Source organism: Schistocerca americana, chromosome 2 (assembly GCF_021461395.2).
Source record: "Schistocerca americana isolate TAMUIC-IGC-003095 chromosome 2, iqSchAmer2.1, whole genome shotgun sequence".
Classification (NCBI taxonomy): domain Eukaryota; kingdom Metazoa; phylum Arthropoda; class Insecta; order Orthoptera; family Acrididae; genus Schistocerca; species Schistocerca americana.
The window spans coordinates 971,176,128-972,329,560 of record NC_060120.1 but is presented as its reverse complement, the minus strand read 5'-3'; the positions used below and the strand labels follow the sequence as shown (position 1 = coordinate 972,329,560).

At 42.3% G+C, this 1,153,433-nt stretch overlaps 1 protein-coding gene across 1 annotated transcript; it reads left to right on the top strand.

The window, feature by feature from the left end:
* The first annotated feature begins 433,699 nt into the window (after positions 1–433,699).
* On the top strand, positions 433,700–1,075,646 carry LOC124594580 (gastrin/cholecystokinin type B receptor-like). Its single transcript, XM_047132951.1, has 6 exons — positions 433,700–435,349; positions 435,395–435,494; positions 968,227–968,444; positions 1,018,294–1,018,768; positions 1,063,703–1,063,872; positions 1,074,243–1,075,646. The coding sequence occupies exons 1-6, from the start codon at positions 434,399–434,401 to the stop codon at positions 1,074,363–1,074,365; spliced, it is 2,037 nt and encodes a 678-aa protein (XP_046988907.1). The 5' UTR covers positions 433,700–434,398; the 3' UTR covers positions 1,074,366–1,075,646.
* Positions 1,075,647–1,153,433: the final 77,787 nt, after the last annotated feature.

The following is a 1,153,433-nucleotide window of genomic DNA, read 5'->3' as shown; positions in this document are numbered from 1 at the left end:
AAAAAAAATGGAAATGAGTGCAAAACAGTGAAATTTTGTAAAAAGTTATCCGATTGGAAATTGTACACATTAATGTCCTCCCGAATACAGTCGAGATACCGCGATGAAGAGCTAACCTGTAACAAAGCCTACATACGTTGAAAAACCATGGAGAGTTTAAAGAAAAGAGTAAGCAGAAATTTTCTGTAAAGTGAAGCATCAATATATTCTCAAAGAAAAGGGCGTCAAACTAAATAGACATTAACAAATATACAATGAAGACAAAACTTACATTTTTATGTTTCTCGCATACATGGAGCAGTTCAACAATCGCTGATTTTGTCTGTCCGAGATTTATTAAAAATTAAATGTTCTTGCGTGCGCGTAAGTACTTTTTAGCGTCACATGGTTTAGCTAAGCGTTATGCTTGGTGATTAAAATATAACTTGTAGCGGTGCTACACAACACGTCGTAACAAATCGGCAACCAAACGTAAAAAGGTAACGATGTCTCAAGAACATTTCTTAACAAATGATGGATTCTTCTTTCAAATGTTTCGCAGCATATTGCTATGGAGCGCTGTGGCAATGTTTTAAATATCTGCGCCCAGAAAATCATAGGGTTGTGATGCTTAATACCTTTACGAACTACAGCCCGATCGCTCGTTTGCAAAGTATCTGAAATCCGTTAATATTACACAGCTGAGTTCAAGAATGGCCCCAAAAGGTAGCCAATAATGAATGTTTTTGTTTATCCAAACAATACATGACATGATAAGTCTGTGGAAGGTATTTAACATCATATTCTCAACTGCACTGCTTCTGACTGTTTGTTTCGTAATTATTAATGTAATATGAAAACCATACTTTTGTTGAAAGACATTGTTGCATTTTTGCTTTTGGATTGATGAAATAATAAAAGTTAGTTCTCAAAAGTGTTACCTTCTTATCTCAAGAAACTAATATTTACTTTGGTTAAATCCTGTTCTAGACTTCTTATTTCTAACTGGAAAAGTAATTCCATTTAATGCTAAGTTTGTGAGGATCATCTGCACAAGGACGTGGACAGACGTAACTTGGATGGTTCGCATTATACCAGTACATGTTTAGATTCATTTCTTTGAGTTCTCAGTATTAAAGAAAACTCAGTCTGGAAAGTAAGGTACACATGCTGTGCTGAGGGGATATCTGTATGTTTGGAAACGATGAACACATTTTGTACTACGCGGTCGCAATAAAGACACATTCATGGTTCGAGGGTGACCGTTTCAACAATCTTTTTCTGCCATCGTCTAATCTAAGGGGAAGAAACGAAGGTAATGAATGAGAGGGGAGGGAGACTACAGTTAATTTCATCGATTACATAAAATACGAGGGTCAGTCAAAAAGTAATGCCTCCTATTTTTTTTCTACGTTTAATTGACAGGAAATTTAAATGCAATTACATAGGTTGAAAACCACAACATTGAGGATCATTTTGTCATTTTTCAATGTAATCTCCGCCCATCTCTACAGTTTTGGTCCATCTTTGAACAAGGGCATGTATCCCAGCACGGTAAAAATCACAGCTCTGCTTCCTAAGCCATTGACGCACGGATGTTTTGACGGCCTCCTCATCTTCAAAATGAATCCCACGATGAGCTTCTTTTAGTGGCCCGAACAGATGGAAGTCTGATGGTGCCAGGTCAGGGCTGTATGGGGGATGAGGCAAAACTTCCCATCCAATTTTGACAATCTCGTGAGAGGTGTGACGACTGGTGTGTGGTCTTGCATTGTCATGCAAAAGAAGAACATCTGCCATTGATTTTGTTGGGCGAACTCGCTGAAGACGTGCTTTAAGTTTGTTGAGGGTTGTGACGTATTGAACAGAATTTATTGTGCATCCCTGCTCCAAAAAATCAACCAGAATCACACCCTCTGTATCCCAGAAAACTGTTGCCATAACTTTCCCTGCCGATCGCACAGTTTTGAATTTTTTCTTCCTCGGCGAGCTTGTGTGACGCCACTCCATTGACTGCCTCTTTGATTCGGGTTCAAAAAAATGCACCCATGTTTCGTCCCCGGTCACAATTTTTTTCAGAAACTCATCTCCCTCCAAACGGAAGCGCTGCAAGTGTTGGGAGGCTATTGTTTTCCTTGCCTCTTTATTCTGATCGGTTAACATTCTTGGAACCCACCGTGCACAAACTTTTGAGTACCCCAATTGTTTAATAATCGTGATCACACTGCCTTTACTAAGAGAAATAATGCGACACACTTCATCTGCAGTCACCCGACGGTCACCACGAATGATGTCATCAACTTGCTGAATGTTGTGTGGAGTCACTGCACTCACCGGCCTGCCGCTCCGCTTTTCGTCAGTCAACGGTGTTTGCCCTTCAGCTTCCTTACAACGACGAACCCATCGTCTAACAGTGCTGACATCCACTGTCACAACACCATACACCTTCTTCAGTCTTTCATGAATGCGTATGGGCGTTTCACCTTCTGCATTCAAGAATTCAATCACACAACGCTGTCTCAAACGAACATCGATGTCGGCCATCTTACAAACTTCTGCTGTGCTGCCACCTGTTGACACAGAAAGTTACTACTGCAGTGGATTGCAGAAGAAGGTTTGAGGAATGGCGCCAAATTCAAATTTTTCACTTAACTTAATTTCTTTAAGTAGAAAAAAAATGGGAGGCATTACTTTTTGACCGACCCTCGTACAATCAAACCATTCATTAGGTGTGACCACAGCATGTGGTTACTTATATTGTACTACACAGACCATCCAGCGGCGATATATGGTAACCTTGTAACGGATCTACCGACTCTACTTATCAGCTGTGGGTTTTTCTATCTGGGTTTTATCAAGAACTGTATAAGTGTGGAATGCATTTCATGCACTGACTTCGTGTAATGTAAAAGGCATTTTTATAACAAGTTCCATAAGGTTCGAGAAATTTATTTTGTATACTCGGTGAATGTAATTGTCCAACGTACGAAGTGTGTTCTTCATTTCCTTTCTGGAAAGAGTAACTTCACTTTTACTGGAAAAGTTGGGTAAGGTGATTGCTGAAAAAGGAACTTGTTAAATATCTTGTGAGTCTCATTACGGTGTAAAACGCGGAAATTTAATTTACTCAAAGATAAATTCATTAACTGTTTCAGGTCTGATTAACATCATTATTTTCAAACTTCGTCTCTTCACGCCTGGCCACCGGTGTTAGGAAAGTTCTGAAAGTGAGTTGTTATTCGGTCCGTTCTCCACGGTAAATACTGGAACTGTGCGTTAAAGGAAAATAATAATTATCAGTACGATAATCAAGGGTATGAACTGAAGTGAAGCGTTAAACTTGGGTTCTAGATAGGATGACCCTCCACTTTTTCACTGCAGACTTCGCAATAAGTGCAGTAGCATAACTAATATTCAAATGTGTTTACACGTGATTGACAGTTGTAAGAAAGTTCAGCTCTCACTGTTTAAAGTTTAATATTCTCAGCATTTTCGTTGTTAGACGCTACGAAAGCCAAGAATGTTTGTAACAACGTCACGCAGTTTTGTAGGCGTGACCAGCCATTCGTAATGAAAGACGGTAAAAGTACAGTGTAATGCCAAATAGGACTGCGAGTTATTGAGTAGTTATTTATTTATTATTTAAATTCGTACAAGAGGTTCTATGTATAAGAATACCAACCGCCTTGGTATCCAGCAATATTAATGCAGTAGCTCTGATTTACTGGTATTTCTCTGAACGAAGGACCGATTAGACCATCACGAAGTATAATCTGAACATAAAAGTACCACGAATATTTACTTAAATTCGGCGCGGGAGTTAATGATAGTCAATAAAGCAATGGTATCTACACAGCTAGGAAAAGCTCACAAAACATTCAGGCTTGATAGTGATATAATCAACACAGAAATTGTTTGAACAGATTCAGTAAGGCTATGTTACCAATAAGCTTCGAGCCACACATGACATCTCGCGTTAAATCAACAGGTAAAATGTTCCGAGCTGTTCGTCAATATTGTACTTTTACATGTGTGTGCGTGTGTGTCTGTATGTGTGTATGTGTGTGTGTGTGTGTGTGTGTGTGTGTGTTTAAAGTGATATACTTAATTCACTACCAATGATGAAACGGCCCTTAATACGGAGAAACGTTCATGGAGCTCGCGGAAAGCAGATCAGCATTTGTAATTGCGCTTCCGAAAGTACGTGCATTTTTAAAGAACCCGAGTGAACTAAATTCTGAACAAGCTCCAAAGCAAGGAATATGAATAACTCATCAGAAGATGAAAGGCTAATTGAGTGTTATTTCACAATCTTATACATTATGTAAGTATTTAAGTTTTGATGCATTCAGAAGTTGCTGTTTGTAGCCAGCAGTTGCTGTTGCTGTTTGTAGCTGCTACTACAAGGAAGATATCTTCCTCGTTTGCAGCGTAAGACTTTCATGTAACAAACAAGAATTATATCGATTAGTTATCTGGATATTATGGAGAAATATAACGCTTTCTTACGTATCAAATATAGACGTCATATGAAAGATACACAAATTTTGAGAAAACGGAAACCAGATGAAAGGGATAATAATTAAAGTTTTAAGCTATTCTAGACCTCTTGAATTAGAGTCCGTTGTTGAAACAAGTACTTCGAGAATTGTGACTCCTCAATCGGTATTAATGACAGCTTGAATGTCAACCTCATTTCATTTTCATTACACCCACACTACTGCAGTATTTTAGAAATAACCTTTTCCGACAGCTGTATTGTTAGAATTCCAGTGTTACGATCGGAATTTAGGCTATTTTGACGTTTTCCAGTAACAGTTCACTAGAGTAACTTAATGGTTCCAATGAAAGTTCCACAAACACTGGTTCTTGGTTTAAAATTTTTGCCCATTGACAGAGAATACATGTTTTTTTCCCCCACAGCTTTACGTCTTATTTTAATGAAGCGCTGTCGAGTGAAGTCCGCTGTAGCTTTGATGCCAGGATGAGCCATGTATCGTAGTGCTTGGAAGACCTGTTGTCGGTAGGATGGAGAAACATGTGGCCGGAATTTATCTGCAGAAGTACTCGTATCACAATGTAGCTCTGATCGATCAGTTAATAAATGTTAAGGAACAGGAGTCTGAATTCTTCACTAATGCCGATTCTGGGTCATTGTTCAAATGGCTCTGCGCACTATGGGACTTAACATCTATGGTCATCAGTCCCCTAGAACTTAGAACTACTTAAACCTAACTAAACTAAGGACATCACACAACACCCAGTCATCACGAGGCAGAGAAAATCCCTGACCCCGCCGGAAATCGAACCCGGGAACCCGGGCGTGGGAAGCGAGAACGCTACCGCACGACCACGAGCTGCGTACTCTGGGTCATTACATCGTGCCTTAGCAATATATTCATACGAAATAAATGTTGACCACACGTAGTCTGTAACTCCAGACATTGTGTCAACAGTAATATTCTCTCCTCCGGGGAAGTATCGACCATATGTGTTGAAGTGACTGAGAAGTCCCAGATGGCACGGCTGCCTGAGTGCTTCTTTTTTCTGGGCGCTGATTAAAAGAAAATGGTAATGGCGTGTGATCTGTGAATATTTTGAAGCCTCTGCCTTCCAGAAGAGAACGAAAGTATTTCACTGCCGAATATTGTGTCAACAATTCACTGCCGTAAGCATTATGTTATGTTTCGGTGGACGAACTGGAAAGAAACATCAGTGAGTTGTGTGCTCTTTCTTACAGTTAGCATAAGGAAGTACCTATAGCATAGTCTGAAGCATCAACCATCGAAATGGAGGAATGATCTACTGAGGGATCAAAAAGCTGAATTCGTTACTTACTTACCTTGCCACACTACTTGTGCTGCTAATAATTAGGTTGTTATTTGAGGCATTTTCTTGTATCGTTAATTTTGACTTCTGCAGCTGCCCAGATGAGTGAATAATATTGTGTTTCCTCCATAAAATCTTCCTTACTTCTTGGTAAGTCCCCACACTGTCAGCATTACATTGTAATTTTTTTTTTGAGATTTAAACAACTGAATTCTCTGTTAATTTTTTATTGTAATTTTTGTCAGTCATCAGAGCAAATAAATATCAGTTAATTTCAGTCCTGACTTAGATTCCACGATCCTTTACATGATCATACAACTTTTCATGGCTATACAACCCACCGACACCTAATTCGCTCAAGAACGAAATAAACAGAAAGAGCAGGGAAGCTAAGACGAAGTGACTGCTTCAAAAATGTGAAGAAACCGAAAAAGAAATGATTGTCGGGAGGACTTACTCATCATATAGAAAAGTCAAAAACCTTTGGTGAAATGAAAGGTAATTGTGGTAACATTAAGGGTGCAAAGGAAATTCCACTGTTGAACCTAGAGGACAGAGCAGATAAGTGGAAAGAGTACAGTGAAAGCCTCTATGAGGGGGAATATTTGTCTGATGTGATAGAAGAAGAAACAGGAGTCGATTTACAAGACATAGGAGTTCCAGTATAAGAATCAGAATTTAAGAGAACTTTGGAAGACTAGAGATCAAATAAGGCAGAAGGGATACATAACATTCCACCAGATTTCTAAATTCCTTGGAGGAAATCGTAACAAAACGACCGCCCACATTGGTGTGCAGACTGGATGAGTCTGGCGACTTGCCATCTGACTTCCAGAAAAATATTATCCACACACTACCGAAGGCTGCAAGAGCTGACATAAGCGAGAATTATTAGACAACCAGTGTAACAGTTCATGCATCGAAGTTGTTGACTAGAACAATATACGGAAGAATGGAGAAGAAAATTTTGGTTGTGTTAGATGACGATCTCGTTGGCTTTAGGAAAGGTAAAGACACGAGAAAGGCAACTCTGACGGTAAGGTGGCTAATGGAAGCAAGACTAGAGGAAAATCGAAACGCATTCGTAAGACTTCTTGACAGGGGTAAGCGATATTAAGGGGAGTTGGGACGCTATACCCCGACAATGTTGAATTTAATGACTTGGCTTATCTGTATTTGAGGAACCACTGTAGCCGTTGACATGAAACTTCTACAGAACATTGAACTGTATGTTCTGAGTCCACTGAACTACAGTAATTGCATTTCAGCAACTGATTTCGGAAATACAGATTTTTGATTACACGGTTAAAATTTTGAATACTTTTTGTACGTTATCCTAAATAATTTTATTTATGCACAACATTATGTTCTCCTTTTAGTTCAGTAAACTCAGGATATGTATGTTGTTACTCCCTGTAAATTCGAATACTCTACTCGAAGTGGTTTCTGAGATTTAGGGAAAAATGCAACAGAAAATGTAAATTTTCAGTAACGACTTCTAAGGTTTGAAAATACTGTAACTCACTTAATATATGCTTAATTTTTTGTTTTTAGTTACTCAGAAGCACCCTCCACCGTACTGTGCATCATCCTCTTGATCTTTTTCCAAGCGTTTTCCTTTTTTCTTCTTTCTGGACTCCTTAGTGGCCAACTGTGCTGCATACTCTGCTTTATCAATGCGAACCTTGTCCATCCGTTTAAGTCCTCTGATGCAGTTTGCTCCAGGATTAATTCCCATATGATGTAGCACTTCCACCCTACCAATGCTGTCATCATTAAAAGCAATAACAGCATCACTTTAGTGTCTTCACTCCACCAAATCATTTTTTGATAAGTGAGTCCACATAAGATTATTGAAAGACTCATTAGGATTTTGGGTCTGACCACGTAGACACTTCTTCAGTAATTCAGAATTTGCCAGGTCTGTGTAATTAGGTTTTACGATATCCATGACTGCAGCTGGGATGGAATGTTTATGGCTGTATGAACTGTTTGAGTGCTGGGCATTGTGGTAATTGCACCATGAATCAGGTCCAGCTGGGCAAAGGTGGTGAACTGGTTTTTCACCAGTTGGCACTCTGTGGTAGAAGGTAGCCCCTACTGCATGCTCCATTTTCAATAAATCCTCAGTGTTATTTCTAAAGGCCATCCCATAATACTGCTGTAGTTGATCAAACATTTTTTCTATCAGCCTGCCTCTTATGGTTTTTCCATCATAAAGTTTCTTGTCTCTCAAACTTTGTTTCAAGTTCCTCAGCCTGGTGGCCATCCTCTTCTGGACATGACCAAAACATACCTTTATAATACAGCAATCCACAGCCTTCTATACAAAAAATTACCGATTTTATTATATCTTGAAGCAATGGACGTAAAAATTTTAACATTTTCAACTGGTGAGTATTATATTAAAAAAAATACTTCACATGTCAATTTTTATTCGAAAAATTGCATGTTTTCTAATGAGATAAAAATCCGGAAATGTGAAACATTTTTCCTTTCTAACTACCCTTGAGATATGGGTAATATCCAATATGTACAAGAGCCAAGAGGGAATAATAAGAGTCGACGACCAACAACGAAGTGTTCTGATTAAAACGGGTGTAAGACGGGTATGTGGTCTTCGTCGCTGCTTTTCATTTTCTACATCGAAACAATGATGGAAATGAAGGTTCAAGAATGGGATTAAAATTCAAAGTGAAAGGATGTGAATGATATGATTCGCTGATGGCATTGTTATCCTGAGAGGAAGTGAAGTACAATTACATGATCTGCTGAATGGAATGGGCAGTCTAATGAGTGCAGAATATGGACTGAGAAAATCGAAGAAAGACGAAAGTAATGAGAAGTAGCAGAAATGAGAAGAGCTAGAAACTTATCACGATTGATGGTCACGAAGTAAATGAAGTTAGGGAATTCTCCTACCAGCTACCAAACCAACCAATGATGCCCGGAGCAAGGAGGGCATCAAAAGCAGATTAGCACTGGCGAAAAGGGTATTCATGGCCAAGACAAGTCTGCTAGTATCAAACATATGTGTTAATTTGAGGAAGAAGTTTCTGACAATGTATGTTTGGAACACAGAATTGTATGACAGCGAAACGTGGACTATGGGAAAACCGGAACAGAAGAGAATCGAAGCATTTGAGATCTGTTACTACAGACAAATGTTGAAAATTAAGTGGACTGATAATGTAAGAAATGAGGAGGTTCTGAGCAGAATCGGAGAGGAAAGGAATATGTGGACACACTGAGAAGAAGAGGGACAGTATGATAGGACATCTGTTAAGGTATCAGGGAATGACTTCCATTGTACCAGAGTGAGCTGCAGAGAGTAAAAACTCTAGATGAAGACAGAGATTGGAATACATCTAGCAAATAAATTCAGGATGTATGTTGGAAGTGCTACTCTGAGATGAAGAGATTAGTACAGGAGAGGAATTCGTGACGGGCTGAATCATACCAGTCAGAAGACTGATGACTCACAAAAAGGGGAAAGTACGAGGAGAATATATAGTGGCAAGGCGGAATCTTAAGCAGGTGAGTTCCATAGAGTCTAGGGAAGACACCTAAGAATTTTCCAAGCAGGAGATGTCAAAGTCAATTGCATTTCGTGAATCTAATGGAATTACAGTGACAGTCGACAAGAGTGAAACAGCAGGGTTTGCGAAACGGAGTCGGCTGTGGCTAAGAGAGTTCAAATTCTGGTATCATGAGAGATATTACGTCCGACGTCAACAATTGCTGGAAAAAGACGAGGCAGGAAAAAAGTGCAGAAAAGACGGAGCGGAACGCCAAAGCAGACAGGAAACAAGTCGAATCTGATATGATAAAAGGAGAAGCCGAGAGAAAACAAGCAGGGGGCAGAGGAAGGAAAGTCGATCCTACCAGGAAACAATTTCGGAAAAAAAACTACGGACCTATACAGGAAACGCGATTCTCAATTGACGGTTAGTGGATTAACAAGTAGGCAAGCTTACAGACACGGTGGAAAATGACAAAGCTGTACCATGCTGAGCCAAATTGGAAGAAAGTAGAGGAAACACCTCATTTTCTCAAAGAATGCAGGCTCTTGAGGAGCGACCTGAATCTGTAGCTGCAGATGCAATGCAACTCACAGGATTTGAGGACTGCGTTCTGTAGTTTAGACGACAACAGCGAATACTCTGTTCAAGTATTATTCAAGGGGGACCTATATTTGCAAAAGATACGAAGATACGGGGATATTCTGGCTGAATTTCATCAACGTCACGCAGAGATTCCGAAATCCGATATTGGATTGTAAGTCGTACGCAACAGAGTAGACTCAAATCACAACTTAGTAATGGTAAAGAGTGCACTGAAGTATAAGAGGATCGTCAGCAGCACAAAAACGTTCAGGGAAAAAGACGAAACAGCAGTGTAAATGCATTAGAAATGAAATACATAGGAAGGGCAGGGCAGCCGAGGCAAAATAGTTGCATAGAAGAAATCGATGGCGTACCAAGGAGCAAAATTAGACACAGATCAAAATGTAGTAGCTGCGAGGGGTAGCCGCACGGTCTGAGGCGTCTAGTCACAGTCCGTGCGGCTGCCCCCGTCGGAGGTTCGAGTCCTCCCTCGGGCATGGGTGTGTGTGTGTTGCCCATAGCGTAAGTTAGTATAACTTAGATTAAGTAGTGTGTAAGCCTAGGGACCGATGGCCTCAGCAGTTTGGTCCCATAAGACCTTACCAGAAATTTTCAAATTTCCACAACGGAGTAGTGATGAAGAGTGGACTGAAAAGTTTATGTGATTATTCAGGTAGAATCAATATGCAAAGAAGTGGGATACGGAAGTACTAAGGTATGACGAAATACGCCTGACGTTCTCTTAGACTGTAGATATAACAGTAAAGAATAGTTCAGTAGGCAATGAAGTTGGAGAAGATTTGACAGCTCTAAGAAGGGCAAACATGGAAGCTGAAAAGAAAAACATAGGTACAAAGAATGGAACTGTAAAGAAACTATGGGTAGCAGAAGAAATACTTCAGCTGAGTGATGAAAGAAGGAAGTACAAAAACGTTCAGCGAAATTCTGGAATACAAGTCGCTGAGGAACGAAATAAATAGGAGGTTCAGGGAAGCTAAGACGAAATGGTTGCATGAAAAATGTGAAGAATTCGAAAAACAAATTATTATCTAGAGGACAGACCCAGCATATAGCGAAGTCAAAATAACTTTAGTTGAAAGTAAAAGCCAAGATGGTAAGGTTAACTTATAGTTTATTGATAGTAAAATCGATTTTCCAACACATAGTGATCATCTTCAATGCTAGAAGTTAAAAATTTCACATAACTAACAGTGAATAAAAACAATGAGAACTAGCACAGGTGAGAATAGCAAGAAGCTTAACATCATAACTGGTGATCACGAAGTAGACTAACTTAAGCAGTACTTAAAATTAAAAGGAAGGTCAGCGTTGGCCGTAATATTGATAGTTTATTGATAGTAAAATCGATTTTTCAACACATAGTGATCATCTTCAATGCTACAAGTTAAAAATTTCGCATAACTATCAGTGAATAAAAACAAAAAACGACAAGTACACCTGAGTATAAACCAACTGTAGGGAAGAACATACCTGCGGTGTACAAATTAAACTCATAGACGCTGGTATCAAATTATCAGTAACCAACACTGAGAAGCGATCACAGCAACTGAAGCCGCTGTTTGCATTCACCTATACAGCAGACCTCGGTGTGACAGGGTCTTGGAACGCACTCTATGTGGCGTGTGTCACCTGAAGACTTAACAATTCTTTATTTGCCAGAAGATTACCACAAAATACCGAAGTGCACTTGCAAATCATTAATGGAATATTTAAATTTTAAAATTGTACATTAAAAACGCATTGCAAAAAAGACAGGGGGGAATGCACATCGTGCCAACATACGCTGGCGTGTTATTTTCAAACAGCTTAAAAAACCTGTCAGAATAAAAATCAGCAGGTGAAGTTATATGGTGTGAGAATATAGGACTAGAAACGAAGAAAAATATACAAATAACATGACATCAAATATAACAGAATTTGCTATAACACAGTAACCGCCATCCGGCGTAGAAGGCGGTTACTGTGTCAGATTACAGGATTAGAAAAGAAGAAAAATATACAAATAACATGACATCAAATATAACAGAATTTGTTATATCACAGTAACCGTCATCTGTTAACATATATGGTCGTTGTGCACGAAGCACTCCGTAGAGTCGCTAATCAATTAAGCAATACTGGTACCTTGGAAGCAAATTAACACATGATGGACGAACAAAGGAAGACAAATTAGGGAGATTAGCACAGGCTAAGAGCGAATTACTGGCCAAAAGAGGCGTTCAGCTGAAGAAGATATTTCTGAGTATGTATGCTTGAAACATATCATTTTAAGGTAGTAGATCAAGTTCTGTTGGAAATCCGAAGTAGAGGAAAATCGAACCGTTTGAGATGTGGTGCTATGAAAGAATGTTGAAAATTAGATGCACTGATAAGACATGGAATAAGGAAGTTCTCCGCAGAGTCGCCGAAGAAAGGAACATACGGAAAACATTGAATAGAAGAAGAGACAGGATGATGCGACTTTTGTTATGACACTGGGTAATAACCTCCATGGTACTACAGGATACTTTAGAGGGAAAAGACTGTAGGGAAAACAAAGACTGGGATGTATCTAACAAATAGTTGAGGATGTAGGGTGGTATTATGTAACTGCAATGATGAGATGAAGAGGTTCGCCTAGGAGAGGAATTCAGGGAGGGCTATATCGAACGAGTCAGGAGACTGATGACTCTAAAATGAAACTGACTTGCATCCTTTGTATGTGCTCAGTTTTGTTATGTCATTCCACCACTGTGGTTCGACTCTTAATGTGGACAACTTCCCAAATTAAGGGGCTCCGAATTGTTCATCCAAGTTATGAAAAGATAACCATTACACATCTGACAATCAGTCCATACTGACAAGAAACCAGTAGTTGCGTATTAAGCACCTTTATACAGATAAGCAGCATTTAGAAAAGCCTTGTCATTCTTGAGTTTTTTAATTGTTATGATTTTAATGATAACTGGACTGCTTATTGAGTGTTGTTTGTTTTTCTATTTTTATGCATAATATCTCTGAGCCTACAGTGGATAGCATGATATGGACAGACTTAAGGCAGAGCAACAGTAGACTGTTAAACATAATATTTTGGCTGGTAAGGCTATTCGAGTGAGGCAACAAGTAACGACTTGGACTGTGCCATGATTTACACTTATCTTTCGTTGCGGACACCAAATTTTGATTGTCTATGATTTCTGGCTAAAAAATTTTCTTGCACAGTCACATTGATTCTAAGTTTCAGTGATTATCATGTGCTGAGATACTGTTGTGTAATTTCAAAACTTGGTAACTGATGTATATCTCTTTTAGGAGCAGAGGAGCTGTAGGAAGAGTCTAGGGAGTCCCGGGTAGCAGGTATAACAGTGATCAGCAAACTGCCTACGTCTTAAGATACAAGGGAATCTGAGTTATGTCCTTACAAAAACTCTATTTTTAAGAACATTTTCCAAGTCTACCACATGTGAAAGCACTCAGATTGTTTGGAGAATGAGTTGTATGTACAAACAAAATGAATTTATTTTAAAATTACTTTTCACAATCATTTATTTTTCAATGTAAACAAGTGACGAATGCCAACAGCTGTTGGTGCAGCTCCTCACCATATCCACTGTTGTCTACTACATATGTATTAAGTAATAATTACATCTGGGCCACTGAGACACCACCAGATTCCATTTGTTAATCAGAGATTTCTTCGTTTATTTTATGTAACTTCATTTATATTACGTAACTTGCACAAAGTAAAGACAAAGTTTATTTCTCTTCACTGGGGGCTGTTAGATGCTATGTTAACATCTATTAGGTGTTGGGTTCCTATGAGCTGTCATGTCCACAATACGTCCTTTTGACACAAAATTTGCTAGATATTAGTCTTCCTTTTGACACATTAAGTTTAAGAGGTTATTTTAGTGTTGTAATTTTGACATCTATGTTAGGGGGGCTATCTTTGCACGACATCGTATCATCCTTTACTTATAGTAATTATGTGTCATAAGCTGAAATTCGTTGGCACAACTTCACAAATTATGCATGTTATACACACATCTTTATTATTAACGTAAGAAAATTTTGGTCAGTTACATCGATTAACAGTCAAATTTGCATTGTATCCAGGCGAAAATATAATTTTATTAATACCAGGTTTATGTTACATGAAGTTTCTGTTATATTGATTTTGATGATGCATTATATTTATGTACAAAGTAGAGGTAGCATATTTGTTCTCAGGTGATAATAATAACAATGATTAAATCAAACAAGCAGTATCACGCCTTACTTTTTTTTTCAATAACCCAGATGGAAGACTGTTACAGATCATTTTCTTGTTACCGTGGTTCTTTGGGTTAATTAATTTCTGTGATGCTTTGAACGTGGTGGCAAACGAGGATTAGCATGTGGAAAGTTTTCTTCTTTCTGAAAGAGCGGTGATGTGATGATGTGACATTACTGGCACTACGCCTTATTAATTCATTGTTGCCAACATTTCGTGATTAATTTTATATAGAGTGTACTGGAAACATTTGCTAGGAGGCAAGCTTTGTATTTTTCTCAGCGTGAAGGTGTTCTCCTGGAGTGATCTCTGGGTACTCTCTGTCGGCAGGAGGCTGTCAGTGAATCTCATTACGAAGGGGCAAGATTCTATAGGAGCTGTGCTTTCATCGGCAGAGTCTCTTGTAGTACGGAACAGAGGACCCTTTGCCGCCACTACCGTCCCCAGAGAATAACAGAATATGATATTATTGCCTGTTTTGCTTGGTCATCAAAGGATGAGAAACGCGACGCCGCCCAAACAGCGTGGAAAAAGCTATAGTATTTGCTCCATAATTTGGTGTACCCACTCACAATGAATCACCGCATCACCATATTTGGTGCAAAGAAGTCCACAAGTTGATGAGAAACTGCTCCAATCCAACGCCAACCTCCCATTTGTTGCGTTTTATGTGCTTAAAGTGGGAAGTTTCGCCAGTGTTCAAATATTTTATGATGAAGCACTGGCGACGGCAATGACTCATCCCCTCCATATTGTACTTTCGAACGTTATGCGTTCGAGTGATGTGAACAAAGAATCTGAATCATCTTTCTCTGGGTCGCCAAGCTTTGTCATTAAATCGCCTCCCACCATGACGGTCACTCGTCTGCGGCTGACCGTTTGTTACTGATGGGTGCACAATCTGCTGATTTTTGGGAAATGCGTCTCAAACTACGGTACTATTATTCATATTCTGAGTATCTCTCTACTTACTGACATTACCAAGCAATTTATAGTTCTTAATTTGATTAGAATTTGTGGCATCTTGTTGTATCGCAAATATTGATTTCGTGGGCTGCTCAGATGAGCATATATTGTTCGCTTTTTCCCAAAGTCTTACACACTTTTTATTACCTCCCGACAGTCTAAGCGCCGTTTTGGAATTTGGTTTATTTTAGAGACACCTGTTGTTTGTTAACTTTTATTGTGATTTATCTCAGTTATTAAATAAAGTAATTTTTTATTAATCTCAGTCTTAACTTAGATTTCACGATCTTTTAAATTGTCCTGCAACTTTTCCTTGGTTAGCCGACCCACTAATAATGATTACAGCCTGTTGTACGTCTCAGCTTATTGCTCTCGCTACGATAGCGTCATCGTTGTGTACAGTGACCGAACTCAACGGTCACAAATATTAAGAATTAAGAGAAATGAATGAACATTGCACTCGGTCGTCGTTTATGACGAAAGATTTGTTTTCTAACGCGCATTGCGTTTACATTCCTCGATTGTGATAAAGAATTGGGACACAACTATGGAGTCAATACCTGATGTTTCAGCGCATGTCAGTCATGATGTCCTTTCCTTTACTCATTGTTTTCCACATCATCCTTTATTCTCTTTTCTCAGTTCTTATCAGAGCAAAACTGTCGGGATGCTTATGTAGCACGACATCTCAAAAACTTCTGCCCTCTTCATTTCCTATTTTTCAAGCGTCTATGATTCACTTCTATGCAAAGCAATGCTTGCAACTAAAACGATGGGTCGAACTATTGTTAAAGGGTATAACTAAATGTGTATGTGGATGTCGACTGAAATTGGTCTTGTATGTATTCAGTTATTTTAATATTATCAACTAATGAATGATTTTAATTTCCCTTGTAATATAACAGGTGAATTCCATCTAATTCTTCGGCTGACAGGTATATTTACCATTTATTATTTCCCAAAGACGGAAAACCTTGTCAATATAGAAAATTACCTATCACCGGGCGGGGACTACTCAAGAGGATGTCGTTATCAGGAGAAAGAAAACTGGCGTTCTACGGATCGGAGCGTGGAATGTCAGATCCCTTAATCGGGCAGGTAGGTTAGAAAATTTAAAAAGGGAAATGGATAGGTTGAAGTTAGATATAGTGGGAATTAGTGAAGTTCGGTGGCAGGAGGAACAAGACTTCTGGTCAGCTGACTACAGGGTTATAAACACAAAATCAAATAGGGGTAATGCAGGAGTAGGTTTAATAATGAATAGGAAAATAGAAATGTGGGTAAGCTACTACAAACAGCATAGTGAACGCATTATTGTGGTCAAGATAGATACGAAACCCACACCTACTACAGTAGTACAAGTTTATATGCCAACTAGCTTTGCAGATGATGAAGAAATTGAAGAAATATACGCTGAAATAAAAGAAATTATTCAGATAGTGAAGGGAGACGAAAATTTAATAGTCATGGGTGACTGGAATTCGAGTGTAGGAAAAGGGAGAGAAGGAAACATAGTCGGTGACTATGGATTGGGGCTAAGAAATGAAAGAGGAAGCCGCTTGGTAGAATTTTGTACTGAGTACAACATAATCATAGATAACACTTGGTTTAAGAATCATGAAAGAAGGTTGTATACATGGAAGAACCCTGGAGATACTAAAAGGTATCAGATAGATTATATAATGGTAAGACAGAGATTTAGGAACCAGGTTTTAAATTGTAAGACATATCCAGGGGCAGATGTGGACTCTGACCACAATCTATTGGTTATGACCTGTAGCTTAAAACTGAAGAAACTGAAAAAAGGTGGGAATTTAAGGAGATGGGACCTGGATAAACTGAAAGAACCAGAGGTTGTACAGAGTTTCAGGGAGAGCATAAGGGAACAATTGACAAGAATGGGGGAAGGAAATACAGTAGAAGAAGAATGGGTTGCTTTGAGGGACGAAGTAGTGAAGGCAGCAGAGGATCAAGTAGGTAAAAAGACGAGGGCTAGTAGAAATTCTTGGGTAACAGAAGAAATATTGAATTTAATTGATGAAAGGAGAAAATGTAAAAATGCAGTAAATGAAGCAGGCAAAAAGGAATACAAACGTCTCAAAAATGAGATCGACAGGAAGTGCAAAATGGCTAAGCAGGGATGGCTTGAGGACAAATGTAAGTATGTAGAGGCTTATCTCACTAGGGGTAAGATAGATACTGCCTACAGGAAAATTAAAGAGACCTTTGGAGATAAGAGAACGACTTGTATGAATATCAAGAGGTCAGATGGAAACCCAGTTCTAAGCAAATGAGGGAAAGCAGAAAGGTGGAAGGAGTATATAGAGGGTCTATACAAGGGCGATGTACTTGAGGACAATATTATGGAAATGGAAGAGGATGTAGATGAAAATGGAATGGGAGATACGATGCTGCGTGAAGAGTTTGACAGAACACCGAAAGACCTGAGTCGAAACAAGGCCCCCGGAGTAGACAACATTCCATTGGAACTACTGACGGCCTTGGGAGAGCCAGTCCTGACAAAACTCTACCATCTGGTGAGCAAGATGTATGAAACAGGCGAAATACCCTCAGACTTCAAGAAGAATATAATAATTCCAATCCCAAAGAAAGCAGGTGTTGACAGATGTGAAAATTACCGAACTATCAGTTTAATAAGTCACAGCTGCAAAATATTAACACGAATTCTTTACAGACGAATGGAAAAACTAGTAGGAGCCAATCTCGGGGAAGATCAGTTTGGATTCCGTAGAAACACTGGAACACGTGAGGCAATATTGACCGTACGACTTATCTTAGAAGAAAGATTAAGGAAAGGCAAACCTACGTTTCTAGCATTTGTAGACTTAGAGAAAGCTTTTGACAATGTTGACTGGAATTCTCTCTTTCAAATTCTAAAGGTGGCAGGGGTAAAATACAGGGAGCGAAAGGCTATTTACAATCTGTACAGAAACAAGATGGCGGTTATTAGAGTCGAGGGACATGAAAGGGAAGCAGTGGTTGGGAAGGGAGTAAGACAGGGTTGTAGCCTCTCCCCGATGTTGTTCAATCTGTATACTGAGCAAGCAGTAAAGGAAACAAAAGAAAAATTCGGAGTAGGTATTGAAATCCATGGAGAAGAAATAAAAACTTCATATGAAGTAATAAAGTGCTACCCCCGTGCATTAGACAAATCTGGATATGTAGCTGACAGTCTTATGGCATAACACCTGCCAAAATTGAGATCAATGGCCTGATGATAGTCGAGTCGAAAGTTTGGTAGACTGTGAGGTCTGTACGTCTCAAAAATGTACACGTTATACACATACCAGACAGACACAGGTGGTACCCATAGATGGGCTTGCGCAGCGTGGATGTCAAGAGCTCTGATGGTTGAATATTGCTTTGACTGCATGCACAGCATTGTTGGTGGTACTAACGACGCAATCTAAATCCTATCATATGCATACTATTCACTTGGGCAGTAGTGTGTGTGTGTGTGTGTGTGTGTGTGTGTGTGTGTGTCTTTATTGTATATATTGTGAAAGTATGTGTGTGTTAGTGTGTTTGTGTACCTACCTGGCTTGCCTACAAGATTTTCCAGGAATATATTATCACTGACATGGCACAGAACTTCGTTTTCCTGTCACATCAATGTAAAAACAAATTGTCAGTTGAAAAAATTGGATCTGCAAAATATGTTGCCTTATTTGAAAGTAGCTCATACAACGTTTTGAAGAGTTAATGAATTAATATTGCTTAAAGGTCTAAAAACTTAAAATAAAGATTAAAAATAAATTAATCATAGCACAGTGTATTTCTAAAACGTATCTGTAAAACACTTACCATAAAGAAAACTGATAAATGGTTGAGATTTGTGACTCTTGAAGTTTTCCCGGCGTATCGAATACTCCACAAGATTTCGGGATTGCAGCCGGATCTCGTCAACTTCTTTCCACGATATTTCGGCTGACAACCTTACAGCCATCTTCAGGCGAGTGTTTGACACTGGAGATTGCTAGTGCAAGTCGCTCTATTTATACGTAAAAGCGCCGCAAGACGCGCATGCGCAATTTACCGTTGCATGCGCGCCACCTGTCATTTCCAAGGCCCTCTACAATATTACTGCATCTATGGAGCGCAAACGAATGCGTGATACAAGTAAAACATGCACACAGATGTGTCCAAAACAATAAAATGCAAAATTTCAATATTAAAATTAAAATTACTTGTCGCTCGACATGTCAGAAGCCATAAAAAGTTTTCTTTTGGTTGATATTAAAGAAATCAACTGGTCCCAGGCCTCATTCAATTGAAAGCCGCCATCACGATTAATGAGATTTTTCGCCAAACGTATTTCCACGGACTGCTTAACAACTGAATCCCAGAAGGATCTCGATGGGGCCAAGATTTTCGTGGCAGAATAATCCATAGTATGTCCTGTGGAAATACAATGTTCGGCTATGGCCGACTTACTGGGCTGTAAAAGGCAAGTGTGGCGCTCATGTTCACCGCAGCGGTCGTGTACTGTGCGTGTGGTTTGACCAATGTAGGCTTTCCCACACTCGCAAGGTATTTTATAATTTCCAACCTTTCGTAATCCCAGATCATCCTTGGCTGAGCCCAGAAGAGCACGAGTCTTTGTAGGTGGCCGGAAGATTGCTTTCACACGATGTTTCTTTAAAATTCTGCCTACTTTCGATGAGATCGGGCTGCAATCCCAAAATCTTATGGTTGAGATTTATTTCGTTGGCACTTATCTCACTTTTGCCCATACCTGTAAGGCATTTAGCACATTCTGCGTTTTTCGGAATAAAATATTTATTTTGACTGATAATACGAAGGGTACTTACAAATATTGCAATATTTGTGTGACTTTTTTCTGAAGACAATAAATAGAAAATGCTATTACCTTTTTTCAATTAAAATATTTTTGACAAAACAAAAAACTGAATAACTCGGAATTAGCCTTTGATTGTTATTCACATCCGCTCTACGAATGTATTCCCATAATTACATTACTCAACATTAATTATTTTTTGGAGTTGCAACTTTTTTCCATCCATGCACACCACTGTTAATTGTTAGGTAACTTTCGCTAAATATTGTGTATACACCTTTGTTGTATCTTATTATTCTGTTTTAAAATGAAATCCCGAATATGAAGTATATTGTTTTTTTCAACGTTGAGGACATGTATATTTTGTGTAATGGTCCAACATGTGGAACATATCTGCTGCAGGAAAGAACATATTATCTGTAAATTATTTTCATGAACAAACAATTTTTTTGTTAATATCTAGTGATCTGCTTTCATTTGCTATCTTTCATTCTACCCTGTACATACATACAGGTTAAATCACCTTAAACTGGCACTGCAAATATTCCGGAAAAGGAAAGTGATGATGATGGGCTGCTTTCACAGAATTCATTCGTAGTCAGGGGCTCGTATTGTTAGTCACTAAGTAGATTGTAACAATACATAGAAAGTGTATTTTTGTGCAAACATACACTGTTTTTAATAGAATTATGTCTATTGACATTAACAAGTAAACTTTGGGTAAACCAAAATGTTAATCGTGTTTGTTACAGGACTGTAGTTCGAGTCATTTGCTAAACATCGTATTTCATAAAAGATTCGGCACCGACAGTTGCTTGTGCCATTCAAACTCTCTAGTTGCTAGGTACAATGTTTTTATGTTTGCTTACGGCGTGATTGACTGTTCCTAGAGTGATTTGGGACTGTTGACAGTCCAAGCAGTAATTCGTGAGTGGAGGATGCGATATATCAACGCAGAAAAACCCGACATGCTCTTGGTGCTTGGTGTATCTTCGACTAGCGCCTTAGGTTAGTTGGGTTTCGGACTCGGCTGAATAGGTCAGGATTGCACTACACGCAGGAGGCCGCTATAAGGATGGTAGGGGCTGTGTCGCGTGGACTGGGCGGTTTTTTAGTAAGAGGGTCTCCGGAAAATACAAAAAGGGCTTCAGTCACAAAGGGTGCAGGCCGGACACAGGAAGAAAATAGATACAGGAACTATCGGTATAACAGCTGTAAATAGTCGTAGTTGTGTTGGAAAAGTGCCAGAGCTCCAGCACTAATAAAAAGCACTGATGCTCAAATCGTTATAGGCGCTGGAAGCTGGCTAAAGCAGGATATAAGCTCAGCCGAAATTTTTGCGAAGAACCTATAGTGTTTCGAAACGTTAAACGAAACACAGCTAGAGGCGGCGTGTTTGTTGCTGTAAGAAGTATTTTATCTTGTAGCGAAATTGAAGTAGATAGTTCCTATGAGTTAGTACGGGCAGAGTTCATTGTAGGCAACCGAAATAAAAGATTAATTCCATCCTTTTACCGAACTCCCAATCTAGATGAAACAATTGCGAAAGGTTTAATTTCAAACACCTACCCGACTCATACAATTAGAGATGGTGGAGACTTTCATTTACCCTCGATATGTTGACAAAAATACATGTTTATTCTCGGAGGTACGCATAAAACATCATCCGAAACTGTGCTGAACGCGTTCTCTGAAAATTATTTCGAGCCGTTTGTTCATGAGCCCAAGCGAATAGTAAACGGTTGTGAAAGCACACTTGACCTCTTCGTAACAAATAATCCTGAGTTAACAACGAGCATAAAAATGGGAACAAAGATTAGTGAACACAGGGTATTCGTAGCGAAACTTAATACTGTAAACCCCAAATTATCCAAACATAAACGAATAATATATCTATTCATAAAAGCAGACAAAAATTCACTGGACGCCTTCCTGAGAGAAAATCTCCACTCCTTTCAAATCAACAATCTAAGGGTAGACCAGATGTGGCTTGAATTCAGAGAAATAGTACCGGCAGCAATTGAGAGATTTATACTAAATAAATTAACAAACGACTGAACTGATCCTCCATGGTACGCAAAACAGGTCAGAACACTGTTGCAGAAACAACGAAAAAAACACACCGAATTTAAACAGACACAAAATCAGGAAGATGGGCGATCATTTACAGAAGCTCGCAATTTATGTGGACTTCAATGCGAAATGCTTATGATAGTTTCCACAACTAAACTTTGTCTCCGAACCTAAGAGAAAACCCAAAGGGATTGTGGTCATATAAGAAGTATGGTAGCGGCAAGACAAAATCAATGCCTTCTCTACGCGATAGCAATGGAGACACTGTGGAAGACAGTGCTGCCGAAGCAGAGTTACTAAACACAGACTTCCGAATTCCTTCACAAAAGAAGAAGAATAAATATTCCAGAATTCGAATCAAGAACAGGTGCCAACATGAGTAAGCCAGAAGCCGATGTCCTCGGAGTAGTGAAGCAATTTAAATCACTTAACAAAATCAAGTCTTCTAGTCCAGACTGTATACCAAATAGGTCCCTTTCAGATTATGCTGATGCAACAGCTCCATACTTAACAATCATATACAACCGTTCGCTCCACGACAGATCCGTATCCAAAGACTGGGAAGTTGCGCAGGTCACACCAATATTTAAGATAGATAGTAGGAGTATCCGCTACAATAGAGGCCCATATCACTAACGTCGATATGCAGCAGGATATTGGAACATATATTGTATTCGAACATTAAGAATTGTCTCGAAGAAAACGGTCTATTGACACTCAGTCAGTACGTATTTAGAAAACGTCGTTCCTGTGATACACAACTAGCCCTTTATTCGCTCGAAGTGTTGAGTGCTATTGACAAGTGATTTCAAACCGATTTCTGGGTTGCTAGAAGCCTTTCAACACTGTTCCACACATGCGGCTTGTGGTGAAATTGCTTGCAGTTAATGTCGTATCAGTTATGTGGCTGGATTCGTGATTTTCTGATAGAAGGGTCACAGTTCGTGGTAATCGATGGAAGGTGATCGAGCAAAACAGAAGTTAATTCTGGAGTTTCCCAAGGTTGTGTTATAGGCCCTTTGCTGTTCCGTATCTATGTATAAAGAATTTGGGAGACAATCCGAGCAGGCGTCTTAGGTTGTTTGCAGATAGAGCTGTCGTTTATCGACTTGTAAAGTCATCACAAGATCAAAACAAATTGGAAAAGTGTGAAGTTATCCACATGAGTGCAAAATGAATCCGTTACACTTCGGTTACACGATAAGTCAGTCAAATCTAAAAGCCATAAATTCAACTAAACACCTAGTAATTACAATTATGAACAACTTCAGTTGGAAGGAACACATAGAAAATATTGTGGGGAAGGCTAACCAAAGACTGCGTTTTATTGGCAGGACACTTGCGAAATGTAACAGATATACTAAGGAGACTGACTAGACTACGCTTGTCCGTCCTCTTTTAGAATACTGCTCCGGATCCTTACCAGGCAGGACTGACGGAGTACATCGGAAAATTTCAAAGAAGGGCAGCACGTTTTGTATTATCGCAAAATATGGTCACAGAAATGATACAGGACTTGGGCTGGACGTCATTAAAAGCAAGGCGTCTCTCGTTACGACGGAATCTACTCCCGAAATTCCAATCACCGACTTTCTCCTCCGAATGCGAAAATATTTCGCTGACACCGACCTACATAGGGAGAAACAATCACCACGATAAAATATGGGAAATCAGAGCTCGTACGGAAAGATATTGGAATAATAGAGAGTTGTGAAGGTGGTTCAATGAACCCTCTGCCAGGCACTTAAATATGATTTGCAGAGTATCCATGTACAAGTAGATATAGATGTAGAGTGTAGGAACAATGCAGTTCATTCTTGTATGGTGTATGTGTCATAATGCCCCAATAGATGTCCACCATGGTTTCAGTTATTTATGAACCTGTTCAACCAGTTACTTGAAATTGGTAGTTTAACCCTTGACAACGTAACAGAAGTGACTTCTGATGTTGCAGCTGATCGACAAGATAACTCTCACGCAACCACACGAGGAAGTGGCATGACTTAGAAAAATATCCTATGGATTCTCCATCGACATAGATTTCATCTCTGTCAGTCTCTACATCAAAAGCCGCATGGAAACCATTAAGAGAATGGGCAATAAGACAGGATACTCCAGCTGTACCATATATTGATGAAGCCTCATTTACCAATTCTGGCCAGGTAAATTGCCGAAAAATGTACTGTCTGTTGACAATCCTTTGCTTCATCAGGTGGAACGTCATCATCCATTGAGTGTGGTGTGGGACAATCAACCATTAGCTTCTAGGCTTGTTTTTCATAGGATGGACACTGAATGTGCACAAGTATCACAGCCTCCTAATACACCAACTTCCACAGATGCTATAAGATTAGTAGAAACCTGTGATACCAACATGGTGGTTGTCTAACTCATAGTACACTAAATACTACAGCATGCCTTCGCAATGTTTCCAGATTTTTGGACTCGACACAGAGGATCTGTACCTCGCCTGTAAAAATTTTTCTGTGGGGAAAGCTGAATGACTCCTACTACAAAGACAAACCAACTACATGTGATGATATGAACAATGAGTTAGCGCAGTCTGCTCGGACGTCAGTACTGAAATCCTAGAAAGTTGTCAGCAGTCGTTCTGTACTACACTTGGAGTGTTGTTACCAGTGCTGAGGATCATTTTGAACACAACCTGTGTTGGTCAAGTATCTCGTAACTGGTGAGAATCCATGTAATTAGTGTATGCACTTGTGTTGGTCTTTACTGTGTGTGAGTATGGGAACATTTCAAAAAATGATACCTAGTCAGTGCCTCGCACTACAGTCCTGCAACAAACACCACTGACATTGTGGTATACCAAACTTTTAATATGTCTGATTTAAAAAGTGTTAGTTTGCACCATAAATTCACTTTCTAAGTATTATTACAATTTGTTAATTGCAGAACAAATATGAGGCCCTGGCTACCAGTATATTCCTTGAAAACCTCATGTCAATAACACTTTGCAGAAACAGAAAGTACTATTGATGTGCAGTGTACAGACACACACACACACACACACACACACACACACACACACACACACACACACACAAATTGTCAGTGCAGTTACATCTGCAATGCATGCATCTTTTCTGTAAGGAGGGATTCATATACATTTTATTTACTGTATGCAAATACACAAATCGCAATGGTTAGAGACATCTGCACTGCATGCAACTTCTCTATAAGCAGGGATGCATTAAAAATGTGTTAAAAATACGATCATACTTAGCATTAGATGTATCACCAGCTCTGTGGAACGAGTCAGAGGTGAGTTAGTCACCTGAGAGTACAACACATTAGGTTGCTCCCTGAGCTGGGGCAGGTGGGAGCTGAGGTGCCAGTGCAGAGCTGTGTGGAGGCTCACATGCAGCATGGGGCAGCGGAGACCACAGAGGGCCGTTTCATCCCCAGTGTGGTGGTGAAGATCTATTTGGATGAACTGGAGTAGCTAGAAGCAATAAGCATATCATTTGATCCTTTCAACATTAAACTTATTGTAAGGTGGATGCAAATAAGGGCATCTTTCTGTTTTAGAATGTTTTTTATTTTATGAATATTTACACACAGTCATCCAGTTTCATAGTACTGTAAAAATAATTGTTTTCTATACAACCTAAATTCCGCATGAACAGTATTCAGACCTACGGGCGGAATTATATACATGGGCATTTCTTCAGTAAATTCAGCCTGCACAGATTTTATAGTTACAGGCTCAAAAATTAAATATCTTCAACATGTTCCAGTACAGCACTCATGACTATCGCATCGCGGTCGTGAAGTGGGGCAGAGGCAGTGCCACATACGTTTTACAGTTGGACGATAATTTATGGATTTGTTGTCTTACCTTGACGAAGTCCACTATGGTCAAACAGTAAATACTGTTATTCTGAAGAAGGCTGGGTTATCCCGACTGAAACCTAGGTAAATTCTAGGTAAACGGTGCAACTGAGGCTGTTCATAATTAACATTAAAATAAATTAAATTAAAATAAAAAATGAAATGCTTTGACACAGAGGAATACAGGCATAAATGCATTGCTTCACTAGGTCTGTTATTATGCTGTTGTCATGTAAATGCTCAACAAAGTCATAGTATGCCCCTCTTATATATATGAGATCAATGGCACAACCAGCCTGTTACAACTTATAATACACAATACCTGTGTTACATTTTATCGAGACTTAGATGCTATACTTATGTATCTTAGACACATATTTTTGTACCATGAGATTAGTTCTAGCAATGCCTCACCAAATGCATCCACTGCAGACGCCTTATGACAAACAAGTAAATATCACAATAGCATGTGATGTGCATCATCCACGATCTTTCCACCCATATATTCCATCACACTGTACAAATAGTCGCACTCATACCATGAACAATGAACTTGTTCTGCATTTTATTATACATCTGTGACAACTTCAAAGTCAATGTCAGGTGCCAGGCCTACTTTCATAAATTTAGAGTCACCGGAAGCTACATTGCATAGTCAAATGTATGTAAACAATGGTACACTTGTGGGACTTTGCTGCTGGTGTTGTGCAATGGCATAGTCAGACAATACTAGGTTGAAAATTCGGGAAGACATCCTGTGGAGAGTGAATGCTCTTGCTGCTGTGGTTCAGGTGGGAACATATGAGTGTCATCATCTAGCATAGGGTCAGGAGGCCGTTGCTGCTGTTTCAATGGCTGTGCTACTACATCATTGACGGACACTAGTCAGGAAGACACCCTGTGGATAGTGGCTGCTGCAGGATGTCTGCACAACGTCATAAATAACAATAATTATAAAAAAGCCCTAAGCATAACGACATAGAGACATTATGATAATAATCAGAGATCGGTGGACAAAATTCTTATTAACAGGTCTTCAACCTCCCAGTAATCACTGCAACTGCTCCTGCTGCCACTGTACAGCAACTGTTGACAAATGCAATTACATTATAGTAAAATCATTGGTCAGAATGTAGGGGGGGAGCTGAACATGTGTGCAGATGTCTGAGTGGAAGTATGGGGCCACATGGTTGGAGGACAGGCACTCATGGAGGGGGACATGCAGGTGTGGGTATATGAGGCTCTAGGGTTGGATATGGGCATGGGAGGATGGCCTTCATGATAAGAAAGTGCTAATGCTGATCTGATCGAAATATTCTAAGGCGCAGAGCCACTGTATTTAGAAAATTTGACTGCTGGCTTACCCAGTGTGTGAAAAGGTACAGGATCGTAGTTGTCTCCAAAATTCACAGCAAATCGACGTACAGCAACTATTAAAAACCTATGTCACCATCTCTAAAAAAGGTCTTGTTGTTTGCAAGCACAATTCCACATCTACCCACAAATTACAATTTTCCATGCTCCACAGTGTTCTCTGAGAGCAAGCGGCCATTGGTTATGCAAGAAATACAATAATGTAAGGTTCGTATTATGTAGACATGTATATGTTGGTACAGCAATAAAACTGCATGTAATAGCTACAATACTACATCAAAGCAGTTACAAGCTGGTCTGTCTTGAACATGATGGGTCTATCAACCTTCCAACAACAGTTGAAAAATTCCACCAATGAAATGTGACTATTAATGAGCTATATTTATATTGCTACATGCCTATTTACATGGGGCATAACTATGAGACGTATTTATGCGATATTTTAGCTAATATGCATATAATATCAACATAAAATACTAAGCATTTTCTAGGCAAGGCATATTGCTCATTGCTAATATGGTTATAATGATTTCTTGTTTATATGTGTAGTGGGAATTCTGTAAGCTATTTTATTCACTCATGGAAGTTGATTCTATGATATAGGTATACACATGTCTATTTCTAATTGTGATAGCTTTGTGTAGAATTCTGCTTGTTGGGGGAAGGGGAGAATCTTGTGTGTCGTCTACTTAACATGCTATGTGTGTGCTATAGGTATAACTCATTTAGCTAATGGGATTCTCCTGTGTAAATATTTTCATGGTTGATGCTCCGGTGTAAATATTTTCATGATTGGTGTTTCAGCAGTACCATGTAGTACTCCATGTACACTCATACTACCATAGAGACAATAGCGATATTTTAACTGGGGCAGTGAGTTGACTGCAAACTTAAATGACAAATCAATGATGAATGAACAATATGTGAAATGACATTGTGAACCTTTAATACATTACCTGCATCAGATTAGCTTTCCCTGTATGGTACTGTCACAGATGTACACCACCTGATCTGATCTTCACCCACTTGAGGAACAGTTACATACAACTGGTTTTCTCTGTCGAGTATCGTCAAAGAGGAACACTGTCGGCCCTACTATTCAGATGGACGAGGAAAAAAGTACAAAAAAGACTCGTTATCCAAGTTGAGCGATGTCAGAGCTGAATCATTTGCGTCATACTCTTCACCTGCGAAAATAATACGCTATACAGTAAATAGTAACTGCTGGTACTTACGCATATTACAAACCGCAACACTAAGAAATGTATGTGGTAATGTCTCGATAGGTTCACAAGAACTAAGGTAAACACGCAGCATGTATTCAGTGCAGCGTATTACTGGGTTCATTACTGGGGCTGTTAAATACTGATGTGAACTGTTGACTATTCAAATTCCAGGGCCACAACAACGGAGGTGCTTTATTGACAGGGGACGGTAAGTGAACAACGAGCCTGTATCTGCAGATGTCACCATGTTTTTGCAGCTAGATCCCAGCGGCTCGCAGCCGAGGTGCACGAGAAATGAGCCCGCAGTATTCTCTGTTATTGACAATTGAGGAGAACATTCCATTACTCACGTGACAAAGATCGACGATGTATTCAGCAAACACTGTTATTCTGCTGCATTGACAGAGACCATTAAACACGCCCTGGGTGGGATAAAACTTAAGTAGGATGCATATTAACTCTCTATAAGCAATAGACTAAAATATAAAAACACTTTATAGTAAACAGACTGCACCCAAAAACAAGAAACATGAGTAAGCTTAATTTTGTTCACCTGTGCAACTATTTCCTTTTCCATAGCTAATGAAGAATTGTATTACAGGAAGAATATAGTGGTCCCTTTGTCTAAAGTTTTTGGTAGGATATTTATTTATTGTGTTTATCACAATGCTGTCCTGCTGTACTTGACAATATTATGGTGTTCTTCACCAACATAACGCATTGTACAACTGATGGTTCTTCTTATTTGTAAATGCTACTCGAGCTCGTAAAGAATATGAATGTGAATGTGATGCAACGAGAAACATGTTTATATAACCTCAAAGCTGTCCAAGCAGATGAGATTGTAAAATAAATATGCAAGTCACAGAGTGACGTGCAAAATAAGGTAATGTTTGGTTTTTCACATGTAGTTCTCATGTGATGCAGATGCATATCAATGTGCTACTTTCTAATTTTTGTGTATGTATATTTATACGTTTGTCATTTGTATTATGTCCTTTTGAGTGAAAATCTCGTTAGATACACTATAAGCTCACACACTTGGCACATAGATTTGTGTTGACCTTAAGCTCTAAGGGCTTATTGTCATGGACAAAATTTATTGTTGTTAAGTAAATATTGATGTGACTGTTTGTTCTTTGATTTGGATAGGGATATTATAAGCCATACGCTCACTATTTTGTCCTTTAACAGGTTGACTGATATTGTGTTACAGCTGAGAGAACCTTTCATGCATTGTCACCTGTTATATCAACTTCTACACTCTTAAACCTTTCATGAATATTTCTTGAGGGACAAGCCGTAGAAAATTAAGATTTACGAGTATATGAATACTGATTTTTCATTACCATAAGTTAAACCATATGTGTTTTCACATCAAGGGCAGTGTAATATACCAAAAGTTTTACAGATAGCACCGCTCTCCTAGGATTAATTAATCTCTGCCCTCACAATACCTGCTAAAGACTAAGAATCATATCATTGTGTGAGGCGTTTTTTGAGCTGATTATCACACACCTTTCCGATCACAGTGACCTACAGGAAAGGGAAACGCCCACAAGAACATACAACTGTAGGACAAACAATGGATAACATCATCTTTTTTGTCATTAATCTTCTGACTGTGGCCCACGACGAAGAGTTTTCCTGTGCACACCTCATCATCTCAGAGTAGCACTTACAGCTTACGCCCTCCATCACTTGTAGGATGTATTCCAATTTCTGTCTTCTTCTAGAGCTTTCACTCTGTACAGCTCCCTCTTGTGCCGTGGAAGTTATTCCTTAACGTCTTAAAAAACTTTCCTATTGTCAGTGTTTTCTACATTTTCTTCTCCTCTCCAATTCTGTGCAGAACCTCCTCGTACCTTTTCAACATTCGTCTTCTAACAAGCCTACCACCACAAAGGTCAAAATTTTAATAACGATTGTGGTGTTGCTCACGCTGCTAAATACTGCATTTTCGGGCAACATCAGTCATATTATGTGGCAGGTGTCATTAGAGCACAGTTAATAGTCATTTCATGTAATAACGAAAAAACTAGGCACTCATCATTTTGTGTTTCCCACGCTGGTATCGTATTATCATGGCTCAATCGTTGAAAATCTAGGTGATTATGATTCCAAGCTCGGATGCAAAGAGGACTATGTTTTATTCTGCTATATTCAAAAGTTATGTAGATGCGCTTCGCAAACCATTCTTGAAGATTACACTTTTGCTGGACAATGGTGATGAAAAAAATAATCGGCACTCCGAAATTAAGTTACACTTCCTTTTAATTGCTTTTATTGCAATATCCCGTGACACACAAACATCATTTCACAATACAAAATATGCTTGAAAACATCTTCCCCATAGTCACTGTTAAAGTTCACATTTTATAATCTGACTACGTTATGCGTCTTTCCAACATGACGTCCAAGACTTGACCTTCTCAAGGTCCGACTCTCTAACAAGTTAACAACTAACTAATAATCGCTTACGCGCTCCAAAATCAGAGTTACAAGTACGTCAAAGATCGTAGTGACAAAAGAAAGAATACACATAAGAATAATATCATTGCAATATAAACATATCGGTGTATCACAAATGAAATCAAATGTGAATGTTGTCTCGGAAATATGTTAAGTAGTTAACAGAAAAACAGTAGAATATTACTGGTATCGAGAGGTTCAGATGAAGTGCCGTAATGGTTACGTAATTCAAGTGCCATTACAGTCTGCAGCATTACATCTCAAATGCTTCGATTCTCTACTGTTCCGGTTTTCCCACAGTCCTTATTTCACCACCATACAATGCTATGCTCCAAACGCACATTCTCAGAAATTTCTTCCTCAAATTAATGCCTGTTTTTGATGCTAGTAGACTTCTCTTTTCCAGGAACGTCCTTTTTGCCATAGTCTGTTTTTGGTATCCTTCTTGCTCCGTCCACTATTGGTTTCGTCACTGCCTAGGTAGTAGAATTCCTTAACCTCATCTACATCGTGACCATCAATCCTAATGTTAAGTGGTTCACAAAAATGGCTCTGAGCACTTTGGGACTTAACATGTGTGGTCAACAGTCCCCTAGAACTTGGAACTACTTAAACCTAACCAACCTAAGGACATCACACACATCCATGCCCGAGGCACGATTCGAACCTGCGACTGTAGCTGTCACGAGGTTCCAGACTGAAGCGCCTAGAACGGCACGGCCACACCGGCCGGCTAATGTTAAGCTTTTGGAGGTTCTGCTACTTCTCGTTACCTTAGTCTTTCTTCAATTTGTTCTCAGTTCGTATTCTGTACTTATCAGACTGTTGATTCCATTCGGCAGATCGTGTAATTCTTCTTCACTTTCACTGAAGACAGCATTGGCATTAGCAATTCTGATCAATAATATACTTACACCTTGAATTTTAATTCCTCTTCTGAACCTTTCTTTCAATTCCATCATTGCTTCTTCGATGTATAGACTGGAGAGTAGGGGTGACAGATTATATCGCTGTTTTACAGCCTGTTTACTCTGAGCACTTCGTTCTTGGTCTCACATGGTTGTATTAATGATAGGACTCATAAAACTAGAAAAGAAAACTAATAGTCACTATAACTTGATTTATTGTCACAAAACATCGACGAAAATGATCTACCCACTGATTCAAGCTCGTAAACATTTAAAAGGTGGATAAAAGGTGGCAGTTATGAACTATATAGCCTTGGCATCGGAAGTGGACATACAAAAACATAATCTGAAACTGTATCATGGATATGGTAAATGATTATGCAAATAATTAATCATTTCAAGAAAGAAACCCAAAAAAGCGGGTTAGAATGGTAACAGGTTCACAAAGTTCATGACAGGTGAACCTACCTGACCGCAAATGTTAAAACTGCGCAATAAACCCTGATACAATTTAACTAGCTTAACATCCCCCTCAGTGCACTGGCTACATCAACAGCTAATGATTGCCACTCCTGAGTGGTGTGATCAAGGAAGAGAGCAGAAGTAGCATCTGGAAATTATAGGTCTAACTCGACGTCTGTGCTCTGTTCTAATTCGGAGACATCTCTCTCCTTCTCTCTCGTTCTCTCCTGCAAGTTTTCCTGAAGCTAGCATTCTCTGCGACGCCCTGCAGCAAATGCGTTGACTCAACTCCTGAAGCTTAGCTGGTTCTGCTGAAATATGAATCTCTCCAGCTAACTGCAAGTTCCAATACATAATAATTTTATATACAAATTTCTCAAATTCCTATTCGCACAGATTTTACCACAGTTAACCAGTAATAACGTTGTATGCAAAGAAAGGCACAGAATGTCTCCCAAGACACGATGGTTTCCAACCCAGCTCAAACAAAAGTCTTGCACAAAGACACATATCGGAAAAGACACTTTCTGTTGAAATATATACTGTCAACGAATCATAGACCCTCTCACTCAGATTTAAAATGAAAATCCTGCATGGTAATGAGCTATAGCTAGTCCCATAGTCTAGGTCTCTGAATTTTTCGCCATGATTTTTGATTGTATTTCAAAAAAGGGATTCCTTCCAGCATCAAGCACAACGAACGTTTTATGGAAAATAGGTCATCCTCCTGTGCACCAGATGTCCAGACATGGATCAATGAAACTATCCTGCTCTACACTTGTTCAGTAGTGGCTTTCAGAACTGATCAGATTTATGGCACTCTGGTTTCTCTAAGTTAACTTCTCTGTCACGAAGCACCTAAGGTAATTCCTAATACTGCAGAAAATATCAAGTCACCCTCACCATTATGAAGGAAAGTACAAGAAGTAATTAGTAGTGAATCATTGGCAGTAGTTAATATTGTCTGCAGTTTTCATGCAGCTTTAAAGAATCGATTATACTCTCTATCAGGATATAAATATTACATTATAAAATAGATTACATAAGAGTTTAGGCAAAATCTGTCACACTGAAGTCGGATCCAGTTGTCCTTTCTACTTCTTTAAGATAAGAGAGAACTCGGACTAGCTCCAACGTTATTTGTCTGAGTATCAGTAGAGTTAGGATGAGAGTGTGACTGCTTTGATAACTGTTCCACATAGATCACATTTTTAGAGTACTTACTAGTACTTTGACATTTAAATTGGTGCTCAGTGGCATTGTGACATGTATTTTTATGTCATCGAGAATCTTTTGCTGAATATAGATATTCAAGGTAACAAACACTGTAGCATTCATTATATATATTTACCTTCACACAGCGTTACTAATATTCATAGCTCTATATTAAAGCAAACTGCATCTGTTCTATTCTGTTGGCAGCCGATTTATCTAAAGACAAAAGAGAATGCAACAAGGTAAAAGGTTTATTTCCTAGATGACTGTCATGAATGACTGCAGAAGAAAGAGAACCTGCTGCAAATTCTCACATTCGTTATTACATCATTCTTGACCTAAATAATTTAGATAGCTTATAAATATCCTTAATATTGATGTTAATAGTATATACATTATATATTTAGGCACCATATTTTTAACTCTCTAGAGTTTGTACACGTGCTTCTTTTATTATATTTTAGATCAAGCCGTATTATGATATTGATTATTGGGTCAGAAACAATCACATAAGCTATCTTCCCATATTATTATAGCAGTTCTTAACACTGTTGGCTACTTGCAATTAGAGTACAGCAATAGCTCTTCAAAAGATTAATGAAATGGTACAAAGTTTGCTAGAAAGCTCCCGCAGAAATATTAGTCACCTCCTTTAAAGGTGGTGTACGGAATCAGCACAGTAATTTGAGTCAACGTTGAGATACAATGACAGAAAGGAATTATGGTGATTGGGTGTGCCCATCACCACATCGTGAGTGAAGTTTCTCAATTTTTTCGGGTACTGATGTGGATTGGTCACAGCATCTACAAGGAATGGTGTACCACTTACAGCCATGTTGCTGCATGGACTAAAGACGAAGGTCTTGTATATGACAGTCGGTTAAATTCAATATGTTCCCGAGTGAACCAAACTAACAGAACTGCATGCAATGGATAGTATGAGTTAGGTGTCTAGCAAATGACCATTTTTCACAACAGCATTTAAAGCGTCTTCCCTGGGCCAAACATACGCAGAAATAGGGCAATATATGACTGCAGACAAGAAATGTGGTCCGAAGAGAGCCGGATTAGACTCATTTCAAGTTATGCAAGTCGTCGATCGGACAGGCAGCCCCATGAGTCTTTAACGCCAAAAGGTGAGGGTATGTTACGAAGGGCAGAGGCTATTTACCCTTGGGATGTCTTTCGTTCCATGATTTGGTACCAGTTACTCAGGTACGAAACTTCCTGGGAGATTAAAACTGTGTGCCCGACCGAGACTCGAACTCGGGACCTTTGCCTTTCGCGGGCAAGTGCTCTACCATTTGAGCTACCGAAGCATGACTCACGTCCGGTACTCACAGTTTTACTTCTGCCAGTATCTCGTAGAGCACTTGCCCGCGAAAGGCAAAGGTCCCGAGTTCGAGTCTCGGTCCGGCACACAGTTTTAATCTGCCAGGAAGTTTCAGTAATGGTCCGGTCACACTTTCTTGTGGTACCCCTGATATTACCGTTAGGCTCAGCACCTACATTTCACTTCGTTAAGAGGGACGCGTTTCATCTCGAAGGAACTCTTCAATCCTGTCGCTAATCTGTGAATAAATCGGGACTGTATGGAGGACGTATAAGGACATCCCAAGTACACATCTACAACGTAGTCCAAACAACCTTGACAACATGTGGGCCGGCCTACGTAAGTTTCTCTAGGAAGCCATTGTGAGACATCCATATAGTACCGATCTCTCCACGCGCGATTTTATTTATTTTAGAGGGCTGAAGGAAGACATTCGTGATCGTCGATCTATTTCTCACTAAGTGGTGCACGAATGGTTCCGTACGCACCGGCAAATTTTTTTCCATGAAGACATTGACCGTCTTGTCTCACAGTCCTTTGAAGGGAACCATTCCGGCATTTACCTGAAGCGATAGTAGAGAAATCACGGAAAATATAAATCAGTCTAGTGTGCTAACCACTGCGCCACCTCGCTCGGTCGCAATTAGTCTTTCTCCTCTCTCATTCCTTGCCCCATGCCCTTAATCTGCTGTAACCTTTTCTTCTACTCCTTCCCCTACAACTGCATTCCAGTCCCCCATGGCTATTACATTTAGGTCTCACTTTGCATACTGTATGAATGTTTCAATACCACCATATACTTTCTCTGTCTCTTCATCTTCAGTTTGAGACGTCGGCATGTAGACCTGAACTATCGTTGTCGGTGTTTCTGTCGATTCTGATAAGAACAACCCTATCACTGAACTACTCACAATAGTACACTCTTTGCCCAACCTTCCTATTCATATCGAATTCTACTCCATTACACCATTTTCTGCTGCTCTTGATACTATCGTATACTCATCTTACCAGAAATGCTTGACTTCCCTCCATGCTACTCCATTGACCCCTATCATACCTAGATTGAGCCTTTGCAATTCCCTTTTCAAGTTTTGTAATTTCGCAACCACATTCAAGTTTCTGGCACTCCACGCCCTTACTCGTACAACGTTATTATTTCGTTGATAGTCAGTCTTTTTCTCATGTTAACCTCCACTTTGGCAGACCCCTCCCGGAGATCCGAATGGGTGACTATTCCGAAATCTTTGGCCAAAAGGGGATCATCATGAGACTTCTTGAATTAGAGGCCACATGCCGTGTGGATACACGTTATGTCTTTAATACAGTGGCTTCGATTGCTTTCTGCATCTTCACGTCTTTGATCATTGCTGATTCTTGCACCCTTAGGGGCAGTCTCCCATCCACTGAGCAAGAGAGTGTCTTATACCTCTGTCCGCTCCTCCGCCATCCTTGAAAACGCCGTTGGCAGAATGAGAGGGACGTCTTAGGACGGAAGTCTTCGGCCGTCATTGTTGACTGTTACTTAAAATTTAAACGGTGGCTAAGTTTGAACGCTGGACTTTGGTCGTTTTGATTACTTATGAAAGACGCTATCTCGACTTCACTGGCGCAGCGTAAAACATTCTTCAAAATATACTTATAATTACTATGCTTCAAGTCAATTTACTCATTAAGTAATTTCTCTTGGCCCGTTACTTGGTTGGCGTTAATTTTCAGTTCCTTCATTACATTCAAACAAAAACTTTTCGGAGTTCTGTGCAGAACAACGGTAGTCAACATCGTCCCTAGCGCCCACTCGTAGGCATTTCAGGTTTCGTGGTGGGCGATATGTGGTATGGGTTTTGAAAACACTTTCATTAAGTTTTCACAAAATTTTCACTTGAATTATTTGGTAATCAGTTGCTATTTTATATTTTAATTTGCTGTAACACTGCTTCATAAACTTTATAAATTTACTTTTCTACTTTATAAACCATCCCTGCTGTGGAACTGGTGGGTGGTTAGAAAATTTTTGTGCTCAAAATGTTGTCCAATTACTACTTTACTTGAATAAGTCCGAAGTCTGTTGGGACGGCATCGTTGTATAAAACATTCACGAACTTCTTGCAGGGTGAATTCAGTTTGAAACCTCGAATTCTCGACGATTACTACGTCCTGTTAAATACAGTCTATCTGGGATTTATAACAACCCTTGTGAATGTGGGAGCAATTACATCGGTCAGTCGATCTATAGCGCTTCCGACCGCCGTGCAGAAACCTGCATTTATTGAACACATCATTACAAAACACAAAATACTGTTTGATGAAATAAAAGTTTTGTACTAGGTGCCAGCATACTGGAAATCTGTATTTGAAGACACTGTAGAGATAAGAAAGTGTGAGAAGAACTTCATCGTGACAGCGGATGTAGTGTTAGCGGTGCGTGGCAGCGGGCTCTAAATTTAGAAAAGAGCCAAACATGATCGTCGCAATGTTTTCACGGCAGCAGATGTGCCACGAGTGCAGACGTCGATACCATCTGCAACAGAATTACGTAATTACCGAGCAGTCTCGCCAATGCGCTATGTTCGGAAATTCTAGTTAAAAATTTATATTACTTGTAGAGGGGAGTGAATACATAATATTTTGCATAGGAACCCACTGTTTCTGAACTAAAGCGGTTTGAATTCAGAAGTTTAACTCATCCATTTCTGCTTGAGGAACTTGAATTAGGAGTGACGCACTACAATTATTAGGTAACAATTGGAAGGAAACATAACGAATCATCCATTAATCACTTAAGCGCGTTTGTTTTTATTGACAGCAGAACATACATGATTACATTATTCCAAACCCAGCATAGTGAAGTACAAGACAATACTGATGCACTAAAACAGCGGCTCGATTTATAACTACCAACGATGTTACAGACATTGTACCTACAAAATATGTTCCGATACGCACTCTCCGTCCCATGTGGTGTCTCTTCTGTTTCTAATAGAGCGGCCGGAACTCTTGCCAGCAGATCTTCCTCTATCTCTGCAGGAGTCTCGTAAATTGAACTTTTCATACTCTCTTACAACAAGTAGTCCATAGAAATTAAATCCGGTGGCCGCGGCGGCCAGACTGTTGGACTATCCAGTTTTCGACATATCGTCTGTTGAGATGTCTCCGAATCCTACGCGAGAAGTGAGATGGTGCTCCATCATAGTGAAACCACGTTTTCTGGCGGGCATCCAGACATGGGTTCCTGTTCAAACTATGATATACTCACATCCCACTGCATGTGCTAGAAGTTTCTGCTGGAAATTTCCTAACACCACAGCGGCACTTTAGACAATCAGTATAGACACTCAGGCGAAGATGATAGAGTTAATCGTCGAAAGCTCGGAGTTTTACATAGAATTCAAGGGACAAGAAATCTGAGAATACTGCACGCTGTATTGTTGATGCATTAATTTGTTCTGAAAGCGGTGCTGTTATCCAAGACAATAAAAGCGGGTTAAAAGCTGTGAGCTATCTGGGGAAGTTAACCTTGCATTACTGAGCAACTGTTTCACCAGGTATCCAGTCTAGCTTACCAAATTCCCAATCAGACTAACATTAATTATAATCTTTTAATAGTCACCTTAAGACTATCGGTGACATATATATGAAAAGAGAATGTAAATAAAAAGAAGTAAATCAGTTTATATTGGGACATTTATTTTAACATTGATCATTGTTCCTTTAAAATTTCAGCTTATTAAACTTGATCCATAACTAAACTGGTGCCTTATTTAGGATTGTGAAAATGTGAGTATGTAATCTTACGGAACACATCAAATATGGAGCCAAGATTGGGAGACTGCATACAACACTGCATTCATAAAATAACACATGAAGAACGTTGAAACATATCCAAGAGGAAATTAACCACAACCAACCGATTCAATTTTCACCCAAAGAAGTTACGTTCGTAGCGCAATCCTTTCCGTCATAAAATTACCACACACTGGTATACTAAATTCATACTAACTCTCTGTGAAATCTTCCTGAAAAGAATAGCTGAGGGCTACTTTGATGATTACACCACATGATTCACGTAGTCAACTTGGTTTACACAAAGAGTGTAACTCCACAATAATTTTGATAATTAAAATAAACTACATCGAAACGCAATTTACAAAAGAAAAACCTCGAACTGGTTAATATCGTCTTAATATTAACCTGATGGGTCAAACAGTTGTATAAGCACGTGGTACTGGTCTCACAAAGTACAGCCCATGTGGGTTGAACATAAAGAAACGTTGCTATATTGAAAAATATTGTCAAGACGAGACGTTATAATCTCACGCACATTCTCATTTAAGATTGATGATCTTAGTTAGAGTTACTGATCAACACGTGGTTTCACTTTACTCACAAAGCAGTGACACAGCAACTACCGGAAGACATTCTGAACTTCACACTCGAATTACATTGCGTTGCTATTTAAGATAACATTAGATATTTTAGATCTAAACCTGAAATAAAGGCTATTAGATTTTCAGTTCAGCTGAAGTTAAGAAATCCATTGTCCTATGGACTTAGCAGAGACACCCTTAGCCGGAGATTTTACCACTTCAGACGCTCGCCGCGGATCGACTCCCGTGGGCCCCTACCAAGAGTGCTTCCAGATACAAAACGGAAGTGACCAGTGAGCCAGCTTCCTATACCAACATGACAAGGGACGGACAGGACCATACTAAGAATAGAAACCTCTTTGTTTTAAGAAAGCGTAGCTACCTGTTCCGACGTTGGTCCTACTGTTCTCTAGCAGACAGGCTTGTCTGCTACCATCGAGCATGCAACTAGAAATACATTTGCTCATTCATCCTTTCACACAGAAGGGAAGGGGAATGACAGTATGTTATCATATACAGTATATAAAAGAAAGCGGATGTAGGTTCCGTATGAGACTGTGTGACATGAATTACATATAAACTGTGTTTTAAAGTGTAGTAGTGTGACAGATCGCTCTTGATTATGTGTAAAAGTAACACGTTCCACTGCTCAGTCTCCTCTCAGATAGTCAGAAACATCACAGTAAATTAGAAGCGGAATGTATGCCGTAAATGACAACAGTTTTAAAAAACTAACATGAAACTAATCCAACAGAGACCTTTCAACGCTTCTTATTTAAATGTTTATATTGATATTAAACTACTCATTTATGTTTTGTCTGTTATACATACGAACATTTTTATGTATGAATCATTCTATCCACAGAGGGCGCTTTTTAGCACACTGGCCCTGTGATCACTAAACAGATTAGGGAAAAGATTTTTTTGGAACCTTTTAAAGCCCTTTTAAAGTTTTTCAATAGTATTAAGATCCTCATCTGTATTTGACGTGTTACGTATTTAGCAACATCTTTTATGTATTATATCAGTCCATAGAGCGCCCTTTTGAGCGCTACAGGCTTTCCACCAGACAGGATCTTTATTAAATAATTCCAAATTTTGTGTAAATGTTTCTTAACTTCTTTTAAAGTACTTGAATGCTATTAAATTGTTAAATTCCATATCAGTTCTTCATATGCTATAACAAGAACAATTTTTTGTGAATTTCATTAGTATGCTTTCTACGTACAGAGAGCGCTTTTCAGCGATGTAGGTGTACCATCCCTCACGTTTATTTTAAATTCTTTTTATGAAGCCCCACCAGGCCGGTGTATGGCCCAGTTGACTTACTCGACAGTGTACTCTGTAACTGTAACAAATGCTATGTTGCACGACTGTTCTATTGTAATGGTTTTTTTGTAAGAACATGAATCACAAACAATTTGTAGTTTCAACCAACTGTAACCAAGTATTTAGTAACAGAACTGAAGGTGTGAATAAAGAAGGCCAACCTGGAGACTGAATTTTGACATTGTTATACACTGAAGGCCCGAAGAAACTGGGACTCCTGCCCAATATCATGTAGGGCCCCCACGAGCACACAGAAGTGCCGCGACACGACATGCCATGAACTCAACTAATGTCTGACGTAGTGGTGGAGGGAATTGACACAATGAATCCTTCAGGGCTATCCATAAATCTGTAAAAATACGAGTGGCTGGATGTCTCTCTCAAGGCATTCCAGATATGGTCAATAATGGTGGCCAGCGGAAGTGTTTAACCTCAGAACAGTGTGTCTGTAGCCTGTCTGTACCAATTATGGACGTGTGGGGTGTCGCATTGTCCTGATGGAATTGTCCAAGTCCGTCAAAATGCACAATGTACACCAATGGATGCAGGTAATCAGACAGGATGCTTATGTAAGTCTCAACTGCCAGAGTCGTAGTTAGACTTACCAGGGTCCCCGTATCACTGCAACTGCACACGCTCCACACCATTACAGAGCCTCCACCAGCTTGAAAAGTTCACTGCTGACATTCAGGGTCCATGGACTCATTAGATTGTCTCCATACGCGTACACGGGCATCCGCTCGCTACAATTTGAAACGAGACTCGTCCGACGAGACAACATATTTCCAGTCATCAACAGTCCGATGTCGGTGTTGACGGGCCCAGGTGAGTCGTAAAGCTTTGAGTCGTGCAGACATGAACAGTACACGAGAGGGCCTTCGGCTCCAAAAGCCCATATCGATGATGTTTCGTTGAAAGGTTCGCAGGCTGACACTTGTTGTAGTCCCGAAATTGAAATCTGCAGCGATTTGCGGTAATCACTTGTGGTCTTATATAGTCAGTATTTTAATTTGTCATGGTGTTAAGCTAGTCAATGGTTCACTACTGGCCATTAAAATTGCTACACCAAGAAGAAATGCAGATGATAAACAGGTATTCACTGGACAAATATACACTCCTGGAAATGGAAAAAAGAACACATTGACACCGGTGTGTCAGACCCACCATACTTGCTCCGGACACTGCGAGAGGGCTGTACAAGCAATGATCACACGCACGGCACAGCGGACACACCAGGAACCGCGGTGTTGGCCGTCGAATGGCGCTAGCTGCGCAGCATTTGTGCACAGCCGCCGTCAGTGTCAGCCAGTTTGCCGTGGCATACAGAGCTCCATCGCAGTCTTTAACACTGGTAGCATGCCGCGACAGCGTGGACGTGAACCGTATGTGCGGTTGACGGACTTTGAGCGAGGGCGTATAGTGGGCATGCAGGAGGCCGGGTGGACGTACCGCCGAATTGCTCAACACGTGGGGCGTGAGGTCTCCATAGTACATCGATGTTGTCGCCAGTGGTCGGCGGAAGGTGCACGTGCCCGTCGACTTGGGACCGGACCGCAGCAACGCACGGATGCACGCCAAGACCGTAGGATCCTACGCAGTGCCGTAGGGGACCGCACCGCCACTTCCCAGCAAATTAGGGACACTGTTGCTCCTGGGGTATCGGCGAGGACCATTCGCAACCGTCTCCATGAAGCTGGGCTACGGTCCCGCACACCGTTAGGCCGTCTTCCGCTCACGCCCCAACATCGTGCAGCCCGCCTCAAGTGGTGTCGCGACAGGCGTGAATGGAGGGACGAATGGAGACGTGTCGTCTTCAGCGATGAGAGTCGCTTCTGCCTTGGTGCCAATGATGGTCGTATGTGTGTTTCTCGCCGTGCAGGTGAGCGCCACAATCAGGACTGCATACGACCGAGGCACACAGGGCCAACACTCGGCATCATGGTGTGGGGAGCGATCTCCTACACTGGCCGTACACCACTGGTGATCGTCGAGGGGACACTGAATAGTGAACGGTACATCCAAACCGTCATCGAACCCATCGTTCTACCATTCCTAGACCGGCAAGGGAACTTGCTGTTCCAACAGGACAATGCACGTCCGCATGTATCCCGTGCCACCCAACGTGCTCTAGAAGGTGTAAGTCAACTACCCTGGCCAGCAAGATCTCCATATCTGTCCCCCATTGAGCATGTTTGGGACTGGATGAAGCGTCGTCTCACGCGGTCTGCACGTCCAGCACGAACGCTGGTCCAACTGAGGCGCCAGCTGGAAATGGCATGGCAAGCCGTTCCACAGGACTACATCCAGCATCTCTACGATCGTCTGCATGGGAGAATAGCAGCCTGCATTACTGCGAAAGGTGGATATACACTGTACTAGTGCCAACATTGTGCATGCTCTGTTGCCTGTGTCTATGTGCCTGTGGTTCTGTCAGTGTGATCATGTGATGTATCTGACCCCAGGAATGTGTCAATAAAGTTTCCCCTTCCTGGGACAATGAATTCACGGTGTTCTTATTTCAATTTCCAGGAGTGTATTATACTAGAACTGACATGTGATTACATTTTCATGCAATTTGGGTGCATAGATACTAAGAAATCAGTACCCAGAACAACCACCTCTGGCCATAATAACGGGCTTGATACGACTAGGCATTGAGTCAAATAGAGCTTGGATGGCATGTACAGGTACAGCTGCCCATGCAGCTTCAATACGATACCACAGTTCATCAAGAGTAGTGACTGGCATATTATGACGAGCCAGTTGATCGGCCGCCATTGACCAGACGTTTTCAATTGGTGAGAGACCTGGAGAATGTGCTGGCCAGGGCAGCAGACTAACATTTTCTGTATGCAGAAGGACCCGTACAGGACCTGCAACATGCGGTCGTGCACAATCCTGCTGAAGTTTAGGGTTCCGCAGGGATCGAATGAAGGGTAGAACCACGGGTCGTGAGACATCTGAAATATAATGTTCACTGTTCTAAGTGCCGTCAATGCGAACAAGAGCTGACCGAGACTTATAACCAATGGCACCCCACACCATCACACTGGGTGATGCGCCAGAGCCAGTTGATTGGCCGCCATTGACCAGACGTTTTCAATTGGTGAGGGACCTGGAGAATGTGCTGGCCAGGGCAGCAGACTAACATTTTCTGTATCCAGAAGGACCCGTAAAGGACCTGCAACATGCGGTCGTGCACAATCCTGCTGAAGTTTAGGGTTCTGCAGGGATCGAATGAAGAGTAGAACCACAGGTCGTGAGACATCTGAAATATAACGTCCACTGTTCAAAGTGCCGTCAATGCGAACAAGAGCTGACCGAGACTTGTAACCAATGGCACCCCACACCATCACGCTGGGTGATACGCCAGTATAACGATGACGAATACACGTTTCCAATGTGCGTTCACCGCGATGTCGCCAAACACGGATGCGACCGTCATGATGCTGTAAACAGAACCTGGATTCATCCGAAAAAATGACGTTTTGCCATTTGAGCACCCAGGTTCGTCGTTGAGTTCACCATCGCAGGCGCTCCTGTCTATGATGCAGCGTCAAGGTTAAGTGCAGCCATGGTCTCCGAGCCGACAGTCCATGCTGCTGCAAACGTCGTCGAACTGTTCGTGTAGATGGTTGTTGTCTTGCAAACGTCCCCATCTGTTGACTCATCGAGACGTGGCTGCACGATCCGTTACAGTCATGTTGATAAGGTGCCTGCCATCTCGACTGCTAGTGATACGAGGCCGTTGGAATCCAGCACGGCGTTCCGTATTACCCTCCTGAACCCATCGATTCCGAATTCTGCTAACGGTCATTGGATCATGAGATGCATCAGCTGTTAAAGGTAGATACTGTTTAAACAGACTGTGTGCCTGAAATTTACGTTCTTTGGTTATTGCGTACTTATTGTTTAAATTTAAATTGTTCGCCAGCTGATTTTATGTAATTGTTGTTGTTTCCTTTAAAATCTTTTTATGGCAGAGAACTTTGCTATAACGCTTTTGACAAGTTATAAAAATTTGTGCGGTGAATCGAAAATGATTCTTCTGGAATAGAATTACGTCAGAATTCGTGATAGCGCAGATACGTTTTCAAGCTTTAACTTCTGTAGTTGTCACATAAGTTATTTGAAACTGACGTAAGCTTTGAACCTTTTTCCCTGAGCTATACTTTGCGTCTGAAATATGTACATTCAGCTTAGTCACTACCTCACTGTTACATTATTGCCGGCCGGTGTGTCCAAGCGGTTCTAGGCGCTTCAGTCTGGAACCGCGATACCGCTACGGTCGCAAGATTCGAATCGGGCATGGATGCGTGTGATGTCCTTCGGTTAGTTAGGTTTAAGTAGTTCTAGGTTCTAGGGGACTAATGACCGCAGATGTAAAGTGCCATAGTGCTCAGAGCCATTTGAATTATTTCATTATTTCCTGTAGCACGATGTCATCATGAATTGTAATATGAAGTAATTACCACGTGTTATTCGATTTTAATACTGAAGAACGAATTTCGTGATAATAAAAGTTTTAGGCAAAGTATGTAAAGTAATTCTGTCCCAGCACCTTAATATACTATATTCCCCGCTCCTACTCCCACATGCTGCCAGCCGAAAAGTTTACTCTCACCCATTTTAGCTGCTCGGTGAACTTATCTGAGTATTTTGTATAGTTTACAGACCCAGAAACACAAACACACACACACACACACACACACACACACACACACACACACACACACACATACGCACTCCACATTACCTCGCTCCATGCCCCTGCCTATCCCATCAAGTAGGTCACCACATTCACTGGCGTTGGCACAGTGACAAGATATAGTTGCGCTGTGATTCAGTACCCGTATACTATTTTAAATCTCCCATACCAACTTGTTCCAGTGAGTAAAAAAAAAAAAAAATCCCTGGGAGGTGGCAGAATGACGATCTGGATTTTCTGACCTAATTTTAGCCGTGTACGGCCCACGGGAGTACCTCAACATCGTACAGACAGTGCACAGGCGCACATCCATTGTCGTGCTGAAAAATGGCACCACACTAGTGTCCCATAAGAGGGAACACATGAGTACGTAGGATGTACATAAGGGCCGTTTTACCATACAGTACCTTTAGCCATGTACCAACCGTGACATGAAGTCATATGCGATGGCTCGGCAAAACTTAGAAGAATTGGCACTCTCCACAGGTCGCGTCTATATTCATCTGAGAAAGTACGGAACCATGATTCATAACTGAAAACAATGCGACTCTGTTCATCAGCTATCCACCCACACAATCATGCCACCACTCCCAACCACAAGTCGTTGCATTGTGGCTTGTCAGAAGTAAAGGGACTCTCCCCAGGTTGCCACTATACTCTGGAGTGAACAGTCATCCGAGGTACTACAGAAAGCTGATTTGTCACTGAACACATTGCAACGCTATACATCAGCTGTCCATTCACTGCTGTCTTACCACCACTCCCAACTGCAACCATTGAATTGTGGCTTACCAAACGTTAGAAGAAGGTGGACTCTCCCAAGGTCGCCACCATTCTCAGCATCAGTGGTCATCCGAGGTAGTACAGTACAGCGATTTATTGCTGAACACAGTGCGACGCTATTTATCACCTGTCCATCTACTTCCATAATGCTATAGTTCCAAACTGTCACAGTTGCATTGTTGGTTGCGAACTCTTAGAAGAAAAGAGGCTTTCCCCAGGACGCCACCATACTAAGCATCACTGGTCATCCACAGCAGTACAGACCGTTGATTTATCGATGAACACAGTGCAACGCTATTCATCAGCTGTCCACCCACTCCCGTCATAACACCATTCCAAATGGCAATTGTTGCAGTGTGGCTTGCCACCGTAGTCGCACCGTAGTCAGAGTCTATGGTCATCTCAGGTAGTAAAGAGAATGGTGATTTATCGCTGAACAACGCTATTGATCAGCTGTCCATCCACTCCCATCCTACCACCACTCCAAACTGCAACCGTTGCAGTGTGGCTCTTCAAAGCTTAGAAGAAACGGGACTCTCCCCAGGTCTCCATCGTACTCTGTGTCAATGGTCATCCGAGACAGCACAGAAGCATGATTCAACACTGAACGCTGTGCGACGCTATTGATCGGCTATCCATCCACCCTGTCATGACAAGACTCTAAACCACAACTCTAGCGTCGCGGCTGGCCAAAGCTTAGAAGGGAGGATAATCTCCCCAGTACATCGCAATACTCGGCGTCAATGGTCATGTGAGATGATACAAAACCATGATTCATTACTCAGCACAATGCGACGCTGTTCATCAGCTGTTTATCGAACGCCACGGTCCCATCAATCCAAACTACAGCCATTGCATTCTGCTGTTAATAGCAGCCTGTGCACGGGATGGTAACTGCCTAATTGGGCTGCTACTGGTCTCAGACCAATGGTGCAGAATGCTGCAGCGAATCCATCACTTGTTTGTGGTTGCTAGGCGTAGATGTGGAGGAGTAACATATTGCTTGGTCCACAATATAGTGATCTATGCTCTTGGTGGTCAGACGTGGCCTACTGAAACTTTGACGACAGGTATGTTGCCCCCATGCAGTCTAATATGGCGGCATTGTAACGCAGGGATGCCCCACAAATTACGATAACGTGCGATGGACCAACCTGGCTAAATGGAGACCCATAAATGCGCCCCAGTTCGAGCTCTGTCAGGTGCTGATGAAGCGGTCTCACACGAGTATGCGGCACCACCTTGTCCTGCACAGTTATCACTCACATGACTCTATGGGCGTCTCTTATATACCCTACCAGATCTGGCAACAACACCAAACATGAACAACATAATTGCTTTCATGTGGCCGTTCTACGTGTCATAGTAAACTGGAAAATGTAATCAAGTGCACCCCCGCCGTTCGTGCGTACGCGTACGAAGCTGCACTGACATACAACCGTGTTTTCTGGGTGCTACATGTTTTTTGCAGACTTTTTATTTTCATCCCTAGAGATAGACTGATGTGAATCTTGGAAACAGCGCTCAGAATTGTAAAGTAGTACATTTCCTACATAGGCTGCTCGTGAGCGAGTTTTCATTTATGGGCGAACTTAAGCCAGTGACAGTTATTTGCCTGTTTAAAAATTCTATTTTTAATGCGACTGTTTTACTACGCTGACCGAAATTTTTAAAATATTCTTTAAATTAAAATGTATTTTAATTCGCCATTTTAAAAGTTAAAGACTTGACAAATAAGGTACAATGGTTTCATTTTATTACAGCTACTCTCTGGACCAAGATTAATTTACATTCATAAGATATAAAAGACATAACGTTAGCTTCAGGCTCTTTACATATTACTATCGTTCTTCTTATCTGTTTCCTCCTATTAGGTCTGCTAAATACATAAGTCATAAACATTTTTGGGAGATGACTGTCAACAGCCGTTAAGTAACGCATAAAATGCATCTGCGAATCATTCGCTGCTTTCCTTTTAAACTCAAATATCTACTGCTTTCAGTCTTGGACCACCTTCACACATACTATGCAAAGACACAAATAATTATATGTAGTATACAGGAAATGTTAACAGTTCTGTACAAAGAAATGCCAAATAACATGAATACTTACAGATTTAAAATGGTTTAAGTCACTATATTACATTAATCATTACTTAATATTATAGTGCAGGCTACCAATGTAAACATGCAACACACATGATTTTAGAACCAAACATACGAATACTAAATGTACACAGAGCATTACTAAAGAGAAGATCAGGACTGTAAGTATTACTTTGTTCAGAATGTTGAGAAGTTGGTCAAAGGTCATTAAAAATATTTTCATAAAACAGTATAAAATTATCTTGATGACAAATTACCTGTTAATGTAGAGAACTATTCTATCTTTGGTCATTCACTAACCATACTGTATGACGAAAATATTTTTTTAAAGATCTTTGACCAACTTCTCAACATTCTGAACAAAGTAATACTTAGAGTCCTAATCTCCTCTTCAGTATTGCTCTGTGTACATTTAGTATTCGTATGTGTGCTCCCAAGCTCCTGTGTCGTATGTTTACATTTGTAGTCTACACTACACATTTTAAGTATGGCTAATGCAATATGGTAGCTTAAACCATTTTAACATTGTGAGTATTCATATTATTTTGCATTTATTGTAAAGAACTGTTAATATTTCCTGTATACCACATAAAATCATTTGTATGTTTCGATACCATCCGTGAAGATGGTCCAAGACTGAAACTGATAGATATTTGGGTTTAAAATAAAAGCAGCTGATGGTACAAAAATGCATTTTATACTAAATTTGTAGTCTAATAACGAAACAAAAGTAGTACAATAAGAAATTATACTAGGAAAACAATTCCTAGATCTGCAAATGACACAAAAATTAAAACATGACAAAGGATTAACTACACACAATAACACTGTACTCTTTTATTTCTTACTATCGTCATTTTTTAGGTGCTATGTGTGCTTTAAATTACATTTTGCTGCAGAGCATCAGTATTTATGCTGATAACCCCCAACTCCTCCATCTTTCGTGATTGATATGAATTGATCAATAGAGCATTGTTTGGACCATGTCCATTGCAATACATAAGAATACGTGTTGTTAGGTTTTGTGAACCGCATCGTTTGACCACTGAAGTCTGTCATCGATGCTCTTTTGCGCTGTTGTGTCACTAGAAGCGAATAGTAAGAAATTTTAAATTATTGCATGGAAGCCCTGAGACCTTTGCTACAGCTAGGTTACTCGCCAAGCTTTGCCTCCAGTTATAAATGAGTGGGCTCCATCAGGATTCATCCGTAATTGGATACTACCAGCTGCAAAAGGCTTTCAAAAGCCGTGGTGTGTGTTTTCACAAGTGTCTACTCCAGAAAAGAGAATCTCAAACTGCGTGAGATCTGTCTGAGTTGCTTGCAAGGACATCGCACAGCCCAAGAGCATATTCCGTGTAGACGTTTACTGTTTCCATGATTTGGTGCAGTTCAGACATTTTGTGACACTTCAACATGCAGTTGAAAACGCCTATAAAACAGAAATCGTTATTATGTGAAATAAATGAATAGAAATTTCTGTGAACAAAGAAAAAAATATTAACAAAGGTGAACAGAGTAGTCAGGTTTGATTTTAGCAAGGAATGATTCTAGATTGTTCATTGAATATTGGTTAAAGATGCTTCTTGTACTGCCTCCTTATTTCCAGCATTTCAAGCACAGACAGTTTCTTCGCATTGTACCAAGAGCGCAGTGGTTTTACTTCCTGCATATGACTATGTCCGCTTTGTAGACGATGTAGCGACAAAGTGAAGTTTGCTGTTGCACCTTCCAGCTTCTGTGGTGTTCTTTAACTCTGGCAATGAGTCCTCTATTTGTTTTCCCTGGGTAGCTTGAGCTACGGTTTCTGTAACATAATATATACGCCGCTACGGCCTTCGTGTTTGTTGTTAGACTAATTGTTACTTACTGTCCCTGTAGAACCACATATTCCTTTTTCTTCACACGCACTACTATCTACAACACATGGTACTCATATTTCACTAAGCATCAGCAACTAAGTCAACAAATAAAATAGGGAATATAATTTACAGATCCGTACTAAGACTGAATCAATTAAAAGGATGTTTCCACTGCGATTTAAAGTTGTCAGTGGTGTCACGTTTGTACTAGTATTCCCACTTCAATATACAGGTTTTTAAATGATACACATTCAGAATAATGGCGATGGGCCTAATAAATTCAGTCAATTTCATTTAATTCAACCACACCCAGAACACTGTAAAAGAAGGTTGGAAAATTGCAAAACTTACGTGTTACGGAAATTTTGCTCTTGTTGTCTTAAGGTAAAAGAGGGGTCAAGTGTTTCGTGACAGAAGGAATGACCTAGAATACAAAGTAGTAGAAATATGCTTCTTAAAGTAAGTAAAATACGTTGATTAATGTAAACTTAACCCTTATCTTTGTCTGTACAGGTTCAAAGCATTTGTTCTAACGATGAAAGTAGCTTATAATTAGTTTAACTCTGGTGTGACCCTTCTTGATATATCTACTCCAACCTGGAACGTACCTATTAATCAGTGAAGTGTAACATGAAGTCTAAGTTTTTCCCTGTTCGAATCAATTACGGAACTGGTTCTGTGTAGAATCCGTGTTGACAGACAATAGGCGTATTTACATATTCCATGCTCCAGTGGCATTACGATGGAAGCTAGACGTTCTTAGAGCATGCCAACTAACACGCGTCAATGTTTCGCGTTACCTCAGGTGGAAAACGGGCCGTCGCGGCCTAGGCAGGGTACCGGCTGCCGTGCGAATGCAGCAGTTGTTGGATTGTGAGTGGAGTTACGCATGTCCACTACCACCTGTCTTCATTTATGTTGGCAACATAACGGCGGCAACATACCAGGTGCACGCAACGTCCAACAGCGCTTCGTTCCTTGTCATATGTAATTAGTGAAACGGGGCGAAACTGGCAACACGTGGCGGAAATATCTCTTGTCAGTTGTGAACACGTGGGAGCAGTTTAAACATGTCTCACGTTCTTTCTGTACCTTTGTCCTTTCTTTTATGTCTCTTGCTCTCTCTCTCTCTCTCTCTCTCTCTCCCCCCTCTCCGTTCATTCATGCACACACCCATCCATATAAAAACCAAGTCTCATGCACCCTTTCATTTCTTCAGAATTTAATCATACTCGAAGCACGTGGAGACGGACTTGGGAAACGACATAAAAATGAAAAAAATCACTAATCTCTAGTGTGATGGTTCCATGAGCAGTACATTTAGAACTTCTGCACTAGGAATATTCGTAAAGTTCATCACTTTGATGAAAATAGAGTTCTATAATTAACATTATTCTTTGCAGATGAGTGTCGGCAGTCGTTCTGTAGCTGTTGTAACGGCCTGACACAGCTAGCACACTTTCGCTGTTGCCGTAAATGAATACCTTACCAGACTCCACTTTGTCAATGAGGTGTGCTGTCCTATTTTCAATACTCAAGACGTCTGCCTCGCTAATTTGGTGCAGGAATTTAAATATTTAGCACAACTGTAGGGACATGTATTTGCAAAAAGCAAGTGACTAATTTTCTGTCTTTATTAATGTGTACTCGACGGATAGAGAGTGTTAATACTCTAACAGCAGATAGTGTTAGTCAAAACTAGGAAAAAAACCTCCCACGTATATGTGGAAATAGAGACTTATAGAGAGAGACCAATCCATTTTTGTCATAGCTCCTCTGTAAGGCTGTGAGGGAGACCTAGAGAATGTACAGATTCTAATGGAGAAAATACTTAGTGGGAAAGGATCAACAAATCTAAATTTTTTATGTAATGTTAATGAATTATATCATTTTAATAACAAATTTAAAAATCTAAGTAAAACAATGAGGATGATTTGCACACAGAAGGTCAGCAATAGAACTAATAAGCAGGAGATTTCGGATTCGAGTCTCTGTCCAGCACACATTTTCACTTGGTGCCACTGATTCTGCATAAATTCGCATTGCAACTGTTGTTGACAGTTCCCTTCCATCACTTTTCATTTTTCCCCCTTCCTTATTCAATATACATAATGCCTATCACAGCTGCACATTCCGTGTGATGCTTATTCCTTCAGACATGTCCGAAAGAAAAGACACGACGATTTCTTATAACTGATTCCACAACCATCATTGTTGGTGCACAATATCGTTCATCCTCTGGCGGTAATCTAAAATGGACAGTGATACATTAAAACTGTTGTGGCGTCCAAAATCTGCAAGGATAAAAACTAAAAAAACCGAACTTACAGGCCTTGCTGAACCCAAAAGTTGTACAATCAACCACTAACCATCAAACCTGCAAAGTTGAAGCACTTATTGCACCTCACAATTTTTCGTCTACCCTGATGCTCCGGCATTCTACAGCGCATTAGTTTGTGTAAATGCACAGTAAGAAACTGAAAGTGATATTGAGTTTGGAGATGGTTCTCTCATAGAAGACCTCATCTGATTTGAAGTACAGATCGAGGTCGTGTTTTCTCCTGCTTAAAATCGTTATGTCAGCTTCCATTTACATATAATAGAATTTCCTTGGCAGTACGTGTGAAAAACGAGTTAGTCTTTTCATTGTGTTTGTTTATATTTTCCCACGATTTTAACATAGAGTTATTGACTTAAGGCCTTAAAATTCAAACTTTAACAAATTACCAAAATGTTACTATCATCGTTTTTAGCCATAACCCTTCACATATGAGGGTAATCCCGAAAGTGAAGTCTCCTATTTTTTATAAGTACAAAGACCTGTTTATTTCTACAATGGTGTACATCAGTTTAGAGCCTGAACATTTAATATTTTTCCACGTAATCACCATTTTTGTCGATGCATTTTTGTAGACAATGTGGCAGTTTTTGTATACTCATGTCATACCAGCTCGCCGCCATGCTGCTTAGAAAGTTGTGAAACTCTTCTTTCACCTCGTCGTCGGAGCTGAATCGCTTTCCAGCCAAATGTTCTTTTAACCCAGGGAACATTCACTGGACTGTCAGGACTTAGGGTGGTCGGGTGATTATGTTCCACTGAAACTGTTGCAGGAGGGCAACGGTTTGCGAGCGATGTGTGGGCGAGCGTTGTCATGGAGAATGTGTATATCCTCGCTCAACATTCCCCTTCTCAGGTTCTGAATTGCCCGTTCGAGATTTTTCAGAGTCTCAGAGTACCTGTCAGCGTTAACTGTGGTCCCAACGATTCAGTTCCGACGACGAGATGAAAGAAGAGGTTCAAAAGTTTCTGAACAGCATGGTGGCGAGTTGGTATGACATGGGCATACGAAAACTGCCACAGCGTCTACAAAAATGCATCGACAGAAATGGTGATCATGTCGAAAAATAACTAAATGTACAAGCTGTATCTGATGTAAACCACTGTAGAAATAAACAGGTCTATGTACTTATAAAAAATAGGAGCCCTCACTTTTGGGATAACCCTCGTGCATCTCAGTTCTCAATCCAGTGAACTCAAACATTATTATCCCATAGCACTCTTCTAATACCTTCTTAGTCACATGTGGTATACTATACGTATTAGTTTATCGATAATCATATGCATCAAAGTGATCATGCACACTGTTATGTCTGCATACCAATCATCATTTTTATATCGTAAATATAACTATCCCTTTCTTGATAACACAACTCAACCTTTGTGTCATACTTGTTCTTCATTAAAGCAGCAGTTAATAAATTCATTTAATGTGTTCAGGAAAGTCATACCTATGAAGATTGGTTTATTGAATTTAATTTCAGCCTTATTCATATGTATCACTGTTGGATTTCCATTAAATATTATTCTACATTTATAGTTTGCCTTAGGTATTAGTTTATCACACTTTTTACCATCACAAATTAATTTTGTATTCACCCACTTATGTATATTTTCTGATGATCATACAAACTACACTGTCATTCTTTAGGTTATGATGCTCCTGCCCAAATCATTCATTACTTTGTTTGTATCTCAGTATTGAAACTGATGTGGTTTCTCAATCATTTATTTTACTTTAATCTCAGGCTGTTATTTCTCTTTGGTAATTGCATTCCTAGAGACATGTATTGTTTTCAGTGCCTAAAACAAACAACATATATATGTTTATTGCAGTATGTATTTAATAGGGTGAGATTATTCTCAGGTAATAATGAGAATCCGTATATAAATCATATACAAATTTTTGATATTCCACATATCAATTGTCTGAATGATAAAGTATCTTAGTCACATCTGCATTTAAATTTTGTTCCTAGTTCAAATCACTATAAGGTAGAAACAATGAAAGGGCCCAACACAACAGTTATTTGCTTAAATATAAATCACATGATTTGATTCCTTATTATGGTCATCATCTCTCAAATATTTGTGGTTTTCTTTGAAACAACTGTCATAACATTGTGACATGCCACCTCTTTTTCCCTGTTCAGTCATTAATATCTGATGATAATTATGTAATAACTGATTTCTTCCTCACTTCAACACTGCATAGTGCGATAGACCTGCTTTAGTATAAGTATAATGGAGGATCTATTTCATATGACTTAAATGTGTTTCACTAAAATTTTCAAATCTCTTTGCCACTAGCACAACACCTGTTTTTAGTTACATTTGCCCTTATCTCTTGCATTAAAATTACTCTGAATTAACTTTGCTCAAAGTCAACATCATTCACACTATAATCAATATGTTATAGAACTATTTCTCAGTGGTGGCTGCATATCTGTCAGTCTTTTCCACTCATTCATAAACAGAACCACCTCATCATCAGTAAAAATGTTTATTCTTTTGATAAGTTTGGGAGTAGCTTGACCAATGATGATATTATGAGTTTTGTACTATCCTCAATTTTTGTACAATATAATCAACCTCTTTCTCATTATATCTCTTTGACAAACAATCGTGAATCATAGCAAGTGAGATTCAATAATAATATAGGAACAAGTGTTATTTCTTTAATCTCAAGATTACAGTCACAATACAAAGAAGTTATTTGTTATTCACTGAAAGGATTATGCTGATGTACATTTCTGTTCTTTGATGCAACTGGTGGATTTCACAATGAACATTATTTAGTTCTGCAATGAATTGTGGTTGTTCTTTTGTTAACTTTTTCATTGGCTCAGTTCACTCAAAGTCTTTTTTCACTAACTCAATATAATGTGATGCATAATATCTCCATAAACAAGTTTTCAAATTCAGTGTACACTAGAAACATTGTTGTTCATATATTATATGTATTCACCTTTGTTGGGTAGTATAATTTTAACTGATTCATTTCTTGAATGGTGTAAGTATTTAGATTATCTTCTGAAGCAGAGTGCTTTGTATACATTCAATGTATATTAATTTCTACTGTATATGTTGTATACTGAGATGGAGCTAGAAGATGCTAAGTTTTAATCCAACAATCATGAGGCCTTCTCTCATATTTCACTTAATATAGACATATATGTGTTTTCTTGTTGTGTTTCACAGCCACTAGTGAATGCATTACACATTTCTCATCAAACATGCACACATTAATAGAGATATTAAATTTATATTCCTGTTTATCTATGTTGTGAATTATAACTAGGTTTTATACTGGCTGCAGCCTTCTCACTAATTTTTCCATGAATTTAAAAATTAACTGGATTTTGTACTGATGCTTGTGCTACCACCACCTGATTACACAGGCCAACGATAGAAAAACTTTTTTGTTGAAAATACATTTTTCTTATGTTTTTTTAGGGTGAGATATCTAAATACAATACTTAAAAGCTGTATCACCCACTATTTCTTCACATTTTACAGCTAAATTTATTAAATTAAGTGTTTTTGAAATAATTTAACTGCTTTCATATACTTACAATAATTTAAAATGGAGGTGTAATGAATGTAGATGGCATTGGTAGCACTGATGAAAAACCTTTGCTGGCAAAAAACGTCCATTCAATTTTTGTGTTACAGATGGTGTTTTGTTTACTATCATCCTAACCCCACTTTCTCATTTCCTGTACATGTGCTCAGTACAATGATCATGGTTGTTAAAACTCTGCTGGCAGCTTTTGTTATATTTGTGGTGAATTTGTGATTAAAAAAACACCAAAGAAACATTGCAGACTTTGTGAAAAAGGTTCATCTATCATACTTTTGATCTAAAATGGTGATCAAGATAAATCTTGGGTTGCCGCCTAAGGTAGGTTATGTGTGCGTTGAAGATCTGAGAAAATGGTCCAAAAAGGAGAAAAAGCCTTTGGATTTGCTGTTCCTATGATATGGAGGGAGCCAAGAAATCATTCTGATGATTGCTAGCTTTGCAGTGTTGATATTACTGGTCATAATTCGAAAAACGAGAACGTAATAAGCTAGCCTAACTTTCTGTCTGCCATCTGACCAGTAGGGCATGGTGTAGATTTGCCATTACCTGAACCACCAGATGATTTAAATTCTATTCCAGCAGAAGTATTTTCTGGTGTACTAGCTGATTTAGATGAGCCACATGATGGTGAATTCCGTTGTAATACAGAAAGTCTAGAGCCCAAATTATTTACTCAGATCGAGTTTAACGATTTGGCTAGGGATCTGGGCTTAACGAAAGAAAAATCTCAATTGCTTGGCTCTAGATTAAAAAAAAGAACTTATTGGCTGTTAGAAACGGCATATACATGTGTAATATATAGAGAGAGAGCAGCAATTTTGCAAGTTTTTTCAGCAAGAAGGTGATTTAGTGTACTGTTCAGATATTCCCAGTCTGATGAATGAGTTTGGTATTGAATACAAAAACGAAGACTGGAGGATTTTTATAGATTCATCCAAAACTAGTTGAAAGTATGTTTTATTACACAATGGTAACATGTATGCATCTATACCTGTTGGACATTCTGTACATATGAAAGAAAGATATGAAAACTTAGAAACAGTGCTAAATAAAATAGGCTATTCCGCTCATGGTTGTATCATATGTGGCAATCTAAAAGTAACATGCATGCTACTTGGTCATGAAGGTGTCTCTAGCAAATTTTCGTGTTTGTTGTGTGTGTGGCACAGTAGGGCTATAGATCAAATGAACTGGTGCCAAAAGAACTGGCCTGTGAGGGAGCCTTTAAAACCTCATGAAAGAACATTCTACGCAAAAACATGGTAGATCCAAAAATGTACTCATACCACTTCTACATACAAAGTTAGGCATAATGAAAAAATTTGTGAAGGCTTTGCCTAAAGATGGACCATGTTTTAAGTATATCTGCCAAATGTTTCCACACCTGTCAGAAGCTAAATTAAAAGATGGCCTATTTGTCGGACCTGACATTAGAAAATTGATGTTTGATGCTAACTTTGAAACCACAATAATCTTAATGAGGAAGAAGTTGGGACATGAAAAAGAACCAGAAAACGTTTCTATTATAGCTACAATGTTAAGGAAGTATAAAACCTTATGATGTTCAATTAGCCTAAAATTTCACTTTTTGAACTGTCACCTTGATTACTTTCCGGACAATATGCGAAATGTTTGTGAGGAGCAATAGGAGTGTTTTCACCAGGACGTTAAAGTGATGGAAAAACTTTAGCAATGCCGCTGGAACACCAACATGATGGGGGACTACTGTTGGTCACTTCACTGAGAAGTTCAGCAAGCGATTCATTGTATAAAAAGCTACACAAGGAGCTTCAAAGAAAATACCAACCAATTCCAGATCACAAGTGAAACCTCTATTAACACATATCATTGTTTTAAGTGGCTTACTGTAAATACAAGCCATGCTTATGTTGTAACAGAGCATTTCATTACTTTTCCCATTTACAGTGAAGCAGGATTTTTATACTATATAGTAAAAAGCATATTGCTTGAAAACTATAGGAGACACAAAAAACTAAAGCTAGATTTGGATACATCTCATAAAAATCCATATAGGTCAGCTATCAAAGTAAAAAATGTTTTCTTAAAAAATCTTTCATTGACCTCTTTTATTATTCTTAAGGTTTACACATTCTATCTTAACATGTATTGGCTCTGGTAATGATAAATATAATGAATACTTAGTTGTAATCCTATTATCATATCCAATATCACTCCTGAACATCTATCTTGAAACATCCATTTATGAGTCAACCTCTTCATTTGGTATTTGTATTAAACTTATTATAATCTCCTTCATTTCTTATTGTACAATTGTATGTTGAGAAACTATGTAGTTTTCTTTCTTTGGTTACACAGAATTTGCAGTCACAGAACAATACTGATTAAACTTTCAATATGTGAGTCCTATAAAGTTATCTTTTACCGGTTGTTCTACTCTTCATCTAGCTAATGCTATATACATTTTTCATTGTTATATATTTGAAGACTATTTTGAAATGGTTTCCAAGTTAAATACTGTTGGTGTCTTTTTATTACTGTAGGATGCTCATATTTATTTTCTTCAAATGAAAAAATGATAAAATATTTTCAATAAATATCTTTTCATTATTATGAAGTATGTCGTAACATGAAAGGTGATATCATTATTGAGCTCCAGAAATTACTTATCAGATAAGTCAGTCATAATGAAATCAACAGTAGTATAGAGAAGCGATACCTCAATGTCACACAAATTCTTCAAATATGTGTCTTTGTTGACACTGAAGTTTAGCTGCTAGCTCCATTTATATACCACTAAAATGTTTGAGCTTTTTAGATGCGCTCTTTAGAACATCTATTAGATCTGAAACTAACGCAGATGATTTAATGCAATGTACACTTAACAGTGATAAATCACTTACACCACAACTTACTATCTCATTTATCCATTCACTATATTCATAGCATGGATTCTCCTATAAAGGAATGCAGCAAGGCATTAACATACCTGAATGCTACCTCTGTTCTTGCAAATAAGCCAGAAAACTCTATGTTAGAAGTATATATTTTATAATTAAGATTATACTCATTCAGCTGTGTACAGAAAAAACTTATGACAGAAAATAAATTTTTTATATGAGAGTGTGTTGCCTAATAGATTTAATAGATAATCTTGAAGTAGTCCTATAGTAGATGTTAACATGCAACATAATTCCACCACTGTGTTTCTGACACACAGCCGTTATGGTCTGTAAATATTGTCATAATAATATCAACAGATTAATTATTATCAGTGACTTATTACATATGAAACATCCCATTTATTCCTTATATATATGAAATTCCAGCTACAAGTAACTAGTGATCAACATGCTTTATGTGACAAAATTGATTTCACTTGTTCAAGTGATGTATCTGATAAATATGGTTGTGAACTTCTCGTTGATTGTTTTGTAGGTTGTACCATATAAACTTTGAAATCTGAATTATTATAGTATAGTCATAATAATGAGTCTTTGTATACAAGTACTGTAGTCCTCATACATGACCAATTTCATGTACGAAGGCTTTAGGCACATTTATTTGCTCTTCTGATGCTTCACTATAAATCATCAAGTGTCATATTTCACCTTGCTCCATATTTATGTCTTCGACATTTCTGACATGTATCAGTTTCCTACCCCTGTACTCATATTTTATTGGTAATTAAAATACCTGGCTTATTGCCATGATGTTAAAATTGAATGTCAATATGACTTGCCATAAATGAAATGTTGCTTCTAGTGCTCATAATATCTTTTTACTTGACCCTTTATAAATCCATTTATATTCGTTTTCTGTCACCAATAGATACTGGTTCTACAGCTACCAAACGTGTCTTTTACATCAGATCTAGACGTTTTCATTGTATTTTAAGTATGTCCACCTATCTTATCAGGTACTTGAAAACTATATGTCAACTGAAAGAACATTAAAAGCTCTCATAATGCATTATCACTCACTTGGGAATTTAGGTCATCAGCTGCTACATACAAGTAAACGAACTCATTTACACACATTGTGCTTAACTTTTATCGTCTGCAACTTCTTCATTCACCAACAACAGCAGATTTTGATGCAATTTTTACCAATATTTACACTGACCCATATGGTAAGTTAATGTGTAGAATTTGTAAATGTATCATACAAACAGTGTGAAGTACGATGAATTAAAGTTAGATTGTAAAAACGATGCCATTGCCACGTACTGAACAATCATCATAACTTGACAGAGAAGCAGTGTCTTGAGAATGCAGCAAGTGGGACCATAGTTGCATCTGGGCTGATGGTCTAGCAGCACAGCATGTGGCTCGAAACCAAAAGCTTGTGCGATCGATACCTGCCTGGGTTATTTTTTTCACTTTGCCTTCGTGCCACGCATTTACCTATAAATGATGTGGAATTGCGCATTTTGAAATACAATAATAATTTCAGTCTACCAGTGTCTGCTTCCCTCAGATTAAAAATCATAATCAATCATAATCAGCCATATTAATACACTGCAAATATTGTGAAAAATTGGCAGTGAGTTACTCAAGTTTGAAGTATCATAACAAACATGACCAATAAAAAAAAATGCTTCAGCACCTTTGCTTCGTTTACAGCACAGCAGTTGACTCAATTTTCTGCTCTTTGCCTTTCCTGAATGAAATCTAGATTTGTTCAGCATTCCAATGATGTTTGCTGTAAGGTCCACTTCACAAAAAGAATACTGTAAAATGAGCTGAACATACTGTGCGTATTTTGTGCCACCTCAGCCAGCTGCTGACACATACTCAATCACTCTCACATATATAATTCACCCATGATTTGCATATAACATTTATAATCATTGTAATCATATTACGTACATCATGATGTGCTCGCATGATAGCTGTGAGATATCATTCCAAACAACCCTTTAATATGGAACACATACCAGTAATACCCATGACTGCTTACATTGTGTAAATGGTATGAAAGTGAGGATATTCAGTTCCTTATTATTGTTCTCTGAAATTTATTCATAACTCTACATGGTGGCCTACATACAAAATACACTGTGCCAGACAGGTTGCCTATTTGTATGTAATGCTACCCAAGCAAATCCTGTCTGGGGCACTAGTTTGTATATACATACAACATACATCTGGCAGTTGTATGGCTCTACATAAATGAATTTCTTTATATATATATATATATATATATATATATATATATATAAAGAAATTCATTTATGTAGATTTTGCTTAACTTTTATCATCTACACACACACACACACACACACACACACACACACACACACACATATATATATATATATATATATATATATATATATATATATATATATATATATATATATATAAAGAAATTCATTTATGTAGATTTTGCTTAACTTTTATCATCTACACACACACACACACACACACACACACACACACACACACACATATATATATATATATATATATATATATATATATATATATATATATATATATATATAGTAATGTGGTTATACTAAAATAAATTAAATAATGATTAATATAATAATCTCCATCTTCTTAGAAGGGATGTAAGTATGTTTAAGGATGTTTAAGGATGTTAGAAGGGATGTTTAAACATGTTAAGCATTATAATAATGCATGTAATATAATAAACCTCCTTTGAAATATGGGACTATAGAAAATGTAATGTATATTGCATGTTATACATGTTAATATAGGCTCTCCCGTTTTAGTATTATAGCTCACATCACGTAAGACGACGCTCCATACATGGAGGCAGAGCAGCAAAGGGATGAGAACTGCGCATGTGTGGCGGCAGAGAGAGAGAACAAACAAAGTCCACGTTGCCGAACTGCATTGCTGTGGACAACAGTTAGGCTCATTTGCCTACAGTACATCATATTATACATTCAAATCTGTGAGGGGAACAGTAAATATTGAAACCAGTTTCGATCAGTCGTCATGTGAGAAACATTAATTCATGTCTTGCCAACGTTGCATTCACTGTTCCACATATTTACTCTGCTTGACATTGGGAGGCGAGAGCAGCTGACCCAGCTTTCTGAAGACGTGAAGTAAAATTTTACTCAACATCACAATTCTCTAACACCAAGAGCATTGATACTGCTTGCAATAATTACCTTTTATTGCGATTTGAACTGTATTATAAGTAAAAATTTAATGCACAACGAAATTAACTTAAAGCACAGACATAAATCATTATATTTGCTTGGCAACTGATACTACTCAACAGAATTTTTAAACATGTGTAAGGTGTGTATGTTGATGTGTTTGACTGTAGTTAAGTGTGATCACTATGAATAAAAAACAATTAGTGGTAGAAAACACTAATGAAAAGACTACCGTAAAAATGTTCAGTAACTTGTCACATTTTCCGCGGTTAGTCGGTATGGTGAGTGTAAACTATCTCGTTAGATTTTACAGTGACGGACCGAATTTATAACCCATGGAAAAAGTAAACAATTAACCATTATCTGCGAATAACTCCAGGAAGTAACTGTTACTGTCATGTTAGGCCCTCATCAAATTCGTGCCTTGAAAATGATGGGGGTTTACTAGTGGAAATATCGAACTGTTGACCAACTTAACCAGCTGCATTCTCACGTGTTATTAGAGCATACAACATGGTGGGAGAAGCTTAACTTCTTTTTGGGCAACGTGTTGAACATTATAGCCTGCATAATTCAAAGGATACAAAGCTGTAATCAGAAAGGCTAGGAAGTTTTCATTACTATGTATGCTACTGATATGTTGACAAACACATTTTTTAAACCACAAGTCTTTAAAACTAAGAAATATTATAACTTTGTTCCAAAGTTTACATCGCAATACCACTGTCACTTCTATTTGAATCTTTTTCTGGACAGTCTGATGGTAAATTGATGATGATAGGATAAAGGCTTATATCCATCATAACTTCCCTGTCAAATTATTCTTTCTGAAGCTTTCCATCATACCGCACAGACTGTTCCCACGCTACAGGTAGCATGTTGTCTATTGTCTCATGCACAGGCGATTAAGAGAAACTTATCCTGAATGTTTTTTTCACATCCTTAACCTAACACTACAGGTATCTCAGTTTTGGAGATGGTTGCAAAATAATTGGATAATATGGCATAAAGTGTGTTTTTGAACCATCTGCTAAACTGGGAAATCTGTTGGGTTCGGTTAAGGATGATCTTGGCCTGAGGAAATGTGATGTGTACAAGATTCCTTGTCAATGTGGGCAGCTTATCTAGGCCAGTCATTCTATGTGCCGTCCTCTCCCTTGTCTCATTATCGCCAACACAGACACAACAGTACACTAAACACAAACTGTTACAGACATCTGCATTTAACAATCACGTACACTTTGTGAAGCTAAAATCACAGTATGACATTTTTTTCTCTGGTGTGTCACTTTTTCTCTTTATTTGCTTTATTTTCTTGATACAACCGAAGAATTATTTCAGGATTATATTGGTACGGGGCAGGCATGGGGTGGTAAATTGCTGGGCCGAAATTTAATGATTCACTTTGAGTAAGATTTTCTTGCTCTCAGATTCAAAATGTAATAAATTAATTACGAAAACTAGTAAGATGATAACTTTAAACATTTGCATGCAATGATCAAAGGCACTATTCAGAAACGTTGACCTGACCATTCAAATTATTTTAATTACAACTTATCATTGACAATGTATTCTGAAGTTCATTAAGTTTTATGGAAGTAACTTAAAAGAAAAATTTAATGTGACCATCCACAGAGTGCAACAGCATAGAGAACCAATTAACCATCAACAAAACCTGAATTTCAATGAAAACTTATATATTTCTACAATGCCAATGTTAGTTAACTGAATCTGTAATTAAACCAAGTTCCTGATCTTACAATTTTTAATAAAGGCTTGAACTAGTAATGATACAAGAATGTTCTTTTCAAGCGCAGTAAATTTAGATTTCCTCACTTAGCTTAAAACTCAGTAACATGTTCTAGAGTAGATCTCAAAAATTCATGCAGCCCACTGTCCAACTGTCTGCTTCTCACAGACCTATTCTATTCTTTCAAGATTATATCAAGCTTGCAGCAAGCAGAAAACAATTAATGACTAGAATTGTATAATTACAAGTGAGGCAACGAAAACGAGAGTAAATGAACTTAGCAACAAATTACTTTAACTTACACAGCAGGTGTTGTATTTAGCCACTAATAGTGTGAAAGTCACCCTCGATCAAACTGGCCACCATTAAGCGAGTTTGCCACTTGCTGTGACTGAATTTGCAAAATTTTGTGCTAAGTGAAACATGTATGCAGCAAATTTCTGTTACTTATAGCTATTACTACAAGCAGCTAACCATACACAAAAACACACAAAGTACACTCCTGGAAATTGAAATAAGAACACCGTGAATTCATTGTCCCAGGAAGGGGAAACTTTATTGACACTTTCCTGGGTTCAGATACATCACATGATCACACTGACAGAACCACAGGCACATAGACACAGGCAACAGAAAATGCGCAATGTCGGCACTAGTACAGTGTATATCCACCTTTCGCAGCAATGCAGGCTGCTATTCTCCCATGGAGACGATCGTAGAGATGCTGGATGTAGTCCTGTGGAACGGCTTGCCATGCCATTTCCACCTGGCGCCTCAGTTGGACCAGCGTTCGTGCTGGACGTGCAGACCGCGTGAGACGACGCTTCATCCAGTCCCAAACATGCTCAATGGCGGACAGATCCGGAGATCTTGCTGGCCAGGGTAGTTGACGTACACCTTATAGAGCACGTTGGGTGGCACGGGATACATGCGGACGTGCATTGTCCTGTTGGAACAGCAAGTTCCCCTGCTGGTCTAGGAATGGTAGAACGATGGGTTCGATGACGGTCTGGATGTACCGTGCACTATTCAGTGTCCCCTCGACGATCACCAGTGGTGTACGGCCAGTGTAGGAGATCGCTCCCCACACCATGATGCCGGGTGTTGGCCCTGTGTGCCTCGGTCATATGCAGTCCTGATTGCGGCGCTCACCTGCACGGCGCCAAACACGCATACGACCATCATTGGCACCAAGGCAGAAGCGACTCTCATCGCTGAAGACGACACGTCTCCATTCGTCCCTCCATTCACGCCTGTCGCGACGCCACTGCAGGCGGGCTGCACGATGTTGGGGCGTGAGCGGAAGACGGCCTAACGGTGTGCGGGACCGTAGCCCAGCTTCATGGAGACGGTTGCGAATCGTCCTCGCCGATACCCCAGGAGCAACAGTGTCCCTAATTTGCTGGGAAGTGGCGGTGCGGTCCCCTACGGCACTGCGTAGGATCCTACGGTCTTGGCGTGCATCCGTGCGTCGCTGCGGTCCGGTCCCAGGTCGACGGGCACGTGCACCTTCCGCCGACCACTGGCGACAACATCGATGTACTGTGGACACCTCACGCCCCACGTGTTGAGCAATTCGGCGGTACGTCCACCCGGCCTCCCGCATGCCCACTATACGCCCTCGCTCAAAGTCCGTCAACTGCACATACGGTTCACGTCCACGCTGTCGCGGCATGCTACCAGTGTTAAAGACTGCGATGGAGCTCCGTATGCCACAGCAAACTGGTTGACACTGACGGCGGTGGTGCACAAATGCTGCGCAGCTAGCGCCAATCGACGGCCAACACCGCGGTTCCTGGTGTGTCCGCTGTGCCGTGCGTGTGATCATTGCTTGTACAGCCCTCTCGCAGTGTCCGGAGCAAGTATGGTGGGTCTGACACACCGGTGTCAATGTGTTCTTTTTTCCATTTCCAGGGGTGTATATCACATAGAAGTTTAAGATGGGATCATTAGTTTTTCAGACTTCTGTGTTCAGAAAAGTTAAATTTTATAATAGACCATCAAGTATCGTGGCCAGCAGCGAGGTCACTATCATGTTAAGCTCTGTTTACAACAGTGAATATTTCTTAAGCACTTACCAACGTTTCTTTGGTTTCACACGAATAAACACTCTTTAATCACAGCTTTAAGAATTATCCTACCAATATAGAACAATTTGTCTCCATCTTCTGGTGGATCCGGATATTAGGGAGCATGATTTAAATGTAGCAGTATCCACCAGCTGTAACAAGAACACTGTGGGAATAGACTGCCGGTTCCATGTAGAACAACCACGATGCTGCAACTAACTTTTCACAAGCTGAGAATGTGCCAGAGTGCTGGCGAGTATCAACTTCTAAGGTATATTCTAAACCCACAAATGTTTCTAGCTGTCCTGACAGGGCACCACCAATATATAACCACCACTCGCATGGGTGAAGACTGCCCTCAATACCACAACAGCTGATATCAACAGGCGCCGCATTTTACCTGACACGCAGATTGTGGGCCGGCAGTCTTGGCATCTGTGGCAGGCTTGAGTTCTTCACCTCCGGAAGACGCCGTCGCGCCACTGGTTACCTAACTCCCTACAACCAGCTGATGTCCGCCATCATCATGCGCACCCCTAATTAGCGCATCTGTCTGCCTTCGCTAGCCTCTGGAGGGAAAACTGAAGACCATAAGCGATCAAACCAATGAATCAGCAACGCGCGGCAAGGCAAAGATTACTTGCCCATGGTTCGAGTATGTGTTTTGATGAGTTGTACTCGTATATTTATATAATTATATTTTTGTTTATGTCATCCAGTGGTCATCAATGTGGAAGCAGCAAGGTGCAGAAGATCGACGGATGGTCGAGGCGAAAATTATTGGTGCACAGTTGTAAGACGAGTTTTCTAAGGTTATATTTTTCTACAATTATGTTTCTATTTACATCACTCAGTGGTCATGAATGTGATATCTATTTCATCTTGTCCTTATGCTGGGTGTTTCCACGTTTATTAACTAGTTGTTTAAATCCATTTTCCATGTGCAGAATAATATGAATTTATAATTTTAAATGATACTACAAACTGGCGTACTAGTTTTTTTTTTTTTTTTTTTTTTTTTTTGAGAGTGAAATGTGAAGGTAGATGTGTTGAGCGATGTGGAACTGTATCGATAGGTGGACAGAGAAAAGTATCAACAAAGAGCCTGGAGCAAGGAGAGCAAGGTGATTGTTGCACCGTATGAGTGCTAGCGTGTTTGGACGGTGATTTGTTTTGTGATGTCGATTAATACCGAGGGCAAGAATTTAATAACTATACGCGTCGCACTTTTCATTAGTCGGAACTGCTACTCGGTACATTACGCTTAAAAGCTATTACGAGCAGACGGCTCTGAGCACTATGGGACTTAACATCTATGGTCATCAGTCCCCTAGAACTTAGAACTACTTAAACCTAACTAACCTTAGGACAGCACACAACACCCAGCCATCACGAGGCAGAGAAAATCCCTGACCCCGCCGGGAATCGAACCCGGGAACCCGGGCGTGGGAAGCGAGAACGCTACCGCACGACCACGAGATGCAGGCTACGAGCAGACGGCTAAGCTGCGTGACCGCCATTAAGTGCACTGTTTTCGATTGTAGACAGCACGACAGTTTAGTGCACACAGCGGACAGAGTAATTAGATTTAAATATGACAAAGCCTTTCATTGTTGTGAACGGACATTAGTAACTGTAATTGAGAATATACGATGTGCCGATCGCCACGATACTCCTGTGCCTGTGTGGTGACTTTTGTGCACCGCATGGATTGTGCGATGCATGCCGCGAACTGTTAATTCATATAACAAATACGTTACTCTTGTTCCGTATTGCGGGCGTTTGTTATGTGGAATGTACCGAGCCACGATAGAACCGAAAACCGTGAACTGACTAACAAACATTATGGCGTCGGGTAAGTCACGCATTAATTGAATGAAGCTGGTCGGTGCATGTAGATGTGCCAATTAAGATAACTCTAAAAACATTGCACGTGCCTGTTACGTTCACAACAGGCGGCTACGATCAAGACGACGACCGTTACTGGACTGCGCGTTCAACAATTATGGTCCAACGACGCGGACTACGACGACTCGTAGACGGACCAGCTTAGTGGAGACTGACTGAAAATGACAGCTTAAATCTCGCCAACTGTGTCCTAAAATAATGCTATAAATACGTTTTGCAAGAGTTGTGGTAGTTTGACATTGTCACTGAATTTACATAACTGCTAATTGTCACACTGAACTGCTTTTCTTTATAAAACTCAGACTAATATTTAAAACTCGTTTCGTCCATAAAACAATTTTTTTGCTATAGACGATATGATTTTGCAAGCCTGTTAACTACTGACACTCTGCTTATTATTGAAAATAACTACCACATTATTTAGTGAGGTCAAAGTCATTAAGTCTTTATTTCTAATTCAATTTTTAATTGATTATGCGTATTTATTTGCGAGTATTTATCTCTATTTCCATTTTTTCTTGTTTGTGTGTTCGTTTTCGTATTGACTATTGTCCTGCGTCGATCAAATATATTCTTTATGCAGTGTCGGCCACTATGTTGGCAGACAGTAGCACACTTTGATTAGTTCAGTGTTTTGGTGATATATTTTGATATTTACATACGTGTGAATACTCATCACGTTATAGTATTACGAGCTTTGCTTGCATGTATGACCGTGATAATCAGGTAATACTGGGAAAAGTTACATATTCTTGATTTCAGTTGCCTTAAAATCGAAGTATATCAGAAATCAGAGCATACATATCGGGGTTCCCTCACATGTATTATATGAGCACAATCATTTCTAGTTATATTAAAATTCGAGAAGATCCTGTTTCATCACAACTTCCCCATGCATTTCTCGTACTTCATGAAGGAAAGGTGCCTGTGGGTGTGGATGAGAGGAAAAAGTGTTTCCAGTTTGACAGCTGAACCTGACCTTTGGGCTCTCAAGGCCGGTCAAATAAACAACTTCATTAAATTTTTTTCACCAAACGACAGGTCGTTCTTATAGGTACTTTGTTTCGCCACTTACTGAAGATCTTTATCTTTTCCTATCTATCCACTAAATCATCATGATCTCTGTATACGGTATAACGTCTTTAAATGCTTCATGTCAAGGGTTGATACCTGTAACTCTTCACGTTAATCTTCCCTCCAACTAGGCACAGAGCCTGCACTACAGATACTCACGTAGAAACATTTTAAATGGTAATATGTTAGTTATTGTTTTGTGCCATCTCCTCACCATATATTACTATTAACCCCTCGGTTAATTAGCACACATCATCCGTCAAAGCATATTCAACATGTTTATAACTTGGCTTTTTAATAAACCCTTTCCCAGTGAATCATGTGCCTCGTTTCATCTTGTCCCAAATTGATTTCATAAAGCACATCAACTTAGTACCTGAACTATATCTTACTGAGATGGTGTCTGAATCATAACTACTTCCTTATGATTTTCAAAATTATCTGTTATGTACATACCAAGTAATTCATTCTTACTCTTCTTTGTTAATAAGGATAATAAACCATCTGTGTCTATGTCTCTCTGAAAGCTCTGATATCAAGTTTTAATTTTTCAACGTACTATTGATCACACACTAGTTCTAGGCCAAATGTTTAGTCATATCCATTCATATGACAATGCTTCAATTTTAAACCGTAACTAATGACAGAAGAAGGATTATTCAGTGCCCTTTTCTAATCTTTAATTCTCTTTACCTTTTCTAATCTTTAATTATCTTTAATTTGCTACTATTTCTCTAAATGCCAACTGCCTCCGCCTTATAGGTAGTTTTGAATCATTACGACTTACTGCAAACAAAGTGCTTTGAAACGATTCAAACTCTGGTGATAGAAATGGAAATAAATCATAATAATACTATTGCTGGTAAGGTGTAAACGGCTCTCAGCTACTCCATTTACGTCTACAGCTTTTATCACATTTCCATCAAAGCCTTCAATTTCCTCTTTTGTTTGTTTCATAGTATCATTAAGCGATTCATTCAGTTCGTATGATTTTTCATAGACGGTTCCAATTTCCATAGTTTAAACACTTTTTGCAACTCTTCTATTTTCATTTTGTTTTGTATAGCCTTTTTAACGATCTGTGGATCGTATTTTAAAAACTGTTATGTAAAACTAGTAATATTGTGTGTGTGTGTGTGTGCGTGCGTGTATGGGTGTGTGTGTATGTGTGTGTTGTGTGCTTGTGCTTGTGCATCAAGTGTTAAACGAGCAAGCTGAAAACGAAGAGATACAGAAAGTATATGAGATAACCCAGTACATAAAGGGAGATGAGACTCTAATAGACATGGAGGACTTTAACGTGAGTTTGTGGGAAGAAGTAGAAGAAAAGGTTGGAGGAGAATATCAACTTGGTAGTCAGAATGAGGGAGAATAAAGATTAATTGAGTCCTACAATAAATTTCAGCTAGAAATACAGGAGATACGGGAAGATTTCAGTCAAATCACATCACGGCGAGGCAGAGATTCCAAATTCAGATACTGGTTTCTAGGGCATCCCCAGGAGCACATACTGACTCGGGTCACAATTTACTTGTGATGATTAGCAGACTGATGTTTAAAAGACTAGTCAGGAAGACTCAGTGCATGAAGGAGAGGGTATGGATTGAAGAGATGAACCTGGAGGTCTCTAAGGCTATAGATAATGCGATGAGGAATAATTCAGCAGTCATTTCAATTGCAGAGGAATGGACATCTCTAAAAAGGTCAACCACGTAAGTTAGAAAGGAGAACATACGTACAATGAAGATAAATGCAAAGAAACCTTGGGTAACAGAATAAGTACTTTCGCTGACCGATGAAAGAAGGAAGTACTAAAGTGTTCAGGGAAATTCAGGAACACAGATATGCAAGTCACTTAGAAATCAGGTAGATCGGAAATACAGCGAAGCTAGGGGAAAATGGCTGTATCGAAAACGAGAAAGATATCGAAAAAGAACTGATTGTCAGAAGGACTAAAATGTTGTGTGGCTAGGGCCTCCCACCAGGTACCCGTTAGCGTTGTGCAAGTCTTTCGAGATGACGCCACTTCGGCGACTTGCGTTTCGATGGGGATGAAATTATAATCATAAGGACAGCACAACACCCAGTCCCTGAGCGGAGAAAATCTCCGACGCAGCCTGAAATCGAACCAGGCTCGTTAGGTATGACATTCCGAGGCGCTGACCACTCAGCTACATGGGACTGATTCACTAAGTAGAAAAGGTGGTAACGTCAACAGGGCAATGGGAATTCCATTGCTAAATGCAAAGAAAAGACCAGGTAGGTGGATAGAACACATTGAAGGCATCTATGAGGTAGAAACCTTGTCTGATGACGTGATGGGTGAAGGAACAGGAGTCGATATATAAGAGGTAGGGGATCCAGTATTAGAATTACAATTACAAAAAACTTTGGAAGACTGAAGATCAAATAAGGCAGAAAGGATTGATAAAATTCCATTGTAATTTCTAAAATCACTGGGGGAAGTGGCAACAGAACGACTATTCACGTTGGTCTGTGAAATGTGTGAGGCTGGCAATATAGCATCTGACTTTCGGGAAAACGTCATCATCATCTACACAATTCTGAAGGCTGCAAAAGTTAGCAAGTGCAAGAATTATGGCATAGTCAGCTTAACAGCTGGTGCAGCCAAATTGCTGACAAGACTAATATACAAAAGAATGGAAAAGAGAATAAAGGAATAGTTAGATGACAATCAGCTTGGCACCAGAGAGGCGGTTCTGACGTTGCGGTTGATAATGAATGTGACACTAAAGAAAAACCAATACCCATTCATAGTATTTGTCGACCTTTAAAAAGCGTTTGACAATATAAAATAGGGCAAGATGTTCGATATTCTGAGAAAAATAGGGGTAATCTATAGGGAAAGATGGGAAAGATGGCTAACGTAAAACATGCACAAGAGTCCAGAGGAAACAATAAGACTGGAAGACCAAGAACGAAGTGCTCTGATTAAAAAGGGGTAAGATAGCGATATAGTCTTTCACCACTTCTGTTCAGTTTAGACATAGAAGAAACAATCATGGAAATAAATGGTTTAAGACTGGAATTGAAATTCAAGGTGAAAGGATATCACCAATACGATTCGCTGATGACATTGCTATCCTGATTGAAAGTGGAGAAGAATAACCGAATCTGCTGAATGGAACGAACAGTCTAATGAGTACAGAATATGGAGTGAGAATAAATCGAAAGACGAAATTAATTAGAAGTAGCAGAAAAGAGAACAGCGAGAATCTTAACGACAGGACTACTGATCACGAAGTAGATGTAGTTAAGGAGTTCTGTAAGCCACACAAGAAAATAACCCATGATAAATGGAGCAAGGAGAACATAAAAAGCCGGCCATCACTGGTAAAAAGGGAGCTCCTAGCCAAGAGACGTACACAAATATGAAACACAGGCTTTAATTTGAGGAAGAAATTTCTGAGAATGCACGTTTGGAGCAGAGCCCTGTATGTTAGTGAAATATGCATTTAAGATATGATGCTGCAAAAGAATATTGAAAATTAGGTAGACTGACAACTTATGCAATGAGAAGGTTCTCTGCAGAATCAGCGAGGAAAGGGATATATAGAAAACACTGACAAGAAGAAGAGACAGGATGTCAGGACTTCTGTTAAGGCCTCACGGTATAATTTCCATGGCATTAGAGCGAACTGTTGGGAATAATAACTTCAGAGGAAGACAGAGATTGGAATATATCTAGAAAATTATTGAGGCTGTAGATTGTAAAGAATTCGTGATGGGCCACATGAAACCGGTGAGAAAAACGTATGACTAAAAAAAGAAAAAAGTGAAACTAAAGTTAACATTTCAACAGCTTATGTGTAAATTTCTGAGTGCATCAAATTTCATGTCACCACCAAGAAAATTCACAATACATATGAGGTATATTCATGTCATCTTGTACAAAAGTATTAAATAAGTTGATATAATCTACGATTAATTGCTTACAATTAAATCGTCTCTTCCTCTACATCTACCTGTAGTGAAATAACGTCTTCCAGCGTCTTGATTTTCCAATGTAAAGTCAAAAAATGCCGCAAGCGAATGACCTACTCGTTTAATGTCATATTTATTGCTAATAAATCATGCAAATGAGTCACCTGTTGTTTCTTCAGTCAACTTACATTGCATTATAAACTCCTGGTACTTTGATCCAGGCTTCAGGAGTAAACATACCTATGATTTGTTTAATTCCATTTCGGCCAATAAGGAGGTGAGAGATAATTAACAATCATTAATACATTTTCTCCACACCTACTTGGTATCATTATTAGACACAGAACTGAGTTATGTAAATGTTAACCATGTTTATTTTTCTGACTTTCTTCTGGCAGTCTTCATTTTTTTTCCTAACACCATCATTTAATTCCCAATAAATGATTATATTATTTCATTTCAGTGGTAATACATTAATTTACGAGAACAGGGTGAATGTACTTGTAATGAGAGCCATAACAGCGTGGCACTGCTTGATTTTTATACACTGTAACTCCAAATGTCACTTTATAAAACAAGATACTGTATTGTGACGGACAAAGTGCCAGATCTGTACCAAGGTGACCTAATGCCCCTCGCAGAACTGCCAAATCTGCTCCCTGCGAAGAACTACATTTTTTCTTATTTCCCTTCTCAAATTTAGTGACTTCTATAATCTCGAAGTAGATTAAACGGTAATTAAGCTCAGTGTAACCTTTTGCCCAGTGAGACACGATTCAAGAAGAATAAATTTCAACATTTAGCACAGTATATAAAAAGATATTCGATGCTTCAAGAACTGCCAGAGTCTCTTTTGCGCTCGTATGACTTCAAAATATGTATAACGTAAGTGTGGCCTACTCCAGTGGTCATACGACGCCAGATGCTAGAGCACTGCAGCCAATGAGCAATTGTAGAACATGTATTTGTTTAGAGGAGGAGCTAAGTAGAACCAAGACTTCCTTGTCTGCACGTGAGAGAGCCCTGTAGGTGGGTGAACTAAGAGCACTGTGGCATTACAAACATATCAGCTGTTGGCGTCTTTTCAGTAATAGTCTTTCAAACATGATATTTTCGGCTTATCAGTCAAGTCTGAATCAGCCCACCTCGAATTCCACTCCTGAGCCAACCTTTTCGTCTCACAGTAGCGCGTGGATCCTAAGTCCTCAGTTATTTTCTGGATGTACTGGTATTCAAATCACTGTGTTCCCCTACAGTTTCTGCCAGCTACAGACCCCTCCGTTACAATGGAGCTTATTTTACCGTGTCTTAATAGATGTCATGTCATCTTGTCCCTTGAGACGCCCTGCTATACCCGCAGGACAGGACAAGTAGTAGGAATTGTGGAAGGGGGCCGGAATGAGCGTCTGTCAGTTACACTCCAAACATAACACTTTACTTAGTTGTCCAGACATTACAGCACAACTTCTAAGCTGGACTATCGACTGAGAACGTCTTTAAATCTAAAACGGCTGAAGGCCCATGAATTAAATAAACTGCTATAATAATAATAATTATTATTATTTCTATTATTTTTTTGTTGAGAAAGAAGGGTCTTGGCTTTAGCCTTAAATAGTATTTAAGGCCAAGCGATGTATGACCTGACTGCTGGGATTGATGAAGTTTTTAAGAGCGGTCGAAGGCCCACAAATTTAAAACAACATAACTGCAATAACATTTCAATAGGCAGAAGGCCCAAGCTTTACGACCAATAAGAAGTCTTACTTCAAATTGCTGAAGGCCTTTGTTAAAAAAACAATACACTACAATAAATTTTCAACAGGCAAGAAGCCCACAGCTTTATCTTCCAAAAGGTAATACTTGCTAACCACTGACCAGTATGCGAGAATTCCAAAGCCAAAACGTTACAGACAGAGCCGCCCACAACCAAAAATACATTTAGGCCAAAACTACACACCATGTTGGACAGTGACAACAGGTGAGGAAAGGACACAGCCTGAATTTAGGTCAGCGACCAGGGCAGGTAACCGTAACACTAACGGCCACAAGGCAGAAAATTCCGCTGGTGCACTTGAATTTCAAATTGACAAATATAATTAATTCCACCACATGGCGGCTAAATCTTCACCATCTCGAACACTCGCTGTTGCTCCCAGGAAGAATACCACCAACAGCGAACCACCAACCAACGGGACAACGTGAACAGACGTGGCTTCCGTAATTAAATCACCACTCAACTTTCAGGTCCTGGGTTGGTGAGCCACGAACCTCGCAGGACTCGGAGCAGCCCCCACACGCTCCGACATTGTGTAGTGACTGCCAGTGGTTCCGGCCGCCTAAGCCGCGCTTATCCGCTCCAACCGACCGACTCACTGCCTGTATGCCGACAACATTTAAAACAAGTTGTCAGTGGAAATTACACCAACTACACACACAGTTTGACAAACACTTGCACGAAGACTTGAAAGACACACCGCAGTGGGTATGCAATCTCGAAGACAAATCGGGAGTCGACACACACACACAGCCAACCCATAAGCGATCGGCGAGCCAATTCACGTCGTCCAGTAGGACGACCGACCGACGGTACACGAAGACCGTCACCGGCTCAAGTGATGAGTGGCGGCAACGGTCGGGTGAGCCATGGACACCCAGGCCTCACTGCTGCTCCGACCCGACTGAACTAGTGCCGCGTTCCAACTCCACGACTGGCATGTCCGAACTTGCCTCCTGGCACGTTCCAACTCATTCCACGACAGACGACACCCGGATAGTAATAGCAGTGCAGCAAAGGTAACATGTGAGTGCTATATCGAGAGGCGCTGCTGTTGCCGCTGGCCGGTAGACAAAGCAGCAACTCAGTGACAACAGAGGTTGCAACTAACATAACGAGGTGGCAACACGAAAAAGCAGGATGTAAAATAAGAGACGGCACGAGCGCGAAGCACGCACAGCTCATCACTCTTTCTTCTCTGTGTTTCCCATATATTCTTGTCTTCGTCGTTTCTGCGGAGAACCTCCTCCTTTGTTAGCTCATCAGTCCACCCAAATTTCAGTATTCTTCCGTAGCACCACACCTCAATTTCTTAGAGTCTCTTCTGTTCCGGTTTTCCCGCAGTCCATACTTCACCCCCACGCAATATCTACTGAAAACATACCTCCTCAGAAAGATCATCCTCAGATTAAGGCCTATGTTTGATAATAGTATACTTCTCTTGCCTCTTTGTAAGTGCTAGCCTTCCTTTTTTATGTCTTCCTTGCTCTGTCCGTCATGGATTATTTTGCTGCCTAGCTAAGAAGAGTCCGTCTTCTTCGTGACCCTCAATTCCGACGCTAAGTTTCTCGCAGTTTTCATTTCTAGTACTTCTCATTACATTCATCTTTCTGCGATTTACATTCTATATTCATCAGACTGTGCATTCCATTCAACTGACCCATTATTTCACCCTCACTTACACTGAGCGTAGAAATGTCATCAGCGAATCTTATCATTGTTATCCATTCACCTCGAATTTTATTTCTACTGCTGAACCTTCGTTTATATCTGTCACTGCTTCTCTGATGTACAGATTTAACCGTAGGGGCGAAAAACTACATCCCTGTCTTACACCCTTTTTAATCAGAGCGCTTCGTTCCTGGTCGTTCTCTCTTACTACTCCCTCTTGGATCTTGTACACATTGTATATTACCCGTCTCTCCCTATAGCTTAACCTATTTTTCTCAGAATTTCGAACATCTTGCACCATTTCACAATGTCGAACGCCGGCCGGGTTGACCGAGCAGATTCTAGGCGCTACATTCTCTTGTTTGTTGTTCTTGTCATCAACTTGCATGCACGAGCTGTTAAGCTGATTGTGCGATAATTCTCGCATATGCCGACCCTTCAATCTTGGGAATTACGATGTACACACCACCGTGAATAGTACTTTTGTTGGCACTTACTTCAATGATTTTAGAAATATCGAAGGAATTTTATTTATCCCTTCCGCTTCATTTGTTCTTAAGTCCTTCAGAGCTCTTTTAAATTCTGACTCTAATACTGGATTTTCTATGTCTTCTTTATCGACATAAATTTATTTTATGATGTAAGCAGGTTAGTCGTTCCCCTCACAGACCGATTCAGTGTGCCCTTTCCACCTATCCGCTGTCCCGTCTGGATTTAACAGTGGAATACCAACTGCGCTCTTAATGTTACCGCCCTTGAATTTAATTTCATCAAAGATTGTTTTGACTCTCCGATGTGCTGAGCCAGCCCTTTCGACAGTCAATTCTTTTTCGATTTCTTCACAGTTTCGATACTGCAATTTAGTCTTAGCTTCCCTGAACTACTTATTTAATTCATTCCTATGTCACTTGTATCTCTGTATTCCTGAATTTCCTTGAACATTTTGTACTTCCTCCTTTCGTCGATCAGATAAAGTGTATATTACATTACCCACGGTTACCTCGTAATTACCTTCCTTGTACCTATACTTTTCATTCCGACTTCAGTGTTTGCCTTTTTAGATATGTCCATTCCTCTTAAAGTGAACTGATCACTGAGCTATTCCTTACCGCAATACCTACAGACTCAGACTTCTTCAAGTGAACCGCTTCATCCCTTAGTATTTCTATATCCCACTTCTTTGCACATATTTTGTTCCCGACTTGTCTCTTAGTAGTAAACGTAATGTCACTGTAGAAATGGTATTTTGATGACTGCTTGCGTTTAGTCACTGGCTGAGGGAAAGATGCTTTTTCGTAGTCTGACGACAGCAATACGAGAGCGAGAAACCTCAAGTACTTCTTTTCGTTACGTCTCTGACGGTCTTCCATTCTTGATATTTTCTCTATCAGCTATCGAGCTCTTAGTGGAGGCTCATCTCGCATTTCGCTTCCTACAGTCCTTGTTACTGGTAGCTTCGTGCATTAATGCTACTCGTCCATTTCCCCAAGATCAGTTACCAGAAATGAACTGGACGTCATACATCCTGGGTAGAGCGAACAAAGCTGACGACAAGGTGTGTACTTTCCCGTCTACTGAAACATCATTCCACTCAAATATGAACAAACGCCCGCATTGACACAGTATAACCGGGGTCAATACAATAACTCCACTTCAGAATGCATTAACAACCAAGTGTTCACAAGATAAGCCTGTGAACTGCTGTAAATCATTACTGCTTATTGCACACATCGGTACTGCCAGCTCTGCGGTGCACTGACAGCAAGCAGACTGACATTCGCTAATGAGAAGCGAAGATAAAGAGAAAGCGAATAGCGGAACAGAGGCACACTGAGCGCAGAGGATGGGCTGAGAGTTTATTCTCTCCGTCAGAGAGCAGGACTCAGACAGCGAATGAGCAGCCCCCCCCCTTCTCATCCCTCCCTTCCTCCACCGCTCCGGCCAGGCGTGTTTCGCTCGGTTAGCCAGGCCGACCACTACAACATCTGTGCTATCCATCTTTTCCCTCCGCGCACTCCATGTCAAAGTGTTTACCCTTTGTCGGCGATACCACGCTTTCAGATTGCGCTTCACACAGCTTCGCGCATTATACTTGATTCTGTTTATTCTATACCATACGATGTAGCGCATTGGTATGACACTACATCTGCAGTCGAAGTGTCGAGATCAAAAGGGGACATATCATTCATCAGTAGATTGAAGATAAATTGAGAAACTGTGTAAGCATGAATAGTGTTAATCCCAAACCTTATAGTTACTCCCACATGTTCGTTAGGAAGAATAAAATCTTATACCAAAATCTGTGGTTATAGAATAAAGGCCAATAACAGAAAATGGTAATGAAAAATGACTGACATATCCCTTTTTGTTTTAAAGAACACTCATTTTATGATAAATGTGGTGCAACTAAAAAAATAGTATATTTTCTAGTAAAATATTCTTTTGAATCATTTCAACATGTTCATACAGATTATAATCATTTCTATAAACATTCATAATTAGACAATATTTATCAAAGTAGACAATATAATGGAAGTCAGTACGCTCTTTAGTCCCTTGGCTTGCGACAAGGGAGAGATAAAAACGTGAAATCACAACACCTTCCGCGGTTTAAATGTCCAGTTTTTTTTTCCTACTAGTTTCTGCATTGCACGACGCCATCTTCAGGCCCCATAAACGACATTTAGAAAAAATACCTAATATTGTGCAATCGAAATAGGAGTCAGCATGGAGTCACTGGTATGTGTAGACACAGCGGTCCCTTCGATCATCACTTGCAGACACAGCATTCAACATTCTGGCGGTTACTCCAGTTATTAATGTACCAGCATTTCATATTTATAATGGCTTATCTCGCGCTAACATTAGTCTGTGTGCTTACATTGTTAATCACTTACATATATTACCTAGAAAATGTATTCCCAACATTTCATCACTCTACATTAATTATATTATGATGCTGGGATTTTTTCTCCATCAGTGTATTATGTACAGAAAGTGCAAACAATGAAGATGATATGACAATTTACCAGCTCCTGTTTTCCTTTTACCGACAATGTTTCCTTTACAGCTGCTATGTTCCAAAACCATATTTCCTTTTGTTTTATCGCATTTCTCTTCCACAATTCGGAGCGTCATTACTTCCTTCTAAAGTCATGTAATCATCTCCAGACTCGTCTGCCGGTTCCATCACCAACGCCGTTTTGAAATCCCACAGCTGTTTACTGCGTGACAGTCCTGTCGTCACGTCTCGACTGCTTTCCTGCAATATAGGAACTTGTCTCTGTGATAAGTGCTCTTTTCTGCATGGAAAGAAACTTCAACGTGTTTTAGATAGGGAAAACATTCATTGAACAAGTCCTATTTTAGAATCAAGAAATGTGGAATAGTGTGAGAGTAACAACTACACTAATGATCCATACATCGCAAAAGTTATCTCAAGTACCACACTTGATCTTAATACCTTAAGGATACAAAGATCCTCTTGCTGCATGGATGATTTTGATTTCTTTAAAGCGCAATCGATTTGAGGAATGCTAGTCCCATCTTTAGATGCACTAATTCACATAGCAAAGTTTTTCGAAATTACATTGCGTCAGTGCACATACAACATAACGCCATTGTTCATACACTGTGTTTTACAAGTTCTCAAACCCGCCTATTTTAAGTTCCAGATTGAAGTTCTTGTGCATAAGTTCGATCATATGTGGAAATAAAGTCACAGACGAAATACTATGCCAATAATATTCTCTTTTTTAGGTGTGTTAATGTTCTTATGTATTGCTAGCAACAAATTTGCATTTGAATTAAGACCGTTTTGCAGCAGGCGTGTGTATACCACTCTCTTCAAGCATCAAACACTTATGACGTTAAAAACAAACCCCTGTGATAAAAAGAAGCAAATATTATTCTGACAGTGCACTAAGATATCATAAAATACTACAACGTGCCCCATTGCTACATAGTCAGAGGTTGAAATTTGGTTAATGTTCACCTGTGAGAACGTAAATTACAAAATAATAAATTTTGTAGAGGTTCAGACGAAGAAATTGGTCATCTAGTTGCAGTGCTAGGTAGTATACATTCAAAATTGTCTTTTACTGTAGAACACGAAAAGAAGAAAAGCATAAATTTTCTCGCAGCTACTGTCTCCAATAACCATGGTAAACAGCATATTGACAAACACAGGAAACCTGCGGCAATCTTATCAGCGCTTTTTCAATGGTCCACAAAATATTAAAATACCCGCTAGCCATGAAACTAGCAGCTACAGCTAACGATTTCTATGCAAATGATGTTGAAATTATATTTAATAAGTTGAAAAGAAAATCCCCAGCTAGTCCTGGCACCATTACCTCGACGATCGTTAGACTGACCTGTATCGGCAACCTGTCTGATAGAATAAATAATTTTTCTTAATACAGTTATTCCCCTGACGTTTATTAACAGCAATCTACTCGAAATTAAGCTGACACATAACGTTGAAAGTCGAGATAGTAAACTTTAGAGCTTGGCGGTTTACAAGACCTTCTGTAAAGACGACAATGTCCCTAATAAGGTAAAGAAGTAGTAACTTTCTTACTCGCTAGAAACAGCAAGCAACTAGCGTAGCCTGTACTAAATTAGTATTTGGATGGCGTCTCAGAACCGGAATATTCTACACAACGCCTCGAAATGGATCTTATTAAACGCCTCGGATGAGATTCAAACCTGTACCCACTACAAGAGACAGCCATGCACCCTACAGAGTGAGCAGTTGGACTTTAGGTACAATTTTTTCTTTGATCTTTTTCACGATCTGCTACAATGCACGTCTGCTCTTTTTCTTCTCCTGTTTTAAATTGTCTGTAATTTCCTCCCACTGTTATAAAATATATATTTCTTTTTTCCTTGTTTATACTGTTATGTGAATGAAGTTATATGAATGATTTTAATCTGTCAAGATCGTAATCCTGACATCTCTTCTTCATGAAATTAAGGAATAAACCTATCACTATACATATGGTGCTTTTTTATCTAATAGTCAGCGTAATTTCTTTCTATCGCTCTAAGTTTAATCATTCTGACATGTATCAGACATTCTTTCGCCACTCAAACTGATTTACTACGGAGTTTTAGGTTTTATACCGGTACCTATTAAGATTCAATTCCGATCGTCGTTCATGAGGTCACCAGTCAGTGGATTCCTAGCCAATACCTTCCTGAATCACACTGAAAGTAAAGTTTTGAAACAATAGTAAGATCCAAACGAAACAGAATAAAATACTGGTATCCTTTGTATATGTGTTTTAAACGAAATACCCCATCGCATTCAATGACTCTACAGTGATTTAAACACAGTTCACCCCAAAATAAAATTCACCATAGAAACAGACAATAACAAAATTTTAAATTTCCTTGACCTCAGAATAAACAGAGACAACAGCCATCACCAGTTTTCCATATTCATATTCACCAGCACAACCGTAAACAAGATTTTGATCAACCTGTTGCCCACAAAATAGCCAGTTTCCGATATATGGTGCACAGACTGAATAAAACTCCAATCAATGATGACATCTACATAAATGAATAACAGACAAACAGGCAGATAGCTACAGTGAATGGATATAACACAAACATCATAGAGAAACTGAAAGGCAAAATTAAAAGAAAGGGATACTTAGCAAAGAAAAAAACAAAGAACTTGTTACCAACTTACAAACACAGATGTACAGAACATAAACACACATAACACAAACACACAGAACACACACCAGAACAAGAAATACCCATAGCAACAATTAAATTACACATTCTCACTCATAACAACAAAGCAGTCCACAGAAAAGGCATCATATTAAAAAAACAAGGACTAAAAATAGCCTAGTAGACAGACAACTAAGTACAGAGAAAACTAAGAGCAACCAACACAAACATAGACAAAAACAACATATCTAGTATTTACCAACTGACATGCCAAGACTGTAAATAAATCTGTAGAGGATAGAAAAGCAGAAACTTTAATACCAGAAATACAAAACATAGGAAGGCACTGAGAAGTAACAGCTGCCATTCTACATTTCCTGAAATAGACATGAAACACAGCCAAAGTACATCATCACTAACCTGATAATTCTCAGATACAGGAACAGCCCCCCCCCCCCACACCTCCTCAAACTGATAATATACGAAAATAATCAAATAATAAGTCATAATTGAGGGGAAACAAGCAATAAATGAATACACAGTTCTCTGTAATGGTGCTCTGTTTTCTGTACTTAGGGAACTATCAGATAACACCAACCCATAAACATCCCAAATCCTCTTCTAGCCATGCACACTCACAATAAAAAATTAAAAAATGAATAAATAAATAAAATTAAGATGAAAAAGTAGTAATTAAATAAATAAAACCCACACCCATTGACCAAAACACACACACACACACGCAATGACAGATACACTCCACAAAGATTCGAAACTCCCACATACAAAGCATTCAGTTATTCAGCTGTCAGCCATCTTGTTTCTGTTGCTTGTACACAAATGACATGTAAAGTTACTTAGTTACTTAGTGCTAGTCATTACAGTGAAGATAATTGCGAAACCGCCAAAAGTAAGTGAAACATATTGCAAACAGACACACACACACACACACACACACACACACACACACACACACACAATATCCCAAGTAGAATTAGTTACTGTAGATATAACCTTAACAAGCCCAGTCGTAAAGTTTCGAATTAAATAACTGTTCTATATTAACTTATGAATGGTTGCAGATGACATACAGTCAAACAAAACAACTACAATGAAAGACATAAAATCGATGAAATCCACAGCATGCAGTAACAAGGGAAACATAGAACATTTTATCCCTTTTATTTAAATACTTGAATACTGACTTTATAAAGTCAAATTTATATGTGTGCTAGTAGCAAAAAGTATTTCACAGTTTTTGTAGAATATAACACAAAACCCACTGATCATACTGTAACTTCAGCAAAATGTCTTTGAGGAATAAAAAGAAAAATAAGAAACTGTATTTTGCTCTAGTCACATCCTCTCCAGAAACAAATATACTTAGAAGCAGCAGTCCACATACTGACTTGCTCAGATGGGCTTGTGGAAGAAGTACAGACAGTAACTCCTGCTATGCACATTCAAATTGAAAAAAATTTTAATTTGTCTTGATAAAGTCCTCCAAGACTTAGCCCATATAATGCTGTGAAATAAACGTACAAGTACGCAAAATATCTTACATTTTTTTTTAAATTTTGCAATATACTCATATTTCTCTGACAAGATTTACATGACAAATAAAATTTGTTCAGAAATCACAGTAGTCCTCACACAGCCTACTCCCATCTCTACTTACAATCAAGTTTTACTCCTGTGTTATTAAAACTGCCAATCATTCATAGATATAATTTTATTTATTTCACTGTGCAGTAACAATGAAATTGCTGAATAGTATTTATTAATGTGCATAAACATATGCTTGATAACTCTTCCAAAACTACATTTGATTTGTTAATTACTGCACACTTTGCATCATTTGCAAACAAAATTGTCACACAGTAATTTTATTGTTACAAGGCCACAAGAAAAATAGGGACCCTATCATGAAATGTTGTGGAACACATGTATTTACTTGTCATTTCAATGAATTCATATCATAATATAGGACCTTTCATTATTAATATACCTAGTTTCCTGTTACGAAGCTATGACTTGAGCCATTTCTCAAAATTTCCTGCGGTACCATAATATTCTAATTCATTTAAAGGGATTCTGTGATGTATGAAGTCAAATACCTCTCACAGACTTCGAAACATACTAAAAGCATATAGTTTATTACCTACTGAATTATGTAGACCAACGGACCTAGTTTTTGATTTCTACTGTCCTCTCGACGAAACGCTGAAACGTAATCCGCCTTCTTACCTCAATGTTCATCAAATGTGGCACTTGCACATGAAACGTTACAATTTTTTGGTCTCGTATACGCATACATAAGTTTTTAGTATAAAAACTCTGGATATTTCTAAAACAAGTAAAACACACAAGAAAGGCGATAATTCGCAAATAATGAAAAGTTCTCGTATAACGAAATATGTGAATATGACAGCAGTGTTGTAGGAAACGATCAGTTGCAGACAAACAGTGCTGCACTTTATTTGGGTTTCTGGACGTAACAGACGACTGCACGTTTGGGAACAGAACCGCTATTGCTGTTTTGTGAGTGAAGCAATGAAATTATGTGACTACAATATATAACACAGGCCATCGATCGTGAAATAATTTGATGTAATATGCCTTGCAAGTTTGGCATCTTCGTTTCACAGAGACAGATGCCGGAAAATGTATTATATGCTTCCGCATTCAGCGTTTTCTTAGGAACATTAATGGGATCACATCGTGAACAGGAGAAACATCTCCATACCGAAATACCAGCTGCACTGCAATTCACTGCTGCCACTGCACATGATGTCTCTAGGCTTTCATCAGACTTGTTTTCTTCATCCATCATCCTATGGGATTGCTCTTTACGCCACCTCAACCTTCGCTTAACACCTAGTGGGGAAATATGTGGCATATGAGGAGCTGCTTTACCGTGGTATGCTAATCATTTTGACTCCCTGTGCAAACTCATTGAGCTTCCTGGACGGTCGGTAGCAATTTGGTACTCAAGAGTGATTCCTTCCACTGAGTTCATGCAATTTTTAAGGCCTCTGTCCGGAATTCTTGGCGGTATGTCCCTGTAACAACATGATGCCTGCCACGACCTAGTTTGCCTGCGGGTGTTTCTTCGCGTTCCCATTTCTCACATCACCAACATTCGACATGGGGAGGTTTAGAATGGTTGAAATGTCCGTCATGGAGTCTACATTCTAAGTCAATGAGCTCTCCTAACTGACCCATTCTGGTGTTACTGATTCTCTGTTCACAACACTGTACTCCCTTCCACATTTCGTACCATCATATCCGCCTGTCGTGCCATCTAGTGGTCATTTCTGCATCATATACAGATATATGGATGCTTATGATGAGAAACTGTATTTACGTTTGTTGACTGAGGGAAGCTGCGATACAAATATGACAGCACAGTATACATTAAAAGGGCTGCTGGTGTGCCCTGAATCCTGTTTGTGCTGAACAAAAATATGGGAAAACTTACTGTTCTTACTTGAGGTTGTTAAAGTAGCTGTACAGAAAAACCATGAAATTGCTTTCATTTTCTTCTATGTAAACTTTTCAAAATTAATAGTTCAATGAAGTGCAGCGTCACCTTTATTTTTTTGAGATTATTCAAGAAACTAATACGAGGGCATTTCGAAAAGTAAAGATACAATGGTCTTATTAACTGGATTATTTGTTATTTTTCGACATAATCACCCCTGTTATCCCAATATTTGTTATGTCTGTGCACAAGGTTTTGTATCCCCCAGACATAGAAGGTTGCTGCCTGTTGTCGGAACCACATTTCAACTTCATATTTGATCTCTTCATCGTCTTGGAATGATTTTGCACCAAGATGTGACTTCGGTAACAGAAGACATGGAAGTCGGTGGGCGCAAGGTCCAGGCCGTATGGCGGATGGTCCAATACACCCCATTTGAATTGCTTGAGTAGTGCTTTGATTACGAGCGCTGTGTGAGGCCGAATGTTGTCTTGAAGCAAGCGGACTCCACTTGTCAGCATTCCCCTGCGTTTGTTCTGAATTGCCCTTCGAAGACGTTTCAAAGTCTGGCAATATGGAGCAGCATTAATTGTCGTTCGAGGAGGCATTAATTCCAACAGATGAATGCCTTGTCTGTCCTAAAAAACAGAAGCCATGATTTTCTGCGCTGAAATCGACGATTTGCATTTCTTGGCTTTTGGTGAATTCGAATGGCGCCATTGCATTAATTATTGCTAGGATTCTGGTGTGTCGTGATAAACCCACGTCTCGTCACCTGTCACAATGTGATCAAGGAACTCATCACCTGCTTCAGCATAGCATGTGAGGAAGTCGAGTGCAAAGCCCATCCTTTTCTTTTTGTGTTCCTCAGTTAACAGTTTTGGAAACCAGCGCGCACACAATTTCCTGTACTCTGACAGTCACAACGTCAGAAAGAGTCGTCTTTAACACGTCCGGTATGATCCGATGCAATTCTTTCAATATGAGACGTCTATTCGCACGAAATACTTCATCCGTTCTCCGAAGAATGGCATCAATGATCACAGATGGCCGACCTGTTCTTTGTTCGTCATAAACATCGGTCCTACCTTCAGAGAAATGACGACACCATTTCGTTACATTTTGTCGATTCATAATGGTCCCAGAAACAGAAACAATTTCTTTGTGAATAGGCGCTGGTCGCTGACCTTTTGCATGAAGAAAACGTATGATGGGGGGCACGTCGCATTTGGCGGGATTCTGAATCGGCGCAGCCATTTTAAACACGACCTACTCCAACCAGAAGCAACGTTCAACTGCCGAACGACCGCGAGGAGGAAGCTAATGGTTCAAGGTTAACACCAGTGTTGCCAAATTGCTCGCCAAAACTCTTCTGTTCCTCTTTACTTTCCGAAATACCCTCGTAGTTAAGCCACGGTAGTAAGGGCAGCGAGCCTGCATAAAGGTGATTGCCTGCCGGTGGCAGCTATGGGGCTGTTTACGCATTACAAGGTAGACCAGTCCAAGCAACACAGTTGCAATGCAGCGGTAAGACCTGTTGTAGGGCGAGCCAAGCCACTTTGGCAGCTCTAATCCACGGATCGGTGACTGAAAAAAGTGCGCCCAGCACAAGTGGGCTGTGAGGCATTATAGGTAACTATTTATTTTTGCAGAGGATGCAGAATTAACGCCTACAGGGACAAGAGGATTATACCAGGCGACCACGCAATATCGGACAGCACGCAGCTACCAAGAGCTAGGGCCTCTACCACCACACCAATTGCTACTGGCAAGTCCTCCCTGGTCTTGGCGCTTCTCCACCCACGGGTTGCCTCTTGCCCCACTGCTGCAGCGGCCAAACTCCTGCCCCGGAGGGCAGCCAGACGAGAACGGGGCAGTATAGCCGCCCAGCCTTAACTGCTCGTGCGGGCGCCTGCGTTCTAAGGCACGAGATCTACCACCGGAGGCTGGCATCTGCCGCAAGCAGCCCGGCAGTCTTCAGCACCACTGGCTTCATCCGCCAGAGGCCGTACTGCGGTATCTGCTGCGCACACTACTGCATAAGCTCCTGGAGTCATCATACTTGGGCGCCAACATCACGGTCCAGTGGCGTTAAACTCGCTCCAGCCACACGCAAATTTCGCAGTATGCTGCAAGGGATCACGGCCGCCGCTGTACCGAGACGCTAGGGGGTAGTCGCATGAATGTTATTACAATGTTTTGACTTTTTGTGGAAGCCGCCAATGGCGTTCTCCCTAACCATACTACACGTCCCTACATCCCAGATCCTCTTTGATAGACTAAATATGAGCACAAAAACTGTTCTCGTTCCTTTATCGATTATTTCAGCGCTTTTAAAGGCCGACGCGCTCAGGTACGACCGCCGACTCGTTCTCACAGTTTTACGTGTTACCGTACGCATCTCCGATCGTCCAAACTGCACGGACAGCACATTTCTCGTTTCATGTCGAGGTCTGGCATACAATTTTAATCTTCCAGGTAATTTCATATTACTTTCATAGTTATTGTTACTAGTAAATGCTTGTACATTCACTAAAATCTGCTTCCTAAATTTTATATCGAATGAACTAATGTATGTGCACAAGCTTAGAACTACGAAGTACTCTCCATGGTAAATACATTAGTGGCCATTAAAATTGCTACAGCAAGTAGAAATGCAGATGATAAACGGGTATTCATAGGACAAATATATTATACTAGAACTGACATGTGATTACATTTTCACGCAATTTGGGTGCATAGATCCTGAGAAAGCATTACCCAGAACAACCACCTCTGGCCGTAATAACGGCCTTGAGTCAAAAATAGCTTGGATGGCCTTGTACAGGTACAGCTGCCCATGCAGCTTCAACACGATACCACAATTCATCAAGAGTAGTGACTGGCGTATTGGGACGAGCCAGTTGCTCGGCCACCATTGACCACACGTCTTCAATTGGTGAGAGATCTGGAGAATGTGCTGGCCAGGGCGCTCCTGTCTGTGATGCAGCGTCAACGGTAACCGCAGCCTTGGTCTCAGAGCTGATAGTCCATGCTGCTGCAAACGTCGTGGAACTGTTCGTGCTGATTGTTGTTGTCTTGCAAACGTCCCTATATGTTGACTCAGTGATCGAGACGTGGCTGCACGATCCATTACAGCCATGCGGATAAGATGCCTGTCATCTCGACTGCTAGTGATACGAGGCCGTTGGGATCCAGCACGGCGTTCCGTATTACCCTCCCGAACCCACCGATTCCATATTCTGCTAACAGTCATTGGACCTCGACCAACGCGAGCAGCAATTTCGCGATACGATAAACCGCAATCGGGATAGGCTACAATCCGACCTTTATCAAAGTCGGAAACGTGATGGTACCCACTTCTCCTCCTTACACGAGGCATCACAGCAACGTTTCACCAGGCAACGCCGGTCAACTGCTGTTTGTGTAAGAGAAATCGGTTGGAAACTTTCCTCATGTCAGCACATTGTAGGTGTCACCACCGGCGACAACCTTGTGTGAATTCTCTGAAAAGCTAATCATTTGTAAATCACAGTATCTTCTCCCTGTCGGTTAAATTTCGCGTCTGTAGTATGTCATCTTTGTGGTGTAGCAATTTTAATGGCCAGGAATGTAGTTTTGGTTGTAGGTTATCACCTGTGCAACCGAAGCAAACCGACTACTACCGGGTTCCCATTGTTTTAGGTAATCACGTTTTAAAATTAAATATATTAGTGTCAATTACTTTACAGATAATAATCTCATGAGTAAAGTTTTCGTATTTACCCGCCACGCAATCAGTAGCTAGTAGCAATAGAATCGTCGTGATTGTGATAGACGGACGTTTAACTAGGTAAAACGTGATACAACGCTTAGGAGCGACTCTTGAGCGAGTTTCTATAGCCACGTGGTAGTTTCAGAACACACCAGGTGCTCAGTACTTTCAACCGGAAATTTACAATAATAGCTGTGATGAATCATTGGTAGCATTTAGTGGTGTGTGTGTGTGTGTGTGTTTGTGTGTGTGTGTGTGTGTGTGTGTGTGTGCCTGCCGGGATGGCCGAGCGGTTCTAGGCGCTACAGTCTGGAACCGCGCGACCGCTACGGTCGCTGGTTCGAATCCTGCCTCGGGCATTGATATGTGTGATGTCCATAGGTTAGTTAGGTTAAGTAGTTCTATAGTTCTAAGTTCTAGGGGATTGATGACCTCAGAAGTTAAGTCCCATAGTGCTCAGGGCCATTTGAACTTTTGTGTGTGTGTGTGTGTGTGTGTATCTGACTCTATCGTAATCCTAAGGAACAGTGCATAGTATAAGTACTGAGCACAAAGAAATTTATGGGCACAGTACAGATTCCACGCACAGAAGAAAATGGAATGACCAAGAATGGACATGTAGTTGTTTGAGTGTGTTAAGTACAAGTTATGAAGTCTATTACAAGACCGTCGGCTGCATCTGTGTAGTTGAGATGATAGAACAACGTTCTGTTTTCCCTCATAAAACAATATATGTGGGATGAAAAACCTGCGTATCGTAACACTTTCTGTAAAACAAGTGTGTTATATACTCTGCAAGGGGAAGAGGCCTTAATAAAAATCGAGAAGTTCTTCCGTTTGACGTAATTGCAGTACGAGTGGTGTGTCATCTGGGAACTTCGATAAAATGATAGATGAATCGGTGACCTGGTGCTGATACAGGTTATCAAAATTGTTATTGGTTCCATCACGAGCTAAAGCGGCTTCTTCAGTAAACATTATTAAAGGAGTTTTTTCAGTGATTTGCTATTAGACACTGGTCCACACTGACAGTCTATGAGCATCCAGCCACATACACACATTCACTAAAATTTAGGTTATTGTTTTGTTTTCCTATTTCTGATGCTGCCTTCAATTTACAGATGCATAGGGTGTTTCAGCCAAGTAACGGTAAATGTTTCATGAGATTGCAGTAGAGACTAGTTAAAAAAAGTTACATGTATGTTCTGTTCATACAGATTTTGGAATTTAACCTAGACAAATCCCCGCAATAAGTATTAACCCAAGGCGTATGATTAAGTTCCATGTTGGTTTTCGTAAGTTCAGCCTCAGTTTTCAGTTCACTTTCGGATACGGTTAATGCATGTTTCTCACTTGTGTGAAGAAATTGAACGATATTTGAAGAGAACGATTATAAGACATGTACTGTCCGTAATTTCAACCGGGAATTTGTATAATAACTTGATTTGAAAACGCGTAGCGAAGTAAACTGTAACTATTTACACTCAAAAGGACGAGCATTACTTTCAAAGTTAATAAGAGAAACCGTGTCAGAGTGTGGAAACGAACACCAAAACAATGCCAGTCGAAAAATATCCCATAATTATTTTGGTATATAACTATGGAAAAGGTTGTAATTTTTCTCAATTATAACTGTGAAATCCAAATAAACTATCACTTGGTCATGAGTAAGCGGTAATATGTCATTCTGTTATATCTAAATACAGTTCGTGTAGTTTCATGGCTGTTAAATTTTAAGCCCCCACAGGTGGTGGGGTCTAGCACCATCAGCGAACGAATAGCCTGACCGTGATTGCCCAGCGCTCAGAACCCAATGACGTACGGCATGCCTGCTGCTCTTATGTGGTGGGTTCTAGCCCAATGTGTCTAAGACCCGGAACACCACGATTCCATTTCTTTTGTCAGTCTTCGTTTACAGAATGAGATGGTTAAGAGATCGGAGAGTATTCTTCGGAACGAATGAAGTGTGAGGTCGAATATGAGTGGGGATTAAGAGTTGGAGTGGATGTCCAGGACTAACCTCGGAAATTTTGATGAAGGAACAAGTAGAATATGACGTAATGAAATGATGAGATGGTGGGGTACGGTCTGAGCTTTTTCATAGAATTTTTTGTTTCTTGCCGAATGATAGTATAAATTTTTGGTCGGTGTGGATGACTGAATTTGGTAAGTAACTGGGGCATCAACTGCAATACTGAGAAATTTATTTTTTATAATCTGAAGTTTCTTGAAATCTGTATTCACTGCCAGGGACCAAATTTCAGCGCCTGAGCGATTATGGGAAGTTGAAAGACTATATAGATAAGACGTTTTGTTCTGCTAGTAAGTGACTGACTATTAATTAACGGGTTGTTGTTGTTGTGGTCTTCAGTCCTGAGACTGGTTTGATGCAGCTCTGCATGCTACTCTATCCTGTGCAAGCTTTTTCATCTCCCAGTACCTACTGCAACCTACATCCTTCTGAATCTGCTTAGTGTATTCATCTCTTGGTCTCCCTCTACGATTTTTACCCTCCACGCTGCCCTCCAATACTAAATTGGTGATCCCTTGATGCCTCAGAACATGTCCTACCAACCGATCCCTTCTTCTGGTCAAGTTGTGCCACAAACTTCTCTTCTCCCCAATCCTATTCAATACTTCCTCATTAGTTATGTGATCTACCCATCTAATCTTCAGCATTCTTCTGTAGCACCACATTTCGAAAGCTTCTATTCTCTTCTTGTCCAAACTATTTATCGTCCATGTTTCACTTCCATACATGGCTACACTCCATATGAATACTTTCAGAAATGACTTCCTGACACTTAAATCTATACTGGATGTTAACAAATTTCTCTTCTTCAGAAACGCTTTCCTTGCCATTGCCAGCCTACATTTTATATCCTCTCTACTTCGACCATCATCAGTTATTTTGCTCCCCAAATAGCAAAACTCCTTTACTACTTTAAGTGCCTCATTTCCTAATCTAATTCCCTCAGCATCACCCGATTTAATTAGACTACATTCCATTATCCTTGTTTTGCTTTTGTTGATGTTCATCTTATATCCTCCTTTCAAGACACTGTCCATTCCATTCAACTGCTCTTCCAAGTCCTTTGCTGTCTCTGACAGAATTACAATGTCATCGGCGAACCTCAAAGTTTTTATTTCTTCTCCATGAATTTTAATACCTACTCCGAATTTTTCTTTTGTTTCCTTTACTGCTTGCTCAATATACAGATTGAACAACATCGGGGAGAGGCTACAACCCTGTCTTACTCCCTTCCCAACCACTGCTTCCCTTTCATGTCCCTCGACTCTTATAACTGCCATCTGGTTTCTGTACAAATTGTAAATAGCCTTTCGCTCCCTGTATTTTATCCCTGCCACCTTTAGAATTTGAAAGAGAGAATTCCAGTCGACATTGTCAAAAGTTTCTCTAAGTCTACAAATGCTAGAAACGTAGGTTTGCCTTTCCTTAATCTTTCTTCTAAGATAAGTCGTAAGGTCAGTATTGCCTCACGTGTTCCAGTGTTTCTACGGAATCCAAACTGATCTTCCCCGAGGTTGGCTTCTACTAGTTTTTCCATTCGTCTGTAAAGAATTCGTGTTAGTATTTTGCAGCTGTGACTTATTAAGCTGATAGTTCGGTAATTTTCACATCTGTCAACACCTGCTTTCTTTGGGATTGGAATTATTATATTCTTCTTGAAGTCTGAGGGTATTTCGCCTGTTTCATACATCTTGCTCACCAGATGGTAGAGTTTTGTCAGGACTGGCTCTCCCACGGCCGTCAGTAGTTCCAATGGAATATTGTCTACTCCGGGGGCCTTGTTTCGACTCAGGTCTTTCAGTGCTCTGTCAAACTCTTCACGCAGTATCATATCTCCCATTTCATCTTCATCTACATCCTCTTCCATTTCCATAATATTGTCCTCAAGTACATCGCCCTTGTATAGACCCTCTATATACTCCTTCCACCTTTCTGCTTTCCCTTCTTTGCTTAGAACTGGGTTTCCATCTGAGCTCTTGATATTCATACAAGTCGTTCTCTTATCTCCAAAGGTCTCTTTAATTTTCCTGTAGGCGGTATCTATCTTACCCCTAGTGAGATAGGCCTCTACATCCTTACATTTGTCCTCTAGCCATCCCTGCTTAGCCATTTTGCACTTCCTGTCGATCTCATTTTTGAGACGTTTGTATTCCTTTTTGCCTGTTTCACTTACTGCATTTTTATATTTTCTCCTTTCATCAATTAAATTCAATATTTCTTCTGTTACCCAAGGATTTCTACTAGCCCTCGTCTTTTTACCTACTTGATCCTCTGCTGCCTTCACTACTTCATCCCTCAAAGCTACCCATTCTTCTTCTACTGTATTTCTTTCCCCCATTCCTGTCAATTGCTCCCTTATGCTCTCCCTGAATCTCTGTACAACCTCTGGTTCTTTTAGTTTATCCAGGTCCCATCTCCTTAAATTCCCACCTTTTTGCAGTTTCTTCAGTTTTAATCTACAGGTCATAACCAATAGATTGTGGTCAGAGTCCACATCTGCCCCTGGAAATGTCTTACAATTTAAAACCTGGTTCCTAAATCTCTGTCTTACCATTATATAATCTATCTGATACCTTTTAGTATCTCCAGGGTTCTTCCATGTATACAACCTTCTTTCATGATTCTTAAACCAAGTGTTAGTTATGATTATGTTGTGCTCTGTGCAAAATTCGACCAGGCGGCTTCCTCTTTCATTTCTGTCCCCCAATCCATATTCACCTACTATGTTTCCTTCTCTCCCTTTTCCTACACTCGAATTCCAGTCACCCATGACTATTAAATTTTCGTCTCCCTTCACAATCTGAATAATTTCTTTTATTTCATCATACATTTCTTCAATTTCTTCGTCATCTGCAGAGCTAGTTGGCATATAAACTTGTACTACTGTAGTAGGCGTGGGCTTCGTATCTATCTTGGCCACAATAATGCGTTCACTATGCTGTTTGTAGTAGCTTACCCGCATTCCTATTTTGCTATTCATTATTAAACCTGCTCCAGCATTACCCCTATTTGATTTTGTGTTTATAACCCTGTAGTCACCTGACCAGAAGTCTTGTTCCTCCTGCCACCGAACTTCACTAATCCCCACTATATCTAACTTCAACCTATCCATTTCCCTTTTTAAATTTTCTAACCTACCTGCCCGATTAAGGGATCTGACATTCCACGCTCCGATCCGTAGAACGCCAGTTTTCTTTCTCCTGATAACGACATCCTCTTGAGTAGTCCCCGCCCGGAGATCCGAATGGGGGACTATTTTACCTCCGGAATATTTTACCCAAGAGGACGCCATCATCATGTAATCATACAGTAAAGCTGCATGCCCTCAGGAAAAATTACGGCTGTAGTTTCCCCTTGCTTTCAGCCGTTCGCAGTACCAGCACAGCAAGGCCGTTTTGGTTATTGTTACAAGGCCAGATCAGTCAATCATCCAGACTGTTGCCCTTGCAACTACTGAAAAGGCTGCTGCCCCTCTTCAGGAACCACACGTTTGTCTGGCCTCTCAACAGATACCCCTCCGTTGTGGTTGCACCTACGGTACGGCTATCTGTATCGCTGAGGCACGCAAGCCTCCCCACCAACGGCAAGGTCCATGGTTCATGGGGGGGGAATTAACGGGTACATTTCATATATAAGGAGATTGGCCTCATAACATATGTGTTAAATGTGCAGTTTAAACTTGAGTTTTGAATCGAGAACGGAGCCAAGATAATTTTCTCTTAATTTCAATGGTAGTATTGTGCTTGTTGATGTGATTGCTACCTCTAGAGATATCTTTTGTTCCTAAACATAATAGCTTGAGTTTTAGTCACCTTGATAGTAAACAGCGAAACAAGGGACCAGTGCTAAATTTCTTCAATGTGTTACTGAAGTTTATCAGTGGTAAATCTAAGATTTGAGCTGTGCCATGTAGTTAACAAACCGGGGGAGTTGTCCTCGGGCCATAGTGGGATGTTGTTAGTGTGTGTTGAATAGTGGGTCAGTCCCATCACTGAGCCCTGGAGAGCGCCGATGTCAGTTGGTTTTGGCTGTATATTGGTTTTCTGGGCGGTGATGAAGAATTTCCTGTTCGATCATACAGTGTAAGCTTTCACGGCCGGTATTGTCTTCACTTAAAACTTCTGGGCTGATAGGCCGTGGTTGAAGTACAAAACTCTCTCCTGACGTTTCGTCTCCAACAGCGGGAGACATCCTCAGAGGTAAAGCGGTGAACTGCCGCCTCCGAGGATGTCTCCCGCAGTTGGAGACGAAACGTCAGGAGATAGTTTTATACTTCGACCACGGCCTGTCAGCCCGGAAGTTTTAAGTGAAGAAATTTCCTGTTCTCTAGAAAAGATGCAAGAATTTTTACGAGATGTCGAGGGCAGTCAGCTTGTAAATGAGTGTTGCGTGCCAACCCTTGTCGAAAGCCTTTTCTGTATCAACACAGCTCCTGTGCAGTGTTTGTGTCGGTTCAGCAGATAGGTTTGATGAGTCTTAAAGCCTAATGGATGGTACTACGTCGGTCTCTGTATCCAAGCTGCTGTGTAGTGACAATATTTATGGTTGCTAGAAAGTGACGAAGGAAGTGAAGGACTAATTTTTCCAGGATTTTGCCTAGACGTTTATGTAATGAACTTGGTCGGCAGTTTTGCGAAAAAAGTGATCTTTACCTAATTTCGGGAGAGAGATGACTTTTTCAAGTTTTCATGGTGAGCCGCGTGTGGCTCGCGTTGGTGCCATTAGTAGGCTGGCATCGTGTAATAGCTATAGTGGTGTCTCCTTTTCTTCTTGTGTTTACTTGGGGCACTAAAGCTGCTAGTGTTGTCTGTCTGTGCTGGCTGCAGTAGCGTTTATCGATATCTAGTACCGTGGTACTATCTTTGGCTCGGAGTGTATGAGGAGTTCGGTTGCGACGGAGCTGGAGGGAGGTGCAGCAGCACGTGGACATGCTGGGGCCGCTGGCAGCACACAGGCATTGCTGGTTAGAGGGACTGTAGTTGCGAGGGCCACAGCCTCGTTGTCCACCGGACCCAGGACGTGTGAGTAGAGTGAACATTAACCCAAAAAAAAAAAAAAAATGGTTCAAATGGCTCTGAGCACTATGGGACTTAACATCTATGGTCATCAGTCTCCTGGAACCTAGAACTACTTAAACCTAACTAACCTAAGGACATCACACAATACCCAGTCACCACAACGCAGAGAAAACCCCTGACCCCGCCGGGAATTGAACCCGGGAACCCGGGCGCGGGAAGCGAGATCGCTACCGCACGACCACGAGCTGCGGATGAACATTAACCCAGTACTGAAACCTCCACTATTTTGAGATCACTCCATTTGTTCGTGCGTTGCTGCTCGCAAGGTCGCTGAGACGAAGAGCAATGAATGGAGTGTTTGGAGTTGGCGAAATTAATTAACCATCCTCCACTTCTTATTATTAATCACTGAATTCCTTGTGTTTATTCACGAAGTTCAACCAGCTGAATTTTTCTGCCTAATGGCCGCTAGTGCCCCAGTTACCTACCCTGGAGGTTAGCGTATTTTCGCGCCAGTGTACTTTTCCTCACCTTGCTGCTGCTGTCCGTTAAGGGGTGTAGTTGGACAGCCTCCTTGATTGTGGTTCGGATATTTTGATCTTTTGGACTACCTTGGTCGTAGTGGTTCCTTCTGCTTCTGGATTTTGTAGACACCGGATTTTGAAGACTCAGTGCTGTCTGCTAGTTCCGCCTTGCCTGGGATATCGTTGTGTTGGTTACCGAATGTTTGCGAGATTTTGCAAGAGTGTTGGTCTGCGTTTAAACTGTCACTAGTTTGAGTTGCCATCCGGTTAAGCGAATGCAACTCTTGGCTGCCTGTCTCGTCGGTTACGAAGTTTTCCCAGACTGATCCTTGGAGCACTGTTGGAGGCGCATATCTCTCTTGGTTTCATCACATTGTGATGATTGTGTTTTAAAAAAAAATATTTTAATGTCTCTGGGGAAAGTTTAACTGATCTTAAGAATTTTCTATTCAGGCCTTCAGCCGCCAAATAATTTGAATTTCTAGTCAATAAGGCCTTCAGCTGCCGGCCAGGGTGGCCGAGCGGTTCTAGGCGCTACAGTCTGGAACCGCACGACCGCTACGATCGCACATTCGAATCCTGCCTCTGGCATGGGCGTGTGTGATGTCCTTAGGTTAGATAGGTTTAGGTAGTTCTATGTTATAGGGGACTGATGACCTCAGAACTTAAGTCGCACAGTGCTCAGAGCCATTGGTACCATTTGTGAGTACAACTTGTTTAAGAACTTTTTTTATTAGACATTGTGTCTCAATAGTCAAATTTGATAATAGTTCCTCATTGTAAACCTCATTTGCAATTGGTTTCAAACAAAGTGTACGTGGTTTAAAAAAAAAAAAAAAAAACAAAAACAAAAAAAAAACTGAGCAACCAACGGTAACTGAGTAAAGCCCCGTCCACACCATATCCTGCCTTCTCTAAGCTCCTTGTTTCACATGGCTTTAGGAAAGTATATCTGTTTCAGGTAAGCGTTATAAATATTAGTCAAAAAGGCGATGCCCATAGGAGGCCGATGGTTAAGTTAGAGTTACATTGTCTGGACCCGGTGCTTTTTTGTTGCGAAGTAATTTGAAATGCTCACAGATGTTTTCGGAGGTAATGAAAGGGAATGACGTAGTAACGTTAGATCTCAGACTTCTTCCAACAGCACTCATGAGCATGTCTTCATGATCGTCACTTTCTGGATCGTTTGTAATGAGTGTGGTGAATTGGCGTTCAAGTGAATCGGCGACTGCCCCTCCTTTATTATAAGGCTCATGTACTCGGCCATTAGGTCTATGGAGTGGTTTGTTAGATGACGGGATTTAATTTCGAGATCTAGTGATCCTCCAAAATTTGTCATGGTTTTGTTCAGCCATGTGTAAAGTTACATTCTAAATCTGGTTTCTGCAATGTTGGAATAAGTGTCGAATGTGTCGTCTTAGTCCGACTATACATCGTCAGTCTTCTGGCCACGAAAGGTTTGCCAGCGACGTCTGACATACTTTTTTCCCGACATGAGGTCTTGCACGTGTTGTGTCAGAAGTTGACGAGCCGAGTGGTCAACAGTAACAGACGTTGCGTTGCAGCTACTCTCGTTGATGACATCGGCAATAGTTTGCATGGCTTGATCAATGTTATTTTTAGGTTGTGAGTTCATATGGTGGAGGAGTACCGTCGTTAAGAGCGTGTTGAACCTTGCCCAACTGATATGGGAAGTGCGAATAACTCTGCCCACTTGGCGATGGATTTGATTTTCACCGTGGGTCAGGACAAAAGGATTGTGATGTGAATCGAGGCCACTTATTGAGCTGCCATGCAATGTTTTTCAGAATGAAAATATCTATGACATCAGGCTCGAACAAATGATTGTGGTGAAAATGCCTTGGAATGTCTGTGGTGTTTCTAGCTCTTTCGATGAACGAGTGAAAAATGTTGCCATTCCCATTGGTGGTCCTTCAATACCAGGAAGGATGTTTTGAGTTTAGGTAGCTTCTAAGTAGAAGACGACTGGCAGGTGGGTTGTATACTGCTATAGGAGTTATTTGTCGTCCATTGATGCATGTCTGTTGCTGTTGCTTCAGCTCTCATAAGGTTGGGTAGAGTGATTACACGATGTGTAAAGTGATTCTTGATGAGAATCATGTTAACTCTGTCTGGACGATCAATACGATCATATCTGTAGGTAACATACTCTGATCAGCAACAATATTATGACCAACGACCTACTATCGCTACAAACCCGCCTAGGCATTGTCACCTGGCTACGAATGACTATTAGTCAGACACGTGCTCGGTGCATGGAGTACCAGTGAGCGTGCTGTCTGTTTGTAGAATGGAGAAGGTGAGCGATCTATCTGAGCAGACTGCGATGACCCGGAGGCTCGGCACGAACGTACCGAAAACTGAATGATTTGTCGTTTGGTCGAGGTGTGCTGTGGTGAGTGTCTTCAACATGCGGCGAAACCAAGGTTAAATCACGTACAGACGTCGTGGGGTTGGGCAGCCATCGCTCGTTACACACATCCCACCAAGGCTTCATTGCTTCCACGGCATGGTGCGTCGTAGTGTAGTGTAGTTCCTAATTTTGGTGGGGATGGAGACGAGTTTCATTGCTAAGCGCAATGTCGATGTGATGGGTGATAAATGTAAACATACTTATACACTCCAAAACCCTTCAAAAAGACACGAAATAAACACATACAATAACAGCTATAATAAATCAAAAGAAAAAGAAAGAGATGGTAGATACTAATAATTACTGTTAATGGTGGAGTCAACAATGTCAGCGCTGACTCCGAACACACATCCCTGAAAATAATTTTTTTAAAGATAATATTAGTAAAAGTTTCTCATAACAAGAAAAGAATTTACAATTTCAGCTGTTTGAAGTGATCTTCGTCTTTGCTGTGGGAAACGTTGTGCACTGCAGCTTATATTTGAGTGGTTGGTGCGTTGTGACGTTGACGACAGGTCGTCATAGTGGCAGCGTAATTGATGTTGCTCCATCAGTCGTGAAACAGCAATAGCTACATGCTCTTACTTGATATAATTCGCTTCGGGTCGTGGTATTATCTTCGGACACGTTTCTTTGCTTACAGGCTGGTCTAACGTAATCGTTGCTGTAGGGGTAGGGTTCGCGTATGCACGACGGGAACGTCTCTTACGCACTAATCTGTTACCAACGCCCATCTCTATGTAACATTCGCTTTAACACAGCGATCGGGAAGCTACGTTCCATCCGCTTCTAACTTAAGTATCGCGAATTCCCAGTTGCGGTGAACACAGTCCCTTACGTAATAAACAGTTTAATTGTTTCCACGGTAGTCGTTAACGGTTCGACGCGCTCTGCTGTTCATTAAGTTACAAACAGGATAAGGCTTTTAAAGAAAATCAGTTGCTGTTGCTCAGTTCGATCCAAAAAATGGTTCTAACAACAACGTCTGTCCACTTACGTGTGGATTGTCAATGCTGTTCCATGACGTTACGAAGTTCCCATTATTCAAATTGTCTTAAAGTTCTTTCATAATGTTCGCGTCGAAATACAGTTGAAACAGTGACCGAAACATCACAGCTCGTCCGTTACTTTTCGTATGTTTGTGTCTGACGTATTACGAGCTCACGATTCACGACATACGCATGGACATGCCTTTGTTATTACTATTACACAAACATTAATAAAAATGACTAGCTTACAATGAATGACAAAATTACAGAAATAAGGTGACAGCCAATTGCAGTCTTCACTCTGCACTCCATAGCGACTGACACATTGTTCGACTGTACCTACCGATAATACTCTCGCATGGCAGTTCATATATGTGCATATCAGATTCAGTTTTCACAGTGCATTTAACAAAATTATTGCAAACAAAGTCGAAAAACTAACTGAGAGGTTTGTATACTCAAAAATAAGATTAAACATATTAATGAGAATTTCATGTTGCAACACAGATAAAGAGAAATACAGTTGCGTTTCATGCCATGGAATAAAATATAAAACAGTCTAGGCTGTCAACGGTACACAGTCTAATCACATTAATGTGACCACCTGTCGAAAACCTGAATAATCACTTTTTACAGGGTGGATCGCTGCGAGACGTGCAGGAAGGACGTCAGTGAGGTTCTGGATGAGAATGTGGAGGCGTGTGGACTCAAGTCACGAGGCCGTCTGTGCCAGGTTTCTCAGTTGAGGATCCATGTCGCATACAGCATGATCGAGGTGCTTCTACAGATTCTCAATTGGTTTTGGCCGGTGGTTAGGGGAGTATAGTAAAGTCATCTTGGTGTTCTTCAAAATGTGGATGTATAGTGTGAGCTGTGTGACACGTCGCATTGCCCAGGTGGAAGATGCCATTGCGTTGAGGAACAGCTAATTGTGTGAGGAGGTGTCTGGTACTGAGCGCCGCGGGTTTTGAATCCGAGCCAGACGGCATGGACCTCAATTACCACTAGAGGTCTCTTCAGCCGTCGCGCCGTAAGCGGCGGCTGTGCTCGCGTATAATGTGAGGCCACCACAGTGGAGCTTGTGGTCCCGGCGGCGAATAGCGACGTACTCTATCGTGTATTTAAGCGCCTGCCTATCGCTCAGTGAGACCCTCAAGTACCTTGGTGTCACCCTTGACCGTCGCCTTTCCTGGAACCCCCCCCATCTCCAGATGATCCAAGCCAAGGCACGTTCCTGACTCTGCCTCCTCAATCTCCTTTCTGGCCACACATGGGGTCTGCACCCCTCCACCACACTCCACACATATAAATCCCTCATCCTGCTTGTCCTCTGCTATGCCCGTCCCACCTGGATCTCCGCTCCTCCCACCTACTATAAGTCCCTCCAAAGCTTTGAATGCCACATGCTCCGCCTCACCTATTGCACCCGTCTCCCATCCCCAACATGGATCCTATACGACTTGATTCCCTTCCTGCACCTTCTCCTTTTCCTCAAACAGATACACCTCCCACAAGCTCAAACTGCCATACCTGCTTGTCTCTCTGATCCTCGCCCATCCCCGCCCACTGCCACGACTATATTCTTGCATCCCACCTGCTCTCCATCTTCACATCCTCTATACCCTTTCCCAAGGTGGCTTCTGCCAACTCCCTCTCCTTGTTGATGATCTTGTCCCGTCCGTCTACCCCTCCTACCAGCTCTGACTCTCCCCTCCCATTCCCCCTCCCTCTCTCCCTCCTCACCTACCTTTCTCCCCTCCTCTCTCCCACGTCTCTCGCTTCCACCCCTCTCCCCAGGCTTTCACCCTCGCCCTCTCTCCACCCCCTCTCTCTCCCTTTTTCCTCCCCCAGGCTCCACCACCCCCTTCCCGCCCTCCTACCTCTCCCTTAGACGTGGAGGCAGCCCCCCCCCCCCACTCCGCTTCGTCAGTGTGAGCAGTGTGAGTGTTTCGCAGATGATCGTCACCTGTGTTTTGCATGCATCAATGTCTCTCCGTTTTTGTACGGTGTCTTCCTTAGTGTTTTCTCCAACGTTCGTGTCTCCACCTGGACGTCTTCATCTGTTTCAACTGGTGCCACCCTTCATTACAGTGTCTTCCGTCGAACGACTTCTGATCTCTTGTGCAGTGTTCATCTTGTGAATTTTATGTTTTTATGTTTTGTGTGCCCTCCGTGTATTTATGTTGTGTCTTTTGCCCGAAGAGCGGCGTATGTAGGCCGCTGCCGGCCCGCCTCAGCTGAGGCATGAAATTACAATAAAGAAAAAAAAAAGGTCAGCGAGGCAGTCTGATATTCGCGTGTGTCAATCGACATCTCGTCTAAAGACTGCGTACTTACTTTACTTTGTTTCCCTGTATGAGTGGACGTTGTGGATCCGTGAGGTTTGCTCTTGTGACCCCATTGCTTCTTGCGTGTTGCTGTTAGTAAGGTCTCGTACGGTCGTCCGTCGTTGTTACGTCCGTCCTTTCGCGTTTGTTTTGTTTGTTTGCGGGCTGCTCCCATTTGGTCCTGCGGCGCTTTCGTTCTCTGCAACCCCGCGACCGTTCCGGTTGCCGCTACTACAAGGTGGACATGCTCCAGTAGGATATATGCATTCTTGTACGAATCCATTGCGCCTTCCAGAATGACGAGGTCAACCAGGGTACGCCACGACAGCACTCCACAGACCATAACGTTTACTCGCCCACCCTGGACCCTTACGGCAGTTGCTGCTAGGTGTTCGCTTTCAGACGTTTCACGCAGTTCGCTCCAACAGCCACCTGTCCGATTTAGCACAAAACATGATTCATCTGAAAAGACTACTTGTCGCTACTCAGTGGACGCGCAGCTGCGGTAGTGTCGTGCAGGCTTGGTCACCGATGAACGGCAGTCAGCATGGGTGCATGAACCGGACGCCTGCTGCGGAGGCGCACATGCAGCAATGTTCGCTACGAGGTCGTAGAGAGGACTGTTGGTAGCCCCTTCGTTCAAATGGGCAGTCTGTTGCTCAAGAGCTGAACTTATATTACCCTGTACACATCTCCACAACCGTCGTTCACCCTTCCGTAGGTACCGGTTTTACACAGTACCGTTTTGCCACGCACTGTATAAGCCACATTAGCACGCGAGTAGTTGTCGAACTTCTTATACAGATGGCTGAGAGACCTCAACTGTTCAGTATAAAATGTCGAATCGAAACGCCTTCAGCCATCTAAATTCCAGCTGTTTCTTTATTTGAGTGACAAGAAGATGGCATAATGTAGCGCTGAAACTGGTTGCACAAATTACATAACAACTGCAAATTTAGACAGCTGAAGGTGTTTTCATTCGACAGTTTACAAACTTAGCCATTTCGGATATGCTTCCTCCCTGGGCCTGAAAGCTAATTATCATGGTCTTTTGGCCGTCACATAAACAGCTCATTTTCCTCAATACGAGAACGCCTGCACTGTTTCCCTCACTGCTCCGACGCGCTTTGTATTCCCTCCACTGCCATCTGTTAGTGGTTATTGGATTTTGACGTCGAACATAAGCGGTGGTCACAAGAGTTTGACTGGACTGAGTATCCGTACAGATTAACAGGAAGCAATCCAAAAGTAAGATATCTAGTGTTGAATCCTGCTGAGTCATCAACTGTGTGGAGTCTGGGAAACCTGCTTTCTTGTATCGCTAGACAACATTCAAAAAATCATTTTAATGAGTTTTATTATGAAAAGTAAATGACAATACTTAACTTTGAGAAATACATAGATGTGTCGCAAGCGAAGGGCGACAGGTAAAATTATCAATGGTCTTCAGTATGTACAATTCCTAAGTCGCTGCTATGCAAATGCCTAACCTTGATGCTGCTGTAGAACTGGGCCGCGGCCAGTCGGGCGCGGTGCTTGTCTTTGCATAGAGGCAGCTGCTGTTGCGTTGTCATCCTGGAGACTGGTCGGTCAGCGTACCGTTGGCTGACGTCTTCTTCACAGCTCTCTCTGCTCCCTCGTTCCCGACTTGCGTGCCGGCGCTTCACTTTACGCCTAAGCATCTACTTCTTCACAAACACCACATGTTGCTCATCTGAAGTCACCCTAGCGTTCTCTTCTGAGAGCAGCATTATTCGTAATTACAAAGATCGATTTGCCTCTTGTGTTCAGTTTTCCGTTGGAGACTTCGCCTTTCAATCATCACTACAGGCAAAAATCTAAAGGGGTAAGATCCGGAGACGCTGGCGGCCAAGAAAGGTGGCTCTTCTTTCCGTTCCATCTTCTGGAGAATGTTGAGATTAGACGATGTACCACCTGACCAAACAGATGCCGCATCATGCTGGACGACCACAGCCTTTCTTCTACTCACAGAAACCTCTTCCAATAATGAAGGAAGTCTAGATGACGGGACGCAGTAACACGGTACTCTAGCACAAGCGTTTGACTTTCAATCATACCTCACCACACATTTGTCTCTACAGAGATATGTTGGTTTTCCTTTGATCATCGATGTTAGTTAGGTGTATTATTGATACCTTCACGAGTGGAAGTAGTTTTATAAATAAGTAGTATTAATGGAGTTTACTCGGTGGTTTGCAATTATCCAGCGACATAACTCTACATTCTTCTCGTAGTAGTTGAATCCACTGAAAATGGTCACGATAGGCGTCATGCACACTTAATATCCAACATACTGTTGAATGTGGAGCACCAATACGTGCAGAAATTATGCATGTGCTTCTTGAATGTTTGAGTTTTACCGACGGAACAGTGTCCTGTATTTCATCCACACTCCGGTCGTTAGTACGTTCAGATAAGACGTTCCTGCAGGCCAGTGCACCAGTCTCACGCAGTTTCGTAAAACACACGTAGACACTATTGAACCTGGTACTCTGCTCTTAAGAAATCGTCTACAATATTGTCTACAGGCAGTAGCCACGTTTTCATTACCAAACAAATACAAATACTGTATTGTCATACTCAACATTCGTAAATACACGGAGCACGCTTAAAGTATACAGCATACTTTGTCTGCAAATAATAATCTCATCCGAAAAATTCAATTTCAAAAATTCAAGCGTGAATTTACAACTTGGGTTTCAAAACAAAGACGAGAATCGATAAAGAAACCCATTCCAACTGGACTATCAATGCATGCAGTCTAAACTTGGAATTGTAACCAGCTGTATCTCTGTAACTAATACGAACTGGAGACAAGCCCAGTACATAGGACAAACAAGCAGAAACGTCTGAAGAGGTACACAGTGGACTAGAGAGATCCGAAGAGTGACAGCACGCATTCCACTTTCCCTTTACATGTAATGAGTAAAAACCACCACTCCAGTAAAATCGAAACTTTTATACTCATACTGAAACACAGAAACAGTTTACTTCAAAAACTGAAAACAGAAGAAAATTATTGCTTAAAAAGCTATGGTGGAAGGTAAAATTGTAATAAATGTGAACACAACACTTTCCAACGGCACACTACTTACGACTCTAAGAGAACTGACACAACACACACACACACACACACACACACACACACACACACAAACACACACACACGCACATAATCACTCTCCAGTCGCACAGAGAAACATAAATAAGCAGTAGAATTCGTCAGAACTCGCGCTACAGTTTTCGAAACCTCCTCGCAATACGCGATACGTTCTCGCGACACACACGAACAACAGGATGGTGTAATGCTTGGAATTACAACTGAGGTGCTGAAGTTTTTCTGTGTGTAAAAGCCACCGCAAGCTGTCCCAAACAACGTGAGCACATGTCAAATTACGTAATAACCCAGTGCGCACCAAAACACTGCCCCAATTCCCATTACAATAATTCTGACGTATATAAGTGCATTCCACCGTATTTATTAATAACGACCATGCATACTGTTGTAGATGACATGCTGTATGCTAAAGAAAAGGCAATAACATACTGAAAATATGCCAGAAATAATGGCAACAAACTTAAAAACATTGCTGTGATTCAAAGTAAATAAGGTATTACGAAACAGTGGACAGAATGGAAAACTTGGAACCTGTAAGTAGGCTGTTTAGGGTTTTATATTGGTAACGCCACGTAGCGCTCTGTATGAATTTCACTGGCTGTGCTGTGTGCAGTCTGTGGCTGGTTTGCATTGTTATTGGCTATTGAAGTGTTGGGCAGTTAGCTGTTAACAGCGCGTAGCGTTGCGCAGTTCGACGTGAGCCGCCAGCAGTGGTGGATGTGGGGAGAGAAATGGCGGAGTTTTGAGAGCGGATGATCTGGACGTGTGTCCATCAGAGACAGTAAATTTGTAAGAATGGATGTCATGAACTGCTATATATATTATGACTTTTGAACACTATTAAGGTAAATACATTGTTTGTTCTCTATCAAAATCTTTCATTTGCTAACTATGCCTATCAGTAGTTAGTGCCTTCAGTAGTTTGAATCTTTTTTTAGCTGGAAGTAGTGGCGCTCGCTGTATTGCGTAACGAAGATTTTTTTGAGGTAAGTGATGTATGAAAAGTATAGGTTAATGTTAGTCAGGGCCATTCTTTTGTAGGGATTATTGAAAGTCAGATTGCGTTGCGCTAAAAATATTCTGTGTCAGTTTAGTGTTGATCAGAATGGGTAAAGAGCGAAATGTCTGAGTACGTTCAGTTCTGCTCAGCTGTTTGAAAATCAAATAATGTCAGAGGTTTATCAACACAGTAATTCATTAATTTTTCTAAGGGGACGTTTCAAACCAAACAGTACACATGGAATGATGTTTTATAACGTTTACAAAGATTTTCCTTGCACGTTTTAGAATAAATAAAAAATCCACTGGTGATGGCGATATTGTAGCTGAAACTAGTTTGGGAAAGAAAATAAATATTTTAAAACAAAAGTCTTTTGGATCAAGGCGGACCCACACTCACAGATTGATATTAAATGGAGTGTTTTATTCGAATTATTTCTATTTATTATTTCTACTGAAAAGACCTTTTGTTGAAACCGATAAAATTTTGGATATATGTCTGAGTGCCGACGTGAGCGTTGCTGTATGAGCGCTTTGGAAGGGAAAGTCATTGTGCTGTTTGTTTGTATAGGGTGGTGGTGTCCTGTTAAGTTCTTAATTATTGCGCTCCAAAAGACGACAGAGGTTTCAATTAAACTGAGAGCCGGCCGAAGTGGCCGTGCGGTTAAAGGCGCTGTAGTCTGGAACCGCAAGACCGCTGCGGTCGCAGGTTCGAATCCTGCCTCGGGCGTGGATGTTTGTGATGTCCTTAGGTTAGTTAGGTTTAACTAGTTCTAAGTTCTAGGGGACTAATGACCTCAGTAGTTGAGTCCCATAGTGCTCAGAGCCATTTGAACCAATTAAACTGAGACTAGCAGGTTTTCTAAAACTAGGTGTTAATGTATGTTTTCCATAAATGAAACAATAAACCTCCTGTGGCTACCCAGGAGTACATTTTGATTTGCATTTCGAAGAAGCGTTAAGCTTTTACTCTCTCGTTAACTGCGTGGTCGAAAGAGCAGACAACTTTTTCTAGAAAAGTAAATATGTAGTCAGCAAAACACGAGCTAGCCTCGTGTGTTTTTAATTTATTGCACAATTGATTTTAACGGTAACTAATTTAATTGCGTCATTGTCACTCAGGGCTACATAGCATGGGACTGTAAACAAAGCTTTTGCTGCAGCGAGAGTTTGTTTTAATCACATTATATGCTCCTGCTTCTACTTTTTAATTAGCTCACGTGAAGAATTATGTTACGTACCCACCGCATGATGTAAAATGTTTTAAGATCTCTTGGCGCAATGACGGATTTTTCAGTGAGTGAACAAAATTATAGACCAAAAGTTGGTAAATAAGTTAATAATATGTCAGTCTTCTCAGCGAGTACAAATCAGACATTGACACGTCCCCGAACGTATTGAGTAACGCACTTTCTCAATACAAATTCCATGAGTGCCTAAATAACTTTCTAATTTTCTTGGCTGAAGTTCGAGCAGACACGTTATGCGAAATGAATCTAATTATCTCAATCGTTGCGAGAGTTATTCAGCTACACCTTGTACTTGCTAGATGAATGCAAGAGATGATCTCGGATGACGACATTATCACGGTCACAGACAGAATGCTGTTATAATTACGTTATTTCTACAGTCATGTGACGGAAAACTGCTACGACAAAATTTCATGCGATGGATGCATAGATTGCAACTGCTAATAGCACGCTTGCTACCAACATCTCTGGTGCTCCTGTTTTTTTTTTTTTTTTTTTTTTTTTGCCACTGATGTGAAATTTTCTAAACCAGACAACTATACATTGCTGTGTATGAAAACTGCAGTCTGATGTGTAATCCATTTATAATTCTTTACTTTGCCATCTTACTAAGCCTCTCATTTATTGCACATGCATTTTAAGACTAAATAATTTAACACGTTGCTTACCATACGTAATAAATTTATACATAAGGTGACTTCCCTGGAACGTCATATGCGTCAAATTTACGCACATATTTCAGTCCGTACTTATAATTCAATCCAATACATCGAATTCAAATGAATATATAGATACACAGGCCTGCAGGGGAGGCCGTGCGCTTTATTTGACGTACCGGCCTCCATATTCACCATGTGATTACTGATACCCCGTTCTCAAGATTCGTTGCTATGTTTAAGGATTGCTTCAATGAAGATTTCATGTGCTTTGACTGTATTTTATTATTCACACTTGGAAAGTAAAGGACACAGCCTATTAATTAATTTAAATTCATTGTTACATCTGCTGTGATATTGTAAACCAACCTGTTGAAGCATTACAATGTCGGCATTTATATTTTCTTGGCTCTGTTCTTCCAAAGAATAAATCTCATTCGTCTGAAATGCTGAACTGAGTCTTTATTTGCTATTAAAGGATGTGCATAATTCCGGTGCACACGGCTAGCTAGAATGATATTGAAGAAATTAACCTCAAATGACATGTGCCTAAGCGTTACACGCACCTTTAAAAGACTTCGACCTTGTGCACATCCTTGATTGATTCTGGTCCGCTACCCAAGTATTAATAATTTCAGTGGTCTTGAATTCTATAAACTCCTCGGATATTCCTGCAATTGAAAACTTTTAATTGTTCCCTGGTTTAAGAGCTTTAGTTATATATATCGAGTCCGTCAAGATCAACGTTTTTGTTACAGAGTTTGTTTTAACAATCACAGGATATCATTATCGTACTGTATCCAGCCGTACGTAAATATGGAAAACTGCAACAAACGTAACATTGCTGTCTCTTGCGAACAAAGATTTTGTCTTTTCCATCGGCACAGAAAATATTTTTCCCCTTTTATCAGATTATCAAAGATATTACAGTTCTTGATAAGTTGATCCAAAATTTCAAGACAAATTGTACTATCAAGGTGTATCATGGCATAGTGTTTCCGTTGGGTATTCAAAAACTACGCGATGAGAAAGGAAACACTATAGCACACATATTCGTAACGAGTACGCTCCAGTCTTGCACATCTTCCCAGATGACAACACCGTTTTTCACAGGTCTTCACTCATACGTACGAGTAATTGGTTAAACCTACCGCACATCGTCTGCCACTCTAAATCACCAGATCTAAACCCCACGCTAAATATCTAGCATCATATTGGACGGCAGGTAAAATGTAACAAAAAACGTCCCCGCCATTTTATTGCACACCAGTCACTATCTTCAGCTGGATAAGGAATACCTAATGGTCGCCGTTATGAAGACTAGAAGTGGTGTTGCACGGTATTAGCGTGATCTCTAGGTGGAGAGGAGCTTTTGTTAGCAGCAGCAGCAATAATTAGGATAAGTGGCGCTGAAATTACGCTTGGAACAAGGGTGCGCATCAAGCTTACCGGTCCCTAAAGAAGAAATTCACGATTCTCCCACACAGAAACGCATACGTCGTAATCCCCTCAGTGCTGTTCTGCAACCTGGTGGCTGTCGAGCGATTAACAACTATGGAAAATGCCGTACGTTTGCAACACAAAATTTGCAAAATTATGATTGAGCATTAGGTGAACCTAAATCTGTTTAAAAATTAGAAATAGTCGACAGTGGAACTGGTGGCTAAAAGCTTGTATAATTTCCCTTGAATTTCACGTCACCGGCCGCGGTGGCTGAGCGGTTCTAGGCGCTTCAGTCCGGAACCGCGCTGCTGCTACGGTCGCAGGTTCAAATCCTGCCTCGGGCTTGGATGTGTGTGATGTCCTTCGGTTAGTTAGGTTTAAGTAGTTCTAAGTTCTAGGGGACTAATGGCCTCAGATGCTAAGTCCCATAGTGCTCAGAGCCATTTGAACCCATAGTGCTCAGAGCCATTTGAACCATTTTTGATTTTCACGTCTTTCGCTGTGTGTCTGGTCTGTAAATTGCCTTCAAGGGAAATATCGGAATGGGTACAAGTACGCAGTGTGTACTTTTACCCCATCAAGAAAATATTCATCAATTTTTACTCCATTATCTGTTTTTTTTGTTTTTTTTTACTTGTATGGTCCCTTCTAGCGTACTCCGGAGTTTTTAACTTTTTTTTACTTTAAATGCATCATTATTCGCCTTGGAGAACTAATATTAGTTTTTCTTTTCTTTAGTTTTTCTATCATTGGGTAGTGTTTCTTTCATATGTACCTACCTCTCAGACATACTTCAAATCTAATCACGGCTTTCATAGTAGCAATTTTTTCCTAGAAACTGATCGAGAACGTAGACTCGACCACTGTAGACAGGGTCGACAGCAAATGTTCAGATGCAGATTTTGCGCCGTCACAAGTAACCTATCAAGATTTTGCCGATTGCACTCCCGAGATTGATGAAGGATACTTCATAGCCACCTACTGCCAGATACTCCATAGCAGCGAACTCATTTGTCATTAGACATCGTGAAAGAGCAGAATGGGGCGCTCCGCAGAACTCACGGACTTTGAACGTGGTCAGGTGACTGGGTGTCACTCGTGTCATACGTCTGTACGCGAGATTGCCACACTTATAAACATGCTTAGGTCCACTGTTTCCGATGGGATAGTGAAGTGAAAACGTGAACAGACACGTACAGCACAAAAGCGTACAGACCGACCTCGTCTGTTGACCGACAGAGACCGTCAACAGTTGAAGAGGGTCGTAATGTGTAATAGGCAATCCAGACCGTCACACAGCAATTACAGACCGCACCAGAATCCACTGAAGGTACTATGACAGTTAGGCGGGAGGTGAGAAAACTTGGATTTCATGGTCGACCGGCCGTTCATAAACCACACATCACTTCGGTAAATGCCAAACCATGCGTCGCTTGGTGTAAGGAGCGTAAACATTGGACGATTGAACAATGGAAAAACGTTGTGTGGACGAATCACGGTAGACAGTGTGGCGATCCGATGGCATGGTGTGGATATGGTGAATGCCCGGTGAACGTCCTCCGTCAGTGAGTGTAGTGTCAACAGTAAAATTCGGAGGTGGTAGTGTTACGGTATGGTGGTGTTTTTCATGGAGGGGGCTTGCACCACTTGTTGTTTTGCGTGACACGATCACAGCACAGGTCTAAATTGATGTTTTAAGCACATCTTGCTTCCACTGTTGAAGAGCAATTCGGGGATGGCGATTGCATCTTTCCACACGATCGAGCACCTGTTCATAATGCACGGCCTGTGGTGGAGTGCTTACACGACAGTAAAATCTCTCTAATGGACTGGCCGGTTCGGAGTCCTGACCTGAATCTTATAAAACAGCTTTTGGATGTTTTGGAATGCCGACTTCGTACCAGGCCTCACCGACCGACATCGATACCTCTCCTCAGTGAACCACTCCGTGAAGAATCGGCTGCCATTCCCCAAGAAACCTTCCAGTACCTGATTGAAATTATGCTTGCGAGATTGGAAGCTGTCATCAAGGCTAAGGGTGGACCAACACCATACTGAATTCCAGTATTACCGATGTAGGGTGCCACGAACTGGTAAGTCTTTCTCCGTCAGGTGTCCGGATACTTTTGATCACATAGTGTATAAATGCTCTGGAATATTTCTCATCAGTATCAGCCTTTCAGAATGTATGTCCAGCGTACCATCTTAGTAAAAGTATTGTTAAAATGTAAATTCAGATAGGTAACCTCTAATTTTGCCACTTTCCACATTTCTGTTTAAGTTTCTTTGCTCCAAAATGGCTGAGCTCTGCTCGGTTACAGTATTCTACATATTACGGTACTTTCTGTTTTCTTTCATGGTCCTTATTAGTTGCGTCACTATCGAAAATTAGGCCCAGCAGCACCTGTTAGGCAACTAGATTTAATTTATAAGATTGCAGTACATAAAAGGCAGTTACTAACTGTAATATAATTATTTTCATGTAATATACTTTTTTAAAGAAAGAAGTTCCTGATTAGTTTTTCCGCGACTTTCTTATAATACTTTTCATTTTGTTCAGGTAGTGACGAAAGTACACCCTGTGTACTGTGCTCTACGCCAATGTATTCTTACCCCACAGCGTGGGAAAAGGGTAAGCAAAATTATTTTTTGAGAAGCTCCTAGTACTCTTCCGATGGCAACTGAATGGCACTGAAATTTTCCACTGTTTTACAAAATGAAAATCTACCAGTTACGTAGCACGAGTCTCGCCCGGTACTCACAGCTTCAGTAGCTCAGATGGTAGAGCACTTGCCCGCGAAAGGCAAAGGTCCCGAGTTCGAGTCTCGGTCGGGCACACAGTTTTAATCTGCCAGGAAGTTTCATATCAGCGCACACTCCGCTGCAGAGTGAAAATCTCATTCTGGGATTGAGTGGTCACTTCCAAACGCGATAGTTCATTTTTGTTATTGATAGATGCATTTCTTATTCTAAGAATTACACAAAAAGTAAAATCTTTTTACGTTGACATCAGAAATGACTTCCATTTTTATCCATTACATCCACTATTTTATTGGGAGCTAAAGTTACTGTTGACGTTTCTCATTCATTTATGTAATAAAAAGAGGAAAAAATGAAAAATTTCGTAGTATCATCTGGCTTTGATTTTCTTTCAATATGAAACGCCTCAGAGCCGTAACTTGCGGATGAAAAATGCTAACCGACTCACTTTGTATGATCGTTTTCCATACAGTTATGTCTCTCCATGGAAAGAGTGCTCCCATTTCATAGCATTTCATCAGTGAGAGTATTGTCACCAGTGTTGACGATTAGGTGAAGAGAAGGTTCAAAGTTCTTGTTGTTGATAGACGAAAACGAAAAATCATGTAATTAACCAACGTAATATATTATTTACACTCTATGAGACACGTGTATACACATTATTTCTTATTAGTTACACATAAATAAAACAGAAGACTATTTGTTTCTATTTGATAACATTTTCACTCTTTAATTTCAGCCTATCATTATCTCAAAAAATGGGTCAGCAAATTTTTGTTTTTATATTAAAACAACCGTGGCAGAAGAACGACTTGTTTATTTTTTCACATAGTTTTCTTACGTCTAAACTCCGCTCAGTGTGCAACAATGCATTCAACTAATGGTGACTAAAAGCTAAACATCCGTCTCACAGCCCTGGTAGATCAATTAATACTTACCGGCCCCCGTGTTATAATCTGCCAACGGCGTCGTTCGGATGCAGTATGGAAGTGCAAGAGTCAGAACAACGCTATCCCCGCCGTTTCCAACTTTGCGGATTTTGGAGCCACGACTTCTTTTTAAATTATACTCTCGACTTTGGCGACACGATGCTAAGTGCATCCGGTTCCAGTTAAATAATCGAGAAAAAAATTCCAGGCAGTACAGGGAATCAAACCCGATTCCTCCGCATAGCAGTCAGACACGCTAACAACTCGGAGGCGGACAATAATGCTTGCTGAAAACACTATAAATAAAGTAAAATTTAAATTTATGAGCCACCTGCAGGCAATATCAAGTCATCATCTGATGGTGGTGTTGCTTTTCAAAAAATTCCGCGAAGCATTTTTGTCTTACTTGTGCTCCAACGTGCTAATAGTATCTTTAAACGTAAACGTCATTCAAGGATTAGTCCATACTCCTGTTCCAAATGGCCGACTGCTGCTTAAAGAGAGTAGGAAGAGGGATCTGTGATCGCAGGACATGTGATTAGCATGTGGACATGACCTCCAGCCCTTATTGCCAGTAAATGAATACTGACAAAGCCGCTGTCTCCTTATGTGACTTGATGAGACTTGTAGATTCCGTTCCAAACATCCCTATCCTAGAAAAAAAAACCTAAGGAGGTACCAGGAATCGAGCTGCCACACCAAGGGCAGCGACGCTAACTAGTCTGCCACGTAGTCGATCAATTGTAAATTTCCTACGATTCACTCCATACGCTAAAATGCATGTTTTTGTTTCCATATTACCGAGAGTTTAGGTTAAAATGTCTCCAGTCTCTGACAAGCAAAGCTATGGATATCAGCAATACAGTCACTGTATCCATCACCACGTTTATTCGGAATCCCAAATTCGGCTTTGCATAAACTGCCTTTCCGATAGCGCACTCCATTGATAATGTAAACAGTCCAGTACAGATTCTCGAAATTCATTCCTGGCTGCCGTGCTTCAACTTCTGTAATCGGGTTTGGCTACATATAAATGCTCCACAGTATTTGAATAGCGGCTGCTTTTTCAAATTGGTGCTTGCGTTTTTACGATGTTCAGTAACGTGAATAAAATCGTTTTGCGTGGACTGAAGGAAGAGTGTTACTCTGCCTAATCCCTTGTAACTTTCTATTTTCAATTGATCAGAAGCACGTTTTTATTCGCTAGATAGGAAAATTTACATAAATGCTGATATAATTATGGGTACAGAAAAATCGAAGTGCATGAGAATAACCCTTTATCACGAATGTGTGGTTAATTTACAAAACGTAATATCCACTCCGCTTTACTGAATAAGAATTTTATGCAGAATGTATGGATGGTACGAAATTATTAGCCAATTCTGTTCACTGTGTTAAGAATGTCTTCATTCATTATGAAGTTCCCCCCCCCCCCCCCATTCCAACTGCCCAAAATTGTATTTTCTAAAATACGCGCGATTCAGATGGATGTAATGAAACAGCTCACACAGATCTAGTGAAGATAAGCCAATTCCATATCTTTAATTGAGATGTCTCTTTGAACTTAGCTTACAACGAGATCACAGGACTGTAGGTAGGCGCCCCAGTGGTCCAGGTCTCCTACAGTGGACTGGAAGCCGAGCAGTGACCTCTCCAATTCTCAGGATGCTAGGAAATGACTGTGGACACATCAGAAACGCCAAAGATACATTATTAATTCGTGACACCTTTATTCCTGCCGTGCACAATGAGGCCCGCGTAACACAGACTGGCTGAGCTTGGTGATAACAACGACCTTCCCCGAGTCCTCGCTGACTCGGAGTGATGACACCAGCTCCAGGCCACACCAGTCTTGCTAGCGCACCGCCGCGTGCTGTAATGTAGTGGTGGAATGCCCTTACTTCAGCCGCGTATGGCTGGCGGCGCCTGGCTGGCCCACCAGCTCGGCGGCGGACAGCAGGCCGCTGCGCGTAGGGGGCTCCGGGTTGGAGTCCCGGCGATGTCGGCACGAGAGGCGTTCTCGTAGTGCGGAGTGTACTCTGTCCCACCCCGTCTTTTTCCCTGCTCCTCCTGGTGGTTCGTCCATGGTGGACGGGTGGAACGGGTTGCAGTCCTGTCGTCGGCTGACCCGGTTGTGACGGTGGATGCACAGGGCCTAGGCCCCGCACGATCTGGACGACGGCTCACTCATGTGGTCAGCATTGGCGGCGAGCGAGTCTGCCGCGATGTCTGCTGGGTTGATGATTGACAGCGGCAACAGAGAGGACCAGAGCTGGTACTGTCCCCACACGTCTGCTGCTGGATGGGCCGCCATTACTGCAACATCTCCTTAATAAAGATTAACATGTCGATCACCGAGCTGAGCGCTACGCAGCGTCCCAGTACACATCTAACTGCATGACTAACTGCGAGTGCCTTGTTGCTGTCAAAGCTGGCGTATTTAAAGGAAGCACGAGCGACATCCTGACGTCATGCTCGTTTGTAATGACCGCATTCGTTCCACTTATACTGCTGATTCATCTGTCGTACTCGCCCCTCAGGTGTTCTTGTGACAGAGTTATGTGTTGTTACAGCAGACTTACGTGAAGTTGTGAAATGCAGTACAGGTGACGCTATACCTCTGTCTTACACTGTACGAAAGTCTCCGTCTAACACAAACGCATGTGTTAAGCGATTCTCTTTCGCCTATTGTGTGTAACCAGGTCACTGCCCCTGTATGATGACACATGCCGATACATGTGCAATCCTCTTACTTCTTGGCTAGCCTCCTGCCTCTGGCTCTGCGCGTAGGTAACGAAACTCTGGCAATATTCCACGTTTCCAACTCTTTACTATTCCGCGACACTACAGGACTATTAGATTTTTTCTCTTTCCTTGTATTTATGACTCGAATATCAATCTCCATAAGCATGACACTGCAATTCTCAAAAACTATCGAGAAAATCGAATTTGAATTGTTCTGTGAGTCTTGTATACGGTAGGGCAGAGTCGATTTTTCCACAGAGCATGGTTCCATGGTAAAATGTTCGCCTGCTGCGTCGGGGCTGGCGTTCGATTTCTAGACACTGCAAATCTTTAAACAAAGCTGCACATTCTACAAGTATGTCCGCAGGGCGTAAAACACAAACAGATGAAAAAAATGCTACTTTTTTTCTAATTTAAGGAACCATTATCCACAATGCTTTGTAAAATGGCAGAAACTAAGAATTTAAAAATATACACTGCCAAAAAAAAAAAAGAATTAGGACACACGAGTTTCATCTGATGACGGCATATGCCACATGGGGTTAGTAGATGGTTCATCGTCGTCCGCCAGCAGACAGAGCCTAGTGGCACAGCTATCAGAGCGTTATCTGTGTCTGCCCTACAACAGGGAATGCTCACAACCAGAAGGCATACAAGGGGCGGCCACGACGTTTGGAACGCGGATTTACTGCAAACTTCGTGCACTCGTAGTACTCCATCAGAACTACAAAATGTATGAGCAGTAGCGCGTACTTCTCAAGCGTTATTGAGAAAATTGGAAGATAATTTCGGTCGTCAAATGCTTATACAGGGTGTTACAAAAAGGTACGGCCAAACCTTCAGGAAACATTCCCCACGCACAAAGAAAGAAAATATTTTATGTGGGCATGTGTCCGGAAACGCTTACTTTCCATGTTAGAGCTCATTTTATTACTTCTCTTCAAATCACATTAATCATGGAAGGGAAACACACAGCAACAGAACGTACCAGCGTGACTTCAAACACTTTGTTACAGGAAATGTTCAAAACGTCCTCCGTTAGAGAGAATACATGCATCCACCCTCCGTCGCATGGAATCCCTGATGCGCTCATGCAGCCCTGGAGAATGGCGTATTGTATCACAGCCGTCCACAATACGAGCACGAACAGTCTCTACATTTGGTACCGGGGTTGCGAAGACTAGAGCTTTATAATGCCCCCATAAATTAGAGTCAAGAGGGTTGAGGTCAGGAGAGCGTGGAGTCCATGGAATTGGTCCGCCCCTACCAATCCATCGGTCACCGAATCTGTTGTTGAGAAGCGTACGAACACTTCGGCTGAAATGTGCAGGAGCTCCATCGTGCATGAACCACATGTTGTGTCGTACTTGTAAAGGCACATGTTCTAGCAGCACAGGTAGAGTATCCCGTATGATATCATGATAACGTGCTCCATTGAGCGTAGGTGGACGAAACTAAAATGAGCTCTAAAATGGAAATTAAGCGTTTCCGGACACATGTCCACATAACATCTTTTCTTTTTTTGTGTGTGAGGAATGTTTCCTGAAAGTTTGGCCGTACCTTTTTGTAACACCCTGTATATATACCTGTGAGTGGCCATTTTTACCGGGAAGCGCCGGCCTCCGAGTGCTGCTGGCACGGTAGCTCAGCGTGTTCACCCAGAGGGATAGCTACGCTCTGTAATAAATTGAGTTAGTAGATTAACAAAGAACTTAAACGGGTGTCTTGCGACGTCCGCAAAAAAAACAGTCATTTTCTTTACCATTTACATTACAATTTATGTAATAGGAAAAATACTTGTAATCGGATGAACTTTGATTAAATTTACAATCTAATTTGGCAGTCTACAAATTTTTATTATTACAAATAATACAATATTCATAACTACCGACTATTAAACGGCCAAATGTATGAAGTGATATTGAAAGTGTATGCTTGCCCGTGATTTGAGAAATCCCTTATATCTGGAAGGAGCCCGAAACGACTTGTTACCTCCAAGTTTTGACCGGCACATACGGCTTTCGAAAGATGTACAATTAATCGTCGGAGGATGGTATATTTCGTAAAAACATGAAAACGAATGCTAAACGGCATAAGCTGCATTGAATAAATGCTATATTTCAGCATATGCAAGGTCATTTGAGTTTTCCGTGGAAAAACAAACTTCCTTAATATTTTAAAAAACCTCTCTTTCAAACGATAATTTGGAAGCAAACCATTCGTAACGCAGCATTTCCTTAAGCATTGGCGCTGATCATTGGTCATGCAGTATCGAGTGTATTTTACTAGCGTCCTCACGAGAAGCAATTTCTCGTTCTCTTTAGATTAAATACGAACAATTTTGAAGACACGGACAAGCATACAGTTTCAGTATCACTTCATGCGTTTGGTCGTTTACTAGTCGGTAGTTATGAATATTATATTATTTGTGATAAAAAAAATTGTAGACTGCCGAATAACATTGAAAATTTAATGAAAGTTCATCTGATTACACGTCTTTTTCCCATTGCATCAATTGTAATATAAATAGTAAAGAAAATGACTGTGATAGATTTAAAAAAAAACTTACGAGCGGGAGTAGATCCATCGACCCAGCGATTACGGGGCTTGAACGCTAACCTCGGTTTTTTTTTTCCCCCATGGAACTGACCACTCGGCTGCCGGCTCTTCTTGGTAAGAATGGCATCTCACAGGTGTAAATTTGACGACCGAAATTATCTAGCGATTTTCACAACCACGCTTGAGAGGTACGCGCTACTGCTTACACGAGTACTACGAGTGTACGAACTTTGCAGTAAATCCGCGTTCCAAACGTCGTGGCCTTCCATTGTTAGTATAGTGCAAACGTGACAAGAAAGCAGGAAAACATGCCACAGAGGCGCACTCGCGTATGCCACAGCTAACTGAGCGAGTTGAGAAGGGGTCAACTTGTGGCTTTCAGGGTGTCACGGTAACAATCTCACAACCATAAAAAAAGGTTATGGACGTGCATGCAGCGCAGGTGCCCTCCAGTATCGTCGTATTGTAAGCGTAACAGTTTCAGATCGTACACCTACCTCAGTGCAGTTAAGAAAGCTTGTGAGCCCAGACCTGCAAGGTGCATTCCACTGGCCCTTGGTCGTAGGAGAGATTCTAAAGCCTGGTGTCAATAACAAAGTACGTGGTCTTCGAAACAGTCGTCCCAGGTTATGTTCACGGACGAGTCCAGGTGTAGTCTGAACAGTAATTCTCGCTGGGTTTTCATCTGGCGTGAATCAGGAAACAGATACCAACCTCTTAATGTCCTTGAAAGGGACCTGTATCGAGGTTGTGGTTTGATGGTGTGTGGTGGGATTATGATTGGTGCACGTACACTCCTGCATGTCTTTGACAGAGGAACTGTGACAGTTCAGGTGTGTCGGGACATCATTTCGCACCAGTATGTCCGCCTTTTCAGGAGTGCAGTGGGTCCCAACTTCCTCCTGATGGGCGATAGCGCACAGCCCCACCGAGCTGCCATCGTGGAGGAGTACCTTGAAACAGAAGATATCAGGCCCACCTGTTCTCCAGACCTAAACCCCATCGAACACGTCTGGGACGCTCTCGGTCGATGTATCGCTGCACGTCTTCAAACCCCTACAACACTTCAGGAGCTCTGACAGGCACTGGTGCAAGAATGGGAGGCTATACTCCACCACCTAATCCAGAGCATGCCAACCCGTTGTGCGGCCTGTGTATGAGCGCATGAGCCGGCCGAAGTGGCCGTGCGGTTAAAGGCGCTGCAGTCTGGAACCGCAAGACCGCTACGGTCGCAGATTCGAATCCTGCCTCGGGCATGGATGTTTGTGATGTCCTTAGGTTAGTTAGGTTTAACTAGTTCTAAGTTCTAGGGGACTAATGACCTCAGCAGTTGAGTCCCATAGCGCTCAGAGCCATTTGAACCATTTGTATGAGCGCATGGTGATCATATCCCAAATTGATGTTGGAGTACATGCGCAGGTAACAGTGGCGTTTTATAGCACGTGTTTCGGGACGGTTTTGTCAACTTATCACCAACACCGTGGACTTACAGATCTGTGTCGTGTGTGTTCTCAATGTACCTATGCTATTAGCGCCAGTTTCGTGTAGTGCCACGTTGTGTGGCACCACATACTGCAATTATCCTTAATTTATGAGCGTGAGTGTAGATCTGCTGAGTGCTGCCTCGTAGTATGATTTAGACGAATGCACTTTAAATGTGATCCCACACCAGGCCGTATGGTCTGGGGTGTGATAAGCTACAACTTTTGCTCACCTTTGGTGTTTCTGGTGGGGGAAGCTAACCGGCGCTCTACACGTGCAGACTGTTGTTAGACCCGTTGTTTTGCTGCTCTTGCAACAGGAAGGTGACATGTTGTTCCAGCAGGATAGTACTCGCCTACACACCGCCCGTAAAATTCAGCGTGCTCTGCAATACGTGCAGCAACTTCCCTGGCCAGCACGTAGCTCCAATCTAGCTCGTGTGGAATATTATGGGATGAGAAGTGTCTCGTTTGACTCGTTAAAGAACAGCTCTTTCAGAATTACTTGAACGAGTCGAGTAGACTAGGAATAACGTATCCCATGACAGTAATTACCATCTGTACGATCGAATGGATGCCACAGTCGGTGCTCACATTGCCCCCCAGTCGAGGCTACACCAAGTGTTTCCGGATGAGTCGATAACCGAATCCTCAAAACCACCTATTAATCTGTGCTATTAATCTCTAAGTGTAATCATTTCATGTACTCCACATGCACTGTTCCAATGATAAACCTTGAGTGAATGGGAAACATCTATAGGAGTGTACTAGCTTTCTCCATCTGTGTATTTGCAATGAAAACTGGACTTTTCTTAGACGCATGTAATCAGAAATAAGATGTAGAGCAGAAGAAAATAATATCAGGTATGTGTTGATGAATTTTATGTCTAGATGACGTAAGTATTCGAACTGCTGAAAAGAAAATAAACGAAAAAAGAAAGATCCACTGAATGCAGTTCGAGTGCTGCTGATTTTTTTCCCCCGTCTTCATGGGTTTGCGCTCATCGAAGTGCTTATACAACGTTCACATTTGTTTAATAATTTGACTTGGTAGGAAATCGAACCGAGGCACACCAAACGACAGTCATTGTACCACTGAGCTACGCCCGCTGTCGAAAAATTCGCTTTACTTTGAAGTATTAAAGGCCCTTGGAAAATTTCAATTATCTCGACATTTTTCGAGATCTACATCGAACTATTTTGCGGTTTGATACACGACTACTGAACTCACAAAAATCCGATTGCCGTGTGACCTCATTGCGAGTACAATAAACAGAGGAGTTTCAGGTAATTCTAGGTTGTCAATGAGTAAGCTAAAATGACAGCAATCTAGACTTTGCAACCACTTTAGTACAATTAGCAACGGAGAGTAGTGTTTTTTAGCAATAAATTACTTGCTTCGGCTAAGCTGACAATACGTATGGTAATTTAAAAAAAAATCTGCTGGTGAGAAGACCACAGGACGGCAATCTGTCATATTCTTAATTTTTCAGTGTAATTAGTTTATTACAAACCACCAAGATAAGGAACATGCGGATAAGCTATTACGTACAGTTTAGATACGACTGGGTTTTTAGGAACAATTAAGAATATAGCACATTGGGACATATAAGGAGCGTTCAAAAGGAAACGAGCCGGAAACATAATTACAGAAACCAGTACCTGTATGTTAGAAGTATTGACCCTGGCTGTTGCGACACTTGTCCCACTGTGACACAAGGCGGTGAATGGCTGTCTCATAAAATTCCCTGGGCTGCGATGTTAACCTGTTCGGCACGTACAGCTGGACGTCGTCGTCCGAGGTGAATCGTTTGCCCCTCAGAGCATTTTTAAGGGGTTCACTTCCTGTAGCACGGGACATCAGTGAATGGCCAGCGTTACTCGCAAAGCTACACCACCCTTCGCCAAGCGATCAAATCAAAACGACCAGGCAATCTCACCCATGGGGTCATTGTGCTGCACGACAATGCAAGGGTTATACAGCCAACACAGTAGCACCACATCTACAGAAATTCAAATGGGAGGTTTTAGGCCATACCATCCGGACCTCTCTCCCTGTAATTACACCATTTTTAGTCCCATTAAAAAGGCCCTGAGGGGCAAACGATTAACCTCGGACGATGACGTCCTGCTGTACATGCGGAACTGGTTAACATTGCAGCCCCGGGAATTTTATATGACAGCCGTTCACCGCTCTGTGTCACAGTGGGACAAGTGTATCAACAGCCAGGGTCAATACTTCTAACATACAAGGTACTGGTTTCTGTAATTATGCCTCCGGCTTGTTTCTTTTTGAATGCCCCTTATATATCTACATCCACAGTAACATTCCTGCTTTGCAAACCACTGTGAAGGGCTGGGTAGAGGGTACTTCCTGCGGTATCGACTGCCATCCGGTTGCCTGCACTAAGATACTCGCGCGGCCAGTCACGCTGCCGCGTGTCCTACATCCGTCACCGCGGAATTAGGGCGCTGCCAGGAACCCTTACTTTGCTGCCCATGATATACAAGCTTCACCTCCCTCGGCTCCAGCGGCGGGTGTACTTAGGCTCAAAAATTCATGAACGGAGCCCATTTTGCACGTTTGCCATTTCGTGACGTTTACAGACATTCATAGTGGTCATATACGGAATATATGGAATTCTCATTGTATTGAAGACTGGCTGAAATGTAAACCTTTGTAACTATGTATTTTAACAATCCAACCTACTGGCAACTGATGCTGTAATTACAGCAAACAAAGTTATATATCCCTTTTTTGTATTTGATATCATTTGTAGAACCAATTAATACCTGAATTCTCTGTCCACGAATCGTATCTGTTATTCGCTCCTTTATCCACTAAAGAACCATAAAGCTTGCAAAGGAAATTACAACACTTGTAATCGTACCAGGTAGTAGGGTTTCTGCCCCTTCCATTTCACATACGCAACGGAAGAATAATGACTGCTTAAACGCCTTTGGGCAACAAGTTATTAGCACAAAACAGTCTTGGCAATTCCTACCGGAGCGACACGTAGGGTGATTTATCATATTCTAAATCTTAATACCCGGTTCTTAATACTATGTATGTGGGCTTTCACCGAACAGTTGGCGTCCGTCTTCAACCGTCTGCCTATTCAGTTACTTCAGCATATTCGTGATGGCCTCTCATGTTTCAAACATACCTCTGAACGTTCCTGCTGCCTTCTTTGCATACGTTCAACACCCCAGTTAATCCTGTTTGGTTCGGGTCTCACATGCGTGGACAATATTTTAGGAATAGACGCACGAGTGTTTTGCAAGAAACCCTTCTTAGATTAACGCCCAACGGAGCAAGTGTTACATCAGAAACTATTCCAATTTAATAGCGACGTTTGCTCGCCGCTACGTCCTACTGTTATTCCAATGACCCGAACCCTGCCACCTACCTTAACTACGAATCACCTTAATTCCTGGTTCCATTTAATTTTGCTACAGATCGTTACACCCAGGTTCGTGTATGAGGCGACTAATTCCAACTGTGATCTAGTGATTTTTTCGTCGTTAGTCCTGTGAAGCGCGAAAAAGCAAACTTCTACTTTTCTGAACATTTAAAACATCCTATATCTACAAGACTTTGAAATTTTAACAAGATCTGAGAATATTTTTGTAGCTTTCCCCAGACACTACTTCACTATACACAACTACAATACCAGCAAAAAGTATGAGGTTACAATTAATGTTGTCTGCGAGGTTATAAATATACAACATTAACAGCAGGGATCTTAACACAGTTTGATGTGGTACACTCGACATTGCTTTTGCGTCTGTTGATGGCTCCATTTAACAAGGGGAGAACACGACGCTGGGATCACAGACTTGCTTCAAAATTTGTACACCTTAGCAAGCCATTAAAACATTTTACAGTGCAAGTAGTAACATGGACTACTCTGGCAACTCCGAGAAAATCACAGGAGAAGTTAGAGGCGTCAATTATGAAACTCCTGTATCTGTGTTAGGTGATCAAGTGGTTGGTGTTTGTGCTTTGTACAACGAACATGTTTGAGACGACGGTTCGACTCCCGCACAAACTTAACTTTTAATTTATATTTTGGTCATCACTGGTCGCATTATTTAACTAATGTGACATTTCAGAGGAATATAATTTTTGAAAAACTGCATATATTTGCACGCAGTTTCAGTAAATTTCATGTTATTTGACTAACTACAATTTTTAATTAAATTTAAGTATTAGAACAAGCATATTTGTAACTGTCGACAAGTAAATGACGAGACGCATACAATTTTCCAGAAAACGTATGACTGCTGTGTTTTGCGATCCCTTATACATGCAGTCTGGTAAGGTACCGGGAATTACTTTACACCTCGACGCTTCAAGCTGCAGACACAAAGGCAGGCCCCACTTGGCAGTGTGCGTGCGGAACGATTTGAAGTGGAATGATCATATAAAATTAATTGTTGGTAAGGCGGTTGCCAGGTTGAGATTCATTGGGAGAGTCCTCAGAAAATGTAGTCCATCAACAAAGGAGGTGGCTTACAAAACACTCGTTCAACCTATACAGAGAAGTTGCAGCATTAGAAATTTGCAGCGAAATGCAGGAAGATCTGCTGCGGACAGGCACTTGGTGCAGGGAGTGGCAACTGACCCTTAACATTGGCAAATGTTATGTATTGCGAATACATAGAAAGAAGGATCCTTTATTGTGTGATTATACGATAGCGGAACAAACACTGGTAGCAGTTACTTCTGTAAAATATCTGGGAGTACGCGTGCGGAACGATTTGAAGTGGAATGATCATATAAAATTAATTGTTGGTTAGGCGGGTACCAGGTTGAGATTCATTGGGAGAGTCCTTAGACAATGGAGTCCATCAACAAAGGAGGTGGCGTACAAAACACTCATTCGGCCTATACTTGAGTATTGCTCATCAGTGTGGGATCCGTACCAGGTCGAGTTGACGGAGGAGATAGAGAAGATCCAGAGAAGAGCGGCGCGTTTCGTCACTGGGTTAATTGGTAACCGTGATAGCGTTACGGAGATGTTTAGCAAACTCAAGTGGCAGGCTCTGCAAGAGAGGCGCTCTGCATCGCGGTGTAGCTTGCTCGCCAGGTATCGAGAGGGTGGGTTTCTGGATGAGGTATCGAATATACAGCTTCCCCCTACTTATACCACCCGAGATCACGAATATAAAATTAGAGAGATTCGAGCGCGCACGGAGGCTTTCCGGCAGTCGTTCTTCCCGCGAACCATACGCGACTGGAACACGAAAGGGAGGTAATGACAGTGGCACGTAATGTGCCCTCCGCCACACATCGTTGGGTGGCTTGCGGAATTTAAATGTAGATGTAGATATAGCCTGCATAGCGGTGAGATTTTCCTAACGTAGCAAGAACGAATAGTGTAGGTGGAAATTTTTTGAATATCACAGAATTTACAGGTGTACGACAAAAATGAATGTTTGAAAGAGAATCGAACATTAGCCTCACACAAGTTCGCCCTACCAAGCTCAAACGCTGATCACTTGACCACCATGAACTCCAACAAACAGTACCTACTCACACATATTAGATGCGTAATACTTCTCTCGCTGTTTTCTCAAAATTGCCCGAGTAGTGCACCTTACTACTTGCACAGTATGCTGTTTTAATGGCCTACTAAAGGCGTATAACGTCTCAAGTAAATCTGTAAACCCTTGTAAGATAACATGCTCCGCCCCTACCACGAAATTCTCAGCTACAACAAAAATTTCGCTTGATATCCCCGTACGATCCTAATTTCTATGATAAGCCTAGGTGTGGCACTCATTCAAATGCTTTTCGGAAGACACGAAATACTGCATCTACCTGCCTGCATTGATTTATGGCTTTCAGGATGTTATGTGAGAAAAGTGTGATTTAGGTTTTTCAAGACCTATGTTTTCAGAATCCGTTCTATTGGACACGGAGGAACTCATTCTGTACGAGATACATCATTATTTTTGATCATAGAATAATGTGTTTTAAGATCTTACAACAAACGGATGTTGGGTGGTTGTTTCGTGAAGCATTTCTCCTACCCTTCTCGTAGACGGATGTGAATTGCCTTTTCCTCCAACTATCGTGTCCGTCGTTTGTGTTTTATTTTTTTATTTATTTTTTTTGCGAGGTATTTACGATGTAATATGCTGAAAGGAAGATTCAGCGTAGAGCGTAATAGGGGTTCCTTCTGTATCTGGAGCACTGTTGAATTTTATCGATTTCAGCTGTTTCTCTACGGCACTGATACTAATATATACTTTACTCATATTTGCAATGGTGAGAGAATTATATTGGGACGGTGTTCCCGGCTGTTTCCTTGCACGGGTGTATTTGAAAACTGTGTTCGCCATTTCCGCTTTTGAGTTGCCACCCTCAATATCAGATCCCATGAGAATTATATTGGGGCGGTGTTCCCGGCTGTTTCCTTGTACGGGTGTATTTGAAAACTGTGTTCGCCATTTCCGCTTTTGCGTTGCCACCCTCAATTTCAGATCCCATATTGTCCGCGAGTGTCTCGATTTTTGTACCACAGAATACATCCTTACTGAGGAAGGTTTTTATTTAGTGCCATATGCATGTATATTGTGCAAGAGTTGCTATGCAGTTCTTAGAGAAAGGAAAACGAATAGCCAGACGGAGAAGGGAATTATCATTACCCAAAGATTGTAGAGAAGGAATTCCGACGTGAGGTGAAACTGGTAACCGACGGCTATATTAGTTCATGAAGACTCCGTCGGCAGGACTTTGGGTGCGGTGACCAAAGCAAGGCGCGCCCTTCTTAGATTAACGCCCAACGGAGCAAGTGTTACATCAGAAACTATTCCAATTTAATAGCGACGTTTGCTCGCCGCTACGTCTGCTATTGCGGAACCCGAAGGGATGGTGTCCTATACCGTCCTAACAATTCTTAACCGCTTCTCCGCCTAGCTCAGTCTACAGTGCTGAACTTGTGATTGCAGAATGTACATGACGTACGCAAGATGATGTGAGTCACTCAAGATCGAGAATGAAATTAAATTCTGACTACCGTAATTTCGGTCCTAGAGGAATGAAGTCATCCCCACCATGACAACTAACCTTATCAGTTTATGTACTTGATGACTGAAAGACGAGCAGTAAAGCAGCCATGATAATAATAGTAATAATAATAAAAACAACAATGAGTAGAAGAAGATGGTGATCAGGAATAAGACGACAATGAGACTGCTGATAGTGATGTTCCTGTAACTCTAGCGAGCGTAAGAAAGAAACTTCAATAATGTGGCGAAAACATACGGCATTTTCTCGTGCTCCCAGACATTAATAGTCTGTATTATGTTGAAATACTGCACATTTACTACTGACAAATTATTTTTGAAAGTAAAAAAGATCCCAACAGAACTTCTCGTTTATCAGAGATTTTGTTTCTTTCTGTAAAGAAGGCGAGGTGGACCTACTTTCCGAGATTGGAAGGAAAAAAAGGAATTGTTGGCTGTGGTGGCTCACTTTTTGCAGACGTGTCCAGGAAGGAGAAATCTTGTGAAATCTAATGAGCTCCATCTTAAGTAATTTCTTAAACAATTGAATGTGGGAAGTTATTTTCCATAAACCGGAAAGATAGTTCCCCAGTTTTCTCTTCATTAAGGACCACATTCATGGCGATGTTTTTGAATGAAATTTTCGCCGTTTGACTATATATTTTAATATTCATCTATTTAATACAATAGTGATGTTAGCTATATAGTCATCATGAAGAGCGCGGATGAGTCATTACAAAATTTCCGACATGCACAACATGATATGTCATTCAGGCATGTCGGATATTTTGTGATATATCACCCTTGCACTTAGTAAAGCTGTGAGGCTGAAATCGTGATAGTGTGAAATGACTGAATGTTAAAATATACAGCGAAATGGTGGAAATTTCATTCAAAAGGTTTTCCAGGAGTTTCATTGAAACTACTGAAGAGCTCGCCACCAAGCCCGTCGCAAGGCGGCTATCTCTCTGGGAAGAAATGGTGCCACACTCCACAATGGAACTACTTGAGGAGGGATCTGCAGGATTTCAACTACCTTTTACAACTTGGGGGTCATTAAACCGGCTGCGCACTGGAGTAACTGGGTGCAAATCAAACCTATTTAAATGGGGTTACAGTGATAGCGATAGGTGTGAATATTTTGAAAGTCAATGACAAAGCAATCTACGTTGCTAATTACTGGGAAGGGAAGATATAATTGGTGCATCCGGACACGGAAGAAGAAGAAGAAGTGGATCAGTATCAAATTAGACGGGTAGCTGTCTCAATAGCTTCAACGCGACATCCTGTCAGCTAACCCATATATCATCTGTGAAATTGTTCTTATTTCAGATGACCACGAAACTAGCCTACAAGCTTTTAGGAGCTGTTAATGAACTACCTGACGAAAATTGTAATACGGCTGATAGGCTCCTCATTCGTTTCTCAGTCAGCCTCTAGTTGTTATATCATTCATTCTCTGTTCCCCACATTTATCAAAGAAACAAAGCTTCACAAGTTGATTGACATCTTACGAAAATCATACTCCTTCTTCAATACAGACGTTGTCAAAGTGCTGGCAACCTTGCCTCATATTGGTGACGAAATCGGAATAGCTGAGTTACAGAAACCAATCGTGTGGAATAACTAATGATCGGAAAATCGATTCGAGTCCAACAGTATGACCGTGGAAATCGTTTCCTGAAATCCTGTTTCCAGCTCCCACAAGTTTGTGTCAGATATAAATGTGTTGTACGAACAGTCAGCATACAGTATACTACAAAAAAAAAAAAGGGGGGGGGGGTCGAGATACACGTTGTTCTGAACCGTGAATGGAATATTAAATTTCGGGTAATTTCTGTGACATATGTTTGTTAATTTGAGAATTCTTCTACCGAATACTATAAAACAGAAAGCAATTTAGCGTATTAGGGTTCCGATGTCGATTATCGGTAAGCGCGATTGTGTTACTTTTAGCGTTAACACTAGTACCGACGGCAACGCGTCATGTCCATCAATGGACTGTAACTAACCACCCTCTCTCTGCAGAATTTTTGCGCAGGCTGGTCGTCGAGGAAGAGATTGTAGCTTTCGTGGAATCGCCTCTTCACGTTTTTGACCTTGTCCGATTTATCGCGGCAACGAATTTCAGCTTTTTCCGGTCAGCATGAATATTTCAAGCCTTCCGGCTTTTCAAAAAACCTTTAAAAGTTTGACTCTCACACACAATAAAGCTTTCGAGCGAGCGACTGCCAGGAAACAAGAGAGAGAGAAGCAGCATGGGAACTGCTGTTGAAAGAAAATCTCCATCTGCGGTATCTACATTTACTGCTTTCAGTTTTCGACATAAAATGTAAGCGCATAACGTGGTATGTTACGAAATAACAGAATAAGGTAATCTACATTCATCGAATTGTGTGTGGAGATGGAAAAGACATCTGAAGCTTCCACAGAAGGAGTGAAATCCTCTTGCCCAGATGACAGGTGAGACCGTCAGTCGCTTTCGTATCTGTGAAATCCTGTCTCACAAGCAGTAGGATTCTCTGCAAGTTATATCGTGGTAAAACGTCCATCTCAAGTAGATATATTTGCTATAACATCTGGGAGTTTCGTCAACGTATAAGAACAACTTTCCACAATGTAAAGGGACGTCCTCCTCTAACACCACTTTTTCTCAGTAGTAGTTGTCGATACCATTATTATTTTTCTAATTTTGGACAGGTCAGTATTATCTCAGCTGCTTTTCTGAATACTTTCATATAATTTTATACACAGTATGTTATGTTTCAAGCAAACATTTATGAAAAGGAATTACTTATTTTCGATGCTACAATCGATAAGTACTAGCTCTGAATGTAGAGATAAAATTTTTTTTTTAGTAACATTTGAAATTACGAATTATTTGGCAAACGCAGAATTTATACAGTTAATTATGCAATCTAGCGCCGTTTATCACGTTTGTTTCATGATTCATACATGCAACAATAATCCAAATTAAAAGAAATTCATTTGTCAAGAAAAATTGGAAACCCTTTGGAATATGATTATTACCACAGAGTGAAAGCTTGTAAGCATGCCTCTAATGTGATCGCATGTATTTTTACATTTTGCGCGACCATGTATTTTCTGCTTTGTTAATGTGCAAATTCAAAACATTGTGTGATTAAAATATGACAAAATATGTTAATGTAACAACAAAAATTCTGCAACAATAATCTTTAAATTTATTTAGATAAATTCATCCGTGAGGACATTAAAAGTGATAATTTCAGCTTCAAGAATCAGACCCCCAGATAAGAAGAACTCTACACGAAAAGCTAAGTAAACTAGAATGTTTATTGTAATATTCGCTCCTCTCAAATTTTTCATAAAATACTTTGCTTATTGTGGACTTAGGAAGAAGGGGGTGATTACACCTACTTGTATCAATGGAAGAAATAATGACACCTACTTGTATCAATGAAAGAAATAATGCATTCTTTTCTCTAGTGTGGGACGCCCGCTGTACTTAAAAGGCACTTTGAGGTTATGTTCCAACTGAGCACCTCCCTAGCCCAGCTGTGCTAGCGGTGGGGCGTCGCCTTGCTGGCTGTGACGTCAGACGTCGACAGGACTCGTGATTTGCCGGCGCAGGAAGTATTCAGAGAACCCTACGAGGGTAATAGCCCCTGAGGTATCAAAGGAAAACACGCGAAGCTCCCTGTAGAAAGCAGCCTATCAATCGACGGAGCTTGCTAGGGAGACGTCGCGCGGTTCAATGAGTAACCTTGCAACGAATCATACTCTGTGTGAGATGGGCGTAAGGATGCCGTCACAAGGCTGAGGGTACCTAGCACTAGGACACATCACTCAGGTGTGGGAAATGATAAATGCCAATGACGTGAGTGGCCTGACTTTCAGAATGAGGTTACTATGAAAGGTGATGGCGTGATTAGTTAAATGGATAGCAGGGAAAGTATGTGGTGAGTTTCTCACATAATAAACATGTAAATTACCTTATTTTACTTTTCCAAAATGGTAATAATTATCTGAGAAAGTTTGTAGAGATAGTTAGTCGAAGATGTGAAGCCTCCTGTCTGGATAGTTCGACACTTCTTGGGAGATAGAAAATGACAATTTGGAGTTGCTGGATCAATCACTGGCTATGCTGATCTGGAAGAGAGCTCACCCGTGTAGCTGCCTGCGTTGAATTGTTATCATTTTGCACACCAACCTGTTTATTTTTCTTTTTTTTTAGCAACTGAATGTTATGTTGTTTGTACCAGACATGTTACTCGTTTCTCGTGGTATACAATGCACACAGCAAAAAAAGTTTTCCATCACCTCGGTTCCGAGAGTTCGGGAACCTGTACAGAAAATTGGAATGGAGACCAACGTAAATGTCATTTCTGCCCTTTTAATTGCTCATGAAAACCACACACTGCATCTTGTACCACCATACAGCGAGACCTTCAGAGGTGGTCTTCCTGACTGATGTATACGCTGGTACCTGTAATACCCAGTAGCACCTCTTCCTGCATTCATATATACCGGTATTCGTCGTATCATACTATGCACAAGCTCCTAGAGGCACTCTTGGCCCAGATTGTACCACTCCTCAAAGGCGATTCGGCGTAGATCCCTGAGAGTGGTAGGTTGGTCACGTCGTCCATAAACACCCCTTTTCGATCTATCCCAGGCATGTTCAATAGGGATCATGTCTGGAGAACATGCTGACCACTCTAGTCGAGCGATGTCGTTATCCAGAAGGAAGACATTCACAAGATGAACACGATAGGGGTGCGACTGAAAGTAACGTTTAGAGACTCGAAGAAACAATTCCTGTACAAGTAGTTAGGCTATTCTGGAGGGAGGCAATGTTCTTCAGAGAGGAGAGGGGACAGGTAGTACATGCAATCTGCAGGCAAGAAAGTGCTCTCTCTCTTCAAAATGTTGTTTTCAGCAGAGTTTAGTTCTCAGAATGAGATTTTCAATCTGCAGCGGAGTGTGCGCTGATATGAAACTTCCTGACAGATTAAAACTGTGTGCCGGACCGAGACTCGATCTCGGGACCTTTGCCTTTCGCTGGCAAGTGCTCTACCAGCTGAGCTCGGGGCGTGAGTCGTCAGTGGCTAAGCCATGTCTCCGCATTATCCTTTCTTACAGGAGCGCTAGTTCTGCAAGGTTCGAGGGAGAGCTTCTGTAAAGTTTGGAAGGTAGGAGACGAGATGCTGGCAGAAGTAAAGCTCTGAGGACCGGGCGTCGTGCTTCGGTAGCTAAGATGGTAGAGCACTTGCCCGCGAAAGGCAAAGGTCCCGAGTTCGAGTCTCGGTCGGGCACACAGTTTTAATCTGCCAGGAAGTTTCATATCAGCGCACACTCCGCTGCAGAGTGAAAATCTCATTCTGGAAACACGCCTAGACGATCAATACCGCCGTTAGATCGCGTCCGCATTGGTACTTTGCCCTAGGAAGGGCTCTCAACAAGGGAAGTGTCCAGGGGTCTCGGAGTGAACCAAAGCGATGTTATTCTGACATGGAGGAGATACAGAGAGACATGAACTGTTGATGACATGCCTTACTCAAGCCGCCCAAGGGCTACCACTGCAGTGGATGACCGCTACCTACAGATTATGGCTTGACAACAACGCTACCATGTTGAATAATGCTCTTCGTGCAGCCACAGGACATCGTGGTACGACTCAAACTGTGCGCAACAGGCTGCATGATGCGCAAATTTACCCCCGACGCCCATGGCGAGGTCCATCTTTGCAATTACGACACCATGCGGCGTGTTACAGATGGACCCAACAATATGCCTAAGGGACCGCTCAGGATTGGCGTCACCTTGTCTTCACCGATAAGCGTCGCATATGCCTTCAACCAGACAGTCGTCGGAGACGTGTTTGGAGGCAACCCCCTCAGTCTGAACGCCTTAGACACATTGTCCAGCGAATGCAGCTGTTTTGAGGTGGCATTATGTAAGGCCGACGTACGCCGCTGGTGGAAGGCGCCGTAACGGCTGTACGATACGTGAATGCCATCAACCGACCGATAGTGCAGCCATATCGGCAGCATATTGGCGAGTCATTTGTCTTTATATGTGACCCATGAAACCAGTAATGTACGGATCTAGGACACACAAAAAACCACATGGATACAAGGAAAGGACATAAACTGAATGTAAGTGTAATAAACACAACCATGTAGTTATAATGTTTAAATAATAAAATGAGTTACCATGAATGGCTACAGATCACTTATATAAATATGTACAACAAAATAATTTTCTTGTATACCAAGACTACTGAAGGTGGTGGTATAAAGAGGCGAAACACTTTAGGTACAAGCAAATAGAACATTCAGTTGCGAAAGACAGAATTTTTCCTTATGTATAAAACTAAGTGATATTGCTCTGGGTTTTCATTAAGCAACTGAATACACTAAAATTACTAACCGTTAAGGTGACTGAATATTTCAGTCATATAGTTTAGGAGTTTTGCACGATTCACTCTGATTTTTTCTGTTGTTGCTTTTTGTATCCAATTAATTATCAACGGTATAACGAATGAAACTTAATTTAGATGGGATATTATTATTATGGCACGTAATCTAGTAAGTACCCTGAAAAGAACCTAAAGCGGCCACTTGAAATAGTTCAACAGTTCCCACAGTTACATCCCAGAGCCAGATTTCAATTTTTATATGAAGTAAAAGATCAAAGTTTTCTACAATCAATGATGAAAAAAGAGGCCACGGCTTCACACATTTCGTGTTCAGCTCAAAAGTTGACAAAGCAACATCAGTATTATAAATTAACTGTGACAGCATGGAGGGATTCACTAAATGAGCCCTATTTTGTACAACGATATAATTTACAAAATTGGAAAGGTAATGAGATTATAATCTGGTTTAAGGTCACCACCAGGTTAGGGTTACCATATGCAATACGTCCTCATGTTTCAGCCGATGCAACTACAGGAATGAGAAGTAATAACTGTCTTCTTACTGTAAAGGCAGATAATTAAATATTTGACAACAGATGGTACAAGAAAAGTGGGTAATCATAAAAGTCTGAAAGTACTCAGTTCATTGAATTCAGTACACTTCATCTTATACAAAAAGTCCCTCCGCACAATAAAGAATAAGGAGAAGATTATATTAGCTTTCAGAGTACTGCAGATACCTCACAAGTTTAATCGGAAAAGCTACACCATAGTAAAGATCCTTTTCCAGCTATGTCAGCAGTCCACATTATTTTACTATAAATCGTTTAAATTGGGAAGACATGAATTTACTCTCCATATATTCACTCGTTAACGACTCGGTAAACTACTTTTAGAGGAAATTCAGAATACACGTTTACTATTTCAGTATACTGCTTGTTATAAGAACCATATCCTGGGGTCACCTCCAGGGAGCTGTTGACAGAAACGTTGGCTTTCTAACTGCTCCACTACACATATACTTACTAATCTCCTTTGCCGTTACCAACAGTTCTCTTAAAAACGGTGCATTCCACGAATACAACAATAAACCAAATACGTACTTCAGACAACTAGAAGGGAATGACACAGTTACAGAAAGGAATTTGATACATATGAATAACTCTTACGACATTGGATAGCATCATCACAGAATCAGAATTAATGTTTTAAGTTGCTTATAATTAATATTAACGCAGTAACAAAATCATTTTGCAAGGTTTAAAGTCATTAGATTGTGCTGTGCTCAAAAATACAGGGCAAAAGTTACTGAACTATATTAAATAAAATCATCATAACTAACGAACGATTTGCGTTAGGATGTTCAAACTGTGCGGTTGGCTGCGGGGCATGATGGAAATTAGTATGTGTTGTATGGTTTGGTTTAGCGACGAAGCCCACTTTCATCTGGATGGTTTCTTCAGAGAGCAAAACTGGCAAATTTGTGGGACTGAGAATTCGCATTTCGCGGGGCACGGTGACTACCGAACAGTACGTGAAGTACTACCGAACGGTACGTGAAGTTTTGGGAGATGATTTCATACCTATTATCCAAAGTGACCCTGATTTCGACAAGACGGAGCTCGACACCATCGAAGCATTCAGTGTCTTGTGAGAGCATTTTGGGGGCCGCATTCTCGCTCTGGGGCGCGCAGAGGCCACTGGCACAGCCCTCGATTGGTCCGCTTTATGCTCTGGGGTCTGAACACATAACCCCAAAACCATTGCTGAGCTGAAAACTATCATTCAAGAGGTCACAGAGAACATCGATGTTCTGAAACTTCTGTGGCTCATGCAGAATTTTGCTATTCGTCTGTGCTACATCATCGCCAACGTCGACAGGCATATTGAAAATATCTTAATCAGAATATCCGCAGTGACGTTTACATGTTGAACAAAGTGGGTGCACGCCGTAGTTTGAAACTAATTTACGTTTTTTCATATATTTCAGTAATTATCACCATGTATGCGTAGTTGAATTGTTTGCCCTTCCCACAAACCCCTCTCCGCAGAACGCGTGGAATCCGACAATTGACTGATGTCACCTTCTTTCTTTTTTGGTCATCAGCCATCTCACTGGTTTGATGCAGTCCACTACGACTTTCTTCTCCTGCGCCAACCTGTTGTCTAAATGTAACAATCACACTCAGCGTCGTGTATTATTTGTAGGATATACGCCGATCTCTGTCTGCCTATACAACCTTTACCCGCTACAGCTCCGTGTATTACCATGCAAATTATTTCCTGAAGTCTTAACAGCTGCTATGTTACCCTGTTCCTTCTAATTATCACTGTTTTCCAGTGAATACCGACAAATAATATTTGTACACTTCTTTTAGCCAAGAATGCTCGCCCTTGCCTGTGCTAATCTGCTTTTTAGTCCTTCTTGTTTCGTGCGCCATATGTTAATATCGCTGCAAAGTAAGAAGTATGTTAGGTTTCTCATCCATTTTTTTTTTGTTCTTCATTGCTTTTGTCTGTTTTCGGTTTACAGTCACGTCATAACCTGTGTCCAGTTGACTGTTTATTGCATTCAGTATGACCTCAACCCCCCCCCCCCCCCCCACCACCATGAAGAACGGACCATGTCGTTGGTGGGGAGGCTTGCGTGCCTCAGCGATACAGATAGCCGTACCATAGGTGCAACCACAACGGAGGGGTATCTGTTGAGAGGCCAGACAAACGTGTGGTTCCTGAAGAGGGACAGCAGCCTTTTCAGTAGTTGCAGGGGCAACAGTCTGCATGATTGACTGATCTGGCCTGGTAACACTAACCAAAACGGCCTTGCTGTGATGATACTGCGAACGGCTGAAAGCAAGGGGAAACTACAGCCGTAACTTTTGCCGAGAGCATGCGGCTATACTGTATGGTTAAATGATGATAGCGTCCTCTTGGGTAAAATGTTCCGGAGGTAAAATAGTCCCCCATTCGGATCTCCGGTCGGGAACTACTCAAGAGGACGGCGTCATCAGGAGATAGAAAACTGGCATTCTACGGATCGGAACAGGGTGTGTCAGATCCCTTAATCGGGCAGGTAGGTTAGAAAATTTAAAAAGGGAAATGGATAGGTTAAAGTTGGATATAGTGGCAATTAGTGAAGTTCGGCGGCAGGAGGTACAAAACTTTTGGTCAGGTGAATACAGGGTTATAAATACAAAATCAAATAGGGGTAATGCAGGAATAGGTTTAATAATGAATAAAAAATAGGAGTGTGGGTAGGCTACTGCAAACAGCATAGTGAACGCATTATTGTGGCCAAGATAGAAAATGTTCAAATGTGTATGAAATATTATGGAACTTAACTGCTAAGGTCATCAGTCCCTAAGCTTACACACTTCTTAACCTAAATTTTCCTAAGGACAAACACACACACCTCAGCCGGGACCAGCCGCACAGTCCATGACTGCAGCAGCCAAGATAGACACAAAGCCCACGCCTACTACAGTAGTACAAGTTTATATGCCGACTAGCTCTGCAGATGATGAAGAAATTGATGAACTGTATGATAAGATAAAAGAAATTATTGAGGTGGTGAAGGGAGACAAAAATTTAATAGTCATGGGTGACTGGAATTCGAGAGTAGGAAAAGGGAGAGAACGAAACATAGCAGGTGAATATGGATTGGGGGTATGAAATGAAAGAGGAAGCCGTCTGATAGAACTTTGCACAGAGCATAACTTAATCATAGTTGATACTTGGTTCAAAAATCATAAAAGAAGGTTGTATACATGGAAGAATCCTGGAGATACTAGAAGGTATCAGATAGAATATATAATGGTAAGACAGAGATTTAGGAACCAGGTTTTAAGTTGTAAGACATTTCCAGGGGCAGATGTGGACTCTGACCACAATCTATTGGTTATGAACTGTAGATTAAAACTGAAGAAACTTCAAAACGGTGGGAATTTGAGGAGATGGGTGTGGTGTCACCGCCAGACACCACACTTGCTAGGTGGTAGCCTTTAAATCGGCCGCGGTCCGTTAGTATACGTCGGACCTGCGTGTCGCCACTGTCAGTGATTGCAGACCGAGCGCCGCCACACGGCAGATCTAGAGAGACTTCCTAGCATTCGCCCCAGTTGTACAGCCGACTTTGCTAGCGATGGTTTACTGACAAAATACGCTCTCATTTGCCGAGACGATAGTTAGCATAGCCTTCAGCTACGTCATTTGCTACGACCAAGCAAGGCGCCATTATTCAGTTACTATTGATATTGTAAATAATGTACAGACAAGAGCTACGTTCAACATTAATGGATTAAAGTTAAGTATTCCACCAAGTACCACCTTTTTAATGAAGTCTAAATTCCTTGTCCTGTTGCAGACCTCACGCCAGCCTGCGTGAGCTTAAACGCGTGCCTTTCAGCTTCCTCTCAATTTAGTGGGTTGGTCTCCTGCCAATCCACAACATTTTGGCGACGAGGCCAAACCGCGTTCGTACCTATACTGCCCTGATTTACTTGTGCCATGGCTTCGCCACAATCTCCAGATGTACTGTCCGAATTTTATCGCTTACAGAATCAGCAGACGCAGGCCTTACTGGATGCCCTTGGACAGCTCGTCCAGGGTCAACGTGCAAGGCAAAACGATGCGGCGGCCGCCGCTCCACCGCTACCGCAGCCACAACACGCTGTTGCACCAACTTTTCGACCTTTTGATGCTGCACTGGAAAGCTGGACGGAGTGGTCACGCCAATTTGGATTCCATCTCGCCGCCTACAGAATTCTACGTAATGAGCCGCAGCCTTTTCTCCTTTCCTCCGTAGGCGTCCAAACATACCATGTGATATTGAAATTATTTCCCCGACGCGAAATAGCTACTCTGTCCTACGACGTAATATTGTCTGCATTAGATGCTTGTTTCAAAGAATCAGTCAATGTAGTTGCCAAACGGTATACCTTCTTTCGTACAAAGCGTACGGCAGGTCAGACTAATAAGGAGTGGGTTGCGAACTTGTGAGGCCTTACTAGGGATTGTGCTTTTGAGTGTCAATGTGGACTCCCTTATTCAGATACTATGGTACATGATGCAATTGCACAGAACGTTTCTGATGTTCGTATAAAGGAACAGATTTTGAAACTAGTCAGTCCCTCCCTTCAACAAGTGACGGACATATTGGATCGGCAGGACACACTTGACTTTGCTCAGGAATCATTTGAAACTTCACCAGCCATGTGTCACATTAACCGGCCCGCCGGGCGAGCTGAACAGAGCAGTAAACAGCCCTCGCGCCCGGCCGCGTGGCTGCCACCTGGCTGTCAGCCACGTGTGCCACGCAGGCAAGCAAATGCAGTGCTAAAATCATGCCCGCGGTGTGCTACTAGACATTCGCGTGAGAATTGCCCATCACGCCAGGCTATTTGCTGTTTCTGTAATAAAAAAGGACATGTTCAAAGTGTTTGCCAGGAAAAGCTCAGATTGGGCACTCACAACCATTCCCGGCCCTTTGCTTCGCGCCAGAATCGGAATCGAACCAATAATACTCAGGCTCGTGAACCTTCGCCCATGGAAATTCATGTAGTTCATTCCACTCCGCCCAGTGCCACTCTCTCTAACAGTGACTGTGTTCGTCCCGCAAATCGTGTGCGTCGACGTCGCCGGAAATCCCGTCAAGTCGCAAGTGATTTTGTACCAGTGTCAGTTCACGTTGCATGAAACACTCGCTTTTGTCGTCAGCAGGACAATAAACTTTTTGTAGACTTGGACATTAACGGCAAAGTGATACCATTCCAGCTCGATACCGGAGCTGCAGTTTCACTGATCAATCAAGACAAGTACAAACAGCTGGGCACCCCTCCTTTGCGTGCCGCAAATGTTAAGCTAACTACATATTCAGGTCACGGTCTCCCTGTGTTAGGACAGTGCAGCTTTGTTGCAACATACAAGGGACATAGAAAACTTGTGTCATTGTACGTCCTTCGTTCTTCTTCTGCGGTGAACTTGTTTGGTTTCGATTTATTTCAGTTGTTTAACTTGTCTATAGTAACTCAGGTCCTATCAGTGAACCAGACTGTGCCTTCAGATTGTGTTTCTCGTCTATGTGAAGAGTTTGCAGACATTTTTGCACCGGGCCTTGGTTGCACTACTAACTATAAAGCACATTTGGAACTGAAAGCAAACGCGCAACCGAAACTTTTCAGAGCGCGCAATGTTCCCCATGCATTGCGTGATGAGGTCGCCAAAACATTACACGATTTGGAATCACAAGGTGTGACTGAACGTGTGCAGGCTTCTCTCTGGGCATCACCCTTAGTAATTTTGCCCAAACCTTCCGGAAAATTGAGACTTTGTGTGGACTTCAAGGCAACATTGAGTCCACAACTAGTGATTGCAACTTTTCCTTTACCCCGCCCGGAAGATCTTTTTGACAAACTGTGCCTGGGTAAATATTTTTCGAAGTTGGACCTAGCAGATGCGTACTTGCAAATACCGGTGGACAAAGAATCCCAGCGCGTTTTGGTGGTTAACACGCACTTTGGTTTGTATCGATTCAAATGACTGCCATTCGGGTGTGCATCCGCCCCTGCATTGTTTCAGCAATATCTGCAAACTGTTTGTGCGTCGGTCCCTACTGCAGCAAACTATCTGGACGATATAGTGATCTCTGGACAGACGGAAGAAGAACATTTAGCCAATCTCAGAACATTATTTCAGGTCTTGCGACAAAATGGTCTACGCTTGCGGAAGGGCAAATGTGTGTTTTTCGATCGTGACTTACGCTACCTGGGACATGTACTGAATGCCCAAGGCATACATCCCAGTCCCGAGCACCTCCGTGCCATACAAGACTTGCCTTCGCCGCAGAATTTGAAGCAGCTACAGAGTGTGCTGGGAACAACCATCATAACTATGTGCCGCACGCCTCTTCCATTTCAGCTCCGCTTCATCGCTTACGCCGTAAAGGTGTTCCGTTCGTCTGGACGACGGAATGCGAACGCGCCTTTCGCCAATTGAAATCGGCGTTGCTTTCCAATACTTGCCTTACGCCATTCGATCCCCAGAAACCCCTTTTGTTTATGGTAGATGCATCGGATTTCGGTATCGGTGCTGTGCTTGGGCACAAAGATGGATCGCACGATCGCTCTATAGCCTTTGCGTCCAAATTGCTCTCGTCTACGCAAAGAAATTATTCACAGATCGAGAAAGAAGCATTGGCTCTCGTATTTGGTGTTACTAAATTTCATGATTTCTTGTATGGTCGTCACTTTACCATCATCACAGACCACAAACCTTTGACATCGCTTTTTCATCCGAACAAGCCTGTACCTCCACGTACAGCGCAGAAATTCATTCGCTGGTCTATTTTCCTCTCGCAGTACCGCTACGATATCTTGTATCGGTCCACTGCTAAGCACGGAAACGCCGATGCGTTGTCCCATTTGCCTGTTGCTGAGGACAGAGCATTCGATTCTTCCGAACTTGCTTGCATGTTCATTGATGCGGAAACCGATGACGTGGTCGAATCGTTTCCGATTGATTTTCGTCGTGTAGCTACAGCCACAGCTGCTGACCCTGTCCTTGCTACCGTTCTGCGTTTTGTTGCCACGCAATGGCCCTTGTCAAAGTCACGGATCGGGGATCCTTTGGTTCGCCGATTTTTTGCTCACAAGGAGAGACTTTTTGTACGACGTGGTGTTTTGCTGTTGCATTCTGATAATGATCAGTCCAGGGTCGTGGTCCCACGTTCGTTACAGTCCTCTGTCTTACGGCTTCTCCACAAAGGACATTGGGGTATAGTGAGAACGAAACAACTTGCTCGTCAGCACTGTATTTGGTTCGGAATCGATGCTGCGATTACGCATATGTGCTCTTCTTGCATGGCGTGTGCCGAACAACAATCCGCACCACCGCGGAAATTCTTTGCATGGCCAGAAGCCACTTCCCCTTGGCAACGCTTACACATCGATTTTGCTGGTCCATTCTGGAATGCTCGATGGTTGGTTGTGGTAGATTCATTCAGTAATTTTCCTTTTGTTGTCCGGATGTCTTCCACGACGTTATCTGCCACCATCCAAGCATTATCTGCTATCTTTTGCATTGAAGGTCTTCCACAGACAATTGTTTCCGACAATTGCCCACAATTCATGTCCGCAGAATTTCAGTCATTCTGCAAGGCCAGTGGTATTCAACATTTGTCATCCGCGCCGTTTTCGCCACAATCAAACGGTGCCGCTGAACGGTTGGTCCGGACTTTCAAGTCCCAGATGTTGAAGTTGAAAGAGTCGCATTCTCGGGAGGACGCGTTATTGCTCCTTTTGTCCTCGTATCACTCTCAGCCCCGAGATGGTCGCTCGCCGGCTGAGTTGCTCCACGGTCGTCCTCATCGAACCTTGATGTCTTTGCTACATCCGCCGCATCAGGCTCCTGTCAACGGCAGACACCTGCTTTTGCTCCGGGCGACGTTGTCTACTATCGTAACTATCGAGGTTCACGGCGTTGGCTCGAAGGGCGCATTCTTCGCTTCCTCGGCCGCGCTATGTATCTGGTTTTGGGGGCCTCTGGTGAGTGCGTCAGCATCTCAATCAGCTGCGCCTCTGTCGCCGCACGGGTTCTGCCGCTCCCCGTCTGTTTTCAGCGACGGTGCCGTCTGGTCAGCGCCCGGGGGACCCATCTACTGGCTCGCCTCAGCCCCAGGTGTTACCGACGCTGCCTTCCATTTTGCCCCATGGCGACGCGCCGCCGCCGCCGCCGCCGCCGCCGCTGCCGCCGCCTGTTCTCCCGCCGGCTTTTCTCCCGCTGGCGACGCCCGCAGTGGACGCGTCGCTGCAACCGCCGGGCGCCTTCCTGGGTCACGCACCGCCGATCGCTTTGCGTGACCAGTTGTCCTCCGACATGGAACTCTTGCCCCGGCCCGATGGAGGTCGACCCTTCGGCCCCTCCTGTCGCTCTGCGGGCGCATACACCGCATGTTGGCGTGCACCCTGGAGCAGGTTTTCAGGCGTTTCCTAGCTCCCCTTGGACCGAATGGCAGGGTGCGGGTGGCACAGCATCGCCTGTGGTTAGGCTCCCCACCTCGTCGCATACGTCAACATGGGATCCTCCCCACGGCGGGCGGAAGCCTTATGCCACAACCGTCCGCCAATTTGCGGGGGAGGAATGTGGTGTCACCGCCAGACACCACACTTGCTAGGTGGTAGCCTTTACATCGGCCGAGGTCCGTTAGCATACGTCGGACCCGCGTGTCGCCACTATCAGTGATTGCAGACCGAGCGCCGCCACACGCCAGGTCTAGAGTGACTTCCTAGCACCGCCCCAGCTGTACAGCCGACTTTGCTAGCGATGGTTCACTGACAAAATACGCTCTTATTTGCCGAGACGATAGTTAGCATAGCCTTCAGCTACGTCATTTGCTACGACCTAGCAAGGCGCCATTATTCAGTTACTATTGATATTGTAAATAATGTACAGACAAGAGCTACGTTCCACATTAATGGATTAAAGTTAAGTATTCCACCAAGTACCACCTTTTTTCTGAAGTCTAAATTCCTTGTCCTGTTCCAGACCTCACGCCAGCCTGCGTGAGCTGAAACGCGTGCCTTTCGGCTTCCTCTCAATTTAGTGGGTTGGTCTCCTGCCAATCCACAACAATGGGAACAAAACTAAACCAGAGGTTGTACAGAGTTTCAGGGAGAGCATAAGGGAAAAATTGACAGAAAGGGGGAAAGAAATACAGTAGAAGAAAAATGGTTAGCTCTGAGGGATGAAGTAGTGAAGGCAGCAGGGGATCAAGTAGGTAAAAGACGAGGGCTAGTAGAAATCCTTGGATAACAGATGAAATATTGAATTTAATTGATGAAAGGAGAAAATATAAAAATGTAGTAAATGAAGCAGGCAAAAAAAAAAAAAAAAATACAAACGTCTCAAAAATGAATACAAACGTCTCAAAAATGAGATCGACAGGAAGTGCAAAATGTCTAAGCAGAGATGGCTAGAAAACAAATGTAAGGATGTGGAGGCTTATCTCACTAGGGGTAAGATAGATACTGCCAACAGGAAAACTAAAGAGAGCTTTGGAGAAAAGAGAACCACTTGTATGAATATCAAGAGCTCAGACGGAAACCCACTTCTAAGCAATGAAGGGAAAGCAGAAAGGTGGAAGGAGTATATAGAGGGTCTATACAACGGCGATGTACTTGAGGACAATATTATGGAAATGGAAGAGGATGTAGATGAAGATGAAATGGGAGATACGATACTGCGTGAAGAGTTTGACAGAGCCCAGAAAGTCCTGAGTCGAAACAAGGTCCCGGGAGTAGACAACACTCCATTAGAACTACTGACTTCCTTGGGAGAGCCAGTCCTGACAGAACACTACCATCTGGTGAGCAAGATGTATGAGACAGGTGAAATACCCTCGGACTTCAAGAAGAATATAATAATTCCAATCCCAAAGAAAGCAGGTGTTGACAGATGTGAAAATTACCGAACTATCAGTTTAATAAGTCACAGCTGCAAAATACTAACGCTAATTCTTTACAGACGAATGGAAAAACTGGTAGAAGCCGACCTCAGGGAAGATCAGTTTGGATTCCGTAGAAATGTTGGAACACTTGGGTCAATACTGACTTTTCGACTTATCTTAGAAGAAAGATTAAGGAAAGGCAAACATACGTTTCTAGCATTTGTAGACTTAGAGAAAGCTTTTGACAATGTTGACTGGAATACTCTCTTTCACATTCTAAAGGTGGCAGGGGTAAAACACAGGGAGCGAAAGGCTATTTACAATTTGTGCAGAAACCAGATGGAAGTTATAAGAGTCGAGGGGTATGAAAGGGAAGCAGTGGTTGGGGAGTGAGACAGGGTTGTAGCCGCTCCGCGATGTTATTCAATCTGTATATTGAGCAAGCAGTAAAGGAAACAAAAGAAAAATTCGGAGTAGGTATTAAAATCCATGGAGAAGGAATAAAAACTTTGAGGTTCGCCGATGACATTGTAATTCTGTCAGAGACAGCAAAGGACTTTTAAGAGCAGTTGAACGGAACGGACTGTGTCTTGAAAGGAGGCTATAAGATGAACATCAACAAAATCAAAACTAGGATAATGGAATGTAGTCGAATGAAGTCGGGTGATACTGACGGAATTAGATTAGGAAACGAGACGCTTAAAGTAGTAAACGAGTATTGCTATTTGGGGAGCAAACTAACTGACGATGGTCGAAGTAGAGAGGATATAAAACATAGACTGGCAATGGCAAGGAAAACGTTTCTGAAGAAGAGAAATTTGTTAACATCGAGTATAGATTTAAGTGTCAGGAAGTCGCTTCTGAAAGTATTTGTATGGAGTGTAGCCATGTATGGAAGTGAAACATGGACGATAAATAGTTTGGACAAGAAGAGAATAGAAGCTTTCGATATGTGGTGCTACAGAAGAATGCTGAAGATTAGATGGGTCGATCACATAACTAATGAGAAGGTATTGAATAGAATTGGGGAGAAGAGGAGTTTGTGGTACAATTTGACGAGAAGAAGGGACCGGTTGGTAGGACATGTTCTGAGGCATCAAGCGGTCACAAATTTAGCATTGGAGGGCAGCGTGGAGGGTAAAAATCGTAGATGGAGACCAAGAGATGAATACACTAAGCAGATTCAGAAGGATGTAGGTTGCAGTAAGTACTGGGAGCTGAAGAAGCTTGCCCAGGATAGAGTAGCATGGAGAACTGCATCAAATCAGTCTCAGGACTAAAGACCACAACAACAACAATGACTTTAAATCTACCTCACATTCACTAAGGATAGCAGTGTAGTCAGCGAATCTTTGAGCCAAAATTTTACTCCCAGTCGTGAGCGTATCTTTCGTTTCCGATACTGCTTCTTCGATATCAGGATTGCATATTGATGTTCAACTTCTCTCCCCATGATATTGAAGTTAAATTATTATGACTGAATAATATATATATATATATATATATATATATATATATATATACATAAAAATGACTGAATAATATGTATGAAGCTCTTGGGAGTGAAAAGTCACTTCCCCAGTATTTTTAAACAAATATCTCCCACACTTACAGGCAGAAATTTTGCTACAATTTTGAATCCTTAAGTCTAGACAACAAAATGAGTAGAAGTTACAGTTCTCGCTAGAACCTGGAATAAAATCTCTGTGGCTCTGCAGAATTCCGGCGATCGTCGACTCCGAAAATTCCTAAAATAACCAGAGGCACAATCGTACGCCGTGGGGAAACCGTCTTGGGTGCTATGACGTACTCACTTTGCAGCATAGGAATCAGCGTCTAAGTTGTGTATCAATTTCGATAAAGTTCAGAATTTAATATCTTAAGGTAGAGCATAAACGACATTGGTATAGGCTCTACTATTTTCCCAGCGCAACAAGTTCCCTACTGGTTACGACACATCAAATAATGTTCCAAGCTGCAAACAAGGGAGAAGTTAAAATAACCAAAGAATTGAACGTATCTTTTCCGTTCAGGAAATTATAATTTCCCATAAACGATTATCCTAGCTTAATTCTAGTATACATCATCCTCTTGTATGAATGAAATATTACCACAATTAATCAAATTTCGTTCCGTATCCAAGATGGCAGCTTGCAACTATGCCACTGTTTACAGTTCCACTGCGATCGTGCTCTCCGCAATTCTAAATCCATAGTAGTCAGACCATTGTACACGTAATGGTCCACATTATACGGCGGTTACTCCGAAAGTAATTTTTTCTTCAACAATTCTTTACTGAACATAACGAGAATTGCACATACAAAAGAATGGTGTTTTATTTACTCACCGTGTTTTTCCACGTAATCTCTAGCCTGTTCTATGGCCTTCCTCCAGTGTTGAACAAGAGCATGTATGCCCCGTCGGCACCATTCGTTGTCCAGGTGGCGGAGTCAGTGCTTCAATGTGTGAATCACCACGTCATCGTCCTCAAAATGTCTTCCACGAATGCCATCCTTTAATGGCCCAAACACGTGGAAGTCTGAGGGGGCTAGGTCAGGGCTGTAGGGTAGATGGGGTAACACTGTCCAACCCTGTTTTGCGATGTGTTCAGCAGTCCTCAGACTTGTGTGGGGCCGAGCGTTATCGTGTCGCAGCAGAACATTTCCTGTGTTGCTGTGGCGCCGAAGTCGCCGGAAGCGCGTCTTGAGTTTTGTTAATGTGTTGACATACACTTCTGAATTAATGGTATTGCCTCTTTGCACCTCATCAATGAGAATCACACCTTCACAGTCCTAGAACACCGTAATCATGACCTTACCGATGGAAGAAACTGCTTTGAATTTTTTTTCTTCTGTGGGGAGTTGGAATGGCGCTATTCCATCGACTGTCGTTTTGCTTTGGGCTCAAAATGGTGAACCCAGGTTTCATCGTCAGTCGCAATCCAGGACAATAAGACCTCCCATAGCTTCAAAACGTTGCAAAATATCAAAACGAATGTATTTTCTGTGCGATTTTTTATCCGCCGTCAGACACCGCGAGACTCATCTCGCAATCATTTTTGAATATCCAAAAGTGCGGTCAATTGCATCCACACTTCCTTTGCTGAGTGACAGATCCAGCACTAACTGCCGAGTCGTAATATGTCTGTCCTAGCGAATGACAGCATATGCTCGCTGCTACATGTCAGGCGTGACAGCCGTGGATAGTATCCCCGACCGCTGCAGATAGGGGAGCTCCGCCGAATAGCATTCTGATGACCTCACCGACTAACTGTACTTCTGTCGACAGCAAATGCTACATTTGCTTCGCACAAGCGTTTGTAAATACTCCCCGCAGTTTCTTTCCCTGCAGTGAGAAATACATTGACGGCACGTTGCTTTTAACGTACATCACACAAAAACGCTATTTTGGAATTGTCCTGCATCTACGCTATCGGTCAGAAGTGACGGAAACTTGGCGCACTCACTCAGGAAACTTCAAATAATGCGTAGTAACGTTTCGCTTACGAAGCATTGTTTTCTTCTTGTGTTGCGTTACTTTCTGGGCAACCCTCATGTCCACAGATTCTTTATATCACTAGTCAGAGATAATCTGTCTCTCGCAGTCGTAAGGAGTCTTTGAGCCATATAAATTACTAGCTAGAGGTAGCATTGGCAAGATGATGACCTTTTTTGTTGTTGAGTATGAGTCTTTTATCATGTTAAATTTCACATATTATTTGTCTGTCCGCATATTTAGCACCTGTTATTCTGAGAATTTATCACAGCGTGCTCCACGTCGCATTGTCGAACGATTTTGCTCTGTCGATATATTCTGTGAAGCTTTCTTTATTTTTCTGTAGTCTTGCTTCCTTTATCAAGCGAATAGTCCGAAACAACTTTCTGGCGTCTTTACCTTACCTAAAGCCGAACTCAACATCAGCACATGCCTCCCCAATTTTCATTGCAGCAATTGTATATACTACTCTTGTCAGTAACTCGACTGTACGAGTTTTAAGAGGATTGTATGCTGATTCTTGCAATTAATTTGCCTCTGCTATATTTTCAGTTGCATGGACGACACTTTTGAAAAAGTCGAAGAGTATGTCTGCAGTCTCATAGATTCTACATACCAACATGAATAGTGGTTTTTAGTCGTCATCTCCCCCAGCGATTTTGGAAATACTGAACGAATGTTATCTGTACTCTCCTTTATTTGATCGCAACTTCTGTCAAATTCTGTATTACTATATCCTCTATATCTTCCAAATCGACTTCAGTTTCTACTTGTGTCAAGTAAGCTGACAGTTACTTCCTCTCACAGACACATTCAGTGCTCTCTTTCGAACTATCCGCTCTCTCCACTGCATTTAACAGTAAAATTCTAATCGCATCCTTAATGTTAGCGTCCTTGCTTTCACTGCCACCAAAGACTTTTCTCTGTGTTCAATCATTCCTTCAGATGCCCAGGTTCTTTCCTGTTTCTTCAAATTTTTCTGTAGCTATTTCGCCTAGACTTCCCGGTACTTCTTAAATATTTATTTCCTAACTGACTTGTATTCCTGTTTTCTTCCTCAGCATTTTTGTAGTTCCTTCGTTCGTCGATCAATTGAAGTGTCGCAAATAGGTTCTCTAGGACTAACGAGGCTTGAGCGGCTACGCTACCACCTTGAAGATAAGATTACAGTAGATTAGATTTACTTTTCTTTCCTTTTATCCATAGTGAGCGGGTCCTCAAAGATGTAGAACATTTCATAAAACGAGATTACATAATAAATACACTCCAGGAAATTGAAATAAGAACACCGTGAATTCATTGTCCCAGGAAGGGGAAACTTTATTGACACATTCCTGGGGTCAGATACATCACATGATCACACTGACAGAACCACAGGCACATAGACACAGGCAACAGAGCATGCACAGTGTCGGCACTAATACAGTGTATATCCACCTTTCGCAGCAATGCAGGCTGCTATTCTCCCATGGAGACGATCGTAGAGATGCTGGATGTAGTCCTGTGGAACGGCTTGCCATGCCATTTCCACCTGGCGCCTCAGTTGGACCAGCGTTCGTGCTGGACGTGCAGACCGCGTGAGACGACGCTTCATCCAGTCCCAAACATGCTCAATGGGGGACAGATCCGGGTGTCTGGGTACTTCAAATTGCCTTTGTGACAAGTTTTGTGTTACCTCCTAAATGAAAAAGTGTTTCAGATTTATTTTACGAGGGTGGTTTGAAATGTTCTCGGAACGGAATAGAAAAAAAGTACTTACATCACAGACACTTTTTTTTAATTTTTCGATGTAGTCTCCTTGTAGATTAATTGCACTTGGCCCAACGATGTTGCAGCGCATTAACCCCATCTCGAAAATGAATATCCTCTAGGCCTGCAAAGTAATTGACAACTCCGTCTATCAGTTCTTCACTTCAAGTGAATCTTTGTCGACCAAGAAAAATTTTCAGTTTTGGTAGTCTGACGCAGCCATATCAGGTGAATAAGGCAAGTGTGGCACCGTTTCATTCCTAAGTTCTGGTAATTTTGCCATGGAGATCCGGAGATCTTGCTGGCCAGGGTAGTTGACTTACACCTTCTAGAGCACGTTGGGTGGCACGGGATACATGCGGACGTGCATTGTCCTGTTGGAACAGCAAGTTCCCTTGCCGGTCTAGGAATGGTAGAACGATGGGTTCGATAACGGTTTGGATGTACCGTGCACTATTCAGTGTCCCCTCGACGATCACCAGTGGTGTACGGCCAGTGTAGGAGATCGCTCCCCACACCATGATGCCGGGTGTTGGCCCTGTGTGCCTCGGTCGTATGCAGTCCTGATTGTGGCGCTCACCTGCACGGCGCCAAACACGCATACGACCATCATTGGCACCAAGGCAGAAGCGACTCTCATCGCTGAAGACGACACGTCTCCATTCGTCCCTCCATTCACGCCTGTCGTGACACCACTGGAGGCGGGCTGCACGATGTTGGGGCGTGAGCAGAAGACGGCCTAACGGTGTGCGGGACCGTAGCCCAGCTTCATGGAGACGGTTGCGAATGGTCCTCGCCGATACCCCAGGAGCAACAGTGTCCCTAATTTGCTGGGAAGTGGCGGTGCGGTCCCCTACGGCACTGCGTAGGATCCTACGGTCTTGGCGTGCATCCGTGCGTCGCTGCGGTCCGGTCCCAGGTCGACGGGCACGTGCACCTTCCGCCGACCACTGGCGACAACATCGATGTACTGTGGAGACCTCACGCCCCACGTGTTGAGCAATTCGGCGGTACGTCCACCCGGCCTCCCGCATGCCCACTATACGCCCTCGCTCGAAGTCCGTCAACTGCACATACGGTTCACGTCCACGCTGTCGCGGCATGCTACCAGTGTTAAAGACTGCGATGGAGCTCCGTATGCCACAGCAAACTGGCTGACACTAACGGCGGCGGTGCAGAAATGCTGCGCAGCTAGCGCCATTCGACGGCCAACACCGCGGTTCCTGGTGTGTCCGCTGTGCCGTGCGTGTGATCATTGCTTGTACAGCCCTCTCGCAGCGTCCGGAGCAAGTATGGTGGGTCTGACACACCGGTGTCAATGTGTTCTTTTTTTCCATTTCCAGGAGGGTATATGCAAAAAATGAGGTGTACTAATACTTCCCATGCGAAGTGTTGCTCATGGATGCACAGTAAATACGAGGGTGGTTTGAAAAGTTCTTGGAATCACCACGAGAGGTCAGCGCTTGCGCAACGAGTTGTTCACGTGAAATTCATTGGACTGTTGCATGTAAACACGTGCCGCGTCGGTGCTCTTGGAACGGAGCCGCGGCGGTGACGTGGCTCTGTTGCTGTTTCCGTGTAGTGATTTGCGAAGATGGAAAAAAAGTCGAGAACTGAGCAATGATTAAGTACTTCGTAAAGAAAGGTATCAAAGCAAACAAGATTGATGAAGATTGTAAAATACACTGAGCAACTCGGCTCCTTCATATTCCACTGTTGCCAAGTGGACAAATGAATTTAAATTTGTTCTGGAGAGCTTAGGTGATGAGCCACACAGTGGTTGACCAAGATGTGTCACTACCCCATAAATCATTGCAAAAGTGCACAAAGTGGTCATGGAGGATCGCCAATCGAAAGTGCGTAAAATTGCTCACGCTTGCCAGATGTCATCTGAAAGGGTATATCACATTTTAACTGAATAATTAGAAATCAAAAAATTATCTGCAAGATGGGTGCTGCGACTCTTGACGCTAGATCAAAAACAAGTGCCATCGCCATGGCAAAATTACCAGAACTTAGGAATGAAACGGTGCCACACTTGCCTTATTCACCTGATATGGCTGCGTCAGACTACCAAAACTGAAAATTTTTCTTGGTCGACAAAGATTCACTTGAAGTGAAGAACTGATAGACGGAGTTGTCAATTACTTTGCAGGCCTAGAGGATATTCATTTTCGAGATGGGGTTAATGCACTGCAACATCGTTGGGCCAAGTGCAATTAATCTACAAGGAGACTACATCGAAAAATTAAAAAAAAGTGTCTGTGATGTAAGTACTTTTTTTCTATTCCGTTCCGAGAACATTTCAAACCACCCTCGTAAAATAAATCTGAAACACTTTTTCATTTAGGAGGTAACACAAAACTTGTCACAAAGGCAATTTGAAGTACCCAGACACCTGGCTAAAAATGACTTACATGTTCGTGGCTCCCTCCATCGGTAATGCTGGAATTCAATACGGTGTTGACCCACCCTTAGCACTGATGACAGCTTCCACTCTCGCAGGCAGGTGCTGGAAGGTTTCTTGGGGAATGACAGCCCATTCTTCAGGGAGTGCCGCGCTGAGGAGAGTTATCGATGTCGGTCGGTGAGGCCTGGCACGAAGTCGGCGTTCCAAAACATCCCAAAGTTGCTCTGTAGGATTCAGGGCAGGACTCTGTGCACGCCATTCCATTTCAGGGATATCATTGTCGCGTGACCACTGCGCCACAGGCTATGCGTTATGAACAGGAGCTCAATCGTGTTGACAGATGCAATCGTCATCCCGATATTGTTCTTCAACAATGGGAATCAAGAAGGTGCTTAAACCATCAATGTAGGCCTGTGCTGTGGTAGTGCCAAGCAAAACACCAACGGGTGGAAGTCCTCTGCATGAAAAACACGACCACACCATAACAGCACCGCCTCCGAATTTTAGTGATGACACTACACAAGGTGGCAGATGACGTTCACCAGGCATCCGCCATACCCACACTCAGCCATCCGATCGCCAAATTGTGTACCGTGATTCGTTACTCCACACAGCGTTTCTCCACTGTTCAATCCTCCAGTGTTTACGCTCCTTACACCAAGCGACGAGGCGTTTGGGAGTTACCGGGTGATGAGTGGTTTATGAGCAGCCACACGACCATGAAATCCAAGTTTTCCCACCTCCTGCCTAATTGTCATAGTACTTGTAGTGGATCCAGATGCAGTTTGGAATTCCTGTATGACGATTTGGATAGATGTCTGCCTATTACACATTACGACCCTCTTCAACTGTCGGCTGTTTCTGTCAGTCAACAGATGAGGTCGGCCTGTACACTTTGAAACATCCCCTTTGAACAATTATACAAGACTGTGCTTAAACTGACACACAATATTTTTAGCGCAACGCAATCTGACTTTCAAAAATACCTACAAAATAATGGCCCTGACTAACATTAACCTATACGTTTCTCAAATCACTTACTTCACAAAAATCTTGGTTACTCGAACTACTGCAATAGAGCGAGCGCCACTACTGCCAGCTAAATAAAAGATTCAAACTACAGAAGGCACTTACTACTGATAGGCATGATTAGCCAGTGAAAGATTTTAATAGAGAACAAACAATGTATTTACCTTAATAGTCATAATATATATAGCAGTTCATGACATCCAGTCTTACAAATTTCAAAACTCCGCCATCTCTCTTCCCACATCCACCTCTGCTGGCGGCTCACCTCCAACTGCGCAACGCTACGCGCTGTTAACATCCAGCTGCCCAACACTACAATGGCAGACAACAATGCAAACTAGCCACAGACTGCACACAGCACAGCCAGTGATTTTCATACAGAGCGCTACGTGGCGTTACCAATAAGAAAACAGAAACAGCCTACTTACATAGCCCCCATGCTCCCCACAAAAAATTTTACAAATTGTTTTGGGCACTGGCCAATACATATTTGTTAAAAATTTTTTCACAATTACAGTAACAAAGAAATCAAATGTACGCACTTATGAATACAATGTTGGTCAAATGCTAAAATTTTCTCACAGTCCATAAATACAGTCCAGATCATTCACCGCAGTAAAACTGCCATTTCTTTTCTCAAAGTCTGAGCAGTAAAAGAAAATGCACACGGAAGTAGTGGATTTCCATGCAGTCTTGAAGAAGTAGTGTTGTCCTTCCAACGGAAAGACAATGTTGACTCTTGACATGCTGACAGGTAATGGCCCACAACAGAGCAAACCCACCGCAGAGTCAGTAGAAGTTTTGAGGAGTATTGGCATGTAGGTCATCAGCAGTCTTGTTAGAGATTACGGTATTGGTGGGCCACCAGAGGTGCAGACCCACTGCAGTCCTTGTAGAAATAATGGTGTTGGTGAGTCATCAAAGGTGTAGACCCACTGTAGTCCTTGTAGAGACGGCCAGCAGCCATCTGTTGCGACTGTGCAGGTGCACAATCACCATCGAAGAGTCTTGTGGACAATATAGCAAGTCCATGAACCACCACTTGTGCACTCACAAATTTTTTTTTGAAATGTCCTTAGAACCAGCAATGCTGTTATCCAGTCCCTTGCTGAATTATTAACACTCGTGCAAATACTATCAGTCCCTACTTCTCTCATATTGTCCATGTACTATGACCAACAGAAACGTGTGCCGTGAAATGTAACTTACAAGTTACTTAATTTGATGAACTGGTGTCAATTACAATTTTATAACATAAGAATACAATAACAAAGGTACAACATACATCATCAAAGAACATAACAATACAGATAATATTTGTAGTAATATGGGCTTTACAAAAGAATCGAAATAACATATACATCAGTGTTACAGGAATTATGACATAAGTAAATACATAAAAGATCTGAATAACTTTTGAAACATCAACTTCACACATGATCATTAAAATAAAACAGAATAAATAATGCCTAAGCATATTTACAAGGTAAATAACATATTATCAAAAAATTTCTACAACATAAATCTTATTAGCTAGACAGATACAGACAGAAAAAAACACAAATTCACATAGTTTAATAACACAAAAATACAGGAAAGGGTTTGTTTTCAGTGTGACATTTGGTACTGCAGTCCACCCCAAAACTTCATTCCATATATCTTTCCTCTTATTTCAACATTTGTTTCCACCAAAAAAATTCTATCCAAGCATGCTTTCTGTATTTATATGTTCACACAATTCTTACCTCATTATTTATTTTCCATTATCTTACCTCATAATTTATTTCCAAGAAAATTCTACCTAAACCTGTTGTCCCTAAACCCTACTTTTTTGGTTCATATTCTCTTTCAAAATACTTTTTTGGCCAAACCATTTTCTTATAGCTTCTCAATGCATTTCTTCCAATTCATCATAGTTAGTTTCTTATATAGTCTACCCCCTCTTAAGCTAACTTAAATCTACTGAGCTCAGATGCTAAACTAAGGGACGAGGCAATGCAGCAGCACAAAACAATTAACACAAACAGCAATGGCAAAAAATTCAAATTTGCAAAGCAATTGCAATATTACAACTAATATAAGGCACTGTGCAGCAAACAAGAAAAATAAATCCGTAGTAAAACTGGCTTAACAGCGAAATACAAAGTCAAATTCAGTAGCATTATGCCAGGCAAAGAGCAGCAGCAAATGCAATAACTTATATCTAAACATGACAAAGCTCAAGCAGAAAAAATATTACAGTAGAAATGGCCATGTTTAATACCTATGTCACATCTTAGTGTCTATGTAATTAAAATGTTGCACCACAACAACTTATTGTAAAAAACATATTAGCATGTACTTGAAAAGAAAATTATGTATGCAGTTACTGTACTAGTCCCTTCTTATTGTTCTTTCCTTTCAAAGTGCTCCTTTTTTGAAGAATGTGGTTCACAAAATTATTATTTAATAGATCTGTTGACAGAAAGTGTTCACATTAGCAAATGCATTTTATTTTATTTTATAAAACCAATGCTGCAACACAGCTGGAAACCAGATATCAAAAGAAATAAGCAACTATGAAAAGCAAAGCATAAAAATATAGTCATGTGACATTTCATAGTTTCATAGTTAGTAGAAATTCTCTGAACTCTCGTAGAAACACGCTTGTCATAATCAGGTGTGCAGATGTAAGTATCTTTCCAAGTAATGAGCGTGTCGTATTTGCGATGCTTTCTCTAAAGGAATGTCAAGGGCGAGGATAATGGCCTCTTTCTTTCTCCACCTAATGGCTTTCTTTTGTCAGACGACTACCTCTCAGCTGGGCGCCCAAAACGCATTATGTCAAGGTCACTTACCTTTCTTACTGAAATATTTACGACAACAGTTTTTACTACAGTGGCAGTCTCATATAAAAATTTCACAGGTCGAGAATTTGCTTTACAAATGTGTAGAAACAAAATCCTGTAAATATAACAGTGTCCAAAATATTTTCGCCGGCATTGTGATACATTCACGCATATACACACATTTCATAACTCTTAAAGTACAATTCTTGGTTTCCAACAACCTTTTTCACAAACCAGAGTCCCTAACCACTACTCATTATTCCTTACCTTATTCGTCGACACTTCTTCAATATTTCATCATAACAGATACGTAGCATAATCAAATAACTCATATAGCATCAGCTTATTGATCACAAACATACCGCAACAGCATAACACACATAGTCATCGTCATAATAATATAATAACAGATCAATCACGTCTCAGAATCGTTGCAGCTTCTTTCAATAACTTCAAAACCTAAAAAAAAATTCTCTGCTCATGTCAAAAGTGTCATCTGCTTCAAACGTACTTTAAAAACTGTGATCCCATACCAAATATATCATTCAAAGCTCTCATAATATCACAGTGGGTCCGAAAAAATATGAACAGTTCACAAAGTACAGACAAAATACAATTTCGTAAGTGTGAAGTTATCCAACGGTGTAATTACGCAAACATCTGTCACTGCCGTAGTAAAAAAGTTTGTCTCTCTCAGTTAAATGATCAGATAGCTGTGTAATTTGTGTGTTAGAGAAATATGGTACCGATGTGTAAAGTTGTATAAGCAAATACCATATTAGCTAGGGCTCCTTGTGCTTGCCAAACACATGGTACACAAAGTAAGCGTGTACCCCCCTGAGGATTAATGTAATTATACCCTCAGGTGTTACAGATTACAGGAATGGAATGAAATGTATCACGGAAAACCTTTGTATCATTGTACTTCAAATATCTTTAAAAATAAATTATTTAAGTGCAAAATTAATCACTCAACTATGTGTCCTGTAGCGCCAAACTGTGCGTCTTGTTGTAAGATAATCTGTGTGGAAGTGTCGTAGTTATCGTCCTCCGAAAGCTAAGTTCCGCAAAAGTCAATGTACTTACCTCATGATAAACCAAGGTGAAATGCTTTGCGTATAGATATCTTAGCTATTACGCTTATTGCTGTGATGAAGAAAGTACTGTGCTGTAACGCATTGTTGTGCTACGGAAAAGGCAGTCTCATTGTAGCTATACCACAAAAGTTACTACTAAAACATGTTTTACTTTCCAGAATAAAACAGAAAACTGTGCAGATATAAAACAGAAACACTGCAAAAACAACATTGTAAATTGTCACTCATTAGTAGCATGGTGATAAAATCGTGTAGCTGTCACATAAACTAACCACTATGTCATCTGGTATCTCACTGAAAGTACTTTAAATCCAGAATGTATTTTCAAGTAAACCAAAATGTTGCATTAAAATCTCATTAGCAGTACCAGTATATGTCCTAAGTATGTAACCCTGATAGTCGATATGAAATCATGCAACTAACAAGCAAGAATGTACACTCACAATAACACTGTGTTGTCTGTTCACAATAACAATGCATTCGTAATTTTTGGTTAAATAGGTTCTCTTGTCTCTTAACTGGATATTTAACTTCAAACATTGTTGCATGTTAACATTTTCTAAGATTGAAAAAGAGTACTAGTAACGTGAAGTGAAAAATTTTATAGCAAAGACTAAGTTAGAAAGCAGATTATCTCTCAACAAATGGTTTTACATGTGAAATGTGGTGTAACCCTTTGCTCTTCCTAGTATGCAGAGTTTCAACTTTAACGCAATTATCATGTGGTATACATCGGTAAAGAATACTGGAATTTTTCTGAAGGTTAGCGTCTATGTTATTTTTCCCTGAGCCAGCGGGCACATGTGGCTGCCTGCGGTGCGAGTCATTGTCTGTTTCTTTGTTGGCGCGCGTCGTTACTGGGATTAGGAAACCTAGCTTCTACAAATTCACCTTGCCGAGAGGGCCCTGCTCTGTTTGAATCTCGCCAGTTCTGATGCAATTCAGGTCTGTCGTTACGATCATATCGTCTGTCGTCATGTCGGTAGATTCCATAGTTTCTTTCTTGTCGGTCACGTGGTGGAGAATTTCTCCCTGAATCGTAACTGCGCGCTGGACCGTTGCGTCTGAAGTTATTCTGTTTCCCGTGATAATAATTGTTTTTGTTCCCATATTGTCTGTTTCTATGGTAATCTCTGTCATATTCATTACTACTGAAATGCGATCTTTCTCTGTAACTATTACTCTGCCAGTGGTTGTCATACGGGTGAAGTCTGTTTTGGTCACGATTTGTGTTGTGAGAATAGCCTTGTCGTGTCCAGTTATTATTTCTGTCGTCACGGAATTGTGACGGATGTGACCTGTAATGATTGTTTTCCTGTTTTCGCATCCCGCGACTGTCTGTGTCAATTTCTAATTGTTGTAAGAGTCCCTGAAAAGCTTCAATGTCGTCTTTGCAACGTCCTGCCAAAATAATATGTCGTAAATGTTCAGGTAATTTGATTAAGCAAATGCGGATGAGTTCTGAGGGGCTGTATGGGTTTGACAGGTACTGATTCTTGTGCAACATGTCTTCAAAATATTTCACAAGACTGCAAAATTCAGATTGTTCGAAATGTTTCATCATTATGATGCTATGTTTTACTCCATCTTGTGTACCTTGAGACCAATATGCTGAGAGGAAGGCATGGTAAAATTCTCCTTCACTGTGACAATCGTGAATGACCGATCGCATTCTTACAGCTGGTTCATTATCTAAATAGCCACACATAAATTCTAATCTGTGCTCTAATGACCAGTTGGGAGGAAAACAATGAGAGAATTGATGGAGCCACGCTTGTGGATGAATGTCGTTGCCAGAATTCTTAAATGTTTTGAATTTACGTGTAGTAATGAACAGCTTATAGTCAAAATCATCATGTCGGCGAGTCGCACGTCGGTCATTGTTACGCCGTTTCGGCGGTTTCATCTCAAAATTCGGTGTACCTTGCCAATTTCTTTCATAATTTCCGAAGTGCCCTGAGTTATTATTTTGTGGCTGTTCCGTATTTCTATGTCCCTCTTCCCGTATTGGAGCGCGAGTGGCCTCTGAAACACGTAATTCTTATATTACCTGTGTCAGCTGATCTTGTACTTCCCGGATTTCTCTTTGGTGTTGCGTATTAATTTGATTCTGATTTTGTTTGAACTTCCTAATTTGTTCGCACTATTCTGTGTCAATAAAGACTACCGGCTTTGTGTCATTCAGATTATCATCTACCTTCGTAGATAAATTATTTAGCTGATCCGAAACTACTTTCTCTGATAATGAACTAATTTGCTCCATGTGTCTTTCTACTGTGTCCTTTAAGTTTTCCTGAGATTTTGCAAGTTGCGTAACCGAATCGGTGCAACTGAGTCAATTTTAGCTTGCAAGGTCTCATGATTTTCATGAACAATAATCTGCAGTTCTTTTAGGGCTGCTTCGTGATTCTGTAATGCATTTTCATGCCGCGAAAAAATAGGTTGAAAATGCTCACAAATTTGTGTTTCTACGTCGTTACAGACTTTTTGACATTTCGATTCGATTTTATGTAACTGAGTAGTTAAATCTTCACGTGTTTGTTCAAGTGTGGTGTGAAGATTTTGTTCCATTGCGTCTAACTGTTGCTGTGTTTGTCTCTGGTGTTGTTCCATTGTGTCTAACTTTTGAAGCTTTTGCTGTGTTTGTCTCTGATTTTGTTCCATTGTGTCTAACTTTTGAAGCTTTTGTCCCATTTGTTGCATTAATTGTAATAACATTGCACTGGTGTCTGAAACATGTTCCTCAGTGCTTTTCGGCAGTGAATTTGCACCGGCAACATTCACATTTCGACAAGCGGAAAACGCGTCTTGACTCATTTGAGAAAACGGTGAGAACCCAAAACCTGAGTCTACAGTATTTGCAATATTGTGTTCTGTCATTCCCGATTCCTGAGGCGAGCTGTGGCTGACCGATCGATCGATAATGCTTCCCTGTTCACTACCTGTTTCACTGTCTACACCATTATTTGACGCCCGCTCCGTTTCCCTATGCACAGTTACCAAATTACTACTTTGAATGTATTCATTACACAGCGGTGCTGGTAAGCTACGCTCGTCGTCACTATTATTTCTCTGTTTACTTTGGAGCCTAGTGTTACGTTTTTCACACGGCACTATTGTCACAATATTTCACACGATAACACAGAAAATAAGAGAACACATTAACATAGCGCTGAAAATAATATCTAGTTAATTGCAAGCTGCGAAATACTTGGCGCAAATTTACTTGCGTGCCACACCTGTTTTACTGCACAACAATGAAAGACTGCAACTACAAAGGAGATTCTCCCTACAATTACGCGCTAGCAATAAACAAAATCTACACTAATTACACAAACTACAAGAAAAAATCAGAAGATTCCAGTGAGGTATCCTCGGCTAATGGTCGACATATGAAACATCCCCTTTGAACAATTATACAAGACTGTACTTAAACTGACACACAATATTTTTAGCGCAACGCGATCTGACTTTCAAAAATCCCTACAAAAGAATGGCCGTGACTAACATTAACCTACACGTTTCTCAAATCACTTACTTCACAAAAATCTTGGGACTCGAACTACTGCAACAAAGCAAGCGCCACTACTGCCAGCTTAAAAAATGATTCAAACTACACAAGGCACTAACTACTGATAGGCATAGTTAGCAAATGAAAGATTTAAATAGAGAACAAACAATGTATTTACCTTAATAGCCATAATGTATATAGCAGTTCATGACATCCAGTTTTACAAATTTCAAAACTCCGCCATCTTTCTCCCCACATGCACCACTGCTGGCGGCTCACCTCCAACTGCGCAACGCTACGCGCTGTTAACATCCAGCTGCCCAACACTACAATGGCAGACAACAATGCAAACTAGCCACAGACTGCACACAGCACAGCCAGTGATTTTCATACAGAGCGCTACGTGGCGTTACCAATAAGGAAACAGAAACAGCCTACTTACAACTTTTGTTTTGTACGTGTCCGTTGACGTTTCCACTTCACTATCTCGCGTACAGACGTATGGCACAAGTTACACCCAATCACCTGACTACGTTCGAAGTCCGTAAGTTCCGTGGAGCGCCCCATGTTGCTCCCTCACGATGTCTAATGACTACTGAGGTTGCTGATATGGAGAACCTGGCATAGGTGGCAGCACAATGTTCCTAATATGAAGAACGTACGTTTTTGGGAGTGTACGTATACTTTTTATCAGGTAGTGTACATGTAAATTAATCTGTACTGAAGTCATGGAGCTACCCCGAGACCATAAGAGTGATGGCGATTGAATGATGTGTTATCTTCAGCAAACGACTTGTCGCATGGGTGGTTGTTGGTAGAAGAGTGGAGACGGGGGAGAGTGCAGTAGGCGAAGAAACAGATGCATTCGTTCGTTAGCCAGTGGGTAGAGCTCCATGTGATCACCGCTGAATAAACCGACTTCGACTTACTGCCTAAACAGTTAGAGCGAAATAAATAAGCAAATCTTTCCTCACAAGTGGCACCATGTGCAGTGTAATCAAATAGAATATCCATTCTTCTCAAGAAGTCCCACGTACGTCAAAATTAAAACAGCAGAAAGGTAGAGAAATAGTGCGCTATTATCGTCTCTGTGTTACCACAGACTGAACATTACTGTCTCCATTTGTAATGAAGTAGCAGAACATGGAAAGCGACTAGTATCTTTCCGTATTGGAATAAGACACTGGAGTTCTAACAGTTGCACCAACCTGTCGCCTTCGTGCGGTGACGTTTTTCCTATACATAGGTAACATGTAGGTCTTCGGTTTGTTGCTTTTGATCTGAGACTTTCAAGGAATTACAGTGAAACAGGGTAAGGTTTTGTCTCATCTAAATGGTAGAGCCGGTGATACACTGGTGAGCAAAACATCAGGATGAAAGTAATTTTTGTGTGATGTGTCACTGCCAAGTAACTAACATACCTCAATGAAACTGGGAGCACAGATATAAAGAGATGCTACAGTATGGTACAAAAAGTTACCGAAAGACATACATAATGAGATGAACAGAAACAACAATTTCATTTAAAGGCAATAATTAAACTGAAGACACTACGATCCATGATAGCCATCTGAACATTAGGAAAGCAAAACGACTTGACTTGCGACCGTATTCTCGAAACTGCCGTGAACCGCAATCAAACACAATGAAATTGATAATCCTAGCTAATCTAAATCTCTGTTGAAAAACGGAAGTTGGAACTCTGATAAAATAATGTTGGTGATTGCCAGATCGAAGCCTTAAATTTTCAGATTAATTTGTTCTTCTGGATAATTACTTAATGAGTAGCTGAGAGTCCTGCTGACTGCACGTGGTATGAAGCCTCACAGAGCAGACACGGAAGTGCCAAGATCAAGCCATAACTGTTAAGGAACTTCGGGTCCTTAGCAAAGTGCTTGTGCCAACATGGATGAGGGATGCGAGACACCAGGTATGAAGCTGCTAGGCCCATCCTATTGTTTGTGATCGGTAGACCCACCAGACAAGCGCCGTCTGTGCTTTCTTGGATGGCATTAGTGCTTTGGTCCTAAACGATGGAGTACTGAGTAATAAAGGACACCTTTTGAACATGGTGTGACTATGCAACGTTTTCCCACAAGCTAGCAGCGAAAGGACGTGGAGAACTGTAGAAAGGTGAGTCTACAGGTGTCCCACTTTCTGGGAAATGTTCAGCAAGTGACCTTTAGAGATATATTCTAAGAGACTGGAAGAAGTCATTCTGCATATTTGGGAACACGGCACCAGCCGTCATCATGCTAGTGAGATTGTTGATATCTGCTAAGATACTGCAAGAATACAGACCATTAGCTAACATCAATTAATTGCGGAGTAAGAGAATGGAACTCGCGTGTGGGTACATCGTGCAGGTCTTATTGGCAGGATCACTAAGTATGACAGGTAGTGGACGTTAGATGCTGCCTCTTTCTGATCTCCAATACTAAAAATTCCACTTTATGGGGTAATATTGTTAAAACTGAATATGGAAGGGGCACTGCTCACTTTTCTGGTTCGTCGGCACTAACAAGAACCACAGTCACTAGCGATCGAAGTCATGAACAAAGGTGACACTAACAAAATAGCCGGCTGGTGTGGCCGAGCGGTTCTAGGCGCTTCAGTCTGGAACCGCGCGACCGCTACGGTCGCAGGTTCGAATCCTGCCGTAGGCATGGATATTTGTGATGTCCTTAGGTTACTTAGGTTTAAGTAGTTCTAAGTTCTAGGGGACTGATGACCTCAGATGTTGTCCGATAGTGCTCAGAGCCATTTGAACCATTTGAACTAACAAAATGAATCAGAGGGTGTGCAACCTTTGTTGAAGGAGTTCAGCAGCCACCACAGCAGCCACTTGTGGGCACCACTAACTCTTAGTATGGTGAGCAAAGCCCGCCCAGTTTGTCGAGTGGTCTAATGCACGGCTTTCCTGAGCGAGAAGGAGCGCCTGGTCTCCGGCACGAATCCACCCGGCAGACTTGTGTCAAGGTCCGGCGCGCCGACCAGTCTGTGGATGGTTTTCAGGCCGTTTCAGCCTCGGTGAATGCGGGCTGGTTCCCCTTATTCCGCCTCAGCTACATTATGATAGAAGTTCTCCACATACGCGTACACCACCATTACTCTACCACGCAAACATAGGGGCTACACTCGTCTGGTGTGAGCCGTTCCCGGAGGGGGGGTGGGGGGAGGGGGGTCCACTGGGGGCCAAACCGCACAATAACCCTGGGTTCAGCGTGGGGCGGCAAAGGGATGAAGCGGACTGCAGTAGCCGTCGTAGGGTTGTGGACCACTGCAGCTGCGGTGGGGACAGAGCCTCTCTGTCTTTTCTATGTTCCCAGTTAACATATAATATACATGGTGACCAACATCAGCACTCGTAAATGGATCTGTGTGAAGCTCCTGAAGACTTCAGATTGACATCAGGACATTAATATTGTTTCAGATATGCTAATTAGCAGTTGCAGATTGAACATGGACTCAATGTAGGTGGTAGGTTCATTCATGATTCTTTCTCTTGTTCTTCCCTATATTTTGACTAACCATTAGCAGTCAATTTGCAGCTTCTGTGAACTTAGTTCCTTCCCAAATTGCGTGCTGACTCTAACTGGTTCACTCCAGATCTGCTATGCAACCTTTGCCAAGCTGTGGATGCTTCCTTTCAGTTGCAACCTATGTTGATATTTCACAAACGTAACTCTTGAAACTGACTAAAAAGATTAAACTAGTCAACTGGAAACTGTGAGAAACAAAACTCAAGGCTAGTAATACCAAAGGAAGTACTTTTAAATTCTGACTACAATGTCTGATATAGAAACGCCTTTGCTATCCTACTTTTAAACACGAACATAACTGTGCAAATTACTTTTGATATATGCGATACCAATCATTCTAAACTGCATCTGAGTACCTGTAAAAGAATGTAAAGTATGATTATCCATAATACTTAGAAAGACTTCATATCGAAACAGTCACACACAACGGCTAATCGCAGAGTAACAAAAAATTGTGCCCTGTTACAAAAACACACCTACCTACTTCACGTGAAATTTTTTAAATCAAAACATTGTCTAATATCCTCATCTAATATAATCACAAACGTTGTTTAGGCCCAACAACAGATTATTACCTTGGCAATGGATAACTTGATTCCGCTCCATCTGCACTGCAAAAATTGTGAGCTGAAATAAATAACTGCACAGCAGTTTGCCTTTTTAATCCTTTCAAAGGGTTGCATTAGCAAAATGAATATTTTTGTTCTTATTTCAAAACGATAATCTTTGTTCTCGCAATGGTGTAAGTTGTGAAAGTACAACTTTTCGCCAAACACATTTTCATTTATTCGGTGAGGATGAGCTGCAGTGAACTGTTTTGCACATTAATAAGAGGATACACTGCAGTTAGAACTCGTTCTCATCGTTATCTTTCTCAGCACTGTCACACAGAATATTAAAAGCTTTTCATAGACTTTTTTAAACAAAAAAATCTTGTAAAATTTACACTTTTCCTTTTCTGACGTAGTATACAGCCGGAAAAAAATTGGTACACTTGGAAAGACGACATCGATTTTTATCCTATGATGGTTTATGCAACATGGGGATAGTAGACAAACCGATATTCATCTCAACTTCGTCCGCCAATAGGTAACCTAGTGGCGTAGCTATAAGAGCGCCATCTTTGTCTGTCCTTTAATAGGGAAGGCTCACAGCCAGAAGGCTTAGTGCGGTGTAGAGATGGGCAAAACTGTTCTTTTCAGAGATCGGATCAGAACTGTTCACTCCCTGAAATGAATTAGCTCTTTTTCATGACTCACCACTCATTTACAATAGGAAATAAATGGAAGGCACATTGCCCTTTAAACTTGGTTTATTCCAGTACTATACCTGTATTTTGATCTTATTTGATCCTATTTTGAAGTAACACAGATAATGAGTAAGAATTTTGTATTGTTTATTGAAATTTCCACGATATGACAAAGTTTTTGATTATTGATTTATTTTGCACTATCGTGGTTTTTTGGGTGATCGGAAAATGTTGTAACTTGAGATTTACATTAACAATATATTTGGCTACAATGTATTAAAATTTCATTAACCTCATACAAATACATCGCAAGCCATATATTTTTAAAGTGAACGTTTCCTTCCGAAGACGCCTAAAATCGCAAAATCCGTACCAGAATAAGAAAAAAACTATAAATTTGACTGTAAAACGAAAGTGCTGCATATAGCCTTACGCAGAATAAAACAAGGAAAATATTGGTGTATCACATTTTGCGATACGTTTATCGGTTCGCTCGTAATTAAAGCGTAAATTCGAGTGTCCATAATAAAAATCCTATAGTAAGAGGAGTCGTCAGGAACCTAATCTAATCAGTTTAAACAAATGAAAACAAAATAAAAACAAATGATGTATACATAACATAATAATGTAATATACGTAGCGGTATTACTACGAAGAACAATATCCAGTAGAGACGAACTCCGATGCAGAGCCGCTGAGTCGAGCAGGTCGAGCCGCGAGCTGTATTACTGCGTGAGCCGAGACCGCAGAGACCAGAGTGACACCTGAGTCGCTTTGCTCAACGCTCTGGCTAGAGTCGAGACGGTGGGGTGAGCGTTGAGCGGGCGAGTTCCGAGGGTGGGGGGAGCGGTGAACTCACCCGCTCCGAGACAAATCGTCTGTTCTCTTGCGAGCAGGTTGTTGCAAGTAGTTCCTATGTTATCCGCTAGGTGGCTCTCTGTCCTGTTGCTCGCATCAACTGCCCAGAGGGCAGGACGTGCGACTGAAACGATCGCCGACAGAGTGCGATGCGAAGTCAAGCTGCGCCAGACACTGCGCGCGGCGGACGACGCACAGAGACGGCACGGCATATGTGAAACACTAAATCCAATGGGGCACTGCACAATGGAGGCAGCCAAGGTAGAAGCAGGGCAGAGGCCGGCGCTGGCTGTGTTGTGTGGCGTGCACTGTGCTGTGACCAGCAGAGGCGCCGCTGATATGCTCCGTCTCTCTCTCTCTCTCTTTCTCTCTCTCTCTGCCGTGGGAAACGTTTGGAGCTTCCGTTCTTTTTTTCTGAATCACTGATTGTTCACTCCTTTGAAAGATTCAACTCAATGAATTAGTTCAAGAGTGCATCCCCCATCTCTAGTGTGGTGCAGATGTGTGAAGCAAGTGGGCAACGATGCCACAGAGAGGCACTCGTGCTTCCTGCAGCCAACCGAGCGAGTTTGAAAGGGGTCCAACTGCGGCCACCCGAGTGGCAGAATGGCCCTATCGGATGACTGCCACACAAGTTGAACATGCCGCATCAGTTGTGTAGCGATGTTGGAATCAGTGGACTGTGAACGTCCTAACACCCTTAGACGAGATTCTGGACGCCTATACAGCACAGACGATCGTCGCACTGTAAGGGCAGCAGCGGCTAATCGTAAAGCTACAACGGCATAGATAAGAGGTTTTGTGAATCCATAATTGTCAACACGAATTGTTGAGAACAGGTTTTTAGCAGTGAGACCAGGCGCACGCAGACCTCTAGCCCGACATCTACTCACGTCACATCATCGACGTGCGCCTCTCGAATGGTGCTGGCAAAGGATCACTTGGTAGATGGAATGGCGTGCCATCTTCTTCAGCGATAAAAGCAGATTCTGCCTGCACGCAAGTTATGGTCGATTGCGCGTACGACGTAGACCTGGTGAGCTTTGTATCGTGCGGTGCATTCGTCCAAGACCCACTGGCCCCACCTCAGGCTATTATGGACTGGGTTGCAATAAGCTAAAACTCTCGTTCTCTCTTGTTTTCCGGGTGAAGACACCAGACATGCTGAATGTTGTTAGGCCCATTCTTTTCCCATTCTTGCAACAGTACAGTGATGTGTTGTTGCATGCACTATCCGTGAAACTCAGCGTGTTCTGCGATACGAGCAGCAAATTCCCTAGCCAGCATGATCTCTGGACTTGTCTCAGATCACGCCCCGGTGGTTATGATGGGACAAGAAGTGACTGGTGCGACTCGTCAGCCAACAAATACTCCAGAACTACATAAACAAGTGGAGCAGGCAACGCGTAACGTACGCAAGGATAGTACTCGCCATCTGTACAAGAAACTGGATGCCAGAATCAGCGCTAGCAGCGCCGCCTGTGGAGGCTACCTCACGTACTAATAACGTTGTTTCTGTATGGGTAGACGCCTGGTACCTCAGAGCTGCTTGTATTATTGACCTGGTAATGTTATCATTTCATGAACAACGTTCCCATTGTTTGCGTCAACAAATCTGGAGTGTACTGGAAACTACTGAAAGGGCATAATAATTTTACCCTCCGACAGTGTACCTTTAAATTAACTGTGACGAGGGGAACTAGTTAGAATGCTGAAAACATGACATAATTCTTCCTGAATATCAACATGTAGGTATTGTTAAACTTACTGAAATCTGGACACTACATTCATTACTAAACTATCACTTGCAGTATAATAAACTCAATGCAAATTATTTTTCCATTCAAATAAGATATATCTTTATACAATCATTTCAAATCATCCTCTGTCCACAAATTCGCTTCTTGGAACATTTCAAATAATAGCACCCGTGCAGCACATCCACCATTAAAGTTCTTCAGTCTGGCAAGACACAATATTCTCCGCTTCTCTGGATGACAGCTGCTTCAGACTCAGTTACTTGCCAGAGTTGTGCTCAGTAGTACTACAGCCTCTGATAACCAAGGAATTGGTATGTCTCATGTGTTCGTCATGCAAATATCATCAAAGTATTAAATATTCCAGACTGATATTTCTCATGATATCTACATCCTACATAACTATTTCTGCTAACATGTATGAAACCTGACACTTCTCCTCATGATATCTACATCCCACATAACTGTTTCTCCCAACATGTATGGAAAGTGACACATCTCTTGAAGAAACGAATCTTTAATACGATTTCTCCTAATATGTACATTCTTCAACCCCTTGCCCCCCCCTGTCCCCCAGCAAACAACAACTATGCAGCATGTTTCTTGGTAATAACAAGGGATATTCGAAAAATTCGTTAACATACAAGAAGTATCAGTGTTCGTGAATGAACATGTGAAAAACGAAAGTATCCAACAATACATTGACATGTGGTTCTAAAGATCATGAAATTGAATCGAAAGTATTGTAGGTTGAAACAGCAAACGTCTGAAGCAGAGATGATAAATGAAAGTAGTTTAATGTCACATGGAGAGCAAAATATTGCAAACGTCTCTCAGAACAAAATGTTTGTGTATAGTAACACCTTAGGACAAACTTCAAGAGTGAACAGTCTTAAATGAACGTCTAGTATGCACAATAACATGAATACAGAATGTAAAATGATGAAAACATTATTATGCATTTGGAATAAGGAATGAACTACATAAACTCCAACTGTCGTTATGATGTTGACACAAAAACGTAAATTTCCTTAGAAGCAAGTAAGATACATATACTGGAGATATATAATACATGTCGAACAATGTGATGCACTGGGAAGTGGAAAATATCTGACCCATGGCCAATGTCACAAGTAGCAAACTTTGGTTTCACAAGTTCACAGTATTTGCATTTGAATCTGCATTTCCTCCACTGTGAGCCCAAACATTCACAGCAGTCAGAATGGCACTTCCATCATCTACTGTCAGCTATACTGCATTTAGGTCATATTTCATGAAAAGCCAGGCAGTGATACAGTGGTGATCCCACATTGTCATAAAGTGTGTATAGTGGTACACTTGACACGGTGCCCAGCCTAGCATCTTTGATCGTCCAGTAAATGAAGCAGAAGCAAACATATCAGTCTTAATACCACCCATGAGATTTCCTTTCTACAGTAATGAGTGGCTCCCATCCTTGTCCATTATGCATGCAACGTAAGTGAACAAATATTAGGCATTAGGTATGTTCACTTTCCAAGCTGTAAAAACGGATTAGTACAATGTAGTTAAGTGTACTTTGAATAAGATGTCTCATGGAATAAATATATTTATAATACCTAGGAGTTCCTGCATATCACAAAAGTAGAGACATAGTATCTGTGTGCATTGAAATGTATCTTATACAGTGACATCTGAAGACTGCATCGAAGTTATACAATAGATTTACAAAGTAATGTGAAATTTGTGTGCCTGTAGACTACCTTACTATTTACTTTAACTTGGGTTTTCAACTGGTAAATAATCATACAAGAGGAATGGAGCAGAACAGTCATCATGGTACCACTCTATTCAGTGCATCTACTGACAAGGAGATTCTGAACGATATCAAACTGCATCTCATGTGACACAAGGTTATGGAAAAGAAAAAGGTGATCACCCTGACTTTGGTAACTATGTATACATCATCAGAACAAAATTAATACCATATTGAAAAAAAAAGTCAGCCAGTCGTCAGTCACAAACACATTCTTATTCCAAAATTAATAGTATCTTACTGCTCAAATGTAGTCCCACCTTACCATGAGTTATGGGACGCTGTAAACTGGATATCCTTATATTGTGTGACAGCAGAAGGGCCATCTGTTCAATGGCAGTTTGACTATCAGCCTCTTTTTGGGAAATTTGCTTATACATATGGACCAAAATAAGAAAGCTACAATATCATGCATCACAATTTTAGCACTGTCTCCATAGCATTTACCACAATTTTTGATTACATTCTTTGTGGATAACATGACCATTCCCCTGGAATTTTAATTACTCACAATTATCCCTCTCTCCAAACTTCTACATATCTTGTGCTCTTTATCGTTTCCAATATCCTACCACACGAAAACTGTAATAATTGTACCTTATACTCAGACTTCATGACATATGTTTTCATTGTTGTTCTTCATTTCATAATACGTATTCTGATTCATAATACATACTGCGTCATTCACTTTGATGTAATTCATGATATGTGCCCTATCTTTTGCGATTTATAAATGTCCCAGAAACTCTTATCTCATTACTTCTCTACCAAAATGTCTTCCCTCTCAAAATTATCTTAATCTTATACGTTGAACATCGTACTCATATTTCTTTTCACACGTTCAAACATGCTGTATTGCGTCTCTCTTTCGACCATCCTTTCATGTTTCATTTCAGTACCATCAGAGTACAGTCAAAAGAATTAAAAATACAATATTCTTATATCCTTAGCGTTGTGACAAGAAACTAGCAGACTGATATGTAACATTAATTGGACAGTGTATGTATGCAACAAATTCTTCTCTGAAACTGTAGCCAAAGTATAGCATAAATTCCAAACACAAATATAATATACAACAAGTTAAGAAATCTTATATAATAATATCAGAAATTAGCAAATTATCTGATAAGGAGAGTATTGCCTCATAGACATACCAAATGTGTGTGAGATCTTATAGGACTTAACTGCTAAGGTCATCAGTCCCTATGCTTACGCACTACTTAACCTAAATTATCCTAAGCACAAGCACACACACCCATGCCTGAGGGAGGACTCGAACCTCCACTGGGACCAGCCGCACAGGCCATGACTGCAGCGCCCTAGACCACTCGGCTAATCCGGCGCAGCTAGGGACATACCGCAGTGTTGAAGAACATTACCATAAGAAAATATAAAAGCCACTAAATAACAAAACTACTGATCAATACCAACCCCTTCTTTACAAAACATGTCTTCTCTCTCTACAGATTAGCAGTATTGCTAGACACTATATTCTTCTTCAACAAGACCCTTTCATTTATTGATTCTAAGTTGCTATTTTTCTCAGTTATTTACAATTCACCTTGGATCATGCAGTGAATGGTTTTGTGGTAGACAGATTGTGGAGATCTCGCACCTTACAATTTTTTAAAGTACAAACCTCTCCTGCATTTGCATGTGCAAATCTGCAAATGTATAATAAGAAAAGTTTATGATTGAGTAATTTCCTTTCATTTGATAAATGGTGAGATTCAACCAGTGCTTTGTATCCTACATGTAATTCCTCCACATTTATTCATCATCGATGCAATCTCTCTTTTTTCTTCTCTGTGTCCTTGATGTTAGTAAGAGCTAAATCAGTTACATCACTGTGATACACCTCTGACTGTGATGGTAACAGCACTACTTCCTTACAGGCTCAGATGGTTGCTTGTTTTCTGTACCACAAGTAAAGATAAAGATGTCGAATCATTAGTCAGTTCATTTACTGCATCCTGAAACATGCTTAAATGATTATCCCAAGTTTTATATTGTCGGTAACAGTCAAGTTTTCTGAACATCTTGCTTAGGTATGGTCAACAGTATGTCAAAATTTTAAAAAACGGGTAACCCTGTGTTGTCTGAACTAATGTTACTTTATTTTGCTGCCAGTTTCGGTTCTGAACTATCATCAGTGGCAGTTGTACATCATAGAAAAGTGCACAACATGACAATGCCACATGAAATTAAAAAAAAAAAAACCATAAAAAACGTAAACTCGATCAAAATAGTCACTAAAATTATTACAGATACATCACATGTCATACATGCTTTAATGTAAGTTACCACATGAAACCATAATTTCCAAGACAATATAAAATCAAAAATTCCAACAAGTTAAAAATACACGTTGACACAAGGACTACACCTGAAGTACAGCAGTACAAGTCAATAAAGTTCAGGTATAAAGACGACAGTCTTGACCAAATACAAAGAATTTCCTATTAAATAATTATGTGATAATCAAATTACAAAATCAAAGTATTAACAACTCTACACTTGACAGAGATTTCAAAAAAAACATTAAAATTTAAAAAAAGTTGCCATATGATATAATCATTTCCCTTTATTTTGATTTTATAATTCATTATTTGTTTCCTTGATTGCTTTGTACCTGTATGGTAAATGGTTTCCTTTGATTTTGCTTTAAAATGTTGTAATGTTGATGAAATACTTTTAACAGTGCCTTAATGTGAAAGTTCACCCCACGTCTTTTTATCAGTTTAGCTGCAGATGATAAATGGAAATTTTATTTCATTTTGTGATTCTGTAGTCACCCAGGTGATTATTTTTTAAAACAATGTGTAAAAGTATAGATGCATACCATGTTTACTCATATAAATTTTTGGTTAGATTCTATCATTTGTATAAAATTTTAGATGTTTAGCACCTACATATTCTATCTTCCTTCCTATTTTTATTCATTCATAAAAATTTTATTTTCTCAATATTAATTTAATTTAATATGTATTTTTGTCTGATAAGGCTTGCCTGCATTTCATTTAATGGATTGATCTGTAGTCTGTATTTCACATGCTTTCATGTTTCAAATGCATTGTAGAGTATTTTATATTTTTATGTTCTTCATTCTTGGTTACATGTTACTTTATATTTTAGTCAAGAGTAGAACTTTTAATAGTTACATTTTTTAATTTGATTAACTTATTATTCTTTAATAGCTACTACTTTGGATTTGGTCCAGACTGTCATTTTTGGCCTTGAAGTTCTTCGACTTGTTATACATTATTTGTTGTCCTTGTGTTAATGTGGAATAATATTGTGGGGAGGGGGGGGTGGAGGGGAGGCTATGTGGGAACAAGAGACCGAACAGTGAAGTGCATTGTTTGTTCTTCGGACGAGTAGCTGATTTCTCTGGTTTGATGTTTATTCCTTTTTATTTATTTTTTTGCTTTTTTTTATAAGAGTTTTACTTCTGACGTTAATCCAAGTAAAATAAATGTCTCTAAGTGTACATGGATTTGATTTCTGACCCACAATATTTTTATCTTGTTACAATTTTTTAGTTTATATTATCATGGTAATTATCGCTTTATGTGGTAAATTATGTTAAAGCCTGTATGACATGTGATACATCTGCACAAAATTTGGTGAGAATTTTGATCGAATTTACGTTATATTGTTCTTCTTATTTGGTTTGGCATTGTCACAATGTCCAATTTTGTGTGCTGCACAGCTGCCATTGATGGTTCAGAACCGAAACTTGTAACAAAATAAAATAGAACTCTTACAACTGCAGAGTTGGCCTAGCTCTTTCGTGATGTGACTGAAGGGATTTGAGCTGGAGTGTTAAATAAGATAATAATTGATCGAATCTTAACATGAGGTGCATAACCAATGACATAACCAAAACAGAGGTCCAATATCAAACATTATCTCATCAACACGGCCAAATTCCTTTAAGAAATTTCTAATAAAGGCTGCAGATGTCAACTTTGTGGTTGCTTTCCACAGTGGAGTAAATAAAGCAAATTTTGATTTGTGTTGAATTGCTACAAAACAAAAGAGAGCTATGGTTTGTTTTTGGCATAGGACTGAATAGAACTACAGGTGTTAATTCTTTTAATTTAGCTGTAGTGATACAATATAATGACACACAGTGTGAAATAGTAACAAAGCTTTCACCTTTTCACTGGAAGAAGTTCAAAATATTCTGTTTCTGACTCCATGGAAGTTTATTTATTATTTTATTTTGTTTCTTATATTTTATTTTTTCATAAGTATAGTGCAATGTTTCCAGTCGCTGCTACTGTCTACACGATGTTTCTATCGGCCGCGTTTAAAAAATGTTAAAGCAAATACGTAAGTACAATAGCAAAAATATGGTACAAGCAAATGTTCGCATATAATAAATAAATATGTCACCCGTAAAATAGAGAAAGACAAAAATTCTTGCGCAACACTCGAAACATGGGTGCCATGTTCAATAATAAGCAGCACTTTAGCAGATATACATTACTTGGAAAATCTAACTGAGGGGCTGGCAGTGGTGGTAGCACCGTCGTTATGTACACAGAGAGGTGGTAGTAACTGGAAACACTCCAGAGTAGTTTCAAGTGGAGCGAAGTCGCATGGTACACATCAGTATACATGAATGTTATTGCATAGTGACGACCTGGTTACTGGTAGCGGAACAGAAATCACTAATTGGTTTCCCAAGTAATGAACTGGAACAGGCAGTACAGTATCTTCATTTCACCTCAGCTGCGCAGGACGATTCAGACAGTATTCGGAGAACTAATGTTCACCACAACTTCGGTACCATTACAGAGGTGTGTCCATCGATTCGCCGTCTGCCGTTTCAGTCTATCGAATCCATGCAAACTTATATATTTTCAGTTCCTTCGTCCACAAAAGCACCTCTCCTCCCTAGTTATCACCCACGGTTTTAACACCATATGCCGTTTTTCTCCAGTTTTATAATAACGCTGAGACGCAGACATCAGCTGTTAAGCAAGTAATACAGGTTATATGACATACTTTCCGAGAGCAAAAGTGTCTTCCTGGGACAGTATGCGTTTCGGTTTACTTCAGATCATCTTCAGGGGTCACTACAGCAACTTGGTTTTTCTTACAAATCTGTTTGTGGAGGTCGTAAGCAGTTCTATTGTTTTTCGTTACTACGATTACATATTATTAAATTACAATTATTGCTTAATATTTTTTGCTTCCTGCTGCGGTCCTAACGTTCATCCAACCACATGTCCTCGAATTTCAGACCAGTACACTTCAGTAACAATGGATATATTCACGTTTTCATATTGTGTAGATGCACTAACAATCTTACACCTCGTGATTTAATTCTGTCTATTACCAGTAATTTAAAACATGGAAACTGTTTACGATATTGGCAAAGATATTTGTAAGAAAAACCGAGTTGTTACAGTGGTGCTCACTGAAATAAATTGATAGGCGTATCATTTAAGTAAGACTTTTATTGCAATTGCAAAAGACTTACGCAACCTGTCTTACGTGCATAGAAACAAAAGAAACAACATGCGTCAGCTATTTTTCTTTCTTATGTTCCTAGATTGAGGTGTTCGACATACCACAGCTACGAATCTCATTGTTTGCAAGATTCCGGACCAGGTTCTCTGGACAGTAGAGCGCAATCAGAGAGAAAAAAATCCATTTTCTTGCAAAATCTTGTAAGGGGCATAAATAGGTGAAAGTTGGTGCTCCTTTACTAAAGCCAACAGGTCAGCTTTCGTTACATCTGGTTCGCAATGTGACTGCCAGCTTTTTAGTCAACTAGTGGAATGTGGTTACTCTGCTGTTCGTTATGATAGGAAGGATTAAGAGATATACACCATGTACATGCTAAGTTTCTACATATTACTTTTTTTAAAATTTTGCTGTCCGTTTCTGAACGGCTGTCCAAAGTTTGGCTTCTTGGGGCATATATGAGAAGTTACCCACGGAAGCCATGATAGCACCTCCATGTGCAATGATTAAACGCTGACATTTTTTTTTGTTTTCCGTTTTCTTGACAGTACTATTCTCACATTGTCACTTTAGCAACATCTATACACAGCGAAATATGTCTGGAAGCACATTCCATCTGACACTCTTTTAAAAATATAAATTCGTTTTAGCAGCTGTTGTCTTTCATTCACTCTTCAAAAGTCGTTTACTCTATCACATTTTAAAAACAAATTTGTATGTAATGGATATACGTAGTGCAATAAACAGAACAATTTTTATAGGGATACCTTGTTAGCTATGAAATTCAGTGTCGTCCAACAGAACGTGTTAAGTTTTCAGAAAGTAGGAATATATTTTTATTGTGGGCAATACACTAGAAATTTCTGCCTAGCAACACATTTAAACATATCGTCAATTTGTTGTTTGCACTTTTCTTCTTGTTTCGGTTGTGCATTTGGATCCCACTCCACGAAGCATCGTGTCTCTGGATCTGAAATTTTCACACATCGACTTGAGTTGAGCGTTTCTTGTGGATGTGGGATGTGGCTCTGAGCACTATGGGACTTAACATCTATGGTCATCAGTCCCCTAGAACTTAGAACTACTTAAACCTAACTAACCTAAGGACAGCACACAACACCCAGCCATCACGAGGCAGAGAAAATCCCTGACCCCGCCGGGAATCGAACCCGGGAACCCGGGCGTGGGAAGCGAGAACGCTACCGCACGACCACGAGATGCGGGCAAGAGCGTTTCTTGGTATATACCACGAATTAAGCAATTTTTCTCCTCAGTGGCAAGTTTCAATCGAACTAAAAGTAACACAACTCAAAACTGAAAATGTATTTTGTCATTTTGGCACCGTATAACTGTAAATTGCAACACTGTAGTCGTCAAATGACGATGACGACAATGAATAAGGCAATTCGATATCTTTTACAATTAAAGGACAATCTGTAGTGCCTAATTTTTTAGATGTACTTTGAGTAAATAATCACATGGTGATAGATTTATTTTACACATTCATTGGTGATAAACATAGCGCTTAACTGTAGTATTTGCAATGAAATCATATAATTGAGGTAGATGCGACAGCACAACGAATTTAATTAGTGTATTATATCCCATTTTCATATTTTTAATCGATGGCTTTGGCCCTTCGCAAAATTTGAAATGAAAGACAGTAAGCACCCTGCATGTCACATTAAGTTTATCCTATGGACGATGACCCAAGTGCTAGTTACTACTTTGACAAACATTTCTGATTGACCTCTGATGTAATTGTTATACAAGCTCAGATAAGAGGACATTTGGGGTGGTGGATGGGAGGTAATCAGCCTGCGACATAGGAATTTAGGGTGTCAGTAGGCTGTTTATGTTTTCTTATTGGCAACGTTACATAGCGCTCTGTGTGAGAAACACTGGCTGTGATGTGTGCAGTCTGTGGCTGGTTTGCATTGTTGTCTGCCATTGTAGTGTTGAGCAGCGGCAGCTGGATGTGAACAGCGCGTAGCGTTGCGCAGTTGTAGGTGAGCCGCCAGCAGTGGTGGATGTGGGGAGAGAGATGGCGGAGTTTTGTAATTTGTCATGAACTGCTATATATATTATGACTATTAAGGTAAATACATTGTTTGTTCTCTACTAAAATCTTTCATTTGCTAACTACGCCTATCAGTAGTTAGTGCCTTCCGTAGTTTGAATCTTTTATTTAGCTGGCAGTAGTGGCGCTCACTGTATTGCAGTAGTTCGAGTAGCGAAGATTTTTGTGAGGTAAGTGATTTGTGAAAGGTATAGTTTAATGTTAGTCAGGGCCATTCTTTTATAGGGATTATTGAAAGTCAGATTGCGTTGCGCTAACAAAATATTGTGTGTCAGTTTAAGCACAGTCATTTGTAATTGTTCAAAGGGGACGTTTCATATGTCGACCCTTAGCCGAGGATGCCTCACTGGAATCTTCTGATTTTTTTCTTGTAGTTTGTGTAATTAGTGTAGCTTTATTTATTGCTAGCGCGTAATTATAGAGAGAGTTTCCATTGTAGTTGTAGTTTTTCGTTGTTGTACAGTAAAACAGTTGTGGCATGCATGTAGATTTGCACCAAGTGTTTCGCAGCTGCGCTTGCAATTAAGTAGACATTATTTCCATTGCTATGTTATTTTATTTTGCTCTTCAAATTGTGCTTTTCTGTGTTATCGTGTGAAATATTGTGACAATAATGGCGTGTGAAAAACGTAATACTAGGCTTCAAAGTAAACTGAGAAATGACAGTGAAAACGAAAGCAGTGTGTTAGCGTCACCGAGTAATGAATTAACTGATGTTCAAAGTAGTAATTTGGTAATTGTGCATAGGGAAATGGAGCGGGCTGCAAACAATGGTGTACACAGTGAAACAGTTAGTGAACAGGGAAGCATTATCGATCGATCGGTCGGCAACAGCTCACCTCAGGAATCCGAAATGACAGGAAACAATCTCGCAAATACTGTAGATTCAGGTTTTGGCCCTCATCGTTTTCTCAAATAAGTCAAGACACACTGTTTGTCAAAATGTGAATGTTGCCGGTGCAAATGCACTGCCGAAAAGCGTAGAGGAACAGATTCCAGACACTAATACATTATTACTGCAATTAATGCAACAAATGAAACAAAATCAGAGACAAACACAGCTACTGTTAGACAAAATTGAACAAAATCTTCAAACGTTAGACATAATGGAACAAAATCTTCAAAAGTTAGACACAATGGAACAAAATCAGAGACAAACACAGCAAAAGCTTCAAAAGTTAGACACAGTGGAACAAAATCTTAAAAAGTTAGACACCACGCTTGAACACACACGTGAAGATTTAACTACTGAGTTACATAACATCGAATCAAAATGTCAAAAAGTCTGTAATGACGTAAAAACACAAATTTGTGAGCATTTCCAACCTATTTTTTCGCGTCATGAAAATGCATTACAGAATCACGAAGCAGCCATAAGAGAAGCAAACTATTGTTCATGAAAATCACGACACCTTGCAAGCTAAAATTGACTCAGTTGCATCTACCGATTCGGTTACGCAACTTGCAAAAACTCAAGAAAACTTAAAGGACACAGTAGATTCGATTTCAACACAAATGGACACTCTGAAACTTGGTTCAGAAAAACACACTGAGGAAATGTGTTCACTATCGGAGAAAGTAGCCGAACTTTCGGATCAGGTCACTAATTTATCTACGAAGGTAGATGATAATCTGAATGACACAGAAGAGTGCAAACAAATTAGGAAATTCAAACAAAATCAGAATCAAATTAATAGGCAACACCAAAGAGAAATCCGGGAAGTACAAGGTCAGCTGACACAGGTAATACAAGAATTACATATTTCAGAGGACACTCGCGCCCCAGTACGGGAAGAGGGACATACAAATACGGAACAGCCACAAAATAATTTTCGGAAATTATGAAAGAAATTGGCAAGGTGCACCGAATTTTGAAATGGAACCGCCGAAACGACGTAACAATGACCGATATGCGACTCGCCGACATGATGACTTTGACTATAAGCTGTTCATTACTACACGTAAATTCAAAACATTTAAGAATTCTGGCAACGACATTCATCCACAAGCGTGGCTCCATCAATTCTCTCATTGTTTTCCTCCCAACTGGTCATTAGAGCACAGATTAGAATTTATATGTGGCTACTTAGAGAATGAACCAGCTGTAAGAATGCGATCGGTCATTCACGATTGCCACAGTCAAGGAGAGTTTTACCATGCCTTCCTCTCAGCATATTGGTCTCAAGCTACACAAGATCGAGTAAAACATAGCATCATGATGATGAAACACTTTGAACAATCTGAATTTTCCAGTCTTGTCGAATATTTTGAAGACATGTTGCATAAGAATCAATATCTTTCAAACCCATACAGCCCTTCAGAACTCATCCGCATTTGCTTCATCAAATTACCTGAACATTAACGACATATTATTTTGGCAGGACGTTGCAAAGACGACATTGAAGCTTTTCAGGGACTCTTACAAGAATTAGAAATTGACACAGACAGTCGCGGGATGCGAAAACAGGAAAACAATCATTACAGGTCACATCCGTCACAATTCCGTGACGACAGAAACAATAACTGGACACGACAGGTCTATTCTTACAACGCTAATCGTGACCACAATAGACACCACCCGTACGACAACCGTTGGCAGAGTAGTAATAATTGCAGGGAAAGATTACCTCTCCGCAGTAATAACTATCACAGAGACAATCAGAGAAACAGACAATATGGGAATGAAAATAATTATTATCAAGGTAGACAGAATAACTTTAGACGCAACAGTCCAGCGCGCAGTTACGACTCAGGGAGAAATTCTCCACCACGTGACCGACAAGAAAGAAACTTGGAATCTATCGACATGACGACAGACGATATGATCGTAACGACAGAGCTGAATTGCATCAGAACTGGCGGGATTTAAACAGGGCAGGGCCCTCTCGTCACGGTGAATTTGTAGAAGTTAGGTCTCCAAATCCCAATAACGACGCGCGCCAACAAAGAGACAATAGGCAATGACTCACACCGCTGGCAGCCACAAAACATACTTATGAAACTCACGACACAGCTGCCGTAGCTAGTAATTACGTAAAAATGGAAGACATTAGGGACATCTTACTCCAGGAACACGACGTAAAACATAACAACATTGCATATCCTGTGATTCACATTACAGTAAATGACGTAAAATTTACGGCAGTACTTGACTCTGGCAGTCCCATTTCAGTAATTAGTGAAACAGCTTTTAGCAAGTGCCACAAATCGAACGATTGCCCCACACTTCCGTTACGTAAGATTAAATTACAAGGTGCAATCTTTGGAGAAAGTGTAGATGTACGCCAACAAACCAATTTAGAATTCCTTTGCCAAAGCCACAGCTTCTCTATGAACTTTCTTATTGTTCCATTATTGTCGACGGAAATTATATTGGGAGTAGACTTTTTGACTGAATACAAAGCAATCTTAAACTTTCACGATGCGGAAATAAGTTTAGAGAAGGAAGGTAAGTCAATAGCTTTGAAATTTGAAGATTGGTTCTCAAACCATGACGAGGAAATTAATCGGCTTTACCTTCTGTTAGACAACAGTTCGGAATTTTCTACGGAACTAGACACTAATAATCACTCTGCAAGTACTGACAGGGATGATATCGACGGCATATTTGAAATTAATGAGTTAATTCAGAATAAAATTCAAACAATTGAGAATTGTAATGACACTGATAGGCAGGACCTTTTTGAGATTTTACAAGCGCATTCCACAGTTTTTACTCACAAAACAGGAACAATCAAGGGATTTCAATACCAATTTCGTGTTCGTGAGCATACTAAGTTTTGTGTTACACCATACATAATTCCGGCGCATTATAGGGACCGTGTTAGAACAGAAATACAATCTATGTTTAATGAGGGCATTATTGAGCCTGCAGTAAGCTCATACAACAATCCATTACATGTTGTTGAAAAGAAAAATGGATCGATCAGACTTGTCTTAGATTCGAGACAAATCAATACTATCATCATTCCTGAAACAGACAGGCCGCAAACGTAGGAAGAACTTCTTCAAAATTTTAATGGTGTAAAAGTGTTGTCTTCTATTGATCTCAGATCCAGCTTTTATCAGATCGAACTTCATCCAGAATGTAGAAAATACACAGCTTTCCTTTGTTTCGGCGTTTGTTATCAGTTTAGGAAACTTCCTTTTGGTTTGAACATTTCTTCGGCAGCATTCATTCACGGGCTAAATTCCATATTACCTGAGTTCTTAAAACGTCACATCACCTTATATGTGGACGATATTCTAATAGCAGAAGCTTCATGGGAACAACATAATCGCATCCTCAACAGTTTGTTACGTATTTTTGCAGAATCTGGAATTACAGTTAACTTGGAAAAGTCTGAATTCGGTAGGTCAAAGGTGAGGTTTTTGGGACATATTATTTCTTCTGAAGGCATTCAGCCGGATCCTGAAAAGTTAGAAGCAATCAGAGCCATTCCAGTTCCATCCACAAAAAAATAAGTCCGCAGTTTTCTAGGTCTCGTAAATTTTTACCGTCGTTTTCTGAATATGCTAATTCTTGTTACACCAAAACTTTGTTCTCTCACTGGAAAAAATACTATTTGGAACTGGGACGAACAAGCACAGTTGGAATTCAATTCTTTGAAAGAATCGCTACTTAACGCGCCAATACTAGCTCATCCAGATCTGTCACAAGATTTCTGCCTTAGCACGGATTCTTCTAAAGTCGGTCTTGGTGCCCACTTATTTCAAGAAGCCACAGAAAATGACACTACTGTTCAGAAAACCATTGCTTTTGCTAGCCAAGTGCTAACAAAATCCGAAAAAAATTATGCCGTTACTGAAGTAGAAGCTTTAGCTATCGTTTGGGCATTTAACAAATTCCGTTTCTTTCTTTCTGGCAAGCATGTAAAAGTATACAGTGATCATGGGCATTGTTTCTGCAAGAATTCCACTTCACAATAGTCTACATTCCCGGGAAGGAGAACATTGTTGCGGACGCACTGTCACGCGCACCGGCTGGGCTTGAGAAAAGTAACACAGAAGGCAACTTCGAGAAAAATTTCAGTATTCTTTACATTCAGAAAGTCGCCTTTGAAAACTTCATCACCACACCTTTAAAGGACATTGCTCATGAACAAGATAAAGATCCGATTTGGAAAGACATCAAAAACAAATGGCATGAAAAGACACACACACAGATTCGGCATTATTATCTGGTTAGAAACAACATACTGTTCAAACGCTGCACTGTTGATGACAAGCTATGGGTACTTTGCATTCCTGACGATTTTGTTAATGAGCTCATTTGGTACATTCATTTCAGCTACGCACATTTTGGTCCACGAAAATGTTATCATATTCTTCGAACGACTTGTTATTTTAACAATATGGAAAAGAGAATTTGAAGAGTCCTGTCTATTTGTAAACTTTGTCAAAAGGCTAAACCATTTACTATCTCACATCATGCTCCGTTGTTTCCTATCATTCCTTCTAAATTAAAAGAATTTGCTGCAGTTGATCTATTGGGACCCCTTGTCAGAACATCCAATGGATTTTCGTACGTTCTAGTCGCTATTGAACTTACTTCAAAATTTGTTTCTTTCACTCCGTTACGTAAAGCCACTGGACGATCTGTATCCAACGCCTTTGTTAAAAATTTCTAACGTGAAGTTGGCCACGTTGCTAAAGTCATTTCAGATAACGGACCGTAATTTAGATCTGCTGTTTGGTCACGCATGCTTCGGAATCATAAAATCAAACATGTTTTTATTTCATTGTACTCACCACATTCCAACCCGTCTGAAAGGATTATGAAAGAAATCAATAAGCTTTGCAGACTTTATTGTCACAGAAAGCATCAGCATTGGGACAGATATTTACACTTATTTCAAAATGTGCTGAATGAAATGCCTCATGATTCCACTGCTTTACCACCTATTCTTGTACTGAAGAATGAAGAACCACCGAACAGAATCAGAGTGCTTGTACCTTTCCCGAATACACGTAAACTTCGACACAAAGACATAATTGATTTGGCTCTTAAAAATATAAAATCTGCAGCAGACAAAAGGAGAAAACTACACGGTAAAGCAAATGCAAAGAAATTGTATATTGGTCAGAAAGTTCTCATTAAAGCTCATTCATTGTCACATAACAAGAAACACTTGAGTCACAAATTCTTTCTAGTTTACCATGGACCTTACAGAATCCGACGTATACCACATGATAATTGCGTTGAAGTTGAAACTCCGCGTACTAGGAAGAGTAAAGGTTTACACCACATTTCACATGTAAAACCGTTTATTGAAAGATAATATGCTTTTTAACTTTGTCTTTGCCATAAAACTTTTCACTTCACATTACTAGTATGCTTTGTCAGACTTAGAATCTGTTAATATGCAACAATGTTTGAAGTTAAATATCCAGTCAAGAACCAAGAGAACTTATTTAAACAGAAATTACGAATGCATTGTTATAGTGAACTGACGACACAGCGTTATTGTGTGTGTACATTCTTGCTTGTTAGTGGCACGATTACGTAACAACCATAAGGCTCACATACTTAAAACATATACTGGTACTGCTAATGAGATTTTAATGCAACATTTTGGTTTACTTGAAAATACATTCTGGATTTAAAGTACTTTCTGTGAGATACCAGATGACACAGTGATTAGTTTATGTGACAGCTACACGACTATATCACGATGCTACTAATGTGTGACACAATTTACCTCGTTGCCTTTGCGGTGTATCTGTTTTATATCTGCACAGTTTCTCTGAATTCTTCTGGAAAGTAAAACATGTTTTAATAGTAACTTTTGTGGTACAGCAACAATGAGACAGCCTTTTTCGTGGCACAACAATACGTTTCTGTACAGTAATTTCTTCATCACGCCAATAAACATAATAACTACGATATCTATTCGCAAAGCATTTCACTTTCGTTTATGATGAGGTAAGTACATTGACTTCAGCAGAACTTTGCTTACAGAGGACGATAACTACGACACTTCCACAGAATTATCTTACAGCAAGACGCACATTTAGCGCTACAGGACACGCATTTGAGTGATCAATTTTGTACTTAAACCATTTATTTTTCAAGATTTTTGAATTACAAAGAAAGTTTTCCATGATACATTTCATTCCATTGCTGTAATCTGAAACACTTAAGGATATAATTACATTTATCCTCAGGGGGGTACACGCTTACTTTGTGTACCATGTGTTTGGCAAGCACAAGGAGCCCTAGCTAATATGGTATTTGCTTATACAACTTTACACATCGGTACCATATTTCTCTAACACGTAAATTACACAGCTATCTGATTATTTAACAGAGAAACAAACATTTCTTTACTACATCAGTGACAGATGTTTACGTAATTACACAGTTGGGTAACTTCACACTTACGAAATTGTATTTTGTCTGTACTTTATGAACTGTTCATATTTTTTCAGACTCATTGTGATATTATGAGAGCTTTGAATGATATATTTGGTATGGGATCACGATTTTTAAAGTACGTTTGAGGCAGAAGACACTTTTGACATGAGCAGAGAATTTTTTTTAATTATTGGAGGAAGCTACGACGATTTTGAGAGTTGACTGAGGTGTTATGATGTTATTATTACGATGACTATGTGTATTATGCTGTTGCGGTATGTTTATGATCAATAAGCTGATGCTATATGAGTTATTTGATTATGCTACGTATCTTTTATGACGAAATATTGTAGAAGTGTCGACGAGTAAGGTAAGGAATAATGAGTAGTGGTTAGGGACTCTAATTTGTGGAAAAGGATGATGGAAACCAAGAATTGTACATTAAGAGTTATGAAATGTGTGTAAATGCGTGAATGTATCACAATGCCGGCGAGAATTTTTTGGACAATGTTATATTCATAAGATTTTGTATCTACACATTTGCAACGCAAATTCTCGACCTCTGAAATTTTTTATATGGGATTGCCACTGTACTGGAAACTGCTGTCGTAAATACACTCCTGGAAATTGAAATAAGAACACCGTGAATTCATTGTCCCAGGAAGGGGAAACTTTATTGACACATTCCTGGGGTCAGATACATCACATGATCACACTGACAGAACCACAGGCACATAGACACAGGCAACAGAGCATGCACAATGTCGGCACTAGTACAGTGTATATCCACCTTTCGCAGCAATGCAGGCTGCTATTCTCCCATGGAGACAATCGTAGAGATGCTGGATGTAGTCCTGTGGAACGGCTTGCCATGCCATTTCCACCTGGCACCTCAGTTGGACAAGCGTTCGTTCTGGACGTGCAGACAGCGTGAGACGACGCTTCACCCAGTCCCAAACATGCTCAATGGGGGACAGATCCGGAGATCTTGCTGGCCAGGGTAGTTGACTTACACCTTCTAGAGCACGTTGGGTGGCACGGGATACATGCGGACGTGCATTGTCCTGTTGGAACAGCAAGTTCTCTTGCCGGTCTAGGAATGGTAGAACGATGGGTTCGATGACGGTTTGGATGTACCGTGCACTATTCAGTGTCCCCTCGACGATCACCAGTGGTGTACGGCCAGTGTAGGAGATCGCTCCCCACACCATGATGGCGGGTGTTGGCCCTGTGTGCCTCGCTCGTATGCAGTCCTGATTGTGGCGCTCACCTGCACGGCGCCAAACACGCATACGACCATCATTGGCACCAAGGCAGAAGCGACTCTCATCGCTGAAGACGACACGTCTCCATTCGTCCCTCCATTCACGCCTGTCGCGACACCACTGGAGGCGGGCTGCACGATGTTGGGGCGTGAGCGGAAGACGGCCTAACGGTGTGCGGGACCGTAGCCCAGCTTCATGGAGACGGTTGCGAATGGTCCTCGCCGATACCCCAGGAGAAACAGTGTCCCTAATTTGCTGGGAAGTGGCGGTGCGGTCCCCTACGGCACTGCGTAGGATCCTACGGTCTTGGCGTGCATTCGTGCGTCGCTGCGGTCCAGTCCCAGGTCGATGGGCACGTGCACCTTCCGCCGACCACTGGCGACAACATCGATGTACTGTGGAGACCTCACGCCCCACGTGTTGAGCAATTCGGCGGTACGTCCACCCGGCCTCCCGCATGCCCACTATACGCCCTCGCTCAAAGTCCGTCAACTGCACATACGGTTCACGTCCACGCTGTCGCGGCATGCTACCAGTGTTAAAGACTGCGATGGAGCTCCGTATGCCACAGCAAACTGGCTGACACTGACGGCGGCGGTGCACAAATGCTGCGCAGCTAGCGCCATTCGACGGCCAACACCGCGGTTCCTGGTGTGTCCGCTGTGCCGTGCGTGTGATCATTGCTTGTACAGCCCTTTCGCAGTGTCCGGAGCAAGTATGGTGGGTCTGACACACCAGTGTCAATGTGTTCTTTTTTCCATTTCCAGGAGTGTATTTCCGTAAGAAAATGAATAGACCAACTGCACGTAATGCGTCATGGGCACCCACCTGTGTCAGACGCCTGGAGAAAAAGCCATTAGTGTGTGCCTTTTCAGAGCACAGGAAGAAAAAAACAGGGGGGGGCCATTATCCTTGCTATTGACATTCCTTTGTAGAAAGCACCGCAAATACGACACGCTCATTACTTGGAAAGATACTTACATCTGCACACCTGATTATGACAAGCGTTTTTGTCGATAATTGAGAGAATTTTTACTGCCTTAGGAAATGCCATATGGTTAATGAATGATGTTTCATGTCGTCCTTTGTACATATTTGCTCATTTTCTTTAATATCTAGTTTCTAGCTGCACTGCAGCATTGGTTAAAATAAAATTTAATATATGTTATAATATAGTTATTTAAATGCCTACAGATCCAGTCAATAAGAAATTTATGACCTACTTCCAAGAAAACGAGGGCACGTAAATAGACATTTCCCTTCACAGGAATTGCATAAATAGTTTCTTTACGATTTGGTAACTCATCTGCTAGTGTAAGTTCTCGTGATGCATCACTCTAGTGTTAAGATGTGACATAGGTATTAGACATGGCCATTTTTAGTGTAATACTTTTTCTGCTTGAGCTATGTCATGTTTAGATATATGTTTTTTTTTTTTTTTTTTTTTTTTTTTTTTTTTTTTTTTTTTTTTTTTGCTGCTGCTGTTTGCCAGGCATAATGTTACTGAATTTGACTTTGTATTACGCTGTTAAGCCAGTTTTACTATGCATTTATTTTTCTTGTTTGCTGCTCATTGCCTTATATTAGTCGTAATTTATGCTGCTTGCTTTGCCTTTTGTATTTTTTATCATTGCTGTTTGTGTTAATTGTTTTGTGCTGCTGCATTGCCTCGTCCCTTAGTTTAGCATCTGAGCTCAGTAGATTTAAGTTAGCTTAAGAGGGGGTAGACTATATAAGAAACTAACTATGATGAATTGGAAGAAATGCATTGAGAAGATATAAGAAAATGGTATGGCCAAAAAAAAAGTAGTGTACAGTGGAGAAAAACTACTTTGAAAGAGGATGTGAACAGAATACAGAAAGCAGGCTTAGATAGTACTTTTGGGAATAATGATGAACAAAGTGAGATCTCCATGTAAAATACTGCAGTAAACGAAACCCTGTCCTTTCCCTTTCTGTTATTCAGCTGTGTTTGTGTACTCTTGTATATTTATGTTCTTCCTGTCTTTATATGTTTACCTCATAAGAATTATGTTGTAGAATTTTTCTCATACTCAGCTACATGAACTATGATGAGGAATATTGTTATCCTCAAATATAATTTGCATAAATACTATGTTATTTTCTTTGTAAAGATGCTGAGACATTATTTATTCTGTTTTGTTTTAATGCTCATGTGTGAAGTTGATGTTTTGGAAGTTATTCTGATCTTTTATGTATGTACTCATGTCATAATTCCTGTAACACTGATGTATACGTTATTTCGATTCTTTTGTAAAGCCCATATTACTACAAATGTTATCTGTACTATTATGTTCTTTAATGATGTATTTTGTACCTTTGTAATTGTATTTTCACGTTGTAAATTTATAATTGTATAGACACCAGTTCTTCAAATTAAGTTACATTTCACTGCACACGTTTATGTTGGTCGTAGTATATGGACAATATGTGAGAAGTAGGGACTGTTAGTGTTTGCACGTGTGTTAATAATTCAGCAAGGGACTGGATAACAGCATTGCTGGTTCTAAGGACAATTCCAAACACTTTGTGAGTGCACAAGTGGTGGTTTATGGACTTGCTATATTCTCTGCAAGACTCTTCGATGGTGATTGTGCACCTGCACAGTCGTAACAGATGGCTGCTGGCCATTTCTACAAGGACTGCAGTGGGTCTGCACCTCTGGTGGCCCACCAATACCGTAATCTCTACCAGGACTACAGTGGATCTGTTCTGTGATAACCTACCTACCAATATTCTTCAAAACGTCGAATGACTCTGCTGTGGGTTTGCTATGTTGTGGCCCATTACCTGTCAGCATGTCAAGAGTCAGCACTGTCTTTTCGAGGGAAGGACACTACTTCTTCAAGACTGCATGGAAATCCACTACTTCTGTGTGCATTCTCTTTTACTGTTCAGACTTTGAAAAAAAAAAAGGAAACACTGTAATTTTACTGTGATGAATCAGGACTGTCTTTATTGACTGTGAGAAAATTTTAGCTTTTGACCAACATTGTATCAATAAGTGTGTGCATTTGATATCTTTGTTATTGTAATTATGAAAAAATTTATCAAATCATTCTTGGCCACTGCCCAAAACAATTTGTAAAATTTTTTGTGGGGAGCATGGGGGCTATGTAAGTAGGCTGTTTATGTTTTCTTATTGGCAACGTTACATAGCGCTCTGTGTGAGAATCACTGGCTGTGCTGTGTGCAGTCTGTGGCTGGTTTGCATTGTTGTCTGCCATTGTAGTGTTGAGCAGCGGCAGCTGGATGTGAACAGCGCGTAGCGTTGCGCAGTTGTAGGTGGGCCGCCAGCAGTGGTGGATGTGGGGAGAGAGATGGCGGAGATTTGTAATTTGTCATGAACTGCTATATACACTCCTGGAAATGGAAAAAAGAACACATTGACACCGGTGTGTCAGACCCACCATACTTGCTCCGGACACTGCGAAAGGGCTGTACAAGCAATGATCACACGCACGGCACAGCAGACACACCAGGAACCGCGGTGTTGGCCGTCGAATGGCGCTAGCTGCGCAGCATTTGTGCACCGCCGCCGTCAGTGTCAGCCAGTTTGCCGTGGCATACGGAGCTCCATCGCAGTCTTTAACACTGGTAGCATGCCGCGACAGCGTGGACGTGAACCGTATGTGCAGTTGACGGACTTTGAGCGAGGGCGTATAGTGGGCATGCGGGAGGCCGGGTGGACGTACCGCCGAATTGCTCAACACGTGGGGCGTGAGGTCTCCACAGTACATCGATGTTGTCGCCAGTGGTCGGCGGAAGGTGCACGTGCCCATCGACCCGGGACCGGACCGCAGCGACGCACGAATGCACGCCAAGACCGTAGGATCCTACGCAGTGCCGTAGGGGACCGCACCGCCACTTCCCAGCAAATTAGGGACACTGTTTCTCCTGGGGTATCGGCGAGGACCATTCGCAACCGTCTCCATGAAGCTGGGCTACGGTCCCGCACACCGTTAAGCCGTCTTCCGCTCACGCCCCAACATCGTGCAGCCCGCCTCCAGTGGTGTCGCGACAGGCGTGAATGGAGGGACGAATGGAGACGTGTCGTCTTCAGCGATGAGAGTCGCTTCTGCCTTGGTGCCAATGATGGTCGTATGCGTGTTTGGCGCCGTGCAGGTGAGTGCCACAATCAGGACTGCATACGAGCGAGGCACACAGGGCCAACACCCGCCATCATGGTGTGGGGAGCGATCTCCTACACTGGCCGTACACCACTGGTGATCGTCGAGGGGACACTGAATAGTGCACGGTACATCCAAACCGTCATCGAACCCATCGTTCTACCATTCCTAGACCGGCAAGAGAACTTGCTGTTCCAACAGGACAATGCACGTCCGCATGTATCCCGTGCCACCCAACGTGCTCTAGAAGGTGTAAGTCAACTACCCTGGCCAGCAAGATCTCCGGATCTGTCCCCCATTGAGCATGTTTGGGACTGGGTGAAGCGTCGTCTCACGCGGTCTGCACGTCCAGAACGAACGCTTGTCCAACTGAGGCGCCAGGTGGAAATGGCATGGCAAGCCGTTCCACAGGACTACATCCAGCATCTCTACGATCGTCTCCATGGGAGAATAGCAGCCTGCATAGCTGCGAAATGTGGATATACACTGTACTAGTGCCGACATTGTGCATGCTCTGTTGCCTGTGTCTATGTGCCTGTGGTTCTGTCAGTGTGATCATGTGATGTATCTGACCCCAGGAATGTGTCAATAAAGTTTCCCCATCCTGGGACAATGAATTCACGGTGTTCTTATTTCAATTTCCAGGAGTGTATATTATGACTATGAAGGTAAATACATTGTTTGTTCTCTACTAAAATCTTTCATTTGCTAACTACGCCTATCAGTAGTTAGTGCCTACCGTAGTTTGAATCTTTTATTTAGCTGGCAGTGGTGGCGCTCGCTGTATTGCAGTAGTTCGAGTAGCGAAGATTTGTGTGAGGTAAGTGATCTGTGAAAGGTATAGTTTAATGTTAGTCAGGGCCATTCTTTTGTAGGGATTATTGAAAGTCAGATTGCGTTGCGCTAACAAAATATTGTGTGTCAGTTTAAGCACAGTCATTTGCAATTGTTCAAAGGGGACGTTTCAAGGGACATCACTTCCAGAGAGCAAGATTCGTTGGCAGACTCGTAAGTAAAGCAGATTCTTCCGATAAAGGTATTTCTCACAGTTGTATTACTTGTTCTTGAATGCTGTTCGCACGTCGAGACCCTTACCAGGTTACACTGCTGGTTCAGGTGGAGTAAACGAAGATACAAGCAGCGTTATCGACTTAGATAGTGAGTCTTAGTGCATCGCAGGAGCGCTGCAAAGTAATTTCATTGCAAACGCTCTTAGAAAACTGTTGCGGGTAACGGATAAGACAATTCTTGAAATGTCGAGGGCATAATTGGCAAGATAAACCATGAACCATATCTCTTCGTTTGATTATAAGAAAGTGAAATTTCGCTTAATGTAAAGGCGTCCTATCTCCTCTTGGACCGTTTACGAAATGGCAGGATTGTGGCATAACGAAAAGGGAATTGAGAACTTTTTGAACATCCACCTAGATTTGCAAAGACTGATCTAAAGGATGAATATCAACAAAGGGGACTGACTTCAGGTTGTAATTATTCAAAGGAAAGAGAAAGAAAAGAAAACAAATTAATATCAACGTATCGGCAGAAATACACGTTGAGTTTGCAGTAAATTAATTAGTAATGTACATTCCTTTACACATTACAAGAAATTAATCTCTTCCATTTCACGAAATATGATCAAAGCGGCAGCCATGAGTTGAAATGCGAACGTGCATAATGAATTGCCTCATTTTTCAAATGTCGCAGGCGGTAGCCGCATATCACACGATTTCAAACAAAAATCGAATGTGTGTAATTCCGATGAACGACGTGACCAGGCACAAGAGTCTCGTCGTTGAAGTGTTGATGAACAACTACATTGAAGTGTGCTGGTGGTCTATCATGCAAAATCATGTTATTGTATTACTAAACGCACAGTTTCCATCAAAATATGTAGAGTGCTCTTCTGGAATTACAGATAAGTGTGTCAATTAAGGCACTGTGGCAAAGAAAATGGTCTAAGTAGGTGGTAGTAAACAAACTATGCCCAAAAGTATATGCAGTTCTTACAGTAGGACCACTCCTAGAGATGGTGTAGATTTATGCTGCCACTAAAGGTGAAGACAGAAATCCTATAACTACGATGGTCTGTTGCGTGAAGCAGAGAAAAAGAATCCTTCTCATGGAGGATATTTCACTGCCAGTAATCCCTCCACGTTTTGCTGGTGATACGAACAGTGTAGGCTGTGATAAACACAACCCAGTCCTATAGCTTAGGCCGTGCTGTCTGTCCATGTTGCTGAAGCTTCTGCTGGGGTAGAAATGGTAGCTCCAGAGCCATATTGTTCATCTCAGGTAATGAACACAGGCTCTTACAAGAGCCGAAAACGTAATGCAAAGGTTCTGTGAAATAACTAGAACTGTCTGCGAGAGTGAGGGGCCGGTAAACCCGTTGTCGCATGTCTACCGCTTTCACCTGCTAGACCATAAACTTTAATCATCTCGGCTTGTTCCTGGAAAGTAAAACGGACTGTAGTTCTTCGACTTAGCTGAAACACAGGAAAAATTTCTGTGCTTAAGTACATTCATTAAATAAAAAAATAATACCGTGTAATGTCTATTATAAAGAGCATGTACAAATACCATTACAGTTCTTTTCAGAAAAAAATGTTTATACGAAATTTCTTGTTCCTTTTCCCATCAAGAATCGCATTCTGAATTTCGCCTCCAATCGAAATATTCCCTCAGTAGATGAAGTTACCAGTACTCATGTTTTCTCTTCGATCCATGCCTACACTGTTCATTATCGAGGTATCGCGCGGGCAGGAACACCAAAAAGGGCTTTCTCTCATTGATTTTTACTGTTTTACACATGCATTTTACATTTTAAATTTCGTAATGATTGTGCTATCAGAACTCTTCTTATGTGTCAAATGCTGTGCACCACTATTCATATTACTAAGCTAACAGACCAGGCAATGCTTCGCTGTTGCTAAATATGTGTAGGAATTGGACATACGTCCTAAACTCCTTCTACGCTTCTCTCTATCTCTCTCCTCCTCCTCCCATCTTTTGTCTACCATTATCCACATTACTCGCGGCATTTCTTCGATTCCCACAAGCGGTCAAGAGTGGTGTGCATCCGCACTAAAGTGTTCAGTTGGTCGTCCTCATCTTAATTATGTACACCCATATCCAAAGAAAACAGAGCATCTTGAATGACTAGAGACAGGACGTTTATATTCACAGGACATGTACATTAGCATGTTCTACAGACGTGATTAGTATTTCAGTCACCTCGGTATAAGTTGTTTCACTATATCACCACACATTTTCGATTGGCAACAAGTTTGGTGGTCCGACGGGCCACGTTGAAAGGTTGACATCCTGTGACACCAAGAAGGCATGGTTTCGTGCAGCAACATGCGGTCGTGCATTGTATTGTTGGAAAATGGCGTCTGAGGTGGTGTGCACTGGCTACTGGTCGCAGGATCGCAGGATGTCATTCACATAGGTCACACAGGTTTTTCTTTTTAATTTATGGTAAGGTCTTATGGGATCAAATTACTGAGGCCATCGGACCCAGCGCCTACACACTACTTAATCTAACTTAAACAAACTTACACTAAGGACAACACACACAACCCTGCCCGAAGGAGGACTCGAACCTCCGATGGATGGAGCCACGCGGGCCGTGACAAGGCGCCTTAGACCGCACGGCTAGCCCGCTCGGTGGCCACACTCGTCACATTGCCCTGGACACGTAACAAGTTAGATTTTTGGCAGCACCCAAGAGCATCCCAAACCATAAGGGCTTGAGTTGGCGCTGTACATCTTGTACGAATGCTGTCATGGTGGTGCCCCTTCTCCCGTCTTCGGAGAACTAAAATGCTGCCAACGTTTCCAAACGAACAGAACCTGGACTCGTCTGAATGCCATTCCTGTCCCCTGTGACGTCCTCCCATACACCACTACCTTCTTTTATAGATATTCGCAAAACATAGGCGGAGAAGTGGACCACGTGCGCGCACGTAACCCATGCCGTAACAAACTGCAAAGGACTATCAGCGCTGATAGTGTAGGATGCGTTACACTGCTCCACTGTTGCGCCAGAGCCGAGGGCACAGGTCTCCCCTGTAATACCATTCGGAAGAGGCGTCAATCTTCTCGTGCGAGCGGGGCAGGGGCGCGGGAATGGGGAGAGGGGAAGTGGGGGGGGGTGTCTGGGTTATGAGACCTAACCCATCTCGCCGTGTTCTACAACATTCCGTGAAACATTCTACACACACCAGTTGAACTGTCGAAACACTCAGTACCACACGAGCAGCAGTTTTCCGGATGGATGCTTCACATTCTCCTGTGCCGTCTTTGAAACTCATGATTTGATGGTACGGCTCGCGCATACGTCTGTGAGGTATGCTGCACGTCTGCTCGTATCACAGCGTATGGACAGCGTATGGTCCACGATAGCCACACGCGTATTGTACTGGTAGGTGGTGTCCAACGCGATATCATAATCTTACTTAAAATCCGTCTTGATTGCAATTTTTTTTTATTCATATGACCGGTTTCGGTTCATTCAGAACCATTTTCAGATCTGATATTTCAGTTACAGTTACTCCTGTAACTGAAATATCAGATCTGAAGATGGTTCTGAATGAACCGAAACCGGTCATATGAATAAAAAAAATTCCAATAAAGACTGATTTTAAGTAACATTATAAAATCACTGACTGCTGTTATCCCATAAGACATTATGTCTGTTTGTGCAACGCGATATCAGTGTTGACCTTGAACCCGCCAGCCGACATGCCTCAGATGCTAATCGTTTCTGCAGAACATATTGATGTACATGTCCAGAGAATATGAGCGTTATATCTCTAGTCGTTGAAGGCGTTCTGTTTTTTGCTGGACATGAGTGCATGTGGTGTCTGTAGTTTCGGACATATCCGAAACAACAGAAGTTCAGGATGGGGAGTTCCTTGGTGTCGAAGCCAAATTTCAGGTTAAAACGTAATGAAAATTTATTCAGGTTCGGTATACAGCGTCACCGAGAGGACGCCGCCAGTTCAGAGGTGTTGAAACTGTGGGGCTGAGAGCGAGTCATCAGGGAGACAAGGGTAAGTGCGTCTGTTCGGTTCGGGAGCCAGCAGAGGGTCGCCTTCGTGGTTTCGTCTCTTAGCTGATGGTCTCAGGGCCTTACGTCATACACCCCCCGCTGAAGTAGCGGCCCCATGCATTCAGCATTTTGTTAGCTGAGTGGTATTCACCTGAACAGCTCATCGCGTGTTCGTGTTACTTAGCCAGGATAGGCCAGCTCCGAGCAGGCCGTCTACGTTGAGCTGGAAGACAGATAATAAAAATTTTAAAAAGTTTTACACTACCATTATTCCTTCCGAACTATCGACCTTGCACACGGACACAATTTCGAACCTACAGCCAAGACAAGATGAATTGACTACCGTATCTACTAGTGGGGACTCATTTAAATAATTGGGGAAAAGTCAAAATCTTCATCAAATCTGGATTCGAACCCGAATCTCCTGCTTAATTGGAACAAATGCTGACCACTGCCCAAGTTGGACAGAGTGGTCAGCGCAACCACACGGATTTCCCCAGCGCGTCTCCCGTCAGACCCAGATTCTCCACTTATCCGTATACTATTGATTTATGCAATGATCACTTCAATGCGAATGCTCACTACCCGCTAACTGTTACGGGAGTTGGCGAAATTCCGCGAGTAATTGGGACAATGGGCAAGGGGCACTACATTAATAGTGTGTGGGTACGATGACAATTTGGGTCTGACGAGAGGCATCCTAGAGTAGTCCAGGCAGCTGCGATACGTACTGTGTACAGATGGCGCAGTGGTCAGCTCCTCTGCGTAGTGAGCAAGGCAGTCACTTCCGAAAGGCCAGCCTGCCAAATATTTTCAGTTTTCTGCACTGATTTAAATCAATGCCCACTGGTAGCTATTCCCATTAATTCCTTGTGTCTTGTCTTCTTTCGATGTTGTGAACTGACAGAAATTGGGTGGAAACCAAGTGAGGCCATTGGAAGCAGTCAACTGAGATTTTTCCATTGTCAGTGGCTTATAATTGCTTGGAAAACACTTCCATCGACAAGAAATTTTGTAACGGGACATACATATTCGTTGTTAACTTGAGAGTTTTCACGTATCTCCACAAAGTCGATGTTTTCTAGCAAGCGTTTATTTAATCAGCAGCTGTTGATCTCGGAATAACCGGTAGCGTTTGGCGAAAATCATCCGCTAGCTGAGTCATAGTATGTCCAAAACGGTTCAGATTATTGCGCAAGTCTCTCAATTTTCATTCGAGTGCCCCAAATTCTCGTTTTTGCGCCATCGTACACTCATCCCAAATGATTATTTTGATATTCTGTAGCACTTTAGCCATTGATGAATTTTTAAATATGTTGCAGGTCAGTTCATCTGTCACTTGTAAATTCAGAAGCAATTTGAGAGCAGAATTTGGTGTTCATCCTTCTATATGGCAGCGATCCCAGCTGAAACTACAGCAAACGCTATTTGACTTTGTGCGCGAATAGAAGGTAAAGTCATTGAAATCACGCACATTTTGCCAGTTTGGCCACGTGCGTCAAGGAAGAAGATTCATCCGTATCTGTTGTTGACAGTTGTCAATCAACGTGTCGTACTCAGTTTTCTGCTGCGGATTCAAAAATGAGAAAGGTGTCCGTACTTACTGACTCAAAGCATCTCGATCGTATTCCCGTTCTCGTACAATTTCTCGATTGATAGCATCGGGCATGGGACGATTCGACGCAGGAGCTGCAAATCCGTGCAACATCTTGCCGGACATCCTCTGTAGAAATCAGTGCCACGTTATGATGAATTCAAGTTCGGTATTCGATGTTGTTCTACGCAATCGACGCAGAATTTCAGCCATACTGTCTTTGTATTATTTCTACAAATGAAGTGGGTTCGTCGGAAAACACATTGAAATAATGATGGCAAAAGTGATCGAAGCGATTTGCAGTAGACGAAATTGCAGCATCAGCGAGTGTATGATCCCACTGAATGTCACCCTCGAGGACCTCTAAACAGCGACAAGCTTCTAGATATGTTGCGCAGAGCTCAACATCGACAGTTGGCATAAATTCAAATGAAGTCGGCCCCTGAACATTAAACAGTAGCAAACGCAGGTAAATACACTTGACGATACTCGGATGAACTCTATATATGCGCACCATTGTATCGGTTTGATGTACATTCACGTATCAAGGAACAGGCTTACCGTGTTTCCGACAGTGGAAATTTTTTATCGCTGCGTTCCATGTGAAACATCTCGGCATCTCCGAGTAATGCAGTCTTCTCGATAGATGGATCACTCGCGCATGTCGTAAAGAAACTTGTCAGCGCTGTTGCTGGTGCTCCTTCAGCTCTCTGTGCTACGTTTGCTGTCCTGAAATAAACTCGTTGCTCATTCTCCAGCTGCACAGCTAAATGGACTACAGTGGCATGACGTTCAAGCGTGGAGAATGATACGATTTCCCAAACCGCCTCATCACTGCTGACACATCGTCACATCTGATATTGCGAGACTTCGTCGATGTCACTAGAAGCTGCAGTACCAAATACAGCCATGTCACTTTCTTTCGTTACGTACTTGCAAACGTATTTAATGGACTCGACAGAACTGCAGTACTCAACACCGCAAATGCCCTTTGAATGCTTAGTAAAGCATTGACGAATACCGGCCAATCCATTTGTTGTCGACTACGACGTCGTTATTGTAGAATTTCAACTTTACCGTTACGCCGGTATCCTGTGCAGATCGACGACAGTACGTCTGCCAACAAAGCACGCAAATAAAGTTTTGTTTTCAATCATGCACAGTGATTCCCGCTTGTGATCGCCACACTGTCCATAAATCATATTCGACCGTAATATTTCACAAAACTCTGGATATATTTCGGGATGAGGAATTTCTAAGCAAAGGCAAATGATTGCATCAGTTTCATCCAGTCTTCTTTACTGAAACATTCACAGAAGAATATGTGCAGGAGGTAGTCCTCTATTCTGCGACTTCATCCAACATCGGATGCCTCCGAAGACATGATACTTCGTAATGAAGTCAATGATCGCCTAGAGTTTCGCTTCAATACTCGTCTTGTAGTGTCGTGGAGACCTCTCCATGTTTGACTGGGAGCAGCAGATGTGTGATTCGATCCATTTTGGGTTGCAAGTAAAAGTGATGAATAAGTCTGGTCGACCGTATGGGTTGGCAAATTGGTAAGCCGGCCGACGCAGTTTGCATTTCCATCTACGTACATGGTATAACGTAGATGAATGTATCTCTCGTACCCAATTTTTGCTGATTCAAACATGTATGTGTCAGACGTTCCGTTTCGATTTTGGCATACATATCAACGGCGAACTGATGAAACAATATGCGGCGTTGCAGTATGTCATTGTCCTCGACGTAAAACACTCATATATCGCTTACAATTATATCTTTTTTCTTATGAAAACATGCGGCAGCAGAACTGTCTAACCGAACGTCACATCCCATTGAGATTCTCTTACAAAAATACTATCTAAATTTTCGACTTTTCCTGTGAATTTCCCAAAAACTTTCTTTCATACAAACCTTATCTTGACAACTACGTACACAAAAACAACAAACAATCAGCCAAATAGTTCAAGCCGTTCTCATATGACGATCTGACATAAGTATGGCATTTAATTTTCATTTATATATGTGGCCATCCGGACACACAGTTCCTGGTTGCCTGTGTAACGGCTTCGAAGACCAAAAAAAATTTGATTTTCAAGATTTAAATATTTAAATTACTATGTTAACCTATCGTAAAATGAGATACAAAGAAACAGCTCCAGGTTTGAAAGAAATAGCTGATAATTTTAAAAAGAAATAGGAAAATCAATATTACTATTATATGGGATTGTAGGTCTCGTGTCTAAGTTTATACTCATAATTAATTTGGGACCTAGCTCCTATAGTAATAGCACAAAAAATTGTTGTTTCCATTCACACTACAAAGAGGGCTAAATAGGAACAGCAATGTTCATCTCATTAATCTTCTTTTTATTGGATCTTGCGATGAATGCGGACATGTCAAAATCTGATCTGGATCCAGGAGAATACGATAGAAAATTTATTGGGCCCAATAAAGTTTGTTCAATACAAAAACTGAAAGTATTGCGTGAATTGTGATTTTTAATCTGTTCTCTAACTAATGATTGTTATATCTCTAATTTCCTTATTCTGGAAAGCTTGGTTTGTTTGTCAATACATCAAGTCACTGACAACATGTCTAAGAAAGATGTATTTGAATCTATAAGTCGTTACGTAATAGCAGCTATAAGGACTAGGGCACGTAAGGTGACCACCTCGTGTTATTCTCTTGGAGATTACTGCAGCCTGCTGACGAACATTTAAAACTATTCAAAGGGATTGGTTTGGTTTTGGCAGCAATTTTCGTGGCGATTGCTACGCACGAACCTCTATAGTGAAATGTTTTGCGTTTTCTCTTCGTGTGACCTGAGGCAAGTGTTTATCTGCACGGAAAAAAAAATTTGTAATGACGGTAAATTGCTACAGATATGGTAAAACGTTATATTGTTGCCATCGAAACCACTTGTTTATGAATGCGTTGTCTATATAATTTCATATTAATACAGCATTTAACGTAATGCCGTTCAGTCGGGCATAATCGCCAGTGGCCCCGAAAATATCTTTTGTAGTATATCCTTCTTCAAGACAGGAATATTTCATAAAATAGGTATACTAAGGCATTAGTGTATCAACAGCATTGTAAAAACATATGTTCTCCCAATGCAAACGTGTGCTGAAATGCCACTGAATTAAGAAAAATCACAACAACAGTCATAGGATTCCTAAGCTATGCAGCCGGCACTGGATGGTGTAAGAAAAAAGAAGACGCCATTTGCTACAACAGCCAGACTGTTCAATGCTTAAAGACAAGCGTTCAGAAGAAGAGTTCTTAAAAAAAAAGTTTGATTGTACTGAAGACAGAGTCCTAGGATCTTCAGATGTATATTCAATCAAGAGCAAAAATAAGAACTCCCTTAACATACTTTTGGAATTCAAGGAATATATTTTAGCACATCAGTAATTCCTTTATTTTACTTGGCATTTCAGCTTGCTGAGAGCAATAATCGATCATATTCATTCATCAGAGAAAAAGATAGTATACAAGGATTTTAGGAACAGAAACCCAAACGTAAGCGTCACAAAAGCAGATTATACCACGTATGAGTCTTATTTTAGTTTTTTTCTATCGGTGGCGGCTTTCCTCTACCTACAAGGCAAAGTGGTCATTTTGCGGACTTTCACTGAAGCTCTCCTTTCTACTAGAAGAGGAAGATTTGAATAATAACAGAACATTTTTACAACTGCAGAATGTATACATGTCTTATGCCATGATGTCAGAGAAAAGGAACATTCTCCTTAAAGGGGACCACTTTACCTAGCTTTCCCATAATCCCGGAAGTGACGAAGAGCTTTCGAAAAACATCTCCTTGGGTAAAAACTGAATCCTAATTTCTTAAAATAAACGAGATTAACAGGCCTCGTTTTATTTCATTGAAACATCAGCATAACCTATGCCTTCTAAACAAAGAAATTGCAAGCATACTGCCTGAATGACTACTTGCTTCTTCCCTATACTTTAATCACAGCTTAATCTCCTGGTTTGAAAACAGTGCCAAATGGTTCTTAATTTCCGTCAAATTCAGAATTAAGACAGACGATTGCAGTTTCTGTTCACCCTACAAATTCCGAAAACACAACACTACACTTTTAGTCAGTGGAAACACAAGTAACATGAAAGTATACAACAAGACAGAGCTTCCCTTTAATGAAATGGCGTTACAGATTTGCTTAGCATCTACTCAAATTCAAAATTTAGATTGGTACTTACAAATAAAGTTCGAAGTAAGCAAATTCAGCACCACTCTAGACGTTCGTCAGGGCGTGAACAAAACATCAACTGACGATGTCGAAAACTTTAAAATTCATAACTTTGCTATTAGATTAGCAAACTAACAACCCAGACCAATAACTGAATTACGATTCCCATTCCGAAACTACGTTTTGACGTCAGCTGTTTGCGACACATGAAAGTGTGTGCCGAACCGGAACTCGAACCCGGATTTTCCCCTTTCGCGAGCAGTCGCCTTAACCATTTCGGTTACCCGAGCACACCTTCTGGACCGATCCAAATTTCCAAGTGCACGTAATCACAACCCCTATGCTCGCACAAAATTCATGATTCGCGCACAGGGAGGCAAATATTAAATCGTCATTCTAGTCCGTCGAGGTATGGATACATCATTGATGGCCACAACCTCCGTGTTCTATATTTTCAAAATACAATACAAATCCGAGTTCGAATACCCGTCCGGAAAAAATTTTCACGTGTCGCAAACAGACGTGTTCAGTTCGTAGTAGCAGAATACAAATCTATTTCGTAACGTTTAATGCAGATATAATCGTCATTGACAATGTGTGTTCCTTCAGACATGCATGCATGTCTTAATCATTGTATTAAGATGATACAGGCACTGAATAAATACAGGCATTAGGAGTATCAATGATAAATATTAGTATGATACTCCTATTTGTCTTCTCATATGATAACATAGAACACTTTCTTTGTTTCTATTCATCCCAGTGTTCCTCTCCACCCTATTTTACGGTATTCATTAAATAATGAAATCTTACGTTAAAGTTTTAACACGAAAGAAAAATATTGCAGTTAGAGCTATATGTGTGTGTCTTGATGGGGCTTTATCTCAGGCGCTAAAATTACCCTGAATATATTCAGCCAGTGTTTTAGAATGACGGGACTTAGCGACTTCCTGCAAACATTAAACATAAATTAAAAAAACATTTACGAAACTCTACCCCACAAAATGATGAAACCTAAAAAATTTGCCACATTTTCGCGGCTGACGCAGTAAAACTGTAACATCAGGTATGAAGTTTTAATTTATAACTTTTAAATCTATTCGCAGTAGAGATTGCATACAGTATCCACATATAGCACTGAATGTAGCCCCAAAATTGTATTGTTGTACCGCATATGGTTGTGGAGGTATGTCACCATAAATATTAAGATACTAAAAAAAATAACTTTTCTTTCAAACGGTGCGCTAATTTTTCCGACTGTCCTCATCTGGCGTTTGATATAGGGGTGGCGGTTATCGCTGAAACAACCGGTTTTCAGTTACATTTTTTTAAAATGTCAGTTTAACGTGAGTGACAGAATTGCTCAAAATAACCGGTTTCTAAGTTAACAAACTTTCACGTTCTTATATTTTCTTGTATCCTGTAATAAACGTAGTAATCGAACAAAGATTGCAAAATTTTGACTTCCTCAGTTTCGAGATACATAAAATAAAAATTTTAAAGTAAATAGTCAAATAAAAGAAAATTTAGTCCTTCAGCGTTCGCTACTTTTCTCGGAAAATGATAAAGTGGTAGAACACTACAGAAAATCACCAGTGTTCATCTAGTGATGCAAATTTTTTTAAACTCTGTTCAAAAATCATATTGTAATCGAGGATCCTACCAGTATTTGGTCATTACCCATTACGAACAGTCAATACTAAAGTGTGAAAAATGAGGTTCCAGAACTCTGTGTTTGGTGTTAATTTGTCCGTTTTCACGGGCTGTAAGTGGATAAACGCATATTATGGAGACACAGGCAGCAGGTTAGTTGGATTCTGTTTTTGCTGGAAAATATGTATGAATTGTTAATTTTTAGGATCACTTACATGATGTAGCAAGTTTCTTGTGGCTCCTCCGTTCTTCATCTTTTAAACCATCATCACACCCTCCTTGTACATGCTTACCGTTAAATAGCCCTCGCCTCATTGTAACAGGAAGATCGTATGTTATAAGCACGGTACCAATTCTTATGCCATGTGTTTGACGTTCGTTCCTGTCAGCATTGTTATTAAGGTAGCTTCTCGGCCATAGTAATTTATTATATTATTATTGTTATTATTATTTTTTGATTGTTGCCCACTTACGTGGTGGGCCTTAATAAAAATGATATTTAATTTAATTTTGATTTACGATTAAATGCTTTCCTGAAGTTCTCCTTTTTAACAATATTAATCTCAAATTATCTGTTACGTTAATGAATGTTAGACTCGCTGAATCTTAAAACATGAGCGTATAAGTTGAACAATGTAATAAACTTTTCTTATTAATTTCCTCGGCTAGTCAGTTCACTTCAAAGCAAGAAATCTTTAGTTATTAACTACAATTGCTGCCCACACACCCGCGAGAGTATTTTCCTTACCTCCGTAAATCATTGCCACGTAGTCGGAGTCCTGGCTCTGGCTGTCGGCTATGGTACTGAAAATAAGAATCTTAAAGCTACGTATTTCTGCAACTTCGTGCGGCTGTGGAGAAAAATTAATATTATGTTAATAGCGGGCGAGTATTTCGCTTCCGCTAATTTTTCATAAGTTAATTTCGCCACGTAATGGCGTCGTTGGCTGCATCGGGCGCTGCGATTGTTGAACTGTAAATTACTTGAATGCAGGTTAATTCAAGGAAGGCGGACATGAAATCGGGATCACCTCTTACAAATTAAAAGTGCACAATAATATTATATGCTAACTCTTACAAATATGCTTACATTTGCCAGCACTCGCAAGATGTCCGTCTATACACAATCAAGACAAGAGAAGAAGTGAAGACGACTAAAAAAATTAACAAAAGAGCGTATCTTGTCGTCTCTTTAGATCACTTTGTTATATTTCTTTGCATTGCAATTCTCGACCGAGAAATTATTGTTTACGGCTACATGATAAAAATATATTATTCAATGTGTAAATGTCTCTTCTTTATAAATACTGTTTTTAAGTCTTTTCGTAATATAACACTGGGGACGCTATATTGCCCCCCGAAATGTTTATGTCATTAAAAATGTTCGTGTTTTTTGACATAAATATTTCCTCTTTCATGTCCACAGTGTCCAGACGCAGATTTTTCTTTCACAGTCTACATATGTCACATCGCATATTTAAACCGTTGTAATTACTGAGGTGTGTTGCACACAAAGTGTAATACAGATGAAGTTATCTACATAACAATATAATACACAATTAGTTACGTATACAGTCATGTACAAAAGAAAGGGACATAAAATATAATTAGTTTCATTTTGGCTGCTTCTTTTTAGGGTTGCAACTTTTGCAGTGTTCAAAGGTATACAATCACGAGTTAGTCCGTAAACTTAAAGTCCCAGGGGTATCAACTTTTCGCTCCCCATTTGGCGCGGCCGTAGGGAAACCCTGGGGAAAACCTCGGCGGAGCGACAGACTAACTGCTTTGGTCACTTTCACTTAATTGTTTCTGGGATGTCATTGGAGTACAGGATGTGCATACATTACAAATATTTTTTTGTTGCACTATGCAAAGGAATGAGGTCATTATAACAATTGATTCAGGTGTCGTTGATGATCTACGCCGCGACGTTTAGCTCGCGACGGCGTCGGTTAGTGTGTTCGGTGCTCGGCGTTCGTGGCGGCTGCGGAGAGGTCAACGCCCGCTCGACGCCAGCGTGTCTCTCGCCGTCGCGGAACGTGAGAATCAGCTGATCGGCTGCACGGTTGGCGATGCGCTTCTGTCTCGCCCGCGCATGGTGGAGTGAGATGATATTCGCCCCCCGCGCTTGTCGGCAGGAGTCAGCTCTGCTACGCATCTCCGACGTAGTACATGAAACATACACACAACCAACGTAATATTTGTTTCCCGCTGCAGATGATTACGCTAGTGGGAAAGAAGCATTTATTAGTGCGGCAGTTGTTGTTAAGTTTTCGCCAGTTTCCGAGTGTCAAGCCAGCACTGTCCTGCAGAATACATGACATGGATCTTCTCCCGTGAATGAAGTTTTGATGCGCCACTGTTTCCATTACACGTCGGTTTTTGCCTTGATAAAATTATTTATGTTTTCGCCGGACTCGCAGGCACTGGTGAGTGTCCCAGTACGAGCTTAGCACAAACATTCGCCGTTTCTGCGGTCGCTGTTTCGTTAACAGTCCACGCATCGCATTCCAATCTCGCATTATTGTGCCCACTGAAACTACAGTCTGTCCCAAATGTATTGACTGTGGGTTCACTTCACGTTAATAGTTCACATTTATAAGCAAATTCACAGTTTTTCGTACGTAATATTGGCGTTTGGCGTCCTTACCGCTGTTGAACGTTCAATACTAGCACTTCACTGTCCGTATCACAGTTTCACCTTCACAGTTTTTCACACTGCTTAAAGTAACTGTTTCGATTAGTTCACAAACACTAATGTATTTCATTCAGTCTGAACTGGATTTTGGCTCGTGCTGGATTTTACCAGTCTCTCGCACTAATTATCTCTTTTCATTTTCCACTTAGAGTCGTACTTGCCTTCAGATTTTTTGACTACACAATTGTATTTCCGTCTCATCTGAGGTAAGTCCCCATGTCATGTCTGCCCACTCATTGCGTACTTGCCCTCCAGAGCCAGGCTCGACTTTACAAAACTTGGCCTCTCGCATTATTGTACACATTTTATAATCTAGCCCTAGCGTGCAAGTTCCTAGATTAGTGTTAGATTTGTGACTTTTGTTTACACGATAAATTCGTGCAAATCTCTGCCTTAGCAGATGGCAATATATTTTAACAATGCTTAGCGGTAGTTGCGTTTACTGATTGGCTTTGTACCTTGTCCACAACACATGAGGTACCTTGGGTGATGTACACCCTGCACTCATGTTGTTTAGTAAATTATGACTGAGTATATTTCAAGATCGGTATAGACATAAATACATGGAACAACATATACTCTATAATATTGAATTTCATAAGTTTCATTACTACTACAGTTCAAAAATATTGATGACACACTAATGAAAAATTCTTTCATCATTAAATGCTGTTGAATCTTTTTAAATATTTTTAAAGCATTTTTAAACATGAAATTCGTAAAATATTCTTAAACCTACGTTCATTTTTTTCTTTCAAAATGCAATTGCTTAAAAATATTGTTATTCCTTAACATCTACAAAATTGAATCGCACTAATCTTGTGTGCCTCATTGTCTTTAAATGTTACACTAAAATCTGAACATTTACACACAGAAAAAAATACACTCTAAACTTAACCTACTACACACATATGCAAACGTTGCTCTACTGAGAGAACTTCTTTAAGTCTTTGTATGGATAGAGTCCTTTAATCTCTTCCGATTCTACGTCACCCAACGAATAGCTACATCCATGTGGTATGTCTATGATTTTGTAGGGTCCGGCATACACCGGTTGCCATTTTTTATTCTTTTTCGCTAACAGAGATGACTTGGGGTGAGTCCTTATTAGCACCAAATCACCTGGTTGATACACTGTTACCTTCTTTATTTTTTTGTCATGCTTCTCCTTTCGGCGCTCCGCGCACCTCGTTAAGTTATTTAAAGTCTCGGCTATAATTTGTTCGTGAGGTACAACTTGTCGTGGTACAGTTGGTAATGGTGACAGCCAGCTGTCGGTTTCATTCTTTCCAAACATGACTTCTAGTGGAGTATAACCGGTGGCTGAATGTGGCAATATATTGTGGAGTTCCTCAAAAGTCGAAACGTATTCTGCCCACTTGGGGTGGCGATTCGGAATGTTCTCATGAACCTGTTCAACTCTTTAAAGGTACGCCCTACAAGACTGCTCTCCGGGTGAAATCGAGCTACAAAAATGTGTTTAATACCATGCTCTTGTAGGAACGTTTTCCATTTGAGACCAGTAAAATAGGTGGCATTATCGGATAATATGATCTGTGGTTTGCCAACATTAACAAATTAATCTGTTCGTAATTTCTGAATGAGGGGTGTGGCCATTGGAGCTTTTACAGGATACTATTTTAGAAATTTGGAAAAGGCATCATATACAGCAAATACATATTTCACACCACCTCTGCCAGTGGGTAGTGGCCCTAGAATGTCAACAGAAACTAGTCGTAATGGTTTGTTAGGAACAACAGGGTGCAATTCACTTACAGTGGGCAGATTTGTAGGTTTCGTCCTTTGACAAACTACACATGTCCTTACAACATTCTGAATAATTCTTTTCATATTCTTAAAATGACATTGTCTTGCGAGAAGTGCTCTACATTTTGCAATACCCACGTGTCCCCACGAAAGGTGCACGTGCCAGATTAAATCACTGACACATATTTCCGGTACACAGATACACCACAAGTCCTTGTTAACATCCTTCCGGTAACATAATACCCCATTTTGCACAGAATAATGGCTACCTATCTGATTTCCACCCGAAGATAGGAGTTCTTGTTTGACTTCTCCCCAGGCGGGATCTTCAACCTGTAAACTAGGCAGTTGCTTGCATGCCAGCAGAAACTTTTTTCGACACGTAGGGTCTTTCATAACTAAAATTTTGTACTCTGTTGCCTGTTCTAGTATTGTTGTTAGCTCAGGCAGACCTTGCGGCAACCGTGACAAAGCATCAGGTACTACGTTGTCACAACCTTTTATATGCATTATTTGAAATTGATATTCCTGCAGAGCAAGCACCCACCTAGTCAACCTGTCGTGCATTAACTTGCATGTCAGCAAAAAACTTAAGGCTTGATGATCACAGAAAATTTTTACATTTTTTCCGTACACATAATATCTGAACTTCTTCATGGCCCATACTACTGCTAGTGTTTCGAGTTCGGTGACTGTATATGATCGTTCACTACTTGACAACACTTGGCTTGCGAAACCGATTATTCTTACGTTCTTGTTTCCACCTTCCTCATCGATTTGGAATAAACAAGCGCCTAGTCGGACAGTGAAAGCGTCTGTAGCAAGGCAAAATTCCTTTGCCATGTCGGGATGTGACAGTGGATTAGCATTTAGAAGGGCTTGTCGTATTTGCTCAAATGACTGCTGGCACAGTTCATTCCATATCGAGGGTGCATTCTTTCTCAACAAGTTTAACAGGGTATTATCATTTAAAAGCTGGTCAGGTATGAATCGTCTGAAAAATGACACTAGATCCAGAAATGCCTTTAACTGTTTCGTGGTTCTAGGAGGAGAGAAGTTCCCAATTGCTGCCATTTTCTTCGGATCGGGCACAATACCTGTAGGTGATATTACATGACCAAGAAATTTTATTCTCTCCCTGCCAAATTTGGATTTTGCTAGGTTTGTTGTTACGCCTGCCTCAGAAAATCTTTTTAGCGCGCATCTCAGCGTGTCCATGTGGCTTTCCCAATCGGGAGTAGCTATTAATAAGTCATCGACATACAACGTTACTCGGTCCAACAAATCTGGTCCTAATACTGTATCGAGCGCTGCAATGAAGACACCTGCACTAACATTTAATCCAAATGGTAAAACTTTAAATTGGTAACTTCTGCCGGCAAACACAAAGGCAGTGTACTTTCTTGATGATTTAGTTAGTGGGATTTGCCAATACGACGAACGCATATCGACATAGGTCAGATATTTAACTCCATAAAACTTCTGTATCTGTTCATCCAGGTTTTCTGGTCGCGTTCTGACAGGTACAATTATTTAGTTAATATCGCACGCATCAAGCACGAGACGTATACTGCCATCCGCTTTCGCTACGGCCACGAGCGGACTTCTGTACGGGGATAGAGATGGTTCAATTATCCCCCAATCAACCATTTTTCTTATTTTCTTCGTAACTGCCTCCTTCTTTGACCACGGGATGGTGTACTTTGCGTGACAGGAAGTATCGTGAGGTACCACTTCAATGTTATAGGTGTAGCCCTCGATAACACCGGGTTTTTCCGAACACACATTCTCATAATCTGTAAGTAGCTGTGTCAATTCATTTTGTTGTGCTTCAGTCAAATGTTCTGACTCCCTGACTTTCATGGCTATCAGTTTCCTTTTTTCCTCTCTGTCTTCAGTAATAAACTCTTTATAACATGCTTGTCTTGTACTTCAGTCAGAATATAAATTCATTACCTGCATTCCTTCGAATCTCGACTGAAAGCTCCGGCAATATTTACCGTGCACTTCCCGTGTCCTCAACAACGGCAAAATTACCCGTCTTCTCTCATTCATAAGGCTTACTTCCCTGCACAAGAGGTCGATTTTGGCGTCCCTCTGGCATAAAAATTCCATCCCCAGGATGCAAGCAACACCTAATCCTTTAACTACTAGGAACGAGCTTTTCATTGCTTCATTTCCTACCGTAAACTCGACTTGCACCTGGTGCTTTATGATATGAGATTGTGCACTTATTGCACCTGTTACAAGACAATTCTTCACTGGCAATACTGGTATTCTATTATTTTGACTCAAGTACTTGTAAAAATTTGCACTCATGACATTGGTTGACGCACCGGTATCGACTGTTATCTGTATTGGTGCTCCGTGCATATCTGCTTGCAATATAGCCTGCACAACACTTTTGTCGGTTCGATTACATTTCTGCGGTATGTCTACAAGTTCCTTTTCTATTTTTGTTCCCTCATTGTATCTCAGCATACAAAGTTTATGGCTGTCATTCGTGAATGTGCCCTCACTACACCATCCTGCAGCCAACAACGGAGAGCGTATTGTGGCTGTCTTTAACGGAAGAGCATTAGTGGGTTGACGGTTGTCTGTCACTTCCACTAACCTCACATTGTGGTTCTGGTTGTTGTTGTTGCTACTGTTGGGTTGGCCGCCCTGCTTCCCCGATGGCGTATTTTGCTACTGTGTATGGCCCTGGTTTTGCGGTGGTCGGTTGTAACTTCCTGACATATTCTGTGACGGACCTGGGTTGGCGTTCCATTGTGGCGCTGTGTTTTGTTGCCACTGTGGTGTCGGTTCATTACAACCACGCCACTGGTTTCGGTTGTTCCGCCATTGCGGATTGCCGTTACCATTATATCCATTACTCATGCGTCCATCACGATGTCTCTTTCGACTTTGACGATTATAATCGTTGCAATTGTACCCGTGATCGAGGGGTAGCGTCGTTGATTCATAATTAAAACGTCTTCGATCCCGGGTTCGATCCCCGCCACTGCCTAAATTTCGATAAATAATCAGCATTGGCGGCCGCAGACTTCCGGCATAAGAAGTCAGCCTCATTTTGCCAACGGCCCTGTCAAAGAGGGCGGAGGAGCGGATAGAGGTTCAGGGCACTCTCTTGTCCTAGGGGTGGGAAATTGCCCTAAAGGCGGAAGAATCAGCAATGATCAACGACATGAGGATGCAGAAGGCAATGGAAACCACTGCATTAAAGACACGTAACGTGTATCCACCGGACATGTGGCCTGTAATTGAAGAAGTGTCGTGATGATCTCTCCATTGGCAAAAGATTCCGGAATAGTCCGCCATTCGGATCTCCTGGAGGGGACTGCCAAGGGGGAGGTTACCGTGAGAAAGAGATTGAATAATCAACGAAAGGATAACGTTCTACGAGTCGGGGCGTGGAATGTCAGAAGCTTGAACGTGGTAGGGAAACTAGAAAATTTGAAAAGGGAAATGCAAAGGCTCAATCTAGATATAGTAGGGGTCAGTGAAGTGAAGTGGAAGGAAGACAAGGATTTCTGGTCAGATGAGTATCGGGTAATATCAACAGCAGCAGAAAATGGTATAACAGGCGTAGGATTCGTTATGAATAGGAAGGTAGGGCAGAGGGTGTGTTACTGTGAACAGTTCAGTGACCGGGTTGTTCTAATCAGAATCGACAGCAGACCAACACCGACAACGATAGTTCAGGTATACATGCCGACGTCGCAAGCTGAAGATGAACAGATAGAGAAAGTATATGAGGATATAGAAAGGGTAATGCAGTATGTAAAGGGGGACGAAAATCTAATAATCATGGGGGACTGGAATGCAGTTGTAGGGGAAGGAGTAGAAGAAAAGGTTACAGGAGAAAATGGGCTTGGGACAACGAATGAAAGAGGAGAAAGACTAATTGAGTTCTGTAACAAGTTTCAGCTAGTTACAGTGAATACCCTGTTCAAGAATCACTAGAGTAGGAGGTATACTTGGAAAAGGCCGGGATATACGGGAAGATTTCAATTAGATTACATCATGGTCAGACAGAGATTCCGAAATCAGATACTGGATTGTAAGGCGTACCCAGGAGCAGGTATAGACTCAGATCACAATATAGTAGTGATGAAGAGTAGGCTGAAGTTCAAGAGATTAGTCAGGAATAATCAATACGCAAAGAAGTGGGATACGGAAGTACTAAGGAATGACGAGATACGTTTGAAGTTCTCTAACGCTATAGATACAGCAATAAGGAATAGCGCAGTAGGCAGTACAGTTGAAGAGGAATGGACATCTCTAAAAAGGGCCATCACAGAAGTTGGGAAGGAAAACATAGGTACACAGAAGGCAGCTGCGAAGAAACCATGGGTAACAGAAGAAATTCTTCAGTTGATTTATGAAAGGAGGAAGTACAAACATGTTCCGGGAAAATCAGGAATACAGAAATACAAGTCGCTGAGGAATGAAATAAATAGGAAGTGCAGGGAAGCTAAGACGAAATGGCTGCAGGAGAAATGTGAAGACATCGAAAAAGATATGATTGTCGGAAGGACAGACTCAGCATACAGGAAAGTCAAAACAACCTTTGGTGACATTAGAAGCAACGGTGGTAACATTAAGAGTGCAACGGAAGTTCCACTGTTAAATGCAGAGGAGAGAGCAGACAGATGGAAAGAATACATTGAAAGCCTCTATGAGGGTGAAGATTTGTCTGATGTGATAGAAGAAGAAACAGGAGTCGATTTAGAAGAGATAGGGGATCCAGTTTTAGAATCGGAATTTAAAAGGGCTTTGGAGGACTAACGGTCAAATAAGGCAGAAGGGATAGATAACATTCCATCAGAATTTCTAAAATCATTGAGGGAAGTGGCAACAAAACGACTATTCACGTTGGTGTGTAGAATATATGAGTCTGGCGATATACCATCTGACTTTCGGAAAAGCATCATCCACACAATTCCGAAGACGGCAAGAGCTGACAAGTGCGAGAATTATCGCACAATCAACTTAACAGCTCATGCATCAACGCTGCTTACAAGAATAATATACAGAAGAATGGAAAAGAAAATTGAGAATGCGCTAGGTGAAGATCAGTTTGGCTTTAGGAAAAGTAAAGGGACGAGAGTGGCAATTCTGACGTTACGGCTAATAATGGAAGCAAGGCTAAAGAAAAATCAAGACACTTTCATAGGATTTGTCGACTTGGAAAAAGCGTTCGACAATATAAAATGGTGCAAGCTGTTCGAGATTCTGAAAAAAGTAGGGGCATGCTATAGGGAGAGACGGGTCATATACAATATGTACAACAACCAAGAGGGAATAATAAGAGTGGACGATCAAGAACGAAGTGCTCGTATTAAGAAGGGTGTAAGACAAGGCTGTAGCCTTGGATATCAATGATACGATTCGCTGATGACATTTCTGTCCTGAGTGAAAGTGAAGATGAATTCTATGATCTAATGAACGGAATGAACATTCTAATGAATACACAGTATGGTTTGAGAGTAAATCTGAGAAAGACGAAGGTAATGAGAAGTAGTAGAAAAGAGAACAGCGAGAAACTTAACATCAGGATTGATGGTGACGAAGTCAATGAAGTTAAGGAATTCTGCTACCTAGGCAGTAAAATAACCAATGACGGTCGGAGCAAGGAGGACATCAAAAGCAGACTCGCTATGGCAAAAAAGGCATTTCTGGCCAAGAGAAGTCTACTAATATCAAATACCGGCCTTAATTTGAGGAAGAAATTTCTGAGGATGTACGTCTGGAGTACAGCATTGTATGGTTGTGAAATATGGACTGTGGGAAAACCGGAACAGAAGAGAATCGAAGCATTTGAGATGTGGTGCTATAGACGAATGTTGAAAATTAGGTGGACTGATATGGTAAGGATTGAGGAGGTTCTACGCAGAATCGGAGAGGAAAGGAATATGTGGAAAACACTTATAAGGAGAAGGGACAGGATGATAGGACATCTGCTAAGACATAAGGGAATGACTTCCATGGTACTAGAGGGAGCTGTAGAGGGCAAAAACTCTAGAGGAAGACAGAGTTTGGAATACGTCAAACAAATAATTGAGGACGTAGGTTGCAAGTGCTACTCTGAGATGAAGAGGTTAGCACAGGAAAGGAATTCGTGGCGGGCCGCATCAAACCAGTCAGTAGACTGATGACAAAAAAAAAAAAAAAAGGAAAAACCGTTGCCGTTATAACCATTGCCATTGTTTGTGCCTCGATTCTGTTGCCGGTGCTCTTGCCTATTCCCGTTACCATCTGGTACTAAGTTACTACCGTTACTGTGGCTGCTATTTTAATCGGCTTTTTGTTGATTACAGCCTGCATGGTTCCACTTGTTTTCGGTTTTCATATCTTCGATCAAGAAGTCAACGGAATCCACTATTTCCATGAATTCTTCTATATCGTATTCTGGCACATTGATGAAATGTCTTTTAATTTCACTGGGCAACTTCAATTTTATTAATCTGATTTTGTCACGATCGGACATTGTCTCGTCCCAGTACCTGGTTTTGTTTATATACTTTTCAAAATATTTGCGTAACGTTCCCATCTTAGAATTGTACATTTCTGGACTGTACAACTCCTTGCGTAGCCTTTCATGGACGCTATCTGACCAGAATTTTTGCAAGAATGCCACTGTTGCACGGTTAGACATTTTTCGGACACGTCGGTGGCCCACAGTGCCGCGTCACCTTGAATAAAGGAGACCACGAACTGTATTCTTTGTCTTTCCGTCCATGTCCTGGGAAACACATTCCTGAAGCTCTTAATAAATACAACAGGGTGGACATTTCGGTTTTCGCTATTGAAGGGTTGGAATGTCCTGTGTTTTATTACATTGTCCTCCTTTTTGCACATCTGATTGCTACATTCTGTGGCCTTCATTACTTCGTGATGTGCGCTGCACGGTATCGCATGTTGTTCGTGCTCATAATTCACATTAGGTTGCGGTTGCGCACTCGCACCCTGCATACAGTCTGCGTTATTACTGTAATCAGTACGCGGAGTTGGATTCGTTATCCGTCCGCCACTGTTTACATTGCTTTCCAACACAGACAGTCTCCGCGCGACCTCCTGTTGCCAATTTGGCAACTCCGGTTTCACACGGGATTTGATCTGTGTTAATTCGGCACGTAGTACGGCAGCGCTAGCGTCAATATTTACACTCGCGGCCGCAGTCGCTTGTTCTACAGCTGTTTTAATGTCGCTTTCAATCTTTGCAGATATCTCGCGATCCTTTACTTCTAGCCATTCATTTAATTCTTTTTCTACTTTTTGAGCTTGCACTTCCAAATATGCGTCAATACTTTTCCGTGCATCTACCTCCACATTATCCACGCGGTTGGTTAAAGCCTGGACATTGTCTTCAAGCCTAGCCTGCGATACCTGTAATTTTTGCATCTCGCCGGCTAAGCTTTGCACAAGATCGGGGATTTCTTTGCAAGCGTCCCGCATCTCCGCAAGTTCGCTTTGGATACTATCTAGTTTCGCTTCACTGCGCTGCTCTTGCTCAATGAGCTTTTGCGTTAATTTTTTCTCCTGCTCATGTAGCATCTGAGCAAGTTTTTCGTCTCTTTGTTTTTCCCTCTGTTCTGACACCCTTCCATTTTCCCTTTCCTTATGTTCTCTTTGTTGCTCTTGCTCATAGAGCATCTGAGCCAGTTTTTCGCCTCTTTTTTTTCCCTCTGTTCTGAAATTCTTTCTTTTTCCCTATCTCTTTCTTCTAACCTGCGCAGAAATGCTGCAAATGGGTCTGCAATCGGTGAGCATACTGGTGCCCCGCTTAATCTAGCACTCGATTGGCCTCCCTGCCCAGGCAGTGGAGTTGTTGTTATTCTATTCCCATTCTGCTGTGGAGCGTCATTCACAGACCACAGATCCTCGCCCCCCGCTCCGGAAATTATGTTATCCGAGGCGGTAGCTTGGGATTCGTTTGCGTATTGCAAATGACCCTCAGTTTCCATATTAACAAAATTTTGTTCGTCTGGTACGGAAGTTTTAGCTTGTCCTATCTTACCCATAATAAATTCACTTTAAGCCACTGACGAATCTTTAACACTGATACACACACGATTAATTATCCCCTCCAAAAATAAACACATAAATACACAAAACACCGAAGGTATCTCATGTGCACATGGGTTCGATATTCCGCACAGAGCTATACAGGATACTTGCACAATAGGCCTTACTTTACTTATTTTCCTTTCTCGCAATCCTTTTTCTTTTCTACACTTTTTCTTCTCCAGATCTCTTCAGGGTGTGGTTTTGTTGTTGTACATGTAAAAGAATTCATATAAGCATTAATATTTTACAACAATTAGACACATATATAATTATATTCAGTACAATTGAATCATATTAATCGGGCCCCAAAGTTGCGGCGCCAATCTAGCGCCCGTCGGCCGTCGTAATTTAATACATTATTATTATTATTATTTTTTGATTGTTGCCGACTTACGTGGTGGGCCTTAATAAAAATGATATTTCATTTAATTTTGATTTACGATTAAATGCTTTCCTGAAGTTCTCCTTTTTAACAATATTAATCTCAAATTATTTGTTACGTTAATGAATGTTAGGCTCGCTGAATCTTAAAACATGAGCATATCAGTTGAACAATGTAATAAACTTTTCATATTAATTTCCTCGGCTAGTCAGTTCACTTTAAAGCAAGAAATCTTTAGTTATTAATTACAATTGCGGCCCACACACGCGCGAGAGTATTTTCCATACCTCCGTTAATCATTGCCACGTAGTCTGAGTCCTGGCTCTGGCTCTCGGTTATGGTACTGAAAATAAGAATCTTAAAGCTACGTATTTCTGCAACTTCGTGCGGCTGTGGAGAAAAATTAATATTATGTTAATAGCGGGCGAGTATTTCGCTTCCGCTAATTTTTCATAAGTTAATTTCGCCACGTAATGGCGTCGTTGGCTATCGGCCGCTGCGATTGTTGAAGTGTAAATTACTTGAATGCAGGTTAATTCAAGGAAGGCGGACATGAAATCGGGATCACCTCTTACAAATTAAAAGTGCACAATAATATTAAATCAGTATATTATATGCTTAACTCATACAAATATGCTTACACATGCCAGCACTCGCAAGATGTCCGTCTATACACAATCAAGACAAGAGAAGAAGTGAAGACGACTAAAAAAATTAACAAAAGAGCGTATCTTGTCGTCTCTTTAGATCACTTTGTTATATTTCTTTGCATTGCATTTCTTTGCATTTCTCGACAGAGAAATTATTGTTTTACGGCTACATGATAAAAATATATTATTCAATTTGTAAATGTCTCTTCTTTATAAATATTGTTTTTTAAGTCTTTTTGTAATATAACACTGGGGACGCTATAGCACGGTACCAATTCTTATGCCATGTGTTTGACATTCGTTCCTGTCAGCATTGTTATTAAGGTAGCTTTTCTGTAATAACGCAATATTTCAAATCGATGGAAATTTTGTGAATAAAAACTACTCGCCTTTTACAAAGGTTGATTTAAAAACCAAATGTTATACAACTGCTGCTACTACTCATTGATATTTCGTTTCCTTCACCCTTTTATCAGTAAATAACAAAAAAGACCTGTAATATACAACACCAAACAAATAAAAAAACAGTTCTTTAGCCCTAAAACATCGGCACTGGTTTCAACTTGTCGGTTTTCCCCAGTCTGATATCAGTGACAGTATTCAACGACTTCCAACAGACTTTACACCTAACTCCAACGTTTTATAAACTTTCTCTCGCTTAGGTGCTTAAAGTCAGATATTTAACACATTAACTCGTTTGTAAAGTAACAATCGCTCGAAGCTGTTTTACACATGGGAGTTGGATTCTTTAAATACTCATGGGTAATACACTGATATTCCGACGACGTGCACATGCCCTTGATTGACACTACTAGCTCGAGTATTCTGTTATAATTATGATGTACAATGAATCTGAGTTTAGCGTGCAGCTCTGGAGACAATAACAGATAAGAGAAAAATAAATACTCACATTAGACATACATTTGTTTTCGATAAATTTTTGTTAATGGTGTGTACTTCTGTCTCTATATTAGCTATTATGCACGTCGTAGTGCAATTTATTTTCCTTTATCAGACAACATAGGGCATCCACCTGCATTCACGCAAGATGGTATCTGCTCCGTCGATTCATTTCCGCCGACTGGCAAAGAGGTCAGACAAGACGAGCCGCTGAGTGCATTTACGCGTGATGTGTCTATTTCCCATTGTTTATCCATACTACCGTCTGATACATGTGTTCTGTTGATGCAGCGGCAGCAATTAACGTTTTTTTTTTTGCAATAACTCAGAGTGAACGTTCTATATTGCAACGCCATTCTTGGTTCTCAGATATTCAGGGAAGATACGCTAGATATTGCAAACAACTAAAAATATTATTTGCCTTTTAGCAGCAATTAATTCAGAAAATAGTTTTGTTGTGAGGTCCGTAATGATTTTCAGCCAAGCATTTGCTAATTACAAAGTCATATGTGATAGATAAAGAACACGAGAGTTCCTTTTTCTAATTATGATACTGAGAACCAGCAACTCTCTGAAATAACATCAAACGGGTACGGAGACAGAACAAATAAATGGAATATTGGCTTACGTAAGGATAAATACGTGGTACATGAGCAGAATCAAGGGTTAACCTAGGAGTTATATGGAATGTAAGAAGAAAAAAACGTAGTACGTAAGGATGGGGAACGATCTGAAGATGCTGTGTTACTGCATGCACATGGAATAAATAGAGAAACTAGAGATACAGACTATGAGGAGTGGTACGAACATGTGGAGGACGAGAAGAAACCAGCAAGGCAAGTCAAACTGGAGAGAAATGTAAGAGCGAACCATCCTTCATACAACGGAAGGGCAGTTGAAATAACAACGGAATTCAGAAGAAAAGAAAGGGAAGATCTAGGGAGGAAATACGAGATGGCAGAGCAGAATCACGGGACTGAAAGTTGGAAAATCTTGTTGTTGAGCATGATGAAGCTGTGGCCTTGATTCTGAAGACTGGTTTGATGCACCTCTCCGTGCTAATCTGTCCTTTATTAGTTCTTTTATGTTTGTATAACTACTGAAGGATAAATCCATTTGAAGCTGTGTACTACAGCCGAAACTCAGCCGCTCTCTACAAGTTCACGCGTGCCTCCGCCTCCACCACACTCCCTCCCCCCCCCCCCGCTCCCCGCCCCTCCACCACACAGATTAACACTTACTTCTCACGAGTACCAAAATCATGGGATACCTCCTAACATCGTGTCGGACCTCCCCGTAGTGCAGCAGTACCTCATGGCATGGACTCAACAAGTCCATGAAGTACCCAGCAGAAATATTGAGCCAAGCTGCCTCTATAGCCGTCCACAATGGCCAAAGTGCTGCTGGCTCAGGATGTTGTGCACGAAGTGACCTCTCGATTAACTCCCATAGATGTACTATGGGTTTCATATCGGACGATCCGAATTGTCCAGAATGTTCTTCAAACCAGTCGAGAACAACTGTGGCCTGGCAACATTACAACATTGTAGGGGAACCTGAAGTTTATGAATGGCTGTAGATTGTCTCCAAGTAGCCGAATATAACCAGTTCCAGTCACTGATCAGCTCAGTTGAACCAGAGGACCCAGTCAGTTCCACGTATCCATTATGTAGCCATCACAGCGCCTTGTTGACAACTTAGACCCATGGTCTCTTAGGGCTCTGCGCGAAACTCTAACCCTACAACCAGCTCTTACGAATTGAATTCGGGGTTCCTCTGACCGGGCCTGGATTCCGGTCGCCTAGGGTCCAACCAATACGGTGACATAATCACGCCCCAGTACAGTCGCTGCAGACAAAGTAGTGCTGTTAGCAAAGGCACTCGCGTCGGTCGTCTGCTGCCAGAGCCAATTAACGCAAAATTCCACAACACTGTCGTAACGGTTACGTTCGCCGTAAGTACCACATTGGTTTCTACGTTTATTTCACGCACTGTTGCTTGTCTGTTAGTACTGATAACTCTAAGCCAACGCTCGTGCTATCGGTCGTTATGTGAAGGATGTCGGCCACTGAGTTGACCGTGGTCTGAGGTAAGGCCCGATATTTCGCGTTCTCGGAGCACTCTAGATACTGTGGTTCTCGGAATACTCAATTCCGTAGCGAATTCGGAAATGGAATGTCCACTGGTGGTGTGTCAGTGGTGAGTCCGAGTGCTGGCACAGTGAGTTGGCTTGACACCATAGATTCGAAGTTCTGTCTCATAATTCAGAGTGGCCCATGGCATGTAAAGTGCGCGTCCTACCAATCTATACCTTCTTGTAATCATATTACGTTTTCTACTTGGCTCAATTCAACACTTCTTCATCGGTCATGATTGACGCGTGATGTCTTCAGGATTCTTCTTTAACACCTGGTTCCAAAATCTCCTATGCTGCCTGTATCTCTAACGTCTAACTCCAGTGTCCATATCCAGGAGATTATATTAGTAATAGTTTTTATATATTTATTTATGCATTTTGAGTCATCTATCTAATAACTGGATTGATGCGGCTTACCACAAAGTTCTGTCCTGTACCAATCTTTTCATCTCAGAGTAGCACCTGCAACCTATGTCCTCAATTATTTGCTGGATGTATTCTAATCTCTACCTTTCTCTACAGTTTTTACCCTCTACAGCTCCTTCTAGTATAATGGAAGTTATTTCCTGATGTCTTAACAAATATCCTATCACCCTGTCAAGTCTTCTTTTGGCGTGTTCCTTACCTCAACATCCCACCTGACTTCCGACATTCTTCCGTAGCACCACATAGCAAATGCTTCATGTCGCCTGTGTTCCGGTTTTCTCACCGTCCATGTTTCACTACCATACTACGGTGTACTCCAAACTTACATCCCCAGAAATGCATATGTTTGATAGCTGTAGGGTTCTCTTGGCCAGCAACGCGCATTTTGGCTGCGTTGGTATGCTTTTTGCATCTCTTTTGCTCTTTACGTCATAGGTTATTTTGCTGCCTAGGTAGCAGATTTCCATTACCTCATCTGCTTCATGATCACTGATTCTGATGTTAAGTTATCGGTATTCTCATTTCTGATACTTCTCATTACTTTCATCCTTCTTCAATTTACTATCAGTCGATATTCTTTACACATTCCGCTCAACAGATCCTACAATGTGATTCTTCAATTTCTCCAGGCGTATTTCATGACGAAATAAATCTCAGGTGAACAGCCTGGTGCGAATGTGCATAGGACACAATATTTCGGCAATCGACCACGTTGCCATCATGAGGTGCGTTGATGTACATCAGCGCACCTGATGATGGCAACGTGGTCGATTGCCGAAATATCGTCCTATGCACACTCATACCAGGCTGTTCACCTGAGATTTATTTCGTCAGATCCTATAATTCTTCTTCACTTTCACTGAAGATAACATTGTCATCAAAGAATATCACCGTCGACATCCTTTCACCTAGACTGAAAAGTCGAGGTGAAAAACTACATTCCTATCTTACAACCTTTTTAATCCGAGCACTTCGTTCTTCCTCTACCACTCTCATTGTTCCTTCTTGGCTCTTGAACGTAGTGTAGTGTAGCGGCACCACCGTTTAAAATGGGAAAAGGTTAGCTTGGTGCAATATTTCGGAGCGCACAAGTTACAACCAATCAGGGGCCTGTTGACAGTTAGTTACACTACCATCGGTTGCGAAGTAGAATGGAATCAACAGGGCCGTAGACCCGCTGAAAATAGTAAACGCAGCGTTTGCATGGCACAAGTTACAGGCAGAAGGGACCTACTGGCCCAACCCAGAGGTTATGAGTACATAACTTGGAGCAGTGCGTTGGCAAAACAGAGCTGCACAGCCTCATATAAATAGTGAAAGGGTACAGTACCGCCCGACATTTAAAATAGGTACAACATACTTCATTATTTTTGTCAGAACAACACATTTTTTTGTAATATAACTCAATTTCAATTAATGCAGCGAAGCCGGATACCAGTGTGGGAAAGAATGACAATTTATTTATTTAATTGATAACATGTGCGCTCCCACAAAGTAAACCCCTACATCCAGTTTGGTGAGAACTGTGAAATGAATGAATGTATGGTCGTCAGCTAACCACAGATAGTGAATGTGAATATATGACCATCTTTGAGACGATCCTTTGGCCACCTTTGGTGGGTCCAAAGAGATGGAATTTACCTGAGCTTTGAGCGCCTGAAATGTGGCTGACCAATACGGTAGCAAGGTGATCCCCCACTTTGACAAAGGTGTGAGAGGACCTGGAGAACGGCCATGTTTCAGCACTCTGCCGCTGGATCTTGTGCTGTGATGACCTCTTTTAGTTGTGCTCCGTAATGAGGAAAGAGTGGAGACATGGTGTGCATGTGGAATATTTAAGAGTAGTTTGAAATAATAATTTCTCTATTGCAGGAACTTTTGTGGGGAGAATTAAATGTCAGGCAGGTAATATTAATGGGATTGTAGCAATCTTCGGAAGTGACCAACGGTCACAATGAAACCACGTGTAGCACAGGAAGACGTGCGTATATCTCCAGAGTTCATAGTAGGAAAGTAGAATTACGAAGTGCGGCAGTGTCGTGTGAAACTGGGATAAATATTAATTGAAGTGGGAAAGCTGAAAGTGATAATGTTGTGACTATTCCCTGTGTAGCATTTCATGTTGTAGTGTAGTGTATGTCATGTAATTTAAGCATGTGTGGTTTGCATGGGAGAGTAGCAAGGTAGTTTCAAAAGATTAGTGGGCTATGCTTGTTTCTTCTGTACCGCTCGGTCTGGAAGAAAGTGTCGTGATGATGATTGTGAGAGTCGAAGTGTGAGAAATAATAAAAGATCCACCATCTTGTCCAGAAAGTGCACTGTAGCGTTAATTAATTACGAGACCATAATACAGAGATTCACCAATGTTAAGCCATGCCCACTGGGCGGAATTTTTCATGTGTTATTGTTGTAAGTTATAGAATTTGTGTGTTTAGGTTAGAGAATTTATCAGATAAATAAGATAGTGAAAAGAAAAAGATTGGTAGACTTTTCCTTCGAATTGTATGTTGTCATAATGTCCCGAATTTATAATGTGTGCGCCATTCATACTCAGTGCGGTGGCCACGTGTTTACAAAAGCCGTTAAAAAAAAAAAAAAAAAGAAAGAAAATGTGGTATTGCGAGTGCATAGTGTACAGTCAGAGTTCTGTAAATTACTGATAGTCAGCTGCGTGTTTCCGTTGCGTGTTAATCATATAGGAGGATAACTTGTAACTTAAGTGTGAGTACTAGAGTTGATGCTACTCGATAAACAAGAATGAATCCACTCGCTTGGCAGACCACTCATCTTGCAGGCCTGACTGCTTGATGCCACAGTATGAGCAAGGCATGTGGGTGCCTCTCATAATTTCGACCCTGCCAGGATATTTTTGCCAGGATATTTTGCTGTTAGGGTTTGCTTTTAAGATTTATTTTTTTATTTTTTGTTGGAATATATTGTGATAGCGCTGAGAAGTAAAATTTATTTCTGTTTGCAATTTCTTTCTGGATTGGTGAGGATCTTTTATTTTTTATGTAATTAACTGCTATATCGCCCAAGGCTGGAAGATCGTTGTATAATTTTTTTTGTGTAATGTCCGTAGCAACTAGGTCGCAGTCGAAAAGTGTAGTCACCATGGAGAATAGCGATTCTGGGGTGAACGTAGCAGAGCAGCAGGAAGTAGTTGTCGACCATGGGCTAATGAGCGGGAAAGGCAAACACTCGGAAGGGGCTGAATTGTTCAGTGGAATGCTGCTAGGTGATCCTTTGAGCGGCGGGCTTTGTTCACAATCGGGGGCTTTTCCCGACGACGCGGGCGAGCCGGGACTAGGTCAGGTATGCAGTGAAAGTGCAGCTACCCTTAGCGAAGCTACGGTTTCTCAGGCGAACGAGGTGAGCGCACCGAAAGTAGCAAATGACAATGTGCTACTGCAGTTTTTACAGAGGATGGATAGAGATAAAAGGATGAGAGATAGGGTGATTAAGGAAATATTGGAAGCCATGGATAAAGGTAATAAGGAAATATGGGACGCGATGGATAGAGATAGTAAGGAAAGTATGGAGGCATTGGATAAGGGAAATAAAGAGGCAATGAGTAAGGTACACTCAGTTATCGATGAGCGTGTGCCCGCAGTTAATAATCGGTTAGATGAGGGGGAGAAGAATCTGGGTGCGTTGAAGCAAGTAAGTGACGCCGTGAAAGAAAAAGCCAATAATCTGGAGGTACGGATAATTGCAATAGAGAGTGATATTACAGAACGAAGGGACGTGTTGCCGGATGTGCGAATCAAAGGGGTAGTGGAGGACTTACTTGCAGATAAACAAGGGGTATTAGACAGCGTGGAAGCTCAAATCACCCGGCAAGAAGTGGCGCTAAATAAACACAGGGATGAAGTTGCGGAGGTAGTGGTCAGAAAGAATAAGATTAGTGCAGAGGTAGAAAAGATCAGTATAAGAGGCGAGACAGGTTCTGACAGTACGCAGCGAGAGGTTTATGCCGACCAGGAGGAGATACAATCACCATTACAGTTTAAAGAGGCACAATTAGAAATAAATAGGAAACATAGGTAAGAACTTGCACAGTTGCAATTAGCGTGCGGAAGTGAAGGTGAAACACCACCAGGTAGACTGCAGAGGGAGAGTGAGGTAAATTACAAAAACGAAAATAGGCAGAAAGTGGAAGACGAACTCAAAGAGTTAGAAGAACGGTTGTGTCGGATAAAACAGGTGGCAATCCCAACTGGGTATAGTCCAAGGTCGGAAAACATAAATGCGGAAGAAGAATGTAGGAGGCACTTCGTGTCGGTACAAACGTACACTTGTTTTCCGGATCCTGATAATTACCAACATCCATGCCTGTGGCTGTCTCAATTTCAAGATTCATTACCTTCATCGTGGGGACCGCTCCTCAACATGACGTTTGTGTGTAACCATTTGAGGGACGAGGCTAGAGCGAAAATGCAGGAAGTTATCAAAGACTGTAGTAGCTACAAGATATTTTGTGACAAGTTTTTAAATGAATTCTGGTCGAAAAGTAAGCAGGACCAGGTTAGGCAAAGCATAGTGATGATGTCAAATTGTAACGAAGGTGGTATAAGAGATCCAGTGTCGTGCTATCAGGAAATGCTGAGACGAAATAGGTATTTGGATGTGCCATACGAAACTGGGGAGCTCATTAGGATCTGTATAACGAAGTTGCCAGTGAGATTGCGCAGAGATATAGTGATAGCAGGCAGAGGCTTAGACGATTCCGCGTCATTTCGGCACTTGTTACAGGAACTGGGTAATGAGAGCAACATCGTGAATGGAGACACGACTCATAGGTCAGACAGAGTCGAGGATAGGAACGGCAGAAACTATCAGAATGACAGGAGAGTATGGAATCCTGGCATTTCATTCTTGTCATAATGGATTGAAGGATAGGAGAAACTAATCCAACATATCAGCCCTTAGCATCTTGCCTTGAAACATATGCCGCTGGCACTGAAAATTGTCTATGTAGCAGACATGCTCTACTAATATGTAGGAATGTAAATACCATACTTCTGATCAGAGAATAAAACACCAGTAATGGCATCTGTTAGGCTGGTCTCTCAGAGCAAATTTTGCAAATTTTTATTTCGAACAGTAAAGTAAAAGGACTGTTTCCTCAAAGAAACCAGTTGCTAAAATGTTATGTAATAATGCCAATGAGTCCAGTTTAATTAGTGTGATTTGACTATTGCAGGTACTTAACACGTAATGAAAAAAGTAAACATTGTGGTCAGTATGGAATAGGGTACGTTTATACTGCTGTTACAGGTAACATCAGAAATATGATTGAAGTTTTTAAATTAGATGCCATCTGATCTATAGTATGTCATTGTCGTGGTGACAGTTATAATGAGGTGCTGTGTATGGTTGTTCGGAATCTGGTGTTAGGGAAAGAGGCCACTAGCACCTAAGTTTCTAACACTTGGGCTGCCCATTTCTCCCAGCTTGTATATTCTCTGCACACATTTAATTTTCATGTAAGCTCAGATTCCTAACTAGCAAATTCTTTACTCTGTATAGTGGACCATTCAGAGTGAGGCGGATTGTCCAGGAAAATGCTGTACTGATTGAGACGATCAAGGTAAAACAATCTCGTGGGCTTCATCACATTTCTAACATCAAATTATGGAAAAGTTAAGGAGAGATTGAAAGTAGACAATTTATGGTAGATAGTCAGTGTATTTATTTGTGGTGTGTAACGTTGTGCAGGCTCAAATCGAACATAAGAATTTTCAGGCGGGATGTCAGGAAATATGACGGAATAGACTGGTCGAATGAGTCATGAACAGGAGTCGACAGAGTGGTGTATGTACGTATTTTTTGTCATATGAATAAGGATCAAGCAGAAACGACGTGATGATTAATGAGTGGATAAAGATGGTAGATAGAGAAGCGACGTGATAAATAGTAGTGGACAAAGGTGATTTTAAGGAGAGAAGCGACGAGAAGCAGTGTGATTAATAAAGAGAGATTCGACGTGATGAAACAGTGGCAAATAAAGGTGAGTAGAATTAATAATGTGGAGATGTCTTAGATGTATGTTACAGAGAGGCCTGTGTATGCTGCAATAGAGATTGATGCCAATGGCGAAGGAATACCAGGAAATGATGAAGTAATGGATGGACGGAGAGCCGAAATACGAATGAAGAGATGAGGACAACTGCACAATGTGAAAGGACATAAAGGGAGTATGAGATCCAGATGGTGAACGTTGTGGAATACTGACGTAGGGTGTAATATAAGTGTAAAATCTAATTCTTACCGTAAGATATGCAATTTGGCGAAAATAATATTTTTTGTTGTTATTGAAGCCTGGTACCAGTATAACTAATCAAAACGGTACCAAGAATGTGTACAGTTATTTTGCAGAATGAATAATTTGTGTAATTTTTGTTCTTAGATGAAATGTCGCAATTCTAAGTTGATATTTAGCAGGATGAATAATCGGTAAAGTGAATGCAGAGGTAAGCCGATGGAGAGAGGTGCCAGAGTGAAAGGACGAATTCGGAGACTGGAAAGCTATCTCCGAAACAGCTTCATGTGTTATGTGGTTGAGTATAAGGGAGCAAAGGTATGGTATGTTGTCGTGAGTGTGGTGGTGTTAAGGTTAGCTGACTTCTAGACCTATTCTGTTCGTGTATTAATGGATTGAATGAGAAGGAAAATGTGATGTCTGGTGAGTGAGAGTCGTAGAGTAGTGTGATCAATGCGCACACTCCAGTAAAGGGGATGCTACCGATCCATAATTAAAACATTATTGTGTTATTGTTGGATTTGGATGAACCTCGATGGCAGGTCAGGATCTGACATCATGTGGGTGGTACATACATGTCCTGGAAATGTTGTTATATATAATAAAAAGGTAAAATATATAAAGAGATATTAATTTCAGTCTGCCACAAGCACAAAGGCGCATTGTATGTTGTAGATTTAGAGTCATCAGTTTCTAAAATGTTTATTGTGTTAGGATGTTAAAGTAGTTTACTAGTTAATAACATGTGGTAAGTAATTGTGAGCTGTGTAGATTATTTTTTATTTTTTTGTTAGAACACTTTCAAGGGGTCTTAATTTCAGTCTGTCACCAGCACAAAGGTTCACTGTATATTGTAGTTTTAGAATAAACAGTTTCTAATATTTTCACTGTGATAGGATGTTAGAGTAGCCTACTATTTGATATTGTAATTATGAGCTGTATAGATTGCTTATTATTCCTTTTGTTTTTTTTTACACTTTCATGTTTTGTATGAGGGACGACAGGTACAATCAATAGCACAAGTGTGGGCTGTATATAGAATAGAGATAAATGTTGATGTTGTATATGTAGAAAACTATGGTGTATGATTTTATGTTTTTTTAGAACAAAGATTCTTTTATTACCAATGTATCTAATAGATCGTACATCTATTCAATGAGTATTTAATTACTGTAAGAATATCCATTTGTCTGTAATGTTGCGAGATGCACGGAAGGGTCTGACTGATTGGGTGTCGTAGCGCTGAGGGGCTACACCGAACATGCCCGTACCATATAAGCCAAGCAGACGTCGGCAACAGAACCGTGGCACTCCCCACTCCACTGCCGGTTGGGGTACACTCCACGCGCCCGCTACAGCAGGTCAACGGCCTGGGACGACATGCACGTACCACTGGCCATTCATAAGTTCCGCCACCCTTACGACTGGGGAAAGTATCCCGCGGAGGCAACAGCGGGTGGTTTCTTCTGCTCAACGGCGGAGCGACGGCAGAATGAACGACGCGCGGCAGAGTCCGGCGGGCATTTTTTTACCAGCAACTACTAACTAGTACTGGACTGTGGAGCCGTGAAACAAGATGACTGCTCATATGTCTCCATAAGGTGGAAAGTGAAGGACTGGTGTTTCCACGTTGTGAGTGGTGGAAAAGATTTTGTCTTTAGCAGACAGGACGATTGTTTTGTTTTGTCTTGACCACTTAACGGTGGGATCCATAAACTTTTGGCAGTGACTTGTCAAGTGTGCCTTGTGAACTGCATGTGGGACGCTTGGTATACTTAAAGAGGACAGTTGTCGTTTGGTGACTAATTATTGTATGAATGCAGGAAACTAAAGTGGTACATTGACATTTGCATCTGTAGTAGGAGACATTTCGTTAATTGGTGCGGGAATAAGTGCTGTTTGTTGGAACTTACGACTTTTAATTACACCATGAACTGAAAGGACAGAACCGTGGGTAATAGTAGTTGTAGGGCCATTTCTGGACGATCAGATTCGTGTGGATGGTACGCTGAGAGTGACTATGACATTTGTGTTTAATGTGAGATACAGTTTACTGTTCAGTGCGTGTTCAAAATGCCGATTTGAGTGACTTAAAGACTTTCGTCCGGGTAACCATGGGAGAGCTTTGACACCGAGACAGTGTTTCTAGGGAACCTGTCAGCAACTTTTTTGACCCCAAGAAAATCACAGAATGAAATGATTCCATGTGACTCGTAAAATAGGGAATAATGTATTTGTACTTGTAATTGTGTAAATTTTTTTTATATGTTTCACTCTTGAAGGGACAGAAACAGCAAGTGTAATTGTATTTAATTAACATTTGTGTTTAGAATAGTTAGTGTTTTTGTTTTTGTTTGTTCTGGGTTACCAGTTCACGTAGCATGTTTATTAGAATATTTGGTACAATGATGCTTTAATTATTAGCCATTGGCGTAATAGTAATGTAGCAGCTCTTATTGCATTGGTCAGTAAAGTTGTCACAGGGGAGAGGAGTTTGCATTGCACAACAAATTTCGGAATTAACTGATGCATTTTGATGTCGTGGACAGTAATGATCTTGTTGGTGTGTTGACTGAAGCCACTTATTTGCATTATCACAGTGGTGATATTTCACATTAAAGTGTAACGAAGGCTAGTCAAAATGCAAGTTCTTGTCGTCCAAATGTGTAACAACAGAGAAATGAGCAGTAGAGTAAGATACGAGAGCTACCGGTGGATTCAAGCACTTATTGCTAACTATTTATTGCGTGTATTGATATGGAGCCTGAATTCTACATGTGACTAGTGTATGCAATTTTTTTTTCTTTTGTTGATTTTGTTTTGTATTTAGACTTTGCTGTGTAAAGGGTTTTACCCCACAATTTATGAATGTCAGATTACTTGCTCTGTGTTTGGACGGTGAGCTTTTTAAAATTTCATGAGTACAATTAGCATTTTTTATTTGTTTTAGAAATATTGAAGTTTGGATTACTCCTAAAAATAATGGATATCCCGGTAACTAAGCCAATTTTTTATCTAACCATCATTTTTTATTTGTGTGATGTGATGTTTTATTTGTCATTTGGATTGTTGTAAATATGTATGTGTACATTACTCCGGATTGTGGAGAGTACAATAATGCAACAACTGTGTCAATAATTTGGTAAAGTAACAACATCTGGTCATCAATTTGAGGTCGCCAGGGGCTAAGGCCTCCTCCTGGTTATTTTGATGACTTGCTACGTTTGTTCTAATACAGTTTTCTTAAAAAAATGTTCGGAACTACCCTCGAATTGCAAGGATAGTACCGTGCCATTTTTTTCTGCATGGGTAGCCGGTGGTGAAAGGGTACAGTACCGCCCGACATTTAAAATAGGTGCAACATACTTCATTATTTTTGTCAGAACAACACATTTTTTGTAAAATAACTCAATTTCAATTAATACAGCGAAGCCAGGTATACCAGTGTGGGAAAGAATGACAATTTATTTATTTAATTGATGACATGTGCACTCCCACAAAGTAAACCCCTACATCCAGTTTGGTGAGAACTGTGCAATGAATGAATGTATGGTCGTCTGATAACCGCAGATAGTGAATGTGAATATATGATCATCTTTGAGACGATCTTTTGTCCACCTTTGGTGGGTCCAAAGAGATGGAATTTACCTGAGCTTTGAGCGCCTGAAATGTGGCTGACCAATACGGTAGCAAGGTGATCCCCCACTTTGACAAAGGTGTGAGAGGACCTGGAGAACGGCCATGTTTCAGCACTCTGCCGCTGGATCTTGTGCTGTGATGACCTCTTTTAGTTGTGCTCCATAATGAGGAAAGAGTGGAGACATGGTATACATGTGGAATATTTAAGAGTAGTTTGAAATAATAATTTCTCTATTGCAGGAACTTTTGTGGGGAGAATTAAACGTCAGGCAGGTAATATTAATGGGATTGTAGTAATCTTCGGAAGTGACCAACGGTCACAATGAAACCACGTGTAGCTATAAGTTGAAATACTTCCGTGTGCTTAAGTTAAGATGAATTACTAGCATGTGTACAATAAGTTGAAATATTTAAGAAATAGCGTGTGCACCATATGTTGAAATATTTAAGAAATGGCGTGTGCAGGACTTGAAATTAGAGACGAGTACTTCCACGTGGTGAGTACTGTGTGAGTATCAAACTGTGTATGAGACAAAAGATAAAGAGAAGTAGTCGTCCATGGTATCAGTTGAGGACTCGCGTGTGTGATGAATACGTTCTTAATATTACTTTGCGTGATATGATTCCGTGTGACGCTAGATTCGAACTTTGAGAGAGAAGCAAGGTGAGTCGGCCGTCTATCCAGCAACGCCACTTGGCTTGCATTGCACAGGAAGACGTGCATATATCTCCAGAGTTCATAGTAGGAAAGTAGAATTACGAAGTGCGGCAGTGTCGTGTGAAACTGGGATAAATATTAATTGAAGTGGGAAAGCTGAAAGTGATAATGTTGTCACTATTCCCTGTGTAGCATTTCGTGTTGTAGTGTAGTGTATGTCATGTAATTTAAGCATGTGTGGTTTGCATGGGAGAGTAGCAAGGTAGTTTCAAAAGATTAGTGGGTTATGCTTGTTTCTTCTGTACCGCTCGGTCTGGAAGAAAGTTTCGTGATGATGATTGTGAGAGTCGAAGTGTGAGAAATAATAAAAGATCCACCATCCTGTCCAGAAAGTGCACTGTAGCGTTAAATAATTACGAGACCATAATACAGAGATTCACCAATGTTAAGCCATGCCCACTGGGCGGAATTTCTCATGTGTTATTGTTGTAAGTTATAGAATTTGTGTGTTTAGGTTAGAGAATTTATCGGATAAATAAGATAGTGAAAAGAAAAAGATTGGTAGACTTTTCCTTCGAATTGTATGTTGTCATAATGTCCCGAATTTATAATGTGTGCGCCATTCATACTCAGTGCGGTGGCCACGTGTTTACAAAAGCCGCTAAAAAAAAAAAGAAAAAAGAAAGAAAATGTGGTATTGCGAGTGCATAGTGTACAGTCAGAGTTCTGTAAATTACTGATAGTCAGATGCATGTTTCCGTTGCGTGCTAATCATATAGGAGGATAACTTGTAACTTAAGTGTGAGTACTAGAGTTGATGCTACTCGATAAATAAGAATGAATCCACTCGCTTGGCAGACCACTCATCTTGCAGGCCTGACTGATTGATGCCACAGTATGAGCAAGGCATGTGGGTGCCTCTCAATAGGCTCTGGTCCACTAACAAAGTATTCAAGTGCGGCAGCTCTCCTATATGGCGGGGCATGTCACACCACCGGCTACACGCAGCAGCTGATGGGGCGCCAGCCTTCCAGGCTATGGCAGGTCGCTGATTCGATGCTCTGAGGCCAACGCAGGGTCAGCAGCCAGCCAGTGGCAGGCCACGCCACAGGTCGCTACTGTGGGGAAGTCCTGTTGGCTCCCAACACACACCGGAGGCATTCCGAGGCGAGGGCCGCAGATACGGACGCTGTATCGTGGGCACTTGTTGTCGCCGCGATCTTAGCCACACCGACAAGGTAGCTGCGAGCCTCTCCCAGTGGGAGGCGCTGAGGCGGCATGGACAGGGACCGCTGAGTTGACTCCCAGCGCATCCTGACGTCACAACTCCTCGGCCATACAACGCCGACCCACAGCAGTGCACTGCACGGTTTGCTGGGACAGCCATTCCACGCCAACTGGTTTCGCAGACAGTGAAGTGGTGTTCTCAGCATTGCAGGACCCGGTGATGCAGACCGAGGGGAACAGGGACACTGTAGCGCGAGATAATAAAGCACTTGGGAAACTTGCACGAGTTTTAATACATCGTATCCTGACAGTTTCCATCCTTGTCCTACATCCCACTACACCAGCTTTTTTTTCTATAGCCTACCCCTACTCTCCTTAGAATATCAAAAAATATGTACCATTTTACATTGTTGAATGCCTTTTTCAGGTTGACACATCCTATGAACATGTCTTGATGTTTTTCGGCCTTGCTTGCATTATAAACCCCCATGTCACTACTGCCTCTCTAGCGCCTCTTTACCTTTCCTACAGCAAAACTGATAGTCATCAAACAGATCCTCAGCTGTATTATCCATTATTCTGTATATTATTCTTGTCATCAATTTGGCTGCATGAGATATTAAACTGACTGTGCAGTACTTCTCGCACTTTCAGTCCTTGTAATCATTTGAATTATGAGGTTGCCATTTCTCCGAAAGTCTGATCGTATATACGCTACACAACAAGTGCAGTAGTCGTTTTGTTGGTGCTTCCCCCTTCCCCGCCCCCCCCTCACACCCACCGTGATTTAATGAATTCCAATGGAATGTTATGCATCCCCTCTGCTTTATTTAATCTCAAGTCCCCAAAAGCTCTTTTAAATTCCGATTGTAATGCTGAATCTGGTATCTCTGTCCTATCGACTCCTTTTTCTTCTTCAGTTACGTCATCTGATTAGTGCTCCCCCTCATAGAGGCCTTCAGTACTCTTTCAATCTATCCGCTCTCTCCTCTGCATTTGACAGTGGAGTTTCTATTGCTCTCTTAATATTATTACACTACTGGGCATTAAAACTGTTACACCAAGAAGAAATGAGTCAAACAGAGCTTGGATGGCACGTACAGGTACAGCTGCCCATGCAGCTTCAACGCAGTACCACAGTTCATCAAGAGTAGTGACTGGCGTATTGTGACGAGCCAGTTCCTCGGCACCATTGACCAGACTTTTTCGCTTTGTGAGAGATCTGGAGAATGTCCTGGCCAGGGCAGCAGTCGAACATTTTCTGTATCTAGAAAGGCCCGTACAGGACATGCAACATGCGGTCGTGCATTATCCTGCTGAAATGTAGGGTTTCGCAGGGATCGAATGAACGGTAGAGCCACGAGTCGTAACACATTTGAAATGTAATGTTCACTTTTCAAAGTGCCGTCAATGCGAACAAGAGGTGACCGAGACGTGTAACCAATGACACCCCATACCATCACGCCGGGTGATACGTCAGTATGGCGATGACGAATACACGCTTCCAATGTGCGTTCACCGCGATGTCGCCAAAAACGGATGCGACCATCATGATGCTGTAAAAAGATCCGGGATTCATCCGAAAAAATGACGTTTTGCCATTCGTGCGCCCAGGTTCGTCGTTGAGTACACCACCGCAGGGGCTCCTGTCTGTGATGCAGCGTCAAGGGTAACCGCAGCCACTGTCTCCGAGCTGATAGTCCATGCTGCTGCAAACGTCGTCGAACTGTTCGTGCTGATGGTTATTGTCTTGCAAACGTCCCCATCTGTTGACTCAGGGATCGAGACGTGGCTGCACGATCCGTTACAGCCAGGCGGATAAGATGCCTGTCATCTCGACTGCTAGTGATACGAGGCCGTTGGGATCCAGCACGGCGTTCCGTATTACCATCCTGAACCCACCGATTCCATATTCTGCTAACAGTCATTGGATCTCGAACAACGCGAGCAGCAATGTCGCGATACGATAAACCGCAATCGGGATAGGCTACAGTCCGACCTTTATCAAAGTCGTAAACGTGATGGTACGCCTTTCTCCTCCTTAAACGAGGCATCACAACAACGTTTCATCAGGCAACGCCGGTCAACTACTGTTTGTGTATGAGAAATCGGTTGTAAACTTTCCTCATGGCAGCACGTTTTAGGTGTCGCCACCGGCGCCAACTTTGTGTGAATGCTCTGAAAAGCTAAACATCTGCATATCACATCATCTTCTTCCTGTTGGTTAAATTTCGCGTCTGCATCAAGTCATCTTCGTGGTGTAGCAATTTTAATAGCCAGTATTTTCTAGATGTTAAGTCAGTTTTTTCGACAAACACTTCATTTTCGATTTCTTCACCTTTTTCATGCAGCCATTTCGCCTTAGCTTCACTGAATTACCTAATTATTTATTTCTGTATTCCGTAATTTCTCTGCACATTTCTGTACTTCCTTCTCTCGTAGATCAACTGATCCTCTGTTACCCATATTATACTCAGAGATATCTTCCCAACTTCCGTGACTGCTATTCTTAGATTGTCCATTTCTCTTCAACTAAACTACCGGCTGACGTATTCATTTTCGTAGTATCTATAGTCTCAGAGAACTTCAAGCACACCTCTTCATTCCTTACGATTTCCGTACTCCCCTTTTTGCACATTGATTCTTCATGAATAGTCTCTTGAAGTTTGGACCACTCTCTATCATTATTATATTGCGATTTGAGACTGCATCTGCTCCTCGGGGTGCCTTACAGTCCAATATCTGGTTTCGGAATCTCTGCCTGACCACGATGTAATCTAACTGGAATCATCCCGTATATCCCGGCCTTTCCCAAGTGCACCTCTTTCCCTTATGATCTTGAACAGACTATTCGCCACTACTAGCTGAAAGTTATTACTGAACTGAATTAGACTTTCTCCTCTATCATTCCTTCTGTCAAGCCCTTATTCTCTAGTAACCCTTCCTTCTACTCCTTTCCCTACAACAGAATTTCAGACCTCCACGACTCTTAGACTTTCATTTGTCTTTACGTACTAAATTACCCCTTCAAGATCCTCATATACGTTCTTTATCTCTTCATCGTCTGCTAGCGACGTCGGCATGTACACTTGTACCATTGTTGTCGGTGTTGGTCTGCAGTAAGTGCTGACGAGAACAATTCTGTCATTGTATAGTTGACAGTAACACACTCTCTACCCTATCTTCGTATTCATAACGAATCGTAATTCCGGTATGCCATTTTCTGCTATGTTTGCTATTACTCCAGATTCATCGGACCAGAAATCATTTTCTTCTTTAGATTTCACTTTACTGACTCGCTATGTCTAGACTGAGCTTGGGAAACTGTTGCCTGGAAGTATAAGGTAATGGATCGATTCCGAAAATACGAGGACTATCCGGAAAGCACAGCGTGTATCAAAAATGTTTTATTTTCAACAGTTATCTGCACGCTACACCGACTTCTCTACATCCAGTCTCTGTATGTCCATCTTTTCAGAGATTGTTGCTGGACTTGGCTGTTCGGTATAGGATGTCAAATCAAATTTTATTTGGCTATTAGTTTTAGCAATTTACTGCGCCATCTTCAGGGCCGTGACCGACGTGTAGAAAGATTCCACACCCCGGTTCTGGTCAAGACAGGGGTCAGCAATACTACTAATAGTAGATTTCTGCTTGCTATAGCGATCACTTCAACCATCATATGCCGACCGTTACATAAATATGTTTCAGGAAACTAACCGACGTGTAGCAAGATTCCACCTCGGTTCTACTCAAAACAAGGGCCGCCACCAATACTGGTATTAGTAGATTTCTGCTTGCTATAGCGATCACTTCAACCATCATATGCCGACTGTTAGATGAACATGTTTATGATGATGGAGTAGTAAATTGCCGAAACTGGTAGCCAAATAAAATAAGTTTTTAAATTAGACGGGTGAAAGGTGTTTGATTTGACATCCTACTTCTCTATATTTTTGCTGCTGCGACTAAGGCATTTGTCGTAGCATTGTACCAATTTTCTAATACCCTCGTCACAGAAGGCAGCCGCCTGCGCTTTCTACCAGTTCTCTACGCTGATTTGCAGCTTGTTATCTGTGCCAAAATGCCCTCTTCATAGCCTGCAGTTTACGAAGGATCGAGGAAAATCGGAGGGGGCCAAGTCCGGACTGTATATTTTGAGTGTACAAATAAATCCCATAGAATACGATGCGTGAGCATCCTCATTGCCATTGCAGTGTGCGGCCGGGAACTGTCATGAAGAAGGAAATCCCTGACAGCTATGTTGTGTGGGCTTCATGAAATCAGGCGAAATCTGTCACAGGCATTCATACTTTGTGGAAGACATTATTTTTAGGCATCATTAAGGGCTCACTGTGGGCTCATAATTATAAAGAGCGACGAGACACGACCGACGAGAATACTAGAGACGCTATCCAACACATCTACGCAAGGCTTTATCGAATTTTAGATGTCATTTCCATTTCGCGTTCGATCGGGCCTTACTTTCCAGCCATGCGGGATTAGCCGAGCGGTCTAGGCCGCTGCAGTCATGGACTGAGCGGTTGGTCCCGGCTGAGGTTCGAGTCCTCCCTCGGGCATGGGTGTGTGTGGTTGTTCTTAGGATAATGTAGGTTAAGTGGTGTGTAAACTTAGGGACTGATGACCTTAGCAGTTAAGTCCCATAAAATTTCACACACATTTGAACATTTGGAGCTTAATTTCCAAATAGACTTCATACTTCTAGGAGATAATTAACGATGACAGCAGGGAAGATTCCATACTACTTTATTCTACACGTGATCTACGTTTCACGACTAATGAAGGGCAATGCAATGGATGAAAACTAAACTACATTTGAAAAGGACGGGAATGCAGCCGCACTCCTGAAGAAGATAGTAGTTACGGTGACAAAGGAACGTCATGTGTTATTGACTTAATATGGACCCAAGGAACTACATCATAAGACTGGAATTAACTCACTTATAAACAGGGTGAAACCGAATCCACGGAATAGCCTTCGAAATTTGTTCGGACGTAACCCGTGAATATTTTGGTGTAATGGAGTCGTAATTTCTGTGAAAATAATTTCGAATCAGTCCAAAAGCTTTGTAAAGTAATTGTTACATTCATGACCCACATGAAGTGTTAAATGAAAAACACGAAATATTCGGTTTTAGAAGTAGCTGGATTGGTCACTTATTCTGTGATCGTGAATTTTAAATGGTGGGTGTCCTAGAAGTCTTTTCCTGAATACAAACATTAATACGGCATAAAATTCGACGCACACAACACACACACACACACACAAATACTTTTCTTCTTTTATTGCATGTGACATATTCATGTTTTTGTGGACATACATACTTACATTCTCTTTGTTAATGTGTCCAGTGACGTAATACCAGCGGAATCCGACAACATTTGCGAACACACGTACTCAAACCAGAAGAAAGCCCATTGTGTCCTGTGGCATCACAAAACAGAGTCGCCAAAAACATACCGGAGGAAATTTCAGGCCGCCAGATTGTAAAAGTATCAAGCTGTGGTACCATAAGTTTAACGAAACAGGAAGCTTATCTCCATAAAACAGGCAAGCCTGGGCATAGTGCGCAGACATTTCAGACAATGAGAGGCGCGTCCGTTGGAAGTGGTAAGAAGTCAGTCCGCAACTTGAGCTGCAGATTCCGAAGACATCAGTGCACCGTATCCTACAGGAGCGACTTCTTTTCGGTGCGCACAAATTCCAGATCGTGCAGTCCCTCCTACCAACGGATTACGGTACTCGTTTTGAATTTTTTTTGGTTGCTTGCTGGCTGAAATTGAGTACGATGGTGACTATCTGAAACGTGCCCTTTTCTCAGATGTGGCCACATTTCATTTGAACCGTCTTGTCAGCCAACACGGTACTAGGATCTGTGGTTCCGAGAATCCCCACGCTGGTTCCGATAATCTCCACGCTGTGCTCGAGATCGTCAGAGTCGAACTTGTGTTGCTGTCTTACGCACGGTAAGATCACAGCCAATGAATTACTTGTTGTGCCACATATTCAGGGCATTTTCTAACAAGATGGTGCACCACATCATTAGGGGTTACAAATTCGTGCGTATTTGGCTATGAAATTTCCAGAAAGATGGATCGGACGTGGTGGTGTCGTCAACGGGCCTCCGCGATCACCGGACGAAACACCGCTGGATTTATCTTTTTGGGGTTACGTCAAGGTGTTTTTCCAAACACTGGTGAACGACGTCGCAACATTATTGGACAGAATTACTGACGTTACTACATCCGTCCCTTAGAAAATGTTGAACAACACTTGAGTGGAATTGGAATATCGCTGGATATTCTTCGGGCAACAGAATTAGCAAAAGTCGAAATTCATTGTGTTTTATTGTGTGTGTGTGTGTGTGTGTGTGTGTGTGTGTACACAAAAATGTTACCTACCCTTCAGGATGGTGCTATTTTCTGCATTATGTATGTTTGTAGTCAGGGAAAGAGTTCTGGGACACCCTGTATTTTCCGTGAGCGAGTCTTGTTTGCTCTGGTGCATCGGATTTTGTTAAAGAAGCCAACGAGCAGTTTCTATGTAATTACGAAATTTAGTAAATAAGTAAATAAATTTAGTAAAAATGTCAAAGTGATAGCCGTCATGACTACTAAACACCTGACGCCCAAGCTGTCTTATTGTGATAATGAAACAACACCACCGACATTTCCTAACTATAGGCTGAAATAGAAAGATACTATTAGTTTCAGGAAAGTGAATAAGCACAGTTCAGTGTATCTACTTGGCCGTACCTATTACTGTCGAAAACAGAAACAAACAAAATTACACGCATCCGTACAGACAGAGGCTAGGAGGAGAACAGATAACGAACAAAGTGACAAGAGAATGTAGCAACACAAAAACGATATTTCCAGAATCATCAACATTGTAAGCCTATAGACTATGCAATTCTCTTTTTATTATAAAGGAAAATCTGAATTGTACACGTAAAACTGTGTCACGAAAGAGAACTGTAATAGGTAATTCAGCATAGTGTCATGGGACCTTACTTCCAACGCTCTCAGTGAACTGCATTTCGGCCAACTTGAATGCAGGCTTGAAGGCTAAATGTAAAGCGGGCACTGCTGTTGTCAGCATCAAGAGTGAACGCAAGAAGTTAGTTTCCAAACAAGACATAACGCTTATCGTCGATATTATAACTGTTGTTTAGGTAAAGGTACATAAAAAATTCAAACGATCTTACGTTACCACCGGGGGCTAAGTCACGTGTTCGGATTGTTGTGTAGATCGGCTTGCACGTGGTGTATTAGGTTTAGCCACTCCGAGGTGGACGGAGAAGCTGTGACAGTGCAAACAAATTACTCACAGACAAACATACACTTTACTGCGTTGCGATACTTAACTAATGTAGGACAGCAGCACGTTGGGTGTGCTTGTGGACAGACACAACTAAGCAGTGGTCTGTCAAACCATGCGTTAGTGAATGCAGTGTGAACGAGACATTGTCTGTTCTGGGGGCCACACTGCCAATCCTTCTAATATACACTTGTCTCTAAACGAAGGCTATAGGCGACTCCACTTGTAGATTAAGTCTCACAGGCTGATCCGCACTACGAAGTGTAGATACGAATACCAACCCTGGAACACCGTACTAGAACTGTCGTACATCAACGCTGAACATGAACCACCAGTTGCAGCGTGTGGCTGCCGTTTATCACAACGTGGAAGTCCATATCTTTGGCAGCGGCTGATTGTTGATTGGGCCGCGCCTGTGGTGCCAGTCGATAACTGCCTCAGTGAGCCACCTCCGGTTGCGTCCATTGGCGAGGACGCAAGAAATAGGAAATATTCCTGAACATTCTCTGAAATTTTGTTGGTAGTAACAGATTCGCCCTGTGTTAAGAAGAGGGATTCAGTGTGTTGCTCCGATCCCGGAAATATTTTGCATCCACGTCTACCCAAGTCACGTTCCTGCATTTGGCAGAGGGTGTTTCGATAACACAGTCACATTGAACTTTTGCTCTCCCAGTCGTGAATGGTGCTGAAGCAATGACTTTTTTTTTCCTTCTTTATACTTAGTAACTAGTACTACGCAAATCGATTCCGTGTCCTAGCACTGCAAAAACGCTTCTAAGCGTACACAGATTTACACAAATAGATGAATAAAATAATAACGAAATACCATGAAAGGGCCACGAACGTTAGTCGGCATGATCCCACAGGCGTAGAAATGAAACTCAAGGATGGTTTTGACGAAAGTAATGGCAACTTTATTCCAGAGCAACTACATCAAAACGGGGAACCTAGAAGAGTAACTAATTTAATGTCCAGAATAAAATAGAGTCTTCGCTCATTGTACTGCCGTTCAGAAACATAGTAGACGTTAGCGCTTGGTGAGACAGTGAGCAATTGCGTTCGTGCCACGGCAACATACATGAATAGACATAGAATAAAACCATCCGAAAGGAATAACTGGGACAACGTTCATTTCCTGCAGAAACACGTAGAAATATTAAATTGAAATCATTACACAGGAAGCCTGTTAGTATGGGGCGGGCCGAGATCGCTGGGTAGCGTTTGTACGTCACCCCTAACACTAAGGTAAAAGTGGAAACTATGAAGAGATGATATATTTAACTTATGACGTAAGGCAAAACTAGGGCGAAGAAACGGACTCGTTTGTAGGTGAAGGGAGGCAGCACGGTCAGAAAAAAAATTGTTTCTAGTCGTGCTTGGCGGTAAAGGGATGCCGAAACAGTCGAGCATGAAACGGGTGAAATAATCACCTACTACTTCCGCTACCGACTTGTAACTACACTGAATTTCCAGTATTCTCCAATTGATGCTAATGTTTTGAAACACTGGTAAAAAATCGTGTAACCGCGATTCATAATACCACCATTTGGGCATTATAAACAGTCAATGCCAAAGGATGGAAACTGAGATTGGAGAACTCCGTTTTTCGTATGAATTTGTCAATTTCCAAGGGCTAGTAGGAGATGAAGACATAGTATGTAGAAGCAGGAAGCAGATTAGCTACTTTCAATTTTTATCGTAAACTATTGATTAATTGTTAAGGTTTAAATTTTCTCCTCATATGATGTCGCAAGTTCGTTGCGGTTCCTCCCATTTTCAGTCTTTTAAAGCAAATAGTGCATTATACTTCACATACAGCACTTCGTAAAATACGTCCCGACTAAAGATAGTGCCTTTCTATAATAAAACTTATGTCCTTGTAAGACAGTGAGAAACTACCAAACAGAGAAGATGTGGCACGTCGTGCACACTGTATGTGCACGTGTACCATCCAGTAGGCAACACGTTGTGATATGCACATTACTGTCTCCGCAACGCTGCAGCAATTCTTACGCCATGTGTTTGTTGCTCGTTTCTGTTGTCATTCTCATTAAACAGCACTGGTTGCTTTTCCCGTGTTCTATTATAAAGCAATATTTCATAGCAATGGAAATTTTACAAATAAAAATTACTCGTTGTTTAAAAAAGGTTTATTTAAAAATCAAAAATTTTAGAATTGTTGCCTTGGGTAACTGATATTTCGGTCTCTTTACCCGGTTATTCTTAGTAAATAAAACCGTCTCTTCTAACCGAGGCCAGACAAAGATACCGAAAAATGCTGGTTGTTCAGGATCGGCATCGATTATAACTGGACGGTTTTTTCCACCACTTTTGAGGCCAAAGTTCAGGCCGCGACGAAAGTTAACTGCGCGGGCCATAGAGTAAGGGGATAAGCCATGCGCAGGGACTACGACCGTTGGTAAGTCTGTTTATGAGCTCGAGTCTCTTTAACTTCACCTTCATGGTCATTTCATGAGACTTATCTAGGAAAAGTAATAAAAGTTATCTAGGAAAAGGAACATACGCCCCCGTCAGAGGTTCGAGGCCTCCCTCGGGCATGGGTGTGTGTGTTGTCCTTAGCGTAAGTTAGTTTAAGTTAGATTAAGTAGTATGTAAGCCCTGGGACCGATGACCTCAGCAGTTTGGTCCCATAGTCCTTATCACAAATTTCCAATTTTTAGGAACAGCCGGCCGGAGTGGCCGAGCGGCTCTAGGCGCTACAGTCTGGAACCACGCGACCGCTACGGTCGCAGGTTCGAATCCTGCCTCGGGCATGGATGTGTATGATGTCCTTAGGTTAGATAGGTTTAAGTAGTTCTAAGTTCTAGGGGACAGATGACCTCAGAAGTTAAGTCCCATGGTGCTTAGAGCCATCTTTTAGGAACATGAATTTTCGTAATTTTAACAGTAAATACCTCTGATACGCACATTACCACTCTCTTAATTTCTATCACTGGAGTGGGATGAGTCATGTGGAACACACGAGAAAGAGTTTGGATTGGAGATAATGGCAAACAGTTTCTGTGTTCTGTTTAATCACATCATCACATTCACCACATAAATGTTTAAGGAACCACTATATTTGTGATTGTGCCTGAAATGTAGAAAACAGGGCACATCGAGCTACCGCTCATACGCTCTACTAATACGTCTGATGATATCTCCCAAAGCGGCAAACGTTTTTAATAACACATTAATTAAGATTACAATCGCTATTTGGTGGCAGTGATGCTTTGAACGTGTCAAGCTCCCACCCTGTTCCTCAGCTCGTATATTTCTTCTAACACAAGAGGTTTGATGTTAGTGCACAGTGTACACGGCCTAGCAGTTATTTACCTTTGTGTTGCCGAATACGATGTTTGTGAGTGAATGGTCCGCTCTTCTGCTTCAAGTTGTTCTTATCTCGTTACGGCCTTCCAGAAGATCTTCGACTCCTCCGTTCTTGAGTGACCATTCACTGCACTGACTGTCGTAATTCTGATTAAAATAAGTCTTTATTTCTCAGCACTACTCAGTTTTGGTTTTACAGCCATTTTCAAATGTCTTAACTGTAACCAGATGTAACATGCTTAAAGTACAAATATAAAATTAGTTACCTTAGGGGCAAACTGCAGTTAATGTAAAATAACAGGAAACGCTTGGTATAACCCATCAAACGGAAATTTACGGGTTACACTCAAACAGTATATAGGTCATCATTGCTTAAAAAGCATTTGGGTGGCATGGTGCGGAATAAAATACAATTACAGTTCAAAACTGTTCCAAATACATAGTAGATAGCATCATATAATGAAATAGTTTACTACGTTATCAGAGGTGAAAATAAGCCATATGAAGAAACTCTTTCCTGAAAGTAGCACTTGAAGGTACGAGGCTAACTGGGCTAAGTACAGCTACACTTTGGGCCCGATGGTGACAGATAAAACTGAGCTTTTTTATTCATCATCTGGGTTTCGTCCGTGACTACAGATATTTATCTTAGTACGTGGCATAAATTTCAACTTGCTACATGTAGCCGTTCCTGAAATAAAGAATGCCTGACAGACGAACTGACAGACGGATAACAAACGACAACTTTTTTCCGTTTGATATAATTACGAACTCACAATTTTCGGTTTTCTTCATTTTCTGGTGAAGTTCTACCCTGCTTCTCGCCAGATTTCATGATTCTAGAACAACGGGAAGTACGCTGTAGGTTTTGATGACTGAGTTTATTAGTATCAGAATATGTGACATAAATGGTCGTTTCTTTTGATCGCATTGACTTAGAAGCTTCAATTTTTGAATATGCGACCGAAATTTCAACTTGATACGTCTACCCGTTCCAAAGATAATTGGAACAGTTGGACAGACATACAACACAGTGATCGTATAAGGTTCTCGCTTTTACCGGTTGAGGCATAGAACCTTAAAAAATGGTTCAAATGGCTCTGAGCACTATGGGACTCAACTGCTGAGGTCATTAGTCCCCTAGAACTTAGAACTAGTTAAACCTAACTAGCCTAAGGACATCACAAACATCCATGCCCGAGGCAGGATTCGAACCTGCGACCGTAGCGGTCTTGCGGTTCCAGACTGCAGTGCCTGTAACCGCACGGCCACATCGGCCGGCCATAGAACCTTAAACATTCTTAAAAAATATGCATACTACCCTTTTTCCGTATGGTGCACAGATATGGGTTCATCTGGATCCTCAAGGTTAATGCTACTGGTCTATTGCACTATACCACATTTCTTCACTTCGTCTGGATGCATAGTTCCTGGCACCCCGAGGCACCTCTCGTGAGGTCAGTGCTGTCATGCCATTCTTGATGTAGAGATGGTAGCTGGCTGTCAAGGTCTCAGGAAATCTAGAGTGGTGCTCCCTGAGGCTAATGTCTCACAGATTCCGAAAGGTTATGTAGTTAGATGATCTGTCTTGGTGCATATTATACTAATGTACGGCTTCTTCTTGGTTATCTCCGCGACATATAGTCTTGCAGTACATAAGTTGATATTTTGACTGTCATTAAGTTCAGCTAGTGTCACTGTTCCTCTTTCCTTATTATGTTGTAGACTGGTTTATTACCAAAGACATCCCTATCATGGTCTGCGACATCATGTTTAACCGCAAACTCCCGAACGATGTGGTGCCGAATGTTCCACATTCACAACCGTTTGTAAGCCATTGGTGTATTTTCAGTTTATAGGTGGCATATGGATCATATCGCAACAGGCAATTTATGTATTCCTTGATTGGAAAGAAATATGATGTCCTCGGCCTTCCTATTCTATCAAGAAGGAACTAATAGGTTCTCCTCCTTCTTTCTGACCTGTTCCAGATTTTTTGCCATCTTCTATCAATACATGCCTTTACTGAATTACTTCCTTTTCCGACATGGCTCTTGTGTCCAGTATCTGCTCTACGTTATATTAACCGCCCTTTGTGAATTAATGTTGTGCTTTTCTCTTTCTTATGGCTAGGTTCACGGGTAATAAGCCTAGTTCTGTACGCGCCTGTAATGCACAGGACTACACTTCTTGTTCTCACCGAAGAGCCTGTGCTGTCTTTACCTTTCCGGCACGGACTATATGAGCTCATACACTCGGCCCGTTGCCCACGATAAGGAATTGCAATGCGTTGGATGCGTTATTATTGCACTTATAGGTAGCTTAAAGCTTCTTCCGCCAATTGCTGCATTTCATGCAGAACTTTGATGCCTCTTTGGCAAACGATTTCCTTGCGTGGACGAAAGTTATGATTTTTCGCTCTTGTTTATACCAAAGGTACATATGTATTTTTCTCTTAACAAATTGGTCATTTATTCTGATTTTGGGTTTTATCGATCTTGATAACGCTCCTTTCAGTAACACACAAGCTTTTATGTGTGCTCCTATCTTCAGTTTATTTTCTGCACACCAATTAGTCTGTTTCTAGAACTTCACAATATTTTCCTCTCACTTTGCCCTTGTGCTGGCAGATACTACAATTTATTTGACAGGCATCTGCATAGACTACGCCGCTTCTGATATTTTCTACATTTCAGGAGTACAATCATGTTCCAAAAATGTTCATTAGTGTGTGAAATCTTACGGGACTTAACTGCGAAGGTCATCAGTCCCCAAGCTTATACACTACTTAACCTAAATTATCCTAAGGACAAACATACACGCCCATGCCCGAGGGAGGACTCGAACCTCCGCCGGGACCACCCGCACAGTCCATTAAGCATGTTTCAGATATACTGTATTCTTTTTATTATCTTTGCGATTGGGTAATTTCAGCCTTTGGTCATTTTCAAGCACATACCTTAAGCGTCCACCTTTATTTTACATTGTAATATATCGTTAGTATTATACTGTGAAATGAAGCTGAAAGCTTGAAATAGACGAAAAATTGAAACTGTCCTATATCGTACTGATAAAAAGAATACAGCCTACCTGGAACACGTTTTCATTTTCAAAGGAAGCTGAGGGAGCGGATCCGCACAAAAATATAATTTTAGAATAATTAGTTATATTGTAGCAACTGCCTTTCCATAGTGGATGCACCGGTTTCCGTCAGATCACCGAAGTAAAGCGCTATCTGGCGTGGCCGGCACTTGGATTGGTGACCATCCGAGCCGCCATGCGCTGTTGCCATTTTTCGGGTTGCACTCAACCTCGTGATGCCAATGGAGGAGTTACTTGGCCGAACAGCAGCGGCTTCGGCCAAAGAAAACTATCATAACGACCGGGAGAGCGTTGTGCTGACCACACGCCCCTCCTATTTTCATCCTCAACTGAGGATGACACGGTGGTCGGATGGTCCCGATGGTGCCACTTGTGGCCTGAGGACGGAGTGCTAGTTATATTGTTAAGTTAGTTCGGTAATGGTTCTACGCCAACATCCCAGAATTCTCAACCACAAACAGAGCTCTGTAGGAAGCCTTCAGTGATGCTTTCCACAGTTTTCTTTCCTAGGCATTCCAACTGTTACACGGAACGACGTCGGGGGTTGAGAAGTTTCCAAACAGAGTTTCATTGAAGAACTGGGAGTGCAGTTAGCACCTGGTCCAGAGGCACAATGGAAGTCTCGTAGGAGTGGCCCAGTGCCTGCAGCAATATCCGAGCAGCGCAGTAATGCTAAATGAATCAGTTGTTTTCAATTGGCTAGCAGAACCAAACAAGCCCGCAAGGCCAGTGACCTCTCGTAGTCCGCACTCTGCCGCCTGCTTGCCTGGTCAGCGTGCTTTATTGTGGATCTATCATCTGCCCATATGGTGCCTTCTAATTTAGGCTGCACACATACCGCAGGTGTAAGGAGAGTAGCAGACCAGTCGGGCGAAAGCCCTATGCACAACATCCTGAACCTGCGTCTGGTTTGCTCAGTGGCAGGTGCTCAGTGGCTCGGTGCTGGGAGACTATCAGTTCGACTCTTTGTGCTGCCACGATTAATGCTTAGTGGTGGTGACCTCACTGTAGGAGGCCACACTAGGCCGCAAGCTTACTCAATGACTTGCCGATTCGACGTCTAACCTGACAGGACAGCCTGTTTGTATACGTGTCAAAGGTGTTTGTTGTGTACGCCACATGTCGCGGCGTCTCTGGTTACTGTAGGATCATTTTGTTACCGGCTGGGTAGGTGGGTTATGGTGCCCAAGCTGGCACATAGCATTATGCTACAGCAGTGTGTTGGGATACGTAGCTCTCTTTCGGCAACGAACCTTGACTTTCGCTCATACCATAATAGGAAGGACGGAATAGAACTTCTTTATACTCAGTGCAGTGTTCAAATTAACACTGAAAAGCGTCCATATTACCAGCTGCTCAGTGGTAAAGAGATCAGCAAATGCTACCACAGCTATCAGTGACTGAACTTTGGCATCGTCAATTTGTGATTGTACGTATTTTTGAATGAAATTCTAGAACTCTAAAAATTTTGTTCAGTTTGATTTATCTGAGTGCGCAGCACAACAGTTTTGAATAACATCAGTTTTTGTCTGTGAATGCTCTGCTAGTCGTGCTACAACATTTAACTGGCTTATAATTGCATACTGTATTCAAGTACTAGTCTGTGTAAGGACACCACTCAGAGGCAAGTTACGTCTGTTTAATAGTCTATTCAAACATTCACTGATTTTACGCTAGATATGCCAAACTTCTCTATGGGGTCAGAGGAACAGCATTATGCCGTGCTGCGGTTCACGTTGGTGCTGTTTGTAAATTTCCGCCTTCTGTTGAAGGCCAGACGGTGTCGTTTGGTTGGCACGGTTGCGGTTGTTTGTCTTCTTCTCTTGTTAACTGGCGTCACTCGGTTTCGCAAGCGTTACCTGTCCGCTAGTGGCAGCAGTGGCGGTTATCGATATGTAGTAACTGTTGCCCTATCTAAGGGGCCGCGTCTTTGTTTTCCGCGTCGTGTGAGTGGGCCAGTTCGGTTGGGGACTCAGGAGGAGCCAGGTCCGCTGACAGAATGAATTGAGTGCCGGATGGAAGGGGTGCCGCCACGAGGGTGCACGACCGAGTCGTAAACCGGATCCAGCAAGCTTTAAGATGAGTGCATTTCAATCCAAGTAGAGAAAACTCCACCATTGTGATATCTCGCGACTCTCCAGTGATTTGGGTTCGTGTTGCTGCTTGTAATGTTGCCGAGGCGAAGAGCAGCGAGTGGAGTGCTTGGGGAAGGCGGATCTGATTAGCTTTCCTTGACTTATTACTATTTACTGCGTTCAACTTGTCAGAATTTGTTAAGCTCAACCAGCGGTAATTTTTCTTGCCTGGTGGCCGCTAACGCCTTAGTTATTTGCCCCGGGGGTTAGTGTATGTAACGCAGTGTACGTTTCCTGGCCTTCCCTTTGCTATCCGGTAAGGTATGTGGTATTGACAGCTTTCTTGATTGTGGGTCAATTGGTGATTCTTCTAGCCTGGTGGTAGTGTTTCCTTTCTCGTTCCGGGCCCTCTAAACACAGTATTCTGTGGACGTAGTGCAGACCGCCGCTTCCGGCTTTGGCATATTGTTGCATCGTTGCATTTGGTTTATCGGACGTCAGGTAGCTTCAGCAAGATTATCAGTAGTCATTCGTTAGACTGCCACTACTCTGAGTTACCATCTTGTGAAGTGAATGCAACTCTTCACTGCCTATCCCATCCCCCTCGAAAGTGTTTGTTGCCGGACCTTCTCAGAGGTCGATTCCTGGAGCACCGTCTGTGGCCCCTTGGTTCTTGTAAGACATGTGTGTTCTAAAAGGAGTTCTGATGGCCGGTAGTTCATGGTAACGCTCCTTCAGACCACGCCTTCTGCGGGTATAATATGCCTCAGTACCCTTTAACGAACTTGTTGACTGGTCCTTGTGTTTTATTATTGTATTATCTATTACAATACCTTGTAATGCCTACATTAGCCAGCCGGGGTGGCCGAGCGGTTCTAGGCGCTACTGTCTGGAACCACGCGACCGCTACGGTCGCAGGTTCGAATCCTGCCTCGGGCATGGATGTGTGTGATGTCCTTAGGTTAGTTAGGTTTAAGTACTTCTAAATTCTAGGGGCTGATGACGTACCTTAAGTCCCATAGTGCTCAGTGCCATTTGAACCATTTTCTTGCCTACATTAAAGGCTATGTATTCTGCCAACGGCCTTGTCAAAGAGGGCGGAGGAGCGGATAGAGGTTCAGGGCAATCTCTTGTCCTAGGGGTGGGAAATTGCCCTAAAGGCGGAAGAATCAGCAATGATCAACGACATGAGGATGCAGAAGGCAATGGAAACCACTGCATTAAAGACACGTAACGTGTATCCACAGGACATGTGGCCTGTAATTGAAAAAGTGTCATGATGATCTCTCCATTGGCAAAAGATTCCGGAATAGTCCCCCATTCGGATCTCCGGGACTGCCAAGGGGGAGGTTACAATGAGAAAAAGATTGAATAATCAACGAAAGGATAACGTTCTACGAGTCGGGGCGTGGAATGACAGAAGCTTGAACGTGGTAGGGAAACTAGAAAATCTGAAAAGGGAAATGCAAAGGCTCAATCTAGATATAGTAGGGGTCAGTGAAGTGAAGTGGAAGGAAGACTAGGATTTCTGGTCACATGAGTATCGGGTAATATCAACAGCAGCAGAAAATGGTATAACAGGTGTAGGATTCGTTATGAATAGAAAGGTAGGGCAGAGGGTGTGTTACTGAGAACAGTTCAATGACCGGGTTGTTCTAATCAGAATCGATAGCAGACCAACACCGACAACGATAGTTCAGGTATACATGCCGACGTAGCAAGCTGAAGATGAACAGGTAGAGAAAGTGTATGAGGATATTGAAAGGGTAATGCAGTATGTAAAGGGGGACGAAAATCTAGTAGTCGTGGGCGACTGGAATGCAGTTGTAGGGGAAGGAGTGGAAGAAAATGTTACAGGAGAATATGGGCTTGGGACAAGGCATGAAAGAGGAGAAAGACTAATTGAGTTCTGTAACAAATTTCAGCTAGTAATAGCGAATACCGTGTTCAAGAATCACAAGAGGAGGATGTATACTTGGAAAAGGCCGGGAGATAGGGGAAGATTTCAATTAGATTACATCATGGTCAGACAGAGATTCCGAAATCAGATACTGGATTGTAAGGCGTACCCAGGAGCAGATATAGACTCAGATCACAATATAGTAGTGATGAAGAGTAGGCTGAAGTTCAAGACATTAGTCAGGAAGAATCAATACGCAAAGAAGTGGGATACGGAAGTACTAAGGAATGACGAGATACGTTTGAAGTTCTCTAACGCTATAGATACAGCTATAAGGAATAGCGCAGTAGGCAGTACAGTTGAAGAGGAATGGACAACTCTAAAAGGGCCATCACAGATGTTGGGAAGGAAAACATAAGTACAAAGAAGCTAGCTGCGAAGAAACCATGGGTGACAGAAGAAATACTTCAGTTGATTAATGAAAGGAGGAAGTACAAACATGTTCCGGGATAATCAGGAATACCGAAATACAAGTCGCTGAGGAATGAAATAAATAGGAAGTGCAGGGAAGCTAAGACGAAATGGCTGCAGGAAAAGTGTGAAGACATCGAAAAAGATATGATTGTCGGAAGGACAGACTCAGCATACAGGAAAGTCAAAACAACCTTTGATGACATCCAAAGCAACGGTGGTAACATTAAGAGTGCAACGGGAATTCCACTGTTAAATGCAGAGGAGAGAGCAGACAGATGGAAAGAATACATTGAAAGCCTCTATGAGGGTGAAGATTTGTCTGATGTGATAGAAGAAGAAACAGGAGTCGATATAGAAGAGATAGGGGATGCAGTACTAGAATCGGAATTTAAAAGAGCTTTGGAGGACTTACAGTCAAATAAGGCAGAAGGGATAGATAACATTCCATCAGAATTTCTAATATCATTGGGGGAAGTGGCAACAAAACGACTATTCACGTTGGTGTGTAGAATATATGAGTCTGGCGACATACCATGTGACTTTCGGAAAAGCATCATCCACACAATTCCGAAGACGGCAAGAGCTGACAAGTGAGAGAATTATCGCATAATCAGCTTAACAGCTCATGCATCGAAGCTGCTTACAAGAATAATATACAGAAGAATGGAAAAGAAAATTGAGAAAGCGCTAGGTGAAGATCAGTTTGGCTTTAGGAAAAGTAAAGGGACGAGAGAGGCAATTCTGACGTTACGGATAATAATGGAAGCAAGGCTAAAGAAAAATCAAGACACTTTCATAGGATTTGTCGACCTGGAATAAGCGGTCGACAATATAAAGTGGTGCAAGCTGTTCGAGATTCTGAAAAAAGGAGGGGTAAGCTATAGGGAGGACGGGTCATATACAATATGTACAACAACCACGAGAGAATAATAAGAGTGGACGATCAAGAACGAAGTGCTCGTATTAAGAAGGGTGTAAGACAAGGCTGTAGCCTCTTGCCCTACTCTTCAATATGTACATCGAGGAAGCAATGATGGAAGTAAAAGAAAGGTTCAGGAGTGGAATAAAAATACAAGGTGAAAAGATATCAATGATACGATTCGCTGATGACAATGCTATCCTGAGTGAAAGTTAAGAAGAATTAAATGATCTGCTGAACGGAATGAACAGTCTAATGAGTAAACAGTATGGTTTGAGAGTAAATCGGAGAAAGACGAAGGTAATGAGAAGTAGTAGAAATGAGAACAGCGAGAAACTTAACATCAGGACTGATGGTCACGAAGTCAATGAAGTTAGGGGATTCTGCTACCTAGGCAGTAAAATAACCAATGACGGACGGAGCAAGGAGGACATCAAAAGGAGACTCGCTATGGCAAAAAAGGCATTTCTGGCCAAGAGAAGTCTACTAATATCAAATACCGACCTTAATTTGAGGAAGAAATTTCTGAGGATATACGTCTGGAGTACAGCATTGAATGGTAGTGAAACATGAACTGTGGGAAAACCTGAACAGAAGAGAATCGAGGCATATGAGATTTGGTGCTATAGACGAGTGTTGAAAATTAGGTGGACTGAAAAGGTGAGGAACGAGAAGGTTCTACGCAGAATCGGAGAGGAAAGGAATATGTGCAAAACACTGATAAGGAAAAGGGACAGGATGATAGGACATCTGCTAAGACACGAGGGAATGACTTCCATGGTACTAGAGGGACCTGTAGAGGGCAAAAACTGTAGAGGAAGACAGAGATTGGAATACGTCAAGCAAATAATTGAGGACGTAGGTTGCAAGTGCTACTCTGAGATGGAGAGGTTAGCACAGGAAAGGAATTCGTGGCGGGCCGCATCAATCCAGTCTGTAGACTGATGACAAAAGAAAATGTCTAGTTAATAGTTCTGGTCGCCTTCTGGAGTTAATCTAGCAGCGTGGTGTTCGGTGGATGTTAAGGGTTGTGCTACAAAGTTTACAACCATCTTATTTCACCGGGCTGGTGCTCAGTTGCTTGTTTTTAGTCAATATTTGCTACTGTATTTGCCGTTTTACAGCAGGTCTCTAATTTTTTTAATATTATTGCCGTTCTTGGTGTGTAAGGCCTTCAGCCGTGATTGTGTTAGTTTGCCTTAAAATTCTAATCTGGTATTTGTATTTACGCATTAAGTTTTGAAAGCGCTATATTCTGCCATTGCTGGCATCTGATACCTTCTGCTGTGTTTGTGGCGACTTGCCTTTAATATTTCAATACCTGTAATTTTTAAGTTGCAGAGATTTTTAAACATTTCTTAATTTATTGCCATTCTTGGCCCGTAAGACCTTCTGCCCAGATCACAGTGGCCTGCTTATAAAACATTATCTGCAATATCTGTATTTAATGGTGATTTGCTAAATTGCAACTCACTGAAAACACTATTATTTAGACAGTTTATTCCTTCATTAATAACGTGTGGTGATTTTATTCATTGTTGAGTCTAGAAAAACTGGTTTAAAATAAATTCTGTGTAACTGTAAAGTAACTGATTACGGCCATGTCCACAATAGTAACCGAATCCTGCCTTCCCTTGACTACCATGTTTCAAGCATACACACAAACCCGTAATTTCCAGATGACCTACATACAAATTCTATGTTGCGCATTCGCCCTCTGTTGGTTAGACAGCAGAAAACTGATCTCAAGTTACTACTAATTGTTTCACACGATTTATCAATTATGGAGAACCCCATATTTGAGGGTCTTCGGGGATTAAGCATTTGCAGCCGACAGAGTTGCAACTGGATTGTCTCTACTGTGACAGATCTGCAGCTGCTATTCATTTCAAAATTAATTTTGGCATTAGGCATCTAAATAAATGTTTTGAGACCCTAGCAAGGGACAATTAGTGAGGTGGCTTGAGTTACAGACAGAGAAGTAGCTGCAGCGGTGGTAGCAGTGCCGCCGTTGTGTGTGGTAGCACATTTCATGTGTCAGCACGTAGCGGGATAAGCGACGCTGCGGTGGGTATACGTAGACTAAGCGCCGGCATGTTATTATGCCACGATCTCTGAGTGACAAGTTTTGTGCCACCACATGTTCGCGCCTCAGTCTTCACAGGGTTACCACGCCTGTGTCTCTACCGTCGTGCTGCAGTTGTCACACGCTGCCCCTTTCTCGCCACCACCAACTCGTGCCACAGTTTTTTGATGGGCCACTGCATCTTTGTCGCTGCCTGTCCATGCTCACTTGTTACAGGACTGCCGCATTCACGCAGATGCCTGCCTGTGTCACAGTTTTCAGTGGGCTTCTGTGCCCATGCTGCCACTTGCCCACGCTACAGTTTTTGCAGCACCGCCCAGTTAATTCAGGTGCCTGTCTATGCTGCAGTTTAGTTGCGCGTTTATGCCTGTCCAGGCCACCGCCTGACCCCACCGCAGCCATTGCAGCGCTGCCCTGACAACAGTGACGTCACCATCGTTTATGTGTCTCAACTCTCGCGCCACAGCGCCAACGTGTTGCTTGCCTCTGTGCCACGTCGTCTCCACGCCGCTGATTTGTATGGTATCCATGCTGCCACAGCGTCTTCCTGCTACCTCCTCTGAGCCACATTGTTTCCACGTTTCTACCGGTTTACGTAGCCTCAAGTCACCCTTCACCTTTCTTAATAGAACACACGTTTTGTAGGTGGACAGAAAACAAATTTAACATTACATTGAGCCTAGATTTTTTAAAATTTAGAAGGTAGCAGATATAAAATACACATAATAGCTGGTTGTTTATCTTAATGGCAGGTTGTTTATCTATCTAACTCTGCATACAGAATGTGGCTATAAAATTGATGGGTGGGAAGGGAATTCTGTGGTTAAGAAGGGAAAGAGAAGGGTTTTAACCTATCCCTGAATATGTTCTCCCCGTACATTGAGCAAAAAGTACGGGAGGCAAAGGAGAAATTGGGAAAGGGAGTTAGACTTCAGGGAGAAGAACCAGCAACTTTGGAATTTTCACTGACATTTTGATTCTTTCAGAGACGGCGAAAGATATGAAAGGGCTACTGAATGGAATGAATAGCGTGTCGTAACGAGATCAAAAGATCAACGCAACAAAAGTATAATGGGAGTTCAGCAAGTTGTGCAACACTTTCTCTTCTCAGTCAGCTTCAGTTGAAAGAAAGCATATTTTATTATAGGACATAGTGGAATATCCCTGCTTCAGGCCCTATAGTTTCATGAAGTTCCGATAGGTGGCAGCTCAATATGTAGCCTTCACAACGGCTCTCGTAATAGAGGTGCGTTCCAAGCAGTGAGCTGTGTTTCTTTTGGCGGGAAACCAGAGCGTCGCAGATATTCATAGCCGCTAGCGCACTGTATGTGGGGACGCGACGTGGAACAAAAGCACGGTGACACGTTGGGTGAGGCGTCTGGCATCACGGCAAGATTGCACAAACCTGTCCGATCTCCCGTGTGCTGACCAGCCACGCACAGCTTTGACTCCTGCAGCGACGGAACGTGCGAACGGTCTTATTCGAAGTGATCGACAGATCTCACTCAAACACCTCGCTGCTCAACTGGACGTCTCTGCTGGTGGTGCCGAAACACTCGTCCGCCAGTTGGGGTACTGAAAGGTGTGTTCCCGTTGGGTTCCTCGTCGCCTAACAGACGACCGTGAAGAACAATGAAGGACATTCAGTGTGGAGCTACTTGCGCGTTGCGTGGCTGATCGAGACATGTTTTGGCGAACATCGTCACAGGCGATAAAACATGCGTTCATCGTTTCGAACCGAAAACAAAACGGCAATCGATGGAGCGACATCACACCACCTCTCCTCCGAAGAAAAATTTCGAAGTCGCCATCTTAGCTTGTGAAGTTATGCCGACTGTCTTCTGGGACCCTCTATTTGATGTCCAACCTCATGGTGCAACAATCAACTTTGGAGTCTATTGTGCTACCCCCAGGAAATTGAAGAAACTACTTCAGCGGGTTCGCCGCGACAAAAATGCAAACGAACTCCCTCTTCATGACAATGCAAGGCCCCACACAAGTTTGCTAGCCGAGAGGAAGTCATAAAACTTCTTTGGGCAGTTCTTCCACATTCACCCTACAGGCCGGATCTTCCACTTTCCGCATTCCATCTGTTGGACCCACCGGAAGCAGTATGTTGATGATTGGCAGGTTGCTGACACAGCGAGAAGCTGGGTCCGACGTCGACCCGTAGAGTGGTACCATGAGGCCATACAGGGCTTCTTAATGAGGTGCCGTAAGGCCGTAGCACTGAACGAAGATGGTGTTGAGAAACAGGGATTTGTAGACAGAAGAGTGGGTATTAACATGGAATATTGAAATCCTGAATAAAATCACGCAACTATAACAAAAAACTGTGTTGTCTTGCGTAATGAATTCTCCTCGTAAAACGAGGAAAATAATGTAGCTGTATTAAAATAGGCTACGCTGTTGGATTTAGGTTATGACATCTACATCTTTATCTAAGTCTACAATCCTTGTATTTTCTCCATTTTGTGTGTCGGAGGGTACTTGTGAACCATTGTCATTTAAATCTTTCTGTGTTCCAGCAGTGAAAGATTCGTGGGCAGAACGATTTCTGATAAGTCTCCGTGTGAATCCTTCTAATCTCTTTCATGAACTACGTGGTACGGGCCGAGAAACTTTCTTTTCTTTCCCTTGGGCGAAAATGAACCCAACAAAATCATCTGTTGGCCCACCCTATATTGCGGTGACGTCCCTACACGCCTCTCTGCTTCTTCCTGTTTCTCCAAAGCCTTCACTTCACGTTTGCTCTTTGTGTCCCACACCTCCTTTACTTTTCTTGCAGAATTGCAGAATGCTTCTCCCTTCCTACCGTTCTTCTGGCCACTCATGTCAAAAGGTGACATCTTTTTTTTTTGCTATACACTGCTACTATGTACTTTAGCGTTATGCACAGTTACGACGACATCTAGGTATGTATACGTGGACTGACTATTCTACGGAATGTACACTCTCAGAAATTTAACAGTAAACCTCAGAGTGGTGCAGAACCTGTCTCTTGCAGAGTCTTCAACTGGTGATGGACACTAAATGAACATGTAAAGAAACGTGCTGTTCTTCCTTGTATTTTCTCTAACTTGTACTGATCATAGACTGTCGACCAGTATTCAGATTTTTGTCGAACGACGGTTTTGTAAGGTACTTCCTTTTTGGGTGGACGACATTTTCGGTTTCCACTGTAAATCGCTCAGTTTCTAGATACTTTATGGATGTGTCTGCTTCCAATCAATGTTGTTTAGTCCTGTAATCATACAATAATGCCACTTTCCACCTATATCTGCGAAATACTTTATGTTTGCGTGTATTAGTGGCCAGTTGTCAATCACTGCACCATCCGTCGATCATCTGCAATCCTTCCAGCATATCGACAAAATTTTCTGGCGTTGCTAGTTGTCTATGCGACATAACCTTCCGTGAAATTGCCTTGTGGAACGTAGGACGTTATCCACCAAGTCACTTGTATGATGTGATAAGTAGTGCTCCATTAACACACTCTTGGGCTATGTCTGAAGTTCCGTAATTCCATCGGAACATTTTCCTCCATTGAGAAAGACAGGTTGCCTTCCGTTTGCTACAAACTCTTCAGTCCCATTGCAAAGCTGCTGTGATATTCCGTACTCCAGTATTTTGTTCACTAGGTGGGACTCAGACTTTCAGAAAAATATCATCCACAGAATTACAGAAATGCGAGAATTACCGCAAAAATAACTTAACATGCATCCAAGTTACTAACAACTGAAAACCTATTACACGGCCATCAGTTTGGCTTTAGGGAAGATAAAGGCACCAGAGACAGTTCTGACACTGCTATTGATAACTGAAGCAAAACAAAAGAAAAAAATTAAGACACGTTCATAGGATTTATCGCCCTGGAAGGAGCACTCGACAATGTAAAATGGCGTAATATGTATGGCATTCTGAGGAATACAGGGGCCAGCTATAGGGAAAGATGGGTAATCAATACAATTTATGAAAGTAAGTATGCAACGTGTTTGCCGCTAAAACTCAAAACAAGTCCCGGTGTGAACAAGGGAGTTATATGGCGTGGTAGCTTTCTATCCCACATCCATGAAGAAGGTTCCCGTTCTTACCTGAAGGGCGAGCTTCTCAAGACATAAGGACTGGAATGTTTCGCACTCTAGAAGTTTCTAGGACATTCGAGAGTACTCTAAAGCATTCCAGAACATTCTAGAATATTCGAGAGCATTCCACAACATTCCAGAATGTTCCACAATGATCTGGAATGTTCCGGAATCATCTGGAACATTCAGGAAGATTCCAAAATGTTTTGAAAACTCTCGGACCATCCCAGATCATTATGGAAAATTTCAGAACTAATGTTTTGGAATGCTCTGGAACATCGTAGACCATTCCAAGCCTTTTTGATATGTTTTGCAACCCGCCAATGGTGGAGTTACCCATTGGTAGGCGTATGAAGCAACACTCTTAGTGGGTTCGAATGTTAGTTTCTTACCAGTGACGAGAGGAGAAACAGAAAAAGTACTGCTGAGTGAATAACAACAAACAGTGAAGTGTGAGTATTCAAAACGATACAGTGACTGAAAAAAAAAAACAAAGTGCGAAAAGTGTAAAAAGTGGACTTAGCGTATTTGTTAGTAAAAGGTCGTTTTGACTTATATTTTAGACAATACCCGAACCTGAAAGAGGAGGAGATCTTGCCAGTTGTGAAGCAAAACGGAGAAAACAAAAAAGGGCAGCGAAGAAACTAAGCAGACGAAAAGCGCGAAGGACGTTTCAGTTCCCAACGAACGAGAATGAGCACCGTGAGGGGCAGAGAAACCGAAGAACAACGAAATGAATGGATTGAAGAATCAAGAATTGCGACAAAATCTTATAATAAAAGACTACTAACTCAAGCCAGCCCTGAAAATGTGACCCTACGAGAAGCGCGGACCAGGACAAGCAAACAGTACAACCTAACAAATGAAGTATTCCATTACGACCCTTCGACAGAGTGTTACAAACACGTCGTGATAGGAAAAGTGTATAACACCTGCCAATTTTGCAACGCGAAAAAAATTCAGCGGAGAAACACACGGATACTGTTGCATAAATAGAAAAATTCGATTACTGCCCCTGGAAGCAGCGCCGCAGGCATTTTTACGTTACAAGACCGAAGAAGCTGAAGAACCAAAACAGTTTCTTCAAACCACAAAGCGTACAACGCCTTCCTCCAAATGACTTCTTTCGGTGTCCCTTCGATCAACACTAACAGAAATGAAAACGATTATGTTTTTTTTTCCATCCAAAGACAAATCTATCGCATCTCTGCGAACATACATCACCGGAAACGAAGAAACAGGAAGTGACCAACGATGGTACAGAGGATGTTACTCAAATACAACCAGCTAATTCGCATATTCAAACAGAGCCAGAGAACACGAAAGTCGATTTAATGCACCTCAGATAGATGAAGTTGCCATCGTAAATGTGGGCAATGAAAACACGAGCCATATCAATTGTACAACAAAGAAGAGAAGGACTACAACGCATTGCAGAGACACAACGTTCACATGATGCTCTCCAGTATCCTTTAATACGAGGGCTATTCGGAAAAATAACGTCTTATCTGGCGCGAAATGGAAACCGTAGTGAAAATCCGCCGAGGCTTTGCACAGTTGTGTGCAGCAGTGTCCCTAGCATTCCCTTCGACAGCGCCACATCGCCGGCCGGTGTGGCCGAGCGGTTCAAGGCGCTTCAGTCTGAAACCGCGCGACCGCTACGGTCGCAGGTTCGAATCCTGCCTCGGGCATGGATGTGTGTGATGTCCTTAGGTTAGTTAGGTTCAAGTAATTCTAAGTTCTAGGGGACTGATGACCTCAGATGTTAAGTCCCATAGTTCTCAGAGCCATTTGAGCGCCACATCGCTCTTTTCGATTGTGAGCGCACAGTGAGCACGTAAACATGGCTAGAAAGTAGTGTCTCCAACCGAGTGTAAGAGACCAGTAGGAGATTTCACCTACTGTCGTGCAGCCCACGTAGCATTTCGTTCTTCAAGACAATTCCCGGCCCCAGTCTGCAAGGGTAGGGTATTGAGGACTCCCCTATAGTGTTTTCGATGGGAATGTAGCTAACCGTTGTAGATAAAACGTTTTTGATTTTCACAGTTGTTTCCTTTTCGCGACCGATCGGACCTTGCATTCCGAATGGCCCTCGCATTTTTGCACGGGGAATACGGGTATCACTTTAGTGGCAACAAATCCAACCTGAAAGAGGCATAGAAACAAAGAATCACTTCCAAGGAGTTCTGTGCTTACCGCTTAATGATCAGGGACAATCAAACATACAATCGCATTCCCAACACACGACGGTTATTCCAACAATTCTTGGTAGTTTGTGTGCAAAAATAGAAGCGTTACGAATGCTTTACACAAAACTGAATTAGAATAAACTACGCACAGAAAAATAAATCCACCTTCAACACACAATCATAAATGACAGGAACGTTGACGACATTGGAACAATGGTAATCTAAACCTTATCAATCATAAAAAGGTTGAGGCAGATGACAAATGCGCTGAAGATGCCATTATCTACGTATGAAAATATGAACCACCCGATCTCTTCCTTGCATTGATATGCAACTCGTTATGGCCAGTAATCAAATAACAGCTAAAATACGGCAAGCACTCATGCATCGACACGACATTTACTGAAGTCGTCACAAAATACCACATCTTTGGAACCATTACATGTTGGGTATACACTATTGAATGGCGAAAACGACGACAGCCTCATTCACACAATCTCATGCAGCTGTACGATGGAATTCATTCTACGGATATCGACAAAATCATCCAAGCTGAATTTCTCAGCCCACAAGAGGATCCGAAACTGCACCATATAACAGTGAAAAACATGACTCATGGACACTGGGGCCATTAAACACCAATTCGCCATGTATGAGTGACGGAAGAAGTACAAAAAAGATGCCCATAACTGCACTTGGACGACACACAAACCTTAGTTGATGACTACCTGAAATACAAAAGATGACCAAAAACGGTGGCTGTACAGCAAAAATAGAACGAGGCAGCGACAAACTGATAATAGATAAGCAGTGGTTATGACCACCAAACTTTTCGAAATGATCCAGTGTAACACTCCGGTTTATTCTACTTACTTATCACGCTCGATCGGGATCTGATAGCAGCCCAAATAGATAATAATTAATGTGACCGTGTACCTAATGGGGCTGGCAATCGGATTGGACTGCTATGGAGTTGTTACATTCCATATTTGTCCTTCTCAAAAGCTGTAATAAAGAAATGTCTGGTGCCAAGAAGAACGACAACACAGCTTCATTAATCAACAACCTATATTCATCACAAAAGACACAACGTAAGGAGATAGCCACTGCCTTCGCCGTACAGAATTAATAACGGCTAATCACAGCACAGGCCTCTTCGTTATTTATTATCGTCACACGTAATTTCAATCACTGTAATCCAACACTGCAATCCAACACTGCAATCCAGATGATGCCGGCGCGGTAGACGCGTAATTACAAATATCGGCACAGAAATCTCATTGATCACGCTGTTAATTATACTTTTACACTTTCCCGTATATTTCTAACACAAAGGGGTTAAACCGCGGCGATGGACACTCCCTTTGTCGGTACGGTCTTGCATTTCAGCAACAGACCTCCACCGGCTCGGCCCACAGCGCGTACCACCCTACACTATCTCAACACTCGCTCTCGCTCTCGCCACCCGACGCGCACTATCGATTGTTTGTCCTGTCGACCTGTGCTGTCGCAAAACTTATAGTAAGGGCCTACGGACCCCTTACACCAGTCACTCGTAAACGTAGAATATTTCAATTAACTGAAATGCATCCCATATGTGAAAAAAGGAAGTGACATGGCGGTATTTCAAATAGCCGAAAATACCGAACCACACAACAGAAACGACGAGACCTTCATGTACCAGATAGGAAAATATATGAACAGTAAAGAAGCAGAATGGCGGATTTTCGGTTTTCCCACACACGAACGCGAACCGACTGTGCAACATCTAGCAGTTCTCATGGAGAATGGACAGACACCGACAGAAAACCTGCAAGCGAACCATCTCAGAACATAACATTAACAGCTTTTTCCAAGAAGTATCAAGATGCAACAGGATTGAATACAACAGGCTCCATGCGACTTCTCTTCGAGGCGAGTACCACTTCAAACGGTCTGTGCTTGGAAACTGTCCTAGGAGTCCAGTAGTTGTTTCCAATGCACCACAGCAGGTTTACTGTAACTATTGGACCACATTGACGATGAAACACAGATATTGCATCGATACTGAATACAACAAGCCCCAGGCTGATTTATGTCCAGAGGTGTACCGCTGCAAATTATCCGTGCTTGGAGCATTTCCTGGGACACAAGTAGTAATTTTAGATGCACCATGCAGGTTTACAGTAACCACAGGACCTTCACATTGACGCTGAAACACAGAAATTGCATCTGAATCGAATATAACAGGAACTATGCCCACTTCTCTCCAGGCGTGTAACGCGTCAATCGGTCTGTGATTGGAACCGTTCCTGGGAGTCCAGTAGTTGTTTCCAATGCACCACTGAAGATTAAGTGCAATCCTTGGCCTTCGCATTGACGATGAAACACAAAAATGTCATCGGGATTGAATTCAACAGACACCACGCCGATTTCAGTCCAGACGAGTAACGCTTCAAACGGTCTGTTTTAGGAACCTTTAGTGGGAGTCCAGTAGTAGTTTCCGAAGCAGCCCTGCAGGTTTACTGTAACCCTTTGAATTTCACATTGACGATGAAACAGAAATCGCAGCGGATTGAAAACATCAGTCTCCATGCCTACCTCTGTACAGGCGAGTAACGCTTCAAACTATCTGTGATTGGAAACTTACCTGGGAGTCCAGTAGCTGTTTCCAATGCACCACTGCTACCGTCACGTTGCCGATGAAACACTGAATGTGCATCGGGTTTGAACACAACAGGGCCCATGCAGACTTCTGTCCTAAGGAGTAGCGCTTCAAACAGTCTGTGCTTGGAACCTTTCCTGGGAGACAAGGAGTAGTTTCCGATGCAACACGGCAGGTTTACAGTAACCATAGGACCTTCCCATTGAAAATTAAATACAGAAATTCAATCGAGATTGAATACAGCAGGCAAAATGGTGACGTCCAGGGGAATAACGCTTCGAACGGTCTGTGCTTGGAACCTTTCCTGGGAGTCCGGTAGTAGTTTCCAATGCAACACTGCAGGTTTACTGTCACCCCTGTTCCTTCACAATTACGATGACACATAAATTGCATTTGGATTGAATACATCATGTACCATGCAGATTTCTGTCCTGGTGAGTAACGCTTCAAACGGTCTGTGCTTGGAACCTTTCCTAAGAGACAAGTAGTAGTTTGCGATGCGACACGGCAGGTTTACAGTAACAATAGGACCTTCCCATTGACGATGAAAAACAGAAATTAAATTTGGAATGAATACAACAGGCACCATGCCGACTTCTGTCCTGACGAGTAACGCTTCAAACGTTCTGTGCTTGGAACCTTACCTGAGAGTCCAGTAGTTAATTCCAATGCACGACTGATGGATTAATGTTACTGTTTCACCTTCACATTGACGATGAAACACAGATATTCCACCGATATTGAATTCAGCAGGCTCCAGGCAGATATATGTCCAGGGGAGTATTGCCTTAAAACGATCTCTGCTTGGAGCCTACACAAGTAGTAGTTTCCGGAGCACAATGCATGTTTACAGTAACCACAGGACCTTCACATTGACGCTGAAACGCAGAAATTGCATCGGGATTGAATATAAGAAGCACTATGCCCACTTCTGTCCAGGTGAGTAACGCGTCAATCGGTCTGCGATTGGAATCGTTCCTGAGAGTCCAGTAGTTGTTTCCAATGCACCACTGCAGATTTAGTGTAATCCTTGGGTCTTCATATTTACGACGAAACACAGAAATGTCATCGGGATTGAAATCAAGACTCACCATGCCAATTTCTGACCAAACGAGTAACGCTTCAAACGGTCTGTTCTTGGAACCTTGTTGGGAGTCCAGTAGTAGTTCCCCATAAACCACTGCAGGGTTGCTGTGACCCTTGGACCCTCACATGCAGATGAAACACAGATATTGCATCGGGGATTAATTCTACACACTCCATGCCGACTTCTCTTCCAGGCGAGTAACGCATCAAAAACTCGGTGCTTGTACCCATTCCTGGGAGTCCAGTAATAGTTTCCAATACACCACTGCAGGTTTAATGCAACCCTTGGACCTCCACATTAACCATGAAACACAGAAATTGCATCGGGATTGTGAATACAACACACATCGTGCCCCCTTCTGTCCAAATGCGTAACGCTTCAAACTACAAGTGCTTTGAAACTTTCATCCGAGGAGGGTAGTAGTATCCGATGCACCACTGCCGGTTTACTGTAACCCTTGGACCTTCACATAGACGATGAAACACAGAGATTGCATCGGGACTGAATACAACAGGCACCATGCCGACTTCTGTCCAGGCCAGTAACGCTTCAAACTGTCTGTGATTGATACCTTTCCTGGGAGTCCTGTAGTTGTTTCCAATGCACCACTGCAAATTTAATGTAACGCTTGGGCCTTCACGTTGACGATGGCACACAGAAAGGACTGAATACAACAGACTCCATGCCGATTTCTTCCCAGACGAGTAACGCTTCAAACGGTCTGAGATTGCAACCTTTGCTGGGAGTCCATGAGTAGTACCCTATGCACCCTTGGAGGTATGCTGTAACCCTTGGACCTTCACATGAAGACGAAACACAGAAATTGCATGGGGATTAAGTACTACAGGCCCCATGTCGATTTCACTTCCAGGCGAGTAACGCTTCATACATCCTGTGCTTGGAACATTTCCTTGGAGTCCCGTAGTTGTTTACGATGTTCCACTGCAGGTTTACTGTATTTATTGCACCTTCACATTGAGGCTTAAACACCGAATTTGCATTTCGTTTGAATATAGCTGTCACAATGCTGAATTCTGCCCAGGGGCGTAGCGGTTCAGACGATCTGTGCTTAGGACCTTGCCTGGGAGACAAGTAGTAGTTTCCGATGCGATACGGCAGGTTTACAGTAACCATAGGGCCTTCATACTGACGTTGTAACACAGAAATTGCTTTGTGAATGATTACAACACGCACCATGTCCAATTCTGTAAAGGCGAATAACGCTTCAAACGGTCTGTGCTTGTAACCTTTCCTTCGAGTCCAATAGTAGTTTCTGAAGACAACGACAGGTTTACTGTAACGTCTGGACCTCCACATTGACGATTAAACATTGAAATTGCATCGGGATTGAACACAACAGGCACCTGCCGGCATATTATCCAGGCGATTAACGCTTCAAACGGTCTGTACTTGGAAACTTTCCTGGGAGACTAGTAGTAGTTTCTGAAGCACCACTGCAGCTTTACTGTAACCCTTGGACCTTCAGATTGACGATGAAACACAAACCATTGCATCGGGATTGATTACAGAAGGCACCATGCTGACTTCTGTCCTAGGGATTAGCGATTAAAACGGTCTGTGCTTGAAACCATTCCTGGGAGTCCAGTAGTAGTTTGCGAAGCACCACTGCATGTTCACTGCAACCCATGTACCTTCACATTAACGATGACACTCATTAATTACATCGGGATTGAATACAACAGACACTATGCCTACTTCTGTCCAGGCGAGTAACTCTTCAAACGGTCTGTGCTTGGTACCTTTCCTGGGAGTCCAGTAATAGTTCAAGATGGAACACTACAAATTTAGTATAAACCTTCGACATTCACACTGACGCATGAAACACTAAAATTGCAATGCTCCAAAGGTTGTGTACTTGGAGCCTTTCCTGGGAGTCCATATTAGTTTCCCTTGCACTACCGCAGACTTACTGTTAACCATGGACCTTCACATAGAAGATTAAACACAGAAATAGCATCGGGAAAGAATACAACACGTAATATGCCGACTTCTATCCAGGGCAGTAACACTCAAAAATCTCAGTACCTTGACCTTTCCTGGAGAGTCAAGTAAGAGTTTCCTATGCACAACTTCCGGTTTACTTTAACCCATGGACCATCACATTGACGATGAAACAGAGAAATTGCATCCGGTGAGAATACCACAGGCACCATGCCTGCTTCCATCCAGCCGAGTAACGGTCCAAAAGTTGGGTACTTGGAGCCTTTCCTGGGAGTCCATTATAAGTATCCGATGCACAACTGCAGCCCTACAGTTAACCATAGACCGACACATTGACGATGTAACAGAAATTGCATCGGAAATGAATACGACAGGCAGCATGCCTGCTTCCATCCAGCCGAGTAGCGCTCCAAAGGGTCTGTACCTGGAACCTTTTTTGGGAGTCCATTATAAGTTTCCGATGCACAACTGCAGGCTTACTGTTACCCATGGACCTTCACATTGATGATGAAGTAGAGAAATTGCTTCGGGAATTAATACCACAGGAACCACTCCTACTTCTATCAATTCCGAATAACGCTAAAATGTTTCTGTATATGGAGCTTTTCCAGGGACTCCATTATTAGTTTCCGATGCACAACTCCTGGCTTACTGTTACCCATGGTTCTTCACATTGTTGATGTAACACTGAAATTGCAACGGGAATGAGTACGACAGGCACCACGCCTACTTCTATTAAGTCCGAGTAACGCTAAAAAGTGTATGTATTTGGAGCCTTTCCTGGGAGTCCATTATTAGTTTCCGATGCTCAACTGCAGGCTTACAGTTAACCATTAACCTTCATATTGTCGATGTAACACAGTAATTGCATTGGGAATGAATACGACAGGCAGCATGCATGATTCCACCCAGGCGAGTAATTCTGAAATGGGTCTGCATTTGGAGCCTTTCCTGGGAGTCCATAATTAGTTTCCGATGCACAACTGCAGCTTCCTATTACCATGTCGCATCACATTGATGATGTAACACAGAAATTGCATCGCGAATAAATACGACAGACACCATGCCTGCTTCTATCCTGCCGAGTAACGATCCAAAGTGTCTGTACTTGGAGCCTTTCCTGGGAGTGTATTATTAGTTTCCGAAATACAGCTGCAGCCTTAGAATTACCCATGGACATTCACATTGACGATGAAACAGAGAAAGTGCATCGGAAAACAATACGACAGGCACCAGTCGTACTTGTTTTAAGTTCGAGTAAGGCTTGGTAGGGTCTGTACTTCGAGCCTTTCCTAGGAGTCAACTAATAGTTTCCGATGCACAACTGCAGGCTTACTGTTAGCTATGGACATTCATATCGACGATGTAACACATGCCTGCTTCCATCCATTCGAATAACGCTGAAAAAGTTCTGTATTTGGAGCCTTTGCTGGGAGACCATTATTAGTTTCCAATGCACAACTGCAGGCTTACTGATGCCAATGGACCTTCACAATGACGATGTTACAGAAAAATTGCTTCGGGAATTTATACGACATGCACTACGCCTGCTTCCATCCAGCCGAGTTACGCTCCAAGGGGATTTTTACGTGAAGACTTTCCTGGGACTCCATTATTAGTTTCTGATGCACAACTGCATTCTTACTGTTACCCATGGCCCTTCACATTGATGATGTAACACAGAAATCGCATCGGGAATCAATACGACAGGCACCGTGCCTGCCTCTATCAGGCCAAGTAACGATCCAAAGTGTCTGTACTTGGAGCCTTTCCTGGGAGTCCATTATTAGATTCCGATGCACAACTGCAGTCCTACTGTTACCCATGGACCTTCACATTGACGATGTAACACAGATATTGCATCGAGAATGAATACGACAGGCATCATGCCTGCTTCCATCCAGGCGAGAAACGCTGAAAAGGGCCTGTATTTGGAGCCTTTCGTGGGAGTCCATTGTTAGTTTCGGATGCACAACTGCAAGCTTACTTAAAACCATTGCCTTTCACATTGGTGATTTAACACGGTATTTGCATGGAGAATGAATACCACAGGCACCTTGCCTGCTTCCATCCAGCCGAGTAACGCTTCAAAGGGTCTGTACTTGGAGCCTTTCCTGGGAGTCCATTATTAGTTTCCGATGTACAACTCCAGGCTTACTGTTACCATGGACCTTCACATTGACGATGAAACACAGAGGATGCATCGGGAATGAATACGACATCTAGTAACCCTTCCTTCTACTCCTTTCCCTACAACAGCATTTCAGACCTCCACGACTCTTAGACTTTCATTTGTCTTTACGTACTAAATTACTCCTTCAAGATCCTCATATACGTTCTTTATCTCTTCATCGTCTGCTAGCGACGTCAACATGTACACTTGTACCATTGTTGTCGGTGTTGGTCTGTAGTAAGTGCTGACGAGAACAATTCTGTCATTGGATAGTTGACAGTAACACACTCTCTACCCTATCTTCGTATTCATAACGAATCGTAATTCCGGTATGCCATTTTCTGCTATTACTCCAGATTCATCGGACCAGAAATCATTTTCTTCTTTAGATTTCACTTTACTGACTCGTTATAACTCGACTGAGCTTGGGAAACTGTTGCCTGGAAGTATAAGGTAATGGATCGATTCCGAAAATACGAGGACTATCCGGAAAGCACAGCGTGTATCAAAAATGTTTTATTTTCAACAATTATCTGCACGCTACACCGACTTCTCTACATCCAGTCTCTGTATGTCCATCTTTACAGAGATTGTTGCTGGACTTGGCTGTTCGGTATAGGATGTCAAATCAAACTTAAATTTTATTTGGCTATTAGTTTTAGCAGTTTACTGCGCCATCTTCAGGGCCGTGTCCGACGTGTGGAAAGATTCCACACCCCGGTTCTGGTCAAAACAGGGGTCAGCAATACTACTATTAGTAGATTTCTGCTTGCTATAGCGATCACTTCAACCATCATATGCCGACCGTTAGATAAATACACTCCTGGAAATGGAAAAAAGAACACATTGACACCGGTGTGTCAGACCCACCATACTTGCTCCGGACACTGCGAGAGGGCTGTACAAGCAATGATCACACACACGGCACAGCGGACACACCAGGAACCGCGGTGTTGGCCGTCGAATGGCGCTAGCTGCGCAGCATTTGTGCACCGCCGCCGTCAGTGTCAGCCAGTTTGCCGTGGCATACGGAGCTCCATCGCAGTCTTTGACACTGGTAGCATGCCGCGACAGCGTGGACGTGAACCGTATGTGCAGTTGACGGACTTTGAGCGAGGGCGTATAGTGGGCATGCGGGAGGCCGGGTGGACGTACCGCCGAATTGCTCAACACGTGGGGCGTGAGGTCTCCACAGTACATCGATGTTGTCGCCAGTGGTCGGCGGAAGGTGCACGTGCCCGTCGACCTGGGACCGGACCGCAGCGACGCACGGATGCACGCCAAGACCGTAGGATCCTACGCAGTGCCGTAGGGGACCGCACCGCCACTTCCCAGCAAATTAGGGACACTGTTGCTCCTGGGGTATCGGCGAGGACCATTCGCAACCGTCTCCATGAAGCTGGGCTACGGTCCCGCACACCGTTAGGCCGTCTTCCGCTCACGCCCCAACATCGTGCAGCCCGCCTCCAGTGGTGTCGCGACAGGCGTGAATGGAGGGACGAATGGAGACGTGTCATCTTCAGCGATGAGAGTCGCTTCTGCCTTGGTGCCAATGATGGTCGTATGCGTGTTTGGCGCCGTTCAGGTGAGCGCCACAATCAGGACTGCATACGACCGAGGCACACAGGGCCAACATCCGGCATAATGGTGTGGGGAGCGATCTCCTACACTGGCCGTACACCACTGGTGATCGTCGAGGGGACACTGAATAGTGCACGGTACATCCAAACCGTCATCGAACCCATCGTTCTACCATTCCTAGACCAGCAAGGGAACTTGCTGTTCCAACAGGACAATGCACGTCCGCATGTATCCCGTGCCACCCAACGTGCTCTAGAAAGTGTAAGTCAACTACCCTGGCCAGCAAGATCTCCGGATCTGTCCCCCATTGAGCATGTTTGGGACTGGATGAAGCGTCGTCTCACGCGGTCTGCACGTCCAGCACGAACGCTGGTCCAACTGAGGCGCCAGGTGGAAATGGCATGGCAAGCCGTTCCACAGGACTACATCCAGCATCTCTACGATCGTCTCCATGGGAGAATAGCAGCCTGCATTGCTGCGAAAGGTGGATATACACTGTACTAGTGCCGACATTGTGCATACTCTGTTGCCTGTGTCTATGTGCCTGTGGTTCTGTCAGTGTGATCATGTGATGTATCTGACCCCAGGAATGTGTCAATTCACGGTGTTCTTATTTCAATATCCTGGAGTGTATATTTCAGGAAACTAACCGACGTGTAGCAAGATTCCACCTCGGTTCTACTCAAAACAAGGGCCGCCACCAATACTGGCATTAGTAGATTTCTGCTTGCTATAGCGATCACTTCAACCATCATATGCCGACTGTTAGATGAACATGTTTATGATGATGGAGTAGTAAATTGCCGAAACTGGTAACCAAATAAAATAAGTTTTTAAATTAGACGGGTGAAAGGTGTTTGATTTGACATCCTACTTCTCTATATTTTTGCTGCTGCGACTAAGGCATTTGTCGTAGCATTGTACCAATTTTCTAATACCCTCGTCACAGAAGGCAGCCGCCTGCGCTTTCTACCAGTTCCTTACACTGATTTGCAGCTTGTTATCTGTGCCAAAATGCCCTCTTCATAGCCTGCAGTTTACCAAGGATCGAGGAAAATCGGAGGGGGCCAAGTCCGGACTGTATATTTTGAGTGTACAAATAAATCCCATAGAATACGATGCATGAGCATCCTCATTGCCATTGCTGTGTGCGGCCGGGAACTGTCATGAAGAAGGAAATCCGTGACAGCTATGTTGTGTGGGCTTCATGAAATCAGGCGAAATCTGTCACAGGCATTCATACTTTGTGGAAGACATTATTTTTAGACATCATTAAGGGCTCACTGTGGGCTCATAACTATAAAGAGCGATGAACCACGACCGACGAGAATACTAGAGACGCTATCCAACACATATGCATGGCTTTATCGAATTTTAGATGACATTTCCATTTCGCGTTCGATCGGGCCTTACTTTCCAGCCATGCGGGATTAGCCGAGCGGTCTAGGCCGCTGCAGTCATGGACTGAGCGATTGGTCCCGGCGGAAGTTCGAGTCCTCCCTCGGGCACGGGTGTGTGTGTTTGTTCTTAGGATAATTTAGGTTAAGTGGTGTGTAAACTTAGGGACTGATGACCTCAGCAGTTAAGTCCCATACGATTTCACACACATTTGAACATTTTGAACTTAATTTCCAAATAGACTTCATACTTCTAGGAGATAATTAAGGATGACAGCAGGGAAGATTCCATACTACTTTATTCTACACGTGATCTATGTTTCACGACTAATGAAGGGCAATGCAATGGATGAAAACTAAACTGCATTTGAAAAGGACGGGAATGCAGCCGCACTCCTGAAGAAGATAGTAGTTACGGTGACAAAGGAACGCCATGTGTTATTGACTTAATATGGACCCAAGGAACTACATCATAAGACTGGAATTAACTCACTTATAAACAGGGTGAAACCGAATCCACGGAATAGCCTTCGAAATTTGTTCGGACGTAACCCGTGAATATTTTGGTGTAATGGAGTCGTAATTTCTGTGAAAATAATTTCGAATCAGTCCAAAAGCTTTGTAAAGTAATTGTTACATTCATGACCCACATGAAGTGTTAAATGAAAAACACGAAATATTCGGTTTTAGAAGTAGCTGGATTGGTCGCTTATTCTGTGATCGTGAATTTTAAATGGTGGGTGTCCTAGAAGTCTTTTCCTGAATACAAACATTAATACGGCATAAAATTCGACGCACACAACACACACACACACACAAATACTTTTCTTCTTTTATTGCATGTGACATATTCATGTTTTTGTGGACATACATACTATATTCTCTTTGTTAATGTGTACAGTGACGTAATACCAGCGGAATCCGACAACATTTGCGAACACACGTACTCAAACCAGAAGAAAGCCCATTGTGTCCTGTGGCATCACAAAACAGAGTCGCCAAAAACATACCAGAGGAAATTTCAGGCCGCCAGATTGTAAAAGTATCAAGCTGTGGTACCATAAGTTTAACGAAACAGGAAGCTTATCTCCATAAAACAGGCAAGCCTGGGCATAGTGTGCAGACATTTCAGACAATGAGAGGCGCGTCCGTTGGAAGTGGTAAGAAGTCAGTCCGCAACTTGAGCTGCAGATTCCGAAGACATCAGTGCACCGTATCCTACAGGAGCGACTTCTTTTCGGTGCGCACAAATTCCAGATCGTGCAGTCCCTCCTACCAACGGATTACGGTACTCGTTTTGAATTATCTGTTGCTTGCTGGCTGAAACTGAGTACGATGGTGACTATCTGAAACGTGCCCTTTTCTCAGATGTGGCCACATTTCATTTGAACCGTCTTGTCAGCCAACACGGTACTAGGATCTGGGGTTCCGAGAATCTCCACGCTGGTTCCGATAATCTCCACGCTGTGCTCGAGATCGTCAGAGCCGAACTTGTGTTGCTGTCTTACGCACGGTAAGATCACAGCCAATGAATCACTTGTTGTGCCACATATTCAGGGCATTTTCTAACAAGATGGTGCACCACATCATTAGGGGTTACAAATTCGTGCCTACTTGGCTATGAAATTTCCAGAAAGATGGATCGGACGTGGTGGTGTCGTCAACGGGCCGCCTCGATCACCGGACGAAACACCGCTGGATTTCTCTTTTTGGGGTTACGTCAAGGTGTTTTTCCAAACACCAGTGGACGACGTCGCAACATTATTGGACAAAATTACTGACGTTACTACATCCGTCCCTTAGGAAATGTTGAACAACACATGAGTGGAATTCGAATATCGCTGGATATTCTTCGGCCAACAGAAGTAGCAAAAGTCGAAATTTATTGTGTTTTATTGTGTGTGTGTGTGTGTGTGTGTATGTGTGTGTACACAAAAATGTTACCTACCCTTCAGGATGAAAGATACGTGCTATTTTCCGCATTATGTATGTTTGTAGTCAGGGAAAGAGTTCTGGGACACCCTGTATTTTCCGTGAGCGAGTCTTGTTTGCTCTGGTGCATCGGATTTTGTTAAAGAAGCCAACGAGCAGTTTCTATGTAATTACGAAATTTAGTAAATAAGTAAATAAATTTAGTAAAAATGTCAAAGTGATAGCCGTCATGACTACTAAACACCTGACGCCCAAGCTGTCTTATTGTGATAATGAAACAACATCACCGACATTTCCTAACTATAGGCTGAGATAGAAATATACTATTAGTTTCAGGAAAGTGAATAAGCACAGTTTAGTGTGTCTACTTGGCCGTACTTATTACTGTCGAAAACAGAAAGAAACAATATTACACGCATCCGTACAGACAGAAGCCAGGAGGAGAACAGATAACGAACAACGTGACAAGAGAATGTAGCAACACAAAAACGATATTTCCAGAATCATCAACATTGTAAACCTATAGACTATGCAATTCTCTTTTTATTATAAAGGAATATCTGAATTGTACACGTAAAACTGTGTCATGAAAGAGAACTGTAATAGGTAATTCAGCATGGTATCATGGTACCTTTCTTCCAACGCTCTCAGTGAACTCGTACACGAGATGCATTTCGGCCAACTTGAATGCAGGCTTGAAGGCTAAATGTAAAGCGGGCACTGCTGTTGTCAGCATCAAGATTGAACGCAAGAAGTTCGTTTCCAAACAAGACATAACGCTTATCGTCGACATAATAACTGTTGTTAAGGTAAAGGTACACAAAAAATCAAACAAACTTACGTTACCACCGGGGGCTAAGTCACGTGTTCGGATTGTTGTGTAGATCGGCTTGCACGTGGTGTATTAGGTTTAGCCACTCCAAGGTGGACGGAGAAGCTGTGACAGTGCAAACAAATTACTCACAGACAAACATTCACTTTATTTCGGCCAACTTGAATGCAGGCTTGAAGGCTAAATGTAAAGCGGGCACTGCTGTTGTCAGCATCAAGATTGAACACAAGAAGTTCGTTTCCAAACAAGACATAACGCTTATCGTCGACATTATAACTGTCGTTAAGGTAACGGTACACAAAAAATCAAAGATCTTACGTTACCACCGGGGGCTAAGTCACGTGTTCGGATTGTTGTGTAGATCGGCTTGCACGTGGTGTATTAGGTTTAGCCACTCCAAGGTGGACGGAGAAGCTGTGACAGTGCAAACAAATTACTCACAGACAAACATACACTTTACTGCGTTGCGATACTTAACTAACGTAGGACTGCAGCACGTTGGGTGTGCTTGTGGACAGATACAACTAAGCAGTGGTCTGTCAAGCCATGCGTTACTGAATGCAGTGTGAACGAGACATTGTGTGTTCTGGGGGCCACACTGCCAATCCTTCTAATATACACTTATCTCTAAACGAAGGCTATAGGCGACTCCACGTGTAGATTAAGTCTCACAGGCTGATCCGCACTACGAAGTGTAGATACGAATACCAACCCTGGAACACCGTACTAGAACTGTCGTACATCAACGCTGAACATGAACCACCAGTTGCTGCGTGTGGCTGCCGTTTATCACAACGTGGAAGTCCATATCTTTGGCAGCGGCTGATTGTTGATTGGGCCGCGCCTGTGGTGCCAGTCGGTAACTGCCTCAGTGAGCCACCTCCGGTTGCGTCCATTGGCGAGGACGCAAGAAGTAGGAAATATTCCTGAACATTCTCTGAAATTTTGTTGGTAGTAACAGATTCGCCCTGTGTTAAGAAGAGGGATTCAGTGTGTTGCTCCGATCCCGGAAATATTTTGCATCGACGTCTACCCAAGTCACGTTCCTGCATTTGGCAGAGGGTGTTTCGATAACACAGTCACATTGAACTTTTGCTCTCCCAGTCGTGAATGGTGCTGAAGCAATGACTTTGTTTTCCTTCTTTATACTTAGTAACTAGTACTACGCAAATCGATTCCGTGTCCTAGCACTGCAAAAACGCTTCTAAGCGTACACAGATTTAAACAAATAGATGAATAAAATAATAACGAAATACCATGAAAGGTCCACGAACGTTAGTCGGCATGATCCCACAGGCGTAGAAATGAAACTTAAGGATTGTTTTGACGAAAGTAATGGCAGCTTTATTCCAGAGCAACTACATCAAAACAGGGAACCTGGAAGAGTAACTAATTTAATGTCCAGAATAAAATAGAGTCATCGCTCATTGTACTGCCGTTCAGGAACATAGTAGACGTTAGGGCTTGGTGAGACAGTGAGCAATTGCGTTCGTGCCACCGCAACATACATGAATAGACATAGAATAAAACCGTCCGAAAGGAATAACTGGGACAACGTTCACTTCCTGCAGAAACACGTAGAAATATTAAATTGAAATCATTACACAGGAAGCCTGTTAGTATGGGGCGGGCCGAGATCGCTGGGTAGCGTTTGTACGTCGCCCCTAACACTAAGGTAAAAAGTGGAAACTATGAAGAGATGATATATTTAACTTATGACGTAAGGCAAAACTAGGGCGAAGAAACGGACTCGTTTGTAGGTGAAGCGAGGCAGCACGGTCAGAAAAAAAAAATTGTTTCTGCTCGTGCTTGGCGGTAAAGGGATGCCGAAACGGTCGAGCATGAAACGGGTGAAATAATCACCTACTACTTCCGCTACCGACTTGTAACTACACTGAATTTCCAGTATTCTCCAATTGATGCTAATGTTTTGAAACACTGGTCAAAAATCGTGTAACCGCGATTCATAATACCACCATTTGGGCATTATAAACAGTCAATGCCAAAGGGTGGAAACTGAGATTGGAGAACTCCGTTTTTCGTATGAATTTGTCAATTTCCAAGGGCTAGTAGGAGATGAAGACATAGTATGTAGAAGCAGGAAGCAGATTAGCTACTTTCGATTTTTATCGTAAACTATTGATTAATTGTTAAGGTTTAAATTTTCTCCTCATATGATGTCGCAAGTTCGTTGCGGTTCCTCCCATTTTCAGTCTTTTAAAGCAAATAGTGCATTATACTTCACATACAGCACTTCGTAAAATACGTCTCGACTAAAGATAGTGCCTTTCTATAATAAAACTTATGTCCTTGTAAGACAGTGAGAAACTACCAAACAGAGAAGATGTGGCACGTCGTGCACACTGCACGTGCACGTGTACCATCCAGTAGGCAACACGTTGTGATATGCACATTACTGTCTCCACAACGCTGCAGCAATTCTTACGCCATGTGTTTGTTGCTCGTTTCTGTTGTCAGTCTCATTAAACAGCACTGGTTGCTTTTCCCGTGTTCTATTATAAAGCAATATTTCACAGCAATGGAAATTTTACAAATAAAAATTACTCGTTGTTTAAAAAAGGTTTATTTGAAAATCAAAAATTTTAGCACTTTTGCTGTGGCTAACTGATATTTCGGCCTCTTTACCCGGTTATTCTTAGTAAATAAAACCGTCTCTTGTAACCGAGGCCAGACAAAGATACCGAAAAATTCTGGTTGTTCAGGATCGGCATCGATTATAACTGGACGGTTTTTTCCACCACTTTTGAGGCCAAAGTTCCGGCCGCGACGAAAGTTAACTGCGTGGGCCATAGAGTAAGGGGATAAGCCATGCGCAGGGACTACGACCGTTGGTAAGTCTGTTTATGAGCTCGAGTCTCTTTAATTTCACCTTCATGGTCATTTCATGAGACTTATCTAGGAAAAGTAATAAAAGTTATCTAGGAAAAGGAACATACGCCCCCGTCAGAGGTTCGAGGCCTCCCTCGGGCATGGGTGTGTGTGTTGTCCTTAGCGTAAGTTAGTTTAAGTTAGATTAAGTAGTATGTAAGCCATGAGACCGATAACCTCAGCAGCTTGGTCCCATAGTCCTTATCACAAATTTCCAATTTTTAGGAACAGCCGGCCGTAGTGGCCGAGCGGCTCTAGGCGCTACAGTCTGAAACCAAGCGACCGCTACGGTCGCAGGTTCGAATCCTGCCTCGGGCATGGATGTGTGTGATGTCCTTAGGTTAGATAGGTTTAAGTAGTTCTAAGTTCTAGGGGACAGATGACCTCAGAAGTTAAGTCCCATAGTGCTCAGAGCCATCTTTTAGGAACATGCATTTTCGTAATTTTAACAGTAAATACTTCTGATACGCACATTGCCTCTCTCGTAATTTCTATCACTGGAGTAGGATGAGTCATGTGGAACACACGAGAAAGAATTTGGATTGGAGATAGCCCGCATCTCGTGGTCGTGCGGTAGCGTTCTCGCTTCCCACGCCCGGGTTCCCGGGTTCGATTCCCGGCGGGGTCAGGGATTTTCTCTGCCTCGTGATGGCTGGGTGTTGTGTGCTGTCCTTAGGTTAGTTAGGTTTAAGTAGTTCTAAGTTCTAGGGGACTGATGACCATAGATGTTAAGTCCAATAGTGCTCAGAGCCATTTGAACCATTTTTTGATTGGAGATAATGGCAAACAGTTTCTGTGTTCTGCTTAATCACATCATCACATTCACCACATAAATGTTTAAGGAACCACTATATTTATGGTTGTGCTTGAAATGTAGAAAACAGGGCACATCGAGCTACCGCTCATACGCTCTACTGATACGTCTTATGATAACTCCCACAGCGGCAAACGTTTTTAATAGCACATTAATTTTGATTACAATCGCTATTTGGTGGCAGTGATGCTTTGAACGTTGTCAAGCTCCCACCCTGTTCCTTAACTCGTATATTTCTTCTAGCACAGGAGGTTTGATGTTAGTGCACAGTGTACACGGCCTAGCAGTTATTTACCTTTGTGTTGCCGAATACGATGTTTGTGCGTGAATGGTCTGCTCTTCTGCTTCAAGTTGTTCTTACCTCGTTACGGCCTATATAGTACCAGCAACAGTCCCTTCATAACTGCGCTTTCGTTATATTTTCCTTCCAGAAGCTCGTCGACTCTTCCGTTCTTGAGTGACCATTCACTGCACTGACTGTCGTAATTCTGATTAAAATAACTCTTTATTTCTCAGCACTACTCAGTTTTGGTTTTGCACCCATTTTCAAATGTCTTAATTGTAACCAGATGTAACATGCTTTAAGTGCAAATACAAAATTAGTTACCTTAGGGGCAAACTGCAGTTAAAGTAAAATAAAAGAAAACGCTTGGTATAACCCATCAAACGGAAATTTACGGGTTACACTCAAACGGTATGTTGGTCGTCATTGCTTAAAAAGCATTTGGGTGGCATGGTGCGGAATATAATGCAATTACAGTTCAAAACTGTTCCAAATACATAGTAGATAGCATGATATAATGAAATAGTTTACTACGTTATCAGACGTGAAACTAAGCCATATGAAGAAACTCTTTCCTGAAAGTAGCACTTGCAGGTACGAGTCTAACTGGGCTAAGTACAGCTACACTTTGGGCCCGATGGTGAGAGATAAAACTGAGCTTTTTTATTTATCATCTGGGTTTCGTCCGTGACTACAGATATATATCTTAGTACGTGGCATAAATTTCAACTTGCTACATCTACCCGTTCCTGAAAAAAAGAATGCCTGACGGACGAACTGACAGACTGATAACAAACGACAACTTTTTTTCCGTTTGATATAATTACGAACTCACAATTTTCGGTTTTCTTAGTTTTCTGGTAAAGTTCTACCCTGCTTCTCGGGAAGTACGCTGTAGGTTCTGATGACTGAGTTTCTGAGTATCAGAATATGTGACATAAATGGCCGTTTCTTTTGATCGCATTGACTTAGAAGCTTCAATTTTTGAATATGCGACCGAAATTTCAACTTGATACGTCTACTCGTTCCAAAGATAATTTGAACAGTTGGACAGACATACAACACAGTGATGGTATAAGGTTCTCGCTTTTGCCGGTTGAGGCATAGAACCTTAAACATTCTTAAAAAAATATGCATACTACCCTTTTTCCATATGGTGCACAGATATGGGTTCATCTGGATCCTCAAGGTTAATGCTACTGGTCTATTGCACTATACCACATTTCTTCACTTCGTCTGGATGCATAGTTCCAGGCACCCCGAGGCACCTCTCGTGAGGTCAGTGCTGTCATGCCATTCTTGATGTAGAGATGGTAGCTGGCTGTCAAGGTCTCAGGAAATCTAGCGTGGTGCTCCCTGACGCTAATTTCTCACAGATTCCGAAAGGTTATGTAGTTAGATGATCTGTCGTGGTGCATATTATACTAATGTACGGCTTCTTCTTGGTTATCTCCGCGACATATAGTCTGGCAGTACATAAATTGATATTTTGACTGTCATTAAGTTCAGCTAGTGTCACTGTTCCTCTTTCCTTATTATGTTGTAGACTGGTTTATTACCAAAGACATCCCTATCATGGTCTGCGACATCATGTTTAACCGCAAACTCCCGAACGATGTGGTCCGGGGTGCCGAATGTTCCACATTCACAACCGTTTGTGGGCCATTGGTGTATTTTCAGTTTATAGGTGGAATATGGATCATATCGCAACAGGTAATTTATGTATTCCTTGATTGGAAAGAAATATGATGTCCTCGGCCTTCCTATTCTGTCAAGAAGGAACTAATAGGTTCTCCTCCTTCTTTCTGACCTGTTCCAGATTTTTTGCCATCTTCTATCAATACATGCCTTTACTGAATTACTTCCTTTTCCGACATGGCTCTTGTGTCCAGTATCTGCTCTACGTTATATTAACCGCCCTTTGTGAATTAATGTTGTGCTTTTCTCTTTCTTATGGCTAGGTTCACGGGTAATAAGCCTAGTTCTGTACGCGCCTGTAATGCACAGGACTACACTTCTTGTTCTCACCGAAGAGCCTGTGCTGTCTTTACCTTTCCGGCACGTACTATATGAGCTCATACACTCGGCCCGTTGCCCACGATAACGAATTGCAATGCGTTGGATACGTTATTATTGCACTTATAGGTAGCTTAAAGTTTCTTCCGCCAATTGCTGCATTTCATGCAGAACTTTGATGCCTCTTTGGCAAACGATCTCCTTGCGTGGAAGAAAGTTTTGATTTTTCGCTCTTGTTTATACCAAAGGTACGTATGTATTTTTCTCTTAACAGATTGGTCATTTATTCTGATTTTGGGTTTTATCGACCTTGATAATGCTCCTTTCAGTAACACACAAGACTTTATGTGTGCTGCTATCTTCAGTTTATTTTCTGCACACCAATTAGTCTGTTTCTAGAACTTCACAATATTTTCCTCTCACTTTGCCCTTGTGCTGGCAGATACTACAATTTATTTGACAGGCATCTGCATAGACTACGCCGCTTCTGATATTTTCTGCATTTCAGGACTACAAACATGTTCCAAAAATGTTCAATAGTGTGTGAAATCTTATGGGACTTAACTGCGAAGGTCATCAGTCCCCAAGCTTATACACTACTTAACCTAAATTATCCTAAGGACAAACATACACGCCCATGCCCGAGGGAGGACTCGAACCTCCGCCGGGACCACCCGCACAGTCCATTAAGCATGTTTCAGATAGACTGTATTCTTTTTATTATCTTTGCGAATGGCTAATTTCAGCCTTTGATCATTTTCAAGCACATACCTTAAGCGTCCACCTTTATTTTACATTGTAATATATCGTTGGTATTATACTGTAAAATGAAGCTGAAAGCTTGAAATAGATGAAAGATTGAAACTGGCCTATATCGTACTGATAAAAAGAATACAGCCCACCTGGAACACGTTTTCATTTTCGAAGGAAGCTGAGGGGGCGGATGCGCACAAAAATATAATTTTAAAATAATTAGTTATATTGTAGCAACTGCCTTTCCTTAGTGGATGCACCGGTTCCCGTCGGATCACCGAAGTAAAGCGCTCCCTGGGGTGGCCGGCACTTGGCTTGGTGACCATCCGAGCCGTCATGCGTTGTTGCCATTTTTCGGGGTGCACTCGACCTCGTGATGCCAATGGAGGAGCTACTTGGCCGAAAAGCAGCGGCTTTGGCCAAAGAAAACTATCATAACGATCGGGATAGCGTTGTGCTGACCACACGCCCCTCCTACTTTCATCCTGAACTGAGGATGACACGGTGGTCGGATGGTCCCGATGAGCCACTTGTGGCCTGAGGACGGAGTGCTAGTTATATTGTTAAGTTAGTTCGGTAATGGTTCTACGCCAACATCCCAGAATTCTCACCCACAAACAGAGCTCTGTAGGAAGCCTTCAGTGATTCTTTTCACAGTTTTCTTTCCTAGGCATTCCAACTGTCATACGGAACGACGTCGGGGGTTGAGAAGTTTCCAAAGAGAGTCTCATTGAAGAACTGGGAGTGCAGTTAGCACCTGGTCCAGAGGCACAATGGAAGTCTCGTAGGAGTGGCCCAGTGCCTGCAGCAATATCGGAGCAGCGCAGTAATGCTATATGAACCAGTTGTTTTCAATTGGTTAGCAGAACCAAACAAGCCCGCAAGGCCAGTGACCTCTCGTAGTCCGCATTCTGCCGCCTGCTTGCCTGGTCAGCGTGCTTTATTGTGGATCTATCATCTGCCCATATGGTCCCTTCTAATTTAGGCTGCACACATACCGCAGGTGTAAGGAGAGTAGCAGACCAGTCGGGCGAAAGCCCTATGCACAACATCCTGAACCTGCGCCTGGTTTGCTCAGTGGCAGGTGCTCAGTGGCTCGGTGCTGGGAGACTATCAGCTCGACTCTTTGTGCTGCCACGATTAATGCTTAGTGGTGGTGACCTCACTGTAGGAGGCCACACTAGGCCGCAAGCTTACTCAATGACTTGCCGATTCGACGTCTAACCTGACAGGACAGCCAGTTTGTATACGTGTCAAAGGTGTTTGTTGTGTACGCCACATGTCGCGGCGTCTCTGGTTACTGTAGGATCATTTTGTTACCGGCTGGGTAGGTGGGTTATGGTGCCCAAGCAGGTACATAGCATTATGCTACAGCAGTGTGTTGGGATACGTAGCTCTCTTTCGGCAACGAACCTTGACTTTCGCTCATACCATAATAGGAAAGACGGAATAGAATTTCTTTATACTCTGTGCAGTGTTCAAATTAACACTGAAAAGCGTTCATATTACCAGCTGCTCAGTGGTAAAGAGATCAGTAAATGCTACCACAGCTATCAGTGACTGAACTTTGGCATCGTCAATTTGTCATTGTACGTATTTTTGAATGAAATTCTAGAACTCTAAAAATTTTGTTCAGTTTGATTTATCTGAGTGCGCAGCACAACAGTTTTGAATAACATCAGTTTTTGTCTGTGAATGCTCTGCTAGTCGTGCTACAACATTTAACTGATTTATAATTGCATACTGTATTCAAGTACTAGTCTGTGTAAGGACACCAGTCGAGGCAAGTTACGTCTGTTTAATAGTCTATTCAAACATTCACTGATTTTACGCTAGGTATGCCAAACTTCTCTAAGGGGTCAGAGCAACAGCATTATGCCGTGCTGCGGTTCACGTTGGTGCTGTTTGTAAATTTCCGCCTTCTGTTGAAGGCCAGACGGTGTCGTTTAGTTGGCACGGTTGCGGTTGTTTGTCTTCTTCTCTTGTTAACTGGCGTCACTCGGTTTCGCAAGCGTTGCCTGTCCGCTGGTGGCAGCAGTGGCGGTTATCGATATGTAGTAACTGTTGCCCTATCTAAGGGGCAACGTCTTTGTTTTCCGCGTCGTGTGAGTGGGCCAGTTCGGTTGGGGACTCAGGAGGAGCCAGGTCCGCTGACAGAATGTATGGAGTGCCGGATGGAAGGGGTGCCGTCACGAGGGTGCACGACCGAGTCGTAAACCGGATCCAGCAAGCTTTAAGATGAGTGCATTTCAATCCAAGTAGAGAAAACTCCACCATTGTGATATCTCGCGACTCTCCAGTGATTTGGGTTCGTGTTGCTGCTTGTAATGTTGCCGAGGCGAAGAGCAGCGAGTGGAGTGCTTGGGGAAGGCGGATCTGATTAGCTTTCCTTGACTTATTACTATTTACTGCGTTCAACTTGTCAGAATTTGTGAAGTTCAACCAGCGGTAATTTTTCTTGCCTGGTGGCCGCTAACGCCTTAGTTATTTGCCCCGAGGGTTAGTGTATGTAACGCAGTGTACGTTTCCTGGCCTTCCCTTTGCTATCCGGTAAGGTATGTAGTATTGACAGCTTTCTTGATTGTGGGCCAGTTTGTGATTCTTCTAGCCTGGTGGTAGTGTTTCCTTTCTCGTTCCGGGCCCTCTAAACACAGTATTCTGTGGACGTAGTGCAGACCGCCGCTTCCGGGTTTGGCGTATTGTTGCATCGTTGCATTTGGTTTATCGGACGTCAGGTAGCTTCAGCAAGATTACCAGTAGTCATTCGTTAGACTGCCACTACTCTGAGTTACCATCTTGTGAAGTGAATGCAACTCTTCACTGCCTATCCCATCCCCCTCGAAAGTGTTTGTTGGCGGACCTTCTCAGAGGTCGTTTCCTGGAGCACCGTCTGTGGCCCCTTGGTTCTTGTAAGACATGTGTGTTCTAAAAGGAGTTCTGATGGCCGGTAGTTCATGGTAACGCTCCTTCAGACCACGCCTTCTGCGGGTATAATATGCCTCAGTACCCTTTAACGAACTTGTTGACTGGTCCTTGTGTTTTATTATTGTATTATTTATTACAATACCTTGTAATGCCTACATTAGCCGGACGGGGTGGCCGAGCGGTTCTAGGCGCTACTGTCTGGAACCACGCGATCGCTACGGTCGCAGGTTCGAATCCTGCCTCGGGCATGGATGTGTGTGATGTCCTTAGGTTAGTTAGGTTTAAGTACTTCTAATTTCTAGGGGCTGATGACGTACGTTAAGTCCCATAGTGCTCAGTGCCATTTGAACCATTTTCTTGCCTACATTAAAGGCTATGTATTCTGCCAACGGCCTTGTCAAAGAGGGCGGAGGAGCGGGTAGAGGTTCAGGGCAATCTCTTGTCCTAGGGGTGGGTAATTGCTCCTAAAGGCGCAAGAATCAGCAATGATCAACGACATGAGGATGCAGAAGGCAATGGAAACCACTGCATTAAAGACACGTAACGTGTATCCACAGGACATGTGGCCTGTAATTGAAAAAGTGTCATGATAATCTCTCCATTGGCAAAAGATTCCGGAATAGTCCCCCATTCGGATCTCCGGGACTGCCAAGGGGGAGGTTACAATGAGAAAAAGATTGAATAATCAACGAAAGGATAACGTTCTACGAGTCAGGGGGTGGAATGTCAGAAGCTTGAACGTGGTAGGGAAACTAGAAAATCTGAAAAGGGAAATGCAAAGGCTCAATCTAGATATAGTAGGGGTCAGTGAAGTGAAGTGGAAGGAAGACTAGGATTACTGGTCAGATGAGTATCGGGTAATATCAACAGCAGCAGAAAATGGTATAACAGGTGTAGGATTCGTTATGAATAGGAAGGTAGGGCAGAGGGTGTGTTACTGTGAACAGTTCAATGACCGGGTGTTCTAATCAGAATCGATAGCAGACCAACACCGACAACGATAGTTCAGGTATACATGCCGACGTCGCAAGCTGAAGATGAACAGGTAGAGAAAGTGTATGAGGATATTGAAAGGGTAATGCAGTATGTAAAGGGGGACGAAAATCTAATAGTCATGGGCGACTGGAATGCAGTTGTAGGGGAAGGAGTGGAAGAAAAGGTTACAGGAGAATATGGGCTTGGGACAAGGCATGAAAGAGGAGAAAGACTAATTGAGTTCTGTAACAAATTTCAGCTAGTAATAGCGAATACCGTGTTCAAGAATCACAAGAGGAGGATGTATACTTGGAAAAGGCCGGGAGATACGGGAAGATTTCAATTAGATTACATCATGGTCAGACAGAGATTCTGAAATCAGATACTGGATTGTAAGGCGTTCCCAGGAGCAGATATAGACTCAGATCACAATATAGTAGTGATGAAGAGTAGGCAGAAGTTCAAGACATTAGTCAGAAAGAATCAATGCGCAAAGAAGTGGGATACGGAAGTGCTAAGGAATGACGAGATACGTTTGAAGTTCTCTAACGCTATAGATACAGCTATAAGGAATAGCGCAGTAGGCAGTACAGTTGAAGAGGAATGGACATCTCTAAAAAGGGCCATCACAGATGTTGGGAAGGAAAACATAAGTACAAAGAAGCTAGCTGCGAAGAAACCATGGGTGACAGAAGAAATACTTCAGTTGATTAATGAAAGGAGGAGGTACAAACATGTTCCGGGATAATCAGGAATACCGAAATACAAGTCGCTGAGGAATGAAATAAATAGGAAGTGCAGGGAAGCTAAGACGAAATGGCTGCAGGAAAAGTGTCAAGACATCGAAAAAGATATGATTGTCGGAAGGACAGACTCAGCATACAGGAAAGTCAAAACAACCTTTGATGACATCAAAAGCAACGGTGGTAACATTAAGAGTGCAACGGGAATTCCACTGTTAAATGCAGAGGAGAGAGCAGACAGATGGAAAGAATACATTGAAAGCCTCTATGAGGGTGAAGATTTGTCTGATGTGATAGAAGAGGAAACAGGAGTCGATTTAGAAGAGATAGGGGATGCAATACTAGAATCGGAATTTAAAAGAGCTTTGGAGGACTTACGGTCAAATAAGGCAGAAGGGATAGATGACATTCCATCAGAATTTCTAAATTCATTGGGGGAAGTGGCAACAAAACGACTATTCACGTTGGTGTGTAGAATATATGAGTCTGGCGACATACCACGTGACTTTCGGAAAAGCATCATCCACACAATTCCGAAGACGGCAAGAGCTGACAAGTGCGAGAATTATCGCACAATCAGCTTAACAGCTCATGCATCAAAGCTGCTTACAAGAATAATATACAGAAGAATGGAAAAGAAAATTGAGAATGCGCTAGGTGAAGATCAGTTTGGCTTTAGGAAAAGTAAAGGGACGAGAGAGGCGATTCTGACGTTACGGCTAATAATGGAAGCAAGGCTAAAGAAAAATCAAGACACTTCCATAGGATTTGTCGACCTGGAATAAGCGTTCGACAATATAAAATGGTGCAAGCTGTTCGAGATTCTGAAAAAAGGAGGGGTAAGCTATAGGGAGGACGGGTCATATACAATATGTACAACAACCAAGAGAGAATAATTAGAGTGGACGATCAAGAACGAAGTGCTCGTATTATGAAGGGTGTAAGACAATGCTGTAGCCTCTCGCCCCTACTCTTCAATCTGTACATCGAGGAAGCAATGATGGAAATAAAAGTGGGGTTCAGGAGTGGAATAAAAATACAAGGTGAAAAGATATCAATGATACGATTCGCTGATGACATTGCTATCCTGAGTGAAAGTGAAGAAGAATTAAATGATCTGCTGAACGGAATGAACAGTCTAATGAGTAAACAGTATGGTTTGAGAGTAAATCGGAGAAAGACGAAGGTAATGAGAAGTAGTAGAAATGAGAACAGTGAGAAACTTAACATCAGGACTGATGGTCACGAAGTCAATGAAGTTAGGGGATTCTGCTACCTAGGCAGTAAATTAACCAATGACGGACGGAGCAAGGAGGACATCAAAAGGAGACTCGCTGTGGCAAAAAAGGCATTTCTGGCCAAGAGAAGTCTACTAATATCAAATACCGACCTTAATTTGAGGAAGAAATTTCTGAGGATGTACGTCTGGAGTACAGTATTGTATGGTAGTGAAACATGAACTGTGGGAAAACCTGAACAGAAGAGAATCGTGGCATATGAGATGTGGTGCTATAGACGAATGTTGAAAATTAGGTGGACTGAAAAGGTAAGGAACGAGGAGGTTCTACGCAGAATCGGAGAGGAAAGGAATATGTGCAAAACACTGGTAAGGAGAAGGGACAGGATGATAGGACATCTGCTAAGACACGAGGGAATGACTTCCATGGTACTAGAGGGACCTGTAGAGGGCAAAAACTGTAGAGGAAGACAGAGATTGGAATACGTCAAGCAAATAATTGAGGACGTAGGTTGCAAGTGCTACTCTGAGATGGAGAGGTTAGCACAGGAAAGGAATTCGTGGCGGGCCACATCAAACCAGTCAGTAAACTGATGACAGAAAAAATGTCTAGTTAATAGTTCTGGTCGCCTTCTGGAGTTAATCTAGCAGCGTAGTGTTCGGTGGATGTTAAGGGTTGTGCTACAAAGTTTACCATCATCTTATTTCACCGGGCCGGTGCTCAGTTGCTTGTTTTTAGTCAATATTTGCTACTGTATTTGCCGTTTTACAGCAGGTCTCTAATTTTTTTAATATTATTGCCGTTCTTGGTGTGTAAGGCCTTCAGCCGTGATTGTGTTAGTTTGCCTTAAAATTCTAATCTGGTGTTTGTATTTGCGCATTAAGTTTTTAAAGCGCTATATTCTGCCATTGCTGGCATCTGATACCTTCTGCTGTGTTTGTGGCGACTTGCCTTTAATATTTCAATACCTGTAATTTTTAAGTTGCAGAGATTTTTAAACATTTCTTAATTTATTGCCATTCTTGGCCCGTAAGACCTTCTGCCCAGATCACAGTGGCCTGCTTTTAAAACATTATCTGCAATATCTGTATTTAATGGTGATTTGCTAAATTGTAACTCACTGAAAACACTATTATTTAGACAGTTTATTCCTTCATTAATAACGTGTGGTGATTTTATTCATTGTTGAGTCTAGAATAACTGGTTTAAAATAAATTCTGTGTAACTGTAAAGTAACTGATTACGGCCATGTCCACAATAGTAACCGAATCCTGCCTTCCCTTGACTACCATGTTTCAAGCATACACACAAACCCGTAATTTCCAGATGACCTACATACAAATTCTATGTTGCGCATTCGCCCTCTGTTGGTTAGACAGCAAAAAACTGATCTCAAGTTACTACTAATTGTTTCACACGATTTATCAATTATGGAGAACCCCATATTTGAGGGTCCTCGGGGATTAAGCATTTGCAGCCGACAGAGTTGCAACTGGATTGTCTCTACTGTGACAGATCTGCAGCTGCTATTCATTTCAAAATTAATTTTGGCATTAGGCATCCGAATAAATGTTTTGAGACTCTAGCAAGGGACAATTAGTGAGGTGGCTTGAGTTACAGACAGAGAAGTAGCTGCAGCGGTGGTAGCAGTGCCGCCGTTGTGTGTGGGAGCACATTTCATGTGTCAGCACGTAGCGGGATAAGCGACGCTGCGGTGGGTATACGTAGACTAAGCGCCGGCATGTTATTATGCCACGATCTGTGAGTGACAAGTTTTGTGCCACCACAGGTTCGCGCCTCAGTCTTCACAGGGTTACCACGCCTGTGTCTCTACCGTCGTGCTGCAGTTGTCACACGCTGCCCCTTTCTCGCCACCACCAACTCGTGCCACAGTTTTTTGATGGGACACTGCATCTTTGTCGCTGCCTGTCCATGCTCACTTGTTACAGGACTGCCGCATTCACGCAGAAGCCTGCCTGTGTCACAGTTTTCAGTGGGCTTCTGTGCCCATGCTGCCACTTGCCCACGCTACAGTTTTTGCAGCACCGCCCAGTTAATTCAGGTGCCTGTCCATGCTGCAGTTTAGTTGCGCGTTTATGCCTGTCCAGGCCACCGCCTGACCCCACCGCAGCCATTGCAGCGCTGCCCTGACAACAGTGACGTCACCATCGTTTATGTGTCTCAACTTTCGCGCCAGAGCGCCAACGTGTTGCTTGCCTCTGTGCCACGTCGTCTCCACGCCGCTGATTTGTATGGTATCCATGCTTCCACAGCGTCTTCCTGCTACCTCATCTGAGCCACATTGTTTCCACGTTTCTACCGGTTTACGTAGCCTCAAGTCACCCTTCACCTTTCTTAATAGAACACACGTTTTGTAGGTGGACAGAAAACAAATTTAACATTACATTGAGCCTAGATTTTTTAAAATTTAGAAGGTAGCAGATATAAAATACACATAATAGCTGGTTGTTTATCTTAATGGCAGGTTGTTTATCTATCTAACTCTGCATACAGAATGTGGCTATAAAATTGATGGGTGGGAAGGGAATTCTGTGGTTAACAAGGGAAAGAGAAGGGTTTTAGCCTATCCCTGAATATGTTCTCCCCGTACATTGAGCAAAAAGTACGGGAGGCAAAGGAGAAATTGGGAAAGGGAGTTAGACTTCAGGGAGAAGAACCAGCAACTTTGGAATTTTCACTGACATTTTGATTCTTTCAGAGACGGCGGAAGATATGAAAGGGCTACTGAATGGAATGAATAGCGTGTCGTAACGAGATCAAAAGATCAACGCAACAAAAGTATAATGGGAGTTCAGCAAGTTGTGCAACACTTTCTCTTCTCAGTCAGCTTCAGTTGAAAGAAAGCATATTTTATTATAGGACATAGTGGAATATCCCTGCTTCAGGCCCTATAGTTTCATGAAGTTCCGATAGGTGGCAGCTCAATATGTAGCCTTCACAACGGCTCTCGTAATAGAGGTGCGTTCCAAGCAGTGAGCTGTGTTTCTTTTGCCGGGAAACCAGAGCGTTGCAGATATTCATAGCCGCTAGCGCACTGTATGTGGGGACGCGACGTGGAACAAAAGCACGGTGACACGTTAGGTGAGGCGTCTGGCATCACGGCAAGATTGCACAAACCTGTCCGATCTCCCGTGTGCTGACCAGCCACGTACAGCTTTGACTCCTGCAGCGACGGAACGTGCGAACGGTCTTATTCGAAGTGATCGACAGATCTCACTCAAACACCTCGCTGCTCAACTGGACGTCTCTGCTGGTAGTGCCGAAACACTCGTCCGCCAGTTGGGGTACTGAAAGGTGTGTTCCCGTTGGGTTCCTCGTCGCCTAACAGACGACCGTGAAGAACAATGAAGGACATTCAGTGTGGAGCTACTTGCGCGTTGCGTGGCTGATCGAGACATGTTTTGGTGAACATCGTCACAGGCGATAAAACATGCGTTCATCGTTTCGAACCAAAAACAAAACGGCAATCGATGGAGCGACATCACACCACCTCTCCTCCGAAGAAAAATTTCGAAGTCGCCCTCTTAGCTTGTGAAGTTATGCCGACTGTCTTCTGGGACCCTCTATTTGATGTCCAACCTCATGGTGCAACAATCAACTTTGGAGTCTATTGTGCTACCCCCAGGAAATTGAAGAAACTACTTCAGCGGGTTCGCCGCGACAAAAATGCAAACGAACTCCCTCTTCATGACAATGCAAGGCCCCACACAAGTTTGCTAGCCGAGAGGAATTCATAAAACTTCTTTGGGCAGTTCTTCCACATTCACCCTACAGGCCGGATCTTCCACTTTCCGCATTCCATCTGTTGGACCCACCGGAAGCAGTAAGTTGATGATTGGCAGGTTGCTGACACAGCGAGAAGCTGGGTCCGACGTCGACCCGTAGAGTGGTACCATCAGGCCCTACAGGGCTTCTTAATGAGGTGCCGTAAGGCCGTAGCACTGAACGAAGATGGTGTTGAGAAACAGGGATTTGTAGACAGAAGAGTGGATATTAACATGGAATATTGAAATCCTGAATAAAATCACGCAACTATAACAAAAAACTGTGTTGTCTTGCGTAATGAATTCTCCTCGTAAAACGAGGAAAATAATGTAGCTGTATTAAAATAGGCTATGCTGTTGGATTTAGGTTATGACATCTACATCTTTATCTAAGTCTACAATCCTTGTATTTTATCCATTTTGTGTGTCGGAGGGTACTTGTGAACCATTGTCATTTAAATCTTTCTGTGTTCCAGCAGTGAAAGATTCGTGGGCAGAACGATTTCTGATAAGTCTCCGTGTGAATCCTTCTAATCTCTTTCACGAACTACGTGGTACGGGCCCAGAAACTTTCTTTTCTTTCCCTTGGGCGAAAATGGACCCAACAAAATCATCTGTTGGCCCACCCTATATTGCGGTGACGTCCCTACACGCCTCTCTGCTTCTTCCTGTTTCTCCAAAGCCTTCACTTCACGTTTGCTCTTTGTGTCCCACACCTCCTTTACTTTTCTTGCAGAATTTCAGAATGCTTCTCCCTTCCTACCGTTCTTCTGGCCACTCATGTCAAAAGGTGACATCTTTTTTTTTTTGCTATACACTGCTACTATGTACTTTAGCGTTATGCACAGTTACGACGACATCTAGGTATGTATACGTCGACTGACTATTCTACGGAATGTACACTCTCAGAAATTTAACAGTAAACCTCAGAGTGGTGCAGAAACTGTCTCTTGCAGAGTCTTCAACTGGTGATGGACACTAAATGAACATGTAAAGAAACGTGCTGTTCTTCCTTGTATTTTCTCTATCTTGTACTGATAATAGACTGTCGACCAGTATTCAGATTTTTGTCGAACGACGGTTTTGTAAATTACTTCCTTTTTGGGTGGACGACATTTTCGGTTTCCACTGTAAATCGCTTAGTTTCTAGATACTTTATGGATATGTCTGCTTCCAATCAATGTTGTTTAGTCCTGTAATCATACAATAATGCCACTTTCCACCTATATCTGCGAAATACTTTATGTTTGCGTGTATTAGTGGTCAGTTGTCAATCACTGCACCATCCGTCGATCATCTGCAATCCTTCCAGCATGTCGACAAAATTTTCTGGCGTTGCTAGTTGTCTATGCGACATAACCTTCCGTGAAATTGCCTTGTGGAACGTAGGACGTTATCCACCAAGTCACTTGTATGATGTGATAAGTAGTGCTCCATTAACACACTCTTGGGCTATGTCTGAAGTTCCGTAATTCCATCGGAACATTTTCCTCCATTGAGAAAGACAGGTTGCCTTCCGTTTGCTACAAACTCTTCAGTCCCATTGCAAAGCTGCTGTGATATTCCGTACTCCAGTATTTTGTTCACTAGGTCGGACTCAGACTTTCAGAAAAATATCATCCACAGAATTACAGAAATGCGAGAATTACCGCAAAAATAACTTAACATGCATCCAAGTTACTAACAACTGAAAACCTATTACACGGCCATCAGTTTGGCTTTAGGGAAGATAAAGGCACCAGAGACAGTTCTGACACTGCTATTGATAACTGAAGCAAAACAAAAGAAAAAAATTAAGACACGTTCATAGGATTTATCGCCCTGGAAGGAGCACTCGACAATGTAAAATGGCGTAATATGTATGGCATTCTGAGGAATACAGGGGCCAGCTATAGGGAAAGATGGGTAATCAATACAATTTGTGAAAGTAAGTATGCAACGTGTTTGCCGCTAAAACTCAAAACAAGTCCCGGTGTGAACAAGGGAGTTATATGGCGTGGTAGCTTTCTATCCCACATCCATGAAGAAGGTTCCCGTTCTTACCTGAAGGGCGAGCTTTTCAAGACATAAGGACTGGAATGTTTCGCACTCTAGAAGTTTCTAGGACATTCGAGAGTACTCTAAAGCATTCCAGAACATTCTAGAATATTCGAGAGCATTCCACAACATTCCAGACTGTTCCACAATGATCTGGAATGTTCCGGAATCATCTGGAACATTCAGGAAGATTCCAAAATGTTTTGAAAACTCTCGGACCATCCCAGATCATTATGGAAAATTTCAGAACTAATGTTTTGGAATGCTCTGGAACATCGTAGACCATTCCAAGCCTTTTTGATATGTTTTGGAACCCGCCAATGGTGGAGTTACCCATTGGTAGGCGTATGAAGCAACACTCTTAGTGGGTTCGAATGTTAGTTTCTTACCAGTGACGAGAGGAGAAACAGAAAAAGTACTGCTGAGTGAATAACAACAAACAGTGAAGTGTGAGTATTCAAAACGATACAGTGACTGAAAAAAAAAACAAAGTGCGAAAAGTGTAAAAAGTGGACTTAGCGTATTTGTTAGTAAAAAGTCGTTTTGACTTATATTTTAGACAACACCCGAACCTGAAAGAGGAGGAGATCTTGCCAGTTGTGAAGCAAAACGGAGAAAACAAAAAAGGGCAGCGAAGAAACTAAGCAGACGAAAAGCGCGAAGGACGTTTCAGTTCCCAACGAACGAGAATGAGCACCGTGAGGGGCAGAGAAACCGACGAACAACGAAATGAATGGATTGAAGAATCAAGAATTGCGACAAAATCTTATAATAAAAGACTACTAACTCAAGCCAGCCCTGAAAATGTGACCCTACGAGAAGCGCAGACCAGGACAAGTAAACAGTACAACCTAACAAATGAAGTATTCCATTACGACCCTTCGACAGAGTGTTACAAACACGTCGTGATAGGAAAAGTGTATAACACCTGCCAATTTTACAACGCGAAAAAAATTCATCAGAGTAACACACGGATACTGTTGCATAAATAGAAAAATTCGATTACTGCCCCTGGAAGCAGCGCCGCAGGCATTTTTACGTTACAAGACCGAAGAAGCTGAAGAACCAAAACACTTTCTTCAAACTACAAAGCGTACAACGCCTTCCTCCAAATGACTTCTTTCGGTGTCCCTTCGATCAAAACTAACAGAAATGAAAACGATTATGTTTTTTTTTTCATCCAAGGACAAATCTATCAATAAATTGCATCATTACTAACGCTACCCAATGAAGACCATACATCTCTGCGAACATACATCACCGGAAACGAAGAAACAGGAAGTGACCAACGATGGTACAGAGGATGTTACTCAAATACAACCAGCTAATTCGCATATTCAAACAGAGCCAGAGAACACGAAAGTCGATTTAATGCACCTCAGATAGATGAAGTTGCCATCGTAAATGTGGGCAATGAAACACAAGCCATATCAATTGTACAACGAAGAATAGAAGGACTACAACGCATTGCAGAGACACAACGTTCACATGATGCTCTCCAGTATCCTTTAATACGAGGGCTATTCGGGAAAATAACGTCTTATCTGGCGCGAAATGGAAACCGTAGTGAAAATCCGCTGAGGCTTTGCACAGTTGTGTGCAGCAGTGTCCCTAGCATTCCCTTCGACATCGCCACATCGCTCTTTTCGATTGTGAGCACACAGTGAGCACGTAAACATGTCTAGAAAGTAGTGTCTCCAACCAAGTGTAAGAGACCGGTAGGAGATTTCACCTACTGTCGTGCAGCCCACGTAGCATTTCGTTCTTCAAGACAATTCTCGGCCGCAGTCTGCAAGGGTATTGAGGACTCCCCTATAGAGTTTTCGATGGGAATGTAGCTAACCGTTGTAGATAAAACGTTTTTGATTTTCACAGTTGTTTCCTTTTCGCGACCGATCGGACCTTGCATTCCGAATGGCCCTCGCATTTTTGCACGGGGAATACGGGTATCACTTTAGTGGCAACAAATCCAACCTGAAAGAGGCATAGAAACAAAGAATCACTTCCAAGGAGTTCTGTGCTTACCGCTTAATGATCAGGGACAATCAAACATACAATCGCATTCTCAACACACGACGGTTATTCCAACAATTCTTGGTAGTTTGTGTGCAAAAATAGAAGCGTTACGAATGCTTTACACAAAACTGAATTAGAATAAACTACGCACAGAAAAATATATCCACTTTCGACACACAATCATAAATGATAGGAACGTTGACGACATTGGAACAATGGTAATCTAAACCTTATCAATCATAAAAAGGTTGAGGCACATGACAAATGCGCTGAAGATGCCATTATCTACGTATGAAAATATGAACCACCCGACCTCTTCCTTGCATTGATATGCAGCTCGTCATGGCCAGTAATCAAATAACAGCTAAGATACGGCAAGCACTCATGCATCGACACGACATAATAGTCCGAGTTTTCTGACAGAAACAAATGACATTTACTGAAGTCGTCACAAAATACCACATCTTTGGAACCATTGCATGTTGGGTATACGCTATTGAATGGCGAAAACGAGGACAGCCTCATTCACACAATCTCATGCAGCTGTACGATGGAATTCATTCTACGCATATCGACAAAATCATCCAAGCTGAATTTCTCAGTCCACAAGAAGATCCGGAACTGCACTATATAACAGTGAAAAACATGACTCATGGACACTGGGGCCATTAAACACCAATTCGCCATGTATGAGTGACGGAAAACGTACAGAATAGTAACCCATAACCGCACTTGGACGACACACAAACCTTAGTTGATGACTACCTGAAATACAAAAGATGACCAAAAACGGTGGCTGTACAGCAAAAATAGAACGAGGCAGCGACAAACTGATAATAGATAAGCAGTAGGTAGGACCACAAAACTTTTCGAAATGTTCCAGTCACTCATAAACGTAGAATGTTTCAATTAACTGAAATGCATCCCACATGTGAAAAAAGGAAGTGACATGGTGGTATTTCAAATAGCCGAAAATACCGAACCACATAACAGAAACGACGAGACCTTCATGTACCGGATAGGAAAATATATGAACAGTAACGAAGCAGAATGGCGGATTTTCGGTTTTCCCACACACGAACGCGAACCGACTGTGCAACATCTAGCAGTTCTTATGGAGAATGGACAGACACCGACAGAAAAACTGCAAGCGAACCATCTCAGAACATAACATTAACAGCTTTTTCCAAGAAGTATCAAGATGCAACGAGATTGAATACAACAGGCTACATGCGACTTCTCTTCGAGGCGAGTACCACTTCAAACGGTCTGTGCTTGGAAACTGTCCTAAGACTCCAGTAGTTGTTTCCGATGCACCACAGCAGGTTTACTGTATCTATTGGACCACATTGACGATGAAACACAGATATTGCATCGATACTGAATACAACAAGCCCCAGGCTGACTTATGTCCAGAGGAGTACCGCTGCAAATGATCCGTGCTTGGAGCATTTCCTGGGACACAAGTAGTAACTATAGACGCACCATGCAGGTTTACAGTAACCACAGGACCTTCACAATGACGCTGAAACACAGAAATTGCATCTGAATCGAATATAACATGCACTATGCCCACTTCTGTCCAGGCGAGTAACGCGTCAATCGGTCTGCGATTGGAACCGTTCATGGGAGACCAGTAGTTGTTTCCAATGCACCACTGTAGATTAAATTCAATCCTTGGCCTTCGCATTGACGATGAAACACAAAAATGTCATCGGGATTGAATTCATCATGCATCATGCCGATTTCAGTCCAGACGAGTAACGCTTCAAACGGCCTGTTTTAGGAACCTTTAGTGGGAGTCCAGTAGTAGTTTCCGAAGCAGCCCTGCAGGTTTACTGTAATCCTTGGAATTTCACATTGACGATGAAACACAGAAATCGCATCGGATTGAAAACATCAGTCTCCATGCCTACCTCTGTACAGGCGAGTAACGCTTCAAACTATCTGTGATTGGAAACTTACCTGGGAGTCCAGTAGCTGTTTCCAATGCACCACTGCAGGTTTACTGTACTACTGCACCGTCACGTTGACGATGAAACACTGAATGTGCATCGGGTTTGAACACAACAGGGCCCATGCAGACTTCTGTCCTAAGGAGTAACGCTTCAAATAGTCTGTGCTTGGAACCTTTCCTGGGAGACAAGGAGTAGTTTCCGATGCAACACGGCAGGTTTACGGTAACCATGTACCTTCCCATTGAAAATTAAATACAGAAATTCAATCGAGATTGAATACAGCAGGCAAAATGGTGACTTCCAGGGGAGTAACGCTTCGAACGGTCTGTGTTTGGAACCTTTCCTGGGAGTCCGGTAGTAGTTTCCAATGCAACACTGCAGGTTTACTGTCACCCCTGATCCTTCACAATTACGATGACACAGAAATTGCATTTGGATTGAATACATCATGTACCATGCAGATTTCTGTCCTCGTGAGTAACGCTTCAAACGGTCTGTGCTTGGAACTTTTCCTAAGAGACAAGTAGTAGTTTGCGATGCGACACGGCAGGTTTACAGTAACAATAGGACCTTCCCATTGACGATGAAAAACAGAAATTAAATCGGGAATGAATACAACAGGCACCATGCCGACTTCTGCCTGACGAGTAACGCTTCAAACGTTCTGTACTTGGAACCTTACCTGAGAGTCCAGTAGTTAATTCCAATGCACCACTGATGGATTAATGTTACTGTTTCACCTTCACATTGACGATGAAACACAGATATTCCACCGATATTGAATTCAGCAGGCTCCAGGCAGATATATGTCCAGGGGAGTATTGTCTTAAAACGATCTCTGCTTGGAGCCTACACAAGTAGTAGTTTCCGGAGCACAATGCATGTTTACAGTAACCACAGGACCTTCGCATTGACTCTGAAACACAGAAGTTGCATCGGGATTCAATATAAGAAGCACTATGCCCACTTCTGTCCAGGCGAGTAACGCGTCAATCGGTCTGCGATTGGAATCGTTCCTGAGAGTCCAGTAGTTGTTTCCAATGCACCACTGCAGATTTAGTGTAATCCTTGGGTCTTCATATTTACGACGAAACACAGAAATGTCAACGGGATTGAAATCAAGAGACACCATGCCGATTTCTGTCCAAAAGAGTAACGCTTCAAACGGTTTGTTCTTGGAACCTTGTTGGGAGTCCCGTTGGGAGTTCCCGATAAACCACTGCAGGTTTGCTGCAACCCTTGGACCTCCACATTAACCATGAAACACAGAAATTGCATCGGGATTGAATACAACACGCATCGTGCCCCCTTCTGTCCAAATGGGTAACGCTTAAAAGTACAAGTGCTTTGAAACTTTCATCCGAGGAGGGTAGTAGTATCCGATGCACCACTGCCGGTTTACTGTAACCCTTGGACCTTCACATAGACGATGAAACACAGAGATTGCATCGGGACTGAATACAACAGGCACCATGCCTGCTTCCATCCAGCAGAGTATCGCTCCAGAGGGTTTGTACTTGGAGCCTTTCCTGGTAGTCCATTATTAGTTTCCGATGCACAACTCCAGGCTTACTGTTGACCATGGACCTTCGCCTTCACGATGAAAGACAGAAATTGCATCAGGAATGAATACAACACGTACCATGCCGACTTCTATCCAGGGCAGTAGCACTCCAAAGGGTCTGTACCTTGATCTTTCCTGGGAGACGAGTAATAGTTTCCTATGCAAAACTTCCGGTTTACTGTTACCGATGGACCATCACATTGACGATGAAACAGAGAAATTGCATCCCGAGTGAATACGACAGGCACCATGCCTGCTTCCATCCAGCCGAGTAACGCTCCAAACGTTGTGTACTTGGAGCCTTTCCTGTGAGTCCTTTTTTAGTTTCCGATGCACAACTGCAGGGTTACAGATACCCATGGACTTTCACATTGACGATGAAACAGAGAAATTGCATCGGGAATGGGTGCGACATGCACCATGCCTGCTTCCATTCAGCCGATTAACGCTCCATGGGTTGTGTACTTACAGCCTTACCTGGGAGTCCTTTTTTAGTTTCCGACGCACAACTGCAGCCTTGCTGTTACCCATGGACCTATACATTGACGATGAAACACAGAAATTGCATCGGGAATGAATACGACAGGCATCATGCCTGCTTCCATCCAGCATTGTTACGGTCCAAAACGTCTTTACTTGGGACCTTTCCTGGGAGTACATTACTAGTTTCCGATGCACAACTGCAGCAGTAATTTTACCCATGGACCTTCACATAGACGATGTAACACAGAAATTGTATCGGGAATGAATACGACAGCCATCATGCCTTCTTCCACCCAGGCGAGTAACAATGAAAGGGGTCTGTATTTGGAGCATTTCCTGGGAGTCCATTATTAGTTTCGGATGCAAAACTGCAGGCTTACTGTTACCCATGGCCGTTCACATTGATGATGTAACACAGAAATTGCATCGGGAACTAACACGACAGGCACCATGCCTGCTTCCATCCAGCCGAAAAACGCACCAAAGGTTGTATACTAGGAGCCTTTCCAGGGAGTCCATATTAGTTTCCATGCACTACCGCAGGCTTACTGTTAACCATGGACCTTCACATTGACGATGAATCACAGAAATAGAATCGGGAATGAATACAACCCGTACCATGCCGACTACTATTCAGGGCAGTACCACTCCAAAGGGTCATTACCTTGACCTTTCCTGGGAGTCGAGTAATAGTTTCCTATGCACAACTTCCGGTTTACTTTTACCCATGGACCATCACATTGACGATGAAACAGAGAAATTGCATCCGGTGTGAATACCACTGGCATCATGCCTGCTTCCATCCAGCCGAGTAACGGTCCAAAAGTTGTGTACTTAGAGCCTTTCCTGGGAGTCAATTACTAGTATGCGATGCACAACTGCAGGCTTACAGTCAACCATGGACCGTCACATTGACGATGTAATACAGAAATTGCATCGGGAATGAATACGACAGGTAGTATGCCTGCTTCCAACAAACTGAGTAGCGCTCCAAAGTGTCTGTACTTGGAGACTTTCCTGGGAGTCCATTATTAGTTTCCGATGCAAGACTGGAGGCTTACTGTTCCCCACGGACCTTCACACTGACGATGTAACAGAGAAATTGCATCGGACAAGAATTCAACATTCGCCGTGCCTGTTTCCATCAAGCCGAGTTATGCTCCAAAGTGTCTGTATTTGGAACCATTCCTGGGAGTATACTATTAGATTCCGATGCACAACTGCAGGCTTACGGTTACCCATGGATCTTCACATTGTCGATAAAACACCGAAATTGCATAGGGAATGAATACGACAGGCACCATGCCTGCTTCCATGCAGGGGAGTAACACACCATAGGTTGTGTACTTGAAGCCTTCCTTGGGAGCCCACTATTAGTCTCCGCTGCACAACTGCAGGCTTACTGCTATTCATGGACCTTCGTATTGACGATGTAACACAAAAATTGCATCGGGGATGAATACGTCATCATGCCTTCTTCCATCCAGGCGAGTAACGTTGAAAAGGGTCCGTTTTTGGAGCTATTCCTGGAAGTCCATTATTAGTTTCCGATGCATAACTGCAGACTTACTGTTACCAATAGCCCTTCAGATTGATGATGTTACACAGAAATGGCATCGGGAACAAATACGACAGGCACCATGCCTGCGTCCAGCCAGCCGAGTAACGCTCCAAAGGTTGTGTACTAGGAGCCTTTCTTGGGAGTCACATTAGTTTCCCATGCACAACTGCAGGCTTACTGTTACCCATGGACCTTCACATTGACGATGTAACACAGAATTTGCATCGGGAATGAATACGACAGGCACCACGCCCACTTCTATTAAGTCCTATTAACGCTCCGAAGATTCTGTAGCCGGCCGTTGTGGCCAAGCGGTTAAAGGCGCTACAGTCTGGAACCGCGTGACCGCTACGGTCGCAGGTTCGAATCCTGCCTCGGGCATGGATGTGTGTGATGTCCTTAGGTTAGTTAGGTTTAAGTAGTTCTAAGTTCTAGGGGACTGATGACCTTAGAAGTTAAGTCCCATAGTGCTCAGAGCCATTTGAGCCAAGATTCTGTACTTGGAGTCTCTCCTGGAAGTCCATTATTAGTTTCCGATGCACAACTGCATGCTTACTGTTACCCATGGACCCTCTCATTGACGATGCAACACAGAAATTGCATCGGGAATGATTACGACAGGCACCATGCCTGCTTAAATTAAGCCGAGTAACGTTCAAAAGGGTGTGTACTTGGAGCCTTTCCTGGGAGTCCCTTATTAGTTTCCAATGCACAACTTCAGGCTTACTGTTACACACGGACCTTCACATTGCCGATGTAACAGCGAAATTTCATCGGGAATGAATACGACAGTCACCATTCCTGCTTCCATCCTGCCGAGTAAAGCTCCGAAGGGTCTGTACTAGGAGCCTTTCCTGTGAGTCTATTATTAGTTTCCGATGAACAACTGCAGACTTACTCGTACCCATGGACCTTCACATTGACGACGTAACACAGAAATTGCATCGGGAATGTGAAACGTCCCCTTAGAAAAATTATACACGACTGTCCTTAAACTGACACAATATTTTGTTAGGGCAACGCAATCGGACTTTGAATAATCTCTACAAAAGAATGGGCCCTGACTAACATTAAACTATACCTTTCACAAATCACTTACCTCACAAAAATCTTCGCTACTCAAGCTACTGCAATACAGCGAACGCCTCTACTGCCAGCTAAATAAAAGATTCAAAGTACTGAAGGCACTAACTACTGATAGGCATAGTTAGCAAATGAAAAATTTTGACAGAGAACAAACAATGTATTTACCTTAATAGTCATAATATATATAGCAGTTCATGACAAATTACAAAACTCCACCATTTCTCTCCCCACATCCACCACTGCTGGCGGCTCACCTCCAACTGCGCAATGCTATGCGCTGTTCACAGCCAGCTGCCTAACACTACAATGGCGAGTATTACAACAATACAAAGCAGCCACAGTCTGCACACAGCACAGCCAGTGATTTTCATACAGAGGTGGCGTTACCAATAAAAAAACCTAAACAATCTACTTACATAGCCCCCATGCTCCCCACAAAAAAATTCACAAATTGTTTTGGACAGTGGCCAATAATGAATTGATAAAATTTTTCATAATTACAATAAAAAAGAAATCAAATGCAGACTCTTATTGATACAATGTTGGTCAAAAGCTAAAATTTTTTCACAGTCCATAAAGACAGTCCTTATCGTTCATCACAGCAAAATAGCAGTGTTTTTCTCAAAGTCTGAGCAGCAGAAGAAAATACACACGGAAGTAGTGGATTTCCATGCTGTCTTGAAGAAGTAGTGTTGTCCTTCCAATGGAAAGACAGTGCTGACTCTTGACATGCAGACAAGTAATGGGCCACAACAGAGCAAACCCACAGCAGAGTCAATCGAAGGTTTGAAGAGTATTGGTAGGTCATCACAGAGCAGACCCACTGTAGTCCTGGTAGAGATTACGATATTGGTGGGCCACCAGAGGTGCAGACCCACTGCAGTCCTTGTAGAAATAATGGTATTGGTGGATCACCAAAGGTGTAGACCCACTCTAGTCCTTGTAGAGATGGCCAGCAGCCATCTGTTGCGACTGTGCAGGTGCACAATCACCATCGAAGTGTCTTGTGGACAATATAGCAAGTCCATGAACTACAACTTGTGCACTCACAAAGTGTTTGGAATTGTCCTTAGAACCAGCAATGCTGTTATCCAGTCCCTTGCTGAATTATTAACACAAGTGCAAACACTAACAGTCCCTACTTCTCACATATTGTCCATATACTATAACCAACAGAAACGTGTGCAGTGAAATGTAACTTAATTTGAAGAACTGGTGACTATATAATTATAAATTTACAACATGAAAATACAATTACAAAGGTACAAAATATATCACTAAAAACATAACAATACAGATAACATTTGTAGTACAGGCTTCACAAAAGAATAGAAATAGACATGCATATCATTGTTACAAGAATTATGACATAAGTACATACATAAAGATCAGAATAACTTTTGAAACATCAACTTCACATATGAGCATTAAAACAAAACAGAATAAATAATGTCTAAGCATCTTTACAAGATAAATAACATTGTATTTGAAAAATTCTACAACATAAATCTTATTAGCTAAACACTTAAAGACAGGAAAAACACAAATACACAAGGGTACACAAACATATAGAGGGATGACACAAAAGGAAAGGACAGGGTTTGTTTTACTGCATTATTTTGCATGGAGATCTCCCTTTGTTCATCATTATTCCCAAAAGTACTATCTAAGCCTGCTTTCTGTATTCTGTTCACATCCTCTTTCAAAATAGTTTTTCTCCATTGTACACTACCTTTTTTTTTTTGGCCAAACCATTTTCTTATATCTTCTCAATGCATTTCTTCCAATTCATCATAGTTAGTTTATTATATAGTCTACCCCCTCTTAAGCTAACTTAAATCTACTGAGCTCAGATGCTAAACTAAGGGATGAGGCAATGCAGCAGTACAAAACAATTAACACAAACAGCAATGACAAAATATTCAAATTTGTCAAGCAAGCGCAATATTACAACTAATATAACGCAATGAGCAGCAAACAAGAAAAATAAATCAGTAGTAAAACTAGCTTAACAGAGTAATACAAAGTGAAATTTAGTAGCACTATGCATGGCAAACAGCAGCAGCAAATGCTATAACTAATACCTAAGTATGGCAAAGATCAAGCAGAAAAAATATTACACTAAAGACAACAATGCAGACAAGGGAAATGTCTATTCACATCTTAATGTCTATGTAATTAAAGTGGTGCACCACAACAACTTATTGTAAAAAAAATATTACCATGTACTTGAAAAGAAAATTATGTGTGCAGTTACTGTTACTAGTCCCTTCTTATTGTTCTTTTCTTTTCAAGTGCTCCTTTTTTTAAGAATGTGGATTACAAAATTATTATTTAATAGATCTGTTGACAGAAAGTGTTCACATTAGCAAATGCATTTTATTTTATAAAAGCAATGCTGCAACACAGCTGGAAACTAGATATCAATTGAAATAAGCAACTATGAAAAGCAAAGCATAAAAATATCATTCAATAGTCATGTGACATTTCATAAGTTAGTAGAAATTCTCTCAACTCTCGTAGAAAGACGCTTGTCATAATCAGGTGTGCAGACGTATCTTTCCAAGTAATGAGCGTGTCGTATTTCCGATGCTTTCTCTAAAGGAATGTCAATGGCGAGAATAATGGCCTCTTTTTTTTCTCCACCTAATGGCTTTCTTTTGTCAGACAACTACCTCTCAGCTGGGCGCCAAAAACGCATTACGTCATGGTCACTTATCTTTCTTAACGAAATATTTGCCACAGCAGTTTCCGCTACAGTGGCAGTCTCATATAGAAAATTTCACAGGTCAAGAATTAGCGTTACAAATCTGTAGAAACAAAATCTTACTGATATAACAGTGTCCAAAAAAATTTTCGTCGGCATTGTAATACATTCACGCATTTACATACATTTCATAACTCCTAAAGTACGATTCTTGGTTTCCAACATCCTTTTTTACAAACCAGAGAAGCACTACTCATTGTTCCTTACCTTATTCGTCGACACTTCTTCAATATTTCATCATAACAGATACGTAGCGTACCCAAATAACTCATGTAGCATCAGCTTATTGATCATAAACATACCGCAACAGCATAATACACATAGTCATCGTTATAATAACATCATAACACCTCAGTCAACTCTCAAAATCGTTGTAGCTTCCTCCAATAATTTCAAAACCTAAAAAAAATTCTTTGCTCACGTCAAAAGTGACATCTGCCTCAAACGTACTTTAAAAATCGTGATCCCATACCAAATACATCATTCAAAGCTCTCATAGTATCACAATAGTTCCGGAAAAATATGAACAGTTCACAAAGTGTAGACAAAATACAGTTTCATAAGTGTGAAATTATCCAACTGTGTAATTGCGTAAACATCAGTCACTGACATAGTAAAAAAAAAGTTTCTTCCTCTGTTAAATAATCAGATAGCTGTGTAATTCTGTGTTAGAGGAATATGGTACCGATGTGTAAAGTTGTATAAGCAAATACCATATTAGCTAGGGCTCCTTGCGCTTGCCAGACACATGGTACACAAAGTAAGTGTGTACCCCCCTGAGGATTAATGTAATTATACCCTCAGGTGTTACAGATTACAGCAATGGAATGAAATGTATCACGGAAAAGCTTTGTATCATTGTACTCCAATTATCTTTAAAAATAAATATTTTAAGTACAAAAATAATCACTCAAATACGTGTCCTGTAGCGCTAAATGTGCGTCTTGTTGCAACATAATCTCTGTGGAAGTGTTGTAGTTATCGTCCTCCAAAAGCTAAGTTCTGCAGAAGTCAATGTACTTACCTCATGATACACAAAAGTGAAATGCTTTGCGTATAGATATCTTAGTTATTACGCTTATTGCCATGATGAGGAAAGTACTATGCTGTAACGTATTGTTGTGCTATGGAAAAGGCAGTCTCATTGTAGCTATACCACAAAAGTTACTACTAAAACCTGTTTTACTTTCCAGAAGAATTCAGAAAAACTGTGCAGGTATAAAACAGATACACCGCAAAAGCAACATTGTAAATTGTCACTCATTAGTAGCGTCGTGATAAAATCGTGTAGCTCTCACATAAACTAACCACTATGTCATCTGGTGTCTCACTGAAAGTACTTTAAATCCAGAATGTATTTTCAAGTAAACCAAAATGTTGCATTAAAATCTTATTAGTAGCACCAGTATGTGTCCTAAGTATGTAAGCCTGATAGTCGTTACGTAATCGTGCAACTAACAAGCAAGAATGAACAAATACAACACTGTGTCGTCTGTTCACTATAACAATACATTCGTAATTTCTGTTTAAAAATGTTCCCTAGGTCCTAGACTGGATGTTTAACTTCAAACATTGTTGCATGTTAACAGTTTCTTAAGTCTGACAAAGCATACTAGAAATGTGAAGTGAAAAGTTTTATGGCAAAGACAAAGTTAAAAAACAGATTATCTTTCAATAAACGGTTTTACATGTGAAACGTGGTGCAAACCTTTACTCTTCCTAGCGCACAGAGTTTCAACTTCAAAGCAATTGTCATGTTGTATACATCGGTAAAGAATGCTAAAATTTTTCTCAAGGCTAGCGTCTTATGTTAGTTTTCTCGGAGCCAGCAGGCGCACGCGGCTGCCTGCTGTGCGAGTCATTGTCTCTCTCTTTGTTGGCGCGCGCCGTTATTGGGATTAGGAGACCTAACTTCTACAAATTCACTCTGACGAGAAGGCCCTGCCCTGTTTGAATCCCGCCAGTTATGATGCAATTCAGCTCTGTCGTTATGAATATATCGTCTGTCGTCATATCGGTAGATTCCATAGTTTCTTTCTTGTCGGTCACGTGGTGGAGAATTTCTCCCTGAATCGCAATTCAGCTCTGTCGTTATGAATATATCGTCTGTCGTCATATCGGTAGATTCCATAGTTTCTTTCTTGTCGGTCACGTGGTGGAGAATTTCTCCCTGAATCGTAACTGCGCGCTGGACCGTTGCGTCTAAAGTTATTCTGTCTCCCTTGATAATAATTATTTTGGTTTCCAAATTGTCTGTTTCTCTGATTGTCTCTGTGATAGTCACTACCACGGAGAGGTGATCTTTCCCTGTAATTATTACTACTCTGCCAACGGTTGTCATACGGGTGGTGTCTGTTTTGGTCACGATATGTGTTGTGAGAATAGCCTTGCCGTGTCCAGTTATTATATCTGTCGTCACGGAATTGTGATGGATGTGACCTGTAGTGATTGTTTTCCTGTTTTCTCATCCCGCGACTGCCTGTGTCAATTTCTAATTCTTGTAAGAGTCCCTGAAAAGCTTCAATGTCGTCTTTGCAACGTCCTGCCAAAACAATATGTCATAAATGTTCAGGCAGTTTGATTAAGCAAATGCGGATGAGTTCTGAGGGGCTGTATGGGTTTGACAGGTACTGATTCTTGTGCAACATGTCTTCAAAATATTTCACAAGACTGGAAAATGTTTTACTCGGTCTTGTGTAGCTTGAGACCAATATGCTGAGAGGAAGGCATGATAAAATTCTCCTTCACTATGACAATCGTGAATGACCGATCGCATTCTTACAGCTGGTTCATTCTCCAGGTAGCCACACATAAATTCTAATCTATGCTCTAATGACCAGTTGGGAGGAAAACAATGAGAGAATTGATGGAGCCACGCTTGTGGATGAATGTCGTTGCCAGAATTCTTAAACGTTTTGAATTTACGTGTAGTAATGAACAGCTTATAGTCAAAATCATCATGCCGGCGAGTCGCACATCGCTCATTGTTACGTCGTGTCGGCGGTTCAATCTCAAAATTCGGTGCACATTGCCAATTTCTTTCATAATTTCCGAAATGCGCTGTGTTGTTATTTTGTTGCTGTTCCATATTTCTATGTCCCTCTTCCCGTATTGGGGCGCGAGTGTCCTCTGAAATACGTGATTCTTGTACTACTTGTGCCAACTGATCTTGCCCTTCCCGGATTTCTCTTTTGTACTGTGTATTGATTTGATTTTGATTTTGTTTGAATTTTCTAATTTCTTCATACTCTTCAGTGTCAGTGAAGGCTACAGGTGTTGTGTCATTCAGATCATCATCTACCTTTGTAGATGCCCGCATCTCGTGGTCATGCGGTAGCGTTCTCGCTTCCCACGCCCGGGTTCCCGGGTTCGATTCCCGGCGGGGTCAGGGATTTTCTCTGCCTCGTGATGGCTGGGTGTTGTGTGCTGTCCTTAGGTTGGTTAGGTTTAAGTAGTTCTAAGTTCTAGGGGACTTATGACCACAGCAGTTGAGTCCCATAGTGCTCGGAGCCCCATTTGAACCTTTGTAGATAAGTTAGTGAACTGATCTGAAAGTTCGGCTACTTTATCCGATGGTGAAATTATTTCCTCTGTATGTTTTTCTGAACCAAGTTTCAGAGTGACCATTTGTGTTGAAATCGTATCTACTGTGTCCTTTAAGTTTTCCTGAGTTTTTGCAAGTTGCGTAACCGTATCGGTAGATGTAACTGAGTCAATTTTAGCTTGCAAGGTCTCATGATTTTCATGAACAATAATTTGCAGTTCTTTTATGGCTGCTTCGTGATTCTGTAATGCATTTTCATGCCGCAAAAAAATAGGTTGAAAATGCTCACAAATTTGTGTTTTTACGTCATTACAGACTTTTTGACATTTCGATTCGATGTTATGTAACTCAGTAGTTAAATCATCACGTGTTTGTTCAAGCGTGGTGTCTAACGTTTGAAGATTTTGTTCCATTGCGTCTAACTGTTGCTGTGTTTGTCTCTGGTGTTGTTCCATTGTGTCTAACTTTTGAAGATTTTGTTCCATTGTGTCTAACTTTTTAAGATTTTGTTCCACTGTGTCTAACTTTTTAAGATTTTGTCCCATTTGTTGCATTAACTGTAATAACAGTGCACTGGTGTCTGAAACATGTTCCTCAGTGCTTTTCGGCAGCGAATTAGCACCGGCAACATTCACATTTTGACAAGCGGAAAATGTGTCTTGACTCATTTGAGAAAACGGTGAGAGCCCAAAACATGAGTCTACAGTATTTGCAATATTGTGTTCTGTCATTCCCGATTCCTGAGGCGAGCTGTTGCCGACCGATCGATCGATAATACTTCTCTGTTCACTACCTGTTTCACTGTCTACACCATTATTTGACGCCCGCTCCATTTCCCTATGCACAGTTACCAGATTACTACTTTGAATGTCTGTTAATTCATTACACAGTGGTGCTGATAAGCTACGCTCGTCGTCACTATTATTTCTCAGTTTACTTTGTAGCCTAGTGTTACGTTTTGCACACGCCATTATTGTCCCAATATTTCACACGATAACACAGAAAAGCACAATTTGAAGAGCAAAAACAAGAGAACACATTAACATAGCACTGAAAATAATATCTAGTTAATTGCAGCTGCGAAATACTTGGTGCAAATCTACATGCATGCCACAACTGTTTTACTGTACAACAATGAAAAACTACAACTACAAAGGAAATTCTCTCTATGATTACGCGCTAGCAATAAACAATAGCTACACTAATTACACAAACTACAAGAAAAAAAAATCAGAAGATTCCAGGTTCGAATCGTGGCAGGGTCGCTATATGAAACGTCCCCTTAGAAAAATTATGCACGACTGTCCTTAAACTGACACAATATTTTGTTAGCGCAACGCAATCTGACTTTCAATAATCTCTACAAAAGAATGGGCCCTGACTAACATTAAACTATACCTTTCACAAATCACTTACCTCACAAATATCTTCGCTACTCAAGCTACATCTACATCTACATCTATTCTCCGCGAGCCACCTTACGGTGTGTGGCGGAGGGTACTTATTGTACCACTATCTGATCCCCCCTTCCCTGTTCCATTCACGAATTGTGCGTGGGAAGAACGACTGTTTGTAAGTCTCCGTATTTGCTCTAATTTCTCGGATCTTTTCGTTGTGATCATTACGCGAGATATATGTGGGCGGTAGTAATATGTTGCCCATCTCTTCCCGGAATCTGCTCTCTCGTAATTTCGATAATAAACCTCTACGTATTGCGTAACGCCTTTCTTGAAGTGTCCGCCACTGGAGCTTGTTCAGCATCTCCGTAACGCTCTCGCGCTGACTAAATGTCCCCATGACGAATCGCGCTGCTTTTCGCTGGATCATGTCTCTCTCTTCTATTAATCCAACCTGGTAAGGGTCCCATACTGATGAGCAATACTCAAGAATCGGACGAACAAGCGTTTTGCAAGCTACTTCTTTCGTCGATGAGTCACATTTTCTTAGAATTCTTCCTATGAATCTCAACCTGGCGCCTGCTTTTCCCACTATTTGTTTTATGTGATCATTCCACTTCAGATCGCTCCGGATAGTAACTCCTAAGTATTTTACGGTCGTTACCGCTTCCAATGATTTACCACCTATGGCATAATCGTACTGGAATGGATTTCTGCCCCCATGTATGCGCATTATATTACATTTATCTACGTTTAGGGAAAGCTGCCAGCTGTCGCACCATGCATTAATCCTCTGCAGGTCCTCCTGGAGTATGTACGAGTCTTCTGATGTTGCTACTTTCTTGTAGACAACCGTGTCATCTGCAAATAGCCTCACGGAGCTACCGATGTTGTCAACTAAGTCATTTATGTATATTGTAAACAATAAAGGTCCTATCACGCTTCCCTGCGGTACTCCCGAAATTACCTCTACATCTGCAGATTTTGAACCGTTAAGAATGACATGTTGTGTTCTTTCTTCTAGGAAATCCTGAATCCAATCACAAACCTGGTCCGATATTCCGTAAGCTCGTATTTTTTTCACTAAACGTAAGCGCGGAACCGTATCAAATGCCTTCCTGAAGTCCAGGAATACGGCATCAATCTGCTCGCCAGTGTCTACGGCACTGTGAATTTCTTGGGCAAATAGGGCGAGCTGAGTTTCACATGATCTCTGTTTGTGGAATCCATGTTGGTTATGATGAAGGAGATTTGTATTATCTAAGAACGTCATAATACGAGAACTCAAAACATGTTCCATTATTCTACAACAGATTGACGTAAGCGAAATAGGCCTATAATTATTCGCATCTGATTTATGACCCTTCTTGAAAATGGGAACGACCTGCGCTTTCTTCCAGTCGCTAGGTACTTTACGTTCTTCCAGCGATCTACGATAAATTGCTGATAGAAAGGGGGCAAGTTCTTTAGCATAATTACTGTAGAATCTTAAGGGTATCTCGTCTGGTCTGGATGCTTTTCCGCTACTAAGTGATAGCAGTTGTTTTTCAATTCCGATATCGTTTATTTCAATATTTTCCATTTTGGCGTCCGTGCGACGGCTGAAGGCAGGGACCGTGTTACGATTTTCCGCAGTGAAACAGTTTCGGAACACTGAATTCAGTATTTCTGCCTTTCTTCGGTCGTCCTCTGTTTCGGTGCCATCGTGGTCAACGAATGACTGAATAGGGGATTTAGATCCGCTTACCGATTTTACATATGACCAAAACTTTTTAGGGTTCTTGTTTAGATTGTTTGCCAATGTTTTATGTTCGAATTCGTTGAATGCTTCTCTCATTGCTCTCTTTACGCTCTTTTTCGCTTCGTTCAGCTTTTCCTTATCAGCTGTGATTCGACTACTCTTAAACCTATGATGAAGCTTTCTTTGTTTCCGTAGTACCTTTCGTACATGATTGTTATACCACGGTGGATCTTTCCCCTCGCTTTGGACCTTAGTCGGTACGAACTTATCTAAGGCGTACTGGACGATGTTTCTGAATTTTTTCCATTTTTGTTCCACATCCTCTTCCTCAGAAATGAACGTTTGATGGTGGTCACTCAGATATTCTGCGATTTGTGCCCTATCACTCTTGTTAAGCAAATATATTTTCCTTCCTTTCTTGGCATTTCTTATTACACTTGTAGTCATTGATGCAACCACTGACTTATGATCACTGATACCCTCTTCTACATTCACGGAGTCGAAAAGTTCCGGTCTATTTGTTGCTATGAGGTCTAAAACGTTAGCTTCACGAGTAATTCTCGGACAAGGCAGTCAGGATAATGTCACAAGAGTCTCTGTCCCTGGCTCCAGTTCTGATTGTGTGACTATCCCATTCTATACCTGGTAGATTGAAGTCTCCCCCTATTACAATAGTATGATCACGAAACTTCTTCACGACGTTCTGCAGGTTCTCTCTGAGGCGCTCAACTACTACGGTTGCTGATGCAGGTGGTCTATAGAAGCATCCGACTATCATATCTGACCCACCTTTGATACTTAACTTAACCCAGATTATTTCACATTCGCATTCGCTAATAACTTCACTGGATATTATTGAATTCTTTACTGCTATAAATACTCCTACACCATTGGCGTTTATCCTATCCTTGCGGTATATATTCCATTCTGTGTCTAGGATTTCGTTACTGTTCACTTCCGGTTTTAACCAACTTTCCGTTCCTAACACTATATGCGCACTATTTCCTTCAATAAGAGATACTAATTCAGGAACCTTGCCCTGGATACTCCTGCAGTTTACCAATATTACGTTAACTTTTCCTGTTTTTGGTCTCTGAGGACGGACGTTCTTTATCAACGATGATAATGTCCTCTCTGGTAAGCCGTCAGGTATTTTATCGTTTCGCCCAAGGGGGGGTCCCTCTAACCTAAAAAACCCCCGTGTGCACGCCACACGTACTCTGCTACCCTAGTAGCTGCTTCCGGTGTGTAGTGCACGCCTGACCTGTCTAGGGGGGCCCTACAGTTCTCCACCCAATAACGGAGGTCGATGAATTTGCAACCATTATAGTCGCAGAGTCGTCTGAGCCTCTGGTTTAGACCCTCCACACGGCTCCAAACCAGAGGACCGCGATCGACTCTGGGCACTATGCTGCAGATATTAAGCTCAGGTTGCACTCCGCGTGCGATGCTGATTGTCTCCACCAAATCAGCCAGCGGCCGTTTACTGCAATACAGCGAGCGCCACTACTGCCAGCTAAATAAAAGATTCAAAGTACTGAAGGCACTAACTACTGATAGGCATAGTTAGCGAATGAAAGATTTTGATAGAGAACAAACAATGTATTTACCTTAATAGTCATAATATATATAGCAGTTCATGACAAATTACAATACTCCGCCATTTCTCTCCCCACATTCACCACTGCTGGCGGCTCACCCCCAACTGCGCAACGCTACGCGCTGTTCACAGCCAGCTGCCTGACACTATAATGGCAAGTATTACAACAATGCAAAGCAACCACAGTCTGCACACAGCACAGCCAGTGATTTTCACACAGAGGTGGCGTTACCAATAAAGAAACCTAAACAGCCTACTTACAATGAATACGACAGGCACCATGCCTGCTTCCATCTTCCATCCAGTGGAATAACTCTGAAATGGGTCTCTATTTCTAGCCGTTCCTGGTAGTCTATTATTAGTTTCTGATGCACAACTGCAGGTTTGCTGTTACCCATGGACGTTCACATTGATGATGAAACGGAGAAATTGCATCGGGAATGAAAACGACAGACACCACGCCTACTTCCATTAAGTCAGAGTAACGCTCTAAATCTTTCGTAATTGGAGCCTTTCCTGGGAGTCCATTATTAATTTCCGATGCACATTTGCCAGCTTACAGTTACCCATGGACCTTCACATTGTCGATGAAACACCGAAATTGCATTGGGAATGAATACGACAGGCACTATGCCATGAGTCCCTCCAGGCGACTAACGCTGAAAAGTATAACCTCCCCACAAAAATTTTACAAGAATATTATTTAAGACTGCTTATGATCATTGAGCTAAGTGTAACCTTTCCGGAGAATTTTTAAAAGAAGACAATATTTAATAGAAATGGGACCCAGCGTAACCTCCCTAGCAATTAAATTTAATGACAATAAAAATGAGAATCGCAATCTGACTCAAGGTGTAAACTCTCACGAAAATAATGACAAAGAATTTAATGCTAATGAGACTTCCGTGATAATGATAACTCCATTAAACCGAAATATCGGTCTTTGGGCCTGTGCAAAAAATCAGAATTAATTTCTTACCTCATTCGAAACTGCATGTCAAAGTTCTGCTCTTATTGTTGGCCACGGCTTGGAGGAAATGCATTGCAAATAATATATATTTTTTTTGTTGAAATTTAACTGAAACTTTACTTTAAGGGAAATGGAAGGAAATCATTGGTTCAATTAAATGGGTTTTTTTTGTAAAAAAATGCTTTGAAATCTGAATTATTATTGGGGCGATTATTGCACAAATTAGTTACAATTAATTTACATTATTAGCTAAGGGCATTGCTGATTCATTACCTTGTTTAAAAAAAATAATATAGCTCGTCCTGTATCTTGACCAGAATGCCATGTCGACGCCCGCCGACTCCTCACACACAACTGCACTGGGCTGCTACTACCGACATACTGCACTGCTCACAGACTGCCCACTGACAGACTGCTCGCAACTGCACTGCACGACTACTACCGACCGACTATTGGACGCATCTGAACTGAGCTACTGCTACCGACAGAGTGCACTGCACGACGACTACTGACAGACTACTGGACGTAACACTCGCGCGGTCAAGCGCAGACTAATCACGATAAAAGGCTCTCTGGTCAAAGATTTTATCATGCCTCACCATCGCTGCTACGTTACATACGTGTTTCATAACCCTCCACTGGGGGGGCAAAAATTTGGCAGGGATGGTGAGTCATTTGGACTTGCCATCGCAAGAAATTTTTACAATTTACAGAATACTCAAATGTAGTACATAAATTAAATGTGGTGCACACGCACCAAGTACAAAATATATCTGACAAAGACAAGACGTGAGTACAAAACATAGTAGCAAATCAGAAAAATGTATACACAAATTATTCGACAGATAACAAAGTGCACACGCACTGAAAAAATGCTTTAGCATTTTCCGAACAAATAAACAGAATGGCAAAAAATCATGTTGACAAGTGACATGAGTGCACATGCACTGCAGTTGAGAACATATCAGCAAATGACGAAATGTGTATACAATGAGTAACAAATGACATAAGTGCATACGCACTGAAGTATTGAACATACAGAATGAGTACACATCATATTGAAAAATGAGAAAAGTGCACAGGCACTGACGTTCAGCAGAAAACATATTAACACATAACATAAGTGCACATGAACTGTAGTTCAGAATATATCATCAAAATAAAAATGTATATACAATATAAAAGACAAGAGTGCACATTTACTGTACTTCAGAACAAATCGAAAAAAAATGTCTTTAGCGTTTTCACAACAGATAAACATAATGGCAAAAAATCATGTCGACAGGTGACAAGTGTACTCGCACTGGAGTTCAGCAAATCGAAAAAAAATGTATAACCCATGAACATAAATGATGTTAGCAAAAATATGATCTTCACTATGTAACAAGAATTAGGATAGGAAAGGGAAGGATTGCATCATGGTTGTAGCACTTTAGATTGCACACAGCTGTTCTGAATGTCCATATCTTTCCACAGAAGTACAACACCAAGTGACACAATTTGAAGTTCTTTTCCCGTCAGAATTTATCAGTGTAGCTAAGACACTGAACCGTCGTAGTAATGTTCCATGTTTTCATTTTGGCAGTACACTATGTACACCAAACAGTGCGACCATAATAACATCTTCATCGCTCACGGTGGTGGACAGCATGTCGTGTCAACACCACGCTCTTACAAGGCACACCAACGTAGAATTAGTGCAAAAACCAAATATAGTGCTCCATGATCATGAGGATGGACAGGACAAATTGACATTGCAGTAATTCAGGGTAGTTAGCTCATAAGGTGAAGGACATTAAGTCACATAATATTGAGAATTACAGTAGTAGTTTGCGGCATTCATAGCTTAGTTATTGAACATTTCTGTACCATGTATTTAGTATTACAGAATAATGTTCATAAAATTAAATTATTGGTATCATGGGTAATCGTATTACAATAAACAGTGGCAGTCCTTGGCCAGTTACAAAGCATATTTAGTATGACAGAATAATGTTCATCAGACGTCTTAATTGAAAAGGAGAGTCAATTATTGGCCTAGCATTAACATAATACATTGAGTGATACAAATTATTGGCACTCATTGGCCATTTACCAAAACATGAAAAGTCAATATTGAAAACAAGAGCTAATTAATGGCATAACTAATAACGTAATTCATTTAGTGACATTAATTATTGGCACTCAGTGGCCAGTCATAGAACATGAAAAATCACGTAATTCATTTAGTGACATTAATTATTGGCACTCAGTGGCCAGTAATAGAACATGAAAAATCATCATTGAAAACAGGAGCTAATTAATGGCATAATTAATAACGTAATTCATTTAGTGACATTATTTATTAGCACTCAGTGGCCAGCAAGTATTGAATGGAATAAAACATTGTTCATCATTCAGTATTATTCAGATCATTAAGAAGTCATTATTAAAAATCAGTTAATTACAGTCATAGCATTAATAATCATGGGCATTATAAGTAGTCTCATTACAATAAACAGTGGCAGTTATTAGCCAGTTACAAAGCATTATTTTATATATTTTTTTTGTATCATTAAGAAGTCATTACTGAAGTGACATACTATTCAGAGCTGATCAGTATTATTCAGAACTGTCCTAAACTAGTATCATTACTTGGGACTGGTAATACATTTTTTTGTTAGCAATGCATTGCGTTGGGATCGATAATTAATTGCTGAGGCATAACAATATTTGCTTTTGACCTATTGCTGCAAATGAGGATAGGTGACGTCATTCATCATGAGTCAGCTGAAGCAAGGTTATGTAATAAGGCAGTATATGTGATCACATTTATAAATGATATACACAAATGGGTAAAAAAAATGCAAGTACTAGAGAAGGTGTAATAAGTAACAGGTTTAGTAACTATCATGAAAAGCTTCTCCTGGAAGAAAAATACAAAATGGATTATTGAGCTGAAAGAAGAAACGCATACTATGCTGAAAAGTAGTGAACTTCGAATTAACAGGCAGTGAAATGTGTATAAAAATGTGTTCCATAGCTGTCCTTTCCAAAACTTTCCGTCATCCTACTATGCAATATAACACCTGCTGTCAAACCAAACTGCAACAAATACTTAAATAACTACATAGCATAAATACATAACTTCAACATTATCCTCATCTGTAAAGAAAAAAAAACTTCATTATCAATCACTTCATTATCCATATTATCATAACTTCATTATTATCATCACCTATAAAGAAAAACTTCATTATTCATAACAGCATATCCTTCATCATTATTCATCAGCATTCATTATCATCTGCAAAAAAAAAAAAAAAAAAAAAAAAATCACTTCATTACTCATTACACAACTATTCCTTATCTCTAGCATATTTCATCACTAAAACTAAGATGTGTAGTTCTGTCTGACAGCCTGCATCAATCGCCTTGTATTCTGAAAGAAAAAATTAGTTAAGACTGCTATTCTACGATGAGTATAGTATATTCTTGTTAATGCTTGTTAATCCTGATCCATTTACTCTTCCTCATAAAGTTATTGCATCTTCTTTCGTTTATTCCGTAGGTGAAATTCCCATTTCTGTTGAATTTATTTCTTACACGCATCATTTCTTTCTGAAATTGATGAACAAAGATTAATGTCTTGCATTTAAATCTTACACCCACTAAATAATGACTGGTTTATGGTGACATAATTAACCATACAGCATAACATGACAGAAAACGTAATATGTCAAAGACATTGACAGTGTGCAGAGGCAAAATGTACAGAGAATATCACAATGCAGGAGCAAAAAGAAAAATGTAAAACAGTCACGACGTTGAGATTCATAGGGCAACAAAATGTCAAAGTCAACTGGTGTGTGTTATATCTTAACTATTTCACAGTGCATATAAACAAAACTGGAATACAATCATACACACAAAAAAAAAATGGAAAATGTGCACAGTCTGATGTGTAACGAAAAGAAAAGCGACCTGCTAACCTTACCTTGTCGGGCACTTGCCAAGAAAAAAATACGATAATCATCGGTAATTAGTCATGTGAATATAATTGCATTAGTAAATGGCATCATAGCGTGTTGAATCATACAGTGTCTTCATTCATTAAGGGGTTTAATATTTGACCAATGGTGGTTGCCTTTCGCTTTTTCTGGTTCTCAAAGTTTCGACGTGTACAACATTGGGGTGAGGGATGCTGCGAATCCGATATGGACCTGCGTATAGAAGTTCAAATTTACTGCACTTACCTTTTAATTTGCTGGATAAATTGTGTGTACGCACTAATATCTTCTGTCCAACGTGAAAGTCGCGGCGTGTACAAACCTGTTTTTGCTGTCTTCTCCGGCGCTCTGCGGCACGTTTGATGTTGTTCAGCGCAATGTCAATTATTTCGTGATGTCTTAGTCGACGACATTTAGGGAAGTTTACTAATTCTTTAATTTTGTTTGGTGGTTCAACGTTTTTCAGTATAACAGACGGAGATAGCATAGTGGATTCATTTGGAATGGAATTAATTACATCTTGGAATGAGAGTATGTGTGTATCCCAATCAATATGTCTTTTGTGGCAGTATATTCGGCACAGCTTACCAATTTCTTTCATTAATCTTTCACAGGGGTTCGAGGAAGCATGGTACTTGGATATATAAATCGGAGAAATGTTTCTAGCTCGTAACATGCGTGTCCATATGCCAGAACGAAATTGAGATCCATTGTCAGAAATTACTTTCATCACGTGCCCTACATGAAATAGAAAATGTTTTACAAATGCTTTAGAAACAGTTTTAGCAGTAGCTTTGCGTAACGGAGTGAAAGTAACAAATTTTGAAGTGAGCTCAACAGCGACAAAGATGTAGCAAAAACCTCTGTCAGTTCTCGGAATAGGACCAAAAATGTCTACAGCGGCCATGTGTCTTACTTTAACAGGTACAATGGGATATAAAGGAGGAATATGTGAAGTAGTGTCTGATTTAGCTTTTTGGCAAATTTTACAAGACGCTAAAACTCGTCGTATACGTTTCTCCATGTTGGTAAAATAACAGTTCTGTCTCAGTATAAGAAAACATTTTCGTGCTCCGTAATGTGCGTAACTTAAATGAGTGTACCAGATTAATTTGTTAACCAGTTCGTCAGGAATGCATAATAACCAGTTGTTGCTGTCAGGATGAGAGCGGCGAAACAGAATGTCATTGCGTACAGTGTAATGGTTTCTAATCGTAACATTATTCCTATCTTGCCAAAGGTGTTTAATTTCTTTCCACACGTTGTCTTTATTTTGTTCTTGTGCTATGTCCTGTAATGACGATGAAATAAAATTTTCAAATGCTACTTGCTGAATGTACATGACACTGAAATTTGCTTTGCAGAAGTTGGTTGCTACGTCTTGCTGATTGTTGCTCAGAGAACGCGATAGTGCGTCTGCTATAACATTTTGTGTGCCGGGAATGTGAACTATTGTAAAATTAAATTCCTGTAAATAAAGTTTCCATCTGCTTAATCTGTCGTGAGTGAATTTAGCCGAAAGTAAAAATTCTATCGCTCTGTGGTCTGTGTAAACGGTGGTATGTCTGCCATAAAGAAAGTGCCTAAATCTCGTGAAAGCCCATACAACACATAATGTTTCCAATTCTGTAACGGAGTAATTTCGTTCAGCAGGTGACAAAATGCGATTTGCAAATGCGATGTTTTTAATTACTGTAGAGCCATCTTCTTCCATTTCCTGGAAACTGTGTACGCCTAAAGCGGTATTGGAACTATCGGTGGCAAAGGAAAAATTTCTAGTAAGATCTGGGTGCGATAAAAGTGGTGCATTCAACAAAGCATGTTTCAGGTTCATGAATTCAGAATGTGCTTCCTTATCCCATGACCAAATACTGTTTTTACCTGTTAATTGGCATAATCTAGGTGTGTCTAAAGCAGAATGATGAATAAATTTGCGAAAAAAGTTAATTAAACCTAAAAAACTGCGTAGATGTTTCTTCGTCGTAGGAACAGTAATGTCACGTAGAGCTTGAAGTTTTTCCGGATCAGGCGCAATGCCTTCTGCTGAAATTACGTGTCCAAGAAATTTTATAGAAGTTTTGCCAAAGTGCGATTTACTAAGATTAACTGTAAGTCCTTGTGCATGAAAAGTTTGTAACAGTTGTTCTAGAATCAGATTGTGTTCAGACCAGTTAGCTTCTGCGATAAGAATGTCGTCCACATACGTCATAATTCTGTCCTTAATGCAAACGTGTGTCGGATGGCGTCAAAATTAATAACATTTTCGTGAAGAAGATTCTGCGTGTCAAAATTATTGCTTACGTTACTTGAATATGAAACCTGTACTGTATATGGTCAAATTCTATCGTACGTGCTGTTATTTACGGGAGAATGTTGTGGCATATCCACTATATGAACTGCTCTGTTATTTCTTACTGACGTATTACGCTATCGATAACACCTATTGTCTGGTTCATTCATCATAATATGTTGTTGCTGATGTTGTTGCTGCTCATAAGATCGACTGTTATTAAATGTACGCTGAAAATTGTGCTCATTAATTTTACGTCTGTCGTGATAGTCATTCCTATACGGTGCATTGCGATACGAGTTGAAATAGTGTGTTGTCTGTACGTAGTTATTTCTTTGCTGCCATGCGTTACTATTTGTTGGACTTGGGACTATACGTGCACGCGGCGAAACATTAAAGTTTGGTTGACCTTGTAGACTGCATTGTTGGTTAGGTATGCTAAGCGGCTGACTTTCATGGTATTGTAGTGAAAAACATCTATTGTTACAAAAATGTGGTTCCGATTGCTCAAAATTTTATACATACTGATGATTACGATTTTATCTGTTATTAAAGTTTTCGTAGTTGTCATTTCTCGGGTGCCTAATGAAAATTATCACATTCCGTAAAAATTTGTCATATCCGGTTTTCATTCCAACGTTTCTTAATTCTACAAAGAGCAATAGTTAAAGGGCAGTTTTGATAGATATAAAGGATAGTAGAAGAGAAGGCAGCAGTGCAGAAAACTAAAAATGAAACAGCACTACTACAGCTCGGGGCCCTATGCTCGCTACGGCACATATTCATTAAAGCGTAATGAATCCCCTGAGGTCATTTACGTACTGCAAATAAATTTTAGCTTTTGCGTTGCAGGCAATAGCGGTAAAAATTCAAAAGCAAATAGTTGTATCCATGTTAATTCCAGTTTCCTCATTACAGGCAATGCTGTTGTAAATACAAAAATAAATTGTCGCATCTGGTTCAAAGCTAGCTTCCGCATTACACGCAATAGCGGTGAAGGTACAAAAATAAATTGTCGTATACAGTTCAAAGCGTGTACCTGTGTTCTGTCATTATTAAATTCTTTACATTTTCTTGCGGATAAAAATTGCTCGTAATCTACGTTCTCGTCATTGAATTTGTAAACACGTTCGGGTTTGTATGTGAATCTGTTTGTCTGTGTCATTTCGTACTTCAAGTTGCGTAGCTTTTCAGATTTTAAGTCGCGTGGCTTTTCGGATTTTAAGCCGCGTAGTTGCTGTAAATTGCACACATTATACGCGCTGCGTAAGTCTGACAAATGTTCGCAAAGTAGTGGATTCTGTGACGTATTGATGACTAAAATAGTTTTCAACTCTGTTACTGTAACACTTTCGTCAATTTGGTTGATCTGTCGTGCAAATTTCTCATCAACTTCCGTATTCGGAGTGTGTGAAACTTCCACTGACTCTAAATTAACTTCGTCGCGAATCCGTACTGCGTTTTTAGGTCATTGTTCGGTGACTGCATTAATTTCGTGTATCTGTGTTTCGTTCGCTGAACATTGTTCAGTGACTGCATCAATCTTGTCTTTATGTGATTCTGTTGTGCCTACACGTGTGCTACTTAATTCTTGTGCAACAGTGCCAACTTCTTCATTACTGTTATTAGCACAAGCCTCAGTATCCTCACGTAATTGTCTTGTATTATCACAATATTGCGCGGCAATGGCTTTAATCTGTTCACTAATCTGTTCATTCCGTTCACTAAGTTGTTTGATTTTTTCATTAATGTTGTCTTGTTCTTCATTCGATTGTTTATACCTTTCATTAATCAGTTTACTTTGTTTGAGATTGTTATCCAGTTTTTCATTCATTAGTCGTAATACTGCCAAAATTTGACCCAATGTAACATTCTCTACTCTATTATCCGTGCTGTTTAATTGCGTACCTACAATTGTCACGTTTTGTGCGACCATTTGGTCATTCTGTAATTTACAACAACGTTTGTCACTCGAGTGTACATTGTCAGTCACTATTTCGGAATTAAATGAATCCGTCGTATTTTCGGTACACTGTCCATTCTCATTAGAAACATTTGTCTGTGCGTTATTTGAATTTTCCAAAGCGTGTGTGTTATGCTGGGCAGCGCTCATTACAATAGAGCTCCCCGCGTCATCAATTGTCGTCAAATCAACAGAGGACATAACCGAGTTCGTTTGTTCATCATTACGATAAATATCATCATTAGCGGTTGGAATTTACTGATTCGCAGTGAACGCAGGATTGTTATCATTACACTGCGTGTCACATGTCCTATCGGTACAGTTGTTCGAGTCGGTAGTTTCATTCATAATACCTCGCGATACACTATTCATAGTCTTTCGCGGCATTTTTGCTAAAGTCACAATTATTCACAAATGAAATAAGCACAATGTAAAAACAACATACAAATACAACAGAGCAAAGAATTGCCGTTGACCTGTAGAAAGAAAGTCACAAGAGTAGTAAAAGCGTTGCGCCAAATCCTAATTATATCTAAGCAAATAAGAGCAGATATCTGACTGTTTTTCAAAAGATTCTCAACGAAATACGATCCTGGACTGGGTGTCGCCAAGTGTAACCTCCCCACAAAAATTTTACAAGAATATTATTTAAGACTGCTAATGATCATTGAGCTAAGTGTAACCTTTCCGGAGAATTTTTAAAAGAAGACAATATTTAATAGAAATGGGACCCAGCGTAACCTCCCTAGCAATTAAATTTAATGACAATAAAAATGAGAATCGCAATCTGACTCAAGGTGTAAACTCTCACGAAAATAATGACAAAGAATTTAATGCTAATGAGACTTCCGTGATAATGATAACTCAATTAAACCGAAATATCGGTCTTTGGCCCTGTGCAAAAAATCAGAATTAATATCTTACCTCATTCGAAACTGCATGTCAAAGTTCTGCTCTTATTGTTGGCCACGGCTTGGAGGAAAGGCATTGCAAATAATATTTTTTTTTTTGACATTTAACTGAAACTTTACTTTAAGGGAAATGGAAGGAAATCATTAGTTCAATTAAACGGTTCTTTTTTTTTGTAAAAAAATGCTTTGAAATCAGAATTATTATTGGGACGATTATTGCACAAATTAGTTACAATTAATTTACATTATTAGCTAAGAGCATTGCTGATTCATTACCTTGTTTAAAAAAAATAATATACCTCGTCCTGAATCTTGACCAGAATGCCATGTCGACGCCCGCCGACTCCTTACACACAACTGCACTGGGCTGCTACTACCGACATACTGCACTGCTCACAGACTGCCCACTGACAGACTGCTCGCAACTGTACTGCACGACTACTACCGACCGACTACTAGACGCAACTGAACTGAGCTACTGCTACCGACAGAGTGCACTGCACGACGACTACTGACAGACTACTGGACGAAACACTCGCGCGGTCAAGCGCAGACTAACCACGATAAAAGGCTCTCTGGTCAAAGATTTTATCATGCCTCACCATCGCTGCTACTTTACATACGTGTTTCAAAAGGGCCTGTACAGGGAGCCTTTCCTGGGGATCCATTATTAGTTTCGATGCAGAACTGCAGGCTTACTGATACCCCTGGACCTTCACATTGACGAGTGAACACAGAAATTTCATCGGGAATGAATATGACAGGCACCATGCCTGTTTCCATCCAGCCGAGTAACGGCCCAAAGGGTGTGCCCTTAGAGCGTGTCCTGGGAGACCATTACGAGTTCCCGATGCAGAACTGCAGAATTACTGTTATTCATGGACCTTCACATTGACGATGTAACACAGAAATTGCATCGGGAATGAATAGGACAGGCACCATGCAGACTTCTATCCAGGGCACTAATACTCCAAAGGGTCTGTACCTTGACCTTTTAAAGGAGTCGAGTAATAGTTCCCGATGCACAACATCCGGCTTACTATTACCCACGGACCATCACATTGACAATGAAACAAAGATATTGCACCGGGAATGAATACGACAGGCACCATGCCTGCTTCTATCCAGCCGAGGAACACTCCAAAGCATCTGTACTTGGAGCCTTTCCTGGGAGTCCATTATTAGATTCCGACTCACAACTGCAGGTTTACTGTCACGCATGGACCTTCACATAGACAATGAAACAGAGATATCGCATAGTGAATGAATACGACATAATAGAAGTAGGCCTGCTTCCATCACTCCGAGTAACGCTCCAACGGGTCTGTATTTGGAGCATTTCCTTGGAGTCCATTGTTAATTTTACGATGCACACCTTTTGAAGGTCCATGGGTAACAGCAAGCCTGCAGTTGTGCATCGGAAACTAAAAATGGACTCCCAGGAAAGTCTCCAAGTACAGACCCTTTGGAGCGTTACTCGGCTGGATGGAAGCAGGCATGCTGCCTGTCGTATTCATTCCCGATGCAATTTCTCTGTTTCATCGTCAATGTGAATGTCCATGGGTAACAGTATGCCTGCAGTTGTGCATCGGGAACCAATAGTGGACTCCCAGGAAGGGCTCCAAGTACAGACCCTTTGGTGCGTTACTCGGCTGGATGGATGCAGGCATGGTGCCTGTCGTATTCATTCCCGAAGCAATTTCACCGTTTCATCATCAATGTGAAGGACCATGTTTAACATTAAGCCTGCAGTTCTGCATCGGAAACTAATAATGGACTCCCAGGAAAGGCTCCGAGTACAGACCCTTTGGAGCGTTACTCGGCGAGATGAATGCAGGTTTGGTGCCTGTCTTATTCATTCCCGATTCTATTTCCCTGTTTCATCGTCAATATGATGGTCCGTGGGTAACAGTACGCCTACCTTTGAGTATCGGAAACTAAGAATAGACTCCCAAGAAAGGCTCCAAGTACATCTAATAATTGATTCCCAGGAAAGGCTTCAAAAAGAGACCCTTGGGAGCGTTACTCGGCCTGATGGAGGCTGGCGTGGTGCCTATCGTATTAATTCCCGATGCAATTTCTCTGTTTCATCGTCAATGTGATGGTCCATGGGTAACAGCAACCCGGTAGTTGTGCATCAGAAACTATTACACAACTCCCAGGAACTGTCAAGGTACAGATCCTTTGGAGTGTTACTGTCGTGGATAGAAGTCGGCTTGGTGCGTATTGTATTCATTCCTGATGCAATTTCATTGTTTCATCATCAAAATGATGGTCCATGGGTAACAGTAAGCCTGCAGTTGTGCATCGGAAACTAATAATGGACTCCCAGGAAAGGCTTCAAATAGAGACCCTTTGGAGCGTTGCTCGGTTGGATAGAAGCAGCCATGGTGGGTGTTGTAATCATTCCCCATGCAATTTCTCTGTTTCTTCGTCAATGTGAAAGTCCATGTGTGACAGTAAGCCTGCACTTGTGCATCGGAAATTAATAATAAACTCCCAAGAAAGCCTCGAAGTACAGACCTTTTGGAGCGATAAACGTCTGGATGGGAGCAGACACGGTGCCTGTCGTATTCATTCCCTAAGCTATTTCTCTGATTCATCGTCGATGTGAAGGTCAAGGGGTAACAGTAAGCCTGCAGTTGTGCATCGGAAACTATTGCACAACTCCCAGGAAATGTCAAGGTACAGACACTTTGAAGTGTTACTGCTCTCGACTGAAGTCGGCATTGTGCGTCTTGTATTTATGTGCGATGCAACGTCCATGTGTCATCGTGAATGTGAAGGTCCATGGGTAACAGTAAGACTGAAGTTGTGGATCGGACTCTAATAATGGACTCCCAGGAAAGGCTCCAAATGCAGACCCTTTGCTGCGTAACTCGGCTGGATGAAAGGAGGCAGTGTGGGTGTTGTATTCAATCCCGAAGCAATTTCTATGTTTCATCGTCAATGTGAAGGTCCATGGGTAATAGTAAGCCTACAATTGCGCATCGGAAATTAATAATGGACTCGCAGAAAAGGCTCCAAATACAGACCCTTTAGAGCGTCATTCTTCTGGATGGATGCCGGCATGGTGCGTGTTGTATTCATTCCCGATGCAATTTCTCTGTCTCATCGTCAATGTGAAGGACCATGGGTAACAGTAAGTTTGCAGTTGTGCATCGGAAACTATTACACTACGCCCAGGAAATGTCAGGGTACAGATCCATTTGAGTGTTATTGCCCTGGATAGAAGTCGGCAAGGTGCGAGTTGTATTCATGCCCATTGCACTTTCTGTATTTCATCGTCAATGTGATGGTTCATGGTTAACCGCAAGCCTGCAGTTGGGCATCGGAAAATAATAATGGACTCCCAGGAATGGCTAACAGGTATGGACCCTTTGGAGCGTTACTCGGCTAAATGGAAGCAGGCATGGTTCCTGTAGTATTCATTGTCGATGCAATATCTCTGTTTCATCGTCAATGTGAAGGTCCATAGGTAACAATATGTATGCAGTTGTCCATCGGAAACTAATAATGGTCTCCCAGCAAAAGCTCCAAGTACAGTCTCTTTGGAACGTTAATCGCCTGGATGGACTCAGGCATGTTGCCTGTCGTATTCATTCCCGAAGCAGTTTCTCTGCTGCATCGTCAATGTGAAGGACCATGGATAACAGTAAGCCTGCAGTTGTGCATCGGAAACTAATAATGGACTCACAAGAAAAGGTCCAAGTACAGACCCTCTCGAGCGTTACTCGTCAGGAAGGAAGCAGGCATTGTGACTGTCATATTCATTCCCAATCAATTTCTGTGTTTCATCGTCAATGTGAAGATCCCTGGGTAACAGTAAACCGGAAATTGTGCATCGGTAACTATTAGTCGATTCCAAGGAAAACTTTAGGTACAGACGCTTAGGTGTGTTACTTCCCTGGATAGAAGTCGGCATGGTGCGTATTGTATTCATTCCCGAAGCAATTTTTTAATGTCACCGTAATTTTGAATGTCCAATGGTAACATTAAGCCCGCAGTTGTGCATCGGAAACTAATAAAGGACTGCCAGGAAAGGCTCTAAAAACAGACTCTTTGGAGCATTACTCGTCTGGATGTAAGGAGGCATGGTGACTGTCATCTACATTGTCGATCAATTTCTGTCTTTCATCGTCAATGTAAGTATCCATGCGTAACAAATTACTGGATGTTGTGCATCGGTAACTATTAGTCGACTCCAAGGAAAGGTCTAGATACAGACCCTTCGGAGTGTTACTGCCCTGGATAGAAGTCGGCATGGTGCGTGTTGTATTCATTCCCGATGCAAATTCTTCGTTTCATCATCAATAAGAGGGTCCATGGATAGCACTTAGCCTACAGTTGTGCATCGGAAACTAATAGTGGACTCCTAGGGAAGGCTCCAAAAACAGATCCTTTGGAGCTTTACTCGCTTTGATGGAAGTAGGCATGGTGCCTGTCGTAGTCATTTCTGATGCTAATTCTGTATTACATCGTCAATGTGAATTTCTATGGGAAACAGTAAGCCTGCAGCTGTACATCGGAAATTAATAATGGACTCCTAGGAAAGGCACCAAGTACAGTCCCTTTTGAGCGTTATGCGGCTGGATGTATGCAGGCGTGATGACTGTCGTATTCATTACCGCTGCAATTTCTGTGTTACATCGTCAATATGAAGGTCCACAGATAACAGTAAGTTTGTAGTTGTGCATCGGAAACTAATAATGGACTCCCAGGAAAGGAGTCAAGTACAGACCCTTTGGATAGCTACTCGTCTCGATGGAAGCAGGCATTGGGCCTGTCGTATTCATTCCCGATGAAATATATTTATTTCATCGTCAATGTGAAGGTCCGTGGGTAACAGTAAGCCTGCAGTTGTGCATCTGAAACTAATAATGGACTCCCAGGAAAGGCTCAAAATGCAAACCCTTTCGAGCATTGGTCGGCTGGATGGAAGCAAGCATGGTGCCTGTCGTATTCATTTCCGATGCAATTTCTGTGTTACACCGTCCGTGTGAAGAACCATGGGTAGCAGTAAGCCTGCAGTTGGGCATCGGAAACCATAACACTACTCCCAAGATATGTCAAGGTTCCGACACTTTGGAGTGTTACTGCCCTGGATAGAAGTCGGCTTGGCGCGTGTTGTATTCATGCCCGCTGCACTTTCAGTGTTTCATCCTCAATGTGAAGGTTCATGGTTAACACTAAGCCTCCAGTAGTTCATCGGAAACTAATAATGAACTCCCAGGAATGGCTCTTATTACTGACCCTTTGGAGCGTTACTCTGCTGGATGGAAACATGCATGGTGCCTGTCGTATTCATTCCCGATGCCATTTCTGTGTTACATTGTCAATGGTAAGGTCCATGGGTAGACTTAAACCTGCAATGGTGCATCGGAAACTAAATATGGACTCCCAGCAAAGGTTCCAAGGACAGACTTTTGGGCCATACTCGGCTGGATGGAAACAGGTGTGGTGCTTGCGTTACTCGACCCCGATGCAATTTCTGTTTTACATCGTCAGTGTGAAAGTCCATGTGTAACAGTAAGCCTGCAGTCTTGCATCGGAAACTAATAATGGACTCCCAGCAAAGGCTCTAAATACAGACGCGTAGGAGCTTTACACGGCTGGATGGAAGCACTCATGGTGCCTGTCGTATTCATTCACAACTGCAGGCTTACTGTTACCCATGGACATTCACATTGACGATGAAACAGAGAAATTGCATCGGGAATGAATACAACACCCACCATGCCTGCTTCCATCCAGCCGAGTAACGCTCCAAAGGGTCTGTGCTAGGAGCCTTTCCTGGGAGTCCATTATTAGTTTTCGATGCCCAACTGCAGGGTTACTGTTACTCATGTACCTGCCCATTGACCATGAAACACAGAAATTGCATCGTGAATGGATACAACACACACCATGCCGGCTTATATCCAGGGCAATAACACTCCTAAGGGTCTGTATTTGGACCTTTCCTGGGAGTCGAGGAACAGTTTCCGATACACAACGTCAGGTTTACTGTTACCCATGGGCCTTTGTGTTGACGACGAAACAGAGAAATTGCATCGGGAATGAATAAGACATGCACCATGCCTACTTATATTAAGTCCGAATAACAGTCCCAAGGGTCTGTACTTTGAGCCTTTCCTGGGAGTGCATTATAAGTTTCCGATGCACAACTGCAGGCTTCATGTTAACCATGGACCTTCACATTGACGATGAAAAACAGAAATTGCATCGGGAATGATTACGACAGGCACCATACCTGCTTCCATCCAGCCGATTAAAGACCCTAAGGGTCTTTACATGGAGCCATTCCTGGGAGTCCACTTTTAGTTTCCGATGCATTACTGAAGGCTTACTGTTAACCATAAACCTTCACATTGACGATGAAACACAAGAAGTGCTACGGGCATAAATACAACACGCACCATGCCGACTTCTATCCAGGGCAGTAACACTCCAAGGGGTCTGCAACATGACATTTCCTGGGAGTAGTGTATTAGTTTCCGATGCACAACTATAAGCTTACTGTTACCCATGGACTTTCACATTCACGATGCAACTGAGAAATTGCATCGGGAATGAATACAAGACGCACCATGCATGCATCCATCATGCCGAGTAACGCTCCAAAGGATCTGTACTTTCATCCTTTCCTGGGAGCCCATTATTAGTTTCCGATGCACAACTGCAGGCTCTCTGTTACCCTTGGACCCTCTCATTGACGAGGAAACACAGAAATTGTATCGGTAATTAATACAACAGTCACCATGGCTTCCTCCACCCAGCCGAGTAAAGATCCAAATGGACTGTACTTGGAGCATTACCTGGGAATCCATTATCAGCTCCCGATGCACAACTGCATGCTTACTGTTACCCATTGACCTTCAAATTCACTATGAAACACATAAATTGCAACGGGAATTAATACGACAGTTACCATGACTGCTTCCATTCAGCCGAGTAGTGTTTCAAAGGGTCTGTACTTTGAGCCTTTCCTGGGAGTCCGCTGATAGTTTCAGATGCACAACTGTAGGCTTACTGTTAAACATGGACCTTCACATTCACGATGTAACATTGAAATTGCATCTGGAATGAATACAACGCGCACCATGCCGACATCTATCCAGGGCAATAACACTCCAAAGAGTCTGTACCTTCGCCTTGCCTGGGAGTCGAGTAATAGTTTCCGATGCACAACTTAACGTTTACTGTTACTCATGGACCTTCACATTGACGATGAAACACAGTAATTGCATCGGGAATGAATGCGACAGATACAATGCCTGCTTGCATCCAGCCGAGTAACGCTCCAAAGGGTCTGTGCTTGGAGGCCTTCGTGGGAGTCCATTATTAGTTTCAGATGCACAACTGGAGGCCTGTTGTTACCCACGGACTGTCACATTGATGATATAGAAATTGTATCGGAAATGAATACGACAATCACCATGCCTACTTCTATTAAGTCCGAATAAGGGTCTGTACTTTGAGCCTTTCCTGGTAGTCCATCGTTAGTTTCCGATGCACAACTGTATACTTACTGTTAAACATGGACCCTCACATCCATGATGAAACATTGAAATTGCATCGAAAATGACTAGGACGCGCTACATGACGACTTCCATCCAGAGCAGTAACACTCCAAAGAGTCTGTACCTTGACCTTGCCTGAGAGTCGAGTAATAGTTTCCAGTGCACAACTTCCGGATTACTCTTACCCATGGACCTTCACATTGACGACGAAAGAGAGAAATTGGATCTGGAATGAATACGACAGGCTTCGTGCCTGCTTCCATCAAGCCGAGTAATGCTCCAAAGCGCCTGTTCTTGGAGTTTTTCCCGGGAGTCCATTACAAACTTCCGATGCACAACTGCAGGCTTACTGATTCACATGTACCGTCACATTGAAGATGAAATAAAGAAATTTTATCGGGAATGAATAAGACACGCACCATGCCGACATCAATCCAGGGCAGTAACACTCCAATGGGTATGTACCTTGATCTATCCTGTGAGTCTAGTAATAGTATCCGAAGGACAACTTCAGGTTTACTGTTACCCATGGACATTCACATTGACGATGTCCCAGAGAAATTCCATCTGGAATGAATACAATACGCACCATGCCTGCTTCCATTCAGCCGAGTTATGCTCCAAAGGGTGTGTATTTGGAACCATTAATGGGAGTCCATTATTAGTTTCCGATGCACAACTGCAAGCTTACTGTTATCCATGGGCGTTCAAAATGAAGACGAAATAGAAAAATTGCATCGGTAATGTATAGAACACCCACCATGAATGATTCCGTCCAGACGAGTAACGCTGTTAAGGGTCTGTATTTAGAGCCTTTCCTGGGAGTTCATTATTAGTTTCCGATGCACAACTGAAGGCTTACTGTTAACCATGGACCTTCACATTGACGATGAGACACAAAAAGTGCTACGGGCATAAATACAACACGCACAATGCCGACTTCTTTCCAGGGCAGTATCACTCCATAGGGTCTGTAACTTGACATTTCCTGGGAGTATGGTAATAGTTTCCGATGCACAACTGCAAGCTTACTGTTACCCATGGACCTACACATTGACGATGAAACACAGACATTGCATCGGGAATGAATACGACAGGCACCATGCCCGCATCCATCTGGCCGAGTAACGCTCCAAAGCGTCTGTATTTGGAATATTTCCTGGGAGCATATTATAAGTTTCCGATGCACAACTGCCGGCTTACTGTTAACCACGATCCTTCACATTTACGATGAAACAGGGGAATGAATACAACAATCACCATGCCGACTTCTATCCAGGGCAGTAACACTCCAAAGGGCCGTACCTTGTCACTTCCTAGGAGTCGAGTAATATTCTGCGATGCACACCTGCAAGCTTACTGACACCCATGGACTTCCACATTGATGGCGAAACATAGATATTGCATCGGGAATGAATACGAGAGGCACCATGCCTACTTTCATCCAGCCGAGAAACTGTGCAAAGGGGGTGTATTTTGAGTCTATCCTGGGAGTCCACTATTTGTTTACGATGCACAACTGCAGGCTTAGTGTTACCCATAAACCTTCACATTGACAATGCAACAGAGATATTGCATCGGGAATGAATACGACAGGCACCATGCCTGCTTCCTTCCAGCAGATTAACGCTCCAAAGTGTCTGTACTTAAAGCCTTTCTTGGGAGTCCGTTACTAGTTTCCGATGCACTAGGCAGGCTTACTGTTATTCATGGACCTTCACATTAACGATGAAACACAAAGATTGCATCGCGAATGAATACGACAGTCACCATCCCTGCTTCCTTCCAGCCCAGTAACGCACCAGAGGGTATGTACTTAGAGCCTTTCTTGGAAGTTCATTATTAGTTACCGATGCACAACTGAAGGCTTACTGTTAACCATGAACCTTCACATTGACGATGAAACACAAAAAGTGCTATGGGCATGAATACAACACGCACCATGCCGACTTCTATTCAAGGCAGTAACACTCCAACGGGTCTGTAACTTGACATATCCTGGGAGTAGTGTAATAGTTTCCGATGCACAACAGCGAGCTTTCTGTTACCCATGGACCTTCACATTGAAGATGAAACTGAGAAATTGCATCGGGAATGAATACAACACGCACCATGTCGGTATCCCCCAGCCGAGTAACGCTCCAAAGGGTCTGTACTTGGAGACTTTCCTGGGAGTCCTTTAATAGTTTCCGATGCATAACTGCAGGCTTACTGTTATCCATAGACCTACCCATTGACGATGAAACAGAGAAATTGCATCGGGAATGAATACAACACCCACCATGCCTGCCATCCAGCCGAGTAACGCTCCAAAGGCTCTGTGCTTGGAGCCTCTCCTGGGAGTCCATTATTAGTTTCCGGTGCACTACTGCAGGCTTACTGTTACCCATGGACTTTCACATTGACGATGAAACATCGAAATTGCATCCCTGCTTCCATCCAGCCGATTATCGCTCCAAAGGGTCTGTACTTTGATCCTTACTTGGGAGCCCATTTTTAGTTTCCGATGCACAACTGCAGGCTTTCTGTTGCGCTTGGACCATCCCATTGACGAGGAAACACAGAAATTGGATCGGGAATTAATACGACAGTCATCATGCCTTCCTCCATCTTGCCGAGTAACGATCAGAAAGGACTGTACTTCGAGCCTTTCCTGGGAATCCAGTATCAGCCTCCGATGCACAACTGCAATATTACCGTTACCCATGGACCTTCACATTGACTATTAAACAGAGAAATTGCATCGGGATTGAATAGAACAGTCACCGTGACTGCCTCCTTCCAGCCGAGTAACGCTCCAAAGGCTCTATTCTTAGAGCCTTTCTTTGGAGTCCTTTATTAGTTTCCGATGCACAACTGCAGGCTTAGTGTTAACCATGGACTTTCACATTGACGATGAAACAGAGAAATTGCGCCGGAAAGAATACGACGGTCACCATGCCTGCTTTTATCTAGCCGAGTAACGCACCAAAGAGTGTGTATTTGGAGCCTTTCCTGGGAGACTATTATAAGGTTCCGATGCACAACTGCAGGCTTAGTGTTACCCATGGACTTTCACATTGACGGTGAAGCAGAGAAAATGTATCGGGAAAGAATACAACATTCACCACGCCTGCTTCCATCCAGCCGAGTAACGCTCCAAAAACTGGGTGCTTGGAGCCTCTCCTGGGAGTCCATTATTAGTTTCCGATGCACAACTGCAGGCTTACTGTTACCCATGGGCTTTCACATTGACGATGAAACATAGAAATTGCATCGGGAATGAACACGACAAGAAACATCCTTGCTTCCATCCAGCCGATTATCGCTCCAAAGGGTCTGTACTCTGATCCTTACTTGGGAGCCCATTATTAGTTTCCGATGCACAACTGCAGGCTTTCTGTTGCCCTTGCACCATCTCATTGACGAGGAAACACAGAAATTGGATAGGGAATTAATACGACAGTCATCATGCCTTCCTCCATCTAGCCGAGTAACGATCCGAAAGGACTGTACTTGGAGCCTTTCTTGGGACTCCTTTATTAGTTTCCGATCCACAACTTCAGGTTTACCTTTACCCATGGACCTTCACATTGACAATGAAACAGAGTAAATGCATCGGGAATGAATACGACACGCACCATTCCTACTTGCATCCTGCCGTGTAACGCTCCAAAGTGTCTGCACTTGGATCCTTCCTGGGAGTCCATTATTAGTTTCCGATGCACAACTGCAGGCTTAGTGTTATCCATGGACTTTCACATTGACGATGAAACATTGAAATTGCATCGGGAATGTATACGACAGTCACCATGCCTGCTTCCTTCCAGCCCAGTAACGCTCCAAAGAGTCTGCATATAGAGACTTTCCTGGGAGCTCATTATTAGTTTCCGATGCACAACTGAAGGCTTACTCTTAACCAGGAACCTTCACATTGAAGATGAAATACAAAAAGTGCTACAGGCATTAATACAACACGCACCATGCCGACTCTATCCAGGGCAGTAACACTACAAAGGTTCTGTAACTTGACATTTCCTGGGAGTAGTGTAATAGTTTCCGATGCACAACTGCAAGCTTACTGTTGCCCATGGACCTTCACATTGACGATGGGACTGAGAAATTGCATCGGGAATGAATACAGCACGCACCATGCCTTGATCCATCCAGGCGAGTAACGCTCCAAATTCTCTGTACTTGGAGCTTTTCCTGCGAGTGCATTATGAATCTCCGATGCACAACTGCAGACCTATTGTTAACCATGAACCTTCACATTGACGATGGAACATAGAAATTGCATCGGGAATGAATACGACGGGCCCCAAGCTCGCTTCCAACCAGCCGAGTAACACTCGAAAGGCACTGTGCTTGGAGCCTCTCCTGGGAGTCCATTATTAGTTTCCGATGCACAACTGCAGCCTTACTGTTACCCATGGACTTTCACATTCAAGATGAAACATAGAAATTGCATCGGGAATGGGACACGTCGGGCAACATGCCTGCTTCCATCCAGCCGATTAACGCTCCAAAGGGTCTGTAATTTAATCCTTTCCTGAGAGTCCATTATTATTTTCCGAAGCACAACTGCAGGCTATCTATTACCCTTGGACCTTCTCATTGACGAGGAAACACAGAAATTGGATAGGGAATTAATACGACAGTCATCATGCCTTCCTCTATCCAGCCGAGTAACGATCGAAAAGGACTGTACTTGGAGCCTTTCCAGGGAATCCAATATCAGCTTCCGATTCTCAACTGCATTATTACTGTTACCCATGGACCCTCACATTGACTATGAAACACAGAAATAGCATCGGGAATGAATACGACAGTTACCATGGTTGCTTCCATTCAGCCGAGTAACGCTCCAAAGGGTCTGTACTTTTAGCATTTCTGGGAGTCCATAGTTAGTTCCGATGCAGAACTGTAGGCTTACTGTTAAACATGGACCTTCAAATTCACGATGTAACATTGAAATTGCATCGGGAATGAATACAACACGCACCATGCCGACTTCTATCCAGGACAGTAGCACTCCAAAGTGTCTGTACCTTGATCTTTCCTGGGGGTCTAGTAATAGTTTCCGATGCACAACTGCAGGTTTGCTGTTACCCATGGACCTTCACATTGACGATGAAACAGAGTAATTGCATCGGGAATGAATACGAAGGCACCATGCCTGCTTGCATCCAGCCGAGTAACGCTCCAAAGGGTCTGTACTTGGAGCTTTTCCTGGGAGTCCATTATTAGTTTCCGATGCACAACTGCAGGCTGTAAGAGGTATGCGCTGCCTGCGATATAGAATCGCTGACCAGAGAGTAGCGTTGACTGCAGTACGAACTGTGTAGCAGTAAGGTGCTAGTCGCTAGTTTGAGGTTGTCTGCGTTTGTCTGTAGTCTGCTCTCGCGTGGAATCTGGAGATGGAGTATTATTGTATAAGGTAAAGAAGCAGCGTTGCGCATATCTAGTAATGTTTCTGAACTGTCATCCAAATGTTTTTAAAAAAATGTCCTGATAATAATTTTTGCAATATAAAGTATTTTTTTTTAAAAAAGCATTCATTTAAAAAAAAATTAGTTGCATTCTTTCACAAATCACAAATGTATAGGCCAGCATTGCACGGAGCTATGCCCAAAAAATGTTAAGTAAAAGCAGATATATTCGCCGTTTTTATTGAGGTAAGTATGTTTGCTTTGTTATTCAGAATGATCTTAGAGGGCCATGACGCAGCAGTGCTGTCGCCTTAATTTTACCAGGTTACTGAATTTATTTTTTATTATGAGGTTTAAGAATTTTTCTGTTTCGTGCTTACATTAAATGAGAAATGAATTTTGTGGGTACATTAAATGTGAATGCATTTGTGCACGGAGATTATAAATGGGAAGCAATTTTGTTCTGAGGTCACACAAAAATTATAATCGCAATCCATAATAATTATTATTAATTTCAATTTAATTTGTGGGGAGGTTACACTTTGCGTGAAGATTATTTATGTTTACATTTTCTCTTGAGAGGTTGCAGTGAAAAACTTTGTGGGGAGGTTACACTTGGCGACATCCGGCCAGGATCGTATTTCTTTGTGAATTTCTGAGAAGTAGTCATATATCTGCTCTTATTTACTTAAATGTAATTTGCATCTGGCGCCACGCATTTAGTAATTTGTCACTCTTTCTTTCACAGATCATCGGCAATTTATTGCTATTTGTTGTAATTGTTTGTTCCATTTTTGCCTTGTCTTTGTTTCATTTTTGTGCTTATATTTATTTGTGAAAAATGCCGCAAAAAAACTGTTAACAGTACATCGCGTTGTGCAATGAGCGAAATAGCCGACTCGAATAATTTGACCGATAATATTTGCGATACTCTGTATAATAATAATGATAGTCAGTGCGTACCGACCACTAATATTGATTTTGATCCTAATGATGAACAAACAAATTCAATTGTGTCCTCTGTTAATTTAACCATAATTTATGACGCGACACGTTCCGGTTCAATGAACGCTGCCCAGTTTGACACACCCGGTTTCCAAAAATTTACGTAACGAACAGATAAATGTTTCTAACGAAGATATGGATCAATTTATGGCATTATTGCTACAATTTAATTAAAATCTCAAACAACTTAATGAAAATTTCGACAACCATTTCAAACAACTTAATAAAAATTTCGACAACAATTTCAAACAACTTACTGAATCGCGCAAACAAGTTAATGAAAGATTCAAACAGTTGAACGAAAGACACGACAATCTTAATGAACAGAACAAACAACTTAGTGAACAGATTACAGCCGTTTCCGTGTAACGTTATGACACTAAAGAACAATTATGCGAGGAAAGTAAGGCTTATGCTAGTAACAGTAGTGAAGAAATTAGATCTGTTGTACTAGAATTAAGTAGTACACGTGTAGCCACAACGAAATTACTTAGAGATGAAAGTAGTGCAGTCACTGAACAATGTTCAGAAAACGCAAAACAGATACGCAACGAGTTTAAATTAATGTCAGCAGATGTTTCACGCACTCTGGATACGGAAGTCGACAAAAAATGTGAGCAACAGGTCAGCCAAATTGACGAACGTATTAAAGTAACAGAAACGAAAAATGTTTTAGCCTCTAACACGGCACAGCATATGCCACATTCCAAGCATTTGTCGCACTCACAGAGCCAGTGTAACTTAGGTAATTTACAGAGACCACGCGACTTAGAATCCGAAGTGACACAAACAGATTCTCACACAAACCTGATCCTGTTCACAAATTCAGAGACGAGAACGTTGATTATAAGCAATTTTTATCCGTAAAAAAATCTAAGGTATTTAAAAATGAGAGAACACAGATTCACTCTTTCGACTGGATACGACAATGTGCTTTTGAATTTTCACCGCCATGGCCTATAATGTAGAAACTAGCATTGGATTGGACACCACAACTTGCCTTTAAATTTTCACCGGCATTACCTGTAACGCAGAAGCTAAAATTTATTTGCAGCGCGTAATTGACCTCAGGGGATTCATTACGCTTCAATGAATATGTGCTGTAGCGTGCACAGGGCCCCAAGCCATAGTAGTGCTCTTTCATCTTTAGTTTTCTGCACTGCTGCCTTCTCTTCTACTATCCTTTATATCTATCATAACAGCTCTTTAACTATCGATCTATCTAGAATTAAAAACGATTAAAGAAAACCTGATACGACAAGTTTTACCGAAAGTGACAGTTTTCATTAGACGCTCCAGAAATGACAACCACGAGAACTTTACTACCAGACAAAAATATTAATCATCAGTATGTTACAAAATTTTTAGCAATCGCAGATACATTTAGGCAACAATAGACGCTTTTCACCGCAACAGCATCAAAGCCAGCCGGTTAGCATACCTAACCAACAATGCAGTCGGCAAGGTCAACCAAGCTTTAATGTTTCGCCGCCTACACGTATAGCGTCAGCTCCAACAAATAGTGACGCACAGCAACAAGGGAATCAGTACGTACAGAAAACACACCATTTCAATTCCTATCGCAATGCACCGTATAAAAATGACTATCATGACAGACGTAAAAGTAATGAGCACAATTTTCAGCGTACGTTTAATAACAGTCGGCCTTACCAGCAGCAAAATCATCCGCAGCAACAAATTATCATGAACGAACCAGACAGTAGATATCATCCCGAACGTAATACGTCAGGAAGAAATAACAGAACAGTACAAATAGTTGAAATGCCACAGCATCCTTCCGAAAATAATAGCACGTCAGATAGAATTTGACTAGATACAGTACAGGTTGCATCTTACAGTAACGCAAGCAATGCTTTTAACACGCAGAATCTTGTTCACGAAAATGTTATTACTTTTGACAACATCCGAGACACTCTTTTGCAGGAAAGACCAGTTATTCAAAAAACCATTTCACACCCTGTCATTGAAGTAAAGATTGGATCATCCAAATTTTCAGCAGTAATCGATTCTGGATCACCTATTTCAGTAATAAATGAGGAAACTTTCAACGAATGTAATAAAGAGAATACCTATCCTACGTTACCATTAGGCAAAACTAAAGTAAAAGGAGCAGTATCTGGTAAAGGAGTAGATGTAAAATTACAGACACATTTGTCATTTTGTATTGCAGGTCATACGTTTCACTCAAATTTTTGGATTGTTCCCCTATTGACGACAGACGTTATTTTAGGTACGAATTTTCTGGTACAACAAGACGCAATTATTGACTTTCAAAACTCCTATTTAATGTTAAAGGATGAAAATGTACAACTGGCTTTACAATTTCAGCACTCTTTATCTGCAGAAGAACAAACAATTAATTGTAGAGAGGTTAATTCCGCATCAAGTAACATAGACTGTCATTCCACATTGTTCACAGATACGTACGTACATAACTATAATACTCCAGACGAAGCTGACTATGACGCTATGCAAATGATTTCTGATAAAGTTAAACAGAGCACTGCAAATACAGACGATGAACGCACGCAACTACGCAAAATTATTTTACAGCAAGCTCCAGTTTCTGACAACGTTCCTGGTACTATGTCCAGTTTTATGTATGAATTTCAAGTTAAACAGCACGACACATTTAAAGCCAAACATTATCCCATTCCGTATATTCACAGAGAACAACTTAAGAAAGAATTGCAGGCTATGCTTGACCAAGGAATTATTGAACCGGCAGTTAGTCCGTACATAAATCCACTCCATATTGTTAAGAAAAAGGATGGTTCACTTCGCCTCGTACTTGATTCGCGTCACATCAACGACATTATTATTAATGAAACAGATAGCCCACAGACACTAGAAGACCTACAGAAATTTCATGGTACTGCTATTTATTCCACATTAGATATGAAATCGGGATTTTAGCAAATTCAACTCCATCCGGACTCCAGAAAGTACACGGCTTTTCTCTGTTCTGGTGACTGTTATCAATTTTGTAAATTACCGTTCAGTTTAACTATTTCTTCTGCAGCATTTATTCGCGGTTTGAGTAGTATACTTCCGACAGAACTTAAAGACAGAATCTCAACGTATGTAGACGACATTCTTATTGCAGAAGGTAACTGGTCTGAACACAATCTGATTCTTGAACAACTGTTCCAAACTATTCGTGCACAAGGACTCACAGTTAATCTCAGTAAATCGCACTTTGGCAAAACTTCTATAAAATGTCTTGGACATGTGATTTCAGCAGAAGGCATTGCGCCTGACCCGGAAAAACTTCAAGCTTTGCGTGACATTACTGTTCCTACGAAGAAGAAACAACTACGCAGCTTTTTGGGTTTAATTAACTTTTTTCGTAAATTTATTCATTACTCTGCTTTAGACACCCCTAGATTATGTCAATTGACAGGTAAAAACACTATTTGGTCCGGGGATAGGCAAGCACATTCTGAATTTATGAACCTGAAAGAAGCTTTGTTGAATGCACCACTTTTATCACATCCAGATCTTACTAGAAATTTATCCATTGCCATCGACAGTTCTAACACCGCTTTAGGCGTACACATTTTTCAGGAAATTGAAGAAGATGACACTACAGTAATTAAAAACATCGCCTTTGCAAGTCGCATTCTGTCACCTGCTGAACGCAATTATTCTGTTACAGAACTTGAAACGCTATGTGTTGTTTGGGCATTTACGAGATTTCGGCATTTTGTTTATGGAAGACACACTACCGTTTACACAGATCATAGAGCTATACAGGTTTTACTTTCCGCTAAATTTACACACGACAGATTAAGCAGATGGAAAGTTTATTTACAGGAATTTAATTTTACAATTGTTCACATTCCCGGCACACAAAATATTGTAGCAGACGCACTATCCCGTTCTCTCAGCAACAATCAGCAAGACATCGCAACCAACTTCTGCAAAGCAAATTTCAGCGTCATGTACATTCAACAAGTTGCATTTGAAAATTTCATTTCGTCGTCATTACAAGACATAGCACAAGAGCAGAGTAAAGACAACGTATGGAAAGAAATTAAACACCTTTGGCAAGATAGGAATAATGTTACCATTACAAACCATTACACTGTACGGAATAATATTCTGTTTCGCCGCTCTCACCCTGACAGCAACAATTGGTTATTATGTATTCTAATAGAGGTTTTTGCTACATCTTTGTCGTTGTTGAACTCACTTCAAAATTCGTTACCTTCACTCCGTTACGCAAAGCTACTGCTAAAACTGTTTCGAAAACATTTGTAAAACATTTTCTATTCCATGTAGGGCATGTATTGAAAGTAATTTCCGATAATGGATCACAGTTTCGATCTGCTATATGGACACGTATGTTACGACCTAGAAACATTTCTCCGAACTATATATGCAGGTACCATGCTACTTCGAACCCTTGTGAACGACTAATGAAAGAAATTGGTAAACTATGTAGAATATACTACCATAAAAAACATATTGATTGGGACACACACATACTCTCATTCCAAGATGTAATTAATTCCATACCAAATGAATCTACTATGCTATCTCCGACTGTTATAATGAAAAATGTTGAACCACCTAACAAAATTAAAGAATTAATAACCTTTCCTACTTCTCGCCGACTACGACACCATGAAATAATTGACATTGCGCTGAGCAACATGAAACGTGGGCCGCAGGGCGCCGGATAAGACAGCAAAAACAGGTTTGTACACGCCGTGACTTTCATATTGGACAGAAGATATTAGTACGTACACACTATTTATCCAACAGAGGAAAGAATAGGTGTAGTAAATTTGAGCTTCTATACGCTGGTCTATATCGAATTCGCAGCATTCCTCACCCCAATGTAGTACACGTCGAAACTTTGAGAACCTGAAAAAGTAAAGGGAAACACCATGTCTCCAACATTAAACCCTTTATTAAATGAATATACTTTATGATTTATCACACTGTAATGCCATTTCCTGATTTTTATATGACCAATGATGCAATTATATTTATGTGACTACTTACTGATGATTATCGTATATTTTTCTTGGCTAGTGCCCAGCAAGGTAAGGTTAGCAGGTCGCTTTTCTTGTCGTTACACATCAGTCCATGCACATTTTTCCAGATAAAATTACATATTTTATGACTACTTATGCAATTATATTTATATGAACACTTACTGATGATTATCGTATTTTTTCTTGGCAAGTGCCCGGCAAGGTAAAGTTAGCAGGTCGCTTTTCTTGGCGTTACACATCAGACCGTGCACATTTTTCCAGATAAGCTTACATATTTTATGACAAATTATGCAATTCTATCTAGTGACATATTAATTTTATCAAATTCTTTCTCCATTAAAGTCTTCAACTCTCGCCTCTATCAACTATACAACATACAAGCTGAACAAAGAAAGGCATTTCTTGTCGTTACACATCAGACCGTGCACTTTTTCCATTCTTCATGTATGTATGATTGTTTTCCTGTTTTGTTTGTATACACTATGAAATATTTAAGATATAACAAACACCAGTTGACTTTGACATTTTGCCTTATGATATCCCAACATCGTGACTATTTTACATTTTTTGCAGCTACATTATGATTGTGTACATTTTTGCACCTGCACACTGTCTATGTTTTTGACATATTACGTTTTCTGTCATGCTATGCTGTATGCTCAATTATATCACTAGAAATCAGTTTTTATTTAATGAGTATATGATTTAAATGCAAGACATTAATCATTGTTCATCATTTTAAGAAAGCAATAACGTGTAAAAGAAATAAATTAAACAAACCACAGTGGATTACTATGAAATGGGAATTTCACCTTCGGAATGAACGAAAGAAGATGCAATACCTCGTCACGAAGAGTAAATGGATCAGAATTAACAAGCATTAACAAGAATATACTATACACATCGTATGATAGCGGTCTTAACTAATTTTTTCTTTCAGAATACGAGGCGATTGATGCAGGCTGTCAGACAGAACTACACATCTTAGTTTTAGTGATGAAATACGCTAGAAATAAGGAACTCTACACTGTGAATAGTTGTATGAAGTAAATGGTAATATGAATAATGAATAATGAAGCTTCTTTTTGCAGATGATAATGAATGGTGAAGAATAGTGATGAAGAATATGGTAATATGAATAATGAAGGTTTTTTTTACAGGTGATAATAATGAAGTTTTAGTGATATGAATAATGAAGTTTTTGTTTACAGGTGTTGATAGTGATAAACTTTATATGGCCACTAAACGCATCACTTTTAAGTTTTTCTTTGCAGATGAGGATAATGATGAAGTTTATATATTTACTGTTAGTTCAGAAATGCTATGTAGTTATTTAAGTATTTGTTGCAGTTCGTTTTGACAGTATGTCTTATGTCGCATGGTATGATGACTGAAGGTTTTGGAAAGGACAGCTAGAGAACATACATATTTAATACACATTTCATAACCTGTTAATTCGAAGTTCACTATTTTTCAGCATAACATGCGTTTCTTCTTTCAGCTTACTAGTCCATTTTGTATTTTTTTTCCAGGAGAAGCTATTCATGAAATTAATGTGCTATAAGCAGTTGGTCATTAAATCTGTTCTAGTACTTGCATTTTCTTACCGATTTGTGTGTGTTATCCATAAATGTGATCACATATACTCTATTTGTTTCATAACCTTGCTACAGCTGACTCATGACGAATGACGTTACCTATCCTCATTTGCAGCAATAAGTCAAGAGTGAATATTGTTATGACCCAGCAATTAATTATCGATCCCAACGCAAATTGCTTGCACAAAAAAAAGTATTAACAGTCCCAAATAATGCTACCAGTTTAAGAGAGATCTGCGAAATACTGAATGATGTTTTTCTAATCACAGACCTTGAGTAATAGTTACAGTGTGTTAGATTTTAAATATGTCATACGTCACTTGAATGATGAGTTCTGAGTAATAGTGAATGATATTTTGTAAAAATGCATACATGCTCTACATTCTTTAACTCCTGTTTTGAAGGATGACTTCTGATGATTTGTAACTGGCCAACGAGTGCCAATAATTCAATAATTATTTCAAATATGTCGTATGTCACTTGAATGATGAAAAATGTTTTGTAATATTTAATACTTGCTATACGTTTAGTAACTGGCCAATGAATGCCACTGTTTCTTATATTTGTATTATGTCACTTACATGCTATATATATGAATTAACTGTAATGTTTAAGGATGACTTCTGATGATTTGTAACTGGCCAATGAGAGCCAATAATTATTCTAAATATGTCGTATGTCACTTGAATGATGAAAAATGTTTTGTAATATTCAATACTTGCTATGTTTAGTAACTGGCCAATGAATGCCACTGTTTCTTATATTTGTATTATGTCACTTACATGCTATAAATATGAATACTAGTAGCTTGATGCTACACTCTTTTACTCCTGTTATTGAAGGATGACTTCTGATGGTTTGCAACTGGCCAATGAGTGCCAATGATTACTATAACTAGCTGAATTATGTAAATTGTATGCCATTAATTAACTCTTGTTAAATGATCACTTTTGAATAATGCATAAAATGGTTTGTAACTGGGTAATGAGTGCCAATGTTCACTATAATCGGATGACTTATGAACATTATTCTGTAATACTTCATACATAGTACAGAAATGTTCAGTAACTAGGCGATGAGTGACACCAATTACTCAGATCAGTTGATTGACTAGTGGAATTCTCAATGATGACTGGCATAAGACTTAATGTCCTTCACCTTCTGACCTAATTACCAGGAATTACTGCAATATCCATTTGTCCTGTCTATCCTCATGATCATGGAGCACTATATTTGGTTTTTGCACTAATTCTACGTTGGTGTACCTTACAAGAACGTGGTGTTGACACGACATGCTGTCCACCACCTTGAGCGATGGAGATGTTATTATGGTCCCACTGTTTGGTGTACCTAATGTACTACCAAAATGATAACATTGAATATTAATACGACATTTCAGTGTCTTGGCTACACTGATTAATACTTCAGGGAAGAGAACTTCAGATTGTCTCACTTGGTGTTGTGATTCTGTAGAAAGATATGGACTTTCAGTGCAGCTACGTGCAACCTACTGTGCTACAACCATGATGCAATCCTTCCCTTTCCTATCCTAGTTCTTGTAAAATGGTAAAAAAAATACTACAGTGCATATGCACTTTATGTCATTTGTTAATATGTTTTGTACTCATTGCGTATACATTTTTTCATTGCTTGATATGTTCTGTACTCAGTGCATGTGCACTATATTTTATTTCATGTTCTCCAATTATATTTATGTATATATTCTGTGACTGTAAACTTAGTTAATTAAGAAAAATTTGTTGCTCATGGCAAGTCCAATTACTCACCATCGCTGCCAAATTTTTGACCCCCCCTCCCCCCCAGTGGAGGGTTATGTAAGAGGTATGCGCTGCCTGCGATATAGAATCACTGACCATAGAGCAGTGTTGACTGCAGTACGAACTGTGTAACTGTAGCAGTTAGTTGTTGCTAGTCGCTAGTTTGAGGTAGTCTGCGATTGTCTGCAGTCTGCTCTCGTGTGGAATCTGGAGATGGAGTATTGTTGTATAAGGTAAAGATGCAACGTTGCGCATATCTAGTAATGTATCTGAACTGTCATCCATATGTTTTAAAAAAATTTCCTAATAATAATTTTTGCAATATAAAGTTATTTTTTTACAAAAAAGCATTCATTTAAATAAATCAGTTGCATCCTTTCACAAATCACAAATGTATAGGCCAGCATTGCACGGAGCTATGCCGAGAAAATGTTAAGTAAGAGCAGATACATTCGCCGTTTTTATTGAGGTAAGAATGTTTGCTTTTTTTTTCAGAATGATCTTACAGGGCCATGACGCAGCACTGCTGTCGTCCAAATTTTACCAGGTTATTGAATTTATTTTTTATTATGAGGTTTAAGAAATTTTCTGTTTCGTGCTTACATTAAATGAGAAAAGAATTTTGTGGGTACATTAAATGTGAATGCATTTGTGCACGGAGATTATAAACGGGTATCAATTTTGTTCTGAGGTCACACAAAAATTAGAATCACTATCGATAGTAAATAATATTAATTTCAATTTAATTTGTGGGGAGGTTACACTTGGCGTGAAGATTATTTATGTTTATATTTTCTGTTGAGAGGTTGCGGTGAAAAATTTTGTGGGGACGATACAAGGCTTAGTGTTATCCATGGACTTTCACATTGACGATGAAGCAGAGATATTGCACCGGAAGGAATACGACAGTCACCATGCCTGCTTTTATCCAGCCGAGTAAGGCTCCAAAGGGTCTGTACTTGGAGCATTTCATGGGAGCCTATTATAAGTTTCCGATGAAAAACTGCAGGCTTTCTGTTACCCTTGGACCTTCACATTGTCGAGGAAACTCAGAAATTGGATCGGGAATTAATACGACAGTCACCATACCTTCTTCCATCCAGCCGAGTAACGCTCCAAAAGACCGTATTTGGAGCCTTTCCTTGGAATCCATAATCAGCTTCCGATACAAAACTGCAATCGTACTGTTACCCATGGACCTTCACATTGACGAAGAAACACAGAAATTGCATTGGGAATGAATACGACAGTCACCATTACTGCTTCCATTCAGCCGAGTAACGCTTCAAACGGTCTGTACTTTGATCCTTTCCTGGGAGACCATTGTTAGTTTCCGATGCACAACTGTAGGCTTACTGTTAAACATGGACCTTCAAATTTACGATGAAACATTGAAATTGCATCGGGAATGAATACAACACGCACGATGCCGACATCTATCCAGGGCAGTAACACTCCAAAGAGTCTGTACCTTGACCTTGTCTAGGAGTCGAGCAATAGTTTCCGATGCACAGCTTCCGGTTTACCGTTACCCATAGACCTTCACATTGACGATGAAACAGAGAAATTGCATCGGGAATGAATACGACAGGCACTATGCACGCTTCGATCAGGCCGAGTAACGCTCCAAAGATTCTGTACTTAGAGTCTTTCCTGGGAGTCCATTATAAGTTTCCGATGCACAACTGCAAACTTACTGTTACCCATGCACCGTCACATTGACGATGAAACACAGAAATTTTATCGGGAATGAATAAAACACGCACCATGCCGACTTCAATCCAGGGCAGTAACACTCCAAAGGGTCTGTACCTTGGTCTTTCCTGGGAGTCTAGTAACAGTTTCCGATGCACAACTTCAGGTTTACTGTTCCCCATGTACCTTCACATTGACGATGAATCAGAGTCATTGCATCGGGAATGAATACAACAGGCACCATGCCTGCTTGCATCCAGTCGAGTAACGCTCCAAAGGGTTTGTACTTGGAGCCTTTCCTGGGAATCCATTATCAGCTTCCGATTCACAACTGCATTCTTAGTGTTACCCATGGACATTCACATAGACGATGAAACACAGAAATTACGTTGGGAATGAATACGACAGTCACCATGACTGATTCCGTTCAGCCGACTAACGCTTCAAAGGGACTGTACTTTGAGTCTTTCCTGAGAGTCCATTGTTAGTTTCCGATGCACAACTGTAGGCTTACTGTTAAACATGGACCTTCACATAGACGATGAAACACAGAAATTGCGTCGGGAATGAATACGACATTCACCATGCCTGCTTCCATCGAGCCGAGTAACGCTGCAAAGGATCTGTACGTGGAACCTTTCCTTGGAGTCTTTTATTAGTTTCCGATGCATAACTGCAGGCTTACTGTTGCCCATGGACCATCACATTGACGATGAAACAGAGAAATTGCATCGGGAATGAATTCAACACCCACCATGCCTGCTCCTATCCAGCCGAGTAACGCTCCAAAGCCTCTGTGCTTGGAGCATTTCCTGGGAGCCCATTATTAGTTTCCGTTGCACAACTGGAGCCTTACTGTTACAAATGGACTTTCACATTGACGATGAAACATAGAAATTGCATCGGGAATGAGTACGAGAGGCACCATGCCTGCTTTCATCAGGCCGAGTAACGCTCCAAAGAGTCTGTATTTACAGCCTTTCCTGAGAGGTCATTATTAGCTTCCGATGCACAACTGAAGGCTTACAGATAACCATGAACCTTCTCATTGACGACGAAACACAAAAAGTGCAACGGGCATGAATACAACATGCACCATGTCGACTTTATCCAGGGCAGTAACACTACAAAGGGTCTGTACCTTGACATTTCCTGGGAGTAGTGTAACAGTTTCCGGTCCACAGCTGCAAGTTTGCTGTTACCCGCGGACCTTCACATTGACGATGAGACCGAGAAATTGCATCGGGAATGAATACACCACGCAACATGCCTGCATCCATCCAGCCGAGTAATGCTCCAAAAAGTCTGTACTTTGAGCCTTTCCTCCGATTGCATTATTAGTCTCCGATGCACAACTGCAGGCTTACTGTCAACCATGAACCTTCACATTGACGATGAGACACAGAAATTGCATCGGGAATGGAAACGACAGGCACCATGCCTGCTTCCATCCTGCCGAGTAACGCTCCAAAGGCTCTGTGCTTGGAGCCTTTCCTGGGAGTCTATTATAAGTTCCCGATGCACAACTGCAGGCTTTCTGTTACCATTGGACCCTCACATTGACGAGGAATCTCAGAAATTGGATCGTGAATTAATACGACAGTCACCATACCTTCATCCATCCAGCCGAGTACCGATCCAAAAGACCGTACTTGGAGCCTTTCCTGGGAATCCATTATCAGCTTCCGATGCACAACTGCATTCTTACGGTTACCCATGGAGCTTCACATTGACAATGAAACACAGAAATTGCATTGGGAATGAGTACGACAGTCACCATGACTGTTTCCATTCAGCCGAGTAACTCTCCAAAGGGTCTGTACTTTGAGCCTTTCCTGTGAGTCCGTTGTTAGTTTCCATGCACAACTGTAGGCTTACTGTTAAACATGGTCCATCAAATTTACCATGAGACATTGAAATTGCATCGGGAATGAACACAGCACGCACCATGTCGACTTCTATCCAGGGCAGTAACACTCCAAAGTGACTGTACCTTGACCTTGCCTGGGAGTCGAGTAATAGTTTCCGATGCACAACTTCCGGTTTACTGTTACCCATGGACCTTCAGATTGACGATGCAACGGAGAAACTGCTTCGGGAATGAATACGACAGGACCATGCCTGCTTGCATACAGTCGAGATACGCTCCAAAGGGTCTGTACTCAGAGCCTTTCCTGGGAGTTCATTATTAGTTTCCGATGCACAACTGCAGGTTTAGTGTTAACAATGGACTTTCACATTGACGATGAAACAGAGAAATTGCATCGGGAAAGAATACAACATTCACCATGCCTGCTTCCATCCAGCCGAGTAACGCTCCAAAGGGTCTCAAGTAGCAGCCTTTCCTGGGAGTCTTTTATTAGTTTCCGTTGCATAACTGCAGGCTTACTGTTACCCACGGACCTTCGCATTGACGATGAAACGCAGAAATTGCATCGGAAATGAATTCAACACCCACCATGCCAACTTATATCCAGGGCAGTAACACTCCGATGGGTCTGTACCTTGACGTATCCTGGGAGCTGAGTAATAGTTTTCGATGCACAACTTCCGGGTTACTGTTACCCATGGACCTTCACATTGGCGATGAAACAGAGAAATAGCGTCGGGAATGAATACGACAGGCACCATCCATCCTGCTGAGTAACAATCTAAATTGTCTGTACTTGGAGCCTTTCCTACGAGTCCATTATTAATTTCCGATGCACAGCTGCAGGCTTAGTGATACCCATCGACCCTAACATTGAGGATGAGACACAGATATTGCATTGGGAATGAATACGATAGGCACCATGCCTGCTTGCATCCAGCCGAGTAACGCTCGAATGGGTCAGTAATTGGAACCTTTCCAGGAAGCCCATTATTAATGTCTGATGCTCCACTGCAGGCTTACTGTAAAACATGGACCCTCACATTGACGATGAAACACATCAATTGTATCGGGAATGAATACAACACGCACCATGCGGACTTCTATCCAGGGCAGTATCACTCCAAAGGGTCCGTACCTTGAGCTTTCTTGGGAGTCGAGTAATAGTTTCCGATGCAGAACATCCGGTTTACTGTTAACCATGGAACTTCACATTGACGAAGAAACAGAGTAATTGCATCGGGAATGAAATAGACATGCACTATGCCTACTTCTATTAAGTCCGAGTCACGGTCCCAAGGGTCTGTAGTTTTTGTCTTTCCTGGGAGCCCATATGTCACAGAGTGATGTATTTCGGGCAAGTGAGAGACTGTTTGTTTACTCTTAGGACAATGTATCTTTGACTTTTTGTATTGTACGTTCTGTGACTATGTAATAAAGTGTTTTAGACTGCTAATCACTTGTCTACTGTGATTCGCGACGTAAGAATTTGGTGCCGAAACACGGGATAGACTTTGCCCGAGACAATTTCCACGATTACCGTTGTGAACCCCGAATTCTGGACGCACGTCACGCGGCAATACTACGAGGGGGTCCTACTGCAGCGATTTGTCACACCACGCAACAAGCTCTTCGACAAAAGCCGCCTGCATACACAGCTAAGTTCAATTGAATTATCATGCAACATGTTTTGTAGGGCCATTTGTAAAGGCGACTGATTACATTATTGCCGCTGTGTACTGCTATTGTAGCTGTTCGATTAGCGCTTTAACGAATTATCGTATTCTACGCTACGCCTGTAGATTATTTATGACTAGTGCTGCCATCTAGCGACCATCAACTGAACTACTTCGACTAGCGATCCAAAGATAATGCCCTACTAGGACCAGCTGATCGCAAGCCGACACTGCTTTAAACTTTCGAGTAATCGGACGGAGTGGGCATGACAGACCACAAACAAGAAGCACAATTACACTCTCTAAAGAGAAAACGTATGTGAGAAAGAGCAAACATTACGCGACTCGCAGCGGAAGTTGCAAGGTTGTCAGACACGTCGGAAATCACGGATTATAAATATTACAACGACAGATTGGGAAGCGTTCTGGACCGCCTCATTAAATTAGATGAGGATATTCACGAGTTGTTAGACGATGACGAATACGAACAAGATGTTCTTAAATGCGAAGTTTATATAGACACCGCGAAACTCACAATTTCTCGATTGTCTCACGAAATAGAGAAGCAGCTTGCGAAATCGGTAGCAGACATAAAGATTCCTGACAATCCGCCGGTACAATCTGTAACAATGAGTGTTCCCACATCTTCAGTAAAACTTCCACCGATCAAGCTTGAGCCTTTTTCAGGCGATACCGAGACATGGGCGCGATTCTTACAGCAGTTTGAGCAGTCGGTTGACAAAGATCCGACGGTAACTACAATCAATAAGCACATTTTTCTTCGCGGCTATCTCTCGGGAGAACCAAAGCATTTAGTGGACGGTATTGCGGTGACGGCCGAGACGTACGCAGAAACGAAGAGGATTCTCCGAGCGCGTTATGGCAACAAGGATCGAATAATTCAAGCCCACTTAGATTATCTCGAAGCCATAAAACCAATTAAGCTGTCCACCCCAGAGGAACTTAATTCTACATTCATTGAATGCCAGCGACGTATTCAAGCTCTCCGGGCACTTGGGGAAGACGTGAACGGATACGGTCGAGTCCTCGCGCTGAAAATTTTACACGCTTTTCCGGGTGACATATGCCGCCGCTGGATAATTCACGCCAAGCGTACAGGAATATCCGAAGGGGACATTTTGCAACTGATGGAGTTTCTGAAAGAGGAAGTCGACGGGGCGTTTACCACGCAGATGATACGCGGTGAATTTTCCAGCACTTCTGGTAACCTTCCCACAGCGTCCGCACTTCACATACACGTGAAATCTAAAACATCGACTCCGACTGATACCAGCGTAAAGGAACCATTCTGCGTCTTTTGCGAATCTGGCGGTCATTGGGCGCAAGACTGTAAGAAGATCGTACGCGTTAATGATCGAATAGATAAATTGAAACTAGCAAACAGATGCTTTCTTTGTCTTCAACGTGGGCACAAAGTGTCAAATTGCTAAAAGAAAGGAAAGGCTCGGTGTGTTAACAGTGAAAGACTGCATCATAAGTCAATTTGTGAGGAAGTAAAGGATATTAGGAGTCCCGCGGGTCAGACAAACGTTACTTCCGTGGGAAACGTATCTGTCGCTCCCCACGGGTATACATACCTTCAGACAGCTCAAGTATGCGTCTCAGGATCTACAGGATTGAGCAGGACAACGCGATGTCTACTGGGCGCAGGTGGTCAGTCCAGCTTCATAGCAAAATCGCTGATTGATGATCTGAAACTGCAAACGGTAGACCGACAAGATCTAACCGTTTGTTCCTTTGAATCAAACCCTACACGCCCACGCCACCGCACGCTTGTTCAGTTTAATATGAAGGGGCTTTGGCAGAATTCTTCAGTGTCACTTACTGCCTTCGAAAGTACTCACGTTATTTCTCACCAGCCTTCAGTTCCACAACATATAAAGAGTTTACCAGATGCCCGTAAGATTACGCTAGCAGATCCGAGAACCGATTCAACAGAAGATCTTCCCGTGGAGATTCCTGTAGGAGGCGATTTTTATTGGAAGATAGTGAAGCACAATTCCCCCATACGCATCTCTGAAACCTTAGTGTTAGTTCCTTCTCTGTTTGGCTTGGTACTTAGTGGTAACAAGTCACAAGCCTGTGTGCATGCAACCGTGGTAAATTTTGCTCAGACTGACCGATCTCCTCTGCACTCAGACAATGATTTCAGACGCTTTTGGGACTTGGAAACTATAGGGATTACTGCCGATCAGGATCTACCTGTGAACAACAAGGATACGAGACTTCTTGAAGAGTTTAGAGCATCTTTCTCTATAAAGGATCATAGGGCAGTCGTTACACTTCCCAAAATGCAACATAAAGTGCTTTCGAGTAACAGACCTATCGCGGAAAAACGATTCAAGCACCTCAGGGAAAGATTTCAACGTCAAGAGACATTTAAGCAAATGTATTTCGATCTTATGCTAGACTACATTACGAAGGGGCAAGTAGAGGTCGCTCCCACCCCACTCTCAGGAAAGGAGCTATTTTATCTCCCTCATCATGCAGTGAGGAAGGGGAAATACGGAACCACTAAGTGGAGAATAGTCTTTGACGCCTCATCTCACGAAAATAATGCACCTTCTCTGAATGAGATATTAGAAGTAGGACCGAACCTGTTACCAGAGATTCTGGAAATTTTACTGCGTTTCAGACTATATTCTACGGCTATCGTTGCGGACATCACACAAGTTTTCCTTCAATTAACCTTGAACGAAAAGGGCAAAGACTTGACCAGATTTTTCTGGTTCAAAATTAGCCAGGATCAAACAGGAAATCTTCAAACGACGGACGAACTAACAGAATACCGTTTTAACAGACTCCCATTCGGCCTGACCTGCAGCCCATTTTTACTTTCTGCAACACTAAGAGAACTTGCCGACAAGTGTATGACAGCATTTTCCACAGTAGCGCCGCTTATAAACAAGACTGCGTACATGGACGACTTTGCGATCTCAGTAGAAGGTGATAATTTGGTTATAACTATGTACTATGAACTTGTAACCCTAATGAAATTGATCAGTCTCCCCTTATCAAAATGGGCTACCAACTGTGAACAACTCCACACTATCTGGAGGGCAGAAGGGCGAGAACTCCACACCCAGGCTCAAGTTTTAGGCGTAGACTGGAACACGGCAGGTGACTACTTCTGTATCGATCCTAGCGAAATCATTAGAAGGTCGTCAGAAGAGCCAGCCACCAAACGACTCCTTTTACAATGTACGGCTAAATTCTATGACCCACTCGGACTGTTTTCCCCAGTTTCTCTTGTTGGGAAATTGCTATTCCAGGACACATGGTGCCGAGGAATTGGCTGGGATGAACTTATGCCCTGGGACTTAGGTGCACGATGGCGCACTTGGATATCTAGCTTACCTTCATTGTCACATATACGTGTCCCTAGATGGATAGCTACAGCTCATGGAAGAGACTCTCAGCTGCACGTATTCTGTGACGCCTCAGAAAAGGCATATGGAGCAGCCTTGTACATTCGTACTGTCTTAGATGAAGACGTCGTAACCCATTTAGTCTGTAGCAAGAACAGACTTGCTCCAATTAAGAAGGAGACATTTCCCCGACTCGAACTTTTAGCAGCAGTAGTTGGGACCAGACTATTGTGTTACTTTTGCCGCGCAACAGACTTTAAAATTGCCCATGCGATATTGTGGACGGATTCTACAATAACACTAAGTTGGATTCGCTGTGAACCTAACAGATGGAAGACCTTCGTTTGTAATCGTGTAACTGAGATACAAACACACACGACTCCCACGCAATGGAAACACTGCCCAGGACCAGACAATCCTGCTGACCACCTCTCACGTGGACTCCTCGGCTGCCAAATGAATTCTCTGGATATTTGGTGGCATGGGCCGCCTTGGCTTACACGCCCTCCTGAATGCTGGCCAAACGATTCTCCAACGATGGTACGACTTCCTCCCGAAGAAAAGAGGAAGAAAACCCAGAGCCAAATCTTGTCGATATCTACGCCAACCAGCCTTTTGAACTTATTTAAATTCAGCTCATACTGGAAGCTCATTCGTATCACAGCATGGAGTCTCCGCTTCATACACAACATTCGTCAGAAGAATAAATCTTCAGGAGAACTTACAGCCACCGAATTATCAGCTGCCAAAACATATTGGATTCGAGTGGGCCAGAGAGATTCCTTCCCCAGCGAATTACATGCACTTAAGAATAACTTACCACTGCCAAAAGAGTCAAAAATCGCACGATACAATTCTTTCTTAGAAGATGGACTGATGCGTCTAAGAGGTCGACTGCAGTGCACTAGCCTAAATAGGGGACAAAAACATCCTGTACTCCTTGACGGTTCCCACCACTTCACACAATTAGTTATTCGAGAGACACACATCCGCCTCCATCATTCTGATGTTCGTTCTGCACTATCAGAACTGCGAACCGAATTTTGGATCCTTAGAGCTCGTCAGGCCATCAAAAGAATTCTATACTCATGCCTCGCATGCAAGATCTTGAAGAATCCACGAGGGCAACAGATCGAAGCACCGCTGCCACCTAAACGAGTTTCACCTGCCAAACCACTTGCTGTAACCGGAATAGACTTTGCTGGTCCACTATTCATCAAAGTAGGGAAGGAAACGCACAAGTCATATATCACTCTTTTCACATGTGCTACCACACGAGCTGTACACCTCGAACTCTGTACAGACTTGTCAACGGACAAGTTTCTTATGGCACTTCAGCGATTCGCCGGAAGACGCGGACTACCCCACACGATATATACAGATAACGCGAAAACATTCCACGCCACGAATATGGAACTAGCCCAACTTTGGAAGGCATTAACCACCATAAAAACTTATCAGTTCCTCGCCCACCACTGTATTACTTGGAAATTCATTGTCTCTCGGGCGGCTTGGTGGAGAGGATGTTGGGAAAGAATGGTGGGCACTATAAAGCGTTGCTTACGGAAGGTGTTGGGACTCGCAAAGCTCACTGAGGAACAACTGAACACCACCTTGATCAGTATTGAAGCCGCTGTGAACTCCAGGCCCATCACACCAGGAGATGATTGTGATGCACTCACACCTTCCCATTTTCTGACGGGAGAAAAACTTACGACTATTCCGACGGGGCCAGAGCCTTCAGCGAACACGAATTTAACAAAGGAATTCCGACTGAGACAGAAACTCTGCGACAGTTTTTGGAACCGTTGGGTTAAAGAAGACCTATTGGAGCTCCGGAACTACCATGAAGTTAAACGCCCATCGGGACGAGTCATCCCCTTTCGCCCTGGCGACATCGTACTGATCCAAGAGGACCTTCGCCCGCGACATATGTGGAAGAAGGCCAGGATAGAAAAGGTACTACCAGGAAGAGACGGCAGGGTAAGGACGGTAATACTCCGGACACCAGAAGGTCACATCATTAGTCGTCCTGTGCAGCTGGCTGTACCTTTGGAGGTCGACCAGGGTGGGGAGGATGTCACAGAGTGACGTACATCGGGCAAGTGAGAGACTGTTTGTTTACTCTTAGGACAATGCACCTTTGACTTGTTGTATTGTACATTCTGTGACTATGTAATAAAGTGTTGTTTGCCTGTTAATCGCTGCTCTACTGTGATTCACGACGTAAGACCATTATTAGTTTCCGATGATCAACTGCAGGCTTACTGTTAACCATGGACCTTCACATTGACTATGAAACAAAGAAATTGCATCGACAATGAATACGACAGGCACCATGCCTGCTTCCATCCATCAGAGTATCGCTCCTGAGGGTTGGTACTTGGAGCCTTTCCTGGGAGTCAATTATTAGTTTCCGATGCACAACTGCAGGCTTACGGTTAACCATGGACCTTCACATTAACGAAGAAACACTGAAATTTCATCGGGAATGAATATAACACGCACCATGCCAACTTCTATGCAGGGCAGCAACACTCTAAAGGGTCTGTACCTTGACACATCCTGGGAGTTGAGTAATAGTTTTCGATGCACCACTTCCGGTTTACTGTTACCCATGGATCTACACATTGACGATGAAACACAGAATTGCATCGGGAATGAATACGACAGCCACTATACCTGCTTCCATCCAGACGAGTAACGCTCCAAATGGTCTGTACTTGGAGCCTTTCCTGGGAGTCCATTATTAGTTTCCGATGGACAACTGCAGGCTTACTGATACCCATTGACCTTAACATTGACGATGAAACGCACATATTGCGTCGGGAATGAATACGACAGACATCATGCCTGCTTCCATCCACCCGAGTAACGCTCCAAAGGGTCTGTACATTGAGCCTATCCTGGGAGTCCATTATTAGTTTCCGATCCACAACTGCTGGCTTACTGTAAAACATGGACCCTTACATTACGATGGAACACTGAAATTGAATCGGGAAGGAATAATACACGCACCATGCTGGCTTCTATCCAGGGCAGTATTACTCCAAAGGCTCCGAACCTTGACCTTTCCTGGGAGACGAATAATAGTTTCTCATGCTCAAATTCAGGTTTACTGTTACCCATGGACCTTCACATTGACGATGAAACAGAGAAATTGCATCATGAATGAATACGACAGGCACCACGCCTGCTTACATCCAGCAGAGTAACGATCCAAGGGGTACATAATTGGAGTCTTTCGAGGGAGTCCATTATTAATGTCCGATGCACAACTGCAGGCTTACTGTTACGCATGGAACTTCACATTGACGATGAAACAGAGTTATTGCATCGGGAATAAATGCGACAGGCACCATGCCTGCTTCCATCCAGCTGCGTAACGCTCCAAAGGGTCTGTACTTGGAGCCTTTCCTGGGAGTCCATTATTAGTTTTCGATGCACAACGGATTACTGATACCCATGGACTCTCACACTGACAATGAAACAGAGAAATTGCATCGGGAATGAATAAGACATGCACCATGCCTCCTTCTACTATGTCCGAGTAACGGTACCAACTGTCTATACTTTCAGCCTTTCCTGGGAGTCCATTATAAGTTTCCGATGCACAACTGCAGGCTTGCTGTTACCCATGGACGTACACATTGACGATGAAATGGAGAAATTGCATCAGGGATGAATATGACAGGCACCATGCCTTCTGCCATACAGCCGAGTAAGTCTCCAAAGTGTCTGTACTTTTAGCCTTTCCTGAGTGTTCATTATTAGTTTCCGATGCGCAAGTGCAGGATTACTGTCAACCAAGGAGCTTCACATTGACGATGAAACACAGAAATTGCATCGGGAATGAATACAACACACAACATGCCAACTTCTATCCAGGGCAGTAACATTCCAAAGGTTCTGTACATTGACATATCCTGGGAGTTGTGTAATACTTTTAGATGCACATCTTCCGGTTTACCGTTACCCATGGACCTTCACATTGACGATGAAGCACAGAAATTGCATCGGGAATAAATACATCAGGCACCATGCCTACTTATATCATGGCGAGCAACGCTCCAAAGGGTCTGACTTGGAGCCTTCCCTGCGAGTGCGGTAATAATTACCGATGCGCAACTGCCGGTTTACTGTCCGCCATGGTACTTCATATTGTCGAAGAGAAACCGAAATTGCATCGTGAATGAATACGAAAGGCTCCATGTCTACTTCTATCCAGACGAGTAACGCTCCAAAATGTCTGCACTTGGAGCTTTTCCTGTGAGTGCAGTATTAGTTTCCAATGCACGCCTACCGGTTTACAGTTACCAATGGACTTTCACGTTGACGATGAAACACAGAAATTGCATCGGGAATGAATACAACAGGCAGCATCCCTAATTCTAACCAGGCGATAAACTCTACAAAGCTCTGTACTTGGAGCCTTTCCTGGTAGTCCAGTACTAGTTTGCAATGCACAACTGCCGGTTTACAGTTACCCATGAACCTTCAGTTTGACGATGAAACACAGAAATTGATTCAGGAATAAACACAACAGGCACCATCCAGTCATCTCTCTAGGCGAGTAACGCAACAAGGCTCTGTACTTGGAGCCTTTCCTGGGAGGCCTGTCATAATTTCCGATGCACAACTGCCGTTTTCCCGTTGTCGCTGGACCTTCAAGTTGACGATGAAACACAGATATTGCATCGGGAATGACTACAACAGACACCACACCGACTTCTATACAGATGAGTAACGCTCCAAAGGCTCTGAACTTGGAACCATTCCTGGGTGTCCAGTAATAGTTTCCGATGCCCAACCGCTATTTTTCTGTTACCCATGGACTTTCACAATGACGATGAAGCACAGAAATTGAATCGGGAGTGAATACAACGGGCACGATGACAACATCTATCCAGCCGAGTAACGCTTCAAATTGTCTCTACTTGGAGCCTTTCCTGGGAGTCCAGTAGTAGTTTCAGATGCACAACTGCTGGTTTACTGTTACCCATGGACCTTCACTTTGACGACGGAATACAGAAATCGCATCAGCAATGATTGCAACACGTCCCATGCCGACTTCTATCCAGGGGAGAATCTCTCCAAAGTGTCTGTACTTGAGTCTTTCCTGGCATTCCAGTAATAGTTTCCGAGGCACAAATCCAGTTTACTGTTAGCCATGGAGTTTCAATTTGGCGATTAAACACTGAAATTACGTCGGATATGGATACAACAGCCACCATGGGGATTTCTATCCAGGGGAGTAACACTCCAGAGGGTCTGTACCTTGACCTTTCCTGGGAGTCGAGTAATAGTTTGCGATGCACAACGTCCGCTTGACTGTTACCCATGGACCTACACATTGACGATGAAACACAGAAATCGCATCGGGAATGATACGACAGCTCCATGCCTACTTGTATCCAGCTGAGTAACGCTCCAAAGGGTGTGTACTTGGAGCCTTTCCTGGGTGTCCAGTAATATTTTCCGATGCCCAACTGCCGGTTTTCTGTTACCCATAGACCTACACATTGACGATGAAACACAGAAATTGCATCGGGAATGAATATAACAGGCACATTACAGACTTGTATCTAGTCGAGCAACGCTCCAAAGGGTCTGTACTTGGAGGCTTTCCTGGGAATTCAGTAATAGTTACCAATGCATAACTGCCGGATTACCGTACCCCTTGGACCTTCTGATTGAGGTTGAAACAGAGTCACTACATCGGTAATGAATACAACAGGCACCATGCCTACTTATATCATTGCGAGCAACGCTCGAAAGGGACTGTTCTTGGAGCCTCTGCTGGGAGTCCAGTAGCAGTTTCCGAAGCACAACTGCAGGCTTACTCATAATCATGGACCTTCACAATGACGATGAAACACAGAAATTGCATCGGGAAAGTATACAACAGGCATCATCCCTACATCAATCCAGACGGCTAACCCTCCAAAGGGTCTGCATTTGGAGGCGTCCCTGGGAGTCCGATAATAATCTGCAGTGCACCAATGCCGGTTTACTGTCCTCAAAGGACCTTCATATTGTCGAGGAAAAACGGAAATTACATCGGGAATGAATACGAAAGGTTCGATACCTACTTCAATTCAGCCGAGTAACGCTCCAAAGAGTCTGTACTTGGAGCCTTCCCTGGGAGTGCGGTAATATTTTGCGATGGGCTACTACCGGTTTACTGTCCCCCATGGAGTTTTAATTTGTCGAAGAAAAACCGAAAATGCATCGTGAATGAATACGAAAGTCTCCATGCCTACTTCTATCCAGACGAGAAACGCCCCATAGAGTCGGCACTTGGAGCTTTTCCTGTGAGTCCAGTATTAGTTTCCGATGCACAACTACTGGTTTACAGTTACCCATGGACCCTCACGTTGACGATGAACCACAGAAATTGCATCAGGAATGAATACAACAGACACCATAGAGACTTCTATCGAGTCGAAATCGCTCCAAACGGTCTGTATTTTGAGTCTTTCGTCGGGATACAGTAATAGTTTACGATGCGCCAACTGGCGGTTGGCGGTTTACTGTACCACTTGGACCTTCAAATTGAGGTTGACCACAGACATTGCATCGGGAATGAATACAACAGGCAGCATGATTACTTCTATCATGGTGAGCAACGCTGTAAAGGGTCTGTCCGTGGAGCCTTTCCTGAGTGTCCGATAATAATTTGCGATGCAAAACTGCCGGTTTACTGTTCCCCACGGACCTTCATATTGAAGATGAAACACAGACATTGCATCTGGAATTCACACGACAGCCACCATGCCTACTTCTATCCACCCGAGTAACGCTCCAAAGGGTCTGTATTTGGAGCCTTATCTGGGAGTCCAGTGTTAGTTTCCGATGGACAACTGCCGGTTTACCTTTTACCGATGGACATTCGCAATGACGATGGAACACAGAAATTCCATCGGGAACAATACAACAAGCACTATCCCTAATTCCATCCAGGCAAGCAACGTTTCCAAGGGTCTGTACTTGGAGTCTCTCGTGGCGGTCCAGTAATAGTTTTCGATAAACGACTGCCCGTTTACAGCTACCCGTGGACTTTCACTTTGACGATGAAACACAGAAATCGTATCGAGAATGAATACAACGTGCACCATGCACCCTTCTCGCTTGTCGAGTAACGCTACAGGGCTCTGTACTTGGGGCCATTCCTGGGAGTCCTGTGACAATTTCCGATGCACAACTTCCGTTTTACTGTTACCCTGGACCTTCACAATGACGATGAACCAGAGAAATTGCATCGGGAATGACTGCAAAAGGCTTCATACCTAATTCTATCCGGGCGAGCGACGCTCCAAAGAGTCTCTACTTGCAGCCTTCGTGGAAGTCCAGTAATAGTTTTCGATGCACAACTTCCGGGTTACAGTTACCCAATGACCTTCGCTTTGACGATCAAACACAGAAATTGCGTCGGGAATGAATACAACAGGCACCATGCAGTCTTCTCCCCAGGTGAGTAACGGTACAAGGCTCTGTACTTGGAGCCGTTTCTGGGAGTCCTGTCATAATTTCCGATGCACAAGTGCCGGTTTCCTGTTATTCGCCTGCATAGAAGTCGGCATGTTGCCTGTTGGATTCATTCCCGAAGTAATTTCTGTGTTCCCTCGTCAATTTGAAGGTCCATGGGTAACAGTAAGCCTGCAGTTGTGCCTCGGAAACTATTACTCAAATCCCAGGAAAGGTAAAGGTACAGACGCTTTAGAGTATTACTGCCGTGGATAGAAGTCGGCATGGTGCGTGTTGTATTCATTCGCGATGCAAGATCTCTGTTTCATCGTCAATGTGAAGGTCCAAGGGTAAAACAGTAAGTCGTCAGTTGTCCATCGGAAACCAAAAATGGACTCCCAGGCATGGCTACATGTACAGAACATTTGGAGCGTTACTCTCCTGCACAGCAGTAGGGTTGATGCCTGTTGTATTCGTTTCTGATGCAATATCTGTGTGTCATCATCAATGAGAAGGTGCAATAGTTACAGTAAACCTGCTTTGGAGCACCAAAAACTACTACGTGGCTCCCAGAAACGTTCCAAACACATACAGTTTATATGCGTTACGCGCTGGACAGAAGTGTGCATCGTGCCTGTTGTATTCATTCCCGAACCAATTTCTGTGATTCATCTTCAATTTAAGGGTCCTATGATTACGGTAAAACTGCCGTGTTTCATCAGAAACTACTACTTGTGTCAAAGGAAATCTGCCAGCACAGGCCGTTTGAAGCGTTACTCCACTGGAGAGAAGTCACCATGGTGCATGCTGTATTCAATCCCGGTGTATTTTCTGTGTTTCATCGTCAATGTGAATGTCCAAGGATTACAGGAAACCTGCAGTGTTGCATCGGAAACTATTACTGGACTCCCAGGAATGGTTCCAAATACAGACACCAAGGTAAGACTCAAGTTAGTGAAACCGGGGAGCGTTTCTCCCCCAGACAGAAGTCTGCATGCCTTTCCTGGCAGTCCAGTAATAGTTTTCGATGGAGAACTGCCGGTGTGCTGTAACCCTTGTACCTTTTAATTGACGATGAAACACAGACATTATATCGGCAATGAATACAACAGGCACCATGACTACTTCTATCATGGCGAGCAACGCTGCAAATGGTCTGTACTCGGGGCCTTTCCTGGGTGACCAGTAATAGTTTACGATGCAAAACTGCCGGTTTACTGTAACCCATGGACCTTCAGGTTGACGATGAAACACAGAAATTACATCGGGAATGAATACAACACACACCATGTAGACTTCTCTCCAGGCGAGTAACGCTCCAAGAGGTGTGTACTTTGTGCCATCTTGGGAGCCCAGTAATAATTTCCGATGCACTACTGCCGGTTTACTGTTACACATGGTCCTTCACATTGATGAAGAAACACAGAAATTACTTCGGGAATGAATACAACAGGCACCATGCCTACTTCTATCCAGGCGAGTAACGTTGCAAAGGATCTGTACTTGGGCTCTTCCTGGGAGTCCAGTAATAGTTTATGATACACAACTGCAGGTTTACTGTTAACCATTGACCTTCACTATGACGGTGAAAGACAGAATTTGCATCGGGAAAGAATACAACAGGCACCATCCGTCCATCTATCCAGGCGACTAACTCGCGAAATGGTCTGTACTTCGAACCTTTCCTGGGAGTCCGGTAATAATTTCCGATTGCCAACTGCCGGTTCTCTGTTACCTATGGACGTCCACACTGACGATGAAACACAAAAACTGCATCGGGATTGAATACAACAGGCACCATGGCGGCTACTGTGGAGGCGAGTAACGCTCCCGTGGGTCTGTACTTGGAGCCCTATCTGGGAGTCCAGTGATACTTTCCGATGCACAACTGCCGGTTTACTGTTACGCATAAACCATCACATTGACGATGAAACACAAACATTGCATCGTTAATGAACACAACAGGCACCATGCCGACTTCTATCCAGGTGAGTAACGCTGCAAGCGGTATGAACTTGGAGCCTTCACTGGGAGTCCAGTAATAGTTTTCGATGCACAACTGCCGGTTTACTGTTACCCATGGACCTTCACATTTTCGACCAAACACAGAAATTGCATCGGGAATGAATAAAACAGGCACCATGCCGACTTCTATCCAGGCGAGTAAAGCTCCAAATGGTCTGTACATGGAGCCCAATCTGGAAGTCCAGTAATAGTTTCCGATGCACAACTGCCGGTTTACTGTTACCCATGGACCTTGAAATTGAAGATGAAACACAGAAATTGCATCGGGAATGAATACAACAGGCACCATGCCGACTTCTATCCCGGCGAGTAACGTTCCAATTGGTTTGTACTTGCAGCCTGTCCTGGGAATACAGCAATATTTTCCCTTGCACAACTGCCGGTTTACTGTAACCCTTGGACCTTCAAATTGAGGTTGAAACACAGACATTGCATAGGGAATGAACACAACAGGTACCATGCCTGCTTCTATCATGGCGAGTAACGCTCCTAATGGTCTGTACTTGGAGCCTTCCCTTTGAGTCCAGGAGTAGTTTTCGATGCACAACTGCAGGCTTACTGTTAACCATGTATGAATCGTCCCCTTAGAAAAATTAATGATTACTGTGCTGATAAACCTCTTACTGTATTAGATTTTCAAACAGCTGAGCAATACTGAACGTACACAGACTTTTCTCTCTTTACTTATTCTGATTAACACTGAACTGACAAACAATATTTTTTAGCGCAATGCAATCTGACTTTCAAAAATCCTACAAAATAGTGGCCCCGACTAACAATAACCTATGCCTTTCGTGAATCATTTAACTCACAAAAATCTTCGTTACTCGAAGTACTACAATATAGCGAGCGCCAATACTGCCATCTAAATAAAATATTCTAACTACTGAAGGCACTAACTACTGATAGGCATAGTTAGCAAATGAAGGATTTTTACAGAAAACAATCAATGTATTTACCTTAATAGTGTTCAAAAGTCATAATATATATATCAGTTCATGACATCCAGTATTACAAATTCACTCTTTCTGATGGACACAAGTCCAGATCACCTGCTCTCAAAATTCCGCCATTTCTGTCCCCACATCCACCACTGCTGCGGCTCACCTCCAACTGCGCAACGCTTCGCGCTGTTCACATACAACTGCCCAACACTACAATAACAATGTTCCAACAATGCAAATCAGCCACAGACTGCACACAGCACAGTCAGTGATTTTCATACAGAGCGCTACGTGGCGTTACCAACATAAAAACCTAAACAGCTTACTTACATAGCCCCCTTGCTCCCCACAAAAAAATTTTACAAATTCTTTTTGGCTGTGGCCAATACAGATTTGAAGAAATTTTAATAATTACAATAACAAAGAAATCAAATTATTGATATACTGTTGGTCTGAACCAAAGATTTTTAATAGTCCATAAAGACAGTCCTGATCGTTCATCACAGTAAAATTGCGGTGTTTGTCTCAAAGTTTGAACAGTAAAAGGAAATGCACTTGGAAGTAGTGGATTTCCATGCAGTTTTGAAGAAGTCTTGTAGTCCTTCCAACAGAAAGACCGTGCTAACTCTTGACATGCAGACATGTAATGGGCACAACAGAGCAAACCCACAGCAGAGTCAGTCGAAGTTGAAGAATATTGGTAGGTAGGTCATCACAGAGCAGACCCACTGTAGTCCTGGTAGAGATTATGGTATTGGTGGGCCACCAGAGATGCTGACCCACTGCAGTCTTTGTAGAAATAATGGTATTGGTGGGCCATTCCAGTGTAGTCCTTTTAGAGACGGCCAGCAGCCATCTGCTGCGACTGTGAAGGTGCACAATCACTATCGAAGAGTCTTGTTGACAATATAGCAAGTCCATAAACCATCACTTGTGCACTCACAAAGTTTTTGTGATTGTCTTTAGAACCAGCAATGCTGTGAACCAGTCCCTTGCTGAATTATCAACACATGTGCAAACACTAACAGTCCCAACTTTTCATCTATTGTTCATATACTATGACCAACAGAAATGTGTGCAGTGACATGTAACTTAATTTGAAGAACTGGTGTCTATACAACTATAAATTTACAACGTAGTAATACAATTACAATGGTACAAAATACATCATTAAAGAACATAATAGTTCAGATAACATTTGTAGTAACACAGGCTTTACAAAATAATAGAAATAAACATATACATCAGCATAACAGGAATTATGACAAAAGTAAATACATAAAAGATCAGAATTGTTTTCGAAAATAATGTATAAACACCTTACAAAGTAAATAACATATTATTAATGTAAATTATATTTGAGGATAACAGTATTCCTCATCATAGTGAATGTAGCTTAGTACTAGAAAAATTCTACAACATAAATCTTATTAGCTAAACACATAAAGACAGTAAAAACACAAATACACAACGGTACACAAACACTTAGCAGAATAACGGAAAAGGAAAGGACAGGGTTTGTTTTCAGTGAGATGTATGGTACAGCAGTCCAACCCAAAACTTCATTCCATAGATCTTCCCTCTTATTTCAAAATTTGCTCCTGCAAAAAAAGAAAAAAAAATCCTATCTAACCCTGTTGTCCCTAAACCCTACTGTTTTGTTCGTATCCTCTTTCAAAATAAATAGTCAAATATTTCTCATTGTACAATATTCGTTTTTGCCCAAATCTCTTTCATATAACTTGTCAATACATTCTTTCCCTATTCTTCATAGTTGGGTTCTTATATAGTCTACCCCCTCTTAAGCTAACTAAAATCTACTGAGCTCAGATATATATACTAAGGGACGAGGCAATGCAGCCACACATAACAAATTAACACAAACAGCAAAGACAAAAACTGCTAATTGGCAAAGCTAGCAGCAATAAATATAAATTAGCAAAGCAAATGCAACATTACAACTAATATGAGCCAAGAAAAATAAATCAGTAGTAAAACTGGCTTAACAGAGTAATACAAAGTGAAATATAGTAGCACTATGCCTGGCAAACAGCAGCAGCAAATGCTATAACTTATAACTAAACATGACAAAGCTCAAGCAGAAAAAATATTACAGTAAAGATGGCCAAAAATACCTATGTCACATCTTAACACTAGAGTGATGCATCACGATAACTTACTCTAGCAGGTAAGTTACCAGATCGTTAAAAAATAATTTATGCAATTCCTGTGAAGGGATATGTCTATTTGTGTTCCCTTTTTTTAAAGAAAGTAGATCATAAAATTATTGTTTAATGGATCTGTAGGCGGGAAATATTTACGTTAGTACATATATTAAATTTCATTTTAACCAATGCTGCAGTGCAGCTAGAAACTAGATATTAAACAAAATAGGGAAATATATATACAAAGCAAAGCATGAAACATCATTCACTAGCCATATGGCATTTCATAAGGCAGTAAAAAAATTTCTCAACTAGAAAGACAGTAGTCATAATCAGGTGTACAGACATAAAATATTTCTCATCATTTCATTAGGAATTTCAGTAAATATCAGAAAGTATGAGCTCAAAACTGTAATCATTAGTTTCAAGTATGAGAGTGTCTTATTTGAAATGCTTTCTACAGAGAAATGTCAATAGCGAGGTTAATGGCCAATTTTTTTACCTAATGGCTTTTTCTCCAAGTGACTGGCACAGCTGGGCACTCATAACGCATTACATCAAGGTCACTTAGCTTTCTTACCAAAATATTTACGACAGCAGTGACAGTCTCATATAAAAATATTTCACAGGTTGAGAATTTGCGTTACAAATATGTAGGAACAAAATCCTATAAATATAAAAGTGTCCAAAGAATTTTCGCTGGCATTGTGATACATTCACACATGTACACACATTTCATAATTCTTAAAGAACGATTCTTGATTTCCAACATCCTTTTCCACAAATCAGAGTCCTTAACCTCTACTCATTAGTCCTTACCTTATTACACATATACACATTTGTCAACACTTCTTCAATATTTCATCATAATAAATACATAGCATAATAAAATTCCTCACATAACACCACCTTATTGACCATAAACATACCTCAACAGCATAATACACATCGTCATCGTAATAACAACACCATAACAGATCAATCACATCTCATAATCGTCGCAGCTTCTTTCAATAATTTCAAAATCTTCAATAAAGTCATCTACCTCAAATGTACTTTAAAATTATGATCCCATACCAAATGCATCATTCAAAGCTCTTGTAGTATCACAATAGATCCGAAAAAATATAAAGAGTTCACAAAGTACAGACAAAATACAATTTCATAAGTGTGAAGTTATCCAACTGTGTAATTACGTAAACATCTGTCACTGGTGAAGTAAAAAAAAGTTTGTCTCTCTCAGTTAAATGATCAGATAGCTGTGTAATTTATGTGTTAGAGAAATATGGTACCGATGTGTAAAGTTGTATAAGCAAATACCATATTAGGTAGGGCTCCTTGTGCTTGACAAACACATGGTACACGAAGTAAGCGTGTACCCCCATGAGGATTAATGTAATTATACCCTCAGGTGCTACAGATTACAACAATCGAATGAAATGTATCACCGAAAACTTCCTTTGTATCTTCGTGATACAAAAATCTTTAAATATAAATGTTTTAAGTACAAAATTAATCACTCAAATACTTGTACTGCAGCGCTAAACTGTGCGCCTTGTTGTAAGATAATCTCTATCATTACTTAACGGTAAAAATGTGCCAAGTGTCGTAACTGTCATCGTCCATAAGCGAAGTTTTGTAGAAGTCAATGCACTTACCTCATAATAAACAAAAGTGAAATGCTATGCGTATCGATATCGTAGTTATTACCTACAATACTGTGATCAAGAAAGTACTATATTGTAATGTACTGTTGTGCTACGATAAAGGATGTCTCGTTGTAGCTATACCATAAAAGTTACTACTAAAATATGTTTTACTTTCCAGAAGAATTCAGAAAAACAGTGCATATATAAAACAGATACAGCGCAAAAGCAATAATATAAATTGTGTCACTCATTAGTAGAGTCGTGATATAATCGTGTAGCTGTCAAATAAAATAACCACTGTGTCATCTGGTATCTCTCAGAACGCACTTTAAATCCATAATGTGTTTTCAAGTAAACCAAAATGTTGCATTATAATGTCATTAGCAGTACCAGTATATGTTCGAAGTATGTGAGCCTTATAGTCATTACGTAATCGTGCAACTAACAAGCAAGAATGTACACACACACAATAACACTGTGTCGTCTGTTCACTATAACAATGCATTGGTAATTACTGTCTAAATAAGTTGCCTATGTTCTTGACTGGATAGTTAACTTTAAATCATTGTTGCATGTTAACAGTTTCTAAGTGTGTCAAAGCGTACTAGTAATGTGAAGTGAAATCTTTTATAGCAAAGACTAAGTTAAAAAGCAGATTATCTCTCAATAAACGGTTTTACTTGTGAAATATGGTGCCATCCTTTACCCTTCCTAGTACGCAGAGATTCAACTTCAAAGCAATTATCATGTTGTATACGTCGGTAAGGAATGCTAAAATTTTTCTCAAGGTTAGCGTCTATGTTATTTTTCTCTGAGCCAGCCGGCGCACGTGGCTGCCTGCGGTGTGATTCATTGTCTGTCTCTTGGTTGTTGCGCGTAGTTGCTGGAATTCACCTTGTCGAGAGGGTCTTGCCCTGTTTGAATCACACCAGTTCTGATGAAATTCAGGACTGTCGTTCTGTCGGTAGTTTCCATAGATTCTTGTTTGTCGGTCATGTGGTAGAGAATTTCTCCTGGAATCGTAACTGCGAAGTGGACCATTGCGTTTGAAGTTATTCTGTCTCCCTTGATAATAATTATTTTGCTTCCAATATTGTCTGTTTATCTGATTGTCTCTGTCATAGTCATTACCGTGGAGAGGTGATCTTTCCCTGTAATTATTACTACTCTGCCAACGGTTGTCATACGGGTGGTGTCTGTTTGGTCACGATTTGCGTTGTAAGAATAGCCTTGTCGTGTCCAGTTATTATTTCTGTCATCGCGGAATTGTGACGGATGTGACCTGTAATCGTTGCGTTCCTGTTTCGCGTTCCGCGATTGTCAGTGTCAATTTCCAATTCTCGTAACAATCCCTGAAAAGCTTCGATGTCGTCTTTGCAACGTCCTGCCAAAATAATATGTCGTAAACATTCAGGCAATTTTATTAACCAAATGCGGATGAGTTCTGAGGGGTTGTGTGGGTTTGAAAGATACTGATTCTTATGTAACGTGTCTTCGAAATATTTGACAAGACTGGAAAATTCAGATTGTTCGAAATGTTTCATCATTATGATGCTATGTTTTACTCGGTCTTTAGTATCTTGAGACCAGTATGCTGAAAGGGAGGTATGATAAAATTCTCCTTCACTGTGACAATCGTGATTGACCGATCGCATTCTTACAGCTGATTCATTCTCCAAGTAGCCACACATAAGTTGTAACATGTGCTCCAATGACCAGTTGTGAGGAAAACAATGAGAGAATTCATGAAGCCAAGCTCGTGGATGAATATCGTTGCTAGAATTCCTAAATGTTTTGAATTTATGTGTAGTAATAAACAGCTTATAGTCAAAATCATCATGTCGGCGAGTCGCATGTCGGTCATTGTTACGTCGTTTCGGCGGTTCCATCTCAAAATTCGGCGTACCTTGCCAATTTCTTTCATAATTTCCGAAGTGTCCCGTGTTATTATTTTGTGGCTGTTCTGTATATCTATGTCCCTCTTCCCGTATTGATTGAAGCGCGAGTGTCCCATGAAATATGTAATTCTTGCATTACCTGTGTCAACTGGTACTTCCTGGATTTCCCTTATGTACTGTGTATTGATTTGATTCTGATATTCTTTGAATTTTCTAATTTGTTCATACTCTTCTGAGTCATTAAAGACTACCGATTCCTGGTATCATCTACCTTCGAAGATAAATTATTTAGCTGATCCGAAAGTTGGACTACTTTCTCTGATAATGAACTTATTTCCTCCATCATATGAAGCGTCCCCTTAGAAAAATTAATGAATTACTGTGCTGATAAACCCCTTACATTATTTGATTTTCATACAGCTGAGCAATACTGAACGTACTCAGACATTTCTCTCTTTACATATTCTGATCAACACTAAACTGACAAACAACGTATTTAGCGCAACGCAATCTGACATCAAAAATCCATACAAAAAAATGACCCTGACTAACAATAACCTATGTCTTTCATGAATCACTTACCTCACAAAAATCTTCGTTACTCGAACTACTGCAATACAACAAGCGCCAACACTGCCAGCTAAATAAAAGATTCTAACTACTGAAGGCACTAACTACTGAAAGGCATAGTTAGCAAATGAAGGATTTCATACAGAACAAACAATGTATTTACCTTAATAGTGCTCAAAAATAATATATATATATATATATCAGTTCATGAAATCCAGTATTACACATTTACTCTTTCTAATGGACACACGTCCAGATCATCCGCTATCAAAACTCCGCCATTTCTCTCCCCACATCCACCACTGCTGGCAGCTCACCTCCAACTGCGCAACGCTGCACGCTGTTCACATACAACTGCCCAACAGTACAATAATGATGTTCCAACAATGCAAATCAGCCACAGACTGCACACAGCACAGTCAGGGATTTTCATACAGAGCGCTACTGGCGTTACCAACATAAAAACCAAAACAGCCAACTTAAACATGGGAAATGAATACAACAGGCACCATCCTTACTTCCATACAGGGTCTCAATACATTTATTCGGATGCCTGATGCAGATCTGTCACAGAAGAAGCAATACAGTTGCAACTCTGTCGGCTGCAAATGCTTAATCCCGTAGCAACCTCAAATTACAACTTCACTGGGGTTCTCCGTAATTGATAAATCGCGTGAAATATATCGTAACTTGAGATCAGTGTTCTGCTGTCCAACCAACATAGGGCGAATGTGCAACATAGAATTTGTATATAGGTCATCTGGAAATTGCGGGTTTGTTTGTATGCTTGAAACCTGGTAGTCAATGGAAGGCAGGATTCGGTTACTATTGTGGACGGGCCGTGATCATTAACTTTTCAGTTACACGCAATTTATTTTGAACTAGTAATTCCAGACTCAAAAATAAATAAAAATAGCACACGTTACTAATGAAGGAATAAACAACTGTGTAAATAATAGTGTTTTCAGTGAATTGCAGTTTAGAAAATCACCATTAAATACAGATATAGTAGATAACGTTTTAAAAGCATGCCACTGTGTTCTGGGCAGAAGGCCTTATCCGCCAGAATCATCATCATCATCATCATCATCATCTTTTAAGACTGATTGTGCCTTTCAGCGTTCAGTCTGGAGCATAGCCCCCCTTATAAAATTCCTCCATGATCCCCTATTCAGTGCTAACATTGGCGCCTCTTCTGATGTTAAACCTATTACTTCAAAATCATTCTTAACTGAATCCAGGTACCTTCTCCTTGGTCTGCCCCGACTCCTCCTACCCTCTACTGCTGAACCCATGAGTCTCTTGGGTAACCTTGCTTCTCCCATGCGTGTAACATGACCCCACCATCTAAGCCTGTTCGCCCTGACTGCTACATATATAGAGTTCATTCCCAGTTTTTCTTTGATTTCGTCACTGTGGACACCCTCCTGCCATTATTCCCATCTACTAGTACCTGCAATCATCCTAGCTACTTTCATATCCGTAACCGCAACCTTGTTGATAAGGTAACCTGAATCCACCCAGCTTTCGCTCCCATAGAACAAAGTTGGTCAAAAGATTGAACGGTGCACAGATAACTTAGTTTTGGTACTGACCTCCTTCTTGCAGAAGAGAGTAGATCGTAGCTGAGCGCTCACTGCATTAGCTTTGCTACACCTCGCTTCCAGTTCTTTCACTATGTTGCCATCCTGTGAGAATATGCATCCTAAGTACTTGAAACCGTCCACCTGTTCTAACTTTGTTCCTCCTATTTGGCACTCAATCCGTTTATATTTCTTTCCCACTGACATTACTTTCGTTTTGGAGATGCTAATCTTCATACCATAGTCCTTACATTTCTGAACTAGCTCTGAAATATTACTCTGCAAACTTTCAATCGAATCTGCCATCACAACTACATCGTCCGCATATGCAAGACTGCTTATTTTGTGTTCACCTATCTTAATCTCACCCAGCCAGTCTATTGTTTTCAACATATGATCCATAAATAATATGAACAACAGTGGAGACAGGTTGTGGCCTTGTCTTACCCCTGAAACTACTCTGAACCATGAACTCACTTCACCGTCAACTCTAACTGCTGCCTGACTATCCATGTAAAGACCTTTAATTGCTTGCAAAAGTTTGCCTCCTATTCCATAATCTCGTAGAACAGACAATAACTTCCTCCTAGGAACCTGGTCATATGCCTTTTCTAGATCTATCAAGCATAGATACAATTCCCTGTTCCACTCATAACACTTCTCCATTATTTGCCGTAAGCTAAGGATCTGGTCCTGACAACCTCTAAGAGGCCTAAACCCACACAGATTTTCATCCAATTGGTCCTCAACTAATACTCGCACTTTCCTTTCAACAATACCTGAGAAGATTTTACCCACAACGCTGATTAAAGAGATACCTCTGTAGTTGTTACAATCTTTTCTATTTCCATGTTTAATGATTGGTGTGATTACTGCTTTTATCCAGTCTGATGGAACCTGTCCCGACTCCCAGGCTATTTCAATTATCCTGTGTAGCCATTTAAGACCTGACATTCCACTGTATTTGATGAGTTCCGACTTAATTTCATCCATCCCAGCTGCTTTATTGCACTGCAATCTATTGACCATTTTCTCCACTTCCTCAAATGTGATCCTATTTCCATCATCATCCCTATCCAATTCTACCTCGAAATCTGAAACATGACTGATCGTATTTTCACCTACATTGAGCAACTATTCAATATATTCCCTCCATCTGCCCAAGGCATCCACATGATTCACCAGCAGTTTTCATGACCTGTCCATAATACTTGTCATTTCCTTCTTACTTCCCTTTCGAAGACTGCTAATTACACTCCAGAATGGTTTTCCAGCAGCTTGACCCAATGTCTCCAACCTGTTTCCAAAGTCTTCCCAAGATTTCTTCTTGGATGCTGCAACTATCTGTTTGGCTTTGTTTCTTTCTTCAACATAACTTTCTCTGTCTACCTGAGTTCTAGTATGTAGCCATTTTTGATACGTCTTCTTTTTCCTTTTACAGGCTGCCTTGACTGTGTCATTTTACCAAGCTGTTTGCTTCATCCTACTTTTACACACTACTGTTCCAAGACATTCTTTAGCCACTTCTAGTACTGTGTCCCTGTACCTTGTCCATTCCTTTTCCAATGACTGTAATTGACTACATTCAACTAACTGGTACCTTTCTGAGATCGCTGTTATGTACTTGTGCCTGATTTCCTTATCCTGAAGTTTCTCCACTCTTATCCTCCTACATATGGACCTGACCTCATGCACTTTCGGCCACACAATCCCAATTTCACTGCAGATTAAATAATGATCAGTGTCATCAAAGAATCCCCTGAATACACGGGTGTCCCTCACAGTCTTCGTGAATTCCTGATCTGTTATTATATAGTCAATGACAGATCTGGTTCCCCTGCTTTCCCAAGTATACCGGTGAATGTTCTTGTGTTTAAAAAAGTAGTTCGTGATTACTAAGCCCATACTGGCACAGAAATCCAAGAGTTGTTTCCCGTTCCTGTTGGCCGCCATATCCTCTCCAAATCTACCCATAACCTTTTCATACCCTTCTGTTCGATTTCCAATCCTGGCGTTAAAATCGCCCATGAGCAGAACGCTGTCCTTGACCTTTACTCTAACAACTACATCACTGAGTGCCTCATAAAAACTATCCATCTTATCTTGATCTGTCCCTTCACAATGCGAATATACTGACACAATCCTAATTTTCTTGCTAGACACCGTCAAATCTATCCACATCAGTCGTTCGTTTACATACCTTATTGCAACTACGCTGGGTTCCATTTCATTCCTGATGTAAAGCCCTACACCCCATTGTGCTATTCCTGCTTTGGCTCCTGACAGGTAGACCTTGTATTCTCCCACTTCCTCTTCCATCTCACCCCTTACCCAAATGTCACTAACAGCTAAAACGTCCAGCCCCATCTTACTTGCAGCCTCTGCCAGCTCTACCTTCTTCCCAGAGTAGCCCCCCATTGATAGTAATAGCTCCCCATCTCATTAGCATTTGTTTGCCAAGTCGTTAGGAGTCCCTGGTTTGTCAATTAGAGGTGGGACTCCGCCACCTCCAAAGGTCCGAGGCGTTTTGCTCTGATTGTTGCCTGAATCATATTTAAAGTACCAGGGATGGCACTAAATTAAGAATTGTTTAAAACTCGCTGCAACTTACAAATTACAGGTATTGAAATATTAAAGGCAAGTCGCCACTAACACAGCAGAAGGTATCAGACATCAGCAATGGCAGTAAAGAGGGTTTCAAAAACTTAATGCGTAAATACAAATACCAGATTAGAATTTTAAGGCAAGTGAACACAATCACGGCTGAAGACCTTACACACCAAGAACGGCAATAAGGCAAAAAATTTAGAAACCTGCTATAAAACAGCAAATACAATTGCAAAGAGTAATTAAGAAACAAGCAACTGAGCACCAACGCGGTGAAATAATATGATGGTAAACTTTGCAACACAACCCTTAGCATCCACTGAACACTACACTGATAGATTTGCTCCAGAAGGCGACCAGAACTATTAATTAGACACATATAACATTTAATGTAGGGATGACAAGGTACTGTGATAAAAAATACAATAACAAAACACAAGGACCAGTACATAAGTTCCTTAATGCGTACGCCGCCCGTAGTGGCCTAGCGGTTCTAGGCGCTTCAGTCTGGAACCGCGCGACCGCTACAAAATGTTGTTCATAATTGTTGTGCAGTGCACTCAGATAAATCAAACTGAATAAAATTTTTAGTGTTCAAGAATTTCAATCAAAACTACGTACATTAACCAATTCACGATGCCAAAGTTGTCACTGATAGCTGTGGTAGCATTTACTGATCCCTTTACTGAGAACAGCTGGTAATATGGACAATTTTCTGTGTAAAGAGAAACGTAAATTTGAACACTGCACAGAGTATAAAGAAATTCTATTCCCTCCTTCCTATTATGGTATGAGCGAAAGTCAAGGTTCGTTGCCGAAAGGGAGCTACGTATCCCAACAGACTGCTGTAGCATAATTCCGTGTGCCTGCTTGGGCACCACAACCCGCCTACCCAGCCGGTAACAAAATGATTCTACCGTAACCAGAGACGCTGCGACATGTGGCGTACACAACAAACACCTTTGGCACGTATACAAACAGGCTGTTCTGACAGGTTAGACGTCGAATCGGCAAGTCGTTGAGTCAGCTTGCGGCCTAGTGTGGCCTCCTACAGTGAGGTCACCACCACTGGGCATTAATCGTAGCAGCACTGCCTCCCAGAGGCTCAGCCGCACCAGTGATGAACGGAGGGTCGAACTTATAGTCTCCCAGCACCGAGCCACTGAGCACCTGCCAGTGCCAGATGCTGTTAATCAGACGCAGGTTCTGTATGTTGGGTATAGGGCTTTCGCAGGATTGGTCTGCTACCCCTCTTACACCTGCTGTATGTGTGCAGCCTAAATTTGGAAGGGACCATATGTGCAGATGATAGATCCACACTAAAGCACGCTGACCCGGCCAGCGGGCGGTAGAGTGCGGACTACGAGAGGTCACTGGCGTTGCAGGCTTGTTTGCTTCTGCTAGCCAATTGAAAACAACTGGTTCATATAGCATTACTGCGCTGCTCGGATATTGCGGCATATACAAATAACATGACATCAAATATAACAGAATTTGTTATAGCACAGTAACCGCCATCTGGCGTAGGAAGTCAGAGATACAAAATTCTTAATTTAAGTAATTTACGTAACATATTGTATAATTACCACAATTTATTTGTTTGACTTCTTGGTTTCCACGTAATATTTTAAGTAAAAAGAACTTCGTATCTCTGACTTCCTACGCCAGATGGCGGTTACTGTGCTATAACAAATTCTGTTATATTTGATGTCATGTTATTTGTATATTTTTCTTCTTGACTAGTCCTGTAATCTGACACCATATAATTATACCTGTAGACTTTTATTCTTACATTTTTCTTTAAGTTGCTTCAAAATAACACGCCCCTGTATGTTGGCAAGGTGTGCATTCCCCCCTTTCTTTTTTGCTATGCGTTTTCTAATGTACAATTTTAAATTTGAAATATTCAATTAATGATTTACAAGTGCACTTTGGTATTTTGTAGTGATCTCTTGCCAAGAAAAGTATTGTTAAGTCTTCACGTGATATACGTCACATACAGGGCGTTCCAGGACCCTGTCACTCCGAGGTCTGCTGTGTAGGTGGATGTAAACAGCAGCTTCAGTTATTGTGACGGTTACTTAAGCTTTGGTTACTGATAATAACTTGACACCAGTGCCTATGAGATTAATTTGTACACCACAGGTATGTTCTTTCTAAAATTGGTTTTTAATCAGGGTATTTGTGGTGTTTTGTTTTTTATTCACTGTTTGCTATGTGAAATTTTTAACTTCCAGCGCTGAAGATGATCACTATGTGATTGAAAATCGATTTTGATGTCAATAAACCATCAATAATACGGCCAACGCTGACCTTCTCTCTAATGAAACTTTTTTCATTGCAATTTTATTACGAACACCTGTAAAACCCAGCATCTCTACTCCATTTCCATGTCACAGTAACAACGCTTAGGTGTACTGCAAAACGACAACCACTGGGAATTAACACTGCATGCAGCATCACTCACAGCCTCAGCTGAACAAATGAGGGAGTCATTCGCCATAGTTCTAACAACATGTAACCCATCGGGTCCAAAACAGCTATGAGACTCCTTCAAAGAGAATATGAGTGCTGCCATACTGTATCAAATCCGACAAACTCATCCTAACTGACCCCAGAATTCAACGACGACATCTTCAATGAAACATTCGCCTGGAAGACAAACGTTTAGCAATAAGCAACGTGACTTCAGTTCATCTTGGGATGCAAGTATCACAAAAGATTATATCAGTGTGCTTAACTTTGAAATTACAAAAGAAAAAAGCTGCACATCAACGAACTACTTCAGTACATTGCTCCCAACAAACTATCCCTCAGTGACAATCAAAAGCAAATTTACAGCGTTATCATGGACCGGATCGAGAACAACACTAGAGGAATTATTTAATTGGACGCACCAGGCGGCACCGGGAAAACGTTTCCAATAAATCTGTTGCTGGCGGAAATACGTGCTAAATGGCACATTGCACTTGCACTGGCATCATCCGACATCCGACATTGCAGCCACACTTATGGAACGAGTACGAACTGCCCACTCCACCCTACACCTACCGCTGAGTATAACCGAAGAACAATTCCCGCAATCTAAAATGTCAGTATCAAGCTATGGGAGGAGCTCTACACATGTTTTCAGGAGATTTTCGTCAAACACGTCCAGTTAACCCCAAGTCAAAGAAAGCAGACGAGATCAATGCATGCTTAAAAAGTCACATCTCTGGCCACACATACAAAAAATGAGACCAATAAAATATATGAGATTTGAACTATCGAAAGACGAAACAACAGCGCATTTGGCTCAACAACTTCTACAAAAAGGAGAAGGCACATATCCTACTGCCCAGACAACAAGCCTCATTAAACGCAATGATTCCTGCTACATAGACACTGCTGAAAACGAAATCATCGACTAAATTTATCCAAATATTCTTCACAACTATATCCCTATGGATTGGTTATTTGAAAGGGCAATTTGGCAATTAAAAATAATACTGTCGACGACATCAACTGAAAAATTGAAAAGAAAATTTCCGGTGAAATCGGTCGACACGATGGTAAACGTTGAAGAAGGTGTGATCTTCCTATACAATTTCTAAACTCTTTGCTACTACCATTACACTGCATTTGACTTGAAATTGGATCTCTGCTCGTAAAACTCAGCGATCTCAACTCACCAAAACTATGTAACCGAACAAAGATGATCGTCAAACACCTATCGAATAACATCATCGAAGCCGAACTTATGACTGGAAAGTACAAAGTACACATATTATTTCTTCCCAGAATATCACTGATCTCGACTCAACTGTCATTCCAATATAAAAGATGCAATTTCCAGTCAAATTAGCCTCCAGTTTGACAGTTAACAAAGCCCAGGGACAAACTTTAAAATATTGCGACATCGACGTCAAAGACCCCTGCTTCTCTCATGGTCGAGTAGAAAAATCGAAAAATTTGTACGTACAGGGTGTTTCACTAAATGTGTTTTCGTCTGTAAGTTACGTCGCCGGTGTCACGGAGTCAGAAGCTTCCTCGATGCGCTGTTACACTGACGACTGTCGCCGCACACGGCCGTATACCCAACAGTTCGAGCCACACAAACGAACGGGGCTCAATATGAACATGGTATACACGAACAACGAGTAAGCTGACATGCTGCTGATGCTCGGCGAGTGCCGACACGATGCCACTGAAGCAGCCATGGCGTACGCCGTGAGATATCCTAGGCGAAGAGCTCCGGCAGCCATTGCATTCTTACGTGCCGAACAACGACTTCGGGAAACAGGCAGCTTGGTAACACGCCGCAGTAACAGACGTAGAACTGCAAGATGTGAGGAGACGGAGGTTTTTGTTTAAGCTGCAGTACACCACGGTCCTCATGTCAGCTCACGAGCCGTTGCTGCAGTCGCTGGTGTCAGTCTCACATCTGTATGGCGCATAGTACACGGCCTCAGGTTTCACCCGTACCGCCTGTCACTGACCCAGGAGCTGCATGGGAACGATTTCCGTTCGAGAGCTACATTCTGTGAATGGGCTATGCGTAATTTCACGCTGCAGTATTTACAAGGTGTTATGCTCTCTAATGAGTCCACGTTCACAAATTAAGGTGCAGTGAATCGCCATAACGTGCACTACTGGGCCGCAGACAATCCTCGGTGGGTACGACCTGTCGACCGTCAACGTAGATGGTCTATTAATGTATGGTGTGGAATCTTTGGGGATGAAATCATCGGTCCACACTACTCCCCAGGTACACTGAGAGGTGAGTTATATTACGCGTTTATAGTCGACAGTTTGCATGGTCTCCTTGAACATGTGTGACTACACACGAGAGTCCGTTGTGTGGCTGCAGCACGATGGTCACCCAGCCCATTCTGCTTGTGCTGTTGTGGAAGAACTAAACAACAGGTTTGCAAATGGCTCTGAGCACTATGGGACTTACCAACTGAGGTCATCAGTCCCCTAGAACTTAGAACTACTTAAACCTAACTAACCTATGTACATCACTCACATCCATGCCCGAGACAGGATTAGAACCTTCGACCGTAGCAGTCGCGCGGTTCCGGACTGAAGCGCCTAGAACAGCTTGGCCACCGCGACCGGGAACAGGTTTGCAGGAAGGTGGCTGGGGCGCCATGGTCCTCATTCATGGCCCGCAAGGTCGACCGATTTAACACCATTAGATTTCTTTTTGTGAGGATAACTAAAGGATCGTGTTTATGTTACTGAGCCCACACCCGCAGATGATCTGAAACGGCGCGTCGTGGACGCATGTTGCTCCGGCGATGTTACATCTCGTCCGCAGATACTTTAGAAGGAGCAGTGCATTATGCATTCAGGAACATGGACACACATTTGAACATCTCATTTAAATCAACTTCCCACCACCAGAACATCCATCACCCACCACACAGCCATATATTATAAACAGCTTATGGTATCTGCCCCTGAAACTTTGAAGGGTTTTAGCTCCCAAACTAAAACTGATACGAATGTAATTTAAATTGAAGTATACAAATCTGGTGTTACTGATTCTAGTGCATGATAGAAACAACTATTATTCCATTTAAAATTTGTATCTTTCTGCTGTAACTCTTTGGATAATAACACAATAAACTATATTCATAGCTCCATAGACATTGTAACGTTTCTTATGGTGACCAACCACAATAACTGTTTCCGTCGCCTATTATTTCCTAACTTACAAATGCAAACACATTCAGTGAAACACCCTGTAAATACCCTGGATAGCAAAAAGAGAAACGATGGTTATAGACCAAGTACCGTGAATCGATAGAATATGTTTTCAATAATTTTTTTACATCTTATACTTAATTTATTTTTGTTCCAAAACTACCACAAAATCTCACATCAGCTCACTGAGCGAAGCCGGGTACCCCAGCCAGTATACAATACCTACAAGAACCAAGAGGGAACAATAAGACTAGAATACGAAGAACGAAGTGCTTGGAGTTACAAGGTTTTAAGACGGGGATGTATTCTTTCACCGGTAGTGTTCAATCTATGTATCAAAGAAGCAATCTACTGGGTGATCAAAAAGTCAGTATAAATTTGAAAACTGAATAAATCACGGAGTAATGTAGATACAGGGGTACAAATTGACACACATGCTTACAATAACATGGGGTTTTATTAGAACCAAACAAATACACAAGGCCAAAAAATGTCGGACAGATGGCGCTTCGTCTGATCAGAACAGCAATAATTAGCATAACAAAGTAAGACAAAGCCAAGATGATGTTCTTTACAGGAAATGCTCAATATGCCCACCATCGTTCCTCAACAATAGCTGTAGTCGAGGAATAATGTTGTGAGCAGCACTGTAAAGCATGCCCGGAGTTATGGTGAGGCATTGGCGTCGGATGTTGTCTTGCAGCATCCCTAGAGATGTCGGTCGATCACGATACACTTGCGACTTCAGGTATCCCCAGAGCCAGTAATCGCACGGACTGAGGTCTGGGGACCTGAGAGGCCGAGCATGACGAAAGTGGCAGCTGAGCACACGATCATCACCAAACGACGCGTGCAAGAGATCTTTCACGCGTCTAGCAGTATGGGGTGGAGTGCCATCCTGCATAAACATCGTACGTTCCAGCAGGTGTTTATCAGCCTGGCTGGAGATGATGCGATTCTGTAACATATCGGCGTACCTCTCGCCCCTCACGGAATAGTTACTGACGTTTTGCTGTCCAGCGCCACCTGACGGATATTTTGTGAACTTTTTTTATGTTCTAATAAAAGCCCATGTCATTCCAAGCATGTGTGTCAAATTTTATCTCTCTATCTACATTATTCCGTGTTTTATTAAGTTTTCAAATTTATACGGACTTTTTGATAACCTGGTATATATCAAAGAAGCAATGACGGAAGTAAAAGAAAGGATCGACGGTGGAATTAAAATTCAAGGTGAAAGGATATCAGTGATAAGATTTGCTGATGACATTGCTATCCTCAGGGAAAGTGAAGAAGAATTAAAGTATCTGTTGACTGGAATGGTCTGACGAGCACAGGTTATGGATTGAGAATAAATTGCAGATAAATAAATATAATGAGAAGTAGCAGAAATAAGACTAGCAAGAAACTTAACATGAAAATCGTTGATCACAAAGTTGGCGAAGTTGAGGAATTATGCTACTTTGGAAACAAAATAATCCATTATGGACGAAGCAAGAAGGGCATTAAAAGCAGCCTAGCTCAGGCAGGTAGCAGATTTGGCTAATAAAGTCAGACATGTACTAAAAAATTACACATTAACAAGTTTATTTACACTAGGTAGTACACTTAATAATTGAGGTATACATAACTCCTTCATTGCTGGTTTATATAGAATGAAACTTAAATTCTTGACTGTAAAAGTCTTGAATGCTGATACACTTCGATAACGCACTGAATGTTGGTAATGTTTAGTAGCATCATGCTGCACTGATGTAACGTCCTCACTGCAGTCTTCTGTACTAATGTTGATAACTGTACACTCGCACTAAATCTGAGGGGCGAAGAAATAAGTGCGGCTGTTTAAGAAGATGAGATGCAAACAGTAACGTCACGCCAAAGTAGCATCCACTGGTGGCGTGAATCAGTGGTGAGTGTAAGTACTCAAAGAACGAGCTCGCCAGGCGGCGTAAATTGTAAGTTCCGTCTATCACGTAGCTGAGACCGACAAGAGAAGTGCCATGTGCGGTGGACGACAATGCCTTTGATATTGCATGCCCCCCCCCCCCCCCAAAAAAAAAAAATCGCACTGTCGTCGCACAGTGAGGGTGTGACGTGGTGGAGGTCTGTGCCGTGCTGCTGTTGTTGGGGTTTACTGTAACACGATGGCAGGAGGTGCCAACCAAGCTGCGATCCAACATTTGTCTTGAGAAGCACAGACAACGTTTCCCGAAAGATCGACGATAACATGTCCATCCAACGGCACAGCAGGGTTCAGTATTAGCACTACTGAGTAAGCAGAAGAGTTTACAGCTGATGCAGGCTCCATGTCCGTGACTGACGTCACTGAGAACGGCGACGGGCATCGCAACGACTGCAGCGACGGCTGTGGAGGCTGGAAGAGGTCGATCTCCATGGCATAACTGTAGGAAGACCCATGCGCCCGGACGTCAGACACGGGCAAGCGCTGCTCGGGGCAGCAGACTGGGCTGTAGGCAGCGTATCTGAATATGAATAACGCAAATCTACGGCAGGTTCACAATAATCATGTAAACGCATTTGGGTTTGGTACTATCGATGAGTGACGGTATAATGAGCACGGTTTCACGTTTCAAGAGTATCTGGTAAAGTGAAAGCATCAGTTGCATCCTGAGATACTTTGAGACATAAAGAGGTGGCACAGTCACTCACCAAAAATGCAAGCTTCATTAACGGAAGATGTGTAAATTGATGTTCGGCGATGCGGCATTTACTCGCGATTTCACAAAGATCTTGGGTATGGCACACCGTATGCCAGGTTCCCATCGTATAGTAGAATTTGGTACAACACAAATATGTGTGGAGTGTACATTAGTAGCATCGCAAAAACATGAAGCGCACCAAAGTCGATTTCTTCCATAAACGTTCTAAAACGACAAATAAAGTGAAAGAGCTGTTATTTTTACCGTTCTTCTTAGGACAGGGCAGGTAATTACTGTAATAAGCAGAATTAAAACCCAGGCGCATTGCTTTGACCAAGTTAATATTTACTTTCACACATTCTGCGTTCATAATGGAATGGATTTCAGTGTAAAACGGAGGGAGTAAGCTACTTACGGCAACCTGTGTCACTAGTTTAACTTCAGTGCTTCATACGCAACGCTCATCTGCTTCTGATATTTAATTTATATACAAATTGTGTAATAATATAGAAAGTTATCCTGGCATGGGACACCAGAATGAAAGTTAACCCGTGGTGCTGACTACATAAAATGACTGAGAATGTAGTAAAATTTACTAACAACATTTATTTTTAAAAGAAAAACAGACATAATTTATAGTTATTGACTGAATACAGTAAACAACTAACAGTTGGGTTAAGAGAACAATGTACAAGGATCCAGGGTGGCAGAAGTGAGTCAAGTATTCTGGCCCTAAAACTGTGGATAAGGCTTCGGGAGGACGACGGTTCAAACCCGCGTCCGGCCATCCTGATTTAGGTTTTCCGTGATTTCCCTAGATCACTCCAGGCAAATGCCGGGATGGTTCCTTTGAACGGGCACGGCCGACTTCCGTCCCCATCCTTCACTAATCCAAGCTTGTGCTCCGTCTCTAATGACCTCGTTGTCGACGGGACGTTAAACACCAATGTCCTCCTCCTCCTCCTCCTCCTCCTCCTGTGGATAAGGCAATCTGAATTGATCTGACGCTGGGCAGACATTGATTGATAATCTACAGAAGTCTATATAGGTGCAGCTGAGAGCAAGTGGTGATTGAGATCTGTATGCCCCGACAAGGCCAGGGCAGCAGTACGTTACCCTGTTTGCTTCGTGCAGCGATGTAACTTGCAACTGGCGAGATGTGTGCGGCTGAGGCGAGGCGTAAGGCGGCAACTGTGAATCGAACGCGGCCACGAAAGAAATGCAAAATCTCATGGTCTAGCGATCAGGAAGACGGATGGCAATTTAATCTCTACCAGAGCCCAGAAATCAAGATAGATTTCAGTGTGTGACACACCCGTTCGCTGGTCGTACCAAGGACCATTTTGGCTCACTTATGCGACAGAGTGCACAAGGATACCAAACATGGAGACTGGTAAACCAAAAACGAATAAGTGTGCCTTCGGCAAACGAGTATTCCGAGACGTTTGAAGTCACACTGTTGGTACAGTAAGAACTTCACCATAGGCTTTCTAGTCCAACTACTTGCAAGTGAAGTCAGTATCAAGACAGGTTCCTAGCACTAACCACAAATGCTAGAGCCTCAACCAGAAGATCACTTCCACACCGAATTCCAGAACCTCAGTGCCTCACACCCCTTCTTGAGCCAGTCATAGGGTCTTAGAGCCGTTATATCTCCCCTTCTACACGACAACTCGAACTTTTGTCGAACCAGCGCTAGAGTTAAGTACCAGCGTCTCTGGAGAAAAAATAAACCGACAATTTCTGGCTTTTTTAAGTTTTCGAGGAGGGAGATGTCTTTCTCCAAAGACGTATCACTTCCCGCTGCAACAAGCGAACAAATATAGTCTTAAAGATTTTTATCTAAATCGCCTGTGCCTTGGAGCATGTTAGTCCTAGCTATGAGGTGAAATAAAGAGTCAACGTTTCTCAGATGCTAGGGTTTCTTATACACCTGAGGCAGCCGATGGAAGTGGTTCACAGGCCTATTTGCAGGATCGGTGAACACGAAAACCTGTGAATTTTTATTATGTGTGGCTCTGCACACAATGCCTGGCCTACATCTCCACTGTGTAGACGCATCCCTTCAGTCCGTTGCCCCAGCCCAGTCTTCAGATGGCGCCAATACAGGTATACTGGCATTGTCCTGTTGGAGACCTGTCTCGACTAGGGGCTGCTCTGTCTTCCCTGTATGGCTATGGGCTAGTCCGGCAAGATTTTCTGAGGGATGGGCTCACCGCCAATTTTTTTCAACTACCAACAAGCCGTTTCTATGAACTAAGAACCATAAAAATACTTCATGCCTTTAGTGCTGTACCAGGCTCCATCAATGTTTGCTCAGGCTGTTAACTTTCTAGCCTGCCTCAAGGTACATAAGGTTGTAACAAAATTGTTAATAATTTTCTGTATATGAAAAATAGGAGAGAGAATAACCTGTCCTCTACCAATATGTACCGGAAACCGATTGCCAAAAATGTTTATAGCCTAGATATTCGGCAGCGAGGATACAAGCTTGACAGATTCCACAAATGTTTGCCAAGATTGTGAAGATTGCACAGTATCTGATATTACTCGACTGTTGTGTGTGAGACAAACTGATGTAGGTATTGTTGCAGATCGGGTACAAGCCCTTTTTGCAAGATCACTCATGAGATAGTATAAGACCGCTGAGGTATCAGATTACACCTGAGACAGTTGTGTGAGGTATATTAAAGGCCATCCCAGGTAACCTCCATCAGCACCCCCTCATCTGGGTATCTCCTGCCATACCCATGCACCTAAGAAACGTTGTATATGATGTATTCAAGCTTAGTATTTAACCTGATATGTCACCATTTCATCTTGGGCAATGAGTGATAAAATTGGTAGGAAATGTATGTTAACTTTCCCCATGCCTGCCTCTCTCTCTTTTGACGAATAGTAGCACATTGTAATGGTAGGTAACATATTTCCCCTCCTCCTTCTCCTCCTCCTCCTACTCCTCCTCCTTTTGCCACTAGTTCAGTTGCATGAGACTTCGTATTTGGAGTCTTTTCACCACACTTAGAGGTTCAGGTTTCTTGCGTATTTGTTATAAATAATTATAACCAATTAATTTCTGGATTATTAAGAATAATTTTCCTCCTTTTCTCTTAGTGCACTTGCATAAGCTCAGTCATGTGTAAATTATACCGAAAGATTTAGGTTCTTTTTTAAATAAGGACATGGATATAACAGATTAACCTACTGTTTCTGAACAATAAATTAATTTTTGCAATTGATTTCCCTACTGATTTTTTAAAATTTTTCAAAATATTTTTTGGGATCTTTTTCTTAATTAATGGTTTATTTACAATATTTTACAACAAACTTTTCCCACTGGAGATATGACTTTTACATATTTTTAAGCTAATATCACCAGGCAAAAGGAAACTATTTATTTAAAGTAATCCTACTGCAGAAGAAGAATCTATGTACTACATTTTCCATTTAAACATCCTGTTTTTCTGATTGGAGTTTTTATACAATTCAGTTTAATTTTTCTTACAGACACCAAATACATTTATATAAAGCTTTTATACTCTTATTCAATATATTCAGTGCATGGGAAATGGGATTAGCAGCAGGTGAAGAAAAGTACATACAGGCACAAGGATGTACACATAGTACACACAAACTATATACTCCATGTAAGTCTGTATAAGCAACATTAGGCTTCGCAAACACTTAGTGAAATTGGTACATGCAGAGTTTTCAAAGGTACAATATACGCCTACTTACATGAACAAGCGTTATGAACTGCACCAAAAACTTAGCCTCTGCCAGAAAGAGTGATCCTTGATTAAGGTTAGTGGCCTACTTAAAATTTGGCCCTGCGATGTAATTCTGTGCGCCATGAATTTCACATGGTTCCTAACATTTTCCACGATTTTCCCAAAATATTAATTATTCATTAATTTAAAAAAATCCTTTTGAATAATATGTCACAAGACCTCTTTTCAGTATTTATACCTTTATGCTCCTTCAGTCAAGGTTAATGTTTGACTCAGATGAGTTTCATACCCAAATTGAGTTTTTGCTGCAGGTTTCTGTACTGCAAACTGTATCTTTGTTTCTTCCACAGCTTCATCATCAGCTAGGGGATGGGAATGTTGCACAGGATGAGTTGCTCCAGAAAAAGGTCCAAGCTGCTGCCCAAGCCGCTGCCAAGGAGCTGCCCAAACCACTGCCCAAGCCACTGTGTAAGTCACGCAAATCAGTAGGAAACGCCACATCTGCCTAAGCGACACATCCTTTGCCAGGTTCTGCAACCACATTTTGGAACTCATCCAGTTACGCGGTTTATTCATCTGACAGGTATTGGAGCCCCCCAGTGGGCAGAGATTGTTGCACTGCATACCCAAATAAGTTTTTTACACCCAAATAAAGGATATAACTCAAATCGTCAGAGGCCTTGTACTCCACCTCACTCATTCGCAGGTTATTTGCCTTGGTGTACCACGGAAATACTGGTTAATTCCCCCACGAATCCTATTTCGAAAAATTGCAGCATGTCAACATCAGTCAATAGTTAGATGCTGACAGTTGTTTAACATTTCGTTCCTTGACAGCCCTGGCACACAAGGTAGTATACAGTATGTATACGTCCAAGCCTACACCCCCAGAATTTCTCAAAAATATCTGTGTGTAGGTGTACATCTGTGTTCATGTATGGTCTAAAATTGTGGATGCGAAACATACTCCACATGCCCATAGCCAACACGCATTATGGCAATGACTGTAAATTTACTGGTTATTGCGACTGTGCTAGGCGTTGTGGTTTAACTGAGTCTCTTATTCGAATCCAGGTATTTTTGAGGAAGGAACCACTTCTTCATCAAAACCTTGCATAATCTGGAGAAACGCATCCTCATAAAACAAAACGAATCCAGGAAACAGCGTGTTATACTAGGCAAGATTTGCTTAAAGACTGAAATGTAGTTTTTAAGACTATCAGGTATGACACTGACCTTATCATCTCCCAATCCGATATCACTCAAGTACCCAACAAGAAAATGGACATCATACTCACTCATATTATGGGATAAAATGGGTTTGTGTCTTAGTATTTCAAGTTACATGTGTTGTGAGCTGCTCCACAGACCTTACACATAAGATGAAAATTATCTCTTCGTGGAGTTTCTGCTTTTCTATCCAACGGCAGCCCACAAATTTGAGTCAGCTGCCTGCTCATATAAGACATCATTCCCCTGCAAGTTATTCATCAGAATGTTATTGCTATAAATCGCATCAATACGTCACACATGTTTTTCGAGGTGAGAGATAATCTGCTCACACGAATATCCCTGTCGTATCAGTAAAAATGATTGAGGTTAGAGTGATACAAACATACTATTTGATACACCAGCCCATATGCCATATGTAGTTCAGTGAAGGTAGTTTCAGAGGCAGCGTTCTCACTGGCGCAGAGTTGAAATGGAGATAGGAAGCATTCGAAATCCATGTACGCAATGAAGAGGCAGTGCTCCTGGGGGCGGGCATTCTTAAACTTTAGAGCTTCTTTGCTTTGGCAGTCAGTTCCACACTAAGTGGATCCTGGCTACACCACTCAATTAGATGCTTGACTAGGTGCTCTCTCATAGTTGATGGATTGATGCTTGTATGACATTACAGAGCGGGGGAAATAAAAGTAGCCGAGACGAGTGGATAAGACTGGATGTGAACGTATGCATATAAACACACACTGTGATGCACACACCTCGTGTATGCCCACAACGTGACCCACACCAATCCAGAGAGTATTGCGGACTGTGTCAGTGTGAATGGAGACGTGCAAAGGGGACTATAGTACTCACAGTGGAGCAGCGAGTGTTCGCTGTGGAAAATTACATGACAAGAAAGTAGTTTAACGGTGTGGTCAGTTGTTTGCTGAGAAGTTTAATGGTGTCAAGGTGCTAGTAAACAGTGCCAAGCAACGCTTAGTCCGAAAATAACGTCAGGCAGGATATGTTTTGAACAAGTCAAAAAACATTCCGAAAAATGCCCGCGCACCAGAAAATGTGGCTGCATTTCTCCATAAAGTGCTTGAGTGTTCTACCAAATCAACGCGACGTCTGTCGCAAAAGACAGGCATACCACGTCGGTCATGCAGACGAAGGCTCCACCTGGACCTGCAGTATTGTCGCGGCCCTAATTAGACACCCAGGTCACCAGAACTGTCAGTGTGTGTGATTACTTCGTATGGGGAGCCCTCAAATCTACGGTGTATCACAACAACCCTCACTATCTTCAAGAGCTGCAGCAGAAATCTCGGATGAGACTGTAACAGTTCCAGCAGTCCAGCTTCGATCAGCCTTCAGCAACTTGCTGATCAGGGTCCAAAACTCCCAAGAGATAAATAGTGTTCACTTTCAACATCAGGTAATACTGTATTTCCTTTCCTCTGCTGTGTTTCTCTGTACCGTGGAACTCTGTTCTCTGGGTCACTTATATTTGTCCCAACCTGTATTACCTCGCAACACTGTGTTTTAAGAAAAGGGCGGAAAATCGGTGGGCAAATTTTTGGTTCAGGTGTGGTGTAGTATCTCACCTTCAGAGAATAACATGTTTTGGCCACTGATCGGCTACTTTGGAGAAGTAGAAGGACGCACTACTTACTGCTTTACATCTTTCGTTTTGTTCCTCACAGTGTGCTCCTCATCTTCTGCTAGCTTGTTGCCATATGCATCCAGCCTGTATACATGAGTAGCACAATCCAGATTCTCTCAGATACTGGCAGGTCGTGGAGAGTAATGGGGAATGTTTTGCCATTGAAGTTACAGTGCCTACAGATGTTAAGTGCTTATCTTGTTTTCGTACACTCTCCATATTTTGGGTAATTTCTGTCGCAAACCAGAAGCGACCATGTAAAGGAAAATTGATTTCCCTCTTCAACATCCTTGAGACACAGGCGCACAGTACTACATTGCCAATCCAAATTGTAAATGGACGGCTATCTTCAGTCAAAGATTAGTCGCTCTGGTGATGGCTAAGCAGTTTGCTATAGTTCATCAAGTTCGTCTACGTCAGTATGTTTATACGGCACCTTTCAAAACTCCACATATACCGATTTCAGTACGCGTTTATGAAACCTAATTTTAGAGACACAAAGTTACTTTATATGGACTCATACAGTTTCAGCAACTAGGTGAATGTCTGCTGTCTAAAAGATGTAATTAGGTACTATCAGGGTGCATATGACACACCTTGACATCCTGTCAATAATACATGTGGCATGAAACATCAAAACATGAAGGCAATCGGCCAGATGAAAGACGAGGCGAGTGCGTCGCCGGTTGTGGAGCTTTTGAGGAACATATCGAAGACATATACATGCAGTATAGAGGCAGTTGCTACCCAAAGGCAGGCTGAGTTTATGCATCATGTGGCCTCAAATGTTCTGATCATCGAAGATTACAATGTGTGTCTGTTCGATGGACTGATGCTGCTCTACTTTGACATCAGGTTATAGAGCATCAAGCAGTCTTCCGATCGTGAGACTATGTTTTGCAGCTGAAGCTGGTCGGTCACATGGTGTCAAGAAAGGTTTCACCTATGAGGACAGGGTCAGAACCCTCCCACTCACACACTATTCACTTGGGCGATTAAGAGTAATTGGATATTTATTTGTAAATCGGAGGTGTGTGTGAGTGTGTATGTGTTAAAGTAATATATATATATATATATATATATATATATATATATATATATATATCGTAATCATCTACGTGTATCCGTGTGTAGCACCCTTCATCTGCTGCTAGTCCCACTTCCAAAGTGCTGTATATATTTAAAGACTGAGAACTGTGATTCGAAAAAGCAACTCTTGAAAAAAACAAAATTGAATGGCATAAATCCAGCCAGAAAACAGAAGAATAAGTAACTGGAAAATATAGTTTAAAAAATACAAAAAATAATTATTGTAAAGTAACTTTGAAAAAAACTTTTGTAAACATTAAACAAAAAAAACTTTCAAAATATTTGTTAGTATAAGAGTGTTAACAGAATAAATTACAAAAGACTATTTTCATTATTAAGAAATAAAGTAATTTGCTATATCAATGTTATTTAAAAGCTTCAATCGCTCTGAGCACTATGGGACTTAACTTCTGAGGTCATCAGTCCCCTAGAACTTAGAACTACTTAAACCTAACTAACCTAAGGACATCACACACATCCATGCCCGAAGCAAGATTCGAACCGCGGTCGAACGGTTCGAGACTGTAGCGCCTAGAACCACTTGGCCACACCAGCGGGCAAGTTATTCAAAAAAGAACCTAATTCATTCATCATAGAATACCAACTCTATGCTCACACAATAGGTCTAAAGAGGAACAGAGGATAATTACTGATAATAATCCAGAAATTATTTTCTCATTATTATTATTTATGACAAACTTGAAACCCTTACTATGTTAAACAGACCTCGAATGACAAGGACCACACAGTGGCTCTAGAAAAAGAAAAAGGTGGAGGACGAGAAGGAGTGGAGGGCATTTCCGCCATTTTAATACGTTCCCTTTGGCTCAGTGAGAACGGAGTTGGAGGGGGAGGGCTTCCCAGCAACAATATCTCATTTAATTCAAGTACCACATAGGTGTCGTATGTAATATTGAGAAATATTCCATCTTTCGCGACTGTAATAAAAGTTTTATTGTTTGGCAATCAATGAAAGCTATGGCACATACACAATGGTACTCATGTTCTCTTTCTTGTTTTTGTTCCACAGTCGCAGTTTTACCAATGGTATTGAAATATATTCCTCTTCTGCAACTGTATAAGGGACTTATTTAGACCAGACGAGTTTCTCTCTTTTGAAGAATCTTCAGTGGACAGCATTTTGTCTCCTCCATTGCCAAGTCACCTTTCGTAGTTTTGTGCTGGGGTAACACAATATTCAACGTTTGTGTCGGCTGATCAGTGTTTTAGCAAATAAACGCTGTTTGTGTGTGCCACACACAAAAATTATATTTGACATAGCTCAGAGCATTTCACTGATAGATGGTATATTCAAGTCCTAATGTTTTTGTAAGTACACAGTTTTGTTTAATATATTTTCTCTACTTCCTTTTGATTGGTTGAAGTGCTTTAAAATAAAGCTAAACGTTCGAATGGCTCTGAGCACTATGTGACTTAACTGCTGTGGTCATCAGTCCCCTAGAACTTAGAATTACTTAAACTTAACTAACCTAAGGACATCACATACATCCATGCCCGAGGCAGGATTCGAACCTGCGACCGTAGCGGTCGCGCGGTTCCAGACTGTAGCGCCTAGAACCGCTTGGCAACGCCGGCCGGCAAAAGCCAAATGTGCCTGGTGTAAATAAAACTTTTGTTACGGTCGGAAAGATGGAATATTTCTCAATATTACATACGACACCTTTTTGGTACTTAAATTAAATGAGATATTGTTATACAGCAAATTTTATATGAAATTTAGGTATCTTGTCCACATTTCATTCTCGACATTGTGGCAATTAAAATCGACCATACGGAAAGTATACGCTATGGACTTTTACCTCTGCAAACTCTTCAAAATTTCGTGCAATGGTTTACTACATTTAATGCTGCACAGTAACTGCGTTGAACATCGAAACAAAATTAAATCATTTATGGGGGGAAGGTATAAGTCTACAAGACGTGTAAAAATCAAGTTTTGGGACCAAATAGTTTTTGTGAAATCGAATGATAAGAGTGTCAAAGCAGTGGGAACACCATGTGTCAGCACAGGCGAGCAGTGCAGTGATGACAAAATCGCGCACAGCGGGGGATGCGGGGAGCACGTGTCTGCAGCAGTGAAAGGGTTAATGAAGAGACAAAGTACTAGAAATTTCAAAAAATTGCATTCAAACGAATAAAATTCGTGAAGTAAGACACTTCGATATTGTTTTTAAATAAAGAAAATATTAAGCACCGCACAAGGTATGAACTCATAACCTTCCACTTAACAGCCCAACACCTTAACCGTTACGCTAGCGCAGCTCGTCTGGCAATTGAGTTCCATGAGGACTGTAACACGTCACGCAAAATACTGACAAACACTGTTGGCATGACTATGAATTACTCATGCTTCGTCGAAGTACAATAGGGAATAAACAATTACCGCTGTTCTTTATTGCGAAAAAACTGTTCGTGAGATTGATACAAACACCTTTCCTTGCTATCGCCTGAATTAGGAGGCTTATTGCTTGTTTGGTTTAATTAATTAATAGAATATGAAGCAATTGGTATAAAGAATGTTTTTTCCAAACTTTCTATAAAAGAAAGTCTGCTATCAAGACATTGCTTTTTTCTATTACTTTATTTATGACTGAACGTTTCTAAAACTGAAGACACTCGTCCATGCTCTGCACTGCAGTCGAGATCTGGCAACGTCGTTCTCTGTTCATTGGCTGACTGTGTTTAGTGACGTCAGATGCGCAGAACGCACCTAAACTCGGCCGCCAACATAAATGACGCGCACTTTAGTTCCAGGTGATTACAAAGGACAAGGCCGCTGGGTTCCGTGAATGCTCGCCCTCATTCAACATTCCCATTAAACTGAGGCAGCACAGGACATATTGAGCTGCATCAGACAAATGTATTCTTTTGCTGCCTAATCACAGTGGATAATGCTGCGTGCATCAAAATGACCCTGCGACACACGAGGAAAGTGCGCAGAGAAGCCATCACAGCAAACGTGGTGCTAAGAGTTTCTGGGAACAGCCATAATGGGTGCTACCAAATTACGCTGTCGAGCTGAATCGTTGAAATAAATAGTACAAGTGTGAGGGGTCAGTTGAGGCGTTTAGCACACCGCTAAGATTCTACAGTTCAAATTCCCTGTGAATTACAAGGCAGGGATGTTCCCCATAAGGTAATATGTTTTTTAGAGAAACAATGTCAGATAGTAGATAACGTATTATTAACGGGAAATTACTAGGGTTAGTCAAATTAAGCATGAAAGTATGGGTACCACAGCTCACATGGACTCATTAATGAAGAAGCTCATTAAACTACAAAAGGAAATTTGTTGCCACTGTAACCATTTGATTTGTTGCCATAAGACATCAATCAAAATGATTTACCCACTGAAATTAGTATATAAAAATTTAATGACTGCAAAAAGTAATCAGTGTGAGCAAATCGTGCACCTCCTTACTCAGATTTAAAGGAACATTCATGTGGCATGGTCGTGTCCGATGTCTTTTCTCACAGTCTGAAGCTCTGCTTTTTTATCCTCACCTGGCCTTCAGATCTTACCTAGCAAAAGGAGTCACTTTAGAGTCTCGCACATTGCAGTTCTTATGAGACGCTGTTTGTTCTCCCTACGTTACAGCTAATGAACATGGGAGGCCACTATTTGCCGGTTTTATACGTGTGTGAAGACGGCTCTTAGCGCTAAATAAGTTTATGCGACTCTGGTCCTTCTAAGTTAACTGTCGTTTCATTGGCAAGCTAAAGAAAACCTTAAGGCAGCAGGAATGGCAGGCGTCTCTCACTGCAATTAAAGAGGAGGAAAAGATGCACTTAGTGGGACAACGATTGGCGGTAGTGAATACTATCTGCAGTATTCATGTAGCATCAAATAACTGACTATAGTGACTGCTGGGGTGTGCATATAACATTATAAGAAATATGTTGCGTTACAGTTTGGGCATAAACTGCAATGCATGTTTCTTTTTCTGTAGGACAGTGCTCCAGCAAATATTGCTTAGAACAGCGCGACATATGCTTCTCCTTTGGCTGTCAAACTTTGCCTTGCCTATCGATATTCTCCTGACATGGCAACCTCTTCCCAAAGAAGCAGCCAGGTATTTCCTGAATGATTGCACGGTGGTTTCAGAAGTGGAACTATTCGTCACCAGCCGTAATGAAAGCTTGCCACATTTAAGGTCTCCGTCAAGTCATTCACTGTTGGGAAACATACGTCGCACTGAATGCTAAATACACTGAGGAATACTAACATCAAGTTTCATGGTCTCAGGTAGGTTTCTCCGAAGCGATGATTAAAACGTTTGGGCAGTGGTCGGAATTTTTACAATATATGTAATTAAACTGCGTTTGACTTGGGCACTTGCGTAATAGGTCAAAGGGATTACAGTATCTTTCATTGCACTTGAGTGTATCAACTGCAAGTTACGCAGAAGGATTACTCACATATATTTATTTTGAGAACAAAAGTGCCATTGGTCCACGATTATTCAAGTAAAATTGACTAGTTACTTTTACTCAGGAAGAGGGAAATAATAATTTGCCCCTTGTCAATTACAAGGCTTTCAGCGTCGTTACCAGGGTTTTACAATCGTGGTTGCTAAGAGGCAGGTGGAGTTAGATGAGAGCTGTACACTTTTACCTGGCAGTCAAGGAGGAAGACACGCTGTAAGGCGGCTGTGCTGCGTCTCGTGGCAGGTTTAGTGCACCAGGCAAAAGTGCCTCACCTCCCAGTGGCACGTACATGGTCGGCAGTGCCAACTAGATCACAAGTCGTCTCTCTCCTATATCGCCAACGAGTGTCTTCTCTCCCCAGTTCGATCACAGGTGTTCACCAAGTATTCTCCCAACCTACGTCCATGTACGTTGTCACACACCAGACTGAGTCGTTCGTATTCTCCTTCTGGTGAATCAAATATTATTGTTCACCATCACTGAGAAGTACTTTTGTACTGTCAAAAACAACAAACTCTCGCGGCAAGGAGTAAAGACATCACACAGTCTTTATTATGGGAGGAAGTCCTTAACTGGGCAAACGTCATGTCGGCAGTTAAGAAGAGATAGCCATTGTTCGCTAGCACATGTAGGAACGAACAACGATGCCTTGTACCTTGAGTCATGAAATATGCTTATTTGCAGCAAGACAATATCCACAAAGACAGTGCGATAACATTTGCAGTACCGCCGACAGTGGTGCGCCTAACGACAACTTTGGTTACAGGAATGCCACAGCGTCGCCGGCCCAGCCTCTATTCTGCATGCAGCATCACGATGGCTGTACCCATGAGTGGAAACTTCGAGGAAAACAGACATTGGAAGCCTGAATTCATCATCATCATACTGACCCAAAACTCAGCGTGTTTTTATGGGGTGCCATTGTATACACAACCTGACACTTTCGGTTTTGCACAGCCTATAACTTTTGGGCAGGGCAGCGCGCAGAGTACTGGTAGGGCACTTAGAGGGAAAACTTCCTGTGGGGAGACCGAGGCGTACATGGCAGGACAATGTGAAGGCTGATTTGAGGAGCCTAGGTATTGAAGGTGAATGGAAGAAAATTGCCCAAGACAGGGACAGACGGCAAAAATACGTTGCTGCGGTAATGGATTCTCGAGTCCAGTATGACCAGTGAGTTATGTGTATGTGTGAGTATAGATTATAATTTGAACAGCACTACTTAAATCTATGAAATGTTAACGCCAGTGTCTGTTTCCAGTCTTAGAGGTCTCTTTTACGTTATCTTTCAACAAAGTACAAGACCGCATGTTGGTCGTGATCTTCTAGCCCACCTCAGTACAGGTCTTCCAACTATTGCGGCTCAAACGTTCACCAGATGTCTCTCCGACTGAAAACATCTGCCCGCCGGTTACGGAGAGTCCGTCACGTCTCCACTCGCCAACAGTGACGACTGACTATTAGTAGGAGGGAGCTGAGGTGCCGTGGCAAGGTGTCCCTGTACCTGTGTTCCAAGCTCAGTTTGTGTCGATACCCAGGCGAATTAGAGCAAATCTTGCTGCCGGAGATGGCAGCTAAAAGTGCAGTATTCCGCACCCTCTATTCTTCAAACTCACCAACAAATTTGAACATGTATTCGTCCTGCAGCAATTTACACGCGAAATAAGCAACTCCATTGCTCGCTATCCTTCCTGCTATTTCGAAAGCCCCAGGATACGGGATCAGAAGGATACCGGGTACGTGTGAAGGGGTATCATCCGTTCCTTCAACAACAAAAAACGCATTTATTATCAGTTACTTCAATGTTAACAATCTGACGCCACATCTTACTCACCAATATCGGCAAGCTTGTTTCAAGATAAAGAATCAACTTCTGAACAATCAGTAAACACAATGAAATGGAAATTTGTGGTACGGTCTTATGGGACCAAACTGCTGAGGTCATCGGTCCCTAAGCTTACACACCACTTAATATAACTTAAACTAACTTAAACTAAGGACGCCACACATGCCCATGCCCGAGGGGAGCCGCGCAGACCGTGACAAGACGCCCTAGACCGCGCGGCTATCCCGCACGGCTAGTAAACACAATGAATAAAACTTGTTGCAAGGCAATATAGTTACAAATATAGAACTACCAAAACAACAGGAAGAGTAGCAAACAGATTTGAGAAATGTTCTCGATTAATACTAGTAACAGTACTCAATGGTTTTCCCACCAAGCGAGTAAGATGTCTTTAAAAAATCGTTAACAATAAATGATACAGAATAGACTACTGGCCATTAAAATTGCTATACCAAGAAGAAATGCTGACGATGAAAGCGTATTCATTGGACAAATATACTAGAACTGACATGTGATTACATTTTCACACAATTTGGGTGCATAGATCCTGAGAAATCAGTACCCGAACCAACCATCTCTGGTAGCAATAACGGCCTTGATATGCCTGGGCATTACGTCAAGCAGAGCTTGGATGGCGTGTACAGGTACAGCTGCCCATGCAGCTACAACACCATACCACAGTTCATCAAGAGTAGCGACTGGCGTATTGTGACAAGCCAGTTGCTCGAGCACCATTGACCAGACGTTTTCAGTTGGTGAGAGATCTGGGGAATGTGGTGACCAGGGCAGCAGTCGAACATTTTCTGTAACGTGAAAGGCCCGTACAGGACCTGCAACATGCGGTCGTGCATTATTCTGCTGAAATGTAGTGTTTCGCAGGGATCGAATGAAGGGTAGAGCCACGGATCGTAACACATCTGAAATGTAGCGTCCACTGTTCAAACTGCCGTCAATGCGAACAAGAGATGACCGAGACGCGTAACCAGTGGGACCCCATACCATCACGCCGGGTGATACGCCAGTATGGCGATGATGAATACACGCTTCCGATGTGCGTTCACCGCGATGTCGCCAAACACGGATGCGACAATCATGATACTGTAAACTGAACCTGGATTCATCCGAAAAAAAATTGACATTTTGCCACTCGTGCGCCCAGGTTCGTCGTTGAGTACACCATCGCAGGCACTCCTGTCTGTGACGCAGCGTCAAGGGTAACCGCAGCCATGGTCTTCGAGCTGATAGTCCATGCTGCTGCAAACGGCGTCGAACTGTTCGTGCAGATGGTTGTCGTCTTGCAAACGTCCCCATCTGTTGACTCAGGGATCGAGACGTGGCTGCACGATCCGCTACATCATGCGGATAATATGCCTGTCATCTCGACTGCTAGTGATACGAGGCCGTTGGGATCGAGTACGGCGTTCCGTATTACCCTCCTGAACCCACCGATTCCATATTCTGCTAACAGTCATTGGATCTCGACCAACACGAGCAGCAATGTCGTGATACGATAAACCACAATCGCGATACGCTACAATCCGACCTTTATCAAAGTCGGAAACGTGATGGTACGCATTCCTCCTCCTTACACGAGGCATCACAACAACGTTTCACTAGGCTGCGCCGATCAACTGCTGTTTGTGTATGAGAAATCAGTTGTAAACTTTCCTCATGTCAGCACGTTGTAGGTGTCGCCACCGGCGCCAACCTTGTGTGAGTGATCTCAAAAGCTAATAATTTGCATATCACAGCATCTTCTTCCTGTCAGTTAAATTTCGCGTCTGTAGCACGTCTTCTTGGTGGTATAGCAATTTTAATGACCAGTAGAGTAGTTAGTTCGTTTAAGGTCAAGATAGCAATTACTGACAATTATAAGAACTCAAGTGAATAATTCAGTTTATCCTGACAATGAAATAACTGACCAGCAAGCACAGTCACTTACAGTAAGTTTCCAGGTTAACCTGGGTTACAATACAAGAACAAGTAGAATGTAAGTAAAATAAGAACCTATTCAAAACGTAAGCATAAAACATTCTCCCTTAAAAGCCAACCATGCTCTGATGGCATTTACAGAACTGTCCAGAAGAGGCATTCCCCGTCCCGAATTAACTGAAAAAAGGATGGCAACATAAAATAATTTAACGATCACCAGTTTAGATTCGAATAAGGCAAGGAACTCAACTTAGATATCTCGGCCGCAAATTGGCCAAGATACGGGAAGGGAGGCTGGAAACAAACCGCCACACTGGCCCCAATAACACGCGCCGGAGCCATGCCTCAGCGAGTGAATACAAACTTCACTTCACTATCGTTGGCTCCCTTCGCCCGCCTCGCCCAAGTACACAACGGCCAGCACCGCCACAAGGGACAGGAAGCAACAATGAGTTCAACCTGAAGAATAAAAAGTGTCGAAGGGACATAAGTGAAATCACTTGCTCCAAAAACATCGACACTTAATAACAGCAGGGTGCAACCCAAATACCCTAATGAAAGGACCCTCATTATGTGCAACCCCTAGTGGCATCAAATTTCCAGAGCTTCTATAGAGAAAGAACAAAAAATACAATAAATAGCCCAAATAAGCTTATTATATTTATATAAGGATGTGCCTCATGCTTCTGAATTCGAATAAGAATATTTTAACAGAAGACCGGAAGGACAGCGGGCAGAAAAGTCAACACCGTCGAGCTTACCTTTAATAATACGAGTACCCGAACCTCATTGAGATGTGTATAAATGTTCATAGCTGGTGCGCACCAGGACATCTAAAACACAGTTCAATAACATATTTGATTATAACCGGTAATGCCGACCTGAGCGGTTCTATGCGCTTCAGTCTGGAACAGCGCGACATCTATGGTCGCAAGTTCGAATCCTGCCTCGGGCATGGATGTGTGTGATGTCCTTAGGTTAGTTAGGTTTAAGTAGTTTTAAGTTCTAGGGGATTGATGACATCAGCTGTTGAGTCCCATAGTGCTCGGAGCCATTTGAACCATTAGAAAAAACGGGTAATAACTATAATAAATACAGAATTTAAGGAGGTAACCTTATAAACTCAGGCTACGGCCTTGCTGCAATGGATACCCGATTACCATCAGATCACCTAAATTAAGCGCTGGCGGGCTTGGCCGGCACTTGGATGGGTGACCATCCAGCCACCATGCGCTGTTGCCATTTTTCGGGGTGCACTCCGCCTCGTGATGCCAATTGAGGAGCTACTCGACCGAATAGTAGCGGCTCCGGTCAAAGGAAACCATCATAACGACCGGGAGAGTGGTGTGCTGACCACACGCCCCTCCTATCCGCTTCCTCAACTGAGGGTGACACGGTGGTCGGATGGTCCCGATGGACCACTTGTGGCCTGAAGACGGAGTGCTTTTATAAACGCAAGTAGAGGAACAGTTTAAACGAATAAACTACTTAAACCAATACGTAATATCAGCAAGCTCTTCCACAACACAGCCTGAAATCTACGTTGCGCTCAACAAAATTTTACAAATATCAAGTACACATTAAGGAGACGCTAGCAAAATTACGCAGTAAGCCGCCAACAAGTCAGGAACCCAACTGAGAGCCATGGAGGCCGGAGCAACACTCGATTACGTAGCGCAGGCAGGCCCACAGACCAATAGCCACAGGGCTTACCAACCAAAGTCATGCATCGGCGATACAAGCAAGCCAGCAAGAAAAGGTCACATGAGCGACACGCATATAGCCATTGAAAGGCACGCAGCCGATTAATCCACTAACTGTTCCTAAACAGGAGATAGTGTGCACGCCAAGTCTCCCTCTGCGTCGCCACGGCTGCTCGTCAAAAGCCGAAGCGCCACCTCGCGTGCAGCAAGCGTGAGAGGTCGCGCCAGCAGGACGAAAGACGAATTGAGGCGAGCCAGCACGGTAAACAAAGATAGACGTAAACTGTCTGCTGGTGGTGTGGCAATTTTAGACGATGGAATAGTTAATGATTATGATGATGATGATGTTGTTTGGTTTGGGGGCGCTCAACTGCGCGGTCATCAGCACCCGTACAAAGTTCCAATTCTTATACGGTCAAATTTTTTCACAGTCCTATCTAGCCACTGTCACAAATAATGATGGTGGTGAAAGGATGACGACAACACCAACACCCAGTCCCCAGGCAGAGAAAATCCCCAACCTGGCTGGGAATTGAACCTGGGACCTCGTGGTCCTGAGGCAGCAGCGTTAGCCAGTACACCAGAGCTACGGACGAGAGAATGGTTGGTAGCAGTCGCAGAAAATTAAAGTGCAGCCAAGAACACAAAGCTAGTCGTTTTTGAACATGCGCCCAGTTTTGTTTAACAGGTGCAAAATTAAATACAAACGCGAGAATTACAAGAGAAACGGCAGAAGACCTTGGAAAGGGATCGAAGATTTGTGTTTTACGTCCAACTGACAACAAGGTCATTAGAGACTGGGCACTAGCTCGAACTGGAGAAAGACAGAGATGGGAGATGGTCATGAAGTTTCACAGGAACCATCCCGGCATTATCCTTAAGATATTTGTGGTAGTCACGGAAAACCTGAATTAAGATCACCAGTCAGGAACGTGAGCCATCGGTTTCCCAAGTAAGAATTCACTAATCTCTGCGTCGCCTCACTATATACAAGTTCCGAGGATCCTCGAAAACATGAATATGGTATGCTAGAAATTTGTTAAAATTAGAATTTTAACGGTGAAGGAAAATAATGTTCAGAGATATGTTTCGTATCGAGAGCGGTCTTAGACGTATATGGTGCTGAAATGAGGACACTGCGAAGATGCGATGAGCATCAAGTAGAAATTCCTGAAATGTGAGCCTGGAGAAAGACGGAAGCAGTTAGACATATACAATAAAGGAGAAAGTATTAACAAACGAATGGGGGAAAGGCAGTTACCAATAAGTCAAAGAGTATGAAAAGTGGCTGGCTGGCTTTGACCATAATTACGAGTATAGTAGACTGGCCCTGACGTCATTTTCGTGGCTCCAACATCTCTGGGCTAAAGTCACGTGAATGTTGGCAAAACATGGTTGTTTCGTGTAGCACTTATGGCTGTACTCAGCGTTTTGTCGGGGGAAATGGCATTACATTTCACGTGTAAGTGTTTCTATGATAGTGCAGATGCGTTTATTGAAATCTGCTGACGTGACTTTTATATGTTTTTTACACTTGAAATAGAGTATCACGTAAATTAAAATGTTGAAAGTGATTCCTGTAAAGTCAGACTCATATTACATTTTGGAAAGTATCTGTGATAATTCGGTTACAGAAGTAAGTATAACTGTTTCTCGTTTCTACTCATAGGTTCCCTAAGGATGAAAACCGAAGGCAGCTTTGGATACAGGCCACAAAACGGAAAAACTTTAAGCCATTTGCACATACGCGTATTTTTGTATATACAAGTGGGATTATAATAAGGTAAGAGCACCTACAGTCGAAACATGAAAAGAATTTTTTTCTAATACTCTGCCTCGTGATGACTGGGTGTTGTGTGATGTCCTTAGATTAGTTAGGTTTAAGTAGTTCTAAGTTCTAGGGGACTGATGACCATAGATGTTAAGTCCCATAGTGCTCAGAGCCATTTGAACCATTTTTCTAATACAATTAAATAAATGTAGGCTCCAAAATTATTTTCTGAAACTTCAAAGTCTCACCTTTCATCTCGAATATCATTTTTTTTTTAAACTGATAGTTTAAACCATGTAAATACAGTAGGAACTGAACCTTTGAAGTGCACCTAAAACTGATACTCTAAAATGGACCTGCTCCTAAAGTCGACAATTTTGGCACCTATAGTTGATATAATTCCCATATCCCATTTTCTTTTATAAGTGACTAGAGCTCAAAACGCGGCGAATCCAATGTATATATTTTTGACACGAGCCCACTCTTACTGTTTAAAAGAATTTTAACGACATTTTACTTTAATTGATAGTTTATAGTAATTTCGTCCCACTGCCCACCAGAGGGGCGTTCGATGTATTTGTTAGATTTTATAAATGGTACTGTGAACAAATCCAGGTCAAATGTAGTTCTGACATAATTTTTCGCAAATAAAAAAGTAATTTTTGTTGGAAGCGTTTGGCAGTCAATTGAGAAATGTGGGTAAAATACGATACAGACATAGGATGGTAGACCGCTGATTTGAAATCCCGCCACGTTTTGCCAACAGTTACGTGATTTATGTTGGAGCCACACCAGCCCTTTAGCTTCTGCGCAGCAAGGCCAGTCTACTAGTATCTATGGTCGAAACTGGCTGGAACATTAGCCGAGAATAGACTATTCACTATGAAGGTATTCTAAAGGATCCTAATCTGAGGACTGAAAGGAAGAACATAGAATGGCAGACACCAGAGAACAGAATGGATTTGAATTTATTCGTCATAAGGAATGATGATGAAGAGGAAAGAATGAAGTTCGTTTCGCGTTACATGTGTTCCTACGGTAGAAATATTGTTGACTGTGACAGTCATGATCACGACTACAATCACGATGATGATAACAAATCTATATGCTGTACAATCACGTATTCATTATCATGTCATAGTGCTACAGTGAAAGAGAGAGTACACACTTCTACACATATGGATAGATTGCGTCAATTTATTTTCGTGCTTACATCTGTATTACGTACAAGAGAACCATCAGAAGGTTCGTAGATATCTTACATTAGCAGGAAGAGAGTACAAGTAGCGATCGTGAATTATTCTATTGAGTGCGCTAGAGTATTATATCTTTCATTTATTTTTAGTGAAGTATGTTCCTACCTCCTGTGAAATACTTATGAAGGACAATCCTCTTATTCATGAAAAGTGAATGGGAGACGCTATTGTATTCTGCTTACTGTGAATCTCTGTAGTTATTTATATTTTCCCAAGTGGACTTTCTGATATTCGAAATTGGGAAAATGGTTTGTACAATCTCACCCTTGCCCTTCTTTTCTGAAGTGCATGCAGAGAGGCTCTGCGCCGTTTATTTAACTCTCACTCATTTCTTCGGCACTAGACGAGTTTTATTTCTGCGTCCTCAACGGCCGATGGCTGGAACTTTTGTTTTGTATTCAGTGAAATATTTGATTTCTCGCTGCTACACAAATGAATCGACTGAATTTGTGTTCATAGGTCAAGCGGAAATTATCGCTCTGCTTTACTTCACGACGTAACTGTAAATGGGTTAACTTTAAGTCTCATAGAAGTCACTCATCATTCAGCTAGATTATTTCTGCGCCTCCTGCAACGCTTTTTCCGGTTACAGGCTCAAGATGATTCTTGGTTTACGTACATAAATAAGATATGGTATTCCTTCAGGCAAACGACACTCATAGACTGCCTATTAATAATTCTTTATATGGAGAGATAAAAAAGCAACTGTTCCTTTCCTAAAGACGGAGAAAATTAAGTTCGTTAACTTTCAAAAATTATTCTGTATAATTAAATTCGAACGTTCTCCAAAACACAAATATTGACTATTTTTTAGGAGATTCACAAAAATTGAATTCTGTTTTTTGCTGTAACTTCCAAAATAGGGTCATTAGAAACGTGAATGATGCTAGTGAAAAATAATATTCTTTTTTCAGGTATAACGTCGTAGTTGCGATATTTTATCGAAAATAATTGGTAGTATTCAACCGCATTAATCATAGTTACCATTTTTCTACATTTCTAGAGACAATTCTCTCATCATCAGGTTGTCAACATTTAGCACACATGATTAAAACGCTTGAAAGTTTCACAATAAATTCGCGGAGTTTATTAAATAAAATTCAATAAAAGTACACTAGACTTAAGGACTTCCTCTCGCTTTAGTATCGTTCTATTTCTGTCCATGTCATTCTAATCACACAGTACAAGCACGTACCAGTCCGCAACCGTTTCATCACGTGTGAGCTTCCAGAGTGTCCGGTTACACGTCTTCTGTCGTTCAGGCGTAGTTGTGGGCCTCTATGCCAGAGATACCTCAATCTGAACTGCACGATGGGTGTAACTGGGAATACAACGTAAGACTTCACGGCCGGTGTTTGGGATACTGTTAATATTTGATTTATAAGCACAAGGCCTCACGTTTCGCCTTCCACTGCTGAAGACTTCATCAGAGCTTTAGTGCCGGCCGGAGTGGCCGAGCGGTTCTAAGCGCTACAGTCTGGAACCGCGCGACCGCTACGGTCACAGGTTCGAATCCCGCCTCGAGCATGGATGTGTGTGTTATCCTTGGGTTAGTTAGGTTTAAGTAGTTCTAAGTTCTAGGGGACTGATGACCTCAGAAGTTAAGTCTCATAGTGCTCAGAGCCATTTGAACCAGAGTTTTAGCGACTCAGAAAACTTTTACAGGCTCAAACAAGCGCAGTAAAATGAACTGTATATGTATCCAAGCAACGATAATTTCGTGACATCATCAGGATAGGATGTAGAGAGAGGCCATAGAAATTCAAAAGCACAAAAACAATTTTGACAGAAGAGAAGATCGACTGAAATTAGACACTTCACCATCCGTAATGCTAAATAAAAGAAACAGAGCGAACTCTCTCTCACTACAAGCTTCAAAGAATAGGTCAGAGCAACTTCGCGCACAACACACCCAACATGTACAAATCATGTGTAGGCGACCTGCCACCTAGTGGCAGAGTGGGTGAAGCTGTGATTTCAGCAGACGATTTATCCGTCGAGGAGAAATACGAACCACTCTATTCTGCTGGGGATCCGCACATGTGCAATAGAAGAAGAGGTGGAACTGTGCAGAACGCAGCGTTTCCAGCGGGCTTTCTGCTTGTGAACTCTTCAGGACTCGTCTGGCAATTGTGCGAGTTATTCTACACATTTTTCAGTGCGTAGCTTTTTATAACTACAGTACTAAAGCAAATGGAAATTCTCTTTCTTATAGTGCCGTTGAAAAACCCTGTATATCTAGAGGTAACTTATTGTAGAAATGGAATGAAACAAAGGAAGTAGGGAAAGTGACTATATTATCCTCTAGACACACTGTACCATAAGAGCGTCTAAAATGCTTAAGTCTGAGTTTATATGATTTACTTGCATGTTCATGTAATTTTACTTTCTATATGTGTACATATCACCTTAACTGATGAAAGTACCCGATGTGTTTCAATTGTTTGCTACTTTTTGTATTATTTCTGCATGTCAGGAGGGGCGCTGTTGAGAAAATACCCGCAAGAGCCAGAGCAGTTGCGGCAGCTGAGACCAGCGGGTATAAGCCGTTTTGCATCTCTGCCGTCGTACTATTCCCTCATTACTGTGTCACTTGCGCGAATCACTTTATGCACGACAAACAAGGCACATCCATTCTGATGAAGTTCCTGAGTTCCTGCGGATCTTCGACCCACAACTCCTTCATTAACAAGGAGTATATATCACTGCCTTCACCCCTTCTTCCCACCTAGGGCCGAACACAATTCTTACTCCTGACACTGCGTAGTCGTCATTTTGCCCTTCTCCTAACAACTAAGGCGGAGAGCGTCACGGCAAATGTTGCATAGGTAATGGCATCCTCCATGTCTGAAATGCTGCGAGATGTAAACACAGATTGTCATTTGCTTATAGCAGCATGACATAAAACAGTTCTTAACTTCCTAAGAGGCACTTGTCACTCACGTGTGCCATTCATTCTGCAAATATGTATAAAGCATGTTGTAATGACACATTCCGACGCAGAGACATACAATACCTTAAAGGCTGCGCCAAAGATTAAATTGAGAGGCATGTAGGTTATAAGCTTTGTAATGTTCACATTGGATTCTCTTTTGTTTCATACTCCAAGAAGGAGCTAAGGGACACTTTCGATTGTTGCCTCGTGGAGGATGGACGTAATTTTTGGTGTCTGCGGAAAGGCAGCCATATTGTTAGTAATTATGGTTTGTGCGACGAGCAGAGCAAGTCTTATTGTCTTGTGAATAAAAAAATAGTGAGAAGTATCGAAGTGTTACGAAAATTATTTAAAGCAACGTAGCATTGTATTCCTTGGTTTCCACCGTCTTCGTGAAGTGAACCGATGCCGACTTAGGAAGATACACACGGTCAACAAAGAGAAGAACTTCGATGGCGACTGATGAATTAATATTGTGGCAGAAGGACTAATTCTACGTCTAAGGTGAGAACTCTGATTAAATCAACAATGACGTAGAATTCAAAATGTAATTAATCGGAATGGTAAATTATATTACAGGCATATTTCACGCAGCACTGTATTTGTCCGCATTCAAGCCGGTCAATACAATCCGTAAAAAAGCCTTTCAAAATTTCTAAAGTTGAAAACCACAATAAAAACAAAATGTTTTTTTATTTATTTCGCCACAATGCGTTGCCACTTTGATGTTTATTATTAAGATGAGGGACTGTCAGTACAGTCTCAGTAGTCCAAGCTGGAAAATGAACCTGTAATGTTCGAAACCAGTCACCTGATATAAATGCTGCAGCTGTTGACAGGATCGTTAGTAAACGCTTTAACAAATATAAAAGATTACGTACATAGATGGTACTGTCTCCTTATGTACCAACTGATACCAGTAAGACTATACTGAAAACATCACAAGTTTATTAAACATTAATCATGCTGAATATACCTAGTCCATATACTCAACTAGAAACCGAAGACCCAACCTGCCAAACGAATCAGCATTCATATAACATCACATTGTGTCCTTCAAACACGAAACCAAAATATACGTTGTACAATACACCCCGAAGCATGATGAAAACGCTGTGAGACGAGACCAGGATAATGTATAAATTAAAGGCCTTAGCAGAAAAATACAAAAATTCGCCGGTCTTATAGTCTTCAGTAGGCTAATGTGAGCAGAAACTGCATTAGCACCATATAGGAGGACACGCCAATATTAAGTACCATGTCAGTGTCATACCATATATAATGTATGCACCAACAAGTAGCTTATTAAAATGAGAGTGACACGATAAAATTGAAGTACAAAGGGTGCGAAGGTGAAATGGGCCGGGGTTTATACCATAATTGTGAAGAACAAATTTATAAGGACCTATGACAAAATGTATAAAAAAATGGTCATCGGGACCATCCGAGCGCCGCATCATCCTCAGCTGAAGATGCGGATAGGTGGGGCGTGTGGTCAGCACACCGCTCTCCCGGTTGTTATGATGGTCTTCTTTGACCGGAGCCGCTACTATTCGGTCGAGTAGCTCCTCAATTGGCATCACGAGGCTGAGTGCACCCCGAAAAATGGCAACATCACATGGCGGCCCGGATGGTCACCCATCCAAATGCCGGCCACGCCCAACAGCGCTTAATTTAGGTGATCTGACGGGAACCGGTGTATCCTGTGTAATAAAAGCTCACGAATCATGAAAAACACCTCAAGACGCTAAAAAATTCATTTTTGTATCTCCAACGAAAGATGCTGACTGACCTATAGTGAACATATAGGCCCACTATTCTTTACGACTCTGAGAAATGAGCGTCGAGTAAGTTCATTTATATACAAAGTCAGGAATGTCATGTGATGCTGGAACTATACAAAAAGTTTTTCGGAAGTATCTGAAGTTCTGGCTTGCGTTTTTCTTGGAACCTGTGTTTTGTTTCCGAAGATCATGGCTTTCCTTTTGTGTCGCTCGTATGTGCAGCACTGCGAAGATGATGTAATACCGGAAGCATTTGTTGACTGAATGATTTAGAGCACAACAATGTCTTCATCACGCCTTTTTCTACGTCTATCTATGCTGTTAATAGCTGCCTGAAGAAAATGTACATATCCAAAGCTTAGAACGGCGTACCAAAGTAGTTGGGCTCATTACCCTTGAAGCGCTGTGTAACTGTGGCGGTCGTAATGTATAGCTGAGTTCGCTCTAGCACTTGCCTAATGGGGCAATCAACCTTGTGAAGTGCATTCGCTGGTGCACTGGCTCTGCTGGTTTACTAAACTGCTGCACAAACCACAGCAACTGCGTCCCTAAGTAATGTCTGTTGCTCGTCTGAAGGTCAGTTATCGCGTCAGTTTGTTGCCCACGTGAAGTCAATGCCCATGTAGGCTAAACAGGCGCATTGTTGTCGTAATTACATTTCGCCTTTACAGAGATATCTGCTTCTACATTTCTATATCATGTCCTCTAGCGAAATTCCATTTTGTAACGATTACAATATATTTTGTGGGACAGTGACGCGAAAATTTCTGTGTAACAGAACTGTAGCTGGCTTTACAGGTAGTACTGGCTTTACGGATAGTAATCTGGGCCATGAATTGTACCCACAGTTTCTACTTGTTCGCTACATTAGCCATGCAGGAATTTCCTAGATAGCCTGACCTTTAATTGTTGGAGCAATAGATGGAGTGCTCGTCAGCTGTGGAGAGATTCTCTTTACGCTGCCCGTGTCTGCGACCACTTCAACAGACACAACGAGGAATGCGGAACAAAGCGCACCGCTCACTTGGAATTCGCTGGAGATGTACTGTCTGCTTTCGCTGTACATAGACACCACGGCTTAACTATTAGTCAGGAAATCCCATGACGTCAGTGGAATATTCCCTACGTTGAAATCAGTTTGGTGGTTTCCTTGGTTTGATACAAGACGGATGGCGGCGCCTCACATGAAGCATTACTGGCTCAAACGGGAGACATACTGAACAAATGTTATTTTGTAACAGAGGAAGGAAGATTACTATCCTGTCGACCGTCATTTGCTAAAGAGCGCAAACTGGGAAAGAGAGAAATAGGGAAGGAAATCAGCTGAATACGGTAGTGATAGATCCCATTTCTTCAGTGATGAAACTTCCCCTTTGAACAATTTTATATATGACTGTGCTTAAACTGACACACAATATTTTTAGCGCAACGCAATCTGACTTTCAAAATTCCCTACAAAAGAATGGCCCTGACTAACATTAAACTATACCTTTCACAAATCACTTACCTCACAAAAATCTTCGCTGCTCAAGCTACTGCAATACAGCGAGCGCCACTACTGCCAGCTAAATAAAAGATTCAAACTATGGAAGGCACTAACTACTGATAGGGATAGTTAGCAAATGAAAGATATTAATAGAGAACAAACAATGTATTTACCTTGATATCATCATATATAAATATAGCAGTTCATGACAAATTACAAATCTCCGCCATCTCTCTCCCCACATCCACCACTGCTGGCGGCTCACCTCCAACTGCGCAACGGTACGCGCTGTTCACAGCCAGCTGCCTAACACTACAATGGCGAGTATTACAACAATGCAAAGCAGCCACAGACTGCACACAGCACAGCCAGTGATTTTCATATTGAGCGCTACGTAACATTGCCAATAAGAAAACATAAACAGCCTACTTACATAGAGAAAACATAAACAGCCTACTTACATAGCCCCCATGCTCCCCACAAAAAATATTACAAATTGGTTTGGGCAGTGCCCAATACAGATTTGAAAAAATTTTTCATAATTACAATAACAAAGATATCAAATGCACACACTTATTGATACTACGTTGGTCAAAAGCTAAAATTTTGTCACAGTCCATAAAGACAGTCCTGATCATTCATTACGGTAAAATATCAGTGTATTTCTCAAAGTCTGAGCAGTAGAAGAAAATGCACACGGAAGTAGTGGATTTCCATGCAGTCTTGAAGAAGTAGTGTTGTCCTTCCAATGGAAAGACGGTGCTGACTCTCGACATGCAGACAAGTATTGGGTCACAACAGAGCAAACCCACTGCAGAGTCAGTCGAAGTTTTGATGAATATTGGTAGGTAGGTCATCACAGAGCAGACCCACCGTAGTCCTGGTAGAGATTACGATATTGGTGGGCCACCAGAGGTGCAGACCCACTGTAGTCCTTGTAGAGATGGCCAGCAGCCATCTGTTGCGATTGTGCAGGTGCACATTCACCATTGAAGAGTCTTGCGGAGAATATAGCAAGCCCATAAACCACCACTTGTGCACTCACAAAGTTTTTGGAATTGTCCTTAGATCCAGCAATGCTGTTATCCAGTCCCTTGCTGAATCATTAACACACGTGCAAACACTATCAGTCCCTACTTCTCACATATTGTCCATGTACTATGACCAACAGAAACGTGTGCAGTGAAATGTTACTTAATTTGAAGAACTGGTAACAATTACAATTTTATAACATGAGAATACAATAACAAAGGTACACAATACATCATTAAAAACATAACAATATAGATAACATTTGTAGTAATAGGGGCTTTACAAAAGAATAGAAATAGACATATACGTCAGTGTTACAGGAATTATGACATGAGTACATACATAGAAGATCAGAATAATTATTGAAACATCAACTTCACACATGAGCATTTAAACAGAATGAATAATGTCTAACATCTTTACAAAGTAAATAACATATTATTAATGCCAATTATATTTGAGGATAACAGTATTCCTCATCATAGTGAATGTAGCTTAATATTAAAAGAGAAAAAAATTCTATGAAACTACACAGAGACAGGAAGAAAACAAATACACAAGGGTACACAAACACGTACTGGGATAACACAAAAGGAAAGGACAGGGTTCGTTTTCAGTGTAACATTTGGTACTGCAGTCCATCCCAAAACTTCATTCTATAGATCTTTCGTCTTATTTCAACCTTTGCTTCCACCAAAAAAATCTTATCCAAGCATGCTTTCTGTATTCTGTTCATATTTCTTTCAAAATAATTATTTCTGATTGTACAATACTCATTTGGGCCCAAATCCTTTTTATATAACTTCGCAATGCATTCTTTACCTATTCTCCATAGTCAGTTTCTCATATAGTCTACCCCCTCTTAAGCTAACTTAAATCTACTGAGCTCAGATGCTAAACTAAGGGACGAGGCAATGCAGCAGCACGTAAAACAATTATTATAAACAGCAATGAAAAAAATGGAAAATTGCAAAGCAAGCTACAGTATAAATTAGCAAAAGTCAAATTCAATAACACTATGCCTGGCAAACAGCAGCAACTTTTACCTAAACATGACATAGCGCAAGCAGAAAAAATATTACACTAAAATGGCCATGTCTAATACCTATGTCACATCTTAACATTAGAGTGATGCATCACAATTTATTCTACAAAAGAAATTACCAAGTACTTGAAAAGAAAATTATGAATGCAGTTCCTGTGAAGGTAAATGTCGCTTTGTGCTCCCTCATTTTTGTGAAAAAAAATTATTATATACTCGATCTGTAGACAGAAAATATTTATATTAGTACATCTATAAAATTTTATTTTAACCAATGCTGCAGTGCAGCTAGAAACTTGATATTAAACAAAATGTGTAAATAAATACATAAAGCAAGCCATATGGCATTTTTCTTAACTAGCAAGGCAATAGCTGTGAAATGTTTCTCATCGTTTCATTAGGCATTTCAGTAAATATCATAAATTACGAGCTCCACAGTATGCTTTCAACAAGGAGATGTCAGTAGCGCGGACAATGGCCTTCCCTTTCTTTTTATTCTACCTGTGCTTCTGACGAGGCACTCACACTAATGGCTTGTTCTCCAGGCGTCTGACACACCTGGGTGCCCACGACGCATTATGTGCAGGTGGTCACTTAACTTTCGTACGGAAATATTTACGACAGCAGTTTCCGCTACAGTGACAGTCATATATACAAAATTTCACAGGTCGAGAATTTACTTTGCAAATGTGTAGAAACAAAATCCTATGAATATAACAGTGTCCAAAAAAATTTTCAGTGGCATTGTGATACATTCACACATGATTCACACATGTACACACATTTCATAATTCTAAAGTACGATTCTTGGTTTCCAGCATCCTTTTCCATAAGTCAGAGTCCCTAATCACTATTCATTACTCCTTACCTTATTACACATATTTATATTCGTCGACACGTCAACCTTGCGACGACACTTCAATATTTCATCATAATAAATACATAGCATAACCAAATTCCTCATATAGCACCAGCTTATTAATCATAAACATACCTCAGCAGCATAATACACATCATAACACCTCAGTCAAATCTCAAAATCGTCATAGCTTCCTCCAAGAATTAAAAAATTCTCTGCTCATGTCAAAAGTGTCATCTGCCTCAAACGTACTTTAAAAATCATGAATCCATACCAAATACATCATTCAAAGCTCTCATAGTATCACAATGGTTCCGAAAAAATATGAGCATTTCACAAAGTACAGACAAAATACAATTTCATAAGTGTGAAGTTATCCAACTGTGTGATTGCGTAAACATGTGTCACTGACATAGTAAAAAAAATGTTTGTTTCTCTGTCAAATAATCAGATAGCTGTGTAATTCTGTGTTAGAGAAATATGGTACCGATGTGTAAAGTTGTATAAGCAAATACCATATTAGCTAGGGCTCCTTGTGCTTGCCAAACACATGGTACACAAAGCAAGCGTGTACCCCCCTGAGGATTAATGTAATCATACCCTCAGGTGTTACAGATTACAGCAATGCAATGAAATGTATCACGGAAAACTTTCTTTGTAATTCAAAAATCTTTAAAAATAAATGTTTTAAGTACAAAATTAATCACTCAAATACGTGTACTGTAGCGCTAAATGTGCGTCTTGTTGCAACATAATCTGTGTGGAAGTGTCGTAGTTATCGTCCTCCGAAAGCTAAGTTCTGCATAAGTCAATGTACTTACCTCATAATACACAAAAGTGAAATGCTTTGCGTATGGATATCGTAGTTATTACGCTTATTGTTGTAATGAAGAAAGTACTGTACAGTAACGTATTGTTATGCCACGAAAAAGGCTGTCTCATTGTTGCTATACCACAAAAGTTACTACTAAAACATGTTTTTCTTCCTAGAAGAATTCAGAAAACTGTGCAGATATAAAACAGATACACTGCAAAAGCAACATTGTGAATTGTCACTCATTACTAGCGTCGTGATAACATCGTGTAGCTGTCACATAAACTAACCACTGTGTCCTCTGGTATCTCACAGAAAGTACTTTAAACCCAGAATGTATTTTCAAGTAAACCAAAAGTTGCATTAAAATCTCATTAGCAGTACTGGTAAATGTTCTAAGTATGTGAGCCTTATAGTCGTTACGTAATCGTGCAACAAACAAGCAAGAATGTACACACACAATAACACTGTGACGTCTGTTCGCTATAACAATGCATTCGTCATTTCTGTTTAAAAATGTTCCCTAGGTTCTAGACTGGATATTTAACTTCAAACATAGTTGTATGTTAACAGTTTCTTAAGTCTGACACAGCATACTAGTAATGTAAAGTGAAAAGTTATATGGCAAAGACAAAGTTAAAAAGCAGATTATCTTTCAATAAACGGTTTTACATGTGAAATGTGGTGTAAACCTTTACCCTTCCTAGTACTCAGAGTTTGAACTTGAATGCAATTGTCATTTGGTATACGTCGGTAAAGAATACTGAAATTTTTTTTTTCAAGGTTAGCGTCTATGTTATTTTTCCCTGAGCCAGCGGGGCGCTGGTGGCTGCCTGCGGTGCGAGTCATTGTCTGTTTCTTTGTTGGCGCGCGCCGTTATTGGGATTTGGAGACCTAACTTCTACAAATTCACCGTGACGAGAGGGCCCTGCCCTGTTTAAATCCCGCCAGTTTTGATGCAATTCAGGTCTGTCGTTACGATCACATCGTCTGTCGTCATGTCGGTAGTTCCTGTAGTTCCTTTCTTGTCGGTTAAGTGGTGGAGAATTTCTCCGTGAATCGTAACTGCGCGTTGGACCGTTGCGTCTAAAGTTATTCTGTCTCCCTTGATAATAATTATTTTGGTTCCCAAATTGTCTGTTTCTCTGATTGTCTCTGTGATAGTCACTACCGCGGAGAGGTGATCTTTCCCTGTAATTATTACTACTCTGCCAACGGTTGTAATACGGGTGGTGTCTGTTTCGGTCACGATTTGTGTTGTGAGAATAGCCTTGTCGCGTCCAGTTATTATTTCTTTCATCGCGGAATTGCGACTGATGTGATCTGTAATTGTCGTGCTCCTGTGTTCCGCGATTGTCAGTGTCACTTTCCAGTTCTTGTAACAGTCCCTGAAAAGCTTCAATGTCGTCTTTGCAACGTCCTGCCAAAATAATATGTCGTAAATGTTCAGGTAATTTGATTAAGCAAATGCGGATGAGTTCTGAGGGGCTGTATGGGTTTGACAGGTACTGATTCTTGTGCAAAATGTCTTCAAAATATTTCACAAGACTGGAGAATTCAGATTGTTCGAAATGTTTCCTCATTATGATGCCATGTTTTACGCGGTCTTGTGTGGCTTGAGACCAATACGCTGAGAGGAAGGCATGGTAAAATTCTCCTTCACTGTGGCAATCGTGAATGACCGATCGCATTCTTACAGCTGGTTCATTCTCTAAGTAGCCACACATAAATTCTAATCTGTGTTCCAACGACCAGTTGGGAGGAAAACAATGAGAGAATTGATGGAGCCATGCTTGTGGATGAATGTCGTTGCCAGAATTCTTAAATGTTTTGAATTTACGTGTAGTAATGAACAGCTTATAGTCAAAATCATCATGTCGTCGAGTCGCATATCGGTCATTGTTAGATCGTGTCGGCCGTTCCATCTCAAAATTCGGTGCACATTGCCAATTTCTTTCATAACTTCCGAAATGCCCTGTGTCATTATTTTGTGGCTGTTCCGTATTTCTGTGTCCCTCTTCCCGTATTGGGGCGCGAGTATCCTCTGAAATACGTAATTCTTGTATTAACTGTGTCAGCTGATCTTGTACTTCCCGGATTTCTCTTTGGTGTTGCGTATTAATCTGATTCTGATTTTGTTTGAATTTCCTAATTTGTTCGCACTCTTCAGTGTCAGTGAAGGCTACAGGTCTTGTGTCATTCAGATCATCATCTACCTTTGTAGATAAGTTAGTGAACTGATCTGAAAGTTCAGCTACTTTATCCGATAGTGAAATTATTTCCTCTGTATGTTTTTCTGAACCAAGTTTCAGAGTATCTACTGTGTCCTTTAAGTTTTTGCAAGTTGCGTAACCGAATCGGTAGATGCAACTGAGTCAATTTTAGCTTGCAAGGTGTCGTGATTTTCATGAACAATGGTTTGCAGTTCTTTTATGGCTGCTTCGTGATTCTGTAATACATTTTCATGCCGCGAAAAAATAGGTTGAAAATGCTCACAAATTTGTGTTTTTACGTCATTACAGACTTTTTGACATTTCGATTCAATGTTATGTAACTCAGTAGTTAAATCTTCACGTGTTTGTTCAAGCGTGGTGTGAAGATTTTGTTCCATTGCGTCTAACTGTAGCTGTGTTTGTCTCTGGTGTTGTTCCATTGTGTCTAACTGTTGCTGTGTTTGTCTCTGGTGTTGTTCCATTGTGTCTAACTTTTTAAGATTTTGTCCCATTTGTCTCTGATTTTGTTCCATTTGTTGCATTAATTGCAATAATAATGTATTAGTGTGTGGAATCTGTTTCTCTACGCTTTTCGGCAGTGCATTTGCACCGGCAACATTCACATTTTGACAAGCAGAAAATGTGTCTTGACTTATTTGAGAAAACGGTGATGACCCAAAACATGAATCTACAGTATTTGCGATATTGTGTTCTGTCATTCGCGATTCCTGAGGCGAGCTGTTGCCGACCAATCGATCGATAACGCTTCCCTGTTCACTACCTGTTTCACTGTCTACACCATTGTTTGCCGCCCGCTCCATTTCCCTATGCGCAATTACCAAATTACTACTTTGAACATTAGTTAATTCATTACTCTGCGGCGCTAACACACTGCTTTCATTTTCACTGTCATTTCTCAATTTACTTTGGAGCCTAGTATTACGTTTTTCACACGCCATTATTGTCACAGTATTTCACACGACAACACAGAAAAACACAATTTGAAGATCAAAAATAAGAGAACACATTAACATAGCACTGAAAATAATATCTAGTTAATTGCAGCTGCGAAATACTTGGTGCAAATCTACATGCATGCCACAACTGTTTTACTGTACAACAATGAAAGTCTGCAACTACAAAGGAGATTTTCTCTACAATTACGCGCTAGCAATAAACAAAATCTACACTAATTACACAAACTACAACAAAAAATCAGAAGATTCCAGTGAGGTATCCTTGGCTAAGGGTCGACATATGAAACTTCCCCTTTGAACAATTTTATATATGACTGTGCTTAAACTGACACACAATATTTTTAGCGCAACGCAATCTGACTTTCAAAATTCCCTACAAAAGAATGGCCCTGACTAACATTAAACTATACCTTTCACAAATCACTTACCTCACAAAAATCTTCGCTGCTCAAGCTACTGCAATACAGCGAGCGCCACTACTGCCAGCTAAATAAAAGATTCAAACTATGGAAGGCACTAACTACTGATAGGGATAGTTAGCAAATGAAAGATATTAATAGAGAACAAACAATGTATTTACCTTGATATCATCATATATAAATATAGCAGTTCATGACAAATTACAAATCTCCGCCATCTCTCTCCCCACATCCACCACTGCTGGCGGCTCACCTCCAACTGCGCAACGGTACGCGCTGTTCACAGCCAGCTGCCTAACACTACAATGGCGAGTATTACAACAATGCAAAGCAGCCACAGACTGCACACAGCACAGCCAGTGATTTTCATATTGAGCGCTACGTAACATTGCCAATAAGAAAACATAAACAGCCTACTTACATAGAGAAAACATAAACAGCCTACTTACAGTGAGAGAGATCACTTTCTTTAATACATGTGTCAGAGAGATGATGTTCGTGACAGTAGTCACTTACTGGTGAGCACCCCACTGTTGGGAGGTGTTTTAAGTCGTAAGTGCTGATACCAAAGCTAACGATCTAGTAGCTGTATGTAAGTGGGTGGCAGTCAGACAACCCTGCCTACTAAGGTGGAGATAGAAGTTCCATGCAGTGGGCGGTGAGGAAGAAAGGGCTCCATGAACTCTAAGAATGCGAAATGTCAAAGATAATGAACGTAATTGTTAATTATCAAGCTGAGTATAAGATATGGTTCGTACATAGTACAGAGAGCAACTATACGAGTTGGTAGCTGTCCTCATTTATGATGTATCGAGTTGTCATTTTGAAGACAATATAACAATGTGAATTGAATCTCACTTCTTATTTGTATGGTGAAGTGAATGAGAAGTTAATTTTCAGCATCTTCATTTGCGGTCCGTAAGGAGGCGAAATCTGAGCCAAGTTGGAGGAAGAAGGCACACAGATTCAGGGCACAGACTAGCTGTATCCTGATTAATAATACTTAACGGCGACCGAATAGGTAGTAAGCAGCATTCATTGTATATAAAAGGAGTGGTCGGGTGGCAACTTATTTAAGTGTTTGGTGCAATAGGTGAAGTATAATCACCGCATAGCCATAGCCAACCTGAAACACTCCAGTACCTTTCAAAGGAATCCACCCTCTAGATTTACAGTTGGAACTAAGGGTTACAAGGAAGCCAGGTTCGGTTCTGGTGGTTACAGTTTGTCACTCTCTGCTCCACCACCTCCCTCATATATAACTTGCCGCCAAACCTGTTAATCATGTGCCACAAATAAGAGTAATAATGACGATAAAATACAAAAAATGTAGTAATATAACAATAAATTGTTTAATTATAATGAAAAATTCAAAGTACTTTCCTATAGTCATAGCAGATAATAGTAATGATGATAATTTGTTTACGTCGGCGAATAGTACATTGGTTTAGCTTAACGTCCATGAAATCACAATTCAGAAACATATGGCCTCAGAAAAACGCATGTACCTCATTTTCAAGGTTAAAGTTAATGACAAATAGGTCTTTCCAAAGCCATACATTCTTACATTCGACATTTATTTGGTGTATCTGGTAACATTGTGGTAATGGGAATACCTTTCTTTCCTTATTTAAAGTAAAACATCGGAAGGTGCGATTAATAATCAAATAGGTATATAAAAAGTACTGACAGCTACTGTCATCGTGATAGTACAAAAACATACGTAAAATATATTATTGCATATTCCTAACTGATCGTCTTTCCGTGAGCGTTCTTGGAATCAGTTGGACAACAATTACTTCTCACACCATGCGCAATACACGAACGAAATCTCCTCACTGACATCTGTTCGGGACACTCTTCATGGCATACATTGCTCACGCTGCTGAAAACAGGTCTATCACATATCAATTTGGGTCCATACAAAGCTTATAAAATAATACGTTTAGAGACAGGCATCGACAGCTGGTTGTAGAGCAATGCAACAATATTGATGGAATCCTCTCTATACGAGGTGCATTCAAGTTCTAAGGCCTCCGATTTTTTTTCTCCGGACTGGAAAGAGATAGAAACATGCGCATTGTTTTAAAATGAGGCCGCGTTCATTGTCAATACGTCCCAGAGATGGCAGCACTGTACGGCAGATGGAATTTTACCGCCAGCGGCGAGAATGAGAAGTTTTAAATACTTAAAATGGCGACGTTTTCCTTACTTGAACAGCGTGCAATCATTCGTTTTCTGAATTTGCGTGGTGTGAAAGCAATTGTAATTCATCGACAGTTGAAGGAGACATGTGGTGATGGAGTTATGGATGTGTCGAAAGTGCGTTCGTGGGTGCGACAGTTTAATGAAGGCAGAACATCGTGTGACAACAAACCGAAACAACCTCGGGCTCGCACAAGCCGGTCTGACGACATGATCGAGAAAGGGGATCGCCGAATGACTGTTGAACAGATCGCCTCCAGAGTTGGCATTTCTGTGGGTTCTGTGCACACAATCCTGCATGACGACCTGAAAATGCGAAAAGTGTTATCCAGGTGGGTGCCACGAATGCTGACGACCGACCACACGGCTGCCCGTGTGGCATGTTGCCAAGCAATGTTGACGCGCAACGACAGCATGAATGGGACTTTCTTTTCGTCGGTTGTGACAATGGATGAGACGTGGATGCCATTTATCAATCCAGAAACAAAGCGCCAGCCAGCTCAATGGAAGCACACAGCTTCACCGCCACCAAAAAATTTCGGGTAACCGCCAGTGCTGAAAAAATGATGGTGTCCATGTTCTGGGACAGCGAGGGCGTAATCCTTACCCAGTGCGTTCCAAAGGGCACTACGGTAACAGGTGCATCCTATGAAAATGTTTTGAAGAACAAATTCCTTCCTGCACTGCAACAAAAACGTCCGGGAAGGGCTGCGCGTGTGCTGTTTCACCAAGACAACGCACCCGCACATCGAGCTAACGTTACGTAACAGTTTCTTCCTGATAACAACTTTGAAGTGATTCCTCATGCTCCCTACTCACCTGACCTGGCTCCTAGTGACTTTTGGCTTTTTCCAACAATGAAAGACACTCTCCGTGGCCGCACATTCACCAGCCATGCTGCTATTGCCTCAGCGATTTTCCAGTGGTCAAAACAGACTCCTAAAGAAGCCTTCGCCGCTGCCATGGAATCATGGCGTCAGCGTTGTGAAAAATGTGTACGTCTGCAGGGCGATTACGTCGAGAAGTAACGCCAGTTTCATCGATTTCGGGTGAGTAGTTAATTAGAAAAAAAATCGGAGGCCTTAGAACTTGAATGCACCTCGTATTGGAATTCTCTGCTCTGCTGTGACGTCGCATGATTTTGCACTCATGCTACAAAATTCTTTAGCTATCTGAAGAAGTAAACGTCACACAGTTGACAAGGAGATTTGGTACGTTTGGGTAGTATTACTCTCACGGTACAGGGCGGTGAGCATCATCTACGAAATTCTTATCGTAGCGCCTCATGTAGCACGATAGAAGTAACTGTCAGTACATTATATATTATTATTTGATTATTAATCACACCTTCCGAAGATTTACTTCATAAAAGGAAAGGAAAGTATTCTCAATTTCACTAAATATCAGATACACCGAAAAAGTATCGAATGAAGAAAAGCCAAGACCAAGAATGGAAAACGGAGCTGCAATTTGATACTCTAATACCTGGCTGCTCGACAGTCGACCTCGCTCTGCTAGACACATAGAATGACTGGTACTCAAGACAGAGTATGAAAACAAACGAAACGTTAGTAACTCTAACTTTGTGAACTTAACGGCATGCTGCAGGCGAAAAATAGGTCCGCAACTTGTTTTGTAACTGAAATAAATGGTGACTAGTTTCGGACATCTGTATCCATTTTCCGACCTTCCGTATCGTAAGTGTGACAATACAGGCGACGTCCATCCTATATGGTGTATTTACTGTTGCTGAGTCGGTCATACTACCGCTCTGACCATCACTGCTAGGGCAGCTTTTGTACATACGCTATAGCCTATATTGTCACACGTACGATACGGGTGGTCTGAACATGGACACAGGTGTCCGCAACTAGTTACCATCAAGAAATAAAAAAGAATATTTCTGAGTGCAACTTATGAGAGAGCTACAAGCATTTATTTCAGGTCTAGCTTTATCAGCTTTGGATCCCATATTGTATTAATAAGAATTTTGTTTTTCGTCGTTTTTTCGATGTATATTAAGAAGTATAGTTGCTACTAATTCATGACTTTGATAACGTCGTGATTTACATAATACAGAACTGAAGTGTGCACACTCTGTTTTCAGTATTTCGCTAAGTACTAAGACTGAACATTGGTCTGCAAATGAAGGTTATACGGTCATATAAATGAGTGAAAGGCTATTGTTTCCGCTTACGTCCGAGAAATTTTATTTTTTTCTCCCTAGTGAAGGATCTCTCCTTTTCAACCTTGGCTTACAGAACTTTCTGTAGTTCGCTGTTTCCGGTTTTGTTGTTGGCAGCAGACATGTCCAGTCTGTGAACTGGTTCCTTCCCATGGTTGGAATGTTCTAGGTCAGGGTGTAAGCCCTTCCTCAAGAGCAACTGAAAACTGTTCTGATTCCCGTGTTAAAAAAAACACAGCTAGTAAATTCTCGAATGCCTCGCCATTTTCGAGACTTAGTTTTCAAACTATTTTATTTTCTGAAAATTCCATGCGAAAATTGGAAACTAATGTATTTAAAAATACTTCTTTTGCATAGTGGGCTTTGGCGCAATTTCTCTGCTTTGAATGTGCTGTTGCATTAGGTCCATATAACGCCAGAATATGAAGGTTATCTATGCACCGGCTTAGATGATTTTCCCAGAAGAAACACTGTTCCACATGTTACAGTTCTGGAGTAATTTCAAGTTCCCCAGTCCATTTCACCTCCCACTATGAAGCACTTGTCATCCGTACTGCAGAGGCAGTGCCTGCAGGAAACCCGGCTCTAGTACTCTCATGTAGCAATGTCCCACTCTTGTTGGGGAATGGTTCTGGTCTGCGACGAAATGTGTAACTTAATCTTGAATTCCCCATATACCGAGGAATATGGAAAGCCATTTTTCCCTCTGTGCATACTTTCATGGAATACTATAGAAATCGACAGATATAGAGGTAAAAAGGTAAGATGACTTCGACAAAGTGGCTGAGCAATGAAGCGCTGCAGAAATTATATTGCTGTAATGGCTGCAATTTCTGCCATGTTTTTCGGACAACGGCGTCAAGCTCGATGAGAGATATCAAAGCGTAAGTCGATAAGATTGAGGAGACAAAATGTATAGAAATCTCAGCACGCAACCAGGATGGCTTTGCATGTGATGGTAAAATCTGGCCAAAGAGTCAAATATCGCGGTCGTAAGAAACAAGCATTCATAACCAGTTACAGGCACCGCGAGCTTTCCTGAGAAGAGCCTTGGAGGATAACATCGCTGTAATTAGTAACTGGAAGTGCAAGTCATTGTTCACATTTTTTTCGGGTCAAGTGTGATGAGCGTTTTATACTTCTGTAGAACATGGAGACATGCCTTCTTGCAAACTGTAGTTACATGTTTCGTTTTTTTTTTATCTTATGGGACTTAACTACTAAGGTCATCAGTCTCTAAGCTTACACAGTACTTAACCCACATTATCCTAAAGACAAACACACACACCCATACCCGGACTCGAACCTCCGCCGAGACCAGCCGCACAGTCCATGACCGCAGCACCTAAGACTGCTCGGCTAATCCCGCGTGGCGCTTAGTCTCATTTAGATTTTCATTTATAATTTTATGCCGTAGACTCTTTTCTGAGGGACGGAAGTTGATATCTGTCCCCTTAAGGGTTAAAGATGCTAGTAATTTCCTATACTTCAGGCTAATGTTTCTAGAATAACCAACTAATACCACTTGTGTTTCGGATGGGTTGACCTTCAACCTGTATTCTGTGCCCATTTCAATAGCGCACACAGGTCAGTACTGAAAGTCTCGATAGTTGAACTAATGTTTACTGTTTTGCACTCATATAGAACTGGAGGTCATCAACACAAATGTGGTGCCTGTTACGGGGTAGCTTTTCGGAACGGTTACTTCAGATACGTAAATTCACGTAAATGCATAGTAGAGACCCACCCTCCATCAGAATTATTAATTAAATTGGATAAAAGAAATGATGTTAAATGTGTCAGTGATTGTCTGTTTCTGTAATAAACCAGATTTGCATGCTGGTTGGAAATACGGGAATCTTTTGGTATCAAACTTGGCAACGTGGGCGCAGAGCTGAGCGTAGGAACAATTAAGGACGTGCTGTGTCCTTCTTAGAAGGCCGCAGTGAGGGGAGGCAGTCATTGCCACGGACAGGCCAAGCATGCAATTTTGTGACACTTCACAGCGCCGCCATGCAGATGGACAACATTCGCGGCTCCTTGTAGTGATGATTTTACGAGATGGAATGAGGAGGAATTTGAGGAGGAAAGCACTATCGTCAATCGAAGAGAGCAAGCCGACTTTTGGGATGGACGCTGGATATTGCTAGATTGCAGGTGAAAAGAGAGCCCAAGAACTTTGAAAACCATGAGACACAACCGAACACATGTCTTACAAGAAACTTTGATTAATGATACAAGAACTGTGGACATTGGTTTATCTAATTTTTTTCCAGAGTGACAAGAAGCACAACAATTCTGGAGTGATGCTGCGTCATTGGCCAAGAAGGGACATTGGAAGAGTGAGGAATTACTTTGTTCAGAAGAGAATGGTAGGAAAGAAATCATTGGTTACCCACGTAAAATGTATCCCAAAGAAGGGGATGATACATGGCAAGCCTGGTTGCCTTGGAGACAAAAGGACTGGTCCGAGGGGGTATTGACCATCATTCATAGCACGAAGAAGTTTTAAAATAGAATGAAATTTTCACTCCGCAGCGGAGTGTGCGCTGGTATGAAACTTCCTGGCAGATTAAAACTGTATGCCGGACCGAGAAACGAACTCGGGACCTTTGCCTTTCGCGGGCAAGTGCTCTACCAACTTTTTTTTAAATTGAATTTATTTATTGTCTCTTATACCAATATTAGAAAAGATACAGCTTCCACATTTTCATTACATGAATTCCGTTGCCATTTAGCTGGCGATGTTTTTCTAGTCTTTCTTGTACAGAGACTTCTATGACGCTGTCCTCCGTCTAATTTCGTTGCGACACCACCGCCACTTTTACAACAGCTAGTAACACATACAGTCCAAAAGGCATCAGCGTAATATCGTCAAAAATATCCGCTCAGTTTCCATGCTTAGGCACGGCTACATCTCTTGATGCGTAGAATCTTCTTTCCTAGCTTGTGCCCACAATGCTTCAAACTCTGTTTAGTTGATGGCTTTTCGCCGCAACTTTGTGTCGAGTGCATCCTCGGGTCTGAGGCCTGTCCCTCCTGATAGCATTACCGACAAACTCAACATCAAAATTAGCGATAACGTTCTATACAGAGGAAATTGTACTACCTCAGAAGTCAAATAACGCATTTTGGACTGAACCATGAGAATTTAAGAAGCATACTGGCCCAAGCAAAGAGAACAACCCCAGCCAAAAGCGGTCTACCAACAACTGAGCTACCAAAGCACGATACACGACTCATCTTTACAGCTTTAATTCCTCGAGTACCTCGTCTCCTACCTTCCAAATTTCGCAGAAGAGCTTCTGTTTCATACCAGCGCACACTCCGCTGCAGAGTGAAAATTTCATTCTGGAATCATCCTCCAAGGCTGAGGCTAAGCCATGTCTGCGCAATATCCTTTCTTCCAGGAGTGCTAATTCTGCAAGGTATGCAGAAGAGCTTCTGTGAAGTTTGGAAGGTAGGAGACGAGGTACTGGCGGAATAAGCTGTGAAGACGGGTAGTGAGTAGTGCTTGAGTAGATCAGTTGGTAGAGCACTTGCCCGCGAAAGGCAAAGATGCCAAGTTCGAGTCTCGGTCCCACACACAGTTTTAATCTTCCAGGAAGTTTCGGTCTTAAAATACATTAATTGAGCGTACATTATATAAATCAGTTAAAACAATAGGCTTTCCTCCCCAATGATTAAAGGATTGACAATTCTGATCTGTAATACAGAATGGTAATGTGTTTCAAGTTGAATCGCAAAATCAATGCTTTGTTTTAAAACAATTATTTAAGTAAAATTAGTCAAAAAGTTAACACTTGAGTTTCAAGTAACGTTCTTGACACTGCTTAAGTAAAATCACTGAAAACATTACAGGTCAAAACAAGTTATAGAACTTACCAAAGCACATACCAAGAATAGGAAAAATATATACATAAGTAAATTATACTTGCAAGTAAGCCACTCAGTGAATAATAAAATGTGCCGACGTCGCCCAGACTTTCGGGACGTCTTTCAGCACCTTCCCTAAAATGTAAATACCAATCGATCACATACAAGAACATTTACAAACATTATAGGACCAGTTCCGAGGTTCAGTTGGCATTTAGTGACAACAGGCAATTAAAGCTAGACGTCGACAAGTTTTCTCGAGAAACAAACCGGCAAAAAGCAATTATTTCCAACCTAGTTGCCGACCTGAGTGGACGAGCGGTTCTAGGCGCTACAGTCTGGAACCGCGGACCGCTACGGCCATCCCCGATAATGAATCAAACATTTGTCGTGGGACAAAATAGATGAGACATCATTACGTACAGTGACAACAGTGTGCAATCTTATACTGAACCCTAGGGGACGCCTGACACTTCCTGCCTCCATTGTAACTTAATGGTGCCGCACACGACGCATTGTTGGTAAGATGTCAGGTATGAGCGAAATAGTTGCACTACACTTGGGGTGAAAGTCAGGCTGCTATAATTGGCAAGTGAAATGTCACAGTCGACAGTGACAATGGTTTTGCGGGAGAAGCACATGGTAGTCGCCTCTTGTCCAACCATGTGAAGCTTCAGGTCGTTTGTCACCTTTATTAAGGCAGATGTTTAGCTACGATCATAACGGAAACATGTCTGATGTTCTTCTAGTAAGTTTTTTGATGCTAAATAGTTTGTCAGCAGTCATGGACCACATATTCTAAGGCCCTGGTCAATGCAGGAAGAACGCAAACAGCTCGGTAATCAGAAGATACTGTGGCAACGCTCTTTTTAGGAAGTTGGTTTATTAGTACCTGTTTCCAGGCCTCAGGGAAAAGACTTGGGGTTAAGGAGTTGGTCAAGATATTTGCTATAGTGAACAGTAGTGAGTCAGTAACAGGCTTCATCATTTGAACTTGACCGGTAGGTGCGGATCTAATACACATGATGGGTTTTTTGACTGTATTACAGGCAACATGCTCTAGAATTTTTTGTGGCTACTGTCGACTATCCTCATGACATAATCTACGAGTCTCTGTTTCGTTTGCGGTTTGTTTGTGGTTATAGGTAATGGGACGTACCGGTTCAGTTCTTTGGCTGGGACAGTAGGATCAGATGCATCGTTTACTTTCCCTGTAGGAAGACCACCCAAGGTTTTTTTTCCGTTGGACATCTGGTCTGTTCCCGATTTCCACTGAGATGACATAAGTCACGAGACAGCCATATTCACGTACACAGATGGCTGTAGTTTTACGTACACATTGCATTGGCGGAACTGTTATATGTACTCAGATGATTCATGTGGTAAGGTTTACGGAGTGATTATGATTGTACAACGGAAATTACCAGACATAGGACGCGGAATGGTAGTTGCAGCTAGATGAATGGGATATTTCATTTCGGGAACTGTTACGGAATCCACTACAGTGAGATCGACAGAGGCAAGCGTGTGCCGACCAGGTTTCAGGAATTACCTCTCCCCACGGACAACTTCATTTACCGATCCACAGCGGCGGCGTTTGCGTATGATTGTCAGTGCTAACAGACAAGCAGCACTGCGTGGAATAACCACAGAAATCAATGTGGGACGTACGACGATCGTATCCATTAGAACAATGCTGCAAAATTGGGCGTTAATGTGCCACGGCTGCAGGCGACGGATGCGAGTGCCTTTGCTAACAGCACGACATCGCATGCAGAATCTCTCCTTGACTCGTGACCATATTGGTTGGACCTTGGACGACTTGAAAACCGTGGTGTTGTCAGATAAGTCCCTATTTCAGTTGGTAAGAGCTGATGCACTACGCCACGCAAAAGTAAGTCAGTCACGCTATTAGAAGGTATCCCATGACTTCTGTCGCCTCAGTGTATAACGTCTTTACCCTTACTGCTGATTAATATCCTTATCACCACGTTTCTCTGACCGGAGTCATATTTCGTATTGATTACTGTCGCAAGTAAAACCGCAGTGTGCAGCTGAAAAATTGTGACTTACTACACCCAAATCAAACGACTGAAATATTACGCAGGGTATAGCGTCCCCAGCGAAATAATAATAATAAAAGACTTAAAGGACAGTATTTATAAAGAAGAGGCATTTAAAAATTTGTATAATATACATTTTCTCATTTATCCGTATTATAATAATTTCTCTGTGTAAGTTTCGAGAGCAAAGAAATATAACAAAATGATCGAAAGAGACGACAAGATACGCTCTTTTGTTAATTTTTTAGTCGTCTTCACTTCTTCTCTTGTCTTGGTTGCGTGTAGACGGACATCTTGCGAGTGCTGGCAAATGTAAGCATATTTGTACTAATTAAGCAGATAATACATTCATTTAATATTACTGTGCGCTTTTTATTTTGTAAGAATCCGCAGCTCGTGGTCATGCGGTAGCATTCTCGCTTCCAACGCCCGGGTTCCTGGGTTCGATTCCCGGCGGGGTCAGGGATTTTCTCTGCCTCGTGGTGACTGGGTGTTGTGTGATGTCCTTAGGTTAGTTAGGTTTAAGTAGTTCTAAGTCCTAGGGGACTGATGACCTCAGAAGTTAAGTCCCATAGTGCTCAGAGCCATTTGAAACATTTGAAACAACCTAGGTAAGCGGCCCGATGATATTTAAATTGGCAAGTCCTCGATTCTAAACATTACGAGATCCTGCAATGACCGAAGTTACATAATACTTGCATATGATAAAAGGCAAAACAGAATGATAACTATTTGAAAATTTGGTAACACATTAAACAAAGGACATCTTAAAAATCGGCGCCACATGCATCCAAAGGGTGAGCTAACGACAGTAATAATTAACTTAGACCCGGGGTAGGAGCAGTTCGTTCACAATTCTTACAGCTGAGAATTGCACTATAGGCCAGAAACCGTTATTAATACTTGACAAAGTTTACGATCTTCAATAGTGACTCAAGTTCTGGATAGTCAACAAGAAAATGGTTCAGTCAAAGGCTTAAACCATCTGTTAACTTCATGGTACAAATTCGCACAAGGTGGCTTGCGTGACAACCAAACAGTTACAAAACATGGTCTCTGGTACGAGCGCACATAACTCACGTAACCACATGCAACCCGTAATTAAGATCAAACCGTGTTTGTGAAACCGTTACCGCAATACAATGAAGCGCCAAAGTAACTGGTATAGGCATGCGTATTAAAATACGGAGATATGTAAACAGGCAGAATACGGCGCTGCGGTCCGCCATGCCTATATAAGACAACAAGTGTCTGGCGCAGTTGTTAGACCGGTTACTACTTCTAAAATGGCAGGTTATCAAGATTTAAGTGAGTTTGAACGTGGTGCTACAGTCGAAGCATGAGCGATGGAACACAGCAACCCCGAGGTAGCGATGAAGCGGGGATTTTCCCGTACGACCATTTCATGAGTGTACCGTGAATATCAGGAAACCGTGAAAACATCGATTGTCCGAGATCGCTGCAGCCGGAGAAGGATCCTGCAAGAACGGGACCAACGACGACTGATGAGAACCCTTGAACTTGATAGAAGTGCAGCCCTTCCACAAACTGTTGCAGTTTTCAGTGCTGGGCCATCAGTGTCAGCCTGCGAACCATTCAACGAAACATCATCGATATGGACTTTCGGAGGCGAAGGGCAACTCGTGTAACCTTGATGAATGCACGACATAAAGCTCTACGCCTAGCCTGGTCCTGTTAACACGGACATCGGACTGTTGATGACTGGAAACATGTTGCCTTGTCGGACGAGTCTCGCTTCAGATTGTATCGAGCGGATGGACGTGTACGGATATGGAGAAAACCTGACGAATCCAAAGACCCTGCTTGTCAGCAGGGAACTGTTCAAGCAGGCGGAGGCTCCGTAATGGTGTGGGCCGAGTGCAGTTATAGCGATTTTGGGCCCCTGATACGTCTAGATACGACTCTGACAGGTGACACGTACGTAAGCAACCTGTCTGATCACCTAAATCCATTCGTGTCCACTGCGCAATCTGATGAACATGGGCAATTTCAGTAGGACAATGCGACATCCCACACTTCGAGAATTGCTACAGCATGGATCCAGGAACTTCCCCTGGCCAACTGCTCAGACATGAAAGCTATTGGGCATATCTGGAATGCCTTGCAACGTGCTGCTCAGAAAAGATCTCCACATCCTCATACTCTTACGGATTTATGGCCAGCTCTGCAGGATTCATGGAGTCAATTCCCTCCAGCATTACTTCAGGCATTAGTCGAGTCCATGCCACGTCGTGTTGTGGCATTTCTGTATGCTCTCGGGGCCCTACACGATATTAGGAAGGAGTACCAGTTTTTTGACTATTTAGTGTTTAATTACCACCAGAATCTCACAAAGCTTAAGGTACACAGGAAACATCTCCTTAGATCAAACAATGGGCCAAAATACACAATCCACTTATCAAAGATTCCTCTTTTTGAGTAAAGGAAACTCTGTTACTGACACTTTGTACATACGTACCTTAGAACCACTTCAAATTAGGAAGGATGAGCAGTTATTGCAATTCGACGGTTAGTGTTACTATTCTCAAACTCTGTGTCACACGGAATCAACAGTCTCAAAATTAAACAGAAGATAGGCAGTGGTGATGGTACCGCAAACACCCTTTTGCGAAGGAATAGACTCTTGTGTCCAACGGTACCGTATCAACGGCTTAACGCAGAACATGAACGGTTACAAGGAAAAATGTTCTCGAAGTTTCTCACCCCACGCAATGCAGAAAGGTGAGACGGAGACGGAGAGGTTTGCAGAAGACAAACTTGCTCCAATTTGCTAGGAATTAAACTGCTTCCCAGAACGACATCACACGGAAGAATTCCGCATACTAACGGCGGATGTCTTCCTGCTGACCGGACGGCCCAAATTCACTCCTTTTTTGTTGCCTTCCTTAACCGCCAACGAAGCACGCCCCGCCAACCCACGGACCTATAGAAGAGGCCCACAAGGCCACAACACATGATCGACTTGACTATTAGTGTCTTCGTTAATCCACTTTGCGTCTCTCCTCAGCCACCAGCTTATTTGATGCGCTCGGTGGATTTAGAAAATTATCAAGCTGCAGCACAGGACCACTGGCGCTGCCACTGATTGGCGTCACGGTACTTCCTGTCACTGACAGCCACAGTACGGTGTGACTGGGCCACTACATGGGAGATGTAGTGAATTTCGAGTCAAGTTACAATTTTACAACCTCAGAACCTTGCTCTGAAGATCTGCCTTGTGAAATGATGAACAGTTTGCATCCAAAATACACAATAGGTGTTAGAAATTATCTTCAATAGCTCTACACACTATCTTTACTAGTTCTGTGCATTACGTTCAGTTTCCGGGTTCGATTCCCGGCGGGGTCAAGGATTTTCTCTGCCTCGTGATGACTGGGTGTTGTGTGATGTCCGTAGGTTAGTTAGGTTTAAGTAGTTCTAAGTTCTAGGGGACTGATGACCATAAATGTTAAGCCCCATAGTGCTCAGAGCCATTTGAGCCATTACCTTTCTATGGTAACCAGTTTCGCGACAGACACTTGGTACGGTACTTACACGATTTATCCTCAATTTTCTCCGCAATCCTCGTATTATATTCATCATATCTGCGTTCGCACAGGTTGTCATCATTACAATAATTATTAAGAACTTGTCAGAGGTTCCCATTATTGTGTATGAAGAATTAATTATCATTGACATCATTTGAATATCATTTGCTTTAATTTTTAACTTTCTAATTGTTGATATGCAAATAAATGTAAATAATTCGAATACTTGTTCGAATTAACATTTTATTGGCCATCCCCGATAATGAATCAAACATTTGTCGTGGGACAAAACTGATGAGGCATCATTACGTATAGTGACAACAGTGTGCAATCTTATACTGAACCCTAGGGGACGCCTGACACTTCCTGCCTCCATTGTAACTTAATGGTGCCGCACACGACGCATTGTTGGTAAGATGTCAGGTATGAGCGAAATAGTTGCACTACACTTGGGATGAAAGTCAGGCTGCTCTATTTGGCAAGTGAAATGTCACAGTCGACAGTGACAATGGTTTTGCTGGAGAAGCACACGGTAGTCACCTCTTGTCCAACCATGTCAAGCTTCAGGTCGTTTGTCACCTTTATTAAGGCAGATGTTTAGCTACGATCCTTACGGAAACATGTCTGATGCTCTTCTAGTAAGTTTTTTGATGCTAACTAGTTTGTCAGCTGTCATGGACCACATATTCTAAGGCCCTGGTCAATGCAGGAAGAAATGCAAACAGCTCGGTAATCAGACGATACTGTGGCAACGCTCTTTTTAGGAAGTTGATTTATTAGTACCTGCTTCCAGGCCTCAGGGAAAAGACTTGGGGTTAAGGAGTTGGTCAAGATATTTGCTATAGTGAACAGTAGTGAGTCGGTAACAAGCTTCATCATTTGAACTTGACCGGTAGGTGCGGATCTGATACGCATGATGGCTTTTTTGACGGTATTACAAGTAACATGCTCTAAAAATTTTTGTGACTACAGTCGACTCTTCCCATGACATAATCTACGAGTCTCTGTTTCGGTGGCGATTTGTTTCTGGTTGTAGGTAATGGGACGTACCGGTTCAGTTCTTTGGCTGGTACAGTAGGATCAGATGCATCTTTTACTTTACCTATAGGAAGACCACCCAAGTTTCTTTTCCATTGGACATCTGGTCTGTTCTCGATTTCCACTGAGATGACATAAGTCACGGGACATCCATATTCACGTACACAGATGGCTGTAGTTTCGCGTACACATTGCATTGGCGGAACTGTTGTATGTACTCAGATGATTCACGTGATAAGGTTTCTGGAGTGATTATGATTGCTCAAGGAGAATTACCATACTTAGAACGCGGAATGATAGTTGCAGCTAGATGAATGGGATATTTCATTTCGGAAACTGTTACGGAATTCACTATACTGAGATCGACAGTCAATAGTGTGCCGACCAGGTTTCAGGAATTACCTCTCCCCACGGACAACTTCATTTACCGATCCGCAGCGGCGGAGTTTGCGTATGATTGTCAGTGCTAACAGACAAGCAGAACTGTGTGGAATAACCACAAAAATCAATGTGGGACGTACGACGAACGTATCCTTTAGGACAGTGCTGCAAAATTGGGCGTTAACGTGCCACGGCAGCAGAAAACCGATGCGAGTGCCTTTGCTAACAGCACGACATCGCATGCAGAGCCTCACCTGGGCTCGTGACCATATTTGTTGGACCTTAGACAACTGTAAAACCGTAGCGTTGTCAGATAAGTCCCGATTTCAGTTGGCAAGAGCTGATGTTAGAGTTCGTATGGCATAGAACACAGGGAGCCATTGACCCAAGTGGTCAGCGAGGCACTGTGCAAGCTCATTTATGATGTGGATTGTGTTTACATGAAATGGGCAGGTTCCGGGTCCTCTCCTCCAACTGTATCGATCAATGACAGAAAATGGTTATATTCGTTTACTTAGACACCATTTTCTCCAATTTATGTACTTCATGTTCCCAAGCAACGACGGATGGCAATGCGGCATGTCATCGGACCGCAGCTGTGTGCGATTGGTTTGAAGAAAGTTCTGCACAATTCGAGCGAATGATTTGCCCACTCGTATCGCCCAACATGAATCCTATCTAATATTTATGGGATATAATCGAGGGGTCAGTTCACGCACAAAATGCTGGACCGGCAACACTTTCGCAATTGTGGACGGCTGTAGAGGCAACATGGATCAATATTTCTGCAGGGAAATTCTAATGACGTGTTGAACCTATGCCGCGTTGATCTGATGCACTACGCCGCAGGGGGAAGGCTTCAGACACGGCCAACCGATTCGGCTCAAATTTGGCATCTCGCTTGTGTACAACCTAAAACGAAGGACTCTAAGATATTTTTGGTCAACATCTCCGCGTTTTTGACAAAATCACCCCTAAACGTTATGACAAGCAATCGACTCGAAAGTAAAGGGATCGATAGATAATTGTAAATAGAGCATTTTTCATCATCAGGTATGGAGTCCGCAAACGCAAACTTTTCCAGAAATCGAGGAAAGAAACTTACAACTGCCGGTTCTGTACCTACATGGTAAACGCTTTAACACATTCCTACACGGCGCAATATGCCATCACAGCCTCTGGAAAAGTGTTGCCTAATGTTTTCCTGTGTACAAGAAACGAATATTACATTTGGTCCTCGGGTTATAGAAGAGGTCAATCGTTTATCCGTCTCGTTGAAAAATGCTTACGTTACCTGCACCAAATCCGGGAAACTGACGAAAGCGATTTACATAACATTTCTTGAGAATGTTTTAAAACCATACGTTTCTGATAATAAGTTTTGTCTTATATTGGTTTCCAGGAGTGGACAAATTAATACTCCAATATATGAGACAAAGTTTGTAGATGGCGAGGGTCAGCGTAATCCCGCCAAACTTCACACCTGTGTGCCAGCCGTGTGATGTTTATTTCTATTGCCAGGTTAAAAACTATTTCCAGGCTTCAGAATTGTAGTGTGCGTCTGGAAACCCAGCAGGAATTGCACAAACGCACGGATGCAATAACTATTCACAGGATAACTCATATCCAATTTTCAGCACAGATTTCTCAAGGCAATGATATCGTATGCGTGGTATGCATCGAAATTAATTCCCGAAGAAGACATTTTTAAATATAAACCAAGTTTGTTTTCCACCGACTCTTCGGAAGGAACAGTGTATGTGTCGAAAGATTGCATTCATTAGACGTTCTTGGTGCCGTGAGTATATTTGTTTCGAATGTTTATTTGACAAGTACGAGCCATTGTTCGAAGAAAAGTGACGACACGTAACAGTGACTGGAAGAGCCATTGTAAAGAGACATGGACTAACATTTTAGTTGTTGACTATCCCAAGAGGTTAGAAAAATTTATTTTCCTACATTATTATTGTCATTCCTTATTGATTTATTTACTTTATGTACCCTCTTATCGCTATCAATTGAGATATGGAAAAATACAAACGAAAAGAAGAACATCCGCTAGGTTTCTTCGAAGTTCGAACCCGGGTTCTCCGATTGCCAGCCAGTTACCTTGTCCGTTGCGCTATCGGTGCTGTCTGCAAAAGAAGCTTTTACCATGTAGGTACAGAAGGGGCAGTTGTAAAAGTGTCTTACCTCGATTTCTGGGAAAGTATGCGTTTTCGCACCCCATACCTGATGATGATAAATGCTCTATTTATAATTATCTATCGATCCCGCCAATTTTGAGTCGATTGCTCGTCATAATCTTTAGGGGTGATTTTCTCAAAAACGCGCGGGTGTTGACCCAAAATATCTTAGATACCTTCGTGTTAGGTTGTACACAAGCGACCAGCCAGATCTGAGCTGAATAGGTTGGCCGTGTCTGAGGCCTTCCCCTTGTAAGTCAGACACACTATTGGAAGGTATCCCATGACTTGTGTCGCCTCAGTGTATAATGTCTCTATCCTTACTGCTGATTAATATTCTTATCACCATGTTTCTCTGACCGTAGTCATATTTCGTATTGATTACTGTCGCAAGTAAAAACGCAGTGAGCAGCTGAAAAATTGTGACTGACTACACCCAAATCAAACGACTGAAATATTACCAAGGGACGGAAGCGTCAACGAATGGGAAAAAGAAAGGGAAAAAAAGAACATAATAAAACTTGGGAGGTCGACACTACAGTGATCAACAACTGTCTACGAAACAGCTGTAGGACTTTCCTCTGCAGTTATGGTACGCTTACAGATGTCAAACCATTAATTGCCGAGTGGGCGCGTATATGCAGCCGCATTACTCAAGAAGCGGTCATTAGTCACGGCTGTGATGACGACGCGGCGGCGACCGGCGACCTGGCCGCGGACGGAGCGTCCTCCGCTTGCGGTGGAGGCGGCGGACCCAGCGTCCTTGGCAGCGGCGAGTCTGCAGGCGCGGCCGCTCTTTGCGCCGGTCGCCGGCTACCGGCAGCGACACTTGCCGATCCGCGGAGGACAGGTACCAACGCGCAGGCGCGCGCCCGCCGGTGGGTGGTGGTGGGGGCAGGCGTCGCCGGAGGCAGAGGCTCGTCTTGTGGAGCGCGCCAGTTCGCGGCCGATTCGAGTCGCGAGTGGCTGCCGCAGCAGCAGTGGCAGCGGCGTAGTGGCGACGAGACGGGGCGAGCGCGCGCAAAGTACAGTGGCGGGAGGGTAACAGGTGGTCTCCTCCGTGGGTGTCGTCGCTCTACACCGAGTGTAGACCCATGCAACGTTGCGTCATTGTCGACTTTTGTAATAGACGTCAACTGGCATTCTAAATGAAATAAGTGCTAAGCTCGTATTAACGTGATTTCCTATCGATCGGTGTCACAAAAATCTTAATTATAGCCAGTAATTTGAAAAATACCCTGTTTTCAGCTACGGTCGCAACGAGTGACAAGGTGACACCTAATATTTCGGTCCAAATGTGTGTGTTAAGCATCAAAAAATAAAAAGTTGCTGCATCCGATCACGCTGAAACAAAATTGAAAGTGCTGTCGATAGGAGTGAATATTGCAACAGGGTGGATTATTCGAAATGAACTAAACAAAGAGCACTATCGCAAGATATGAACTGCGTACTCTGCGTCTTACTTGAGGTGATAGCTGCACCACTCTCGTCAACAAGTTACCCTCTAGTACCGAGTGGTGTGCCTTGAATAGTGGACTAGTGAGCAGTAAAATATTTTACTTTTGTTCGTATGCGAAAGACGATGTCTGTGAGGCTCGTAAGTGAAAAATGTTCTCCGCTCCACTGAAACGTAGAGGAGGGAGTAGGGACGCAAAATCTTTGCTGATAGGCACAGGAGTGTATTAGTGTGAAGACGGGTCATTCTGTGGCTGGCGATGGGCGAATCGTTTAGCATAGAGGGTGTTGCTGCGACGGCAGCGACCGAGGGCATAATGCGGTTTTTGGCGGATCAGGACACGGTGCTGCCGGCGGTGGGGGCGGCAGAGGACGCGATCGACGCGGCTGACATCCTGTTGTTGGCGACGGCGCTGCCGGTGAACGCGTCGGATGACGGCGCCCCTGGAAAGGCGGCGGCGTCCAACTCCACGGCTGCGTCGGCGGCCGCGGCGGCGCTGGAGGTGGTGGCCGTGCGGCACCCGCTGTACGTGGTGGTGCCCATGACGGTCCTCTACGCCATCATCTTCTTCACCGGCGTGCTGGGCAACATGACGACGTGCATCGTCATCTACCGCAACAAGCACATGCACACCACCACCAACTACTACCTGTTCAGCCTGGCCGTGTCCGACCTGCTGCTGCTGGTGTCCGGGCTGCCGCCCGAGGTGTACCAGGTGTGGAAGCACTACCCCTACATCTTCGGGCTGACCTTCTGCCGGCTGCGCGGGCTCGCCGCCGAGACGTCGTCGAACGCGACGGTGCTGACCATCACGGCGTTCACGGTGGAGCGGTACGTGGCCATCTGCCACCCGTTCCTGTCGCACACCATGTCGAAGCTGTCGCGCGCCGTCAAGCTGATCGTGGCCGTGTGGCTGCTGTCGCTGGCGTGCGCCGTGCCGCAGGCGCTGCACCTGCAGATCGTCGGGCCGCCCGGCATGACGCGCTGCATGTTCCGCGAGGAGACGGTGCACCACCTGTTCGAGATCTCGACGTTCCTCTTCTTCGTGGCGCCCATGACGCTCATCACCATACTGTACGCGCTCATCGGGCTGCGGCTGCGGCGCTCGAGCGCCATGAAGCGCGACGCCGGGCCCTACGGCCACCGCAACGGCTCCGGCACGGGCCACCAGCACTACGGCTGCGTCGCGACGGCGGCCGACAAGGACGGCGCCCACTCGGCGTCGGCGTCGCTGGCCTCGACGGCCGGCAGTCAGGCGCAGCTGCAGCTGTCCGGCGTGCAGACGCCGCGCCACCACCACGCCGCCGGCAGGGCCAGCCACTCCTCGCAGTCGCGGCGCGTCCTCAAGATGCTCGGTGAGTAGTGACCTACTCTCTCAGCATGTAATACTGTACCATCGTCAGGCAGCGACAAGACGCAGAGGGAATCTATTCTGTGGTACGGGGACCCCATCAGGAGGTGCGTTCACCACGGCCGCCAAACCAGCATTAACCCTCGAACAGGCACGATCTACATCTACATGATTACTCTGCAATTCACATTTAAGTACTTGGCAGAGGGTTCATCGAACCACAATCATACTATCTCTCTAACATTCCACTCCCGAACAGCGCGCGGGAAAAACGAACACCTAAACCCTCGAGCTCTCTCTTATTTTCAGAATGAGATTTTCACTCTGCAGCGGAGTGTGCGCTGATATGAAACTTCCTGGCAGATTAAAACTGTGTGCCGGACCGAGGCTCGAAATCGGGACCTTTACCTTTCGCGGGCGGGTAGAGCACTTGCGGGCGGGCGGGTAGAGAACTTCCCCGCGAAAGGCAAAGGTCCCGAGTTCCAGTCTCGGTCCGGCACACAGTTTTAATCTGCCAGGAAGTTTCTCTCTTATTTTATTTTGATGATCATTCCTACCTACGTATGTTGGGCTCCACAAAATATTTTCGCATTCGGAAGAGAAAGCTGGTGACTGAAATTTCGTAAATAGATCTCGCCGCGATGAAAAACGTCTTTGCTTTAATGACTTCCATCCCAACTCGCGTATCATATCTCCCACACTCTCTCCCCTATTACGTGATAATACAAAACGAGCTGCCCTTTTTTGCACCCTTTCGATGTCCTCCGTCAATCCTACCTGGTAAGGATCCCACATCGCGCAGCAATATTCTAACAGAGGACGAACGAGTGTAGTGTAAACTGTCTCTTTAGTGGACTTGTTGCATCTTCTAAGTGTCCTGCCAATGAAACGCAACCTTTGGCTCGCGTTCCCCACTATATTATCTGTGTGGTCTTTCCAACTGAAGTTGTTCGTAATTTTAACACCCAGGTACTTAGTTGAATTGACAGCCTTGAGAATTGTACTATTTATCGAATAATAATTCCAACGGATTTCTTTTGGATCTCGTGTGGATCACCACACACTTTTCTTTATTTAGCGTCAACTCCCACCTGCCACACAATACAGCAATCTTTTCTAAATCGCTTTGCAACTGATACTGGTCTTCGGATGACCTTACTAGATGGTAAATTACAGCATCATCTGCGAACAACCTAAGAGAACTGCTCAGATTGTCACCCAGGTCATTTATATAGATCAGGAACAGCAGAGATCCTAGGACGCTTCCCTGGGGAACACCTGATATCACTTCAGTTTTACTCGATGATTTGCCGTCTATTACTACGAACTGCGACCTTCCTGACAGGAAATCACGAATCCAGTCGCATAACTGGGACGATACCCCATAGGCCCGCAGCTTGATTAGAAGTCGCTTGTGAGGAACGGTGTCAAAAGCTTTCCGGAAATCTAGAAATACGGAATCAACTTGAGATCCCCTGTCGATAGCGGCCATTACTTCGTGCGAATAAAGAGCTAGCTGCGTTGCACAAGAACGATGTTTTCTGAAACCATGCTGATCGTATCTATAGATCGTTCCCTTCGAGGTGATTCATAATGTTTGAATACAGTATATACTCCAAAACCCTACTGCAAACCGACGTCAATGATATAGGTCTGTAGTTCGATGGATTACTCCTACTACCCTTCTTAAACACTGGTGCGACCTGCGCAATTTTCCAATCTGTAGGTACGGATCTATTGGTGAGCGAGCGGTTGTATATGATTGCTAAGTAGGGAGCTATTGTATCAGCGTAATCTGAAAGGAACCTAATCGGTATACAATCTGGACCTGAAGACTTGCTCGTATCAAGCGATTTGAGTTGCTTCGCAACCCCTAAGGTATCTACTTCTAAAAAACTCATGCTAGCAGCTGTTCGTGTTTCATAACAGGAGAGGGCATGGTGCGCACTTTGTACACAATGATAGAACACCTAGACGGATGCCATATTCCTTGACTTCCGAAAAGCGTTTGACTCGGTGTCCCACTGCAGACCCCTAACTAAGGTACGAGCATATGGGATTGGTTCCCAAATATGTAAGTGGCTCAAAGAGTGTTCATCGGAGGTGAGGCTAACATCTGGAGTGCCCCAGGGAAGTGTGGTACGTCCGCTGTTGTTTTCTATCTGCATAAACGATCTTTTGGATAGGGTGGATAGCAACGTACGGCTGTTTGCTGATGATGCTGTGGTGTACGGGAAGGTGTCGTCGTTGAGTGACTGTAGGAGGATACAAGATGACTTGGACAGGATTTTTATTGGTGTAAAGAAGCTAACTCTAAATATAGATAAATGTAAATTAATGCAGATGAGTAGTAGTGTAGCGCTTGACACAGTCACGTCGATTGAATATTTGGGCGTAACGTTGCAGAGCGATATGAAGTGGGACAAGCATGTAATGGCAGTTGTGGGGAAGGCGGATAGTCGTCTTCGGTTCATTGGTAGAAATTAGGGAAGATGTGGTTCATCTGTAAAGGAGACCGCTTATAAAACACGAATACGACCTATTCTTGAGTGCTGCTCGAGCGTTTGGGATCCCTAACAGGTCGGACTGAAGGAGGACATAGAAGCAAGTCAGAGGCGGGCTGCTACCTTTGTTACTGGAAGGTTACGGAAATACTTCAAGAACTCGGGTGGGAGTCTCTAGAGGAAAGGAGGCGCTCTTTTCGTGAATCGCTACTGAGGAAATTTAGAGAAACAGCATTTGAGGCTGACTGCAATACAATTTTACTGCCGCCAACTTACATTTGGCGGAAAGACCACAAAGATAAGATAAGAGAGATTAGAGCTCGTACAGAGGCATATAGGCAGTCATTTTTCCCTCGTTCTGTTTGGGAGTGGAAAAGCGAGAGAAGATGCTAGTTGTGGTACGAGGTACCCTGCGCCACGCACCGTATGGTGGATTGCGGAGTATGTATGTAGATGGAGATTTAGATATTGTCAAGGTAAACGTATATGATCAAAAATCACAGTTAAATCTTAGTTTGACTCAGCTATGATAAAATAAACTACTTTCACAAGCTGCGACATCGTCGCGAAAAAACACAGTCACCCGTATATGTAGTAAGTTTCCTTTAATTTACGTCTATGGTCACAATATTTTTGTTTAACAGATTACCGGTTTCGGCCTTTAGTGACCATCATCAGATCTGTTTCATAAAAACAAAGTCCTAATGCACTGCACCCATTGTGGCATCGTCAAATGTTAAATGCGGAATCAGCACCAGCATGTGATGTGATTTATACGTATTTGACGATGCTGGTGCTGATTCCGCAATTAACATTTGACGATGCCACTATGTTTGCAGTACATTACGACTTTCTTTTTATGAAACAGATCTGATGATGGTCATTAAAGACCGAAACCGGTAATCTGTTAAACAAAAAGATTGTTACCATAGACGTAAATTAAAGGAAAACAAACTACTGTTAAACGAGCTGAATCACTCTTTAATAAAGTAATAATAAAGTGACCTTTCATTATATCACTCTATTGCCGCGTACAGCTGTTGTCGCGGAGAGTAATGACGCACTCGAAGCATTAAACAGCGCAGTTATATCACATCCCAACCAAAACCTTATCCGATAACTGATTAGCTCGTAGACAACTGCCTCATTGTGGTAATGTGCTGCTAGCTCGGACACTGGGTCACTTGCTTGCGCTGGTCGTAAATTATTTCTCACCTAGCTCGATGTTTATTTCATGTTACTGCTTTTCACTGGGACGTACCATCTGTTAGCTGAAGTAATAATGATGGAATAGGCATAGGGTTGTAAAACAACAATGGAAGAGCACAAGTCAATATTATTTGTCGTTGGGGCACTTCATACATAGGCGCGCCAGCTCGAGGTTTAATAAGAAAAGTAGGGTCAGCATCTTTATTTCTATTGCGGACAGGTTTCAATCACTGCGTGACCATCATCACCCGTAGTATTAACGCCCCGTGGATTCATAAATACAAGCAGTAAAACTGCAATATCGGAACATACCAATAAAGAGTACTTGCCATACCGTAGAATTAAAGGCCTGTGGACTCATAAGCACAACCGATAAAATTGCAATATCTGCAAATATCAATGAAGAGTACGTGTCAGAGCCGACGTTTGTACTCTTCACTGATACGTGCAGCTGTTGTAATTTTACTGCTCGTATTTATGAGACGACAGGGCTTTAATACTAGAACTAATGACGGTTACGCAGTGACTGAAATCGATTTGGAACAGAAATAAAGATTTCTATTTCAACGACCAATGCTGAATCTCCTTTTATTACTATTTGTCGTAATTTGATTACATCGATACGACTAGTACAGAATTTATCGATAAGAGACAGCTTGCAACGGTGTTTTTGCGCAGAGCTTCAGGTCAATGCAGACGGCAGCTGCGTTGGCAAAATCCACTGGTGTCAAGCAATGTCCGTCACAGGGTACACCAGAGGACATCACTCCGCTACATGAAGCTGGTCGTAGCGCGCCGAGCTAGCTCAACGTTGACGACCTCGCTGTGAACTTTAATCCTGTTTTGGAGTTATTGTTTTTGAGAAGAGTAATTTTTCCCGTTTAACCTGCTTTATTTCGAAATAATCACTTCGTTTTGTAATTTAGTTATTGACTAAATTGACACCCTTAGGCTTTTTCAAACTACCTGGTAATAAATGCTGCAGCAGATGAAAGAAAAGTACAGCAACTCACAGACTCACAGAGATCCAGTGTGTGCTGTAACTTTCGTACGGCAGCGAAACTTGGTAGATATCCCAATGCGTTAATGCAGAACCGATTTACGCTGGAAACAAATTATTTAAATTATTTCCCGTTTCGGCCACCAGGGGCAAATCTGGGACTGTGAATGCAAGAAAGACATTATAGAAACGTTTCCATATGGATTAGAAACGGGAAGTTGGCATAAAATGTTAAATAAATAAAAGAGACACAATGTTGATCTTGTTAGTAAACAGTCGCTTATACAGTTGTCCGATACCAGCACTGGATACGTCGACAATACCCAGTACGGCGCTAGATTTGCACCTGATGGCCGAAACTCGAACTATTAACAGGAAATATTTTTTTTTCGTCTTAAATCGGTACCGCTTTGACACATAAGTATATCAACCAAGTTTAGACACCGTACCGTAGTTTCTGCGCAAACAGAACGTCCGTGAGTAGCTGCAGTTTAATTTTAACGACCCGAAACACATAAAAATTTATACACATTTGTTAATTTCAAAAACTGTAAGCAAGTCACATTCTATATATTCCATACTTCCTTAATAAAGGTTTCTCACAATCACAATAGTCACGGTCACAACATATACATACATCATTATGTAGTATGATTTGCACTAGAAACGTAAAACTAAGAATTATAACTGATACTGCCGTCAATTGACGTTACAGCTTATTATCTTAGACGTGCAGTACTTATGTAAAAGGAGAATAATGCGACAGTTATTTGGGTTTAGTCACTTTGTCGGTGTACAAGAAATTAAAAACGCATGAGTATAACAGTGCTAATACAGGGACAGACTGGCAGATCAATATTTACAAGACCTAGAGACACCATAGAATCTGGAGATAAAGGAAGCCAGATTCGTCCTCCGTCGAATATTGCTTTAACGAAAACCAAAACTATCACGACGTGCTGAAAAGTAATGCCCCCGTATTTTTTATGTGAAAACTTTCAAACTGTTTTATACATAAAAGGTGTTATTAAAATTCGACATCTTTATTCTTTTTGTCTACATATTTATTTCTCAACATAGTCACCCTGGCGACGTTTCTACCATCGACCAGTGTGTTGATATTTCACTGCCGGCTGTTGTCGCCGAGCGGTTCTAGGCACTTTAATCTGGAACCACGTGACGGCTCCGGTCGCAGGTTCGAATCCTTCCTCGGTCATAGAAGTGTGTGATGTACTTAGGTTAGTTAGGTTTAAGTAGTTCTAAGTTCTAGGGGACTGATGACCATAGATGTTAAGTCCCATAGTGCTCAGAGCCATTTGAACCATTTGTACTTAGGTTAGTTAGGTTTAAGTAGTTCTAAGTTCTAGGGGACTGATTACCTCAGAAATTAAGTCCCGTAGTGCTCAGAGTTATTTGGATTTGAATATTTCACTGCAGAATGTTTGAATTCCTTTACGAAGCCAGAACCTAACCTCTGCTTCCAACGCTTCAGTACTATGAAAGTGAAGTCCTCGAAGGTATTCTTTAAGTTTTGGACGCAGATGAAAATCGGATGTGGGTAAGTGTGGACTGTATGGAGGATGATAGATGAGAATCAACCCAAGGCGTCGGATTACTGCAGACGTCACGGCGCTTGTGTGTGGTCAGGCATTGTCATCCTGAAGGGGAAGGTGTTCCGTGTGTGGAAAGACTTTTCTAACTCTAAACTCGGTTACAGCACTCTGTTTCTCGCGCACTGACGTAGTTATGTTACGCACTGCCTTGTTACACGATACAGTTCTGAGTCCTCTAGCGGCAGAGGTCAGCAAACATGTAGACTTCACGATAAAGGTGTTAGAATGTAAAAACAGGCTTTTTAACTAAAAAGTTTTAAGAGTTTTCACATAAACATTCAGAGGGATTAATTTTCAATGGGCCCTCGTATACGGATATAAAATTTTACACACCTTTGTTAATTTCATTAACATCAAATATTCGAAATGTCTATGTCGATAACGCGAAAGCTGATTGCGTCCCTATTAAATGTTTCTCACAACCACAGTAGTTACGGTCACAACATGTATATGCATCGCTGTTTAATATGATTCGAAATAAAAAGGCTAAAATATGATTTTAATGTGATACTAGCCTCAAATGGCTTTACAGTTCACTATCTCAGACGTAAGGTCCGTATGTAAAAAAAAATGGTTCAAATGGCTCTGAGCACTATGGGACTCAACATCTGAGGTCATCAGTCCCCTAGAACTTAGAACTACTTACTCCTAACAAACCTAAGGACATCACACACATCCATGCCCGAGGGAGGATTCGAACCTGCGACCGTAGCGGTCACGCGGTTCCAAACTGAACCGCCTAGAACCGCAAGGCCACACCGGCCAGCCCGTATGTAAAAGCAGAACAATGCCAATTTTAAGCGGTGTAGACACCTATCCAGCGTTCAAAAAATTAAAAGACGTAAGTGCAACGGTCCTGCTGTACTGGACAACCTCAGGGGTCAATTTGTACTGCGCTCAGGGTACAACGCAGAAAGTGCAGCTTTAAATAGCCGGGTTTATCCTTTGCCGAACACTGCTTAAAAGAAAACCAGAAATTCGTAATAAATGTAGAATTCACACACAAAGAGGGAAAGAATGCCAAGCTCACACAGTTGCAAATATTAGAAATTAAGAAGTACTTTGTGAATCCACACATTTACTATTGAACGAGCAATCTCAGTTCAATTATTGACTGCTTTTAGAGAATGTTACAGTCTTTACGTAGGAGAAAAATCTTCGGGCCTTAATTTTAAATAGGTAATGATACAAACTCCCATTCCTCTGCACATAGCTCTACTCCAATATATGTTTATTCATAGACTTAACTGCTGCCCTAATAAATTCTGTAAAATGAATTGAATTGAACTCAAGAATTGATACATTAAAAAGCTGAAGATTAGAAAACAGTCTAATAATCCGAAACCTAGGTCGTACGCTAATAATAAAATATGTGAAACATTTCTAAAAATGTTTTTCGTTAACACAATTTAGATGACTACATAAGGTGACGTTAACGTCTTAATATCACCATATTGTTCATCAACAAACTTAACAGCACGACCTTAACGTCAAAGATAGAACAAAAGTTCAGAATGGTTCAAATGGCTCTGAGGACTATGGGACTTAACTGCTGTGGTCATCAGTCCCCTAGAACTTAGAACTACTTAAACCTAACTAACCTAAGGACATCACACACACCCATACCCGAGGCAGGATTCGAACCTGCTACCGTAGTAGCAGCGCGGCTCCGGACTGGAGCGCCTAGAACCACACGGTCACCTCGGCCGGCTAAAACAAAAGTTTTTACAATAAGAAACACATATTTGGTCAAAGACGTCACTCTTATGCTTGCTCTAAAAGTACTACAGAAAATCTCATAAGCGAAACATAATTATTTTGGAGACTTGTTAAGCCTTAAAATGTGGGAATATGGGAAGCGAGTAAGTTTTTTATCATATTTGTGAGGAGCAAATAGCCAGCAACTCAAAAAAGAGCATCGCACAATAAAAGAACTATCGTTTGACTCGGTAAAAACTATTATAATACATTTATGGAACGGAGACCTATGTCTTAGCGTCTAAGTAACCAGTCTAAATAACAGTATTATGTATCTTCAGATCCGGTTAGCTAAAAGGTCGTCGCAGCAACTGTTGCACCTCGTTGAGGACAATAAACGTTAACGAGTAAATCTAACGAGCGACACGTGGAGTAAATTGTCTCACACGCCGCAGATCTGTAAGTGGGTCCCCACCGCGGGTGGCACTTTATAAGACGCCACGACCGTTACGACATTGACATTACCGTATCAAACCGTACGCGCACAAATTCAAGCGGAACGCTAGATACGGTATCGTAAAACGTGTTCTTGGTTTGGTTTCCTAAAATCGATCAGGAGAGCGATAGATAAATTGGCCATGGGGCGATAGGAAAGACCGCACTCGAACCAAAGGCTGAGTGGTCCCACGCGCTTTCATCCACTGTCAGAATAACTGACACTAAAAAGATGAAGATTGTCATTACTGAGTGAAACCGCTCATCGTCGAAGGACTTTATATTATGATCAAAGACCGGAACAAAAAAAAACATTTGAATTAAAACTACAGTTGGCAGGCAGCATGAATTTGCGAGCGCAACGACGTATTTCACTAACTTCAGTTATAATTAACTCGGAAACGGCTCAACGTATCGAATTTTTTCTCAACAGTTATTTCGCGGCACAACCTGCCCTACAATACCCTTACAAGGTTCTCAGACTGTTTCTGACACCTTGTATATTCATACAATGAGCTTGAGCTACGATACGTATCCATTATGTTGCTAAGTGCAATTCTTGTGGTCACAGTGAAGATTAAAGTTAATCATTGTTTGCGTTTGTAGAATTTGTATGAGTCGTTTACTGCTAAAAAACTAAATCTGTTGCATATCTTAAGACTGCTAATTTTTTCTCGTCGTTTCGGTTTATAATATTCTGTTCGTCGTAAAATGGCGGCACTTAATTTACAGGTCAACCAATTAACCAACGGAAATTTCTTGGAAGGTACAAGCTGTATGCTGGATCTCGACTCGAACCCAGAACCTTTCCCACAAAATCCCCAACATCTACGTTTTCGGTAAAAGCCGGGACACCGTCGCTGCACCTACATGTTCCATATACTTACTCTGTAGTTTTTAATTTGAGTTAGTCGCTATTTAATTTGTCCACATACAGTGTTTCTCTATTTAATACTGTGGATCTCCATGACACTCGAAACATTCAACAGCTAATTAACTGTACTTTAAGAAAATATTTATGCAATCCGCTATCTGAAGAAAACAATGTTCTGAACTATTAAAGACAAGAAACTTGTTTTAAATAAATTATATCAATTTGGTGGCTGTAGCTCTTTTAAAACTTATCCGCCCGGAGAACGCTAGCCGAGGAGCTCAACGTAATAACGTTTCGCCACTATTAAGTGCAACGGTTGCTAGCGCAACGACGGGGTTGGCCACGAGGGGCCACTTTCTTCAACCTCAGGAGTTTTGGTATGACCGCCTCGTTCATTACAGGATTCTCACTAATATCTAGAAATGACTCTGAGGCTCTGCTAAACCATGGAGATATAATAAGGGGAGATGGCACTACAGACTTAGACTTCGTTGCTTTGAAGCTGGCGCCGCAGGGAAACGTATAGTGGTTGTGTTGCGGTAGTTCAGGGTAAAAGGTACAAGGAACGATTTTTTTTCGGTTTTCTAGAGCTAATTCACTTGCCCAGTGTCCTGCTTGCTGATGTTCACATATCACTTCTCCCGCTTATGGAGGTATTCCGTAACTCCGATGTAGCAGCTACATCTCTCATTTATGGGGCTTCAGACGACAAGAAAAACAGACTAAAGAATGTTCGCGAAGTAATCAAACAATTATTCACGCTTAGAACTAAATAAAATTTATAAATTTAAGCAATAGTTATAGACGTATATAAAGTAAAGAATGTTCGCAAAGAAATCAAAAAATGTATCCACCCACACATTTTGAACTTACCCGAAATTGTAAATGTATGTCAATAATTATAGACCAGTACAAAGTAAAGGTACCTTCAGCCCTTTGGCTGACTCTTAGTGCTTTACCTCGTATGGTCTTATTGGTAGTGATGTTTCCTTGTCTCCCTACGAGTTCTGGACTGACTTACCCAGTCATTTACAGGCGATGTTATAGATTAATGAGTCTCCGACCCAGGTAAACTTCGAGTTTTTCGTATTAACGAAATACTGACAGAGATGGAATATGCAATAAGTGCAATAAAAACCTGGGGCTATCTGACTTTTGAACTTGGACTTTCGTATGTGTAGGTGGTCCCTTATCCAGCATGCCAGCCTGCCAAAACTCCAGTTTGAAATCTCTGTGCGGGTGAGCGGAGCGATTATCTACATTTCCTGAAAGTCACTCTCGCTTATAGTGGCTCCAGTCTCCTCATTTAGTCTGTAGGTATTGAGCGGTGAGAAAGGGATGGGGAGTGGAGGTTTCTGGTTTCGTTCAGAGTTGTCAAACTTTTCTCACCCATTCAGGTTCGACATTACATCGTGCAATAATCAACTGCACATTTAATTCGTCAAACGTACTTGGATGTGTGGGTCGGTAATAGCGTGTGTACATGTCAGTCAGAAATTCGAAACGTATAGGTTTCAGGCCTCAGTTGGGCTGAAAGTTTTTGTTGCCCCGACAGCTTCTCTAACCTCTGGATATAATGTGTAGGTTGTCTTTGCATTCAATGACTTCGGCTTCCGGCATATTCTCTTCTTTCCGGAATGTTTTGCTGTAAACATCCATGTTTTGAAAAGCGATTAAAATACCGTTTTCACATCCTTTAAAATTCCGTTAGAAGGATAAATAAATTAATTTTTTAAAAATGTAACTGGCTTCGTATCTTGGTAAATATATCTTTTGAGTGTTGGCCGCAACGCGAAATATTCGCCTCCATATACACACGATTCACGGACAAATGACGCACACGAATTTTTTACCATAGCCTTTTTCGTTTTATTGGCTTTGGAGCCGCACCCATTCAACCATTTCACTAGCGTAATGTCGATTATGATGGTACGAATGTAAGGACAATACAACACCCAGTACCAGAGTTGAGAAAATCTCCGACCCAGCCGCGAATCGAACCCAGGCCGCTTCGTTAGCAGTCCGTCGCACTGTACCATAAGTTCATGGAAACCCATGATACCGGCAGGAAGGACATCCGATTACAGCACGGAAGTAATTAACTGACAAATCAAAAGCCGTTTCAGTGTATTTTTACTGATTTTTTTGGCTATGTAATGAACATAAAGTGATCACAGTACCAGTGTAAAATAACCTCGCCGTCGACAGGGTATTAAATTCTGCTGTTCTTTCCTCTTTAGTACTCTCATCCTATACTCACACAATATTTCGTAATTATGATTTTATAAAGTCTGTACTGTTAGTAAATGGTCTAAAATCGAAACTACTCCAAAAAAAATTACGATATAACGAAGGTACGGTGTAGACATTGCTTTATTATTTGCACAACATACAGGTGCTACAGAAATGAGCCTGAGCAAAACATCGCTTTAGATGTGTGGGAGCATATCTCTTAACTCTCCAGCCACAAGTGGGATGAAGTCATCAATATGGACTTCAACGTCACGGACAGCAGTTTCTTGATCGTTGAAGATGCCACACGTAGACATTGAAAAGGAAATCATAATACTCTGATAGCATAAATGTGATTAAAAAGTAGTAACTTTGTTAGAAATATTCTACAGTGCTTTTACATAAAGGAGGATAATATTTCAGAAAAATACAGTGTTTGGCTGTTGTTTATGTGTTTAATATAAATCTCACACCAAGGTCAAGCGTGATAAGCCTGTAACAACACTGCCTGTAATTATTGACATTTTAGCCACCGAATTTGGCATCTCACCGTGTCAGGCATTTGGTAATCACGTCATCTGCGTATCTGCTCGTCCTCAGCTATCCTGAAGAATCCTTGGCAGAACCGAGCTTGTCTGGTTCTAAATTTAACTATTTATGGATATTTAAGGGGCGACCAAATACTTTCGAGGTAACTGCTGTAGAATAAATCCAACGTTGGGCGAATTCGATTCTGGTATATAGGCACCGTCATGTACGCCATGGCATTAGTGTGGCATTTGTCTCTTTGCATCGTGTGTGCAGTAAGTGCGTAAACGTGAACTATGTCGACGTTATTAGCAAATGTGTCCAAACAGGACCAACGCAAAGTTACTGTTTTCTAGGCTTCTGAACGACACACACCGGTAGACAGCAATCGGAAAATGAGGATTCTGTGTAGGGTCCCATATCTCTGGAAAACCATCGTCGTGGAATGGTGTGCCAAGTTCGGTGCTCGGCCCGATTGAACACGAGACGCCGGTCGATCGGGAAGGCCTACCGCGTCCATTACGGACCACTATGGAGACACTCGAGCACCCACCCTTTCCATCTTTCTTTCTTTCACTGGTGCCATGTCCCGCGCTAACGCTGGGTCGGCATAGTTAGGACTGGATTTGGCAAGGTTAGTGGAAAGGGGTGGCCGGATGCTCTTCCTGCTGCCACCCTGTAGCCCCCAAGGACGGAATGAGTGCACCCCTGCTGTCTGCATCGAGCGTAAGTAATGTTCAGATGTCTGCGAGTCGTGTAACTGAGGCGGAACGTGGGGACCAGCCCGGTAATCATATAGCGAGATGTGGAACACCGCCTAAAAACCACATCCAGGCTGGCCGGCACACCGACCGACGACGGTAATCCGCTGGGCGGATTCGATCCGGGGCCGGTGCGACTACCCGAGTCCAGGAAGCAGCGCATTAGCGCTCTCAGCTAACCTGGGCTCGAGCACCCGCCCTATAGTCCTGATATCGCCTCATGCGACTCTCACGCCTTCAGTCCCTTAAAAGAGACCTTCAAGGTTCGTCCATTCCTGTCTGAAGAGGATGTGCAGCAGGCAGTTAGAGACTTTTCACACAGCAGGATACGGTGTTTTACGAAATGGGTATCTTCAGCTAGGTACGTCGGCGGGATAATTGTCTGAATGTTCACGGGCGATTTTGCCTGAGTACTAGACCGATGCTGCATTGTATGAAGTCTTTTTGATTGTCTCTTATAATTCCATTGTTTAATCAGTGTATCGACATCCTGAAGCAAAAGGTACATTTAAGGATAAATATGAGTATAGTTTGTGAAATTTATATCACCAGTAACACTGTTTACCCGAAGAGTGACAGCCTCGGAAAACATACAGAGACACGTGATCTTAGGTGTCAGCTATAATAGGAAGTTCACTACGTACACAGAAGTGCAATACGTTTCTGCACCAAGCAAAGCGATGCATGCGACAATTAAGGTCGTACATGAATATGTAATTGAATTTGGGAACAGAGAAGCAGTAATTTGAACATAATCAGACATGATTCCCATTACTAAATAATCTTGGAGTGAGTTCCTGGAATTACGCATAGCAAAGTCGCACTTTTTCTTTGGGAGATTGTCACATACAACTGTAGTCTGTAATGAATGCATTGTAAAAGCATATACAAACAAAGAAAGAAATAAACAAAAATAAAGAGTGGTACATTGTGTCAGTACGTAAGTACTATTCACACCGAATCTTCAAGAATGTGACATAAATGGTTAGATTTACCACAGCAGTTATAACACCAAGAAAACGAGTTCCTTCCAAACTAAGTAGCATAAAACGAGTCAGAGGTGTGGAAGATAACTAGGCCCATGCTCCGAAGCACATTGTCAGCGCCGGGCGGGCGAGTCACCCCCTCCCTCTGTCTCGAAGGGACAGCTGCCTCATTTGCCTACTGAGCTGTGACCTTCGTCTGTTGCGTCGGTTGGTTCTCCGCCTCCCTCGGCTACACTGCATAAACGGCTGCCTACGCACGCCGGTTGCGCTGCAACCTTTCTCAAACCATATTGAACCAGCTATTCCGTAAAAATATTTTATTCTCACGCATCTCGTGGTCTCATTCGTGAGCTTCGCGATGAACTACCTATCTTTTCTTTAACAGTCTTAGTTAGTGTAATGTTTCTACACTGAAGCGACAGATAAACTGGTATGGGAATGCGTATTCAAATACAGAGATATGAAAACAGGCAGAATACGGCGCTGCGGTCGACAACGCCAATATAATGAAACAAGTGTCTGGGCAGTTGTTTTCATTGATTACTGCTGCTATAGTGGCAGGTTGTCAAGATTTAAGTGAGTTTAAACGCGGTGTTATAGTCGGCGCACGAGTGATGGCACACAGCATCTCCAAGATAGCGATTAAGAGGGGATTTTTCATTACGATAATTTCACGAGTGTACCATGAATATCAGGAGTCCGGTAAGACAGCAAATCTCCGGCGTCGCTGCGGCTGGAAAAAGATCCTACAAAAGCGGGATCAACGACGACTGAAGAGAATCTTTCAACGTGACGGAAATGCAACCCTTCCGCAAATTTCAGCAGATTTCAGTGCTGATCAATTATCAAATTCCACGAAACATAATTGACATGGGCTTTCGGAGACGAAGGCCCACTCTTGTATCCTTGATGACTGCACGACCCAAAATCTTACGCCTCGCCTGGACCCGCTAACACCGACATTGGACTGTTGATGACTGGAAAAATGTTGCCTGGTCTCACGAGTCTCGTTACAAATTGGATGTACATATACGAGTATGGCGGCAACCCCATGAATCCATGGACTCTGCATGTCATCATCACCAGGGGATTGTTCAAACTAGTGAAGGCTCTGTAATGGTGTGAGGAACTGGTTTCTGTAATTATGCCACCGGCTCGTTTCCTTTTGAAAGCCCTTTATAACATGAGAACAAGAGAAAATAAATCGGTCCCACTGTTGCAGTTATAGCGTATTCCTGTACTCATTGCGTTATTAATAGTAAAGAGTTCACTTGTCGAATTATTGATCGTACTGCCTAATCTGTAAATACCCCCCATCAGCTGCAGCATGCAAGTTCCACATGACTGCCGTTTGTGTGAAGGTTTCAACTGTAGAGCGACACCTTCCCTGCCGCGCTGTCCCATCCTCAAGGGAGCCCCAAACACTACTGTTGTCCACTACCTTAGCCAGCCGTCAAGGCAGGTGGGGACCATGTAATAATGCACACATTCGTACTTTAAAGCGGCATGCGGTAGTTCTACTTTAACGGTTTGGTGCTGTAGAAGAAACCTTCTCGCTGGCAGAAAATTTATCGGCGTTACGCCGTCTATGAGGAGTCAGATCTTGCGATTTATTGTTGTTTATGAACATAAATGTGTAGAACCATTTCAGTTTCATAAAAAATTGTACATACGGGAGGAATGATGAAGCTTTAAAGCTGAATTTCATTTCTATCAATGTAATATTTACTAGATATGATAAAACAATACTTGTAGGAACTAATCTGCCAACGAGTGTTTGCGCCGCAGCACGTAGTTTCGAATCTCCATATTGCCACTATTTTGTCACCTTGGGCAGCTGAAGTTGTGGAATACAGTTCATCAGAAACCTAGCTGCCATTGTCCACGGTTCCATCTCAGACGTAACTACAGTGTCCAGTGGATTATCACAATTATCCAGATATCACAGACATACGTGGAACATAACGATGAGGGTGGATCGTACGCCAGTATTTGCCCATGTACTTTGTATACAACGGTGAGGAGAGACCGGTACAGAGTAGTGAGGCAACTGTCATTGTAGGGAAGCTAGACTGGAGCAGAATTTATTAGCGAACAAGTTAACAGAGTAAACAGAAGATTTACGTGTCAGGTATTTCGCCAAGTGTACCAAGACTCGGTACAAATAATGCAGAAAGAGACACCCGAAACAATAGCAACAAGGATAAGGCTCCATGAACTAAGCATGAATGATGGAGCCGCAAGTAGGCTGCGTCGGCATAGCGTCACATAGCGAAGTGGCTCCAAGAGCGAGTGGGGTGTGGCTACTGCTGACCATCCTATATCGCGGAGGTGTGGTGTGTGTGTGAAATCTTACGGGAATTAACTGCTAAAGTCATCAGTCCCTAAGCTTACACACTACTTAAATTATCCTAAGGCCAAACACACACACCCATGCCCGAGGGAGAACCTCCGCCGGGATATCGCAGAGGCAGACGGCGGTCATGGTCAGGAGCCACTGCATGCGTGGCTCAGAGTGCACGGTCAATTGAGTCTGCTGCATCCCGCAGAGCTGGTATCCGCGACTGACGGTAACCTGTAATTCCGTTGCCAACTTTGACGCATGTGGGGTACTGTCAATGTATCATACCACATATGGCTACTATGGAAACGATAGAAAGAACAGTTTGATGTTGAACATCTCAGAATTGAAATTACCAATGTTGAACCGTGAATTTATTTTCACAATCTTTTCTTAAAGAATTTACTTCATTTACTAGCGATTCATCAAGAACATTAACACATTTAATCACACTCTGTGAGCGTGGAAGTAGTTGCCAATGGGTAACTGATGACAGAAATTAAATTCTTTTTAATAAATGGAAATTTTATTCCTAAAAGCCTTTTTTCAAACAGATTTTAAAATGGTAATCAAAAAGCACCCTTTAAATATCAAGTTACAATTTATTCAGAGGCATAAATAACTTATTTTTTATTTTTTTTTTTTTTTATCATGACCGCTTACACCAACCTTTGAGAGACTACAACGGTGCAAATCTGCAACACACCAGATTACTTTAAACTACAAATTTTAACAACTCACACAAACACATACAAAACACTGACTTAAAAAATTATTTGCCACCGAAAGTGCAACTTGTTTTTAAAAGAACTCTTACGATGGAAGGGTGGCAACTTTATATACTAAAAAGACCAGTTAAATAAAATCCATGAAATGCAGTTTTACATAAAATGTACCAACACGCTCTACATTACACATATATCACCTCGCAAGATGATAGGCAAAATAAAAACATATTTCAGGAATTCGGCCTTTACACCTTAAGCAAGAAATTCGTTAACACCGAATCCGACAAACATGACAGAGGCAGATACTAACGTACGGCAGACCGACAGACATACACTAACTGCCTAACAAATGCGGACGAAAGACAGACGAGCAAGCGGGGGACGAAAGACTGACCAAGAAAAGAAGTAGAATTTAACAAGTAAACGAAACAACATATCACGAATCACTCAACTTTTAATAAACTGCGATGTCTGGCGAAGACTTGGCGCAGCACGCCCAAAACGCTCTCCCGAACCGTCCGCTGCCAGCCGCTTCAATGGACGCAGGCAGGCGCGCCGATCTGCCGTCTCACGACGTCGCAGGTCGCACCGGCCAGACCGACGTCGTGGGTTGACTTCTGTTGCTCTCGTGTCGATCGCGAGTCACTACCCCTCGCTATACGGCGTGGGCCACTGGATTGACGTCGCGACCTCAGATGCGCCGACGCTCAAGACGCACAAGTCATCCAGAGTAAGTCCCAGTACGCGACCGACCAAACGATCGATCCAACCGCCAATGACCGTTTCCTGAACAACTCGAGCAGACTGGCGACCTAACACATACTAGCACTCCGGACGACAGACAGACACTGACTGTCCCACACTGATCCGGCTGACGAACTGACAGACTCAGCCAGACTATCAGACTCCCTTCGACTGACTCACCGCCTCTGGCTAGCTCCTAGCCCCATTAAATGCACCTGAACAGGCAACCTTTTCCCTTTCCCACTAGAGGGAGACACCAAAGCTGCGATTGCCACAACGGCGCCACCCCCAGAATTGGAGGGCGACTGTTTCACATTAGGCGCTGCGGCGCGCTCTTCAAAACAGCAATTTTTTTACCACGTCTCAAATTTCAAGATAAAGTTTTTAAAGAGACACTAAAATATTAGAGCGATGAAATTACGCGAACTTGTTCAAAGACTTGATAAAAAGTAAGGGAGTCGAGCAAACAATAAATTAAGTACGATGATAAGTTATTGCTAAAGACAGTACAAACTGAATCTGTGCAGCACTGCTTGTATTCTGTATCAATACGAATATATAAAGGAGAAGTCATATATCTGTGTGTGTGTGTGTGTGTGTGTGCGAGTGTATTTGTATGCAGTCACAATGTTTGTTAAGTCATGGATAGACTAGTGCTGAACCAGTTGTAATGAAACTTTACATGAATAAAAGGAATATTTCATTTTCAGACATGGGTCTAGTCTACATCTACATTTATACTCCGAAAGCCACCCAACGGTGTGTGGCGGAGTGCACTTTACGTGCCACTGTCATTACCTCCCTTTCCTGTTCCAGTCGCGTATGATTCGCGGGAAGAACGACTGCCGGAAAGCCTCCGTGCGCGCTCGAATCTCTCTAATTTTACATTCGTGATCTCGGGAGGTATAAGTAGGGGGAAGCTATATATTCGATACCTCATCCAGAAACGCACCCTCTCGAAACCTGAACGGCAAGGTACACCGCGATGCAGAGTGCCTCTCTTGCACAGTCTGCCGCTTGAGTTTGCTAAATATCTTCGTAACGCTATCACGCTTACCAAATAACCCTGTGACGAAACGCGCCGCTCTTCTTTGGATCTTCTCTATCTCCTCTGCCAACCCTATCTGGTACGGATCCCACACTGATGAGCAACACTCAAGTATAGGTCGAACGAGTGTTTTGTAAGCCACCTCCTTTGTTGATGGACTGCATTTTCTAAGGAGTCTCCCAATGCATCTCAACCTGGCACCCGCCTTACTAACAATTAATTTTATGTGATCATTCCACTTCAAATCGTTCCGTACGCATACTCCCAGATATTTTACAGAAGTAACTGGTACCAGTGTTTGTTCTGCTATCATATAATCATATAATGAAGGATCCTTCTTTCTATGTATTCGCAATACAAAGCATTTGTCTACGTTAAGGGTCAGCTGCCACTTTCTGCACCAAGTGCCTATCCGCTGCAGATCTTCCTGCATTTCGCTGCAATTTTCTAATGCTGCAACGTCTCTGTATGCTACAGCATCATCCGCGAAAAGCCGCATGGAACTTCCGACACTATCTACTAGGTCATTTATATATACTGTGAAAAGCAATGACCGGCCGCAGTGGACGAGTAGTTCAAGGCGCTACAGTCTGGAGCCGCGTGACCGCTACGGTCGCAGGTTCGTATCCTGCTTCGGGCATGGATGTGTGTGATGTCCTTAGGTTAGTCAGGTTTAAGTAATTCTAAGTTTTAGGGGACTCATGACCTCAGCAGTTAAGTCACAAAGTGCTCAGAGCCATTTGAACCATTTTTGAAAAGCAATGGTCCCATAACATTCCCCTGTGGCACGCCAGAGATTACTTTAACGTCTGTAGACGTCTCTCCATTGAGAACAACATGCTGTGTTCTGTTTGCTAAAAGCTGATCTGATATTCCGTAGGCTCTTACTTTGTTTATCAGGCGACAGTGCGATAGTGTCGCTATAAATATTTTAACCATTACGTTACGAAGGCCATTTATATGACGTTAATGTGACTAGGCGAAACTACTTTCGTCCAACCACAGCTGTTGGTTCCTTGATTGATCGTTGATTTCGCATACATGAAATATTAGTTTACTTTATTACATAAATGAACAAAAGGTTTATGTAACTTTGACACAGTTCGTTGCCATAGGATTGCTCGGTAAATTACAACTGTTGCTGAGTATTAAAGCATCATTTGATTTACACATTAACAGACTGTTGTCTTGCAGTTCGCCGTGCGGGGTAGCCTCGCTCTCTGAGACGCCTTGTCACGGTCCGCGTGATTCCCCCCGTCCGAGGTTCGAGTCCTCCCTCGGGCATGGGTGTGTGTGTGTTGTACTTAGCGTAAGTTAGTTTTAGTTTAAGTAGTGCGTAACCTTAGGGACCGGTGACATCAGCAGTTTGGTCTCATAATACCTTACCACAAATTTCAGTTTCTTGTAGTACAACGTTCCATTTGGAAATTCACAAGCCTCTCAGGAGCTTTAACTAACGTTCGTCTTGTTGTATGATGCTGACTCCTTCAGATTAGGTCACGAACTGGGCAGCGCTCTTGCTGCCTCAACGCCATATTGACAGCGTCAGGGTACTCCTATGCCTAGCCGGAGGCGTGGTCTACTAGAATACCTTCCATGCGCCGTTGCTGACTGCAGCAACCCCTCGCTAATCGCTAATGTTATGTCGACTCGCGTTGCAATCTTTGCACGATACCAAAGATGTCTCTATAAAAAATAATCCACAATGTCGTGGCTCGGAGATTTAAATCCAACACTACTTGTAAGGATCGCTCTAGGCCACGCCTGGCCAAGATTTATGCCAGCACTCCGGCTTACCCCACCACTGCGCTGCACATGCGAGAAACTTAGCAAGACGTGCTAGCAACACAATGTAGCTTTTTCTGACTGGCTTATATTGCAGCTCACATTTATAAGGAAGATTTCATTATTGGTGTTTAATTTCAAAGTTTATTTCTCTTGTAGGGCAATATATTTACTGTTTAATTCAATAAGGACATTAGACAGTTCTAAAACAGCGAGCTTTGCACACAGGGATATAGCACTGCGGTGAGATGTTTAAAATTTATGAACATTTCTTTTTTAGAATTTGTAGTATACACTGTCCAGTCACACTGAAGTGACCACCTGTCGGAAAACTGAATAATCATGTTTCGCGTAGAAGAGCGTTGCGAGACGTGCAGAAAAAGAGTCAATGAGTTTCGAGAAGGGTCTGACACCAGCTACCTTACGTTTCTCGCTTTAGGCGCCATGGTGCGAACAGCCCGATCGAGTTGGTCCCACAGATTTTCTACTCTATTTCAATCCGGTGAATTTGGTAGTCAGGGGAATAAGGTGAATTAATTGTAGTGCTCTTTGAATCAAGCACGTACGCTGTGAACTGCACCATATGTTGCATTGTCCTGCTGATAGATGCCATCCTGCCGAGGAAAAACGAACTGCTGGTAGGGGTGGTCATGGTCTCGAAGAATAGATGCATACTTCTCTTGATCCATTGTACCTTCCAGAATGAAGAGGTCGTCGAGGGATTGTCGCAAAAACATTTCCCAGACAACAACGCTCCGTCTTCCGATCTGGACTCATCCGACAATTCTTGTAGGATGTTTGCTTACAGATGGTTCACATCGTACACGCCAACGGCCATCTGTCATCTGAAGAGACCACCTATCGCCACTCAATAGACGTTCAGTTACGGTACTGTCGACCAAATTCCAGCCTTCATCGTTTTTGGACAGCAGGCTGCATGGGTTCATGAACCATGTGCCTGCTGCAGAGGTCCATCTGCAATATCGATTCTGTGAACGGTCATTGGGGAGACACCGTTGGGAACCCCTTGCCTCACTTGGGCGGCCAGTTGCTCAACAGTTGCACGTACACATCTCAGCAGCTGGCGTTTATCCCTGTCATCTACGTACCGTGGTGCAACACAGTTGCCTTGGCGCCAGTTTGGATAGCACCATTTTACCATGAATGGTATACTTAACCTCGCCGGCATGCAAACAGTTTACATACTTTGCAATTTCGGAAATTCTCTCACCCTTGACGCAAAATCCAATGTTTATGCCCTTTTCGGGGTCAGATAAACGCCTCCATTTCCCCATTACAGTAATGACGGCACTTTTTCCCACGCCCCCGAGCAACGTTATATACGATACACCCTACAATGCTAATGCTCCCACCTGCCTTCTGTGAGCGTTTATTGCACGTTAACGTCGAACGTAGGCGTTGGTCACATTAATGTCACTCACTGGGGTATCTGAAATTATGATTGGTAATACAAAGTGTTGTGTTGGCAGAAGAGCCAACACCTTGTTACTAGAGGAGGCCGAAATGCACGCGTTTTAGCTCGCGCATGCTGGCGGGAGGAGGGAAGAACTATACTGACGTGAGGTCTGGAACATGACAAGGAATGAGAATTGAGAAAGCGGATGTAATTATTTTCATATTTAACTTTAATCCATTAATGATGAACGTCGCTCTTGACGGTACATGATTCACAATCTTATCTGTTCAGAATAGTAACTGAATATGGTGCCTTGCTAGGTCGTAGCAAATGACGTAGCTGAAGGCTATGCTAAACTGTCGTCTCGGCAAATGAGAGCGTATGTAGACAGTGAACCATCGCTAGCAAATTCGGCTGGTCAACTGGGGCGAGTGCTAGGGAGTCTCCACTAGACCTGCCGTGTGGCGGCGCTCGGTCTGCTATCACTGATAGTGGTGACACGCGGGTCCGACGTATACTAACGGACCGCGGCCGATTTAAGGGCTACCACCTAGCAAGTGTGGTGTCTGGCGGTGACACCACACAGAGACACGGTTTAATGGTGATTAAAATCCGATAATTGGCAGGACTTTCTCAATTTCGTAATAGAAAACCGTTCGTGCACGTACGTTGAACCAAAAGTTGAAATAACTTTAGCTGTTTGTCTGTACAGTCAAGGATATTACTTTTGGGTTAACATTTTATAAGAGTCTTTTAGATTGCTGGATTAGGCGAACAGATAATTGAGCTGGGTGCTGTACTGTGTGTCTGTTACCTCACGTTGGAGGCGATGAGCTAGTACATCAGACGCCACAGTCGAGAACGGTATGACAAGTAATTCTAAATCAGTGTTCAAAGTCTTGCATTATCTTGGAGAACTCCTGATGAATTGGTTCAATTACTGAAATGTAGTCAACCATATATGGCCGATAAATGATTGCCTTGAGATCCAGGAAATGTTCCACGTCATGATTATGAATCTGATTTTCCCACAGAATTAATTTTTAATTTTTGTTTGATAGCATCAGTTTTTTTTTGACATATCTCATGCCAAATGCTTCCCGCTTTGCATTAAAAGACTTAAAGAAATCAGATCATTTGTGATGTCCACCATAAGAAATTTTGTCACTGCTTTACTTACCATTAACTCGGTTTTTTCCCTAACGACCACCATTGGTTCAACCAGCATTGACTCTTGTTTGTCAAGAGGTAAGTGCATAATGTCGTCTTTGTGGCTGGTGTTGTAATGATGTTCCAATGAATGTTACATCTGGCTCATAATAATGCGATGGCGTATAATGGACTTCAAACTATACGAATAGTAAAGCGGTTCCCATTGAACGTTTAATGATGTGGCTAATCAACTTCTTATTTTTTTAACAGGTGTATAGATGTCATGCTATTCCTAATTCAGAAGGTTCATATACGTCGACACAATTGGAATTGTTAGCGATCTGTTACAAGCCGACTTCCTCGCACTAGTGGCGTCCGCTTGAAGCCTTCAGTTTCCTTTATCTCCTCGCCCCCCAGCCTCACTCGCCGCTGCGGCCAAAGCGCTCGCTCACGTAGAGAGCTGGTTGGCCAGACCTGCACTTGATAATGAAAGTATGAGGAAAAATCAAGACACGCTCATAGAATTTGTAGACCTAGAAAAGCGTTCGTCGATGTAAAGTGGTGTACGGTGTTCGAAATTCTGAGAGAAATAGGAGTAATCTGTAGGAACTGACGGGTAACTTGCAATATGTACAATAACGAAGATCGAAGACCAAGGACGTGGTCCTCGGATTAGAGAGGGTGTAAGACAGGGATAAATTCTTTTGCCTCTATTGTTCAATATACACAACATGGAAGTAATGACGGAAATAAAGAAGGGTCGGATCAAAATACGGGTTCAAAGAACATTAATTGTAAGATTCGCTGATGACATTGGTATGTTCTGCGAAAGTGCCGAAGAATTACAGGATCTGTTGAATGAAATGAACAGTCCAATGAGCACATAAAGTGGACTGAGAGTAAATCCAAAAATGACAACAACAATGAGACGTAGCAAAAATGAGAAGAGAGAGCAATTTAAAATGTAGGCGAATTAAGGGATTCTGCTATCTTGGAAGCAAAATAATTCACGACTGACCAAGAAAGGAGGACACAAAAGTAGTTTATGACAGGCGAAGATGACATTTCTGGCTAGGAGAGGTGTACTATTATCAAACATAGGCCTTAACTCGAGGAAGAAATTTCTGAGAATGTGCATGAACAGCACAGCATAGTTTCTTAGTGAGATTGAGATGTGATACTACAAAAGAATGTTGAAAGTAACGTGGGCTGGTAAGATACGGAATGAGGGGCTTTTCCTCAGAATCGTCGAAGAAAAGAACATATGGAAAACAATGACAAGAAGAAGGTAGTAGATGATATGGCTTTTTAAGTCATCCTGGAATAACTTGCATGATACTAGAGGAATCTGTAGAGTATAAAGACTGTAAGCGGAAGACAGAGAGTGGAATACATCCTTCAAGTAATTGAAGACTTTTTCTGCAAGTGCTGCTGTGAGATAAACAGATTAGCGCCGAACAGGAATTTGTGGTCGGCTGTATCAAACCTGTCACAAGACTAATGATTGTGACGCCACCACGGAAATCCTGAGTTCGATCCCCTGTACTACCAAAGAAAGTACTCTGACGGTGATTTTGAAAGCTGTGTTTGTGTATGTGTGTGTGTGTGTGTGTGTGTGTGTGTGTGTGTGTGTGTGTGTGTGCGTGTGTGTGGAGGGGGGGGCGTTTCTGCAACACTGGCTAAATCCCTAATTTAAAAGATTGTACATTCGTAAAATCATTACAACTGTGACATTATTCCCGAAAAAATACCAAAATACTACTCTCATAAGTAGTGATATTCAAGCTCTGATAATTTCAATACACGCAGAATGAGTAATTCTAATGCCCCAGAGAACAACTTTGGTGAAGCCATCTGACTCTTAAACTAAATGGACATTAGTCACGCAATACATATAATTTCATAAATTCAGTGCAACGAAAAGGAATGGGCGGTTGGCCGGAGCTGCATTTTTAGTACTTATCATTTGCAAATGAGAGTAATGGTTCGTAAAAGCATTGCACCACATTAATCATGCCTTAGCCGTCCGCCTATAGCATCCATCTGTGCAATGAGGCTGTCTCATGTATTGTGGAAACATTGATATGTTATGCAAAAATATTAATCAACTAAGTAAGCATCTCAACATGCGTTAGTCTTCTGCTTATAGCACTCACCAGTGCAATGAAGCTGTCTCCTCTGTTGTGTAAACATTGATTTCTTATGCAAAAAATTAATCAACTAAGTAAGCACTTCAATCCTGACTCACCTTCTTACATAACATAGAAGTGAAGAGAGAGACTGCACAGTATTTCACAAACAGTAGTCAACACTACAGCAAACGTCGACATGGTTTTATAAGCACTTGAAATCTATAGCATGGAGAGAAAGATTATTTATTATTAATATTTCCCTGTGCAGCAAACTCGGATGACTGAATGCGAATAATAAGGTACGTGGAAACAGAAACTGAGACAATAGAATTAACAAGCAATAAATTGAAGTTAAATACAGAAAATAACTTTGCAACCGTGAAGGATTATTTCAACAGACAGTTCCAAGACTTTAATTACCAGCAGAAGAAACATCGTCTTCGTGACAAATAATTCTGAGTGATTGAAAAACTAAACTCTGCACACTAAACGCGAAGGTAACGTCTTTAAATCTGCAGCATTTGAAGCCCGTGTGCCCAATAACCAGCTTTAAAACAGTTATTTCCTTTCGGCGAGAAATCCCAACTTTTAGCTAAACCGTTTCTTACGTAAGTGGCCACATCCAGTGTAAATTTATTAGAAGAAGTTGTTTTCCTGCAAATTCTTTTATTTTATTTTGACATATAAATACATTATTGCGTTACAAATAATTAGCTAACATCGCCACCTGGTGCGGTATTACGCCCCATCACTGCAAAAACAAATATGCTTATTGCATACTAAAATGTAGAGAGCAGTACAGGAAAAAGCAACGTGTAATGACGTCCCTAAATAGAGATCCGCACAACCACAACAGGTACCGCGCGCAAAGAGCTACCATACAAGGGTTGTCCTTACGTAAAATGCTGGAGCATTGTGTAGAATTGTCCATTGCCGGCGAACGTACGATCGACAAGCCCGACCGCTGTACGTGTGGTGAGATACGTCATCGGGGCCAAAGAGATGTACGGGCCCTACAACGGACATGTGACGTCACACTAGTGGACATGTGACGTCACACTAGTGGACTTGTCGGCCACACTTCGGGAACGCTCGGTTCCGTACAGAATCGACGGAAAATCAATATTTAATTTAGTAGGTATCGTCTAAAAGTCTTACTTTTGTCGTGTTCTATCCAGAATTTGCATGTATTTAATCGCGCATCCAAGAATCATTAAACTTGTATGAAATAGTTACTCGCCAACTACCGGAGACGGCTGCTGGGACTTGTAAGACCTGCAGTATCACGTGCTCTGACGTACGCGTCACGGCCTGTTTTCCCGTCACCTAGTGACGTCACGTGTTCACCATTTAATAAGAATTACCCTGTATGTTAGTGTACGTATTGAACTTGAAAAGTACAATGCATGGTCAGTGTCTAAGCCTCCGTAAAGGCTGCTCTTTTTTAGTCTTTTCCTCCTGTCGTGTTTACTGACATACGAAGTGAAATTATACTGCCAACCTGTTAACAGTTCAGTTATACACGCCATCAGTCCAGAAAATTTCGATCCTGGATTTTAAAAAGAAAGAGCAGTGTTGGCCTGGTAGATTTACTGCTTCAAGCCTTCTACATTTTCCACTTACTACAAGGCGTAGAGTGTTCATACAACCACGTGAAACTGTCAGACAACTTCCTTGAGATGTTGTGCAACTCGCCCATCACACTGCCTTCAATGTCTGATGTATTGTCAGGGCAGGGACCGTTCATATGAATTTCTGCAGTTTGCCGTTTTGTGGTAAGTTCGTATTGATAATACCAAGTCTAGTCACCCCTGACGATTTTTTCCAGAAAAGAGTTGTCCGGGTTTTCGTCTCATTCAACATGCGGCAGCTGCCACGAGTCGTTGTTTACTTTCGGGAGTCAATATGTGCGGGGCAGACATTTTTCTCTTCTTCAGAACATTCAGAAGAGTTTCTTGATCTAGAGAAGTTGCTACACAGCGATTTGTGACAGAACATCGTTCGCACTTAAAGGCCCACGTTCACTACTTTGCAATGCCTGCTCACAACTGACTGATCGACTGCACAAGAAAATTTGTGGTAAGGACTATAGGACCAAACTGCTGAGGCCAACGGTCCCTAGCATCACTCACTACTTAATCTAACTTAAACTTAATTACGCTAAGGACAACACACACAGCCATGCGCGAGAGAGGACTCGCACCTCCGACCGGGGCAGCCGCGCGAACCGTGACAAGACGCCCTAGACAGAATGGCTACCCCTCAAGTACACTCATACTTGGCGGAAAACATTGTTTTCTACGCATCTTTACGTGCACGCTATGCGCTTAGAACTTAAAAGACAGATGTGACGCGACCAACGGGCATACTGTCCATCACATCTACGCAAAGATTTATCGGATTTTCAAAGTCGCTTCCATTTCACGACCTATCGGACCTTACTTTCGGAATACGCCTCGTAGTTGCATTGCCAGTCAGTAATCTCATATATTCTTGAATGCTTCCTTTCGATATTTAAAATTAATGCCAAACTTGTTGCTATAATTGATGTGAGTTTATTTACATCGGAGGTCAAGAATGGAGCGAACAGATTCGTACGACCCAAAATATTAAGATTATCTGCGTTTAGTCAAGCAATTGAACAGTAAAGGGATTATATTTGGCAAGTGACTTTCTGAACTTTTTGTTCTACGGAATACTGTGTCGTTGTGTTAGTGAAGAACAATATACTTTCGTTGGCCACTGCGATCGATCAAATGTTAAGTGGGCAAAGGTAATACAGCCAATATTACAAATTCTAATCAAGCCACATCGTTTCCGATTGCTGGTTTGCATCGAGTTTCAGTCATTCCGAGCGCAGTGCGTGCGTAGCCATTCTGAAAGGAGAAAGTCGATTCCATAGGATTAACTACTGCACAAGTAACAAATCCGTTTCACGATGACACTTTTCGCCTTTATTTACACCATCACTAAAAGCAAAAGCGTGCTAGCTGCAGTCGAATAATATGAAAGGGAAAATCGTGGCGTATCGTGTTTATTCGAGTTAACTGCAACTGCCGCCGCTTCAACGCAGCGACGCCAGACCAGTCCCTTGGGAAAGAAGCAAATGATCAAGCTCTCAGATTTCTTCACAGCGGTGAAGTTGTAGCTATACAGATGGATTCCAGAAACGCTGATTACTAACTTTGCGACATAACTGACGAAATTTTGTGATCCTGTTACAGGGTACTGATACATACTTATATCTTAAGACCCATATCAGAATATTCATTAAAGTGTAAATGTCATTTATCTAAATAGCTGCCTGTGGTTTCGTTGCACACAGAGATATCTAGAACCAAGGATTATGAGTCACGCCGTTTTTTTTCTCAGTCATCTGCCATTTAATTGGTTTGATGTGACCTGCCATGAATTCCTCTCATGTGCTAACCTCTTCATCTCAGAGTATCACTTCCAACCTACATCCTCAATTATTTACTGGGTGTATTGCAGTCTCTGTCTTACCCTCTACAGCTCCCTCTAGTACCGTAGAAGATATTCCCTGATGTCTTAACAGATTTCTATCAACCTGTCCCTTCTTCCTTCTCCTATTCTGTGCAGAACTTCTTCATTCCTTACCTAATCAGTCAGCCTGACTTTCAACATTCGTCTGTACCACCACATCTCAAATGCTTCTATTCTCTTTTCTTCCAGTTTTTCCACAATTCATATTTCAGTACCATACAATGCCGTGCTCCAAGCGTACACTCTCAGAAATTGCTTTCTCAAATTAAGGCTTGTGTTTGATACTAGTAGACTTCTCTTGGCCAGGAATGCCCTTTTTGCCAGTGGCAGTCTCTTTTGATGTCCTCCTCGCTCCGTCCGCCAGTGGTTATTTTGCTGCCTATGCAGTAATATTCTTTAACTTCATCTACTCTGTGACAGTCGATCCTAATGAAGTTTATCACTTTTCTCATTTCTGGTACTTCTGATTACTTTCGTCTTTCTTCTCTCAATCTATAATCTTTACTCATTAATCTGTTAATTCCATACAGCAGGTCAAGTAATTCTTCTTCACTTTCACTGTCATCAGCGGATCGTATCATTGATATCCTTTCACTAGGAATTTACTTCCAACCCTGAACCTTTCCTTTATTTACAACATTGCTTCTTCGATGTATATATTGAACAGTATGGCCGAAAGACTACATTCCTGTCTTACCCAACTACTTCGTTCTTCGTCTTCCACTCTTCTCATTCTCTCTTGGCTTTTGTACTTGTATATTACCCGTCTCTCCCTATAGTTTACCGCTATTTTCCTCAGAATTTCGAACATCTAGCACCATTTTACATTGTCGAACGCTTTTTCCAGTTCGACAAGTCTTATGAATCTGTCTTGATTTTTCTTCAGTCTTGCTTCCATTATCAACCGTACGACAGATTTGACACTCTGGTGCCTTGATCTTTCCTATAGCCAAAGTAATCGTCATCTATCACATCCTCAATAATCTTTTCTATTTTTCTGTGTATTATGCACATATACTCTTATTCAAAAATCACACATCGCGAGGATTAAAGTAAACTCATATGGACGCGTGATCACGTTGTCGCACGACAACCGTAAACCCTCTCCCTCCTCCCCTTTCCCCCCCCTCCACACACACACACACACACACATTTGTTAACTCTTTTCCATTTATTCACGGTACTATTCGGTATAACTAACGTCTATAAATATTGGAGCCTGCATTGCTTTTGTCTGTATGCAGCAAAGCTATAGGAGAACTTCGTCAACACGAACTGCATTGTTAACAACTCATTTGTTTTTCAAATTAATTAATGTTACAATAAGCTGATGATGAAGTGCGTTTCACACCTATTTAATATTGTGATGAGCGTAACAAGTGATCTCCGTGGCCCAACGACAGCTACTTATCAAACCTATAACTTTTACGAAATAAGAGAGTCTTTGTTATTAAGAAGTAAGATGTGATGTTTCTTCTGATATTTCATATTTATTTGCTATTACCAGTCCCTCCACTCTCAGTAAATATGTCCTTCCTGGACAGGAATACGTGTGAAGTACGAGTGCCGATTGTCACACAAGGTCGATATCAAATGAAATTTTGGGTTTGGCCGTGATTCGTGTTCGGATGGTCGAAGAAGTTCAGCACACCGCTCGCGTAAGGCAAGAAAACCATTTCGAGTCCCAGTGCGGCAAAAGTTTTCATCAAATATAACTTAAGCCGAAGCTGTTTCATGCTCACAGCTGTGAATATATTCCCTGTACAATTATTTTTAATTCGGATTGTTAGTTTTTGGGATTTAGCATAACGTCCCACTTCCAGCCCAGCAGATAATTTTAGGATGGAACGATAGCGTGTACAGGGCATTCCGTGGTAATGTAACAAACTTTCAGGGATGGTGGACAAGGATAAATGTGTTAATCTGAGGTAAGGAGACAGAGTTCGGAAACAACCAAGTTGAAAGTTGTAAGTTAAAATCGTTTTAACACCTCTGACAGTGGCATACACGTACCGATATTGTTGATGCTAAGATTATAGGGAACGTAACTTTCAGAGGCCGTAAAATGAATGAAAACAAGAAAAAATCTAGGAAAAATTGAGTCTAAAATGCGTACCTTAAGAGCAATGAGCACTTCGTTCATCTTCGATAGTGTGAAACATATCTCTTCTACTGCAAGCTCATTGGTTTCCATACTTTTGGAGGAGGTAGTATTGACCAAAATAAGAAAACAGTGTCCGGTAAAATGGGCACTATAATCTATACCTTAAGAGCTATAACCAATTCTTCATCTTCGCTGTTGTGAAACATAACTGGTATACAGAACACGTGTCCATAGCTCTTAAGGCGTGCATGTCAGAGTCTATCTTTACTAACCACTTATTCTTCTTTTGATCCGTACTAACACCTCTGAACGGCTGCCTACCTTACACTCTTAGTGACAAAAGCACCCGTACATGTTTTCCACTGCCAGGGCTAACAGACAACTTCCACTCGTAATTTTCGACTCGGCCGTCTTCAGACCAGAGTACATTACCTCAAATTAATACTTTTACTCTTGTTGATCGTGCGTGAAAGTTTTTAGTATCATCATGAAATCGCCCTGTATAAAAGGAAAGTTGTTTGGTACGTTGTTTGATAATATCTAAAGATTATACGGAGTGGCCAGAAACAGTTTGAAAACCTTGCAAGGGTGTTGCTGGGTAGTTTGTGATGAGAAATAATTAGCATTGAAGTTGGCCAAACAGGTCGTAGCACGCTCTAATTCAGGTAGCCCACCAGAGATAGTGTCGCCTAACCTATTCTTCGTTATGTCTCATAAAACCGAAAAATAGAGCGATACAAGTATTGGACATGAAACTGCAGTAAGCATGAAACCCGAGCCAAAGGCTGAATAATGTCGTGCGCTGTTATCTACGGTATGAGAACAACCAACACTACCTGTATCTGGCTGGTCATCTGAATTTTGCCCTCGCAGCAGCCTGATTGGCTAATCTAAGAGAAATGGTGAACCGTATCGAATTTTTTTTCTTAAAAATTACTGCTCAGCGCAAACTACCCTGGTACACACCCCTACAAGCTTGTGCGGTTATTTCTGAACGCCGACTTTATTTGAAAGACGTAAGTTTCTTTCTGGTCTTTAAAGGCATATACGATGCACGAAAAGTTTTGACACTTTTTAAAATTATGTAATCGGCTGGGACTCGAATTCAAATAACTTTTCTACTCATTAATTTATCACACATCTTACACGGTCTCCCAGGAAACGAATTTCTCTGAATAATCACGCCGAAATGGGAATGTGTGGTGGTGGAGGAGATTTACTGTAAGGCAATAACGTGAATCAGTATCCGGTTGTTGATTGGTGGCTGTTGCTCTGTCAAAGAGCACGACTCGAACTGCACTAACAGTTCGTGTCACAGTTCAGGATATCTCGCAAGCAGCGTGAGCCTTCGATCGCCCCGCCATCTAGCGGCTTCTGTTGGTACTACTTCCACGACGTGTGTTAGCGCTGTAACATACGCCTACGATCACACGAGTTTCCGACGGTGTACAGTAAATTAATTATAAAGCAAAGTAACAGTTTTAATAATGTACTGTGAATCTTATAACAACAAAAATAGTAACAGTGACAGTAATAACAATAACAGTAATAATAAGAAGAGGAAGATCTGGGAAACAGGGACTGCAATATATTCTAGGACAGTGGTTCCCAACCTTTCTTACTTACAATATCCCTGAGTGCAATCAGATATTACCTAAGACCAATACGCTCTCCCCTGCTCCCCCCCCCCCCCCCCCTACACCACTCCTAATCCTCAACCGCCTTCCCCGCCATCATCAGCTCTAAAGCCTAACTAAACTTAAGCATGAAAAAGAATTTTATTTGAAAAGAATGTTGAAAGATGAATGATATTTAATTTGTACAAGTGCATTTGTGTGTGAGCACACGCGCGCGCTGTGATGGGTAATGAAGCGAGTGCTACGCACGACTCAGTCAAGAGAGATAACCATCCGCAGTGAGGGTGAACCGTACTTGTTATAAAAGAGTGCCATCTCTACACTACTCGTCTCTCTAGCGGCATTTGCTTCACCCACACCATGCATCCACATTTAAAACCCACCTATTTAAAATGTCTGCACTACAGGCACTGTTTCTGTATCACTTCACTGCTGGAGTGGCAGACATTGCAAGCCATCTGGCTGTTAACGCTCTGTGTCTGACCACTCTGATAACAACAATAATGATAATAATACTCTGTACAGCTCTATAGTATTGCGATGCCAAGTAGTTCATATATCTGTTTCAAAGTAAATAATGAAGCAATTTATGGTCCACTCCAGGAATTATCTACACTTGCAGAATACATTTTCATGAGATATTTAGTGTTTGTTGGGTATGCCTTACTTTTACTTTCATAGATGTACAGTTAAAAGTAGAATGTACGTGTGAAGTCGGTGGTCTATGTAAGATGCCTGTGACCTACAACGCATGGCGTCATGCGTTAAATGCTGGTGATTGAGGAAAAGTAATTACTGATAACTTACATACTCAATACTTAATCCTACAAAATTTCAATAATAGTAATGATATTTGAAAAGGCCGCGCGGAGTGGCCGCTCGGTTAGAGGCGCCATGTCACTGACAGCGCGGCCCCTCCCGCCGGAGGTTTGAGTCCTCCCTCTGACATGGGTGTGTTTGTTGTTCTTAGCATAGGTTAGTTTAAATTAGTTTCAGTAGTGTGTAAGTCTATGGACCGATGACCTCTGCAGTTTGGTCCCTTAAGAACACACACATTTGAACATTTGTTTTAAAAGTAATTTAGTTTCATGACAAACATAATCAATCTCTTTGGTTTTCTACCCCTTATATAACCTCTTTTTAACCCTCAGGAGGTTAATTACCCCCAGGTTGGGAACCACTGTTCAAGGGTGTAGGACATATTATGTAGAAAGCAAAACTAAACTACCGGGTGATCAAAAAGTCAGTATAAATTTGAAAACTGAATAAATCACGGAATAACGTAGATAGAGAGGTACAAATTGACACAAATGCTTGGAATGAGATGGGGTTTTATTAGAACCAAAAAAATACAAATGCTCAAAAATGTCCGACAGATGGCGCTTCATCTGATCAGAATAGCAGTAACTGGCATAACAAAGTAAGACAAAGCAAAGATGATGTTCTTTACAGGAAATGCTCAATATGTCCACCATCATTCCTCAACAATAATTGTAGTCGAATAATAACGTTGTGAACAGCACTGTAAAGCATGTCCGGAGTTATGATGAGGCATTGGCGTCGGATGTTGTCTTTCAGCATCCCTAGGGATGTCGGTCGATCACGATAGACTTGCCACTTCAAGTAACCCCAAAGCCAATAATCGCACGGACTGAGGTCTGGGGACCTGGGAGGCCAAGCATGACGAAAGTGGTGGCTGAGCACAGGATCATCACCAAACGACGCGTGCAAGAGGGCTTTCACGCGTCTAACAATATGGGGTGGAGCGCCATTCTGCATAAATATCGTACGTTGCAGCAGGTGTTTATCAGCCAGGCTGGGGATGATCCGATAGTGTAACATATCGGCATACCTCTCACCCATCACGGCATCAGTTACTGACGTTTTGCTGTCCAGCGCCATCTGTCGGACATTTTGTAAACTTTGTTTTTTTTTCGGTTCTAATAAAACCCCATGTCATTCCAAACATGTGTGTCAATTTTTACCTCTCTATCTGCATTATTCCGTGGTAAGTTTTCAAATTTATACTGACTTCTTGATCACCCGGTATATTACTAAACCACTAAGCCGGTCATGGTTCTTGGTGCAAAGCACCATTTGTAGGCTGCTTATCTAGCGGCTTTAAGGGGCAACGAAAATCTGATTTTCAGTAATACATATATTTACTAAACCCTTTTTTTATTGTAAAAACGCTGTCATAATTATTCGTTAAGACATAGCATAACTTACTATTCACAAATTACGCATACTATATTCATTCAATATTTGAAAATAAGAACAATTGGTGATTTCCAAAAATTTTGAATATAATTTCAAACCTTTTCTAAACTTTTTCTCTGTTGAATGCTTAACGTCACGTATTTAGCACATTAACACACTTGCAAAGTAATTAGACGTTTGAAGTGGTTTTATACTTAGGAGTTCGATTCTTTAAGATAGGGGAGGCTTACTGATATAGAAATAAAAAATCAAAGACATCCATTCAGCCTAATTGTCCGACTTTCTCTTGATCAGAGTTCTACCCATCTCTTTTTGTACTATCTGTAATTTATTCACACTATTCCATCTGCAGTTCGTTTATCTCGTTTTCTGGGTATTGAATTTCTACTTAATTTTCTGCCCAAGCATTCGCTGTTCTTGTAGTCTTGCGACGTCTGTTGGTACTATATGCCATCGGAGCTTTCGCTTGTCCTACTATCTAGAGATATCTGTTGGTGTTCATGATATGTATTCGCAGTTGCGGACGTGGACAACCGTTAACTGTGTATAGGAATGACGACAGTTTGTGGCGGAGCGGTATTCGAACCCTGATCTCCTGCTTATCGCGAGCGGTCGCCTTAGCATTTGTTTTTTAAATCTCATTTTGTTCGTTGTTGTTCTTTGCATTTCTTCCGGGCAGACGCCCACTGACACCCGATCAAGATCATCGTTGACCCGTTCACTCAGTTTTCTTGTTACAGACGGCAGCTAACCCTCTGACGGAAAACGCTGAGCTACCGTCCTGGCAACCAATAGTATATCTGATCACGGTCAGATCCAAATATCCATACGCCGCCAACCATGTCCCTACCACATGCACTCTTACATTCTATGCGTATATTCCCGCACAAGGGAGACATTTTAATTGTAAGTCGCTTGCCAGGTGTCGAGGTATAAATGTGTGGCAGTGCCTGTCCGAGACTACAGTATCTAATCTGTTGTCGTTATCTCCTTGACAGTTCTTGATGTTAGTTCCCGCGAATGCAATTGCAGGTACTTTAGTATGATTTTCTTCTTATATTAGACTTTTCATTCGTAGTTAATTCAAAAACGGCTCAAATGGCTCTGAGCACTATGGGACTCAACTGCTGAGGTCATTAGTCCCCTAGAACTTAGAACTAGTTAAACCTAACTAACCTAAGGACATCACAAACATCCATGCCCGAGGCAGGATTCGAACCTGCGACCGTAGTGGTCTTGCGGTTCCAGACTGCAGCGCCTTTAACCGCACGGCCACTTCGGCCGGCCGTAGTTAATTATCTGCATTGTTTCTTCTGAACGTTACCCTACGGTTTTTAAGCTGATTAGCAGCCGGTAACACTTTTTACTCGTTGTTATCATAATTACATGAGCAAAGATCGAGATGTTCACTTGTAACCCGCATGTTAAATCATACTAATCTCTGATGACGAAAGTATTGTTTCATCTTATGCTGGCTTTAGAGTCAAGTAATGATTTTGAAGGCAACAAAAAAAGTTCAAATGGCTCTAAGCACTATGGGACTTAACAACTGAGGTCATCAATCCCCTAGACTGAGAACTACTTAAACCTATTAAACCTAACTAACCTAAGGACATCACACACATCCATGCCCGAGGCAGGATTCGAACCTGCGACCGCAGCAGCAGCGCAGTTGCGGACTGAAGCGCCTAGAACCGCTCGGCCACGGTGGCCTGCTAGAAGGCAACATTCCTGCCTTTAAATGTTACCGTTTCTTAAAGGTGGGGGTGAAAAAGCAGCGTAATCCACGACTCACAGGTGTCCATAATTTAGTCATCCAGTATTTGAGAGCACTTAGAGACATTCAACAAACTTTCAAAACTTTACGAAACCTTACTCTCCGACGACCACCACATAAAGATGAAAGGAAAAACTTTATCGCCTACTACGTTTTCGTTTTTCATGCAGTAAAAGTGCCGCATGAAGTATTCGTGACACATTTTGCAGACAGAACTCAAATGTAGTGTTTGAGAGCACTTAGAGACATTCAACAAACTTCACACATACTTCCAAAACTTTACGAATCCTTACTCTCTGTCGACCACCACATAAAGATGAAAGGAAAAACTTTATCGCCTACTACGCTTTCGTTTTTCACGCAGTAAAAGTGCCACATGAAGTATTCGTGACACATTTTGCAGACAGAACTCAAATGTACCGCTGAATACACCCAAAAAAATTCACCTTTGTACGACACATGGTTGAGGAGATATGACGTCGAACAATGAGATGCGGGGAAACTGACGCATCGAGAACGACATTTTAATAAATTACTGTTTTATTAAAAACTCTGTTCGCAACACTTTCATTAGACAGCAGCCATATATGCCACTGAATGTATCTGCAAAATTACGTCATTGAACAGCACTTAGTTGTGGAGATATGACGTCAGATACTGAGAGACGGGAAAAGTGACGCATCATGAAGGACGTTTTAATGTATTAATTCTTTTCTACTATCTCTATTCGCAACACATTTAGCAGAGAGCAGCCACATATACCAATAATTTACTTGCAAAATTACATCTTTGTACAGCAGATAGTTGAGGAGGTATGACTTCATAAACATTTAGATGCGTGAAGAAGAGACTGCAGGCCGAAGTTCGAAGAGATGTGTGTGCGTCGCAGATCTAAGGGTAAAAAGATTATCCTAAGCTCCTGTAATAATTTAATTCCAATTTGTTACACATATTACTTACGACCTAGTAAGAAATAACGCATGGGTTAAGAACCACCGGACACCTATTGTGGCGAGCATGAGAACGCGGAGAGAGAAAAGGGGCGGAGGAGATAGACATACAGCGAGGGGCAAGGAAGGGTGGGAGTGGTGACGGACAGAGAAAGGGGGAGGATAATAGGACAAAGAGAGGGGACGGAGGAGATGTATATAGAAGGGAAACCGGAGAAGGTGGGCCGAGACAGACGAGGTGGAGAAGACAGACACATAGAGGGGGGACTGGTAGGTGGAGATGGACAGATAGGAGAGCAGGAAATTGACAGGGAGGTATTGAAGAAGTGTTGAGAGGGGGGGGGGGGGGGCTAGCGGAGAAGACTAGCAGAAGTTTGGAATAAAGACATAGATGAACAACGCAAGGTATACAGCTAGTATTTATATGCACTTATCAGCCATAACATTATGACCACTGACCTACTATCAATATAAACCCGTCCAGGCGTTAGTACCGACACATAGCGAGGAATGACTGCTTGTCTGACACACGCACTACGTATGTAGTATCAGTGAGTAGGCTGTCCGTGTGTAGAATGGGATAGGGACGCGATCTATCTGAATTTGAACGAAGGCAGATTGTGATCGCCCGGAAGCTCGGCGTGAGCGTATCGGAAACTGCTACACTTGTTTCAGGAGTGCTGTAGTGAGTGTCTTCAACACGTGAGGAAACCAAGGTCAAACAAATTCCAGACGTCGTGGGGTTGGGCCACCCATCATTATGGATGTCGGACATCGTAGGCTGGGCAGACTGGTAAAATAGGACCGGCGGAGAGCTGTGGCGGAACTCACGTTACATTTTAATACTGGACAGAATACTAGTGTGTCTGAACACACATTGCACTGAACACTCCTAATGATGGACTTCATGCTGGGCGGACTAGTGAGATAGAATCGGCGGAGAACTGTGACGGAACTAACGTCTCACATTAACAATAGACAGAATACTGATGCCTCTGAACACAGTGCACCGAACACTGCTAACAATGGGCCTCCGCAGCCGACGACTTATGAATGTGCCAATGTTAGCACCACGAAATCGGCACCTACGACTGAAATGGGCACGTGAACATCGGCGCTCATCGGCAGTGGAGGTCGGTACGGCGGAAAAGCGTTGCATGTCCTGATGAAATCCGACACCTTCTTTATAATCCCGATGGGAGGGCATGAACCTGTCGTCTTCCAGGGAAACAGCTCCTTTACGCCTGTACTGCGGGACGGAGACAAGCTGGTGGCGGCTCCATTATGCTCTTCGATAAATTCACGGGGGCATCTATGGGTCCAGTGAAGCTCGTGCAAGGCACCACGACGGCCAAGGAGCACACTCCTTGACGGTGATGTTTCTCGACGGCAGTGGCATTCTTCAGCAAGACAATGCGTCATGTCACAAGGCCAGGAGTGTGATGCGGGTGGTTGGCAATTGATGTGCTGGACCCCTAGCTCGCCAGATCTGATCCCAGTGGAACACATCTGGGAGGTGACTGAACGTGGCGTCAGAGGTCATCCTCGTCCCCGGAATATACGGCAACTACCTGACTTGTGCTCACAGGTGTAGTGCCCAGCGACCTGCCGAGGCCCCACAGCTTCCGTGCAATGACTTGTCGTCGCTGTTATCCGTGCCAAAGGTGGACATGCCGGCTGTTAGGTAGGTGGTCATAATGTTCTGAATGAGCGGCGCATAGACAATTTTGTTTATAGTCACTGCTGCACGCCGTAGGAATGGTCAGAATCATCCCAAAATTGGAAAAAACAGTGGGATAATGGTAAATTATTAATGCTGGAGAGAGGTGTCATGCACGTAGGCCCCATAGCGTCCTCTTTTATGTAACCAGACAGGTCGGTGTCACGCCACGCTAAGTCGGTGCAGAAACTTCAGACGAAGTGGAAACGTGCAGGCGCAATACAAGCACGTGAGCGTTTTAGGGCGGCTCAGAGTGGTTGGTCCCCCAAACACGAGTCTGTCGTATCGTCACACTGCAGCGCGTACAGGGCACGCTGCAAAGTGAGTGGTGCTACAACGGTGGAAGAAGGACGTACTTTGCTTATACGCCTTGCTATCAGCAATAGTATGTCTTTGTATCTGCGTAAATAACACTCGTCCGCCACTCGTGGTCTCGCGGTAGCGTTCTCGCTTCCCGAGCAGGGGGTCCCGGGTTCGGTTCCCGGCGGGGTCAGGGATTTTTCCTCCCTCGAGATGAGTGGGTGTTGTTGTGTCGTCTTCATTATCATCGTTCATCCCCATTACGGTCGGAGGAAGGCAACGGCAAACCACCTCCATTAGGACCTTGCCTAGTAGGGCGATGCGGGTCTCCCGCATCGTTCCCCTACGCTCTGTAAAGAAGCATGGGGCTTCATTTCATTTTTCAAATAACACTGGCTCTGACACTGCTTTCGTACGGCTGAATAGCCCCCAAGCACCGCTGAAACACGTTTGATTGTCTAGCTGAACTGCTACCAGCAACTATACTGTGCATGAACTTTAGTCCTAGACCTATGCTTGTGTTGAAAGTATACGCAGGTAGTGCTCCCACCCTCAAACACATACACACACACACACACACACACACACACTCGCACATGCATACATTCGCTATAACATAAAAACAGGTGCAAATTAGAAATCTTAATGACATTTAAATAATTACTCAGACAGGCAAATAATTTGCAATGAACTGTTGTCTACCAGTATAATTAGTATGGTTTTTGCTGTATCGAACTAAGAAGGTATGAAACAATGCTTTTTATTAACATTTATTGAGCAATCTCAACGTTTTTCTTCTTTTTTCCTCTTCAGTCTTCTTACCTGTGTGATGCAGCATGCCACGATACCCTCTCCTGCGTCAGCTTCTTCATCTCATAGCAGCACTTGCACCCTGCACCCTACATCCACAGTTACTTATTGGATGTATTCCACTCAATCACAGTCCTTCCCTACAGTTTTTGCCCTATACAGTTCCCTCTACTTCCATGGAGGTTATTCTCCGGTAATTTAACACATGGCCGGCCGATGTCGCCGAGCGGTTCTAGGCGCTTCAGTCTGGAACTGCGAGACCACTACGGTTGCAGGTTCGAATCCGGCCTCGGGCATGGATGTGTGTGATGTCCATAGGTTGGTTAGGTTTAAGTAGTTCTACGTTCTAGCGGGCTGATGACCTCAGATGTTAAGTCCCATAGTGCTCAGTGCCATGTGAACCATTTAACACATGTCTTACCATCCTGTTTCTTCTTCCTGTCAGTGTTTTTCACATTTTCCTCACGACCCCGATTCTGCGGAGAATCTCCTCATCCTTTTATCAGTCTACCTTTTTTCTACATTCTTCCGTAGCACCACATCTCAAACGCTTCGTTTCTTTTCTGTTCTGGTTTTCCACTGCCCACGATTGACTATCAGACAATGCTGTATTCCAAGCGTACGTTCTCAGAAATCTGTTGCTCAAATTAAGGTACAGGTTTACTACAAGCAGACTTCTCCTAGTCAGAAATTCTATTTTAGCCTGTGCCATTTCGCATTTAATGTCAAACCTGCTTTGTGTTATTTTGCTTCCAAGATAGCAGAATTCCTTAACTTTGTCCACATTGTGATTCACCATTTTTTATGTTACTTTTCTCGCTACATTCACTTCTACTACCTCTCGTTACTTTTGCCTTTTTCCAGTTCACTTTCAGTACACATTCCGCGTTCATTACACTGTTAAGACGTAGATTTACAGATGCACAAACTGTTATGAATGACTGAAAATAATGAGCATTTTCGTGCAAAGTAAAAGATCAGAAGATAGCAGTAATCTTAAGGATCGGTAAGATTTATGTTGTAGTTAAGGAATCGTATCGGCGTATCTCTGTTTTTGATACACGTGGACATGAACTGGTACAAATTGACGCCTTTTACAACACAATTGTTGATCGCAACAATATTAACTGCTTTTAATATAAATGAATGAAAATCTGTTTAGCACAGTGCAGTCAAGTATGATTTCACTGTCAGCTTATTAGTGTAGCAAATCAACTGACTGTGAGAGAATTCTGTGCAGATATGTGAAATGCAATTATTTTCGGTTTATCGCTCTTATTATTCTGTATAACTGCAGCACTCTTTCTCTACCTCTACTTAATTTCTGTACGTAAAGTTCGCTTTGAGAAACTGTTTACTGATACATCGGAAACATCGTCCACAGCCAGAGATGTATCACTGTGATCTCTGGCGCTGGCTTACCTGAGACACTGTAGTTCTAGTAGTTGACAGTCGGTGGAGCTGTACAGAGTTAGATGCTCGTCTCTCCGTGGGAAGATGTAAACATGGTTACAGTCTATCTTGTAAATTAGTAAATTCACTCAGAAAATGCAAATAATTGCCACTGTCGATAGAGCGTGCCGTCTTATCATGTAAATTTCACTTTGGAGATATTTTAAATCTCTTTTACGAATAAAATGGGGCTGGGATGTGCTGGGATGATATACGAAAGTGGTATTTTAAAGTGCAACAGTGGACGTAAACTTAAAAATCTGTTTGTAGTAGCAATGTCTACTTTATTAATAATTCGCTTGTCAAATCACACGTGCATTGGCGCTCGCATTATATTCCTTTCAACAATGCCTAATTTGTACATAGTTCACCCTTTCGAATAATAAATGGTCTACAGTTGTCATTTTTATAACACCGTCTGGTGACTGTTATGTTTCAGAATTTCAATCTTTCTCTCAGACGAAATAATGGTTTTGACTACTTTGTGCAGTTTCTGTTAGAGCTGCATGTACTCGCGTTCTTTGATTAAGATTGTTTCCATTTTATACTTTCTTATGTCTCAACTCTTCTGTACTTGTCTGTGTCGGTCTTTTGCTGTATATTGAGCCTCGTTCTTGCTGTTCTTTCTAACAATCTTCCTCTCTTGCGTCTCCTCTTCTTTGCTGTAAATCCTAAACTCTTTCTCTGGATTCAGTATTTCACAGCAATAAAGCTGCTACAATAATCCTGTGGTACATTCTGCGTTCTGAATATTTCCGCATGCTCAGACCGCTTCCACCATCACGTCTCTTTTCACATTGCTCCCTCTGACTATTTCCACAAAGTAAATTGTCGCCTTTCTGCAAAACTATCACTCTTTTCCGCTAAGTAAGCGACACGTCCCTCATGTTCGTCTTTACGCGTCGATGTTCCAGCAGACACTAACACGCACAGAACAGGAAAATATATTTGCAAAATACAATGAAATTGTTTACACTTAAAAATACAAAAAGTTGATAAAGTTGAAATTACATACACAGTATTATCTGAAATGTCCTTTACCCTTGAAACAAATGGTATTTTATTTATAGCGGAGGAAATCTCCGTTATACTGTGTATTTGGAACCACTGGATAGAAGAGAGTCATGCACAACGATGAGCAGATACTGGACCATACAGTACCATCACAGCGAGGGATGCCCATCATCTTGTCTACATGGCTGTGACTGTGAACAGTTTCGCCCACAATGTTGGCTCGACGTGGAAGCACTGCAACTTGTGTGGACACATTTGTGTCGACGGTTCAACACTATTGCTGAGGACTAGACTAGTGGCACACATGCTACTGCGTCGGCTTCCTTTGACGATAATTCAACAACGCTTCAGTCTTGAATGTGCACGTGAGTGCCGTCAGTGGCCTGCTGAATGGCAAAAGTGGTGTTTTCGGACGTTTCTCGCTTCAACTTTGTCTAGAGCAATGGTCGCTCACGTGTTGGACGCTAATACGGAGAATGTAATTCGGCAGACTGCATTGTTGAGCGGCACAACGGACGAACGCCATGTCTTATGATATGGTGTGCTGCTGGCTGCAACATGCGGTCTCGTCTCCCGTGCATTGAGGGCAATCTGAATGGCAACCACTTCATTAGAGCGGGTATACAGCCCTAGGCACCGCCTCTCATGCCCGCTATTTCACGTGCCACAGGACAATTCCAGGCCACATCTAGATAGGAATGGGCAAGACTCCTTCGAAGAATGACGGGTGCTACTGCTTTCTTGTCTTGCACACACGCCAGAAAATCGAACATGTCTAGGACGTCTCTGTCGGTCCATCATGGACCGGGGACATCATCTAGTTAAGTAATTGTCAGTATTAATGAAATTCACCGACAGCCATGTAGCTAATAAATTATTTTATTTTATTTTGACGACAACCAGTTACGACATTTCGCTATGCCATCTTCAGGCCCCATGTGCATCTCTCAAATAATGTCATACAGTGCAATTTATTCCTGGGTTTCGTAAATTTAAACCATTTCACAAGGGCTTCACTCGAAGACTTGATAGCAGACCTCTCTTCTGACTGAAAGCTGAGTATTTCTGCTCAGTCTGGTAGGCCTGCTTGATAGAGGAAAATGATACAGCTGATCCAGATAAGGGCAGCGCGTTCGGTCACAAGTTTGTGTAGTAAACGTGGTACGTTCAGGGAGACGGTCATTCAGCTGCAGTGGTAAATGCTACAACAGATGCATTCTGCATAACGGTATTGCCTTATAACGAACGCTAACAGAGATTTAGTTAACACTTCGAATAAATAAAATACGTAATCAATTTTTTCTTTGTTTAGAGAATCATGCAACACTGGTGTAAAATCAAATCTCTGGCGTAGAGTGCCGTAGCATACCGCTAGAACTGCCAAAACAAAATGGCGTACTGCTTCTCCACTTTTATGTAAGCTGCTCTGTGTTGTTTGGACTCATTTAGCGGCGTGCTGCTATAATGTGGCGCGGAAAATTCTGTTTCTACCAGGCCTGCAAACATGTAGGCCTACTGGTGAACAAACAAGAAATAAAAGGTAAAGTCTTCTGTGTTGTTAGATCGGGTCATATTTCTGCTATACGATCAACGTTTCTACCTCTCTGCTGTGATACTCTTCAGGGTCTACAAGATTCTGAAGAAGATCCCAGGAGAGGAGTCGAAATGTCGATCGTATTACAGAACTATGACGCAGCTTAAATATCAAGAAGGTTTCATCTTCAGTGACAACAGCCACGAGAACATGGAGAATTAAATAAAACAGAAACATTGATTATGTTATTTTTTCGAGGTGATAATTAAAGTTTTATGACTACCCCTTGTTCCGTTCAAATCCCGAGCGTGTTCACTGTTAAAAGAGGCAACCAATATATTCCGTCACCTCCGCGATTATACGGGGTGAGTAACCTAACCTTATCGCTGGATATATTTCGTAAACGACATCAAATACGTGATAAACAAATACGTAATCAGTGCCGTTTGTTGCATTGTAAAATGTTAATTACACCCGGAGATATTGTAACCTAAAGTTAACGCTTGAAACCTCCGACGTTCAGTTGCGAGTTGTAACAAACACGGGCCATGGTCGGCGAGCAGCATCTGCAGACGATATGAAAAGGCGGAGATGATACTCATCTATGGCGAGTGTCGGCGAAATGCAGCTGAAGCGTGCAGGGTGTATGCAGAACGGTACCCGGACAGAGAGCATCCAACGTGCCCACATTGCAAAACATCTACCGCCAACTGTATGCAACAGGTATGGTCGTAGCACGCAAACGGGTCCGTAACAGGCCCGTCACAGGAGAAGCGGGTGCAGTTGGTGTGTTAGCTGCTGTTGCCATGAACCCACACATGAGTACACGGGACATTGCGAGAGCCGGTGGACTGAGTCAAACTAGTGTCATGCGCATACTACATCGTCGCCGCTTTCACCCGTTTCATGTGTCGCTACATCAGCAATTACATGGTGATGACTTTAATCATCGATTGCAATTCTGTCAATGGACATTAATAGAGAATGCGTTGCAGTTCTACCTGTTTACCGATGAAGCGGGTTTCTCAAACCACGGGACAGTGAATCTACGGAACATGCATTACTGGTCCGTCGACAATCCTCGCTGGCTCAGACAGGTAGAGCCACAGCGACCGTGGACTGTAAATGTATGGTGCGGAATCATTGGCGACCACGTCATTGGTCCTCACGTCATTGCAGGGGCCCAAACAGCTGCAATATACATCGCGTTTCTACAGAATGATCTGCCAACGTTGCTCGAAAATGTCCCACTGGAAACGCGGCCACGTATGTGGTATCAGCATGATGGTGCACCTGCACATTCCGCAATTAACATTAGGCTGACCCTTGACAGGATGTTCGACGGGCGTTTCATAGAACGTGGAGGACGCATAAATTGGCCAGCCCGTTCACCTGATCTTACACCTCTGGACTTCTTTCTGTGGGGTACGTTAAAGGAGAATGTGTACCGTGATGTGCCTACAACCCCAGAGGATATGAAACAACGTATTGTGGCAGCCTGCGGCGACGTTACACCAGATGTACTGCGGCGTGTACGACATTCATTACGCCAGAGATTGCAATTGTGTGCAGCAAATGATGGCCACCACATTGAACATCTATTGGCCTGACATGTCGGGACACACTCTATTCCACTCCGTAATTGAAAACGGAAACCACGTGTGTACGTGTACCTCACCCCTCATGGTAATGTACATGTGCGTCAGTGAAAAAGACCAATAAAAATGTGTTAGCATGTGGACTTAATGTGCTGTTCCAGTCTCTTCTGTACCTAAGGTCCATTACCGTTCCCTCTGGATCCCTATGTAATTCGGTGCTCTCCGATACACACGATCGAACAGCGGAGGAATGGTACTCAAGCGTCAACTTTATGTTACAATATCTCCGGATGTAATTAACATTTTACGATGCAACAAACGGCACTGATTACGTATTTGTTTATATGTTCAGATGTGCTAACAAAACTAACGGAGTTCCATTTTTAAAAACGTAGGTTTGTGTTAAAAAACATACTTCCGTGCATTTTTTTATGGTTTGTATTAACCAATTACTCTAGCCCCTCTCCTCACGTTCGGTCTGTGGAATCGATTCGTCAGTATTTGATGTGGTTTCCGAAATATATCCAGCGGTAATGTTGGGTGACTCACCCTGTATATGGGATGCCTGCTGGGTAGGACCGATAGAATAGAGAAGGGCCAACGCAGAGCGATGGTGTTCGTCACGGGACCGTTTAGCCGGGCGAGAGCGCTACAGAGACGCACAACAAGTTCCACAGTCAGATGCTACAAGACTGGCACTGCGCATCACGAAGAGGTTTACTGTCGAAATTTCGAAAGAGCACTTTCCGGGAGGAGTCGCACCACGTGTTACTACCTCCAACAAACATTTCGCGAAATAACGACGAGGTCATTCGAGAAATTAGAGTTAATAAAGAGGCTTATCGACAATCACTGTTCCCTCGCGCCATTCGCGAATGGAATACGGAAGGTGGTATCAGAAGTACCGTCGGCCACACGATGATATGTGGCTTGCGGAATATGACGTAGATATAGAGGTAGATGTCGCCGGTATAAGTAGAGAGATTCGAGACCACACATGGATGCTTCCCAACAGTTGTTCATCCTGTACATCGTTCACGTCTGCAACAGGATTGAGGGGAAGCGACCCGTGCTATTGGAGTATCCTCCGCCATACGTCGTAAGGCGGCTCGCGAAGTACAGACAGAAATGGAAACGCTGAAATAATATTTCTCATCCCTTCGTGAGTAGTCCATAGAGGCAAATTACTTACTAGAAATTTCTTTTATTTTTCCAGATTTTGTTTTCTGTTTCCGCTATCCGAAGCTAATTTCCCATCATCTTACCATTTTGGTAAAGAACAAAAATCTCTCTCCAGTGACACAACTGAGGCTGTCGTCAAGTCCTTCTCCCCACTGCCAGTTTCAGTCGGTTCATGAGACATGGACAGTGCGAGTGGTAGCGGATTTCTCGTAAACTGCAGAGAAACGAAATGGAGACCCGGTCTGACACCCAATTATAACCTGTAAGAAATAATAAAATTTTTGCTTGCTTTTTTTCTTTGTATCAATTTTAGAAGCGTTGTGTGACGTAGGTCAGTATATTTGCAGTCTGTTTCAGAAGGAAGCAAAAATTTAAGATCCTGTAAGTCCTTGGCCGGCCGGTGTGGCCGTGCGGTTAAAGGCGCTTCAGTCTGGAACCGCGTGATCGCTATGGTCGCAGGTTCGAATCCTGCCTCAGGCATGGATGTGTGTGATGTCCTTAGGTTAGTTAGGGTTAAGTAGTTCTAAGCTCTAGGGGACTGATGACCACAGATGTTAAGTCCCATAGTGCTCAGAGCCATTTGTAAGTCCTTTGGCTTTCACACCCAGTGTCGATTTAAGTAAAATCTTCATAACTGTTAATCTACATTATTACAAAATTGTAAAAGAACAATATAATAGACAAATCAACCGTCTTTGCAGCGCTCCTATTCATGGTGACTAAATTTTTAGATCCAGTTATTAAAGAGTGTTGTACGAGGGCTGTCCAGAAAGTAAGTTACGATCGGTCGCGAAATGGAAACGACTATGAAAATCCGATAAAGCTTTGCAAAGATGTGTTGGGCAGTGTCTTTACTACGACTCTAGGTAGAATTATGTCGCTCTTTTCATTCCTGAGCTCTTAGTGAGCGCGTAAAGATGTTACAGAAAATAGTGTCGCCCGCCAAGTACGAGATCCTGGTGAGAATTTTCCCCTGAAGCTATGCAACCAACATTACATAACTGTCGTGCGGTTTCTTCTTCAGGACAATTCTCAGCCTCATTCTGCAGGGGCAATGAAAATGTTCCTGCATCGTTTCAATTGGAAATGTTTGGTTACCCACAATACAGCCCGTAATTGTCTCCCACTGAGTTTCATCTCTGCTCAAACGAACCGCTGGCTATGAAGACAACATTTCGGAACAGACAACGAGCTTTAGGCCAGCGTAGAGAATTGGCGGAAAGCACTGGCGGCTGCCTTCTATGATGAGGGTATTGGAAAGTTGGTACAACGCTTACGACGAATGTCTGAGTCAGAACGGCGACTACGTAGAGATGTAGCTGAAAGGTGTAGTTAACTGTTACAAATGAAACATTTCTGATTTTCACTGTGATTTTCATTTCGCGATCAATTGTAACTTACTTTCTGGACGGCCCTCGTAACTCAGGTGGAGTAGGAATTGAGCAGCTAACAGCCACTGACCTGCTCAGTTAACCACACTGGCATTCCTGTGATGTCATTCAAGGACACTACACGGCAGTAACAGCAGTGAGATGGTGGTTTTAACTGAAAGCTTCCAGGTCATAATATTAATCTTTAAGATGCCTTTAGTATCCATTGAGCCTGGTTTGAAACATGACTTTGCGAGTTGTATTCGCTAGGAGAGGTACAGCCCTGCTTTTCCGGCTCCCGGTGACTACATTTCGCGTGCCGTATGGCATCATCTAAAACTGGATGCCTTGCGTACGACACTTCCCAATCTGAGATTCTCTTACTCGCTCCTATGTTTAATACGCTGGAGGCAACGGAAACATCCCATGAAGTATCTGTGCGATATTTATCAATAGTTGTGGAGATATTCATCATGAAATGGATATTTAAAGATTAAACTCCCATTCGCGAACTATGTAATCCTCGTAGCATGGAAGCAAACAGCATCAGAATGTTTGCTGGGCGGAGGTTGATATGAAAGCGTGCGTATATCCTTCGCATCTCGGACACACTGGGTGAGTGACAAATCATCTAATCAGGCAGTCTAGACTAGGAGCAATACATTCATAAAGGAGTCGGTGCTGTCAGTTGCAATGTGGGGTTTTTCATTATCTTATTGTGAACATGACATCTGTTACTCTGGGCATCTGGGGTATGAGAATCAGGTTTAGTCACGGGCGTCCAGTCTCCTTCGATCAATTACCAAACCAATTTTTTTTCTCATATCGAATAGTTGCTCGCACCACTATTCAAAGAGGTGGAGAAGAATGGACCTCGAGAATCGCTGCTTCCTGTGTCATATCACCGGGTATTTTACGAATTCGTTGGCGTCTATCTGACCACTGAACACCACAGAATACCTTTCAATATCCAAGCTGAATCTGTCTCCACACCACCCGTCTGTTTTCCGTGGTAGGGAGTCAGCGGTAAACGACATGTGGCAAATCGAGGAAAACTCAACTTTTGTTTACCTGTTCCTGACGGTTCGTTACTCTGCCTCCAACCTATAACCGGCTTTCAGCTGCTCTAATCCTCTGTTCGTCAAACAATCCTACGATTTTCTCATGATGTAGTCCTTCTGGAAGAAACCATGCATACTTTTCTTGCCAAAAATTTGCAGCGAGTGCGTCTGTAGTCACTCATTCTCCAGACATTGCTCCCACCTCCCTCTTGTCAATAATTCGATCGTTCTAGAAGCCCGCAATGATGGTGGTTGGTGGTTGATTTGGGAGGGGGGGGGGGGGAGGAGACCAAACTGCGAGGTCATCAGTCTCATCGGATTACGGAAGGATGGGGAAGGAATTCGGCCGTGCCATTTCAAAGTAACTATCCCGGCATTTGCCTGTAGCGATTTAGTGATATCACGGAAAACCTAAATCAGGGTGGCCGGACGCGGGATTGAACCGTCGTCCTCCCGAATACGAGTCGCAATGATGGTGATAAGATATATGTGTACGTCCTATCGATATCCTGCGTTGATCCTCACTTAAAAATTACAAGTAAGATTATACACTGCCATACCACGTACTCCACTAGGTTTCCTGTCTAGAAATGGCTTTTTTCTGTGCTGAAAACTCTGGAAATAAAGTCGCACACGGATAAACTTTTAATCAGCAGGTTGTAAGACAGAAACATTCCAGATACGTTCAGTCGAAGTCTCTATAGCGGTTCCGCCAAGTTTCAATACGAAGAGAGAGCAAAATAAAATTAAAACTGCTGTTCTAATCATGAGTTTTGGTCGCTTGTATACAATCTAAGTCCAAAAAAACTACGCACCATGAAGGAATTATTAATATGGAACGGAAATCGGTACATGCGATGTACGTGTACGAACAAACAAATGATCACAAAAATGGTTCAAATGCTCTGAGCACTATGGGACTTAACTTCTCAGGTCATCAGTCCCCTAGAACTTAGAACTACTTAAACCTAACTAACCTAAGGACATCACAGACATCCATGCCCGAGGCAGGATTCGAACCTGCGACCGTAGCGGTCGCGCGGTTCCAGACTGAAGCGCCTAGAACCGCTCGGTCACTGCGGCCGGGATATGATTACAATTTCAGAAAAATTCGATGATTAATCCAAGAGAAAGAGCTTCACAAGTTGAGCAAGTCTGTAACGCGCTGATCCGCCTCTAGCCTTTAGGCAAGCAGTTATTCGGGTTTAACATTAGCTGAGAAAGTCGTTGGATATCCTCGTGAGGGATATCGTTGCAAACTCTGTCTAATCGGCGGGTTAGATGGTCAAAATCCCGAATTGGCTGGATGGCTCTGTCCATAATGCTCCAAACGCTCTCAGTCGGAGAGAGATTCGGAGACATCGCTGGCAAGGTATGGTTTCCCAAGCACGAAGACAAGCAGTAAAAACCCTCGTCATGTGCGAGAGTGCATTATACACCTGAAGTATAAGGCCTGAATGGCTTGCTACGAAGGGCAGTAAAACGAAGCATAGTCTATGGTCGACACACCATTCTGCTGTAAGGGTACCACGGATCCTACTATGAAAATAAATGTCATCCCAGACAACCACTCCTGCTTGTAAGGCCGATTGACCGGTGACATTCAGGTTGGTATCCAAGCGATGTCTGGGGGGTGTCCAGACATCTCTTCGGTCTGAAATGTTAATGACGTGTAGAGTTCTCTTCAGTGATGAACCTCGCTTGGAATTGAGGTTCGATGACCAGCGAAGATATGTCTGGAGACGCCCCAGACAGTGGTGATGCCAACCTGACTGACGCCCGCAATGCGGCCCTACAACTAGCAGTGATGGTCTAGGGTTCTATTGCTTTTCACAACAAGAACCCTTTGGTTGTAGTCTGTGGCACCCCCTATAGCACTGAAGTACGTCGACGATATTCTTCTTCCCGTTTAGTTGTCCCTCCTGGCAAGCCATCCTGGGCTGATATGTCTGCAATCTAATGCCCGCTCGCACACGACGATAGACTGTATTGGTTGCCTTCGACACTGTGAAACCCATCCTTAGCCAGCGTGGTCAGCAGATCACTCCCCAGTTGAGAACGTTTGGAGCGTTATACTCAGCGTCCTTCAACTAAGTCGTGATTTGTACGATCGAGTGCGCTAGTCGGACAGAATCTGGCACGATATCCCTGTGGAAGACATCCAACAACTGTGTCAGTGAATACCACTCCGAATAGTTGTTTGTATAACAACCAGAGGTCGACCAATGCGTTATTGACTTTTTCAGTTTCTGAGGCTCTTTCTCTTGAATAAATCATCCAATTGCTCTGAAGTTGTATTTATTTATTTTTCTACACATGTGCATCACCTGTATTGATTTCGGTCCCATTTGACCTATTTGTTTACGGAACGGTTTTTTTTTATTTTTTTATTATCTTGGAGTTTGATTACAAGTTCCAATGGTATTTGGTATAGGTGTGCACTCCCTTTTGTTAAGAAGACAGTGAATTTAATACGATGCTTTATGCGTCAAAAACAGTATTTTGAAGGCGTTCGTAACCACAGCTAGTTGCCTAAGCGCAGGACTATCATGTAGAAGGGATGGACAAATTTCTGGGTTCACCTTTTAGTTAATTCATAAATTCCTCAAAATGGCCTAAATTGCAGGAGTTCAGTGGCCGCTGGTATAAAAAAGAATCTACGCTAAGGATAATGCTCCGCTGAAGGGCAGCCAGATGCCTGGCGCCACCTATAACGTCAACTTGTGCCTGGGCGGGTCGAACAGCCCCTCGGCTAAAAGCCTAAGCCCGCTCATGTTGGCAGCAGAGAGAGCTTTTGCTCCGGGGGGGGGGGGGGGGGGGGGGGGGAGCATGCAGTGTGCGAGGTGGCGTGTTTAGCAAACTACTGAGAGACGCCCTCTTCGCTTCTGCTCTTTGGAGTGCATAGTAGGCTCAGGTCTTGGTGGTACACTACTGCCCATTAAAATTGCTACACCACGAAGATGACGTGCTACAGACGCGAAGTTTAACCGAGAGGAAGAAGATGCTGTGATATGCAAATGATTAGCTTTTTAGAGCACACAAGGTTGGCGCAGGTGGCGACACCTACAACGTGCTCACGTGATGAAAGTTTCCAACCGATTGCTCATACACGAACTGCAGTTGACCGGCGTTGCCTGGTGAAACGTTGTTGTGATGCCTCGTGTAAGGAGGAGAAATGCGTACCATCACGTTTCCGACTTTGATAAAGGTCGGATTGTAGCCTATGGCGATTGAGGTTTATCGCATCGCGACAATGCTGCTCGCGTTGGTCGAGATCCAATGACTGTTAGCAGAATATGGAATCGGTGAGTCAACAGATGGGGACGTTTGCAAGACAACAACCATCTGCACGAACAGTTGGACGACGTTTGCAGCAGTATGGACTATCAGCTCGCAGACCATGGCTGCGGTTACCCTTGACGCTGCATCACAGACAGGAGCGCCTGCGATGGTGAACTCAACGACGAACCTGGGTGCACGAATGGCAAAACGTCATTTTTTCGAATGAATCCAGGTTCTGTTTGCAGCACTATGATGGTCGCATCCGTGTTTGGCGACATCGCGGTGAACGCGCATTGGAAGCGTGTATTCGTCATCGCCATACTGGTTTATCACCTGGCGTGATGGTATGGGGTGCCATTGGTTACACATCTCGGTCATCTCTTGTTCGCATTGACGGCACTTTGAACAGTGGACGTTACATTTCATTCAGATGTGTTGCGACCCGTGGCTCGACCCTTCATTTTATCCCAGCGAAACCCTACATTTCAGCGGGATAATGCACGACCACATGTTGCAGGTCCTGTACGGGCCTTTCTGGACACAGAAAATGTTCGACTGCTGCCCTGGCCAGCACATTCTCCAGATCTCTCACCAATTGAAATCGTCTGGCCAATGGTGGCCCAGCAACTGGCTAGTCACAACATGCCAGTCACTACTCTGTACACGCCATCCAAGCTCTGTTTGACTCAATGGCCAGACATATCAAGACCGTTATTATGGCCACGGGTGGTTGCTCTCAGGATCTATGCACCGAAATTGCGTGTAAATGTAATCGTATGTCAGTTCTGGTATAATATATTTGTCCAATGAATACCTGTTTATCATCTGCATTTCTTCTTGCTGTAGCAATTTTAATGTCCAGTAGTGTATTTGGTAGGCTTCAATTCGTGACTAACATGCGGACGGTAGTAGCCGCTATTTTGAGATTCATGTGTTCGCTTCTACCTCCATGAAGTCACTGGCGACGGAAAGCTCATAGTAAAGGCGACAGTGTTCAAAATGCGAATAGTCGGTTTGCACTGCGAGCGGTTAGTCTCCTGAAGTCTCTTTACCTTAAATTGTGATTTAAATCCTGGAGCTCGTCCTTACGAAGCTGCATCAAAACTCTCTCTACGTCCTGGAACTTATCATTATCTTTGTTCGTATTGTATGTGTATCCATGTAGCGGAGTTGCTCACAGTGGCCCAGTGTAAGCTGCAATTGTCGTATGGCAGCGAAACTTGGTAGATATTCTGGTGCGTTAAGGCGGAACCGATTTACACTGAAAAATAATTTGTTCCAATTCTGCCCACCAGGTGCAAATCTGGCTGTATACAGCATGTCGTCCACGTCTTCGGTGCTTAATTGAACAAACTGTGGTAAGTGTCGGTTAACAGTAACATCTACATTATGCCTTTCTTACTTGTTTTTCCCTTTCTCCCCTTGTCCCACTCATAATCCATTACAAACGGAAACTTTTCTATACTTCTTGTATCTCAGAGTTAGATTTGTACCTGGTGGCTGCAGAATCAGTTGGCAGCTCTCGGTCAAGGTGTTGATGACCTAACACCTTCCACTTCCGTCAGCGTGTTATGAAGAGAGTTGCCTTCATCCAGAAGGAGACGACGGCCCCTCCTTGGTGAGCACTGGAGGCTACTGGCTCCTGAAGGCCGCACCTGCAGGTGTGTATAAAAAGTGGCGTATTGCGCATTAACGCCTCCGCGAGTAATCGTGCTGCTTAGGCTGTGGCCGGCTTAGGCATGCCGCAAGAAAAAACAAGTCGCCCTGTTGGAGGGGATAAGACTGCCAGCTGTTCCGCAGGCCCGCCAACGACCCGACAGTAAAGCCAATCCCTGGCGGCAGCGGAAGGTCACGCCAGGAACTTTAATCACCCGCCGCCAAAGACGAAGAGAGTCTAGCGCTTAGCTCTGAAAGTTCATCAATACGCCGCTCAGCGCCGTAGCAGTTCCCGAGATCGGGAGGACAAATATTGCTTCGCGATAGTGCGGGGTGCCAATTACCGCATTACCACGCCAGCAAATATGAATTAATGTCTCAGGCATGCAGCGAGTCGTAAGAAATTATCCAGGGTACTGCAGCGCTGTTGCCTCACTGCCGGATATGCAAGCTAAGCTGAGCAATAGTTGCGAAACTGGGAAATACGTCCAACTTGGAATGATCTGGAGAACCGGAATAAAAACTGTTAGTAAGACACATCGCCTTGACTGCACGTGTTTTTCACGCGGTTTTGTCATCTTCGTATAGTTTCCTGACTACTAGAGATCTTAACATTTTTTTTTCCATTTTCACTCCCATTTTGTTTTAGATGTGAGATGTTTTAGCACCCCATGACATCTTCCGTGAATGGCTAATCAGAAAAATACATGCTACATGCAGTATTCGTTCAATTTCTATTTTTATGTGCAATTGTTAAGGTTGTTCACAGTAGATAAGAATAGTAAAACAAACACATGAAGAATTAACTTGATGCATGCCGAAGGTAAGATCTAACTGACCAAAATTCTATGAAAAATTAGAACTACTTAACTACATTTACGAATACAGCTGTTTTTGTTTCAAATAAGAGTTAGTCGAATAGTGTGTGTTTCAGGGAAACACAAATTCTTAAAAGTCAAAACACTGTTCCCTTCTCTTACTTTGCCAGAGATGTTTTACGTAGCATACTTTCTTCCACCACATTCATGGAGTATGTCTTTCATTAAACACTACAATTCATTCATTCCTATCATTTGTTTTTCTTCCATTACTTTCATGGATCCTAAAGAACATTTTCTATTTAGGCAAGTTCGCTAAATGAACTTCGATTCTAGAAAAGTCTTCTTCTTAAAACTCAGTATAATATACGTTTCGGCATCCGCGTGTTTTCCTCCGAGTGTAAATGCATATTCCATTGTAAAACGAATAACACTTCATTATATTATTCTTTCGAACTTTATTTTGTGCCTGAACGATTAAAGCGCTCCTCTCAGGTTATCAATGTAACACTCGTTAGCCGAAGTAACGATTTTCCACATGCACTACTGTAGGAATAAATATAAATTAATTGTTGAATGTATAGGGAATATTGTATTTACAGATACAAAAGATGATAAACAAGATTTCATGGGTGATCTTGATTCCACAGGTTTTCAATCCGTAACGTAAATAAAAAAAAATTACAACAGATAGCGTATTTCCTACTTGACAGTGTCAACAAATTTTACTGCAGAAGTTTGTTACTTGTTAGTGGGGAGTACCATGCAACAGGGCCAAGATAGTCAGTTTTGTCATGGATTCACGGTTTCCACAAACTTTTTTTTTTCTTAACGCGACCAATTCATCGTATGTGCAAGTAGCAATTGAGAGTTATAGTATCTTCTCATTTCAAGATAAACTTGTGTGACCTGTTGGATAGCAATGGAAGTTCTGTGAGGCTGTTTATAGACGATGCTGTTGCATACTGAAAAGTCGAAACGTCAGAAAATTAGCGATATTCAGGAAGATTTGCGGTACGATGATTTCTCCAGAAGCTGGACCACGACATAAAGAAATTTATTATACTGTGTATAAATAGGAGGAAAACACGTAACTGTTTCATAGCAAGATCATCGAAGAATTAACGGAAACAGTCAAGACCATTATATATCTAGACAGTCTTACGCGACACCAGACCAAGCGCCAAAATATGAGTGAGATAATGGAGCCTTAAGTTTCCATTCCTTTAAAAATATATTTGTTGTTGAATATTCCCATTTTTTTATATCGAAGTACGGCTGTTAATGTTTCACTTAGCAGTGGAACATCGACGTAACTAAATTCTAAACAACACAAAAATAACGAAAATGATCGCTAGTCTACTTATGCTTGATTGTCACTTGTGAGCTTTTGTTATGCATCAGTAGACTTACAGACTTGAAAGATCTTTGATCACATTATGCATGACTGAACATTGCGTTAGGCCTAATAGAACAATAGGGCATTAGTAAACCCCTTGTCTTTCATAATCTAAAACAACTTGTTGAGGTCACTTTATTGGAAACGAAGCTTAAATAAATTCCAGTTTATGTTTTGGAAGCTAAACATTTTTGAAAAACATTCTCAAGTTAACAAAACTGTACTTACTGTAGCATATACGTACGTATCTTTTATTGTTATGAAACACAAAATATTTGCAACAATGCAAATAGCAGTAAAGATTTAAATTTGGGGAATTTCCTAATGTGTTCAATGACTTGCATGAGTATCATCAGTTCTATTTTTTCCACCACCTACTCCGCGAAATCATGAGCCCCTTCATGGCGTTTCTTGTCTTGCAAAGCGTTAATCACTTTTCAACTTGTTATCCGCAACGTCTCTAAAAAAGAAGTTTTACATATGTCCACATCACACTGTTTGTATAACCTACTAAACTTTCCCTTTCTTCGTTTTGTTTCAAATTTAGAAACCACTGAGTAAATCAAAGCACTGGCATCATGAGGTTAAACACTACAGAATTTATCGAATTCTTTTCTAGCATTGCCCTGTCCTACTTCTTCCAGACATTTGCAGGGGCACAGGTAATTTAGGAACTCTTTGTCTTCTTTGAAGACATTTTCCAGAAGAGCCCTTTTTTTGGATGCAACATTTTTTTCGTAGTCTCCCTTTGTTGGTTTCGGTTCCCTTTGCGGCCTCTCTTTCAATAACCGATTTCTGTCTGGTTCAGGAACGTTATTTTGTATATCATTACTACACGCCTTCTGCTGTGGTGTGTCTTCATTTACGTTTATTTGCCTTTCATCATTCTCAACGTGGCTACTGCCAGATCTGCAGTTCCCTTCTTCGTTACAAACAGTTTCCTTACCCACTGCTAACCTTGAGATTAAATCATTGCTATTGTTGTTTTCTTTCAGAGAAGGAACATTGGTTCGAATGACCGTGCTTCCAGATGTATATTCCACCTAAAGAACGGGCGAAAAGCTTTTGTCGTTTTGTTTCGGTCTTTTTGGAGTAGTTTTGAGGTTACTCTCCTAAAGAAGCTTATCTTTTTGTAACTTTTAAGTTCCACATCCATTCGACATACTTGTTGCACTTTCAGTAATGCGTTGTGTCTCTCTATGAAGAATGTATTAATTCCGCAAACACCGCACGGCTCACAGACCAAGGAAAGAAGACGTTGTGCTTGGCCTGTGCTCACAGTAAATTTTGTGAACCAGCGTTGCCACGTATCCCGTTTGCCATCACTAGACCAGAGACAGGTAGGTGGCGCTCGGTGTACTGTTGGAAAACAACAATTTATATTGTGGCTTGTGGGACTGAGATGCAAAACTGAAAGTCAAACGTAGTCGAAGAGGCACTCAGTCCTACGGCAACCGCAGCTACGACCAAAAAGTTGATAGTTTTGCAAGTAAGTTATCTTGTTTCCTCAACTAATGCACTCACGTCAGAAATTCAGTAGGAACGGAGCGGTCTAGGGTTGCGTAATGCGGTCCATCTAAGAGAAGGCTTCCTGCGTCAAAGTACGAGATAAAATTACTTTTCGGAAGGGTAGACTGTGGACTGTAATTTTTTACAAGAATCTTAAGGAGCATCAAATCACCTATGAAGGATTTACTAAGAAATACTGCTTTAAACAGATTCATTAATACTGGTCGTCTTTCTGGAATAGTTGGGATTCATTCCTTCAGCAAATCGATGGTAGTTAATGGAGTAAGCCCCGCCAGTTGCCTTTTACAGGTAAGAGTAATTGGAAAATTCATAGTAGATTATGTTGATGGGTGGTAGTACGTTTTAGTCCTAAGATGTGAAGCGTATAAAACTTCACACGTTGTAGCTGCGCAATATCACGAATTCTCAGCGACACATATGCTAGAAACGATCTTCTACAATCGACTCTGTTTAGTCTCTGGTAAGCAGCCGACCTTGTTTATTTGTCATTTAGCAAACGAAGTTCCACATTACAAATACTACAGGAAAGAAACAAATTGCAGCCTTTCAGGACTATCGGTAATGGAAATGAGCATTTGGCGTCATTGGCCGGGAAGCCCCTTGCGAGGCAGGTCCGGCGGCCTTGGTGCAGGTCTTATTACATTCGACGCCACATTGGGCGATCTGCGCGCCGGATGGGGATGAAATGATGAAGACAACGGAACCCTCACCCCTGAGCGGACCCGGCCGGGAATCGAACCCGGGCCCGTAGGACGGAAATCCGTCAGGCTGGCCACTCAGCTATCGCGGCGGACAGGACTATCTGTAATGTCACATATCTGTAGAGTAGTCCTACTACTGGAGGGTGCGTTCGGATCCTGTTTGGACGGCATCCAATCGTACTGGGTAGTTCGGTTCCGACCGATGTCATCGTGACTTCTTCGCCCTCGTGACGTTTGCACCCTTTACGAGAATTCCACCTCTCTTTGCACGCTTCCGCCACGGGAAGGGCTGACATTGCAACTGGAGATCACCTCTTCACACAGGTCTGTGGGACCTAAGGCGGGAAAGTTTTCCAATACGGCACAGATGTAAATACCCTTGGGAGTAAGGGAACACGAAGTTCGTTCCATTCTCTTGGTCCGTTGTCGTCTGTGGCCTGACAGATTGGTAATGACCTAATAGCGACTATCGATTCCTTGCTTCAGCACACAGCTTTTGAAACTCTCTCCCCGTGCAAGCAACATGCAGTCTGTGAATTCGGTTCTTCGTGTTTATGTATTCAGAAAGAACAAATATCGGTACCTTTCAATAAGAATTTAACACAAAAATGATTGACGTCGTAGGCGTTTCGAGCCGAATTGGCGTGTGTGCAGCTTCTAGTCGCTATTCGATAGGTATTCTCGAAAAAAAAGATTCGCGTTTGCGTCGGTGTTAGTGTCCAGTGTCTCAATAAACCTATTTTTATATTTGCAATATGTGACGAAAGGGGGTGACTCACGTGTTTATAGAAGGCACCTGTAACAATTTGAGACTAAAAGTGACGGAGAATTCTCGTTGCCTGTAGCACGAAGGTTCTCGCGGTAACCACAAACGATGGTATTTTTGTGCTTAGTAACTTCAGCAAGCTGCTGCTTCTCAAGGACTCGACGACAGAACTCATCCCAGAAGCGAGTTTGTGACGGCTACAACCGTGCGATAACGAGATAAAATATCTCCTTATCCGTGAGAAGAGTTTGATTTATACGACGCATGGTTGACGACACATGGAGGTTTGGGTTTGGCCGTGAGTCGTGGGCCGATAGCCTAATGGTGAGGCGGCCGCTCGTTATAAGCGGGAAATTCGGGTTCGTGTCGCGGCTCGGCACGGGTTTGCATTGCCGTCGTTCCATTCTACAGCTGCTGGTAGTCCTTATTCGCAACTGCGAATTCATTTGATGTATTTTGATATACACTCCTGGAAATGGAAAAAAGAACACATTGACACCGCTGTGTCAGACCCACCATACTTGCTCCGGACACTGCGAGAGGGCTGTACAAGCAATGATCACACGCACGGCACAGCGGACACACCAGGAACCGCGGTGTTGGCCGTCGAATGGCGCTAGCTGCGCAGCATTTGTTCACCGCCGCCGTCAGTGTCAGGCAGTTTGCCGTGGCATACGGAGCTCCATCGCAGTCTTTAACACTGGTAGCATGCCGCGACAGCGTGGACGTGAACCGTATGTGCAGTTGACGGACTTTGAGCGAGGGCGTATAGTGGGCATGCGGGAGGCCGGGTGGACGTACTGCCGAATTGCTCAACACGTGGGGCGTGAGGTCTCCACAGTACATCGATGTTGTCGCCAGTGGTCGGCGGAAGGTGCACGTGCCCGTCGACCTGGGACCGGACCGCAGCGACGCACGGATGCACGCCAAGACCGAAGGATCCTACGCAGTGCCGTAGGGGACCGCACCGCCACTTCCCAGCAAATTAGGGACACTGTTGCTCCTGGGGTATCGGCGAGGACCATTCGCAACCGTCTCCATGAAGCTGGGCTACGGTCCCGCACACCGTTAGGCCGTCTTCCGCTCACGCCCCAACATCGTGCAGCCCGCCTCCAGTGGTGTCGCGACAGGCGTGAATGGAGGGACGAATGGAGACGTGTCGTCTTCAGCGATGAGAGTCGCTTCTGCCTTGGTGCCAATGATGGTCGTATGCGTGTTTGGCGCCGTGCAGGTGAGCGCCACAATCAGGACTGCATACGACCGAGGCACACAGGGCCAACACCCGGCATCATGGTGTGGGGAGCGATCTCCTACACTAGCCGTACACCACTGGTGATCGTCGAGGGGACACTGAATAGTGCACGGTACATCCAAACCGTCATCGAACCCATCGTTCTACCATTCGTAGACCGGCAAGGGAACTTGCTGTTCCAACAGGACAATGCACGTCCGCATGTATCCCGTGCCACCCAACGTGCTCTAGAAGGTGTAAGTCAACTACCCTGGCCAGCAAGATCTCCGGATCTGTCCCCCATTGAGCATGTTTGGGACTGGATGAAGCGTCGTCTCACGCGGTCTGCACGTCCAGCACGAACGCTGGTCCAACTGAGGCGCCAGGTGGAAATGGCATGGCAAGCCGTTCCACAGGACTACATCCAGCATCTCTACGATCGTCTCCATGGGATAATAGCTGCCTGCATTGCTGCGAAAGGTGGATATACACTGTACTAGTGCCGACATTGTGCATGCTCTGTTGCCTGCGTCTATGTGCCTGTGGTTCTGTCAGTGTGATCATGTGATGTATCTGACCCCAGGAATGTGTCAATAAAGTTTCCCCTTCCTGGGACAATGAATTCACGGTGTTCTTATTTCAATTTCCAGGAGTGTATTTCTTTAAGCGAAAGGGAACTATGACTGCAAATGTATATATCGCGTAAGTTAACGGTTCAGTCCTAAAAGTTTGACATAGTGGTTTCATCGTTAAGTTTAGCCTGAATATTAATGAACTTTTGACTTTTCCAGATAAACTATGCTTATGATTGTCTGGAAAACAGTTTCAGTTTTCTCTCGTTCCTCCGCAGACGTATACCACTTGCGAGGTACACTGTCCTTAGTGTTTAGACTGCGTTCTTCTGGTAGACCTAGCATAAAGAGAAATAAATTGCTCACATGACTAGGTACGGCCGCATACCGTTTAAAAGTAGAGGCGATGTTATCTCGCTATGCAAGAACGAGAAGCGATAGCAGAAAATATTTGCTGCGATCCGATGTTGGCGTCCTCATATTCATTGATGATGAGGAGTAGGAGGAAGTAGCCTGAGCACAGTGTTAAACCTGATAGTGTGTGATTGTGTGCCAATTACAGAAGGAGGCACACGATGCCGACAGCAGTGAAGTTGAAGTACCTACCTCAAAGAAAAAGTAGCAAAATGCACACAATAAATACTCCAGTGGATAAATGATGCTCTTCTCGGACATGCAGTCATATTGACACAAGGTTTCAACGGAACAACTAGCCGCCATTTTCAGGTGAGTATGTTGCTGCACGATCTCACCGCAACTGAGTTTCGAACACAATCAGCGGCTCCTTCAGGCGCAAGTGGATTAATAGCGCACAGGTGGAAGAAACAGGCAAAATGATGTATCGTTAGCAGAAAACTTAAAATAATTCTATGGTCGAAATAAAGACCATTATTGTTACAGTCAGACTGCCCGTCGTACTTAAAGGGAAATCATTATCCGTATTAACAACATTGTCAGACAATCGGAAGATTCTCTTAGAATACCTTTTCAGGCGCTAGAATCAGGAGCGGCTTATTACACAACATCTTACGTCCATTATTAAGACAGCGTTATGTCACTGCGAATTTCTCTGGCTGGAACAAACGAATCTGACGATGGTGTTCTACACACTGGTTCTTAGTACGTATAATTTGGCCAATATAAGCCATCCCAGATTTCGTATATTCCGGGTTTTCTCAGTCGCAAATCATCCTTTACTGAGCCAAGAAGGGCCCCAATCTTTACCAGTGGCATGAATACACTGTTAATGTCATTTCGTCTTAAAATTTTAGAAATTTTCGAGAATATGCTACCAGCAAATGAAACAAAAGCAACAGATTTACAAGTTTCCTCCAAACGTTCACCCGGCTGTCCAAACTGAGGAGCACGACATATTCGTTGGTCATTACGACAGTTCTGCCGGAAAACAACTTTAGGATGATTCGTTTCCTGTATTCAGTTCTTTGCAATGTAAATGGCATAAGCGCGTTTCACCAAAGCTCGGAATACCAAAAGGAGCCGGTGTGGTGGATGACTGCTGGTCGCATGGTGATCGAAATGGGTGGCTTTGCGACATGCACAAAGTCCAATCGTCATTTCTGTCAACAAAAAAATCAAGCAAAGGAAGTTTGCCATCCTTTCAACCTTCATAGTAACTCTGATACTATAATGGAGACAACTGCAGTGGTCTAAAAAACTATTCAAAGCATCAGTTCTATGAGGCCAAACCATGAAATATCATCAACATTTTACGAAAAGAATGGAAATCATGAGCGCCATTTATTCAAAGTCTTCCATAAAACGATTGGCGACTATGGGGGAAAGAGTGTTTTCCATAGTCAGTTCTTCAATTTGCTCATAGTACACTGACGGAAAAAAATCGCATCACCAAAAAATACTAAATGTAGAGGCCGACCGATTAGCGGGCCGGCATGGTAGCTCAGCTTGTTCGGTCAGAGGGTAATGTGTCCTCTGTAATAAAAAAAAAAAAACTGAGTCAACAGATCAACAATGAACTTAAATGGATGTCTTACAACGTCCGCCCCGAGCAGATGCCCGGGTTCGATTCCCAGCCGACTTGGAGATTTTCTCCGCTCGTGGAGTGGGTGATGTATTGTCCTAATCACCCTTTTATCCTCGTCAGCAGCATGCAATTCGCCCAATGTGGTGTCGACTGCATTAAGACTTTCACTTGGCGACCGGAATTCCCCGGGCGGGACCTCCCGGCCAACAATGTCATACACTCATTTCATTACTTAATGTAGAGTATTGCAATTTCGAGAATACAGCTGTCTAGGTAACGTATTTAAGTGATTAACATTGGAAGATCACGAGTTAATGTACGTCATAAATAAGCCACTGCAAATGCGAAATGCTGGTACATTAATAAATGTATGTTCGAGATAAGCCATTGCAAATGCGAAACACTATTACATTAATAATCAGTTTAACTGATGCAAAATGGTGGTACATTAATAATCAGTTTAACTGTCAGAATGTTGAATGCAAGCAGCAAATCTGCATGAGTCGTGCAAGTGCTCGATTTCAGTTTGTGGGGTGGAGTACCATGCCTGTTGCTCTTTGTCAGTCATGCAGGGGCGGTTAGTGAACGTCATGGATCACGCTGGAGTTATCTTCTGATGATGTTCCATATGTAGTAGACTGGAGACAGCTCTGGTGATGAGGGAGGCCAAGGCTACATATCGACACTCTGTAGAGCATGTTGGGAAATGTGGGCGAGCGTTATCCTGTTGGAAAATACCCTCATTGATGCTGTTCATGAATGGCAGCACAACAGGTCGAATCACGAATTGCAAATTACAAATTTACAGCCAGTGTGCGTGGGATAACCACGAGATTGCTCCTGCTGTTACTCAAAAGTCAAACATAGGTCCAATGTGTGTAACGCACAGACAAATTGGTTGCAGGCGCTCACCTGGCCTCCTTCTAATCACCACATGACCATCACTCCCACCGAGGCAGAACCGGCTTTCATCAGAAAACGCAACAGACCACCACCCTGCTATCCGGTGAGCTCTTACTTGACACCACCGAAGTCGCAAACGGCGGTGGTTTGGGGTCAGCGGAATGGAAGCTATAGGGCGTTTGCCTCGGAACCGTCCTTGAAGTAACCGACTTGTCACAGTTCGTTGTGTCAATGTTGTGTCAACTGGCGCTCAAATTGTTGTTGCAGATGAAGGAGGGACGAGATTGGTGTTTAACATCCCGTCGACAAAGAGGCCATTAGAGACGGAGTACAAGCTCGGATTAGGGAATAATTGGGAAGGAAATCGGCCGTGACCTTTCAATGGAACCATCCCAGCATTTTCCTGAAACGATTTAGGGAAATCACGGAAGACCTAAATCAGGATGGCTGGAGACGGGTCCCGAATGCGAGTCCAGTGTGCTAACCACTGCGCCACTCCGCTCGGTGCAGATGGAGTACGATTCACCAGAGCCATACGCCGAACACGATGGTCTTTTGTCTTGTTAGTGTCACGTGGTCTTCCGGAGACCACTCTTCTTGCGCTCATAAATTCTTTTGACCACCGCTGTCGGCAATCATGTGCAGTGGCTACATTCATGCCAAGTCTTTCTGCAATATCGCAGAAGGAACATCCAGCTTCTCGAGCCCAATTGCACGATCTCGTTCATACTCAGTGATGTATTGGTAATGGCGTCTGTGTTGCCTTAAAGGCATACTTGGCTCACATGAAATCGCTACGCCGCATCTCAAAGGTAATAAAGCCTCACGATCTGATGCAACTGGCACAAAATTTAAGCAGTCGTCATCTTTGAAATGTAGAAACATCCCTGGTAAGCTAATGTTTCAAACTTAGTTTTGTTACCAACCAGTACACCAACCTATGTTTCTGTTCCGGGATCGCCGCTGACTGTGGAGCAGATACATTATTTTTCACATTCTTAATTGGTTGCTGTAGCACTGTTTGCCTTTAGTCTGCTGAAGACCACTGGCTGGTCGCAACCTGGGACAGCACTGATGAAAGCTGATGTGACTGACTATATAAAAAAATACAGAAATGACAGAGAGCTCGTATAGGCCAAATAATGGTGGCCGAGCGGTTCTCGGCGCTTCAGTCTGGAACCGCGCTGCTGCTACGGTCGCAGGTTCGAATCCTGCCTCGGGCAGGGATGTGTGTGATAGCCCTAGATTAGCTAGGTTTAAGCAGTTCTAAGTTCTAGGGTACTGATGCCCTCAGATATTAGGTCCCATAGTGCTCAGAGAATGCCAGTAATTTTGAGGTGGTAGACCGTTCCAAGAAGCACTCAAAAATTTCAATAATTTTTCCAACTGCTTTTATGATTTACATCGAACACACTGGAAAATTAATCGTTTTGCTAGCTCCTGTTTATCGTCGATCTCTCCCACAACAATAGTCTCACGTGATTGCACAGTGTAGCAGATCGCTTCAGACTTCAAAAAGGTTAATTCACAGATCGCTAATGTGTGTCTGTTGCAAGATACTAGAGTCTAGGATGTAGACCACAACCAAGGCCGAAGACGCGGCGTATTTGGAAAATACTCAACCTAAAGAATCGATAGAGATTCAGGAAAAACACCTAGTGGTTGTAATTAAACTTTCCCTGTTTAACACATTATAACACGGAAAATATTTACCGTAAGAGGACCAAACTTGGTAGCATTAATGTCAATGATATGGGGAAGAGAAATAACGCAGAATCGGTTCAGCTGAAGCACTTTTAACTTGCTGCTGCGGTACATCATATTATTACATATCAGTACCATTACTGCTGCAAAAGGGGCTCAATACGGCACCCATCAGTGTCCAGAAGAGTCTAAAAGGATTGCATTCTGCACAGCAGAACGAAGCATATCCGTAGTCATGCTGGCCACCTCTCTAGATATGCTGCACTTCAGATCAGCATACATGTGGATGTTCTCCTGATAAACCCTGTTCTTCAGCTAATCCCACAACCAGAAATCACTGGGAATCAGGTGATCGTGCCGGCCATGCATTTGGAAGCGATCGGCAGATAATTCGTTCGTTTCCAGTGTGTTTCGGAGAAGCAGGTGAGCTTCACGAGCGATGTGCGTAGGGCCCCATCCTGCATGAAAAATGTTAATTTCAATGGATCTCTCTCTTGTAAGGCGAGTATGACATGATGGCTAAGTATATCGTAGTAACACTGGACAGTCAGACAGCACGTCTTTCGTCCTTGACCGCCAACCTTTTCAAAAAAGAATGGGCCAATGATGAACGTAGCTGTAAAGCCACACAATACGGTGACATGTTCACCATACAGAGGAACTTCATGCACAGTGAGTGAAGGTGAAATCCCCACGCTCGGTAGCACTGTGTATTCATTCTGTGTATTCACCTCACACGTCAGAGAAAAATGACGTGCGTCTGTGCATAGAATGGTCCAGAGCCAGCACTCGTCAACTTCAATCCTTGCTAGAAAGTGGAGAGCGAAGTTTGAAACGTCCCCTTAGAAAAATTACTGACACACAATATTTTTTGGCGCAACGCAATCTGACTTTCAATAATCCCTACAAAAGAATGGCCCTGACTAACATTATCCTATACCTTTCACAAATCACTTACCTCACAAAAATCTTTGTTACTCGAACTACTGCAATACAGCGAGCGCCACTACTGCCAGCTAAATAAAAGATTCAAACTACGGAAGGCACTAACTACTGATAGGAATAGTTAGCAAATGAAAGATTTTAATAGAGAACAAACAATGTATTTACCTTAATAGTGTTGAAAAATCATAATATACATAGCAGTTCATGACATCCAGTCTTACAAATTTCAAAACTCCGCCATTTCTCTCCCCACATCCACCACAGCTGGCGGCTCACCTCCAACTGCGCAACGATACGCGCTCTTAACATCCAGCTGCCCAACACTACAATAGCCAACAACAATGCAAACCAGCCACAGACTGCACACAGCAGTGATTTTCATACAGAGCGCTACATGACGTTACCAATATAAAAACCTAAACAGCCTACTTACATAGCCCCCATGCTCGCCACAAAAAATTTTACAAATTGTTTTGGGCAGTGGCCAATAATGATTCGATAAAATTTTTCATAATTACAATAACAAAGAAATCAAATGCACACACTTATTAATATAATGTTGGTCAAAAGCTAAAATTTTCTCACAGTCCATAAAGACAGTCCTGATCATTCATCACAGTAAAATTGCAGTGTTGTTTTTTTTCTCAAAGTCTGAGCAGTAAAAGAAAATGCACACAGAAGTAGTGAAATTCCATGCAGTCTTGAAGAAGTAGTGTTGTCCTTCCAACGGAAAGACAGTACTGACTCTCGACATGCTGACAGGTAATGGGCCACAACAGAGCAAACCCACAGCAGTCATTCGACGTTTTGAAGAATATTGGTAGGTAGGTCATCACAGAGCAGACCCATTGTAGTCCTGGTAGAGATTACGGTATTGGTGGGCCACCAGTTTCTCTCCCCACATCCACCACTGCTGGCGGCTCACCTCCAACTGCGCAAAGCTACGCGCTGTTAACATCCAGCTGCCCAACACTACAATGGCACACAACAATGCAAACTAGCCACAGACTGCACACAGCACAGCCAGTGATTTTCATACAGACAGCTACATGGCGTTACCAATATAAAAACCTAAACAGCCTACTTACATGTTAACACGCCGTTGGGTGTCCTATGGACAGCGATGTCAACACGTCGTTGTGCGTCCTATGGTGCAAGCTGTTGTGCGATATGGATCTTGTACGGATACCATTTCAGAATGACTCGAAGCACGTTCCGTACAGTGGACCACGGTGCCTGAGGATCGGCAATTGCTCGCAGGGTTGCCTCTCAGAGCAACAGTGATTTCATCAACCACCTGTGGTGCAACCGGTCGTCGGCCTCTTCCAGGAGCGACGACCAGTTCTCCGGTTGATTCGAACTTCTTCATTATGTTTCACACAGCAGTTGGAGAAGGAGGACCCTTCCGTAAGCCGGCCGAAGTGGCCGTGCGGTTAAAGGCGCTGCAGTCTGGAACCGCAGGACCGCTACGGTCGCAGGTTCGAATCCTACCTCGGGCATGGATATCTGTGATGTCCGTAGGTTAATTAGGTTTAACTAGTTCTAAGTTCTAGGAGACTAATGACCTCAGACGTTGAGTCCCATAGCGCTCAGAGCCATTTGAACCATTTGAACCCTTCCGTAATCCTTTCAGCGGGCGATATTCCCGAAGTGCAGCTGCAGCATTACTGTTGTTTTGATAACAGAGCTTCACCAATAATACCCTGCTGCTTTTGTCCAAGCTCATGTTGAAACGTCAACAAGTGCACTGCGACGGGTCAGGTGTGTGAGACTATGAAGCACGATGACAGATCACGGCACGGGGTGGCCATTGTTGGAACTGGACAGGGGCGCTGTGACGCATGGAAATCATGCACCCCATACCTTGGACATTAATGCTACCAAGTTTGGTTCTCGTACGGTAATTATTTTCCGTTTATAAATTGTTAAATGGGGAAAATTTAATTGTAACCATCCGGTATACTCTCGTGAGAGACGACGCGCTGGTTTCACTCGTGATACCTTTTAAACAGTAGACGCAGGATAAATGTTGACACTGTCTTCTCTCATATCTGTACATGACTTTGTTCACTGTATCATATTATTGAATGATACCCGAAGTATGACCTTTCTCCTCGTTTGGTAGGCCCATACCGTTCTGAGAGTGTTCAATGATGAAGTTATCGTCTGCAGGGAAGTATTGTCACAGGATTGTTGAAAGGACCAGTTCTCTTTACATGGGAATGAAAGAAAACGATTACTGATTTTTTAAAAAAAAAACGAATTATTCCGAATTAATTCCGGTTCCCGCAGTATCGCTTCAGCATCTAGGAGAAATGTTGCGAAGCACTATGACACGAAGATGCACGGAACCCTCTACAATAAAGTGATTTTGCACTGTGTAGAACTTGTTTCATTAGTTTATAACAGAACGCAAAATCATGTAAGTCAGTAATTTCTTTACGTGTAATGTTTTATGTAAATATAGCCTTTGACTGTGAGTTTAACAACTAAGAGACGGTTATCTTTGGTCAAAAAAAATGGCTCTGAGCACTATGGGACATAACTTCTGTGGTCATCAGTCCCCTAGAACTTAGAACTACTTAAACCTAACTAACCTAAGGACATCACACACATCCATGCCCGAGGCAGGATTCTAACCTGCGACCGTAGCAGTCGCGCGGTTCCGGACTGAGCGCCTTAACCGCGAGACCACCGCGGCCGGCTATCTTTGGTCATGCGGGAAGGAGGTCGATCTTTGGAAGAGGTGGTTAATGGTCTTTGGATCGGGAGCGTGGGTTGGAGGAGGTGGTAATACAGATGTGGTGAAAAACAATGTCTTACTTCATATTATTGTAGACGTGTTAAATGTGAATAAATGAATTAAATAGTGATGTGCAAAACTAATGTAACGTTTGCTCTCTAAGAATCAAAATACCACATCGCCCTACAAACCAGTTAGTCTCATCCAAACACAAAGAAAACCGCGCGAACATCGCAGTGGAATCACCTCTAGACTTCACGAAGACAACAACGCAGCCATCGATATGAGTTAAGTACCAAACTGTTCGTACTTGTTAACGACCTCGGACTATAAATTTGAATCTCCTGTAGTGCCTGAAGTCACCATGTGGAAAAAGGAGTAGGACTACTTATAGACTGTGGAAATCATAGGACGAGGTCTGTTAAACTTGGGGGCTCGTCCGGGATATTACAGTCAAATGCGATGAGACTAATTGTGCTTCGTTTGCGGAACATTATAAACTTTATAATTCGTAAAACATGTATAACATTGTACACGTTTCCTGGACCAGAAAAAGTAGTGTGAGAACCAACAAAGTGCTGGCTTATCGGAGAGGTGGACCTGTGATCGACGTCGTGAAAAGATAAACACAATTCTGCTTTGTTTTAAACTTTTCGTCAAAACTGTGTCCAAACACGTGGTGTCATCATGACGCTTTCAGAAGAAATTAAAAAGGAAGTGGGAGAAATGTTAGACTCGAACGTATGTGGTGTAAGTGACGATCCAGATGACTCACAAACCGAAAGAAAACCGGCCCAACAGGACTGGTTAAGTTTACTCTTTGCCAGAATGGGAAAAATGCAGTCTGAATTAACAATGGCAATGGATTCAAATAGTGAATTCCTAGAATCGAAAATAAATGCATCCAGTGAGTCACTAGAAGCGAAATTAAACTTAACTAGTGAATCGCTGGAAGCAAAAATGAAAAGCAACGGTGATGTACTGAAAGAAGAGATCTTAAATTTAAAACTTCAATTAGGAGAAAGTTTGAAGGGCGTGAACTCCAAAATTGAAGCTATAGAAAATAAGTTTGTAACCTTAGAAAGTAAGTTGGCCAAAGTTAGCTCAAGGGAAAGAGATTGAAAGGTTAACTGCAGCTCAAAGAACTGTGGAGGAGAGGGTAGACAAATTAAGTCTAGATACAGAATCAAAAGTTAACTCCTTATATGCTGAATTAAATAAGATACAAGAGTCTGTAACATGTAATTTAAGTGTAATAGACCAGAGAATCACTGAAATGCAAGATAATTTTGTGTCTAGAAATTTATGTATGAATGGTGGAAGTGTGTGGAGTAATTCACCTGTAAAAAGTTTTCTTTGTGATAATTTACACCCTGTAAACTTTTTACAACACTGCTCTGACAACCTTGTTCCTGGCATGTCTGATAATCTAAAGATTAAATTTGTCAAAAAGTTTCTTGAGGGAGAAGCTTTGTCTTGGGCAAACCAACATTTTGATGAGTGGAAAACGTTTGATGATTTGAAGAAGAGTTTCTTCAATAAGTTTTGGTCTGCGACTGAACAGGGTAGAATAAAAGTGAATTTTTAAATGGGCCTAGTTTCAGGGGCAGAAACCACTCAATGAAAGACTTTTGCAGGGATCAACTTAGGAAATTGGTGCATCTAGATAAACCCTTCGACGAAATGACGCAAATTGATGCCCTTAAAAGAAGGTTACCTGAAAGAGTACAGTGGGAATTAGTGCATGGACCTGACGACTGTTTGACCAGTTTCTAAAATATATAGACAAATTAGACAGGGCAATGGAGAGAAATGCGCAACAGTTTAGTAACGGAAACCATTACAGTGGGAGGTGGAATTCTGATTACCGTGGGGAGAACCCTAGAAGGGACGATAGAGATTTTCGGAATGAATACCAATATGATAGAACAAGAGAGTACAATGCTAATGGGAGAGGGAGTAACTGGGAAAACAATGGTGTAACTAGGAACAACGGATGGGAAGGTAACAACAGAATGAATACAAATTGGAGGAGTGACAATAGAAGTAGACATCCGGAAAACTTCGGACCGCCTCAATGAGGGTCCACAGCTTTGGGGCGAACAGATTTAAACATCAGAGGACCACTAAGTTTCACACAAAACCCAATAGTGTAAATAACTGTACCATTAATAAACGGGTTAAAAACCAGGAATTCCAAGTGAATTACATAAATTTTGATAAAAAATTATGGGATGCTATGTGGCACAGTAGACCACCACAAAATAAACACAGGAGAGATCAAAGTTTTCACTCAATTCTGGATGAGGAGATGTTAAATGATTTTTACAGCAAGCTAATAATGAAGAGAGTAATAAATGTTTTAGTTCAGAATTGGGGGGGGGGGGGGGTTGTTCACACAAGAAGGTAATAGTGAATCAGCTGATGATAAACCTAAGCAACAGGAAAAAGAATCAACCATAGAAAGTCTGAAACAGAGAGAAATAGATGAAACTGGCAGTAAAGTATACCATAGTAGTGATGATGTTAGTATTTTTGATGTGGAAAGTAAGGTAAGCAAACCAGAAAGTGAGTACAATGTTTCTATTGAAATAAATAATGAAGTGCTGGAACTTGATGATAGTTGTGGTGATGAAGCAAAGGAATATGATAAGAATAATGAAGTGACAGCTGAACATCAATTGCTACATGTCTGTCCAGATGATTTCATGGTTAATCAAAGTGGTGATAACAAAAGTGAAAATATTGTGAAAGGATTCGTGTGATGTTATTGAAAGTAAAGGAAGCCAATTTTTAGAAATCCTGTGGAACCAGTATAATGAGAGTTGTAGTAGCAAAGTGTTTTGGTATCATCTAGGTATAATTAGTAGAGTTTTATGCCCACGCTGGTGGGAGGGTAAAAGATAGAGTCTGAGTGAAAGGTACATAAACAGTAGGGAGATATTTTGTGTGCAGCCAAAGTGTAAACTTGACACTAGTAACTTAGAATCTGAAAATCAGGTAAACCTGATGAAGACTCAAAGGGAGAAAGTAGATGGAAATCATAAAGAAATTGAAAAAGATTTATGATATCAAGTCCCCGAGGGGAAGGCAGATGAAAAGGAATTAGGCTGTCCATACATTAAAATAAGAGTAAATCAGTGGGAAGGGCCCGGTCTTATTGATACAGGAAGCCCCATATGTGCAATATCAGAAAAATTTTGAGATAAAATTAGAGATGGTAAGAACTTTGTAGATATGCCGGTTGTAGGGGTCAAAACCAGTGGTGCCACTGGTAGGAAAAGTAAGATAGTTAAGAGTCAAATATTGTTAACGTTTGAAATTGAAAATGTGGAATTTGAGCAGGGTTGCCTTGTGGTCCCAAGGTTAGAAGAAAATATCATTTTTGACATGGATTGGGTCTTAAAAGTGGGTGTAAGCTTCTCTTGGGAAGATAAGAGTGTTATAATTACTGAACCTGAGAAAAATAGTATTCTGAAAACAGAAATGTTTATCCTTAACTGTAGTAATTCTTGCAACCATATCAAAGCTGTTGTAAGCGAGGTAAATAATCAAGCCATAAGTGATAACTCATCCTTTGACCTTATAAATGAACAAAATTTCGAAGAATTAGTCGAAGTCAAATTGAAGGAAGCTGTAAATCTAAGTGAAAGTCAGAGAAATCAGTTAAGAGAAGTGTTATGGGAATTTCAGGATACATTCAGCGAGAGACCAGGGAAGGTAAAAGACTGTCAGTGCAGACTTCAACTCAGAGATCATCATCCTTTCTTCCTAAAACCATATGGCACTCCATTCTCCAGGAAAAAAGATGTAGAAAGGGAAATCCAAAAAATGGAAACTTGGGGGATTATAGAAAGTAGTAGAAGTGCTTACAACAACCTATTAGTAGTTGTGTCTAAGAGAAATGGTGGCGTTAGACTTGTACTTGACTCTAGGCACCTTAATAAGTTTTTGATTAGAGAAAATGACCATCCTGACAATATGGATGAACTCCTGCACAAAATTGATAATGTAAAATTTATGAGTAGCCTAGACTTGACATCTGATTCTCACCAAATACCACTTGAATTTGATTCTAGGAAGTAGACTGCCTTTTTGTAAGGTGGCAAAAGTTACCAATATTTTGTTGTCCCTTTCGGATTGAGTGTATCTGTGGCTGAATTTATCAGAGCACTGGATTTTGTATTAGGTGATGAATTGTCTTCAAAATTAATAGTATATGTAGATGACATTCTTGTAACTGGAAAAACCTGGGAAGATCATCTAAACCTTCTGAGACAGTCTGTTCAAAATTGAGGGAAGGGGGAATGACTGTAAAATTGGAAAAATGTTGTTTTGGAGTTAATGAACTGAAATTTTTGGTGCATAATTTTTCAGAAAAGGGAATCTTACCTGATAAGGATAAACTTGAGGTCATTGTAAACTTCCCTACTCCCAAGAACAAAAAACAACTCAAGTCCTTTTTTGGTCTCACTGGATTCTATAGAAAATTTCTTAATACCCAAGATTTAAATGCAAACTGCTTATGTTGCTTACTAAAAAAGAATACTGTTTGGGTTTGGACACAAGAATGTCAGGGTGCATTCGTGGAAATAAAATAACAACTGTCCCAAAGTCAGATGTTGTATAGACCTGTTATGTCGTTACCATTCTGTATAATGACAGATAGTAGTGAGACAGGTTTAGGGGTACACTTGTTTCAAAACATAGAAGTAGAATGAAAATCAGAACACCATTCTATTGCTTTTGCTAGCCGGGTTTTACAAAAGTATGAAAAATCATATACAGTCACAGAGAAGGAACTACTTGCCATCCACTGGGCATTTAATAAGTTTAAAAGTTATCTGTTAGGGCATAAGGTAATTGTTTTCTCTGACCATAAAGCTGTATCGTACATTCAGGAATGCATACTCTATCATGACCATATAACAATGTGGGTTTTATTCCTTCAACAGTTTGACTATGAGATCCAATTCATTCAGGGTAAACATAATGTAATTGCAGATGCCCATTCCAGACTACCAGTAGGTGCAGATGTTGAAAATACTTATGGAAAAGAGGAGAAAGAGTTCAAACTTATGTACTTATAGGGTGTAAAAGATGAAGCTGAAATACTGAAAATCTGTAATGATATTCGTAGAAACCAAATTGGAAGTTGGTTAAAAGTTATATAGGGAAAAAGGGAGGAGAAAAGGTAGGTCAGTATTATAAAGTACAAAAAGGGATTTTGTTTAGGATACCTAGACATGACTTAGACAATTGGAAACTATGCTGGCCTGAGCAATGTATTGACACGTTAATCAGTTACATACATGAAAGCTTCGACACTGCGGAGCAACAAAATGTATACAGAAGATACAGGAAAATGTATACTTCTATAACATCAGCAGGAGAGTGAAGAAAAAACTTGAAACCTGTGATCGTTGTCAGAGGGTAAAAGTGAGTAACCAGACTTCTAAAGGATTGATGCAAAACATTTTACCAAATAAAAACCTTGAATTGACAGCTATTGATCCATATGGACCACTACCAAGATTAAGGGGAGGGTATAGTTACATCTTCGTTATAGTTGACGTTTTCTCTAAATTTATAAAATTGTATACATTAAAGAGAGCAACCAGTAAACAAATTATCATCAAGCTGACCAATCATTATTTCACAAATCATGTCTGATAATGGGTCACAGTTTACATCTAAATTATGGAAATTTTTTATTGAAGATACAGGAATAAAACATATTTTGATTTCGGCTTGTCACCCTTCACGTAACCCAGTAGAAAGGTACATGAGGGAAATTGGAAGGCTCTGCAGAACATACTGTAGTAAAAATCATGTTAATTGGATTGAAAATGTTACTGACTTCGAGGATATAATGAACAGCCTACAGCATTCATCCACTGGTTTTTCACCTAATGAAGCAATGTTTAATAGACAACCTGCAAATTTGATTTCTTAGAATGTTGATTTCCCACCTCGTCAAACTATGACACCCCTGGAAAAAGAGACAGCTGTTAGGAACACTATGAAAAGACAAGGAGAGGTAAGAAAACGGAGACATGATGCAAGAAGTAAAGGAATACAGTTCAGGACAGGAGATCTGGTTTTAGTAAAAACACAGGAAAAATCTAAATTGATGAGATCTGAAATAAAGAAATTTTTTGACATCTATATAGGCCTCTTTGAAAACAAGGAAAACCCTCACCCTAATGCCTATATGCTAATCTACCCAAAATCCAAAAAGTTATTTGGACTGCAGAATGTTACAGAGTTAAAACTCTACAAACATGACCCATAAAATAGTCATTAATAAGTAAAATGCTGCTCAGAAAGAACTAGTTGACTGGCCCAACTATATCACTTTATTGTTTTATCATTCAAGGAAAACTTCATGTCAAAGTGTGGGACTATGCCAGCTAAAAGTATGAAGTAGATTTTGTGTTAATGTGAATTATGTCTGTACTAATTTCTCTTTGTTCTCTAATATACCCATTCATTAAATTTGGTATGAGATCAGTGTGTTGGACTACGAACCATTCTACATTGTCATAGTGATGTCTCTTAATGGAAACCAAAGTCAATGATTTGGGCACTTTTAAAGCAATAAGATATGAATAGCGATTGTGTGTAAGAGGACAAAACCTCATTTGTAAGCTATGTCAGATGGAACGTTATTTAATGGATAAAGCAAACTGGAGGTACTTGTCAGATTACAAGAGTGTGCTTTGAAAGACCAGGTATGTTATAGTGTGTTAAAAATATAGTGGGTAGTTATGAAATTTAATTATGCAAATTAAGAATGTATTGAGGTTCAGAGCATTATGGAAAAACATGTTGGTGTGTTACTTTTGAAACCCTTGTGATGGATTGAAGGTTATGTGATACTAATTTTGAAGTTTATATTGTGGGAGAATATTTTGTAATAGTTTAGATAATTTAATGTTAAAGTGAATGAAGAGCTGTTAGGAATTTATCCCATACCCTGTTACACAATTTGGAATATTTTCTATTCGTGGCAATATGCTATTTGAGCACAGGAGCGTAAACAAAAATGAAACACTGCTTAATAATGATGTAAAGTTAAGGTATAAGTACTAACAATCTTACACAATTTAAGTGTAGAGTTTGTCATAATTTGACCTATAAAGCTGACATAGATGTACAATGTGAGTATACTGCAATGATAGTCACAACCATATATGGAACGTCTCAGCTACCTCATTATAAAGGAAACATTCAATCATAAATATGTAAACCAATCTGACTCTGAAGATACAGTGCTGATCACACATAATTGAATTTGCACTGGATTCACCATGTGATTACATTCATCATGTATACATGAATTTTCCCTAAGAGACAACCATTTAACATTGTGTATAAGTATTACAATATTTTGAACTATGTCTATTTTATGTATGTGGTTAAAAGAACCTGTTTATTTTAGAATAATGATATCTTTAGATTTAATGGCTGTTTTGGGCACAAGCCATGACGTAAGGTATTTTATTGAAGCACTTATATTAAAAGATTGTGAGAGATGCCTGTGTTCCACAGTTCACTTAATATATTCTAAAGAAACCACTGACAATGTCTCCTGCTATCAGAAGAGTGAGTAACTAAGATGCATTAAGTCAGTATTGAAGTAAACTTGAGTTTATACATATACTATATAATTATGTACCCATCTTAACACGGCTCTGCAGCTACCATGATCAATTAAATATAAGTTGCCATATTTTATTGTTAGTTATATACTCATTACACTTATTACTCAATACAGGCAATGTAACCTTCAAATTGTATATCATGGAAAGTATATACACATAACTATGATCACTTGGGAAACCAATTTTACTACTAACTTTCGGAACTGGAAATTTTATTATGATGTGAGTATTAGATATATTTTATTCCATAGTGACACACAATCCCAGGCATGCCATGCATGGACTTGTGTGTGTGGGGGGGGGGGTATTATAACAGAACGTAAAATCATGTAAGTCAGTAACTTCTTTACGTGTAATGTTTTATGTAAATATAGCCTTTGACTGTGAGTTTAACAACAAAGAGACGGTTGTCTTTGGTCATGCGGGAAGGAGGTCGATCTTTGGAAGAGGTGGTTAATGGTCTTTGGATCGGGAGCGTGGGTTGGAGGACGTGGTAACACAGATGTGGTGAAAAACAATGTCTTATTTCATATTATTGTAGACGTGTTAAATGTGAATAAATGAATTAAATAGTGATGTGCAAAACTAATGTAACGTTTGCTCTCTAAAAATCAAAATACCACATCGCCCTGCAAACCAGTTAGTCTCATCCAAACACAAAGAAAACCGCACGTACATCGCAGTGGAATCACCTCTAGACATCACGATGACAACAACGCAGCCATCGATATGAGTTAAGTACCAAACTGTTCGTACTTGTTAACGACCTCGGACTATAAATTTGAATCTCCTGTAGTGCATGAAGTCACCATGTGGACAAAGGAGTAGGACTACTTATAGACTGTGGAAATCATAGGAAGAGGTCTGTTAAAAGTTCCAGTCACGATCAATAGCAAATTGTCGTCAGACAATTGATTGCGGTCCATAACAACCCTCTTCAGATCTGATTAAAACAGACTAAGACTTATTTTGTTCTAATATTAAGCCAAAGTGGCTTCTTTGTTTTAATCAGATCCGACGGTGGTTGTTATGTACCGAAACCGATTGACGACACTATTTTTGTAATCGTTGACTGCCTTTATTTACTATTTTGTCGTATTTAGTAATTACGCTGACTACTGAATGGCGTAGGCATTCTCCCCACACTCCACAGGTGAGTGTAATGGGGCATATTTCCGAGAATATTGACCAGAACTACCCTCTTCCACACACTGTACCCTGGTTTGCTTAGCACATTAGTGAATCAGTAGCTGCACTGATCGCGATGGATACCGAGCAGATCGGGAGATCGAGAGAAACACCAAGAAACATGGTTTAAGAAAACGCGCAAGATATCCACTTACGTGACGGTGTACCAGTCTTTAGTGAGATCCTAATGAATACCTGCAGCTCAAAACATTTCACTCACACAGCTGTTTAAAAACTACTAATAATCGCTGCTGTCAGAAAAGCTTTATTTATTTTTCCTTCCACGCGTATCTAGAGTGGTAAGTACCTAGTAAATATGGCACAATTTAATTTCTTTATATGTTCGTAACACAAAATTATAAGTTGACTTTGGTGTACGAATTTCTGACAAGGAATTGTACGGATTCAGAGCGATCAATTCTTGCAAATTTAGTTCAACATTCACACTTCAGGAACCTTCGTGGTGTGACACAAAAGTCAAGGAGAGCTAGAAATATTGAGAGTCATTCCTTTTTCCATCCAGAAGCGTGGCTTGCAAATAACATTTCCTTTGCTCCGCGCGTGCTGTGACTTCTTCAGTGACTTTGCTTTCATGCTACGCGATTGTGAGATCGAAAAATCAGCATTCTTCCCAACGCGACATGAACTGAGATTCGCAATCGTCTGGTTACACACCAAGTAAGATGAATTTGCTTAGCCTTCCCTGCTTTGCCTCGAATTGTTGCCTTACTAACAAAATACACCCCTGACAAATCATCATGTGACTTTGTCTAAACAGTCGTTTTTTAACGGTCTGCACAAAAGTATTGAGAGAAAAGGCAAATCGAACAACACAGTACTGCCTTTCAACCTTTCTTTGGTATGCTACAATTAGAATTTTTTGTGAGTAATTACGTGCAGAAATAAATATGACAATGAGTGCGTATATCCCGGTCGTGATATTTAGTTATACGCTTCATTAAATTGATTATTGCATCTCAATTCTTTTGTAAAGAAGACATTTCGATGGATGCTACCTGTATCCTATAATAATCAGAGGTTTGGCAGTACCCTGTTTCTTACTGCCCGACCAAATTCACGCATTTTGGCACCTCGTTGGCGCTTCTGGAGTTAATGATGGGACTGCTCTGTTTAAATTCCGAAATCTTTGATAACACATTAAATGTTCAGCTCCAGAGTTAAGATTTTAGAAGCACCTGTGTTATGTGTCTTGTTATTTAGCACTGTTAACAGGATTTCAGGTAAATATTTTAATCGCTAATGAAGTAAGGTAATGGCACTGCAATTCTCTGTACTCCCATGATGACGCACTGTGTATCCATCAACCGCCCCATCCCCTTCGACTTCCTGCTTTCAACCAATCGTTCTCCTTTCCTCACCCCCATACTTACTCACTTTCCACGATGATGCACCTGCGATTTGCACTTTCACGACAGCCAGAGTGTGGCTTTAACTACAGAGGAGAAATTTAAATGTCATAAGCTGCATGGGGGCTTAATTATAAATTTAATGCAAATATTTTTTTTTAATTTTTTGGTCGCTGTATGTCCGATTACGAGGTCTCGTAAACGGTTGGCCTTGACTAGTTTTAGTACGCAATCTGACTGCATAGAATAACAACAAGGAATGAAAGAAAATTTTCGTTAACACAATTAATTAATTAATTAAGTCCCCAGCAACTATAAAACCTACGAAACCAAAACCCAAGTGCTATTGTTCTGAGTGTGGAAGTGTGATTCAACGTACACGTCTGGCACGGTTCTTCTTCAATAAGACAAAAATTTTAAATACCATTTATACTGAAGTAATTAAAAAAATAGAAATACTATAATTGCATAAGGTAACCAGATTTACATTCTAATACAAGAACACAAGCCAGATGCTTTGTTGACTGAACCTGTAATGACGCATTATTTAAGACGTTGAAATAATATAAAGAAAAGGGAATTTTTTTACCTTCATATGTATTGACGAAAAGCACTCTGATCATTACAATATTTCCATTCGAACAACATCTGCTGTCTAGCCCATCAAACAACTGCATAAAACATGGAACAAGCACTCCCTACTACAACATCTCAACACCGACTCACTACTACCACATCTCGATAAGCACTCTCCACCACGACTTCTCGACAAGAACTCTTCACTACGACATCTCAACAAACACTGACTACTACCACATCTCGACCAGAACTGCCAGTGGAGGCGGCTGAATAATACTCTTTGGCGCAATCTCTGGCGCTGTGGCTCAGTGTAGCCACCTTTCATATGCCCTTCCTCCATGGGCCAGAATTTGATGGTATTTTTGCCAGCATTGGTGGTGAAAATACCACCAAATTCGTCCACAAAAATACAGACAAAAATAAAAGATAATATTAATACGTAAATATCACATAATTAGACAAAATTTTGGCTACGCACTGACCTTTCAATAACCTAATATATGGAATACAGTAAGCAATACAAATTCTTTCATACATGTGACTTTACATAATAGTTTACACAATACACAAAAAATCCGTTTATACAAATGTTCAGTTAAAATGCTTTCAATGATTAAAAAAAAACAAGTAGTTAATAGTTCCAGCAGTAGCACCCAGCAATGTTGAGCAGGTACACACAGCAACAAGTCACATTATTTCAGTAGAAGCAGTCCATCAGCGACACCCAGTAATGTTAAGTAGGTGCAGACACCAATAAGTGACTTCATTTCAGTAGAAGCAGTCCATCAGTGGCACCCAGTAATGTTAAGCAGGTGCAGACACCAACAAGTGACATTATTTCAATAGATGCAGTCCATCAGTGGCACCCAGTAATGTTAAACAGGTGCAGACACCAACAAGTGACATTATGTCAGTAGAAGCAGTTCCATTAGTGATACCCAGCAATGTTGAACAGGTGCAGACACCAGCAAGTGACATCATTCAGCAGAAGCAGTTCCATTAGTGGCACCCAGTAATGTTGATAGGTGCAGACAGCAACAAGTGACAACATTTCAGTAGAAGCAGTTCCATCTGTGGCACCCAGCAATGTTGACAGGTCCAGACACCAACAAGTGACATAATCTCAGTAGAAACAGTTTCATCAGTGGCACCCAGCAATGTTGAGCAGGTGCAGAGACCAACAAGTGACATTTAAGTAGAAGCAGTTCCATCAATGGCACCCAGCAGTGTTGAACAGGTGCAGACAGCAACAGGTGACATCTTTTCGGTAGATACAGTCCATCAGTGGCACCCAGCATTGTTGAACAGGTGCTGACAGCAGCCCATAATATTCACTATCACTAATCACACTGTTCATCAGAGTTTATAAGCAGAAATTAAACATGTCCTAGTGGCACCAATCATGTAGAAAAAGTGTAAGTAACAGTCCATAATATTCACTATCACTAATCAGAAACTTCATCAGCAGAAATTAAACATTTCTAAGTGTCACACATCAATGTTGAACAAGTGCAGGTATGAACAACAGTTTGAATGCACACACTATTGCTTTTACAAAATTATTATCAATGCTCTTACACTAAACTTACAAATTATAATAAACACACAAATGATATCAGATAATTGTCATATTAACTATTACAAACGCACAAATATCAGTAAACCTATAATATTTATGGGTGTCAGTGCAAGCCACAACAAACAAGTAAAATAATATTTAGGAGATAGGTCGGTACCACTTATCTGGGATTAGGAAGGGAAAACACACAAAACACACTCGCTCATCTCTCATCCACATTAAGTACTACTGTGTAATTGAGTAGTGTTAACTGTGTAAATGCAATTCTGTCAAAATTTGATGTTCAACTTGTGTATCAAGTAGTAGTGTCAGCAATGTATAACAGTCAATAATAGTTAGTCAACGTCATAGTCATCACGTCAAGACCAATTTTTGCCAAGCCAGATCAAATGTACGGTTGCTGAACAACTGTCAGTGAGCCAAGATATGCAAATGCTTCCTCTCTCAAAAAAAAGTATATACTGTTTAGTGATTTAACAAAGTGTGTGTGTAGACAATCTTCCTTCTACTTGAGTGTTCTAGTCTGCCATCTTCATCCTCCTTGTTCCATGTAAACCAACAAAATGAATATGCCCCTCACTTACTTTACCTCTTATCCACCAAAACTCCAATAATCATCAGAATCACATAATCTTAATACTTCAATAATACCTCTTACGTCGATACATATAAACCTTATCATTAATATCATATACCTTACCTCTTGTCCACTAAAACTCCAATAATCATCAACTTCACACAATCTCAATACCTCAATAATACCTCTTCAATACATCGATACATATAAACCTTATCGCCAATATCATTTCACTTCCATAACAACTCTTTCTTCTAGTCAGTCTCCTCGAACAAGTACAGATAAAATTCTAGTGCAAACTTCAGTTCATCATCCCATACAATCCGAAGACACAATTTCCACGCACAACCTCTGTGTAATCCATCTGACCCATATCTTCTACTCATTATGAACTATAAAATACATTTTGGTTACCTTGTCCATCATTAAATAAGAGAAACGCATACATGACCTCTAACAGACTTTAGTTCGAATAACTCTCAGTAATTAAGTACGATTACGGAGAGTGAATGATCATAATATTTCACAGTGTGTACACCACTTCAAGAATCATGGCAGAAGCAAACACGTGGAGTATTTTTTGTGTCAAGTGTCACTTGCTATTTCAATTGCTCACGAAGAATGCAGTGTAATAGCTGTCAATGGTCTAAACCTAGTATTGGTATGTTATGCCGTTAGCTTCCTTCCTATTAGCATAAATTTATACAGTTTCCATAAAATCTCCAGCTCATGTGACTTCTATGAAGTTTCTTGTACTAATGTCGTTCGTCAAATTATAGCAGTTCATTTTCTTATCTTAAAATATAAAGCACTGAGCGTAAGCAAAACATGCAATAGCGAGTAAATATACCAATAGAGAACAAAATGTCAACAAGTGGATGCAGCACAATCCCTACAACGAGGCTCTGCCAAGCAAACAATCTATAATTAATACCATAGTGTGACCTAAACTCTATGTTTGTACACAGTATATCAGCATTTCTATATACCAAATTAAAGAGTAGTTATGACAACAAACAGAAATGTATAAATATGCAATCCATACGCAAAGCAGCAAATATATATCTCACATAATAAACAGGTCATTAGCATCATATCAGCATAAGCAAATAAATGTTCGTATGTAATCTTAATAAGTAAACATGAAGGCGCAAGCAGATAAATCACAAAGTATAAGTCACATACATTAAATAAATAAGCACAGCAGGCACATAATAAAAAAATATGACATCAGTGAAAAAGCAGTGCAGCCAAGCGATGCATAATATATACAAATAACAACCCTGTTCATTAATCAATCATTGTCAAAATCAGTTAACGTACGCAAGCACGTCGCTTCACAAGTAAATTCATAGAACATGAAATTTAGCACAAAGTCTGAATCACGTAATTGCGAGCAGTAAATTACGTCTATTGTACGTACCTAAGTGGAATTATGTTACCTGAAAAATAAACTCAATTAATAGTTACCCTTTTTAGTTTATTACTTTCTTCTTCGAAATGACATTCTTCCTGAAAATTTCTCGATAGCAAGTCCTCTTAACGTCGGACACACACAGAATTTACCTGAAGTTCTTAAATATTTTATACAACCGTATCCTGAAAAATACTGAACGTTAATAACATAATTCATCAAGTCACTCTAGCTTTATACTGAATTTAATCGAAGAAATTAGACTGTGTATTTGTTTACGTTTGTCAGTGCATTCGCACTGAGCGCTCGATCAGCTGTAGGTACGCATGACGTAGGAAGTAATTGTTTGCACTCAACGACTGCCCTGTGCGGAGCGCAGACTTGACTGTTGCTTTGTGTATGTGCCGCCGCCAAAACACAGCGCGGTATCCTTGTATTCTCTGAATGTTTACATGTAGCTGTTAGTATCTCTAAAGTATGTCATTCCACAAAAAATTTTCAAAAGTATATCATTCCACAAAAATTGTAACGTTAGATATATGATGTATTCCCTTAGAGCGTCGAAATTTAAGAGTTTCTACTTCGACAGTGTTATCATGAATAATTTTGCGATTTCTATATGGACCGTTATAAAGCAGAAAAAATTTGCGGCACAAGCCCTTTCCTTTGTGAGACAAACGATGAGACTTAATTAACACCTTTTGACCAACTGAAAAAGTTTTTAAACGACCAGGACGCTTAGCTGATTTCTCTCTTCTAGCAGCCGCAGACGCAATATTTTGTAGAGCCAGGTTGACAACTTCAGAATGCCACAGTTTCCGTGTAGGCGGAAAAGGAACGATTTCAGAAATGCGATTTGTCGGTGCTTTGTTTTTTAATATCAGTATAGGCGGTAAAGAAGTTGAGTCATTAGGAAGTTCATTCAGAATGTTTTGAAAAATATGAAGATACTGATCCAACATTCTGTGATTCTGATGACAATAAAGTCGACACAATTTATTGATTTCCTTCATCCATCTCTCTGAAGCGTTAGATTGAGGGTGAAAAAGTGAAATGAAAATTGGTTTAATCTTACGACGCCGTAGAGTACGAAGCCAAATTTTAGAACGAAACTGTGATCCATTATCTGATATAACCTTATCAACATGACCTACATCTTTAAGAAAATGTTTGATGAAAGCATTAGATACTGAACGAGCTGTTGCTTTGCGTAAAGGTGTAAAACACACATATTTTGACATCAGTTCCACTGCTACGAAAATCTACGCAAAACCATTAGTAGAATGAACCACTGGACTGAACAAATGAACTGCAGCCATCTCCTTTAATTTCGCTGGAATGATAGGAAACAACGGTGCTCTGTGAGAAATAGTTGGCGGCTTAGCCTTTTGACATAATTTGCATTTGGCAAGAACAGATCGAATACGTTTTTCCATATTACTGAAGTAGCAATTTTCTCGTAATTTATGAAAGCATTTTCTGGGACCAAAGTGTGCATAACTGAAATGTGTGTACCAAATCAATTTTTTAATCCACTCATAAGGAGTACAAACTAACCAAACAGAGTTGTCAACCGATTTTCATTTAAAAAGAACTTTCCAGATAGTTCGCAAAAACGAGGTGTGGCCAAATTGTCCAATCTAACAAAGCGTCTAAGAAAATTACGGACACCAAGGAAACTACGAACATCACGTTTTGTAGTACGAACAGCATAATTACGAACAGCGTCTAGTTTCTCTAGATCAGGGAGAATACCTTCTGTAGAAATAATGTGACCGAGAAATTTCACCTGAGATCGACCAAATTCAGATCTTTCCAAGTTCACTGTAATGCCAACTCTTGCAAAGATACGTAATAATGAATCCAAAATTTTGTTGTGTTCACTCCAAGAATGTTTAGCAATAAGAATGTCGTCAACATATGAAGCAATATTGTCACGAAGATAAACAGGTAAAATTTCGTTTAAACTACGAATGAATGCTGCTGAAGTTACAGTAAGTCCAAATGGTAATTTCCGAAATCACTTTTAGGTAAAATAGTCATATCCGGTTATTCTTTACCTACTGTCTAGATAGACAGATAGTTGAAGAGTTGTTTTGACAGATGCAAAGAATAGTAAAAGAGTAGGCAGCGGTGCAGAAAACTAAGAGGGAAATAGCACCACTACAGCTCGGGGCCCTATGCATGCTACGGCACATATTCACTTAGTGTAGTGAATCCCCTGAGGACCTTAATAGCTGCACATAATTTCCAGTTTGTGACTTAGTGGCCAATTTGGTGGAAGTGCGTACGTAAATTGATCTAACCATGCACATGGATGTATGTCATTCTTAGAATTGCGAAAGATCTTAAATTTCCGAACAGTCAAAAAGTGTTTATAGTCAAAGTTTTCGCCTCGTGGCGACAAAGACTTACCGCGACTGTTCCAGTCCGAATCGATTATTGTCAAGTTCACGCGCCTGGCGCTCTCTTGGTACATCCCGTAAATGAAACAAATTATTTTCTTCAAAACGCTCTGCTATCTGTGATTCTAAATTTCTTCTCCTGTTTTTTCCTACGATTTTGCCTTCAATTTGTTTGACTTGCTTTCGTAATGTCTCTACTTCCCTTTTAACACGTTCATTAAATTTTCCCTGATTTTCAACATGTTTATTTATGTTCTGATACTCTTCAGTTTCTGCAAATGGCAATGGAGCTGTATCATCTGAATCTCTGTCCCCATTTAAACTAAGACTTGTCAATTTATCTGAAATCTCCTCAACTCTTTCCGATAAATCACCTATTTGTTCTTTCTGTTTATTTACGTCTTCCGTAAGTGTCGCGACTCGAGTTTCAGTATTAACACATTTGGTAGTTAACTGTTCATATTGTTGTGTTAGGTTATCTAATCTGTCATTTGGTACGGATTCCTCGATTCTCTCAAATATTTCATCCTTATCGTGTGCACGTTGTAAATTTAACTCTGAAAATTTTTGTACTATCACGCGATCTCTTTCTTCCTGGTCTCTATCCTGTTCCCTTTGTCTAATCTCTACTGCAATTAATCTATTATTGTGATTGTACTTCTTCTCTGATTTCTTTCTTTAATTCATCTTTCATGTTTTTTAAACATGTCCTTATTTGTGAATCTAACCGTGTTTCCATTGTTTCCATATCTGTTTTAATTGTTTCTATTTGTAATCCCACTGTTTTTAATTCAGATCCTAACGGTGATCCCAGTGAGTCTAACCGTGTTTCCATTGTTCCCATCTCGGTTCTAATTGTTCCTATTTGTGATCCCTGTGAGTCTAACCGTGTTTTTAATTCAGATCCCAAATTTAATATTACACCCATCAACTGCTCCATATTAACTGGTTCAAAATTCTTTTCGCCCCTAACATTTCCCACAAAACCAACTTCCTTCGGCATAGCCATAAAGCTACCTGTGTTCGACACTATTCCAGAATCTTCTATCGTTAATCTCGTATTCTGTGAATTTTCTGATTGAGAAAAATTTTGAAATGATTCCGGACTATCTTCCCGACTTATTAAATTCTTTTCAACTTCATCATTCAGCATACTGTTCTCCTGTGTTGGCGAGTTCGCCATGTTAACAGTTTCGTCATTCTCACTATTCATCATTCTTGCCTTTTTCATTGATCGCGTAATCATTTACAATATGTACAAAACTCGTCACTGTACGAAAATTACACACAATGACTCTTTATCTCCAACAATACCATTCACACGAAATGCTTCCCTCAAACACGATTAACGAACAATTGAAATTTTCATAATTGCACAGAATTGGCAAAAGCGTATACAAGACATCAAAAATTAAATTTTGCAAAATACCATTAGAAGAATGACAATTACCAAATCTACACATGCAATATAGACTACAATTACTAAACTACGAATTACTACAACAATACTACTGTCTGCTATTTATACAATCAGAAGAATTCCACATCTCGATAAGCACTCTCCACCACGACTTCTTGACAAGAACTCTTCACTACGACATTTCAACAAACACTGACTACTACCCATCTCGACCAGAACTGCCAGTGGAGGCGGCTGAATAATACTATTTGGCGCAATCTCTGGCGCTGTGGCTCAGTGTAGCCACCTTTCAAAGCTACCACGGGTGTCTCAGCGCTGCAAAAAATTAACTAGAAAAGTAGTAGGGGTTACGTCCTTTCATGAAAACGTGGAACAAGAACTAAAGTCATTGCCATTCCTCTGGATGTATTTATATTTCAACATTATAAATGATTCAAGTAACAGGGCAGGTGAACAAATTCAGGTCGTTATCGAGGTCCTAATTACAAATTAATACGTTTAATTAAATTGGCATTTAAGGGAAATATCAAGCCTTCTGCACAGTTTAATCTATTGTTTATGACGGAGGACGGAAAATGTCGGGGCGAACTTTCCATAATCGCACATGAAACCGGTCACATCACGTCAGTGGCGTTATAAAAGCATATAAAAACACCATCAAGAGCAAATTACTTTGCAAGCGTAATTACGCAAATATCACTTGAATATAGCTTTATACTTATATCAGCATGTGTTTTTATATGAAACAAGTACATATTCCATACCTAGTTAGTTATTTAATTTCGCGGGCTAGGACATTTTCAGGCAAATATTTGTTAAAAGGATGCTGTTGTAAGAACACACCATGTTTCTCAGAAGAATCTGTTATGTATCAGAATATAAAAATTGCCATAAGCACATCAAGTGTAAAATCTCGTACTTTCAGAGAGACTAACTTGCATAACCAGAAAGAATAAGAGAAACCCACACACAGGGCTAGTCACTATAAGGCAGCACACCACATTACATTACCTTAAAATAGTTAAACGTGTGTTTCCGGATATTAACGCTAAAGTGTTACCACTAGAATCCAAGGAAGACCATTCATCTATGATTTTTTTTCGGGCGGAAAGTAACTACTGTAGAAGTAATGCCCCGCCCACCGGCTAGCCGCACGGTCTAAGGCGCTGCTTCCCGAGCGGGAAGGCGTCCCGGCTCCCGGTACGAATCCGCCCAGCGAATTAGTTGCAAGGTCCGGACTGCCGGCCAGCCTGTGGATGGTTTTTAAGACGGTTTGCCATCCGCCTCGGCGAATGCGGGCTGGTTCCCCTTATTTCACCTCAGTTCCACTACATCGGCGAGTGCTGCGCAAAAACTGTCTCCACGTTTGCGTACACCTTAGTTACTCTACCACGTAAACATTGGCGTTACACTCGTCTGGTATGAGACGTTCCCAGGAGGGGGAGGAGGGGTTCTACTGGGGTCCGAACAGCACAATAACTCTGGGTTCGATGTCGTTGGGCGGCGGTGGGGCGGGTGGACTGCTGTGGCCTGTTGTGGGTTTTGTGAACCACTGAGGGCTTCGGCGGGACGAAGCCTCTCAGTTGTTCCTAGGTCCCCAGATCAATACACATACGCACATACACTAAAGAAGTAGCTGTAGACGACTAATTACATATGATGAAAAGAAACAAACACACGCACACGCACACACACACACACACACACACACACACACACACAAAATCATCACCGCTACTGCCGAAAGAAATAGTACCGAGGTGCGGTAGTATGTACTCATGGGTGGCTTGAGTGAGCTGTTAATATAAGTTTAGTATACTTCTCTAGAATATAAAGTTCTTAAAATTGAGAAAACGTAAGCCTGGATTATGGCTACTGCTGATTCTAGGATTAATGAAAGAATTTGTCTAATAATTAATAATGAAATTTAATTTATTGCTATAGATGGCCCTGTATTTCCTAATAAGGTTAATAATAAGTGTCGAGTTTTTATATTTGCTGCTAGTCGTACTGCTAATGTACTAGGTCGAATAACATTTCTAATTGTTTCAGTTGGTACTATAAATGGTATAAGTGTAGTAACTGCTGCGCATTCACTTGTCCTTCGTGGAAAACTTGATGTGTACAATCCCTTGAATAATCTGAACAGAATTTTTCGTCTTGAAAGGTGCTGTACGCCTGCACAACCGGCGGATTCGCTTCCAAAACATGACTTGTCCAGTTTCAGACAATTTCAAAGAAAATTAAATCTAAAAGTTCACGAACTACGATATAATAACCGACATAGCAACACATAATCACAACAAAATGAAAGCATATCAGGATGCAGGATCTAAATGAAATATACCGTCATCATACTAGGTGTACTGCGTGATATTAATACGTAAAATGAAAATGGAAGATGTACAATTAATAGGTATTGTTTTTCAAACACATAGATGTTAAAATCTGGAAAATAAAACAAGCAAATAGGTTCCTGTATGCAAAACCGACGTCTTCTGTTGCTTCGGGCAAATAAGGAATGAATTTTCTTCTCGGAAACTCCGAGGCCAATTCATCTAAACAAGCAAAACTATTTTCGCAACGTGTATGGAAAACCGATGTCGCATCAGAAAATAAATAAAAAAATGCCGTACAGTTTGCTGGTGTTATGACATATGTTCATACGCTAAAAGTTGTGGATTCGAATCTGATCAGGTGCTTCGAAATTTTTAATTTTTAAATGTTTATCTAAATGACTTTGATCATTATTTTTATTCAGTTCCATGGAGCCCTCCTTGTCAGTGGTCACCGCGTTTGGCTGCTTATGCGGAGAACAATGGTTCGTTTCTCAGTACGGACAGGGATTTTTCCTTGCTGTGAGAAATGGACTAGGGTGCATTTAGCCTCGTGAGACCAACTGAGGAACCACTTGAATGAGAATCAATATGCCAACAACGGCCGAGGAGTGGCATGCGGACCCAGCACGTTTCTGTACCTGATACGGTGACTAAATCGGCAGAGGGTGACACGGCGCTCGGTCGGTACTTATTGGCCCGTAGAGACCAGACCTCGATACCTTACACTACGCTGGCGGTATTGGCCTATAGCTGCGAGGATCCTATCTGTCACATGCTTTGTAATCTTGCGCCCTTTTGCAGTCACACGTACCGGGTGATGAAATAGTCAGTATAAATTTGAAAACATAATAAACCACGGAATAATGTAGACAGAGAGGTAAAAATTGACACACATGCTTGGAATGACATAGGGTTTTATTAGAACAAAAAAAAAACATCCCATATCGCTAGACGCGTGAAAGATCTCTTGCGCGCGTCGTTTGGTGATGATCGTGTGCTGAGCCGCCACTTTCATGCTTGGCCTCTCAGGTCCCCAGACCTCAGACCGTGCGATTATTGGCTTTGGGGTTACCTGAAGTCGCAGGTGTATCGTGATCGACCGACATCTCTAGGGATGCTGAAAGACAACATCCGACACCAATGCCTCACCATAACTCCGGACAAGCTTTACAGTGCTGTTCTCAACATTATTCCTCGACTACAGCTATTGTTGAGGAATGATGGTGGACGTATTGAACATTTCCTGTAAAGAACATCATCTTTGCTTTGTCTTACTTTGTTATGCTAATTATTGCTATTCTGATCAGATGAAGCGCCATCTGTCGGAACATTCGTATTTTATTGGTTCTAATAAAACCCCATGTCATTCCAAGCATGTGTGTCAATTTGTAGTTCTCTATTATTCCGTGATTTATTCAGTTTTGAAATTTATACTGACTTTTTGATCACCCGGTATATTCACTGGGTTAGGAATTTTTCGCGAAATGTGAGGAAAGGGGCTAATTCCGTGCCGTATTGAATGTAAAATCTATCCGGACATACACCAGATCCTAGTTCACTTTTGTTATAGATGTCACTATACCAAAAGTGTTTCTTCTTACTATGTTTCAGCTCGTAGGCAGAGGGCTGTTTCTTTTGTGCCCTGCCATCATTCCATTCGTTGTTCTCCCTACAGAAGAGTCACTGGTCCTGACGAGAGTAACATAGATTGTAAAGCTACTCATTTGCTGTTGCTGCTCTTGTGGTTAGTATATTTCAGGATGGATTGTTTGCATCTAAACGCCTAATTTTTTCAGAGGAAGTGTGCAACATCACAAAGTAGCTTTCATTTAACCGTTAACATCACAAGAAAATGGTTTTACATATAAATATATGCCGTAATTTTATCCTCCTACATTAATTTATTAAAAACTTAACTCGCATCTAAATTTTACATATTTTACTGAATAACCGAGTCGAATCTATGTTTTTCTATTACCAAAAACCAAGGCTTACGAAAACTTTGTGTAGTGAAACATTTAATGTTTTGCCCAAACCGTACCGAAAGCATTTCCTTATTCCCTTCAATATAAATCTGAAGAAGCGAAGGACGATAAACTAATGCAGTTACTTCCGCCGCAAATGACAGTTCTTAACGGTAGCCAGGGAACGCACTACACCACCTAATGGACATTATGAATCCTGTTGAAGGTTGCTGTTGCCAACAGCTATTCATTGTACAGGCTGTATTTTTTATAACCTACCGGAGCGAATGAGAGACGAGCGCTAGGGGTCTTCTCAGCTGTTTCGTAACATTAACGAACTTCCGCATAATAACGATTAGTGGTAGATGTTAAGAACCGTAACCGATCTCTGTTCCAATGCTGTTACAAATAATAAACCTTTCAAAAAATAATCTTTTCCGTGTGCGGTACACATGAATAACTCAGTTTCTATTGTTGTTGTTGATGATGATGATGCAGTCGTCACTGTCGTCTACTTCAGCCCAAAGATTGTTTGAGAAAGTGCTCAATGCTAAACTGTACTGAGGAATCTTCTTCATCTCTCCAAAACTACAGCAAACTACATCCCTTTGGGGTGTCACGCGTTGTCGGTAATCTAGGGGAAGCCGGCACGGTAGCTCAGCGTGTTCGGTCAGAGGGTTAGCTGCCCTCTGTAATAAAAAACTGAGTAAATCGATCAACAACGAACTTAAACAGATGTCTTACGGCGTTCGCGCCGAGCACATAGAACGAACAAAAGCGAACAAAATGAGAAAAAAAAGGGGTAGCGTCTTCGTTTACTAATCAAAACATCCTGGGTCCCGGTTTCGAGCCCCGTTACCGCTTACATTTTGAACAATAATCATCATTAGTGGCGCTCGAAGACTTCCGGCATAAGAAGTCACCCTTCATTAAGCCAACGGTACTGTCAAAGAAGATGGCAGGGGAAGGGCAAGGTGCAGGGCAGTATCCTGCCCTTGGAGTAGGTAACTGACCCTAAAGGCGGAAGATACAGCAATGATTAACTGCGTGAGGATGCAGAAGGCAATGGAAGACACTGCATACAGACTAATAATGTGTATCCGAAGGGGATGTGCCCTGTAAGTGTCATGATGTTCTCTCCAGTTGCAAGACATCCTGGCAAAGTCCCCCATTCGGATCTGTGGGAGGCGACTGTTAAGGGGGAGGTGATAATGAGAAAAAGACTGCATAATCAACGAGGATAACGTGCTACGATTTGGGATGTGCAAAGTCAGAAGTTTGAACGTGGCTGGGTAGCTAGAAAATCTGAAAAGGGAAATGTTAATGCTCAATCTAGATATAGTGGGAGTCAGCGAAGTGCAGTGGAAAGAAAACAAGGATTTCTGCTCAGATGAGTACAGGGTATTACCAACAGCAACAGAAATTGGTATAACGGGAATAGGGTTCGTTATGAATAGGAAGGTAGAGGAGACGATGAGTTGCTGTGAACGGTTCAGTGATAGGGTGGTCCTCATCAGAACAGAGAGAAATCTAACACCGACGACGTAGTTCAGCTGTACATGCTGACGTCGCAAGCCGAAGACAAAGAGGTAAAGAATGGAAATCTTATAGTTATATACGATTTGAATGCAGTTGTAGGGAAGGAATAGAAGAAATTTTTATGGGAGAGTATTGACTTGGTACTAGGAATGAGACAGGAGAAAGATTAATTGAGTTCTGAAATAAATTTCACCTAGTAATAGCGGACTTTCTGTTCAAGAATCACAAGAGGAAGCAGTATACTAGGAAAATGCCGCGAGATACGGGAAGATATGAGCTAGATTACATCACTGTCAGACAGAGATTCCGAAATGAGATACTGGATTGTAAGGCGTACTCAGAAACAGATATAGAGTCAGATCACAATTTAGTGGTGACGGAGAGTAGGCTGATATTTAAGAGATTAGTCAGGAAGAATCAATAAGCAAAGAAGTGGGATACGGAAATACTAAGTAATGAAGACTTATGCACGAAGTTCTTCAATAAGGAAAAGCTCAGTATGCAGTTCACCTGAGGAGAAAGGGCACCTCTAAAAGGGGCAATCACAGAAAACCATCAGTACAGAGAAGGTAACTGCGAAGAGGCCATGGATAACTGAAGAAATACTTAAGGTGGAAGGAGAAAGTACGAAAATGTTCATGGGAATTCAGAAATATAGAAATTCAAGTCACATAGAAATGAAATAAATGGGAAGTGCAGGGAATCCAAAGCCAAATGGCACCATGAAAAATGTGAAGAAATCGAAAGGGAGATGACTGTCTAAGGGACTGACTCAGCATATAGAAAAGTCAAAACAACCTTCGCTGAAACTGAAATCAAAGACATTAAAATTAAGAGTGCAATGACAATTTCACTGTTAAACGCAGAGGAGAGGGTGGATATGTGCAAAGAATATATTGAAGGCCTCCATGAGGGGAGAGCTTGTCTGATATCATGACAGAAGAAAAAACGGGAACTGATATAGAAGAGATAGTGGATCCAGTCTAAAAATCAAAATTTAAAAGAGTTCTGGAAGACTTAAAGGCAACAAAACGACTGTTCACGTTGCTATACACAATTTATGAATCTGGCGATATACCATTTGGCTTTCGGAAAAATATCGTCCACACAATGCCGAAGATTGCAAGAGTCGACAATCAACTTCACAACTCTTGCATCGAAGTTGCCGACAAGAATAACATATAGAAGAAGGGAAAAAAATTGAGGTTGTGTTAGATAACGATCATTTTAGCTTTAGGGAAGATAAAGCAACCAGATAGGCGATTCTGACGATGTGGTTGACAACGGCAGCAAGACTAAAGAAAGATCAAGAGATTTCATACGATTTATAGACCTGGAATAAGCGTTCGACAATGTAAAATGGTGCAAGATGTTCGAAATTCTGAGAAAAAGAGCGGTAACCAACAGGGAGAGACGGGTAACATACAACATGTACTAGAGCCAAGAGGGAATAATGAGAGTGGAGACCAAGAACGAATTGCTCTGAGTAAAAAGGGAGTGAGACAGGAATGTAGTCTTTCGCCTCTACTGTTCAATCTATACATCGAAGAGGCAATGTGGAAACAGAAGAAAGAGTCATGACTGGAATTCAAAGATCAAAGGATATGAACGATAAAATTCGCTAACGACAGTGAAAGTAAATAAAAATAAGTGTTACAAGATCTTCTGAATGGAATGAACAGTGTAATGAGTACGGAATACGATTTGCGAGTAAATCGAAGAAAGACGAAAGTGATGAGAAGTATCAGACATTAGAACAGCGAGAGCCTTAATGTCAGGATGGGTGATTACGAAGTAGATGAAGTTAAGGAGTTCTGCTAACTAGACAACAAAATAAACGATGACGAACGAAGCAAGAAGGACATAAAAAGCAGGCCAGCCCTGGCATAAGAGGCATTCCTGGTCAAGACAAGTCTACTAGTATCAAACGCAGGACTCAAGTTGAGGAAGAAATTTCCGTGAATGTACATTTGTAGCGCAGCATCGTACGGCAGTGAAACATGGAGTGTGGGAAAACGGAAACAGACGATAAGAGAAGCATTTTAGATGTGATGCTACAGACAAATGTTGACAAGTACGTGGACTAATTAGGTAAAGAATGAGGAGGTTTTTCGCAGAATCGGAGGGGAAAGGAATATGTGGAAAACGCTGTCAAGAAGAAGTGACATGATGGTACGACCTCTGTTAAGACGTTAGGGAACGACTTTCATGGTACTAGAGGGAGCTACCGAGGATAAAGGCTGACGAGGGACACAGTGACAGCAATACACCAACAGATAATTAAGGACGTCGGTTGAAAGTACGTTTCCGAGGTTTAAAAGAAAAGGAGAAGAAAAAAGAGGACATTATCGATAGCACACCAGGCACAATGCGTCTCGTAGTTCCGCCAATCCGTGTACAGCAGGATATGTGGCTTCAAATCGACCGCGGATTGGTGGAGAAGCCACACAGATTATTGCTAATCTCCGTATGCGTTCTGCCTGGTATGGTATCAATAACATGTAACAGCACACCCTTCTATCTGTAATAAACCTTAGTTTGCCTCAGGATGTTTCACTGTGGGCTCTCTCTCAATAATAAACATCGAATTAAGGGCGCCATGTCACTCTCTACCACTAACAGTGCTGTATCCACATTAACGTGACGACCCCGTGAAAATACCAGTCTACACCAGGAAGGAGAAGAAGGACGTGTAGTTATAGCAATAAGTGATTGCTCCAAATTGTGATGGTTCTTATGACTACGTGAACGGTGCCTTCACATTATTTCCCTGTTCAATCTCCCGGGTTCGATTCCCGGCGGCGTCAGGGATTTTCTCTGCCTCGTGATGGCTGGGTGTTGTGTGCTGTCCTTAGGTTAGTTAGGTTTAAGTAGTTCTAAGTTCTAGGGGACTGATGACCACAGATGTTAAGTCCCATAGTGCTCAGAGCCAGAGCCCTGTTCAATCAGTAAGAAACTGGTTCGGTTGATGCTACTCCTATATGCTCTACATTGACCAATATTGTTTACTACGGACACTTAGGACTAATGTGACCTACTGTTATACACTGTGATGAGAAAAGTCGTGGGATAGCTCCGCTGAGATGACAAAGTGATGGGATGTCGATATTCACTTATACCGATAGCGCTAGTATCGCGTACGCACACCGAGCGGGGTGGCGCAGTGGTTAGCACACTCAACTCGCATTAGGGAGGACGACGGTTACAATCTGCGTCCTGCCTTCTAGATTTAGGTTTCCCGTGATTTCTCAAAATAGCTCCAGACAAATGGGGGATCAGTTACTTTGAGAGGGTACCGAAGATTCCCTTCCCCATCCTTGGCACGTTCCGAGCTTGTGCTCCTGTCCTAATGACCGCAACGTCTACGGGACATCCACCCAACATCCTTCTTTCGCATAGACACGGTATAAAAGAGCAGTGCACTGACGGAGGTTTCAATTGTACACAGGGATTCCTGCGAAAAGGGTTCCACACAACAGGTGTTAACAGACTTTGAACGCGGAATGGTGGTTGGAGCTAGAAAAATGGACATTCCGTTTCGGAAATCTTTAGCGAATTCAATATTCCGACCTCCACAGTGTCAAGAATGTGTCTAGAATAGCAGATTTCAGGCACTGCCTCTCGCCAAAGACAATGCAGTGGCCGACGGACTTAACGGCCGAGAGCAGCAGCATTTGCGTAAAGTTGTCAGAGCTACCAGACCACCAACACTGCGTAAAACAACCACAGATATCGATAATATTCATCTCGGGTGCGCAGCCGGATCATAACGTCATCTAAACACAATATTTCAGCGATCTAACTGGCCGCCATCTTCAGGTGGGAGTGCTGGTACACGATCTCGCCGTAAATGACTTCTCAGCGCAAGCGGCGGCCCCTATATAGGCCGCAGAAGGCCCACAACGCGTGCGCGAGAAGGTACGGTAACTGCCCTCTAGCGCAAGTTAAACATACCGCGTCGCCAGTGGTGGAAACATGCGAAATCGAGATACCGCTATCAAAAATTAAAAAATATTCCGACGATCGGAACACAGACCGTTGTTTTTTAATGTCTGATAACATCAGGTTCCAAGTCTTACCTAAAAGGCAACCGTTGTCTCTGTTAATAAGATTATCAAATAAACGAATCTCTATGGCATCTTTTAATACAAAGTCCCAATAGCGAGATGCAGGGGCAGCCATTTGTGTCTCGTCATACATCATTCTATGTCCCTCGAGGAGACAGTGCTCCGCCACTGCAGATTTCTCAGGCTGAAGCATCCGTGTGTGTCGCTGGTGCTCAACACATCGGTACTGAATGGTCCGGATTGTCTGACCACTGTCTCAACGGTCTACCGACAGGAGGCCCTAGCCACACGACGTTTCATTTTACCGAGGGACATAGAATGCTGTATGACGAGACACAAATAGTTGCCCTGCATCTCGCTGTTGGAACTGTGTTTTAAAAGAATCCATAGAGTTTCATTTCTCTGATAATCTTATTAGTAGAGACAAGGGTTACCTCTTAAGTGAGACTTGGAACCAGGTGTTATTAGACAGTAAAAAACAACGGTCTGTGTTCCGATCGTCGGAATAATTTTTAATTTTTGATAGCGGTATCTCGATTTCGCATGTTTCCACCACTGGCGGCGCGGTATGTTTAACTTGCGCTAGAGGGCAGCTACCGTACCTTCTCGCGCACGCGTTGTGGGCCTTCTGCGGCCTATATAGGGGCCGCCGCTTCCGCTGGGAAGCACTTTGCCTCCTACCTCTCCGATGTATTTTCCATCCCCGATGATCCCCAGTTCGATTACTCCCAGTTCCCGGATATCCGTGATCGAACTGACACCTCTGTCCCTCCCCTCGCTCCTGGTATCCAGTACTTGGACAACATTGCACACACGGAACTCAATGCCCCTATCACTACACAGGATCTCATTGCTACACTCCGCACAAAACGCAACACCGCTCCTGGTCACGATCGTGTCACCTACTGTCACCTTCGTGAAGCTCCTGCCTCTTTCCTCTCCACCCTGGCCAGGCTCTACAATGTAGTCCTGTCCACCGGTTACTACCCCGACCTGTGGAAAACCTCCCGTATCCTCATGTTCCTTAAACCTGGCAAACCGCCGTCCGCCGTCTCCTCCTACCGTCCCATCAGCCTTACCTCGGTCTTCAGCAAGGTCCTGGAATCTATCCTCACCTGACGCATCCACCAGCATCTCCGCCAGCACCGCCTCCTTCCCGTTACCCAGTGTGGCTTTCGGCCGTCCTTCTCTTCCGACGACCTTCTCCTTCACCTCACTCATCTCCTTTCCGAACAGCTTAATTCCCGCCGCTCCGCAATCTTCCTCTCCCTGGACCTCGAACGTGCATATGACCACGTATGGCATTCCGGTCTCCTCTTCAAGCTCCAAACCTTCGCCCTTCCCATTAACTACGTCCGTCTGATCGGCTCCTTTCTCTCCCGCCGTCCTTCCTATGTCACCATCCATAACACCGATTCCTACACCTTTTTCCCCTCTGCCGGTGTGCCCCAAGGCTCCGTCCTCTCCCCCCTTCTGTACCTTTTGTACACAGCGGACATGCAACCGCCGTCACCCCTCGTCCACCTTCTCCAGTTTGCCGATGACATCGCCTTCCTTGCCCTTGCCCCCACCCTGCAGCGCTCCCAACACCTTCTCCAATCCCATCTTGACCAGTTCACCGCTTGGTGCAACCAGTGGTTGCTCAAGGTCAATCCTTCCAAAACCCAGGCGATCTTTGTAGGCAAAACCACTCCTTCCTTCCGCCTCCTTGATTTCTACATCACCATCTATGGCCGTCCTATCGCCCTCACTCCCACCCTTAAGTACCTTGGCGTCACCCTCGACCGTCGCCTCTCCCAGACTCCCCACCTCCGGACAATCCAAGCCAAGGCACGCTCCCGACTCAGTCTCCTCAAGCTCCTCTCCGGCTGTACGTGGGGTCTGGACCCCTCCACTATCCTCCACACCTATAAATCCCTCATCCGCCCTATCCTTCGTTATGCCCATCTGGCTTGGATCTCCGCCTCCCCTACCTTTTACAAATCCCTCCAAATCCTTGAACGCCATGCTCTCCACCTCGCCTATCGCATCCGTCTCCCCTCCCCTACGCGGATCCTGTATGATCTCATCCCCTTCCCCCACCTCCTCCTTTTCCTTGAAAGAATACGGATCCTGTACACCTCCCGTAAACTCGATCCTCCTCACCCGCTCGTCTCCCCGATCCTCTCCCACCCCCGCCCGCTGCCGCGCCTGTATTCCCACGTCCCACCCGGTCTCCATCTCTCCACCCTCCTTACCCTCTCCCAAGGTGGCTTCCGCCAGCTCCCCCTCCCTGATGATGTTCTCCTCCCCTCCATCTACCCCTCCTATCAACTTTGACCCTGCCCCACCCCCCACTTTCGGTGTCCTTTCCTTTAGGCACCCTCCCTCCCTTCTCTTCCATTCCCTTCTCTTTCCTTTTCCCCTGACCCCTCCCTCCACCCCTCTTCCCCCGGGCTTCCTTTCCCCCTTCCTCCCTCCCCCCTTTCTCCCCTGCCCGTGGCATCTCTGCTCTCCCATCTCGCTCTCCCACTCCCCTTCCTCCTCCTCCTCCTCCTCTCTTGGCAGGTCCCCGGACTCGCACACGCATAGTGAACATTCGCGCGCCAGAGATCTCCGCCATCAGTGTCTCCTGTGTGTGCCTCGTTTTGTGTCTCGTGTTCTTTCGCAGTTACAACTCCACTGTTCACATGTGCCGTCGCCGTTCTCCGTGTTTTGTGCGCCGTGTCAACAAGTGTTAGTGTTTTTCTCGTCCAGCGTGAACGGCTTCATGTTTATTGTTTTTTGTATCTCCATTTTTTGCCTGCCGTTTTTTGTATTGTCTGTATCACCTCTATGTCATGTTATTGTTCCACTTAAGGCTGAAGAGCAGCGTAATATGCTGCTGCCAGCCCGCCTGTATAGGTGATTAAAATTTCAACAAAGGAAAAAAAAAAAAAACGCTGGGAAGTCAGTTCCGGCGAGATCGTGTACCAGCACTCTCACCTGATGATGGCGGCCAGTTGGACCGCTGAAATATTGTGTCAAGATGACGTTATGATCCGGCTGCACAACCGAGAAGAATATTATCAATTATTACGCCGGGAAAGTCTTCGTAATCAAACAGCAGAATTCGTTGTGGGACGTACAACGAACTTATCTTTTAGGGTAAGTTCCGAACATCACGACATCGCCTGTAGCGCGTCTCCTGGGCTCCTAACTATGTCAGTTGGACCCTAGATGACTGGAAAATCATCGCCTTGTACAGATAAGTCCCAACTTCAGTTGGTAAGAGCTGATGGTAGGGTTCCAGTGTGGCGCAGAGCCCACGAAGTTATGGACCAAGGCACAGTGCATGCCGGTGGTGGCTCCATAACTCTGTGAACTGTTCTTACATGGAATGATCGAGCTCCTCTGGACCAACTGAACCGATCATTGACTGTAAATGGTTATTAGCGGCTACTTGGAGACCGTTTCATCCATTGATGAACTACATTTTCCCAAACAACGATGGAATTTTTAATTTTTATGGATGACAATGCGCCATGTCTCCAGCCCACAGTTGTTCCCGATTGGTTTGAAGAACACTCTGGACATTTGGAGCGTATGATTGGAGGGCTCAGATCGCCCGACATGAATCCCATCGAACATCTACGGGACATAATAATCGAGTGCATAAAATCCTGCACCGGCAACACTTTCGCAATTACGGACGGCTGTAGAGGCAGCAACGCTCAATATTTCTGCAGGCGACTTCCAACGACTTGCTCAGTTCCCACCACGTCGAGTTTGTGGTACCGATAGCAACGATGCCACGGAATAGTTACTCAAGTTGGCACTACGAGAGACACAGACGACAGCGCCCTCTAGCCGGTGCTGTCGAGGACTACGAGCTCCGCAACTGCTTCAGCCCATTTGATCAGGTGCAACCAGCCAGGACACTTCGCTTCCGCATCGCACCTACGTACAAAGTTATGTAATCGTTTATCACCTTGTTTTTGCACCAGTAAACCACTTTCTTGCAGTACCGACTTTTCCCGCACCTGCTCCTACCCACGCGCCGTCTTCCATGCGGGATACAAAAGAGTTGGTGCACTACGCCGGGCAAAGGGAGGTCTGACATTATATGAGGAGGTATTCCATCTCTTTCATTACCTCAGTGTACGGTACATAACTATGTGGTGCTTACGTCTGTACTTCCGAACATTTTAACTGCCCTATATTATTTCCTGATTCTCCTGTTTCTCAAATACTGAAGATTACTTTGCAATAGTTGAAATCTAGATCTGCGGTAGTAAACGCCAGATTCGGTGATCGATTGCTATTCTTTTCTTCATTGTCTGCATGCAACGATCACTATGCACAACGGGATCAAATGGATTACAGTCTAATTAACATGAAAAGAATGCATAGTAAATACGTGATAAGGTATATCGTCATTAGAACAGTCATTAGCACAGTAATTTACCACTGTGAGTGTCTCAGTGGACTTCGCCTGCACCTTGTGCTGACCTAGAAGTTCTTTTATAATTTACTTAGCAAGACCGAGATCGATGACCGGAAACAGGGCCTGGAGTAAACGCCTCGTAGCACGAACTTCGATTCCCTCAAATATTTCAACAGGTACTGCGCCGCTTCCGGGACGGAATGCGTGCACCGGTCGCGGGTCAAATATTCAAATATTCTCCGCGGATTAACGACGACGGGTGGTGTGTCGGCTAAAATGGATGGGCTTCTTAAGCGGTTCCCCACATCCCACTAGGTGAATACTGGGCCCAAATTCTGCCTCAGTTACCCGATTCGCAAACATTTAGAAAGAGTTCAGCTCACTTTCACATGAATAACACTACGCGTAGTTATCTAGTTATCTTACACGTATTCCATCCCATCCCGACTGATGGCAGGGGAGGGGGGAAGGGGAGAGGGAGCGGGGGGGGGGGGGGTGACGGTGTGATGAAGGCATCCGTCCACCAGTTAAATTAAACATGCCAAATCCGTTAATAAACATGCCGACCCTATGCCCGCCGGCCGATGTGGCCGAGCGGATCCAGGCGCTTCAGTCTGGAACCGCGCGGCCGCTACGGTCGCAGGTACGAATCCTGTTTCGGGCATGGATGTGTGTGACGTCCTTAGGTTAGTTAGGTTTAAGTAGTTCTAAGTTCTACGGTACTGATGACCTAAGATGTTAAGTCCCATAGTGCTCAGAACCATTTTTCACCCTGTGCGAATGTGGGACAAAGGCACAGACAAACGAAAAAGAAGCATGAAATACTTTAGCACATTTATTTAAAAATACAATAAAAACAGTCTAGACCACTTACAATAATTTTATTTTAAAAATGTGTCATGTTTCGATCATAGTTTCATCATCCTGAGACCGTTACTCCTAGCTGACTACTGGAGATAGTGGCACGCAGCACGAACTGCTCTACGGTGGCGTATAGAGTAACATTTAACTTCAAAGCGACGGAATGTTCTCACTTCAGTTAACAGAAGGAACTTGAACACTACTCATTTCTGTAATGTAGTAACGACAATGAGAGTCTTAGATAAGAGCTAGACGGGGTCAGTTTTGTTTCACTCTTCAACAAATTTTTCGTGTTTATTAATTTACAGAATTCCTAACAGCGCCTACTTTAATTTCTTCGGAGAGCCCTTGAAAAAAGTCCAGATAGTGCCATGCATTTCCAGTCGAACTCTTGATAAAAGTAAAGTAAAGTTGAATAGCATGAATGGCTGGGAGGCCCGAAGGGTAGGTTCATCTGCCTAATGGGAATGGTTTTCCCTATCCTTCGCGCCTCCTTTAACATTTCCTTCCTGAAGTACGAGAGCTGTTATGTAAGTGTGTGTGTCACATGTAGGTGTCTGTAATGGGCGTGTGTGCGATGTAGAGACCTGTTCGTGTTGGAAACAATGAGAGAAGGAGGACCGTGAAACCCAGAGTCGGCACGTAGCTTACTCCCCTCGAAGAGCACCAAGCAAACCAGCAAGCTTAATGTCTCCATCTGACAGACGGATCACCATAAACAGTGTCGTGTGGCCCCAGTTCATGAGACACTGCTGTGAATCGAATGCAGGACATTGACACAAAGACTGGTGATCGTCGTCTTTATGCCACCGCCACTCCTGTCCCCTCTTCGCTAAGGCAAAAGAAAATTATCAACAGCACGTGGCGTACCCCCAACGGTCACCCAACCAAGTATTGTCTACGCTTGGCGATGCTTAAACTCGGCATGGCCGTTGATGGCATCTTCGTAAGTGAACCTATTATACTGCTGGAAGTTACGAGCTCGAAATACGCTTCGTTGTAGCTGCAGCCTACTGAAGCTGCGATTGCCCTATCATGCACATGCTTTAAATTCAATACCTGGTATAGCGTACATCACACCTAAGGAACTCAGGTTGATGAGGAGGCTGCATGTAAATCAGTAGTCTGTCTGTCTTAGAATACTGCATAAGTGTCTGGGGCCCATACCAATACTGCTCAAGTGTCTGGAGCCCGTACCAAATAGATCTAACAGTAATTGCAACACAAATTAATGTAAAATAATCACTGCGTTATTTCACAAGCGTCGCTATACAGGCCCTGCCGTGGCTGTCTATTCTATAACAGTTTTAATAATAAAACCGAATGTCAAAAAATGGTTCAAATGGCTCTGAGCACTATGGGACTTAACATCTTAGGTCATCAGTCCCCAAGAACTTAGAACTACTTTAACCTAACTAACCTAAGGACATCACACACATCCATGCCCGAGGCAGGATTCGAACCTGCGACCGAAGCAGTCCCGCGGTTCCGGACTGCAGCGCCTAGAACCGCACGGCCACCGCGGCCGGCTGAATGTCAAAATCCTTGCCTTTGAGCCGCAGAGCAGTCTCTAGCTGCCAGCGTCATGAACGTCTGTATGTCTTGCTTCAGAGTTCTTGCACCGTCGCCGCACTTTTCTGTCACTGATGGAAGTTTCATTGTACACATCACTCATTCGTCGATGAATTTCGGCAGCACTGCTCCCCTCAGTACGAATAAATCGAATAACAGCACGCATTTCACTCTTGGTGGAAGACTCTATTGTTATAGACATGTTTACGTGCTCACTGCATTATCAGGACTGCCAAGTGCGACGTGACTCGCCAGGAGTACTGGAGGCACTGCGCAACAAAAAGCCGCAAAGCTTTATCGGATTTTCACCGTGGCTTTAGTTTCAAGAACGATCGGATTTTGAAAAAGAAAATAGCTTTTTTATATGTACAATAAAACTGTAATACGTATATCTTAAAATGGAGAAGTGGTTGTTTCAACAGTGGGAAAAACTGAAAAAATGAAATACAATGGTAAGTGCTTATAGAAAACGCCCAATACCTTACTTTGCTGCTACTTGTGTTAATTAAGGTACGAAAATTGAAGGTAGCCGTTTTGCACCATTAATTATGCTAATATTGGCGACCATTTTTAAGTAGCGCTTCCTGTCGCCCAGTTCACCTAGAGGAGTATTATTTTCCACCACTTCTGTAGGTTATGTAATGATGTTATTAAGTTATAATATTCAAGTACACAGTGTAATGTCAGATTATCTTATCTCTTCAATTGCATTAATATTAACAGTCATTTTGCTGGATATGACGGAAATGCCGAATTCTTTGGTGCTATTTGTGTCAATTAAAATAAAATCTTGAATGTGACCACTTTCGATTATTAATTATGGTAATAATAGCTATCATTTTTAAGGAGGATACCCCGTCACACAGTTCACCTAGAGGACTAATATTTTACTCCATTTTTGCAGAATATGCAATAATGTCATTAACGTACACTAATTCAGCCACTTACTATAATGTGGAGAGGTGTTATGTCGTAAATAATGGCAATGTTTACAGCCATTTTAAGTAGAATAACCGTACTTCTAGTGGTGCTCAGCCCTCGAGTAACTATGTCCATGCAACTGCTCTAGTAATAAAAGCTAGGGTATTGGGTGAGGGAGTGTGATGCCTATTGGCCCAGAGAGCAGGGTGATGGAAAGGGGGGGGGGGGCAGGGGTAGTGGGGACTGTAACCTTCAGTGTGTCACATACAATTGCCTCAGGTGCATGGGCAATGTGTGGAGACCATGGAGAGGCGGTTGGGGTGATCTTGCAGGTAACTAAACATCGGCAGGTAAGACCATTATCTGTCCTCAGGCTGTTACTGCAACATACTCACACATTGCTTCCCCTTTCCATAGAAAAGGCATCAGAGGAGAAGGTATAGTAGTTACCCTGCTTTAATGGTTGAGGACCACATTCTTTTCCTTAGAATATTCTCTTTCCATGGGAGTACCACAGAAAGTTATATTTATAAAATTAATTACATATACCAAAAGAGTAAAATACAACTAGCTGTTACCCACAATTGCACTCAAGTATCAGTAATTTTGTTATGATGAATTGCATGGGGGCTTAATTAAATATATTTGAAAATACTTTTAATTTTAGTATGTCCGATTACGTAAGTCTCGTAATCGGTTGGCCCTGACTAGTATTATTACGCTATCTGACTGCAACAAACAATGTCAGAAAATTTTCGTAAACACAGTTAATTAATTAAGACCCCAGCAACTATAAAAACCTACAAAACCAATAAGCACTAGTGTAGCTGTTCTGTATGTGGGAGTGTGACTCAACGTCCACATCTGGCACGGTTCTTTTCCGACAAGACAAGAATTTTGATACCAATTATACTGACGTGACAAAGAAATTTAGAAAAACTATGATTACGCAAGAAAACCAGAATTCACTCTAATACAAGAACACAAGCCAGATGCTTTGTTGACTGAACCTGTAGTGACGCATTATTTCAGATACACAAATAAATAAACGAACATGGTAAATTTTACCTTCATATATATTGACGAATGCACTCATTACAATATCATCTGCTATCTCTCCCATCAAATAACTGCATAAGACATGAAACAACGCTCTTTACTACAACATCTCGCTCCAACTTCACGACAACCCCGAGCTCTGCCCACGCACACACTGTCTCTATGAGTTCTTAACACACACTGTCCTCTACGAACCCTCAACAACCACTGACTGCCACGAACTCTAAACAGGCACTGTGGAGGCGGCTTAATAGTACTCTTTGGCGCACTCTCTGGCGCAGTGGCACAGTGTAGCCACCTTTCATATGCCCTTCCTCCACAGGCCAGAATTTGATGGTATTTTTGCCAGCATTGGTGGTGAAAATACCACCAAATTCGTCCACAATAATACAGACAAAAATAAAGATAATATTAATACCTAAACATCACATAATTAGTTAAAATTTTGGCTTTGCACTGACCTTTTACTAACCTAATATATGAAATACAGTAAGCAATACAACTTCTTTTCATACATGTGACTTTACATAATAGTTTACACAATATACAAAAAATCAGTTTATACAAATGTTCACATAAAATGCTTTCAATGATTAGTTTATACAAAAAAAAGATACTAACAGGTGACATCTTTTCAGTAAAAGCAGTCCATCAGTTGCACCCAGTAAAGTTTAGCAGGTACACCCAGCAACAAGTCACATTAGTTCAGTAGAAGCAATCCATCAGATGCACCCAGCAATGTTAAGCAGGTGCAGACGCCAACAAGTGACTTCATTTCAGGAAAAGCAGTTCACCAGTTGCACCCAGCAATGTTGAGAACAGGTGCAGACACCAACAAGTGATACCATTTCAGTAAAAACAGTCCATCTGTGGCACCCAGCAATGTTGAGTAGGTGCAGACAGCAAAAAGTAACATCATTTCAGTAGAAACAGTTCTAACAGTGGCACTCAGTAAAGTTCAAGAGGTACACACAGCAACAAGTCACATTAGTTCAGTAGAAGCAGTCCATCAGAGGCACCCAGCAATGTTGAGTAGGTGCAGACAGCAACAAGTGACTTCATTTCAGTAAAAACAGTTCATCAGTTGCACCCAGCAATGTTGAGTGCAGGTGCAGACACCAACAAGTGACACCATTTCAGTAGAAGCAGTCCATTAGTGGCATCAGCAATGTTGAGCAGGTGCAGACAGCAACAGGGGACATCTTTTCAGTAGAAGCAGTTCATCAGTTGCACCCAGCAATGTTGAGTTGGTGCAGACAGCAACCAGTGACTTTATTTCAGTAAAAACAGTTCATCAGTTGCACCCAGTAATGTTGAGTGCAGGTGCAGACGCCAACAAGTGACACCATTTCAGTAGAAGCAGTCCATAATCGCATCAGCAATGTTGATCAGGTGCACACAGCAACAGGGGACATCTTTTCAGTAGAAGCAGTCCATCAGTGGCACCCAGCAATGTTGAGTAGGTGCAGACAGCAAAAAGTAACATCATTTCAGTAGAAGCAGTCCATTAGTGGCATCAGCAATGTTGATCAGGTGCACACAGCAACAGGGGACATCTCTTCAGTAGAAACAGTTCATCAGAGGCACCCAGCAATGTTGAGTAGGTGCAGACAGCAACAAGTGACTTCATTTCAGTAGAAACAGTTCATCAGTGGCACCCAGCAATATTGAGCAGGTGCAGACACCAGCAAGCAACATCATTTCAGCAGAAACAGTCCATCAGTTGCACCCAGCAATGTTGAGTAGGTGCAGACAGCAAGAAGTAACATCATTTCAGTAGAAACAGTTCTAACAGTGGCACCCAGCAATATTGAGTAGGTGCAAACAGCAAAAAGTCACATCTCTCAGCAGAAGCAGTTCGACAAAATTCACTAACACTGATCACACAGTTCATCAGCAGAAATTAAACATGACTAAATGTTACACATCATGTTGAAAAGTGCAGGTAACAGTTCAGAATATTTATCTTCACTAATCAGACAGTTCAGGCATGAACAATAGTTTGAATGCACATACAAATGCTTTTACAGTAACATACAAATCATAACAAACACACAAATGATGTCAGATAATTTTCATATTAACTATTACAATACACAAATACCAGTAAACCTATAATATTTATGGGTGTCAGTGCAAGCCACTACCAACAAATAAAATAATATTTAGGAGATAGGTGGGTAGGATTAGGAAAGGAAAACACACAAAACACACAAAACACACTCACTCATCTTTCATCCACATTAAGTACTACTGTGTAATTGAATAGTGTTAACTGTGTAAATGTAATTCTGTCAAAATCTGATGTTCATCATGTGTATCAACTAGTACTGGCAGCAATGTATAACAGTCAATAATAGTTAGTCAACGTCATAGTCATCATGTCAAGACCAATGTTTGCCAAGCCAGATCAAAATGTACTGTTGTTGAACAACTGTCAGTGAGCCAAGATATGCAATTACTTCCTCTCTCCAAAAAAAAGTATATACTGCTTAGTTATTTAACAAAGTGTGTGTATAGACTATCTTCCTTCTACTTTAGTGTTTTAGTCTGCTCTCTTCATCCTCTTTGTTCCATAAGACCAACAAAAAAAATATGCTCCTCACTTACTTTACCTCTTATCCACCAAAACTCCAATAATTATCAGCATCACATAATCTCAATAATACCTCAATAATACGTCGATAAATGTAAACCTCAGCACCAATATCACCTTACCTCTTGTCCACAAACAACTTCATATACTCTCAATACCTATAATAATACATCGATAAATATAAACCTCAGCACCAATATCATTTCACTTCCATAACAACTCTTTCCTCTCGTCAGTCTCCTCGAACAAGTACAGATAAAATCCTAATGCAACTTCAATTCAGCATCCCATACAATCCGAAGACACATTGTCAACACACAACCTCTGTGTAATCCATCTGACCCAAATTTTCTACTCATTATAAATTATAAGATACATTTTGGTTCCTTGTCCATCATTAAATAAAAGAAATGCATACCTGACCTCTAACAGACTTAGTTCGAATAACTCTCAGTAATTAAGTACGATTACGGAGTGTGAATGATCATAATATTTCACAGTGTGTACCCACTTCAAGAATCATAGCAGAAGCAAACATGTGGAGTATTTTTTGTGTCAAGTGTCACTTCCTATTTCAATTGCTTACGAAAAATGCAGTCTAATAATTGTTAATGGTCTAAACCTAGTTTCAGGTCTGTCATGTCGTTAGCCTCCTTCCTATTTGCATAAATTTATACAGCTTCCATAAAACCTCAGCTCATGTGACTTCTATGACTTTCTTGTACTAATGTCGTTCGTCGAATAATAGCAGTTAATTTTTTTTATCTTAAAAATATAAGGCACTGAGCGTAAGCAAAACTTGCAATAGCGATTAAATATACCAGTAGAGAACAGAATGTCAACAAGTGGATGCAGCACAATTCCTACAACGAGGCTCTGCCAAGCGAACAATCTATAATTAATACCACAGTGTAACCTAAATTCTATGTTTATACACAGTATATCAGCATTTCTATACACCAAATTAAAGAGCAGTTATGGCAACAAAACAGAAATGTGTAAATATGTAATCCATACGCATAGCAGTAAACATATATCTTACGTAATAAACAAGTCATTAGCATCATATCATCCTAAGCAAATAAATGTTCATATGACATCTTAATAAGTAAACATGAAGGCGCAAGCAGATAAATCACAAGGTATAACTTACATACCTAAACACATCAGCACAATAAATCAGGTTACAATTATAATTCAAATAAATAAGCACAGCAGGCACATAATTAAAAAAAATATGACATCAGTGAAAAAGCAGTGCAGCCAAGCGATGCATAATATATACAAGTCACAACCCAGTTCATTAATAATCATTGTCAAAATCAGTTAACGTACGCAAGCACGTCGCTTTACACGTAAATTCATAGAACATGAAATTAGCACAAAGTATGAATCACGTAATCGCGAGCAGCAAATTACGTCTAAAGTACGTACCTAAGTGGAAATTTGTTACCTGAAAATAAACTCAATTAATAGTTACCTTTTTTTTTTAGTTTATTACTTTCTTCTTCGAAATTACATTCTTCCTAAAATTTCTCGATAGCAGGTCGTCTTAACGTCGGACACGCACAGAATTTACCTGAAGTTCTTAAATACTTTATAGAACCGTATCCTGAAAAATACTGAATGTTAATAACAGAATTCATCAAGTCACTATAGCTTTATACTGAATTTAGTCGGAGAAATTAGACTGTGTATTTGTTTATGTCTGTCAGTGCATTCGCACTGAGCGCTCGATCAGCTGTGGGCGCGTGACGTCGGAAGCTATTGTTCGCGGTCAACGACTGCCTTGTACGGCGCGCAGACTTCACTGTTGCTTTGAGTATGTGCCGCCGCCAAAACACAGCGCGGTATCCTTGTACTCTCCGCGTGTTTACATGTAGCTGTTAGTTTCTCACAAGTATGTCATTCCACAAAAATTTTAACGTTTGATATGTGATGTATTCCCTTAGAGCGTCGTGATTTAAGAGTTTCTACTTCAACAGTGTTATCATGTATAATTTTGCGAATTCTATATGGACCGTTATAAAGCAGAAAAAATTTGCGACACAAGCCTTTTCCTTTGTGAGATAAACGATGAGACTTAATTAATACCTTTTGACCAACTGAAAAAGTTTTTAAACGACCAGGACGTTTAGCTGATTTCTCTCTTCTAGCAGCCGCAGATGCAATATTTTGTAGAGCCAGATTAACAACTTCAGAATGCCGCAGTTTCCGTGAAGGCGGAAAAGGAACGATTTCAAAAATGCGATTTGTTGGTACTTTATTTTTTAATGTCAGTATAGGCGGTAAAGAAGTTGAGTCATTAGGAAGTTCATTCAGAATGTTTTGAAAAATATGAAGATACTGATCCCAAGTTCTGTGATTCTGATGACAATAAAGACGACACAATTTATTGATTTCCTTCATCCATCTCTCTGAAGCGTTCGATTGAGGGTGAAAAAGTGAAATGAAGATTGGTTTAATTTTACGACGCTGTAGAGTACGAAGCCAAATTTTAGAACGAAACTGTGATCCATTATCTGATATAACCTTATCAACATGACCAACTTCTTTAAGAAAATGTTTGATGAAAGCATTCGATACTGAACGAGCTGTTGCTTTGCGTAAAGGTGTAAAACACACATATTTTGATGTCAACTCCACTGCTACGAAAATGTACGCAAAACCATTAGTAGAACGAACCACTGGACCGAACAAATCGACTGCAGCCATCTCCTTTAATCTCGCTGGAATGATGGGAAACAACGGTGCTCTGTGAGAAATCGTTGGAGGCTTAGCCATTTGACATAATTTGCATTTGGCAAGAACAGATCGAATACGTTTTTCCATATTACTGAAGTAACAATTTTCTCGTAATTTATGAAAGCATTTTCTGGGACCAAAGTGTGCATAACTGAAATGCGTATACCAAATCAATTTATTGACCCACTCATCAGGAATACAAACTAACCAAACAGAGTTGTCGACCGATTTTCGTTTAAAAGGAATGTCATTGCGAACTAGATAATGCTGTCTAATCGCCACGCTCTCCTTTCTCCTCCACTTCTCCTTAATGTCCTTCCAGATTGGATCCTTATTTTGCTCCTTAGCGATGTCCTGGAGCGAAGACGAAATAAAGTTCTCAAAAGCAACACCTTGAATATACATCAAACAAAAATTGTTTTCTTTGCAGTCCTCTTCAGCACTTTGTTTCAAACCCATAGGTGCACGTGATAAAGCATCAGCAACAGTATTTGAAGAACCCTGTATGTAAACAATACTAAAGTCAAATTCCTGTAGGTACAACGCCCATCGTGACAATCTGCCGTGAGTTAATTTTGTTGACATAAGAAATTCCAGAGCTCGATGATCGGTGTAAACCTTAGTATGTCTGCCAAACAAAAATGTGCGAAATTTTGTGAAAGCCCAAACAACAGCCAAAGCTTCAAGTTCCGTAATCGAATAATTCTTCTCTGATTTAGAGAGAACGCGACTTCCAAATGCAATAGTCTTCTGTACTACAACGCCGTCTTCTTCTATCTCTTGAAATAAATGTGCTCCTAGGCCTTTGTATGATGAGTCCGTCGCCAAACAAAATTCTTTCGATAAATCCGGATGTGAAAGAAGTGGAGCAGCAACTAAAGCATCACGAAGCTGTTCAAATTCTGACTGAGCTTCCTCATCCCAGCACCAATTAGATTTCTTTCCAGATAGTTCACATAAGCGAGGTGTGGCCAAATCGTCCAATTTAACAAAGCGTCGAAGAAAATTACAGACACCAAGGAAACTACGAACATCACGTTTTGTAGTAGGAACAGCATAATTACGAATAGCATCTAATTTCTCTGGATCAGGGAGAATACCTTCTGTAGAAATAATGTGGCCGAGAAATTTCACCTGAGAACGACCAAATTCAGATTTTTCCAAGTTCACTGTCATGCCAACTTTTGCAAAGATACGTAATAATGAGTCCAAAATTTTGTTGTGCTCACTCCAAGAACGTTTAGCAATAAGAATGTCGTCAACATAAGAAGTAATATTGTCACGAAGATAAACAGGTAAAATTTCATTTAAGCTACGAATGAATGCTGCTGAAGATACAGTAAGTCCAAACAGTAATTTTCGAAGTCACTTTTGGGTAAATTAGTCAAATCCGGTTATTGTTTACTTACTCACTAGATAGATTGATAGTCGAAGAGTTGGTTTGACAGATGCAAAGAATAGTAAAAGAGTAGGCAGCGGTACAGAAAACTAAAAGAGAAATAGCACCACTACAGCTCGGGGCCCTATGCTCGCTACGGCACATATTCACTTAGAGTAGTGAATCCCCTGAGGACTTTAATAGCCGCACATAATTTCCAGTTTGTGACTTTGTGGCACATCTGGCGGAAGTGCGTACGTAAATTGATCTAACCATGCACATGGATGTATGTCGTTCTTCGAATTGCGGAAGATCTTAAATTTCCGGACAGTCAAAAAGTGTTTATAATCAAAGTTTTCGCCTCGTGGCGACAAAGACCTACCGCGTCTGTCCCGGTCCGAATGTCGATTATTGTAAAGTTCGCGCGCCTGGCGCTCTCTTGTTGCATCCCGTAAATGAAACAAATTATTTTCTTCAAACCCCTCTGCTACCTGTGATTCTAAATTTCTTCTGCTATCTTTTCCTACAATTTCCCCTTCGATCAGCTTGACTTGCTTTCGTAATGCCTCAAATTCCCTTTTCACGCGTTCATTAAATTTTCCCTGATTTTCAACATGCTTATTTATGTTCTGGTATTCTTCGGTTTCTGAAAATGGTAATGGAGCTGTATCATCCGAATCTCTGTCCCCATGTAAACTAAGATTTGTCAGTTTATCTGAAATTTCCTCCACTCTTTCCGATAAGTCACCAAATTGTTCTTTCTGTTTATTTACGTCTTCCGTAAGTGTCGCGACTCGGGTTTCAGTATTGTCACATTTGGTAGCTAGCTGTTCATATTGTTGTGTTAGATTATTTATTCTGTCATTTGGTACGGATTCCTCGATTCTTTCAAATATTTCTTTCTTATCCTTTGCACGTTGTAAATTTAACTCTGAAAAATTCTGTACTATCACGCGATCTCTTTCTTCCTGTTCTCTATCCTGTTCCCTTTGTCTGATTTCTACTGCAATTAATCTATTATTGTGAGAATTCAGAATCGGTTGTACTTCTTCCCTGATTTCTTTCTTTAATTCATCTTTCATATTTTTGAAACATGTCCCTATTCTTGAATCTAACCGTGTTTCCAAAGTTCCCATCTCTGTTTTAATTGTTCCAATCTCTGTTTTAAATTCAGATCCTAACCGAGTTTCCATTGTTCCCATATCAGTTTTAATTTCAGATCGCAAAGTTCCCATCTGTGTTTCCATTGTTCCTATCTGTGTTTTTAATTCAGATTGAAAATTTAATATTACACTCATCAACTGCTCCATATTAACTTGTTCGAAATTCCTTTCGCCCCTAACATCTCCCGCAAAACTAACTTCCTTCGTCACAGCTGTAAGGCTACCTGTGTTCGATACTATTTCAGAGTCTTCTGTCGTTAATCTCAGATTCTGTAAATTTTCTGATTGAGAAAAATTTTGAAATGGTTCCGGACTATTTTCCCGACTTATCACATTGTTTTCCACCTCATTATCCATCATACTGTTTTCCTCTGTTGGCGAGTTCCCCATGTCAACAATTTCGTTATTCTCACTATTCATCATTTTTGCCTTTTTCATTGATCGCGTAATCATTTACAAAATATACGAAAGATTCGTCACTGTACGAAAATCACACACAATGACCCCTTATCTCCAACAATACTATTCACACGCAATGTCTCCCTCAAACACGATCAATCGAACAATTGAAATAATTGCACAAGATTGTCAAACGCGTATACAAGGCAATAAAATTTAAATTTTGAAAAATACCATTAGAAGAATGCCAATTACCAAATCTACACATTCAATACAGACTACAATTACTGAACTACAAATTACTACAACAATACTAGTCTACAATTTTCACAATCAGAAGAATCCAAGGGACGATCCGAAGCAGCGGTCGCCACGTGCATGGGGGCTTAATTAAATATATTTGAAAATACTTTTAATTTTAGTATGTCCGATTACGTAAGTCTCGTAATCGGTTGGCCCTGACTAGTATTATTACGCTATCTGACTGCAACAAACAATGTCAGAAAATTTTCGTAAACACAGTTAATTAATTAAGACCCCAGCAACTATAAAAACCTACAAAACCAATAAGCACTAGTGTAGCTGTTCTGTATGTGGGAGTGTGACTCAACGTCCACATCTGGCACGGTTCTTTTCCGACAAGACAAGAATTTTGATACCAATTATACTGACGTGACAAAGAAATTTAGAAAAACTATGATTACGCAAGAAAACCAGAATTCACTCTAATACAAGAACACAAGCCAGATGCTTTGTTGACTGAACCTGTAGTGACGCATTATTTCAGATACACAAATAAATAAACGAACATGGTAAATTTTACCTTCATATATATTGACGAATGCACTCATTACAATATCATCTGCTATCTCTCCCATCAAATAACTGCATAAGACATGAAACAACGCTCTTTACTACAACATCTCGCTCCAACTTCATGACAACCCCGAGCTCTGCCCACGCACACACTGTCTCTATGAGTTCTTAACACACACTGTCCTCTACGAACCCTCAACAACCACTGACTGCCACGAACTCTAAACAGGCACTGTGGAGGCGGCTTAATAGTACTCTTTGGCGCACTCTCTGGCGCAGTGGCACAGTGTAGCCACCTTTCAGAATGATAATCAGTAAGTAGCCGCAATAACATCATCCTGCGTGCACCTGCGTCATAGAACTGAGTCCAATCTAATATACGATGCAATGCCAGTCAGTCTCGCTGCCGAGCGATGCATGTGGAGGGGCATGGGCAGGAGTGCACATGAATGCATTCTGCTACTGAAGCAGCTATACGTTATTCAACATGTAAGTTATGAAACAAAGTTAATAATCCAGAAATAGAGGAGGTAGGAGACGAGATACTGGCAGAATTGAAGCTGTGGGGGTGGGTCGTGAGTCTTGCTTGGGTAGCTCCGTAGAGCACTTGCCCGCAAAAAGCAAAGGTCTCGAGTTCGAGTCCTGGTCTGGCTTACAGTTTTTATTTGCCACAGAGTTCCAAAGTTAATGAATTCAACATGATTTATGTTCTGTCCATTATAATTATCCGGGCTTTTATACGGTGGTCGGTTGATGAATTCTGAGTCAATTTCCAACGTTTCGTCCCCGTCTGCGGAGGACATCTTCAAGTGGATCTGCAGCTCGATGGAAGGTCCAACACACCCTCAGGCTCGCTACTGACTGCTGCTAAATTCCGTGTCCGCGCGGTCCCGCGCCGAAGCGTGACCTCACGTCTTTTGAAAACGTCAGTGCAATTGGCCGCTGTCCGCTGCCGTCGATCGCCGTTGCCATCACCCAGTGGTGGACGGGTGGTACACCTCTTCTTCAACACCGACATCCATATACCGTTTAATTTCACGCCCTTCCCCTTTCCATTGAGATTATTAGGGTGTTTGGCGATTTCGATTGCCTCCCCGTAGAGCCTATCGTAATATCCGCATCTCCACAGTTGCATGGGATCCTATACACTCCAGCTTTTTTCCAATGGTTTGCGAGCGTCCTTGGCAGACTTAAGGTATTCCTGTATCTTCCTGGTGGGCTTGTAACTTACGGTAATATTCCGCTTCGTCAAGATCCTCCCTATTCTTTCCGTTACATTTTATTACGAAAGGCTCTACAGGGAGGCAATTGAAATCGCCAAACACCCTAATAATTTCAATCGAAAGGAGGAGTGCGTGAAATTAAACGGTATATGGATGCGGGTGTTGAAGAAGAGAAAACTTAAATTAGCTACAAACTACGGAGTGCACACACTTTATTCAATATGTAAACGTCACTGCAGATAGTCGGATTTAGGTTATGACATAGTTGATATGCTTGATTGGAGATGATGTGGCGCAGACGAATAAGGAAAATCTACTGAACCGCTGAAGTGTCGGAATACCGATGCAGTCGATGACATCCTGAATGGCTGTTTTCAGTTCAGCAAAGGTTTTGGAGTTAGTCCTGTACGCCTTGTCTTTAATATAGCCCCACGAAAAGGAGTCGCGTGTGTTCGGATCCCAAGAAAATGGTGCCAATCGAGACCCACGCCAGTGGCCTCTGGATACTCCTGAGCCAGAATGCGGTCCCCAAAGTGCTTCTCCAGGACATCACACTCCTGCTTCGATGGGGTCTAGCTCCGTCTTGGATGAACCTCGTCTTCTTGAAATCAGTTTGAATAACGGGGATGAAATAATCATCCAAAACTTCTCATACTTTTCGTTAGTCACTGTGCCATCCAGGAGTATCACACCGATTATTCCGTGACGACATTGCATACCACACAGTCACCCTCTGAATGTGAAGAGACTTCTCGATGGCCCAAATGCGGCTTCTCAGTACCTCAAATGCGCAAATGAAAGTGAGCTTGGCCGCTAAACCGAATGATACTAATTCCCGTCATGTCCCGCGGCCAACCGCAAACCGTTCAGAAGTTATGACTATTTGATATCATACATTTCAATAATTTGTCACCCGCAACATTTCACATCAACTCCATCACTGTGAGATACAAACCGTTGAAGATCGCCCTCGTATTGGTCAATGGCAGTCAACAATACCAACTGATGAGCACTACCTACAAGTTATGACTCATGGAAACCCCTAGGTCATGTAGCTTGCACACCAACTGGAGGACGGCGTGTGCCCACGGGCACAGATGGACTGGAGGGGGCAAAAAACGCCTGGTCGTGTGCAGTCAGAAAGCCGGGCTTGAGCCTTTGTGATAGTTCTCCACCGGCCGAATCACGGGGAAAGGATTGGCCATGTTGTTAGCGCATGCGTGGAACGTATGTGTAATAGCTTGACTAGCAGGTAGTCTGCGATTAAGCACGGATCAGCAGCATCGCGTTCTCTCCATTGACTTGTACGGGAGTTTTCTTGTGGCTAGCAAATTTCGAGGCAGAAACAGACATACACACGTCTCCAGCATGCTATCTCGTCGGTTCAGTAAGGTCTCATATACATATGTTGGAGACTTCTCTTCAGTGTCGATGGTAATTTGAGAGCTTTCTTGTATCGCTGCAGGAAGCTACAACCTGTTGTGCAGCCCTCCCATTCCAAGTTTCAGTGACGGATCCGATTTTAGAGCACACAGCGCTCACCTAGTGAACAACCTCCTCCAGGAAGCCAGTTCAAGTAAATGGTTTGTTCTGCCGTAAATGTTGACATCAACCTGACTGAGCACTTTAGTGTCCAGCTCAGATACGACAGGTTTCTTCGCAGGAACCGTCCTAGCACAGAGGGTCTCAATAGGGCCACCGGCGAAACGTGGTCGAGGTTGGAGCAGTAGTGCGTCAACTACGTTTTGGACAGGGTGACAATGAGAAACCATGCGATTTGCCTTGGAGAGGATGAAAAACATAATAGTGGATGTAACACAGCAGCAGATTTTGATATCAGAAATGTGTAAATAACACCTTCGAAAAGAATACTCACATTTTTAGTTGTTTCGTGTTTGTTTCACATTTGTGTAGAATTTTATTGTTTAATAATGCTTATTCTTTAATTCTGTGCGTTTCTTGAATCTAAGTTCACAAACGTCGAAAATTTGCCTAACGTTTTTCACCGGCTTATGATTTTAATATATTGAAAAAGAGAACTAAAATGAAGCCATCATCGAAAAGTTAACAACAAGGGCTAAAATAATGATCTAGAAATATTTGAAAAATGTCTAACACAGTTTTTACGTTGTGGCGTGACACACGATTATGTTGTGCCTATGTCATCCATGAACTGTCGTTTCGCTCAAGGTAAGCCTCTTTACTGATGTGAAACGTTATGCCTCTCGCTTTCATGTGTAGGTGCTTCGCTCCTTGAGTGACAGCCAACTATGCAGCAGCTTACGAGCTCTCCCTTCCATTCCCCGCTGAGCTCAATGAGAAGCCTTACTGCACTGCTCGTCTTCTCCACAAGATGATTTCAACAGAGTTACCTCCACCGCGCCGCTTACGTGAAATATGTTTGATGACGCTATGGATGAAGGAGAACGTATGACAAAAGAATTAAGCTCATTTCGCGAACTGTTCGCTCAGTAGCCGACAAAAGCATGAAGACGAAGGAAGGAAGATTGAGGTTTAACGACCTATTCTACCACTGCTGCTCTCTTTGTTCATTTAATTTGATGATAATTAATCCCATTTTTCAGCTAGTCACGTAGCTATGTAAACGCGTAGTTAAATGGTACGACAAAGAGCTATATTAAAAACAGTTGCAAATTGAATGATGAAGTGAGCAAAAATTTTAAGACTCATTTCGTGATTGTATTTGTGATCCAGAGTTCTTATATTCACATTTTCATCACATTTGCTTTTGATTCCTACCCATGAAGACGAATGAAATTATACGTCAGATTTCCGCACATCGCTAAAGTGAGTCTTCTTTCGAGTATTCAGAGCTCCCATACTGCCCTCGGTCAACAAATTCCCAGAACATTCCAAAAGCATTTTCAGTAAAAATTACAATTTCGAACATAAAAAGTCGTATTTGGTGCACACACTGTCCGGAGCACAAAGATTAACTTGCAAGTTCACTTCTAGACAAAGACTGTCCTACAAGAACCCGAGACAAAGACCATCTGCTTTTGGCGCGTATGATAAACGATGTATTACAGCATGGCGCTGTAGATTGTTCCAGAACAGGCGACTTGCGAAATTAATTTTCATACACAGTTTTCTGCTAACATCCGTGAAGAGTTACGAAGAAAATACTCCTCCCGAGAACAGTAAGTTTTACAAAAATAAAAATATTTGTATATTACTGTACACTCTTTGGAAGTAGAGTTACGTAAAAATTAAGTCGTATGCCACATCGCCAAAATAATGAGCATTTTACATTTTCTCTCACATGACTTTTCTGGAAAATTAAGTTTCCTCTTGAAAACTTGTAACAGCTCTTGATTTATTCGATAGTAAAATGTTCTGAGAAATTTCGTAACCAAAATATTGTAAAATGCGAAATACGTGCCACTTATAGTCAAATAAAACAAATGGAATTTATGGTATAGCTAACTCCTCTTAAAATCAAAAATGGAAATAATGTTCCAAAGTATTACAGAAAATCTTGGAAAAGTATGAAATTTATTTCCCCACAATACACTGATCCCAAGGCTTCCCTCTTGTGGTTCAGACTTAACAATATTAAGTAAAACGCAGTTGAAAAAAGAATGGCATCGCAAATTTCGTCAAACTACCTCAGTATCGTCACCTACTGCTGATCAAACTAGGTCATTAGAGAGGAATCGCTTGTTCTGCTTGAACATGGATGGCGTTGCTTTCCACCAACAATTGCACAGGAAATAAACACGAATATCCAGATTAAGTCTTTAAATCACAAATCTCGTGAAGCATGAAGTGGGTCAGCTTTTATCGTCGATTTCATTACAACGTTAAGATGCCTTACTGTGTCCGCTTCAGAGGTTCGTATACTTCTGCACCCTGTAACCAACTTTTAGGAGCGAACACAAACTGGGGTCACAGTAATATCTTGCGTAGGTCTTTGGTCTTGCAGTATCCGGGCGGGAGACATTTCTCACACTGTGCTCTTTGTGTTTATTCCACCAATCAGACGCTTTGGTGGAAGCGTTCGATTTATGGTGGTTAAATACATCGGGTTGGTGTATACAGATTTTTCTCCTGCCTTCGGTACGTTCTGCCTACGCCCCCCACTAAAATTCCAGCCATTGCTGGTGAGATAGCTACCTGCTTCTGAGTTACGGCATGGTTACTATTACACACTGATACACTCACTTTGGACCAGTGCTATCACTCGTGATGTCGTCGCCGTGCTCGGTAAATTCTTCCGTTTTTTGCTTTTTGATTGAAGTCAGAACTTCTGTTTTATGAATGGATGTGAGTCTTGTGCCCATATCGGCGGCGTATCCACTCAATGCATTGGCATCCGATACCATACTATAATGAGAGTGTTTCATAATTCATGTTGCACACATCTAAAGGTTGTAGAAGGGACTTAGTAGACCAAGTTTTATGTGAGATCCCATATCCTAAAAAGTCATCCAACAACGCTAGAGAGCGTCAAAGTTATAATCGTCGGCGCCTGTAAATGTATGTACAAGGGTTGGAACTACTACAGTGGCAACTATTGATTTACAGCTCACATAAAATAGATACGTGTTTCTAAGTTTTACTGGCCTTCAAAGTAATCACCAGCATTGTATAATCCGTTGCCAGCGATGTGGAAGTCGTAGGATACTCTTAGCAGTGGCTGTTGTGTTTACAGTTCGAGCAGCGCGATCTATTGCCCGACGAATTTGTAGCAGTTATGAAGAGAATGCCGTGAAGTGTTTCCTTCAGTTTAGAGATCCGGTTGAGCTCGCGAGGGCTTAAGTCAGGGGAGTGCAGTATGTAGTATAGCACTTAGCAGTCCCATCAGTCAACCAAATCAGTAACAGCTTGCACTGAATGTGCTTGAGCATTGTTCTGCAAAATGATGGCCAGGTCCTGCAGAAAGCGTCATCACTTCTGCCTCTATGCTGTTCATTTTTGGAACACAACCTATGACAAGCTTATCTTCTTGGTCCCAAGAGCTTTGGAAGAACTACTAAAACTCAAAGAGTTTGGTTCTCGTTAGAGTGCTGAAAATCAAAGTTCCATTTGTGTATAGCTTCCATTTCATACATATTCCACTTCGCTGTCATTACTTGTACAACATTCATTACAGCCTCTTGTATTTGAAGGGATTTATATTTTTAGTTCAAACAAATCGACTTTTCAGAAGACCTACAGAAGCAGTTTTTACAAGGAGCTCTAAACTGGAACTTCTAACATAATAATCTGCCTAAGAATTACCGCTTTACAGATATGTACCTGGCAGTGATAGCATCAAGGCTAACGAGAGACTCAATATAATATTTATTATTCTCGTTTAAACTACTAATGTAACAGTACTACTGATAGAAGATAAATAATTTTCAATTTATTGTTTCATAACAATTATTTTAGATCGATTTTCCACTTATTACAGTGTGACTAGCCTCTTAATTCTAATGGAGTATATACTACCATGAATTTCAGTGTAATGGTAGAGAAAGTATTCATTAAATATTTCATGTTACCAGACGGATTATTCTATTCCTATTGTTTAAAAATAACGAAAAAGTAAGATGTAACTATTTACTGTTTAAGTAGGATTTATCTTATAATTTCCTTTTAGAACACTATTTCATTTATTCAAAATTGGTTGTTGAGAGATTAATAAGGAATAAGCTAACTCCATTAAATTTTATATGAAATTCAATGCAGGGTCTAAATCTTGTATATAAGTTACAGTGAAATAAACCTCCCGTGCATAACGTCGAACACCGACTACCACACTTCTCAAGAATCTTTCAGGTGCTATTGCTTACACTACAGTAATCATGCTGGTATTCGCTTTCATCCAGTAGAGTAAGTCCGGCTCCTAGGAAGAGCAGTATGTCCTCAATTATTTGTTCGACATGTTCCATTGTAAAGCACTTATTCACGCAAGACAACGGTCCCGCCTTCGAATCTCTATCCAGCATACAGTTTTAATCTACCAGGAAGTGTGTTATCAGCGCACACTCTGCTGTAGAGCGAAAAATTCATTGACATTACATTGTCTTTTTCTACAGTATTCCTTCCTACGTATCGTTCCATTATTATGAAAATTATGGCACGGACCCATACCAAATGTTCTATCGTTCTGTTCGTTCTTTTATTCAGTGTTTTCCATATATCCCTTTCCACCCTGATTCTGGGGGAGCTTTGTCATTCCTGATATCTACTTGTGGTACGAATGTCGTTCACCTCCTTTCATGTTCCAGTCGCAAACGCACAGGGAAGAACGTTTGTTGATAAATCTTTGCATGACCGCAAATTTCTCTTTTTTTTCCTACCAATCATTTCGTGAGATATGTATGGTAGGTGTTAATACGTTGCTTGCCTGTTCCTGAAACTTACGTTCTCGTAATTGAATATTCAACTTCTCAGTGTCGCACGATGCTGTCGCTTGAGTTTAATGACCATTTCCGAGAAGCCCAGATGAGATACGCCGCTCCCCGTTGGAACTTGATGTACATTTGTCTTAACACGCATAGAGCGTGGAAAACTGTAACTGATTAAAGGTTCTTTTATATGTACCATCACGCCACGGTTGGTGACTGGGATGGGGGAAAGGAGGGAGGAGGGCGAGGGAGAAGAGGGTTTATTAGCCTCAGAGATTGGGCGCATAAGTGTACAAATCCACCTATCCACTTTCTGATGACTTTACGGTTAGTTGCTTTTCACTCGCCACTAGTTACGCTATAAGTGTTTTATTTATGCGGAAGGTATAGAGAGAGAGAGAGAGAGAGAGAGAGAGAGAGAGAGAGAGAGAGAGAGAGAGAGAGAAACTATCTTGGAATTTTTTGATGCATTTGTAACATCACTTAGGCAGCATGAATAATATGAATACGGTGAGATACATCCAATTTCTAGTGCTATTGTCGATACTGTTAGTATAAAGGGAGAGGGACTAAACTATCTACCGAAGTATTTCGGTATTTGTTACATTTAAAAATGTACAATTAAATGCTACAGAATTTTTTATGATAACCGAATGTCACACTTTTCAACTGTACAAGATTACACGGGGCTGGTACATTAAAAAGCGTATGATACAAATTATTAGTGCAACATCCGTAAGGGATTACTGACACATCATCATCTGTCAAGTGGGGTCGCAAGATCTTAGTCATTTTAAAGGTACAGAGTGGGTTAGAAGATGCAGGCAAAAGGAAACCAACCCTGCCTAGCCGATATTTGTGCTCAAAAGATCTGATCCAAGCACAAACCTAGGATGAAGAATTTAGTGGCCGTCCGGTGTGGCCGAGCGGTTCTAGGCGATTCAGCCCGGAACCGCGCGACTGCTACGGTCGCAGTTTCGAATCCTGCCTCGGGCATGAATGTATGTGATGTCGTTAGGTTGGTTAGGTTTAAGTAGTTCTAAGTTCTAGGGGACTGACGACCTCAGATGTTAAGTCCCATAGTGCTCAGAGCCATTTGAACCATTTTTGAAGAATTTAGTAAATTAACTGAAGTGATCAGTACTTGAATCATTTACTTCCTTCCACAACCAACACCTGACCAAGAATGACCAAGAATCTATCCACTTTATTCATGAGCGAAACTCCCCTTTTGTGAGTAAGAGAAACGCATATATTGTCTTGTTGGCCAATGACGTACCAAGAACAATTATTCTGTCAATTGGACAAGAGCTCTTTTCAGTTCATGTACCATCTACGTTAATTATGTATGAAATGATAATTAAATCAAGACCCCACGCTGTCGACAAGCGTTGATATGCATCAACGGGGACAGCTGAAAATGTGTGCCTCTACCAGGACTCGAACCCGGGATCTCCTACTTACATGACAGACGCTCTAACCATCTGAGCCACCGAGGGCACAGATGGTAGTGCGACTGCATGGATTTAGCCCCTGCACGCTCCCCGTGAGACCCACATTCCCTACTTAATGTCCGCACACCACATTCGTAGTGCCCCTGCCCATTATGCTCATTACTCGCGGCAGACAATCTTACCGAGTCCTGTAAGAGTTCGGACAATACGTGTGCATCCACACAGAAGTAGGTCAATGGCTGGTTGGCCTTAACTATATGAACATGGTATCTGATCTTTCGGACATGCCCGAAAGAACAGACACCGTCTTCATATGTTAATTGCCTTTGGCCAGGAGATGGGACAGAGAGAACTATCAGACATCCCCTCCTAGCAACTCAGTGGAAAAATACTAATAAGGTTAGAAAGAGAAGAAGATTAAGTGCGTGCGAGACAATACGTGTTTACGTTACCAGCTCTCTGGCGCCTCGTTGTCTGAGAAATTTATGTCCTTCTACAAAGAATTCTGTTGCTAGGCTTGCGTCGGAACCTACAAAGGAGCTGTTTCCCTTCCACTCTTTCACTCTAGCGGCTTCCGAACGTCTCCTGAGGGTAAATAATTGCATTGCTCAGCGCTGGGGGATCGCAATGCCCATGAAGAATCCATGATTAGACCAACAACGGAGACGTCACTGCCGCTGGGTCCTCGCCACTGCAGTGCGACCTAACCATTTAACTGTAGCGTCGTCCGATCACCTTAAGAGAATAACTGGCTTAGCTTCTATTGTCTACGGGACTTACTGCAGTGCAGCTGCATTCCTAGCGGCTTTTTCTGCAAAGACAAAAGACACTCAAGCAAAAGTAGAGTAGTCCTACCTCACGCCTGGACTCTCTCCCTTCACTACGATCCACCACAGGTGTGGCTAAGAGCTAAAAGACTAAAATCACCTGTAAGATTATTGTTCTCTTATATCGTGTGAGGAGAATAGCCGTTATCTACCTATACTGCGTTATTGCATCTCGAATTAGAATCTGGAATAGGCAAGGACACATACAAACCGTATCCGAGGAGGGGACGCGGAAAACAGTGCAAATGTCGTCGTAATGCGGAAACGGAGCGATTAATCTGACGTCCATAAGGGCATGGTCATTGGTTCCCAGGTCAAGGGTGGAACCGTTTATGAAACGGTTAAATTTGTAAACCGTTCTCGAGCCGTTTTAGTTAAAGTACACCGTCTTTGGCAAAACCACACTATGCAAAACTGGCACCGAGGGAACTCTGATGCAGCCCGCATCTCGTGGTCGTGCGGTAGCGTTCTCGCTTCCCACGCCCGGGTTCCCGGGTTCGATTCCCGGCGGGGTCAGGGATTTTCTCTACCTCGTGATGGCTGGGTGTTGTGTGCTGTCCTTAGGTTAGTTAGGTTTAAGTAGTTCTAAGTTCTAGGGGACTTATGACCACAGCAGTTGAGTCCCATAGTGCTCAGAGCCATTTGAACCATTTTTTTGAACTCTGATGCAGCAGGGACCATATTGGCCATAGATGATGTGGTATCGATAGTAACGATGCCACGTAGTTTCAAAGGTTGGCACTACCACGAGACACCGACGGCAGCGCCCTCTAGCTGGTGCTGTGCAGCTCTACGAGCTCCGCTACAGATTCGCCCATTTCATCAGGTGCAGCCAGCCAGGACACTTCGCTTCAGCTTCCCAACTTACAAGTTATGTAATATGTTTTGCATATGTTTATCCACTAGTAAAGGTGCTTTTAACAGTATCAGTGGTACCGAGAGATTAGAACCTTTTCCTGATACAACCCACGCTCCGCCTTCCAGGCGGGATATAAAAGATGGAAGTGGTGAACGGTGGCTGCGGAGTTATGTACGGTGAGCAGGGTTGCAACTGTCAAGAAAATGACAGCCAGATGGATCAGGTCTACAACGGTGTCTCCCCAACGTCCGATCAGAGAACATCGCTGCTAATGGGCCTCCGCGGCAGGCGACTGGTTCGTGCACCCATGCTCACTGCTGTTCATTGGCAACGAAGGCCGGATTTTCCACGCCGGTACCGCAAGTGGGTACCCACTGAATAGCGACAGATAGCCTTTACAGACGAATCACGTTCTATTCCCCATCTGACAGATGGCCGTTGGTGTGTACAGTGTGAAAAGCGTGTAGGAGAACACGCTGCAACAATCGTCTGAAGGTTCCTGCCCGAAGGAGGGAGCGTTATAGAGTGGAGAATGATATTGTCATTCTAGAAGGCACAGTGAATCAGCACAAGTATGCATCTATCCTTGGGAACCACAGCCACCCCTACATGCGGTTTATTTTGGTTCGGATACCGTCTACTAGCAGAACGATACAACGTGTCACACAGCTCACAGTGTACGTGCGTGATTCGAACAGGATGATTTTACCGTAGTTATGTGGCCAACAAATACCTCGGACTTAAATGAACTCGAGAATCTGTGATATCACTTAGATCGGGCTGTTGGCTTCAACCGAGAAACCAAGGGCATCTGGCCACGGCAATGGATTCGGCATAGCTCCACATCCCCGATAGTACCTTCCAGAAATGAGTCTTCCTACATGTTTCACAGCTGTCCCTGGCGCAAAACGTGGTTATTCAGGATTTTCTCAGTTTGTCATATTAACATATGAACATCTACAATTCCTCTTGCTGTTATCTTCATGCTTACTGTCTTTCCATCATAGGCGAACAGAAATAAAATGTTAAGCAGAGGTGTGCATTGATATTATTGAAACCTCCTTGGTAGCAATTGAATTGACTGTTTCGATACACTTTCGGTAAACACGACTATAAAAGCGACAGCTTATGGTTGTATATTAATACATAGAACTACATTCTGAGGTTTCAGAAGTCCATTTGGGAAAAAGTAACTTCAATATTTCTTCATGTTTCAACGCATTTCCAGCAGCATCACATGACCTGTACGAAATTGCTCTGTAAAAGCACAGAGTTGAAATACTGTGGCCACTAGATTCTGATGTTTCTCTTAACGGAAAGCAAAATACAAAATTTGGCTTCGCGCTGGATTCGAGTAGCAGTCGAGAGGTATAGAACAAAGAGAGACTAATGTGGGTTTCAGGGGCTAGCAATTCCAACTAAATGAAAATCTGATGAATGATGTTAAAAGCTACATCTACATCTACATCTACGTGGTTACTCTACATTTCACACTTAAGTGTCTGGCAGAGGGTTCATCGAAACATTTTCATACTACTTCCCTACCATTCCACTCTCGAGTGGCGCATGGGAAAAATGAAAACCTAAATCTTTCCGTTCGGGGTCTGATTTCTCTTATTTTATTATGATGATCATTTCTCCCTACGTAGGTGGGTGTCAACAAAATATTTTCGCATTCGGAAGAGGAACTTGGTGACTGAAATTTCGTAAATAGATCTCGCCGCAAAGAAAACCGCCTTTGTTTCAGTGACTGCCACCCCAACTCCCGTATCATATCAGTGACACTCTCACACCTATTGCGCGATAACACGAAACGAGCTGCCCTTCTTTGCACTTTTTCGATGTCCTCCGTCAATCCTGGTAAGGATTCCATACCTCGCAGCAATATTCCAGCAGAGGACGGACAAATGTAATGCAGGCTATCTCTTTAGTGGGTTTGTCGCATCTTGTAAGTGTTCTGCCAACAAAGCGCAGTGTTTGTTTCGCCTTCCCCACAGTATTATCTATGTGGTCTTTCCAATTTAAGTTGCTCGTAATTGTAATTCCTAGGTATTTAGTCGAATTGACAGCCCTTACGACTGGTTCCGTCGGAGGTTCAAGTCCTCTCTCGGGCATGGGTATGTGTGTTTGTCCTTAGCATAATTTAGGTTAAGTAGTGTGTAAGCTTAGGGACTGATGACCATAGCAGTTAAGTCCCATAATATTTTACACACATTTGAACATTTGACAGCCCTTAGATTTGTGCGATTTATCGTACACCCAAAATTTATCGGATTTCTTTTAATACCCATGTGGATGACCTCGCACTTTCCTTTGTTTAGTGCTAATTGCCACTTTCCACACCATACAGTGATTCTCTCTAGATCATTTTGTAACTGGAATTGATCGTCTGATGATTTCACTAGACGGTAAATTACAGCGTCATCTGCAAACAATCGAAAGGGGCTGCTAAGATTATCACGTACATCATTTATGTAAATCATGATCAGCAGACGGCCTATGACACTACTTTGCGGAACATCAGGCATCACTTCTGTTCTACTCGATGATTTTCCGTCTGTCACTACGAACTGTGACCTCTCTGAGAGGAAATCGCGAATCCATTCCATACGCACGGAATTTGATAAATATTCGCTTGTGAGGAACGGTGTCAAAAGCCTTCTGGAATTCTGGGAATATGGAAGTGATCTGAGATCCCTTGTCGACAGCACTCATTACTTCATGGGAATGCACAAGAATGATATTTTCTGAATCAGTGTTGGTTATGTGTCAGTAAGCCATTTTCTTCCTGGCGATTCATAATGTAAGAGTACAGTATATGCTTCAAAATCCTACTGCAAATTGAGGTCAGTGATATGGGTCTGTAATTCAATGGGTTACTCCTATTTCCATTCTTGAATATTGGTGTGACCTATGCTACTTTCTAGTCTTTATGAACAAGCCTTTCGTCAAGTGAGCAGTTGTATATGATTGCTAAGAAAGGCGCTACTGTGTCTGTATACTCTGAAAGGAAACTGACTGGAATACCACCTGGACCGGAAGACGTGCCTTTATTGATTTGAGTTGTTACGCAACACCTAAGATATAAGCTCTGTTGCTTACGTAAGATGAGGGTTTAAGTGTAGTGATTTAAATCATTGCTTAAGCGACATGTGGCGGTGGTTAGAAATAAAACAACCTAATAAACGGCACAGTTCAACTAAACCACTTATATAGGCGGTGAAGAAGTCTGCTTATTGGTTTTCTGAGACACAAGAGCCTATGCTAAAAAGCGTAGATCGAAATCTGACTCACGCTGTTAAAGGTGACACCAAGTACGATAACAAACCCGTTTCTCGCCACTGTCGCTAAAGCATTTATTGCTAGTAAGAATTGCCGTCCATTATAAGGGGTCGATGAGCACTTTTTATCTACTTACACACTAGTTCCGAGAGAAGCGGAGATAGAAATCGTACACGACCTCTTGCGATCTGACCTTTGCGGTATGTCGCCAGTGGAAGCGTACAATCATTACGTAACACGCGTCGGTGTTGTCGTCTTACAATGTAGCAGCTATAGATACGATCGCCACTGCACGGGAACAAATGACGAGTAAGGTCACGGTGTTTGGGACACACTGCGAACCAGCCACAATGGGTGGCGTTGGCGTTCCCACGTGTGCTGCCTTTCGGGCAGGAAGCGTCCTGCAGCTCATTGTCTTGTGAGCCGAAGCGCCCGAGCAACGGCTAAATGGGCGGCATTACATGTCCTGCGCACTCATCAAAATAATGACGATGGCAGAATGTACAATGTCGTTACGGTGGTTGTCTAAATTTAGCTACTGGCGCAGTCGAGAATGCGGGCTGTCGTATTTGCCTTTACATCTACACATAACTTTTCTTCCAGAAGCAAAATAAAAACAAGTACCAAGCACATATTGTCTGTTGAATGATTAAAATTTCTTGATAGTTGACTCTTCATGCGATGGAGCTGGTGCTCCTCCAATCAAAGCGGTCAACGTCGCTCCCGAACCGTTCGTCGTTGCCAAACTGCCCCAACAAATGGTCAAATCAGTTCCTTGTCTGGCTTTCTTTCTTCAAGTGTTTGGGTCCCGAATCATGCGTCTGGCACTTTTATTTCGCATTTCATCACACATGATAAAAACTTAACTCCGCCTGAATAGGCCATGAAAGCCCAACAGCCGGCCGGGGTGGCCGAGCGGTTCTAGGCACTACGGTCGCAGGTTCGAATCCTGCCTCGGGCTTGGGTGTGTGTGATGTCCTTAGGTTAGTTAGGTTCAAGCAGTTGTAAGTTCTAGGGGACTGATGACCTCAGAAGTTAAGTCCCGGAGTGCTCAGAACCATTTGAACCAAAGCCCAACGGTGGCGACCGGCCGTCGTATCATCCTCAACCCACAGGCGTTAGTGGATGCGGATATGGAGGGGCATATGGTCAGCACACCGCTCTCCCGGCCTTATGACAGTTTACGATACCGGAGCCGCTACTTCTCAGCAAGTAGCTTGCCAGTTTGCCTCACAAGTGATGGGCGTACTCCCCGCTTCCCAACAGCGCGTGGCAGAGCGGATGGTCACCCACCTAAGTGGCAGCCCAGACCGACAGCGCATAACCTTCGTGATCTGAAGGGAACCGTTGTTACCACTGCGCCAAGGTCGTTTACATCACACATGATAACCACACCAAAAACAACTACGCCTCTTCCCCCTCACACACACACACACACACACACACACACACACACACACACACATGCACACAAACTGATGCCAACGGAATACAAACTTTTAGTACACTGCCCTAATCAAACACTTCTGGATGCTTCCCTGCAAGACGCGATTCAGTGTCACATATACAGTTATCATAATATCATAGATCGGCTTACATTAAATATGACATTGTGTGAAGCCGAATTTTTGAAGGCTCCAATTTATCACTGCGACTGGGTCACCACAATCACAAATATAACACATAAACCCAGTGTGTGGAGTAGCCCAATGGTTAACGTACAAATCTGACTTCTACTAGGTCGTAGCATCGAATCTCAACAAATACACCTTTTTAAATTTCTCAATCTAATCAAAACAGTTTCAGGCTTATTTTTATTCAGTTACTTGGTTTTTTGTTTCTTTTTGTTTCTAATATTTCGCTGCGTTACTGTATTGACTTTTTTATTAGCTCTTATTTTTTCTTTCTATCTTTCTTTCTTCGTTTGGATGCTGCCTGTGTCGACTATAATCGGCAGCCAAGTGCCAGCGAGGATTGTTCATCGGTTGGTAACGCAGCAGTTTCGGATAACCAATGATAGCGATAAATTACATTTGCTCAGGCTGTCCCATTCGCCAGCCACTTACGCTCTGGACACAATCGAATACGACGATGTCATGGCCTTGTCCGTCTTGCTCTTGACACCAACGTCGCCAAACAGCGCAACAGGTGACGACGTCAGCTCTTGTGATATTCTAAGCTGTTCTCTTCGCCGGAGGGACAGGAGCGCTCTTCCAGCACAACAGCCGTCTCTAATTCTGGTTGCCCATGAGATTGTGCTGACGTAAAAAGCAAAGAGGCGTATTTCTGCCATTCGCGTACCGACGGATCCAAAAAACTTTGGAGTGTTGCATATCAATGCCCTTCGCTATTAGTGAGCAAAATGATTTAGGGTCTGCCAATAACGAAACTTAAGAGATAACTGCAAGAAATGAAACATTATTGTCTGATACTCATAACTGCAGCAAATAGCTTATTCATACAATCTCTTAAGATGAGACTGAAGCGTTGTGAGGGCAGAAACTGGAAGTCTCATAAAAATGGCTGCATTGATGACGAGGTGAAGTCAGTTAAGTGGTTTAAGGTGGTTGAGTCGACGCTGAGGAGTTTATCACGAAGTGGTGATATCCTAGAAAGAGACAGCATCAATGAAGGAAAACCACTTTTGCAATGAAAAATTATATATCTGTACAGGTAACAACAAATATGACGGGAGCCAAAATAATTTTAATTCTGTCCAACGAGCCATACCAAAGGAACTATGGTACAGCCGAAAGAATCTTCCGAGGGGACATCTCTTGCCACTTGTCAATTACATGAATAAGGTTTGGACACGCAATTCTCTTAGACAGTGAGAGTCCAGACGATGGCCATCTTGACCATATTATTTTGAAATATATTCAGTACGTCCGAAAGCAACATGAATGTCACATAGTCCCATGCTCAGGGAACGCGCGTAGCGAACCAGATGCTGGATGCTGTTATAGTGAAGGCCTGACCTGTTACGAAGTTTAAAGTGTGTATCTATGGCGTGTGGATGACGAAATGAAAGTTATTTTTTCTTTAAAAAAATAGAAAAAGGCGATTGAAACGGGATGACACCCGGTGCAGGCTGTAGCTTAGCACCAAGAGCATAGCCGATCTCAATGTCCCCACCCGAAGGACTGATCACCTTCGACAGCGTGAGATTCCCTTACCACGAGACTGCAGGGAGTTGTGTAATTTAATCCAGTGATTTGGCGCAAAAGACTTGTAATCAGCAACGTTACACAATCAACTCTCCTCCCATTGCAGGCGCAATACTGGCAGTGAAAATTCTGCGTAACCAGGATTCGAATCAGTATACCTCCGAGTCGAGCGCAACTGGACAAACAGGAGCCTCGGTTACGGAGGCGGGTCTTAAGGCAAAATAGACCATGAAACAGCTAAGGTTAAGTGCAGATTCTTCTACCAAGACACATGAGTATGGAAAGGGTCAGAACGGAAATTACAGCTTAACAGAGCGTATCCTGCAAGAACCATCTTGTTGTGCACTTAGGTGGGAAGACTGGTCTGATGCAGGCCTCCCCAGTAGTGTGGCCTGTGCAAACCTCTTCATAACTACTGTATCGTAACCCATCTAAACCTTCCTGTCGCAGGTAAACCTTGGTCTTCCTTTATGCCTCAGATGTTCAGATGTGTTCAGTCAACTTCATTGGTCAAGTTATGCCATAACGTTCCTACTCCCTCCCCCTCCCCTCCTCACCCCTCTCACGCCGCCCTCCACCCCGCAGATCGATGAAGTACTTCTTCAGTAGTTGTCCCTTGAGTTGCCCCTTGTGCCCACCTAACCTACTGTAGTCCTCTGTACCACCACCTTTCAAAAGCTTGGTATAAAACGACTTGCTCCTGTGTCACAAAAAGCTGCTGCCCCTCTCCTCTTTAACACATAAATTTACTTCTTTTGTAACTTTATGGCAGCGGACAGTGAAACGCTCGACTGATAACAGTTAATGATAGATCACACACTACACACTCTACTGCCAGAGTGATTAATCATTTCAAAACCAATTTCACTACGCTCATTTTTATCAAGATCGCACGTGCCACAACACCATATTGATCACTCCATACCGAAATCGTAAGACCGTCAGAGCATGGCACGGATGGTTCAAATTTTTGCCAGCGCGGCACCCCAATGCCAATTCAGTACCCCAACTGTCCACTAGCTACTGTCAGCACGCGTGAACTGTCCGCGTTTAGCAGTTGAACTTAGTCGCAGCAGGCGTCCACGCTCCGTTGTCTTTGTTCTGGAGGGAAAGTATGCGGGACAAACATTGCACACACTTTTCTCTTCTTCGAAACATTCTGGAGAACCTCTTGAACTCTAGATGTGGAGCTGCTACTACATTGTCTTTTGTGAAAGGACGATATTCACACAGTAACGCAGCACTTCCTCTGCTTAACATTGCCTGCTCACAACTGACTGGTCGAATGCACATCTGTTGTTTACAGTTATTACTTCAAGTCGCCTCTCTAATTACTGCCCTGACGCCGCTTATACTGTAGGTATAAATTCAGGCTCGGAACTTTCTCGACAGACGGTGTATATGAATTCAAAAGAGGTCGCCAGCAAACTCAAGTGGCAGTCGTTAGGGGGGACGAAACTTGCTTGTTGCAAAACTCTGTCGGTTACATTAAAAGAACCACTATTCAAGGAAGACAGTGGATGTATTCTGCTGCCACCCTCGTATATGGCTCGTGGGGACGATAACAGAAAAGTGAGTGACTTTTGGACACGCACACAGTAATATAGGCAGCTTTTTTCCCTTCTCTTAAAAGAAATACGAAATAAGATCAGTGTTACAGCGACGAGCCAAAGATAATGGTACATCTGCCTAATAACGTGCAGGGCTTCCGCGAGCACGCAGAAGACCCGCCACACGATGTGGCATGCATTCGGCTAGCGTCTGAAGTAGTGCTGGAGGGAACTGACACCCAGAATCCTGCAGGGCTGTCCATAAATCCGTAAGAGTTCGAGAAGGTGGAGATCTCTTCTAACAGCGCGTTGCAAGGCATCCCAGATATACTCAATAATGTTCCTCTCTGGGGTGTTTGTTGGCCAGTGTAAGTGGTTAAACTCAGAAGAGTGTTCCTGGAGCCAGTCTGCAGCAATTCTGGACGTGTAGGGTGTCGCATTGTCCTGCTGCAATTGTCTAAGTCCGTCGGAATGCACAACGGAGGTGAATGGATGTAGGTGACTAGACGGGATGCTTGCGTACGTGTCACCAATCAGAGTCGTATGTAGGGTCCCATGTCACTCCAACTGCACACGACCCACCAGCTCGAACAGTCCCCTGCTGATATGGAGGGCTCATGGATACATGACGTTCTCTCCATACCCGTACACGTCCATCTGCTCGATGCAATTTGAAACGAGACTCGTCCGACCGGGCAAAATGTCTCCCGTCATCGACAGTCCAATGTCGGTGTTGACGGTCCCAGGTTAGGCGTAAAGCTTTGTGTCGTGTAGTCATCAAGGGTACAAGAGTGCGCCTTCGGCTCCGAAAGCCCATATCGATGATTCTTCGTTAAATGGTTCGCACTGTGACGCTTGTTAATGGCCCAGCATTGAAATCTGTGGCAATTTACGGAAGGGTTGCACGTCTTTGGTCCCGTTCTTGCAGGATCATTCCCCGGCCTCAGCGATGTCGGAGAGTTGATGTTTTAGCGGATTCCTGATATTCACGGTACACTCGTGAAATAGTCGTGTGGTAAAATCTCCGCTTCGTAGCTACCTCGCAGATGCTGTGTCCCATCGCTCGTGCGCCGAACACCACGTGAAAACTCACTTAAATCTTGATAGCTGTTATTTTAGCAGCACTAACCCATCTAACAACTGTGCCAGACACTTGTGTTATAGAGGCGTGGCCGACCGTAGCGCCGTATTCTGCCTGTTTACATATCTCGGCTTCTGAATACGCATGCAGGTTGTTTGGCGCTTCAGTTTAGTTACGTCAAATGTAGATATGCGCAAGAGAATACATAAATTAGTCTGTATGTATGTATAGCCATTACAGTACCATTGTATATCTCCCAGCAGGGTGCGGAAAGAAAGGGATTTGGAGCCATCATCCGTTAAAAACTAAACAGAACATCGCGTACACTCATTCCAGTCACTGGCGATAATCGTACATGTTAAACAGTAAATAGCGACTACATGAATCCAAGTATTACGCCCTGTACCCACTATTAAAATTTTTCCGTGTTATTGCAGTGTGTAAGTCACTGCATATCGTCTGAGTGTTGATGTCGGTGCCAGGCAGACAATAGAATGACTTTCTCTTCGAGTATGCAGAAGCATTTAAACCTTTACAGTGAGTCTCACAAATTTCTCCTGAGACTCTAAAACGAAGTAAACATTGGTAACTGTGCTCGCAATTTTCTGAAATAAATAATCTATGGTTTCGTCTTAGAGTGGCTACGCAAGCGATGAATCATATGTTACAGTGTCCCGATATCAATTATAAAACTCGACTGACAGAGACCTATGAAGTAGCACACTAAACGCAGGCAATATTTTTAGGGAAAGAAAAGGATTTCGAAATGGGTCTCACCACTATGGGACTAAACATCTGTGGTCATCAGTCCCCTAGGACTTAGAACAACTTAAACCTAACTAACTTAAGGACATCACACACATCCGTGCCCGAGGTAGGATTCGAACCTGCGACCGTAGCAGTCGCGCGGTTCCGGACGGAGCGCCTAGAACCGCTAGACCACCGCGGCCGGCGGAAAGAAAAGGAAAAAGGACTTTAAAATCAATATTTGCACTCCTTCGTCGGCCGCTCTTCTTGGCTATTTGCTTAAGTGAGGTTAAAATCTTATCAAACATATAAAGCCGCTGCTTGGGAAAAATAAAGAACAATGAAGGATTTATCGGCCAGGATTGCAGTTTTTATGCGTTTGTTGGCATTTGCTTTCGTATGAAGGAATTAAATGTTGTACGTCATTTATTAAATATAAACATGAAAATTAATGGTAGGAAGGAGAAATAGAATGTTGTTATCATTATTTATTGCAGCCTCATAGTTTATGAAACACACTGCATTGATGGCATAGACATCAGTAGCCTGCATCCTATATGCTATTACAGATGGTACATTTTGTATGTTTAAATTATTAAAAGAAAATTATTTTTTACGTTTCCTGTTTAACTGTATCAATTTATGCACAATTGATTTCCCCTGGGACTCAAGAAATGCCGTAATATTTACTTATTTACTGTTTTCTGAGAACCTTTCCTTCTGCGTGTCTCCAGCAGATCATGCAATACTTCAGGAGACTATAAGGTTTCTACATAACAGTACTTTTTTGTTGCTAACAGTGCATCAATAAAGAACAATATAGATATCCATTCATACAATTTAACATAACGAAATGTATATGTAAAAATTCTCATTTAATTGGTAATGGTCTGACGTAAAAAAATTTGAAACAAAGAAAATGAAATTATCTGCTGAATCTTCCTAGCAGATTAAAACTGTGTGCCGGACCGAAACTCGAACTCGGGACCTTTGCCTTTCGCATGCAAGTGCTCTACCAAATGAGCTACCTAACAACGAGTAACGCGCCGTCCTCATAGCTTAACTTCTGCCACTATCTAGTCTCCTACCTTCCAAACTTTACAGAAGCTCTCCTGCGAACCCTGCAGAACTAGCACTCCTGAGGGTAAGGATATTGCGGAGAGATGGCTTAGCCACAGCCTGGGGGATGTTTCCAGAATGAGATTTGACTCTGCAGCGGAGTGTGCGCTGATATGAAACTTCCTGGCAGGAGTGCTAGTTCTGCAAGGTTTTGCAGGAGAGCTTCTGTAAAGTTTGGAAGGTAGGAGGTGAGATACCGGCACAAGTAAAGCTTTGAGGAGGGTCGTGGGTTGTGCTTGGGTAGCTCAGTTGGTAGAGCACTTGCCCGCGAAAGGCAAAGGTCTCGAGTTCGAGTCTCGTTTCGGCACACAGTTTTAATCTGACAGGAAGTTTCATATCAGCACACTCCGCTGCAGAGTGAAAATCTAATTCTCGATATATCTGTTGAATTGCCTGTAGCATTATTAACTACGTGAATTTCTCCTGCTCCTTTTACTGTATGGCTACCATAAAATGTCTACAAGGTTATCCTGTTCCGAAACGGAATGTAATCGAAACATAGAGCCAGTTCTGTATTTTCTGTAAATATTATCCCCATTTTGAGTATCCATTGGAGACTTCTTATCTAGCAGCAGTAAACACAGTAGAACAACGCAACTTGGCCTTTATGATATATTGGTGAAGCGACCGCCGCGTTGTGTTACGAGGTTTCACACTTTGTAATGCTACCAGGAATGCAGCTCAGGAACGCATTCAGGAACAATTTCTGAGTGACCAGCCAAATGGTATCATGGCTATTCGACGAAATGTTAGATGTGCTTAGCGAGAGATAGGTCACCAGGTTCAGGCAGGGAAGAAATGATGTCCAGCAGGCTGAGAATAAGGCTAGAACATTCCATCTAACATCGAGTTGATAATTTTCCTAACGTAACACAAACGCTAGAAGCCACTGATGAAAGTGTACTAATTTCGGTTCGCTAAGGTTACGTGAAGCTAACCTCGCTATTGAGGAACTGCATTTTGCAGGCATTTCATGTTTTGGTAACTGGGATTTCGGTCTTTTTTCTGACAGTAACATTTGGATTTACCAGCCTCTAATGCATGTATCGCTTTCAATTTACAAAGCGTTTATGTCACTCCTGCAGATGTTCACCATAAATATGAAACTATGATTCTCTCATATGTTGTTCAGAGGATTAAAAAGGTAAATTCCATCTTCATTTTCAGAGACTCTCGCCGTTGTTCCAGAAGGAAGGAATACGTGGCATTATGTATTATCAACAAGCAAAATGCGTACATATCTATGTAATGAAATGGGTAAAATAAGCAAAAAAATATGTAAGGCCACAAAAATATGTTATTAAATATTTACCACGAAACAGAAATTTCAGCTGAAATCAACTTCTGTATTACACCCTCGTCTTTATCTTAAATTGCACTTAATCGTACCAGAAACACGAAAAGCACATCAATAAATTACATTTTCCATCATTTAATTATTTATTCTAAATATCTTTACTACCTAACAAATGAAAAATATTTCCAGTTACTTAAGAACTAAAAAGTCCATCGTCATTGAAATTATTTAGGTACCTTAATTTACCTTCCATTTTGAAGCGCAATGAACAAGCAGCTGCTTCTTCAAATTCTCTGCATCATAGTGTCACCGATCACAAAGAATATTTTTGTAGGAGTAGATCACAGCAATTCGTTTGTGCATTGTTTTATACGAGGTGGCTTATTTTGGAATTACCTGTGCTTTTTATAGTTTAAATACTGAAATTGCTTGCTCGTTTGATCATTGACTGGGAACATATTTTCAATAATTGTGCAGTGCATAGTTCCGCCGACATCAGTATGGACAGGGACTCTGACTACTGTGTTTGGATGCAGGCTGAACTGCTGACTCTTCGCTCAAAGCTCCAGGCGGTGCTGTCCTCGGTCACGTAGCTTAAGTCTGTTGCCAGTGGGCATCACAGAGGAGGAGGGACGGGCGAATAGACATAGCTATTCATGGGACGTCCCCGACCGGTTCGTTAATCTGGCAGCCTCGCTTACTGACCACATTGAGGTGGCGTGTTCGAGTACGAGGTTGTTTCAAAGTGTGGCAGGCAGCGAAAGACACCCAAGGCGCTGATCGAAAGGCCTCCCTGGTTCGTCTGACAAACACGTTACAGGGGCTGTCAGTGGCTGGTACGGATCTTGAGCCAGATGCAGTCGTTTTGTCCTGTTTCGGAGGAAGCCTCTCGACCTGCAAGATCTGGGCAGTCACTAAAGGTGGTATTCCTGGTAGTCTGGAACTCCAATGTTAGGCAGGTGATGGGGCCCATTAGCGATATGGCTAGCAGGGAGGAGAGGGGGATGTCGGTATCAATGATGTGTATCGCTTTGTATAAGAAGAGATTCTCTCTGGTTTTGGGGAGCTATGGGGATCGGTAAGGATTACCTGTCTTGCTTGCGAGATGAAGGCAGAGTTCACCATCTGTAGCATCGTCGACAACACCGATTGTGAACCTTTGATACAGAGCCGACTGGCGCGTCTGAATCAGACGGTCCTGCGACAGTATAGGCTACACAATTCTCGAATAGCACAATAGAGTGTTGAGTTTTTGGGTTTCGATTAAGACGTCAGGGGTCCACTGAACACAGCGGCGGCTACGTCGACAGCGCAGGTTGTGTAGCGTGGAACGAACGGTTCTTTAATTTAGAGGGTCTCAGGGAAGTACAGAAAGTGCTTCAGTTTCAGTGTGTATAGGGCAAACACAGGACGAGAGTAGACCCAACAACAAGCGCTGTTGTAGTTGTATTCTGTCATAACTACGTTGCGAAAGAACCAGAACTCCAAGCACTAATATAAAGCACAGACGCTCACATCGTTATAGGTACCGAAACCTGGCTAAAGCAGGAGAAAGGTTATGCCCAAATTCTTACAAATGACTTAATGGTGTTTAGAAAGGATAAATAGAGCTAGGGTGGCAATCATTAAAAGAAGACGCGGTTTTCGATCGACGAACCCAGTGTCAGGCACTTAAGGGTGAAAAGCAGAGTGGATGTGGACGTAGATGCATATGACCTCACCACATCCCACGATTTTGATGGAGCGAATTTTAGGAGACGTAATATTTCTGGAGAGAGGTCCGCTGGCGATGAAGCGTCTTCCTCTCCCCCATTGATACTGGACATAATAACAAACGTCTAATATCACACATTTCTTGTCAGAACAGTGTCGCACTTATTTATATCCTTAGCCCAGTGTTACCTACAATATCACTCAGCTTGCATTTGACTTTCTCAGCAATTTCTAATACTTCCGCAAGTACATCGCAATACAGGCTACTCTCTGGCCCTGGTAAGGAAACCGATTTTGATTTGCATGCGTTCTAGAGCATTCTAGAGCATTATCGATTTTGCCTGGAAATATTGGCAGCTTCAATCCATGAACCGCACCTCGTTAGGACAGGCTCAGACGAAAATGATAGATTCCGTGGGAGTTCTCTATGGAGTGACACAAGATGCGGTGCTTTGAGAAACACTTTCTTGGCGTACGACATTGTTCTACTCACTCCTCGGCACGTGGCTAGCGCTTTTTCGGCGGTAAATAACACCCTTAAGTTCAAATGGCCCTGAGCACTATGAGACTTGACATCTGAGGTCATCAGTCCCCTAGAACCTAGAAATACTTAAACTTAACTAACCTGTCATCAAACACATCCATGCCCCAGGCAAGATTCGAACCTGCGACCGTAGCGATCGTGCGGTTCCAGACTGAAGCGCCTAGAACCGCTCGGCCACAACGGCCGGCACACCCGTAGGGCAGTTGCCGCTTTCAGTATGTTCACTGTAGCATCCGAAATCATAAGAATGATATTAAACAAGTATTTTGTTCGTATTGAATTTCCTCAGGCCACAAGACTGCAGCACTGTCATTCACAAAACGAACTACTGTTCAGTGATTTGTGCGTTAGAATGCTTTGTATCAGAACATTAATGGCTTTAAAGGCTCTTCTCCGTCGAGTTTGTGAAGGGCGATACTGCCGGCGAAACGTCCACATATGTCTGTTGTTTCGTCGACAGCTATCCATATATGGTGGTTAACTGGCTCCAGATTTTCCAGAGCCTCCTGACAAAAAATCGTAATAGTTTTTCCTTAATGACGATTCATCAGGTATTTGGCCGCTATAATGCTTTTGTTGATACGCACATATTCAGGCATTTGAAACTGGTATCGTAGAATGTTCGCAGAAATCATAGTGTACTACGAAAAATATTGTTTATGGAGTATGGGGTCTTTTACATCTGTATCCATGACATTTGCTTCCTAGATGACGGCAGTGCTTTATTTTTTGTGTGTCAATCATTACGTGAATTTGGCTGAAGTTGGGACGTCATAGAACACACCGATTGTTCTATTGCACAGCCGGAGTAGAAAAATCTCTCCAATAGTGTCGTCCAGCATAAGCCAAGATTTTAATTTAAATCAGGCATCACGAACACAAAGAACCGCTGTGCCTAAAAAAGTACTATTTGGAAAACTTTTTCAGATGTACTCGTCAGTTCTCAGTCACTAGATGTCGCTAGCAATCGGAAAACACCGTGGCGCTAATCTTTTGTTTACCTCACTGTCAATCTTAGCAGCACACATAGACCTTTACTATACACAATAATCGCTACTACAATGATACCCATCGTGTTGCTATTGAATGTGGTTTTTCTTTTGAGAAGTGAAATTATAAGTCTGGGAAAATTAAGGAGAAGCGTATCTTTCATACTAAATCCAACCCAAAGTGCAGTCTGCCACGTTTTACTGCACAGGAATGTGATTTTTTTAGATAATTTTGTTTCTGTCCTCAACTTTTATGGTATGTCGGATTCGGATATATTTCAAAGGGAGCGGCCTGCTGAAAGTGTGGAGAAGGCTAAAAAAGCAATGATATGTAGTTACATGTGGTATAGACCTATTTAGTATAGACACATGAAGAAGGTTAAAAAAGCAATGATATGTAGTAATATGAGGTATAAAGTTAAAAATTTGTAAAAACATGTAGTCATAATGAAATATGTAAAAATATAAATCAAATATATTGATTCTGGTAACATAATTCACGGACATTACACTTTTCACGTACGTAGGATGGAAGGAAAAGAATATTTAAATACGTAACAATACGGACTCCAGTTACCCGTATAAGACGCGTTACACAAACCAGGAAAATTGTGATCACTTTTCATATGATAGCATCGATATGGTCAGAATTTAAATTTTACTGCTCCTTATGGATGCAAGATTCACGACACCACAAACCTGTAGAAGACGCAAAATGAAATTATTGGGAAACTTCCATCTATTGCGACACCGTAAACACTCTCAATGCAAGTATCACTTCTTTCCTATCTATCTACCTTTATGTCCCACGCACAAAAAAAATCACACACACACACACACACACACACACACACCCATCGAGTGTTAAATCTTCTTGCGGCCCTGCTTGGAACAAGATCTCCGACTCGGTTCAAGGTTAAAGGGTACTGTCTGGGCATTCTACTTCTGTCTATTATCGATACACTCTGTCCCACAATGTGCTTACGATGATTCAGGAACTGTCGAACACACTGAAACTACCTGCTCCAGACAGGAGATCATTCTTTACCGCTTGTACTCGTACATACAGTGGACGGTCCTTCACACTAGTCATAAGCTCCCGTCGCGGTAAGTCCCCTGCCACTTTTCGAGGTAGGAATCAGAGATTTCCTAATTTCAGAAGCTGATTTATGATCCATTCAACCATCAGCGAGTCAGTTAGTGCAAGAGATTAAGCCTAGTACTACCAAGGCAGTTTCCATAACGCAAATTACAAGGGGGCCGGTAGAGGGGGGGGGGGGGGGGGGCGAGTGGCGGTGTGCCCAACCTAAAAAAAGAATTTGAAAAAATAACAAAATTCGTTACGTGCTGTTGAATTATGAAGGTACTGATGTGTAATCAGGCTCCAGAACCTGAAATTACCTTTACATACACTTAGCAATATCAACGCATTTTCAGTAACGTGTATTACCAAGTTTAAGACCACCGCAAAACAAAATATAAATAATGCAAATATCGTTTATGGTTGTTGATACTCTTAACATAATTTTTAAAACGATACTAATGTGTAATATTGAATACGACATTCACTGGAGAAAGTGACTTCTCCTAGAGAGACTTAAATTTTTGACTGCAAAATTTTTAACTACAAAATTTAAAACATATCTGGTATAAGAACTCATTAAAAATAATATACGTCTTTTTAAATTATAACATGTAAAGAAACTGAATAGGTTACGATACTTTCAAAAGGAGGGAATTATTATTCGTATCCTCGGATTGTGGAATACAAAATCTTAGAGCTTCATTATAAACTTGTTAGTAGATTGTAAGCTGCAGTTGTAATTGAATGTCTATTCGCACAGAGAGATTCTGAGGGAGCCACATTGTCCAGTACACATTTATAAATTTCTTTCCTCTTTTCATAACTATTACAATATTTTTTTGTAACTGTTAGCTAACTTAATTCACATAACTACGCAATGGACTTGGAAGAGCAGTTGAGCTATTGAAAAGATGGACATTATAAAAAACTACAAAAACAAAACAGTAATCTACATATGTAGTCTGCAAAACCACCGTGAAGTGGCAGAGAGTACGTCCCATTGTAGCAGCTATTTAGGTGTCTTCCCGACACTTTCATGTATGGAGCGCGGGAAGAATGATGGTTTAAATGCTTTTGTGCGTGTAGTAATTAATGTAATATTGTCCTCACGATCCCCATATGAGGGGGTTGAGATATAATCCTAGAATCATCATTTAAAGCCAGTTCTTGAAATTTTGCATTTAGGCTTTCTCAGCATAGTTTACGTCCATCTTCAAAAGTCTACCAGTTTAGTTTCTACTGAATGTCTGTGACATTCCCCTATGGGCCAAACAGACCTGTGACAATTCATGTTGTCCTACTCTACGTACTATTAGTAGTACTATTAACGTTAATACCATTTGATGTACTTGAGCAGTATTCTATAATGAGTCGCACGAGTGATTTGTAAGCAATCTCCTTTGTAGAATGATTGCAGTCTCTAAACATTCTACCAACAAACAGACGTCTACCACCTGGTTGCCCTCTGAGGCTATGTGATCATTCCGTTTCATATCCCTAAAGGTGTTAAGCCTAGGCATTTGTATGGGTTGGCTGACTCCAACTGGGACTCATTGATCTTACAGTCATAGGTTATTACTTTTTTATGTTTTGTGAAGTGCACATTTCTTCATTTCTGAATATTTAAAGCAAGTTGCCAGTCATTGGAACACTTTCAAATCTTATCGAAATCAGACTGAGTATTTATAGAGCTTCTTCCAGATAGTATTTCATAGTAGATAACTGCATCGTCTGCAAACAGTTTGAGGTTATTATTTATAGTGTTCGTCACGTCATTAATATACAGCATGAACAGAAATAGTTCCGTCACACTTCGCTGGGGCTCCTACAAAAAGGCCTCGATCCAGTCACATATGTCACTACATACCTCATGCAATCGTACTTTTGACATTAAGTGTACACGTGGTACTGAGTCGGATGTTTTCGGAAATAAAGAAATTACCAGACTGTCTTGATTCGATGCTTTGAGTACATCTTGTGAGAAAAGTGGGTATGGGGTTTCGCAAGATCGGTATTCTCTCTATCCTTGCTGGTTGTTTGTAATTGGAATGTAGTCGAATTAATTCTGTTATCGGTGGTAGCATGGAATATATACTGAAACACTAAAAGTATGCAACGAGTTTTGCTATTTGGAGAGCAAAATAGGTGACGATGTCCAAAGCAGCAATATAAAACGCAGACTGGCAATAGCAAGAAGAGCGTTTCAGGAAAATGGAAACGTCGAATGTAAATTTTACTGGGGGTATTTGTTTGGAATGTAGCCCTGTAAGTAAGTTAACTGTGGACGATAAGGAGTTCTGGCCAGAAGTGGATAGAAATGTTTGAAATGTTGCGATATAGGATGAAAGGGAAGAAGATTATGTTTTAACATCCCGTGGACATAGAGGACACTGGAGGAGGAGTACAAGCTCGGCTTGTGGGGAAAAGTGGAAGGAAACCACCTGTGCTCTTTCGAAGAAAACATGTCGACATTCATGTTTAGCGATCATAGGAAACCTGGATATGGATGGTAGGATGCGGATTTCAAACGTCCTTCTCATGAATACCAGTCCACTGTTCTGACCAGTGCGCCACCTACCTCAGTGTCATATAGAAGAATACCGAAAATTAAATGGGTAAATAGACTAATTAATGAGGAGAAACAGACTCAAACTGAAAAACAAAGATGCTTGTGGAACAACTCGACTAAAAGAAGGGGTCTGTTGCACTTGACTCATTTGAGGCACCAACGAATCGTCAGCTTCGTTACAGAGAACAGTGTGCGAGAGGGGTGCAAGCTAGTATCATAGAAGGAGAGAAAGCATTTACTACAGCGAGCAGTTTCAAATGGATATAGGGTGAAGCAGTTATGCGAAGATAAAGAGGCTTGCACAGGCCAGACTTGCGTGAAGGGATGCATCAAATCAGAGTTCGAATAATGACCACAACAGCAACAATGTATGAGAGAAACAGTTCGATCTTTGTACATCCATCTACTGCTGCGTATTGTTGTTGCATCTTATATCTAGTAAGAATAGCAGCATCAGCTGTCTTTACTGGTTTTATTCATACGCAACCGGATTTTGTTAAGTTAATGTACTGCTGCCGAAGGCACTACACGTGATAAGAAGCTTCAGTTAAATGGACACCGTTATGATGCACCTACTGCAGAAAATATTAATGATAACAGTAGCCACGTGATTATCCGGGGTCATAGAGAGGCTTGAAGATGGTGTATTGCAACGCCGAAACAAGTTGGCCGGTGGAATGTGAGAAATGGTATGAGAGACTGGGGGGGGGGGGGGGGGGGGGACACTTTTAAAGGCACATTTTGATTTTTTTTTTCTTCAATACCTCGAAAACCACGACTTACGAAATAGCGAAAATTATCCACGGCACAAAATTTAACTATATTAAATTTCCTATGAAGAAGGTGTTGCTATTCATTCTTCCTCTACGAATAATAGTTTTCGCTTTGGCACTAATGGAAAATCGCAGATTCTTCAAATTAGTGTATGAATGGTATAAAATGCATGTTTTTCGTCAATTTGTGGCTTTTGAAGGACAAATATTAGATGTGTGTTCCACAGCTTAGTGAAATAGAACCGTTGTTGTTGTTGTTGTTGTGGTCTTCAGCCCTGAGACTGGTTTGATGCAGCTCTGAATGCTACTCTATCCTGTGCAAGCTTCTTCAGAGAAAGCTTTTGATAATGTTGACTGGAATACTCTCTTTCAAATTCTGAAGGTGTTTGGGGTAAAATACAGGGAGCGAAAGGCTATTTACAATTTGTACAGAAACCAGATGGCAGTTATAAGAGTCGAGGGACACGAAAGGAAAGCAGTGGTTGGGAAGGGAGTGAGACAGGATTGTAGCCTATCCCCGATGTTATTCAATCTGTATATTGAGCAAGCATTGAAGGAAGCAAAAGAAAAATTTGGAGTAGGTATTAAAATCCATGTAGAAGAAATAAAAACTTCGAGGTTCGCCGATGACATTGTAATTCTGTCAGAGACAGCAACGGACTTGGAAGAGCAGTTGAACGGAATGGATAGTGTCTTGAAAGGAGGATATAAGATGAACATCAACAAAAGCAAAGCGAGGATAATGGAATGTAGTCTAATTAAGTCGGGTGATGCTGAGGGAATTAGATTAGGATATGAGACACTTAAAGTAGTAAAGGAGTTTGCTATTTGGGGAGCAAAATAACTGATGATGGTCGAAGTAGAGAGGATATGAAATGTAGACTGGCAATGGCAAGGAAGGCATTTCTGAGGAAGAGAAATTTGTTAACATCGAGTATAGATTTAAGTGTCAGGAAGTCGTTTTTGAAAGTATTTGTATGGAGTGTAGCCATGTATGGAAGTGAAACATGGACGATAAATAGTTTGGACAAGAAGAGAATAGAAGCTTTTGAGATGTGGTGCTACAGAAGAATGCTGAAGATTAGATGGGTATATCACATAACTAATGAGCAGGTACTGAATAGGACTGGGGAGAAGAGAAGTTTGTGGCACAACTAGAAGAAGGGATCGGTTGGTGGGACATGTTCTGAGGCATCAAGGGATCACCAATTTAGTACTGGAGGGCAGCGTGGAGGGTAAAAATCGTAGAGGGAGACCAAGAGATGAATACACTAAGCGGATTCAGAAGGATGGAGGTTAAGAGATAAATTATGCTCTAGGGATGCACGGACTGAATAATGGAGGTAGTGATGTTGGTGTTGGCGGTGGTGGCGGTGGGGGGTGGGGGGTGAAGGGTAGATGCGTGAGGGAAGAAGATAAGTAGCCGGGTTGTGCTCATGTACTTCATTCCTTCGTATGTCTACAATACGACGAACGAGCAGCTGATTTTCCTCTCTATCTACCCCACTACGTCAAAAGAAGCTACTGGAGGGTGTTTCACAGAGTTATATGAGCTCTCTGCAGTTCACCTTGCGAATCACTGGGGATGAAGAGTGCAGTTACGACCGGGGAAGGGGGGGGGGGGGGAGTATTTATCTTTCACAAAGTGCGTGAACAGTACTTGGAACACAAATTTTGGTTACTTATAGCACTAATGCAAGAAACACATACTGACAGAATCTACGTAATAAGTCTCTGCACACTGATCTACTTTGATAGAGAATAAATTCATTCTTAGTCATCTGTATGACAGTCGCTACTTTCTTCAGGGAAAGACGACTTTATCCACGTACGCTGCTCGCATTTCAGTGTAATGAGAAGATCATACCTCCCCAGCTCTCTCTACCCATTGTTTTCATGTGAGTAGACAAATTTACTTCGCTCTACTGTTCTAGATTTGAGCATGATAAGTACTGTTGCATAAAACTTACCTTCCCTCCCCTCACCTCAACCCGTCACATCCACAGAGCACAGTTTATCCCTTAATATCGTCCTATTGCACTCAGATCTGGTACACATATTAAATATTTTGTCTTAACTAACTTCATTTAACAGTAAATATCAATCACATAGCATTAAAACACTATTTTTAATCATTTGTGACTTTTCTACCCCTTGCAATGCGGAAACTATTAGACCTACAAGGAGAGGTCCTCAGAGGTGGTACCGACTTTTTGAAACCAAATATACGGTTATGCAGGTTAAAATCACAGGTATCACACACTGCAGCCGTTCACCGCAATGGGCTATCATTTGCGGGCAATTGACGAAAAAAATTTCGATTTTCTCGTGGCAGTAAATAGCGTTATAAAAGTTGCACGAAAGACTCTTTCATTCTGCTTGGTTTATAATGACTGTGCAGTCTTGTGAAAAATCTTTTATTTTCCATTACCAGATGTGCAATCTTTTTTGTATGGTAATCGTCATACAAACATTTAAAACATAACCTAAATACCTGTTGCACTATGGGAAAAACAACGCAGATGAAGATTTAAATGAAGGAAGGGCATATAAGTACATAGAAATTCAAATAAAATGAGAAATAGATATAATGAACGCAATCATGTAAACAAAAAAAAATGATCGAAGAAAAAGAATCAGACATGGAACATGTAACTAGGTAACTGGCTGACTTCATTTTTCTGTCAAATTATTACAGTAATGCCGCATGGGGTAGCCGTCGGAGGTTCGAGTCCTCCCTCGGAAATGGGTGTGTGTGTTGTACTTAGCTTAAGTTAGTTTAAGTTAGATTAAGCAGTGTGTAAGCTCAGGGACCGATACCCTCAGAAGTTTGGTCCCATAAGACTTTACCACAAATTTCCAGATTTTTATTATCGTACTAAATATGGGTAACTGGAATTCGTGAGTAGGAAAAGGGAGAAATGGAAACATAGTAGGTGAATATGGATTGGAGGTAAGAAATAAAAGACGAAGCCGTCTGGTAGAATTTTGCACAGAGCATAACTTAATCATAGCTAACACTTGGTTCAAGAACCATAAAAGAAGGTTGTATACATAGAAGAATCCTGGAGATGCTAGAAGGTATCACATAGATTATGTAATGGTAAGACAGAGATTTAGGAACCAGGTTTTAAATTGTAAGACATTTCCAGGGGAAGATGTGGACTCTGACCACAGTCCATTGGTTATGAACTGTAGATTAAAACTGGAGAAACTGCAAAAAGGTGGAAATATTAGGAGATGGGACCTGGATAAAATGACAAAACCAGAGGTTGTAAAGAGTCTCAGGGAGAGCATAAGGGAACAATTGACAGGAATGGGGGAAAGAAATATAGTAAAAGAAGAATGGGTAGCTCTAAGGGATGAAGTAGAGAAGGCAGCAGAGGATCAAGTAGGTAAAATGACGAGGGCTAGTAGAAATCCTTGGGTAGCAGAAGAAATATTGAATTTAATTGATGAAAGGAGAAAATATAAAAACGCAAGAAATGAAGCAGGCAAAAAGGAATACAAACGACTCAAAAATGAGATCGACAGGAAGTGCAAAATGGCTAAGTAGGGATGGCTAGAGGACAAATGTAAGGATTTACAGGCTTATCTCACTAGGGGTTACATAGATACTGCCTACAGGAAAATTAAAGAGACCTTTGGAGAAAAGAGAACCACTTGTATGAATATCAAGAGCTCAGATGCAAACCCAATTCTGAGCAAAGAAGGGAAGACAGAAAGGTGGAAGGAGTATATAGAGGGTTTGTTCAAGGGCGATGTACTTGAGTACAATGTTATGGAAGTGGAAGAGGATTTAGATGAAGACGAAATGGGAGATAAGATACTGCGTGAAGAGTTTGACAGAGCACAGAAAGACCTGAGTCGAAACAAGGCCCCCGGAGTAGACAACATTCCATTGGAACTACTGACGGCCTTGGGAGAGCCAGTCCTGACAAAACTCTACCATCTGGTGAGCAAGATGTATGAGACAGGCGTAATACCCTCAGACTTCAAGAAGAACTTAATAATTTGAATCCCAAAGACAGCAGGTGTTGACAGATGTGAAAATTACCGAACTATCAGCTTAATAAGTCACAGCTGCAAAATACTAACACGAATTCTTTACAGACGAATTGAAAAATTGGTAGAAGCCGACCCTGGGGAAGATCAGTTTGGATTCCGTAGAAATATTGGAACACGTGAGGCAATACTGACCTTACGACTTATCTTAGAAGAAAGATTAAGGAAAGGCAAAACTACTTTCCTAGCAATTGTAGACTTAGAGAGAGCTTTTGACAATGTTGACTGGAATACTCTCTTTTAAATTCTAAAGGTGGCAGCGATAAAAAACAGGGAGCGAAAGGCTATTTACAATTTGTGCAGAAACCAGATGGCAGTTATAAAGGTCGAGGGGCATGAATGGGAAGCAGTGGTTGGGAAGTGAGTGAGACAGGGTGTAGCCTTTCCCCGATGTTATTCAATCTGTATATTGAGCAAGAAGTAAATGAAACAAAAGAAAAATTCGGAGTAGGTATTAAAATCCAGGAAGAAGAAATAAAAGCTTTGACGTCCGCCGATGACATTGTAATTCTGTCAGAGACAGCGAAGAACTTGGAAGAGCAGTTGAACGGAATGGACAGTGTCTTGAAACCAGGATATAAGAAGATCATCAACAAAAGCAAAACGAGGATAATGTAATGTAATCGAATTAAGTCGGGTGTTGCTGCGGGAATTAGATTAGGAAATGAGACACTTAAAGTAACAAATGAGTTTTGCTATTTGGGGAGCAAAATAGATGATGTGGTCGAAATAGAGAAGATATAAAATGTAGACTGGCAAATGGCAAGAAAAGCGTTTGTGAAGAAGAAGAATTTGTTAACGTCGAGTATACATTTAAGTGTCAGGAAGTCGTTTCTGAAAGTATTTGTATGGAGTGTAGCCATGTATGGAAGTGAAACATGGACGATAAATAGTTTGGACAAGAAGAGAATAGAAGGTTTTGAAATGTGGTGCTACAAAAGAATGCTCTAGTCAGATGGGTAGATCACATAACTAATGAAGAGGTATTGAATAGAATTGGGGAGAAGAGAAGTTTGTGGCACAACTTGACAAGAAGAAGGGATCGGTTGGTAGGCCATGTTCTGAGGCAATAAAAGATAACAAATTTAGCATTGGAGGGCAGGGTGGAGTGTAAATATCGTAGAGGGAGACCAAGAGATGAATACACTAAACAGATACAGAAGGATGTAGGTAGCAATAGGTACTGGGAGATGAAGAAGCTTGCACAGGATAGAGTAGCATGGAGAGCTGCATCAAACCAGTCTCTGGACTGAAGACACAACAACAACAACTAAATATCATCTATGAGCAAGTTTTGAACGGACTGTTTTTTCGTCTTCAGCTGTGTAAATGCGCGCGTCAGCGGTCCTGGCTACCCGTGAAGATTAGCTGAGGAGAGAAATAATAATAAGTTTGTTAGTTTCTATTTCGAATAACGTTATAGAACTAAAGTAAGCAATAAGTCCACGTTCATCCTAACCTCTTCATGAATTATTCTGGGCTACAATCTGTGGTAATAACTAATGCGACGGTGCAGTACCTAACAAAGTGGAATTGCGTCCAGGCTGTTATGGGTCGTTAAAGCCCGCTACATAATTACTAAGTAAACGTTGGCCCCCGCTTTGTATCACGGCATCAGTTCCGCTATGTATACAATCCAGAGCGCACGAATCACTACACAACCGTAAGCCTCGTGCGCTAGGAAACGAGCATTCCTCTTCAGGCGTTTTATAGGGTCACTCTGTAGCCAGTTTCAGGCTCTCAGCGTTAAACTTTGAGGATCGAGAGGTCACAAATAGAGGGATATTTTTCGGTAGTAAGCATTATATGTTTAATGTCACTTATGAATTGTATACTAGAACGAGTAAATACAATTGCACACAAATTACATTTCAGTCAGGCCACTTTCTCATACATTTACGGAAAGTTTTCTGAAAGAAAGAAAAAGAGCCAATCAACATAATTCAAACAACGATTGTAATTTTTTTGTTACTTTGGCCAGGACTCCATTGATTTAATTAAAGATCCAAATATCACAAATAACGGCCAGAAACGTACAAAGGAGATGAAAGAACCAGTAACTTCCTTTATAATGAGCTACTTTTGCGCCAAGCAAGAAGTCGGCGTCAGCGACCAGAACTGAAAGTGGCGCCCTACACAACTACAGTCTGAAGTTCGCGCAGCCACTGGCCGCACTACAATATCGAGGAAAGGCCATCATTAAATTACGTGTAATACTTTTACGTGAGAGCAAGATCAATTTCTCTGGTGATTCTTAACCACCAACGATTAACAGAAAACTGTATAAGCAGCAGCAAATACGGGCAACGCAAAGAAGTCTACAATGTGATAATTACAGCAATAAGAAGGAAACAAATGAGCTTAAAAAAGGGTAATAAAGTGGATAAGTTGGTAGTCTACAGTTTAAATACGGCAACTAGTTGCTTGTAACACTCCAAGAAACTTGTGTAAGACATGAAGAAGTTTTAATTTAAACACAGAATAATAAGCTAGCAAAGATCCTCAGGGCTCAGAATTTAATTAACAACTAGAATTTTAATGTCTTGGATGGGGACCCGACAATCTTAGTCACAATAATTCACAACATAGGGTAGAATAAATTGAAAAGTTGAAAGGTCTCTGTTGGATTCCTTTCATGTTAATTTCTTAAATCTGTTGTCATTTACGGCATAAATTCCTCTTCTAAATTTACTGTGGTGTTTCTGACTATTTGGGAGGAGACTGAGCAGTGAAACGTGTTACTTTTACACGTAAACAAGAACGATCTGTCACACTACTACACTTTAAAACACAGTTTATATGTAATTCACGTCACACAGTTTCATACGGAACCTACATCCGCTTTCTTTTATATACTGTATATGATAAGATACTGTCATCCCTCTTCCCTTCTGTGTGAGAGGATGAATGAGCAAATGTATTTCTAGTTGCCTGTCTGCTAGAGAACAGTAGGACCAACGTCGGAACAGGTAGCTACGCTTTCTAAAAGCAGAGAGGTTTCTATTCTTAGTATGGTCCTGACCGTCCCTTGTCAAGTTGGTATAGGAAGCTGCCTCTCTGGTCACTTCCGTTTGTATCTGTTAAACACGCTCGTTAGGAGCCCCGGGCAGTCTGTTCGCGGCGAGCGTTTGAAGTGGTAAGATCTCCGGCTAAGCGCGTGTCTGCTAAATCCGTAGGACAATGGATTTCTTTAGTTCGGCCTAACTGAAAATTTAATCACCTTTATTTCAGGTTTAGCTCTAAAATATCTAATGTTATCTTAAATTGCAACGCAGTGTAATTCGAGTGTGAAGTTCGGAATATCTTCCGGTAGTTGCTTTGTCACTACTTTGTGAGTAAAGTGGAATCATGTGTTGATCAGTAACGCTAACTAAGATCATCAATCTTAAATGTGAATGTGCGTGAGTTTATAACGTCTCGTCTTGACAATATTTTTCAATATAGCAACTTTTCTTTATGTTGAACCCACGTGGGGTGTACTTTGTGAGACCAGTACCACGTGCTTATACAATTGTTTGACCCATCAGGTTAATAGTAAGACGATAGTAACCAGTTTGAGGTTCTTCTTTTGTAAATTGCGTTTCGATGTAATTTATTTTAATTATCAAAATTATTGTGGAGTTACACTCTTTGTGTAAACCAAATTGACCACGTGAAGCATGTGGTGTAAGCATCAAAGTAGCCCTCAGCTATTCTTTTTGGGAAGATTTCACAGAATGTTAGTATGCATTTAGTATACCAATGTGTGGTAATTTCATGATGAACAGGATTGTGTTACGAACGTAACTTGTTTGGGTGAAAATTGAATCGGTTGGTTGCGGTTAATTTCCTCTTGGATATGTTTCAACGATCTTCGTGTGTTATTTTATGAATGCAGTGTTGTATGTAGTCTCCCAATCTTGGCTCCCTATTTGATGTGTTCCGTAAGATTTTTCACAATCGTAAATAAGGCACCAGTTTAGTTATGAATCAAGTTTGATATACCGAAATTTTAACGGAACAATGATCAATGTTAAAATAAATGTCCAATTATAAACTGATTTATTTCTTTTTATTTAAATTGTCTTTATATATATATATATATATATATATATATATATATATATATATATATATATCACCGGTTATCGTAAGATGAGTACTAAAAGATTATAATTAATGCTAGTCTGGTTGGGAATTTGGTAAGCTAGATTGGATACCTGGTGAAACAGTTGCGCAGTAATGCAAGGTTAACTTCCTCAGATGGCTCACAGTTTTTAACCCACTTTTATGGTCTTGAATATCAGCACCGCTTTCATAACAAATTAATGCAACAACATTACAAGGTATCTCTAAACATAAAAATTGGTCACCTGCGAGAAGGGCTCAAGCGGGAGAGTTCCATACAAATTTAATTATGTATATAGACAGTTCATCCATTCGGGAAACGAAAATCTTGAGGATTTTGGCCTACTATCGACATTGATATTACTCTGCAAATATTTCTTTCACATGTAAGCTGAAACGCCATGTTTATGTGCAGTTATCGCTCCTAAATATCTGATGATGGATAAATTCTGAAACGGGTCAGCCTGAATGCAGAACTACCGATTCCTTTAATGTCAAATTTGATATCGGATAGCAAATAACAAAAAAATTTTTTCGTGTGATGTTATTACAGATTCACTATTTTCGGATTTTTCTTGCACTCTTAATGTGAACCCTTACTTCTTGCCAAATTTCATCACTGTACGTCAGCGGGAATTACGCTTTAGTTTTTCATGAGTGAGTTTAAGAGTATCAAAATATATGACGAAAATGGCATTACCTCGTAGTTGAATTGACTTAGAATCTTACATTTATTACATTGCCAAGGGCGTATAGTCCTAGCATGTGACATATTTTGCCGGCCGGAATGGCCGAGCGGTTCTAGGCGCTACAGTCTGGAACCGCGCGACCGCTACGGTCGCAGGTTCGAATCCTGCCTCGGCATGAATGTGTGTGATGTCCTTAGGTTAGTTAGGTTTAAGTAGTTCTAATTTCTAGGGGACTGATGACCTCAGAAGTTAAGCCCTATAGTGCTCAGAGCCATTTGAACCATTTTTTGTAACATATTTTAGCTTGATGCTTCCACCCTGTCCTGATAAAGTGGGGTCTTAGCAAATGGACGAAGAGACAGAGCCTCAGATAAGGGATGACAGAAAAAAATTCTTTCTTATGATACAACTACATATTTACAGTTTTCGAATTTTTTCCTTTGTTTCTGTTGTGAAACCTTCCTGTTCGCCAAATTTCATGATCCTAGACCAATGGGAAGTACGATATAGGTTTTCATGACTGAGTTTGCGAGTATTAAAATATGCGACTTAAATGCCCGTACATTTGATTGCGTTGATTTTAAAGCTTTAGTTTTTTGCACCAGCAAGGGACCATGGACTTGAGTACGTGACTTAAATTTCAACTTTATGCCTCTACCCGATCCTGAGAAAAAGGGTTTGGACAGACGGACAGACAAAAAGACCGACGGAAAACAAAGCGATCCTGTAAGGGTTCAGTTTTTACCGAATGAGGCACAAAACCCTAAAAATAAGTAATTTAACTCCTATAATCTTTAAAAGGCAAACAAGCTCGCAGAAAATTCCAGTTCGTAGATTTCCGCAATCATACGAGGAGATAAAAAAATACGTGCAACCATCTCGCCTAAACTTGCTGCCACAAGGAACCAAATAAAGTCGCGAAGCCATAGGCCTACTTCTTAGAACACACAAATGTTGTGGCCAAATTTTCAGGAGGATACCAAATTCACTTGCTCCTTATACTGGTCAGAGTTAAACAAGGTGGGCCACGCATTCCTCCGCAGCCTGTTCGCCATTACATCAAATATCTGCTTGTGACCCATCGTGACACTTAGCCCACTGCTTATTACAGCCGGGAAGCTTCCAGACAACAGGCCGACTTCCTTCTGAAGTTTGGTACCGCCACAGGAGGCCGTGCTCGGCCAGGGTTGACTCTTCCAAACGCTCCAATGCGAAGCCGAAAACAGACTGAATATAACCGGGGGGCTAGCGTCTCCTGTCTCCAAAAGCGGACAGGCCACACTCCCTTGGAAGGCGTTTCTGAACCGTTAATAACATCCAAAGAAAGGCACTCGATATGAGCCGACGCGACTCATATTCGAACAGCGTGCCTTGAGCACCACTGTACGCCTGATACTTAGTTAGTAAGGAAAAATATTTATTCATCGTTTGATTATTTTGGGCAACGATATGAATAAGACATTATGTGAAGAGGTGTACAACCTAGCACGTAGAATGAGGATAATACAGAATGGTAAGAAATGATTCTTTTAGTCTGCGGCTTCGTGGCATATCAGAGCTGCGTTCTGAACCAGAATTCGAACCTAGAGCCTGGACTTCCACATGTATCCAAGTGTGACTCAAAGCTTCACTCCCGCCAGTATCTGCTGTTTTCCAAACTTCAATCAATCTCATTAGCCGGCAGGAGTGGCCGAGCGGTTCTAGGTGCTGCAGTCTGGAACCGCGCGACCGCTACTGTCGCAGGTTCGAAGCCTGCCTCGGGCATGGATGTGTGTGATGTCCTTAGGTTAGTTAGGTTTACGTTCTAGGGGACTGGTGACCTCAGAAGTTAAGTCCCATAATGCTCAGAGCCATTTGAACCATTGTTGAACCAATCTCACTCCCGCCTATATCTTCTGCTCTTCATAATCTCTGCTGTACAATACTGGAAGAAAGAATAGTGGCGACAAGTGGCGTAGTCGATGCCGAGGGTATTGTTTCCATATTGAATCCGTCACTCTGGTGCTATTCTGAAACTTAGTGACAGTTTAAAAGTGTATGCCGGATCTGAAGTCGAACCCATAATCACTTACCGAATGAGCTATCCAGGCATGACTCATGACTTGCCAGTCCCTCCACTCGCCCCCCCCCCCCCCCAATAACGTTTCATTTGTGTCATTATCACTCATGATCTTTTAAAAACTACTGGTTAACCGGTAGGCCTCAGAGCCTATCAGCGTTTGAACAGCTACATCTACATTTATACTCTGAGAGTAACAAAGGACATTTTTTATCCTGTGTATCAATGTTGATCCTCATTCCGTTTATGGATGGAGAATGTGTCTAGTTTTACATGCTCGATCTCTACCGGAGAACACCGAATGAGTGAGGAATATTCAGAGCCTCTACCCGTAAAGATGATTCACAGAATCGCGAAATGTATGGCGTATTCTTTCGGGTGTCTGCAAGAATGGATTTTGTTTCTCCCACTCGCCAGACGAATCAGTCTGTGTCTTTTCACTGAGCCCTATATGACGTACACGCGATGTCTCCTGTGGGAACATCATGGATGGCAAGAGGAGGGAGGCGGGCTAGACTATGCAACTGCCCATTTTTTTAAACAAATTGTTGGTTCAGTTTCCAGCCATGTCATGTGATAAGAACAAAATTTTAGATCTGACATTAAAAACGTACTATATCCCACAGAATTGATAATTATCAAATAACTTCACAAATGAAAGCTCTCCAGCTTCCTTAGGGAGGGGGGAGGGGCAAATACCACCACTCATGTCCCCCACCCGTTGCCGACGTCTGCGCGATGCCCTACCACAATTCATTTGCATTTTGCACGTCACTCCATTTCCTCGTGCAGTCGCACCACACATGGCTTGCAATGCAACTGAGGTAATACCAGCGCTTATCGACTGACATCCACAGTTTATCACGATCTGTAACACATTCACACTTATACAACATATACACACGTTACAACCACACAAGTTTTCTGGAAGTTTGCCTTGGGTGTAAGGCGTATGCCAGAACTGATAAATGCCTCCTATTTATTCCCAATTGTGTGGTTCATTAACAAGTCTTTGTCATGGCACCCAGCATGTGTACCCACACGAACACACACACACACACACACACACACACACACACAAATAGGTGTCCCTAGAAATTTTTAAGGTGGGGGCGGCAGCCGGCGATCTATAATAGCCAATGCTGTTTGTAACACAAATGAGTCGTTCACTTTCGAAAATTATCATGCCATAACAAGTAAATTTCTTAGGTGACACGAAAACCTTCCTGTACCCCAGATAAAGATATCTGTACGGATATTTCCAGAGGGACGGGTGAGGAGGGGGCGCGGCGAAACTGCTACTTTTGGCCCAGATGTGTAGCTCAGTTTCGTGGCATGTGATGCCGTATCAAATGAAGGTAACACTTAGGGGCTATTATATCTAAGATAATTAATGGTTAGCCGGCCGTGGTGACCGAGCGGTTCTAGGCGCTTCAGTCTGGAACCGTGCGACCGCTACGGTCACAGGTTCGAATCCTGCCTCGGGCATGGATGTGTGTGATGTCCTCAGGTTAGTTAGGTTTAAGTAGTTCTAAGTTCTAGGGGACTGATGATCTCAGACGTTAAGTCCCATAGTGCCCAGAGCCATTAATTAATGGTTATATTTGTATAAAAGCTCTGCATTTCAGATTCCAGAAGTATTGGGGGGGGGGGGGGGGGGGAGGAGCTTGCAGATGCCTATGGTTCCTCACACTTGAGCAGCACTCAGGTACAGAGTGTATGTATGCAATCTCTTTTGTGCATAAACATGAGTTACCCATTATGATAGCCCGACATTCACCTTACCTAAAACTAAGCTCATGTGATCCTATCGTTTCATTTTTTACGGACTGTGACTGTCTCACAATTCACTCCATGGAAAAACCGGGTACAACATGGAGCAATTGTTCACTCAAATGAGCCTTTATTTCAGGTGAATTTACAACGAGTATTTTGACAGCCCAAGTGGCACATTTAGCAACTTACAATAATGGTACCTTAAATATTATTACTGAAAGTGAATTGCAAGATTACACTTGCATAATGTAGCTCCGTTTAATAAGAAACGTACATGTCCTGGGAAGATACTGACAGTCTTCGAGGGCTTGAAGAGCGTGTCCTGAGGAACAAATTGAAGATAGGAACCCGTGCCCAGAAATGTCATCCAGGGTGTCTCGAAGTTAAAGGCACTGGCGCTGGCGGTAAGCCACCCCTTCGGCAGCGAACGTGACTTCGTACGCTGACGGTCCGTAGGCGGAACCGCCGGGCAATGTCATTTGTTGCTCAGTGATCGAGACTGATGACCACCATTGTAAGTGGACAAGATTGAGCGAAGTGCTGCATAGAAAGCGAATTTGATGCTGTGTTGCGTCGGTGGATGATGGTCTCAGACGATGGTTCCATCTGCTGTTTATTTTTCTCCTGCAATCCGCTAAAATCTCCAGTATTTTTTGTTGCTCAGGAGAAAAATAAACTGCAGGTAGAAACCTCTGACTGAATCCGTCACCCACCGGGAAAACAGATAATCGCATTCATAAGAGTGAAGGCCTGTCTACGCGGCACCTCGCTCCATCTTCTCCATTGGCGATAGTGGTAGGCAGTCGCGATCACTGAATAACAAACCAGGTTGCGAGACGTTCCGCCAGCGGTTCGTCAACGTTCAAAATCACATTTTCTGCAGAATGGGTGGTCTAGTGGAAGCCACCAGCGCCTTTAGCTTCGACTCTCTGTAGCGTCGTTGTATGACGTTTCCCTGTGCGGTTACCTGTCCTCAGTTTGTTCAACACGACATCCTCTATATCCGCCAAACTTTATAGGTATCGTTTTGGAACACCTTGTATAATCTATACCATGCATGGAGATTTTAAGGGACGAACGGCTAGTAAGAAGGTTAGTATCACACAAGGGTAAATCCACAAAATTCCGATGCAAAGTAAATTTCCCGTTGCAACTCTAAAGTAACGCGAATTCCCTGCATGTTATTTCAAGTAGTGAATTGACCACATGGGAATGCTTCTTGCTATTTGTAGATTGACAAAGGAGTGTAATTAGCAGTGCAGGAGAAGGGGGTGCAAGAATATAAGAAGAAGTGATTGGATTAGCGCCTTATCGAAGAGTAGTTGGGGTGGCACAAGAACTCAGTGTTTATCCTCTGAAGGCACGAAGTCTGTAAAAAAGCCCGAACTCATGTTTGACACTTTCTTTATGAATGTCTGTTTTGAGGTCCGATGTTATACAACTCATACTATCGGTTTCGGCCAACTGCCATCACTAGATCTGTTCCAAATACAAAATAGAAAAACAGCAATATTAAAAATGACTAAATATATAGAAAACCTAGAAATCCATAAAAAATAACATGATTAGCAGCCATATATAAGCCGGTGATATAAGTCGTATAACGTAAGGGATCAAGAAGGACATTTATAAGTAAGGAATGCGGAAGATAACCACTTATCAAGTAGCAGACACTATCAGGTATTAATGAAAAGTGGGACAAACAGCTGTTGTTGGATAGGATTCTCAATATGTTGAAATGAGAAATAGTCCACATGACATAAACTGAACAGAAAAAGCTTATGTGCTTCATACAACTGTAATAAAGGGCAAGAAAGTGTTGGCAATGAAAAAGGTAATTTCGGCAGCAAAAAATGAAACGGAACAAGCAATAACGAAGTAACTAACAGCGTCTAAATCCAGGGTGAACAAAAAAGTCAACAGCTAACCAAAAACTCTAGCAGCCGCGCAAGAGAAAAAAGGTGACTATTTACCGGTTTCTCAGACAGAAGAGGGAACAATGTCACTACCACTAAGCTGTGACAATGTGTTGTATATCCTGAGGATGAACAGGAAACAGGACATTGAAACTGCCGACCCTCCACCACCCAACACAGAAGTACTTCTCACGGAGACACGTATGCACTGGAAGACGTAAATTCTCTGACAGCTCGTGTACCGGAAGGGCTACACGAGACACTGTCTGAGCTGTTTAAGCCGCCTGTTGTAACTGGAGAATTACGGCTTGTCTGCGTGGATTACGCTGCTGTCGCCCCACCTTGGTCCCCCTCGCTCGTCCAGCGGCAGGGGCTCTGAATTCTGCATTGCCGAGTATTCTGTTAATGTAGTGTAGTATCCGTGACTATATTTAGTGTAAGTGTATCTAAGTTTTGCTTATAGGTTGATCGCTGACGGTCCACTGTAAGTATTACATCACTGATGCGAGTGCAACGACTACTGTTTGTCTTTTACCGCTGCGAGACTGTTTCGCGTTCAGTACTGCGATTTCTGGTGAGAGTCTTAGTACGAGCAGGATGCAGAATTCGGCTACTTACATATAAACACATCTTAGGCTGAAATAGAAATAGCCTGTGCCGAGGTGGTGAATTAGGATCGAGCCTGTCATGTACGAGGGCGCGCTGAGAAGTAATGCCCCACATTTTTTAGAGAAAAACCTCTCAAAGCTTTTTAAATAACATTCTAAATCTTTATGCTTGATTACTACATACTTGTTTCTCAACATAGTCACCTTGGCGACGAACACATTTCTCTCAACGGGAGACCAGTTTGTTGATACCAGCACTGTAGAATGTTTGACTTTTTGGAGCCACTATGTCACATCTGCTTGCACCAGAATTAGATTTTCACTCTGCAGCGGAGTGTGCGCTGATAAGAAACTTCCTGGCAGATTAAAACTGTGTGCCGGACCGAGACTCGAACTCGGGACCCTTGCCTTTCGAAGGTAGGAGACGAGGTACTGGCAGAAGTAAAGCTGTGGGGACGGGGCGTGAGTCGTGCTTGGGTAGCTCAGTTGGTAGAGCAATTGCCCGCGAAAGGCAAAGGTCTCGAGTTCGAGTCTCGGTCCAGCACACAGTTTTAATCTGCCAGGAAGTTTCATATCAGCGCACACTCCGCTGCAGAGTGAAAATAACATTCTGGAAACATCCCCCAGTCTGTGGCTACGCCAAGTCTTCGCAATATCCTTTCTTTCAGGAGTGCTAGTTGTGCAAGGTTCGCAGGAGAGCTTCTGTAAAGTTTGGAAGATAGGAGGCGAGGCACTGTCAGAAATAAAGCTGTGAGGACGTGGCGTGAGTCGTGCTTGGGTAACTCAGTTGGCAGAGCATTTTCCCGCGAAAGGCAAAGCTCCAGATTTCGAGTCTCGGTCCGGCACACAGTTTTAATCTGCCAGGAAGTTTCATCTACTTGGACCGCTTCATCACTATAAAAGTGAAGTCCTCGATGGTTTTTTTTAATTTTTGGAAACAGAAGAAAATTTAATGGGCCAAATTGGGATGCTATGGATGATGATCGATCACGGTGGATGTAAGGAATCGGTTTGTAGCAGATGGTGCAGCGCTCGTGTGTGACACGGCAATTTCATGCTAAGGGAGAGCATGCTCCATGTCTGAACGAACTCTTCGAATTTGTGCTTTCCGGTTCCCTATCATAGACACAGTTACGTTATACGCCGCCATGATATTCCCTACAATTTGGAGCTCTCTAGCTGCAGAGGGCTGCAATTTGCTTCAGAGAAGCAGAAAGTCGACCAAGTAATATGTCTGACATGTCATACCTCAACGGATGTTGAGAAGAGAATAAAAAGTTCGGATGCATTAATTTTCAGCACACCCTCATCTCATTTTGTCTCTTGAGAAGATTAGTTAAACAATGTGAATTATTAATGCGTCAAACGTTGGTTTACAGGCATACGGAAAATCATACAGTATGCGCTTATCTATCTGCCCACAAGCTGCGAAAGAGAGAAAGTTACAGTTGCCAGGCGATGCTTCAAGTTTTTTACCTGTAACATTCGCTATTTTATAGGCAATACAATACGCAAGATCCCTCAGAATCCTCAAGTAAGTAATAAGCAATGACTCACAAAACATTCTGAAATCAGTTACAGACACTGGAACAAAATAACTACTAAATACACCCTCGACCTAGTAGATCAGTATCATCAATCAAAAAAGAGTAGTCAGATTGTAGAATATCTATGGATTAAGTCTCATTTCGACATTAAATACAATGACGAAGTAGAGCGAGAGGTGCATTTAGTAGTGGAAGATATATGAACATAAAACGCTCATACACATGTGCCTCTTGAAAATAAAACAACGATTCTTTTGTGGCAGAAAACGCTCATACACATGTGCCTCTTGAAAAAAAAAAAACAACGATTCTTTTGTGGCAGAAAAAACTGAACGAAAGTTAAGAGGTAAAAGTTATGCAGGTATACAGCTATTCACACGAAGACAGCGATGGTTTATTAATTCCAATCATTGAATGAAAATTAACGTGTCTATCTTGAGAATGGGCCGGATTCACTGATCTGTTGTTGCTGTTGTGGTCTTCAGTCCTGAGACTGGTTTGGTTCAGCTCTCTATCCTGTGCAAGCTTCTTCAATACCTACTGCAGCCTACATCCTTCTGAATCTGCTTAGTTTATTCATCTCTTGGTCTCCCTCTACGATTTTTACCCTTCACGCTGCCCTCCAATACTAAACTGGTGATCCCTTGATGCCTCAGAACATGCCCTACCAACCGATCACTTCTTCTAGTCAAATTGTGCCACAAATTCCTCTTCTCCCCAGTTCTGTCCAGTACCTTCTCATTAGTTACGTGATCTACCCATCCAATCTAGAGTATTCTTCATTAGCACCACATTTCGAAAGCTTTAATTCTCTTCTTGTCTAAACTATATATCGTCCATGTTTGACTTCTATACAGGGCTACACTCCATAGAAATACTTTCAGAAAAGACTTCCTGATACTTAAATCTACACTCGATGTTAACAAATTTCTCTTTTTCTGAAACGCTTTCCCTGCTATTGCCAGTCAACATTTCATATCCTCTTTACTTCGACCATCATCATTTATTTTGCTCCCAGAATAAGAGGACTCATCTACTACTTTAAGTGTATCATTTCCTCATCTAATTCCCTCAGAATCACCCAATTTAATTCGACATCATTCCATTATCCTTGTTTTGCTTTTGTTGTTGTTCATCTTATATCCTCCTTTCAAGACACTGTCCATTCCGATCAACTGCTCTTCCAGGTCCTTTGCTGTCTCTGACAGAATTACATTGTCATCGGCAAATCTCAAAGCTTTTATATCTTCTCCATGGATTTTAATTCCTACTTCAAATTTTTATTTTGTTTCCTTTACTTCTTGCTCAGTATATAGATTTAATAACCTCTAGGGTAGGCTACAACCCTGTCTGACTCCCTTCCCAACCCCTGCTTCACTTTGATGCCCTACGACTCTTATAACTGCCATATGATAGTATTCTAGTCAACATTGTCAAAAGCTTTCTCTAAGTCTACTGATGCTAGGATCGTGGGTTCGCCATTCTCTAATCTATCCTCTAAGATAAATCGTAGGGTCAGTATAGGCTCACGTGTTCCAACATTACGGAATCCAAATTGATCTTCTCCGAGGTCGCCTTATACCATTTTTTCCATTCGTCAGTAAAGAATTTATGTTGGTATATTTATCTACATACGTAAATAGGCGCGTTGGAAACACCCTATTATCAGTGTGACGAAGTAACAATAGATTATGTAAGCCACATCGTATTTCAGTCCAATCGCTATGAGAAAGGCGGAGTCAAATGTTTAAAGATGCTTTCGAGACTCTGTCATGTATGTCGCTTTGCACAACACCAGCTCTTGGAGATACAGTCAGGAGTGCATATGATGGCATAGTCAGGTTTGTTACACAACTGAAATCCAAAGGGATTGGTGGCTGTTGAACTTAATTCATGAACTCAGTTAACTACATCAGTATAAATATGTAATTATTTGTCAACTGTGTCAACTATTCTTACTAAACACACATAAAATTTTCAATTTGAGCTCAAATTTAAGAGTATATATCCTAAATGGTACGTGTGATGAAGGTGAAAGGTTACCTTGCTACTTTTATCGATCACCTTAAATAATGATAACCAAAAACCAGTTTATTCTAGAAGCCAGTAACCAAAAGTATAAAATAGAGTGGAATACCTTTGTTCCCGAATTGTTATTAATCATTTTTATTTGTCCAAGAAGCATGCACAGAAGTTGCATTTAGAAGGTGGCATACGGCTGAAGCACACTGGTAAGCTATTCTGAGAGGAAGTAAATAATTAGTGCCCAGATATTTCCTTTCTCGCCGCATATCTGAGTTATTGGTAATCGAAGACCCTGCGAATACACGGCTGAAGATGCGAAGTTCCTTTCATAATTAGTTTATTCATTGAAATAAATTCTATAATGCTCAGTTGGAGGTACAAAGTTCTTTTCATCGCCGTGTTATTCACTCTCTATAGTTCACTAACATTAAAACTATTCAAGAACGACCGTATGGCTCTATCGGTAACGGAGAACGGTAGTCAAATATATAGTGGGCCGATGGTTCGAAAGCTGCTAGTTTTTTTCATTTTATTTTTGCCATTGAATTCGAATACCTACAGCATTTAAATATAAAACTTGTTAAACGCGTGGTAATTCACACTTACCTAATCACCATTTTTATGAATAATGCTTGTCTTGTTTCTAACTATATTATGCATGGGAAATTCCAGTTTTCGTTGGAACTATATATTCTATCGATAGCCCATAAAATATTGTGATAGATTTGTAACATTCTTTTATTCAAACAAGATTTATTAACACTCTTTTACAAAATATCTATAACTGAGAATTTATTGTGTTAATGAATGTAATGAGAAAGAAGACGGTCGTGTTTCTTTAAAAATGCTGATTACGTGTTAACTGGCATTGGAAGACGGATATGTGGGTTCCGAAATTCAGATACATAAATATAAAAAATTAAAAAATAGTGGTTGATCTCTTTGTTAGTTGATTTACAGTAGCGAAGCATAATCTTATTCTACATGGGTTCTGATGAGGTCTAAACGTTGCCGGCCGGGGTGGCCGTGCGGTTCTAGGCGCTACAGTCTGGAACCGAGCGATTGCTACGGTCGCAGGTTCGAATCCTGCCTCGGGCATGGATGTGTGTGATGTCCTTAGGTTAGTTAGGTTTAATTAGTTCTAAATTCCAGGGGACTGATGACCTCAGAAGTTAAGTCGCATAGTGCTCAGAGCCATTTGAACCATTTGTCTAAACGTTGTTTGAAGTTTCATCACCTATAAGTTTGTTTTCAGGACCATATTCCACAGCAGTTGTTGTAGTTATTAAGTTTTCCATCTTAAGTTAACTGACATTAAAAAGTATTTTACACCATATGCGTTTCGCTGTATTCCATAAAGCATTTTGTGTGGTCGTCGGTATTTTTTCCTCCTGTTTACGTATTGTGAAACCTACTGCTACTTCCTTTTGTGCAGAATATGCAAATAAGAGAGAAAAACACCAATTATCACAGAAGCTACATTTAATACAAGAGCGCAACGCGTCTGATGTAAAATTCGTTTCGTCTGGAGAACACACAAGCCGGGAAAACCGATATGTGTAGTTTCTCACGCGTGTTGATGGGCAGTAACTTGCCGACCTTGTTTTTATTGCGGTGCTGGTTTACAGTAGTCTTTACGCCCCATAACTCGGATCGTCGATGTATCACATTTATGAAGTTATTAGTCCTCCCAGCATATTAATGAACTTCTATAAAATGTTAACATAAACACTTGATTGTTATTTGAAACAGCTGAAATGAAATTTATGAGTCGTTCCACCAGAACATTGTAAACATCTCGTACCAAGAAATATAACGACGAGAACAGCACTTTAAAGAGGTAAAAGTTCCGCATGGATCACCACAAGCCACACTGAGGAGCTCCATGTCATGTACAGCCTTTCATATTGCTTTAGGTCTTACCAGTTCTCGGACGAATTAGTAGTAAACGATATACTCAAAATAGTATTTCAGCGTTCTGTAAAAGATATGTATCCAATACCGGTTCACGAGTTAATGCTTCGGAAGTATTTCGCTTCCTTCAAAACGAACACATATAGGAAGCCCTATTTCTCTTTCTCTAGCTGATTTTCTTCCCTGTGGAATGAAAATGTAGGTGAACCGCTCTCGCTTTCACTGTATCGCCTTCACTAATTTCGCGGCCATAGCGCGGCTGCTGCAAACACTACCGGTGTACCAATGTTTGCAACAAACATTGCTGGACAAGAGTTGCCGCCCATGCTACTCTACATGTAGCTGCAATTCGTGTATCCACAGTGTTGTATTACAACATTCCGATTACAAGTTGGCCGTGTCTGACAGGTCGCAGTTTTCACACATCCATTCAACATGGGACACTTTTCAGTTGCTTATCCTAGAACTTGCCCCAGTGGGTGGGCTTGCCCTGGAACCCTGGAGAAAATCTCTCAGTCACATTAAGACGTCGTTTCGCAGGCTAAACGCACCTGCTGTCAACACCATATCCGACACATGTCATGAGCCCACAGGTAGATCCACCAAACTGCAGGAAGATGAGTAAAGGATGACAAATATCTTCCGCTAACGCTGCATTTACATGGGGTTCTCAGAACCGGATTTCGGAAACAGATTTCCCCGACACTGCAATATCGATCCCGGATATTCGGTTCTAGCAGCCGGTGTAATATATCCTTAGTCGAGCAGCAGTGAGAAAATATGGAAATGATAAAAAAGAAATTAATCTGCTCAATAGTGTGCAGTGCAAGAATTAATGGTTTGCCGTCGTGAGGAATCACAGAGGAGATAGCATGAAGTATTGGATTTACATCGAAACATCAGTAAATAATTATTATCTCGCTGAGTATTAAATTAATTCCTGTAAGAAAACTGAAACCGCTATCGTTTACTGCTTGTTGAGTATATTAGGACGCTGAGGCTGTTGGACGTACCATGGTTCGGTAAGAAAATCCTCCGTAAAAAGTCTTACTTTAATTTCCACCTTAAACAGTGGTAGTACAATTCAGTCGACTTCCTTTTTAAAGATCCAGGCCCTGTTCGGACTACGGTGCTGAAATAGCAAGACGCGATTCGTGACCGGTCAGATGGCTCTCGAAAAATGTACGTAGGATTTCCCGATACATCGTCTCTAAAACAGAAAATGGATAGCGCACATGTCATATGAGGAATCTATAGCTGTCTTCATTAACGGTAGACACTTTTGTTGAACATCCAGAATTATTATTCAGAACACAGTGGGAGAACATCTGCAGCTTTTTCGCGTTTAGGGTGAATACCAAGTGTGTTGAAGCATGAATGGGAATTTAGGTAACGGTGGGAGGCGTGGTAGAGTAGCTTGTGGCGAGGCTACTGTGCCGGAGTGGCGTAGTGGTTAGCGCAATTGCCTAGTGGGCAGGAGACCTAGGTTCGAATCTCCACCTTGGTACATCTTTTCATCTGTCGCTGTGGGGACGGGGGGATTGTGTGACCCCTCCGGCACCCTAAAATACAACGGAATCGAACCCAGGATGCAAAGACCGAGTTAGGTGGCACAGTCGTTAGCACAGTGGACTCGCACTCTTGAGGATGATGGCTAAAATACGGCTCCCACTATCCAGATTTAGGTTTACCGTGATTTCCTTAAATCGCTAAAGGCAAATGCCGGGAAGATTCCGTCTATAATGATCCCTTTGCGACGGGACATTAAACCCTAATCTTCCTTCCTTCCTTCAGGATATACACGTAAATGTATTATTAAAACAGGCGGTGTTAGTAGAAACTTCTACATTGTTATATATTGACGATGTAATGATTTGCATACCATTAACCTCAGGCTGTTTGAAGCCAGCAAGGACACTCCAAGATTGGAAATCAGTGACACAACGCAGGCAGCAGAGAGCATAAGTGGCAGCGTTTAGGTCACCAGAGATAAACAATAACGAAAGAAGTTTCACTTCAGAGAATTAACTACTAAGTCCATTCATCACGCAGACGTTGTTGTCAGGCGTATCAGTACAAGATGGACACAAAAAGGTGCGTCTTGGCTAAGGGAGGAAGCTTGATACTTGTCCCTGAGGACAGCAACTTCCATGGGTTTAAGCAGGTTGGAGTACTACTATAGCGGTCTCCACTCACGAGTGGATCTGCGCGGGGTCAAGTAGCGTAAAATACTGTTGTTCCTAGCCATAATACGAATGGTAGCGACGATTAGATTTCAGCTGAATACTGTTGCTACCAAATTTTGAGTCTGTTAACGTAAAGGGGAGATTGTGAGAAGCCTGTAAAGGGCCGGTGGATTGGTGGACCGACTATAAGAAGGAAGAAACAGTGACCAGCCAAAAAAGTTTAAAATACCACGCTTCTGTATTCAGACAGAGTTCTCAGACAGATCGTTGGGGCACCAACTCAGTGGCGCTCATTGTCAGCCTCTGATAAGCTCCGACAAGTCTGTTTTTGCCACTTGGAGTGCTTCTATAAAATACGTACTTTATAATTCTGCCAGTGATGGCTTCTTCTGTTAGCTCTCACCCCACTGACACGGGCACTGACTTCTGTTGTGCAACCACTTGCACCCTTTGCTTTTTCCAATGTTTAGCAGTAGCCTTCAATGTAGCAGCTAGTCTGATTGAAAATAAATAGCATTAATCAGGCCTCTAAGTACAGATGAGCCTCCTGCTGCGAACCGAACATTCTATCGAGTATGAAAATCCATGCCTTTCGTAGGTCCTCTGTGTTGGTGCTCGCCGCTACTGCAAGCAATCAACATGCCATCACGGGAAGCTTGTCTTGCCGCAGTTGCTCCTAAGCGCTCGGGAACTGTGGGTCTACCTGTAACCTCCTGTATTCCCTCTATCCTGTGTCAGAACATGACGTTGATCTGGGGTAAGTCAAAAATTCTTTATCTTTATCTATGCCTCCTAAATAAAGGAAACAAAAGCTAGACAGATCACAGAGGTACTACTCCGTAAACATATTTATATTTATCAGCACAGATGAAGACACCTGATTTGCATGAAAGCGAATGAAAGCAATTTTTATGATTAAATTTGTAATTATTCGATGACCCACATGCTGTACGTACTGCAACGCCTAAATAGTGCCCTTTTTTTTTGTGCAAGACACTGCCGCCAAACAGTTCAATCGACCCATTCAGCTCTAACATTTTTTCATGGTTTTACACACTTCGATAGCAGTTTCATGAAAAAAAGATGGTTTGCTTCCGAACACGCCGGGGGAATCGGTATCATTATTAATCCTCTCACAGATAATATTGATACGTGCACAGAAACTCGTGTGAGTTATAAACTAATGGCCTATCCTGCTTATAACACGAGTCCATCAAATTCCCTCATATCGGATGCAGTGTGATATCATTGAAATTCGGCTCCATGACCGCAGCATTGATTGATAGCCGACATTTCACGCTTTGCTATTAAAGGTCTCGGCTATTCAGCGTACAACGCGGATATGATACAGATTTCAACGGACACCCGTTCAACTCTTTCGAATAAAAAGCGCATTTTAAACTTGGTTTAAAGAAGAAAACAGCCAGGAGAACAATAAATTGTGTTGTCTGAACGGATTCACAGAAAGAAAGCTAATTATAAAGAAAACCAACAAGAATTTCTCTACTTGATGCTACCTTGTCTACGATGCCTTTTACTGGGTATGAGATACTCTGTTTTGTTATCATTCTTCATTGATTTCTTTGTAAATAAGCAGAAGAAAACATCTGAAAGTTGGAGAAATGTATAGTGTCTAAATGTTTCCAGTTAACAAGAGGTTAGAGCCAAAGTTTAATGACACACTTTCATAACTGCGAGCTTCATAAAATGTAAGAATGGAATGCGTGTGCCAGTACAGTTTTTAAAATAGAATTTTAATTATTAGATTTAGAACATTCATTTCTTACATGTTGTTGGAGAAATTTTTTTAATCGTTGTGCAGCACGCTGGGACATAGTAGGGGAATGTTGTCAGAAAACAATAATATGGGGTGTTCACCGTACCGCCTGCCTCGGCACCAGGAGAAGTCTGGTCGATAACGCAGTAATAGCGAATGAGACACAAATCAGAAGCTTCCTAGATATTAAAGGTGTGTCTTGATCTGGGATTCGAACATGGAACTTTCCATTTGATGGGCCATGCTCTTACTGAATGAACATCCAAACATGACTCTCGAAACCCCCTCTTAGCGTCACTTCCACCATCTCTTGCAGCAATAACCAATATGCATCGCTGAGTAACGCTCAGATTTGAACAGTTTCTCTAGTAAAGTTTCACTGCCATTAATGAAAACATCAAATTCGTATTCACTGTAAACAATCCATTTCTGTCACATCGAAAGGTTCGCTTGTCAAAAGAATTCTGGTCCATTTTAAGACGTTTTTATTATATCTTCTTCATTTCTGTCTGTCTGTTCAGTACAAATTTTGCAGTTGCATTTAAATTAAATTCCCAATGTCCTTGGACTTTGAATTTTAATCATAGCACTTAACTGGATGACAAGCAGTATTAACTCGCTTGGTTGCCAGTCTGCTCAGTAGGGGTGGGTGTGAGGGTGAAGAAGTTTCACAAACCCTGACATCTCAGCTGCCCTGCAAGACTGGCACGAAGTGCTGGTATTATTGGAATGCATTCTGGGAAGTATGGGAGCAAACGGGCACAACTGAGGAGGGGGAGGGGTAATGAGGGCATAAACTGTGGGAGGAACAGATATGTGCAATATATGTGACATACACATATTCGGGTGAACTATGGATAAAAAGATGGTACATATATAAATAATTATTTGAAAACAATATCTCACCAAAATGTTTATAATAAATTTAGAAATTTCATAAATCCAAGACTAGGAAGAATAGAAGAATTATTTACATAGTGTGACATAACTTCTCCTAGTCCGGTGGTTAGTGCTAACCATGTAGAGATAGTCCTGATAATTCGTGCTTCTGAATTTTTAATGGTTATGACAATACATGTTATGTGTCTAATGAAAAACATGCGATTCGTGCAGTAGATAACAGTTGTGAGGTGAGCTTTTCATTGGACCTGTAAATTGTTGTAATTAATCTCACAAGCATTGCCTTAATAATTAAAGATTTACAAGCAGAAATTTTCAGGGCCATATGTATCGGGTTAGGAATCTGTATTGTGCTAACAGTAGGGAACGCCTTTTGTCTCATTGTATTTACTCCTCTGTAAACTTCTTCATCAGACCAGCTGTCCCATATACAGAAATACATCATTTAGTTCTACGATATTATTGTTAATTTGTTTTCTTTTCCTTTTTTTTGGTTACTCATCATTTTTACTTCATTTGAATTAATTCAAAGCACACTGTAACGGAATACTTCGGTATTTCCGGTTCACATAACAGGCTTCAACAGAAAGACACGATACAGCAACATAAACACCAACGTCTGTTACTCCATTGTCAGACATTATCCCTGTAGCCAACTGACGTTAAAGCAGCCTCATATGAAAACTGCCTTTGATTGAAGTATCTCCTCAGATAACAAAATAGGACCCAGCATCATTGATATCCTAAATAAGAAAAAAAAGAAATGTAATAAAGAAAATTCACTCATTCAGCTATCTAAATATGGTAAGATACGACAAAAAATTGTAAGTTTGTCTACAAACTTATCGTAAGAGAACTAATTTTCGTCACTAAACTGTATGAGAGAGTGTCCAGTACATAATAAACAAATGCACGCAAGTCATTATATTCATAAATATCTTCTGTTCGGTACTATGGATTCCCTTAGGCTGATGAAATAGTACATTGTCTTTTCTGTTTACGATGTGAGCTGTTGAACATCATATAAAAATATACTCCTGATGGATATATTCAGGAATTTCCAGGATGATAAACGATAGGTAACTGGAAAGTTAATATGAGGGACTTAAACCGTTAAGTTCAAAAAATGGTTCAAATGGCTCTAAGCACTATGGGACTTAACATCTGAGCTTATCAGTCCCCTAGACGTAGAACTACTTAACACTACTTAACACTAACTAACCTAGGGACATCACACACACCCATGCCTGAGGCAAGATTCGAACCTGCGACCGTAGCAGCAACGCGTTTCCGGACTGAAGCACCTAGCCGGCAACCGTTAAGTCAATCAGCACTATGTATTTGTCTTATTTAATTAGAACACCAAATATGGAAGGCGGCCTTATAGTCCTTAACAATAAAATTCCATTTTCGCAAATTTGCCATTGTCTCACGACCACAATTTTAATCATAATATGCGACTAGTCCACTCAGCGAATAGCTTTATGACCTAACACGTGTGATGCTTACAGCCGACTGCTGTGGTTGCCGTACAGTCCCACATAAGAGAGCTTGTTGACACTAGAAGGCGTTAAGTGCTGCGGCACTGGCGTAAATGGCCGACACATAATTTCAAGTGGTAAGAACATTATCCTCTACAAAATGTATACAGATTTTTTTTACAAATATATCCACAGATTCAGATCATATTTTGGTAACGATGAAGAGTAGAGAAGTATAAGAGACTCGTCCGGAAAAATCAGTGTGGAAGGAAGTGGGATACAGAAGTAATGGGAAGTGGTAAGACGACTTTGAAGTTCGCGAAGAATGTGGATACAGCGCTCATATATATCACAATAGGTAGTTCAATTGAAGAGAAAGATATCTCTAAAAATGATGATCACAGATGTTGGACAATCAGACACTGGTACAAGGAAGGTGCTTCCGAAGACGCCTTGGGAAACGGAACAAATATTTCAACTGATTGAGGAACGGGAGAAGTATAAAAACGTTCAGGGAAAGACAAAAATACAAAAACATAAATCACTTAGGAATGAAATAATTAGGAAAGGCACATTAGGAAAGGTGAAATGGCTGCAGGACTAGTGTAAAGAAATCGAAAAAGAAATGATCGTCGGAAGGACTTAGTATGCAGAAAAGTCGAAACAGCCTTCGGTGAAATGAAAATCAGAAGTGGTAACGTAAAGAGTGCAATGGGAATTTCACTCTTAAACGCAAAGGAAAGACCGGGTAGGAGAGACCACTTCGATGACCTTCACCAGGGGAAAGAATTGACCAATGTCGTGACAGAAGAAATTGAGTCGATTTGGAAGACATAAGGGATCCATTATTAGAGTCAGAATTTAAAACAGCTTTGGAATACCCTAGATCAAATAAGGCAGATTGATGCATAAGATTCCATTGAAATTTCTAAAATCGTTGGGAGAAGCTGCGATAGAACGACTATTGATGTTGGTGAGTAGATGTATGAAACTGGTGACATTTCATCACATTTTCGGAGAAATATGAGCCACACAATTTCGAAGAGAGTGAGGGGAGATATGTGCGGAAACTATCAAAAATGGTTCAAATGCTCTCAGCACTATGGGACTTTACATCTGAGGTCATCAGTCGCCTAGAACTTAGAACTACTTAAGCCTAACTAACCTAAGGACAGCACACACATATCCATGCCCGAGGCAGGATTCGAACCCGCGACCGTAGCAGTCGCACTGTTCCGGACTGAAGCGCCTAGAATTGCTCGGCCACCGCGGCCGGCGGAAACTATCAAACAACCAGCTAAACATCTCGTCCAACGAAGCTGTTGACAAGAACAATGTACAGAAGGGTGGAAAATAAAATTGTGGGTCTGTTAGATAACTATCAGTTAGGCAGTAGAAACGGTAATAATAGCAGAGAAGGAATTCTAATTTTGCGTTTGATAACGAAGCAAGACAACGATAATCGAAATAGGCTTACAGGGTATGTCGGTTTAGAAAAAAGAGTTCGACAGTGTTAAGTGGTGAGAGATGTCTGAAATTCTGAGAAAAACAGGACGAAGCTGAAAGGAAAGACGGTTAATATGCAATATCTCCGAGAAGCAACAGGGAAAATCGACTGTAAGTCCAAGAAAGAAGAGTAAAATAAGGATGTTGTTTTCGGCGATATTGTTCACTGTACACATCGAAGAAGGAATAACTGAAATAAAGCAAATGCTCGAGAGTGGAATTAAAATTAAGGGTGAAAGGATATCAGTGATGACACTCGCTGATGAAATTGCTATCCTCAATGAAAGTGAACAACGATTATGGGATCTGTTTAATGGAATGAACAGTGTAAAGGGTACAGATTATCAAAATGGTTCAAATGGCTCTGAGCACTATGGGACTCAACTGCTGAGGTCATTAGTCCCCTAGAACTTAGAACTAGTTAAACCTAACTAACCTAAGGACATCACAAACATCCATGCCCGAGGCAGGATTCGAACCTGCGACCGTAGCGGTCTTGCGGTTCCAGGCTGCAGCGCCTTTAACCGCACGGCCACTTCGGCCGGCGGTACAGATTATCGACTGAGAGTAAACCGCATATGCAGAAGGTTTGATACCAAACAGGCTTCCATTACAATAGAAGGAACTGAGTGATTAACCCACGTATTTGAATCTAAACTGACAGGTCTCTTTTCGTCACTCTCCTTTCATGCTTTACAGGAGTTCCTCGCAGAAGTTTTTTCTCTGTAATATGTAATTTATTCCTATACCTATATTTTTATGATTTATTAATTCCTTCTATGTTTGTATGTTTTCTAATTAGCATTATGTACACTTTCTACTGTATCTGTCGATGACGAAGTAGCTTTGGCTCCCAAGGTCCTACAGAACTTTGTAAATAAGAAATAAATATAATAAATAAATAATAAGATGTGCCAAAAACGTAAGGGTAGCAACTGAACAACTAGGAAGGAGCTATAAACACACAGGCTCAGTGAAAGAAGAGAGGAGAATTGCTTAGGTGCATCTATCAAAGAAAGTTAAGACGTAAAAGTTACACATAGTACCAGTCAAGAGAAAACAAGGGACAAAACAACATAATTTATGATCTTCTCATCATTCCAAAGAAAGAATAATGACGATCCTGAATCAGTCTTACTATGATGGGTCTACTGTGAGTCCCGTACGTCATACGACAGTTATTAAACTGGTATTCCCGTAAGGTACAAGGGTTTAGTTCAGGATTCGTATTAATGTTTCGGGCGTGTGTTAACGATCCTTTTCAGCCTCCAGATCGTCACTGGAGACTGAAATCGGTAAACTTTGTCTTTCTCCTCCCACCACCCTCCTACCTTATTTCGGGAAAAACAACTCCTGTAAATTCTTTTCAGCTGATGGTGAAACTGGGCAAAAGCTGTTTTCGTTGCGACATAGACTTAATTAAAAGTTGGCACGTAATATTTGGATGGATATTCTTCTCGTATAGAGAATATGTCAACAATTACGTACTGGCCGTATGACAGTGTCTGTTTTAGATAAGTGCCTTCGTTTGTCTCTCTTTTTCCTGTACCTGATTTCTTACAAAGCCGTGCTGACTGGTACACATGCGTGAGGGACGACGTGAAAACGGCCAGCGACAAAGAGAGGGGGCAGCGACACGTGAGAATCGGGCGTGCTATTGTCCTTCGACGATAATGAAGGCAGGCTGCGGTACGCGACATCCTTGACCGACACGTCCACGTCGACGGGAATTTCCGGCCGTCTGCCAGTAGCTGCAGCGTGTGTCGCCACTTGCCGAGAGCTTAACCCAACCAGTAGGCTTGCCGGTAAGCTCTGCGTGGTGATACTAACCACGAGGTTAACCCTTCCAGAAACTCTGCGCGACTATCTGTTGCAAACAAAGGCAGATCGCTCTGCTCTAAGGCGACCACTGCTATTTGGAAAATTAAGCTGCAGCAAAACTAAATGAAGGAAGGAGAAGGACGTTTATAAATGGCAGGAACAGGTTATCAAGGAAATCACCAGGCTCAAGCCATTCATTTTTTCACATTCACAGACACACAATGCGGTATCGTCCAAAGATCACCATGCCACACCAAAGACAGCAATAAGCATCAATATCAGAGGCAATAGCAACGTCTTGCAGCAATCTGTAACGACGAATGGGAGGGGCTTCTGAAGACCACGTCCCTGTCTCAGCAGCGCAGCGCACTCTCACGGAGATCAGTATATAGCTGAGCACGGAAGCGCTCTGCCCCAGTTCATGACCTCGGCGGAAACAGTTCACATTGTTACGGCGTAACGTCAAGCGCCGGCACGCCAGTCCGGAACGATAGAGAAAAGATGGCTGTGAGAAGACGTCAGCCAATCGCACGCTGACCGTCCCCTCTCCAGGGCGACAACGAGACAGCAGCGGCCCCTGTGTGAAGACATAAGCGCCGCAGCCGACTGGCGACGGCCAGTTGAATACTGCACTCATGCTCACAGATGAAGGATAATTGCAGAATGTGGTGCCACACAATGTGGCACTACACAGAACAGGCGTTAATAGCATAGGCACATAGGGAACACACACGACACAGACCTGTAAATCCACGGTATTGGTGATAAGTTGAGAAGACCGTCCCGAAACACATGGGCTACAAACTGCCACTGTTTCCAGCGCATGTAGCCCGACGTCAGTATGGGATATGATCACCATGCTCACGTTCACAGGACGCACAACGGGTTGGCATACTCTGGATCAGGTGGTCGAGCAGCTACTGTGGTGTAGCCTCCCATTCTTGCACCAGTGCCTGTCGGAGCTCCTGAAGTGTCGTAGGGGTTTGAAGACGTGCAGCGATATGTCGACCGCGATCATCCCTGACGTGCTCGATGGAATTTAGGTATGGAGAACAGGCAGGCCACTCCATTCGCCTCATATCTACTGTTTCAAGGTACTCCTCCACGATGGCAAGTCGGTGGGGCCGTGCGTTATCATCCACAGGAATAACGTGGGATCCACGGAACCCCTGAAAGTGCGGACATATTGGTGCAAAATAACGTCCCGATACACCTGGCATGTTACAGTTACTTTATGAAAGACATGCAAGGGTGTAAATGCACCAATCATAGTTCCACCCCACACAATCAAACCACGACCTCCATACAGGTCCCTTTCAAGGACATTAAGGTATCTGTTTCTTGGTTCACGCCTGATGAAAACCCGGTGAGAATCACTGCTCAGACTATACCTGGATGCTTCCGTGAACATAACCTGGGACCACTGTTCGAATGACCATGTACTGTTTCCTTGACACCAGAGTTTACGGGCTCTCCTGTGACTAGGGGTCAGTGGAATGTACCTTGCAGGTCTCTGGGCGAATAAACCATGTCTGTTCAGTTGCCTGTAGACTGTGTGTCTGGAGACAACAGTGGCTGCAGTAAGGTCCCGAGTAAGGCTACCTGCAGTATTCCGTGGTCGTGTGCGGGCACTGATGGTGAGATATCGGCATTCTTGCGGTGTTGTACACTGTGGACGTCCCGTTCTGTAGAGCCTGGACACGTTTCCTGTCTGTTGGAATCGTTGCCATAATCTTGAAACCACACTTTGTGGCACACGGAGGGCCCGTGCTACGACCTGCTGTGTGTGACCAGCCGCAATTCGCCCCATTATTCTACCCCTCATACTTGTTCTCTGAGTCATTTTCAACACACAGCCCCCATTAGCACGTCTAAAAACGTCTGCACACTACCTCGCTGCACCGTACTCTAACATGCACCAACATACCTCTGCTGATGTGGACTGCTGCCAGCGCCACCATGCGACGACCGCAGGTCAAATGCACCGCAAGGTCATACCCCGAGGTGATTTAAATCCGCAAACCGCCAACCAGAGCGTTGTTTCAGCATGTATCAGCATTATCCTTAATTTATGAGCATGAGTGTAGTTTCAAGGCTAGCGACAATGATAGACGTGTGAACACCAGTTACTTCGCTTGTTTTCTCTATGTAGCTCAGACTAGGAATTGTCTATACTGAAGAAGTTTGATTATTTCGTATTTCTCCCTTTGCTTGCGACACACCTGTGTAGTTGCAAAGTATTGTTTCTTTTCCTAATTGTAATTAAACTCTTTAACACGATTTCTTTCAATTTTGTGTAGCGATCCGCATACGCATGCTTCCTAGACACCCATATTTGACGATGTGAATGGAGACATAATACTAGGCGACGAGGATGTGATATAATACTTTACGACAAGGCTGGACGTAATACACATCATCGAGTAGGACTACGGAATTATTCAAGGCTCAGATGGATATGTACTTTTGTAAATGTTGATCATTGTACTTCAAGAGAACAGTCTGTTAATTAGTGCATCAGGTGATACTCAAATAGTCAGTGACCGTTGTAAACTATCAAACACTCCTGTATTTTTTTAACATTCATGTAATAATGTAAACTAATACTTCATATGTTATAGTTACAATGAGTCGTCTGTCAGTGCTATCAAAGAAACCACAGTTGCCGGCCGGTGTGGCCGTGCGGTTCTAAGCGCGTCAGTTTGGAACCGCGTGACCGCTACGGTCGCAGGTTCGAATCCTGCCTCGGGCATGGATGTGTGTGATGTCCTTAGGTTAGTTAGGTTTAAGTAGTTCTAAGTTCTAGGGCACTGATGACCTCAGTAGTTAAGTCCCATAGTGCTCAGAGCCATTTGAACCATTTGAAACCACAGTTACAGTTGTACGATAGCAGTTTCGTCTCGTCATAGCATATAGAAAGCATTCGATAACGTTAACTGGGACAAACTGAGGAAGAGGAAGAATGTGGCAATAGACTACACAGACAAAGAAATAACAACGCAGCTGTATGAGAGTCAGGGGAGGAGAGACAACAGGGTAAGATATTAAAAAGGAGTGATATAAAAATAATTTGTCCAACGAAAATGAAATTAAGGATCTCTCAGGACGTAGCAGCGATGGAAGATCAGCGAATGGAGACTGCTTCAAAACGCTCCGTTTCTCAAATGAAATTGCCCAATTTCGTAGAACTGAAGTGATTCACCGTATCAGTCCCAACCAGAATAGTGCGAGATGCAAATATAGCCTACCAGGTATTGCCTTAACGCCCATATCATTTCCTTACATCAAACTTCCAGTTCTTTCTTAGCCTCGTGATCCACTCCTGCTCCTTCCACCTTCAGCCTCAACTTATGTACCCCACTTTCCAGCAGTACCCTCTCCCTCCCCCAAAATAATGGCAGATTTACAGTCTGGGCTACAAAATTAGCGATTCGAGGGACTTAAGAAAAATTCTGAAAAATTGAGACAACGATTTAACGAAAGTTTTTCTGGTCAAGGTGACATCAGGAAAAAAACCGAAGTAAAAGTGAAAAAATGGTACTCCGGCTCCAGTAAGATTCGTATTTCCATACTAACGGGAGAAGAAAGCACAAACTAGAACTCAAATTAAGAGGAAGCTGATTTTTTTGCCAGCTCAATTATTTTTTTTTTTATATTAGCGTTTCAAACGAAGGGTACATCCGAATTTCCGAGAATGTACAAGAAAACTTCAATTTTATTCATTTTTCGGTGCTAGGATTTACCCTACTAATGTTCTTAAACACAAATTGATGCTTTTCATTAAGCATGTAACTTCTGACAGGTTGGTCCTCTACTTTGACTAGTCCGTTTCTGTAAGCATACATCAAGACGCGGGATCACCATTCTCTGTTCGGTTTCCTTCCTCATTATGATAAATTTTCACGAATCTTACCTTTCAGCTAGTCGAGCATTGGGGTAAAGCGCGTGCCTGGAAACCGAAAACTGGTAGAAGCCGACCTCTGGGAAGATCAGTTTGGATTTCGGAGAAATGTAGTAGCCTTTCGCTTCGCAAATATAACATGTATTCATCTCTTAATACCTTAATTATATCTCATATCAAGAAAGGTTTGTTACGTTCCATAAACACAGCAAATGTTGTATGTAAACGTATATTTCTTCTGTGAACCTTGGAAGGGTTACTTGGTAGTGTAAACGCTTTGTAGTATATAATGAAACTCAATAGTTCGACTACCACAGCGTGACAGAATTTTACTGGTTATGAAGACTGTGCATTATCTAAAGCAGATATTCAATACCATGGCCTTTAGTAGGGACATTCTCTGCGGGAGGAATTTCAGTTAGGAGTTAGTTTCACTTGGTAAAGCCAGTCCGTTATTACAAAATTAATTAGTTTTGGAATTAAGCGGCCGCTTAAGGCTGAAATATCTTTAATGTAAGGACTACGCGATGGCATAGACGAGGTACAATCCTCTTACGTTGTATCCCTTTGCTTTATTTGTCAAGTTATTTATTTTACCACACAACATTAGTCATAACGTTCTTTCTTGCTTGTAAGGTTTTACAGTAATAGCTAACACGAAATGCGAAACCAGTAGATGGTTAATACAGCTGATCAGAGCTACAACTGGACTAAGTTCAATCGCCAGACGATTAGTGTTAATGCCAAACAAACTACTATTAAAAGTGATCTTATTATTCATTTTCGACACAGATAGACGGCCAGCTGTTACCTCTTAAAGGGGTACCTGTTTTCTGTACTTCACATACCGTCATCCCGCACGTTTTCTAGAATGAGGTTAAAAGACTTCTATTTCCGAGAAGGTGATACATTGCTTCAAAGACAATGACTATACTCTATATTTTTATCTTCGTTGCAGAAAATTATGGAATTACAAAATTAAAAGAATTTCCATTACCAGTCATATTATTACTTACTACTGTGTTCAATATAAATGAACATTTGCCTATTAAAAGAGTTTTAGACATTTAAAATTGCTTCTGGCAAGAAACTTCGTAGATACAGAAACGGAGTAATGCAGTACATAGCAAATATGTGATTCCTGTTCGAAAGTAAATCTAATTCCTTTAGACCAGACCGATCGACAGTTATGAAATTCGGGCAGCGACGGCGGTTCCTTGAAGCTAGTCGGTAAGCCACCTCATTTACGTCACTGTGGGTAATATGAAAGAAGAAGTTACTTTTCTCTCATCTCGGATAGCTTATTAACAACTACTGAATTGTGTTTATACAAATGCTTTGCTGTTTGTATAATGTGACGTGTATGTATGCTCGTGTTTCGTTATCTTTCTTATAATAATAATAATTCAGATAATTACAGCGACCGCACGGTTTGGGAAGTTCTGGCTAAATTCAGAGTACTGAATATTTGTACTTACGCAAGCTTTGCAGCTGTACTTTAAACTGAATAGTGTAGAAGCAGTGGCAGTACAAGCAGAATAGACAGGTGGGACAGGGAAGGTTATGAGAATGGAAGCAGTGGGACAGTGACAAAACTGTTAAGAAGGGATAAGTAAATTTATAAGAAAAGGAGACGAAGAAAAATTAGCCAAAATAAAAGATAAAAGGATAAGAGGAGAAAAGAACGAGGAATAGCTACAGCTGTCAGCTCATAAATATGATTTATTTGCGCTATTATCACTTTAGACCAGCAAAGTTCATCAAATGATATGCTTTCGTTATTATACACCCGATGACGATAGCATCGCGTACGCAAGGTATAAAAGGGCAGTGAATGGCGGAGCTGTCATTTGTGCTCAGATGATTCAAGTGAAAAGGGTTCCGATGTGATTACGAACGCACGCCGGAAATTAACAGGCTTTGGACGAGGAATTGTAGTTGGAGCTGGACATTCCATTCCGTTTCGTAAATCCTTAGAGTATTCAATATTCCGAGGTCCACTGTGTCAAGAGTGTGCCGAGAATACCAAAATTCAGGCATTACCTCTCACTATGGACGACACAGTGGCCGGTGGCCTTCATTGAATGACCGAGTGTTTGCGTCGACTTGTAAGTTCTAACAGACAGGCAACAGTGCGTGGAATATTCGTAAAAATCAATATGGCACGTAGATCAACGTATCCGTTAAGTTTCTAACAACAGGATAACCAGTTTCAAACAGCAACGCGACGGGATGAAAAGATAACGTTCGTTTCTATAATCAGCTTCAATTTATCAAAGAATGAGCAATATGTACGGTTCCATTTCGCAATATGGAGGCTTATCCTCGGGACTCTGAACACAAGTTAAGCATACAGAAGTATTGAACACATTTCTGAAATAACACCAACATTTGCCTATTAGTCACCACGGCAAGTAAGTGTAAAGACATAACTCAATTTCTTCATGGTTGTAGAAATTCCGAACTCGATCAGGCCAACACCATACAGGGTCAGCCTTTTTCTCAATTAAAGGACAACACCACTAGACGAAAAATAACATCAAAAATGACGAACACACATTCACACTTAAGCATTTCGTGGTCCCAAAACTGCGAAAGCTTCTCATTCGCTGATGGCTAAAACCCACCTCCTGATATGTGAAATACCTCAGTGGACACACAAAGAGATTGCTCAAAGAGTTTATTTCGACTAATTGAAGGTGGATAGCAGAAAAAAGGAATACTCTGCATATATAATGTCGTGATTTAAGAAAAACAAAACTACAGTACGATCCTGATTTAATATTACTGACATTAAAAAAAATAATGTAATACTAAATTTATTGCTTTTGCTGTGGCAGTGCTTCCGAAATGGTAAAATGGTGCATAGAAAATTTTTGCATGTTGATGAGGAAATTATATATTCCGCCAACCAGCATCAGATTCCCATCAGACCGACGAGAACGTTGAACGACGGCATTGTTGAGAGGCCAGTGACCAATCTAAAAATTACGCAGTTCGCGTAGTTGGATTGCCGGATACTGATAGAAAAGGTCGGTAACAGATATCTCAGGGACGCTGAAATAAAATTTTGATAAACCAAGCCGAGCGGTGCTAGGCGCTACAGTCTTGTACCGCATGACCGTTACGGTCGCAGGTTCGAATCCTGCCTAGGGCATGGATGTGTGTGATGTCCTTAGGTTAGTTACATTTAAGTAGTTCTAAGTTCTAGGGGACTGATGACCTCAGAAGTTAAGTCCCATAGTGCTCTGAGCCATTTGAACCATTTGATAAAGCAATAGCCGTTTGAACACTGGAAGCGTTTGGCTGTGGACAACAACCAATTCGTCCGCAACTCTCCTTCGCTGCAGGCAGAAAATTTTCTAAAATGTAGCACCGTAATTTGATATGCGGAACTGATGAAAAAGGAAAGTGCAGTCTTTATTAAAGCACGGCTTTTGAAATTAAATTAGCGTAATTATTTGCAAAACGTTACAGAGCGGCACCTTTACGAAACAGCCATCGAAAACAAACGAGAGAGAGACGGAGCTCACAGCTACTGCTTTTATATAACCCAAAAACAAATTACGGCGACTGCCTTCAACTTGCTTTACAGTTTCGATACACAAACATTTCTGTAGAAAATTCTTTAGCGGAACAGCAAAAAAATACATTCCTTACATTAAATTGTGACCTTTTTTCCTTACTTTGAAGATTTATTTCAGCGGGGAAAATTAATTTTCAACGTATTTTAGGCTTAATTAAAGGATTGGGGTATATTGTATTAATAATTCAAAAAAGCAACATTTCATTGCCCCCTTTAACACTTTTTCTTATTTTATCTCTATAAATACAAAACAAGGGTTCAGCTATGGTAGGATTAGTATGCATTGTGTTACAGAGGAATAAATAAATATCATATTCCAACAGAATCATTAACAAAATACACTTTCTATTTTTCTTTACTGTCTTTGGATACCTGTTTCTTAAAATTTTTTCAAATACATTTGCCTATTAGAACATGTTCATAACTTTTAGTAAATATACATAAATAAAGTACTACAGAAATAAGTTCTGTCTGAGTTTGTTATCTCTCTTTCATTATTGCTGATTTTTTTAGTAAGAACCTTGACGCACTTGTTTGCAACTACGAAACACGCGCGGCGCCTCCGATTGACACATCATAACACTTTCTCGATTTGGCGCGCTCTATTGAGGAGGCGGGTCCGTCGGCTCCTGCGGTGACCTCTGGTGACGATTCCAGGAAACCCGCTGCTCAGCTAGATGCCCATCGTAGCCGGAACGCATGCAAACGGGTCTGGCGGCTGGCCACGCCCCCGCACCTGCTTGCTCCACACACGTGACGACCGGCTGCGACCGTTGATACATGCGAATCAAAGCAAAGTAGTATCAGCTCTACAGAATTTAGTACTATATCGCAGAGCAGCCCTAGAGAAAAGTTTGATTAGTACAGTGGATTTCACTTTCATTATTGCCTTGCATGTGTATTGTTCTTGCGATCCAAGTTTATCTTTAGGGAACTTTATTTATCACTAGTTTGTAGTTGGCACCACTGTCTACAGATCACGGCGTATTTTCAAAGTGAGTGAATCGAGTTCTTGAGTGCTGAGTTAACAAACAGTACTCGTTTATGCTTTTTAGTGTTCACCACAGGCATTACAAGAACGTCTCTGCAGAGTCACTGCTCAGAATTGTTACATAAAAACAATTTCACCCAGAGTGTAATCGCAATATGTTTGTGCAGCGACAATTAGGCACGGTTTCACACTGTGTTTACTTATTGAGGAGGCAATTTCTTACTTGTCCGTAATCTCGCCAATAAAATAATATCTTCCATAAGTTCGGATACATGTGTCAACGTGCGTGTACACACTTAAGACAAGTCTTGAGCACAGGACTTCTCATTGCGTTGGCTGGCGTGCAGTTCACATCGGTGAGATTGGCATATAAATTGTTCGCTTCATGTAACGGTTGAGCGTTATATTGCGACCATTTTCAACCAGTTCACGTCGCAATCTTCATTTATAAAAACATTCACAAGTAAATGAGTCCCTTTTTTCTTATCCTCACCAGTCTGTTCGTTCCCTGGATCGTATTTACTTCTTGTACAAATTAACTGACATAGTTTTTACATTTATCTTTCTTACAAGTAAAAAAGATTGGGGCATATTCTGTTATCTATTCAAAAAAGCAACAGTTCACTGACATTGTTCGAGGGGTTGTAGAGCAACAAACTGAAAGGAACCCGTATACAGAAACGCCATTCAGTGACGCCACAGCGCCGGCGCCTGCGACTAGGCTACCATTTCGGCAGCAAACTTGACTTAGTATGCTGACGGGCCGCAGCGAAAACGTCTCGCAGTAGATGGTGTTGTTGGTTACTCAGTGAGCGCGGCTGGTTGGTACGATCGCCAGTGGAGAAGATGGAACTATCTGCTGCGTGGACAAGCCTTGTCTCTTCTGAACTGGATGCTCCGTTGTCTCGGTGGATGATGATTTCAGACATGGGTTTCAGTCCGTAGTTTGTTTTTCTCCTGTACGCAGAAAAACATTGGAGATTTTAGAGGCTTTTCTGCTGAAGTGGTGGTGTATCAGTTGGCGCCAGAGGCTATTAACTTCGACGCTGTATAGCGTCGTTGCATAACGTTTCTGGCTACGAGTTCCTATTCTTGTTATTCAAGACACCCTCTACAACTCCTCAAAGTTTGTTGATGTCGTCCTGCAACATCCGAAGAGAGAACAAGAAGTGAAAATGCAAATGAACGGACACCCTTCAGTGTAGGAAGTTGCCGATTTGCTGGTGCCTCAATCTGGGCAGCGCAACGTGTCTACAAGGTGGTCGCAGTCATGTAACACGGAGTAATGCTTTCAGTGTGTATTATTTAATTTTACGTCGCGCAATACCACTGACCGTATATACTGTGTTTCTTATTCATAGCATACGTTGAATGCCTTGATTACGAAGGCATTACTTCTATTAATGTTCTATAGGTATTACTCTGCACATGGCCAGTAAGGTCCATGAAACAGCATACACATCGCATTGGGGTGCTGTAAATGTACAATTAGCACTAGATGGTCACGTGACCTTCGAACGCTGGCGAAAGTTACGGCTGTCAGGTGGTGTCCAAGAGCCAATCGTTCGTATGGTATCAACGCAGGAAGATACGCCGACGTGGTGAAGTGTAAGAATAGCAGAAAGGAGCTTTAGTGTTGGACACGTCTATAACTACACCGCGTATGAAGTTTACTATTTGTTGGTGCGTCGATCCGGGCAGGCCAGTGTGTGCAAGGTATAATGTACCATTGACAGCCATGTTACTCGGAGTAAAAACAATGGTCATGAGAGATACAGACAACAACAAGAAACAAGTGTCACATATTAACGATGACAATGGGTTTCAAACACACGGGAATTGCTGTTTGTCAGTGCTTAGGTCGATCTCAACCAGTTTCCGTTATTTTCTGTTCAAATCTTTGCGAACGGTGCTACATGAAATGGACATCTGGAATCGGTAGGGGTAGATGGGAGATCGGGGCATATTTACGGCGATTTCTTTTCGGAATTCTTTAAATTTTTTGGTTGAATTATCTGTTTAAAGTTGTCTAGTCTTACAACATGGTTACTAAAGTACAACTTCTTGGTATGTATACCTTTACTCAAGAATGTAAAATAATTTTTTACAGGCTCAGCTTGACTGTCAACGAAACACACTAGCAAAATTTTCTAAATATGCTTTATTGGCTTTAAACACAATTTCAAGTTTACATACACCACTTAAAATGGTAAAACACTAAAAGTTTACTTGTGGCAAAGAAACGTTTTGGTGAACTTCCACCTGTCAGCATGACATGACCTACATAGAAGTTTGAATGATATTTAAAGACCATTTTATTATTTTTGTCAGAGTTGCGACTGATGCACGCAAAGAGTGTGTTTCCTGTATCACAATCGTCGTGAGACAGCCTTTTACATCCAAGGCGGAGGCCCCATACTCTGTTTCTTTTTGATTAGTTTTGTCGTTTCAAGCACGAAATACAAAGCCAATGTTCATCCCCTTCATCAGACTGTTGCTGGATGTAAGAGAACGGAAGAAGAAGTGGAGGGGACATTCGTTGAGACGGGAGTCCTTGTTAACAAACGCACTGGACGGACCAGCTTGTGAGATGAGAGGAAAGAGGAGAAACAAAATGATAGGCGACAGAAAGGGAAGCGGAAATTAGGCAGATTTGAAATGATTTGGTGAAGACAGGTAAGAGTGGAGAGTTCTCATTTATCAGTTAGGGTTGGAATGCAAAATAATGCGTAAATGTGCTGCAACACAACAGCATAAACTTTGCAAAGCCCCATTGTCATGTTTGAATTAGTTTCGAAGCTACAGCAACACTTTTCAAGCTCTCAGATTACACAAACGTACGTTGTAAACTAGAATAATTCCTGTGAACGAACACGTATTTATCTATTCACAATTGTAAAAGGTATGCTCCCTAGGAGTTTTGACATTTGAGTAGCAAAATTTACTCACCTTGCACAAAATGTTCAAATGTGTGTGAAATCTTATGGGACTTAACTGCTAAGGTCATCAGTCCCTAAGCTTACACACCACTTAACCGAAATTATCCTAAGAACAAACACACACACCCATGCCCGAGGGAGGACTAGAACCTCCGCGGGGACCAGCCACACAGTCCATGACTGGAGCACCTTAGACCGCGCGGCTAATCCCGCTCGGCCTTGCACAAAAACTCAAGTATGTTCGTCACTCTATGACGTTCACTTTACTGGCGTTTGTGATAGCCCTCACTGCACCACTGATGTTCCATTGCCGGTAGCGTTCTGGAAAAATGATTCTGAGGAAAGCGCTCTGCCCCAACGTGCCCGGTGTGTTAACGTGTCGCGACCCCCACCCCACAAAATGGTTATTTCTCACACCAGTTCATAAAAGTGTATGTCTTCTATGCGCTAAACCACACACAAAGCGAAGAGTAGCTGAGTGAAGGTGTGTAGTGTGGTCAGATGAGTCGCGATTTGGCTTTTTAAATGTTGCGAAGTGTCGAGTGCTCCAACGGCACGATGAGATGTCTAAGCCGCAGACACCGTATTTCAGGCCCCTTTGGAGGGGGCAGGGGTTCTCGTATTCGTGGCATTAATTGGAATAATCGATTCAGGTTACCATGAAAATGAAGAAGAACTTTTTCCAATAATCTCGGTCATCACGTGTTCCAGTTTCTTCGATCAATGAGCATATTTGGGACATTTGAACTTTCCAACAACTCCGGAACACCACCTTTGATTTAAAGTATACTAGTGTAAAATATAGCAACCCTGCCAAATGAAGTACATAAACCCATGCAGAGTAATCTCAGTAATCTCGGTCATCACGTGTTCCTGTTCCTTCTAACCATGTGTATATTTGGGACACTATAACTTGCCAACACTCTATAGAACCAACTCTGATTTCAACAATTTTAGTATAAAATATAGCAAACCTGCCAAATGAAGCACATTAACCCGTGCAGAAGCGGCACACAATCAAGCGGTCACGGTTCAGTCCTCACACTGGAAGAACACACGTCCGGAACACAATGACAAGCGGGCCATTTCGGTAAACCAATCCCTCGGACGTAAGGCGGAACCCCCGAATTGCATGGTGAACCTTTACACAACCGACTGCCGTGTCGCTGCCTCTTGGCCAGACGTCAGCGCGACAAAAAACCGACACCCGGTGAAATATCATTATCGCACAGTGACACGACATATTGCTCACTGAGACTATGGCTACGAACCTCTAATTTGTATTTTAATTCATCTTCGTTCATTTCTGTATGAAGTGCATGACTTGCAAACTGTGCCAATTTTGTATATGTTTTTCTTTTTCATCAGTGTAAGTTTTAAATCAAGAATTCTGTCGTTTGTCATTCCTAATGCGTCATTGTCTTCTCAGAAACTCATTGTCAAATTTTTCCACTCTGAATAACCAAAAAAAAAAGACACATTTACTTTGGTTTTCTGTTGTGGTATGATAACGCAACATTGGTATTCAGTGTTCAAATGGTTCAAATGGCTCTGAGCACTATGGGACTCAACTGCTGAGGTCATTAGTCCCCTAGAACTTAGAACTAGTTAAACCTAACTAACCTAAGGACATCACAAACATCCATGCCCGAGGCAGGATTCGAACCTGCGACCGTAGCTGTCTTGCGGTTCCAGACTGCAGCGCCTTTAACCGCACGGCCACTTCGGCCGGCGCTATTCAGTGTGTTTTGACAAGTGTACAGGGTGTTAACAAAACGATACAGAGAAAGTTGGAGGGGTTGTAAATGGTCTCTTGAGGAACGAGCCGCGCGAGATTAGCCGAGTGGTCTAAGGCGCTGCAGTCACGGACTGTGCGGCTGGTTCCGGCGGAGGTTCGAGTCCTCCGTCGGGCATGAGTGTGTGTGTTTGTCCTTAGGATAATTTCGGTTGTGTGTAAGCTTAGGAACTAATGACCTTAGCAGTTAAATCCCATAAGATTTCACACACATTTGAACATTTCTTTTGACGAACGAGTTGAGGATGGGGTCCCGCGTCCGGAAATCTCATCCAACTAGGCGTCGGCGCCTGCCATTAGGACGCCTCTTTTATAGCGAACGTGACTTTGCATGCTGACGGACTGTAGGCGTAGACTGGTTGTCACGATCGCCAGTGGAGAAGATGGAGCTATATCCTGCGAAGATAGCCCTTGTCGAATGCGATGCTCTGTTGCGTCGGTGGATGAACGTTTCGGGCATGGGTTCCCATCCACAGTTTATTTTTCTCCTGGAACCTTCTAAAATCTCCAAAGTTTTTCTGTATACAGGAGAAAAATAAACTGCAGATGGAAATCCTTGTCCGAAACCGTCATTCACCACGGCAAAAGAGCATTGCATTCAGAGGAGACAAGGCGTTTCTACGCAGCAGGTAGCTCCAGAGTGAGAGAATTAACTATCTCAAAAACGACACATAGTACGAAAAATGAAGTTCTAGATTGAAAATTGGTATTAGTGGAGGAGACATCAGTCTAGGCTACAACTTGCCATTTCACAGCCACCTCTCCTGCGTAGGCGGCATCAGCTTTTTTGTTTCAAATGGGAACCCGCCCATTCTTATTGCATTCGGATTGTACGCCAAGAAACAACTACTGTTTACTCAAACCACTGTTTCCATTCGTTGTAGATGACACTGTAATCTACAAATATTAAGTGTCCCTGTTTTTGCAATTAACCCTTTCGTGGGCAAAATTATTGAGCAGTTCTTTTTAATGAATGGCGAGCAGATAGTAGTTAACAGATAGGTGTATTTGTCATACAGAACAGCTAATTTGCTCCAACTGTGAAAGTGAGGTCACACAACTAGGTGGGAAGTATTCTTCCCACTGCCCTTCCTTGGAGTTAAATGACAAAAACAACTTTTTTTAAATATATGTCATATTTACTTGATAAATATACTTCTCTTGTTACAATTATTGTTCACAATTATTTGCCATGAAATTTTCTGTAACATGGGTCTATGCAAAGTGGTATTTGACAATATGTACAAACACAGCGAGTGCTCTTTTCCGCAGCTTTGGTACTACAATGACGGCACGTCCAGTAGGTTTCTCCTAATATGGATTGATGCTCCCCTACAGCCACATGACGAAAATCTTCAGGTACTTTACCCCTTTTTTGCCAGAAAGACAGGTTTTCGTCCACGCTTCTTTTGGGATGAGAAGCCAGCGATCAATTGTCTGGCTAGATGGATCCTGTATATGAGCTGATCATGCTGTCCACTTTCTCTTTTACTTATTTTCCACAGGATAAAACTGTTCACTGCAGCAACGTCCACCAGGAAATAAAATATTCCGTGCCATCATTTTACAGTACGTCTGCCTATAGCATACCTTTCTCGTAACTGATAAAACTTATCGACATCACCCATTATTTTGTTGTATTCTGCCACAATTTCAGGACAAGAAATCTCTGTACTAATACCATCCTTGTTTTTCCTTTTCACTGTGGCTTTTCTCATGGGTCATGAATTGAGGACAGGAAAGTGACTGGATGTTATCCACCCATTTTACTGCAAAAATGGCTCCTTTTGTTTCAAAATGGAACTCTCCTCGTTCCAATTTTACGTTTTCCTTCATAAATTTGGGTAAATCAAAAGTATTTACCTTATACTATAGCTTTGAGGAAAAAATCATAAAATGTCACTAAAACAGCACTGAAAGGCTCCTCTACAGAGCAACACTCAGCTATTCAATGCCTCTGCGCGAAGGTACAGCAAAACCGGCGGGAACTTCCGATTGGAAGTAGTACCTTATACTGTTCACTAGGTGGAAGCACCGTACAGAGGTTGGAACTGTGAATCCCACGCGACTAGGAGTGAGTTCGTTGTAGTGGGAAGCATGTTTCCCGAGGGTCACGAAAGGGTTAAGAAACGATGCATTGTATTCTACGCTGAATTTACGATGTAAATGTAAACCCTTTTGTTCTAACGGTTGCTAATGATCTTCAAATGTTACTTCAGTGTTGCAAATGTGATTGCACAGTACAAATAATATGCTACAGGGTGTTTCAAAAATGACTGGTATATTTGAAACGGCAATAAAAACTAAATGAGCAGCGATAGAAATACACCGTTTGTTGCAATATGCTTGGGACAACAGTACATTTTCAGGCGGACAAACTTTCGAAATTACAGTAGTTACAATTTTCAACAACAGATGGCGCTGCAAGTGATGTGAAAGATATAGAAGACAACGCAGTCTGTGGGTGCGCCATTCTGTACGTCGTCTTGCTGCTGTAAGCGTGTGCTGTTCACAACGTGCAAGTGTGCTGTAGACAACATGGTTTATTCCTTAGAACAGAGGATTTTTCTGGTGTTGGAATTCCACCGCCTAGAACACAGTGTTGTTGCAACAAGACGAAGTTTTCAACGGAGGTTTAATGTAACCAAAGAACCGAAAAGCGATACAATAAAGGATCTGTTTGAAAAATTTCAACGGACTGGGAACGTGACGGATGAACGTGCTGGAAAGGTAGGGCGACCGCGTACAGCAACCACAGAGGGCAACGCACAGCTAGTGCAGCAGGTGGTCCAACAGCGGCCTCGGGTTTCCGTTCGCCGTGTTGCAGCTGTGGTCCAAATGATGCCAACGTCCACGTATCGTCTCATGCGCCAGAGTTTACACCTCTATCCATACAAAATTCAAACGCGGCAACCCCTCAGCGCCGCTACCATTGCTGCACGAGAGACATTCGCTAACGATATAGTGCACAGGATTGATGAGGGCGATATGCATGTGGGCAGCATTTGGTTTACTGACGAAGCTTATTTTTACCTGGACGGCTTCGTCAATAAACAGAACTGGCGCATATGGGGAACCGAAAAGCCCCATGTTGCAGTCCCATCGTCCCTGCATCCTCAAAAAGTACTGGTCTGGGCAGCCATTTCTTCCAGAGGAATCATTGGCCCATTTTTCAGATCCGAAACGATTACTGCATCACGCTATCTGGACATTCTTCGTGAATTTGTGGCGATACAAACTGCCTTAGACGACACTGCGAACACCTCGTGGTTTATGCAAGATGGTGCCCGGCCACATCGCACGGCCGACGTCTTTAATTTCCTGAATGAATATTTCGATGATCGTGTGATTGCTTTGGGCTATCCGAAATATACAGGAGGCGGCGTGGATTGGCCTCCCTATTCGCCAGACATGAACGCCTGTGACTTCTTTCTGTGGGGACACTTGAAAGACCAAGTGTACCGCCAGAATCCAGAAGCAATTGAACAGCTGAAGCAGTACATCTCATCTGCATGTGAAGCCATTCCGCCAGACACGTTGTCAAAGGTTTCGGGTAATTTCATTCAGAGACTAAGCCATATTATTGCTACGCATGGTGGATATGTGGAAAATATCGTACTATAGAGTTTCCCAGACCGCAGCGCCATCTGTTGTTGAAAATTGTAACTACTGCAATTTCGAAAGTTTGTCTGCCTGAAAATGTACTGTTGTCCCAAGCATATTGCAACACACGGTGTATTTCTATCGCTGCTCGTTTAGTTTTTATTGCCGTTACAAATATACCGGTCATTTTTGAAACACCCTCTAGATACTTAACTTGATGGGAAATAAGCTACGTGTATGGTAGTATGTAGTTTCCTGATCACTACAGGGTTGATTGTAGTGAGTCCCCAAACCGTCAGAACGCTTGATTTCGGTGGCCGCCCTCGAAACCTGTAATCAGGGTAACTGATTCCATTGTGTGTTTCCACCCAACCGCCGCAACTTTCGCTCTGGCCGCTATGTAGCTTCCGGCAGAATATAAAAGAAAACCGTTATAATGAGTTAAAAATATCCATGAAATGGTAGTGGCATGCGCACCTGCCATAGATACTCACCGTAATAGAGCACCCCCAGCTGTGAAAGTTAAGAGGACCGATCGAAATCAAGCACCACTACGGTGAGAAGCAAGGGGACTGATCGATATCAAGCAGCGGTTTGGGAACAGAAAACCATTACACCCAGGTTGTACAGGGTCCGAAACGCTTTGTTTCTGACAAGGCATTGAGTCGACTAAGCATATTATACCTAACAGTCAAATTTGCAATACTAAAATAAATTTGGAACATAAATAGCATCCGTTAGAAAACAAAGGTTTACACTTACGTTGCAAATGAAACACAGAATGAAATATGTTGTTTCTTAATTGCAAAACCAGACACATTTCATATTTGCCAACTGCAGCGCGATCTACCACGTATGGAAAACAATGGTTTCAGTAAACCGTACGTATCTTTTGGCGTAGAATATGAATATGCAATAAGAATGGGTGATTCCCATTTCCAAACACAAAACTGAACCACCGGTGTAAGAGGGGTTGTCAGGAAATCGCTAGTTGTAGCCCAGACAGATGTCATCTTCACTAATATTAACTTATCACCTAGAATATTTTTGTCGAACGATGCGTCGATTTCGAGATATTTAGATTTCTCAAGTTGAAACAAACAATGTATATTTGTATGGATGGGTTATGAGTACAAAAATGGTGAGTTGAAGTACGCTATTCCGATTTATGCTGTGCTTCTTTTCGTCCATTAAGGCAGATTATTTTTATTGGTGCATTCGTACTGAGGTTAAATACCTCGTTACTCTGAGAGCGTTACAATGATAGTGGAAAGTGCTCTCAATTTCCCTCAAGTCTTTCTTGTTGCTGGGTCACAGGTAAACAACGGAATCATTAATTTTGGAAGCATTTTGGAAAATTAATACCAATCGTCTACCTAATAGGTATATAATTAGTGCTGCTGGTCAGGGAATTTGTATAGAGAGCTTCAAACAGGATTTGTACGAACGTAAGTGGTTAGTGGTATTGGCTGTTTTCACAGTGGGCGTGAATACAAACGTGTAAGCGATTTTCGATGCTGTGTGAACGAGAGAGGAGCTGTTAGCCTGTCTGATTTCCGTCGACGAGTATTTGCCCTCGCCGAATATCTGTATTAATAATACCCACAAATGCGGCTATTTGAAGCATCGTATTAGCCTATTTAGGAATGATTTTAATAACGCTTATCCATAGTTCGACAAAACACAACACGATATTTGGGAGACACATGGAAAATCACTTCGTAAAATAATTACATACAGGATGTTTCAAGACGAGGTAAGAGTGTAGACCTTTACAAATAAAACATTCCGTGCAACTTGTGTCAAATTTTTATTCCTGGTTTTCAGAAATTCCAGCTCTGACTTCAGTTCACTTTCGAATCCTTTTGACAATACGTCGTGTAGTTCTCCTGACCTCATCTTGGCGTTCTTTCATGGGGGCAGCACTGCTCATAACAGAAACAGTCAATTCATCTGTTGTCGTACTTTACCTTTGCAGTCTCAGACTTTCAGCACGCCCCAGATGGAAGAAAAAAGCCGTAAGATCCTAGGACCAACAGACGTGACCATTGATTCTGATCCATCTGATTGGGAAATTAGGTTGAGAAGGTGTGTCAAAAAAAAAAAAAATGGCTCTGAGCACTATGGGACTTAACATCTGTGGTCATCAGTCCCCTAGAACTTAGAACTACTTAAACCTAACCAACCTATGGACATCACACACATCCATGCCCGAGGCAGGATTCGAACCTGCGACCGTAGCAGTCGCGCGGTTCCAGACTGGGCGCCTCGAACCGCGAGACCACCGCGGCCGGCCGAAAGTGTGTCAGCTGATGACTAGACTGTGATGTGGTCGCGTGTTTCTGGAAGAATCCTCGTAGCCAAAGGAACCTCTTTCAGTAATTCGAGATAACGGAGCACTGTTAAGACGAAGATACAACACAACAGACCCAGTCTACTGATTGTTTGTCATACCAAACCACACGTATACAGAGAAACGTTTTTGAAAACGTGCCAGCAGAAAGATTTGTGAATTTTCGTCGGGTCACCGATCTAAGTTACCACTCTTACTGACGAATTCATCAGTGACACTGCATTAAAGAATTTAACTCTGTATTTAATCTGGTGTTCTCCTAGCTATTTTTTTTTATTGATGGCCGTATTAAAAGTTCGATGTTGTTACGTGGCTTCTTCCTTGTAAAGATCCGGCAGTAGATTTTGCTATGAAGCACACATCAGTGTAACTGACGGACGTGGAAGAAGACAAAACTATCCACTATCCAGGTTAAATACATTTTACTTTTATCGAGAACAAAATGTCGTTGATTTACTTCTCTGATAGAAATTAATTACAGATAAAAAAGTCTTTCTTTAACTGGTTTCATAGTTTTGGGCCTTGCAAACTGAAATATTCTTCGGTTATATTTTAAAACAACTTTTTCGTATCAAAAATGATTTCAATGCTTCATTTCTGAAGCTATCAAAGATGCTAGGCTGATAGTCTCCCCTAATCTCCTAGGAGTACAAAATGAATGATTCAAGGTTAATGAAATAAAACTGAAATTCTTTCTTAGTTAACTATTCTTTCTTATGTCTTCATAATATAGATAGGGGATTTTTCTGAAACCCTTTTGGTATACATTTTCAGAAGATGCATATCACTCACAAGAGCTAACACTAAATCAAATGAGGAAACAACGTGGGTGGTTTAAGCGCGAGAAAGTTTTGTAAGAGTTTGAAATTTTGTTCAGTTTGTTGTAAGTCACAATGCTGTCATCCTCAGATACCGGATGCGTAAGTCTAGATATTTGCTTATCTAGAGGTATGCTTCCTCAAGACATAAACGCTGTAATAGTTGTTTTAATGTGCTAAACCTGTATCATTGTACTTTTTAATCCTTTGAGCACTGCAGACGTGAAATCCTGCAGGGGCTGCGGACGTTGTTAGCCGCTGCAGTGGTGTTTCCCATGTGCGTTGCAGACGGCATTCACCGTCGCTACCTGGCCGGTACGTGAGTCCTATAACGGCTTTTAAGGTCAGCCGGTTCGGCTACCCGTGGTTCTGCGGACATTTATAGCCACTTAGCGGATTTCAGAGTTGCTGTTCGAAACTCATGCTAAATTGTTCATGTGACAATCTGCATTCTGCTTCTGTGGTGTCGTTTAGCATCCTGCCTATTCATGAGGATTTTTAGAGAGCTGTCACTTTTGAGTTCCACAAACAAATGCCACGTCGGCGTGGTTGCAGTGACGAAGAGATACTGGAGATATGCACAAGGGGTGACGGTGAGGGTGGCATCCTCAATGACAATGTGGATGATGATGATTCTTCAGAAGAATCTCTTAGTAATATGCGTCCATGTACTTCACCTGATAGAACCCAGGAGGATAGTTCTTCTTAAGATTCTGAAAGTGAAGACGAATCGATCCCTAATAGGCCACGCCTTAATAACAAATTTGATTGGCAAAATCTCGATTTCAGTCCAACACTGCATGCGTTTGATAACTCATCTTCATGGCACAATTGCCAGCTAGCGCCTGATTCAATTGTTCTCTCCTTTTTCATGCCATTTCAATCAGAAAATCTGATGAAATTTATAGCACTTGAAACGAACCGGTTTTATACTTGCACCCTGGCAAATACGTCGGGATCGCTTCATTCTCGACTGTCCACCTGGGAAGATACTGCTTTTGAGGCACTGTCTTGATTCATTGGTATTTGGCTTCTCGCGGCCCGTGGTTAAAAGTTGAGAATAAGAGAATATTGGTCCAGAGATGTACTTCTGAGCACCCCAGTTTTCGGAAACGTTATGTCCCTTGACAGGTACTTCTGAGCACCCCAGTTTTCGGAAATGTTATGTCCCTTGACAGGTTGTTGTTTCTTTTGAGAATGTTGCATTTCGTTACAACTCTGCCGATCGTGTGATCACAGTCTGTTTAAAATTAGGAAAACTGATTGGTACAGTTGGTATGGCGCTCCGCAGTGCGTTTAATACACACGAAAATCTCTGTGCCGATGAAAGCCTATCATTATTCATAGGTCGCTTATTTCTTAAACAGTTAACTCCCTCAAAACGAAGTAGATTTCGAAACAAGACATTCGTGTTGCCCAACTACAAAACTGGAAAACTGGATACGTCTCGGATTTGATTGCACACAGAGGCACAACTACAGAAACTGGAGTCCATAATTTGGGAAAATCCGGCGGTGTAGTGGCAACACTAATGAAGTCACACTGTGAACGTGGACATACCCAGTACGTCGGCAACTGGTATACAAGTCCAGACTTGATCCTCTGGCTTCACAACCGTAGCACCGCAGCATGCGGCATGTACGTAGCAGCAGGAGCAATGTGCCGAAGCTACAGAAGAAGCTGAAACGAGTAGAAGTTGAATTTATGTTAGCTGACACAATGCTTGCCATAACGTGGTGCGAAAATGGAGAAGTATAATGTTGACTACCTGTAACACTACCGAAATGTGTGACACGTGAAAGACAAACACGAAAGCTCGCGAGAAAGTAAGGAAGCCGCAATGTGTCGCCGACTACAATGCGAGTATGGCCGCATCGTGTTGATAAACGCAGAACTGGATGCTTAAAAAAGTCCAAGACAGTAATGAAGAAAACAAAAAAAAGAATTATTCGTATCAATCGTTTCAATTGAATAACGAAAAACGTGAAAATTCTATAGAAACTGATCTTTCAGTATTTCCGAAATTTTCCAATTCCCTAGGCAACTTTTCCAAACTTTTCTATCATACAAGCATTGAATTAACAATTACGAACGCAACAAAGAAAGAATCATTGAAATTAGTTTAGCTATTATTTGAGTTTTAGTGAGACTAATTACAAAATTATAAGTTGTCAGGTTGGAGGTCAGATCTGGAAGCTGGAGAGATCTACACAGATTGAATAAGAGTTCCTAACCGTTCCTCCCACCAACCTGTTGTCTTCTAAAGTAGTGTCCCCAGCGCAGAGGACAACTCATCGGTAGTGTGAGCTTCTTCAGCGGAGGCTGCTGTGCTGTCATCTCGAACTTGAACCTGTGTCCGTGCTTTTTTGTGGAAGCCACTTGCCCAGGCTAGTCTCTGTATCTACGGAGGGCAGGATCTCTTGTACTGACAATGATGGTAGGCGACACCTCTCTTTAACGTATCCTGTTTGTTTGCATTTTAAAATATCACTTTTTACATTGTCAACACTCGACATAGCTTTAGTATGATTACTCTTCTGACAACTTCCGATATACAGTACGACATGTCCGTCAGAAACAGAGATACACGTCCGGCTCAGAAGAACACCCGAAACACAGTGACTAGCGCAGTCGAAGTACTCCAGGCGCGCCAAAGCGGCCCGAAGGTGTCCGAAGCACTTCATGTGATATCATTACTCTTATGTTGTTCGTAACTAGTGATATTTAATAAACAAAAACGGTACACTCGTAGGGTAACCATGAAAGATGGTCATACTGAAAACTGGGTAAATACAATGAAAAGTACATAAGTATTTAATAACAGAAATTAGGCATTTTGGGGCCTAACACCCGAATGTGTCAACCAATCAGAAGCACACACACACACACACACACACACACACACACATATATATATATATATATATATATATATATATATATATATATATATATATATATATATATATATATAATCAATATACAGGGTGTTACAAAAAGGTACGGCCAAACTTCCAGGAAACATTCCTCACACACACATAAAGAAAATATGTTATGTGGACATGTGTCCGGAAACGCTTATTTTCCATGTTAGAGCTCATTTTATTACTTCTCATCAAATCACATTAATCATGGAATGGAAACACACAGCAACAGAACGTACCAGCATGACTTCAAACACTTTGTTACAGGAAATGTTCAAAATGTCCTCCGTTAGCGAGGATACAGGCATCCACCCTCTGTCGCATGGAATCGCTGATGCAGCCCTGGAGAATGGCGTATTGTATCACAGCCGTCCACAATACGAGCACGAAGAGTCTCTACATTTGGTACCGGGGTTGCGTAGACAAGAGCTTTCAAATGCCCCCATAAATGAAAGTCAAGAGGGTTGAGGTCAGGAGAGCGTGGAGGCCATGGAAGTGGTCCGCCTCTACCAATCCATCGGTCACCGAATCTGTTGTTGAGAAACGTACGAACACTTCGACTGAAATGTGCAGGAGCTCCATCGTGCATGAACCACATATTGTGTCGTACTTGTAAAGGCACATGTTCTAGCAGCAGCAAGTATGAAATCATGATAACGTACTCCATTGAGCGTAGTTGGAAGAAAATGGGGCCCAATCAAGACATCACCGACAATGCCTGCCCAAACGTCCACAGAAATGAGTCGCATGTCAACACAAGCACCGAAGTCAACATTACCTCCCTTCAATTGGGCCAACTGGCGGTGAATCGAGGAAGTACAGTACATACTGACGAAACTAAAATGAGCTCTAGTACGGAAATTAAGCGTTTCCGGACATATGTCCACATAACGTATTTTCTTTATTTGTGTGTGAGGAATGTTTCCTGAAAGTTTGGCCGTACCTGCTTGTAACACCCTGTATAACAAAGGTTAACATCAATAGACGATGGTCAGTTGCGTACGCTCACCCGTTTCTGAGGCACAAAAGGTCATTAGGAGTTAAAGGTGACGTTTAATTAGGTAGTGTAGAAACTTCAGCATTTCCTTATCGAATTCTTAAACAAAAGTTATACATCATCGCTTATTTGTACTGTATAATAACAATTGCGTCCCGTATTAGAAGAATTCGGAAACTTTGACCTTTTTGTTTTGAAGTTTCCCTGGGGGTAATTTATTAGGTTAATGATCCAAAAATATAGTGATTAGCTTCGCGAGTTCGAATTGTTGCGCTAGTGCGGACGAACGTCAACGTTTGGTCATTACGGATTCTCCAGCGTTTACATCGTAAGTTATGTCCAAAAAGCTGATATTTATGAATCAGTATGTCAAATAAAACTCAGATATATACAGAAACCTTATTATTATTCCCAAAAACTACTTACAAATTAAAGAAAGCCTTTGATGGGGAGTTAGCAGTATCAGCAGTCTCAGAGTGCATTATATCTGTCGAGCAATTCAGAGCTATGGAATAAGTATCCAGATACACAGTGAATATTTGTAACAGAAGAACCCTGGAACTGCCCTACAGGCACACCCACAATCAGTTGCCAGTTTCCTGCTAGTAAGTGTTGCGCATCAGCGATTTACGTTGATTCTGTTTGTTGTGACTTGGCCAGACAGCCAAGCCACTGGGAGGTAGCCGAAAGGCACACGTTTAAGCTCACGCAGGCTGGCGTGAGGTCTGGAACAGTTAAGGGAATTTATAGTAGCAAAGAACGTAAGTAACTATTGGAATACTTAACTTTAATTTCTAATTGGTGAACATCGGTCTGACGGTACATGCATCACAAGATAAATAGCAAATGATAATGGCGCCTTGCTGGGTCGTAGCAAATGACGTAGCTGAAGGCTATGCTAACTATCGTCTCGGCAAATGAGAGCGTAATTTGTCAGTGAACCATCGCTAGCAAAGTCGACTGTACAACTGGGGCGAGTGCTAGGAAGTCTCTCTAGACATGCCGTGTGGCGGCGCTCGATCTGCAATCACTGACAGTGGCAACACGCGGGTCCGACGTATACTAACGGACCGCGGCCGATTTAAAGGCTACCATCTAGCAAGTGTGGTGTCTGGCGGTGACACCACACTGTTTATGCCATTTTAGTTCATAGCAGAAATCAATTCAGTTTGTATATTTTGTGACGTAATTAGTTATTCAGAAGTGATGTATGTGCCTACTATACTGAAAGGAAATGTACTCACTACGAAGAACAGGTATTTTCGAAGTTTAGTGCGTTCTGTCTTTTGTAACGTAAATTCAGCTTGCGTTATAGAATTCAAAGACAAAAGAAGTGTTGGCTGATGTTGCAAGTTCAAAACAAAGGGCTGCATTTTATACAGGAGCCAGCCTTGGCACAGTTAGGTCACGTCAGAGAAAGAGCGAGGAAACCCCATCCTTGCAGAAAGTTAAAAAAATCGGTAATTCGGCTGACTACAGAATAATTTTTAATCACTCAGAAAATAGTGTTAAAATTAAGTAAATTACAAATTACTTACTCTAACAATAATAAGAATTAAACGTTCTCCTTGGCAGAAAGTTGTTATGCGCAAGACATTGCGTTAACTGCGTTATCCATTGAAGAGATCTATAAATAAAAGAAATAATCGGTAGAGCGGACTGATGTAATTGACTGGTCATTCAAATACTCGATATAAGTAAGGAAATTAAGAGAACATGGCCGGAAGTCATTTTATATCAACGACACTAGGATTGACAACAATATTACTTCTTGAAAATGTTGTCTGGGTCCTTTCATTCGCGGCATCATGGGCAGTGTTAGTGGAAGTAACTGGGTCATAGTGGTGAATACTACATCTAACGCTGGCTTTATTTGTTATTTTTCACCAATGTGAGATCCAAAGTAGACGTGCTTGTTGGACCTGAGAACTGAAAAATGATTTTCTATTCCATATTTGAGTAAAAGATGACTCTGAGTTGGAGGGAGACTAGGGAATCAGTCAAGGATATCATCACTACTTAAGCAACAAAAGGTGCTCAAGTTTGATACTACATCTTCTGCATAAAGTGTGTTAAGTCTCAATGGTTTTGGCAAGTCCTGTTTCTATCGTACTGGGTGCCCAACATAAATGTAACAGTAATTAAACCTCCAGTTACAGAGTTGCGTGGCTATAGGGTAGTAGCCTAAATGCACCCTTACCTTTGTCGTATCACACGGAAATGTATCTGAAACAGAGTAAATGTGAAAACACATGAGAAACAAGAACAATAATTTAATAAAATTATGTGCATCAAAATATATACTTTGGTTTTGCGTTGTGAAAAGGTACGACACTGATGTACAACATAAGACAATCAGTCGTGATCTCAGAAATATTTTTAAATACTTTATTTTTATGATAACGGGTTTCAACCCTGGAAATCGATATCATGCTGTTACATTTTTCCTTAGTCGGTGTGCAGAGACGCTGAGCGAAGCACGATCATATGTCAGGAGAAACATTCGTCGAATTTGAGCACTTCTTCATCTTCGCTGCTGTGGAACACATCTCTTCTATAAGTTCTCATGGCTCTTCAGGTGTGCTCTGTAGAGTCCATGTGTACTGGACTTTTTTTCTTGTTGTTCATAATACCTTCTCCAAAACTATGGAAAGCAAACAACTTGCAGCAGAAGACAGGTGTTCCGCAGAACCTAAGATGAAGAAGTGTTCATAACTCTTAAGATACGCATTTTAGAGCGCGTGTTTACGGTATTTTTTCCTTCGTTTTGTCCATACTAACTTTCTGCAAAATATGAAAAGCAAAGAGCCTGCAGTAGAAGATATGTGTTTCACAGCAGCGAAGAACAACAAGTGCTCACAGCTCCTGAGATATGCTTTTCAGAGCCCATGTTTATTGTACTTTTTCTCCTTTCTTTTGCCCATACTGCCCTGCTGCAAAATGTGGAACGCACAGATGTGTTTCCCAGCAGCGAAGATGAACAAGTGCTCTTAGCTATTGAGGTATGTATTTTAAAGTCCATGTTCCGACATTTTCTTTTGGTTTGATCCGTACTACCAAGTCTGAAAGTTTGTTGGTTGAGTTCTCGTCCCCCTGTGTATTACAGTAAACCCAAGAGAACAGTGCAGTATCTCACGAATAAATAGCTTAATACACGAAAACTGTACTTCAAAACTGGATTCAATACCCGAAACGAATAGTGCAAAGCAAAATTTAAAAAAAATCGTAACTCGTAGCGGAATAAGTTATTTTCTTTAAAAGATGGCTGTTGTTACAGACTTTTACCAACCATTTTTGATGGATAAAAGTAATGTCAGATTAAAATTCAGGTTGAAAGGGTATCAATGACACAATTCGTTATCCTCAGTGAAAGTCAAGAAGTATTATGGAAACTGTTGGATTCACTGAACTATCTAATGAGTGCAAAATATGTAATGAGAGTGAACCGAAGAAAAACGAAATTAATGAGAAGTAGCAGAAGTGAAAACGGCGAGAAACTTAACATCAGAATAAGGAATCACGAAGTAGACGAAGTCAAAGAATTGTGCTATTTAGGTTTCAAAATAATTCATGACGGATGGAGCAGGGATGGCATAAAAAGCAGAGTAGCACTGCCAAAAATGGCATTCCTGGCCAAGAGAAGTCTACTAGCATCAAACATAGGCCTTAATTGGAGGAAGCATTGTATGGTAGTGAAACATGGATTGTGGGACAATCTGAATAGAAGAGAATCGAAGCATTTCAGATGTGGTGCTACAGGCGAATGTTGAAAATTAAGTGTACTGATAAAGTAAATAACGAGGAGATTCTGCATAGGAACGGTGAGGAAAACACTGACAAGAAGAAGGGACAGGTTGATAGGACACCTGTTAAGACATCAGGGAATAACTACTAACGTACTAGATGGAGCTGTTGAGTGTAAAAACTGTAGAGGAAGACAGAGACTGGAATACATCGAGCAAATAGTTGAAGACTTGGGCTGAAGCCGCTGCTCTGACATGAAGAGGTTGTGACAGGAAAGAACTTAGTGATGGGCCGCATCACACCAGTCAGAAGACTGCTGAAGCAAAAAATTAACGAATGAACCGGCAACAATATGAGTGAGAAACTCACAACTGGTACCTAGGTAAGCTTTTACCTTCGACGGGCAAGTGAAATTCATTCCAAGCTCCTATAAGAACTCGTATATAAGATGTAGACTTATGAAATAGGATTAATGTTTCCTTTTCTAAAGTCCTGCACTTGTGGACGCTATTTTAAGTTCGTGTTTGCACCTGAAAGTAGCTGGAGAAACCGACTTAAAATACCGTCAATAATTATAAGCAACTGCGGACAATACGGTCACAAAAAATGAAGAATCCTGTTCTGCAGTAACGCATTTGCGTACTGTATCTATGAAATACGATCCTGTGTGTGTTTGTTATACAGGTCTATATTAATTTTTATTTGTATATAGATAATGTCTGTCCAGTCGAGAGCGTTAGGTTAAAACAATTACCTAGGCGAGCTTTGAATGTAACAAACTGTGTGTATTTAATATACAGTTCTGTATTAATTACTATAGAATTATAGATAATGACTATCCAGTCGAGAGCGGTAGGTTGAAAGAATTATATAGGCGAGCTTTGAATGTAACAAACTGTATTGTCAGTACGGATGTGCGCTAAATCTGCCCTTGCATAAAATTATCAAACTATCAGTTTTTTTTTTTACGTCAAATTTTTCATTTAGAAAATCTGAGAGATTACCTGTGTGAGGCCTAATTTAATACGGTCTGAACGAAGCTTTTTGTTTTTACCGTGATGCTAAGGACAGAATTATCAGCCATTATACTTCACAGCCCAGTAAAAATTTACCTATTATTCTACGACTAACGGTCGGATCCACACCGTAATTCTGGCTGCGCTTTTTTCCCACTAAGCTCTCGTTGATGCCAGGAAGGCTTAATCAGCTTACCATCAACTACGCCGCAGAGATAATAATTTACGTCACGTGAAAGTCAAAGTGCTGAACAATACTTTCCGTTTCGTATGCTATCTAATGAACACGATGGAGATTTTGTTTGATTTCGACTCTAATTTTATACAAACGCTTTTAGGATGTGCTGCATACTCATTTGGAAAGCGCAAGGCCTCTTGCTGTTTTTGGGTAGAACAATATGTGCTGCTTTGAAACTTCGTTTTCTTATGGTTCCATACTTTGGCAGACTGCATCGTTGTGTTTTCTAGCTATCCTGGGGACACAAGATTCTTTGTATTTAGGTCGCATCAAGTTCTATGTTAGAACTCGACTTTTATTAAAGATCTGATTGACTACTGGGCCCGATGTGTGTGTGTCTGTATATAAATGGTATGACTTCCTATCAGTCGAGTGACATCATCTTGAGTGTGATTTACACTTGCAAAATATGAGGAACTGGTAGCAAAGGTAGCACAGTCTCCTCCTCTATTCCTCTTTATAGCGCTGGGTGTGATGTACGGTATGAAAGAAAAACGGAGGGCTCTTCCAGTACCATCATGTCGATAGTGCATATCTTCGAAAAGGAGAGATTTAATGCGGATCGAATATTGAAAATGTCCCACAGGAGATGTAGGCGATATTCTCTTAATATAAGCAATCTATTAATATATTTGTTTTTAACATACAACAACCTGTGGATGTACGGTAGTTTTGTTCCAGGACAAGAAGTAAAATAATTACGGCTTACTGCTGAGTAAAACAAGGATAAATGGAAGCAGTAAATTTAAGTCAGGCGACAGTCAGAAAATTAATTTTCGAAACGAAACACTAAAAATAGAAGACGAATGCTGCTATTTCGACACCAAGAAATAATCGAATAAGACAGGATATAAAATAGACTCGCAGCTGTATGAAAAATTAGAAATTGGTTAACATTTAATAGAAACTGTAGCTGTTGGCACAAAAAGATCTAACCCAAAAGACCGTACTTTGTGCTGCTGCATTTTAAGTACACCGACCGAGCGAGGTGGCGCAGTGGTTAGCACGCTTGACTCGCACTCGGGAGGACGTCGGTTCAAACCCGCCGTTCCGGTTTAGGTTTATCGTGAGTTCCCTAAATCGCTTCAGGCAAATGACGGAACGGTTCCTTTGAAAGGGCACGGCTGACTTCCTTCCCCATCCTTCCTTAATTTGATGGGATCGATGAGTTCGCTGTTTGGTTCCCTCTCCCAAAGCAACAAACCAACCAAACTACACCGTGCAAATGAATTAATATACTACTTTTCGGAAGCCCCATCATATTTTGCTTGATGCGACGAAGTTAGAAATTTGTCTTACACTTTCCTACAACCTCCCCTTGTAATGGTGCAAAATCATGGAGCCCTGAAACCTCATCCTCGAGTTCCACGATGTTTCTAATAGCAGAATGTAAGCACATGTGAAAAAAGAGTCCAAAGTTCAGATGTTCATATGAGCTGTGTGGTGGATTAATGATGTGACATTGTCAACAAGTTTTATCCCAGTAGTGCTCAAAGGTACCTCTGACGTGTCACGTGATGGGAAGAACGTGACACCGCCAATTACATTTCACCCCTTTATGTGACGCCACTGTGGTAGAGCTCAGATTCGCAACTGTCAGCGATGAAGTCACGTATTTTTCTTATGGGTCGCCGAAGAAAATATTTCAAATATACCGACGCTCAGAATCAAAACGAAAGGAAGTGGCATAAAGGACGTCAATGAAACAATTCCTGCCCTTGATGGGTGGATTACCACTCATGTCTCGGTTGAAAACGACTGTTTACAGTGCGATGCGCTACAGGACTGCTTTCTTGACAACATTCGACATTCATGACCCACCCCGAACGTTTCAGCACTTGTCTACGGGCATCGTTGGACTGCAACCCCCTGAGTCTGATCTGAACGTTTTTCGTTGTAGTGCAAACACCAAGTTTGCTCTGGTGTACTGGGTGGAACCTCTAGGGACTGTTCAGAGCCATTCGACGAAATATGAAGGTGATCCGAAGCAGCAGAGGGTGTTCCTGCCTTTTTAGACCTCCTATTTCACGCTTTCCTGCGATGTGATGATCGTGAGGTGCGACATTAACATGTGCATGAATAAAATGGCAAAGGTCCCTATACGTCGCTAAAGTCCAGCAACACTCTCTGTGTCACCCAAGAAAGTTTACTGAGCGGTTTGAGAATGTACCTGTTCACAGAAAACCCTTGACCGATTCCTAAGCGCCTATGGGCAAGGAACTTCTTCAGCACCATCAGATACTTCATGCTCGCAAGCGGTCGCTAGAGCAGCAGTGTAATTCTACCCAGGTGTAGGATTTCGTTTGCCGGCCTGCAGGAATCGATCGACATTTGTATCTGTAAGATACATTTTTAAAGCGTGGGTAGCGCTGACAGTTTTGCTGAACTGTGGAGGAATCTTAGTGGGACGTCAGTGCTACCCCTCCCTATGATCACTTAACAGAATGGCGCAAAAGAGGAACAGATGAAGCATTAAAACACTTTGCTGCTTGAGATCACCTTCAAATTTCGTGGAATGGTACTGAATGGTCCTTAGCGCTCCACTTTGAATACCAGAGCAAAAGTTGCAATCGCGCTATACTCTAATAGGGTATAATGACGTACAGTGTAATTACAGCACCACAGTGTCCTTAGAGAAGGGGTGAATCGTCCAGGAGGTACAGCCAAAGTTGTAAGGAATGCCAACTTCCAATTGTCGTGTCTGACCGCCAGATACTCGTAAAGGAATGGTGTCAGGGAAGGGGTGGTTTCATTGGAGCCCTTTATGTCACCCTCTGATGACTTTTCGTTTTCACTTTGAACGGTGGTGCGTCTGGAGTGTTTTCCCTCTTCCACCCACAAGAAAATCTCGTGACTTCTGTGTCGCGAATCGCGGTTTGACCTCCATCGCAGAGGCCTTGAAACAAGGGGTGAAATGTAGGTAAGAGGAGGTGTGATGATGTTCCCATCGTGTGACACGTGGCGTTGGGTATGATTGTGATAAAAACCAAACTAAAATCCGTCCGAACAGGCCTTGGAAGGCCCAACGGTACCGACCGGCCGTCGTGTCATCCTCAGCCCACAGGCGTCACTGGATGCGGATATGGAGGGGCATGTGGTCAGCACACGGCTCTCCCGGCCGTATGTCAGTTTACGAGACCGGAGCCGCTACTTCTCAATCAAGTAGCTCCTCAATTTGCCTCACAAGGGCCGAATGCCGGCCGCTTGCGTTTTTTTCGCACGTGTTGACACCTAACTATTTGAAACGTCGTCGAGCCGGAGAGTTACGTCACAGTAGTCACGATTTTCACCATTACGGAAGAATGTTATAGGCACTTTCTCGCCCAGTTTCACACCTATGCGTCGCAGTGGGGGAAATCTCACGCTTTCGAACAAGTGAAGCGTTAATCCTATTCCGCAGTGTATTTGACTAAATTTAATGACAAGGCTACCGATACAATAAGAATGAGCATTTAATATGGTAGACAGTGGTTTCTAGCGGCACGCGTAGAACGTGTTATGGTGTATACGAAAATACAAGAAACAACTGGATGAAACAGATCCTTACTAAACTGAGGGTTATCACTGAGTTCCGCCGAACACTTCAGTCAGTGTGTTAGGCAGCCTTTCGTGAGGGTATTTGTCTAGAGTGTGGCCCTATACAGGGTGTGGAATTTGAAAGCTCTTGTGTGTGGAATCCCAGTACATGATGTTCAGAGTCTCCGTGCCCCTATTATGGAAGGATATTAAACCATAAACGATACTCCAGAAATTCATCAGCGCATCCGAAATTCACTGTGACGGCGGGTTGATGCATGTACCAGTGCCCACGGAGAGCATATTGAATTTCTCCTGTGAGAAAGAGTTGCACGGGCTATGCTGGTGTGTTGTAATATGGGAACAAAGGGTTTACAGACTCATGTACATGTAACATAATTTCTTCTTCGACATGTGAGAAATGTGTCCTGCAGTTTGTACCATACACTTTTTTTTATACCCTGTATGTAAGGCCGGTTTAAGACCCAAGGGACACAAGTCACCGCTTGGGGCGCCAAGCGGAGTGCTAGACGCCCAAAACCTTAAGATTTCAGTACAGTGCGTATCAGAATTAGTAACTGCTGCTTTGAGTTCTTAACTGGGAGGGTCGACCACGGGCAACATTTATACAAGAGCGTATCGAAATTAGTAGCGAAAATTGTCGCAGAGAGAAAGTGTACGAGGGGAAAGTTGGGGATGGGGGGCACTAAATAATAAGCGCCTTGTGTGGAAAAGCGCTCTAGATCCGGCCCTACGCATAAGGAAGTGAACATTTCAGACGTAAAGAGAATAGAAGCAAATGTGAGTCTACAGAAATATGTTGAAAATCAGTTGGGTAGATAAGATAACTAAGTAAAGGAAAGGGGTATGGCATCGAGTTCGGGAGAAAAATGCGTTCTGGGGCATGTTTTTGGATCAACATCACTATCAGAATGAATTGATTACTATCAAGGCATTCTGTAATATATGTATGGCAGTTATAAGAGTCAAGGGGCATGAAAGGGAAGCAGTGGTTGGGAAGGGTGTGAGACAGGGTTGTAGCCTATCCCCGATGTTATTCGATCTGTATGCTGATCAAGCACTAATGGAAACAAAAGAAATATTTGGAGTAAGAATTAAAACCTATGGAGAAGAAATAAAAACTCTGCGGTTTGTCGATGACATTGTAATTATTTTGGAGACAGCGAATGACCTAGAAGAGCAGTTGAACGTAATGGACAGTGTCTTGAAAGAAGGATATAAGATGAACATCAACAACAGCAAAACGATGATAATGGAGTGTAGTTAAATTAAATCAGGTGATGCTGGGGAACTAGATTAGGAAATCAGACACTTAAGGTAGTAAATGAGCTTTGCTGTTTGGGAAGCAAAATAACTGATGATGGTCGAAGCAGCGAGGATATACAATGCACACTGGCAATGGCAAGGAAAGCGTTTCTGAAGAAAAGAAATTTGTTAACATCGAGTGTAGATTTAAGTGTCAGGAAGTCTTTTCTGTCCGGTGTTAAGCCCCCTTTTTCTTCGGGAACGGGTTGGTGTATAAAATTCAAATTTATATCATTTGCTATGGGCTATGGTCCCTAGCCGGTGTAAAAATGTTAAGTTTCTAATTAAATGGAATCAAATGATACAGGCAATTGTGTCACATATTTTGATACTCGAAAACTCACACATGTAATGTATGGGGTACTTACCGTTGACTTAGGATCATGAAATTTGGCAAGAAGCAAGATTTCACCGTACGTGTAAGGAAAAATAGCTGCGAAATTGTTAAGCTGTTACTGTATTACGTAAAGAAGATATTTTGCCATTATAATATACATTGAATTCATCATCCCACAAAAGCATCATAGACAAACATTACTGCATGCAAATGTAGCATGTAAGTTGCAGTCATGTTTTACTAAACAAATAGAAATATTTCATTTTAATTTTCTCTATCTACGTACAGAAAATGAAGTCCCCTGTTCACTTCTTTTTGTATGCCCGGGCTAGTCTGAGAAACTGCCGTAGATATTTTGATATAGTCTTGGAATTCCCGAATCCGATATCTTGCCAGAATTTGTATTGAGAACAGGCAAATATCGTTGAGATTCTCGATTCCCACGATGGATGATATATATAATTGCTGGCATGCATGTGAAACAGTAACTTGTGCTAGCTGCAGCCTTTGTGGTTGGAGTCTAGACTACCAGCAGAATTTTCAATTTTTTCATTTTCGATGCAGTTCCATGTAGTATGAAGTGCTACTAATATGTATTTTATAATTCGTATATGTTATTTTGTGGGTGTCATTTCAAAATGGCCTAGACGAGTTGAGACAAAGTAATTGACTAACTTAACAATAAGGCAATGTAGGTAGGACAAGAACTGGTCTTATCACGTGCAAGTATTGCCGAAGGCTATGCAATCCAGCAGAAACAAGCTATGATTTCCAAACATGTATTTCATTACGCCATCTTATGGAGTGAAGCTCTTGTGTTTTGTGTAAGCCGAACAGCTTCCTGCAAATCATTCATCTATAGTAGGTCAGAAGCGAGTTTTGCCTGCCGCCTTCACTACTTCGTTGTTATTCTCTGTATTACTCTATTTAAAACGGAAGAGAGGAAACACGAAATTTAAGTGACTTTTTCTGCTATCCGTTCGACAATTCGTTGCCAATATCAGTATAACGCTTTTTTTAAGGGAGAAGAAAAACAATTATTGCTCATCTACCGGAAAAATTGGTTCCCGTAGTCACAGACAACGTTATCTGCGTGTGATGCCTGCTGCACTGCCTTACTTTATGAAATTTAAGTTTTGAAATCTGCAATTAGTCTTTGTAACACCAACGAATCTCATTAACTTCGCGCTTTGTTTAGGTAACACTAATTGCGCAATATATGAGGACAGAAATTTCAGTGTGTACAATAATGACAGTTCGTTATGGCATACTCAGAAAGGCGAATGCAACACGTCACACCTAATGAGGATGTTATGCACCGCATTAATCTGCGCGGCGGTAAACAATTGCAGTGGAAATTCCCCCTGCTTCTCAGTGACCCACACTCGGTACTCAGCGACGGCTAATGTAAAACAGCATGAACAGATCATACTTCAGCAATAAATAATATTGCTAGTGCTGCACGCTTCTCTCGATAATGGAAGTCTACCAATAAATTACATTGAAACTAGATTGTAAATAGTCGTAGTTTCTCGACGTACATTTTGCTTCTCAGGTAAACAATATAGCACACATTTGTGTGAGTAAACATGCGTGAGTTTCATGAAAGATATGCAGATAAATATGACCTTGCAGCGAATAACGACTGCTGGGATGTCGTGGCTGAAGCGCAACTAAATCTTTTACATCACGTCTACTGAATTAGCATGGATTACCTTCGTAAGACAAAGAAAGTGCATTATTTGTTCCTTGGCTATTCTTACATGTACTTATCTGCCATTTGAGGATCACTCTCCCAGTTATCTGAAATCCAAGAATAACACAGGATAACGGAAAAATATGTTTGACTCCTGTTTGTTGGGACTGTTTTGTTGTGCTCCGGATCCAAATCTGAAGTCCTTTTTTCCTATCACTTTGTTTTGTCACACTCTAACATCGTTATACTCAAGTGAAGTAGCAAAACACATGAAACTGAAATGAAAAGTAATGTAATTTCTCTGTAGCCACGAACATTTTCCTGAAGCATAAACACGAAATCACCTCTGCGTTACATAGAAATTACGTATGTATTCGTTTGATTTTCTGCCCTTCTTGAAGTGTTTTCTTAAAGTATTTTTTTTTCTCTCTGTCATGTTACCAACATATGGGTATTCAAATGGCCATGATATTCCAGCAGCCATGACAGTTTCTTCATCACTTGAATGCCTTGATGAGCACACATACTTTGTTCCTCATTGAGATCACCAAAGCTTTTAGTGAAAAAAAAATTCCTTGAATTTCGCAAGAATGTAGTTTACAACAGAAACATGACGTGTGTCCTATTGGTTTCCAAAGAACTCAGTAACAATCTCATTGGTCACATTCGGAAAGAAACCGTTAATAAATGGTTTAAATGTCTCTGAGCACTATGGGACCTATCTGAGGGCATCAGTCCCCTAGAACTTAGAACTATTTAAACCTAACTAACCTAAGGACATCACACACATTCATGCCCGAGGCAGGATTCGAACCTGCGACCGTATCGGTCGCGCGGTTCCGGACTGAAGCGCCTAGAACCGCTCGGCCACACCGGATGGCGAAACCGTTAATACGAGGGGCGTTCAGTAAGTAATGCCGCACATTTTTTGTAGGACAGCTTCTGTTTAAAAATGCGGAATTTGTTGTCGAGCATCCCTCGAATATTCCCTCCACCTACTCCTTAATGTCATGATGTACCAGTAGGTGGCGACGAAATACGTAGCCTTCAAAATGGCTTTTGTAACGAAGGTGCGTTCCAAGCAGAGTGCTGTCATTGACATTCCTTCGGCGGAAACCCAGAGCGTCGTAGGCGCTTGCAGAATGTCTGCGGGGACGTGGCAGTGAACGAAAGCAAGTTGAGTAAGTGGGGGAGGCGTCTGCCATCATCACAACAAGGTCATGTAAACCTGTCCTATCTCCTACACACCAGCCGTCCACACACGGCTGTAATGTTGGAACGTGCGCACTCTCTCATTCGAGATGACTGACGGATGACAAACAAACATCTGTGTTGGTAGTGGTGACAAACTCGTTTACTAATCGTGGTACTGAAAAGTGTGTGGCAGCTGGGTTTATCGCCGCCTAACGGAAGACCGTAAACGGAAACGGATGAGACTGTATTTGAGGAATTGTTTGCGCCTTACGAGACTGATCCTGACAATATTGTGCCGAACATCGTTACAGGCAATGAGACATGGGTCCATCACTTCGAACCTGGAGCAAAACTGCAATCCTGGAGAGGCGCTACACCATCTCTCCTGCGAAGACGTTCGAAGACGTGTCCTCAGCCGGTAAAGTAATGGTGATGGTTTTCTCGACTCTGAAGGAGTTATTCTGTTTGATGGTGCAACTATCAACTCTGAATTGTAGAGCGCTACCCTCTGGAGGCTGAAAGAACGACTTCAGCGTGTTCGTCGCCATAGATTCAAACGAACTTCCCCTTTTCCATGACAAAACAAGGCTTCACACAAGTTTGCGCAACGGAAAGCAGCTCACAAATCTGCACTGTACTGTTCTTCCACATGCGCCCTACATGCCGGATCTCACACCTTCCGACTTCCATTTGTTTGGAAGGATACACACCGCGGGAAGCAGTACATGCATCATGGGGAGGTTATTGATGCAGCAGGACGTTGGTTCCAACGTCAACCTGTAGTGTGATACAGTGTGGGCATAAAGCTCTTCCAGGTAAGGCCGTCGAAATGAATAGAGATTATGTTGAAAAAGAGATTTTTTTTTTTTACCGAAAGAGTGAGGAATAATGTAGTGTATTGTAGCCCTGAATGAAACCATCCTGCTTCCAAAAATGAAAATTTGTTGTATTACTTATTGAACGCTCCTCGTACATTTGGACATTTACCTCTGAGTACATACCATGATGTTATTCCGGTTTTAATGTCATGAAAACAATTCGCTTTCAATGGAGTTTTAACAATAAATGAAGAATAACGCGATCTGACTACTAGGAATGAATTTGCTCTTGTGAGCTAACTTTCTCATACGCATCGAAATCATAAAAAGGTATTCAACGTAAGATAAACTGCAACCAAAATCTCCAACTGGTCTAATGCAAGCTATCACTGTTGATGTTTCGTTGTATATCCGTGTTATACACCTGTCCAATGCAATGGACAGCTGTTTTTGGTCGTTTCTTTGGAATTTTCAATCAGCCCTCAGGCTGTGAATGCACACAGAGCACTCCAGTGGACGCTCCCCAATGGTGCTTTTCCCTGCTTCCATTTGAAGCCTCAAGACTGATTTGAAACGCCAAAGAAGCGACCATTCACCGCAGTGGGCATGTGAACCATAGGGTTATAGGAATAAAAAAAGAACCGCAGATGGACTTGCACATTGTATTCCATAACACATAACCAACTGAAAATTAAAGGCAAAGTCTGAAAGCCTTCGTCATTCTGGAATTCATGTCTTGGAGGTTAAACGCACCTCACACTCACATTATTTAGCTGGACAGTTCTTTTAAAAATAAGAAATGGTGTTTCTCTGAAGGGAAACGGCCTTGCCGCAGTGGATACACCGGTTCCCGTCAGATCACCGCAGTTTAAGCGCTGTCGGGCGTGGCCGGCACTTGGATGGGTGACCATCAGGGCCGCCATGCGCCGTTCCCATTTTTTGGGGTGCACTCAACCTCGTGATGCCAATTGAGGAGCTACTCGACCGAATAATAGCGGCTCCGGTCAAAGAAAACCATCATAACGACCGGGAGAGCAGTGTGCTGACCGCACGCCCCTCCTAGCCGCATCCTCAGCTGAGGATGACATGGTGGTCGGATGGTCCCGATGGGCCACTTGTGGCCTGAAGACGGAGAGCTTCTTCTGAAGGCAATTCACATCTCTTATGAGTGAACGTACTGCATTTGAATAAGGTTTATAATGAGTGAGTGTGCGGATTAACATAAAGATTAAAAGATTTACAAGGGTTGCCCAGAAAGTAATGAACCACATTTTTTTCTCAGCCGATATCAGTGCTACGAATGTGAAACGTTACGTATGTATTATCCGAAGTCTCCTGAGTGAGCGCGCCAAGTCTCCGTCACTTCCCGCATATAGCATGCTGCAGATCAGTTTCAAAATGGCGTCTGTAGGTGGTGTGTGTTACAAGTAACGTTCCGTCATTGAATTTCTCACTGCAGAGAAATATACTGTGGGAAATATTCACAAACGCTTGTGCAAAGTCTATGGAGCATCTGCTGACGACGGAAGTACAGTTAGTCGTTGGGCACGGACGGCGAGGTAATCAGAAGACTGTTAGGCGGAGCTCCACGATTTGCAGCGTTCAGGGAGACAGTCCACAGTTGTCACACCTAACACACCTGACCTAGCACCCTCCGAATTTGACTTCTTTGGGCCATTACAGGGTGCCATTCGTGGAAGACATTTTGAGGACTATGAGGAGGTGATTCCCACAGTGAAGCACTGGCACCGCCACCAGGACAAGGACTGATACCGACAGGGCCTATACGACCTTGTTTTGCACTGCAAGAAGGCCATATAACGGGATGGTGATTACGTGGAAAAATAGGGCGTGTAGATAAAACACCATTCTTTGGTGTGTGTAGTTCTCATTACGTTCAGTAAAGAGATGTGAAGAAAAAAATGCAGCATATTACTTTCTGGGCAACCCTCGTACAAGAAAAGAGGTAAGAAACCAGTTTATACAGACAAAACTTAAGTTATTATCGCTATTTTGTCGACAGTCGACATGTTAAGAAACGTGGCTGTTGTACTTAAGGTTTATAATTTATATAAAAAACAGCTACCAGCCACATGTATGGTTTAAAAAGGTTTATTATCTTCAGACCATGACCGGTTTCGGATTTTTCATTACAAATCCATCTTCAGATGGCAGGTTACAAGCATTCTTAGTTGGACCTAGTTTTGTTTATGTTATTCGCTTGCTGCAGGGCTGTGTAGTTCTGCCTGACAAAATATTCGTAGCGGTCGCGCGGTTCCAGACTGTAGCGCCTAGAACCGCTCGGCCACTCCGGCCGGCACTCAGAGTTGAAAGTTCTAGCTAGCGACATCCCTTGCATTTGCCAATCAAAGACACGACTACTCTAGCAGACAGAAGTATTCAGTAGAGGGACTTGGAGTCATACTGAAGCTTAGCAACACACTTACGAATACGTGACATGAAAGTTATCAACATCAGACGCCTTTAAAGTTTTTATTCAGTGTTTAAATAAAATACCATTTCTCGAATGGTAGGATCAGAAAACGATTTCACTTCTGATATACGAGAAACTTCTCGCACAAATGTTACAAGCATTCTCCATGTTTCAGCAAGACTTTCACAAAGTGTTTCGTTATGCCAGTCAGTATGTGCACCGGTGTAAACAGACGTTTTTTCATGTGCAACGAGCTTGACGTAGTAAGTGTGACCTTTTCAGTCTCTCTCTGTTTTCTTTCCAAATTTGTGTAAAAGGGCTTAATTACTTATGTGTGCAATATAAAGCTTTTTTTAGATATGTAGGAGTGTCAGAGGTGGCCGCTCACCAAACACATTGCCCGATAGCTTCCAGACAACATACTAAAAGTGCGGGCAGGATATGGTTGCCGATGTAAAACGTCCCCAACCTACAGTGAGTAACGTTTAGCAACTAAATACGTCTATTTCACAATACGTAAATGGTGTTAGTGCAATGACAGAGTCATCCATGAGCTTTCTCAAGAATTCATCCAGCCCTCAACAACGCTGCTGTTATGAAGCCTAAAAGACATGTTTTGTTGAAAACTTTTCCACACTCCAGTGCAAAATTTTTACAAGTCCTTTCAACAACGCTTCTCTTTAGAATAAAGATACACGTAATCGGCTGTGGAATACATTTCTAAATCTACAAACCCTTGCAGAAATTTTACAAGTTCATTGGCCTGTCACATGATAACATTCAACCGCTTCCGGTTGCCGCACATCGGCACATGTCTTGGTTCGACTAGATCGTACAACCTACTCGACACTGGGCACCATGGCAGCCTTCCATCTGTCGTTCTAAAACTCACAAAAATAATGTACTGTACACATCATTGTTAAAACTGTACTTACTACCAATTTTTCAGGCTGATACCTTTGACGCATTGAAATACTCCATCTAGACTGGTTTTGACAGGTGAAACAAATATAATGTTGTTAGGGTGTAACCAGATTCTAATTGATAACTTTTTTTCACTTGCTTGGTTTGTGAGTTATTTGCATCTCATCATAATCAAATTAGCAATTATTCATTATTAACTGTTTAACGTTCAGGAGAATTATACACCTGCAAATAGCTAAGGGATTATGATTTATTACCCCATATTATCACAGTATTTATTGGTTTTCAATTTTTTTACGCTCTAAAGCATTTTACTGCTTTTGTAGCAAATGTAATACCGATAATGCTGTTGAAGAGCTGTCAGTGGACACTTTGGTTGTTTTTGTCACTGAAGGAACTTTGGCGTTAGTAATTTTTAAAAGGTACATCTTCATCGTCCATAGTATCCAGCTGAAGTGTTCGACGTTAAATGCTCATTCGCGTCTCGTTTTTCTCTTTCATATTGTGCCACTGCCTATTATACAACTTTAGTAGTACTCAATCGACGGTCATTAAATAGTGAATGGGATTTGATTTTCAGACATATCGGCTCCTTTATGGCACGTACTCCATTGCAACGGGCACTAGCCCGGGAAAATCGCTGGCAGCAACCGCAGGCATTTGTATACAAACAAAAGTAAAACGTATAAAGGTCCTGGTGTTGTTGAACTGCAGATGAAGCTATAAAAGAATATTATATGCTCAAAGATCATTTAGTGCGCAGCTTTGTTGAAGCGATAACCAGTAGACGACGCAGTTGCAATAAAATGGCTCTGAGCACTATGGGACTTAACAGTGGAGGTCATCAGTTCCCTAGAACTTAGACCCACTTAAACCTAACTAATCTAATGACATCACATACATCCATGCGCAGGCCGGATTCGAACCTGCGACCGTAGTGGTTGCGCGGTTCCAGACTGAAGCGCCTAGAACCGCTCGGGCACTCCGACCGGCAGTTGCAATAAAAATGTTCAACCTTCAAAAAGACGACAGTCAAGTTGAAATACGGCAAAATGCGGGGATCATTATTCCGGTGAAGGAAACACAGTATAAGGAAAAAAGCGGTAGACGAACTAGACGTAGAAGTATAAAAGAAATGATATGTGTAGGTGATGAAATCAGGAGTTAACCTGAAAAGATACAATAGATCTCAAAAACAGAGCTTGATCTTCGTTACCTATTGGACACTTACGCAAGCTCTGTTTTTAAGGCCTCTTTTATCCTGAAGGTTAACATAGGTTTTCTTCACCACACATATAATTTGTTTTAAGCTTTTATATCCATCGGGTATAGTGCTTTAACCTTATTCTACGTTTCCTTCGTCGGAAAGATGTTCCCTGCATTCTGCCGCACTGTAACTTGACAACCGACCTCCTGATGATGAACATTTTTAATACAGTTGGATAGAGAATGTTGGATCGCCTACTGGTTATCGCTTGAACTAAGTTACGAAATAAATGTCAGTACGTAGTTTTCTCATATAGTTTTTTATTCAATGCAAATACATTTTAACCGGAATAGAGTCCGCAGCTAGTGGTGTAGTGGCTGACGTTGCTGCCTGTGGATCACGGCGTCCCGGGTTCGATTCCCGGCCGGCTTGGGGATTTTCTCTGCCCCGAGACTGGGTGTTTGTGTTGTCCTCATCATTTCATCATCATAATCATTATCATCACTCGTGACAGTGGCTGCGTTGGACTGAGTAAAAAAAATTGGATTGGGTAAAAATTGGGACTTTGTACGGGCGCTGATTTCCGCGCAGTTGAATGGCTCAAATGGTTCAAATGGCTCTGAGCACTATGGGACTTAACATCTATGGTCATCAGTCCCCTAGAACTTAGAACTACTTAAACCTAACTAACCTAAGGACAGCACACAGCACCCAGCCATCACGAGGCAGAGAAAATCCCTAACCCCGCCGGGAATCGAACCCGGGAACCCGGGCATGGGAAGCGAGAACGCTACCGCACGACCACGAGATGCGGGCTCCGCGCAGTTGAGAGCCCCACAAAGCATACATCAGCCATAACCGAAACACCATCTGCATACGTTTTGCTATTGATTGTATACAGATGCAACCCTGAAGATGTTGATCTGACGCCATGAAACTACCTGGGTCATAAATAAATATTTATCATGGAGCTAAAGCTGTCTATTCATCATGATAGTCAGCAGAGAAGCAGTGAGAGCAGAATGAGTCGGTCAGGAGAGCTCAGTGATATGGATCATGGGATAGTCATTGGGTGTCACCTGTGTACCAAATCCCTCAGTGATATTTCGACCATTCTAAAGCTATCGAGATGTGAGTGTGAAGTGGAAACGCGAAGGAACAGCTGCAGCTAAACCAAGTGCAGCGACACATAATGTACTGACGGAAAGGGGCGATCTAGCACTGCTGATGGTGGTTGCAAATGATCGCATGATATCAGCGGGTAGAATCAGTCGTGAGTTTCAAAGTGTCATCAGCAGTACATCAGTCACAATGACTGTGCGTAGGGAGTAAGAAATAATGACGTACAAGGGTGCAGCAGACACACACAGGTGACATATTTCTGTAGTCACTGCTAAGTGACGCTAGAGTCGACGTAAAGAGCAACGTCTCTGGACAGTAGATGACTGAAAACGAATGACTTGGAGAGATAAGCTAGTTAGTTAGTTACATGTTCCATAGCTCATTTGAACGATTCTTTAATAGAAATGGTGTAGAATGAGTCAGTTGATAGGATATGTACACATGATTAGTGTTAACATTAATGAACACACTATTATTTCTAGAAACACTCGAACCACTACACATTTTTGTGTTACTAGCTACCAGTTTTCAAGCAGAAATTCGTCAATGGAATAGGAGCTGTCCAGGAGAAATGTTTTACACTATATTTAACACGTGATTGGCTACCTGTCAGACATTTTATGTTATTGGACAAATGATCAAATGTTTTGGTGCTGCATTTCCAACCCCTTTCTGAGCCACTGACAGCCTTAACAATGGGAAATACATATCATTTTTCCTTCTAATGTTGTGGGTGTATATGTCACTGTTTTTCCCAAATTGTGATGTGTTATTTACGATGAATTTCACGAGTAAATGTATGTACTGTGACAACACAGTTAAAATGCTACCTCCTTGAAGAGATACCTACATGATGTCCATCGGTGAACACCACATATCATTCTTACTGCTCGCTTTTGTACAATGTGTACTTTCTTTCTAAGTGATGTGATGCTCCAGAAACATATTCCGTACGGCATTATCGAGTGTAAATATGCAATATATGTCAAGAGGTTGATATGTTCGTTTCCAAGATTAGCAGTTTCACGCAGAGCAATAGTACGTGAACGTACTGTTTGAAAAGCTCAGTAATATACTTCATCCAGTTCAAGTTTTCATCAATATGTATACTCAAAGATTTGGAGCATTCTACGCTATTTAATGACTCCTGCCCATGCGCTACGTCCGTTGTTGGTATGACTCTACTTGTTGTACTGAACTGAAAGCGGTGTGTGTTTTCCAAAATTCAGGGAGAGTCGATTTTTAGGGAACCAGTTCATAATCTTTTGGAAAATATCATTTGCCACTCTTCCGTTGCATTTTCTCTGATGGAGTTTATTATATCACTGGTGTCATCTGCGAAAAGTACCAGTACTACTTGTTCAATGAATCACGCTATACCCTGTGGAATCCGATATGTAACGCTGAAACTGAATAACGGCGGAGATGTTGTTACGTTGTTTGTGTTGCGTTGTCGAAACGGTCTCCGCCAATTGTTGGCAGTACTGTTTGCTTACAGTCACTGTCTACCTCCGCCGATTACTTGAGTTCGACCTCGTCTAATACGATGTGAATGAGCAAGGCACTAACCTAGTGTAAAAACTATAGCAACTACAGAAGAGCAATAAGTAGGAAATCCTCTATCCCAGCTTACAGTTGTAAAGTACATTACATCTTGTTGTAATAATAATGCTTGGTTTGTGGGGCGCTGAACTGAGCGGTCATCAGCTGTCGTAGAAAGTCCCAATTTTTACACAGACCAATCTAGCCACTGTCACGAGTGATGATGATGAGGGTAATACATAAACCCAGTTCTCAGGGAGAGAAAATCCCCAACACGGCCGTGAATCGAACCCGGGATCCAGTGAGCCACAAGCAGCAACGCCAGCCACTAGACAACGAGATGCGGACTCTCGTAATATTGACAGAGTATGAGCAGTTCTGATCGACTAGTATAAGAGATTAAATTCTTAACCAGTAACCTAAGTTCAGTTCGTGGCCTCACCCCAGAGTTAGGAAACAGGTGGTGAGCCACTCGATGTAGGGCGAACCCGTTCGTCACACAAGACGCTTTCCTGCCTACGCGAAGATTTGTAAACCGTTCCGGCTGTGACGCTCCACGGAAGTCTCTCCATGACAATAGCCGAAAGGGCGCGTCCTATGTAGGGGGTCTAAAGCAATCTACAGAGAGAATTACTTTAGTGGGGGGGGGGGGGGGGGGAGCGGGGGAGGGCTAGCTGGCTAGTGTCACCATGGCGGGACGCCTGATTGTGGAGTTAAGCCCCTCACTATGCTCTAACAATAGACGCTGCGTAATTCTCTGGCGCCTGTAGAGGAGGGCAGGCAGAATGAATAACTCTTCTTATTACCAGCTCGGGCCTCGGGTCAAATAATGAAAGGGGAGAAATTCTTTGCGGGTTCCGACACAAGCCTAACAATAGAATATTTTCTGAAAGGTTCTAAAATTCTCAGTCAGACCGGCGTCAGGGACCTGGTTGCGCAAACACGCTCTGTCTCCCTCGTACTTCCTGTTTTGCTCTCTGCAACGTTATATAGAAATTTTCCACTCGAGTTTAGTGAGAAGGGATGTCAGAAATTCAGCTCCTCTCTGTTTCGTTGCCGCTCTCTCCCTCCCACTTTGTCTTTTGCTCTCTGTAGAATTACGTAGAAATTTTGCACTCGAGTGTACTAGGAGAGTTTCCCTGTGTTCCACTGGCTAGCCTCCGGGATTTAACGTAGAGTTTATCATGGAGGACGTGGAATGCAGAAAATTAAATTTTCTTGGTGTGTTAGTTTTCAAGAAAGGAGATGGTAGCTTGTGTCACACGGTTTACCGAAAACCCATGCACCCATGCCATTACTTACACCGAAAATCAAACCACCACCCACAACAAAAGCCAATGTAGAAAAGTTGCCAGACAGAGCAAGGAAAAACTGCAAATTAAAACATCTCATCAATGGATTGCTCTAGAATAGTTATTCGTTCGCTGAGGTGAAAGGAGCCTTAAGACCACCGCGTAGAAATCCGAGGGAGCACAGGCGCCAGTGAAATCGAAAGTTTTCATGCCATTCATTATGGACGTTACTGACCGCATAGGAAAAATCTTGAAGAAGCGCAACATCGCGATAATCTACACACACCGACTGATGACACAAGATCACCTAAAACTGGCTAGGTATGCTCGCCAACCACTGGAAAAAGTAAGAATTAACGGGATACCGTGTAGTTGTGGGAAGGTGTACGTGGGTACTACAGAAGCACAAGAGAAATTTTAGAAGAGGGGATACTGACAGATCAATTGTAGGCGGAACATGCTTTGGAGCCAGGAGACCACCACATTCATTTTGACAGGGCAGCCACAAACGGATACCATGAAAGGCTACACAGAGACGCCACAGAGTTTGTAAAACGTGAGGGAATTCAGTAGCGAAGAGGAGGGGGCCAAACTGAATGACATTTGGATTACGGTGTAGAAGAAGCTGTGTACCGGTCTTGCACCATGCGATGATGGCAACATCGGACGACCGCAGTCAACAACAGCCAGTTTCTATCGCTTATTCAAAACATGCGACGTCACGCCACTGCGCGGGAGGGAGTGGTAGCGGAATTTTTATGTAGTCAGTAGCGAGCCAGGGTGTGAATCGGACCTTCAAACAAGCAACAATCCCCCTTCAAAATGTCCTCCGTAGATGGGGACGAAACGTTGGGGTTTAAGGTGAAATGCATTCGACCACGACATAATGGCTCGGAACATTTTATTAATTGTGACATTTCCGTCCGTGAAAGTCTACATTTTACATCGTTTGTTTCTGTGATCACGTCAGCCTTCCCTACATTCGATTTTAGTACATGCTACAGGTTGAGCAATGTGTATTGCATATGCCTTCTTTCATTGTCAGTTTCGTAGTCGCTGGAGTCCTCAATATTCCTCCTTACGTATCAAATATCTAACATCATTCCGTAACAGCAGTACCATATCGGATACAACGTGGCTGCTACACTGCATAACATTAAATCTTTCTCCATCCTGTTCTTCATATTGCGTGTACAACTCTGGAAGGAACTACGCTCCGCCGGCCGCGGTGGTCTAGCGGCTCTAGGCGCTCAGTCCGGAACCGCGCGACTGCTACGGTCGCAGGTTCGAATCCTGCCTCGGGCATGGATGTGTGTGATGTCCTTAGGTTAGTTAGGTTTAAGTAGTTCTACGTTCTAGGGGACTGATGGCCACAGATGTTAAGTCCCATAGTGCTCAGAGCCATTTGAACCATTTTTTTGAACTACGCTCCAACCTGTGTCTCACCCAAAACTACTTTGCAGCCAAGAGGTGATTAAGCTCGATCTGTTATCACTGTGAGTAGCTTCTCCCTTAGCTTATCACAGCTACTCTTCTTCTGTCCAACAACGAACCAGAATCTCTGTCACTTTGTAAACACTGTCCAAGAGTTTCACATTCGTAACCATTTCTTTCTTATTTCCACCTCGTGTGCTAATCGTGCCAACTTCGCCATATTTGATTCGTTATTTACTGGTTTCATATATTTTTGTTAGATTTAGTTACTCACACTAGACAAGAATGTAATGAGGAAATTTCTTAACATCGTATGAGCGACATTTCGTAAATTTCATGTGTTCATTGTTATTATTATTATTGCATTTCTACTATCATGATGTGCTGCTCATGTATAAGGTGGTTATCATTATCTTTCGCTAACTGAGCCGGTATAGATGAAAGACTATTAACCGCATGGGTACACAACATTTTAATAGGGCTGATGTTCAGGCAGTGCACTACAGGATTTGCGTTTTTAGTAGTATCAGTGTCATGACCTACAGATACTGGTACGCCAACGGAGGAGGAACTCAGACCCTAAGGAGTAAGGACATGCAGTGTGAACGGCGCATGTTACTGTGATCTTCAAATGGTTCAAATGGCTCTAAGCACTATGGGACTTAACATCTGAGGTCATCAGTCCCCTAGACTGAGAACTACTTAAACCTAAATAACCTAACGACATCACACACATCCATGCCCGAGGCAAGATTCGAACCTGGAACCGTAGTAGCAGCGCGGTTCCGGACTGAAGCGCCTGGAACCGCTCGGCCACAGCCGCGGGCCACTGTGATCTGCTTCGTCAACATGGGATCTGCTCTACGGGAGAGAGGAGCTTTGGACACAACTGTCTTGACGTATGATGGCGCTCCATTTCACATTGCTTTTGAGGTCACTCGTTTACTCAGTCACACAACTGCAGAAACTGAATCACAGGCTGATGGTTCCAAACTACGTGGCCACCAAGCTCACAAGACTTTTAACCCATGTGATTTCTAGTTGAGGGTTACCTGAAGTACATGATTTACCAGCGTGACATTTAACACACGTTGGTGGTTGAAGATGTGCATAGCGAGACAGGTAGCCAATATGCCACCCAAGATTTTTCGGGCATCAGTAGAGCAATCTCTCGTATGGTTCCAGGCTTTCGTGGTTTGTAACCTGGAACATAAATATGATACGCAGTTAACTAATGTTGACATTACAATGTGTTTCTTTCAACGGTCTGTTCGTTCTTTCTCTTCCGCACGTCCTTGCAAATGTTTCCACAAAGCTTCATTGTGCTGCGATCACTCGTTTTTCATAAGGGACCTCTCAAGTAGCGGAATTAAAAACACCCTATAGTACGAATTTTGAAATGGTGCCTAACTAAGGATGTATAGTTAGATTAAGTGAGACCATGAAGGCCCTAATCTTGCCAGGTTACGTAAATGCTTAAATAAATCAATAAATAAACTCTATAAAGTTGTGGCAGTGCCAGCGTTGTTTTGTAGATGCGTACGTTGGCTTCTTTCTAGACATTAAACCGAAAGACAGAAAACGGGTTGAGATCTTTGAGAGCAGTGTCTGGCTAGCTGACAGGAAGACAGCTGGAAAGAAGTGTACATATTAAATTTCAATGAAGAAAGAGGGAAATTCAGGAAGAATTGAAAGATCATGAAACAAGACCACAAAGAAACAGAACACCAATGTCAGTTCTGAAGGATAAGTCAAAAATAGCTAAGAATAACAGAAGGGGGCCGAAGAAAGGATATAGAGAGAAAACTAGTTGAGGGCGGAACAAGTCAAGGAGGGTTTACTCCCTGATGTTGTTTACGATGATAACCAACATTCAAGTCACAACAGTTAGCACCATTGCTTTCTCTGACCATATGCTTAAAATTCTGCGTTTTCGAGGCAAGACTCCAAAATTTCATCGCACTTCATCTGTGGGAAAGGGAACATTAAAGAAAGAAAGACTATACAAGTAATGTTTTTTTTTAATTTCCGCACGCATGTTGGGATACAATCATGTAATGATCCTTATCATAAATACTATAATACTTGTGCACAAATAAATAATTTTAGACACAGCACAATTTGCACTTGCTCATCGCATCAGTCATTTACTTAGTTTCAGTGATTGACAGCGAAAACTAGAGAGCAGCTGTACATTCCAGAAGCATCTTCTAACTCTGGTGTATTTGAATACGTCTGCTCAATAATGGTCACAGTACGCAGAGATTACAATGGTGGTGGGGAAACCACCACTGGAAGGCTGAAGAACCGAAGGTACTCGCCTGGAGTAAGCAGTCATGATGGTAACTGCAGATACTTGATACGAGGACTAGGTGATGGCTGACAGCAATCATCTGCCTTTATATATGGATGTACAAACACACCTTTTTTCAGTTTAGTATAACTCCACTCCGGAAACTCGTTGTATAGGTATCTACTTACCAGTCTTTATCTAACGCCTCTACTACATTCTTCATGAGCGATAGATTTATAAGAAGTGTTGGTGTCATAACGTCGTTGAGTCAACGTGAGGCACACGATCGACGTTTATACTAGCTGCCTACAATGTATCTCTGACCCACTGTTTCTTCATTGTGTAGTGACACAACACTGTAAAGCCAAAGAAACTGGTACACCTGCCTAATATAGTGTAGGGCCCCCGCTAGTATGCAGAAGTGCCGCAATACGACATGGCATGGACTCGAATATTGTATGAAGTAGTGCTGGAGGGAATTGACACCATAATTCTGAAGGGCTGACCATAAATCCGTAAGAGGACGAGGGGGTGGAGGCCTCTTCTGAACAGCACGTTGTAAGGCATCCCAGATATTCTCAATAATCTTCATGTCTGGGGAGTTTGTTGAACAGCGGAAGTGTTTAAACTCAGGAGAGTATTCCTCAAGCCATTATGCAGCAATTATGGACGTGTGGGATGTCGCATTGTAGTGCTGGAATTGCCCAAGTCCGTCACAATGCACAATGTTCATGAATGAATGCAGGTAATCAGGCAGGATGCTTACGTACATGTCACCTGTCAGAGTTATATCTAGACGTGTCAAGGGTTCCATATCACTCCAACTACACAATTCCCTCACCGTTGCCTGCCGTTGTGAGCGAGCGGTTCTAGGCGCTCCAATGCGGAACCGCGCTGCGGCTACGGTCGCAGGTTCGAATCCTGCCTCGGGCACGGATGTGTGTGATGTCCTTAGGTTAGTTAGGTTTAAGTAGTTCTAAGTTCTAGGGGACTGATGACCTCAGATGTTCCGTCCCATAGTGCTCAGAGCCATTTTAACCATTTTTCAACCCTCACCGTTACAGAACCTCCACCAACTTGAACGGACCCCTGCTGCCATTCAGGGTCCATGGATTCATGAGGATGTCTCCACACCCGAACAAGTCCTTCCGTTCGGTACAATTTGAAACGAGACTCGTCCGACCAGGCAACACGTTTCCAATAATCAATTGTCAAATGTCGGTGTTGACGGGCCCAGGCGAGACGTAAAGCTGTATGTCTTGCAGTCATCAAGGATACACAAGTAGACCTTCGGCTCCGAAAGCCCATACCGATTTTCGTTGAGCGGTTCACACCCTGGCACTTGTTCATGGCCCAGCATTGAAATCTGCAGCAATTTGCGGAAGGGTTTCATTTCTGTCACGTTGAACGATTCTCTTCAGTCGTCGTTGATCCCGTTCTTGCAGGATTTTACCGGATTCCTGATATTCACGGTACAGTATTGAAATGCTCGTGCGGGAAAATCCCCACTTCATCGCTGCCTCGGAGTTGTTTTGTCTCATCGCTTGTGCGCCGACTGTAACACCACGTTCAAACTTACTTACATCTTGATAACCTGCAATTCTAGCAGCAGTAACCGATCTAACAACTGCACCAGACACTTGTTGTCTTAGATAGGCGTTGACGACTGCAGCGCCGTATTCTGACTGATTACATATCTCTCTACTTGAGTACGCGTGCCTATACCAGTTCCTTTGGCGCTTCAGCGTATCTATCACTGCAATGCCGCTCGTAAGTAAACAATAACAGTTGGATGTAGGATTAATCGGTACGAATTTTCAAGACAGTAGTGACAACTTCTGTATCATTAAATACACGCAAACTGTATGTGCGATTTCGTATATTTTCAAGACGTGGCGACATGCTCTCTGACGTTACCTTCAGATTAGTAGGCCAACATCAAAGAAAAAGTTCGCCGCCCGCGGTGGTGTAGCGGTTCTAGGCGCTCAGTCCGGAACCGCGCGACTGCTACGGTTGCAGGTTCGAATCCTGCCTCGGAAATGGATGTGTGTGATGTCCTTAGCTTAGTTAGGTTTAAGTAGTTCTAAGTTCTTGGGGACTGATGACCTCAGATGTTCAGTCCCATAGTGCTCAGAGCCATTTGAACCAAAGAAAAAGTTCCGCTGGCGATATTACAACGACCCTCGCGGTCATTTTAGTTAGTGTTGTTGGCAGTCGAATCTCCGTAACGAGTGAGCACAGCTACATTTGTCGGCAATATTTTACCGGTTGACGGTAATACCATTTGCAAAATATTTCAACGTGTTTTAAAATCGCATAGTACGACGTAACTGGTGTTCGGAGAGGGTGGACTAATTTGCGGCTTTGAATGCAAAATAATGAAAGCCAGTATAAAAAGGTTACGATGAATGGTTCGATCAGAAGGATACTTTTACGGTATGTAGAAAAGCAAACGCAACAGAGCAAAATGGTTTCCAGATTTGGAACAAACACGGAAAACTGTGCTAAAGGACTAATAACCGTTTCAGATAACTACAAATAGTTTTTCATTGTTATTTATGCCGCATGGTATCCTTCCAGGCCTGATGGCCTCCGCACCAGCAAGAAAACTGCCCACTGGTATCATATTGCAGCAGTCTCAACATCAATCTGTTGAATATCCAGTACATGTCCAGATATGGACTTACGCCTCCTACAACGAACAATGTCGTAGATGTCGTAGATATACCAACACTGTTTTAGCTTGCTGGTGGTATACATCAACATCCACATGACTACTATTTAGATCACACGTAAGTGCTTGGTAGAGGAGTAGGGAACCACTTTCACACTATTCCAGTACCGTTCCACTCTCGAACACAGGGCGGAAAAAGCGAAGGCTTAAATATTGCCGTGCGATCTCTGATGTCTCTTATTTTACTACGAGGATAATTTCTCCTTATGTAGATGGGCGTGAACAAAATATTGTCGCATTCGGACCTGAAAATTGGAGATTGACATTTCGGGAAAACATCTCATGGCATCGGAAAACGCTTCGGTTTCATGTTTGCCACTACAACTCCTATATCATATCCGTGACACACTTCCCTCTATGTCATGATAGTGAAAAACGAACTCCCATTTTTAGAACTCTTTCGAGTTCCTCAATCAATACTATCTGGTATGAATCCACATAGCACAGCAGTGTTCTATCAAGGACGTATAAACGTAGTGCGCACGGTCTTCTTAGTGGATTTTTATATCTTTTAAGTGTTCTGCCAATAAAACGCAGTTCTCTGACATCAGTATAGGGCATTTTGTGTTAACCATTATATTCAGTGTGATTTTTTTCTCTTACTTGAAGCGTTTCTACAGTTCTGCAACTCATCTCTTTCTGACGACATTTTATCGAGCTTTATGCATATCCCAGAGACTGCCGAGCAATGCGTTCTGATGGCAAAACACAGTGTTGGTCACATCTGTGAGTGTTTTGTTAACAACGAGAAGAAGAAAAAAAGGGGAATGCAGAAACTCATGTTAAGAAGCTACGTAAGGTAACTTACAAGGGAACACATACGAAAAATATACTGCAGTGCATTCTGCCGAGGAAAACCATCAGAGAAGGAGAGGGAAGTAGCCTGTTACGAAAAAAGCGAAAGACAATTTCGATGATCGAAGCAAATAAAATAGAATTGCACAAGCCCTTCTAGACGTGGTTTCTGGAACGAAGTACCTGCCGCAAAACATCGTCTGTGATGGCCGCAGATCAAAATGATGGCACGTCGTTACGGCGCTCATGGGTGGCTGCCTACTCGGAAGGCGCCTTAACCCTCAAAAATCGAGCCGGCCGAAGTGGCCGTGCGGTTAAAGGCGCTGCAGTCTGGAACCGCAAGACCGCTACGGTCGCAGGTTCGAATCCTGCCTCGGACATGGATGTTTGTGATGTCCTTAGGTTAGTTAGGTTTAACTAGTTCTAAGTTCTAGGGGACTAATGATCTCAGCAGTTGAGTCCCATAGTGCTCAGATCCATTTGAGCCTCAAACATCGGGACGTGCTTTTGATTTAGAGGAAAGAAGGTCTTACGGAAAGGGGGCAGAGGGGGTGAGTGGCGATAAGCGTAAGAATCTGAGGGCGACTCTGAAGTGTGCTAATAAGTGAGGTCATATGACTCCTCGGCTTATATTCGTAGATATCACGTGGGTCATACGTTCACAGAAGAAGGGTCGAAAACTCATGTTACAGTGTAGAAGTAAACAGAATGCTAAATTTCTCGTAGAGATTCTGCCGGCGAAATCTATCAAGCCTTCGACGTTTCACATTTATCTCTACCAGAAGCAAAACAAAAAATATATTACGCATATGTTTAGTCACCAGAGGAACGTCAACCAGCCTTGTGACTTTGTTCTTTGCCATGCTATTAACAGCAGTAGTTTTTAAAAATCTCATTTTTCTTATCCGGTAATCTGCTGTCTCCTCTCATGACCATTGCAAAGACATATCACTGCGTACCGTTCACGTAAACATGACGTTATGAAAACCCTGCACAAAAATGGCGTTTACTGTTCCGTATTAGCACTCGCTACACTTATCCGGCGTAACGTAACTCGTCCACTTGCTACGGTTGACAATGAACAAACACAAGGAAATTGAGCACTGGTGATTCAACTGTTTTCAGTTGAACATTCATTATATTCCATAGGTGAGTGGCACTTCTACCTTCTCTTCGTGAGTGTACACTGTACCCACACACACTCACAACTGTTTGCGAGAGTCTTGTGTGGGTACTTACATCTTTTGCTAGCATTAACCTTTTGTGCGTATCGCTAATGCTCTTGATTGCAAAGCGTGGATACAGTAGTTTATTAATCTGACATTACACTGACTTCATAATATGCAAACTTAATTATTGTTCTTTAATTGTCAGTAGAAATTAAGTGCATCCTCCTCCCCGTAAATAAAAATAGCTGTTAAGAATTGGTTATTATTAATGATTCTGAAAGCTTCCCAGGAACGCTCATAAGCTTGTTGATGTTCAGCTTTATACTATATTACAACTAATGTTATTTCTCTGTAGGTCTCAGTCACATTATGTATTTCCTTACTTAGTGTGTTGCTTACTTTCTAGAAAGATTTTTTTTTCTGGAGTGGTATCCACGTTTTGTTGCGTCATACATTTGAGTTTGGGTTCTTCTGTGTCTAGGCTAACCATGGTGTGCTGCTTGAGCACCTCTTTGCGTGCTTTACCCAGTACCATAGCTATAGCTTTCTAGCCTGACAATGTAATTAACAATTTTATTATTTGGAGCACTGAAGTATTGTCTACTTAATACTGTTATTTATACTTACATGATATTTAAAATCTATGTAATTTATTGCAGATCAGGTCATGAAATGCGGATGAGAATGACTTTAATTCCTGAAGATACATAGATAACGAGTTCAACGTCGTATGTGCTCTTTTTATTTCGCTTTTGTTCTGCTGCCTGTAACCATTGTTTTGTGATTTGTGTTGTGATTACGTTTCTCTGCTATGCACGCAGGCACTTGAGAATTGCTGCTCAGCCGAAACGTCGTAGTACGCAAACTAAGAATTAGATGAAAATACTGCTCCTCTCTCTAACAGCCTGCGGGAAAAAATAACACTTAAATCTTTCCGTGCTAGCTATCATTTCTTTTGTTTTATCATTATAGTCATTTCTTCCAATACCTGTGGACGTCAACAACATAAATTTGCCTTCGAAGGAGAGAGTTTTTGATGAAAACTACATGGAAAGACGTCGCTGCAACGACATACACCTTGTGTTTTAATGATTGCCATCCCAATTCTGACACTTTCTCCTCTATTTCGCGATAATACTAGTACGAAACGTGCTGCCCTTCTTTGAATTTTTCGATGTGCCCCGTCAATGCTATCTGTTAAGGATCCCACATCGCACAGCATTACTCTATTAGAGGACGGGCAAGCGTAGTGTACGCAGTCTCTTTAGTGGGCCGGTTGCTTCTCCTAAATGACCTGGCAATAAACCACATACTTTGGATCGCTTCCCGGCGTTATTTCACGCCGGGAGCTTTGCAGCTGAAGTTTGTCCCTAGTTGTAATCCGTAGATATTTAACTGGAGTGACAGGCTTTGAAACTATATGTTTCCACTTGTAACCAAAATATAACGGATACCTTTCAGTATTCATCAAGATGGCCTCACGTATTTCATGATTTAGATTCAGTTACCACTTCTCTCACCGTAGAGATATCTTTTTGTATTCTTGTGTAACTGGTTTTGATACTCTGATGACTTTACTAGACGCTAAATAACAGTATCATCAGCAAACAATATAAGAGGGATGTTCAGATTGTCTTATAAAAGGTTTATGCAGATTAGGAGAAACGATGGCCTGTAACACTTCCGTGAGGAACGCCAGATATTTCTTTTTTGCTCGATGACCCTCCGTCAGTTGCTATGAAATGTGATGTTTCTGACAGGAAATCATGAGTCCAGTCATACAACTGAGACGATGCTGCGTAAGCGTACACTGTGAATAGAAGTTGCTTTTGGAGAAAAGTGTCAAAAGCTTTCTGTAAATCTAGAAATATGGTGAGATCCCCTGTCGATAGCACTCATTACTTTGTGTTCAATAGAAAGCTAACTGTATTTAACAGGAACGATATTTCCTGAATCCGTGCTGTTTGTCAATGGATCGTTTTCTGCGAGGTAAATCATGATATTGAAACACAGTATACGTTCCAAGATACAACTGCAAATCGACGTTAGTGATATGAACCTGTATTTCAGGTGATTGCTCCTAGTTACTTTCTTGATTACGGGAGTGACCTGTACTACTTTCCAGTCTTTAGGTATGGCTCTTCCGTCGAGAGAGCGATTGTATCTGACTGACAAGCAAGGAGTTATTGTATAAGTGTACTGTGAAAGGAACCCAGCTGGTATACAGTCTGGACGAAAACCTTTGGCTTTATTGTGTGATTTACGCCACTTCGCTACACTTGTAAGTTACTCATGTTTGCAGCTATTCCACGTTCGAATGCTGGAATACTTACTTCGTCTTCATTGGTGAAGGAGTTTCGGGAAACCGTGTTTAGTATCACGGTTTTTAGTGGCACATTCATCGGTAACAATACCTTTTCTACCTTGCAGTGGAGATATTGGTTGCGTCTTGCTACTGCTGTACTTTCCACAATCTCCGCGTATTTTCTGCCAGATTTCGAAACAGTTTCATTGTGGAACCTATTAAAAGCATCTCGCACTAAGGTCCGTACTAAGTTTCGAGCTGCTGTAAAGTGTCACCAAACTTGGAGATTTAGCTTTGTTTTGATCTAGCATGCTGTTGTGTTGCGTCTTTACAGTTTTCTGGACTTTTTTGTGTACCAATAGGGTCATTTCCATCTTCAGTTAATTCTTTTGTATAAATCTCTCAACTGCCGTCAATACTATGTCTTTCAGTTAAAGGCACATGAAGACTAGGCTTACGTAGTTGGGAAGAAGAGCAGACTGTCTCTTAGGACGCCGTCTAGCTAATTTTTACGTTCTTTTTTAAACAGATATAACTTGTATTTATGTTTCGTAGATTTGGATGTTACGATATTGATCCCTCTACAACGATCTTACGGGCATTAATTCCCTTATCCGTCTGGATTGCTTTGGACTGTTTGTTGGTAAGAGGTCAAGTAAGTTTCCGTAATCTTTTACACGTCAAGTGAGCTCCTGAAATCATTGCTCAAAATAATTTTGCGAGAAAGCGTTTAGTATAATTTCTGACGATGTTTATACCACCACCGGCTATGAACAAGTAATTTCACCAACTATAACTGTATGCATTGGTGCCTATTTGAGATGATATTCCAGTTTTCTTTGAACTGTTTTCAAGCTGTATCATGCGAGTCGGGATTTCGGTGAAAGGAACTAGTTATTAATTTTTTCCATGTATCAAGTATAATCTCCATCCATTCTAAATCACAGGGAGTATCTACTTTATATTCATTACATGATAAACTACTACTAACAGTAACCAACACGTTACCACTAACTGCATTTAATCTATCCATTCTGAACACCATTAGGTCGTTTATAAAAATTTCGGCTTACCTTATCTCCGGCTTTAGTCAGCTTTCAGCACCTATAACAGTTTTAGCTTCTAAGCTTTCGATAAATGCTTGGTGATCTGGTTCTTTCCAAACACAGCTAGGACCTCTTACAACAACAGTAGGCAACTCTTGCTAGGTCTATCTTCGTCGTATGTATGTCCTACTCTCTTTGAAACTCAAGCCATTTCTGTACTTGCACGAGACCCTGTGACCCAAAGTCATAATTCCGAATATCTGTGATTTTACGGTCGGGGTCATTTCGCGAGATGTAAATAGGTGGAAACTGTATGTTTCTCAAATAAATGTGGAACTTGAGCTCTAAGAGGTGAGTAAGGCTCTTGGAGATGTGCAACACGTTCCTTATAGCTATAACATTCATGTGACACCCTCAACGATGACTAAACGAAACCGTCATGATACGTGCAATTCTTCTTTGAATCTGTTCTGTCTCTTCTACTTCTCCAATTTGACAGTGGTCCCAGAGTAATTCGAGAAACGCTCAAATCAAGGTTTTCTAATCGACCTTTTGCATGTGTGAATTAAAACTGTAACTGCCTTCGCCACGGCTAGATTTCTGTGTGTGTTTACAGCTGAATTTCACGAATAAATACTTCTACATCCTTGATCGCTTTTACTTGCAGACGATCGCACAAACTACAGTTCGTCGGGTGATATGGGCTATTTATGCACATTACAATGTGTTTATTTGTGATATTTAAAATCCGTCCTGAATATGGCGCTGTGCTATCTCAGCTTTTTGTTTGGTTCTAACTTGAGCCACTATGCTTTTGGGATAAAAAAAAACATTTGTAGATTACGATAATACGTTTTACTTACTCTCCTAATCTGTTAAAGTATTTGCTATATGCGCATAACATTTGAGACATTTGTAGAAAAAAGATTACACAGCAGCGAATGCATATTCGTATTAGCTGAACGGGCCTCAGATATGTGATTGTTTTCGGAAAATAGATCCCAGTACGCTGTCCTGAGTAGCGAAAGTTTTTGAGAGACAGATATCGCTAGGAATGCCCCAGGGATGTATGACATGACCCATCTTGCTCTTTATATGCGAGTACAAGAGCGAAATGACGGGCGGGGTGAGCAGCGATTTGTGACGACGCTATAGTCTACGCGAAATTGTTATATTTGAATGACTGCAGGAGGATATAGTATCAGTTGGACAGAATTTTTATTTAATGTGGAGAGCGGCAGAGCCTTCTAAATGTGGAAAAGTGTGAATTAATTCAGATGAGTAAGAGAGCTAATCTTTTAATATTCGTGTATAGTGGTGTGCTGCTTGACATATTCATGTCGATTAAACGTCCAGGCGTAACGTTGCAAAGTGACATGAAACGGTACAAACACATCAAACCTATTTATTGAGGTAATTCTAGGAATGTGTAGCTCATCTATAAAGGAGATCTGGTACAAAACACTTGCGCGATCTATTCTTGAGTACTATTTGAGTGTTTCGGTTCTCTGTAAGTTCAAGTTAGAGGAAGACATCGAAGCAATTCACGCGCTGGTTTTGTTACCGGTAGTTTCGATCAACGCACAAGTGTTATGGAAATGCTACACGAGCTCAAATGGAAATCCTTGGAGGGTACAGCTCGTTCTTTTCGCGAAACGCTACTGAGAACGTTTAGATAACCGGTATATGCACAAGACTGCAGAACCTTCATCTGCCACCAACATTCATCTCGCTTACGAGCCGCGAAAAAGAAGTAGCAGGGCTCGTCAGGAAGCATATAGAGAGTTTCTTTCCCTGTGCTCTCATTACGAGTTGAACAGCAAAGGGTATGACTAGTGGTAGTAAAAAGCACCCACCACCTTGCAACATATGCTGTCTTTAGGAGTACGCACGTAGGTGAAGACACACCTGTACATTTTGTGATGTGAGTCATTTATCTGTAGATTGTCGGTAGTGTGCAGTCTAAAATGCGTAGATACAATGTTAACTGTTTCTTCCTTACCCGAACTACAGTGGCATGACGACTGAACGTCACAAGTAACAGTCAAATAACAATCTGATGCACTTTTGCCGTACTTCCTCGACCTTCCCACAATTCTGCATCGAGTAACCGTTTTAATTTCCCCCCCCTCCCTACCCCCCTCTCCCCCCCTCCCCCCGTATTCCTAAATGGCATTATTTTCGACTGAAAGCTGTGTGCCAAATTGATTGTATCTGGTTATCAGGCTCGGCACTGTAATGGATCACTTTGAGAAAACAGAGTTAGTTCTCTACGCTTCTCTGTGATCAACGACCGCTATTCAAAGTTCTAAAATATTATGTATTTATTGCGTGAGCATGCCAAAATAAGGCCTATAGTTTTAATATGCGGCTGCCACTGGATTACAAGGTCTCTAGTCCGAATGTAACGCATATCAGATTATCGTAATGTTCGAACTGTACTCACAAGAGTTTCATAATTAGGGAATGATGATGATTACACAAGAAAGAATATTTGTTCGACGACAAAGCATCCCATTGTTACATGCGTGAGTTTCCAGATAATTACGTTTGATTTCTCAATCCCTCTCCATATTCTTTCCGGAATGTATGGGGGAGTTTTTATGGTCCAGAAGTTTATATAAGTGTCCTGAATTTTATCCGCATTCGTAGTATTGTCCAGAAATTTGGGTCTGTATTATCACGCTTTGGATTTTATCTCCTCTAGTCAGCTATCAACGTATACATTTAAAACAATCCACTATTTGTTTCAGTTATTTGTGTCATTATAGAGTCTGGGTTGTCCACGTCTCTTTTGTGGCTTATGTTTGACAGTAAAGCCAGTTCTGGAATGCAGACGACACCGAACTCGGGCATGGTGTTACTGAAGTGCTAGAGATTTACTAGTAGCACATTCTAAACGAAAATTTAGTGATGATCATAGCATTAAACACCGTCACTAAAGGAACAAAGCTGATGGTGCAAGCGTAGATACGTATACAAGAAGAGGTATGGCAGCATATTTTTCATAAGACAATTTTTGTTATGAATGAGAATGCAATGAAAATTGTTTTTAAAGAGAATATCTGGCATAAATATGGTGTCATAGTATTTATTTACTATAGTATGCACGTTCGGAGCACAGCGTCTTACGATAGAGAATTATGTACTATTGGAAGACTGGTAAAGAAGATAATCGACGCGACTGAGATTTTATGCTAGACAAAGATGCTGAAAATTTGGATGGACAGATAACATAAGAACTGAGGAAGTTCTCTGCAGAATAGGCGAGAGGAGGAACATTTGGCACACGCTGAAAAGAAGGAAGGACAGTATGATTGGACATGTGTTAAATTACCAAGAATAAACTTCCATGGGCCGGCCGGTGTGGCCGTGCGGTTAAAGGCGCTTCAGTCTGGAACCGCGTGACCGCTACGGTCGCAGGTTCGAATCCTGCCTCGGGCATGGATGTGTGTGATGTCCTTAGGTTAGTTAGGTTTAATTAGTTCTAAGTTCTAGGCGACTGATGACCTCAGAAGTTAAGTCGCATAGTGCTCAGAGCCATTTGAACCATTTTAAACTTCCATGGTATTCGTCGGAGCTGTAGGGGGTAAAAGCTTTGAAGTACGGGATTGGAATACATCCAACAAATAATTAACGTCTTATGGTCGGGTTTCACAGTAATGTAGATTTTTTAAAGGGCATCATATTCGCCGTTGACTGTAGAAATATTTATTTCATAACTCCAGTTTCGGCCTTTGGGACATTTTCAAATATCACTGCAAAAGATTTTGCTTCAGCCCATGTCAGACTTTAAAATCCTTCGATATGTAGACATGTCATCGTCAAAGCCCAGCTCTGACGATTCCATGTACACGTGTGCTGATGAAAATGTTTGACATGTACTGAAGGAAAATCTTTTGCAGTACCACTTGAAAATCACCCACAGGCCGAAATTGTGCTATTCTAAAATGAAGAGGTTGATACACGAGAGGAAAAAAAAAGAAACGTTTCACTCAGTTCATTATGTGACACTTAATTGGCTCTGAGCACTATGCCTGTCACACGTAATTCACGAGATCGCAGGGTCGCGACAGTAATGCAGAACTGCATCAGACCAGTTTTAGCGTTGATAACCTCAATAATGGTAATGTAGTTGTGCAGTATCACTTTTAAAACTAATCGAAAGAAAAGACTAATGGCTGTGTATTGCTCTATGTTTCTAGAAACTACGTGTGCCCTATAGACTATAGCAATGTACTCTGTGTGGAGCATACTTACCAACGAAAAAGCAAACCATTCCAAGCTGGGGATGTAGGTCTTGAATGAAAGTGGGAGATGTTCCGGAAATGATTGCCCACCGCTTCAGTAACATTCAGAGAATTATCACATATATGGCTAAACAAAAAGCTTCAATCAGACTATATGCGTAATGAAATTTACTTTTAATTGACCATTACATGCTTTAGATTATAAATCATTGTTTTTTTTTACGTAGGACAACAACAGTTTGCTTTACCAAGAGCGCGACTGAAGAAGAAATGGGAGTAGTACGGACCGTGGAGGCACATTTCCAGTTCATAAATATACCGTCAAAAGTTGAGGATTCTCTTATTGATGGGAGTTCGGCAAGCAGGCAACAAGATGCGTAAATCTGGAAGATGGCAGCACACAAACTTTTCTAATAACTTTTAATTATAATTTGTTCTATGATAACAGCGGAAAATGTCGTCTTCCTAAGACGCTTTGCACAAAGCTGCTTTGTTGTATTTCTCTTCCTAAGCCGAAAGTAATTGCTTCCAAAGCACTGAAACCTTGCTTCTATACTTTTTTTAGTTTACTTCTGCTCTGAACATGAAGATTATTACTGCCTTAACCAAAAACATGAATGATGAAACAGTCTTACGCAATCTGTGCAGCTATAGCCATTGGAAAACGCCGCAGAGCTGTTTTTCAAGTGGGAGATTGGCGAAAATCTGATTACATTTACACTGAGCGCAGTGAGATGCGATGTGATGGCGAGCCGGATGGTAACGAGCGAATGGTAACTGAAATCGTGTGCCGATGGGCAGTGCCGAAATGGCCCATGGCGTGTGCTGTCTTCAGCTGCCAGTTACAGCGCTATGGACGTTCTCGCTACAAGAGAAGCCGAACACGCTGAGAAATATCAAGCAATGACGCCGACGCAGCCGCAGTCTACATCCTCTTCAGTCTGTGAGTACACGCATGTGGACTTCGAGGTTTTACTTTGTAAAATTAATAAAAAATTTTACCAGTTCAATATATGTAGTACACGTTCGTGTAGGTTGCGTGGATTCAGTTTTTGCATACCAAAAGGAATTTGCAGAACGATCTGCAGAGAATTGATGAATAGTGCAGTCTCTGGTAATTGACCCTGAAAGTAAAGGAATTGTACATATTGCGCATACATAGGTAAAAAAAATCACTACTGTACAGCTACACTGTTGGTGACAAACAGCGAGAGACAGTGCCTGCCGTAAAATATCTAGGCGTAACCTTAAGTGGAATGACCACATAAAAGAGATAGTAGGAAAAGCAGGCACCACACTCAGATTCATCAGGAGAATCTTAAGTAAATGTAACTCAACCACCAGAGAAGTGGATTATGAGGCGCTAGTTCGCCCGATTCCCTATCAGGTAGGACTGATTGAGGAGAAGATGCAACGAAGAGCGGCGCGTTTCGTCGCGGGATCGTTTAGCTGGCGAGAGAGCGTAACGGAGATGCTAAACACACTCCACTGCCAGACGTTACAAGCGAGGCGTTGTGCATTTAGGAGAGATTTACTGATGAAATTTCTGGACAGCACTTTTCAGGAGGAGACGGACAACCTATTACTTCCCCCCACATACATCTCGCGTACTGACGACGAGCAATTAGAGCCAATACAGCGGCTTACGGACAGTCATTCTTTCCACTCTCTGTTCGCCAGTGGAACAGGGTTGGAGGGATCAGATAGTGGTACTGAAAGTAGCCTCCGCCACCCACCATTAGCTGGCTTGCGGAGTGATGTAGATGTAGATGTAGATCCACGTTACACTGGCGTCGCTCTTTACGCCCCTCATGCGTCAGGTAGCAATGGCTACAGAAATGAGGCTGCTTGGCCAATGTACCACATTTATTTTAGCCGTTAACTTGCGATCTCTTAGACCTCGCGATAATTTCCGAAATCGCACTCCAAGGTCAGTTGTGGCGGAATGCATCTATACTCGCCGTACTCTCGTTAAACTGCCAACCCTACAATCTTTTGCTGTCGGTTCCCTTATCGCCTTCTTTATTTGTTGTCAACACTTGTTAATGACAGGTGTTAGGGTCCCCTGGACGCGTGTCTTGCGAACTACGTACCCGTTTTCTTCAGTATGGTACCGTGTGGTACAAAACGTGTTCACAGGAAGGTGCCACTTTTAGCTTTCCCAACTTTGATGAAATTGTTAATCGCTGGATGGAGGAAAGGGTCAGTGATATAGATCAAGAAGTAGACGAACAACATGACAATTTTACATTTGCCAGGGATCACAGATATGCTATCAAACAAGAGCATCATTCAGAGGAAGAACTGCAGGATAGTTGTGATGGATATCTGTCTGTTTCGCCAATTACATACTTAAACTGTTGATTAAAAATCTAAAATATTCTGAATGGTGATAAGAAAATAGACCGCAGCAATGAATGTCAATTTTTCCGCCCTTCGAGTGGAATTTTTATGCGCAATTTTAACCCTGGAATTTAGTATCACGCGAAAATTTAACTCCATACAGATAGTATAATTTTTCTGAGATTCTGTTCTTTAACGGTCCATTTACATAGACTATTCCAAAAAACCACACAAAAGTACACTACTGGCCATTAAAATTGCTACACCACGAAGATGACGTGCTACAGACGCGAAATTTAATCGACAGGAAGAAGATGCTGTGATATGCAAATGATTAGCTTTTCAGAGCATTCACACAAGGTTGGCGCCGGTGGTGACACCTACAATGTGCTGACATGAGGAACGTTTCCAACCGATTTCTCATACACAAACAGCAGTTCACAGGCGTTGCCTGGTGAAACGTTGTTGTGATGCCTCGTGTGAAGAGGTGAAATGTGTAGCATCACGTTTCCGACTTTCATAAAGGTCGGATTGTAGCCTACACCGATTGCAGTTTATCGTATCGCGACATTGCTGCTCGCGTTGGTCGAGATCCAATGACTGTTAGCAGAATATGGAATCGGTGGGTTCAGGAGGGTAGTACGGAACGCCGTGCTGGATTCCAGCGGCCTCGTATCACTAGCAGTCGAGATGATAGGCATCTTATCCGCATGGCTGTAACGGAACGTGCAGCCACTTCTCGATCCCTGAATCATCGGACGGGGACATTTGCAAGACAACAACGATCTGCACGAACAGTTAGACGACGTTTGTACCAGCATGGACTATCAGCTCTGAGTCCATGGCTGTGGTTACCCTTGACGCTGCATCACAGACAGGAGCGCCTGCGATGGTGTACTCAACGACGAATTTGGGTGCACGATTGGCAAAACGTCATTTTCTTCGGATGAATCCAGGTTCTGTTTACAGCATCATAATGGCCGCATCCGTGTTTGGCGACATCTCGGTGAACCACATTGGAAGCGTGTATTCGTCATCACCATACTGGCGTATCACCCGGCGTGATGGTATGGGGTGCCATTGGTTACACGTGTCGGTCACCTCTTGTTCGCACTGACGGCACTTTGAACAGTGGACGTTACATTTCTGATGTGTTACGACCCGTGGCTCTACCCTTCATTCGATCTCTGCGAAACCCTACATTTCAGCTGGATAATGCACGACCGCATGTTGCAAGTCCTGTAGGCCTTTCTGGATACAGATAAGGTTCAACTGCTGCCCTGGTCAGCAGAATCTCCATATCTCTCACCAATTGAAAACGTCTGGTCAATGGTGGCCGAGCAACTGGCTCGTCACAATACGCTAGTCACTACTCTTGACGAACTGTGGTATCGTGTTGAAGCTGCGTGGGCAGCTGTACCTGTACACGCCATCCAAGCTCTGCTTGACTCAGTGCCCAGTCGTATCAAGGCCGTTATTACGGCCAGAGGTCGTTGATCTGGGTACTGATTTCTCAGGATCTATTCACCCAAATTGCGTGAAAATGTAATCACATGTCAGTTCTAGTATAATATATTTGTCCCATGAATACCCGTTTATCATCTACATTTCTTCTTGGTGTAGCAATTTTAATGGCCAGTAGTGTATGTGATTTTGTGTGGTAAATAGTAAAATACTGTAGGCTTTATTTAATACAATAAAATAAACAAGGAACATTTAAAATAATTATTTAAATAATTGTAAAGATAAATGTCATACAATATAAACTGGAAACTGAAAACCATTTCCGACTTAAATATTCATATCAACATTTGGGTACTAGAAAACCCATCTCGTTACTGAAGAGTCACCTCGTGACGTAAGGTTAAATCTCTACGCACACTTATTGTCCTAGCTGGATCGCTGGTAGAACTTGGGAACTGGAGAGTGATTCCATCTTGTGATTCCATGAGAATTTTTACAGCCACATTTCACAATGCACTAAGGCCCATGTATGTCAGTGCATGAGGTCTCTCTGGTCTCAGTTTAGCTGAGGCTGTTCCTTCGAGTATTCAATTATTGACATCGCAGAATTTACATGGGAAGCTTTAGAAGGTTTGAAATGTACCTGATGGATCTGATCTGTTATTCAGGTGACAGTCAGTGACTAGTCCACGTTCAAAACCACTGATCTCTCGTAATGGACCATTCTGCTGTTGCTGCTTCTGTACTGACAACACAAGACACCTGCTTTTGTGATGGTGGGACCTCTCCTAGTTGATCTGATGGTCAATTCCGAATTTACATGGGAAGCTTTAGAAGGGTTGAAATGTACCTGATGGATCTGATCTATTATTCAGGTGACAGTCAGTGACTAGTATACGTTCAAAACCACTGATCTCTCGTAATGGACCATTCTGCTGTTGCTGCTTCTGTACTGACAGCACAAGACACCTGCTCTTGTGATGGTGGGACCTCTCCTAGTTGATCTGATGGTCAATTCCGAATTATTATACAGGGGTGTCGGGATACTTTTGATATGTAGTGTATATAACATCACACAAAATTAAGTACAATTTTAATACTTACTATTAAAATAATTGCATTCTTAACTACCAAAATTATTGATTATTATTGGAAGAAGTGTAGGTTAGTTTCTGTTAAAATGATTTTAGAATGACTCTCTGTCAGTACTGCAACAAGATTAACTAATGACATTGGTAATAGGTGCACATTTCAACAATACTTTTTATTGGTACAATTGGAAAGTGGGGCAACGTACTGCCCAGAGGGCCATCATCATGCGTTTACCTTAGCACTATTTCATTGTTATCAATGCAATGCCGGAACAAACTAAACGACAAACGGAAAATATAATATTTCTACTTACCTTGTGTTAGCTCACGTGGAACATTATATTGGCGTCATCAAGTAGCAGGTTACATTTACTATGCGCGAACTATCTAGGTTGTGACTAGGGACACGCACCACAAAGAAATCTGTTGCACAAAAATTGAAAGCAAAGTAATATCTGCACCTTAATGCCGTGGAGCGAGCCCCAATGTAACGTAAAATACCTAGACATAATTATTTTATATGTGCTTAACGATCTGAATTTTTCAGTGAATAGGTAATAAAAACTGTGCCTGTATTCGCGTCGCAATGCCTAGCATCAAATTCGCAATGGCATCCACTCAAAATCTTGACACTTCAGTTGGTAAAACTACTTCAACCTTTCAAAGAGTAGGTGCACGCGTTATGGCTGTTGTTTCCAAACCACATGTGATACAATCGGGGTGGATATAGCTTCAAAGGCTGTTTTCATAATATCTAGGTCGCTTCCAAAGTGTCGTTTACGATCACAAGCAGCAGCGGGAAAAGTTATTTTGAGAATTACAGTAGCTTGGAAACAGGCCTCGAGCCTCCACGTTGGAAAAGTGGCTCAATGTTCTGGCTTCGTTTAGTATTGACGACGACGACGACGTATTAAGACGTCGAAGCTATGAGGATACTACTGTCCCACTGATATGAAGCTTAGGCGGAAACCTATTAGCCAATAACGTTATTTAATACTATCATTTTAACGCTATTTACAGAAGTATTTTATTTGAAATAAACGTTCATAAAATTTAGAATTACAGTTTGTTATTTGAAAAATTGAATTACTGACTTAGGGAATTTCAGGTCCACTTGCCACAAAGACAGCTGTTCTTCTTTAATGTCCAAACATAGTACAGCAACTTTTTTGCCATAGTGGGAATTTTTTTAAAATCAAGTATTGATTATGGAAATGCTGAATCTGGCTGGAATGATGTTAATGTTTAGTATCAATTCGTTTCATTCTTTTATCATCACTGCAGCTGTAGCGCCTTTAATTATTAGGTAGAGAGTTGTTACTTTCGTTTTCTGTATTTTTTATTGTTGTATTTTTGTGTCCCAGTTACAACTGCGTCTTTTTCAAGCTTACGTCATCATTATTGGTCTACTACTGGTCTCTTCATCTAGTATAATGACCTGGGTAGGAATTTTATTGTTTTAGTGGAATACTGAATCAGGTACATTATGATTTTGTCCTGGGTGATGAATTTTAATGTTATCATCGTTGACCGTCTTGAAGTGTGATCCACATTGTCTAACTTTTCGTGCTGTTTCCTGGATCTTCGTCTAATTTCATCGAATAGTGGCTTTATCTGCAGTTGATTGCGGATGTTCATATTTTTTGATATTTCTTGTATGTCTTAGTGCTCTACTTATCCTTCGTAAACATCTGTTTAACACAACGTGGACTCGGTTGCTCACTATAGTCCGATGCACGAACGATGGCGGTTCACCCATATCGAGGCACGGACTAGGATTGCAATGCTGAAGGTTCCAATCTACAGTTGCGATACGCGCATGCGCGTGATTTCCGCTTGAAGAAAGCGCATATTCTGCAAATTATGTCTCTCAAGTGATTATGTAGAATTTAGCAGTCGCCACCACGATCAACGATGAAACTCGCAACAAATGGAATCGAAAATGACTAAACAACTCGCTACAATCACATTTAAAGCTCGCTTTAGCCACAGGATTCGCAGCAGAGCGCTCCGTACACTGCTGAGCGCTCACTGGCTGTCGGAGAATATGTCACGTAGGTACACGGAACAAGCTAAATTCAACCGCCATCGTTCGTGACTCCAACGAGTAGCGGTATAAGATAATCGATGAAACAGTGGATTTACATATGCATACCCTGGTACTCGAGCCTAATTCCTGCCTCAGCAAGAAGGGAATAAGAGATTTTGTCACTCTTCCTCATTTTATCCGCTTCCGTCGTAAGTGCTCTCTGAACGTTAAATTTTTGTCATAAATGATGGCGAGATAATTAAGGGTTTGGGATTACGTGTTATGGTGCCCATGGAGGTATACATGAACGGGAGGGTTCGGATGTTTAGGAAAGAAATAGACAGCTGCGCACTTCTGCGCACTTAGTTGCAAGTTAATGGTTATGCACTTAATCTCCATCACTTTGAGTCGTTTCTGTGAACTCTGGATTTTTGTTTACGTTGTTGTATGTTCCGCTCATGAGGAAACAGTATGATAGGCATAATATGCCGTTGCAATGCGTTTTTCAGTCGGCATGTCGTTCACTTATATATTGAATAGAAGGAGACAACACAGAATCTCGTTGGATTCCTGAAGTTGTTTTTGTAGCTGATGGTTCAAATGGCTCTGAGCACTATGGGACCTAACTGCTGAGGTCATCAGTCCCCTAGAACTTAGAACTACTTAAACCTAACTAACCTAAGGACATCACTTACATCCATGCCCGAGGCAGGATTCGAACCTGCGACCGTAGCGGTCGCGCGGTTCCAGACTGTAGCGCCCAGAACCGCTCGGCCACACCGGTCGGCTGTAGCTGATCTTTGTCTGTCTATTTTTAACTCGTATTCTTCGATACTAGAGATATAAAGCGATTAGATTAATCTAACAGTCTGGAAGTATAGTTTGGGAACTTAGCTTGAAGTTCTCTCTCCAAACTTTTCAGAAAGCTTTTTTAATATTAAGGAATACTGCTACAGTAGATTTTGAAACGATGAAGTTTCTGGTGATGTGGTCAATGACTCATTGCACTTGTATTTCGGCAGATAATTTCTTTTGGAATCCCGTTTGCCCAGGCCTAATGGCGTTGCCTGTGGGTAGAACTTCTTCGGTTCTGCACACGATGATACGTTCGAAGACTTTACCCAGTGTCCTCAAAAACTTAATCGATCGGTAGTTTTCTTGTCCTGATTGATCTTTGTCAGGGTTTGGAACAATAATTTCTGCTAGACGATCTGTTGTGGAAAATATGCATTTAGAAGGAAACTATTGTATACATGGCCGTATAAACGGATTAAGAAGACCAATGTCTTGCACCGTATTTTCTGAAATTTTTGGTTGGTGGTTTTTTCTGGTTGTGGCACTTTATGTATTCCAAGGCGGCGAAAGATTGGTTTTATTTCGCTAACCGTGGTTAATTTTGGGTTAATTGTTGAACTGTTTGTTTGAGGATTTTTTTGAGCTACATAGTTAATTCGTCTTTCTTCGAGCTGTTGTCTGCCGTTTAAATTGATTTGGGGAAGTGAGTTCTGTAGTTCATAAGTTGCCAAAGATTCCGTCTTTAGCCAAAACTTTCAAATTGAAACCTTAAGCTCCTCGTCTTTGGCTCCATAGATGAGACCATACCGAATGTCTCATATGCGAAAGTATTTAGCACTCATCGATTACCGTTGCCACCTAGCGGAGAATATCAGTAATCACAACGAAGGCTTGTGGGTTCAGTAGATACGTGCAAGGCCGCCGAATGTACACTCCTGGAAATGGAAAAAAGAACACATTGACACCGGTGTGTCAGACCCACCATACTTGCTCCGGACACTGCGAGAGGGCTGTACAAGCAATGATCACACGCACGGCACAGCGGACACACCAGGAACCGCGGTGTTGGCCGTCGAGTGGCGCTAGCTGCGCAGCATTTGTGCACCGCCGCCGTCAGTGTCAGCCAGTTTGCCGTGGCATACGGAGCTCCATCGCAGTCTTTAACACTGGTAGCATGCCGCGACAGCGTGGACGTGAACCGTATGTGCAGTTGACGGACTTTGAGCGAGGGCGTATAGTGGGCATGCGGGAGGCCGGGTGGACGTACCGCCGAATTGCTCAACACGTGGGGCATGAGGTCTCCACAGTACATCGATGTTGTCGCCAGTGGTCGGCGGAACGTGCACATGCCCGTCGACCTGGGACCAGACCGCAGCGACGCACGGATGCACGCCAAGACCCTAGGATCCTACGCAGTGCCGTAGGGGACCGCACCGCCACTTCCCAGCAAATTAGGGACACTGTTGCTCCTGGGGTATCGGCGAGGACCATTCGCAACCGTCTCCATGAAGCTGGGCTACGGTCCCGCACACCGTTAGGCCGTCTTCCGCTCACGCCCCAACATCGTGCAGCCCGCCTCCAGTGGTGTCGCGACAGGCGTAAATGGAGGGACGAATGGAGACGTGTCGTCTTCAGCGATGAGATTCGCTTCTGCCTTGGTGCCAATGATGGTCGTAAGCGTGTAGGTGAGCCCCACAATCAGGACTGCATACGACCGAGGCACACAGGGCCAACACGCGGCATCATGGTGTGGGGAGCGATCTCCTACACTGGCCGTACACCACTGGCGATCGTCGAGGGAACACTGAATAGTGTACGGTACATCCAAACCGTCATCGAACCCATCGTTCTACCATTGCTAGACCGGCAAGGGAACTTGCTGTTCCAACAGGACAATGCACGTCCGCATGTATCCCGTGCCACCCAACGTGCTCTAGAAGGTGTAAGTCAACTACCCTGGCCAGCAAGATCTCCGGATCTGTCCCCCATTGAGCATGTTTGGGACTGGATGAAGCGTCGTCTCACGCGGTCTGCACGTCCAGCACGAACGCTGGTCCAACTGAGGCGCCAGGTGGAAATGGCATGGCAAGCCGTTCCACAGGACTACATCCAGCATCTCTACGATCGTCTCCATGGGAGAATAGCAGCCTGCATTGCTGCGAAAGGTGGATATACACTGTACTAGTGCCGACATTGTGCATGCTCTGTTGCCTGTGTCTATGTGCCTGTGGTTCTGTCAGTGTGATCATGTGATGTATCTGACCCCAGGAATGTGTCAATAAAGTTTCCCCTTCCTGGGACAATGAATTCACGGTGTTCTTATTTCAATTTCCAGGAGTGTATTATTAGGGTGGCACGTTCCACAGCTAGTGAGAGGCTGGCGAAAGCTAATGTTGATTTCTTAAGGGATGTCAAATGCAGAATGCATTAGATATCAAGTCGATAAGAAGAAAATTTTGATACAGAATACATGTTGAAGCAGTGTGAAGGTAAATGGGAAATGCAGGAAAAGATCACCACATAATACTGCATTTCCCATGCGAATTAACGCAAGAAAATTAATAATAATGTATTGTGAAACATTTCTTTAAGCTCTCAGAAGAAATTAACTGGAACTTCACTTTAGACGAAACCAACTGAATTCCTTTGTAGCAGCAGTTCAAAGGAAAGTGTTCAGCATCCAGTTTCCTTGTCTGATAGCGACCATCCTGGGCGCAGCTAGCCGTGCAGATTTCCGTTGAGCCGCGCAAAAATTGACATCCATCCCGCGTCACTAAATATATTGTGAAAGGTAAAATAAATAAACTCAGAGGCTACGCGTCGCTATAGCAGAATGAAACAGCAGATAGACTAGCCACTGCTAGCATGCTATGGTGCGAAGCGCACTTAACGGAAACCCTTACAAAACGGATACCACATTCCTTTTCAACCCTAACACGTTTAACTATTTTTATATGCAAAGACAGTCGATCACTGTTAATTTACAAAGTTCCAAGTTAAGAACCGCACTATTAAAACGCAACTCTTCCTGTGCGTTTTATCGGTGGTACGGTTGCCGGTAGATAAATTCATATTGGATTCTATTACATGTTTCGCATCACCACAGTTATAAATAGCTTTGATTGTAATTTAAAACGTTGTGCAGCAAAGCTTGCTGTTGCATTTTCAGCATCAAGCACTGGTTCGTGCGGATAATCCAGAATTGTAAGAGCAAAGTTAGGTTTTCATACGATACAGGATTACTTATTAAACAGACAAATTCACTCGTTTCTCGGAATTTCCATCGCTAACATTTATTAATACACAAAATACATGATTACTGAAAAAACCGGTCGATGTTTTAATTAAATGGCCCCTCTAAGAAAACAATTTGGGCTCATATGAATACTCTGTTTCTCTCTATGTATTTTCAGCTCAGATTGTTAGAATCACGGCAACGCAGAGCACATTGTTATATGTTCATAAATCCTTGAAAACTTAGCTCCTGTCGCTTCATTCAAAATGATATTCTTCCTTGCAGTCTAGTGGAAGTAGAAGCTTCATTTTGCGAAGATTTCATAATTTTGCATTTAGTGGAGCGTATTTTTTCTCAGTCACATTACAGCTAAACTGGAGCTACAACGATGGTCTCATGTCTTCTTTGTTCATATTGTACCCATGAAAGTTTTTATTAATGCATCAAATGTCACAGGGCTACTCAAGGTTAAAGGTTTCAGTATCGCAATAGAAATTCTTCTATTACTCCAAGTAATTACAATAGATCAAAAAAAAAATTATTAAAATAAAGCTATTAAATAACGTTAGTTTTCCTTTTATTAGTCGTTATTTATAAAAAGTCTATAATTATCGAGTGATGTTACAACAATATCAACAAAAATTTGTATGTCGTCTTGTTATCAGTAAATATTTCCGTAGAACAACTTGAAAGTGGTGATATCGGCTGAAAAAATTAGGTCAGATGTATGACCTATAGTGTAACAAATACACCCTAATAAATGAAAAATGGCGGCGCTTAATAATGTCATATAGCCTGTGTACCCCAGTACTAAGTAATTATGAAAACAAGAAGAACACACGAATATTTGCAGTGTTTACAATTTCAGTTGAAACTCACTAATTAGTAATTTGCTTCGCACGGAGAAAGCAAAGAACGACTTACAAATTCTGTGGGGACAGTGCTGCGAGTGACAGCCACATTTCCCGCCAAGGGTGGAAAAATTCAGCATCGCGAATGTTGATGTTGTGCAAGCATTTCTAACCAATGTTCATTTCGTACGACTCTGAAAAAGAACTTGTTTGCTCCATCTACATTTCATTTGTGTGGCTGCATATTTCGCCCGTCCCCATTTAGTTTTAATTCTCATAATTACGCTGACGGAGATGAAATGTGTTACCGATGAAGCACCAGTGCCATACGTATCAAAGGTTGTGGGTATCTTCATCACATAACGGGTATTAAGTCTGGAACAGCGCGACCGCTACGGTCGCAGGTTCGAATCCTGCCTCGGGCACGGATGTGTGTGATGTCCTTAGGTTAGTTAGGTTTAAGTAGTTCTACGTTCTAAGGGACTGATGACCTGAGATATTAAGTCCGATAGGGCTCAGAGCCATTTGAACCCAATTCACGTACCATATGCGTGGCACAGTCTCACTTATTTCGCGATAATGAAAAACGAGCTGCCCTTCTTTGAATTTTTTCGATGTCCTCCGTCAATTCCTTTTGATGGGGATCCCATAGCGCGCACCAGTACCTCAGAAAAGAAGGGTAAAGTGTAGTGTAAACAGTCTTTTTAGTGGATCTCTTTCATTTTCTAAGTTTGCTGCAAATAAATCGCATTCTATGCTTACCTTTCACAACATTATCTAAGACATCATTCCAATGTAATTTATTAATAATTGTAATCCCTAAGTGCTTAGTTGAATTCATAGCCATCACATTCGTGTGATTTATTTTGTAACCGAATTTTAATGTATGTCTTTTTTCATATTATCATTATTCAGAGTCAGTCCGCATTTTTCGTAGAACACAAATACCTTGTCTGAATAATTTGGCAATTGATCATCTGATGACCTTGAAAGGTGGTAAATGACAGCAATATCTGCAATCAACCGAAGAAGGCTGCTCGTGTTGTCTGCTAAATCTTGCAGAGGGCTTATAAAACTTCCTTGGGGAACGTTAAACAGTACTATTCGTCGACTTGTCCGTTAATTACTATGAACTGTGACCTTTCCGGCAGGAAATCAAGAATCCAGTCCCACAGTTGAGTACTCGATTTTATTAGAAATCGGTTGTGAGGAACGGGAAAAATCTAAAAATGTAGAATGAATTTGACATGCTGTTTCGGTAACACTCATTACCTCGTCAGAATAAAGTGCTTGTTGTGTTTCACAAGAACAAATTTTCTGAATCCTTGCGGGTGTTTGTCGACAAATATTTTTTTTCGACATAATTTCAAAAGTTCTAACTCAGTATATGTTCCAAAATCCTAATTCAGATCGACGTTGGTGATAGGAGCCTGTATTGGGCGGATTACTGCTATTTCCTACCTTGAGTATTGGTGTGACCAGTGCAACTTTCCAGTCTTGCTAGCGGTTGTATATAATTGCGCAATACTGAGCTGTTGTGTCAACATACTCTGAAAGCAACCCACTGAGTATACAGTCTGGAACCGAAGAATTACCTTTATTAAGCTGCTTCGCTACACCGAGAATAACTACGTCTAAGTTACTCATATTGTAATGTGTTCTTCATTCGAATTATGGAATATATAGTTCGTCTTCTTTGGTAAAGGCTGTGCCGCTGGTCCCGGCGGAGGTTCGAGTCCTCCCTTGGGCATGGGTGTGTGTGTTTGTGTTTAGGATAATTTAGGTTAAGTAGTGTGTAAGCTTAGGGACTGATGGCCTTAGCAGTTAAGTCCCATAAGATTTCACACACATTTGAACATTTTTTTCTGGTTAAGGAAAACCGTATTTACTAACTCTTCTTTTGTGGCTCTATTACCTGTACCATTACCATTGACATTGTGCAGTGAAGGTATTGATTGCTTGTCTCTGGTGTATTTTGCATATGACCAGTAAGTCTTTGGATTTTCTGCCAGATTTAGGCAGAGTCTCGTTGTGGAAACAATTAATAGCATCTAGTAATGGAGATCCGGCTATATGTCGAACGTTTTTTAGAACTATGTCAGTCTTAAAGATCTTGCATTCTTTAAATTTTGCGTAGTTTTAAAATTTCTTCTAAAACAATGTTCTGACCTGTTTTTTGTACTATGGGGGCAGCAGTACCTAAACTAAACTAAACTCTGTCCCAATAGGCCTCGGGGGCCTAAACGGTACTGATCGACCGCCGTGCCATTCTCAGTCGATAGGCGTCGCTGGATACGGATATGGAGGGAATATGGTCAGCAGACCGCTCTCCCGGCCGTTGTCACCTTCCGTGACCTAAGCCGCTATTTTTGAACCAGGTAGCTCCTCAATATGCCTCACAAGAGCTAAGTGCACCCCACTTGCCAACAGTGCTCAGCGGAACAATTCAAGTGGTAAAGGCCGACAGCGCTCAAGCTCGGTGATAGAAACCAATGTTATCGCTGCGGCAAAGCCATTTGCTGGAGGAATCGGTACTTTCTGTCATTAATGAATTTGGTATACATCTTTCAATTGCCGTCGGTACAATTTTTTTGAGTCTAAACCTTGTCTGGTCTACACCTATATAGTCCGACTGGGAGAAGTGAAGACTGTCTCTTAAGAGGGTGTCAAGGGAATTTTAACTGCTTCATTAAATAGATATTGTTGTGTCAGCTATTTCGGGAAGCAGGACCGACACGAACAAGGAAGGAGAAAAGTTGCGATGGCCGGTCGAGTTACGTCGATTCAGAGAGGGATATTCGAGTCATTGCTTTTGGTACGTTTTCTTCAATTACCTGTCTATCGAATAGTGAAAGACTATCGCCGGTAGACAACTAGCGAGGACAACTGATCAAGTGGCAATTGATCAGTCACCGACCGGAGTTGAAAATTATTCAATGACTAAAATCGCTATTAAAAATAGGGCGAAAATTTAGAGTTGCGTGTATTTTGTAATGCCACATCATAAAAAATAAAAAAAGTTGTTTCCAAAAAATAAGAAAAAAATTTCTGGGGTGGACCACCCTTGTCACTTAGGGGTATGAAAAATAGATTACGACCGATTCTGAGACCTATCGAATATACATGCAAAATTTCATCACAATCGATCTAGCCGTTTTGGAAGAGTATGGCAATAAACACTGTGACACGAGGATGTTAGATATAATCCTAACTAATTACTCCGCATTTAGTTTCATGCCATTTAACCCTATTCCACTATTGTTGACGTTCATCTTATAATGTATTTTCAAGATGCTATCCATTCCATTCAACTGATCTTCCAAGTACATGAAAGGTATTCGCAGCTGAGAATACAGACAACCATCAGTTGTGTAATGGAAGTAAGGAAATGGACATTTGTGCCCGATCGCGACTCGAACCCGAATTTACCGCTTTGCGTATCTGCGCACGACTTACGGCTGACTCAAATTTCCGTATGTCGTCGTTCATGCGTCATGACCTGCACTTGTTCACATTACGTAATTCCCGTACAGGGGAGGACACTTAAAGTCGCTGCATGGTGTGAACGGACAAATACGATACTGCAGTGTCTATGTTGTTAAGAAGTACGAGGAAACGTGGCCTGAGATACGCATCCATGTCCGAAGGAACATTGTATCCTAGTTCTTAACAACATAGGCGCTGCAATATCGTATCGTGCTCTACCAAGTCTTTTTGTCCTTTGCGACGGGGTTAGAACGTAATCCGGAGAGCTCGAGGTTTAAAATTTTTGCTTTCTGATGTTTACTTCTTCATCCAGTTTTCTAACTGATTTCTTTCGCAGCTTGATCGATTTTTTTCCGTCTTCTTTCTCCGTTATGTGCTGGACGTTTCCCTATCTCTGTCTTTCTCCAGAGCTTCCTCCGGAAGAGAATCTCTGATGTCTTAACAGATATCCTATCATCCTGTTCCTTCCTCTTGCCTTGCCTTTCCAGCTCACCCGATGTGCAACATGCTTGAGCACCCCATCTGAAATACTTTTATTTTCTTATGTTCCCGTTTTCTCACAGTCCGGCTTCACTACGAAACATTGCTACGCTGCAAACGTACTTTCTTAAAAATTTCTTCCTCAGATTAAGGCCTGTGTGTGATACCAGTAGACTTGTCTTGCCCAGGAATGTACAGACTGAATAACACTGGGGATAAGGTACAGTCCTGCGTCACTCCCTTAACAACAACTGCTTTACTGTTATATACGCTGACTCTTGCAACGGCAGTGAAGTTTCTGTGCAAGTTATACATAACTTCTCAGTGATTGTTAGGGTCTTCTAAACGCTTTGAAATCTATCTACTCGAATGAATTGCCTCACTGGCTGACAAGTCTTCCCTCGATTTAAATCTTTCCATATTACACCTGAGACGCCTTCCATCTGGACATGAAGCTCACTTAAGATAATTGTTGTATACAAATATATAGTACGATTAACTAGGTGTGGAGATTTTAAGAGGGCGAAAAGCCTGACTTATGAGAGAGATGATCACGCTTAACAGCGAGACTGCAAAATAAATGCTGTGTGGGAGCGCCTTTATTGCTTCGAGACAGCAGAGAACATTTTGCAGGCCCTTCAAAACAGCGGCTGGCGCGAAGCTAAACAGGCCGTCAGTAGTTTTGATAAACGGCCCCTGCGGGCTGCTTTATGCCCTACCCTTGACCGCCACAAAACGGCCTGCTGCTACCTTCGGCTTCCAAGGGTGGTATCCATTACGGACACAGCTCGCTCTGCTCATAATTCCCCATTACGTACGATGTAGATGCCATAGCTTCTGCTGCAACACGTCATCATTGTGAAGCAATGAAACAAGTCATTACTTCGAAACGACTTACAACTCACCCTTACTGTATGTATGTTTTGAGCAGCAGTGTCGTGGATATTTTACACCCGAAGTGCAGGATAGATAAATTATTCATACCTGTTGCACTTGTTCAGTGAAACCACGAACACGTTCCAGATAGCATACTTTAGTTTACTACTACCGACAGGCGTTAAGTGCGACGGCGGATCCAGAGTCGTGGCTTGCTAGTTCAGTCGATAAGAGCGGTACCCACTTTAGGCAGGATTCCAGGTTCGAGTCCCGACACGACGAACCTTTCTAATCTGCGAAGAAGTTTCAAAAAAGTACTTATTCCACTATGGAGAGACAGTTTTATTCTGGATTCCTTCTATTGTAGAAATAATTAAAAACTGGAAATTTTTTATGCCCCATCTGCTTGTGGTAACGGTTTCCTAAGTTGGGGTCAGCCGGGCAAGGTGGCCACGCTAAGGTATTCCTACTTTGTAAGCTGAGGCAGAAAATGGTGTGGATAGTTTACAATTACTGAACTAAAATACTGAATAGTTTAAATATCCCAGGACCAGATTAAGTGGGTTACATTATTCAATTTTCACAAAGTGACAAAATGGCCATTTTGCCCGGCATAAGCGGGCAAAGTGGTCACTTAATTTTAACCTCAATAGTAAGGGATAAAAATATTTTTAGCAAGGAACTAAACATATTTTATGGTAAAACCCGATTCGAAATAAATTAATTAAACTTTTCACAAATCGTTCAAGTGGCTCTACGCACTATGGGACTTAACATCTGAAGTCATCAGCCCCCTAGGACTTAGAACTACTTAAACTTAACTAACCTAAGGACATCAGAAACATCCATGCCCGAGGCAGGATTCGAACCCGCGACCGTAGCAGCAGTGCAGTTCCGGGCTGAAGCGCCTAGAACCGCTCGGCCACAGCGACCGGAAAACGTTTCACAAATAAAATTCAAACTTTCTTCCTCAACTCCTGAACAGAGGTCGTATGCTCAGAGGGAGAAGAATCAACACTAAATCCACAGTTCTTGTCGCGTCTCATCGGTCTCGTCAGAAAGAGCTCTTTTAGGGTTGGGTTTACAGATCTTTGCACTCTTATGGATTCTCCCTTCTACTCTTCAGATGCTTCCGGTTCAAAAATGGCTCTCAGCTCTATGGGACTTAACTGCTGAGGTCATCAGTCCCCTAGAACTTAGAACTACTTAAACCTAACTAACATAAGGCAGGATTCGAACCTGCGACCGTAGCGGATGCTTCCGGTTTTTTCTCCTTTTTTACTTCCTGGTTCTTCTCTTTGTATGCCTCTTCTAATGACTCAAGTCTCGATTTAAGTATCGCCACGGAGCCACTCTTTCGACCGCTGCTGATACTTTTTCCTCCCATAACACCCACGATAAATATCAGTCAGGCTTCCGAAAGCACCATAGTAAAACAACTGCAGTAATCAAAGTAACTGATGAGATTAAACATGCTGTGAACAGACGTGGAGCTACCATTCTAACACTGCTTGACTTTAGCACAGCTTTTGATACAGTTGACTTTGACATATTACTAATTAAAATGAAACGGCTGAATTTCTCAAACTGTGCAATACACTGGTTCGACAACTACCTCAAAAACAGAAGTCAACAAGTCATTTGTGGGTCGGAGAAGTCATCGTGGAAAAACGTTCGCTCTGGAGTTCCCCAAGGCTCCGTCATTACTCTTCTCACTGTACATTAATGATATTTCTTCAGTGATTCACTCCTGCAGCTACCATCTATATGTCGACGACATCCAACTGTACAAGCCCCAAGAACTTTGCTGACGCACTAGCGAGTATGAACGCAGATCTTTGCTGTGTTTCTCGATGGGCACAGAACCTAGGTATGAAACTAAACCCCAAGAAATCCCAGGTCATTCTTATATCTCATCCAAAGTAAATTAGCGAGTACTTTCGCGAAACAGTCCCTCAAACATTCCTCAATGGTACCCAACTACCATACCAAAAAACAGTAAAAGACCTTGGAATAATCTTGGTTGAACACCTAAACTGGGAGAACAAACAGTCACCGCTTGCCGGAAATCGCTCTCCTCCCTATATGCAATCCAAAAATTCAGAAAAATATTTCCAACCCATTTTAATCTAAAATTATTCAAAAAACTAGTCTTGCCTAATCTTTACTACTGTGATGTAGTTCAACACGGCACAAATAGTGAAAATTCGAGATGCCTCGAGCCAGTGATGAATGCTTGCGTTAGATACGTGTGCAATATACGGTTGTATGATCGTATCAGCCCTTCATACTCCCAGCTAGATTGGATACGCCCACATAAGGTACGCGATCTCCACACGAAGTGCTTACTTCATCAAGTCACTGGTGCCCCCAATACTTATCTTCTCACATTAAACCCCTATCATCATTCCACAACCCCAATACCAGCCCGGATACGTCTAGCATCTTGGCTGTACCTTTACATAACACAAAATATTTCTACGTGTCATTCTCCATCTCAGCCACACGACAGTGGAACGCGCTGCCCTGTGATCTGCGTCTTATCCAGAACCACTCAACATTCAAGAGGGAACTCAAAACTTACATATTAGGGATGGTATCGCCACCATTGTTGTGCCCCTCTCTTTCTTTCTCCTTTCCATCATAGCTTCGAATTTTACCATTCTATTTATCTTCCTCTAACCTAGCTACAACTTCTACATCTCTTTCACCCCATTCTATCGTCTTATGTCTCTGCTCGATGTGAATAACTCACAAGCTGCAAAAACATAACGAGAAAATTCCCAACTAGCAATAGGATTGATATTTATAAAAGAAAAATATGTTTACTTTCATATACATAGCCATTACTATTATTATTATTATTATTATTCGTGATTGTTATAATTATTTTTTATTGTTATAATTATCCTTGTACTACTGTTTTAATCTCTATTTTTTCTTTAACATTAATACTGTATAACACGTGGAATGTCCATAATGTTCTGTACAAACTGAAATTTGTTCAATCTGAGTATGCCTGGTTAGGTGTAAGAGAGTGCCTGAAGGCCCTAATCTTGCCAGGTAAAATAAATTCATAAATAAATAAAGTGCCCAGAATACACCGCTGAGATGCTCACATTGCCTGCATTGGCGTCACTACTGCTGTATACTCTTTAATACAAACATCTAAATTTCAATAAATAAATTAGGATTATGGATTCAAGATACGACAATTTCAATAAAATGTAATTAAAAACACGACACATGCCCTCTTCACAATAAATACACAAACTGACCACTCACATCAGAAAACTAAGTTCCACAAAATTTGTTATAACACTGAAGAGCGGCACAGCAAGCAAGTTACACTTCGTGGGGTGACTGGTCCCTCGATAGAGAATTAGTTAAAGCATTTCCCGCACCATGCCAACATCATACAACCCCAAGGACTCCAATAGCCACTTTTCCCGGCTCTTCCGAACATCTCCTGTCTAACCACATCGCGTTATCCAAGGGTTAGAGAAACTGACCCTTAACATCAGGATAACCAAAATAAAAAAAAACAAAAAGAAAAGTTACAACTCTGCGGAGCCGCACAACAAGTAGGTCAGATTTCGTCTTGTGACTTGCCCCTCCAAGGAAAATTAGTTAAAGCATTTCAAGCACCATGCCAACACCTTATAGCACCCAGAATCCCAACAGCAATTTTGACCTCTATGGCCACCTTTTCCACTCGACCCGACATCTCCTGGCTAACCACATTACATTGTACAAGGGGTGGATAAAGGTATGAATATGATGGGACGAGAAATATGGAAACACCTAAAACACAACGCGGTAGCAGTCCTAGACATTGGCATTCCAAACATCTTTCAGTCCCCTAGGAATGTTTTTCAAGAGAATCCTATACAATTCTTCCTGCAAAATAGTGGCAATTTCAGGCAACAATGCTGGAGGTGAATAGGGTTCACGCACCCTGTTCTCTAAAGTAGACCCCAAAGTCTCAACAATATTGAGATCTGATGACTGTAGCGATGCGATAATTCATCCTCGTGCTCACAATATCAGCCCTGGATGATTATATCTGTGTGAGCAGAGGCCACATCATCTTGGAACACAGCTCCATCATTTTGCAACAAACTTTGTAGCATGGGATGAACCTGATCAGCCAAAATGGTCACATAATATTCGCAGCAATACAACCTTACAGAGTACTCGTGGGGCCCAAGGAATACGACGATATCGGTGCCCAAATCATCTCTGAAGCTCCCGCCATGTTTCTCTCTTGGCAAGTTCAAAAAATGGTTCAAATGGCTCTGAGCACCACGGAACTTAAAATCTAAGGTCATCAGTCCCCTAGAACTTAGTACTACTTAAACCTAACTAACCGAAGGACATCACGCACATCCATGCCAGAGGCAGGATTCGAACCCGCGACCGTAGCAGTCGCTCGGTTTCGGACTGAAACGCCTAGAACCGCTCGGCCACTGCGGCCGGCTTCTTGGCACGTAAACCCTGCCGAAAGTTGGAAGCTGTGTGATACATTAGTAATCCGACGAAACGACATTCTTCTGTTTCTCCGTAAGCCAAGTGTTACGGCTTACGAACGACGCTTAACTGTTGCGAACATTTGCATTACTGACGAGTGGTTTTGGAATTCCAGCTCGCCACGAGATTTCTAGCTTCTGAAGGTCCCTTCACCTACGTTTTGGTTGTTACAGGGTTCGCGAGTGTGACTTTAGGCTCTACGGTAACTTTTGTAGCTGTCGTCCTCTCATTTCTTGTCTCCGTCCTCCTCGGTGATCGTCCGTCGCTAAGCTTATACAGTGTCCCGTCACATTAATCTGACGACTTGTCAGAAGCCTACACCCGTCAAAAGCCTCAATAACCATCTTTCGCAGCTCGACCTCTTTTAGACGTGCAGGAAGACAGTAAATGCGATTCTGGAATGTACCAAAGTGGATGTGGGGCCATGCCGATACCAGTGTTGTGGCCAGCTGCGATAGGTTTCTGGGTTAAGGATCCATGGCACGAACAGTGCGATCGAGGCTGTCACACAGATTCTTGATTGTTTTTAAACGTGAAGAGTGTGGTGGTCAGAGGAGTACGGTGTCGCCTAAGGAATTCCACAAAAACACTCCTCAGACCGTACTGTCCCATCTTCCGACCTGGCCCCTTCCGACCGTTGTTGGAGGGTGTTTGTATTCAGACGCTTCACACTCGATAGAGCATGAAACGTAATTCATCTGGAAATGCTGCTGTCGTCAGTGGACTTCCAGTTGCGGTAATGGCGTGCAAATTCCAGCCATCGTGGCCGATGATCAGTTGGCAGCATGGATGCGTGAGCCAGGGCCATATGCAGTAACGTTCTCTGAAACGGCGCTGAAATCGTTGCTCAGCAGATGTACGTCCTTTCGCCACTAACATCCCCAGGCGTCTTGCACCACTGCCATCTATGCCCAGTGGTGTAGGACGTAAGCCTGCATCGCGACTATAACGCAAGAGGTACAACACACGGTTTCAGTAGAAACGTGGTACAAAAAGTGTAGACTAATGAAGGAATCCGTAAAGGTCGCAGTGGTAACTTTCTATAGAGCTTAGCAATGGCGGCAGTACTGCACGGATACGAGAGCTGAGTACGAATGAAAATGTGAAAACAAGTGGTGTATTGCACTCTACAGGGCAACACGGCCGTGACACTATGCAACACGAACATGATAAAGAAAGTAACGAAAGTTACGAAACAAAACACTACAGATGCAGCCCACTGGAAGTGAACAGTGAAACGATAGGTAAGCAACTACTGTGTGCATCAGAAGAGGATCTAAAAGAATATGAAACAAAATTAAGAAAAAAGAGTATTGAAAGTTACAATATGGAACTTCCATTAAATAAAACATCGAAATTAGAAGGAAAACACAATAAAAGAGCTAAGATTGTTACGAATGACTACATAGTAGAAAAGGAAAACTCCTTAATGTATCTGGAACTACGACACGAGTATTTTAGAGAAAAACTCACAAAAGAGAAACAGAATAAACTGCTCCATAAAAAGATAATACGGCGTAAAATTAAAGAAAGTCAATTCTAACATTACAAATATTCGTGTTAAAAATGCAAATGTGATAGATGAATAGCGCAGAATAAATTTGTATTAGGTGTAAATTTAAGAGCTGGTTATCAGTGCTGACATTCGTAAACCACTTAGTTTAGCAAGTACTCTAGCAGAATATGAGAGTAGTGAAGCACATGGTTCTAATTAAGACTGCCTGATGAGAGACAGCTGGTGCAAGCATTCTGATCACTTATCAGGACGAAAGAAAAAGGAATGATCAATCAAATGAAATGGAGAAAACAGTTCCTCGTGTTTACTTTGATGGGTCACTTCTCCAAGCCTTTTGCGTGGAAGAAAAAGGAGGAGAAAAAGATGAAGAAGAACAGAAAATGATACAACATCATCTAGTACCTGAGTGGAATACAGAGAAACGGCATGGTACTGGAGAATGAACCAGGAATTGACAGCTTCTTAACTCCTGAAGTGCAGAAGGATATCGACAACTGTATTTGTGTATTTAAAGCAAAATAATATAGCAAACAGCATTAACGTAACGTATTTAGCCTAAGACATTGTGGACTATAATCGTTCTTACTGTGAAGTCATGGCCTATAAGATTATACAGTGATTATGCAAATGGTCTTGCTCCCCGTCTAACAGCACTTTATCGTAGACCGCTGGAGAATCGAAGTGTACCTAATGACTGAAAAAGACTGAAGGTTATTCCCGTTTTTAAGCAGATCCGTAGGATTGATGTACATTATTATAGGCTCATATCACTGACGTCAGTTACCTGTAGAAGTATGGAACATGTTTTGTGCTCAAGAATTATGATGTTTTTGGACAACGAAAATCTCCTCTGCAAAAATCAACATGGATTCCGCAGACAGAGATCTTGCGAAATTCAGCTCACACTGTTTCTTCGCGAGGTACATAGCGCTATATAAAATAGCGCTCAAATATTTGACACCATCAGGCAAAGACGGTTAGTGGAAAGGAATACGATCTTATCGAGTACTGGACCAGATTTGCGACTTATTTCAAGATTTCCTTGCAGACAGAACTCATCACGTCGCTCTTACGGAACAAAATCGACAGATGTAAAGCTGATTTTCCTAATATCCCAAGGAAACGTGACAGGAGTGTTACTATTCACACGGTATATAAATGATGTGGTAGAAAGCATCGGAATCTCCTTAAGACTGTTCGAAACTGATGCGTTTGAACATAAGAAAGTAGCAACTCTAGAAAATTTTGCAAAATGACCCGCAATGGATTGATGAACGGTGCAGGCAGTTGACCCAGAATGTCAATAAGTGTAGCATATTGCGCATAGATAGCAAAAGAAATCCACAATTGTACAACTAAATACTGATTGCAGAAACAGCATTAGTCCTTGTATGTTGATTTTGAGAAAAACGGAAAAATAAGTTTGCGGGCCTGAGTATTCTATTTTATTTTACAGCTCTATTTTACTTGGAACGGCACAGTCTCTGGTGATGTACAGACTCTGTTTTTAGTGATGTAATGATTAGATTAATTAATGATTTAAATACGGAAAGTTCGTAGATATGTGCTGTTCCTGAAATCAGTTGGTTGCCAGAAATGTAAGTCTGTGTTTTTCAGCAGTTTATTTGTAAATTTTTTATGTTCAATACAAAAATTGTTATTATTAGGCTACATTACAGTTTCTGAAGATCAGCTCTATTATTTCACATTACCAAAATTCTTATTTTATGTGTACATAACAGATTCTGAAGAACTACTTTTAACTACAAATTACAATCAGATAAATAGCAAGCTTAGTGAAATATTGCTTGTACCCATATCTATTATTCACTGTGAGGCCCCCTGCAGTCTACTGAAGGCCAGTTGTAGAGAGCTCTGTAAGAGGATAGGTGCTCTTCAGGGATATACGACTCCAATTTCTTGAGGTCAGCTATTTTCTTCTCACGTAGTGGTACACATTTTTCGTATGCAGCAGCCGTCGGTAGTGTTACTGTTGTTTTTAAATCAAGAAGTAAACGAAAAGTGTGCGTCACCACGCTTCCAATGTATGGTTCTGCAATGACGTTCCCACTACACTCACTGTTATATTCAAATTCCATGAATTCTCAAACGGTGAAGGATTGTTTCTCATTCCTTGTGAGCACTTTGCTGTTCATTGTTTTCCCGGTGACCCTCTGGCCACTAGACGACGTTCCACAAGCAAGCAGATTGCTTATCCTCCTTACCCTTTCGTTTGTGACACCAGGGATACTTAAGAAAGCTTTCTTGCATACATCTGATTGTCTAGTGCTGGAATTAATATAATACCGAAAACTGTTGCATTCTAGTTTGCAGTTGCCTCCTTCTGGTACTCTTCTTCGTCTTCTGGAAATATTACCTACAGTAATCAGCCCTTGGAGATAAGAATCTTGTGCGTCCTTTGATGTCATGTTGTAGAAAAGTGAAAATACTTATTTTCTCTCCTCTTCAGGAATTCTTCCAAAGCAGTTTCTACGACATCTACAAAATTACATAGATATTTCAGTCACGCAATAAATCATTAGTTTACTATTTTACTGACGTATAACCTACCGTATTTGAACATTACTTACTTGCAGTCCACACCAACGCTTTTCTTTGAAACTAGCTTTCCACTGTAGTTTTTGTACTCTAAACCTTCAATTTGCAACCTTTTTATGATTTCACGCTTATACTCCACGTTCTTTACAAATTTTTTCCTCTTTCTACTTTCACCACCATCATGTACATTCATAACTTCCCTGTTCAACATGGTTGTGCTTCACAAAGAAAAACCGTGCGAACACAGAGATGATATTACATAACACAAGTGTTCTTTCTCCTCTCACTCATAACGTCGGTATCTTGTTTGTCCCATTAAGAATTATGGGCAAATGTTGTTTCTGCATTCATTCGATAGAGGGAGCGCCATAACATGGAAATCAGCTCTTAACTCAATTTAACCAAAAATTGGACAAGTGTTGTTTCTGCAATCAGCGATTCAACTATATTATTGATGAAAAAATGCTGGAAACAGTATCCCGTAAAATATCTAGGAATAACTAGCCAGAGTGACCTTAAATGGGATGGCCACATAAAATAGATACTAGGAAAAATAGTTTCCCGACTATAATTCACAGGAAGAATCTGAAGAACCACGAAGGAATTTGCATATTAGTCGCCTGTTCGACCGATACCTGACTTGTTTATGAGTATGAGATGCTTACAAGATAGGACATACAAACAGAGAAGATGTAGTTACGAGTGGCGTGTTTTGCCATGGGATCTTTTAGTCTCAATCTGACCGTTACAATGCACAGCATGTTATAAGAGAGGCGTTCGGAATCCCAGAGAAGTTTATTTTTGAATTTCGAGAGAGCATTTTCCCGGAGGAGTCTGACAACAAATTGCTTCCTCTGCCATACATCTCGCGAAATGAGCGCGACGAGAATTCGACAAATTAGTGCCAACAGAGAGGCTTACTGAGAATCATTCTTCACTTGCGCCAGTTTCGATTTACGAGTGGAACAGGGTAGAGGAGGAGGACGGGGGGGGGGGGGGGGGGGCAAATCAGTTAGTGGTACCACTGGTACCGTCCACCATACCGTTAACTAGCTTGCGGAGAATGATGTAGGCGATACAGATGCGGATGTGAAGGCAAATATCATATAAGGCTACATAACAGCTGCTGTTATGTTTCCACAAGCGTAATAAACTGGCAAAGGTTTCATTATATGTTTTTGCATGAATCCTTTAAAAGATCTGGTAGAAATGTAATTAAAATCACAGTTATTAAATTCAGCTGTTACAAATCACTTTTTTCATTCATTTGCATTTAATAAATTCCATTTTATATCATTGACAAAAATTCTATTTGCTTTGTTTCACATACTTTGCTTGTATCCGAAATTAAAACGAGTAGTTTGCAAATCCAGTATTTATTTAATTTTACGCGTCTGTTCTGTGTATCTGTTTGAAATACAGCTGTTAAATTAATTTATTAATACGTAACACTGTATCTTAAATTAATTTATTAATACGTAACACTGTATCTTAACGTGGAAAATTCCATTCATTCTAGCTGGCGCTGCTGGATTATGTGGAAGCTCTCGGTATCATTCCCTTCTTGTGCAGTTAAGATGTTTTTCTAGGCAATCACTTCAACGAATTTTCTCATAAGATTTTCTTTGAAAAATTTAAAGCTGAAATTCGTTGGGTAGGCTATTAGGAATATTTAAAGTTAATGTAGGACACTCAGTCTGAAAGCTACGTTCTGAAATTAGGAAAAGAGTTAATTCATGTTGTCTGGCAATGGGTATTTATTTGAGATGCCTCTAATAAATGATGGTTAAGTCTTTAGTACATTCTAGGCCAGACGTCTTATTCGGCAGATCAAGAATCGACGTAAAGAATAGAGAAATTTGTAAATTTGTTCACTTTGCACTGCGAAGTGCCGCTGCAGACATCAAGTTCTAGGGTATTTCATCTGGAGACGTAAATCTTAAATTACGTATCCATGTAAAGTACTAGTAATTTGTTTTCATTAATGTTTCGTTGACGGCTATTTAATATCTCCATTGTATTCTCCAACAACTAGGGCAGTATAACATAATAAACAATATCTTCTTATCCAACGCGAAACTTTTCATCTCAGCTTGAATCCTGTGCACTACGTTATCCATAATTTTTAATAACGATTAATTTTCTTGTCTCTCTTTGAGTTGATATCTTCATGTTTCACATAGTTAATGCTCGATATCCTAGCCCAAACACGAGAGTTGTATGCCAACAATACTTTAACAAAGCACTTTATAAGTACCATTTAGGTTTACCGTTCTTTTGCAGGAACGCTTTTCAGAATATTTCCGTTGTTTGTCCAACGTTTATATCTATTCACGTTTCACCTTCATTCGTGACTTTGCTCCGAATGTACATATGCGGACTGCAGTCATTCGTATCTTGACGACAGCTGCATATGTCAAAAGGAAACATTCTTTGCCTTGAAACAGCACTCCTAATGGGCAGTCGCCTATAAACTAAATTTCTGGATCCCTTCATAATTTATAGAGTGACTTAGAAGGAAACAATTATTGAAGCATGTGAAAGAAAAACGTAAATTAGTTACAAACTACGGCGTGCACACACTTTAGCCAACATGTAAACGTCACTACAGATATTCGGACTTAGGTTATGATATGTTCGATATACCTGCCACCATTACCAATGATGCGCAGACGAACAGCGAAATGCTGCTTGACCCGCTGAAGTGTCGGAACATCAATGCTGTCGATGACCTCCGGAATGGCTGTTTTCAGCTCAGCAGTGGTTTTGTAGTTATTGCTGTACGCTGTGTCTCTAATATAGACCCACGAGAAGGAGTCACAGGTGATATGATCCGGGGAATATGCCGACCAATCAAGGCCTACGCCACCGACCTCTGGGTAGCCCAGAACGGGGTCTCCAAAGTGCTATTCCAGGACATCAACAACTCTCCTGCTTCTATGGGGTCGATCTCCGTCTTACATGAACCACATCTTGTCGATATCAGGGTTAATTTGGATAATGGGGATGAGATCATCTTCCAAAATCCTCACGAACCGTTTCGTAGTCACCGTGCCATCAAGGAATATCGCAACGACTGGATACACACCACAAAGTCCTGCATTGAGCGCGAAGAGACATTTCGACCGCGAAATACAGATTCTCAGTCCTTCAGATGCGCCAATTTTGCTTGTTGACGAACCCATCCAGATGAAAGTGGTCTTGGTCGCTAAACCAAACCATGCATGCGCATGCTAATTCCCATCAGCCCCTCCCCCCATCCCCCTCCTTGTCAGCCGTATAGTTTCAACGTCCTAACGCAGTTTTGACGATTTATTTCATATAGTTCAATAACTGTCTCCCTGTATATAACATGACCCACGCACTTACATGTTTATGTGTGCATGATGGAATACGCATATAATAATAATTTTAAACGCGGTGACAAAGGATAATGTGGCATCATTTTCTCGTCACATATCGACCGGCGAAATTTGCAGACCGATGGTGGCTATTTGTCGTTCATGTTTGAACAACAGTTTATCGTAAACTGAACAGTGTCGAATCAAATCGTGTAGGACAATATTTTGTGCGAGTAGTGGGATGAGTTTCATTTTCATGTCTGTATGCCTTTACGGTAGCAGTTATTTTAATGGGGTTTTCCAGTTACTGAGCGTTATTTTATGCTCATGTTCAACTTTTTTTGGAAATAATTATTCCTTCATTCAAATCTTTATTAACAAACAACAGCGCACATCTTAAATACTACGTAGATAATTTTCGTCCGGCAAACTGATGAGCCTATGCAGCTCAAAATGGTGAACTTACACCTCTGCTCTGATAGCGCAACTACACGTTTCGCACGATTGAGGAAGTGCAGTCTGCAATTAAAATTAAACATATGTACATTATCAGAATTAGATTTCCTATGGCGTGAAACTCAAAAATCAAATTTCGTGGAGTGCATTCCAAATTGCGGCCACTTGAAAACAGAGGTACTGAAAATCGACCTGCATTTTTTGCCTTTAAATGTTTATAAATAACAAACATTAGGAAATATATGTTTTTTAAGTACATATCAAAGTTACAAATGTCTGTTTTATAAAATCCAGACAGGCTTCCAGTTGTATAGAGCAGATTTCGTAATCATACGAAGCAGTTTACAAAACGTTGTCTCGCGAAATGCACATTTAATGTTTTGCGTTCGATTTTCGTGTTTATAGCCTTAAAGCTTTTCAGCTTACCATTAATCTGATAGTCCTGGGCCATACAGTATCTTCCTCTTCTTGGGAGGTCTCATTTTGTAAATTGCGAATCTCTCCAGGCGCAATTCTAGCTTCGACGCTGCTCTGGAGCGAGCGCCGGGTCGAACACTTGAGTTTTTGTCCCTTTTCGTGGCAAATGAGCAAGACTGCGGTGCTGATAACGACACCCATGACTTTCATGTTATGCAACACAACCTCAGAGCTGTAGTCAGAAATGGCACACGCCCAAATGTGAGCAATCTGGACAACTTTTACACTTGTAAACACGTGTTTTGGAGCAGAAATCCAAATTTCTGAAATCCGTGGTTCATTGTTGTTCTGCGTGTAGACTTCGAGGCTCCCTCGAGCACACTTTCGTGGGACAGATGTTCGCACAGGTTCACTCACCTTACTCCTCAGTGATGGCTTATGATCAAAATCATCCATTCATATCAGCTTGCTCCCATTCACATCAACTTTCAGAACAGTAATCGTACTGCGGATTGACATTCTTTGAACTCCTGGGATAAAGTGACGCCATAACCGACTTTTCATCTCACTGTCGTCGGAAGTTCATACTTGGGACATCTGGAGGGAACATACTTCAACTTTATCGATATTTTCTTCGACCTAGCATGTTACAATAACTTTACAGAGAAAGAGACATCGATCAGAGTCGCGAACGGCCTTTTGCCGCTACTGAGGTATCAACGACGACCGGTTTGTCAATGGTCTGAGGGCGCAAGAAGTTATCACCGTGGACTTGCAGAACGGAACTTTCTTTGCGTCCGCCGAAGTAATCAGGCGGCGCAAAAGAATTAGCGAATACAGATCGGATAAATACACAATCATACATAGATAAATTTATCTCCGAGAAGAACGTTACTTTTACTACGCGTATCTACAAGAAATAATAATTGACAAGAAACAACAACAGAACCATTATATCTCAAAACAGCATGGACGCTCCGTGGCGGTTGTGAAATATTGAGTGGCGATTGCAGCGCCCCTGACGGCTGGCACGGAAAGCCAACTGACAGCCTTGACGTAAACAAAACTACGCTCGCACACAAGACACGTGGCACTTCACTGCACTGTAGGGAAGTGAAATCCGATAGCGGCAAGAGTGGGCGCTTCTAATGAAACGTGATGGTCAGGTATAAAGAAATTTCCCGACCGAATACTTTTTATCGCGTATTCTTAAGACTATAAGGAGTAGAAAAGAAGAAATTTGTTTTGAAACCCCCTTAAAGCGTGCACGGGCATATAATACGGCGATCTCACGCATACTTATGTAGGAGTACGCATCTGAAATTGGCTGACGACCGAAATCAGCTGATTGCAGTGTAAATAACAGTAATTATATGACAGACGTTGGAATATGGAATTTTACTTAACGTTTTGAATGCAATGTTAACAATACTTAGAACCGTGATTCTGTTGTGCAGTGGCAGACGAGTAATGTCCTGCGTCTACAAACTGAAGTTGAATGTTGAAATGGATATATATGAGAACGAAATATAAACTGAGGAACAGATTCCTGAAAGTGTAAATCTGGAGCAGAGCACTGTGTGGGCATGAAGCGAGGGACGTCGGAAAGTTAGAGGAATCAGGGACATTTGGCACTTGGTATCATCGAAGAATATTAAAAATTAAATGAAAGAGTGCTAAATAGCGTAACTGAGACTGCCAATACAAGTATATGGAAAACAGACTGTAGAGGATGTTGGATGTAATATTTATGTAGGGCTGAAAATATTATCGGAGGGTCGGAATGACTGATGACTGAAAAAAAAATCCCTACGTCATGAGGGATGTAGAACATTCGCTCTCCGTAACCATTACTGTAGTTCTTCAAGTCTAATTTCACTTAGAACGACAGTGTCTTATAAGCCGATTACCTCTGGGACACCTCCTCGACATAACGGTAATTTTAATCCACCGTTCTCTTCTTTCACTCGCCGTAGTCTCGTGGAATAGCAGTTTCTGCCCCTCACTTTTACCAATTTCCGTCACGTTGCTAGGTAATACCCTCCTCACACACGGCTGTCCAATATAAGCTCTCCCTTTGCGTGTGCCCTTTGATCTGTGCTCGTTAGCTGCGTCCCATCTGCCCTCCTGCCAAATATTGGCTCACGTCGAGAACTCCTGCCCGGAAATACTTCTAGACCTCCTGCGTGCAATATCAGTTCCAGAACAATCATGCAGTCTGCAGTGTTTTAGTTTTCATGAGGTCAACACCCACTGTAAATTCTTTGAATTATAACATTCTCTTACGCTGGGTGTCCTTGTATGGATTAAAATGTCCCTTTATATTGCACTCACTGCTGGGCAATTTCAGTTGTAATAAAGCTAAAATACAAAGTACTAGCAAGAAATTTGTTGATCATGAAATGCATACAAATAGGAGTTACAAATTACAAAACATCAGAGTGAAAATACAAAGGATTTATCGAATTATATAGGGGTAAATTGGAATGTAGTTGATCTTGTATGAAATGCAGGACATTTTAAATGGAATATAGCGGCTACATAGGGCTATGACTGATGTATAGCACTACATCGCTAAATAATAAATAGGATGTTAAAGAACGTTCGACCTTTCTTTTCTCTATTTTACTCCCCTTGGTCACAAGATCAATATTTAAGCGATAGCCAATTTCCCTCGACATTTTCCGAGCATATGTGGGGGTCACAATCGCGAGCGTATTGGACACATGCGTCTTGAAATGTTCTCGGGAAAGGAGGCACTTACACACAGTTGTTCACATAATCTCATAAAAGGAAATCAGTTGGTAGCAGGTCTGGAGATCAAAATGTTTTTTAAAAAAGGACATTACGACTTTGAAAATTCATATTAATTAATTCATAGTACCTACAGAGGTGATTGTAGTATCAATTTGTAGGGAAATACATCACGATTTGCCTCTCGTAGCTCGCTAGTGCCGAATCACCCCGGAATGAGCGCTAGTGGCAGTTCCGTTAATGATGGCTGCCTTCACTGGACCCGAGCGTGCTAGCTATGTTTTGGTTTGAAGAATCGAAGTGGGCGACAACAGTTCAGTGTAAATTCCGTACCAAGTACGCAAAAGATCCTCTTAGTAGGCCTACAGTTTATGAGTGGCATAGATGTTTTGTGAAAAGAGGGTGCACAGTAAGACATGGGAAATCATCAAGTCATCCAAGCACATCTGATGACGTCACTGAGCGATTGAGGCAACGTTTTGTCAACAGCCCTACGAAATTAATCCTGCGTGCAACTCGCAAACTTTAAATCCCACACAGGACCGTTTGGCGAGTGTTGAAAAACCGTTTGCATCTGAAACCGTACAGACATACGATCCTACAAGCATTAAAAGACACTGATAAAACTGCTCGCAAGAACTTCTGTGCGGATATGTTAAATCGATGAATATTTCTTGGACGAAATCATCTTGTCTGACCAGTCGACTTTTCACTTAAGTGGCAAGGTTAACACACAGAACTGTAGGTCTTGAGGCAGCGAAATTCCACATCAAACATTGTAACACGTTCGTGATATCCCTAAACTGAACGTTTTTTGTGCAAGAACAAAGTGTATGGCCCTTTTTTTCTGTGGGAGAACCATCAACGGGATAGTGTATCTGGATATGTTAAATCAATTTTCGATACCACAGATCGATGAGGATAACCAAGAACGAAGTATTTACTTCGTGTAAGATGGTGCACCACCCCACTACCTAGCTGACGTCCGAGATTTTATCAGTGACCGATTTGCAGGTCAATGTATTGGCCGTGATGCTCCAATTTTTTGAAACACCCTTTACGTTTGATGCCACTCCTTATGATCATATGTTATGAGGAGACCACAATTGGATTATTGCAACTTGTTATATTTATGATACGCGATGTTCAGAACCCCAAAATTAGCCGCCCAAAGTAGTTCGCGTGAACTCTCAAAAAATCTCAAGAAAATCGACTTTGAACTTTCTAATACCCTAAAATATGGTAGATTTTTCGACAGTCACGGTCGTCCTTTGTTAGAATGCTCAGCTTCTGCGCCAGTGGTCGCGACTTCATTTCCATACGATGCAGTTTTTTAAACGTAGGTGGATGCTCTACGAGCGTTTCAGGTAAATGCAACATACATAAAGATGAGGAAAACTTCGTAATCTATGGAGCGCTCGATCGTACCTCATTTCACTTATTTTTTGGTGTTTTCCTTTCAGTTCAAACACTGCGTCATTTAAGTATAAAATTCAACAAATGTATGCTAATTACCACATATATATTTGTCAGTTTTGTGAAATATGGACGTCTTTTTATTATAATTACACCTCACACACCAAAATCCAGTTCTGAACGCAAGTATAAAGTCGTAATTACTAATCTTTAATGAAGGGCAGTTCACAGAAATGCATGTAGAACACACATTTTTGTTTAAACGTTTACCATCACTGGGAAATGAAACGTAGTCTCATAGGTAGCAAACGAACACTCTATCACAGAGCCAAGAAGACCCTTATGAAAAGTCGCTTTTGTTTTGTGGTATTACAGACGCTATGAAAACTTCAAAGTCAACGTTCTCGAGAAGTTTTCGAATTTCCATCGCCGGCCTTGGAAGAATGATATCTGAGTTCTGAACTTCACGTACCAGGAATACAATGGTCTCGTTAGTTATTAAGCGACACTTAGTTTCAAAGTATCTTCTAACATGTTTTTATACTCGTATAGCTGAGAAATCAGACGATCTCTAAAATGATTTTATACCCACATAACTGCGAAATCAGATAGTAAAATATGCAAAGCTAAGTAATTCAGAAATGTTGACTGAAAATTCTGAAGCTTATTTGGGATGAAAACACGTGAAGCTCCACGCTACACTACACTATATAATCAAAAGTATCCAGACACCCACAAAAACATACGTTTTTCGTACTAGGTGCATTACACTGCCAACCACTGCCAGATACTTCATATCAGCGACATCACTAGTCATTAGACATCGTGAGAAAGCAGAATGGGGCGCTCCGCTGAACTAACGGACTTCGAAAGTTGTCAGGCAATTGTGTGTCTACTTGTGTCATACGTCTGTACGTGAGATTTTCACACTTCTAAACATCCATAGGTCCACTGTTTCCGATGTGATAGTGAAGTGGAATTGTGAAGGGGCACGTACAGCACAAAAGCGTACAGCCCGACCTCGTCTGTTGACTGACAGAGACAACCGACAGTTGAAAGTCGTAATGTGTAATTGGCAGACATCGATCCAGACCGTCACACAGGAATTGTAAACTGCGTCAGATCCACTGCAAGTGCTATGACAGTTAGGCGGGAGGTGAGAAAGCTTAGATTTCGTAGTCGAGCGGCTTCTCATAAGCCACACATCACGCCGGTAAATGCCAAACGACGCCTCGCTTGGTGTAAGGAGCGTAAACATTGGACGATTGAACAGTGAAAAAACGTTGTGTGGAGTGACGAATCACGATACACAATGTAGTGGTCCGATGACATGGTGTGGTATGGCGAATGCCCGGTGAACGTCATCTGCCAGCGTACGTAGTGCCAACAGTAAAATTCGGGGGCGGTGGTTTTATGGTGTGGTCGTGTTTTTCGTGGAGGGGGCTTGCACTCCTTATAATTTTGTGTGCCACTATCACAGCACAGGCCTACATTGATGTTTTAAGCACCTTCTTGCTTCCCACTGTTGAAGAGTAATTTGGGGATGGCGATTGCATCTTTCTACAAGATCGAGCATGATCATGATGCACGGCCTGTGGCCGAGTATTTACGCGACAGTAACATCCCGGTAATGGACTGGCCTGCACTGAGTCCTGAACTGAATCCTTCAGAACACATCTGGGATGTTTTGGAACGCCGTCTTCGCGCGAGGCCTCACCGACCGACATCGATATCTCTCCTCAGTGCAGCACTCCGTGAAGAATAGGCTGCCGTTCCCCGAGAAACCTTCCAGCACCTGAAGGAACGTATGCCTTCGAGAGTATAATCTGTCATCAAGGCTAAGGGTGAGCCAACACCATATTGAATTCCATCACTGATGGATGGCGCCACGAACTTGTAAGTCATTCTCAGCCAGGAGGCCGGATACGTTTGATCACATAGTCTATATGAAATTCAGAGTAACCAGTCGACCAAGCATACGACTGTAACAATGAAATCTGTTCTCAATAAGATATGCGTACGTTATATGACTCTGTGATAAAATGACTCTATGTTAAATGTTAGCCTGAAGTTTGTGACTGAAACCATTTACACAACAAATGATCACTGAATAAATCGCGTCTGACTTTATGTGTTAAATCTTTTTTTCATAAAATATTTCTCTCCCAAGAAAGCTTTGAACTTATACTGACGTTATTCTTGTAAACAACTCCAGCAATCACTGTGCCTGACTCTGACTGTGGACTACAATGATAACGAAATTTATGGATTACTGTCACAGTGGACAGCTCAACTGCTCTGCAACTCTATTTTATATAAGATTATCTGAGTATCAAAATTATGTTTCATTCACCTTACTCGCGATGTACAGCGCGAGTGAGCAGTCAAATAAAACATGAATTCAGATGAAAAATGGGGTACTAATCCCATCGACAAAGAAACAGCTGAGTCGACACTTTAAGTTTTAACTGAGGTTCATTGTCATAGTAACAATACAACTTTCCACACTTCTCACACATGGACTTAGTGGCAAAATGCAGAATGCCTCTTTAGCATTCATCACTGCGGGGAAAAAAAGGTTCAAATGGCTCTGAGCACTATGGGACTCAACTGCTGTGGTCATAAGTCCCCTAGAACTTAGAACTACTTAAACCTAACTAACCTAAGGACATCACACACATCCTTGCCCGAGGCAGGATTCGAACCTGCGACCGTAGTGGTCGTGCGGTTCCAGACTGTAGCGCCTTTAACCGCTCGGCCACTCCGGCCGGCACTGCAGGGAAAGACAGAACCATATAACTTCATTACAAAAAACCTCACAGAAAATCTAAACCATAGTCATAAGAATTGGCATACAAAATTATTACAAATATAACAAATCACTTCACCTTTAAATGTTAACTTTTCTCATTCATAGAGCATTACAATCCTTCTGCTTAATACCTCTCTTTAAACATATTACAGAAAATTGCTCCAAATAATGCTACCTCCATTCCAGGGCAGGCCAGCTTCCGTCCATTTCAGATCAAGCACATTACTAAACAGTTGCTTCTATAAGCACACTCTGACTTCACTCTGACGAAGTAAAGCTAACCTCTCTGACCAACATTTCTGGTCTCGAACGTAGTTCCAAAGAGTATAGCTATAAAGAAAATGTTAAAGCAATATTACAAGAACTAAGAACATATATTAAACTTACAAATTAAGTCATATTTGTGGCCCATGGCATGAATTATCGTATCAAATAGAACAGTTATCTTTCACATTCTCATCACGAAGTTATTTCCGTAAACCAACGTAGATTGTCTGAGAGAAGTTATTATTGAGCAATGGGATAGCTTACGAAGTGCGGTGATTTCCTGAGAAGCGTATCTGCGCAGTTGATTCCATCTTATCCATTCAGTGTCGCTCTTGTTCATTTCATGCTCGAAAAATGCTGATTTCCGTACATCACCGTTTCGCTGTATTTATGCTGACGTAATCGTAGATTTTAAGGCCGTCTTTTGCCACAGTGCAAAACACTTCATCTTATGCCATAAACTCTTTAAATAACCCTCCACAAATCCAGTTCGTCAACCTCTGCTACGTGTGAAGTATAAAATATAACGTAGGAATGGAGCTATAAACCTGACCGCTTTATGAATTGAATAATGCCGCAGGAAGAGCAGCGTAAGGGATCGCTATGTTCGGCAGCGTTGCCCGTGACTGTTGTCCCAAATACAGTGCGTTAATGAAAGCTGTAAGTCAATCACTGGCGTTGCCCGGTAGCAAAGGGCGAACCACGTGTGTAAATGCTAATCAGCCTTTCTCCCTCTAGGATACGTTTTATGATCCAGCCTTTGTCCTCCCTCTATTGCTATTCCACAGGGTGCACGGGAGTCCCTGGCTTCATTTTAGCTCACGTCTGGCATATATGGCGAGCTATTCAAAGGCTTGTTCAGATGCACGTCACAAGTCGCTTTTACACCTGCCTTGAATCTGATACGCGTTGTGTTCTAGGAACACCAGTCTTTTCGGGAAGCACGTGACAATAAGACTTACACTTTGATGGAAAACCGAGTGGTTTTTCTTCAGATACATTATCTCTCCCCGCAAAATTTATGAAAGAAAAGACAATAAAACATTTTCGGACAGTAAGAGTGTCTTTTGATTCTTTCCTTTCGTTTTGTGTTTACTTTCTTTTCTTCATCATGTGCACGTGACTCCCGTTTTGCAGTACAGGGCAGCATGATCGGTAGTATACTCTTGTTGTTCTTTTGTCAAATGACTCGTTGAGGAAATGAATCTAATCGAAACAGTTGAAGGAACACTTTTTCCTTTCGCTTAATTGCTTAATTACATAGCAAGTTTTGCAGAATTATGTGTTACAGTTCAATATTAGAGGAAGAAGGCATGCGAAAGGCGATTAACGGTACTATTTAATTCTCGGATGCATAGTAGCGTCGACTGTTCCGTTAGAATGAGTGTGGCAATAACAAATTCCGCCTGGCTTAAGATTTGATCAGAATTTGATTTATAGTTGCTAGAGGACGTAATGATGCGGAAAATTCGCTATCGACCATGCGAAATATATGGGGCCATGGTAATGCGAGCGACGCCATTTTTCATCCGTTAGGCTGCATTTGTCATACGTTGAAGATATTTCGCCGAATTTTGTTTCTATTCATGGCAAACCACCCTGAACTCACATTTCAACAAGATAATGCCCTCAGCACGCGGTAAGAGTTTCTGCTGCATGTCTTTGTCAAACCCTACCTTGGCCAGCAAAGTCGTCAGATCTCCCCCAAGTTGAGAATATATTGACCACTATGGGTTAGGTTGGGTTGTCTGGGGGAGGAGACCAGACAGACCAGTCTCATTGGATTAGGGAAGGATGGGGAAGGAAGTCGGCCGTGCCCTTTCGAAGGAACCATCCTGGCATTTGCCTGGAGTGATTTAGGGAAATCACGGAAAACCTAAATCAGGATAGCCCGACCATTATGAGTAGTGTCCTCCAGCCAGATTGGGATTTTGACGATCCAACGCGCTATTGGACAGAATCTGGCACGATGTCTCTCAGGAGGACATCCAGCATCTCTATTAATCAGTGCCAAGCCGAATAACTGCTTGCATAAGGGCCAGAGGTGGATCAACGTGTTATTAATTTGCTCGATTTATGAAGCTCTTTCTCTTGTATAAATCGTACATCTTTTCTGAAATGGTTATCATCAGTTTGTCTGTACGTGTACTTCACATCTACCGATTTCTGCCCTATTCGGATAATTACTTTGTGGTGCGTTGCTTTTTTTGTCTTTAGAGTGTATGTATAGGAAACTTAAGAACTTATATTTTCGGTGCAAAACTGATAAAATCTCGGAAGGTTTGTTCGTAATTTTAATTTTGTAGAAGAATACAGACGTAGGTCTTTGAAAGCATTAAAAAATTCTTCTAAACTTTTACAACAGCTATAATACATGTTTATTGGGTACAGATCTATTATTGTTTAGTGCTTACGTTGGGGTTATTGCTTTGGTTGGTTCAAATGGTTCAAAAACGGCTGTGAGCACTATGGGACTTAACGTCTGAGGTCATCAGTCCCCTAGAACTTAGAAATACTTAAACCTAACTAACCTAAGGACATCACACACATCCCTGCCCAAGGCGGGATGACATTGCCTGCCGCCTGGAAAATTACCCTAAGAAGTGTCTTAGACGTCTTTCGCAGCAAACACAAATATTGTGAACCTCCTAGAAAGAGGTGCTAAGCTGCTTGGGCTAAGGCCCTATAAAGTATCAGTAGCACAAGACATTCGACGTGATCCTGCGCGCAGGGTTAAGCAGCAGTGGCGCGGTTTCGGACTGGCGCACCTAGAAACGCTCGGCCACCGCAACCACCTACATTGCTTTCTTTCGACAACGTTGAGGAGGAATATGATTTTATTGCAAACCGTAATTATTTTTTTTGTAAGTCATCCTTAAATTACGAAACGCCTATAAATATGTCCCTATATGAGAAACAGCCTTCCTTTGTGTCCTAAGTAGCAGCAGTTTTGACCTAAAACAGGAATTATGTTGCAACATGCTGTTTTAAAGACCGTTGAAGAGAATGAAGGACTTTTTACCGTAAGATGTAGGTTGAGGTAGTCTCAGTTATGACAACTGCCAGTACGTTCCGCCGACATACAGGATGAGTCAGGATACGTACCTGCTTTGACACGTAATAGTATTGGTGATCTGAAACAAAAGACTTCAATTTTAATCTTGATGTGGTGGAACGAAGCCCACCTGCCAACTCTAAAAGAACTTCCGCACAACTCGACATTGCACAAACACGAGTGATGTGTGCAGTACGCGAGAAAATCTGCGTCTGTATCACCAGCATAGCGTGCAACATCTGCATGTAGGAGATGATACCAAATAAAAGCCATTCTGGCAGTGGACCATTGCCAGTGAGCGCTGTATTCGACGTACTTTATTCACTAATGAGTCAACGTTTAAGACTGGGCAGATGAAAATGTACACTCTACCTGGGAAACAATTTTCCCGCATGCTTCTCAGTGAATATGTAGTGCGGTAATATTGATGACCAACTCATCGGTCCAGTTGTTTTAGATAACCGTCTTAATGTAATTAGGAGTCTTGAATTCCTTCAAAATGTGTTACGAGAATACTTCGAGGATAATCCTTTGGGAACACAACGTAGTATTTACTTTCAGTACGAGGGGGCTCCTGCACATTGCGTACGGCCAGTGAGACATTACCTCACTGAAACGTATCTTGCGCGCTGAAATGGCCGCCGAGGGGTAACACCTTGGCCACCGGTGTCTTCCGTCCTTACTCCATTAGATTACAGTTTGTGATGCTGGCTTAAGAGCAAAGTCTACAAGAGCAGAGTGGACGCAAAGAAGGAACTTCTCGGTCGTATTTTACATCCGAGTGCTCAAATAAAGGGCAATGCACGTTGCAGCTGTTGTAGATAGCTTCAAAACGCATTGCAGCTGACGCTGGTGTTTTTAGTTAATTTTGTTGAACAAAATATTACATCACAAAGTTTCGTCTACTATCACCTGAACTTGTGGTGTTGCCTAATGTTTTTATTAGTCTCCCCGGCAACTGTTAATAATAGGACATACGTTCACATGATTTTATTTTGTCAGAATCACTAATACTTTCCTCCTGACTCATCCTGCGTCATAATCCCCACTGTATCTCCCTCTGTTTCTCTTCTATGCAGAAGGTGTTTCTTCATAAATGACGACAGAAACTTCGTATGAATTTCGGCTTACGAATAGGATTATGAAGCTTTTATTTTCAAAAGAAAGGCTTGATTTTACAAGGGGCCATCAAAAAGTTATCGTTCGATGGCCAATCATACAAGATCGCCGTGAGCGTTGAGTTGATCATCCCACCGAAGCACCAGGTTGAATTTGCCCGCCTGGTAAATCATGGCGTACTGCTGCGTGAAGAACGCTAGTGAATAAAACGTTCTCGGTTTTCAAGCCGAGTCAGTTCGAATAAAATTCTTGAGCTTTCGATGACCATCTCCACCTCACTGACTGCCGGGGCTGCTACGGTTCCTCGCTTATATAGGCATGATGACATCATCAGCAGCCAATCAGATAGACCCGATGTATCGCGCGCTATTGCGCATCTGTCTTTGATTTCTTTAGATGTCCAACGCCCGCCCCCATGCCCTGCTGAGTGTGTACCTCTGGTGTTTGTTGAAATTGTTGTTGTTTAAACGATTCTCTGCCGGTTACTTTATAACGGAGTACCAATATGTTGATGCATGAGTCCCCACTTTTCTATTTTCGAACTGTATTTTATGCTCCGCTATGGCCGACTTGTAAAGCTCCCTCTGTTTTATATGGCGCTTGCGCTCAGTACAACACTCCGCAACCGTGCGAATTGTTTGTCCAATGTACATGCTGCCAGATTCACAGGGTACACCATACACACCGGACACTCGAAGAGCAATGTCGTCTTTAACAGGGCGCAACATATCTCGTATCTTGGGAGCGGGCCGGATCACCAGTCATAGCCCATGTTTCTGCAGCAGACGTCCTAACTAGCTTCTAGTTGCTCCACAGTATGGCAGGAACGTAGTCCGTTGGGCCTCTTCTACTGATTCACCAGGTGCCTTTCGTCGGCGGCCCTTGACAGCGTTTGCCATGTCTTTTTTGCTACACTCCTGGAAATGGAAAAAAGAACACATTGACACCGGTGTGTCAGACCCACCATACTTGCTCCGGACACTGCGAGAGGGCTGTACAAGCAATGATCACACGCACGGCACAGCGGACACACCAGGAACCGCGGTGTTGGCCGTCGAATGGCGCTAGCTGCGCAGCATTTGTGCACCGCCGCCGTCAGTGTCAGCCAGTTTGCCGTGGCATACGGAGCTCCATCGCAGTCTTTAACACTGGTAGCATGCCGCGACAGCGTGGACGTGAACCGTATGTGCAGTTGACGGACTTTGAGCGAGGGCGTATAGTGGGCATGCGGGAGGCCGGGTGGACGTACCGCCGAATTGCTCAACACGTGGGGCGTGAGGTCTCCACAGTACATCGATGTTGTCGCCAGTGGTCGGCGGAAGGTGCACGTGCCCGTCGACCTGGGACCGGACCGCAGCGACGCACGAATGCACGCCAAGACCGTAGGATCCTACGCAGTGCCGTAGGGGACCGCACCGCCACTTCCCAGCAAATTAGGGACACTGTTGCTCCTGGGGTATCGGCGAGGACCATTCGCAACCGTCTCCATGAAGCTGGGCTACGGTCCCGCACACCGTTAGGCCGTCTTCCGCTCACGCCCCAACATCGTGCAGCCCGCCTCCAGTGGTGTCGCGACAGGCGTGAATGGAGGGACGAATGGAGACGTGTCGTCTTCAGCGATGAGAGTCGCTTCTGCCTTGGTGCCAATGATGGTCGTATGCGTGTTTGGCGCCGTGTAGGTGAGCGCCACAATCAGGACTGCATACGACCGAGGCACACAGGGCCAACACCCGGCATCATGGTGTCGGGAGCGATCTCCTACACTGGCCGTACACCACTGGTGATCGTCGAGGGGACACTGAATAGTGCACGGTACATCCAAACCGTCATCGAACCCATCGTTCTACCTTTCCTAGACCGGCAAGGGAACTTGCTGTTCCAACAGGACAATGCACGTCCGCATGTATCCCGTGCCACCCAACGTGCTCTAGAAGGTGTAAGTCAACTACCCTGGCCAGCAAGATCTCCGGATCTGTCCCCCATTGAGCATGTTTGGGACTGGATGAAGCGTCGTCTCACGCGGTCTGCACGTCCAGCACGAACGCTGGTCCAACTGAGGCGCCAGGTGGAAATGGCATGGCAAGCCGTTCCACAGGACTACATCCAGCATCTCTACGACCGTCTCCATGGGAGAATAGCAGCCTGCATTGCTGCGAAAGGTGGATATACACTGCACTAGTGCCGACATTGTGCATGCTCTGTTGCCTGTGTCTATGTGCCTGTGGTTCTGTCAGTGTGATCATGTGATGTATCTGACCCCAGGAATGTGTCAATAAAGTTTCCCCTTCCTGGGACAATGAATTCACGGTGTTCTTATTTCAATTTCCAGGAGTGTATATCCATTTTCCCCGAAAACACGTTTTAAGTTCTGCAATTCAGACTGTAGGTGGTCGTCCCCAGAGCTAATCTTGGCTCTATGAACCAACGTGTTCAGGACCGCTTTCTTGTATACAGGGTGGTGGAAACTATTGGCGTTCAGGTACCGATTAGTGTGTGTTGGTTTCTGGTACATTGAATGACCAAGCTGGCCTCCTGCCTTCCGCTCAATCAAAACATCCAATATCCTATATATGTGAGAAACCGTAGCAGCCCCGGCAATCAGTGAACTCCTGACGACGATGGCGGAGATGGTCATAGAAAACTCGAGGATTTTATTCGAATCGACGCGGCTTGAAAACCGAGAACGTTTTATTGATGTATGCCGTCGCGAAAGACTCCCAGGACACAAGTCCGTAAGTATCTGCTGCAAGTCCTCGTCCGACGCATAACATCGACCATTCAAGGTTTTTTTTTAAGGGACCGAAAGCGTGAAAAACACATGAAAAGATATCAAGACTGTAACGCGGTTGCTCTAGTGTCTCCTGCTTGAGTTGCCGTAACGTCTGCGCTATGACATTTGCGATAAGGGAACGTGCGTTTTCGAGAAGCAGCAGCACCCCTTGTCCACAGCGGTGGTTCTCAAAAGACACGCTGCCAAACGCACATTCTTCTTTCCCCAGTGGATGTGTACTGGTGTTTGTTCTTCGGTAGTTAAGAAAATAATAACAGCACGACCGTCCTGTTTAGACGTATTTGGCAGAAACATCGCCATAGTTTACGATTCCACATTCACCACACGGTCGTCGGAAAGAAACGAAGGCCACACTGCTCCCTTTTCTATATGTCAGTGCTCGTATAATCTCATCGAAGTCGAACTACATTACATATACGCAACGTTCCCAAACGAGAACTTTTTCATCGCCCCTTATATTTTATATGTATACACTCACAATAACGTTGTGGATCTAAGTTCTCATTACCTATCACAAACGATCAAACGTACTCACGAGCAATATCCCAGCAATAGTCAAACTGTTTCCATCCTCTTGCGAGTGTGTCGGCGTCCCGCATGTGCATAAGTTTTATTGAAGTAATTGATACTGAAGCCCGCCCGGTTAGCCGTTCGGTCTAACGCGCTGCTTTCCGGACTGGGAAGGAGGGCCTCGTTCCCGGCACTAATCCGCCCGGCGGACTTGTGTCGAGGTCCGGTGAGCCGGCCAGTCTGTGGATGGTTTTTAGGCGGTTTTCCATCTGCCCCGGCGAATGCGGGCTGGTTCCCCTTATTCCGTCTCAGCTACACTATGTCGGCGATTGCTGCGCAGATAAGTTCTCCACGTACGCGTACACCACCATTACTCTCAACGCAAACATAGGGGTTACACTCGTCTGGTGTGAGACATTCCCTGGAGGGGCGTTCACCGGGGGCCGAAATGCACAATAACCCAGAAAGAGTGGTTCGGTGTGGGGTGGCGAGGGGGTGAAGTGGACTGCGGTAGTCGTCGTGGGGATGGGGGCCACTGCAGCTGCGGCGGGGACGGAGGCTCTCCGTCGTTTCTAGGCCACCAGTTATCATACAATACAATACAAATGACAGTGAACATTGGATTTCAGCTTCTAAGTTTTGACGTGGTGATAGCAGTAGCCGAAACGTTGTTATCAGTAAAGAAAACACTAAGGTGACAAAAGTCATGGGACAGCGATATGTCCATATACGTACAAATGGCGATAGTGCAGCGTACACGAGGTATAGACAGTACGTTGGCGAAGCTGTCATTTGTACTCAGGTGAATCATGTGAATATATTTCCGACGTGATTATGACTGCACGACGAGAATTCACAGACTTTTAACGAGGAATGGTAGTTGGAGCTAGGCGTATGGGACGTTCCATTTCTGAACTCGTTAGGGAATTCAATATTCCGAGATCCACAGTCTCAAGAAAAAGCCGACAATACCAGTGAAACGCCCGCTGAATCACCCAGAACTAGCAAGTAATTAGGATTGTGGAATGTGCCAAGGAAGTTGCTTTCGGATTCATTTCATAAGTGTAAATTGTCATTTAGTTCACAAGTACACTTTTAAAAGCGTACCGTAGCGGTCGCGTGGCTCCAGACTGCAGCGCCTAGAACCGCTCGGCCACTCCGGCCGGCTGCCCCTTTGCAGATTGTCAACGAAGTTACGAGCCTCTGGAGAAAGTTCAGAGATATGTGAGTGACGCGCAGTCTTCTTAAGTTATAGAACACAATACGTTATCCTCGACGGCGGGTGTTCATCACAGACAGGGGTATAGTCAGAGTGCGCCGTCCGCAGCTCGTGGTCGTGCGGTAGCGTTCTCGCTTCCCGCGCCCGGGTTCCCGGGTTCGGTTCCCGGCGGGGTCAGGGATTTTCTCTGCCTCGTGATGACTGGGTGTTGTGTGATGTCCTTAGGTTAGTTAGGTTTAAGTAGTTCTAAGTTCTAGGGGACTGATGACCATAGATGTTAAGTCCCATAGTGCTCAGAGCCATTTTCAGAGTGCGCCAGGGAGTGTGATAGGACCACTGTTGTTCTCTGTATACATAAACGATTTTGCGGATGGGTGGGCAGCAATCTGGGGTTGTTTGCTGATGATGCTGCAGTGTATGGCAAGGTGTTGAAGTTGAGGGACTGTAGGAAGATACAGGACAACCTAGACAAAATGTCTAGTCGGTGTGATGAATGGCAGGTAGGTGTAAGTGAAGAGAAATGAAGTTAGCGCGGATGAGTAGGGAGAACAAACCTGTAATGTTCTGATTCAGTATTACTAGTATCCTGTTTGACGCAGTCAAATCATTTAAATATCTGGGCGTAACGTTGCAAAGCGATATGAAATGGAACGAGTATGGGAGAAATTTGGTAGGAAAGATGGATGGTCGACTCCGGTTTTTTGGAAGAATTATTTGAAAAAGTGATTCACCTGTGAAGGATGACGCATATAGGACGCTGGTGCGACGTATTCTTGAGTACTGCTGGAGTTTTTGGGATCCCTTGGTAAAGGTCCGACAGCATACTAGGATTGATGATCAGAGGGTAAACAGTGAGGTTATTGAATTGCAAATTGCGAACAGTGTGCGAAATGTGGAGCTGTTCAGTACTGGTGAGAAGGAATGGTAATTGGATGAGATAGTAGAGGATGCACGTGTGATAAAGTAAACGGATGCATAAAGCAAGGTGGAGTGGATGACGTTCAAGGATTTGGAGGCACTGATAGTACGTGATCTCTGTATGTTAGCTGCCGCTCAAGGATTAATCCAAGATATTTTAGTTTATTAGTTAAGGGGATGGGACCATTGCAAATGAGGAGTAGGAGTCGTGGAGGCATAAGGTGCGTGTTGTTCCTCCTTTAATTGCAGCCTGGGTTTTGGAGAGATTGAAGTAGTAATGTGTAAATTCAGTGCAAAAACAGTTCTAATTACGTTGCAGAAAAGAGAACACTGTCCAGTGCAACGGGTAGTAAATACCATCAGCAACTGAGTGCGTGGTGATGCTCTTGTTCTCTTCCATGTGATGCTGTTCCCTGGGGGAGGCTTGTTTCTCTTGCCTGTTTCCCTTTACGAAGACCTGCGATCTAGAAACGAGTGCCACAACTCTATTAGTTTTAGGAAAGACACTTAACAGCTTTGTGGAGTGCGATAGCTTTGGGGGGGGGGGGGTACTTCCTCCTCTGACCACTTCTGTTGATCTGTTTGTCATTGCCTAATATGAGGAAATGACTGATGGCCTCGTCTATGTACAAGTACTGTGAAATGGCCGTGTATTGACCCTTCTCGGTGTAGCGAGCGTCCGAGTTCAGTCGGTCCTTGCTACATCGCTCAGAGTGCTGAACTGTGGTCCACAGGAGATTTACGATCGCTTGGTGCTTAGCGACCGACAAGCAGAAGGTGCCCGGTCAACGGGTTCGCTACCAAAGAAATAAGGAAGATGGGAGAATCTTACGACCCTCGCACAACAGCAGCTATCATTATAAAAGTTCAAGAACAAATTCTCTCATGGTTTCCGTTCCAGGAGGTGTCACGTGTGTTGCTCGAAGACCATTATTTCCGTTCCAGCAACGCGTCTTGTACGTAGCTTGAACACCATGTCCGCCTTCCTACACTGTACATCGAACTATGTCGAAATGGCTTGTCTGAAGACTGCTTGTACCGACGGTAATAAAAGCAAATATAAAATTTTAGAATGTTTAGATGAGATAAGAAGAAACCCTTTTTTATGTCACAAGAATTCTCAGGTGCACCATTTGCGCGCTCGTGTTCACGAAAGTTTTGACGGAAGTGATGTTCAGAGACGGTGATGGAATTACCGTGTGATGAATATAGGTTTCGAGATGTTGCGGAAAATATCGTCTTTCTGCATTAATGTACAACTGACAACAGTTTAGCAGTGTGCAACAAGGTATACAACGAATAATCGCTGCGTCTTCAGCCAAACCCGCCGTCTACGCCGCCTCACATAGGAAGCAAAAAAAAAAAAAAAAAAAATCTCTAAAGCAGTATTCAGCACACAGCAGTTCGAAGCCCGTACCTAAACATCACTTGCGTCAAAAACGTCACGGAACCCTACCGGGAAAACGGTAGACCTGTGACACTTTTATCGCGTGAGAGTGGTTGTGTTGATGTTCTCTGAAGACTCTACAGTTTTGTAAACGTAGCGCTTTTACGGGCTGCCTTTGTGCAGTGGAAATGATTCCACTATGGTCACCGGTAATCTAAAAGAAACCAATGTGAAAATAACTGCAGACCCGATTAGGATATTCTGCCTATACATCTGCATACATAGCCCTGAAACCACTGTTGCGGAAGGTGCTTTGTCCAGTACGGTTCTGGACCTATTACAATCGCGTATTGCTATATGCTTACACGCACGCCACAATCTCTCCAACGCACCTGTTGCGTGTTCTTAGAGGCTATACTGACCCTGCCAATGCATCACTGATTCGCTTGATTTTTTTGCAGTAATTTCCACTTGTTAAGAGACACAAGCGCTGGAACAGTTCTCTAGAATTGATCGAATGAGTTTCTCGCAGTGATCTCTTTTACAGACGCACCTCACTTTCCCAGAACCCTTCTAACAGATAAGTCTTTCATTCGAATTACCAACTAACGAATTTAAATTTTATTGATCTTAGACACACCTCTAAAATTTTATATGATATGTCATGTTCCAGATGTTCATCTCTAATATAATCGTATCCAACTTGTTTCTTTCTCTATGTTGTGAAGATGCTGTCAGTTCAATTTATCAGCTGACAGATAATCTGGTATTGTCTAACGTGGTGGGTAATGTGCTTGTATACTTACAAGGATACCGAAACTACTCGTCATCACCAGTTCCGTCCATATTTATAGTACACGCAGGGTTTGCCAGATATCAAAGTGACAAAAGCGAGAGCAACAGATGATAAAGCGTTCCAAAATAAGTAGCATTTTCCACGTGATTCCGGCAAGGAATGTGTGTTTTATGTTAGGGGAAGAAGTCAGCAGTCGGCACAGCGGAAAATGTACAAAACGGTAATCCGCATGGCAAGATATCGATTTCCTATCATCAAAAATATTTCGCTTTAATTTTCAAGTTACACGTAACAAACACTGCAATGTCAAGATAATCATTTTTGAAATAGAGAAATATCGAATTTAAATTTAAACACCAGAACAAACCACAGCCAATAAGCTACAATAAAAGATTTGTGTTTCTGAAGGCCTACAACATCACCAAACTGACCAGTGACCCAACAGGAAAATATCAGAGAGACAACCAGATGAAACCAATGGCACGAAAAAATCCAAAGGCACCCACTGTTAAATCCCAACCAAAGGTGCACAGAGAACATACCCCCTTCAGGCCAGACATCATACCACCTAACCCAACATACATATACACATTACTGTAGAACACATACACTTTTGAAAGCAACAGAAACTCAGAAAACTCAATGCAGCTAGTAGAGAGATTCAAAAAGAACATAGACATAATAGATACAGCAAACCTCGTATCATTTGATGTCACATCATCGTACACTGGTATTCCATTAAATGAAACGAAAAGCACCCACCATAGAAAAACTAAAACAACAAGAAATGGCACCAGTCTCACACATTAATGAAACAGCAACCATACTCAAGACTATAACAGCACAAAATTACTTTACATTCAACAAACAATTTGATTCCCACCATGAAGGTCAGCCAATGGCATCACCTATTAGTGTCCTCCTAGCCAACAAAGTCATGAGCAATCTAGAAAACAGGATCATCACACACATAATAACACCAACAAAAAGAACGTCGATGAATTAATATGCCTGATTGACGAACTACACCCCCCCCCCACCCCCACTCACACACACACACACACACAGAGCAGCTACACAAGGAAATAAAAAACTTTCATACAAAAATTGACGTCACGCTTGAAAATGAATAAAAAACACACTAAATTTGCTGGACCTCACCATACGAAAAACGAACCACACCAATGATTTCACAATATGCAGGAAACCGACAACCACGAGCACGACCATTCACAATCTGTCAAACCACCCGGCGGCACACAACCTTCAGATTCGTGTTCCACGGATTGAACAGAACACCTGTAAACAAACAGAAATACACACAATAAAACAGATAGCAGAGGAAAATGGTCACAAACCCCACGTGATAGAGAAATTAAACCAACGAAACTGTAAACAGAAAAGGAACGAAAGCACAACACACACACAAAACCTTACACAATACATATCAACACAACATATAAACAATGACCACATGCAAGATACAACATTACTATAACACCACACACCAAGACAAACTGGCAATTACTCACCTCAACTAACGAAATTGTCCACAGAATAGGCAACATATTGGAGAAACAGGTACTGCAAACAGGATGCAGGACTGACAACACAACACAGAAAATATTCACAACACAGCAGACACTCACAGAAAAATTGAACAGATCAGGAATATATAAACTGACATGCAACACTTGTCAGTAACATACATGTGACAAACATACGGGAACACCTCAGAGCAGTAAAAAGTAACAGCATCCATAGCATATATGTTGACCATTCAGCCCATAGCTACCATCCAACCAAAATAGCTACAGATTTGAAAATACTGAATTCGAGCCACATTCTCTACGACAATCTGACAAAACCAGAGAACTTCCACATACAGAAGGGAATTGCAGAGGGCAAACAAGTTTAAATAAAAACACTACACTCCGCGAAGTTTCACTATTTGAAACATTAAAGGAACTTTACAGAAAAGGCAACACAAAAAGCTAAAGGAGCTCTCTCTCTCTCTCTCTCTCTCTCTCTCTCGCTCTCTCTCTCAAACACACGCACACACACACACACACACACACACACACACACACACACACATACACACATACAAGTAGCTAAACATAACCACTTACGGCCAATGATGGGTTAAATTTGACCAGAGGACTCAATCCATTCTGCGTAAACACAGTTCACACCATCATGGAGTCACCACCAGCTTGCACAATGCCTTGTTGACAACTTCTGTACTTGTTTTCGTGGGGTCTGTGTCACACTCGAACCCTACCATCACTTCCTACAAACTGAAATCGTGACTCATCTAAAAACGCCACTTATTTCCAGTCGTCTAGGATCCAACCTATACGATAATGAGCCCAGCAGAGGCACTGCAGACAACGTCGTGCTGTTAGCAAAGGCGCTCGCATCGGTCGTCTGCTTCCGTAGCGCATTAACGCCAAATTTCACTGCACTGTTCTAACGAATATGTTCGTCGTGCGTCCCACATTGATTTCTGCGGTTATTTGAATCAGTTCTGCTTCTCTGTTGGCAGTGGCCACGCAAACGCCGCTGCGGTTGGTCATTGAGTGAAAGCTGTCGGTCACTGCGTTGACCGTGGTTAGAGATAATGCGTAAAATTTTGTCTTCTCGGCACACTCTTGACACTGTGGATCCCGCAATATTAAATTCCGTAACGATTTCCGAAATGGAATGTCCCATGTGTCTAGCTCGAGCCATCATTCCGCGTTAAAAGTATTTAATTCCTGTCGTGCGGACATCATCGCGTCTGAAACCTTTTCAAATCACCTGATTGCAAATGACACCTCGGCCAGTGTACTGCCCTTTTACACATTGTGTACACGACACACCACCATTTGTATATGTACATATCGTTACCCCACGACGTTTGTCAGCTCAGTATATGATGACTGTAAAATTACATTTTGCCAAGTTTAATTCAGCTAAACTTTACGAAATTAATGGAGTAAAAACTTAATAAAACATCATCTGATCTGTATGCATTTGCATTAGAGGTAAGTGGTCCAGAAAAGGCAATATTTGACGGCACTCCCTCCCAGTTTTCCGATACACGAACAACACAACTGCATCAGAGTTCAGTAAGGACGACAGTAGTCTGTAGAGAAAACATACACTTTACTTCAATTAGTGCTGAAATTTATCACAACAACTGAAACGAGATTTCATTGATATTGACGTCATCTTCTTGGCAGAGCAATTTTCGTTTTGTCTTATCAACTGATCTGTTTTTAGATCAACTTGCAGAAAGTCCACAAAGGTTTGGAAAACTGACGGTCCGGTAGCATTATTTTGCGTAGGTAAACGTAACTTCTGCTCCCGCAAAACGAGATCTGGGGTGTTGCGGATGTTTATCAAAAGCTTGATAACCGGTGGTTCAATCCTTCTATAGACGCTGAGGCCGGATAAATATTTGTTGGAGAGACATGAGAAGAAAATGAGTAATTGCAGATTTATCATCCGCAGCTTACTATAAAGGGTACAAAAAAGCGTTCAAAATTCATGAAACAGTTGTTGACGGTTCGGAGCTGAAAAGAGTTTTGTAGCAAAGCAACCTGCGAAAATTTTATCTTATCGTCTCTAGAATACATCGCTGACTGAATTAATCATTCGTATCATTGACATCGGTCGTGAGAGCACGAGCATTGATACGTAAAAGAAACCTCAGTTAAGTCTGCAAACTTCTGAATCGTACTGCCCTTTCTCTGCATCTGCATAGTTATCATGTAACCTTCGCTAGTATTTTCATGTTGTTTTCCTACGGAAAATCGTTCCACACAGAAATTAGTGAATTCGTGTTAAACTTGAGACTATAATACTACCGGCGTATAATTAACTGACAAATATGTCACAACCATTATCATCATCTTCGTCATAATTGTTATCATAATCATCATCGTCAGCCTAAATGATAGATTTAGACCCATAGTAAGGGGAATATATCTTGTAGTACAGCTACTGATTCTGTTTGGAAACTACATGCAATGAAAACACATATTTATTTTTTTTATATTGTGAAAAAAAGTGTGAAACAAATGAGGCTACAAGATTAAAATTTCCCTAGAAACATGGACATACTACTGAAAACTGTGGACGAAAGGATTTCACTCGCACGAGTATAATAATTATTTATTAATCTTAATTTGTAGGTACTAAAGGTGAAAAATTTGCATGAGTACATATGTAATACACGTATTCTTGTTGAAGACAGTTGATTTTGGTAGTTAACAGTACGTATGTCGATGTTTCGATTGTATTCATGTACGCTGAGAACAGGTTACTTTACAGAAAAAATAATAACATTTTTGGAAAGCATTTCTGTCGTCAGAGGCATTTATGTGGAGTGAGTCTGTATGTTTTGCGGGAGTGTGAATGTTGAGGCAGGAACTAGTGGGATGTGTTCTTTCAAAGGACGCACAAAAGAGCAAACAAACTTTTTTAGCGAACTGAATTCTTTGCCCTTCCGGCACACTTTCTTTTCATACAGCTTACGCTACTGAAGCTCTAGGTGACATTCATGGCTGTGTACAATCTGCTGTTTTGCAGTCAAACGAACTTCATATCTGATGCCCACGTTGTATTCAGATGCGTCGGATGGTGTTAAAGGGACGGACAGATAACGTCGGCCATCTTGAGGTAATGGGACGAAGACGAAGAAAAAGTGCATGAAAGGTTATTAGCTGTACAAAGCTACAAATATTTGAACTTCTTAACGTGGTGGTCACTTATAAGGATGTTTTGTGGGTGAATGAAATCTTCTACGTAAACAGAAACAAGATGCCAGAAACCACGGAGAATTTTTCCTGATGTATATAGGTCGGAAATAATGACAGTCGAATTCATTTTGAAATGGGTGTGTGGCGGGATTCTTGTTCCATCAAAACTTACCGACTGAGTACTTCATTTTACATGTGACTAATCGCACACGTTAGGATATTTTACGATATGAAGATGACTTCCAGCAGAATCTTAGCATCTCATATCATTGCATAAATTTGCGATCTAGGCTAAGAAAAAAGAATTATATTGAGTAACGAAATTCTGAACACCGTATTTTGGAAAAGGCAGAGTGGGAGGAATGAAAAATTTATTTTACCAAGGCCAATAAGAGAGACAAAAGAAGCACATTGGCGTAGCCAAGGGCAGCTGAGTGAGATATTTCTGTTGGGAACACTATGTAAATGGACCGCCAGCATGTAGAACACAGACGCATCAGAAATGTGATACTACGTAAGGACGTTGCAGAGATAAATCACAAAAGGACAAAATACTGGGGAGAATAAAGTGGTAAATAGATATAGGAAAAATGTGCACGAGCAGAAGGAATAGTTTATGGGGCTGCAACTGGTTCATCTGGTTCACTCAGCGGTAATTGATTCACTAACAGAAGGACCAATGAGGGAAAAATTACATTTGCAAACCAAGATGATAGTATTTATAAAATATTACAGTGAATAATGCTTGTGATGGACATGTAGAGGTAAAAAATATTTCTATAATGGAGGGTTTCTCCGTAAGATTTTGATTGAATAGGAACAAACTGCAGACCCAACCTAATGCTGATGTTTAGTTGATATGCAGAGAATCTTCAAGAGAGTCGTACTGGACTCTAAATTTGGTATTTTGTGGATTTGAAAAACGATGACAACATAGAGGGAACAGGGAAGCGGAAAGAAAGATGAGGGACAAAGCTGAATATTCCCATCAGAAACTATTTAACAGAGCTCAAATATAGCAAGATATTTCTGCGAGAAACTAAACCTTAATGGAATTTCATTACACTCGTATTCACTGAGACATTAAGTTTTGCAGTAGTGAATATTTTAATTAATATACTTGTCTGAACAACAAAGTGGAATTTTTATACAGCAAGAAAGTCGATTTTTTATGTAAGTGAAATTACGAGCTTGCGATGTTCATACTGCTGTTAGAAATGCTTCGGCGTTTCGTTAACAGGAAATGACCTGATGAAACTGTGACATACAGTAATTCGTTTCAGTCGAGCGACACTTATTGATAAGAGACGTGGCGCAAAATTTTTGACGTGGGCCATTCATTAATGGAGTGAAACATTCACAGCAGTGGAACACACTCTAAGGCGAACGTCCCTGGGAACGTTAAACTTGTATCGCACTCAAACGAGAACCAGGAATATTGCCGTGGCGGGAAACGTTAAGTAACTGACCCATGTCTGAAATACGACGCTGCTAAAAGTTGTCAGAAATTTACCGGACAGGTCACATTCGAGGGCTGAATGGAAAGTAATACGTCATCGTTCGAAATTTGTATGTTAACAGTTCCAGTCTCTGAAGTTCTTCAGTGTTAGCCAGTGAGATGTGGCCTGCTATTGTCATGCTACACGAAAACATTACACATTTCGTTTTGTAACATTGTTAGTCATTATAGCAAAATTTCCTACACTGTTTATATTGAACTGAAGTGACTGTTTTTCCACGTCCAAGGAAATCAACTAGGATCCCACCATCCGCCACCAAAAACACGGATGCTACGATTCTTCTGTGTCCTGGATTTCTTCTCCTGGAGCAAACCTTTATCTTGTAGTCACGGTTACCTGCAGCGTGCATGAAGATAATGAATGACATGGCGTATAAGCAGGGTGTTTCGGGAGCATTGGTCAATATTCAGGGGTATGACAGGAACCATCACTTGAACCAGGAAACTTCATATCAACGTATGACCTGCTCAGAATGGTTTCCGAGATAGAACACATTTAATGTATAGTGGTATTTATTTTCAGTATCGTTCAATACATTCTTAGATTTACACATGTATACATATGCATCATTTATTAAACATGACAACATTACACATTCGTTCAACAATGTATCAGTTGAAAAAGGAGTGTTTTTAACACACTCATCTGTAAGCATCATCGTATTTGACAAATTACAGCTGTTGTAGGGTTCAAATTAGATGTTCGAATATCCCACAGTCAACTTCAGCGTATGTGTAAATTCTGGGGAAAACATGTTGTGTTGCCTGTCTGCGTGTCGCTGCACATTCCCTGAGGGCAGGGCGTCCATAATGCGACAAAGCAGTTAATTTTACGTTTCGTTTGAACAGCCCAGACTTCATCCAACCGCGTAAACAAACATGCAACGGCGTAAGGTCGATGAAGTACCAAGAACATTTTGGGTAAGTGGTGTTTGACAGCTGTAAGCTTGCCGAAAGTGACATCTGAAATGTTACATACACGTACGGGGGCGTGATGAAAAGTAATGAGTGTATTTTTTGTACGAAAATCCTTAAAGCTTTTTAAATAAAACAAACGTCATTAACATTCTGTATCATTACTTTTCATGTGAAAATTTTGTTCTCAACAGTTACCCTGGCGACGAACACATCTCTCCAAACGAGAGACCATTTTATTGAGACCGTCACTGTAGAACGTCTGACTTTTTGATGGAGCTACGACCACAGCTCTACTTGCACGACTTCATCACTAACAGACTGAAAACCTCGAAGGTGTGCTTTAAGTTTTGAAATCGGATGAAACCTGGGGGGTAGGGGGGGGGGGGGAGGAGGGGGTAAGTCGATGACAATGAAGTCAAGGACAGTTACAAATGTCATATGTGGTGTGGTATTTTGACTTTGAAGGAGAGAGTGTCCTTTGTGTGGACGGAGCCATCAAATTCGGAACTCGATTACAGCACGCTGACTCTTACGCACCAACATAGTTACATCGCGCCACGTTACACGCAAATGGTTGCAAATACGTGGAGGATAAAGATGTAGAATGTTTTATTTATGAACCCTTAAGAGTTGTGACAGAAAAAAAAATCGGAAGCATTACTTTTCAACACTCCCTCGAACCATTCGGAATATGGCATATACTCATGATGTCTTTTGCTTCAAATGAGCAGCTTGTTACATCACTGAATTTTCCTCCTGAGACACACTGCATATATACAAAAACAAGCCTACTTGCTTTACTACCCACACATTATCAATATTGGGGTATATGACCATCTTGATCGATCCTGCACTGCATGACAGGCACGTTGTGGAGTCTGCTTTATTTACCAGTATTGCCGGAGCTAGGTATAGGACGATGTAGGGGGGGGGGGGGGGGGGGTGACATGCAGGTGGAAAAGGAAGAATGGGAGATGAAGATGGAGAGAGAGAGGGGGAACGACAATATGGTCTGAGGCATTGGGAGGAAGATATGATCAGAGATATGTAGTGGACGAATGGGCAAAGAGAGGGATAGAAGGTGACGGAGAGAAAGAGTGGGAAGGAAGTTAGAGACTGTTAGAGGTGGGAGGAAGACAGAAAGAGCGAGGAAGAGGTAGTCACTGAGAGGTGGAGGAGGAGGTATGTTTAATGTAAGTATCGAACACATACACGGGCAAAGCCTAGTAAACAATAAAAGAAGCACCCTGTCTGTGTGTATATAATGTTATTCATCTTTACCCTCTAATGTTACATGTGAACACTATAGATATAGGTTACTTCAGCTCGTCTACTCGCCGGTGGGTTGCTTGTAGCCCGGGCACAGATTGACAGGGGTGGGCAAAAGGCAGACGAGCAGGAGTCCATGCCCGATTTCTGCACCGGCTGAGCGAAAGCGTATATCGCGGTATAGACACTATTATTTGGACAGTCTGCTACGAACAGATGTGCTGTGAACGTTGCAGGAGGTCATGAGTTGACGGACTGAGGGTGGGATTATAAACTGTGCTACACGCATGCTTCATATCATATCTGAGATCACACAGGAATTCGGGGCCGCGCGGGATTAGCCGAGCGGTCAGGGGCGCTGCAGTCATGGACTGTGCGGCTGGTCCCGGCGGAGGTTCGAGTCCTCCCTCGGGCACGGGTGTGTATGTTTCTTCTTAGGATAATTTAGGTTAAGTAGTGTGTAAGCTTAGGGACTGATGACCTTAGCAATTAAGTCCCATAAGACTTTTTTTTTTAAAAAAAAGAAAAAAGAAACGGGAGTTCGGATTTCCGAGGCCAATAGTCTGTACTACGGAAGAGGCGTTTCCACAATCGGAAACGACCGCAGAGGACGACCTCAAGTGTGTCACGAGTGGACGTCGCCTCGGCTCCGCAGAGGCCCGTCTCTAACGACCATGACGTCGGCGTGACGTTGACCTCCAGTCTTCCTTCTCCTATAGAGAAATTCTAGGCGATCGGTGGTTTACTTCGACTGTAATCGCCGCCGATTTGAACTTGTAGCCTCACGATACAATTTCTACCAGTACTGTACAACGACTGGACTGCAGCAGCCGGCGAGTACCACAGTATCGTCCCATAATGTCTGGCCATTCGGAGTTAATTCCGTCAAAAGACGTGGGAGAGCAGCGGAACGAAGTGGATAATCTCTTGAAGAGTATTACACCAGTAACAGGAAAAGATGTGTAGTGGTGTGTAGTCCAATAAATTCAGGTAATGCTTATGGAAGTACTATAGGAAATGATATGCTAATCTTAGTGTACGTGTTTTGCTATTTGGGTAGAAAAATAACTGAAGATCGGCGAAGCGAAGAAGATTGCTAAATTTACCCCGGCAATAGCAAGAAAATATTTTACGAAGAAGAAAAAATATGTATAATTGAATATACATAAAAGAAAACGAAAAGCAATGCCATATACTGGGCTGTGGTGTTTTTGACCTGATTGTGCACATCTTGCATAGAAGACAAAAACTGAAAGTTATCCCCCCTCCTCCACGCCCCTCAACGTTCCATCTGCTGTCGCTTCCACTGTTTTCAGATAGGACAGCTACGACACAGTGTAGCAAAAACACTGGAATAATGCCACTATAGGATTTCGCTATGGGTTTCCCTATTAAACTACAGTCCAGTGTAGTTTCAATAGGAAAGATGTGACCCAGTTACTAGCTAACAGTATGGTACAGAAAACTCATCGTGCTGTTGATCAGGCAAAGACACAGCAAGTAGATCGGCTGCAAATTAACGCAGCTGGAAGGTGCAGAATTATGACTCCACATGTGTGGAGAACGTACTGAGTGAGAGACACAACTAACAGCCACAGCCCTAAAAATCAAAAGCCATCATGACAATTTAATATTAAGTGACAGAACACAAATTAACACTTTCTTCTTCTAAACTTCACATAATCCTATCATTTCCTTCAAATTCCTCTATTCTTTGATATGTATTCGTTTCCTTTTTTCTGTTTTTTACTTTGTTGTGATTGCTTGTGTTTCCCATATACTCTGTTGTTACAATTGTAAAGTCTTTCCATTATTTGGTTTCTGTAGCACTTTCCATGTGTAATACCTCCTGCAATATTCTTGTCAAGTAGTAGTTTTGTTTTCTATTACTGAATTTGTTTATTTAATGTAAAGTGTTATGTAAGCAGTGCTTTTAGCGTTTAGTGTTATTCTTTCTCCTGGTTCGCTCCCTTGATATTTCTTTACTGGTCTACGTTTCACCTTTTAAACTGTATTATGATTGCAATGTCAATGATAACATTCATGTGTTTCTGCCTAGGTCTATATGAGTATCATTGTTTAAAAACATTGTAACTCCTTTCACACGGCGTTGCCAGTTAACGTCTGATGGCGGCCTTCTAAGCCTAAAACCGGTTAACCTGAATGAATTAATCTTGTAGAATATACGCATTATAGTGCTTTTTATTTGTTATTATGTTGTTCTACCAGGAAGCGATGGAAAATTATTACCATGATAATTAAACGTGTTAAAAATTCTTTTCCGACAGTAAGTGCCTGGAGGCTATCCCTACTTGGAAGTGCAACATGCGTACCGGTACAGTTAAGTATAGAAAACAAGCTTTTGGAAAGATACTGAAGATTAGTTGGGTACGTACGATAGGACTTCAAAAAGTACGTTACGCATTACTAAGGCACGCCAAGTAACTTTTATTGAATGCTTCACTATACGTCGAAGTGATACGGGTGCAAGACACTACTTTCTTGCATAGTTCCCAAGTGTCTATAGACAACAAACAGTAGGAGCGTCCTACCAGTGGTTCAATTCTTCGACGACAGAAATCCGTCATTCAAGAACCGCTGTGTGAACAACCTCTGAGTTGGAAAATCACTAAGGTGTTCTCTCATTTTGTCATAAAGATGGAAATCAGACGGTGCAAGATCTGAAATTACCGATCAACGTCACTCACGCCTGTGCGCCTGCGGTCACATTGTTGTCACCATTTCGCTACGGCTGATCACGACACTTCGTTTGGTCAGTACTCAGCCTGAATTTCACGGTGAATCTGTGTGTAATTTAGACGACTGTCCGCGTGAATCGTACTGTCTCGCACCCTTTGACATTCGAGTAAGTTTCCATATGCCACGCCATTTCGACCGCACGCTGTGGTGCACCTGCTATCCGTACCGCAGCAGAAATGTCTGTATGATACCGCCGTTGTTGCATAATATGCATAACTTTATTTCAGAATTCCCTGCAATGATAATGAGGTGGTACGGAATCTAATCTGGGAGAAACAAATTTAACGGCGCAATTTGCTAAAACAACGGGCCTCACTGAGAGCACACGGCTTGAGGTGTCAAAGAATAGTACAATTTATATGTAATACGCTATGGGGAATAAACATGGCAGAGGCAGACGATTGTAACTAAACTCACCAGTTTCAGTTGCATTTAGTGAACGTTAGTTACTTAAAAACTAAGACACAACCACAGGACAGACTTGCATGGAGAATTTCTTCAAAGCAATCTTTGACCTCGAGATTACAACAATAACAATACAGCAATGTCAGATACGGAACCAGTTGGTTTGTAATTTACTTCAGTTAACCGCCCGAAAGCCAAATATGAAGCATCATGTCTGCTGATCACCAGTGATGTTGGCGACTGCATGGTTTTGCGAATAAGCGGACACTGACAGATAACCGATGCTTTGGTCTGTTTTTCTCGACAGACGGACTGGGATGTTTGCTGCTCTGGGCCATTGGGTGCGGCGGGTGCAGTGGTGGTGAAATTGTGTATTACTCACGACTTCTTCCGCCCACTCCCTCCCTCCCCCCTTCGAGTGATTAATGGCGGGCCAGAGCGAAACGAGATGCGACAGTGCCACACTGTCTCGCTTCGTTAAAGCCCGCTCGCGTGACAGAGACGTGGGTGCCCTGGGATTTTTCCGTCCTTCACCGCACTTCCAAAGTTCATCCAGCCAGTGTAAATAAATAGTCACGGCGGTGTAATATTAATCGAAGATTATGTCAAAACTACAGCCAATGCACGACACGCGCAGGATATTTTAGCTTATCGAAAACTAGTCTTTGGTATTTACTCAAAAAATCATGTCATCACGCTGGACGAAAATAGTCACCTATAAGTAATTTCACGTTAGTACCATGTAACATCGTGTGTAGTCCCGTTTCGGCGAGGAAAGGGGGTTTGGTATAACTAGCTGAAGCCACCTTCTGATAATTACATCCCGTAGAGCTATCAAGTTACCTAGAAGCTGTTTCCAATGTTTCTCCCGCTGTTCAAAACAATACTAGACTTTTCTGTGTGGTGAATATCGATTGATTGAGCGCGCCACCCGAGGTGTGCAAGGATGTGTGTTCATCAGTTCAAAATACACTACTGGCCATTAAAACTGCTACACCACGAAGATGACGTGCTACAGACGCGAAATTTGACCGACAGGAAGAAGATGCTGTCATATGCAAATGAATAACTCTTCAGAGCATTCATACAAGGTTGGCGCCGGTGGCGTCACCTACAACGTACTGACATGAGGAAAGTTTCAAACCGATTTCTCATACACAAACAGCAGTTGACCAGCGTTGACTGGTGAAACGTTGTTGTGATGCCTCGTGTAAGGAGGAGAAATGCGTACCATCACGTTTCCGGCTTTGATAAAGGTCGGATTCTAGTCTATGGCGATTGCGGTTTATCGTATAGCGACAATGCTGCTCGCGTTAGTCGAGTTCCAATGACGGTTAGCAGAATATGGAATCGGTGGTTTCAGGAGGGTTATACGGAACGCCGTGCTGGTTCCCAACGGCCTCGTATCACTAGCAGTCGCGATGACAGGCATCTTATTCGCATGGCTGTAACGGTTCGCGCAGCCAAGTCTCGATCCCTGAGTCAACAGATGGGGACGTTTGCAAGACAACAACCATCTGCACGAACAGTTCGACGATGTTTCCAGCAGCATGCACTTTCAGCTCAGAGACCATGGCTGGGCTTACTCTTGACGCTTCATCACAGACAGGAGCGCCTGCGATGGTGTACTTAACGACGAATCTGCGTGCACGAATGGCAAAACGTCATTTTTTCGGATGAATCCAAGTTCTGTTTACAGCATCATGATGGTCGCATCCGTGTTTGGCGACATAGCGGTGAACGCACATTGGAAGCGTGTATTCGTCATCGCCATACTGGCATATTACCCGGCGTGATGGTATGCGGTGCCATTAGTTACACGTCTCGGTCACCTCTTGTTCGCACTGTCGGCACTTTGAAGAGTGGACGTTACATTTCAGATGTGTTACGACCCGTGGCTCTACCCTTCATTCGATCCCTGCGAAACCGTATATTTCAACAGGATAATGCACGACCGCATCTGTAGGTCCTGTACGGGCCTTTCTGGATACAGAAAATGTTCGACTGCTGCCCTGGCCAGCACATTCTTCAGTTCTGTCACCAATTGAAAACGTCTGGTCAGTGGCGGCCGAGCAACTGGCTCGGAACAATACGCCAGTTACTACTCTTGATGAACAGTGGTATCGTGTTGAAGCTGCATGGGCAGCTGTACCTGTACACGCCATCCAAGCTCTGTTTGACTCAATACCCAAGCGTATCAAGGCCGTTATTACGGCCAGAGGTTGTTGTTCCGGGTACTGATTTCTCAGGATCTACGCACCCAAATTGCGTGAAAATATAATCACATGTCAGTTCTAGTATAATTTATTTGTCCAATGAATACCCGTTTGTCATCTACATTTCTTCTTGGTGTAGCAATTTTAATGGCCAGTGGTGCAGTAAGCGCGTATATCTGTATACACTGCTGTTGCCATCTTGGAAGAAGAGACTGTTGGGAACAAACCCTGTCAGTCCAACTTATTTCGAGACTTTGTTCGTAAATTAAATAAACGCTAAGATTATTGTTTTAATGCTTCAGATGTCCAACGATAGAACCGCCCCCCCCCCGCCCCCCCCGCAGAAGAACCGCTCATCCCTGCACCCCCAACCATCATTCGTGTCTCACATTGTCCTTAATGTCGACTGTGTCATCAGAGCATTATGGTTTCATGTGTATTTCCGCTGTTTGTCGTTTCATGGTAGCTTCGTGTTGACAACACCGTTATCGTCACCCATTGTGAATTTTTCCAGAAGAAAAGTCTGCGTTTTGAACACGGTTCATGTTCGCCATAGTTAAAGTACATCGTCCATAGCTAAATGGTGCTATCGAAGACTGGCGTCGAGGCAACTGTGGCGCCCGACGGGCCTTAGGGGTGAACGACGGATGAGGAGATGTGTAGGGGCGAACAGATGTTCAGCTGCTCAGCAACTGAACACCCGTATGAACCAAGGAGCGGCCAACTGTCTTTCCTCAACGACTATTCAGCGAACGTTGCTGCGTGTGGGCCTCCGCAGCTGGCCTGGTTCAGTACTCATCCTAACTGCTGTTCGTCGGCGACGAAAGCTGGAAATTGCCCTCCAATACAGCAACTGGACATCTGCCTAGTGGCGAAAGGAGGCCTCTCAAGATGAATCACGCTTGTGCTCCATCTGACATGGGGTCGTTGGCTTGTACAGTCCTGTGACAATCGTCCAAGGGGTCCAGGTCAGAGAAGGGATCTTTGTGGTCTGGGAAGTGTTTTCGTGTCATTCCCTGCGTGATCTCGTCATACTGAAAGATACAATGGATCAATACAAATACGCATCTTTTCTTGGGAACCACCCCTACATGTCGTCTGTTATTGCCTCGACACGAAGGCATCTGCCAGCAGGACAATGCAACGTGTCACGCACTCCCGTGCTCAACAGAACCCCCGTATGTAAAACCAGTCGAGAATCCGTGAAACCACATCGATCCGGCTGTTCGTGCCATGAATCCTCAACCGAGAAACGTAGCGCAGCTGGCTACGTCACTGGAGTCGTCATGGCTCTACAGGCCTCTCTGCACCTTCCAAAACCTTATTTACTCTCTTCCTGCACGTCTAGCAACGGCCCGTATTCAGACTTTCTACTGGTGGCCATATTAATATGACTGGACAGTGTATTTCATTCAAGTCGTCGCAGCCGTTCACACAAATGACTCTGAGCACTATGGGACTTAACTGCTGAGGTCATAAGTCCCCTAGAACGTAGAACCACTTGAACCTAACCAACCTAAGTACAGCACACACATCCATGCCCGAGGCAGGATTCGAATCTGCGACCGTAGCAGCTGCGCGGTTCCGGACTGAAGCGCCTAGAACCGCTTGGCCACAGTGGACGGCAGAGGTGGTGGAGTACAGTTCCTGATCACAAGTAATTTCATCTATATGCTGAATTTAATTCCCAACCTCTACACAGTAAGGGGATGTGACGCCATTAGTGATAATCCGTCCGGGGAATGGCATATTAGGCGCAGAGTCCGCTTACTGCCATACGAGAGCAGTAGACAATGTGCCAGCACCGGCTTTCAGCCGAAATCATGTAACATTAACCCTCACCATGAAAAACACAAATCAAAATCTCATAAGCACGAAAGATAAATGAGACAAGAAAAAATGGAAATACCGGAAGTCGGGGAGATTCTTGTTGACTGATCTTTCAAAAGACAGTTATGGAGCGGTGTGTGCCAGCTATGTGTCGTACAAGTTGACAGTTAAACTTTCGAAGTAATACGTAATTAAAATTTCAAAGATTATTTTTACTGTCAATGTATAGGTTTTTAGATAATCTATTTGTTTGCAAATACAACTGCGCAAAGAATTGCTGGTTTCGCCTTCAGTTTAAGTATTTACATCTATAGAAAAACATTTATTCTTACAAACATCTGTGAGCCAGTACAGTAGTCTTTGAGACGGCATTTGAAGAAAGGTGAACTGATGCACTTTCCAGTGTGCAGTATGAACAGTTCGAGTTGAAGCACAACTGTTGGTGTTAATGAGCTGCGTAAAAATATTGTAAGGCTGAGAACTGAATCTGAAACAAAATTTGTAGATTTTAAAACTTAGGAAGCATTATCCCTTTGTCTTTCAGATTTTTTTTTTAAAACGGATATTGAATGAGAGCATGCTCAAATAAAAGTGGATATAATTGAGATCTCGGCGATTCCAATGTAATAGCAAATTTCATTGAAGTGGATGAGCTGTGTATATTACAAGTATTTACCAGCCACGTTTGAAAGTACCAGAAAATTCGCATACGAAATCAAATCCATGTTGTGAAGTACATATCGGTGTGAGCAGTTACTTTTAAGTGAGAGGAGTAACAAATCTCCTGGCATTTCCAGAACTACTGACATTCATCTTTGGTGGATTTTAAGTATGATATCTGCATACAAAATGCCTTGCAAAGTGCAAAAGGTAGGTATCAGAGAACATATGTCAAGTGTCATGGAGCCAACAGTAATTTTGTAATCGTAGGCGATTTTCATAAGTCGTAGCATTGAATGTGCAGGCAAGTTACTATTCAGTAACTAATTAATGCAATCCTTCACAGACCAATATGTTTCTGACATTAGCTCCATACGAACTGGTTCTTATACCGAGACCAATTGATAATAAGCGTTGACAGAGCTGTTAGTTATTACTCATGATCTGGTAATATGCTAGCTCCGGTAATGCAGAGATGTAACACAATGTCCGCGGAAGTCACGGAATCTGATTAACATTCTTGTCTCACATACACTATTATACTAATTAATTCCACTTGTTCACCGAGAAGCGAGACGGCCACAATGTAAACGAAACACAAAACCATGGCCTTATCTTACATAACGTTGTGTACTCATGTAGGTTACCTTGAATCCTGTTATGCACAGTGACACCTTTGCCATTTTGGAATGCTGCACTACAAGATCAACAATCTCGGTGGAATAATATTTATGTAATTGGACCTTTTGAACTGATACGTCTTCCGACGGAAGGAGGATATAAGGGAATGGCCAGTCTCGTGTTCGCTGCAATGACATTTCTGTTAGCATTATTTTTTGAGTTACCGTCGTTGAAATTTGTGTTACGAAACTTCGGAGATCATGTTCGTTAACAAGGTAAATAGCTGCTGAATGTGTTCTACAAATTATGTTTTTTTTTTTTGTTTATATAACGTGAACTGTCTGTGGCCATCAGATCCTCTCTTACATCGGACCAGGGTTTCACATATACAGTACCTTCTTAACATCGCAGTTATCTAATAAATTACAATTTTAATATGGTAAATAGTATTAAAATGATTTCAGCGTCTGCAATGACAATGTGAGTAAATAATACTGACTATGTACTAAGAAAGTTAATACTATGATCTAATAAAGTTAATATTCTCAGTACTTGTACTTCGCTGCTGCTGCTGCCACTAATAGTGATAATTATCATAATAATTATAACAATAATGATAATGGCAGACGTAAAAAGAATTTATAGGTGTTGAAAATGGATGTTTAATGATACAGGGAAAGGAACAAAAATGAAATGATCGTGTAGTATTGTCGGCGGGGAGACCCACTTTCGGGAAAGTTCGGCCGCCGTGTTGCTAGTCTTATTTGAAGTGACACCACCCTGGACGATTTGAGCGTCGGTAATGATAAAGTGATGATACTAACAACACCCAGTCAAAGAGCGGAGAAAATCTCCACCTCTGCCTGGAATCGAACCCGGGAACGCTGCATTGTAGGCAACACGTTACCACTCAGCTAAGAAGGTGGACCCGGGGGCAAGCAGCACCAGTGAAGAATACTGGGAAAAGAGGAAGATCTGGTCGGAAAGAAGGATGCACAAGGATAAGGGGTCCGTACTGGTTCAATGGTAATCATTATTATTGCTTTAGTAGATATACCACTAACTGTCTTCTGAAGCTGGTGATGTTAATTCGTTCTCTGACACCCTACGGGAGGTTCCTGCTAATGTGAAGGGTTTCAAGAAAATAGCTGAACAGTGGAGTGGGACAGAAAGGACTTCGCTATCACGGGGTGTTTCTGCCGCGTTCTTCATAGAAGAGCGTCAAGTTCGTGGAGAGATATGAGTTAGAGCGTATGTTGTGAAGACAGTAGAAAAGACAGACGGTATGGAAAACTCTGCGCTTGTCTGCACTCACTGCTAGCCAGGATATCTGTGCATATTAGGGGGAAACATCATTAAGCAGTCGAATATAACAAATATAACGAACACAAGCACTCAATCAGGTCCAGGCGCCGTAAACTTTTCTGAGAAAAGCCTTGCAGGATAACATCCCTGTAATCAATATCTAGAAGTTCAAAATGGTTCAAATGGCTCTGAGCACTATGGGACTTAACATCTATGGTCATCAGTCCCCTAGAACTTAGTACTACTTAAATCTAACTAACCTAAGGACATCACACTACACCCAGTCATCACGAGGCAGAGAAAAATAACTAGAATTATAAGTGTTTGTACAAGTTCCTTTTTCAAGTCAAGAGGGAATACTTTTTTATATTTTTGTAGGGCATGGAGACATGCTGATGCCTTCTTGCACAATGCACTTAAGCGCTCCATCCCATTTAGATTTTCATCTGTTATTAATATCAGACTCTTTGGGGAAGGAGACAAGTTTATATTTGTCCGATTTGGGGTTAGAGAAGGTAGGGACTCCCTGTAATTCGGGCTAATCAGCGTGGAATGAATAACCAGTACCGCTTTGGTTTTTGATGTAAAACTCTGCATTAGTGTGAAACCAATGTTTGACTGTTTTCCCGAAAACGATATTTCGTCAGAGCTACAGGTATTTAAGTCAACTAAATACTGCCGAATGTATTTTTAGAGCTTACACAGCCTGTGCCACAGTCCTGTTGAAATGATGCACTTGCAAATCCGCAAACCTTAGGTAGCGTCATGTGGTCCGTATTTTGTATTCTCTGTTCAGTCGGTCTAAAAGCATATTTCTGCAAAGAGTTATTGAGCTGGGATAATAAAGGCATTGCAGAGATGTTGTTATGATGCTGATATTAGTTTCACATCGCTGTCGCTTTAGCTATTCAGCCACCATGTGCAGTGCGGATACCTGAGAATGACATGCCATGACCATGTACTCCACATGCCAAGTGTGCAGATTGTGCCACTTGACTCTGTTACAAACATTTCACTGATACTCCAAATTAGCACTTCGATGGGGGAAAGATGGAAAAACAGACAACAGAACAATTCTGTTGTGGGAAATAGGACTCTGTAAGTAATGCATGTGTTATCATATACTATTTCTCGAAAATGTTCTTTTTTCCAAATACTGTCTCATTTACAACTATCGTGAGACCGTTCCTCGTAGCTATCAAGTGCCTTGTTTGCTCAGTACTTAGAACTACTAAACCTAACTAACCCAAGGACAACACACACATCCATGCCCGAGGCAGGATTCGAACCGGTGACCGTAGTAGTCGCGCGGTTCTGGACTGAAGCGCCTAGAACCGCTCGGCCACCGAGGCCGGCCAACGTTTTACAGGTAAAAGATCTTGACAGGTGGTAGGAGTGACACCTCTTCATATTTTTAAAAATTGTATTAAAGTACTGAGTCTGGAAACGTAGCATATTGCTCGATAGACTTTCTTAAACAACACAGCAAGAGTCATGCTGCTATTTATTCAGAATATGCACGGCAATAAGGAAACAGGATTTATTTCCTTGAAATGAACTTTATATCACGTGTCAGTATCTTTGTAGAACAGTACATTTACTCGCGCACGCAACCTTTGGTATTTATTTCCAAATCAGAATGAAATAATACTACCTCTAGGCTCGTAAGCATTGACAACACGCTGGTGACATTCTGATTTCCAGACAGCCGGTACAAATGCTGCTGGCTGTTTCATTGCACAAAAAAGGCATTTTTTCTTGGGATATCTTTTGTGAAGTCTCGTCCCCAGTTTTGTAAAGGTCTCGTCACTACTGTTGTGGAGGCCGAGTTGCCACTGTACAGGAGGACGAGTTCGTGAGATCGCGAAACGGCTTCTGGTGCAGTGCACCGCTAAGTGTTTCTCCCTGCCACTACTACACAGCTACGCCCCAGTGTCAGGTAACAGATTGCGAGAACGAAGGTTCTACAACACTCCAACAAATTAGTAACAAACATGTGAAAAAGGTTTACTTACGAGACCTTAACTTTCCCCGGCGAATCGAATGTCCAAATAACTTACGGGTTTGCTGCCGGATGGCGTCGTCGAACACCGCCGATATTTCGACAGAAGCACACCTTGCCATTCTCAAGGCACAAATGCAAGGAAGAAAAAATGTGCAGGCAAATTTAATGCCTCGGTTCACAGAGGAGAAGACACCGCACACAAAACAAGTGTCAACACAACCAACGATAACCAACACCAGAAATATCGATGGTTACTATTAATCAACAGGTGAGGTAGCACTATTTCTGTCCCTCTGTTTTTTGATGAGAGACAGAGCTGGATTCCAAGCAGCATTTAAACAAAATCCACCATCTCTGTTAATAAGGTTGCTTGATAGTGTGATTTCAACAGCTTACTTAATAACACTATCCCAATAGCTGGACGTGCAAGCCAGAATCTCTGTGTTGTTGTATTCCATAGGATGACCGGTGTCAAGGCAATGTTCTGCAATAGCGGACTTGATCGGCTGTTGTAAGCCTGTGTGACAATTATGTTCAATACACCGGTCTTCCACAATCCTGATTGTCTGACCAATATATGACATGCCACAACTGCAAGGAATACGATAGACCCCAGACTTACGCAAACCAAGATTATCTTTTACGGACGCCAACAGGGCCTTAATCTTAGAAGGTGGTCGAAAAACACATTTCACATCATATATCCGCAAAATACAGCCAATGCTGTTGGAAATGCTTCCTGCGTAAGGCAAAAAGGCCGTAGACTTAGGTGCCACTTCGTTGCTATCGTCACTCACCCGTTGCACAGAAGGCTGATGGCGCAACGCACGTTCGATCTGCCTCTCACTATAACCATTTTGACGAAAGGTGACTTCGAGATGTGCTAGCTCAGCTGCCAAACTTTCAGGGACTGAGATAACGTGGGCCCCGTGTACCAAGGTGTGAAGTACTCCTTCACGCTGAACTGGATGGTGACAACTATCAGCTCGCAGATACAAGTCAGTGTGGCTCTGCTCCTGTCGAAATATCGGCGGTGTTCGACGACGCCACCCGGCAGCAAACCTGTAAGTTATTTGAGCAGGTTTACTTATATTTGCGTCTTGTTGAATGATTAAGTCTGCAACACAACATGTAATGTAACTCAAAAAAGGCCCTCAATCGCTAAGTGGAAATAATCGTAGGTAAACTTCGGTGTACATAACAAACACAGTTTAAAACAATTGTGTGTTCGCTTCTAAAATGTCAACAAACAACGTTCCCTTTCTAAGTCAGCCCTGGACGATGATGTATAACCAAGTGGGTGAGAGCTGCTCTTCTATCTTCCGAGCAGGTTTCTGTCCGTTGTCGTCAGATCATTGGCGGATTGTACTCGGCCGGAAATTGGTCGAGGTCAATCCTGTACTTTCGTCCTCAGCGCTGCCCGTGGCGCAGGTGGAACTCGCGCAAGTAGCGAGTCTCTGTGACACTAGCACCAGCTCGTATCTTTGCGCCTGTGGTGGTTTTAGCCCTGACTGTGTCTTGTTCGGACGACACAGCAATATCTTAAGGTGTGGTTACAGCTGCCTGTCGGAGAAGGTGTTCTTCCTCCACCCACAATGACCTCTTTCCTTGCGGATGTGTCGTATGTGAATTTGTACAGTATAGCTGAGTTTAATGAGTGTTTGTATAGTGTAGTGCCACGTTTGTGTTGTATGATGCCCATGATGATGATGATGATGACGATGATGATGACAACGAGGACGACGACGACGACGACGTCTGTGAGAGAAGGGAGAGGGAGAAACTCTGTGACCGCGCACAGCCTATTTCTCTCAAACAGCACCAATGGGGCCCCCGAGCTTAACGTATTCGTCCGCCGGACGCATGACCATGAACAGTGTTACACCCGCTATAACGGCTCTTATTCTTGATGATTTGGTTTGATTTGTACTTGGCCTCGGCTAAAACTCGGCGCCAGTCGGTAGAGTGTTGAGATCGTTATCAAGTTACGAAGACGACGTTACACAAAATAACAGTACTGAACCGAAAAGTCGACGTGCGTGAGATATTTACTTCGTAATCGATGTTTAATGATGAAATATTAATGATAAAACCAATACAGTCACATCCACAACAAATTCCCTACAAGCTGGTCGTAATTTACAGTATCTAAGAAATCGTAACAGTGGGCTTGTTATTTGAGCTCGGCTACGAAGGTAAGACACAATTTTATAGCCAATACAGACATCAATTCTTTTCACTCCTTACTGTAACAAGTGAACACGTGCGCAGAGGCCAGCAGAAGATCTATTGGAGAATATTACGCTTTTCTTATTTGCGAGCAAGCAACCAAGCAAAGCTCCGCGTTCTGGCCTTGATGTGTCAGATGGGACCGACCGACCGCCATGTCGTCCTCAATACCGGGTCATTGGATGCGGTACGAAATTACGTGGTGTCAACAAACCGCTCTCCATGCCTTGTCGGCTTCTTTGACCTTGAAATTGCTGAATGAACCCCCTTCCAGTCCACCCACCGGAGATGGTTCAATTGGCTCTGAGCACTATGGGACTCAACTTCTGAGGTCAGAAGTCCCCTAGAACTTAGAACTACTTAAACATAACTAACCTAAGGACGTCACACACATCCCTGCCCGAGGCAGGATTCGAACCTGCGACCGTAGCGGTCATGCGGTTCCAGACTGTAGCGCCTAGAACCGCACGGCCACTCCGGCCGGCCCCACCGAAGAAAAATGCATGGCACCAGTGGGATTCGAAACTGTGTCGCCCGCGCAGCAGCCATACAGGCCGACCATTGAGCTACGAATAACCGTACAAGAAGCAGTATTAAAGATTTTAGTACATATTTTCATATGGACAGTCTTCCTTGCTTGCGCAATCCTGAAAAAAGTTTGTAAAAGTTTGCAGTACTGCTACCAAGAAACTGTTACACAGAAACCTATTTGTTACGTAGAGTATCTGTTCTTCTTTATCCTGTATCATTTATCGATGTTCATCTCACCGCTAATAGTTGACAGAGGATATTCATGCCTTTGGAAATTAATTGGTAGACACGAAATTAGATGACTCCGTAGCGATTGGTAACTAGTTACAAGTTACAAAATGTCGTGTTAGAACGAATTTCGCGTACTAAGAAACAGTAGGATCTCTTCAGGCGCCATTAAATCGTGGGTTACAGGACTGAAAGTGATACAGGTAATGAGGTACAAGGAAAACGTGATGTAACTAGCGAGAGCAACACTACAATTTCTTCCGCAGTCACCTTCACATTAACAGACAGAATACTCCGTTTCTCGGCAAGCTACTCATTTAACTTTGTTGGTAAGTCGCTTTAGGATATTTGTATGCAGGCAGTGAGACATTATAGATACACAGTATCTCTACAAGTAAAAAAGCAACTGAAAGAAATATTTCCAATTTTACGTAACACGTAATGTCCACAATTCTTCCTTTCCTGCAGTACAAACACTGTATTAAAACCGTTACTGGTATTCTTGATTTCATTTCAGTAACTTATGTAGAAAGAAAACAAAAATGTATTCGTCACACAGCTGTCTGCTACTTTCGGATTTTGACGGTATTAGATTAATAACACGCTCCTTGGCAGACTAGACTTCTCAGCTATTATGAGACACAATAACATCGTTTCGCGTTTAAAGAGTGAAATTTAAAAGTCGTTGTACAATTTTTAACGTAAGTAGTACACATCTGTAGCTATTTAACATTAACACTGTTATACAAGATGTACCACAGATGACAAGAAAACGTTCATTTTTCGTCTTAACCCTTGATCTCCTAACCTCATCGTTGTCGTTAATGAATGCTTTGGCCCTTTCTATACGACTATTTTTGAACAAATATTTGAACAAGATGACCTTGAAATTACACAGTGGATTTTTGCTCGAATTTTTATAGCCAAATGGACACAAGGAAGTGGACAAATGGGGCCTAGTTTTGCAAAAAAGAATTAGTTACTTGAAAATGATTAAGGCATTAAAAATTAATTAGTTGTTTAAGAGAAAGTTGAAATATTTTTCTGACAACTGCTGCTAGCTATATAACTGAAATGTCAAAAAATATCAAATCCCAGCATAAACTGAAACTACTCTCTCTTCTCTTGATCTGTTACTCTTAATAAAGTAATACCGATAAATATTTTAAGTATTTCATGCTTTCTGAACAAAACCTGAAAACAAAATAAAAACTGAAAGAACAGTGACGTGTTTTATGAAATGATTTGTGCTTTTATAAGGAATAAAATATAGTACAGGAACATTTGACGCGCCTTTGAATGAGGCTTGAAATCATATACAGCAAATGAGACGCCGTTTGAAAAATTAAAGTCCAAAGTTTAAAATAGAATTTTAAATAATACTGCAGGATATTTGTCTGGTGGAATTGCACGTATGAGCATCTCAGCTGCTGTACAGTATTTCGAGTATTATTCAAAGGCGTATCAAACGTTTCTCTAATCTGTCTTAATACTTACATTCAGAAACATCATTTTACAAAACAGTTGGTCGTTTTTCTTCAGGTATTTTTTTAGATTATAATTTTTGTCATTTGGCCAACGGAAACTGCAATAATTGAAGAAAAACCTATTACTGGATCTATTTTCAGTTAAAAGAGAAAGAACAGCGATTGTCTGCGAAGTTTAAGTACTGTACATCGTTGAGTATTCTAATCTCATTAATTAAGAGCTCTACCCGCATCTGCGACACTTTAATGGATGCGAAGGCAGTCGCTCGCTTTCAATTAATGACACTGTAAAGAAGAATCGACGTACTATATAATCGGAAACTATCAGGCTCTACATTTCAGGAAACTACATTCACTTTCTTCAAATGCAGTTATGTGCTTCGACGTAAAAATTAAAATTTTTATCGTAAGTTCTTCAACAGTTAATCGAAAATGTTTCCACGTGTTGCACAGCGCATTAATGAGTATCGCTGTTGAAGTTGGGCGCATTTTATTTATTTCACCTCCCGCGAAAAATTTAATTTCAGTGACCACCAATATATCATAGTACTGATACTCTACGATTTATTCCCTTAACGAAATATATCGACATTCGTGCAGCAAATAGGTGATATGAAATTTAGTATATGTGGACATTTAGTGAATGAGATTAAATAAAAAAGACCTAGCCGATGTGTGTCTCAGTAGCTTGTAAGTCTTTCATCGACAAGTGAAAGCATTTCACCTTCTTACCAGGTGTAGGTGCAATAGAAATACAAGAGAGAGAGACGCTAGGAACGATGCAAATATGTACAGGAGAGAATATAATATATAGTTATACAGTTACTGTGTAAATTAATAATGAGCATTATAGAAAAGCTATTGTATCAAGTCACAGCATACCGATGTAAATTTAACTCATGCAGTCAAATCAGTAGGTACATTTGTCATAGCAGTGCAGCTTTCCGACTTCATGGTGGTTGATGTCTAGAGAACGCTTAAGAGTCTGATAGTTCCCCCTCCACCCCAATACGCTCGTTCAGTTAGTCTCTAGCATGCGTTGAGGATTTTAAAAGCCAAAGCGGAAAGATGGAGAGTCGCTGTCAGGAACCGGTAGCGGAGAACGTCTACTATATCTACAGGGCTAAGGATCCAAGTACATTTAGATTTGGCAGATGGCAAAAGGACTATTTTCCTAAACTCATTACTTTATCCTCACTGATATCCGGCAGTGAAAGTCTGTCACAAAGTGAAATTCTCAAGTCACACCATTCACCAACCAGTACCATACGAAAAGTCCATTTATTTCCTCAGTCCTGCAACTTCACTTGAAGTTTCAACGTAACGATTAGGATCAGTTTAAGGATGGAGTTGGTAACACAGTTCAGTGTACCTCTCCAACCTCACGCAATTAGACAGATTTGTTGGTGCTTTAAAACTTAATGAGACCTGGATTTTGACTTTGTGCACATACCTAGATGGACGAGAGAATGTGACAAATTGAACACAAGGTATCAGCAATCACATCGTGACATAGTAGATGAAGACCTACTGAAGGTTTTCGATCATAACAGAAGTGACAAAAGCCACAAACCACTGACGGAATGAGTTTTACAGCCTTAATTCCTGAAACAGACCCATATATACCAAGAAGAAACGCACACGCAAATGGGAATACAAATAATGACGGAGACGTATAAACCGACTAAGAAATAACTGCAACAAGCAAACTACTTTTCTTTGGTACCATACACCTGAATTTAGTGTATGTGAACTCAACTCTGGGCTCTTTGAAGAATACTAAAACGTGTGGGTTTGTTGGAAGATATTCGGAGTTCTTGAAAGCTGTTGCTCTTCGATGAAATATTGAGAGCTAGAAAATTATCAGAGATGTTGTAGAGTCTCTATATGGTTAGAGGTGACAGTTTTTTTGCTATTTTTCCACAAGGAGCGTGTTTCCAGGGTAGATGTGAAGATGAGACACTTTGGATAGCAAAGTTTATATTGTTGTCTCTTGGTCAGTCCGCGCTGGCTAGAATTTCATTGTCGAGTGTTGGCAGGATCGGACCATGCTAGGGCGGAGGGCTGATTCTGGAATACTGTTGCTGCAGCTTTTACATATGAAATGAGGTAATATCTATCTATGCTTTCGTTTGCTCAAATATTGCAGGAAACGAAATGTTGTGTTTAGAAAGCGTTTTCGTTTTAAGCGTTTTCAGTGACTATTTTGACTATTAGAACGATATCGATATAAGCACTTCATAATATGCATGAACTTAGGAAAGCATCTCATCAATCTTTACCTCTTTCTTTTTAATGTACAAAATCTAAGAGGAAGTTCTGTAAAAACATTCCATTTAGTGAGCTTTCTGTTAATAACAATGATCATCAACGTAGACATGTTGATATTTTTAACTCTGTTAGTCGTTCATGGTTAATATACAAATAAAGCACAACAGTTTTCAAGTTATTCCTTACAGGGCCGTCATATCCCACTTGTCTGTTCATAAGTTTTAAGTGCAATTATTTAAACACTTGTTGCTGAAACTTGCGTCTTCCGAAAGATTTAATGGCGCTTAGCTTACTCGCATTGCAATCAGTGATATTTATTTGTGTAATATCAAAAGCAGCGTAATTCTTTCCGCCTCATCTTCTTGCAGATGATTACACTCAAAGTAAGCATGCATTGCAGAACAGAACCGCGTTTCCGTTCTAGCGCAGATAAACTATATCATTCTTTAGGTCATGTTCAGACATACTTTAGTGCATTTAAGTAACAGTATGTCTTTATTCATTTTGCACAGGTTCACATTATCTGCAGTGGCAGTATATTCCGCACGTCTATCAAGTTATTATGACAAACGTACTATCGTATTCAGAGTACTGCGTTAAAAAATATGGGGGGCTCTATACTTACAGGGCGGATACGTACTCCTTGTGTTCAGTGATCATTTCGGTCATGGTGCAACAGACTTGCACGGATACATACGTCAAAGTTGGTTTGGTTAGCATACATTCCGATGTAGTCCAATAAAAACATTGTATAAATGTTCTGTATTAGTAGTTAAATTATGCAAATAACGCCTGAAGTTCATACAGTTATACAGCAATCACATCTAGAAGATCATATTTCTAGGCTTCACATAAGTTTCACAAAGCATACGCAGCTATACTAGATGGGTGTCCAAATACTGAAGTTTCATATAGTTTCACATAATGGATTCATATAGACAGATAGAAGTACAAAAATTACAGTATTCAAGAAAGCTTAAGCAACCACAGATCTGAAACCAGGCAAAAAAGAACTGATGTGGCTAACTACCGATCTATCCATGTTCTCAGAAGACTCACGCACGAACTGTTCCCTACAAATTTAATTATATATATAGTTCATCAAACCCTGGTATCGAGAATCTCGACGACTTTTGCCTGTTATCGATAGCGATACAGGAAATATACACGTCCACCCATACCTGGGAAAAAGTGTTCTTAGAAGGGCGGGCACAGTCTCCAACTGTTATGACATTAGAAATGCAACAAATATATATTTTTTCATGTTATGCAAATACAATTTAATGATTTTCGGATTTTTTTCCTTACTTGTTATCGACATGACGACATATCATAAGGTCCAACTCAAAATGAAGGCGTTTCATAACAAAAATTTTTTAAGACCTGAAGATAAAAGCGAAGTCTATCGAAACTAGTTGTTTGTAAATAAAGAGAAATTTATGCGACCTTGGTTTTAGACAGGTTTTACTTGTAAAACAGATCTCTCCTTCTGATTTCTTAAAATGAGAAAATTCAGTCGCTACCGGCCCAATTTTTTGATTATAGTGCTACAGGAAGCACCGTACAGGTTTATCAGTACTGAAATATGTGACATTAATGGCCATATCTTTTGACTCCAAAGACATAAGTTGAATTTTTTCACTACCAAGATACAGTAGACCTCGGTATGTGACACAAATTCGAAGTCGATAAACTACTTTGAGAAAAAGGGGTTTTAACAGAAGGACAGACAGGCAGTCGGATAAGAAATGAAAAAAAATCGAGTGTTATAACTAAAAATTAACGATTTTCGGATTTTTTTCTTTAGTTGTTCTGTGAAGCCTTGCTACTTGCCAAACTTCATGATTCTAGGTGAACGGGAAGTATACTATAGGTTCTGAGGATGAGTCTGCGAGTACCAAAATATGTGTCACAAATGGCCTTATCTTTTGACTGCATTACCTTAGAAACATACATTTATTACACCACCAAGGTACTTTACGTCTTTGTATTAGAGATAAGTTCCAACTTGATATGTCCATCCATTCCTGAGAAAAACGGTTTTTTACAGTCGGACAGACATACAAACGGCAGTCGGACAACAAGGTGATCCTGTAAGGGTTCCGTTTTTACCCATTGAGGCACGAAACCCTAAAAATAATCACAGTTGACTTGGATGACTTTATAAGAAGTAGAGTCATTCCGATAAGGTACTATAACTCGAAACATTTATAGAATTTGGGTTTAAGAGCGATCTCAAATCAGCTGCAGTCCCTCTGCGGAGAAAATTATTGACGCTCCATTTTGCTGGCCTTGTTCCATGTTATAAGCTACCAATTTTATTGAAAAACATGCTTTCTGATCGATGGTTTCACGTGTTGGTGGATGGAAAAGCTAGCACATGCAGAGCACTCAAAAAGGACCTGCCTGCTCGCTCGCATCCTGTTTAATTTGAACGTCCAGGGCATGCCACATATTAACTATAAGAAAACTCAGTATGCACGTGACCCGGCATTAATATTCAGAAGAAATATATCAGACTTCGGGAAAGTATACTCTTAAGTGACTTTATTACACCAAATGAGACCGAGCGGGGTGGCGCAGTGGTTAGACACTGGACTCGCATTCGGGAGGACGACGGTTCAATCCCGCGTCCGGCCATCCTGATTTAGGTTTTCCGTGATTTCCCTAAATCACTCCAGGCAAATGCCGGGATGGTTCCTCTGAAAGGGCACGGCCGACTTCCTTCCCAATCCTTCCCTAATCCGATGAGACCGATGACCACGCTGTCTGGTCTCCTTCCCCAAACCAACCAACCAACCAACACCAAATGAGTATATTTGAGATGGAGACCCTAACCAAATTCTATTATGTCATACGCCACTCAGCTCCAGCTCCATAGTCAAGAGGCACACTGGAATCGCACATAATATTTGACGGGGTCCAAGTTTCACGTAAATACGTATTAAATATGTGGGTGTCCCGCTTCATCGAACACTGTCATTTAAGCAGAACAGCACGAACATTTCAAAGAAGTTCAACTGAAGACTAAACGTACTCCACAAGTTGCTGGAATCAGCCGGGTAGCAAAAGCAGATTAGCTATGCAGTGCTGGAATTTCACTTGTTCACTCATCTGCTGAATGTTTTATACTTGCCTTAGATAACGACGGACATATAACTAAGAAAGATGTTTCCCTCAATGTGGCCATAAGACCATTACTGGCACTATCAGATCTTCCCACATTCATTGGTTACCTGTTCTGCCAAATATTTCCACTCCCAGTCTCAGAAGGAAAGCTGGCAAGGTGCAAATTCTCAAGAATATAGAGCCATACTAGAACTTATTTCCATTTAGCGCTTTCCAGAATTCAGCAGCTACAGGTCTGAAGATAGACAAGCCACCTCGGGTCGATCTGCAGGGTCACAGACGCTTTCAATGTCACCGAGAAGTTGGAAGGACGCTGCAGTTACCATCTGCCCCAGAACGCCTCTCTAGTTCGAAACCCAACGATGAATGGTGCAAGGCCTGATCCTCCACCTTACAATTGGTCTAGACTCAATCGCACGCGAGTGAGACAAGAGATATTTTGCCACATCTTGAAGAAGTGAGATTATTGTGAAAGTGCTGCGTGCTACTGTGACGTGGAGGTACTGACCGTAGGACAAATTGTGGAGAACAGCCGTTATGTTAGCCAAGGCGGTAACGCTTCCCATGTTTTAAATTACTACTATGAAACAGTAATAAATTACAATTGTCACTTACGATTTTTGTTTCCTACTCTATTTCTGATGTTCTGCTAACATATACCTGCATAAGAATATTAGGAATGAAAAAGAAAACAAAATATCGTTACAGTTTTACGATGGACGTTCATTCATCAATGCAAAACTTTTTTTTAAGCAGATTCCTATTCAGCATCTTATCCTTCTCTCTTTCGGCTGCGGAACTCCATTTTTCAACATAATCTCCGTTCAACGCAACTGCCTTTACTCCACCTTACTGGAAGTGTCTGTACGCCAGCATGGTACCCCTCTATTGGTCGACATCGGAGCAAACGTCTTCCTGCATCAGTAACCTTCCCGTTATCCGTACAACCTCCCGCGGAGTGGGTCCTTTATTGGGCTAAACAGATGGGAGTCGGAAGGTGCGAAATTTGGCGTGTAGGGTGAATGAGGAAGAACTATACCATGAAGTTTTGTAACATCATCCCTCCTGTACAGATTTGTATGGGGCCTTACATTGTCATGGAGAAGGAGAAGTTAGTTTGCCTCTTCGTGACGACTAAAACGCTGAAGTTGTTTCTTCAATTACCTGAGGGTAGCACAATACGCTTCTGAGTGATCGTAGCACCGTGAGGGAGGACATCATACAGAACAGCCCCTTCGGAGACCCAGAATTGTTCTTATGACTTTACCAGCTGAGGGTAAGGCTTTGAACATTTTATTTGGAGAAGTGATGGTACGACGCCACTTCATTGATTGCCATTGTATTTCTGGTTCGTAGTGATGAACGCATGTTTCACCACCTGTGACCATGTTCGATAAAAAAAAAAGACACGATCAGCCTCATAAAGACCAAACAGCTCTGCACAGATGGTCCTTCGTTGTCCTTTGTGGTCTTCCGTAAGAAAGCGAGGAACCTAGCGCGTACACGCCTTCTACCACCGCAACAGGCGGATGAGTGTGCGCTACCATTAGAGACGTCCCCTTGGGCAGCAATGCATTTGATTGTGATCCGTCGACTCCTTGAATGAGTGTGTCCTCACGCTTCAACACTGGAGCAGTCACAAATGTATGTGGCCGGCCGGCACGCGTGAGTTCGAACAGGTTTGGCTCTGACAAGGGAACCTCCCCATCGCACCCCCTCACATTTAGTTATAAGATGGCACAGTGGATAGGCCTTGAAAAACTGAACGCAGATCAATCGAGAAAACAGGAAGAAGTTGTGTGGAACTATGAAAAAATAAGCAAATTATACAAACTGAATAGCCCACGTGCAAGATATGCAACATCAAGGATAGAGTGAACTCAGGAGCGCCGTGGTCCCGTGGGTAGCGTGAGCAGCTGCTAAAAGATAGGTCCTGGGTTCAAGTCTTCTCTCGAGTGAAAAATTTACTTTCTTTATTTTCGCCAAGTTATGATCTGTCCGTTCGTTCATTGACGTCTCTGTTCACTGTAATAAGTTTAGTGTCTGTGTTTTGCGACCGCACCGCAGTACTGTGCGATTAGTAGACGAAAGGACGTGCCTCTCCAATGGGAACCGAAAACATTTGATCGCAAGGTCATAGGTCAACCGGTTCCTCCACAGGAAATCACGTCTGATATATTCTATACGACACTGGTGACGGCATGTGCGTCACATGACAGGAATATGTTGTAGACCCACCTAACTTTACACTTCGCGAATGGGTAAAAAGATTCTACTACCTTGCCCGATTTAGGTTTTCTTGTGGATGTGATAGTCACTCCCAAAAAAGTGATGAAAACATAAGAGTTTGTCATGTAAACCGAAAATAAAAAATTAAAATTTTCACTCGAGGGAAGACTTGAACCAAGGACCTTTCGTTCCGCAGCTGCTCACGCAAAGCACGGGACCACAGCGCTCCTCTGTTCACATTTGCCTAGATATTGCTTATCTTGCGCATGGACTACTCGGTTTGTATATTTTGCTTATTTTTTCATAGTTCCACACAACTTCTCCCTGTTTTCTCGATCGATCTGTGTTCAGTTTTTCAAGGCCTATCCACTGTGCCAACTTATAACTAAATCTGAGGGGGGTGCGATGGGGAGTTTCCCTTGTGAGCACTATTGGACTTAACATCCGGAGTCATCAGTCAACTAAACAACCTAGCTAACCTAAGGACAGCACACACATCCATGCCTGAGGCAGGATTCGAACCTGCGAGCGTAGCAGAAGCGCGGTTCCGGGCTGAAGCGCCTAGAACCGCACGGCCACAACGGCCGGCTCAAACAGGTATGCACCTCGCCCAGCGACTAACAGTGTGTTTGTAGACAAGCTGGAAGTGTCTATGAAAACCTGCATGCTCTTGTTTCCCGCTACAAGAAATTTAATGAGAGCTCTCTACTTGGAACGCAGCTCCGTTACAGACGTCATTTTGAAGGCTACACACACAAGTATCGTAACTTCATGAAACTATCAGGGCTGAAGAGCGAATATTGCACTATGTCACAAAACAATTTCCTCATTTTTTCAACCGAAACTTGCGGAGAAAAAGCTGTTGCGTTACTTATTAAACATCTCTCCTAATTTATTTCTGAATAATAGTGGTAATTAAAACAAGAGAATTTTTTACAATACAGGCAAACAGATTTATAAGGGAAACGACATTGTTCTAGTGAACACTCAAGATGTTTTACAATGTAGTGAAACGCGTAAGGACTAAACAAGATTAATATTACAGTCGCAAAGGAGGCTACTGACGTCGCCGCGCGGAATTAGCCGAGCGGTCTAAGGAGCTGCAGTCATGGACTGTGCGGTTGGTCCCGGCGGAGGTTCGAGTCCTCACTCAGGCATGGGTGTGTGTGGTTGTCCTTTGGATAATTTGGGTTAAGTAGTGTGTAATCTTAGGGACTGATGACCTTAGCAGTTAAGTCCCATAAGAAAAAATGGTTCAAATGGCTCTGAGCACTATGGGACTCAACTGCTGAGGTCATTAGTCCCCTAGAACTTAGAACCAGTTAAATCTAACTAACCTAAGGACATCACAAACATCCATGCCCGAGGCAGGATTCGAACCTGCGACCGTAGCGGTCTTGCGGTTCCAGACTGCAGCGCCTTTAACCGCACGGCCACTTCGGCCGGCAGTCCCATAAGATTTCACACACATTTGAACATTTGATGTTTGCTACTGACGGGAGCCGTGTACCGGCTAGTATCGATGAGCTGCGATTGCGGCCAGAGATCTTGCTAACTGTGTCGCTACGTGACTGATTACGCGACGTCCTGATAGGGGGCAAGCGAAGCGGCGAGGAAGAAAATTTAGCGACGGCACGACCTGTGTGTTGCTGTCTAGTGCTGATGGCGACTCGGCGATGGGGCAGTGTGCTACGTGTCGGATGGGTGCCACACAGTATTTACTGTGGACGGGATATGCGGAGGGGTGTGGTGATGGCAGTGTGGGATTTAGGCATAATCGTCTCTGTGTGTGATGTGCTGCAAAGGACGGAACGTTACCACCGAAAGGTTTTACACTCTTGGCTGCATCTCTTTAAAGTTACTATCGCCATTAGTCTGTTGTTTATTTGGAGTGTTACATTTACACTTACAAGATCATGATTTCGGCTTCGAAGTGCCAATGATAATGGCACTTTGAAGCCGAAATCATGATCGTGTAAGTGTAAATGTAACAGTGCAAACAAACAACAGTCCAGTGGCGGTACTGACTTTAAAGAAATACATTATGACTGTTGTCCCGCGTTATGAAAAAATCTTGGCTGCATGTTCCCGGGGCATATTTCGCGCATGATTTACTGGAATTTAATTTACTTGTTAGCTTTCACTATCATTCTAAAACTATCCCTCTCACACATTTGATCTCCGGCAATCTTCCGCGATCTCGTGGATCTCTCTCACCCTCTTGCAGACACCGTAATTAAGAAGAGCTCAGTTCTAGAAAATTCCACATTATCTTCGTGAGATGGCCGATATCCATACATGGAGATCTGTCCACAGAACATGTTGTTGTTATTGGTTCTATTCTGCTGTATACATTTTGTCTGTATTTCAGACGTACCTGTCCTTCAACTCAACTGCTGCCAAAGATATTTCGTAGTGTCGTGCGTTATACTTTAAGTTACTAGCCGCGTCGTCCTTTTTCGATTCACGGGCAGTGCCTCCAAAGTATACAGACCGGCTGATATTACAACATTGTCCCTGTACTAATGATCTTCCTGTTACGGATGTGTTTAGTCAGTTAGTATGCCCGGTCCGTTCTTTAACTGGGTCGTTATGGTGCAGTATTTTAACGAGGTTAGTAACACATCTTGACGGTCCCAATCTTCCTACGGTAACTATCATCCAATCAGGCCCGCTGACGATGTTCTTCATATATTGCTTTTCACAGGAAATCTCTAGTCCTACTGTCTCGTCTTTATTGTTGTCTTCCTTTCATTCTTCACATACTCCCCAAGACTGGATTTGCTTAACTCAGTATTTTTCAATATTCCATCCTACCCCCGTTTTCTTGGAACATTTCGCCTTAGTAACATTTCGCCTTGTTTTTACTAACTTCCGCATCCCATTCGCCAGTTGTCTTGTCGCTGCTGTATTTATAGAACTACCTCATTCCAGGTACTTCTTAGTTGGTGCCTCCACGCAATTTCATGCGACCTGGCTCTGTGATCCTGTGCCACCTCCCGCTGAAACTATAATGCCGTTATTCAGCGTGGCGTAATGCGTACATCGTTATCCACTACGACATGCAAACGTTACGCAGGGCTACCTCTAAGCAGTTCCTCGGTGGTTAAACTGCGTAGCGAGTCACGCACCGTGGATACGCTTCCGGTCATGGTCAATGGAAGTTTCCACAGCTGCGGTGTCGTCTTCTGGACAAGCTTTTCAGCACTAACTATTTAACCTAGACATCATTAGCATTATTCGTCTTTGAGAATCACCACCGTTTGTTGTCAAAGTTAGGTGCAATCATTTCTACAGGAAATCTATTATGAGAGATATAGTACAGCTTGTACGCAAACCAGACTGTAGCTATGTCAGTCAATGTACATGAATGAGAGACGGTAGGTAGAAAGCAGCGAGTCGATTCCCCCACCTTAGTCGGTGGGGGTGTAGAGCAGGCATTGTAGGGAATCAATAAAAAATTTGAAAAAAGATTGAAAGCAGAAATAGAAAACTAAGGATTTCCCGTTGACCCTGGAACGTCGTTTGAACGAAATATGAAGTATTCTGAAAAGAGGTCATGTGATGGAAGTTAGTAAAACTAAGACCATGGCTATGAAGTATAGTCCAATTATGTCAGGTGATGGTAAGGGAATGAAACTGTAAATATGAAGACGAGTGCTGCTGATTGGACAGCAAAATAGCTGACTACTGGCAAAGAAAGGAGGATACAGAGTGCCGAAAAGCAGTTACAAGGAAGAACTTTATGAAAAAGAAAAATAGCCTATGTCAACGTCGAATATAAATTTAGATGTTACAACGCTTACTTATAACCATGCTTTACCACCGTCATCTGTTACGATTTATTTATCATTGCCTTCTGTATCATTTTTTTGCTAATTATCTTCAGCACAAACTATTTCTCAGTTACAGTATTTCTTTGGATGCGTACGTGACATTCCATCGCCCTGTACATAACGACCTGGGCTACAGAAGTCAATACATCGAAAAGCAGCGATTGTCTGGAGCATCCACTGCATCAGTAATATAAGAGGGCTGGTATATGCAGCACATTTTTTCTGGAAGCGGGTAAGATTTATTCGTGATTCCAATAGACTTTATTATTCCCCACTGGCTACAAAGCCCTACTTTTCAAAAAAATATCCGTTCAATCTGACAGTCTTCCGCCACCTTATCGGGAGGGCCTGTGTGTCCGCATAGTACCACTCAAGTGGACTTCGTTGGAAATTAGAAATTTGTTGTAGGTTGCCCGGGTTCCCGGGTTCGATTCCCGGCGGGGTCAGGGATTTTCTCTGCCTCGTGATGACTGGGTGTTGTGTGATGTCCTTAGGTTAGTTAGGTTTAAGTAGTTCTAAGTTCTAGGGGACTGATGACCGTAGATGTTAAGTTCCATAGTGCTCAGAGCCATTTGAAACATTTGTTGTAAGTTACTATGGGACCAAACTGCTGAGGTCATCGATCCCTACGTTTACGCACTACTGAAACAAACTTTCGCTAATGACAACACACACACACACCCAGGCCCGAAGGAGGACTCGAGCCTCCGACGGGGAGAGCCGCGCGAACCCTGGCAAGACGCCCCCGACCGCGCGGCTACCCCGCGTGGCGTTCTACGTCGGAGCCAGCGTCTTGCTGCATCGGTAGCCTCCCCATCACACACATACTGCTCCCCGCGGAGTGCAGCCTTCATTGGGCCAAACAGATGGAAGTGGGAATGTGCGAGATCCGGGCTGTAGGATGGATGAGGAAGTACAGTCGAATGAAGTTTTATAAGCTCCTCCCCGTTGCGTATTGTGTGAAGCCTTGCATTGTCATAGAGAAAAATTTCGTACTTCCTTTGGATTTTTGTGGCGACGGACACGTTGAAGTCGTTTGTTCAGTTTCCTAAGGGAAGCACCATGCACTTCTGAGTCGATCGTTGAATCAAATGAAACACACGTCCGGAGCCTCAGAAGACCGTCCCGGCTGAGCGTGTGACTTTGAACTTTTCATACGAAGAAGAGGTAGTGTGGCGCCACTCCATGGATTGCGGTTTTATTTCCGATCCTAGTGATGAACCCATGTTTCATCGCCTCTGACGATACTCCACAAAAAATTATCAGGATCAGCCTCGCAACGCGCAGGCAGTTCCTCACAGACCGTCCTTCGTTGCTCTTTACAGTGTTCTGTCAGGCGGCGAGGAAACCAGTTGGTACACACCTTTGAGTACTCCAAGTGATGGACGAGTGTGTCAACAATACCAACAGAGAATTATAGTTGCGAAGCGAGATGTTTGACTGTGATCCATAGATCATCTCAAATAAGAGTGTCCGTGCGTTCCAACACTGTAGGATTTACAGAAATGTGCGTTCGGCCGACAGCGGGAAATGGGACAGGTCTGTGAGACCCTGTTGCGATGAGGTCAGATGCCTCGCCAACAATTCACTGCGCATTTATTCCCTCCCAAGTCTCCGTGGACATTCCGCAAGCACCTGTGAATATCTGCGATGCTCTCACTTTCCGCTAAAAGAAATTTACTCACAGCGCTCTGCTTGGAACGCACCTCCGTTTCAGACGCCATTCTACGTATAGCGCCGCTACCAGTCGAAACTCCATGAAATTACAAGGGCTGAAGCGGGTTTAGTCCACATTGTTCAACAACGAATTCCGCCTTCTCAACCTAAACTGGTTGAAGTTAAATAAAAAAGAAAAAGCCTTCCGGAGTGGCCGTGCGGTACTAGGCTCTACACTCTGGAACCGACCGACCGCTACGAGCGCAGGTTCGAATCCAGCCACGGGCATGGATGTGCGTGATGTCCTTAGGTTAGTTAGGTTTAATTAGTTCTACACTCCTGGAAATTGAAATAAGAACACCGTGAATTCATTGTCCCAGGAAGGGGAAACTTTATTGACACATTCCTGGGGTCAGATACATCACATGAACACACTGACAGAACCACAGGCACATAGACACAGGCTACAGAGCATGCACAATGTCGGCACTAGTACAGTGTATATCCACCTTTCGCAGCAATGCAGGCTGCTATTCTCCCATGGAGACGATAATAGAGATACTGGATGTAGTCCTGTGGAACGGCTTGCCATGCCATTTCCACCTGGCGCCTCAGCTGGACCAGCGTTCGTGCTGGACGTGCAGACCGCGTGAGACGACGCTTCATCCAGTCCCAAACATGCTCAATGGGGGGCAGATCCGGAGATCTTGCTGGCCAGGGTAGTTGACTTACACCTTCTAGAGCACGGGATACATGCGGACGTGCATTGTCCTGTTGGAACAGCAAGTTCCCTTGCCGGTCTAGGAATGGTAGAACGATGGGTTCGATGACGGTTTGGATGTACCGTGCACTATTCAGTGTCCCCTCGACGATCACCAGTGGTGTACGGCCAGTGTAGGAGATGGCTCCCCATACCATGATGCCGGGTGTTGGCCCTGTGTGCCTCAGGTCGTATGCAGTCCTGATTGTGGCGCTCACCTGCACGGCGCCAAACACGCATACGACCATCATTGGCACCAAGGCAGAAGCGACTCTCATCGCTGAAGACGACACGTGTCCCTTCGTCCCTCCATTCACGCCTGTCGCGACACCACTGGAGGCGGGCTGCACGATGTTGGGGCGTGAGCGGAAGACGGCCTAACGGTGTGCGGGACCGTAGCCCAGCTTCATGGAGACGGCTGCGAATGGTCCTCGCCGATACCCCAGGAGCAACAGTGTCCCTAATTTGCTGGGAAGTGGCGGTGCGGTCCCCTACGGCACTGCGTAGAATCCTACGGTCTTGGCGTGCGTCGCTGCGGTCCGGTCCCAGGTCGACGGGCACGTGCACCTTCCGCCGACCACTGGCGACAACATCGATGTACTGTGGAGACCTCACGCCCCACGTGTTGAGCAATTCGGCGGTACGTCCACCCGGCCTCCCGCATGCCCACTATACGCCCTCGCTCAAAGTCCGTCAACTGCACGTACGGTTCACGTCCACGCTGTCGCGGCATGCTACCAGTGCTAAAGACTGCGATGGAGCTCCGTATGCCACGGCAAACTGGCTGACACTGACGGCGGCGGTGCACAAATGTTGCGCAGCTAGCGCCATTCGACGGCCAACACCGCGGTTCCTGGTGTGTCCGCTGTGCCGTTCGTGTGATCATTGCTTGTACAGCCCTCTCGCAGTGTCCGGAGCAAGTATGGTGGGTCTGACACACCGGTGTCAATGTGTTCTTTTTTCCATTTACAGGAGTGTTTATTCTAGGCGACTGATGACCTCATAAGTTAAGTCGCATAGTGCTCAGAGACATTTTTTTGAAAAAGAAATGTGTTGCTTCCCTTACTGAATGCAACTCGTACATGCACTGCTGGCCATTAAAATTGCTACACCAAGAAGAAATTCAGATAATAAACGGGCATTAATTGGACAAATATATTATACTAGAACTGACATGTGAATACATTTTCACGCAATTTAGGTGCGTAGATCCTGAGAAATCAGTACCCAGAACAACCACCTCTGCCCGTAATAACGGCCTTGATACGCATGAGCATTGAGTCCAACAGAGCTTGGATGGCGTGTACAGGTACAGCTGCCCATGCAGCTTCAACACGATACCATGGTTCATCAAGAGTAGTGACTGGCGTATTGTGACGAGCCAGTTGCTCGGTCTCCATTGACCAGACGTTTTCAATTGGTGAGAGGCTCAAATGGCTCTGAGCACTATGGGACTTAACTTCTAAGGTCATCAGTCTCCATTGGTGAGAGATCTGGAGAATGTGCTGGCCAGTGCAGCAGTCGAAAACTTTCTGTACCCAGAAAGGCCCGTACATAACCTGCAACATGCGGTCGTGCATTATCCGGCTGAAATGTAGGGTTTCGCAGGGATCGAATGAAGGGTAGAGACATGGGTCGTAACACAGCTGAAACGTAACGTCCACTGTTCAAAGTGCCGTCAATGCGAACAAGAGGTGAACGAGACGTTTAACCAATGGCACCCCATACGATCACGCCGCGTGATACGCCAGTATGGCGATAACGAATAGACGCTTCCAATGTGCGTTCACACCGATGTCGCCAAACACGGATGCGACCATCATGATGCTGTAAATAGAACCTGGATTCATCCGAAAAAATTGCGTTTAGCCTTTCGTGCACCCAGGTTCGTCGTGGCGTACACCATCGCAGGCACTCGTGTCTGTGATGCAGCGTCAAGGGTAACCGCAGCCATGGTCTGCGACCTGATAGTCCATGCTGCTGCAAACGTCGTCGAACTTTTGTTGTTGTCTTGCAAACGTCCCCGTCTGTTGACTCAGGGATCGAGACGTTGATGCATGATCCGTTACAGCCATGCGGATAAGATGCCTGTCATCTCGACTGCTAGTGATACGATGCCGCTGGGATCCAGCACGGCGCTCCATATTACCCTCCTGAACCCACCGATTCCCCATTCTGCTAACAGTCATTGGATCTCGACCAATGCGAACAGCAATGTCACGATACGATAAACCGCAAACGCGAGAGGCTACAATCCGACCTTTATCAAAGTCGGAAACGTGATGGTACGCATTCTCCTCCTTACACGAGGCACACAACAACGTTTCACCAGGCAACGCCGGTAAATTGTTGTTTGTGTATGAGAAATCAGTTGGAAACTTTCCTCATGTCTACACGTTGTAGGTGTCGCCATCGGCTCCAATCTCATTTGAATGCTCTGAAAAGCTCATCATTTACATATCGCAGCATCTTCTTCCTGTCATTTATATTTCGTGTCTGTAGCAAATCATCTTCGAGGTGTAGGAATTTTAATGGCCAGTAGTGTAAAACACCTTTGACTACGTAGGTCGTTTGCATGACGCACCCTTTTTCATCTGAGATCCAGAATGTATGAAATCCCCTTGTCTCGCTATGGGTGCTACGCAGGTTAAGCTTGTTTATGGGGCTGCCGCCTCGCGGCTTTCAATATTTCGGATTACTGTTGTTAGTCTGATCACCATTCCGAGGACGGAGCTCTAACTGCGCTGATGAGATGTGTTTCGCCTCTTCTGCTTTTGGGATGTTATATAACAGAACATGCACAAATGCGTAAACCTTGACGTGTAGAAGAAAAAGACGAGGATAAGTTCTAGGCGCTTCAGTCTGGAACCACGCGTCCGCTATGGTTGCTGGTTGGAATAATGCCTCGGGCATGGATGTGTGTGATGTTCTTAGGTTAGTTAGGTTTAACTAGTTCTAAGTTCTAGGGGACTGATGACGTCAGATGTAAAGTCCCTTAGTTCTCAGTGCCATTTGAACCATTTTTTGACGAATAAGTGGAAGATGCATTTGGAACAAGCTACAACAATTCGGCAGTGTTGCAGAGCTGTTTAAATATTACCTCAGACCACTTATTTCAAACTGAACGATGAGATGTATGAACATACGGATGGCGTGGCTAAGGGGAACCCTTAGCGAATTCCTTTATGGAAAAATTCGACAAGCAGGCATAACAGCCAGCAAAAAACAGAGAATTTGTTCCGTTATGTGGATGATGCGTTGTTTTGTGGAGATGTGGCAGAGAGCAGGTAGATTTTCATAAGAACCGTAACGGGATTCATCCGAAGATTCAACTTACCGTAGAGAAAATGGCGGGCAGAAGATTAAATTTTCTTGATTTTGCCAGTTGTTAAGAAGAAGATGGTTGTTTAGGCCACACAGTTTGCCGAAAACCAACACAGACAGACTGTTACCTACACAGGAATTCGAACCACCACATACAACAAAAGCGAGGCATCATAAAAACGTTGGGGAATGCAGCAAGGATCATCTGCGAACCAGAGATACTTGACGCGGATTTGAAACATCTCACCAATTCATTTCTCAAGTTTAGAACATGGCTACTTGATTCAGTGACCATTTATAAATTGAAACAAATGAGCCCTCACTCAAAATTTTTTAGTCCTATTAACCAGGCTTCAACACTTCTAAGCGTGCCTTCATCAGAATTTAGACATGCATTGCTCAAGGTTGGTTGTTCGTCCGTTGAGCTAAAAAGAGTGCTAAGACGTCCGCGGAGTAATCACGTGATGCCCTGCCACCTGTGAAATCGAAAGTTTTCCTGCCTTTCATTAAGGACGTTACTGACTGCTTAGGAAAAATAGAACACCATTGTAATCTATAAACCGACCCGGAAGATACAGGATGGCCTGAAAATGGAAGAGGATACTTGCAAACTTTTGCAAAAAGCTATAATTTGTAGGATTCCCTGTAGATGTGGGAAGGTGCATGTGGACACTACAAAAAGACTGTCAAGAAGCGACTAGAAGAGCACGAGGGCAGTTGTAGAAGAGGGGAGACATAGATCACATGATGGTGAGTGTGGTTTGCAGCCAGGAGACCACAACAGTCATTTTTGTAGGACTTAAGTACTGACAGCCACAAGAGGATACCTTGAAAGGCAATATGGAGAGGCCATAGAGATTGTAAATTATCTTTGGAATTTCAGTAGGAAGGAGGATGGCATGGATTTGATTAACATTTGGTTAGTGGTGCTGTAGAATTTGTGTACTAGGCTTCCACAATGGGGTGATAGCAAAAGCGGACGATAACACCCAAAGTGTGAAACGGACACTCAAAGTAGCTACGATCGTCTTGAAAATGTCCTCCGTAGACGGGGACGAAACGTTGGGTTTAAATGTGAAATCCATTCGACCACGGGAAAATATCCCGGAACGCTTTATTAATTGAACCTTGTATACTGTAGAGGCAACATCGCTGTTAGACGTCTGAACCAAGACTTATATTTACGAAACTGTCTGAAGTGTGGGCTTGTACGAAAGTGAAACTGTGACGACAAACGTTAAGGGCATGAAGAGAATAGAAGTATATGAAGTGCTGTATCTAATCCACGAGAAACGAGTTCACTGCTGATGAGAACTTGTAAGTACATGCGAAACATTTTGAGGCATCAAGAAGTAGTTAATTTGGTAATGGAGCAAATATCATTCTCCAATCGATCATACCAAATAAAACTTGTTGTTTTTCAGTAATGGGAATAAAATGACATAAACCAGCTATTCAGTATTCAATAAAACTCTTGAACACTATTTATTCCCCGTAATTTGTATGTGCGTATTTGGGTTCGTTGTGAATTGAAACGAACTGAGAACTACTAAACTGACAAGAGCAGACTTCACAAAATAAATGACAGAACAGTACATCACTCGAAACGAGACTGAATACAATAATTTTGGAATCATACATAAGTTCGGTAACAATTCATTTTTAATATTGACAAATCACGATGGTCACAGTGGATTTGGTGTCGCTTTGGCTTGTTCTTGCGGTTTATGGCTGTCGACCATCTACGGTTTGTATACGTCTGCTGACGTGTGTACCACTCAAGCCGCGCCAAATTTCACCGTCCTTTGGGTACAGATACCCGCCAGCATACTTGAAACAAGCAACACAAACAGTCTATTAGACAAATAACGGTACATTAATTATGACTCACTAACATTAACGAAACACTGTACCAGTAGCATACATTGTGAAGGCGTGTAAATGCTTGATGATTCCACAGTAGCATTTAATTGTCATTTGCCTCGGCCATCGTTGATTATCATTATAATAAAATGCCGCTTTCTTCAAAACCATGTGGCTAGACAGATTTACAGAGAAGTTATAGATTTATGGGAACGTAGATTTTCAAAATGTAGACACTATAAGGCCAGAAATAGCTATGAAAAGTGTGATCCTGGGATCATGTCTTTAAATAATAAGAATACTTCAATAGTTTCTATTTATATTTGTATTTCAGAAAGATGCTATTGCTTGTACCGCTTGAAATTTAGAATCAGAAATAACGTACGGCTTTTGGATTTATTTGGCTCTTACATTTACTAATTGGAGTGTTCCTCTGCAAATGGAAATATACGAATTTTACGGAAATCGTCACGATAATTAGCAATTGATAGTCCACCTTTTCTGCTTTTTTCTGCCTCTTTTCTTGGTTGTACTTAAGTGTGGTTATCCTGTGTCTTGACCACTTAACGTTTCCTGCGCACAGCTTTTTTGAACCTCTTTTCTCTACTGTCATACTGTCTTTGTTAACGGCTTAACGGTTCCTGCCATCATTATTCCACTACCGCCGATCGTTATAAATTACTAGGATCTTATTCCATTTCAAACTGAAGAATTCAGACTTTTTATCATCATTTTCAGAGGTGCAGGGCTTTAGATTACTCTCTACGAGCAGCTTAAAACCACTTTCATTGCCAAATTAGAACGGCAATACATAAATAGGGATATTTATAAGCGTCAGTAAATTAAAACCTATACATGCAGGGAGAAAAAACATTATTGTATACTATCGTAAATTTTAATGGGATTGTCAGACAAGAAGGTCATTAGCGTCTTGGAACAGATCCAGTGCAGGCTAAGATTTTACTAAACACGAAATAGAAAACATTTATTAAGTACTTAAGCGATGCTAACTACCATTAATCACAGACGCAGCGCAGTTTTCGTCCTGAGTCAATGTTCGGTGCACTTACACCGTTTATTATTGGAAAGCGACATCCACTCGGTACATTTCTTTCCCACTTTTTCTCTGGCGAAATGGAGAGATACGACAACAACGAGGAAGGAAAGCGATCGTACCCTACCCATCCACAACCACGTCTATACCCCACATGTCACCTTATGATGCGTGGCGGAGGATTCTCTGGTACTACACTTTCTGACTTCATTTGGTGAACCGTGAGTAGAAAGAGAGACTGCCAACAAGCTTCCACATGAGTACTAATTTGTGGCCGCGCAGGATTAGCCGAGTGGTCTTAGGGGCTGCAGTCGTGGACTGTACGGCTGGTCCCGGCGGAGGTTCGAGTCCTCCCTCGCGCATAGGTGTGTGTGTTTGTCCTTAGGATAATTTAGGTTAAGTAGTGTGTAAGCTTACGGACTGATGACCTTAGCAGCTAAGTCCTATAAGATTTCGTATACATTTGAACATTTTTGAACTAATTTGTGGAAATGAACCATACCTGAAGTTCCCTTCAGCAATTTCGGATAACGCAAATAATCCACCACCGTGCTCGTCTTTCTTATGTTCCAACACCCTACTTTTCGTACATTACGATAGGATATTTGTACCAGCAAAATAAAATTGCTCACTTCTAACATGTACAAAATTGCGTCAATTTGTCCACAAGTAGCCGTTCACATTTCAGCAACTCCAGCAAGTGACCACCGTGAACTGAAATAGTCGCACAGTCTTTCGTTACATGTTTGTTGTACTGGCTGTTCTCTGTTCAGTCGCCGCGTTGACAATCAGAGGTTTCCCTAATATCCATAATTATCTTCGACAGGAAAGAAACTGACTGTCGATGAAGTAATGAAACAACTGAGATGTAATTGATGATGAGATGCTCGATGCCACACGAGATAGCTTTGACGCCAACTATGAAACGGTAGCATATTAATTTCCTGGACGTCTTTTAACTGGTTGTAAAGAGCTGTGGAAACGCGTAGCCTATAATCTTACTCAGATGCTTGAATGAAAGATATTAAAGTTCTCGACATACACTCTACTTTCGTCGTCTTCTTCGTGATAGAGTGCTAGCTTGTTGAAGGCTAGAACCGGCCCTGTTTAGTTAAGACTCTATGCTTATTCGTGTGAATTATGAAACCAACGAATATACTTTAGTGTTTAACTTAGAGAAAAACAATTGTCAACTAGGGCCGTTATGGACGATTTGATCTGCATGCCTGTTGCGGAAACCAAATTCTTAGCTTAACGCTTAATCCTTAGTCACATAAACAAGTAAAACATTTTTTCGTGATTTTCGTTCAGATAACCACGTAAGAACCCCACAAGAAGCGACATCGCTTGCAATTGGTGTGTCGCTTCAACACCGCCACACACGATCGATCCGTCTGTGAATTTCAACTACTAATAGGATCGCCTCTGAGTCGAGAATTTTGCTACGTTTCGACCAGTTTATCTCCTTATATTTATGAATAATTGCCAAACATTACTAAAAAGGAACCAATGTTTATAGAATTAGCTTTGAAACACTTTTCTTGGGAAGTGTATGTACTTTACATTTTTCGTTGACGCTAAGTGGTTAGCGTACATCATTCATGTGTGCTCATAAAATTCATTTTTCATTTACTAGTCCTCAATTCCTTTTTCATTTACTGGTGTTATAGCTTAACTGCACGAATTTATACAATGCATTTCTAATTCTGATGTGTATTTAGAAATGTTGTCAATAGCAGTGCTGATGATTTCCATGGCTCTAGTTACACACCAAGGTGACCAAAGTCATGGGATATCTCCTAATATCGTGTCCGACTTCCTTTTGCCTGGCGTAGTGTAGCAACTGGACGTGGATTCGACTCAGAAAGTCGTACGTCCCATATCGATTTCTGCTGTTATTTCACGTATTGTTGCTTGTCTGTTAGCACTGACAGATCTACGCAAACGCCGCTGCTCTCGGTCATTAAGTGAAGTCTGTCGGCCACTGCGTTGAGCGTGGTGGGAGGTAATGGTTTAAATCAGGCACGCCCTTGACACTGTGGATCGCAGAATATTAAATTCCCTAATGATTTCCGAAATGGAATGTCCCATGCGTCTTGCTCCAGCTAGCATTGCGCGTTCAAAGTCTGTTAACTCCCTTCGTGCGGCCATTAGCACGTCGAAAACATTTCATCTGTAACAACTAAGAGCTAATGGCGCTGCACGAGTGCACTGCTCTTTGGTATCTTGCGTACGTGATACTATCACCATCTACATGCGTGCATATGGTTGTCTCATGATTTTCGTCACCTCAGTGTAAACTGCATGTGCGAGAGTTATGTTTTACGAAACGACAAGGGACTTGATATAGCTCTATAATGTGTTTGCAGTAGGCATTTTAACTAAAACATCCTCTCAATATTACAGTACGTCATTCTGTTTATAAGTTAAAACCTCTATAATGCGTGTGGTTGTTTCATAAATAAAATCTCCACATGGAGCCCAGTTGTCGTGACTCATTATGAACTTTCCTTTAATTCCAATGGTACCGCACAAGTTTAAAATGCTAATTACTGCAAGATCTTAGCGTGACAGTGCTTTTATGTTAGTCTTAGTTCAAGCGGCAACTCTGGCCTCAGCGTCACTCCTCAGGCTGTTTCGCGCTCCCTGAGTAACTGTAAAATATAATGTAGAATTCTTACTAAATGTGAGCGAAGCAAAACTGAAAACTACACAACCACGCTCAATAACAAGCCAAACGAGTCGCAGTTACGCAGGAATACTGTCACAGGTCAAATGCGACTCTTCAGACTATGGGATTTCCGTACTATTAGCGATCGATAGCTACAATGTTGCGACTTGCTCACAAAGGGCCTATTCCTCCACACATCTGCTTGATGACTACTTTTTCCTTCACTAGGAGACTGACCACCGGCCTTGAAAGCACTTAGTGCCACTGAGCATCCAAGCCTCATTGTGCACTCAATTATTTGTGCCGAGAAAGGTGGGAAAATTGCTAGCAGAGGACAAAGTGTACATTAAAAGAGATTAAATTGCGCCCAGAATAATATCGTAATAGCGTGGTTGTGGCCAGCTACCACTGTGGAAAGGAATGAAGTCCTTAATCCATCATCCGCTGACATTTGTTGCAGTCTCTCTGTAATCTCCATACATTTGCCTCTCGTATTGCTTGCCATTTGGAAACTGGAAGCCGCTCTCATATAACGTAAGGATGTGTTTTTTAATTGTTAATTTTTATGATTTTCACCTTCGTAGCTGGGTGCTGTTAATGAACCCTTGTACTCTGAGTAACCTGCCTCCTAACAAGGGGACCTCGCCGTTTTTGTTCAGATTTATAGTGCTTGGCCACATATGAAAACCGAGCGAGTTACCGCAGTTGTTAGCACACTGGTCTCGCATTCGGGAGAACAACGGTTCAAACCAGCGTCCGGCCATCCTGATTTAGGTTTCCCGTGATTTCCGTAAATTACTTCAGGCAAATGCCGGAATGAATTCTCTGAAAGGGCACGGCCGACTTCCTTCCCCATCCTTTTCCTAATCCGATGGGACCGATGACTTCGCTGCTTGGTCCCCTCCCCCGAATCAAGCAAACAAGCAACCACAAATGGAAATGATGGACGTGGGAGCTCCTGATGCCAAGCGTTTAGGAAAAAATGGCGTTCGTATTCTGTATAGGGCGAGGCATGACACTTATACGTTAGCGTAGTTTCCAGGCAACAGTTTGAGCAGCAGAAAGAGAATGGAACGGAAATCCAAGGGTCGTATAGTGGAGCCTGTATAGAGAAACCTTCCTTTATTTACAATTTTTACGGTACTCACACTGCAGATAATCCGCAATAATACTCATTATATTGTGTTTCTTAACATTTTTATAAAAGGCATGAAAGGGAAAGATCGATGAAAATTTGGGAGTTCAAATAAATTTCCAGGATAGGATTGTTAGACGTACATGAGAACTTCGTTTATAAAATTGGATAGCTCTTTTTTACAGTTGATGATGTATGCATATCGGGTTGATACTGATCGTAAAAACAGGAAAAGAATTTTCTTGGCATCTTGCACACGTTGTAAACGTCACATTTTTACAATTACATGGTGGTTTTAAAGTTTTTTTAGAGAAACCAATATAGATAGATTATCCCAAGGCACAGTGTGGAAGCAAATCACGCGTAACGCAGTCTTTTTCGAATGTTATTTCATTAACTCTTTTGATGAGATAAGAACAGTTCCAAAGCTTTACGATCGAATTCTTTTTTTGAAGTTATGGTATTGCACTAGCGAGAGTATTTGTATTGGGGGAAAAGCAAATCTGTTTAATACTACGTGATGGCAATCCTTCCGGGTCTTGAAAAATCTCTTTGTAAAACTGTGGATTTGTTTCTTCTCCACACGAGTCTATTAACGGAAGAAATGTGTTCTCTTTCACATAGGAGTTCGTCGTACCAGCCAAAAATTTTTATACAAGGTTGGCTGTTTCCCAGATTTGATTAAGTATTAACGACGACACTGTATTTTGCCCCGAACTCATCCACCAAATTTTCATTCATCTTCCCTTTCATACCTTTATAAAAACATAATAAATACAATATATCGAGCATTATGTCCATTTATTTGAGTAAGTAAAGTCTGCAAATTGTGGACCACCTGTGTTCGCTTCCACTCGCCCCCGTGTAATCGGCTTAAGGTAAATGCCGCAACTGTTCATCAGAGAGGGCCAGCTTACTCCTTTCTCAATCTTCCACGACATGTTGTTTCGCTTCGATTGACCTCGTCTTTGCCATACAAAAATCTGTCATTAATCCATCACTACAAGTAAACGATTTAAAAGTCAGTAGATGTATTTGGGTGTTACTTAATAAGCATTCAGCCAGCCGGATAGGCCGAGCGGTTCTAGGCGCTACAGTTTGGAACTGCGCGACCGCTACGGTCGAAGGTTCCAATTCTGCTTCGGGCATGGATGTGTGTGATGTCCTTAGGTTAGTTAGGTTTAAGTAGTTCTAAGTTGTACGGGACTGATGGCCTCAGCAGTTAAGTCCTATAGTGCTCAGAGCCATTTGAACCATTTAATAAGCATTCGTTATTAAAAATGGCATGAAACTCAAGTTATATATGATAAGTCTATAACGCTGTGAATATGAATACTCTGTGGTTTACTGTAAAGCCTTCGTTGTCATCTCACATGTTACTAAGGGACAAATAATTGAAAAGAATTCTTGTTAGATAAATGAATAATTAAATTCATCCTGAATTCAGCCCCATTTTATGTCGCTGTTTGGTGATAAATACGAGCACCAGTAAGTTGAGGGAAATGTTTGGAAGACTACCGAAGTCTTCGGCAGATGGCTTCAGACATTATGGTGAAATCATAAAAAAGCGTGACGTGAGAAGTACGGATGCTAAACCACTGGACGAGACATTAATGTAGCTTCGTAGCTTCACAACACAGCGCCCCAGGACACTTAGAGCGGGGGACGTAACGGTGAACGACGGCGAATGATGTGGGAGTGCTGTGGAAACTGAGATAATTAAAATTTTTTGAAAGAATACTGAGAACACAAGGTAGGTGTGAGAATTGAATATGAAAACTGTTATTATTATTATTATTATTATTATTATTAACAACAAAGTGTTAAATATAGTGAAAAATCTGGTGCACTCAGTAGCATTATTGTATGATAACAATTGGTAACTTAGCCGGCCGTGGTGACCGAGCGGTTCTAGGCGCTTCAGTCCGGAACCGCGCTACTGCTACGGTCGCAGGTTCAAATCCTCCTTCGGGCATGGATGTGTGTGTTGTCCTTAGGTTAGTTAGGTTTAAGTTGTTCTAAGTTCTAGGGGACTGATGAAAAAAATTGGTTCAAATGGCTCTGAGCACTATGGGACTTAACACCTGAGGTCATCAGTCCCCTAGAACTTAGAACTACTTAAACCTAACTAACCTAAAGACATCACACACATCTATGCCCGAGGCAGGATTCGAACCTGCGACCGTAACAGTCATGCGGTTTCAGACTGAAGCGGCTAGAACCGCTCGGCCACCGCGGACGGCGGGACTGATGACCTCAGATGTTAAGACCCATAGTGCTCAGAGCCATTTTTAGTTGGTGACATAAACCAAGACTAAATGATATGCTGGAAATCCAAAAAAATAACTATCGTACGTTTGTTACTCCATTCCACGATTTATCTACGAATAAACGCCAAGAAAAGATCGATGCATTCATGCAGTGCTCACCACCATCTTCACGGTAACACAGAGAATAGGATATCCATTTGTAGCAGAGTTCATCTTCCAAGGAGACTATGCATCAGAACACTGTTTCAGGATAACGTCTCTGTTATCACAACGTTCAGGATTAAAGTTTGAAAGTCACAGATTGTCCCACTAACATATAATATGAACAGATATAAAAATCCGTTTCACAAGTAAGTATTTAAAAATTGACATTGAGGCCAAAATACAGCACGTTATAAAATAAGCGGTCGGTATCTACCACCCTTGAGCTAAACTTAATTTTCTAAAGGTATTTAAATTCATTCGTTTGAGAAGAACTAGACACTGTAGGTGCAGCTGACTCATCAAAATAATGCCTAAGTACATCTCCAGTGTTACACATCCAAATGTAATTCATAGTCGGTAGGGAGCCAACATACTTACACTGTTTGTTTAAAATGCTTCGAGCAATGTATAGTCACATCATGAAACCAATTAACTATCCTCTAGCCAGACTGTTGCGGTTCTGTCTCGGCTGCAGATGCTCAGACAAAGAAAGTAAATTCTTGATGGGCCCACTTTACGGATCCTCGACCGTGGCGTTATTAATATTTCATGCGTTAGGTGAGCTTTCTGAAGCAGGCTGGTAGAAGGATATTGTAGTAAAGTCGATACTGTTTTGGAATAAATTACTTTTTATGAACCCCTACTGCGTTTTTAATTAGACTGCTAATTAATTTCATATCTTTGCAGAGTAGCTTTCTACGCTGTTTCGCGAATATTATGAGAAAAAACCAGGAAACGGCCTCTTCTTTCAGCCTAAAATATTTTAATTTAAGCATCTCTCGTCTCCTCTGCTTTGACACTAGCATAATGTGTTCGTTATTTCGGCAGTCAACGCCTTGTAATTGGTGAGTAAAAGAGTTATTGTGACAAGTAAAACGAGAAACAAAATTTTCCTCTTTAGCTCGAGACGACATGCAGTGTCTGACTTCCACAATTTTCACTTTGGTGCTCTCTCTCTCTCTCTCTCTCTGTCTCTCTCTGTCTCCAACACACACGCACACGCACAAACACACACACACACAGCGCTTTTGCACCGCGAGACGTCCTCAAATTGCTAACATTCCACAACATTTTTTATGTAACTGTTAGTAAATATTTCGAGAACGGCTATATAGGCGGAGACTCCATCTAATCTGGTTTGTAGAATTTCACTTCAAAATGTCAGCGCTGGCTAAACATCAGCAGATTCTGTAGACTGATAGGTCGGCGAAAGTAAGACAGATGCGCAAGTGTTTAATCAGTACACTTATATCCATTTGCCACGTGGAACACACTCGTATTTACTTTTGGTTTACTTTGGATGACGCTTTTCGTAGACAACTGTTCCTTTACACTGATTAAAGCAGAAAATATCTCAATAGCTACATCTTTTGCAGCCATTTCTGTAACTTAAGAACTTTCTTATAGACACGGCAACTGGCAATTTACCCACAGAATCTTTCAGTACATAGTCTCAGGCAGGATAGATGCGACATATTTGTAATTCTAACTACCACTATTCTTACGTGCTCTTGTTCGACACGCTTTTTTCCATCTGTGCAACCTGTATCTTATTAATGAAATGTTTCCTAGGTGTGTACAACTTTTCGTAGTGCCAGTTTTCGTGGATGGGAAGATGTGTGTTCTTACCTGACTATAATGATACTATTGTTCATAGAACGAGGCAGTGCAAGCACACAGTAAAGATTTGCAGTTTATTTCATTAATCGCAGTTCTTAATCACATTCTTAAGTGCTCAGACCAAACTTTCTGTCAAAATTTAAAACCCTGCTTAACATTTTTGTTAATATCAAGGTGCTTTAAACTGTCCGATTAAAAATTTATCATAGGGTGCAAGAACAATAGTGCATAATAGTAGTCTTCTTTTTTCAAAAGAATGTCTCCGTATGTTGTATATGTTTCATGTTGCAACGATGTATGCCTTTTAATCTTTCATTTATGTTATGATAACAGGATTTCAGCGATATACAAGGTGATTCAAATACCCACACCTAAGGATTTTATGCATCTCGCAGTGCCTTCAGATACCATATGCAAGATTTTCATCTTCTCACACTCTCTATGTGCAGTCTAATAGTTGTGCAGGAACTCTTTCTGCAGGAATAACAGTTTGTGTATAGCAAACAGGACAATATGAAAATCTCATGCGTGGTTTTTGAAGGAGTTTTAGGCTGCATAAAATCTAAGGGATAGCAGAATCACCTTGTATTTTATTCATTATTTCTGTTACAGTATATTAAACTACGTTCTTATTGAAATACATATGTTGTATATTATGGGTATTCATTATTATATATTTCTTTGGCAGTTTTTTCGATTGGCATAAACATTCGATTTTAGACATTCTTAATGATATTCATATGCTGATATATTAGGGTTTCTGTAAATTCAGGGGCTCCTCTAAATTCAGAACTGAGTTACGTTCATTTATTTGTTGTACTGTAATCATTTATTGTAAAATATCTCTCTACTCAGGCTTTTTTGTGGATGTGACTTTATTTGAAAAATATACTTTTTATATTCAGTTCATTACGCAATAAGAAACGCTTTGATCTATATCCCCTACTACAAAATATATCTGCCACCTGCTTCTCCTTCTGTTTCTTCTTCTTCTTCTTATTCTTCTTCTTCAACTTGTACCGTTGTTCTGCATCGGCGCAGGGTCAGGATGGGATATGTCTGAGTGTAGTATTATTAGCGTAAAACTGAGCGAGAGTTCCTTAAATGTATGTGAATGTGTAACTTAGGCGTGGGTACTATCCCAGTATTCTAGTCGGGTGTGGGAAACCGCCAAAATGTCACGTCCAGGCTGGCCAGCACGCTGACTCTGGAAGTTAATCCGCTGAGCAGATTCGATCCATGGCGGTGCACCTCCGCGTCCCAGAAGCGGCGTTTTAACATTCGCAGCTATCTGGGCTGGTCTTCTACACAGTCGTTTAGTCAGTCTTGTGGTGCTATCGTAAATAAATGTATCTTTTGTCCTTTGTTATTTTATTCAGCATAATAGCAAGACCGGCGCAAGCCCGTTTCGCTGCAGGGACGGTAGTATAAATTAAGGTGCATTTGTTGAGTTCTGTGGATTCTTAACAGTTCTGCTCATTTTACGTTTGAAAAACTGATATAAGTTTTGATAATTTAGTAAATTTTTTATAAGCAGCAATAAAATTAACACGAAACACACAGAAAAAATAAATTTGTTGTTTATTATTTCAAAATCAATCGCCATAAATGTTAATACATTTATGCCACAGTCAGGTAAGACGGTCAATGCCTTCAAGGAAAAATGTTTGCGATTGCCTACGGAATCATGATCCTACCCAGATACGCATCACTTGCTCTTCGTCCACCCACATGTTGTCAAGGTTATTTCAAGTAATCTGCAGAAGTTTCACTAGGAAGCCCTTGCGTATTCTCCCTCCAGTGCCGATCACACCCTATTCGATTTCCACATTTTTTGGAGCCCTGAAAAGATATTTATAGCTGTCGATTTGCTACAGTCGAAATTCTGCACGCCTATGTTCGATCATGGTTTCCTGTCAACTGCAAACGTTTGTCCCTGAATGTATTGACAGCCATTTCTCACAGAGATGAATGTATTAACAGTTATGGCTATTAATTTTGAAATAATAAACAGTTTACTTACATCTCCTGTCTGTCTCATTTTCACCTAACTGCCTCTTACAGTTCTTCTTTACGTAACTACATCTACATCTGCATCTGCATCTACATACAGGATGACAACTATTGAACTATATGAAATAAAATCGTCACAACGTCTGAACGGTTTGCGTTAGGACGTTCAAATTGCACGGTTTTCTTTTTTACGTAACTACATCTACATCTGCATCTGCATCTACATACAGGATGACAATTATTGAACTATATGAAATAAAATCGTCATAACTTCTGAACGGTTTGCGTTAATACGTTCAAATTGCACGGTTTTCTTCTTTACGTAACTACATCTACATCTGCATCTACATACAGGATGACAATCATTGAACTATATGAAATAAAATCGTCACAACTTCTGAACGGTTTGCGTTAGTACGTTCAAATTGCACGGTTTTCTTCTTTACGTAACTACATCTACATCTGCATCTACATACAGTATGACAATTATTGAACTATATGAAATAAAATCGTCACAACTTCTGAACGGTTTGCGTTAGGACGTTCAAATTGCACGGTATTCTTCTTTACGTAACTACATCTACATCTGCACCTGCATCTACATACAGGATGACAATTATTGTGCTATATGAAATAAAATCGTCATAACTTCTGAACGGTTTGCGTTAGGACGTTCAAATTGCACGGTTTTCGCAGGGCATAATGGGAATTAGTATGCGCACCCGCACGCGCCTTGCTGTTGTTGGCGGTTAGCACGTGAAAATGTCACGGTACAGCATAACTTATCCTACAGCGTTTTTAAAGGCCTACTCTGCGAGAAATAAGAGCCCAACGACGGCTCAAAGGAAGTTTGCGACCGAGTTCAAGCTGAAGGTAATCGTTCCACGTGTGCTAGCAATCAAGAATTTGATTCGCAGGTTTGAGAGATGTTTGTGATGACAGTGTTGGCAATGTTGGTCGTCCAAAAAGGGTAAAAACGCCTTAAAACATGTGCTTCAAAACAGCTCCAGGAAATCCATCACACGAGCTGCACGACACGTGGGAATCAAAGGGGAGGCACTGTTGAAAGCCTGCATCCCTATACAAAATTCAAATCCATCAGCCAGTGCCATGGGACAGTGGTTGTGTTTCGCCAACAGCGTTGTCCACAGAAATGACGAACAGAACTACGATGTGAATATTGTTTAGTTTGACGACAAAGCGCACTTTCATTTGGTTGCGTTCGTCAACAAGCAAAATTGGGGCATTTGGGGGACCAACAATACGCATTTCGTGATCGAGAATTCTCTTCACCCTCAACGGGTGACTGTTTGGTGTGCAATGTCCAGTCGTGGAATAATCGGTGCGATATTCCTTGCTGGCACAATACAGGACGGTACGTGAAGGTTTTTTGGAAGATGATTTGATCCCCATTATCCACAGTGGCGCTGATTTCGACAAGATTTGGTTCATGCAAGAGGGAGCTCGACCCCATCGAAGCAGGAAAGTGATTGATGTCCTGGAGGAGCACTTAGGTGACCGCATTCTGGCTCTGTGGTACCCTGAGGCCACTGACAAGGGCCTCGATTGGCCACCGTATTCTCCGGATCTGAACACATGCGACTACTTTTTGTGGATATATATTAAAGCCAAGGTGTACAGCAACCCCAAAACCATTGTTGAGCTAAAAAAACCCATTAAGGAGGCCATCGACAGCATCGATGTTCCGACAGTTCAGCGGGTCATGCAGAATTTCGCTACTTGTCTGCGCCACATCATTGCCAATGACGGCATGCGTATAGAACATGTCACAACGTAAATCTTATTACCTGCAGTAACGTTGACATGTTCAATAAAGTGTGTGCACGCCGTAGTTTTTTTATTATACTTCGATAATTTTCACTCTGTACATACTCTGCAAGCTACCACATTGTGCATATAGGAGAGTACCTCGTACCACTAGTAGTCATTTCCTATCCTTTTCACCCGTAAAGACAGTGACAGATAGACAACTGTCAATATTCTTCCGTACGACCCATAATTTCTGTTATGTTATCTTCGTAGTCCTTAAGCGTAATGTACGTTGGCGGCAGACACCATCAAATACCGGTTCTCTGAATTTTCTCAACAGTGTTTCACGAAAAGAACATCGTCTTCCCCCCTCGGGTTCCCATTTGAGATTACGAAGCCTCTCTGGAATACTTGCGTGTTGATAGAACCTACAGGTAACGAATCTAGCATCACGCCTTCGATGTCTTCCTCTAATCCGACCTGAGAGGAATACGAAACACTCGTTCAGTAGTAAAGAATGGGTTGCACTAGCGTTTTGTACGCGGTCTCCTTTACTTCTTTATAGAAGACCTACACTTTCTCAAAGTTTTCCCAATAAACCGAAGTCGACCATTCACCTTCCCAACTACCGGTCTTACGTGCTCGTTCAATTTCATATCGCTTTGCGACGTCACACCTAGGCACTTAACCCTTTTAGACCTTCAGGCTAGAATTGTGTACATTAATTTCTACTGTGTCTTAGCTGTTACAGAAGTATTTCTCTGCCACTGGAAACCTGAGAAACACATTTGTGAATGTTCCACCTTTTCATCCTGTTCGAGCGCTGCCAACTGCTGGACATTACTATGAAAACATCAACAAGTCACTACAGCAGGCGCAGCATATTTTGACCATCGGAGTACGGAGTTGTTGATTCACTGTATTCCACTGTTTAATTGAATGTTGTTATAGTTATCCTGCGTGGTGATTACTGAATGATAATTGTACTGTTTGTTACAATAGAGAATATTCCGTAATTAATTATTTCAGTCCAGAAAACGGAGCCAAGTGCAAGAGGTATGTTTTGACAAAGGGTACATATTTTTGTATACCTAAGGGTATTACCACATAAAGAAAAAATTTCCTTCCGCCAGAATAAATTCAAGTCTGAAAGGGTTAATCGATCTGTCTGTGACAATCATACACTACTAACGCTGTATTCCAACATTGTGGAAGTGTTTTTCCTACTTGTCTGCATTAACTTACAGTTTGATACATTTAGATCAAGCTGCCATCCAGAACACTAAGTAGAAACGTTACCTGTGTCATCTGATATCCTTATACATTCACTCAACGACTACACCTTCGCAAACACCACAGCGCCATCAGCAACTAGAAACAGATAGCCAGTCAACCTGTTGTCATATCATTTATGCATATAGAGAGCAACCTCAAACATCCCATGCAGCCAGTTCAAACGAACTTTCTATTCCTGGTCCTTTGCTCCATTTACGTTTTTAAGACGCCTTATTTTCGGTAGTGTGCCACATATTTTTAGGAGATTCCGAGTAAATCGGTTTCCTCTGATGAGGTTACTGGCCTCTCAGAAATGAGGTCTTAGCAGAGCAGCCATCTCAATGCCTTTGATCTGAGCTCCTTTGTATAATTACTCCATTAGGGAGGGGGCTTAAAACTAGACAAGGAAATTTGAAGGTCTCCTGAGCCTTCGAGGTCAAAGACATTAGACACGCTTTATACGTATCGACTTGCAAAAATAAACAGTGTACCTGTCTTTAATTGGAGGAAGGAATTTCGGCTCCAGCTGGAAACACTTTCGGTAGACACTGGCCTCATTAGCAAAATGAAAGATCCCTTTGGCACTGCTGGTTCAGAGGTACATACTTCATTTTCCACCTATGGAACTCGCTGCCTTGAGGTCAGACTCCTCCAAAAATCATTTTTACGGGAGGAATATTAACTGTCAATAAATTTAATGAAACAGAAATGAACAGATTATGGATTCGTGCTTGGTGAAAGCCTTTTAACATGACGAAACTACAGGAGCTTGCTATCAGTTTCCTTCCTTATTTTACGTATTGAAATTCTCATTTGACTATATGGCACAAAGTCACATATGATAAAACTGCTCATATGCACATGCTTGTAATTTTGACATCCTGTTGTGCATTCATGCTCATATGTTGGTGAGTTTTTTCTACCGAATTGGATGGGCTGCTATTGTATATATGACTCTAGTCAGCATTTGAAAACCTGGAACATCGCTGATTGCTTATGACACCAGACACACTCATTAAGATTTCCTGCCGGTGTGGCCGTGCGGTTCTAAGCGCGTCAGTTTGTAACCGCGTGACCGCTACGGTCGCAGGTTCGAATCCTGCCTCGGGCATGGATGTATGTGATGTCCTTAGGTTACTTGGGTTTAAGTAGTTCTAAGTTCTAGGGGACTGATGACCTCAGTAGTTAAGTCTCATCGTGCTCAGAGCCATTTGAACCATTTTTTTAAGATTTCCTGACTTGTACTTGGGAGAAACAAATAAACACCGTGAATTTAATACCAATATGAAATTTCTGCAAAACATCAGTTTATAACCAAGAAATGAATTAGACGTACTTTCACACCCACACCTGTTAAAGACGTTTATTCAGCGATTACTTAACTAATAATGGCTGAATAAACAAGTGTGGGTGTCAAAGTACGCCTAATTCAGTTTTTGGTTAGAAACTGATGTTTTGCTGAAATTTCACATTCACCGTGTTTACGTGTTTCTCTCACGTAGAAATCGGTAAATCTTAATGAGTGTGTCTGGTCTCATAAGAAATCAATATTGTGGCGTAGTAAAAAGAATAAGAAATGAGTACACCTTCACTATAGCAGTAAGCCTATAGAGATAAAAACTTCGGTGAACCATGTTAAGGGGCTCCGGAACGCCCTATACTTGCAATGTTAAAATAACGCTTATAAATTACATCTTTCCTCACAAAGTATTTGAGGTAGGAAGTTGAACATTTTACAGATTATTTATTGGAATATGGGCTACAACTTAACAGAGGGATTTTACAAAATTTTAGTTCAGTTATTAAAGATGATTTTTTTCAATTGTAATGAAAATTCACAACATTTTTTTGCAATTTTTTATTTATATATTCAAAAATATACAGTTTTTGGAAAAAGGCTGTATTAAATTATGCAGAAGGTACTGTGTAACATTTACTGAAAGTTTGAAACAAATATGTTTGGAAGATCCTTAGAAAACATGTAATTAGTATGAGAAAATAAAAGTTTTGGGAATCGAGCGACAAAGATTGGATTAACTTTTTAGTGCATTCCAGGTCCATAGGATGGATTATCTTCATCCTCTGCAAACTCCTCCTCCAGCTTCCTCTTGTTCCTCCTCCTGTTTACTCTTGCTTGTATTTCTAGACTCTTTACAGCCCTGTCTGCAGCCCGAAGGCGTTCCTTGTCTAAAGCAAGCATCGCTCGTTGTTGTGTTCGTAGATTTTGCTACCATTTTCTTCAGTTGCAGTTACTGCAACACTGTTCCAAAAGGTGGTCATGTATGAACACTTATCACATTTCAGTTGTATTTCACTAGCAAGTCCTACGTGCTTTATTATGGAGAGTTCCAGACCAACTTCACTACAATGAATACATCTTACATAGTTTGAAAAAATTCCTTTGAGAACCGACATATCAAATATTTCATTCACATCCGATTCGCCCATAAAACATTCATAGTTTTCACTCATTGAACCAAGCTTCTTCTGTGAAGTATTTTCTTTCCCACTTTGACTGCTATGGGCAGGTGTACTTGAGAGGTTAGGTTCACTCACTTGGTTATCGTCTTTATTGTTTACAGTAATAACACATACCTTTGGCTTTCCAACATTTCTCCTTTTCTTAAAAGCCTTCAGAGGATTTCTAATAACTTTACTTTTACTCATTATTATACTTCAACAAAACAGAGACAGAATTAATTACGAATATTTTCGAGATAACGACAGAGTAAATAAACATGAAACAATCGACAATCACACCAGCGATATATATTGAACCATCACAGGTTAGCCACAACACATACTTTATCTCACATCACTAAAATGTACCTGATGAACACGGACGTTAATAATAACACCATTTGACAGCAGTTTAACAGCGCCACAGTGGGTCACGCCCATGTAGAACACATTTAAAAAAAAATTTAAAAATAGTTGTATTCTTCGGAATTGAATAAATATATATCTATTAAAAGGTAATAGTCTGCAGATTCAGAAAATGCAAAAAAGTAAAAATTGAACTTTTCATGATTTTGAGCCTTTCCGGAGCCCCTTAAGTAAAAAGTGTGAGATAGTGAAATGGTCTTCAACTTCGTCCGTATGAGAAAAGTAAAACTGGAAGGCCAGAATTCTCGGCTATAAGGCAGGACTGTGAAGTGACAAAAAGTAATTCATCCGCGAAAGAAATAGCCTGCAAGTACTTCTTCGCCCAGATTTCGAGATAAGATGGTTGATTTGAAATTAATAGATGTTATAGACACAAAGCAGTTTCCAGCAAGGATTTATTAGCAAGCGCGAGAGCGCCATTTGGTGCTAATCAGACACCATTGGCGGACGCTGCAAAGGGAGCGTAATGCGTACAGGAGAGTTCCACTGCTTAAATTATCACAGCTTACGTTCGAAGAGGAGCCTTCCAACACGTCACGCCCTCCCACATATATTTCGCTAAGGGATGACGATGTGAATATAAGATTAAGTAAGGTTCATAGAGTTTTTTTTCTTGTACTATTCGGGACAAGAACGGGAGAGTGGAGGGTGGTAGTCACACTAGAAACGCAGTACTGATTATAGATGTGTATATTGTAAGTGTTTAGAAGTAGATTAGCACAGGCGAATATGTTCCCCAGCAGAAGGTCTGTACAGGGACCAAACAGCGGCTATTGAGGGTGAACTGGGTGTAAAATTCCCCACTATAGGCACAGAAATGGAACGTGGTCTTTATAGGAAAGAGGTGCTACAGAAAAATGTTGAAATATAAGTGTAAAGAATAAGTAGGAAATAAACAGGTGTTAGGTAGACCAGCAAATACGATATTGAAGTGCCTGTGAGGCTGAGAAATACGATGCAATGTCCCTTTGGACATGCATGCATGCATGTATTTCCAAAAGTATTCTGCATCGTAATTCGGAATAATACAGGCACTGCAATATCGTAATTATCCGCCGACACGGAGCTAGTGACACAAGAACAGGGTTATTACAAATGATTGAAGCGATTTCACAGCTCTACAATAACTTTATTATTTGAGATATTTTCGCAATGCTTTGCACACGCATACAAAAACTCGAAAAGTTTTTTTAGGCGTTCACAAATGTTCGATACGTGCCCCTTTAGTGATTCGGCAGACATCAAGCCGATAATCAAGTTCCTCCCACACTCGGCGCAGCATGTCCCCATCAATGAGTTCGAAAGCATCGTTGATGCGAGCTCTCAGTTCTGGCACGTTTCTTGGTAGAGGAGGTTTAAACACTCAATCTTTCACATAACCCCACACAAAGAAATCGCATGGGGTTAAGTCGGGAGAGCGTGGAGGCCATGACATGAATTGCTGATCATGATCTCCACCACGACCGATCCATCGGTTTTCCAATCTCCTGTTTATGAAATGCCGAACATCATGATGGAAGTGCGGTGGAGCACCATCCAGTTGAAACATTAAGTCGGCATTTTCGGTCTCCAGTTGTGGCATGAGCCAATTTTCCAGCATGTCCAGATACACGTGTCCTGTAACGTTTTTTTTCGCAGAAGAAAAAGGGGCCGTAAACTTTAAACCGCGAGATTGCACAAAACACGTTAACTTTTGGTGAATTGCGAATTTGCTGCACGAATGCGTGACGATTCTCTACCGCCCAGATTCGCACATTGTGCCTGTTCACTTCACCATTAAGAAAAAAATGTTGCTTCATCACTGAAAACAAGTTTCGCACTGAACGCATCCTCTTCCATGAGCTGTTGCACCGCGCCGAAAATTCAAAGCGTTTGACTTTGTCATCGGGTGTCAGGGCTTGTAGCAATTGTAAACGGTAAGGCTTCTGCTTTAGTCTTTTCCGTAAGATTTTCCAAACCGTCGGCTGTGGTACGTTTAGCTCCCTGCTTGCTTTATTCGTCGACTTCCGCGGGCTACGCGTGAAACTTGCCCGCACGCGTTCAACCGTTTCTTCGCTCACAGCAGGCCGACCCGTTGATTTCCCCTTACAGAGGCATCCAGAAGCTTTAAACTGCGCATACCATCGCCGAATGGAGTTAGCAGTGGGTGGATCTTTGTTGAACTTCGTCCTGAAGTGTCGTTGCACTGTTATGACTGACTGATGTGAGTGCATTTCAAGCACTACATACGCTCTCTCGGCTCCTGTCGCCATTTTGTCTCACTGCGCTCTCGAGCGCTCTGGCGACGGAAATCTGAAGTGCGGCTTCAGCCGAACAAAACTTTGAGTTTTTCTACGTATCTGTAGTGTGTAGTGACCATATGTCAATGAATGGAGCTACAGTGAATTTATGAAATCGCTTCAATCATTTGTAATAGCCCTGTAATATGTCTGCCCTCTACGGTAATTTACATAACGGATGTACGAGCACAGGTTGTGGGCACGCGGTTAACAAAGTATGGAAATTTGGGTCTGCCCGTGAGGGGTGCTCGGATAGCCAAAAAGGTAAACAGGAAATCCAGGCTCGAGTGGTGGTCCGGCACAAATTTTAATTGTCGTCATTCCATTACGCAGCTGATGGTTGTCCATATTCGCAGCTGCGAATACATTTAATAGCCAGCAAATAAGCTTGTGGAAAAGCATTACGAGAAGAAGATACACGAAAGCAGGACAGGTGTTACGGCATCGGCACCATTTACGTTATTAGTGGGCTTAGACAGGCTTCGACTGTGTCAAAACGGTTTCATGAGGTTATTGAGTAATAAAATCAGGTAGAGAGAAAATTTGTTTTATAGGCTGTAGAATGGTATCATCGCAGTAGATAGAAAAACGAATGACGTTAAAAATTTCTTAATTGTAAGCCATATAATGGATTAAAATGAGTCTACCTTACTGATTGAGTGCTAATTCAAAGAACACTGCGTCAGGTTTTGGACCTACATTTCCAAGTAACATTCTTGTGCGCGGAGAAAGTGGTTTTCGTGTACAAATCGCGTTTTCCCTAGTCTCCTAAAATAGCTTCGTGCCTAGCTGCAGGATAGGAAACAGTTTGCGGCCGGTGTGTGTGTAACGGCAGCTATCTGCTTGCCGGACGCACTCTGCACTCGCATAGAGTGTGTCGATGTTCTCCAGGTAGCCATTTCGGAAACGACCCCTTGGGCCAAAAATAGCAGAGTGCTTCCGGATGTGCTTCTGCAAAGTGGCGTGAGGCACGTGAGAGCTCAAATCTGGAGCAGAGCCCTTCGTTAAGTTACACGTCTAATGATTCGCACAAATAACGTGAATCAGGAACAAACCTAAAGTTTGTAAAAGTATCTGCTTTAAAATAGTATTGATAAATTAATTAAGAAAGTAAAAGTAAATCTAATATCGTCTCACTGTAAAGAGCGAGCGCACGGGCCCACATCTACAGCCTGTTAAGTAAGGGCGTGGTCGGCGTTACACACACATGGTAAAGGATATCGTCTTACTTCTTTCGCAACACAACGGAGGGAACCTGTGCCCTTCATACAATGTCCATGAAGCATTAGTTTACTTTGAATTCTTAACCGAGATACACAAGAAGAGATGTGAGTTGCAGCTTACACATCGCGTTTGTGCGAAGATGTCTCGTGCTGACTGTCAAACGCTGGTTCGTCGGCAGAAATGGAGATTGGATACTGTAGTATGAAAATGATCCGAAATTCCACAGCGGGATTCGCAGTGACTGGAAAAAGGAGGAAGGTGCGAAGGTGCTTGATTGGCCCTCGCAGTCACCTGACGCTAATTCTTTTGAACATGCGTGGTCTTATATCAAAAAGAAGTTGCAGGGAAAAAAGACCTTCACTGTGAAACATGTGGGAAAGCAAATAGGACGCACTTGAAGGTCTCTTCCACAGAAGACTTGGTTTATTTTTTCTACTGGTTAACCTGACAATGATCTTACTTAACAGGTTGTACATCTAAAACACTAGTCTGTTGTTCGTACTTAAGTGCTTGGGAATGGGCTCACAGAGCCTCTTATACATTATTTCTCGAAGTTACTACATCTCGAGTACCACGCGAGGTAAATGAGAACCTAAATTTTTCGGTTCCAACTCAGTTTTCTCTTATTTTAGTGTGATGGTCAACAAAATAGTTTAGTATTCAGAGCAGAATTTTGGTGATTGGAAGTTCGTGAAAACATCTCGCAACAACGAAAAATACCTTTGTTCTAATAACTTATGGGGATACAGCCAGGAGATGTTGTAGACAATGGGCTAATAATTATCACTATAGAAATTCTTCCAGTCCATATGTGGCATACCGCAAAACAGTGATTAATAGTATTGGTTAAAAAAAGTCTTGGTTGCAATTTTATTTTTTTTATTTTTTTAACTACGCGTTTCGCCTTTCTTAGGCATCTTCAGGTTATCCTAATTTGGTATTTCCTAGAACAATCCTTTAGCCAGTGTAGCGAAAGGGCATCGTCGAATATATTAGGCCAAAGTCGCCTTCGTTAACCTCAGTAAAAACGCACGTCCATCTAGAAAAGTTTTTACTCAATTCAACGAAGTCGATGTTGGCCTGATATATTCGACGATACCCTTTGGCTACACTGACTAAAGGATTCTCACTGTTTTTAACCAATACTAACCATCACCATCCAACTTAAAACGAAGACATACTTCGTATCTTGGTACATAAGACGCACTGCATCTCGGACCATGAGAGAGCGGCTATAGCAGAAGACAGATCAGACCTGCTTTGCCCTATCGATCAATCGTACAGTCGGGTGAATGGTGGTAATACCGACGTGGCAGATAGGTCTACGGCGTTTTTGCCTTAAGAAGGGAGAATTTCCAACGGGACTGGTCTGTTTTGCGGAAATATGTTGTCAAACACGTTTTTCGTCCTTCGTCTAAGATTAGCTTCCTTATAGCTTACGTAAAGGATGGTCCCTGGTTTGCATAAGGAGAGTGTGTACCGTAGCCCTTGCAGTTGTGGCATGTCGTATATTGGTCAGACTGTGAGGACTGTGGAGGGCTGGAGTACTAAGCATAGGAGTTCAAATGGTTCAAATGGCTCGGAGCACTATGGGACTCAACTGCTGTGGTCATCAGTCCCCTAGAACTTAGAACTACTTAAACCTAACTAACCTAAGGACATCACACACATCCATGCCCGAGGCAGGATTCGAACCTGCGACCGTAGGGGTCGCGCGGCTCCGGACTGGAGCGCCTAGAACGGCACGGCCACCGCGGCCGGCAAGCATAGGAGTCAGACACGCCTAGAACAGTTGAGCAAATTTGCTATTGCAGAACATTATCTTGGCACAGCTCATCCTATGGAATATAACAACACCGAGTTCCTGACATTCGCATCCAGCTATAGGATGGTGTTACTAAGGAAGCAGTTGAATTTAAATTAGCAAGTAACCTTACAATTAGATACGAAGGTTTTTCTTTATATTCTGCGTGGAATCGTATTTTCGTACGCTTGTCAAAATACACAGGGAATTATTTAATGCTACCTCACCCGATGATTATTAATTTTCACTACCCATAACTTCTGACGTCACCATCTTTGGTTTGTGAGGGCACTATTCTTTACAGTAAATTCATATATGTTCCGCAACGCTTACTTTGTGCAGTTTTGGCTTGAAAATGACATATTGTGCACCTGTTTAAATATTGGCGTTTGTCGACGATGTCGCCCGCCTGCATACCCGTAAGTTTTTTGAGCGTTATATACACTGGGAGAAACTCAGGTCTGACAAAAATAACTATGTTTTAATGACAGCCTCTTCAACTCGCGTTTAATAGCCTGTTTCGCGATAATGCTAAACAACACAAAGTCATTCTCTGCGCAAGACATGCAATTATTAGAAACATAAGCATCATTTCTTAATTGGTTTGTAACTTTGTAATTTTTGTTGAACCCGTACTCACGTGGTACCGTCTTCAACTAGTAGTCAAACCGTACTCGGTGCCTGGCTCGACTCGCCCCACCGTTTAAATATTGAATAAAATATCATCAGCAATGGCGGCCGAATATTTTCCAGCGTATGAAGTCAACCTCGGCGTTCCAACGGCCTGTCAAAAAGGGCGAAAGAGCGGACAGAAGTTCAGGGTACTGTCTTCTCCTTAGAGTGGGAAACTGCCACTAAAAGGCGGAAGAATTAGCAGTGATTAACGGCATTAGGATGAAGAATGCAATGGTAACCGCTGTTTTAAAGACAACTAATGTGTATCCACATGACATGTAGCCTGTAACTGAAAAAGTGTCGTGATCATCTCTCCATTAACAAAAGATACCAGACCAGCCCCCAATTCAGATATTCGGGCTGACAAGTAGGAGTTGACAGTGAGAAAAAGATGAAATAACCAACGAACGGATACAACTTTGCGAGTCGGGGAATGAAGTCGGAAAGGAACTGGTCGTCGGAAGGACTGACCCAGCAGACATAAAAGTCAAAACAATCTTCGGTGAAATTAAGACTGCAGCATTAAGAGAACGGTGGGGACTCCACTGTTAAATGCAGAAGAGAGAGCGGATAGGTAGAAAAAGTACACTGAAGGAACCTGTCTGATGACGTGACAGTAGAATAAAGTGGGGTCGATGTGAAAGAACAATGGGATCCAGCGCTATAGGCAGCATTTAAAAGAGCTTTGGAAGACTTAAGATCAAATAAGGCAGACAGATACAGATAACATTCCATCGGAATATTTGAAATCCCTGGAGGTAATGACAACCAAACGACAATTCTGGCTGGTGCGTAGACTCTCTCTGATTGACAGCTCGTGCATCCAATCTGCTGAAAAGAGTTTTATACAGATGAGCGGAAAAGAAAATCGAAGATTTGTTAAGTGACGATCAGTTTGGCGTTAGGAAAGGTAAAGGTAAGAGAGGCAGTCCAATTATTGCCGTTGATAGTGCAAGCAAGACGGAAGAAAAAAAGCAGTGACCGAAATAAACGGAATATTCGAGAGCGAGATTAATATTTAGAATGAGAGGATATACATGATAAGATATTCTGAAGACATCGCTATCCCCAGTAAGGTGAAGAATTACAGTACCTGCTGAATGGAATTTTAGGAAAGGGTGGTTCACGTCTAACAGAGACAGCGTATAGGACGCTGGCGCGACCTATTCTCGAGTACCGTTCCAGTGTTTGGGATCCGTATCATGTCGGATTGCAGTAAGACATCGAAGCAGTTCAGAGATGGGCGGCTAGATTCGTTATCGGTGAATACGAACAACACGCAAATTTTACAGACATGCCGTGGGAACTCAAATGGTAATTTCTGGAGAGAAGGTGACTTTCTTTTTGAGGAACACTACTGAGAAAATTTAGTGAACTGGCGTTTGCAACTGACTACCAAACGATTCTACTGCAGCCATTATACAGCGCGAGCAAGGGCCACGAAGGTAAGACACGAGAAATTAGAGCTGATACGGAATTGTTTTTCCCTCGCTCTAGTTTCGAGTGGAACAAGAGTGTAAATGACAAGAATTACAGTACCTGCTGAATGGAATTTTAGGAAAGGGTGGTTCACGTCTAACGGAGACAGCGTATAGGACGCTGGTGCGACCTATTCTTGAGTACCGTTCCAGTGTTTGGGATCCGTACCATGTCGGATTGAAGTAAGACATCGAAGCAGTTCAGAGACGGGCGGCTAGATTCGTTACCGGTGGATGCGAACAACACGCAAATTTTACAGACATGCCGCGGGAACTCAAATGTTAATTCCTGGATACCCCTCACAACGCACCGTACAATGGCTTGCGAAGTACACTCCTGGATATTGAAATATGAACACCGTGAATTCATTGTCCCAGGAAGGGGAAACTTTATTGACACATTCCTGGGGTCAGATACATCACATGATCACACTGACAGAACCACAGGCACATAGACACAGGCAACAGAGCATGCACAATGTCGGCACTAGTACAGTGTATATCCACCTTTCGCAGCAATGCAGGCTGCTATTCTCCCATGGAGACGATCGTAGAGATGCTGGATGTAGTCCTGTGGAACGGCTTGCCATGCCATTTCCACCTGGCGCCTCAGTTGGACCAGCGTTCGTGCTGGACGTGCAGACCGCGTGAGACGACGCTTCATCCAGTCCCAAACATGCTCAATGGGGGACAGATCCGGAGATCTTGCTGGCCAGGGTAGTTGACTTACACCTTCTAGAGCACGTTGGGTGGCACGGGATACATGCGGACGTGCATTGTCCTGTTGGAACAGCAAGTTCCCTTGCCGGTCTAGGAATGGTAGAACGATGGGTTCGATGACGGTTTGGATGTACCGTGCACTATTCAGTGTCCCCTCGACGATCACCAGTGGTGTACGGCCAGTGTAGGAGATCGCTCCCCACACCATGATGCCGGGTGTTGGCCCTGTGTGCCTCGGTCGTATGCAGTCCTGATTGTGGTGCTCACCTGCACGGCGCCAAACACGCATACGACCATCATTGGTACCAAGGCAGAAGCGACTCTCATCGCTGAAGACGACACGTCTCCATTCGTCCCTCCATTCACGCCTGTCGCGACACCACTGGAGGCGGGCTGCACGATCTTGGGGCGTGAGCGGAAGATAGCCTAACGGTGTGCGGGACCGTAGCCCAGCTTCATGGAGACGGTTGCGAATGGTCCTCGCCGATAGCCCAGGAGCAACAGTGTCCCTAATTTGCTGGCAAGTGGCGGTGCGGTCCCCTACGGCACTGCGTAGGATCCTACGGTCTTGGCGTGCATCCGTGCGTCGCTGCGGTTCGGTCCCAGGTCGACGGGCACGTGCACCTTCCGCCGACCACTGGCGACAACATCGATGTACTGTGGAGACCTCGCGCCCCACGTGTTGAGCAATTCGGCGGTACGTCCACCCGGCCTCCCGCATGCCCACTATACGCCCTCGCTCAAAGTCCGTCAACTGCACATACGGTTCACGTCCACGCTGTCGCGGCATGCTACCAGTGTTAAAGACTGCGATGGAGCTCCGTATGCCACGGCAAACTGGCTGACACTGACGGCGGCGGTGCACAAATGCTGCGCAGCTAGCGCCATTCGACGGCCATCACCGCGGTTCCTGGTGTGTCCGCTGTGCCGTGCGTGTGATCATTGCTTGTACAGCCCTCTCGCAGTGTCCGGAGCAAGTATGGTGGGTCTGACACACCGGTGTCAATGTGTTCTTTTTTCCATTTCCAGGTGTGTATTTACAGGGTGTTTCAAAAATGACCGCTATATTTGAAACGGCAATAAAAACTAAACGAGCAGAGATAGAAATACACCGTTTGTTGCAATATGCTTGGGACAACAGTACATTTTCAGGCAGACAAACTTTCGAAATTACAGTAGTTACAATTTTCAACAACAGATGGCGCTGCGGTCTGGGAAACTCTATAGTACGATATTTTCCACATATCCACCATGCGTAGCAATAATATGGCGTAGTCTCTGAATGAAATTACCCGAAACCTTTGACAACGTGTCTGGTGGAATGGCTTCACATGCAGATGAGATGTACTGCTTCAGCTGTTCAATTGTTTCTCGATTCCGGCGGTACACCTGGTCTTTCAAGTGTCCCCACAGAAAGAAGTCACAGGGGTTCATGTCTGGCGAATAGGGAGGCCAATCCACGTCGCCTCCTGTATGTTTCGGATAGCCCAAAGCAATCACACGATCATCGAAATATTCATTCAGGTATTTAAAGACGTCGGCCGTGCGATGTGGCCGGGCACCATCTTGCATAAACCACGAGGTGTTCGCAGTGTCGTCTAAGGCAGTTTGTACCGCCACAAATTCACGAAGAATGTCCAGATAGCGTGATGCAGTAATCGTTTCGGATCTGAAAAATGGGCCAATGATTCCTTTGGAAGAAATGGCGGCCCAGACCAGTACTTTTTGAGGATGCAGGGACGATGGGACTGCAACATGGGGCTTTTCGGTTCCCCATATGCGCCAGTTCTGTTTACTGACGAAGCCGTCCAGGTAAAAATAAGCTTCATCAGTAAACCAAATGCTGCCCACATGCATATCGCCGTCATCAAACCTGTGCACTATATCGTTAGCGAATGTCTCTCGTGCAGCAATGGTAGCGGCGCTGAGGGGTTGCCATGTTTGAATTTTGTATGGATAGAGGTGTAAACTCTGGCGCATGAGACGATACGTGGACGTTGGCGTCATTTGGACCGCAGCTGCAACAGGGCGAACGGAAACCCGAGGCCGCTGTTGGATCACCTGCTGCACTAGCTGCGCGTTGCCCTCTGTGGTTGCCGTACGCGGTCGCCCTACCTTTCCAGCACGTTCATCCATCACGTTCCCAGTCCATTGAAATTTTTCAAGCAGATCCTTTATTGTATCGCTTTTCGGTCCTTTGGTTACATTAAACCTCCGTTGAAAACTTCGTCTTGTTGCAACAACACTGTGTTCTAGGCGGTGGAATTCCAACACCATAAAAATCCTCTGTTCTAAGGAATAAACCATGTTGTCCACAGCACACTTGCACGTTGTGAGCAGCACACGCTTACAGCAGAAAGACGACGTACAGAATGGCGCACCCACAGACTGCGTTGTCTTCTGTATCTTTCACATCACTTGCAGCGCCATCTGTTGTTGAAAATTGTAACTACTGTAATTTCGAAAGTTTGTCCGCCTGAAAATGTACTGTTGTCCCAAGCATATTGCAACAAACGGTGTATTTCTATCGCTGCTCGTTTAGTTTTTATTGCCGTTTCAAATATACCTGTCATTTTTGAAACACTCTGTATGTTGATGTAGGTGTAGCTGCAGATGGAATGAAAACTCTAATCAGTACGCAATGTGGATTGAGAGTAAACTGAAAAAGCCAAAAGTGAGTAACGTCAGAAATGATTGTAGTGTGAAACTTAAATCAAAATTGGTCATGAACTAGAAGAAGTTGGCGAGTTTTGGTACCGTGGAAGCAAAGTGACCCATGACGGAAGGAGCAATGAGGATAGACTAAACAGACAAAGAAGACATTCCTGTCCATAATTTGAGGATGAAGTTTCTGAGGATGTGCTTGCAGTGCACAGCACCGTATGGTAGTGAGTTATGGACAGTGAGAAAACCGGAAACAGAAGGGAATCGAAACGTTTCAGGTGTGGAACTACAGAAGAATGTTAAAATTAGTTGGACTGATAACAAATGAGGAGGTTCTTCTTACAATCGGCGAAGACAGGACAGTATGGAAAACGCAGACAGGAGGAAGCGATAGGATGGTAGGGCATTTTTAAGGCAGCAAGTAATGACTTCCATGTTACTAGAGGGACCTGCACTGGTAAAAAACCAGAGAGAAAGACAGATATCGGAATATATCCAACAAATAATGGAGGTCGAGTGGTGCAGTTGCTACTCTGGGCTGAAGAGTTTGGCACGGGGCAGAAATTCGTGACGGGGCATATGAAACCACTGATGAATCAAAAACGAAGTCATACACACATTACCTGACGTATGCACAGTGGAGCGAATACCAATTAAAACAGTTAAGCAGAGTTGATGAACCCGCTGACGTAATACACACAGCTGCGCAAATTCACACATGCTGCGTTGAATAACGCAGTGCGAAGTGGTAACACGTAATACGCGTGTGTGAAAAACAAGCGCAGTCACCTGTCGTCTGCGCTACTGTATTTATGCACTCGCGTTAACCCGCGCTAATGACCTAATACTAGTACTGAAAAAAGCGTAAAGAGCAGGGCACATCCTGGCACCCATGTGAAAAATCTATTCACATGTTGTGCTCGTGTGAATATGATGTGTGAGCAGATAAATATACTGAATTTACTCCAATAATGCTGAAAAATCAGAATTATTGAAACTGCTCAGCCAAAAGCAAGAATTCTCTATCAGTCGATACGTGGTCGTATAAATGCTGCAGTGCGTATCAGTGCGTGAACTGAAAATAAAGCGCGAATAATGGCGTACGTAACTCCAATAAAATCCACGCCCTGATAAACGTGTTGAAAGAAAACAGTTTCCTGCATCGGCTGTCATTCATTTCCCATTTTGCTTTTAATTTGTGTACTTCCGTGTTTCAGCTTTGTAGCCATTCATATGTAGCTGTGTACTAGTCGACCACAACAGTATTTAACAAGGGACTGCACCGAGCAAGATGGCACAGCGGTTAGTACACTGGACTCGCATTCTGGAGGGCGACGGTTCAAACCCGCATGTGGGCAATCAGATTTAGATTTTCCGTGATTTCCCTAATTCAGGCAACTGCCGGGATGGTTCCTTTGAAGGTGCACGGCCGACTTCCTTCCCCATCCTTCCCTAATCCCATGAGACCGATGACATCCCTGTTTGGTCCCCTGTCCCAAGCCAACCAACCAACCAACCATTGGACGGCGGGCGCTTCAGTCGACTTTTCGCGAATCTGTTCGAAGTCTGGGTTGAGGATGGGAGCAAGTACAACCACAGCTGTACTAACCTTGACGATTAGAGTTATGAAGTGGATAAACGTCATGAAGAGGGTGTACTCCAAGTTCTACATCTGCGTTATGTGTTGCACTGTTGCCGGTTCCAATGTCATCCGCGGTGTCAGTTTCCGTGAAATGTTCCATATTCGTCTGACCCTCCCGATCAGCACTGATTATTATATTCTCTGTTACTTCCTCCATTAATTCATCTCTGCGCCAGTGTTCATTTTCGATTCCTTTCACATGTTCGGAAGCTTTTAAGCAATCATGTTGACTAATGTGAGTTAAATATTCTTTAGTTGTTTGTTTTAGGGTGCTGTCATTAAATTAACGGAAGAAATGTTTTCCTGCTATTTTTTGTTTCATTGTATTTCAGATTACCCTGCACGGTTCAGGGAATCTCAGAACATGTTGTCACTTACACTTTAAAACGGCATCTTCTTAAAAACAGTTTTTGGTTTATAATAGCACACAATATTTGTAACAGTTCGATTCAAACTGAATTTGTTTTGAATAAGCCATTTAGTTATTCCTTTTTTTTGCGAATTGCAATAGTGGGGGCCTTTATTCTCCGTATAGTATGATACGGCATGTTATCAAAAACAGCAATAACCATTTGTCGTATTATCCCTATACATACCATCGTGATAATATTTGAATTTAGATTCCGAATGGAAAACTGACTCGGTCCCTTGAATGGCACCCATTGCTCCTCCAGCAAGGACAACAGTAACTCTTTGTCCTAGACAGCTATTAGTCGTTACGTCCGGAATTTCTTCATGCTGCCAGCGCTTTTTCGTGGTATAATGCGAATGATCCCACGTTTTGTCCGTGAGTTCCACTGGTGTATTTGTCCCCTTTTAATTATTTCTGATTGCTGTCAAGTATTCCACGAGATTTGGAACAATATCAGAATGTTAGATTTTAATGGTTCTCTTACTTTTACATTTTTTAAGTTAAACTTACATCTCTTGATAAATTTTCCCGTATGTTTCCCTTCCCCTCCGAAAAGTTATCTCAGTTTTTGAAAATATAAGCAGCTTTCTCAGTGTTGGGATATTTTTTTTCTCCTCATAGTATTTTACCGTAATGTTTCATCGTAGTTGTCTATATAGACTGGTTTTCTAGAGCGCCTTTTGTTTTCTAGGAGTTTTAATTTTTTCCTGATTTCTTACATTTTCTTAAAATCTTTCAGAATTTATTTTCTGTTCTTTCTAACTTGCATATCATATTGGCCGCCCGGAGTTTGCTTTCTGCACGGTGCCGTTACCTGGTTCTGCTGTTTTTCTTCCTAGCAAAACTGTACAACACAATACAAACTGTTTTTCCCCTGAATGTGTCCACTTTCGCCGCATCATCTTCCTCCGTTTTCCACTCACAAAGGTATCCGTGATTAGGAACAAAAATGACCTGCACTACGGATGACGTTTCACGAGGACACACCAAACCACTTCAGAATCAACCTGGAAACAATGGCGATGCTATGAGTTTTCGTTACTCACCACTCATTTGTTCACAGTAACGTCACCGCGTGTTTCCAATGACGGCCATGGGAAGCCATGTACAGTAGTATCGAGGTTGGGTAGTACAGACCAGAAAAACATGATTAGAATGCAAATTACAAAACAACCAATGATTATACACATCAAAATAAAAACAGTATATATTAACACTTAACAATGTTTAACCTGTCAACTACGTATATTTTGCGTTACAGACGTTTTCATTGGCAGTCTGTGACTGGTCTGACTTCGAATAAAGTAAATAAAAGCTAACTACAAGAAGAAAGTACTAGTTAGGTATTAGTTGACAACGTCATTGTAATATGGTTTACCACATTATCCGGTTTGGAGATTTTAGCCATGGTATTCGGTGCAGTTCAAATGGTTCAAATGGCTCTGAGCACTATGGGACTCAACTGCTGTGGCCATCAGTCCCCTAGAACTTAGAACTACTTAAACCTAACTAACCTAAGGACATCACACACATCCATGCCCGAGGCAGGATTCGAACCTGCGACCGTAGCAGTCGCACGGTTCCGGACTGCGCGCCTAGAACCACGAGACCACCGCGGCCGGCATTCGGTACAGTACAAGTGTAGATACAGCCAATCCATTTACCACTGTCAGGTACTATAGAATTTCGTGCAGCGACACCTCGCAGCAACCAAGCCAGAGATAAACCTTTGTTGACTGTTACGTTCTGTGTCGTCTATGCTATCTGACACATTAAGAAAGACGTTCGGAAGAAGGAACGAAGGATTATTTCTTGCGTTATTCTGTGTGATAAAATCTACGAAGCATCACGCCTGGCTGTATTGTTTATCACTTCATCTTAATCTTCCCACTGACTCTGTTTTCTGGAAAGAACAAGGGAATTTATAGATTAACTTACTTCTTTCTAGTGTTTCAAACTTAGTGTAAGAACTACAATAATGCTGATACTGAACAACTTCTGTTTTGATAGTATCGGATACTAGCCTTATACTAATTTTGTTGTGTATCGGGCATTATGTCAGTGTCATTCAAGGCTGTAAAACACGTTAAATAAAGGCTAAATACAATTATTTGTGTACAGTACTTAAGTCCAGACCATAGGTATATCAAAAATCAAAATAAGCTTTATCAAACCGTAATATAAAACATAAAATTGTTCAGAAAGAAAGAAATTAAGCTGTTAACGTGTAGGAATGCACATGGCGCTTTCTATAGGGACCTCTGTGTAACAAACATGAGGCAAATATATTCGGCAGGGACGCTACCAGTAATCGTGGTAACGTTCTGAAGATCGTGGTTCGCTAGTAATCACAGTACTATCAGCAAGATCGATATGCTTCTACTACCAATCAGAGAACTGAGTAGTTATTATACATTGAGAATTATTTATGTTACAATTACATTAAAAAATAACATGGACTTTGGTCACTGAAAGGAGATACGAGCAAAAATTGTAAGATAGAAGACAATAGTTCCCTTCCATTGTGCGTAGCATATATCAGGTATAGATGGCGAGAAACGTATTACCTATAATCACGGTAATCGTATGGATATCGATGTGTCGATGTGTTCCTATTCTTAATACTATGTACAAAATGGGATGTGAGGCATTCATTATCCACAGGGTTTACAATTACGTTTAAAACATTAAAGAACCTCAGTGGAAAAATATAAAAATAAATTTAAATAAACCTTTGACATTAACATCAAATGTCCACAAAGGGAACCTAAACAAACGTAAGGTAACTGTGATTAGGATAATGCGGCAATGGTACTGTGGTAATAACAGAAACATTAGTGTATCCTCATTTTACAGTAAATGATGACCTGATATTGTGTCCTGGTTAATTTGTAAAATGAATATAAGTAGTGTTACATAATATATAAAACGAGTAAATAAGTAGTGTTACATCAAATATAAAAGGAGTAATCTTGTCCTTTCTGTCGATTCTGTCGAAACCAGTGTTCTGAAATATACAGCGCCCTCAGTGCGAAACATGTGCTAAGATTGGTAACCAAAGGTATTTAAATATTCCAATCAATATTCAGACAATAAATAAGCATTGTCAGTCTTTAAAACTTTGACTTGAATCCACACAGTAATTAGCTACAGATCAAAAATGCGAATATGCAGTAATAAAAGTGGTCTGTTACTGAAAATACTCCTTGATGTGATAAAGTTATTTGTTAAATATACATTCTTGTGTTATAAAAATGGTCAGTGAAGAAAGTGATTCAGATGTTCGCTAATAAAAGCACCATCAGATGAAACCAGGATATATTCAGAGTAAGCTTTTGCCATAGTAATGTAGCAAACCTGTGAACGAATAAAATAGACGGGCAACGAGTCCTAGAGTAAGTCGCCAAAGAGATCGAAAAAGAATTTTTCTCTGAAACCTAACTGTTCGTTAAGCAAAGATAGTGATTTTATTTTATGAAGAACATAAATTTCTAATTCTTCTAAAGTGCTGAGAGAGGGCCCTTGCGGGCATTATGAAGAAGTGTTAGGTTACTTGAAACAGATTCTACTCAATGTCTATTGACCAAAGACAAATTTACAGCTTTCCACCTTTGTAGTATGTTCACAGAATCTAATTGAAAAATTCTGTTTGTCCAATATAGATGTTGTCAGATTTATCGTAGATTTTTTTATAGACCCCAGAGTTTGTGTGCGTATTGTAATGGTTATCAATGGTGTGTCAGAGTCTATACTGCAAGGCATTTTTTGCTGTGAAATCTATAATTTGTTATGTGTTCTTAAATTATTTTTTTATATTATCAGATAAGGTATCTAAGTATATCATTTTACTAAGTTTCTAGTTATTGTTAATATTAGCTGGAAGTGAATTCTGATACGATGTATGTAACTTTATGAATAATCGATCAATGTCATCAGCTTTATAATTATTGACTTTTGCTGTATGATTAAGAAGATTAACCTCTTTCTGGATCGTTGCTGGTTCTAACTGCAGCTCAAAATTCTCTGAATTGTATTCTGAAATAATGTTGCCTTATATTTCAGGGGATGAGATGAATCAGAATTAATAACTGCGTCGCTCGTTGTAGGCTTCCTGTAAATTGCAGATTTGTGTTTGCCATTGTAATTTGTAGTTGTAATGTGTGGGAAACTGATACTCTTTTGGATTTCGTGTTCAACTGTAAACAAAAGTTTTTTATACATATTATTTGAATCGATTACATCTCTATATGCATTGCGTATTATAAGAGTATCATCGACATATCTTTTATAATAATTCTTTATTAGAGAACCGTGTTTCTATGCAATTTACGAATATATTGGCATCTCGCTGAAAATATATTTTTCCATTAATTTAAAATGGATTGAAGGGAAGCGGGTTTTCAAATAGTTCAATAAAATAAGAAATTTCTTCTTGATTTTTCATGTTGTGCCCGATCACATTAGCTTTTATGATACCAACAGCTTCGGCAACGGGTGTATTAGTATAAGAATTCGTCTTTTTTTGCCCCCTGTCACCTTCACTTCTCACAGACTATTTTTAGTCAGACTGTTCCGTTTCAGTGGATTATATTTCGTCTTTGTTATTCTATACCAGATGTGCTGGCCACGTAACCATAATTTAAGCATTGTTACTAAAAATGTGTCTCTTTCGTGTACTTTTGTAAAGCAGCTACCTTGCAATGTTTAGAGGTATCACTTACAAGGGAACCTCCCCATCGCACCCCCCTCAGATTTAGTTATAAATTGACACAGTGGATAGGCCTTGAAAAACTAAACACAGATCAATCGAGAAAACAGGAAGAAGTTGTGTGGAACTATGAAAAAATAGGCAAAATATACAAACCGAGTAGTCCATGTGCGAGATAGGCAACATCAAGGACAATCTAAGCTGAGGAGTGCCGTGGTCCCGTGGTTAGCGTGAGCAGCTGCGGAACGAGAGGTCCTTGGTTCAAGTCTTGCCTCGAGTGGAAAGTTTACTTTCTTTATTTTTGCAAAGTTATGATCCGTCCGTTCATTCATTGACGTCTCTGTTCACTGTAATAAGTTTAGTGTCTGTGTTTTGCGACCGCACCGCAAAACCGTGCGATTAGTAGACGAAACGACGTGCCTCTCCAATAGGAACCGAAAACATTTGATCGCAAGGTCATAGGTCAACCGATTCGTCCACAGGAAAACACGTCTGATATATTCTTTACGACACTGGTGACGGCATGTGTTATATCCTAGCCAGTAATGCCACCCGAGCCCGCTGCCAAAAGGTTGGCAGCATCAAAGTCCGGACGCCGTCCGCATAAGCAGCGCCAGTGAGACAGGAAATCGCCGCAAGTCTGCGCGCGCCACCGCTGGCTTCTGGCTTCTTAAGCGCTGGAGTCGCGAGCGCTAGGACAGTTCTGTATTCGCCGCTCAGTTGTATACTCGCCACCGAATTGTGTACTTGCGAGTCAGTTGTGTGTTCATCGCAGCCGAGTTGTTGTTTGTCGTCAGCCGACGCTGACCTAGCCGCTCCGACTCGAACTAGACAGATTTCTGTAGACACAGAGTTCACTACTGTGTTTCTGTATCTTCGTTAATAAAGATAAGTACCGACTTTTATTTAATCAGAGTGTTTGGGTTTTTCATCTTTCTGTTCACTGTTCCAGCGGACCGGTCGGCCCGCTATTAAAAGTGTGACGGTGACTTCGTAAGCCGTTTCTACAGCGAATTGTTTGTCGCTACGAACGCCGCCACAAAAGCATGTTCGTCATATGACAGGAAAATGTTGTCGACCCACCTAATGCACACTTGGCGAATGGGTAAAGATTCTTCTACCTTGCCCCATTTAGGTTTTCTTGTGGATGTGATAATCACTCCCAAAAAAGTGATGAAAACATAAGAGTTTGTCACATAATCTGCAATAAATGAATGCAACGGTTTCACAGTTTTCCCTGTGCTCTGTCAAAACATATGTTTTTTACGTTTTCAAATGTTTCCGTGCGTAGACCGTCAAATCCTGCATATGTCCAAGCAAATCTGAACATGTCCTGGAATTTTGGAGAGCGAAGTTGATTATTTGTGAGTGCCTGAACTTTGATAATTATCTGAAAATAAAAAATTAAACTTTTCACGCGAGAGGAGATTTGAACTAAGGACTTCTCGTTCCGCAGCTGCTCACGATAACCACGGGACTACGGCGCTCGTAAGCTGACACTCTCCTTGATGTTGCCTACCTTGTGCATGGACTATTCAGTTTGTATATTTCGCTTATTTTTTTCATAGTTCGACACAACTTTTTCCTGTTTTCTCGATTGATCTGTGTTCAGTTTTTCAAGGCCTATCCCTGTGCCAACTTATAACTAAATCTGAGGGGGGTGCGATGGGGAGGTTCCCTTGTTAGTAATTAAACACAGATGTCTTTGAAATATGTGAAGCTACACTTTTTTCTACATACTATATGTCTGTATGCTGCCTCCATATTTGGTCTATGGAGCCTAGCATCTATACATAGCGGTTGTGTATACACCTAATCAGTCAAGAATTTATCAGTTGATATTTGTACATTTTCTACTTACTACAGACTACACTCTGTTACCTCCGTGAAAATAGGCTGACATTGCTGTATACGAAACGTCAGCTGTTGTGCCCATGGCGCAACCACGTAACCCCTGCTCTCTGGTTGCCTTGTCCCCCTCCGTCTCCCTGCGACAGCTAGTAGTCTGTCATCTTACGTTACATATACACTCCTGGAAATGGAAAAAAGAAAACATTGACACCGGTGTGTCAGACCCACCATACTTGCTCCGGACACTGCGAGAGGGCTGTACAAGCAATGATCACACGCACGGCACAGCGGACACACCAGGAACCGCGGTGTTGGCCGTCGAATGGCGCTAGCTGCGCAGCATTTGTGCACCGCCGCCGTCAGTGTCAGCCAGTTTGCTGTGGCATACGGAGCTCCATCGCAGTCTTTAACACTGGTAGCATTCGCGACAGCGTGGACGTGAACCGTATGTGCAGTTGACGGACTTTGAGCGAGGGCGTATAGTGGGCATGCGGGAGGCCGGGTGGACGTACCGCCGAATTGCTCAACACGTGGGGCGTGAGGTCTCCACAGTACATCGATGTTGTCGCCAGTGGTCGGCGGAAGGTGCACGTGCCCGTCGACCTGGGACCGGACCGCAGCGACGCACGGATGCACGCCAAGACCGTAGGATCCTACGCAGTGCCGTAGGGGACCGCACCGCCACTTCCCGGCAAATTAGGGACACTGTTGCTCCTGGGGTATCGGCGAGGACCATTCAAAACCGTCTCCATGAAGCTGGGCTACGGTCCCGCACACCGTTAGGCCGTCTTCCGCTCACGCCCCAACATCGTGCAGCCCGCCTCCAGTGGTGTCGCGACAGGCGTGAATGGAGGGACGAAGGGACACGTGTCGTCTTCAGCGATGAGAGTCGCTTCTGACTTGGTGCCAATGATGGTCGTATGCGTGTTTGGCGCCGTGCAGGTGAGCGCCACAATCAGGACTGCATACGACCGAGGCACACAGGCCAACACCCGGCATCATGATGTGGGGAGCGATCTCCTACACTGGCCGTACACCACTGGTGATCGTCGAGGGGACACTGAATAGTGCACGGTACATCCAAACCGTCATCGAACCCATCGTTCTACCATTCCTAGACCGGCAAGGGAACTTGCTGTTCCAACAGGACAATGCACGTCCGCATGTATCCCGTGCCACCCAACGTGCTCTAGAAGGTGTAAGTCAACTACCCTGGCCAGCAAGATCTCCGGATCTGTCCCCCATTGAGCATGTTTGGGACTGGATGAAGCGTCGTCTCACGCGGTCTGCACGTCCAGCACGAACGCTGGTCCAGCTGAGGCGCCAAGTGGAAATGGCATGGCAAGCCGTTCCACAGGACTACATCCAGCATCTCTACGATCGTCTCCATGGGAGAATAGCAGCCTGCATTGCTGCGAAAGGTGGATATACACTGTACTAGTGCCGACATTGTGCATGCTCTGTTGCCTGTGTCTATGTGCCTGTGGTTCTGTCAGTGTGATCATGTGATGTATCTGACCCCAGGAATGTGTCAATAAAGTTTCCCCTTCCTGGGACAATGAATTCACGGTGTTCTTATTTCAATTTCCAGGAGTGTACATCTAGTAACGAGCGTACGCTGTGACCCTCTCGGCAGTTGGGTGGATTTTTACGAATCGTATTTTGAATTTTTTCGTAGTTAATATATTAATTTTTCTACTCATAATTTTTATATATCTGTTATTGGAAATAAGTCCGAAACGCGCCAAGTGACCGTTTTGAGCAATAAAGTCATTTTTCATCGGCTGTATCACTTTGTTGAAGCGACCTATTCAGTTCCAATACAGTACAACATTACAACTCTCATCTTCGCCTAAGGATGACAAGAAGAATACTAGGCGAAATGTTGTTACAAGACGACCCTGCCATCAGCTCACATCTCGATAAGATTTGATCAGTGAAATTCGCCGAGACAGTAGTGGTCCTACATCAGATCTTTTGAGTACACCTGAAGCTAGCTGTATAACTGACGATGTATCTCTGTGAAGAATGTCATGCACAACTCAGTTGGCTAGGTTATATTCAATACAATCACAGAGTTGGTTTGGTTTTCTGTACGCCCATATTTCCCTCACCAGACAACAGTTTGGGAGAGCATTCGAAAAGTCTCGCAGGTCATGGAACATGCCATCAACTAGAGCGCCATTATTTAGTGCCTTCTGTGTCTCGTGGAGGAACACAGCGGTCTGGTTTTCATATGGTCGTTGTTTGTGGGAAAGACGTTGATATCTGTTGTACGGAAAGAGTATAATACGCGATGATAGTATCGGTAAGTATAATTTAACGCATCATGGTGGCAGGGAAATTTATTGTGAGACTGGGAACGACCGTTTGACTATCGAATTGTAACGGAAATTATTCCCACTCAAAACCTTAAGTTATTGTGTGTGAGACGAAGACATGTCTTGCACGAGGAAGATGGGAAACTTTAACGAAAACCTCTCCCAACCACCTGAGTTACTTTAAAGAAGAGAGGCCTTTTGACGCGGAAGATGACAAAACCTGTGGCCACCATTGACGCGTCCGAATTCTAAAGAAAATTCCTCCCCATCACTATGTGGAAAGAGCCAGTTTTTGACTTGAGAGAGGTAGGCAGCATGGGAGTGAGACAGAAAAAACGCGTTTCCTACACGACTCTCGGTTGGTGTGCTTTATATCCACCGGTCAGCTTTTACCCCTCCTCATGCGGCCATGCTCTGTTTTCTGGAAAAAGGCTAGGAAGCTGAATTCTGAGGGAGACGACTGCGGTGAGTGCGCCTTCGCGAATGGGTAAAGTCTCCTGACATTCTCGAAAATGCCATGTTAGGTCGCTTTATGTCGCTTTTGAGTTTTCAGCACCAGTTTTGTAGTCAAAGCATCGATACGGTTGGGATATTCATACGTCTTACATGACGTTGGCACCAAGAAAAGCATTACCTAATGTCAGTTCCTGCCGCGAGGCATTCTTTTCTCACTCTGTCACCAGCATCTGAAATACTAGTCGCTAGTTATCACAGAAGAATCACTCTCGGGTGTGCCTGCGCCATTGTCGTTTCCCATACGAACGATCTTGCCATTTCCTCCTCTCTTGAGTATAATCCCATATCTTCACAGAATTAATATGTTAAGGCGACCACAGGTTGATTGCTGTATAACTATTCACTTCAAATGGTTCAAATGGCTCTGAGCACTATGGGACTCAACTTCTGAGGTCATTAGTCCCCTAGAACTTAGAACTAGTTAAACCCAACTAACCTAAGGACATCACACACATCCATGCCCGAGGCAGGATTCGAACCTGCGACCGTAGTGGCCTCGCGGTTCCAGACTGCAGCGCCAAGAACCGCACGGCCACTTTGGCCGGCAACTATTCACTAATCATACATTATCAGTGATCTGGTTCTGTGGTTGCTCATGACCTTTTATGACGCTAAAACAATCCGGCAACTCCTCCAAACCATCTCCCACGATGTGCACGCGAGCAGACATTTCCATGCCACGAGATTTCGATGTTGATTTCCTGGGAGGGACTTTATTGCTCGTCCTAATTTCTGAAGCGGCTGGGGAGGAAGCAGGTTCAAAAAAGGCTCTGAGCGCTATGGGACTTAACATCTATGGTCATCAGTCCCCTAGAACTTAGAATTACTTAAACCTAACTAACCTAAGGACAGCACACAACACCCAGCCATCACGAGGCAGAGAAAATCCCTGACCCCGCCGGGAATCGAACCCGGGAACCCGGGCGTGGGAAGCGAGAACGCTACCGCACGACCACGAGATGCGGGCAGGAACATACAGAAGTTTATTCCACTCAGATTATCCCGCTGGAACTATTTTAAACGAATTAATTGCTTCTCAGAAATTATTCAGTTAAGTGTCTCCGCTAGGATGGAGATAAAAAGATAGAGCACTCGGCTTTCATTATATTAGAATACACTCCGTCTGGGAACGAATTTTCCAAATCCTGCTCAGAAGTAACCGGAAAGGAAGAGTTACGTTACAGTTGCTTTCTCGGCTCTCATTTTTGATCGCATAATTTTTTCCTTACTCTGCACATTTTGGTCTGTTTGTGAGCAACCAGATATTTTCTGTTAAATTGTTTATTGGCTCCCTATTAGAACCTGACTCCGAAATTTATACGAATTAAAGTCACTCTGCCCAAAACAAATCTTTGCGAATGGAGAGTCCTGAATTTTTATTTCACAGTCTGCATAACGTAGCATATTGCAAGTCGTTCGAAACATCTCATCAGCACCCGCTTTCGCGGAGAGTTTTGTTCAGACATATATATTCATAGAACTAACTTGAGCACCCGACGATGACAGGCTATGTATTTATTACAATGCAGTTACTTCATTTCCTTTCCTCTTTCTCTCTTTCCATCTCCTCCACCGTCCACTCGACCCAGCTCCTTCTCCCCTCCACTCTCTCTGCCCAACTCTTTCCGCTACTCTCTCTGTCCATCTGCTACTCCCCCTCTTTCTGTCCATCTGCTACTCCATTTCTCTCCCTTCTTCTTACTCTCTCAGTCTATATTCTCCTTCTCCTTTCTCTGTCCATTTCGTCCCATTCGTCCTTCCATATCCTCCTAGCCCGCTTTCTGTCTCCTCCTCTTCCCTTCTGTCTCCTACTTTTCCCTTCTTCTGTCCATTTCTCCTCCCCTCTAACTGTCCGTCTCCTTCATTCTGATGTCTGTGTCCATGTCCTCCTATCCCCCTCTGTCCATCTCTTTCTCCCCCAATCTCTCTTCACGTTATCACCCCCCACCCCTCCTACCCAGTAGGAGAATGCTGATTCTTTCCCGATAGTAAGTAATATGTGTACGACTTTTGGTTGAAATCTATCCATGGGCTTAAATGGAGTTTTTTTACCTACGGCTTTGTCCACCTACACACATGTTACATGTGTTTCCCTCACATTTAATATATTTCTTACATATGTTTACACATATTTCACCTACTTCGCTAGCGAATTTCACCATGCATATTCGTTTTCACACATCTCAGTATTTATAACCTCATATCTCCTGAACCTTTGTGTCATAAAATGATTCAATTTTGCAGGCACATTCAGTAGTGTATGTAAATACTGACTGCATAATGCGTGTCCAATACAGTTTGTAGTAAACAAGTGATATACTAAAACTTCTTGCAGTTTTCTGTATGAACAACAAAAATGTCGTAAGTGACAAACCTTTTTTTTTTGTTTTTTTTTTTTTTGCCTCATACTGTGGAGTTTGTCAGTTAGATAAAGTTTCGTAAATGCTTGAAATCATGTACAAAGTTTGTTTCAGACCACTAAGTGCTCTCATTCTCAAATATTGGATTAATAAAGCCAGGACTTTCGCTTGTCATGGGCTTCACTTCTTTTACACCCCCAAAACCAAACTCAGCACTTCTATAGGTAGACGGTTGTTAGCCCCCGCCCCCCGTACAGCAATCCTTTCCAGATAGTAAGTGATAAGTTTACGAAGTCTGATTCAAACCGGTCCAATAGTTACGACGAAATGTTCAACATACAAGGTGACAGTTATTGAACTATATGAAAAAACAAATTAGCTACAAACTACGCCGTGCTTATACTTTATTCGTAGTTTAAACGTAACTACAGATATTTGGAACTAGGTTGTGCCTACCATCATTAGCGATGATGTGGCGCAGACGAAAAGGGAAATTATGGATGACCCGCTGAAGTGTCGGAACATCGATGCTGCAGATGACCTTCTCAGTGGATGTTTTCAGCTCAGAAATTGTTTTGGGGTTATTCCTGTACACCTAGTCTTTCATATAGCCCCACAGAAAGGAGTCGCATTTGTTCATATCCGCAGAATATGGTGGACAATCGAGGCTCATGCCAGTGGCCTTTGCGTACGCCAGAGCAAGAATGCGGTCCCCAAAGTGCTCCTCCAGGACATCAAACACTCTCCTGCTTCGATGGAGCAGAGTTACATCTTGCATGGACCACATCTTGTCGAAATCAGAGCAATTTTGTACAATAAGGATGAAATAATCTATCAAAACTTTCACGTACCGTTCGGTAGCCACAGTGTCATCAACGAATATCACACCGATTATTCCGTGAATGGACACCACACAATAATCCGTTGAGTCCACAGCTTGTGGTTTTGTGGCGAGTGTTACTGGCTCCGGATCATGGGGTCCTAGATTCGATTCCAGGCAGTGTTGGGGGTTTTTTCTGGCCGGGGACTGGGTGTTTGTGTTGTCCTCATCATTTCGTCATCATCATTATCATTCGTGACAGTAGCTAGATTGGATTGTGCAAAAAGTGGTCTGTATAAGAACTGGAATAATACGGGAGCTTGTAACCGCTCAGTTGAGCGATCCACAAACCAGACATCATCATCATCATCATCATCAGCCGTTGAGGGTGAAGAAACTTCTGGATCGCGAAATGCGGTCAATAAAACGCGCCAATCTTGCTTACTGATGAACTCATCAAAATGAGAGTGATTCCTCACTAAACAAAACAATTTTTATATACTAATTCCCATCATGCCCGCGGCGAGCCATACAGTTTGCAAGTCCTAACGCAAGCCGTTCAGAAGTTATGACGATTTTATTTCATACTATTCAATAATTGCCATCCTATATATAAATACTACTAGCCATTACAATTGCTACACCAACAAAAAATGCAGATGATAAACGGGTATTCATTGGACAAATATACTAGAACTGACATGTGAATACATTTTCATGCAGTTTTGGTGCATAGATCCTGAGAAATCAGTACCCAAAACAACCACCTCTGGCCGTAATAACGGCCTTGATACTCCTGGGCATTGAGTCAGACAGAGCTTGGATGTTAGGTACAGGTACAGCAGCCCATGGAGCTTCAACAAGATACCACAGTTCATCAGGAGTAGTGACTGGGCTATTGTGACAAGCCAGTTGCCAGTTGACTTGACGTTTTCAGTTGGAGAGAGATCTGGATAAAGTGCTGGACAGGGTAGCAGTCGAACATTTTAGGCCCGTACAGGACCTGCAACATGCGGTCGTGCATTATCCTGCTGAAATGTAGGGTTTCGCAGGGATCGAATGAAGGGTAGAGTCACGGGTCATAACACATCTGAAATGTAACGTCCACTGTTCAAAGTGCCGTCAATGCGAACAATAGATGACCGAGATGTGTAAGCAATGGCACCCCATACCTTTACGCCAGGTGATACCCCAGTATGGCGATGACGAATACACGCTTCCAATGTGCGTTCACCGCGATGTCGCCAAACACGGATGCGACCATCATGATGCTGTCATCCGATTCTGGATTCATCCGAAAAAATGACGTCTTGCCATTCGTGCACCCAGATTCGTCGTTGAGTACACCATCGCAGGCGCTCCTGTCTGTGATGCAGCGTCAAGGGTAACCGCAGCCGTGGTCTCCGAGCTGATAGGCCATGCTGCTGCAAACGTCGTCGAACTGTTCGTGCAGATGGTTGTTGTCCTGCAAACGTCCCCATCTGTTGACTCAGGGATCGAGACGTGGCTGTACGATCCGTTACAGCCATGCGGATAGGATGCCTGTCATCTCGTCTGCTAGTGATACGAGGCCGTTGGGATCGAGCACGGCGTTCCGTATTACCCTCCTGAACCCACCGATTCCATATTCTGCTAACAGTCATTGGATCTCGACCAACGCGAGCAGCAATGTCTCGATACGATAAACCGCAAACGCGATAGGCTACAATCCGACCTTTATCAAGGTCGGAAACGTGATGGTACGCATTTCTTCTCCTTACACGAGGTATCACAACAACGTTTCACCAGGCAACGCCGGTCAACTGCTGTTTGTGTAAGATAATTCGGTTGGAAACTTTCCACATGTCAGCAAGTTGTAGGTGTCGCGTTGTGTGAATTTTCTGAAAAGCTAATCATTTGCATATCACAACATCTTCTTCCTGTCGGTCTGTAGCACGTCATCTCCGTAGAGTAGCAATTTTAATGGCCAGTAATATATATATATATATATATATATATATATATATATATATATATATGGGTATCTTTAAAGTTTCGAGTTTTCTTTCATCTAGGTTGGTTCATCATAAAAGCCACCTGTACAAGATTGGTTCGGACAGCATCTTGCGAAATTAATTCCGTTGTGTCGAGCTTTCACCGAATCGCAGCATTGCGGACTGCAACTCGGAACGCTGCCGGAGATTCGCGATTGCCAGGGCGGTTACGGTCCGACCGGCGAGGCGCGTCTTCTGACCACACGGCGGAGCTGTTCATCCGTCTCCGCGGAAAGGGATGAATGTTGCCGGAGCAGCCGCCATTTCCTGTTAATTACTGCTAAGACGTCCACTGCGGCGCTGCCAGTTAATTTCGCAGACCAGCTGCCGTCGTACTAAGGAGTGGGACGAGCTCGCAGCGTGACGTATTGCTGGAAAGGACGGGGCAGAGGAAGTTGTGCGTTTGTCAGAGGTCACGCATTAGTCTGACAGTATACACCGACAGCGTCAAGTTTCCACTGACAGAGCGTCCCTCAGTACAGCGTTTATGTACACTGAAACTCACTTCTCTGGTGGTATTTGATGCAAGTAGGAAGGAGAGCTACAAAATTTAAATTACTTCTACAAGTACAGGGTGTCTCAGATATGTTTGCATGAAACTTCGAGGGGTTGTAGAGGGTGTCTTGAGGAACAAATCTGGGATAGAAATCTGTGTCCGAAACAGTCATCCACTGACGTAACAGAAAATCGCATTCATAGGACACATACTCTAACTACCCAGGACCTACGTCCTTCTTCTCAACTGGCGACTCTTGCAATCGGTCGTGATCATTGACTAACAGTCCGTCCCGATAGCCGAGTGGATGCCGGCACAGTAGCTCAGCGTGTTCGGTCAGAGAGCGGGTTGGCCTCTGTAATAAAAAACTGAGTGGAACGATCAACAAACGAACTTTAACTGATGTCATGTGACGTCCGCAACGACCAACCACCCAACGATAAAAAAAAAAAGGTGGTCAGCGTGACGGATTGCCGTCCTACGGGCCCGGGTTCCATTCCCGGCTGGGTTGGAGATTTTCTCCGCTCAGGGACTGGGTGTTGTGTGGTCTTCATCATCATTTCATCCCCATCCGGTGCGCAGATCGCCAAATGTGGCGTCGAATGTAATAGGACCTGAACCAAGGCGACCGGACCTGCCCCGCAAGGGGCCTTCCGACCAATGACGCCAAACGCTCATTTCCACTGAATAACAAACTACATGCGAGAGGTTCCGACTACGATCCGTAAGAGTACAAAGTCACGTTTACTACCGAAAGGATGGCAAGTGCCGACACCTATAACTTCGACGTTCTGTAGCGCCATTTCATGATGTTCTTGGACATGGTTTCCCATCTTCAAGACACCCTGCTCAAACCCTCGAAGTTTGGTGCAATATTTCTGGGACCCACTGTATACTTTGCAGGCCACATTGCGGTGAGTGGTGGACAATACTTTGTGTACTCCAATTACTTCCTCGCCCCTCCCCCACCCATCTTCCTGTCCAGTAGCGAATAGTTTTAGGGAAGAATGATTGCGGTTGCCCTCCGTGTCAACCCGAATCTCTCTAATTTTACCTTAGCTGTCTTTTCCAGACATATGCGTTGGAGGAAGCAGTATACACTGAAGCGCCAAAGACACTGGAATATGCATGGGTATTAAAATACACAGATATGTAAACGGGCAGAATATGGCGTTGCGGGCGGCAACGCCTTTACAGCAAGTGTCAGGCGCAATCGTCAGGTCGGTTACTGCTGCTTCAATGGCGGGTTATCAAGATTTAAGTAAGTTTGAATGTGGTGTTGTAGTTGGCGCACTAGCGTAGTGACAACAGCACCTCCGAGGTAGCGTAGCGATGAAGTGGGGACTTTGCCGTACGACCACTTTACGAGTGTTCCGTGAATATCAGCAATTGAGTGAACCATCAAATATCCGACATCGCTGCGCCCGGAAAAAGGTCCTGCAAGTACGGGACCAACGACGACTGAAGAGAATCGTTCAGCGTGACAGAAGTGCAAACCTTCCGCAAACTGCTGTACATTTCAACGATGGGCCATCAACAAGTGTCAGAGTGCGAACCTTTCAACTAAACATCGTCGACATGGGCATTCGGAACGAAGGCCCACTCGTTTACTCTTAATGAATGTGTAATCCTCCCCTGGGCCCGTCAACACCGACATAGGACTGCTGATGACGAAAACATATTGCCAGATCGGACGAGTGTGACTGTGTAAGCCTCGCCTGGGCCCTTCAACGCCATTGGACTGTTGATGATGGAAATATGTTGCCTGGTCGGACGAGTCTCGTTTCAAATTGTATCGAGTGGATAGACTTGTACGGATATGGAGACAACCTCATGAATCCAAGGACTCAGCATGTTAGCAGGGGACTTTTCAAGGTGGTGGAGGCTCTATAATGGTATGAGATGTGTGCAGTTGTAGTGATATGGGACCCCTCATGCGCTTAGATACGACCCTGACAGGTGACAAGTACGTAAGCATTCTGTCTGATCACCTACATCCATTCATGTCCATTGCATATTATGACGCCCCTGGGCAATTCCAGCAGGACAACGCGACACCCTACACGTCTAGAATTACTACAGAGTGGCTCCAGGAACACACTGCCGAGTTTAAACACATCAGCTGGCCACTGAAGTCCCCAGACATGAACGTTATCGAGCATATCTGGGATGCCTTGCAACGTGCTATTCAGAAGAGATCTCCAACCCCTCGTACTGTTACGGATTTATGGACAACCTGCATGATTCATAGTGTTAATTCCCTCCAGCACTACTTCAGACATTAGTAGAGTCCTTGCCAATTAGTGTTGCGGCACTTCTGCGTGATCGCGGGGGCCCTACACGATATTAGACAGGCGTACCAATTTCCTTGGTTTGTCAGTGAATTTGTTGACTCTTGTAGGAACGTACTCTTTCGGCATTTTAAGATTAAATAATAACTTGATGCATAACGCATCTCTTGCTCCGTCTGCCACAGGAGTCCGTCGATCATCTCTCTGACGCTTTCGTGCTGATAAATGAATTCGTTACGAAACGCGCTGCTCTTCTTCGGGTCTTCTCTATTTCGTATATCTGTTCCATGGTATGGATCCCATACTGATGAGCAATATTCATGAACTGGTAGAACGAGTGTTTTGTATGCTACTCTGTTTCTTTATGGACAACATTTCCTAAAGATACTTCCAATGAATCTCTATGGCATCTGCCTTACCTGCAAATAATTTTCTCTGACCATTTCACTTCAAATTTCCCTGTATGCTTACTCTCAGATATTTTACGGAAGTGACTGCTTCCAATGATAGTTCTACAATCGTGTACTCATACAATAACGGATATTTTGGTCTGTGTGTTCGCTATATGTTACACCTGTCTATCTTGGCAATCAGTTGCCACTGCCTGCACCAAGTGTCAGCTCTGCAGGTCTTCCCGCGCGATTTCTCTGTATAGGCCTACAACAGCTGCGAAAAGGCTCATGGAAACCCCGCCGTTATTTGGTAGATCATTAATATGTAGACGGTACAGCAACATTAATGTGACTACGGCCTATGGTCGACGCAAACGTGCAATAACCACTCACATGCGTCAGGTGGCAGCACTAGCAGTGGAGGGTGTATAAAGCGTGTCACGGGGGACGCTGAAAATAGTGCAGCTGTTGTCGTAATGGGGAAAGAGAGCTATATAACTGATGCCCAAAAGGGAGTGATTATTGACGTTCGAACCATGGGTGGAAGCATTTCCGAAACGGAGACGAGTTAGAAAGAAAGAAGCTTCGTAGGCCGAAGATTCAGCTCGAATTAAAAAAGCTCAAATAAGCCGAGGTAAGACATATTTCAGGTCTTTTATTGTAAACAAATATAAACGAAATAATTGATTATCGGCTGCATTTCTACAGATAAACTATTTTGTTTTCAATGTTTGCTGTTTGCTGAGGCTCAAAGTATAAGCTGGACGCAGACTGGCGTGCCACATCTAAGTCATCCAACACAGAAGATTAGGAAGCAATGAAACTACAGAAGAGTGGTTATTTAGATATATCAGTCCTCTGAAAAGTTGAAATTAAGCAACAGCTTAGCTTTGCTTTAGACACGATGAAAGAAAGGCACAATGCCGTCGAATGGAAAAAATCGATAAGCTCTTTCCAAAATAATTGACCACATTAAGTTTTGCGGTGAGTTTGACCTTGCCTTTCGTGGATGAAACAGCGTGATTTAACAATCTTGGAATATTCAGAGTGCTAATAAAGCTCAATTCAGATTTAAATGCAACGATTAAAGAGTACAAGCATTATATTACTGTCTTTAGTGGTACATTCAAGGGTAGACAAAATGATTTACTACAGTGCATGTTACGCGTGTTTTCATGAGGAAATTAATGAAGCAATAGCTAAGACAGATTTTCTGTCTGTGATAGCAGATGAATCTCGTGATGTACCTTCTAAATTTCAGTTTGTTGTAGTATTTCGATATTACTATCTAGTGGAGAGCATGTTGAAAATTTTTGGACATTTTCAAATTCATCTGGTAATGATGCTACAGGCTGAGCAGCTTGCATTAAAAACGCCCTCACCGATGTTGTCCAAGACCAGAAGGAAAAAAATTTCAAAATTTTAATTGTGCTTGCATCATGCATGGCCACCATGACGTAGTCTAAACAACCGATAAGTGAAGAAGTGAAGAGTATCATTTCACGTATTATGTGCACTGTTACACACACCAACTGAGCGTAATTATTGCCCAATCTACAAGTCAAAATAAACAAGTAAAACTGTTTTTCACTAAAACTGTAGAGGTTCGAACATTTTTCTCTCTTTCTCTTCACGGAGTGGCTGTTCTACATGTAACAGTAAAACGAAGAGTCCCTTATGGATCAACCTCTAGACGGAACGATAACCGTCCTTACCGTTTCATCAGAATAAAGAGGCCATTCTAGCCCTTAACTCACTGAAGAAACTAGCAAGTAGACAACAGCTGTGAATCACTTACGTGATATGAGGTTGAAACTCCTACAGTTAAAACTTTCCTTTAGGGTAGAGATATGTTTTAAAATACGTGAATATCCTCTATAGCCGATTCGAAAAGAGCACCATTGCTCCAGTCTCAAAGCATCATTCGAAAATTAAATTTTGAAAATTATAGACTACGTTGATAATATCAGATTCGATGAAGAATCAACTGTATCTAATACAAGATGGAACGACATATATAAAAGAAGAAATGTAGCAGCAACAGAAGTATGTGACATAATAATCCATCAGAGAAAAAGAGATTTAAATTCTCCATCCACTTACTGGCCTCTAATCTATTTCATTGGCACTTCTAGTGTTCACTGAAAAGTAAACTTCCTGAAAAAAAAATTCTGCTTTTATGCAGTCATCTCCATTTATAAATTAAGGTACGTTAAAACAGAACTGCAGATCTTTTATTCTGGAATGATTTTTCAAGGAATGAAAACCACAATTGCCCTTCTGAAGTTTTTAATTGAAAATAGCCTGCAGGAACTTTTTAGTGACATTATGAAATCGCTAAAATTGGTAGCCACTATCTCACTGACAACGTGTGAAGCACTTTGTTGTAGATCAAAACGCTTCTTAGAAGGACCACGGATGGTGATAGACTGTCTGCTCGTGCCATGCTATCTATTGAAAAGGATATAACCCAGAACCTTGCAGATTTCAACAAGAAAGTCATGGTCAGATTCCTCGCGAAAGAGGAATGGAGGATGGACTTCCTCTATAAATATACCTCCACAAGAGATTCAGCCCCATGAACGTTGACTCACTCATTATGTAATTTCGAGCTACAGAAATATTTTAAGTAATTTAGAAAATTTAACTATATGATAAGGTAAAATAGTAGTGAACCCCCACTCATTTAAGGCACCTGCCACCTGTGACTGAGAATAAACCGTGAAAGACTAGAGTAATAGGGAAGGGGAGGGGGTAGTGAAGTAAGATCATCCATAAATTCAGCATCAAAATTCAAAACCACGAAGAAGACTTATGAAATTCTTCTGTCTTGTAAGCATAATGACACTTGTCACACGATGCAAGGAAGACATATGAGGCAGATTATCAGAGGCAAAGAGGACATTCCTGGTCAGTAGACGTCTGCCAATGTCTAACATTGGCCTTAATCTGAATAAGAAATTTTAGAGATTGTAAGTATGGAGCTCGACATTTCATGGTAGTGATTCATGATCTCTGGGAAAACTTGAAAATAAGAGAATAGAAGCATTTGAGACGTGATGCCATAGAAAGATGTTGAAAATTTGGTGGACTGATGCGATACACTATGTGATCAAGAGTATCCGGACACCCCCAAAAACATACGTTTTTCGCATTAGGTGCATTGTGCTGCCACCTGCTGCCAGATACTCCGTATCACCGACCTCAGTAGTCTTTAGACATCGTGAGAGAGCAGAATAGGGAGCTCCCCGGAACTCACGGACTTCGAATGTGGTCAGGTGAATGTGCGTCACTTGAGTCTTATGACTGTACGCGAGATTTCCACACTCCTAAACATTGCTAGCTCCACAGTTTTCGATGTGATAGAGAAGTGGAAACGTGTAGGGAGACATACTGCACAAAAGCGTACAGGCCGACCTCATCTGTTGACTGAAGAGACCGCCGACAGTTGAAGAGGGTCGTAATGTTAATAGGCCAAGTAACCTGTTTTAAATGAACAATTATTGCTTTCAAGTGCTTCAAAGTGGTTTCTTTTTTGTTTGTCGAATGTGAAAGTAGTCGCAAAAGTCAAAGCTAAAACCGCAAAAGTGAAGTCAGATAGGATTTTGTTAAGTACTCTCAGTTTATTGCAAAGTATAGTTATGCAAGAATACAGTGCCAGATGGTATAAACGTTACTGTGTAAAATATCTGCTTCACAGGTGATAAAAAAGGCAAATAAGCTCATTTTAAACATAATATAGTCTTGATTTGTGTAAGAATGATTTCTTTTTTGAAGTTAATTAAGCTCATTATTGACCATATTTTTTAGTGAATTGTGAACCATTCCAAGAGAAGGGAGGAATTAGTTTTGTCTCAATTGGTTTTTTTTCCTGAAATAAATTTGAGTAATGTCACTATACTAGTTTATATCTCGCCATCACATTCTTCACATATTAGAAAGATAATTGAACTACTACTGCGAGAGGAGTATAAACAGTGTAATGTTCTTTATTTGTGTTTTTACATGTCACTTAAGATAGAAGCCCCTCACGTCCAAATTTATTTCAGTATTGGTTTAAGTGATGATCTTGAGTGTAGCTGTTATTAGTATGAGCTTGGCACAACTTTGCTTTCTTTGATTACTGGTGCGTGCGTTATTGGTAACTGCTGCTGCACAGAGCTCAGAGCGCCCAGTTTCAGTTTGTACCCTGTGTTCTACTGAAACGGAGATATTAATAAAGTAACTTTTCCTAAACACATATTTCCAAATTAATGTGCCTAATTGGGCTGGCGATCGTTCATTTTTTGTCAAATATGAATTGTACGGCTTTCATTAACTCACAGGGTTAAAGATCGTTTAGTTTTTCTGTTAATTTCAGCATATTCAAAATTATAGTCCGATACCTTTTAATCCATTAGACACAGGTGCGGTCAAAATTCAAAATCCTCTCAAAGGGTGTTAGCTTGTTTCACGGCAGGCTAGTGTTATATACGGGTAGAATATATAGAAAGTAGTGTACCTTATTTGGTACACGCTTAACTAGAAACATCTTCGTCTATACCATCACTACACAAGCCACTTTACAGCGTTTGGGTGATGGAAATTCGTTCAAGATACTGAGTTTCTGTCCTATTATATTCACGCATTACGTAAATGACGAATGTTTACTCTCCATTGATGAGAAAGATGGGAGCAAAAGGAAAGTGGCGAGCTGGATGTGCATTGTGACGTACTCTGGATCAGAACAGTACACGTCTGAAAACATTATTGTTAATATTATTGCATCACCGTTGCATAATTGTCTTTTTTATATGAAGGCAACGTGACTATATTAAATCACCACACCCTTCCAGTGTACTGATGCTTTCAGGATAACATTCCAATTCTTCATTTCTGTAGTCATGGTGTTGGATGCTACCAGACAAATAGCTTCTTAATTTTGCCATTGTGCATGCAGCTGCTGATACACTTTCTTGTATAATGACATACATTTCTACATATTCACTTAAAACATCGAAACTGCGGTGTCTTCTCGGCTTTCAAGATAATGTGACTGACTTGTTTAAGTGAAACTAACGTGAGTATATTAGATCACACCACTTTTCCAGTATACTGATACTTTGAGAATGGTAAGAGTCCAGTTCTTCATTCGTGTGGTCATGGTGTCAGTAGCTGGGAGACAAATAGTTTCTTAATGTTGGCATTGTGCATAAAGTTGCTGATACACTTTTCTGTGTAATTGACACTCTCTTCTACTTATTCAGTAAAAACATCGGGACTGGAGTTTCTTCTCGCCTATTTCTTGCTTATAATGAGCATATGCTGGCTGTATGCACTTTTCACAAGTATTTTCACTGTTTTCCCCCAATGCTGTAAACTATATGCAGCAAGACAAACCAATGTTAAAGGAAAAATTCCTGTGAAATGTAGAAGCAAGCGACATCTTTCTTTCTTTTGCTTGTGCCTTGCTTCCCGCAGATACGAAGGGTCGGCATGGTTAATCGGATGTGGCAATGTTAGTGATAGGGGTGGCCAGATACCTACCTACCGCCACCCCGTACTCCCTGGGACAGAATTAGTGTACCCCAACATTTGCGACCAGTGTAATCCATGGAATAGTGCCAAAGTTTTCAGATGTCTGCGAGCCGTGTAACTGAGGCGAGACGAGGGGACCAGCCCAGTATTCACCTAGGGGAATGTGGAAAACCGCCTAAAAACCACATCCAGGCTGGCCGGCGCACCGGCCGCCGTCGTTAATCCGCCGGGCGTATTCGATCCGGGGTCGGCGCGCCTACCCGAGTCCAGGAAGCAGCGCGTTATCGCTGTCGGCTAACCTGGCGGGTAGAAGCAAGCGATATATGCAGCTGTAAATGAGAAACAGAAAGGCTTCCACTGACAAGTTGTAAGTGCATAAGATAAAACGGGATTGATGAAAAGAAAACATATTTACATCTACATCTACATACACACTCCGAAAGCCACCACATGCTGCAAGGCGGAGGGTACTCTGTACCACTGCTGGTCACTTCATTTCCTGTCTCACTCTTAGATGGAGAGGAGGAAAGACGATTGTCTCTGTGTCTCTGTACGAGTGCTTTCTCTTATCTTATCTTGTGGATCTTACACGAAATATACCTCGGCGGCAGCAGAATCACCATGCTGTCAGCCTCAAATGCCGGTTTAAATTTTCTCAATATTGCCTCTGAAAAAGAAGTTTCATACACTGTTATTTCTTTGAATAAAGTTTTGATATCAGTCAGTGTACTGCCATTAAATACCTACACTAATTGAATGCGAACAACGAAATACAACGCAACAAAGCTGACAATGAAGTCTACATGTAACCTAGAGACCTTCCGTTCCAGCGCAGTCCTCATTACAAAGAAAGAGAGATGATTTAAACTAAAATCATAGTCCTAGTAACAGATTCATACTGCTTAGGTGCCCATGAGTTCACTGATACAAATCATGTACATCTAGTAGTAGACATGACAGCAGGTATCTACATCTACATACATACTCCGCAAACCACCTGACGGTGTGTGGCGGAGGGTACTTTGAGTACCTATATCGGTTCTCCCTTCTATTCCAGTCTCGTATTGTTCGTGGAAAGGAAGACTGTCGGTATGTCTCTGTGCGGGCTCTAATCTCTCTGATTTTATCCTCGTAGTCTCTTCGTGAAATATACGTAGGAGGTAGTGATATACCGCTTGACTTCTCAGTGAAGGTATGTTCTCGAAACAAAATCGCGTACCGAGCTACTGAGCGCCTCTCTTGCAGAGTCTTCCAGTGGAGTTTATCTATCATCTCCGTAACGCTTTCGCGATTATTAAATGGTCCTGTAACGAAGCGCGCTGATCTCCGTAGGATCTTCTTTACCTCTTCTATCAAACACATCTGGTACGGATCCCACTCCGGTGAGCAGTACTCAAGCAGTGGGCGAACAAGTGTACTGTAACCTACTTCCTTTGTTTTCGGATTGCATTTCCGTAGGATTCTTCCAATTAATCTCAGTCTGGTATCTGCCTTACCGAAGATTAATTTTAATTGGTCATTCCATTTTAAATCACTCCTAATGCCTACTCGCAGATAATTTATGGAATTAACTGCTTCCAGTTGCTGACCTGCTATATTGTAGCTAAATGATAAGGGATCTTTCTTTCTATATATTCGCAGCACATTACACTTGTCTACATTGAGATTCAATTACCATTCCCTGCACCATGCGCCAATTCGTTGCAGATCCTCCAGCATTTCGGTACAATTTTCCATTGTTTCAATAACTCGATATTCTACAGCATCATCAGCAAAAAGCTTCAGTGAACTTCCGATGTTATTCACAAGGTCATTTATGTATACTGTGAATAGCAACGGTCCTACGACACTCCCCTGCGGCACACCTGAAATCACTCTTACTTCGGAAGACTTCTCTCCATTGAGAATGGCATGCTGCGTTCCGTTATCTAGGAACTCTTCAATCCAATCTCACAATTGGTCTGATAGTCCATATGCTCTTACTTTGTTCATTAAACGACTGTGGGGAACTGTATCAAACGCCTTGCAGAAGTCAAGAAACACGGCATCTACCTGGGAACCAGTGTCAATGGTCCTCTGAGTCTCGTGGACGAATAGCGCGAGCTGGATTTCACACGATCGTCTTTTTCGAAACCCATGCCGATTCCTACAGAATAGATTTCTAGTCTCCAGAAAAGTCATTGTACTCGAAAATAATACGTGTTCCAAAACTCTACAACTGATCGACGTCAGAGATATAGGTCTATAGTTCTGCACATCTGTTCGACATCGCTTCTCCAAAACGGGGATGACCTGTGCCCTTTTCCAATCCTTTGGAACGCTACGCTCGTCTAGGGACCTACGGTACACCGCTGCAAAAAGGGGGGCAAGTTCCTTCGCGTACTCTGTGTGGAATCGAACTCGTATGTCATCAGGTCCAAAGGCCTTTCCTTTTTTGAGCGATTTTTTTTATTTTTCTATCCCTCTGTCATCTATTTCGATACCTACCATTTTGTCATCTGTGAGACAATCTAGAAAAGGAATTACAGTGCAGTCTTCCTCTGTGAAAGAGCTTTGGAAAAAAACATTTAGTATTTCGGCCATTAGTCTGTCATCATGAGTATATGAATGATCAAATTAAAAGATCAATTATATAAACAGTCACACTGGAGGACTGTCGAATGGCAGGTGAGAAGTATTTTTCATGTTTGCCTGTTAATTAATTCAGAAAATGAAAGGAATGGTAAAAATATTTAGAATTTCTGAGCGGTTACATTGAAATTCAAGCTGCAACCGTGAGGAGACAGGACGACGCAAATCCTGCATGCATTCTGAGAACTCACACCACAGCGTTATCAACCTGACCGGCGAGAGGTCCAGTTGTCCCGTCGGCCGAAAGCAGCAGGAACCATTTGATTTGCTACTCAGCTTTATTACAGGGACCTTTCTCTGCCAGAGGAGGCACACTGTTGTGAGCTGTGAGCCTCTCTCGGGCCCATTACGTAGCAGTTCTTAGTCGGCTTCGCTTCCTGACTAGGAGTAGTGTTGCAGTTTCCACCATTTCATGATACGTGTGTTGACTTTCATCATATTGGAAGCAGTCATGTGTACATTTAATGCAAATGTTTTGTTGCAAATTACTAGTGGCGTCTTCGCCCAAGATTAAATGCAGATACGCGATTTGCATCGCGAGCAACCAGCGCTACGGCTCCACCGATACTACAGCGGTAGGGCTTGGCGTGCTGCCACTGCCTGCGTATTACGCGGCTGCTAGTGGCTAACTGTTTTCGTTCGTTATTCGCAATTATCAAGATACATCTAGATTTTTTCTGATTGTCACTCTGTCTAGGAACTGGAAGAGTAATCGTTTTTCTTCTGATTCTTTATACATTTTGTGTTCATTTAGGTTGTCCTACAGCATGCTGGCGACTCGCCATATGACCCAGAGCTACGAGCTGACTAAATGCCATTCATTGTAACGTAAGTGCCTCCATTTATATGTTTATATCTAGAATATATTCGCTTTAGTTTCAACTCAGCGCTTGTTAGTGGTCTGTAGTTCCTCCCTTTCCCTTCATTGTATTGGTCATTTCTCTAGGCAGTAAAATTCCCAGCAGCAGGTGAAGGAAACTGGTTTGTCCACAGCTCAGGGAACAGAAGATTAGCGGGTGAGACTGTTCTGTCTGCTGATATGGGAAGAGCGACTGGCATTTCATCTCCTTAACGCCCGGCAAGTGGCAGTATACCCAAAGTATTTGAGTATTAGCAAGACACTGTTTCTCGGACGGCCAGTATCAGAGACCAGGTTGCTGCGGGGCGAAAGGCAGACAGGGGAACGACTGTTACCGACCACGCGCAGGCAATCTTCTGGGATACCTACTCAGTATGCCACTGCAATGACTCTGATTTGTCATACGGTGTTTTCAAAATCCCTCCACGAGATTTATGAGGATCGTCGCAGAATTGTCACACTCTCTCTTCATTTCCTCTTTTCCAAATTCACCCAACAAATATCGCGTCCAAGTATCTTAAGCAGCCAGCCGGTGCGGCCGAGCGGTTCTGGGTGCTACAGTCCGGAACCGCGCGACCACTACGGTAGCAGGTTCGAGTCCTGCCTCGGGCATGGATGTGTGTGATGCCCTTAGTTTGGTTTAAGTAGTTCCTAGTTCTAGGAGACTGATGACGTCAGAAGTTAAGTCCCATGGTACTCAGAGCCATTTGAATTATTTTATCTTAAGCAACTGTCACAATTTAGTACCCCCCCCCCGCCCTACTTGTTACGATATTAGCAGCGTATCATTGAGTTGCTTCGATATCTGCTGTCGTGTCTACTTAGAAAGAACGCTAACTGTTGGAGATATACTTCTCGAAATAGCACCTTAGGTACTGTTTCCTCTAGAGATGTACTGCTCATTCCAAACACGCACATTGAGGCCCCGAAATTCCGGGATTAAGATGCTGAAAGAAATCTAAGGCAAAGGAGTAATTGTTTGTAGATTTACTCGAACAAGGATAAATGTGACGATATTCTTGGCGATTTTTCAATGTCTTCATGACTTCAGAGAAATTTTCTGTAGTAATTTATTTAATGTTTGGTGGTCACAGCATTACGGTTCCGCTCTTCAGCCTCGAATTGTGAACTCATTAGGCTAATTTTCAGTTTCGGAAAGCATATGGGTAAACCAAATGTACGGCACAAGATTAGTATTTGCTTTACAGAATGAAATGGAGGTATTCTACTGCTAAAGTAGCAGGTACCTTGTCGGGAAGATGAGAAAGAAGTTGAGAAAGCCGAACAGATCCTAGAGAAATCGTTGGTTCGATGTCATAAGAGGTCTTGATAGGATTCACTGTTTATGGAACTTCATGGTGACAGGAATTCTACTAAACGATGCTACTGCTCTATGAAATTCTGTCAATATGGTCTATTTCAGAGATCCAGATGCTACTCTCAACCTTTATCTGCACACCAAGATTAACCGGAGGTCCTACTAGTTTGGATAATTCCAGAATGAAATTTTTATGTAACTTCGGTCCAGAGGCTTGCAAAGGCGTCGCGAGGCTTCCAAAGGCATCATGAGGTACTCTCTGCTTCCACAAAATCGTAATGAATGACCAAGTGACTTGACGATAGGAACTGCTTCCTGACAGATTTCCAGGTCGTCTGATCGTCGAGATACGTGGTGAAAATGGTTCAAATCTTCACATAAGGTGTACTCCATAAGGTAAGATGAGTAATATGCCATTTGCACAAACATGAAGAAGAAATAATAAGAATAGAAAAGCAAAACAGAAGTGCTCGCAATAGGTGTTAAACTTGTACATCTAAGAAGCAATCAAAGAAAGCCCATGAGTGGAATTAAAATTCGCGGTGGAAGGATATCGATGATGAAATTCGCTGTTGCACTTGATAATTTCTGTAAAAGGGAGGCAGAATTAGGAAACATGTTGAACGAAATGAACAGTCTACTCAGCACATATGTAAGAATAAACCACAGTACCATGCAAATTAAGGGAAGCATTTCGAATGGGATTAGCTACACAACTACCTTGTGATTTGCAGTAGATGAACTTCATCAATTATGCCACCTTTGGGACAATGAAAAACTTGACTGAGAAAGCAATCAGGACGTAAGTAGCAGACTAGCAAAGGCGAAGATACAATATAACTATTAATATTGAACACTCGCAACGATTTCAGAAAAACGCTTTTCGAAATGTACGTCTGAAGTGAATCATGCATAACAAGGTCAGAAGAGAAATAACACGTATGAGCTTTGGTGTTAAAGGGGGATGCTGAAAATTTAGTGGAGTGATGTGATGAAACGTGACGCTGTTTTTCACAGAAAAAGCGCGGAAGATGGAATATGTGGGACACACTAGATATAAAAAGGGACAGGATAGTAGGATTTCTTTGAATTGTCTCATTATGACAATACTGAAAGGCGATCTGTTGTAATTGCTAAAAACCATTCAAAAGCCAAGATCACACAAAATATTCTTATATTTAAGGCAACCGGTTTCAATAGTCTTAGCTGTCATCTTCATCTTCTTCGTGGTCAATACATGAAGATGACAGATAAGCCTCTTGAAACCGGTTTTCTTGAATAAAAACTATTTTGTGCGATTTTACCTTTTGAATGCTTTTTAACTAAAGGATTTCTGTTAAAATATCAGGGAATAACTTCCTTAATACTATATCGAACCGTTAGGGGCAGCAGAATTCTAGCAGAAAATAGAAATTTGAGTATATTTATCAAATAATTGAGAATATTGGGTGTGAATGCTAACGTGAGACGAAAAGGTTGGCACAGGAGAGGATATCGTCGCCGGCAGCGTCAAACCAGTCAGAACAGTCAGATGAGCCAAATTGTTAAAGTCTGGAGGCATTGCAGGGGAGAACATGGAGTGCTCATTTCATAGCGGTCACAGGGCGAGATGAATTATATGCGCTGTAATGGTCTCAGATAGTGCCACTGACAGGTACCATTTTTGGTCCACTGAGACCCGAGGGATTATGTAGAGCAGTAGCTTTTGAATCCGTACTCATAACGAGCGTTATCCATAAAACATAATATTTTACCTTCGATTTTGGATCCCTGCATTGGCAGCTACGGTACTAAATTTAGCATGGCACCGCGCTTATTCCTTCCACGACAGAAATTTTGAAGTAACTACTTTGTTCTCTGCAAATGCACTTTCGGACTAGTGACTGATGAAAATCACATGTTTTCTCCTATAAGCCTCGTCCGTCCGAGAAAAACACACCATTTCAGTACTGCAAGTTATTCCGTAACGTTTAACCTGTTACGAGTTCTGCTAGCATGGAAACGAGAACGCTTTAAGGTCAGTAAAGAGTCAGTCAGTTCGCAACAAATGGCTCCACAGTTATTTGTGCAAGTCGCTGTAACGGTTCCTTCTATGGCATAAACTCGTATTAAATTATTCTCTTTCAACGAGAAGCTATCATCTTCTTCCAAAGCTAACGTTTTCTCGTTTTCTGTATCAACTTTTGGAATCATTTGCTTTTTGTTCGAAATTTGAACATGCCTAGCAATAGGCATATTGCTAGCATTCAATTTATGACTGTAAAGGAAACATTATCACTGTCGTCTTATGTGAATTAAAATGTGTGAAACATGTCCACAACTGTAATAAATGTTTTGCCAAGATTTACAAGACATATTCCAATAAAATTAAACAGCTTGTGCCTCGTTCTATCAAAGAAAAGCATAAAAAGTAAATTCCGTGTTTATAGCCATTCTGGTCGTTACACGTTTGTAAAGTTTGTGTTTCTGCTTTAGTCATAAACCAAAAGAAAGCAAAATTACATCGAACGCATGAAACAGTTCACGTAAAACAATCATAGATCAGATGGTTAGTAAATAGTGAATTGAGTCTAACGTAAATATGCGTCATAAATTGCAAAATGGTCAAATGATTATAGCAATATTTCATCCAATTACTCCATATTAATTAACTTTGGAACTGATGAAACTCTTGGGCTAGAAGTATCAAAGCAATGAATTAGATCTTATATAATGAAATTAGCTCTCTGAAGTCGCCCTTATTGTGTTTGGTTAGTCCTGCAGCATTATTTCTGACATAAAACAATGACGTTCTTTAGTTTAAATAAAGAGTGCAACGTATGGTGCTGGGGTCAAGTTGAAAAAGAATTCACGGAGCTGTTGGTCTCGCTGAGACTTGCAAATTTACAGTCTAGTATGCCAAAAATCTAAAAGTCGCGTAGTCATAAGTGTTTGAGCCCGGTCCCAGATGTCCGCTCTTTGGGTGACAGGGTGAGAGGAACTTCTTTTTGCTGGTCGGGTCATCGATCACTTGTGACGCGCTGAGAATCTCACGAAGAATCGCCCCTCACCGCTCTCGCTGCATCCATCACTCTGAGCCCCCGTAGGTCCGATCCCAGGGATTTATAGAACCTTCCCAGCGACCAGCAAAGCACTGCAGGCTTGTACAGTCGTTGGACACTATTATGATGTAAATCAATGTACTGAAAATTCTCCTTCATAAATAACCCTCTTACACGAACGTAATAACAGCTCCGTTTCGTTATTCTGCTAAACTTAACCTTATCTTGCTACATTTTCATGATAAATAATTGATAAATTAAGGAGATAACCGGCAGGCAGTGGAGCATTTCAAAGAACATCACATTGCAACACTACAAAGTCAGCACACGAAATATCGTGTTATGTGCAACGGAGACGGTTGCCTTGAACAAAAGAGCCTATATGTGGTAGAAAATGGAGAAATGAAAGATTCTGAGTCGTTTAGAGAACGAAAAACAAAGTTTATTCGCATAGATTAAGAAATGAGTAGTATGAGACTGTAGGACGTAATTAGAGCAAGGTACAGAAGAGACGATTGAAATTTTTGCATGCTGGACGGCGGAATGTTGACTAAGAACTTAGGGAATGTAAGACACTTAACAGAGAACAATTAGATGAAAGAAGTCGTGGAGGACTGTAACGTAATTTGAATAAGGAATAAAAATCCATACTAACCATTGTAGGATACATCCAGCTACATGAAAACGGTGATAAATCTTAGGTACACAGGTGTCAGGATCGACGTTAAAGTACTAGAATCAGGGAGAACCAGTAGAACCAAGAGAGTGAAGAGATACTGGAAAGCATGGAGACGTGATGAACGAATTCAGTCGTGATCCGTGTGTGTCAACCCAAACAAAATAAAATACTCTTTATTTGTTTGCTTTACGAAGTTATGTTGGATAAGAGATCTACTCCCTTCGTTCACAGAAAACAGCCTGCAAAGTTCCACATATTTCCCTAAATGAAGCACACTAAACTGTCACTTTTCCTGGAGTACTACATAAGTGATGACTATATACTGTTCATCTCTCGTCGAGAGTGTGCTAGGAGGAAATCAAATTCAGACTGAAAGCATCGTTCACCTCTTCAGCGAAGACCTTCGTCTGCATCGAGTTACGTACAATAGTTATTAGATTCTGCTGCTAGTGGCCCTTCGAACGATGAGAAACGCTCTTCTCAACCAGGAAGGTGCTTCACTAAGCCTGATCCTATTGGACTGCCTTCCTCCGATCTTTCAACTAATCTAACCACCAGTTTAGTGAACGACGGAAAAAATGCTGAGAGAGTCTGGGGTTCGAACTTGTGAAGTGTCGGTTTCAAAACGGACTCTTGCCCACTGATCCACGAACTAAAACTGTGGTGTTTTACAGAGCTAGGTCGCTTCATTGGTGGTGAGTTCGTCTGTGTTGGACAAATGTGCGCGATAGCGACAAGTTTAGAAATTGTAGAATTAATTTCTTTAATACGTCCATAGATAACGATTCACAGATCATTTTGACGGTAAACATTATGACCTGAAACATTTGTCGAATGAAGATCGCTTTCCTTACTATTGCTTCTGTCACCGTTACCTTTACCTGTGAGCTCACTAAAGTGTTCTACTTATGGAATATGTCTTGTTGAAACCGTACCAATCATTTGCTTGTTAGTGGACAGCGCGCATGCCCCACTCATTCAGAATATTATAATTTTTAAATGTAGTGTTCTTTTGTAAATCACATGGAGTGCAGGGCAACGATGGCCGAGAATCGTTCGACGAAGAGACCTTAACACAAAAAAATTCCGTCGACGAAGAGGTCATTTGGGACTGAGCGCATGCTTGGCCTCTGGAGAGACGTGGATGGATCTCGGCTGTATCCACTTCAAAGGGACTACCTCCACTTTTACCTTAAGTGATGTAAGGAAATCAAGAAAACGCTAAATCTGAATAGGCACACGGGGATTTCAACCGCCGTCCTCGCGATTACATGTACAGTCACTTATCGCGTCGACACCTAATGTTTCATGGGCATCCCTGCACGAAGTAAGATGAGATACTGAACAATTACGCAATGGGCAGTCATTAACCGTCGTTGACTTTCATATCCATGCATATTATAATAATGGATACATGAATATATAATGTATGTGTGTATGTATGTATGTATGTATGTTCCACAGCTCCTCCTAAATCACTTGACCGATTCCAGCCGAACTTGATACACGTATCACTTACTCTGGAAAGAATCCCTGTGGGGATAAGAATCCCATACCTATTACGAGGGTGGGGGTCAGGGTGAAACAGCAGCGTAGCCCATGATGCATTTGAAGTTATTCATCCAGCATTTGCAACAAAATTCACGTATAATTTCAAACTTTTCAAACTTTCTCGCTGAAAACCCCAGAAAATGATGAAAGAAAAAGTTTGTCGCTTACCACATTTTCGCTGTTCGTGCAGTAAAACTTCCGCATGAAACGTGACAGATTACCGCAGCAGCTTGGTCCCATAGGCACTTGCCGCTAATTTCCAAAAAATTTCCACGTTTAAAAAGCGCATCCTGAACACATGCAATGTTTTCAATGGCACGCATTAGTTACAGTCTCTAAAGAAATACTGTAGGAGTAACAACCACCAGCTTCCTTTTGTGGTGGGCGTGTTGCCGTGAAGAGATAATGGAGGTCGAGGCGATGGACAGAAGACGAGGTGAAAGGAAAAGATAGGCACAGACAGGAAAAGAAGAACACCAACAGAGGTAGGAGGTAGGGAAATGGGCAGAGAGATGGAAGAGGAGGACACAGAGAGAGAAAGGAAAGAGGAGGAGATGGGCTGAGACAAAGAGGGGGGGGGGGGGGATTATGACAGGGAGGAGAAAGTGGACTGAGAAAGGGAAGAGGAGTAGATGGGCAGAGGGCAAGGAGGAGACTGGCAGACAGAGAGGGGGGTGCAGGAACTTGACAGAGAGAGGGCAAGGAGGGTATGGACAGAGAGTTTGTGTGTGTGTGTGGGGGGGGGGGGGGGGGTATGTGCAGGAGTTGGACATAGAGTGGGGGTGGTGGAGATGGACTGGTAGAAGACTGAAATAAATACTTACCTGTGCAATGTCGGGGGTACTCAGCTAGTATTTCCAACGCATTTAAATGTATGTAACTAAAAGTTAGTTTACAAATACTGCACAAAACATAACCTCACGTCTCACAACAGCAAAACCAATAGAAAATGCTGGAAACAGATTATGGCGGACCCTAGTGCCCATTCCTTCATCTGACTGTAAAATTAATTTCTGGTTTGAAACACCAACCAGTCAGTAATCATCAGAGGTCCTAGGTACACCATCATCAATACCTACCTCTAAAGCAAAGCGATTATACCCCAAAGGGAATCTGTTAGGTCTCTGTGGTAAGAAGGACCTCTGTCGTCGATTGGCGATTGGAAATGTGATGCACCTTGTACACTCCCAATTAATTAAACAAGGATTTTTAAAACTCCCGTTTATAGGAGAAACGTAATAGCCGGCCAAGTGGCGCAAAACTGCCGCACCGAAATACTCGAAAATCAGTAAGCATACAGAGAGAGCGAGAGGGAGAGTGAGAGGGAGAGGGAGAGGCAGACAGACAGAGAAAGGCGCGTATGGCATTGTCGACTGGAATACTCCGAGGGTGGGACTTAAAACGTCTCGCAAGGACACCACTAGTGTTGAGCAGGTGAAGCAATCTGTCAGGGTTCTCTCCCACCCTCTCTCCAACAACCAGAAGAAAACTAAAGGTCTTTGCAGTCCGAACCTATATCTCACTTTGCCAGACAGCCATGTGAATCAATTCAGCACCAGTTTCGAGAACCTGTAATCGACGTGAGCTCTCAGCAAGTGTATTGGCAACCTATGGTTGTCAACAATGAAAATTATATCGGCATTCGCCGATCTTTTTGCAACTGAAAATATCAGATGGCTCTGCATTCCAGCAACTTCCAGAACCGTTGTACCTTCAATCCAGACTTATTTTTTCTACGCTACCAGCCTGTGAGTAAATCAAAAACATGAATTTAGAAACCATTCGCATGTCTCTGAACTTTATCATAGTAGATACAGTTATTTGCAAGTCACCCTTTTTTCAACGATAACATGAATGGTACCTTTACACCTGGCTCTAGTCTGTTTAACAACAAATAATAGTCGTAATACAAAAGTAAGCGAAATACCATTACTTGTTTCGGTAAACAGTCGACAGACACCTTTTAAAAACCATCACGTACTGAAGAAAATATACGCAGCGCTGTGAAAGAGTAACGCCTCTGTCGCAGTATACGGGAGCGTTTGTTATTAACCCTTGCGCTGTGCTACCCAAATTGGGAAACGTGCGATCAGAGGTATGTTTAGAGGGAAAAAAATAAATAAACTCACAAATTACTCAAAAATACCCTCCTCCATGTACACTGTAAGGTCCTGCACTATTTGCAGACAGGTATACCAATCACAGTACCCGCCACGTTAGCCGAACGTGCTTCCAGGACTCGGGTAGGCGCTCCGGCCCCGGATCGAATCCGCCCGGCGGACTAACGACGAGGGCCAGTGTGCCGTTCAGCCTGGATGTGGTTTTTAGGTGGTTTTCCACATCCCCCTAGGTAAATACCGGGCTGGTCTCCACGTCCCGCCTCAGTTACACGGCTCGCAGACATCTGAACACTTTCGCACTATTCCATGGATTACACTAGCCGCAGGCGTTTGGGGAACACTAATTCCTTCCCGGGGTAGCGGCAGGAAGGGCATCCGGCAACCCCTTCAACTAACATTGCCACATCCAATTAACCATACCGACCCTGCGTATCCGCGGGAAAGTGTACCAATCACAATCGTAATAAACAGAACACAAAAGATAAATTTAACCAAAAGAAGTAGTGTGTGTGCTAACAGGGTGCCGAAACCAACCGAATGAGTTTGGGGAAGTGGCAGACATCACGTTCAGTAGCTATGAGGATATCGTAACTACAGGAACTCCAGTTGTTCCGATGACTCTGGACCGAGTCCAATCTCAATAATCAAATATGCGAATAATCGGATTAATAATGAAAACAGGTCATTTTTAAAGAAAAAGAAAGCAAAATTTGTGTAAACATAGTGTTACAATATTAATTCAATGGCTAAAAATTATGTTCTTTAGATTTTGTACAGCAATATACTTAGGTACAGTATCACTTATTGAACATATCGGCCAGATTAATTTGTTTTGCTGTCTTTTACCATTTTCGTGTATCCAAGTCTCTCAAATGGTTCAAATGGCTCTGAGCACTATGGGACTCAACTGCTGAGGTCATAAGTCTCCTAGAACTTAGAACTACTTAAACCTAACTAACCTAAGGACATCACACACATCCATGCCCGAGGCAGGATTCGAACCCGCGACTGCAGCGGTCGCGCGGTTACGGACTGTAGCGCCTAGACCCGCTTGGCCACTCCGGCCGGCCCTAAGTCTCTCCTGCCGCTGATCAGCTGTATACAATCACACTCAGACTGCCACTCCATCAACGTTAGTGCAAGTGTCAAGACGGTCCCCCATCTGTTTCAATGACAATGTTGCACACCTAGCCATCATTTTCTTCTCTCATACGATGAATTATTTCATCAACACTGAGAATTTGGAACCCAGTAGCCACTGGCCTATATCCTCTGCATCGAAGTCAGAATGTTCACGAATTATAAAAGGAATTTCTTACGTTCTCAAATGATATTACGTCTTCTTCCACTTTCCTTACTTCTTATTTCTTTTCACGGTTCTTCTTTTCATCTTTAACACTCTGTACGCCGTCTTTGGTTGAAATGTCTTTCAATTTATTACAGGGACTATTTAATGTGGTAGTTTTCACCAGTTTCCATATTTCCGCCATCATGGAAGAGCAGTGTTTTAAATTCATTTTTTTGTGATGAGCGCAATATATTCTTCTTTCCATCTTCTATAAAAAGCTTCCTCAACAGTCGTCTTATCTGTAATGTAGCTCAATAGTTTCGACGACCTACTGACCCATTGGTTACTACATACTCGTTACGTTTGGCTGCAGGAAGAGTAATTTGAGACGTCCATATTCTCTATGAAGAAGGCTTTCTGTGGGGTATTTGGGTGCAATGTCCAGAATTAACATCACCTTACTGCCTTTTTTTCCTATGGCCTTTTCGTATTTTTCTATTTTAGGTATGAATTTTGAATCCTACCATTCGAAAAACAAAGTAGTTGCCATAAAGGCCTTTGGCTAATTCCTGGAACTTAGTGGTTTCCCGTAGAGTTAGTACAGCTCAGAATGTTTACTAGCCTCTTGGCCGGTATCACTTGTTTCCCTTCTAGAAGCTAACATTGGTTAGAGCAAAGCCTTCCAAATAAGACCTGTCTCATGTGCGACGAATAAAAATTCAAGGTCATAAGATCCATTTCTGAATTTTTCAATAGAATTTTCCACTGATTTTGCGTCTACTGACAGTTATTCACCACTTAAATCCAACTCACCAATACCGTGCCTTGCCTTGAATTCCATGGTCTTCCATAACGCGCTTTAAATGAACACAAACTGTCCATTCTCTCGGCTAAAGTATTTGCTTTTTCGCAAATAAATTGCCCTGAAAGAGAGGTTTCGCAGTGGTCGCGGACGCAAAAACCAGTTGAATACGGCCTCTTCAGGCTCTTTTTCTTCTGCTGTTTACATCGTTTTTATTGACGAGCTCACATCTTCATTCTCAAGGTCAGACACAAAGTTTAAATCTGACGACTTAATTTTATATGTCAGCAATTGTTAATGCCGCCACGCTAAATGTCTCCGCTAAGTTCTCACGCCTTTGTGAAATTACGAAACGGTATATTAAAGCACAAGCACAAAACAAGAAATCGACATGGAAGACGCAATGTACAGCGACAAGTCAGTGATTACTTTAAGGTCACTCGCCCATGCAAAACATTAACATTGATATATAGGGTCCACGTGAGGTGAAGTCCAACCGACAGACTTTGGAAAGCATCTGGAAGTGATCTGTCGAGACGTTTCTGTCAATATAAACAGACATGCATCGTTGTAAATCACGGCCACAAATTTTCCATCTGGAAGTCATCTCTCGAAACATTTTTGTCCTTGAATTTCACGGGTGATATACAGCGCATTAAACGAAGTGTACGTTACTATACACACAACAATGTTTACAGTGGTGCAAAGTCCGCCCCTGGTAGGTGAGTGGTCAGCGCGACGGAAATCATACCTACCGGCTCGGGTTTCATTCCCGGCTGGGTCGGACATTTTCTCCGCTCTGGGATTGGGTTTTGTGTTGTCTTTGTCATCATAATTTCATCCACATCGACACACAAGTCACCGAAATGACGTCAACTCTAAAGACTTGCACCAGACAAAAGGTCTACCCGCCGGGAGGCCCTAGCCACGTGGGACTTCCATTTCAGTGATGCAAAGTGCATTAGAGATAGAATTTATAACAATATCAGAAGCCTCTGTATGTCAGTTAATGTACAAGTACAAGAATTCTTGAGGCTATAGGCTAGGAGGTAAATTTTGTGTACGTCAAGAATAATTGTAGGAACTCCGTGAGATGCGGACCTTTTTTTGAGATACAGATTGTTTTTATTACCTTCAGTCTCCGTAAATGCAATTTGTGTGACCACACATTTATCAGACCCCAAATTCACGATAATTCATTTCCCATATGGTAATATTTCTGAAATTCTCCCTTTTTTCAGCTCCTTCTAGGGCCAATTTAACTATTTCCAGTTGCTTTGAACACGATTCGTTAATGTTTCTCATATTTTCGTAAGACTTTTTTCCGCTTTATTGTTTTACTGTTTACGTATTTCGTACATTCTGTGTCCACTTATCACCGGTGTTGTTTCTAGTTACCTCTTATCTGTTTTTCTCAGGTTTGACGTTTCAGTCTCATACAAAACTACAGTTGATGCTTCCACAATTCGTCGTAATACTTCGTACAACAGAGTTCAATTCTTGGATAAACGAGAAGTAAAAAAGTGATTTAACTTCATGACGACCTCTAGGCTACTAAAGACAGACAGTAAACTCTAACTGGACGAGAACGCGGAATGTAAATCGGCCATTCTCATTATACAGGAACCATCACAGCATTTGTGTTAGTGACTTAATAAAACCATGAAAAATGTAAATGTGAATGATCGATTGGTGATCTGGACGAACCTGCTCCCAACAGGGAGTCAGTTGTGTCTAACGCTGCACCATCTCCTTGGATTTCTTCCAAGAAATCCTTCTTCGCATGCGTCAGGCAGCCAACCTGTCAAGAACAGGTTTACGTTTCAAAACTCCGCAGAGTGAATTAGACTCACGATATGCCTTATCCTGTATTAAGCGGTGCTACAAAATGAATTTCTGAACTGGTTCAATACACATTACGGTGTGAACTTGAAAAAACGGTTTCGTTGTCAATTCCAATATCACTGTAAGAAATTAACGTAACAGCAATCATGTTGTTTATATCTTTACGTGTCATGGGCTCAATGCGTAGTGTGTGTCCGGTACTCCAATTTCATCGAATTTAATATGTTCAGTTTTCGAATGGTTGCTTGACATCAGATTTTTTTGTTTTCTTTTTTTAAAAATGTGGCTACGAGCAAATCCGTATTGGGCATGTTTAGATTTTTGTATTGCTCCGGCTCTATAACAGGTTTGAGGCTAGTTAGGCTCACCCTGAGAAGGGTCTCCTTAATCTATTACGGCAATAATAGCGCAGTAATCATAGGTCAAGCTGGTCTGTATGCAAATGCGCCTGATTGGCTTGAAACAAGTTACTGAGCGAAAAAGAAATACTAGTACTTTCATGCTCACACACAGTCCGGTAAAAATAAGTCACCGAATTTAAACAAACGAAAGTATATATTTAATATTTCTTAATAATGTGGCACGAATTACCTTAAGACTGTGTAACTTACCTTTGTATTCAATACGGTGAAATTGCGAACACTGAAACTATGTTCACTAATAAATATAGATTAACTAATTTATAGATGAGAAGTGCAGTGCTGTATACTTACATCAGTTTGTCAGGCAGAAAAACTCACTTACTTAGAAGATGAACAAGTGTTGAATGATACCTATCATTCACATTGCCTAGTTGGAATCATGGACGGAGTGCGGAGACATTAGACAATCAATAACCGGTAGTTAATTGTACTGCTCATGTAATGGTATTCTGTAGAAAGGACGCTCAGATGTTAGGGTACAAACGGTTTTGCTGCCACAGAGTAACTTGATGTCTCTCTGATGAATGTTCCGCCTTAGATGCAATTGCTGCCCCGAAATTACATTATTCGTGTTCTGTGCTTCTTCCCCGCCCAGCACGAAGTTCAGCAGATGGAGTTATGGTGAATACATCTAGCCGGAATATACGTATAGTACGAGAGATGGCAATTACTATGATAGAGACAATGGTTCTATTGGTGCTCTAAGAATGTAAAGGTGTACATTTATTTTAATGTCTTGCAGATAATTCTGTGACATCTTTCGAACACCAAGACTGGTTAACAGCATCACTACACAATAAAAGTCATAAGAAACCCTGTGTAAACGGGAGTGCACCTGAAATACATTAAACGGGCATATTCGAATACTTAATTGTGTAGCTCTCACCAGAGAACAGTAATACCGCTTATCTAGTATTAGTCAGACCTTGTCACAAGTGTGGGTTGTGTGGATAACGTTAAAGTATGATAAGTAAAACAATATTAAAAGAAAACTAAAGGAAATATGATGAGAGTGGATGACAGAAAAACCATCTCATTTTCCAAGAAATTTGTATCTCTGCTTTTTTTGAATTCATACACTCACACGTGTAATATCATCCAAATATGATGTTTTAAATTTACAGATAATGAGTCTTTGTCGAGAGAACAACTAATACTAGTGTCTTTTACTTAGGAAATGAAGTTGAATTAAAAGAGACTTGTTACACATTTCCTAAGATAATGTACAATTTTCTCGCTTAGTCCACAGAACAGTACTTCACTAATTTTCCAGTTCAGCAACGTTCGAAAGAACAGACTTAAATTCACATAAAAAGTTCATGTGTGTTCCTGATTTCTTTAAGTGCTCTGTGCATCTAGGCAACTTCTATTGGTAACTACATTTTAGTGTCTGACATCATCCAAACACAGTAATTAGAATCCGAATTCCTTAACATGCAGGTTTACGTAACTTCGTGCGCCCGTACCCATGGCAAGGGATGGTTGCCCCCCTTCGTCACCCAGCTATCAGGAAAAGGAAAAAATATCGTGTAGTCAGGTATTTTTCCTTCAACAAAGTAATTTAAAAGTCGTCATTAAGCAGGTATTAGCAGGGTTGGGATTGGAATTTTTGTATGGGTAATTCAAGTCGCCTTTCGTCTTCGTACTCCGTAGCCCCACGTCTTGCCGTCTCCCCCCCGCCCCTCCCGCCCCTCCCCCCCCCCCCCCCCCCACCACCACAAACTATCGTAGAGTGCCCTTGGCAGATAAGAAAAATATTATTTCATTTTTATTTAAAACCGAAGCAGTTCATAGAACCAATGACGGCAACAGCTTCTAATTCAACTTATCGGCAAACTTGATATAACTGCCAAAAAGAAAGCATGAAACAATGTTTACTGAACTCGTCAGAAATGCAAACTGTTTTGACAAAGTAAAATCGAAAAGTTGTGAATGTAATGAGATTTATGTGCGAAAATGGTTCAGATACTGGCGATAATAAACACCGTGTATCGCATTGCTTAACCACAGAACACTGAATGGGAGAAAATGTTACGTTGCATTTAACTCATTGTAATATTACTACTCTACATTTTACTCAAAGGAAGTTGTTCGAATGGTTCAAATGGCTCTGAGCACTAAGGGGCTTAGACCGAGCGAGGTGGCGCAGTGGTTAGACACTGGACTTGCTTTCGGGAGGACGATGGTTCAATCCCACGTCCGGCCATCCTGATTTAGGTTTTCCGTGATTTCCCTCCATCCCCAAACAACCCAACCCCAACTTAACATCTGAGGTCATTACTCCTCTTTGACTTAGAACTACTTAAACCCAACTAACCTAAGGAGATACACACATCCATGCCTGAGGCACGATTCGAATCTGCAGTTCCGGACAGAAGCGCCTAGAACCGCTCGGCCACAGCGGCCAGCAAAGGAAGTCCTAATGTGTAATTTATGCTCTAGTTAATTACGTTTATAAGGTCTGCAATGGTACGTCACATACAAGATACGTACAAAATGTCCTGGTTTACACTCTGCACTGACAATAGCAGAATAGCAGATGGGCGGAAATCGTGAATTAGTACAAATTGGAATCGTAGGTTTTGCGAGAGTTTAGTAATCTACGGTTAAGGGCGTTCTGCAACAGCTCCTGATCCAAAATTGCTGCATCATAAACTAATGTATTTCGTATCTCTAAGGGCTGATATATAAATTTTGTAGTTTTGATGGGGCAGAATGAAACCACATCTTTCAGTGCAGGGCTATTCAAAAAGAAAGAATAAATTTTAAACATGTTTTGCTTCCAAACTACAAACGCAGTTCTAAAATCCTTGGAAATAGAAAAGTTCAAATGTTAATGCATTCACTGTGAGCTCCATGTGTTTCAGGTCAAATAAAAGGACAAACATCAAAACGGTGGTTCATTTCCCGCCGCACACGAAACAGCTGGGCTTTCGTTATCGTATTCACAGCTTCAGTAATACGATGTCGCAGACTTTCGAGAGCGTCAGGCATAGGGTGGATTATCCAAGCACATCCGACGAATGACATCATTCCAGGACGTTGGATTGGAAGGGGAGGATCACAGGATGGACTTCATCGCCGGTGACCTCCCATGTCTCCTGACCTCACACCCTGTGACCTTCATCTGTGGGGTTACGTAAAAGACCCCGCTTTTTTATCCCCTCTATGCCTCTCGGAAGTTTGCGACATTGCGTTGATGAAGCTGTGAATTCGATAATGAGAGCCCAACTGCATCGTATGTGGCAGAAAATGAGCCACGGTTTTGATATTTGGCGTGTAAAGCATGGTCCTGACATGAATGCATTAAACTCTGAACATTTCTCTTTGCAGTAATGTTGGTATTGTGTTTCCCCCCTTTGTAGTCTGGAAGCAATAAATGTTCAAAATCCGTTCCTTTCTTCTGAATAGTCCTATGCTTTGTAGCGTGTGCTGGATTCCAACGAAGTGAACACTTTGTAGAACGGTAGCATTTGATCACTACTGCATCGTATCGGTCAGAAAGAGCGCAGGGGCCAACGGCCGCAGCTAGCGCCACGCTGTACGTCAGAGTAAAATCACGGACTAGCCGCCGCAGCCGACCACTGTGGGCGCCTGCCGACGCATCTAACGCTTTGTTATCACGATGACGGCAGAAGCAGCAGCGGCGGGAGGCATATTTGTGGTATCAGTGAGCGCGTAGCCCTCGCGGTGTGGAATAGTGGAAAAGGAAAAAAACTTATACCAGCGGTTAGGAAGTAAAACTTACTGCACGATATGAGCGACGCGTATTATAGGAACATTCAGACGAAGGCCGATGCGTGGAAGGATGTAGGTCCTAACCTGGATCAAAATGGTAAATATTATGTCCAAAATTTCAGTTTTCACACATGTCATGTGTTACATAACATATTTTGAATTATATTCCAGTATTAAGTACTGGAAATTAACTAGTGTATACCACAACTTTAATCGTTAGGAAATATACAGGAAGTATATAAGCAAAAGTATGATCAAAACGGAAAACAACACGAAGGAAAGACAAAGAATCGTCACGTTTGTTGAAATTAGACTTCATGTAAGCCAGTTATGTGTCTCACTTAAACAAAAATAGACTGTCTAGCCCCACGTGGTGTTTCTGACGTGGAAATTAGTTACACTACTGGCCATTAAAATTGCTACACCACCAAGAAGACTTGCTACAGACGCGAAGTTTAACCGACAGGAAGAAGATGCTGTGACACGCAAATTATTAGCTTTTCAGAGCATTCACACAAGGTTGGCGCCGGTGGCGACACCTACAACGTGCTGACTTGAGGGAAGTTTCCAACCGATTTCTGATATACACTCCTGGAAATTGAAATAAGAACACCGTGAATTCATTGTCCCAGGAAGGGGAAACTTTATTGACACATTCCTGGGGTTAGATAGATCACATGATCACACTGACAGAACCACAGGCACATAGACACAGGCAACAGAGCATGCACAATGTCGGCACTAGTACAGTGTATATCCACCTTTCGCAGCAATGCAGGCTGCTATTCTCCCATGGAGACGATCGTAGAGATGCTGGATGTAGTCCTGTGGAACGGCTTGCCATGCCATTTCCACCTGGCGCCTCAGTTGGACCAGCGTTCGTGCTGGACGTGCAGACCGCGTGAGACGACGCTTCATCCAGTCCCAAACATGCTCAATGGGGGACAGATCCGGAGATCTTCCTGGCCAGGGTAGTTGACTTACACCTTCTACAGCACGTTGAGTGGCACGGGATACATGCGGACGTGCATTGTCCTGTTGGAACAGCAAGTTCCCTTGCCGGTCTAGGAATGGTAGAACGATGGGTTCGATGACGGTTTGGATGTACCGTGCACTATTCAGTGTCCCCTCGACGATCACCAGTGGTGTACGGCCAGTGTAGGAGATCGCTCCCCACACCATGATGCCGGGTGTTGGCCCTGTGTGCCTCGGTCGTATGCAGTCCTGATTGTGGCGCTCACCTGCACGGCGCCAAATACGCATACGAACATCATTGGCACCAAGGCAGAAGCGACTCTCATCGCTGAAGACGACACGTCTCCATTCGTCCCTCCATTCACGCCTGTCGCGACACCACTGGAGGCGGGCTGCACGATGTTGGGGCGTGAGCGGAAGACGGCCTAACGGTGTGCGGGACCGTAGCCCAGCTTCATGGAGACGGTTGCGAATGGTCCTCGCCGATACCCCAGGAGCAACAGTGCCCCTAATTTGCTGGGAAGTGGCGGTGCGGTCCCCTACGGCACTGTGTAGGATCCTACGGTCTTGGCGTGCATCCGTGCGTCGCTGCGGTCCGGTCCCAGGTCGACGGGCACGTGCACCTTCCGCCGACCACTGGCGACAACATCGATGTACTGTGGAGACCTCACGCCCCACGTGTTGAGCAATTCGGCGGTACGTCCACCCGGCCTCCCGCATGCTCACTATACGCCCTCGCTCAAAGTCCGTCAACTGCACATACGGTTCACGTCCACGCTGTAGCGGCATGCTACCGGTGTTAAAGACTGCGATGGAGCTCCGTATGCCACGGCAAACTGGCTGACACTGACGGCGGCGGTGCACAAATGCTGCGCAGCTAGCGCCATTCGACGGCCATCACCGCGGTTCCTGGTGTGTCCGCTGTGCCGTGCGTGTGATCATTGCTTGTACAGCCCTCTCGCAGTGTCCGGAGCAAGTATGGTGGGTCTGACACACCGGTGTCAATGTGTTCTTTTTTCCATTTCCAGGAGTGTAGAAACAGCATTTGACCGGCGTTGCCTGGTGAAAAGTTGTTGTGATGCCTCGTGTAAGGAGGAGAAAGGCGCACTATTACATTTCAGACTTTGATGAAGGTCGGATTGTGGCCTATCGCGATTGCGGTTTATCGTATCACGACATTTCTGCTCATGTTGGTCGAGATCCAATGACTGTTAGCAGAATATGGAATCGGTGGGTTCAGGAGGGTAATACGGAACGCCGTGCTGGATCGCAACGGCTTCGTATCACTAGCAGTCGAGATGGCAGGCATCTTATCTGCATGGCTGTAACGGATCGTGCCGCCACGTCTCGATTCCTGAGTCAACAGATTGCGAAGTTTGCAAGGCAACAACACTCTGCACGAACAGTTCGACGACGTTTGCAGCAGCATGGACTCTCAGCTCGGATACCACGGCTGCGTTTACAGTTTATCATCTGCATTTCTTCATGGTGTAGCAATTTTAATGGCCAGTAGTGTACTTCTATGCTTGCTTCTAACACAAACAAGATGTTATTCCACTTGTTGTTTTATGATGTTAGCGAGCGGGAAAGTAATGACGTTCCTGCGCATGTCGATATTCGTTTGTTATTTATCGGCTCACTGAGTACTTCAAAGTCGTGCCAAAGATATTTTAAGGTTAGACGAACTTGTTTACTCGTAAATAAATGGTTAATTTTGTTTTTGCTGTTTACGGTGAAATGACCAACCCAAAACTGGAAGACATCCAACATTGTATGCTTTTTGAGTTCCACAAGGGCAGTAACACTATAGTTGTTACAAAAACATTAGCGATGTTTATCCAAGTGAATTAGACGCTCGTAAATGCCAAAGGTGGCTTTCTACTTAAATTCGGATAATTTTGATCTTACTGACATTTATTCACCAGGGAACAATGACGTGGTAAGAGAGAAAGTGGAAGCAGATATATGTCAGACAACTGAGGAGCTGTCAGATACTCTTAACCAACCTTGGTTGATCATACAAGAACAATTGAAGAAGAATTTGTCCGAAGAAAAAGCTAACTGCACCACAACATGGAACTTATTGTTTCAGCGGCACAATACAGATGTGGTTTTTGATCGGTTGGTCACAGGAGATGAAAAATGTGTTCTGTGTGATAATCCAAAACTCAAAAGACGGTGGCTTTCTCCGAAAGAATTGGCAAGAAGTAAATCTAAGCCATGGATACACCACAGAAAAGCGCTTTCGTGTGCTTGGTGTATTTTCGGGGTCTATCGTTTTTTTTTTTTTTTTTTTTTTTTTTTTTAAATGCTGAAACTTCAACAGACTGTGCATGTAGACCTTTACTGTGAACAACTGGATCGAATAAATCAATCTTTAGTTGAAAAGTGCCATCCATTGTCTATAGAAATGGTGTTTTCCTGCAACACGATAATTCAAGGCCGCTTGCGGGGAAAAATTAACAAATTTTGTGAGAGGGATGGCCTGACACGTATTACGTAACTTACGTGGGCGTTCATGCCGGTGGGCAAGGGAGGGTTGCCGTCCCCACCCCCACCGAGCTTTCAGGGAAAGGAAAAAATGTAATGTAGTCAAGTACCTTTTTTTCAAGAAAATGACTTAAAATCAGCATTAGGTAGGTATTAACAGCGCTGGAACTGGAAATTTTTTACGGATATTACAAGTCACCTTTCGTCTTCCAGGATATTAAAAATACTCCATACCCCCAGGTCTTGCAGCTTGCTTAAACTGTACAATATTAAGTGAAGAACTCTCGAAACTTTATCTTTGTTCAATAAATGATGACTGATAAGTTTCGAAAAGAATCTTTTGTTAAGCCATGGCGTGAACTGTATTACGTTACTGTTGTTGTAGAGTGTCTTCTACATCATCTTATTTTTTCTAGCAGTAAGAACAATAATAAACCAAGAGTACTAATTTGAAAAGCGTCCGTCCATTTCAACAAACTATTCATGACTGATCTCCGGCAAATTGCACATGGCTCCAGCACACTAAAATACAATACTTTGAATAATGTTTCCTTCACATTGTAGTAACACATGGCTTGTTCTAACTTTTAAGACATTTTCGATACGATATCTATAGTTAGTATGCAGCAATGTAACACCTAAAGTGAATCAAACATGAAGTAGTCAGCGACTGCATGTTTCACTACAAACCCTTCAAATGTGATGCTGCTGCTGACTTGGTACTTAAGTTTTGTATAGATGGCATCGATCAGTCGTCCTTTTTAAATTTTATTGGCAGATCTAGATTTCAGCTGAATCTACCATTATTTTCGCTCAGTGCATAGAATGCCTGTTGGTCGGGTTTCATCCACAGTTCATGGAATAGAAAACAGACACATCATCATCAAGCTGTGATATGAAACTACAATATACGGATAAAGTCAATTTTGTGTGTGTACTTTCCTTAGAATGCAGTGAAAAGTATTACACGAGGGGTGTCAATAAGTAATGCAACACATTTTTCTAGAAGCAGATTGGTCGTATTCAGAGTCCAGTATACCATGTTATTTCCCCCTCCCTCCCCCCTCTTCTGGCTACAAAATTCCATTTTTCAAAGTAATCTCCGTCCAAAGCAACGGCTTTACGCTACCTTCTGGGAGGGCCCTGTACGCCGACCTGTTGGTGGACGTCGGAGCAAACTTCTTGCTCCATCAGCAGCCTGTCCATAATCCACGAACTGCTTCTTGCAGAGCGCATCCTTAATTGGGCAACATCTTGCTGCATCAATAACAGCTCCATTATTCACGTAATGCTTCCTGCAGAGGGCGTCCTTCGTTGGACCAAACAGATGGATGTCGGAAGGTGCGAGATCCAGGCTGTACGGTGAATGACGAAGAGTGGTCCAATGAAGTTTTGTGGAGATCCTCTCCGGTGTACACCTTGTGGCGACCAACACGTTGAAGTTGTCTCTTCAGTTTCCTGACGGTAGCGCAAAACACTTTAGAGTTGCTCGTTGCACCACGAGGGAGGACATCAAACACAATTGCCCCGTCAGAGTCCCAGAATACCGTCGCCATTACTTTACCAGCTGAGCTGTGGCTCTGAACTTTCTCGTCGGAGGACAGGTGGTGGGGTGCCACCGAGTGGATTGCCGCTTTGTTTCCGGTTCTGAGTGAATAATCTTTGCTGCATTGCCTGTCACGATTTTCAACAAAAATTTATCACCATCAGCCTTGCGCACGAGATTCCGCGCAGGTGGTCCCTCGTTGCTCTTTATGATCGTGTGTTACGCGGCTTGGAAGCCAGCGGCCACACACCCTTGAGTACCCCTACTGGTAGGCGAGTGTGACGACACTAGCAACAGGGACGAACAGCGAGATGATTGATTGTGATCCGCCGAACACCTGGAAAGAGAGTGTCCACACGTTCCAAAACTGCGGGGGTCACAGGTGTGTGAGGCCGCCGGCACGTGGAATATCGAATCACCGTGGTTCTGTCCACTGCCATGAGTCCGTAGACTTCGTGCAAGAGCCTATAAATAACCGCGATGCTCTGGTTTTCCGGTAAAAGAAACTCTCTGTTTGGAACTTACCTCCGTTACAGACGCAGTTTTGAAGCTACGTGTTGTGCCAACATCTATTGGAACTTCATAAAACAGAGGAGGGAATATTTGACGATGCCTCGCAACAAATTCCTCAATTTTTAAATCGAAATTGGGTGAGAACAAAAATGTGTTGCATTACTGAACTCCCCTCATATAGTGAATCAAATACACAAATCCGAAACAAGCCTTTTTAATTTTTAAAGGAAAAATCGAACCATTTGCCGAAAAACTACTGCCAGGACAAATGCAGCTTTCTTCTATTTACATATAGGATTTTTTACGGCAAGAAAATCCGAAAATTAATTTTTCTTATATACTACTGTTAACCGTTTGTTCGTAACCGCTCGTTACTTTCTAGCGTGGCGTCCGTTGCTACTGAAGGTCGTGGCCGTCAGCCTTTTCTACGAGAGACACCTAACACTTTGAAGACTTTTCGACAAAAACTTATATTTGGTTTGGCTGTAGAATGTGGCTGAAGTATCCGCTGACGCAAACTACATAACATATGGCAAATACTATGACGACGAACCAAACAGAAATTAAGTTTTACATGCTAATGTGATGCCCGAAGGGATTAACCATACAGTTTAGTAGAACCACAGCAATCATTCCTAGAAATGCGTTTGTATTCTGCAGTGAATGAAAAGCCCACGCTTTCGATTCCAAAAGGTTGAGGCGGCTGGGGAATACTTAGATGACTACCGGTAAGTTACTGCAGACTGATCTCATGCACAATGTCCAAATCAATTCTAAGTGCCACTACAACAACGATTAGACTACTTGAAAATTACACAATACTACATACCAATAGGCAACGGCCTTGCCGCTGTGGTTACACCGGTTCCCGTGAGATCACCGAAGTGAAGCACTGTCGGGAGTGGTCGACACTTGGATGGGTGACCGTCCAGGCCGCCATGCGCTGTTGCCATTTTTCGGGGTGCACTCAGCCTCGTGATATCAATTGAGGAGCTACTCGACTGAATAGTAGCGGCTTCGGTCAACAATACCATCATAACGGCCGGGAGAGCGGTGTGCTGACCCCACGCCCCTCCTCTCTGCATCCTCCAATGTCAACCTTGCTTCCTCCCCATCTCGCCGACAGCCACCAGTGCCTTGACACGTAACCTGAGCCGGCCGGGGTGGCCAAGCGGTTGTGGGCGCTACAGTCTTGAACCGCCAGACCGCTACAGTCGCAGGTTCGAATCCTGCCTCGGGCATGGATGTTTGTTATGTCCTTAGGTTAGTTGGGTTTAAGTAGTTCTACGTTCTAGGGGACTGATGACCTCAGAAGTTAAGTCTCATAGTGCACAGAGCCATTTGAACGTAACCTGAGCGCTGAAACGGTGTTACGTCATTTCAGTTTGATATTTGTTGTATAAAGGAATGAAGAAGTGGGGAAACGTGGCAACCATGAATGTGGTACATACATCTACAACGAGAGCTATGGAACACAGAAGATGTGAGGCTAAATAATCTGAAAAAGTACATTTTACCTGCTACAGTCGTGTTTGAAGATCTCCGTTAGAAAGTCCTAATTTTATTCTAAATAATTTATTAAGACTTCTAATCTTTTTTGAAGCTTCATCACATGCATTACCGTGTTCTTGGACAGCATCTTGCCAATTACCTTTTCATTACTATCTTTGTATTCATTCTTTTCACTTCCCATAATTCTTGTCGTACATGTAGCGCACCTACGGAAGTTACATTTATATCACGGTGCTGGCGAACAACAGCAACGTATCAACGTAAGCGGTTTTTTGTTATTACGAACTGCTGTAATGAATTCACTGAACGCTTCCACCAAAATGTTGTTAACGTCTTCTACCAAAGGGCATATTGGTAAAGAATGCACTTTAACCATGTAAATCATTCTTCTGTATGTGACATCCGTATCCAAAAATTTTACAGTGATCATAAGTCTCATCATAACTAATATACAGTTCTTCATACCGCTGTTGGTCTTACCAATTTTCGGACGAATTGCTCTTAATGACATATTCAGATTAGTGTTTCACCATTGTGGAATAAGTACGTGAGTATGTAAGCTCAATAATCAAAATTTTGGTATGAGTTTCTTCGCTTAAAACAAACGCTACCACGAAGACACATCTGAATTTTTCTTGTCAAAATGTTTTCCTGTAGAATGCAAGAGAGCCACGTCTTTTCCACTTCCTCACTTCCATCTACTTCGGGACTGACCAGGAAGCGCATAGTTGCAAGCATTGCCAGACAGTTGTCCAGCAATGTTTCTGAACAAATGGATGGAATTAGTGAGGCTGGTAACGTTACTGCTCTTTATAAGTGGCATAGTGCATTTTTTAGTCCGTGTTAGTTAATCTTAACAACTGAGCTATTACTTTTTTTTATTTTTTCTACGTTTCATTCCGTGTTTAAAGGAGGAGCGAACTGGTAGTGGGGCAGAAGGAACCCCAAATGTGAATATTTGGGGCGGGATGTCTAGTTCGAGCACATGTCTTAGAAACAAAGGAAATCTCCCTAATACACAACCTGGGGATGATAACAATTTTGTATGCCATTCTGAAATATGCTTTCCACACAAAAAATATTATGCCTTGTGTAAGTGACTGTGCATTTTCTGAAGTGTGTACTAACTTCATTCAGTCAAACTTATGTTTAAAACTACCAAAAATTACTCATTATAATACGTGCAAATATAACTGATAACCAACACACGTCAAATACCCAAAAATCTGATATTCTTGTATCATCCAATTTTCTTCAATTGATACTTCCTTTGGGTGAATGATCAAAATATTAAGTAGGTTTATAGTTTTCAATAAGCTCCTGGACATGAACTTCAGAATCGGAAATTATTATCTCCATGTTATCAATAATGTAAAGGAATTTCATTTAGGTAATAATAGGTATCTACAAAAATTAAAGTAACATAAGTCTCGTTAACTGTTATGTTAATTACCGCTTTATGTTTAATAGCAAAGATCACAATTATTTCCAAACAGGAAAACCTGCCTAACAGCCATTATCCACAATTTTTTCATTTGTGTTTTTTTTACTGTTTAACGTCCATAGATTTGATGACAATTTTTTCTCTTCACAAACTAAGTTTGTATTCAGTTGATTTCCTTCTAAAAACATAACAACACTTGACGCCAAATGGTTATACAAAACACACCAAATCACACTCCCGATTCTTCACATATCTTCTTTTCAACTTCCACCAACAATTTCCCTTCGTCTCTCCTCTCGACGGCTCAATCACGTTGTTGGAATCTTGATAATAACAAGACAATCGTTTTATTTCGTCGTGTGGTGCAGCTCCCCAGCAACAAAAACACGAGGCATCCTCGCAACGCACGACTGTCCACCGTTTCAGCATTCTTACTGGAGTCTTTTCCTGATATGTGCCTCTTCTTTGGTTGATTGCTCATCAATATACTTACATTACAGAAACAAGTATAGGTGCATTAAAGTTGCAAATACTGTACGTTATAGTAACAACTGATTAGGTGATTCCCGATATATAGTCTTATCCGATTTCTAAAAACGCTTTAGGTGTAATTTGACTAACAAGGAGAGGTTCCCACTGGTGCGATCGAGTTGTTGAAACTGCCTATACGGTGATGATTATTAAGATCCCAGGTATCACAAACTGCAGCCATTCACCCTGGTGGGCCCTTTTTACGAGTGATTCACGATGAAAATGATCCGAATTTTGTGTGACACTGAATAAAATTAGATCATTGTGCATAAACGGGCTGCGTGGTGTAACAGATGACATAACAGTTTCACATGCAGGGGACTGTGGATTCGAATCGCTTCAGGGGTAGTAAGATTTTTAAAAAAATTTAATCTGTATCGAAATGACTTCGATGATTGTTTTTAATCAATTAATTTTTTTAAATGTAATTTTTTATTTCTGTTCATTTGTCACATGATTATAATCACCATGTGAAATTTATCATTTGTTTCATTTCTTCTTTATATAATTCCTTTACCAATCAGAATTTTTGTGGATATTAATTTAAATATATTTATCTATTATGATATTCAGTTATTTGAATATTCCAATCTATCTGTTTAAAAATAAAAGACGAAATAATCTATGTTTGTGCAAAGGTCTGAAAAATGTATTTTTCTTATCAGATGTGTAATTTTGTTTGCACAGTAATTGTCATGTAAATATTTAAAATATAACCTAAATATGTATTGCACTTGGGACAAAATAACAGATGAAAATTTAAATGAAAAACTGGTTTATAAGTAAAACTAAATTCAAGCAAAATGATAAATAGATTCAATGGATGCAAGTGTATGGACGAAAAAACTGGGTGATAAAACAAAATAAATTAAATCGAAACTAATATGTATATTAATTAAAAACACATAAAAAACGACTTCAAGTCGGGAAAGAAGGGTAGGAATAAAAATGAGAGCAAATGAAGAAGTTGATATTATTACTAAAATTTTGTGACAAAGGAATATAGTTTTAAAACTACATTTTATATTAATTAACTGAATAAAAATGATGGTCAGAGTCATTTCGATAATGATATAAAGACAAAAAAGGGTTAATGCACCTGATAAGATTCGAATCCAAAATCTCCTGTAGGTAATGCCGTTATCCTATCCATTTCGCCACTCGTTATACGATGCGACTTTTTTAAGAGTGTTGAGTATCATGCAAAATTCGGAATTTTTTTTCCACAGCTACTTGCAGACGAAGGCCCAAGAGGGTGAATGGTTGCAGTGTGTGATACTTGGCATCTTAGCACATATCACCGTATTGATAGTTTCGAAAAGACAATCGCACTGCTGGGGACCCCTTCTTGTAAGTGAGAGTAGCACCTTGCATCTCCAAGCGCCTTCCTCACTAGTGGCCTAGGTGCAGCGACCGCCGCCACAGCAAGCAGCCAGGGAACTCCGGAGCTGCGGTGGAACCGGTTGAGAGGGAAGACATTCCGCAACCCGACTCGTCCTCGTCTGATGGGCGCAACAGGTGTCTGCATGCAGCGGCCTCCAGCAGCAGGAGTTTCCCGGCAACCAGTCCGCCTGTGCCACGCGTTACGCTAGCAAGTGGCTGCGAGGCGCGCCCGGATTTCCCTCTGAAGACGTGTTCGCTCCAGCAGCACTTGTAGAGCGCCAGCCACTTGCACAGATTACCTGCCGTCTCTGATAAATACTCATAGAAGGTCACAGGACTTCCACCACAGAATATTCTGTAGTAGCAGATGGCCAAAAAATTTTGTCGTGACGTGTATACCTGAGTGCTTATCGATACTATATTCAATACGTGTCCGTAATATTATGAAATTATGGAAGACCACACAATACCTCGCGTTGCACAGTTACTTATTTTACGGAGTGTCTCAATACATAGAGGAATGGCTTTCACAATTACTTCTTCAGGGTTGTTCTTTTCGTCTGTAAATAACGCCAGAAGTTTACGCAGAATTCATCCTCTGTAGACATAAATGTCAGTGGGACAGTTACTATTCAGCAAAACGACGTCTATAACTCTTCTTTCAAGCTTAAAGTCGATCGTTTCGATGCATACAGGGTGTCTCAGGAGGAATGAATATTCGAAGCAAAAAGTCCAGTACACATGGGCACTAAAAGGCATAAGCTACGTTATGAGTTATGAGCACTGCTTCATATTCGAGGCTGTGAAACAAATCTCTTCTAGTACAAGGTCATTGTTTTCTATGTTTTGGGGGGGAAGTCGTGTGAACCAAAACAAGAGAAATTTGTCCGATAATCATGCGTACCGTAGGAGCTATGAGCATTTGTTCAGTAGAAGAGATGTGTTTCACAATAGTGAAGATGAACAAGTGCTCATGGCTCATAAGGCATGTACTTTAGAGCCCATGTTTACTAAACACCTTTCTCTTGTTATGATCCATACTTCCAACTGTCAAAATGTTCGGAGCAAAGACCCTGCAATAGAAATGATTTATTTCACCGCATCGAAGAGAAAGAAGTGCTCAAAGCTCGTAGGGTATAAATTTTAGAGCCGATGATTAATAGACGTTTTTGCTTCGAATAATCGTCCTTATCATATCCCTGAATAATGACGAGTCCCCCTGGAACACGCTGTGTGTATACATGTCTCTAAGACGCTATAAAAGTCAGACAAACAGCGACTTAGGTTGTAATCTTCGATTTGAATATTTTTCTGCGTAGACGGCACGTACTGACAGACCACTTCAGTTTATTCAGTCATAGCAGAAAATCGAATCCAACATATTACTTACTGCACAGAGTAATAAAGATACTGACAAAACAAATATTTTGAAAGCAGCACAGTAACAATAACGACCACAGTGAAGTCATTAGTGTAAGTATCGACAACAAAAAGATACAGATCCAGGGCTGTAAGTAGATGTCCCTAAAATGACACATACTAACACTACTCAATTTGCGGTATCACATAGCCCAAACCAAGCAACCAAATTCAGGCAAAAACAATTAAAAATGCTCAAAAGAGGAAACGCCGCTGGACCTGATGGGATACCAGTTCAATTTTACACAGAGTACGCGAAGGAACTTGCAGCGGTGTACCGTAGGTCTCTAGAAGAACGTAGCGTTCCAAATGATTGGAAAAGGGCACAGGTCATCCCCGTTTTCAAGAAGGGACGTCGAACAGATGTGCAGAACTATAGACCTATATCTCTAACGTCGATCAGTTGTCGAATTTTCTAACACGTATTATGTTCGAGTATAACAGACTACCCAAAATAGCATCCACTAAGAAATTAGAAGGAAAGAGAAGAAGAGGAAGACCTCGAATTAGGTGGATGGAGAATATCCGGGAAGATGCAGCTAGGATGGGCATCAACTCTGATTGGACAACAATTTCCCTGGATAGAAATAATTGGAAGAGGCTCGTAGAGCAGGTGTATGGTCGATAAGGCCTTAGCCACGTGTAAAGTAAAGTAAAGTAAATAATGACTTTTCTAGAGACTAGAAATCTACTCTGTAGGAATCAGCATGGGTTTCGAAAAAGACGATCGTGTGAAACCCAGCTCGCGCTAATCGTCCACGACACTCAGAGCGATTTAGACACGGGTTCCCAGGTAGATGCCGTGTTTCTTGACTTCCGCAAGGCGTTTAATACAGTTCCCCACAGTCGTTTAATGAACAAAGTAAGAGCATATAGATATAGACTATCATACCAATTGTGTGATTGGATTGAAGAGTTCCTAGACAACAGAACGCAGCATGTCATTCTCAATGGAGAGAAGTCTTCCGAAGTAAGAGTGATTTCAGGCGTGCCGCAGGGGAGTGTCGTAGGACCGTTGCTATTCACAATATATATAAATGACCTTGTGGATAACATCGGAAGTTCACTGAGGCTTTTGCGGATGATGGTGTAGGATATCGAGAGGTTGTAACAATGGAAAATTGTACTGAAATGCTGGAGGATCTGCAACGAATTGACGCATGGCGCAGGGAATGGCAATTGAATCTCATTGTAGGCAAGTGTAATGTGCTGCGAATACATTGAAAGAAAAATCCTTTGTCATTTAGCTACAATATAGCATGTCAGCAACTTGAAGGAGTTAATTCCATAAATTATCTGTGAGTAGCCATTAGGAGTGATTTAAAATGGAATGAATATATAAAAATTAATCGTCGGTAAAGCAGATGCCAGACTGAGATTCAGTGGAAGAATCCTAAGGAAATGCAATCCCAAAACAAAGGAAGTAGGTTACAGTACACTTGTTCGCCCACTGCTTGAATACTGCTCACCGGTGTGGGATCCGTACCAGATAGGGTTGATAGAAGAGATAGAGAAGATCCAAAAGGAGAGCAGCGCGCTTCGTTACAGGACCATTTAGTAATCGCGTAAGCGTTACGTAGATGATAAATAAACTCCAGTGGAAGACTCTGCAAGAGAGACGCTCAGTAAGTCGGTACGGGCTTTCGTTAAAGTTCAGAGAACATATCATCGAGGAGTCAAGCAGTATATTGCTCCCTCCTACGTATATCTTGCGAAGAGACTACGAGGATAAAATCAGAGAGACTAGAGCCCACACAGAAGCATACCGACAATCTTTCTTTCCACGAACAATACGAGACTGGAAAGAAGGGAGAACCGACAGAGGTACTCAAAGTACCCTCCGGCACACACCGTCAGTTGGCTTGCGGAGTACGGATGTAGATGTTGACTATCTAATGCTCATACTTACGTGCACCGACGGGACTGTGATATGGAAACACATCAAAACACTCCGTTCACTGAAAATGAATACAACGAACAGTTCATATACACAACCGAACTACTTTCTGTTTATCCAATGATCAGCGAGATCTCAAACTTTATGCGTCTCCAAATGCACGTTATTGGACTAATTTATCTTGTTTTCATCGGCACCACCAACAATAAAAATATTCTATTTCTTGAAATTATGTGTACAAACTTAACTAATTATCATTCGGCCATCAGAATGCTTATTAGGGCATCATGTAAATGTCTGAAAACGCGTCGTCCAGTTCATCGAAGGCCAACGTATCATTGAGGAAGGGAGACTATTTTCTAGGAACTTCTATTTGTGAAAGAAACGAAATCAACGCGTAATGCGTTGGAGTCAAAATCAGAAAGCGAATTTAATAAGCTCAATTTTCCTACCAAAGAATGTAAATTAAAATTATCTAAAGAAGCAGACCGATGTCATTAAGTTTTAATAAGAAAGTGAAATAAGTAAATACGTGTATCCTACCATTGAAATTCATTACACTTTGCTGATTAAACTTCTGAACTACTAAGATCACCAGACGATTTTAGATAAAAATTTGAATTTCGGTAATCTTTCTATGTTCCTATTTTAATGAATAGAGCCTGGTTGTTGTCCCAAGCTACGCTGAAGGTATCTTTGAAAACCACATGAAAATTCGTCTGGTAGTTTAGGAGATTAGCGTGTTCAAACAGATAAACATACAGACACAGCGGTTTTTTGTTAAATTTTAGATTACGTTACCTTTTTATTCCGTGATCGAATTTTGATGAAATAAAGCCTCTATGTCGCCCTAAGCTACTCTGAAGTCACACGAGATAATCCAATAAAAATTCATCTTGTAGATGTGCAGATTATTGTGTTCAAACAAACAAACATACAGACACAGCATTTCTGCGCTTTTGTTATTAGCCTATAGACTAAATGGAAGCCACTTAAATAAAAAGAATCGGAACGGTGGAGATTAAATCGAAACATATTGGCATCTACATTTATATTCCACAAGGCACTTTGTGTAGTGTGTCCAAGGTTACGTCTCTGTCTTTCTTGGACCTGTCTCGAATGGTGTATCGGAAGAGCAGTTGTTGATAAGCCTCTGTGTGATGTCGAATCTCTCCAATTTTGCCTTGATGGCTACTTCGCGAGATATATAAAACATAAAACAGTATGTTAGTTGCTTCATGTAGGACTTTACGCTCTCGAAATTTTAACAGCACACCAGTCAACGGCTCTCTTGAGGCGTCTGGCTCCAGAGCTTGACGAAATTTCCCAGACGTTTTCGGGCTCGTTAAATGAATATGCGAAGAGCCAAAATGTTCTTATTTGGGTCATGTATATATCGTCTACCAGGCATATATGAGAAGGATCCTAGACTGGTTAGTTATACTCAAGTACCAATCAAACGAGAGTCTTGTAAGAAAAGTTGTTCGCGGCTTTACTACAGTGGCTGAGTATTCTTCCAACGAATCTGACGCCGAAAGAAGCCTTTTCTATGATAAGTTCTAAGAGGCCGTTCCACCTTAAACCGCTCGGTGTGCCTACTTCCTGAAGTTTAATGGAGTGGCAGGTTTCAGTGGTTTGCTGTTATCAAAGCAATGCCCATTTTTGTACAGCACACCATTTGGCTCCACCTGAAGCTACGCTAAGTATTGTGGTTTCTTTCCTTTCAGAATGAGAAGCTGTGTTTTGTCTTGTAAGACATGTGATTGATATTTATGACATCCGTTTCTCCTGTCGAGGTATTCGCGACCGGAAAAGTTTGGTAGTTTTATGTCTGTGCTGTATCGACGTCAGATTGCAGACTGCGTTAATGGCTGAGGCGACTGTTGGAAGTCTAAATCCCTGTGTGACACGATGTTCTCTACATGTCCATCTTTTCAGAGATGGCTGCAGGACTTAGATTCTTCAGTAAAGAATGTCAAATCATACACCTTTCAGCCGTCCAAATTTTCAAACTCTTATTTTATTGGGCAAACAGTTTAGGTGATATATTATGCCATCTTCAGGCCCTTAACCGAAGTGTAGGAAGATTCCAACCTCGGTTGCGGTCAAAACAGGGGGCAGCATCCAAAAACTGAACGTACTGACAGTTTTCTCTTTACTTATTCTGATCATTTCTAAACTGAGACACAATATTTTAGGGCAACGCAATCTGACTTTTAATAATCCGTACAAAAGAATAGCCCTCACTAACAATAACCTATACCCTTCATGAATCACTTGCCTCACAAAATCTTCGTTACTCGAACTAGTGCAATACAGCGAGCGTCAATACTGCCAGCTAAATAAAACATTCTAACTACTGAAGTCACTAACTACTGATAGGCATATAGTTAGCAATTGAAAGATTTTGATAAAGAACAAGCAATGTATTTACCTTAATAGTGTTCAGAAGTCAATATATATATTCTTTATATCTATTTTGACAAATTTCGTTTTTCTGACTGACACGCATCCAGATCGTACGCTCATAATAACATCTCAAAACTCTGGCATCTCTCGCCCCACATCCACCACAGCTAGCGTCTCACCTCCACCTAGCCCGCATCTCGTGGTCGTGCGGTAGCGTTCTCGCTTCCCACGCCCGGGTTCCCGGGTTCGATTCCCGGCGGGGTCAGGGATTTTCCCTGCCTCGTGATGGCTGGGTGTTGTGTGATGTCCTTAGGTTAGTTAGGTTTAAGTAGTTCTAAGTTCTAGGGGACTGATGACCATAGATGTTAAGTCCCATAGTGCTCAGAGCCATTTGAACCATTTGAACCTCCAACTGCCCAACGCTACGCGCTGTTCATATCCATCTGCACAACACTACACTAAACGAGTAATCCAACAATGAGTCCAACCAACCACAGGCTGCAAACAGCGCAGTCAGCTACTTTAATACTGAGCGCTACATGGCGTCGCTAACATAAAAACCTAACCAGCCTACTTACAACCTTTGGATGCTGGTCCATATTTTGGCCGGACCGAGGTTGGAATCTTCCTACATGTTGGTCAGGGGGCCTGAAGACGTCATAATATATCGCCGAAGATGGTGGCCCAATAAAATAACAGTTTGAAAATTTAGACGGCTGAAAGGAGTTTGATTTGTCATTCTGCAATGTTCAGTTTGTCACAAGATATTGCCCTGTTCTCTACTTAGAGCTACACAACTTCTCATTTATTCGTATCTCTTGTTATATGATTTAAGTACCTAAGCATGGCTGTTCTGTAAATCTGTACGTTAAAGATTACTCCAAATACAATTAACCGGCTTACTACTTGAAGATGGATACATTTTATTTCTTTGCGCTACTCTAGTCACTTAAGATTTAGCTGATGAACCCGTGAAATAAAATAAAACCATTGCAGAGCTGAAGAGGTAACGTCAAATCCGAAAATAGATGCTACCTCCCCAGTGGCCTTCGGCTCTACCGCTCGTTAATAGCCCCTAATGAAGTCGTAACATGGGTGGAGAGACAGGCGCATGCCCGGTGACCGCTTGCCGGTCGTCGCCGCGTTATTTCCAAGTTTAGGCGGGCACCAGCGCGAGGTCACGGCGTCGTCGCGGGTCCTAAATGGCAACGGTCCGTTGTTTGTCGGCCGACCGCAAGCCACAAAATACTGCCACGCGCGATCACGCGGCCTTCGTGTGACGCTGTGGCGCCGACAGAAACCTGACTAGTGCATTCCAGTCCTTACAAGACAGATGTGAGTGGCGGTCAGCTTCCCTGTTTATCTATTAAAGTGTTCGATTCCATACCGTATTTTGCAACCACAGCGTGCGTAAAATATACAATGAAAAAGTGTAGTGCTGTTCTCTGGCACGACGGTTAACAGCCAAAATGCGGAAGCACACGACTATGATGCCTGGTCAGTCCTAGGATTTCCATCAGTCACTTATCACTTCATTAAATTATCTTTTCCTCTGCCTCTGCAATGTTTGTTAAAGTAAAGAATACAGATTTGCATCACGCTTCGGATTCCACATTAAAATGTAATATTTTCGCAGTGTGATCCCCCACAGCAGTAATACACTAAAGTATCGCGACACCTCTGTGTAATGCGGAATTGACCAGTAGGCATCACGAAAGGTGGACCCACTCGTATAAAAGGAGGCGAGGAGTATTGTGTTCTCAGGAGAGGGGCAATAACGACAGAATAATTCTGTCAGCAGGCCACAGTGACTTCAAACGTGGATCAGTGACTGGATATTAACTCAATAACTAATGCATCAGGGACATTTCAACATTTCTAAAGATATCCATGTTGACAGTTTTCTGTGTGATTCTGAAGTGGGAACGTGAAGAAACAATCGCAGGTGACAAAGAACAGGTATTTCTATGGATATGGTGTCTATTCTTTCGCACATATCCGAAAGAACAGACACCATTGATGACCTGCAGCCGTCTAGAACGAAATTAGAATGACATATTAATACCTTCAGCTGTTGACGGGCGTTGATATATATCAACGGGGACAGGTGAAAATGTGTTCCCCTACTGGGGCTCGAAACCGGGATCTCCTGCTTACATGACAGACGCTCTATCCAGCTGAGCCACCGAGGGCACAGAGGAAAGTGCTACTACAGGGTATATCTCGCGTACGCCTCCCGCGAGACCCCCATTCTCACCTTATACGTCCACACACTACACACGTAGAGTCCCTACCCAACACACACATTACTCGTGGAAGACATTCTTACCAAGTCCCGTAAGAGTTCGGGTAATATGTCAGCAGCTGAAAGTATTAATATATAGTTCGAATTTCGTTCTAGACGGCTGCAGATTATCATTGGTGTCTGTTCTTTAGGACACGTCCAAAAGAACAGATTCCATATCCATATAAGTATATGGCCATGACCTACTTCTTCTGTGCAGATCCACACATATTATCTGAACTCTTACGGGACTTGGTAAGAATGTCTACCACGAGTAATGAGTGTGTTGGGTAGGGACACTACGTATGTAGTGTGTGGACATATAAGGTGAGAATGTGGGTCTCGCGGGAGGCGTGCGCGAGACATACCATGTAGTAGCACTTTCTTCTGTGCACTGGGTGGCTCAGCTGGATAGAGCGTCTGACATGTAAGCAGGATATCCCGGGTTCGAGTCCCGGTAGGGGACACATTTTCACCTGTCCCCGTTTATAAATATCAACGGCCATCAGCAGCTGAAGGTATTATTATGTAATTCTAATTAAGAACAGGCAGATCTCGTATACTGACGGGCATAAGAACTACCAGCAGTTCAGATAGCACAACGATTGTGCGCAGGGCGTCAAAAAGATTAGCGTACAATCCTTGAGCAGCTCCTCATGACTCACTCATTTCTGTACTCAATGCTAGGCGATACTTAAGGAGGTGTAAAGAGCGACGCCTGTGGCCTGTGGATGATTGGGAGCGATGAATCACACCATACCATGTCGCAATCTGATCGAAGGGTTTGGGTTGGGAGAATGCCAACAGTGAAGTGCAATGGAGGTGATTTTACGGTACGGTTTTTCTTCTTGGTTAGTGTGTCCACTTAAGAAAAACCTGAATTCGGAAAGTTATGAACACATTTTACAGCCTCGTGTACTAGTTACAGTAGAGTAACAGTTCAAGGGCAATGATTTTTCGTATCTCCATGACAATGCCCCTTGTTACAAAAGGTTATCTATGAGAAAATGGATTGTCGGCAATAACGTGCCTGGCATGTGCTGACTTGCCCACAGCACCGACCTATAGCTGATGGAACACCTTTGGGATGAATTAGAATGTCTTCTTCTCTCCACACCGCAGCGTTGGAAATCACTACCTTCTCTAGTTCCATCTCTTGATGAAGAATGGACTGACTTGCCTCCACAGACAATGAGACACCTCACTGAAAGTGTGTTCAGCAGAGTTCAGACCATTATAAAGGCGGAGGGTAGACACACCTCTTCTTAATACCCAGTAACAGGTCTCTGTATGGTACGTTTAACGTATAAGTCATATTTATGTAACTACGCCATCGGCTTCTGTATACACTTTCTTAAGATGTGTTTGTAGTTTGTGTCTATATCTACAGTTTCCTGACATTGCTCAAAAATTGGTTGCAGCGTTTTACTTTCTAATTTGTTAAACGTAGTTGCCTTAATATTGACTTAAATAGTCACTTACTTTAGTTCACTTTTAATCAACATTTTTAACAGATACTACATTCCGCTCAACAGGTTCTGTAATCATTCCTCACTTTTATTTACGAGACCAAAGTCATCATCGGACCTAATCATTATCTTTATTACTGAATTTCAATCCCAGTCGTGAACCATTCCTATATTTTGATGTGCAGTTGTATGGCAAGGAAGAAAGCATATGTCCCTGACTTACACCGTTTTTAATCTATAGCTTATAGTTATTTTGCTTATAGTTATTTTTCTAGGCGTTTGAAACACCTTAGACGATTTAACATCCTCGAATGTATTTCTAGGTCGACATATCATTTGAGAGCCTTGATTTTTCTAAAGTCTTGTCCCTATCATCAAGTGCAATGGCAGAACTGTCTCTCTGATCTTCCCTCAAGCCGAGGTGTTCGTCAACTAACAAATCCTAAATCGAATTTCCTATTAGTTTGTATAGTACTGCTGGCAGCAACTTGGGTGAATGAGCTGTTAAGCTGATTGTTCAGTAGTTCTTGGAGTCACCTGCCATTGCTACATTATCAAGCCGCTAAACATCATCTGCGAAAAAATAGTCGAAGCATCGGAACATTTTCTATATGTTATAATGAAGCGACAGGTCTACTTATTATAGTTTAATAGAGTGAACAGCTGAATAAGAAAATTTGTGCGCATTAGTGACCCTGTATTCAGGCATGGAAGCTAGTAAAACGCAATTAAAAAAGTTTTTCCGGCCAAATACTCGTAGCATATAGAGGCTGTAGCAAAAAAGAAAAGAAAATTAATCACAAATAACTTGCTTGAGGCGTCATTACATAGCTGCTTTGCAGGTTGTAATTTGCAGTTACTCTGAATAACCGTTAAATTACCTTTCATATTAAATTATACAACCCTTGCACAGAGAGAAGAATTACATGACATCATGAGGCGCTCATAACTACTTTATATAATCCGTTCGAGGAACTGCATTTCTTCCGTACGGAAGCTTATGCAGTTGAATCTAGAAGCTGGTGCCAGTTCACTGGAATTTCATGCCAGCCACCATGTAAGACACACAGTCTCAGTTACGAGTGGTTCTTTGCCTCTGCTGCTAGTCTTGTCCGTACTACGTTGACACGTAATTTTGTAATTATGGCATTCCAGACCGATTTTTCGGAGCGATTCATTGTAGCACGAGATACATTGTTGTCGATGTTGCGTTTATGGGCCAATAATACCATCTACCATGGAAAAAAGAGGTGAAACAGCAGAGACAGAAGTGGGCTAATGGATTCTTTAGGGATGTAATTTATAGCTGTGGACTTTTTTCATGTATCTTTCCTTTTTGGCAGTTACCAAGAATGTCATCAGTTGTTATCTAATACATCGTTACAATGACGGATTGTGTTGGTATGCAGTAATCTTCAGACGTACAAATAACTAACAAGAATATCTGCTGAGAAATGCTACGACGCTAACTTTTCAATTATACAGTACCTTTCTACTGGTGCTTTAGTTGTGTCTTTGGACACTTCTGCCCAATATCTCTGCTTACCTTTGCTTACAAGCTCTTGTAAAAAATTATCTTAAACTCAATAAGCCGTCCATTGTGGCCGGGTGGTTATAGGCGCTTCAGTCTGGAACCGCGCGACCGCTACAGTCGCAGGTTCGAATCCTGCCTCAGGCATGGATGTGTGTGATGTCCTTAGGTTAGTTAGGTTTAAGTAGTTCTAAGTTCTAGGGGACTGATGACATGGGCAGTTAAGTCCCATAGTGCTCAGAGCCATTTGAACCATTTGAAACCCAATAAAAGACCAAATTAATTCTGTGGTACCATCCGAAATGTGTGTAAAATCTTATGGGACTTAACTGCTAAGGTCATCAGTCCCTAAGCTTACACACTAATTAACCTAAATTATCCTAAGGACGAACACACTCACCCATGCCCGAGGCAGGACTCGAACCGCCGCCGGCACCAGCCGCACAGTCCATGACTGCAGCGCCTTTAACCGCTCGGCTAATCCCGTACGGCAGGTACCATCCGAACAAGCTTGACTTCGACCTCATAAAAGCTACCGTGAGTAAGTGTTCTCGTTGACTACTCATCCCGAAATTGGCCTCTGGAAGAAACTCAATACTGGGTTAGTTTTCGTTGACCTAGGGGCAGCGTATGTCACGGTGTGGCGCGAAGGTCTAATACTTTGATCTATGTAAACAGGACTTTATAAAACCTTTGAAAGCTCTTAACAACTTGTAGAGCAATCGGCGGTTTAAAGTTCATCATGGTGTAAACAAGAGCAGATAGCATGTCCTTAACAATAGCTTACCTCAACGTTCTGTTCATGCTCCAATGTTACTCAGTCTCTACGAAGCAGAGTAATTGAACTTGATCTTACAATTTCGTATCAGAATGAAGAAATTTTTGAATATAAAGAACAACTAACAAACAGCCTCACTAAACTCTTTGCACATTTTGAAGACCACGCGGCTTATATCTGATGCTTCTAAAACGGAAGTACGTCATTTCAATCTCTCTAACTGTCTAGCATCAGCAACGATGAGTCCACTGTTTTGCCCTCTTGGCAGTGCCAACTACGATAAGCCAAATTACCATTTAGGATTCGCAGGTCTAATGGGAAGAAAGTTGACGTTCATTTGAATGCAGTTGTTAGAATCATTAGTGGTACGGTCAAGTCGATAGCTGTTGTCAATACTATCGAACCCGTGTCCAGCTCACTTTCATCGAAAGACAATTTTCTACAACCCACGCCTGCAAGTTTCTAGAACGGAATCAATTCCTCCTCATGAAGGTCTACTCCTGCTGTCTAGCAAACGTCTCAAATGTAGAATTTCAGTATAAGAAAGACAAAAGCTCCCCACTGGGTTCAACCAAGACGCTAAATTGAAATATGAACGGCAAGCCACGAAGGACAGGAACCACTTACTTATTAACGACCTATCTGTTAAGTTCCAGACATTCATCATACTATAAAGGTGTCGTACTCATTAGACGTCGTGAGAGAGCAGAATGGGGCGCTCCGCGGAAATCACGGACTTCGAACGTGGTCAGGTGATTGGGTGTCACTTGTGTCATATATCTGTACGCGAAATCTCCACACTTCTAAACATCCCTAGGTCATCTGTTTCCACTGTAATAGAGAAGTGGAAACGTGAAGGGACACGTGCAACACAAAATCGTAGAGGCCAGCCTCGTCTGTTGACTGACAGAGAGCGTCGACAGTTGAAGAGGGTCGTACATCTACATCTACATCTACATTTATACTCCGCAAGCCACCCAACGGTGTTTGGCGGAGGGCACTTTACGTGCCATGTCATTACCTCCCTTTCCTGTTTCAGTCGCGTATGGTTCGCGGGAAGAACGACTGTCTGAAAGCCTCCGTGCGCGCTCGAATCTCTCTAATTTTACATTCGTGATCTCCTCGGGAGGTATAAGTAGGGGGAAGCAATATATTCGATACCTCATCCAGAAACGCACCCTCTCGAAACCTGGCGAGCAAGCTACAGCGCGATGCAGAGCGCCTCTCTTGCAGATTCTGCCACTTGAGTTTATTAAACATCTCCGTAACGCTATCACGGTTACCAAATAACCCTGTGACGAAACGCGCCGCTCTTCTTTGGATCTTCTCTATCTCCTCGTTCAACTCGATCTGGTACGGATCCCACACTGATGAGCAATACTCAAGTATTGGTCGAACGAGTGTTTTGTAAGCCACCTCCTTTGTTGATGGACTACATTTTCTAAACACTCTCCCATGGAATCTCAACCTGGTACCCGCCTTACCAACAATTAATTTTATATGATCATTCCACTTCAAATCGTTCCGCACGCATACTCCCAGATATTTTACAGAAGTAACTGCTACCAGTGTTTGTTCCGCTATCATATAATCATACAATAAAGGATCCTTCTTTCTATATATTCGCAATACATTACATTTGTCTATGTTAAGGGACAGTTGCAACTACCTGCACCAAGTGCCTATCCGCTGCAGATCTTCCTGCATTTCGCTACAATTTTCTAATGCTGCAACTTCTCTGTATATTACAGCATCATCCGCGAAAAGCCGCATGGAACTTCCGACACTATCTACTAGGTCATTAATATATATTGTGAAAAGCAATGGTCCCATAACACTCCCCTGTGGCACGCCAGAAGTTACCTTAACGTCTGTAGACGTCTCTCCATTGATAACAATATGCTGTGTTCTGTTTGCTAAAAACTCTTCAATCCGGCAACACAGCTGGTCTGATATTCCGTAGGCTCTTACTTTGTGTATCAGGCGACAGTGCGGAACTGTATCGAACGCCTTCCGGAAGTCAAGAAAAATAGCATCTACCTGGGAGCCTGTTTCTAATATTTTCTGGGTCTCATGAACAAATAAAGCGAGTTGAGTCTCACACGATCGCTGTTTCCGGAATCCATGTTGATTCCTACATAGTAGATTCTGGTTTTCCAAAAAAGAACATGATACTCGAGCAAAAAACATGTTCTAAAATTCTACAACAGATCGACGTCAGGGATATAGGTCTATAGTTTTGCACATCTGCTCGACGATCCTTCTTGAAGACTGGGACTACCTGTGCTCTTTTCCAATCATTTGGAACCTTCCGTTCCTCTAGAGACTTGCGATACACGGCTGTTAGAAGGGGGGCAAGTTCTTTCGCGTACTCTGTGTAGAATCGAATTGGTACCCCATCAGGTCCAGTGGACTTTCCTCTGTTGAGTGATTCCAGTTGCTTTTCTATTCCTTGGACACTTATTTCGATGTCAGCCATTTTTTCGTTTGTGCGAGGATTTAGAGAAGGAACTGCAGTGCGGTCTTCCTCTGTGAAACAGCTTTGGAAAAAGGTGTTTAGTATTTCAGTTTTACGCGTGTAATCCTCTGTTTCAATGCCATCATCATCCCGGAGTGTCTGGATATGCTGTTTCGAGCCACTTACTGATTTAACGTAAGACCAGAACTTCCTAGGACTTTCTGTTAAGTCGGTACATAGAATTTTACTTTTGAATTCACTGAACGCTTCACGCATAGCCCTCCTTACGCTAACTTTGACATCGTTTAGCTTCTGTTTGTCTGCGAGGTTTTGGCTGCGTTTAAACTTGGAGTGAAGCTCTCTTTGCAGTAGTTTTCTAACTTTGTTGTTGAACCACGGTAGGTTTTTCCCGTCCCTCACAGTTTTACTCGGCACGTACCTGTCTAAAACGCATTTTACGATTGCCATGAACTTTTTCCATAAACACTCAACATTGTCAGTGTCGGAACAGAAATTTTCGTTTTGATCTGCTAGGTAGTCTGAAATCTGCCTTCTATTACTCTTGCTAAACAGATAAACCTTCCTCCCTTTTTTTATATTCCTATTAACTTCCATATTCAGGGATGCTGCAACGGCCTTGTGATCACTGATTCCCTGTTCTGCACATACAGAGTCGAAAAGTTCGGGTCTGTTATCAGTAGGTCCAAGATGTTATCTCCACGAGTCGGTTCTCTGTTTAATTGCTCAGGGTAATTTTCGGATAGTGCACTCAATATAATGTCACTCGATGCTCTGTCCCTACCAACCGTCCTAAACATATGAGTGTCCCAGTCTATATCTGGTAAATTGAAATCTCCACCTAAGACTGTAACATGCTGAGAAAATTTATGTGAAATGTATTCCAAATTTTCTCTCAGTTGTTCTGCCACTAATGCTGCTGAGTCGGGAGGTCGGTAAAAGGAGCCAATTATTAACCTAGCTCGGTTGTTGAGTGTAACCTCCACCCATAATAATTCACAGGAACTATCCACTTCTACCTCACTACAGGATAAACTACTACTAACAGCGACGAACACTCCACCACCGGTTGCATGCAATCTATCCTTTCTAAATACCGTCTGTACCTTTGTAAAAATTTCGGCAGAATTTATCTCTGGCTTCAGCCAGCTTTCTGTACCTATAACGATTTCAGCTTCGGTGCTTTCTATCAGCGCTTGAAGTTTCGGTACTTTACCAACGCAGCTTCGACAGTTGACAATTACAATACCGATTGCTGCTTGGTCCCCGCATGTCCTGACTTTGCCCCGCACCCGTTGTGGCTGTTGCCCTTTCTGTACTTGCCCAAGGCCATCTAACCTAAAAAACCGCCCAGCCCACGCCACACAATCCCTGCTACCCGTGTAGCCGCTTGTTGCGTGTAGTGGGCTCCTGACCTATCCAGCGAAACCCGAAACCCCACCACCCTATGGCGCAAGTCGAGGAATCTGCAGCCCACACGGTCGCAGAACCGTCTCAGCCTCTGATTCAGACCCTCCACTCGGCTCTGTACCAAAGGTCCGCACTCAGTCCTGTCGACGATGCTGCAGATGGTGAGCTCTGCTTTTATCCCGCTAGCGAGACTGGCAGTCTTCACCAAATCAGATAGCCGCCGGAAGCCAGAGAGGATTTCCTCCGATCCATAGTGACACACATCATTGGTGCCGACATGAGCGACCACCTGCAGATGGGTACAGCCTGTACCCTTCATGGCATCCGGAAGGACCCTTTCAACATCTGGAATGACTCCCCCCGGTATGCACACGGAGTGCACATTGGTTTTCCTCCCCTCTCTTGCTGCCATTTCCCTAAGAGGCCCCATTGCGCGCCTGACGTTGGAGCTCCCAACTACCAGTAAGCCCACCCTCTGCAACTGCCCGGATCTTGCAGACTGAGGGCCAACCTCTAGAACAGGAAAAGCAGCCATGTCAGGCCGAAGATCAGTATCAGCCTAAGACAGAGCCTGAAACCGGTTCGTAAGACAAACTGGAGAGGCCTTCCGTTCAGCCCTCCGGAACGTCTTTCGCCCCCTGCCACACCTTGAGACGACCTCCCACTCTACCACAGGTGAGGGATCAGCCTCAATGCGGGCAGTATCCCGGGCAACCACAGTCGTAGTCCGATCGGGGGATGCGGTGGACGAGCTGGCCGTCCCCGACAAACCCCCATCTGGACCCCCACAGTGATGCCCATTGGCAACAGCCTCAAGCTGTGTCACCAAAGCCAACACTGCCTGAAGCTGGAGCGAAGGGATGCCAACTCAGCCTGCATCCGTACACAGCAGTTGCAGTCCCTATCCATGCTAAAATCTGTTGTGCAAAGAACGTCTTAACTAATCAACAGAGAGCGCAAACAAATCGACACAAAATTTAAACGGTTATTAAAATACAAGGTTGCCTAGTAAATGCAGTAATGCTGCTACTTGCGCACTGCTGACACACTGCTCGGCGGCGGAAGGAGACTACGCGATTTTACACTATTCAGGTACTAAAACGAGATGCTACAACTCTCAAATACTATAATACGACCGAAATTTACGAATTAAACAATGCAAGTACCAAAAACACGCAAAGAAATTAAGAATTAAACTATGTAACAAATGAGTGAGCTAGGAATATACGACATGCTGCTGCTGCTTATCCAACGGCGGCAGACGACTATACAGACCATTACACAGGAATTCCAAACTGCATCAGGATCCACTGCAATTACTATGACAATTAGGCGGGAGGTGAGAAAACTTGGATCTCTTGGTCGAGTAGCTGCACAGAAGCCACGCATCATGCCGGTAAATGCCAAACGACGCCTCACTTGGTGCAAGGAACGTAAACATTGGACGATTGAAGAGTGGGAAAACGATGTGTGGAGTGACGAATCACGGAACATAATGTGGTGATCCGATGGCAGGGTGTGGGTGTGACGGATGTCCGGTGAACGTCAGCTGCCAGCGTGTGTAGTGCCAACCGTAAAATTCGGAGGTGGTGGTGTCACGTTGTGGCCTTTTTCCTCATGGAGGGGGCTTGCACCCCTTGTTTTGCGTGGCACTATCACAGCGCAGGGCTACATTGATGTTTTAAGCACCTTATTGCTTCCCATTATTGAAGAGCAATTCGGGGATGGCGACTGCATTTCTCGACACGATCGAACACCTGTTCATAATGCATGGCCTTTGGCGCAGTGGTTACCCGACAAAAACATCCCTGTAATGGACTGGCGTGCACAGAGTTCTGATCTGAATCCTACAGAACACCTTTGGGATGTTTTGGAACGTCGACTTCGTGCCAGGCCTCACCGCCCAACATCTATACCTCTCTTCAATGCAGCACTCCGTTAAGAATGGGCTGCCATTCCCCAAAACCTTCCAGCACCTGACTGCGAGAGTGGAAGATGTCATCAACGCTAAGGGTGGGCCAACATCATACTGAATTCCAGAATTACCGACGTAGGGCGCCACGAAGTTACAAGTCATTTTCAGCCAGGTGTCCTGATACTTTTGACCGCATATTGTATGAATACTGCAAGGCTTTCAAACGTAATGGTGATTATTGTACTCATTATTAAAACACGTCGGAGGACTTACAGCAGCAGTGTACATCCTAATCATGGCCTACGCACATTATATGCTAGATCAAATACTTGTGCCTCTAATTGTTGTGAGCATTGTGGTTGCACATGTCTCTTTAGATTCGTTTAAAGGTGTATTGAATTTGTTGTTATAATTGATGTATACGATTATAATAGCAATAATAATAATAATAATAACTGTCTACGTTCTTTGTGTGGTTTCTATCCTAAAGTAATGTACAACTTCATTTTCCAAGATGTAGTAAGATGCTTCAAAAGAACAGAAAGATTGTCACATTAATATTAAAATAAAATAAAATAAAAACCATATAGAAGTGCGCTTATGAGCGTGAATTAATAGACGACCCAGAAATTACACTCAAAATTCGAGGTTTTCCGCTTTTGCAAAATTACTGTGATATATGTGGTTCACTGTGATATCATACATTCTGCAAGTAATGGAGGTAACATGGTCGCAGACTCATTTTTTCCTCCATTTGATAACAATTTAGCATGGAATGAATGCTCATCTTCAGCGACAATATCACCGAACTTTGATCATTCCGAAATGGATTAGCGATTCATTCCACGTAGATGAGACATCAGAGTAAACGCAGGTTAGTGGATTATTACAGAGCTGAGCTATGAATACAGGGATCCAGTATTTGTAGCTGAATGAAAATTTCTATTTAATTCCGTGAAGAACAATAAATTGTCGTCGTGTATATATTGATGGAAGATTAAAGTATGCACTTAAGTGAACAGATGGCATGCATTAATGCTGAAATTAAAATAGCGGCCGAATGAAGATACAGGTTCTTCCGATATCTGCAAATGGTCAATAACTAGTTATTTATTCCGGTTAAGCTAGTTTTTGTCCACTATACACTGAAGAGTTGAGTGTTCAAATGGTTCAAATGGCTCTGAGCACTATGGGACTCAACTGCTGAGGTCATTAGTCCCCCAGAACTTAGAACTACTTAAACCTAACTAACCTAAGGACATCACAAACATCCATGCCCGAGGCAGGATTCGAACCTGCGACCGTAGCGGTCTTGCGGTTCCAGACTGCAGCGACTTTAACCGCACGGCCACTTCGGCCGGCTAGTTGAGTGTTCAACGAAGCGTAGTAGCATTCAGTACGTCTCCATACGGAGTGTAAAAAGACTACGCACACAAAATTTTGACTCTTTAGAGGAAATAAAAATAAACCCTTTTTATGAGACGAAAATATCACACGTGCGCTTTTCCCCGACTGGGGCTCCATGAAGTATTTGACTCTAGTCTTGTTTTGTAGGAGGGGAACGGAGATGACGCGTTTGGCCTACCATACACCGATAATTACTCCAGAATAACTGGTTGGCCGTATGGATGAAGCTGCAGCCGTTGTTTGTGGAATACCTACCTCGTAGTTTTAAACATGTTACACAATCATTAACACACAAAGATGATGCCAGGTTACGTTAATGTAAAGAGACAAAGTTTTCAGCAATACCTGTAAAACAATATTCATCATGCGGCAGTTTGTACGTCTCTGAACTTCACTAGAATTAAAATCTCCATGGGCCTCCAGCAGGTACACGGTGCACCTGTGACATTTTTATTACATAGACAAGAGTTCCTATCACCTCTAAATACTAAAAGATGGTGTAGACTATAGACTTTTGTACAGCCTATACATATAACCGATAAACACCGACAGTTTCTGTATTAGGAAATTACCATGTTCGCCATAACTGTCACGATTATATGAAATATGGAGTGTAAATTACTACCAACGGTAATAACGCTGCTTTGTCATAGCTGTGATCGTCTCTTATACTAGCTGCTGCTGCCAGAGTCTCCTTTCGTTGTTAAAACTATTGCACACGAAAATGTTGAGCGATTTTTGGTAAAAGACAGTGAAGGAGTGGGGATAGGAGCGCAAGTTCTTAGCCCACTTGCACGATGGCCTCAAAGATGAGGACCAGTGTAGCTCTATTCCCAGATCGTGTTGCACGAATCCAATTGTCTCTATCCGTATTTGAATTCCAGCTTGTTTTGACAAAGGTCTTCTTTATGTTTTGTGTACCTGATTTTTGCATTGTTCCATGTGACTATTTAACTGTTTTCTTTCCGTTTTTCTTTCGGTGATGTCAGTCTATGTGTTATCGTTCATCCTGTGAATATGACTGAAAAATTTTACGCTTATTTATGTAATTGTGTCTGTATTTTTCTGTTACTTCTCTGCCTAAATCTTCGTTCTTCCCCTTCATCCTGCTGCTTTTTGTTCTTGGTCCCAAAATTTATTGAATATTTTCTTCCCTTTTTTTATCCAGTTCTTCCGGTATCTTTATTTATCCGGTTCCATAGAGAGCCACTGATTTAATTACTACACTGGTGTGCAAAGCATATGGACGAAACTAGCTTCCCCATGATGTGTCAGTGCCAAGTAACATCACTGGAAAAATCATGGACCATACACAGGAAGAACTGCTACAGTATAGTACAGAAGGTAATACGCAAAGAAATACGCAATGAGACGAATAGAAATGACACTTTTATTCAAAGACAAAAGAATTACAGTGAGGCAACCGAGATTTATGATGCTTCACTGGACACTACAAAAGACGGGTCATGGTTCTTAATACGGTGTGTGATCGCCATGGACGAAAGCATACGCTTTGCAACGTGCTTCCACGCAGGTCACAAGGTTGGTAAGAAGGGAATGTAGTAGGGCGTTCCATTCCCCCACTAGCTCGGAAGTGTTGCAGTACGTCTCCCAGCTGCATCCCACAAGTGCTCCATGGGAATTAAGTAGGGGGCATGCCAGTCCACTCACTGAATATCCTCTCGTTCCAAGAGTTCTTGCACCTGCGCTGTCCGATTCGGTCGAGCACTGCCATCCGCAAAAATGAAGTCTGGGCAGAGTGTATCCCTCAAAGGACGTACACGGCGAAGCAGTTCAGTGTCAGAGAAACGTTGAGCATACTACATTCAGAGATTTGGAGGTCAGTCTACCCGTTCAACACTGTGCGTCTCCAAATCACAATATCTGGATCACCAAAACGATCGTGTCCGACGGTGTTCCTGGCTGCATTATGTGTTCACACCTCTCCCTTTACGAGGGTACATAATGCACACACGAGCGCTATCACACAAGATCGTATCGGTGGTCCAGTTGTTATGGTACAGAGAGGCATAATGTTTCATGGGTGTACTGAAGTCCAAATCTTTGATCACAATACAGCCACTGCTCAACTATACCGTGATACTGTACTCCTTCGACATCTGCGTCGTTTCAGGTGTGCATTAGGACTTTCCTTCATTTATGCTACGACTGGCAACCCTTCATGGCTTCGAAAGGGTACTCTCTACAACCCTACGACTTGTCTACCGTGGCGATAAAAAAATCACACACAAACCCTTCATGTCAGTCTATGTATCAATGACAACCGTATCAAAATAATCCCTACGGCTTTAACTTACAGACAGAAAAACGCGGTAGAGGACATTAATTTGTAGTATGTATAGAGTCAACAGTACGGGCGTCAGCAAATGCAGTCTGACGACTGGCCTAGGAGATTCGTCAGTGTTGTCTCTCACGGACGTTGTACGTTGCTCAAAAGCAGCTGCGGGGGTTTTGTGTGCGCCTTGATGATTACCACTTCCGATAAAGCGAGTCTTGGTGCATGACGTTTTCTTTTTATGCTCGTTGAACTCTTTACGACCCTAATGCAAGGTCGTTTTTCCCGTTTCACATCTGGAAGTTCATCTTTCTCCTTGAAACGCTAAGTTTGCTCGGAGTGCGTGGTAAACAATGCAGTCGGACAGGACATTCGCCATGTTGCAGAGATATTATTACTGCATAAAAAATTATGAGCTGCCAGAAGTGTCTTAGAAGATGTTAACTGATACTGCGTCGTAGTTTGATAGGACGGCTAAATATTTGTTAATGACAAATAATAAACTTTCTCGCAAGAGTATCTACGGCGGAAAACTGAGTCTTATTTAACCTTCGCAGCTCAGTAAAATCTGACAAACAGTCATCAACTAATGCTAAATGATCACCCTCCGGTAGATATTGCCCCTCTCCTAAACTTCACTTAAGCCCCGCATTTCTACAATTTTTCTATTATATTCCTCCATTAAGCCTTGTATTTATTTGTATATTTATCATTATATTCCAAATTGGTGTATGCCCTGCTGATTTATGGTACACAGGGTGGTCCACTTCAGTCTATTAGTGGAAATATCTGTGGAACAGCAGCACATATTGGAAAACGACTTGCACGAGTATGAATGTACACAGGGTCTCATGAAAGTAAATACCATGTGACAGTCTAAAATGCAAGAAAATATTGTTTTCAACAAAGACTTATGTTTTCCCAATAAACACCCAGTATTGTTTCTTACCCAATCAATAATATGAAAAATCAAAAACAGAATGACGCTGGTTGCATCTCAACACGTCAATTATATTCCGGAAAAGTGCAAAGCATGGTTGACGCTTGCAACAAACGAAAGGCGCCGTTATTTCACATCCCGAGATGTAAGCATGAACCCCACGTTGCTCGTAAACGCGATGTAATTGACGTACTACGAAGCAACAAACGCTGTGCTTATTGATATTTACACTGTTATTAAAGCCGGCCGGAGTGGCCGAGCGGTTAAAGGCGCTACAGCCTGGAACCGCACGACCGCTACGGTCGCAGGTTCGAATCCTGCCTCGGGCATGGATGTGTGTGATGTCCTTAGGTTAGTTAGGTTTAAGTAGTTCTAATTTCTAGGGGACTTATGACCACAGTAGTTGAGTCCCATAGTGCTCAGAGCCATTTGAGTTGTTATTAAGTGGGCTAGAAACAATACAGATGTCTCGTCACACAGCTACGTACAACTATCATTTACCCATCTGTTAGATCCTTGATTAGCAATTACTTATGTTTACCCTGGACGGTGATATTCGGTTTTTCGTTACCGTTATGTCTATTCTAGCACTGTAGTAAAGATCAATAGAGCACGAACGATTAAACCCATTCCTTATCTTTCATTGTGTGCGACCGGACATCTGTATGTTTCTAATACTCTTAATAACAGTGTAAACAATAAGTACAGCGTTTGTTGCATCGTGGTACGTCAATTACATCATGATTATGAGCAACACGAGGTTCGCGCTGGCGTCTCGGCATGTACAATAACGGCGGATTTCGTTTATTTCAAGCATCATATTCGATTTGCAGTTTTTCAGGATGTAAGTGACGTATTGCGATGCAATCAGTGCCATTCCTTTTTCGGATTTTTCATGTTACTTACTGCGTAAGAAATAATACTGGGTGTCTAAAAAACACAAGTTTGTGTTGAAAAAAATATTTAGTTCCATTTTAGAATTCTCGTAGTATTTACTTTGGCGAGACCCTGCCTTACGTTCATACCCCTGAAACCCCATTTTCAATATCTGTAGTCGTTCCAGAGATATCAGCACTGAAACGTTTAAGTGGGTCACCCTCTATACGCCTTTCGCTTAATTATTGCAATTCTCAACACTTACAAATGTGCGTTTTAGATTAAGTGTTTCGCATCGTGTTCAATACTGAAAACACACATTCCAAAAGTAATACCTATTCAAGCAAGTCTCAAATTTTGCCACTTATATTTAAATTGTTGTGTAAGCTATGTTGTTGTTTTATCAAAGGTACATCTTGTGTACCGTTAAGCGTGATTCGTAGCACATGTTCATGTTCTCCTCCTCTTCTCCTAACTCGTTCTTGGACAAACACACAAACACACACACACACGCACACACACACAAACACTGTGTTTTTCTCGATGTTCCTCTTTCATTATTTACTGTATTGTTTACCTTTAACCATTGCAATTACGTTAGTGTCGTACTGTCACAGATTAGATTTACTCAATTCATTCTCAAATGGTTCAAATGGTTCTGAGCACTATGGGACTTAACATCTGTGGTCATCAGTCCCCTAGAACTTAGAACTACTTAAACCTAACTAACCAAGGACATCACACACATCCATGCCCGAGGCAGGATTCGAACCTGCGACCGTAGCAGTCGCGCGGTTCCGGAGTGAGCGCCTAGAACCGCATGGCCACCGCGGCCGGCAATTCATTCTCCTTTTTCACCGTTGTTCACGAGTACTGTATTCCCTTTTACGATGATAGTCACAGTCTGATGATGCCCTTGTAAATCGGAAATCAGTCAATTAAGTATAATGATACTCTAGAACATTCCTGTCTTTGTCGGAGACGAGCTCTCCGTAGCACTTATTCGTTTGAATAGCTCGGGAGCACTAATACTAGAATATGCGTCACGAATTTCTGCACAGATAATTCCTTACAGGAGTAAGCTATTCTACTAGAAGCATAAAAAAAAGTCTCAGTAACCTAAGACTGCAAACTAACCAGTTGTGAGATAATTACGACTTTGTGGTTTCCAGCCACCACTGACTTGATCCCGTGTAAACATCATCCCAGTTAGGAAAAGGTACCATTACCGTACAATGTAAAGAAAAGTCATTAGAGATGCTTGGGTAAAGGTACAGGTGTTTAGAATTAACATAGTGACGGTTACGTGACTGTACTCGTTTGTGTTCAAAACATCGACGTTTGGCACGGCTGCAGGCCTGTATTCGTCGCGCAATGTGTTTCGAATCCTTTCAAACATTCCTGGATAATTCCGAAATTCTTGACAGAAACTGAAAAGTCCTGTTCTCCAATTATTCAACCGTAGTAACTGGAGTGGCGTACACTGCACCTTTATCGTGTCCCCTGACGCAGAAATTCATAGGTTTCAGAATCACATGATTTTGACGGCACTTCACAGGTCTTCCTCGCTCAGTCCATCTTTGGCCATGTCGGCGCTTTAGATGTCGCCTCACAAGAGCAGCAAAACGTGCCGGTGCTCCATCATTCATGCACCATATTCTCTTGGGTTGCTCTACAGGAAGGTACTCATTTAATCCAGCAAGATGAAGCTGCACAAGCCGAATGTAATTCCATCCAATGTATTTGTTTGGCAACATGTACGTTCCAGTAAGACGACTAGCTAGTACCCCTAATCACACTTTCAAAGAGAAACGTTTCTGATGTTGGGACTCATACACAGTATGTGGGTTGGGGCCTAGATGACTCCAAACGTGAGTAAGAAGTGTTGTAATTAAACTCATCGTCACGAATGAATCCTGTTTCATCTGTAAATGAAATATTATTGTCAAGTGTAGGATTGCATACAGCTTGTTGCTGCATCCACTGATAATAGTCTACGATCTGAGTTAGCCTCACCAAGATGCTGACCACGTTGGAGGTGTTGCAGGTACACTGCATTTGATGCATTGTTCCCCAACCACTAATGTGGCTCATTCCAAGAATATGTGTGGCATGTCTCCTTGCCGAGATTCCTGAAGAGTGTTCGACTGTTTCCAGCGCCACATCTTCAAGCACAGGTGTAATTAATGCAGGCCTACCTGCTCTCGTAGCATGAGCAAAGCTCCCACTATCTAGGAGGCTCTGATGCACCCTTGTAAGGGTTTGACTCCGGGTGCCTTCGGGCAGGGTATGCTTTTTGGTACAAGTATGTACCCTCCCATACATTGCCGTTAGCACTACCATGCATGAAATGAATATCCACATATTCCCCCTCACTTTAATGTTCCATGGAACCACCGACACTAATACTACACAGCATATGCTCTGGAAACAACTGAAATGAATGTCACTCTGACTGTTTACTGAACTGTCGTATCCATTCCGTTTACAAGTCCAAGTCTCGACAACTTAAACAGAGATCACACCACGGACCGGTATGCCATGTTTACGCAGAATCAAGTCATTAGTGGCTGCTATCCACGAAGTCGCAATTATCTCGTAAGCGGTTTTTGCGGACTTAACGTTTACTGACTTACTTGCCTCTACTATCGCGTACTTTCAGCTACATGCTTTTACACCATTACTTACGATACATCCTGTGTACTCTGCAGGCCACTGTATGTTGCATGGTGGAGGACTCTTTGTATCAGTATTAGCGATTTCCTGCCCTATTCGCTTACTAATCGAAGAAATAATGACTTTCTGTAATCCTCTGAATTCACTCTTATCCATCTTACGTTGCTCTCATTATCCCTACGCAAAATATATGAGGTTTCCAGTATAAATGGTCCCACAGCCTTTGTTGAATGCAGGTTCTCTAAGTTTATTCGTTCATTTCTGTTATACTTACGTATGGACTATCTGTTACGATTCTAGCAGCACCTCCCTCAGTTCATTCAAAATAAAATACTTTACCCAAACTGTTGAACTGGAAGCACACATGGTAAGGTCAGAATCATAAAATCATTTGATTTGTACTTCGCTTTTCTTTTTACACATGTCTACGTCTACATCCAAACTCTTCTAATCATTGTTAAAAGCATGGCAGAAAATTCCTCCCATTTTACAAATTATTAGGGCTTCCCTTTCCGTTCAGTTCTAGAGGCGAAGGTGAGAAGGAGAAAAATATGACAGTGCTGACGGGAATGGTGAGGAAATGCACCAGAAAAATGTTCAGGATCGGTAATTCGAAGATGTTCGAACTACCACAGGTATGATAAGTGCAAGTATTCACCCAAAGGAAAAGAATAAATGTGCACTCATTGAATATTCTATAAATTATGTAGTAAAATTGTTATCAGGCAATTTTATACGATATTTCTAAAAATGAGTAAATTTAGTAAATTTGACGATTTTTGTAGCCAAGCGCTGGGCCTCAAAGCTAGCACTTAATTTCCGAGAAAAATTATTCTGGCTATGGTATTTGATTTCAAGTGACAGATTAAACGAGTCGGCATGAGTGCGAACAAGACAACGTAGTTTAAAGAAGGACGTGCTGCAGTATGTTTTTACGAAAAAAAAGATGGATCGGATTTAAACTGGCCAATGTCTTATTCAAAGGACATATGGATTTAAACAGATTCCACTTTGAATAAATGTGGTCAGATTTACAGTTTCTGAAACCATTGTCAAATCAGTGTGCACACCAAAATTTAGTTATTGTGGTATGTAGGAGATTGACATGTAGACGTGTCGCATATGACAACGCTCCACTTCTAAGAGTACTGGAATGTTCGAATTTTAGTGCCTACCCTTCCCGTTTCACGGCTGTGAATACGACAGTGGTGCCACCGTGGCCAGGTCTCCAATTCGCTTAGCCAAGTAATAGTCATGATTCACCGATATCATTATAAACGCAATATGTACTGCCGAGCCGGCCGCTGTGGCCGTGCGGTTCTGGGCGCTTCAGTCTGGAACCGCGTGACCGCTACGGTCGCAGGTTCGAATCCTGCCTCGGGCGTGGATGTGTGTGATGTCCTTAGGTTAGTTAGGTTTAAGTAGTTCTACGTTCTAGGGGACTAATGACCACAGATGTTAAGTCCCATAGTGCTCAGAGCCATTTGAACCATTTGTACCGCCGACTGCAATTTCAGAAAATTGAAGAATATTTCCACTGTCAGAGTGAAATTTACACAAAAGATCATTCCTGGTGTAGGACGAGACGTAGTGGAAAATGATTCAGTGTGCCAGCTCCATCAACGGCTGATAGCTTGCAATGTATTACTGCATGAAACAGTTACTTCTGCTTATCCCTCTACTTGTTCGTGATTACTCTCCAGTTGATACCTAAGTGCTTGGTAGATGTAGTATAGGACCTTTTCCGGACTTTTTCTTAACTATTCCGCTCTCGAATAGTACGTGAGTCCGCTCTCGAATAGTACGTGAGACAAATGAATACAACATTATTTTCGTCTAAGTCTGATGTCTCTTATTACGATGGTCATTTCTGCTATGTAGGTCAGACTAAAAAACGGTAAACACCGAGAAGGGAAGGAGGGAACTAAACGATTCATCACAGGGTGTGTGATGTTATTTTTCTGATTACAAAGTCGAGTCAAATTTACAGAGAACTTGGCAATAAGAGCCCGCCCATTGCTACGTCGTTGCATCCACTTCTGGCCACGATGCATGCACTGATTCGGTTGAGGAGGGCGTCCTGACGCCATTGTGTCCTAACCTGAAACGAGCTAGCCCGGAGCTGGTTTAACTGGCCCTTCATAACCTGAATATTGGCACTGGATCCAGGGCCGGCGCAAGACATGTGCGAAACACGCGGCCGCACGGGGTGGCACTTTCCGAGTTAAACCTGAAGAAATTTTGCTAAGCCCTTCAATGGCAGTGTCCGAGTGTTTTATTCTTCCCGCATTATGGAAAAAAGATAGTTGAACATTACTACAGTCAAACATGTCCAACACCTACAATGGCCAGAAGTATGCAAAGTGGGTAAATAAGCTGCGAGTGATTACAATGGATAAATACATTGCTAATAAGCCTGGCATAAGTTAGGTTTCGACGTATTTATGAAAATTTTTGCTATCCGTTTCTGAGTGATAGTCGGACGTTTAGGTTTTTGAGCTATGATACACCTGTCTCCGCCTCCATGAAGAACAATTAAACTCTGACCGGCAGTTTTGTTTGACAATACTACTCGCACACTATCACTTTGCAAGCATTTGTTTACCGTATATTGCGTGTGAATCCATGTTTTATGTTACTAACTTACTGGTCGCTTAGATTCTGAGGAAAACCTGAGAAAGTATGGTCTTTTAGCAGCAATGCCCTCTCGTCCGCACAAATCAAAACGTTAGTTTTGACACCTTCTAAAACTAAAATCCATAGACAGAACATTGCCTCTAAAGGTTACCTTGCTAGCTTTGAAGCTCATTTCTGTTTGACAAAAGTTGCGCAGTTTTCGCAAAGTTCATATTTGTTTCTACTGTTCGCAATGCCATAGAAATTGCTGCCTGATAATACATTTATCCATATCATAGGCCACATACTTATTGTGACGCTCTTGGTTCTTCTTCTTGGGCGCTAGTTTAACCGCAGCATCGCTGTACCTCTTCACGTGACCTAGTTCCTGGCACAGCCGCGTCACCATTTCGCCTTTCCAGGCAATAGGTATTGTTGCATTCTCTACAACGAAAACTACAGAATTCGTTTCGGTAGTTCGCCGAGGGAGTCAAGGTTGGTCAGAAGCAGAGATGGCTCCCCACATCATAAGCCAGGAGTAACATTTCCATGCCTTTCAAAAGCATTGGAAGAATGGGACATCTCCCAAGGTCTCCACAGTATCACTCCTCACGCAGCCGTTTGTGTCGTGGTGTTAAAGCTAGTCTCTGAATCGGGTCGCTGGCCGCGGTGGTCTAGCGGTTCTAGGCGCGCAGTCCGGAACCGCGCGACTGCTACGGTCGCAGGTTCGAATCCTGCCTCGGGCATGGATGTGTGTGATGTCCTTAGGTTGGTTAGGTTTAAGTAGTTCTAAGTTCTAGGGGACTGATGACCTCAGATGTTAAGTCCCATAGTGCTCAGAGCCATTTGAACCATCTGAATCGGGTGGTATTTCGCTAGTCCGGTTGCTGCTAGTCACCGACACAGAATGTTGCAGGAAGTCCAATACTTCTTTCGGATGGCAGTCGCATATGTGAATGGATTACGATGTGTTTGGTGCACAGTACATCGATTATCGCTTGTCGTGATCAGGTCTGGTCGACCGTAACCTTCACGACAAGTATTGTAGACCTATGTCGGGCTACAGTCACATCTGAATGCATGACAGATCTGGAAATATCACGATTAGAGCAGACGGTCAAGTGCCCTCCGCCACACACCGTTGGGTGGCTTGCGGAGTATAAATGTAGATGTAGATGTAGACCAAGAATGGGACATCTTTCAAGCTCTGTCAGGAGCTGATAACGCTGTCTCGTACGAGTACGTCGCATCTGCGTGTCCTTCACAGCGATGACTCAACATCTATAAATGTTCACGTCCTTTATGAAACCTACCAGAACTGGTAGCAGCACTCAACGTGAACATTATTAGTATTCTCTGGTAGCCGTTACAGAGACGTGCAGCTATGTAATCATTTACATGCCCATTGATGGTGTTTATGTGTAAGTTACGTTGACATCCTCCCATGCTTCACTATGTTTTGTCAGACAGGGCGTTCTGAGAGGAACGTTGGTGATAGAAACTTCGTGAAAAGATCTCGCTGCGTCAAAAAACGCATTTGATTTAACGATTGCCATCACAGATCGCGTGACGTGTCCGTGATATTTTCTCTCCTATTTAGGGATAATAAAAAACCAAGTGCCTTTCTATGTTCTTTTTGATGTACTCCGTCAATACTGTCTTGTTGGGATCCCATAACGCTCGCTGGTGCTGAAGGAGAGAGAGGACAAGCGTAGAATAGGCTGTCTATTTATATTTGTTACATACTCTAAGTATGCCCCACAACATTTTCTTTGTGATGGTTTCAGTATAAATTGATCGGAATAATTATCCATAGTCTTTAATTAATGGACACCTTTATATTTGTAATAAATTGTTGATGGTGTACAGCAGCCAGTCATAAATTGCTTTTAGGTTACTTTATTCAAAAGGAACTGTGACCGGTTTCGAATGTTTCACAATTCATCGTCAGATGGTTTTTACATGGTTTCATCAAAACAAATTGTACATTGGTCGCCTGTGAGTTGCCCTGGGATAAACAATAATTCATGGTTCTATATGTGTAATCAAATGAATGTGCTACATATTTGTGTTGGAATACAACTTCACGAAATGTCACTTGCCAATTTTCGCACCACACAGGTATCTTGCCTAAATTTTGCTTTGTAACAAATCATCTCAAGTGTTGAAGTATTAACTTAGTAGTGGATTGCTATGAAGGTGAAATGTTTTCAAATTTACAAAGCTAACCTCCTTCGTTGATATTGTTCTCTAAATTTATTTAGCAGAAGGCGAACATATTTTACTGACATAAACTCTGAAATCTACGTCTTATCTCTCGGCGTTTGCCTTCCTTTCCGCGGCACTTCTCTTCTTTAGGCCGCTTCTCTTAACGAGATTATAGAGATGAAAGCCATTAGCCTTCTCGGCAGAACGAGCCAAGGTAGTTTTCGACAAACAATGCAAAGGCGGATTCTCTTTAATGCCTACCACGCCGGTACGGGAAGTCGGGCATGATATTTTAACAGCTCTCTTGTGCTTTGCGTTACAACAGAATTTCGTGGCCGAGGGATAAAGTGCACGTCTAAAACTTTGACTTCGTAATCAGGATCAGCATTATTCAAATACCATTCTGGCCAGCAGGTCTATTCAAAGCTGATTCATTTCAGGAAGATTACGATGTTGTTGTGACTGCTGATGACGATGAGCATCAGAACTAATATTTTCTCCACCAGAGCATTTTTATTGTTGCGCTAAACAATCGAAAAAAAAGTTCAGAGAAAGGGTACTTTTCTAGTTTACATCGGTAGGTGTGTGCAGCTAATAAACAGGCGAAAACGAAAGTCGCTCAATATCTGCTTCTTGATGCTCCATGTTGCATCCGTGGCTCGTTGAAAATTGTGATTCTCTGAAACATTATGTCTTTCAGTTTGAACGCTGTTGGGTTTTGTTTCTTCCAGCTGGTATTTTGCATCTCTTCATTTCATATGTCGGACTTTCATATTTCCACAAACTCTCACTGCTAACTGTGTATTTCTTCAGTTACCATTACGCAACTTGACAGAACAACAACTCACTCCAGACATCCCCCAACAACCACCACTAACTCGACAAGAAGCACAAACGTAGAAGAAGTCGCGGTACTGTGATGTTAAACAACATCTATTTACATCCAAAGAATTTCTATCATAGTTACGTATTTGTTTTACAAATACTGTCAAATTATTGTACAGAACAAGTTACACATTGAAATTGATAACTTAAAGCATCAGAATTATAGTAAATGGAGAATTACAAATAGATCTCACTGGATCGTGTTGTGAACTAATCTGTGTAGGATTCTCCACACTGACTAATTCCATTACAGTGTGCGGTACAGGCCTTATGGCAAACGTTACTGACAGCTTTTAAATCATTCAGTGGTAAACGATAATGTTTATTAAAATCTTCCCTTTCACGCCCGTCCTTCGAAACCCCGGCAGAATTTTCACGTGCAGTCATGCCTGGCGACAAGTACTTATCCTTGTTCTTGATCATATCAGTGAAGTAGGAAATAGCTAAATTGTATGTCCAGGTTCATCGAAGAATCTCTGCAGGAACTTTACACGATGAGTTTTGTGGAATGAATTGTATTAATCATTGGAGGACGCCAGTCTCAGTAAAGTGTAGCTCTGCTGGTTACTGCTACAGCTTACTCCAACTATGCTGCATGTACATTATAGTTCTAATATGGGAGCTAGCCCGCCAGAATAAAAAATTACAACTTTCTCGGAAAACGGCCGGTAAGCTGCTCACTTCTCAGTTTTTCAGTGCAAAATGTAGTACATCTTTTTCAAAATATCTGGCTTTATTTATGTAGGTCACTGATAATTATTTTAATGTACTCTAAATGTCGAACACCTGTTGACAACTTTAAATTAACGTCACTAGTTCCTTGTGACAATCACTTTCTATATAAATACAACTCAGCATCCACATCTCCGATAGCTCAAAGTAGTTTTTGTCGATCATCTTCTTAAGGAAAATATTAAACTGTGATGTTGTCTTTTTTTCTCAACATGACCCTGCGAGTTTTAAATATACTTTCAGCCATACAAAAATCTAAAACTGAAGTTTCCGCCAGTAGTTTGTGTGATTTAGGAGTTAAAATTCGGTCTGAGATGCAATCTATTCAATTTCATCCAGTCGAAACTGTTTTTATTTAATCCAAAACGCAATGTGCGTATTCTATAACTTTCCACAAATGTATGAATTATCGAAAGCTGACAGTTTCGAAATTTACGTATTCGTCAAAGTTACGTGCATCACCATGTTATTTTCAGAATATATTGCTTACTGATTTGTTTGACTGTTCGATTGATCACTGTCGAAGTAAATCAGTCATTGTCGAAGTAAATTAGTCACAATTAAATTGTTTCTCACTACATAGCATTTAAATATGTAGGAGGCCGCAATTGTGGATGGTAATTACTACGCTGCAGAAACCTTTCTGTATTTTGCCAATTCTCAAGAACATAAGGTGATCATAACGTAATTCAGTGAGCATAAATATCAAGAACGGTGATCTCATGTGTATATATTTGTCTAAGGGCTTTATTTCCCGAAAAACGAAGCAGCAAAACATTGTTTCAGTATCCCATATACGGCGTATTACACTGTTTCTATCATTCAACCATACTTCTACAATCGACTACAATTTTTTTTTAATTATAACATCATAATGTATTGCAGCTCTTTCGAAACATGTGCTCAGAAGACAGACTGACTCAGGAGATACATGGTATGAGGGGTAACAGTATTAGTGATTCTGAACAAAAAAGCTTATGTTCCGAACGGTTTCAGAGAGAGAATACATGCACTGTAGATCGTAACTTATTTTCTGTTTTGTTCAAACACTGTTATTGTTTACAACGCAACACAGTAGTCTAGAGGAAGTAGAGTCGAACAGTTTGATATTGGACACTTGTGGCCTATGAAGAGTTTGGAATCTACCTCAGGTTGACCTTCAAGAACTGCCTCACCTAAGACGCAAGCGCTTCATGCGAGATTTTCAATATTCTTGAGCTCTCTTCACGCAAATTATTAGTCCTAGAGAAAAAAAATGAGTAGGACCTTTCTTGTAGGAAATTAAATATAGTTTAATTTAATACTGCGACACGTTTTCGCTGGAGAGTGTGAGTTTCGACTTATTAAAAGAAAGAAAAACGTACAAAATGGATATTAAATGTGTTTTATTATAGAAACCATTCGGAGTAGGACATATGTAGTTTTTTGTTCAGAATTACTAATAGAGAGAGAGTACCTGAAACTTTCTTCGGTTTTACTGTAAACGATAAGGTTGCAAAAAGTAAATACCTATAGCGACACAAACGTAAATCTACGACAAAAAGACGCAGAGCTTTTCATCTTAAACGCGCCAATAAGAAAAAAGCTATGACACGTATACAGTAACGAGAAATCGAATGGAGGAGAATTAAGGCGGGACTCCTGCTCCGTGCGTCCTAATTTACATCTTCCGCTATTTCTTTACACAACTGCAGTCGGGTGCGATCTGGAACCCAGCTCTTGACTGCGTAGCAGCGAGGAGAGCTCCGCCTACCATCCTAAAGGAGCCAGGGTCTAATGATGGTTTTGTAGAAAGAACCGAAACCGGTCACCTGTATCATTAAAACATACATGACGTGATCAAGACTGAACTTTAGTCAAAATATATGATCATTCTATACTGAACAGCCCTCGTACAATGTTTGGCACGTTACCTGAAAGATAATAGAAGTGGAAACACTATACAGTTTCAGTGTCTCCATTCTTCATTTCACATAAACTGATGAAGAAAGTTAGATTGTAGATGTGGTACGATTACACTCTGAACTGTACATGATGTGGTTCCTCCCTCTATTAGCCATTCATCAAAACCATCGAAATCAGTTTGTACTTGTTCCGAATTATCCCATCTATAGTAACCTAATCGACCAGCTTGCCACAGTGATTAACACACCGTCCAGATATTTGGGTACTGGGTACTATTCCTACCCGGGTCTGTTGCCTTTTAAATTTTCCAAGTGTTACATAGTGTGGTATCACTTATCGATACTACCCCATGGGGGTCTCAAAGTTGGAGTTACAAGTTTCCATGAGATGCCTTTAGCAGCCATGCGAGCTTTGGAGGATCATTGGTGCACCATCACTGAGCCACGCTTCCAGCGGCTTCATAGCTTGTGCGCCATCTGTCGCCACGATATATGACTGCCGGCGGCAGCCACAAAGCCCACTTGCACACGGCTATGTGATCCTATGCTACCGCCTAGTCACGGCTACGACACCATCGTCCCTGCTTTAGTTCAGAGAGCCTCATCCTTGTTGCTATTGTTTCAGTTAGATTCTATTTCTTGCTGCACTACTTGTAATGAGTCTTCGTAGATTTGGAGAAATAAAAGTTATGTAAGTCTTCTGTTCACTATGTTAACTTTATCGCTATGATTTCTGCTTCCGTCCAGATTTCCTGCGACGACAGCTGCCACACCACCCTGTAGCCCACCTCTCCTTGCCTTTGCGTATGAAGTCCTACACAACTCATAGGCTACATGCCCGGCCGGTTGGCCGTGCGGTCTAACGCACGGCTTTCCGGGCGGGAAGGAACGCCTGGTCCCCGGCAAGAATCCGCCAGGCGGATTTGTGTCGAGGTCCAGTCTGTGGATGGTTTTTAGGCGGTTTTCCATCTGCCTCGCGAATGCGGGCTGGTTCCTTTTATTCCGCCTCAGTTACACTATGTCGGCGATCGCTGCGCAAACACGTTCTCCACGTACGCGTACACCACCATTACTAAACCACGCAAACATAGGGGCTACACTCTTCTGGTGTGAGACGTTCCCTGGGGGGTCCACCGGAGGCCGAACCGCACAATAACCCTGGGTTTGGTGTGGGGGAGCAGAGGGGTGAAGGGGACTGCGGTAGTCGTCGTGGGGTTGTGGACCACTGCGGCTGCGGCGGGGACGGAGCCTCTCCGTCGTTTCTAGGTCCCCGGTTAACATACAATACAATACATACAGTACATAGGCTAGAACTGGTTAATGCCAGGATGGTCACCTAGAATATTCCAAAACTTCTTCCACCCTTCGTCCGCCTGCAACGGATCCGATATACGAGGGCTATTTAGAAAGCACGTTGTGATCGATCGCGAAATGAAAACCACTGCGAAAATCAAAAATTTCTTATCTACAACAGTTAGCTACACCCTAAAGCTAATTGTCTACATAGTCATCGCTACAACAGAGACATTTGTCGTAGCGTTCTACCATCTTTCCAATACCCTCGTCATAGAAGGCAGCCGCCTGTGCTTTTCACCAATTCCCAATGCTCGTCTACAGTTCGTTGTCTGTGTGAAAATGTTGTCTTAAAAGTCAACAGTTCATGTGAGCCGATATGAGACTCAGGACGAGGCAATTAAGGGCTGTATTCTGGGTTATCAAACACTTCCCATCGAAAAAGCTGAAGGAGCATCTTCATAGTCCCTGCAGTCCGAGAATTGTCATGAAGAACGAGGCGCATGATAGTTAGTGGGCTGCACGATATCATGCGAAATCTCTCGCCAAGGCTTCATATTTGGTGGGCATCTTTACGTGTTCACTGTGCGCTTGGAATTTAAAAGGGCGAAGTGCTGTGATCGACGGGCATACTAGCGTATGAAAGCAAATGAAATATAAGGAATTACATATATCTTAAACATGAAGGTGAAAGATATCAATCAACTTCACTTAGTGATCAGGGAATACGTTGAACATATGGTAATTCATTCATCAGTGTTAACACACTTTAAGAGTAATTTACAAGCGGAGGAAGGACCAATGGGGAAACATTCTAGAGGTGATACAGACCGTATGTGGGGTAAATCTACTGACAAAGATGAGATTGTTGTGGCACACTCTTGGGATGGATCGCCTCAAAAATGGCAAAGCAGGTGACTGTTTCCAAGATACTGCCATTAGTATCTACGGAAAGTGGTGTAAGGGTGATGAATAAAGCCATGTGAAGCACGTCACCATAGACAGCGGAGATTCGATGCTTGCCTCGTCTTTGAAGCAGAGTGGGCGGCGTAGAAACGGCAGTTATCACTGAAATAACCGATATTCGGTTATCTTCGACGCCAGTTACTGTTAAAATCGCTCGATATAACCGGTTCCAAAAATACCCGTTTTTCTGTTTATTATTACTATTATTTCCTGTAGTAAACATAGAAATCGAAGAAAGATTGAAATATTTTGTCTCCTTCAGTTTTAAGACAGAATGAATCAAAATATTAAGTTAAATATGTAAATAAAAGGAAGTTCGTTCACCTTTAGTTGCTATTCTAGAAAAGTGATGATTGGCTGACTGCTAGAAAGAATTACCAATATTCTCGTATTGATTCTAATTTTTTGAACCTCTGGTCGGAAATCAAGTCGTAATAGCAGATCATACCGCTGTTTGGCTATTACGAAAGTCAATACTAAAGGGTGAAAACTGACGTTGAAGTATTCTGTGTTAATTTGAGTGTTTTCAACGGCTACAAGTAGATTAGGGCATACTACGTTGACAGAGGCAGTAGATCAGTTACTTTCTGTTTTTATTCTACACTATGAATGAATTACTAGTAAGTTTTTATTTTTTCTGTTACCATAATTCCCTTCTTCTTTTATTATTTTATAGAAATGGCAGACAAATCTTTAAATTTTTAAAGCAAATGAAACATTGTTATTCGCTACTACGTCACTCCGTAAAAATATTTCTAGATTAGGGTTGGTGTCCTACGACGAGAACGAGAAAGTAACGTGTAGATCAGATGGCTGCAATTCGTACCCACTACACTACACACGTACCTTAAGCTACTGTCACACGGCAACATGGGCACATGTTATTGTCTAAGCAGTGCTGTGCCGACAAGGTATATTTAAAAAAGAAAAATTGTAGCATTGTTGTATGGCTAACTGATATTTCGTTTCTTTTACTAGGTTATCAGTGAAAAAAATACATTTCTTATAACCGAGATCAAACAAATACTGAAAAATACCGGTTATTCAGAAAAAAATCCCGGTATCGGTTTTAAACGGTGCGTTTTTCCCACCCCTAAGGCGGCGTGGCACATCTGACGACAGAGTTCAAAGCTAGTAGTGCAGTCAGAGTGGTTTCGGAGCAGACCGTTCAGCTAAAACTGTCGAACATGGGGTTCCGCAGCAGGCGACCCCTAAGTGTTTTCATGTCCGCCCAAATACATCGTTAGTTACGATTACAGTTGGCTCGGGATCATCGAGATTCGATCCTGCGTCAATGGAAAGTTGTCGGCTGGTCGGATAAATTGCGTTAGCTGTTACGTCACGTCAATGGTTGAGTCCGGGTACGCCATTACACAGGCAAACAGCTGCTCGAAACATCCACCGCACCACCGACACAGACCTGTGAAAGCAGTATTGTACTGTGAGCGACATTCACCTGAGCTTGAGTGAGGACGTGTGGCAGTAGTCGAAGGCACCGTGACAGCTGTGGAATACATAAACATTTTTACGGGTGACTTCCATCGCTGAATATCTTATGTTACCACGTCATAGGGCCAGAATCGAGCCACTTTGGTTATGCAATATAATGGCGTACAAATGTCGTCTCAGATTAGCCTGATATGAACCGAATGGAAGACATCTGGGACGTCAACGGGCGTCAGCTTCACGCCCACACACACAACTGGCCCATAATTTACGGGAATTACGTGACCTGTGCGTAGATAAGAGGTCCAGTATACGTTCGGAAACCTACGCAGAACATATCGATTCCATATCATGCAATAGCGCTGCTGTATCACCTTCCAAAGGTGGACCATCGCGCTGTTGAGTAGCTGGTCGTAATGTTTTGCCTCATTAGCGTTTTATCAGACGTACTCGCTGCCTGAACACTGTAACACTCCGGTTTGATCTTACTGACTTAACCTGCTCGATCGGGATCTGATAGCAGCCCAAATAGATAATAATTAATGTGACCGTGTACCTAATGGGGCTGGCAATCGAATTGGCCTGCTACGGAGTTGTTACATTCCATTTTGTCCTTCTCGAATGCTGTGATAATGAATGACTGGTGCCAAGAAGAACAACAACACAGCTTCATTAATCAACGAACTATATTCACCACAAAAAAAAAAAAACACAACGTAAGGAGACAGCCACTGCCTTCGTCGTACAAAATTAATAACGGCTAATCACAGCACGGGCCTCTTCGTTATTTATTATCGTCACACGTAATTTCAATCACTGTAATCCAACACTGCAATCCAGATGATGCCGGCGCGGTAGACGCGTAATTACAAATATCGGCACAGAAATCTCACTGATCACGCTATTAATTATACTTTTACACTTTCCCGTATATTTCTAACACAAAGGGGTTAAACCGCGGCGATGGCCACTCCCTTTGTCGGTGCGGTCTTGCATTCCAGCAACAGACCTCCACCCGGCTCGGCCCGCAGCGCATACCACACACTACTCACTATCTCAACACTCGCTCTCGCTCTCGCCACCCGACGCACACTATCGATTGTATGTCCTGTCGACCTGTGCTGTTGCAAAACTTATAGTAAGGGCCTACGGACCCCTTACATCCCCGCCCTCGAAAACTTCTTTGAGGCCACAGGCGTAAAAGAATTGGCTAGGGAATTAGACATCACTACATATGAACAAAACACACAGTGCAAATAAGTAATGAAATTACAATCACCAAGAAAATCCTTGACTCCGGTAGTGGGCTGCCTCTACAATAATATTCTACAAAAAGTTATTACATCTCAAAAATATGGCATTGTCCAAATAACACACAACATCAGTCCTACTTACTTAACATAGCATGGTAAATATTTTTTTATAAACTTATCTTATCAAAAATTTCCAAAAACTTTTCACTTTCAAAGGTGTGTACGAGTCATTAACTACATATCTGTTATAACTTGCTATAGCAAACACAAGAAAAGAAACTAGTTGAATGCCAGCTACCCCTTTGGTATGCCGTCCTTTCAGCAGGGTTCGTGCCGCCCATACTACTATCACTCTAATTCATAATTCACTTGGCCAACACTTATAAAAGTTAAGGAAGAAATTCACAACTTATTGCTACAGCAAAGACAAGAAAACAACTAGGTGAATGCCAGCTACCCCTTTGGTATGCCGTCCTTTCAGCGGGGTTTGTGCCGTCCATACCACTACCACACTAACTTATAACTCCCATCCCAACGCATATAAAAGTTAAGGAAGAAATAATCACAACTTATTTAAATCTTTAACACAAGCAAATTGAAATTGAGACAAAATATGACATTTATACATTGAATGCCAGCTACCCCTTTGGTATGCCGTCCTTTCAGTGGGGTTTGTGCCGTCCATACTACTATCACTCTAATTTATAACTCACTTGGCCAACACTTATAAAAGTTAAGGAAGAAATTCACAACTTGTTCATTACAGATTCCATAAATTTAAATGCTACATTGTTCCAGTAAGCATGTCTTACATAATTATTTGCAACACTACAACTAATGTGGTCACCCAATGAAAAATTTTAAACTACTGATCATTTCATTTTGCCAAACATCACTTCCATATGCGAATTGTTATCAAGAAAGCTTAGATGAGAGGTACAATATCTCCTGTTACATTCACACTAATTTAAATCCACTATATGGATATTTGTCATTCATTACTCAGTGCCAGAATTCTGCTTCTAAAGCTTGACCTATGTATAACCATAATTGCCTCTGATAGCTAATTGGATACATGAATTACTAATTATTCATTAGTTACACCTTGTTTTATCAGCATACTTCAGATAAACATGTATACCTACAAATAACTTGCGAACAGATGTTGCTCATGTGCTAAATGACATACTTCAATATTTCAAACATCTCATACTCCATACTCTTCATTACACATAACTTAACACCTACTTCAACTGCAAATACATATATATCTTCAACCTACATCAATTCTCCATATAATTCAATACTTCAAATATCTCATACTCAATACATATCATTACGACATAACTCCCTCAACTTAACAGCAACTTCAACTACATATATATCTTCAACCTACATCAACTCTCCATATTCGCTGCAATAACCACATAAAAATACTACTTCAGGCTGCTTAGCCTCTCCATTCATCATATTTCACATCATTTATCCGAACAACTATCTCCTTGTGTATTTGTTTCTTTATATGTTCATCTACTTACAAGCTGATACATTACTTCAATTTTCTTACAACAGTTTGACCTTTTCATGCCTCATAAAACAACTCTATAAGATTACCCAAATTCTTGTTTAACCAATTAGCTTACCACGACATTATGTAAACATTCGCTTTCTGATATGGTTCTCATTTTATTCCTTCTGGCATTATTAATTTTGGTTATTTACTCACAGTAAACTGAGCTTTTTTTTTTAAGTTATTGATTCTCTGACATCGCACACTCTACATCAACAGCAACTACTACAAATTTACTACATGGTTCCTGACTGAATTACTTGGATGACCACTACCAATCCTAACTACTACACTAATTTTCTTAACCTAAGGATAGAGAAAGATGGTAGAGGAGTGACACTTGAAATTAGAAATAAAGTCTCACCCAGCTGGGAGTGTACCAGTCGCCACTTGGTATACCAGCAAAAGAGTTGCTAGCTCCCTACACCTAACTTTCTTCAATTCGTACCTCTTGATCCCTTTGTCTATCACCTCTTCTCTCATAATTCCTGTCATTATCATCATCATCATCTCTCCCATGATTGTGGTGAAACTGTTGACCATTGCCATGGTTCCTGTAACTATGGCCACCACCTCTTCCTCTATATTTTGATGAATTACCAAAATGATTCCTTGGGTAATTACTTCCCCCTCGGTTTTGATCATTAGCCTGATTGTGTTCCTGTGATCGAACAGATTCCAACTGTTCCAGTATTTCCATCAAGGCCTCCCTATCTTTAATTAGGCTCCCGGATACCGTTTCCTGCATTCTCCGGCTCATTCTTCTTTTTATTGCTGATATCATTACGTCATCACTCAGGGGTTGTTCCAAGGTCTCGTTCAATTCCCACAAATGTTCGGCAAACTCTCTCAACGTTGCTCTCCATGTATTAAGTGACTTGCGGTGGAGTAGGTCCTCAATTGCTGCACACTGATGACTTTTGGACCAGTATTTCTTCAAGAATTCCTCTTCAAACTGATCATAACTAGTAGTCCCTTCCTTCTTCCTGACTCCCCAAGTGAAAGCCTCACCTTCCATTCTATCTATTGCAAATTGAATCTTGTCTGAGTCTTTAAGATGTGCTGGGAAAACTCCTTTTAACCACTTCATAAATATCATTGGGTGCAACCCTCCTTTTGGTCTAAATTTCTGCCCTGTATTATTTTGGACGTACCGATTATCACTGCTCATCAAGGTAACGACTTTACCTTCCTCAACAGTTAAAGTGGCATTGCTAATTCGTTTATCAATTTCTTCTGTCTTGCTCTCCAATTGCTGCAGTCCCTGTTGTAATTGCCTGACCTCCATTGCAACCCTCTTATTATCCTCTTCCCATTGCACGGCTATAGCATTTCTCAGATTGACAGCTAGTTGGTTTTGCCTATCTCCTATTCCCTTAACCGCATCATTACACTGTTTCTGCATTTGCGTCACCTTGGCGATTCGATGATTGCAATTTGTTTCCACTTCGTTGATTCTTTCTCCCAATTCGGCTTTCGTTTCTTCAATATCGTCTTCCATCTTTTTTGTTAACTTTCCTTCCATCTTCTCCACGTCTCCCTGGACTTGGTCTATGCTCTTCTGTAGCCTCCTCTCTCCCTCGTTGATGTCCATCTTCAGTCGTTCTTCTAATTCTTGTATTTCCTTCTTCAGACTACATTCCATCTTCATCTGCGATGTTTTGATCTCTTGTGCTATAGTTTCTTGTAAATCTTCCCTTAATGATTTTCGTAAATCTTCCTTTAGAGATGCATTGTTTTCTTGTAAACTTTTCTCTAACGATGCGTTAGTTTCTTGTAAACGCTTCTCTAACGATGCGTGATGTTCTTGTAAACCTTTTAGTGATTCTCTTGTTTCTTGTGAACTCTTCTCTAATGATGCGTTAGTTCCTTGTAAACCTTTCTCTAATGATGGTTAGGTTAGGTTAGTGTTGTTTAACGTCCCGTCGACAATGAGGTCATTAGAGACGGAGCGCAAGCTCGGGTTAGGGAAGGATGGGGAAGGAAATCGGCCATGCCCTTTCAAAGGAACCATCCCGGCATTTGCCTGAAACGATTTAGGGAAATCACGGAAAACCTAAATCAGGATGGCTGGAGACGAGATTGAACCGTCGTCCTCCCGAATGCGAGTCCAGTGTCTCTAATGATGCGTTAGTTTCTTGTAAACCTTTCTCCAATGATTTGGTCCCCTTTAGCAACTCTGCTAACATCGACTGTATATCTGCATCCTCTGAAATTGGCTTATCTCTCGTCGTTTGTCCCGGTGTCTCGGGATAACTAGTTGAGTGTGCTAATGGGCTATCTAATGACACTCCATAATCACTGATTCCCGAACCATCTCTGTCTTCCTGTCCTATCCCTTTCCTTTCAACTACTGCCTCACAAACCTGCTTATCTTCAGTAGACATGTTTGTTTATTTTTAATGCACAGATAGGTAATATAGAATAACCTCTAGTAACCCAAAACACTCCTAATTACCATGAAACTAATCGTACCTGAAGTATTTTCAGTTAATCCCTAAATTGATACAATATGCAAGAGCATCGAACATAACAACTCTCAAAACCTAATCACTTCAAATATCAATATTCACATACACAGAAAATGTTTTAAATAAGATAAACCATACCACTCATGAAATCTATACATATAAAATCCCCCAAAAACAATAAGCATATCTGTATAATTATCATTTAGACAGCACAGTATGCATAAATAAGTATACTCAATTTCAGAGTATTTTTCGCAAACTTTTCGGGAATTATTGCAGTTGGGCACTTTTTCTAACACGCAATTCAGTTTACAAACGTTTATTTACCGCGAAAACTGCACATTGCAATTTAATGTTATGTCAACCAGTCGTCTCCACTCACCAACCGACGTTACCACGAGTCGCGATGTTTTGACGTTTGAAGTGGGCGTGGCGCTGTACTGCCGCTGGAACCGCGTGAAGTCGCGCTGCTCGCTGTGGCTGGACGACGTCGTAGTTCTCAGCCTGCCATTCCGTGGTGCTGCAGGCGGGCGTAGTCTGTAGTTCGGCTGCTAGATGTCGGGACGGCGCTCGGTGTAGTGCGTCTGTGCTTGAACTACTCTTTGCACAGGTAGTTGGGATGACGTGTGAAATCACCTCGCAAATTGAAGCTCTTAGGCGCAACTGCTACACGTGTCTGCATGACATCACTCAATAATTGCGTCGCCACAATACATTGTCGTCCGCATACCACTTTATGGGTCCGCATGAAGCTGTCTGAATTTCACTATTCAAAAAACAATTTCAGTCACAATATTACTACTAAACACTTTTTTAAATCTTTCTTGATGAATTCTTGGCTCGTTTTGCTATTTTAATGTTCACACGTGTCTTTCTTTGGTGTTCACTTTTCACAGTTTTTCGTGCGGATTTGCGCGTTTGCACATTATAACACAGTTTATTGACACTATTATTCTCATCTAAAATGGCAAGAAAAAGTTTAGTCACATTCGTGAGGTGCTATTACTTCATATTGTTCACAATGCACTGTTTCTTGTCGCGATATTAATGTTTATGCTCTGTCCCGATTCAACACTGGAAAATATTTGCTTCGCGTTAAGCCAGATAGATTTACCTACTGCTCTTTACGATCCGTCCTTTCACGGTAAGCTAAGGGTGTAACACTCCGGTTTGATCTTACTGACTTAACCCGCTCGATCGGGATCTGATAGCAGCCCAAATAGATAATAATTAATCTGACCGTGTACCTAATGGGGCTGGCAATCGGATTGGCCTGCTACGGATATGTTACATTCCATTTTGTCCTTCTCAAATGCTATAATAATGAATGACTGGTGCCAAGAAGAACAACAACACAGCTTCATTAATCAACGAACTATATTCACCACAAAAAAAAAAACACAACGTAAGGAGACAGCCACTGCTTTCGTCGTACAAAGTTAATAACGGCTAATCACAGCACGGGCCTCTTCGTTATTTATTATCGTCACACGTAATTTCAATCACTGTAATCCAACACTGCAATCCAGATGATGCCGGCGCGGTAGACGCGTAATTACAAATATCGGCACAGAAATCTCACTGATCACGCTATTAATTATACTTTTACACTTTCCCGTATATTTCTAACACAAAGGGGTTAAACCGCGGCGATGGCCACTCCCTTTGTCGGTGCGGTCTTGCATTCCAGCAACAGACCTCCACCCGGCTCGGCCCGCAGCGCATACCACACACTACTCACTATCTCAACACTCGCTCTCGCTCTCGCCACCCGACGCACACTATCGATTGTATGTCCTGTCGACCTGTGCTGTCGCAAAACTTATAGTAAGGGCCTACGGACCCCTTACAACACGTTGACAATCAGGTTAGTGTACGTGCACTTAAGCCATAGTTGTGTTGAGAGTACTATCCACGCATCTGATACGCGTTTGTGTTTCGCCACTCGCCTCTATGGTCCGAAGTGCGGCCAACTAGCCAACGGCCGCCATTTTGGGGCCGCTGGCCGTACTTTTTCCATACAGAGCTTTACTGTAGACCTAATCGCCTACTTCCTCCTGACATTGAAAAAATTTATGAATTGCGTGACCGCTCAGGTTTTTAATTACTTGAACGTCCCTTGGTAAGTTCGACCCTTTGTCTCAGAGTTTCCATTAAATTAAAGTGTTTTTATCGTTGGGATTAAGACTTAGATTGATACTGGACAGATAGCCCAAAGTAAGGAGTGGAAAATTTACACTAAGGTATTTGGTGTTTATTAGCTTAGTTCCTTACAGACATTTATTGATAGTTTGTAAACCCTCCTTCAATGAACTTAAAGTCAATCCGCATCCCACAATCTCTCTTAGTCATAAAACGAAATCAACAGCTAACTAGCACGACACCAAATACTGCTGCGATGGTATAGAGTACCCAACGTGTAAGGCGATGTAGTTACGTCTAAAATATGACAATGTGACTACGCTGAAATCCTTCATAAACAGATGCACAAAATACAAAGGTTTGGTATTAATTTCTACCGAAGGTGTTCTTGAAAGCACCTGTACGTATTACCGCATTTACAGATGTACTGCCAGGTTTAGCTTTATTACTACAACCTATTTTAACCATGTGGAGCACGATAACATGCTCTGCCATCTTGTAGTGTGATTATTTTGATGAAATCGTTAGGAGGCCGTAAATTCCCCTCATATATAAAGAAGTTAATATCTGTTTCCTTCACTCTATTGAAGTGCCTTAAGTTACTGCCACCTAATTTTTCTTTTTTCTTTTACTTCGACTTTCGAGACCATTAATTCAACTTTCATTAAAGAGCCGGTAGTGGTATTCAAGCAAGACCTGATTTACAATGAAGCAGGCAGGAACGAAATTGGAATCTGTGATGATTACTGGAATATTTGACAAAATCTTTGCAATCTTCCTATGGAGAAATGCAAAATCTTATATGAACTCTATGATGCTCCCACCGAGTATTTTGTGGCCGCAGTGTTTTGAGTCTTTGATGCTGCCAAAAGAGTATTATGTGACCGAAATGTAAAAGACGTTCAACTTTATCTCACTATGTCCGAAATTTATTCACTTAAACGTGCATCTATCACTTCTTGTGACGTAAAACGGGCATTTTCTCTGCACAAAAATGTACGTAAATCCCCTGAGGCTAACTAAGGAAAAAATTGGAGAAATTAGTTGTATGCTGTTTCACAAGAAATTAGGTATAAATAAAAAACTGGTTTTTGGTACCACATCTTTTTATTGTTCTGCTGCCTTATTCTGTATGTTGAATGATATGACACAGAATGTATTAACTGTGTGAGGAAAGCGCAGCTTTTTCCCTCCCGCCTCACATCCCTGGTAGCTTCATGCATCGTACTCTCCTCGCGGTTTCCACGTCCTGGTCGCAACCTGTATTTGGCGCATCCAAATATTAACGTCCGCCGAGAGGAGTCACAGGCCACAGCATCAGTTTTGATAGTACCAACACGCTACTCCTGTTTCTCCAGAAAACGTACTTCCATATACTAATAAACCAAGCAGTTTCTGCAACTTTGCGTTGCAGTAGCGGTCTCGTCGTACATCACTTGATGATTCCACTGCAACGGTGTTCGGAAACAGCTGCTTAGTCGAATGGCTCATTCATTTTCTTCGATTGTTATCCGAACCTTTTCAGTAGGCTGTCTCACGTACGACTGGTCCTGTTAATGCTCGCTTTACTTAGTTCTCCTTTAGCATGACGCAACAGACGTATCTTCTTCGGTCGCGGGATCGAAATACATGAAAGGGCGAAGACACCGTCGAGTATAAATAGCAGCCTGTTGTAAACAATGGCTCGCGATCCGGTTTCAGTGCCGGCAGTGAGAAAACTTAGGACAGCCACAAAGGAAGTAATTTCAAGCACCAAAATATTTGGTAGAAGGATGTAAACGGCAGCCAAAAAAGTGAGAGTGTTCTTATCACACTTGCCGAGACAGGACGGGATTACGATCCCGGTAAGTGAAGATGATCCGTCCCAATTGCTTACGGCGTTTCTAAATTACGGAATTTAAGTACAGAGACTCGTATGAAAAAATAAAATACATACTCTCTGGTAGGTCCGATTAATGGCTATAGAACTAATCGATGTGAAATCAGAGCAACAGCCGTGCGGGCGGGATTAGCCGAGTGGTCTAGGGCGCTGCAGTCATGGACTGTGCGGCTGGTCCCGGCGGAAGTTCGAGTCCTCCCTCGGGTATGTGTGTGTGTGTGTGTGTGTGTGTGTGTGTGTGTGTGTGTGTGTGTCTGTGTGTGTGTGTTTGTCCTTAGGATAATATAGGTTAAGTAGTGTGTAAGCTTAGGGACTGATGACCTTAGCTGTAAAGTCCCATAAGATTTCACACACATTTTGAACATTTTTTTTAAAATCAGGGCAAGCGTTACTGGACTCAGTAATACTGAACACTATATTCTCTCGCTATTTTTGTGAGTGATAAATTTAGAGGCAGTTGTCGTCGATATATTCCACACAATCGTCTGGTTTTCCCCCTGCTGGCAGGACACCCACCTGTTGCTGATACTGGGGTCATACTGTACAGTAATCTCAACACCTCTTCCTCCAAGGCCACCATACGTACCGAGATCGACCCGACGAGCCTATCTCACACAAACGACGAAACACTGTTGCAAGGAGTTTATTTTGACGCTGCTGTCGGCGGCGATGGAGTACTTTTTCCGCAACAGTCGTACTGCCTCCTGCTCGTTGCTACCGTATTTGTCTATCCGTATGTGATGACCATGTCGCCCTGTTGCCGGGTGTTATGTCGCATTACCAACTCTTGGCGCTGCGCTACAAAACACACGTCCACAGGAGGGTGAGTCGGCAACATCACTGAATGGAATAACCCACAGTACCGATGTGCCATCAACAGTGCCGTCATGGACAACATTACTATGTGTGTGGAGATAAAACGCTAGTAAAGACAGAGCATTCTCGCGCCAATGGTGTGTCCTGACTTCTGCTTTCAATAACTGAAATCTAAACTGTCAAAGAACTGTGTGTGCAGCATGTCATTCTCAATGGAGAGAAGTCTTCCGAAGTAAGAGTGATTTCAGGTGTACCGCAGGGGAGTATCGTAGGACTGTTGCTATTCACAATATACATAAATGACCCTCTGGATGACATCAGAAGTTCACTGAGGCTTTTTGCGGATGATACTGTACTATATCGAGAGGTTGTAACAATTTAAAATTGTACTGAAATGCGGGAGGATCTGCAGCGAATTGACGCATGGTGCAGGGAATGGCAATTGAATCTCAATGTAGACAAGTGTAATGGGCTGCGAATACATAGAAAAAAGATCCCTTATCATTTAGCTACAATATAGCAGGTCAGCAACTGGAAGCAGTTAATTCTATAAATTATCTGGGAGTACGCATTAGGAGTGATTTAAAATGGAATGATCATATAAAGTTGATCGTCGGTAAAGCAGATGTCAGACTGAGATTCATTGAAAGAATCCGAATGAAATGCAATTCGAAACCAAAGGAAGTACGTTACAGTACGCTTGTTCGCCCACTACTTGAATACTGCTCAGCAGTGTGGGATCCGTACCAGATAAGGATGATAGAAGAGATAGGGAAGATCCAACGGAGAGCAGCGCGCTTCGTTACAGGATCATTTAGTAATCGCCAAAGCGTTACGGAGATGATAGATAAAATCCAGTGGAAGACTCTGCAGGAGAGACGCTCAGTAGCTCGGCACGGGCTTTTGTTGAACTTTCGAGAACATACCTTCACCGAGGAGTCAAGCAGTAAATTTCTCCCTCCTACGTATATCTCGCGAAGAGACCATGAGGATAAAATCAGAGAGATTAGAGCCCACACAGAAGCATACCGACAATCCTTCTTTCCACGAACAATACGAGACTGTAATAGAAGGGGGAACCGATAGAGGTACTCAAGGTACCCTCCGCCACACACCATCAGGTGGCTTGCGGAGCATGGCTGTAGATGTAGATGTAGATGCAGATGGAGATGGAGATGTGATCCCCTACATGCAGTGGGTGTACCTCGATTGGAAGGCACTTTGGCCGTATGCCTGAATGACATTCTTTGCTCCTGATTCTCTCATGAAACGTTCTCTGCAGTTTGTAACCTCCCCACAAAAATAATAATAATGAATGAACCATGTGCAACCTCCCCACAAAAAACAATAATTAAATGAATTTTTAATATTGTAACCTCTGAACAAAATTGGCTCCCATTTATACTCTCCGTGGAGAAATGCATTCACATTTACTGTACCCAAAAAATTCTTTTCTCATTGAATGTAAGCTCGAAACAGAAAAATTCCTAAACACCAAAAATAATAAAAAAATTCAGTAACCTGGTAAATTTTATGACGACAGCAGCGCTGCGCCACGGCCCTGTACTCTGAATAAAAGAAGCAAAAATTCTTACCTCAATAAAAACTGCGAATATATCTGCTCTTACATGAAAAATTTTCGGCACAGCTCCGCGCAATGCTGGCCTATGCTTTGTGATTCATGAAAGGAAAGATAATCCATTGAATAAAATCTTTAAATTGAAATGAATGCTTTTTTATTTTTAAAAAAATTATATTATAAAATTATTATTATGGCATTTTTTTTAAAGAAATCGGATGACAGTTAACATACATTAGTAAATATGCGCAAGGCTGCTTCTTTACATCTACATCTACATCTATACTCCGCGAGCCACCTTACGGTGTGTGGCGGAGGGTACTTATAGTACCACTATCTGATCCCCCCTTCCCTGTTCCATTCACGAATTGTGCGTGGGAAGAACGACTGCTTGTAAGTCTCCGTATTTGCTCTAATTTCTCGGATCTTTTCGTTGTGATCATTACGCGAGATATATGTGGGCGGTAGTAATATGTTGCCCATCTCTTCCCGGAATGTGCTCTCTCGTAATTTCGATAATAAACCTCTCCGTATTGCGTAACGCCTTTCTTGAAGTGTCCGCCACTGGAGCTTGTTCAGCATCTCCGTAACGCTCTCGCGCTGACTAAATGTCCCCATGACGAATCGCGCTGCTTTTCGCTGGATCATGTCTATCTCTTCTATTAATCCAACCTGGTAAGGGTCCCATACTGATAAGCAATACTCAAGAATCGGACGAACAAGCGTTTTGTAAGCTACTTCTTTCGTCGATGAGTCACATTTTCTTAGAATTCTTCCTATGAATCTCAACCTGGCGCCTGCTTTTCCCACTATTTGTTTTATGTGATCATTCCACTTCAGATCGCTCCGGATAGTAACTCCTAAGTATTTTACGGTCGTTACCGCTTCCAATGATTTACCACCTATGGCATAATCGTACTGGAATGGATTTCTGCCCCTATGTATGCGCATTATATTACATTTATCTACGTTTAGGGAAAGCTGCCAGCTGTCGCACCATGCATTAATCCTCTGCAGGTCCTCCTGGAGTACGTACGAGTCTTCTGATGTTGCTACTTTCTTGTAGACAACCGTGTCATCTGCAAATAGCCTCACGGAGCTACCGATGTTGTCAACTAAGTCATTTATGTATATTGTAAACAATAAAGGTCCTATCACGCTTCCCTGCGGTACTCCCGAAATTATCTCTACATCTGCAGATTTTGAACCGTTAAGAACGACATGTTGTGTTCTTTCTTCTAGGAAATCCTGAATCCAATCACAAACCTGGTCCGATATTCCGTAAGCTCGTATTTTTTTCACTAAACGTAAGTGCGGAACCGTATCAAATGCCTTCCTGAAGTCCAGGAATACGGCATCAATCTGCTCGCCAGTGTCTACGGCACTGTGAATTTCTTGGGCAAATAGGGCGAGCTGAGTTTCACATGATCTCTGTTTGCGGAATCCATGTTGGTTATGATGAAGGAGATTTGTATTATCTAAGAACGTCATAATACGAGAACACAAAACATGTTCCATTATTCTACAACAGATTGACGTAAGCGAAATAGGCCTATAATTATTCGCATCTGATTTATGACCCTTCTTGAAAATGGGAACGACCTGCGCTTTCTTCCAGTCGCTAGGTACTTTACGTTCTTCCAGCGATCTACGATAAATTGCTGATAGAAAGGGGGCAAGTTCTTTAGCATAATCACTGTAGAATCTTAAGGGTATCTCGTCTGGTCCGGATGCTTTTCCGCTACTAAGTGATAGCAGTTGTTTTTCAATTCCGATATCGTTTATTTCAATATTTTCCATTTTGGCGTCCGTGCGACGGCTGAAGTCAGGGACCGTGTTACGATTTTCCGCAGTGAAACAGTTTCGGAACACTGAATTCAGTATTTCTGCCTTTCTTTGGTCGTCCTCTGTTTCGGTGCCATCGTGGTCAACGAGTGACTGAATAGGGGATTTAGATCCGCTTACCGATTTTACATATGACCAAAACTTTTTAGGGTTCTTGTTTAGATTGTTTGCCAATGTTTTATGTTCGAATTCGCTGAATGCTTCTCTCATTGCTCTCTTTACGCTCTTTTTCGCTTCGTTCAGCTTTTCCTTATCAGCTATGATTCGACTACTCTTAAACCTATGATGAAGCTTTCTTTGTTTCCGTAGTACCTTTCGTACATGATTGTTATACCACGGTGGATCTTTCCCCTCGCTTTGGACCTTAGTCGGTACGAACTTATCTAAGGCGTACTGGACGATGTTTCTGAATTTTTTCCATTTTTGTTCCACATCCTCTTCCTCAGAAATGAACGTTTGATGGTGGTCACTCAGATATTCTGCGATTTGTGCCCCATCACTCTTGTTAAGCAAATATATTTTCCTTCCTTTCTTGGCATTTCTTATTACACTTGTAGTCATTGATGCAACCACTGACTTATGATCACTGATACCCTCTTCTACATTCACGGAGTCGAAAAGTTCCGGTCTATTTGTTGCTATGAGGTCTAAAACGTTAGCTTCACGAGTTGGTTCTCTAACTATCTGCTCGAAGTAATTCTCGGACAAGGCAGTCAGGATAATGTCACAAGAGTCTCTGTCCCTGGCTCCAGTCCTGATTGTGTGACTATCCCATTCTATACCTGGTAGATTGAAGTCTCCCCCTATTACAATAGTATGATCACGAAACTTCTTCACGACGTTCTGCAGGTTCTCTCTGAGGCGCTCAACTACTACAGTTGCTGATGCAGGTGGTCTATAGAAGCATCCGACTATCATATCTGACCCACCTTTGATACTTAACTTAACCCGGATTATTTCACATTCGCATTCGCTAATAACTTCACTGGATATTATTGAATTCTTTACTGCTATAAATACTCCTCCACCATTGGCGTTTATCCTATCCTTGCGGTATATATTCCATTCTGTGTCTAGGATTTCGTTACTGTTCACTTCCGGTTTTAACCAACTTTCCGTTCCTAATACTATATGCGCACTATTTCCTTCAATAAGAGATACTAATTCAGGAACCTTGCCCTGGATACTCCTGCAGTTTACCAATATTACGTTAACTTTTCCTGTTTTTGGTCTCTGAGGACGGACGTTCTTTATCAACGATGATAATGTCCTCTCTGGTAAGCCGTCAGGTATTTTATCGTTTCGCCCAAGGGGGGGTCCCTCTAACCTAAAAAAACCCCGTGTGCACGCCACACGTACTCTGCTACCCTAGTAGCTGCTTCCGGTGTGTAGTGCACGCCTGACCTGTCTAGGGGGGCCCTACAGTTCTCCACCGAATAACGGAGGTCGATGAATTTGCAACCATTATAGTCGCAGAGTCGTCTGAGCCTCTGGTTTAGACCCTCCACACGGCTCCAAACCAGAGGACCGCGATCTACTCTGGGCACTATGCTGCAGATATTAAGCTCAGCTTGCACTCCGCGTGCGATGCTGGTTGTCTTCACCAAATCAGCCAGCCGCCGGAAGGAACCAAGGATGGCCTCAGAACCCAAGCGGCAGGCGTCATTCGTTCCGACATGTGCTACTATCTGCAGCCGGTCACACCCAGTGCGTTCAATAGCTGCCGGAAGGGCCTCCTCCACATTACGGACGAGACCCCCCGGCAAGCACACCGAGTGCACACTGGCATTCTTCCCCGACCTACCCGCTATTTTCCTGAGGGGCTCCATAACCCGCCTAACGTTGGAGCTCCCTATAACTAATAGGCCCGCCCTCTGTGACTGTCGGGACCTTGCCGGAGAATCGGCCACTGGCCCAACAGGCGAGGCATCCTGTGGTGGCTCGGAAACGATGTCATCACCACTAGGAAGCACCCCGTACCTGTTGGAAAGGGGTAAGGCAGCTGCCACGCGGCCAGATCCCACCTTCGCCTTTCGGCCAGGCACGCGCGAGCCCACCACTGTCCGCCATTCACCCTGGAGTGATGGCTGACCGGTAAGATGCTCACTGCCGGAAGACGCAGCGACATCAGGGGTTCCATGTGATTCCAAGGCCACCGAAGTAGGCATAGGTCTCACCACAGTTGCCCCAACGCCACTACGAGCCGACGCCTGCGCCTCGAGCTCGATGAGCCTAACAGACAAAGCCTCCACCTGCCCCCGAAGAGTGGCCAATTCTCCTTGCGTCCGCTCACAACAACCACAGTCCCTACACATGACTATGTTTACCCTACTCTATACGGTGACAAATTCCCAAGATAATCTTCTGATGAGCTACTCTACAATAATACTCATCCTCCAGAGTCCCGACCGGGGCAGACTGCACACAAGCGCAGACACGCGCAGACTACTGCCGACTCACGCAGACTACTCAAGACTACCCAAGACTACTGCCGACTAGCGACAAGCAACAACTAACTACATACTGCTCTCTGGTCAGAGACTCTCCTAAGTCTTGGCTGTTGCAGGCAGCGCATATAGCGCATACCTCTTACAAGTTTCGGCGGGGTCAGGGATTTTCTCTGCCTCGTGATGGCTGGGTGTTGTGTGATGTCCTTAGGTTAGTTAGGTTTAAGTAGTTCTAAGTTCTAGGGGACTGATGACCTAAGATGTTAAGTCCCATAGTGCTCAGAGCCATTTGAACCATCTTACTATTTAGCAAAATCACACTGTGTGTCTTTAGCACATGCAGCCTACGTTCTCAATTATTGGTCGGATGTATTCCAATCTCTGTCTTCCTTTACATTTTTTACACTCTACAGCTCTCTGTAGTACCATAGAAGTTATTCCGTGACAGCTTAACATGTCCTACGATGCTGCCCCTTCTTCTTGTCAGTGTTTTCCATACATTCCTCTCTTGGCCGATTCTCTGGGGAACATCCTCGTTCCTTGCCTTGTAAGTCCATATAATTTTCAACATTCTTCTGTAGCACCACATTTCAAATGCTTCGAATCTTTACTGTTTCGGTTTTTTCACATTCCATGTTTCACTACCAAACAACGTAATTTCTTCCTCAAATAAGGGCCTATGTTTCATATTAGTACTCTCCTCTTGTCCAGGAATGCTCCTTTGCGAGTGTTAATCTGCTTTTCATGTCCTTCTTGCTCCATCCGTCAAGTTTTATTTTGCTGCCTATGTAGCAGAATACCTCAGCTTCATGTACTTCGTGATACTAACCCTGATGTCATGTTTTTCGCTGTTATTTCTAGTACTTCTAATTACTTTCGTGTTCTTAAAATTTACTCGTAATCCATATTCTACATTCATTAGACTGTTCACTCTATTCAGCAGACTGTAATTCTTCTTCATTTCCACTGAGAACAGCAATGTGATGAGAGAATCTTACCACTGATATCCTTTCACCTTTGTGAAAATCTGGTTTTTATATGTAAACTGTGACTTTTGAATTAACTAATCAGCGTGGCGTAGAGTGGAATTCGGACCGAGAGCTGAGCGTTCAAACGGATCGACTTGAAGAGTATCTGAGCTAGCATTCTGTCCCAGATAATACGTCAAGTAATCCATTTTGTTATTAGTTTCAGTTTGATGCCACACGCTGGCTATTGCGAGTGACTGTGATTGCGTGTGGGTGTCGGAACTGTAACTTAATATTATCACCGGTTTGGCAGTGTTTTGTATCAAACAAGTGACTGTTCCACTCTTTAGACACACTGTCCGTTCTCTAGCAGGGCAGGCGTGCGTTCGAGCTGCGGATAAGGAAAGATCAGCGCTAGGTGATTGGGCATTTTCTGTTGGACTAACATTTAACAGCGCTGTTACAAGTGTAACTATTGCCGTTGAACAAAAGTATAATTTCTATTCGTCCATGAGAAATGGTATTGACAGCAATAAGCAGAAATAGTGAGCCTAAGGAGATGGAAATATTTTGTGGGCTCTTCCACCTGCTACGCACACAATGCATTTATTTTCATGCCTAAACATGTTTCAGCACATTTGTGCCGTTATCAGTGGAGTCTAATACTTTTCGATTTTAGGTCCTTAGGGATATGTTTTCTTTTATATTACAGCTAACCAAAGCTAGTTTTGTGGTACATATGTCCTCGGCTTCAAGCCCATCTGTTATAGCAAAACACTCACAAATCTTGCAAATGTTTTTCTTGGCCACACTTGCTTGTCACAACTGTGAACTACCTACAACTGATGAGCAAGAAGATGAAGACAAGAAAAGTAACTCTGGCAAACTATTGAACTATACGATAACGTTCTATAGAGCACTATTTTAAGGAAAAAGAGCTGAATAAAAATACAGCTGATGTCGGCACCAAAGTGCCGAAACATGTTTGGGAACAAAAATGATTAGTTGCTTGCATAATAGTAGCACCTGAATTCCTATAATTGTATCTTGAAACACGGGTGCCGTTAGAAGTTCAAAATCAGACGATGATTACACATATCGTTTGTTAGTATTAGCACTGTACGTGGCTAGAACAACGAAGGGATAAAAAACGTGGTAAGGGAAGCGAATGTATAGTAGATTAAGAAGTAAGAAATGACCATGATACAGGTCTTACGAAGGTGGGTAGTACTTCTGAGGCGTCAGACAGCATAATGTTTATCTTCAGTCGCCTTCAGTGCTTAGTGTTTGAATCTCTCTCTGGGATCTTCATTACTCTACTCAATAACAACATATGAAAGACAGCGTCACTTTGACTTATAAAAGGTCGTTTTCTCACGCTTTTCCCGACTACTGGAATTACTCAGTAAGAACAATCAGTCGTTGTCATTGGGTAAACACGGAAAGCAGATACTGAAAGAGGCAGGGAATGAATAATATTATTGTAGTTGTGCCGCTTCGGTTGTTTCCCGGTAACCGTTTCAGTTGCTCGCTCGCCGTACCTGTATGTTTATTTCCGTGACAGTGGTTATCCGCGATGACGGAAGCATACAGCCGTTATCCCTGTTGAAGATGGACTCATTTTTTCTTACTTCAAATGCGTCATGAACTTTCCATCTATAGATATTACTTTCTCTGGCTAACAATCATAACTTTCAAAATGATGGGGCACAGCAATCAGTCGTTCTATCCTTTCAGTTTTTATTAAGCAGACCTCGATTTGGGCTAGTGCATAGCCATTATCAGTGTTAAAAAATGCAAGAAGTACATAGGCGATAGTACAAAAAGCTATATATCGTGCCATAACCTGTATCGCTTATACTATAGATTACATACCACTGTTTCATAGTATCGGTACATATCCTAGTACGTCAGTCCTCTGTTGTTCGGGCTTCTGTCACAGACTTCTGTTCAAGGCTTCTGTATAATGAAAGTAGACTTTACGGAGAAGCCCGAACAACAGGGGAGTGACGTACTAGGGCATGCACTGATACTATGAAATAGTGGTGTGTAATCCCATGTAACTTTTTATGCTATCGCCTGATTACGTACTGCCTGTATTTTTTAGCATTTATAATGGCTAGTAACTAGACGATATCTAAGTCTGCTTAATAAAACCTGAAAGGAAATGACAACTGACAGCTGTGCTCCATCATTTTGAAAGTCATAATGTACCACAGACATTGAGTGCGTCCACATTGCTAATGGAAGGCAACTTGATGACTCGTATGATTATAAAATCCATTACCTGGTCGCAGTTTTCTTGGTGCTCCCCTACCGCTAATTGTTCATTCTACCTTAACCATATAAGGAGCTAGTGCTATGAAATGCGTTCTCTTATTGCCCTTCAACAGTAATGTCTTGGGTCTCCTTGAGAGGCCCTGCTAAACACGCAGGACAGGACAGGTAGTTGGAATTGCGGAAAAATGAGCGGCTCTTAGTTACACTCGAACACATATCACTTTATTTATTTGACCAAACATTACAGTAAAAATTCTTGAACTTAGTTATCGACTGAATATGCCACACTATCTTATGCCTTAAGGGCACAACCACCTTAATTTAGATAAAACGGTTGATGGTTTTAACTCAAAATTCACACGCCAAAAGGAATATTTAGAAGGCAGAAGGCCTCACGTTAAGTAAGTTCTATAATTTGTCTGAAGGCCCAAAAGTCAAACACTTGAAAAGCAACAACCTTAATATAAAGACAGTTGAAAACCGATGATTTAAGATTCAAGGTAAAATTAAATAAAAAAACAAGGCAGAAGGCCTTATCTTCAGTTAGGCTGAAGACCCCAAACAGTGTGATGCTCGAAAGACAAAGATCCTTAATTTAAAAACGGCTGAAGGTCCATGACTTAAAACTCAAGGTAAAATAAATGTAAACAACAAAGCCTTATCTTAAATTAGGCTGAAGGCCCCAAACACTTCAAAATCAAGCAACTTTCATTTTAAAGCGTCTGAAGGCCCATGACTTAAAACACCACTAAAAACAATTCAGCCTTAATTCAAAACCATCGGCTATGTGCCATACAAATACACACAACAGAAAATAAGAAAACGCAGTGCAGTTAACGGCGCTCAGAAGTTTCGGCGGTCGGCCAGCACTTGACATACTAACGTTCACTTAAGTGAGACAGGCAGTCGGCCCAGCCATTCTCGATCCGACGGCAACCCAACCAACAGAGAGCCAACGGACCCACCGACAAAGTAACTCGCCATCAAGGGACCAGGACAACCAGGAGTTCAATGCAAGCGTAAAAGGCATGGACGCCCACAACCAAGCATACATTAAGCTGTCGAACTACACACCGTGCTGAACAGCGACAACACGGTGAGGAAACGACACTGCCTAAATCTACGTCAACAGCCAGGATAGGTAACTGGAACGTTAACGGCCAGAAGGCAGAAAATTCCGCTGGTGCACTTCCATTGTAAATATCCAAATATAGTTAGACTCCACCGGACGGTGGCTAAACCTTCGCCGACTCGAACACACATGTTGTTGCTCTCAGGAATGTCCCAACAGCCATCAGCGAGCACCAGACGGCACAATGTGAACAGTCTTGACTTTCTGATAAATGAAGTCCAAACTCAACTTTCGCGTCCAAAATCGGTGAGCAACAGACCACGTAGCAATGGGAACAGTCCCACACACTCCGGCACTGCATAGAGACCGCCAGCAGGCCTGGCCAAATTACGCCCCGTGGAGATTTCCTCGCTGCTCCGCACCAACCGACCGACTCGTTATACAACAGCACGCCAACAACATTTGAAATAACTTGTCAGTCAAAATCACACAAACTACACACTGTTTCACGAACACTTGCACGAAGAGCTAGACAATACTAACGGCAGTGACAATGTAGTAACAAGGATGAATCACGAGTCAGCATACGCAGCCAACCCAGAAGCGATCGCCGGCCAAAACACACGCCGTCCGACCAGACGGCCGACAGACGACCAACCAAGGTGGTCCGGACTCAAGTGATATGTATTGGCCACCGTCTGGCGAGTCATGGCTGTCTGGACCTCACTGCAGCCGCGCCCCGACTGAACTTCTGCCGCGTCCTAACTCAAACACTGCCAAGTCCGAACACCACTGCTAGTGCGTTCCAACTCACTGGCAGATCCGAACTAACTCACAACACACGACAACCGGGAAGTAATAGCAGCCAGAAGAGATATTATGCTGCTCACGGGCAGGCCAGACGGCAACTCAGTGACACCAGTAGTTGGAATTACAGTAACGAGGTGGTAGTACAGTAAAAACAGGATGTCAAATGAGGTATGACACGAACACGAGCCACGCACGGCTCACCTCTCTCTGTGCACTAGGTGCTGTGCTGCTGGTCCCGGCGGAAGTTCGAGTCCTCCTTCGGGCATGGGTGTGTGTGTGTGCTCGTCCTTAGGTTAATTTAGGTGTGTCAACTTAGGGACTGATGCCCTTAGCATTGAAGTCCCACAAGATCTGACACATTTGATCAATTTTGCACTACACACTGATGAGAATCTCCCTACCGCTGAGAATGACCAATAAAGGTGCGCTGGTAGAACAGGTACGTGGAATCTATGGCAGGACACACACAATGAAAGTAACACTGAATAGCAAATGGTAAAATATATTATTCAGATTTGGTACCCCTGTTTACAGCAATTGTACAAAACAAGCGTAGCCTGTCTGTACTGTATTCCATGAATACAAACTATATAATGTTGTATATATGGTTCTCGGGCGAGACGTCGGATATCATAGTGCAAACTCCACAATACTTCGTCAGCGCAACTGGCCGACATCTTCAGGTGCGACGAACACACTGCTAAGGCAGGACCAGGGCCCCTATTTACGCCAGTTTTAGGCAGGAAATGCGCATGCGTGGAGGCGCCAAATTCGATGGCCAATAGCGACGATATCAGCTGGTAGCTGAAAGGACAGTAACGCCACCTACAGGATGAAGAACCAAATACTTCGCCGCACGCGCGGAGGCTGCCGCAGCTGCTCTGCGCTGCCATCGGCCGCTCCAGTGACCTCTGTACGGAAGCCGCAAGCGCGGAGGCTGCCGCTGTTACTCTGCGCTGCCATCGGCCGCCCCAGCGACCTGTGACGGAAGCCGCAAGCAAAACTGCGCGTCCACGTCGGCGCCTTGATTATTCTCCGTCGGGAAAGCCTCAAGCAACACATTAAATAATGTTCTCTGAACTAAAGTCGGAAGAAAACTAATCTTCTGTGTTGATGTACTACTCGAAGGACAGTTCCAAACTAACAGCACTCAGTTAAACCAATAGGGAGACGATCTCTATTCATACACGATGTCCGCCTCGATATAGCTGAGTGGTCAGGGCGACGGACTGCCGTCCTAATGGCTCGGGATCGATTCGCGACTGGGTAAGGGATTTTCTCAGCTCAAGGACTGGGTGTTAAGTTGTCTTCATCATTATTTCATCCCCATCCAACGCACAGATCGCCCAGTGTGGCCTCGAATGTAGTAAGACCTGCTCCAAGATGGCCGGACCTCTCCCGTCACGGGCCTCGCGGCCAATGACGCCAAACGCTCATTTCCATTTTTCCATAGGCTACACGATAATTCTATGTACTGTTCTGTTTCTACTGAATGGGCCACATCTACATCTACATCTACATGATTACTCTGCAATTCACATTTCAGTGCTTGGCAGAGGGTTCATAGAACCACAATCATACTATCTCTCTACCATTCCACTCCCGAAAAGCGCGCGGGAAAAACGAACACCTAAACCTTTCTGTTCGAGATCTGAATTCTCTTATTTTATTTTGATGATCATTCCTACCTATGTAGGTTGGGCTCAACAAAATATATTCGCATTCGGAAGAGAAAGTTGGTGACGAAAAACGTCTTTGGTTTAATGACTTTCATCCCAACTCGCATATCTGCCGCACTCTCTCCCCTATTACGTGATAATACAAAACGAGCTGCCCTTTTTTGCACCCTTTCGATGTCCTCCGTCAATCCCACCTGGTAAGGATCCCACACCGCGCGGCAATATTCTAACAGAGGACGAGCGAGTGTAGTGTAAACTGTCTCTTCAGTGGACTTGTTGCATCTTCTAAGTGTCCTACCAATGAAACGCAACCTTTGGCTCGCCTTCCCCATAATATTATCTATGTGGTCTTTCCAACTGAAGTTGTCCGTAATTTAAACACCCAGGTACTTAGTTGAATTGACAGCCTTGAGAATTGTGCTATTTATCGAGTAATCGAATTCCAACGGATTTCTTTTGGAACTCATGTGGATCACCTCACACTTTTCGATATTTAGCGTCAACTGCCGCCTGCCACACCATACAGCAATCATTTCTAAATCGCTTTGCAACTGATACTGGTCTTCGGATGACCTTACTAGACGGTAAATTACAGCATCATCTACGAACAAAAAAAAAAATGGTTCAAATGGCTCTGAGCACTATGGGACTTAACTGCTGTGGTCGTCAGTCCCCTAGCACTTAGAACTACTTAAGTCTAACTAACCTAAGGACATCACACCCATCCATGCCCGAGGCAGGATTCGAACCTGCTCGGATTTCACCCAGGTCATTTATATAGATCAGGAACAGCAGAGGTCCCAGGACGCTTCCCTGGGAAACACCCGATATCACTTCAGTTTTACTTGATGATTTGCCGTCCATTACTACGAACTGCGACCTACCTGACAGGAAATCACGAATCCAGTCGCACAACTGAGACGATACCTCATAGGCCCCTCACCTTGATTAGAAGTCGCTTGTGAGGAACGGTGTCAAAAGCTTTCCGGAAATCTAGAAATAGGGAATCAACTTGAGATCCCCTGTCGATAGCGGCCATTACTTGGTGCGAATAAAGAGCTAGCTGCGTTGCACAAGAACGATGTTTTCTGAAACCATGCTGATTACGTATCAATAGATCGTTCCCTTCGAGGTGATTCATAATGTTTGAATACAATATATGCTCCAAAACCCTACTGCAAACCGACGTCAATGATATAGGTCTGTAGTTCGATGGATTACTCCTATTACCATTCTTAAACACTGGTGCTACCTGCGCAATTTTCCAATTTGTAGGTACAGATCTATCGCTGAGCGAGCGGTTGTATATGATTGCTAAGGGAGCTATTGTGTCAGCGTAATCTGAAAGGAACCTAATCGGTATACAATCTGGACCTGAAGACTTGCCCATATGAAGCGATTTGAGTTGCTTCGCAACCCCTAAGAAACTCATGCTAGCAGCTGTTCGTGTTTCAGATTCTGGAATATTTCATTCGTCTTCCCTGGTGAAGGAATTTCGGAAAACTGCGTTCAATAACTCCGCTTTAGCGGCACAGTCGTCGGTAACAGTACCATCGGCACTGCGCAGCGAAGGTACTGACTGCGTCTTACCGCTTGTGTACTTTGAATACGACCAGAATTTCTTCGGATTTTCTACCAAATTTCGAGACAATGTGTCGTTGTGGAACCGATTAAAGGCATCTCGCATTGAAGTTTGTACCAAATTTCGCGCGTCTGACAATTTAACCAATCTTCGGGACTTCGCGTTCTTCTGAACTTCGCATGCTTTTTTCGTTGCCTCTGCAACAGCGTTCGGACTTGTTTTGTGTACCATGGGGGATCAGTTCCATCTCTTACCAGTTTATGAGGTATGAATCTCTCAATTGCTGTTGCTACTATATCTTTGAATTTGAGCCACATCACGTCTACATTTGCATAGTCAGGTCCTATCTTACTCGACGACTCGAACAATTGAAGACATGACGAACGTTCTGCAGAAACTCCCTTTCAATACACGGACTGACTTACAAGTTGTAACTCAAAACGTCTGCTCGTTCTCGGTTACTTAAGCGCGCCTCTCTCTTCCTGGTGGCGCTGCCGCTGAAGGGGGTGTGGTAGTCGAGGGCTGCATCTGTCAGGGCCCAGCGTGTTTCTGCTGCTCACGGACGTCCACTGTACTTCTGGTACCAGCTGCCACAAACTCTTCTTATGTGGTATGTTAGCATATCACACTTTCAGTGTCTGCGTCCAATATTTACCCCATAACGATGGCCCACAATGTGTAGCCGGCAGGTTTCTTACCCAGAAACTATATTTCTTCGGGAAAGCACAGAGAAATACATTGGTGCTTAAACCTTTAAGGGTGAAACTAAGTGTCGCATGATATATCACTGTCAGGTAAATAACATAACATACGTAGAACTGCTACAGTATTACCGAGGCGGTAACTGAAGGATATACACGCATGGAAAATACACTTCTATTCGAAGATAATAATTACACTGAAGTCACAGAGATTCATGATGGTCCTATGGACACTACAAAAGACGAGGTATGTTTCTCAGTAGCGTGTGTGATGGCCACGGACACCAACGCGTGCTCAGATGCTTGCTCCCATGCTGGTTACAAGGTCGGTAAGCAGTTTTTGCGGTAGTGCGTCCCATTCCCTCACCGGCGCGGTTGAGAAGTGCTGGATGGTCGTAGATGCGTATGGGTGTGGCGCAATACGCCTTACCAACGCATATCATACGTTCTAGATGGGATTTAGTTTGGGGGACGGGTAGGCCAGTCCATTCGCCATGTATCCTCTGATTCCAAGAGCTGCTTCACCTTCGCTGTTCAATACGTTTGCGCATTGTCATGCATAAAAATGAAGTAAGGGCCGTGTGCTCCCCGGAAAAGACACACATGGGAAACGAGTACAGTAACGGTTCGCAATAGCGTTTGCTGATGATTGTACCGTGTTCAGAGATTTGTAGGCCAGTAACGCAGTGCAAAATTATAGCTCCACACACTATAACACGTGCAGCACCAAAACGATCATGTTCGACAACGTTCCTCGGAGCGTTAAGTATCCCTGTTTCTCGTCATATAAGGATGCGTACAGGGTCACTACTCGGGCTGAATCTGTACTCATCCGACCGCCCCATTCCTCATTGGTCCAATGCCTATTGTCTTGGCACCATCGCAAACGGTGCCGCTGGTGAACGGCTGTCAAACAGAACACAACGTATTGGTCTTTGCGCAAAAGGGACCACCCCTGTGCAGTCGGAGTGTCGCTGTTGACCCTCAGATTGCCTGCCTTGCAGTGCTGTTAAATGTGGCAGGAATTGCACCTACTGTTTGACGTTGATCCCTCATTGCCCATGTTGAAAAACCTGCTTCTGTAGTTGACCGTCGTCGACCAGCTCCTCTCCTTCGGGCAGCAGTGACTGCAGTTCGGAATGCTCTCTATACAAGTGAGACAATAATTTGGGCAATACCAAAGTCCTGAACTAAACTCGTCACACTTCGTTCATCTTCGATTTTTCCGATGATTCTTGCCCGTATGGCGTCATCTAGATGTCTCCGGTCTGTGTAGTAATAAAGAACACCTCAGCCGTGCACCGCAAGTGCCCGCCGAGTTGCTTCAACTGCCTCGTGTTGAGGGTCCAGCCCTATTTGGCACTGTAGTTACGCTGACATCACGCCATTTGACGTCTTTCTGTGCACTACTGGGAGACCTATGGCTACATGCTCATTTATTTCTACCGAGTAGTTAATATGTTATGTTACTCGATCTGCGCAAGTTTAGGAGAGCAGTGTAACCTCTTATAAGTGAACGCAGCACTGTATTTCGACAGTTTTCAGCTCTATAGAGAAACCACTGGAATCCTGAGAAAGAATCCAGTAAAGGGATGTAAACGTCGACTAATGAAGACGTTTGAAGAGGAATGTGACGCAGCCTAACAAATTCAGAAGATTTTGCTGTCAACGGCAAGGGCCACGAAGGTCAGCAGACCCATACGGTATGGGCAAACTAAAACTAGTTCGGAAAACATTCAGAAGAGTGATCCTTGTTCATGAATTGGTATATTATTGTGCATGAGTGACTGCGTCGAGAGGATCTCTCGCTTGTTGAGTTCTGCCATTAATTTCTGTGTGATGTGGCATCAGCACTATTGCATTCGCAGATTTTCATAGCCATTTTGCACCAGGAGATCTCCATTGTTACTTTGAAAAGCCGTGCATAATCTCAAGAGTTGTGTTTGACGCCCAGCATCTGGCGTCTGTATCATAACTCGATTCTTTCACCAAAATGTTAAAGCTAAGCGACGTCTCCAGAAACATATTTAATCGATATGTGAATCATCTCACAGAAGGTGAACGACTTCACGGGCATTTTCAGCAAGAATGAGCGGCAACTCACCCTACCTTGACAAACTTGTCACAACTGCATGAGGCGTTGAGCGAGAAGAGGACACTCAAGAGGGCCAGTGCAGTCTATGGATGCGAAAAACCATCCATTTAAAACCGATTCTGGTATTTTAGTTCTCAATAACGGGTACCTGTTCTAACAGTGTTTTCTTCTTTTATTAATAACGGAGTAAAGAAACCGGCATATCAATTTTCTACAGTAGCTGTACTACATTTTTTTCATTTAAATACCACATTTTAAAAACAGTTTTAAACATGGCTGTCTCTGCCGGCCGCTGTGGCCGAGCAGTTCAAGGCGCTTCAGTCCGAGACCGCGCTGCTGCTGCGGTCGTAGATTCGAATCCTGCCTCGGTCATGGATGTGTGCGATGTCTTTAGGTTAGTTAGGTTTAAGTAGTTCTAAGCCTAGGGGACTGATGATCACAGATGTTAAGTCCCATAGTGCTTAGATCCATTTTGAACCATGGCTGTCTCTCAGCAACCGTATATAAGTTTCAGCATAGGAATCACACATATAACCGGTTGCTAAACTGACCTAGGTTTAGATACCTCTAAGGTTGTCTTCATCAGATTGAAATTTTAAGAAATCATAAAATTACATTGCGAGAAAGCAATAAACTTTTTCATTAGTTTCCAATAGGAATTTCTCTGAATATTAATTTAATTATATTTGTCTGTAATAATTTTAAGTAATTATTATTTAAAAATTCCAATCTATCAGTTAAAAAATAAAAGAGGAAATAATTTATGTATGTTTGTGAAATGGTGTGAAATACGTATTTTTGTTACCAAGTGTGCAAATTTTTTGTGCAGTAAATGTAATGCAAACATTTTAAAAAAATGTTCAAATGTGTGTGAAATCTTATGGGACTTAACTGCTAAGGTCATCAGTCCCTATGCTTACACACTACATAACCTAAATTATCCTAAGGACAAACACACACACCCAAGCCCGAGGGAGGACTCAAACCTCCGCCGGGACCTGCTGCACAGTCCATGACTGTAGCGCCTTAGACCGCTCGGCTAATCATGCGCGGCAAACATCTAAAACATAGCCTAAATACCTAAGGCACTATGGAAAAAACGTAGATGAAATTTTAATTGAAAGACAGGTTTATGAATAAAACGAAATTCAAGCAAAATTAGAAACAGATATAACGAACGCAATAACTTGGACGAAATAACAAATTGATAAAACAAAAGATATTAAATCGAAATTAATAGAAAAATTAATTAAAAACACGTGAACAAAGATTTCAAGTAGAGAAAGAATGATGGGAAGAAAATGAAGGCAAATGAAGAAGTTGGTATTATGAATAAATTTTTCTTGACAAAGGCATGGTATTGAAAAATTACATTTAAGCCAATTAATTGAATACAAATGATTATTAAAGTCTTTTCGATAAAGATTTAAAAATAAAAAGAAATTCATAGCACCTGACGATATACCAACTCACAAACTCCTGCATGTCAAGCTGTCGTTCTACCCATTACACCACGCAAGTAAACTACATGCTGAAATTTTTAACGATATTGAGTCTAACACATATGACCGAGCGGTTCTAGGCGCTACAGTCTGGAACCGCGCGACCGCTACGGTCGCAGGTTCGAATCCTGCCTCGGGCATGGATGTGTGTGATGTCCTTAGGTTAGTCAGGTTTAAGTAGTTCTAAGTTCTAGGCGACTGATGACCGCAGCAGTTAAGTCGCATACTGCTCAGAGCCATTACAACTATCTAACAGCCGGCCGGAGTGGCCGTGCGTTTCTAGGCGCTACAGTCTGGAGCCGAGCGACCGCTCCGGTCGCAGGTTCGAATCCTGCCTCGGGCATGGATGTGTGTGATGTCCTTAGGTTAGTTAGGTTTAATTAGTTCTACGTTCTAGGCGACTGATGACCTCAGAAGTTAAGTCGCATGGGTTATGCATGGGATATTAACCTACTTCACCGTATAGATACTTCCAAAAAGTCGATCGCACCGCCGGGGTCTCTTCATGTCGGTGTTGCTGTGGGGGCATCGTGTCGTAGCTAAATGAGTTCGACCTTCGGCAAATTGCCGGCGTTCATATGGTGGGTGCTTCGGTAATGAGGGGAACGAAAGTGTCTTGTGTTTCGACAGGCGCTGTATCGAAGATATGCACCACGTACAGGGAAAGCATAAAAGCATTTTCCGCTAAGTCACAACGCGGACTGTAGTGTGTGTTAAGTGATCGTAACAGACGGTAATTGAAGAGGGCTGAGACGAGTAATAAGAGGACGAGAGCTGCAAAAGTCACAGCAGAGCAGATTGTCGTAGTCAAATGGTTCAAATGGCTCTGAGCACTACGGGACTTAACATCTGAGGTCATCAGTCCCCTATAACGTAGAACTATGATACTTAAACCTAACTAACCTTAGACACATCCATGCCCGAGGCAGGATTCGAACCTGCGACCGCAGCAACCGCGTGGTTCCGGACTGAAGCGCCTAGAACCGCTCGGCCACCGCGGACGGCGAATGTCGTAGTCGCGAACCCTGTCAACTCCAAAAGAACACCAAGGGAGCTCTGTAAGGTGCGATTCGCAGGGCGAGCCGGGATTCCAAAACCACGTATAAGCGATGTAAACGCACGTAACAGGAAAACGTGTTGCCGAAGCAGTGAAACCTGGACTACAGAGCAGTTAAAGAAAGTTGTCTGGTCGGATGATTCTTACTTCACACTGTCACCAAGTTAACGTCCAAAGAGTGATAATCTTTGGAGCCATATCACGGTAATCCATGGGTTTCACGGTTACTGTGCCATACTGAATTACCGCCAAGGAATATGAGGCTATTATGGGTCTAACTTCTATGTTCCAAGACGACGCGGCCCCAGCTCACACAGCTAGCATCGTCCAGGACTGGTTTCGTGAGCGCGAGGATGAATTATTGCACCTCCCTTGGTCACCGCAATCACCAGATCTCACCATTATTAAGCCTCTGCGGTCTATTTTGAAGAGATGAGTACGTGATCGCTAGCAGCCTCCATCTTCGTTTCCAGAACTTGCCACTATGTTGCAGGAGAATGGTATTCCTCGAAAAACTTACAGGATCTGTATTTACCCATTCCCAGAGGACTGGAAGCAGTTTCGAATACCAACAGGTGTCATAGACTGTATTAGGGACGGTAATGCGTTGTGTTTTTCGTCTTTCCAAGTTATTGTCAAAGACCTATATTAATATGACAGAAGATAATAATGAATCGAATAGTCTAGAGCTGTGGTTCCCAACCTGTCTTAGACCGGTACCCCCGAGTGTAATCAGAGTTAAGCTAGTATCCCAGCCCTCCACCCCTCCCCTCCTACTACATTATCACCGACTTTACATCTACATCTACACAGATACTCCCTAAGGCACCTAACTAATCTGTATAATGGAAAACTTTTCTTGGAACAATGACTTTTAAAATGATGAACGATGAATGACATGTGTCTGTATTACGGGAGGGGGGGGGGGAGGAGGAGGTGGGTTTTACCATGAATGCCGAGGGAATTCGTGGTGCATCGGAAGGGCTGCCCACAACACATTCTCAGGTAAGAAAGCCAAATATCCGCAGTGAGGGTAGACATTCGTAAGAAAATATAGTTCCCCTGTATTCGTCCTCTCCATTGCGGCACTTGGTTGATACACACACTGCTACCCCGTTTAAAAAAATTAAAGTAAGTGCACTACACTTCCTGTTCGTACATCACTTGATTGCTCCACTACTAACTTCTGAATTGGCAGAAATAAGAGACTTCAGCTGTTGACGCTTTGTCTCTGACCACAGCCATTATAGTAATAGTTAGCAGGAAATTTTGCTACGCCGGTGATTTGGCACTTGTTGTGAAACGTCCCCTTTGTACAATTATACAAGACTATGCTTAACCTGACACACGCAATCTGACTTTTCTAAAATCCCTACAAAAGAATGGCCCTGACTAACATTAACCTATACCTTTCACAAATCACTTATCTCACCAAAAATCTTCGTTACTCGAACTACTGCAAAACAGCGAGCGCCACTACTGCCAGCTAAATAAAAGATTCAAACTACGGAAGGCACTAACTGCTGATAGGCATAGTTAGGAAATGAAAGATTTTAGTAGAGAACAAGCAATGTATTTGACTTAATAGTGTTGAAAAATCATAATATACATAACAGATCATGACATCCAGTCTTACAAATTTCCAAACTCCGCCATCTCTCTCCCCACATCCACCACTGCTGGCGGCTCACCTCCAACTGCGCAACGCTACGCGCTGTTCACATCCAGCTGCCGCTGCCCAACACTACAATGGCAGACAACAATGCAAACTAGCCACAGACTGCACACAGCACAGCCAGTGATTTTCATACAGAGCGCTACGTAACGTTTCCAATAAGAAAACATAAACAGCCCACTTACATAGCCCCCATGCTCCCCACAAAAAAATTTACAAATTGTTTTGGGCAGCGGCCAATAATGATTTGATAAAATTTTTCATAATTAAATTAACAAAGAAATCAAATGCACACACTTATTGATACAATGTTGTTCAAAAGCTAAATTTTCTCACAGTCCATAAAGACAGTCCTGATCATTCATCACAGTAAAACTGCAGGTTTTTTTCCTCAAAGTCTGAGCAGCCAAAGAAAATGCACGCGGAAGTAGTGGATTTCCATGCAGTCTTGAAGAAGTAGTGTTGCCCTTCCAACGGAAAGACAGTGTTGACTCTTGACATGCAGACAGGTAATGGTCCACAACAGAGCAAACCCACCACAGAGTCAGTCGAAGTTTTGAAGAATATTGGTAGGTAGGTCGTCACAGAGCAGACCCACTGTAGTCCTGGTAGAAATAATGGTATAGGTGAGGCATCGAAGGTGCAGACCCACTGAAGTACTTGTAGAAATAATGGTATTGGTGAGTCATCAAAGGTGTAGACCCACTGTAGCCCTTGTAGAGATGGCTAGCAGCCATCCGTTGCGACTGTGCAGGTGCACAATCACCATTGAAGAGTCTTGCGGAGAATATAGCAAGTCCATTTGTGTTGAAATCGTATCTACAGTGTCCTTTAAGTTTTCTTGAGTTTTTGCAAGTTGCGTAACCGAATCGGTAGATGCAACTGAGTCAATTTTAGCTTGCAAGGTGTCGTGATTTTCATGAACAGTAGTTTGCAGTTCTTTTATGGCTGCTTCGTGATTCTGTAATGCATTTTCATGACGCGAAAAAATAGGTTGGAAATGCTCACAAATTTATGTTTTTACGTCATTACAGACTTTTTGACATTTCGATTCGATGTTACGTAACTCAGTAGTTAAATCTTCACGTGTTTGTTCAAGCGTGGTGTCTAACTTTTGAAGATTTTGTTCCATTGTGTCTAACTTTTTAAGATTTTGTTCCACTGTGTCTAACTTTTGAAGATTTTGTTCGATTGTGTCTAACTGTTGCTGTGTTTGTCTCTGGTGTTGTTCCATTGTGTCTAACTTTTGAAGCCTTTGTCCCATTTGTCTCTGATTTTGTTCCATTTGTTGCATTAATTGCAATAATAATGTATTAGTGTCTGGAATCTGTTTCTCTATGCTTTTTGGCAGTGCATTTTCACAGGCAACATCGACATTTTGACAAGCAGAAAATGTGTGTTGACTCATTTGAGAAAACGGTGAGGACCCAAAACCTAAGTCTACAATATTTGCGATAGTGTGTTCTGTCATTTCGGATTCCTGAGGCGGGCTGTTGCCGACCGATCGATCGATAATGCTTCCCTGTTCACTGCCTGTTTAATGTCTACACCATTATTTGCCGGCCGCTCCATTTCCCTATGCACAGTTACCAAATTACTACTCTGAATATTAGTTAATTCATTACATGGTGGCGTTAACACACTGCTTTCGTCTTCACTGTCATTTCTGAGTTTACTTTGGAGCCTAGTATTACGTTTTTCACATGCCATTATTGTCACAATATTTCACACAATAACACAGAAAAGCACAATTTGGTTCAAATGGCTCTGAGCACTATGGGACTCAACTGCTGAGGTCATTAGTCCCCTAGAACTTAGAACTAGTTAAACCTAACTAACCTAAGAACATCACAAACATCCATGCCCGAGGCAGGATTCGAACCTGCGACCGTAGCGGCCTTGCGGTTCCAGACTGCAGCGCCTTTAACCGCACGGCCACTTCGGCCGGCAAAAGCACAATTTGAAGAGCAAAAATAAGAGAACACATTAACATAGCACTGAAAATAGTATGTAGTTAATTGCAAGCGCAGCTGCGAAATACTTGGTGCAAATCTACATGCTTGCCACAACTGTTTTGCTGTACAACAATGAAAGACTGCAACTACAAAGGAGATTCCCTCTACAATTACGCGCTAGCAATAAACAATAGCTACACTAATTACACAAACTACAAGAAAAAAATCAGAAGATTCCAGTGAGGTATCCTCGGCTAAGGGTCGACATATGAAACGTCCCCTTTGTACAATTATACAAGACTATGCTTAACCTGACACACAATATTTTTAGCGCCACGCAATTTGACTTTCAAAAATCCCTACAAAAGAATGGCCCTGACTAACATTAACCTATACCTTTCACAAATCACTTACCCCACCAAAAATCTTCGTTACTCGAACTACTGCAAAACAGCGAGCGCCACTACTGCCAGCTAAATAAAAGATTCAAACTACGGAAGGCACTAACTACTGATAGGCATAGTTAGGAAATGAAAGATTTTAGTAGAGAACAAACAATGTATTTACCTTAATAGTGTTGAAAAATCATAATATACATAACAGATCATGACATCCACTCTTACAAATTTCCAAACTCGGCCATCTCTCTCCCCACATCCACCACTGCTGGCGGCTCACCTCCAACTGCGCAACGCTACGCGCTGTTCACATCCAGCTGCCGCTGCCCAACACTACAATGGCAGACAATAATGCAAACTAGCCACAGGCTGCACGCAGCACAGCCAATGATTTTCATACAGAGCGCTACGTAACGTTTCCAATAAGAAAACATAAACAGCCTACTTACAGTTGTACAAGCTAATACACTTGGGGAAGGAGCGAAGGTACTCACAGAAGATCTGGAGTCCTTTAATTCCTATTATAAAAAATGGCGACTCTGCCCTAATCCAACCAAGACCGAGGTGTGTGCTTTCCTCTTGAACAATAAAATGTACCACCAGGAACTGAATGCGAACTTCTGTGAACAAAGAGTCGAACACAAATTCAACCCCAAATGCCTTGGCATAACATTAGACCGCTCCCTGATTTACAAAAAACATCTAGAAAACGTGAGCCAAAAGCTAAAGAGTCGCAACAACATCCTGAGAAAATTGGCTGGCTCGACTTGGGGAGCTCAACGTACTACCACAATAGCCCTGGTATATCCTGTTGCCGAATATTGCTCTGCTGTCTGGTATTCGAGCACTCATACTAAGAAAATCGACGTCCAGTTGAACGAATGTTCAAATGTTCAAATGTGTGTGAAATCTTATGGGACTTAACTGCTAAGGTCATCAGTCCCTAAGCTTACACACTACTTAACCTAAGTTATCCTAAGGACAAACACACACACCCATGCCCGAGGGAGGACTCGAACCTCCGCCGGGACCAGCCGCACAGTCCATGACTGCAGCGCCTAGACCTCTCGGCTAATCCCGCGCGGCAGTTGAACGAATGTATCAGGATAATAACGGGTACTATTAAATCCACCCCAGTCCCTTGGCTGCATACTCTAAGCAATATACCACCACCACAATTGAGAAGGCAAGAAGCAGCAGCAAGAGAGTGGTCAAAAATTCATGACTCAGATTACCCACAGAATCTACCAATCCATGATGTTTTGAGCGAAATACCATCGACCCGCTTAACTCACGGAAGCCTACATGGGTTAAGACACAAGAACGTCAACCTGACATCAAGGAGCAATGGCGCCACTTTTGGAATGATTCTGGAATGAATAAACAAGGTATCCAAGATCCTACTCTGGAATTAGCGGGTTTTGACCTGAAGAGATGTACCTGGACTAAATTAAACCGTATCATAACGGGCCATGCAAGATGCAATGCATATAAGTACAAGTGGGGTCTATGCGACTCAACAGCCTGTGACTGTGGAGCACCAGAACAGAACGTCCGCCATATTATTGAGGAATGCCCCTTAACAGGTTACGCCGGACCGGTCTCTGAGGTTATATATGTGAAACCCTCTGTTTTGGATTGGCTGTGCAATCTAGATATTGAGTTTTAAATATATGAAAGAGTTTCTAGTCAGGATTGACAAGCTTTTAACGTGTAGTTATTTTGTCTTGAGTGTTTGTACTTTATCCTTTTGTGCTATTGCTTGTTTTTTTAACATGTATTATTTACACATTGTATTGTTTTATACATTTCGTCTACATATTGTTGTACTCATATAAAATATTCTCGCTGTATTGCCATACGCAAAATAAATAAATAAATAAAAATAAGTAGTAATAGTAATAATAATAGTAATACAACTGTGTACAGCACTGTAGTAGCCCGAACGTAGTTACTTCTGTGCCGGCCGCGGTGGCCGAGCGGTTCTAGGCGCTTCAGTCTGAAACCGCGCGACTGCTACGGTCGAATCCTGCCTCGGGCATGGATGTGTGTGATTTCCTAGGTTTAAGTAGTTCTAAGTCCTGGGGAACTGATGACCTCAGATGTTAAGTCCCATAGTGCTCAGAGCCATAGTTTCTTCGGTGTCGTGCTGTCAATTAATTCATTTATCTGTTCCGAAGCGAGTAATGAAGCAGTTTCTGGAGTACTGCAGGTACTATCTACAACGTGGAGAAGACATTTACTTGAGATGTTTAGCATTTGTTACATGTATGTGTCACTTTTATCATCAGCGATGTTTGGGTCAAAGCACAACGTATGTGTCTGGTGGGAGGACTATGTGAGGAAACTGTAACCTCCACCCCACCAATGGCACTAATTGAGAAAAAGTACTTATTGATAATTATATAATCAGAATCTTTGGAAAATAGTTCAGTTTCGTGGCTGAAAATGAATGGAATCATTTAGTTTTTATCCCCCGGAAAATTACATTTTACCACTCAAGGGAGTAATTACCCCTAGGCTGGGAACCTCTGGTCTATCAGAGGAAAACAGATGACTATTGCTGTTACTCGTGACGACGGTCATTTTCATGACGAATACGGGTAAGTTTCTAGTCATGCAGGTACCGAGAGATAGAGTCGAGAGAGTCGTGAATGCAGCAAAAGTGTTTTCAAGAACAGTATTAATAATTGCACTGCGTACAGAGGTGGACCCAGCTGCCTCTGATGGCCACAAGACTGCCGCCGCGGCTGCTGGGTCTCAAGGACGCTGCGGCTCCAGAAGCCAGCGCGACCCCGCGGAGCAGCCGCTGTTACGAGCTGCCGCCCGCCGCTAGACAGGCGATGCCGGTGGGCGTGGGCGGCCGAGAACCTGAACCTCAGAGGCTGCAAGCCGCCTTAACGGCCGCCGTGACCGCGGGTCGGCCTCTCTGCGCTTCTGGAACGCGCTGGCGACTGCCTCCGCGGGTTTCCCTAAACGCCGCCGGACGGCTCTGTGGAACTTCCCATTCCCACGTTTCCCCCAGCCCGTGCGTGTTTTGCAGCTACTAAACTCGCTGCAGCTCAGGGAAACACAGCAGGCCTTGAGCAGCCCGTCGTATTGCCACTTCGCCTGTTTTCCCCGCGCCAGTTTTGTTTATTGCCGCGCTCGCTACTCGCGTATGTCACACTGGTATGGAACGCAGCTCTAACGTTACAGGTTCCGTACATAGTAACCATCTTCATTTCCAGTTGTTCTGATTGTAGGCACATCTGAGCGACGATGAGAATCTTTTGCTCGTGGCGGTGGCCGTTGCGTTAGCCGTGTCAGCAGCATGGAGTGCAACGGCTGTACTTTGTGAGCCGGGGAAAGTGGACCTTTCCGTAAGCATTTATACACTACTGGCCATTAAAATTGCTACACCACGAAGATGACGTGCTACAGACGCGAAATTTAACCGTCAGGCAGAAAGTGCTGTGATATGGAAATCAATAACTTTTCAGAGCATTCACACAAGGTTGGCGCCGGTGGCGACACCTACAACGTGCTGACATGAGGAAAGTTTCCAAACGATTTCCCATACACAAACAGCATTTGACCGGCGTTGCCTGGTGAAACGTTGTTGTGATGCCTCGTGTAAGGAGTATAAATGCGTACCATCACGTTTCCGGCTTTGATAAAGGTCGGATTGTAGCCTATTCCGATTCGGTTTATCGTATCGCGACATTGCTGCTCGCGTTGCTCGAGATCCAACGACTGTTAGCAATATATGGAATCAGTGAGTTCAGAAGGGTAATACGGAATGCCGTGCTGGATCCCAACGGCCTCGTATCACTAGCAGTCGAGATGACAGGCATCTTATCCGCATGGCTGTAACGGATCGTGCAGCCACGTCTCGATCCCTGAGTCAACAGATGGGGACGATTCCAAGACAACAACCATCTGCAGGAGCAGTTCAAAGACGTTCACAGCAGCATTGAGTATCAGCTCGGAGACCGTGGCAGCGGTTACCCTTGACGCTGCATCACATACAGGAGCGCCTGCGATGGTGTACTTAACGTCGAACCTGGGTGCACGAATGGCAAATCGTCATTTTTTCGGATGAATCCAGGTTCTGTTTACAGCATCATGATGATCGCATACGTGTTTGGAGACATCGCGGTGAACGCACATTGGAAGCGTGTATTCGTCATCGCCATACTGGCGTATCACCCGACGTGATGGTATGGGGTGCCATTGGTTACACGTCTCGGTCACCTCTTGTTCGCATTGACGGCAACTTGAACAGTGGACGTTACATTTCAGTTGTGTTACGACCCGTGGCTCTACCCTTCATTCCATCGCAGCGAAACCCTACATTTCAGCAGGATAATTCACGACCGCATGTTGCAGGTCCTGTACGGGCCTTTCTGGATACAGAAAATGTTCTACAGATCGCTCACCTATTGAAAACGTCTGGTCAATGGTGGCCGAGAGACTGGCTCGTCACAATACGCCAGTCACTACTTTTGATGAACTGTGGTATCGTGTTGAAGCAGGATGTGCAGCTGTACCTGTGCACGCCATCCAATCTCTGTTTGACTCAATGCCCAATCGTATCAAGGCCGTTATTACGGCCAGAGGTGGTTGTTCTGGGTACTGATTTCTCAGGGTCTATGTACCCAAATTGTGTGGAAATGTAATCACATGTCAGTTCTAGTATAATATATTTGTGCAACGAATACCCGTTTATCATCTGCATTTCTTCTTGGTGTAGGAATTTTAATGGCCAGTAGTGTAGCTCTAAGTTCAAGGAGACTGATGACCTCAGATGTTAAGTCCCATAGTGCTGAGAGCCATTTGAACCATTTGAACAAGATGCCGGCAGCTATAATATCCTCGGGGGAACATAATATTCACGTGGGCATCCATGGTTCTAGTGGAGCTCGCGTAAGACACCGTCACGTCCAAGTAGTATCGTTCACTAGTTGCAAACCACGTACACCCTTTCATGACGGCAGTGGTATTTTTCATTAAGGTAATGCGCCATGTCACATGGCCGTGAGAGTGGTGGATTCGTTCGAGGAACACAGTGCAGAGTTCCAATTAATGTGCCGGCCTCGTAACTCGTCAGATCTGAACCCGATCGACACATCTGGGATGTGACTGAAAGTGGCGTCAGAGCTCATCGCCCGGAATTTACGGGAATTAGATGACGTGAGTGTTCAGATGCGGTGTCAACTCCCTCCAGTGATTTACCGAGGCCTCATTGCTTCCATGCCACGACGTCTCGCCGCCGTTATCTGTGCCAAAGGTAGATATACCGGCTTTTTTATAGGTGGCTAGCTGGTCATAATATTTTGTCTGATCTCTTTATGGCTCCTGTACTTGTTGAGTGAGCGGTATTGGTATCAGACTCTGCATGGTCGGCCAGTGTTCGGTTGATCACAAGTAAGTACGGCACGGTGGTGGACTGCAACGGCGTAGCTGAATTCCAAGGGAGAGAGTTTTCCGATGAATCCACAGCAGTTTAAGAAAGTTTAAAATCATCGTTACGGTTACTGTAAAGTGCTTGACTTAGCTAAACTATATTCGAGAGTTATTTAGCCCGGTTCCTGGCTCCAACAGCTGTGTTTAATTTAACGTGGCGAATTCTACCGTTCTGTTCAACAATACAGAGCTCGCAGACGGCGCCTGCCTCCGTCTTGACAGTGGTAGCGACATGTTATTGGTTAAGCATTGTGACATGTATTTAAGGACATAATGTCACTGTGTTTAGTTGGCATTAATCACCATTCGGGAGGACGACGGTTCAATCCCGCGTCCGGACATTCTGATTTAGGTTTTCCGTGATTTACCTAAATCACTCCAGTAAATGTCGGAATGGTTCTTTGAAAGGGCACGGCCGACGTCCTTCCCCGTCCTTCCCTAATTCGATGAGAGCGATGATCTCGCTGTCTTTTCTCCTCCCCCAAACAACCCCAATCCTCCTCCTTCCCCCCCCCCCCCCCCCCACATTAATCATCAAGTCACCAAATCTAACAGCTCATAGACTTACATAAGTTTAACTTTGAGGGCTACTGTTTTATTAATTTCGTATTACACCCCACAGTGGCGTCCAGGAAGGATGAGAGAAGTGCTACAAATTTTGTAATTGTTACAATTTTGGATACTGTGATTTCTTTTATCGGGTCGGCGAGATATTTTAGAAGAAAATAGAAATCTTCTTGTCAGTAACTTCATGGGGTATAATTTTAAATTATTTAATTCTCTGGGTTAAAATTTCTCCTCCGCTTCTCTGTGCCACCTCCTCCTCCCTCTTTCTTCTCACCTCCTCCTCCTCCTTCTTTCTATCCTTTTCTATCTCTTCTTTCCCTCTTCCTCTCTTTCCATCTCCTCCTCCCTTTCTGTCGTCCATCTCCATTTACCCACTCTGCCTACCCATCTGCTCCTCCCCTCACTCTCTGCTAATGTTCTCCACCCATTCTCTCTGTCCACCACCTCCTCCCCCCCCTCCCCACATCTGTCCCACACCCCGTTACTACCTCCATCCCCACACCAACGGTAGGCTGGATATTTTCAACCACAAGGAGATTATTCTCAGATAGTAAGTAACATGTATACCAAGTTTGGTTGGAATCGATCCTGGGGGCTTAGGATCTATTCAACCTTGGAGCCTATGTACGTATTTAATACATACATATGTCTGATTCTCTGGTGTTTTACACCATAAGACTCCAGACAGGATGACAAATTAATCTGTGGTATTCAGACGTGTGATTTTATTTCAGGTCACGAAACACGTTGGCAAAATTATTGCCTCCCTGCAGTTTTCATTCTCGCGACCTGGTTCACATCCTGAACAGCAGAAATGAGAGACAAATTGCATTTTATACTTTTAGAAGTTTTCCAAGACAACTAAATACAGGAAATAAGCACCAACATGTCGGTTTTCAACATCTTTACGTCACATCTTCTCATCCACGCCCCCACCTGTAGAAGAAGCGGGATTTATTTCTTCCACAATATTTTTATGCAAATACCAAATTTGACTGAAAGTCCTTAAGGTGTTCCTGAGATACACTATGTGATCAAAAGTATGCGGAAACCCGCAAAAACATACGTTTTTCATGTTAGGTGCATTGTGCTGCCACTTACTGTCAGGTACTCCATATTAGCGACCTGATTTACGAAGAACTTTGCAGTATATGTCCACTTATCAGTGTGATAGCACAGCTGCTCTGGCCAGAATACATGCAGTGGTTCGGTTGGGAAGTGTGTCATAAAACTGTTGATCCTCTTCTGAGGCAACTGGTGCACAACTACTGTAACAGAACCTTGATACTTTGAATACTGGTATTGGGACAGAGCTCACGTCCTACCTGGTCACACTCATGTTCTATTGGGGGACATATCGGGGCATGTAGAAGGTCAGTATGATGCACACAGTTCGGAGAGACTCGTCCCATGTGTGGACGAGCATTGTCTTGTCTTGTAGCACTATACTATCACGTGAGTCGGTAACACACGATCATGCAGGATGTCCGTGATGTACCATTCTGCCGTTAGAGTTTCGTCAGTCATTACCAGCTGTGACATGAAGTCATACTTGATTCCTCCCCATACCATGACGGCAGGTGTAACATCATTGTGCCTTTCAGAAACACTGATAGAATAGAACCTCTCCCAGGCTCGCCGCCTTACTAGCCGACGGAGGTCGTAAGGTGAAGTGCAGAACTACGATTCACCGTTGAACTTAAGGCGACACCATTCATCATGTCCATGATTCCGGTCACTGTACCACTCGAACCCAGCTGTTCAAATGGCTCTCAGCACTAATGGACTTAACATCTGAGGTCATCAGTCCCCTAGAACATAACTACTTAAACCTAACTAAGGACATCACACACATCCATGCCCGAGGCAGGATTCGAACCTGCGACCGTAGCGGTCGCACGGTTCCGGACTGAAGCCTCTAGAACCGAACGTAGCTGTATATGTAGTGGTATTAACTGCGCACTACGATTGGCACTATAATCCCGTACTCTGATACTGTTCCTACCTATACATACTTGTCAACAGCAGGATCGAGTTTTATTTTATTTTTCGACTTGAGCATATCTGGTCTTATTCTGATCATTGGTTTCTCGGAATGTATGTTACGGTTTTTGAAAACTAAATTCTGATGAAGAGATTTTCAGAGGTATCGAAGGTATAGTTGTGACTTTTCATGCTTTCCCGACGGATCTGTTGCACATGAACTTCCCGAGTTTGCCGCCTGACCGAATCTACATTTACATCTACATCTACATCCATACTCCGCAAGCCACCTGACGGTGTGTGGCGGAGGGTACCTTGAGTACCTCTGTCGGTTCTCCCTTCTATTTCAGTCTCGTATTGTTCGTGGAAAGAAGGATTGTCGGTATGCCTCTGTATGGGCTCTAATCTCTCTGATTTTATCCTCATGGTCTCTTCGCGAGATATACATAGGAGGGAGCAAAATACTGCTTGACTCCTCTGTGAAGGTATATTCTCGAAACTTCAAGAAAAGCCCATACCGAGCTACTGAGCGTCTCTCCTGCAGAGTCTTCCACTCGAGTTTATATATCATCTCAGTAACGCTTTCGCGATTACTAAATGATCCTGTAACGAAGCGCGCTGCTCTCCGTTGGATCTTCTCTATCTCTTCTGCCAACCCTATCTGGTAAGGATCCCACAGTGCTGAGCAGTATTCAAGCAGTGGGTGAACAAGCGTACTGTAACCTACTTCCTTTGTTTTGGGATTGCATTTCCTTAGGATTCTTCCAATGAATCTCAGCCTGGCATCTGCTTTACCGACGATCAGCTTTATATGATCATTCCATTTGAAATCACTCCTAATGCCTACTCCCAGATAGATTATGGAATTAACTGCTTCCAACTACTGACCTGCTATATTGTAGCTAAATGATAAGGGATCTTTCTTTCTATGTATTCGCAGCACATTACACTTGTCTACATTAAGATTCAATTGCCATTCCCAGCACGATGTGTCAATTCGCTGCAGATCCTCCTGCATTTCAGTACAATTTTCCATTGTTACAACCTCTCGATATACCACAGCATCATCCGCCAAAAGCCTCAGTGAACTTCCAATGTCATCCACAAGGTCATTAATGTATATTGTGAAAAGCAGCGGTCCTACGACACTCCCCTGCGACACACCTGAAATCACTCTTACTTCGGAAGACTTCTCTCCATTGAGAATGACATGCGGCGTTCTGTTATCTAGGAACTCTTCAATCCAATCACACAATTGGTCTGATACTCTATATGCTCTTACTTCGTTCATTAAACGACTGTGTGGAACTGTATCGAACGCCTTCCAGAAGTCAAGAAACACGGCAGCTACCTGTGAACCCGTGTCTATGGCCCTCTGAGTCTCGTGGACGAATAGCGCGAGCTGGGTTTCACACGACCGTCTTTTTCGAAACTCATTCTGATTCCTACAGAGTAGATTTCTAGTCTCCAGAAAAGTCATTATACTCGAACATAATACGTGTTCCAAAATTCTACAACTGATCGACGTTAGAGATATAGGTCTACAGTTCTGCACATCTGTTCGACGTCCCTTCTTGAAAACTGGGATGACCTGTGCCCTTTTCCAATCCTTTGGAGCGCTACGCTCTTCTAGAGACTTACGGTACACCGCTGCAAGAAGGGGGGCAAGTACCTGCGCGTACTCTGTGTAAAACCGAACTGGTATCCCATCAGGTCCAGCGGCCGTTCCTCTTTTGAGTGATTTTAATTGTTTCTCTATCCCTCTGTCGTCTATTTTGATATCTACCATTTTGTCATCTGTGCAATAATCTAGAGAAGAAACTACAGTGCATTCTTCTTCTGTGAAACAGCTTTGGAAAAAGACATTTAGTAATTCGGCTTTTAGTCTGTCATCTTCTGTTTCAGTATCATTTTGGTCACAGAGTGTCAGGACATTTTGTTTTGATCCACCGACCGCTTTGACATAAGACCAAAATTTCTTAGCATTTTCTGCCAAGTCAGTATACAGAACTTTACTTTCGAATTCATTGAACGCCTCTCGCATAGCCCTCCTCACACTACATTTCGCTTCGCGTAATTTTTGTTTGTATGCAAGGTTTTGGCTTTGTTTATATTTGCTGTGAAGTTCCCTCTGCTTGCGCCGCAGTTTTCTAACTCGGTTGTTGTACCACGGTGGCTCTTTTCCATCTCTTACGATATTGCTTGGCACATACTCATCTAACGCATATTCTACGATGGTTTTGAACTTTGTCCACTGATCCTCAGCACTATCTGTACTTGAGACAAAACTTTTGTGCTGAGCCGTCAGGTACTCTGTAATCTGCTTTCGTACTCCGCTACCCTTGTAGCCGCTTCCTGCGTGTAGTGCACGTCTGACTATTCAGGGGGACCCTAAATTCTCCACCCGATAGCGGAGGTCGAGAAATTTGCACCCCAGATCTAGGCAGAATCGTCTGAGCCTCTGGCTTAAGCCTTCTATTAAGCCTTCTACTCGGCTCCAAACCAGAGGGCCGCGATCGGTTCTGGGAACGATAGCTCAGATTCCACCACGCGAGCGAGGCTTTCCGCCTTTTCCAACTCCACCAGCTACCTGTACGAACTGAGGACGACCTCTGAACCCAGACGGCAGGAGTCATTGGTGCCAACGTGAGCAACAATTTGCAGTCGGGTGCACCAAGAGCTCTCTATCGCCGCCGGCAAGGCCTCCCCCACATCTCGGATGAGACCCCCCGGCAAGCAGACCGAGGTAACACTGGCCTTCTTTCCCGACCTTTCCGCTATTTCCCTAAGTGGCTCCATCACCCGCCTAACGTTGGAGCTCCCAGTAACTAATGATCCCTCCCCCCGCGTGCCTGCTCAGACCTTGCTGAAGGAGAGACCACATGTCCACTCACAGGCAGAGCGGGTGATGCCACACGGCCAGCCTCCACATTGACCCTCCGCCTCGTGCGCCGCGAACGCCGCTGAACCCGCCACTCCCCTTGGGGAGAGGTTGGCCCAACCGCGTCCGGTACCCGCGAAGATGTCTCGACAGCGGGGACAGTGGGTGAAGCATGTAACACCTGGGGTGTACCTTGCGACGCACCAGACTCCCCATTGCCGCTACACTCCGAGTCAGCAGCCTGGAGACGGCTGTCCGCGGCCATCAACACGTTCAGCTGTTCGCGAACAGTGAGCAGCTCCTCCTGCGTCCGTACACAGCAGTCACACATCCTATCCATCTTAAGAAATCAATTTCTGTAGAGAGTTAATCACCTTTTAACTAGACTGCTAATTCACTAAAGGCGGCTGATAGTTGACTAAACTGTGGTTACAAGACACTTCTTGTAGAATACAATGAAAATAGCACTACCTGTCACTGGACTGTATTGAAAACAAACACTAGCACTACTGGCACTATGGATTACTAATTGGACTCCCTCTGATTGTATTCAAAACAAACACGAGGGCTTATACCGATAAGCGCCGCTGCTGCCGCTCACAGGCAGGCCATACGGCAATTCAGTGACACCAGTAATTGGAATTAAAATAACGAGGTGGTAATACAGTAAAAACAGGATGTCAAATGAGATACGGCACGAACATGAGCCACGCACAGCTCACCTCTCTCTTTCTGTTGTGCACTAGGGGCATCCACTTTGATGAGAATCTCCCTAACGCTGAGTAGGACAGATACGTGAAATCTATGGCAGGACACACACAATGGAAGTAACACAGAATAGCCAATGGTAAACTATATTATTCATATTTGATGGCCGGCCGATGTGGCCGAGCGGTTCTAGGCGCTTCAGTCTGGAACCGCGCGACCGCTACGGTCGCCGATTCGAATCCTGCCTCGGGCATGGATGTGTGTGACGCCCTTAGGTTAGTTAGGTTTAAGTAGTTCTAAGTTCTAGGGAACTGATGACCTCAGAAGTTAAGTCCCATAGTGCTCAGAGCCATTTGAACCATTTCATATTTGATAACGCTGTTTACAGCAATTTCAGAATACAAGTTTAGCCTACCTGTCATGTATTCCATGAATACAAACTAAATAATGTTCTCCGAACTAAAGTCGGAAGAAAACTAATCTTCAGTATTGATGTACTATTCGAAGGACAGTTCCAAACTAACAGTACTCAGTTAAACCTCTAGGCAGACGGTCTCTGTCCATACACGATAATAAAGGCGGCTGATAGTTGACTAAACTGTGGTTATAAGACACTTCTTGTAGAATACAATGAAAATAGCACTACCTGTCACTGGACTGTATTGAAAACAAACACTAGCACTACTGGCACTATGGCTGACTAAAGGGACTCTCTCTGATTGTATTGAAAACAAACACGAAATCTATGGAACACTATTAGTAGCACTCGACGATTAAAGCTTCCTAAAAGAAAAACAGACGGAAGAAGAAGTGACAAGTAAAAAAAAAAAACGCACATTATTTCATCAATGCAACTGCTCGACATCTTGAGGTGGTGGCAGCTTTTTCTGTCACTGCTGCAAGGCGCCACTGGTGATAATCGCGCGGTGGCTTCGAGATTTATCAGGCCGGGAGCAGGCAATATGCATGCGAGCCAAGACGCTCGCAGTTGGAGGAAAGTGGTGCTCCAGATGCCCCCTACTGGGAGCCGCGGAAAGGCCATCTTCACGTGCGCTATGGGCGATGACTGTGCTGCCGGAAGCTCCTGTGGTTAAAAGCTGAATTAGTTATTTCCAACCGATGTCATTCCTATGTTGAAACTAATACTCGGTTTCTGAGAAACAGCTGTGTTTGAAACTGGAATACTCCCGCAGCCCGGCTGTTGGTAGTCTCCGACCAAGGATGCTGGTTCAAGCACAATTATGCAGGGAGTCCATTACTTGTACCCGAACAGCAGACGCAAATTTGATGGGGTTACGATCTGCTTGGTGCTGGTGCACTATGTGGTGATCCTTCCTCGAAATGAGCTTAAGGTCGGCACTAGTCGGTAGGGTATAGTGGGATTAGCTGGATGGGAGAAACTATTCATGTGCTGCGTTCAGTAGGAGGTGATGTGAAAATGACGCATACGTGCTCCGGAGCATGTTTCGAATAAGCCGAGCCTGAACCTGCCACTAGCTTCTCCCAAAGGGTGAATGGAGCCTCGTAAATCACAGCAATTTTAGTTGTCATCTTAGGTGTCTGCCTAATTACACGCTCAGAGACCCTACGTATTCGAAAATAAACAGCGAAATCTTTCTGACAAGCAAGGAATTTAAATGCCATTGCTTGTTGTTTCATTTGCAGCAGACACATCCTAAATATTCTAATTATACGGAAGTCACAAGGTAAAAACAGTTACTCCGAGGGAGTGCTGGATTATGTGTGAATGCAACACATATGTAAGAAAGTCCCAGAATGTGTTAAAACGCCAAGATGATAAAAATATATATAACCGTAGAGTCGGGTGAGAACCAGCTTCCTTTGACCGTGTAATTCTCTAATAACTACGCTACGACAGATTCACGTATGTCTTAACTTTATTATTGCTCCGATTAGTAGCTTTTACCGCCGATATATCATATACTGACTTTAACTGTAAGAATCATTCCAAGAGTGGCGTGTTTGTGATCAATCTTCGAGGCGCTGTTTGTCTCGAAACGGCGTACTGCAAGTTACTATAGAAAAACAGCGACACACGACTAAACAAATCTGTCGCATCGATTGACATGTCATTCTGATGTCGCTTCCCACAGCTGCTGGTAGGTGGTATCTGCGGTAAGGTTAGCTGCACAGGTTCTGACTTTTGCTGGTTTCTTGTGGTGATCTGGCGCGGTCGACCGGAACATGGATGACTGCCCACATATTCTCATGCTAACATCGGGCTACCAACAAATGCGAATGTCCCACAAATATGGATACTGCACAATTAAATCACTTAGCTAAATGAGACTCAGAATGAGGCCCCCTCCAAACGCTGACAAGTGTTGATAACGCTGCCTCACACAAGTACGTAACATCTCCGCGTCTTTCAGTTATCGCGACCCTTATATACCCTTCCACGCCTAGAGGCACAACTAAACACTAACAATACCAATACAGTATGATGGCCTTCAGGCCTGTTACACAGAAGAAAACATAATAATTTACGTATCCACTTATGGTGTTTTGTGGTTGTTGTTGTGGTCTTCAGTCCAGAGACTGGTTTGATGTAGTTCTCCATGATACTCTATCCTGTGCAAGATTCTTCATCTCCTAGAACCTATAGCAAACTACATACTTCTCAATCTGAATACTGTATTCATCTCTTGCTCTCCCCCTACGATTTTTAAACTGGTGAGCCCTTGATACCCCAGAACATGTCGTACCAACCGATCCCTTATTCTAGTCAAGTTGTACCACTAATTTCTCTTCTCCCCAATTCTATTCATTACCTCCTCATTAGTTATGTGATCTATCCTTCTAATATTCAACAATCCCCTGTAGCACCACATTAGGAAAGCATCTATTCCATGATTCACTCCCATACACGGCTACACTCCATACAAATACTTTCAGAATAGGCTTCCTGTCACATAAACCCACACTCGATGTTAACGTAATTTTCTTCTTCAGAAACGATTTCCTCGCCATTGCCAGTCTACATTTTATATCCCCTCTACTTCGACCATCGTCAGACATTATGCTCCCAAAATAGCGAAACTCATCTACTACTTAAAGTGCCTCACTTCCCAATCTGATTCCCTCAGAATCACCCGATTTAATTCGACTGCATTCCATTATCCTCGTTTTGCTTTCGTTGATGTTCATCTTATATCCACCTTCCAAGACACTATCCATTCTGTTCAACTGCTCTTACAGGTCCTTTGTTGTCTCTGACAGAATTACAATGTCATCGGCAAATCTCAAAAGTTTTATTTCTTCTCCACGAATTTTAATTCCTACTCCGGATTTTTCTTTGTTTTCTGTACTGCTTGCTCAATATACAGATTGAATAATGTCGGGGATAGGATACAACCCTGTCTCACTCCCTTCCCAACCACTGCTTCCCTTTTATGCCCCTGGACTCTTATAACTGCCGTCTGATTTCTGTGCAAATTGTACATTGCCTTTCGCTCCCTGTATGTCACCCCTGCCACCTTCAGAATTTGAAAGACTGTATTCCAGTCAACATTGTCAAAAGCTTTCTCTACGTCTACTAATGCTAGAAACGTAGGTTTGCATTTGCTTAATCTATCATTTAAGATAAGTCGCAGGGTCTGTATTGCCTCACGTTTTCCAACATTTCAACGGAATCCAAACTGATCTTCCCTGAGGTCGGCTTCTACCAGTTTTTCCATTCTTCTGTAAAGGATTTTTGCTAGTGTTTTGCCGCCGTGACCTTTTAAACTGATAATTCGGTAATTTTCACATCTGTGAACACCTGCTGTCTTTGGGATTGGAACTATTATATTCTTCTTGAAGTCTGAGGGTCTCATACACCTTGCTCACCAGATGGTAAAGTTTTGTTAGAGCTGGCTCTGCCAAGGCTATCAGTACTAATGGAATGATGTCTACTCCCGGGGCCTTATTTCGACTTAGGTCTTTCAGTACTCTGTCAAACTCTTCACGCAGTATCATATCCCCCATTTCATCTTCATCTACATCCTCTTCCATTTGCATAATATTGTCCTCAAGAACATCGCCCTTGTATAGACCCTCTATATACTCCTTCCATATTTCTGCTTTCCCTTCTTTGCTTAGAACTGGGTTTCCATCTGACTCGTCTTTTTGCCTACTTGATCCTCTGCTGCCTTCACTGTTTTGTCTCTCAAAGCTACCCATTCTTCTTCTACTGTATTTCCTTTCCTGTTCCTGTCAATCATTCCCTAATGCTCTCTCTGAAACTCTCTACAACTTCTGGTTCTTTCAGTTTATCCAGGTCTCATCTCCTTAAATTCCCACCTGTTTGCAGTTTCTACAATTTTAATCTACAGTTCCTAACGAATTGATTGTGGTCAGAGTCCAAATCAGCAATTGGAAATTTCTTACAATTTAAAACCAGGTCCCTAAATATGTGTCTTCCCATTATATAATCTATCTGAAACCTTCCAGTGTTTCCAGGCCTCTTACATGTATACAATCTCCTTTCATTATTCTCTGTGCAAAATTATACCAGGCGGCTTTCTAATTGATTCCTTAGATAGAGAGCTAAAGAGTTGTTCGAGAAGAATTGGGGTAACCATCTCCTCCTTCAGTGACTCAGTGACTGCCGAGTTCCATAAAAATGAGCTGTCAAAAACAAGTGAAAGCTGACTTTATTGGATGTAGTATTCCTCGAGAAATTATGCATCAGCCATATGGCTTTTCCAGTTAGTACATAGAAGTTGTTTCCATAAGAACCTGCACAAATATAACAAAGCATAGAGAATGCTCCACTGAACAATTTGAGGTGGGGAACCTTGTGTCGAAGAAGCCAGCTGAAGGAGATACGGAAGTAAACCGCTTCGTCTAGCATTACTGTTTTCCAGTTTATTTACAACTCATATGCGTACAAGTTTACACCTATTGTGCTGTTTATTTACATGTTCATTCTGTATTTCCTGCAAGGAAACAAAAAGGACGAGACTCATCTCCTGGAAGTTAACCTGGTCACTCTAAATGGCCACCTGTACTTGAAGTTAGTGCAAGGAGTTCTACCTGAGGTGTTGGAGAACGTATCCTTGGCTGTTGGTGAGAGGACGTGGATGACGGTGCACCATCTAACTCCCTGTTTTATTTCCTGGTCACTGGATTGGGAGGGTACTTCCTCTTCTGTAGTCTACGAGGTCACCTGACCTCAGTCCAGCTGATTATTTCCTGTGGAGATATCTGAAGTCACTTGTATCTGTGACCCCAGCAAATGGAATTAGTTGCCAGAATTGTACTTATCTGTGATGTGATTCGAAACACACCAGAGCTATATGTCAGGGTGCGTCATAATCCTGTTCGCCGAAACATGTTTGCATTGAGGCTGATGGCTGTTAGTTTCAGCACTTTTTGAAGACACAGCACAGGTGGTCCGTTCATTACGTCAATGCTGGTATTTGCAGTTAACTGTAACTAATGTAAATAAAAGAGACCACAGTATCGTGATTTTATTCCTATAATTTCCTTAAGCTGGCTTCTCCGTCCCCAGGTGCCCTAACTCAAATTATTCAGTGGAACATCCTCTACGTCCTGTTAAATTTTTGCCCGTTCTTACGGAAACACCCTGCACATATAAAGTTACAAATCCAACGGTTCGAATTTTACCACTGTCGCACATTGAACTGTTGTGCATAAATAAAAATGGTCAAGATACATAGTAATTAACAGTTAAATCATCGATCATTGTATAAATGGACGGCAGAACCATTTTCGATCCACCGTTACCATTCATCATAAAGTTATTTACAGCAGTTGTGTAATACCGTCCATACTGCGATGTAAAACAAATGAACCATTACGCGTTATTGAAATTGGCGTTAGTACTAATATGCATTAATACAGTCAACATCAAAATGCATTAATAAATTTAAATAATATTATACTGCCCACATTCACGATCCGTTCTTCTGTGTGGAGTGCACAATGGAGGCCGATGTCAATTATTTTATGATACCTACTGATGCTTGGTGAACCACACCTGTGAGTGAATAAACGTTTATTTCATCAGTAGGTCTGGGTGGTTTTTACATATACAGGACGATCAGAAACCGTCTGAACAGCTTATACTGGTGTTGTAGGGTAGATTGTGCTAGGATATAACTGTTAAGAAATAAAAATCGATACGTTGAGCCGTTTCCGAGTTAATTAGCATTGAAGTTAACCAAGCAGGTCGTTGCAAACGCGAATTCAAGCGGCCCTCGGGAGACGGTGTTGCCAAACCCAAGAAGAGAGCGATAAGAAAACATGCAAGTGGGACGTTAGTAAGGATCGAACCCGAGCCAAAGGCTAAACAGGCTCTTGCACTGTCGTCTGCGTTATGAGAACCACTGCCTCATTGGATAACTTCAACGCTAATTAACTCGGAAAAGGTGTAACGCATCGAATTGCTTTTGACAGTCATTTCCCAGCACAACTTACCCTGGAGTGGCCTTACATCTTTTTCAGACTGTTTCTGACCACCCTGTGTAAAGCATTTCTTCAAGTAATTCCGAGAATTATGGCATCAGCTGCACAAAATATATAGTGAACTAACTTTTTTACAGAATGTACAATCGAAAACGTATTGTACACATGGCATAAGCAGCATTAGGTTCTGATATAGCCTTTTATTCGGGAGAAAGGAGGTTCTAATACGATCCAGCGAACCTGATTTACATTTTGATGGTTTCCCTAAATTAATCCAAGCTAATATCGAGAAATGACATGACCAGCGGTCTCGCAGAAGTTAAACACGTGTGAATGAAAATACTTCTTCTGCAATGATCTACCATCAAGCTGTTTGACGCATGTAACTTCGAAGTAACCGGACGCTGAACACTTTGATTCGATTTATCGATGTGGTTTCATGGCACGCAGGGTTTACTCGACACTTATTTTCGGATGAAATGTTGCGCCAAATGAAGACTAGTGACAGCTCTGTCGCAGGCGTTGCGTATCTTTATTACCATACAATGGCTACTTGGCGCCACCGAATCGCATACGAAGCAGACTCAAACGCCACATCCCACAGAACGCTGTACTTCAGTATACAGCCTGCCTCTAGTTCTGGCCATACACAAACACATTCCATTGAATTCATCAAAAAGTAACTGCTGTCACAAAAGCTTGGTATGCTTTAAATTCACCGATAATAAGTAGATTGCACTGTTTGTTCAGCGATTAACTGTGAGCAGATACGTATCACATGGTTGTTTTATTTTTGTATATTTATCATCATCTTTCTGTTACACCTTTTGCTGTTATTAGTTTGTGTGCTGCGCTCTTTAATTCTACATTCCTGATGAGTTACTATTTTCGACTTGAATTACAATGTAAGGTTATTAATCTAATGTCATTATTCTGAAAATTATCTTCGCGACTAGATGTATTCTAAGCCAAGTAATTACCACTATGTTCCTAAGGTCTTAAGGTCAACAACGCTAAGAGTAGTTTGAACATCAAACAGCATTACTTACCACTGAATGACCAGCCATAAATGTAAATGAATACCGGTCTAAACTCGCACGTTGCGCCCCCGAGTTAACTGTTCTTCCGATACGAGACTGCCCTCGACTGTGTCCCGAAAAACCCAACAGACTGTCTCTCTTATCAGAACGTGGACACACTGTCTCCACTGGCAATCGGAACATCGCGCCATATGAAAACCTGGAGAAAGTGCAACATGCAACGCAGACGCTGGAGGCGCCAGAGGCACCACTATCTCGGTACCGGCACTGCCATGAGTGACTTTGTTCCAAGCACAAAATGTCGCTAGCCAAAGAGAGTAAGCGTGGAGATGTAGTATGTTACCTCCTCCAGCATCAGCTCACATCAGGTTTTACGTGAAGAAGTTGAAAGATATTCTAGATATTCATAAACAGTTAACACAACATAAGGTAATGAGTTACCTACTATGACATCTGTTCTGATTTCTGTTGTGATTATTTGCAGCATAAAAATGTAACTATTTAGCTCATTATTTATTACTCTGTTTAGTAACTTTTGATCAATTTATGCACCACAAATGTTTCCCACTATATAGACCAGTGACTGCCAACAGGTGGTCCGCGGACCCCCGGGGGTCCGGGAGCTATGCCAGAGGGGTCCGCAAGATGCTATTAGAATAAGAAATATATTAAATATATTTCGTATGATAACAGATTTTTTGTTTTGGCCGCTTCCTGCATGAGCAGTTTTAAATGCTAACTACTGCGTCTAGCGTCTTCCTAGAGCCAAGTGACACTAGCACACTCCAACGCAAAACTAGAATTAGATAAAGGCAGATAATGGACTCAAAGGTCAAATTGAACTCATCTCATTAAGAACTGAAAATTAAAACTAACTGTATACTGATGGAGTACTCTGTTGTAACTGTATTTTTTCAAATAAATAATATATTGTATTAAAGTAATGTTTTCGCACTTTTCACTCATGTCAATGCAATCTCAAGTGTAGTACACTTGAAAGACCAATACACATAGTTTTAATTTTTTTCATGTCATTTTCAGTTCATACTCAATTTTTATTTTTTTAAGGAGTTTGTTATACTAAATATCCAGATCAGAAGACAAAGATTTTGAGCAATAATCAAAAATTTAACAATAACAATGATGGCTAAATTGAAAAAGTTTTTCTAAGTACCAAAAATGGAAAACGTATAAAAAGACTCTTAATTTGGCTTTTTCAGTTACTTGATACTGTGATGTGACAAGGTACCAATCATGATCGATGAGGGGGTCCTCGAGAAAATTTTGTTGGGACCCGCTGGTATAGACTATTTCATTTCGTGGCAATTCCAAACAATCACGTTTAACAGCAGTTACTTGGTTGCCAACACTGACGGCAAATTAAGTTCAGCAGCTGAGCGTACTGACGCACATGTGCACATGATTTGGAAACTAGGATATCCAAACAAATGAACCCACGCTCCATGTGTGAATTGCGGTATTCAATGACCGCTCTGTACTGCATATACCGCACAGAGCATTCACTGTATGCCACTCGCTTTTTCACATAACGAGACTAAAGTGCATACGCGACTGAGTGTCGATAGACAAGAATTTCTGCTTTCATTGATACCTTCCGTCCAATGAGGTCCTCACTCGCTGTATAGTGTGCCTAGGGACACAAGGATTAAAAAAAAATGTTCAAATGTGTGTGAAATCTTAATGGACTTAACTGCTAAGGTCATCAGTCCCTAAGCTTACACACTACTTAACCTAAGTTATCTGAAGAACAAACACACACAGCCATGCCCGAGAGAGGACTCGAACCTCCACCGGGATCAGCCGCACAGTCCATGAGTGCAGCGCCTAAGACCACTCGGCTAATCCCGCCGGGCACACAAGGATTTCGTGCATCACAGTACCAGTGAGTCAGCACAAAATAAACCACAGAAATATCATTATGAGTAATGGACTGAAAAGTATTACACTCATTTCTGCCTATACTTCGACATTTAAAGATTTTATCATCTGCAACAAATTGACAGTCCTCAATTGTTCGAATATGGTCTCAAATTAACTGTTCTGTTGCAGGAGTGCAATGGCACGGCCGGCCGGAGTAGGCGAGCGTTTCTAGGCGCTACAGTCTGGAACCGTTCGGCTGCTACGGGCGCAGGTTCGAATCCTGCCTCGGGCATAGGTGTGTGTGATGTCTTTAGGTTAGTTAGGTTTAAGTAGTTCTAAGTTCTAGGGGACTGATGACCTCAGAAGATAAGTCCCATAGTGCTCAGAGCCATTTGAACCATTTGCAATGGCAGGAATAATTACAAATATCATTCTTAAACAATTAGATTCTCTGACCCCATGAACTTACCAGAGGGAATTAATTAATGGGCTCTGGTTGCTTGTAATTTTGTCGTTTCGCTGCTTACCAATATCTGAAAGACGTCAGCGGACTAACAACCAAAAGTTTACACAATAAATTACAAAAATGGTTCAAATGGCTCTGAGCACTATGGGACTTAACATCTGTGGTCATCAGTCCCGTAGAACATAGAACTACTTAAACCCAACTAACCTAAGGACATCACACACATCCATGCCCGAGGCAGGATTCGAACCTGCGACCGTAGCAGTCGCGCGGTTCCGGACTGAGCGCCTAGAACCGCGAGACCACCGCGGCTGGCTTATAAATTACAGTCAAACGTGTTGCGAAGAGGCTAACCATTCTGTATAACACATCTCACCCATGTAAGCGGTGATGGAATGGATTAATGTGCTAATAACAATATAGGGGCCAATGTCACTTTGAACCTTAAGAAGGGAGATGGAAGTGATTGCTGCAGAGGTACTAACTCGCTGTGCTTTCACATTCTGATTGCATTTCTTCTATGACGTACAGTATAATGATATGAAGGGAGGTAAGGTGCCATCAGGGGCAAGTAAGCGCTAGGGACATCGAGTGCCCTACTGGTGTCATTCCACTGGGACACAGGAGGCGGTATGTTTACAAGCTGGACAGTGAACCCACGGCCAAGGGGGAGCAGAAGAGCAGGCTTTCGTGCAGACAGCCGGGCAGTTGACGGGTTGGCGTTAAGCTGCAGTCCCCCAGGACAAAGGGCAATACACAGGGACACAGTCGCAGTGCTGAAAACGCAATCCCACTGTCCACCCCCAAATCTAACGAGCGGGCCGTACAAAGAGCCCTCAGGTTAACGAGCAAAAGTTGCACAGTGACGCGAGGGATTTCAGAGAAATTCTATCGGCTTTTCTGGGCGTGCAAAAGCGTAGACGCTGGGTGCTGATAACATCCTTAGACAGCACACCAGAAACACGACCGACTGTGACTACTGCGTGGATGGTGGCCCTTTAGGATGATGCAGAGAGAATAGGACGTACTCTTTCGATTTTGTTTTCACACGATGGCGAGAAGACGCTGGTGGGAAAAGCATGGTCGGCTCGTCTATGAGAGCTGAATCAAAGCTACATTCATTTGTGTTTCCGAGGCCGGCTGATGAATGGATGTCCTGCATGCTTAGGTGACTGTGTGCCTTTTAACGTCAGTTTCGTCTCCGTGAGGCACACAAAATGAGAAAGGCACACATTACAGCGAGCACTGCAATCGTTAAATATTAAAAGTAATTTTCAGTTTCAACTTCTACTTCTATTTTGGCATTAGCATTTCATTAGTTCCGTTGCCTCACGACGAATGCATTTGTAAAAGTCCTTCATGAACTGTGAAATGCATAGCAACAACGACCGATCGTCTATTAAATATAGATTTGCCATCTTAGATCTCTTCACAGTAAAAACAGATTTTTTATTGTAACTTACGTTTACAAAACTATCTCTTAATGCAAACATTTGCATACTGAATAAACTACACAGCATATTAGTAAGCCGGTTTCCGTAAATTTAGTGATCTCTTGCTACAACCAAGATATTACAAAACGTCAGTATGAGCATGCAATCAAAAATCTTGCGCTAGCAAGTTACGAACAGAATTCCTCTTAGTGACTCCTGATTATTTATTGAAAGTTAGATGTACTTTTTACTTGTATGTGATCTTGGCTTATTAGCTTTGCCTGACTGTCTTTTGTTCAGCTTCAGTGTGTTGAATGATCAACTAGTTGTTTCCTATTTTTCCCCACGACGCCTTATTGGAGAAAAGTACCTACGTTTCTCAAAAATCAGCTGCTTTTGTTACTTGATAATATGTCTGTAGACATCATCGAACGGACATGGTTTATGTGCGTTAGTGCTCTATCTCTCCTTAAGCGTTCGCCCGTATCATTCTAACCAATTTATTCATAATACAGTTGACGAAAGGGATCCATTGCATGGGTTGCCGGATCGTCAGATTTAATTCCGATGGATTTTTTGCCTCTGGGAACATTTAAAATAAGTGATGTGTTCAACAGCTGTACCTAATTTCGATGTTCTGGGAAACTGTATTCAAAACAGATTTGACCAAATGTGAGACACTCCAGGAATTCTGGAGTACGGCCAAGAATGGAACGTAGGCTGAGGGCGAGTATCGAAGCAGGAGGTGGTCGTTTCGAAAATCTTTTCGTAAATGTAAATTATTAAGTGTAATTAAGTCAGTCATGGAACATCCTAACGAAAACTTTCAGTTGCATCGTCATACAGACACTTAATAATGTTTTAATGACAGGAAAAAAGATCCTTACACTTATGGACATCAATTTATAAACATGCTGTACTTTCTTCGACATTCAAAAAGAAAGTGAACGTATCTTATTAGGGGCGATATATCCTGACAGGAAATATAGAGGGTGTTAAAAAAAAGTGTCGAATGTATTGAGACGTGGTAATACTCACCGGAGCTAGAAAAATAAGGGCAAGGAGAAACATCGTTCCGGGAAAGCATACTTTCCGAGATAAACACGTGTTTACAGGAAGGAGTTCGCGAGGCTTGGTTACGGATATTAGCACAGTCGTTGCTCCAGTCTCCATCAAATGTGTCGGCGGGGTGCTATGATGTCTTACTCACAGTACTCTACCTAACTTTAGGTGGTCTGCAGTCGGTTGCGTCGTTCGCGTCGTGTTGTAGGCTACGTTAGTTTTCTGTCCCTTATTGTACAGTTTTCTCAACCCTGGGTACATATCATGGTGTTTTACCTCCTTCCAAACGCGGTTTCACATACGTTTTTACGGTTTGTACGTACAATTGGTGTAGAAAATTTACATTTTCTCGCTTCCATCACTCGTTAGCAAAGGTTCGAATGGCTCTGAGCACTATGGGACTTAACATCTGAGGTCATCAGTCCCCTAGAACTTAGAACTACTTAAACATAACTAACCTAAGGACATCACACGCATACATGTCCGAGGCAGGATTCGAACCTGCGACCGTAGCGGTCTCGAGGTTCCAAACTAAACTGCCTAGAACCGCTCGGCCACACTGGCCGGCCCGTTAGCACTGTAAGCTTACTATTTGACAAGGAAATGGTGGATATGGTATTCTGCTGTGGTTTAGCAAATGGACGTAGGCTGCGAGCCCGTACACTTCATGCTGAAAAACATCAACAACGCAGAGTGTCCTCTAATAAGCTGTTCGACAGATTTTTCCAGCCTCTGAGGGTCACAGGTGCCCTTGCACCTCGGAAGACTGATAGTGGAGGGCCTCACACAGTCTGCACCCCTTCCATGGAAGAGCGCGTGCTAATTTCTACGTTCGGTGGAAGAAATACCCGGGACCACTGTGCGACGATTAGCAGCAGCAGAAGCTGTGTCTCATTCTCTTATCCGGGGGTACTTCGTGAACAGTTGCCGTACCCATATCATCTACCGCGCGCTCAAGTCCTAACGCTACAGGATCATCATGGCAGTCTGCGGTTCTGTCAATGACTGTCGCAGAAGTGTGCCGCAGATCCTCTGTTCATAACCGAGATTTTGTTAACCGATGACGAAGGATTCACAAGAGATGGCGTTGTGAATTTCCATAACCGGTATGTACGGGTAGATGTAAATCCCCAAGCAATTTTGGAAGGAGGGCCTCAACACCGATTCTCTATCAACGTATGGGCAGGCGTACTTGAAGATAGATTAATAGGCCCACAAAAAGGCTAGCTGGGACGAATTACCTAGACTTTCTCATTAAAGTATTGCCTACCTTGCTGGAGGCTGTGCCATTGCAACAACGAAGACAAATGTGGTTCAGGCATGATAGCGCACCAGCATACTTTCGTAACAATGTGCGCCAAGACCTGATGCAGACATTTCAGGACCATTGGATTGGTTGGCGAGGGTTGGGGGCACATCTTGGCCTGCTCCTTATGCAGACCTCAATCCACTGGACTTCAGGTTTTGGGGACACTGGAAGGAACTGGTCTACTTCACGCCAATCAACGACGCGCACACGCTATGGAGACGCGTCTTCAATGCATGCCAGCAAGTACATCGACAGACCGGTATCGTTCAAAGTGGGCGTCATTCCTTCTTCCGGTGTGCAGAGGGGTGCATTGTCATGAATGGACGCCAGATTGAAGAGCACCTGTAAAAGCCGGACGCTGTGGCCGAGCATTTCTAGGCGCTTCAGTCAGGAACCGCGCTGCTGCTGCGGTCGCAGGTTTGAATCCTGCCTCGGGAATGGATGTCCTTAGGTTCTACATCTACATCTACATTTATACTCCGCAAGCCACCCAACGGTGTGTGGCGGAGGGCACTTTACGTGCCACTGTCATTACCTCCCTTTCCTGTTCCAGTCGCGTATGGTTCGCGGGAAGAACGACTGCCGGAAAGCCTCCATGCGCGCTCGAATATCTCTAATTTTACATTCGCGATCTCCTCGTGAGGTATAAGTAGGGGGAAACAATATTTTCGATACCTCATCCAGAAACGCACTCTCTCGAAACCTGGACAGCAAGCTGCACCGTGATGCAGAGCGCCTCTCTTGCAGAGTCTGCCACTTGAGCTTGCTATACATCTCCGTAACGCTATCACGCTTACCACATAACCCTGTGACGAAACGCTCCGCTCTTCTTTGGATCTTCTCTATCTCCTCTGTCAACCCGACCTGGTACGGATCCCACACTGATGAATGAGTGTTTTGTAAGCCACCTCCTTTGTTGATTCACTACATTTTCTAAGGACTCTCCCAATGAATCTAAACCTGGCACCCACCTCACCAACAATTACTTTTATATGATCATTGCACTTCAAATCGTTCCGCACGCATTCTCCCAGATATTTTACCAAAGTTAACTGCTACCAGTGTTTGTTCCGCTATCACATAATCATGCAATAAAGGATTCTTCTTTCTCTGTATTCGCAATACATACATTTATCTATGTTAAGGGTCAGTTTCTACTCCCGGTACCAAGTGCCTATCCTCTGCAGATCTTCCTGCATTTCGCTGCAATTTTCTAATGCTGCAACTTCTATGTATACTACAGCATCATCCGCGAAAAGCCGCATGGAACTTCCGACACTATCTACCAGGTCATTTATATATAGTGTGAAAAGCAATAGTCCCTTAACACTCCCCTGTGGCACGCCAGAGGTTACTTTAACGTCTGTAGACGTCTCTCCATTGAGAACAACACGCTGTGTTCTGTTTGCTAAAACCTCTTCAATCCAGCCACACAGCTGGTCTGATATTCCGTAGGCTCATACTTTGTTTATCAGTCGACAGTGCGGTTTGAGTAGTTCTAAGTCTAGGGGACTGATGAGCTCAGATGTTAAGTCCCATAGTGCTCAGAGCCATTTGAACCACCTGTAAACACGTGTTTATGCATTTCTAGGAATGGATAGTGTACTGGACTTATCTCAGTAAGTAAGCCTATCCGACCCATGTTTATTGGACTTATTTTTCTTGCTTCGATGAGCGTGCCACCTCTCAAAACATCCGACACTTGTTTCTAACACCCTATATATTAGTTACCGAAACAATACAAGCCTTTCACTTGAAGTCTCACTGCAAGGACGAGTATTAAGTATCTAACAAGATTTCTCTCGATATCTTACCCGTTTTGGCTGAAGGTGTAATCGGGAGGAGCGTTTTCAACTGGTGTATCGGTAGAACCCCGCCTTAATCGTGATGCCTGGCAGCCGGGAGTGAGGTACGCATGCAGCGGCGAGAGGCGCGCGACGTCGCGGTGTCAGAAAAGTAGTCGGCGGACAAAGGCGCGCGTTGTGGCGCGAGTTAGCGGCCTCGGGCGGCAGACGCGGCAGGATGCGCCCTCGGCGCGCTGCCCGCTGCCCACCAGCGGCGTTGTTTACACAGTTCAAAGCCGGACAGAACAGGCGCGCGTCTGCGCCCTGCCATCATCGACGAAACGGCCGTGTCGCCGCCGTGCGAACACGCGAACGCTCTCACGCGCCGGAATACTACAGTGCGCGGCGGAGCGCGCAGACACGCTGGAATTATACGCTCCTGATTGTTTGAGAGCGTACATGCAAGTGGTGTTTCCGTTTCTTGCCCACTTCGTTCGGAGAGGGTGATAACGAAGTAATTCCGCGCCGGTTACAGAGAGAGCACGTTTAGCCATTACACGGGAATACCAGCTGTGGTCCTAAATGCGGCGACCCTGAGAATGTTCATGTCATAAGTTTTTTGAGTACGTACTTAAAAAGTATTTGGGAGAAGGGGGGGAAGGATATAACTCCAATTTTCTCCGGGTGTACATTCGACCTTTGTTTTTACATCCACAGTTAGTGCTTCGTTCTTCGACTGCTGGTGGTGTCACTCCCGTCTACATAAAGGCAGGAAACTATAGTCGACCAATGGTGTAAACGCCCAGAAGATGACCCCTACGTCGGGTTGAAACCGGTTGGCGGTATTGTAACAATAATAAATGAGATTAAGACTGTTCTTGAATTATTGATAAAACTGATGAACCGGTAATAAAACAAATACGCCATAAAGACTGAAATGCTACGAGGATAATTCAATAATGAAAGAGACAAGTTGGTCTGGGGGAAAATGAGCTAGCCGATCCTCGAAGATTGACATTAAGTGGAGACAGTTTATGAAAGAAGAATTAATCATACTAATCGCTGCTTCTCTCCACAATCATGTAGCTCAGTTTTTCCACAATTCCGTTGTGCTGTCCCGTGGATAAGGAAAACCTGTGACCATCATGGTGCCCTTATTTGAGTAGTTCGATAGTTCTATTTGGTAAGATTGGTTGGCTGATTGATTTGGCGATGTCATTGGTCTCGTCGGAATAGGGATGCGTGGGGAAGGACGTCGACCGTGCCGTTTCGAAGGAACCCTCCCGACATTTGTGTGAAACGATTTAGGGTAATCACGGAAAACCTAAATCACGATCGTCGGACACGGGTTTGAACTGTCGTCCCCCCGAATGCGAGTCCATTGTGCTAACCACTGCGCCACCTCGCTCGGTATATTTGCTGTGGTTCCCATACTTGTGAACTATATTCTAGCATGTGTTTCTTAAGTATTTTCTAAGCAATTTACTTTTGAGAATGAATTTTCGAGTTTTCCACCAACGAAACCACCATACAGACACAATAGTGCTTGTTGCGACTCCCAAAATAATTACTAGAATAAAAACTGCAAGTGATGATTTTAAACCGCCACTTTTTTCAGCGGTTTTTGTCACAAATGTTCACAAGTGTGTGAATTCCTAAGGGACCCAATTGCTGAGGTCATCAGTCCCTAGACATACACACTACTTAAGCTAAATCATCCTAAGGACAAACACACACACCCATGCCCGAGGGAGGACTCGAACCTCCGCCGGGACCAGCCGCGCAGTCCATGACTGCAACGCCCTACACCGCTCGGCTAATCCCGCGCGGCTGAGGCGATTAGTTTCTCTATTTCACTCACTTTTTTTCGGTAAAATTTTAGGACTGAAATCTACAGGTCACAGGTGCAGTTTGTGAAGCAGATATTGATAACAGAGGTGCTCTACCAAAGCTATTATATTAATAATGTTGCGAGAATCTTCATATGTTCAACCATTTCTGACTCATTAATGAATAGAGTTGGTGCACAAATTCGCAGCGTTTCAGTTTTGCTTGTTGATGTTCCGGTTGCTATGGGTTTGTTTATCGATTATCATTTTTTATTTCTAGTTCACTGCTGCTATTTGTATTTACTTATTATCATTTGGAGACAGTGAGTAGATAGCTGCGGACGCTACAAAATGGACTGCCAAATGGAGGAATCGGAAGATTCCCAACATATTCTTCTGTTACTTCAATAGAGGGGTGACAGCAGACATTTGTCATTCTACTCGTTCAGCAAGACCTTCACGGTTTGTTGAAGCTCGTTTAAAAGCGTTAATCCACAATGATCCCCGTCAGTGTGCTCGAGAAGCGGAAAATTCGATGAACCGTGATCTGTCCACTATCGTGCGACAATTGGGTGCTATGGGAAAGGTTCAGAAATAGGACGTGTGGTTGCCGCATGCTCTAAACCAGGGCTGGCCAAGCGTGGCTCGCAGAATATTCCCCTCCAATGAGCGCTTCCCCCTCCAGCTCTACTCGGATGGTGTCGTCACGGCTAGCGACAGCACTCGGTTCCTTTGTTTATCAGCAGTCGAGTGACTGGAAGAGGCATCGCCGTTTCGTTAGTCCCCTTTCTCTAGTGATTTTGTTCAGATTTACTATCCTTAATATTGTGCCATCGCTCAACTAGTCATTGTGTTTGTTACTGTGGCCATCATCCTATTTTTGATTCTGGCTATTTCTGAGATTACTTTTCTATAACCGTGCTTATATTTTTGTTGGGAGTAGGAGCTTAAGTAATTTTTATGTACACAGTTCCGACGAGAAACCTAAATGTTTAATACGTATTTAGTATGTAAGAAATTCATAAATCTACATAAAGGTAACAATTTTGCTTGTCTTTCCCTTCGCTCCATCTATCAATTCACAGGCGTTACTCTTATCATGAAAAATGCCCTTCGAATGTTAAAAAAAAGAGTTTTACTGCACTGTATGTCGAACGATGAAAATTAACTGAAGTTCAGAAATGTGTCAGCAACGGCTTACCCGTAAAGTAATCTGCAGTAGAAACGTTTGGTTTCAATGATGCCACTGTACATTATAAAACAGCCCCTTTGCCACGTTATAACTGTGAATTCATGATATGATACCTAACATAAAAAAGGAAGAGTTTAATTGCAATTTCTCGTGCGTGGACGCGAGTACTCATCGAACGGATCTTAGTCAGCTACTAACTTGTTTCGCGTAATATAGCACGACTTTTCTGTATATGAAATGTCACATACTCTCAGAACAACGGTTTGCATATTTTAATGCAGTTAAAAGGTGAGTTGACAAAATTGTTTTTAAAAAGTCCTCCGTAGTTTGTACCGAAGGTGTACAGCCTGCCGTCGGTACCGAAAATGGTGTCGCTTGTCAGACGGAATAATTCAATTTTTCATTGCTGTACTCATCAGGCGTCATCGAAAATTTAAACAGTTTTTAGAAGAATTCGATGCGGTATACGGAGACATACTTCTTCATTCCAAAATTCGTTGGCTGGGTGCAAGAAAATGTTTAACTATTTTTGTATACTTAGAATATAACTTTTCAAATTTTTGAATTGAGAAGTGAAATCAGGTAATATTGAATTTGAAGACGAGTTGAATGATTCATTTTCTTAACAGAATCAGCATTTCTAACAGATTTTACAAATCATGTACGTAATATGAATTTACATTTGCAAGGAAGGGGCCACGCTATTTATGATATGTTCAAATAATTAACAGATTCTGGTGTAAACTTACATTGTTTAAATTACAACTAAACAAGGGATATTTATGTTATTTTCCTACTTTCTGTAAACAAGAATAAACGAAAGTAAAATTTTCAAGTTTTACTTCCACTGTTGGTGAAATCTGTAATGAGTCTCATAGTTGTTATAAGGATTAGAAACGCGTCGAGCCGGATATCACTTTGTTTCGTAATCTATGGAAAATTAGCTATCTTAGATAAGAAGTCTGCAAGTTACAAAATGATCCACTCATGCTATCCAAAAAATAAAAAAATAACCAAAGTTCCTTAATTGTGCCACAAGATCGGTACCCAAAAATCACAGACTTCAGACTTAAATTAAATTTTTTTTTCAGGTTTACAAACATATGTGAAAGCACAATTTCTTCAGTTGAGTACGTTTAATCGGCTCACAGGAGTGGAGTGGTGAATGAGTCGTTGCAACATCAACTCCGCTTCACTACGACACAATTCCGAATCGAATTGCATGACTTCTGAACACGAAAAGAAATCTAACCTAAATACTTGAGAATCTCATTAACTCAGGTGTAATTAATTGTTTGAGACAAACAACTAAACATAGATACTTTTTCTTTAATGGTTGTGTCTACAGGGACCTTCTCAACTCTTGACTTTATGTGTATGCCAGTTCTGATGGCCTAATCTTCGGTTGCTGATTGCAGACGTTGTTTGCAGTGGCATGTTTTCTTAATAATCCCCATAACTTTCTGCTTGAATGAGTGAAATTTAAACTAGACGTCAGGTCCATCCATTTCTGCTTTCTTGCTTCATTTAGCTGTTCTAGTATTATATTTTCTTCTGCCGCTAGCGATAGACATTTTACCGAAACCTCTGATTTAAAGTCGCAACTACAGTTTGTTCACCTCATGTCTCTTCCTGTTTTGTTTGTTTATGTGCATCTTGTCAACCTAAAGAATTATATGCTGAAAATTAACGTTTGTTTGTTCCTTTTCTCCAGACCTTCAAAGAATGTTTCTCAATTAAGATTGTTAAAACCTTTCTCTAAACATGTAAATGACATAAACACAGTTTTGCCGTTCTTCAGTCTGTCTACTTAGCTATGTGGTAGGATCAGTATTGCCTTGCGTGCTCAGACCTTTCACAGGAATCTAACATTGTGCTCATGTTAGTTTGTATAACTTTCCCCCTCTCCTCTCTACATTTTCCTCCCAGTATCTAGCCTTCTCTTATTTGCTTAGTTAAGGCTCGTCAAATGAGTTCTCGACAGCTGCTTCTCCTTTGAGCAAAGTTTTCTTTCTTTTTTCTCATTTTTATTCTCCTATATTTTCCAAGTGCAAAATCGCGTTGCGATTTTTGGCTCCCTGTCAGCGTCATTTTTAAACATTTCTATTCCACATGGCCTACTTTATTTGCTGCATTTTTATATTTTCCCCTGTTGTCCATTAAATTTAATATAAAACTTTTTTTTTCGAACGATTTCTGCGGTACCTTTTTCCCATTCACGTCCTCTGCTGATTTCACCATTTCTTCTCTCAAAGATATCCATTCGTATTGTAGTGAATTCCTTCCTCTGTTTCGGTCTTTCGTTGCATTACGGTACCTTTATCGAAAAACTGTTGGCTTTGAGTTATTCAAGTTCCATCTCGTTAATTTGCTACCGTTTACTGTCTCTTTAGTTGTAAACTGCAGCTTGTAACCAATAAATTATTGCCGATTTGCGTCTGCACCGGGAAGTGTCTTACATTTTAGTCTGGTTTCAAAATCTCTATTCCAAATATGTATTATTCTTTCATGATTCTTAAGGAAGGTATTGACGATGATTACATTATGCTCTGTGCGAAATTCTATGAGGTGGCTTTCCCTTTCATTCCTTCCCCCAAGCCTTTGTGTTGTTATTGTTTTCTCTTCCTGTACCTGCTACCGTATCACATCTTAAATTTTCGTCTCTCTTAATTATCTGAATAATCTCTTTCATCGCGCGACCGAGCGAGGTGGCGCAGTGGATAGCACACTGGACTCGCAATCGGGAGGACGACGGTTCAATCCCGTCGCCAGCCATCGTGATTTAGGTTTTCTGTGATTTCCCTAAATCGTTTCAGGCAAATGCCGGGATGGTTCCTTTGAAAGGGCACGGCCTACTTCCTTCCCCACCCTTCCCTAACCCGAGCTTGCGCTCCGTCTCTAATGACCTCGTTGTCGACGGGACGTTAAACAACACTAACCTAACCTTTCATCGCGCGTTGTTTCTGTGTGTTATGAGACAGAGAAAAATCATGAACGGTAGTCATGAAATCTGTTTATGGTGAAATGAGAAAACATGAATAACGAAATATGTGAAAGAGTGCACTGTACAGAAAATGAAAAATTAGTATTTCTTCACCCAACTTCGTCTTTCCTTCATGTAGGTGCACGATATAGTTAATCAAACACACCGGGCGGTTAAGTGTGTCGCAAACCGTACGTCGCTGGCGGTCCGTCATTGGCCACTTCTGGAGTCTGCCGATTCCAGAAGAACGCCAATTACGCGAGCCGCCACATCAAAGCGGAAAGCGCTTGCCGCTGCCGTTGCCGCACGCCACCCTGCCGCGCTGTAGTGGGAACCGGTCTTAACATATCTGAAGACACTGGTTCGGAGTTCTTAACTCATTACATTTAATATTTACAAACTATTATACAAGTTGCGAGTCTACGCTTTTATAGCCGTGTAATATTAAATTTCAATTTTTTGGTTATATGAAAAGGGCAGTCTAAATGTCTCTATAATCCTTAATTAATGTTTGGTTCGCTTCATACATGCAATATTAAATATTTTATAAGAAATACCGTAAAAAGTTGCGTGAACAGATTAACCAACCACAAGGAAAACACAAGTGAATCCTGAGAGCCGGAGGAAACATGGCGGGTGTTTCAGCCTGTTATGTAGGAGCTCTAGGATAGCCGATGACGAATGCCGTTTAGAGACTTGGCAGATGCAACAGTATATTTTTTGCGCGCATGTTCAAAGTGCTGAAAGGAATTGATGGTGTTTCGTCAAAAAGCAGAAGACTTAGAGATCGAACAAACAACGTCCTACGCTGGCGCATGCCCACAGTTCACACATACACAAACACACACATACACAACACACACACACACATACACACGTACTTCGTCGGCCAAAATTGCCCGCGCAGGCAATCTCGCCTCCTGTCACCCCTCAAAACACTCCTCCCACAGCTCCGAGACTTCGCAGTAGACGCCGCTTCGGCAGCACTCAAGTCTTCTAGCGGCTCCGAGGACGAAGATACAGTTTTATTTTTCAAAGTTACGGTTCATCGGCGGCAGAGCACTGCCTTGCCTTTACTTCGCGATAACACTTACAAAGGGACCTTACTGAATGGCACCCACCCCTCAACCACAAAAAAAAAAAAAAAAAAAAAAAAAAAAAAAAAAAAAAAAAAAAAAAAAAAAAAAAAATCGAAAGAAAAACATTTTTTAAGATTACAGTACATCCCAGCGCTGTTAAATACAAAACATTTTAATTTATTGCCGAAGTTGCTGGTATCTGAATTCATTTATAAGACGAAATAATGTTTTATACGAGGGCCATTCAAAAACTAAGAAGTGCTCGGTAGCGAATTAAAAGCCACCGCGAAAATCAAAAACGCTTCATCTGTAGCGGTTAGGTATACCTCCCAGCTACTTCTGGACATTGTCGCCGCTCCGATTTAGAGATAGTGTTGTGACATCTTTCCAACACCCTCATCACAGAAATAGTCGCCAGTCCTGCCCGCGAATACTCTACCCCGGTCTGTAGCTTGTTCTGTGTGCCAGAATGTTGTCTTCATAGACAGAGGCTCACGTGAGCAGAGCTAGAACTCAGTGGGAGCCGATTATGGGCTGTATTATGGGTGATCAAACAGTTACCGTCGAAAACGCTGCAGGAGCATCATCATTGACCCTGCCGTGCTGCCGAGAATTGTCATGAAGAAGGAAACGCCTGACGGTTGTATTATGTGGGCTGCATGGCATCAGGCGGAATCTCCCAGCAGATCCTCATACATGAAGGGAGACACTATTTTCTAGGCATCTTTGCGTGCATACTGTGCCCTCGGAACTGAAAAGAGCGACGCTATGTGATCGACCCGCATTCTAGATACAAACACAGCACTGCATAGCTTCATCGGAGTTACACTGTGGTTTCAATTTCTCAATCGATCGGTCCTTACTTTCCGAACAGCCCTCATATATAAGACTTAGAGGAGACGGATGAGATATGGAATCTATGGACTCGTTGCATCGTTTCTGTTAAAATATATGTGACTTTCTTAGCAGCGATGAACATTAATGTTCCACTTGAAATCGTTCTGATTAAAGATGCCATCTTAACAAAAGGCTGAAATCCCAATGATTCAATGTTATTACGCGATCTGACTGTCCTCAGGAATGCCGGCCGGCGTGGCCGAGCGGTTCTAGGCGCTACAGTCTGGAACTGCGTGACCGCTACGGTCGCAGGTTCAAATCCTGCCTCGGGCATGGATGTGTGTGATGTCCTTAGGTTAGTTAGGTGTAAGTAGTTTTAAGTTATAGGGGAATGATGACCTCAGAAGTTAAGTCCCTCAGTGCTCAGAGCCATTTTATCCTCAGGAACAATTCATTATACATAACGCAACAGCGATTGTCTTGGTGTCATGAATGAAATACTATTGAGTATGGTGATCTAGTAATGTAACGTTGTAAAAGCATATAACAACGCTACGACGAAACGGCTGTTTAATGAAACTCTTGAGGCAAACTTACTTTCCGTGCTCTGAAATTAAGTTTTTGGTGCTGAAAGATGCTTGATATTTGAATAAACTTCTCGAAGCAGAAGTGGTTCCAATTGAACTATCGCGGCAACTAGAACACGATAGTAGTACAGTAATTACCTCTACATATGGTGACACTGCAAGCCTCACTGTCCTGCAAAAGTAGTTTAATAATTTTTAATTATACTGACGATAGGAACGATATAGCAATAAAAAACCTGAGATTTTCTTTGAAACTGTTATTTCATTCGAAAAGCACAAAGGTTCTACACAGAACAATCAGATTAACGTTACATGATACACGTGGTGTCCTCATCAGAATCATATACATATCTGCTCCATAAAGCGTATTTGAAAAACATGTAGGATGCGAAACCGTCTGGTGAATGAAACACTGGCTTTCTAAATCTGTTCACGGATCAGAAAAGATGCGGATTCTGACCAACATCAGTCGTAAACGCGAGTGTACTCTTCTACTCATTCGATGAAACCAAATGTGCGTGTGGCCACGGCCTCCTATCGAGCAGACCGATCGCCAGGGGCAAGTCTTTTTAGTTGGCGCCAGTCTACCCCGCTGATCACTCAGCTATGGAGGTGGTCTACTCATTCGATAACATTGCCTAAGCAGCCACACCGTCCAGTATATCTCTGCGGTTCGTCAAATGAAGAAACACCGTACCTTTTTACGGTAACAACATACCAGCTTCACTGTTCTTTATATGGGTTTTATTGCGTAAAACACAGTGAGCTCACTTCGGAATGTTTTCAATGTTAGGTGTTCTGTATATACGTTAACAGGTCATAGATACTGTAAGCTATAACTACAATAATAAAGGTTTTATAAATTCATTTAGTGACTTTACCTTTTGTGTACTATCGACGCTGCCATACGCCATCTTTGAAGAATCTGTATTTAGACGCTACTTGGGCGTTCTTCGTAGGCGTACGGATATATGTGATTTTAAGATTTAGATTAGACAGTTTTTGTGCAGCATCTTCCCTCTTGACGGCTTGGATGAGTGTGGATCAGCGAAATTACATCTTCACATACACTACTGACCATTAAAATTGCTACACCACGAAGATGACGTGCCACAGACGTAAAATTTAATCGGCAGGAAGAAGATGCTGTGATATGCAAATGATTAGCTTTTCAGAGCATTAACACAAGGCTGGCGCCAGTGGCGACACCTACAACGTGCTGACATGAGGAAAGTTTCCAACCGATTTCTCATACAGAAACAGCAGTTGACCGGCGTTGCCTGGTGAAACGTTGTTGTGATGCCTCGAATAAGGAAGAGAAATGCGTACCATCACGTTTCCGACATTGATAAAGGTCGGATTGTAGCCTATCGCGATTGCGGTTCATCGTATCGCGACATTGCTGCTCGCGTTGGTCGAGATCCAATGACTGTTAGCAGAATATGGAATCGGTGCGTTCAGGAGGGTAATACGGAATGCCGTGCTGGATCCCAACGGCCTAGTATCGATAGCAGTCGAGATGACAGGCATCTTATCCGCATGGATCTAACGGATCGTGCAGCCACGTCTCGATCCCTGAGTCAACAGATGGGGAGGTTTGCAAGACAACAACCATCTGGACGAACAGTTCGACGACGTTTGCAGCAGCATGGACTATCAGCTCGGGGACCATGGCTGCGATTACCCTTGACGCTGCATCACAGACAGGAGCGCCTGCGATGGTGTACTCAACGACTAACCTGGGTGCACGAATGGCAAAACGTCATTTCTTCGGATGAATCGAGGTTCTGTTTACAGCATCATGATGGTCGCATCCGTGTTTGGCGACATCGCGGTGAACGCACATTGGAAGCCTGTATTCGTCATCGCCATACTGGCGTATCAGCCGGCGTGATGGTATGGGGTGCCATTGGTTACACGTCTCGGTCACCTCTTATTCGCACTGACGGCACTTTGAACAGTGGACGTTACATTTCAGATGTGTTACGACCCTTGGCTCTATCCTTCATTCGATCCCTGCGAAACCCTACATTTCAGCAGGATAATGCACGACCGCGTGTTGCAGGTCCTGTACGGGCCTTTCTTGATACGGAAAATGTTCGACTGCTACCCTGGCCAGCACATTCTCCAGATCTCTAACCAATTGAAAACATCTGATCAATGGTGGCCGAGCAACTGGCTCCTCAGAATACGCCAGTCACTACTCTTGATGAACTGTGGTATCGTGTTGAAGCTGCGTGGGCAGCTATACCTGTACACGCCATCCAAGCTCTGTTTGACTCAAGGTCCAGGAGTATCCAAGCCGTTATTACGGCCAGAGGTGGTTGTTCTGGGTACTAATTTCTCAGGATCTATGCATCCAAACTGCGTGAAGTGGTGGTGGTGCTTAGTGTTTAACGTCCCGTCGACAACGAGGTCATTAGAGACGGAGCGCAAGCTCGGGTTAGGGAAGGATTGGGAAGGAAATCGGCCGTGCCCTTTCAAAGGAACCATCCCGGCATTTGCCTGAAACGATTTAGGGAAATCACGGAAAACCTAAATCAGGATGGCTGGAGACGGGATTGAACCGTCGTCCTCCCGAATGCGAGTCCAGTGTGCTAACCACTGCGCCACCTCGCTCGGTGAAATTGCGTGAAATTGTAATCATATGTCAGTTCTAGTATAATATATTTGTTTAGTGAATACCCGTTTACCATGTGCATTTCTTCTTGGAGTAGCAATTTTAATGGCCAGTAGTGTATTTAGCACTAGAAGTAGGTGATGCGCAGAAATCCAGTTACGTTTTGATTGTTGACTTAGGTTTGGTCCTGATTATGATTTTTACCTATCGTCCGGTTTCTGTTGAGCTTATTATGTTCTATTGTAATTTTTTATTTTTACCTAATATTTTTGTTACGGTTTATTATTTGTATTGCTTTATTGGTACTATATCATTCTAGTACAGCGTTTATGCTGTTACTAAGTATGTGTGTCAGTTACTAAATACGACACATACTTAGTAACAGTTACGTATTTACTAAGTGACACACATCCATAGTAACATTTACTAAGTAACACACAGACGTCGTAACAGAATCAGAACCAATTCTAAGAAAATAATGAAAACATAACCGAATTTCCACGCATCACCTTTTTCTAGTGCTATCTATGTAGACATGTAACCCACTGTCATTCAAGCTATCAAGAGGGAAAATGACGCACAAAAACTGACTAATATAGGTCTAAAATTCGGATATAACAGTACTAACGTTCATATAATGTCTAAATACAGATTTCTCAAAGACAGTGTATTGCAACATTGATATTTCACGCAAGGTAAAAAACCCAATCCAATATATAGTACCTTTAAGATCATAGTTTACAATATCAATACCGTCACGTATTTACGGAACACTTGGCGACGGCAGTAAGCCGAAATGAGCTCACTGTGACTTAAGGAATAAAACTCATTTAAAGAAAAGTGTAACTGATACGTCATTATCGTAATCATGTCACTGCAAGACATATCTTACACCGCGGGCCGCAAAGGAAAAAAAATTACCTTGTGTTGCAGAATAGGTGGTTAGGAAGATGCCTTATATGCTTGTTATTATCACACCATCAACACAAACCCATTGCAGCTTTCATGAATGCCTCTCTCACTTTCACTCAGTTTATGTGAGTGGAAACACAGTCCTTACTGCAGTATATGAAACAAGAGCAAAGCAAATGTTTAATTGAGAACAGTCCAAACGAAACGGACATCAAACTGAACACTTTGGTTTCCTTCACACCGCCAGGCCATCTGTGGCGACAGCACCATCCCTAAATATTTTTCCGAAGGCTCTCTCGCCTCAAAGGCATCTTGCAGCAGAATTTATTTTAATGAAATTAAAATCTTTCTATCTGTAATTACTAAGCGCCAGAAAAATGCGAGTATTCACAGTGCATTCTAATTTGGTACAAAAATGCAAAACATCAAAACGGAGATAAAATATAAAAATTCCAGAGATTGACCTGTACCCTTGATATGTAATTTTTTCTTGTTTAAATACGTGAATAAAAATAAGTTATTTTTACGAAAAATTACGATTTAATATTTGTTCATTAACATTTCCATTTGATAATGAATATGTAACTGAAATTAAAAGAAAGGATGAGTTAGTACCAAGTTTCGAACAATTAACTTCACTATTAGAAGACTCTTACGCTACACACGCAGCTGCCGGCGACCCTGTTAACAAATAAATACAATTTTGTACTGCACAGTGCTAGTTACGTGACACTGCTCTATGATATTGATTTCCTGACACTCACCTTCAGGTCCTGTCAGTATACAGAAAACTAGACAGGACGGGTCCGTAAGACCACTTTGGGGACGCATTTTTAATTAATGTAAATGTGGCTGCAAGAGAATATATATATATATATATATATATATACCCGTTTATCATGTGCATTTCATTTCTTCTTGGAGTAGCAACTGGCTACAGCACTGGAGTTGGAATGGATGCATTTCCTCTTTGGTACCTTCCAGAAGCTCACAGATTCTCTTTCTGCCCATCTCGCAGCGGTCCGTGATACAAAAGGTGGTTTTTCGTATATATATATATATATGTGTGTGTGTGTGTGGGGGGGGGGGGATGGAGACTTAGGAGTACAGCTGCGTTTTTTTGACATTATTGGTTAACTGAAAATGAATATGTACACTGAAAAAAAGTACTAAATTCAACACATAAGACCATCGTCAAGTAAGCCTGTCTGTATGGCTCTAGGAAGAATTATTTAAGTTTTTAATTTTTGTACTCTTCGCATTTAGATGACGTATCAGATATCATTGTGTAAGTGATCTGTTCAAGAATGAATGCCCTAACCATATAAAAGAAAGACACATACGTTAGTGACCAACGTAGAGCATTACCAAGAAAAGAGCAAATGCAAATGGAAAGGGCGTAGCGAAACATCGTCATATATTGACGGAGTAAAACCATGGTTGTGTAAAGACACAGGTCGATTCTTGCAAAACGTGCAGAATCTGTTGCTGGTATGTGGTTACCGTGAATACAAATGGCAAACATTTCTCAAACATTAATAAATCTTCAGAGTGACGCCGATACATACGATGTACCGGCTACCAAATACTGATGTTCGACTTACTGAATTTACTATGTATGAAAAAAGTTTTCCTTATAGGAGACAAGTTGTTACTTTTGAGGTAGGACTATAATACTATTTATGTTAATTTTTGAAAGGTCCATAACTCTTAATTTACACACATGTAGTTTTGAGAATTATATTTAATTTTTATTGGTAAATTCTGTAACTTTTCATTGCTTTTAGAATAAAGAAAATTTATAGCGCGTGTCCCTTATATTGAACTTTGTTAATTTATAATTAATTTAGAGAGATCTGCTTCAGTAACACAAATGTTTATTCACAAGAAATGGTTCATATGGCTCTGAGCACTATGGGACTTAACTTCTGAGGTCATCAGTCCCCTAGAACTTAGAATTACTTAAACCTAACTAACCTAAGGACATCACACACATCCATGCCCGAGGCAGGATTCGAACCTGCGACCGTAGCGGTCGTGCGGTTCCGGAATGTAGCGCGTAGAACCGCTCGGCCAACCTGGCAGGCATTTATTTACACGCCGACCTGTTTCGAGATTTTAAAATCCTATCTTCAAGTGAATTTCGTATTCCTGAAGATGGGATTTCTAAATCTCGAAACCGTTCCTTGTTTAAATAAATAAATATTAATACGACATAAGCGGATCTGTCTAAGTTAATCATCATGCCTCTCAGACGCGGATGTCCTACGTACCAAATCTTGTTAATTAATTTAGATTTCCAAAGTAAATAGTTCTTTCTGTATGTAAACTTTCTGTGAGATTCTATAAGAAAGTAGCTTTCAAGCTCGTGATTAAACTTAATATTGTAGAGATTGCAAATTCTGTGTGGAGAAGATAGTCTAGTTGTAGAATTGTCACATTTGCTGTGATGCAATTCTGTAGCAAAACTCGCTAGCTACGGAAAATTCCGTGCTTTTGCAGTTACACCTTCTTAGTTACCATGGTCGGAGAGTGAAGCCAAGAAATGTGGCTGACATTGTTAGACGAAACTGTAAACAGTTCCATCGTGTACAATGTGAAATACCTGTGACTTCTGACGTTGAGCGTAATTTTCAATGTATCTGCTTGGAGCACTTCTCTAACTTTTTGACGTTATCTCAAATGAGGAGTGATACTCACTCGGCTATTTGTGAATCTAGCATTGTCTATGATCTTCGTTATTGTCATTTGTCAATCTGATGCCAGTAATACTTCATAATAGAATTTAGTTTTGTTAAGTATATTTGGCAGGAAGTATCAAAAGAACAGTCATTATTTGCGTGAAACACCTAGTAAAAGAATATAATAAGTAGAGTTATGAACTGTCCATTCACATTAATGTGACCACCTGTCAAAAGCCTGAAAAACTACCTTATGTATCACGGACCGCTGCGAGACGTGCAGAAAGAGAATCTGTGAGCTTCTGGAAGGTACCAAAGAGGAAATGGATCCATTCCAACTCCAGTGCTGTAGCCAGCTGCATTAGATTTCTCGGTTGAGAATCCGTGATACGAAGAGCCCGATGAAGGTGCTCCCACGGATCCTCAAGTGGGTTTAAATTTGCTGAGTCTGGTGGGCAGGCGAGCCCGGCAAACTCATCTTGATGCTCTTCGAACGACGCATGTACACTGCGAGCAGCGTCACACGTAACATTGTCCTGCTGGTAGATGTCATTGTGCCGTGTGTTCATCCTTTGTGCCTTCCAGAACGACGCGATCACTTAGGGAATGCCGTGAAGACATTTCCTAGACCATAGCGCACCTTCCTCCGGCCTGGATTCTTCCGCCGATTGTTTCAGGTTGCTAGCTTTCAGATGTTTAACGCCGTACACGCCAAAGGCCATCTGTCCGATGGGGCATAAAACACGATTGATCTGTCGCGTCTCTTTGCAATATCGGCGTGCCAAGTCCACCCTTTGTCGTCGATGCACAGCAGTCAGCATCGGTGTAAAATAGACGCCTGCTATGGAGCCCCATTCGCAGCACCATTCGCTCAACGGTGGTTGAAGATACATTATCTGATTAAAAGTATCCGGACACCTCCAAAAACATACGTTTTTCATATTAGGTGCCTTGTGCTGCCACCTTGTGCCAAGTACTCCATACCGGCGACATCGGCAGTCATTAGACATCGTGAGAAAGCAGAATGGGGCGCTCCGCGGAATTCGCTGACATCGGCTGTGGTCAGGTGATTGGGTATCACTTGTGTCATACGTCTGCACGCGATATTTCCACGCTCCTAAACATCCCTAGGTCCACTGTTTCCGATGTGGTAGTGAAGTGGAAACTTGAAGGGAGGCGTACAGCACAAAAGCGTGCAGGTCGACCTCGTCTGTTGACTGACAGAAAGTACCGACAGTTCAAGAGGGTCGTAATGTGCAATAGGAAGACAACTATCCAGACCATCACAGGGGAATTCCAAACTGCATCAGGATCCACTGCAAGTACTATGAGAGTTAGGCGGGAGGTGATAAAACGCGGATTTCATGGTCTAGAGGGTGCTCTTAAGCCACACATCACGCCGGCAAATACCAAACGACACCTCGCTTGGTGTAAGGAGCGTAAACATTGTACGACTGTCGCGATCCAATGGCAGGGTATGGGTATGGTGAATTACCGGTGAACGTTACCCACCAGCTTGTGTAGTGCCAACAGTAAAATTTGGAGGCGTTGGTGTTATGGCGTCGTCGTGTTTTTCAGGGAGGGGGCTTGCACCCCTTTATGTATTGCGTAACACTAACACAGCACAGACCTATATTGATGTTACAAGCACCTTCTTGCTTCCCACTGTTGAAGAGCAATTCGAAGATGGCGATTGTATCTTTCAACACGATCGAACACCTGTTCATAATGCACGGCCTGTGGCGGAGTGGTTACACGACAATAACATCGCTACAATGGACTGGCCTGCACAGAGCCATGACGTGAATCCTACAGAACACCTTTGGGATGTTTTGGAATGCCGACTTCGTGCCAGGCGTCAACGACCGACTTCGATACCTCTCGTCAGTGCAGCACTCGGAGAAGCTTTGGCTGCCATTCCCCAAGAAACCTTCCAGCACCTGATTGAACGTATGCCTGCGAGAGTGAAAGCTGTCATCAAGGCTAAGGGTGGGCCGACACCGCACTGAATTCCGTCATTACCAATGGAGGACGCCAAAAATTTGTAAGTCATTTTCAGGCAGGTGTCCGGATACTTTTGATCACATTGTGTACATATCAGTAGCTATCGTCCGCTGTTGTCATTTATGGCCCGTGTTGCACCACAACTGTCTCGGCGCCGATTCAGTGTAGCGCAGTTTTGCCACAAACAAGTGAACAGTTTACAAACATAGCCGCCTGGCAAATGTTTTTATTATGCCCTTTTGAATCTCAGATAAATCGCTCCGTTTCCTCACTACGCCCACTGATCTCCTTACCGCGGCCCCTACTCTTTGCATGCGCTTTATTTACTCTCGAATTCTAGTCATCTGGCGTCTGTGAGTGGTTATTGAAAGTCGACGTCGAACATAGACGGTGGTCACACTATCTGGTAAATTTGTTTGACCATGTTTTAGAAGTGTCGGCATCATAACACGAGGGGCCTTTAGTAAGCAATGCAATTTTTTTTTTCTGGGATTACTTTCAGTTGAGAAAATTAGGAATTTGTTATCGAAAATTGTAGAGTATTCCCGCTTCATATTATACAGCTTCATGAAGTTCGATTGCTGGTGACGCAATACGTACCTTTCCAACTGGCGTATGTAGCGAAGGTGGGCTCCAAGCACAGAGCTGTCTTTGAATTCCTTTCGCGAACAATCAGAGTGTAACAGACATTCGTAGGCGCTTGCCCAAAGTCTACGGAGACCAGGCAGTGAACAATAGAGAAATTATGTTTAATGTCCTCCCTCATTAGGGCACGATTATCTCGAAAGTGTATTGTGGTACCCTCAGGGAATTGAAGAAACGAGTTCGGCGCGTTCCTCACCACAATAATGTGATCGACTTCACTGTCTGAAAGACAACGCAAGGCCTCTCACAAGTCTGCTCACCCGACAGGAGCTCACAGAACTTCGCTGGGCTGTTCTTCGTCATCCAACCTACAGCTGGATATCGCACCTTCCGACATCCATCTGTTTATTTCAGTGGAGGATGGTGCATTCTGCGTGAAGTAGTAAGTGGAAGATGGGGAGGTTATTGATGCAGGAAGACGGCGATCAGCAGAGAGGCATCATGCCATCCTACAGGCCCCCACAAAAAGATGGCGTAAGTAGGCGCTCAAACAAAAAAATGGCGCAAGGACGCCGCACTGAACTGAAACGATGTTGAGAAATACGGATCTGTAGCCAGAAGAATGGGGAACGACATGTATTGGAATCCTGAGCCGCGCGGGATTAGCCGATCGGTCCAAGGCACTGCAGTCATGGACTGTGGGGCTGGTCTCGGCGGAGGTTCCAGTCCTCACTCGGGCATGGGTGCGTATGTCTGTCCTTAGCATAATTTAGATTAAGTAGTGTGTAAGCTTAGGGACTGATGACCTTAGCAGTTTAGTCCCATAAGATTTCACACACATTTGAACATTCTTTTGGAATACTGAGTAAAACCAATGTGCTTTCGGAAATAAAGTGTGGATTTGCTTATTAAATGCCCCTCGTATTTTTGTATAAATATGAACATTGCATAATTGAAAGTACCGATATTTCAGATATATGGACATGTTTTCGCAATCTCTAGTGATAAATGTGAAAATTGAATACCTTCCAGCCGTTTAGATTCCAAACTTATTTTATTTGGCTACCAGTTTCGGCGACTGACTACGCCATCTTCAGGCCCCTGACCGACGTGCAGAAAGATTCTTCCTCGGTTCTGATCAAACCAGGGGCGAGAAATACTGGTATTGGTAGATTTTTGTTACAGCGATCACTTTTGCTATAGATATCATGGGTTGAACTGATCGCTGTAGCAAAAATCTACCAATACCAGTATTGCTAACCCCCGTTTTGATCAGGTAGAATCTTCCTGCACGTCGGTCAGTTGCCTGAAGATGGTGTAGTAAAACGCTGACATTGGTAGCTAAATAAGAGCCAAATAAAATAAATTTGGAAACTGGACGGCTGTGGAGGTTATTAATTTGATATACAGAGCCTAGTGATAAATGATTCATGGGTGATAATGCAGAATTACCCGTAACTTACGTATGTATTTAACGATGCTTGAAAAACTGCTTCTGTAACAGCGCGTTGACACTGTTAAGTGGCCACAGTGCTGCGGCTGCTGGTCGCGCCTGTGGCGCAGTCCTTTCTGTGCGGTGCCTGTGTCTGAGCCAGGTGCCTTTGTGGCGGTGTTGCAGTGGCGGTGGTGGTGGCGTTCTTCATCTGCTGGGCGCCGTTCCACGCGCAGCGGCTGGTCGCCATGTACGTGACGGCGGGCGCGCAGCGCGAGCGCGGACCGTCCGAGCTCATCTACGCCATCGTCACCTACACGTCGGGCATCCTCTACTACGTCTCCACCACGATCAACCCCATACTCTACCAGATCATGTCGCACAAGTTCCGCGAGGCCTTCAAGGTAGGTACAAGCTCGTTCCGCACCGTCTACTGTACGCAGTGCGGCTGCTTAGCTGCGTGGTAAGGTGCTCGCCTTCCACGCAAGCGATCCCGGATTCGATTCCCTGGTGAGTTAGAGATTTTCTCCGCTCGGGGTCTGGGTGTTGTGTTGTTCTCATCATTATTTCATCCTCATCAGCGGCGCGCAAGTCGCCCAGTGTGGCGTAGACTGAAATAAGACTTGTACTTGGCGGCCGAACTTCCCCGGATGGGGCCTCCCGGCCAATGATGTCATACGCTCATTTCCAATTTTTTACGGTACGCATTTGCAAAAAATCGCTGGCTCAGGGTGCACTCGCACTACACGAGACGTGAATCACTAAACAGTTACCCGAAACTGTGGTTATGTAGACTTTTCCGGCTTAATGACTGATGATTCTCTTCTAGCATGTGCGTACTTATACAAAATTTCTTGTCATTGTTGGATGGCTTATACTGGCCGAACTATCCACACTATTCAGGAATGGAAGGTGCATGTGAGAAATGAGGTAGCGACGGCCAATGATCGGTTTATCGGCAAAATTTTAGGAAAGAGTGGTTCCTCTGTAAAGAGGACCGCATATAGGACGCTATGGACCCTATTCTTGAGTACTTTTCGAGTGTTTGGGATCCGTACCAGTTCGGATTGAAGGAAGACGTCGAAGCAATTCAGAGCCGGGCTGCTAGATTTGCTACCGGTAGATTCGAAAAACACCCATGTGTTACAGAGACGCTTCGGGAACTCAACTGGGAAACCATGGAGGGAAGCCGACGTTCTTTTCGAGATACACTTGAGAAAATTTAGAGAACCGGCATCTGAATCTCACTGCCGAACGATTCTACTGCTGCAAACATACATCGGGCTTAGGGACCACAAAGGAAAGATTCGAGAAAGTAGGGCTCATACAGAAGCTTATAACCAGACGCTTTCCCTCGCTCTATTTGTGAGTGGAACAGGAAAAGAAATGACTAGTAGTGGTACAGGGTACCCTCCGCCTAGCACCGTACCGTGGCTTACGGAGTGTTGATGTAGATAAAGATGAAGGTGAAGATGAAGTCCGATCTGCAGAACACTATCGCCACACTGGTTCGCTCCTGACAAATCTGCAGTGCCAGAACACTGTCTTAACGAGGGACATAGGATGTTGCATAATAAGACGCAAATGATCGCTACTGGAAATGAGTTCTAAAGGAACCAATTAACACTCGATTAGGTGATAGTATTATTAATTGGGATTAGTTTTCCCCTTCATTTAAGATATTGAATCGGATATTTCTGATATTAAGCAACAACGATCTCCGTATCGACAAAAGGATTCTATTAGTAAGTGTTCTGCTAGTGATGCACCGTTTTGAAACTTCCTGGCTGATTAAAACTGTGTGGCGGACCGGGGCTCGAACTCGGGACCTTCGTGTTTCTCGGGAAAGTGCTCTACCAAATGAGCTACCCAAACACGACTCAGGGCCCATCATCACAGCTTTACATCCGCCAGTACCTCGTCTCCGGCAAAGATCCCGAGTTCGAGTCTCGGTCTGGCACACAATTTTAATCTGCCAGGAACTTTCATATCAGCGAACATTCCGCTGCAGAGTGAAAATTACATTGTGGAAGCACCGTTTTGTCTATTTCGCCACCGGTGCGCTACTTGGTCACAGAGCTGCAGCTTGCGCACGTGCGATGGGCGGACCACAGTCTATAAAGGAGCCGCCCAACTATGCTGGAAACTCAGTTCTGACGATACTGTGCATCAGCATACTCACCTGAAGATGGCGACCAGCTGATCCGTTTAAATACCGTGTCAAGATGACTACATTACCTAGCTGGACGCCCGAGAAGAGTATGATCAGTTGGCCGAGACTGTTTCGCAAAACGGCTGTCTCACCCTTCCATTTACACAGAGCAAAAGCTTCCGCGAAGCAGCCACGAGCAGGTTGAGTCATCAGTCAGGGCCGGCCGGAGTGGCCGTGCGGTTCTAGGCGCTTCAGTCTGGAGCCGAACGACCGCTACGGTCGCAGGTTCGAATCCCGCCTCGGGCATGGATGTGTGTGATGTCCATAGGTTAGTTAGGTTTAATTAGTTCTAAGTTCTAGGCGACTGATGACCTCAGACTTTAAGTCGCATAGTGCTCAGACCCATTTGAACCATTTGAACCATCAGTCAGGGAGAGACAGCCATGTCTGCGTGCTGTGTCACAATTTTGGCGGCGAAGGCAGCTACCTGCCTGCATTATCTGATCTGAAGTATACGGACACTTGTTAGCGGAAATTAATACGATGTGTGTCTACCGTTCGCCCACTCTGTTGGGGCCACTTCCGATGAAGTGTCTGAATGTCTCTGGAGGAATGGCAGCCAGTGCCCAATTCTTTCTTGTGAAGGAAGCAGAGAAGGTAGTGATTTGGGACGCATCCCAAAGGTGTTCCACTGGGTTCATGCTGCAACGCTGGAGAGGCCAATCTAGTTGAGGAATGTTATTATCCACAAACCGTTGCCACATACACAGGATGCAATGGGTACATGGGTATAAGTGCAGATATTTCTACTGCTGACTGAGGACAGTGTGCTGGACAACATTCATCTACATCTACATCTACATGGTTACTCTGCAAATCACATTTAAGTGGCTGACAAAGACTTCATCGAACCACCTTCACAATTCTCTATTATTACAATCTCGTATAGCGCGCGGAAAGAATGAACACCTATATCTTTCCGCGCGAGCTCTGATTTCCCTTACTTTATCTTGGTGATCGTTCCTCCCTATGTAAGTCGGTGTCAACAAAATATTTTCGCATTCGGAGGAGAAAGTTGGTGATTGGAATTTCGTGAGAAGATTCCGTCGCAACGAAAAACGCCTTTCTTTTAATGATGTCCATCCCAAATCCTGTATCATTTCTGTTACACTGTCTCCCATATTTCGCGATAATACAAAACGTGCTACCTTTCTTTGAACTTTCTCGATACACTCCGTCAGTACCTATCTGGTAAGGATCGCAGACCGCGCAGCAGTATTCTAAAGAAAAAAAAAGTTTCAAATGGCTCTGAGCACTATGCGACTTAACTTCTGAGGTCATTAGAACTAATTAAACCTAACTAACCTAAGGACATCACATACATCCATGCCCGAGGCAGGATTCGAGCCTGCGACCGTAGCGGTCGCTCGGTTCCAGACTATAGCGCCTAGAACCGCAGGGCCACTACGGCCGGCGTATTCTAAAAGAGGACGGACAAGCGTAGTGTAGGCAACCTCCTTAGTAGGTCTGTTACATTTTCTATGTGTCCTGCAGATAAAACCCAGCCTTTGGTTAGCCTTCCCCACAATATTTTCCTTCGAATTTAAGTTGTTCGTAATTGTAATACTAGGTATATAGTTGAATTTACGGATTTTAGATTAGACTGATTTATCGTGTAACCGAGGTTTAACGAGTTCCTTTTAGCACTCATATGGATTAACTCATACTTTTCGTTATTTAAGGTCAACTGCCACTTTTCGCACAATTCCGCTATTTCCTCTAAATCGTTTTGCAGTTTGTTTTGATCGTCTGATGACTTTATTAGTCGATAAACGACAGCGTCATCTGCAAAGAAACTAAGACGGCTGCTCATATTGTCTCCCAAATCGTTTATAGAGATAAGGAACAGCAAAGGGCCTATAACACTACCTTGGGGAGCGCCTGAAATCACTTCTGTTTTACTCGATGACTTTCCGTCGATTACTACGAACTGTGACCTCTGTGACAGGAAATCACAGATCTAGTCACATAACTGAGACGGTAGTCCGTAAGCACGCTATTTCACTACGAGCCACTTGTGTGGTACAGTGTCAAGAGCCTTCCGGAAATCCAGAAATACGGAATCGATCTGAAATCCCATGTCAATAGCACTCAGCACTTCATGTGAATAAGGAGCTAGTTGTGTTTCACAAGAACGATGTTTTCTAAACCCATGTTGACTGTGTGTCAATAGACCGTTTTTTCGAGGTCGCGCGGGATTAGCCGAGCGGTCTATGACGCTGCAGTCTTGGACTGTACGGCTGGTCCCGATGGAGGTTCGAGTCATCCCTCGGTGATGAGTGTGTGTATTTGTCCTTAGGATAATTTAAGTAAAGTGTAAGCTTAGGGACTGATGACCTTAGCAGTTAAGTCCCATAAGATTTTCACACACGTTTTCTTCGAGGTTAGTATTTACTTTCTCATGCAGACTGATAATTATAGCTATCACAAGTCGAATATTTTTAGTTTCCTGGGCAGCAGGTCACGTGTTTAAGTGCGGACACGTGGACGCAAAATGGTTAATCTGTAGTGAAGAGATAGTGCACTTGCAGTTATGACCGTTCCAAAAAACACGAGGTAATAAATTACGTGACTTGTTCGTGGGTAAGTCACCATACTGGTGTTTATACATATTAAGGTACCACATAAAGAATATTTGCCTTTGTTCTCATTACACCCTGTATGCTGCCGTATGGTAGGTTCACTGTCGTGCTCTCCGCACTCTTGCTCTCCTGCGCGCAGTACAGAAAGCTGTAAAATATTTTTGTACTCTTGTGCATTTCACAGTATCTTAAGCGTCATAATGCGACGTTTCCACTCATCCACAGTTCGGTTTGGTGGCACCTTACACCACCTGATGTGTCCCTTAGCACTGGCCACAGAAATGTGTGCTTTATGAGGAGATGCTCGACCATTGTGACCATTGTTCTTAGCTCCCTACGCGCAACCACTGTGCTAAGTGGACTAAAGGTAGCAAACGTGTGGTTTTTACCGCTGAATTCGTGCGATTTTTTAAATGGTATGGGGTGCCATTGGTTACACGTCTCGGTCACCTCTTGTCCGCACTGACGGCACTTTGAAAAGTGGACGTTACATTTTAGATGTGTTACGACCCATGGCTCTACCCTTCATTCGATCCCTACTAAACCCTACATTTCAGCAGGATAATGCACGACCGCATGTTGCAGGTCCTGTACGGGCCTTTCTGGATACGGAGAATGTTCGACTGCTGCACTGGGCAGCACATTCTCCAGCTCTCTCACCAACTGAAAACGTCTGGCCAATGGTGGCTAAGCAACTGGCTCGTCACAATACGCCAGTCACAACTCTTGATGAACTGTGATATCGTGTTGAAGTTGCATGGGCAGCTGTACCTGTACACACCATCCAAGCTCTGTTTGACTAAATGCCCAAGACGTTATTACGGCCAGAGGTAGTTGTTCTGAGTACTGATTTCTCAGGATCCATGCACCCAAATTGCGTGAAAATGTAATCAGATGTCAGTTCTAGTATAATATATTTTTCCAATAATACCCGTTTTTCACGTGAATTTCTTCTTGGTGTAGCAATTGTAATGGCCAGTAGTGTATTTGTTTTCATTGATACAGCTATCGTAATAGATATCAAGTAAATTAACATTCTTTTATGTAACGAAACAGTCCCAATCGCAATAAGATGTTTATTTGTTTACTCGTGGCCGGTTTCGACCACTGTTTTGGTCATCATCAGACTGCTTACTCCCTGGGCGTCTGCTGAAGCTGGCGAGAAGCAGGCGTCACTCTAGAAGGCATATAACAATGTTCACTGCTTATAGACCTTCTAGCGGGGTAGTAAACCGTGGTCTAGGGCTAGCGTCTTTGATTCATAGTTAAAACGTCTTCGGTCCCGGGTTCGATCCCCTCCACTGTCTAAATTTTGATAAGTAATCAGCATTGGCGGCCAAAGACTTCCGGCATAAGAAGTCAGCCTCATTCTGCCAACGGCCTTGTCAAAGAGGGCGGAGGAGCGGATAGATGTTCAGGGCACTCTCTTGTCCTAGGGGTGGGAAATTGGCCCTAAAGGCGGAAGAATCAGCAATGATCAACGACATGAGGATGCAGAAGGCAATGGAAACCACTGCATTAAAGACACGTAACGTGTATCCACATTACATGTGGCCTGTAATTGAAGAAGTGTCATGATGATCTCTCCATTGGCAAAAGATTCCGGAATAGTCCCCCACTCGGATCTCCGGGAGGGGACTGCCAAGGGGGAGGTTACCATGAGAAAGAGATTGAATAATCAACGAAAGGATAACGTTCTACGAGTCGGGGCGTGGAATGTCAGAAGCTTGAACGTGGTAGGGAAACTAGAAAATCTGAAAAGGGAGATGCAAAGGCTCAATCTAGATATAGTAGGGGTCAGTGAAGTGAAGTGGAAGGAAGACAAGGATTTCTGGTCAGATGAGTATCGGGTAATATCAACAGCAGCAGAAAATGGTATAACAGGTGTAGGATTCGTTATGAATAGGAAGGTAGGGCAGAGGGTGTTACTGTGAACAGATCAGTGACCGGGTTGTTCTAATCAGAATCGACAGCAGACCAACACCGACAACGATAGTTCAGGTATACATGCCGACGTCGCAAGCTGAAGATGAACAGATAGAGAAAGTGTATGAGGATATTGAAAGGGTAATGCAGTATGTAAAGGGGGACGAAAATCTATTAGTCATGGGCGACTGGAATGCAGTTGTAGGGGAAGGAGTAGAAGAAAAGGTTACAGGAGAATATGGGCTTGGGACAAGGAATGAAAGAGGAGAAAGACTAATTGAGTTCTGTAACAAGTTTCAGCTAGTAATAGCGAATACCCTGTTCAAGAATCACAAGAGGAGGAGGTATACTTGGAAAAGGCCTGGAGATACGGGAAGATTTCAATTAGATTACATCATGGTCAGACAGAGATTCCGAAATCAGATACTGGATTGTAAGGCGTACCCAGGAGCAGATATAGACTCAGATCACAATATAGTAGTGATGAAGAGTAGGCTGAAGTTCAAGACATTAGTCTTATCAATACGCAAAGAAGTGGGATACGGAAGTACTAAGGAATGACGAGATACGTTTGAAGTTCTCTAACGCTATAGATACAGCAATAAGGCATAGCGCAGTAGGCAGTACAGTTGAAGACGAATGGACATCTCTAAAAAGGGCCATCACAGAAGTTGGGAAGGAAAACATAGGTACAAATAAGGTAGTTGCGAAAAAACCATGGGTAACAGAAGAAATACTTCAGTTGATTGATGAAAGGAGGAAGTACAAACATGTTCCGGGAAAATTAGGAATACAGAAATACAAGTCGCTGAGGAATGAAATAAATAGGAAGTGCAGGGAAGCTAAGACGAAATGGCTGCAAGAAAAATGTGAAGACATCGAAAAAGATATGATTGTCGGAAGGACAGACTCAGCATACAGGAAAGTCAAAACAACCTTTGGTGACATTAAAAGCAACGGTGGTAACATTAAGAGTGCAACGGGAATTCCACTGTTAAATGCGGAGGAGAGAGCAGATAGGTGGAAAGAATACATTGAAATCCTCTTTGAGGGTGAAGATTTGTCTGATGTGATAGAAGAAGAAACAGGAGTCGATTTAGAAGAGATTGGGGATCCAGTATTAGAATCGGAATTTAAAAGAACTTTGGAGGACCTACGGTCAAATAAGGCAGAAGGGATAGATAGCATTCCATCAGAATTTCTAAAACCATTGGGGGAAGTGGCAACAAAACGACTATTCACGTTGGTGTGTAGAATATATGAGTCTGGCGACATACCATCTGACTTTCGGAAAAGCATCATCCACACAATTCCGAAGACGGCAAGAGCTGACAAGATCGAGAATTATCGCACAATAAGCTTAACAGCTCATGCATCGAAGCTGCTTACAAGAATAATATACAGAAGAATGGAAAAGAAAATTGAGAATGCGCTAGGTGACGATCAGTTTGGCTTTAGGAAAAGTAAATAGGCGAGAGAGGCTATTCTGACGTTACGGCTAATAATGAAAGCAATGCTAAAGAAAAATCAAGACACTTTAATAGCATCTGTCGACCTGGAAAAAGCGTTCGACAATATAAAATGGCGCAAGCTGTTCGAGATTCTGAAAAAAGTAGGGGTAAGCTATAGGGAGAGACGGGTCATATACAATATGTACAACAACCAAGAGGGAATAATAAGAGTGGACGATCAAGAACGAAGTGCTCGTATTAAGAGCCTTTCGCCCCTACTTTTCAATCTGTACATCGAGGAACCAATGATGGAAATAAAAGAAAGGTTCAGGAGTGGAATTAAAACACAAGGTGAAAGGATATCAATGACACGATTCGCTGATGACATTGCTATCCTGAGTGAAAGTGAAGAAGAATTAAATGATCTGCTGAACGGAATGAACAGTCTAATGAGTACACAGTATGGTTTGAGAGTAAATCGGAGAAAGACGAAGGTAATGAGAAGTAGTAGAAATGAGAACAGCGAGAAACTTAACATCAGGATTGATGATCACGAAGTCAATGAAGTTAAGGAATTCTGCTACCTAGGCAGTAAAATAACCAATGACGGACGGAGCAAGGAGGACATCAAAGGAGACTCGCTATGGCAAAAAAGGCATTTCTGGCCAAGAGAAGTCTACTAATATCAAATACCGGCCTTAATTTGAGGAAGAAATTTCTGAGGATGTACGTCTGGAGTACAGCATTGTATGGTAGTGAAACGTGGACTGTGGGAAAACCGGAACAGAAGAGAATCGAAGCATTTGAGATGTGGTGCTAGAGACGAATGTTGAAAATTAGGTGGACTGATAAGGTAAGGAATGAGGAGGTTCTACGCAGAATCGGAGAGGAATGGAATATGTGGAAAACACTGATAAGGAGAAGGGACAGGGTGATAGGACATCTGCTAAGACATGAGGAAATGACTTCCATGGTACTAGAGGGAGCTGTAGAGGGCAAAAACTGTAGAGGAAGACAGAGATTGGAATACGTCAAGCAAATAATTGAGGACGTAGGTTGCAACAATGCTACTCTGAGATGAAGAGGTTAGCACAGGAAAGGAAATCGTGGCGGGCCGCATCAAACCAGTCAGTAGACTGATGACCAAAAAAAAAAAAAAAACAAAAAGAATCGTGGCGCCCACTCCTTGCCAGCTTCAGCAGACGCCCAGGGAGTAATCGGTCTTATGATGACCAGAAAAGTGGTCGAAACCGGTCACCAGTAAACCATCTTAATGCGGTTAGGACTATTTTATTATATAAAAAATAAAAAATTAACAGAACCGCTTACTTTCAATAGAAACAAGATAAAATGTCCCAAAAAATTTTAAATTAAAAAAGTTTTCTGTGTGTGGAACTGTAACACGTTACAAAATATCTCTCGCATGATGAGCAAATCCGTGGTTTCGGCCATGGCTGAAACGGCCTATTTCTGGGTCTAGTGGTGGAAAAACAAGTATGCTGTTGAAATTTTCTTTCCAACTCGTGCTCGAAGCTTCCGTAGCGCCACGCGACATGCCAAATTGCACGCACTATTAGCGAAATGGGTCGTATTGCTCCGAGCATTTACTAGGAAACGCTTTTTGGTGTACCTGGCGTAATCCTCTGCGCTGCTAGTGGCGTATCCATTTCATAAAAATGAGGCTTTGATCTAATTTAAAATTGAGATTTTCCTCGAATCAAGAATCCCAAATTTCAAATAATTTGTTTTGTTTCGGATGAACCGTAGCAAGAAGGCAACTTGGTAGAAAAAGAATGCACGGAAAACAGTATTCCCCAGTACAAAAATTATATGTGTGGTCCTATAATTCGCATCTTACTGCATTCATCAATGTTCCGCACCTACAGGTGCCTCTCGTAACCATAGATTAGTGAGCAGAAGTTTGTCTTGGATACGCACTACGAAAACATACCATAAATAACTAACCACTCTTTCATGTGAATTCACTGTGTAAATTAAACCATGCATTACTGACTTAAAATAACTGTGTCAAATAAAATTGCAGGAACAGCACTTCGCATTAGCAAGCTCCCTCGGATTGTATAAAAGCATTAAAGTTAACTACCACATTAATAAAACCATTTTTTCCCATTTTGTCACCGTTGTCCCATCAGCCAGCATCAGCTGACTATCGATTTTCAGAACCTAACTTTTAAAATAACATACTGGTCAATAGAAGTTTGGAATATTATCGTAAAATGTTGTCTACGATACTGGAGGTCTCACTAACGTAGACACTTCATGCATTATCTAATTATAGCCCATATTCTATAAGTTGTTTACTACTGGATGCTCTGAGGTCGTTTCCCAGTCATGTAAACATACCGCTGCTGCGGCGGCACACTGCGAGGATTCCAGTATCAACAACAGCTTCATTCTGCTTGTGTTCAGCATTGCAGTAACGTACTCGTAAGGGCTTTATTTTTAGCAGGTCGTACACGACAAGATGTTACCAGTTCGTTTCACTTCACTCAAAATGGTGTTTCTAAGGTGTGGAGACAGAAAAGAGAGACAGGAAATGTGAGCGATAGTCCTCGCGGTGGTATTTCTCGTACGACACCGCCAATGCACTATCGTTTCGTCCAACTGTCAGCTCGCAGTCTCCCAACATCAGTTGCCAGAAATACTGAAAACGATTTCTTCCGGGCAAGAGAGATTCGTATCTCAGACCAAACAGAGCGCAGAAGATTGCATTATGGTCGTCTTTATTCCAGAAGACGAATGATAAGTTTTGCAATGAACCAACGGAACCGACGCAATCGAAGGAACTGAGCTCTTGCACCTCAGCATTGGACCATTGCCGAATGGAGTAATGTGATGTTTGCTGACGAGACCAGGACTGGTTTGCGACCAGGCATAAGTCGCACAGGCTTTGGAGAAGCGCTAGACGGCATCAGGAACGCCGATACGTTCGAAAAGTCCATCCGTTTGCAGGTCGAAGTGTAATGCTCTGTGCGGCAATAATGATGGGACGGCGGACCTCTCTAATTCCCATCCACGGCAATCAGAGTGATCCCCGATACCTCCAGTAGGACCTACAAACGATTATAAGGCCGTACAGACATGAAGTCAGTGACAACTTTATCCTAGCAGATGACAATGCAAGTTCGCACTGTACTCTAGCAGTGTCTCAGTATCCTCAAAGATGTAACGTCAACTGAATGCATAAAGCAGCACAGTCCCCAGACACGGCTCCAATTGAACATGCTGGCATTCTGTTGAAGGTGGATATTGCACAGCATCTGAATCCATCTGACAATTTTCAGAACCACACTGAAGCTACCATTGAGGAGTGGAACCTCATACTCCAAAATATACTTGACGGTCTCATCCAGAGCATGCCTCGCAGAGTGGGAGATATGATTCGTATGTAGGAAGGACGTACGCACTACTAAATACTGATAATTATCATCATGAGATAAAGATTGTCACTGTTTTTATTTTCAAGATGTACACATAGAACAAAGCTCGCTTTGCTTTGAAGTGTTTTTTTGTAACTAACCAAAATCGTTCTTGTTTTCAGAAGGAAGTATGTTTATTTTGTTAATAAGGTACTGCACGAACTTCTATGGGTGTACTATAAGAACTAATTGTAGCAAACTATATGACATTCCAAACTTTTGGTGAGTTACGTAGTTTAGCGAGGAATAAAAAGTCATACGTAATTTTATTGAACCTGTTACATTATAAAATTACTCTAGCGAAGGGGCGCAAGCCTCGCTTTGACCTGGGAAGTAGGGTTAAAATTGTCACTACTGCCAAGTCACTAATATATACTTTGTAGCAATCGCAGTAAAGGGCTGCTGTAAATCATCTATCCATTTTCAAAGTTCTAGGAATGAGAGAGCAGAAAGACTAATTGAGTTCTCTAAAACATTTCAGCGACTACTCTGTTCAAGAATCACAAGAAGAGGAGGTGATACAGGAAGGTTTCATTTACATTACGTCATGACCAGACAGAGATCCCGAATTCAGAGCGGGTTCTCACCGGTTTTGCACAGTCAGTTCCTCATTTTAGGGCCGAAATGTGAAAACCACAACTGCGAACATACTTATTCCACGTATCTTCCAGGGCTACTATTCTGACTGTGGATGTCAAGTCAGTTCATCATTTTAGGGCCGAGGTGTAAAAACTACAACTGCAAAGAGACTTATTCCACGTTTCTTCAACAGCTATGGATGTCAAGTGGGCAGTGCTGAGCTTCCACGGACTTCGCCGTACCCTGATCGGACTGAGAGCTATGGCATTGATGCAGGCTAAGTGAACCGAAAAGTTTGTTCTACATCTACCTCTACATTTATACTCCGCAAACCACCCAACGGTGTGTGGCGGAGGGCACTTTACATGCCACTGTCATTACCTCCCTTTTCTGTTCCAGTCGCGTATGGTTCGCGGGAAGAACAACTGTCTGAAAGCCTCCGTGCGCTCGAATCTCTCTAATTTTACATTCGTGATCTCCTCGGGAAGTATAAGTAGGGGGAAACAATATATTCGATACCTCATCCAGAAACCCACCCTCTCGAAACCTGGCGAGCAAGCTACACCGCGATGCAGAGCGCCTCTCTTCAGAGTCTGCCACTTGAGTTTGCTAAACATCTCCGTAACGCTATCACGCTTACCAAATAACCCTGTGACGAAACGCGCCGCTCTTCTTTGGATCTTCTCTATCTCACGAGCAATACTCAAGTATAGGTCGAACGAGTGTTTTGTAAGCCACCTCCTTTGTTGATGGACTACATTTTCTAAGGACTCTCCCAATGAATCTCAACCTGGTACCCACCTTACCAACAATTAATTTTATGTGATCATTCCACTTCAAATCGTTCCGCACGCATACTCCCAGATATTTTACAGAAGTAACTGCTACCAGTGTTTGTTCCGCTAGCATGTAATCATACAATAAAGGATCCTTCTTTCTATGTATTCGCAATACATTACATTTGTCTATGTTAAGGGTCAGTTGCCACTCCCTGCACCAAGTGCCTATCCGCTGCAGATCTTCCTGCATTTCGCTACAATTTTCTAATGCTGCAGCTTCTCTGTATACTACAGCATCATCCGCGAAAAGCCGCATGGATCTTCCGACACTATCTACTAGGTCATTTATATATATTGTGAAAAGCAATGGTCCCAAAACACTCCCCTGTGGCACGCCACAGGTTACTTTAACGTCTGTAGACGTCTCTCCAATGATAACAATTGTTCAATCCAGCCACACAGCTGGTCTGACATTCCGTAGGCTCTTTCTTTATCAGGCGACAGTGCGGAACTGTATCGAACGCCTTCCGGAAGTCAAGAAAAATACCATCTACCTGGGAGCCTGTATCTAATATTTTCTGGGTCTGATGAACAAATAAAGCGAGTTGGGTCTCACACGATCGCTGTTTCCGGAATCCATGTTGATTCTTACAGAGTAGATTCTGGGTTTCCAAAAATGACATGATACTCAAGCAAAAAACATGTTCTAAAATGCTACAACAGATCGACGTCAGAGATATAGGTCTATAGTTTTGCGCATCTGCTCGACGACCCTTCTTGAAGACTGGGACTACCTGTGGTCTTTTCCAATCATTTGGAACCTTCCGTTCCTCTAGAGACTTGTGGTACACGACTGTTATAAGGGGGGCAAGTTCTTTCGCGTACTCTGTGTAGAATCGAAGTGGTATCCCGTCAGGTCCAGTGGACTTTCCTCTGTTGAGTGATTCCAGTTGCTTTTCTATTCCTTGGACACTTATTTCGATGTCAGCCATTTTTTCGTTTGTGCGATGATTTAGAGAAGGAACTGCAGTGCGGTCTTCCTCTGTGAAACAGCTTTGGAAAAAGGTGTTTAGTATTTCAGCTTTACGCGAGTCATCCTCTGTTTCAATGCCATCATCATCCCGGAGTGTCTGGATATGCTGTTTCGAGCCACTTACTGATATAACGTAAGACCAGAACTTCCTATGATTTTCTGTCAAGTCGGTACATAGAATTTTACTTTCGAATTCACTGAACACTTCACGCATAGTTCTCCTTACGCTAACATTGACATCGTTCAGCTTCTGTTTGTCTGAGGTGTTTTGGCTGCGTTTAAACTTGGAGTGAGGCTCGCTTTGCTTTCGCAATAGTTTCCTAACTTTGTTGTTGAACCACGGTGGGTTTTTTCGGACCCTCACCGTTTTACTCGGCACGTACCTGTCTAAAACGCATTTTACGATTGCCTTGAACTTTTTCCATAAACAGTGAACATTGTCAGTGTCGGAAAAGGAATTTTCGTTTTGATCTGTTAGGTAGTCTGAAATCTGCCTTCTATTACTCTTGCTAAACAGATAAACCTTCCTCCCTTTTTTTTATATTCCTATTAACTTCCATATTCAGGGATACTGCAACGGCCTTATGATCACTGATTCCCGGTTCTGCACTTACAAAGTTCGGTTCTGTTATCAGTAGGTCCAAGATGTTATCTCCACGAGTCGGTTCTCTGTTTAATTGCTCGAGGTAATTTTCGGATAGTGCACTCAGTATAATGTCACTCGATGCTCTGTCCCTACCACCCGTCCTAAACATCTGAGTGTCCCAGTCTATATCTGGTAAATTGAAATCTCCACCTAAGACTATAACATGCTGAGAAAATTTATGTGAAATGCATTCCAAATTTTCTCTCAGTTGTTCTGCCACTAATGCTGCTGAGTCGGGAGGTCGGTAAAAGGAGCCAATTATTAACCTAGCTCGTTTGTTGAGTGTAACCTCCACCCACAATAATTCACAGGAACTATCCACTTCTACTTCACTACAGAATAAACTACTACTTACAGCGACAAACACGCCACCACCGGTCGCATGCAATCTATCCTTCCTAAACACCGTCTGTGCCTTTGTAAAATTTTCGGCAGAATTTGTCTCTGGCTTCAGCCATCTTTCTGTACCTATAACGATTTCAGCTTCGGTGCTTTCTATCAGCGCTTGAAGTTCCGGTACTTTACCAATGCAGCTCCGACAGTTTACAATTACAATACCCATTGCTGCCTGGTCCCGGCATGTCCTGACTTTGCCCCGCACCCTTTCAGGCTGTTGCCCTTTCTGTACTTGCCCGAGGCCATCTAACCTAAAAAACCGCCCAGTCCACGCCACACAACCCCTGCTACCCGTGTAGCCGCTTGCTGCGTGTAGTTGACTCCTGACCTATCCAGCGGAACCCGAAACCCCACCACCCTATGGCGCGAGTCGAGGAATCTGCAGCCCACACGGTCGCAGAACCGTCTCAGCCTCTGATTCAGACCCTCCACTCGGCTCTGTATCAAAGGTCCGCAGTCAGTCCTGTCGACGATGCTGCAGATGGTGAGCTCTGCTTTCATCCCGTTAGCGAGACTGGCAGTCTTCACCAAATCAGATAGCCGCTGAAGCCAGAGAGGATTTCCTCCGATCCATAGCGACACACATCATTGGTGCCGACATGAGCGACCACCTGCAGATGGGAGCACCCTGTACCCTTCATGGCATCCGGAAGGACCCTTTGCACATCTGGAATGACTCCCCCCCCCCTCCCCCGGTATGCAGGCGGAGTGCACATTGGTTTTCTTCCCCTCTCTTGCGCATGTCACCACATCAGATATCGCCATATTGAGTGAGCAAGCTGAGTCAACTGGACGAGTGACTTGTGAGGTGAGTATAGTCATGTCTGTCACAGCAGATTGGAACCATGTGTCTATCATTTGAAGATCACGGAGGAGTATGTCAGGCTCAGTGCATGAGGAATCGCGCGGGAGCTCCTCCAAAGACGCTTGTGTGTAGTTGAAGTCCCTTCCAATCATCAGGCTATCTAGTCCACCCTGGCAGAGCAGCGCAACGTCCTGTGCAAAAATGGCTGGAGCGTTCCCTTCGATGATCTGTACTAGAAGGGGCACAGACGTTGATGAGTCAGACTCACTTCATCAGGGAAACAATGGTCCACACATTGCTGAGAAATCGAACAACACCGGCTAACAAGCCAAGTAGGATGGCGACGCGTCACATTTGCCTCTCTGTTGCACTTACCTTTCCTAAAGCCAAACTGATCGTCATCTAACACCTCCTCAATTTCCTTTCTCATTCTTTTGTATATTATTCTTGTGCGATAATTGTCGCACTTCTCAGCCTAGCAGACTTCGCAATTGTGTGGATGATATTTTCCCGAAAGTCAGATGGTATGTTCCCAGATCATACATTCTACACACCGACGTGAATAGTCGTTCTGTTGCCACTTCCCCCAATGATTTTAGAAATTTTTATTGAAAGTTATCCACCCCTTGTGCCTTCTTTGATCTCAAGTCCTCCAAACCTCTCTTAAATTCTGATTCTGGTACTGGATCCCCTATCTGTTCTAAATCGACTCCTGTTTCTTCTTCTATCATATAAAACAAATCGCCCCCTAATAGAGGCTTCCTACGTACTCTTTCTACCTATCCGCTCTCTCCTCTGCATTTAACAGTGAAATTCCCATTGCAATCTTAATGTTACCAGCCTTGCTTTCAATTTCACCGAAGGTTTTTTTTGACTTTGCTGTACTCTGACCCAGTCCTTCCGACAGCTTCCCTGTCCCTCTCAATTACTTCATTCCTCAGCGTCTTATATTTCTGTATTCCTGAATTTCCCTGAACATTTTTGTATGTCCTTCTTTCATCGGCCAACTGAAGTTTTTCTTGTGTTACGTATGGTTTCTTCGCAGTTACCTTCTTTGTACCTATGTTTGTCTTTCCACCTTCTGAGATTGCCCTTCTAAAAGATATACATTCCTCTTCATCCTCTTCAACTTTACTGCCTACTGAGCTATTCCTTATTGCTGTATCTACAGCCTTTGATAACTTCAAGCCTATGTCGTCATTCCTTAGTACTTCCGCTTCCCACTTCTTTGGATATTGATTCTTCCCAACTAATCCCGTAAACTTCAGCTACTCTTCTTCACGACTACGTTGTTATCTGTGTCTATATCTATTCCTGGGTACGCCTTGCAATGCTCCATGGATTTGAGGGCACATGACAGAAGACCAGGTGTCCAATGCCCCTGACAGAGGAATGGCCAACAAAGCCACATGTCTATATGGTACCCCCTTTGTTTTATTGTGTCATCCAACAGCTCTTGATGCCATGTTGGACAGAGATATGACAAGAACTCATAGGACTTATAGCGCCTATTCATCCTTGACTAATGGCCCTTGACACTGCTGAAAAGTGTCATGAGATTCTTCGCCAGATTGATGGCTACACATTTCAGGAGTACGATAATGTAAGTAAATTCCAAGGATCAAACTTCGTCGGAGAGGTCCTCAGAACATACGCACAGATCCGTACTGATATAGGGACATGATAATGCTGGTGAAGCTTCAGCACATAGCAGGTGCACTGGCATTCGTCGACTTGACTGAGTCACCCATTCATTCTTGAATGCAGTTCACCGGACCATGTGATACACGGACCACTTTCTCATCGAGTGTGCTCGTTAATGGGGACTATCTACATTCTCTGCTCAGTGCTCCAAGGTTGCTCATGATCAATGATTTTAAAAACCTTGGCCTTAGAATCTTGAATATGAGGCCTATGCCGTAGACTGACTGACGCTCGATACACCACCTTATGATGCACCCTGCATATGGACGACTTGATGCTAGTCCTGCATGGCAGTCACGATATGGGACTGGTCATGGAATGTATCACTGCCTAAGGGGCAGCCTCGGTAGACTCATTAACATCAAAAAGTTGTAAGCGTAGGCTTCCGCGGCCGTTGTCTTCTTCAATAAAATTCTTCAGGGTATCAGACCGCATCGTCATAATTTTAAAATGCGCCAACGTTTCGGCCAGCCTTGCAGCTAGCCTTCATCAGGGCCTTACGTTACCATATGTACAAGGGGTCACCGAACGTATTGGCAAAATTCTACGAAAAGCCGACATCAAACCAATTTTCCGAAGCAGAAACAAAATATCATACATGCTCGGTTCTACCAAGGATGCAGTTGACAAACTACGCACAGCTGGCGTGTATGAAATTGGTTGTGCGTGTGGATTAGTCTACATAGGTGAGACGGGACGTCCGATTAGCACAAGGCTCTCGGAACATGAAAGATATATCCGCCTGAAACAACACAGTAAGTCAGCAGTGGCGGAACACCGAGACGAGTGCGGGAAACCAATACTTTTTCAAGAAGCCCGCGTCCTGGCGAAACAGCCTCTCACTTTCAAAAGAAAGGTTAGAGAGGCGATAGAAATAGCCAAAAGACCCGCCAACATGAATAGAGAGGACGGGTACAAGCTTCCGAGGTCTTGGCTGCCTGCAATAGCAGGGCTACGGAGCGGCGGCAGAGCCGTGGCGGCCCATGCAGACACGCGGAGAGCCGCAGTAGTGGTCGCGAGCACACAAAGCAATGGCACGCCGCAGACGGCTTCTGGACAGCATGGAAACAGTGTGACGTCACAGCCATCACCTGTTCGCTATTCGTCCGTCTCCTCCAATGGGGTGGATTAATATAAAGACCAATAGAAAACAGCTATTTCAGCCAATGACAGACAATAAAGGAAACACCAATAAAGCATACCTTTCACCCCTCCTCCTCCTCCTTTTACAGCCAATCAAGTAACGACACGGTTTTCTCGTGCAGCTATTTAAGGAACCAAGTGTGTTCATTTAGCATTTAACGTAAGGCCCTGATGAAGGCTAGCTGCAACGCTGGCCGAAACGTTGGCGCATTTTAAAATTATGACGATGCGGTCTGATACCCTGAAGAATTTTACCAAAAAGTTTGTTGCCATGCATATCGGGATGGCACTGCCAAGTGAAAAGTTCACCCCCTTACACTTCAGCAAGCAGATGAGATACTGCAGTTTATATTTCACGAACGACATATCCCTTATGACGACTCATAATTACAGGCTCGTCCCTCACTGCTAGACCAAATTAGAGAGGAAGGATGGCAAATTATTGCCTGGGGACTCTGAACATCCTCCGGAGGACACAGTACATCAATGAAACTTCCAGGCAGATTAAAACTATATGCCGGAACGAGAGTCGAATTCGGGACCTTTGCAGTTCGCGAGTGAATGTTCTACCGACTGAGCTAACCAAGCACGACTTACAACCCGCTTCACAGCTGTACTTCTGCCAGTACCTCTGCGACGTTCGCAGAAGAGCTTCTGTGAAGTTTGGAAGGAAGGAGACAAGGTACGGACGGAAGTAAAGCTGTGAGGACGGATAATGAATCGTACTTGGTAACTCAATCGGTTGAGCGAAAGGCAAAGGTCCCGAGTTTGAGTCTCCGTCTGGCACACAGTTTCAGTGTGCCAGGAAGTTTCATATCAGCGCACACCCCACTGCAGAGTGAAAATCTCATGGCGGTACATCAGTGTCTACATGGCGCCGTACATCCCACACGTCCCACAGGCACTTCCCGTTAAGAACCCAATGACGTGCAGCTAATGGTGACTCTCAGCTTAAGACAGAAGTTCGATATGAATCTCTCGCCCTCCCCAAGGACAGAGGAGAACTCGAGCTAGTAAACGTTTGCGATAGTGAGGTGGCCTTGCATGTTAGTTCACACTTACGGTTACAGCATGCCTGCCCACTAGCCTCACGAGCTTGCTGCTGAAAGCACTAGGCCTGCCTCCTTCCGGACCCCGGCGTCGTTACAAAACATCCCGGCACCGTTCATCTACCATGAGCCTTTCTACTTGAAACTAAGTCACACAAGCGACGCTTTCCTGGCTCCAGCGTTGGTGATATGTGAAAGAGCTGTATTGCGCCCTGCAACGGACACGGTAACCATAACCGATGGAAATGAAGTATCCCGTAATGCAATGGCGTGTGGTGTGACGCACAGTTAGAATTTGATTTCCAGTCCTCTCACTACGTGGAGTCAACACGAAACATGTCAGACATGATCATGATGGGGTTCTCCAACAGCGTGCAATGTATGTGATTAACACAGACTGCGATGTGGTACTTCGTCAAACCAATGTTGGCTTTTCTGTTGCGTGTAAAGCCGGGACACGTCACTACCCGAACACTTTTTCTTCCAGAAGAGGCGTTTTATCTGAGGATCAAGACTCGCCCTGCCACGTGGGCCTGTGTCTATGTGGTATATTACTTATTCAGTGATGATCCAACGGATGTACTTGATTTTTGAAATGGTATGCAGGAACGACATTGTGCAATTGTTAGGAACACCATACTTTTTCGAACTACCACTGGAGTGCGCTACACAATCCACTACGCAGTTGGATCGTTCACAGCGAGAGCCGTGAACATGTTGCAACGCAAATGACTAAGAATGAACAGTGGTGATCCAGCACAAGATACAAGAAGGTATGCTAGGATGATCTAGCAATGTGAGGACTCTAGGTGCAACTACTAGTGGAGTGAATGTTTATTTTCTTTCAATCGGTGATCCCGGACCTCATTCTATTTTTATTTCTTCAAGGCACGACGTCACATCATATACATCGACTGGATACAAAAAGATAAGCAACGAGACGAACACAAATGGAAATTTTATTCAGATACATTACAAAAGGCCGAACAGGTTCGTAATAGAGTGTGCAATCAGAACGAAAGCAGCGTATTGTCTCCAAAGTGCTCCCATACTGGTCACAAAGTTAACAAGCAGTTCTTGTGGTACGGCGTTCGGTTCCTCCTCCAGCGCGTTTGAGAACTGCTGGGTGTTCGTTGGTTCATGTCGACACGCTGCAATACGTTTTCTCAACGCATCCCGCCCGTGATCGACGGGATTTAAGTCGGGGCAACTGCCAGGACAGTCCATTCACCGATATCCTCCTCTTCCAAGAGCTCCTAAAACTGCGCTGTTCGATGCCGTAGCGCATTGTCATGCATAAAAATGAAGTCTGGGCTGAATTCACCCCTGGAAATAAGCAAATGGGGAAGGAATGCCGTACCACAGAAACGTGACCGGTGAGTGCACCTTATTCAAATATTTAGACATGAGTACGCTTTTGCAGCATTATGCCACTCTACACTATAAGCTGGACAACGAAAACGATCATGTTCGACATTGCCCCTGGGCGTGTTACAATGTTCTTACCTTTCATTATATGAAGATAGGTCCAGTGCTGTCGAACCTGATCGCTTTGGCGATCGGTATTAAATCATTGTAATCAGTCAATACTCTGATATTTTTGTCAGTTATTGCCTCTTTCACCTCATAAATTGATTTGTACGTCTGAGAAATGCCATGATTCATTATGGCTTCCATGAACCTCTAGATTTCCTTCAAACGGGCTGGTGAAGTTCGTTCAGAGGTGAGAGGACGGCTACGGCGTATATATCCATTGGAACCACGCCTAGTGATACACTGTCGTGTTCAAAACAACCTGCGGATCAGAGACAGTTTACTTTCATGACTATGAATTCAAAGTGGAAGCTAATGAATTTAAAATGACGGTGTAACTGGTTCTAATGTATTTGCCTGGCACAAACAGTGAAATAGAGCTCTATGTTGAGTGGAGGAGAAGTAGAGCAATAATAAAGCACGTATATTGGAAAATGAGTCTGAGATAAATTCCACTGTATTGATAAAAAATCTCAGTAGTCTAAGTGCTTCTGCGCGCATTGTAACATATTTCATTGTGGAGAAAATGTTCACTTCATCCTTGTGAATCAATTTTGGTAGAGTACCATCCAGCTTAAAATATGATAACACTCAAATATCGATTATAATAGTCTATGGAGCTTCAAACACATGTGTTTGTGGTCAAAGACGTGTGTTTGCAATAAAAAAACTGACGACAGGCCCTTATGTGTGTAAGCTACATCAGAAGATGCTACAAGGTATCGAATGTCTGGGGAACAATGTATTTCGTTTTGTGTTCATACTAGCTGACGATTCGCTGTAGCAGAAATCAGTGGAGACCAGTAACACGATCCTGGATGTCCTGGAAGACACAGAGGAACACGTAATTCTTAATGAGGCACAACAGACGGATGTGAGAGACATTTAGGGTGTACACCAAGGGGGTTCCTGTTTACATAATAATTGTTCATACAAATGAGGCGCCAAGAACCGTAAGGGCCTAAATCACAAAGTCATCGATTTTGATATTGTAGCATGTGCGCATTCTCCTGACGTCTGTTGACTTTAAGCTGAATCTGCTATGTCAGTATATTTAGGCCCACACGCTATATATGACATTTCATTAAAAACATTTTTGGGATATTCATTTCCACATGGGTCCAGAACACAATGCATAATATTGTTGCTATGCACTGTTTAGTTATTATTTAGGGCTGGCAATATAATTTAGTGTCCACATCAGGTCCGTAGTACTAGTACTTCGTAATCAGGGGTATATCAGCAGTTTTGTCTGAACCTCGAGCCACAGAATGTGCTTAATGACAGTGATGAAAATGAGGACCATGAAGTGTTGTAATAGGTCATCACTGTGTGTCTTGTGCGTTTAGTATCTCTCCTGCATGTTCTGATTGTAGTTTCACGTCAATTATAAGCTTTACAACTGTCAAAAGACACTATTGTTACTAGCCTGTATATTGATGTTTTGTGATTTAACATTAATAATGTTATCATAAGAATTAATTAATATTGCGTTAGAAAAGTTTGTACATTATTTCTTCGTAGAAAATGTAAGATATTGAGACATTGTTTTAAAAAACAAGTTAGAACTGTGAGAGTGGTGGTTTGTCTACCAATTTGATTTTCACAAACATCTATGTTTCTCAACATTTGTGTCTGATTTTGAGGCCCTTATCGTTCTCAGTGCCTCAAATGATCTAACGGTTAACTAAAGGCTTTCCTATTTATATCATATAACTGATATAGCTGATAATGCTCGAAGATCGGAGAGGCATTCTGCTGACGATGCCTTTCACAATAGTTTGGCTTCAACTCCAGAAGATTGTGGTGAAATGCAGTAAGTTTTTTATAAGGAAGTTGACTCTCTAAGTAAACATAAGCTGATACTGCGTATAAATAGACGAATAGATCCATTAATGTTCGGTTACGCCATTGATTGTAGATTACTGGATACATTAAAAGTCGCAAATTATGTAAGAGCACCCATTCTGAGTGACCTAAAGAGGAATGCAGATGCCAGGCTGAGATTCACTAAAAGTATCTCAAGCAAATATTAACTAACTCCGGAGAAAGCAACATGCCAATCTGTGATACGACCGATTACTGTGTATTACTTCTCAGCGTTGGACCCTTGTCAGGTTGGGTTAATAAAAGAGGTACATGTGACCCCAAATAAAGCGGAGCGTTTCGTAACAGGTTTGTTTGTTATACGTGACGGCGTTACGGAGATCCTCCAGTGGCAGAAGCTACTAGGGAGGCGGACTAGTGCTTATATGGAGTGTTATCGACAATCATCCTTCCAACGTACAAACCACCAATATGATACTGAATTGCTTGCAGCGCAACAAAAGTCTTCGGCCATTTGCTCATGTGAAACGTTTACGAAAACTAAGCCTTATATGAGATAGACCTCAAGATATGTGTAGTTTATTTATTTCCTCGATTTCTTTGCCCGATCTGATTAGTGATATTAGCACATCTTTTGCATGGGACTAAACAACTTACATTGGACATAATACGAATGTGTATTTTGTATGGAAGTATTAATGACAGCAGATGATAGTATAAATTGCTTTTCACTTTATTAGATGCAATTGAATTGTACAATGAAAGTTGACGTTAGCAGTATGAAAAGAGAAATGAAACAGTCGACAGACCTAATATATCTGGGTTCTAAGTTAGTAAAGTTAGATGTTTCAGTTAGTCATATTGAGGAGGTGACTGAGACAATGAGACTAAGATAAATGTTACTTCAGAGTAAAGGGAATCTATTAAATTTGAAATGTAACGATATGAATACTTTATGTAATATTGTTACGAAACACTTTACCAGATACTCTAGTAACCGACAGAGAAAGACTCGGCATCTACACTTATGAACTGAGAGGACAGGGTTGTCTTTAATAACACAGACCGAAGGATTCACGAATTTGAGTAGACTTGTATTATGAGGCTCCCATTACTTAGATAACATTGGAACAAGTGTAAATGGGGGTAATCCAACATCAGTCTGTAGGCAACTTGACAGCAGACCGAAACTGATCATTGAATATGTCTCACAAACGAAATGCAAAGTCGGCTTCTGTGAAGTTTGCAGGGGTACTGAGAGAAGGGAAGACACGAAACTGGGTTGTCAGTCGTACCAGTCAAAGAGAAAGGCGACGTCCCGGTTCACAGAGTCTACGACACACGGTTTTAGTCATCCAGGAAGTTTCAGAACACCACACTCTAGAGAACAGTAGATGTTTTAATCTATATTTGCCCTGAATTTGTTCTAGAAATTTTAAGCAGTCAAAATTAACAGAAAGCCCTGAAAAAGTTTCGATAGTTAATTAAATTTCATGAGCGTCAGACAGTGTGTAATTACTCATTTGTATGTTTCTCCGTACTTTGTACACTAAATTTTATTTAGTTCTTCAGCTACCTCGCAATTGGTAGTTTTCACAGAGATAACCTCCTTAACTTTTTCTCCTGGCGTGCTTCATAATGAACGAAACAGAAAAAATAAAAATTTGAGCATTGTGTGAAATGGTACGCGGTCGTTACCCTTGCAGCATCCCTGTTAAAACAACTACTTCTCTCTCGCGGTTCCAATTAGCAGTGAGTTTACACGTCCGTGTTAGGACCACTCTGGCCAGAAACGGCCAAAATTCACGCGGACATGTAAACACGCCATGTTTTAACTCCGCATATTTTCTTCATATTGGGGCGTGCTTGGTACTTGCTGTGTTACGGACAAGGTGGAAGGGAAGAGCACAGTATCATACGGGGGACACCATCTCGTTATGATCAGCGTCATAGTGCGCTAGCACGGGAATATCATGTTGAGGATCAAGCTGCAACATAAAAGTTGTAGAAGTGCTGGTAAATGGAGTACCTTTATGCATCTTAACCCTTAATATGAGTAACATATCTTTAAACAGTTGGGGCCAATTTTGTAAAAGCTAGCAAGGCATAGAGAAGGTAACAATTTAAGCTTGTCTCTTGTCCATGTGTTAAAGAAAATTCTCCAAGAAGAATGAAAGCAGAAAGGGTAACTGATACCAGTGTAAAAGTTCATGGTTGCATACTTTGTAAAAGGTGAGTAGGACGTACAAATATGGATTAAGAATTATTGTCATCAGTCTTTTGCTGTGTTACCAAGTCCTTTGGATCTACATTTCCGGCTTCCCATCACTTCGTTCCTAATGTTACCTTATGTCCTACCGTCAAGTACATCGTCCAATAGTCCAGGTTCTGTAATCTCTTCCTTCCTCACCACTAAGATTGTTTTTATTATCCTCTCCTTATTTATTAATTTAGGTCCTAACACAGATATTCTTCCTCCACATTACAATGCATAATAATTGTTTCTTCTCTGCTGGTCTTTGTGGTATCTCCTTATTTTTCAGCTTATCCACGCAATTTATTCTTTCACTCCTGAGCCTCGTCCACATGTCGAAATCCTCCATCCTTGTCCTGTATTTCTTCCTTGCTGTACAAGTTTGAGCGCCATACAAATGGGCACTTCGTACAACAATTTTTTATCACTCTTTTTCTCAAAATGTTGTCCACATTTGTTGCAAAATGCGGTATTCACCACTGATATGGTGGTTTTAATTTCTGTGCAGCACTACCCGCTATTTTCTGTTCAGCGTCCTAAGTGTCAAGGGATTTGGCACTTGCTGTTAAGTTTGTTCATTCTGTGTTACCTTTCTCCTTTTATTTCCAGCTACTACTAATACTTCTCATTTCACTGTATTGCTTTTATCTCGTAGCTCTTTCCCTTAGCTTCAATGACCTCCACTACTTTCTGCAAATCATTTCCATCCGTTGATAGGAGGAACTTGTTTTCTGTAAACCTCTAACAACTTATTCTTCTCAGTCTAATTTTTTCCTCCTCACCTAGTGGGTAGTGCTCAAAGATGTTCTCTAAGTATAGATTAAAAATGGTAGGAGGCAATAACTTTGTCCAACTGGTCCTCGCAATTGAGTCCTGGTTTTTCTTTTTTCTATGATTCTCCTGCTATTCCTGCTATTCCGCTCTTTTTTGTAGTTGTAAACTTATCCCAACGTAAATTGTGAAATGCTGTATCGAGATCTACAAAACACCTGTATATAGTTTTTTCTTACAGAGCAAAAACATCTCTCCTAAAATCAGCGAGTCCTATTGTATCTGGTGCCTGTATTCCGTCTATAACCAAACTTTATGTCAACGAGATTGTTTTGTATTACCTTTTTCGTCCATTGTTGTTAACATATCTTCGGCTGCATGTGGGGTGTGTCTGACAGTCCTGTGGTCACTTCATTTCCTGGTTCACTTTTCTTTGTTATTAGGACCATTATAACTGTCAAAACGTCCCTTGGCTATTCGCCACTGTTACACAGGGTCTCCCAGAAACATTAAGACGTATCTCTAGGGGAGGCGGGGCACTGCATAAGGCATCAAAATTGCATAACCACGCATGACCGCAAAAGTCAGGGGTAAGTGGTACCACAGGTCGAAGATCGGGCAGGTTCTCCCAGAAATGTCGCGACACACGTCTAGGGGAGGTGGAAAGAGAATTGCTTAACATCCCATGACCGCAAAGGTCAGGGGTACGTGAAACGGAGACAAGATGGTGATTCATTTAAAACATTCATTCGACAAAATGAGTACACGTGGCGGACGACATGAACACAGCTCTAGTGTTGCAACAGATGCTCGAAGTATGCACCATCAGACATCAAGCATGTCTGACATCGACGGATTATTGATGTTAGACACTCGCGAACACAATGGGAAATATTTTGATTATACCAGCTGCGCAAACGATTCTTGGGACGAGATCCATTTCGGACTCCGCAGAATCGCGATACACGAGAAATTCCATGGCTCCCCGCTGACAGAAATCAAATATCGACAAATCCATTGAGCGTGGGGGCCAGGGAACCGGCCCACCACGCCCAGTCAATCGATGTTGGAATGACCTATTCAGATACCTATGAAAAGCCAGCCCAAAATGATCAGGCGCCCATCATGTTGGAACTGCATGCTTAACCACACATTTGTTGGAACATATTCATGCAAGCCGGGAAGAGACTGTTCCAGAAAGGTCTGATAAGTCGGAAGGATCTATTGGGATTGTAAAAGGTACTGCCCGAATAACGAGTCGCCGATCAAACCAGGCCACACATTAACTATGAAGTGATGTTGTGACACACGGTGCCCGCACACCGTTGGGTGTTTCTAGTGCCCACAAATGTTCATTGTTGTAACTGCATACGCCATTACCAGTAACTGTGGCCTCAGCAACGAAAAACACATACTCGTAGGCGGGGAAATGAACGTCTTCGCCACATTTTACCAGAAACGACTGTTCAAGACGCACTTTTGCAGGGTTGTCTTCGGAGTGCAATAGCTGCACGCTTTGGACATGAGAGGTGCGTAAGGACTCGGCGTCCAAACCACGCTGGACACTGCTACGGGGCCGTTCTTAAGTCCGAGGCGACGGTACGTACGCTGGTGCATAGTTTAGTCCCCACGGCATCCGACACACTTTCGTCTTTAACAACCGTAAGCGCCGATTGTGACCTGCCATCACTAACCCTTCCACTTCTTAATGAAGGGTACCCGCACACGTTTCGATGCAGAAGTGCAAGCAAACTGCGGTGCAGTTGACGTCTGTCTGGGAAGCTTTCTCAATAAATGCGTCCAGCGGCGCGTTTGTAGCACGCAGCTGTTCCTTACATTAATCGCGTGTCTGCGAGCTCACAGACCGTATGAAGTTACATGCTCCTCGTATGCTGGTTATTGCTCGAATAAGGAAATCTTTATATTCCCCTCCAGTACTGTCATGTACAACACCACCTAGCTGCCCACGGCGACATATCCGAACATGAGTTGGTATGCAATTCTCATTTCAAGTTTGTCGCAACGTTTCTGGAGCACCCGGTACATTTAGTTGCACAATCTCAGTAATTCTCTTATTCTTTTTTCATTCAACCATTTATTTCTCGTGGCATCGTATCTGTAGCTGCTGCTTTCCATTGTTTCATTGTAACTGTTCCAGTCGTTACCTCTTCCTTCATGATATTTCATTCTCTCTCGTCATTATCCACGTGATCCCACTTTGTATGTTTGTGGTATGTGTTATATAGCTCTTTCCAGTCTGTCTGACACACTCGCGATCTTTGTATGCTCTATTCCCGTCTTTATGCATTCCCATTGCAGCACTTTTAAAACTAGTTTGATGGCATATTAAACTCTTTCGTCTCCTGTACAGTGAATCGTATCTTCCCTTCCTCTCTAGTTCTTCAGTTTCATCACATTCGTCTTTTAGCCTTTTTCATAGATTGCTTTGTCTTATACTCAGTTGTTTATTCAGCCATTGGTTCAGTTTTCTAGCATTTTAATTTTTCTTGTATTAGAATTTTCGTCTCTCCTCAAACTAGGAAAACATTTCCTGTGCAACACATGAGTTCCGCTTCCTTTTTTTTCACGTATTCCGTACTTTCCTACTTTGCTTTTATACCGCTTTCTTTCAGTGTATTCCAATACATGTTTACCGAATTGGTGATCCTTCGTTTCGCAATGCGTTTATAAGGTCATATGACAGCATTTCTGATGTGCTACCTCTCCCTGATCTTTTCCTTTTATGTCAAATTTCTTCAGCTTTCTCGTTATTTCTGTTTCTCCCATAAGCAAACTGCGGTCACTGTTAGCATCTGCACTTGGTACTTTCACCACCTTCTTGATTCCACGCCATACCTTTCTTCCCACATTAAAAATCAATTTGCTTGCTGTAATTATTCACAGGTCACTTCCAAGTATAGATCCTCCTCATGAAGTCAATAAGCCATTCTCCTCCATCGTTTCTCCTTCCATGACTAGCTACTATTGCTCCCTCCGTTCCTTCTCCCAAGATGACATTCCTGTCGCTCATTGCTCTAATTGCCACGTTTGTGTTCTGCTGCCTACCGTAATAGGATTAAGAATAAACTACGCAAAACCGAAAAGATTGCGAGTATTCGGATGTAGAACAGGGACTTTCGAAACTTTGGAATTAGCTAATACGCGGTAAAACAATAACTCCAAAATATTACTGTTTAGGAAGCAAGGTAAAGCAGAAGCGCTGTGGTAGAGAAACATCAGAAGTAAAAAGGTGCAAGGAATGTCCATAAGCACGGTGCAACAGTATCAGGGGATGGAAATATCGGTAAAATATGATTTTGGAGGAATAGATAGACGATAACAGTAGACAGATTAGAGAAGACTTTGTGAGTGTTAGTCATATAAAGTAAAAATGCAAGCGATACCAAAACTTTCTATAAGCAGACGACGTAAAAAATCAAACGGGTAAGACGTCCTTAATCATATGTGTTTTCATGCCTTTACTGTGAATAGTCTTTAAAAATACGGTCAGTTCTTTCACTTGGTACAGTACTTTTTCATTGTTGAGGTAGATATTATAGTATTTTATTTGAATGACCTTCAGCCTTAGTATGCATCGTAGTATTTTCGAAAACTAAATTTTCCGTCGGTTTTTGGCCGAACCTGATAATATTAAAAAGGAAAACGCTTCATAATGTTCTGAAAAATTAAATTTGATTGGTCGAACGAACCGACTTTCAACTCTTCAGACCATCTTTAGGTGGCGACTGAATGTCGCCAACAGAGATAGACACGATGTGCGATTTACACAGATATTATTTGCATATAAGATACAAAAATGACAGTGTGTTTACATAGGAAAACATTAAATCTTTTGTCACATAGAAATAATTACAATTACTAAAATAAGAGGGGTGCAAATGTAGAGATACATTTAATAATTACTAAAAAATTAAGTGATTTTACCTTTTTAAATCCAGCTTGTCATTTCACGGTGCATCGCCTCATATCCGTCCCGTTATCTGAAGCAGCATTTCAAACGGAACTACAGACCGTCAAAAATACACTTCCAGCAATGGCCATAGTTCTGTCCCGTTTCATAATTACCACGAAAAACGAAAATGCGTAGTTTGTGTAATTATTACTATGTTACAAAGGAATTTCATGTTCCCCTATGTAAACACACTGCCATTTTCGTATCTTCTGTAGAAATAATATCTGTTTGAGTTACACTTAATGTGTTTCTGTGTTTGCGACAGTCAGTCGTCACCTGAAAATGGCCTGAGAAACCGAAAGCCGGTTCCTGACCAAACAAATATAATTATTCAGAATACTACGATTAGTGATCGAAATCATTAACAAGATAATGTTCAATTAATATTTTACCAGCATTGAAGAGTTTGTAATTGAAAGGTTAACTTAAAATAGGGGCGAACTCCTACCAAGTACTTCAAATTTCGGGGCTGTTTATCAAATGAGAGCTAAACTTCATTTAGATGGCAACTATTTCTGTGCTGTATCTTTGAGCATGCCATTCATACCTGATTTATTTTTCTATCAGTCATAACCTCTGAATATTCAAATTAACGCTATATATATGTTTCTACAGAAGGATGTAGCTCAAAATGAGTACACATGTTCAAAAGTATGAAGCAGAATGACTCTCTTGCACCTTTGCAATCTCCTTGAACTACGCAAAAGTGACCGATGTATTCGAACTTCCCATGCTGCAAGCGTGTGTCGGAAACAGCATCTGTGTTTAAGGTAATTAGTGGGCAGAATAGATTTAGGTTCCAGATTTTGTAGGAGGCTATTCGGAAAGTGAGGAACGATCGGTCGCGAAGTGGAAACCACTTGAGAAGCCGACGAGATCTTTCACAGACGTTTTGGGCAGTTTCTCTAGTATGCCCGTCGATTGCATCAAGACGCTCTTTTCAGCAGCGAGCGCACTGTGAGCGAGTAAAGGTGCCTAGAACGATTTCTTCCACCTAGTAGGAGGGCCCGCTGAGAGACTTCGCCTTAATCAATGCAGCCCACCTAACACAACTGCCACGCACTCCGTTCTTCATGGCAATTCTCAAGCGCACTCTGAAGGAGCAGTGAAGACGCTTCTGCAGCCTTTTCGATGGGAAGTGTTCGATCACCCACAACACAGCCTTAGTTAGCTCGTCCTGATTATCATCTGTGTTCATATGAACACTGGATACGAAGACAACATTTGGGCGCAGGCTACGAGCTATAGACCAGCGTAGAGAATTATCGGAAAGGAAAAGCGGCTGCCTTCTATAACTATGGTGTTGGAAATTTGGTATAACACTTCGACAAATGTCGAAGTCGGAGCGGCGACTATGTAGAGAAGTACCTGGAAGGTGTAGCTAAATGTGCAAAGAAAGCAGTTTTGATTTTCACTGTGGTTTCCATTTCGCGATCGATCGTCTCTTACTTTCCGAACAACCCTCGTGATTCAGCAATGACTATTGCTCTTGGAAGGCACACCTACTACAGCAAACTCGTAACTTCCACATTAGCTAGGTTGGGAAGTTGTGTTATTAAAAAATAATGAGCATACTTTAAATTTTTACATAAAAGGAACTGTATAACATAGAAACAAATTATACACTTGACATTGTAGAGTAATGGACAATCCTGAACTCTGTGAGTTGTCCAGCGAGCAATAGGTCGAAGGTCCCTTCTTATAATACGCAAATCAACTGGAAGCTATATGTACTGGTGTCCACAAACCAAGGGGATTCAAAACCACAAAAATGTAAGAACACAAAAGATTCCGTGCAGATGGAGACGAAGCCTGAGAGAAGTCAAGTACACGTTACCACGAACAGGTAATACTTGCTAGGGTAAGTGCAAGAATATAATTAATCTTGGAATATATACAGGGTGTTACAAAAAGGTACGGCCAAGCTTTCAGGAAACATTTCTCACACACAAAGAAAGAAAATATGTTATGTGGACATGTGTCCGGAAACGCTTACTTTCCATGTTAGAGCTCATTTTATTACTTCTCTTCAAGTCACATTAATCATGGAATGGAAAACACAGCAACAGAACGTACCAACGTGACTTCAAACACTTTGTTACAGGAAATGTTCAAAATGTCCTCCGTTAGCGAGGATACATGCATCCACCCTCCGTCGCATGGAATCCCTGATGCGCTGATGCAGCCCTGGAGAATGGCGTATTGTATCACAGCCGTCCACAATACGAGCACGAAGAGTCTCTACATTTGGTACCGGGGCTGCGTAGACAAGAGCTTTCTAATGCCCCCTTAAATGAAAGTCAAGAGCGTTGAGGTCAGGAGAGCGTGGAGTCCATGGAATTGGTCCGCCTCTACCAATCCATCGGTCACCGAATCTGTTGTTGAGAAGCGTACGAACACTTCTACTGAAATGTGCAGGAGCTCCATCGCGCATGAACCACATGTTGTGCCGTACTTTTAAAGGCACATGTTCTAGCAGCACAGGTAGAGTATCCCGTATGAAATCATGATAACGTGCTCCATTGAGCGTAGGTGGACGAAACTAAAATGAGCTCTAACATGGAAATTAAGCGTTTCCGGACACATGTCCACATAACATCTTTTCTTTATTTGTGTGTGAGGAATGTTTCCTGACAGTTTGGCCGTACCTTTTTGTAACACCCTGCATATAACAAGTTTGAAATGCAAAAATTCGATTCGTTAGTCTGATGAAGTTCACTAATGCTGATTGATTGCGTTCCGCAGCGTTTAAACACATACAGCTCTGCGCAATGTTGTCAATGATGGTTCTTAAGCACTAAGTAGAGGCTTTTATTGACGTAAACTACTTCCATCGCGCAAGAATGTGTCAAGGAAGAATGCAAACAGCAAAACACCTCCAAGGGGAAAGGGATTCTGTCTGTGCGAACGAGCGGACACTCTATCAGTTGCACTATTTCCTATAGAAAATATTCATCCACTTGGTGGGCATGATCTTAAGCAAGTAAAGGACGATTGGGCTTCATACGTCCCGTCGAAGTCGATGTCATTCATAGTGGAGCACGAACTCGCTTTGGGGAAAGACGTGATGCGAAATCGCGCGTGTCCTTTTCAGAGGAACTGTCCCGATATTTACCTTGGACGATTTGGGGAAACTCTTTGATATATAAAACTGGATGGCCCGCCCGAATAACCAGGGCGGTCGAATATTGTCGCACATTATATTGTGATCACAATCATAGGGTAGCACACTGTAAATTCCCTGCCGGTATTTGCTAATACAGTTCATGAAAATTTAGACATCTATGTGACTAGTAGCGTATTTGTTTCCGACAATGGCCTTGTGCCCTAACAGTTACGATTATGCTTAATTTTTTTGAAAACTATATGCTATAAGCGGGAGGAACTTTTTAACTTAGAATATTTTCCGAAATAAGTTAATTAGTATTTAATTATTCCTATCAGAACATTTTTACATTCCTTCAATAGCTTATCTTTCTGCAACCTCTTCAGCTTTTATCTGCAGTTCATAAACAATAAATGATGGTTATATCTGGAAAGGCTTTTGGAAATGCGTGACTTCCGTCATATGTTGTTTGTTGCTGTGGTCTTCAGTCCTGAGACTGGTTTGATGCAGCTCTCCATACTAATCTATCCTGTGCAAGCTCCTTCATCTCCCAGTACCTATTGCAACCTACATCCTTCTGAATCTGCTTAGTGTATTCATCTCTTCGTCTCCCTCTACGATTTTTACCCTCCACACTGCCCTCCATTGCTAAATTTGTGATCCCTTGATGCCTCAGGACATGTCCTACCAACCGATCCCTTCTTCTAGTCAAGTTGTGCCACAAACTTCTCTTCTCCCCAATCCTATTCAATACCTCCTCATTAGTTATGTGATCTACCCACCTAATCTTCAACATTCTTCTGTAGCACCACATTTCAAAAGCTTCTATTCTCTTCTTGTCCAAACTATTTATTGTCCATGTTTCACTTCCATACATGGCTATACTCCACACAAATACTTTCAGAAACGACTTCCTGACACTTAAATCTACACTCGACGTTAACAAATTTCTCTTCTTCAGAAACCCTTTCCTTGCCACTGCCAGCCTACATTTTATTTCCTCTCTACTTCGACCATCATCAGTTATTTTGCTCCCCAAATAGCAAAACTCCCTTACTACTTTACGTGTCTCATTTCCTAATATAATTCCCTTAGTATCATCCGACTTAATTCGACTACATTCCATTATCCTCGTTTTGCTTTTGTTGACGTTCATCTTATATCCTCCTTTCAAGACACTGTCCATTCCGTTCAACTGCTCTTCCAAGTCCTTTGCTGTCTCTGACAGAATTACGTCATCGGTGAACCTTGAACCTCAAAGTTTTCATTTCTTCTTCCTGGATTTTAATACCTACTCCAAATTTTTCTTTTGTTTCCTCTACTGTTTGCTCAATATACAGATTGAACAATATCGGGGAGAGGCTACAACCCTGTCTCACTCCCTTCCCAACCACTGCTTCCCTTTCATGCCCCTCGACTCTTATAACTGCCATCTGGTTTCCGTACAAATTGTAAATAGCCTTTTCCGTCATATAATCTATCTCAAACCTTCCGTACAAATCTCATTTCATGATTTTTCAACCACGCACTAGCACATATTAAGTTGTGCTCTGCGCAGAATTCTACCAGGCCGCTCTCCCTTTCTTTCCTTTGCCCTAGTCCATGTGATCCTACTATCTTTCCTTCTCGACCCCGTTCTGCAGTCGAATTTCAGTCTGCCACCACAATTAAATTTTCGTCTCCATTATGTATATGAGTAGTTTATTTCTTCATACGTTCATTCAATCTTTTCATCAGCAGAGATAGTCAGCGTATGAACTTGTATCATTGTTGTGGGTGTTGACTTTGTACCAGTCATGGTTAAGCTAATGTGTTCATTATGCGTAAATAATAGGCTAGTCGCTTTCTCTTTTCTTATACATTACTGGATTCATTCCTGCATTTGCGTTACTCCTATTTGATTTTATGTTCATAACGCTGTACGCACCAGAAATCTTGTTCTTCCTACCACCTTACTTCACTAATTCCCTCCACATTTAACTTCAACCAACTCTTTTTTTAAACCCTCTAACCCAACTACCCGTTAAGCGATGAAACATTACACCTTGCCACCCGTAAACGCCAATTTTGTTTCCTCTGATGGCAACATCCTCCTTAGTAGTCTCCACCCGGAGTTCCGAGTGGGGGGCTATTTGAACTTCGGTATATTTTTCCCAAGACCATGCCATATCGTAAGTCCTAAAGTAGAATTAAAACGCAGTGCCCCGTTTCTTTCAGTTGTTAGCTGTACCAACATATTTATGTCATGTTGCCTACTGTTACACGGCGATATCACGAATCATACAGACTGTTGCCTTTACCACTACTGAAAAGTCTGCCTACCCGTCTTCAGGAACCACACGTTTGGCCTCCTCATACACCTGCAGTACGTCTATCTGTGCCGTAGAGGCACACAAGCTACCTAACATCGGCAAGGTCCATGATTCGCGGAGCCATTACCAGAGACGAATTTGTTGCTTCTCTCAACCTAATTTTTGGGGGTTCGTAGTCCAAAGTAAATCAGTTGTGTTCACTTATTTTTATTGTAAATGTCCAGAGGCTTGTCAACAAACACGTTATTGTCATCACAGGGGTACAGTTCGAAGATGATTTTAATTAACTTGAGCTCCTTAAATTAAAATTTAAAAAATAATTATATTCAACGAATCTAGATCAGTCCTTAATAATTAGCCATATACTTCAAACTCTTGATTCCCACATTGTCGCACGCAACGACAAAATGCATATTAGTACCGAATAGCCGTGCGGCTGCCTAAAGTGAACCATCGGTGGAAAGAAAATGTACACTGTTTTGGCCAGTTACGCGTGGTCATGGGCGGTACGATTACATCATCATAATTATCCCACGGATCTTCTCATCCGTGCAGATTAAATTTCACTTGATAAGACATGGGACCTATATGCCATTTTCAAGAATCTGACTGAGGTCCTGCATGGTCTTTTCACAAATATTCTGTAGATGGTAATCTAAGCTTGTCAGTGAGCAATGCCATAAGGGAAGTATATTTAATGTCAGCAGTTATTATGTTCAGTATCTAAGCTGACGTTAGAGAAAGTTGACCAGATAACATGAAATTTGTCCGTAGGCTTAGGGGACAATACATTAATTTTTAATATGGCGGAACTTTACATTATCCATGATTTTAATAATGTAGTGTTGTAAGAACTTTGGAACCTTGCGTAATCACAACCACCAAACGTAGCAGCTTCGGAGCAATGCTGACCGAATATTTTCCTGTGGTATCTTCCGGCACGCAGAGTGTTTGCAGGTCCTTAAAGTTTCGTCATTTGTCGTTGGAGGATCGTCATGATCATGTTTTCTACAAGACTTATTTGAGATACTTTCTTTGAGTTACAAGTCAGATGAATGTGCAGGGCAGCGAAGCCTACCACGTTCCTGCCCACATGTGGTCGTAAATTGTTTTGTTGCAATATGGCGTCGGGACGGCCGGATATTGCCTCGTTGAAATATGGCTTGTGGAATTTCTTGAAGGAAGGTCAGTACCGTAGGCACTGAAACCACCCTTTTGTAATAGCATACTTTCTGAGTGCCGTATATCCGTAGAAAGAGAAGTCGCATACGCAGTGGCACCCGATGGCGTTGCTCTACTGGGTAATTGTAATTAAGCTTTCCCTACTTCATCCAGCGTAGACGATTTACCAGATGGGTACCCAACTTTATAGGAATGATTTCAGATTGTGCGCTGCAGGATTTGTGTTGTCAGTAGTGTTAGTGTAATTACTTGCCGTACTGGTACGAAACTCGGATACCAAAAACCAAGGATATGCAGCGTGAACTGTACATGTTACTGTGATCCGTTTCACCAACCTGTGGTCTCTCTCTCTATGGCAGAGAGAAACCTTAGACTCCGCTGTTTTGACGCACTATGGAGCTACGCCTGACACTGCTCGTGAGGTCACCCGGTTATTCCGAAACACATTTGGAGGAAACCGATCCATTGGCCAATCGTTCCAAGCCGTGTGACCAAAAAGATCACTATATTTTAGCCCTTGAGTTTGCTGGTTGTGGAGGTTGCCTGGAGCACAGGATTTGTCAGGGGGACACTAACACATAGCGGGAGAGGTAGCCAACATCCCACCTGACATATGTCGGGCAGCAGTAGAGCGTTCTAGACTGTAGTGGATGCAAATGGTTGTCACTTTGAGCAACATTTGCAACCTGGAACGTAGACGAGGTACGCAATTATCAGATGTTACCCTCTCATGCGAATGTTAAAATGTATTTGTTTGATTGGTTTACTCGTTATTTCTCTTCCGAATGTCTCTACAGATGTTACCGCAAAGCTTTTTGTCCTTCACTCACTCGTTTTTCTCGCCGGGCCCTATCGAGTAGCGAAATTTTAACTACCCTGTTATTCAATCTACGGCGCAGTATGCGCGATTGTAGCCACCATGGTTGCGTCTAACTCATAAGCCGCCATCACTTTAGGACACGTTCACTATCGATTCCTCGGAAATTGCTACAATGTGTCGTTGAACCTCCCAGCGGCGCCGTTTACGTGTTCATTCCACTCCAAATTATTTGTAGCACCTGGACAATGGGGATCGATCCAGTGGCATGAGCGTCTCATTTCCTGGTGGCTCATCGTCGACGCAGACAGGGTACAAGACTCTCGCAGCAGAATTGTTCCTCGCGGAATAAAGTAAACTACACGAACCTAAGCAGACTCGCATCGTATGATGGCAACTCACGCTTGTGTGCCTTACCCTTCGCCTGTTACTGGACAGGTCACTGTCGTCTCTTATTAAGTATTTATATTGGTTTTAGTCGCTGAAATTGAAAGCGGAATTATGTTTAGGAATAGGAGGATAGTCTTGCACAGCGGGACACATTTATTCACGAAGCCAAAAGTCATGAATGCCATTTAGTGATTTACTAATATCATCGCTCTCAATCTGTGACACGCATTAGTAGTAAGTCAGGTCTGCAGCGTGGAGACACTCCCTTGGTTCGAATTTGTTGTAAATCCCCCACTTCATCTAGGCTGTAGCTTCGTTCCGACTACCTGCTACACTAGAGCTCCAGTGTAGAACTACAGCCACGACAGTGTCCGCGCGTAATTTTATGTCTGCAGCATTGTTTCAACCAGCGGAAATGCTCCCATCTCAGAACAAAAAAATATGAACGGGTTCCCATTTATGTAAAAGACGCTTGCTAAAAAGTGGATCACTTTCTACCTTCGTCAGAACCTTTAAAAATGTCTCCAAAAATGTTGCCATACTTATACAGGGTGGTACAAAAAGGCACGGCCAAACTATCAGGAAACATTCCTCACACACAAAGAAAGAAAATATGTTATGTGGACATGTGTCCGGGAACGCTTACTTTCCATGTAAGCCCACGTACTAATGGTGCCTCCATAAGTTTCATCAAGCCTACTGTCGACTATATTAAAAGCAAAAAGAATCCACTGATTTACTCCTTTGGCTTAAGGAGAAGGAAATGCGTATTAGTCCTCCTGTATTGTAGGACAGTGGCACTAAAGCTATCCAAAACTCTTGACCATACCATTATATCACCAATAGAGAACGGCGTATGAGCACTGGAAATAGCCATTTTGATCCTCGGCATTTTGGAACATATTAGGTAAGCATGCTGTTGTATGCGTACCGATTATGTGTGCTTGGAGTCTTTTACGGTGCCATGCTTCAGTACACTCTTCTCCTTTTTAAGCCGCGTCACTTCGTGTGAGCCGCCCTTTGTGGCCGTGCGGTTGTAGGCGCTTCAGTCTGGAGCCGCGTGACCGCTTCGGTCGCAGGTTCGAATCCTGCCTCGGGCATGGATGTGTGTGATGTCCTTAGGTTAGTTAGGTTTAATTAGTTCTAAGTTGTAGGCGACTGATGACCTCTGAAGTTAAGTCGCATAGTGCTCAGAGCCATTTGAACTTCGTGTGATTTATTTCAGTTACATAGAGATTAATTTTCTTGAGTTGGAATTTTCCTTCAGTGTTCGTAATCCGTTATCATTTTTTGTAAAATGCAAAACAAATAAGTACAACTTAATTTACTACGCCATTAGCCAGACTGGTTTTCTCGCGCGCGAGTTCCTCGTATCTCAGGTGACAAATGGCCTGTCCCAGTGGAGTTTCAGAGTTCTCTGTCCAACACGGCTCGGGCTCTAGTCCACATAAATAGCTACCCCGGCTAAATATAAAGTGGAGGTATGACCAGAAATGTCACTAAGGACGCACCAGTTGCAAAGTCCCAGCTTCTAGCGAGCGACATGGACGGAACTAGATGTTCCGAATGGGTGATGGTTTCAAATTTCCTGACATTTTTGTGAACCGTCAAATATCTCAACAACAGAACCATCAGTCCATTGCGAAATACTTTTAATGAGAGGGGTAGCTTAGCGATAACATTCTTGATCCGAAATCGTGAGGGCGGCGGTCGAAATCCACATCAAAGTATTATGATGTAGGTTTTTGCGTCTTTTTCGTAAATCACTTAAGGCCAGGTTCTCGTTCACATGAGCAAATGATAGGGAAACTTTCGATATTTGCTTTTAAGACAATTATAAGACTTACAAAGGACATGAATGGAGATTATGATTGATCATCCTTTTAATTTTATTTTAGATTTTCAGTACAAAAAAATAATGGTGTCCGTAATTGTGGTTTGATGAAGGGCCTACGAAACTTTCTGGCAGATCAAAACTGTGTGCCGGACCGAGACTCGAACTCAGGACCTTTGCCTTTCGCGGGCAAGTGCTCTACCATCTGAGCTACCCAATCATGACTCACTCCCCCTCCTCACAGCTTTACTTCCGCCAGTACCTCGCCTCCTACTTTCCAAACTTCACAGAAACTCTCTTGCGATTCTGCAGAACTAGCACTCCTGGAAGAAAGGATATTGCCGAAGCAGGGCTTGGCACAGCCTGGGGGCCGATTACAGAACGAAATTCTCACTCTTCTGCGGAGTGTGCGCCGATATTGGCGGTTCTGGAAGGATCGCAGAAGAACTTCTGTGAAGTTTGGAAAGTAGGAGACGAGGTACTGGCAGAAGTAAAGCAGTGACGACAGGCCGTGAGTCGTGCTTGGGTAGCGCAGATGGTAGAGCACTTGCCCACGGAAGGAAAAGGTCCCGTGTTCGAGTTTCGGTCCGGCACACAGTTTTGATCTGCCAGAAAGTTTCATATCAGCGCACACTCCGCTGCAGAGTGAAAATCTCATTCTGGAAGGGCCTACGAGTTTGAAGTTCCCAGATTGCATGCAGTGTAGCCTCTCAGGAGTTACCTGATTGCAAAAATGGATAATATCAGTCAGTAATACATCAAATTTATGTGAGCTTATACATAAACGCAATGATTTAAAATTTAACGTTATCGTGCTAACTCGAACTTTGAGTTCGATTTTTGGTTGTTTTTACTGTTTATAGCTTTACAAAACATACACTCATGTTCAGAAGAAACAGATCACCTTGAACGACTCGAGACAGGACGTTCATATTCCCAGAACATGTACATTAGTATGTTCTGCAGAAATGATTAGCATTTCATTCACCTCGGTTCCTGTTGCCTAGTAGGCACAGTGACCGCTATCGGCCCTGATATCTTGTTTCGTGCTTGATGGCAACGATATGTACAGGGTGGTCAAAAAATGTCTGAAACGCTTGTCGTGCTGTTGTAGGTCATATTGTACTGAGTCATAAATGTTAAGAAGAAATGCGATGCGTTGCACCGTTTCCGAGTTATTTAGCATTGAAGTTAGCCAATCGGGGCGTCGCGCGCTCACATTGAAGCAGTCTGCCAGGGGCGGTGTTGCCCAACGAATGCTTTGTCTCGTTAGCTGAAACTTGAATTTACGCGTGCGACGATCTGATTGCCTAACGTCAATGCTAAATAATTTGGAAACGGCGCAACGTATCGAATTTTTTTCTTAACATTTATGTCTCAGTACAACTTTCCCTACAACATCACTACAAGCGTTTCAGACATTTTCTGACCACCATGTATAAGGCGCGACTGGCGTCCTGTGGTATAGCCAGCCATGCTAGATTCACCCGGTTTCAAATTTCATCCGTAGTGGTTGGCACTGGGTCTCAGCGCCGCACCTGTAGTTTCACCATATCGAACGTATTTTCGATTGGCGACAAGCTTGGTGATCTGGCGGGCCATATCCGTCTCGGTGTTCTGTCACCGATAAGGCAAGTGTTCGTGCAGCAACGTAAGGTCGTGCATTATCTTGCTGAAAAATGGCGTCTGGGATGTTGTGCACAACGGGTACAGCTATGGATCGCAGGATGTCACAGTACACTGGACACGCACCAAATGTGATTTGTGGTTGTACCCAGTAGCACCCCATACGATAAGGCCTTGAGGTGACGCTGTATGTGTTGTGCGAATGCAGTCATTGTGTTGTCACTCCCTCTGTCTCTGGCGAATCAAATTGCGGTCATCATTTTCAAACAAGGAAAACCTAGATTAGTCCAACAACTCACTCATGCCATTTCTGTCCCCCGTGACGTAGCTCCACATACCATAGCTGTCTAGCATGTTTATGCATATTCCCCAAAGGTAGACGGAGAAGTGGACGACGCGCACATAATCTATTCCGACGGCCTGTCACACCTAATAGTGTACGATGTGTTACACTGTCCAACTGTTACGCCAGAGCCGATGAGGATGCACATCTGTCCTGTAATTCCATTCATGTGAGGTATCGATCTTTTCGGGGGGTGGTCTGGATGGTATGACCTGACCCATCTCAATGTGTTCTACGACCTTCCGTAAACCATTCGCCACACACCCATTGCACTGCCGAAAAATTTCGTCCCACACGAGCAGCAATTTCCTTCATGGTGTACATTCTCTCTTGCCAATAATGCGCCCTCTTTCAATCTCTCTGATCTGACGGTACGGTTCGCGCATACGTCCACGAGGCGTCTGCACATCTGATCAAGTCCGATTCTTTATTTTCGGTTTACAGTGACAACGAGAGCCACAGGCATATTTTACCGGTCGGTGGTGTTGCGCAGCGGTAACGATGTTTATTTTGAACCCGCGGGTCGACATGTTTAGATGCTAATTATTTCTGCAGAACATACTAATGTGCATATGAACGTCCTATCTCTAGTCGTTCAAGGTGATCTGTCTTTTTCTGAACGTGATTGTAGGTAACAATAACAAATTTCATATATTATAGGTTACAAGCTCCCAAGAAAAGTGTTTACTACTTGTGGGGGTCAAATGCAAAAGTTACTAGGTTGAACTGGTTTGTTTTATGCTGAAAGCTGTTTTGAAAATTCATTTCTCGATAAAATGCTGCTTAAAGGAAATTGAAAATTTGTGGTGGAAGTTCTATGGCACCAAACTGCTGAGGTCATCGGTCCGTAGACTTACACGCTACTTAATCTTACTTAAACTAACTTACGCTAAGGACAACACATACACACACCTATGCCGAAGGGAGGACTCAAACTTCCGACGGGAGCGGTCGGGCGAACCGTTGCAAGACGCCCCAGACCGCACGGCTACTCCTCGCAGCCCTGTTTATAGTGTAGGGAAAACGTTTATATGCACTATTAGCTCAATTTGCTTAAAAATTAAGTGTTATTATATATGTTGATGTCTCTGAACACAAATCTGAAGTTAGATTTTCAAAATTCAAAATGGCTTCTCCTATATAGCGGACCAAAAATTATGTTTTGACATATTTTGACCAAAGTTTGACAAAAAAAGTGTTTTCGTTACTTAAGTTTAGTCTGCAATTCAAGGACCGTATACCAGACCTCCCACTAACTCGAATTGTTCCTGTCAAGCAATTTCCTCGTTCTTTTTGGCGAGAAAAACGGGTCTGGCTCAGCTGGATATGCTGCGTTCGCCAGCCTACACACGTTGTTCGACGGCTTTTTCGGCGAATATTTTTGCATGCATACTACAATATAAATCATAAGTGCATCACGGATCGGCATGTTTTCTATTTGAACCGGACTTCTCCGCCCGAGGAGGTCCGACGGCGGCCGTGACACTGCTTCGAACAGTGGGCTGTAGAAACTCGTATAACGCATGGATTAAAAAACCTTTTCGTCCTGACATTATAGACACACGTACCTTGCAAAAAATGCAGTAAAATCGTATTTTAGACCGTTTTGAATGAGGACCAGGCCTTAAGGCAATTGCCGAGACATTTCCTTTCAAAGCCTACTGGTGATTTCCTTCCCCGATCCGTGCGTGTGTTCTGTCTCTACTAAACATTGTCGTCCTTGCCTCCGACGAATAATTATTTTTCACTGATGCGCAATCTATGCCCAGCTCAGCGCGTAATTTAGAGCTGGCTGAAAAGCTGCTGCCTGGTCTTTACCCGGCGCACCCGACCACAGCTCGTGACTGTGGCCAGCGACATTGCAATGTTGACGCGTGGAGCCGCAACAACAGCGCTTAATCTGTGCCCTTGGGTTCATCTCGCAGCGCCATTTTATACGTTTAGGCATCAAGAAGTAGTAAAGTATAAGTTCTTAAAATCTAATATTTTTAGGGTTCCGGGCCACAATCGATATGAACGGAACGTAGCTGAAATATTGCTCTGTTGAACTGTTCTTTTGTGATTTATGTAGATCCTGTAGTTTCCATCAACAAATATTGGAGGCATTCCTTTCGGGGCCGGCCGCTGTGGCCCGAGCGGTTCTAGGCGCTTCAGTTTGGAACCGCGCGACTGCTACGGTCGCAGGTTCGAGTCCTGCCTCGGGCATGAATGTATGTGATGTTCTTGGGTTAGTTAGGTTCAAGTAGTTCTAAGTTCTAGGGGACTGATGACCTCAGATGTTAATTCCCATAGTGCTCAGAGCCATTTGAACCATTACTTCCGGAACGAGCCTCGTAGTTTGCTATTGGCACACTTTTACGACTTATAGTATCGATTCGTTGTCCATCTGTCTGTTCGTTTGTCCGACTGTTAAAAACCATTTTTCTTGGGAACGGTTCGACGTATCAGGTTTCCATCACATAATGAGATATATCGCTCCTTGGCTATGTAAAAAGTTGAAGCTTCTACGTCATGTCAATCAAAAGATACGATCCTTTATGTCAAATATTTTAATACGTGCAAAGTCATTCATCGAAACCTTTGGGATAGTTCCTGTTGGCCTAGAATCATGATATTTGGCAGAAAGGAAGGTTTCAGAGTACAACCGGAGGAAAAAGTTCGAAAACTGTAAATTTGTATCTACACTACTGGCCATTAAAATTGCTACACCAAGAAGAAATGCAGATGAAAAACGGGTATTCATTGGACAAATATATTACACTATAACTGACATCTGATTACAATTTCACGCAATTTGGGTGCATCGATTCTGAGAAATCAGTGCCCAGAACAACCACCTCTGGCCGTAATAACGGCCTTGATACGCCTGGGATTGAGTCAAACAGAGCTTGGATGATGCGTACATGTACAGCTGCCCATGCACCTTCAACACGATATCACAGTTCATCAAGAGTGGTGACTGGCATATTGTGACGAGCCAGTTGCTCGGTCACGGTCACCACTGACCAAACGTTTTCACTTGGCGAGAGATCTGGAGAATGTGCAGGCCAGAGCAGCAGTCGATCATTTTCTGTATCCAGAAGAGCCCATACAGAACCTGCAACATGCGGTCGTGCATTATTCTGATGAAATGTAAGGTTTCGCAGGGATCGAATGAAGGGTAGAGCCACGGGTCGTAAGACATCTGAAATGTAAAGTCCACTGTTCAAAGTGCCGTCAATGCGAACAAGAGGTGACCGAGACGTGTAACCAATGGCACCGCATACCCTCACGCCGGGTGATACGCCAGTATGGCGATGACGAATACACGCTTCCAATGTGCGTCCACAGCGATGTCGCCAAACAAGGATGCGACCAACATGATGCAGTAAACAAAACTTGGATTCATCCGAAAATATGACGTTTTGCCATTCTTGCACCCAGGTTCGTCGTTGAGTACACCATCGCAGGCGCTTCTGTGATGCAGCGTCAAGGATAAGCGCAGCCATGGTCACTTAGTTGATAGTCCATGCTGCTGCAAACGTCATCGAACTGTTCGTGCTGATGGTTGTTGTCTTGCAAACGTCCCCATCTGTTGACTCTGGGATCGAGACGTCGCCGCACGATCCGTTGCAGCCATGCGGATAAGATGCCTGTCATCTGGACTGCTAGTGATACGAGGCCGTTGGGATCCAGCATGGCGTTCCGTATTACCCTCCTGAACCGACCGATTCCACATTCTGCTAGCAGTTATTGGATCTCGACCAACGCGAGCAGCAATGTCGCGGTACGATAAACAGCAATCGCGATAGGCTACAACCCGACCTTTATCGAAGTCGGAAACGTGATGGTACGCATTTCTCCTCCTTACATGAGGCATCACAACAACGTTTCACCAGGCAACGCCGGTCAACTGCTGTTTTGTCTGTGAGAAATCGGTTGGAAACTTGTAGGTGTCGCCACCGGCACCCACCTAGTGTGAATGCTCTGAAAAGCTAATCATTTGCATATCAAAGCATCTTCTTCCTGTCGGTAAATTTGGCCTCTGTAGCACGTCATCTTCGTGGTGTAGCAATTTTAATGGCGAGTAGTGTATATCACAGAATTTTTTTTTTTCTCATTTCTTATCTTACTGTTTGTTCGTCCGTCTCATCGTCTTGGGCACGTAAAGATAAACGAACCTGAAATTTTTATCACGAACGAAAGTCTGTTGCCTCTTCTCGGTGCAATAAGAGTTACCTCCTAAGTCAATGTGACCGAAGGTACGTCCATGTAGCCGGCCGGAGTGGCCGTGCGGTTCTAGGCGCTACAGTCTGGAACCGAGCGACCGCTATGGTCACAGGTTCGAATCCTGCCTCGGGCATGGATGTGTGTGATGTCCTTAGGTTTAATTAGTTCTAAGTTCTAGGCGACTGATGACCTCAGAAGTTAAGTCGCATAGTGCTCAGAGCCATTGGAACCATTTTTGAACGTCCATGTATGTTACATATTCTGACACTCGGAAAATCATTCATCTAAACATATGGGGTACTTCTCGTTGATATACAGTCATGAAATTTGGCAATATATATTGTCTCAAGTTACAATATAGGAAAAGATACGCAAATTTTTAATTTGTAATTATATCACAAGGAAAAAAATATTTCTTTTGTCATTAATAATCTGACGTGAAGGTTGAAAATAAAACAATCAGCAGTTCTGCATTCGCGCTGATTGGGGCGCATTGGTAAAAGTCAGACACCAAGAAAGGAATGAATTTAATGCTCATATGACGCGTTTCGTGACTCGTTCGTCATCAGATATCCAGAAGCGATTACTGCAGGTGAATATGGCATTTCAAGATGTATGTGAAACAAACATTCACAGTCTGGTCTGCGGCCCTGTCAGTCTCAATGGAGAACTACTCATAATTCTAATAATAGTCGCTTGTCTCGCGCATGGCTTTAAGTTTAATTTATAACATTTGTATTGAAACATTCCCGAAAGTCTTCGACTCCCTGGGACCGATATCGTGTCAGTATCTACGTCGATTACAGACAAAATTGGTGGAAATTCTAGATTCCGGGAATGGGTGAACTGACCATATACATATAATGGTGAACCAAAACTTTGTGACCGCTTGCTTAATGGCTTGTTTGTCCCTCTTTGGAACGGAATATATCACTGACTCTACGCATAAGGAATCCGACATGCTTGTTGGTAGAGTTGTGGACGTATGTGGGATTAGATGTCTATGCACGGGTCTGCTGATTTGCGTACTCGGTGACGGTGCACGTTATCGACCCACATGGGTTCCATAAAATTTACATCACGCAAGTTTGGTCACCGAGACATCAGCGTGACTTTACTATAATGCTTCTCAAACAATAGTAGCACGTTTCTGGCTCAGAGACACAGACAATTATACAGCTGAATGATGGCATTGCCTTCGGAGAGTAGATCAAGCGTGAAGGGATGAAAGTGATTCGCAGATGTCAGCATGTTTTCGATTAGCTCCACACGTCCCATCCAAGTGCAGGAGAATGTCTCCAGTAGTGTAATACTGCTCCCACCAGCCTGCGTCCGTCCGTGCACGTTTCGAGCCGCCGTTCACCTGTATGACGGCGTTTGTGGGGGCGACCATCGATTTAGTGCAGAAAAAATGTCTTTCACCCAAAGAGGTGATATGTTTCCATTAATCGACTGTCGAATCCTGATGGTCTCGTGCCCACTGCAATGGTAACATAGGGGTGATCTGCTGCGCAGCTCGGTGTTCAGCAATGTACGATGAACAGTGTGCTCCGAAACACTTTTGCCTGCGCCAGCATTGTACACTTGCGGCATAGATGCCACACATCACCATCTATCCTAATTTACGAACTAGACAAGCCTCCGAACCCCACGGTCTTTGAAAAGTCGTGGACGTCTAACCATGTAGCGCTTGGTGGTAGTTTCACTGTCCTTCTACTTCTTTCCGTAGATGCTCCGTAGAAATAATCACCACCTCCTTCATACATTAGTTTTCGCTCTACACACTATCACAGGTAATGTTTGCGAAACCCAATCCACATCAAGCGTCGCTTAGACTGGCTACAGAAATTTATGACTCATGAAGAGTTGATCGACTATTGCGCATTATTCCTTCCAACTCCATAAGCACAGTTATTGTGCTAGCTGAACAGACGGTAGCACTTTGAAACTCACTAATCATTCCTTCTGCTGAATTCGAGCGACTTTTAAACCACCGCGACCTGCGCGGCGGATGCGGATGAAATGATGATGATGACAACACAACACCCACTCCCTGAGCGTAGAAAATGCCCGACCCAGCCGGGAATCGAACCATCGAACCCGGGCACCTTAGGACGGCAGTCCGGCACGCTGACCATTCAGCTATCGAGGCGGACGCTTCTGTAATGACAAGACAGCGTTCACCTCCCCTGACATCCTGTGGTTAACTCTGTGTTACAATGGGGTATCCATATACTTTTGATCAGGTAGTATAGGTAGATCATAATGTGGTACTGGTGTTGTATAATGGGCGATCAAAAAGTTTCTATTCGATGGCCAAATAGGGCAGAATCAATATGCCAGTCAGCCAAAGTCGCGTCAACATTGAGGCAATCATCCCATCGACGTACCAGGTTGAATATACCCTTTGGTAAAACACTGAGTGCTGTTGCGTGAGGAAGTCTGTAAGTGCCTGCTGAATATCCTCGTCCGACAGGAATCGTCAACCCTTCAAGGCCTTTTTTGAGGAGCAGAAGGCATGATAATCACTTGGGGAGAGATCAGGGCTACTGAGTGGGTGCTCGAGTATCTCCCATTTCATTTAGCCCATAATGGTTGAGACTGGCCTGCCAGATCGACCGGCGTCTCGCGTCGAATCGCGACCAAGACGGATCTTGGCGCACCATACCGCAGCGGTGATTTTCGACAAACATGCTGCCCCACACATATTGATAATTCCTAGATGGATGTCTAACGGTGTTTATCCTTCGGCAGCTAAGAATAACAGCGCGTTTGTCGTGTTAGGATGCATTTTGTAGCAGCGTAGCCATAGTTTTCCCGCATATAACACACGCTTGTGGGAAAGATATGAATGCCAGACTAGTCGCTTACCGACATGTTGGTGCATGTACAGGGTGCGGCTCTTAATTTTCCGCCGTATCGTAATTCAGACGGAGGTCGCGGTTGGTGCTCTTGAAAGCCGCAGGAAACCAGTAAACATCGAGAACCTCAAAATGGGCGAGATGTTACGCTCAAGTGCGGAGCATAACGGAAGAGCCGCGATTATAGAAAGCTTCGCACTGGGCGTTCGCCCACTGAAGTAGTTCGATTCTTCAGGTACTCGAGATCAAATGTTTACGATATTGGGGCCATGCATAATGCTTCGGAGAAGCCTGGAGTTCACGTCCTAGATGTTGTGTCCATTGAGGGTGATATCATGCCGCCCATTCCTTTGAAAAGGGGCATACTGCCACAAAAAAAGTTTATCAGCAAGTTCTGGCGAATGTCGCGAAACCGTGGATGGTAACTGTGGCCTCAGGGAGACAATAAGTCGTTCAACAGGACGGTGCACCGCCTCGTACGAGCCATTTAGTCCAAAACAAGCTCTCAGATAACGTTGACACCTTCTGGTGAAAGGAGCTCCGGCACCCTCGACTACTATGTTTGGAACGTAGTCGAAACCAAGAAGGCACCTGAAGTCCAATCTCTACACACAGCTATCGAAGCAGCATTCGCGAATACGGACAGCGCTGCTTTCAAGAGTGCGTGCGATCGGTTCAGGACAAGATTGGATGCGGTCATTGCGGTGCTTACATCGAAAACGCTGCTCTTGAAAGATACTAGTGCTAACAAGTAAAAGAATTTTCGTTATAATAAATTTGCTTTTAAAAGATCCGCCAGGGTAGTCGAGAGCGCTAATGCGCTGCCTCCAGGACTCGGGTAGGCGCGCCGGCCCCGGATCGAATCTCCCCGGCGGAATAACGACGAAGGCAGGTATGCCGGCCAGCCGGGATGTGGTTTTTAGGCGGTTTTCCACATACCGCTAGGTGAATACCGGGCGGGTCCCCAAGTTCCGCCTCAGTTACACGACTCACAGACATCTGAAAACGTTCGCACTATTTCATGACTTACACTAGTCGCAGACGGCTGGGGTACACTACATCCGTCCCGGGCGGTTCGGGGTTGGCAGCAGGAACGGCATCCAGCCACCCTCTGCCAAATCCGTCATAACAAAGCCGACCCCGCGTTGGAGCGGGACAAAGGCCCGAGAAAGCAAGCAAGCAAATTTGCTTTTAAAATAGTTTCATTTTTCCGAATTTAAGCGCAGCACCCTGTATACAAGCATCGGTGCATTAGTATATGCTCTGCATATACGGTGCAACACCGACTCAAGTGGAAAGTTTTTGATCGCCACTTTTAGTTATTTACGCTGTAAAGACACTGACTTAGCTGTAGTACGTAATTAATCAAGCACAGACTATTCAGTAGTACAAACGGTGTACGGAGCGCGCTGATTGTGTGGTGCGGCAGTGTGGGTGCAAGTACAAAGTAAACTAGGCGGTGCTTTGCAGGACACACTGGGCAGGTGTTGCGGGCTGCGCGGACAGCGAGCACGGCGAGCCTACTCCATCCTGTCGCGGTCGGCGCCCCGACACGCGTCGGCAGCGCACGCCGCGGCCGCAGCCGGAGGGCGCGGGGGCGGCGCCGGGGGCGGCCTCGGGGGCGTCGGCGCCGGAGGCGGCGCTCGGTGCGGCGAGTCCGCGACGGCCACCGACTGCTCGGGCAACAGCGAGCAGCTGCGCAGCGACGCCGCCTCCGGCTCGGCCTCGGCGTCCGGCTCGGGCAGCTGCGGCGGCTACTCGGTGGTGGTGAGCGCGAGCGCGCGACACCACGGCGGCTACGAGGCGGTGGTGGTGCCCGCGCTCAGCCGGCAGTCGACGCGCGCCAGCAGCCGGCCCTTCCTCTCCAGCGGCTCCTCCGCCGCGCTGCCCACCTCCCCGCCGCCGATGCCCGTCGCCAGCGGCCGCCGCAGGAGCCACCGTAACGGTGAGCATCACCTCTTCTTCCCTACGCTGTTCACTAATTCAGTGCCCAAGCTGACAGGGTTGATACAGGAGACAAAAACAATTTATGTCAAGCAACTATGCGTCGGAAACGCATATTACTGGAGAACTGAGTATATAGGACTTTGTAATGTGTAATTGACAATAACACATATGTTGAAACTTCCTGGCAGATTAAAAGTGTGTGCCGGAGTGAGACTCGAACTCGGGACCTTTGCCTTTCGCGGGCAATTGCTCTACCAACTGAGCTACCCGAGTACGACTCACGCCCCGTCCTGACAGCAGGGTCCCGAGTTCGAGTCTCGGTCCGGCACACACTATTAGTCTGCCAGGAAGTTTCATATCAGCGCACACTTCGCTGCAGAGTGAAAATCTCATTCTGGAAACATCCCCCAGGCTGAGATTAAGCCATGTCTCCGCAATATCCTTTCTTTCAGAAGTGCTAGTTCTGCAAGGTTCGCAGGAGAGCTTCTGTAAAGTTTGGAAGGTAGGAGACGAGGTACTGGCAGAAGTAAGGCTGTGAGTGCCGGGCGTGAGTCGTGCTTCGGTAGCTCAGTTGGTAGAGCACTTGCCCGCGAAAGGCAAAGGTCCCGAGTTCGACTCTCAGTCGGGCACACAGTTTTAATCTGCTAGGAAGTTTCATATGTATGGTTAATAGAAACACGGAAAAAAGAGCTTCATCCCCAAGATGATTGACAATAACACTGAGTCAGACGTTTTTCAGTGCATTATTGTTCTGATCAGTATTACATTACAATAAATATTCAAAATAAGCGCAACTGACTTCTGTGCAGAGCGGGTGTCGACGTGACAGGGAGTCCGTGTTTGGTGAAAACCAATGGTGTGTTGGATACTGCAAGAATTCTCGCAACCAGTTCCACCTCGATTCGACAGCAGTAGAATACACTTTTCACGTAGCTCCAGAGAAAGAGTAATGGGGTGAGGTGCAGGGATCCTGCAGTCCAGCGTACAGGTCCTCCCTAACGAATCCAGTGATTGTCAAAAATCATACAAGCACTAGTGATAACCACTATTTCCTCAGTTGGTGTCCAAGAATATGACATTACAACAAACTACACATCTTAAACGAAAATGTCGCGTAAAAACGTTAGATACAATGTCTTATTTGCTCCACTCATATCTTATCAACACATACTCAGTGCTCATGCAGTATAGGTTTCCGACATACGGTTGCTTCGCAAAATATACTAGTTTTTCTCTCCTTAGTGGTTTGTGTACTAAACTTCTGAACATTCCGTTTACCCGCAGCTCTGCTAGAATATCAGGTTTTTTTTCTTTTTTTTTAAGATAAGTGATGGTAAGGAAGTAATGGAAGTAACCCACTCTACGTGCAGCGGTATCAGCTGCTCCCACGTCTCTGCCAGTTCTGGTAAGCATAGCTCATGGTGTGCATTGCGCTCTCCGCCTTCCCAGGCTGCCTCAATATACGATGCACTGGTATGTGCAGCATCGCTGCCGAGCAGTGTGTACAGAAGGGCCTGGGCAGGAACTTGCATCTACACGCAATGCTATTGAAGCAGTCATATATTATACAACATGTACATCGTGCAAAAAGTGCTGTGGAAGTAGGAGCTAAATATGAAGTGTTTCGCACTCAGAATACTCCCACAAGGTCACAATTAGGGGTAATTATACCATGTTTACTTGAACAAGTAAACTTAGGATACAGTCTGCTGTTTCTGATGGTAAATTCTGTCCCAAGAGGAGCACGACTTGTCCAAGGCTCGGAGCACAGATCGCAAGAACGCAGCCGTTCGGGTGGCGAAGGTGACGTCAGATCCGGGGTGATGTCCAAACGCTGATGATACATCAGTTGCTGGCTGGCGAAGACGGAACTGGCTCTAGCCGGCTCAGCGCAGAAATGCTCGGATGGCAGATGGTTACAAGTTTTCTATTGGTTATCGACTTGCGAAGGAGGCAGCACTAGGTGCATGTCGGTAGCGACCGCCATTGTTATGTTCCGCACCCTCTGGGTAGTTACCGGGAGACCCTCTGGACGCTGAGCACGGCGGTACTGCAGAAACCAGCCTGAATACAGGCGCCGAGCTGGCGATAACCTGCTAAGTACAGATGCGTTGCAGGTTGGCGGCGTCGAAGGCGAAGCAGCGAGGCACACTAAAACACACTGAAGATGTAAAACCATTGATTTTTCACTTTGAAACATATCAACAAAAAAAACAATTTCACAAACATGATAAACATCTAAATTAAAGGAGTAACTAGCTTTTTCAAAGAGTAAATAATTTTCACTAATTAACGTAACATTCTTCATATCAATAAGTATCTCGTACTCCACACTTTTTAAACTCGTCTATGTTCTTCCTCATCGTTCAAGCTATCTCCATACTACATTTCATCGAATTTAGGTCAGCGGGTTGGTTGTGAAAACGTAACAGAGTTACTTCTGCGTTAATATCATGTATAGATTGAAGTCGTTTTCTCACATCCGTCTATACAGGGTGATTCAAGAAGATATGCGAATATTTTAATATGTTATTCTACAAGTAAATCTATAGAAAAATGTTCATATAAACACAGGCCCGCAAATCTTTTGTTACGGAGTAACTGATAGTAAAAGATTATGCCTGAAATTTAGCAACTTCGCAAATGTGAAGCAATCGCAAAACTGTACGAGTTTGAAGTAGAGCGCGATTTCCATTTCTTTCCTTCTTATTGGTCTCTTCAATCTAATAATACATGTCCCAGACGTGTATCTGCAGTAGTTTCCCAGAACATCCAGAGAAGCAAAGATTATTATACAAGTAAACTTGTTTACTTTCCATTAAGAATGTAGTAACGTTTATGTCATTGTTGGCAACAGTTAGTGAGTTGTTTCAGTCGTTTCCTAATCTTGAAATGAGTTACTTTTCTGTATTGTTCAATGAAAGAACATAATAACAACAGAGTATTTAATTAAAACCACATAGTAACTGTTGTAGTTTCCAGATTATTTATGGAATACGGATGCCTTTCATTTTTTCGACAGAGGAATACCCCGATATAGTGTTTGCTTATGGCAAATTTGATAGTAATGCTGCGGCTACAGTTTACGAATATCGCGTACGTTATCTAACTCGAAGGATTCCGAGTGCACGAGCCATTAGCGGAGTATTTCCAATGGTACGGGGGACAGGTTCCCTACCTAGCGTTCGTAAACAGTACGAGCGCTCGATACGTGAAGACGATGACGAGGATTTCATGGACGCTGTTAAAAGCAGCCCGGGTACGAGTACACGACGTATTTCTCAACGATTACGCATTTCACAATCTAAGGTATGGCGTACAATAATCTCTATCCGTACCATAAAGAAAAAGTGCATCATTTACATCCGTGAGATCCTGCCATTCACTTGGAGTTGTGCAGCTGGTTAAATACTGATCGGCAGTTACACAAATACGTTTTATTTACTGATGAGGCAAAATTTACTCGAAATGGCATTAATAATTTACATAACGAGCCACATATTATCTGAAGACACATGCAAAAGTACAAAATAATTACTGACAGCGATTTAGCATAAATGAAGGCGTGCGATAATCAGCACACACTCAAGAAGAAATGCCTCCCCCCCCCCCCCCCCCCCCAGCTCGAAGATTTTCCACTTGCTAAGAGATTGCGAATGTATTCTCAACATGATGTTGCAGCTCCTCATTTCACCAACGCCGTTAGTTACTAAACATCTGAATGAACATTTTCCCAAGAAATGGATTGGTCGTGGTGCTAAAGTCTGTGGCCACCCAGATCGCCCGATTTAACACCAATGGATTTTTGTGTATGGCGATGTATGAAAGACGTAGTTAATGAGGACAAAATCAATACACGTGAGGCATTACTTCCTCACATTATCTGTTCATACGCATGCAGCTAAATTCAATGAACTCGGTGGAGACATTTTTGAATATTTATTGTGAATGTTTTGTGAAATGGTATGTACACTGTACAACTTTCTTAACACTGAGATTTGTTTTTGCCGGTTTAACATAAATTCACGTGTGCTAAGGTATTAATAAAAGCATTTTATCTCACACTTTCGTACAGTTTCAGTTAACGTCATTACCACCCTTTTCCTAAATTAAATTCTCTACAAGATCTGTAGATGACTTTGTACAATTATCTGGAATTTGGAAAACAAATTGGGCCAATTAGGTAATAAATTAAAAATTTTACGAAATTACTCCTTTGCTTCTCTGGATGTTCTAGAAAACTACTGCAGATACACGTCTGGGACATGCTTTATTAAATTCACCAGATCAATAACAACAACATAAATGGAAATAGTGCTTTACTTTAACCTCGTATAGTATTCCGATGGCTTCATATTAGCGAAGTTGCTAAATTTCAGGCAAAATCTTTTATTATCTGTAACTGCGTAACTAAACTTTTCAGACCCATGTTTATATGAACTTTTTTCTTTAATTTTACTTGTAGAATAATATATTAGGGGAGAGTGGGGAAAATACACGCACCTAAGGAAAAATCGATGTGAACCATTCGTTTCATAATTAAAACCTACGAAAATAAGTACATACCATGCAACGGACATTTCTCCACATATTCCAATCGTCTATAAATAGTTATAAACAGTACCTTAATTTTGAACATTAAAATAAAAAAGAGTGCAAATGCGTGGTATTCCCCACCCCTGAGGGTAATGACACGCAAAGTACTGGCTAATAACACACAAAACAAACAAACCATAAAAATGTACAATACTCGCTATTTTTATTTGCTTATTAGTTACTACAAATAGTAAACAGCATATTTAAGAACTAAATAATGTAATTCTACAAACATCTATAATTTTCGTTTTTCCCATTTTTATTGATGTGAAAAGAGTTCATTTTCTCATACAGCAAAAATCACACTTGCAACCTTTTGGAGCGTTCCAGTCACTACATTCTTCCTGACTCCATCTGCTACAAGAAATACATCGGTACCATAGATCTCCATCTTCCCCAAACTCTCCACAAACTAAAGAGACATCTTCTGAAATCGCCAATGGATCAATATCGTCCATTTCATCGTCATCACAAATGGTCTGCATATCAAGATTTAGGTTTTGGTTTTGGAACAGGAGATATGCCAAATACACTAACGTGCTTGACACATGCACTTTTACTTGATGTTGTTGCGACCTCTTCTAGGCCTACTAGAAGTGGTACATCTTCTTCTGAAGATCCAGGAATCTGTTCTTGACTCCTTTTGGGGATATGTGGCTCGTTTGTAGATGCAACCACTTCATTTCCATTTGTTGCATTCGGAACCTCTCCATCTTCAAGGACAACATCTCTGAAGATCTCACATTGTTGTAAGTCGTCATGCTGAAATTTGTTTGGATTGGAAGGGCAAATCCCACATGCCTTAAACCCTGACTGCCCTTTGTCCATGGTAGCGATCTTAATATATGTCTTATTAAAAAGTTCTGCTAACTGATATGGTGTATTTTTGATACACCTGTTTCTTTATGTACATGTCACACTAACGATTGACGGCTGATTTCAAAGAAGGAAAGAATGTAACATCTAGTGGTTGAGCTTGTGAGAAGTGTGTGGAGGTATGGTTACCATGAAAGTAGAATGTTTTCTACAAAATTCAAAATTATCAAGTGAAACGTGGATGCTCTGATTATCTAAAATCAGCAGCACAGGGTCATCAATAGTTGATTTTACATTGTTCTAAAAATGTTGGATCCATTCGAAAATTAATGACTCATTGGACCAGCCATTGACAGAACAACCATATATTGCTCCAACTGGTCCACCTTTACTTAAGAGATTTGACATCCTCTTCCTGGGGAAGATAAACATAGGGGGGGATGTAGGTACGAGCAGCACTGAAACAACGTATCACAGTCTCGTTTTTCCCCCTTTCCCAAGACGTGGCCCCACCTATTTGTTTAACACCTTTAGGAGCCAAAATTATCTCAGGCTTTTGTACAGCATTTATACCCATTTCATCGACATTGAACACTCGCCCCTCTTTAAATTTATATTTTTCAAAGACATGTTCTAAGTTTTTAAAATATGCATTAACTTCTTCTTTATTAAATGTCCGTATTCTCTTAATGCTAGTTGCTTCAGAGTTTCTTATGCTAATACTTGGGTTTCTTTTAGAAATAGAGCTAGCCAATCCTTTCCAGTTAACCTAGATGACTTATCAAAATTGTTTGCAATGTTGTTAGCCTCTGCATACTAAAATGCAATCTTTCGCAGCTGGATGCATGTAATGCCATAGAACAACTCGGCCATTGTAATAACATGATCCCTAATCTCATTTTCCAGTTGGGTTTCTTCCAAGTTTTGGACGCTCAGTATTTTTAACGTTCATTCTCGTTCGCAGAGTAGCTTCATGAATCCCCGAAAGCTCTTGATACTTCTCTTATTTTTCTCCCGGAATTGATGGCATCAAGAGCCTTACGAAGTTCCTCTTGTCCCCATTTTGCTTTCTGGGTTTTTCTTTTATAATATCTACCCATCTGAAATTTTTTTTAAAAAAAACCTCATTAGCATTGAAAATATAACCTGCAAGGGGGAATACCACGCACTTCATCATCTGCGTGGCATTACCCCACTGTAAGTTCGATGACTAACCTAAGATAACTCGATACCTAATTCAAATAGCGGGACAAATCTACAATTAAATTAAAGGTTTCATCTAAGGTTAGTAGCTGATATGCAAGAATTACATTAAAGCAACTTATAGTAGCACTTACCTTGCAAAATACAGCTTACCAAAATTTCATGAGACACGCCGATAATAAACAATACTTCACTGCTCCATCAGTGCCACTGGAAAATGGCTGGCATAAGCCGCGTAGTAGTTGTTACTCCTGCTGGCAGGGTGTAGCACCAACTGGGAACAGCTTGCGCCATTCAAACTGCGTAAATCAGCCTGCATGGGATTTCCCACATGCGTGTAAATCCCCCACCTTCCCCTAACATATCTGAAAATCTTCATGAATCAACCTGTATATGTTAGGTAATGCCAGGAACTGCTGCAGGGATGTTGATCCCGTCTTGACTGATACAAACGCTAATTCACTAGGAAGGTTGTTCTACATAATTCATAAATACGTTGCACAAATTGTCTGCATTATGTGTGCTACCTAGTGAACAGCCCCTGTAACTCGAAACAGCAGCAGTGCTCAAGAACGCGCAAGCGGTGTGGTGATCTAGCAGTAGAGGGTGTGGCTGGAAACTGAAAGGTTGGGGGATTATCTGTCCACTGGGTCACTCTTCCTTAGCCTTTCATTCGCCTCTCAATGATGTGGATACCCGCATTCTGAAATATGACGATGATTATAGAGTGCGAATTTCTCCTTCCCTCAAATTAACCAACGCAATTCGCACTCTTAATTCACTGCTTGTTTAAAAATAGGGCGCCTTACCCCTTCATTATATTCTTTTACACTTCTTCCTGTAGCGTCAGCATTTGCTTTCTTTTATTGAGTGCCCACCAGAACCATGTCTGTAAATTCCAACCCCAGCTACCCAATCCATTTTCATCCTCCAAGGCTCCCATAATCGCTACGAGCAAGGTCATGTTCACCGTGCAACAAGGTAGGTGATGTTCACTGAAATGTTTGACTGTGACACGTCACTAAGAAAGCTGTACTACGGGCACATAGCACCTACAGAAAAAGACACCTATACATAAAAAAACATAAAAATGTAAATGAAAGACAAGCATATGTTCGTAAGTAGTTAGATAATTTAATGGAACTGTCAAGAATCACTATGGATCTCCTAACAAACTAAAGTCCGTCCGAACAGGCCTTGGAAGGCCCACATGGTACCGACCGGCCGCCGTGTCATCCTCAGCCAACAGGAATCGCGGGATGGGAACATGGTGGGACATGTGGTTAGCACACCGCTCTCCGGCCGTATGTCAGTTGTCGAGACCGGAACCACTACTTCTCAATCAAGTAGCTCCTCAGTTTGCCTCGCAATGGCTGAGAGCACCCCGCTTGCCAACAGCGCTCGGCAGACCGGATGGTCACCAATCCAAGTCATAGCCCATCCCGACAGCGCTGAACATCTGGGATCTGACGGGAACCGGTGTTACCACTGTGGCATCTCCTAAAAAAGCATGTATAGTTAATTTTCTTTCTATTGTATACCACTGATGATGTCTGGGAATGACAGGCGAAACAAGGTTTGGTGGGAACAAATAAAACAGTCATTCGCAAGGACGAAACTTCTCTTAGCTGTATTGTGAGGCGTAAGTCTCTGATGTGTTCCACGTTTTCTCAGCGAAATCATCGCCTCCATCGTTATCAACATGTTGTAGAGCTTCTCGCCACTGGCACGTCAGGTTGCAACGCATGTCTCTCAGTCTTTTCCAGCCTTCCCACCACTTCTCTGTCACTCCTCTGGTTCAATATAAGGTGACTGGTGACTTTTGATTATTTTTATGTGTTGCCAAGTGTAAGCTAGCTGGTGCAGTGACAAATTAACTAAGTGTTTTGATGGACATGTCTAGCACGATTTCATAAGCTCTTGCTTCTTTAATTCCTGAATTCAGTGCCCGTTAATGAGTAAATGCTAACTGTCCTTCACTAGATGACGAGTGGAACAGTAGAGAAATACCTTCTGACATGCTCTGCTGGTATCACTACTTTGTACAGTTCTTGCCACTGACTGTGCACCGTCTGTTTCACTGTTACAAGACCTTTTATCTTCCTCATATAAGAATAATTGATGACTTTTGTTGATAGGCGGGTGTGCTAGTTTGTACCACACCTTCACCGTAAATTGCATCCTGTGCTGATGGCAGTCAATCTCCTTGATAATTCGCAATACATTCACAAATTACGCAAAACGCAGTACTACTGTACCACTCGAACACTGATTAAGACTCTTTGCCTAACTTCAAATATTTGAACATGAAATTCCTCACCGTTGAAAGTCCCTCACTTCGATTACTATATGTAATCGGCGTGGACGTCGGTACCAATTGCGTTCTGGCCTTCGTCTCCATTGCCTCCATCTCAGAAGTGTCCCATTACTCGACTGGCTGCAAGATCCCGTTCCATTATTGCTGCTTTTCTTTTACCTTCGTACACATTTGTGTACATTCACAGATGCTTGTGTTACAGTGGGCTCGTAATTTTAAAACACTACTTGATATTATTATATTATTACAAGTTTCTCGCAACCCAATTTTCAATGCCAGCCACCTGCCGCTCCAGCATTCTCTTGTTTGCTAATTAACGTCTCACCGGTTTCAGCAGTACGTTTTTTTACGTGGCTCTAAGTAACACTCTCGATTACACCAAAGACTAATCTCAATGAAACACTAAAGAAAGCTGTTGTAAACTCCCCAGAGACGAAAGCGTAGACTACGGCCGAAAAGTTACTCCAGTCTTCTCCTGTCTTTCGAATTCTTTCTTCTACTCCTTTTACCCTTCAGTCCTTTTGCCTTCCCCTCGGTCTCTTGCCCTCCATTTTATACTTCGCTATCTGAAATGTAGCACTATGTGAGATTTACTGTAGATGCAGACAGATGGGATTCATAGATTCCTTCCCTGTGGCAGTGGTGGCATTAGGAAGGGCATCTGGGTACCAACTGACATTAACATTGCCAGAGTCCATATAACAGAGCCAATACCTTAGAGATGCAGGATAGGCCTAAGAAGAAGAATAGAGAAGAAGAGATCTTCGTAGCTGTAATGTAAAAACTGACTCCCCATATTTTTTTTCTGATCTGATCATTTCCGTACTTACTTCATTTAAGTGCAGTGTCCTTCCTCCTTTCACGATCAACAGCGTCTCTTCAGATTATAAGAATATTAGATGCTTTTAGTTTCCGGTTCATCATCTACATCCTCTATACCTATTCCTCCACTGCTCCATCCGAATTCTGGAAATTCTACATCGTTCTTCTTCATCATTTTATTATCATTCTGTACTGTTTTCTTTTTGGTGATTTTCTTTACAACCCTGTTTCTTCACTGTGGTCCATTTTTCCATTCACTCTCCATTTTCCTTTACAACAACTTCTTGCACCTCCTTGTATCTCACTTTATCTCCTTCCCTTACTTCAGATGTCGTTTGTTGAAACCTTACTGTGAACGCCTTATTCGTCCTCAAAAATGCTTATAACCAAATTTTCTCCTTAAACCCCTTAATTTTACCGGTTTTTCCACACCCCTCCTCTGACGCTTAAACCAGCCTGCTCTTAATACTCCTCCATTCTTGTTCCACAGTTTACACGTAACCCTGGGGAAGTTTGTATTTTTCTTTCTTCCGATTTTTGTAGTTTTCTTCACCTTTCTTTGTTTTCTACTATTTTCTCTCCTTCATTACCTGACGTTTAATACTAACTTCCATTCGTTTTTATATAAGGATACAACCTAGTTATCTGTAAAGTTTCTCACCATTTTATCATCAGTTAACATACAGCCAACTACTGATTTGTTTTAGACCACTGATATTTCTAAGCAAAAGGATGACAATCTATAGAAATAGTTTACTTTATTAGTGTTAACCATTTATTGTATTTTTAACTTTGTTTATTTATCATTTATTACTTCGAAACTTTTTAGCAAATCTTGGTTTAACAATCATGAAAGTATATTTGTGCGTGGAGGAGACGTGGAAACACCGAAAATTATAGCTAGGGTGTATACTGGTAACACAGATATCCCGAAACCGAATTTTAAACAGCAAAATCATTCCAGCGATAGACACGGGCGCTGACCCTAAGTCGTTGGTTATAAACTGCATATTAAAACTGCCGAATTTCAGGAAGGGTAGGAAATTGAGAAGATGGGTGTCATACAAATTGAATGACTCACTGTCTGTAGAGAGCTTCAGGGGAATATTTGGCAACAACTGACAGAAAATGGGTAACAAAAGAGTGCAACAAGAGACTAATGAGTAGCATCGAGAGCAGGAATAGCGAATGCAGCAGACGATAAAAGGGCAAAAAGACAAGGACTATCAGAAATCTATTAACTCATGAGATACTGAATCTAATTTTAAGAAAATAAAAAAAATAAAGGAAAATGCAGCAAATAAAGCAGACGAAATGGAGTACAGACATTTAAAATTGCATTCGACAGAAAATGCAAAATGGTAAAGCGCCAATGGCTGAACGAGAAACGCGAAGCAGTTAAATAGCATGCATGACTAGGAAGAAATAGATCCAGCCTACAGCAAAATTAAAGACGGCTTTGGGTAAAAGAGAGGCCCTCTTAAAGTATTCCGAGGCGAGGCGCCAATCCATGTCTTATCAAGGAAAGGAAGACTGGTAGGTGTAGGGAGTATCAGGGGGAAACCTCAGAATTCTGGGAGATCACACGAATGATCTTTCGAAATATACATTCACTCTAAACTGCAAAACTTAAGTGCTATGAGCACTTTTCCATCTCCTGTATTGAGAAACAAACTCGTGTATTGTAAACTCTTTGGTTTTCATACTATGGGAGGAGACAGTATAGATGGATACAAGAAAAAATAGTCAAGTGAATATGGGATCTAAAATGCTTACTTTAAGAGCTATAAGCATTTCTTCTATAGAATTACATGTGTCACATTAGCAAACATGAGAAAGTGCTCATAGCTCTTACGGTATGCACTTTAGAGGCCATGTTTGCTAGACGTTTTTGCTTCGAATGATAGTTCCTGTTATATCTCTAAATGATGACCATTCGTCGTGGGACACCCTGTGTAGAACCTACTACAGAAGAGAAACATGCTTGAAGACGGAATTGCAGAAACCGAAGAGAGAGTAGTTGAAGATAAGATAGGAGATGTGATATTACAAGAAGAATTAGACAGAAAACTGAAAGTCCTGTTTGAAAAAACAGGGACAGTTGGCGTACCCCCAGAATTCTCTAGGTCTTTGGGAGAGACATGTGTGATGTGACCCATATTTGAGACAGGCGAAGGACTTTCTTATTTCAAAAGGAATGTAATAATTACAATTGGAAACAAGGCAGGTGCTGGTAGCTGTGAATTCTATAGAACGATCACTTTAATAAGTCAAAGCACTGATACAAATTATTTACAGAAGACAAGACAAATTGGCAGAAAGCGACCTCAGGGAAGATCTTTTTTGGTTGAGAGAAATATGGGACATGTCAGAGAATTCTGACCTACAAGTCACCTTAGAAGACAGGTTACAGAAAGGGCCACCTACATTTAGCACTTAATGAGTTAGAAAAGTTTTTGGCATTATTGTCTGGATTACACTCGTTGAAATTACGAGGTTAGCGGATATACTCGTATAGAGTCCGAAATGTTTTTTACAATAAGTATAGAAACCTGGCTACAGATATAAGAGTCGAAGGACAAGGGAAGCAGTAATTGAGAAAGGAGTGAGATAGGTTTGTGCTATTCGAACTATGCATTGAGCAAGCTGTGACGTAAAGCAAGCAGAAATTGGGAAAGAAGAAACAGAACATTTGAGCGTTGCTGATGCTGAGGGAATCAGATGAAGAAATGTGAAATTAGAAGTAGCGAATGAGTTTTGTCTATTTCAGTAGCAAAATAACTGATGATATCCGATGTAGAGATTTACATGTTAGGAAGTGCCTTCTGAAGGTATTGTGCGGAAGTGAAACGTAGATTGCAAACCTTAAGGACAGGAAGACAACAGAAACATTTGAATTGTAGTACTGCAGAAAAATACTGGACGTTAATGGCACAAACTGACTGAAAGAAGGGACTGACACATTCTGAGGCATCAATAAATCGTTTGTTAAGTAATGGTGCGAAGTGTACGTTTTAGGAATTGTAGAAGACGACCAGGATTCAGTTACAGAAATGAACATAGGTTGCAGTTTTGATGCAGAGAGGAAGAGACTTGCGCTACACAAAGCCAGTCTTCAGACTGAATTCCATTGCTCATTGTATTAATCTTATCAATTATAATATCCGAGGTTCTGAGCTTGTGACAGCGAATTCGAATACCATACGAATGTTGTTACTCCCCTGTACACCTTGTTACTGAGGTACAGCCAGAATATTAATTAGCCACCCTCTGCAACAGTCAAGGATAGAAATGAGATAAAAATCTGTTGACTTATGATCGAAAACCTTTCTTAGTTACATCGTTTTGGTTGTTCGAAAATTAATGTGATACAGTAACTATTTGACTTCGACGTTGGAGACAGTGCGGTGAACAGCGAACTCTGAACTGTTGAGCAAGAGTGTAAAGAGCAGAAGCCTTATACCCGGCGCAAGCAGCCAATTTAATCAACTGTAGTCGAACGCTGGCTCAGCTGTGAGCACGAAAGGAAGTACGAAGCAATCAGCATCGTGGTGCAGGCGAAGAGCTTCTGGGATAGTGTAATAAAGGAGGCAATCTTAATTGGAACAGCGGATAATTTAGTTAACGGGCATAGGGGCTGTAGTGTACTTAAAGCGTGCGGTCTGCCACTCAGTTTGATTACATCGTGTAAATTTCTGTGCGTGTTTTTTAAATATTTGCCTGACTCAAGGACAATTCACTTGCCAAAAGTCAAGCAACGAAATATGAGCTAGACATCACATGAAGGACAACAAAGAATGTGGTCAAAATACCATGGAAACAGAATAACAATATTAACACTTCCGAAAATCCAGAAAAGTGGAAATGAGGAACATTTGTATCAAGCTCTATCCTCTCTTTGTTTTACCATCAATTTCCCTACATGTATTATTCGACAAAGCCGTGTGTGGTCCCAATGTTACAGGAAATAGGTTTTGTTGCGTAACTTGATAAAGATCCGCTCAAATACATAACGATTTGTGTTGTTATTCTGTAGTATGAGTGGAGAAAGAGATCAGATCTGATTTCACGGTACTAGGCAAAAGTGTTTGTTGATTTATCACAAGCGGAACGCAAGACGGAGATTGAATACTGAGAATGTGACGAAACAGGATACTATGGTGTAACATTGTTGTAAGGCGACCATGAATGAAATGAAAAAGGAAAAATGCCGTATGATATCGTCTGCAAAGTAAGATATCTGTGAATGTAAATTAATTCTTAATTTTCCCCTTCATATAAGCAGGAAAAAGCTCATGGAACGGCTATTGGTAGGGTAAGATTAACATTATGTTTACAAAATCCAGTACATCGGTTTCTATGATTGTGCCTCCCCCCCTCCCCCCCCCCCCCCCCCCCAGGAGATTGCGGGAAAAGGTGTATGATATCCCTTCGACATATAATTATTTGGCGTGTCTGCAGAGATAATGCCTCGAACATACAGTGGCCGATCTACCAATACGACTATTTCATCCTCAGGGATCACACTTCACTCCAAACGATAGAAAGAAAATATGATTTCTTGGAGACGTACACGCCATTGCAAAGACAACTGGAGTAAATAGGAAACAGAAAACCTACAAATACAGAGACGGTTCAACAGAACTTAGGGAAACAAAATAGAATGTGGTATATTCAGTCCACAACTGCAAATCACGCAAAAATTTAAGTTACCAATAAATACCTCTTACTGGATGAGGCTTTGCAGCCTTAAAGGCGATGCATTGCCGCATGAATCATAAATATTCAACTTTTGTGATTGATAATATAGAAGATATCGCTTGTAGCACACAGAGTCTGATAATCTGTGTGCTACAAGCGATATCTTCTATAAAAGTCTCAAAAATCACGAAGTATTGTGTACTCTGTATTCGTTTTGGGTACTTCGAATGTCTAAGAAGGCTGAAGCAAATTACATTTACTCTGGTGAAAATAAGATGAATTTGCGACGAGGCTGCAAGGCACGGGACGCCACTAGAAATAACAGGATTCCCGACATGGAATTTCGACAACTCTTTCACAAAGAGCGCTCAACACCTGGCAATACGAATAGATGCAGAACTCTCTACACAAAAGGTGGGACTAGGTGGAATACAACCATTAATTCCGAAAAGACCTAGGTCTGAGACAGTTAATGGACCGCGACTAGCGACGTCTACATTAAGTAGAACGGAACTGGACGTTAGGACATTACCAGATCTCTTATGTCGACTGCATATGAACCAAACCCCTGCCTGTGACTGTAGTGGTACCACTCGGGGAGATACAACCATACCTTACTACAGTGCCCAAAATATCAGGAACCGAAGAGCACGTTTCGAACGTCTCTCATCAATAACACAGTACCGCAATCAATGTCAGAAAAGTCTCTGCTATATAAAACCACTATAAAAACTTATAGCATCATAAACGAATTTTTATATGATGCAAATATCGGGACTTCAAAGTCGATAATAAACTGTAATGGGTTTTAAAGGTTTGGAAATTCCGTGTGTAGACTAGTACTCTTCTTGTAGGTATCTATGACTGAAAAATGTGTATCCAAAGTCGAATAAACAAAACAATAATAATAATTTGTATCTGTGAGAACTGCCTCGCAGAGAATACCTTTTATTGGGCCATATTTTAAGGTTTCTTCCAGTTAGATTCACGAATCGAGAGCTCGAAAACGGCTGCCTGCAAACTTCTCCAGAGATGTCAATGATCAAAATTGTCCGAGCAATTCCAGTAAGTTCATAGGTAAGGCGCTGAGGGACAGTTGCAGTATCTGCCCTGGAAAAAATTACAAAAATGCTGAACTTCTCGAAGAAGTACTTTCTCACGAAATACACGGTGCTTCTAAACCATTTGGCATATTTCAGTATCTCTGTTATACTTTCTCACTATACACAAAATCCTTTTAGTATCAGCATTTAAATTGTGTGTAGCTGTTTCTTTAGTGTTATTAAAATATTGAAGTCACGTAATTAGAGAGGCTACCAGCAATTTATCTGGGTAGTTTCCCGAGGTACCGTCACTATAAAATGGTGTTAAGAGCTCGGAGAGTGTGTGTGGGGGGAGAGGGGAGGGGAGAGGGGGAGGGGGAGGAGGGGGGGGGGGGAGGGGCGACGGCTTGGTAACGCGCTCTGATTTATTAGCACAAGCGGCGGACGCTCATACCATAGTCATCATTTCAAGACACTGCTTGCGGATGAGAGAACCAGATACAAGGAGGTACAGCTGGGTTTCGAGAATAAATTATCTGTGGGAAGTGCAGACACTGTATATTAGAAGTTGGAAGATCTGTGAAGGAAATGGAAAGTGGAAAACCTCATGCACAAGAAAACATACGAACAGGATTAGTGAAGTATGGCCCAATTGCGTTACGGGATTGTCAGAGTAAGTTGTTTAATTCGTGAATGTTGCAGGGAGTAGAAATGCTCAAGGAATGTAATATGGAATATCTATGTCCAGTTTATAAGAAAAGTGTCAAGAAGGCATGTGAAATGGTTCCTAAAACCAGGTAAGAGGGTACGTTGATGGGCGTTGAAGAGCGAAGTGGGTTCGGGAGTTCTTCATGTAGTAATTACATTTTCACGTTAAGAAGACTAATGAAAGAAATTTGAGTAGCCATTTACACACACATCTCGAGAAGTCGTATGACACTGTGCTGATGAAGAAACTGAAGTTATGGGAACAGAGAGGATGTTGATGGACACTGCAGAGGGAAGTTGATTCCGGAAAGATTGATTTTCCAATAACAACATTTTCACTTTTACAAGACTAAAGGCAAGAGACAGGAAGGGAATCTGAGTGGGCAATTAATCATAAATCTTGAGAAGGGTGCCACACAGTGCCGATGAAGAAACTACTTGAAGCTCTGAGGGGGAAGGGGGTGAGCTCGAAAAGACCTACATTCGAATTATATTTATTCTATACAAAGAAACTTCCTGACAGATTAAAACTGTGTGCCGGACCTAGACTCGAACTCGGGACCTTTGCCTTTCGAGGGCAAGTGCTATACCAATTGAGCTACCCAAGCACGACTCACGCCCCGGCCTCACAACTTCTCCCAGTACCTCGTCTCCTGCCTTCAAAACTTTACAGAAGCTCTCCTGCGAACCTCCTGAAAGAAAGGGTATTGCGAAGACATGGCTTAGCCACAGCCTGGGGGATGTTTTCAGAATGGGATTTTGACTCTGCAACAGAGTGTGCCCTGATATGAAACTTCCTGGCTGATTAAAACTGTGTGCCGGACCGAGACTCGAACTCGGGACCTTTGCCTTTCGCAACCAAGTGCTCTACCAACTGAGCTACCCAAGAACGACTCACGCCCCGCCCTCACAGCTTTACTTCTGCCAGTACCTCGGCTCCTACCTTCTGGTAATCCATGCAAGTTTGAACAATGTGTAATCAAACTGGAGAACAAAATTTCGTCGCAGCCTTTCAAAATTATAAACGATTAACTGTAGGATGCTGCTTGTCTGCTACATTGTTGAAAATATTATCCAAAATGCACAGACCGCCTTGCGGAATAGCATATGTACAGAAATGGTCATTCAGATAACAAAGTATCAATGTTTTTACACTTTTTTTTCGTAGTTGATTAGGTGGCCAATGAAAAGGGCGATACCTGCTTTGTGCTGAGAATATTATTGGAAGAGTATGATAAATGGGGATTGAAAGTCAGTTTTCAAAATACTGAATACCTACGCGGTGGCGAGAAGGTAGGAAGCATAGTAGTCAATGGTCACCACATCAAAGCATGAAAAAATTTAATACGTGGGTAGCATCCTATCGAAAGGCGGTACAACTAATTGTGAAATACAGAAACGAGTAGCCCATAGGTAAGCTGCAATCCCAAAGATAAAGATCTTAGTCTTCTAAGAAAAGCTGGAAAGTAAAGAAGAAGATGCTCTGTAGAAGTATCGTAGAGGCTTTAACCACCGTTGGATGTGAGTACTTACAGATTACCGAAAAAAATAATAACCAATGCGAGTTGTAGGAAGGGACTCTCTCAGGAGATCGTGTAGAATACCCGGGCGAGGATATACAATTATTAAGGAGTGGCTCAGACCCAAGAAAGCGTTACTGATAAAAAAAGAATAGTGACAGTCCTTCCGATGTGGACGTTTTGTGTGAATGACAGATACAGGTGGCCAAAGTATATCTTGACCAATTGTCCTCCGGAAAGAAGCAGAAGAGGAAGACCGAAGGTTTCCTGGTTAAATGGGATAAAGGCGGGCATGAGAAACACAGAAAAGGGAGACGAAGAACCATGGGAAGATAGAAACTGATGGCGACATGTATGCGGGATGCGATGATAGCTGCAGAAATCCCATGGTTCAAAATGGCTCTGAGCACTATGGGACTCAACTGCTGTGGTCATCAGTCCCCTAGAACTTAGAACTACTTAAACCTAACTAACCTAAGGACATCACACACATCCATGCCCGAGGCAGGATTCGAACCTGCGACCGTAGCAGTCGCACGGTTCCGGACTGCGCGCCTAGAACCGCGAGACCACCGCGGCCGGCGAAATCCCATGGGATGAAGAGATTAGCGTGATGTCGAAACTGTCTGTCTAGTTTCATTAAATTTCGTAAACCAAACAGAACACCACCTAATACACTGAAGAGCCAAAGAAACTGCTACATCCTCCTAATATCGTGTAGAGCTGCCGCGAGCACGTAGAAGTGCCGCAACACGAAGTGACGTGGACTCGACTAATGTCTAAAGTAGTGGTGGAGGGAATTAACACCATGAACCCAGTAACACTGTCATGAATCCGTAAGAGTACGAAGGGGTGTAGATCTCTTCTGAACAGTACATTGCAATGCGTCCTTTATATGTTCAATAATGTTCGTGTCTGGGGAGTTTGGTGGCCAGTGGAGGTGTTTTTACCTAAAAGAGTTTCCCAGAACCATTCTGTTGCACTTCTGGACGTGTGGGTTGTTGCATTGTCCTGCTGGAATTGCCGCATTCCGTCGGAATGCACATGAATGGATGCAGTTGATCAGACAGGATGCTTACGTACGTGTCACCTATCAGAGTCGTATCTAGACGTGTCAGGGGTACCATATCACTCCAACTGCACAAGCCCCACACCTTTACAGAGCGTCCACCAGCTTGAACAGCCCCTGCTGACATGCAGGGTCCATGGACTGACAAGGTTGTCTCCATACCCGTACACGTGCATCATTGGGCTCGATACAATTTGCAACGAGACTTCTCCGATCAGGCAACATGTTTCGAATCTTCAACAATCGAGAGTTGGTGCTGACGGGCCCAGGCGAGGCGTAAAGCGTGGTGTCGTGAAGTCATCAAGGTTACACGATGGGACCTTCGGCTCCGAATGCCCACATCGATGACGTTTCGTTGTTTCGCACGCCGACACTTTTTGATGGCCCAGCGCTGAAATCTGAAGCAATTTGTGGAAGGGTTGCACTTCTGTCACGTTGAACGATTCTCTTAAGGCGTTGTTGGTACCGTTCTTGCAGGTTCCGGCAGCAGCAATGTCGGAGATTTGATATTTCACACGATTCCTGACATGCACGATACACTCTTGAAATGGAATGCTGTGTGCATCACTCGTGCGCTGATTATAACAACACGTTCAAACTCACTTAAATCTTGATAATCTGCCACTGTAGCAGCAGTAATCGATCTAACAACTGCGCCAGACACTTGTGGTTTTCTATAGGCGTTGCCGACCGCGGCGCCGTATTCTACCAGTTTACATATCTCTGTATTTGCATACGCTTTCCTATACCAGTTTCCTAGGCGTTTCAGAGTATATCTTCAGTGTCTTTTCATTCTTCTGTGTATTATTACCTCCTAACTTAGATACACGAGTTGACACGCAGATTGTTTGATGGATTTCTTATTTACCTTGACCTTTCTATCCTCTTAAATATGTAAATGTCCTATGGTTTATCCCCACACTCATAGATTTTACACACTAACCTGAATAATCGGTTGCTTGACACTTCTTCGAATAATTTTGAAACTTCGAAAGGAAAAGCATTTTCGGCCTTGGATACACACCGCCTGAACTCGAGTAAACCAGTTTTTGTTGTACAAAATTATGTTTCTCATACAGCAAACCTTCTTACACCCGATTTTGTTGAACAAAATTATGTTTCTCATTCAGCAGACCACGTGTACATATTATCTTATGTGGTCTACGTGTGTTAAACTTCAACGAGAGTATTCGCATATATTCCAGCAGGGCTGATTTAAGATCTCCGTCCATTGTCGACGGCGAGAGCAGAAATTTCTCTGCTCGCTTGTAGTCAAAGACCTCTACTTGCGACGTCAGCTCGTGCGCGGTCTCGCCCACCGGGAACGTTCTCGAGAACATCTGCATCACAATCGCGACCATCCAGTACACCAGAATCCCACCGGAGGAACGACGTAAATTATCGTCATGAAATGAAACAGACGCTGTAGTAATATAAGTTCTGCCAGTCCTCTTACATGGACTCCAATATCTTTTTTTTTTTTTTGTCATCAGTGTTCCACTTGTCGTCCATATTTTCCTATATTCTGCCAATCTTTTTATCTCTACGAAATCAACACACGCATCGTCATCCATAATCCTTTTTCATACTGTAGTCTTTGCCTGTCGCTGCAACATTTTCCTTGAATTGTACCTACTAGAATCAACGTAACTGTTCCTGTAAGTCGTAGCAGATGTCACATTTAACTATCACTTCTGCCGGAATTGGTTTCCGTATATTTCTTTCCCCACTTATTCCGTTTAGTACTTCATTGAGAACTTCAGTTAATCATTCAATTTTCGATATTCTTCGTTAGCCCCACACCTCGAATTCTTCCAGTTTCTTCTACTCCAGATTTCTGATAATGCACGCTCACTTCCATCCAACTTTTAGCATTTCGTACAGACACTTTCAGATTATTCTCCTTATTTTCTGTTCTCAGTCTTTAAAGAAAGTGTGGAAATTAAAATGTATGTCAGCCATTTTAACAGAGTTAAAGGATTCGATCTGGGAGTGGAACAGGAGAAGTCTCAAACTGGAGTGTGTAGGAGGGATTGCCAGTTTCGGAATACTTCTCATGGCGCAAACCTCGGTCGAAGTGAGGGTTTGGAACTATTTTAATTCGCCTCATCATTTACATCTGTTTAATTCCATTATTTCGACGAGACGACAGTCTCTTGCTTCTCTGACAAAGGGGGTGGTCGATAATTTCCAAATCACAGGATTTCATAGAGAATAACGCTACTGTAAGGTCTACAAAATTTTCTCTTGGAAGCAGAAATGTGCACTTTGTGTAGATAAAACCGCATTCCCTTCTTTGAATAGGTGTGTCATCCAACGATTACGGTAAGAAAATGTATTAGACTGATAATGTCTCAAACATGTTTGCAGTTACGTTGTGAGAAAAGTGCATTCTGTTGATGAAGTTAAGAAAATATTGCCAACCTGGCACCTTGCGTACCCCGTGTTTGAGGGTATAATTAGATCACCTGAAACAGGCCACAAGCTGACCAAAGTCTCAGCAGCGTAGACTATACCATAAACTGATTTTCAATTATAATGGAGCACTGAAATTGAACCCATATTATTACTTTAGTCTGTCAGTTTTCGATAGAACAGTTATATGTTTAAGTTTTGAATGCAAAGAAACTGCATTTTCAGGGACCAGCCGGTGTGGCCGAGCGGTTCTAGGCGCTTCAGTCTGGAACCGCGCAACCACTACATTCGCACGTTCGAATCCTGCCTCGGACATGGATGTGTGTGTTGTCCTTAGGTTAGTTAGGTTTAAGTAGTTCTACGTTCTAGGGGACTGACGACCTCAGATGTTAAGTCCCACATTGCTCAGAGCCATTTGAACCTTTTTTTTTTTTACATTGTCATCGGCCTATTTATTTTATTTATTACCATTCGGTTTTCTGCGCATTAGGTCAGCATCGGGTGTGATCTGACTAGCATAAAAAAATGTTAGTGCCATCATCTACATCTATATGGATATTCTTGTAAATCACATTTAAATCCTTAGCGTAGGGCTCATCGTACAACGTTCACAATAATTCTCTATTATATCATTCGCGAAGAGCGCGCGGAACGAAAAAAAAAACCAAAAAAATACCCCTATATCTTTCCGTGCGAGCTCTGATTTCTCCTATTTTATTATGATGACCGACTCTCCCTATGTGGATCGGCGTCAGCGAAACATTTTCGCACCCGGAGGAGAAAACTGCTGTGAAAAATACCAAATTTGGTCGAGACAGGAGAACTAAATTTCCAAATGCAAAGATAGGTTTTTTTTGATAAGTCATCCGTCCGTATAACATTTTGACATGAAAAGGAAGAAAAAGTTCGTGGAAGTTAATGCCGGTGCAGAGCACTGAACTGACGTGAAAAATAACCCATTAGAATTCCTATTAAAAACCGGGAAGCATTTGAAACGAGATACTATGGAAGAATGTGAAAAACTTAATAGACACACGTAAAGCGAACGGATGGCTCGTAACAAAGGAAGGGACAGGTTAGTATCCCACTTGCTATGGTAATTAAGCAGAGATGACGCTGGAAGGGCCAAATACTATGGAAAGACAAAGATCAGACGCTGTAAAACGAATTGTTCTGGATGTTAAGTGTAGTAATTACGTAAGTATGGAATTATTAGCAGAAAATAGTGGAAGATGGGCAGCATACGCCAGTCAAAGCACTGACACCGTAAGAAAAACATTGCTGTACGGACACGTAAACTTTTTCACTGTTTTGGGCCAAATTTCCTGTGTATAGTAGCAATAACGCCAAGACGATACTTCAACACAGCGGGCACAGCATCACAGGATATTTGATCTTTAGCAATTGAAACGTGACAGGATTGTAAGGTTCTTCATATGTCTACCAGTTGCCAGCTCGTCTTATCTTTGAGTAAGAGTTCCCGGAATTTGGTGACACTAGGCCTTGCTCGGCCAGTTGCAGCTACATTTGGCACTAAAATCATTTTGCTGGTCTTCCAATGCATCTGCTACCTTGTGTAGTATATTGACTAATATGTAGTGGTAATCTTGACTCTTCCAATCCAAACAGATGGGATATCCAATCTTGCCTATAGCCCTAAATCTTTCCTGTTTATACAAAATGTTTTCTATTCCTTTCTAATATCCGTATTTCTTTTATAATCTAACTTTGTGTCTCCTTTTACTTTCCTGCGGAATCTTATTTCGTTAGCCTCTAATCGCATTCTTTTTTGTTGTTGTTTTGCGCTCCTGATACCCAACTAACCCAACTACCATTAGGGAAAAAGGTTTCGGAGACAGTATCATCCTGTCCCTTCTCGTTCTCAGTGTTTTCCACATATGCCTTTCCTCTCCGATTTACCTCAGAACTTCCTCATTGCTTCCCCTATCATTCCACATAATTCTCAACATTAGTTTGTGGCACCACATCTCAAATGCTTCAGTGCTCTTCTCTTCCAGTTTCTCCACAGTCCATGTTTCACTACTTACAATTCTGTGCAATCTTCTTCAAATTAAGCCCTATGTTTTGTAGTAGTTGACTTCTCTTGGTCACTAATGACTTTTTTGCCAGTGCTACTGTGCTTTTCATGTCCTCTTGGCTTCGTCCGTCGCTGGTTATTTTGCAGCCTAGGTAGTAGAATTCCTTAACTTTATCTACTTCGTGTCCATCAATGCTCTTGTTAAAAGGTTGAAAGTTTCTCGCTGTTCTCATTTCTACTACTTCTCATTACTTTCATCTGTGTTCGATTCACTCGCAGTCTGTATTCTGTACTCACTATACTGTTCATTCAACAGATCATGTAATTCTTCTTCTCTTTCACTCAGGATAGCAGTGTCATCAGCGAATTGTATCATTGATATCGTTTCACCTTAAATTTTAATTCCACACCTGAACCTTTCTTTTATTTCCATCATTGCGACTTCGACGTACAGATTGAACAGTAGGGGCGAAAGACTGCAGCCTTGTCTTGCTCACCTTTTAATTCGAGCACTTCGTTCTTAGTCGTTCATTCTTATTGTTCCCTCTTGGTTCTTTTTCATATGGTGTATTACCCGTCTCCCCGTAGCTTACGCCTTAATTATTGGTTTCTTCCTTAAACCAGTAAAGGAGAATATCAAGAATTATCCGCACACAGACAGCGGCCCTTTCCTTTGCCCATTATTCTCCAGACGGGTTAGCGGTACTTCTCTAATAACATCGCTGCCGACATTTGGTTCTAAAGCCCTCTCTTTCCTTTGTCATTTAAGGAAAGTGCCGAAATCGCAATTGCAGCTGAGGCGGTAGCTGGGAATCACTATGCATAAGAGCGGTAATAACAGAGCCCTCAATTAACAAAACGAAGTGGCTAAATTTGACTCGATTTGGAGGGGAAGAGAGCAGCAAGAAGAATATATGGCACCGCTAGTCTGAACAGTTACCCCGTTAGCCAGTGGAGAGGAACAAAAGGCTTGACGAGGTTTCTTCCTTCCGTAGAAACAGTTTGCAGCTAGAACACGTGCATTCACACTGCGTCAAATCGCAGTTGTACGGCACGTCGAGACTCTCATGTTAAGCACTTTCGTTGTATTGTCTTGGTAGCCGCCTGGAAAGTCCTTCTGTAATTACGTTATCGAAGTATTAAGGCTGCACTGTACATATTCCTCACATTTAATTCGTCTCAAAATGCGGGTCTTTTCGAGACATCAGTGAGAGACTTTGACGTATGAAGTATCACACACTTCAAACAATGGAAAATCCAAGATGTAATGTAATAATATTATTAGAAGCATAATTGCTACTCGACATATAGCGGAGATGCTGAGTCGCAGACAGGCACAACAAAAGGGCTGCCGGGAAGTGAACTTTCGACCGACGGGGCCTCTGTCGAAAATAGACCACACACACATACAGACACACACACACACACACACACACATATATATATATATATATATATATATATATATATATTCACGCAAGTCACACACAGATGACCGTTGTGCTGGTAGCTGAAGACAGACTGCGAGAATAATTGAGTCTGGCTTCAGCTGCCAGAGACTGTGGTCATGTGTGTGTGAGCCGCGTTTGCGTGTATGTATGTATGTATGTGTGTGTGTGTGTGTGTGTGTGTGTGTGTGTGTGTGTGTGTGTGAGAGAGAGTGTGTGTGTTATATGTGTGTGTGTGTGTGTGTGTGTGTGTGTGTGTGTGTGTGAGAGAGAGTGTGTGTGTATTTTTGTGTGTGTGATGTCTATTTTCGGCAAGGGCCCTGTCGACTGAAAGCTCAATTTCCGACAGTCGTATCACACATTTCGCTCTTTTGGGTAATAGTAGAAAAATTTTCCCTCTTTTGCTGTGAGGTATATATACACCAATCCGATACGTTGGTTATCGCACGCAAGGTACCATAGACGTTCCACAATTACACGTTATTCTATTTCTGTGCCTTAAGCGTCCATTACCAATTCTTTATTTTACAGGTCCCTATTGATCACTTTTTTTTTTTTTTACTATGATGTGTTTCGGCTACTGCCGTCTTCAGGTCATAAAATGTTCTGATGCAGTATCAACGTCAAACTAAACAAGTAGGTACATAGTAAGCACTATGAACCTACACGTTTAGTTTGACGTAGGTACATAGTAAATAATATGTACCTACATATTTAGTTTAACGTTGATACTACATCAGAATATTTTGTGATCTGAAGATGGCAGTAGCCGAAACCGGTCATAGCGAAATGTAAAAAAAATATGTGATCACGAAGGACCTGTAAAATAAAGTGCCAAAAATATGATCACGGACTCATTTTCAGACGTTATGTCTTCAATTGGTTACCAATTTTGATCGCTGGTTGTGAAAGTAGTAACAGAGTATTCATACGACAATCTCCTTTGATCTCAAGTTCTTATCGCCAGTCAAGTACATGCCATGTCGTGTTGCGACACTCCTGCGTGCTCGCGCGTGCCGCACACGACATTAGGCCGGTGTACCAGTTTCTTTGGCTCTTCAGTGTATCTTGAACTGATTGTATGACGGTCTACACCCCTTTCTTACATCCCTCGTATCTCTTACATTTCGTTCTCAACCCATTATTGTATTTTCGTTTTGGTTCTTGTGCGTATTATGTACAGGGTCTTTATAGACCGGTTATACAAAAGTAGCCTTTAATTATGAAAAGGGTAAATAACTCACAGATGTGTTTGATACAGCAATAAGTGGACAATATCAGCATGTTTTATTTCTGCCTAACACCGTTAGTTCCCGACGTTCCCACTAGGTGGCACGTGCGAATGAGTTATTCCGACAGTCATCTTGGACTCGTTTAACGGTGCAGAGAGTACGTAGTGTTGTTTATGGTTCTATGAATTAAAAAATGGTTCAAATGGCTCTGAGCACTATGGGAATAAACTTCTGAGGTCATCAGTCCCCTAGAACGTAGAACTACTTAAACCTAACTAACCTAAGGACATCACACACATCCATGCCCGAGGCAGGATTCGAACCAGCGACCGTAGCGGACGCGCGCTTCCAGACTGTAGAGCCTAGAGCCGCTCGGCCACCCCGGCCGGCCTATAAATCCAAATCCGCTACTGCAGTTCAGAGACAATGTAGGACTAAATGTCACAAGCCACCACCTCAGAGTGAAACTGTAAATGAAACTGTTATTAATTTGTACAATCGTTTCACTGGGACTGGCTGTACATCGCATTCGTCAAGATCGACATGCAATGTCTGATGCAGCAACTGAGCAAGCTCGGCAGTCGTACCTACCACACTGTAACATTAGGCATATTTAATTCTAATCTGAGACGAGTCGTTGATTTACCCAGACTGCCGAATCTGTTCAGTTGTTGCGCCTGAGACTGGCCTGGTGTCCTATTTGGTACAGAACTACTTTCAGTGAAACGACTGTACCAATTTATAACAGTTTGTCTTTGAGATGGTGGCATGCTTGAGATATTTAGCCTGAATTGTCTCTGAATTGTAGCAGCGGATTTGGATCCATCCGTAAACAGCACCGCACATACTCCATGAGGACTGTTGGAATATCACATTCGCGCGTGACATCTACAGGGAACGTCGGGAACGGATAGTGTTAGGCGGGGATAAAAAATAGCCATATACGGTATTCGGTGCTATATGAAACATTTCTGTAAGTTCACCAGCCGAATTCGCAATTGCGAATAATGACTACCAGCAGCAGTAGAATCGAATAACCACAATGAAAATTTGTGTATGACAGGGCCTCGAACCCGGATTTCCCGCTTGTCGCGAGCGGTCGCCTTACCATTTGGCTATTCGTGCACGGATAACGGCGACACCCAGACTTCCATATGTCGTCAACTACACGTCTACGATCTAATAACGCCGGCACTGTAAAGTCGTATTTATCTTCCGACACCGGGCATGAGACTTCCAAGCACAACGTCTGATCCGTACGGGGATACACATAATGGATGTGCGAACACAGATCGCAGACGTATGGTTGACGACATATGGAAGTTTGGGTATGGTCGTCAGTCGTACACCGATAGCCAAATGGTGCAGTCAGCCGTGCCGCTAGCGGCACGGACGTCTTGTTTACATCCTCGCCGTGCAGCTCGCTGGCGAAGTTGTTTACGTGATCCTGCCGTCTTAGCGCGCTACATTTCCTTCGACAGAGGATGGCCTATGCCCACAGAAAACCGACACCGAAGATTAGCTTTTGCACCTGAATATGCCCCACCAAAAGCGCTGGAAATCGAACAGTTTATCAAAGTCTAGATATACTGCAACAATCTTGTTGGCACCCACCTGTCTATAGTGAGCAGAGTGATATACGTGAAATTGGTTAACGAAGACATAAGTGACAAAATTCTAAGTGCAACTCGAAGTGGTCTTAAGTTCCGTCACTCTGATGGACACATCGGTGACGTAACTGTGGAACATGAGGGACTTGGACTGCTGACGATACGTGTATTTGAACTCCCTTTCGAGGGGCCTTCAGAGGAGGTGGTATCTGCATTCCACTCGTATGGAAAGGTGATTAGTCATACAGCTGGAAAGTGGGTTCAGTTCACTACATACCCGGCTCTCAGTGGAGTACGACAGATCCACATAGAGCTAACCAAACGTGTGCCGCCGCCCGGAGTGGCCGTGCGGTTCTAGGCGCTACAGTCTGGAACCGAGCGACCGCTACGGTCGCAGGTTCGAATCCTGCCTCGGGCATGGATGTGTGTGATGTCCTTAGGTTAGTTAGGTTTAATTAGTTCTAAGTTCTAGGCGACTGATGACCTTAGAAGTTAAGTCGCATAGTGCTCACAGCCATTTTTTGAAACATGTGCCGTTCTACTTATGTATTGATGGCTGCCGTGCAATTATTATTTATGATGTCCAACCGAAGAGATGCTCTGGATGTGGCAAAGAAGGACACGTCCGTTCCAGCTGTCTGCAACGCAAAATCACACCGTCTGGGGACCTGCCAGCCACGACCACTCCGACGGCGCTACCGCTGACGTTAGTCACTTTCTCCATAACGACCCCCGACAGCGATCACCACTGGCTCCTACTACTGTCACAACGTCGTCTCCGGTAATGCCTCAGGCTGTTGCGGACAGACCGATGCCCTTGTCTCCTCCTCCGGATATGTGCAGTGGTGAGCAATCTATAGGACAGGGGATGGCCCTTGACTCCATAGTTGTGACTACCAACGCTCTTGTGCCAGAAAAGGCGCCTTCGGACACTGAAGATCACATGAGCAAAGAAGGGCCGCCAAAGAGACGTCGGAAACGGCGGATCGTCCCGTCTGACACGTGCAGGACGCACTCTCAAGACGATGAGGATCACACCTATCAAGGTGTTGTCCTGATGGACGATTCCGTCTTGGAAGCACCAGTCTGCACCCCGTCGGAGGTACAACCATCTTTGCATGCGCCAGGCGCTGTACCTATGGACGTTGAACAGCAGCTGAGGCAGCACCACTCTTCCACCGCCGATGTCACGTCGCCTTCGGACTCCACAGGTACTCCTCGGGACGCACACCATCCACGCACCTATGCGTGGTCTGGCGATGTATACGACGAAACACCCACCGTTGAGACTGCAGCGAATGCTGCTGCACCAAACCACGACTGCTAATCGACAGGATTACCAGCTGGGGATGTGAAGCCTACTGGGACAAGGTTCCTGTTCGCTGCTGTTCTTCGTGTCTCCATGAGCGCCCCAGTAGTCCCAATTGCACGCAAGCTTACAGGATTGGCTCCTTCAATGTCAACACCATTGGCACCCCTGTCAAACTAAAATTTCTCCGTGGAATATTGAGGGCGTCGGACCTCGATATTGCCCTTTTGCAGGAAGTTCACATAGAGACGTTTCCTAATATCTATGGCTATGTTTCCTACCTCACGCCGAGTGCTGACGGTGGCAGTGGGACGGCTATTCTTTTAAAGGAAGGCATTGAGGTGGACGACGTGATTTACCTACCATCGACTAGGGGTATTATTATGACTTTCCACGGTGTCCGAGTCATCAACGTTTACACTCCCTCGGACACGGCCAAGCGACGGGAACGGTCGCGATTCTACTCAGAACAGGTCGCTCCTTTGTTTGTAGGCCGCTACGACCGTATCATACTTGGCGGCGATTTCAATTGTGTGTTATTTGAGAAGGACCAACATTTTCATTTCACCACATGCCAGGAACTCAAGCTGCTCGTGCGTGAACTGAACATCACCGATACTTGGGACAGCGTGCATGGTGATGGACCTGGATATACGTACGTCACTAGTCATCAGAAAGTTGTCTTGACTGTGTCTACGTTACCCAAGTAATCGTAACTGCCACGTTTGACGATGAGTTATGGCCTACCGCCTTTTCCGACCATATTGCCTACATTTGCACCGTTTCGCTCCAGAGGCAGAAGGTGTGGCGCGGTCGAGGCCTGTGGAAGCTGAATGTCACCCATCTCAAGGATCCGGAACGCAGGTAGGTCGTACAAACGACGTGGAACAACTGTGTGAGACGCCTTCCAGCGTATCCTTCAACACTCCGGTGGTGGATCGACTGCACCAAGCCCGCTTTAGGTCGCTTGATGATAAATTGCGGTCACGACAAAATGCTGTCGCAACAACATACAATGGAATACTATTTCACAATTTTCCGGGAACTCGCAAACCATGGCCCCTCTGTTCGACGACAGATTGAAATTCAACGGATTAAGGCGAAGATAATTTCTCTTATTCGTCACTGCATTGAAGGCACAATAGAACGCGCGAAATGACACGATTGTGTACTAGGAGAGCCCCGTCTATGCACCTTATTATGAGAGAGAAGCAGCGGAGTAGGAGAAAGCTGGTCAACGCCCTCGACAAGCCTGATGGTCGTCGATTGATGTCGCAGAATGACATCGTAGAAGGCTTTGTGCATCACTCCAACCAGTTCTATGCAGCAGAGGACCTGCACATGGCGTTAACGACTGATGTCCTCCGTTCCTTGACAGGTACCCTGGACGAGGCTGCAGCGGAGATTCTCACAGCAACAATTACGGCTGATGACGTCACCCATGCTCTTCATAAGTTTGCGGCGAAAAACGCCCCCTGTCCAGACGGGTTCCCGCTGTAGTGTTGCGGCACATTCCACGACATCATGGGCCCACGCTGGACTGCGATGTATGAAGAACTGATGAACCTTGAGCTTCCCCTCACACCCGAATTCGTAGAAGGCTTGCTTATCCCGGTCTACAAGCCTTCGGGAGGCCGGGGAGTTGGACATTATCGGCAGTTGGCCATGTTAAATTGTGACTTCAAGATTTTTACCCGAATTCTTGCCGCTCGCCTTAGGCGCGTCATTCTTCATCTCTCTGGATCAAACATGCTATGGTGGTGACTGTAACATACAGACGGCACTCAGCGATTACCGTGACGTCATAGCACTGGCCACGACCTGCCGCCGTCGCGGTGCCTTAGTGACAGTGGACTTCTACCTGCCTTTGATAGACTGAGTCATGCCTTTCTAGAAAACCTGCTCAGACGAATGGTCCTTCCCCACACGTTCGTCTTGCGGCTCCTCCGAGTTGCCACGTAGCGAGTGCTGGTCAATGGCCGCGTGGCGGGCCCTATTAATATCATGCGGTCCGTCCGTCAAGGATGTCCGTTGTCTATGCTCCTTTTCACCATCGCCCTGGAGCCACTGTTACACGGTTTAAGGAGCCGGCTGACAGGGATAACAATGAGGGGGAATGCTTTCATCTGCCGCGCCTATGCAAATGACGTGGTGTTCTTGGTTCTACCGGAGGATGAAGTACGAGAGTTACTGCCATGGATCAACCAGTACGGGACTGCTGCGGGCAGCCGTGTGAACCTGACGAAATCTAGTGCTATGTCCGTCGGTAAAGGTCATCCAGTAGGGAGTTTCGCTCCATTGTCATCAGTGGACAAGCTCAAATGATTGGGGATCACCTTCAAGCATGATGTGCAGCGCACGGTCTCATTTACCTATAAAAGCCTGCTTCAAGGTATCCGGTTGATGGTTCGTGGCAACCTCCTGAGAGCATTGAACATGTTACAAAGGGTGGATTTTGTTAACACTCTTCTAGTCTCACGACTGCCTCATTTAGCACAGATTTTACCGATGCCAACGGCAATGGCATACAGACTTCAGGCGGCGTTCGGCTACTTTGTAAGAGTGGGTCTTATCCTCAAAGTCTGATACGACATGGTGATACTTCCTCCTCGAGATGGCGGCCCCAGCCTTGTCAATGTCCAAGCGAGGGCAGCTGCCCTTCATGTAAGTACGATGGTTAAGTCGTGGACCCACCGCCGAACCGGATTATCGGGAAGCCTGATTGACGAACTGGCCCCTCCCTCTCGAGTGGCACCTGTTGCAGTAGCCTATATTTCTTCCTCGCTCTCACTAGTCAGGACTTTTCTCATCGAAAACAGTTATATCGATGCCGACTTTCCTAGTACCAGAAACCCTACCGCATGTGATATTTACCGCCTAATGATGAGAAATCATACTAGGAATGTTGTGGAAAGCCAATCCAACGGCAGCGTGGCCCGTGGTTTGACGTTCTGTGCACCATATATTCCACGACACGAGCGCTTGTGAGACCTGGTATCTGATCGCTAATGGAAAATACACGACACAACTTCGTCTACATGTCATAAAAATGACAGATTTGCCGCTGTGTCCTCGTTGTCACATGCTTGATACAGACGAACATCGACTGATCTGTGGATCTTCTGCAGACGTGTGGCAGCTGATTCAGAAGATACTTGCCTTTCTTCTACGTACGGCTCCCCATGCCATTACACTGAAATCTCTTCTGTTCCCGTATGAGACATATTTGCCACGTACGAAGACCAATGCTGTGATCTGGATCTCTTATTTGTTCCATGAAGGTAATAAGAATGTTCTTGATTTTTGGACGTTCCTGCAAGATCGCTTTACATTTCTCGTGTACCATCTGCGATACCGTCAATACTATGCCAACTTTTTGGGTGGTGACTTCTTCGATCCCGCCCTGCAGCTGGGGCGTCCAGGTATGAGAAGGTGATTTCAGTGCGATTTTGTAATACTAGGACTCGATACAATGTACCGGCAAATGCAATACTCATCGTGAAGACGTGCCTGGAACGTGCCTCACTGCCTTGGGATTCAGAGCGTGTCTACCCACAAGCTGGCGTGACGCGGATGCCATTTTGTCTGTTCTGCCAGGAGGGCGTTTTCATTAAATTCTATAATTCCCTTTTTATTTTGTTTGTTATTGATGGTAATTACACACCATTATTTTTCGCCTGGAGGGCGTCCTGTGTGATCTCAACAAATACAAAAATTAAAATAAATAAATTAGTATGATAAAAAAAAGATGAGGCCACCGCTCTCGATTAACAGGAAATCCGGATTCCAGTCCCGGTCCCGCACAAATTTTCATCCTCATCATTCCATTCTACAGCTGATCGAAGTCATTATTTGCAATTGCGAATCCGTCTGATGTTTTCAGTAACGGCTGTGGTCGCCATAATGCATTGTCATCAGAATAACAACAGCATTGCAATATCGTTGCTGTAAATTATTTATCCTTTCCACAATTACAATTGATTTCTGCACAGTTAATTTGTAAACATCTCATAGTACTCATATCTCCCTACGACTCACATCTGTTTTTCCGAGGATTCTGAACAATGTGCTCCATTTAACACTGTCAAAAGCTTTCTCAAGATTGACAAATATTATGAACGTGTCTTAAGCCTTACTTCAATTCTCAAGCGGGAAGTAAGAAGTGCCTGTGCTGATCTTGTTCTCTCTCTCTCTCTCTCTCCCTCTGTCTCTTTCCCCTCTCCCTCTCTCCGTCTTTTTTCCAGTCTTTGGTTTGATGTGACCTGTGCACGACCTCTTCATCTCAAAAGTAGCACTCGGACTCTGCGTCATCAAATATTTGTTCGCGGTATTCCGATTTCTGTCTTCCCCTTCTGCCTTAACACATGTCCTCTCATCTTGCCCCTTCTTCTTGTCAACCGTTTCCATATGATCCTTTCTTCGCCGATACTACGGAGAACCTCCTCATTCATATCTTACCAGTCTACTAAATTTTCAACGTTCTTCTGCAACACCACATTTCAAACGCTTAGATACTCATCTGTTCTGGTTTGCCCGCTATTCATGATTTATTACCACGCAATGTGCTGTTCCAAACGTTCATTCTCAGAAATCTAATTCTGAGTTTAAGGCCTATATTTGATACCAGTAGACTTCTCTTGGCCAGGAGAGCCCTAATTACTTGCGCGACTTTACTTTTTATGTTGTCCTTGGTTCGTCCGTCATATGTTGGAAATATTTTCTTAAACTCGTCTACTATTATACGCCATATTATTTTACACCAACTTTGGGATTAAGCTTCTAGCTATTCTCATTTCTGCTGCTTCTCATTATTTTTGTCATTTTACTGTCTACTCTCAAAACGTGTTCTGTAATCATTAGAGCATTCCATTGAACAGGGCCTGCAATTAGTCTTCGCTTTCAGTAAGCATATCAACGTCATCAGTGATCCGTATCATTGACAGCCTTTTGCTCTGAATGTTAATTTCACTCTTGATCTTTTCCTTTAATTATGTCATATTTCCTTGGATGTACAATATGGGCAAAAGACTGCATCCGTGTCTTACATGCTGTTCAATTTGACCACTTCGTTCTTGGTTTTCCAATCTTACTATTCCCTTCTTGTTCGTGTATTTACTGTATATTTACCGTATTTCTCCCTTGTTTACTTCTATTTTTCTGAGCGTTTCGAACATCTTGCACCGTTTTACATTATCGAATGCTTTTTCTAGGCCGACAAAACCTATGAGAGTGGCTTCATTTGTCCTCTATTTCTAGGTCGACAGCCCCTATGAAAGTGGCTTGACCTGTCTTGTTTGGATTACCGAAGGAAATGGAAGTTATCTACTGATCTGCCTTACTTGATTTCAAGTCTTCCAGAGCTCTTTTATATACTGAGTCCTATGCTGGATCCACTATATCTTCCATATCGACACCAATTTATTTTTTCTATCATGTCGCAGACCAGTCCTCTCCTTCAATGGGCCTTCAGTGTACTCTTTCCACCCATCTGGCCTCTCCTCCTCTTTTAACAGTGGAAGTCACGTGGCACCTACAATGTTGCCACATTCGCTTTTGTTTTGGCTTTTGTATGCGCTGTGTAATTCCTGCCAACTATCATTTCTTAATACATTACTCCGCATATTACCTGCAGCCATTTCATCTTGGCTGCTCTGTACTTACTATTTATTTGATTCCTGGTACTGAAAGAGCTATGTCGAAACAAGGCTCCGGTAGTAGACAACATTCCATTAGAACTACTGTCAGCCTTGGGAGAGCCATTCCTGACAAAACTCTACCATCTGGTGAGAAAGATGTATGAGACAGGCGAAATACCCTCAGACGTCCAGAAGAATAAAATAATTCCAATCCCAAAGAAAGCTGATGCTGACAGATGTAAAAATTACCGAACTATCAGTTTAATAAGTCAAGGGTGCAAAATACTAACGCGAATTATTTACAGACGAATGGAAAAACTGGTAGAAGCCGACCTCAGGTAAGATCGGTTTGGATTCCGTAGAAGTGTTGGAACGCGAGAGACAATTCTGATCCTACGATTTATCTCAGAAGACAGATTAAGGAAAGGCAAACCTACGTTTCTAGCATTTGTAGACTTACAGAAAGCTTTTGACAATGTTGACTGAAATACTCTCTTTCAAATTCTGAAGGTGGCGGAGGTGATGGCCTTTCGCTCCCTGTATTTTACCCCTGCTACCTTCAGAATTTGAAAATATAGGGAGCGAATGGCTATTTACAATTTGCACAGAAACCAGATGGCAGTTATAAGAGTCGAGGGGCATGAAAGGGAAGCAGTGGTTGGGAAGGGAGTGAGGGAGGGTTGTAGCCTATCCCCGACGTTATTCAATCTGTATATTGAGCAAGCAGTAAAGGAAACAAAAGAAAAATTTGGAGTCGGTATTAAAATCCATGGAGAAGAAATAAAAACTGTGAAGTTCACCGATTACATTGTAATTCTGTCAGATACAGCAAAGGACTAGGAAGAGCAGATGAACGGAATGGACAGTGTCTTGAAAGGAGGATATAAGATGATCACCAACAAAAGCAAAACAAGAATAATGGAATGTAGTCGAATTAATTGGGGTGATGCTGACGGAATTATATTAGGAAATGAGACACTTAAAGTAGTAAAGGAGTTTTGCTATTTGGGGAGCAAAATAACTGATGTTGGTCCAAGTAGAGAGGATATAAAAAGTAGACTGGCAATGGAAAGGAAAGGGTTTCTAAAGAAGATAAATTTGTTAACATCGAGTGTAGATTTAAGTGTCAGGAAGTCGTTTCTGAAAGTACTTGTATGGAGTGTAGCCATGTGTGGAAGTGAAACATGGACGATAAATAGTTTGGACGAGAGGAGAATAGAAGCTTTCGAAATGTAGTGCTGCACAAGAATGCTGAAGATTAGATGGGTTGAACACATAACTAATGAGGATGTATTGAATAGAACTGAGGAGAAGAGGAGTTTGTGGCACAACTTGACTAGAAGAAGGGATCGGTTGGTAGGACATGTTCTGAGACATCAAGGGATCACCAATTTAGTATAGGAGGGAAGCGTGGAGGGTAAAAATAGTATAGGCAGACCAAGAGATGAATACACTAAGCAGATTCAGAAGGATGTAGGTTGCAGTAGGTACTGGGAGATGAAGAAGCTTACACGGGATAGAGTAACATGGAGAGATGCATCAAACCAGTCTCAGGACTGAAGATCAGAACAACAACAATGAATTCACAGTGCTGTGTTCCTGTCCATCCGTGAACATTTTTGTACTTTCTTCTTTCGTTGATCAACTGAAGACTTTCTCCTTTTACCCAAGATATCTTCACAATTACCTTCCTTGTATCTATGGTATCTATGTTGCCTCTCCATCTGTGATTGCCCTTTTTAGAGACGTCCACTCTCCTTCAACTGAACTGCCTATTCTGGTATCCCCTATCGCAATATCCACATACATATCATTCCTCAGTACTTCACCATCTCATTTCTTTTCACATAGATTCTTCCGGACTATTTTCTTAGACATCCGTTTACTCTTAATCAGGGTTTATACCTGCACCTGAGGACGCCTTAAAACCCGTCATACGATTTCGGAATGTCTGTCTGGCCGTGATGTAATACATATGGAATCTTCCTGTTTCTCTGGGTCTTTACCAAGTATACCTCCTCCTATTGTTATTCTTGAACAGAGTATTAGCTATTATTAGCTGAAATTCATTGTAGAACTCAGTTAGCCTTCTCCTCTTTCATTCCTACCTTCAAGCACATGTTCTTCTGTGGCACTTCCTTCACTTCCTTTCCCTATAACCGCGTTCCAATCCCCCATGACTGTTAGATTTTTATCTCCCTTTATATGCTGAATTACCCTTTCGAAATCCTTATATAGTTTCTCCATCTGTTCATCTTCTGCTTGCCACGTCGGCATGTATACTTGCAATATCGCTGTCGGTGATGGTTTGCTGTTGAATGTGACAACAATCCTACCACTGAGCTGTTCGTAATAGCTCACTCTCTGCCCTACTCTCCCATTTATACAGAAACCTATTCCGTTTATACAATGTTCTGGTTCTGCTGCAATGAAATTCGTTAAAGATGAAGAACGTAATTAAAAATCTGGATTTAAATCGACAATTCAACTGAGCCCACGTGTCGTTTTATTGCCAATATCGTTGTTTGACCGTTAGATCCTTCAGAAAATGAATCAATATAAACATTCTTGCTTGAAAAAAGGTGTCGGGAAAAAGTTAAATTTATCTGTGCAGTAATTATTTACCAGTTCATTACAGTTACCGAGACCGGAAGAAGTTAAATACTACAGTGTATTACTTCCGGTTAAAGACACTCCACCGTATATGGGAAAGGGTGGGACAACGTTAAAAGTGGCATTCCTAAGTATGTGTCACTTGACCTGCGTAGTCCGCGTCTTTCACACGGTGTCAGAAGAGGTACGAAGCTTATTTCCGGATACCGACAAATTGATTTCCATTATTAAGTATTATTATTATGTAGATCGTTGTGAAAGCCCTGTCAGTGATTCAGATACTTAAAGCCATTGCACTAGACTTAACTCTGCCCCATCAACCAGTCATAACTAGATGGTAGACGCTGATTTCAGCTACAATTTACTCCGTTTGAAATATCCCGAGTATTACTAATGTGGACATCGCTCTGTATGCAGAAGCACCTTCAACTACAGCAGAAAAATCTTCGGAAGCGAGAATTGACTTAACCTTCATTGTGATACAGTTCGATTCCCTGCCACAAGTGACCTGCCAGCTTCAAAAAAACAGGGCTACTTTTGACGAATTAAGTGAAAATTGTGGATGATGCACTAGGAAGAGTAGAGGGAGTGACGGGCAAATGGAATCCATTCGAGAGGGGAAAGTGTAAAATGGTGTTTTCGAAAAACCCTGATTCTGCCAAACTTAGAAACGTTCAAACTTCTACAACGTGATAGTTCTATTACAGTAGGAATGAACGTTAAAACAGTTAAGTGTTTTACATGTGCTCCATTTACCTCTGTTGACATGGAGAGAATTTTATCACATGAGAAACGTATTATCTGACTGGAGATTTAACATGACTGTAAAAAAAATGTAAAAAATGTAAATGTAAAAAATGCAAAAATGTAAAAAAAAGCATGTGGTTGTCATGCGTAACTAATAAGCTGATAAGGCTCTGTAATGGTTCAAATGGCTCTGAGCACTATGGGACTTAACTTCTGATGTCATCAGTCCCCTAGAACTTAGAACTACTTAAACCTAACTAACCTAAGGACATCACACACATCCATGTCCGAGGCAGGATTCGAACTTGCGACCGTAGTGGTCGCGCAGTTACAGACTGTAGCGCCTAGACCCGCTCGGCCACCACGGCCGGCTGGCACTGTAATCGTAGTCTTTGAAGAAGTCTTTTCATTTTACTGGGAAGTACAGTTACCATTATGCTTTAAACGTTTAAGTTCCTTTAAAAGTATGATACAACGCTATGTTAACTTTAATACGCTGATTTTGTGGATGTCTGAGTAGTGTGGTTCAAATGGCTCGGAGCACTATGGGACTCAACTGCTGCGGTCATTAGTCCCCTAGAACTTAGAACTAGTTAAACCTAAATAACCTAAGGACATCACAAACATCCATGTCCGAGGCAGGATTCGAACTTGCGACCGTAGTGGTCGCGCGGTTACAGACTGTAGCGCCTAGAACCGCTCGGCCACCACGGCCGGCTGGCACTGTAATCGTAGTCTTTGAAGAAGTCTTTTCATTTTTCTGGGAAGTACAGTTACCATTATGCCTTAAACGTTTAAGTTCCTTTAAAAGTATGATACAACGCTATGTTAACTTTAATACGCTGATTTTGTGGATGTCTGAGTAGCGTGATGCAGTAAATAAGTAGTAAAACACATTAACTAATAAATAATATTAATAATGGTAATAACAGTAGAAATAGTAAGTAATAAATAGGCAGTAATAAATAAGAGATCTAATGTTTTACTGGATTGCCTTTTAATAATTATTATAGCTCCTGAAAATGCCGTTTTGCGTGATTTATAAAGCTTAAAGTTCCGGTTTCTGGTCATAAATGTCAAACTGTCGGTTAAAAATAACTTATTTCTTAATAAAAAAAGATCGGTTCTCAGAGACTATTGGTGACCGCCAGTATTACGCTGTAACTCAGGTGCTTCGTCGTTTTTTGATTCATGTATAATTTAAGCTTTCTCGGTGCTCTCCCATATGCACTGTCTATCACTCATTTCCTTTCGTTCAGTGCCTAATACTCTGCTAGAACTAGTACATAAGTAAGGTGTATCTCAGCTCCGCTAATTGATTCTGAAGTTATGACCTATCTACTCAGTGTCTTGTAACAAAATGACTCTCAGCACTATGGGACTTAACATCTGAGATCATCAGTCCCCTAGACTTAAAACTACTTAAAAGTAACTAACCTAAGGACATCACACACATCCATGCTCGAGGCAGGATTCGAACCTGCGACAGTAGCAGCAACGCGGTTCCGGACTGAAGCGCCTAGAACCGCTCGGTCACACAGCCGGCTCAGTGTCTTATAGTGGATGGTGTTCTCACGATATCGTTTATTACTGAGTTCCGTTGCCGGTTTTTTTTTTCTTTTTGTTTTTTTTTTTGCCAGAGATATTGTTGTGTGTGATACGTACATATTGCCGAGGGGCTTGTTATTATAGTGGGCAATTCGAACAGGCCAATCAGCTTCAAGTGCATTTTTTCTGGCAACTATTTCCAAATATTTCGGTGTAACGACATTTCCTCTTTCATATTCCAAAGTTATTACCAATCTACGTTCCGTGAAACTTGGAAAATGGGTACACAGATCTCTGATTTGTTCCCTAAAATGTTATTATTGTTTCCAAGCATTTGTTTGCTCCCCCTCAAATAACTGACAGAAATAATGGAACACGCAGCTATATTATCAGGGCATCATATCCTACTCGTTTGGTAATCTGGAGTTTGTTGTTCAAAAGCAGCATTTTGCGTAGTAACTGAATGCAAATGGAAGTACAATTTTATTTCCTTTGCGCGATGTCCCAGTCAGCTCTTCCTTTGCTAGCTACAATCGCGAGTTGTACACATTGCAGCAATCTGTTTGGTTAGGCTTTTGGAACTACGTTGATACCATTGTATGTAAACATCCGAGACAGAAGTGTAGAGGCCACGTAGGTGAGATGTCTGTCACCGATCTTTAAAACGATATTCCACAGCTCGGACTACAAGTCGTTGGGTTCACTTTAGATGACGTTATCTACATTGACAACTATCTAAACCGCAACACGGTTCACGTACTCTTAGAAAAACATAGGTTTTATGTAATTAATAGCTTTCCAAACAACTAGTTTGACTCATATTTAACGAACACAACGTGGAGACCTGTGCTGAATAATTCAAAAAGTGTTACAAGGAATTAAAATTTTATTATTCATAGAATGGCAATAATATCATGCCTTACATAGCACGCGTCAAATTCTAAATATCCTCTGACATGCGTACATTTCATAGTCATATTTGTACTTTGGTTTATTTCACTGTAATATTACGTCTACATTAAGTGAAAGCCAGGCTAATGGAACAAAATATATATAAATTAATCACTGTTAATGTCAAACGTACTCTAATACGTACTCTCATGACAGACGTTTCCACTGGAATGTTTCAGCTCTGACGAGAGAGAGAAAATACGTCCTGTGACCGTCATTACCCGCCAGCTACGTTAGTTTTCAGGGAAACTTTATACAGGAGAAGCGCTTTGGTGCGATTCACCTTAGAGATGTTAAGAATGGGAACAGTACGTGTTACTTATACAATTTTCATAATGTACATTAGCCTTCCTGTCGTTTAATGTAGGCGTACTCTTACTTAGAGATTACAATTACAAATAATCTAAATTGGAACGATTACATAGATAATGTGGAGGGTAGAACAAACCAAAGACTGCGATTCATTGGCAGAACCCTTGGGTGATGAAACAGGTCTACTAGAGAGACTGCTTACACCACGCTTGTCCACCCTATTTTCTGGAGTATTTCTGTTCAAATGTTCAAATGAGTGTTAAATCTTATGGGACTTAACTATTAAGGTCATCAATCCCTAAGCTTGCACACTACTTAACCTAAACTATCCTAAGGGCAAACACACACACCCATGCCCGAGGGAGGACTCGAACCTCCGCCGGGACCAGCCGCACAGTCCATGACTGCAGCGCCTCAGACCGCTCGGCTAAGTATTTCTGTGCGGTGTGACATCCGCATGAGGTGGGACTGACGGATGACTTCGAAAAGTTCAAAGAAGGGTGGCTCGTTTTGTACTATCGCGAAATACGGGAGATAGTGCCACAGACATGATACGTGAATTGGAGTGGCAATCATTAAAACATAGGCGTTTTTCGCTGCGACGTGATCTTCTCATGAAACTTTAATCACCAGTTTTCTCCTCCGTTTGCGAAAACTTTCTGTTGGAACCAACCTACATGGGGACACATGATCATCACGATAAAATAAGAGAAATCACTGCTCGCACAGAAAAATTTAAGTGCTCGTTTTTCCCTCTCGGCGTTCGAGAGTGGAACGGTAGACAGACAGCTTGAAGGTGTTTCATTAAACCATCTGCCAGGCACTTTATTGTGAATAGCGGAGTAATCAGGCAGATGTAGATGTAGATGTACCCTTAGAGTTGAAAGAGCCTGCATACAAATACTACAGTGATATGTATGCACAACAGAAGAGTTTTAGATTTTGTAAGTAATATGCTACTTCGGGATGTATGTCCGGTTTCCATGGCACTGTCTTAGTGCTCTTCTGGGAGGTGTGAACGGTGACTGTGCACAAATTCTCTCTAATTGTCCAGATTTTTCTTCAAACCCTTTGCGAACAGTTGTGGCCCAGTGACACGGCACATTACCATCCATAAAAATCCCGTCGTTGTTTGGTAACATGAAGTCAATTAATTACATCAAATAGTCTCCAAGTATCCGAACATAGCCATTTCCAGACAATGGTTCAGTCCACTCCATGTCCATACAGACCAACAGTTTGTACATTGCCTTGTTGACAACTTGTTTTCATAGCTTGCTGGGTCTGAGTCACACTCAAACCTCACCATCTACATCTACATCTGCATCATACTCCGCAAGCCATTTAATGGTGTGTGGCGGAGGGCACTTTCGATACCACTATCTGAGCCCCCCAGCCATGTTCCACTCACGAATAGTGCGTGATTGTCGATAAGTCTCAGTATTGACTCTAACCTCTTGAATTTTCTCCTCGTGGCCAATACGAAAGATGTACTTGGGGCGAAAGCAGTATGTTGTCCGAATCATCGTCAAAAGTGCTGTCTCGAAATTTCAATAGTAAATCACTCGGTGATGCACAACGCCTCTGTTGTAACGTCAGCTGGTGGAGTTCGTTCAGCATCAAACTTTCTCACTCCCCAGCAATAAGTTAACGGCCGATGTAATAGCACTTTTCCATCATGTGCTTTTCTCAACCTAATTTGTATTTAACAACGAATATTTTGAGCAGACTGACGGTGTTGCCATGGGCAGTCCTCTCTTCCCTCTGGTACCAACGTTGGTGCATTGTTTCTGATTGAGATAGCCTTACAGAGAAGCTGAAACATCTACAGTCGGTGCTCAAAGGTAATGGCTACTCTCCACATCACATTACTACAGGGCTAAGGAGTAGACACGTGACCATCCACAACATCAAGAATATAAGGAGCTGTTCAAGTCCAGGGCTTTCCTATCATACGCCGGAAAGCTTTCGTCTAAAGTAGCCAGAATCAAAACACATCAAGTTAACGTAATATTCCGGCCACTGGCGAATACTAGACCCCTTCTCGGTTCGGTAAAGAACGATCTGGCTCTGCGGAAGGCCGGTATTTACAAAATTTCTTGCCATTGTGGCAAAGCTTACGTAGCTCAGACGACATGCACAGTACACGAAAGGTGCATAGACCACAGTAAGTGGGTCGTAGCTGAGCATTGTATTACCACAGCACACTCTATGGATTATTCTGCCACAAAAATCTTGCTCCTGGCGAGATCCTTTTGGGATTCACTAATTAAAGAACCTGTGGAAACACGTCTAGCGCAAGATCTTATAAATCATGATGGCGACTTTAAATGGACAAGTCTTGGAAACCATTGATGTCTTTAATGTCTTCCGAGACAAAGCATTTTATTCTTAATGAATGTCTGGCGACGTCTGACGTTTGTGGTTAGCGACGCGAGCACGCGTTCCGACCGGTGGCTGACATGTAGTTTCACCTTCACACATGTACTTTCGAGCCACAGATGGAACGGTATTGGCAGAGACCGTGGTTTTCGATAGAGGACGCTCCTGTGCCGGCCGCTAATGCGGATACGTTTCTGCGCCATTTTTTGCTATAAAGCCGACACCGTGAACTAGCAGTCTCCATTGGCGGACACTTACCTGAAGATGGCTAGACATCTACATCTCCATCAAAATCTACGAGATTACTCTGCTATTCAGTATAAAGTGCCTGGCAGATGGTTCAATGAACCACCTTCAAGCTGTCACTGTACCGTTCCACTCTCGAACAGCGAGCGGGAAAAACGAGCACTTAAATTTATGTGCGCGAGCCCTGATATCTCTTATTTTATCGTGATAATCATTTCTCCATATGTAGGTGAGTGCCAACAGAATGTTTTCGCAATCGGAGGAGAAAACTGGTGAAATTTCATGAGAAGATCCCGTCGCAACGAAAAACGTCTTTGTTTCAATGATTGCCACTCCAATTCGCGTATCATGTCTGTGACACTATCTCCCCTATTTCGCGATAATACAAAACAAACTGCCCTTCTTTGTACTTTCTCGATGTCATCCGCCAGTCCTAGCCGATGCGGATCCCACACCGTACAGAAATACTCCAAAATAGGGCGGACAAGCGTGGTGTAAGCAGTCTCTTTAGTAGACCTGTTGCACCTTCAAAGTGTTCTGCCAATGAATGGCAGTCTTTGGTTTGCTCTAACCACAATATTATCTGAGTGATCGTTCCAATTTATGTTATTTGTAATTGTAATCCCTAAGTATTTAGCTGAATTTACAGTCTTCAGATTTGTGTGATTTATCGCGTAATCGAAATTTAGTTGATTTCTTTTAGTACTTATGTGAAAAACTTCACACTTTTCTTTATTCAGGATCAATTGGCACTTTCCGCACCATACATATATCTTATCCAAATTATTTTGCAAGACGGTAAACGACAACATCGTCTGTAAACAATCTAAGACGGCTACTCAGATTGTCTCCTACGTCCTTACTATAGATCAGGAACAATAGAGGCCCTATAACACATCCTTCGGGAACGCCAAATGTTACTTCTGTTTTACTCGATGAGATTCCGTCTATTACTACGAACTGTGACCTTTCTGACAGGAAATCACGAATCCAGTCGCACAGTCGCGCAACTACTGCGTAGGCACGCAGTTTGGTTAGAAGACGCCTGTGAGGAACGGTGTCGAAAGCCTTCTGTAAATCTATATAAGCACTGATCTAAACTGTATGCTGTGTACCAGTATGATATTTAAACTTGCGTGACATGGCGGTCTGACGGCGGGAAAATTACACTAGGAAACCACTTTCCAAAAGTATATGCACTAATATTTACGCAAAAACAAAAACTTACAGTTAGTTTCTATACAGTAAAATATACAGATATGGTTAACTTCCTTGGAGAAGCACGTGGGAAAGAAATAGAAAAAAAACAGAAACTAAACTAAACTACTGTGTACTGGACAACTGCTGCTGCCGGCTGGGGTAGCCGAGCGGTTCTAGGCGCTACAGTCTGGAATCTCGCGACCGCTACGGTTCGAATCCTGCCTCGGGCATGGATGTGTGTGATGTCCTTAGGTTAGTTAGGTTTAAGTAGTTCTACATTATAGGGGACTGATGACCTTAGAGGTTAAGTCCCATAGTACTCAGAGCCATTTGAACAATTTTTGAACAACTGCTGCTCTGTTACGGCTGCCAGTGGGCCTGCTCAGCTCGCCGTATGGCGGTATACTGCAGAGAGCTGGTGAGTGAGTGTGGTGTGGCTGTTGTGTGCAGGAAAGCGGTCCCGGGACTCCTGGCGGCTGCTGCGTTGCCTGTCCACTTCCTCAGAGCAGTCCCTGGAGCAGCTGCCGCCTTGCTACCTGCCGGAACCCATCACCGCAGAGTCGTCCAAGGAGCAGGTCTGCCCACGCCGCCCAAATGGAGAGGCCATCACCATGCTGCCGGTAAGAGACTCCACCAGCCGGCTGCTGCGTCCTACACTAGTCACGTACTTACCCACTTGAGCAGTACCATGCATCCCCCAAAACTGATAATGAAATAGCTGTCAGTTCGCAACACCCTCATTAATGTTCATGCAGCTACACATAATGAAGAAATATTCGCAGATTTTGGCCTCAAAGCGTGATTCCTTCTACACTGCCCTAAAAAAACTGAAGCACCCAGAAGGGGTTGATGAAACTAAATGAAACTTCATGGGTTGATGAAGTGTGTAATGTTATTTTGGTGATTAAAAAATCGATTTAAATTTACACAGAACTTGGCAGTATGGACCCAATTATCAGTATGGTATTCACCCGTTCTGGTTTGGATGCATGCACCGGTTCGATAGGGAATAAGATCGAAAAAACTTGTATCCGTCCTAAGGGAAACTGGTGCACAACTGTTGCACAACTGTCCTTGATATCCTAGATATTGGCACTGGGCATACTTGACATCTGAACTGGTCAAACACATATTCTATCGAGGATCTAGGGAACTAGTTGGTCGTGGGAGAATCTCAACATACCACATGCAGATCATAGAGACATGTGCCGTATGTTGAGGAACATTATCCTGTTAAAAAATGGCCCCACAATACTGTTCCACAAGAGGAGCACATTACGTTTGTGATGTAAAGCAGAGCCGTCAAAGCTCCCTGCATCATTACCGTTATGACCAGAGGTCAATCCAGTGTCTTGCCACACCATGATGCCAGCGGTAACACCGCTTTGTCTCACCCAAATATTGGATGAACAGGACCTAACGCCTGGTTGCCTGTATTCGAACCCATTATGGTTTTACGGGCTAGTGCAGAAACGCAAACCATCGCGGAACACAATGTGAAGCCATTCATCAGCCGTCCATACTTACAGATCATGGCATCAATTCAAAGGCAGTGTAATTACTTTTGTGCTAATAGCAGATTGCACTTGGGACTGTAATTGCTTAGTCCAGCTGCTCCCAATCACCAACCAATGACGCGGGATGACACAGAATGTGGGAAGGGAGTCCAATAAACCTTAGAACGTTACAAAATACAACGTTTATGATCGTGCCGTGTACTTGCAAACAGCTTGCTATTTAATAACGTTGTGAAAGTTGTACAGTACATGACATTCTATAAAACAAAGAAATAAGTCATAACAGAAATAACATTTTTAGGCCTATTTTCTGTTCCACTATTTATTTCTAAATCATAATTCGTTTTACAGACCAGAATAAAAGTAAGCACTGAAGATGGCATAAAAGTGGCGAAACATGTCCTATCTGCCAATCCTATCTTTCAGTGGAGTTGTGCCAGTAATTCCCTTTCTCCTCAGTTAGATTTTTTATCCCATCGTTAGTTATTCGATCTACCCATCTGATTTTCAGCATTTATTTTTAGTATCAAATGTCAAAACTTTCTGTTCTTTGTCCTAGGTAACTATCGCCAAGTCCATAAAAAGCTGCATTCCGTACAAAGGTTTTCAGGAAAACTTTTTGACACATAAATGTCGGTTAGACGTTTAAACATTTCTCGATTAATAAAACTCCTTCCTTCCCCATCGTCAACCTGCATTACGTATCCTCTCTCTTTTGGCTTTTGATAGTGATCTTGTTACCCAAACAGCAAAATTTGTTCTACAATCACATGACTTTAATTTACTACTCTCCGTTACTCTTACCTTACAACTATTGGTGTTCATTTTACAAATCATTTTACAGACTCTTTTCAATAAACTCTTTTTCGTTCAGCTGGTGTTCCAAGTCCTTTGCGTTGCACACGACAAATACCATGTAACAAAATATGGTCCTGTACATATTTTAAGTAGGAAAGGGCCATTAAGGAATAGTGTTTCGGGTACACGTTAAACACATTACCACGGGGCGTGAGTTGTGCTTGGGTAGCTCAGTCGGTAGAGCACTTGCCCGCGAAAGGCGAAGGTCTCGAGTTCGAGTCTCGGTCCGGCACATAGTTTTAATCTGCCGGGAAGTTTCATATCAGCGCGTACTCCGCTGTAGAGTGAAAATTTCATTCTAGATACATTACCACAAGTACGGTTATTCAATTATCTGAGTGTGAATATAATGCAATAGGGATACAGTACAATGGAAACGAAATAGCAAATAGCTGCTGAAATATCGGAGAAAATACGTCTGATAGCTTTTACGAGCTTAATACATATCTGACATCTTAAATGTTATGATGCGACTGCAGCAGGCCTTGAAAAAGGTACGTGTAATTACTTGTAATTTCGATACAACTAATAGGAATTTATAGGGTTTATTTTGCCTTCATGTACTTGCTTTGTTTTCTTATATGACACCAGCGTCCTCCATGCTGTCAGTTCCCTTGAAAGTTCTGTTTCCCCATTATACAGTTCTCCCTCTTACTCCCTCCCCCCACGAAATTGTGTAACACACCACCATTTACCATTTACTTTAGTTCCAAGTGAACAGAATTCGTGCAGTTAGGTTACTAAGTAGTCTATAATTGTGATGTTTTCTGCTACTACTCATTACTTTCGCGTTTGCTCTATCTATTTCCTCTCAGTCCATACTCTGTACTCATTATACCCTTCATTACATCCATCAGGACCTTTAATACGACTTTCACTGAGCATGGCAATGTCCGTAGGGAATCTTACTAAATGATACTCTGAGATGAAGAAGTTAGCACAGGAGAGGATCTTACTATGTACTATACCGAGATGAAGAGGTTCACGCAGGAGACTAATGCGTAGTGGTTCACATAAAATCCGACTACTGATATCCCAAAAGAAGAAATTATCCACACTGATCTTTCCCTAATTTCCCCCACTGTGCTATCTGTACATGAAGAAGCAGTGACAAAGGATGTCAGTGTAGGAACTGGAGGATTCTTTAGAAATGTGAGATGTCAAAAGCTTTCTTGGAGCAGTGGTTCCGAAAGTAGGTATTACTAGACTGTAAATGTACTCTTCTTCAATGAGATGATTATGTTAATAGCTTTGAATTCCTGATATTTCAGCGACAGTATACATCAATCTTACAGGTGGAAATGTATTGCTTCAGAAGCCTAGTATGTTTCTTCACTGCATATACTCCGTACATTATTGCCATTCCCTCATAAGAGTGTTACAAGCTTCTGTTATACAGGGTGTTTCACAGTTCATATTTCACGCTGCCAGTGGTTGAGGAGAGGACTTAGTAGATAAACTTCTGATAAGGAAATGTACCGTTTGGATAGAAAATATATTTTATCATGGATCACATTCAAATCTCCCGCGTCGCGACAGATGCTATATCTGTGGTTACAAAGGGCGAAACGCTATTCCTCAACCCGTTTTCATTGGAAAAAAACCAATAGACAAGAAAACTATTGATCTGAACACAGTAGTCGAAACAAAATGCGATCTAAGCAAGAAATAAAGTATGGATTCCACTTCGGATATTACAACAGAGGAATAACAAAATACAATGTTTTCCTCACAAATCTGTCGCTCAAGAAATTCTGCCAAAGAAATGACGGAAACAAAATTGCTAGAGAATGGTCGATACAGTATTGCCACATAACGGTCCATGGAGCCCAGACCACCGTTACACGACCCTCTTGAGTCACAATGCGAATCTACTACTCCTGGAGATCCGGGACTACCAGCAGTAGAAGCGCGTGGATATTGCGGCCGGTATGGCAGATGCGCCGGCTTATGAGGCCGGTTGACGGATGTATCTTCTGGGACTATTTGCGACCACTTGAGTAGGGCAATAATCCGCTTGTTGATCGTGAACTCTGTCGCTGCGACCGATCCTCGGTGCTCGGACCCAGATGGCCGTTTGCTGAGACACGAGGCTGTGAAGTTCGTCTCCAGCATCGGCCTCGGTCGTACCGTAAACATCGGCTTTGGTTTCAGTCGCTGTGATGAAGGCATCAAGCATTTCTATTTCATCATGCTGGATACCAACGGCGCATGTGGTAGGGGCGGACGCTGCAGTAGGCACAACACTGAAAGGCGGACGCCGTCGTTAGTCCCTGTTATAAATATGACATCATGCACTTATTCTCTGTTATAATATATATGCATCCATATATATGGAAATAAAAGAAAGGTTCAGGAGTGGAATTAAAATACAAGGAAAAAGGATATCAATGATACGATTCGCTAATGACATTGCAATCCTGAGTGAAAGTGAAGACGAATTAAATGATCTGCTGCACGGAATGAACAGTCTAATGAGTACACAGTATGGTTTGAGAGTAAATCGGAGAAAGACGAAGGTAATGAGAAGTAGTAGAAATGAGAACAGCGAGAAACTTAACATCAGGATTGATGGTCACGAAGTCAATGAAGTTAAGGAATTCTGCTACCTAGGCAGTAAAATAACCAATGACGGACGGAGCAAGGAGGACATCAAAAGCAGACTCGCTATGGCAGAAAAGTTATTTCTGGCCAAGAGAAGTCTACTAATATCAAATATCGGCCTTAATTTGAGGAAGAAATTTCTGAGGATGTACGTCTGGAGTACAGCACTGTATGGTAGTGAAACATGGACTGTGGGAAAACCGAAACAGAAGAGAATCGAAGCATTTGAGATGTGGTGCTATAGACGAATGTTGAAAATTAGGTGGACTGATAAGGTAAGGAATGAGGAGGTTCTACGCAGAATCGGAGAGGAAAGGAATATGTGGAAAACACTGATAAAGAGAAGGGACAGGATGATAGGACATCTGCTAAGACATGAGGGAATGACTTCCATGGTACTAGAGGGAGCTGTAGAGGGCAAAAACTGTAGAGGAAGACAGAGATTGGAATATGTCAAGCAAATAATTGTGAACTTAGGTTGCAAGTGCTACTCTGAGATGAAGAGGTTAGCACAGGAAAGGAATTCGTGGCGGGCCGCATCAAACCAGTCAGTAGACTGATGACCAAAAAAAAAAAAAGGCACTTCAGTCTGGAACCACGAGACCGCTCCGGTCGCAGGTTCGAATCCTGCCTCGGGCATGGATGTGTGTGATGTCCTTAGGTTAGTTAGGTTTAAGTAGTTCTAAGTTCTAGAGGACTGATGACCTCAGATGTTAAGTCCCATAGTGCTCAGAGCCATTTCAGAATAACGGCTGCCAGAAACTGGTACGTTCGCGACTCGGATGGTTGAGCGTGGTGCTCGATGGGCGCGTCGCATGTTCGACTTTGAAGCCGACGTCCTTCGCCACTTGAATGAGAACCCGACCATGAGTGCTCAAAACGTTGCCCATGGCGTGGCCTCCTGTAGAGGAAACAAGTCAGAGCTAATTATCTCCACTTTTTTGCACTGCGTACCGAGAGATATGAAACTAATGCAGTCTTCAGACTTAATTTGCATCCAAACGGTACTGAAAGGAATGTCGGGAACAGCTAGAGTTGGAGTGCTAGGCGGTAAAATGAATATCAAATGGCTCTGAGCACTATGGGACTTAACAGTTGTGGTCAGCAATCCCCTAGAACTTAGAACTACTTAAACCTAACTAACCTAAGGACATCACACACATACATGCCCGAGGCAGGATTCGAACCTGCGACCGGAGCGGTCACGCTGTTCCAGACTGAACCGCCTAGAACCGCACGGCCACACCGGCTGGCTAAAATGAACATCATTCACCTTTATTTACTTAGTCCAGGACGGCAGTGGTTGAATGTCACGTCCAAATGACACAACAATCAGCCAAAAATATGCAATAAAACAAAGCTGCTGAAAGAGCTGGCCAGATCCCTTACAATATGCTGGCACTACACAGCAGGTCGCCGCTGTCCACAAACACTGGAAGTGCCGACCCACACAATATCCGTCTAAGTGTTCGCGCAGCCACTGTTTCTGATTAGATTTCATACAACAATTTTATGTGAATACCGGGCAATAACTCCCGTGATTGTTAAGCCCCAATGATTGACAAAATGAAAACAACCAGAAACAGTGGTAGTACAAAGAATTGTACAATGCGATAATTACGCCAATAAAAGGAAGCAAATGAATTTAATGTAGGCGAAAAAAAGAATAAAACAGTAATCTACAGTTCAAGTAGGGTAGTTAATGGCCTGTTATGATCCAAGAAATTTGTGAATACCACAAAGAAGAATTGCTGGCCGGAGTGGCCGAGCGGTTCTAGGCACAACAGTCTGGAACCGCGCGACCGCTACGGTCGCAGGTTCGAATCCTGCCTTGGGCATGGATGTGTGTGATGTCCTTAGGTTAGTTAGGTTTAAGTAGTTCTAAGTCCTAGGGGACTGATGACCTCAGAAATTAAGTCCCATAGTGCTCAGAGACATTTGCATCAAAGAAGAATTGGCTACCGAAGACCGTCAGAACTTATAATTTTAGTAGCAACAATAATCTTAAACTCTTTGGTGGGAACCCGAAAATCTTTGTAACAAGAATTTCTAATAAAGGTAGAATAAATTAAAACTCATCTTTACGCATAATATAAGTAATTTATTTCCTAAAACATTTTAACTGCCTACAAGGCGACAGAAAATTCCAGTTCCAGATACTAGGATGGCTAAGAATATCTGGAAAATCCTAGTCTAAACGTGTCGAAACACGGGGAAAAAAATGATACACTGTAGGCTTTCACGCTCGGTATTGTCTTCGCTTAAAACTTCCGGCCTCATAGGCTATAGGCCGACTAACACACGAGTTAGCTAGACACCTTGTCTCATTGCTGCAACCTATGTTGGTGGGACGGACAGGAATATAAAAAATTCAGCTCATTTCACTGACAAGTTAAAAGAAAAGAGCGTGGGCCCGGATAATAACCTCGTCAGTTTTGATATTGTGTCGTTACTTATCATGATTCCGGAAAACGAAGATATCTTACGCATAGCAGATATTTTTCCTACCGATATTATGGCATTATTCCGACACTGCCTTACGACAACCTACTTTCAATATAATAGTGAATATTATGAACAGATTGACGGTGTGGCTATGGGCAGTCCTCTTAGTCCTGCTGTGGCTAACTCGTTTATTGGGCCTTTTGAAAAACGGATTTAGCAGACTGCCAGTAAAAGACCAGCCCAGATGGTATCGCTACGTCGATGACACGTTCGTAGTATGGAAACACGGAGCAGATGAGTTGCATACCTTCCTGAGATATTTAAACAGCATTAATCCGAAAATCCACTTTTACTATGGAGACAGAGAGTAATGAACAATTGAATTTCCTGGATGTGTCTGTGATTAAACGACGGGACGGAACGATGGGCCATAAGGTGTATAGAAAGGCAACACATACTGCTCGTTATCTGCATAAAGATTCTAACCATCAACTTAGACAAAAGAGAGGTGTAATGAAAACCTTGGTAGACAGGGGGTACAAAATTTGTGAACCTGTTTATTTAAATGATGAGATTGAACATCTACGGTCAACTTTCGTGAAAAGTATCTGTGCTAGCAAGGATATAGATCGAGCACTTCGCTCTAGGCTGAGAATCAGGAGCAACGACGAACAACAGTCGCCAAACGGCAATCCTTTTCTTCCATTCATTAGTAAGGTCACAGATCGCATTGGGAAAGTTTTAAGGAAGTACGGGATGGAATGTTTTCAGATCCATTAGGAAAATAAAAAAAATATTTAAGATCGGCAAAAGATGCTAGCTACCCTTTGGCTACACCGGGAGTATATAAAATTCCTTGTTGTTGTGGACAGGTTCATATCGGTACCACAAAGAGAAGTGTGAACACCCGTCTTGTTGAACATAAGAGGAATTGCTGCCTGGGTCACACGGATAAATCGGCCGTAGCGGAACATATTTACCAGGATGGTGATGGTTCAAATGGTTCAAACGGCTCTGAGCACTATGAGACTTAACAACTGAGATCATCAGTCCCCTAGAACTTAGAACTACTTAAACCTAACTAACCTACGGAAATCATACACATCCATGCCCGAGGCAGGATTCGAACCTGCGACCGCAGCGGTCGTGCGGTTCGAGACTGAAGGGCCTAGAACCGCTCCGCCAATCCGGCCGGTAGGAAGGTGATCTTGAAATAAAATTCAGCGAGACGAGCGTCATATCTAAAACCTCGAATTATTGTGCGCGCACGTATGGAGACGCTATCAAGATTGATAAACACCGTAATAATTTTAACAGGAAAGGCGAAGGTGTTAAACTGGATAAAATTTGGATGTTAGCGTTGCGCCGCAAGCGTGACGATCGATTACTTTCAATGGAGAATGTTGGCATTACCAGAGACAATCTTATAGCCGACGCCACGCGATGGACAGTGGTGTCCTTTGCACTGCCTATATGATCAGCGCTTCCTCGAGTTCTCTTCGCAGTTCGCCGCTTTACCTCGTAGGATGTCTCCCGCAGTCGGAGACAAACGTCAGGAGTGAGTTTTATACATCGACCACGGCCTATCAGACCTGAAGTTTTAAGTGAAGACGGAGACATAAAATCTCGTCCGTTCAGAGTCGTGTTTCCCACAACACATAAACGTTGTGGGCAGATGTGCCCAAGGGTGTCACCAAATCCACTTGCTTCTTCCATCGGCCAGGATTAATCTAGGTGGGTCCTGTACGCGTCCGCTACCAGTGTACCAGTGCATCCAACTACAGCTTGCGACCGGTCTTGCTACTTAACGAATCCCATGTTACAGGTGGAAACCCTCCAGACATCACGCCCACTTTCTCTTGTAGTTCGGCACCGGCACAGTACACCACGCTCACCCATGGATGACGCTTCCAGATGTGAGGCCGAAAATGGGGAATTCTGTGCCTTCAAGCTTCACAGACCGACAGGTTCTGTCCTCTTGGGAGATGCTCCCAAACACACTGCTGGGCATCCAGCGTAGATAACTTCTAACAGGGGAACCTCCCGTTCGCACCCCCCTCAGATTTAGTTATAAGTTGGCACAGTGGATAGGCCTTGAAAAACTGAACACAGATCAATCGAGAAAACAGGAAGAAGTTGTGTGGAACTATGAATAAAAATAAACAAAATATACAAACTGAGTAATCCATGCGCAAGATAAGCAACTTCAAGGATACTATAAACTTAGAAGCGCCGTGGTCACGTGGCTAGCGTGAGCAACTGCGAAGGCAGAGGTCCTTGGTTCAAGGTTTCCCTCGAGTGAAAAATTTAATTTTTATACAGCCTATACAGGACAAAAGGATCAGGCATTGTCCAATTTTAGTGTGGGAGTATATGTGATTACCATTCCTCCAGGTTGTACACCTCTTGTACAGCCGTTAGATGTGTTTGGTTTTCGGCAAGTGAAATAGTTTGTGAAAAGATTCTATGATTTTGCGAAGCTGCGCAGGTACACAGAGCAGTATTGTTTACGTGATCGTGCGTCAATTATCTAATTTCAGGCTCTCACACACAATAAACTTCGCTCTCCAATATTGCAGGACATGTTCAGATTTGCTTGGATTTGACGGTCTACACAACGAAAAATTTGAAAACGTTAAAAACATATGTTTTGACAGAGCACAGGGAAAACTGTGCGACTGTGAAACTGTTGCATTCATTTGCTGCAGTTTATGTGACAAACTTTTATGTTTTCATCACTTTTTTGGGAGTGATTATCACATCCACAAGAAAACCGAAATCGGGCAAGGTAGAAGAATCATTTTACCCATTCGCCAAGTGTACAAGTTAGGTGGGTCGACAACATATTCCTCTCATGTGACGCACATGGCGTCACCAGTGTTGTATAGAATATATCAGACCTGTTTTCCTGTGGAGGAATCGGTTGACCTATGACCTTACGATCAAATGCTTCCGGTTCCCATTGGAGAGGCACGTCTTTTCGTATACTAATCGCACGGTTTTTCGATGCGGCAGCAAAACACAGACACTAAACTTATTACAGTGAACAGAGACGTCAGTGAACGAACGGACAGATCATAGTTTTGCAAAGTTAAAGAAAGTAAACTTCTCACTCGAGGGAAGACTTGAACCAAGGACCTCTCGTTCCGCAGCTGCTCACGCTAACCACGGGACCACGGCATTCCTGAGCTCACATTCTCCTTGATGTTGCCTATCTTGCGCATGGACTACTCAGTTTGTATATTTTGCTTATTTTTTTCATAGTTCCACGCAACTTCTTCCTGTTTTCTCGATTGATCTGTGTTCAGTTTTTCAAGGCCTAACCATTGTGCCAACTTATAACTAAATCTGAGGGGGGTGCGATGGGGAGGTTCCCTCGTAAGGAAAGGCTACTTATAGGAAATGGAACGGCTGGGTACATTTCCAGTCATTGGTTAATTCTCAAAGCTCCATATACTAAGCACCATCGATAACCCATAGAACCATAGAATCCTGTAACAGCAATTGTTAAACATCCTGTACATTTCACACAGATATATTCCTGAAAAAGTATGTATACTTTGCAGGTGAGCCTGAGCAACAATAGCAACAATGTGAGCAACAGTAGCCTGCGTGACGTGGAGCACGGCGCTCTGGAGGACGAGCTGTCGGCCTATATGGAGGAGCTGAACCGGCGAGAGCGCTGCTGAGAGTTGGAGTACGCGGCGGCGGCCGCCGCGCGGCAGCACCGTCGCCGGCGCCACCGCCACCATCACCACCACCTCCAGCAGCACCACAGCCACCACAGCCCAGACAGCCACGGTCCGGCCCAAGTAGGCGCGCAGGAGGAAATCTCCCCACCCCCAGACGACAGCACTAGTCGGCATTCAACTGAGAATTGCGCCATGGCTACTGAGTGCTTTGGAAATTCCGTGGGCTTCAAAAATAGAGAGGAGTCAAATTTGGGAGTCATTCCAACCGCTGTCGACAGTGCCCATAGAGATCCTCCAGGTGTCAGAGGAGAGGCATCGAATTCTGGAAATATCCCAGTTCCATCAGAATTCCCCAGTAGTGGTACTTCAGATGTCATTGGTTTGGTGGCTTGTACCATGGAACGGCCATTACAAGTGGACACTACATTTGGTGAAACTGTAACTGTCATTGGAGAACTATCCACTACCACTGAGCTTCCAGTAGTGGCGGATGTTGCTATTGGAGAAGCTGCTGTTGTTAATGGATAATGCTGAATGTGACACACTACCCTTCTGTGAGGGCTGTTGTCTTTTGAATTACTGCTAGCGTGTGCAACGAGACGTGCAGTGAAAGAGACTCGACTCCTGTTACTGTACAGCCCCCATTATTGACCACGTTCGACGAAATCATGAGCTTAATGTAGGTTAATAGCACATTTCCTGCTATTTCCGACCATTTCTCCGAAAAAACTGTGGGACAAAAATTAAAGCTATGGTAAATTTGTTACTGATGAACATCACTATAATTAATGCTGAGGGTCTCGTAACCTACAGAGTGGATCCTAAAATGACATTACGAAAGACGGAAATGGTTTACTTCGGCTCGAGGGTACAAAATGTTTGCCTAGGCAACTGGTTGTTACAAACTGACAAGGGAAAGTCTTGGGTATCCTAACGTACAGATTCACCTTTGACGTGTGTCACTACCTCATAGGTGTTTTGTTCTAAAGAAAAAGACTGGTTTAGATAAGTTCATTTACTGGAAACTGTAAATAACGATTCTGCAGTCAGTCAGAGGAATACCTTGATACTTACAAGACGATGTACAGAAGCAATATCTACTCTAACCCACTCCCAAAGACGTTATCACTAGCCTGAGTGTGGCATGCAGTGAAAATGTTCTTTAATTTAATTTTATTCAAATATCATGTTCCTCCTCGTTTTAAATGATAGGCGTATCGATGTGTCTCTCTTCTTAACGATGTATCATCAAGAAAGAAAGAAGAAGTTGTATGTTGCTTATTGGCTAAATAGATTCACATAACAGTTATTCTAATGGTAAATGAAACTATTGTGGACAGAAAAACCTACCACAGACTGGGATCATTGTAGGTACTACCTCAAGTATTCTTATGTGTATAGCTGAACATATGTTGTCATATTCATAGAGCTGTGTTTGCGATGTACCTGACGTGTTGTGTGCTGATTACAATTATGTGTAAATAACTGTAATTTCTAGGCTGACACTTAAAGATAAGAATTAATCATGTAGTAAGCTGTTCAACAGCTGTGAGAATCTGTATTATTGTTGGGTGTTTAGTAAACATATGAAAGGCATATTTATCTCTCCAGAACGATCTTAGAGTTTATCGTTTGGTATTTTGATTTGCATCTTTCGCAGTTTCTTAAGGCCTGCAGTTCTTTTCTCACTTTGAAGTCACACTGCAGCAATGTATGTGTCAAGACTAGCATTTATATATGTCGGTGTTTATGTTTACTGCAGGAAATTCAATAATTTCGGTAATTCGCATCCCCCTTTTAGTCATTCTGCACTGTCATGGTACTGGTATGCATAAAATATTTTCTGAGTGATTAAACGGTTCTTACGGTCTACACAAGCATCTCCATCTTCACATACTACTGACTGTAAGGCGACAGACAGTTTCTAATAACGAAAATATATATTTTCTTTAAAACTGTGACTTAAGTATTTTATATGATTCCTGAAGCCTTTTTCAAACATCAGAAATATTCATGTGGAGTAATAGCCTACTTGTATAGAAACTACAGCTCTAATTACAAAGAACACAAGCCCTTCAACATGTTAACAAAACTTCCTGCAATTTCAGAAAGATCATGATTATGGATGGTTCACTGATTTACTCATTTGATATTAAAATAAAAAAAATTAAGCATGACATATATTAAACAAATGTAGCTGCAATTTTTTTACCAACTGTTTCATCTTTTATTATTTTCTGTAGCTGTGTGATAATTCTACAATCACAAGACACGTTGGGCAAGTGTTTACCTCATTACAAGATGGTGGGGCGCTTTTTAATTCAATGTCATATTTATTTTCGTTAACAGGTGCATATTCTTACGTTTTCTCAGACGTGTATAGCAACAGGTGAATGAATACGACTCTGCTTCATTATTCTTTGGAACTCTTTATATTTACAATCGTGATGTATAATTTTGTTCATAATCCATACACAGAAACTGTAGAACATATCAGAAGTCACATTTTCCGTTGGCCCAAACCTAAACAGTGTTGCTAATTCACACTAAATATGTGTCTTATCAAATATCTGCATGACAGTTTTCCTAATTCTAGCACAATAGATTTCTTTCAGAGACTATTACGCTCAATGACGTTTACAGTAGTTTTATATTATGTATTCCCTCTTTATTTCGAAAAGAAATATATATGTGGTTTAGACAGTATAATATACTTTCACTTCTTGTACATTGCCCTTAGATGAGATATTGAATACTTCAGAAAGAAAATTTGTGGTTTCACTACTGTCTGTAACTGTTCTTATGCCCTTTCTTCAAATTTAGTAGGTTCTCACAAAACCGTCCAAACGTTTGATAATTGTTTTGTATCTTAAGAGAAAATAATCAGTTGATTAATACATCAGTCATGTTATACACTTGACACCAAATTCATAGTTCTGTCATCATATATATATATATATATATATATATATATATATATATATGTATATTCGTTTTAGAATAATAGAAAATTTACAATTTTTCATTTGTAACCAGTGTTAAGTACTAAAAATTTCATCCATAAGGAAATCTACAAAATCAGTGGCATTCTATATGAATGGAACCATTAATTTATTTCCTAGGAATTTCAGGAAGTATTTACGTCTGTGTGTAGTATGCCTCAGAGGTTAACTGCTGTTGTTAATCATAATGTGAGTGCTAGCTATGTTTTGGGGAATTCCCAATACTACTTCAAATTTATGTATCTTTGAGATGATTGATGTGATACATTTTTGATGTTTTTATAGAAGCAGTTGGTATGCATTCGGTTCAAGTCTGATAAATCGTCCCAGAGTAATAATTCCACTGTGATTGGTTACAAGTACCAAATCCTTGTTGTTTTATTATTAATCTCAAGACTGTTTTGAGTGTATGTAGTCATCTTGGATGTTTATTGAATGATTGCTCATTTTGTGATTGCTATAAGACTGGACAAACAGTTTACACACTGCTGTGCCTCTTTCTGGGTCACACTGTTTCTCAAGCCCTGCTGTTCCAGAAAAAAATTAGGCAATGTGGTATTGGTGCGCAGATTTGGCTTTCCAGGCAAAGGATGTCATGAGTATTACATAACTCACAGAGTGTTCAGACATGTGAAATGGGACAGATGTGTAAATATACTGTGTATTTTTGTAAATCAATAATTAAATGTTGTATGAATAAAAGTCTAATAAATGTTCTGAAATACAAGAAATGTCATCTTTTCACGAATAAAGGTAATTCAGTTTCTGTATTAACTATAAAGGTGTGACGTCGGTGGAACTGCTACAACATAACAAGGCCTATTGCTGATCAGTGTGATGATAAATGATTTTCCAACGGTGGATGATAGTGTAACTAATGTCTTCATATTTCGGTACCTAAATGCAACACTCACATTACGTTTGTAAATGAAAGAGTGATCCTTTACTGCAACTAGGGAAAGGAAGTGCGATGGTGAACGGTAGGCATTCATCCACTTTCACGTTATGTAATGTTGAAATAATTCCATACATTCATGGCAGTTGAGTTCATAATATAATATTTGTATTTCATCTGCATATACAGTGTGTTCGTTAAATCGTTACATTCTTCCAAAGTTAGTGATTTCATACACAGCGTAATGAATATCACTCGATCAGGTTAGGAATCCAAATAATTGAAATACACCTCAGTAGCCACTCTGACAAAGGTGAGAGCTAATCCTGACGGAAACCATTTCAGTAGCAGTAAGAGAAAATAAGGTAAACAAATTTTCAAATATTTAACTTAAACTGTTAACAATACCTTCTCTTCTCAAAATGTAAGAAATTATGGTGCTAACAATATACTGCCTAGGTACAGATTTTCCGAATATATTATAGTAATTCAATGATTAACAACATCTAGTAACACCATCGTTATCGTAATTACTACATCCTGAAAACTGTATAAACGAAAACAACAGCCTTAACCGCAAACAATGTTATTGCATGGATGTTAAATTTTGGCTGTGTTCTATACAAGTTTTCCTAAACGCTCTACTGTGTTTACATCTTCAGTCAAATGACTGATTTGACACAGCTCACTATATTAGTCTATCCCACTGTGCGGTGTGGGTTGGGTTTGGAGCATATGCCAGGCATGCACAATACTTAATCCTAATGGCGAACCACCCGAAACGACAACGTAAATTAATTTGAAGCAAGAATACTGTCACAGAACAGAAAATGTCTTATTTAAATGAATATTAATAGGGGCGGCCCAATTAAGCACGAAAAAATGGGTATCACATCTCTCACATGACGTGTTTATGGCAAAAGGGGCCTTCTAGATAGGAATGGAAACAAATGGCCTGTATAACAAATAGATTTATTATCTAAAGAAAAAAACTGCCCACTGACATTGATAAAGAAACATTTACAGGTAGATTAAGGATTATAATTCTACAGCATAATGCATATAAGTATAAATGGGTGAGGAGGATAAAACACAGTTATCTTAATGATACACAGACATGACCAATGAAAACGTATGTTGTTAGCTAAAAGTAATAAATATGCAAAAAGAAGGGAGTGAACACCGTAAGGTTGGCAAAATGCACAATGAGAGCAACAAGCAGTATGCATGACTTTGAAATAGCGTAATCGGCTCCTGAAGTCTGAGCAACAAAAGCAGGCAGACCTTACTACATCACGCGGAGTATGAGTAACGTAGCAAGCGGCAGCAGCAGCTGGAGAATGTGTGTTACGCCCTCTCTTTCTACTTAGTGCTTCAGTATAGTCCTTCTACTGGCAGTATGGTTCTTCTCATCTGTCATCTCTCCTGTATTTAACCTGAAGTCTTAACTCTCTGCAAGCCCACATAGAAGTCATTATCATTAGTCTTCAAAAGCCTAAAAAGAAGTGTCTTCCTGTAGGCCGCTCTGAATTTTGTAGTTCTTCGTCAGAGCAGTGATGTTGGCAAAGGTTGCGAGTGGTGAAACTCAAGGGAAGGTGTTAAACGGTCTCCCTCTCTCGTGTATTTTCTTTATACCGAACTAGTAGAGCTCTTAGGAGTCCAGGAAGGCAGAAATTCTCTCCCACTCCGTGATACATTTCTTTAACGAGCCTATCCATCGCTATGCACATAGGCACAGCGAAAAAGCGTGTCTGCTCCCGTAATTAACCATATGACACAGTCAGAAAGCTAGGTTCTGACAGCTTAAGCTGAACGTTATGCTGAGATGCTGTAACGAAGATCCACGTGACCTGAGGAGAGCCAAACCTGCCTAGAGATCTCTTATCTCGCTGAAAAGCTTTCCAAGAATTCCATGTTTCTTTCGACAAACTATACAGGGAAGCAGAAAAAGCAGTATGAATATAAAATAGCCATTACAATACTATAGTAGATCTAAAATTAGAAAGCAGTGTAACTGAATGACAACTTCATTAACGGAACTTGCATGTCAACTCCTGAAATATGTCACTGAACAGTTTCAGAGAGAGATGGACACGTTACATCACATCCCTATTGCGAAGCAATATGGATGTTGATGAAATTGTGCTAAAACACGTACGTATAAGAATTTCATCAAAGACTGATTTGGGAGGTCTTTTTTATTTTTATTTTTTTCCTCCACAGGTTGTTTATTGGATGAGGGATGTGCCATTGTGTCATGTGTGACAATTAAACCTTGTGCATAGAGGAACATCCTTCCTTTAACATTCTTATATGGAGACCATCACACACACAATCATACATTTACTGGTGTAATGGATTTTATTTCGGGGAACATGTAATGAGAAGAGAACATGAGCAATTGTAATATTGTACATTGGCAACTCGATGTTTGTACTACGTTCTTGTTTGATGGCAACGACATAAGTGATTCACACTCGCATTTACAGAAGCCGGGCGGAGTGGCCGAGTGGTTGTAAGCGCTACAGTCTGGAACCGAGCGACCGCTACGGTCGCAGGTTCGAATCCTGCCTCGGGCATGGATGTGTGTCATGTCCTTAGGTTAGTTAGATTTAAGTAGTTCTAAGTTCTAGGGGACTGATGACCACAGCAGTTAAGTCCCATAGTGCTCAGGGCCATTTGAACCATTTACTGAAATGGCATTTTATCAACGTTCGCAGCTACTCTATGCATTTTGTATTAAATGATCTCATTCAAACCTCTACTTTACACATTCATCTCAATCATTCAGTCTAAACAGTAGCCTACAACATAATACACAATGTCACACGAAAGATTGATTTTACAGGAGAACATGAACTGAATTATGTTAAATTGTAATCAAGTAATGAGGCACATTGGTCAGAACATAATAGACAGTAAAACAGATGCATAGTAAACCATCGAATAACAATTAGTGAAAACATTTTCAGATCTATTAAAGCATATGTCAAAATTATTCTTATGACTCTTGTGTTACTGTATATTCGTGTAGAAGTACAAATAAATACGCAAAAATCAAACACAGAACAAATTAAAAATCAATTTACTTTCGACAACAACTCATTAGCAAACGCTTGTGTAGCTGTATGTGTAGCGTGACGTTCACGTTAGTATATGAATAATTATGAGAGAAGGCAAAAGTAATATTGTGAAAATTGTGTATATGGTTAAGGTACATACGAGTACGTATGATGACCGCAAAAGTAATTGTGGCGTCACTAATGATGTGTGACAAAAAATGTCACTTGAGGACTGAATTAATAATAAAAATAGAACATCTGCAATAAGTAATATACTGCTTCGCTGATGGAATACTTTTAACATTAGATAATAATGTATGTTTGTGAAGAAATATGTTCATTCATTTTTTAAAGGCCAGTCAGACAACCTTTTACAAATTGTGCTGAGTATACATGACCGAAAAATACAAAACACAAGGCAAAAATCACATCACTGTTCTTCGGTCCTATCTGTTAATCTAATGGATTGTATCTGCACTCCTTCGACACGTAACAAGTAAACAAATTTTTGTATATCCGTAGTTACTGTCTAATCAACTCACGGACCTGCAACATGAGTTCCAGCTTCAAAGTCTGTTCCCCATGTTTCAACAAGCATTGTGTATAGTTTATGTGCTGATTAGCATAGAATTGTAGCCCATAACCTGGTCCTTATATAATTAGTCTATGTCCTCTTAGCTCACAAATGGAGCAACATAGGGTTCAGAGCTGTTAGGTCTAAGATGTGACCATCCTTGATAGGTTGCGTGAGCAGTAGGAAAAGTCTCCATGACTCAAAAATGGTTTGGTCAGTGTCATATAAGAACGTTCGTTCCACCACAAGCATGTGGAAAAAGATGTCGACGGTGTACTACATGTCTCTCATTCCCGTGACTCATCATGCAAGTACACAAGAGAGTTCAAATTCATCGACATTCTCGTGACAACTACATGTGTAGTGTGACCTTGTGGTGCTTCAATGTTTATGGAGAGTTTCTCTGGATATTTACATGCATCAGATCAACTAAACGCCCACCTAATAGTTTGATGACCTCTGTAGCATTGTCTCACAGTTTGTAGAACCGAGTGCGACTGCTACGGTCGCAGGTTTGAATCCTGCCTCGGGCATGGATGTGTGTGATGTCCTTAGGTTAGTTAGGTTTAAGTAGTTCTAAGTTCTAGGGGACTGATGACCACAGCAGTTGAGTCCCATAGTGCTTAGAGCCATTTGAACCATTTTTTTGTAGAACCGAAGTGTGCGCCAATTGCCATTCATTCCTTGGAGTGCCGTGTAGACTCAAGTGGAATGGGTTGTCCCTTTGGGCCTGGATCTGTAGATTGAGCAGCTCCATGAGCAGAAATATGTTTCTCCATATCTGTTGGCCGTGAAGCGGCAGCATGCACCCATGGAGTTCCTACAGAGCACTATCAGAGTGAGATATCTCCACTGCTCATGCCAGGAACTGAGTTCACACACACACATGTGTACATAAATGTAAATCATCTGTCTGCTGGACACGGTGTAGTGGCGTGTCAACAGGGAGCCTCATACAGAAGGCTCAGATTGGGATGTCTCCATGACACACACCAGGGGCCAAGTTCGTTGGAGCATGTGTAGAAGAATGTGTCTCCCCAATCTGTGGGACATGGAGCGACTTCGTGCAGATGTAGAGTCCCTGCACACTAGGTTCTCAGTGGGATGTCTCCGCCTGTGCCATGAACTCAAGGATTCCTTGCCGCCATTTGGGTCAGCTGTTGCAGGTCTCTACTCTTTGTGTGCTCATTTATCTCATAATGGATGTAATTGCCTTTGAACAGTTGTACCATTAGATATACAGTACCGAAATGTTATATAAAACCATTGTGCAGTACAACGATATTCCCGCAATAAAAGATAATCCTAATAAACAAAATATGTGGCAGCAGTGCTAGTGATTGTCCTTTTACCTATAATGAATTTTTCATTTGAAGAAACATGCAAGAAAGACAATTCCAATCGAATGTGTGACACAACAGCGGTAATTACTGCTCCGTGTCCACAAAACGTACAAAACTAAGCAATGGACAAGTACTGTGGCATTGAACCTTTCTGGTTGCCTTTGCTCTTTTGTCTATGAACCGTTTACCAATTTACAAAACGCATACAGCAGGGTCGTGGCCTCCTGAGCGCTGCAAAAGCTACTAATCATAAACAAATTTGGAAATGCAGTCCAATTAACAGCTCTGCGTCCTCAAAAATTGTCAATATTTTATAAACTGAGGGTCTCAGGCCATTAAATATAACATTATTTCAATTGTGTACAAATATGACTTGAGAAGAAAATCATGCATCAGCAGCGACAGTCACCATTTGTGGACAGCAAATAGTGGTGAATAGCATGCAGTTTCATTGTACAGTTATTTGCGCGCCTTATGATCTGTAACTGTGAAGGTGATGGGATTATCGTTACTGAATTACATGGTTGATCATCACCTCACATTTTCTCTCATTTTTCCCTTTGTTTCCGAATTTAAAATATTCAATTTTTAATCAGACATTGTTTGTACAATATTCGCGAAAGTATACGTTCAGTTACGTCACTAAGCATAATTTTTTCTAATTGTACTGTCCAAAGCTGCAGTATCTGGCAGACCCAATGGTACACGCCTGCCAAGACAGAGCTCCAGCGACTCTGTGCCATGAACGCCCTCTGCCACCGCAGTACAGGACAGCTGGTGATAGCCACCAGCTCCACTACCTCTTTGAGTCTCGTTGCACCGACACCATGGTTTATGCATAGTACAGCGAGCTTCATGCTTGTTGACATTGTGATGGCTCCAACATTTGTAATGAGTCTTCGGTTGCTTGGAGAAATACAAGTCAAGGAAATCTCCTGTTTGTTAACTTCTTCGCTAATCATATCTGCTCTCGCGCAGCTCTCCTAAGACAGCAGCTGCTGCATCATTCTGAAGCTCACCTCTCCTTACCACTGTGTACAAAGCCGTGCACAACAGTATTATTGCTTTAAAAATGATTCAACGGTGTACATATACGAAACTGCAATAATTTGAAAAAGGAGGCTTATTAAGTCAAAATTTCTCAATAAAATGTAACTACATTTGGCACAGTTATGTTAAGAAAAGTTATATACATAAGCATATAAGTTTCCGTGCTTATTGCCGCAATATGTTTTTGATTACAAACTATTGAAACATTTTTAACAAGGTGAGTAGAAATCTGTCTTTTTTGAAAAACGTATCACAATGAAATTGATGTACTTTTGTACAAAACTTGGTTTACCATTATTAGAAATATCTGTGGAATACAATTTTGATATCTTCATTCGCTTGATTTTTACAGCTCGCCAAATATCTGTCAAAAAAATACACCCAATTTTAGGGATTTTCTCTTATATACATACGTTACTGTTGTATTAAACGAAAATTCCTTCCATAAAATACTTTACCACTAGTTGCATGCCAGAATTAAGTACTATAACGTCAGTGGTTTTGAAGAGAAAGGTACATAAAGTTTCCAAAATGTAAGTTGTGAGAGACCCAAATCTACTATTTGACAGTGTTTGTATAATGACTTACCTTCTGTGGATGAAGTAGTGCAAACCATATGCATACTCCTCTTCATTCTCAAGCGTTCTTTTCTTTGCTTGTCTTCTCTGGCTAATCTAATTTTCAAACTGAGTAGCTATAATATGGCTGCAAAAGTTCTCCTGTAATCGACTTCCTTCAACATCGACAGAATGATAGTTCCTGGATGAAATCATAGCCTCTTTACAGTTCGTAATCTGCCAAGATTATTGAAGTGCAGTAATTATATTTTGCTGGAGCGAGGTATGCAGTAGATTCTAATAATGGACCTACACACAACTCTTGTAAACTTTACACCTTTTCAACCACTTGTAAACAATTACCATAATCAGATAATACTAAATCAGTGGCTGTAATTTTATTCCACAGCCGTTTGATGAGCTACACAAACATTCTCTGCATCTGAAGAAAGATCTGAAAGAAAACGCTGCAGGAGTAAATAGAGCGATGATGTACAGAACGAAAGAGGGGAGTGGGCCCGTGAAAGCCTTTGGCTGTTATTAATTTTATCACATTTAGCAAGGGAAATGGAACGTAATATTCAGGAATTGAAATGTCAGTACCCTGCAGTAAGTGAACAGCCAATGAAAAAGTGTCGCCAATTTTGCTAGCTTTGATGTACGGGCCCCCTTAATAAATTGACTTCCATCAGACGGTAGCCGCAGCCGCTGCAAATGGCGCATTGAAACAACACATAGACTTTCATACATTACCTTTACGTGACGAGACGTGTTACACAACTACTGTTCCCTACTAAACACTAGGAGCTACTCGCATGTAGAAGCTCTGCGCTTTTCTGTGTCCGGCAAGAAAACTTTTGTGATGATGTCTGGCTACTGTTGATAACCACTCAGTGTATCCCACTACTGGCTTTAAACATCAATAGTAACACGCAAGGTTTCCTTATCGGGCAAATAAATCCAGCTTCTCTTCCAGTGCACTCATTACGGTGATCATTTCAATGCTATCTCAAGGGCGCACACCTCGCCAGAAAGTCGTCCACATCATAATTTCTCTCTTCTTCTGAGTTTACTCCACGGCTATAAACATGGTTATTTACAGAAAAGAAATTTAAGGTGCGAAATGTGTCGTCTACCTTTACGCTTTCACCTTCTGGTGGCCTCAATTTCCATAATGTTTTCGTGGATCATTTTCCTGACTCTGTATGGCTGATATAACTGCCTATTCGTGATCTCCTCCTTGTTCTCAGTAATACTTCCTCATTTGATACCTGTCTCCATCACACCGTTCTTTGCAGTTACTTTACTCTCTTATTGTACTTCCAGTGCACGAATCACCTATAGATTTTTGTACCATCTCATCATGTCAAACACATCTATTCTGTTAACATAAGCAACCTGTTTCTCCGTTTCATCTTATCTTATTTCTAGCAATTCTAGTTCAATGATTGTATCCCCCACTTCTTGTATTACCGTGAATGACTTCTTTTTGCAGGTACTGATAAGTCCTACACTGACTAATTCCGTTCTCTCTCTTTTTTTTTGACTTCTCCCCCGCCCCGCTTCTTGAAAATTGTTTCTAACTTTTCAAAGTTTTCATCTGCCTTTGTGATATTTATGTCAGCGACCTTGTAGCGCTCATCTTACCTTTTGATACATCCGTCTAACCTTTTGTTCCTCTTCATGCTAATCCGCCTTTTTCTCTTGCTTCTACGGCTTTTTGTATGTCTTGTCAATTTTTGCGTGTAATATTGTCAGCATGGCATTGAGTGCCATTGAAGATGAACTTGGAGCGCGAACGACAAAACTTTGTTTAACATTTTCGCCGTTCGTGTCTGAGGAATCTTTAGTTGCTGAGACAACGTCATGTCCGCCAAACGTGGTAACAGTATCCATAACATATCAGGATATTAAAAAAAAAAAATCTCCTCTACCTCAATACTACACGAATTCAATCAAAAGAATTTTGAATACATACGCAATAATTGTACATCGTGAAGCCCTACACTATCAGATCACTAATACAATAAATGCTCTCTAGTTACCAAGTTTCTAACTAACGCGTCACGGTACAAAATAAAATCCCTAACTACATACCCCTATAAGTCTCCTCATCCTTGCACATTTACTGTAACCTTCATCAACTTGAATCATTTAACTGTAGCGAGCCACCTACAACCTCTGCGATTATTGCCCAATTGACAATGGCTCAGGATTCATCCTGTCAACACTGATCCTACCTTCCATTCGAGTTACGGACACATTTCTTTGCTTCACGATCTCGATAGCTGTCCCACCTATCTATCTAATCTTTGGCATTATTCTGTAAAATCTCAAATCGAAGTTCCTATTATCTTCTTGTCTGAATTGTTTATAGCCACGTTGAACTTCTGGACAAGGTTACACTCAAGACAAAAAGATCTTAAGAAATAATATGCGAACACTTTCATAAATATAGACTCGCTGTTAACAAATTTCTCTTAATGAGTAACTCTTTTCTAGTTGTTGACAGAGTGCATAGTACAGCCTCTCTACTTCCGCTAAACGTCGATTATTTTACTGCCCAAATAGTGTTCCATTTTCTAATGTATCTCAGTATCACCCGACTGAAGTCATCTTTACTCTGTACATGCTTTCGTGTTATTGATTTTCGTCTTATAACTTCATTTCAAGACACTTTCACATCCGCTTAGTTGGTCTTAGTTATACAGTTACAAAGTCATTGCAGCAACTTAAGAAAATTATTTCTTATCCCATGAAATTAATCTCGTCCCCCAAGTTCCCCCCCCCCCTCCCCTCCCACTGGTTTCCGTTACTACTTTTTCTATGTGTAAGAAGTAGTCAAATGAAAATGAGATAAATGGGGAAAAAAGTAAGTAAGCTGTTCATTATTTCAAGATTAGTCGCCAAAATTATTAACATATTAATCCCATTGTGGGACAATCCGGACAGTACTTGAATGGTAAAATGTTTGCCGTTGCCTATGGAACCATGATTGTACCCAGGGATGCACCTATTCTTCCCAAGGAAATTGACGGCCTGATATGTCTTTCTTCAGAGCTCCAAAATTATAGAAATGGCATTGGGAGAGATCGGGACTATATGGAGGAAGTGTAAGGGTTGTATTGCAGCATAGTCGGAACAACAGACACTCCGACTCCAGGAAAGTCGTGATGACTGCAAGAACCTGCTGCTGATTGACTTTCTGGAACACGGCGCCACATTTAATGCACAGCACTACGTGGACATTTTGTAAAAATTGAAGCGGATGGTCAAGTCCAAATGCTTACGATTGTTGGCGGAGTGCATCATTCTGTTGCAGGATAATGGCCGCCCACATGTTGCCAAGACTGTTTCGCCTACGCTGCAGAGCCTTCGCTGGGAATCCGTTACACATCCTCCATACAATCCTGATCTCTCTTTACGGATTTCCATTTTTTTGGAGCCCTGGACAAAGACATTCGTGATCTTCGACTCGCTTAGGACGAAGAGGTGCACCCCTGGCTGTAACGTTGGTTCTGTAGGCAACCTCGAACTTTCCTCCATGAGGACACAATCACCTTGTCTCATAGTTGGATGAATGTATTAACAGCAATGGCGATTACTACCGAAATAACGAAAAATTTCCTTACTTTTTTACCACATGTCTCGTTTTAATTTGACTGTAATTTATAACTGTCCTTTACACAATTGCTACTGCTCCTTCATATCCTTGGACCCTTACAGTTACAAAAGGTTTTTGTGCAGGTAGTAACGTTTTACTACCTGTATTCTATACCTGACAGCTTCAGAAAGTCAAATACTGTATTTAATATCATACAAGTTATTACGTTCTAGGTTTCGTGGTTCTTTTATTAGGGAACATAGTTGTCACACGGTGATATTCCTTTTTGATATATTGCTGCTGGAGTACTGCACAGTTGAGACTCTCTTGCAATTAGTGCAACCTTTTCAGAGTTCCTGGACCGAGCATCAAAGAGATGGTAACAGGCATCCCTGGAGTGGAGAAACAAGGGGAACGGTCCGGATGGAATCCCAAATCGGTTTTACCATGACTACTCTACAACATAGGCACGCCATAACTGAGCCGTCGATAAGCGATTGACATGGTGACCCACTGCTGACTGTTAACTATGGTAGGAACATACGGAATACGGAATAGATACCCGGAATTAGAACCTAGTACGTTGTCCTCGACGACGAGTATTCATTAGAGGCAAAGGTATTGTCAGTAGTGTCCCAGTGAAGTGTGATAGGACCGGTGCTCTTTTCCATATACATAAATGATCTGGCCGACAGGGTAAGCAGCAGTCTGCGGTTGTTAGCTGATGATGCTGTGATGTACAGGAATGTGCCGTCAGTGAGTGACTGTAGTACGATGTACGAAAACTTAGACAAAATTTTTTGTTGGTACTGGCTCTAAATGTAGAAAAATGTAAGTAAAAACTTAGAGGACCGACATTTGAAGCTGATTGCAGAACGATTCTACTGCCGCCAACATAAATTTCTCGTAAGGACCATAAATATAAGACGAGAGGAGTTAGGGCTCATATGGAGGGTAGATAAATGTTATTCCCTCGCTCTATTTGCGCGTGGAACAGGAAAGGAAATGACTAGTTGCGGTATGTGGTCCATATCTGTAAGATTTTTTTTGTTGCTGTCCCTTTCCACAGCTAAGTAAGTCTATTGTATTATCTCGGAATTGAGGACTAGTCGCGTTTGTGACTAACCAACTGGAGGACAATAATCAATTCAACATAGTAAAATATGACGTAATTCCTTGCTAAAATTTCTCCAGTGCTCTGTCTATCTGCTGCTCCTAACTTACTCTCTTTGTCCATTTCCACCAGCTCTCTCTCATACAATTTCCCCTTGTCCTGTGACCATATCCACATTTCTTTCTCACTTTCCACCTCTGCCCCCAACTCTTCTTTTTTCACCTGCTCAGTACTCCTCTACACGTTGCAACTGCCTCATGCATCTACCCCTCCATTTATTCATTTTCCTCATTCTTCCCATACTTTCTACTGTTCCCAGCCATGTGCATTAGCATATATAGACCCCACATAACAGTTCAATAAAGCAGTGTGACACTACAACCATAATGAGCCTTTCATGCAGGGGAGCCTAAATGTTAGGGCCTGAAAAACAGTTTCTAGCCCCTTAAATGTAGTCTGCCCTGCCAATCAGTTCGATTTTGCAAGCTGGTACGTCCACACACAACATGCCTATCGAGCAGGGCAGTCTATACGTCAGGGGCTGCAAATAACACATTTTTGTCAATATCTTCGCTCTTATTGAGGACAGGAGGTTAATCCACCATGCTGATATTCGTGAGGCTTGCTATTTCTGTGCCAAATTTGGTTTAAATCTGTCTGGGGCTTAGGAAGAGACCACTGGCATACAAAGGCTTGCCATTTCTGTGCAAATTTTGGTTTAAATCTGTCTGGGGTATGGGAAGAGACCACTGGCATACATATATGCTCTCTACTTTATGTATGTGACAGATGATGCTGCCAACAGTTCATTACAAATACTATGTGAAGTGATTTTCAAATTAAATGTAACGATGAGACGAAATATTTTGACCACCTGTTTAATAGTATGTTGCTTCATCACCAATTCTGTAAGGTACGTTTCCAGCCATATTTTGCACCAAGTCATTCAATTCCCTTATAAAATGATCCGATGGTTTGTGGGTGCAGAAATGGTGCACAGGTGTGTTCCACTGTTGTCAGATCAGGAAAATTAGTGTGAGTTCAGTATCATGTTCCTAAATCTACTATAGCAGGAGACTAATCTTGTGACTTGGAGGAAAATGTCATTACTGTTGGGTAAGACATCAAAAGCAAAGGGATGTATTCAATCCACTATAATGCTCCCACAGTCCACTGCTGTAACAGGGCTTTTGATTAGTACCACATCTTCAATTGTAGCGTACGTGAGTGTCCCACGTAGAATAATAATGCCTCCACAGGCTTTCATGTGTGGCCCAGTGCTCATTTTGGGCTGCTGGACACAACGATCGACCTGGTTTAACAAGAGGTGTTTTCATTGATCCAACGTCTAATCTTGATAATCCCAAGCCAGCTGAAATAATAACTGACAATGTAGTTGTGCCATTGTGGGAACTCATACAGCCACTAATGCAGAGCTCCATGTTCAATAATCTATGTTGAACAGTTTGCTCCAAAACAATTATTCCTCGAGTAACATGGTGCTCTGTCCTCAGATCTTCCACAGATAGACGCTGTTCACACTGTTCAACAGAGCAGGCAAGCCTGCGACCTCCAAGTTCTGTAATGAGATACGCACATCTAACATCTTCCCACCCAGTTTTGTTTCCACCGTACTTCAACCACTTTCCACTAAATCTCTGAACCCTAGCACACGAGCAGCTGTATCCGAAATGTTCGTTTACAAGCCTTGGGTGACAACAATCTCTAAGTCGTTTATGTCAATGGATTTCTCCAATTGCAGCCTGTATCAACTCGGGAACAAATTCTCACTTCTCTCTGTTCTTTTTACACACTTTCATAAGCCACAACGCCACCAGATACCAGTCAGCCTCGCGACAGGCAGTGGACATAATGTTTTGACTCTTCGGTGCATAGCTCGCCAGCTCGCCTTAGATCAGATTGCTCAGACGTACAGTAGAGTTGAAAATTGTTCAGAAAATCTACCCAATAAAGAAGTTGTAATTTTATTGTAGATTATTTTCTTATTAACTATGAACAATAACTACTATGTAACAAAACACAGAGAAAGAAAGTTTTTAGTGTGAATGAATGCAAACATTTCAACAATTATATAAATGTGAAGCATATTGTTGCATTTAGATGTGGATTTACTGGATTGTTTCTGGTTTTGGTTTGCTGATGTGACTTTAAAACTAGTGGTAGTGGGTGTCTCTCGTTATCTTAGAGGAAGGAGCATACACTCATTAAGCAATCTGATACGCTATAAATACCACTTCGTCTACCGCAAGTATACCAGTGATCGGATTTGTCAAAACCATTGCAGACCAACAGGGTACGTCCCATATATCATATGTTAGTCTGAAAACGATTCTATGACGTTTAGGTGGCCATGTGTGTGTATGTGTGTGTGTGTGCGTGTGTGTGTGTGTGTGTGTGTGTATGCATCAAGTGGACTACGCACGCCTCCTCCGAAAGGTTTGCCTAAGCAGAACAGTACAGTGGCTCCACCCAGCTAAACATAAGACCAACGCTTGAAAACAAACATTTCACAGCGGTAACTGGTCTTGTAGCTCCTCGCTAGAAAACTTGCTTCCTGTAGCCGGGTTCGATTCCTGATCTCGAGAAAGGCATCTTTGTAGAAGAAAGAGTGTCTCTGACCAAAGGAATACGCACAAGGGCCAAAGAATATTAATTACCTGTTTCAAGACATGTCAACATATCACAGCTATTCATCAACAACACATAACGAACCAATTAATTAATGCATCACAATTGGTAGTGTTACATAAATGCTGTCATATCGTTGAGTGCAATAAGCGATAAAGAATATAAATAATATCGCAAATGAAATTCCTTTAAACCTATGTTATAGATTGACACATATTTATAATGGTATTGTTCATAGTACAAATGTTCAAATGCCTTGTTGGATGCATTTATGTAAGAACCACTCGGTATTAGTATGGATACCTCCTGACATTTCTGCAGGTACTGAATCGCAAGCGTGACATATACGTTCTTTTAACACATCTGCATTTTCCAATTTCGATTCTTAAATGCTGTCTTTGATATATATCCACATAAGAAAAAAGCTAAGGGCGTTAAATCAGACGATCTCACTGGTCGTCGAAAGCAACCACCACGACCTATCCACCGTTCAGCATACATATTGTTGAGATATTCCGTAACCCCTCTACAACAATGAAGTGGTGCACTATCGTGCTGAAACCAGTGCATCACAGCTAAATGAAGTGGGATGCCTTCTAAGAGATTCCAAGATTCAGCTCATTCTACAGGAACTGCGAACACACCCGATCAGAACGCCCTGCAGCCAAACAAAGTGGTCCAATGATGTGGTCGCGTAGAACGCCGCACCATACGATAAAACCGGAGTGCGCTTGCATGTGATGTGGTCGTAAGCAGTGAAGATTTGCAGGGGCCATTTAATGTAAATTGTGGCGTCGTTGGAGAACAGCATTCGTCTCCCACAAAATCTGCCTGCAAATTCTGGATTTACGCCTACTTTATATACCAACGTCTGCAGAACGAAAATCGTATCCATGTAGCTGTTAGTGGAGTTGCAACTTAAAGGGATGCCATTTTCGTTCCTCCAAAATCCTTTAGTACCGGAAGCATCGACAATATCCCCAGGTCCGCTGCAGCTTTTGGTTTTCCTAATTACGATGACAAGTAGGTATTACTAGGCGAGATCGAACAACTTTCGGAGTACGAGGGTTGTTCGGAAAGTAAGGAACGATCGGTCACGAAATGGAAACCACAGTGAAAATCAAAACTGTTTTCTTTGCAGATTTAGCTACACCTTCTAGGTACTTCTCAACATGGTCACAGCTCCGGCCTCTACAATTGTCGGTGCGTTATACCAAATTTCCAACACCATCGTCATAGAAGGCAGCCACCCGGGCTTTCCGATAATTCTCTACGCTGGTCTATAGCTCTTAGCTTGCGCCCAAATGTTGTCTTCGTATCCAGCGTTTCATGTGAACAGAAATAATACTCAGCACGAGCCAATTAGTGTTGTGTTGTGCTGGTCGAACACTTCCCATCGAAAAGTCTGCAGGAGCATCTTCACTACCCCTGCAGAGTCGGCTGAAAATTGCCATGTTGAAGGAAGTGCGTGGCAGTTGTGTTAGGTGGTCTGAATTCATTAAGGCGAAGCCTCTCAGAGGGTCCTCCTAATTAGCCGAGAAATAATTGTTCTAGGCAGCGGTACTCGCTCACTGTGAGCTCACAACTGAAAAGAGCTCTTGATGCGGTCGACGGGCATACTAGAGTCACTGACCAAAACGTTTGTGTAAAACCTCGCGGATTTTCACCGGCATAAAATCCTGGCTAGGGCCTTGAAATAGGCATCTGACTTTAGTTAATGATGTACCGCGGCTCTGGACCTTACTAAGCTCCAGGTAATATGAAGTAGGTAATATGAAGTAGCAAAATTGACAGTAAATAATGGGTCCAGCTTCACGCTGCACTGGAAATGAAATTAGAATATTTGTGATTTACTTCCGTGAATAAAGGAAGCGACTGATGTCTGATCCGAAAATCCATACCTATTACAAAAATATGTGTATGTATGTTCTACACCTCTTCCGAAGCTACTGGGTCGTTTTTAACAAAACTTGGTACACATTATTTACTCTCTTCAAGGAACCGTTGTGGTTATAAAAACCACATACTACTCAAATCGGTAGAAGTGGGATGAAAAAAGGGCTTAGCTCACGACGCTCATATACGGGAATTATATCCACCTAATTTTTGGAGAATAAAAGCACTTAGTGACATGCAGAAATCTTCTTCCTGTTAACCCCCCCCCCCCCCCCCTCCCACTATATGCTCAAGGAGAAACGTTTATCGCTTAGCCTACTGTATTTTCGCTTAGTAAAACTGCAGCATTAGTTAATACTGCTTTACTACTAACTCTATTCGCAACACATTTCACAGACAGTATCTACGTAAATCACTGAAAGTGCCGGCAAAATTGTATCATTGTACAACATATAGTTCAGGGGATATCATGTCATAAACTCTGAGCTGTCTGAAAACGAAACTGCAGGGCGGAATTCACTAGAAATCTGGGTGAAATATACAAATGTGAGGGAAGTATGTTAAATATATGTGAAATATGTTTGTAAAGTGCGTACTTGGTAAAATTTGCAGGTAAAAATCTCCACCCAAACCAATGGCCGATTTCAACCAAAATTGGTACTTGTATACATACTACTCAATGTGTGGAAATAAATACTGCAGGGAAAGAACGAACAACCTTCTATTAGCCTGGGGGTGATAATCGGAAGAGAGAAGGGGGAAGATGGATTGACAGAGAATGAGAAGGAGAAGATAGCTACGGACAAATTGGAGGAGCAGACGGACAAAAAGAAGGGGGTGGGGCGTGGAGAAGAAGTGTGGGCAGATGAAGGTAAGAGTAAGAGGAGAAGAACAGACGCAGGGAGAAGAGGATATGGACAGATAAAGGAAAGACGAGGATATGAACAGGGAGAGGAGACAGGAGAAGGACAGAGACAGGAGGAGGAGGAGACAAGCAGAGGCATTGAAGGACAGAGAGGGGAAGAAGGAAGAGATGGACAGAGGAAGAAATGGACAGACAAGGGGAAGGGTAGGAGATGTATGGAGGGAGATGGTGGGGGAGATGGAAAGAAGGGGAAGAGAAGATGGACAGAGAGGGGAGGGGGAAATAGAATGGTATGAGCAGGAGATGGACGGGAAAAGGGGGAAAAGGAGGAGGAGGAAGCGGAGAAGGAGGAGGAGGAGATGGAAAGATAGAGGAGTGGAGTAGATGGATGGGCAAAGGGGCAAGGAAGAGATGGATAAAGAAACAGGGGAATAAATGATGGATCTAGGGGGATGAACAAGATGCAGAGGCGGAAGAATAAGATTGAGGTTAAAGATGAGATGGACAGAAGGGGAAGCAGCAGATGAATTGAGAAAGGGGAAGAAGTAGGTGGACAGAGAGAGTAGAGAGGAGCAGATGGAGAGAGAGTGGGGGGCAGGAGGAGGAGATGGACAATGAAAAGAGGAAGAAGAACATAGACAAACAAAAATCTGAAATAAATAAATATCTGGGAAACGCCAGGTATTTACCTAGCTGAATATATTCTGTAAATAACAGTACAGTATTGCACCTCATAGAATTACAAAAACCCATATTTTAAAACGCCATATTCAACCGGAAGTACATTGTCGCTACGTAAAAAATGGATACAGTCCTAAAACGAACGAATACACCCATTGGTCTCTTTTCTTTTCGCGAAAACATCTGATTGTGTATGCTGTCTTTCTTATATAATTGTCCGGCGCGTACACTATTCTCACCCCAGTAATCTGGCTCTGCATTTCCGCAACTCTAAGCTTAAAGACTGCTCCTAATTTCTCTGACTACGAAAAGTAAAAATTTTTTCCACAAATCACTAATAAAAAGGATTTCTTCCAACTTGCTTCCTTTCTCCTATAGTTTGAAAGTAATATTTTCCTTCAGTTATGTCCAAAATTAAAATTTTACCAAAGAGTAAAAAACAAAAAAAAAAGAACAACATTAGTTTCACTTTCAATCCACCCCTTCTGGAACAAACCGAGCTGACAGTATTTCTATGTCAAATGTAGTTAGCAATGCCATAGTCAGTTTATCAAGAAGCGTGACCCTATTTCTTTCCTCAGCAAAGTTGATTCCAAATGCATTAATAAAGCCTGGAATTCATGTCTGTTGGAGTATCACATTATATAAAATTATTTTAGAAAATTCTGTACTTCTCCAAATTACATGGAAACATATTGAAACTTTATTTGTATCTTTCAATGTAAAGGTTTCTGGTCAGAAAAATTATCCTGTAGGTTTCACTTTACATTAGTGACAAATTCAACATGGTTCAAATATTTTGGGAAGTTTAATTTACGTAATATTTTATGCAACTTTATTGTTCACTAAACAAAAAACTATTATTATGCTCTAAAGTCACACCCAACTTTTTCGTAATTAATTAAATATTTTATGAAATTTGTATTTATTTCGCTCATTGCATTTAAGTACATTTCAGTATTGGGTCACGTTATTCTACATTACATAACATTACATATATTCACAGACAAACATCTAGCCATGTATATATTCAATGGAATTTTGGGATGCCATGAGGAATTGAAAGTCCCCACTGAACGCTCTGGCGCTGCATTCTTCTCTGATGTTTTGAATGGTCTGCTTAGGCGCGCCGCAGTCACATGCTGGCGAAGAGAGAAGTCCCCATTTGAAGAGTCAGTCAGCACATTTTCCATGCCCAGTTCTTAGTCGGTTCAGAGTTGACCAGATCTTGAGGGAGTGATCAAACCCAGGAACTGCCTCAGTAATACAAGTCATTGGGTGGCAAGTTGTTGGGGTATTTTGGAGCCATTCTCTTCTCCAAGAGTTGATGTCGGCTCCAGTGACGCTGTCGAGAGCAAGAGGAAGACGTCTTGAACGAAGCCTCTTGATACTCAGATCTGGTATATCGATTTGTACCGGTAATTCAGGGCTTGCTTCGATCTTTTAGTATTCCCTGACCAAGGCTGCTTCTCGTCGTATTTTTGGGGGTGGTATATGACTCAGGACAGGTAGTCATATGTTAGGTGTAGACCTAACGGTTCGTGAGATAATGCGCATGTTGTTGTCAAGTACGACGTCGATTTTGTTCACATGACTACTGTTTAGCCATACTGCACTCAGCCACAGAGTATACCAGGCTCAGCGCAGACGTTCTCAGAGTTGTTGCCGTTGATCCCCAGGTGGTTCCGCAGAGTTTGTGTATGAGGTTGTTTCTTGTTCTCACCTTGGCAGCTGCTTTTGTAAGGCGTGATTTAAATGACAAGGTTCTGTTTAATGTGATCCCCAGGTAAGTTGGCTCCTTGTTGTGATTGAGGCGTGTGTCATCATGTTATACTTCCAGAACTCTGTCGGCTTCTCTGTTACTGAGGTGGAAGCAAGTAACTTCTGTCTTTGTGACGTTAGGCCCAAGCCTCCATTTACGGAAGTACGATGTCATGGCAGACATATCGGATGTCAGTGTTTCTTCCACTGTATCAAAATCGGTGTGTCTCTTTGCAATGGCCCAGTCATCAGCGTAGCCAAATTTCGTACAAACTGTTTGTGGTATGTCAGCAATGTACACGCTGAAAAGCAGTGGGGCTAATACCGAGCCTAGAGGTAAGTCATTTTGAAGGAATTTCTGGCTACTGACTTTGTTTTCCATGACGACCTGGAATCCTCTGTTACCAGTCATATTACCAATAAGCTTTGTCACTTTTCGACAGGGAATTGTTTTCATTATTTTATAGAGTAGGCCTTGTCTCCATACGGTATCATAAGCTGCTGACAAGTCAATGAAGGCCATAGTTGTTTTTAATTTCTTTTGGAATCTCGGTTCAATATGTGTTGTAAGGGCCAGGACTTGGTCTGCACAGCTTCGGTTGGGACGAAAGCCAGCTTTTTCTACTGGGATGGCCGTAAGTATTGTCTGACCGATCGTGATAAATAGTACTCGTTCCAGAAGTTTGTACACCTTGCTAAGCATTGCTATGGGCCAGTATTTTTGCGGAATATTTCCCGGTTTACCTAGCTTTAGGAGGGCAATTATCTTGGTATTTTTAAGTTCTTGGGGTATGTTTCCTGTCTGCAGGAGTGATGTGAATAACTTTGCTAACCATATTTTCGTATATTTGCCGGACTTGATAAGATACTCTGGGAGGATGTCTTCTTAGCCGGGGGCTGTACCTAGTTTTGTGACCTTTATTGCTGTCGAGATCTCTTCGGGAGTAATGTCGCATGAATATATAATGTCAACACTGGCTGTTGCTTTTAGCTTTCGGGAGTGATGTCGCATGAATATTTAGTGTCAACACTGGCTGTTGCTTTTAGCTTTCTAAGTTAAATGCTTATTGTTGTCTCTCATTGGTGTAGGTAGCTCTTTAGACGTTTTAACAATGTGCCATGCAATTTTGTTAGGCGTTGTGGGGTTTTCTTCTCGAGTGATAGGCTGGCTGCTCCTAGTTTTCGAAGCAGGGACCATGCTTTTCTGCTGGATACTTTAAAGTCCATAGCCTCAGTAGTTTCCATCCACTTCTGTAAAGTCCATAGCCTCAGTAGTTTCCATCCACTTCTGTAGTCGTGCAGTATCTACGCTGTGTATGAGTTCATCTGCTATTTGTCTGTCACCGCTGCTTTGGTAGTCGTTAAACAGTTCCTCACATTTATCGTCCCAGCCTGGAATGTATGCTTTGCGTATCCTCTAGGTATGTGCTTTTTTTCTGTGCTGATGACTGCTCCCACAAATCTTTTATAGCTATCATCAGAAGGACAGATCCATCCCAGGCAATTATCGAGGTCTTCCGAGTAAGCTTTCCAAACCGATTTTTTGTAGGTTCCATCTGGGTCGAGGAGCTGAGGTCATCAATGGAATACTTGTGCAGATTTCTGCTAGCACATGACGGTGTTGATTGTGAGGGAAATCTGGCAAAACATTTCGGGTTGTGTTGACCAGCTGGTGATTTTCATCAGCTGTGACAAAGCTTAGGTCTGGGTCATACTCTCGTTTCCAAGCTACTGATCTGAACGAACTACGATCTTTAGCATCGAAAATGAGGTGGATGTTGTTTTCTTCTGCCCGATTTGCTAAGGCTTCACCATTTGCATCTGTTGTTCTGCATCGGCATTGCGTGTGGTGGCTGTGTAAGTTCCCTACAAAGACCGCGGGATGGCGGTGTGACTGGAGAACATCTGCTGGCCATGCGGATCATGGTGGTTTGTAAATGTTACTTATGACCAGTTCACCTATTTTGATTATCACAGAGTGGATATTGTCATTTGTGGAAGTGGACAGCAGGTGAGCGTTCTCTGTTTTGTTTTTGACGTATGTCGCTACTCCATATGCATGGTGCTATGTTGTACCAATGATATCGTATAATGGTATTTTTCCTCTAGAGCATAGTAGATCTTCGTTATCTGCGTGGGTTTGCTGTAGAGCAACCACGTCAGTGTTGTGCTTAGTCAATAACTTTCGAAGAATTTGGCATTTGGTTTTACTAATGCTCTCAATGTTCAATTGGCATATTTTAACGCATCTTCCAAGTTCCCCATGTGCTTGGCCCTGAGAAAGGCTTTTGTGTGAGTATGAGTCATTCCGCTCGGTTACGTACTTTTCGAATAGCCAGGAGATCTAGAAAGACAGTCTGGCAACCAGTTTTGTTGCCTTCTTAGCACCATCCAGGGGTCACGTGTGGGGCAAATTTCAGGTTTACACCCACGGACGTGAAGCAGCATCAACCCCCATTTTGTGAAAACTTAATTCCTAATGTCTTTCAACCATGGTATATTTTGGAATCCCAAAATTTCATTTTTGCAGTTTTGCAAAATATCTTTTACTGTTAATATATTCGTTCGATTTTTTCAAGAGTGAATAGAGGGAACTCTACATAAAATAGTTAATACTATAAAAGCCGAGTGTCGTTATAATCATAAAGGGGAGGTTCACTATCTTTTGGTTGAAAAAATCGATTTTTTTAAATTGTATTTTGGGATCCACAAAAGTTTTTAGAATCCACACTTGAATCGGGTTTCCCGAATACGGAACGAAAATGTTTGTTATTCGCCGTTGAACAAATAATGCACCTGCCTGAAATCGGCCCTTTTAAAGCACCAGTTTTTTTTTCTTTCGGAGGACCAGTTACTGTACCTGCGCTTGGGAGGAAACACACAAAATTCAAATGAAAGTTTGAACACGTGTGTTTGGAAGTTAGCCCCCAAGCATTTGCATTGTGGTGCGAAGTCTGTGGAGATTGCGACTTTCCTGACAGTGAGCAGTTTCAACGAAGTATATTCAGCAAATCTGAAGAACATGACAACGATGGCCGTCACCCTGGGACTCCATTCGACGCAGTCCGCTTAGCATTCGGACGACCACCGGATTCAAGCGGTCGAAAACCGCTTGTCACCGGGCGTACGAGCGGCTCTGGAGCAGCGCAGGATGGCCGAGATCGACTATAACGCACTCTATGAGGAAGAGGAAGGACTAGTTTATGGACCCGGAATAGCAGATTGAACGTACGTTGCATAATATTGCATTTATATGTAGTCAAAACTTCAAACGCGTTTTTCTCGAAATGACGTTGTTTTTATCGCGCGGTAAGGTATCTTCATATCTACTGAACCGATTGGCATGATTCTTTGTTACCCACGAAACTAACTATATTGTCCAGGAGTTGTACCACTTTTATTCCGATCCATCAATTATAAATATTTTTACTTGGCCGAATAAGTCGTAAAATCGCTAAAAAAAATCTTTTTTTTCAAATGGTCGCCATGTTGTTTCCTATGATCCAAATAACTTAAGCGAGGTACAACTCCTAAAGAATCTTATATACTTCGCTAACGTCAATTCAATTTTGGTGTCAGACGAGCCGGCTGACCTGTGACATATCGCACGTGGAGGTCTAGATCGAAATTTTGTTTCGTTCCGAAGCCACTTACGCCCTTTCTCTTCGACGTTTTCGGTCGAAAAAAAATTCCAGTTTGTAGAGGAAATATCAGTAAACATTTTGACCAAATTTAACATTGATATCTATAACATATTCCGAGAAAAAAATTCTCAAATACCATGCTTTTTTCGGGCCAAAGATAGTAAACCACCCCTTAATTAGAAGGATACATTTTCTAGAACATATTAGAATTTATGTTTTAATATATGGAACTTGATATATCCCAGATGATCAGTTGGCAGTCAGTATATGCATTAGTTTTTTTCTGCGCTACTGCGGCATGTCTTTCGTGTAAAACCATATTGACAATTAATTGACTGTAATTGTTTATAAAATACGAAAATGTTTTCAAATACCGGTATCAATCACAAACTTTGTTAACAGCTAAATTACGTATTTAGTCACATGTTTCGAGGTGGTACATCATCATGAGGATATATTGGCATTACAAAACTTCTATGATCATCCTGTGGAAAGTGAAGAATAACCTGGTAACAGGCGACGTCACTTTGTGCCTGGGTCTTACGTTCACAGGAATATTTTATAAAACCATCACTCATTTTGTTTGCATTATTATTCAGCGGACGTTTTAGTAAATGGTGTCTCTTTCCTTGAACTTTAAAAATATACTACATTAATGATTTGTGATACTAGAACAGTAAATTAGTTGAATACAAAACTACGAGAGATGTTATTCGCATGATTTTCGAAAGAGGATCATTTTATTCTTCGATCCGATCCATCGAGTACGTACATTTGCAAAGATTGTTTTCAAAATATGTTGAGCGTATAACCAAAAACACTGGGAAGTATTGCGTAATATGAACGTCTCCGGCGTATGTCGTTTGAATGACGCAGCTGGACGCGACCTGTTGCGCGAGTGTAGAGAACGATATACGAGCAACCTGTTGGAGATCGATGTGTTGTGAAGATAGCAGCAGGTCGCGAATTTAACCTACTTTGAACGTCGGTTGATGGTCAGTGCAACGCAGCTGATTCGCAGCATTTATGAGATTATAGAAGAACTCGTCTGAGAGATCTACATTGCCTACTGTGATACTTCGATTGGCACAGACAACCTTCCAGTACGCGTAAACAGAGGACGACCGCAAATGTTTGACTAAAGGGTGTCACGTCACCCCCGCGTAGCAATACTGTGCGACCGACTGTCCACTGGGGGTTGGGGGGGGGGGGGGGGGAGGGAGGCGAACAGCACAATAAACCTGGGTTCGGTGTCGGGCGGCGGTGGGGTGAGTGAACTAAATAGATGTGTGTGAATTCCTAAGGGACCAAACTTCATAGGTCATCGGTCCCTAGATTTACTCACTACTTAAACTAACTGAAACTAAATTATGCTAAGAACAACACAGACACACATGCCCGAAGGAGGACTCGAACCTCCGGCAGGAGGGACCGCGCAGTCTGTGACAGGACGCCTCAAACCGCGCGGCCACTCCGCGCGGCGTTGACTTAACTGCTGTAGCCTGTTGTTGGGGTTTGTGTACCACTGAGGGCTCTGGCAGGGAAGAAGCCTCTCCGTCGTTTCTAGGTCCCCAGTTCAATACATACGTACGCACCTTACTGGAGGGCATGTGTGCTCGCAGGGTACCACTCTATTGGTCGACATCGGAACCAACGTCTTCCTGTATGAATAACTTTCCCATTATCCACATACAGCTTTCCGTGGAGTGCACGCTTCGTTTGATGTCGGCATGTACGGTGGATAAGCAAGAAAAATCCAATGAAGTTTTGCGATTTCCTCTCGGAAGTGCAGATTTGTGTCAGGCCTTGCGTTGTCATGGAGAAGAAGAGGTTCCTTTCCATGTTTGTGGCAAGGAACAAGCTGAAGTCCTTTCTTAAATTTTCCTGAAGCTAGCGCAGTACACTTCAGACTTGATCGCTGCACCATCATGGAGGATGCCAAACAGAATAACCCCTTCAGAAATGTATGAGGCCGTCGGCATGGCTTTACCAGCTTTGGGTGCGGCTGTGAACTTTGTCTTCGGAGAGGAGGTGGAGTGGTGCCACTCCACAGATTGGCGCTTTGTTTCCGGTTCAAAGTGATGAACCCATGTTTCATCGCCTGGGACGATGTTCGACAGCAAATTGTCAGGATCAGCTGCGTAACGCACAACAAATTCCGCACAGATGGTCATCTGTTGTTCTTCATGGTCATCTGTTAAGTGGCGAGGAACCAAGCGGGCACACGTGATAGTACCGCAACTGGAGAACGAGTGAGTCGGCACTGCCAGCAGAGACGTCCAGTTGAGTAGCGACTTGTTGTTTTGTGATCCGCCGATCTCCTCGAATGAAAGTACCCAGACTCTCCAACATTGCAGGAGTCGAGGCTGTGTGTGGCTGGCCGGAACGCGACCTTGTTGCAATGATGACAGACGCCTCGCCCAACGACTCACCGTGTTTTTGTTCACTGTTAGGTCTCCATAGAAATTCTGCAAGCGTCTATGAATATCTGCACTGCTCTGGTTTTCTAACTCCGTTACAGATGCCATTTTGAAGGCTGCACCGAGCGAGGTGGCGCAGTGGTTAGCACACTGGACTCCCATATGCGAGGGCGACGGTTCAACCCCGCGTCCCGCCATCGTAGTTTAGGTTTGCCGTGATTTTCCTAAATCACTTCCCTTGAAAGGGCACGGCCAACTCCCTTCCCTAATCCGATGAGATCTATGACCTCGTTATTTCCTCTCTTCCACCAAATCAACCCAACCAAACCCTTCTACAAACTAATTGAGTTGAAGGCTACGTACGGCTCCACGTAAAGTAACTTAATGAACTGTAAAGGCTGAAGTGAGAATATTCCACGATGTCTCACAACAAATGCCAGGTTTTTTGAACCGAAACTGGCCGAGAAAAAAATGTGTTGCATTAATTACTGAACGCCTCTCATATATTCTCGTATATAAGAAAGAAATTGAATCAGTAGCACGACACTTTTAATCGTATGTTCCTGTCTCGTTCGATAATCAGTTCGAATATCTACGTCTATCTAGAGAGCTTTAGGGAAAGCATTAGGGAAAGGTTGACAAGAATGGGGGAAAGAAATACAGTAGAAGAAGAATGGGTAACTTTGAGGGATAAAATAGTGAAGGTAGCAGAGGATCAAGTAGGTAAAAGGACGAGGGCTAATAGAAATCCTTGGGTAACAGAACAGATATTGAATTGAATTGGAGGAAGGAGAAAATACAAAAATGCAGTAAATGAAGCAGGGAAAAAGGAATACAAACGACTCAAAAATGAGATCGTCAGGAAGTTCAAAATGGCTGAACAGGGATGGCTAGAGGACAAATGTAAGAATGTAGAGACACATATCGCAAAGGGTAAGATAGATACTGCCCACAGTAAAATTCAAGAGACCTTTGGAGAAAAGAGGACGGCTTGCATGAATATCAAGAGTACAGATGGAAACCCAGTACTAAGCAAAGAAGGGAAAGCAGAAAGGTGGAAGGAGTATATAGAGGGTCTATACAAGGGCGATGTCCTTGAGGACGATATTACAGAAATGGAAGAGAATGTAGATGAAGATGAAATGGGAGATATGATACTGCGTGAAGAGTTAGACAGAGCACTGAAAGATCTAAGTCGAAACAAGACCCCGGGAGTAGACAACATCGAATTAGAACTAATGACAGCCTTGGGAGAGCCACGCCTAACAAAACTTTACCATTTAGTGAGCAAGATGTATGAGACAGGCGAAATACCCTCAGACTTCAAGAAGAATATAATAATTCCAGTCCCAAAGAAAGCAGGTGTTGACAGATGTGAAAATTACCGAACTATCAGTTTAATAAGTCACAGCTGCAAAATACTAACGCGAATTCTTTACAGACGAATGGAAAAACTGGTAGAAGCCGACCTCGGGGAAGATCAGAATGGATTCGGTAGAAATATGGGAACACGTGAGGCAATACTGAAACTACGACTTATCTTAGAAGAAAGATTAAGGAAAAGCAAACCCACGTTTCTAGCATTTGTGGACATAGAGAAAGCTTTTGACAATGTTGAGTGGAATATTCTCTTTCAAATTCTGAAGGTGGTAGGGGTAAAATACAGGGAGCGAAAAGCTATTTACAATTTGTACAGAAACCAGATGGCAGTTATTAGAGTCGAGGGGCATCAAAGGGAAGCAGTGGTTGGGAAGGTAGTGAGACAGGGTTGTAGCCTATCCCCGATGTTATTCAATCTGTATATTGAGTAAGTAGTAAAGGAAACAAAAGAAACATTTGGTGTAGGTATTAAAATCCATGGAGAAGAAATAAAAAAATTGAGGTTCGCCGATGACATTGTAGTTCTGTCAGAGACAGCAAAGGACCCGGAAGAGCAGTTGAACGGAATGGACAATGTCTTGAAAGGCGGATATAAGATGAACATCAAAAAAAGCAAAACAAGGATAATGGAACGTAGTCGATTTAAATCGGGTGATGCTGAGGGAATTAGATTAGCAAATGAGACACTTAAAGTAGTAAAGGAGTTTTGCTATTTGGGGAGCAAAATAACTGCGGAAGGTGGCTATTCTTATTCCAAATATTGTGTGAAGGACACTTGGAAAGCTTCTAAGTCGAGTTTCGTCAAGAACGTTTGGGACTTGCCTAGAACAGTCGAAGTAGAGAGGATATAAAATGTAGACTGGCAATGGCAAGGAATGCGTTTCTGAAGAGGAGAAAATTGTTAACATCGAGTTTAGATTTAAATGTCAGGAAGTCGTTTCTGTAATATTAGTATGGAGTGTAGCCACGTATGGAAGTGAAACGTGGACGATAAGTAGTTTAAACAAGGAGAGAATAGAAGCTTTCGAAATCCGGTGCTACAGAAGAATGCTGAAGATTAGATGGGTAGATCACATAACTAATGAGGAGGTCTTGAATAGAATTGGAGAGAAGAATGGATCGGTTGGTAGGGCATACTCTGAGGCATCAAGGGATTACCAATTTAGTATTGGGGGACAGCATGGAGCGTAAAAATCGTAGAGGGAGACCAAGGGATGAGTACACTAAACAGATTCAGAAGGAAGTAGGTTGCAGTAGGTACTGGGAGATGAAGAAGACTGCACAGGATAGAGTAGCATGGAGAGCTCCATCAAACCAGTCTCTGAAGACCACAACAACAACAACATTAACGTCACGTAAAAACTAAATTCATCAGATTTGTGATAATTAATCCGTACGTAACAGTCATTTAAAAAATTTCCGGTCTTCTTATTTCCAATTACGTATCGCACATAAAAACTCAGGTTATGTTGCAAAATTAAGTTCTTAATTGTTGATTTTTATAAAAGATTTTTTTAATGGAAAAGCCTTACAAATTCGAGATAATTTACATTTTTATGTATTTTACGTTTTACAGAAATTTTCACGAACACGCACCTTTGTTTTAAATTTTTCCGTGCTCATGCATCAAACCGAAGGCACCAGCCAGCCACGTGATAGAAGAGCATCATACCGAAGTGCGATACAGCGACGGGTTGATCTTCCTACAATGTATTAAGGACATCAGAATCTTAATCATCCCTGCAACAGCAACTGTGAAGATGTAATTTCTAGAATAAAAACCGCCACCAGTTGCGGAAGGTGGCTATTTTTATTTCATATATTGTGTGAAGGACACTTGGAAAGCTTCTAAGTCGAGTTTCGTCAAGTACTTTTGGGACTTGCATAGAACAGTTTTGATGATTGATGTTTGAGTTCTGAACTTCACGTATCATAAATATAAAGAAAACAAAAATCAGATTGCCACGTGGTCCCGTTGTGAATGGGTGGCACCAGAAAACTATTCCTGCGACAATTCAATGGAGATAAATGGAGACAACGTAGGAGTTTGTACCCGACGGTCTACTCTTGTCAGTTTGCTTTCCCATGACTCTTAACCCTTTAGCCTAAATCTTAGCTCCGCAATTTGGCTATCACAAATTTCTACATGTTACAATTGCATATTGATCATTACCTTAACTATACGCACATATATTTAGTTTATACTGTGGGTTTGCTAGATGGATTTTAGACCAGGGTCTAATGTCCTGTACGAAACGTGGTGTTATTAGACACAGACTACAAATTCTCATCGGTAAGGGTTGGGAAAGAAATTTACGAGTGATCTTTCAAACGACACATCTTTTTATTCACTTCCTCGATTTAGGAAACTCAGAGGAGAAAAGATCTGGAAGAATAGGCGGTGATTTGAACACTGTCCTCCCGAAAACGATTCCAGACTTTTAACCCCTAGTGATCTACGCAGATTATTGTATTGTAGGAGCCACTGTCACATGCCTGATCAATCAGAACTACGTGTGAGGAGGATATGCTGCTGATAACGCAACATTAAATCGATTCTTTACATTTCATTTTGTATTACCATTTATTACTGTAGCTATGGCAGCAGTTCATTTAGTCTTCCTTCATCAAACAGGATCTAATAACACACATTCTGACATGGCTTGATAGCAGAGCGGCCTATGGCGCTGAAGTTAGTTGAGGACGTGTTAGTTAGGCGGGTGATGGAGCCCCTTAGGGAAACAGCGTACAGGGCTGGAAAGAATTCCAACGTGCACTAGGTTTGTCTGCCGGAGGGCCTCATCCAAGATGTGGAGGCGGCCTTGCCAGCGGCTATCGAGCGTACGGGGTGCAGTCGTCTGCAAGTAGTTGCTCACGTCGGCACCAATGATGCCTGTCGCTTGGGTTCTGAGGCGATCCTCAGTTCGTACAGGCGGCTGGCGGATTTGGTGAAGACCGCTGGCCCCGCACGCGGGGTGCAAGCAGAGCTCTCTATTTGCAGCATCGTTCCCAGAGAGGATCGGGGTCCTTTGGTTTGGAGCCGAGTGGAGGGTCTCAACCAGAGGCTTCGTCGACTCTGTGACGGTCTTGGTTGCAGATTTCTAGACTTGCGCTATTGGGTGTGGAATTGTAGGACGCCCCTAGATAGGTCAGGGGTGCACTACACAAAGGAAGCGGCTACTCGGGTAGCAGAGTGCTTGTGGCGTGCACATGGGTTTTTTTTAGGCTAGACAGTGGTGCGAGGTGTGGTGTCTTGATGAACACTGATCAGTTGACGTGCAGGCAGGGAAACCATGACGCGCTCAGTGTAAAGACACTTCAGCTATCAAGATATTAGCAGTAAATTTTCAGAGTGTTCGGAATACAGTTCCTTAATTTACTGCCCTCCAGGAAGCGTGTGGCGCGCAAATTATTGGCTTGGTTCAAATGGCTCTCAGCACTATGAGACTTAACATCTGAGGTCATCAGTCCCCCAGAACTTAGAACTACTTACACCTAACTAACCTAAGGACATCGCACACATCCATGCCCGAGGCGGGATTCGAACCTGCGACCGTAGCGGTCGCGCGGTTCGAGAGTGAAGCGCCTAGAACCGCTCGGCCACCAGCGGCCGGCCCGAAAATTATTCTCGAGACTGAGACCTGGCTGAACCCTGAGATAGGAAGTTCTGAAATATTTAGAGAGGGTTGGAACGTGTATCGGAAAGACAGATTAGACATCGTAGGAGATGGTGTCTTCATTGCAGTTGACAAAAATATTGTGTCTACAGAGGTCGAAGTAGAGTGTGATTGTGAAGTTATCTGGACACGTTTAACAGGGCTAGGAGAAATAACGTTAATTGTTGGGTGTTATTACCGGCCACTCGGTTCCACCGTGACAGTTCTAGAATCATTCAAAGGGAGTCTACACTCTGTATTGCAGAAGTACCCGGATCATGCTATATTAGTCGGAGGCTTTAACCTATCTAGTATAGGCTGGGATGTCTACGGATTCATTACAGGTGGTACAGACAAGCCATCGCGTGAATTACTTTCAAACACATTATCCGAAAACTGTCTTGAGCAGCTAAATCGACAGCCAACGCGTAATGGAAATATTTTAAATCTGGTAGCCACGAACGGACCAGACCTCATGGTGTCAGTGTCGAGACAGGGATAAGTGATCATGATGTTGTCATTACGACTATGGTTATGAAAGTTAAAAAGTCGGTCAAGAAAACTAGGAGAGTATTTTTACTAGAAAGGGCAGATAAGTAGTTGTTAGCATCCCACTTAGTAAGTGAATCGACTTCATTTACTTCCGGTACTATGGACGTGGAAGAATTATGTGCAAATTTTAAACACATTGTAAATCACTCATTGGAGAAGTATGTGCCGAAAAAATGGGTTACGGACGGAAAAGACCCACCGTGGTTTAACAGCGCCATTTGGAGAATGTTCAGGAAGCAAAGGCAGTTGCACTAGCGGTACAAGAAAGATCGGGAGAATGAGGACAGGCAAAAGTTAGTAGAGATCCGTGCTGCTGTAAAAAGTGCGATGCGCGAAGCATTCAACCACTACCACCGTCATACCTTAGCAAAAGATCTTGCTGAAAACCCAAGGAAATTCTGGTCTTACGTAAAATCGGTAAGCGGGTCGAAGGCTTCCATCCAGTCACTCACTGATCAGTCTGGCCTGGCAACGGAAGACAGCAAAACGAAAGCTGAAATTTTAAATTTAGCATTTGAGAAATCTTTCACGCAGGAGGTTCGTACAAACATACAGCCGTTTGGGTCTCGTACAGATTCCCTTACGAAGGACGTAGTGACAGACGTCCCTGGGGTTGTGAAGCAGCTGAATGGGTTGAAAATAAGTAAATCACCAGGTCCTGATGGGATTCCAATTCGGTTTTACACAGAGCAATCTACTGCACTGGCCCCTTAATTAGCTTGCATTTAACGCGAATCTCTTGCCCAACGTAAAGGCCGGCCGAGGTGGCCGAGCGGTTCTAGGCGCTACAGTCTGGAACCCCACGACCACTACGGTCGCAGGTTCGAATCCTGCCTCGGGAATGGACGTGTGTGATGTCCTTAGGTTAGTTAGGTTTAAGTAGTTCTAAGTTCTAGGGGACTGATGACCTCAGAAGTTAAGTCCCATTGTGCTCAAAGCCATTTTTGGACCAACGTAATGTCCCGAGCGACAGGAAAAAAACACAGGTGACGCCTGTATATAAGAAGGGTAGAAGGACGGATCCCCAAAATTACTGACCAATATCCTTAACATCGGTTTGTTGCAGCATTCTCGAACATATTCTCAGTTCTAATATAATGAATTTCCCTGAGACAGAGAAGTTGCTGTTCCTGCATCAGCACGGCTTTAGAATGCATCGCTCCTGCGAAGCGCAACTCGCCCTTTTTTCACATGATATCTTAAGACACCATGGATGAAATCTATCAGACGGATGCCATATTCCTTGACTTCCAGAAAGCGTTTGACTCGCTGCCCCACTGCAGACTCCTAACTAAAATACGAAGATATGGGATTGGTTCCCAAATATGTGAGTGGCTCGAAGACTTCTTAAGTAATAGAACCCAGTACGTTGTCCTCGATGGTGTGAGTTCTTCGGAGGTGAGGGTATCATCTGGAGTGCCCCAGCGAAGTGTGGTGGGTCCGCTGTTGTTTTCTATCTGCATAAATGATCTTTTGAATAGGGTGGACAGCAATGTGCGGCTGTTTGCTGATGATGCTGTGGTGTACGGGAGGGTGTCGTCGTTGAGTGACTGTAGGAGGATAGAAGATGACTTGGACAGGATTTGTGATTGGTGTAAGGAATGGCAGCTAACTCTAAATATAGATAAATGTAAATTAATGGAGATGAATAGGAATAAGAATCAAGTAATGTTTGAATACTCCATTAGTAGTGTAGCGCTTGACACAGTCACGTCGATTAAATATTTGGGCGTAACATTCCAGAGCGATATGAAGTGGGACAAGGATGTAATGGAGTTGTGGGGAAGGCAGATAGTCGTCATCGGTTCATTGGTAGAATTTTGGGAAGATGTGGTTCATCTGTAAAGGAGACCGCTTATAAAACAGTAATACGACCTATTCTTGAGTACTGCTCGAGGGTTTGGGATCCCTATCAGGTCGGATCGACAGAGGACATAGAAGCAATTCAGAGGTGGGCTACTAGATTTGTTACTGGTAGGTTTGATCATCACGCGAGTTTTACGGAAATGCTTCAGGAACTCTGGTGGGAATCTCTGCAGGAAAGGAGGCATTCTTTTCGTGAATCGCTACTGAAGAAATTTAGAGAACCAACATTTGAGGCGGACTACAGTACAATTTTACTGGGCCAACTTATATTTCGCGGAAAGACCACAAAGATAAGAGAGATTAGGGCTCGTACAGAGGCATATAGACAGTCATTTTTCCCTCGTTCTCTTTGGGAGTGGAACAGGGAGAGAAGATGCTAGTTGTGGTACGATGTACCCTCCTCCACGCACCGTATGGTGGATTGCGGAGTATGTATGTAAATGTAAAATGTAAATAAATGGGACACAACAAGTTAATTCTGTTTGAAAACACTATTGTTGCCGGATAAACACAAGAGTAGCGGTACATACCGCACGCGAGTTTCGCTGTAAGAGAAAATACTTCATTTAGCAATATTGTCTATTGCAGAGTACTGCATATAGTTGTGAGTTCTCCAAGACCCTTAAGCTCCAAAGAAACTGGTATAGGTATGAGTACTGAACTGCAGAGGGATGTAAACAGGCAGAATAGGGCGCTGCGATCGGCTAGGCCTATATAAGACAAGTGTCTAGCGCAGTTATTAGATCGGTTACTGATGCTACAATGACAAGTTATCAAGATGTAATGTGTTTGAACGTGGTGTTATAATCGGTGCACGAGCGATGGACACATCATCTGTTTCACGAGTGTACCATGAATATCAGGAAACCGGTAAAACATTAGATCTGCGGCAGGAAAAAGACCCTGCGAAGAACAGAACCAATGACGACTGAAGAGAATCGTCCAAGGTGACAGAAATGCTGCCTTTCCGAAAATTGCAGCAGATTTCAATGCCATCATTAAGCGGCAGCGTGAGAACCATCCAACGAAACATCGTCGATATGGGCTTTCGTAGGCGAAGGCCCACTCGTGTAACCATGACGACTGAACGACACAAAGCTTTATGCCTCGCTTAGTCCCGTCAACACCGACATTGGACTGCTGATGACTGGAAACATGTTGCCTGGTTAGACGAGTCTCCTTCCAAATAGTACAGGTATGGAAACAATCTCATGAATCCATCGACTCTGTATGTCAGCAGGGGACTTTTCAAGCTGGTTGATTCTCTTTAGTGGTCTGGGGCGTGTGCGGATGGGGTAATGTGGGAGCCCTGATACGTCCAGATACTACTTTGATGGATAACACTTACGTAAGCATCGTGTCTGATCACCTGCATCCATTCACGACCATTGTACATTCCGACGGACTTGGGCAATTCCAGTAGGACAATGTCACACACGTCCAGAATTGTTACAGAGTGGCTCCAAGAACACTCTCCTGAGTTTAAACACCACCACTGGCCACCAAGCTCCCCAGATATGAACATTGTTGAGAATATATGAGATAACTTGCAACGTGCTGTTCAGAAGAGATCTCCGCCCCCTCGTACTCTTACGGGTTTTTGGACAGCCCTTCAGGATTCACGGTGTCAGTTCCCTCCAGCACTACTTCAGACATTAGTCGAGTCCGTGCCATGTCGTGTTGTGGGGCCTTACACGATATTCGGCAGGTGTACCAGTTTCTTTGGCACTTCAGCATATAACCTCCACCGCTAGTGGTACCACCGGCATTTCGTGAGTGGTTGTTTTACTGTGACATCGAACGTTGGCGGTGGTCACATTTATGCGACTGGACGGTGTACTTATTTATAGTTATTAAATATAAGCATTATTTTCTTGAACCTTCTTAATTGTACCATTTAAGACTACAACAGTCGTTTGTGTGGAACATTTGAGGAGTTTTACAGCAATGTATGTCTTATATCTCTTCAGCTTCCAGCGGCGGAAGGGTGCATCGTTTCCGTTCCCATTATTTACGAAAGATAACTGTGTATACGTTTTACGGTTGGCCCTCAGAACTACCTCTAAGATATTTACATACCGACAAAACGTGATAGCTATTCTGAAGTTTACACAAAGAGCAGCTCACATATATGAAATGAGCATATGGCATTGTTGGCTGGGAGGCCCCATCCGCTTGGCGATTTGCGTTCCGGTGATGAGGATGAAGTGATGAGATCACAAAACCCAGTCCACGAGCGGAGAAAATCTCCAAACCGGCCGGGCATCGAACCCGAGCTCGCTGCGCGGGAGGCAAGCACGGTACCACCCAGCTAAGCAGGCGGACGCTCACATAGAGATTCTACCTCGTATCACTGTATTTAATTTTCCCCACTACATGGCCCAGGGCATTCCAGTATACGCCGCCACCAAAGATATTTCAAGCTGCCATTTCATCAGTAACAGGTCAAAGAACAAGTCATATATTTTTTTTTTATTTAACGCTCCACTTAATCAGTTATATTTCCTTCCCGAACAAGAAAGTGACAGAAACTGATTTTACTGCACTTCTAGGTAAGGGGAAGATTACTTACTAAGAGAAAACTTCAGTTTGATATTTTACGGCATATGATCGAATTATCGTACCTTATTCCAATCATAAAATCTATGGTGACGTACCTCCCTCGCACCAGCGACAGTTAGTAATATCTTCTTAAGCCATCCCCTCGTTTCTTCGGCCCCTACCCAACAGCCACCGTCAAATATAGTACCATTAGGGTTCCAGAATAGCAACCATGCTCTCTTCATAATCGTTAGCATAGACGTTTTCATACACTTCTTTGTATATCGCAGCATCCCCAGTAATATCTCTTTATGTTATTAGTTGCTTTACCAAATAGCATCTCTCTTATTTAAAAGTATAAACAGGTTACCCATTCGTAGTTTTAAAGCCACATGCGTCATTTCGTCTTTTCGTATTTTGTTACTGAAAAATATTTCGACTGAAGAAGTGTTTCTGTCCGTCACCAGCCACCAACCAGTCATGGAAACAACTACACAGCAACTGCTGTAGCGATTTTACACTGCTAACGCGCACAGTGGCGGTTGAGATGTACCTGTTGCGCTATCGTGTTTATAATTGCATTTCCTCGAACTCGTGAGACACCAGAGATCGGATGAGAGGCATTACATTTCAGCTGAATGGAACTCGCAGTTTCACTTATTTTGTTAATTACAGGAATCCACTTCCATTGATGAAAGCTCTCTAAAACAAACTCTCCCTCTAGATTCGTATATTCGAGAGCCGTCATTTCATCGTGTTTGCTGCTCACAGACGGACAGCTGTTTACTAGCAGAAAACCACAACTTGTGCTAATTCAACCGCCACGCATGCCATTGGTGCTTGTCCGACTCCATTAGGCTTTCGAGGGCTTTCATTCTCCACTCACCAATATACGCAACTGGAGCGCTCTACATTTATAATCCGCAAGCCACCTTAATATGTACAACATGCAATATCATTCCGTTATAAGTTTTCATAGTGTTTACTCAAGTGAAAAGTTTACAAGGACTCCTGAGTACCACTCACGAAACGATTTTGAGGGAGTGCTAAATGTTATAGAAAAAATTGTACAGGCATTATTTTCAGACTCGAAATTATTTTGTATATGTTACAAGCAAAGTGTAAAATCAAAGCACGTTGCAGAATACCTGGGAAATATGTAGAATATTTAGAACTTTTATGGGAGTTGCTTCATTTAATTTTAGTTTAATGCCTTTCCTAGGGAATGTGTAAAACGTCTAGGTATTTTAGAACTGGAAAATTGACCCAGAAAATGCACCAAATTAGAAGCAAGTAACACGTTCAAACTAGAAATTTCCATATTTAATAAAGTTAAAATATGTATGAAAATTATAACGGTTATGGGTGATTAAAATATGGCTTACCTTGAAGTACTTTTTGACGATTACATATATCTAATAAACAACTGAAAAACAGTTTGTTAACAATTATTAGAAGTGTGTGATAAACAATAACTGAATCCAAACTTCCAATTTTTATATACTTTGGATATCGACAATGACAAGGTACTTCTTTGCCACATTCTTAACCGTATTTGCGACCCTTATTATTTCCTTATAGCGAGCGTCTCTTATAAAAATACCCTTTCATGAAGAATTATTCCTCATTGTCTGCATCCCTCTGTAGGGTCTTTGCTTCATTGCATTTGCACATCATCAACCACAATATTTTCACAATCATCAACTGAACTCTTCATTTTAACGAAATTGACATTCTGACACAACTGAACTCGAACCAAAAGGGACTGAAACTGTTACCAGAATTATGTCTGAGATTATTGCAAAAAATAAAAATATTTAAATTATTTTCCTTTCGTATTTTGCTTTAAACGTGATCGGCATTAAATTAAACGCCACTGAAAAGTATTTAGGAAGACCGGAAAGTAATGTCGTTGTTTTCATTATATTCAAGTAGGTAAACTGTTAACAAGGTTTTTTTTAATGAATGACTTAATCGCTTTTACTGTCAACAAATTTTAGTCATCTAGTGCGCAAATTTTCAATACCGGATCGATGAAAATCAATTGGTTTTTGAGCAACAATATGAAGATTGTATTTTGAACACCATGCAGTTATCAAATTTTTTACAGGATCGAAATTGTTGTTGCGTTGGAATAAATGGAAATCTGATATCGTAATATCTGGCAAATATGACGGGGGAGGATATACCTCCCACAGCAGTTCGTTAATTTCTTTCAGTGTGCATTACATTCTTGCATATACCGCTGGGCACTTTTCAATTAGTAGTTCACAGTAAAGGTTTGCATTCACAGTTTATTCGCGTTTCCGTACTTCAAAATGAACGAGACAGCGAATCATCCACCAAACACACAATAGCATCCTTACTATGTCTTTGTCTAAAGTTGTTGTTCTTCCTGATTCTTACGGATTGAAAAGATCACGTTTACTGGATTTGAACCATCTCTGTCATTTACGAACGTCTAATGCTCTTGGACAAACATTACAAATACGTTTAGTCGGAACTGTCACGTCTCTGCCCTTGCGAACCTCAAAAAGCATACGATGTTCCTCTTCTGGTATCTGGCAAAAAAGAAAAAATTAATTAATTGCAAGTGAACAGGTCACTCTATCCTTAAAACGTTTTTGGCACAGTTTTTGCAATACACAATCAGCTTCTAAATGGAGAACGAATATCAACATGTTCAGGAACAACATATATTTTACTTAAGATGCATTTCATATCTTGCCTAATGTTTTTTGGTATTCTGTATGTTGATTAAGGACTCCATGCAATGCCAGATTTCACAGTTGTCGCCAACACACACACTTACACATGAAGATAATTCTCATTCATTATACCAAGTCTGTCCATAGACGATACGTCCCATATAGACCAGTGGCTACCAAACTAGGCTTCATCGCCCCTTGGGGGCGTTTTCGTTTCTCAGGCGGGAGGTGGAACGGCAAAGGTGAGCCGGGGGCATTGCTCCGGGAATGGGGCGTTGGGAGGCGGCGGTGAAGGTATTCTATGTTAGGTTTTATGACCGTCATTTTAGCTGCCTACAGAAGAAAATGTACTGTATTAATACTCGTACCATGTAATTAATTAGGGGATTTCGGATTAGATTGTCGTAACTTATGATACTTAATTTGTGAATGGGCAGTATCGACAGTGCCGGCCAGGGTGGCCGAGTGGTTCTAGGCACCACAGTCTGGAACAGCGCGACCGCTACGGTCACAGGTTCGAATCCTGCCACGGGCATGGATGTGTGTGATGTCCTTAGGTTAGTTAGGTTTAAGTAGTTCTAAGGTCTAGGGGACTGGTGACTTCAGCAGTTAAGCCCCATAGTGCTCAGAGGCATTTGAACCATTTGAGTATCGACAGCACACCTTTTCCATCACTCGTGTATGTCGTACGATGTACCCTTGGCTACACCATCCAGAAATTTGCAGACATAGAAGCAGTTTTGTGCGAGTAAGTTATTATGACAACCTTCTCGAGTCCATTTCATGTATTCGCAATTGCGAATATGGGCAACCATCAGCTGCAGAATGGAATGACAGAAATGAATCTGTGCGAGACCGGAACTCGAGCTCGGATTTCCCGCTAATCACGAGCTATCGCCTTACCATTTGTCTATTCGTGCATGACTCGCGCATAGAAAAACTCATAATGTACATGTAACCAAATAAGGCTCAATTCCTAATAAAGCCCACTCTCTTTTTGTAGCATAGAAAGTTTGAAAATGGCGCTAAATGTCTTCGGTAGTGATAGCTTGTGACATCTAGTGGCCAAGGCAACAACTATTTCCGCACCCGCTCCCGTGCCGGCCAAGTTTCGATTATGGAGCATATTTACTAGTGAATATGCATTTATGGGCAGAAAATTATGCTGTATTGAGATAGTTGCATTATCTTACTAATAATAAGTTTCTTTTTTAACAATAAACGCACACGCTTTTTAAACTGGTTGTTCCCAATAAGACCCATACGTGGCGCTCCAAACAACGCCCGGGCGGGCATTAGGCACCTTGCTGTATAGAGCTGTACATAACGACAATGAATATTTACTCATAAAATATCTTGGGAAACCTCATGTAACACGTATTTCCTATCTCTAAATTAAATCTAAGCAATTTTTTACGCTTTTACTGAGCTAGTAGATGGTAGTTGCAAGAAATGTCAAAAGAAAACATTTCAAAATCCTTTTCGGTAATCTTTGAGACAGAGCGTTCTGCATTTAGATCAATAATTTTTAGTAGCTGTAATCGAAGTAGCAGCACTTTAAAAATATATATAATCGCAGGTTTACAGCCCTAATTCAGGAACGTCAGGCTTACTGCAAATGTTTGTGTTTAGATGGAGCCACAGAAAAAAAGAGCAGCATGGGATGCAGATACTTTAAAACGAGCTATGGAAGCTGTTGCTGAAGGGATGCCTGTCAGAGCCGCTTCGTAAATATACTGGACTCCTCGACGTACGTTACACAACCACGTAAGTTCTGGACTAACAACCAGAAGTTTGGGACGAAAAACTTGTTTGGACGAAGCTCAGGAAAGAGAAATTTGCCAAAAAATTTTTCGGCTAGCTATCCAATTACAGCAAGAGTGCTCAGAAAATGTGTATTTATATATATTGAAAAGAATAGTGTGCAGAATCCCTTTAATGAAAATGAAATGTCGTGTGGCTAGGGCCTCCCGTTGGGTAGACCGTTCACCTGGTGCAGGTCTTTCAATTCGACGCCACTTCGGCGACCTGCGCGTCGATGGGGATGAAATGATGATGATTAGGACAACACAACACCCAGTCCCTGAGTGGAGGAAACCTCCAACCCAGCCGGGAATCGAACCCGGGACCTTAGGATTGACATTCCGTCACGCTGACCATTTTTTTTTTTTTTTTTTTTTTTGTATCCAATGTCAGGCTTACCACCTTTGCTGACATACATTATGTTGTACTATCGCATAAATAGTGTCTACAAAGTCCATATGTTGACAAATAGCGGCTAATTAGAAAATTAAGTAGTTAAGGAAATGAATAAAACTGAAAATGCCCAAATGAAAGACATGAAGACATTGCGGATAGTACAAATACAAAAGAAACATGCTCCTGCAGCAATGAAATGAAATTCGTGTCGGGGGCGACACCTGCTCACGACCCGACGTTCGATAGAGCAAGAGAGCCATCCACCGACTCGTTCTCCAGACGTTGGTGTAAGACTGGGTCGTCTTCTCGAAATTAACTATGGGTCCGTAAGTGTGATCGACGTCTATCTCGGCTTCTTCGTCTATCTCATCTCTCACCCGTCACACCCCATCTGGCCGGCGGGTCGGTAAATGTACGTAGCATGTAATTAGCGAAGTCTTGCCTATATTTCTTAAGCTGTTGCAGCTTCGTGTGTCCATCCAGGAGAAGATGCCAAAAATCAATTTTGTTCTTTTCCGATTCGTTATACACGTAGCCCACCACCACTCCCCGCACCCATGTCACTGCATTGGTTTTTTGGACCGGGAAATAAGATTCTTGGGGGAAAAAAAGGTGTGTCTGATGAAATTGTGTGAGGAGCGGAGCGTAACAGGAACGCCAATATCTGTTGTGCCAAGTGCCACACTGGAGCCGTCCCACTACATGCTAAACGATGTTCATCAGTGTCCACTGTTGCGCAGCCTAAACATAGTGGAGTGTCTGCCAAATGAATCGCGTGCCGCCGTTGATTCGTTGCGAACTTCCTATTTATCACCACATACCATGTTGAGCGTACCGACGTTGGGAGGTAAACGTTCCGTATAACGCGCCATATCTGTCGCCAGTTCTTGTCTGGGTACTTCTTTTCCAGGGTATTCCTGGGGCACCGGCGCAGTAAGAGTTGGTATACGTCTCGCGTCGTCGGTAGTCGTGTTGTTGGGAAGGAATCTCTGACATAGTTAAGCTCCAAAAAAAAAAAAAAAAAGACCTGAAATGTGACAGCTTCGGTGAAATATGGCCCACATTGACTGGGGGCAGCATTGAAGTGGGCGCTAGTACATCGGCCAACGCACCCGAGATATTGCGAAATTGACCGCGCCACTGTCGGAAAACCGTACTGACGAATAACGCCCGTACCTTTTCATATACGTTCACTAGACCAAGTCCACCCTCTCCAGGTGGTAGCGTAAGCGTTGTGTATCGGATCTTAAACAGGTGTCCCACACTCACGTAGGTTCCGAAAGTTGCTTGTATCCGTGATGCCATTGTGCGCGTTAAAGGCAGGACATACGCTACGTGAGTGAGTCTCAGTGATAGGTATACGTTAACATAGGTCACCCTCTGAATCATATCCAACGCTCTTAATTTCTGTAACAGTACCATTGTCCGCATCAGCTTCAATATGCGTCGGTAGTTATCCGCTGCTGTCCGCTGCACATCCGTGTGGAACGTAATACCTAGGCATTTTATGGTCTTAATTAAGAGGAGTGGGCCTTCCTCCCCCGGTTGTAATCCTCGACCGACAATCATGCAGCGTGATTTTTGTAGATTAAGCACGCTTCCTGCCGCTATCCCGTATCGCTGTATCCATCCCAACGCCGTACGTACTTCTTCGCCTGTCCGTGCCACCAGCATCACATCGTCAGCATAAGTGCGGCAATGAAAGGTCAGTTGTGGCAACGGCACTCCCTCCAACCGTCTTCGGAGACCATATAGACAGGGTTCCAAAGCCATTGCATACAAAAATATCGAAAGGGGGCAATCTTGACGAACTGACCTTGAAATAACAATGTAGTCAGTGCCCCGTCCATTCACCGAAACCTTTGATCGTACGCCGTGTAACAGTCGCATGATCACTAGGATGAAGGCCTGTGGGATTCCCAATCTGCCCATCACCGCATGCAAAAAGGTATGATCCACTCTGTCGAACGCTTGATCGAAGTCAATAGCGACGAGTGCCCCACGCACTCGGCATGCCGCTGCTAATGCGATGATATCTCGGTAGTCACCGAGCACCGTATGTGCGTTACTCTTACCGCCGAGGCAAGTTTGATCTATGAGAAGTCTATCAGAAAGTGAAGACCGCAGGCGAGCCCCAAGGATGCGCACGAAAATCTTATAGTCGCAGTTCAAGAGAGTGAGTGGTCTATAATCTCCTGGATTTCTGCCACCGCGTGGTTTGGGTATTGGGATGATGATACCCTCCGTGAATTCGGCAGGTATCTCAGTCTGCGGTAATAGGAGTTCGTTGTACATCTGAATCCAGGTCCGTCCCATGAGGTATGCAAAGGCGCGGTAAAATTCAATTGGGAAGCTGTCCTGTCCTGGGGACTTGTTCGGAGCCCCCCTGGCAATTGCGTCTGTCAGCTCGTCCTCTGTTATCGCTTTTATGAAAGTTTCTGCATCCAGTGGTGGTCCTCTATCTGGCATTTCCGAGATGACATCATGTAGTGTCTCGTGGTTCACATGTACAGGTCCATATAACTGGCGGAAATAATCGGTAAACACATGCGCAATATCACGCTGGTGCACAACTTGCTGGCCAGTTTCAGAGATTAGTTCCCTGATCAATGTCCTGCGTCGTCATTGGCGTTCACGTACCACGTGGTGCATGGAGGGGGTTTCGGCAGCAACTGTGTCCACCAATCTCGCCCGGATCATTATACCTTCCATTCTTAGTCTCGTCAGCTGTAATAACTTGGCTTTTATCCTGCGCATGGCCGTGTGCCTTTCCGGCGATGGTTGTTGGGTCATCACCTCCCTCAGGGCTGTAAAATAAAAATCAGCCGTCGCGCGGTTCCACTGCGATTTGTCCTGCCCGTATCGTATCAACGTTCTCCGTAACGCTGGTTTTGCGCATTTAACCCACCACTGGCGAACCGAGGTGTATGCTCGTTGGCGGCGAACGCAGGTCTCCCAGGCCGCCTCTATCGACCGGTGACATTCAGTGTCGCGTAAAAGTGCACAATTCATTTTCCAGTGACTCTTACTCCGCCATATCTTCTGACGCGTTAGTGAAATCGTACAGACGTACGCCATATGATCCGTAAAAGCCGCTGGCCAGATTTCGGCATCCAGTATCGTCGTCCGTAGAGCTCGTGTCACATACACTCTATCAAGTCTACTCGCCGAGTGTCCCGTGACAAACGTGTAACCCGGTCTGTCACCATGCTGCAGTTCCCAGGTATCCAGAAGCGCCATTTCGGTAATCTACGCACGCAGTTCCATGCATGGCACATAATGAGGTACTTGGTCCTTTTTGTCGACGACACAATTAAAGTCGCCGCCCACTATATAGTTATCAAAGCGTCCAGCGAACAACGGTGCTATCTCTTCGGTGTAAAAAGTCGCCCTTTCTCTTCGTTTTGTGGAGCCAGATGGTGCGTATAAATTGATGAAACGAACGCCGTCGACAGTGATCGCTATGCCACGTGCCGAAGGGAGAGACCTGACGTCCTCCACTCCTATTCCTTCCCTGGTGAGAATCGCCACACCGCATCCACTTTCATCGTGCACTGAATAATGTGCCTCGTAACCGTAGAACGCTGGCGGCGATGTGAAACGCACTTCTTGTAGGAGTACAATATCCACGTCCGCAGCGCGTAAGATATCTTTCAGCATTGAATTTTAAGCGGTGTCCGTATGCCATTAATGTTTATCGTGGCAATGCGGTACGCCTGGCTTGTGTTCATCAGTTGTAGGGCGGTGTCATTAAGCGTCTATCTGCACCCCCGGCGCTCCTCAACACACTAAGTTGGTCAACATTTCCCGACCCCTCCCGGCCTCTGGCCAGGACTATCCTCAATCGTCGCGTTCGTATTTTCATCCTGTTCCTGTTGGTCCATTTCTTGCGCCCAGTCCCCCAGCATATTTCCGGAACTGGTCGAAGGATGGGAGGTAACGTTGTCATCGCTCTGATGTGGGACAGTTGTCATCTCCACTTCCGCCTTCCGGTCACCAGAAGGAGAGTTCAAGTTATCGTCGCTGTGTCGTTCCTGCATCGTCATCTCGGTATCTGTTGAATCCACTGGTCTCAGGTCGATACTGTCGTTTTCGTCCACTGTCCCCTCGGGACTATGGATATCGTCAGCAGAAGTCAGTCGACACTTCTTTCTTCTCTTCGGCGAACGCTGTTTCCGTTGCCTTGCTTCCGAATTGGCTGTTTGGGTTGCGTATCCTCCGTCTTGGGCCTGGCCTATCACGCTCTCGGTGGAAGCACTGATAGCCACCACGGATGGGCCTGGAGCGGCCGTCAGCTGCATCTCTTGTGTGGTGTCCTGTGTCTGCTGTGGTGGAACCGGTGGTCGGAGTTCCAGTCCGTTAGTGTCCATGTTCTCTATAGGGGGCAGCTGCTGGTGCCCATCGGAAATCTCCCTCACGTCGCCTCTCAGGGCTTCCACAAAGGTCAACGGTAAGACAGTCGTCTGTTGTGGCACCTGAACGTCATCCAGTGGAGTTTGCACTAAACGTCGCTGGAGGCATTCCGAGCGGACGTGACCTTCTTTCCCGCACCCCAAGCAAGTGCGAGGTTGCCCATCATAGATTATAATCGCTCGACAACCTCCTATGTACAAATAAGAGGGGACGTGCTTGCGCAGTTCTATCTGTATTTGTCTCACCCCATTTAAAACGGGGTACGTGGTAGAACTCGTCAATTTTTCGGCCACATGGGATAGAACTGTACCGTATGGTCGAAAGGCGTCGGTAACAAGTTCAGACGGTACCTCAAACGGAAGTTCGAAGACTCGTATAGTGCGGATCCCCATTCCCGCGCGATCGACTGTAACCGCACCAACATTCCCGTCGGCATGACAGAAACAATACCCGTTCGGTGATCGTTGTAGAAGTCTTTCGCAAGCAGCCTCGTCAACAAGCTTGACATAGACGTCGCTTGAAATGAGCGATAAATTGATTCCCACGATTTCCTGTGGATCGATTTTTACCTCTTCTCTGAAGAAACGTTCAATCTCGTGTGCCTTTGGTCGTGTATAGTCGTTCGCAAATCTGAACTTCAAAGTCGTTTTTCTGTACGAGTGTGCCATCTCGTTCTAGACTCACAACACCGCACACGGTAAGCTGCTCCAGCGTAAACAAACAGGCGCGCGCACCACAGCGCGGCTGGCAGGCAACACGGTCCGCACTGTGTCACTGCCGAAGGCAGACTGCCACTCAGCTACCGGGGCCGGACGTCCTTTAAATGAGACGAAGAGATTCGCTGGACGCAAGTGGCTTCCTACATTGCAAGAAGGAAAGCATAACACTTGAATCCAGGAAGAGCTGCAAAGCTAAACAAAATTATTGTAAATGATCATTTTCAGAAACTGAAAATGGTCTTATCCGAACTGGAGTTATTTGACAAACTCCACCTTATCTACAATATGGATGAAAAAGGATGTCGCCTCTCACTCCACAAGTCTCCTGAAGTTTTAGCGAAGAAAGATGAGAAACGCTTGCACTTTGTTACCCCAGAACGAGGGGAAAATGTTACCATTGTCTCATGTGGGAATGCAATTGGACAGGATTTTCCTCCTATGATACTTTTCGAAGGAGAGAGACGCAAGCCCGAATGGGAAGAATATTTGCCACCTGGGACAGCAGTAGAAATGACAGATAAGGGCTCAATGAATACTGCAACATTCATAAAATGGATACATCATTTTGCCAAATACAAGCCTGCAAAAGATGTTACTTTGATATTTGATGGAGCATAGTCACCTGAAATTTGCGACGTTGCTGAAGAGCACAATACCAGACTTTACTGTTTGCCCAGCAACACAACACATGATCTGCAACCCATGGATAACTCAGTATTCAAGCCGTTTGAGTCTTACTGGGATGACGGAGTTCAGCTGCACTGGTCTACACATGAAACGGAAGAAAACAGAGCAGTTAATAGAAGTGTGCTCGGAAAAATCTTCAGCAAGGTGTTGCCAAAAGCAGCATTCCCAATAAAAGTCATGTTTGTGTTCCATGCAACAGGTATTTATCCTATTGACCCAGAAACGATTCCAGAGACTGCATATGCTCCCTCTTGCGTATCAGAGCCTTCTGACCCAAAACAGGACATGACAATTGCCCCTGAAACAGAGAAACCGCCAGAAACTCAATCAGTCCCAAAGGCTTCCCGAAAAAAGAGACGCCATTCCATTGATTCCAGTTCATCAGAAAGCAAGGCATATTCAGTAAAAGATAGTTCAAGTGACTTCAGTCTTGAAGAAAGTGACGCAGCTGAAGATTTCGATTGTTCTTTCTCGGAAATTCTGCAAACCCCGAAGCTGAAGATAAAAAACCGAACACAATGGAAGAAGGCATTAAATTACAAGGCGCAAGTAGTATATATGGCACTGTTCACGCCGCATCAAAAGAAAAATGGTACCAACGAAAGCACTGGGCTTAAGGAAGATACATGTCGCAAAAAAATTCACTGTCAGTAAAGAATACTCAGAAGAAAAAATGCAAAAATAATGACTCCGCTGAAGCAAGCAGCAGCTCCACCTCTAAGAAAGTGTTGCGAAAGGTTGGCTGGTTTTGTCACCTCTGCTGTGAAGACAAAATATTTAACATGAGACTTTGCAAAAAAAGTATGAAATACGTGTATTAGGGTTGACACCCAAAGGCAAAATGCGAAATTTCCTGTGCCCCACCTGCAAAAAAGTTATTTAAACGAGCGAAACCAGTTTTTCGAGCCCGCATCTCGTGGTCGTGCGGTAGCGTTCTCGCTTCCCACGCCCGGGTTCCCGGGTTCGATTCCCGGCGGGGTTAGGGATTTTCTCTGCCTCGTGATGGCTGGGTGTTGTGTGCTGTCCTTAGGTTATTTAGGTTTAAGTAGTTCTAAGTTCTAGAGGACTGATGACCATCGATGTTAAGTCCCATAGTGCTCAGAGCCATTTGAACCATTTTGAACCAGTTTTTCGAATCATTATTCATGCGTTAATTGAAAATGTAATGATTAGAATTAATCTTCCTGTTACGATAAGGAAACTTACTGATGTCAGAAGATTTTTGATTGCTGATTAAATTTAATAATCTGAAGAGTTAATAAGCAGTAAGTACCAACAGTTGTGTTGAAGCGTTTATAAAAACAAGTACTTATAAAAGTCTATGCATCATCTCACTCCACTTACTTCTAAAATAAAATTACAGTACAACTCTTGCAGTGTATCCAAACAGTTTTCCTGCAATTTACATGCCCCAGAATGTTAATATGAACAAGATGTGGCTATGGGCCATATTAGGAGCAAGGTCTCCTAACAAGGCCCAAGTAAAATGTCTTCCTGTACGGGAATGTACATAATGGATGTACGAGCACAGGTTGTAGATGGGTGGCTGATGACATACGGAAGTTTTAGTCTGTCCATGAACCCTGCAGCGATAGCCGTACGTTCCGCTGGGACGATAGCCCAGTATGTTTGGTCAGAGGGCTACCTGCTCTCTGTCATAAAAAAAAAGAGTGAAGAGATCAACAACAAATTTAAACAGGTGTCATGTGGCACCGTCACAACCAAATCCAACAAACAGAATAAAGGAGAAGAACAAAAAATAGCAAGGTAAGGCAGACACGTGCGATGAGCTGGAATTCGGGTTCGAGTTCTGCTTCGGCAAAAAAATTCACTGTCGTCAATCCACTCTGCAGCTGATGGTTGTTCTGTAATTCAAAGTAACACAGGCAGTGCGATATCGCATTCTCGACTCCTTGTCACAGACATTGGGGTCGCTTGTAACAGGTTATTTACATAGCAAAAAAGAAAAAAAAAAAAAAAGAAAAAAAAAAAAATTATTTAATTAATGACGTACTTCTCTGTGTTCTGCCGAACTCTCTTTTCAGTTTACGCACAGTACTTTGACGACCGATCCATCCGTCTTCTTCAGTAGCTGCGAGTTCCGCTGTTACGTGTACTCGCTGCCTCGACACCAACCAGACGGCGAACTGTTATTGATCTCGCGGCGCTATTTACAACAGAATTAGATTCCAGACCCTCACTACATATTTGATGCTCTTTTTTGTTTCATAACTCGCAATGATTTTTGGAGAAGCGCAAGTTTCCTCAGCGTTTTCCAAATCTGCCCGATGTTTTGGTCGACAAAATCGAATGGACCATGCCGTCAGAATCAAGTACGAATGTGAGAAAGATTGTGAATGAGATCGAGGAAGAGAACCCTAAAGTTGCTTATCTCCCTTTGCTGACCCAATATCGGGAAAGACCGATAGACTCGTACAGAAACTAAGTTGAGAAGTATTCTTTATAATGTTTAAGATGATCTAGGGCTCCGGGTGCGTATCGCATTCATTTCGAATGTAACATGTCTTACGTGTGTCTGAGATCATGAACTAAAACAAATTTCCCTCGCCGAGTTTCCTAATAACAGGTATATTTTTTACAATGTAATATAGAAATGAATAAAACATGCCAAGGTTGTCGACTCACAGCTCTCCACAGTTACTTTAATTGAAAATTATTTAATGAAAATTTTTTGATACTTTTCCTCTTGCAGTTTTTAAAAAAAATTAACACCGAGCAAGAACCACAAATTTGCTAATAAAACGGCAATGCGCAGTTGACTATCTTTTTCCAGGTAATAATGAAAGGTTTCCATTTGGAAGCAGGTAAGGATGTGTGAGTAGATTCTTAAATAATTATCGACAGACGGGAAAAATTCACAATAACAACGAGGAACTGTACGACATAAGCGAAAGTTGGCACGCGTGTTTGTGCATCTGAAAGATGATGTCTATTCACATTTCGTGGCAGTCGCATAAGAGAGGCGTTAGTAGCGCCACTATGAGAGTGCAGATCAGGTACGCTTTAAATGGAGTCTGTAATGGTCATGAGGGTTAGTTACCTTCGGAATTAGATCTGGTGAGTTGATGTTAGTCAAGAATGCCTTTAAGGTGGCAAACACGCCATTATCAGCAAATCATTGAGTTTGAATCAGGTCGTGTAATAGGATTATGGTAACGTGGACGTTGAATAACCAGTTGGAATTAAAGCACCATAGCATTCTGGCTAATTTTGATTGTTTCTATGATGAGATGTTAGTAGGTAATAAAATTCTGTGCTATTGTTCCCTGTAAAGGTAGGGACGTAGCGCTCCTACTCATTAGTATACGACGTCACACTGTCCACAATGATAGCTTCCATTCCACCAGCCAGCTAGTCTCTCTTTGCCGTTCGGGCGGTCTGCTTTTGGCTTGCCCTGCACTGCGCTGCCCTGCTGTCATACTGGTGAGACACTACCACCTGATTCTTTCCAGATTGTAATTTGCGTGTGCCACGAATAATTATGTTAGCAGTGACAATTCTTTATGGCCAACCCGGCCTCTTTTTTAAAAAATGTATCGTCCGCTCACTATAAAATATTTCTCTTTTTAGATGCAGGAAAATTTTAATGAATGGGACACTCTTTACCTTTCGCTCGGCATAACATTGAAGACCTTCTCGGAATAATAAGTTTTGACTAGGAGCGATGGGTATGCCTATGATCTTTTAACAGTGTGAGTATATTTTAGATATTCCTCTACTAATTTTAATATCCGAAAAAAGTGCTGACACTCTACTTTGCTTTTTTCTACGTAGGTTCACCTGACGATGCGGCTTAAAGCCGCGAAACCGGTCGCGTTCTAATAAACAACAGTTTTACCAACTGTGAGCGGAATTCTTCCTAACACCATGCATAACTTTGTGTTTGCTGTCTCCTCTTCCGCATTCAAGTGACTCGTCCGAATGTTCTCCTTTAGTGCACCTTTAATCTTGACTTCAGCTCTGGCTTATTTTACTGACACGTTTCACACTGAACGATTGCCGCAACAACGTCCGCTCCGGAACTGCTTCTGCTACCACCTGTGGAAAGTCTACTGACACACTCTCATCTGTAGTGTTCAGCTCACTCATTAGGCATCCTCCTCATTCTGCTTTTAATAACGCCTCAGGTAAATACACACCCTGTTTCGGAATGATAGCGTCTCTCATTCCATTCGCCTCTGTTTTTATTCGACGTACCCGTTCCTTTCGGGGTTCTAATTTTAATGCTGAAACAAACTGTTTGCGCTCTTTTTGCTTCTCTCCAGGATTACCTGTTGCCTGCCTTTGTTGCGTTCAGGCAGTTAATGAGTTTATCACGGTTAGCTCTCGCCTTTCCAAATATTTCTCGCTTTGGGCTTAAGAACCTCTCACCCCTGCCATTTCTCAAACTTCTTCTCTTACCTACACTTATCTGTGCACTGCTATCCGCGATTAACTTCAGAGAATTAGTAATGCCCTCCTGACACTCTACTTGTATAAACTCAATTTTACTTTCGCAGCTGACTGGTAATATCCTTCCAAGCAAGGTGTAAGGCGGCCACTTTCTTACGCTGTTACTTAGTTTTCCTGGCTCTTACTTCTCTTATACTCGTTTTGTACATGGTAAACGCTTTTCGGGCGGTCTCTTGTGTAATGACCATTTCGTTTGCATTTAAAACACATTAGAGACTTCAGATGCACACATTGGCCTCTATGTCTTGGCGAATTATATTGTGAGGACCTCATTACTCGTGACTGGTCAGTTTCCGTGCCTTTCCTTGATATAACTGGCCCCACCTTCCTTATTCTTTTATCTGCACGACTTTCTCGCTACGTATGGCCTGGCTTCCAACACGTGAAGCGCTTCTACATCTAGATCTACATCAACCTAGATACTCCACAGGCCATCGCATGGTGCTTGGAGGAGGGTACCCTGTACCACTACTAGTCATTTCCTTTCCTCCTCCAGCCAGGTGGACTGTGTATAAGTTATTCACGTAATGCAAAAGGGGTTCTCAAAGACGTTGCTTCGTTTTATTTAACGTCGGCTGTGCAGGTTCGATACTCTAAAGAAAGGTGACACATTCCAATAACTCGTGACGTAATAACTGCACGCCAATTCCATGACCTAACCCCACACCTGGCACCAAAATAATTCTCTTTGTCGTGCCCAGCGAGCGATCTGGATTCTCGATGAGACTGGAGAGGGTCCGACCAGTCAGCTAACATGCAGATGGTTAACTGGAGGTGTGAAAGAGGTATGGAACTTTGTCAGGAAGTAACCGAACACAGATAAGAGAAGTTCAGTCCGCGAGCGTAGAATACACTGGCTTCCCTCCTGAACCACTGTCTGTACTGAATTATCCTCCGGTCTATGCCCCCCTCCCTTTTACGAGTATCTGTGCAGTACGTCACTTCGACCCTTCCACGTTGGCGCTCCCGGCCACTCCCCTTTGGGGACACACCTGACCATATATGGCCCCCATCAGTGTCTTACCGAACCTCACAGCCTCTGCACATGAGCTTACGTGATACCTCATGAGTCCACGTAACACTGCCGGCGAACACCCAATCCGTCCTGTGGTGTCTCCTATGTACTCCGAGTAGTCTCCAGGAAAACCTATTCTTTCTGGTTGTTCTACATTGCATTATCTAAGTATGCGACAGTGATAGAAGCTAATACCGTAAATCATGAATTTCATGATGTACTCAATATTAGCTCCTATATTTTCATCACAGATGCCATTGTTTGCCGTCCTATCTCTGCCAGGTACTTAAATGTAATTTGCAGAGGATCCATGTAGATGTAAATATATTGCATGTTGATTAACAGATACACAGATTTACTTATCTCTGGTTTGCTCTATGTATTTTGTAAGAAAGTTAAGGAACGCCACTTAAACACTTAATTTCTTTTAGTAATGAATCTGTAACAGCTCCTATTTTTTATCTTATGTGCGTCATGCAATAATTTTTACATAAAGTTTCTTATCTTCAGTACTTGGTTCTCTAAAATAATGGCATGGGTTACCATGTATTTGTTTCACGTAAGAATGATATACATGTTTTTGAGAGGATCATTTTGGCATCCTCATATGTCCAATGAGGCGCACACGGAAATAAGTGACGACTATGTTCGGAACCTTTTCGTTACTGTTGCCTGCTATCACTACATACCCATTTTAGCGAAATGTGTAGGGAACATACAGACTAATTTGTATGTGTATAATTTCTTGTCTATAATACCAGGGTTGTTCAAATGACTCTGAGCACTATGGAACTTAACATCTGAGGTCATTAGTCCCCTAGAACTCAGAACTACTTAAACTTAACTACTCCTAAGGACATCACACATATCCAGCCCGAGGCAGAATTCGAACCTGCGACGGTAGCAGTCACGCGGTTCCAGACTGAAGCGCCTAGAACCGCTCGGCCACACCGGCCGGCAATTCCAGGGTTGTCCAGAAATAAGTTCCGATCGGTCGCTTACTGGAAACCACAGTGAAAACCACAAACGTTTTATTTGCAACAGTTAGGTACAACTTCCACCTACTTCTCTACGTAGTCGCCACTCCAACTTCGAGTGTTGTCGTAGTGTTGTATCAACTTTCCAATATCCTCGTCATAGGAAGCAGCTGCCTGTACTTTCGGCTAGTTATCTGCAGTGGTCTGCACCTCGTTGTCTGTGGAAAATTTTGTCATCATAGCCAGCGGTTCTTGTCAGCAGAGATGAATGTCAGGGGGACCTAATTACGGACTGTATTGTGGATCATCAAACACTTCTCATCGGAGACGCTGCAGGAGCGTCTTCATTGCTCCCGCAATGTGCGGCCGACAATTGGCATGAAGAAGGAAATGCTCGACAGTTGTGTTATGTGGGCTGCATGACACAGGCGAAATCTCTAACAAGGCCCTCATACTTGGCGGGAGACGCTATTCCCTACACATCTTTACGTGCTCACTGTTCACTCAGAACTGAAAAGAGCGACGCCACACGAACGACGGGCATACCAGAGACACTGCCCAACACATCCGTGCAAAGATTTACTGGATTTTTCTAGAAGTTTCCATTTCGCGACCGCTCGGAATTTATTTTCTGGACAACTCACATAGAATTCCGCAGGTTCAGCACTAACACAATTCTTAAAAAATATTATGACAATTGTGTGTCTGTGGACTTCTCATGTGTCAAAGAAAGTCAGTAGGTTAGCTTCTGTGATCTATAAGTTGATTTCAGGCACTGATTACCTGCGATATAATACAGTCGTCAAGTCTGGCACTCAAGCTGTTAATGGAATGTTGATCTCCCAATATTTTGTGATATTTATATACAATTCGTACGTTATTTTTAATATTCAGTATAAGGTATTTTATTTTATCTTTTTGTATGCCAGTAAGTTATAGGGTCGCTGATTGTCTGATATACAACACATCAACAAAGTCTGGCACTCCAGAAGTTTATATAATGTCTCTCTCACATTTGGTATCGGTAGTTCTAAAGTCTTGGGATATATGCATATCTTTGACAACGTCGTGTAAGCTGCTGTTAATTGTCAAAGCTGTAGTACTAAGAGCAAAGTTACCAATCTTTCTTTTCTTTATTCGTGCCAGAGGTACACTAAAATGAACACATACAATATACATAAAAAACTATACAGTATTGGGCAACTTTGGTAGCATTGGGTGCGGCAGACGTTAAGTCGTTCATGCTACAGCTGTTTGGGCATGAGTTACATTTGAATAGATGCCGGGTTGTCTGCAATTCACCGCAGTCGCAGAGTGTTGTGTTGGCAGTTGGCAGTTGGAAGTTCCATGTAAGGAGATTGTCCCATAATCTTGCGATTCCGGTCCGTAGTCTGTTCAAGGACTTCCAGATGACCCACATCCCCATGTGTCCAGGCGGCAGGGATTCTTGTGGTGTCATCCAGTTTGACAGGTTCTGGCATCTTTCATTCCACTTAGAGAGTCGGGTAGACGCATCTGATCCTTCTAAGGGCTGTGAAGTTAGGAAACTCTTCCTGGACTTCAGTCTTGGCTTGGGAGGTTGATGTCCAAAGAATGGATGTGAGGTAACTGTATTTGATTTATGCCTCTCGACGTTAGCGGCGACCTCTCTTCTGATGTCACATGGAGCAATCCCAGCGAGACATTGAACTTTGTCCATGGGGGTTGGCCTTAGGCAGCCTGCAACAATCCTACAGCTGTCACTTTAAGTTACATCAACCTGCTTTGCATGTACTGAACTGTACCACTCTGCGCTAGCATACTCTCCTGTAGAAAGCGTAAGGCAAGCGCTGTTGTTCTTAATGTTTTTAGATGTATACCCAAATCGTAACCAGGTTGTAACCGTGGTCTAGAGGTAGCGTCTTTGATACATAATCAAGGCGTCATCGGTCCCGGGTTCGATCCCCGCCACTGCCTCAATTTTGATAAATAATCAGTATTGGCGGCCGAAGACTTCCGGCATAAGAAGTCAGCCTCATTCTGCCAACGGCCTTGTCAAAGAGGGCGGAGGAGCGGATAAAGGTTCACGGCAGTCTCTTGTCCTAGGGGTGGGAAATTGCCCCTAAAGGCGGAAGAATCAGCAATGATCAACGACATGAGGATGCAGAAGGCAATGGAAACCACTGCATTAAAGACACGTAACGTGTATCCTCAGGACATGTGGCCTGTAATTGAAAAAGTGTCATGATGATCTCTCCATTGGCAAAAGATTCCGGAATAGTCCCCCATTCGGATCTCCGGGAGGGGACTGCCAAGGGGGAGGTTACCATGAGAAAAAGATTGAATAATCAACGAAAGGATAACGTTCTACGAGTCGGGGCATGGAATGTCAGAAGCTTGAACGGGGTAGGGAAACTAGAAAATCTGAAAAGGGAAATGCAAAGGCTCGATCTAGATATAGTAGGAGTCAGTGAAGTGAAGTGGAAGAGAGACAAGGATTTCTGGTCAGATGAGTATCGGGTAGTATCAACGGCAGCAGAAAATAGTATAACAGGTGTAGGATTCGTTATGAATAGGAAGGTAGGGCAGAGGGTGTGTTACTGTGAACAGTTCAGTGACCAGGTTGCTCTAATCAGAATCGACAGCAGACCAACACCGACAACGATAGTTCAGGTATACATGCCGACGTCGCAAGCTGAAGATGAACAGATAGAGAAACTGTATGAGGATATTGAAAGGGTAATGCAGTATGTAAAGGGGGACGAAAATCTAATAGTCATGGGCGACTGGAATGCAGTTGTAGGGGAAGGAGTAGAAGAAAAGGTTACAGGAGAATATGGGCTTGGGACAAGGAATGAACGAGGAGAAAGACTAATTGAGTTCTGTAACAAGTTTCAGCTAGTAATAGCGAATACCCAGTTCAAGAATCACAAGAGGAGAAGGTATACTTGGAAAAGGCCGGAAGATACGGGAAGATTTCAATTAGATTACATCATGGTCAGACAGAGATTCCGAAATCAGATACTGGATTGTAAGGAGTACCCAGGAGCAGATATAGACTCAGATCACAATATAGTAGTGATGAAGAGTAGGCTGAAGTTCAAGACATTAGTCAGGAAGAATCAGTACGCAAAGAAGTGGGATACGGAAGTACTAAGGAATGACGAGATACGTTTGAAGTTCTCTAACCCTATAGATACAGCAATAAGGAATAGCGCAGTAGGCAGTACAGTTGAAGAGGAATGGACATCTCTAAAAAGGGCCATCACAGAAGTTGGGAAGGAAAACATAGGTACAAAGAAGGTAGCTGCGAAGAAACCATGGGTAACAGAAGAAATACTTCAGTTGATTGATGAAAGGAGAAAGTACAAACATGTTCCGGGAAAATCAGGAATACAGAAATACAAGTCGCTGAGGAATGAAATAAATAGGAAGTGCCGGGAAGCTAAGACGACATGGCTGCAGGAAAAATGTGAAGACATCGAAAAAAATATGTTTGTCGGAAGGACAGACTGAGCATACAAGAAAGTCAAAACAACCTTTGGTGACATTAAAAGCAATGGTGGTAACATTAAGAGGGCAACGGAAATTCCACTGTTAAACGCAGAGGAGGGACCAGATAGGTGGAAAGAATACATTGAAAGCCTCTATGAGAGTGAAGATTTGTCTGAGGTGATAGAAGAAGAAACAGGAGTCGATTTAGAAGAGATAGGGGATCCAGTATTAGAATCGGAATTTAAAAGAGCTTTGGAGGACTTACGGTCAAATAAGGCAGAAGGGATAGGTAACATTCCATCAGAATTTTTAAAATCATTTGGGAAAGTGGCAACAAAACGACTATTCACATTGGTGTGTAGAATATATGAGTCTGGCGATATACCATCTGACTTTCGGAAAAGCATGATCCACACAATTCCGCAGACGGCAAGAGCTGACAAGTGCGAGAATTATCGCACAATCAGCTTAACAGGTCATGCATCGAAGCTGCTTACAAGAATAATATACAGAAGAATGGAAAAGAAAATTGAGAATGCGTTATGTGACGATCAGTTTGGCTTTAGGAAAAGTAAAGGGACGAAAGAGGCAATTCTGACGTTACGGCTAATAATGGAAGCAAGGCTAAAGAAAAATCAAGACACTTTGATAGGATTCGTCGACCTGGAAAAATCGTTCGACAAAATAAAACGGTGCAAGCTGTTCGAGATTCTGAAAAAAGTAGGTGTAAGCTATATGGAGAGACGGGTCATATACAATATGTACAACAACCAAGAGGGAATAATAAGAGTGGACGATCAAGAACGAAGTGCTCGTATTAAGAAGGGTGTAAGACAAGGCTGTAGCCTTTCGCCCCTACTCTTCAATCTGTACATCGAGGAAGCAATGATGGAAATAAAAGAAAGGTTCAGGAGTGGAATTAAAATACAAGGTGAAAGGATATCAATGATACGATTCGCTGATGACATTGCTATCCTGAGTGAAAGTGAAGAAGAACTAAATGATCTGCTGAACGGAATGAACAGTCTAATGAGTACACAGTATGGTTTGAGAGTAAATCGGAGAAAGACGAAGGTAATGAGAAGTAGTAGAAATGAGAACAGCGAGAAACTTAACATCAGGTTTGATGGTCACGAAGTCAATGAAGTTAAGGAATTCTGCTACCTAGGCAGTAAATTAACCAATGAGGGACGGAGCAAGGAGGACATCAAAAGCAGACTCGCTCTGGCAAAAAAGGGATTTCTGGCCAAGGGAAGTCTACTAATATCAAATACCAGCCCTAATTTGAGGAAGAAATTTCTGAGTATGTACGTCTGGAGTACAGCATTGTATGGCAGTGAAACATGGACTGTGGGAAAACCGGAACAGAAGAGAATCGAAGCATTTGAGAATTGGTGCTAGAGACGAATGTTGAAAATTAGGTGGACTGATAAGGTAAGGAATAAGGAGGTTCTACGCAGAATCGCTGAGGGAAGGAATATGTGGAAAACACTGATAAGGAGAAGGGACAGGATGATAGGACATCCGCTAAGATATGAGGGAATGACTTCCATGGTATTAGAGGGAGCTGTAGAGGACAAAAACTGTAGAGGAAGACAGAGGTTGGATTACGTCAAGCAAATAATTGAGGACGTAGGTTGCAAGTGCTACTCTGAGATGAAGAGGTTAGCACAGGAAAGGAATACGTGGCGGGCCACATCAAACCAGTCGGTACACTGATGACCAAAAAGAAGAAGAAGGCAGTTTGTGGAGGATGCTTTCTGCTGCAGCTTCAGATAATGTTCCTTGTAGGTCAGTGTACGGTCGAGAGTGACATCCAAATACCTGGGGTGGGAACAATATTCTAGTGTAACTCCATTCCAGAATATTTCAACTTTTCTGTCAGCTACGTTTCAGATGGAATGAACACACTTGCATTTTCTCAGGATTGGGTGCGAGTTGATTCTTTTCATAGTAGGTACCAAGCTATTGTAGACCGTGTGTAAGCATTGTCTCTACATCTTCAAACCGACTGCCCTGGGCAGCATGAGCAAGGTCATCAGCATATATGAAGCTTTTGCATCCTTGAGGCTGTGGTTGATCGTAAGTGTACACATTAAATAAAATACGTGACAGTACACTTCCTCGAGAGAGACTGTTCTTTTGAATTCTCCTTCGGCTGTGTCTTCTTGGAAATCCATGAGAAAACGTCGATTCTGTAGGAGTGTTGCTATTATCCTCGTCAGCGCGTAGTCGTTAGTCAGGTTGTAGATTTTGTGCAGCAGCACTCTGTACTTTACGGTGTCAAAGGCCACCGAATGGTCAACAAAAGCTAAACCTGTTATCTTTCTCTGCTTAAAGTCATCTTCTATGAACTGAAAGAGATAAAGTATTTGTGAGGTGCAATTCGTGCCTGGTCTAAAGCCAGCTTGCTGCGAGATAAGAAGTGGATCAACTACAGCAGTTAAGTGGTGAATCATTCTCTCTAGGATCTTATAGAGATGGCAAAGGAGAGATATTGGTCTGAAGCTCTTCGGATCCGTTGGTGACTTTCTAGGTTTTAGTATCACAATCATGCCTGCCTAGCTCCATAATTTCGGGATCTTGAAAAAAGCCAAACTGTGGTATACGGGTTTTAGAGTCAGTTTTTGGTTGCGTTGCCAAAATGTTTAATTTGCTCTACAGAAATGTCGTCTAATCCTGCATCCTTGCCATTTTGGCATTTGTGAATTGCTTCTTCTAATTCACCTAGGCTGAATGGTCTAGTCAGGTTATTATTCGGAGATTGTTCCTTAAACTCTAATCTGAAGTCCGTTTCTTTTATAGGAGATCTTGGTTTTGCATTATTAAGAATCTGTGTAGCCATTTCATTTGGAGTGATGTTAGCGTGATGGCATGTTGGGTTGGATTGTTATTTAGTTTTCTTACAAGGGAACCTCCCCATCGCACCCCTCTCAGATTTAGTTATAAGTTGGCACAGTGGATAGGCCTTGATAAACTGAACACAGATCAATTGAGAAAACAGGAAGAAGTTGTGTGGAACTGTGAAAAAATAAGCAAAATATACAAACTGAGTAGTCCATGGGCCACATAGACAACATCATGGAAATTGGGAACTCGGGACCCCCCGTGGTCCCGGGGTAGTGTGAGCGACTGCAATACGAGAGGTCCTTGGTTCAAATCTTCCCTCGAGTGAAAATTTTACTTTCTATATTTTTGCATAGTTATTATCTGTCCGTTCGTTCATTGACGTCTCTGTTCACTGTAATAAATTTAGTGTCTGTGTTTTGCGACCGCATCGCAAAACCGAGCGATTAGTAGACGAAAGGACGTGCCTCTCCAATGGGAACCGAAAACATTTGATCGCAAAGTCATAGGTCAACCGATTTCTCCACAGGAAAACACATCTGATATATTCTATACGACACTGGTGACGGCATGTGCGTCACATGACAGGAATATGTTGTCGACTCACCTAACTTGTACTCTTGGCGAATGGGTAAAAAGATTCTTCTACCTTGCCCGATTTAGGTTTTCTTGTGGATGTGATAATCACTCGCAAAAAAGTGATGAAAACATAAGAGTTGGTCACATAAACTGAAAATAAAATATTAAACATTTCACTCGATGGAAGATTTGAACCAAGGACCTTTCGTTCCGCAGCTGCTCACGTTACCACGAGACCACGACACTCCTCCGTTCTCAGTGTCCTTGATGTTGCCTATCTTTCCATGAACTACTCAGTTTGTATATTTCGCTTATTTTTTCACAGTTCCACACAACTTCTTCCTGTTTTCTCGATTGATCTGTGTTCAGTTTTTCAATGCCTATCCACTGTGACAACTTATAACTAAATCTGAGGGGGGTGTGATGGGAAGGTTCCCTTGTTAGCAGTTTCCAAGCCTTCTGGCTGCTAATTGAAAGATCTGTTTCCTCCATTAGTTTAATCCATCTTTCACTTTTGTTTTTTGCTGTTGAAGATATTAGTTCTTGACCAGCTAAGATGGTTTGCTCATTGAATGGATCTTGTTCAAACAGCGACAGGTATTTATTCATTAGGGCTGCCGACTGGGATGTTAATCAATAGAGGTGTTGTGTTCTGCAGCCCCGTGACATAGATGACCATGATACCTTCTTCACTCCATCCATAAACTTATCGTAGTTTTCTGGTGTTGCCTGGAGATCAGTTACAATTTTATCCAGGTTGGAACTAGAAATCTCCCAGTTAGCTTTACAGAATATGTATCTCCTGCGGAATGGAATGGTTATCATTTGGGATACTGCAGTAACTTGGCACATCAGAGCGCGGCGTTGAGAATTGGGTACGGGGTGGCAAACTGTCTTAACACACTGTTGGCCTATGTGCTCACTTGCGAAGATTAGATCTGGGTTAGATCCACGTTTCAAATGTCCAGTGTTGAAAGATGCGGGGAGTTTGCTATCGTGGATGAGAGTTCGTTGGAAGATGTCAGACCATTTCAACACTTCTTCCCCGTTATCATCATCTTATGAGTATTCCCAAACTGTACTATGGCTGTTGAAGTCTCCAACTACAAACTTGATTTGGTGTTTGTTGAAGTTCTCAGGGGCTGTAAAAGAGAACTTCACATTAGGTGGTTTGCAGATAGACGATACGATGCAGTTATTAAGTTGTACTGTGAGTATTTCAGTATCACTGTGTTCAGCGATGGATGTAGACATAATGTGGAGATCTGTTCGTACTAATAATGCATTTCTATATTGTTTATCAGGTCTTTCAGCAACAAGTCTCATTCCAGATGTTTTGGGGCTACACATTTGATCATCTCTGTGGGTTCCTAGTAGGCACAGAACTTCGCAGCAGTTAGTTTGGCAGAGTTCACCCAAAAACTCTGTTTGGGAGATGACAATCCCTTTACATTAAAAGTCAGTATAGTTAACTCTGGCCTTAAGAAAGGCCTATGTACAACAGATGACATCTTTTGCTTGTACTTCTGGAATGCTGATGCTCGGTTCAGTAGTGGAAAAACTATTCCAAGTACCTACACAGGGGCACCACGTGCAGGAATCAGCTGCACCCCCAAGTGACCAATATGACGTTTAAGGTTGTTACATTGATCTGGATCGATTCAGAATGGAATAGAAGGATGGAATATAGCGCTTAATTTTTGTGCCCCTTAGTAAAAAATTATTTTATTATTACGATGTGTAATATCACACATATAAGTAGTAATAAGGCAAGCGAAGCTGATATGTTACTCTGAGTTGTGTAACGTGTTATGTATACATGGCGATGTATGGAGATGTATGCAGATAACGTTACACTGTTCCACGTTTATCTTACAGTTGCTTAAAAATGGGAAGTTGTCGAAATCGGATAATTGTGCGATTTAAAGAAAGATCATTTACATCATAGCCTAATGTGGACCATGTTTTCTTTTATTAAGCACTTAGAGGCTGTGAAACCCAACAGAATAAAAGTTTTAACGACTGTTAAGTCATTGCGGTTGATCTAGTGATGTTTTCAGACTTAATAAATAAAGCAGCGAAACAACGTATCCAACTGAAAACACAGACAACGAATGCTGCACCTTTAAGAAGATGCACTTTATGACAAACATAACATCAGCATCAAGGGAACGTAAGGTCAAATAAAGAAAAATTAAACGGAAATGTAAATGTAAATACGTAGGAGACTCGATAGAACATAATCTCTGCACGGAAGAAGTCTTCGTATCAAATGGAAATCGCCTCTCAACTAACCAAAGGGGTCTACAATACGAGTTCGCTATCCTTAAACGCGAAAATTGGAGCTACTGCATAGTTATTAAACTGCAAGCCCTTTATGGGGCAGGGACTGCTACAATGAACAAGAAAGGTCTAATGGAGACACTTAGACCAAAGAAAGAATGATTTTGTTAAAAATCTAAGGTCCTTCAAAGGAAACTGAACACAGTCAGGGTCACAACAATGAAATATAAAAACACTTGTAGAAGATAAGTGAAACGTTTCGAAAAAGGAACATTTCTTTTTGGACCCATGACACGAATGAGTCTGGGAGAGATATGTAAAAGGATATCAACCTGTTTTCAAGATAGGAAAACCAAAGGGTCATGGTTCACAGAAGTCCAAAAAGACCTGCGAGAACTAGAAATTTCTTCTAAAACATATCCAGGAGCGTGATACACTTATGAAAAAGTGACAAACACACTGAGGTTTCCCGGAAACTGAAATCTGAAGACATGGAAGGCGTGGACCCAAGAGAGAAAAGAACAATACCGCAAACTAATGCAGGAGCACTGGGTTGCAGTTGAAGCTTGGAAAAAGACAACTGAATAGAATTGGTCCCTAGCTCGCCGAACCGCAGAAGAAGAAGAATATTAATACAAATAGAAATGGTTTTGTGATGTTTGAAGTCTAAACTCAGTGTTTCGTGTTTTGGAGTATGTAATAAGTTACACTGTATATATGAGGAGAATAATCTCCACATACATGTCCTGACTGACTCACTGACTGACTCACCGTTGCCCAGCCAAATTGCAAAGGGCAGAAACGTGAAGTCTGGAAAAGGTGTGAAGCTTATATTTTAGGCGATGCTTCAGAAAAAAAACTTTCGAAATTCCAGCCCCAAGGGGGTGAAATAGGAGGTGAAGGTTTTTTTTGAAAAGTATCGCCATTAATGCAATTTTGAAGCTAGAACTACGAAAACTAGTATTTGGTTTATCAATCAGAAAATTAAAAATGCGGATTTCAGAATTTTAGGAAATTCAGCCGCTAAAAGGGTAAAATATCAGGTGAAAGATTTTTTTGAAAATAAATAATTGCTAGAGAGGTACTAAAGGATTTTTAAGGCTACATCTATGACAGTTGGTATTTGAATTCTCGGTTAGAAATTAGAAAAAATATATATTTCAGTGTTTCTGGAAATTCAACTCCTAAGGGAGTGCAACAGGTAACGAAAATTTTTAAGAAAATATTACGTTACATTAAAAAATTTTAAAGCTAAATTTATGAAAATTGATGTTTCGCTTCTCGGTTAGATATAAATAAATGTTTTTTAGGAGATGAAAGAACGCAAAGGTACAATTAACAATATCGGTCTACTCCAGCTACCTGAATTCCTTTTTGGTCCGACTTACATTGGGAAAAGACCATGCTTATGCTGCCTTAATTATCGTGAAAAGCTGAGAAGATGTTGCATTTTGTGACCAATATAAAAGTCCGACTAAATAAATACAATAAAACTCCCTCCAGGCCACATATTCTACACGAGCGAAGAAGTGGGCCCTAAGCTAGTAATCATACATATCTAAGTATTCATAATAGTCACCTACTTTTCCAATTTTACTTATTTTATTTACAAAACGATGTTAACGAATGTAAATAAAGGATAATAAATCGATAATTTAAAAACCGATTAATATGTTAGTTGTCATAGAAACAGTTCAATTTTATCACACAATTTAAAATACAAAGAGTTCAAATGCTGTAGTTATGCAGATGGCGATATCGAAATGCTGTACTGAAGTATCGTCACCATTATTTTCCTTGCCTGTAACATGTAACATTTCATCAAGTAGCCATCCATCTACCATCCGCTAGGTTCAGAACGTATTTTTACATAATAATGATCGGTGGAATTAAGCTCATTGAAATTGCCTTTATAGAGCATAAAGTTTTTGTTATAACGATTTTCTGAATGATGGAATCATATCTGAAGTTAAGCTTCTGATCTTTTTCGTAAACTGCTCATTTTATTTCTGGGATAAGCCATTCGTTTGGAAAATGTGCAATCTTGTGTCACTAACACTTGTACACTGCATTATGCCATATACACAGGAGTAAAATCTTGAACCACCACACTCTTTTCGTCAATGAAGAGGTCGGCATCATGTGTTTCTGACGCAAAATTTCTTTTATAGGTTCCGTTTCTTGAAAAAAAGAAAAGAAAAACTTTTTCTTTTTTATAGAAGACAGCATCCTAATTTCAAGCTGTAAGTGCGTGGAATTATTATAAACTTAGACGTAATGAGAATTATAACTTCAATGCTGCTTCTATGCATTTGATGATATTAAGGTATTTGTTATTTCTTGTCTTAATTTCTGAACCTGCCAACAAAATTTCAGATTCAAAAACATTATGGACATTGACCAGCGAAATTATTAAAATATCAGTATAAGAAGCTTTTACTAAAATGTTTGTATTCGAAGGCAATATGACAACATGTAACATAAATCTTGTATTCGATTCTTGATGGTGACATTCATAATCACTTTTTTTCGTTTTTACCACATGATCTTTCCTTTATTTGATAGTAGGACTATTCCTAAAGGTTATAAAGACTTTCTTCGCTTGCAAAACTGAAAACAATTTCCATCCACCGAGTAATTACATAAAACTATACCAAAACCTTCTTAAAACGATCATTCTTAAGACTCCCAAAAAATCGGAAATTCTAAGTTGTAGAGGTCATGAAATTTTACAGGGATTGTCAAACCAATACCGATTTGTCTTTCAGAGTCTTTGTTTGAAGACGTTAAATAGCTATTAAATATAATAGTGCCTCTGCAGCATTACTGAACGAAATTTATTGAGATCCAATTCAGCAACTTCGTCAAAAGTTTGTGTCAAAGAGAAACCAATAGGATGAAGAAGTAAAATACATCTACTATTTAAACGTCGATTTGTGATGCCTACACCATGTAGACTTGAGGTTCATTGTCTCGGCTAATGTGGACCTGTCTGTGTTTAACATTCCACCGGTACGCCAGATAGGAGCAGGCGGTGTTGGTGCTAGTGAAAGTTTAGCGTTCTACTTTTGTTTTCAAAGCTATAGCGAGCAGCTGACCAAAGATATCTCGTTCCATTTATAGCACTGCTTGTTTATCTGTATTCATCCCGCACGGTGGAGGTGCACTGTCGTGCGAAATTAAGAAATTTGTTTCATGATATCGGTTTCACAGATCTTTTTGCTAACATAATTACATTCAAAGATGAAAGTTAACTTTCGTTCGTTTTCCACCGACTTAACAGTAAGCAGGAAATCAGCTACATCTGAAGACACTGCTTTACCAGTAGAAATCCTAAATGAAAGATTTTTATCCGTACTACAATTAAATGCATTGACTAAAATTTTAATGGCATCAAGAATATTGAGAGGGGGCTGCAGTTTGAGATGTGGGTGGCTACGTGGCTCAGTCGTCACTGACGTATAAGAAAAATCGTGGCAACGTATTAGGGGATATCAGTCTTCCATTGTTACCTGGAAAAAAGTAGGCAACCTTACATTGGCGTTTTATTTACGTCTTTTACTATTAACTGGTGCTAAATTTCATAAGAATCTGCAGGAGAGTGTGTACTGAAAAATTTCATTTAGTAGTTTTGAGTTACACATAGCTATACAGTTATTTGGGACGGCAGTCCTGGTTTGTTTGTTAATCTATACATTATATTCTATTAAATATACGTCTTATTAGATAGCCTGATGAGGGAAAGTCGATTTAAGTTGGCATAATATAATAGGCAAGGAACGTTTGCGACACATTGGATTAATACCACCGAGTAAATGAGCCGTCACCGAGCACTGGCTCGAATATATCACGAAACGAAATAGGATGAAACCACACTGAAAACGCCAAGTTTCTGGGACAGCCAAATTTTGGATCCTGCCGAAATAAATATGAGGGAAAAATGTAATAAACACGGACGGATTGAATAACGCTTGGAATGCAGCACTCATTTTATTAAATTAACGCCCTCCAACACGTCCACCAGGGTTGGAAAACGCTGACAACATTCCGTTTCGCGAAATATCAGTGCGAGCTCTGTCAAACAAAAGAGCATCAAATGGCGTTGTGGGTGCTGGAAATCGAACTCGGTTATAAATAGCGATCGAGACCAGGAATAGTACTTCACAGTCTGGTTGAAGCCCACGTAGTGCAGCACCTGAAGGAGACGTCAGGGACGTCGTCCTAATTTTATGCACAACTGAAAAAAAAAAAAAAAAAACTGGTCGGCAGAAAACCCTGCATCCTGACTTGCACACGTTGCTGGGTCTTAGGATCTTTAACAAAATTTACCACGTAAATTTCACATTCCAAAGTTTTGATTTTTTAGGTCATTTTACCTTACTAAAAGTCAGCAGGTTGAATAACATATCGGTTTAATTCTTTCACGTCGTCACTGGAAACAAACATTTATTTGGAAGTTTACCGGAGGCGTTTAAGGGCGCAACTATCTTTTTATCGTCAATTTCATCCTGGAGAATTTTCTCACAGTATCAAGCTAATGTTCGATAAGTGATTAGATAATCAGCTGCAGATTTAAGAATTGATGACCCACTCCTTTTCTTCAGTCTCCACTGTTGCAAGCATGATATCGGGAGCAATTTGAGTAACAGAGGAAGGGGGATTCTGGGACAGTTAACACGTACTGGCAACCGAATTCAAATCAGGCAACTGTCCCAGGACAAACCACGGAAAGACAATTTGTCGTCACAAGTTTTGCCCCATTGTCAACAGCTTTGGGAGCAGAACGTTTAGAGTCGTGTCATGTTTAATTTCCGTTAGTTTCATTCGATTTAAGTGAGATTGTACAATGACACCTAACGGAAAGAGCGCAATTGCTGTAACACACACACACACACACACACACACACATATATATATATATATATATATATATATATATATATATATATATTGTCTCACTGCCCCCAACGCATGTTCCTGCTCCCTCCGCCCCCGCCCTTCTCACCCGCAGACGCACACACACACATACACATCCCTCTCTCCAGCATCACCAAAAGACTACTGTGGTGTCACCGCCAGACACCACGCTTGCTAGGTGGTAGCTTAAATTGGCCGCGGTCCATTTAGTACATGTCGGGCCCGCGTGTCGCCACTGGGTGATCGCAGACCGAGCGCCACCACAAGGCAGGTCTCGAGATACGGACTAGCACTCGCCCCAGTTGTACGACGACTTTGCTAGCGACTACACTTACGAAGCCTTTCTCTCATTTGCCGAGAGACAGTTAGAATAGCCTTCAGCTAAGTCCATGACTACGACCTAGCAAGGCGCCATTAGCCTTACATAGTTTGATAGTATCGTATGAAATGTCTCAACAAGAAGAACGATGTATACAACAAAGAATAAAAGTTAAGTATTCGAGGAGCTGCATACTTTTATTATTAGCTTTCACTACTTATCCTGTTCCAGAATTGACGCCAGTCGGCGTGTGTGTACGCGTGCCTTTCGGCTCCCTTCTCAGTGTGGCGTAGCTAGCTTGTTACGCCACAAGAACTACCCCCAACAATTGCGTGTTCTACGTAGCGCTCTCAAAATCTTATTTTTCCACAAGACAGTACCAGGCGCCAGGGAAAACTTCTCATGTCCCAGTTACTGCTGAAGCGTTGTGTGTCTTCCGTTACATTGTGCCTGTATTCGATGCAGCATGGTAAAAATCGATGGAATCTGCTCAGTAACGTAACCAGTGAATTTTGTAAGCATGTTTTGTCAATTTCTCTCACAGAAAAGCAGAAGTGGTGTCAATATTCTAATGAATACTTGAAAACTGGGTTCATCCACTCGCCTAAGATGGACAGTCGCAATCACGCTTATCTCTCTAAACAAATGTGATATACTTCAATATAAAATGTAGAGGTAAGCTATAGGGAGAGACGGGTCATATACAATATGTACAACAACCAAGAGGGAATAATAAGAGTGGACGGTCAAGAACGAAGTGCTCGTATTAAGAAGGGTGTAAGACAAGGCTGTAGCCTTTCGCCCCTACTCTTCAATCTGTACATCGAGCAAGCAGTGATGGAAATAAAAGAAAGGTTCAGGAGTGGAATTAAAATACAAGGTGAAAGGATATCAATGATACGATTCGCTGATGACATTGCTATCCTGAGTGAAAGTGAAGAAGAATTAAATGATCTGCTGAACGGAATGAACAGTCTAATGAGTACACAGTATGGTTTGAGAGTAAATCAGAGAAAGACGAAGGTAATGAGAAGTAGTAGAAATGAGAACAGCGAGAAACTTAACATAAGGATTGATGGTCACGAAGTCAATGAAGTTAAGGAATTCTGCTACCTAGGCAGTAAAATAACCAATGAGGGACGGAGCAAGGAGGACATCAAAAGCAGGCTCTATGGCAAAAAAGGCATTTCTGGCCAAGAGAAGTCTACTAATATCAAATACCGACCTTAATGTGAGGAAGAAATTTCTGAGGATGTACGTCTGGAGTACAGCATTGTATGGTAGTGAAACATGGACTGTGGGAATACCGGAACAGAAGAGAATCGAAGCATTTGAGATGTGGTGCTATAGACGAATGTTGAAAATTAGGTGGACTGACAAGGTAAGAATGAGGAGGTTCTATGCAGAGTCGGAGAGGAAAGGAATATGTGGAAAACACTGATAAGGAGAAGGGACAGGATGATAGGACATCTGCTAAGACATGAGGGAATGACTTCCATGGTACTAGAGGGAGCTGTAGAGGGCAAAAACCGTAGAGGAAGACAGAGATTGGAATACGTCAAGCAAATAATTGAGGACGTAGGTTGCAAGTGCTACTCTGAGATGAAGAGGTTAGCACAGGAAAGGAACTCGTAGCGGGCCGCATCAAACCAGTCAGTAGACTGATGACCAAAAAAAAAAAAAAAGTAAATGTTCCAGTTTTCCCGCTGTGATTGCAAAACACATTGTAAATAGCAGAATTTCTATACATCGTAAACTTTGACAGCGTTTGAAATAAGATTGCTTGAGTGGAAATGGCAGGTAGTGTGCGGAAGGGTATGCGTTTTGGATGCCGTTTTAATTGTGTTAAAACAAAGAAAGCCAGTAGGCTGCGTGCTGGCAAGGTGCACAGACGAATGTTGTTATATGCGCATGGAGGTGCCCACAGAAAATGTTGGCTAGCCCGTAAGTCAAGGTACAGAAGCGGCAGTACAATTACATGGTCGTACACACTATGGTTGCTATGGAGTCATTCTCATATGACACTGAAAATAGAATTTGATTCTTTCACATCTAGTAACCTCATTCGTCAGCTTCAGCTTATCATAACATTATGCTAATAGTTATTGTTATAATTCGTAGTTAAGTAACACACAGCACAAAATTCTAATAAACTGCATTGAAAAATAGGAAACCTAATGAATGCAGTCTAAGTGGACTCTAGGTCAAATATTGCTGCATATGAAATGTAGCTATCATGTTGAATTTTTCTTTAAACTTGGGAGGACATCCGTATCAACATACGGTACTGATAAAATGCATTGTATGTAGCACATTCACATAAGTGAAGACATTTTCAGTGAATTTTTTCATAAGTTCATTGTTTATACACTGTATGAGTAGTCTGACTCGGTTTAATTTCAGTAGCATTTTAACGAGTTGAAGTAGTGTTAGTTCTGCTCTGCTTTCTAAAGAAGCAAATTTCAACACCAGAGAAAAAGTGTAGGCGTTCTTCAAATCTTGCCACTGATGACAAAATGGTTCAAATGACTCTGAGCACTATGGGGTCTAACATCTGAGGTCATCAGTCCCCTAGAACTTAGAACTACTTAAACCTAAGGAAATCACACCGTAGCGGTCTCGCGGTTCCAGGCTGAAGGGCCTAGAACCGCTCGGCCACACTGGCCGGCGCCACTGTTGACACTCACTGAAATAAAAAGGTTAACAGTCCAGCCAAAAGTAAATCTTACTTTCTTTTGCATTTTCAAAGAAACCCTGTAGCCCACTGCGTTTTCAATAACGAATGGCTCTGACTGAAGCATGCCACAGTAATTTTTTTCTACAGCTCAGTGGTCTGAGGAATACGAAAAAAATTTACACCAAACAGCATACCACTTTTTGTCTGTAACATAGTAATTAATGAAGGACTAAACTTATTCACCTCAACAATTTTCAGTTCACGGAAGATATTTAATAGAATCTAGTTTCACCTTGCTCAGCAATCGAAAGCATTTTGAATGTTTTCAGAGTGATCACAGCTTCAGAGCTAAGAAATAGCTGCATTGTCTATAAAACAAATACTGTTCTAGAGGCAAATGGAAGCTAGCTCTGTTCGCTGACTTCTTTTATGTCGATTGCAGCTACTCGTCTGAATCAAACTAGGTTCTGTCTTAACCGTATCAAAATAATTTAAGATCAAAAAGTTCAGGAATTCGCACTGAATAGCGAATAGGAACAAAAAGATAGTACACTTTGTGGAATTAATTGCTTCATTTATCTGAAATCATAGAAATAAACTTCTATGGCTAATTCAATTCCAGCTGTTCACTACTTAAGTAACAATGAATTGCAAGATACTGCCAAAATTACAATAATATGGCGATTTTTCCCGCGGAAGTTGTACTCGCTTTTTCTTCTGTGTAGTGTCATCGGTGGTTAGTTTCAAGTAATACCTACATTTGTCTTGCATTGTTAAAATTTGCTCCTGTCTCAAAAACACAGCAGAGTTACCACAACTGTCTCCCGCTAACATGCTAATGCAGTTGAAACGGTGTATTATTAAACGAGGAAGTGAGAAAAAGCCAGGTCAATAATTTATTTAAAAAAAGCTCATTAAAAGTAAACGTATAATTATTCACTGACATTGTGGCAAACGCCCACTATATCGTATTCCCCCAAATATTGATGACCCCTAAAATATTATATTTTTTTCACCGAAAAGATTTCTAGTTACTCTTATATCACAGGATATAAGAAATCCGCACGTTAACCATTCTGTGCAGTACAATCTTCTTTGTGTGCTACAGTTTCCCAAAAACTCATTTCGATATCTTGAACTGTTTATGAGATGTAATGGATATTACGAAAATTTCATTATCTCTCAGAGCACGCGAGCAGGAGTGAATGTTCTGTATGCAACCCAATTTTTCGATATTGGAGGCAGACACCGATCTCCACCCAAGTTGAAAGAAAACTACAATGTTAGCTACATTTCACTTGCAGTAAAGTATGAGCTAGCATGCATCAAACAAACTCTCGTAGACCTCAGTGAATTTCGTTGAACTATGACCATTAACGGAAAGACAGGCAACTCACCATGAAGCTTCGAATAAGAGGAACCATAGGAGTAGTTTACCAAATAGTATCATTCAAATAATGTGTTAAAGATTAAGGACTGACCGATGACGCGCGCTGACCCTTCCGAAGTGTAGTGCATCAGCTATCGGGTGCAGCAAAGTGGGTAAAGAATACTCCGTTCATTCCGACTGGGTGGGGTAGGGGGAGATCTATCCGCTTGGTCGGTGCTGCTACCTGCCGGCCACTCTTTGCTGGCCATGAATTGACAGGGAGATTATTCCCAGTGCTAGTTAAAGCTCCCTCTTGCTGTCTGCCACTAAGTGGGCAACCTTTCTATGTGAATGATGCATGCTAAGGAGAATCTCCTTCTCAGATCACATAGCTTCCAACTGTTTTCTTTATCATGGGAGGCCCAGTACATCATTCGTCTCCTTTTTCAGTTTTCCAACAGTCCATGATTCTCTTTCATACACTGCTGTGCCCCAAACGTAAATTCTTAGGTATTTATTTCTCAGTGGCCGATGATCCATATTACACTACTAGCCATTAAAATCGCTACACGAAGGAGAAATGCAGATGATAAACGGGTATTCATTGGACAAATATATTACACTAGAACTGAAATGTGATTACATTTTCAGGCAAGTTGGGTGCATTGATCCTGCGAAATCAGTACCCAGAACAACCACCTCTGGCCGTAATAATGGCCTTGATATGCCTGGGCATTGAGTCAAACAGAGCTTGGATGGCGTGTACAGTTACAGCTGCCCATGCAGCTTCAACACGATACTACAGTTCATCAAGAGTAGTGACTGGCGTATTGTGACGAGCCAGTTTCTCGGCCACCATTGACCAGACGTTTTCAATTGGTGAGAGATCTGGGAATGTGCTGGCCAAGGCAGCAGTCAAACATTTTCTGAATCCAGAAAGGCCCGTACAGGACCTGCAACATGGGGTCGTGCATTATCCTGCTGAAATGTAGGGTTTCGCAGGGATCGAATGAAGGGTAGAGCCACGGGTCGTAACATATCTGAAATGTAACGTCCACTGTTCAAAGTACCGTCAATGCGAACAAGAGGTGACCGAGATGTGTAACCAATGGCACCGCATAACATCACGCCGGATGATACGCCAGTATGACGATGACGAATACATGCTTCCAATGTGCGTTCACCGCGATGTCGCCAAACACGGATGTGACCATCGTGATGCCGTAAACATAACCTGAATTCATTCGAAAAGTTAACGTTTTGACATTCGTGCACCCAGGTTCGTCGTTGAGTACACAATCGCAGGCGCTCCTGTCTGTGATGCAGCGTCAAGGGTACCCGCAGCCATGGTCTCCGAGCTGATAGTCCATGCTGCTGCAAACGTCGTCGAACTGTTCGTGCAGATAGTTGTTGTCTTGCAAACGTTCCCATCTGTTGACTCACGGATCGAGACGTGGCTGCACGATCCGTTACAACCATGTGGATAAGATGCCTGTCGTCTCGACTGCTAGTGATACGAGGCCGTTGGGATCCATCACGGCGTTCCGTATTACCCTCCTCAACCCATCCATTCCATATTCTGCTAACAGTCATTGGATGTCGACCAACGCAAGGAGCAATGTCGCGTTACGATAAACCGCAATCGTGATAGGCTACAATCCGCCCTTTTTGTCAAAGTCGGAAAAGTGATGGTACGCATTTCTTCTCCTTACGCGGGGCATCACAACAACGTTTCACCAGGCAACGCCGATCAACTGCTGAACTGCTGTTTGTGTATGAATAATCGGTTGGAAACTTTCCTCATGTCAGCATGTTGTAGGTGTCGCCACTGGTGCCGACCATGTGTGAATGCTCTGTAAAGCTAACATTTGCATACCACTGCATCTTCTTCCTGTTTGTTAAATTTCGCGTCTGTAGCACGTCATCTCCGTGGTGTATCAATTTTAATGGCCAGTAGTGTACTATATGGCTGTCATGGACTATGGAATCCGAACAAAGAAGCAAATTACCTGTCGAATGGCTTCCAGGGGCAACAAACATTTTATGTTCGATATTTCATACAAACACTGTCCGAATTTAAAAATTTAAAATTCTGATATTATGTACTCTCTAGCAGAAGTATTACTGTTACACACCGTGTACCTGTCTCGAGGCAGTGGAGCCCACAGCACACACTCAGACTATATTCGTCTAGTCTTCGAGAATAACGACAACAAACTTTACACATGATTTCAGATCTTTTTCGAAACATTTTCCTGGCGAAATCCCCCACAAAATGATGGAAGGAAAAATATCACTTACTACTTTTTCACTGTTCATGAAGTAAAACTGCTGAATCAAACATTACATTTCAATTTGTTACTTCTTTACCGTGCTGCCACACCAAAGTCGGTAAATGATACCACAGACACATGCGAGATCTCGCCGTAATCCGCAACGATGTATAGGAGGTGCTCCTGAAGCCCCCCCACCCCCCTCCTTCTGCGCGAGAACTGCTGCACTCTCGTACTGAGGTCAACATTGTGTCGATTATGCAAGATTTCAGCTCCTGTTCGTGTCAGCCATAGCAGTCAACATTGTAGTGGTGAACAGTCACAATTAAAGTTTCTGATGAACTTGTACTTTGTAGATGTAAACATTGTACCTAAAGAGAACAGTAGCCTCTAACGATACTATCATAGTCAATGCCAGTTGTAAATTAGCCACTACTTCTGTGGCAAAAAGTGTGTCAAAGTTAAGTTAATCTTTTATTCACTTATTTCATATAGTCAACTAGTTATTCATATGTTCTTGGTCGATGGACCTTTTCACAGAGCAGGCAGAGAACCCAACAGCTGCGGCCAGAGGGAATCAGTACCGCCTGGTCATAACATTTACTACTAACTGTAATTGCAATAAATTTTGCGCATATAGCACTGGATGTACCTGTCCAAATATACTGTTGTACGACTCCTGCTTGAGGAGAAATGGCGCTCTAAACAATGATAATAAGGTAGCTTTTGCTTAAACGGAGCTCTAATTACACCACTTCGGGGCTTCCGACCAACTATAAACGCAAATTTAAATCTTTTCTAAATTTTTTCTCGCTTGCATGCTTAACATCAAATTTGTAACACACTAGCTCATCTGTAAAGCAATCATTACTCTGGAAGCTTTTTTATATATGTAAAAACGATTCCTTAGACAATCAGGGGTGTAATTCTGATGCTAGTAGGCTTCTTGTGGACAGTAATACCTTGTATGCCTGTGCTGGTCGGTCTATTATGGCCTCCTTGCTTCGTCTGTCAAAGCAGAATTCCCTCAATTTGATCAACAATTGTGATGATAAATTTCCCAATAATCTCATTTCCTCAATACTTTTGTTTCGGCGTAATATCTAGCGCCGGGAAGTCGGCCTGCAACGTTAAAGCAGAGAGGCCAATAGTACGCTGACTAGGACGACACCACGACTGGAGGAATCCCTATACGAATAGAGCCGCACTGGAAAGCGACCTGTGATCCAAACAATTTAGCCGTGACTTGTGATATGTATTAATTACTTGCACGGAAATTGTATACATCGAAGGACACTGATCATTTACATGTCGCTATTTGCCTGCGACCCATCTTTATAAATACGCAAAGTATTGTCAGTTTAATTTACTGTAATAAACTCCATTAATAAGATTTGCTTGAATGTTGTTTAGCTACACGAGAAAACAGCTTCCTAGGCACCCTATATTAGACGAATGGACAGGACACGACAACTTTTGTCATTTTTTTACTCAAAGTTTGTATTATGGGCTCAGTAGAACGTTCATTACATTCGGCATGCAGGGCGTCTCTTCTTAACTTTCACTGAGGACAGCAAAAGCCATCGGGGAACGTCACCATTGATATCGTTTAACTCTAGAGGTTAAACTCACTCTTGAACCTTTCATTTAGTTCTGTATATGTAGAGATAACATAAAATAGATAAGGTCTTTGTCTTACTCCCTTTTCAATCCGAAGAGTTCGTCCTTGCTCTTCCGTTCTCATTGTCACGTCTTGGTTCTTGTGCATGTTGTCGGTTACGTCATTTTCTCTATAGCCTACTCTTACCTTTCTTAGCATTTAGGACGTCTTCCACTATTTTAGACTACTTAACATTTTTCCTATGTGTCCTATGAAAGGCTCTTGCATTTTGTTGTTTGTTTCTTTCATTACTAAGCGCAAGTCCAAATAAGAGAAGAGTTCAGTCGTTAATTAGTATCTGTCTCGTATTGTTCAGTATGCGAGGGCAAGTCAAGAGAACAAATAACACTCTGAATGAGAATTT

What these genes read in the sequence shown, in the direction of transcription:
- LOC124594580 (XM_047132951.1), top strand. Translation starts at nt 434,399, where the DNA reads ATGGGCGAATCGTTTAGCATAGAGGGTGTTGCTGCGACGGCAGCGACC. An exon ending in AGTTCCGCGAGGCCTTCAAG is followed by an intron (nt 968,445 to 1,018,293) that starts GTAGGTACAAGC and finishes GGTGCTTTGCAG; the next exon opens with GACACACTGGGCAGGTGTTG. An exon ending in AGGCCATCACCATGCTGCCG is followed by an intron (nt 1,063,873 to 1,074,242) that starts GTAAGAGACTCC and finishes TATACTTTGCAG; the next exon opens with GTGAGCCTGAGCAACAATAG.